The sequence below is a fragment of the Scyliorhinus torazame genome, chromosome 21 (genome assembly GCF_047496885.1).
Source record: "Scyliorhinus torazame isolate Kashiwa2021f chromosome 21, sScyTor2.1, whole genome shotgun sequence".
In the NCBI taxonomy this organism is placed as follows: Eukaryota; Metazoa; Chordata; class Chondrichthyes; order Carcharhiniformes; family Scyliorhinidae; genus Scyliorhinus; species Scyliorhinus torazame.
This window is the reverse complement of record NC_092727.1, coordinates 83,503,597-84,657,029: the sequence shown is the minus strand read 5'-3', so window position 1 is coordinate 84,657,029 and position 1,153,433 is coordinate 83,503,597. Positions and strand designations below refer to the sequence as shown.

Below are 1,153,433 nucleotides of genomic sequence, written 5' to 3'. Positions count from 1 at the left end.
ATGAGATGATTCCTAGACCAACTGCGGTTCCCGAGGGTGGAGGAGCAAGAGGCGGCTGGTTTGGGGGCACCAATCGGGTTGGAGGAGCTGAGTAAGGGTCTGGGGAGTATGCAGGCGGGGAAGACCCCGGGGCCGGACGGGTTCCCGGTGGAGTTCTGTAGAAAGTATGTGGACCTATTGGCCCAGCTACTAGTGAGGACCTTTAATGAGGCAAGAGAGGAGGGGACCCTGCCCCCGACAATGTCGGAGGCGACAATTTCCGTGATTCTGAAGCGAGACAAAGACCCACTGCAATGTGGATCGTACAGGCCGATTTCGCTCCTCAATGTGGACGCTAAGTTATTGGCAAAAGTGCTGGCCACGAGGATTGAGGACTGTGTACCGGAGGTGATACACGAGGACCAGACGGGATTCGTAAAGGGCAGGCAATTAAACATTAACGTGCGGCGGCTCTTAAACGTGATAATGATGACGACGGAGGAGGGAGAGGCGGAGATAGTGGCAGCTATGGACGCGGAAAAGGCCTTTGACCGAATAGAGTGGGAGTACCTCTGGGAGGTGTTGCGTAGGTTTGGGTTCGGCGGAGGGTTTATTAGCTGGGTTAAGCTCCTTTACAGTGCCCCGGAGGCGAGTGTGGTGACGAACCTGTGGAGGTCGGAGTACTTTCGGCTGTACCGAGGAACGAGGCAGGGGTGCCCCCTGTTGTTTGCATTGGCGATTGAACCCTTGGCCATAGCACGGAGGGAGTCTAATAAATGGAGGGGGGTGGTCCGCGGGGGAGAAGAGCATCGGGTGTCGCTAAACGCGGATGATCTGCTGTTGTACGTGGCGGATCCAATGGAGGGGATGGTGGAGGTCATGCAGACTCTGAGGGAGCTTGGGGAGTTCTCGGGCTATAAGCTCAATGTAGGGAAGAGTGAGCTTTTTGTATTACAGGCAGGGGACCAAGAAAGAGGGATAGGAGACCTACCGCTGAGGAGGGCGACGGGGAGTTTTCGGTATCTGGGGATCCAGATAGCTAGGAGTTGGGGGGCCCTACACAAATTGAATCTGACGAGGTTGGTGGACCAAATGGACTTCAAAAGATGGGACATGTTGCCGCTTTTGTTGGCGGGTAGAGTGCAGTCGGTCAAAATGGTGGTCCTTCCGAGGTTTTTGTTTGTGTTTCAGTGCCTTCCCATCGTGATCACCAAGGGCTTTTTTAACAGAGTAAGTAGGAGTATTATGGGGTTTGTGTGGGCGAATAAGACCCCGAGGGTAAGGAGAGGGTTCCTGGAACGCAGTAGGGACCGAGGAGGGTTGGCGCTGCCAAACCTAGGGGGCTACTACTGGGCAGCAAATGTGGCGATGATCCGCAAGTGGGTTATGGAGGGAGATGGCGTCCTGTAAAGGAACGAGCTTGGGGGCGTTGGTGACGGCACTGCTGCCGTTCTCGCCATCAAAGTATACCACGAGCCCGGTGGTGGCGGCAACGTTAAGGATCTGGGGCCAATGGAGATGGCACAGGGGTGCAGTGGGAGCCTCGGTGTGGTCCCCGATCAGGAGTAACCACCGGTTTGTCCCGGGGAAGATGGATGGGGCGTTCCAGGGCTGGCATCGGGCGGGGATTAGAAGAATGGGGGACCTGTTCATTGATGGGACATTTGTGAGCCTAGGGGCACTGGAGGAGAAGTTTGAGTTACCCCCGGGAAATGCATTTAGATATATGCAGGTGAGGGCTTTTGTGAGGCGACAGGTCAGGGAATTCCCATTGCTCCTGGCACAAGAAATTCAAGACAGGGTGATCTCGGGTGTATGGGTCGGGGAGGGCAAGGTTTCGGCAATACACCAAGAGATGAAAGAAGCACTGGCAGAAGAGTTGAAGGGTAAATGGGAGGAGGAACTGGGGGAGGAGATCGAGGAAGGTTTGTGGGCTGATGCCCTAGGTAGGGTTAATTCCTCCTCCTCGTGTGCCAAGCTCAGCCTGATACAATTTAAGGTGGTTCACAGGGCGCACTTGACGGGGGCGAGGTTGAGTAGGTTCTTTGGGGTAGAGGACAGATGTGGAAGGTGTCAGGGAGCCCGGCGAACCATGTCCATCTGTTTTGGTCTTGCCCGGCACTGGAGGTGTTCTGGAGTGGAGTGGCGGGAGCAATATCTCAGGTGGTGAAAGTCCGGGTCAAGACAAGCTGGGGGCTAGCAATATTCGGAGTAGTGGATGAGCCGGGAGTGCAGGAGGCGAAAGAGGCCGGAATTCTGGCCTTTGCGCCCCTAGTAGCCCGGCAAAGGATTTTGTTATTGTGGAAGGAGGCGAAGCCCCCTAGCCTGGAGGCCTGGATAAACAACATGGCCGGGTTCATTACGCTGGAGAGGGTTAAGTTTGCCTTGAGAGGGTCTGCGCAGGGGTTCTACAGGCAGTGGCAACCGTTCCTAGACTACCTCGCGGAGCGTTAGAGGAAGGCCAGTCAGCAGCAGCAGCAACCCTGGGGGGGGTGGTGAACGAGAGACTGTTTGAGGGGATGGATGAGCGGGAGATAACATGGAGGGTGGGGGAAACTGGCACGTGCGGGCGAGAGCCATTGTATAAAGCTATGTAAATATACCATTTTGCCGTGTATATATCTTGCTCAATGCGATTTTGTGTTATTTTGTTACGGGGGAGTGGGGGTATTGTTTGTAAGGGGAAAAAATTGTGTTGTCAAAAAATCTTAATAAATATATATTTTTTTAAAAACAGTCATATGAGAAATAAACCCAAAAAACAAACAAAAGTACAGCTTCAGAAATGCTTTATTATTTTACTTTGGGTAATTTTATTGTGCGAGTTGATATTTCAGAGAAGCATAACATTTCAAAGTAAACTTAGTTAAAAAAAATATCATTTGCTTAGGCAAATGAAATAAGCTTTTCACAAATTTCCATTCGATAAAAGTACAAATCGCTTAAGCTATTGTAGCAACAATCATCCAAATAAAGGTTACATTCACCTGTCAGTAGCATAATCATTGTAAAACACATTCAATAAAACATAAAGGGCACAGGACTTGAAATGTGGCACCAGCACTAGTGTGCATAACCAGATTATAGAGTCTAGAGCATCATCACCAGCATTTTATTAAAATATAAGAAATGGAATCAGAATCTCTCAAGCTATACTTCTAATCCAGAAATTAAAAAGGCCCAATAGTGCAAACTGTCCTTCCAAATACACTTTGCAAAGTAAGTCTTTTAAGCTGTATGCCAACAAGCAAAAGTATTGATGATTAAAGTTTGTCATCAGCAGTGGGAGCAATAGTAAGTGACAAACTTTGAACATTACGTATTAAAGTATTTTAGCTAAACACTGGCTGGAACTCTCCGGCCATCCGGCCGCGGCGAAACACGTGGTGGATTGCGTGGAAAATCCCGCCCACTATCTTTTTCCGTAGCATATTTTAGAGCCACCACACAGAAGGTCAATCGGCCCATAGTGCCAATGCTGGCATGTCAAAGAAGCTGTCTAATTAACCCCACTCCCCTGTCCTTCCTTCATAATCTTTATTCATTATGTTTTTACTCAACTCCCTTTCAAAAAAGTTATTGGCTGGGATTTTCCAGCCACTCTTGCCAGTAGGATCGGCCTGTCATGCTGAAGTCAATGGAGATTTTAAAATGGCTCGTCACATCCGTCATGAGGAAACTCACTGTGATGAGACCGGATAAACCTCGCCCATTGAATCTACTTCCAACACCCTTCCGGGCAATTTTTACCAGAGCATGAAATGAAATGAAATGAAAATCGCTTATTGTCACAAGTAGGCTTCAATGAAGTTACTGTGAAAAGCCCCTAGTCGCCACATTCCGGCACCTGTTCGGGGAGGCTGGTACGGGAAACCCATAAAACCCATTCTGTAAAGAAAGATATTAAAACGCTGAAAAATATTGGAAACAAAATATCTTTGACTACATTAAGTTGCGTATTAATTGCTGGTAAAGTCAGTAAAGGTTCATTATGAATTCAAAAAGTTTGAATTCTCCTTTATCGTAAGTTACACTTATCCCACCCTATCAGGTCACAATAGACAATTTCAATTTAAACCTAAAGGCAATCCATTGCCACATATCGAGCCAATCCCTATGAATCCAACTAATGCACACCACAGAAAGTGGGGCTGTCAGATATGGGGTGGGACTTCAACATCAGTATCCTGCCGGCCATTTTTAAAAGGGCTGTGGAGTCTGCGCGTTCCACAAAATATGCGACCATCAGTTTAAGTTTCCTTAAGCTTCTTCAGGACAGCAAAGCCCCCGTTTCAGATTAATAGCTACATTAATATTATAACATTAAAGTGATATTTTCCATTCAAGAAATACAATTTAAAAAAATAAATTTATATATATATATATATCTATATTTAAAAATATTATAGGAAAAAAATTCTCATATATCCGATTGACAGCTCAAACCCTGTTGAGGGAAAGAGTACTATTTTTTTCCACTGCTAATGGAATATATGGTAGTTTGTACTGATGAGACCACTGTCGACCTGCACTTTAATTGTGGGCCACCAGTTTTGTTTGAGGCATACACATGGGCCATCACCACTGTTCAAATCTGCTGAAGACGTTCCATTCAATGGCTCCACAAACAATACGTTCTCATTTTAAACAGAAAGTGCCAATGCCTCAATTTCGCTACAACCCGGAGACGTATCCCAGACCTGTGAGGTCACCCCAAAACTGATACATTGCCCTCTCTCACATATGGCAGACAAAGGCACCCAAGAATATTCAGCTGTCTCGCAGAATGAAGATGGCTGGCTGGCTAGTAAAACTGGAGACGTTCTTTCAAGTCCCGATGCCCAGCCCTGGTGCAATTTCACAATTCCACTTTGTAAAATGAAGCAAGTGATGCAAAAGTTACACACAAATCTCAGAATTGACACAAATATCAGGAAATAGAAAACATCCTGCAGTGTCTCCACACAGATCACGGTGAACTCATAACAATATTTTATCCTATATTAACATGCAGAAGTATATCACGGCATTTATTTCTTATTAAATATATCCAGATAGATCTGAGGATACCTAAAATGAATTTGGGCAAATCACTTCAGAACTTCCCAGCAACAAAAATCACTTTAAAACTGACCAGTAACAAAGAGCTGGTCATATTCACGATGCTGGACATGTATAGGAAGGATCTTTTGTGATTCTCCTTCAATTTACCAAAGCTCTACTTCAGTCCTCTGTGATCCACTGTCTTGAATCTCGAATACATTAGTTCTTTCACAGAACTCAAATAAACACAATAATGTTGCCTGTTAGTTAATTCTTCTCAAAGGACAGACCTTTTAGTTTCTACTTCCCTCTTCCCATTCCACGGCTGCTTCTCGTTTCCTAAAGCTCTGCCTCTTGGAAGGGCAGGTGGTCAGGATGCAGATTCCCATGACATCGTCACCACCTTGTACCACAGTTGACACAAAGTAATGTTTTTTTTAAATGGGGAAAGAGTGCATCACCATGACCCCACACGAGGTGGACTATCTCACCCCTTGCCACATTTGACGGGATGACAGACTCCGTGTGGTGGCCAACAGTTTTGCTCTTCAGCCTCCACGGCCTGCACTATCTGGTACATCCCTGCTGAACATTGCGTTGTGAACAGCTTAAGCAGTGTCAACCGGAGGGGGGAGAAAGAAATGTCAACAGGCAACCGAGCCATTACCTGTCATGGTTGATGGCAGTATCGGTGGCAAACAAAAAGGCCATAGAGCCAATATTCTCAGCTTTTCTCAAAAGTCCAGTGTAATATCGCCTTCTATCTGCTTATATTTTTGAATCAGCTGAAGTTAATTCTGTTTCTCTCGGATAACAAAGGAGACACTAATTGAAAGAAACATTGTCCTATGTTACATTCAAAACCTACAACACAATACTAAAACATAACTGGAAGTTATTAAAAAATATATTATTGAAGCAGCAACAGAAAAAAAGCATTGGCTCAGATCTCCTCTGAAACTCATTTGCACAAACTGATTATAGGGGTGATACCGGCTTCAAAAGGTCATGTGCCTGGGTGCATTGGTTGGTCTTGAAGTAACTGAATGATGAAATCTAAACCAAAGGTGACTGATGCCAAGCATCACATAAGCGCAACTGTGCAGTCTGGTTTCTGAAGGTTAGTTCTCCATTTGCTTTGTTAAAGGATTTCACCATTGTACCTGAGCCTTATATTATACATTGTTGTTTCATGTTTGTGTGTTTGTTTGTTGTGGCTAGCTATAGATGTGAAGAGGCTCTGAAATAACAACTTAATGCCACTTATTTTTACTTGCAAATCCTGGGCTTGGATTTCCATGGATTCTCTCAAAATAATAGTAGATTTACAGGAATCCTGGAGAAATTACATGAATGTTCTATGAAGCTTTTTCAGTATTTCTGTTGTCACCAACAGATGAAGGGAGAATCTTACAACAGAAGAGGTGCCGATTTGTGCCATTGTCTTGTTTACCAATTAGTCTCACAGCTGCGCAAACCTTCTTCCCTTCAAGATTTCATCCAATTCCTCTTTAAAAGTCACTACTGAATCTCCTTTCAGTGGTCTTTTAGGAAGAAAGGACATTCCAGGTTATGACTTGCTAAAATAATTCTCCCCATCTCCACTTTGGTTCGTATGCCAGTTACCTTAAAGGTCTGTTTCTTGGTTACCAGCTCTCCCTAAGCACTATATCAAAGCTTTGTGTAGAAGGAGAACTCTGCAGAAATTCAACCCCAAAGTGCTCAGCGGAATATGGTTATTTGTCTGACAATAGCAGGCTCTCAACAGTTTTAATTCCCTAATTATGTGGGAGAGATTCCAATTAAGTTATTTAGTTTGCAATATTTAACAGTGTTGGCATCATGCAGTTATAAACAGGGAGGTGCTGTACTTGCAAACAATTAAAATGGTCGGAGTTGCCTAGTAATTTTACTGTTTGTCGATAATTAGAAGTTATATTCTTGCAAATTTTAATTCACTAATAATCCAAATTTAGGCACCGCAATTGACACAATATGTTGGGAATTTTGCACTTAAAAATAACCAGATAAGTCAACTTAACAACAAGTTTGAACTAAGAAAGTGGACCGGACTTGTGGTTTGGACTATCAATGTGATTTTGGTTATCCAAATGAGTTGAGAAAATCTGAGCCTGAAATGAAAGGTTGAATCACAGCATACAGAGGAGAGGCACAGAAAATAGTTTAGTATTTGAAATTAAGGTTTCCATCCTTAACCCTCCAGGTCCAGGAATTGCTGTAGTTGGAAGCTCGCGTGCACCTCAGGTCAATTCCAGACTCTGGGATTTCAAAGTCAGGAGAAATAGGATGTCCATTTTGTTTCACCAGAGAGAAACTAGGCATCTGTATCTGCGAATAAAGAACGAGTCAGACATTAGTGCTTGCAATCTGCAATCCAGAGACTTTCAGATCTTAGATATTAAATAGCTCACTCCTTTTCCTATGTACATAAGACTTAAAATGACAGCTTGGTAAAATTATTTAAATGTCTAAACAGGAAATAAAATCCAGATTTTTAGAATGAAGTCTTATATACTTCGGATAAGGACTAAGCTATTTCGTCCCTTTAGTCTGTTACACCACCATTCAGTGAAATTAGAGCTGATATGCAAAATAACATCGACCTGCATTTTTCCTATACCATTAATAAATTTGGTTAACAAAAATGTATCTCTCAGTTTCAAAGCTGATGATTATTTTTGCATCAACTGCCATTTGAGTCTGAAACCTCTACCCGCCTTTGCATATATATATATCGGTTTCCTAATTTCATTTCTCAAAGATCTAGCTTGAATGTTTAGGCTAGACTGAAGACTCCCAACCAGCAGAAATAGTTCCTCGCAATCTCCCTTCATGAGCTCCCCCTCCGGATTTGAAAACTTTAATGCAGTCAGCCATTAACCATCTAAATTCCAGGGAGCACCAGTTATAGGCAGTGTAAGCAGTGTGCACTCTCCTTTCAGAAAATGAAGAACACTTACCAGATTGCTGATCCCTGTAGCCACCTGGCCAACCGTAGCCCTTCGCACATCATGTACAATCAAACACTCTCCACTGAATGTGTGAATTCGAGCCTCAACCCCTAAAATAGAAATACTTTGCATTTAGTCAGAAAAAACACTGGAACTCCGGGTACGATGTACCTGCCGCGTTTCGCCCGAATGCGGCACATATCAGCTGGCAGTGCCACCTGGGTGCCAGCCTGGGACTGCCCAGGTGGCACTGCCAGGGTGCCAGGCTGGCATTTTTCCCATGAGGGGATCAGACCCGGGGGTGCCCTGCCCATGTAAGATGGAATGCCCGATCTCTTCCTGCACTGAGGCATTCCGGCGAGTGGAACAAAGTTCCAATAGATAGCATGGTGTTTCTTGGCACTGCAAACGCCGGTAAACATCCAGCTAAACTTGCTAGTTATGGGACCCTATTGCAATTTGGTTAGATGGCACCCTCTATTTCTGGTGTCTTAGCAAACTATAATCAAGTCGAGTGTGAGCTTGCAAGAATCATTTCAAATAATGTAAGTAATGTTATCAGAGTTTATTTTGCTGATTGATAGAGAATATTCAATTGTTCTGTATATTAATATCCAATATAAGTGAGTGTATGGATTTTGGACAAAGTCAAGGTTATTACAAATATTTATCATTCGACATTTTACTGAGAATAGTTTTAAATTATTTTCACTCATTTAAATCTCTGCTTTTTTAATTCTATTTGCCTGAATTATTATGATATCCTAGGTTCACCTATGTATTTTATTTCATACTTTATGGAGGCGAAATTGGTTTGGGCAATAGTGTAAACTGTAATAGCAAGCCAGCTACCATTTTACATTTCAATAATTGTTTTTTCAATTGCAGCCAAGAGTGGAAAAAATCAGACCGGATGTAAAAGAGCTAGCTGGTTTGCGATTCACTATTTTGCACTTCTGCCCAAGACTAATTTCACCTCCTGTGTCTTGATGAGGTCGTCTCAACTTTGCTTCCCTCAAGGTTCAGATAATAGTGATCAGCTCACAATTTACATCATCCAAACATTAATTCAAGTTACAGCTTGACAATACTGTAGTAGCCCCTGCCCCCTGTTGTCGATACTGTTTTCAATTGGGAGTTCTTACTGAGCGTTTATTTTACCATTGAAGAGGCTTGGCATGTCCTGTTGGTGATCCAGTCGCTGATTGAGGCTACAGCTGGCACTAAGTCCATCAGTCTGACTGTTCCATGACATTGAGTGAATTCCAGAACTGTAGTTACCACTCAGGCTGGGCATTGCTTTCTGGGAACCCTGGAAAAAGACAGTACATTCCAGGTTAAATGTCAGATGCAGCACTGTGATTTGTTGGTGTGAAAAAACTCTGTAACATTAGAAGTTAACAAAAACCTCTTTGTTGTGGGCTACCCAGCCAACTATAGTTGTCTTGATAGATAGCTATTGGAGAAACAAAATCCTTTAGTATCAACCTTTCAAAAGCTCTCCTCCTTGCACCTAAATAAGCTACAGAGAGCTGGAATTGGAGACTGCAACACTTAATAATTGCTTAGCAAAGAAGTGTCAGGCACAAGTCATGTCGACTGGTGAGATTTTGTAGGTAGCACCTTCCACTGTTACATACATCACTGCCCTATAGGAAACTGGTGGGCTTGGATTGGTTGGCTGTTTTACTTTATATTAGGCGGCCAATCTGCTCCAATCAATTTCCCACTGGGCAGATTAGGTGAAACTTTCTCCCTGATCTTGACATCCTCCTGTGTAATATCATGCGAGATTAATCATTTTTTTAAAATTACACTGATTTACATATTGTTTCCAGTTCTCTGGCATTTGTTCTTGCCAAAAATTTTAGCAATATAGCAATGGACCAGTCATACCTTGTCATAGTCTTCCATTATACTGTATGCATCGCTGCTTAACACATCTAAAATGTGGTCCTCAAATTTTTCTGGGAACACGTGAGATAAGTTGTAGAGTAGAAATTCTGAAATGTCAAATTAAACAAGATTATGAGAAAAAATATAGTCAAGACACAAAATCACTTTCAACTGCAAGCGACATTCAGGCAAAACAGATCACAGCAACAGTGACAACACCAACACTGGATAATGATTGCTTCCAAATAAGAAAATGTTGATATAAAATAGTATACTTGCAATTAAGCAACAATTCTACGGTCTCCTATACTCTTAACACATTAAAGTAAAAGACTTGCATTTATATAGGGTGCGATTTAATGGCCTCATCGCGTCCGACTTGGTGATGTGATGAGGACATTGAATCTCACGAGAGGCCTCTTGTGTGATTCGCAACGTTTGAAATGCCACATGAAATTTAATGAAATCTCGTGAGACTTCGCAATCTGGATCTTGCTCTTGCTGGGCGAGATCGAGATTAACTTATTTAAATGAGCCATTAGACTCATTTAAATATATCTATGCCAGATACTCCCAGAACTAACAGCCTTGGATGGGTGACCTCACCATGGCGTTGTTTAGCACTAGTTTCCATAAATGTGGACCTGGGCTAACAGCACAAGACGGATCTCCAAGGCCATTAGAGACCACTGGATTCTGGGTAGGGAGCTACTCTCGCACTCCCACTGGCACCCAGGCACCCTGCCACTGCCAGGCTGGCAGTGCCAAGATGCCTGGGTGCCAGGTTGTTCGTGCCAGGGATTTGGCTCAGTGCTTTGTCCCTAAATGGTGGGGCTCGAGCACCACATAAGAGATGAATTGGGTGCAGTGGAGAGATTCGGATGCCATTGTGGGGATGCGAAGTGGGGGGGGGGGGGTTGTCGAAAGATGGGGTCGGCATTTTAAAATGGCGCCCCAATCAGCGTGTACTCTGCTTGTATTGCGAGTTAAGCTCGCCAGTGCAGGAAATGATGCAAGTGCGGCCTCTGCGGAGTTTTCCTCGCCGAGGCCAAAAAAAACGGCAAAGTAGTGGTGTGGTTCTCGATGCTGCAAGCTCCCAAAAGGGGATTCTGTTTCTGTCCCATTAAATCGCGCCCATTGCATCTTTCACCAAGACGTTTTACAACACCAGGTTAAAATCCAAAAGGTTTGTTTCAAACACGAGCGTTAGGAGCACTGCTCCTTCCTCAGGTGAATGAAGAGGTATTGTCCAGAAACATATATATAGACAAAGTCAAAGATGCAAGACAATGCTTTGAATGCGAGCATTTGCAGGTAATTAAGTCTTTACAGATCCAGAGATAGGGGTAACCCCAGGTTGAAGAAGTGTGAATTGTCTCAAGCCAGAATCCAAAGATAGGGGTAACCCTGGGTTAAAGAGGTGTGTAGTGTCCTAGTTAAGTCAGAAGTCCAAAAGTGCTCCGAAAGCTAGTGTTTGAAACAAACCTGTTGGACTTTAACCTGGTGTTGTAAGTCTTCTTACTGTGCTCACCTCAGTCCAACGCCGGCATCTCCACATCACATCTTTCACCAAAGCATTTGGTGGCCAATCAAATACTTTTGAAGAAATGTAGTTACTGTTGTTCTCAGACCATTTTCCTCCAGGCTGGCAGGTGACCAACCCACAGGTTTTTCTGCCAGTGATACTCTGTGACTTGGCACTAGGCAGTGCACTGCAAGTTTCCTGATGCTGCTGCTCAAAGTTTCTAGGCTTTGTTCTGCATCTTTTCTGGCAACTAAGGTGAGGAATTGAACTTGAGGGGAAACATGAATGGAGACCGGGGGCCCCCCTTCCTGGGCAGCACTAGTGAAACAGCAAACAGCTTGCTCGCCAAGCTGAGTATTCTTACTGTGGGTACTGTCCACCAGGATTTAACCTCCTTATGATGAATTCTGACAGAAATATTCCAAAAGGAGTTTTACTCATACTGTACACTTAAAATGACAGATCTTGTCACATACAATGGAAAACGTCAAAGAATTTATCATTTTAGTCAGTCCAAAAACATTTCAATACTTGGGGATCTCGAGAAAAGAAACATTATTCATTATTTCAGAAGGCAGAAAGCAGTACATGTTACCTTTCTGCAGTTTCCAATATTCCTCCAAGGGTTTCTTGTCTGTCTCACTGTTTTGGAGTGTAGGCAATGATAATAGTGGTGAAGGAGTGGATAGGTCTTCCACATTACTCAAGGGCTCGGCCACTTCATCAGGGAATTGAATCTCCTCATCTTGCAGAAGCAGTCGACTAAAGTTACAAGCCAGCCTAATGAGGTTTTTTGAGCGCGGCCTTCTGCGGCATACTTGTGAAGAACTTTTCTTGGTCAACGTTTCCACTGGGCCCATATTGTCCACATTGAGTTGACCTCCCTTCAGGTAATGGAACCTGTGTCTGGCTGACTCCATGGCAGCTGGCACTGGCTCCGATCCAGAAGAAGGCTGGCCTTTCGTGGTGCAGTGTCCAGCATTCTGATCCGTCGACAGAGGGGTCACTGGACCGTTACTGTTGCCATCATCTGACTTAGCAGCACAAGTCATTTTCTGAACACGATTAGGCTGAGAACCAATCATTGCTCCTGCAATACACATGAAGGAAATTGAATACCAAAGTTTGCAAAACAAGCATATATTACACACTTGCAGTCCCAGTGCCCCTGCCTTAACTAGGACATGATGTGGAGATGCCGGTGTTGGACTGGGGTGAGCACAGTAAGAAGTCTTACAACACCAGGTTAAAGTCAAACAGGTTTGTTTCAAACACTAGCTTTCAGAGCACTGCTCCTTCCTCAGGTGAATGAAGACCTCTTCACTCACCTGAGGAAGGAGCAGTGCTCCGAAAGCTAGTGTTTGAAACAAACCTGTTGGGCTTTAACCTGGTGTTGTAAGACTTCTGACTTAACTAGGACACTACACATTCCACACAGCTTTAGATTAACCCTGTTGATCCCACCTTTTTATTGATGCGACAATGAAAAGGGTATCTCTCCATATGACCAGGTGACATATGAAAGTTTCATGGACTGAATCACCATTAGATTTCCCTCTCTTTCGAGGGGACTGTGTTTAACCTTCACTGAGTAACTATCCTTAAATGGTGTGGGTCTGGATTAGGGGGGAAAAGCTCAAAGTCTGGGTGTGACGGTGGCTAGTCAATATCCATAAATCCAAGCCTTGATGCTGCATTGTTTCATTTAACAATGTGACAGGAAGTTTCAATGAAAGCATTTCACAGATAGGTTTACTGAAACTCCTTCATTTAAAATTCATATGTAATTGGGAGAATATTAGCTGTGGGCTGCCTATTTGTACTGCAAAAAAAATCCTCCTTTTGAGTTATCTGGCTGATGAATTTCATCTGTTCACTGGCCACCAGAAGACTCCAATGATGCTTTCGTCAACTGGTGAGGAGATGGAAGATGCTTACAAAAATAGTGCAAGCATTTGCATTATTGAAGGTTGGAGATGAATTATTGCACTACTGAGGCAAAGTGAGCCTTACAGTGCCCTCACTTTAAAGGAGGAAATATTTATCAATAACAGTGGAGGGGCACAGTTCTGATATAAAAGGTGCTAATTTAGGATAGAGTTGAGGAGAAATGTCTTCTCTCTGAGGGTTGCTAGTCGTTGGAAATCGCTTTCACAGAGAGCTCTTGAGGCCAGGTCATTGTATGCATTCAAGGCTGGGGAGAACTGATTTTCAAGCTATGAGGGAGTCACAGGTTACAGGTGGCAGGCAGGAAAGTGGAGTAATGACCACATTCAAATCAATCGTGATCTTGTTGAATGGTGGAACTGGCTCAATGGGCCAAATGGCCTATTCTTATGATTCTCATGAAATGTCTCGTATTTTTTCATTCTTATCACGACGACAGAGATTAGTGTTTGAGTACGAGGCAGAGGTGAAACTCCCTCTGCACTTCATTAACAATGTCCCTCATTCTCAGCCTAACTTAGTTGGACACAAGCATATTTAGTCATAATAAAGGAGGCATTCAATAAGCCTCACTCTACTTACGTTGTCGCAGTATAGCTAACGCTCTGTTCACCTCTGCACGAAGTTCAGATACAGTAACTCTGTTTTTTGGATCTTTGACCAAACCAGCCCTGATCACATTAGCTGTGTGTGTACTGCATGTGGGCGGGATCTCATCCACTGGTGGATCTTGTGTCACAATCTGTTGGGAGAGAGACCAGGACGTCAATGACAATGTATAATCACACTATTACCTGTGAAGCAATGGCCTCGAATGCAATTATATAATTACAATGAACAAAATTATTTAAAGTGACAAAAGTTAGGTTCCTCAGAGGATGACCAAATCTCGGAAGATCTATTACAAACAAACATGCGAACTAGGGCAGGAGTAGTCCATTCAGCCCTTCGAGCCTGCTCTGCCATTTAATAAGATCATGGTTGATCTTACTGTCAATCCATTTATTCCCCCGTAACCCTTCACCCCTATTGTCGCGCGACGTCTTTTTTTTAATGAACAATTTTATTGAGGTATTTTTTGGTATTATAACAACACCACAACAAACAATGTACATGAAACTATAAACATAGTGCAAAAGCCGTCTCCCTCCCTTACAGGTCCCACCTTTATTAACCCCCTACTCTAAGTTAAACTAACCCCTCCCCCTGCTACTGACGATTAATGTTCCGCGAAGAAGTCGACCAACGGTTGCCACCTTCGTGCGGACCCTAACAGTGACCCTCTCAAGGCGAACTTGATTTTCTCCAAACAGAGAAAGCTAGCCATGTCCGATAGCCAGGTCTCTGACTTCGGGGGCTTTGAGTCCCTCCAAGCTAATAGTATCCGACTCCGGGCTACCAGGGAAGCAAAGGCCAGAACGTCTGCCTCTTTCTCCTCTTGGATTCCCGGGTCTTCCGACACCCTGAAAATCGCTACCTCTGGACTCAGCGCCACCCTTGTTTTTAACACCATGGACATGACATCTGCAAACCCCTGCCAAAATCCCCTAAGCTTCGGACATGCCCAGAACATGTGGACATGGTCCGCTGGTCCTCCCGCACATTTTGCACACCTGTCTTCCACCCCAAAGAATCTGCTCATCTGGGCCACTGTCATGTGAGCCCGGTGAACGACCTTAAATTGTATCTGGCTGAGCCTGGCACATGTTGCGGACGCGTTGACTCTACTCAACGCATCCGCCCATAGACCATCCTCTATCTCTCCTCCCAGCTTTTCTTCCCACTTGCGCTTCTCGGTCTGCGTCTCCTCTGACCCCATAAGTTCCTTGTAAATATCCAAAACGCTCCCTTCTCCTACCCACCCTCTGGAAACTACCCTGTCCGGAATCCCCCTTAGCGGTAGGAGCGGGAAGGTTGACACCTGTTTACGTAGGAAGTCCCGCACCTGCAGATACCTGAATTTGTTTCCTCTCGCCAACCCAAACTTCTCTTCCAGCGCCATCATACTCGGAAAGCTCCCCTCCATAAACATTATCCCCCATCCTCTCAATCCTTGCTCCGCTCGACGTTTTGTTGTTCAGACTATTGTTTGATGGAAACACCCACATGGTGTGAATCCCTGTTTTCCATGGCCCCATGGCATTAATCAAGTTTCAACTTTGGGAGTTTGGTGGTCCTGCATGATCTTTCATCTGACTGCTGTCGTACAATGAATAATGGCTCAGTTTGTGTTGGATTTTAGTCAGTCTGGTGTTGAAAGAAAAATGGGTCTTCTCTTAGCATTTCTCCGCAAAGGTCTGGGGTCTCAACCCTTTTCGCAGATCAAACTTTCATGAAGGCCATGCACAGATGCCCGATCAAAGTGAAGTCACTGAAAAGGTATAACATTACTACTGCACACTTTTGAACTCACCTTAAGGAGCAGCTGATTCATTGGTATATTTTTCCAGGGATGCCGGCCAGTTAACATGTGCAGCATCATACAAGCAACACTCCAGCTATCTGCATTAACACCAAATTCTGTGCCTGCAATAACCTCTGGTGCCATGTGCGTCACTGTACCCAGGCATTGACTGCCTAGAAGGGGGAGGTGGAAATAAAACACATTTTATTTGATAACAATTGCTTTGGAAACATGCTGGATAAACATAAAAGTCGGCAGTGCCCCAGTCAGTACAGAGGGAAATATTGGTTGCCTACCTCACCTAGAATAATATAGATATAATTCCAACTGACTTAATCAAGTTCTTTGCTGATAGGGGTACATTGCTGCTTTCAGCTAAGCCTTGGTCAGAGCCTTCGCTAAACAGGATCTACCTAAAGGTGCGGTATGAATTTCGGAAGGAGTGCACCTCTAACAATAACCCCTCCACATAATGCAGCCATGTTATTCATAAACCAACAATGGCTCCCTTTGCAGAACCATTTCCCCTGAAGCCTGCCTCTCCGAAGACATTCCGCTCCAGGCTGTCCCACCTTCAGCCCACCAGCTGCAATCAGTTAACAAATGAGCACATGGTTACCAAGTCTGTAGCTCACGAGAAAATGCTAAGACTGAGTTTAACCCCAATCCGACCCCATCTTCCTCCAGTTTCTCTCCTATATCCCCTCATGTCTTTTCCGAGCTAGGTTTTTTGTAAAGGTTTGATCCCAATGTTCTCAGCATAGATGTATAGTTAACTCTTACCTTGTGAGCTGCTCGTTTCTGCTGATGTTAATTGTGTGGAATGTCCGAAGTCACAGAGATAAACCTCCAAGCCTCGCTGTGATATCAGCACATTGTCCGCTAAGAAACATATAACATAGAGATGGTCAATATTGGGTAGAAACTTTTACAGTCAGCATGTAACCTGCATTGCCACGGCTAAAAGTAAATCTTACTTCTGCTTTTAAAATATACAAATACATCAAAGGGATTACAGTAATAAAGTTAATTTTATGATGATATTGGCCAGTTTACAAATTCACTGACTCATCAAAAATATACCTCCTGATGGACCAATAGTAATGAAGAGAATCGAATATGGAGCACTGGTGAGTCTGGACCTTACCTTTAACATCTCCATGCACAATTCCATGGGAATGTAGATGTTCCAGTGCCTCCAGCACATGTCCCGTGTAATGCAGAGTCAGAGCTTCAGGTAAAGGCCCTTTATTCACTATTAGCTGTGCGACTGATCCACCTAAAGGGGGCAAGACAGATGCTATGGATATGGAAACAAATTTTATTTGCGATACGTTGGTGACATTATGGGTCTTATATAATGGCAGAATCAATGCCATCATCTGCTGCTTTATCCAGGTACTGAGATGTACCAGCTGACTGAGATTGTCCCCATTGACCTTGGATTCAGCTGTGCTAAAATGTGAACAGAGCCCAAGGGCTCATCAGGTTATAGATGCCCACATATACCGGACTGTCGATGTTATTATTTACAGAATAGATCCAGGCAGAATAACAAAAATCTTGTTTTATAAAATTTAAGCTTGACCATCTCTAACCAATGCTAATTTACAATAAAAAGGGAGGCAATGGCATACTGGTATTGTAACTGGACTAGTAATCCAGGCTAATTCTCTGGGGACCTGGGTTCAAATCCCTGGCAGATGGTTAAATTTGAATTCAATAAAGAAAATCTGGAGTTCAAAGTCTAATGATGACCATGAAACCATTGTTGATTGTTGTAAAAACCCATCTGGTTCACTAATGTCCTTTAGGGAAGGAAATCTGCCATCCTTACCTGGTCTGGCCTACATGTGGCTTCAGACCCACACTAATGTGGTTGACTCTTAAATGACCTCTGAAATGGCTTAGCAAGCCACTCAGTTCACAGGCAATTAGGGATGGGCAATCAATGCAGGCCAAGCTAGCGATTCTCACATCTCATAAATTAACTTTTTGTTTTTCAGTGCCAATTTATCTTGGTTACCCACCAACTTACTTTTTTTATTCATTTATGGGGTGTGGGCGTCACTGAGCAGGCCAACATGTATTGCCCATCCCTAGTTGCCCTTCAGAAGGTGGTGGTGGGCTGCCTTCTTGAACCGCTGCTATCCATGTGGTGTAGGCACACCCACAGTGCTGCTAGGGAGGGAATTCCAGGATTTTCAGCAACAGTGAAGGAACAACGATATATTTCCAAGTCAGGATGGAGGGGAACCTCTAGGTGGTGGCGTTCCCAAGTATCTGTTGCTCTTGTCCTTCTAGATGGTAGTGGTCATGGGTTTGAAAGATGCTGCCTAAGGGACCTTGATGAGTTCCTGCAGTGCATCTTGTCGATAGTACACATGGCTGTCACTGTTCACTGGGGGATGGAGGGATTGACTGTTTTTGGAAGGAGTAGAAATCAAATGGGCTGCTTTGTCCTGGATGGTATTGAGCTTCTTGAGTGTTGATGTCTACAAATACGTTTTTGTGATGTCTAACATAATAAACTGTCCTAAGGAGTTCACAGAAATATATACAGCCAAATGAAAATTGACTGAGAGTCAAAGAAGACAGCAGGACACAGCGTCAAAAGTTTGCTCAAAGTGGTAGGTTTTGATGAGCTTCTTTACAAAGGAAAGAGACCCGGGTAACTTCACCAATAAAAGATAGAATTTAAAAATAATGGTTGGTGCAATATGTAAATCATGTAAGTTCAGAACAATTTAATTGATATATCAAATTTCAAAATATTCCCCAAGTCATTCAGCATAGAAAATTAATCCATTTTATGACTCCTTGAATCCAATAATGCGCTTGTCAAAAAGGAGCACTGGATGAAGCTGTACTTTCACAATGAGAGAAGAGGTGCACTCATGCCATGGTTTACATCTCACCTTGAATCAGCTGCATAAACAGAGTGATCATCTCCCCTTCCCGTATTCCCCCGTACAGTGGGACAATTCGCGGTGAGTTCAACTTACTCCAGGTCAACAACTCTTGTGGTTGGAAATTACTCACATGAATCTGGAAAAGGAGGGCAGTTTTAATGGACGATGCATTGTCAGCTAGATTCTTTGTGCGTACAAGTTTGGATACCACTAGCTTGAAATCGAAGTCAGGATTCAGAGCCAAAGGGCAAATTCTGGGGCAGTGCTGGGCAACCTGCAGTCCGGGGGCCGCATGCGTAAGGGCTCGGAGCGCAGCCCACGAGACATCTTGTTGGTTGTTGGCCATGGACAGGTTCGACAGGCTCCACTGGTTCCATCTGCATAATATTTTTTTCCTATCGGTAAGTCTAAAATGATATGCATATAAAGCAAGGACATTTGGAGTGAGGTGTGTGCTGATTGCACACATTGGCTGTGAGAGCCATGCGCTCCCTCTGCACCCAACCTAAACGTAAATATTTATTTTGTTTTTACCATTTGAAGTTGATAGTTCTAATAATATTTTAATGTTTAAACATTTTCTATAAATAGTTATGAAATATTTTGTATGTATTAAATATATTAAATCACATTCAAGGTTATTGTTCATGCCCAATTTCAATCATGTGGCCCACTGAGATGACAGAGGACCACTCATGGGGCACACTCACCAGCCTAGGTTGCCATTCACTGTGTTGAGGGATTAACACTGTCTGATTGCTAGTTTTATTATGATTTAAACAAGCAACACTAAGTACATAAATGTTACAGACGGGTGAAATACTGGGCAGGATTCTCAGGCCTCCCAACCGTGTGTTTTTCTGCTCCAGCCGCTATCAATGGGAATTCCCACTGAATCCACCCCATGCTGCTGGGAAACGTGCGGGTATGGGCGCACACCTGGCGGGGCCAGAAAATCCCGCTGCTAGCTAATGGCTGGAGAATTATAGCCACTGTAAACAGGAAAATTTGGAAGAGAATCACACTGCCACTACACTGGGCAAGAATGGTCTTGGTTTGCTAAATGCCAGTTATTTTTCTTACGCTGTGTATGTTTCAGTTTCTCAAAAGCATCTCCATTTTGCCCCAAGCCTTTTAGGTACTCAGCCATACAACCTGGTCTAAGGCTCCTATAGATACTGTGCTGCTAACAGGACAGCTGATGTTTCCTCCCCTCTCATTATAAATTTGGTGCCACCTTTTGGGCTGTTAGTTCCTCATTCAATTCGCCATTTTTCATGTGCAAGCCTTAAAGTGAGGGTTGACAAACTATTTAATTGCAAAGAGCAAAGCAGCGGAACTGAGCGCGATCCTCGCCCAACTTGCACAATCTACAAAATATTGCTGCAACATGGAGGAGGAACAGGAACCAGTCCCTTATTATCCCTTCCCAAATTATCCCTTCCCTAGCCTAGGGACATTTCACAGGGGCACCCTGGCTAAGATTTACTTAGCACAGACAGAGGATCGGATAAAGATGTTTTGGTCTACATGTCAATACTGATTTGAGCTGCTCCCCATGTGAACTATAATGAGAATTGGACGAAAGATTTCTTTCTGTATTGAATTCTACTAAAATAGCATAGAAACCCAGGTAATCCAGTTTGTGCTATTGACTCAACTACTGCCTAGATATTATCCCAAATACAATACGTCCTGTAATACAAACCCTTTTAGCAGCACAGGTAAAATTAGTGGCGTGATCCTTTGCCATATAGACTTCTCCAAACGTTCCAACACCCAGACGAGTGGAGATAAGTGACCACTGCAGGTTTTCTTTGTACTCGTCATCCACAGGAGTTAGTTTCTGCATGGTGAAAGAAAATGAAATGAAAATGAAAATGGCTTATTGTCACAAGTAGGCTTCAAATGAAGTTACTGTGAAAAGCCCCGAGTCGCCACATTCCGGCGCCTGTTCGGGGAAATAGAGAAACCTATTTCAGTGCAGCTATAATTTCTGAAAACACAACGTCAGCTGAAAAAGCTTCTATGTTTCGAGACTATAAGCCCAGAAAGTTGACCACGTTGGCTGCTCGAAATCATGACGGTTAACAGCTCACCCCCTCTCAAATGGTGCCAGTTACTTTCTTCTGAGGCAAGAGCTGAGTAGCTGAGTCAAGTGTTAGCTTGCTGAGTTGAACAGTTTCTGCCTGTGCCAGAAGTTTGGATGTTGAATCCCCACCCTAGCTAGGACTTAAGCATAAAACCCAGCCTGACATTTCAACAAAGCTTTGAGAAATTGTCAGAGGATACATCTTAAGGGCGAACCATTACACCAAAACCCTATTTGTTCAGACGGGCATGACAATATCCCATGGATATTTACTGAACTCAAGTAGGGAGCTTGCATGGTGTCCCGGCCTATACATATCCTCAACCAATGCCACCAAATGAATTAACTGGCCATTCATTTGATAATTGGTTGCCGAATCTAGTGTGCAAACTGGCTATCCCCAACTACAATTCAAAAACAAAGTTGGCTACAAACCAGAGGGTTTTGAAAGATGTGATATAGAATATAAGTGTATTTTTACTCTTTTAGGTCTTCTGAACGTCACAATCCAGTCAGAACCCAAGAAAAACAGAAAAATAGCTTGCTCCTGCATCACAGCTAAAGCCAATTAATATTCAATGAGCAGAAGGCAAGGAGACACTCAAGCCGATTCAAGCCGACCATATCGGCTGGCTGCTCCTTCAAATGGCTTGGTTGAGACCGCACCCTCCTAAAGCAGAATGAAGTAGGGTTTTTCAAAGGGAGGCCTTGACTTATCAAACTACTCTCATTTATCCTTCCTGACCCTAATTAAGACCTCAAGAGATGTTTAACTGGAGCAAAAGCTACATAAAATGAGAGAAGATTTGGTTTCCCCTATTCTCTGATGTCTTAAATGATGGTAATGAGTCAGACTGGAGTGCCAGCATTGCAGTAAACTACAGTGTAATTTAGCACCTTGTATGTACTTTACATACCTCATGTTGAAGGATGCCCTCGTTGGTTTCTGGAAGCTTTTCCTTTTGTTTCCACCCTTCTGAATATGTTGCCCACTGTAGTGCATGGTTTCTCAAGAATTTCAAACTGTCAGAGGTAACGTGGTCCTTCCCACCATCAGTTTGGAAGGCAGAAAACTGTGGGGGAGAAGTCTCTTCTGCACTTATCGAATCGGGAATGCGTATTCCAGTGTCCCCTCCCTCATCATTGATGTAGAGCATGGCCACATTATTTTTCAAACATAGTTCCTGTTTTTTGTGGCAGGCGCGTGTATCAATTGGATGCTGGTTCAACTCAGGCTGTGGCACTTTGTCCATGCTTGGCTTCCATGCAAAGTTCTTTCCCATTTTTGGATAGGCCACACTATGCACAAGTCCACCATTTTTCATGAATGATGAGGGTATGGGCCTGACGTTGGATTTCTTCACTCTGCCCTCGAAGTGTTTGATATCGAAGTACATATTCTCAATCCTTTCATCTTCCCAGAAGCGGTTCTGCAGGCCCAATCCACAGAACCCACGTGAATGCCTCTCGGCCACAGTGAGGTGAGCTTGTTCAAGCTCACAACGGCTACTGCCACTGCTGGTGGTGCTGCTGCAAAAATCGGAGGTGCTATTTTCTGCATCATCTTCCTGAAAATAAAAATATTAAACTTCACGAATCGAAGGATCAAGATCCATCATAAATCTGCAGGACCATTACAGAGCAGTGAGTGGAATTAGCAGAGGACTCTCATTTACAAAGCTCGCTTTACAAAGTGGGAGGCCATACATGTAGCCTTTTTATTCCACGACAAAAGAAGGGTGAAATCGAATTGAAGAAATGCCAAGAATTTGGGGCTGAATTCTCTGCCCCGCCGCGCCACATTTCTGCCCTGACCCGCCGGCGGGCTCCATTATGTCAGCCGATCAAAGGGTTTCCCACTGTGGGGCAGCCCCACGCCGTCGGGAAACCCCCGGGCCCCGGCAAAATGGAGAATCCCACCGGCGGAGAATTCCGCCCTAGATGAAGGCAGAGAGTTGGTGTTACCAACCTTCCAATGTTCTCCTGGAGCCTACACGAATTAAGGATTAATTTCCCAGCTACTGCAGCAAGCAATCCTGGAGGAAATTCACATGGGTATTTTAAAAACATTTTTTAAAAAATTTCTTTGAACACTCTTATTGGATAACTAATTAACAAGAGTCAGCCCACATTTCTGGAGAGAACGAGGGTGACAAGTAAAGCAACACTTCGATTTGAAACGTTAATTCTGCTTCTAATTCCACAGATGCTGGCTGACCTGCTGAGTATTCCCAACATTTTCGGTTTGGATAAAAGGGCAAATTGGGATCCAAGTCCATTTTAGAAATGTGTAACCATGGCTCAAGACCATCGCAGAAGGATAACTGCGGATCTATCTAAAACCCGAGCATAAAGTGAGGATTGGAGAAAGGACGTCACATACTTGTACTGGTATTGGAGGGCAGCTCTCCTGCTCAGGGGTCTTTGATCGCTTTTGCAAAGTTTTGGTCCTGCCTTTGACCTTATGTTTGGATTTCCTCTTCCCATGCTTTCTTCTGGGATGCTTATTGAGCCCTCGATCCTGTTGGAACTGAGGCAGTTGCCCTTCGACCACCTTAGCCACATTGTTTGGAAAACTTTCAGGACTCAACCTTTCTGCATGGTTACTGGGAAAACAAAAAGATCTGGTCAAATAAATAACAACTGAGTTGATTGTTATTGTGCTTTTCTCACAGAATTCATTTTTAATATGCTCTACAGTATAGCCCTACAAATTTAAAGCTACAATGTTCTCAATCCAATACCACTATTATTTTCAGATAGGTTTTCAAACTTTTCTTTTAAATAAAAGACACGCTTCATAAATTGGCTTGTTTAAAAGATGAGAAATGATGTAAGTGAGGTAGTTAAAATGATTAAATAACTTGATAATTTAATTATAGAGAAACTATTTCATCTGATGGGGAAATCCAGAACAAGAGGCACAATATTAAGATTAGAACGAAGCGGTTCAGAAATGAAATTCAGAAGCACCATTTTATACAAAGGGTAGTGGAAATCTGGAACACTCTATCCCAACTCTGTCCCCACGCTCTCTGTGATGCGGAGGTCAATTGGAGCTTCCAAGACTGGGACTGATAGATTTTCACTAGGCAATGGTACAAAGGGATACAAAGGTGGGTGAATGGATTTGGAGCAATGGTTTGTTTGAATGGTGAAACAGGCCAATTTTTGTATCCATGTACTTTCTAATCCACTGTCACAAGGCTCCTTTCTCAACTTGCACACCTGGGATAGACTTCCACTGTCCAATAAGCAAGCTGCTTTTCACAGGAACCTGTGTTACTTTCTGAATTTCTCTTTTACCATTACCAGTGCTATCCCTCAGTAATCGTGCATCACTGAGCCATTGTGATATCCCATGACATTAGCTTTTATCCTGTTTCAGGAAAGCCCTTCTCCTCCTTTAAACCAGGAACAACTGTATTGATGATGCACTTATCTGCAAGAATGTCTGAAAGCTTCTTACCTGTAACTGTTCGGCGTTGCTATAAATTGCGGCTTCTCACAACTGGGAATGAGCTTCTGGTTCCCGACACCTATAAAGACAAATTACCTGTTACACTTTGCGTAAAAGGCAGCCTGCAGCCAGCACAACTCCGGAGTGCCATATTAGTCCAAACAGAGGAAGTTGCCCCAACTAATTTACAAAGATTATTGCGTGCAGCCAACTTCATTTCGATTTTGGGGGGGGGGGGGGGGGGGGGGGGGGAGAAATGGGCAGCAATTGCGGAACTAATGACATTTAACTCACCAGCAACCGAGGGGGTGATAAATTCTCAATGGCCAAAATAACTATTGGTCCAAGGAGCTGGCAGTCTGTAATTTCTGGGTGTCTGTTAAACGGATGGGTTTATGGTTCCAATTCCCTTGCCAATTTTTTTTTCCTGGTTATTCAGGAGGATTTTATTCCAATATGCTTTTAAAATGACTTTGGATTTGCAGTTAGATCTTCAAAAACACAAAACCGGAATGAATTTGAACACTTCCTTTTTAATGCAGTGCTTCAGTCATAAAAGGGAAGCAGTGGGTGATGCCCTTTAACATCAACAGCCAACTCATCAATTGGTGCTGTTGACATAACCACAATGATGGGCTTGGATTAGTTTCCATTTCTGTTTCAGATTGGATTTGTACTGTTAATCTTTAACCTTTTGGAAGGAAGCAAAATGTTTCGAGAACAAATCCGCGTCTGTTGACATTTGTAGTGTCTGGCATCCAAGAGCATCATTGCAGCAGAATAAAAAAGGGTGATCCGCCAGATCAGTAACTTCAGTAGACTTCCACCAATCCTCTACTCAATGACTGAGGTAATTTAAGCCCAATGCAATAAAACACCAGGATTCTCTACCTACCTGTTGCTTGTGCGATGTATGAATATTTGCTTCCATGTTCGTCCGTTTCTTGTTTTGCCGTTCCCTCGGTTAAAACTTTCTCCGGGAGGCACATTTTTGTACAGCGCTTGTATTCGCTTATCTCAGATCTTTTACTCTCCATCTGGCTAATCGGGAGTTCCTGTTGGTCCCTGATGTCTGATTCAGCGGTGCGTCGAGATGAGCGTTTGACTGCCATTTCCTCTATTTAATCTGGAATGCAGGCAACAAAAAAAGACTTTATAAACCAAGTAGGAGTTCACAGTGCCCTTTTGGCCAAGTGACTAATCACAATGGTCGGCCAGGTAACACCTTGTTGTTTTAAGATAGAGGATGTAATTTTCTGCTCCCGCAGGAGGCGAGGAAGGAGGCCAGAGGGCCTGAAAATTAGGTGGGTTGATATTGGATACCCGACACCTTCCCATTTCCACCACAAGTAAGTTCAGGGCGGGAAGGCCCATGGTCAACCTTCCTCCCCCATCTGCACTTAAGACCTTTGAAAGGTCAGTTGACTTAAGGGCATATCTCCACCTCACAATGCAGCTGTACAATCTCGCAATGCAATTTTGGAACCTTTTGAAATTATGGATCTTCTTGTCCACACAGTGGAGGATCTATGTATGCACCAATCCTGTGCACTGGGTAATAGTTTTTCCATTGACACAGTAAACGTAACTCAGTCACACAGACCAGGAAATGCTCATTCTGGAATCTTAGCCTATATAGAGGTTGCTGTTCTCAGCCAGGATCGGCCTCAGTGACGTTTGGTTATGAATAAGAGAAAGAATTGGCCATGGTTCCTGTTCTGGATTGCTATTCAATGGCCCCGGTTAGATTATTTGTTTGGGGGGGGGGGGGGGGGTGAAATGGATGGATTTGGATGTGATGCCCTTGTGGTGCCCTAGTGGCACTTACTGTCTTAGCTCACACCAATAATGACCATGTGGGTGCACAGCCAAAAATCATGGAAATATTTTTATTGTACTCTAGCTTGGCAGCAATTCTTCAGGAGATGAGGGGATGGGAGAAAATCAACAAATGAATGGGGTAGCATTTACAGAGACCATTCGGTCCAACTGTTTAATACTGATGTTTACATTCCACCCAAGTCACTATTGTTCAATAGGGCGAGCATGACTCAAACTGCTACTTTCATAACAATGTCCCAATTTATCACATTCACTCCTCACAAGATGGATTTGCCTCAGAAAAAATAAACCGTGCACATTTCTAGTTCTAATTTGATGAACCTGAACATTATACATGCGAAGAACAAAATATTTTGACATCCAGTGTTGGCACAGCATAAACCAGATGGAGAGCCAAACAATCTTCCAACTGACGGACTAAAAAGAGAAGTGTATACAGCCAGTGCAAATTATTTCATTTCTCTCACATTAAGCCGGCCCTGTGGTTTGTTCGAATGAAACTGGCATCGCAATACTAACCTGCTGTTGGCTGCATGCTGTGGAATTATGCCAACTAGGAAACGGGTTGAGACTACCTGCACACATTCCACTTAGGAGCCTTTGAGTGGCAAGAGTAAGAGCGGAGTTTTTTAGACCATGTCTGGAGTGGGTACAAGGCCAAGTCCCAGAAATAAAATAAGGTTTACAGCAACCGTCTGCTTAATCCTGAACTTAAGGCTGTTTTCACTGGATTCAACCCAAGTTCTTCAAGGGCACACAGGAGCACTTTAAAGCAGCTAACCACTAACGCAGGAAGCTAGCCACCTCTGACAACAGTTGCATTGGGAATATTGACCATCAGAGTAAAGTGACACTGCAGCAAGTCCACCATGGTACACTTTTGCCTCAGGGAAACTCATTCCAGGTCAAAACCTGACAGCAGCCAAAACGATGGTACTACAGTATCGCTACCTTGACCAGAATCAGTATATTCTAAGACAACACCTAGCCCTCCCCCCCCCCCCCCCCCCCGAATTCAGCAGAATGGAGAAGGTTACGAGATCGGAGTGTTTACCCGAAATTGCTAACCAACGTGACACCACGAAAATAAACCAGCAATGATGGAAAGTGTGCAGTGTCTCAACCTCACAGGTGCAACAGCACCAAACTGTGTCGATACTGGGAGGCATAGAAAACCTTGAAACAATCAAATCGCCTCACAACAATTTCCAGTCCATTTTTTGGGGAGGGATAGATAGGAAGTACATGTGTTTCCTGGTCTGAAAACAAGGACACAGCTAACCTTCATGCTTTCAATGACCGGCTAACTGATTTACCCCTTCATCTTCAGAGCAGTTTCCTTTGGGTTTTTTTTAAACACAAAGCTCTTGTATACATATATATCTTGTATTGCCTGGGCCCAGTCGAAATACATGCCCAGCCCGAGTCTTTTTTTAAACAAAACCTATGCAAAGCTGTAGCATACATACCCACAGGCTGGAACACAGGCGATGGGGTTACATGAGTGCTCTGATGTTGAGAAACGGCTTCTACAGAAAGGCAAACAGCTCCGGGGCTGTTCAGTTCTCAGTCTCCTCCCTCCCTGTCTCTCGCTGGAAAGCAGCCACAATCTGAGCCAGTGACACAGAAGCGGCATGATCTCATCTCCAACGCCTCCTGTCAGCCATTGGCTGCTCTTGTTCCTGATTTACAGGAATAGTGATGCCTCATTCCAGGAAGTTTTCTCAACTGAAGAGGGTCCGGCTGGTATGAGCATGTCCCAGTTTGTGTGGCAGATCGGGTGTAACAGCGCGGGTACGTTTCTCAGGCTCACTGTCTGTATGTGTGTGTGTGTGTGTGTTTCAGCAAATTCTCGAGGAGCCCAAGACTTTGCACTTTGATGGGAGCAGATCGCCGCAGTAGCAATGAGATGTTGTTACACTTTGAAGCCCCGTCTGCTCTCCCTCTCTCGGATGATTCGGACCCAATTTGGAAAAAAAAAGAGCAAGAGTTCTTCTGCCCACTGCCCTGGCCAATATCTCCAGAACAGATTATCCGGCCATTATCAACTTGATGCTTGTATGGGAAGTGTGCGATTGTGCAAATTGGCTTCCGCATTTCTTCATCATAAGTGACTGACTACACTGCAAAAGTACTTTTAAGCTGTGAAGTGCCTTTGCGTTTCCCAAGGCTCTGAACAATTATATAAACGCCCCGTTCTTTCATTCAGTGAACAGTTTGAATCTCTTCCCCATGCTCTGAAATAATTTATGTGGCACTTCATTAGAAAATCTCTCAGCACTATATTTACATATTATTTTTCTTTTGACGATGACTAGCTATTGAAGGCGTAAAGCAACACAAATCTCGCAGCCTCGCCAAATTGGTGAATTTACACCAGAGTTTTACAGCACAAAAAAAGCCCTTCGGCCCATAGTGTCTTCGCCAACCTTCAAGCACAACCAAATTGCATTTGGTCATTAGCCTTGTATGCCATAGGATTTCAAGTGCACATCTAAGTGCTTCTTAAAAGTTATGAGGGTTCCCACCCTTTCAGTCAGTGAGCTCCAGATTCCCACCACCCTCTGGGTAAAAAAGCTTTTCCTCAAATCCTCTCTAAATCTCCTGTAGTTAACCTTAAATCTATGCCCCCTGGTTCCTGTGACCCCTCTACCAAGGGGAAAAGGTCTGACCGATCTACTCTGTCTATATCCCTTATAATTGTGTACACCTCAATCAGATCCCCCTCAGCCTTCTCTGCTCTAAAGAAAACAACCCGAGCCTATCCAGGCCCTCATTTTAGCTGAAATGCTCCAGCCCAGGCAAAATCCTAGTGAATCTCTTCAGCACCTTTTCCAGGGCAATCACATCCTTCCTGTTGTGTAGCAACCAGAAGTGGGCACAGTATTCTAGTTGTGGTCCAACGAGCATTTTATACAGCTCCATCTGACTCGGTGCCATCAATCTCCTTTATAATCAGATGCTCAAAACTTCACCCGAAACTCCAATTATGGTCTAACCAATGTGTCTTACAAACTTACTATTGCTTCATTACTTTAATCCTCTAATCCCAAGACTGCGTACTTCCAGCTCTGAAATATAGTACACCTCCTTCCCTGCCTCAGGCCATCAGCTTAGAAAGCCACAGCCAAAATTTGGTCATCTATAGACTTAACTACCCTGGCGAGCCTTCTATCTTTCATAAACTTCAGCTCACCCGATTGGTCACAGTAACTTATTTGTCTGATTATCAAATCTTCCCTTTCACTGAGCAAGGTTCCATGTCAACTGATAAGATCCACCTCATATCTGCATGTGAATAATCTGAACCAGTCTTCCTCAGGCAGGGTTTACATAGGGTTTAACTACATAACCCCGATCAATGCCAAGTTTGCATAATGCCTTTAATTTAACTTATTAATGGCAATATGGAAATCTCGATGGTTAGCCTGTCATTTGCTAACAACACAAAATTTGGTTCACCAACAAAACATTGTTTAAACCAACCAAAAAAAAATTCATACTTTGTTAACCGTCATGTTTGACTAACTGTAAGTAAACGAGTTGCGCTTTTCCCCACAGCCCAACAACAATTTACTCCAGCTAAAGCTGTATTTTAATTACTGAGTAACGTGGGTTGTACTGGATGCCTTGCAAATATAACTGATTCATTCATTTTTAGGGCACAAACAATAGGTTTTAATTATTGGGACCAGGCTACGTGCACAAGTGCAATGTCAAGCCCAGGTTCTCAGCTAACTTGTCTGTGGCGGCACAGAGCAAACCAGAAACCAGAGCTCAGTACAGAATGCAGGTCCAACAACACTGTCTTGCATTCATATCAGGAAACAAAGAACCACAGTCAACAAGATACTTCAGAAGCGCTGTCGCTGTTGTGATGTAAGGAAACATGGTGAGCAATATTGCATACAGCCAGATTCCACAACCAGCAATGAGATAAATTAACACAATCTGTTTTTTGCAATATGGTTGAGAAATGAATATTGGGAAGCACACCAGGAGAGAACTACCTTCCTCCTCTTCAAATAGAGTCATGGCATATTTTAGACAGAACAGATGGGGTAGGCAATTCCTCAGTTTAATCTCGTTTAGAAGGTAACACCTCCAACAGTGCTGCACTCCTGCATCCGAAGGGACAGAACGGCCCCAATGCCGTGTGGAGAAACGTCGCACGTGACGATGAGAGGCTAGGCGGAATCATAGTGTGTCAACAACCCAGAAGACGACGTTGTTTTTTCACTGGTCGGAAAGCCGTTTCCTGCAACCCGCTCCATGCCCCCACTCCACGCCCAGGCCTAGTTTTTCTTTAGATGTAGATGCAGGGGGGCCAGCAGTGTTGCGAGATTTGGAATGAACTTGCTGTAGTAGTTAACTAACCCTAATAAAGAGCAAAGTTCTGTTGCTTTCATAAGGGCCGGGCCTGCTGAATGGCATGCACTTTTTCCGCAACTGGGTGTAAGCCCTCACGGCCCACACGATAACCCAAGTACACCACAGCCTTTGCGTGAAAAACACACTTGGCTCTCTGCAGACAGACGCCTGATTCCGAGAAAAGCTGAAGTACATAGGCACAGGCATCGGGTGAGCACACGGGAGTGTAGTACTATTCAGTCGAGAAGGTGTGAGAAGAGATCAGTTCAGTCCATAAGAGGGTCATTCAGGAGTCTAGTAACAGCGGGGAAGAAGCTGTTTTTGAACCTGTTCGTAAGTGATCTCAGACTTTTGCATCTCCTGCCCAATGGAAGAGAGAATAACCCAGGTGGGAGGGGTCTTTGATTATGCTGCCTGCATTCCCAAAGCAACAGGAGGGGCAGACAGAGTCAATGAATGAGAGATGGGTTCACATGATGGACTGGGCTGTGTCACAACTCAGTTTCTTACGGTCTTGGGCCAAGCAGTTGCGACTGTGATGCAGCCAGATAGGATGCTTTCTATGGTGCATCTGTAAAAAAATTGCTAAGAGTCAATGTGGACATGTCGAATTTCCTTAGTTTCCAGAGGAAGTATAGGTGCTGATGTGCTTTCTTAGTCGTTGCTTCGTCGTGGGTGGACCAGGACAGATTGTTGGTGATGTGCACATCGAGGAATTTGAAGCTGTCAACCAACTCCACCTCGGCACCATTGATGCAGACAGGAGTGTGTACTTCACTTCCTGAAATCAATGGCCAGCTCCTTAGTTTTGCTGATGTTGAGGGAGAGATTGATGTCATTACATCGCGCCACTCAGTTCTCTATCTATAGCAACATTATATTGTATGTGACCAGCAGTATGGACATGGGGGCATGAAACAAATGGATGGCAATCATGCAGGGTGAGGGATGGATGAGGTTTCAAGTCAAAAGAAATAATGTTAATTTATGTTTGGCAATAATATACAGTGATTATATTGCACATGTTGCTTTTAACTTTACACAAGCTTGAATAAGGGTCATGGTTAAGTAAATCCAACCGTAGTGCTGAATTAAATGCAGATATTTTCAGACAGAAGATTGCATCATGTGAAGTGCTAAAAAGCCACCAAACCTCCTTTGTGTGGTATTTCGAGTGTGCAATCCATGTCACGCTGCCTGTGAGTGAATACAGATGATTCTTAAGAGGCCAGAGTTGTGGGGAGCTGCACCAGGGGCCACTCAGAGACAGGAAATCAAACCATTTGAAATCTGGACGCTTCATAATATGTTTGTATGTAACTGTCTGAAACTGGGTTTACCTAAACAGAACGGGACTCGCCAGGAATGTTTGCTCGTCTAGTCTAATTACTGAAAATGTAGTCTCCTCTTTGGCAGAGAAAATACAAACTGGAAGTTTGAGAAACACTTTGATGGCCCAACTGTGACAGGCAACCATTATGAGTACATTTTAAAAAAAAGATTTAATGGCAGTACAATTTGATGCATCATCGACGGTACTTTTTTCCCTCCCAAATAAGAGTCTAAACTATAAGGGACTTCAGCAGGCTTGTATCTTCACCCATGCCGGATTTAATTAAAACTGAATTTCTGCCCTGAAACAAAAGAAAGTTAAATATTTTTCACAATTTCAGGGCATCCCAAAGCACTTCACAGTCAAATAAGTACTTTTGAAGTACAATTTTCAAAATAAAAACACGGTCGCTAATTTATGCACAGCAAACTCCCACAGGTAGTAATGTGAAAATGATCAGATAATCTGTCATACTAAGGTTGGTTAAGGGCTTAATGTTGCCCAGGACACTCGGCCGAACTTCCCTTGCTCTTCTTCAAAATAGTGGCAGGGAATCTGTGATATACAAACAAAGAACAAAGAAATGTACAGCACAGGAACAGGCCCTTCGGCCCTCCAAGCCCGTGCCGACCATACTGCCCGACTAAACTACAATCTTCTACACTTCCTGGGTCTGTATCCTTCTATTCCCATCCTATTCATATATTTGTCAAGATGCCCCTTAAATGTCCCTATCGTCCCTGCTTCCACTACCTCCTCCGGTAGAGAGTTCCAGGTACCCACTACCCTCTGCGTAAAAAACTTGCCTCGTACATCTACTCTAAACCTTGCCCCTCTCACCTTAAACCTATGCCCCCTAGTAATTGACCCCTCTACCCTGGGGAAAAGCCTCTGACTATCCACTCTGTCTATGCCCCTCATAATTTTGTATACCTCTATCAGGTCGCCCCTCAACCTCCTTCGTTCCAGTGAGAACAAACCGAGTTTATTCAACCGCTCCTCATAGACTATGCCCTCCATACCAGGCAACATTCTGGTAAATCTCTTCTGCACCCTCTCTAAAGCCTCCACATCCTTCTGGTAGTGTGGCGACCAGAATTGAACACTATACTCCAAGTGTGGCCTAACTAAGGTTCTATACAGCTGCAACATGACTTGCCAATTCTTATACTCAATGCCCCGGCCAATGAAGGCCAGCATGCCGTATGCCTTCTTGACTACCTTCTCCACCTGTGTTGCCCCTTTCAATGACCTGTGGACCTGTACTCCTAGATCTCTTTGACTTTCAATACTCTTGAGGGTTCTACCATTCACTGTATATTCCCTACCTGCATTAGACCTTCCAAAATGCATTACCTCACACTTAAACAGAGGAACAACATTGGCTATTCTCCAGTCCTCCGGGACATCCCCTGAAGACAGCGAGGATCCAAAGATTTCTGTCAAGGCCTCAGCAATTTCCTCTCCAGCCTCCTTCAGTATTCTGGGGTAGATCCCATCAGGCCCTGGGGACTTATCTACCTTAATATTTTTTAAGACACCCAACACCTCGTCTTTTTGGATCACAATGTGACCCAGGCTATCTACACCCCCTTCTCCAGACTCAACATCTACCAATTCCTTCTCTTTGGTGAATACTGATGCAAAGTATTCATTTAGTACCTCGCCCATTTCCTCTGGCTCCACACATAGATTCCCTTGCCTATCCTTCAGTGGGCCAACCCTTTCCCTGGCTACCCTCTTGCTTTTTATGTACGTGTAAAAAGCCTTGGGATTTTCCTTAACCCTATTTGCTAATGACTTTTCGTGACCCCTTCTAGCCCTCCTGACTCGTTGCTTAAGTTCCTTCCTACTTTCCTTATATGCCACACAGGCTTTGTCTGTTCCCAGCCTTTTAGCCCTGACAAATGCCTCCTTTTTCTTTTTGACGAGGCCTACAATATCACTCGTCATCCAAGGTTCCCGAAAATTGCCGTATTTATCTTTCTTCCTCACAGGAACATGCCGGTCCTGTATTCCTTTCAACTGACACTTGAAAGCCTCCCACATGTCAGATGTTGATTTGCCCTCAAACATCCGCCCCCAATCTATGTTCTTCAGTTCCCGCCTAATATTGTTATAATTAGCCTTCCCCCAATTTAGCACATTCATCCTCGGACCACTCTTATCCTTGTCCACCAGTACTTTAAAACTTACTGAATTGTGGTCACTGTTACCAAAATGCTCCCCTACTGAAACATCTACCACCTGGCCGGGCTCATTCCCCAATACCAGGTCCAGTACCGCCCCTTCCCTAGTTGGACTGTTTACATATTGTTTTAAGAAGCCCTCCTGGATGCTCCTTACAAACTCCGCCCCGTCTAAGCCCCTGGCACTAAGTGAGTCCCAGTCAATATTGGGGAAGTTGAAGTCTCCCATCACCACAACCCTGTTGTTTTTACTATTTTCCAAAATCTGTCTACCTATCTGCTCCTCTATCTCCCGCTGGCTGTTGGGAGGCCTGTAGTATACCCCCAACATTGTGACTGCACCCTTCTTATTCCTGATCTCTACCCATATAGCCTCACTGCCCTCTGAGGTGTCCTCTCGCAGTATAGCTGTGATATTCTCCCGAACAAGTAGCGCAACTCCGCCTCCCCTTTTACATCCCCCTCTATCCCGCCTGAAACATCTAAATCCTGGAACGTTTAGCTGCCAATCCTGCCCTTCCCTCAACCAGGTCTCTGTAATGGCAACAACATCATAGTTCCAAGTAGTAATCCAAGCTCTAAGTTCATCTGCCTTACCCGTAATGCTCCTTGCATTAAAACGTATGCACTTCAGGCCACCAGACCCGCTGTGTTCAGCAACTTCTCCCAGTCTGCTCTGCCTCAGAGCCACACTGTCCCTATTCCCTAGTTCTCCCTCAATGCTCTCACCTTCTGACCTATTGCTCCCGTGCCCACCCCCCTGCCATACTAGTTTAAACCCTCCCGTGTGACACTAGCAAACCTCGCGGCCAGGATATTTATGCCTCTCCGGTTTAGATGCAACCCGTCCTTCTTATACAGGTCACACCTGCCCCGGAAGAGCTCCCAGTGGTCCAGATAATGGAAACCCTCCCTCCTACACCAGCTGTTTAGCCACGTGTTTATCTGCTCTATCTTCCTATTTCTAGCCTCACTGGTACCTGGCACAGGGAGTAATCCCGAGATTACAACCCTCGAGGTCCTGTCTTTTAACTTTCTGCCTAGCTCCCTGAACTCCTGCTGCAGGACCTCATGCCCCTTCCTGCCTATGTCGTTAGTACCAATATGTACAACGACCTCTGCCTGTTTGCCCTCCCCCTTGAGGATTCCCTCTACCCGTTCGGAGACATCCTGGACCCTGGCACCAGGGAGGCAACATACCATCCTGGAGTCTCTTTCACGTCCACAGAAGCGCCTATCTGTGCCCCTGACTATAGAGTCCCCTATTACTATTACTCTTCTGCGCTTTGACCCTCTGAGGTTACTGAGCTGGTAAACTATAAACCTAGAGCAATGCTCTGGGGTTCCAGCTTTGAATCTCCCCATGGTTGATGGTTAAATTTGATTTTGAGTTCTCAACTGAACCTCCTGTGGCAGGCGAGGCTAACTAGGACAACTCTCTTGCTCTTCTTCAAAATAATGCCGGGGATCCTGTTACATCCACCCAAGAAACAGATGGGGCCTCATGTCTGATCGGCAAGATGGCACGTCTGACAGTGTAGCACTCCTTCAGCACTGCACTGGAGTGTCTTCCTTTAACCCATTATCCTCAGATTTCCACCCAGGTGAAGTGATATTGTTGATAGCTAGCTAATTCCAGAACCAAAATGCTTTGCTTTAATTAAAGAGGATAGTAACTTTGATATAGTGTTTATCACTGCAAGCTACCAAAGCACATTGCTCCCCTGGGTCTACACTGGCATTTTACAGCACTCGGTACCAAATTGAAGGCCAGGAATAGACCATTCAGCCCATCAAGCCTGTTCTGTCATTCAATTAGATAATGGCTGATAATCGTAACTCTGTTTATCCACCTTGATTGAAGAGTTTAGTTTAGACGGGCAGCATGGTTGGAGCAGGCTTGGAGGGCTGAAGGGCCTGTTCCTGTGCTGTACTTGTCTTTGCTTTTTGATTTTATTCTTTATCTAACTTAATATCTATCAATCTCAGTTTAAAATGTTTTAATTATACCCATCCGTAACAGATTATTTTGAGGAAGAGTTTCAGATTTCCATCAGCCTTTGTGTAAAAAATTCCTGACATTCCTCCTGAATGGCCTAACCAACTGGTTCCTCGCCTCTCTAATTGCAACTATCTGGTTCCTTGTTCTCGGCTCTCCCACAAGAGGAAATCATTTCTTTCCATCCATCCCTCGATCCTCTGCCCGAGGGCAGGTCCAACCTACAGACTTCCACCACGGATCGGGAAAGGAGGCAGGTACTAAAACCAACCCACCCGGAAAGCAAATGGAACCTTTTTGTTGGGCACCAATCTGTGATCCAGACCAGCTGCCCAGTTAATCAACCCCACGCACCAAGGAGGCCAAGCTGTTGTGACAACATATACTTTTACAGGCACCTTGTTGTTGGGTGGTATGGATAGCTCTACTTTTGTTTGCATGGCATGAATTATCAGGAATCTCACCCGTTCTTACCACATGACACGCAACCTGTTTGGCCACGTTATGTACGCACCTCCCTTGGCCATCAAATCCTGGAGTGGGCCTTGACCCCTAGAGTTTCTGGCTCAGAGGCAGGGTCGCCAGGGTACCACATGACCCTCCCCCATCTATCCTATTAACCACAATAATCATTTTAATCACCTCGGTAAGATCATCCCTTCACATTCTATACTCAGGCAATAAGAGCCAAGTTTGTGTAAGGCATCCTCATAACATAACTCCTGTATTATTCTGGTAAATCTGCACTGCACCCCTTTCAAGACCAATATATCCTTCCTGAGACGTGGGGCGAAATTCTCCGTTATCGGCGGAAAGTCCGCCGATCGGCGCAAAAAACGGCGCAAATCCCACTTGCGTCACGTCATAAAAATGGGACGATAGTCTCCGGCCCGAAATGGGCTAGCAGCGACGTAACGGGATCCGCGCTTGCGCAGTGGTTCACGCCGTGCAGCGTCATACGCGCTGCACGGCGTGACGGCTCATAAGGCCGCGCAGCTCCCCCCCAACCGACTGGAGCACCCGACCGCAACACCCGACTGGATGGCTGGCCGTCGCTCAGCCCCGAGGTTCAAGTCACGCGATGTGGAGGCGCTCCTGGACGCGGTGGAGCAGAGGAGGGACGCCCTGTATCCCGGGCACGGCCGCAGAGTTGCCCCACGCCACAGCCGGCGTCTGTGGAGGGAGGTTGCAGAGGCCGTCACCGCTGTGGCCCTAACACCACGGACAGGCACCCAGTGCCACAAGAAGATGAACGACCTCATCAGAGCAGGCAGGGTGAGCCTCCCCCATATCCCCCCTCCCCATATCCCCCCTCCCCCATATCCCCCCTCCCCCATATCCCCCCCTCCCCCATATCCCCCCCTCCCCCATATCCCCCCCTCCCCCATATCCCCCCCTCCCCCATATCCCCAAGTGAATCCAGCCCTAACCTTAACCTCTGCAATGCACGCGCAACCGATGGCGTGCATTCATATACCTGCCTAACACTGTTGCCTTTTACCCCTGCCACCGCGCGCACACAACAATAGGGAGCATGTGAGGACTGGAGGAGGGCCCGCTGATGAGAGGCCACTGACCGTACACGAGGAAAGGGCCCTGGAACTGGCTGGCGGACCTGAGGACCGGGAGGTTGCTGATGCAGAGGCCGGGGGCCCACCAGCAAGTGAGCCACCGACAGCCCGTCCCCCATATCCCCCCTCCCTTATATTCCCCTCCCCCGTATCACCTGATCACTGCCTGATGTCTAACCATGCATGCTTCATTGTGTATCGCAGGACCAAACGTCCAGGCACCCATCCCCGCAGATGCAGACCGCCCGCAGGATGCCCCTCGGAGACCACGGGAGACGGAGAGACCCGGACCCTCCAGCATGCGACGCCCGCAGGATGCCCTTCGCACACCACGGGAGACGGAGAGACCCGGACCCTCCAGCATGCGACGCCCGCAGGATGCCCTTCGCACACCACGGGAGACGGAGAGACCCGGACCCTCCAGCATGCGACGCCCGCAGGATGCCCCTCGCACACCACGGGAGACGGAGAGACCTGGAGCAACAGGGAGACGACACCCCCGTCACGTGCGGGAATGACCACCCAGCGATGAGGGGGGCAGCCACAGGCCCCCGTCACATCCGAGCCAGGACACCACTACCCGGGACACCACTACCCGGGACACCCCTACCCGGGACACCCCTACCCGGGACAGCACTACCCGGGACAGCACTACCCGGGACAGCACTACCCGGGACAGCACTACCCGGGACAGCACTACCCGGGACAGCACTACCCGGGACAGCACTACCCGGGACAGCACTACCCGGGACAGCACTACCCGGGACAGCACTACCCGGGACAGCACTACCCGGGACAGCACTACCCGGGAAGACGAAATACCGGACAGTGACTCAGAGTGGATGGGTGGAGACGAACCCCCACCCCAAAGTGCCATGGAGTCAGAGTGGGACGAAGAGCACGACACAACGCCACTGCTGTCACCAACACCCTCCACCATCGCAGAAACACTCACCACGGTTGGGCACTTTAGTGATGAGGCGTCTGGTACACTCACTGGTGCGCACAACACAGCCGTCCCGGTACAGCAGGTGGAGGTAGGAGCAGCAGAGGGACCAGGCGGTCGGAGGGCAGCCCAGGCCAAGCGAACATCTGCCGCCCAGATGGATCCCGGGTTCCTGCAGTTACCACACCCACACATAGATCCGATGCAACCACCGACCCGGAGACGAGCGAAGAGGGTGACGGGTGGCTTGCGGCGGCTGCGGTCGCAGGTGGAGGAGTCCACCCGCGTCCAGGAGCTGGGAGTGGTCCCGGTCATGCGTGCCACCCAGGCTGACACCGCACGGGTGGCGTCCGCGGTGGAGGCAATGGGTGCGACGGTGTCAGACATGGGGAACGGTTTGCGAGGCCTGGGGCCTTCCGTGCAGGTGGCGTCTGTGGCCCAGGAAATGGCTGCCCTCTCACAGGAGGCCATGAGCCAGTGCCAGCGCCAGATGGCAGAGGCGCTCAACGCCATAGCCCAGACTCAGCAGGCCATGGCCCAGTCTCAGCAGGCCATGGCCCAGTCTCTGCAGGCCATGGCCCAGTCTCTGCAGGCCATGGCCCAGTCTCTGCAGGCCATGGCCCAGTCTCTGCAGGCCATGGCCCAGTCTCTGCAGGCCATGGCCCAGTCTCTGCAGGCCATGGCCCAGTCTCTGCAGGCCATGGCCCAGTCTCTGCAGGCCATGGCCCAGTCTCTGCAGGCCATGGCCCAGTCTCTGCAGGCCATGGCCCAGTCTCTGCAGGCCATCGCTGAGGGCATCGGCGCCAGTGGCCATGTGCGAGCCGGCGTCGCACTGTCACAGACAGGGTTTGACAACCCCCTGGGCTCCATGGCTGCAAACCTGCAGACCCCTGTCGATACCAGCACGGGCCTCCAGGACTGGCAGCGCCAGATGTCGTGGGGGCGTCGGATGGCCAGTCCGTTCGCATCCCCCACCCATGTAGAGGCCTGGGGGCCATCGGGCACCCCGAGGGAGGAGGAGGTGGTGTGGTCCGTCCCGGCTCCCTCTGTAGGGGAGGTCCCGGTACACCGCGACACCTCGGACTCCACCCCCCTTCCGTCCCAGGTGCATCGGGTGGGCAACGGGCAGGACAGGCTGGCAGCTCGCCATCCCAGTCGCCCGGGCCGCAGCCTGGCCCATCTAGGCCAGGACGCCCCAGGAAACGGCCGCCAAAGGGATCCAGTGTCAGAGGGCAGGAATCACAGGAGACCACCTCCAGTTCTGCTGTACTGTCTGGGGAACCACGTAGACGTAGTCAAAGGGCCCGTAAGGCCAAACAATTAGACACTGAGTAAGTTGGCACGGGTGCAGGGCACAGATGAGGTTTAGGGGCTAGGGCACGTGCATGAACTCCTTTGGTTATTAAAGTCAATGTTACACCTACCGAAGCTGCCTTTGTGCTCTGTCCAAAGTGTGCGGGCGTGTCATGTACGTTGAGCGCAAGTGTGTGTGTGAGGGGTGGTCTTACCTCAGCCCCAGGTGAGTCTGCCCCCTTCCCCCTGGGCCGCCATCAACATCCCCCGGGCAGAGGACGGGACCGTGCGCTGCAGTGTCACAGCCGCATGCAGGGATGGTCCGGGTGGATGGTGGTACTGTGGCCATGGGTCAGACATAGTCCAACGATGTAGAGCCAGGAGCTCATCGCAGGGCGGGTTGTCATCATCCTCCATGGCCTGCGATAGACACGCGTCCACCCGCAACTGTGTGAGCCCGGCCCGGTGGATCGGCAATGGGGGGGGGGGGGGGTGCATGCGGGTGGGGTGTGTGGGGTTGGGGAGGGGGGTGAGGGTGCTGGGTGGGTGGATGGGTGGGGGGTGTGGGTGGTCGGCTGTTGCCATGGTGTGCGGTCTGTGGCCATACTACCCGATTCTCACGCCCATCTAGTCAGTGAAGCGGGCGGCTATCAGTCTCTCCCGTGCCCGCTGGGCCAGCCGGTAACGGTGGACAGCCACCCGCCTGTGTCTACCCCGTCTGCCCTGACCATTGCCCCCATCCCCCTCATCTGGGGAGGACTGTGCCTCTTCCTGCTGCTCCTCCACTCCGCCCTCCTCTGCCTGCGGCACATTGCCCCTCTGCTGGGCTATGTTGTGCAGGACGCAGCACACCACAATGAAGCGGCCGACCCTATCTGACCGATACTGGAGGGCCAGAGAGGTCCAGGCACCTGAAACGCATCTTCAGCACGCCAAAGCACCTCTCGATCACTCCCCTTGTCGCTACATGGGCATCATTGTAGCGGTTCTCCGCCTCATTGCGTGGCCTCCGTATAGGCGTCATCAGCCACGATCGCAATGGGTAGCCCTTGTCGCCCAGCAACCAGCCCCTCAGCCGGGGATGGCGTCCCTCGTACATGCCGGAGATGGATGACCGCGACAACACGAATGAGTCGTGTACACTGCCTGGGTGACGGGCGCAGACGTGCAGGATCATCATGCGGTGGTCGCAGACCACCTGTACGTTTATCGAATAGGTCCACTTCCTATTAGTGAACACGGCCCTGTTATCTGCAGGTGGCCGCACGGCGACGTGCATCCCATCAATCGCGCCCTGGACCATGGGGAACCCGGCCACGGCAGAGAAGCCCACGGCCCGGGCATCTTGGCTGGCTCGGTCCACGGGGAAGCGGATGTAGCGGTGCGCCATGGCATAAAGGGCATCTGTCACTGCCCGGATGCACCGGTGCACCGATGTCTGCGATATGCCGGACAGGTCCCCACTCGGTGCCTGGAATGACCCCGTTGCATAAAAGTTCTGGGCCACCGTAACCTTGACGGACACAGGGAGAGGGTGACCCCCGCCAGTGCCACGCGGTGACAGGTGTGCCAGCAGGTGGCAGATGTGTGCCACGGTTTCCCGGCTCATCCGGAGTCTCCTCCTGCATTCCCGGTCCGTGAGGTCCTGGTATGACTGGCGGGGCCGGTACACACGGGGCGCCCTCGGGTGCCTCCGTTGCCGTGGGGCCACGACGTCCTCCTCCTCCTCGTCGTCCTGTCGGTCAGGTGTCCCTCCAGCCTGGGCGGCTGCCGCCTGCCCCTCTGCGGCAGCCTGCGCCGCCTCTCTGGCACGCTCCTCCTCCTCCTCCTCATCCAGGGCAACATAGACATGAGCGGCTGCCACCACGGCGGCCAACATCGCTGGATGATCTGAAAACATGACGGCCTGGTGGGGGGAGGGGAACGACGACATGTCATCATTACCCATATCCCCTCCTCCCCCCAACCAGGTGGCATGGACCGCATGGGTCCAACTGTTGGAGGCTGGCCCCTGCCAGGTGGACCAACTCATTTGCCCTCCCATCACCCTCCTCGGCACGGACCACCTCCCCAACCGCCACCCCGGCACGGACCCGCTCCCCAACCTCCACCCCAGCACGGACCCCCCCCCCCCCCCCCAACCTCCACCCCGGCACGGACACCCCCCCCCAACCTCCACCCCGGCACGGACCCCCTCCAACCCCCAACCTCCACCCCGGCACGGACCCCCTCCAACCCCCAACTTCCACCCCAGCACGGACCCCCTCCCCAACCTCCACCCCAGCACGGACCGTCCCCCCCAACCTCCACCCGAGCACGGACCCCCTCCAACCCCCAACCTCCACCCCAGCACGGACCCCCTCCCCAAACGCCAACCCAGCACAGACCCCCTCCAACCCCCAACCTCCACCCCAGCACGGACCCCCTCCCCAACCTCCACCCCGGCACGGACCCCCCCCCCCCCAACCTCCACCCCGGCACGGACCCCCACCCCCCCCAACCTCCACCCCGGCACGGACCCCCCCCCCCCCATCCTCCACCCCGGCACGGACCCCCTCCAACCCCCATCCTCCACCCCGGCACGGACCCCTCCAACCCCCAACCTCCACCCCAGCACGGACCCCCTCCCCAACCTCCACCCCGGCACGGACCCCCTCCAACCCCCAACCTCCACCCCAGCACGGACCCCCTCCCCAACATCCACCCCGGCACGGACCACCCCCCCCAACCTCCACCCCGGCACGGACCCCCTCCAACCCCCAACCTCCACCCCAGCACGGACCCCCTCCAACCCCCAACCTCCACCCCAGCACGGACCCCCTCCCCAAACGCCACCCCAGCACGGACCCCCCCCCCCCCCAACCTCCACCCCAGCACGGACCCCCCCCCCCAACCTCCACCCCGGCACGGACCCCCTCCAACCCCCAACCTCCACCCCAGCACGGACCCCCTCCCCAACCTCCACCCCGGCACGGACCCCCCCCCAACCTCCACCCCGGCACGGACCCCCCACCCCCCAACCTCCACCCCGGCACGGACCCCCCCCCCCAACCTCCACCCCGGCACGGACCCCCCCCCCCATCCTCCAACCCCCAACCTCCACCCCGGCACGGACCCCCCCCCCCATCCTCCAACCCCCAACCTCCACCCCAGCACGGACCCCCCCCCCAACCTCCACCCCGGCACGGACCCCCTCCAACCCCCAACCTCCACCCCAGCACGGACCCCCTCCCCAACCTCCACCCCGGCACGGACCCCCTCCAACCCCCAACCTCCACCCCAGCACGGACCCCCTCCCCAACCTCCACCCCGGCACGGACCCCCTCCAACCCCCAACCTCCACCCCAGCACGGACCCCCTCCCCAACCTCCACCCCGGCACGGACCCCCCCCCAACCTCCACCCCGGCACGAACCCCCCCCCCCCCAACCTCCACCCCGGCACGGACCCCCCCCCAACCTCCACCCCGGCACGGACCCCTTCCAACCCCCAACCTCCACCCCAGCACGGACCCCCTCCCCAACCTCCACCCCGGCACGGACCCCCTCCAACCCCCAACCTCCACCCCAGCACGGACCCCCTCCCCAACCTCCACCCCGGCACGGACCCCCTCCAACCCCCAACCTCCACCCCAGCACGGACCCCCTCCCCAACCTCCACCCCAGCACGGACCCCCTCCACAACCGCCACCCCGGCACGGACCTGCCCCCCAACCTCCACCCCAGCACGGACCGCCCCCCCAACCTCCACCCCAGCACGGACCCCCTCCAACCCCCAACCTCCACCCCAGCACGGACCCCCTCCCCAACCTCCACCCCAGCACGGACCCCCTCCAACCCCCAACCTCCACCCCAGCACGGACCCCCTCCCCAACCTCCACCCCGGCACGGAGCCCCCCCCAACCTCCACCCCGGCACGGAGCCCCCCCCCCAACCTCCACCCCGGCACGGACCCCCCCCCCCCCCCCCCCCCCAACCTCCACCCCGGCACGGACCCTTCCAACCCCCAACCTCCACCCCAGCACGGACCCCCCCCCCAACCTCCACCCCGGCACGGAGCCCCCCCCCAACCTCCACCCCGGCACGGACCCCCCCCCCCCCAACCTCCACCCCGGCACGGACCCTTCCAACCCCCAACCTCCACCCCAGCACGGACCCCCCCCCCCAACCTCCACCCCGGCACGGACCCTTCCAACCCCCAACCTCCACCCCAGCACGGACCCCCTCCCCAACCTCCACCCCGGCACGGACCCCCTCCAACCCCCAACCTCCACCCCAGCACGGACCCCCTCCCCAACCTCCACCCCGGCACGGACCCCCTCCAACCCCCAACCTCCACCCCAGCACGGACCCCCTCCCCAACCTCCACCCCAGCACGGACCCCCTCCCCAACCTCCACCCCAGCACGGACCCCCCCCCCCCCAACCTCCACCCCAGCTCGGACTTCCTCCCGGCACTCCCCCGGAGCCCAGCCTACTCTAACCACCCCCCCCCCGCCGCACACACACACACACACAAGCCGAGACACACCTCTCCTCACGCAATCAGTCTGCGGCCACGCCATTTCCTGCCCAGAGCCAACCCCCCAGGCCGTCACTCACCTCCTCGCTGGTCGGCGTGAGCCTGGAGCACCGGGTCACGCCGATGAAAAGCAGGTTTGATTCACGTCGACGTGAACGGTCATCACGTCGACTGGACTTCGGCCCATCCGGAAGGGAGAATATCGGCAGGCCGAAAATCGGCTGCCTTGCGCAGACCCGTGACATTCTCCGCGGCAGCGGCGCCATTAACGCCCCGCCGACTTTTCTCCCTTCGGAGACTTCGGCGGGATTCACGGCGGCCAACGGCCATTCTCCGACCCGGCGGGGGGTCGGAGAATGACGCCCCAGATGTCCAGACCAAACTCAGTACTCCAGTAATGTCTAACCAGTACCTGAGATTCCTGTTGCACAACTTCCATCCTTTTGTATTTCAGCACGCTTGACAGACATCTCTTCCAGAAAGTGCAAAAGGAGAAATTCAGCACTGCATTTGAGCAGACAGAGCTATTACTTTTTTTGGGACGACATTATTTCTAACCCAAGTTGACAGAATCAGCATCTGTCCCTTTCGGCACTAACCAAACATTACAAACAGGGGCCAGGGTTTTTCCGGTAAGCAGACTGGGAGATGGGGAGCCGGGTTGGCTCAGGCACGTGATTACCACAACTAAAGGCCCAATCAGGGGACTTTCTGTGGTGCCATTGGAATTTGGCCGACAGCAGGTGTGGGCATGGGACTCGCTTTTCATCCTAATGTGTGGGTCCTGATGTCCTTCTTAGAACTGAGGTCATGAGTTCAAATCGCATCATAACAGCGGTGGAACTTAAATTCAGTTAATTAAATAAATCTGAAAATAAAAGCTAGCTTTAGTAATGGTGATCATGTATCAGATTGACATTAGACAACCCCTGCCAAATGGGGGAGGTTGTCAGCTGAATGGCAGCAATCGTAACTGCCCTCTGAAATTGCCCAGTAAGACGTTGGCCAGGATTCTCCTGCCCTATTGTGGCAGGACCCCGCATGGGAGATTCAATGGCGCAGCCAAATTTCCAATTACGTTTGGCGGGACAGGACGACCCTGGCAGTGGACGGTGCCGGAAAATCTCACCCGCTAAGTCAAGAAGATGGCATATTAACTAGCATGTCAAGGACCATTAGGGATAGGCAATAAATGCTGGCACTTTTATATAGAAACAATGCACAGTGGGGTAGATTTAGGATTTGCACAATATTAATCGCCTGATTGCTATGCTACCAAAGTCAAAAAACCTTACCATTCTTGGTGACTTCAACATGAGAGGCCATTCCCATACCTGCACCGACTATTAGGAAAAAAATGGGGTTGGCTGTTACAACAGCAATGGCCTCCTCTTGTTATAAATGTATGCTAAGAGGGAGCTCTTAATTTCCCAGTTTTCTGCTCCCTAAATCATAACAAGACATCTTACTTTATGCACAACAAGACATCCGTTCCATGCAACCATGTGATTAGCAGGCAGAGGGTCGGACAGGATGTACGTGTAATAAATAAATAATCTTTATTGTCACAAGTAGGCTTACATTAAAACTGCAATGAAGTTACTGTGAAAAGCCCCTAGTCGCCACATTCCGCCGCCTGTTCAGGTACACAGAGGGAGAATTCAGAATTCTCAGCTGGTATGGGAATTGAACCCGCGCTGCTGGCCTTGTTCTGCATCACAAACCAGCCGTGTAGCTCCCCCCCCCCCCCCCCCCCCCCAGGGCATGGAAAGTTTGGAAGCATCTCAAGTGTGTGAAGACTCAAGTAAGCAGGAATCTCTCTGAGGAACACAAGAGTCACCTTTGGACAGGTAAAATGGACACTCATTGCATTGAGGAGGTCTTTGCAACCTGCAGGGATAATGCACTATGCTTCTCTAGAGGCCCTAGGCCTGGCTTCTTTTTAGAATCAAACATTGCAGAAAAAGCCCAAATTCCTGAAAGATAGTCAGAGAATTTTGACCACATCCCCAATTGGTCTTCATCCATCAATGAAGAAGCAATTAACATATTGCCACAGATACCCATCAGCTGCTTTCTTGATGGCCCTCCTCGCAGCTCAAAATGACAAAAGTGATCGAGCTCCTGTCTAGTGGCAAAGCTCCATGAGCTAATGCTATTCCAGGTGTGATATACAAGGCTGACGGTCATGGGGCTAAATGAACTCTTTCAACGTATGAGGGAACATACAAAGATGCCTCTCTTGCCCATCTGTACTAGTGAAAAGGAAATTGACAATCTTGCGACAATCTTCCAACAATCACAGAGATTCAGTCCTTCCCACTGCTGATACAATCTTCACCAGAATCGCTTAGTGCAACATCTCAACCAGAATCTTCTGTCAGAGAAATCAATGTGGTTTCAGAAAAGGTCGAGGAACCACTGATATGCTGTATGCAGTTGGATGGTGACATGCCAAGCACAGAACATGGACCTCAATACCACTTTAGTTGACCTGACCAAGACCTATGACAGGCAGCCATTAGGGCCTTTGGGAGGTGATGGAGAAATTCAAATGTCCTGAGAAATTCATCACAGTGGTTTGTTTTGTAAGGGCCCCGAAGAATCCAGCACGGGTTTTAAGGATGCAAAATAATAACGTTTATTTACTATAACAATATATACATAACAGTAGCAGTAACTTCCCTTGCTACCTTCTCCTTCCTCTTGGTTCCTGGACTGGTCAGCTTATTTATAGTAGGGGTTTCTCCGCCCCCCTCATTGGGGAAGTTCATACTCCCATAGGATTGTGGGATAGTCATTAGTCCCCAGCCAATCGTCAGTAGGCAGGTTATAACATCCCTCTCCCCCAAAGTCCAAGGAATCCACCGTAGGCCCTGGCGAAGGAAGGCGTCGAACTCGTTTGGCCGCAGGCCGGACGCCATTTGCATGCGGCGCTGGATCAGGCGGCGTATAACGAGACGGAGACCGGCGCTTCCGTGATGAACGGCGCGGTTGTACATCCACGGCCTGTGGACCCGAGGATTCCCCCTCCGATTCATCCTGTGTCTCCATCTCGGAGTCAGAGTCTGCTGCCTCCGTCATGTCCGCGTCTCTATCCCCATTCGGTCCCGTCACGACCTGCGCAGGCTTCGAGTGAGGCACCAGTGGAAGATTTGGAGGACTACCTTCCCTTGTCTCTGGTCTCTGCGGCTGTTGAACTGAGCTCCGGGGGTGGGGAATCTTTTGCAGGGATGATCTTCTGGACCGGACGTGGTCTACATGTTTTCGCTGGAGACGACCCTGGTACGATATAGGGCCCGTTTGGCGAAAGATTACACCAGGAACCCATTGGGCACCACCAGCAAAATTCCGCACGAATACTGGGTCACCGGGCGCAAACTGCCGAATCGGACGATGCCGAGACAATCCTGGTCCCTGCCGTTCTTGTGTGCGGCGTACTTTTGCGCCAATGTCCGGGAAGACCATACTAAGGCGGGTGCGAAGTCTCCGGCCCATTAGGAGTTCTGCGGGAGCTACCCCAGTCACTGTATGGGGGGTGGTCCTGTACGTAAACAAAAACCGAGCCAGTCTCGTGTCCATTGATCCGGAAGACTGCTTCTTTAGGCCTCTTTTGAATGTTTGCACTGCACGCTCTGCCAACCCATTTGAAGCCGGGTGGTAAGGGGCAGTGCGGATATGGCGGATGCCGTTCGTCTTTGTAAACCTAGCAAACCCCTCACTCGTGAATGGAGTGCCATTATCCGTGACCAGCACCTCAGGGAGGCCATACGTGCTAAATGATAAACGCATTTTTTCCATTGTTGCGCAGGACGTTGTCCCCTGCATCTTATGCACCTCCAGCCATTTGGACTGGGCGTCAATTAGTAGAAGGAACATGGATCCCTGAAAAGGGCCTGTGAAATCTGCATGTAAGCGTGCCCAAGGCCGCCCTGGCCATTCCCAGTGGTGTAGGGGCGCGGCCGACGGAATCTTCTGATGCTCCTGGCAAATGGAGCAGTTTTGGGCCACCTTCTCAATGTCGGTGTCGAGGCCTGGCCACCAGACATAACTCCGGGCCAACATTTTCATCTTGGTCACGCCCGGATGCCCATTGTGCAAGTCTGATAATATCAGCTCCTGGCCTTTTTCCGGGACAATCACACGCGTCCCCCACAAGAGGATGCCATCTTCCACGCTGAACTCTGACAGCTTGGAGGAAAATGCCCGCAACTCGCCTGGGAGCTGTCTATGCTGCCCACCATACAGGACTATGTGCCGAACCTTTGACAGGACTGGCTCCGTCTGGGTCCACTCACGGATCTGTGATGCCGTGACAGGCAAGGTGTCCATAAAATTTAGGGTTGTGACCACCTCACCGGTCGTGGGGGTCGACATGGGGCCGGTTGATAAAGGCAATCGGCTCAGTGCGTCGGCATTTGCTATCTGCGTACCTGGTTTGTGCTCCAGAGAATACTCATATGCAGCAAGCAACAAAGCCCAGCGCTGGATCCGTGCAGAAGCAATGGGCGGTATTGGCTTATCCTCTCTGAAGAGTCCCAGCAGGGGCTTATGATCAGTCACGATAGTGAAATGGCGGCCGTACACATACTGGTGGAAGCGCTTCACCGCGAAAACCACTGCCAGGCCCTCCTTCTCGATCTGCGCGTACTTTTTCTCCGCTGCAGTCAATGTGCGGGAGGCGAAAGCTATCGGTCGCTCGGCCCCGTTCTCCATCTTGTGGGACAGGACAGCCCCAATACCATACGGGGATGCATCACATGTGACGAGCAAAGGCTTTCCCGGATCATAGTGGGTTAGTAACCCAGACGACGACAATTGTTGCTTTACCCGCCGGAAAGTGGTTTCTTGCGGCTGACCCCAAACCCAGGTGTGATTTTTCTTTAGCAGCAGGTGGAAGGGGGCCAGCGTAGTTGCCAGATTGGGGAGGAACTTCCCGTAATAGTTTACGAGACCGAGAAAAGAACGAAGATACGAAGTGTCAGTCGGGGTGGGGGCATGTTGAATTGCACGCACCTTCTCTGCGACGGGGTGCAGACCCTCGTGGTCCACCCGATAGCCTAGGTAGACTACTTCTTTTGCCTGAAATACGCACTTTGTGTGACGTAAACGGACTCCAGCCTCCGAAAGGCGTTTAAGGACAGCCTCCACATTTTCCAAATGCTCTTGCTCCGACGTCCCTGTAATCAACACGTCATCTAGGTAGACAGCCACACGTGGTAAACCTCTCAAAATGCCCTCCATAACACGTTGAAAAATTGCGCAGGCAGAGGATACTCCAAAGGGCAACCGTGTATATTCATACAGGCCCCGGTGTGTGTTAATTGTTACATATGGTCGGGAGGCAGGGTCCAGCTCCAACTGCAGGTAGGCGTGACTCATATCTAATTTTGTGAATGAGAGTCCGCCTGCAAGTTTCGCGTAGAGATCCTCTATGCGAGGCATTGGGTATCGGTCGAGTCGGGAAACTGTATTCACTGTAAGTTTATAGTCGCCACACAAACGAACTGTGGCACCTGGCTTCATTACTGGTACAATTGGTGCTGCCCAGTCAGCAAAATGGACGGGCCTGATAATACCCAAACTCTCCAAACGAGTGAGCTCCCCTTCTACCTTCTCGAGCAAAGCGTAAGGCACTGGGCGCGCCCGGAAATAACGCGGCGTGGCTCCTGGTTCAACTTGGATACGGGCTACGGCCCCTTTTATTTTCCCCAAACCAGGCTGGAATACCTCTGGGTATCGTCCTAGCACCTCAGTCAACCCTCCAGAAACTGTTTGGAGGATGTGCTGCCATTGCAACCGCAAATGGCGCAACCAGTCCTGACCCAACAGGCTGGGCCCATGGCCACGCACTACGATAAGTGGGAAACGCCCCTCCTGGCGTCCATAGACAACAGGGGTCATTGTAGTTCCTGCAATGTCCAGTGGTTCCCCCGTGTAGGTGGCCAACCTGGCCTGTGAGTCAGTTAATGTAAGGGTCTGTATACCCTGCTTGATGCGGTCGAATGTCCTCTGGGCGATCACGGAGACCGCTGCGCCAGTATCCAACTCCATCTCCAGCGGGTGGCCATTGACCCATACTGTCACCTTAATGGGGGCCACACGGGGATCTGCCACACAATGCAGCTGCAGGCAGTCGTCCTCCATCTCCACGTCCTCAGGAGTGGTCGCCGCAGGTTCATCCACATGGAAGGTACGGCCTCTGGGCTGGTCCCAGTTACGGCCCCTGGGCTGGTCCCAGTTTCGGTCGGAACGACGGCGCCTCTGGCGTCCCCAGGACCGCCGTCCGCGACGGGGTCGGCGCCTACAAGTCTGACACGGACATGGCTCCTCATCCATTGGCTCTGGAGAAGGCTCCCTTCGGGGAGGAATGTCCAATGGCCACTGGCGTCGGTCTGGTCGTTGCCTCGCCCAAGGTACCGCAGGAGTGCGGGGGGACTTTTTCGGACGGAAGGGGTTGCGCCCCAAGGCATGCACTTCCATTCCCTGTAGCTCCTGTACTCCTCGCTCTGCGCTCTCTCGGGACAAGACTATTTGTATTGCCTGTTGAAAAGTCAATGTTGGCTCCGCTAACAACTTTCTCTGGGTGGCCGCATTGTTAATACCGCAAACCAAACGGTCGCGTAACATTTCTGACAAGGTCTCACCATAGTCACAGTATTCCGCAATCCCGCGTAGCCTGGATAAAAAAATCGGCAAGGGATTCTCCAGGGGTCCTCTCAGCGGTATTAAATCGGTAACGCTGGACTATCGTGGACGGGGTTGGGTTAAAGTGTTGCCCCACTATATTCACAAGTTCGTCAAACGTTTTGGTGTCCGGCGCAGCTGGGTACGTAAGGCTCCTAATCACCCCAAACGTATGCGGCCCACAGGCGGTGAACAATATGACCACCTGGCGCTCGTTTTCAGTGATATTGTTTGCCCGGAAATAGTAACGCATCCGTTGTGTGTACTGGTTCCAGCTTTCCAGCGCAGCATCAAAAACATCCAAACGTCCGTACAGAGGCATGGTATAATAGAAAACAACTTCCAACCTGTATCCAACAAAAATCCAGGGAGGTGGCTTCAGTAGTGTAGACAGCTATTCACTTTTACCTTCGTCACCAGTTTTGTAAGGGCCCCGAAGAATCCAGCACGAGTTTTAAGGATGCAAAATAATAACGTTTATTTACTATAACAATATATACATAACAGTAGCAGTAACTTCCCTTGCTACCTTCTCCTTCCTCTTGGTTCCTGGACTGGTCAGCTTATTTATAGTAGGATACCGGATACAGAGTTCCGCACCTGAGCTGGCATGCCAAACATCCACATAGATAACATAGAATTTACAGTGCAGAAGGAGGCCATTCAGCCCATCGAGCTTGCACTGGCCCTTGGAAAGAGTACCCCCATTTTAAGCCCAGAACCCCGCCCCATACCCGTAACCCAGCAACCCCACCCAACCCCTTTGGACACTAAGGGCAATTTAGCATGGCCAATCCACCTAACCTACACGTCTTTGGACTGTGGGAGGAAACCGGAGCACCCGGAGAAAACCCATGCAGACACGGGGAGAACGTGCAGACTCCGCACAGACAGTGACCCAAGCCGGGAATCGAACCTGGGACCCTGGAACTGTGAAGCGACAATGCTAACCACTGTGCTACCGTGCCGCCCTTGGACATCATATTGGACCAGTCACAACTGAGTTCCATAGAATCAACAGGATCCCTACAATGCAGAAGGAGGTCATTCGACCCATCAAGTCTGCACCAACCCTCCGAAAGAGCACCCCCACATGGCCCATTCCTCCCGCCCTATCCCCGTAGACCCGCCTAACTTGCACATCTTCAGACACTAAAGGACAATTTAGCATGGCCAATTCACCTAATGTACACATTTTTGGACAGTGGGAGGTAACCAGAGCACCCAGGGGAAGCCCACGCAGACACGGGAGAATGTGCAAACTCCACATAGAGTCACCCAAGACTGGAACTGAACCTGGGTCCCTGGTGCTGGCAGCAATGCTAACCACTATGCCACCATGCCACCCCAATATGGTGTGGATGCTTGGCATGCCAGCTGGCAAAGTAGCCAGAATACCCAACTTACCAAAGCAAATCTTTTATGGAGAACTTCCGTCTGGGGTGTGCTCTCATGACCGTCAAAGGAAGTGTTAGAAGGTAGTCGGGAAAGAGTTCAACTAGGAATTTTGATAACGACTTGAGTCCTGGGAGAGGTTTGCCCATGATCGCTGCACATGGCACTGCCAAATAAAAAGGGCACTGCCTCCTTCAAAAGCAAGTGCATTTCAGAGGCTGAGAGGAAACGCAGGAAGAGGAAATCCCGAGCCAGCATCTCATGCAAAACTCAGTCTGCGGAATCCATGTGCAGGTTGGTCTTAGGGTGATAGCAAGTCAGCAGCCCCTTTATATCTCTCCTGATTTTAATTTCCATTGAAGTTAATGGATGCTCAAAGGCCCAGAGAGAGGAGCTTGGTACAGCAGCAAGTTCAGAAGGTAGGTGGGCAATGTTACTGTTTCGCACAAGCAAGTGAATTTTGGAGCCTATAGGAGCTTTCCCCAATACCAGTCTAAAGGCCCAGATCCAGTGACCAGCTCTGTATCGGTCCTCCAGATCTGTTTAAACCGCACATGGCCTACCCTGGGGCAGGCCTGGGGGAGCCATGTTATTGGAGGCCTCCCACCACACTGGGTGCAACTCAGTTTGGGAAGGTGGCACACATTGTAGATACACTGTACCGAGCCTACCAACTGCCCTGTGAGGAGGGAGGTTATTTTATTTAATCATGTCTTTTGCAATAACTTAATTACCAGATCTATTTTTAGCTCCTATTCCTGAAATCCATCCTGCTAGTTCAATTATGCAATGTCTTTATATCAGATAATTTTGGCATCTAAATTTCCCCGCCTTTACTGACCAGCTACCTTGGAACACTGAGACACAGGCTGCTTTGTACGAGTTTCCTTTACTTGCAACATATAGTGGCTACGCTTCAAAAGTAATTCATTGGCTGTGAACTGTTTGGGGTTTCCGGAGGTTGAGAAGGGCGCTCTTCACGTGCAAATGTTTCCCTTATTAATGTATTTCTGAACTCCATTGCAACAATGTCACAAATACAGAGGAAAGAGGTCAAACGAAAAATGCAGCGCAGCATGCTGAGGGCCACCGATAAAGGGGAGGTAGGCTACAAGTGGCCCCTCTGCCCAAGGATTTACTAATAGAATTGCAAATGAGGTTGGATGAATGGCCTGGGCAAGCTACAAGCTACCATGATACCTACCCGTCTACTGGCAATGGGGTTCCATTTCCCCATGCAGCACACTGATAGAATGGGAAGCTTGACCTGAAGGCAGATGGAGGAAGACCCGGGCAAGAGGTTTAACACAGTGAAAACCATGCGGTACCCGCGAGGGAATTGACGCGTATTGTCTGTTTACCAGCATTTTGCATCAGTTCAAACATCCTGCCTCTCTCTTTCACTCTCTTCCCCTCCCTCACTCTGTCCACCTACACAGCAAAGGAAGTCGCCAACTGGTTGCTCTGACAGCTGCTCTTAGTCAGCACATTCATCACTTTCAGGGCCTACTTTTGGACAATGCAGGAGATTGGCATGTGCCAACTACAAGAGCAGCAATTACAGTAAGCTGTGACCATTTCACTGTGTCTGGACCCATCCTTTGTTTCTCTACCAGTCCCATGACCACCACCTTCCCTTTTGTCATTTAGTCACTCCTACCCTCAACAAATCATGGACCTGTCTTTCTTTCTTCCTCGCTGACCACACTCCCCACCCCCACCTTTTTCCTATTCTATACTTGTTTATAATCTATAATATTTCGACCATCTTCTAGTTCCCAGGAGTGATAACTTGGTAGCAATGCACCCCAGAGGCGTAGGATCGCTATGAAACCCAGGCCAAAGGTGACTGAAGGTGGCATGGGATCACAAGGAGGGGGTCACTCGTTAGGGGAGGACAGTGAGGTCAGAAGAAAAAGTAGAGGAATGACTCTCACCCAACTCGCCCTTTCCGATGCTGCATCTCTCGATCAGGCGTTGAATGCCTTATAAGGTGGAATCTCCCTCCCCCTGGGAGCCCGTAAGCAAAACCAACAAGGGTTTTCTTTTCAAGATTCATGCATGGCAAACTCCCTGTGTGAATACCACCAGCGGTGGGACAATTGGCCTCTTAAGGTTCTCAATTGGCGGTGGAATGGGAGGGCTGTCCATGAATGGGCAGCACGATAGCACAAGTGGATAGCACTGTGGCTTCACAGCGCCAGGTCCCAGGTTCGATTCCCCGCTGGGTCACGTCTGCAAGGAGTCTGCACGTTCTCCCCGTGTGTGCTTGGGTTTCCTCCGGGTACTCCGGTTTCCTCTCACAGTCCAAAGAAGTGCAGGTTAGGTGGATTGGCCATGCTATATTGCCCTTAGTGTCCAAAAAAGGTTAGGAGGGGTTATTGGGTTACTGGGATAGGGTGGAAGTGAGGGCTTAATGTAGGTCGGTGCAGACTCGATGGGCCGAATGGCCTCCTTCTGCACTGTATGTTCTATGTGTATCTCTATGAATCATCTGCCTGGAGCGTTTAAGGTGTTAAGATGACAGCGGTAGGAAGGCAGCAAGGTCCCGACCCCACACCAGCTAGCCTGATTAAATACCCCCTACCCTCAAAATTGCTTTGGAGAACGGGCCTGGGGGTGCATTACATTCCACCCATTAACATAATTTCTCATTCCACAGCTGCTGTCTGATCTGCTGAGTATTTTCAGTATTATCACTCCCACAAGGACCACAGGGATCCCTCCCGTAGGACTCGTAAAGTACGAACTTCCAGATAGAGGGCGAAGGCCACCCAGCTGGAGCTTGTTACAAATGAACATAAAAGCCAGCCCAAAGCAGGGATCTGGTGTGGTTAGTTGTCCTGTATATAGTTAAATAAACACTTCTCTTACCTCTGGCTTCCTCAAGTTACTAAATCCAGCATTTTTTGTTTTTATTTTGGAAAGGTGAATCACATCACCAATAAATGCTTTCAAAAAAGGTTATATTTCAATTCATAACCACTACTGTGAAAGATGAGCTTCTAGTTCAATTTGCAAACCAGCATTGCATTTGCTTGCCCCACCCAAATAGTTAGAATCTCAATGTACACTCCTGAAATTAATGCTATCACCCTGAGCAAGTACACTCAAATTTCCTCCTATTTTCCTGGCATACATTACATCTGTTCTTACAGTCTTAAGCATTCTTGTAAATTGAGTGTCTTTAACAGTCCTGTTGGGAATGTTGGGCATATCCTAACGTGATGTGTTTCCGCCTCTCTGTAGTAAGTGCGTCTTTTTACTATATCACAATACAGTTTGATTGGTAGGAGAACCAGCATTTTAATGCACTTTTTAAAAACAATGCAAAGTCAAACACACAGAAATCAAAAGGTCAGGCTGAGAGGTGGGAAGATCTGCTGTAATACATTTGATAAAGAATACATTATACGGAAAATTAATGTAGATTTCCCTTCTTTATTGGATGCTGGACTTCCTGAAATCCTCTCAGAAAATCCTGGACCAATGGTTAATTAGTTTGTAGTTTCTAATTCCAATTCTCTTCCCGTACCTAGTGATGCACTAAGGCAGATTTTCGGCTGTTTCCATAGCTGATTATTCCTGGAACCGGTCGCTAGTCTATCGCTGGGGGCTTACAGCTGACAGAAGCCATCCCACTCAAGCGTGACTGATTAGGGGCTGGATTCTCTGGTCCCCCAGCCACATGTTTCTTGGCGGCAGGCTGCCCGCTGGTGGTGGGATTCTATCTTCCCGCCATTTGTAAATGGGATTTCTCATAGAAGCCATCACACGCCGTCGGGAACACACGGTGGGGATGCGCTGGCAGCGGGAATAGATAATCCCAACGGCAGGGGAATTTCAGCCCAGGAGTAGCCCCTGCTCTTATCACTAGCCATTGGCGTGTTTGGAAGGATTTGCAGTTGACTCACTCAACCTGTTTGACCCTGTTATAAACGCACCTTCCTTGGCCATCAAGCTGTGGGATGGGTCTCAAACCCGGCGCTTCTGGCTCAGACCAGGGCTGCTACCCACTGCGCCACAAGGCCTCCCGGTTTGCAACTCGTAAGATGCTTTTTGGGACAGTCCTGGGTCACGAGAGGCATTTAACTGAATGCCAGTTCTTCCTTGTAACTATCGGTGCCAACGTCATCACTGCAAGGAGAGGCAGCATTCTTATTTGCCCTGTTGTTGAACAGGTTAATGAGCAGACCTGAAAATGAAATACACTGGTGACTATCACTCCCAGCAACGTTAACTTGGAATGTAATTATGTATATAACACAACATGGGAGTTGGGTTTGCTCCAACTAATCTGGGAGGGTTCCAAATACATCCTGGAAATGAAAAAGAAAGATATAAATATTTCTCACAGCAGAAAGAATTGCATTTCTATAGTTCCCATCATGATCTCGGGACATTCCAAATGCTCTCTGGCCAATTAATTTGATGTCTAACTTCTGTATTAATGTTTGAAAAATAAAGTCAAAATTAGACACAACAAGCTTCCCCCAAACAGCAATGTGATAATGGCCAGATAATGTGTTTTTTTTATGCATAGTTGAAATCATAGAATTTACAGTGCAGAAGGAGGCCATTTGGCCCATCGAGTCTGCACCGGCTCTTGGAAAGAGAACCCTATCCAAGGTCAACACGTCCACCCAGTAACCCCACCCAACACTAAGGGCAATTTTGGACACTAAGGGCAATTTATCATGGCCAATCCACCTAACCTGCACATCTTTGGACTGTGGGAGGAAACCGGAGCACCCGGAGGAAACCCACGCACACACGGGGAGAATGTGCAGACTCCGCACAGACAGCGACCCAAGCCGGAATCGAACCTGGGACCCTGGAGCTGTGAAGCAATTGTGCTATCCACAATGCTACCGTGCTGCCCTAAATTGCAATTGGGTAGGACACGAAGGTGATCTTTTTTAGTGCCTACAAAGGGACTTGAACCCACAAATTAATGACACACAAACAAGTAGACTACTCCCCATGGCTTGAATTTTCATCACCGAGGTGGGTTTGGGGAGTTGGAAAAATTCCCAACATGGTCAGCCCGCTTAAGGAGAAAATTCCCTCAAAGGCGGGATGATCATTGCCGGAGGTATGGATGCGGGCTGGAGTTGGGACAGCCAACCCATGGAAGAGGTAGGATGCAGCCACCGGGACTGCTGGGTGCAGAGGCGAGCTGCTTTAATGGCCCACTGGCGGATATCATCCCAGTTAAAATATAAGAAAGGCCTTCCAGCCCTCACCCCATATCACCACAGCCCCCAAACACTCCCCGTACAACCTCATGCCCTCCACTGACCCCCTATGGCTCGCCATCTGCTAAGCTATGCCCCCACAAACGCCGATGGCCCCACATGCACTCTATTCCAAGCTATGTCCCCCACCCATTGCCATTGCTCTTCATGCCCACTATGCCAAGCTATGGCACACCACCCAATCCCCATGACCCCTCATGTGCCTATGCAAAATTATGGCACTTCCATGCCCATCAGCAAGCCCTTGTATGAGCTCTCAGCCAAGTCTCATTAAGAATGCTTGGCTGCGAACCCAGATGTCCATTGCTCTTGTTAACACAGTTGCACCCAAAGGAAAATGTTGCTTCATTGAAAACTCTGGCTCTCTGAACTTTGCTGTAAAATTCACAATGTTTATTTATACAAGGTTAAGTGGTTTCAGGGGGCTTGTGGTTTCTGTTATTGATACTTTAAAAGGGTGTACTAATTGATGTTTTTAATGCCTTTTAGTGAAATTACTTGTTTAATATGGTGGAAAGTATTGAATGAATGACTTTTTAAAGCTATTTTTAAACACAAAGTACTATCACCATTGGGTTCATTGGTTCTATACAGTATATAGTGGGTCAATAGATATGGAAGTGCCGCAGCTTGACATAGGAGCAGAGGGGCATAGGGATTATTTGGGCCACACACCTTTGCATGGGGGGGGGGGGGCATGAAGGTGTTGGAAGGGCGTAGCTTAGCATAGGGGTATGAGGTGCCATGGAGGTCGATGGAGTGCCATCACTTGGCATAGGAGGTATGAGGGGCCACGGGGATGGATGAAGAGCCATAGCTGGGCATATGGAGTATGAGGAAGACCTTTTAAACTCACTTTGTAAAGACCCCCTCATGCAGACCAGGGTTCAGAATTCCTCTGTGGTACCGTGAATCGCAACACTTTAACAACATGGCACGGCTCCATGAAAATTGAAGAGGAGTACGACATGCCTATCACCGCGACGGAGCCAGCCAGGTACCCGGTGCGGAGAGGGGCAGGGAGGGAGGAGGGCCTCTTCATGACCCTGCTCCTGAGCCTGGCCCCAGTTGCCATAAACAGGTCGAGGCAGCGGAATAATTGGGGAGGGTTCGTGGCAGAAAGAGCATCTGGCTGTAAAACCACCTGCCAAATCCAAAAATGATGGCTGATATGAACCAGCATTGTGGCGACCCCATCGGCTCCATGGGAAGAGCCAAAAACAGAACCAACATCTCTAAGTATTCACATGGCACTCAATTTTAAAGAAGCAAAAAAAATACTGCTACGGTATAAAACAAGCAAACCATTGTTTTATCACTGTCCCCTTGAGCTATTTACCTTCCTGGTGGTTATGTTACCTAACAGCAATTGAAATGAACCCGATTTTTAAAAAATAAGCTAAGAAATAAAAAGGACTGTAATGGGGTTAGAAAGCACTGAGCTGTGTCCCGAGGTGACTGAGCGTTTTGTGGTCCCCAGTGTGTTTAGAGCAGCTTGTGTTGCAGAAATGGTCCTAATTTCCCTAAGGGCCAGTGCAGACTCGATGGGCTGAATGGCCTCCTTCTGCACAGTAAATTCTATGATACTCTATGATCTCCAGCACAGTTTTGGTCAGTGCTTGACCTGCAAAAATATTGCCGCTTCCACCACTTTCACAGGGGCCCTAAATTAGAACAGAAGCCTGGTTACCCAAATAATCAGCAGTGATGCCGTGTTGTGGGTGTAGAGTGCAATGGCTGCCAGTCATTCTGGTATTTTTTCAGGGTTACTGGGGAATCGACCCTCCTGAATTACATTCAATATCCTTTTCAGTGGCAGTTGCTGGCAAGCAAAATAAATGGGGTTATCTGCAAGGTGTGTCACCGAAGACATCGATACTGGATTAACTTTGCTATTTATGTCATATGCTTCTTATCTGGGCCTCAACATTCTGTGCACGTCACTGCCTGCAGCTGTACACCTTCACTATTAGATTGCACTATCTACACTGACAGCGTCTTTGATGTCTTTTGGGGGGGAAATTCACTTTGGGGCAGAAGTTAATGAGGGGTGACTTTACAACAAACGGCTCGGGTGAGTCAATAGATCGGCTGCTGGAGGCAGCAGGAGGCCACACTAATTTTAAATGTCAGGCCTTAATTTAAGTGCTTTCAGTCCATATCTTTTTAATCCATTCATGGGATTTGGCTGTTCCTAGCTAGGCCAGCATTTATTGCGAATCCCCAGTTGCCCACGAGATGGTGGTGATCTGCTGCAGTCTATGTGGTGCAGGTAATAATAATAATATTTTATTGTCACAAGTATGAAGTTACTGTGAAAACACCCACTCGCCACATTCCGGCGCCTGGTCGGGTAAGTTGGTACGGGAACTGAACCCGCGCTGCTGGCCTTGTTCTGCATCACAAACCAGCTGTCTAGCCCACTGAGCTAAACCAGCCTTGGTACACCCATTGTACTGTTAGGGAGGGAGTATCACAATTCTGACGTAACAACAGTGAAGAGTTTGGCTGGAAGTCTACAATAGGTAAGGCTTTGACTTTCCTTTTGGGTCTTGTCCTGCTTCTCCTGGCCCCACCAAGATAACACATCAAACTCAACAGGACAGCCATACATTACTTTTTAGTTAGTTGCAAAGCTAAATCCCTCGCTCAAGAGTGCATTCTTCTACTGAGCTAGTCAGGAAGGCTCATTTTCTGATTTCCTTTGAAACAGCGTTTCTATTTTCATGATTTTTTTTCCCCGATGAGGCTGGGCTTTTATTTTGTTTTGATAATGTCATCTTTCAGGTGAGAAGACACACTTCCATCTTCCTTCTTGAATGGATGTCAGAGAGATCCAAAGTGGCAATATCACTAAAACAGATTTTGTGTGTTTTTTATATCATATTGTTGTTTGTAGGATTTTGTTTTGCCCAATTTGATTCCATGTTCTCAGCACTATAGTGACGATACTGCAAAAGTACTTCAGTAAGATACAGCGGGGTATGCTAAGGTCATGAAAAGAGTCTTTCTTTCATTTTGTTTCCCATTATTAGTCATATTAGTCAAATACAGTCAAAAGGAAAAAATATAGGGCCAAAGCTTTTTGTATCTACAACCCTGTACATGTACAAAAATAAGGGGCGACATTCTCCGACCCCCCGCCGGGATGGGCCGAAGTCCCGTCGATAAATTGCCTGTCCCGCCGGCGTAAATTAAATCACCTACCTTACCGGCGGGACAAGGCGGCGTGGGCGGGCTCCGGGGTCCTGGGGGGGGGGGGCGCGGGGCGATCTGACCCCGGGGGGGTGCCCCCACGGTGGCCTGGCCCGCGATCGGGGCCCACCGATCCGCGGGTGGGCCTGTGCCGTCGGGGGCACTCTTTCCCTTCCGCCTCCGCCACGGTCTCCACCATGGCGGAGGTGGAAGAGACTCCCTCCACTGCGCATGCGTGGGAAACTGTCAGCGGCCGCTGACGCTCCCGCGTATGCGCCGCCCGGAGATGTCATTTCCGCGCCAGCTGGCGGGGCAACAAAGGCCGTTTCCGCCAGCTGGCGGGGCAACAAAGGCCGTTTCCGCCAGCTGTCGGGGCGGAAATTCCTCTGGCGTCAGCCTAGCCCCTCAATGTTGGGGCTCGGCCCCCAAAGATGCGGAGCATTCCGCACCTTTGGGGCGGCGCGATGCCCCTCTGATTGGCGCCGTTTTGGGCGCCAGTCGGCGGACATCGCGCCGTTTCCGGAGAATTCCGCCCAAGGAGTTACTTCCAAAAAGTATGATGCAACTCATTAGGGGAGGATTAGGGTTGCAGAAATATGGAGGGATATGTTTAACCACAGAAAATGGTTCAATTCCAACAGTCTCTGAATGGGATACGGCATGGAAAAGAAAATAAATTTTTCAGAACATTATTGCAAACCTGGGACCTTTTCAAGAGGTTAAATCAAATGTGTGTGAAAAAAAATGACCAGCCATGGTAAAACCATTTGTATTGTAAAAACAATATTGATGGAGCCACAAGTGCAATGTACACAAAGCCCTGGATTACCTCTTCTGCCTCACCACCCCTTCCACCCACACACATCTAAGGGTGAGATGCTGGACTGTGTAAAATATACAAATTTTCCCTCTTTTATTAAAAACAAAGAGGCCTGTGTCTCAGTTCAGCTGCTGATGAAACCTTTTAGAACATAGAAAAATACAGCACAGAACAGGCCCTTCGGCCCACGATGTTGTGCCGAACATTTGTCCTAGATTAAGAACAAATTAATCTCCACCCCATCATTCTACCGTAATCCATGTACCTATCCAATAGCCGCTTGAAGGTCCCTAATGTTTCCGACTCAACTACTTCCACAGGCAGTGCATTCCATGCCCCCACTACTCTCTGGGTAAAGAACCTACCTCTGACATCACCCCTATATCTTCCACCATTCACCTTAAATTTATGTCCCCTTGTAATGGTTTGTTCCACCCGGGAAAAAGTCTCTGACTGTCTACTCTATCTATTCCCCTGATCATCTTATAAACCTCTATCAAGTCACCCCTCATCCTTCTCCGTTCTAATGAGAAAAGGCCTAGCACCCTCAACCTTTCCTCGTAAGACCTATTCTCCATTCCAGGCAACATCCTGGTAAATCTCCTTTGCACCTTTTCCAAAGCTTCCACATCCTTCCTAAAATGAGGCGACCAGAACTGCACACAGTACTCCAAATGTGGCCTTACCAAGGTTTTGTACAGCTGCATCATCACCCCACGGCTCTTAAATTCAATCCCTCTGCTAATGAACGCTAGCACACCGTAGGCCTTCTTCACATCTCTATCCTTTTGAGTGGCCACTTTTGTTACCTATAGACTTGACAATTCTAATGCACTCCTGACTGGTCTCCGACTTTCCACCCTCTGTCAATTTATGGTCATCCAAAACTCTGCTTCCTGTGCCTGAACTCGCAGCAAGTCCCATTTCCCTATCACCCACAGTGTTCGTTCACCTACATCGGCTTCCAGACAAGGAACTTCATGACTTTAAAATTTTCATACTTCAGGTTTTCAAATACTTCCATGATTTCATCCCTCCATATTCTCTGTAATCTCCTCCAGCTTCACAGTAGATACATAGAAATTAGGAGCAGGAGTAGGCCATTTGGCCCTTCGAGCCTGCTCCACCATTTTATATCATTATGGCTGATCCTGTATCTCAATGCCATACTCCTAAGCCCTCCCCATACTCCTTGACACTTTTAGAGTCTAGAAATCTGTCTTTTTCCTTCTTACATATATTCAGTGACTTGGCCTCCACAGCTTTCTGTGGTAGAGAATTCCACAGGTTCACCCCCCTCTGACTGAAGATATTTCTCCTCGTCTCAGCCTAAATGGTTCACCCAGTATCCTGAGACTGTGACCCCTTGTTCGAGAACCCCAGTCCTGTCAGAAATTTGTAATTTCAATTAGATCCCCTCTCATTCTTCTAAATTCCAGTGAATACAGGCCCAGTCGACCCAATCTCTCCCCGTACGACATTCTTGCCAAATCAGGAATCAGTTTGGTGAACCTTCGCTGCACTCTTTCTCTGGCAAGTACATTCTTTCTTAGATAGGAGACCAAAACTGCACATAATACTCCAGGTATGTTCTCATCAAGGCCAACACAACTGCAGTAAGACATCCTTGCTTCTATACTCATGTCCTCTTGCAATGAAGGCCAACATACCATTAGCCTTCCTAACTGCTTGCTGAACCACTTTGCTTGCTTTCAGCGACTTGTATACTAGGGCACCCAGGTCCCTTTGTGTGTCAACATTTCCCAATCTATCACCACTTAAATAATGTTCTGCCATTCTGTTTCTCCGTCAGAGGTGGATAACTTCAGATTTATCCACATTACACTGAATCCGCCATGTATTTGTCCACTCACTCAACTTGTCTACATCACCTTGAAACCTAATCCTCATCCATCACATTCCCATACGTTTTCTGCCGTCAGCAAACTTGGAAATATTACTTTTGGTTCTCTCATCCAAATTATTGATGTAAATTGTGAATAGCTGGGGCCCAGGCACTGATCCTGCGGGACCCCACCAGTCACCACCTGACACTTTGAAAAAGACCCTTTTATTCTGACTAACTTCCTCGTGTCTACTAACTAATTTTCAATCCGTGCCAGTATATTACCCCCAATCCCATGTGCTTTACTTTTACACACTAACCTCTTGTGCTGGGCTTTATCAAAAGCTTTCTGAAAATCCAAATACACCTCATCCACTGGTTCATCCTTATCTATTCTACGAGTTACGTCAGCAAAAAACTCCAGTAGGTTTGTCAAATATGATTTCTCTTTCATAAATCCATGAGTTTGTCGAATCCCGTTGATATTTTCTAACTGTCCGGTTATCGCATCCTTTATAATAGACTCCAGAATTTTTCCTACCACTGATGTTACACAAACCTGTCAGTAATTCCCCGTTTTGGCCCTCCCACCTTTTTCTTTTATAAATTTAGAATATCCAATTCATTTTTTCCAATTAAGGGGCAATTTAGCGTGGCCAGTCCACCTACCCTGCACATCTTTGGGTTGTGGGGGCGAAACCCATGCAGACACGGGGAGAATGGGCAAACTCCACACAGACAGTAACCCAGAGCCAGGATCGAACCTGGGACCTCGGCGTTGTGAGGCAACAGTGCTAATCCACACAGTGCTGCCCCTCTCCCTCCTTTTTCAAATAGCAGGGTAATATTTGCCACCCTCCAAGCTGCTGGGACAGTTCCAGAATCTACAGAAATTTGAAAGATGACAAACATCCATTATTTCCATGGCCACCTCCTTTAGTACTCGAGATGTAGGGCACGATTCAACTAAAAGGGAACAAAGTCCCACAGTGTAGCACCATCGATCACACACGAGGCGAGACGTAAAGAACTTCAATCGAGGCTTTATTGAGCAGACTTGTTCAGACACGTTCCCCAGCAGCTCAGTCACAGAATGCAGCTGCGGGGATTAAACCCAGGTTCTTATACCCCTCCTATCTGGGTGGAGCCTAGTAGGTGGAGGATCCAATCGGGATCCAGCATCTGTCCTCCAATAGCTCCTCGGCATTCCTGGTGTACCGTATTACCCCTAATACATACCACCACACACAGCGAGCACATTTAACTGAGTGTTTCCCGACGCTTGCAACGGCGAGAAAGACAACGCTATAAAGCGCCACTCATGTTAAATATGGGGCGGTCAAGACAACATATAGCCCCATTTTCTACACTGAGGAGCTCCGCTTGCCGGATAGTATAGCAAGGACCCTGACGTGATCCCCAACACCGCACACGGCCCAAAGCACTATGGGAGGATTCATAGAATCATAGAATTTACAGTGCAGAAGGAGGCCATTCGGCCCATCGAGTCTACACCGGCTCTTGGAAAGAGCACCCTACCCAAGCCCACACTCCCACCCTATCCCCATAACCCAGTAACCCCACCCAACACCAAGGGCAATTTTGAACACTAAGGGCAATTTATCATGGCCAATCCACCTAACCTGCACATCTTTGGACTGTGGGAGGAAACCGGAGCACCCGGAGGAAACCCACGCACACACGGGGAGGATGTGCAGACTCCGCACAGACAGTGACCCAAGCTGGAATCGAACCTGGGACCCTGGAGCTGTGAAGCAATTGTGCTATCCACAATGCTACCGTGCTGCCCCACCCCTCAACACCCGCGCAGAGCAACGCCAGTCTGATTGCCAGCACACAAAACAATGCCAGCTTGGCACCTCGGCAGTGCCACCTGGGCACCTTGGCAGTGTTGTTGTGTTGAAGCAATTGTTTTGCCCTTTTGTGTAAGATGGCCATGATTACATTAGTGTGAGTTGACTGCACAGCTGAGGAAGCAACTCATAACACACAGTCAGTGGGCGTCCAACACCACAGGGTTAGAAAACAGCACAGGATGAGTATCAGTGCAGGTATAAATTTACAGGAACATAATTGAGATATTCTGACACGGAGACATGCAGATTACCGGAAGAGTTAAAAAAAAAACACAATGTTATCCTGGCACTTAATGATTACGTTTAAATGGACAGTTTTATTTTTTTTAAACAAAGGTCGGTGTTTTGTGTTTGTCCATGAGCGGTGGGGACACAAGAGAGGGAAATGCAGAGAGAAATTAAAGAAATGAAAGCCAAAAAAGTAGAAAGCAAAAGTGGAAGGCAGTGGAAAGAAGGGCTAGCAGCAAATAGGACCAGAGTACCAAACAAAATGCATACAAATGTACAAAAAAGGTCAAACAGCATTGTATCTGAATGCACGGATCATTTGCAATAAGGGGTGGGGTTTACTAAGCAACCCGCTGAGTGTTTTTCAGCGGCGGAGGCAGGCCGCCAGTAGGATCTTCTAGTCCCACCATGGTCAATGGGATTTCCCGTTGAATGCACCGATCGTCATCAGGAATCCCGAGGTGAGGGTGCGCTGTCGTTGGCACCAGAGGATTCCACCGGCCCGAATAGCTCACCAAGATAGATGAACTAACAGCGTAAATTGGTATACACGGGTGTGATAAGATTGCATTTACATAGAAATCGCTGTAGGGTGACCAAGGGTACTCGATGTTCAGGAAAGACAGGCAAAACGGAAAAGAAGGGGGTGGCATTGTTAGTTAAGGATGAAGTCAGTGCAACATAGAGAAAGAGGATATTGGCTCAGTAAATCTAGATGTAGAATTCTGGGTGGAGCTAAGAAGCAACAAGGGTGGAAAATATTAGTGGGAGTTTTCTATAGTTCTCCTAACAGTGGTGGTAAGGTGTAGGGAGATGGAAATTAGAGATGCATGTAACCCCAGTATGTTGAAGAACCAACTAGGGAACATGCAACCCTAGATTTGGTATTATGCAATGAGACGGTGTTAATTAATAATCTTTTTGTGTGGGATCCTTTAGGGAACAGTGATCACAACATGATACAATTCTTATTAGGATGGAAAATGAAGAAGTCCGAGCTGAAACTAGGGTTCTAAATCTAAACAAAGGAAGGTATGAGGTGTGAGTTGACTAAGATAGATTGGGGAACTTCATTAATACGCTTGCTGGTGGAAAGGCAATGGTGAATATTTAAGAGACGAATGTATGTATTGCAACATTCATTCCTGGTGCAAAAACATAATATGAAAAGTGGTCCAACCATGGCTAACAAAATAAATTAAAAGATAGTATTAGATCCAAAGTGGAGTCGTATTAGATCCAAAGTGGAGTCATATAAAGTTGCTAGAAAAAGTAGCAAGGCTGAGTATTGGTAACAATTCAAATTCAAAAGAAATCATCACGTATATTGTCCAGGTCGTGAGGAAGCCATGCTGCCTCATCCAATTATCAAGAATTGTTAACTCCCTGGTAAGGAAAATCCAACAGGTTTCTTCATCCAGGATCTAAAAAGATTCTAACCCACTGATTCTGGTGGGTCTTATTAGTGCTAATCCCATCCTTTTATTCTTTCCCTGTTTCTCTGATCTCCTCCGCCTTCTGCCACCAATGCAAACCGTTGTAAAGGTAAAATAATTTTTTTTCAAAACCCTGCACATACCATAAACCTAAAACAAATATGGAAAATAGAACTGATCTTGAAATTTGAAACTGATTAGAAAAGTTAAGTCTTATCTTTCTCTTTGAGATGCTAACAGATTTGCTGTGTATTTTCTCTTTTGAGTTCCCACGCATGTTGGCCTTTCGCTATCATTTCTCCATATTATCAGACTTATCACTTTCTCCTCCACTATTACTTTGCTCAGTCCCACCCGAAACACTACACTAATTCCCCCCATCCCTACAAACTTTCCCTTATCTCAGAGGCATTGTTAAATGCATAAAATTAATTATGATTATAGAATAACATGACAGAAGGATTGAAAAGTGTATTTCAGGACTGCTCTAGTCACTATGTTGATCGTCAGCATGCTATTTCCTGTACATATCAAGATGAGGGATGTTAGTGAAGTGGAACATATTGAGGCATTCAGTGTGCATCAAACATAGAATTTACAGTGCAGAAGAAGGCCATTCGGCCCATTGAGTCTGCACTGGCCCTTGGAAAGTCCACACTTCCACCCTATCCCCGCAACTCACTAAACCCCCCTAACTATTATGGACACCAAGGGCAATTTAGCGTGGCCAATCCACCTAATCTGCACATATTTGGACAGTGGGAGGAAACCGGAGCATCTGGAGGAAACCCACGCAAACAAGGGCTGAACGTGCAGACTCCGAAGTGTCCCAAGCCGGGAATCGAACCTGGAACCGTGGAGCTGTGAAGCAACTGTGCTAACCACTGTGCTACTGTGCCGCATGGTCAGTACAGAAAGGGAACAAGTAGGTGGAGATTGAAACTCTCTACACCAATTTGTTTCAGCCACACCTTCGAACATACCCTCCTGTTCCATCAACCTGATATTTTTCCACACAAACCAAGTGTGATATTGTCAATTATTGCTGAATTAGGGCTTATCTTGTGTTGTAGTGTCATGCCTATAGGAGGGTTAAACCTTCCCCAATTGGATATCCTATCAGTCTGGCCTTGATGGAACACATGGTAATGGGTTGAAAGACCAGTGCCTGACCTAACTTAGCATGCAGTTCACCTTGTGTTCTGTTTGAGCACATTCATGATGTAATGACAATGTAATAGTTTTTCCATTGCTCTTTGTAAGAATAAACGGAGGAAATCCAATCTAGTCCAGTAGAATTGATCGAGTCAGTCCTTGAAACAGTTAAACTGGGGCAGCTAATGTGTGATTCTATGAAATAACCAAATTGGCATTACAGTTAAACATGCTCTGAGATACCAGCAATTGCCACAAGCTCCAGATAGAGTAGACAGTAATATAATGATATCAGTCATTTATAGATTGGCTGTTTCTTTTTTGTTGTCCTACATATAATTCGCAAGCATATACAAAATGAGAAATCAGCCCAATATAACTGCCACTTTAACGCCTTAATCTTGTCAGAATGTTGGAGGTGCAGGATGTTTGCCTACTGTAAACTTACAGTAAGCAGTTTCAGGGACGGCACAGTGATTAGCACTGCTGCCTCACAGATCCAGGGACCCGGGTTCAATTCCAACCTTGGGTGACTGTCTGTGTGGAGTTTGCACTTTCTTCCCATGTCTGTGTGGGTTTCCTCCGGGTGCTCCAGTTACATCCCACAGTCCAAAGTGCAGGTTAGGTGGATTGGCCATGATAAATTTCCCCTTAGTGTCCAACTGGTGTGCAGGTTAGGCGGCGTTATGGGGTTACAGGGATAGGGTGGGGGGTGGGCCTAGGTAGGGTGCTCTTTTAGAGGATCGGTACAGACACGAAGAGCCGAATGGCCTTTTTCTGCACTGTCGGGCTTCTATGATTCTATTACAGTTGTGAAATGGGGAAGGAGCCAAGTATCTGCTTATCCTTTGGTTTATCTACACTCTTGGGGTGGAATTTTACACTGGTAATTTTACAGTCCCACCAAAGCCAATGGACTTTTGAATGGCTCCCCACATTTTAGGACATTGGCCCCTGCCACGGTAATATTCCGCCCACAGGTTTTAATGGAGCCAGCATTTTCTGTCTCTTTGACTGCCAGTAGCCTTTGACGTTGGTTGTGCTCCAACCAGGACAACATATTGAGAGACAGTAATTCCACTGCTGAGAGAGAGAGAGAGAGAGAGAGAGAGAGAGAGAAAGAGAGAAAAACTTTCAATGATAAGTTTATGCTTCAAAATGTACCAGAAGAAATGTAGCTGGTGAGGTTTCAAAACTCAAACTTCTTAAGAGTGAGAATGTGGCATACGGGATGGACGGATTTACATTTTTTGACCGAAAAGGTTTTCTTGTGTCGTCTCTTCAGCCTAGTTGCCGATGATAACATTCTAACACGCTTAGGAGTTCAGCAGAAACTTGGGATTAAGATAATAAACATGCTCAAGCTTCGTTCTTGTGGTCTCATGTGAACCCCACAATGTGATTATTGGAATTACACTCTTCCTATTCACTATTCTCTTTTCGATCGTATTTCAAAAATTACTCATCTTAGCAGGGTTACGTCGTGTAATATTACTCCTTCCGTCCTTCAGGAATGTACAGGACACCCACGCACATGGCCAGCTGCACACAGGGCCCAAAAATATTGCACAACAAAACACTGGTCATTAATTTTTCCCGTTACTTTCAGAGCAACTGACATCGAGCAGATGTTGGAGAAACATCAGACAAGGCACTCTTAAGCCATTACTATTCCAAGGGCAGGGGAACTGCTCTTCTATTGTCAGGCATGAATTATTGCTGCTCGTCATATCTCTCAGCTCTATACATCTGGCCAAGGCTATTGTCTTCTGCTTTGCCAAAGCTGCAACATATCATGGGCAAAATATGTATTATTGAAAATAAACATCCTTCAATGGAATTATCGGATATTTTTCTCCTGCTTTTTCAATCATGGAAATTAATCACACTGCTTACAATCGATCACTTTGCTGTTTTTTTAATCTGAGTTTGGTAAAGGAAGGCTGAATTCATCAAATCTCTCTTCTGGAAACCTGAACTTGCCATTGCAGTTGTACTGCTTTTTTTTTTAAAAAACTCGCTTGCGTGATTCAAATTTCAACTTTTACAGCAACATTTAGGCAACAGCTGCTTTTGAAATGAGTGTAGATGTCTATTAACTACAGACAAGGGTTGGACATTCTGTAAAACTATGTGCACACTGCATGAAATGTGCATACTCTCAAGTTACACTGTAAATCTGGATTCAGGGAGACTATCCCAACTATTCGTAATCCATGTTCACACTGCAAGTGCTTAGCTTTGCTTTGGGCATTGCTGCTGTAGTGTCAATGCAGCTTAAGAATTCTTACAACTGTACTGTATGTAAACACACAGCTGTGATATTTTAATGCAAATAAAGGGTGCTTGACCTACACTGGTGGTACAGTCATCAATCAACGATTACCTCATTAACAGTCAGTCAATCAGAATTAAATCATTTTTTAAAGTTAACTGCAACAAATAGTCTTGAGACCCCTATCATAGCTATTTTGAAAGCTGAGGACTTGTGAAGACCGGGGTTTAGGCGATGCCAAACTTCCAGGATTATCCTGGAGTCTCCAGGAATGAAAGATTAATCTCCCCAGGATATTGTTGTGAGCAACACAGAGGAGAAACTTCATGGGGATTTAAAAAAGGTCATTATTTTTCTCATTCTCTTTGAATGCTTTTTTGTTTACTAATTATTCGAAGTATTGCAGATGGGGAGAATAGGATATTTGACTGGGTAGTGCAGCTGCAAACAAGCAGTCCTGAGATGAAAATCTCCAGATATATGTCCAGAGTTGGCAACCCTTCTAGGTCAGCAATCTCTCTGTGCTCCTCCCTCACCCCAGAGACTGATCAATTTCTACCGTGGGCAGCACGGTAGCACAGTGGTTAGCACAGTTGCTCCACAACTCCAGTGTCCCAGATTCGATTCCCGACTTGGATCACTGACTGTGGGGAGTCGGCATGTTCTCCCCGTGACTGCGTGGGTTTCCTCCGGGTGCTCCGGTTTGCTCCTGGTCCAAAGATGTGCAGGTTAGGTGGATTGGCCATGCTAAATTGCCCTTAGTGTCCAAAAAAGGTTAGGTGGGGTTACGGGGATAAGGTGCAGGCCTGGACTCAAGGAAGGTGCTCTTTCCAAGGGCCGGTGCAGACTCGATGGGCTGAACGGCCTCTTTCTGCACAGTAAATTCTATGAATCCCTCCCTGGCTGTGTCGGTTATGGTGTAAAGTGATATTTGCATGCCACTCCAGCTGACCTACAGTCTAGTCAGAAAGGAGCAATATCAGCTGATTCCTTAATAATTATCTAGCCATAAAATAAAGCAAAACTTAAACATACTCAGATAAAATTATCTTAAAAGTGCAGGTCAAATTAAAATTTTAATAATAATATTGCCTTGACCAATCAGAGTCAAACTGCCTGGTTTGAATTTAAACAAAAGCTTGGCAGTTAACTACATCCCCTATAGCAATTTCTCTGCCAATCAGAGTCCACTTGCCAACCAATCAGCACGCTCTCCTCGTGTAATATAAATTGTTGTTCTTTTTACTATTCATATGGCTTTTCACAGTAACTTCATTGAAGCCTACTTGTGACAATAAGCAATTATTATTATTATTATATTCTTGCAAATTGTCCTGATAAGTTCAAGATGAAAAACTTCAACACCATGTCCCTTTTTTTCAGCAATATTCAATGTTGGACTTGTTCACTATGTAAAAGTATTTACAACTGTATAATTATATTGTGAAGTATTACCAGACAAAATAATGGCAAGTGATATACAGAATATGCATAGTCACCGTCTAAATAATTCTGAATTCCACACCACATGGTAAATACATATGTAAACTGAGCTGTTTGCTTTAAGCTGATTCAAACACTGGAACGAGAATGGCTCAGTCACTTAAATGTAACTTAGACCTGAATTTAGACCCGAAAAAAGTGATCTCTGACTAGCCAAAATGGCTGATCCCCAATTCCCGAAGTCCCTGGACCCAGTTCACAGAGTCAGCTACACATTGAAAAGTGCGGCTGCCTGAAAACGGATACAATTTTCGCTAGTGGAATCTCCAAAACATCACTCATACATAGGCTTTAGACCTTTTGAGGAAAATCTGAATATTTTCTAAACTAGAAATTATGGAGAAGCAAATATAACATCATTATATAGTAATAATCATTATTGTCACAAGTAGGCTTACATTTACACTGCAATGAAGTTACTGTGAAAAGCCCTGTGTCGCCACATTCTGGCGCCTGGTCGAATTCAGAATGTCCAAATTACCTATCAGCACGTCTTTCAGGACTTGTGGGAGGAAACCGGAGCGCCTGGAGTAATCCCACACAGTCACAGGGAGAACGTGCAGACTCCGCACAGTTACCCAAGCCGAGAATCGAACCTGGGACCCTGGCACTGTGAAGCCATAGTGCTAACCACTAAGCTGCCGTGCTACCCACAGTATAGGCTGGTGTGCTAATGCAAACAGTATTCAAAAAAACTAATAATAGTGAGTTGGCCTTTACTTCAAAAAGACTAGAATTGAAAAGGAGAGGAGGCTATGCTTCAATTATACAGAGCCTTGGTCAGGCCTCATCTGGAGCACTAGATTCAGTTCTGCACACCATACTTCAGCAAGTACACACAGTATTGATTTTGGAAGGGGTACAGAGCTGAGCTCCTCATGAAATTGGTTTGGAACCCCTTGCATTTGAAAGGTTGACGGGTGATCTAAGTGAGTCGCTTAAATCTATAAAATAATTTGATAGTGTAGATACACCAGAAGTTATTGCTTCTGGTGGAGAAATGCAGACCAGCAGGGTACAATCTTGAAACTAGAGCTTTGCCATTCGGATTGAAATTAAGAAACCCTTTCTCACACCCAGGGCAGTGGTATTGTGAAATTCTCACTCTCATGTGATTGGATGCTGGGTGAATTGTAATTTTGAAGTAAGAAATCGACAGATTTTTATTCGGTAAGGCTATCAAAGTAAATGGATTTGAGATACAGATTACCAATGCTCTAATTAAATGGTAGAACGGGCTGGAGAGGCTATAGTTTAATCAGACTGGCCTGGGGTCTGCATTCTTAGAGAAGTTTCTGGGTCCTGTGAATTGGAATCATGAACAGTGCCATTATATTATGCTCCAATTGGGAATAACTTGGTTTGTGACTTGAAAAATGATGAACATAATGAAATGTAGTTTTTGACCATCCAAATAAGGCAACATTCAAATATCAGTCAAAGAGCCTTAAGTAACTTCATGTCATTGACCCACAAGGTAAAACATAGGTAAATACAGTGTAATATATCTGCAAAGCTTTACACATTCTTTCAGAAAACATAAACAGTTGTTTGGGGGCTCGGTTAATAGTTGAGACCGTCAATTTGACAGTCTCAAATTCTCATGGATTCAGGGTGTAAGGTGTGAACTGGCATAAATGATCCAATGTGAAGGTGGGAGAGACTTGAATGTCCATCTAGCATCTTTGCGGGCAGGGATTTTTTTTCTTCTCTTCAACTTAATAATTGAACCCTACCCAAACTGTAACGAGAAAGACTATTTTCCAATTCCAAAAGCAAAATACTGCAGACGCTGAAAATCTGAAATAAAACCAGAAGCTGGGGGAAATAATCAGCAGATCAGGTAGCACCCTTGAAGGAAAAAAAAGCTAATGTTTCAAGTCAATGTTGACCCTTCATCCGATGAATGGTTATCATCGACCTGAAACGTGAACTTCTGTTTCTCCCTGCAGATGCTGCCTAACATGCTGCATTTTCTGTTTCTAAATCTTTTATTTTAATTCCACTACCTCCAATGGCTGGATGTCCACTGCCAGCAAATTTAAACTGGTGAATATGGTCACTGTCGGGGGTCTCATGCTAAAATGTCCCAGAATTTTCAAAGTTACCATTTGCACCACTTTTGCAACAATGTGAATTCAAAATTACTTTGCATCAAAGCAAAAGTGGTGGCATAAATTCACCCTACATGAACAATTATGGTAGTCCTGTACATATAATACAAGTAATACTGCACAGCACAGTCAGTTCAGACAGTTGATATTTTATATTGCTATGTATAACGCTATATATCGTTCATACACTTCATATTATTTTACCCAAATGGAATTTTATTGAACTAAATTAACTTTGTTGCATACATTTTGATTATGATTTTATTCTGAATACTATAAAATGACAGGTGAAAATGCAACTACATATGCAGAACAGTTCCCCCCCCCCCCCCAAAAAAAATCCACTATTAATTGCCGCCCCCAATCCCACAACCTCTACCACCCAACCCCACTCCAAGGCCTTGCACTAGATTCTGGGGTGTGGGTGCCAACAGCTGTTGAGCATATTCCAAGTGACATCCAAATTGAGGCATCTACACACACCTCCAGAAAACAATTGCACCTATTCAAAACATGCAAATTCTGTTTGCCAAATGAAGTGTCCACTACAACTAAATGGAGTAATCGAATTAAACAGATGTAACGGTTCGCAGGAAGCTATTTGCACGTTGAATTGAGGAACTGAGGCGGCCTTCAAGTATCTGGCAAAACATGAAGTGTATTAATGTTGCTGAGTTGACTGGTGAAAATAGCAAATGTTGGTGCCAAAACTCACTATGGAACCAAACTAAAGACTGCATTAAAACAAGTGAAGAATCCTGTACAGTTGAAACGATACAAAATGTCCTCGGCGCCGTTTAACAAACTTCCTCTTTTTTTTCAACCGAAGCAGCCATTTTATACATATCTTTTTTTCAAACTCACTAAGGATAGCGCCAAACCCTTTCCCCCAAAACCAATAATAAAATGAGCGGTCCCGCCACAGCCTCCATCCTGAGCACGCACCTGGGATCTCGGGCAGGTGAGAGACCCGGACAAGTCGGTGATGTCTTTATTTTCCTCTCTTTTGCCCCAAATCAAAGGGTGAGAACCGGTGACACGTCTAATCCGCGGCGCCAGCTTCGAGCCGATTAAATACAAAACTGAAACCGAGCCTTTTATTGGGGCTAAAAATATACCTCACCGCATCAGCCCTCAAAAACCCGAGCGTGACCAGTAGCAACTGGCCGACACTTCAAGATGTCCCTGACTTCTGAGACGATTTACCTGACCCGCCCCCTCCCCGACAATATAATTTGTTACAATATCATTGCGTTATTATATCATCCGCGGCGCTCTCAGTTAAATATAAATCATTAATAGAGAATGTCCTAACTGATCGCTCCCTCTGCTGGGAGGCGACAGCATAGTTATTGATCCTGCAAAGACCCGTTGATCTGTGGTCAGAACCTTAAAAAGCTATTTTGTGAAGAAATAACTTGCATTTACAGGGCATCTTTCATCTCTCAGGGTGTCCCAGAAGTAAAGCGCTTTGCCGCCAATGGTTTACCTTTGAGATGTAGTCATTCCCTGTAAGGTAATAATTCTATAATAATAACTGTAATAGTTCCAGGCAGCGCAGAGTGAAAGGCCAAACTGGTTTATGGGGCGGCACAGTAGCACAATGGTTCGCACTCTGCCTCACAACGCCAGGGACCAGGGTTCAGTTCCAGCCTTGGGGTGACTGTCAGTGTGGGGGTTGCTCCTACTCCCCATGTCTGCGTGGGTTTCCTCCGGGTGCTCCGGTTTCCTCCCACAGTCCAAAGATGTGCAGGTTAAGTGGATTGGCTGTGCTAAATTGTGAGGCAGCAACTGCTAACCACTATGCCACCGTACCAACGCCATAGCAACAAAATCATTCATGAAATGAAATGAAAATCGCTTATTGTCACAGGTAGGCTTCAAATGAAGTGACTGTGAAAAGCCCCTAGTCGCCACATTCCAGCATGTTACATGATGTAGCTCCTATCTTTTAACATTTTTAACACTGAATTATGATATTCTGGGATATAATAGGATGGTCAGAATAATTCATGAACTCAACCTTCATCTTGAAATACAGAAGTGGAGATGCCGGTGTTGGACTGGGGTGCACACGGTAAGAAGTCTTACAACACCAGTTTTATCGACATGGGTACCACCATTACACGTGAGAACACCACCCACCAGGTACGCGGTACATACTCGTGCGACTTGGCCAACATTGTCTACCTCATACGCTGCAGGAAAGGATGTCCCGAAGCGTGGTACATTGGCGAGACCATGCAGACTCTGCGACAACAGATGAACGGACATCGCGCGACAATCGCCAGGCAGGAATGTTCCCTTCCAGTCGGGGAACAATTCAGCAGTCAAGGACATTCAGCCTCTGATCTTGTATTCTCCAAGGCAGCCTTCAGGACGCGTGACAACGCAGAATCGCCGAGCAGAAACTTATAGCCAAGTTCCGCACACATGAGTACAGCCTCAACTGGACCTTGGATTCATATTGCATTACATTCACCCCCCACCATCTGGCCTGGGCTTGCGAAATCCTACCAACTATCCTGGCTTGAGACAATTCACCCCTCTTTAACCTGGGAATACCCCTCTCTCTGGATCTGTAAAGACTTAATTACCTGTAAATGCTTGCGCTCAAAGTATTGTCTTGCATCTTTGACTTTGTCTGTATATATATTTCTGAAACCTACCTGTTCATTCACCTGAGGAAGGAACAGTGCTCCGAAAGCTAGTGATTTGAAACAACCCTGTTGGACTTTAATCTGGTGTTGTAAGGCTTCTTACTGTATTGAAATACAGAAGCCAGTTAACACCTCATAAAACCTAGCGATTAAAGTTAGCAATTAAATTAGTTGGCCTCAAATAAATATTCTCGCATCTTTTTTTTTTTTAACGTCTTTTTATTGCCATTTCTCATATTTATAAACAGTTGTATGTATACACATCACATTTTTCTCGCCCGCACTAATTTCCTTTATTATACAGAGGTTTAGTTTGTCCTTCGTTTAACTGAAGGACTTTCATTGCCCTCTAGATCGGTCTATGGTTCCTCCCCCTTCCAACATTTTCAATATCAGGAAGGTCGAAGCCAATGTCTTCAGGCCCTGCATTCCCCTGTTTCTTCCTCCTCGGCCACTGTATCAGTCTACTGGAAATCTTCATTCAAGCTTGAGATAAGATTGAGGTTCTGTAAATAACCCCACAACAAAGATTGTTTACTTGCACTGCTGCAGCATTTCCCACCTCCACCTCAACTCCAATCCCATCACTGCAGAAACATTCACGCACAGTATCACTATCTCAAATTTCAATTACCCCAATAATCTCCTTTCCAACATCCATTCCTCCATCCTCCATGAACTTCAACATCTTCAAACCTTGGATGCATCTGCTCCTATGCTTGTTCCCTCTGCCCATTATTGATGAAGGAGCTACGCTCCGAAAGCTGGTGATTCCAAACAAAACTGTTGGAATTTAACCTGGTGTTGTAAGACTTCTTACAGTGCCCAACCAAGTCCAATGCCGGCATCTCCACATCATCCTCTACCCATGGCATTTACATGTACTCTTCTGTACCATGCAGCACAATGGCGGGACCCGTTTCTGACACTGCTTCTTATCCAGCAGATTATGTTCTGGTCTGTTTCTGTAATGAAGCCCCTGTTTACGTGATCAGGGGCTCAGAATTCCCCATCAAGAGAGATGGCTAGCTGTCATGTGGGATGGTATTGACCCACTCCCATCAGATGTGAGCACCCCAGAATCCCAAGGTGCTTGCGAGGGTGACCCTATCCCTTCCCCATCACTTAGCGCATTAAATTGAATATTCTCATACTCGTTGATATGTTCCTCCAGACTGTATTGCTCAGCCAAAGTCGTTGATTCAGCAATCAGTATTTCCATATGCAGATAGCCCTTGCTGCCCACAACAAGGAAGACACCATGGCAAACAAATTTGGAGTTCCTCCAAGAACCAAGCAGAGGCTATGAAGTTTCAGACAAAGCCAATGATGACACCAGTCTGTAGGCTGTAGAAAAATTCTCAGACTTGCGCTCTCTGGGGATGCCACCATTGACGAAGATATCCATGCATGTATCCAGAAAACAAGCTATGCCTACAGTCGATGCCATGATCGTATTTGGAAATAGCATGGCATTAAATTGAAAAAAACAGAATCCACACTCTATCAGGTATTGTCCTTACCACCCTGTTGTATAGTGTAGAATCCTGGGCCTGCGATAAGCTTCCACCAAAGACACGTGATAAGAATTTAATGGCAGGACAAATCACAAACCACACAGTCCTCTATCAAGCTGGGCTCAATAGCATGGAAGCCACTTGTTATTTGAGTATTTCCAACGCTTTGATCTTCTGTGTGTCCTCTCATGACTGAAAAGTCCAATGTGGAATCGCCATGGACCTAGCAGCCTATATTGTCACTGCTGATGTTTTTCTTGAAACTCAATTCAAAATTTAACTTAGGTGGGCTGGCCATGGATGATCACAGAAACCTCAAAAAGACCTTCTCAGGACAACAGATATCAAGGTGGCCAGTAATGCAAGGACATCCTACAAAAGAGCCTTGCAAACTTCTGCATTACCGTCTGTGCCAAAATCAGAGTATCCTCCATGCCCAGAGGAAGACTAGACATTCTCCCAAACTGCAACAGTTCTAATATGAGCTGCCAGTTCTGTGTCATCCATGCCGACCCCACATCAGGCACTTCAGCCATGAGAGACACAATGTAGATGATTAGATCATTTATATACACAGAATCGCTACAGTGCAGAGGGAGGCCATCGACTCATTGAGTCTGCACCAACCCTCTCTGAAAGAGCACCCTATCTAGGCCTACTCCCCCGCACTACCCTGTAACCCCACCTAACCTATTTGGATACAAAGGGGCAATTCATCATGGCTAATCCACGTAACCTGTACATCTTGTGGACTGTGGGAGGAAACCGAAGGACCCTGAGGAAACCCACACAGACACGGGAAAAGGTGCAAGCTCCACACAGTCACCCGAGGTCGGAATCGAACACGTGTAACTGGCGCGGTGAGACAGCAGTGCTAATTACTGTGCCACGTTGCCACCCCGGGGCACTTGGAAACAAAGAGTTCAGCACAATATATCCCTCCAATGGCTCCATTCCTGTCTCTCATTCCAATGATTGCTGTACTTTCCTTGAATGCTATATGTTTTTATTTGTTCCTGAGATGTGAGCATCATTGTCAATACCAACATTTATTGCACATCTCTAATTTCTAAAATGGTGATGAGCCACCTTCTTGAACTAATGGAGTCCATAGTGTGGGTACACCCACAGTGCTGTTACAGAGAGAGATCCAGGTATTCAGGTAATTGTCCCAGCGACATTGAAGGAACGACAATATAGTTCCAAGTCAGGATGATGTGGAGTACTGTGTGCAGTTCTGATCTGAATATTTAAGGTAAAATATACTTGAATTGGTACAGGGAAGGTTCACTACTTTTGTCACTGGGATGAGAGGATTGTCCTATGATGAGAACATGAATAGATTGGAACTATGTTCTTTGGAGTTTAGAAGAATGAGAGGCAATCTCGTTGCAATATCAAAGATTCTGAAGGGACTTGACAGGGTAGGCACAGGTTGTTTCCCCAGTCAGGAAAACTTATGTTTTTAAAAACCTGGAAACAGACGCTGTAGCTGCTGAGGGAGGGAGGAGGTAGGACATGTTCCCAGAGGCACTACCGTGGGCTGCTGGTCCTGCGGCTGGCTTGGCTGGCTGGAGGGGATGGGCATTGCCAGGGCTGTGGGGGGGAGGGTGGGACCAAGGGATCGGGCGTGGGGTCAGGGTGACCACCCCCAGAACCAGGGTGTTCATACATGGACCGACACTGCTGTAGACTGCAAGGCAACCATCTTGCTACATTTCCCACTGACCGCTCACTGTGGCCCATGGTTGCGCAGAGTGACACCGGCCATATCGGTGCCCTCAGCCCACCACACCCCACCACACCCGCACTCCACCCGCCTCCACCCTGCCAACCCCCCTCCACCATGAACCCCACAATTGGGCGGCACCCGCTGGCAGGATGTCATGCGGCTCCCCCAAATGGGGACGTCCACAGTAGCCCTTACAGGAGGATGCCGGACAGGGCCAGCGGAGCATACCGCCGGCATGTGTAGGTTCAGCTGCCTATCAGCAGGGATGGGTGCCGGGGCCAGGGTGCGGTGCAGAGTGCTGGGGGATCGGCTAGGGGTAAATGTGGGGATGGGAGAGGAGGGGAGGGAGAAGGAGACATACGGGGCAAGGGCTGCAATGCAGGCAAGGGCCACCGTGTAGCCTGATGCCAACCTCCGCCTAGGCGACAGCCCTCTCTCCGAGCCCACCAACCAGGTCCAGTGTCCGCCACTCGGCGACGGTGAAGAGCCACAGGTCCAGAGATTTCCCCTCCCCCCCCCCCAACCCGGTCTGCTTTTTCTCCCTGCAGTTGTGTGTCGCCTTGCCCTGAGAAGGGTGGGGGGGGATGAGAGATAGCCCACAGTGTTACGCAGTAAGACGCAGGCAGCACAAGGGGTGGGCAGCTGGTGGTCGCCATGCCCAGGGTCCCTTTAAAACAATATAATCCATAAAATGAACCTATGCCAAATTGCCCCAGTACCTCAATAAGGTACCCCCACTCCACCAGGTCGAATGCTTTCTCCACATCCATGGAGATGATTACCTCCAACTTGGCCCCCAACAAGGGTGACGGTACCACATTCAGGAGTCTCCTCATGTTGGCTAACAATTGCCGGCCCTTGACAAACCCTGTCTGATCCTTGAAAATTTCCTGGCAAGCACCGCTTCCAAATTATTTGCCAATGCCTTCACCAACAGCTTTGCATCTGTATTCAACAGAGCGATGAACTGGCATGACTCACTCCATGGGATCTTTATCCTTCTTCAAGATTAAAGAAATGGAGGCCAGTGCCAAGTTTTTTTTTTATTCGTTCATGGGATGTGGGCATCGCAGGCTGTGCCAACAATTATTGCCCATCCCTAATTGTCCCTGAGAGGACAGTTTTTAAAAAAATAATTTAGAGTACCCAATTATTTTTTCCAATTAAGGGGCAATTTAGCGTGGCCAATACACCTATCCTGCACATCTTTTAGGTTGTGGGGGTGAAACCCACGCAGACATGGGGAGAATGTGCAAACTTCACACGGACAGTGACCCAGGGCCGGGATTTGAACCCGGGTCCTCAGCGCCGTAGGCAGCAATGCTAACCTGTGCCACCGTGCTGCCCCTTGAGAGGGCAGTTAAGAGTCAACCACATTGCTGTGGGTCTCGAGTCACGTGTAGGCCAGGGCAGTTTTCCTTCCCTAAAGGACATTAGTGAACCAGATGGGTTTTTCTAATGACAATCGACAACGGTTTCATGGTCATCATTAGACTTCTAATTCCAGATTTGTATTGAATTGAAATTTCACCATCTGCAGTGGCGGGATTTGAATCCGGGTCCCCAGAGCATTACTCTGGGTCTCTGAGTTACGAGTCCAGTGATACCCCCAAGGACAGTGATTGTTAAACATGTCCAACAGATGTGGCCACAGTTCCATCGTCAATTTTTAATAAAATTCCACCGGGAACTCGTCTAGGCCGTGTCTTCCGGTGCCTTCCCAGATACACCTTATAATTTTCTCCAGCCCAAAGTAGCACATCCGGCTCCTGCACTCTCTCCCTCTCCACCACCAGAAAGTCCAACCCATCCAAGAACTGTGCCATAGCCGAGTCTTCCTCCGGAGGGTCAGACTTGTACAGCCCCTGGAAAAACGTCTCAAAAGCCCCTTTAATCTTTTCTGGATCAGAGACCAACCCTCCCCCCAGGCCCTTAACCTGAACTAAGTCCCAAATGGCCGCCTGTTGCCTCAGCTAGTGAGCCAATAAACGGCTGACCTTCTCACCATACTCAGAAAAAGTCCCCCTCTCACGGCAAAGCTGGCTAACTGCTTTCCCCACCAGCACTAACTCGAACTCCATCTGGAGCTTCTTCCTCTCTGCCAACTCCAACATTGGGGCATCAATGTATTGACAGTCCACCGCCTGAATAGACTCCACCAATCTCTGTCATCCGCCCTCTCCGACAGACCTGTCCCTGTGGGATTTAATCAAAATGAACTCTCCCCTGATCACCACCTTTAATGCCTCCCAGAATGTGGAAGGCAAGCCCTCCTCATTCATGTTAAACTCCACATAGGTCACAATAGCAGAAGCTATCCTCACACTCACATTTATCAGGGAGCAATGCTGTATCCAACCTCCACGGGGGTCACTGAGCGCAGCCCTCCTCCAGACATAAGTCCATATAGTACATAAGAACATAAGGACTTTGAGCAGGAGTAGGCCACCTGGTTCCTCGGGCCTGCTCCACCATTCAATAAGATCATGGCTGATCCTTGTGTGGACTCACCTCCACATACCTGCCCGTTCACCTTGACCTTTTATTCCGTTACTGTTCAAAATCTATCTACCTTTACCTTAAAAACATTTAACGAGGTAGCCTCAACTGCTTCACTGGGCAGGGAATTCCACTGATTAACCACCCTTTGAGTGAAGACGTTCCTCCTCAACTCAGTCCTAAATCTGCTGCCCCTTATTTTGAGGCTATGCCCCCTAGTTCTAGTTTCACCCACCAATGGAAACAACCTCCCCGATTCTATCCTATCTATTCTCTTCATAATCTTATGTTTCTATAAGATCCCCCTCATTCTTCTAAATTCCAATGAGTATAGTCCCAGTCCACTTAGTCTCTCCTCATAAGTAAATCCTCCCAACTCTTGAGTCAACCTCATGAATCTCCTCTGCACTCCCTCCAGTGCCAGTATATCCTTTCTCAAGTAAAGAGACCAAAACTGCACACAGTATTCCAGGTGACCTCACCAGACCCGACACAGTTGCAACATAGCATCCCTGCTTTTAAATTCCATCCCTCTAGCAATGAAGGGCAAAATTCTATTTGCCTTCTTAATTACGTGCTGCACCTGCAAACCAAATTTTTGCAATTCAGGCACAAGGACATTCAAATCCCTCTGCAAAGCAGCATGTTGCAATTTTTTACCATTTAAATAATTTTGCTGTTATTCCTACCAAAATGGATGATCTCACATTCATCAGCATTGAACTCCATCTGCCAGACCCTTGCCCAATCACTTAAACTATCTATATCCCTCTACAGACTTTCACTGTCCTCTGCACACTTGGTTCTACCACTCATCTGAGTGTCATCTGCGAACTTTGACACATTACACTTGGTCTCCAACTCCAGATCATCGATGTAAATTGTGAACAATTGCGGAACCAACACTGATCCCTGAGGTACACCACTAGCCACTGATCACCAACCAGAAAAACACCCATTTATCCCTACTCTTTGCTTCCTGTCAGTTAACCAATCCTCTATCCATGCTAATACATTACCCGGAACGCCTTGCACCTTTATCTTATGCAGCAACCTTGTCGAATGCCTTCTGGAAATCCAGATACACCACATCCACTGGTTCCCCGTTGTCCACCGCACTCGTAATGTCCTCAAAGAATTCCACTAAATTAGTCAAACATGACCGGCCTTTCATGAACCCATGCTGCGTCTGCCCAATGGGAAAATGTCTATTCAGATGTTTCGCTATTTCTTCCTTAACGATAGATTCAAGCATTTCCTCCACTACAGAAGATAAGCTAACTGGCCTATAGTTACCTGCCTTTTGTCTACCTCCTATTTTAAACAGTGGTGTCACATTTGCTGTTTTCCAATCTGCCGGAACCACCCAAGAGACCAGCGAATTATGAGAAATTACCACAACCACATTTGCTATTTCCACCATCATCTCTTTTAGTACCCTGGGCTGCATTCCATCAGGACCAGGAGACATGTCTACCTTTAGCCCCATTAGCTTGCCCAACACTACCTCTTTAGTGACAATGATCATTTCTAGGTCCTCAACTGTCATATCCTCCTTGCCAACAATTATTGGCATATTATTTGTGTCTTCCACTGTGAAGACTGACACAACATACCTGTTCAATGCCTCAGTCATTTTCCATTATTAAATCCGCCTTCTCATCCTCTAAAGGACCAATGTTTACCTTAGCTACTCTTTTTAATTTTATATATGTGTAGAAACTTTTGTTTTTATATTCTGAGCTAGTTTACTCTCATAATCTATCTTACTTTTCTTTATAGCTTTTTTCATGACTTTCTGTTGACCTTTAAAGATTTCCCAATCCTTTAGTTTCCCACTAATCTTTGCCACTTTGTATGCCTTTTCTTTCAATTTGATACCTTCCTTTATTTCCTCAGATATCCATGGCTGATTATCCCTTTTCGTACTACCTTTTCTGAGCACTGTAAAAAAATCTCTTTGAAAGTCCTTCACTATTCCTCAATTGTCCCACCACAAAGTCTTTGCTCCCAATCTACCCTAGCCCAACTCCTCCCTCATCCATTTGTAGCCTCCTTTGTTTGAGCACAAGACACTGGTATTGGATTTTACCTTCTCACACTCCATCTGTATTTTAAATTCAACTTGGGCTTTTCCAAATTCACTTTTGGCTATGATCGCTCCTTCCGGGAGGATCCCTAACTATGAGATCATTAATTATTCCTGTCTCATTACACGGGACCAGATCTAAGATAGCTTGCTCCCTCAAAGGTTCCATTACATAATGTTCGAGAAAATTATCCCAGATACATTCTATGAACTCCTCCTCAAGGCTGCCCTGACTGACCTGGTTTGACCAATCGACATGTAGATTAAAATCCTCCATGATAATTGCTATACCATTTTTACATGCATCAGTTATTTCTTTGTTTATTGCCCATTATTATTTGGTGGCCTATATACTACACCTATCAGTGACTTTTTCTCCTTACTATTTCTAATTTCCACCAAAATGGATTCAAGCATTTTCTCTATGCAACCTATATAACTTCTCACTACCGCCCTTATGTCATCCTTAAATATCAGAGCTACATCACTTCCCTTACCTTCCTGCCTGTTCTTCCGAATAGTCTGATACCCCTGGATATTTAACGGCCAGCCGTGACAATCCTGCAATAATGTCTCTGTAACGGTCACTAAATCATAGTCATTTGCAATGATTTGTGCCGTCAACTCATTTATCTTGTTTTGAATGCTACAAGCATTCAGGTAAAGTGCCTTTATTACATTCTCCCCATGTCTGCGTGGGTTTCGCCCCCACAACCGAGAGAAATGCAGATTAGGTGGATTGGCCATGCTAAATTATCCCTTAATTGGAAAACAATAATTGGGTATTCTAAATTTATGCTAGTTTTAATACCGTCTTTTTTACACCTCCATTAATGTGGGCAGCACGGTAGCACAGTGGTTAGCACTGCTGCTTCACAGCTCCAGGGTCCCAGGTTCGATTCCCGGCTAATAATAAATATAATCTTTATTGTCACAAATAGGCTCTAAAGTAGGCTTAAATTAACACTGCAATAAAGCCACTGAAAAGCCCCGAGTCGCCACACTCTGACGCCTACTTGGGCACACAGAGGGAGAACTCAAATGTCCAATTCACCTAACAGCACGTCTTTTGGTGCCTCTTCGGGTACACAGAGGGAGAATTCAGAATGTCTAAATTACCTAACAGCACGTCTTTCAGCACTTGTAGGAGTAAACCGCAGCACCCGGAGGAAACCCACGGGGGCAGAGGGAGAACGTGCAGACTCCGCACAGACAGTGACCCAAGCCAGGAATCGAACCTGAGACCCTGGTGCTGTGAAGTACTAACCACTGTGCTACCATGCCAGATTGGGTCACTGTCTGTGTGGAGTCTGCATGATCTCCCTGTGTCTGCATGGTTTTCCTCCGGGTGCTCCGGTTTCCTCCCACAAGTCGCGAAAGACGTGCTGTTAGGTCATTTGGACATTCTGAATTCTCGCTCTGTGTACCCGAAGAGGCACCGGAATGTGGCAACTACGGGCCTTTCACAGTAACTTCATTGCAGTGTTAATGTAAGCCTACTTGTGACAATAAAGATTATTGAAAAATTAATAACACCTGCTAAGTTTTCTTCTGAGTTTTCTTCCCTTTATTGTTTTTCATAACTTTTGATATAGTTGAACACACCTTGCCATGTGCTAACCTGCCACTTTGCTGCTAATTATAGAATCCCCAACAACTACTATTTGTGGTTTTGCTCCCCCCTCCCCCCGCCACCGCTTGAATGGTTTCCTGTACCACGGTGCAATGGTCAGCTAGCTCATCCTCCCTACAGCCCTTTTCCTCATCCACACAGGGAGCAAGTACCTCATACTTGTTGGACAAGGTCAAGAGCTGAGGCTCCTCCGTTCCTGAATTTAGGATCCCTCTACCTACCTCACTTGCAGTCACACCCAGTTGTCCCTGACCACTGACCGAATTTAAGGTACTTAACCTATGGGGTGGAACCACTGTCATGGGAATGTCCCTTTAAGAACTGTTTGTCTTCTTAGTGATGTCAATCTGTGGGTGGAGCTGGGCAGTGACTCTGGTTTTTACTTTCGTTTTGAGCTGGAAGCTGTTTGTGGATCTGAGTTTTACTTTTGGTTTCGACATTTGGAAGTTGTATTCAGACTACAAGGATCTTGGAGTCTCTCTCTCTCTGCATGTTAAAAAGGTGTCTCCAGACCACTTGATAACTTCAAAGTAATAACTGTGTTCGGGAAGGAATTCAAATCTACTGTTTTGTGGTGAAAGGGATTGTGTGGTTTATGGACGTTGTTGCTTGAGTGAAACAGTAAAGGGAAGTTAGTAAGGGTTAAATATAGAGTACTGTAAGCTGTGTGGGGTATTTATGTTTGTAGTTGATAAAAATGTACTAGTATTAAATTAATTAATTACTTAATCATAATTGAGAGGGGTATCTAAGCCAGAGACTGGAGAGTACTGTATTTAACATTTACGTTTATAATAGAAAACTAGTGATCGGAAACATATAGTGAACAGTAACTTTTTAAAAAAATTATTTTTTAATTTAATTTATTAATTAGTGAACGCAATGTCAATTAGAGGGGTGCAGTGCTCTGACTGTGAGAAGCTTCCAGCGTCCCGGATGGCTACAGCTTCAGAAAGTGCATCCAACTGGGGCTCCTCACAGACCGCATGGTTCGGCTGGAGCAGCAGTTAAATGCACTTAGGAGCATGCAGGTGTCGGAAAGCGTCATAGATAGCAGTTATATAGATGTGGTCACACCCAAGGTGCAGGCAGAGAGATGGGTGATCACTAGAAGGAGCAGGCAATCAGTGCAGGAATCCTCTGTGGTTGACCCCCTCTCGAACAGGTATACCGCTTTGGATACTGTTTGGGGGGAATAGCCTATCAGGGGAAAACGGCAGCAGCCAGAGCAGTGGCGCCATGGTTGGCTCTGATGTTCAGCGGGGAGGGTCAAAGCGCAGAAGAGCAATAGTCATAGGGGACTCTATAGTCAGGCGCACAAATAGGCGTTTCTGTGGACGTGAAAGAGACTCCAGGATTGTATGTTGCCTCCCTGGTGCCAGGGTCCAGGATGTCTCAGAACTGGAAGCGGGCATCCTGAAGCGGGAGCACAAACAGGCAGAGGTTGTGGTACATATTGGTACTAACGACATAGGCAGGAAGGGGGGTGAGATCCTGCAGCAGGAGTTTAGGGAGCTAGGCAGAAAGTTAAAAGACAGGACCTCAAGAGTTGTAATCTCGGGATTACACCCTCTGCCACATGCCAGTGAGGCTAGAAATAGGAAGATAGAGCAGCTAAACACATGGCTAAACAGCCTGTGTAGGAGGGAGGGTTTCAGTTATCTGGACCACGGGGAGCTCTTCCGGGGTAGGTGTGACCTATATAAGAAGGATGCGTTGCATCTAAACTGGAAAGGCATAAATATCCTGGTCACGAGGTTTGCTAATGTCACACGGGAGGGTTTAAACTAGTATGGTAGGGGGTGGGTACTGGAGCAATAGGTCAGAAGGTGAAAAAAATGAGGAAGAACTAGGAAATAGGGCCAGTATGGCTCTGAGGAAGAGCAGACAGGGAGATGTTGCTGAAAACAGCGCGACTGGTGGCCTGAAGTGCATATGTTTTAATGCAAGGAGTATAACCGGTAAGGCAGATGAACTTAGAGCTTGGATTAGTACTTGTAACTATGATGTTGTTGCCATTACAGAGAGTTGGTTGAGGGAAGGACAGGCAGCTAAACGTTCCAGGATTTAGATGTTTCAGGTGGGATAGAGCAGGATGTATAAGGGGTGAAGGAGATGCGCTACTGGTTAGGGAGAATATCACAGCTGTACTGCGGGAGGACACTTCAGAGGGCAGCGAGTCTATATGGGTAGAGGAATAAGAAGGGTGCAGTCACAATGTTGGGGGTTTACTACAGGCCTTCCAACAACCAGCGGGAGATAGAGGAACAGATTGGTAGACAGATTTTGGAAAGGAGTAAAAGCAACAGGGTTGTTGTGATGGGAGACTTTAACTTCCCCAATATTGACTGGGACTCACTTAGTGCTGGGGCTTGGACGGGACAGAATTTGTAAGGAGCATCCAGGAGCATCTTAAAACAGATAGTCCAACTAGGGAAGGGGCTGTACTGGACCTGGTACTGGGGAATGAGCCCGGCCATATGGTAGAAGTTTCAGTAGGGGAGCATTTCGGGAACAGTGACCACAATTCAGTAAGTTTTAAAGTGCTGGTGGACAAGGATAAGAGTGGTCCTCGGGTGATCCTAGGGTGAATGTGCTAAATTGGGGGAAGGCTAATTATAACAATATTAGGCGGCAACTGAAGAACCTAGATTGGAGGCGGATGTTTGAGGGTAAATCAACATCTGACATGTGGGAGGCTTTCAAATGTCAGTTGAAAGGAATTCAGGACCGGCATGTTCCTGTGAGGAAGAAGGATAAATATAGCAAATTTCAGGAACCTTGGATAATGAGAGATATTGTAGGCCTCGTCAAAAAGAAAAAGGAGGCATTTGTCAGGGCAAGAAGGCTGGGAACAGACGAAGCCTGTGTGGAATATAAGGAAAGTAGGAAGGAACTTAAGCAAGAAGTCAGGAGAGCTAAAAGGGGTCACGAAAAGTCATTGGCAAATAGGGTTAAGGAAAATCCCAAGGCTTTTTACACATACATAAAAATCAAGAGGGTAGCCAGGGAAAGGGTTGGCCCACTGAAGGACAGGGGAGGGAATTTATGTGTGGAGCCAAGAAAATGGGTGAGGTACTAAATGAATACTTTGCATCAGTATTCACCAAAGAGAAGGAATTAGTGGATGTTGAGTCTGGAGAAGGGTGTGTAGATAGCCAGGGTCACATTGAGATCCAAAAAGATGAAGTGTTGGGCGTCGTGAAAAATATTAAGGTGGATAACTCCCCAGGGTCTGATGGGAAGTAGCCTAGAATACTGAAGGAGGCAAGAAAGGAAATTGCTGAGACCTTGACAGAAATCTTTGGATCCTCTCTGTCTTCAGGTGATATCCTGGAGGACTGGAGAATAGCCAATGTTGTTTCTTTGTTTAAGAAGGGTAGCAAGGATAATCCAGGGAACTACAGGCCGGTGACCTTACGTCAGTGGTAGGGAAATTACTGGAGAGAATTCTTCGAGACAGGATCTCGTCCCATTTCGAAGCAAGTGGACATATTAGTAAGAGGCAGCGTGGTTTTGTGAAGGGGAGGTCGTGTCTCACTAACTTGATAGAGTTTTTTGAGGAGGTCACGAAGATGATTTATGCAGGTAGGGCAGTGGATGCTGTCTATATGGACTTCAGTAAGGTCTTTGACAAGGTCCCTCATGGCAGACTGGTACAAAAGGTGAAGTCACACGGGATCAGAGATGAGCTGGCAAGATGGATACAGAACTGGCTAGGTCATAGAAGGCAGAGAGTAGCAATGGAAGGGTGCTTTTCTGATTGGAGGGCTGTGACTACTGGCGTTCCGCAGGGTTTAGTGCTAGGATGTTTGCTGTTCGTAGTATATATAAATGATTTGGAGGAAAATGTAACTGGTCTGATTAGTAAGTTTGCAGATGACACAAAGGTTGGTGGAATTGTGGATAGCGATGAGGACTGTCAGAATATACAGCAGGATTTAGATCGTTTGGAGACTTGGACGGAGAGATGGCAGCTGGAGTTTAATCTGGACAAATGTGAGGTAATGCATTTTGGAAGGTCTAATACAGGTAGGGAATATACAGTGAATGGTAGAACCCTCAAGAGGATTGGCACTCAGAGAGATCTAGGTGTACAAGTCCACAGGTCAATGAAAGGGGCAACTCAGGTGGAGAAGGTAGTCAAGACAGCATACGGCATGCTTGCCTTCATTGGCCGGGGCATTGAGTATAAAAATTGGCAAGTCATGTTGCAGCTGTATAGAACCTTAGTTAGGCCACACTTAGAGTATAGTGTTCAATTCTGGTCGCCACACTACCAGAAGGATGTGGAGGCTTTAGAGAGGGTGCAGAAGAGATTTACCAGGATGTTGCCTGGTATGGAGGGCATTAGCTATGAGGAGAGGTTAAATAAACTTGGTTTGTTCTCGCTGGAACGAAGGAGGTTGAGGGGCGACCTGATTGAGGTCTACAAAATTATGAGGGCATAGACAGAGTGGATAGTCAAGAGATTTGTTCCCAGGGTAGAGGGGTCAATTACTAGGGGGCATAGGTTTAAGGTGCGAGGGGCAAGGTTTAGAGGAGATGTACAAGGATAGTGGTGCCTGGAACCCGCTGCCGGAGGAGGTGGTGGAAGCAGGGACGATAGTGACATTTAACGGGCATCTTGACAAATACATGAATAGGATGGGAATAGAGGGCTACGGACCCCGGAAGTGTAGAAGATTGTAGTTTAGTCGGGCAGCATGGTCGGTGCAGGCTTGGAGGGCTGAAGGGCCTGTTCCTGTGCTGTACTTTTCTTTGTTCTTTTTTGTTTTGTGTGTTTATAGAAATGTTAACTGAATTCGTAGAATAAACTTTGTTTTTGATTTAAAGTGCTTAATGCTCTGTTGCATCACACCTAAAAGGTAGGATCTTGTGCTCCTCATAACCAAAAATCTATTAAAAGTTGTGGGTCAGGTGAACTCCATGATATACTTTGGGGTTCTCTAAACCCTGGCCCATAATACCACCTCCTGAAACAAAGCATCCAGGTAACTCTCCCCCTCCTGGATGTGCCAGTGTTTGAAGCTCAGACCTCAGCTCATCAACTCTGATCCAAAGTTCCCCGGGCAACCAACACTTGCTGCAGAGCACGGTCCGATGTGACAATAATACTCCGACCCACCACCCCAGGGAGCAATGACACACCCACCATAAAGAAGTCAATATGGGAGTAGACCCGATGTACACATGAAAAGAAGGAGAACTCCTTCTCCCTCGGGTATCTGAATCGCCATGGATCCGCTCCCCTCCCCCATCTGCTCCATAAACACTAGCAGTTCCTTCACCACTCTCAATGTCTTTAGGGACTTGGGTACAACCCCCTATCTAGTCAGGGAGCCAGCACACAATTGAAGTCTCCCCCATGATGAACTGATGTGAGTTTAGGTCTGGGATGGCTCCCAAAACCCTCTGAATAAAATCCATATCCTCGCAATTTGGCATGTGTACATTCACCAAGACCACTGGGGCTCCCACCAACACCTCACTCACTATCAGATAGCTCCCCCGAGTCCTCCACTATAGTACCCATCAAAGAAGACACCCTCCTATTAATCAACACCGCAGTACCCCTCATCCTCCTGTCAAAGCTCAAATTAAACACCTGTTCACCCACCCCTACCTTAACTTCGTCTGGTCCTGAACTCTCAGATGCGTCTCCTGCAAGAAAACAACATCCATCTCCAAACTTTAGATGGGCAAACACCAGAGATCTTTTAACTGGCCCATAAAACTCCCTTATGTTCCATGTGATCAGCCTGATTGGGGCCCTCTTCCCCCCTCCCACCCCACTACTATGATCAGCCAAACCCCAACCATAAGGAAGTCCAACAGGGCTCCACCTCCTTTGACTCCAAGCCCACCCAAGATGGCCACCCATCTCAAGCCAGCATCTCAACAAAGAACCCTTTCTCATCAGCCGACTGTCTCTCTCCCCCCAACCCCACCCCCCCCCTTTCCCCAAACACCGAACAAACAACCTCCCTTCTCACATCAGCCTCTCCTCCCACATGCTGAACAAAGAAATCCCAACCACCCTAGCCTCATTACCTCTACAAACAAAGAAAACAAAAAGCCCCCTCCCCACCAGGTAACCAGCCACGGCTCTCTCCTCCACTTCGCTCTCATTAAATAGCCTCTCTGCTAGCAGGGTGACCCCCACCCCCAGGGGAAAAAAATGTAAGTTATACATTCAGTAATTCCACAAACAACCTCCCTACCCGAACCCAACTTTACTATTGAACATTATTGTTGAATCCATGGTATGCAGACGCATAGACAAAAGTAGAAATGACAGAACAGGGTTTATTACAATACAGTTACAATACTCCCCTAAAGGTCTCCTTCCCCAACTTGCACCTAGGCCGGGATTTTTGTACAACTAGGGCTCTCCTTGTAAACATGAAACCCCACCTCCTAAATGGGGAAGGTCTGCCTGCCTTAAAGCAGAAGTTCATATTCTGAGGAGGTCATGGGAAATCGTCTCGTCCTGATCCCGTGACCTCCATTTGGATTCTAACAATTGTATAAACCCATCCCAGACCACTTCCTTGCCCCTCAACATTTCCAACCATTTTCGTTTTTTAAAATAAATTTAGTGTACCCAATTCATTTTTTCCAATTAAGGGGCAATTTAGCGTGGCCAATCCACCTAGCCCCCTCCCCCTCCAGCTTCCCAAAAATCTTTGCCATATACTCCGTGGCATTCGCACCTACAGCCTGACGATCCTCAACTTTTGGCGTCTGGAGCGATTCTCCAGATAGTCTACCTTGGCCTTCAATGCTTTCTGTCCCTCTGCCAACACTACCACCTCTGCTTCCAAAGCGGCGATCCAGTCATCATCTTCCGAGACCAATTCTTCCACCTTCAGGATCGTCGCGCCCTGTGTCTCCAACCATTGTTCCACTATGCCCAGAGCTGCCCGAATTGGCTCAGTCACCTTTGCCAGATCATCCTTGACCATCTGCCTCTGCTTTCGAAACTCCTCCGCCAAGAAGTCCACCAGCCTCTCAGTGGTCCACTGAGAGGGCAACAATGATGCAGAGACCTCAGTCATTTTCTCCCCTCCTGCGACACATGGGCCTTTTAAGTCCTAAGTGGAGCTCTGACTCAGCTTATTCCTCGTGTTGTGGCCTGCAGAAATCCCAGACCAGAGGAGGACCCTAAACTCCATCAATGACTTCGCTCCATATAAAGTGATGAGAGACCAAGGGCTCAATCTACTGGCTGCGTCCCGCTGGAACGGGGCGAGATGCAGTCGGTAAATGGCAGGAGAGCTGGTAATTTTTAAACTCTCTTCCCTGGACCGTGAGGTTTGCTACACAAAACCCCTTTCTCTCTACTGAGTGGGAACCGGAGGCCAGGTAGATTTTTTGATTAACGGGGTGGACGAGGAGAGAACAGTGCCTTACCGTGTCGGGGTGTATGAAGCTCTCTGTGCTCCCAGAGTCGATTAAGCAGGACTTCTCGTGCCCATTGATTAGTACAGTTGTTGTAGCAGTTGAGAGTGTTCGATGCCGGGACTGGTCCAGGGTCACCGAGGCTAATCACAGCAGTTGAGTGTTCTCTTCAGGCGGTGTGCAGTCAGCCGAGCTGGGGTCCTGGGAGTCCATCCAAGATGGCGGCTCCCATTGGTGCACATGGCTGGGGGTGCACAAAATGGCGGCGCCCCTCCATCGAACTGCGGGACCTGATGGCGGCGCCCGGGGGCCACATGTGGCCCTGGAGGAGAAAGATGGTGGCGCCCGCTGGCCACACGGGGACCGGGAGAGGTTTGTGGTGATGGTCCGCATTCGCCACCGGAGACCGCGGCGACCGCACGGGCCTGGCATACCACCACGAAGTGGCCCTTTTTGCCGCATCCCTTGCAGGTGGATGCGCGGGCCGGGCAGCGCTGCCGGGGGTGCTTGGCCTGCCCGCAAAAGTAGCAGCGGGGCCCCCCAGGGTTGCCAGGCTGCCTTTCAGCACCAGCTTGTGGGGGATGGGAGATGTCTCGGGGTCGGCTGCGGAGGGGTGCCACACTGCCCAGGGGGCTGCCGCGCGGTCGGGAACGTAAGCGCGGGCGTTTCGCGAGGCCACATCCAGGGAGCCTGCAAGGGCCCGTGCCTCCTTGAGGCCTAGGGTGTCTTTTTCCAGCAATCACTGGCGGATTTGGGAGGACAGCCTACCTGCCACGAAAGTGTCCCGGATCAAAAGTTCTGTGTGGTCGCTCGCTGAAACTTGCGGGCAGCTGCAGTTTCTCCCCAACACCAGGAGCGCATGGTAGAATTCTTCCAGCGATTCCCCAGGGAATTGTCGCATCGTTGCTAGCAGATGTTGGGCGTCGACCTGGTTTACCGGGCGAATATAATGTCCTTTTAGCAGCTCCATTGCTGCATCAAAATCGCCCGCGTCCTCGATGAGGGTGTAAATTTCCGGGCTCACCCTCGAGTGCAGGACTTGCAATTTCTGTTCTCCCGTGGGTGTGTTTTTAGCCGTTCCGAGATATCCTTTAAAACACGCCAGCCAGTGCTTGAAGGTTGCTGCTGAGTTCGCCACATGGGGGCTGAGTTGCAGACACTCCGGCTTGATCCGGAGCTCCATCCTTTTAAATCTAGCTTATTAAATTGATGCACAATCAATGACCACTAAAGCGAGGTTGTAGTCCAACTGAAGGCTTTAATAAGCTAGATGTTTTCCGCAGCAGCTCAGGTACAGAAAAGAGGCTGCTGGGGTGGCACGGGCTCTTATACCCCGTCTACCGGAGCTACCATACAACTTGACCAATAGGAAACATACAATATCTACCAATGGTGTTCCAGCATTACCAGGTACCGTAATACCTCTACACAGACTACCACACCCCTTAAGGCAAATTTCACCCTCTCCAATTTAATGAATCCCGCCATATCGTTGATCCAGGATTCCACGCTTGGGGGCCTCGCATCCTTCCACTGAAGAAGAATCCTTCCCCGGGCTGCCAGGGATGCAAAGGACAGAATACCGGCCTCTTTCGTCTCCTGCACTCCCGGCTCCTCTGCCACCCCAAATATTGCGAGCCCCCTGCCCGGCTTGACCCTGGAACCTACCACCCTCGACACCGTCCTCGCTACACCCTTCCAAAAGTCCTCCATCGCTGGGCAGGCCCAGAACATGTGGGTGTGATTTGCTGGACTCCCTGAGCACCTAACACACCTGTCCTCGCACCCAAAAAAATGGCTTATCCTTGCCCCGGTCATGTGAGCCCTCTGCAGCACCTTAAATTGTATGAGGCTGAGCCTCGCGCAAGAGGAGGAAGAGTTCACCCTCCCCAGGGCATCTGCCCACATCCCCTTGTCAATCTCCTCACCCAACTCCTCCTCCCACTTACCCTTTAGCTCCTCCAGCGAGGCCTCCTCCTCCTGCATCACCTGATACATTGCTGAGATCCTCCCCTCTCCAACCCACACCCCCGACAGCACCCTGTCCTGGACCCCGCGTGGCGGCAACAGTGGGAACTCCACCACCTGCCGCCGAACAAACGCCCTTACCTGTATATATCAGAAGGTGTTCCCCGGGGGAAGCCTGAACTTCTCCTCCAGGTCACCCAGGCTCGCGACCGTCCACAAACAGGTCCCCCATCCTTCTAATACCTGCCCTGTGCCAGCCCAGGAACCTTCCGTCCATCCTCCCCGGGACAAACCGGTGGTTCCCCCGAATCGGGGACAACATCAAGGCCCCCACCTCCCCCCTGTGACGTCTCCATTGCCCCCAAACTTTGAGGGTAGCCGCCGCCACCGGGCTCGTGGTATACCTCGTTGGAGGAAGCGGCAGTGGCGCCGTCACCAGCGCCTCCAGGCTCGTGCCCACACAGGACGCCATCTCCAGCCTCTTCCATGCCGCCCCATCCCCCTCCATCACCCACTTACGCACCATTGCCACATTGGCAGCCCAATAATACCCACAGAGGTTAGGCAGCACCAACCCCCCCTATCCCTGCACCGTTCCAGGAACACCCTTCTCACCCTCAGGGTCTTCTGCACCCACAGAGCACTGTCATTTTAACTGACTGCACCCAGCCCGCCAGGGAGAGTGGCAGCATGTCCCACCTCTTAAACTCCTCCTCCATTTGCTCCACCAGTCTTGGGAAGTTAAACTTATGCAGGGCCCCCCAACTCCTAGCCACCTGGACCCCCAGGTACCTGAAACTCCTCTCCGCCCTTTTTAGTGGGAGCTCACCAATTCCCCTCTCCTGGTCCCCTGGGTGAACAACGAACAACTCGCTCTTCCCCATATTCAGCTTATACCCAGAGAAATTCCCAAACTCCCTGAGAATCCTCATTACCTCCGGCATTCCCCCCACCGGGTCCGCCACATATAGCAGCAAATTGTTTGCATGGAGCGACACCCGATGTTCCTCCCCACCCCGCACCATCCCCTTCCAATTCCTCGACTCCCTCAATGCCATGGCCAGGGGCTCAATCGCCAGCGCAAAGAGCAGGGGGGACAGGGGACACCCCTGCCTCATCCCCCGGTGTAACCAAAATTACTCTGACGTCCTTCTGTTCGTGGCCACACTCGCCACCGGGGCCTCATGCAGCCGCCTCACCCACCTGACAAACCCTTCCCCGAACCTAAACCTTTTCAGCACCTCCCACAGGTACCCCCACTCTACCCTATCAAAGGCCTTCTCCGTATCCATCGCCGCCACTACCTCCGCCTCCCCTTCCACCGCCAGCATCATTATAACTTTCAAGAGCCTCCATACATTCGTTGGAATGCCTCCCTTTCACAAACCCCGTCTGATCCTCGTGAATGACCTGTGGTACACAGTCCTCTATCCTCGTGACTAAAATCTTCGCCAACAACTTTGCATCTACATTTAGGAGTGAGATCAGCCTGTATGACCCACATTGCAGGGGATCCTTGTCCTCTTCAAGATCAAGGAGATCAGCACCTGAGACATCGTCGGGGGCAAGACCCCCCCTTCCCTTGCCTCGTTAAAGGTCCTTACCAACAGAGGGCCCAGCAGGTCCGCATATCACCCTTACAAACAATAACCCCCCCCCCCCCTCGTAACAAAATATCAAGAAATCGCACAAAGCAAGATATATACATGGTAAAACGATATGTTACACAGCTTTGTACACTGGCTCTCTCACGCACGTGCCAGTTTCCCCAATCCTTCATGTTATCTCTTGCTCATCCACCATCCCAGGCAAGCCCCCATCCCCCCTCCCCCCCCCTCCCCCCCTCACAGGACGTCCCCCCCAGGTTGCTGCTGCTGCTGACCGACCTTCCTCTAACGCTCCGCGAGATAGTCTAGGAACGGTTGCCACCGCCTGTAGAACCCCTGCGCAGACCCTCTCAAGGCAAACTTAATCCTCTCCAGCTTTATGAACCCAGCCATGTCGTTTATCCAGGCCTCCACGCTGGGGGGCTTCGCCTCCTTCCACTTTAGCAAGATCCTTCGCCGGGCTACTCAGGACGCAAAGGCCAGAATGCCGGCCTCTTTCACCTCCTGCACTCCTGGCTCGTCCACTACTCCAAATATTGCTAGCCCCCAGCTTGGCTTGACCCGGACTTTCACCACCTGAGATATTGCTCCCGCCATTCCTCTCCACAACCCCTCCAGTGCCGGGCATGACCAAAATATATGGACATGGTTTGCCAGGCTCCCTGAGCACCTTCCACATCTGTCCTCCACCCCAAAGAACCTACTCAACCTCGCCCCCGTCAAGTGCGCTCTGTGAACCACCTTAAATTGTATCAGGCTGAGCCTGGCACACGAGGAGGAGGAGTTAACCCTACCCAGGGCATCAGCCCATAGACCTTCCTCAATCTCCTCCCCCAGCTCCTCCTCCCATTTAGCCTTCAGCTCCTCTACCAGCGCTTCCCCCTCTTCCTTCATCTCCTGGTATATTGCCGACACCTTGCCCTCCCCGACCCATACACCCGAGATCACCCTGTCTTGAATTTCTTGAGCCGGGAGCAACGGGAATTCCCTCACCTGTCGCCTCCCAAAAGCCCTCACCTGCATATATCTAAAAGCATTTCCCGGGGGTATCTCAAACTTCTCCTCCAGTGCCCCTAGGCTCGCAAACGTCCCGTCAATGAACAGGTCCCCCATTCTTCTAATCCCCGCCCGATGCCAGCTCTGAAACCCCCCCGTCCATCCTCCCCGGGACAAACCGGTGGTTACCCCTGATCGGGGACCACACCGAGGCTCCCACTGCACCCCTGTGCCGCCTCCACTGGCCCCAGATCCTTAGCGTTGCCACCACCACCGGGCTCGTGGTATACTTTGACGGCGAGAGCGGCACGTCACCAACGCCCCCAGGCTCGTTCCTTTACAGGACGCCATCTCCACCCTCTTCCATGCTGCCCCCTCTCCCTCCATCACCCACTTGCGGATCATCGCCACATTTGCTGCCCAGTAGTAGCTCCCCAGGTTTGGCAGCGCCAACCCTCCTCGGTCCCTACTGCATTCCAGAAACCCTCTCTCCTTACCCTCGGGGTCCTATTCGCCCAAACAAACCCCATAATACTCCTACCTACTCTCTTAAAAAAGGCCTTGGTGATCACGATGGGAAGGCACTGAAACACAAAAAGAAACCTCGGAAGGACCACCATTTTGACCGACTGCACTCTACCTGCCAGCGATAGCGGTAGCATGTCCCATCTTTTGAAGTCCTCCTCCATTTGCTCCACCAACCTCGTCAGATTCAGTTTATGTAGGGCCCCCCAACTCCTGGCTATCTGGATCCCCAGGTACCGAAAGCTCCCCTCCGCCCTCCTCAGCGGTAGATCCCCCATCCTCCTTTCTTGGTCCCCTGCCTGTACTACAAAATGCTCACTCTTCCCTACATTGAGCATATAGCCCGAAAAATCCCCAAACTCCCTTAGAGTCTGCATGACCTCCACCATCCCCTCCATTGGATCCGCCACATACAGCAACAGGTCATCCACATAAAGCAACACCCGATGCTCTTCTCCCCATCGGACCACCCCCCTCCATTTCCTAGACTCCCTCAATGACATGGCCAAGGGTTTGATCGCCAATGCAAACAACAGGGGGGACAAGGGGCACCCCTGCCTCGTCCCTCGGTGCAGCCAAAAGTACTCCGACCTCCGCCGGTTCGTCACTACACTCGCCACCGGGGCTCTGTGAAGGAGCTTAACCCAACTGATAAACCCTCCCTCGAACCCAAACCTACGCAGCACCTCCCAGAGGTACTCCCACTCTACTTGGTCAAAGGCCTTCTCCGCGTCCATAGCTGCCACTATCTCCGCCTCTCCCTCCTCCGATGGCATCATTATCACGTTTAAGAGCCGCCGCACATTGGTGTTTAATTGCCTGCCCTTTACAAATCCCGTCTGGTCCTCGTGGATCACCCCCGGGACACAGTCCTCGATCCTCGTGGCCAACACTTTTGCCAGCAACTTAGCATCCACATTGAGGAGCGAGATCGGCCTGTACGATCCACATTGCAGCGGGTCCTTGTCTCGCTTTAGGATCAAAGAAATCGTCGCCTCCGACATTGTCGGGGGCAGGGTCCCCTCCTCTCTTGCCTCATTAAAGACCCTCACTAGTAGCGGAGCCAACAGGTCTACGTTAGTCCTGTAGAACTCCACCGGGAACCCGTCCGGTCCCGGGGCCTTCCCCGCCTGCATGCTCCCCAAACCCTTGCTCAGCTCCTCCAACCCAATTGGTGCCCCCAAACCAGCCACCTCTTGCTCTTCCACCCTCGGGAATCTCAGTTGGTCTAGGAATCGTCTCATCCCCTCTTCCCCCGCTGGGGGCTGGGATCTGTACAGCTCCTCATAGAAGGCCTTGAATACCTCGTTTATTTTCATCGCACTCCGCACTGTGGCACCCCTTCCATCCTTGACTCCCCCTATTTCCCTCGCTGCCATCCTCTTACGGAGCTGGTGTGCCAGCATCTGACTAGCCTTTTCCCCATACTCATAGGTCGCCCCCTGCGCTTTCCTCCACTGTGCCTCTGCCTTCCCTGTGGTCAACAGATCAAACTCCGTCTGGAGCCGTCGACTTTCCCCAAGTAATCTCTCCTCAGGGGCCTCTGCGTATCTCCTGTCCACTCTTAAAATCTCCCCCACTAACCTCTCCCTTTCCATGCCCTCTGTCTTCTCCCTATGTGCTCTGATGGAGATTAGCTCTCCCCTGATCACCGCCTTCAACGCCTCCCATACCACCCCCACCCGCACCTCCCCGTTGTCGTTGGCCTCCAAGTACCTTTCGATACACCCCCTCACCTTCCCACACACCACCTCATCTGCCAGCAGTCCCACATCCAGCCGCCACAGCGGGCGTTAGTCCCTCTCCTCTCCCAGCTCCAGTTCCACCCAGTGCAGGGCGTGATCCGAAACGACTATGGCCGAATACTCTGTTCCCTACACGCTTGGGATGAGCGCCCTGCCCGGAACAAAGAAATCTATATGGGAGTAGGCTTTGTGCACGTGGGAGAAAAAAGAAAATTCCCTGGCCTGCGGCCTGGCAAACCTCCATGGGTCCACTCCCCCCATCTGAGCCATTAACCCCCTAAGCACCCTGGCCGCCGCCGGCCTCTTTCCAGTCCTTGATCTGGAGCGGTCCAGTGCTGGGTCCAACACTGTATTGAAGTCCCCACCCATTATCAGGCCTCCTACCTCCAGGTCCGGAATGCGCCCCAACATGCGCTTCATGAATCCAGCATCATCCCAGTTCGGGTGTATACGTTTACCAACACCACCCACGTCCCCTGCAATCTACCGCTCACCATCACATATCGCCCTCCGTTATCCACTACGATAGTCTTATTGCCACCCCTCTATTCTTCGCGTCCAGCCCCGAATGGAATACCTGTCCTACCCATCCCTTTCTTAACCTGACCTGGTCCGCCACCTTCAGATGTGGCTCTTGGAGCATGACCACGTCTGCCTTCAGTCCCTTTAAGTGCGCGAACACTCCGGCCCTCTTCACCGGCCCTTTCAGGCCCCTCACGTTCCACGTTATCAGCCAGATTGGAGGGGCTCCCCCCCCCCCCCCGCCACCCCCCGCCCCCCACCGACTAGCCATCTCCTTTTCTAGGCCAGTCCCGTGTCCGTGCCATCCTCACCCTCCAGTCCCCCAGCCGGGAGACCCCCGCCCCGACCACCTCTTCTGTGTCCCATTCCCTTTCGGCCAGTGCAGCAGCAACCCTCCCCCCCCACCCCGCTAGACCGCTGTCTAGCTTTTTTGCTCCCCCCATATCACTCCCGTAAGTCAGCTGACACCTGCTGACCCCGGCTTCCCCCGCCGTCCCATTGACCTCCCCGTGTGGGAGTGTCCCAATCAGTATGCGTTCCTCCATTCCCCTTCCCGCCTTTCTTCCCTAGCGCGGGAAAAACCCCGCGCTTTCCAAAGCCTACCCCGCCCCCTCTGGCGCAGCTCCTGTCGCGGCCTTGTCTCTCTCCCCCAGCCCATGTAACATTTCCTGCACGTGATTGACCCCCTATATACAACAACCATCACAGATCAAACATCCCCCCCACCCTCACAAACCCTCAGTTTGAGTCCAACTTTTCGGTTTGTATGAAGGTCCACACCTCTTTAGGCGTTTCAAAATAATAGTGTTGATCCTTGTGTCTGACCCACAGCCGCGCTGGCTGCAGCATTCCAAATCTCATTCCTTTCCGGTGCAACACCGCCTTGGCCTGGTTGAAACCCGCTCTCCTCTTTGCTACCTCCGTGCTCCAGTCCGGGTATATTCGGATCTCTGCATTGTCCTACTTGCTGCTCCGCTCCTTCTTGGCCCATTTCAGGACCCTCTCTCTGTCCGCGAACTGGTGAAATCTCACCACCATCGCCCTTGGCGGCTCGTTTGCCTTGGGCCTCCTCGCCAGCACCCGGTGTGCCCCATCCAGCTCCAGCGGCCTCGAAGGGGCCTCCGCGCCCATCATCGCCCCGAGCATCGTGCTCGCGTATGTCCCGGCATCGGGCCCCTCCACTCCTTCAGGGAGACCCAGGATCCGCAGGTTCTTTCTCCTCGACCTGTTCTCCATGTCTTCGAGTCTTCCCGCCCACCTCTTGTGCAGCGCCTCGTGCTCCTCCACTCTCACCGCCAGGCCCAAGAACTCGTCCTCATTCTCACTGACTCGTTTCTGTACCTCCTGGATCTTTACTTCGTGGGCCTTCTGGGTCATCCCTATTGCCGACAACATAGGCGCCAGCATTTCCTTCCGCAGCTCCTCGAAGCAGTGCTTGATGAACTCCTGCAGCTCCGGCCCGCACTCCACTTTGTCCCCAGCAGCCGCCATTTTGCTTTTCTTCCCTCGCTTCTCCCGCTGCTCCAATGCCGATTTTTTGGCCGTTTCACTTCTGGTCCGGTCCATAAAAGTTGAAGGGGGACCTCTCTCTTCCCTTCCCCACGGGTTGTCTTCAAAAAAATTTCCGTTGGGGCTCCTCTAAAGAGCCCGAAAGTCCGTGATAGCGGGAGCTGCCGAATCGTGCGGCTTAGCTCCGCATAGCCGCAACCGGAAGTCACTTCTTATAAAATTCGACCGGGACCCTATCTGGCCCCGGTTCCTTCCCCGCCTGCATGCTTCCTATCCCTTTGATCAACTCCTCCAACCCCACCAATGCCCCCAGCCCCGTCACCTGCCCCTCCTCCACCCTCGGGAATCTCAACCTGTCCAGAAAGCGACCCATCCCTCCTCCAGTTGGGGCTCGGAACGATACAGTTCCTCGTAGAAGTCCCTGAAGACCACATTGATACCCACCCCACTTCGCACCATGCTCCCTCCCCCATCCTTAACTCCCCCGATCTCCCTAGCTTCCTCTCGCTTCCAAAGCTGGTGCGCCAGCATCCGGCTCGCCTTTTCTCCATATTCATATACAGCCCCCTGCGCCTTCCTCCACTGTGCCTCCGCCTTCCTGGTGGTCAACAGATCGAATTCGGCCTGGAGGCTATGCCGCTCCCTAAGCAAACCATCCTCCAGGACCTCCGCGTACCTCCTGTCCACCCTCACCATCTCCCCCACCAGCCTCTCCCTCTCTCTCTTCTCCACCCTCTCCTTGTGTGCCCTAATGGAGATCAGCTCCCCCCTGACCACCGCCTTCAGCGCCGCCCAGACCACCCCCACTTGGACCTCCCCATTGTCATTAGCCTCCAGGTACTTCTCTATGCACCCTCGGACCCGCCTGCTCACCTCCTCGTCCGCCAGCAACCCCACCTCTAAGCGCCACAGCGGGCGCTGGTCCCTCGCCTCCCCCAGCTCGAGGTCTGCCCAATGTGGAGCTTGATCGGAAATAGCTATCGCCGAGTACTCAGTATCTTTCACTCTCAGAATCAGCGCCCTACTCATAACAAAGAAGTCAATCCGGGAATAGGCCTTGTGAACATGGGAGAAGAATGAAAATTCCCTGGCCCCTGGCCTCGCAAACCTCCATGGGTCCACCCCTCCCATCTGGTCCATGAACCCCCTCAGCACCTTGGCTGCTGCCGGCCTCCTACCCGACCTAGACCTGGAGCGATCTAGTGCCGGGTCCAGCACCGTATTGAAATCCCCCCCCATTCTCCCTGTCTCCCGGTCCGGAATCCGGCCCAGCATACGCCGCATGAACCCCGCATGGTCCCAATTCGGGGCATATACATTGACCGACACCACCCGCTCCCCCTGCAGCTTGCCACTTACCATCACATACCTACAGCCATTGTCTGCCACAATGCTCGACGCCTCGAACGACACTCTCTTCCCCACCAAGATCGCCACCCCCCGACTTTTTGCATCCAACCCCGAATGAAACACCTGGCCTACCCACCCCTTTCTCAACCTTACCTGATCTGCCACCCTCAGGTGCGTCTCCTGGAGCATGGCGACATCTGCCTTCAGCCCCTTCAGGTGCGCGAACACCCGGGCCCGTTTGACCGGCCCGTTCAGTCCCCTTACGTTCCAGGTTATCAGCCGGATCAGGAGACTACCCGCCCCCCTCCCCCGCCGACTAGCCATATCCCCTCCTAGGCCAGCCATGTGCCGCACCCCCCGCACGGCTCGTTCCCCACAGTGGCAGACCCCCGCCCCGACCTCCTCTACCGACTCCAGCTCCCCCTTGGCCATTCCAGCAGCAACCCGGTCCCCCCCCCAACCCCACCCCAGCTATGTCCCACCCCTAGCTGCATTGCTCCCCCCATTACACCGTAAGTCATCTGACTCCTGCTGACCCCGGCCACTCCCGCCACTCCCTCGACCCCTCCCACTGTGGACCTTCCCCTCCCCTCCCATTTCCATTTCCCACCAGCAGGCTCTCCCCCTCCTCCTTCCACTCCCAGCGCAGGAAAAAGCCCGCGCTTCCCAGGTCTGGTGCCGCCCCCTTCAGCCCTTAGCGCGGGAAAAACCCTGCGCTTTCCACTCGCCTGGCCCCGCCTCCTCTGGCGCAGCTCTCTTTTCAGGCTCGGTCCCCTTGCCCCCAACCCAGGCCTCACTCCCCACCCCCGTGGGGCCCCATCCCCCCAGCCGACCATCAACCCCCCCAAGCCGTTTACCTGCCCCCCTCCACGAGCCCACCCACGGACATAACCGAAACAGTGCCCAATCAACCCTCGAAAAACAAAGAACCAACAATGAACAAAGAACCCCCCCTCAAAATACAACACAACAATCCCCAACCATTCCTTCACCGCGGCCCTCCGCCCCTGACCCTCAGTCCAAGTCCAATTTTTCGGCCTGGACAAAGGCCCACCCCTCCTCCTGGGACTCAAAATAATGATGTCGGTCCTTATAGGTGACCCACAGACGCGCCGGCTGCAGCATGCCCAACTTCACCCCCCTCCTGTGCAGCACCGCCTTTGCCCGATTGTACCCGGCCCTCTTCTTCGCCACCTCGGCGCTCCAATCTTGGTAGATCCGGACCTCCGAGTTCTCCCACCTGCTGCTCCGCTCCTTCTTGGCCCACCTTAGCACGCACTCCCGCTCAGCAAACCAGTGGATCCGCACCAGCACCGCCCCCAGTGGCTCGTTGGGCTTGGGCCTCCTCGCCAGCACTCAGTGGGCCCCCTCCAGCTCCAGGGGCCCCTGGAAGGACCCCGCTCCCATCAGCGAATTCAGCATGGTGACCACGTAGGCCCCCACGTCCGACCCCTCCAATCCCTCCGGGAGACCCAAGATCCGCAGATTCTTCCGGCTCGACCGGTTCTCCATCTCCTCAAACCTCTCCTGCCATTTTTTATGGAGCGCCTCGTGCGCCTCCACCTTCACTGCCAGGCCTAGGATCTCATCTTCGTTTACAAAGACCTTTTGCCGGACCTCCCGGATCGCCGCCCCTTGGGCCGTCTGGGTCTCCAGCAGCTTATCGATTGACGCCTTCATCGGCTCCAGCAGATCCGCTTTCAGCTCCCTAAAGCAGCGCTGAAGAAACTCCTGCTGCTCCTGCGCCCACTGCATCCACGCTGCCTGGTCTCCACCCGCCACCATCTTGGTCTTCCTCCCTCGCACCTTCTTTTGCTTCACTGCCACTTTTTTGGTCGCCCCACTCCTGGTCCAAGCCATACACTATTGGAGGAATGTTGCTATCTTCTTCCCACACTGGGAAACGTCAAGCAAGCGCCGTTACGGGCTCTAAAAAGAGCCCAAAAGTCTGTTTCTAGCGGGAGCTGCCGAACGTGCGACTTAACTCTGCAGAGCCGCAACTGGAAGTCATCAGGAAGGTAATGTTTGAGCGGAGCCGGGGAGGGGGCGGGCTGGCACTGCCAAATTTTAGTAACTATTACTGGGCGGATCAGGAAGTGGGTGGTGGGGGAGGGGTCGGCATGGGAGCATATGGAGGCGGCTTCATGCAAGGGCACTAGTTTGGGGGTGTTGGTAACTGCTCCTCTGCCGTTCCCGCCGGCACAGTACTCCACCAGCGCCATGGTGGTGACAGCCCTGAGAGTCTGGGGCAATGGAGGAGACATGGGGGAGCAGAGGGAGCATCGGTCTGGTCCTCAATCTGTAATAATCACCGGTTTTCCCCGGGAAGTATGGATGGGGGATTACGGATATGGCGGAGAGCAGGGATTGAGAGGATGGGGGATATGTTTATCGAGGGGAGCTTACCGAGTATGAGGGCGTTGGAGGAGAAGTTTGGGTTGGCAAGGGGAAACAAATTCAGGTATCTGCAGGTGCGGGACTTCCTACGTAAACAGGTGTCAACTTTCCCTCTCCTAGCGCTAAGGCGGATTCAGGACAGGGTAGTTTCCAGAGGGTGGGGAGGAGAAGGGAGCATCTCGGAGATTTACAAGGAACTTATGGGGTCAGAGGAGATGCAGGCCAAGGAGCTTCAGCTCCTGTAAGGGAGGGAGCCGGCTTTTGCACTATGTTTATAGTTTCATGTACATTTTTTTTTTTTTCATAGAATTTACAGTTTATTGTGTTGTTGTTATAATACCAAAAAATACCTCAATAAAATGTTTATTAAAAAAAAAAGAGATTGGTCAAAGAGATAGGTCTTAAGAAACTGTTTAACAGAGTAGAGAAAGATGAAGAGGTGACCAAGTTTACAGAGGGAAATCCCTAGTTTAGGACCCAGATGGAACAGATGCAGTCATCACTGTTGGAGGGAGGAAATAGGAGAGGCACATCTCATCTCATCACATCACCAACTTTCTCCAGAGGAAAGTATGTTAAAGCTCAATAACTGATTGGAATTTTTGAAAAATGAAAGTCATAGTTGAGAGAACCTTACCTTCTCTTATTTTTTGTTCTTCCATACTCTGATAACCAGGCTGAACCATTGTATCTGGCCATAATGCAGAGACAGTTGCAGGTTTAGATTAGCTAGCAGGCTGAAACACTAGTATGAAAATTTCCATCCACTTTATTTCCAAGTTGTTTGGTCAAATTGCCTGGTGAAAAATAATAAACAGTTCCTAGTAATTTGGAGTAACAACAGTTTAGATTTGTGACTAAATGTGATGTAAACTTTAGTCTAATTAAATGGGAACGGAGGAAGGCAGTAAGATGTCATTGTCGTCATGTCCTGGAGAATATGGAGTGCCTATTAAAGCTTCCTGCTGAATGCCCTTATAAAACATGAAATTTAAAATCTTCAACTTACGCTTCAGACTAAGGGAGGTTTTGCTGCTAAGAAGTATGGCTAACTAAAACAGATTTCAACTAAAACAAATAACCTTATTTCGGAGCTTCCTGAATAACTGGTTAGGAATAGAACTTAGTTACAGAGTGTCATGAGAATGTTGCTTTAAGAAATGTTTGGCTGCTCATGTTACTGCAGTGAGGTCAGAGTGTGGGTGGAGCTGAGCTCCGGTTCTGCTTTTTAGTTTCACTTTGAGAAAAGCTTGGAGGTAGGGGAGCACTTTGGGGACGGTGACCACAATTCGGTAACGTTTACATTAGTGATGGAAAGGGATAAGTATACACCGCAGGGCAAGAGTTATAGCTGGGGGAAGGGCAATTATGATGCCATTAGACATGACTTGGGGGGGGGGGGGTAGGTTGGAGAAGTAGGCTGCAAGTGTTGGGCACACTGGATAAGTGGAGCTTGTTCAAGGAACAGCTACTGCGTGTTCTTGATAAGTACGTACCGGTCAGGCAGGGAGGAAGGCGTCGAGCGAGGGAACCGTGGTTTACCAAAGAAGTGGAATCTCTTGTTAAGAGGAAGAAGGAGGCCTATGTGAAGATGAGGTGTGAAGTTTCAGTTGGGGCGATTGATAGTTACAAGGTAGCGAGGAAGGATCTAAAGAGAGAGCTAAGATGAGCAAGGAGGGGACATGAGAAGTATTTGGCAGGTAGGATCAAGGAAAACCCAAAAGCTTTCTATAGGTATGTCAGGAATAAAAGAATGACTAGGGTAAGAGTAGGACCAGTCAAGGACAGGGATGGGAAGTTGTGTGTGGAGTCTGAAGAGATAGGCGAGATACTAAATGAATATTTTTCGTCAGTATTCACTCAGGAAAAAGATAATGTTGTGGAGGAGAATGCTGAGACCCAGGCTATTAGAATAGATGGCATTGAGGTACGTAGGGAAGAGGTGTTGGTAATTCTAGACAGGCTGAAAATAGATAAGTCCCCGGGGCCTGATGGGATTTATCCTAGGATTCTCTGGGAAGCCAGGGAAGAGATTGCTGGGCCTTTGGCTTTGATTTTTATGTCATCATTGGCTATAGGAATAGTGCCAGAGGACTGGAGGATAGCAAATGTGGTCCCTTTGTTCAAAAAGGGGAGTAGAGACAACCCCGGCAACTATAGACCGGTGAGCCTCACGTCTGTTGTGGGTCTTGGAGGGGATTATTAGAGACAAGATTTATAATCATCTAGATAGGAATAATATGATCAGGGATAGTCAGCATGGCTTTGTGAAGGGTAGGTCATGCCTCACAAACCTTATCGAGTTCTTTGAGAAGATGACTGAACAGGTAGACGAGGGTAGAGCAGTTGATGTGGTGTATATGGATTTCAGTAAAGCATTTGATAAGGTTCCCCACGGTAGGCTATTGCAGAAAATACGGAGGATGGGGATTGAGGGTGATTTAGAGATGTGGATCAGAAATTGGCTGGCTGAAAGAAGCCAGAGGGTGGTGGTTGATGGGAAATGTTCAGAATGGAGTTCAGTTACAAGTGGCATACCACAAGGATCTGTTCTGGGGCCATTGCTGTTTGTCATTTTTACCAATGGCCTAGAGGAGGGTGCAGAAGGGTGGGTGAGTAAATTTGCAGACGACACTAAAGTCGGTGGTGTTGTCGACAGTGCGGAAGGATGTAGTAGGTTACTACAGAGGGACATAGATAAGCTGCAGAGCTGGGCTGAGAGGTGGCAAATGGAGTTTAATGTAGAGAAGTGTGAGGTGATTCACTTTGTAAGGAATAACAGGAATGCGGAATATTTGGCTAATGGTAAAGTTCTTGGAAGTGTGGGTGAGCAGAGGAATCTAGGTGTCCATGTACATAGATCCCTGAAAGTTGCCACCCAGGTTGATAGGGTTGTGAAGAAGGCCTATGGAGTGTTGGCCTTTATTGGTAAATGTTGCAGCTGTACAAAACTCTGGTACGGCCGCATTTGGAGTATTGCGTACAGTTCTGGTCACCGCATTATAGGAAGGACGTGGAAGCTTTGGAGCGGGTGCAGAGGAGATTTACCAGGATGTTGCCTGGTATGGAGGGAAAATCTTATGAGGAAAGGCTGATGGACTTGAGGTTGTTTTCATAAGAGAGAAGAAGGTTAAGAGGAGACTTAATAGAGGCATACAAAATGATCAGGGGGTTAGATAGGGTGGACAGTGAGAGCCTTCTCCCGCGGATGGAAATAGCTAGCACGAGGGGACATAGCTTTAAACTGAGGGGTAATAGATATAGGACAGAGGACAGAGGTAGGTTGTTTACGCAAAGAGTGGTGAGGCTGTGGAATGCCCTACCTGCAACAGTAGTGAACTCGCCAACATTGAGGGCATTTAAAAGTTTATTGGATAAGCATATGGATGATAATGGCATAGCGTAGGTTCGATGGCTTTTGTTTCGGTGCAACATCGTGGGCCAAAGGGCCTGTCCTGCGCTGTATCGTTCTATGTTCTATGTTCTATGTGTCTGTCTTTTTGGTTTCGTTTTTCAGTGTGTTGCAGCTGAAGTCAGACAACACAGCTGCACTGCTGTGCTCTCTGCCATGAAGGACTATCGCTTAGTCATTTGGTGAATTCAGAATTATAAATGTTTTCAGTATTGAATGTAAACCCTGATGTGCTCCTATTTGAAGGTTTGTTAAGTCTTTTGTGTGTAAAAGGACAGCATACAGATTACTTAGTTGTGTATTCTTTGGGGGTTATCCTTGAATTAATGGTTGCTAAGATAGTCACTGTTTGTTTTAAAAAGGTAAATTTGAGTTCATAGAATAAACATTGTTTTGTTTTAAAAGATACTGGTCCATTTCTGTTGTACCACACCTGTAGAGTGGGCCGTGTGCTCCCCATACCACAATCTATTAAATGTTGTGGGTCAGGTGAATTCCATGATACACTTTGGGATTCTCTAAACCCTGACCCATAACAAGAGATTAATGTAGAATTGAATGTTTGTAGTACAATGATCTCTGAACTGATAATGAAATGTTCTGGTCTACTTGTTATTGTTGGTTTGTCTTGGGATTCCTTGGTTTCTTGCGCTAGAAGATATCTTGTTGGAGGCAATGGTCTAGTGTTCAAAATACCTTTATTTACTTGTATTCCTTAGGCACACGCTCAGTAGCTATCATTAGAGTTAACACTTTCTTCGACATTATCTGGAATACATTGACTGGGATTTACAGGCCTCCTTGCGGTGTGTTTTCTGGTGGCGGAACTGTCTCACCATTGGCCACCAGCTGGACTTTCCAGTCCCACGGACGTCTATGGCGTTTTATAAGGCTCGCCCACTCCACCGCCAGGGAACCTGGGGGGTCGCCTTCGCCAGGACCAGAAGATCCTGCCAGCAGGAAGAGCCAGAAAATCCCACTCATTGTCTGAAAGGATGGTGGAAGCAGGTTCAATAGTGGCTTTCAGGACTTCCGGTTGCGGCGATGCGGAGCTAAGCCGCACGTTTCGGCAGCTCCCGCGACAACGGACTTTCGGGCTCTCCAGAGAAGCCCCAACGGAACTTTTTTTGAATTGAACCCATGTGGGAAGGTGCAGTAAGGTCCCCCCTTATGATATATGGACGAGATCAGCGGTGGAGCGGCAGAATAAGAGGCTCTGGGGCAGCGGCAAAATCGAAGGGGAAAAAGCAAGATGGCGGAGGGCGGAGAGCGAGCAGCATGGGGGCCGGACCAGCAGGAGTTCCTTAAGCGTTGTGTGGAGGAGCTGAAAAAGGAGGTGCTGGCGCCAATGCTGTTGGCGATCGAGGGGCTGAAGGAGACCCAGAAGACCCAGGTGGTGGAGCTTCGTGAGGTAAAAGACAAAATGAATGACAACGAGGATGAGATCCTGGGCCTGGCGGTAAAAGTGGAGGCACACGAGAGAATTGAGGTCCTGGAGAACAGGTCGAAGAGGAAGAACCTCCGGATTCTGGAACTTTCCGAAGGAGTGGAGGGAGCTGATGCCGGGGCCTATGTGAACACGATGCTCCATGCGCTGATGGGAGCGGAGGCCCCTCCGACCTCCCTGGAGCTGGAGGGGGCTCACCTGGTCCTGGCGAGGAGACCCAAGGCTGATGAGCCGCCAAGGGCGATAGTGGCAAGGTTCCATCGCTTCGTGGACAAAGAAAGTGTGCTGAGATGGGCCAAGAAGGTGCGGAGCAGTAGATGGGAGAACACGGTGATCCGAGTATACCAGGATTGGAGCGCGGCGGTGGTAAAGAGGAGAGCTGGCTTCAACCAGGCCAAGGCGGTGCTGCATAAAAAAAGAGTCAGGTTCGGCATGCTGCAGCCTGCGCGACTGTGGGTCACTTATCAGGACCGACACCATTACTTTGAAACGCCAGAAGAGGCTTGGACCTTTATTCAGACGGAAAAACTGGACTCGAACTGAGGGGATGTGGTTGTGGGGGGAGATGTTGGTTGTATATGGGGTTGTAAATACGGGTAAAGAATACTCCAGGGTGGGATGATGGATGGGGATGTGGGTAGAGTTCTGGTTAAAATTCCTAAAATTTCCTTTTTTTCTTTTCTGTAGACGAGATGATGATGATGGGGAATGTGGGCATCGGTGCTGGAGGGAAATGAGACTCGGGGATAAGGGAACTGGGATAATGGCCTCAACAGGAGCTGCGCCACAGGGGGCGGGTCTGGTTCAGGAAAGCATGGGCTATTCCCCACGCAAAAAAAGGGGGGGGATGGAGGAAGGTAAGGAGGAGGAGAGACTCCCACATGGGGGAGATCAACGGGAAGGCGGGGGAAGCCGGGGTCAGCAGAAGTCAGCTGACTCACGGAAGTAATATGGGGGGAGCAAAAGAGCTAGATGTGGATCTAGCGGAGGGGGGGGGGGGGGATTCTAGGGTTGCTGCTGCACTGTCCGAGGGGGAACTGAAAATGGAAGAGGTGATCGGGGCAGGGGTTCCCCGCCTGGGGGACTGGAGTATGCGGGAGGCGCGGGCACGGGACTGGCCTAAGATAGGAGATGGCTGGTCGGCGGGGGGGGGGGGTAGGTAGGTAATCCCCCCAATCCGGCTGATCACGTGGAATGTGAGAGGCCTAAATGGGCTGGTTAAGAGGGCCCGAGTGTTCGCGCGCCTAAAGGGACTGAAGGCAGACGTGGTCATGCTTCAAGAGACACATCTGAAGGTGGCAGATCAGGTCAGGTTAAGGAAGGGATGGGTGGGACAGGTGTTCCATTCGGGGCTGGATGTGAAGAATAGAGGGGTGGCAATACTGGTGGGAAAGCGGGTGTCGTTTGAGGCCAAGAACATAGTAGCAGACCAGGGAGGCCGATACGTGATGGTGAGTGGTAGGTTGCAGGGGACGGAGGTGGTACTGGTGAATGTATATGCCCCGAACTGGGACGATGCTGGATTCATGAAACGGATGTTGTGGTGTATTCCAGACCTGGAGGTAGGGAGCTTGATAATGGGTGGGGATTTTAACACGGTGCTGGACACAGCATTAGATCGCTCCAGATCTAGGATGGGGAAGAGGCCGGCGGTGGCCAAGGTGCTTAAGGGGTTTATGGACCAGATGGGGGGAGTGGATCCGTGGAGATTTGCCAGGCCCTTGGCCAGAGAATTTTCCTTTTTCTCCCGCGTACATAAGGTCTACTCCCGGATAGATTTTTTTTGTTCTGGGCAGGGCATTGATCCCGAAAGTGGAGGGAACGGAGTATTCGGCCATTGCCATTTCAGACCATGCCCTGCATTGGGTGGAGTTAGAGCTGGGGGAGGAGAGGGACCAACGCCCGTTGTGGAGGTTGGATGTGGGACTGCTGGCAGACGAGGAAGTGTGCGGGAGGGTGCGGGGGTGCATTGAAAGGTATCTGGAGGCCAACAACAACGGGGAGGTGCAGGTGGGAGTAGTATTGGAGGCGCTGAAGGCGTTGGTCAGGGGAGAGTTAATCTCCATCAGGGCTCATAGGGTGAAGAGAGAGGGCAGGGAAAGGGAGAGGTTAGTGTGGGCGATTTGAAGGGTGGACAGGAACTATGAGAGGCTCCTGATGGGGGACTACTCAGGGAGAGATGAAGTCTCCAGACGGAGTTCGACCTGTTGACCACAGGGAAGGCAGAGGCACAGTGGAGGAAGGCACAGGGGGCGATATATGAATATGGGGAGAAGGCGAGCCGGATGCTGGCACATCAGCTCTGTTAGAGGATGGCAGCGAGGGAAATAGACGGAGTCAAAGATGGCAGGGGAACTACGGTGCGGAGTGCGGGGAAAGTGAATGAGGCTTTTAAGGCCTTTTACGAGGAACTGTATAGGTCCCAGCCCCCAGGGGGAAAAGAGAGGATGCGGCGATTCTTGGACCAATTGAGGTTCCCAAGGGTGGAGGAGCAGGAGGTGGCTGGTTTGGGGGCGCCAATTGGGGTGGAGGAGCTGGTTAAAGGACTGGGAGCATGCAGGCAGAGAAGGCCCCGGGGCCGGATATGTTCCCGGTGGAGTTTTATAGGAAGTATGTAGACCTGTTAGCCCCGTTGCTGGTAAGGACCTTCAATGAAGCAAGGGAGGGGGGGACCCTGCCCCCGACAATGTTGGAGGCGACGATCTCTTTGATCTTAAAGCGGGATAAGGACCCACTGCAATGTGGGTCGTATAGACCGATCTCGCTCCTTAATGTAGATGCTAAGTTGCTGGCAAAAATGTTGGCCACGAGGATTGAGGACTATGTCCCGGGGGTGATTCACGAGGACCAGACGGGATTCGTATAGGGTAGGCAGTTAAATACTAATGTGCGAAGGCTCCTAAATGTGATAATGATGCCATCGGTGGAGGGAGAAGTGGAGATAGTGACAGCCATGGATGTGGAGAAGCCTTTGATCGGGTAGAGTGGGAGTATCTCTGGGAAGTGTTGAGGAGGTTTGGGTTCGGGGAAGGGTTTATTAGTTGGGTTAAGCTCCTGTATAAAGCCCTGGTGGCCAGTGTGGTCATGAACCGGCGGAGGTCGTAGTATTTCCGGCTGTATCGAGGGACGAGGCAGGGATGCCCCCTGTCCCCTCTGCTGTTTGCATTAGCAATTGAACCTTTGGCCATGGCGTTAAGGGAGTCAGGGAAATGGAAGGGGGTGGTTCGAGGAGGAGAGGAACATCGAGTGTCGCTGTACGCAGACGACCTGTTGCTGTATGTGACGGATCCAGTGGAGGGGATGGTTGAGGTGATGCAGATCCTACGGGGGTTTGGAGACTTTTCGGGCTATAAGCTCAATGTGGGAAAGAGTGAGCTCTTTGTGATCCATCCGGGGGACCAGGGAAGAGGGATAGACGACCTACCATTGAGGGCGGAAAGGAGCTTTCGATACTTGGGGATCCAGGTAGCTAGGAGCTGGGGGGCACTGCACAAACTTAATTTGACGCGGTTGGTGGAACAGATGGAGGAGGATTTTAAAAGCTGGGACATGTTGCCACTCTCGCTGGCGGGTAGGGTACAGTCGGTTAAAATGGTGGTCCTCCCGAGATTTCTTTTTGTATTCCAATGCCTCCCAATTGTGATTACTAAGGCCTTCTTTAAGAGGGTAAGCAGGAGCATTATGGGATTTGTGTGGGCGCACAAGACCCCGCGGGTAAGGAGGGGGTTCTTGGAGCGTAGCAGAGATAGAGGAGGGTTGGCGTTGCCGAATTTGGGTGGTTACTATTGGGCAGCCAACGTGGCAATGATCCGTAAGTGGGTGATGGAGGGAGAGGGGGCGGCGTGGAAGAGGCTGGAGATGGCGTCCTGCAAGGGAACGAGCCTGGGGGCGCTGGTGACGGCACCGCGGCCGCTCTCGCCGACAAAGTACACCACGAGCCTGGTGGTGGCGGGCAACGCTAAAGATCTGGGGGCAGTGGAGATGGCACAGGGGTGCAACGGGAGCCTCGGTGTGGTCCCCAATCAGAGACAACCATCGGTTTGTCCTAGGGAGGATGGACGGGGGGGGGGGGGGGTTCAGAGCTGGCATCGGGCAGGGATTAGAAGAATGGGGGACCTGTTCATTGACGGGACATTTGCAAGCTAAGGGGCGCTGGAGGAGAAGTTTGGGCTACCCCCGGGAAACGCTTTCAGGTACATGCAAGTGAGGGCGTTTGTGAGGCGGCAGGTGAGGGAATTTCCGCTACTCCCTGCACAGGGGATTCAAGATAGGGTGATTTCGGGCATATGGGTCGGAGAGGGCAAGGTGTCGGCGATATAGCAGGAGATGAAAGAAGAGGGGGAGGCTTTGGTAGAGGAGCTGAAGGGTAAATGGGAGGAGGAGTTGGGGGAGGAGATTGAGGAGGGGCTATGGGCTGATGCCCTAAGTAGGGTTAATTCCTCTTCCTCGTGTGCCAAGCTTAGCCTGATACAATTTAAGGTGGTTCATAGAGCACATATGACGGGGGCAAGGTTGAGTAGGTTCTTTGGGGTGAAGGACAGATGTGGGAGGTGCTCAGGAAGTCCGGCGAACCATGTCCATATGTTTTGGTCATGCCCGGCACTGGAGGGGTTCTGGAGGGGAGTTGCGGGAACAGTATCTAAGGTGGTGAAAGTCCGGGTCAAGCCAAGCTGGGGGCTAGCACTATTTGGAGTACTGGATGAGCCGGGAGTGCAGGAGGCAAAAGAGGCCGTCATTCTGGCCTTTGCGTCCCTAGTAGCCCAGCGAAGGATCTTGCTAATGTGGAAGGAGGCGAAGCCCCCCCAGCGTGGAGGCCTGGATAAATTATATGGCTGGGTTGATCAAGTTGGAAAGGATAAAGTTTGCCTTGCGAGGGTCTGCGCAGGGGTTCTACAGGCGGTGGCAACCGTTCCTAGACCATCTCGCGGAGCGGTAGGTGTAGGTCGGACAGCAGCAACAGCAATCCAGGGGGGGAGGGCGGGGTGGGGAGGGGGGGGACATCGTTCGTGGGGGGGGGGTGGAACTGGGGGGGAAAGGGGGGTTCCTCTGGGGGGCATTTGAGCAAGAAAACACATGAATGATCCGGAAACTGACATGTACGGGAAGTTTCCAATGTACAAAGTTCTGTATCTTATTGACTTGCCATGTTCATGTCTTGCCACGCGAGGTCTTTTTCTTTTCTTTGTTACGGGGGGTGGGGGGGGGGGGGGGGGGGGGTTTGTTTGTAAGGTGGAAAATATTGTTGAAAAAGTCTTAATAAAAACATTTTTTTAAAAAATAGTGGCTTTCAAAATTGAACTGGATAAAATCTTGCAAAGGAAACATTTCCTGATGCTACGAAAGAGTGAAAGAATTGGAAGACTCTTTCAAGGAACATTCAAAGACAAAATGTGCTGAATGGCCTCCTTCTATGCTATTAGATTCTATGATTGTCCGGTTGATGTCGGACCAGTAAAGTGAGGGATTTAAATTTTGTTAAAATCTTTCTCAGGAAACTTTGCAGATTGGATTGAATGTGTGATAGGACAGGTTGTATGGAAATAAATGAAAGGAACAGGCTAGACAAGCTGAGCAGTCTTTTCCTATTTCTTCCTTTTCTAGAATCATAGAATTTACAGTGCAGAAGGAGGCCATTTGGCCCATTGATTCTGCACTGGTCCTTGGAAAGAGCAGCTAAGCCTCCACCCCATCCCTGTAACCATGTAACCCCACCTAACCTCTTGGACACTAAGGGGCATGAGGCACGATCAATTTGACTGGAGACGAAGTTGAATCCAAACTGAGGCTTTATTAGTATCAGATGTGTGGCCTCCCACAGCAGCTGGTGAAATGGCTGCGAGCTGGAGGCCACGCATATTTATACCCCACCTCCTGGGCGTAGCGAGCAGGCAGGCGCCACAGGAGAACCTGTAGTGCAGGTTCTACCGTACAACCTCTAATATCTGAACACAGTGGTTTACCACAGGGCAATTTAGCAGAGCCAATCCACTTAACCTGCACATCTTTGGACTGTGGGAGGAAACAGAAGCACCCGGAGGAAACCCACACAGACACGGGGAGAAAGCAGAGCCTCCACGCAAACCCAAGGCCAGAATTGAACCCGGGACCCTGGAGCTGTGAGGCAGCAATGCTAACGACTGTGCCACCGTTCTGCCCTGACTAAGCCACAAGAAACCTCACATTCACCATATCAAAACAGAAAATGCATGTTGTTCACTCTAAGTTATTGTACTTGTTACATGTTAAAATTGGGTTTTCATACCTGGCTCAAAGAAATGTTGCTAGTTCTAATAACATGATAAATTAGCAAGTCATAGCTCTGAGTCATGTCCTCAGCTTGTATGTTCACAAATGATAATTGGAAGCAGGCGTTGGGCCTTCAGATACCTAAACATGTATGTCATGAAGTTTGCTAACAGTAGTCCTTGTTGCTAGGCACTTACTTTCCAAGAGAGATCATCATACTATCTTTGGTACAACGCTGTGTGTTTAGATGGTTACCCTATCATGTGTCACAGGTTAAATTTCTTCCTCCCACATTCAGGGTCATAGTATTTAACAGCTGATGCAGTTCCTCTCGCCTTAAGAGAACAGCTGTGTTTGTGAAATGGCAACCTAACTTATTTAGGATCCAGCATGTAAAATAATATTACTTTAAAAACATGAGAGATGCTCACTAAGTAGGAGAGACTGAATGCACAGGTGACGGCGTTTTGGTGGGGGTGGGGGGGGGTGTAGGGGGGTTGGACATGGGGCAGAGGACTGAAGGATTTTTTTTTTAAATGAAGAGGGAGGTTTTTTATAAGGCTTAACAAAACAAGGAGTGATACTGATGCCAGAGTGGAAGAACGACTCTGGGAAGCTGCACCGTTTAGTTTCCTTGTCTGAATGCAGTCTTGTATCCTTTGCAGGCTGATAATTAAATCACTTGTTGACTGGTTAATCTAGATTCCCAGTCACACCACTGATTAAGAAATCAAGACATTATTTGTGACTACTGTCATGATATTCAAACACACACATCATGATGGACACACCAACAGGCAAATCAGAGCACACAACACCACAACCAATCACACACAAGAACACCAACCACATAAAAAGCACGAGCACGACACCTGGTGGTCAGTAGGTCTGGGGACAAAGACACGGAGAAGAGCTGTTACAAAATCACAAACAGGGAATCCCCACGTGCAGAGTGTCAAGACAAAACTGTACATAGTAAGTTTAAATAAAATAGCGTTGTACCATATACAACCGTGTTGGCTCATCTGTGTGTCAGAACACCCAACACCACATGGTACAGGAGTGGATCGATACCTGCCAACTAACCTACCATTCTGGACATGGACCGCACCGACAAACCACAGCCGTTGCAAGTCGCGGGGAACCTAGGTACCAATTGGAAGCTCTTCAGGCAGCGATTTGACCTGTACATCCGTGCCACCGAAAAACAGAGTGCCTCGGATGAAACGAAGATTGCAATGCTCCTCTTCTACGCAGGTCAGCACGCCCTCGACGTCTTCAACTCACTGGTGTTCGAAGAAGGCGAAAACCAATCCAAATATGACACGGTCATCCTCAAACTGGACCAGCACTTTAAAGTTGAAGTAAATGAAAGTTTTGAAAGATACCTCTTTCAGCAACGCCTGCAAGGTAAGGAGGAGCTTTTTCAACCCTTTTTGACGCACCTCCGGATCCTAGCGCAGTCCTGCGGTTACGGCACCACCACAGAGTCCATGATCAGGGACCAGATTGTTTTTGGCGTTGCCTCTAGTGGCCTACGCCAGCAGCTTCTTAAAATAAAAAGCCTCACCTTAGCATCTGCTGTGGAAGCCTGTGTCCTCCACGAAAATGCTACCTGCCGTTTTGCCCGATTTCAGGCGTCCGAGTTGGCACGGAGGGGGTCCCCAGCCATCGAATCGGCAAGCCAGGCCGCCCACGACGTCGAACGCATCCAGGCCGTCGATTACTTCCCGACCCACGGCCCGGACGACAGCGGCCGCTTCCCGCGCTTTTCGCGGTCTCCCGCGCTGGTGCGCGCCAAAAATAACGGCCACATCGAGGGACGCACTGCGCAGGCGCGCCCACCGCAAGATCGCACTGCGCATGCGCAGTGGCGCAACGAACGCCGTGACGTCATGACGTGCGGCAATTGTGGAGCTCTACATTTAAAAGGGCAATGTCCTGCAAAAAACCGACAGTGCCTCAGATGTGGCAAGATGGGCCACTACGCTGCCCACTGTCGTTCGGCTCAACCCATGGATCCGGCACATCCCCGACAATCTCGCAGACAAGTCAGGACCGTCCAGCCCACGCATCAAGACTTCCAGTTAAGTGATGCAGATGACCAGGATGCCTTCCGCGTTTCCGTCATCGATGTCAACAAGGTCAATGCCATCAATCCAGCCGATGAGTGGTGTGCCACCCTGACGGTCAACCGATCGCGCGTCACCTTCCGTCTGGACACCGGCGCATCCGCCAACCTGATTGCATATTCTGCAGTCCAGGCCATGAAGGTCAAACCACCCATCACGCCATCCCGGCTCAAGATGGTTGACTATAACGGGAACGTCATCCCGTCCATAGGATCTTGCCAGCTACAGATAACTCACAAGATGCACATGGCCACACTCCCCTTCGAAGTTGTCGGCTCATCAAAAGACTCGTTACTGGGCGCACAGGCGTGTAAGGTCCTTCACCTGGTACAGCGCATTATGTCTCTCTCTCCAGATGAGATATCCGACTTCCCGGATGCTGAGTTCCACGCAAATCTCCATTCCCTCCTTGCTCACAACCAGGAGGTTTTTGAAGGCATGGGGACATTGCCATACACGTACAAGATTCGACTCAAACCGGACGCCATCCCTGTCGTTCACGCACCTCGCAGGGTTCCTGCGCCACTCAAAGACCGCCTCAAGTTACAACTGCAGGATCTTCAGGACCAAGGGGTCCTATCCAGGGTCACGGAGCCCACGCCATGGGTCAGCTCCATGGTCTGTGTAAAGAAGCCCTCTGGCGAGCTCCGCATATGTATAGATCCTAAAGATCTGAATAACAACATCATGCGGGAACACTATCCCATCCCGAAACGAGAGGACCTCACCAGCGAGATGGCGCAAGCCAAAATATTCACCAAATTGGATGCGTCCAAAGGATTTTGGAAGATCCAATTGGACCCGGCCAGCCGAAGACTATGCACATTCAACACCCCTTTTGGCAGATTCTGCTACAACCGGATGCCATTCGGCATCATTTCAGCATCTGAAGTTTTCCACCGCATTATGGAGCAGATGATGGAAGGCATCGAAGGGGTACGTGTATATGTGGACGATATCATCATTTGGTCCACCACTCCGCAGGAACACATGCATCGTCTACGACGTGTCTTCACCCGCATACGACAAAATGGCCTGCGTCTCAACCGTGCGAAGTGTGCCTTCGGCCAGACGGAGCTGAAATTCCTCGGGGACCACATCTCACGGTCAGGGGTCCGTCCCGATGCAGACAAAGTTAGCGCCATCACAGCCATGCCACGGCCGGCTGACAAGAAGGCTGTCCTAAGATTCCTGGGCATGGTCAACTTCCTTGGGAAGTTCATTCCCAACCTGGCTTCTCATACAACGAATATGCGCCATCTCGTAAAAAAATCGACAGAATTCAACTGGCACCAATCGCATCAGCGGGAATGGGAGGAGCTCAAGCACAAACTGGTCACGGCACCAGTGCTGGCGTTCTTTGACACGACTCGCCCTACAAAGATCTCAACAGACGCCAGCCAATCTGGTATTGGAGCGGTACTCCTGCAAAAAGACAGCACGTCGTCATGGGCCCCGGTTGCATATGCTTCACGAGCCATGACCCCTACCGAACAGCGCTACGCGCAAATAGAAAAAGAATGCCTGGGCTTGTTAACTGGACTGGACAAGTTCCACGACTATGTGTATGGCCTGCCACGATTTACGGTTGAAACTGACCACCGCCCCCTGGTCAACATCATTAACAAAGACCTGAACGACATGACCCCTCGCCTCCAGCGCATCTTACTTAAACTCAGGAGGTATGATTTCGAACTGATCTACACTCCGGGGAAGGATCTCATCGTGGCGGACACTCTCTCCCGAGCAGTGAGCACACCACCAGATGCGGAGGGGTTCGTGCGTCAAATTGAGGCACACGTAACTCTGACAGCAGCAAATCTGCCAGCTGATGATCCTAGTCTGGCCCACATACGCGCAGAGACGGCGATTGACCCCCTTCTGCAGCGAGTGATGCGCCACATGACGGAAGGGTGGCTCATAGGGCAGTGCCCCCAGTTTTATAATGTGCGAGATGACCTTACCAACATAGACGGGGTCCTTATGAAATTAGACAGGATCGTTATTCCGCACAGCATGCGCCAGATGATTCTTCATCAACTACACGAAGGCCACTTGGGCGTCGAAAAATGCAGACGAAGGGCCCGAGAGGCGGTATATTGGCCGGGTATTAATGAAGACATAGCCAACATGGTGCTCAACTGCACAACCTGTCAGAGGTTTCAGCCGGCGCATCCTCCGGAGACGCTTCTACCACACGAGATGGTGACGTCCCCCTGGGCGAAGGTGGGTGTTGACCTATTTCACGCGCTCGGCAGAGATTACATCGTTATTATAGACTACTTCTCAAACTACCCGGAAGTCATGCCTCTCCATGATCTGATGTCGTCCGCAGTCATTGGGGCCTGCAAGGAAACATTTGCTCGCCATGGCATTCCAAGGACTGTCATGTCAGACAATGGACCCTGTTTCGCCAGCCGTGAATGGTCGTCCTTTGCCGCAGCATATGGTTTCACTCATGTGACATCCAGCCCTCTACATCCACAATCGAACGGGAAGGCTGAAAAGGGTGTCCACATCGCCAAGCGGCTCCTGTGCAAGGCGGCTGCTGCCGGATCGGACTTTAACCTCGCCTTGCTGGCCTATCGATCGGCCCCGCTATCCACGGGTCTCTCGCCAGCGCAGCTACTAATGGGTCGCTCCCTCAGGACGACGGTACCTTCCATCCTGGCACCAACAACAGACCATGAGACGGTTCTTCGGAACATGCAAATGCAGCGTGATCGCCAGAAAAGTCGGTACGACACACGAGCGACGGACCTGCCCCCCCTGTCCTCCGGAGACAAAGTACGCGTCCATCAACCGTATGGTGGCTGGTCAGCATCGGCCGAAGTCCTCCGACAAGTGGCTCCCCGCTCGTTCCTGGTTCGCATGCCGGATGGTTCAGTGCGTCGCCGCAATCGGCGCGCCCTTCGCTGACTTCTACGCTCACAGCCACACAGTACGCACACGCCAGATCCTCAACAGGCTTCCGAGGATGACTTTGTGGAGCTGCCGCACATCACGCCCTTTCCATCGCCACCCATGGCCATGCCTGCACAGCAGCCGGTGGTTCTTGATCCACCCTTGAGGCGGTCAACCCGAACTCGTCACAAGCCCATTAGACTGGACTTATAATACCGTTCATATGTCTAACAAGTTGCACAATTTTACATGATAACCTGTTGTTGTTTATCGTTCCAGATATCGTCTGACTGGACAACTGTTCAAGTTTTTTTTTTTCTCTCGTTCGCATTCATGTTATGTTATGGTACAACTTGGTTCATGTGACGCACCCGACATCGCCCCATGTAAATAGTTCCGTCATATGCACATGCTGTACACGACACACACACACTCTTAGATGCACTCACGACGCGATCATATTTATTACCACGTAGGCACATATCTTTGTAAAAAGGGGGGATGTCATGATATTCAAACACACACATCATGATGGACACACCAACAGGCAAATCAGAGCACACAACACCACAACCAATCACACACAAGAACACCAACCACATAAAAAGCACGAGCACGACACCTGGTGGTCAGTAGGTCTGGGGACAAAGACACGGAGAAGAGCTGTTACAAAATCACAAACAGGGAATCCCCACGTGCAGAGTGTCAAGACAAAGCTGTACATAGTAAGTTTAAATAAAATAGCGTTGTACCATATACAACCGTGTTGGCTCATCTGTGTGTCAGAACACCCAACACCACAACTACGTCCATGAAAAACTGCCCCTCCTCATTCTTCTGGATCTATCTGCAACTTTAACATAGTTGACCAAGCTATCCTGTTCCAGGCCTCTCCTCTGTCAGCCAGCTAGGTGGAATTGTCCTTTTTTAAATGTTTTAAGTGGATGTGAGCATCGCTGGCAAGGCCAGCATTTATTGCTCATCCCTAATTGTCCTTGAACTGAGAGTTCTGCAAGGCCACTTCAGAGGTCATTTAAGAGCCAACCACATTGCTATGGATCTGGAGTCACATGTAACCTAGACCAAGTAAGGATGGCAGATTTCCTTCCTCTGAAGAAATTTTTTAATGACAATAAACAAGTTTCATGGTCATGATTAGACTTTTTAAAACGTATTTTTATTCCAAATGTTCAACTTTTTACATTTTACAACAACAGTAAACCACCCAACACATTAAAGCCCCCACCCACCCCTCCCCTCCCTCAGCAGCCAACGGAACCAGCTTTCCAAAATGCAGAATGAACAAACCCCAACATGTTGTGGATCCCATCACTCTCTCCCTCCCCATCCCCTTAGGGAACATTTCACCTTCTCCAGGGCTAAGAACTCCAGGTCCCCCCTGATTTATGTTGTAGGTGTAACATACGCAGCTTCCTTGTGGTGCACTTGACAAAGGAAGGTTCAGACGTGGAGATAACTTCAACACATTTATTAAACTATTTACACTTCTATTACTCGGGTTCGACACTACTGCTAATCCTACTATAGCTACCCAGACTGACGAACCAGTTGCTGTAATCCACGTGGTGGGAGTGATATTGAATCAACCCTGTGTCTGTTCTCACTGACTGTCTCCACTGGAAAGAGGCAGATCATGTGTGTGGTGTCCTTTATATATGAGTTGGTGTAATGCCGTCCTGTGGTGGTGTCACCTCTGTGTGTATCGTGAATGTCCATTGGTCGTGTCCTATCTAACTGATCTATTGGTTGAGCGTGTATGTGTGATGTTTCTGGTGCTCCCTCTATTGTCTAGCTAACCTACATGCATTTACATTGATGCACATCACCACATTCCCCCTTTTTTATATGTTACATATTTTCTGTACACTTTGAGAAAATTGAACAAAGAAGAGGGAGATAAGGTAAATATACAAGTCATGGGAACAGTGATTAAAGAATAAGTCCAAATCATTCGTGTGAGTCCAAAAACCATCAATCATCATGGTCAAATGTCTCTCTTGGTTATGAATGCCATCAACGTCCCTGTGCCACAGGAACCTGTGCCACAAATCACTTCCCTGTCTGATTTGTAGTCCCTTTCTTTTTTTGATGTTTGTGATGATGCTGTCGGATGGCATCTTATAGCTGATAAAGTGTTGTCGCTGAAGAGGTACCATCAACAGTATCATTCGAGGTCATGGATATGCCATATGTTGAAGTTGGATATGCTGTGCAGGAAGGGTGATCCTGCTGAGAACTGTTGAAGCTTGTCGAATTGGAAACAGAATTGCTGCTCGCATAAATACCTGGTGATGGTGTCAAACTAGAACCTTGCATCTGATAGGAATATGCCGTCTGGCCAGGCTGGGGTGCAGCAAATCCTGGGCTGTAACTAAGGCATCCAGTCTGTAGTGCAGATTGCGCTTGCGGTAGCCCTCCTTCGGTCTTGATTCCATTAGTGGGCAATCCGTAGTGCTGCCCTGTTTGAGAATATGCTGCATAGACTGCTGGCTGCTGCATGCCTGAATACTGGGTTTGTCCAGCATGAGCTGTTAATTGCTGCACTGCTGGTGTGGAAATAATGTGTGCATATAACTGTGGTGAATATTGGTGTATTCCTCTTGGACTGTAGCCGCTGCTTGTGATTACTGACCCAGTGTAATTATTAAGTGATCCATCTCCTGTCATTGTGGCATCTGCTGTCACCCTGAGCGTGCCATCACTGAGGTTGCGACACTCCCTGTCTGGAGTAAAGTCCGGCTTACGTGAATCAGAGTCGGCGTTTGGTTGCTCCCCATCTGGAGTCTGGTCTGTTTTAACTGAGTCAGTGTTGGTTTGTTGATGCTCCCTGACGGGAGTCTTAGCAGGTTCACTGGAGTCAGCTGAGATTTCTTGAAGCTGCACGTCTGGAGTCGGAACATGCAGGAATGCATTGACTTGTGGAGAGGTTCGAGCGAATAAGGGTGGAAGTATCATGGTGTCACCGGAGTCACCAGTGGTCTCACAGTGATCGTCGAGTGCCTCTGTACACACTAGCTGAGGTCTGTCACTTTGCACATCTTGCATGGGAAGTGGGGTGCTGTCGTCACTCGTCTCACATACCGTGGGTAGAGCCTCAGTAGCTGCTTGTGTTCACTTGGGTTGGGTAAATTGTCAGAGTCTTCATCTGATGGTGCAAACAATGTGGGTGGACTGTCATTGTCTTGCTGTTGTCCTTCATTTGGGCTTGGACTGTCATCGCCGCTTTGTTCTTCACTGTAGTATGATAGACCGTCATGGTCGTCCTGCTGTGCACTGGAGCGTGGTAGACTGTCATAGTCTTCTTGCTGTTTACTTGAGCATGGCAGACTTGCATCGTCTGCCGCTAGTTGGTCAGAGGAGGTTGCTAGACCCTCATGGTCTTGTTCCTGCAAGGACTGCGCGTCGGAATCTTGCGTTGCCTCGATCGTGGAGGCTGTCCACGAGCTCGCTACGGAGGCTTGTGACACTGGAGTCATGTCTTGTGTGTGCAAGGACTACGCTCTGGAGTCTTGCGTTTCTTCTATCGTGGTGTCTATCCACGAGCTCGCTGTGGAGGCTTGCAACACTGGAGTCACTTCTTGTTTGTGCAAGGACTGCGCTCTGGAGTCTTGCATTTCTGCAATTGTGGAGTCTGTCCACGAGCTCGCTGTGGAGGCTTGTGACACTGGAGTCACTTCTTGTTCATGCAAGGACTGCGGTGTGGAGTCTTGCGTGTCTTCTTTCGTAGAGTCGGGAACCCTGACGGTGCGTGGACCATGCTCTGTGTGGCAGCAGGCTGCTCTCTGTGGGCTTGTACCTCTCTCTGTCTCTTAATTTCAGGCCGCAGCATAATCCTGCACTCACGAGTCGGGATGTCATATCTGCTGGGCTGAAGATCCTCAAATCCGAAGAACCCGTCGTCAGGGTCGTCAATGTGCAACACGTCTAGTCGCGGTTCGGATTTGGTACTGGGGTAGCCTCCCAAGGTGAAAGGTTTGTCTGAGTCGTTGTCTTTTAGGACCATATCATCACTGTTTGCGTCGGAGCTGGCATTGGGCTCGCAAGGTCCAGAGAAAATGCAAAGGTCAGTTTCGAAGTATTCAAGGTCGAAATCATCGGTTTGGGGGTAGATAGTCGCTTGTTGCAGGGTTCTTCGGAGGTTAATTTCATTTCCTGGTTCAATTTGAGGCATTATGCGGTCATTCCAGGTGAAGGAAGGTTGTTTTACGGCTTTAAAAGATTTTTTCTTTGATTTGGGACGTTTCCCCCTTAAATGGCCGTGGTCCGGGGCCTCTGACGTCATGACGTATGTGACATCATACGTAGGAAGCGGTTGCACATGCGCAAATCGCTGTTCCTGTACCGGGGGCCGTTTTCGTGATTGCGCCTGCGCGGCGTCTCGTGCATGCGCAAACGGACCTTCCCGTTCTGTGCGCTTCTCGTGCAACTGCGCAAGTGCAGTCCCTTTAGAAAGATGGCCGCCGATCAAAATTGTTCTCTGCTCCGGGATCTCGGCCTCGTGGTGTGTACTGGCGCTTCTCTTACCTTTTCTTGCTGGTTGGAGTGCGTTTTCCTCACTGTATTTGCCGAATTTGTCCAAGACTGCCTGGAAGTCGCTCCTGTTTTGCCCTTTGGAGAACTTGAATTTTTTTAAGATTTCTTCTGCTCTGGCACCAGCGATGGTGAGGAGAAGCTCTGTCTTTTCAGCATCGGCCAGGTCTTCCAGGGCGGCTGCTACCAGGAAGAATTCAAACTGTAGCTGTCTGGGAGCAGAGTCGGAGGGCGGAGATCTAGTTAGTCCACAGGGCAGCTATATTCTGTCAGGTAAGAGGGGATGGAGGCTAGGCCAGTTGCATGCTCCTCCTGTAGGATGTGGGTGGTGAGGGATACCACCGGTGTCCCCGCTGACTATACCTGCGGGAAGTGCACCCAACTTCAGCTCGTCAAAGACCGTGTTAGGGTACTGGAGCTGAAGCTGGATGAACTTTGGATCATCCGGGAGGCAGAGGGGGTGATTGAGAAGAGTTACAGGGAGGTAACCACACCCAAGGTACAGGATAAGATTAGCTGGGTTACAGTCAGGGGGAAAAAAACAAACAGGCAGACAGTGCAGGGATCCCTCGTGGCCGTTCCCCTTCAAAACAAGTATACCGTTTTGGATGCTGTTGGGGGGGATGACCTACCGGGGAAGGCCCTAGCGGCCAGGTCTCTGGCACTAAGTCTGGCTCTGGGGCTCAGAAGGGAAGGGGGGAGAATAGAAAAGCAATAGTTGTAGGATATTCAATGGTTAGGGGAAAAGATAGGAGATTCTGTGGTCGCGAGCGAGACTCCCGGAAGGTATGTTGCCTCCCGGGTGCCAGGGCCAGGGATGTCTCGGATCGTGTCTTCAGGATCCTTAAGGGGAGGGGGAGCAGCCAGAAGTCGTGGTGCACATAGGTACCAACAACATAGGTAGGAAAAGGGGTGTGGAGGTAATAAACAAGTTTATGGAGTTAGGCTGGAAGTTAAAAGCCAGGACAGACAGAGTTGTCATCTCTGGTTTGTTGCCGGTGCCACGTGGAGCTAGGAATAGGGAGAGAGTGCAGCTGAACACGTGGCTGCAGGAATGGTGTAGGAGGGAGGGCTTCAGGTATTTGGATAATTGGAGCGCATTCTGGGGAAGATGGGACCTGTACAAGCAGGACGGGTTGCATCTGAACCAGAGGGGCACCAATATCCTGGGAGGGAGGTTTTCTAGTACTCTTCGGGAGAGTTTAAACTAATTTGGCAGGGGAATGGGAACCGGATTTGTAGTCCAGCAACTAAGGTAGCTGATATTCAGGACGGCAAAGCGTGTAGTGAGGCAGTGGGGAAGGGAACACTGACAAAGGAGAGTACTTGCAGGCACGGAGATGGGTTGAAGTGTGTATACTTCAACGCAAGAAGCATCAGGAATAAGGTGGGTGAACTTAAGGCATGGATCGGTACTTGGGACTACGATGTGGTGGCCATCACGGAAAGTTGGATAGAAGAGGGGCAGAAATGGTTGTTGGAGGTCCCTGGTTATAGATGTTTCAATAAGATTAGGGAGGATGGTAAAAGAGGTGGGGGGGGGGGTGGCATTGCTAATTAGAGATAGTATAACAGCTGCAGAAAGGCAGTTCGAGGAGTATCACCCTACTGAGGTAGTATGGGTTGAAGTCAGAAATAGGAAAGGAGCAGTCAACTTGTTAGGAGTTTTCTATAGGCCCCCCAATAGTAGCAGAGATGTGGAGGAACAGATTGGGAAACAGATTTTGGAAAGGTGCAGAAGTCACAGGGTAGTAGTCATGGGTGACTTTAACTTCCCAAATATTGAGTGGAAACTCTTTAGATCAAATAGTTTGGATGGGGTGGTGTTTGTGCAGTGCGTCCAGGAAGCTTTTCTAACACAGTATGTAGATTGTCCGACCAGAGGAGAGGCAATATTGGATTTAGTACTTGGTAATGAACCAGGGCAAGTGATAGATTTGTTTGTGGGGGAGCATTTTGGAGATAGTGACCACAATTCTGTGACTTTCACTTTAGTAATGGAGAGTGATAGGTGCGTGCAACAGGGCAAGGTTTACAATTGGGGGAAGGGTAAATACGACGTTGTCAGACAAGAATTGAAGTGCATAAGTTGGGAACATAGGCTGTCAGGGAAGGACACAAGTGAAATGTGGAACTTGTTCAAGGAACAGGTACTACGTGTCCTTGATATGTATGTCCCTGTCAGGCAAGGAAGAGATGGTCAAGTGAGGGAACCATGGTTGACAAGAGAGGTTGAATGTCTTGTTAAGAGGAAAAAGGAGACTTATGTAAGGCTGAGGAAACAAGGTTCAGACAGGGCATTGGAGGGATAAAAGATAGCCAGGAGGGAACTGAAGAAAGGGATTAGGAGAGCTAAGAGAGGGCATGAACAATCTTTGGCGGGTAGGATCAAGGAAAACCCCAAGGCCTTTTACACATATGTGAGAAATATGAGAATGACTAGAGCGAGGGTAGGTCCGATCAAGGAAAACCCCAAGGCCTTTTACACATATGTGAGAAATATGAGAATGACTAGAGCGAGGGTAGGTCGACGATACGAAGATTGGTGGAGTTGTGGATAGTGAGGAGAGCTGTTGTCGGCTGCAAAGAGACATAGATAGAATGCAGAGCTGGGCTGAGAAGTGGCAGATGGAGTTTAACCCTGAAAAGTGTGAGGTTGTCCATTTTGGAAGGACAAATATGAATGCGGAATACAGGGTTAACGATAGAGTTCTTGGCAATGTGGAGGAGCAGAGAGATCTTAGGGTCTATGTTCATACATCTTTGAAAGTTGCCACTCAAGTGGATAGAGCTGTGAAGAAGGCCTATGGTGTGCTCGCGTTCATTAACAGAGGGATTGAATTTAAGAGCCGTGAGGTGATGATGCAGCTGTACAAAACTTTGGTAAGGCCACATTTGGAGTACTGTGTACAGTTCTGGTCGCCTCATTTTAGGAAGGATGTGGAAGCTTTGGAAAAGGTGCAAAGGAGATTTACCAGGATGTTGCCTGGAATGGAGAGTAGGTCTTACGAGGAAAGGTTGAGGGTGCTAGGCCTTTTCTCATTAGAACGGAGAAGGATGAGGGGCGACTTGATAGAGGTTTATAAGATGATCAGGGGAATAGATAGAGTAGACAGTCAGAGACTTTTTCCCCGGGTGAAACAAACCATTACAAGGGGACATAAATTTACGGTGAAAGGTGGAAGATATAGGAGGGATATCAGAGGTAGGTTCTTTACCCAGAGAGTAGTGGGGGCATGGAATGCACTGCCTGTGGAAGTAGTTGAATCGGAAACATTAGGGACCTTCAAGCAGCTATTGGATAGGTTCATGGATTACGGTTAAATGATACAGTGTAGATTTATTTGTTCTTAAGGGCAGCACGGTCGCATTGTGGATAGCACAATTGCTTCACAGCTCCAGGATCCCAGGTTCGATTCCGGCTTGGATCACTGTCTGGGCGGAGTCTGCAAATCCTCCCTGTGTCTGCGTGTGTTTCCTCCGGGTGCTCCGGTTTCCTCCCACAGTCCAAAGATGTGCAGGTTAGGTGGATTGGCCATGATAAATTGCCCTTAGTGTCCAAAATTGCCCTTGGTGTTGGGTGGAGGTGTTGAGTTTGGGTAGGGTGCTCTTTCCAAGAGCCGGTGCAGACTCAAAGGTCCGAATGGCCTCCTGCTGCACTGTAAATTCAATGATAATCTACGATTAATCTAGGACAAAGGTTCGGCACAACATCGTGGGCTGAAGGGCCTGTTCTGTGCTGTGCTGTATTTTCTTTCTTTTCTAAAACATTTGCCGGAATACCCGCCAGTTTTCGCGGAGAACGTAGCGGAGCTGCTGCGGAACCCGGATCTCGAACATCTTTCCTGGGTATCGTTGCTGGTTGTCACTGTACACTGAGGTATGGCTATATGGATTGAAACAGTTCACTCCTGGTACCATGATTTGTTATGTTCTCGGTGTAACATCAGCGGCTTCCTTGTGGTGCACTTGACAAAGGAAGATTCAGACGTGGAGATAACTTCAACACGTTGATTAAACTATTTACACTTCTATTGCTCTGGTTCGACACTACTGCTAATCCTACTACAGCTACCCAGACTGACGAACCAGTTGCTGTAATCCACGTGGTGGGAGTGATATTGAATCAACCCTGTGTCTCTACTCACTGACTGTCTCCACTGGAAAGCGGCAGATCATGTGTGTGGTGTCCTTTATATATGGGTTGGTGTAATGCCCTCCTGTGGTGGTGTCACCTCTGTGTGTATCGTGAATGTCCATTGGTCGTGTCCTATCTAACTGATCTATTGGTTGAGCGTGTGTGTGTGATGTTTCTGGTGCTCCCTTTAGTGTCTAGCTAGCCTACATGCATTTACATTGATGCACATCACCACACCCCCACCACAGCAAGGCACAAGGTGGAGAAGCTGACCTCCATTCCGACAAGAACCGCCTACAAACAATCAGCGAGACGAAGAATAAGACTATCATTCGACTTTTAATTCCAGATTTTTTTATTGAATTCAAATTTCACCATCTGCCGTGGTGGGATTTGAACTTGGGTCCCCAGAGCATTGCTTATTTCTATTCTTTTAAAAATAAATTTAGAGTACCCAATTCATTTTTTCCAATAAAGGGGCAATTTAGCGTGTTCAATCCACCTACCTTGCACATCTTTGGGTTGTGCGGGCGAAACCCACGCAAACACGGGGAGAACGTGCAACCTCCACACGGACAGTGACCCAGAGCCGGGATCGAACCGGCACCATGAGACTGCAGTGCTACCACTGCGCCACCGTGCTGCCCGCTTATTTCTATTCTTACCTATTGAATTAGGGAATCAAAATCCAGGACTTTGTTCTGGATTCAAAGATCTATCTTTGGTCCCATACTCTTTCTCCTATACATGGGCCCTCATAGACATCATCTGAAATTGAAGCATTACTTTCCTCAAGTATACTGACCACACCCAACTCCACCACAACACCACCTCTCTCAGCACTCCACAATTTCTAAATTTTCAGTCTTCTTGTCTGATATCCAGTGCAGGATGAGTATTAAGTTTCTGCAGTGAAAACAAATATTGGAAAGTCTGCCCCTGCCAAAACCTCTGTTCCCGAGCCACCGACTCTCCACTCCTCCTCTCCCTGGCAACTGTCAAAGGCTGAACTAGGCCGTTCAGAACCTTGGTGTCATATTTAACTCTGAGAGAGGCTTCTGACTAATACAACTGACTTCCAACTTCACAACATTTTCCAACCCCACCCTTGCCTCAGCTGCTGCTGAAACCTCCACCTGTACCTTTGTTACCTCTACACTTGACTATTCTGATATGTACATCTGACCAGCTGTGAGGCCAGGTTCTACCCTTGTACCTGAAGTGATCCAAATCTCTGGTGCCCACTTCTTAACTCAAACCAAGAGTAGAATATTACGCTCTCCCCAGGTGGGTTCTGAAGCAGGGTGGGGGAGGCGCATAAAATTGAATGAACAAGATTTTCCCCGTGATCCCGCCTGTCCCGAATCAGATGCAATTTCACAGTTGCGTGGGCAGGATCTCGGTGGGAAGCCAATCCTTTCCCATATTAAGGCGCTTAAGTAGTCACTTTATGGCCACTTAAGGGCCTATTCCTGCCCAGCCTCAATTTTTAGGCTGGCGGGCATGGGTCAGAGCAAGGTGGTAAACAGAAAAATGAACAAATTGCCATCTTTGGTGGGATGTTGGGGGGAGTGGGGGGGCACAATTTGAAGGCCCCTTCAGACCCAGATCCAGATAACGATGATGAATTCAAGTCTGGACAAAACCATCTTCGAGGGGCTGGGTGGAACTTGGAGAGATAAAAGAATCCTGTTTGAACAGGTGAGGGCAGAAGGATATGGAATGCGACCGGGAGAGGCCATGAAAAGCTGCCACAGAGACAGACTTCCAGAAAGGGGCCTAAAGGTGCTGCATTAACAGCAGGAATATGTTCTGTGAATGCAAGTACCAATTTTTCCAGACTGTGTAAGCGGAGCATACAGCTGTATGTTCATTGTACATGCTGTTTAATGGAAAATCGTATGTTCGGTTTAAGAGACAAATATGCAAGCTGCTCTTGTTAAGTTTGAAGTTTAAAAGTTTAAATCTTGTTTTATCCTTTGTTTCAAAAAGGTTTTGTTTATAAAAATAACCAAGCGCTGTTTATTATGCAATCTCTCCTGGAGCGAATTGATCTTTCCGCACAGTCAAAAAACCTTTTTAATAGGTCACAGCTCTGCTCCAATATCTTAGCCACTGTTGGGATCTGATTAGACGTGCGTAACAATGATGAACAAGCAGAGGCAGCAAGAACTAACCAGAGGGGGTTGGCTACAATCTGTACGTCCTAACAGAGCTGAATGTTATAAGATGGCCTTCGTTGATGCCACGGCTAGTGACGGGACTAAAATCATAATAGCTGGCGACTTCCGGTGGTGGTCATGGAGTGAACGGTCGCACATTTAGCAGCTCTCACCTCTAGTGGTCTTTTAACGGCTTTTAAGCTGGATTTACGTGGGAATTTCTCAACATAAATTGATAAAAGTGAGAGGAGAAGGAGGCGGCCCCCAATTTATGGAACCACCCCCAAAAAAATAGTCGGAAAAGAAGATAAAAAAGGATGGATGGAAGCAAAGCTCAGAAAACACCGGGTTTAATGACAACGAGGCAAAGTTCAGTTGCGTCTGCCCAAAGGACGATGGACCAGTTGGTCGAATACTTGGATGGGAAGTTTGCCCAACATCGCAAGGAGTGTGCTGAGGACCTGATCCAGGCGGTGGCCTCGATTAAGGGGATGGTCGACCGGTTGGAGGAGAAAGTGAAGACTCAGGGACAGGAGATTCAAAAGCTGCTGGAACAGGTGACAGAACGAGAGGAGGAGTCCACAGCGATGGCAATGGAAATTGGCATTCTACAGGAGTGGCAGAAACAGCTGTTGGAGAAGGTGGAAGACCTGGAGAATCGCTCTCGCAGGCAGAATATCCAGATCGTCAGTCTGCCAGAAGGAAAGGAGGGATCAGATGTCGGTGCGTATGTGGGGAAGATGCTGGAGAAGCTGATGGGGGAAGTCTCGTTCCCCAAACCGTTGGAGGTGGATCAGGCCCATAGGGCTCTTATGCATATGCCCCAGGTTCGTGAGTCCCCGAGTGCGATTGTGGTACGGCTGCATTATTTCCTGGATAAGGAAGGTATTATGAAGTGGGTTAGGCAGACGAAACGGTGCACCTGGGAAGAGTCAGAGATCCGGGTGTATCAAGATTGTGGAGCAGAGCTTGGAAAGAGGAGGGAGAGTTTCAATAAAGTCAAGGCGGCCCTGTATGCGAAGGACATAACATTTGGACCGCTCTACCCTGTCCGTCTCTGGGTGACCTGCGAGAAGCGAGAGCTATACTTTGGCTCGCTGGAAGAGGTGGAGGTTTTTATGAAAGACAAGAACTTGGTGGATGCATAAGGACTTTAAAACCTTTGCTGTGTGTTTTTTGCAAGAAAGGTGGGAGGGGTGGGGGGTGGACGTTTTGTGCGGTTCTTTCTTTCTTTGTCTGGAAAAATCTCAACCATCCAATTCTGAATTTAAGTTGCGACTTTCAGAAGGAGAAGGGCTTTTTTCTGCTTGATTTGATTTTGATTTGTTGTTGTATGTGCCGAATTGCAGTGAAAGGGGTTTTGAGTTGCGATGCTTTTTCTCTTCTGTTGGAAAAAAGATGGTTGAGTTTCTGTATACATAATTTTTCTTTTCCTACTCCTTTTGATGTCTCTTCTATTATTTTGTTTCTGTTTGAAGGTGATGGGATAGATAAGATTTTGCTAAGGGAGGGGGGTGTGGGCCTCTGCGCCTGGGTCTTGGGAGATTCTTTGTTTGTTTTCAGTGTTTGATGTTATTGTGTTGAGAACTTATGTTAAGAGGCGGGGGGAGGGGATCCGGCAGGTGGTAGAATGTTAGGTGCCGGGAGCGAGAGCTGCTAGGCTATCTGAAAGCTAATTAACGGGAGCTAAGTGGGGGGAGAGCTGAGGAGAGATGAGTAGGGAGAGGGGGAGGGGACTGCTGATGAGTAAGGGACTTTCGGGGGATTGGAGATGGAGAGCAGAGCGCGGAAGCTGCCGAGGGGCGGACCAAGGGAGGTGTGGGGCATGGGCTAAGGGCTGGCCTAGGAAAGGTCATGGCTGATCGACAGTTGGGGGGGGGTAAGGCTGCGAGAACCCCCCCCCCCCCGATCAGACTGGTTACGTGGAATGTTTGTGGACTGAATGGGCCGGTCAAAAGGGCCCGTGTGTTCGCACACCTGAGACTGTTAAAAGCGGATGTGGCAATGATACAGGAGACACACTTGGAGCTGGGAGACCAATTCAGACTGAAGAAGGGATGGGTCGGACAGGTGTTTCATTCGGGACTGGACTTTAAAACAAGGGGGGTGGCCATCCTGATTAACAAGAGGGTGGCATTTCAGATGGGGAGGATAGAGGCAGACCCGGTGGGGGTAGATTTATTATGGTCAGTGGGAAGCTGGAGGGAATGGCAGTGGTGCTGGTCAATATACACGCCCCAAACTGGGATGATGTCGCGTTTGTTAGGAAGGTGCTGGGAAAGATCCCTGACCTGGACTCGCACCGGCTGGTTATGGGGGGTGATTTCAACACGGTCCTGGATCCGAGACTGGACTGGTTGACTTCTAGGTCAGGTAAAGTATCAGCAATGTGGGGGTTCATGGAGCACATGGGAGGGGTGGATCCGTGGCGATTTGGGAGGCCAAGGAGCAAGAAATATTCATTTTACTCCCATGTGCACAAGGTATACTCCAGGATAGATTTCTTTGTGCTGGATAAAATACTGTTAGCGGGGGTGGAGGACACTGAGTACTCAGCAATTGTGGTGTCAGACCACGCGCCACATTGGGTAGACCTACGGGTAAGCACGGGAAAGTCTCAGCGCCCACAGTGGAGATTAGATGCCAGGCTGCTAGCGGACGATAAGATCTGTGAGCGAGTGAGGGAGGCCATCCGGGGGTACATAAAAGATAATGATATGGGAGAGACCGCGGTGGGAGTGGTTTGGGAGGCCTTGAAGGCAGTTATCAGAGGGGAATTTATTTCGATTCGAGCCCATAGGAAGAAAACTGAGCGGGTGGAGCTGGACAGATTGGTAGGAGAAATCTTATAGGTGGACAGGAGGTATGCGGAGTCTCCGAATGAGGAACTCCTGAGGGAGCGCCTGAGACTCCAAATGGAAATTGGGCTCCTTTCCACAGGTAAGGCTGACAGCTGAGGAGGGCGAAAGGGGCAATATATGAATATGGGGAGAAAGCTAGCATGATATGGCACATCAGCTGAGGAAGCAGGAGGCGGCGAGAGAAATAGGGAAAATAAAGGATATGAGAGGGAAGGTCGTGATAGACCTGGGGGCGGTTAATGATGTGTTCTGTGAATTTTATAGTCGGTTATATGAGTCGGAACCTCCAGCCGGGGAGGAGGGTATGAATCAATGGGTTGGGGGCGATGCAATCGGGTAAGGCCCTGGGACCTGATGGATTCCCAGTGGAATTTAATAAAATGTTTTCTGGGTTACTGGGGCCACTCCTGGTTAAGGCTTTTAACGAGTCTCGGGAGCTGGTAGTACTCCCCCCAACGCTAACAGAGGCATCAATTTCTCTCATCCTGAAGCGAGATAAGGATCCGGAGAACTGTGGATCGTACAGGCCAATTTTCCTGCTGAACGTTGATGCTAAATTGCTGGCAAAGATCTTGGCCACTTGTATAAAGGATTGCATCCTGGAGGTAATCGGGGAAGATCAGACAGGATTTGTGAAGGGCAGGCACCTGACGTCCAATATTAGACGGCTTCTTAATGTCATAATGATGCCAGCGGAGGGGTGTGATGTTGAGGTGGTAGTAGCCATGGACGCGGAGAAGTTTTTCAAACAGGTGGAGTGGAAGTACCTATGGGACATTTTAGTCAGGTTTGGGTTCAGACAGGGATTTGTGGATTGGGTCTGGCTGTTATATCAGGCTCCGGTGGCAAATGTAAGAACCAACCGAGTCCGGTCAGAGTATTTTAGTCTCTGCAGGGATGTCCGCTCTCCCGATTACTGTTTGCCCTGGCCATAGAGCCCTTAGCAATGGCCCTTAGATCATCAAATGCCTGGCAGGGGATAGTGAGGGGGGGGGTGGAGCACAGAGTCTCTCTATATGCAGGTGATTTGTTGCTCTATGTCACAGACCCGGTGGGGGGGATGGCCGAAATCATGGAGATACTAGGAGAATTTGGGCGATTTTCAGGCTACAAGTTAAATATGGGAAAGAGCGAGATTTTCATGACCCAGACACGGGGGCAGGAAAGGAGACTGAGGGAGTTGCCGTTCAGAGTGTTTGAGGGGAGTTTTAGATATCTGGGAATTCAAGTGGCTAAGGATTGGGGGCAACTTTGTAGCCATCTGGGATGGCCACTTCCAACTAAGTACAGAGCAACTCGCAAAGACTGATGGGTAAAGTGGACAAGCCAAGAGTCAGGCAGGCTCAGAGTTGAAATGCATATTTGTCAGCAAAGTCCAGACGGCATCGAAACTCCGTCCTATTAGCATGTTGATCAGGCCGATTAGCAGGTGATGGCCCATCTCCCCCAACACAAAGGACTGGTACTCCAGCAACCGGGACAGTCCCAGACATTTCGGCGCCACTCCCTCCCCAAGGGAAACGCAAACAACGGGGTCAGTGACCGCTTGGGACACGCCCAGCCATCCAGATCCCCGCCCACCTATTGGCTAAGGAATCGAACAGAGTGATCAGGGATCACCCAATTAGTAAGGCCCAAACCGAAGGACCGCCCAAAAGAGCGTGAAAACCCCCCCGAGTATAAAAGAAGAGTCCACCCTATGTTCGCTCTCTTTTGGCCTTGGTACCCCGGTCACGGTCATCGCCAACTGCAGCAACACCAGAAGCAAGTTCAAGTTCAACGCCCATTCCCAGACGGATGAGCCCAGCTGAGCAGCAGTTACCCCTCCGAACCCAAGAGATCCAGAATTGAACAGCGGCCACTGTTTCCTGACCTAAACCGGGTGCCCGAAGTTAAGTGCAGGTTGTCTTAGTAATAGGTGTAGTTAACTAATAGTGTTTATGTTGCATGATTGATTGTCTGTACCCTTGGCCTTGAACTAACTAACTGGTGTTTGGCTCTTTGATCGATAGCCGGTTGAAACTTGTGGTGGTATCATTCGATACCTGGTGACTCTAAGCATTCAGACATAGACAATATAGAAAGAAGGCAAATCTACTGTTTGCCCTAATTGGAACAGAGCCACAGAAAAGACCAAGTAGTAGAGATAAATCGGCAACAGCTTCATAAGTTAAAACTGGGCAAAGCGGTGGATCAAATGAAAAGGGATTTTCGCCGATGGGACATGCTCCCGCTGATGCTGGCGGGGAGGGTCCAGACAATAAAGATGACAATCCTTCTGAGACTGATCTTTTTTTCTCAAAGTCTTGCGATTTTTATCCCAAAGGCTTTTTTCAGGAAACTGAACGCGGCGATATCGGATTTTGTGTGGGCGGGTAAAACTCCGAGAGTAAAGAAGGCACTCCTGGAACGGGATCGCGGAGAGGTGGGCATGGCTCTCCCGAGCTTTATTAACTATTACTGGGCGGCCAACATATCGATGGTCAGGAAGTGGGTAGTGGGGGAGGGGTCTGTGTGGGAGCGAGTGGAAGCAGCATCCTGTAAGGGTACGAGTTTGGAGGCCTTGCTGACGGCGCCTCTGCTGTTCACGTCGGCTCGGTACTCTACAAGCCCTGTGGTGGTGGCAGCCCTTAGGGTGTTGGGGCAATGGAGACAACACATGAGATCGGAGGGGGCGTCGGTGTGGTCACCGATTTGTAACAATCACCGGTTTGCCCCGGGGGGCTGGATGGGGGCTATAAGGGATGGCGGCGGGCAGGGATTGAGAGATTTGGGGACCTATTCATTTATGAGGATTTCCCTACCTTGGAGGCATTGGAGGAGGAGTTTGAGTTGCCGGGTGGGAACGGGTTTTGGTACCTTCAGGTACGGGATTTTGTCTGGAGACAGGTTCCTGGCTTGCCTCGCCTCCCCCTGAGGGTGTTACAAGATAAGATGATGTCAAGAACAGAGGTTGAAAATGGGAGAGTCTCGGAGATATACAAGGAGCTGATGGAGTGGGAAGGGTCCCCTATCAGGGAAGTGAAGAGGAAGTGGGAAGAGGAGCTGGGTGGGAGATAGAATTCGAGCTGTGGGAAAAAGCCCTGAAAAGAGTCAGTTCATCCCGTCGTGTGCCAGACTTAGCTTGATCCAGTTCAAGGTGGTCCACAGGGCCCACATGCCGGCAGCCCAGATGAGCAGGTTCTTTGAGGAGGTGGAGGACAGATGTGTGCGGCGTGGGGGTAGCCCGGCAAACCATGTAGATATGTTTTGGGCATGTCCGAAATTGAGGGGATTCTGGCAGGGATTTGCGGACATTATGTCAGAGGTTCTGGAAAGAAGGGTAACTCCAGTTCCAGAATTGGCAATATTTGTGGTGTTGGAAGATCCGGCGGCTGAGGGGCGGAGGGAGGCCGACGTTCTGGCCATCTCCTCCCTGGTGGCCCGGAGGTGGATTTTCCTGGGATGTAGGGACTCGGAGCCCCTGAAGTCAGGAGTGTGGGTCAGCGATATGTCAGGGTTTCTCAGTCTGGAGAAAATTAAATTCGCTTTGAGAGGATCAATTCAAGGGTTCGCCCTGGATGGCAGCCGTTCATAGACTACTTCAAGAAAAATTGAACGTCAGCAGTAAGCGGGGGGTGGGGGGGGTGGAATGGGGGGGAGGAAAACAGGAGGCATGGCAATGTTACAACGGGACAGAGAGTACAGCTTACGGGCAGCTAGGGAATAGAGCGGGGGGGTGGGGGGGGGGGGGGTGTATGGGGTGTTGTTCTGTAGGTTGTTTTTATATTTTGTTTTTCCTTTTTCTTTACGTGTGTCAGCCATGGTACAGCATCTGAAGGCCAATTTTGCAGCTCCCAGTGCTGCTCAAGCAACAGCCACCCAGTGTCTTCAGTGGAATCTCAGGCTGCCGGCATGATGGCTGTAGATACCAATGTTCAAAGGGCTTTACATGTTCTCACAGCCATTCAGTAATCCATCCTCCATAACAAATTACTTGGATTACTGAAGCGACAGCCCAGTGGAATGGCATTGGCTCCATGGAGCATAAGCCCGCTGCCCTCTCTCTGAAAGGCAGCATTCATCGTCCCACCTCTGCCAGTGCTCTTGTGCTGCCCATGAATTAGGGGTTGCAGTCCACAGCTAGGCCTCTAAGCCCACGGTTGTTCAAGATTGTCCACTAAGGCAAGCCAAAAACATTCCACCATCAACGCTGCAGCCACTGAGGTAGCACTGTGTAGGAGCTCTAAGGCAGGCAAAGGCACGTGGAAGACCAAGAGAATGTACAAAGGTGATTCCAGACCTTTGTATGTAATATGTCAAGATTTTATTTGTAAATTTAATTCGGAATGTTTATTTTGTGGTGGTTTTTACTTTGCAATGCAGCCAAGTGAATGCCATGATGATAGATAGTTAGCCATGATGGTTAGTCATGATGTGGAGATGCCGGCGTTGGACTGGGGTGGGCACAGTAAGAAGTTTTACAACACCAGGTTAAAGTCCAAAAGGTTTGTTTTGAACCACTAACTTTCGGAGCACAGCTCTTTCATCAGGTGAGTGAAGAGGTGGGTTCTACAACCACATATATAGGCAAAGTCAATGATGCAAGACAATACAAGTTTTTGCAGGTGATTGAGTCTTTAATCCCTCTGATGGTTAGTGACAGGGAAGGTAAGGTGTGGGACTGTTGAGTGAATGGGAAATTGGGGTCGTGTCCATTCGTATTGCACTCAAGAGAGTTTTTCCTCGACAGCTCAGCCAGAAAAGGACTGTCTTCTTTGCCTCCTCTCTTTCTCTCCTCCACCTTCACTCTCTGTGCCTGCTACTGAGCTGCTCGCTCTATAGGTGATGGCAAGGGCTGTCTCCACATGATGGCGAGGTTGTGCAGCATGCAGTAGACTATGGTGAATATAAGTTGCAGTACCTAATTCATTTTTTCCAATTAAGGGGCAATTTAATGTGGCCAACCCACCTAGCCTGCACATCTTTGGGTTGTGGGGGTGAAACCCTCGCAAACACGGGGAGAATGTGCAAACTCCACACGGATTGTGACCCAGAGCCGGGATCAAACTTGGGACCTCGGCGCCATGAGGCAGCAGTGCTACCCACTGCGCCACCGTGCTGCCCAGACTATGGTGAATCTTGACACCCTCTCTGCCTAGTGCGGCACAGCTCCTCCAGAGTAGTGAAGATGGTGTTTCAGCACATCGTTGGTGTGTTCTGTCATCCTTCATGTGGCAGCATGCTACGCACATGGGCATGGGTTGCACACTGGAGACATGTGCTCAGTGGAAGCTCTTGTCAGTAGCTACCCGCTACTTGTCAGTAGCTACCCAGTAACTACCCGCTAGTTGTGGTGATGTTGGCTCAAATGCAACCGGCACACTGGATTGCCAAAAACCGACAGCAATATTGGTGCTACCTACTGGGCATTAACCTGCCTGATTTGCTGTCTATAGTCACACACCAGGTGGACTTCGAGAATGTGAAATCATGTCTGGTTCCGGTATCGGGCAGGGTAGACACGTGGTAACCACAAAGTGATGCCCACAAATTCTCAGACTTGCTGCACCATGACGAAGGCTGCAATCCTAACAAGACCATGTGCTCACTCCCATACTTCTTTCTGGCAAACAAGGATGAAATGTAATTAGTTCTCCTCACACCCAGTATATTACTTACATGGCATGAAAGATCCCAGCTGGGTCTCTCCTTTATGTTGGTACCCAAACTTGTCAACTTTGAAGAGAAATTTAGCTATACATGATTTGGGGTCCCTGCCCCCTTTAACGGGGAAGCTCATATTCAGTGAGGCTCATGGGGAGTCTAATCATTGCCATTTCGTAAGTCCAAGCATGTTATGACACCCCTCTCCCCAAAGTCTGAAGAATCCTCCAATGACTGAGTCGATGGAGGGCGCTAGACTCGCTTCGTCTCTGGCTATGCGTAATGCGCAGGATCGGGCAGTGTATACCGGGAAGGCAAACGTAGTTTCAGCTGGAATGCTGAATTGGAATCTCTCCCAGATGCTGCTGCATTGTGGTCTCCCCCTCGGAGACCACCGACGGTTGGAACTCCATCTCTAAATCTGTGTTGACAACCTCTCTCATGTCGGTGTCTTGACCCCTGGGGTTCTGTTCTGGCCCACTCAGGCATCAGGTTCGGCTGGACAAGAACTTTTAGTTCACGAGGAATGTTACGAAGAATTGGTCACTTGGACCTAATGTGATCTACGTGCTTAGGCATTACTCAACCCTGGACTTGTATTTGATAGGAAACTGGCCCTGTCTGGCGGTCCCAGAGATCCATTGGGCTCGTCTGCAAAAATTCAGACATACACTGCGTGACCTGGTACAAAGAGCTTGGGCGGTCGACTTCGAATGGGACAATGCCCTTGCAGGTCTTGGTTATTTTTAAAATATTTTTATTCGCCATATTTTCATCATTTTAACCATACAAAACAAAACAACCCCAACAATATAAAAAGGAAAAGAAAACAGTCCCCCCCTCCCCAAAATAAAACTCCAGTAGGTCCTCCCGCCACACCAAGACCCCCCAGCAGGACCCGCCTAAGAACGATCAGTGAGGCGAAGGGTAAAACATCTGACCCCGCCCCCGCCTGCAACACGAGCCGGTCCGACACCCCGAAAATGGCTTTGAGGGGACTGGGCTCCACATCCATGTGCAAGACCCCGATATTGTGCTGAGTACAACCCTGCAAAACTTTTGCAGCTTCGTGCAGAACCAAAACAAATGAATGTGGTGTGCAGGGCCCCTCCCACATCCTCCACCCCCTCAAACAGCCGGCTCATCTTTGATTTTGTGAGGTGTGCCCTGTGCACGACTTTCAACTGAATCAGCCCCAGCCTCGCACACGAGGTTGAGGCATTTACCCTCTGCAGCACCTCATACAACAATCCCTCTTCCAGCACCCCCCAGCTCCTCCTCCCACTTGGCCTTAATCCCCTCCATAGACACCCTGTCCTCCTCCAGAATCCTCCCATAGATTGCCGAAACAACTCCCCTCTCCAGCCCTCCTCTGACAGCACTGCCTCCAGCAACAAGGAGGCTGGCGCTATCGGGAACGTCAGGAGCACCTTCCTTGTGAAATTCCGAGCCTGAAAGTATCTAAACGCTTCCCGCTGCGCCAATCCATACTTCCCTCCCAACTCCTCCAGACTAGCGAATCGTCTCCCAAGAAACAAGTCCTTCATTCCCTTGATCCGCTTCTCGTCCCATCTCCGAAACCTCGCACCATCCTCCCCGGCCCAAATCCATGATTCCTCCAAATCGGCAGCCTCCCTGATCCAGACTAAGCTTGAAATGTTGCCTAAACTGCCTCCAGACATTCAAAGTGGCCACCACCGCCGGACTCACTGAGTACCTTCCTGGAGCCAACGGGAGCGGCGCTGTTAGCACCCACTGCTCCAACCCCCGACACGAGCCCTCCTCCATCTTAACTCATTGGGCCTCTCCCTCCTTGGTCCAGCCCTGTACTTGCTCAGCATGCACCACCTGATAGTAGTACAATAAGCTTGGGAGGTCTAGCCCCCACTCCCCTGGCCTGTCACCCTCTCTGCAAGACCAACTTCCTAATCCTGGCCACCTTCCCACCCCCGCAGATAAAAGAGGAGATCAATTTGTCCACCCCCCTTGAAGAGGAGTTCGGTAAAAAGACCGGCAAGCACTGGACTAGGAACAAAAATCGTGGTAACACATTCATTTTAACTATCTGCGTCCGGCCTGCCAACAGAGGGAAGCTGTCCCACCTTGACAAGTTGGCCTTCACCCGGCCTCCCCCCCCCCCCCCAGACTAGTAAAATTATATCTTTGAAACCCACCCCAATCCTGAGCCACTTGCACCCTCAAGCACCTAAATGAGTTGCCGCCAGCCGGAATGGCAGCCCCCACACCAGCCCCGACTCCCGTTTGGGAGACCATGAAATATTCGCTCTTGCCGAAGTTCAATTTATACCTCGAGAACGTCCAGAATCTTTGAAGCAGCTCCATTATACTCTGCAACGATGTACTTGGTTCCGGGATGTACAATAACAGATCATTGGCGTATAAGGATAGCCTATGCTCCAGCCACACACCATCCCCTCCCCTGTCCTACACGTCCTCACTCACTATCCCCTTCCACAGCCCCAAGCTCATTAGTGCGATGGCCAAAGGCTCTATAACCAATGCAAACAACATGGGATATAGGGCACCCCTACCACGTACTTCAGTGCAGAGCAAATTCATATTGTTAGTGCGAATGCACGTCATCGGCTCCTGCAGTATCACATTCTGCAACCTGCTTATGTTCGAGATCAGCTGCCTTCCCTTCACAAACCCCGTCTGGTCCTCCCCAATCACCTTCGGGAGACATCTCTCCAGCCGTACTGCCAAAACCTTTGCCAATATATCGGCATCTACATTCAGTCGGGACAATGGCCTATATGACCCACACTCCACTGGGTCCTTATCCTTCTTTAGCAGGAGCGATATCGAAGCCTGCCCCATTATCTGTGGCAAGACACCCCTACCTATCGCATTCTCTAACATTCCCACCATCAGCAGTGCCAGCTTATCCTTAAATTTCTTATACTATTCCACTGGGAACCCATTAGGTCCCGCCACCTTCCCTTCTGCATCCTCCCAATTGTCTTCTTCACCTCCTGCTCCCCGACCGGCCCCTCCAACCCTGCTCTATCCTCTTCACCCAATCTTGGATACTCCAACCCACCCAATAACTCCCTCATCCCTCGCTCCACTCTGGTGACTCCGACCTATATAACGTCTTATAAAACTTTTCAAATACTTTATTGATCTGCTCCGGGGCCACCACCAACTTCCCTATCTTATCTCGCACCTGAACTATTTTCCCCAATCCTGGCTGAAAGACGTCAGGGTACTTTCCCAGTACTTCGCTCAGGCCCCCTGATTCACTTTGGAAGTTGTGTTGCAAAGTTGTGCAGGAGGCTCAACCAGTCAGGGCCCAGCAAGCTCGGCCATGCCCCTTCACCCCAATTAGTGGGAGGCGCACTGACCGTCCATAAACTACCAACACCATGGTAGCCCCTGCAATGTCCGGCAGCTCGCCGTTGTAAGTGGGCAATTGGGCCTCCGTGTCCCTCCTATCCTGCACTTCTTTGGACTGTGGAGGAAACAGTCCAAAGACTGGAGGAATAGCACAAATAACACTTTACAGTCAGGAATAAACTGAAAGTATATATATTTCTGTGTGTTTTCTCTAAAGACATTTACAATTTGTTTTGGTAATTTCTGTGTGAGATTTAATAATGTTCCATGTCGCTTTGACATGACAGAGCAAACCAGCTCCCTCTATTGGTCAGTAATGTGACATAATCTGAAACTTTAAGAACAGAAACTGCTGGAAATATTCAGTAAGTACTGACCACTTCTGATGAAAGGACATTCAACCTGAACATTGGGCTGAATTTTACCGCGGGCTTCGGGGCACCAATGTCAGGTCAAGAAGTCTCTCTGGAATCTGCACTTGTCTGCAGTGGGATCACCTTGACCATTATAGCAGCCTCTTCATGTGGTGCAGCCGTTCTAATATTGACAAAGCATCAGCAAAATGGCATCTTTAATTATGCATAGCAGCTGCCTGATATTTTATCGGCCCTGTCCCGCCTCCATAACCACCATCCAGGGGCTGGTCATATTCAGCCCGTTAACTCTGTTACTCTTTCTGTAGATGCTGCCTGACCTGCTGTGAATTGCCAGCATTTTCTGTTTTTATTTCAGATTTCCAGCATCTGTGTTTGCTTCAGAACCCTGAACATTTGATGATCAATAAATTGGGCAAGAATTTGGGATCATTTGCACCCATTTCTGAGGGGGTACTAGTGTGCTTAGAGCTCCAAAATGGCATTGGCAGCATGCAGGCATCTTGGAGGGTCTTGTCATGCCAGAGGTGCGAGTGTTAGTACGCATGCACTGAGCAGCTGATAGAAAAGTGTAGAACAGACAGGGGCGGCATGGTGGCACAGTAGTTAGCACTGCTGCCTCACAGCTCCAGGGTCCCGGGTTCAATTCGGGTCTCGGGTAACTGTCTGTGTGGAGTTTGCATTTTCTCCCCGTGTGTGCGTGGGTTTCCTCCAGGTGCTCCGGTTTCCTCCCACAGTCCAAAGATGTGCAGGTTAGGTGGATTGACCATGCTAAATTGCCCCTTTGTATCCAAAGGTTAGGTGGGGTTACTGGGTTATGGGAATAGGGTGGAGCTGTGGGTTTAAGTAGGGTGCGCTTTCCAAGGGCCGGTGCAGACTCTGCGGGGTGAATGACCTACTTCTGCACTGTAAATTCTATGATTCTATGATCTGCGTGAAAGACCAGCGATACCTGTAAACCTTGGACTATTGCGGGCCTACCCCTCTAGGTTCTGTTGTGTTCTGTGTTCTTTGCCTGGCAAGGAATCTACAGAACTGCTGGTGACTTAGCCAAAACCAGGATTTATTAATGTACACGTGGTAAGGTAACAATCAGATACAGAGCAAGTTATCACAGTTTCTTTAGACTCCCCTGGAACTACCTCTATACTAACTGTCTTCATGGACGTTTTACAACCTTTTGAGGATAGCCAGATGTGCCCTGGCTAATATCTGATGCCACCTGGTGGTAGGAGGTCATACTGCTGAATACATGGCCACCTGCTGGTTGGAGGTCACACTGCGGAGCACATGTAATATTATCTACAGGCATATCACCACATCCCACTTCCTTCGGAGATATTGATGTTTGTTTACAAACATGATTACTATCTTTACTTTATATATTAGTAACATATGTAAACAATATAACAGATTTAACTAAGGTGTCCATAAACATGATAGCCTGGTCAATGTCCGTCCCTTTCGCACAGCTCATTGTGCCTCCCTCACAGGATCGCTCCTGTGATCACTTGGGCTGTAGCCAGCCTTTTCGAAGACTGGTTTGCGTGCGGTCTCTTGCTTCATAACTTCTTTACACTGTGCCTTTGGGAAGCATGCAGCCGAGATTGTCACACGTGCGTCACAAGCTTCTTCTTTGTTCGTGTCTTCCAACGATGGTGTTACTGCTTCATTGTGTGTTTTTTGTCTTTTCTGTCTCCAGCTTGGCAGTCCACATATTACCTTCTTCCCTTTTGTTTTCACCAGTGGGATGAGCTAGCTCTCCCATTCTTCTCTTCTTCCTCCTTTTTGTTATAGCCATTATTTTGCAAATTCTTTTCTTTTTATGTTTGGGTTTGGCAACCCCTGTTTCGGTGCTGGTCTGCACCCTGTGCATGGAAGTATGCGGATGCTCAGGTGGGACCAGTTACGCTGGCGTGTCATCATGGGCTTGCGTGGCCACATCCAATTCTGCTCCCTCATCTGGAGGTTGGGGCGCCTCACTTTCTGCTGCCTGGGTGGAAGTTACATCTACGACAGCAGGTGCTGTCCCTCCTTGGCTTGCTCGAGCAACGATCAATATCTCCTAATCACTGGAAATGACAATGCAAACACTCTCTGGCCCTGATGATCCAGGCTGTTGGTCATCCTGGTCTTGCTCATGTATATATATGTGATCCATCGAGCTGCATAACGGCATAGTCATCAGCCCCTCCAACTCATCTTCCGGTGGAGTAACCTCGAGCAATAGCGAGTCAATTTTTGGAACAATTTCATGGGCCTGAGATGATGCACCATGTGCCTCTGGAGCAAGCGTCTTCACCATTGGTTTAATGTCCAGTGCTATCATCTCATCACGTCCTCAAACCCATCTTACCAGCATTTTCTCATCGCCCTCCACTGACTCACACACGGAGTTGTCATATTCGTCTTCATCAGAGTTAACATCGTACTCATCATCAATATCTTCCCACTCATCATCATCAATAGCTTTGTACTTATCAATATCTTCATACTCATCACCAATATCTTTGTACTCATCATTATTAGATTCAGCATCATCTGCAATGATTTCTCCTGTTAAATACAACATTGCACATGGAATTATGTATTCGCGCAGGAGGCAACCGATTTCAAAATCAGCATCGGGATTTTCCGCCGAACTCTTCTTTAACGTTCCACGTTGTGGAACTTCAGTAGGACTGAAGAATGAGCCATTTGGTACAGTTTTCATAACTTTTCTGCGAGTCATTTGATCTTTGTGCTTTGGTGTGGTTTAAATTGTTTTCAACATGAAATTTTTCCCTTTCTTTCAGTCGATCTTACAGCCTGTGCATCCCACGATTTCTAGTTCATCAAGGAACAAAGATTCAAGCTTGTCAGGCCGCGATTATATGATATACTTTCATAATCACCTCATTTGTAAATGACCTCATTAGGCTCAAACTTAAACTCCAGAGTGAAGCTCCTCGGTTTTTCATGCTCTGAACATTTAACAGTCACATCTTGTAGATGCTTTAATACGGGCTCATCATGCTCCTGAGCACATACACCTTCTTGAAGACTGTTAACCAGAATTGCGGAATGCTCTTTGGCCCTTCCGTGTCTTTGTCTGATTTGTCATCCACCGCCTGGATTTCTGATGAATCCTCATGAAATGACTGCTCTATGATATCTTGGAGTATTCGACTGGCCACCCATCTTCTGGCTCAACTAAGTTCAGGGGTTCACATGATTCTGCTTCTGTGATGGACTCAATTTTCATGCCCACAATATAAAACAGTAGCATATACGTCATGTCGAGCACAGAGAGCTCAAGTTCACATTCACCGAAAGTCTCCATCTTTTTTGTACAGTAGTACAACGGCAGTCCCAGCTGATCAGCAACTTTCAGCTGCGTTTTCAGCTTGTGCAAAGCAGACCGACTAAGGGGGTTGGCCCTCGTTTTGATGTCAAGGTCGCATTGTAATAATGAGTTATTCAGGAACACCATCGTTTTCCATCTGGTTTTGATGTTTCCAGCAAGTTCTTACTAGCTTCATTCTTTTTCGAAATTGTGTCTTCATCATTTTGGGTCAGACGCTTCTGGTCCTTGCTTGTAATAAGATCGATGAAGAACTGTTCGTCCGGCGGCATCTCATCAACCGCATTGACTGATATTATTTGGACCATTGTAAGATGCAAAAAATACTGTTTTGTAAAATGACCAACACGGCCGCACCTGGAACAGACATGCTCAGAGCCTCAGACATTGCCATGGGCCGCTTAAAATGGCCACCAACACTGAGACCACATTTCTTCATGACGTGCATCACAGCGTTAATGGCGCTGGCGTCTTCCTCTATGTTAGTGCCAAAATGTTTTAAGCACAGTGTTCTGATTTGCTGTGCAGCTACCTCGCTCACCTGGCAAATCTTTATTGCTTGTTCCAATGCCAAATCTTCTTCCCGCAGCAACCTCGCACATAGCTTATCACTTGATGCACCAAAGATAATTTGGTCACGGATCAGAGAAGATTTCAGGTTACAGAAGTTGCATGACTGGGCCTTCAGCCTCAAGTCAGTGACAAAACTATCGAACAATTCGCCAGGTCTCTGGGTATGCGTACAGAACATATATCTCTCGAATGTCTCATTCTTTTTGGGGAGCAATGTCGATCAAATCTCTTGCTGTCCTCCTCATTGTCAAAAGAAAAAGCATTATATATTTCAATTGCTTGTGGACCTGCCGCCGTAAGCAGCAATGCTATTTTTGGTGAAATGCATCACTGTAAATACGCAAGGGGTTAATGTAAATACACTGGGACTAAATAAACACTAGAGGGATCACCAGAGACATCATGACACACAGACATCCGACCAATAGGTCAGTAGGATAGGACACGACCAATGGGCAGTCAAGACACACCCAGAGGTGACACTACCACAAGGGGGCTACCCATATAAAAGGACAAGGCACACATGCTCTCTTTCTTTCCACAGGTGACACAGGGGCAGATCGGAAGCATCACACCCACACGTGGATTAAAGCAGACTGGTTAGTTAGATTGAATTACTATAGTAAGATTAGCAGGAGAGTCGAACTCAAGTAGGAGAATTGTTAACTGTTCAATAAATGTGTTCAACCTATCTCCAAGTCTGAACCTTCCTTTGTCAGAGTATACATCAAGGAAGCAGCTTATGCTACATGAGGATCTTCAGCCCTGCATATATGACATCCCGACTCGTGAGTGCAGGATTATGCTGCGGCCTGATGCCAAGAGACAGAGAGTGGCACAAGCCCACAGAGAGTGGTCCACGCACCTCGAAGAGTCCCCAACTCCACACAGAGAGTGGTCCACGCACCACGAAGGGTCCCAGCCGCCACACAGAAAGCGATGACAGTCTCCACAGCGAGACCAATGCACGATTCCACACTGGTAACGCTGCAAGACTCCAGAGAGAGAGTGACACAAGCCTCCACAGCGAGCTCGTGGACAGACTCCACGATGGAAGCAACGCAAGACTTCAGAGCGCAGTCCTTGCATGAACAAGACCATGAAGGTCTAGCAACCTCAAGTGAACAGCAAGCAGACTGTGACAGTCTACCACACTCAAGTGCACAAGAAGAAGACTCTGACAGTCTACCCAGCTCAAGTGAACGACAAGAAGACACTAAGGCTCTACCCACTGTATGTGAGACAAGTGACGACGGCATTCCACTTCCCATACCAGATGTGCAACGTGACAGACCTCAGCTAGTGTGTATAGAGGCACTCGACAATCACAGTGAGATTACTGGTGACACCACGTTAATTCAAACCTCATCCACTCGAGCCTCTCTACAAGCAAATGCATTCCTGAACGTTTTGACTCCGGACGGGGAGCATCAAGAAACCTCAGCTGACACAGGTGAACCAGAAAGGGCTCCAGACGGGGAGCATCGACAAGCCAAAGATGATTCTAGTGAACCGGACATGACTCCAGACGGGGAGCGCCGAGGAATCAGAGACGGTGCGCTCAATGAAACAGCAGATGCCACAAAGGACACTGACACAAGTAACTTTGTGAAGGACTCAAATTCTCCACTCAGTGTGGTCATTGAGCGCAACAAACACAACAACAAAACCCATGAAAACAACAACAAAGACAACAGCACAAAGCGTACCAAAGGCACCAACGTCAACAATAAGCATGACAAAAACAACAACACTGGAACAACGACTGGTACGACATGGTACAACTCTGCAAATGCAGGACAATGTAACGGCACAGCTCCTAACACTGGCAAGAATGCAGCCATACCATGGCATGACAGCAAATGTCACCGATCCAAGTTTGCTCCACTGCAAACCAGCAAACCAGCTTTCAAGGCAGATAAGTTTGCTCCACTACGAACAAGCAAACAAGCTTTCAAGGCAGCTGACGTACTGCATCAATATCGCAAACACAGGAAACAGTCCAGGTCGGACAACACAGATTATATACTGCATCGCTACCACAAGCATCGAAAAAAAAAGAGTCCAAATCAGACAACAAAGTGATTTGACCACTTCTTGGTTCCTTAAGCACAGGGACACTGACGGCGTTCACAAGGACATGCCAACATCGACATCACCACTTCCATACCGAAACAAGACAGCCACTCAACCATATTAATTCATGAACTTTGGATTCATACATATTATTTGCTATTGTATAATCATCACTGTCATCATGATTTGTACATGTCATCACTTATCTACTTATTTTGTTCAATTTTCTTTAACACCACACAAAAAAGGGGGGATGTGGTGATATGCATCACTGTAAATACACAAGGGTTAATGTAGATACACGAGGACACTGTAAATACACAAGGGGTTAATGTAAATATACTGGGACTAAATAAACACTAGAGGGAGCACCAGAGACATCATGACACACAGACATTCAACCAATAGGTCAGTAAGATAGGACACGACCAATGGGCAGTCAAGACACGCCCAGAGGTGACACTACCACAAGGGGGCTACCCATATAAAAGGACAGGACACACATGCTCTCTCTCTTTCCACAGGCGACACAGGGGCAGATCAGAAGCATCACACTCACACGTGGATTAGAGCAGACTGGTTAGTTAGATTGAGTTACTGTAGTAAGATTAGCAGGAGAGTCGAACTCAAGTAGAATTGTTAACTCTTCAATAAATGTGTTAAACCTATATCCAAGTCTGAACCTTCCTTTGTCAGAGTATACATCATGGAAGCAGCTTATGCTACATGAAGAAGCATAACACAACACTATTCACCTTTGATCAGTCTGTGCATACAGTCCTAAGGCCGAAAAATAGAGTTTAAACTGCTGCTTGAAGGGCTGCATTACCCGATAGTTGAAGCTGGTGGGGCGCTTTCAATCCTTCCATCTCGAGCTTCAGTCTCTTTTACTGCATTGAGTTGCAAATAGATGCAGTTCACCAGCTGAATTCTTCAGTTGAATTTTAACTTTGTCACTGCTGCCGTCACCTTCAAATCTGGTACCATGTTGTGTTCCATGTTCTTTGTCTAGCAAGGAATCTACAGAACTGCTAGGTTTTGGGAATAGGATGGTGGCATGGGTTTAAGTAGGGTGCTCTTTCCAGGGGCCGGTGCGGGCTCGATGGGCTGAATGGTCTCCGTCTGCACTGTAAATTCTATAATTCTATGATCTGCTCGAAAGATCAGTGACACCTGTAAACCTTGGGCCATCATGGGCCCTCCCTCTGGGTTCTGTTGTGTTCTGTGTTCTTTGTCTAGCAAGGAATTTACAGAACTGCTGGTGACTTAGTCAAAACAAGGATTTATTAATGTTCACATGGTAAGGTAACGGTCAGATACAGAGCAAGTTATCACAGACTTTCTTTCGGCTCCCTGGAACTACCTCTATACAGGGCTGTCCTCATGCCCGTCTTACAACCTTCTGGATAGCCAGATGTGCCCTGGCTTATATCTGCCGCCATCTGCTGGTGGGAGGTCACACTGCTGAGTACATGTAATATTATCTACAGGCCTCCCTGGCCGGATGGGTGGCTGGTTCCACAGAGTATGGGGCAGGACCCTGCATATGGACCATTGCCTCGAGCCTCTGTCGATGCTGCTGCCGCTGCCTGCGCCTGGCCTGCCAGCAGCATCACTCGGGCAAGTTCCGCAGGGTCCAAGATATCGTCCATCCCGTGCAATATCTGTAAGGAATTGGTGAGGGTGTGAGACTGACTACCAGTGGTGAGTTCCACCCCGGGACCCTCCAGTACCCCCATTGCTCCTCCCCTCATCCAATACGTCCTGCCCACGCACCCCTAGCCGCAGCAGGGCCCCTGCTCACCGGACTCTAAACCCTGTACCCAGGCACCTGCACAGATATCCTGGACCAGGCACTTGTTCTCTACCTGGTGCACACACCCACCCTCTAATCGTCAATATGTCTCCAGTGCTTGGGCCCAGCCCCTGGGTACTCGGATGTTGGCTGCTGCGGCCGTGGTATTGCCTCCCGTTGTACTCAGGCACAGTGTCCTGATCTCACGATCTGATTGGAATACTAAGCAATAACATCCGCAGGTTACAAGACACGTCCACCCACGAGGATCCACTTTTGATGTGTGAAGTGCTGACTTAACTATGGTTGCCAATTCAGCATTAGCTATAGCCTTCAGCCACGCAGCCTGAGGCCTCCGCGGTCAGTGGGAGTTCTGGGTATTTGGTGGGGGCAGGCGGGCAGGGGCTGGAGTTGCCCCCAGAATGGGACCATATGGTCCAAGGCTTGGCATGGTGGACCCACGGGCATTGAGACACCATCCCCCCACCCAAGCCTAGCCCAGGCCATGGGCAGCCACCCCCTACTCCACAGCCACCCCCCACCGATGGCAGCCCAGCCCAACCAAGGCTGTCTGCCCCAGTGGCTCTTCCAACCCCCTCTGAGCACCGGGGCTCTTTGCCTGTGAGCGAAGATGGCTACTCACCTCCTCGTGTCCTCGCAGCAGCCTTTCCACCAGCTTCACGTTTTTAAAAAGAAATGCTAATTGTTGCCCACGTGACCACTTGCTGGGGTAACTGTTAGATCACTGTTAGATAAGGGGTCACTCCTGTTAATTATATGTAGATTGGGCTTAAGCAGTGATTATTGGTTTCTCGCCACACATCGGCGCGATCCAGATTTCGCCAAAGGGAGTGAGCCGGTTAGCTTGTAAACAGATCGGCGCCAGGCGTGGTTCTTGATTTTGGCCTCTCACGTGACAAACGGCCTCGTCATGCTCTCACTGAAGTGCAACGCTGTTAAATCACACCTAAGGAAATAGTTATTAGCATATTGCAGTGGCTCATAGAGGCTGCGAACAGATCATGCACACAAGAACAATGAGAAAGAAAATGGTCACAGTGGTAAAATGTAGCTGGTATCATGATTAAAAATATGCCACGCATATAACGGTGTTGATTTGCTTGACCTCAGTAAATCCCAAGTCAAATATAGGAGCTCCAGCCCCAAATTGAGCCTCAGGCTTTTAGTGGGCCTCCTCCCCAACGCAACATTGTTACTTATTGTAGTCAATGAGGAGGCCCAAAAAGGTGAGTTAAAAGTAGTTGATTTCCTACTCACAGCGAGGGAATACAGCAGCTAAGCAACAGTCCAAGTCCCAGCCGGGACCATCCTGAGATGCCGGCTCCTTCCCGGGCTGGCTTTGAAATCAGAGAATTAACAATCTCGTTGTTGGGCCTCCACCCCTCAGCAGGGGAGCTTGTAACCCACGAGCCCCACGGGGAGATCAATCGGGCCTTCCCCATGGGTCTCGTGGGGGTGACATAATTACTCTAACAGTTAGATGACTTATTGGGTAAGAATAAGCGCTTTATTCTGAATTGTTTATTCTTTTGCTTGATTATATAAATGTTACTTTAACAGATAGCTAAAAATCTACGATGGTAGCTCAAAGTAACATTGCAAAATTACGGGCAGCACGGTAGCATAAGTGGATAGCACTGTGCCTTCACAATGCCAGGGTCCCAGGTTTGATTCCCCGCTGGGTCACTGTGCGGAGTCTGCACGTTCTCCCCGTGTCTGCGTGGGTTTCCTCCGGGTGTTCCGGTTTCCTCCCACAGTCCAAAGATGTGCAGGTTAGGTGGATTGGCCTTGATAAATTGCCCTTAGTGATCACAGGAGAGGTAATTGGGTGACGGGGATAGGGTGGAAGTGAGGGCTTAAGTGGGTCGGTGTAGACTCGATGGGCCGAATGGCCTCCTTCTGCACTGTATGTTCTATGTTCTACTTTATTGACAATTTCACTGGTCAGCTTGCCGTTTTGAGATTGGTTTCTTTCAAAAACAATTGAACAGAAGTCATTGTTCAGTTTTCTGCTTATTTGTTGTTAATTCTTACCCATTGATTCAGTTGAACTGCTTTTGATCTGTTCATGGTTAGTCAGTAGATATTTGATATCCTCACTTCAGACAGTCACTAATTGCCCCTTGTCATGTGAAGCTTTGATGTTTTTTTAACTTCAGTTTTGCGGAGAGAAACTGTAATTATTTTCCTGAGGGCAGAGAAGTTAGGGAAGGTTCAATGGAGGCCTTCAAGATGACAAAAAGCTTTTAATGGAGTCAATAACGAGGAAACGGCTTCCACCGGCAGGAGGGCCAATAACTAGAGGCGACAGATTTAATGTAATTTGCAAAAATCAGAAACATAGGGGAGAATTATTTGGGGGAATTATTAACAGTTGGAAGTGGTTATCATCTGTAACCCACTGCTCGAGAAGCAGATTCAACAGCAACTTTCAAAGGGGAATGAAATACAATTTTGAAAGTAAATAATTTGCTGAGCTAAATGGAAAGGGGCAACAGTGGGATTAATTTCAAAAGAACCAGCACAGCTGGCAATGGGCTAAACGGCCTATTTCTGTCATGTATTTTCTATGATCACATGATGCGTGATAACTTTGAACCATGTGGGTACAAATAGATATGCAGAAGATTTTAGACTATTTATTAGCTAGACATAAATGATCAACTATGAACAATTTCTCCAAAATCGGCGATTTTTCCATGACTGTGGTCAACGAAAAATTCCCGCGGTAAAAGAATGAACATAGATTAACATAGAATTTACAGTGCAGAAGGAGTCCATTCGGCCCATGGAGACTGCACCGGCCCTTGGAAAGAGCACCCTACCCAAGGTCAACACCTCCACCCGATCCCCATAACCCAGTAATCCCACCCAACACTAAGGGCAATTTTGGACACTAAGGGCAATTTATCATGGCCAATCCACCTAACCTGCACATCTTTGGGCTGTGGGAGGAAACCGGAGCACCCGGAGGAAACCCACGCACACACGGGGAGGATGTGCAGACTCCGCACAGACAGTGACACAAGCCGGAATCGAACCTGGGACCCTGGAGCTGTGAAGCAATTGTGCTATCCACAATGCTACCATGCTGCCCATAATAGAATGTCACTAAAGTATATTTTATGAGCTGTACCCCAAAGTGTCTGCCATGGGCAATCTTTTCTCATTACATTGCTGTGTGGCTCTAAGAATCATAGAATCCCTACAGTGCAGTAGGAGGCCATTCAGCGCATCGAGTTTGCACCGATCCTCTGAAAGAGCACCCTACCCAGGCCCACTCACCCACGATATCCCTGTAATCCAGTAACCCCACCTAACATTTTGGACACTAAGGGGCAATTTAGCATGGCCAACCCACCTAACCTACACATCTTTGGACTGTGGGAGGAAATCTGAGCACCTGGAGGAAACTCACGCAGACACGGGAGAATGTGCTAACTCCACACAGTCACCCAAGGTCAGAACCGAACCCGGGTCTCTGGCATTGTGAGGTAGCGGTGATACCCACTATGCCACCGGACTAAATATAGAAAAATGCATCTCTACTTCCGAGGTTCAAATGGGATTGAGGTATCTCGCAAATGTTGCATTTGTCCTTCATAATGATTTCTGAACCTTTTGATCTGACGATGCCCCGTAACATGTTCGTAGGTACATTATCTATGTTTGGACAATGGTAGGTGGAACAGTGTGATCAGATAAGTGACACCACTTATTCCCACATCTTAAGGATACATAGATACATAGAAGATAGGAGTGGGAGGAGGCCTTTTGGCCCTTCGAGCCTGCTCCACCATTCATCACGATCATGGCTGATCATCCAACTCAATAGCCCAATCCTGCTTTCTCCCCATAGCCTTTGACCCCATTCTCCCCAAGTGCTATATCCAGCCGCCTCTTGAATATATTCGAATGACCTGAAATAAGGAGCAGGTTCCTATGGTGATTATGAACATAAGAACTAGGAGCAGGAGTAGGCCATCTGGTCCCTTGAGCCTGCTCTGCCATTCAATAAGATCATGGCTGACCATTGAGTGGACTCAGCTCCACTTACCCGCACGCTCACCATAACCGTTAATTCTTTACTGTTCATAGATCTATCTATCTTTGCCTTAAAACATTTAACGAGGTAGCCTCAACTGCTTCACTGGGCAGGGAATTCCACAGATTCACAATCCTTTGGGTAAAGAAGTTCCTTCTCAACTCAGTCTTAAATCTGCTCTCCCTTATTTTGAGGCTATGCTCCCTAGTTCTAGTTTCACCCGCCAATGGAAACAACCACCCTGCTTCTATCTTATTGATTCCCTTCGTAATTTTATTTGTTTCTATAAGATCCCCTTCCCTCATTCTTCTAAATTCCAATGACTTTGTCCCGGTCTATGATAACAATATAAAACTAAGGACGCTGAACACTTCAGACAAGAGAAGCACTTCAGTCAAGAAAATAAGGCTTGTTCTCCCTCGTTTTCCTCTCTTTCTTTTCTGCTTCTTCTCTCTCCAGGCCTGCTTCTTTCTCATTCGGCTGCTACCCTGCTCGGCCATCTCCGTCTGTCACTGAGGCCCGTCTGCAATAACCCCATCACAGCCCTATTCAGCTCCTGCTAGCACACTGAAAATAGCAGTCCGGAAAAGCTGAAACACATACCTGCATTTGTGGACAGAATAGACAGTGAACCTTTTAGCCAGGTATACTTCTTCAGAACTACAAAATAAAAGATGAACTGATGTGTTCGTGGGGTTAAAAATTGGGGGAGAGGAAAACAAGCAGAAACAAAGGATGAAATGATTGTTGGACAATGTCACAGATCATCCTAGTAAAGCATTAAAATATTAAAGGACATTCAGACAAGTAAAGCAGGAGGAGCTGCAAAGAAAGAACGGTAAAATAGGGTCAGGGTTGAAATTAACCAAAAGACACTTACAAGCATGGAAAATAGCAAAATGAGGAAGAACAGGTTAACAGGTAGAAGCATTTGAGAAGCTTGTATGAGTTTGATCTGAACCATGTACGAGGCTGGGAATGGGATTTGGGAGGTAGAGTGAGAGTATATGCCACAGGAAGCTCAGGATCCAACTTGTGGCCTTGATGGAGACTATCAGCACAGCAACCTCTGACCTCTTTCTAGAACATCAGTTCTCCTAACAGGTGAACAAATTATTTTTCATAATTCAGAAACAGCATGCATTGAATTACATCAAATCTACACCACAGGGACAGACCATCAGCAACCCCCCCTCCCACCTCCACCTTGTCATGATATCCACATCAGCATATCATGGTGCAATCACACACACACTGATGGACAGGTAGTTGAACCAACCATCACACACACAACATCGCAGCCAATCGCCAGTGAGAGCACATGCACTATAAAACAGGGAACACCACAGTTCCCGCTCATTCTACCAGGAGATAGCTCAGAGCACAGAGCTCACAGCGTGCCACTCAGACATAGACCATGTGCTCAGTGCCTCACCAAGATAGTGATAGGGCTGGGTCCACAGGTTAGCTGGTGAAGCACGAACCTTAGCCAGCAGTTAGTAGTTGTCATTGTTTAAGACAATAAAACAGAGTTGTACCATCTACAGCCGTGTTGGATCATTTGTGCATCGGAACACCCAACATGACATGGTACCAGTAGTGGAAGCTAACCAGCGACTGTGAGACCTACCTGCACCCTTTCAGAAATCCGCCATCCTGCTCCATGGAAAACATCAGCCCGCCGCAGCTGCTCCAAATCACTAGAAATCTTGGCGTCAACTGGAAGCTGTTTAAACAGCGCTTCCAGCTCTTCCTAGAAGCCACAGACAGGGAGAATGCATTGGACACCAGGTAGATCGCCCTCCTCCTCTCCACGGCGGGGCAACACGCCTTCCACATCTACAACTCCCTGGCATTTGCAGAAGGCGAGGACAAGACTAAATATAAGACGGTGCTTCTAAAGTTCGAGGAACACTTCAGCGTGGAAGTCAATGAAAGCTTCAAGAGGTACCTTTTCCAGCAGCGCCTGCAGGGTAAGGATGAGCCTTTTCAGTCTTACTTGACGCACCTCCGTATCCTTGCGCAGTCCTGCGGCTATGAGGCCACCTCTGACTCCATGATACGGGATCAGATAGTTTTGGGGGTCATCTTGGACACCCTATGCCAGCAGCTCCTCAAAATTAAGCACCTCACCATAGCGACTGCCATCGAGACCTGCGTCCTCCATGAGAACGCGACCAGCCGGTACTCCCAAATCCAGGATGCCGAAACGGCTTGGCACGGGTCCTACGAGGCGGAGCGGGTCCAGTCGATCGAGTTCCTCCCGGCCCGCGGCCCGGACGAGGGCGGCCATTTCCCGCGCTTTCCGAGGCCTCCCGCGCTTGTACTCGCCAAAAGAGGGGACGTTGATGCAGAGGGACGTGATGCGCAGGCGGGCTCTATGCAGGACTGCACCGCACATGCGCGGTGGCGCAACGAACGCCATGACATCACGACGCCCATTTAAAGCGGCAATGTCCGGCCAAAGCGCGACAATGCCTCCGCTGTGGCAGGATGGGCCACTACGCTGCCTGCTGTCGAGCAGCTCAACCTGCCAACTCTCAACAATTCTGCCAGCCTCGCAGGGACGTGCGGGCAATTCAGCCCCCATATACTGAGTCATACCCTGACATTACGCAGACCAGCGATACCGAAGACAGGGAGCCCTTCCGCAATGCGGTAATCCACAAGAACCGGATGTCCCCAAGTCAGAACCACCAGCCGCTGCCAGTGCACAGCATTGATCCGGGCAATGAGTGGTGTGCCACCCTAATCGTCAACCGATCACAGATCAAATTTCGCTTGAACACTGGTGCCTCTGCCAATCTCCTCGCATGGTCAGCCTTCCAGACCTTGAAGGTTAAACCATCGATTCTGCCATCCCACTGTCAGCTGGTTGACTACAATGGAAACGTCATCCCGGCCACGGGGTCCTGCCAGCTCGAGGTTACACACAACTCACACAAAGCCACATTGTCATTTGAATTAGTTGGATCCTCGAAGGACTCTGTTAGGCGCACAGGCGCGCAAGATCCTCCACCTCGTTCAGCGGGTACATACTCTGTCTCCAGAAGGCACGTCCGATTTCCCGGATGCAGACTTTAGAGCGCAGCTCCACTCACTCCTCGCGCACAACCAGGAGGTTTTCGAGGGCATGGGCACACTGCCGTACACGTACAGAATACGGCTCAAACCGGACGCCACCCCGGTCATTCACACACCTCATAGAGTCCCAGCACCAGTCAAGGACCGCCTTAAGCAGCAGCTGTAGGACCTGCAGGACCAAGGAGTGCTTTCCCGGGTCACGGAGCCAACGCCATAGGTCAGTGTCAAGAAGCCCTCCGGCGAGCTCCGGATCTGTATCGACCCAAAAGATTTGAATAACAACATTATGAGGGAACAATACCCCATACCCAAACGAGAAGAAATCATGAGGAAATGGCTGGGGCAAAAATATTCACCAAGCTTGATGCCTCAAAGGGTTTTTGGCAGATTCAATTGGATCAGTCCAGCAGGAAGCTGTGCACTTTCAACACTCCATTTGGCAGATACTGCTACAATAGGATGCCATTCGGCATCATCTCAGCCTCCGAGGTGTTCCATCGCATCATGGAACAAATGATGGAGGGCATCGAAGGGGTACGCATCTACGTAGACGACGTTATCATCTGGTCCACCACACCACAGGAGCACATCAGTCATCTCCAGCGTGTCTTTGCACGAATACGAGATCAGGGCCTGCGCCTTAACCGAGCCAAGTGCTCTTTTGGCCAGACTGAGCTAAAGTTTTTGGGGGACCACATCTCCCGGTCAGGTGTGCAGCCGGATGCCGACAAAGTGGCAGCCATCGCAGCCATGCAGCAGCCGTCAGACAAGAAGGCAATGCTGCGCCTTCTCGGGATGGTCAACTTCCTGGGGAAGTTCATTCCTAACCTTGCCTCACACACGACTGCTCTTCGCCACCTGGTCAAAAAGACAACGGAATTCCAGTGGCTGCCCGCACACCAGAGTGAATGGGAGGAGCTCAAGGTCAAGCTCACCACCGCCCCGGTACTGGCGTTTTTTGATACCACACGGGAAACAAAGATCTCAACTGACGCCAGCCAGTCTGGCATTGGGGCGGTACTCCTGCAACGAGACGACACCGAATTATGGGCCCAGGTCGCCTATGCGTGGCGGGCCATGACCCCCACAGAACAGCGCTATGCGCAGATTGAGAAGGAGTGCCTAGACTTGTTGACCGGCATCGACAAATTTCACGATTATGTATATGGTCTTCCGCAGTTCACTGTGGAGACCGACCATCGCCCCCTGGTCGGCATCATTCAGAAGGACCTCAACGATATGACCCCTCGCCTCCAGCGCATTCTGCTCAAGCTCCGGAGGTATGACTTCCAACTTGTCTACACCCCAGGGAAGGATCTCATCATCGCAGATGCTCTGTCCAGAGCAGTGAACAAACCGCCCGAATCGGAGGGGTTCGTTTGTCAGGTCGACGCACAAGTAGCATTCACATCGGCCAATCTGCCGGCCACTGACGCACGTCTGGCCTACATTCGCCATGAGACCCAGGCTGACCCCCTTCTACAGCGTGTAATGCGCCACATGAAGGAAGGGTGGCTCAAGGGGCAGTGCCCACAATTTTACAATGTCCGGGACGACTTGGCCGTCATTGATGGTGTCCTCTTGATGTTGGACCGGATCGTGATCCCACACAGCTTGTACCGGCTTGTCCTCGAACAACTGCACGAAGGCCATCTCGGAGTTGAAAAGTGCAGGCGGAGGGCCCGAGAGGCGGTGTACTGGCCAGGCATCATATCTGACAAAAGGTCTTGCTTTGCGAGCCAAGAATGGTCTTCCTTTGCCACTTCATACAACTTCACACACGTGACGTCCAGTCCTTTGCATCCCCAGTCGAATGGCAAGGCGGAAAAGGGCGTCCACATTGTGAAGCGGCTCCTCTGCAAGGCTGCTGATGCCAGATCTGACTTCTGGTTAGCCCTGCTGGCCTATCACTCGGCCCCACTGTCCACGGGCCTCTCACCAGCCCAGCTGTTGATGGGTTGCACCCTCAGGACCACTGTGCCGTCCATTCATGTTCCTGAACCTGACCATGCTCCAGTACTGTGAAGGATGCAACAACAGCGTGCTGAGCAGAAGGTGGCACATGACGCTCGGGCGACTGATCTTCCTGCCCTGGCGCCTGGAGACAACGTACGCATACACCTACCGGAGGGTGGCTGGTCGGCAACCGCCAAAGTTCTCCACCACGTTGCTCCCTGCTCATTCCTGGTTTGCATGCCCGATGGCTCCATTCGCCGCCGTAATCAGCGGGCCCTTCGTCTGGTTCCGTGCTCGCTACGAGATCACACACCGGTGCCACACCCTCCTGTTGTCCCTGATGTCAACTTCGTTCAGCTTCCTGCCACTTTGCCTCTTCCTCTCTCGCCCGTGGCCAGGCCCATTCCTCAGCCGATGGATCCTGACCCACCCTTGAGGCGGTCAACCCGAATTCGTCGCCCACCTGAGAGACTTGACTTATGAGCCTGTTAGCACATTGGACTCACTGAATTGTTTTATAGCACTGTTAACGTGTTTCTCTCTTGTTGTTTATTGTTCCAGAAGTTTTCTCCCGTCGTTTGCTGATTGCATTTGTTCTGTTATTGGTACAACCTTGTTGCTCTGTTGCACCTGACACCTTCCTATGTATATAGTTTAGCCTCATGTACATGTTGTAAATATTGCACACACATACTCAGATGCACTCAGTACACATTTCTATTTATTAGCATGTAGGCACATATCCTTGTGAAAGGGGGGGGATGTCATGATATCCACATCAGCATATCATGGTGCAATCACACACACACTGATGGACAGGTAGTTGGACCAACCAACACACACACAACATCGCAGCCAATCACCAGTGAGAGCACACGCACTATAAAACAGGGAACACCACAGTTCCCGCTCATTCTACCAGGAGATAGCTCAGAGCACAGAGCTCACAGCGTGCCACTCAGACATAGACCATGTGCTCAGTGCCTCACCAAGATAGTGATAGGGCTGGGTCCACAGGTTAGCTGGTGAAGCACGAACCTTAGCCAGCAGTTAGTAGTTGTCATTGTTTAAGACAATAAAACAGAGTTGTACCATCTGCAGCCATGTTGGATCATTTGTGCATCGGAACACCCAACACTGCACACCTCCCATGTTAGTGAATACCCCAAAGAAGCCTCTTTTTATTCTAATGGCCTCTTCCAATCCAGTACTTGTAAATTGTACTGGTACTAATGAAAAACTCTACTTATGCAAAAGCAGAGGGCCTTAATTGAACAGTACTTTGTTTTAACATAAAAGCCTCCTGGAGCTGCTGTAAATGTTAGACCTCATGCCACGAGGACTGACTTTCTCCAACAAACCTGTGAAGGTGTCCTTAAGGCATAGACAAAGTACCATGAAGAGTTGCCATTCGACCTGACAAGCAACAGTAAGGTGGAGGTGGGGGCTGGGGAAAGCGATGGGGTACACTGCGGCAGATAGAACGCCTTGATAAGTCACTGTGTATTGAATATGGGCAAGCACTGTCCAGCCTGGGGGAAGGCAACAGGTGTGGGAGGTCTATATGCAAGATGATTTACTAAAAGTATCTCACAGAGAGAGTGGAGGGGGAACATCAGTACTCCTTGAAAACAATGCAGTGAACCATCATCTGTCTTGAAGCAGGGGAATAGAATTCTGTTTGAGGCATGTATATCTCAGGTGTTCCAAAGTACAGGCAGCTTCGGTCTGCCAGAGAATGCATAGCATTCAGAAAAGAAACAAGCTAGATTTTGCTGCCATGACAAATGCATAGGGCAGACTACAAGATTGTAGACTATTGTAAGGTCCAGGAGAAATGTATTTAATTGACTTTCAGGAGATTTTAGGCTGAATGCCTCAAGCAACCTGAATGAAGGAACTTGAAGCTATGGAGCTAGACCATGAGATTGTGGATTTTTCTTTTTGGAATGTGCATTCCAGTTCCACGAATTGAGTCACTGTAGATAAGATATTCACTAAACCTAACATGCTCAAAAGACAAGTGAACCAAGGTGGGTTCAGCAATGTCATAAGTGATTCCGTAGCACAGGATGTTGGCAGCTAGGACCTCAAAATGGCTGTAAGGCCACAAGCGGCCATTTATGGAGTGGGGAATGTCTTACATGATTGCTTTCTTTCATCCAGCTCATAATTACCAGCCACCCAGTGTACAAACATTCCAGACTTTCGGAATTGGAACAACTTTGTAATTGCTCCTTTGAGAAATGTAAAGCTGGTGAAAACCTGCTTAAATTTAATTCCCAGGCGCCCTTACAACATATTTCCATTTACGTCACTCCCTGGTTTTCATTTTTTATTCTTTTAAAAATAATTTTTATTAAAGGTTTTCATAAAATATCAATAACAAAATGAAAAAGAAACCCAACAGGGTTAAGTACAAAACACAGTCCAGAAAAACAGCCCTCCATACACCCTTCCCCCCTGTACATAAATAATAAATTAACATTAACCCCCCGACTTAATACAAAAAGTATATACACCCCCTCAGACCCTCCAGTGTAAATAACAAAAACAAACAAAAAATAAAGTGACCCCCCCCCCCCCCCCCCGCCTCAAGTTGCTGCTGCCATTGACCAATGTCTACCGCTCTGCCAGGAAGTCTAAGAACGGTTGCCACCGCCTAAAGAACCTTTGTACCGACCCTCTCAAGGCGAATTTCACCCTCTCCAACTTAATAAACCCCGCCATATCGTTGATCCGGATTCCACGCTTGGGGGCCTCGCATCCTTCCACTGAAGAAGAATCCTTCACCGGGCTACCAGGGACGCAAAGGCCAGAATTCCAGCCTCTTTCGCCTCCTGCACTCCCGGCTCCTCTGCCACCCCAAATATTGCGAACCCCCAGCCCGGTTTGATCCTGGATCCTACCACCCTCGACACCGTCCTCGCTACGCCCTTCCAAAATTCCTCCAGCGCTGGGCATGCCCAGAACATATGGGTGTGGTTTGCTGGGCCCCCTGAGCACCTAACACACCTGTCCTCACCCCCAAAAAACTGGCTCATCCTTGTCCCGGTCATGTGTGCCCTGTGCAGCACCTTAAACTGTATGAGGCTGAGCCTCGCGCACGATGAGGAAGATTTCACCCTCCCCAGGGCTTCTGCCAACGTCCCTTCCTCAATTTCCTCTCCCAACTCCTCCTCCCACTTACCTTTTACCTCCACCACGAGGCCTCCTCCTCCTCCTGCATCACCTGGTAAGTTTCCGAGATCTTCCCCAGTCCCACCCACCCCCTCGAGAACACCCTGTCCTGTACTGTGTGTCGCCGTAGCCGCAGGAATTCCACCACCTGCCGTCTGGCGAACGCCCTTACCTGTAAGTACCTGAAGGTGTTCCCCGGGGGGAGCCCGTACTTCTCCTCCAGCGCACCCAGGCTCGCGAACCTCCCGTCCACAAACAGGTCCCCCAGCTTTCGTATCCCTGCCTTGTGCCACCCCGCAAACCCTCCACCTGTTCTTCCTGGGGCGAACTGGTGGTTCCCCCGTAATGGGGTCCCCGCCGAGGCCCCCACTTCCCCCCTGTGCCAACTCCACTGCCCCCAAATTTTGAGGGAAGCCACCAGCACCGGGCCCATGGTATACCTCCTTGGAGGGAGTGACAGCGGCCCCAGACTCGTACCCACACAAGACGCCGTCTCCAGCCTCTTCCATGCAGCCGTCCATCATCCACTTGCACACCATTGTCGCATTGGCGGCCCAGTAGTACCCACAGAGGTTGTGCAGCGCCAGTCCCCCCCCTATCTCTACTCCGCTCCAGGAACACCCTTCTCACCCTCAGAGTCCCTCGCGCCCACACAAACCCCATTATACTCCTGTTAACCCGCCTGAAAAAAGCCTTCGGGATAAACACGGGGAGGCACTGGAACAGGAACAAAAACCTTGGGAGCACCATCATTTTGATTGACTGCACCCTATCTGCCAAGGACAGCGGCAACCCGTCCCACCTCTTGAACTCCTGCTCCATTTGCACCAGCCTTGTAAAATTAAGCCAATGCAGGGCCCCCCAGCTCGTGGCCACCTGGACTCCCAGATACCTGAAGTTCTTCTCCGCCTTTTTTAGTGGGAGCTCGCCAATCCCCCTCTCCTGGTCCCCTGGATGAACTACGAACAGCTCGCTCTTCCCCATGTTGAGCTTGAACCCCGAAAAGTCCCCGAATTCCCTAAGAATCCTCATTACCTCCGGCATTCCTCCCACCGGGTCCGCCACATACAGCAGCAGGTCGTCCGCATAAAGTGACACCCTATGCTCCTCCCCACCACGCACCAACCCCCTCCAGTTCCTCGACTCCCTCAGTGCCATAGCCAGGGGTTCAATCGCCATTGCGAAGAGCAGGGGGGACAGGGGACACCCCTGCCTCGTCCCTCGGTGCAACCGAAAGTACTTGGACCTCCTCCTGTTTGTGGCCACACTCGCCATCGGGACCTCATACAGCAGCCTAACCCACCTGACAAACACCTCCACAAACCCGAAACTCTTCAGCACCTCCCACAGGTACCCCCACTTTACCCTATCGAAGGCTTTCTCAGTGTCCATCGCCACCACTATCTCCGCCTCCCCCTCCCTCGCCAGCATCATGATAACGTTCATGTGATGAACGGTTACTGCCTTATCATCATGTAAGATGATGTCCCCTTTAAGACCAGGCTTGGAACCCTGGGGACTCCGCCTCTGGCTCCGCCCATCTGGGAGCCATACATAAAGGCCTGCCTCATGGTCTGTATAGCAGTCAGCTCTCGTCCAAACCTGTAGCATAGTTATTAGCCTAATAAAGCCTTCTTTACAGTTTAATCTCTAAGCATCATTATTGAGGGTACCTCAATTTATTAGGCTAAACTAGATTCAGGATGGACGCAGGCCTAAAACCAGAGAAGCTCAATCTGGAAGCACGAACGCCGGAGGCAAAGGAAAATTTTAAATACTGGCTGCGGTGCTTCGAGGCCTCCCTGGACTCCGCAGAGACTCCCATCCTGGGGCCACGCAAGCTGCGTCTACTCCACGCCCGAGTGAGTCACAGAATCTCCGCCACGCTCGAAAAGGCGACGATTTATGAGGAAGCGATTGAGTTGCTCCGCAAGCGGTTTGTCAAACCCGTCAATGAGGTGCACGCCCGGCATCTGCTCTCTACCTGCCGGCAGCGCTCGGGGGAATCGCTCGACGAGTTTGTTGAGAAACTCACCGTGCTGGCCAGGGACTGTGACCATCAGGATGTGACAGGGGAAGTCCATATGAACCTGCACATCAGAGATTCTTTCGTGTCCGGCATCCGCTCGACCTACATCCGGCAGCGACTGCTTGAAAACGGGGCAAAAGACCTCCAGGAGACGCTAACGCTCGCCTCCTCGCTGGAGGTGGCCCGACATAACTTGGGTACGTACCCCGCGGACTCTGCCAGCCCCCCCCGGACTTCCTCAGACTCGCCCGTATTACAGGCCTGCGCCACGCGGCGACCCGCTCACCATGGGGGCACACCTCGCTACTTCTGCGGGCAGGGCCAGCACCCACGCCCACTCTGCCCAGCCCACTCCGCGATCTGCAGCGACTGCGGGAAGAAAGGGCACTTTGCGAGGGTCTGCCTGGCCAGACCCAGGGGCCAGAAAAACAAAGAACAGCCGGCCCGAAAATCAGGCTCTCAGGCCCGCAGGCCTCGCAATGCTGCTGCGCACCGACCCGACACGTCCTCTTCTGACGCGTCATCAGCCTCGTGCGAATCATGGGAGCGGCCATCTGGTCGGCGGCCATCTTCTCGACCCGACACGTGCGACTAACGGCAGCAGCCATTTTACGACTCCGACTACCCGCGACTGGGTGCGATCACCCTCGATCAAACTCGGCCAAAACACCTGCAGAACTCCATGATGCAGGTCCAGGTCAACGGGCACGACACTGCATGCCTCTTCGACTCCGGGAGCACGGAGAGCTTTATCCACCCTGAAACGGTAAGGCGCTGCTCCCTACGCACCCATCCCACATCCCAAACCATAGCCCTCGCATCTGGGTCCCACTCGGTACAAATCACGGGGTACTGTATTGCGGATCTCTCGATCCAGGGTGCCAAATACACCCGTTTCAAATTTTATATCCTCCCTCACCTCTGTGCCCACCTGCTGCTCGGACTGGATTTCCAGTGCAGCCACCGAAGCCTGACACTGAAGTTCGGCGGACCCTTGCCCCCCCTCACGGTGTGCTGCCTTGCGACACTGAAAGTCGCACCCCCCTCGCTATTCGCTAACCTCACTCCCGACTGTAAGCCCGTCGCCACCAGGAGCCGGCGCTACAGTGCCCAAGATATGGCTTTTATCAAGTCAGAGGTCCAGAGTTTACTGGGAGAGGGGGTCATCGAGGCTAGCAACAGCCCTTGGAGAGCGCAAGTGGTGGTAGTCCGGTCCGGTGGGAAGAAACGGATGGTCATGGATTATAGCCAGTCCATAAACCGATTCACGCAGCTTGATGCGTACCCCCTTCCTCGCATCGCGGAAATGGTAAATCGGATCGCCCAATACCGAGTCTTTTCCACGGTCGACCTCAAATCTGCCTACCACCAGCTCCCCATCCGACCAAAAGACCACCCCTATACTGCCTTTGAAGCAGCCGGCCGGCTCTTCCACTTCCTCAGGGTCCTTTGGTGTCACAAATGGGGTCTCCGTCTTTCAAAGGGCGATGGACCAAATGGTGGACCAGTACGGTTTGCGGGCTACATACCCGTACTTGGACAATGTCACCATCTGCGGCCATGATCAGCAGGACCATGACGCTAACCTCAAAAAGTTCCTCCAGACCGCCCGAGCCCTTAACCTGACCTATAACGAGGGCAAATGCGTTTTCCACACCACCCGGCTGGCCATCCTCGGCTATGTCGTGGAAGACGGGATCCTAGGTCCCGACCCCGACCGCATGCGCCCCCTTAAGGAACTCCCTCTCCCCCGCAGCCTCAAGGCCCTCAAACGGTGCTTGGGGCTTTTCTCCTATTACACGCAGTGGGTCCCCAAGTATGCGGACAAAGCCCGCCCACTCCCAAAGACCACCACTTTTCCCCTCTCGGCTGAGGCTCAATTGGCCTTCAACCGCATCAAGGCCGACATCATCAAGGCCGCCATGCACGCGGTGGACGAAACCATCCCTTTCCAGGTAGAGAGCGATGCATCAGACATCGCCCTGGCTGCTACCCTCAATCAAGGAGGCAGACCAGTAGCGTTCTTCTCCCGAACCCTCACCGCCTCCGAGATTCGACACTCTGCAGTCGAAAAGGAGGCACAAGCCATTGTGGAGGCTGTGCGGTGCTGGCGACACTACCTCGCCGGTAGGAGGTTTACCCTCGTCACCGACCAACGGTCGGTCACCTATATGTTCGATAACACGCAACGGGGCAAAATAAAAAACGATAAAATTTTGAGGTGGAGGATCAAACTCTCCACCTACTCGTACGATATCAAGTATCGTCCAGGGGAGCTCAACGAGCCCCCAGATGCCCTGTCCCGCGGCACATGCGCCAACGCGCAGGAGGACCGCCTGCAAGCCATCCACAATGACCTCTGCCACCCGGGGGTTACCCGGCTCGTCCATTTCATCAGGTCCCGCAACCTACCTTACTCAACCAAGGAGGTCAAGGCCATGGTCAGGGCATGCCAGGTCTGTGCGGAGTGCAAACCGCACTTCTATCGGCCAGACAAGGTTCGGCTCGTGAAGGCCTCGGGCCCCTTTGAGCGACTGAGCGTGGACTTCAAGGGGCCCCTCCCGTCCACCAACCGTTATGCCTATTTCCTCACCGTGATCGATGAGTTCTCCCGTTTCCCATTCGCCATTCCCTGCACCGACATGACCTCAGCCACGGTGATTAAGGCACTGCACAGCATCTTCACCCTGTTCGGTTTCCCTGCTTATATCCACAGCGACCGGGGTAAATCGTTCATGAGCGATGAACTGCGTCAGTATCTGCTCAGCAAAGGCATCGCCTCGAGCAGAACGACCAGCTATAACCCACGGGGAAACGGGCAGGTGGAGAGGGAGAGTGCGACCGTGTGGAAGGCTGTCCTTCTGGCCCTGCGGTCGAGAAATCTCCCAACCACCCGCTGGCAGGAGGTCCTACCCGATGCCCTACACTCCATTAGGTCACTCCTCTGCACGGCCACAAATGAGACCCCTCATGAGCGATTGTTTCTCTTCCCCAGGAAGTCTACCTCCGGGGTCTCGCTTCCACCTTGGCTGACGGCTCCGGGACCTGTTCTTCTCCGGAGGCACGCGAGGAGCCATAAAACGGACCCCCTAGTTGAAAAGGTCCGACTGCTCCACGCCAACCCCAGTTACGCCTACGTGGAGTACTCCGACGGCAGGCAAGGTACGGTTTCCCTCCGGGATCTGACGCCCGCTGGATCCTCCACCACAGACGCCCCTTCCTGCGCCGCTCCCCTGCAGGACCCGTCGCCCCCTACAACACACCCCCTTCCGGCCCTACCACCCGTTGGTGAGCTCCAACCGTGCGCCCCCCCTTGCGCCCCGCCTTTACACACCCCGCCGGCGCCGGCTCCGCTACCCCCGGCCCTGCCTAGTTCCTCTGCCCCGACCCGGACCGAAGCTACAACCGCTGTGCTCCCGGATGTGCCCTCAACCAGGACGTCCGTGCCCGCCGCACCACCGCCCAAACTGAGGAGATCGAGGAGGACGATCCGGCCGCCAAGACGGATGGACCTATGATGTCACTTCACCCCCGCCGGACTCCTTTTTAAACAGGGGGTGAATGTGATGAAAGAACCTCAGTTCAAAAGCCTCCGCACATTCGCGTTCAACTGCCTCCCCTTCACAAACCCCGTCTGGTCTTCATGGATGATCTGCAGCACACAATCCTCAATCCTCGTGGCTAAGACCTTCGCCAGCACCTTGGCATCTACATTTAGCAAGGAAATCGGTCTGTAAGACCCACACTGCAGGGAATCATTGTCCCGCTTCAGGATCAAGGAGATCAGTGCCCGGGACATCGTCGGGGGCAAAGCCCCCCCCTCCCTTGCCTCATTGAAGGTCCTAACTAACAGCGGGCCCAACAGGTCCATGTATTTTTTATAGAATTCAACCGGGAAACCGTCCGACCCCAGTGCCTTCCCCGACTGCATGCATCCTATCCCTTTGATCAGCTCCTCCAGCCCAATCGGGGCCCCCAATCCCGCCACCAGTCCCTCTTCCACCTTTGGAAACCTCAATTGGTCCAGGAAGCGGCCCATCCCTCCCTCCTCCCGTGGGGGCACGGATCGGTACGATTCCTCGTAGAAGTCCCTGAAGACCCCATTGATGCCAGCTCCACTCCGCACCACACTCCCTCCCCTGTCCTTAACTCCCCCGATCTCCCTAGTTGCGTCCCACGTCCGAAGCTGGTGCGCCAGCATTCGGCTTGCCTTTTCCCCATACTCGTAAATCGGCCCCTGGGCCTTCCTCCACTGCACCTCCGCCTTCCTGGTGGTCACCAGGTCAAATTCGGCCTGGAGGTTACACCTCTTCCTCAACAATCCTTCCTCGGGCTCCTCCGCATACCTCCTGTCTACCCTCACCATCTCCCCCACCAGCCTCTCCCTCTCCCCCCGCTCCCTCCACTCCTTGTGGGCCCTAATGGAGATCAGCTCTCCCCTCACCACCGCCTTCAGTGCCTCCCATACCATCCCCACTCGGACCTCCCCGTTGTCGTTGGTCTCCAAGTACCTCTCTATACTTCCTCGGACCCGCTCGCTCACCTCCTCGTCCGCCAACAGCCCCACCTCCCAGCACCACAGCGGGCGTTGGTCCCTCTCCTCCCCCATCTCCAAGTCCACCCAATGCGGGGCATGGTCCGAAATGGCTATTGCCGAATACTCAGTATCCTCTACTCTCGCTATCAAGATGAAAAAGTCGATTCGGGAATAAGCCTTATGGACATGTGAGAAGAATGAAAATTCCCTAGCCCCCGGCCTTGCAAATCTCCAAGGTCCACCCCTCCCATCTGGTCCATAAACCCCCTCAGCACTCTAGCCGCCACCGGCTTCCTACCCGTCCTAGACCTGGAGCGATCCAGTGACGGATCCAGCACCGTGTTAAAGTCTCCCCCCATTATCAGGCCCCCCACTTCCAAGTCTGGGATCTGACCCAACATACGCCGCATAAAACCCGCATCGTCCCAGTTCGGGGCATACACATTGACCAGTACCACCCTCTCTCCCTGCAACTTACCACTTACCATTATGTACTTGCCGCCATTATCTGCCACAATGCTCAACGCCTCAAACGACACCTTCTTTACCACCAAGATCGCCACCCCTCGATTTTTGGCATCCAGCCCCGAGTGAAACACCTGACCAACTCACCCTTTCCTCAGTCTTACATGGTCTGCCACCTTCAGGTGTGTCTCCTGAAGCATAACCACATCCGCCTTCAGCCCCTTCAGGTGCACGAACACGCGGGCCCACTTGACCGGCCCATTCAGTCCCCTTACATTCCAGGTTATCAGCCGGATCAGGGGGCTACCCGCCCCCCTCCCCCGCCGACTAGCCATGACCCCCTCCTCGGCCAGCCACGCGCCCGCACCCCACACCCGGCCCGTTCCCCACAGCGGCATACCCCCATCTCGACGCCCCCCCCCACTCGCTCCAGCTCCTCCTTGACCAGAGCAGCAGCAACTCGATTCCCCCCCACCCAACCCCCCACCCCCACACACCCCCGGCTAGGACCCACCCTGGCTGATTTACTCCCCCCATTGCACTTCCGCAAGTCAGCTGACTCCTGCTGACCTCTCCTTCGACTCCTCCCATTGTGTGGCACACCCTCCTCTCCCGTCCCCATCCATAGGCTCTCCCCCTCCCCCTTCCGTTCTAAGCGCAGGAAACAACCCTCGCTTCCCTGCCCTGGCCCCGCCCCCTCCAGTCTTCAGCGCGGGAAAAAGCCCGCGCTTTCCACCTACCAGGCCCCGCCACCTCTGACGCAGCTCCTTTTACAGGCCTGGTCCCCTCACCCCTGACTCGGTCCTCCCCCTCCCCCGCGGGGCCCCATCTCACCGCCGTCCACCCCCCTGTTCCGTTTACCTACCCCCCTCCAAGAGCCCCCCCAACCAACCCAACCAAAACAGTGCCCAACCCGCCCCAGCCACCCTCACCGACCTGAAAGAGAAAAAACACAAAGAAAAAGAAAGCTGGAGCAATAGAAAGGCCCCCCCTCGAAACAAAAATAAACATAGCATATCAACCGCAGTCCCCAATCACCCGTCCCGACCCTCAATCTGTGTCCAACTTCTCGACCTGAACAAAGGCCCACACCTCCTCCGGAGACTCAAAATAATGGTGCCGGTCCTTGTAGGTAACCCACAGTCGCGCCGGCTGCAACATGCCAAACTTCACCCCCTTCCTGTGCAGCACCGCTTTCGCTCGATTGTACCCCGCCCTCCTCTTCGCCACCTCCACACTCCAGTCCTGGTATATCCGAACCTCCGCATTCTCCCACCTGCTGCTCCTCTCCTTCTTGGCCCACCTGAGCACACATTCCCGATCAACGAACCGATGGAACCGCACCAGCATCGCCCGCGGAGGCTCCTTAGCCTTGGGCCTCCTCGCCAGCACTCTATGGGCCCCTTCCAGCTTCAGGGGCCCCTGGAAGGACCCCGCTCCCATCAGCGAGTTCGACATGGTGACCACATAAGCCCCCACGTCCGGCCCCTCCAGCCCTTCCGGGAGGCCCAGAATCTGCAGATTCTTCCGCCTCAACCGATTCTCAATCTCCTCGAACCACTCCTGCCATTTCTTGTGGAGCGCCTCGTGCGCCTCCACCTTTACCGCCAGGCCTAAGATCTCGTCCTAATTGTCAGAGATCTTTTGTCGGGCCTCGCGGATCGCCACCCCCTGGGCCGTCTGTGTCTCCAGCAGTTTATCAATAGAAGCCTTCATCGGCTCAAGCAGGTCCGTTTTAATCTCTCTGAAGCAGGGTTGGATACCCTCCTGCTGCTCTTCCGCCCACTGCAATCACGCTGCCTGGTCTCCGCCCGCTGCCATTTTGTCCTTCTTCCCTCACACCTTCTTCGGGTCCACCACCACCTTTTTTTTTGTCGCACCGCTCCTAGTTGAAGCCATATACTGACGGGGAACTGTTGTAGACTCCTTCCCACACCGGGAAACGTCAAAAAAGTCCCGTTGGGGGCCCTGAAAAGAGCCCAGAAGTCAGTTTTTGCGGGAGCCGCCGAATGTGCGACTTAGCTCCGCATAGCCGCAACCGGAAGTCTCTCCCTGGTTTTCATTATGGAACTTTATTTCTTTCTCCTAATCCAACCAAAGGAGCCAAAAAGGGTCATGATTTCAATACATGTGAAAATTGGAAAAGGTGTTTCACATGAGCCAATATCTCGATTTATGCATTCATCAAAGAAAATCAGGGGGATAGATAGAGTGGACAGTGAGAGCCTTCTCCCGCGGATGGAAATGGCTGGCACGAGGGGACATAGCTTTAAACTGGGGGGTAATAGATATAGGACAGAGGTCAGAGGTAGGTTCTTTATGCAAAGAGTGGTGAGGCCGTGGAATGCCCTACCTGCAATAGTAGTGAACTCGCCAACATTGAGGGCATTTAAAAGTTTATTGGATAAGCATATGGATGATAATGGCATAGTGTAGGTTAGATGGCTTTTGTTTCGGTGCAACATCGTGGGCCGAAGTGCCTGTACTGCGCTGTATCGTTCTATGTTCTATGTTCTAAAATACTGTCAAAGAAAAGGCTATTTCACTGAGATCCAACAATCATCCGCTTAGGTAATGAGAGCATGGCTTTCTTGAAGCTGCAGTGCGCAAGTTACTGAACAGGCCTCAAGTAATAGCCCACACGGGGCCTACGGAGTGGGAATGATTATCTTCCCTGTGGTCCTTGCAGAGTATAAACTCCCCCGCTAGGGGCGGGGAATCTCTATTAACCTTTGTATAAAAGGTCAGCCAGTAAGGACCCGACCAGAACAGGAACCCGATAGGGGTCTACCAGGCAGTGTATATATTGTGTTGTAAATAAAATTACATTTCTTTATTTTACTCGGTGTGGACTACCTCTGTCCTTATTAAATGAGTCGGCTAAGCACAGGAACAAAATTAGAGGGACGTTCGCTTTTCATTTGGTAGCCATGTTTGATGACTGATGGTAGGAGTGTGGGGATGGGCCTCTGGGAAGCAGCTTATCTAATGACACTTCCAGAAATTTGTCCAATCAGAGCTGGTGGCTTGATCCAGCATTGCAGTGCTGCTGATAAGTTTGTGAGTAAGGTGCTCTTACTTTCTGAGGGGACAGTTTAGCTCAGTTGGCTGGAGAGCTGGTTTGTGATGCAGAACAAGGCCAACAGCGCAGGTTAAATTCCCCTGTAATGGCTAAGGTTATTCATGAAGGCCCCACCTTCTCAACCTTGCCCCTTGCCTGAGATGTAGTGATCCTCAGGTTAAATCACCACCCGTTGGCCCTCCTCCCTCAAAGAGGAGACCAGCCGGTGGTCATCTGGGACTTTGCTGACTTTACTTCACTTTTGCTTTCTCATACTACCCCTCTGCCTTTGTGAACTATTAACCATTTTCTAGTTCTACAGGACAACCTGGTTAGACAGAGTGAAACATGCAAAAAGATCCAGACTGGCAATGGGCAACCTAGGCTAGTGAGTGGGCCGCAAGAATAGCCCTCCTTCATTTCAGTGGGCCGCAAGATTCAAATCAGGCTTGTTCACTAACCATGAACCCATCAATAAGATGAAATACATTTAGTTCACGCCAAATATTTCATAACGGGTTATAGAAAATGCTTAATCATTTATATATGAATGGAACTATCAAAAACTTCAAATGGTAAGGGAGTCCAGGAAATGGAGGGGACTGGTCCGAAGGGGAGAGGAATATCGGGTGTCGCTGTATGCGGACGACCTGTTGCTGTATGTGGCAGATCCAGTGGGGGGAATGGCAGAGCTCATGTGGATCCTAAGGGAGTTTGGGGACTTCTCGGGGTATAAGCTCACTGTAGGGAAAAGTGAGCTCTTTGTGGTGCATCCAGGGGACCAGGGAAAGGGGATAGATGACCTGCCGTTGAAGAGGGCAGAAAGGAGCTTTCAGTACTTAGGGATCCAGGTGGCTGGGAGTTGGGGGGCCCTGCACAAACTCAATTTGACGCGGTTGGTGGAGCAGATGGAGGAGGATTTCAAAAGATGGGATGTGCTGCCACTCTCGCTAGCGGGCAGGGTGCAGTCGGTTAAAATGATGGTCCTCCCGAGGTTTCTCTTTGTGTTCCAGTGCCTTCCCATTATGATTCCCAAGGCCTTTTTCAAACGGGTAGGTAGGAGTATCATGGGTTTCGTGTGGGCAAATAAGACCCCGAGGATAAAGAGCGTGTTTCTGGAGCGTAGTAGGGACAGGGGAGGGCTGGCTCTGCTGCATTTGTGCGACTATTATTGGGCTGCCAATGTGGCGATGATCTGTAAGTGGGTGATGGAGAGAGAGGGGGCAGCGTCGAAGAGGTTGGAGATGGCGTCCTGTGTGGGCAAGAGCCTGAGGGCGCTGGCGACGGCACTGCTGCTGCTCTCGCCGACAAGGTACACCACGAGTCCGGTGGTGGCGGCAACGTTGAAGATCTGGGGGCAGTGGAGACGACACAGGGGCGAGGTGGGAGCCTCTGTTTGGTCCCCGATTCGGGTGAACCATCTGTTCGTCCCGGGAAGGATGGATGGAGGATTTTGGAGCTGGCATCGGGCAGGGATTAGAAGAATGGGGGACCTGTTTATAGATGGGACGTTTGCGAGACTAGGGGCGCTGGAGGAGAAGTTTGGGTTACCCCCGGGAAATGATTTCAGGTACATGCAAGTGAGGGCATTTGTGAGGCGGCAGGTGAGGGAATTCTCGCTGCTCCCGGCACAGGGGACTCAGGACAGGGTGATTTTGGGTGTATGGGTTGGAGAAGGCAGGGTTTCGGCGATCTACCAGGAGCTGAAAGAAGAGGAGGAGGCCTCGATAGAGGAGTTAAAGGGCAAGTGGGAGGAGGAGCTTGGGGAGGAGATAGATGAGGGTCTGTGGGCTGATGCCCTGAGTAGGGTTAATGCTTCCTCCTCTTGCGCCAGGCTCAGACTAATACAATTCAAGGTTACTCACAGAGCACATATGACAGGGGCGAGGTTGAGTAGGTTCTTTGGGGTGGAGGATAGATGTGGGAGGTGCGCTCGGGAAGCCCGGCGAATCACGTCCACATGTTCTGGTCGTGCCCGGCACTGGATGGGTTTTGTAGGGGTTTCACGAGCACTATGTTCAAGGTGGTGAAAGTCCAGGTCAAGCCGAGTTGGGGGTTGGCACTATTTGGGGTAACGGACGAGCCGGGAGTGCAGGAGGCGAAAGAGGCCGGTATCCTGGCCTTTGCGTCCCTGGTAGCCCAGCGGAGGATCTTGCTATTATGGAAGGACGCAAAGCCCCCCAGTGTGGAAGCCTGTGTTGCTCTTTCGAGCTTTAGTCTATTTGCTCTGTTTAGGTCACCTTTGCTCATGAGTCGCCAGGTATCTTTATGATACCGCCACATGGTTCAAGTTCAGGTTATGATTAATAACACAGCACACCGCTTAGTAAGGATTAAAACAACGGTCATTTATTATATACAACAAGCAATATTAATACCCTAATACTACTTTCTATATAACAAACCTATCACTACTGGCCAATACTTAACTTAGGAAGAGCCCACCAGGTCAGGGAAACGAATGGCTTGTCCAATCAAATCTGGCCCGCGGGATTCAAAAGGCTGCTACAGGTCGGTGGCTAGGTGTCTCTACCGGATAGCGATCGTTGGATTCAAACTTACGATACACGGTGGCTGGTCTTGCGAAGGTCTCGAGCAGGCGAAGATGAGAGAGAGAGAGATCTGAACTTGGACCTTCACTTTTATAGGGCCCAGGGGCTTCCCGCCTCCCGGGGCGGCCCTTGACCCTGAGTCCCAAGTGACTGGATTCTGTCCCCAGTCTCTGGGGTCGATGTGTCCAATGGTGAGGCGATTCCTCGATCGGGGGGTGGTCGCTCACCTGTCTTTGTTTCGGCCACTGCAGGCGCCAACAGGTCTGGCCCGGTATTCAATTGCTAATATGTTGCAATTGTTCCCGGGGATAGCCGATTTAGCTGTGGATATCTGAGTAGATTAGGTGTAAACAGTCCTGAATGCAACTGCGGATACCTGGGTTGATGGGCTGTTGATAGCCCTGAGTATCGATCTGGGCTACGTTCCCTGAGCTGAAGCTGCAAACCTGCCCGCTTGTGTCTTCTTGGCTGCTTTTCCCAGCAGTCTTTTGGGTTAGCCATTTTAAACTGGGTTTTGGCCAGATTAATCGGAACGCAGCCATTTTACATGGCTACACCTGGATAAATGACATGGCAGGGTTCATTAAGCTGGAGAGGATAAAGTTTGCCTTACGAGGGTCTGTGCAGGAGTTCTTCAGGCCTTCAGGCGGTGGCAACCGTTCCTAGACTATCTCGCGGAGCGTTAGGAGGAGGTCAGCAGCAGCAGCAACCCGGGGGGGGGGGGGGGGTCTCCTTCGGGGGGGGAATTCGGGTGGGTGGGGTTGGGCTTCCCTACGGGTACCTTTGAATGTCATATGGTGGGGTTACTGTATATGGGGAAACCCAATGTAAAAGTTTTGTATAATTTTTGACTGTTGTGTTTGTGTTTCTTTCTTTTTGTTATGGGGGGGGGGGTTGTTAAAAATTTTGTTGGAAAATTTGAATAAACATTTTTTTTTTTAAACTTCAAATGGTAAAAACAAAATAAGTATTTACACTTTGGATGCAGAGGGAGTGCATGGTTCTCACGGTCAATGTTGTGAGCAATCAGCACGCACCTCACTTCACTCACCCTTGCTTTAAGTGCTTATCACTTCAGTCATACCGGGAGCGAAAAAGCTGTTGTGTTATGCTTCTTCATGTAGCAGAAGCTGCTTCCTTGATGTATACTCTGACAAAGGAAGGTTCAGACTTGGAGATAGGTTGAACACATTTATTGAACAGTTAACAATTCTCCTACATGAGTTCGACTCTCCTGCTAATCTTGCTATAGTAACTCAATCTAACTAACCAGTCTGCTCTAATCCATGCGGTGGATGTGAAGCTTCCCTGATCTCCCCTGTCTCTCTGAGTGTCGCCTATGGAAAGAGAAAGAGCATGTGTGCCCTGTCCTTTTATATGGATAGCCCCCTTGTGGTAGTGTCACCTCTGAATGTGTCTTGACTGCCCATTGGTCGTGTCCTATCTTACTGACCCATTGGTTGAATATCTGTGTCATGTTGTCTCTGGTGCTCCCTCCAGTGTTTATTTAGTCTTAGTGTATTTGCATTAACCCCTTGTGTAGTTACAGAGCAGCACGGTAGCATGGTGGTTAGCACAATTGCTTCACAGCTCCAGGGTCCCAGGTTCGATTCCCGGCTTGGTCACTGTCTGTGCGGAGTCTGCATGTTCTCCCCGTGTGTGCGTGGGTTTCCTCCGGGTGCTCCGGTTTCCTCCCACAGTCCAAAGATGTGCAGGTTAGGTGGATTGGCTGTGCTAAATTGCCCTTAGTGTTGGGTGGGGTTACTGGGTTATGGGGATAGGGTGGAGGTGTGGGCTTAGGTAGGGTGCTCTTTCCAGGAGCCGGTGCAGACTCGATGGGCCGAATGGCCTCCTTCCGCACTGTTGATTCTATGATACAGTGATGCATATCACCACAAAAACTACATGGACAGAATGAGACAAACTTGCCCATGGGCAACCATCAATAAAATGTCACGTGGGCCACCTCGGAACCCAGATGGACCACATGTGGCCCCTGGGCCATAGGTTGTCCACCGCTGTAACAGACACTCAACCAGTCTGGTTTTCAAAATGTTGCCTTTCCAGCTGCAATGCTGAGTACCAACCAGAAGGGGGAGCCAGTGTGTACTGACAACAGGTAATGGTTCCGCTTATTTTTAAAGAAAGTCTTTGCAGATCATTAAAAAAAAGTTGAGCTAATGTGAGTGCCCACATATGAGAGATATGTTCATGTCTGCAGTAGTTTTCTTTAGCACCAATGAAGTTTTGACCGTTTGTTTAAATGTTAAGAATGGAATTTAGGTCTTAGCAGCTGGGATATCTGTGCAATTTAAATGTAACCTTTCTCATCTGTCATAAGCAATTCTTTCTTGGCTGAAACAGTTCAATGTGACTATGGAGCCTGTAATAAGTCCACGGAGGCAGAAGTCCCTTCACTAGAATCCCTTTTATTAACAAAACCAACAGCAGGTACGACCATGTGCATTCAGGTTGCTGTCTACACTGGGAGTGCAGAGGATCTGACACTCCCTGTAAAGAAGAGGTTCCCTGACTGGCCCACTAATCAAGGAACTAGTATTCCAATTGGCCAATCTCAAAGGCTTGGTCAAAGTCATTACAGAGCCATTCAATCCATTATTTCTGTTTCTGCTTAGAATGGAGAAGGGATTGAGTGCAGTCGAGAAGGGGCTGGTCAGTTAGATTGAGTTACTATAGTAAGATTAGCAGGAGAGTCGAACTCAAGTAGGAGAATTGTTAACTGTTCAATAAATGTGTTAAACCTATCTCCAAGTCTGAACCTTCCTTTGTCAGAGTATACATCAAGGGAGCAGTGAAGGGGCTGGTTTAGCACACTGGGCTAAATCACTGGCTTTTAAAGCAGACCAAGGCAGACCAGCAGCATGGTTCGATTCCAGGGCCTGGCCTCCCCGAACAGGTGCCGGAATGTGGCGACTAGGGGCTTTTCACAGTAACTTGATTTGAAGCCTACTTGTGACAATAAGCCATTTTCAGACTGTCGACTTTAGGAATGTGAACATTGAAGGGATTGAGTGGAAAGCTGAGAGAACTGGACAGGAACATGAGGCTGAATTTTATGGCCCTGTTACGAAGGGGGTGGGCGTGGAAAATGCTTGAAGCCATTCAAAACTCCATCGACTTCGGCGGGAGTGGAAAATCCCTCTGGCGGGAAATTCCAACCATGATGTAAAAGATCAACATAGTGAAAAATTTAATATTTCAGGAATACAATAATAATCATCTCCCACTGAGAAAGAGATGTAGTGGAGGAAAGTTGAAACCCTTAATAGCAACGAGGGCAAATAAAATGGACGATAAACAACTAGAACCAAAATAAAGGGTGCGAAGTGTGGAAGCGAGCAGGAACTGCCGCGAGCTTCCCAGCGCTCGGCTCAGAGAAACCGCAACGCTATTCAACATTAATTGATCTACTTAGAAAAATATATTTTCATTGGTATTTTCCAGTTTTTACAAAGTAACAGCACAAGTGCACCTGGTATTTACAAATAAAGTACTTCATAAAGAGATTTTTACATGTGATCTCCGCCTGTCTGCCTGTCTGCCCCTCCCCTCTCTTTCCCCTGTTGGTAGCTTAATTTCCCTCTTAGGGTTGACTCCTGCCCTGTGCCATGTGAGAGTACCTTTAAGAAATGGGTGTTTATAAATGGGTGTGTATATAAATATCTGTAGTGAGAGTACCTTTAAGAAATGGGTGTTTACTACTGCAGTGACGTCAGGGAGTGGGTGGAGCTGGGCTGTCTGTCAGCTTTTTACTTTCGTTTTAGGCTGTTTGCTGCAGGGTGTGTTTTAGTTTCGTTTTCAGAGCTGGATAGCTGCAGTCACAGCCAGAAGGAGTATTAGTCTCACCCTCTGTAATCTAAATAGTAAATTGATCCTTTGGTGATTTAAAACTAATAGCTGCTCTCAGTAGTGAATTTAACCTGATGTGCTTCTGTTAAAAGTTTTTTTAAAGTCTTCTGGATGTTAAAAGGACAGCTTAAGGATTACTTAGTGTTGTATTCTTTGGGGGTTGCATTTGAATTGATGGTTGCTAAGATGTTCACTGTATGTTTTAAAAAGGTTAACTTGAGTTCATAGAATAAACATTGTTTTGCTTTAAAAAATACTTTTCCATTTCTGCTGTACCACACCTGTAGAGTGGGCCGGTGCTCCCCATACCACAATCTATGAAAAGTTGTGGGTCAGGTGAACTCCATGATACACTTTGGGGTTCTCTAAACCCTGGCCCATAACACCTGGGCAGCATATACTGCATTCCGCTTCTTTCTGTTGCGGTTTTTAGTTGTTGTCATCCGGGGTGAGGGGGGGTGGGGGGGCAGGGGGCAGGGGGCCCCGCTCCTCCTTTTTTTCCCATAATTTGTTCTGTCATTCCCTTGGGTTCCCTTCTCTCTCCTTTCCCCTCTGCTTCTTTCCACTGTCTGTGTCCTCCATTGTTTTTCCTCCCTCCCTCTTCCTTCCCCCCTCTCTTTCTAGTCACTATTGGCCTTGAACAGGTCTTGGAACAGGCTGATGAATGGCCCCCATGCTTTGTGGAAGCCCTTGTCTGACCCTTGGATGGTGTATTTAATCTGCTCCAGGTAGAGAAATTCCAACAGGTCTGCCAGCCAGTCTGCAGCCCTCTTCCCCATGAATAGTTCTGGCTGGACCAATACCCCAAAGACTGCCACTCTTGGACATGACTCCACCCTCACCCCCACAACCTTGGACATTGCCTCAAAGAAGGCTGTCCAGAACCCGACAAGTCTGGGGCAGGCCCAAAACATGTGAGCATGGTTGGCAGGGCCTCCCTGGCACCATTCACATTTGTCCTCCACTGCCAGAAAGAAACTGCTTATTTGGGTTCTGCTTTGGTGAGCTCTCTGTACCACTTTGAACTACATGAGGCTTAGCACAGGAGGAGGTGGAGTTGGACTTACTTAGTGCTTCGCTCCAGAGTCCCCAGCCCACTTCCGTCCTCAATTTGTCCTCCCATTTTCATCTGGCTTCGACCAGTGGTAGTCTTGCCCTCACCAGCAACCACCTGTATATGTTCCCACATTTCGCCCCCTCCTTACCGTCCGTGTTTATTAGTTCCTCTAGTAGTGTGTCTCTCGGGGCCCTGGGGTATCTTGCCGTTTTTGTGTGGAGAAAGTGTTTCATTTGGAGGTGCCTGAGTTCCTGTCCTGTCAGTCGGTCCAGGTCCTCCGTCAGTTCACCCAGGGTCGTGAGTCTGTCCACTATGGAAAAGTCCCTGACTGCTCGTGCCCTCTGCCTTGTCTCCATTTTTTAAAGGTGGCATCAAGCATGGCTGGTGGGAATTTCTGGTTGCCGTACATGGGGGCCATGGGGGACATCTCAGTTAAACCGAAATGCTGCCTCATTTGGATCCAAGTCTTCAATGTGGCTACCACCACTGGGGAGGATGTGTACATTGTCAGGGGGGGATGGGAGCGCTGCCGTGGCGAGGGCCCGGAGGGTCATTCCCTTGCAGGAGGATTCCTCCAGCTTCACCCATTCCATGTTGGGTTCTCGTATCCATCCCCTCACCCTCTCTGCTGTGGCTGCCCAGTGGCAGTGTTGTAGATTCGGCAGGGCCAGACCTCCCATATTTTTCCTCCTTTGCAGAGTCGACTTAGGGATCCTTGGGTTCTCAGGCACCCCCCCCCCCCACCCCCACTCACCGCACCCCCCCCCCCCCCCCCCACACACACACACAAACGCCATGATCATTTTGTCTACTTTGTGGAAAAAAGGCCTTGGGGATGAAGATCGGTATGGACCTAAACAGAAAGAGGAACCTCGGCAGTACGTTCATTTGATCATCTGCACTCTCCCCGCCAGTGAAAGTGAGAGTGCATCCCATCTCTGTAGGTCCTTTTCAACTTCCTCCGCCAGACTAGTCAGATTCCACTTGTGGATCCGTGTCCAGTCATGGACTATATGGATCCCCAGGTAACGGAATTTGTTTTGGTCTAGTTTTGGTCCAGCTCCGTCCCTCCCCCATTCAGGCTCATCGTGAATGCCTCGCTCTACTCTAGGTTGAGTTTGTAGCCCGAGAAGGCTCCGAACTCTTCCCGAAGTCGCATGATTGCTTTCAGACCGTTCTGTCTGTCCGAGATGTAAAGGAGCAGGCCATCCACATAGTGCGACACTCAGTGCTCTCTGCCCCCTGTTTGGATGCCCTTCCAGCTTTTCGCAGCTCGCAAGGCGATCACCAGGGTTTCAATTACCAGGGCGAACAGAAGCGGGGTCAGTGCCTCTGTGCAGCTGGAAGTACTCAGAGCTGATGGTGTTGGTCCGAATGCTCGCCTCGGGGCATTGAACAGGAGTTTCACCCAGGAGATGAACCCTGCTCCTAGCCCAAACTGCTCCAGTACCTGAAGGAGGAAATTCTACTTGACTATATCGAGGGCCTTTTCTGCGTCCAGGGAGACAATCACCTCTGGTGTTCTCTCCCCAGATGGGGTCATTATTACATTCAGCAGCCGCCTGATGTTCGCAATTAGCTGTCTACCCATGACAAAGCCCATCCGGTCCTCTGCGACCACCTCCGGTACACAGTCCTCCAGTCTCTCGGCCAGGGCTTTCGTGAGTATCTTCGCGACTATGTTGACTAGCGAAATGGGTCAGTATGATCCCCAATCTGTCGGGTCTTTGTCTTTCTTGGATATTAGTGATATCAGGACTGTATTAGCGTTGGAGGCAGGGTGTCACTAGCTAGCGAGTCTGCGAACATGTCTGTAGGTATGTGCCAGGGCTCGGGCAAATTTTTTATAGAAGTCCACCGGGAACCCGTTGGGTCCCAGCGCCTTCCCCGCCCGCATGTAGCTGATGCTCTCCAAGATCGCTCCCAGTCCTATTGGTGCTTCCAGTTCTCCCCACCTGTCATCTCTCACGACTGGAATGTCCAGTCCATCGAGGAACTGTTTCATCTCCGCATCCCCGTCGGGGGTTTCGGAGGTGTACAGCCCTCGGTAGAAGGTCTCAAATGCTCGGTTGACCTCTTTTGGTTCGGCTACCAGTCTGCCTCTGCCAGTCTTCACCTGAGCTATCTCTCTCGTGGCTGCCTACTTACTCAGCTGGTGAGCAAGTAGGCAGCTAGCCTTTTCTCCGTGTTCACAGAAGGTCCCTTGTGTCTGGCAGAGTTGGTGCACTGCTTTCTGGTGGATGCCAAGTTTAAGTCTATTTGTAGCTTTTTCCTCTCCACCACCAGCTCTAGGGTTGAGGCCATGGAGTGCTTTCTGTCAACCTCTAGGATTGAGTCGATCAGTTGTTGCCTGTCCTTCCTCTCTTCCCGGTCTCTGCGAGCCTGGTGGGCTATAATTTCTTCCCTAATCACAGCCTTCAGTGCCTCCCAGAAAGTGGAAGGTGAGACTTCCCTATTCTGGTTATTAGTAATGTATTCGCCAATGACCTGTGATGTGTTCTGGCAGAAGACCATATCGGGCAAAGGGTCCGTGTCCAACCTCCACATGGGGCACTGGGCACGGCCCGTCTCCAACCTCACATCCACGTAATGTGGAGTGTGGTTGGAGATAACTATCGCGGAGTATTCCGCCCTTATTATTCCTGGAAGCACTGCCTTTCTCGCTACAAAGAAGTCCATCCTTGAGTATGCTATGTGTACTGGCGAAAAGAATGATAATTCTTTCTCACCAAGGTGCAGGAACCGCCATGTGTCCACCGCCCCCATCTGCTGCATGAATGTTCCCAGTTCCCTAGCCATGCCTGTCCTCTTCCCCGATATGGGATTCGATCGGTCATCAGTGGGTCCTGTATACAGTTGAAGTCACCCCCTCATGATCAGTTGGTGTGTGTCAATAATTGGTCCACTTACCGAGGCCCACGGGCTTCATGCCATGAATGAAGATTCATCAGCTGATTCGCCTGGACCACGCTTGCCAGCGCCCCCCCCCCCGCTAACAGGGTCGAGCAGCACTTGCACAGCCAACCCCACTCATCTCGCAGCCATGGCGACCGGCCCCACAATTCGGGGATGCAGACCTGGGAAGGCTCTTGAGGCGGTAGAGGCCAGGAGGGATGTCCTGCTCCCCCAAGGGTCCTGGAGGATAGCCAGTGCTGCTTGGGATGTGTTATTGAAAATATGGAAAGATGTGTCATTTGAAACATGGAAGTCTGGCAATATCTGGTCTGAGAGAAACATGAGAGGATACAGGGAAAGATCCCACAAAGGGTTAACAGCAGCTGCCAGGAGCAGGATTGTAAAATACAGATATCCTTGGTCAAGCAGACTTAGCAAACAAGACATACAGGATTTTGAATGAAGCCAAAAACAATGGCTCACACCTTCATTGAAAGTAACTATCTTAGTAAGGATCTGGAAAAGAATGGATGAGGTTCAGTTGAATTTGGTGATAATTCTAGGTGTGAAAATTTGCTAATACCAGGTAAATTAAAGAAAACTGGAGACTATCAGTCTACGAGAAACATAATTCAAAGCCAAAATCAAAGTCAAAATTATGAGCTGAGGACACAATTGAAAAATAAGGCTATAGAAATGATAGGAATTAAAATTCACGGGCGAGATTCTCCGACACCCCGCCGGGTCGGAGAATCGCCGTGGGCTGGCATGAATCCCGCCCCCGCCGGTTGCCGAATTCTCTGGCACCGGATATTCGGCGGGGGCGGGAATCGCGCCGTGCCGGTTGGCGGGTCCCGGGTGGGCCGAAGTCCCGCCGCTATCAACCCACGCCAGCCGGCGTGGATTGAACCACCTTTGGGACGGCGGGACACAGCGTCGTGGGCGGGCTCCGGGGTCCTGGGGGGGGCCCAGAGCAATCTGGCCCCGGGGGGGCCCCACGGTGGCCTGGCCCGCGATCGGGGCCCACCGATCCGCGGGCGGACCTGTGCCGTGGGGGCACTCTTTTGCTTCCGCCTTCACCACGGTCTCCACCATGGCGGAGGCGGAAGAGACTCCCTCCACTGCGCATGGGCGGGGATGCCGTGAGCGTCCGCTGACTCTCCCACGCATGCGCCGCCCGGCAATGTCATTTCCGCGCCAGCTGGCGGGGCACCAAAGGCCTTTCCCGCCAGCTGGCGGGGCGGAAATCAGTCCGGCGCGGGCCTAGCCCCTCAAGGTTAGGGCTCGGCCGGTCAAGATGCGGAGGATTCCGCACCTTTGGGGCGGCGCGATGCCAGACTGATTTGCGCCGTTTCTGGCGCCGGTTGGCGGACATCGCGCCGATATCAGAGAATACCGCCCCACACATCTATTGAAGTCAAAGCATTTTGAACATCACAAAGGACACAATGTAATCAGTTCTATGAGATTCATGTCAAAATGAATACTTAGTTGGATTAAAAGGTTTAGATCAAAGATACTTTTTACAATCAAAGAAAATAAGAGTTACTTTACAATAACGTCATAAAAACTTAACTGTTAGAAAGAGAATATAAACCAAGAGACCAGGGCAGGAACTATCAGAACTCTGAGAGAGGCGGAGAAGCAGTTCAGAGTCAGATTACAGTCAGCTCGGCCATGGGAAAGAGACAGTGCAAAGCAGCCGAGCTAAAACATCTAAGGAAGACTAGAATTTAAAGAGTAGGCAGATTCAGCTCAGAGATAGCTCTCACAGCTCCGTACATGGGAAAGATAGGACACAGCAACTGAGCTAACCAGCAAATACATCTAAAGAAGACCAGACTTTAAAGAAGATTGATTGTCAAGTTGGGCCTGAAGGTCCCTTCAACCAACCAGAAGGATCCAGAAGCAAGATCGTTTTACTTTTCTGTAAAGACAGTGATTGCATCTTTTAAAAAGAGAAAAAAATATTTAATAATAAAATAACTTAAAAGTTTTAACCTGAAACAGTGGTTATTAGTCTACTTTACTTACTTAGCAATGCGGGACCGATGCTACTAAGTGGTAAGTAAATAAAATCTTCGGTGAAGGTATGGGTTATACCAGGGGATAACTTGAAGACATAGTTTGACCTGAATAGCACCCACTGAAGCATGTATAGGAGTTGGGGAGTGAGAAACCCTGATCACCATTTAGAATGTTGGCCCTTTTTGGTATAGGGGGATTTCTAAGAATAGTGGTGAGTTTTCAAAAACAGATGAAGTGGAAGCGGCCGTAAGCTCAGGAAGCATGACCAGGAGGACAGGCCTTCACTGCCGCAAGAAGGTCAACGACCTACGCCAGGCAGCATTGGTGAGTTGAACCCCCCGGAATGTTCGCAAGCCCCAATGCGACCAGCCCACCATCCCTTCACCTCAACCCTCCCATCACCCCAACCCTCCCTTCACAACCCCCACCCCAGCACTATGACCCACGTGTGTGGCTAATGATGCCCTCTCTGTGTCTCCGCAGGAGAAGCTCTCCCACAATCGCCAGATATGCTGGACATAAGAACCCTCATGATATTTGAGGAACGGGCCCTGGAGGTGAAGGGGGTGAAGGGGGTGGCGGAGGGCAGAATGGTCACCAATGTGGAGGTCAACGCATGCCCCAGAGGTGAGGATCCACCGAGCCCCACCTGGATGGACTATCACACATGAGCTGTTAATGCCATATAGACTGACCCATCCCTCCCTCTGACCACATGAGCATTCCCCCGCAGGTCCTCCAACCAACGGTGCTGGCCCATCCAGGGTCCTCTTTGTTCCGCGATGCAGGCTGACCACCAATCCGATGTCCCATGCCCCCCGAAATGCCCCTCTCCCACCTCCAATCCACCATACCCTGCCTACACACACCTGACAGCGGTCATGTGCCTGGGGCTGGAGCTCATCCCCTGGGTGTTCGGAGATTGGCTGCTACGTATGTGGTGCTGCCTCCCCCAGTGTTCAGGTGCAGTGTCCATGCATCAAGGTGTGATTGGGATGCTGGGCAATGAGCCGCACATGCTACATGGCCCGCCCACCCACGGGGATACACTTGGGATGTGTGAAGTGCTCACTTAACCACGATTGCCAATTTCCTATGAGCAATAACCTTTAACCGCAAGGCCAGAGGCCTCTGCGGTCAATGGGAGCTGTGGGTGGTCAGTGAGACAGACAGGCAGGGGCTAGGGTTGCACCCGGTGTGGGAACACACTATACAGGAGTTGGCATGGCGGGCATGCAGATCCGTGCCCCCCCCCCCCCCCCCACTGCGATGCAACTGCCCTGCAGGACACCCCCCCCCCCCCACACCCCCACCCCCCAAGCCCTGATACCCCCAGGCCCCATGGCAGCCCAACCGGGCTGCACCCCCCCAGGTTCCCCTGCCCCTACCCCACACCCGAGCATAGGGTAGCATGCCCAGTGCCCTGGGGCTCACTACCTGTGAGCGAAGTTGGCTGCTCAACTCCTCGGGTCCACGCAGCAGCCCATCCGCCAATACATCAAAAGGAGTATTAATTGGCACCAGCGTGACTACATGCTGGGGAGGCCGCTGAAGCACGGGAGGCTGTTGGATATGGGGTGGCTCCCGTTAATTGTACAAAAATCATGCTTAAGTGGTGATAATTGATTTCTCACCACACTATGGCGAGATCCCGATTTCACCTACGGAAGTGGGTCGGTTGCATCACGAACGGTTTGGCGCCCAGCGCAGTTCTCGTTTTCCGTCTCTCCTGCTATTCACCAGGCTCGTCTCACTCGAGCAAGAGCACAACGAGGCCAGTGAATCACGCCCACAGAATATAAGAATAGTACAAAAGAAAGAAAAAAATGCATTTATGCTGTGCGTTAATGACCACTGGGCATCTCAACTGAGGAGTTTATAGGATGGATATATTTTAAACTGTCTCCTTTAATTCAAGGCAATACAGGGCAGTGGAGAGTGGCATTTGGCATCCTATTAGTTTTCCCTACTGATATGACTATGTGATCTAGTTGCCATAGGTTAGTTGGAACCTTTATTGAGAGTATGTTCATGGGGAAGACATTAGAAGTGTACTTTTCTTTTCCAGATGTGCAAGGGAAGGAGGTGGCATAGTGGTATTGTCACTGGACTAGTAAACCAGAGAGGGTAATGCTCTGGGGACCCAGGTTCAAATCCACCACTGCAGATGGTGAAATTTGAATTCAATAATAATCTGGAATTCAAGGCCTAATGATGATCATGACAATTGTTGCAAAAATCCATCTGGTTCACTAATGGCCTTTAGGGAAGTAAATCTGTCGCCCTTACCTGGTCTGGCATACATGACCCTTAACTGCCCCCTCAAGAGCAATTAGGGATGGGCAATAAATGCTGGCACAGCCGCGTCCCATGAATGAATTTTTAAAAAATCTAGAGATTATGAGGCAGTGAAAGCTGTTGTTCTCAAACCGGACCGGAGGTGTAAAGGCAAACATTTTGAAATTTAAGGAAGAAACATAATTAGTAATTTGTGGAATTTGCTTGAGAAAAGGAAATGATATTTAATCGGTAGTATAGGTCTATGAAGTTTGATCAAGATGTTGAAAAAGTTAGAGAGGTACTGCGCATGGACAAATTCCCTTTGGGAATAAGATCCTACCTAGAATACGATAAAGGTTTTAAGACAAGGGCAGCTACTGTTATGGCTGATGTTTATGAATTGTTTCACACGCATGTGAGTAGAAATAAACCTTTGTTTGCAAATCCACACAGAAACTGGAAAGATAAGTCAGAGAGGGAACAAAACATTGGCTGCTGTGCGTAAGACAGCAGGAATAAAATAAGAAGCTTCTCAAAGAAGAAAAAGAGACAGTATGGAGGATAAGTATGATTCAAGGGGGTCAAGGTGTTATTTTCACCATAAGAGAGGGCATGTAAAAACTGAGGGTGCGATTATCTGACCCTTCCCCCCGGCGGAACCTTCCAGTTCTGGTGTCCAGTTTCTGCAGGAGACACCTCCCCACCCCCGTGGTGGGTTTCCCGGCAATGAGCCTTGCAAAACACTGTAGACATTGACGGGACAGAAGATTCCGCCAGCGGTCAATGGCAAGCTGCCTGAACACACGCTGCACGAGGGATGGGGGGGGGGGGGGGGGGGGGTCCAGAAAATCCCACCCAGAGTGTTGAAAATTAAAAACCAAGATTGTAGCATTTAGCAGATTGCCTGGCATCTCTCCAGAAAATGCTGTACCAGTGGGTGGATCTTGTGATGAACCAGTAGTTTTGAATGTATTTACTGCTGGAAAAGACCAGGGCCGGAATTCCCCGATTGTTGCGATTCAATTTTCCCATCGGCAGCGCAGCCCCTCCCGTGGGTTTCCTGGCAATGTGGGATGGTTTCTATGGGAAATCCCATTGACAAGCAGTGGGAAGATTGAATTCTGCCGCCAACAAATGGCGTGCAACTGAGAAACGGCCGAGGGGGGAACCGGAGAATCAGCCCAGAGATTAGAAACTTTTAGAAATTTTTCATTCAAGTGTTAAGTTTCTTCATTTTCGTCTGGTAAAGCAGGAAAACAGATTAATATTTTTATACATACAAGACTATTTGGTATATGTCCTTGAATCTAAATTAAAACTTGACAAAGTTGTTGCTCATATTATCATAGAATTTACAGTGCAGAAGGAGGCCATTCGGCCCATCGAGTCGGCACCGGCTCTTGGAAAGAGCACCCTACCCAAGGTCAACACCTCCACCCTATCCCCGTAACCCCACCCAACACTAAGAGCAATTTATCATGGCCAATCCACCTAACCTGCACATCTTTGGACTGTGGGAGGAAACCAGAGCACCCAGAGGAAACCCACGCACACACGGGGAGGATGTGCAGACTCCGCACAGACAGTGACCCAAGCCGGAATCGAACCTGGGACCCTGGAGCTGTGAAGCAATTGTGCTATCCACAATGCTACCTTGCTGCCCCCTAATTAGAAAATAATTGGTCAAAGCTCATGCTGAGTTGAAAGATAAAAGGCAAAATGTATTTTAAATAAGTCAGAAACTGACTAGAAAAGAGTATCAAGATTTTGTGTCTGGTCACTGACATAAATTTAACCCAATACTTAAGCACCTAAAGAGGATTTTACTCAACAGACGCGTCTCCTGGAAAGTAACACTAAAAGTTTAAATCATGGATATGAATTTAAAAATAAAAGCGATCCTGAATTTAAACAGGATGAGGACAATTTAGATCTATGGCTGATTAAGACTTCCTTTACATACCTGGGCATTAAAAAACCTGCAGATATGGATCAGAATAGAGGTCAGGAGCTAAAACATGAACAGGCTGTGTCGTGTTGGGTGTTCTGATGCGCAAATGATCCAACACGGCTGTAGATGGTACAACTCTGTTTTACTGTCTAATCAACGGTAACAACTAACTACTGGCTTGGGTACGTGCTTCACCAGCTAACCTGTGGACCCAGCCCTATCACTATCTTAGTGAGGCAATCAGCACATGGTCTATGTCTGAGTGGCGCGCTGTGAGCTCTGTGCTCTGAGCAATATCCTGGTAGAATGAGCGGGAACTGTGGTGTTCCCTGTTTTATAGTGTGTGTGCTCTCACTGGTGATTGGCTGCGATGTTATGTGTGTGCTGGTTGGTCCAACTGCCTGTCCATCAGTGTGTGTGATTGCACCATGATATGCTGATGTGGCTATCATGACAGGCTGGTTCAAAAATTGCATTTATAGTTCAAAAACCCGAAGACAAGGCTGTTTTTTAAGAAGAACGAAGGGAATTACTAAAACCAAAGGCTATTAAGAATTATGACAAAGGATTTCTTCTTAGTTTACATGCCTCCCAGTACCAGATAGCCTGACAGATTGTCAGACAACAACAATATTCTTATTGACAAAGTTAATAAGTCCAAACCAAGTATACAAAGCTCTAACCCAAGACATAGAAAACTTATAAAAACTCTTAAAATGAGAAAGGAGATTTGCAAGAATGAATGACAGAATGTGAAACCACCAGTAGTAAACTCTTGTTTGCAAGAGAGTTGGAATTCTATGTTCTCATGCAAACTGAAATGAAATGAAATGAAATGAAAATCGCTTATTGTCACAAGTAGGCTTCAAATGAAGTTACTGTGAAAAGCCCCTAGTCGCCTAGTTCCGGGAGGCTGGTACCCGCTGAAGGTTTAATCCTAATTGTCACATGCAGGTAGTTGATAAGGGTAATCTTATAATGTTGCCAAGAAAGACTGTTTAAAGATAAAATATGACAATACGGGATAGAATATTGCACACACTATATTGCCAAGGTATCATAGAATCATTGAATCCCTACAGTGCAGAAGGAGGTCATTCGGCCCATTAAGTCTGCACCAACCCTCTGAAATAGCACTCCACCCAAGCCCACTCCCCTCACAATAACCCATTAACCCATGCATTTTTAGACACTAAGGGGCAATTTAGCATGGCCAATCCACCTAACCCGTCCATCTTTCGACTGTGGGAGGAAACCAGAGCACCCGGAGGAAACCCATGCAGACACGGGGAGAACACCGCACAGACAGTCACCCAAGGCCGGAATTGAACCTGGGCCCCGGTAATGTGAGGCAGCAGTGTTAAACATTGTGCCACCATGTCACCCTGCTCCTGTGTCCAATGTTTTACTGTCATGCCCATATTCATAACTTTCAAGAGTCCAATTCTATCGCATGGGGACTTTTTGAAATTGACCTTAAAAAGCGGACACTGTGTGGAGGGATTCGGGCCCACCGAAGCCAGGGTGTGTAGGTGAGCGACCAGGCGGAGTTCCTAAGGTTGGTGGGGTGGGGGGTGATCAAGGTGTTCGGGTAGTTATTTATTCTTTATGAGATCTGTTTGTTCTTACTCTTGTTACGGTTTGTGTTTAATGTTTATATCAATGCTTAATAAAAATATTTTTTTTAAAGTGGAAACTGCCCTCTCAAAATGGTTGCCAGAAAGTCAGATAATTCCTTTTTGTGGTTTCTGAACAAACAGAATCTGGGAGGTTACTTAAAAATGCAACTATTTGTATTTTCAAGGTGCAAATGTACCACCTTCACCAGCTCAATAAGTGTGCATCCCAAAAGACTGAAATTTGAACAAATGAATTACTTCTTGTATTTCTGCTAAAAACCTAAATCCAAGCTTTGCTTCCAGAACCCACCTTTACTTGTGTATATGCCTGTGTACATTAGGGAGTGAGTGTTTTATTGTGTTTACATTTCGGGTATTATGTGAATAAATGTTAGCCTGAATTTTAAACTCCCCCCCCCCCCCCACCCCCCCACCCCCACCCCAAGCAGGGCCTGAGATGGGGGAGCATGAAATTGCAAAGATGGGATTTCCTCTTGGTTTCCACAAACCCCAACCTGGTAGTGAATTTACGCTTGGGCTGGCAGGGCCTCGGCAGGATGCCTGCCCTTGCCCCATGTGGTCACTTTTTTAAAAATTTAGTGTACCCAATTCATTTTTTCCAATTAAGGGGCAATTTAGCGTGGCCAATCCACCTACCCGGCACATCTTTGGGTTGTGGGGGTGAAACCCACGCAAACAAGGGGAGAATGTGCAAACTCCACACGGACAGTGACCCAGAGTCGGGATTGAACCTGGGACCTCGGTGCCATGAGGCAGCAATGCTAACCACTGTGGCACCGTGCTACCCTTAAGTGGTCACTTAATGGCCTTTTCCCGCCCATCCTCAATTTTTAGACAGGCAGGCTCAGGGGGTGAATCATGTAAATAAAGATAGCTGAATCTCAGGAGGGAAGGGGGAGGGGCTTCTAGAAGCCGCTTCTGACTGAGGGGACCCTCCCCATAAAGCCTGGGGACCTCCAGATATTCATCCCCTCCTCTCCCCTAGCCAACCCCCCCCCCCTCCCTGTCTTCATGATTGTCCGTCCCTTTTTGCAGCCCTTAGCCGTTCCCTATCCTCCTGGCCCTGAGAGACCCCTCACCATTAACTTTGTCCTCCAGTTCCCAGGACTTAGTGTCAGGCAGCTCTCTACAGTGACTCGTTCAGCCACTGCAGGGCTTTGCCTGGAGAGACTGGAGAGCTATGGGCTAATCTGCTCTCCAAGGCGGGACTTCTTCCAAATGAGAGGTGGAAATCTTGCCTTATGCCAATTAATGCTCAATAGTCGTAATATGGAAACAGGGATGGTGGGGATTTATTTCCCACCAACTCTTTGGATGGTGTAGCACCATCGATCACACACGAGGCGAGAGGTAGAGAACTTCAATCGAGGCTTTATTGAGCAGACTTGTTCCCCAGCAGCTCAGTCACAGAATGCAGCTGCGGGGAGTAAACCGGGTTCTGAAACCCCGCCTCTCTGGGTGGAGCCCAGTAGGCGGCAGATCCAATCGGGATCCAGCATCTGTCCTCCAAAAGCTCCTCAGCATTCATGGTGTACCGTATTACCCCTAATACATACCACCAAAGATGGTAGGGGCCATTCTGAAAGTTTCAGCAATTATCTCCTGACTTAAACTCGCCTGACAGCCGGCATCATGTTTATTACTGAAAATCACAACACTCAAAAGGTTTTAACACTCCCTCTGAAACACTTAATTTTGTGGACAACTGAGAGGTGAGGAGAAAGGGGAAATGTTGGCCCAGCATCTCTCTCCTCGTCTGCAGCAATATCTTGATGGTGTTGGAGAAAAATTATCATTTTGGGGGGGGGAGATATTAAAATGCAAGGTTTTATAAGATGGTTATGTTTCCCTTAATTCAAGGAAATGTAGAGAGTGGCATGTGACCACCTACTGTCTGCTTGGCATTAAGCCTATGGTTGCCATGTGGACAGGGACACATCTTGAAATCTATTGAAAGCAAGCTGCAAATTTTTACTACCTGGAGACAAAGAAAGAGGCAGCTGGCCTCAGACACCAGAGCGGGCGAGAGAGCGAGTCCTGGAGAGAAAGAGAGAGAGACAGAGAAAGAACAGCCGCTGAGTACAGCAGAGGAAAAGGCTGCTTTCAGACAGTAAATTCGTGGGAGTTTATTCTGTGGGACCTCTGGAAATTTAAGAACCTTGCAAGATTCACCTTGGCATGGGCAGGAGAAGCTGTCACTAGAGTGAGTTTTGCTGCTGGAAGTTGATTTGGGGATTCTCAGAAGATTGAGCAAAACAACTATCAACTTATGACTCAGTTAAACAGGAAGAAACAAGCCGCTTGGGAGATGTGCGGAATGGTGGACTACTCCCTAAAGTCTATCATTTTGCAGAGAGGATGGTAGAAACATAGAAAATAATAATAATAATCTTTATTGTCACAAGTAGGCTTACATTAACACTGCAATTAAATTACTGTGAAAAGCCCCTAGTCACCACATTCGGGTACACAGACGGACAATTCAGAATGTCCAAATTACCTAACAGCACGTCTTTCGGGACTTGTGGAAGGAAACCGGTGCACCCGGAGGAAGCCCACGCAGACACGGGGAGAACGTGCAGACTTCGCACATACAGTGACCCAAGCTGGGAATCGAATCTGGGACCCTGGCGCTGTGAAGCCACAGTGCTAATCACTGTGCTATCGAAGAGGCCATTCAGCCCTTCTAGCCTGCTACGCCATTCATTATGAATGGCGGTATTAAGCTATTGAGTTGGAGGAAAGTCAGACATTGCCAAATGATGTGGAGCACCAGGGCTCATGGGAGAGGTCAGCGAAAGCAATTGGACCACCTGAAGAAGTGAGATCGTGCTTCACGGTGCCCAACCGGCAGTATTGCGATCTCCTCCCTGCCAGGAACCACCCCTCAGCTGGGGACTCAGCCACCTGGATCACAGCGCCCAGTCCCGCAGGAGGTGGATGACTCCGGATCAGAGATGGACATGGAATTTTTTAAAATATAAATTTAGTGTAGCCACTTATCCTGTTCCAATTGAGGGCAATTTAGCGTGGCCAATCCACCTACCTTGCGTATCTTTTGGGTTGTGGTGGTGAGACCCACGCAGACATGGGGAGAATGTGCAAACTCCGCATGGACAGTGGCCCAGGCCCAGGATCAAACCCGGGTCCTCAGCGGCATGAAGTAGCAGTGCTAATCGGTGTGCCACCATGCTGCCCAGAGATCGACATGGAAGTGTTCGTACCTGTGGACAACGTTGTGTCCAGGACCAAGGTCCCGGCAATCGTTCTTCGGAAGTTACATAGATACATAGATACATAGAACATACAGTGCAGAAGGAGGCCATTCGGCCCATCGAGTCTGCACTGACCCACTTAAGCCCTCACTTCCACCCTATCCCCATAACACAATAACCCCTCCTAACCTTTTTTTAATTTAGCATGGCCAATCCACCTAACCTGTACGTCTTTGGACTGTGGGAGGAAACTGGTGCACCCGGAGGAAACCCACGCAGAAGTTGGTCAGGAAACTGCGATCGACAAACCGATACACTCTGTCCGACCCAGAGCCACCACAGGCAGAAGCAGAAGCGGCACAGAAAGCAGCTGAAGGAGGCTTTCGGACTTTGGGGGGGCAAGGGTGTTACAATCCCCTTGAGGACCATGGGGAAAGCATTGTTGATCTCCCAGTAGGACTAGTAGTGGAGAACGGATTTCCCAGATAGGGGGCGAAGTCCACCCAGCTGGAGCTCATTTCAATCAAACATAAAAGCCGGTCTACAGCAGAGCCTGGTGTGTTTAGTTCTCCCAGCAAGGACTGGAGTGGGACCTTGAGCAGAATATTGTAAATAGTTAAATAAATCTCTCCACGTAATACTGGCTTACTCAAGTTACGAAAGTTGCCTACTGAGTAATGTCTAGTCAGGGTTGATATTTGTTTGTTACAATAACAGTCTTAAAACATTAAATATTTGTCCTGTAATCAACCAGAGTTGGTCACTGGGAATTCAAAACTGTTTAAAACAAAGTTATTTGGCTCTATGGGGAGGTTAACAAAATGCAGTAACAGTTATAATGTTGGAAATTCAGCAGTTAATTTGAACACAGCAAGCTTCCACAGGCAGAAATGTAATACGACCAAATAATCTGTTTCTGGAGCTGATTGAGGGGTAAATACTGGCCAGGATGTCTTCAGAACAAGGTCTTGGGATCTTTTACATCCACTTGAGTAAGCAGATTGGACCTTGGTTTAATACCTCATCCAAACAGTACTACAATACTACTCTGTGTCAACCTTGATTTTTCTTCTGTTTAAGCCCTTGAGAGGGACATGAAACTGGAACCTTGTAACTCAGAAGCAAGAGTGCTACGCACTGGTCCACAGCTGACACATAAACTAGTGTAAGAAATGGGACAGCAGAACTAAAAGAGTTCAGATTGCATGGAATAGGGAACACCATATTCTGAGTTGTTACTAATGTATGTTTTCAACAACATGTGGTCATACAAACAATGGGACTATTGAACAATCCCAAGGATGTCACAGTGTTGAGCAATTAAGGGTCGTAGAGATTCACAATGGCATTTTATCTGTTATGGAACTACAGCCTACCTTCCCAATGCAGAGATGGAATTGCTGGGATAAAATGAAGAACATAATAGCAGAAATTCCAAATGTAGAGACATGTCGGACAAATTGGAGACATTGAAGAAGTTCTTGCACTTACACAGTGTCTTTTACAAACTTGAGATGTGCCAAATCACTGAAAGTCCGATTAAGTACTTTTGAAATGTAGTTACTGTTGTAATGTAGGGAAATGTTGCAGCTAGATTGCTCACAGCCAGGTCCCATAAACAGCAATTAAATAAATGTCCAGATATTCTGAGAACGATTTGACAGGGGAAAAAAAAGTTCCATTTTGGACACGTTTAACAGCATGTTTCTCAGTGCCAGCAGCGCCAGGAATGACCCCGCTATCAAACGGGACTCTTTTTTTTCTGGCCTCAGCGAGGAAAGCCCCACGAAGTTGCTCTTACCTTCATATCCTGCATTGACGAGCTCAGCTCATCAGTCCAGGAAGAGATCGGGGTGTCATTTAAAAATGGCGTCCCAATCTCTCGAACACCCATCACAGCCCCGGATACCCCCCAACACCCCAATTTACTTGTTAGGCGACCATCACCCCACCTCATAAGGGCAGGGCACCCTCGGTCTCGATTCTTGGCACGGGCAACCTGAGCACTGCAAGTCGAGGTGCCACTGCCAAGGTGCCAGGCTGACAGTGCCAAGGTGCCCGGGTGGCAGTGGGAGAGCCAGGATATCACCCTGCCCAGAGCCTTACTACCGCGGGCATCCAGTGGCCTGGGAGAACTATTGCGGGCATCCAATGACCTGGGAGACCCGCTCACTTAACTGCCCAATGGCCTGGGAGACTAACTGCTCACTTAAATATGCAAATCTGGATCTCGCCCTCTCGCAAAATCTCATTACATCTCGCGAGGCGCCCCGTAAGTCGCAAATCTTGCGCGGGGTCTCTCGTGAGATTTAACAGCCTCGATGCATTCTGAGTTGGGCGAAACAAGGCCGTACGATAGTGCCCTCTGTTTTGAATGTGATCTTGGTTGAGTGCTAAACGTTGACTTGGATAACAGATGCATTTTCCTGCTTTTATTTGAAAATCACCATGGAATTCTTTACAGTGCCTAAGTTTAACATCTCATAGAAAAGGTAGAGCTTTACCTATCAGCTGAGATTATCTTTTCAAGTCTCTGGGGTGGGATAATGATCTTCTGACTCAGAGGTGAGCATGCTGACTTGTAACGTATTACAGAGAAAAATGATCTGGCTAGGGCAGTAGCACATTTCAGGAAGTAGGTAATGAAATTGATCATGTCCCAAAGGATGTCTTTCTGAACCATTATAAATAAATAGGATGATTAAGACTACATAGGAACAAACTTCACACCATTTTAAGTGCGATAGACTTAAAGATAAGCAAAAAGATAAACTACAATAAATGTGCCGCATATCTGCGATAGGCCAGCATTTGAAAGCACACTGAAGGAAGAAGTAACGCAGTAAGTATAGACTGATAAGGAATCAATATGACTTCCAACTTTATCCGATAACTGGAAGATATAAGAGACCAGCTGGGAAAGGGGAACTCATTGGACATTATACATTTAGATTTTAGTGAAAGCCTATGACACAAAGCAACACAAGAAATTGGTCCGCAAGATTGAATATGTAAAACTATAGTTAGGGTTTCTGGAATGGAGCAAAAATTAGGAGATTTGAGGTAATGGAGCGCATTTTCATGTGGAGCTGTATTTGTAAGGAAGGAGGTGGCCAGCAAACTGAACAGGAATCATTGATGGGTCCAGAGAGTGGTGTCAGAGGCAATGATGCTTATTGTGCTGATACCACTGAACTGGAGCCTTGGAAATAATGAAAAAATAAATAAATGGATCAAATAGAAGAATTTGGAAGGATTTACATATATGACATACATGTGATAGGCATGGTTTAATATGGCTCAATGAAAGGTGTTGCAACTAGGTAAGAGATAGGAACAGGAACTGAACAGGTGGGATATCTGCAAGTATTCAAAAATATCTTACTAAAACCATTAGCAGTACAGAAAGCAAACAAAATGTATGGGTTTATATTCAAAGGATTAGAGGATATACCCCAGGAGTTAAGGTTAAATTGTACAAAGCATTGAGCTAGCTTCTCTTGGACCACTATACAAATCTCTGGGCTCAATGTTCTGAGGGAATCCAGGAGAGAGAGTTAATGTGGGAACAGCGGGGGCTGGGGGGCGGGGGAGGGGGGGGGGGTCAACCCCATGATCAGTATGTTTGTGTGAGAAAGATGTGTATTTTCTTGCCTTCAGACTGAGAACCCCAATTTTTAAAATGGCAATCTTGTTGTGAGTTTAAACTAAGGGAGGTTACTTTTCACTCACTTGCAGCGACGTCTCACTCACACACCTCACGATTAGATACAGATGAAGATTAAAATAATATGGTTGCACCTGTCATGATATGCAGGCACACACACACACACACACATAATGATGTACAGACAAGCAGCTAATTTAAAAAATATATATTTTATTCAAACTTTTGTGGCCAAACATAACAGTACATAGTTTTTCTTTTGAACAACAACAAAGCAATATAAATAACCGTGGCCAATTTTAAACAAATAAATAAGTAATATATAAACAAAAACAAAAACAAAACTAAGTGGCAACTGCCTTGTCAAAAATAGTTACTCTCCAAGGATACAATCCAACAATCCAATATACATTACCTATAACAAGTGTCTATACATATACAATGACATCCCTGAGAGTCCGTCCGGTTCCTCCCCCCCCCCCCCCCCCGGGTTGCTGCTGTTGTCTTCTTCTTTTCCATTCCCTCTATCTTTCTGTGAGGTAGTCGACAAACGGCTGCCACCGCCTGGTGAACCCTTGAGCCGAACCTCTTAATACAAACTTGATCCGTTCTAACTTTATAAACCCTGCCATGTCATTTATCCAGGTCTCCACACCCGGGGGTTTGGCTTCCTTCCACATTAACAATATCCTGCGCCGGGCTACTAGGGACGCAAAAGCCAAAACATCAGCCTCTCTCGCCTCCTGCACTCCCTGCTCTTCTGCAACCCCAAATATAGCCAACCCCCAGCTTGGTTCGACCCGGACCCCCACCACCTTCGAAAGCACCTTTGCCACCCCCACCCAGAACCCCTGTAGTGCCTGGCATGACCAGAACATGTGGGTGTGATTCGCTGGGCTTCTCGAGCATCTCCCACACCTATCCTCTACCCAAAAAAATCTACTGAGCCGTGCTCCAGTCACATACGCCCTGTGTAGAACCTTGAATTGTATCAGGCTTAGCCTGGCACACGAGGACGATGAGTTTACCCTACGTAGGGCGTCAGCCCACAGCCCCTCCTCAATCTCCTCCCCCAGCTCTTCTTCCCATTTCCCTTTCAGCTCATCTACCATGATCTCCCCCTCGTCCCTCATTTCCTTATATATGTCCGACACCTTACCATCCCCCACCCATGTCTCTGAGATCACTCTATCCTGTACCTCCTGCGTCGGGAGCTGCGGGAATTCCCTCACCTGTTGCCTCGCGAAAGCCCTCAATTGCATATACCGAAATGCATTCCCTTGGGACAACCCATATTTTTCCGTCAGCGCACCCAGACTCGCAAACGTCCCATCTACGAACAGATCTCTCAATTGTACTACCCCGGCTCTTTGCCATGCTCCAAATCCCCCATCCATTCTCCCCGGAACAAACCTATGGTTATTTCTTATCGGGGACCGCACCGAGGCTCCCGTCTTTCCCCTATGCCGTCTCCACTGCCCCCAAATTTTCAATGTAGCCACCACCACCGGGCTTGTGGTGTATTTCTTCGGTGAGAACGGCAACGGTGCCGTCACCATTGCTTGTAGGCTAGTCCCCCTGCAGGACGCCCTCTCCAATCTCTTCCACGCCGCTCCCTCCCCTTCTCCCATCCACTTACACACCATTGAAACATTGGCGGCCCAGTAATAGTCGTTTAGGCTCGGTAGTGCCAACCCCTCCCTGTCCCTACTACGCTGCAAAAATCCCCTCCTCACTCTCGGGGTCTTCCCGGCCCACACAAAACTCATAATACTCTTCTCGATTCTCTTGAAAAAAGCCTTCGTGACCACCACCGGGAGGCACTGAAACACAAAAAGGAATCTCGGGAGGACCACCATTTTAACCGCCTGCACCCTACCTGCCAGTGACAGGGACACCATGTCCCATCTCTTAACGTCCTCCTCCATCTGTTCCAACAACCGCGTTAAATTAAGCCTGTGTAATGCACCCCAATTCTTGGCTATCTGGATCCCCAAGTACCGGAAGTTACCTTCCTCAATGGTAAATTTGCCTGCTCTGCTCCCCTGGATGCACCATGAACAATTCACTTTTCCCCATGTTCAATTTATACCCTGAAAAATCCCCAAACTCCCCAAGTATCCGCATTATCTCTGGCATCCCCTCCGCCGGGTCCGCCACATACAACGACAAATCATCCGCATACAGAGATACCTGGTGTTCTTCTCCTCCCCTGAGTACACCCCTTCCTGGAACCCCTCAATGCTATGGCCAGGGGCTCAATCGCCAGTGCAAACAATAACGGGGACAGAGGACATCCCTGCCTCGTCCCTCTATGGAGCAGAAAATAATCAAACCCCCGTCCATTCGTGACCACGCTCGCCATCGGGGCCCTATATAGCAATTGTACCCATCTGATATACCCATCTCCAAAGCCAAATCTCCTCAGCACCTCCCACAAATAATCCCACTCCACTCTATCAAATGCTTTGTCGGCATCCATCGCCACCACTATCTCCGCTTCCCCCTCTGGTGGGGGCATCATCATTACCCCTAGCATCCTCCGTATATTTGTGTTCAGCTGTCTCCCCTTCACAAACCCAGTTTGGTCCTCATGAACCACCCCCGGGACACAATCCTCTATCCTCGTTGCCATTACCTTGGCCAGAATCTTAGCATCCACATTCAGGAGGGAAATGGGCCTATAGGACCCGCATTGCAGCGGGTCTTTTTCCTTCTTTAGGAGGAGCGATATCGTTGCCTCTGAAATAGTCGGGGGCAGCTGCCCCCTTTCCCTAACCTCATTAAAGGTTCTCATCAGTAGCGGGGCCAGCAAGTCCATATATTTCCTATAGAATTCCACTGGGAATCCGTCTGGTCCCGGGGCCTTCCCCGCCTGCATGCTTCCAATCCCTTTCACTACTTCCTCCGTCTCAATCTGTGCTCCCAGTCCCGCCCTCTCCTGCTCCTCCACCTTAGGAAATTCCATCCTGATCCAGAAAGCACATCATTCTCTCCTTCCCTTCCAGGGGCTGAGCTTCATATAATCTTTCATAAAATGCTTTGAACACTCCATTCACTCTCTCCGCTCCCCGCTCCATCTCTCCCTCCTCATCTCTCACCCCCCCTATCTCCCTCGCTGCTCCCCTTTTCCTCAGTTGGTGGGCCAGCAACCTGCTCGCCTTCTCCCCATATTCGTACTGTACACCCTGTGCCTTCCTCCATTGTGTCTCTGCATTACCCGTAGTCAACAAGTCAAATTCTACATGTAGCCTTTGCCTTTCCCTGTACAGTCCCTCCTCCGGTGCCTCCGCATATTGTCTGTCGACCCTCAAAAGTTCTTTCTTTTTTTTTAAAATAATATTTTATTGAAAATTTTTGGTCAACCAACACAGTACATTGTGCATCTTTTACACAACATTGTAACAATACAGATAATAATGACCTTTTTAAATTTAAACAAAACCAACAACAAATAAATAAATATTAAATAACAAAAAATAAAAAATAATAGCTAGCCCTAATTGGCAACTGCCTTGTCTCAGGCCACACACACACCCCCCCCCCCCCATCCCTCCCCCCTCCCCCAAGTCCTGGGCCGCTGCTGCTGCCTTCTTTGTTCTCCCCTATCTATCTTTCCGCAAGATATTCGACGAACGGTTGCCACCGCCTAGTAAACCCTTGAGCCGACCCCCTTAGGACGAACTTAATCCGCTCCAACTTTATGAACCCCGCCATATCATTTATCCAGGTCTCCACCCCCGGGGGCTTGGCTTCTTTCCACATTAGCAATATTCTGCGCCGGGCTACTAGGGACGCAAAGGCCAAAACATCGGCCTCTTTCGCCTCCTGCACTCCCGGCTCTTGTGCAACCCCAAATATAGCCAACCCCCAGCTTGGTTCGACCCGGACTCCTACTACTTTCGAAAGCACCTTTGTCACCCCCATCCAAAACCCCTGTAGTGCCGGGCATGACCAAAACATATGGGTATGATTCGCTGGGCTTCTCGAGCACCTCGCACACCTATCCTCCACCCCAAAAAATTTACTGAGCCGTGTTCCAGTCATATGTGCCCTGTGTAATACCTTGAACTGAATCAGGCTTAGCCTGGCGCACGAGGACGACGAGTTTACCCTGTTTAGGGCATCTGCCCACATCCCCTCCTCAATCTCCTCCCCTAGCTCTTCTTCCCATTTCCCTTTTAGTTCGTCCATCATAGTCTCCCCTTCGTCTCTCATTTCCCTATATATATCCGACACCTTACCGTCCCCCACCCATTTCTTTGAGATGACTCTGTCCTGCACCTCTTGTGTCGGGAGCTGCGGGAATTCCCTCACCTGTTGCCTCGCAAAAGCCCTCAATTGCATGTACCTGAATGCATTCCCTTGGGGCAACCCATATTTCTCGGTAAGCGCTCCCAGACTCGCAAACTTCCCATCCACAAATAGATCTTTCAATTGCGTTATACCTGCTCTTTGCCACATTCCATATCCCCCATCCATTCCCCCCGGGGCAAACCTATGGTTGTTTCTTATCGGGGACCCCCCAGTGCTCCGGTCTTTCCCCTATGTCGTCTCCACTGTCCCCAAATCTTCAGTGTAGCTACCACCACCGGACTCGTGGTATAGTTCCTTGGTGAGAACGGCAATGGGGCTGTCACCATAGCCTGCAGGCTGGTCCCCCTACAGGATGCCCTCTCTAATCTCTTCCACGCCGCTCCTTCCTCCTCTCCCATCCACTTACTCACCATTGAAATATTAGCGGCCCAATAATACTCACTTAGGCTCGGTAGTGCCAGCCCCCCCCCTATCCCTACTACGCTGTAAGAATCCCTTCCTCACTCTCGGAGTCTTCCCGGCCCAAACAAAACCCATGATACTCTTTTCTATCCTTTTGAAAAAAGCCTTCGTGATCACCACCGGGAGACACTGAAACACAAAGAGGAATCTCGGGAGGACCACCATCTTAACCGCCTGCACCCTCCCTGCCATTGACAATGCTACCATATCCCATCTCTTGAAATCTTCCTCCATCTGTTCCACCAACCGCGTCAAATTTAGCCTGTGCAATGTGCCCCAATTCTTAGCTATCTGGATCCCCAGGTAACGAAAGTCTCTTGTTACCTTCCTCAACGGTAGGTCTTCTATTTCCCTACTCTGCTCCCCTGGATGCACCACAAACAGCTCACTCTTCCCCATGTTCAATTTATACCCTGAAAAATCCCCAAACTCCCCAAGTATCCGCATTATTTCTGGCATCCCCTCCGCTGGATCCGCCACATATAGTAGCAGATCATCCGCATATAAAGATACCCGGTGTTCTTCTCCTCCCCTAAGTATTCCCCTCCATCCCTTGGAACCTCTCAGCGCTATCGCCAGGGGCTCAATCGCCAGTGCAAACAGTAATGGGGACAGAGGACATCCCTGCCTTGTCCCTCTATGGAGCCGAAAATATGCCGATCCCCGTCCATTCGTGACCACACTCGCCACTGGGGCCCTATACAACAGCTGCACCCATCTAACATACCCCTCTCCGAACCCAAATCTCCTCAACACCTCCCACAGATAATCCCACTCCACTCTATCAAATGCTTTCTCGGCATCCATCGCCACTACTATCTCCGTTTCACCCTCTGGTGGCTAACAACCTCCGTATGTTCGTGTTCAGCTGTCTCCCCTTCACAAACCCAGTTTGGTCCTCATGAACCACCCCCGGGACCCATTCCTCTATTCTCATTGCCATTAGCTTGGCCAAGACCTTGGCATCTACATTGAGGAGGGAGATTGGTCTGTAGGACCCGCATTGTAGCGGATCCTTTTCCTTCTTTAAAAGAAGCGATATCGTTGCTTCTGACATAGTCGGGGGCAGTTGTCCCCTTTCCTTTGCCTCGTTAAAGGTCCTCGTCAGTAGCGGGGCGAGCAAGTCCAAATATTTTCTGTAAAATTCAACTGGGAATCCGTCCGGTCCCGGAGCCTTTCCCGTCTGCATGTTCCTAATTCCTTTCACCACTTCTTCTACCGTGATCTGTGCTCCCAATCCCATCCTTTCCTGCTCTTCCACCTTGGGAATTTCCAGCCGATCCAAAAACTCCATCATTCTCTCCCTCCCATCCGGGGGTTGAGCTTCATACAATTTTTTATAAAATGTCTCAAACACTTCATTCACTCTCTCCGCTCCCCGCTCCGTCTCTCCATCTTCGTCTCTCACCCCCCCTATTTCCCTCGCTGCTCCCCTTTTCCTCAACTGGTGTGCCAGCAATCTGCTCGCCTTCTCTCCATATTCATACTGTACACCCTGCGCCTTCCTCCATTGTGCCTCTGCAGTGCCTGTGGTCAGCAAGTCAAATTCCACATGCAGCCTTTGCCTTTCCCTATACAGTCCCTCCTCTGGTGCTTCCGCATACTGTCTGTCCACCCTCAAAAGTTCTTGCAACAACCGCTCCCGTTCCTTACTCTCCTGCTTCCCTTTATGTGTCCTTATTGATATCAGCTCCCCCCTAACCACCGCCTTCAACGCCTCCCAGACCACTCCCACCTGAACCTCCCCATTGTCATTGAGTTCCAAGTACTTTTCAATGCATCCCCTCACCCTTAAGCACACCCCCTCATCCGCCATTAGTCCCATGTCCATTCTCCAGGGTGGACGCCCTCTTGTTTCCTCCCCTATCTCCAAGTCTACCCAGTGTGGGGCATGATCCGAAATGGATATAGCCGTATATTCCGTTCCCCTCACCCTCGGGATCAATGCCCTACCCAACACAAAAAAGTCTATGCGTGAATAGACTTTATGGACATAGGAGAAAAACGAGAACTCCTTACTCCTAGGTCTACTGAATCTCCACGGGTCCACCCCTCCCATCTGCTCCATAAAATCCTTAAGCACCTTGGCTGCTGCCGGCCTCCTGCCAGTCCTGGACTTCGACCTATCCAGCCTTGGTTCCAACACCGTGTTAAAGTCTCCCCCCATTATCAGCTTTCCGGTCTCTAGGTCTGGGATGCGTCCTAGCATTCGCCTCATAAAATTGGCATCGTCCCAATTCGGGGCATACACGTTTACCAAAACCACCATCTCTCCCTGTAATTTGCCACTCACCATCACGTATCTGCCCCCGTTATCCGCCACTATAGTCTTTGCCTCGAACATTACCCGCTTCCCCACTAATATAGCCACCCCCCTGTTTTTCGCATCCAGCCCCGAATGGAACACCTGCCCTACCCATCCTTTGCGCAACCTAACCTGATCTATCAGTTTCAGGTGCGTTTCCTGTAACATGACCACATCTGCTTTAAGTTTCTTAAGGTGTGCGAGTATTCGTGCCCTCTTTATCGGCCCATTAAGCCCCCTCACGTTCCACGTGATCAGCCGAGTTGGGGGGCTTCCCACCCCCCCCCCCCCCTTGCCGGTTAGCCATCATCTTTTTCCAGCTTCTCGCCCAGTTCCCACGCAGCTGTATTTCTCCCAGACGGTGCCCCCCCCGCCCATCCTTTCCCGTACCCACTCCCCCCTTTCCCCAGCAGCAGCAACCCAGTAATTCCCCCCTCCCCGCCCCCCCCGCTAGACCCCCCGCTAGCGTAATTACTCCCCCCATGTTGCTCCCAGAAGTCAGCAAACTCTGGCTGACCTCGGCTTCCCCCCGTGATCACGGCTCGCCCCGTGCGGCGCCCCCTCCTTCCTGCTTCTCTATTCCCGCCATAATTATCATAGCGCGGGAACCAAGCCCGCGCCTCTCCCTCGGCCCCGCCTCCCATGGCCAACGCCCCATCTCCTCTCCCTCCCCACCTCCCCCCATCACCACCTGTGGGAGAAAGAAAAGTTACCATACCGCAGGATTAATCATACAATCCCTCTTCGCCCCCCCCCCCCCCACTCGTCCCACCACTTTGTCCAAACGTTCATTTTCGTAGTCCAATCATTCCAATTTTTCTTCTACAATAAAAGTCCACGCTTCATCCGCCATCTCAAAGTAGTGGTGCCTCCCTTGATATGTGACCCACAGTCTTGCCGGTTGCAGCATTCCAAACTTTATCTTTTTTTTGTGAAGTACCGCTTTGGCCCGATTAAAGCTTGCCCTCCTTCTCGCCACCTCCGCACTCCAATCTTGATAGACGCGGATCACCGCGTTCTCCCATTTACTACACCGAGTTTTCTTCGCCCATCTAAGGACCATTTCTCTATCCTTAAAACGGAGAAATCTGACCACTATGGCTCTGGGAGCTTCTCCTGCTCTCGATCCTCGCACCATAACTCGGTATGCTCCCTCCACCTCCAACGGACCCGTCGGGGCCTCCACTCCCATTAACGAGTGCAGCATCGTGCTCACATATGCCCCGACGTCCGCCCCCTCCACACCTTCAGGAAGGCCAAGAATCCTCAAGTTGTTCCTCCTTGCGTTATTTTCCAGTGCCTCCAACCTCTCCACAGATCGTTTCTGGTGTGCCTCCTGTATCTCCGACTTCACCACCAGGCCCTGTATATCGTTTTCATTCTCTGCTGCTTTCGCCTTCACGACCCGAAGCTCCTGCTCCTGGGTCTTTTGTTCCTCTTTCAGCCCTTCAATCGCCTGTAATATCGGGGCCAACAACTCTTTCTTCATTTCCTTTTTTATCTCCTCCACGCAGCGTTTCAAAAACTCTTGTTGTTCAGGGCCCCATATGAAACTGCCACCTTCCGACGCCATCTTGGTTTCTGCTTGCCTTCCTTGCTGTTGTTCCAAAGGATCCGCTGCAATCCGGCCACTTTCCTCTCCTTTTTCCATCCGTGTACAGGGGGAACACCCTTCTGGTTTACCGCACGGTGTTTTCAGCCGTTAAAATTGCCGTTGGGGCTCCTATCAAGAGCCCAAAAGTCCGTTTCACAGGGAGCTGCCGAAACGTGCGACTCAGCTGGTCATCGCCGCACCCGGAAGTCAGCCTCAAAAGTTCTTTCAACAACCGCTCCCTTTCCCTACCCTCCTGCTTTCCTTTATGTGCCCTGATAGATATCAGCTCCCCTCTAACCACAGCCTTCAATGCCTCCCAGACCACTCCCACCTGAACCTCCCCATTGTCATTGAGTTCCAAGTACCTTTCAATACACCCCCTCACCCTTAAACACACACCCTCATCTGCCAATAATCCCATGTCCATTCTCCAGGGTGGGTGCTGTTCTTTTTCCTCCCCTATCTCCAGGTCCACCCAATGTGGAGCGTGGTCCGAAACAGCTATAGCCGTGTACTCCGTCCCAGTCACCTTCGGGATCAGTGCCCTTCCCAAAACAAAAAAGTCTATCCGTGAATAGACTTTGTGGACATAGGAGAAAAACGAAAACTCCTTACTCCTAGGTCTACTAAATCTCCAGGGGTCTACTCCTCCCATCTGCTCCATAAAGTCCTTGAGCACCCTAGCTGCAGCCGGCCTCCTTCCAGTCCTGGACCTCGATCTGTCCAGCCCTGGGTCCAGCACCCTATTAAAATCTCCACCCATTACCAACTTTCCCGCCCTTAGGTCCGGGATGCGTCCCAACATACGCCTCATAAAATTGGCATCATCCCAGGTCGGGGCATATACGTTCACTAAAACCACCGGCTCCCCTTGCAATCTGCCACTCACCATCACGTATCTGCCCCCACTATCCGCCATTATGGTCTTTGCCTCAAACATTACCCGCTTTCCCACTAATATAGACACCCCCCTGTTTTTTGCGTCTAGCCCCGAATGAAACATCTGCCCCACCCATCCTTTGCAAAGTCTGACCTGGTCTATCAGTTTCAGATGCGTCTCCTGCAGCATAACCACATCTGCCTTAAGTTTTTTTAGGTGTGCGAGTACCCGTGCCCTCTTAATCGGCCCGTTCAGCCCTCTCACATTCCACGTGATCAGCCGGGTTGGGGGGCTCTTTACCCCCCCCCCCCCCTTGTCGACTAGCCATCTCCTTTTTCAATCCAGCTCCTCACCCGGTTCCCATGTAGCCGTATCTCCCCCCAACGGCGCCCTCCCGCTCCGACCACCCTACCCTATACCAGCTCCCCCTTCTCCCCAGCAGCAGCAACCCAGTTAACCCCCCCCCCCGCTAGATCCCTTTCTAGCGTAATTGCACCCCCCATGTTGCTCCCAGAAGTCAGCAAACTCTGGCCGACCTCGGCTTCCCCCCGTGACCTCGGCCCCCACTGTGCGAGGCCCCCTCCTTCCTGCTTCCCTGTTCCCGCCATGATTACCATAACGCGGGAACAAAGCCCGCGCTTCCCATTTGGCCCCGCCCCCAATGGCCGGTGCCCCCAGCTCCTCATCCTCCCTCCCCCCCTCCCCCACGACATGGGGAAGAGAGAAAAGTTACAGGGTCGCAGGATTAACAACTTGGGAAATCATCTCTTCCAGACAAGCAGCTAATGAACACAGAGAACAGGACATGACCAATAAGCAGGCAGGATACTCAGGGGTGGGATCTGACTATAAAAGACACGAGGCACTCACACTCCACCTCTTTCCTCTGAAGAACATCTAGAGAGTCAGTCAAGGGTGTTGTTACAATCTCACACCTCCACCACGTGGCTAAGAGCTAGTCTGGTTCAGTCAGACAGAGTAACCACACTTAAGTTAGCAGAGAGTCAAACTCACAGAGAACTGTGCTAACTGTTCTATTAGTTCAGTAAACGTGATTGAACTAACTTCAAGGTCTGGAGTATCTTTCTGATCTAAGTTGCATCCAGTTGCAGCCAGTGTTAGACCAGTGTACCTACCACAACAGCACCTTATAATTATTTGTTCCCCTCCCAACCCCCCAACTTACTTCTTAGGGGGTACACAAGCCACTTTAGAATTCGAATTGTTGTTTTCAAATCCCTCCTTGGCCTTATCACCTTCTCGTCTCTGAAATCTCCTCCAATCCCAGACCCCTCAGAGGTATCACCACTCTTTTAATTCTGGCCTATCATGTATCCATGATTGTTTTCTTTAGTAAATTTAGAGTACCCAATTATTTTTTAAATAATCTATACACCTAATCTATACATCTTTAGGTTGTGAAGATGAAAAACACGCAGACACAGGGAGAATGTGCAAACTCCACACGGACAGTGGCCCAGGGCCGGGATCGAACCTGGGTCTTCAGCGCCGTAGGCAGCAGTGCTAACCACTGCACCACCATGTATCCAGCGATTTTCATTTCATTTCATTTTAATCAGTCCAGCATTGTTGGCTTCATCTTCAGTTACCTTAGCCACAAGCTCTGAAATTACCTCCCTACACCTCTCTGCCTTCCTCCCTAAGACTACTACATTAAACTTAACTAAGGGCAATTATGGGGGCATGAAAGCAGACCTTGCTAATGTGGACTGGTAAATTAGGCTAAGGGATAGATCAACAGAGATGCAGTGACAGATATTGTTGCTCTTATTAGCCTTAGTTTTATTAGCTCTAATTCTGTCACCTTTGCTCATGAGTCGCCAGGTATCTTTCTGATACCGCCACGTGGTTCAAGCTCAAGTAATGATTTTTAAAGAAAATATTTTATTGAAAATGTTTGGTCAAACATCACAGTACATTGTGTATCCTTTACACAATAATATAACAGTATAAATAACAATGACCTGTTTTATAAACAAAGAATAAATAATATATAACAAAAACAAAAACTAAAACTAAATGGCAACTGCCTTGTCTCAGATACACACTCTCCGAAAATATGATTTAACAGTCCAATATACAATTATTTATAGCAACGACCTATACATATTATACATATATATATTAACAACCCTGAGAGTCCTTCTGGTTCCTCCCCCCCCTCCCCCCCCCCCCCCCCCCCCTGGGCTGCTGCTGCTACTTTCTTCTTTTCCATTCCCTCTATCTTTCTGTGAGGTATTCGACGAACGGTTGCCACCGCCTGGTGAACCCTTGAGCCGATCCCCTTAGGACAAACTTAATCCGTTCCAGCTTTATAAACCCTGCCATGTCATTTATCCAGGTCTCCACCCCCGGGGGCTTGGCTTCCTTCCACATCAACAGTATCCTGCGTCGGGCTACTAGGGACGCAAAGGCCAAAACATCGGCCTCTCTCGCCTCCTGCACTCCCGGCTCTTGTGCAAACCCAAATATAGCCAACCCCCAGCTTGGTTCGACCTGGACCCCCACTACTTTCGAAAGCACCTTTGTCACCCCCACCCAGAACCCCTGTAGTGACGGACATGACCAGAACATGTGGGGGTGATTCGCTGGGCTTCTCGAGCATCTCGCACACCTATCCTCTACCCCAAAAAATTTACTGAGCCGTGCTCCAGTCATATGCGCCCTGTGTAACACCTTAAATTGAATCAGGCTTAGCCTGGCACACGAGGACGATGAGTTTACCCTACTTAGGGCATCCGCCCACAGCCCCTCCTCAATCTCCTCCCCCAGCTCTTCTTCCCATTTCCCTTTCAGTTCATCTACCATAATCTCCCCCTCGTCCCTCATTTCCCTATATATGTCTGACACCTTACCGTCCCCACCCATGTCTTTGAGATCACTCTGTCCTGCACCTCATGCGTCAGGAGCTGCGGGAATTCCCTCACCTGTTGCCTCGCAAAAGCCCTCAGTTGCATATACCGGAATGCATTCCCTTGGGAGAACCCATATTTCTCGGTCAGCGCTCCCAGACTTGCGAACTTCCCATCCACAAACAGATCTTTCAGTTGTGTTATTCCTGCTCTTTGCCATATTCCAAATCCCCCATCCATTCTCCCCGGGGCAAACCTATGGTTATTTCTTATCGGGGACCCCACCAAGGCTCCCGTCTTTCCCCTATGCCGTCTCCACTGTCCCCAAATTTTCAAAGTCGCCACCACCACCGGGCTTGTGGTGTATTTCTTCGGTGAGAACGGCAATGGGGCCGTCACCATAGCTTGTAGGCTAGTCCCCCTACAGGACGCCCTCTCCAATCTCTTCCACGCCGCTCCCTCCTCTTCTCCCATCCACTTGCTCACCATTGAAATATTGGCGGCCCAGTAGTACTCACTTAGGCTCGGTAGTGCCAGCCCCCCCCTATCCCTACTACGCTGTAAGAATCCCTTCCTCACTCTCGGGGTCTTCCCGGCCCACACAAAACTCATGATACTCTTTTCGATCCTTTTGAAAAAAGCCTTCGTGATCACCACCGGGAGGCACTGAAACACAAAGAGGAATCTCGGGAGGACTACCATTTTAACCGCCTGCACCCTCCCTGCCAGTGACAGGGATACCATGTCCCATCTCTTGAAGTCCTCCTCCATTTGTTCCACCAATCGCGTTAAATTTAACCTATGCAATGTACCCCAATTCTTGGCTATCTGGATCCCCAAGTAACGAAAGTCCCTTGTTACCTTCCTCAGCGGAAAGTCCTCTATTTCTCTGCTCTGCTCCCCTGGATGCACCACAAACAACTCACTTTTCCCCATGTTCAGTTTATATCCTGAGAATTCTCCAAACTCCCGAAGTGACCGCATTATCTCTGGCATCCCCTCCGCCGGGTCCGCTACATATAACAATAAATCATCCGCATACAGAGATACCCGGTGTTCGTCTCCTCCTCTAAGTACTCCCCTCCACTTCTTGGAACCCCTCAATGCTATTGCCAGGGGCTCAATCGCCAGTGCAAACAATAATGGGGACAGAGGGCATCCCTGCCTTGTCCCTCTATGGAGCCGAAAGTATGCAGATCCCCGTCCATTCGTGACCACACTCGCCACTGGGGCCCTATACAACAGCTGCACCCATCCAACATACTCATCTCCAAAACCAAATCTCCTCAGTACCTCCCACAGATAATCCCACTCCACTCTATCAAATGCTTTCTCGGCATCCATCCCACCACTATCTCCGCTTCCCCCTCTGGTGGGGGCATCATCATTACCCCTAGCAGCCTCCGTATATTCGTATTCAGCTGTCTCCCCTTCACAAACCCAGTTTGGTCCTCATGGACCACCCTCGGGACACAATCCTCTATCCTCATTGCCATTACCTTGGCCAGAATCTTAGCGTCTACATTTAGGAGGGAAATAGGTCTAGAGGACCCGCATTGTAGCGGGTCCTTTTCCTTCTTTAGGAGAAGCGATATCGTTGCCTCAGACATAGTCGGGGGCAGCTGTCCCCTTTCCTTTGCCTCATTAAAGGTCCTCATCAGTAGCGGGGCGAGCAAGTCCACATATTTCCTGTAAAATTCAACTGGGAATCCATCCGGTCCCGGAGCCTTCCCCGCCTGCATGCTCCTAATTCCTTTCACTACTTCCTCTATTTCAATCTGTGCTCCCAGTCCCACCCTTTCCTGCTCCTCCACCTTGGGAAATTCCAGCCGGTCCAGAAAGCCCATCATTCTCTCCCTCCCATCCGGGGGTTGAGCTTCGTATAATTTTTTATAAAATGCCTTGAACATTCCATTCACGCTCCCCGCTCCATCTCTCCTTCCTCATCCCTCACTCCCCCTATTTCCCTCGCTGCTCCCCTTTTCCTCAATTGGTGGGCCAGCAGCCTGCTCGCCTTCTCCCCATATTCGTACTGTACACCCTGTGCCTTCCTCCACTGTGCCTCTGCAGTGCCCGTTGTCAGCAAGTCAAATTCTACGTGTAGCCTTTGCCTTTCCCTGTACAGTCCCTCCTCCGGTGCCTCCGCATATTGCCTGACCACCCTCAGAAGTTCTTGCAGCAACCGCTCCCGTTCCCTACTCTCCTGCTTTCCTTTATGTGCCCTTATTGATATCAGCTCCCCTCTAACCACTGCCTTCAGCGCCTCCCAGACCACTCCCACCTGGACCTCCCCATTATCATTGAGTTCCAAGTACTTTTCAATGCACCCCCTCACCCTTAGACACACACCCTCATCTGCCATTAGTCCCATGTCCATTCTCCAGGGTGGGCGCCCTTCTGTTTCCTCCCCTATCTCCAAGTCCACCCAATGTGGAGCGTGATACGAAATGGCTATAGCCGTATACTCCGTTCCCCTCACCTTCGGGATCAACGCCCTTCCCAAAACAAAAAAGTCTATTCGCGAATCGACTTTGTGGACATAGGAGAAAAACGAAAACTCCTTACTCCTAGGTCTGCTAAATCTCCACGGGTCTACTCCTCCCATCTGCTCCATAAAATCTTTAAGCACCTTGGCTGCTGCCGGCCTCCTTCCAGTCATGGACCTCGACCTGTCCAGCCCTGGTTCCAACACCGTATTGAAATCTCCCCCCATCACCAACTTTCCCACCTCTAGGTCCGGGATGCGTCCTAGCATACGTCTCATAAAATTTGCATCATCCCAGTTCGGGGCATATACGTTTACCAAAACCACCGTCTCCCCCTGTAATTTGCCACTCACCATCACGTATCTGCCCCCGCTATCCGCCACTATAGTCTTTGCCTCAAACATTACCCGCTTCCCCACTAATATAGCCACCCCCCTGTTTTTCGCATCTAGCCCCGAATGGAACACCTGCCCCACCCAACCTTTGCATAGTCTCACCTGGTCTATCAGTTTCAAGTGCGTTTCCTGTAACATAACCACATCTGCCTTAAGTTTCTTAAGGTGTGCGAGTACCCGTGCCCTCTTTATCGGCCCGTTCAGCCCTCTCACGTTCCACGTGATCAGCCCGGTTGGGGGGCTTTTTACCCCCCACCTTGTCGATTAGCCATCACTTGTTCCAGCTCCTCACCCGGTTCCCACGCAGCTGTGTCCCCCCCAGGCGGTGCCCCCCCGCCCATCCCACCCCATGCCAGCTCCCATCTCTCCCCAGCAGCCCAATAATTCCCCCCTCCCACCCCCCCCCCCCCACCCCCCCGCTAGATCCCCCACTAGCGTATTCACACCCCCCATGTTGCTCCCAGAAGTCAGCAAACTCTGGCCGACCTCGGCTTCCCCCCGTGACCTCGGCTCGCACCGTGCGACGCCCCCTCCTTCCTGCTTCCCTATTCCCGCCATGATTATCATAGCGCGGGAACCGAGCCCGCGCTTCCCCCTTGGCCCCGCCCCTAATGGCCAATGCCCCATCTCCTCCACCTCCTTTCCTCCCCCCACCACCTCCTGTGGAAGAGAGAAATGTTACCACATCGCAGGATTAATAACATAAAACTCCTCTTTCTCCCCTTTTTACCCCCCTCTTCGCCCCCCATACTCGCCCCACCACTTTGTTTCAAACGTTCTCTTTTTAATAACCCGCTCATTCCAATTTTTCTTCCACGATAAAAGTCCACGCCTCATCCGCCGTCTCAAAGTAGTGGTGCCTCCCGTGATATATGACCCACAGTCTTGCCGGTTGCAGCATTCCGAATTTTATCTTCTTTTTGTGAAGCACCGCCTTGGCCCGATTAAAGCTCGCCCTCCTTCTCGCCACCTCCGCACTCCAGTCTTGGTATACACGGATCACCGCGTTCTCCCACTTACTGTTCCGAGTTTTCTTTGCCCATCTAAGGACCATCTCTCTATCCTTAAAACGGAGGAATCTCACCACTATGGCTCTAGGAATTTCTCCTGCTCTCAGTCCTCGCGCCATCACTCGGTATGCTCCCTCCACCTCCAGCGGACCCGCCGGGGCCTCCGCCCCCATTAACGAGTGCAGCATCGTGCTCACATATGCCCCGACGTCCGCTCCCTCCGCACCTTCAGGAAGACCAAGAATCCTTAGGTTGTTCCTCCTCGCGTTGTTCTCCAGCGCCTCCAGCCTTTCCACACATCGTTTATGGTGTGCCTTGTGCATCTCCGTCTTCACCACCAGGCCCTGTATGTCGTCCTCATTCTCGGCAGCCTTTGCCTTCACGACCCGAAGCTCCCGCTCCTGGGTCTTTTGCTCCTCCTTTAGCCCTTCGATCGCCTGTAATATCGGGGCCAACAGCTCCTTCTTCATTTCCTTTTTGAGTTCTTCCACGCGTTTCAAAAACTCGTGTTGTTCAGGGCCCCATATTAAACTGCCACCTTCCGACGCCATCTTGGTTTTTGCTTGCCTTCCTTGCCGCTGCTCTAAAGGATCCACCGCAATCCGGCCACCTTCCTCTCCTTTTTTCATCCGTATCCAGGGGGGATTCCCTTCTGGTTCACCGCACAGTACTTTTAGCCGTTAAAATTGTCGTTGGGGCTCTTATTAAGAGCCCAAAAGTCCGTTCCACTGGGAGCTGCCGAAACGTGCGACTCAGCTGGTCATCGCCGCACCCGGAAGTCCCAAGCTCAAGTAATGATTAATAATACAGCACACCGCTTAGTAAATGTTAAATCAACGATCATTTATTATATACAGCAATAAATACTTCCACAATAATACTACTTCTAGACTATTACCTACCACTAAAGGCCAATACTTAACTTTGCTGATGGCCCACCAGGTCAGGGAAATGAATGGCTTATCGAATTGGGTCTGGCCTGCGGGATTCAAAAAGGCTGGTACGGGTCGATAGTCTGGAACACCTATCTGGTAGCGATCGCTGGAGTAAGACTTACTTGTTCTTTCGTCGTAGGGTCTTGAAGGTTGCGAGTAGGAGAAGAAGGGTTGATCTGAACTTGGCCCCTATCTTTATAGTTCCCAGGGGCTTCCCGCCTCTCGGGGCGGACCTTGACCCTGGTCCCAAGTGATTGGACTTGGTCCCAATCACTGGGTTCGATATGCTCCAATAATGGGGCGATTCCTTGATCGGGGGGTGGTCGTTCACCTTTCTTTGTCTCGGCCACTGCTGGCGCCGAGAGGTCTGCATCGGCTTTCAATTGCTAATTTGTTGCAATTGTTCCTGGGGATAGCCGATTAAACCGCAGATGGCTGGGTTGATGTGCTGCTAATGGTTGCAGGTATCGGTCTGGGCCGACTTCCCCAGAGCCGAATACACTGTTCTGTCTGCAGCTGTCCGTTTGTGCCCTGTTGGCTGATTTTCCCATCAGCCTTTACAGTTCGCCATTTTACATCGGGGTTTGGCCAAATTAATCGGGAATCAGCCATTTTAGGTGGCTACAATATTTAAGGGGATATTCCAGAATACAAAGAGTAGACACATTCCAACAAGAAAGAAAAATCCCAAGGGGAGGACCCACCGTCTGTGGTTAACTAAAAAAATTAAAGATAGTACCAAACTTAAAGAAAAGCATATATTTTTGTAATGGGTGGCAGGTCAGAAGATTGGGCAGAATATAAAACAAAACAAAGAATGGCCAAAGGATTAATAAGAGTACAAGAGAAAGCTAGCTGGAAACAGAAAGACAAGTAGTTAGAGTTTCTATAGATATTTTAAAAAGAAAAGTTAACAAAGTGAGCATTGGTCTTACAGAACATGAATCTGGTGAATTAATCATGGAAAATAAAGAGACGGTCAATTAATTGAACAGCTATTTTGCATACGTCTTTACAATCACCAGGGAAGTGGAACTTCGCAGATTTTTGGAGCTGTGGGTTGAAACTTTCTCCGATCCTGATGGACGTCATCGAGGGATTTAAAAGAAGTGGTTAGTGATATATTTGATGCGTAGTTTTAATTTTCCAAAATTCCCTCGATTCGGGAAAGGTTCCAATAGATTGGAAAGTAGCGAATGTAACTCCTTTATTCATAAAGGTGGGGGGAGACAGAAAGCAGGAAATTATAGGCTTAACATCTGTCACAGGAAAAATGTTATAAGCTATTTTTAAAGATGTTATGGCAGGGCAGTTAGATAAATTCAAGGTAATGAGGCAGAGTGAATATGTTTATGTGAAATGGAAATCTTGTTTAACCAACTTATCGGAGTTCTTTGAAGAAGTAAGATGTACTTGGATAAAGGGGAACTAGTAGATGTACTGGACTTCAATTTTCAGAAGGCACCTGGTAAGGTGTCATATCAAAGGTTATTGTGGAAAAGAAAAGGTCATGGTGTAGGGGCAACATATTGGCAAATATGGAATATTGGTCATTAACAGGAAACAGAGATGGTTAATTTTCTGATTGGCAAGATGTAACGAGTGGTGGGCTACAGCAATCAGTGCTGGGGCCTCAACATTTTTACAGTTTATATAAATGACTTGGATGAAAGGACTGAAAGAATGGTTGCTGAATTTGTTGATTACACAAAGATAGATGGAAAGTAAGTTGTGAAGAGGACATAAGGAATCTACGAAGGCACTTAGATAGGTTAGGTGAGTGGGCAAAGATCTGGCAAATGGGGAAATGTGAAATTGTCTATTTCACCCTTCTTAAAAAGTGGAGTGACATATGCAATTTTCCAATCCAGAGGGACTACTCCTGAATCTAGGGAACCCTTAAAGATTATAGTTAGGGCATCTACAATCTACTTCCTTTAACACCCTCGGATGGAAACCGTCAGGTCCTGGGGATTTGTTACTCTTTAGTTCCATTAATATTCTAGTTACTGGTGCTGTACTTACGTTAATTGTATTAAGTCCCTGTCCTTTATCGATTATTACATTTTTTGGGACTTCCGGCAAGTTATCTTCTTTTTCAACTGTAAATACTAAGGCAAAGTCCATTGTTCAACATGTCTGCCATTTCCCCATTATCAATGAAAATATCTCCACTTTCAGCTTTTAGTGGGCCTACATTGCTCTTGACCACCTGCTGTCCCTTTATATAACTATAACATTTATTCTTATTGATTTTGATGTCCCTTGCAAATTTCCTTTCATAATCCCTTTTAGTAGCTCTTATAAGCTGCTTTGTGACCCTTTACTGGTCTTTGTATCGATTCCGTTCGTCCAGATCTGTGCTCCAATTTGCATTTTTGTAAGCCCTTACTTTTAGTTTTATGCTGTCCGTAACCTCTTTAGTTGTCCATGGTTATTTTTTTTTGTGAAGTGGAGCCTTTGCCTCTCGGGGGTATATACTTGCTCTGTATCGCGTTAAATGTTTCTTTAAATATTCTCCACTGTTCGTCACCACCCTCTGATTATAGTGGGCAGTCTCTGTCTCATCCTGTTAAAGTCAGCCTTACTCATGTCTAAAATTCTGGTATCTGAATTGTGCTTTTCATTTTCACTTTCAAATGCTACACTGAATTTAAACATTTAAACATGTTGTGATCACTATTTAGGCTACTAATTAAATTTGGCTCATTATTCATAACCAAATCTAATATTACCTGCCCCCTCGTTACATAGAGAAATTATCCTGGACACATTCGAGAAATTCTCCACCTTTCTGACAGGTGCTTGTCTGCCGCTCCCAATCTATGTGTAAGTTTAAATCCTCCATTGATTGTCCTCTGCATTTTCTACACACTTGTCTAATTTCTGCATTTTTACAATCTAACACCTCAGAACTGCAACCAGGGGGTTAAAACACAACATCCATTACAGTTTTAGATCCTTTTCTTATTCCTCAGTTCCACCCATATAGTCTCCACTGGATGCTTTCCCCTCATTATATCCTCCCTCACCATTGAGGTGATAGTATTTCTAATCAGTAAGGCTCCTCTACCCCCTGTGCCATCTTTCCTGTCCCTCTTTATACTTTATAGCCAGGTATATTTAGTTCCCAGTCCCACCACCCTAGCTACTACATCACTACATCATAATCTTCAATTTGCATTTGTGCCTACAGCTTATTTAGTTTATTCCTTACACTCCGTGCATTAGTATATAGAAATCTTAATTGGGCTATACACCCTAAACTGTCCCTCAGCACTGATGCTTTGATCACTTGTTTATTATTTTTCTTTTTTGGTTCAAACAGTATACTTCTTGTAGTTTTATCATTAGCTGCAGTTCCTGAAGTTGGATTCCTGTCTATTCCTTTACTCTCTGCCCTGCTACTTGTTTTTGGAGCTGTATTGACTTCCACTGAGGCCCCCGCCCTCCCATTTGCTTTGGCCAGGTGGAAGATGCCAGATGGGCAGGGTGGCAGGATGGATAAGGTGATATGATCAGGTTGGGTTGGGGGGATTAGATAGAGAAATTGGAAGTTGGAGGGTCGGGGAGGAAGTCGGAGAATGAGGAGGGAATTTAAGTGTCAGGGGTCGGAGGACCGGGAGAATTGGTAAGTCAGGGAGTTTGAAAGTTCAAGGCGGGAGGCCAGTGGTCAGTCGAAGGGTCAGTGGTACAGTTACCATTGTTTTTTTTCCTTCCATAGAACCCCTACAGTGCAGAAGGAGGTCACTCGGCCCATTGAGCCTACCTCTGGAAAAGCACCCTACCTAGGCCCATACCCCCACCCGATCCCCATAACCACAAATAACCTGCACATCTTTCGACAATAAGGAGCAATTTTAGCAAGCGGAGTTGGGAGGAGAGATCAATTGGGGAGTATGGAGTGAGCACTGCTTAGGGTAAACGGGACCTCCTCTTGTGCAAGAATGAGCCTGATATGGTTTAAGGTGGTGCACAGGGTGCTATGACTCGGGCGAGAATGAGTGGGTTCTTTCAGGGGGTAGCAGATGAGTGTGAGAGATGTGGGCGGGGACCAGAAAATCACGCGCTCATGCTTTGGGGTTGAAAGAATTGGGACGTTTCTGGGTGGGACTGTTCGCTGTCTTAGCCAGGATAGTGGAGGAGGAGGTGGGCCCGGACCCTTCGGTGGCGATATTTGGGGTTTCAGAGAAGCTGGAGCTCATGGACAGGAGGAAGGCCGATGTCTTGGCCTTCGCCTCTCTGATTGCACGACGGATAATTTTGCTGGAGTGGCGCTTGGCATCGCCACCGGAGGTAGCGGCTTGGTTGGGTGGCCTGTACGACTTCCTGCGATTAGAGAAGATAAAAGTATGAGTTAAAGGGCTCTTCAGGGGGGTTTGAGGAAAGGTGGGGATGTTTGTGACCGTGTTTGAGGGGCTGTTCGTCGCAAGGGAGGATGGGGTGAAAAACGGGAAAATCTGTACAGACTGTATAGTTGATTGTTGGGAAGTATGTTACCCTGGGGGTTTATTCACTGTAACCTGTTTTGATACATGTTCGTAATAAAATGCATTTTTAAAAAAAAGGTGCAATTTTAGCATGGACAATCCACCTAACCTGCACAACTTTGAACTGTGGGAGTAAACAGGAGAACCGGGAGAAAACCCATGCAGATATAGAGAGAACATCCAAACTCCACACAGTCACCAAGGCTGAAATTGAACTCGGGTTACTGGCGCAGTGAGACAGCAGTGCTAACCACTGTACCACCATGACGCCCTTCCTGTCTAATCGTTCCTGGGTAACTAACCAGGTAAATAAGCTAACCCTCTGAAGACTCTGATTGTAACTCAGAGTTGGAGACTTTTTAGAGCATTCTGGATACTGGGGAATTGCCCTCTGGAAATTGAAACTGACTGGGCAATGCGCAAGGCTTCCTTGCATTAGGACTTCCCAGGGGTTCTGTAGCACACATCTTGCCGGGTACATTTGGTCCCAGACAATCCAAAGACCAGGGTCGAAATTCTCCTACCCGCCCCGCCACATTTATGCCCCGACCGGCCGGCGGGAGTCTCCGTAACACCGGCCGGTCAATGGGGTTTCCCATTGTGGGGCAGCCCCACGCCGTCGGGAAACCCCTGGGCGCCGGCAAAACGGAGACTCCCGCCGGTGGAGAATGACGCCCCAGAAGACTGATGTCAACTACTCCTAATGTGGTTGAAATCATAGTATCGCTACTGTACAGAGACTATTCAGCCCATCAAGTCTGCACCGACCCTCCGAATGAGCACCCTACCTAGACTCACCCCCCCGCCCTATCCCTGTAACCCCACCTAACCGTTGGACGCTAAGGGGCCATTTAGAATGGCTAATCCACCTAACTTGCACATATTTGGACTGTGGGATGAAACCAGAGCATCCGGAGGAAACCCACGCAGACATGGGGAGAAGATGCAAACTCCACAAAGTCACCAAAGACCGGTATTGAACCCAGATCACTGGCTCTGTGAGGCACCAGTGGCAACCGCTGTTGCATTATGTTTTATAAAGCTTCTGTAAAAGTGCCTGGGGAGGGAGGGAGTGGGTTTGATCATGTTGAAGGTGCTACATAAATACAAGTTGGTGTTGTTATTGAACAGGGCCATGATCACAATTGTCACTCATTAAAACCCAGTTTTTACATCACTAGTAGCTAAGAGGAGAGATTAGATAGGTTGGGGTTATTTTCTTTGGAACAAAGAAGGCTGAGGGGTGATTTAATTGAGGTGCACAAAATTATGAGGGAAAGAGATAGAGTGGGAAGGATAAAATTGTTTCCCTTGGTTGAGAATTCTAGAACCAGGGGACATGGATTCAAGGTAAGAGGCAGAATGTGTAGAGGGTAATGAGGAAAAACCTTTTTGTGCAGAGGGTATTGAGTGTCTGGAATTCACTGCCCGAGTTGGTGGTGGAGGCAGAGACCCTAAACTCTTTTAAAAAGTACCTGGACTTGCACCTTAAATGCTCTGAGCTACAGGGCTGTGGACCGGGTGTAGGAATGTGGCATTAGGAAGGGCACCTGGGTGTCCTCAGGCCAGCATGGACAAGATGGGCCAAATGGCCTCCTTCTGTGCTGTAGCGTTTTCTGCTGTTCTATGATCACTGGCTCTCAGGGCTGCCTTACCTGAGGAAAAGGTGCAGGGGGCGGGGCCACGAGGGAGACAAGCTCCGCCCACCCGCCGCACGATGGCGCGCGCCCAGCCCTGACTGTTCCCGCATGCGCGCTCCTCCCCTCCAGGTGGCGCGCTTTGGGGTCGGGAGTGCGCCCGGGCTGACAGTCTCGCCCAGGTGAGGTGCGGCTGCGGAGAGTTAGCAGAAGGAGCTGGAGAGAGAGAGAGAGAGTATATGTGGAGGTGCTGGTGGAGAGAAGTGAAGAGAAAGGAAAATACTCGAGTAACCCGGACAGAAACTCTGCCGCCACAACGATAATCATTGCACTAAGCGAGAGAGAGGGTGGAAGAAAACAGATCACTGCAGGATTTGAAGGAAACCTGTGGGAAAAGTCTGAGGAGGAGAAGAAGCAGGAGTCCCAGTCCCGGATAAAGAAAGTCTTTTTCTCTCTCTTTCTTTCTCTCTCTGCCGGTCCAGAGAGACACGGGGAACCATGGCGGAGCAGGAAAGCCTGGAGTTCGGGAAGGCAGACTTTGTCCTCCTGGATACAGTCAACATGTCTGAATTCATGGCAAACCTGAAACTGAGGTAAGAGAGGCTGAGGGGTTAGGAGACACACACACATACAACTCACACAGCAGGGGAGGGGGGGGGGGGGGGGTGGATTTGGAGAAGAAGGGAACTGAATGGGAAAATTTAAAGAAGGGGAAAAGGATTTTGGGGATGTTTAAGTTGGACCCTGTACAGTTTGTCCTCACAAACACGCTCGTGTTTCAGTTCGAAAAACAAGAGAAAATCCACAATAAGTGGATCGGTTCTGGGTGGGGATGGACAGGAAGGTTGCCTGGGAGTACCTGCTCATTTACCCCTGGGTGGACTGAAACTTCTGTCCTGACTGGGTGGACTCGTGTAGCACTGGCGATGCTAACTTTGTCTGGGGTGATGTGGAGATGCTGGCGTTGGACTGAGGTGGGGTGAGCACTGTAAGAAGTCTTACTACACCAGGTTAAAGTCCAACAGGTTTGTTTTGAATCACTAGCTTTCGGAGCACTGCTCCTTCCTCAGGTGAATGAAGAGGTAGGTTCCAGAAACATGTATATAAAGTCAAATATGCAAGACGATACTTTGAATGCAAGTCTTTGCAGGTAATTAAGTCTTTACAGGTCCAAACGGAGCAACTAGAGAGAGGGATAATCAGGTTAAAGAGGTGTGAATTGTCTCAAGCCATGACAGTTCGTAGTATTTTGCAAGCCCAGGTCAGGTGGTGGGGGGTGAATGTAATGCGACATGAATCCAAGGTCCCGGTTCAGGCTGTACTCGTGTGTGGTTTTGGGTGGGGATGGACAGGAAGGTTGCCTGGGAGTACTTGCTCATTTACCCCTGGGTGGACTGAAACTTCTGTCCTGACTGGATGGACTTGTGTAGCACTGGCGATGCTAACTTTATCTGGGGTGTTCAGGTGTTATAAAAACTTATACTTGTCAAGTGTTGCTTTCTGTTTCATTCCTTGAGAATGACCTGTACAGAGGTGTGTTGCAGCATAATGTAGAACATTGTATGGCAACAGGTAACTTACTGTGATTATATTTAATTTTATGGCAACTGGCTGCTTTCTCAATTGCCTCTTTAATGTAGTGATAATGGGTAGTGACAGAGCTTAGAAGGTGGGAGTGGTAAGGGGGAAATGTTTCCGTTTTATTCTCCCTCAACTTCCAATTTTTTTGTTATGGGCTATCCTTTCCACTTTAGTAAAGCACGCGGACATAGGGCGTGATTCTCCGAAATGGAGACTAAGTGTTTGTGCCGTCGTGAATGCCGTCGTATTTCATGATGGCGTGAAACAGGCACTGGGACTACCGATTCTGGCCCCCACAGGCCGCGTCAACCCACGCATGCGCGGGGGACTTCTTCAGCGGACCGGCCCCGACGCAACATGGTGTGGGGGTTCAGGGACCGGCCGTGGAACAAAGTAGGCCTGGAGGGGGGGGGGGGGGGAGAGGCCGACTCGCCGATTGGTGGGCCCCGATCGTGGGCCAGACCCCATTGGAGGCCCCCCCCCCAGGGACGGAGCATCCCCCCCACCCCCCACACAGGCCGTCCCCCGACCCTTCGCGCAAAGTTCCTGCCGGCAGCGACCAGGTGTGAACGCACCAGCGGGACTCTGCTTTTTCCGCTCGGCCCATACGGGCCGAAGAATCGGCGGCCCCGCCGCGGACAGCGGCCCGGGGCCATGCCAAATGCACCGGCGCAAATGGCGCAGAATTCTCCGCACTTCGGAGAATCACGCGGCAGTGCCAGGGCGGCGTGGCACGGTATCGGTGATTCTCTGGCCCGGTGTGGGGCTGGGAGAATCGCGCCCTTACTCTTTTTCTCTCTCTCTCTCATATATGAATGAGTGTCTTGGTGAATTACAATTCCAAACTTTTTTTTTTAAACCAGAGTTTTCATGATCTCTTGATGCATTACCTGAAAAAGTAGTGGAAGCAGAGAACTTTCAAAATGGAATTGGATACATACTTAAGAAAATACTTACAGGACTAGAGAGAAAGACAGGAAAGTAGGACTAACTGGTATCCCTTTCACAGAATCAGCATAGGCACATTGTCCAAATGGCAGCATTGTGTGTTGTATGATTCTTTGGAAATGGTTTTTAGGTGGTAGTCGTGGAACTGAACCCCAAGATCAGGTGATTACTTGAAAATCGTGTCTGCTTACATTCTGAACAATGGAAGAGTGAGGATTCAACATTTTGTGATTATCACTGTGTCAAGGCACAATCCCAGTTAACTCTTATTTTCTTATGTATAACTATTAATTATATCGCACCACAAATGGTTGATTGTATTCATTCTGGCAGTCACATTTTGCTGTGTGCCTTTGTGTTATGCGGCTTGGAGAAAGATTTCTTCAACAAAATAGTACATTGTCCTTCAGTATAGTATTTTGGTAGGCCTTTGTCTGTATAGCCAATCTATATTATAAAGTCACAAAATGGCATTGCCAACATAATAGTAACTGCATTTCAAGATAGCTTGTTGTATGCTAAGCGCTTTGAGATGTTTCTGAGAAATATAGAATCATTTGTTTCTTTACTGTTCTAACGTAACTTTGGTTTAGGCAGCCTGTTATCAAGGTGCTAACTCCTGGTGTAAAACTTGTTTTCTGTAGCCCAGCAGCAGGCTATTAGACCCAAGAGTACCTAAGAGTGTACTGCCAGGCTATGGAAAGCAGATTTAACAGTGTAAATGTCAGGAGCTGGTTTATGGATGATGAACTCCTGGAATCCAAGTTAAAACAACAGTAGGAAAACACTGCCAGTGATTGAGGGTTCGTCTCACTTCCTTTATCCCAGCAAAGGCAACTGACGATTGCCCACTGCCAATGTAAAAGTGGGAGAGAGCAACTAAAATGTTGCCCTCTTGTGACGTGGACAAAAGTACCAGATACATAAACTGCTTCGTTATATAGAGTTGCAAAGATTTTGCCCCTGAAAATCTGAGAACTCTAGTTGAGATGCGATTCAGCTTTGCATGTCAATTTGGCTCCCAATGACATCATTTGGGAGCTATTTTGGAGGAGATGTCTGACTGACTACTTGCAGTCAAAATAACTTTTGATCACTGAACCATTCTTAATTACTGTATCTTGGTGGATGAGAATTTCACTCCCCATGTTACTTCCCAGACTGAATCACATCATTAAAACTTGCTTCAACACAGGTCTATTACAAAGTAGAGCAGGGAGTTATTATATTTAGTCACTTCATTTATTACATTAAAAATGTGGTATGATTAATCATTTAAGAAATATTTAGTCCTCGTGCCTGTGTATGTCGATGTTAGAAAACTATTTTACCAAGGGGAGCTGTGTTTCATCCTTATTGGACTTCCATGCCGACTAACCACTGATAACATGGGAACTGAATTTAATTTTAGCACCATTGCTCTTTGGTCAGTGAACTCAGTACATATCTGGAATCAAACCTGGAACCTATGGTCTATATGGGACAGTGACACATCGTCTTTATAAACCTAACCATTGGAAGACTATCTTCACTTCAGTTTGGAAGTATTGCCCAGTGTTATGAACTCTCCCACCCCCACCTACCTGCCCCATTCTAATAGCAAAAGGGGAAATATACTACTTTTATATTTCTAGAAATAGGCTGCAGAAAACTTGCAGGGAAAGCTTGTGTGGCATGAATTCTTGAACTATTTTTGTTTTTCAGTTGAATCTTTTAGTTTGGGCTGTGAGTGGATTGCAGTTTTGACTCCGTTTAAATTGTGCAAAGCATATTTTACAAGATGATTCAACATTTGAATGTCATTCAACATTTTAGTTGTGTTTTGAATGGATTCCATGGTTGACTGCTTTTGGTGCTAATCCCCTGTGTGAATTTAATAGGCAGTGCTACTTAATGCTGGGTAAATTGACATGTGGAACAATGTTTTGATACTGCGAATGAACTAAGTTATTGCTTGTGCAGGAGAGTAACCTGTACTTGACGGTGATGACTTGTGCTATCTGTTATTCTAAATAATCTTTTGTTCTGCATTTGTATTACGCTCATCCCATCCCCTTATCTTCTCTCTGTAGATTTCCAAAGAAGCTTTAGAGCATTTAAGTTCTTTACTTACCAGAATACAGTAGCTCGTGTCATATAAGGGATGTGTGGCTTGTCTTCCTCAATGGTCCATTGCTCCAAAGAAATGGTTCTATTGCAGGTACACTCCGCGTTTCTGGAGGAGTTGGATTCAGAAAGCCCGGCCAGGAATGCAGAGCGCCGGCATGCCATATTGCCCCTCTTGGAGGATTTGGGCCAATGGTTCTGCTGAAAGGCTGTGTGATGGTACATCACCCTCCAGTTTCTCAGTGACCAGGGTTATGTAGGTTTAGGCATATATGACTGTAGGGCAGTCGAGCACACTCACTACTTTATAGATTACTCTGCAATCATGTTTAAAAACACACATTTCACAGAGTACAAACTTTGTTTTAATATAAAATAAAACTCTGTATTTGTGGCGAGAGAAACAATTTTTATTTTTTCAGTTATAAGTATTTCTTCGCAATTGAAAATATTTTGTCAAGTTTAGTAAATTTGCTATCGAAATTCTCAGATTTGACACGAGGAATGAAACAGCCAGGACAGGGAGATTGAATGGGGCTGTTGAGCACTTGTGAGCGAAGCTGCATTTTGACAGTTTTTGCAGGAGTCTCAGAAGGGAGTTCATTGAAGCAGGGCTGAAGATGGCTGAGAACTTTGTTACCAATGGTAAGATGGGAACAGTGGGATGCGCAGGGACCAGAATTGGATGACCGAATGATGCAGGATAGAGGTTGTAGGAGGAGGGTAATATAGCAATAATCTTTATTAGTGTCATAAGTAGGCTTACATTAACACTGCAATGAAGTTACTGTAAAAATCCCCGAGTCGCCACATTCCAGCACCTGTTCGGGTACACTGACGAGGAATTCAGATTGTCCAAATCACCTAACAAGCACGTCTTTCGGGACTTGTGGGAGGAAACCGGAGCACCCGGAGGAAACCCACACAGACACGGGGAGAATGTGCAGACTCCATATAGACAATGATCCAAGCCGGGAATTGAACCCGGGTCCCTGGTGCTGTGAAGCAACGGTGCTAACCACTGTGCTACCATAATGTGAAGCCATGCAGGGATTTGACAACGAAAAGGATAATTGCAGGTTTGAGGTGAAATGAGCGATGGATAGTCCGGTTTATTGTAAGCAAAACCTACCTAGCACTGTTCAAATCTTGAGGCATCCCAAACTGCTTTACTGCCACTGAAGTGCTTTTCAATTGCAGTTATGTTGAAATGTAGGAAATGAGGCAGCTATTGAAAATGAAATGAAAATGAAAATCGCTTATTGTCACGAGTAGGCTTCAATGAAGTTACTGTGAAATTTTGTGCACAGCAAAGTTCCAGAAGCAGTAATGTGATCATGGCCAGATCTTTCACTTCTGTTGATGTGGAGATGCCGGCGTTGGACTGGGGTGAGCACAGTACGAAGTCTTACGACACCAGGTTAAAGTCCAACAGGTTTGTTTCGATGTCACTAGCTTTCGGAGCGCTGCTCCTTCCTCAGGTGAGGAACTCTGAGGAAGGATTCACCTGAGGAAGGAGCAGCGCTCCGAAAGCTAGTGACATCGAAACAAACCTGTTGGACTTTAACCTGGTGTTGTAAGACTTCGTACTGTGTTCACTTCTGTTGATTGAGGAAAGGTGCTCTTTGAAATAATGCCTCAGGATTTGTTACATCCACTTGAGAGGGCAAGTGGGGTCTTGGTTTAATGTCTCTTCCAAAAGACCTCTGACAGTGCAGCACTTCCTCAATACTGAGTGTGATCAGCATGGATTTTTGTTTTATGTCTCTGGAGTGGAGCATGAACCCAAGACTCACTGACTTATTCGAGAGTGATTCACCAAACCATGCTGACACTTTACTATTTTATTATTATTTATCTGAACCATGCCGTGTATATGGAAGTCAGCTGTAAAGAGCAGAGGTGTGTTAACTGATCGCAGCCACGATGGTGATTGAGGTGCTACGATATTCTGAATGCTGCTGGGCAGGCAGAGCAGGATGTCTGAGACTAGGATGGAATTTAATGCCTTCCCCTGAGGTGAATTTGAGGTAACTAATCAGGATGAAGTGTGGAGATGGAGACTCTATCGGATTACCATTTCGACTCTGATCAGGCACTAGTTTGTTTGAAGAGGAAGGTGGGTAGAGTGCTGGCTGAAGAGCATTAAATCGGGCAGAGGATGGGAGAACAATCAGAACTTCCTCAAGTGTTTCTCATACCCTTCCCCACCTTAGAAAGCTTCTGCAAACCAATCTCTGTTCATCAAACTCTTCTCCTTGTTCCTTCTTTGGGCTGAGTCGGTCTCTTTTGTGAAGTGCCTCCAGATGTTTCAGTAAGTTTCAGCCCATATGAGTGCATGTTGTCCATATGCGCGCACACTTCTGGCAGGCAAATAGAGTAGCAACCTGCAGTTAGAACCCCGACTAATTCCATTCCCTCCACACCATCCCGGGGTGCTTGAAAGTGACAGACTGAATTAAGACCAGAAATTGAACCCACACCTCTCTTATGCTTGCCATTTTAAGTAGCAACTTTACAATTTCACTGATTAGGAGAACCAGACACACTATTTTTAATTCATGAATACATGTTAACGTAGAAATATAAACCTGCAAGTCAGCATTGCAAATGTTTTTAAGCAAGATGTTGTAAACACTAATAAGGTCTGCAGAAGTTGTTTCACCTGATTGTTCAGCGTTTTTCAGTTTATGGGAGACAGCATGAAGATACAATCTGAAATTCCTCGAGTAAATTATAAGCAAAATGTGAACTTCTGCTTCTGTTGATACAAGCTCAGGCAAAAAAGCATGGTCTCTCCTTGCATTGAATTACACAACTTTGGGGAATGAAGTATGTGGGAAGTAATGCCAAACAGAAAATTTATGTAAACAAATCAAGGTTCTTTTTATGGAGCAAAGTTTCAAATGATGATAAGACTGATCAAGATCTTTCCCAAATGCCCCACATTTGACCAGTAAAATACTACAGCAATATTTTTGGATCTAGATAAGATCAATTAAACCATTGTTGAGTTCAAAGTTTGAGGGAGTGCCTTGTGAATAATTTGCCAACTATGACAAACAGTCAGGACTGTGCTAGGCTTTATTTACTCGGGATTACTCATGTATGCTCTTTGTGGGTCAGTCTGTGCTTCTTGTATTGAGATACACCATCTTCAATACCTGTCCACCTTTTATTGCTGCAGTAATTTGTATACCAAACAAAGTAATTGTTATGAAAAGATAAATTGGGCTCCTAGTCTATATTAGGTAATAAGTTGTACAAGAAAATACTCTGGTTGAGTGCCTTTTGAACCGCAAGTATAGCTTAAGCATGTTATGTATTTTAGTAAAACCTTATAGTAAAATTTATAGAGAACATTGTTATAAAACTGGAATTGACCATGGGCAGGGCCTTGCAATTATACATGACCATCCTAGGAAGCAGAATTGACTCAGCTTCTACTGTTGTCACTTTTACAAACAAATACACTGAATCCTAATGTTAAGAGCATTCAGCATGAATCCATCAAAAATAAGTGCCTACTGCACTTCCGCTTTGCCTGGAATGCTGGAGGTTGTATTGAATGTTGTCCGAGTTGAAAATGAAAATGAAAAATGAAAATAAAAATCGCTTATTGTCACAAGTAGGCTTCAATGAAGTTACTGTGAAAAGCCCCTAGTCGCCACATTCCGGCGCCTGTTCGGGGAGTTCACATTTGCACAAATTTTAACTCTCTGTAGGTGTGGTGATCTCTGTAGGTGCATGCACACAAGGGGTTAATGGGTAGATAGCAGCACCACATGATCACAAGAGGGCTTGACCAACAGGGGTATAAAGGGCAGCCACACGGGGCCTCTGGCTCTCTCGTGTGCTGTGAACAGGGAAACATCAGAATCACATAGATAGTGGAGTTACGTTTAGTTACAATTGTTAAATCTTGTTATCCAATTACTAGTTCCCATGTTAAGGTGAAGAACTCCCGCATTAATAATTATAGTTACTCAATAAACCTTTGTTGTTACTGGACGAGTTCGAGTCGTCTTCAACAAGATTCAGAGGACCTCACCATCAGCGAAGGATTGAGTAACACGTGTTATCGACCACGCAGGTAACACTACAGCAGGTTCAAGTCAGCCAGCCAATGGCATTGGATGATTGCAAGAGTTGTAAATTTATTGTGCCAAGAAATAGATGTCGCTTATTTGCAATTTTGCAAATCACAGCCATGTTTCAAAGCAAATACCTAAAGCAGGAGATAATTTTTTCTTTCCAGAGATAAAGACATATGCATGTTAGACTTTTTAGTTGCTGTGAAATGAAGAGTCTAAAGTTCTTGTTTCCTTTTCACCGAACACCATTTATTTCACTTCCACAGCCTCTGCACAAAACTCTTAACAACACGCCACCTGACAGAGGCCAGCTGAAGCCCCTTTACATATCAGTGTCAATTAATGGATACTTAACATAAATGAGACAACTAATTGCAATGTCTCTTAACCCATTACTTAACATGCATGCAAGAAATCTGAAATCAAAATAGGAATTCAGCGCCTGAAATGAGGCGGAACAATTTAGTATTTCACACTGAACCCCCTAGTGCCATTCTTTCGGGCTGTATGGTGTAATTAGAAGGAAATTCTGCAGATGCTGGAAATCTGAAATAAAAACAGAAAATGCTGGATAAACTCAGCAGGCCTGGCAACATCTGTGGGGAGAAGCCAAGTTAATATTTTGGACCTAAATGTAGAAAGATGAATTAGCTTGTCAGCTTTTAGATGCTGATAGGTGTGTGCTCTCTATTTTTAATAACTGTTTTTGGTGATTATCTTGTGATTAGTTCAAACCAAAAGTTGTTACAGATTTGGATTTGTGTCAATTACTCTTGGTATTTGGGACCTCTAGAGAATAGAAAAATTAACTTGAAACATGAGGGAAGAAGAAGCTTGGCAAAATATTAACTGTGCAAAAGTACAAGGTTATGTGGCATAAACAGGAAATATTTGAACAACAATTGAAGGCAATATCTAATCTTACGATTTAAAATATTGTAAAATGGTTGACCATTGCCCTTGTGTTTTATGTAATCTTATCCACTCAACACAATAACAGCGTCTTGCTTCCCATCCTTTCATCTCTTGTACCCTTTTATGATATTGGCTGGGGTAAACAATCAGGGACCTTATGACAAAATGTTTCACTGAAACTGCACGTGATATCTGGTGGTAATCTTCATCATTCTACTTATGGTAGATCATCTGAGGATCAACTGCTCAAAAGGTTTTTGATGCATTATTGGCTGGGGTGGAGAAAACCAGGTGCAGGTAAATAGTTAAGGAGATGGAAAGAAACATTGAATAATATAGAGAATAAAGAGACAGAAAGAAAAAGCAAAGTTTTTTTTTAATTCAACCTTTTAATTTTTTTAAGCGGATTAGGAATGAGACATCATAGTTTACGTTGTCCTCCATTGTCGTTTACGTTGTCCTGCGCGGACCAGCTGGCAGAGGTATTCGCGGACATATTTAACCTGTCCCTACTCCACTCCGAGGTCCCCACCTGCTTCAAGAAGACCACCATCATACCGGTAACCAAAGAAGAACCAGGCAACGTGCCTCAATGACTACCATCCAGTGGCCCTGACTTCATTCGTAATAAAGTGCTTCGAGAGGTTGATCATGAAGCGCATCACCTCCATACTCCCAGAACGCCTTGATCCACTGCAATTCGCATACCGCTGCAACCGGTCCACATCAGACGCCATTTCCCTGGCCCTACACTCATCCCTAGAGCATCTCGAAAACAAGGACTCCTACATCAGACTCCTATTTATTGACTACAGCTCCGCCTTCAACACCATAATCCCAGCCAAGCTCATATCAAAGCTCCAAAACCTAGGACTTGGCTCCCCACTCTGCAACTGGATCCTCGATTTTCTGACCAACAGACCACAATCAGTAAGAATGAACAACAACAACACCTCCACAATAGTCCTCAACACCGGGGGCCCGCAAGGCTGCGTACTTAGCCCCCTACTCTACTCCTGTACACACATGACTGCGTGGCAAAATTTGGTTCCAACTCCATCTACAAGTTTGCTGACGACACGACCATAGTGGGCCGGACCTCAAATAACGACGAGTCAGAATACAGGAGGGAGATAGAGAACCTAGTGGAGTGGTGTAGCGACAACAATCTCTCCCTCAATGCCAGCAAAACTAAAGAGCTGGTCATTGACTTCAGGAAGCAAAGTACTGTACACACCCCTGTCAGCATCAACGGGGCCGAGGTGTAGATGGTTAGCAGTTTCAAATTCCTAAGGGTGCACATCTCCAAAAATCTGTCCTGGTCCACCCATGTCGACGCTACCACCAAGAAAGCACAACAGCGCCTCTACTTCCTCAGGAAACTAAGGAAATTCGGCATGTCCACATTAACCCTTACCAACTTTTACAGATGCACCATAGAAAGCATACTATCTGGCTGCATCACAGCCTGGTATGGCAACTGCTCGGCCCAGGACCGCAAGAAACTTCAAAGAGTCGTGAACACCGCCCAGTCCATCACACGAACCTGCCTCCCATCCATTGACTCCATCTACACATCCCGCTGCCTGGGGAAAGTGGGCAGCATAATCAAAGATCCCTCCCACCCGGCTTACTCACTCTTCCAACTTCCTCCATCGGGCAGGAGATACAGAAGTCTGAGAACACGCACGAACAGACTCAAACAGCTTCTTCCCCACTGTCACCAGACTCCTAAATGACCCTCTTATGGACTGACCTCATTAACACTACACCCTGTATGCTTCATCTGATGCCAGTGCTTATGTAGTTACATTGTATATGTTGTGTTGCCCGATTATGTATTTTCTTTTATTCCCTTTTCTTCCCATGTATTTAATGATCTGTTGAGCTGCTCGCCGAAAAATACTTTTCACTGTACCTCGGTACACGTGACAATAAACAAATCCAATCCAATCCTTCTGAGCTGGAGAGACTGAGTAAAAATACAGGGACATAAATTTCCTCAACAAACAGGTAGTTGTGCTGTTCAGTAGAACTATGCTAAATCCTTTTACTTGACAACTGACAGCAAAACTGGTCTTTGTAATCAGTTCCATTGTTGCCCTCGACTAGCCTGGGAGCCGTTCTAGCAAATTGCCTGCAATACCTAGGTGCTAGCTATGAAGAAAGCTTGAGTAGATTAGGATTGTTTTCGTTGGAAAGATGGAGGTTGAGGGGGGACCTGATTGAGGTCTACAAAATTATGAGAGGTATGGACAGGGTGGATAGCAACAAGCTTTTTCCAAGAGTGGGGGTGTCAATTACAAGGGGTCACAATTTCAACGTGAGAGGGGTAATGTTTAAGGGAGATGTGCGTGGAAAGTTTTTTACGCAGAGGGTGATGGGTGCCTGGAATGCTTTGCCAGCTGAGGTGGTAGAGGCGGGCACGATAACATCATTTAAGGTGCAGCTAGACAGATATATGAACGGGCGGGGAACAGAGGGAAGTAGATCCTTGGAAAATAGGCGACAGGTAAAGGATCTGGATCTGGATCGGCGCAGGCTGGGAGGGCCGAAGGGCCTGTTCCTGTGCTATAATTTTCTTTGTACTTTGTTCTTTATACCCCATGGAGAGCGTCACAGGCTGGTCTTCAGGGGATTTGGTTGTAGTGGTTAATATGGTGATGTTCTTTCATCTCTGGAACGTAGGCTGAACTGAAACCCAGACTGTGGTGAGTTTAATTGCATGATAGTGAGTTTGAATTGTTTAATGGTATGCTATACAATTCCCCTTTATAGGATGTTTGGGCTTGATAATGGACACTATCTTTGAAGACCCAGAAAATTGTGTAGAAGTTGTCCTATAATCTTTAATTTCAGAACTTTAAATGTTAACTAAGCTCTTACAATGGGGCTGGAAAATTGTCTTGCATACAAGCATACTGTTGGAAAACACATGACAGTGTATATCATCCATAAGTCCTGCTGTTTGTCAAATTATGCAATAAATGTGATTGGAAAAGGATATTTAAACCCCTGTTGACTGATTCAATCTCCATTATTTCCTTATTTCTAGCCTGTGTACTCTGCGTTTATAAAATTATTGTGCTTTTGGGCAAACATGGTGATTAGTTTTAACCTGGATATAACTATCTGACGGTTTAAAATGTTGCCTTTAAAAATAAACAAGAGAGAATTGGAGTAGTTGATCTCCAGGGATTGTTAATATTGTGACATGCTTGCCCATTGAAGTTGTGTGGAAAAGTAAAAGTCCTGGTTCACTGAATGTTCAGCCTGTTGAAGTTCATTTTTCTTCCAACACAACCTATCTTGCATAACCAAACCTGTTCTAAACACAGGCTTTACTATTCAGTATTGACCAAATGCATGGAAAAACCCAATGTCCCTTAATAATAATATAGGTGATTGGAGCCTGGTCGAACAGGTTTCAAGGGGCCTGGGAGATGTGAAAGGTGGGAGGGAAGGGGATCGATACTGGGAGAGGTGTTTTCAAGAGGAAGTGGATGGGGGAATTCTTGGAGGCACGGAGGGGTTTGATTGCAACAAAGGGACAGTTGGGGGGGGGGGGGAGGCCCGATGGGCAGGACGCGGAGCTATGAGGATGGTGGGTAGGAGGGGCGGGGGCGGTTGGTGAGAGACCCCCGGTCAGAATGGTAATGTGGAACGTGAGGGGATTGGGAGGTTCGGTGAAGAGGTCGAGGGTGTTTACGCACTTGAAGAGCCTAAAGGTTGATGTGGCGATGCAGCAGGAGTCCCACCTGAGGGTGCAGGATCAGGTGAGGCTCAGGAAGGGCTGGGTGAGTCAGGTATTCCAGTCTGTGTTCGATATAGGGTTGGAGTGGGGTTGTTGGGGGGCTGAAGTTTTTGTGATCGGATTGGGAAGTTGATTGAGGAACATGTTGGATTCAATTGTACCGGGGACGTTTCGCAGATGGTGGTGTGGGAGGCCCTGAAGGCAGTAGTTAGGGGAGAGGCTAAGTTGGAAAGGGAGGAGTGCCAAAAGTTGATAGAGGAGATGTTGGAGGAGGACAGGAGGTATGTGGGGGATGTGGACCTGACCCTTCTGGACAAGAGGAAGGAGCTACAGGCAAAGTTTGACTGGTTGTCTGCAGAGAAGACGGTGCACCAACTGAGACAGGTGAGGGGAGCAGTTTCCGAATATGGGGAGAAGTATGTTGGTTGGCCAACTCCGGAGGGAGGTGGTGGCGGCGAGGAACGTAGTCCAGGTGTGGGATATGAATGAGAAATTGGTGGTGGCTCCGGAGCAGATTAATAAAGTTTTTGATGACTTTTATGAGAAGTTGTATAGGTCGGAGCCGCCGGGAGAGGAGCGAGAGATTAGGGAGTTTCTAGACAGGTTGGAGTATCCGAGGTTGGGGAGGAAGACCGGGCTGGGCTGGAGGGGCCGGTGGGGGAACAGGTGGTAAATGAGGCAATTGGAAGGATGCAGTAAGGGAAGGGCGGCATGGCTGGGTGGGTTCCCAATGGAGTATTATGAGAGTTTAAGGACAATTTGGCGCCACTGATGGTGGGAATGTTTGAGGAGATGATAGGTAGGGGGATATTACCACAAACATTGGGACAGGCTTCGATTTCTCTGCTGTTACAAAAGGACAAGGACCCAACGGAGTGTGGAATAAGGCCGATAACCTTATTAAATGTGGATGCCAAGTTATGGGCCAAGGTGCTGGTGGCAAGATTGGAGGGGTGCCTCCTGAAGGTGATGGGCAAGGATCAAACCGGGTTTGTGAAGGGAAGGCAGGCAGTTCCGAATGGTAGAAGATTTTAAATGTGATCATGAGCTGACCGATGAGGAGACCGAGGTGGTGGTGGCGCTAGATGCGGAGAAGGCATTCAACTGGGTAGAGTTGGGGCACTTGATGGCGGTCCTGGGGAGATTTGGGATTGGGATGAGGTTCACGGCAGGGTACGGCTTCTCTTGGGAAGCGATGGTGAGTGTTTGCACGAACAAAATGAGTTCAGGCTACTTTGCTTTGTCCTATGTACTCCCTGCTGTTTGCATTAGTGATAGAGCCATTGGCCATCGTTCTAAGGAGTTTGGGGTTGTGGAAAGGGGTAGTGAGAGGGGGGAGGGAACATAGGGTATCCTTGTATGCAGACCATTTACTGCTATATATCTCAGAGCCACGCACGTCGGTGAGGAATATAATGGGGTTTCTCCAAAGATTCGGGTTATTCTCGGGGTATAAGATTAAACCTAGAGAAGAGTGAATATTTTATGCTGTCCCATCCAGGAGTTGGGGCTAGGAGTGGGGGCTGCCATTTCGTAGAACGCCAACCCACTTCAGGTATTGGGGGTGCAGGTGGCGTGTGATTGAGGGGGCTCCGTAGGTATAATTTTACTAGTTTGGTGGGGAGGGTGATGGCCGACTTGGCAAGTTGGGACAACCTCCCTCTGTCGTTGGCGGGCTGGGTGCAGACAGTTAAAATGAATGTGCTACCGCGATTTCTGTTCTTATTTCAGTGCCTGCTGGTCTTCCTACACAAGTCTGTTTTCAAGGATGTGGGCAAGGTGGTCACCCCGTTTATTTGTGTGGGGTGGAAGGTAGCCAGGGTTAGGAAGGCGGTCCTGCAGAGAGGGTGACAAGGCGGGGGGGTCTCCCTAAATTTATTATATTATTACTGGGTGCGAACACAGAGAAGGTGCAAGCTTGGGTCGTGGGAAGGGGGGGGGAAGGGAATTCCAGTGAGTCGAGGTGGAAGAGGGCTCATGCAGGAGGTCAGGATTCAGGGCGCTGGCAATGGCACCGCACCCGATGGCCCCGGGCAGGTATTCGGGGAATCCAGTGGCGGTGGCAATGGTGAAGATCTGGAGGCAGTTTAGGCAGCCCTTTAAGCTGCGGGCTGGGTCAGGGGGGATGCCGATTAGGGGGAATCATATGTTCGAGCCGGGGAGGCTGGATGCGAGGTTTCGGAGATGGGAGGAGAAGTATGGGTTGGGGTAGGAGGAAGGGTTCAGGTACCTGCAAGTCCAAGACTTTGCGAGGAAGGAGCTTCCGACCTTCCCGATAGCGCCAGTCCCCTTGCTGTTGGAGAAGGTATTGTCGGCAGGGGAGTTGGAGAAGGGGGTGGTGTGGGTGAACTATGGGAAGATTTTAGAGGAGGATGGGGTATCCATGGGCATTAAGGCCAAATTGGAGGGAGAGCTGGGGGAAGTAATGGAAGAAGGTTTGTAGTGCGAGGTGCTGTGCGAGGTTGGTGCTGAAACAACTGAAGGTCACATATAAGTCACACCTCACAAAAGTGAGGATAGCCCGCTCTTTGAGGGGGTGGAGGTGTGGGAGGGGCCCTGCGAACCATGTGCACATATTTTGGTCCTGCCCGAAGCTGGAAACGTATTGGAGGGAAGTTTTTAATATCATCTCGGGGACTTGGAACTGGGTCCCCTAGAGGCTGTTTTCGGGGTGTCGGACCGGCCTGAGTTGGAGGCGGTTGCGGGGCACATGTTTTAGCCTTCCCCTCGCTTTTTGGTTGTAAGCGGGTCCTGCTGGGATATAGGTCAGTTTCTCCGCCCTTGCCTCCAGGTTCAACAATTGAAGGGGTTTGTTTATCATGTACTTTCGGGAACTTGTTGCCATTGAACACAAAAGGGGCATGGGGGTTTGGTTTACATTTTCTGTTTTTTAATTAATTTTTTGAACTTGCAAGTCGATGTTTCAGGCTATATATTAGTGGGGTCGTTTTTGTTGTTTCTTTGCTTGTTTTTCTTTTGCCTTTTGTTGTTTGTTTGATGAAAACGTCACAAATAAAAAAATATATTTTTTTACATCCCTTCAGGTAATACTCGCTCTTTGAGAGAGCATTTGACACCTGTTTTTCTTTCGATAGGGAGGAGAACCATGTCCTGATGCGCTGATCCATGTCAACTTTCTTTACGTCGTCACAGGCGTTGGTTTTCAATCACACATAGTTTGACAACTTGTTTTCGTAACTAATTCTTTAGTCCCCACTGTGGAGAAATACCTCGTATAATATTTTGTTGAGGTTTCCTTTGATGCACCATTCACTTCTATTGTTATGCTGAATGAGCCACAATTTTGTGAGCCTTTTACATCATAAATTTGTTATGTGTAGGACTCTGTGTGAGGTTTCCCCAAATCAAAGAACATTCATCACAATGGCCTGGGCTTGAATTCTGCCCATGTTCCAGAGTTGAAATATGGCACCATATTGATCAGTAACAGTAAATCCCCATAGGACCCGGATTGACACTATCCATTGCTAAAATGGCTGCAGGCTAATTTGGGGAGTTGATCGGAAAGACTAGTTTCACTATCAGTTGTCATTAATACACAATTAGTGTAGTTCTGCTAGTGGTTCAAGAAGGTCCATCATAGAAATGTTATCAATATGAATACATCATTGGTGAGCGGACCAAACATTTCTCAATTATAAGAAGACAAATGGAATTGCAGGAACATGAGAGAACAAGAAAGTGATAGGACATATATCACATAGAGAACAGGTCCCATTTAGAAAGGTAAAACATATGCAAAATAGAGAAAAATAAAGAGAATATTCTAGAACTAGATAAATAGATGGATGTTTTAAGTAAACAAAGTAAAGAATTTGCATTTATATAGTGTCTTCCACAACTTCACAACATACCACAGTGCTACAACCAATGAAGTGCTTCCTATAATGCAGAGAAACATGGCAGCAAATTTGTACACTGGTCCATAAGAGGGAATGACAAAATAATTTTTTCCAGTGCTGTTGGTTGCAGAATAGACATATTGACCAGAAGTAGAGTGTGTGAAACTGGGAGAATTTCAATAATAGAATAAGATTACTTGTTAGAGAGAGCAAAAATTTAGAATAAAATAAGACATTCTGGAGACACTGTCGGTCAGACAGCATCCATTGAGAAAAGACAAGACAGTTGTTATTCAGGTGTAAATGTTTCCTCAGGATATCTGTCAGCTGTTGCTTCTGTGGTCATAAGAATGATGAATTTAAGAGCATAAAGAAATGAAAGCAGCTACTTAACACAAATGCAGCTTTACCAAATTTCCACCGTGCTAGCGTTCTGAATATGTAGTTGAGTTGTGTGTTGAGTCAGTCGGGGATTCTAATCTATAAATAGATCTAGTGCAATAAGGTATTTACTTCTTTGTTATTTAACCCAGTTAACCATGCCAGTACAACCACTTGGGATATAATTTGTCTGGATTGTCAAGCCCTCGGGAGATTTGGAATTGGTTTTGTAGCCAAGCTCGGCTCTCTAATTTGCAGTGGTAATTTATGCACTACTCTGTTAAAAGTGGTACAATAACTGACATTGTCTAATCACGTCAGAGGTGTTGTATTTTCTCTGTTTAGTTAACAGGCCAGATAAATGTTTGTCTCTTACCATCTCCTCCTCTCTACTCTTCTGTTCATTGAAGCATCATAAACTGTGGTTACAAAGATATTCTTCAGTGGGAAGAATATTCTTATCCTGTTAAAATTCTCGATCATCTAACTACAACCTCACAACACGTTGAAAAGAAAGAGGCAAATGTGACGCCACTTCTATCTTTGCTTATTCTTTCTTCAGATTCTTTGGAATTGTGAAAATCTTGTTGGAATAAATCTCTCATATTCCACGATTTGGGAAGTAGTTGAATTGTGGGGAAATCGACAAAGATACGAACTGGTGAGGCAAGGTGGCTTCTCCATTGCAATTGTAAATCTTTGTTGGAGCTGGTTGTACTGGTGTAACTCAGTAGGAAAAGTAGAGCAAAAAAAAGATTAATCAGTGCTCATCTTATCATTTAAGTGGCGGAACATCATGCACCACCCATTGTAATTGTTAATAATAAGTTCTGGGAAGAGAAAAAATAAAACTCAGCAGGGTTATAAATTTTTGAATGCTCATTGAGATTACCATTTGAGCTTTGCCCAGAAATAAATATGGAATCTGAAAATGATACAATTTTTCAGGGATAGATTAGTTGAAACAGTCGGTCAGAATTCCTGTAAATGAGTGCCCTGGAATGCATCTCTTTCTCTCCAATTCTCTTTTTAAAAAAAAACACATTTTATTAAGGTATCTGTAATTTTATAGTAAATAAAATCCTACCCTAAATAGAAAATACTCTAACTCTTCTCACCGCCCCCCCCCCTTTAAATCTTTTGCCTCTGCTGACAGTTAATTTTCCCCGAAGAAGTCGACAAATGGCTGCCACCTCTGGATGAACCCTAGCTTTGACCCTCTTAGGGCGAACTTGATTTTCTCAAGACTGAGAAACCCAGCCATGTCACTAACTCAGATCTCAGATTTCGGGGACTTTGTGTCCCTCCACGCTAGCAATATCCGTCTCCAGGTTACCAAGGAGGCAAAGGCCAAGATGTCAGCCTCTCTCGCCCCCTGGACTCCCAGATCTTCCGACACTCCAAAGATCGCTACCTCCAAACACGGCACCACCTGTGTTTTTAGTACTGTGGACATGACATCTGCAAACTCATGCCAGAATCCCTAAGCTTAGGGGTTGCCCAAAACATATGGACATGATTTGCTGACCCCACCCCCGCATACCTCGCACACCTGTCCTCTACCCCAAAAGACTTGCTCATCCGGGCCACCGTCATGTGTGCCCAGTGAACTACCTTAAATTGTATCAGGCTGAGCCTGCCACATGATGACGACATATTGACTCTACTCAAGGCATCCGCCCACAGAAAATGGCTAGCTGGAAGAAGACAAAGGGTGGTGGTTGATGGGAAATGTTCAGACTGGAGTCCAGTTACTAGTGGTGTACCACAAGGATCTGTTTTGGGGCCACTGCTGTTTGTCATTTTTATAAATGACCTGGAGGAGGGCGTAGAAGGATGGGTGAGTAAATTTGCAGATGACACTAAAGTCGGTGGAGTTGTGGACAGTGCGGAAGGATGTTATAAGTTACAGAGGGACATAGATAAGCTGCAGCGCTGGGCTGAGAGGTGGCAAATGGAGTGTAATGCAGAAAAGTGTGAGGTGATTCATTTTGGAAGGAATAACAGGAAGACAGAGTACTGGGCTAATGGTAAGATTCTTGGCAGTGTGGATGAGCAGAGAGATCTCGGTGTCCATGTACATAGATCCCTGAAAGTTGCCACCCAGGTTGAGAGGGTTGTTAAAAAGGCATACGGTGTGTTAGCTTTTATTGGTAGAGGGATTGAGTTTCGGAGCCATGAGGTCATGTTGCAGCTGTACAAAACTCTGGTGCGGCCGCATTTGGAGTATTGCGTGCAGTTCTGGTCGGCGCATTATAGGAAGGATGTGGAGGCATTGGAAAGGGTGCAGAGGAGATTTACTAGAATGTTGCCTGGTATGGAGGGAAGATCTTATGAGGAAAGGCTGAGGGACTTGAGGCTGTTTTCGTTAGAGAGAAGAAGGTTAAGAGGTGACTTAATTGAGGCATACAAGATGATCAGAGGATTGGATAGGGTGGACAGTGAGAGCCTTTTTCATCGGATGGTGATGTCTAGCACGAGGGGACATAGCTTTAAATTGATGGGAGATAGATATAGGACAGATGTCAGAGGTAGGTTCTTTATTCAGAGAGTAGTAAGGGTGTGGAATGCCCTGCCTACAACAGTAGTGGACTCGCCAACACTAAGGGTATTCAAATGGTCATTGGATAGAAATATGGACGATAAGGGAATAGTGTAGATGGGCTTTAGAGTGGTTTCACAGGTCGGCGCAACATCGAGGGCCGAAGGGCCTGTACTGCATTGTAGTGTTCTATGCCTCTATATCTCCCCCTAGCTCATCTTCCCATTTGCCCTTTAGCTCCTCTATCTGAGTTACCTCCGACTCCATGAGTTCTTTGTAGATATCCGATACCTTCCCCTCTCCCACTTCTGTCCTAGAAACTACCCTGTCCTGTATCCCCGTGGTGGTAGGAGCGGAAAGGTCGAAACCTGCCTTTGCAAAAAACCCGTGAATGCAGATATCTGAACCAATTTCCTGCTGGCAATTCAAATTTCTCCTCTAAATCCTTCAAACAGGGGAAGCTCCCATTTATAAATAAGTCCCCCATCCTCTCGATCCCTGCTTTCTGCCACCTCCGAAACCCCCCATCCCTTCTTCCCGGTGCAAACCAATGATTGTTACAACTTGGAGCCCAGACCAATGCTCCCTCCATTCTCATGTGCTTCCTCCACTGCCCCGAGACTCTCGGGGCTGCCACTATCACCGGGCTTGTGGAGTACCGGGTCGGCGAGAACGGCAGAGGTGCCGTTATCAATGCCCCCAGACTTGTGTCCTTACTCGATGCTGCCTCCGCTCACTCCCACACCACCCCCCCCACCCCCCACTACCCACTTCCTAATCATAGCTATATTTGCTGCTAATGTTGCTCATGTTTGGCAGTGACAGCCCACCCTCTCCTCGACTACGCTCCAGCAACATTTTCTTCACTCGCGGGGTTTTATCCGCCCACACAAAACCCTAAATCACCTTGTTTACCTGTTTAAAAAAGGCCCTTGGGATAAAGATGGGGAGGCTCTGGAAAACAAACAGAAATCTGGGGAGTTCCGTCATTTTCACGGTCTCTACCTTCCCCGCCAGTGACAGCGAGAGCATGTCCCACCTTCTAAAGTCCTCCTTCATTTGCTCTACTAGCCGGGTCAGATTTAGCTTATGTAATGTCTCCCATTCCCATGCCACCTGGATTCCCAAATAGCGGGAGCTCCCTCCCACCACTCTAAATGGCAGCTCTCCCAGTCTCCTCTCCTGCCCCCTCGTCTGGATCGCGAACATCTCACTTTTCCCCATATTCAATTTGTACCCCGAAAACCAGTCAAATTCCCCTAAGATCCGCGAAATCTCCTCCATCCCCCTAATGGGTCAGAAATATACAGGAGCAGGGGCAGCACGGTGGTACAGTGGGTTAGCACTGCTGCCTCACGGTGCTGAGGCCCCAGGTTCGATCCCGGCTCTGGGTCATTGTCTGTATGGAGTTTGCACATTCTCCCCGTGTTTGCGTCTGTTTCGCCCCCACAACCCAAAAATGTGCAGGGTAGGTGAATTGGCCACACAACATTGCCCTTAATTGCAAAAAAAAAAATGAATTGGGTACTCTAAATTAAAAAAAAAGAAATATACAGGAGCAGGTCGTCAGCGTACAGCGAGACCCTGTGTTCCACCCCACCCTGGACCACCCCCTTCCAGTGCCTAGATGCTCTTAGCACATTGCCAGTGGCTCTATGGCCAGGGCAAACAACAGCAGGGAGAGGGGGCACCCTTGCCTTGTCCCTCGGTGCAGCTTAAAATAGCCCTATATCAGCCGATTTGTCCGTACACTTGCTACTGGTGTCTGGTACAGCAGCCGAACCCAATCAATGAAGCCATGCCCAAACCCGAACCGTCCTAACACCTCCCACAAATAATTCCACTCCACCCGGTCAAAGGCCTTTTCCGCGCCCATTGCAACCGCTGCCTACATCTCACTCCCCTCTGAGGGCATCATGATAACATTTAAGAGCCTTCTAACGTTGGCCGTTAGCTGCCTGCCTTTAAACAAAACCCTGTCTGGTCTTCCCCTCTCACCTCTGGGTCACAGTCCTTGAGGTCAAGATTTTAGCCAACAATTTAGCATCAACATTTAATAGGGAGATTGGCCTGCATGACCCGCATAACTCTGGGTCCTTCTCCCCTTTCAGGATCAGTGAGGCTGAGGCCTGTGACATTGTTGGGGGAAGGACACCCTGCTCCCTTGCCTCATTAAATGCCCTCCCCAGCAGCGGGCCCAGCATCTCCGAGAACCTATTGTAGAATTCCACTGGGTAGCCATCCAGTCCTGGTGCCTTACCCGACTGCATGGCCTCCAGCCCCTCTGCTATTTCTTCAATTCCAATCGGGGCTCACAACCCCTCCACCAACCCTTCCTCCACTTTTGGAAACTTCAACTCACCCAGGAACTGCCTCATTCCCTCAATCCCAGCTGGGGGTTTCAACTCATATAGCCGGCTATAAAACTCCTTAAACACCCCGTTCACCCCTGCTGGGTCCAAGACCGTGTTCCCTCCTCTGACCATCACTCTTCCAACTCCCTGGCCGCCTCCCTTTTCCTCAGCTGGTGTGCAAGCATCCTGCTGGCTTTTTCTCCATACTCGTACATCGCCCCCCTCGCCTTCCTCAATTGCTCCACTGCTTTCCCTGTAGATAACAGACCAAACTCCATCTGTAGCCTCTGACGCTGCATCAATAACCCTGCCTCTGGGGCCTCCGAATATCTCCTGTCTACTTGGAGTAATTCCCCAATCAGCCTATCTATCTCTGCTCGCTCCAGCTTTTCCCTATGTGCCCGTATCGAGATTAGCTCCCCCCTAACCACTGCCTTCAGTGCTTCCCAAACCGTTGCTGCCGAAACTTCCCCCGTGTCATTTATTTCCAGATAGTTCTGGATGGACTCTCTCACCCGCCCACATACCCCCTCATCCGCTAACAGCCCCACGTCCAATCTCCATTGCGGGCGCTGACCGTCCCCCTTGCTCACCCGTAAATCCACCCAATGTGGGGCATGCTCCGACACAGCAATCGGCGAATACTCGGTATCAGCCACTCCCGCCAGTAAAGCCCTGCTCAAAATAAAAAAATTGTTCCAGGAGTATATTTTGTGCACATGGGAGAAAAAAGAAAACTTCTTCACTCTTGGCTGTCCGAACCTCCATGGGTCTACCCCCCCCCCATCTGCTCCATGAACCCCTTGAGTTCTATTGCCACGGTTGGCACCCTCCCTGTCCTTGACCTCAACTGGTCCAACCTTGGGTCAATGACCGTATTTAAGCTTATGCAAATCTACGTCCGCGATCTTCCCTAACACCCGTCTCATAAATTCCATATTGTCCCAGTTTGGTGCGTATATATTCACAAGCATCACCGGCATCCCCTGCAGCTTCCCGCTCACCATGATGTCCCTACCCCCTGCATCCGCCACTATTTTCCCTGTCTCAAATGCCAGCCGTTTGTTGATCAGAATCGCGACCCCCCTAGTCTTAGAGTCAAACCCTGAATGAAACACTTGGCCAATCCACCCCTTCCTCGGTCTGGTCTGATGTATTACCCTCGGGTGTGTCTCCTGTAGCATTGCCACATCTGCCTTCAATCCCCTCAAATGCACGATCACGCGAGCCCTCTTAACCAGCCCATTCAGCCCTCTAATATTCCATGTGATCAGCCTGGTCGGGAGACCCCCGATCAGCCATCAACCTTCTTAGGCCAGCCTCCAGTTCGCATTGCTCGCCTCCGCAGGCCCGCCCTCGAGCATCCACCATCCTCGACCTCCCATTTGTCTCCCAACAACAGTCCTTTTCCTGTCAGCAGAGCAGCTCACGCCCCCCCCTCACCCCCCACTATTAGCAGCACCACAATCCCAACCCCCTGAACACACCTATCACCTGCTCGCCCCCCACTGCGCTTCCGTGATCTAGCCCGCCCAACTAGCCTGGTAGACCCTGCTCATGGTGCCAGACATCCAACTCATATTTTCTTCCCCTCCCCCCGCCTTGGCGGTTCATTCACCCACGGCTTCCTCGCAAGCACTCTATGCGCTCTGTCCACTTCCAAGGGTTGAGTAAATTCCCCGTCCGCCATCAACTTTTCCAGCATACATGCCACATATGCCCTTGCATCCGATCCCTCGCTGCCCTCCGGGAGACCGACGATCCTCAGGTTCTGTCTCCGGGACCTGTTCTCCAGGTCCTCCACCTACTCCTGCAGCCTTTTCTGGTGGTCCTTCATCAGCCCTACCTTCGCCTCCAACACGGTTAAATGGTCCTCGTGCTCGTCCATCTTCTCCTCCACCTTCTGGATCGCCAGTCCGTGGGCTTCCAGCCCCTGTTCCACCCGATCGATCGCTGCCTTAATCGGGTCTAACCCTTCCTTCTTTTGTTTGGTGAAGCTCTCCTGAATGAACTCCATCAGCTGTACTGTTGACCACTGTGCCACCAAACCGGGATCATGCCCCTCCGCCATGCTTTCCCGTGCTGCAGGTTCTGCACTCGCCTTCTTTGCTCGTCTATTTCTTTTTATACAACCACTTCTGGTCCACGTCTTGATATATTGGTTGGGGATTTCTCCTCACTGTCTCACTCTTCACCGATTTTTCCAATAAAACCCTGAAAAATTCAGGAGAAAAGGTCCAAAAGGTCCGTCACAAGCAGGAGCTACAAAATATGTGACCTCTGACTCCATGGTCGCTACTGGAAGTTCTCTCGATTCTCTTTTCAGTTTTCTCCACAATAATCGGGGTCACCACAATGCTGGTTGATCACCCTTCTTCAGTGCCTCGAAACGCACCTCATCTTAACACTGAGTGAGCAGTAAAGTTCCCACTAACATATCCAGATGAACGCCCAGAAATAATTGAGGTGCCACTAAGTCAGGAAAAAACTGTATCACTGGAAGACGGACATTCTCTGCTAATGCTCCACTGCTTCCTATGTGTCTATTTATAAGGGAGAACTCGAGGATGGTTTAAGTAGGTGATTTTGCCGTATTTTTCTATTTGATTGTTTTAGGTTTGTTTATTGCCCTTAAAAAGAGAATACAACACTGTATCTTGTGAAATCACTATATGGTTTGTCATAGAGAATACACCATCATGTCAAGAGCTGTGAACAATGTACAGCAGAGCAGTTATATATGTATATATTATACATATATTTTGATCAATTAATGGACTAGAAAAGATCTGCATTGAAGATCTAGCAAGAAATGCAGGTGGCTGGAGAAGCTGGTTGAAGAGTGAGGTAATCAGTATTAGGGGTATTATGGTACCTAGGTTGGAGGTACTTGATGCTGTAAGATCATTGGTGTTGGAGGTACCTGATATTGTAAGATCATTGGTGTGGGAGGTACCTGAGACAGGAAGATCATTGGTGAAGCCTGCCTGCTGGTTCCGCCCAGTAAGGTGAAGTATAAGAGTTTGTGTTTCTCGAGCTGCTGCATTCTGTACCTGCGTTGCTGGGGAAAACATCTAGTTCAATAAAGCCTTCAATCGTCCAACAATCTCGCTTCGGGAGTTATTGATCAAGCATCAAAGAGTGAAAGTCCTCAATCTGCCCTTTATGGGGAACCCTGTTTTTTTTCCCTAAATATGTCAGCTCCCAGTCAAGATAATTTGATACAAAATTGGCCTTGTTAGAGTTGTCTGCAACTACATCCTGTTATGCCACATCATATCCAGCCATTTGAACATAAGTACATCCCACAAGACAGCCAAACATCAATGTGTTTATGCATCACCTTGTAGCAGATAGTGACTGTACAAATACATGGCGCGCAAAGGCAGTGGCAAAAAGACTACCTATATTCTGTTGTGGTGTTACTCTCAAATCGTACAAGTTTGTTTCACCTTTCAGCACCTCCTAAATGTAGAGCAGTCCATAGCAAAATCTTAAAATTACATAACATCTTGATCAGTTTAACTAATTTGGATATTTATCCAATTAAAATATAATCTTCATCCCTCTATTGCAAGTTGTTCAGAAAATACCTGCTCTAATACCTACTTTATGATTCAGATATTTATTTATCATATGCCACCTGAATGTCTCTCTCCCTATCACTTCTTCATTGTGTCAATTGTTTCTCTGCTGTGAGACCTGGATGTATCTTCACTTAGTTCAGCTCACCATTGGGAAGATGAAAACCCTTGAATTTGGGCTGTAGCATGGAATCAGCTTTAGAGAATCAGCAGCACGCTTTACACTCTGCTTGACCTCCTTTTCCATTGGATATTCCACAATCTCTCCATCCATCCCTATATCCTCTTCTTCATCCCCAACCACCCATTCATAAAATCTCTGTCATCCGCCTCCTGCCTCTTGTGCTAAACGTGCAATTTAATATGGTCGTATCCCTCCTTTACGTTCATCATTTATTTTATTACTTTGTCCATACCGTTTGTGTACAATGAGAATTCATCTTGATTACTTGTAGTCTGACTTTTGTTCTCATGCCTTGTTCTTATGTTTAGGGTGTTATTTCTCCCCAGTCCTTCCTCTTCCTCCTCCTCTTATTGATACAAAGTTGTTTTTCCAGCCCAGTTTTATATTCTGCTGGGACCTTAACCCACACCTGGTTCTGCACAGCAGCACAGCTCTTTCCTATCCCAGTACGAGACCCATTGCCCCTTGTTTAGATTCATTTTGGGCCTCTTCAGCAATACTCCACTATCCCACCTTTCCCCTCTTACTTAAATTTGCTCTAGGCTTCACTCACAATGCTCCTCAATTGCTCAAGTTCCCTCTTTTTCTTTTCTGATGCATAGGTCGTGTTCCTGTGTTTTGCCGTTGTCTTTGTAGTTGAACATGAATGTCATAAAAATATAAATATAATTTAATTTTATATTTAGGTATATAATCATGTGCATTCAGGCACTGGGCTGTAAAGAGTTGTTTCACTCAACAGCTGAACTGCAACAAACTGCATTGGGCTTAAGTGATGACATCAAAACCTTAAATTATAAACCGTGAGCTTCTGATCCAAATCTCCCAGATCTCTCAATGCACTCGTCATTCTTTTCTCCATTCTGACAGGAAAACCGGGCTTTAGAAAATGATTCGGTGATTTTGAAGAGGTCTGCATTTGTGTCTGCAGAGTGTAGATAAATCCACCACACCCAGCCAGCCTGAGAAACGTTACAAATTCTTCTTGTGGAGTTGCCCTTAGTTCCCAAGTCCAGACCTTCAGTGTATAAATTTAGTCTTGCAGTTGTCTTTCGTTCAGTTTTGAAGTCCTGTTACTGAAGTCCTACAATTTGATGAGGCTTTTTTATTTGGACACACTAGAAAATGGGGTGCCGTCATGTTATGTGGTGCAGGTATAGGTTTAGAAATCAGCTGTACAATAGTCCAGTAATCAGCTCATTTTAATCCTAGGCCAAAGGTTTAAGAAGGTGTGATAACGAGGACAAACTACTGGAAGTGTGCAGGTCAGTCAGTGTCTTCAAAAGAGAAATAAGTGAATGCTTTGGATGGAATTGAGGGCTGGCACAATAAATGTGCCATTATGAAAATCTGTAATTGTGTGCATATGCCAGGAGGAAAATTCTGGCTTGTTTTCAACATAGCTTTTACACTGCCATATTTCCCTACAGAACACTGTCAAAACTCTTGCAGATATGGTAAAGCAGCGTAACCAGGACTTGGAGCTAAGAACTGATGGCATTTTAATTTGTGTGCATTTTTCAGTTTCAGTGCCTGAAGGTCAAGTGATCAAATTCTTGTTGGATCTGATGAATAGTTGCATGAACCACAAACATGTTGAAATCCTTAAACACACATGCTTATGTATTTTCATGTTTTTCAGATAATGGCAAGTAATGGGTCTTTCAGCATCATCTGAGAAATTTATGTTCTGCTCTTCCAAAGGGCATTCTGCTTAATAATTTCAGTTCCTCCCTTTCCTCTATTAGAGGCCACGCTTTTCCATTTCTCACTGAAAGATGCATTGTATCTTTGTTTACTCTCTGTGTAGTAAGACACCTGGGCTTTTTAAAAACTTATTTTCCCTGAAATATTGTCTGCTTCCTTGCGTAAAGGTGTTGATTCTTTGTTGGGGTATGGTTTTGTGGGCTCTATTTATTAGGTGTTACCTGGTAGCTTGCCAGTGTGGCACTAAATGTGAACTTGATGGGCCATTTAACCACGATGGACATTCTGTCGGGCTCAATTCTGTCCACATACGTGCACATTTCCAGCGGGGGCATGATAATTAGTAGGAGCTATGGTCTCTAACTGTTTTACCTTCCCAACACCGAAGCCAATTCTAGCAACTCGATGCTTGGAATCAATCATCTTGTTATTAAGAGTGGTTTTATTTCAAAGATTCAGTGACCATTATAATTTTACCATTATCTCATGAAGACTAAGGTACAGACCAGTTTGTCCACTCAGGGAACCTGGACAATGACTGCCAGCTGGTTGTTAAAATGGGTGGTGGCAGGAGATGAATGGATGGACCTGGACAGTCTCATGACGAAGACTGAAACTACCTTTCACCAATGTTCACAAGTGTGTGCTTTTGAGTTGATACCAGATAGGAATTTCCTCCCCCCACCTCCTTGCCCCTCAGCTGCAAGTCACTGATGTGAATTCTGCTGATGCATTTTTGCCCTAACTGAGATCGACTAGCTGCCCATGGTCAAGCGTCACTGTGGACCCCTCTTGGCTTTATTGTGCACTGCATCTGTCCGCTGAACTATTGGACAAGCCGAATGCATTTTTTTAACTTTAACCAAATTTGAATTCATATAGTGCCTTTAACAAAGTAGAACAGTGTTTTTCAAACTTTTTTTCCTGGGACCCACGTTTACCAATTGGCTAACCTTCGGGACCCATGACGGCCAACCTTCATGACCCACACAGGCTGACCTTCGTGGCCCACCATTATTTCTTACATTTAATGCAACAGGTGAACCTGCTTGATTCTCACAATCTTACTTGCTTTGTCATTCAATGTTACATTTCTCCGAAGGGCTTCACCAGACGATTTAATTCTTGCTGCAACCTTTGAAAAAAAATCAAGAGGTTCGTCTGCGAATTTGTCAAGCCTTTGAAGTTTTGAGGGTTTTATACTTTAATTTACCAGTACCTCCCTGCATACAACTCACATGGACTTTGCATCCTGATTTTCATTGCCACAATTAACAAAGCCACGCCTCAATAAATTATTTTTAGACTGCTTTGTACCCAACTTCAGTTTTTTTTCTTTGTTGAGTGTTCACCAGAGGTCTTCGAGCTCTGCATACACCTCACACCAGCGATGCATTGTCCTTTCCTGGACTCTCTGAAAAGCTCTCTCTAGCAGATTCAGTTGTGAGATCCTGGCCTGTTTGTGTCTCTGGCCCTCTCTTCCTTATTTCAAAATGACCCATCTTCAGTTCTTCACACAGTCCTGGTGCTTGTTTGTTGGCAGCTACAAATGGAGGAATCTCTCCTTCATGATGTCGTGTTATGTACTCTGGGATAACACGGGCTGCAACTGGATGCAGCTTTAACCAAAAGATACTCCACACCTTGAAGTTACTTCAATCTGATTTATTGAACCAGTAGCACAGTTAGCACAGTTCTCTATGAGTTCGACTCTCTGCTAACCTAAGTGTGGTTACTCTGACTGAATGAGACTAGCTCTTAGCCACGTGCTGGAGGTGTGATACTGTACATACACCCTGACTCACTCTGGAGATGTTCATCAGTGGAATGAGGTGGAGTGTGAATGCCTCGTGCCTTTTATAGTGAGATACCACCCTTGAGTGTCCTGCCTGCTCATTGGTCATGTCCTGTTTTCTCTGTTCGTTAGCTGCCTGTCTGTATATCATTATCTGCATGTCTGCATATCATGACACATGATTTTACGCCCAAATCATGGACGTACAGAACGCGTGGCGTCAGTGTACGTGCCGTGCCCGTGACATGCACTCTGCCACTGCTTCTGCCAGGAAGACTCCATTGTTTGTATTTAAAGTCCAGTCGTAGCCAGCATTCTTAAGCCGATTGCGGCCGTTGGACACTTCTCCCGCGATCGGGAATGCCGCGACTGACAGCTTCGGGATCTTCCCGGCACTTGCGACCCTGAGCTTGAAAAACCCTGCAGTAGAATGCCCCACAACAATTCAAAGGAGTATTAACCAAGCACAATTTGATACTGAGCTATGCAAAAAGATACTTGGACAGGTGGTCAAAGAGGTCTATTTAAGAAGCATTTAAAGCAAGAAAGCTTAAAAAAAAGCGAGAGAATTCTAGGATGTCATAAGCAGTTGAAGATTCGTCTCCATTTGTGGAACCAAGGAAGATGGTGATGCATAATAGGCCAGAATTGGTGGACAACAGAAATCCCGAGAGGGTTGCAGAGCTGACAAACAAAATTAAACATAATTGTTAGACAGTATTGCAAGTACTTAAGTCCTTGTCTTGAGCCTTTGTGAACAGAATGTATCATGTCCGCCGTTGACTATGTGGTTGAGTCAAGAAAGGATGTACGTGAAAATCTTGCACATCACTGTTTGAGTTTGGGATTTGCTCCATCATCAGCTAAGCAAGCTATTGTTTACAAACTTGTCTGTGTTTTCTGCAGCCAATGCGTTCACTGTTTTAAGCTCAGCAATGAGCAGAAGCCAAATGGTTCACCAGAGGGAAGAAAGCAAAACTCTGAACGGTTCAGTGTGAGCTCAGGTCTGTGTATGGTGTGTGAAGTTGGGAAACTATACAGAGCAAAAGGTAGTGAAATTAAATTGTCCAATTGGATCACTACAGTACTTTTAACATCCAACATATTATCCCCAAATTACTGTGCTGGGAAAGGAGGATATAAAGTCTTGAGGTTTAAAAAAAAAAAATATATATATATATATATATATGTATTGGAAGCACAGAAAATGTCTAGTAATTGAAAATCTGTTGCTGACTGTACAACATTTTATGGAATTTTCAAATTAGAATCCTACTGCACAGCAAACATATCATTTGTGACTGGATTATTTTGGGAATGCTATTTTAATCCACTCCAGTGCTGATGGTGGCCTCCATCATGCCTACTATACCGATTCAAGCACTGGAAGAGAAACCTCAGTGAAGGTACATATGCTTCATTTTGTACCTTGGCATTTCATACAGCCATTTTTTAAAAATGCCTAAACCATTGCTGCATGTGGGGCTATCATTGTAATATTGGATGAATTCCTGTTTTGAGCACTGCAGCTGTTGGGTTTGGTTGTATTTCACATATTTTATCTGATGAAAGCTGCATTGGTTTGAGAATTGTCTGGACTTGAACAGTCAAACTCTAATCTGGTCACTTCTGACTTTTGCTTGAACAAACCAAAGTTGCAATAAGTAAGAGTTTGGTCTCTGGCAGCATGCTAACTGCCAGTGTTCGTACTGGTCGTTTGGAAGAGGATTTGGGATAATGCTTGCATAGATATAATTTGGAAAACCATAGTTATCCTTGGGAGAGACGTTGCTGAGCAATTACATGGCCCATCTCCAAAGTCAACTGAAAGGTTCAACCCTCAAAAAATAATTGCACACTTAGCTGGGCTATCTTAAATTGCTATCTTAATTTAAGAAGCCTTGTCATTGCTCAACACCCTCCCATGTTACCCCACCTTCCCCCACCCAATTTTCTTCCACGTCTAGAGGGCAATGACTTGTACTTGAATACAATTCCAGCGCCACCAGGAACTGCCTTGTACCTCACCAAGGAGAATCTAACTCATTTTTGGCCAGCTTTTAGACTGTGGATGTCAACACAACCAAATCCTGTGCTATCTTTACATGATATCTACATAGAAGTCCACTTTCCAACGTCAGTGGGTAATGATAAGGAACAGAAGAACCCCTTATTTCACTACAGTAGTAATTCTGTCTTAAAAGGAATAAGGCTTTCTCATAGACGTAATACTAACCCATCCATCTTACACGAGTTGCCAATGGCTTCATGAGTGATCAGCCTAGGCCGTACACTGTGTTCTGAGGTAATGTACCACATTTGTAATTGTACTAATTTTTGTTTGCAACTTGCAGAACTTGTAGCACAAATGTTCAGTATGAGACCTTGAATCTTTCAGTGTTCAGTAATCTAAACTGTTCAATCCTCAAAATCGTATAAAGGAAGCACTACATTATACTCCAGGATGAGATTCTCCAGAATTTTAGAACAAAAGGGCCCTAATTTGTAAATCAAAATGGTTTATCTTTCATCTCATTGGGATTGTTACGACACCCTGAGCTTTAATAATCTTTTATTGTCACAAGTATGAAGTTAATGTGAAAAACCCCTAGTCGCCACATTCCGGCGCCCGTTCAGGTAAGCTGGTGCGGGCATTGAAGCCACGCTGCTGGCCTTGTTCTGCATTACAAACCAGCTGTCTAGCCTGTGGTGATATGCATCACTGTAAATACACAAGGTGTTAATGTAGATACACTAGGACTGAATAAACACTAGAGGGAGCACCAGAGACATCATGACACACAGACATTCAACCAATAGGTTAGTAAGAAATGACACAACCAATGGGCAGTCAAGACACACCCAGAGGTGACACTACCATAAGGGGGCTACCCATATAAAAGGACAGGGCACACATGCTCTTTCACTTTCTACAGGCGACACTCCGAGACAGGGGCAGATCAGGAAGCATCACACCCGCCGCATGGATTAGAGCAGACTGATTAGTTAGATTGAGTTACTATAGCAAGATCAGCAGGAGAGTCGAACTCAAGTAGGAGAATTGTTAACTGTTCAATAAATGTGTTAAACCTATCTCCAAGTCTGAACCTTCCTTTGTCAGAGTATACATCAAGGAAGCAGCTTATGCTACATGAAGAAGCATAACACAACATAGCCCACAGAGCTAAACCACCCCAAACCAGCTAGGGCATGGTCAATCCTAGCCCCCCTTGACCTGGAGTCACAGCACAATTAAATTAACCAATATTTCTTAGAAAAATACCAGAAGTCTTTGGCTGCTCAATAATTGCAGTCACCAGGTTGTAAATTTAAACAAAATTACTCAATTACTTTGTATTTATAATTCTTAATCCCCCACTTTAACTCTAAACTCCACACAGACAGTGACCCAGAGCCAGGATCGAACCTGTGTCCTTAGCGCTGTGAGGCAGCTGTGCTGACTACTGCGCAACCATGCTGCCCATGACTTGATAAGGATGGCGGATTTCCACCTCCATATGGGCTTTAGTGAACCAGGTTGGACTTTATGACAATTGATAGTTTCATGGTCACCATTATGGAGGCCAGTTTAATGGTCGCCATTACGGAGGCCGGTTTAATGGTCGCCATTACGGAGGCCAATTTCATGGTCGCCATTACGAAGGCTAGTTTCATGGTCGCCATTACGGAGGCCAGTTTCATCGTCGCCATTACGGAAGCCAGTTTCATGGTCGCCATTACAGGGGCCAGTTTCATGGTCGCCATTACGGAGGCCAGTTTCATGGTCGCCATTACAGGGGCCAGTTTCATGGTCGCCATTACGGAGGCCAGTTTCATGGTCGCCATTACAGAAGTCAGTTTCATGGTCGCCATAACGGAGGCCAGTTTCATGGTCGCCATTACGGAGGCCAGTTTCATGGTCGCCATTACGGAGGCCAGTTTCCGAGCATCACCCCAGCCGACTTCACCTGCCAGGTCCCGCCGGTACGCGAGTTGAGTGATTCACGCCGGCGGGACTGGCCAAAAACGGCTGGCTGCTCGGCCCATTGGGGCCTGGAGAACCGCCCGGGGGGGGGGTTGCTGCCAACGGCTCCCGACCGGCGTGGCGTGAATCCCGCCGCCGGCGTTGGAGTGGCGAGGTGGAATTTGGGCCGCCCCCCGGGGATTCTTCGACCCGGCGGGGGGTCGGAGAAACCTGCCCCTTCCCTGCTGTTACCAGACTCCTAAACGACCCTCTTATGGGCTGATGGACTTATGGACTTTTCTGATCTCTTCACACATCTTCACCTGTGTCTATGTATTTATTATGTTTGCCCTATTATGTATTTTCTTTTCATGTATCGAATGATCTGTTTGAGCTACACGCAGAACAATACTTTTCACTGAACCTCGGTACACGTGACAATAAAACAATCCACATCCAGAAAAAAGGAGAGAAAAATAACTCCAATGTATCTCCAAGACTATTGTTAGTGCAAAGAAGCGTTTTAAGAAATCACAAAGTTGTCCGTGCAACAGTAAAGTTGTGTTTGGATTTTTTTTTTCAGTCCTTATGCTAGTTTTGTGGTTCAGTCTTCTGCCAAATGGGGTCCTCAGATGTGCATATCTGGTAAATTCCAGGTTTAATGCCTTGTCTGCGATGGGTTACTAGATTTTAGCCAGGATATGAGTTGTGCGCTACAATTAGCCTCCAGTAAACTGGTTAGAAGTAATTTAGCTGGGGCCCTTTAAAATTGCAGCAGCAAAATATTTTGTACACGAATGAAGGTAGGGTCAGGTTTCACTGCAATTCTTCTCATAATCCACTAACACCATTAATGCTCATCTATCAGCAATAGCTATTTGGTGATGTTTCAGAGAGCTGCCCCTGTATGTGCAATCTAGTCCTCTTGGATGGATGTCTTCAGAAGAACAGTGGCAAACGTTGAAAGGAGTAAAGAAACGTTTAGATGACATCCAGTTTGCTTTGTGCTGGTGTTCATTGTTTTAGGCAAACAGAAATCATGGCCACATTCCCCTGTTCATAGAATAGTTTCTAGAGCCTATTGCGGGGTGAGTTGCTGCTGGTTCCTTAAACCTACAAAGGCAAGTTACAGAATCACAGAATTGTTACAGCGCAAAAGGAGACCATTCAGTCCATTAAATGAGCAATTCACCAAGTGAAAGGAGAAATGGGTATCTGGTGTGTGTGTGTGTGTGTATGCAGTAGTCGATCATCTCGCACTTGGCCTATGCCAAGTGGCCCTGAGGACATTGAGAGGACCGCATTTAGTTCTGGGCACCTGACCACATCCAAGGTATTATGATGTTGGAGGTTAGTAGACTCACCAGAATTAAACTGGGGCTAAAAGAGGTAAATTATGAGGACAAGTTGCATAGACTAGACCTGCATTTCCCCCGAGATAGGAGTTTAAGGGGTCATCTAATTGAAGTGTTTAAGATTAAAGGATTTTAAAAGTTTTTTCACAGGGTGTGGGTGTCACCGGCTAGGCTGTAATTTATTGTCCATTCCGAATTGCCTCTGTGAAGGTGGTGGTGAGCTGCCTGCTTGAATCACTACAGTCTTTGTGGTATAGTTTAGCATGGTGCTGTTAGGAAGGGCATTCCAGGAATTTGACTCCGAAATAGTGAAGTAACAGCGATATAGTTCCAAGTCAGGATGGTGTGTGGCTTGGAGGGGAATTTGCAGGCAGTGGTTTCTCATTTGAAATGTACAATTGTTTCTTGAGGGAAGTTCTGAATAAGTATCCATTTGGTAGGTATAATAGCAAAAGGGATTATTATTTAAATGATAAAATATTAAAACATGCCACTGTGCAGAGAGACCTGGGTGTGCTAGTTCATGAGTCGCAAAAAGTTGGTTTACAGGTGCAATAGGTGATTAAGAAGGTGAATGGAATTTTGTCCTTCATTGCTAAAGGGATGGAGTTTAAGACTAGGGAGGTTATGCTGCAATTGTATAAGGTGTTAGTGAGGCCACACCTGGAGTATTGTGTTCAGTTTTCGTCTCCTTACCTGAGAAAGGATGTACTGGTGCTGAAGGATGTGCAGAGGAGATTCACTAGGTTAATCCCAGAGCTGAAGGGGTTGGATTACGAGGAGAGGTTGAGTAGACTGGGACTGTACTCATTGGAATTTGGAAGGATGCGGGGGATCTGATAGAAACGTATAAAATTATGAAGGGAATAGATAGGATAGATGCGGGCAGGTTGTTTCCACTGGCAGGGGAAAGCAGAACTAGGGGGCATAGCCTCAAAATAAGGGGAAGTAGATTTAGGACTGAGCTTAGGAGGAACTTCTTCACCCAAAGGGTTGTGAATCTATGGAGTTCCTTGCTCAGTGAAACAGTTGAGGCTCCTTCATTAAATGTTTTTAAGATAAAGATAGATAGTTTTTTGAAGAATAAAGGGATTAAGGGTTGTGGTGGTCGGGCCGGAAAGTGGAGCTGAGTCCACAAAAGATCAGCCATGATCTCATTGAATGGCGGAGCAGGCTCGAGGGGCCAGATGGCCTACTCCTGCTCCGAGTTCTTATGTTCTTATGATATTTCCACTTTTATCCCGTATCCCTGCACAATCTTCCTTTTCACATAACTGTCTAATTCCCTTTTGAATTCTTTGATTGAAACTGACTCTACCACACTCTCAGGCAGAGCATTCCAGACCTAAACCACTTGCTGCATGAAAAAACTTTTTCGCATTTTGCTTTTGCTTCATTTGCCAATTGTTTTTATTCTGTGCCCTGAAATAACCTGTGTCACAACAGTTATTGGCTGGTAGGATGAAAGGGGGAAAATGGATGGAATGTAAAAATATGTTCTCTAAAACTAACTTTGAGATTATTTACATCCATTTTAGTTGATACAAGATAACCCTATGCAGCAGAACTGCATGTACAATTAAACTCATGGATTGGGATCCATCCATTTTACATAATACTTCAAATGCTGATAAGTTTTGCCTTTGGCTCACTATTTAGTTCACAGTAAGATTTTTTTTCATGGACTAAACAGCTGTAAATATGCAGCAATATTCTTCATGGAAATTACCTTTTCCGCAGTATGAGAGCGATTTTCCAGCCTTACCCGCTAGCGGGATCTTCTGGTTCCGCTGAAATCGTCCCCGTCCCCCTTGCTAGGTTCCTCAGAGACAGGCAGGCAAGCTACACAAAAACCCATAGGCGTTGGTGGTATCAGGACATCCCACTGGTGGCCACTGGCTCGCTGCATCCACTGCAGGAAAACACACTGCGGTCTTGTGGTGAATGGATTTTCTATGTCTGCAGATACCTTCAAATTATGACACTGACTAATGAACTGAGCGAGCGTCTGTGTGATATTTATGCAGAACAGAAAAGAGGCAGTGCACCATACTGAACGGTAGTACCAACTGCAATGAGTTTCTTCCGGTTTGACTATATATACATAGTTACACAAATGCCCACAAGAGGGTAATATTATAGTATAATATTCAGAGTCAATATTACAATTTTTACTTTAGTTGTAGAACTTGACAAAATAAAGCACAGATCCTTATATTGGCCTCTGCTACTTGCCTATTCACAATATAATTACTAAAATCTAGTGAGAACTGCAATCTGCGAACTTGTTGATGTGAAGCGCTTCCACAATCAAAATTAAATGTCTTCCAGGTTTCAGGATGCTGTTCCCTAATTGCCTTGTCTAACAAAAATGTTTCCACCTTGATATTGAATTTTTCAGTTGACTCGTAGCCTCAACAGTGGATAGAGATCTAGATTTGCACGACTGTGAAGAAGTGCTCCCTGACGTCTTTCTTGAATGACCTAGCTTTAATTTTAAGATTATGCCCACTTATTCAGAACCTCCCTCAAGAAACAATTGTACATTTCAAATGAGAAAACCACTGCCTGCAGATTCCCCTCCAAGCCACACACCATCCTGACTTGGAACTATATCGCTGTTACTTCACTGTTTCTGAGTCAAACTCCTGGAATGCCTTTCCTAACAGCACCATGCTAAACTACACCACAAAGACTGCAGTGATTTAAGAAGGCAGCTCACCACCACCTTCACAGAGGCAATTCGGAATGGACAATAAATTACAGCCTAGCCAGTGACACCCACATCCTGTGAAAAAAACTTTTAAAAACTTTAATCTTAAACACTTCAATTAGATGACCCCTTAACCTCCTATCGCAGGAGAATGCAGGTCTAGTCTATGCAACTTGTCCTCATAATTTACCTCTTTTAGCCCCAGTTTAATTCTGGTGAGTCTACTAACCTCCAACACCATAATACCTTGGATGTGGTCAGGTGCCCAGAACTGAATGCAGTCCTCCAGATGTCCTCAGGGCCACTTGGCAAAGGCAAAGTGTGAGATGATCGACTACTGCACACACATACTCACACACACACACACCAGATACCCATTTCTCCTTTCACTTTTCCTTGCTTACTTTCCCGAAGGTTGCGACTCATTTTGGGGTACAGTTTGGTGATCACTGGAAACACTCTGGTCCTCACAATTGGCTGGTTTTCATGCAGGCTATTCCATTATGGGAGGGGGACAATCCATACCCTGTCCTAGACAGATGTGAATTTAGCATCAGAGCTTATTGACTGGGATCAAAAGCAGTATTCCTACATGATTGCCTCCTCAGGGCACTGAAACTAATTGTAATATTTCTGCTGCTGCCTGTGGAGCTTGGAAAACTGAGGATTGAACTTGAGATCCTCCATTGAATAGCTGGCTACCACACAATGCAGTAAATTTATTCACAAGACCATTGGGAGAGTCCAGTATTGACTTTTAAAAAGTGCTTTTTTAGGTCATCGAAGATTTGTCTAAATAACTAGGGTTGACCTGACAGCAGACAACTTTATAATGTCTCGCACTCAGAATTTTCTAAATTTTTTCTGGATTTTCCCCGGAAAATTGTTTGTTACCTCTATTATTTTAATGTACATTCCAGTATTTTTCATATAACTAATCCTTCATAAACAAAAGAGAACAAAGAACAATACAACACAAGAACAGCCTTCGGCCCTCCAAGCCTGTACCGGTCATGATGCCAACCTTTGCCAAAACCCTCAGCACTTCCTTGTGCCGGATCCCTTTATACCCATCCTATCCACGTGTTTGTCAAGATGCTTTTTGAATGCTGTGAATGTATCTGCTTCCATAACCTGCCCTGGCAATGCATTCCAGGCACTCTGCAATGCATTGCCAGGGGAGATTATGGAAGCAGATACATTCACAGCATTCAAAAGGCATCTTGACAAACACATGGATAGGATGGGTATAAAAAAACCTGTCTAGCACATCTCCTCTAAACTTAACGGACCGTAAACCTATGCCCCCTGGTGACTGACCTCCACCCTGGGAAAGAATGCCTGCCCATCCACTCTATCCATGCCCCTCATAATCTTGGAGACCTCTATCAGGTCACCCCTCAACCTCCGTCTTTCTAATGAAAACAGTCCAAGTCTATTCAGCCTCTCCACATAGCTAACACCCTTCAGCGCAGGCAACATCCTGATAAACCTCCTCTGCACCCTCTCCAAAGCCTCCACATCATTCTGGTAGTGTGGCGACCAGAATTGTGCGCAATATTCCAAGTGTGGCTCTACCAAGGTTCTATACAACTGTAGCATGACTTGCCAGTTTTTATACTTAGTGCCCTGTCCAGTGAAGGCAAGCATTCCGTATGCTTTCTTGACTACCTTGTCCACTTGTGTTGCCACCTTCAAAGATCTGTGGACCTCCTTGCCCAGATCTCTCTGACTTTCTATATTCCTAAGAGTTTTGGCATTTATGATATATTTATGGTGTAAAAGGACTACATCGTTGATGTTTCGTTGACACTGTGATGGATGGCATAAAAGATTTTTTGGGCTGTGTCGAGGGATGTGAGGATTTTGGCGGGCAAATTGAATTTTGGTCAAGGATCTGCCAGGGCCTTATTAAATGGTGGAACAGACTTGAGGGGCATATAACCCACTTCTCTATATCTGCTCATGTTCAATATGGAAGAACAAAAACAGTCCTCAGAGTGGCCTGTTAGCCCTCATGAGGGTGGCATGGTGACACAGTGGTTAGCACTGCTGCCTCATAGTGCCAGGGAACCGGGTTTGATTCCGACCTTGAGTGATTGTCTGTGTGGGGTTTGCACGTTCTCCCCATGTCTGCGTGGGTTCCCTCCAGGTGTTCCGGTTTCCTCTTACAGTCCAAAGATGTGCGGGTCAGTGGATTGACCGTGCGAAATTGCCCCTTAGGTGGGGTTGCAGGGAGGGGGATTGGGCCCAGATGGGGGTGGAGTTTCGAAGGGTTGGTGTGCTGACTCGATGGGCTGAATGGCCTCTTTCTGCATTGTAGAGATTCTGTGATGCAGAACTGAGCTCCTAATTACAGAACCGTGTCTCCTTCAAACTCCAAACTCCCAGGCCCTCTGTCCTTCTTGCTGGATTTCTAGCTGTGCTGTTTGAGGGAGCAACTACAGCATGCTGGTCCCCGAGAGCAGGCCAAGCCAATAAAGATTCTGAAAGCAAGAATATAACCATAGCAAGGGACAGAATTTAGATTTTTGTCAAATATGTTTATACTTGGAGCTATTTTTTCATTGTACACTTCGTATAATCTTTTAAGCGTTCCGAGCATATTGGAATTTTTTATTTGCCTTTAAGTTATAAATTGAAACCTGTATTTCTGTTTTATTACTTCAGTTGTGATACCAAAACATTTTTTAACTTTCACAAGGTTTAATTTCTCTGCAGTTGTAAAAACTTCTATTGCTTATTTCGGTTGCAAATTACCTAATTTAGAGAATCAGTTATCAAAGCATGGGCAGTTTCAACATAAAAACATGGAAAATAGGAGCATGTGTGGGCCATTCAGCCCTTCAAGGCTGCTCCACCATTCAATTTGATCATAGGTGATCCCCGATCTCAACACCGTAGTCCCACGCCCTTCCCATACACCTTGATGCCTTTAAAAGTCTAGAACTCTATTATTTCCTTTAAGTATATTCCACCTCCACAGCCCACTGTGGTAGAAGATTAAATGGTTGCTTGCTGGAAAAACCACTTCCGTTCTCTGATCCATGCCATTTTGGGAATTTCACGACAGGAAACTTTTCTGAACATTTAAATTTAAATCTCAACACCGTAGTCCCACCCCTTCCCCATACCCCTTGATGCCTTTAAAAGTCTAGAACTCTATTATTTCCTTTAAGTATATTCCACCTCCACAGCCCACTGTGGTAGAAGGTTAAATGGTTGCTTGCTGGAAAAACCACTTCCGTTCTCTGATCCATGCCATTTTGGGAAATTCACGACAGGAAACTATTCTGAACATTTAAATTTTGTTTTGGAGCGTGCTGTTATTAGGCATCCATATAGTCAGGATAATGTGCCAAAACTGTTACAAATTCTCGTGTCTTGAATTTATAGAGCATAACTTTGGATTTGCAAGAAAGGAAGAACATGCATTTAAATTGGGAATTATAGTTTCCTCCGTATACTCTGAAACACTTAATAATCAATGAATTACTTTTGATTTCGCAGTCACTATTATAAGGGCAAACATGGCAGCTGGTGTGTAGTACAGCAAGATGGCATTTACATTAAATGGATAAATAACCTGGTGACCTATTTCCAGATGTTCTTCATTGGCTTTGAAGCACTTTAAGACCTGAAGTAATCAAAATGTATATGCTTCCTTTAAACTATAAATCTTGCTTATCCAAAATAGAACAAACATATGAGTTAGGAGTAGGCCACTCGGCCCCTCGAGCCGGCTTCGCCATTCTCTATGATCATGGCTAATCTGATTGTAACCTCAACCTCAAATTCCTACCTACCCCTGATAACCTTTCATACCTTTGTTAATCAAGGATCTAGCTAGCTCTGCCTTAGAAATATTCAAAGGTTCTGCTTCCACTGCATTTTGAGGAAGAGAGTTCCAAAGACTCGTGACCCTCTGAGAGAGAGAATTTCTCCTCATCTCAGACTTAAATGAGAGACTCCTTATTTTCAAACACTGACTCCTCGATATAGATTCTACAACAAGAGGAAACATCGTCCTTGCATCCACCCTGTCAATACCCTTCAGGATCTTAAAGGTTTTGATCAAGTTGCCTCTTACTCTACTAAATTCTAGTGGACACAAACCTAACCTCTTCAACCTTTCTTCATAAGACAATCCTCCCATTCCTGGCATTAGTCTAGTAAACCTTCTCTGAACTGCTAATGCATTTACATCTTTCCTTAAAAAAGGAGATCAACATGGTATGCAATATTCCAGATGTGGCCTCACTAATGCCCTGTTCAACGAGGCATTACCTCTCTATTTTTGTAACCAATTCCTGTCACAATAAGCAATAATAGAGTCATAGAATCACGCAGCACAGAAAAGACCCTTCGGTCCATTGCATCTGCGCCAGACAAAAGCAGCCACCGAACCATTCTAATCCCATTTTCCAGTACTTGGCCCATAGCCCTGTGTGCCCTGGGATCGCAAGTGCATTCTGTTACCTTTCCTAATTACTTGCTGTACTTGTATACTAGCCTCTTGTGATTTATGCACTAGGACACCCAGATCCCTCTGCACCTCAGCTCTGTAATCTCTCACCATTTACATAATTTTTTTTTCTTCCTCGCAAAATGGACAATTTCACATACTTACTGTACTTGCCAGATTTTACCCTCTTCACTTAACCTATCCCCGTTCTTTAGCCCTCTTCACATCCTTACATCCTCTTCATAATTTACGTTCTTACCTGCCTTTGGTCATCAGTAGGTTTAGCAACCATATCCTTGGTCCCTTCATCCAAATCATTTATACAAGTGTAAAAAGTTGTAACCTCAGCACAGACCCCTGTTGCATACCACTCATCGCATCCTGCCAACCAGAAAAAAGACCCATTATGCCAGCTCTATTTCCTGTTAGCTAGCCAATCTTCAATCCATGCCAATATGTTACCGCCACACTATGTAAATGTGTTCAGTTAACACGTGTAATATATTGAAACAAAATGCCGTTTAAGATAATAACAGTAGACAAACATCTTTTGTTAGCAGACTGTCCAAAAAGAATCACAGAAACCCTTTGTTACGCTACTGGGATATCTATATAATTATGTTTATTTGCCTGAGAGCCCCACATTTTATGGAAACCTGCCTAACCTCCCAAGTTGAGAGATCAAAGCATAAGTCTTGGGGACAGCTAACTAAAACCACATAGTGTACCTGCACAGAATACTTTTAAACCTCCCACATGCATGTCTGACTAAGGCCACCCTACCCATTACAGCACTGGTTTATAGGGCTAACTGGTGCCATGTGGGAAGACTCTACTCTTTCAAAGATGGGTATACCCATCTTGACCATGTTAGCGAGCTATATTGTTAACCTCTGTAGTTTGGTGTTGGATTGCGAAGTCTGTAATGGAGAATTAATTTGGTCCTATCACACTTCCTCAGTGTTTTTGATGGTGAAATAACTATAAACTGATCCTTCCCAGAACTGAGCTGCATTAAATTTCAAATGTCATTTTATCTTGAGCAATTTGACTCATATTTCTTAGCACGAATGTACTTGTTATATTTTGAAAAATCTTCAACTATTTTCAGTTTATCATGCACAGAATGCCTGACGTTAAAATGTTTGTCTCGTAGGTTGAATGCAGTGTTTGGAATCTCCGGCTGTTTAAACAGGATAGTTTTGCCTTTACAAAAATGCTGATAAAGGAAACGTAATTGTTGCATACACTGCGTTGTAACTACATTTGTAAAAGGTACAGTTTGTGCATCTATCAGACAGCAAGAGTGAACTAGAACAGTATTTGTTCAAGTAAGAAATCAGTATCTGCAGTTGTGACCAGTTTTAAAGTAGCTTTTCATTTCAAGGAACATACATTTCTATAAATTGGAGAGGACGCAGTGGCCTGATTAGGGATTTAATAGAGAAAGTGTATTTCATAGAGAAAGTGTAAGCTGAACACACTGGGTGTTAAGTCAGATTCATGTGAATGCATCACTTGACACTCAACAAAGTCTCAAAAACTACTCAACCTGTTGAAGCTCAAAAAGAAATCTGACCCTTTCTTCCCAATGCTAAACTAATTACATTTTGGGAATAACTTTACTTGCCTTTATTGTCTCGATCTTTGTAGATCGAGATTGAGTTGCCATGTTCCACAAATTCTCTTTTATTTGTACTTACTCGTGGGAGTCTCTGAGCCTGTCCCCTGCAAGAAATTTGTGTAAGTTTCTATAAAATTAAGTGATTTGGAATTTCATGAATGCAGTTTAGTGGGAAGAAGGTAATTTGCTCCTAATCTGAATACTTTTCTTAAAGGGTTGTTAATTTTGTATTTGCATCAGTTAATTATACAGTCAGTGCAGATCAACTAGTTTAATTACACCTTTATTATTTATGTTTAATAAGAGTTCTGTTCTGTTAATCTCTCTGCGCAAGTATTCCAAGTACTAGACTCATCTTACAATCTTTTCTGATTCCTCAGTGGCCCTTTGAAGGTGGGAAGCCTGAAATATTGCAAACGTAGCCTCACCAATATTTTGCACAAAGCTTTCATTTGATTTAATGCTGTTATTTTTTTTTTAAATTGGCAAGTTATGAAAGACATTTTTAAAAATTATCTTTTAAAAAATAAATTTAGAGAATCAAATTCATTTTTTCCAATTAAGGGGCAATTTAGCATAGCCAATCCACCTATCTTGCACATCTTTGGGTTGTGGGGGCGAAACCCACGCGATCACGGGGAGAATAGGCAAACTCCACACGGACAGTGACCCAGAGCCGAGATCGAACCTGGGACCTCAGTGCCGTGAGGCAGCAATGCTAACCACTGTGCCACCGTACTGCTCTTAATGCTGTTATTAATAGATTTGCAGCGACTAATACTTTCAAAGGGCAATATTGACACCAGGGTTAGAATTGTAAACCACCTTAGACATTCTTTCTTCACCTTTATATGTATCAGAGTCATGTTGCAAGGTGGGTAATATTTAGATTGATTTGCTTTGCATTAACATATACTTCCCATTCCTTAATTTGATAACTTCTCTCTGTCCTTCCATCCTCACCTCTTTTAATTAATGATAGACACAGCGCTTGATGTGGGCCTAATCCACAGAGACCTGGACAGCAGCTTGGACACTTCAATTGGCTTCAATGTCCACGGGCTTGGGCATGATCTAAAACAATCTTTGTTTGCTTGTCTTGATTACTATCTGTTAACCCTTGTTGAACAGCACAAAACATGTCAGTATTGGAATGGCTTTGGTGTGATCACAATTGAATGGCTCTGGCACTGTGAAAATTGCCCATGAAAGATGGTCGCTGAGATGGTTCCACTTATGAAATTATATCCTCAATTTTGCACCTTCAGCAACATGTTGTATTTATATAGTGCCTTTAACCCAGTAAACATTGCTAGGGTCCTGTCCAGGAGAGTTATCAGACAAAGCTTGAAACTGAACCACGCCGATATTAGTATGTAGGCTTTAAGCAGTTTCTTAAAGAGAAGAGAGATTAGGGAGAAGATTCCAAAAACTAGGGCCTAGGCAGCTGAAAAGACTGCCACTAATGGTGGAGCAATGAAAATCAAGGCCAGACTTGGGAGAGTGCAGATATCTAAGGTTGTAGAGCTGGAGTAGGTTGCAGGGGTAGGGAAGTTGTGGAGCCATGGCAAAATTTGAAAACCAAGATGAGAATTTGAAGATTGAAATATTGCTGTAGTGAGAGTCGAGACAGGGGCGATGGGAGAATATGACTTGTTGAATGTCTGAGTATGTGAGAATGGATCAGGAAAATTAGATCAGCATCTGGTCATGGTTTGGTATCAGCAAAGTTTCTAATATTGCACCTTCAAAATGATGTGAACACAAGGTGTTGCTCTAATAGCCTGTTAACCTAGAATGGTCTGCCTATTGTGTCCCATTTGATATCCAAAGAGTTGTCAAAATACAGATGAAAAAAGAGAAGTGTGAACCTGGGTAAAGCGGAAGCAGAGACATGGGATGGGGACAGTGAAGCAAAGAATTGTTTTCATTTATATAGAATTTTGTGTCTTTAAAATGTCTCGGAGATTATCTGGACAAATGAAACTTGCTTTTTTATTCATTAATTTTTTATGGGGTGTGGGCATCACTCATTGGGCCAGTATTTAATGCCCATCCCTAATTACCCTTGAGAGGATAGTGGAAAGCTACCTTCTTAAATCGCTGTAGTCCATGTGGCATAGGTACATCCCCAGTGCTGTTGGGGAGGGAGTTTCAGGATTTTGATCCAGTGACAATGAATCCTAGAATAGAATCAACACAGTGCAGAAGGAGGCCATTCAGCCCATCGAGACTGCATAGACCCTCTGAAGGAGCACACTCCCTAGGCCCAATCCAATCCCCCATGCTTTCCCCGTAATCTCACCTGGGGGCAATTTAGCATAGCCAATCCACCTAGCCTGCACATCTTTGGACTCTGGGAGGAAACCGGAGTAGCCAGACATGAGAAGAATGTGAAAACTCCACACAGACAGTCACCTGAGGTTGGAATCAAACCCAGGTCCCTGGAGCTGTGAGGTAGCAGGGCTAACCACTGTGCCACCGTACCGCCAGTAAGCGATATATTTCCAAGTCATGATGGGGAGTGACTTGGAGGTGAACTTCCAGGTGGTGGTGTCCCCATGAATGAGGTGCTCTTGTCCTTATGGTTGGTAGTAATCATGGGTTTGGAAGGTGCTGCCTAAGGAACCTTGGTAACACATCTTGTAGATGTTCTGCACTTCTACCACTTCACCAATGGTGGAGGGAATGAATGTTTGTGGAAGGGGGAAATCAAGAAGGCAGCTTTGTCCTGGATTGTGTTGAGCTTCTTCAGTATTATTGAAGCTGTACTCATCCAGGCAAGTGGAAGGTATTCCATCATACTGTTGACAGGCTTTGGGGAGTCAGGAGGCGAGTTAGTCACCCCAGGATTCATACCTCTAATCTATTCTCATAGCCACAGTATTTATTTATTTTTAAAAATATTTTTTATTCTCCTTTCTCACATTTTCTTCCAAATTTACACCCAACAATAAACAATAATCTGTAACGAATGTAATGTCAATCCCCATATCAATAACAACGATCCCATCCTCCCACCAAACCCCAAACATTGGCCCGCATGTTAACATAAACAAATGACAAAAAGGAATCAAGAATCACCCATAATCAGCATTAACATATAGAGTCCCCCTCCCCCCAACCCTCCCAGCCTCCAACCCCCTAATATTTGATATGATCCAATTCTCGAAAGTGCATAATGAATAACGCCCATGAATTGTAGAACCCCCTCCATCCTTCCCCTCAGTTCAAATTTGACCTTTTCAAGCATTAAGAATTCCAACAAGTCCCCCCGCCATGCCAGGGCACAGGGTGGAGAGGTTGATCTTTAAGTCAACTTTGTCTACAGGAATAGTGCCAGAAGACTGGAGGATAGCAAATGTTGTCCCCGTGTTCAAGAAGGGGAGTAGAGACAACCCAGGTAACTACAGACCAGTGAGCCTTACTTCTGTTGTGGGCAAAATCTTGGAAATGTTTATAAGAGATAGGATGTATAATCATCTGGAAAGGAATAATTTGATTAGAGATAGTCAACACTGTTTTGTGAAGGGTAGGTCGTGCCTCACAAACCTTATTGAGTTCTTTGAGAAGGTGACCAAACAGGTGGATGAGGGTAAAGCAGTTGATGTGTGTATGGATTTCAGTAAAGCGTTTGATAACGTTCCCCACGGTAGGCTACTACAGAAAATATGGAGGCATGGGATTCAGGGTGATTTAGCAGCTTGGATCGGAAATTGGCTAGCTGGAAGAAGACAAAGGGTGGTGGTTGATGGGAAATGTTCAGACTGGAGTCCAGTTACTAGTGGTGTACTACAAGGATCTGTTTTGGGGCCACTGCTGTTTGTCATTTTTATAAATGACCTGGAGGAGGGCGTAGCAGGATGGGTGGATAAATTTGCAGATGACACTAAAGTCGGTGGAGTTGTGGACAGTGCGGAAGGATGTTATAAGTTACAGAGGGACATAAAAAAGCTGCAGCACTGGGCTGAGAGGTGGCAAATGGAGTTTAATGCAGAAAAGTGTGAGGTGATTCATTTTGGAAGGAATAACAGGAAGACAGAGTACTGGGCTAATGGTAAGATTCTTGGCAGTGTGGATGAGCAGAGAGATCTCGGTGTCCATGTACATAGATCCCTGAAAGTTGCCACCCAGGTTGAGAGGGTTGTTAAGAAGACGTACCGTGTGTTAGCTTTTATTGGTAGAGGGATTTAGTTTCGGAGCCACGAGGTCATGTTGCAGCTGTACAAAACTCTGGTGCGGCCGCATTTGGAGTATTGCGTGCAATTCTGGTCGCCGCATTATAGGAAGGATGTGGAAGCATTGGAAAGGGTGCAGAGGAGATTTACCAGAATGTTGCCTGGTATGGAGGGAAGATCTTATGAGGAAAGGCTGAGGGACTTGAGGCTGTTTTCATTAGAGAGAAGAAGGTTAAGAGGTGACTTAATTGAGGCATACAAGATGATCAGAGGATTGGATAGGGTGGACAGTGAGAGCCTTTTTCCTTGGATGGTGATGTCTAGCACGAGGGGACATAGCTTTAAATTGAGGGGAGATAGATATAAGACAGATATCAGAGGTAGGTTCTTTACTCAGAGAGTAGTAAGGGCGTGGAATGCCCTGCCTGCAACAGTAGTGGACTCGCCAACACTAAGGGCATTCAAATGGTCATTGGATAGACATATGGGCGATAAGGGAATAGTGTAGATGGGCTTTAGAGTGGTTTCAAGGTTGGCGCAACATCGAGGGCTGAAGGGCCTGTACTGTGCTGTAATGTTCTATGTTCCACCCTACTGGATCCGTCTTCGGGCGATCAACTAGGCGAAGGCTACAACACCTGCCTCCGCGCACGTTTCCAACCCCGGCTGGTCCGACATCCCGAATGTGGCCTCCCGAGGGCCCGGGACCAGTTTCACGTGCACCACTTGAGATTACCCTAAAAACCTCCTTCTAGTAATCCTCCAGCTTTGGACAGGACCAAAACATATGAATGTGGTTTGCGCCCCCCCCCCCCCCCCCCCCCCCAACGTTCACACACACCTTCAAACCCCTCAAAGAGCCAGCTCATCCTCACCCTTGTAAGGTGAGCTCTATACACCACCTTCAGCTGTATCAGCCCCAACCTCGCACACGAGGTGGCGGCGTTAGCCACAGTATTTATAAGTCGAGTCCAGTTCAGTTTCTGGTCAATCCCCTAGTGGAGGATTCAGCGATGGTACGCCATTGAATGTCAAGGAGCAATGGTCAGCTTTTAATAGGATTCAGATTCAGGAATGCAGTGTCAGTTAAGGATTCCTACATGTTGAGCAGTTTAATTCAGACTGTGGAAAGTTGAAGCTCTAATATGTGGGTTAGAGTCTACATGGTGCACAGCGATGCACTTGCCAGTTACCACAAACCAAGCTTCAGTGAACTAAAGCTGAAAACTTTGGCAAACTCTTTTTTCGCACTTTATTCATTCACGGGATATGGGCGTTACTGTCAAGGCCAGTATTTATCGTCCATCCCTGATTGCCGTTGAGAAGGTGGTGGTGAGCTGCCACCTTGGACTGCTGCAGTCCATGTGTTGTAGGTACATCCATAGTGCTGTTAGGGAGGGCATTCCAAGATTTTGACCCAGGGACGGTGAAGGGATGGTGATAGATTTCCATGTCAGGATGGTGAGTTGTTTGGAGGGGAACTTCCAGGAGGTGGTATTCCCATATATCTGTTCACGTTGCCTTTCTAAATGGGGGAGGTCGTCGGTTTGGAATGTATTTTAGGAGCTTTGATGAGTTTCTGCAGTGCATCTTGTAAATGGTGCACACTGCTGCCACTGTGCATCTGTGGTGGAGGAACTGAATGTTTGTGGATGGAATGCTAATCGAGCGGGCTGCTTTGTCCTGGATGATTGCTGCCATGTCCTGCTCATAATCTATCATGTTTCATGAACTCCAATGTCTTTAGAATTCATTTGCTAATACCTTGCTTGTTGATTCCCTCATTCACACTGACCTACTTTGAACCTTGTCACCAACTTCAAATCCTTCTGTGGCTCAGTTTCAGAGACATGAGATGCTATATCAATTAAAACAATTCTTTACTTTGTTACCCCCTCAGCCTATGTTCCTGCTTTCTCTGAGTCTGTAGCTGATTAAAATCTTGAGATATGTTATCTGTATTAAAGGCACTACATAAATGTAAGTCTTATGGTTGGTTTGGATGCTCAAACATAGGGAGTAGAAGATTCAGTCACTCAAAAGTATTCCACCATTCAGTTATATAGTGGTCAATCTGTACCTTGACTCTGTGTAGCCATCTTGGTTCGTACTCCTTAGTACCCTTGTCTGACAAAAATATATCAATCTCAGCTTTGAAATTTTCAATCCTCCAAGCATCGATAGATTGTTTGTTTATGGAGGGGGGTGTTGGAAAGGAAGAGGTGTGGTTCTTGTTTGGGGGAATGGTTGTTGGAGGTGGGAAATGGTTCTTTTGTGTGAAGAACTGGTTTCTGATGCCACCACTGTACAGCCTGGCTCTAATTTTGAGGTTATACAATTTTGTTCTGGACTCTCACACCAGAGGGAAAGTTTCTCTCTCTCTCTTCCCTGTTAATCCTTTAATCATCTTAAACTTCTGAATTATATCATCCTTTTAATCTTCTGTGCCATGGGATAGAGTCCAAGCTTCATAAGCCTCATAACTTAATCCTTATAGCCCCACTATTATTTGGAAATCAGGACAATTTACAGGCACCTTTTATGAGCTGAGTATGGATCTGATTGGGGGTGAAAGAATTCCACAGTGAGAATTTATAAAATAATTTAATAACTCTGTGTGCAAAGGAAATTTTTGTGTTTCTAGCCTTTGGAGTCAGTTTGTGGTTTGGCAACCTTTTTAATTATATGATCAATGCAAGTAGCGTGAGGCAAGGGTGGGCATGCATTCTTCCAAAAATCTGATCTAAAATTATCTGAAAAAACGTGCCCTCCCCAAATTACATCTAAAGAGGTGAAAAACAAAGTGTGTAGTTTGTACCAAGTGGGCTCTTTAGTCCCAGCTGAATCGCTGAGTCCTCCAGGAATGAAAGCTAATTCCACAGAGCTGACTCATGCTTGGAGCAGAGAGAGAAAAATAGGAGGTGGAAGAAAAGGGAAAAATAATAAGCCACTACTGTCGTTGAAAAATTGAGAGTTAATTCCTCTAATTCTTTCCCCCTCTGCAAGTTTCCTTTTAATGTAATGCATGCATGTCTGTACATGCACAAGTCTATCGATGTATAATTACATTGATAAAATGTATTTAAAATATTGTCAATAATCCTGTCGTCATCTTCTGTTGTAAATTTCCAGGTTCACATTTAGAATCCATGCCCTCCTTCATGAAGACACTCGCAGGAGGATGTAATTACACAGGCACTTTCCAACATAAGTATGAGCCTAGGAGTTATCAACAGAAATAGAAAATTGCGGACAGGATATATGATTATAAACTACTGAGCAAATGGGGTCTGCACGCTCGGTTGAATTACTCTTGCTCTTTAATCTACTTCACCTATATTTGGCTTTGCCCCCCCTGCTGTGCAAGAACGTGGGGGATATGACCAATAATTGTGAATTGTGTCGAATAGAAATGGTGGGTATGACTCCAGTGTGTGTCCATCATGCTTTAATATTACACTTCATGTTGTCATGTGTATTGAAAAACAAAATGAAAAAGCAACCACTTTGTGGTGATTTCTTACTGGATCTGAGAGATACAAGCATTTGCAAACTTCTCTAATTGCTGCAAAACCTAGTGGTCAATCAGATGGCATGTCTTCAAAGAAGTGAGCCACCTGAGAATAAAGTATTGTACATGACGACATGTCGCATTCCTTCCCCCATGAAACAGCGTGGCCACTACCTTAGTATAAATATTGCCATGCATGATCTAAATGCAGCTAAATTCCTTATTTTATTTATCACCAGAAGGTGCGTTCATTGGTTCTGGAATTGATCCAACTAGTTGGGTTGCTCACATTGTCTTTATCTTGCGTTGTCCTGATCGTGCATTATGTCCTGTACCAATCTATGCATGTTCAGTAACTCTTCCATGCTGCCTGCACTGAACAAGTTCCCAGTTACGGAGTGTACTCAGCCTCTGACCAAACAAAGACATGCTTACTATTTAAAAGTTTTACAGCAGTAGAATGACGAGCATGGCTAAAATGTCTAATCATCCAGCCTTCTATAATTGTGTTTAATTTAGTTAAACCCCAGGGACAGGGTAGATTCAGGCATCTGGATGGGAGAGGGAGGAAGAGTTTTGGGCTGGTGTAAGCAGAATGCAATCAGATTACACTGTTTCTTCTAAAATATTTCCAGTACGAACATTAGCCCAGAACCATGTACATAGGAGCTGGTAGCACATGAAACTGTGACCAGTGCCACTAGTAGACTGCTCACTAGAAATAACTGAAATTTCTTAATCTTGTGGTGTAAAGGTTTTGTTGAATAAATCTTCTATGCTTCAGCACACCTGATTCACACGATAATCCAGTTCCCCTGGTATCTCATTTAGCAAGGTAATTACCTGCTTTGTAACTGAACCATTCAGATGAGGAAGGCCTTTTGATTCATTTTTTGCCTGTGCTCAATTGGCAGATCTCAGCTGGACGTCAATCGGAAAGATTCAGTCAGCCAGTGTCCTAGGACTAAGGAAATTAAAAATCAGCTAGGCTTCCTACTCTTGATCGCTATCAACTGCAAAGTATGTTTGTACCATTTGTGGGTAGGGTATAGCAAGGCTGCAGTGTGTTCTGTGATCATACTGAAGTCCCTGGTTAGGAACATACAAAATGCATCAACTTGGGGAAAGCTATTGGTGGTCTGCCAGTGTATATATCCTATAGCAGTGGAGGGGAAATAATTGGGGGGGGGGGGAAACAGTACCTAGGAAATATAATTCTTGTTACTAGAAGAGAATCGGGACATGTGCCCATCCATTCCTAATTAACTCTACCTCTCTCTTTCTTTGTTTCCCTTGGTGAATTCCAAAATAGATTAAACCTAATTTTTTTTTAAACCGTCAACCTGAACTTTTCGTCATTTGGTAGTAACCTGAATGTTGCTGAAAAAAGAGATGGTGTTGAAGCTTTTTGCCTTGCCCACATCAGGACAGTTCACAAGAATACCAAAAGTAAAGGGAGCAGCAATTTTTACTGCATGAGAAGAGATTGCTGATTGGTTAGCAAGTGGGATTTGGCAGAAGCGTTGTCCTGGAGAATACGCCAGGGAAAAGTTAACTGTTCAGCTTTTTATTCAAATTCAAACCGGGCAGGTCAACAGTCCTGATGAGTGCAAGACAAAAAGCTTCAACAGCATGTCTTTTTTTTTTTTTTAAAGTGTTGCTCAAATTCTATGGAACCATACAACTATTTGTATACCAGAGACAGGTACAGCAAAGACCAAATTTGGGATATCAACAACCTAGTTTGACTCACTGGAAGTTAAGAACAGCTGAGCTATCTTTCAGATTTGTCCGAGAGTGTATCATACCCCCAAGGTTGTGCCAATGCTCATTTCCAAGCGTATTGATAGTGCTAATGTGAGAGACAGTCTCACGATCAAGTGCATTTATGCAAAATGAGATTGAACAGACCGGTAGTAGGAGTAATAAGTTATTCCATGGTCTGAGGGGTGGAATTTTTTTTCATTTTTTTGATTTGATATTGCCTCATAGATTGTCGCACCATTAACAATACCCACTTGAAACATGCCCGCACTGTAAAGTGGAAGCAGTTTGACAGTGTAATTAATGATGTCGCCAAACATGTAGTAAACCTCCCTGACCGTGTGCTTTCTGAAAGGGAAGTGTTTGTTCTTGTGCATGGCTTCAATTTTAATCTGCCTTTGCCTCAGATCTAATGGGAAGAGGTATTTGTGGAGTTCTAACTCGTCTATTCACAGCTATCCCGCCACAAACCGAATTCAGTGAAGGTGCTGAATCCAAGTGCACCTGCCTGATCTAGTGCACACATGTGGGATTCCAGATGATTTGACTGAGTTCGTATGGATTGTGAATGTCTGGTAGTATTGTTAGGCCTTAAGGCCCATAACGACCTGCATATCTGTAAACCCAACAAAATGACTGGAATTGTCATGCTTAAGAAGTGTGACTGTATCAGCGAAATGCATGCTTTCTTAATGATGGGTTCAAATTCGTATCCATTGGATCTGCCACTAAGCATAACCAGACAGCCCTGTTCAAAAGCAGATTACAAAAATGCTCATTGGACTTGTGTTAGAGCAATGAGCTGCCAGGTGCTATGTTTAATAAGATTAGTCCTCATGGTTCATTGTGTCTGCATATGTATGACCTGGCCAAGATTAATACAAGTGATGTCCCTTTATGCCCTATTTTATCTATGACTGCTTCTGCAAGGCATGAATTGGCCAAATAGGAGTTGGACGAGTTGCCACAACCAGTTCTGAGCAAGTTTCCTGTTTCCTTGACCATGCAAAACCCATATAGGACTCCCATGCAATAGCAATACCATGATCATGTGCTCATTTGACATTAATAACCTATTCACTGATGATCCACGCGGGGATACCACAGACATTTGCAACTCGGTGATCTAGATGTACCACCATTGTCTGAATCTGTTTTCGTTGAACTTATGAACTCAGCAACCCATGCAGCTGATGTCAGTTTTATGCCCAAATAGATGGTGTTGCCATGGGATCCCTGTTACGTTCTGTGTTATGGCTATAGTACAGATGCACACAGAACATTCAGTTATTTGACTAGTAAGATAATTTATGAACATGATTAACAAATGGAAAGATAACTAATGAATTGTAATACAGATTAATGAATAAATGAATTCAGTGAATTCTCCTGGAGCTACTTCTAGTTCGACCTGCCTCTTGTACAACTTACTACCAGCTGCTGGATATCTCGAGTCACATGGTAGATCTCTATCGCCACCAGCTGGTTGGAGGTCACATCAATAACTATATACATTGGTGAACAACTATATATAAAACTACACATGCATATCACCACATCCCCCTTCCTTTGGAAGTGTTATCGTTTATATACAAATGTAACTGTGCTTTATACAACATAATATGCCTGATAATTGTAAACGTACCCTTGTGCATAGCCTATTACACGCTCTGAATGACATTGTTCCATTGGTCTTCTGAACCTTGACCGGATACTCTATTTTGCTTCAACTTCCGGAAGACCCGTTTCCTGGCTGGGCTTTTGTGCATCACCAAGTTTTTGAACATTTTGAAGAGATGCTTCCTACTCCATCTCAGTGTGTTTTCTTGCATATCGGCCATATCGCCAATGTCGCCGTCTTCATCATTTGTGGGTGCTACCCGGTCGACCATCTGTGTCCTCAACTCTTCTGATTGCGTCTCCTTTTCTTTTTGACTCTGGTGGCATCTGCTTGCCGCTGGACTCTGCCATGGGATAGCCGGTTCCCTTGTTGCAATGGCTGCTCTGTCACAATAGCTGAGTCTGGGCCCTTTGCTGGATTGAGGAGTCTTGATTGAGTGCTTGCGCTCAAATGCTGTGCCGCATGTGCCTCAACATTAGGCGTGGCTTCATTTTGCTTGTTTGCCTCTATTAACTGCTCATCCTCATCTGATATAATGACATATGCTTCGACATTCGTTTGAGAACTGATTGGTGTCTCATCCTCATCTGCTATCACGATGCACGCTTCGTCTTTTGTTGGGGAACCGGACGAAGATGTATCCATGTGTTCTTCCTGCAAGTCTTTTGGTGGACTGGCCTCAAATATTGTGGAATCCACTGCAGGAACCATTCCGGTGCTCCGGGTGCTCCGGTTTCCTCCCACAGTCCAAAGATGTGCAGGTTAGGTGGATTGGCCATGCTAAATTGCCCAAGGTGTCCAAAATTGCCCTTCGTGTAGGGTGGGGTTACTGGGTTATGGAGATTAGGTGGGGTTACTGGGTTATGGGGATAGGGTGGCGGTTTGGACCTTGGGTAGGGTGCTCTTTCCAAGAGCCGGTGCAGACTCGATGGGCCGAATGGCCTCCTTCTGCACTGTAAATTCTATGTCTATGTTACCAGTTGGCAGTTGATTTGCTCTCTCATGATATATTTGCTGTTGCAATCTCACTTTAGCCTCCGCACATGCCATCTTGGAGCTTTCACACTTATTGTTGTCCTGCGCAGGTTGGGTGCCCCTTGTGATCACCTCATCATTAACGCCAAAGCAAATGAGTAGCGTTTCATAGTCGCCCTCTTCTGGCTCATCATCTGAGTCAACTTCCTCATCGTAATCATTATTTTTTTATAAATTTAGAATACCCAATTCATTTTTTTCCAATTATGGGGCAATTTAGCATGGCAAATCCACCTACCCTCCACATCTTTGGGTTGTGGGGGCGAAACCCACACAAACATGGGGAGAATGTGTAAACTCCACATGCACAGTGACCCAGAGCCAGGATCGAACCTGGGACCCGGCTAACCACTGTGCCACCGTGCTGCCCCTCCTCATCGTAATCATGGTCGTCGTAATTATCATCGTCGTAATCATCATCATCTGCAATGGCTTCTCCTGTAAAGTATGACATTGCACATGGAATTATGTGTTCATGCAAGAAATGTCCAATTTCAAAGTCAGCAACGAGACTTGCTGCAGAACCTCATCCAACTTTCCATGCTGTGGAACTTCAGGGGGACTGAAGAAATTGAAGAAAGAGTCATTTTGTACAGTTTCCATAATTGTTCTCACAGTGCCCCATCCATTATTCTTCTGCTTTATTTTAATGGTTTTCAATATGATGTTTTTTTCTTTCTTCCAGTCGATCTGACACACTGTGCATCCCATGATTTCTGTTTCCTCAAAGAAAAGAAAGTGTAACTCGTCGGGCTGTGACTCCATCTGGTATGTTTTTGCGAGTACCTCATTCGTGAAATACTCATTTGGTTCAAACTTAAAACTCCAGAGTAAAGCTCATTGGCTGCCCAGACTCTGAATGTTTCACGTTTACACCTTGCAGATGCTTTAAGTTCAGCTCATCATGCTCCTATATCATGCCACTGAGCGAATGCACATTTTTGAAGACTGGTAACCAGAATTCTGGAATTCCCTTTTGATCCTCCATCTCTTCATCTGGTTTATCTTCCTCCACTTTAACTTTCACTTGTATCTCATTGGATAACTGCATCATTATATCTCATTGTGAGTCGCAATGATCTTCTGTCGCCTCGCTGTCTGGAATGTACACTGTTCAACTAGATTCGGGGCCTCGCATGCGGCCGCTCCTATGATGGAATCGCACACTGCTTCCACAATGGAAAATGGTATGATGTGACGTCTGTTGTGTACCCATGCTTTGAGTTCACATGCTCCCAGCGTCACAATCTCATTCCCACTGTAGTCTTTTAGGTGTCTCATTTGATTGACAACTTTCAGTTTAACTCGTAGCCCATTCAAATCAGACAGACCAAGATAGTTGGCCCTCGCTCCCGTGTCGAGCTTGCATCTGATCAATGTGGCATTCAGCATCAGTGGAATTGTCCATCTGTCTTCGATGGTATCAGCATTACCATGACTATTGCTGCAACTGTTCAGTAAGACTTCTTCACTCTGCCTATTTGGACTCATCGTGTCACTCGTTGAAATCAGATCAACGAAAAACAGGTCTTCAATGGACATCTCATCAATTGCATTGACTGATCCTGTTTGACCCACTGCTGGGCGCGAAAAACATTGCTTCACAAAGTGATTTGTTCGGCCACACTTGCAACACCTTCCCAAATGCTGGACACTGCCGTGGCCCATGTTGATTGCCACATCCTGGTATAAAATGGCAGATCCGGTCAGCCACTTAAAATGGCCACCCGTACTGAAACCAGGCTTCTTATTTGAGTGCGTCACAGTGCTGATGGCGCTGGCGTCTTCTTCCAGATTGGCGGCAGAATGTTTTGGGTTGAGTGTACTGACCTGCTGTGCAACTAGCTCACTTGCATGGCAAATCTTCTTTTTTTTCTTTTTTAAAATAAATTTAGAGTACCCAATTATTTATTTTCCAATTAAGGGGCAATTTAGCGTGGCCAATCCACCTAACCTGCACATCTTTGGGTTGTGGGGGTGAAACCCACGCAGACATGGGGAGAAGGTGCAAACTGCACACGGACAGTGACCCAAGACTGTGATTCGAACCTGGGTCCTCAGCGCCATAGGCCCAGTGGTAAACACTGCGCCACATACTGCCCTCTGCATGGCAAATCTTGATCGCTTTTTCTATTTGCAGCTCTTCTTCCCTTAATAGCCTCTCGCGTACCTTGTCATTTGATATCTCAAACACTATCTGATCGCAGATCATTGCCAATTTTAAAGTACTAAAGTTACACGACTGCGCATTCAACCATAAATTGGTTAAAAAACTATCAAAAGATTTGCCTGTTTTTTGGGTACGGGTATGAAATATATAACGTTCAAATGTTTCATTTTTCTTTGGAAAGCAATGCAGATGGGAGCACTTTATTACTTCATCAAAGCTCTTGCTGTCCTCTTCGCTGTTGAACGCGAAGGTATTATAAATTTTGATGACTTGAGGACCTGCTACTGTGAGCAGCAATGCAATATGCCTCACGTCAGCTGTGCCTGCAGGCCAAGAGTGGCAACATAAGTCCGAATTGCTGCTCAAAAACACACCAATTTTCATCTACATTACCGATGACTTGAAGCTGGTGAGGTGCCTTTAATCCTCCCATCTCTAACTTCACAGTCTGTCTTTGCGTTGAGTTCCAGTTGCCCATAGTTTACCAGGTAGGCAGAAGAATTTTCTTTTTTCTTTCTTCAGCCTGCTATACCCCATCTTCTCCATTGTTATCTTTAATTGTTCAACACTCTTAGTATTTGTGGCTGGTTTAGCACAGTGGGCTAAACAGTTGGCTTGTAATGCAGAACAAGACCAGCAGCGCAGGTTCAATTCCCGTACCGGCCTCCCCGAACCCAGGCGCCAGAACGTGGCGACTCGGGGCTTTTCACAGTAACTTTATAGGGGCTGTTTAGCACAGGGCTAAATCACTGGCTTTGAAAGCAGACCAAGGCAGGCCAGCAGCATGGGTCAATTCCCATAACAGCCTCTCCGAACAGGCGCCTTAATGTGGCGACTAGGGGCTTTTCACAATAACTTCATTTGAAGCCTGCTTGTGACAATAAGCGATTTTCTTTTCATTTCATTTCATGTTATGTTCTGTGTTATGGCCGTAGTACAGATGCATACAGAACATTTAATTGTTTGCTGGTAAGATAATTTATTAACACGTGGAAAGATAACTAACGAATTGTGATACAGACAGAAATGAATAAATTAATTCAGTGAATTCTCCTGGAGCTACTTCTAGTGCGACTATCCTCTTATACGACTTCCTACCAACTGGCAGATATCTTGTGTCAAATGGTAGATCTCTATCACCTCCAGCTGGTTGGAGGTTGCATCGATAATTATATACATTGATGGACAACTATCACAGGCATATCACCACACCCCTCTCAGTCCAGCACGCTCAAACACCTTTGTTGATTTCCGTCTTCAATGGAATGACATCTAACCTCTTACCCCCTTGAATATTTCTGACAGGTGAATGCTATGTTGCTATATTTGAATCTGAAACTGCATGTATGAACTTTCTTGCACCTTAATGGACTCCATCCTGTATTTCAATTCATTTTTTAAATGGAGTTCCATCTTCTCGACGTGCTAGTTGAGATATTTGCCAATGGGTTCACTATACTCCTGTTTACCACAAGCCTACCGTCACTGGTCAGTATACACATTCAGATTCCTATAGTTCCACGTGCTTTAAGATTGGCCTTATTGGCAACCTTGTAAATAGAGCTCAAGCCATTTACTCTTGCTGATATAGGGTGTTATCAAACCATTCTGTGGGACATTGGCTACACTGGTCCGACCATTTCTTGCTGTATACTGTGCAAGCATGAATGGGTCTATGTCTGCCACATTTGCTTCTGAAAATTGCTCATTCTACCTCTGATTACCCTGGAAGTGGCAGGTGTCTCAAAGATTTGAGCAACAGGTGAAGCCAACCATTTCATGCTGTTACGATGCAGTAGCAACATGAATCGTATTCTCCACTAACAGGATGTTGCCGTCAAGCCAAAAAGACGTTCTATCAGTCATGCAAATGAGCAATGTGGTGTATGGATTTCAGTGGTATGTAGGTTTCAATGCCAGTGCGATGCCAAGTATGTAGGCCGCATGTCCCAACGATTTGCATATCATATCAATAATAATAATAACCTTTTATTGTCACAAATATGAAATTACTGTGAAAAGCCCCTCTTTGACACATTCCGGCGCCTGTTCGGGTAAGCTGGTACGGGAATTGAACCTGTGTTGCTGGCCTTGTTCTGCAAAGTACGTCCCTTCAGCTTTTTCTAACAGGCAAAGTACTGACTGTACCCAACCAGCTGTATGTTGGCCGTACTTCCAAAACTCAAAACATGGGCGGGATTCTCTGTTTCTGAGACTTTGTTGATGCCAATGCAGCATTCGTGGACTTCCACGACCGCAAAAGTGGCGTCGCACCTGGACTGATTCCGCTACTCCTAAGGGGCTAGCACCGGCACCATGTGGAACACAATCTATTCATTTTTAAAATTTTATTTAGAGTACCCAATTCATTGTTTTTTCCAATTAAGGGGCAATTTAGCATTGCCAATCCACCTATCCTGCACATCTTTGGGTTGTGGCAAAACTCATGCAAACACGGGGAGAATGTGCAAACTCCACACGGACAGTGATCCAGACCCGGGAACGAACCTGGGACCTCAGCGCCGTGAGGCAGCAGTGCTAACCACTGCGCCACCGTGCTGCCCGAACACAATCTATTCTAATGAGAAACTGTGCCGGATTCGCCGGTTTTGCGATTGTCACACAGGAGGCTGATGAGCTTCAGTCACATATATACACTTCACTCCCCACACACACCATCCCAGCCAACAAAATGGCATTGTGGAGAGCAGCCCCAAGGCTCGTGGATGCAGAGATCAAGACCCTCTTGGACACCGTGGAGGAGAGGAAAGTGACCCTGGCCTGAGAAGGAGGTTGCCAGCCGCCGCCATTTGCGGTGCCTGGCCGCAGGTGGTCGAGATGGTCAGCGCCTTAGGCAACGTTGTCCGGACCGGCAAGAAGTGCCGTAAAAAACTGCACGACTTCCTCATGGCAGCCGTGGTGAGTAGGCAGAACTGTGCCCCTCGTAACAACACCCGTCCCATATACCCGTAGCCCTAACCCCCCACCCGGAAGGCAGCAGAACCCCTACCCTGCACCACGTGCCTGCACCCATACCGGCATTCATGGCCATGTAGGTTACCCTGGCCACTGAGGCCTCAGCGACCCAACCACCCCGCCCCCCCCCCCCCCCCCCCCCACCCCAGCCTGTGATCTAATCATGTGTCTTGTCTTGAGTCTTACAGGACGTGCTGGTGATGGGGCGGGTCCATCTGCTGTCCCCCGCTCCAGTTGGTGCCACAGCCGGTGCCCCACCGTGAGCCGAGCAGCAATGAGAGCAACTCGGACACTAGCCCTCTGCCCTAGACTCAGGAGAGCCCGGAGCTCGATTGGGAGGATGACACTGACTTCCCGTCCAAGGTGTCTCCAACGCTCTTCACCATCCCAGGTGAATGACCTGAGGAAGGAGCTGTGCTCCAAAAGCTAGTGATTCGAAACAAACCTGTTGGATTTTAACCTGGTGTTGTAAGACTTATTACTGTGCACACCCCAGTCCAACGCCGACATCTCCACATCATGATTAAGTTGAAAACATTGTAAATTTAGCAACAGGTAGTTTCTAATAAGTGTTTGCAAAGGCCACTCAGCAAGTAACCAGCTTAGAGGAACAGAAATCATATGCCATCTACAACAAATAAATGGTGTGCAGTTCTTATTTGAGTACCACCACTGTGTCATGGCTCTAGTTGACATAGCAATAAGGTTTTCCCAATAGTAAGCTGCTTGTTTCATAGTCGCGGCTGCAGTTGCACACTTCATACAATTTAGCAGCTACTGATTCCTATACCAGAGAGTAGCATCACTGACAGGATCTAAGCCAAATTTGTTTTGAATGCATTTTTCATAAGTCAAAGAGTTCAAGAGAGCCACTGATTAAGTACAACTAACATGGAATACCTGTGAAATGGCTGTGTATGTTTATGTATAATGTATAAACAAATGTTGGGTGGGGATATTTTCAACTAGATCCTGGTTTACTGTTTATACCAGTTAAGTAATTGAATCATTGTATTAGAATCAGATGTATTATATGTAAACACTTTTTTGTGCAGGTGTCTTAATATTTTTCCTTGCCATGTTGAACCACAATTCGGATTAATGTACAGTGAGCAACTTACTAATCATTTGGGTTGTGCATTTACCTATGAATATTTTCTACATATAGATATGAATTTTTACAAAGAGCATTGGACATGATCATGCTGTGTAGACAAATGCCTTCCCTTTGGAATGACTTTGTTTGCAAGGTGGGGAGTGGATTTCCTAGCCTCAAAAAGAACTTTGAACACCCTGTTCCAAACATGGACCAAGGGCATCAGGTTTTCTGATTTTGATTCTTGGCAGTGGAAGAAACTGGAGGAAATAGACCAGTTATACTACCTGAATTTCAGATTTAATTGCAGCTGTGCTCCATTGTCCAGAAGTTGAAAACATTGTAAATTTAGCAACAGATAGTTTCCAATAAGTGTTTGCAAAGGGCACTCAGCAAGAAGTGAGCATTTTGGTCAGAATAAAACCCACCTTCAGTTTTCCTTCCATATGTTCCACCCCTCCTGTCCATAACAACATAGCTAAGTGCTCATATGATAACATTTTATATCCATACAGAACATTTTTGGTTCTTTCTGTGATAAGGAAATATAATTGTTTTCTTAATTTTATTTACGGCGATGCATTGTTGCATTGTATGTCATTTGTTTCATTGGCACAAAGCAATCTAATGAGTGCATATTGGCGCTTTGTCTTAAAATTGTGGACGAATGTTGTTAGCTGTCTTTCAAGTAGTTGGAGGACAATCGGAGCCTCACCTGTTAGCTGTGTTTCTGTGGGTTATACACTCACCTGAGTCAGAAGGTTGTGTGTTCAAGTCCGATTCCAGAATTGAACACGTGCTGAAACGGCAAAGGGAGTTTTGAGATGTTTAACAAAGACTCCATCTGCTCTCTTAGATGGATGGAAAACATCCCATGGAAACAAGAGAGTTCTTCAGGTGCCTTGATTAATATTTATTCCTCAACCACCAGCGTTCGAGTAGATGATCAGGTTGTGTTTGTGACCCCTTTCTGTGTGCAGATTGACTACCACATTTCTGCCACTATAATGACTGCACAAAAAGTGACTAATTGGCTGTAAAGCTCATCAGGACCACTTGAAGTCATGAATTACTCAAGTTCCCTACATAGGTATTTTTTCTTTGAGAGTGGAAATATTTTGTGGGAAATAGGCTGGGTTAGGTGAGATGTCTGCGGCATACCTAGAGTCATTGCTCAGTCCTTGATGTGCAATATTGTTGTGTTTGAATATTTTGTGAGAATGTCACTTTCAATGGGATTAATGCAAGCCATAGTCTAAAGAAAGGAAAAAATATATTTGTGGTCATAGAGCATGTCGATCTTGCTTGAGGGAAACATAATGTTATTTTTCTCACTAACAGAAGTATCTAATTGGGAGGGAACAAATGCGTTTTTCCTGAAAGGCGATAGGAAGTATTTCCAACAGAAGTTAATGGGACAGAAAGCACTAATGCTGTGGAATGTAAATTAGGGGCTGTGAGTTTTAGCAGAGGGTGGAGACTTTGTCGGAAGAATTTTTCCCTTTGTTGTGTGGGTGTCGGTGTCATTACTCGTAGGTTATTTCCATAGGTTTTGTGGTGTGTACAGATATCCCTTTGTACTCCCACTGTTCTGCATTCACAGAATTGTTAGGATAACTGTGGGTATTCCATCAGCTGGAGACACAGGCAGGCACTAGTGGCAAAGCCAAATCAAATTGTTCTCGTAAATTTGAGTGGTTAAAAAAGCTGTATTCTTTGACGGTGTCCAGTGAGTGGTCTGACTGGAACTATCAGCTAACTGGAGATTGCCTACCTGTTGATGCCTGTTTTCAACCATTCTCTCATTCTCCTGTTGCTACCTTCACTGTGCTTCAATTGCCAAAATAATCGCAGCCTAAATATTTTGTTTTCCTGAAACCGTTTTGAGAGTAGGGAGGAAATAACAACCATATGTCCTTCCTTCCACTGGAACCTTTAACCGTCTGTCTGTTGCCTGACCTTGGCCAACTGTGTACTTACATTAACATAATTTCTTCAGCTGGGTGGGGCATTGGGGCCTACCAATCCAGCCCAGATTTTGGAGTGAAAATGCCTTGTGCTTTCTCATTGTCGAGTTCTCCCTGAGTCTGCGTGGGTTTCCTCCGGGTGCTCCGGTTTCCTCTCTCAAGTCCCGAAAGACGTGCTGTTAGGCAATTTGGACATTCTGAATTCTCCCTCTGTGTACCCTAGCAGACGACAGAATGTGGCGACTAGGGGCTTTTCACAGTAACTTCATTGCAGTGTTAATGTAAGCCTACCTGTGACAATAAAGGTTATTATTAGTAGGATTGAGGTTACATGGAGTTACATGGAGAGACTGGAGAAGCTGTGATTGTTCAGCTTAGAACAGAGGAGGTTTAGGGGGAATTAAGTTGAAGTGTTCAAAACCATGAAGGGCTTTGATGGTGGTTTGTTTTATTCTTCCATTGGATGTGGGCATCTCTGATGAGACCAGCATTCGTTGCCCCATCCCCAATTGCCCTTCAACTGAGTGGCTTGCTGGGCCATTTCAGAGGGCAGTAAAGCATAACCCACGTTGGTGTGAGTCTGGAGTCACAGTCGGACAGACCAAGTAAACATTGGCAAATTTCCATCCCTACAAGACAGTAGTGAACCAAATGGACTTTTACAACAATTGATACTTTCATAGTCATCATTACTGAGACAAGCTTTAAATTCCAGATTTACTAATTGACTTTAAATTCCACCAGCTACCATTGTGGGATTTTAACCCATATCCCCAGGAGCCTGGGCCTCTGGATTGCTAGTTTAATTACATTACCATTGCACCACCATCTCCCTGTAAAGCAGAAGAAACTGTTTTCACTGGCAAGAAGGTCAAAAACCAGAGGATATAGGATTAAGGTAAATTGCAAAAGATCCAGAGGTGAGATGAGAAATTATAATCTGTTATGTTATGTACTGTCTGACAGGGTGGTGGAAGCAGATTAAATAACAACTTTCAAAAAGGAATTGGATAAGTACTTACATGGAACAATTGCAGGGCTCTGAGGAAAGAGGAGGGGAATGGGTCTAATTGCATATTTCCTTTTATGTACCTGGAAGTACATTCTTGCTGGTTCTGCATTACGTGACATCAGCAGAGTGATTGTATGGGCTTTGGGCATATCACCATCTTTATTTTATTGAGCAACACTCTTAAACCTCTCATCATGTTCTACAAGAATCCCGATTGTGGGCACCTCTGTACCTTTGTTCATTGCGGCAACAAAAATTGTAACACCTTCAGAAGGCTGGCACAGAAACTATGATCTGTATGGCTCTTCCTTTTCTCGATGATTCGACCCCTCAACTTGTTTGTACTCTCACTCACTTCGTCTTGAGTGAAAGAAGTTTGAGCAGTTCTGGCTGCCTTTCTGCAGTGGATGCGATCCACATTACTAAGAAATTGGATAGTGATACTACTTAATTATCTTTTTTTTAATTTAAAAAAATATATATTTATTAAAGTTTTTCAACACAATTTTTCTCCCTTACAAACAATAAGCCCCCCCCCCCCCCCCCCCCCCCCCCCCCCGGTAACAAAAAAAACGAGAAATCGCGCAGAGCAAGATATATACATGGCAAAATGATATATTTACACAGCTTTGTACACTGGCTCTCTCCCGTACGTGCCAGTTTCCCCGACTCTTCATGTTATCTCTTGCTCATCCACCCCCCCAGGCAGTCGCCCCCCCCTCCCCCCCCCAGGTTGCTGCTGCTGCTGACCGACCTTCCTCTAACGCTCCGCGAGATAGTCAGGAACGGTTGCCACCGCCTGTAGAACCCCTGCGCAGACCCTCTCAAGGCAAACTTAATCCTCTCCAACTTTATGAACCCAGCCATATCATTTATCCAAGCCTCCAGGCTGGGGGGCTTCGCCTCCTTCCACATTAGCAAGATCCTTTGCCGGGTTACTAGGGACGCAAAGGCCAGAATGCCGGCCTCTTTCGCCTCCTGCACTCCCGGTTCGTCCACTACTCCTAATATTGCTAGCCCCCAGCTTGGCTTGACCCGGACTTTCACCACCTGAGATATTGCTCCCGCCACCCCTCTCCAGAATCCCTCCAGTGCCGGGCATGACCAAAACATATGGACATGGTTCGCCGGGCTCCCTGAGCACCTTCCACATCTGTCCTCTACCCCAAAGAACCTACTCAACCTCGCCCCTGTCAAGTGCGCTCTGTGGACCACCTTAAATTGTATCAGGCTCAGCCTGGCACACGAGGAGGAGGAATTAACCCTACCTAGGGCATCAGCCCACAGACCTTCCTCGATCTCCTCCCCCAGCTCCTCCTCCCATTTACCCTTCAACTCTTCTACCAGCGCTTCCCCCTCTTTCAACTCCTGGTGTATTTCCGACACCTTGCCCTCCCCGACCCATACACCCGAGATCACCCTATCTTGAACTTCGTGTGCCGGGAGCAATGGGAATTCCCTCACCTGTCGCCTCACAAAAGCCCTCACCTGCATATATCTAAAGGCATTTCCCGGGGGGGATACTACTTAATTATCAACATTAAAAGATGTTGTCCTTAGACTGGGGTCAAGGGATACTTGCTCAGGCATTGCTGAATAAACTTTGCTGTATTTAGCCCACAGGATGTGGAGGTAGTTGTGAAAATTAAGTGCTAAATAGAGAGAAAACAATCCACTCCAGCATTAACATTCCTCAATTTGACGAAGCCGTCATTTGTGCCCAATTATAAGGAATAAATTGCACTGTAAATGTCAGAGCTAATTCTGGGGCGCAATTTCCCCATCGGGAGACTGAGTCCCGACGCCGGAGTGAAAACTGGAGTGTTTCACTCCAGCGTCGGAGGCCGCTCCCAGCCCCCTATTCTCCTGCCCCCTAGGAGCGGCGACGCGTCATTTACGCGCGTGGGCCTTGGCGCTGCGTAAATGAGACGTCACCCGTGCATGTGCGGTTGCCGTCCTCCCCGAGGCCTCCCTGCAAGAAGATGTCGGATGGATCTTGCGGGGCGGCAGAGGAAAGGAGGTCCTCCTTCAGAGAGGCCCGCCTGCCAATCGGTGGGTACCGATCGCGGGCCAGACCTCTTTTGAGGCCGCCCCCGGTGCAGGAACCCCCCCCCCTCCCCCAGCGTTTCCGTGCTGTTCCCACCGGCATCGACCAGGTGTGGACGGCGGGAAGCCGCTGTGTTGGGCAGGCCACTCGGCCCATCCGGGCCAGAAAATCGGGCGAGCGGCGATTCTCCCAGCGGCCAGCCGTGATTCTCGCTGCGCCGGTTTGTGTGTGTGGGGGGGAGAATCGCGTGCGGGTGCCGGGGCGGCGTGGCGGGATTCGCGCGGCGCCCCGGCGATTCTCCCACCCGGCGTGGGGGGGTGGGGGGGGGGGAGAGAGAATTCCGCCCCTTGTGTCTATTTAGCTTGTATTGAATGATCACTTATGCAAATGTGGAGGCATTAGTTCAATGCATGTATTCAGTATTGCGTTGCACTGATGGAGGGACATCCATAATAGAATGCAGGGAGTTTATTGTTTATATCTAATACCAGGACAGTGCTGTGCTGGATTCCTGTGATGATACACTCTGGGAAAAGACAATCTCAAGCCATCATTTCCATTTTTAGAATAATCTTTTTAACAGAAATGGGCATTACTGGGATTATCTTTGCATGTAAATTCAATCCACTGATTTGAATGACTTTATTTTCAGACTTTCTAGATAATAGCTTTAGCTGAGAAAAGTTGTTTTAGTTTATTTTCACCACTACTTTGGTAGCTTAATGGATGCATATTTATCTCTCTGTTCTGGAAGGTTAAAAGTTTTGTTTCTCATTCTATCAATGTGATCTATCAATTGCAATACTTTTTTCCCCTTAATTTTTTCCAATCCACCTATCCGGCACATCTTTGGGTTTTGGGGGTGAGACCCACGCAGACACTGGAAGAATGTGCAGACTCCACATGGACAGTGACCTGGGGCTGGAATCGAACCCGGATCCTCAGCGCCGTGAGGCAGCAGTGTTAACCATTTCACCACCATGCCACCCTCAATACATTTTTTAATGTAAAATAATTAACATTAAGATAGTATTCAGATCAAACAGCCATAAAATAAATAAGTAAATAATCTGTTTTAAGATATTGGGTGACAAATGTTGGTCAGGGCACTGGGAAGAACTACCTACACTTCTTCGAAATAAGGGCTGAAGTCACAGACAACAGATTGCAAAAGGATATGTTGCAACATATGGTCTGAATTTAACTCCATGTGGAATCCCCTTTAATATATTTTTACTCAGGCTCTTGATGATAATAAATTAATTGTGCTTAATTGTGTGCAGATGGTGGACATTAACTGGGGTTCCTTTTGAGCACATATAAAGAGACAGTTATTACGTTTGGTGGTGTATTCGTGCAATGTTTAACTCCGTAAATAAGCATAAGCCTGAGGAAAGATTGACTGTAGTTTCATCCTTCACCAACTGGCTTTCTTGATTAGTGAGCCTGATGCTGGATCCTGTTTTGGAGTACAAAGCCTTAACTGGCATGTGGGAGATTTGCTCCAAAACTCCTAGATAGCAGTATGGCTGCCAATGATGGGCCGAAGGGAGGGTGGATATTCAAGAGGCCAAATTTAGAGGAATGGGTAGGAGGGCTGACACTGGGGAGAGTTAGAGATTTAGGAAGGGGCAAGGTCATGAAGGTACAGGAAATGCAAGGATGAACATTTCTATTGTAGGCATTCAGTACCGAGAGCCAGTAGGTCAGCAGAGACTGGGGTTGTCTCTAAGCGGGTGCAGGACAAGATAAGGACAACAGATTTGGAGCTTACAGAATGTGGGGCCTGAGAAGCTGGGTGGGTGAGCATTGAAATAGTTTAGTCTAGAGGTGATCATAAAGATAGTTGTTGGAAATTTGTGTTCTAATGTTAGAGCGAGAACTGATGTAGGTTTCACATGATGGTTGTGCTTATTGAGAACTTGCATCTGCAGCTTGCCATATAAGCTTATGCCCCAAGCATTTGTTCTTTCCGGCTCCATCAATCATATTCCTCATATGCAGGAAGATGCTCATTAAAATTAATGGATGGAAAATCTTTCAGGTTGTGCATGAGCTCCATGCCAAATTCTGTTAAGCTACACAAAGCCCTTTGCTGAGGGCATTATGTTTCTTTCGGAATATACCCTACAATGTTCCCCAACAATAAACAGTATGGTAACTGTTGGAATATCTTTTACTTCTCTTCCAAAGTTGGCAGAATGCAGACCTATTAATGAAAATTCTAATTTTTAAAACATGCTTAAAGTCCCCAGATGGACTCTGACTCAGTGTATAGCCCCTTTTCCTTAGAGTGAGTGCTGTGGGTTCAATTCCCACCACAGGCTTGTGAGCATACTCAGCTGACATTGTGTGCAGTATGCTGCACTGTTGGAGATGCCATCTTTTGAATGAGATGATGTACCTGGACTATCTTGGTCAGGTTAACTAAAAGACCTTATGGCACAAGAAAAGAACAGGAGTTTCTACTAGTGTCCTGGTTAAAATTTATCAAGCAGTCAATGCAAAAACAGATTAACAGGTCATGTACTTAACTGTGTTCATTATGTACAAATAGACTGCCATGAATGCATACATAATGGTGACCGTACCGCAACAGTCATAATTGCCTGTGGAACAATTTTGGGATTGATCTGAAATGCACTCCTGTAAATGCAAGTTCTGTTATCGGTTAACCAGCCATATCAAGAATAAATTTGAAGAAGTCTTCAAAATCATTGTAACTTTTGAAGTTTTTCTGCTCGACAGAAGGCAAGTTCAGTTTCTGGCACACGGGTCAACAATACAGTGGGTGCTGCTAATGGTTATGAGCAGGGACATAATTGAGCCAGGGCCTGATTTCGACTTTGTGGTTTGATTTTTAGTTTTTCTATGAAAATCTATCTTTTGAGCCAAATATGAGAAACATTGCATATAATTACAGAGCCATGACTGATGCCCTATCCACTGAAATATTAAACAGCACAATGATAAACTTTACCTACACAACAAATTTGTTCAAAAACAAATTTACAAGTACTGCAAGTAAAACACTTCATGTGCCACATAAAGGCAATGCAAGGTAACATTTCAGAAAAAGATGGATATTTTCCCTTAAGGATGACCATGAGAAATGATTTGTACATTTAATAAATTTATCAGCGTCATCAATGAAGCAAACCACATCACAAAGAAGATGGTTTTGCTTTTTTAATTTGGTTTACAGAGTGCTATTTCCCGTGAGCACATTTCCCACTACTCTTGACCATTAGTGCAAGTGATGGCAGGGGTCATCAACAGTGCTTGCTATCAAGCAAAAGTTACTCAGCTCTAACCTCTGCACTGAGGCTCAGTTTGGGTTCTGCCAGGATCAGCCAGCTTTTGACCTCGTGGTTCAAACATGAACAAAAGAGCTGAACTCCAGAAGTGTGGTGAGAATGACTGCCCTCGACATCAAGGCAGCAATTGACCAAATCTGGCATGGATGGCACAGTGGTTAACATTGCTGCCTCACAGCGCCAGGGACCCGGGTTCAATTACGGTCTTGGATGACTGTCTGTGTGGAGTTTGAACATTCTCTCTGTGTCTGCATGGGTTTCTTGATGCTCCGGTTTCCTCCCACAGTCCAACGATGTGCAGGTTAGATGGATTGGCCATGCTAAATTGTCCCTCCATGTCCAACGGTTAGGTGAGATTATGGGGTTCCAAGAATGGGGCAGGGGAGTGGGCCTTGGTAGGCTGCACTTTCAGAGGGTTGGTGCAGATCTGATGGGCTGAATGGCCTCCTTCTGCACTTTAGGGATTCTCTAATCAAGAAACCCTAACAGTGTCAATGGGAAACTCTCCACTGGATGGAGTCAGACCTGGCACAAAGGAAGATGGTTGTGGTTGTTGGAGGGCAGTCATCTCTGTCCCGGACCATCACTGCAGGAGTTCCTCAGGGTAGCATCCTAGGCCCCAACCATCTTCAGCTCCTTCATCAATGTTCATCATAAGGTCAGAAGTGGGGATGTTGCCTGATGATTGCACCATTCGTAACTTCTCAAATACAGAAGCAGTCCATGTCCAAATGCAGCAAGGCCTGGACAATATCCTTTTTTTTCTTCTTCTTCCTTCCTTGCCCTCATCGTCCTTCCTTCCTCCCCCTCATCGTCCTTCCTTCCTCCCCCTCATCGTCCTTCCTTCCTCCCCCTCATCGTCCTTCCTTCCTCCCCCTTATTGTCCTTCCTCCCCCTTATTGTCCTTCCTCCCCCTTGTCGGCCTTCCTTCCTCCCCCTCGTCGGCCTTCCTTCCCCTCATCGTCCTTCCTTCCTCCCCCTCATCGTCCTTCCTTCCTTCCCCTCATTGTCCTTCCTCACCTTGTCGTCCTTCCTCCCCCTCGTCGTCGTCCTTCTTCGTCGTCATCCTTCCTCGTCGCCCTCGTCATTGTCCTTCCTCGTCCCCCTCGTCGCTGTCCTTTCTCTTCCCCTCTCATCGTCGTCCTTCCTCGTCACCCCTCGTCGTCGTCCTTCCTCGTCACCCTCGTCGTCGTCCTTCCTCGTCCCCCTTGTCATCGTCCTTCCTCGTTTCCCCCCCCCCCTCGTCGTCGTCCTTCCACGTCCCCCTCGTCGTCGTCCTTCCTCGTCCCCCTCGTCGTCGTCCTTCCTCGTCCCCCTCGTCGTCGTCGTTCCTCGTCCCCCTCGTGGTCATCGTTCCTCGTCCCCCTCGTGGTCGTCGTTCCTCGTCCCCCTCGTCGTCGTCCTTCCTCTTCCCATCTCGTCGTCGTCCATCCTCTTCCCCCCTCATCGTCGTCCTTCCTCGTCCCCCTCGTCGTCGTCCTTCCTCGTCCCCCTCGTCGTCGTCCTTCCTCGTCCCCCTCGTCGTCGTCCTTCCTCGTCCCCCTCGTCGTCGTCCTTCTTTGTCCCCCTCGTCGTCGTCCTTCCTCGTTCCGCTCGTCGTCGTCCTTCCTCGTCCCCCTCGTCGTCGTCCTTCCTCGTCCCCCTCGTCGTCGTCCTTCCTCGTCCCCCTCGTCGTCGTCCTTCTTTGTCCCCCTCGTCGTCGTCCTTCCTCGTTCCGCTCGTCGTCGTCCTTCCTCGTCGTCGTCCTTCCTCGTCCCCCTCGTCGTCACCCTTCCTCGCCCCCTCGTCGCCGTCCCTCTTCCCCCCCCCTTGTCGTCGTCCTTCCTCGTCCCCCTCGTTATCGTCCTTCCTCGTCCCCCCTCCTCGTTGTCCTCCTCCTCCTCCACCTCCCTGTAAGTAACATTCATACTCCACACATACCAGACAATGTCCATCTCCAACAATAGAGGACCTAACCATCGCCCTTGACATTCAGAAGCTGATTCCCCCACTATCAACATCCTAGGGGTTACCATTGACTAGAAACTGAACTGGACTAGCCATGTAAATATAATGGCTAAAAGAGCAAGTCAGAGACTTATGGGAGTAATTCATCTCCTGAATTCCCAAAGACTGCAGCACATCCACAAGGTACAAGTCAGGAATGTGACAGAATACTCCCCACTTGCATGGATGAGTGCAGTTCCAACAACAAGAAGCTTGACACCATAGAGGACAAACATTGATTCCACCACCAATGCACAGTGGCAGCAGTGTGTATCTACAAGATGCACTGCAGGAACTCAACAAGACTCCTTAGACAGCACCCTCCTAACCCACGACCGATACCATCTAGAATGACGAGCAGCAATCAAATAGATACACCATCACCCGGAAGTTCCACTCTGATGCATGATCAATGACCACTAAAGCGAGGTTGTAGTCCAACTGAAGGCTTTAATAAGCTAGATGGTTCCCCCAGCAGCTCAGGTACAGAATGAAGGCTGCTGGGGCGGCACGGGTTCTTAGCTCCGCCCTGCTAGGCGGGGTATATCATACATTCTAACCAATAGAAAGCATACAGTTTCCACCAATGGCGCTTTAGCCTATCAGGTACCGTAATACCTATAATACCACATTGACCCCCTGTTAAAAAGGAGTCCGGCGGGGGTGGTGGCCTGAAACTACAAAACATGGCAACATGGTATAATTAGTTATGGAGGTACCGTAATACCTCCATACAGTGTTTAGTAACTATTTACAATTCTGATAGCTATGTACATTTGATGGTTTATATTTACAGTTTACAATTAAAATAGAGCAATTAGATTACAGTTTACAGTCTACCATTTAAAATTAAGCAATCAGTCGATCGGGGGCCCTGGTCGTCCTCTGTTATCGTCGGAGCTTCGGTGGTGACTCTGGTGGAGGCTCGGGCGTCTGTGACTCCGGGAGCGTGGCTTCGATCTCCATGGCAGCTTCGGCACCCCTAGACGCCGCTGGTGGGGAAAACGGTTGACCTGGGAAGGGAGTGCCTGCGGGGGGTTTCGGTGGGTGGGGGGGCCTAGACTGGGCCGGCGGAAGGACCGATCCTCATGTAAGGTGCTGCGGTGGAGGGGAGGGTGGGATTGGTGGCTGGGATGTGCGTGGGGTTCCGGCAGGCGGCAGATCCCGTAGGGAGACCGTATCTTGTCAGCCGTCGGGGTACACCACATAGGCGTACTGGGGGTTAGCATGGAGTAGATGGACCCCCTCGACCAACAGGTCCGACTTGTGCGCCCACACGTGTTTTCGGAGCAGGTTGGGTCCGGGTGCTGCCAGCCAGGTCGGGAGCAAGGTCCCAGAGGAGGACTTCCTAGGGAAGACAAGGAGATGTTAGTGAGGTGTCTGATTGGTGGTCGTACAAAGCAGTGACCGGATGGGGTGTCGGGCATCCGGGAGGACGTCTTGCCAGCGGGAGACTGGGAGGTTCCTGGACCGTAGGGCCAGTAGGACAGTCTTCCAGACCGTTCCGTTCTCCCTCTCTACCTGTCCGTTACCCCGGGGATTGTAACTGGTCGTCCTGCTCGAGGCGATGCCCTTGCTGAGCAGTAATTGACACAGTTCATCGCTCATAAAGGAGGACCCCCTATCACTGTGTATGTAAGCGGGGAACCCAAACAGTTGAAAGATGCTTTGGAGGGCCTTGATGACGGTGGTTGCGGTCATGTCAGGGCAGGGGATGGCGAATGGGAACCGGGAGTACTCGTTAATCACGTTCGGCGTGATTCTCCACTCCCACGCCAGTTGGGAGAATCGCCTGGGCCGCCAAAATTTCCCGGGACGCCGGTCCGACGCCCTTCCGCGATTCTCCCAAGCGGCAGGAATGGCTCGGTCGAGTTTCGTGGACCGCAGGCCGGAGAATCGCCGGAGACACCGAAAATGGTGATTCTCCGGCACCCCCGCTATTCTGAGGCCCGGATGGGCCGTGCGGCCAGGCCAAAACGGCGTGTTCCTCCCGGCGCCGTCCATACCTGTTTGCTGCAGTCTTGAGTGGTGCGTGAACGCTGGGGGGGGGTGGCCTGCGGAGGGGTGAGGGGGGATCCTGCACCGGGGGGTACCTCAGATGTGGGGTGGCCCGCGATCGGTGCCCACCGATCGTCGGGCCGTCCTCTTTGAAGGAGGACCTCCTTCCTTCCGCGGCCCCGCAAGATCCGTCAGACATCTTCTTGCGGGGCGGACTTAGAGAGGACGGCAACCGCGCATGCGCGGTTGACGGCCGTTATGCGGCGCTGGCCGCGTCATCTATGCGGCGCTGCTTTTACGCGGGCGACAAGGCCTGCCGCGTGTAGATGACATGGCCCCGATCCTGGCTTATTGTCAGGGCCTGAATCGGTCGGGACCGGGGCCGTTTCACGCTGTCGTGAACCTCGACGGCGTTCACAACGGCGCGGCCACTTTGGCGCGGCAGTGGAGAATCCCGCCCCTTGTCGTTTTTTATCTTGCCCCGCTGTGCATTATCAAACATGAAAGCAACCGACCGTTTGTCCGTGAGGAGAGTGAATGTCCTGTCGGCCAGGTAATGCCTCCAATGTCGCACAGCTTCTACTATGGCTTGGGCCTCCTTTTCGACTGAGGAGTGGCGGATTTCGGAAGCATGGAGGGTACGGGAGAAGAAGGCCACGGGTCTGCCCGCTTGGTTGAGGGTGGTCGCCAGAGCTATTTCGGACGCATCGCTCTCGACCTGGGAGGGGAGGGACTCGTCGATGGCGTGCATCGTGGCCTTTGCAATGTCTGCTTTGTGCGGCTGAAGGCCTGGCGGGCCTCTATCGACGGGGGAAAAGCGGTGTATTGGATCAGGGGACGGGCCTTGTCCGCGTAGTTGGGGACCCACTGGGCGTAGTAGCTAAAAAACCCGAGACAACGTTTCAGGGCCTTGGAGCAGTGAGGGAGGGGGAACTCCATAAGGGGGTGCATACGTTCAGGGTCGAGGCCTATAACTCCATTTTGCACTACGTAGCCGAGGATGGCTCGGCGGTCGGTGCTAAACACGCATTTATCCTTGTATGTAAGGTTAAGGATTTTTTCTGAGGTTGGTGTCGTGGTCCTGCTGGTCGTGGCCGCAGATGGTGACATTATCGAGGTACGGGAATGTTGCCTGTAAACCGTACCGGTCAACCATTCGGTCCATCTCGCACTGGAAGACCAAGACCCTGTTGGTGACACTGAAGGGAACCCTTAAGAAGTGATAGAGCCACCCATCTGCCTCGAAGGCAGTGTACTTTAGGTCACTAGTACGGATAGGGAGCTGGTGGTAGGTGGACTTGAGATCCACCATGGAGAAGATCTTATAATGCGCGATTTCCTGTGTACCAGGTCGGATATGTGGGGGAGAGGGTACGCGTCCAGCTGCGTAAACCTGTTGATGGTCTGACTATAGTCGATGACCATCCTATGCTTCTCCCCGGTCTTTACCACCACTACTTGAGCTCTCCAGGGGTTGTTACTGGCTTCAATAACCCCTTCCCTCAGTAGCCTTTGGACCTCTGACCTAATAAAGATCCAGTCCTGGGCACTGTAGCGTCTGCTCCTGGTGGCGACAGGTTTGCAATCCGGGGTGAGGCTCGCAAACAGGTAAGGCGGGTCGACCTTAAGGGTCGCGAGGCCGCAGACAGTAAGGGGGGGTGGGGTATAGGGCCGCCGAATTTAAAGGTCAGACTTTGAAGGTTACACTGGAAGTCTAAACCCAGGAGTGTAGCTGCGCAGAGGTGGGGAAGGACGTAGAGACGGAAATTTTTGAACTTCCTTCCCTGGACTGTGAGGCTTGCTACACAAACCCCTTTATCTCCACTGAGTGTGAACCGGAAGCCAGGGAGATTTTCTGATTAATGGGGTGGATGAGGAGAGAACAACGCCTTACCGTGTCGAGGTGTATGAAGCTCTCCGTGCTCACAGAGTCGATTAGGCAGGACGTCTCGTGCCCGTTGATGAATATGGTCGTCGTATCAGTTGAGAGTTCTCTTCGGGCAGTGCGTGGTCAGCCGAGCTGGGGTCCTGGGGGTTCATCCAAGATGGCGGCTCCCATTGGTCGCACATGGCTGGGGGTGCACAAAATGGCAGCGCGCATCCCTCCAACGTGGCGTCCGTGGAACAAGATGGCGGCACCCTGGGTCCACACGTGGCCCTGAAATATGAAGATGGCGGCAACCGCTGGAGGCACTGGGCCCGTGGAGAAGTTTGTGGTTGCGGTCCACATTCGCCGCTGGAGACCACGGCAACTGCACGGGCCTGACATACCCCCACAAAATGGCCCTTTTTGCCGCATCCCTTGCAGGTGGATGCGCGGGCCGGGCAGCGCTGGCGGGGGTGCTTGGCCAGACCGCAAAAGCATCAGCGGAGCCCCCCGGGGTTGCCAGGCCGCCTTGCAGCGCAGGCCTGTGGGGGAATGGGGGAAGTTTTTTGGTCGGCCGGGGAGGGGTTCCATGCTGTCCAGTCGGCTGCCGCGCGGTCGGGAACGTAAGCATGGGCGTTCCTGGAGGCCACGTACAGGGAGCCTGCAAGGGCCCGTGCCTCCCTGAGACCCAGGGTGTCCTTTTCTAACAGACGCTGGCGGATTTGTGAACATAGCATACCTGCCACGAAAGTGTCCCGGACTAAGAGTTCCGTGTGTTCGCTCGCCGAAACTTGCGGGCAGTTGCAGCTTCTTCCCAACACCAGGAGTGCACGGTAGAATTCCTCCAGCGATTTCCCCAGGGGTTTGTCGCCTTGTTGCAAGCAGGTGCCGGGCGTAGACCTGGTTTACCGGGCAAATATAGTGTCCTTTTAGCAGCTCTATTGCTGCATTGAAGTCTTCCCCTTCCTCAATGAGGGTGTAAATCTCCAGGCTCACTCTTGAGTGCAGGACTTGCAGTTTCTGCTCTCCCGTGGGTGCGTTTTCGGCCGTCCCGAGATACCCTTTAAAGCACGCCAGCCAGTGCTTTAAAAGATTGCCGCTGAGTTCGCCGCATGGGGGCTAAGTTGCAGACACTGCGGCTTGATTCGGAGCTCCGTCCTTTCTTCTTAAAAAAACTAGCTTATTAAATTGATGCACGATCAATGACCACTAAAGCGAGGCTGTAGTCCAACTGAAGGCTTTAATAAGCTAGATATTTCCCCCAGCAGCTCAGGTACAGAATGAAGGCTGCTGGGGTGGCACGGGGTATTATACCCCGTCGAGCAGGGCGGAGCTATCATATATTCTAACCAATAGAAAGCATACAGTTTCCACCAATCTCCGTGGCATGGCCTTTTATGTAACTTTGACATGGCTATGTAATCCTCGCCAGCACTCTGACATTGCACAGACTGCTGTTAAATCAAGCTAGAGAAGGCAGCTGTGAAGCTTGGAGAGTTTCACACCGCTTTTCCTGCCTGATCCACACTGGGAAAACTCTACCTACCATGTCCTGAACTGTTCCATTCACTGAACGTAGACTGTCTTTGGAGGAAAACAACATAATTGGTGATAAAATGAAGGAAGTTCACTTGGGTTAGAAACTAATTGTCGACCGTCAAATGAAATAGCAGGGCTGGTCCATAAATCTTGGTTCTGTATATATTTTCTACAGGTATTCACAAAAAGAAACCTGTGCAGCAGTGGGGTTTTGGGGAGAAGAATACATTTAATCAAAGCGGGCAGGTGGAACGTCTGTTAGCAGTGCACTCTACCCCTGTTGATTCAGGATTGGTTTTTGCACTATGAAATTCTGAATTTACCATTAATCAAATTAAACAACAGAAATACCATTGCTTTGAAAACTCTTATTGGCTTGGAAAAAATACATCGCACAGTCATTTTAACTAAATGAATCACCATCGGTGGTCCCTCAATTTGCAGGTTTCGACCATGGATTTTGACTCTCAGATCTTTGGGTAGAAACATGGGGCTGTTTAACACAGGGCTAAACCGCTGGCTTTGACAGCAGACCAAGGCAGACCAGCAGCACGATTCGATTCCTGTAACAGCCTTCCCGAACAGGCGCCGGAATGTGGCGACTAGGGGCTTTTCACAGTAACGTCATTTGAAGTCTACTTGTGACAATAAGCGATTTTCATTTTTCATTTCACATGGCTCACGAGTTAGTGGGATTTGGAGTGGAGGATTTGCTTCAAAGAACAAAGAAAATTTACAGCATAGGAACAGGCCCTTCGGCCCTCCAAGCCTGCGCCGATCCAGATCCTCTATCTAAAACTGTCGTCTATTTTCTAAGGATCTGTATCCCTCTGTTCCCCGCCCATTCATGTATCTGTCTAGATACATCTTAAATTACGCTAGCGTGCCCGCCTCTACCACCTCCGCCGGCAATGCATTCCAGGCACCCACCACCCTCTGCGTAAAGAACCTTCCACGCATATCTCCCTTAAATATTTCCCCTCTCACCTTGAACCCGTGACCCCTAGTAATTGAGTCCCCCACTCTGGGGGAAAAAGCTTCTTGCTCTCCACCCTGTCTATACCTCTCATGATTTTGTAGACCTCAATGAGGCCCCCCCTCAACCTCCATCTTTCTAATGAAAATAATCTTAATCTACTCAACCTCTCTTCACAGCTAGCGCCCTCCATACCAGGCAACATCCTGGTGAACCTCCTCTGCACCTTCTCCAAAGCATCCACATCCTTCTGGTAATGTGGCGACCAGAACTGTATGCAGTATTCCAAATGTGGCCGACCAAAGTCTTATACAACTGTAACATGACCTGCCAACTCTTGTACTCAATACCCCTTCCGATGAAGGAAAGCATGCCGTATGCCTTCTTGACCACTCTATCGACCTGCGCAGCCACCTTCAGGGTACAATGGACCTGAACACCCAGATCTCTCTGTGCACAATTTTCCCCAGGACTTTTCCATTTACCGTATAGTTCGCTCTTGAATTGGATCTTCCAAAATGCATCACCTCGCATTTGCCCGGATTGAACTCCATCTGCCATTTCTCCGCCCAACTCTCCAATCTATCTATATTCTGCTGTATTCTGTCAGTCCCCTTCACTATCTGCTACTCCACCAATCTTAGGTCATCTGCAAACTTGCTAATCAGACCAGCTATACCTTCCTCCAGATCATTTATGTATGTCACAAACAACAGTGGTCCCAGCACGGATCCCTGTGGAACACCATTGGTCACAGTTCTCCATTTTGAGAAACTCCCTTCCACTACTACTCTCTGTCTCCTGTTGCCCAGCTGGTTCTTTATCCATCTAGCTAGTACATCGGTGAAATGATCAGGTTCACGTCCAGTGAGGACGTGAACCTGATTTCCATGAATATAAATTGGAATATAATTAAAGGACTTTACGTCGTCATGCCCGTCCATGTCATATTCGCCGCCGCACCCCCAAACAGCATGACATCACGTGCAAATCACTACTGGTTTCCAAAAACGGAAATCAGCCATAATGAAGGTGCTGGGGTGCAAAGGTGCCTTGGGGGGTGTAATTCGTCCTCCATTTAGGGAGTTTCCTCTTGTGTGTGGTGGATGCGGGAGGAGGGGGAGGTGAGAACGTTGATGCCTGAGAAGGGGGGACACTATGGGAACACAGCGGTTAGCACTGTTGTTTCGCGGCTCCAGCGTCCCAGGTTCGATTCCCAGGTTGGGTCACTGTCTGTGCAGAATCTGCATGTTCTCCCCGTGTCTGCTTGGGTTTCCTCCGGGTGCTCCGATTTCCTCCCATAAGTCCCGAAAGATGTGGTGATAGGTAATTTGAACATTCTGAATTCTCCCTCTGTGTACCCAAACAGGTGCCGGAATGTGGCAACTCGGGGCTTTTCACAGTAGCTTCATTGCAGTGTTAATATAAGCCTACTTGTGACAATAAAGGTTATTATTATTAGGGGGACCCTTGAAGCATGTGAATTGGAGGGAGAAGAGGGGGAGCGTACAATCTCCGTGGCATGGCCTTTTATGTAACTTTGACATGGCTATGTAATCTTCGCCAGCACTCTGACATTGCACAGACTGCTGTTAAATCAAGCTAGAGAAGGCAGCATGGTAGCCTTGTGGTTAGCACAATTGCTTCACAGCTCCAGGGTCCCAGGTTCGATTCCGGCTTGGGTCACTGTCTGTGCGGAGTCTGCACATCCTCCCCGTGTGTGCGTGGGTTTCCTCCGGGTGCTCCGGTTTCCTCCCACAGTCCAAAGATGTGCAGGTTAGTTGGATTGGCCATTCTAAATTGCCCTTAGTGTCCAAAATTGCCCTTGGTGTTGGGTGGGGTTACTGGGTTATGGGGATAGGGTGGAGGTGTTGACCTTGGGTCGGATGCTCTTTCCAAGAGCCGGTGCAGACTCGATGGGCCGAATGGCCTCCTTCTGCATTGTAAATTCTATGAATGTAAACCCTGCACCCCATGAGACTTCACTTTCTTAATCAGCCTACCATTGGAAACCTTATCAAATGCCTTACTGAAGTCCATGTATATGACATCTACAGCCCTTCCCTCATCAATCAACTTTGTCACTTCCTCAAAGAATTCTACTAAGTCGGTAAGATATGACCTTCCCTGAACAAAACCATGTTGCCTATCACTGATAAGCCGATTTTCTTCCAAATGGGAATAGATCCTATCCCTCAGTATCTTCTCCAGCAGCTTCCCTACCACTGATGTCAGGCTCACCGGCCTATAATTATCTGAATTATCCCTGCTACCCTTCTTAAACAAGGGGACAACATTAGCAATTCTCCAGTCCCATGGTACCTCACCCGTGTTCAAGGATGCTGCAAAGATATCTGTTAAGGCCCCAGCTATTTCCTCTCTCGCTTCCCTCAGTAACTTGGGATAGATCCCATCCGGACCTGGGGACTTGTCCACCTTAATGCCTTTCAGAATACCCAACACATCCTCCCTCCTTATGCCGACTTGACCTAGAGTAATCAAACATCTATCCCTAACCTCAACATCCGTCATGTCCCTCTCCTCAGTGAATACGGATGCAAAGTACTCATTAAGAATCTCACCCATTTCCTCTGACTCCACGCATAAATTCCCTCTTTTTGTCTTTGAGTGGGCCAATCCTTTCTCTAGTTAACCTCTTGCTCCTTGTATACGAATAAAAGGCTTTGGGATTTTCCTTAACCCTGTTAGCCAAAGATATTTCATGACCCCTTTTAGCCCTCTTTATTGCGCGTTTATGATTTGTCCTACTTTCCCGATATTCCTCCAAAGCTTCATCAAATTTAAGTCGCCTAGATCTTATGTATGCTTCCTTTTTCATCTTAGCTATTCTCACAATTCCACCTGTCATCCATGGTTCCCTAATCTTGCCATTTCTATCCCTCATTTTCACAGGGACATGTCTGTCCTGCACTCTAATCAACCTTTCCTTAAAAGACTCCCACATTTCAAATGTGGATTTACCCTTAAACAGCTGCTCCGAATCCATATTCCCTACCTCCAGCCGAATTTTGTTATACTTGGCCTTTCCCCAATTTAGCACTCTTTCTTTAGGACCACTCGTGCCTTTGTCCATGAGTATTCTAAAACTTACGGAACTGTGATCGCTATTCCCGAAGTAATCACCGACTGAAACTTCAACCACCTGGCCGAGATCATTCCCCAATACCAGGTCCAGTATGGCCCCTTCCCGAGTTGGACTATTTACATATTGCTCTAAAAAACTCTCCTGGATGCTCCGTACAATTATTGCTCCATCTACGCCTCCAACACTACATGAGTCCCATTCAATGCTGGGGAAGTTAAAATCTCTCATCACGACCACCCTATTGCTCCTACATTTTTCTATAATCTGTATACATATTTGTACCTCTACTTCACGCTCGCTTTTGGGAGGCCTGTAGTAAAGTCCCAACAATGTTACTGCACCCTTCCTATTTCTTAGCTCTACGCATATTGCCTCAGTGCTCGAACCCTCCATCGTGCCCTCCTTAATCATAGCTGTGACATCATCTCTGACCAGTAATGCAACTCCTCCACCCATTTTACCTCCCTCTCTATCCCTCCTGAAGCATCTATACCCTGGGATATTTAGTTGCCAGTCTTGCCCTTCCCTCAACCAAGTCTCCGTAATACCAATTACATCATATTCCCAGGTACTAATCCAAGCCCTAAGTTCATCTGCCTTACCTGCTACACTTCTCGCATTGAAACAAATGCATCTCAGACCACCTGTCCCTTTGCGTTCATCATCTCTTCCCTGTCTACTCTTCCCCTTAGTCACATTGAGTTTATTATCTAGTACCTTACTGGCTTTAGTTGCTGCCTCTTTACTGACCTCTAACTTCCTAATCTGGTTCCCATCCCCCTGCCACATTAGTTTAAAACCTTCCCAACAGTGTTAGCAAAAGCACCCCCTAGGGCATTGGTTCCAGTCCTGCCCAGGTGTAGACCATCCGATTTGTAATGGTCCCACCGCCCCCAGAACCAGTTCCAATGTCCCAAAAATCTGAATCCCTCCCTCCTGCACCATCTCTCAAGCCACGTATTCATTCTGACTATGCTTGAATTTCTACTCTGACTGTCTCGTGGCACTGGTAGCAATCCTGAGATTACTACCCTTGAGGTCCTACTTTTTAACTTATCTCCTAACTCCCTAAATTCTGATTGTAGGACCTCATCCCGTTTTTTACCTATATCGTTGGTGCCTATATGCACCATGACAACTGGCTGTTCACCCCACGCGCCCCCCCCCCCCTCCCCTCTTCAGTATGTCCTGCAGCCGATCTGAAACATCCCTGACCCTTGCACTCGGGAAGCAACATACCATTCAGCAGTCTCATTTTTGACCACACAAATGTCTGTCTACTCTCCTATGACTATAGCCCTGCCAGTCTTTTTCCCGCCCTTCTGTGCAGCAGAGCCAGCTACGGTGCCATGAGCCTGGCTACTACTGCCTTCCCCTGGTGAGTCATCTCCCCCAACAGTATCCAAAACGGTATACCTGTTTTGGAGGGAGGTGACCGCAGGGGCACCTGCAATGCCTTCCTGCTCTTTCTCTGCCTTTTGGTCACCCATTCCCTGTCTGCCTCACCAATCCTAATCTGCGGTGTGACCAACTCACTGAATGTGCTATCCACGACCTCCTCAGCATCGTGGATGCTCCAAATTAAGTTCATCCGCAGCTCCAGAGCCGTCATGCGTTCTAACAGGAGCTGCAGCTGGACACACCACCCGCACATGAAGGAGTCCGGGCAAACGCCGCGTCCCTGAACTCCCACTTTGAGCACGAGGAGCATAACACGGGTCTGGGATCTCATGCCATTTTTACACTTTACCTTTACTGATTACAAATATAATATCAAATTATGAAGAAATGAAAGGAATAAGGATTTTACTTACCAATCACAAAAAACTTACCAACCCAGGAAGAGTTAAATTTCTCCCAGCTGCTTACCTTCCCGACAGACCCCTGGCCACTGCTCCCGCCGAAAATCTGAAGGCCGCTTCTCCTGCAAGGTAAGTTTTTAAAGGGTAAACTTACCTTCTCGACAGACCCCTGGCCACTGCTCTTGCCGGAAATCTGAAGTTATAACTTGTGGAGAAAAGAAAAAGAAAAGAGAGAGCTTATCTGATATTCACTCACCCCTTAGGTTAGAGGAGGTGGAAGGGTGGCAGACACTACAAGTGTAGTGTCTCGGGTTTAGCAACCGCCCAACTTAAATAGAGGTAAACATCAAACACTTAAGCACCTACCTGATTACCAAGCTGCGCGCCGGCTCCCTCTCTCTCTCCCGCTCCCAGAAATGAAGGCCGCTGGAACCTGGGGGCAAGTTTAAACACGTACCTGAACCCCAAGCTGCGCTCCGGCTCCCTCTCTCTCTCCCGCTCCGAAAAATGAAGCACTGGAACCTAGGGAAAAGTTTGAACACCTACCTGAATCCCAAGCTGCACTCCGGCTCCCTCTCTCCCTCCCGCTCCCGGAAATGAAGGCTGCTGGAATCTGGGGGCAAGTTTAAACACCTACCTGAATCCCAAGCTGCACTCGCTGTGCTCCAGCTCCCTCTCTCTCTCCCGCTCCCGGACATGAAGGCCGCTGGAACCTGGGGGCAAGTTTAAACACGTACCTGAATGCCAAGCTGCACTCGCTGCGCTCCGCCTCCCTCTCTCTTTCCCGCTCCGAGAAATAAAGGCCGCTGGAACTTGGCGGCAAGTTTAAATATGTACCTGAATCCCAAGCTGCACTCCGGCTCCCTCTCTCTCTCCCGCTCCCGGAAATTAAGACCGCTGGAACCTGGGGGTAAGTTTAAACACGTACCTGAATCCCAAGCTGCACTCCGGCTCCCTCTCTCTCTCTCCCGCTCCGAAAAATGAAGGCCGCTGGAATCTGGGGGCAAGTTTAAACATGTACCTGAACCCCAAGCTGCGCTCGCGGCGCTCCGGCTCTCCCTCTCTCCCGCTCCAAAAAATGAATTCCGCTTGCACCTGGGGGCAGGTTTAAACACCTACCTGAATCCCAAGCCGCACTCGCTGCACTCCGGCTCCCTCTCTCTCTCCCGCTCTGAAAAATGAAGGCCGCTGGAACCTGGGGGCAAGTTTAAACACCTACTTGAATCCGAAGCTGCACTCGGTGCGCTCCGGCTCCCTCTCTCTCTCCCGCTCCCTTTGGGGACATTGTTAAACAATTCAATGATGGGGTGGCCTCAGTCCAAGGAGCATGGGGCAGCGAGGTTGGCCAAGGGAGGCAGGATGTCCGGGGCAGGGATGTGGGAGCCAGGAGGAAAGTTGAGGTTTGAGGGATGGAAGTGCCTTGCATGTTGTTTCTGGGGTCCAGTGATTGGGTGGGGATAGGTTTACAGGCAGGGTTGGTGGAAGGAAGATTGTCCTAAAGGGTAAGGTCAATGCTACCTTTGGTGGGGTCCTGGAGGTTGAACTGATGGATGGAACAGTTGCAGCAAGAGGGTGCAATAGCATGTGGTAGACTGGCAGGTCCAGTGTCATGGTTGGCTTGTGGATGGTATCATGAAGGGGAGGGGGGAGTCACTGAAACAGACAAAGTGGGTGGCAGAGATAATGGAAAGAGGGTCAGGGTGGGGGTGGGAATGGTAGCAGGTTCAGTGGTGAAAGAAGGCACGTGGAGGCTGATTGCTATCTGATCAATTGAAGGAGGTTCTAGAGTGACTGAGAGGAGACAAATGATTATAACGGGTGTGTCAAGGGTGATAGGTGAAGTTGGTGGGTAATAGGAGAGGGTAGAAGGTGGTGGAGTGAGTCGAGAAGCTGACATGTACGATGGTTTTAATTTCTACTGGAAAACACAGTCTATTAGAAAGTGGGAGGAGGCTATTTTTCGTGTCGGTGGAGTTACTGGTGAGAACAATTGGCTGTCTAAAGGGACACCCTAATAATCATGAGGCAACTGGATGCGAACCATTCTCAAATGCGTTCTGCTCTTTTTGCTCATCCTCTGAAAACATTGGCATTGATGCCTGACCAATGGTCTCCTTCTAGCGAGATCTGAGCAAGGGAGCTAGAGGAGAGTATGTGATGATGAGCAGCTTCTGCTGACTGAAGGGGAAGGGAGGGCGTTGGCAACACCATGTGCATGGTGTGGGCGAGCAGAGACAGAGAGAGGATACCAGACTAGGCAGGGAACTCCAATGTTGGAAGTTTGCAGATACAGAGTGACTGTGAGAAGAGCAAGAGAGTTACCAAAAATGGTATTTCTAAGGTCCTGAGACTCAAGGGCAACTGAGGGAAGCTCCAGGATGATGGAGGGAGTGCATAGGATGATGGATGGTATGTTGATTGTAAAGATGGGAGGCAGGGTGCCACTTGGAAACTTCGAGGGTTCCTGATGGCTGGTCATGACTGAAAGGGGATTGGATGGAACTTAACTGAGGTCAAGGCAGAAGTGTTGGGCTGTGAGGAGGATGGTGGAGGGAATTTCAGCACGAAGAGGAAGTCTCTGCACTGTTATGGCTTCCAATTCCAGTGTCAATTCTTCAGTCTCCCTGCACACAGCTGCATCAACAAAACGAGATCTCTATATTGACATTGATCCTTCAGGATGGGAGTGATCACGGAGGCTGCGATTTGTCTGATGCCAAGTGTAGGACTTCCCATTGGGCAGAAATGCTCAGGATAAGAGGATAAGAACAATTATGCTGACCAAATTGCTCCCTGCAATTTGTTCACAGGTAATCTCAGGCAAGTCAAACCAGCACTTGTGCTAGCTGTGTTGCCGCTATAGCAAATCTGGCAGAGGGTTGTCCGTGACCATGCAGAGCAGCTACCAGACCACTAACAAGGAGAGGCAGCACAGGATGCAGATGTGCGATGCTGAGCATCGACGTGCAGCTGCTGCAGCTTCCTGAAGATGCCTGAGCAGCAGGTGGCTCAGGGTGTCTCGAGATGCGGTGATTTACTTATGTCAGCTGCTCCATGAAGACCTACATCTGGGAGGCAATGCACTGCTGCAGCATTAAATGCGACGGCAACACTAAACATCTTCGCCAGGCCTTTTTCCAGGCATCACTGGGATGTGTATAGAATATTCCAGTCTGGCACATACATCTGGGAGGTGACAGATTCCCTCTTCAGACGAGCAAATTAATTTGTCAAATTCGCTACAGACGCCACAAGCCATGCAGCCAGAGCAGTGTGTTTTCCTGCAATCATTGGATTCTCACAAGCGCAAGGGACAGTTGAATGCAGACATGTGACATCGAGAGTTCCCTGGGATCAGCTCGCTCCATTCAGTAACAGAAAAGGGTCGCTCTATTAATGTGCAGCTGGAATGTGATCACAGAAAATAGATTCTTCAGGTGTTTGTGTACTACTGAGGGAGCTCTCTCGATGCCTACACCCTGAACAACACTCAGATTTCACAAGCCTCTGCTTTCCCTCGTCGACTGCAGGGCGCACTCATTGGTGACACGAGTTACTGACGTTCTGGCTGATAATGTCAGCGCAGAGACCGCAAAGTGCCGCTGAGGAGAGTCACAAAGTTGCTTGTGCCTCACCGAGGGAAACAATTGAGCAGATGATAAGAATGCTTAAAATGAGGACCTGCTGGTTGCACCTCTTGAGCTGAGCACTCCAGCACTTGTCGGAAGGAATGTCCAGGATCATTGTGGTTTGCTGTGCCCTGCACAACCCCACTCAGTATTGGGGAATGATTTTGCAGAGGGGGAGATGGAGCAGCCAGATAGCTCCTCTGGGGAGGCAGAAGGGGAAGGGGAAGGTGATACTGCTGACGTGGGAGTGAATGTTGCGGATACAGGGGCAGATGCCAGGGCACTGGTGCGATGTGGCAGACAGACCTGTGACAATCTTGTCACCAGTAAATTGCAGGCTGTGAGGCTACTACACTGGTTTCTAATCCTCTGTCGGCTGGGAGGCAGGGGATCTCAAGAGGGAACAGCCAGTTTAGTTTCATTGCATTATTCTAATGTTCTGCTGACTGCATTACGTTTTTCGTTTTTGCTTTCAAACTTCTGCCATTTTTCTCCTGCAGACAGAAGGAATGATTGAGTGTCATTCCAATGGGTACATGACCACTGAGTATACATGCGCTTGACAGCTCCTGAGCCATTCCCAGTGAGCATTTGACACCCACACTGTCCTGCAAGTGGGAAAACATTTGCAGCATCAAGTGGTTCCCACACATGTGAACATACCCCATCTGCGGCTTCGGCCTGCAATGCAAACTCCTGGCTGACACGACTCTGCACTCTCACATTTACACTACTGAATACCATTAAGGATATCACTTACCAGTAAGTCAATGGCACCACTTACCTTGATGGAGTGCAGTAGATCATTCATCCTTTTCCTACACTGCATGCAGGATTTGGAATGGGCCCCATGGGTGCTAACTTGCACTGTGACCTCCGTCCAGATCACTTTGGTCAGAAAAGAGAGCCTCCGACTACCATCCCAGAGAAATAGCACGTCCCACCTTTCCCGCGCGGCCTGGAGGAGAACCTGCAGGGAGGCATCACTGTACCGTGGCACTGAATCGTTGTGTGCTCTGTGATGGTAGCAGCAGTAGGTTTTCCACAGGGGTAAACAAGTGTCAATGCCTCCAGAACGGCGGCGAGACTGATGCGACTGGCTTGCAGGGAATGAATGCCTGTCCATGTACTCTTTAAAAATGGTACCTGCCTTTGGCCCCCTGAACTCCGAGCTTCTTGTCGGCCCCTGCTGCATGACTCTCACGCCCTATTCAAATGCATCATTAATTGGTTGGCTGCCTTGTAATCCTGCCGTCCAGCCGTCCCACCCCAATTCGAAGTGTCACCTACTTTCTGTCCCGCCACCAACAACTCTTGCTACCGGAAGATTCTGTCCCTACATTTTCCACTTGCCTTGTGATCCTGTTCACTTGTAATGTTGATGTTCAGTTCAGTAAATGTTTCCTGGTATTATAGCGCAGTTTGAACAAAAAATAGTCTGTCTGCCCCAACATCTGGGAGAAAATCAAAGCCAGATTATGCTATGATAGTGTGGTAGCACTCGGCAGAAATTGATGCAGCCATGGAGAGAATGAAAAAACTATGTAATATGAGAGGCAATGTTAAACAGAATGTTTCCTGAGCATTTTAAAAATAGCTGCCTTTCAAAACAAGATTTTTTGTTCTGACCAATAATTGCGTGCTTTGATTGTGAATTTGGCCACAGATTTTCCAAAGCTGCTCTGCAGACAAGGGTCTTGCACAATTTAAATGAACGCTACTTAATTATCTTTGTTTCCTGCCCTGCTGTGTGTCCCCATGTGCCAGTGCTGCTCTTGTGCAGGGTGCCTTGTGAATACACAATAATAGTTGAAAAAAGTTAATCTATTTCACTTCAGTATAGCTCTAAACTTAGCCAAGACAGCTATAATTAGACTTTACTCTCTTGGGCATGGAATAAGGAAAGGCAAGATTTTCACTGCTGATTAGTGATCTGAGAAGCTGTACTGAGAAGTGAGCATATTTGATGAACATGGTACTGTGGTTTGGTTGTGGTTTTCAGCTCCTCCACTGATAACACACCATTTGACCATTGTCAAATACCTTGCTGATATTCAAAGCCCAGGCTTGTGCTTGGAAAATGACTACTTGATTAAGAAGCTAGATGGCTGTCAGCACAAATGGAATTATTCCCCAACAAGAGTCAGCATCATTAGTAGGGAGCCTAAAGTGGAACAAATTCAGAAAGTTGGAAGGGGAGGGGAAGAAACCTGAATCATATTCACAGAATCATTGTCAGGATGGACCCCCACAGGTGGTGAAGGCACAGTTTACGATTGGGTGGGCATTTCCCCGCGAGGCCTCAACATTAACACTGAATGCCATGAGGCCTCATGGCCAAGGAGACCCCCTGCTATTGCCACCAGCATCATCCTCTCGCAGATCTCCTATGTTGAACATATGATTCAGGAGGCAGGAATAGTGCTAACCTCACCAGTGAAGCCAATCTCCTGAGAATGAATAAATAACAAAACCATTTTTTTTTTTAAGATCCTTGCCCTTCAAACGTTTTGTAATATTTATTGTAACACAATCTTTATTATTGTCACAAGTAGGCTTACATTAACACTACAATGCAGTTACTGTGAAAATCTCCTAGTCGCCACACTACGGCGCCTGTTCGGGTACGTAGAGGGAGAATTCAGAATGCCCAATTCACCGAACAAGCACGTCTTTCGGGACTTGTGGGAGGAATACGGAGCACCCTGAGGAAACCCACGCAGACACGAGGAGAACGTGCAGACTCCGCACAGTGACCCAAGCGGGAATCGAACCTGGGACCCTGGTGCTGTGAAGCAACAGTGCTAGCAACTGTGCTAAATAAATAAATAATCTATTATTGTCACAAGCAGGCTTACATTAACACTGCAATGAAGCTACCGTGCCGCCCCATAAGCCATTTAACTCAATAGGTTCTGACAGTCCTTCTGTTGTAGCATCCAATAGCTTCTTGGATTTGGGAGTTTTTCCTCCAGTATCGGTAGAATTATATTCCATAAGATCACTTCTTTGCAGAAGAATTTTGTGAACCTGTCTCTTTGGTCTGCTCCCAAGGTTTTATTTAAAATAATATTTTGGACTTATTTTCTCCATTCTGATTTTTCATTAATTTACTTAAAAATTAATTTCTGAAATGTGGGCACCACTTTCAAGGCCAGCATTTATTGCCCATCCCTGATTACCTTTTGAGAAGGTGTTGGTGAGCTGCCTTCTTGAAACGCTGCAGTTCATGCAGTGACGTTACTCCTGCAATGCTGTTGGATAGCAAGTTCCACAATTAGTAGATGTTCAAATCTTGTGTGGAAATATACTCGGCAGCTTGTCCAGTATTGTGATTTTTAAATTCTCATTCTGCTAAAATCCATCCATGCTCTCACCCATTCCTTCTCTCTCTAACCTGCTCCAGCCGTGCAATCCTCCGGTATCTGCTCCAATTCTGATTTCTTGTAGAAGTTTAGTTGCATCACCTTTGGTGGCCTTCAGCCGCCAAGGCCACAAGTTTTGAACTTCTCTCTCTGACCCTCTCTGCATCTCTAAAGTTCTTTCCTCCTTTATGATGCTCTTTAAAAACTCACCGCCTTGATCAAACTTTTCACCACCCATTCGAAAACTCCATATACAGCTTGGTGTTAAAATTTTGTCTGATTCTGCTCCAGTGAAGTTCTTTGAGTTGTATCACTATATTGCAGGTGCTATATCGATAAAAGTTGTTGTTATACCTGAAAACGATGGACTTGATCAAACTTAATTGTTTCTCCAACGCACTGCACTACAGACAAAAGAAAAATCTTCAGCCTCTGTAGAGGAATGGTTCTTTGATTATTCTCTTTGGGGAAACACCTATTTGAATGAATCAGTAATGTGCAAAGAAACTACAGAATGACAGCAGAATTGCAGCACTCACCTTGTAATTTTATTCAGCAAGAATGGATGACCTCTTGACTTACATTTACATATTTAAAGAAAAAAACACATTTATATATTTCAAGAAAAAAAACAATATTGTTGAGAATGAACTGCAGCTAATATTAGGTCAATAAATGGTTACAGGTTTTAAATTTTGAGCTGAGGATGAAGGAGCGAATGTTTTGTCAGCAATTATGTACTGAAATTGACTGAATCTTGCAAATATCACTCTGGTTCCCCCTTCTAATTTTTGAAATACTGGGACGGATACCTCACCGCTGGTAGCAGGGTTCCTGATCTGGTAGAGAATTAAGTGTCGGGCTAAAAGCAGGATGGGTGCCGGATGGCATTCTGATTCTCTAGTCTCCCGGTAGCAAGCTACTTGCCCCATGCCAGTATGAGGATACAATTGGGTCATTTGCACCCATTTGCGTCTGATTCACGGGCTGGAATTGCTTCCTGCTGTGAAAAAGAGGAAAAGCACTTAGCTGCTTTCGATGTGGTGACGATCTGTCAATCATAGTAAATGTTTATAAACATTTGTGGTTAGCATCAAAGCAAGGTAATGGAAATGCATTCAAGCTTGAAGGGAAAGATCAATAAATAAATCCATAAAGCAGCTGGCTGTGGAGTAATAATACTGTTAATCACTGGCTAAAGCAATGTATTGCTGTGTGAAATTTAATGGAGACCTGTATTTCAAAGGCTGTCAAGAGATTTCAAGTCCTTTGAGGTGTACGGAGGCAGCATGGTAGCACAGTGGTTAGCATGGTTGCTTCACAGCTCCAGGGTCCCAGGTTCGATTCCCGGCTTCGGTCACTGTCTGTGTGGAGTCTGCACTTTCTCCCCGTGTCTGCGTGTGTTCCCTCCAGGTGCTCCGGTTTCCTCCCACAGTCCAAAGACGTGTTGTTAGATGAATTGGACATTCTAAATTCTCCCTCTATGTACCTGAACAGGCACTGGAGTGTGGCGACTAGGGGCTTTTCACAGTAACTTCATTGCAGTGTTAATGTAAGCCTACTTGTGACACTAATAAAGATTATTATCACCAGTCTTCCATCCAGCCCATTGTGTCAGATAACCAAAGTAAACTTTTTACTTGTGTGCAGCAACAGGAACAAATAAGTAACAAATAGTCAATGAGTAAAACTGTAGAGTATATTCTCAAAATACTGTACTTAACGTTGTGGAGCATCTGATGGAGAGAAATCTGATACCCTTCTGAACTCCATAGTCTATTTGTAGATCTATATCGAGCAGCACGGTAGCACAAGTGGATGGCACTGTGGCGTCACAGCGCGAGGGTCCCAGGTTCGATTCCCCGCTGGCTCACTGTCTGTGCAGAGTCTGCACATTCTCCCCGTGTCTGCGTGGATTTCCTCCGGGTGCTCCGGTTTCCTCCCACAGTCCAAAGACGTGCAGGTTAGGTGGATTGGCCATGATAAATTGCCCTTACTGACCAAAAAGGTGAGGAGGGGTTATTGGATTACGGGGATAGGGTGGAAGTGAGGGCTTAAGTGGGTCGGTGCAGACTCGATGGGCCGAATGGCCTCCTTCTGCACTGTATGTTCTGTATCAGAAAAGCCATGATGTTGGGGATATTCTTCAATGTGCTCAATATTCTTGAAGTTGTATTTGTTCTAAAGTGTGAGGTTGTATTTGTTCTAAAGTGAGTGAAGGACTTGCAATTAAAAGAGGCTTCCACAACTTCAAGGTGATGTTCAGACATCCCAAAGTGCTTTACAATCAATTAGCTACTTTAAGTGCCATCACTGTTGTAATTCAGGAAATGAGGCAGTCAGTTTGTAGCCAGCAAGCTCTCATTAATGGCACTGTGATAGTATCAATTTAGTCATGTTGGTCAAAGATGTCTGATAGTTTTTGTTCCAGGAACTTCCTGTTGTGTCTTCATTTCAGTCTTGGGCATCTTGGGGCACACTGTTGCAGCCGAGAGCTCACTCTCCAGGAAAGCAGCCGCCAGTTGTGGTATCAACACTCGTTGAGAAAAGATTGACGGGTGATGCAAACCTGACTTTATATTGTGTAAAAAAGAATTTGAAGAAAAATACTTGCGATCTTAAAATATTTCTGTTTTTTGCATTGTAATAAGGAGCTATAAACACCCAAACAAGACAACAAACCTTTCAATCTGTGTATGAAAAGCACTGGTGCAATGAGCATACTCTATTCTACTCGCACTGTGCTACACTAACTGACTTCTCATAATGTATAATATCTGATCCAAAAGTAGCTCTTAAAACCAGTACAACACAAAAATATCGATATACATAGAACATACAGTGCAGAAGGAGGCCATTTGGCCCATCGAGTCTGCAGCGACCCACTTAGGCCCTCACTACTACCCTATCCCCGTAACCCCTCCTAACCTTTTTGGTCACTAAGGGCAATTTATCATGGCCAATCCACCTAACCTGCACGTCTTTGGATTGTGGGAGGAAACCGGAGCACCCGAAGGAAACCCACGCAGACACGTGAAGAACGTGCAGACTCCGCACAGAGAGTGACCCGGCAGGGAATCGAACCTGGGACCCTGGTGTTGTAAAGTCACAGTCTTGTGCTACCCTGCTGCCCAAGTGGATACGTTTTAGATGTACATTGCTACCTTGAAAGCTATGCTAGAACCCAACATTAAAAGCCTTAACCATGTACATGTACATTATGCTTAAAATTCTACACCTTGACTAAAATGTTGAGCCCAATTTCAAACTTTGAGACATGCTATATCTATAACGCATCTTGCCACAGAATTAAACCCTAAATGCTGAAGAAGCATTAGCTCTTTCACCCTGAGCCCAACATTCAATCCTGTAATCATGAGTCGGTCTAATTATTACCTGGAGTTCATTCTGATCACCACTGCTGTTTTTAAAAAAATATATATTTTATTAAAGTTTTTTGATCAAAAAGAATTTTCCATTTTTTCTACTTTGTAACAAAATGTACATTGACCGTTATTTAAACAATATATTAACTAACAACAAGTGCAGAAAAAGAAATAGTAACATTGAAAAAATAAATATAATTATAAACAACTAGCATGGAAAAGAACAAAAAAAAAACCAAGGACCCACATGTACCCCCCCCCCCTCCCCCCTGGGTTGCTGCTGCCTTTCCTGTTTTCCCTTATCGCTCTGCGAGATAGTCAAGGAACGGTTGCCACCGCCTGGTGAACCCCTGAGCCGAACCTCTTAGTGCGTACTTTATTCGCTCCAATTTTATAAACCCTGCCATGTCGTTTATCCAGGCCTCCACGCCCGGGGGTTTAGCTTCTTTCCACATTAGTAGAATCCTTCGCCAGGCTACTAGGGACGCAAAGGCCAAAACATCGGCCTCTCTCGCCTCCTGCACTCCCAGCTCTTCTGCAACCCCAAATATAGCCAACCCCCAGCTTGGTTCGACCCGGACCCCCACCACCTTTGAGATCACTCTTGCCACACCCACCCAGAACCCATGCAATACCGGACATGACCAAACCATGTGGGTGTGGTTTGCCGGGCTTCCCGCGCACCTCCCGCACCTATCCTCCACTCCAAAAAATCTACTCAGCCTTGCTCCCGTCATATGCGCCCTGTGTAGAACCTTGAATTGGATCAGGCTGAGCCTGGCACACGAGGACGAGGAATTTACCCTACTTAGGGCATCTGCCCACAGCCCCTCCTCAATCTCTTCCCCCAGCTCCTCCTCCCATTTACCCTTTAGCTCCTCTACCATCGTCTCCCCCTCGTCTCTTATTTCCCTGTATATATCGGACACTTTACCATCACCGACCCATGCCCCCGAGATCACTCTGTCCTGGATCCCCTGCGCCGAGAGCAGCGGAAATTCCCTCACCTGTTGCCTTGCAAATGCCCTCACTTGCATATATCGGAAGGCATTCCCAGGTGGCAACTCGTATTTTTCTACCAGTGCTCCCAGACTCGCGAACGTCCCGTCCAAGAACAAGTCCTTCAATTTCACAATTCCTGCTCGTTGCCAAGATTGGAATCCCCCATCTATCCTTCCCGGGACGAACCTATGGTTGTTCCTTATCGGGGACCACACCGAGGCACCCGTCACCCCCCTATGTCGTCTCCACTGCCCCCAAATCTTCAAGGTCGCCACCACCACTGGGTTTGTGGTGTATTTCTTCGGGGAAAACGGTAACGGCGCCGTCGCCAGTGCTTTTAAACTTGTTCCCCTACAGGACGCCATCTCCAGCCGTTTCCACGCCGCTCCTTCCCTCATCCACTTACATATCATAGACACGTTGGCGGCCCAATAGTAATCACTCGGGCTCGGCAGTGCCAGTCCCCCTCTGTCCCTCCTACGCTGCAGGAACCCCCTCTTTACCCTTGGGGTCTTTCCAGCCCACACAAAGCTCATAATACTCCTATCCACTTTCTTGAAGAAGGCCTTTGTAATCAGTATGGGGAGGCACTGAAACACGAAAAGAAACCTCGGGAGGACCACCATTTTGACCGCCTGTACCCTACCCGCCAATGACAGGGGCACCATGTCCCACCTTTTAAAATCCTCCTCCATCTGCTCTACCTGTCGTGTCAAGTTAAGTTTATGCAAGGTTCCCCAGTTCCTAGCCACCTGGATCCCTAGATATCGAAAGTCCCTTGCTACTCTCCTCAGCGGCAGATCGTCTATTCCCCTGCCCTGTTCCCCGGGGTGCATCACAAATAGTTCACTCTTTCCCATGTTCAATTTTTATCCCGAGAACTCACCAAACTCCCTGAGTGTCTGCATTATCTCAGGCATCCCCTCCACTGGGTCCGCCACATACAGCAGCAGATCATCCGCATATAATGACACCCGATGTTCCTCTCCTCCTCTAAGCACCCCTCTCCACTTCTTAGAGCCCCTCAGCGCTATGGCCAATGGCTCGATTGCCAACGCGAACAGTAACGGGGACAAGGGACACCCCTGTCTTGTGTCCCTATGTAATCGGAAATAGTTGGATCGTTGCCTGTTTGTAACCATGCTTGCCACCGGGGCCCCATACAGGAGCTGAACCCATCTGATGAACCCCTCTCCAAATCCAAATCTCTTCAGTACCTCCCACAGGTATTCCCATTCCACTCTATCGAATGCCTTCTCTGCATCCATCGCCACCACTATCTCCGCCTCCCCCTCCGTTGGGGGCATCGTCATTACCCCCAGCAACCTTCGTATGTTGGCATTCAATTGCCTCCCTTTAACAAACCCTGTCTGGTCGTCATGTACCACCCCTGGGACACAGTCCTCTATCCTAGTCGCCATCACCTTGGCCAGTAACTTGGCGTCTACATTTAGGAGGGAGATGGGCCTGTATGACACGCACTGCAGCGGGTCTTTGTCTCGTTTCAGGATCAATGATATCGTCGCCTCTGACATCGTCGGGGGTAGTGTCCCCCTTTCCTTAGCCTCGTTGAAGGTTCTCGCCAGGAGTGGGGCCAGTAGGTCCACATATTTCCTGTAAAATTCCACCGGAAACCCATCTCGTCCCGGGGCCTTTCCTGCCTGCATGTTCCCGATTCCTTTTACCACCTCCTCCACCTCAATCTGCGCTCCCAGACCTGTCACCTCCTGCTCCTCAACCCTCGGGAACTCCAACTGGTCCAAGAAGTGCATCATTCCCTCTTACCCCTCCGGGGGTTGGGACTTATACAGCCTCTCATAGAATGACTTAAACACCCTGTTCACCCTCTCCACCCTCTGTTCCATCCTTCCCTCCCCGTCCCTGATTCCTCCGATCTCTCTCGCCGCCCCCCTCTTCCTAAGTTGTTGGGCCAGCAGTCGGCTCGCCTTTTCCCCATACTCGTATTGTATTCCCTGTGCCTTCCTCCACTGCGTCTCCGCCTTACCCGTGGTCAGCAGGTCAAACTCCGTCTGTAGTCTCCGTCTTTCCCTGTATAACCCTTCATCCGGGGCCTCCGCATATTGCCTATCCACCCTCAAAATCTCCCCGATCAGTCTCTCCCTTTCTTTACCCTCTTCTTTCCCCTTGTGGGCTCTTATGGAAATCAGCTCCCCCCTAACCACCGCTTTAAGCGCCTCCCATACGACTCCCACCTGGACCTCTCCATCATCGTTGACCTCTAGGTACCTTTCAATACATCCCCTCACCCTTCCACATACCCGCTCATCTGCCAACAGTCGCATGTCTAATCTCCAAAGTGGGCGCTGCTCCTTCTCCTCTCCGAGATCCAGATCCACCCAGTGTGGGGCGTGATCTGAAACGGCTATAGCCGAATATTCCGTTTCTGCCACTTTCGGGATCAGCGCCCTTCCCAGGACAAAAAAGTCTATCCGGGAGTATACTTTATGGACGTGGGAGAAGAAGGAAAACTCCTTACTCCTCGGTCTAGCAAATCTCCAGGGATCTACTCCTCCCATCTGCTCCATAAACCCCTTAAGCACCTTGGCCGCTGCCGGCGTCCTCCCGGTCCTAGATCTGGACCGGTCCAGTCCTGGGTCCAGCACCGTGTTGAAGTCCCCCCCCCAATACCAAATTTCCCATCTCTAGGTCCGGGATGCGCCCCAACATACGCTTCATAAAACCCGCGTCATCCCAGTTCGGGGCATATACATTCACCAGCACCACCGCCTCACCTTGCAATCTGCCACTCATCATCACGTACCTGTCCCCACTGTCCGCCACTATGTTCTTAGCCTCAAACAGTACCCGTTTCCCCACCAGTATTGCCACCTCTCTATTTTTTGCATCTAATCCTGAGTGGAAAACCTGTCCCACCCATCCTTTCCTTAATCTGACCTGATCTGCCACTTTCAGGTGCGTCTATTGAAGCATAACTACATCCGCCTTCAGCCTCTTTAGGTGTGCAAGTACCCTTGCCCTCTTAATCGGCCCGTTCAACCCTCTCACGTTCCACATGATCAACCGGGTTGGGGGGCCCTTTTACCCCCCCCCCCCCCCCCCCCCATCGTCAACTAGCCATCCCCTTTTTTAAACCAGCTCCTCACCCGGGTCCTATGCAGCCGTTTGTCCCCCAGCCGGCGCCCTCCCGTCCTGACCATATCAGCTCCCCCTTACCCTCAGCAGCAGCAACCCAGTTAATCCCCCCCCCCCCCCCCGCTAGATTCCCTTCTAGCTTGATTGCTCCCCCCATATTGCTTCCTGGAGTCAGCAAACTCTGGCTGACCTCGGCTTCCCCCGTTTACCTTTGGCCTCCCTGCGTGTGGGGCCCCCTTCCTTCCTGTGCCCACTTTTCCCGCCACAATTTCCATAGCGCGGGAGAAAAGCCCGCGCTTCCCTCTCGGCCCCGCCCCTAATGGCGCAGTTCCCTCTCCCCTTCCCTGTCCCCTTCCCCACCGGCGCCCGCATTTCTTCGTGTCCCCCCCCTCTGGGGGTGGGGGAGAAAAAATTCTCCCGTCCAACATTTTTACAGATAAGCCCTCCCCCTCTCCCCCCTTTACAATTCCTTGCCACCACCTCGCTACTTCTTTCCAAACATCCATTCCTCAAATCTAGTCCAACTTCTCTTCTTGAATAAATGCCCACGCCACCTCCGCCGTCTCGAAGTAGTGGTGTTTGCCCTGGTGTGTAACCCACAGTCTTGCCGGCTGCAACATTCCAAATTTCACTTTTTTCCTGTGGAGCACCGCCTTGGCCCGATTGAAACTCGCCCTCCTTCTCGCCACCTCCGCACTCCAATCTTGATACACGCGGATCACCGCGTTCTCCCACCTGCTACTCCGTGTCTTCTTAGCCAATCTCAGGACCATCTCTCTGTCTTTGTAGCGGTGGAACCTCACCACTATTGCTCGCGGTATTTCCCCTGCCTTCGGTCTTCTCACGAGGACCCGGTATGCTCCCTCCACTTCCAGGGGGCCCGTCGGGGCCTCAGCTCCCATTAAAGTATGGAGCATCGTACTCGCATACACCCCAACATCCGCTCCCTCTGACCCTTCGGGAAGACCCAAAATCCTTAAATTCTTCCTCCTCGAGCTATTTTCCAGGGCTTCCAGCCTTTCTATGCACCTCTTATGTAGTGCCTCGTGCGTCTCCGTCTTCACCACCAAGCCCTGTATCTCGTCTTCATTCTCGGCTGCCTTTGCCTTCACTCCACGGAGCTCCATCTCCTGGGTCTTTTGCGTCTCCTTCAATCCCTCAATCGCCAGCAACATCGGCGCCAGCACCTCCTTCTTGAGCTTCTCCACACATCGCCGGAGGAACTCTTGCTGTTCCGGGCCCCATACCATCTGGGCTCCCTCAGCCGCCATTTTGCTACTCCCTTCTCTTCTCTGCCGCTGCTCCAGAGGATCCTCCGCAATCTGGCCACTGCTCTCGCTTCTTTCCATCCACACCCGGGGGGCTCCTCCCTTTATCGCCTCACACTGAGTTTGGCCGTGACAAATTTCCATTGGGGCTCCCGATAAGAGCCCAAAAGTCCGTTCAAACGGGAGGTGCCGAAACGTGCGACTCAGCTGGTCAGCGCCGCAACCGGAAGTACCACTGCTGTTTTTCTTTAACTATATATATTTTCGGCCAAAAGCGGTAATACATTATTGGTAAATTAGATGGTACGTCCCAGTTCTACTATCCATCGGTTGTTTCATTGTATTACTGAATCATGTGGAGTGATCGGTCTTATTTTGGTAACAGCAGAATCTGAGTCCATGCCCTGACACTACTGTGGGTGTGTCATCTGATATTGGAAATGGAGTTTTCTTTCTTCAGAGACAGTTCTAGGTAAAAAGCCCTTTCATATAACCAGATGTTTGCAGCGAAAGTACGCAGTAATTGCCTTTCGGAATCGGTCGGATTTTCCACATCTACAGGTTTGTACACTGAGCAACATAAATCTTTTACACATTTCATAAACTTGGCCTCATAAAAACAAAAGCTTAATGTTGGAACAACAGGAAAAACTTTTATTTATACAGTGCTTTTATCTTATGATAAAGGTCTCGAGGCTACTTACGGGAGCATTGTCAAAAAAGATTTGGCACTGGATCAAATAAAGAAATATTGACAAAGAGTCATCCAGATTCGAAACGTTAGCTCCCTTCTCTCTCCACCAAGGCTGTCAGGTCTGCTGAAATTGTCCAGTATTTTCTGTTTTTGCTTCAGATTCCAGCATCCGCAGTAATTTGCTTTTATAAAGAAATATTCTGACGGGTGTCCAAAAGGCTTGGTCAAAAGCCGATTTTGAGGAACAACTTAACAGGGGAAAAGAGTAGTGAGGGAATTCCAACATTTGGGGACCTGGCAACCAACAGCAGAGGTTTCATTGTCTTTTTTTTTGATGTGGAGATGCTGGTGTTGGACTGGGATGGGCACAATAAAAAGTCTTACAACCAGGTTAAAGTCCAACAGGTTTATTTGGAATCATTAGCTCCTTCATCAGGTGAATGGTAGGTTACACAAACACGGCATATATAGCCAAAGCCAATGATGCAAGATGATACTTTGAATGTGAGTCTTTGCAGGTAATTAAGTCTTTACAGATCCAGACGGTGCGACTGGAGAGAGGGATAATCACAGGTTAAAGAGATGTGAATTGTCTCAAACCAGGACAGTTGGTAGGATTTCGCAAGCCCAGGCCAGATGATGGGGGGGTTAAATGTAGTGAGACATGGAATCTGTCGGTTGTGTCCCGTGTTTGTCTTCTGAGACATCCCGGTTGAGGCCGTACTTATGTGTGCGGAACTTGGTTATCAGTTTCTGCTCGGTGATTCTGCGTTGTTATGCGTCCTGAAGGCCGCCTTGGAGAACGCTTACCCGAAGATCAGAGACTGAAATCCCTTGACTGCTGAAGAGTTCCCCGACTGGAAGGGAACATTCCTGCCTGGCGATTGTCGTGCGATGTCCATTCATCCGTTGTCTCAGCGTCTGCATGGTCTCGCCAATGTACCATGCTTCGGGGCATCCTTTCCTGCAGCGTATGAGGTACACAACGTTGGCCGAGTCATACGAGTATGAATCGCGTACCTGGTGAGTGGTGTTCTCGCTTGTAATGGTGGTATCCATGTTGATGATCTGTCACGTCTTGAGAGTTGCCATGGCAGGGTTGTGTGGTGTCATGGTCGCTGTTCTCCTGAAGGCTGGGTAGATTGCTGCAAACAAGGTTGATTTGATGTTGCGCGGTTGTTTGAAGGCAAGTAGTGGGAGTGTGGGGATGGACTTGGCAAGATGTTCGCCGCCTTCGATGACGTGTTGAAGGCTCCGAAGAAGATGTCACAGTTTCTCCACTTCGGGGAAGTACTGGACGATGAAGGGTACTCTGTCGGTTGTATCCCGTGTTTGTCTTCTGAGGAGGTCGGTGTGGTTATTTGCTGTGGTGTGTTGAAACTGTCGATCGATGAGTTGAGGGCCATATCCCGTTCTTACAAGGGCATCATTCAGCGTCTGTAGATGTCCGTTATGCTCCTCCTCGTCTGAGTAGGTCCTGTGTATACGGAGGACTTGCCCATTGGGGATGGCTTCTTTAACGTGTTTGCGGTGGAAGCTGGAGAACTGGAGCATTACATAGATTACATAGAACATACAGTGCAGAAGGAGGCCATTCGGCCCATCGAGTCTGCACCGACCCACATTAATCCCTCACTTCCACCTTATCCCCGCAACCCAATAACCCCTCCCAACCCTTATGGACACTACGGGTAATTTAGCATGGCCAATCCACCTAACCTGCACGTCTTTGGACTGTGGGAGGAAACCGGAGCACCCGGAGGAAACCCACGCACACACGGGGAGAACGTGCAAACTCCGCACAGACAGTGACCCAGCGGGGAATCGAACCTGGGACCCTGGCGCTGTGAAGCCACAGTGCTAATCACTTGTGCTACCGTGCTGCCCTCTAACAGTGAATTCAGTCCAGGATTTTACACCATTCTCTTAAGGTTTAGAGAATGGTGTAAAATCCTGGAGGTTTGTGAGGTTATCTGTGGGCTTGCGGTAAAGCAAAATGCTGAGATGACCGTCCTTGATGAAAGTGCGTTTGTCCAAGAATGCAACCGATTCTGGAGAGTAGTCCATGGTGAGTCTGATGGTGGGATGGAACTTATTGATGTCATTGTGTAGTCGTTTCAGTGGTTCTCCGCTGTGGATCCAATGGAAAAAAAATGGCAACGATGTATCATGTCGGTTGTAGGTACTGTGCGGTGAGGCGGTCTTGTTCCAACTTGGGCAGGAAGATGTTGGTGTATTGAGGTGCAAATTTGGTCCCCATGGCTGTTCTGTGTGTCTGGATGAAGAACTTGTTGTCGAAGATGAAGACGTTGTGATCCAGGATGAAGCGAATGAGTTGTAGAATTGCGCCTGGAGATTGGAGTTGTCGGGTTGTGTCCTGAGGCTGTTGCAGCAATGCCGTCATCATGGGGGATGCTGGTGTAGAGTGCCGAGACGTCCATTGTGACGAGGAATGTTCCTGGTTCAACTGGTCCACGAGAGCTGAGTTTCTGTTAGAAGTCCATAGTGCCACGCCTTTTTTTCTTTAGAACATGCTCTTCAAAGCAGTGAAGTCAACCTGAAAAGGTCAAAAGATTTCCCCTCCTAAAAAAAAAAAGCAGTTAAACCTGCAGCTGGAGGATGTGTTTAGTGGAGGGATTTGTTGGAAACTATTTTTGCCTTCATTCCATTTGAGCACACCACCAATTTTAAGCAGAGAGAGGTGGGAGTGGGAGGAAATGGGAATTAAAACAAATGCATGGCCTTAAAAACTAAAATGAGAGCAATTAAAATTGTTTGTGTTTCTGCATGCACGGAAATGCTTTGCTGCTGTGACTGGTTAACCCCAGCCTGTAAATGGTTCAGTGTAACTAATCTGTATTATTTCATGGCTTAAAACATAAATTACTTTGGAGCACAAAACCCTTATACAACATAACCTTTGTTTAAAGCTTCAAAAATGCTCACATATTATTTATGCCATATTTCATGGTGTATCATATCAGAAATGAAGCCAAAACATATATTGATTTATTTGTTCTTGTGGTGTGAGCATTGCTAGTGAGGCCAAAAGCATACATTGACCACATTGCTCTTTTAAAAAAAAAATATATATATTTTTATGCAAGGCTTTTTGTATCAAGGGATGGCACAGTGGTTAGCACTGCTGATTCATAGATCCAGGGAATCGGGTCCAATTCCGGTCTCGGGTAACTGTCTGCGTGGAGTTTGCACTTCCTCCCTGTGTCTGCATGTGTTTCCTCCAGGTGCTTTGGTTTCCTCCCACAGTCCAGAGATGTGCAGGTTAGGTGGATTGGCCATGCTAAATTGCCCCTTAGTGTCCAAAAGTTTAGGTGGGGTTACTGAGTTACGGGACTAGGGTGGAGGCGTGGGCTTAAGTAAGGTGCTCTTTCCAAGGGCCGGTGCAGACTTGATGGGCCACATAGCCTCCTTCTACACTGTTAGTTCTATGATGCACAGAACATTTCAGAAGGCAAATAGCCACAAATCCCCAACTGATCCCGATACCAACACCCTGTCACATCCGCCTTCCCAATTTTTACCCCCTTAAACCCCCCATCCCACTGACCCCTCAATTCTCGTTGAAGAAATCAACGAATGAGGGTCCACCTCCAGGTGAACCCATCTACTGACCCCCGCAAAGCGAACACAACCGCAGGAATTCTGCCAGGTCACTAACCCATATCCCCGTCTTCGGCGGATCCATGTCGCACCTGCACAACAAGATTCGTTGGGCTGTCGGAGGCAACGGCCAATATGTTGGCCTCTCTCCCCACCTGGACTCTGGGATCTTCTGACACACCGAATATCGCCACCACTGGACTCCGGGCCACCCCTAAGCCCAGAACCTCAGACATAATATACGAGACCCCCCTCAGTTTGGACACGTCCAAAACATGTGGATGTGATTCGCCAATTCCTCCCCCTTGCCTCCCCCGCACACATGACATCTTCCACTTCCATAAAGAACCTGCTCATCCTCACCACTGACAATTGGGCCCTATGAACTTAAACTGGATGAGGCTCATCCCTCCACAGGGCCTGAACCCATGTCCCAGCCCGCATCTCCCCTCCCAGCTCCTCCTCCCATTTGCATCTCATCTCCTCCACCGGACCCCCCCCAAATATCATCCTCCGACAGTAACTTGTCCCGAAACACCGGAAGCGACAGCCCTGGGAAGGGCGTTACGTCTCGCCTCACAAAATCTCTCACCTGCAGGTACCCCTTGGGCAACTCGTACAGTTCCTCCAGACCTGCAAACTTGCCCCCTATAAACAAGTCCATAAAATATTCTATCCCCACCTGCCGCCAACCCCGGAACCTTGCATCCAGCCCTGCCGGCACAAACCTAGGGTGTCGCATATCGGTGCACACAACGACATGCCCTCCCAGCCCAAAATGTTGCCTGTATTGGTCCCACACCATAATGCTGACAACACCACTGGGCTCATGGAGTACTTGACTGGCTAGAATGGAAGAGGTGCCAATAACAGTGCCCTCAAACTATCCCCCTACACGACTTAACGCCTCCATCTGCCCCCAAACTGGTCTCTCCTCCACTGCCCATTTCTCATCATTGCAATGTTCGCCGCCCAATAATTTAGCAAATTCGGCAATGCCAGACCCCTCCCCACCCCCATTCCCTCGCTAGGAAAACCCGCCTCATCTGTGGCATCTTCCCCGCCCACACAAACCTCAGAATTATCTTGTTAAACTTCCTGAAAAAGGACTTGGGAACAAAGATGGGGAGATTCTGGAACACGAATAAGAACCTGAGCAACAGCATCATTTTCACTGTCTGCACGCACCTAGCCAGTGACAGCAGCAACATATCCCACCTCTTAAATCCACCTTCATTCTCTCTACCAATTGTGCAGAGTTCATATTTGTAGCTGGGCCCAGCTCCGCATCACCTGGATTCCTAAATACCAAAAACTCACCTCCACGATCCTGAACGGCAACTCCCCTAGCCTCCTCTCTTGCCCGCTAACATTGATCGGGAACACCTTGCTCTTCCCCATGTTCAACTTGTACCCCGAAAATCGGCCAAATTCCCTCAAAATCTCCATAATCCCTCCAATGTTGCCCACTGGGTCCGAGATATATTATAACAAATCGCCCGCATATAGCAAAACTTTATGCTCGACAACCACCCCAACCACCCCCCACTCAATCCCTTGATGCCTTAAGCACCATTGCCATTGACTCTATTGCCAAGGCGAAAAGCAATGGGGAGAGCAGGCACCCCTGCCTCATCCCATGGTGCAACTCAAAATACCCTAAACTCATCCAGTTCGTCCGAACACTCGCCACCGCCGCCCTGCACAACAATGAACCCAATCCATAAACCCCTGCCCAAACCCAAGCTGCCCCAGCACCTTCAACGCCCACTCCACCCAATCAAAGGCCTTCTCCCGGTCCATTGCCACCACTACTTCTACCTCTTGGCCTTCTGAGGGCATCATGGTTACATTAAGAAGCCTGCACCCATTCGCAGAAAACTGTCTTCCCTTCACAAATCCCTTCAGGTCCTCCCCTATCACCCTCGGCACACAATCCTCAATGCGCTATGCAATTCACCTTCATCAACAACATTGCATTAATGTTTAGCAGAGATATAGGGTGATACGACCCATACTGCTCTCAGTCCTTATCTTTCCTGCAGATCAGGAAGATGGAAGCCTGCAACAATATAGGGGGGGGAAGCTCCAACCTATCCCTCACCTCATTGTACATCTTCACAATCACCGGCCCCAGCTCCGCACCAAACTTCCTACAAAACACTACTGGGAGTCCATCCGGCCCTGGGCCTCCCCTGTCTGCATCGCCTGTATGCTGTCCATCAGCTCCCTCATTCCAAACGAGGTCCCCAGCCCCTGCACCGTATTTACATAGCTGCTCCAGTTCCATTTCTGGTCACTGGATGTTGATAGTGGGAGACTCAGCGATGGTAATGTCAAGGAGGGATTATAAGACTTGTTGGAGATAGTCATTGCCTGGCACTTGTGTGGTGGAGAATGACGCAGATTTAAAGTGATTTACAAAAGAAGCAAACAGGACATAGCGAGTGTTTTGGGTACAGAATGCATTACTTGGAAGTGTGGTGGAGAGAGGTTCGATTGAGGTATTCAAGAGGGCATTGATCGATTATTTTAACAATGCGTAGGATGCGGGGAAAAGGCTAGAGAATGGCACCAAGGACCGGTGCCGACACAATGGGCTGACAGCCTCCTTTTGAACCATAACAAATCTGTGATTTCTGTGTGAATGTTACTTCTATATTCTGATATAGTTGTGTATGTCTGCTTTTAGAACATAATTTTTACTTATGGAGTTACCTCATCAGCCTCAGTTCTGGTTTAACCTCGGGGCTGGTTTAGCAGACTGGGCTAAATCGCTGGCTTTTAAAGCAGACCAAGACAGGCCAGCAGCACGGTTCGATTCCCGTACCAGCCTCCCTGAACAGGCGCCGGAATGTGGCGACTAGGGGCTTTTCACAGTAACTTCATTGAAGCCTACTCGTGACAGTAAGCGATTTTCATTCATTTCATTTTCATTTCATTTCAGTTCCTGGTAATGGGACTTTGGTTCCTCTGTAGTTTATTAACCTTTGGCCCTCTTTATTGAGATGGCAAAAGATCAGTGCCCAAATGCCAGCTGCCTGCATTTACTTTGCTGCCAAGCTGTTGCCTTATCTCAAGGACAGGGTTGTACAGTATGCTACTATTGGATGATGTTCGACAACTCAAAATTGAAAATGGGAGGCTCCTGCGAGAAATTGAAGAGGAAAGCACAGGACTACGAGACGTAGAGATTTGAGCAGAGTAGCTGCCCTTAAGACAGATAATTGCTATGCTGGTATTCCAAGTGCACAGTTCATACATTACACTGGCCTCAAATTCCAGTGAGAGTCTTGAAGAGGAGTACACCTCAGCGATATAATACTATCATTCGCCAGCCGTCTTAATTTCTCCTTTTTTCTCATTTTTTAAGCAATTGGTACAAACCCAAACAACTTCAGACTACCTCTGTGAATCCCCTAGCTCTGGATCAGCCAGTGTCTTTATACTGCACTGTTAGCATTGGCACCAATGATGCAGTCAAAAGATGGTATGCTTATAAAAACATGAGCATACCCAATATTTCCATGGATGGTGAAGATGCAACCGCTGCGATGTTTAGAGTTTTAAAAAAATGGATTGCAATGTTTTGTATTTCATTCTCTATATACTTCTTGCTGTTCACAGTTTGATAGCATGACTAATATGCAAGAAAAACCTTCCAACAGCTGAATCGTTCATGGCTAACCACCTATAATGTGTGATGTGTCTTTTAAATCTTTGGTGAAAGCTGTAGGTCTGCAATTGAATTGAGGTATTAATAACCATGATGGCAGGATATATCAAAGTGCGGCAATTTTTGCAGCTTGGCTGAGACCATTAGTCTTACCTACATTTCTCCAACTTCTCACAATTTCTCTTAATCTCTTCTCTTCAACAATATATTTGATCATCTCATGAAACCAAAAGTGCTGTCTGTTTCGATGCGCTTTCCTTGGTATCTTAATCCACAAGTCTTTTGTGTGAAAGAGCTATGCTTCCCAATTTCTAACTCCAAGTGGTTAATGATTTGCCTCCGAAAAAAAGAATTTGACGAAACTAGAATCTTTGGTAATGAATCTTCCATGGACTTCCTTGAGAGTCATGAGAGTACAGTGCCTCACAGGATACTTTACCTTCATTATAGCTCATGGTCTGAGGATGTTCTTCCGTCATAGGACTGAGCGATCAATTGTGTTCAAGGAATGTCTGGAAAGATGTTAGTGCTACGTTGTATTGTAGGAAACAGGTTAATTTTGCTCAGAAACCTGCATGTAAACAGCACTTGTGGGAACTGTCCTTCAGGAGTAGGTAGCAGAGAGTTGGAAAAAAATTATAATTGATTAACATGGACCTCCATATTTCTTTGCACAGTGAATGTCTTCCGTTTTTCTTCTTGCTAATGAAGACGCTACCTCACAGCGTGCACAGTACCTTTTGTGTCTGCAGCCCACTGATATTTTAGTCTAGGCTGCTATTTCCATGCCTTCCTGATGGAGCATTTTACTGTCCTTTTGATGAGACATGTCTGCCATCTCAAGTGAATAGGAAAGACCCCATACTATCATTTGAGAAAAACAAAAGATTCCTTGGTTTCTTTCCCACATTTATACTTCAACCAACAACACTAAAACAGATTATCTGTTCATTTATTTCATTACTGTTCGTGGGATCTTGCTGTTCGTAAATGAGTCCCGATATTACAACAGTGACTACATTTCTGAAATACTCGTTGGCTTTAATGTGCTTTGAGGTATCCTGAGAGTGAGTATTGTTGGGAATTTGTGTATCTGGTAGTAGGATTGAAAGGTTTGTGGCTTGTGGGATTGAAAACGGAACACTGCCCATATAGATAATGTAGGAAATACATGATCAAGTATTGAGAGAGAGAATGTTTATAGCGTGTGCATCTAGTCCTGTATATCTGTATATAGTTCTGTTATATTCAATAAACTAGTTATTGATCTCACATATCAATATCTCAGCAATCTTTCCTCAGCCAGTTCAACCAACATACAACATGGTGGCAGCTGTGAAGGACCCCGAAACCTTGGAAAGTAAACTTTAAAGAAGTTTGCAAGTTTGACCTAGCAAAGTGACGCCAAACTGCAAAATTCGTTAAGGTACAGTTGAAGAGCTCCAAATCCTGCTTCATAAACGAACTGGAGACTGGAAGAGTTAGAAAATCAACTGGGTAACTCATTTGAGGCTGCAGGACAGCACATGGTGCTCCGTGAAGAAAATCCTGATTTAGCACTAGAGTTGGAAAGCCAACCAGCAATTCTGGAACTGATGTGCAACTTTTAAAGAGGGTTAAAAAATTTTTAACAGCACACTCGGCAGGCAGCACTGGGCAAATCACATCCTCAGCAGGCGCATGCTACGATGCACCCCGGAGTCCAGGTCCGGTGTCGGTGCCATTATACATGGTGATTGTGTGGCAGCAAATGGGGATACAAAAACTGCTACATATACACAATGCTCCTGGGAACAGAGCAAAGAGAATATTGCAAAGAGTTTTAAGACTTTGAGAGTTTAAGTAGAAAATACCCAAAAGAGACAGTGACCACAGCAAGTCTCAGTGTGAGGCTGATCAGTGCAGGAACAGTGCAATTACTGCAAGAAAAGTTTAAACTTTAAGGTAAACCACCTAAAAAAATCAGAGCAGCAATGGATCCTAAATTTACGGTGCCCGAGGGGTTTAGACATATGGAAGGCCCAAATCAAACTCAAAGTTGGGCACTTTGGAGAAACAAAGGTTCTGGAGGTTCCAAATTGCTTCAGGATTTGAGAATAAAGCTGAAGCTGACTAAGTAAGCACATTATTCCATTGGAAAAATAGCAGGTGATGTTACATGACAAGGCATTAATGAAACTTCAGATATATTTGAAAGAGTATTAAAAGCTTTTGATAACTATGTCAACAAGACAAGAGGAAAAAGATTCTGGAAAGGATCAATTTCAGCAAAAGGGTCCATAAACCAGGTGAACCAGCAGATGTTTTTATTAATGACCTGTATAGACTGGCTAATGGATCCGTGTATGGAGACCAAAATCAGAATTAATACGAGACTGCATTGTCGGGCAATACTGAGAGGTGAAGAAAAACCTTGGCTCAGGAAACTTTCAATGATTTTTTAGGAATGCAAAAGAGTATCAGAAAAGAAGGTTCAATTTGAAGGGAAAGTATAAATGCTATAAAACTATGTCAGCATTGTGGCACGAAAAAGAACCATAGGGAAGAATAGCACACACTGCAGAATGTTTACTTTCTGCAGAGAACTGTGTGTTTCGACATCTCAAGTTCCCTGAGATACAACCAATCCAATAGCGAGGCCAAAAGGGCTTCCACACTATCAAAGTCCTGCTATAGAAGAACAAGGATTCTCTGATGCCACTCTTAAGGTACAGAGCTTCTTCACTGCAATGTGGGTTGGCACCATCCAAACTGCTGGTGGGCAGAAAGCTTCCATCCTTCCCAAAAAATTACTTCCAGAGTTGGAAGTCCGGAATTATCAAAGAGTTCAAGAGCGAGAGCAGTCCTGTCAAAAACAATAGGTTTCCAACTATAACTGGAGATACTGTGCCAGAACTCTACCCAGGTTGACTAAAGGAGACAAAGTAAGAGATCAAGGCAGAGAAGGAGTAACAATTAACACTTCAGAAGGTGCTATCTGATGAGCCAGGAGAAATGTTACCTTGATTCCTCAAAGATAACCAGAACTGAAGTTGAGTCACAAATTGACAAAAAAACCCCCAGGTGCGGCAACTCTCAATGAAGATCAGTCAAGTCAAGGAAAAGAAGTTCAAAGAGCGATCACTGATCTTCCAAGTCTGATGAGAATACAATCAGCGAGAGTCATGAAGCCTCCTGACAGATTAAATCTGAAGTAAAAAGCTCAGGGGCTGGGGGCTGCATGTAAATATAAATAAGATGTAGTATTACGGTTGAAAGGCTTAATCTGTGGGACTGTATAATCAGTACTGCCCATACTGACTATGTAAAACACACACAGCCAAGTATCAAAAAGGGAGCATGCTTCCAGCTTGAGAAGAGTAACATCTGGTTGATGCATATCTGTACATGGTCCTATTGTATCCAAAGAGCCAGTTACTCAGATATATCAATGTTTCAGCAATCATTCCTCACTCAGCCTGTCCAACCATCATACAACAGTGAGGACCAGCACTGCCAAGTCTGATTCTTCCCCTTATCCATTGTTCACCTGTAAGTACTCTCCAAGTGTAGAAACCCTAGTGAAGACCACCTGTATAACATATTTTGCCCTTCGAAAAAAAGAGCCTTGCATTTATCTAGCACCTTTAACAGCCTCATTGTGTCTTAATTTGTTTTACAGCTGTTTAAGTATTTCTTGGCTGTTGTCACTGCTGTATAATTGGAGCATCCACTGCTAAACCTGCCATTGGATCAGTTAACTTGCACACTCTCTCATTCAGGTTGGGCCTTTCTTTGTGTGCCTTTGTTACATTCTGAATTACTGATTCTAAAATTAATTATATTGAGGTTGAGTGGCTTGTAGGCAAATGTGAAAATTATTCTTCAAAGAGATAATTAAGCAGCTAACAGCTGAAAATTAATTATGTAAGTCCAAAGCAAATGGTAGAAAGAGCAGCTGTGATCGGAAGGGATGAGTCAACATTTTCGTTAAAGATCCTTCACCGGAACTCCCAGTTCTACACCTGAAATATTAACACAACTATTTGCTCCCCAAAATGCTGACTGACCTGATCAATGTTTATGGCATTCTCACCTTTTATTTCAAATGACCAGCCAACCTAGAGGATCCTGAATTGTCCAATACTTGTTACAAACAAATATGTATGGGGGGGGGGGGGGGGGGGGGGTGCGATTCCTGATGTGCAGACCTCTGTGGGAATTCCTTGGAAAGTTAAATGTCTAATAAGCATTTTCCTGCTCCCCAGCACCCTCCATGAATTTATCTGACTTTGAACTTTGGACAGTTTCCATGTACGTACCTGGATAGTTACTCAGAACATGTTAGATACATTTTAAAACTAGACTAAACTCCTGGGTGGCGACACAACTAAACCCTGAACCCCACAAGCCCCTCGACCATGCCTCCTATCTGCCTACACGTGGATCGGCGATCGGCCCCACCAACTCCCTGACTATTCCCCCACATCACACGACTAACCCCATAACCTCTGACTACCCAACCCGACTACCTTTCCTTGCCAAGCTCCCCCGACACCTGACTACAACCACGACCAGACATGCCAACCTCCCTGCACCACGATTACCCCCCGACCCAACATGCGTACACCCGCTGACCCACCTCATCCAACTGTCACCCTACCTGCCTGCCACGCCACCCATCCTACCCATTCATTCACCCACCTCACCCATTCACTAACATTCATACTGACCTTAAAACATAGCATATGGTAACTAGTGCTGTAAAAAGTGGGTGTGCCCTGTCTTCCCCTGACACTCCGAGGGACACTGCGCTCCGAGTTTCCTGCAAAGTCCAACTCTTAAAAACCCAGCAAGAAATGTTGAACATCGTCGAGGCGGGGGATACGTTTGAGGAGAGCAACAGTCGACGATGTTTTCTGTTCCTCGGATGATCCAGGCCTATGCGCTTTGATTCTGATTCTTGGTAATCAATCTTGAGATTGCTCCTTTTCCCGCATATCATTTCAAATCATATGTTCCTGTGGTACAATTTATTGCCCAAAATTCAAGTCACTTCTCATTGGTCATGCACTTTCTCAATATTGGCAGTCATTATTCACTTGGGTCTTGCTTTCTCAACAAATGTGTTTTACCACTTCCTGCCCTGCCTTCAAAAAGCCAGCGAAAGATGCTTCTGTTAACCAGGCTTTCATCACTCAACTCCTTGGCATGCAGTTTATTTCTTGCTTGGTGTTTAACTGTTATCCACTGTCCTTTTAAAGGGTTCTGAGAGATCTGTCCATATGTGCGGAGTGTGATCATTGTGCAGTAGAACTGTAATTATCTGTAACCCCATTATTTAACCCTGTGCTTGATAATTTGCAAAAAAGAAACCTCTGACTTAAACACAGACATTGATTCTTTCTGTAGTTCTTGATATTTCATCATTTTATCCTAAATATAATCATTATTTAACTAGGTAGTAAGATAAGCGTGGTTTGTTCTGGTTGTTGAATGTAGCAGAGGTGAAGTTGATCAGTTTCAAAAATAACGAATAAGCAGTAACCACGAGTTTAAAGTGTAAACTTTTTGTTTTACCATTTTCGAAAAAAAGCACACAAATGTACAGAGTATGCTGATCACATGCAGAATGATGGTATTACTTGTTCAATTTTATTTACTAATCAATAGTGGCTACTGGCTGCTGTGGTGTTAGAAAATCTAAATTTGATAATGATGCCAATTTATGTAATCAATGGCTTGGGAAGGGCCAATCATGGCCTCATATGGATCAGTGTGAAGCATTAGAGGCAAAAGCTTTGCAGATGGAGAGAGCTTTGAATATTTATAAATTAATGGATATTGTAATTAAAAAGTCCAAACACAATGTATTAATGTCCATTTGTAAAGGGGAAGAGAGTTTTGTGTGACTGCTGACCATTCACTGATGGTAACCAATTAATGCTGAATGGGGCTAGTTAACTACCAGAATACATGTCAAGGACATTTGACCAAAAATCAAAAGTACTTGTTTTGATAGAATGCTATGCGCAAGTTTGGATCCATATCTTCCAACTGTTGCTGACGAGTTGGAAAAAGATTGAAGATGTTGGAATAGGACTGTTTCAGGACATAAATCCTTTAAATTTTGAAGAGATGGTGAATTAGTTTAGAGGAAAAGATTGGGGAGGAGGGCTGATTGACAGTTGCAGAGCGATGGGAAGTATGAATTAGGTAGACATAAGGTGATTTTTTTCCTCCTGGGCTGTGATTGCAGTTCTGTTCAAGCAGCATGCGTGAAGAAAAGCCTAAGGGCAATTCTTGGGTGATAACCCTGCCCAGCTGGCCTTCCTCCATTAATAGTTTGCCCTTGTGTCGCCATCCATTCCTTTGCCAAATCTGTGTCCTTTGGTCACTCGATTCGTCTGCCAATGGGAGACAGTTTCTCTCTATATACTCTTTCTAAGCCCCTCATTATTTTGAACAATTCTATTGAATCTTCTCTTGACCTCCTCCCCTCCAAGAACAGTCCCAACTCCCCCAATTTATCCTTATAAATGAAACCATTCTTGTTCATCTTCCCTGCTCCCTCTCTAAAACCTTCCCACCCTCCCCAATGTGCAGTGCCCTGAAATGGAGACAATTCTCCAGTTGAGGCTGTGCCCTTGTTTTTTATGTTCATTGAAAGTTGTTTGATTTTGTTCTCTTTTGATTTATCTAATTCTGCCCTGCCACCTTTCAGGATTTGTGCGTTTATACCCTCAGGTACCCTATGTTCCTCCTTCCCCTTTAGAATTGCACCCTTTAATTTATATTGCATCTCCCTGAACAGAGAAAGAGTCTAACATCTGCTTGGCATGAACGATGGGGGTCCATTAATTTTAAGGCCACCATTCAGTGAGGAATGCAATATCTATCTAAAGTGTTGGAGCACAGAATGACTTATGATGAGGAGTAGTTGTGGCAGAGACCACTGTTTCATTTATTGGGAGTGTGGATAAACACACGATGGGAGGGTGTCTCCCTCCCAGCACCCCTCGCGCAGGGCACCTTGCCCAATTGCCAACCCACAATACCAATGTGGCATTTTGGCAGTGAAAACCTGACACCTTGGCATACAAGGACACCCTATGCTCTATTCCCTCCCGCACTATTCCTTTCCATACCCCCAAGCTACTTAATGCGATGGGCAACGCTTAATCGCGAGTGCAAACAGCAGTGGGGACATAGGACATCCTTGCCTAGTCCCACGGTGGAGAGAAAGGTATCTCGAGCTGATGTTGTTTGTGTGGACACTCGCCCTCGGCTATAGAAGCTTTACCCAGTTCACAAATCTTGGTCCAATCCCAAACCGCTCCAGAACTGCCATCAAGTACCTCCATTCTGGTTCCGGGTGCGGCTATGCAGAGCTAGGTCGCATATTCGGCAGCTCCTGCTTGGAACGGACTTTTGGGCTCTTTTACAGGGCCCCCACGGCATTTGTTTGACATTTCCCGGTGTGGGAAGAAGGCGGCAATATTCCCCCGACAGTGTCCCCCAGGAAGGGTATGTCTCTTGGTTGCCAGACACACGCAGAAACAGTGAAAGATTTGGCTGCAACTACAGGATAAACAGGGCCTCTTCCAGCATGCAGGCGGGGGAAGGGCAAGCTTAAAGCTGCAAGCTGACCTGAGGGCCTGTATCAAAGGTGAATTCTAGCAGCAGAGGGAACAACTGTGAAAAGACCTCATCAAGGCCACTGAAGGGACTTCCGGTTGCGGTGATGCCTAGCTAGCCGCACGCTTCGGCGGCTCCAGCTCCGACGGACCTTCGGGCTCTTTTAAGAGCCTCAACGGGGAATTTTTCGACGACGCAACCCGGTGCGGGGCGTGTGAGAAGGGAGTCCCCCCCAAACGAAGGAGGAAAAAACCGGCGGCGGCGGCTGCAGCGCGAGGAATCGTCGACCAAAGGGTCAGAAAGAGAGAAGTACAAGATGGCGGCGGAGAAAGCGCAGGCGACATGGGGGCCTGAGCATGAAATTGTGAGACGGTGCGTGGAGCTGCTGAAGAGGGAGGTGCTGACCCCGTTGCTACAGGCAATTGAGGGGCTCAAGGAGACATTAAAGACCCAGGAGACAGAGCTCCGTGTGGTGGAGCAGAAGGTGACAGATATTGAGGACGAGATCCTGGGCCTGGCGGTTAAGACACAGACGCACGAGGCACTTCATAAAAAGTGTACTGAAAGGATCGAAGCCCTAGAAAATGGAGCGCGAAGGAAGAACCTTCGGATACTGGGTCTCCCTGAGGGTGTGGAAGGAGTGGACTGTGGAGCGTACGCAAGTACGATGCTGAGCTCACTGATGGGTGCTGAGGCCCCTACGGGCCCCTTGGAGGTGGAGTGGGCAAATCGGATTCCGGCGAGAAGACCAAAAGCGGGAGAACCACCCAGGGCGATAATCGTGCGATTTTACCGCCTTAAGGATAGAGAAGAGGTCCTGAGATGGGCTAAAAAGGTGCGGAGTAGCAGATGGGAGAATGCAGTGGTACGGGTATACCAGGATTGGAGTGCGGAGGTGGCGAGAAGGAGGGCGAGCTTCAACCGAGCCAAAGAGGTGTTGCATAAAAGGAAGGTGAAGTTCGGGATGCTGCAGCCGGCAAGACTATGGGTCACGTATCAGGAGAGACACCATTATTTCGAGACGGCGGAGGAAGCATGGACCTTCATCAAAGAAGAGAAATTGGATCGGAACTGAGGGACTGATGCTGCAGGAAATGTTATTGTTAATGTTACGGTGGAAGTTAATTGAGAAGTAAACAGGGAAGGGGGGAGACATTGGGGAAATGTGGGCGCCGGTGAGGGGGGAAAGACGGGACATAGTTGGAGAATGGGGAAGGGGAGGGGGAGGGGAAAGGGAGCTGCGCCATAAGAGGCGGGTCAGGTAAAGGGATGTTCCCGCACCAGAAAGAATAAGGCGGGAAGACAGGCGCAAGGCGGATGGGAGTTCCCCACATGGGGGGGGTCGAGGAGTGAGCAGGAGTAGCCGGGGTCAGTTGAAGTCAGCTGACTTACGGAAGTAATATGGGGGGAGCAATCACACTAGAAAGAGATCTAGCGGGGAGGGGAGGAGGGAGGGAGAAGGGGGGGGGACAACTGGGTTGCTGCTGCGGAAATCCAAAAGGAAATGGCTAAAGAGTGGGTGGGCGGGGATGGTGTGCGACGCTGGGGGAGCGAGCGGGAGCGTGGAGGCGGGATATGGGACTGGCCTAGAGAAGGTAATGGCTAGTCGACACGGGAGGGGGGCAGGTAGCCCCCTAGTGAGGCTGATCACGTGGAACGTGAGAGGCCTGAACGGACCGATAAAAAGGGCCCGAGTGCTCGCGCATTTGAAAGGACTAAGGGCAGACGTGGTTATGCTCCAAGAGACGCACCTAAAGGTGGCGGACCAAGTTAGGCTAAGGAAAGGATGGGTGGGACAGGTGTTCCACTCAGGACTGGACGCAAAGAATAGAGGGGTGGCCATTTTGGTGGGGAAACAGGTCGCATTTGAAGCAAAGAACATCGTAGCAGATAGCGGAGGTAGATATGTAATGGTGAGTGGCAGGCTGGAGGGAATGGAGGTCGTGTTGGTTAACGTGTATGCCCCAAACTGGGACGATGCGGGATTTATGAGACGGATGCTGGGGCGTATACCGGACCTGGAGGTAGGAAACTTGATTTTAGGAGGGGACTTTAATACGGTGCTGGACCCGGGGCTAGATAGATCCAGCTCAAGGACCGGAAGAAGGCCGGCAGCGGCCAAGGTACTTAAGGGGTTTATGGACCAAATGGGGGGAGTGGATCCATGGCGATTTCTTAGACCTAGGGCTAGGGAGTATTCCTTCTTCTCCCATGTCCATAAAGTGTACTCCCGGATAGATTTTTTTGTTTTGGGAAGGTCGTTGATCTCTAGGGTGGAAGAAGCGGAGTACTCAGCCATAGCGGTTTCAGATCATGCCCCACATTGGGTGGACCTGGAATTAGGAGAGGAAAGGGAGCAGAGAACACTCTGGCGATTAGATGTGGGACTGATGGCGAATGAGGGAGTGTGTGCAAGAGTGCGGGGGTGTATTGAGAGATACCTGGAGGTCAATGACGACGGCGAGGTCCCTGTGGGAGTGGTATGGGAAGCACTAAAAGCGGTGGTCAGAGGAGAGCTGATCTCCATTGGGGCCCACAAAAGGAAAACAGAGGCCAAGGAAAGGGAAAGATTACTGGGGGAGATTTTAAGGGTGGATAGGGAATTTGCAGAGACCCCGGAGGAGGAATTGTACAGGGAGAGGAGACGACTCCAGACGGAATTTGACCTTCTGACCACCAGAAAGGCGGAGGTACTGTGGAGGAAGGCACAGGGGAGGAGGTATGAATATGGGGAAAAGGCGAGTCGCCTGTTGGCTCATCAATTGCGAAAGAGGGCAGCAGCGAGGGAAATAGGAGGAATTAGAGACGAAAGGGGAGACACGGTGCGAAGGGCAGGAAAGATAAATGAGGTGTTCAAGACCTTCTATGAGGAACTGTATAGGTCTCAACCCCCAGAGGGAGAGGAGGGGATGCGGCAGTTCCTGGACCAATTGAGGTTCCCGAAAGTGGAGGAGCGGGGGGTGGTAGGCCTGGGGGCACCGATTGGGGTGGACGAGGTTATTAAGGGACTGGGAAGCATGCAAGCAGGGAAGGCCCCAGGACCAGACGGGTTCCCGGTGGAGTATTACAGAAAATATGTGGACTTGTTGGCCCCGTTGATGGTGAGGACGTTCAATGAGGCCAGGAAAGGGGGGACTCTACCCCCGACGATGTCGGAGGCGACGATATCGTTAATTTTGAAGAGGGATAAAGATCCGTTGCAGTGCGGGTCCTATAGACCCATTTCATTGTTGAACGTGGACGCCAAATTGTTGGCAAAGGTACTGGCATCGAGGATAGAGGACTGTGTCCCGGGGGTGGTGCACGAAGACCAGACAGGGTTCGTAAAAGGGAGACAACTGAATGTTAACATGCGACGACTATTAGGGGTGATAATGATGCCCCCAGTGGAGGGGGAGGCAGAGATAGTGGCGGCAATGGACGCAGAGAAGGCATTTGATAGGGTGGAGTGGGAGTATTTATGGGAAGTGTTAAGGAGGTTTGGGTTTGGGAACGGGTTTATTAGCTGGGTTAGACTTCTTTATGGGGCTCCAACGGCAAGCGTAGTTACAGGTCGACATAGATCGGAGTATTTCCGACTATATAGGGGAACAAGACAGGGATGCCCGCTGTCTCCATTGTTGTTCGCGTTGGCAATTGAACCTCTGGCCATGGCGTTGAGAGACTCCAGGAAATGGAGAGGGGTGATTAGAGGGGGAGAAGAACACCGAGTCTCGTTATATGCGGATGACCTATTGTTATACGTGTCGGACCCAGCGGGGGGAATGATAGAGGTTATGCGAATTTTGAGGGGGTTCGGGGATTTCTCGGGGTATAGGCTAAACATGGGGAAGAGTGAATTATTTGTGATACATCCAGGGGACCAGAGTAGAGAGATAGAAGGCTTGCCTCTAAGGAAAGTGGAAAGAAACTTCCGATACCTGGGGATTCAGATCGCTAGGAGCTGGGGAACCTTGCACAGACTTAATCTGACACGGTTGGTAGAACAAATGGAGGAGGACTTCAAGAGGTGGGACATGCAGCCTCTATCGCTGGCGGGCAGGGTGCAAGCAATTAAGATGATGGTCCTCCCGAGGTTCTTATTTGTATTTCAATGTCTCCCTATACTAATCACTAAGACCTTTTTTAATAAAATAGACAGGAGCATCACGAGCTTCGTGTGGGCAGGGAAAGTTCCGAGAGTAAGGAGGGGGTTCCTTCAGCGTAGTAGGGACAGAGGAGGATTGGCACTACCGAACTTGGGCGATTACTATTGGGCCGCCAATGTGGCAATGATACGTAAATGGATGATGGAGGGTGAGGGAGCGGCGTGGGAAAGACTGGAGAGAAAGTCCTGTAAAGGGACGAGTTTAGAGGCGCTGGTGACGGCGCCGCTACCGATCTCACCTAAAAAGTTTACCACGAACCCGGTGGTGGCGGCAACATTGAATATCTGGGGACAGTGGAGGCGACAGAGAGGGGTGCGGGGAGCCCTGGTGGGGTCCCCAATCAGGAACAACCATAGGTTCGCCCCAGGAAGAATGGATGGAGGATTTCAGAGCTGGTTCCAGTTGGGAATTAGGAGGGTGGGAGATTTATTTATAGATGGGACTTTTGCGAGCTTGGGAGCATTGGAGGAAAAGTATAAGTTGCCCCGGGGAAATTTCTTGAGATATATGCAGGTGAGGGCATTTACTAGACAACAGGTGAGGGAATTTCCATTGCTCCCGACACAGGGGATACAGGACAGGGTGCTTTCAGGGGTGTGGGTCGGAGAGGGCAAGGTGTCAGAGATTTACCGAGAGATGAGGGAAGAGGGGGAGGAGTCGGTGGGCGAACTAAAAGGAAAGTGGGAAGAAGAACTAGGGGAGGAGATAGAGGAGGGTATGTGGGCTGATGCCCTAAGCAGGGTAAATTCCTCTTCCTCATGCGCCAGGCTTAGCCTGATTCAATTTAAGGTGCTACATAGAGCACACATAACGGGAGCAAGATTGAGCAGGTTCTTTGGAGTGGAGGACAAATGTGGGAGGTGTGGCGGGAGCCCGGCAAACCACACACATATGTTTTGGGCATGCCCGGCACTGGAAGGGTATTGGAAGGGAGTGACGGGAGTGATTTCGCGGGTGGTGAGGGCCCGGGTCAAACCAGGCTGGGGGTTAGCTCTATTTGGAGTTGCGGAAGAGTCGGGAGTGCAGGAGGCGAAAGAGGCCGACGTTGTGGCCTTTGCGTCCCTAGTAGCCCGGCGCAGGATCCTGCTCATGTGGAAGGAGGCGAAACCCCCCGGACTGGAGGCCTGGGTAAATGATATGGCGGGGTTCATTAAACTGGAGCAGATAAAGTTTGCCCTGAGAGGATCGGCTCAAGGGTTCACCAGGCGGTGGCAGCCATTTCTCGACTACCTAGGGGAACGTTAGAGGGAAGACAGATGACCAGCAGCAGCAACCCAGGGGGAGGGGGGGGGGGGGGGGAGGGGGGGTTTAGTTTAGGTCAAAGATAAAGGGGTTTTGTTACTTGTGTATTGTTTAAAATTTCTGTATTGTTATTGTTGCGTTTGCTTTGTAAGAGGGGAAAAATTGTTGTTTGGGAAAAAATTTTCAATAAAACATTTATAAAAAAAAAAAAAAAAAAAAAAAAAAAAAGTACCTCCATTCTACCCGGTCAAATGCTTTCTCGGCGTCCAATGCCTTTGTTTCCTTCCCCTCCGCCGGTGCCATAATGACGTTCAGTACCCTTCTAACGTTTGAAAAGAGCTGCCTCCCTCTCACGAACCCCGTCTGATCTTCACCTATCACCTTCGCGAGGCACTTCTCCAGCCTACCCACCAGTACCTTCGGCAATACTTTTGCGTCCACATTCAAAAGTGATATGGGCCTATACGACCCACACTCCGTCGGGTCCTTATCTTTTTTTAGCAACAAGGAAATCGATGCCTGCCCCAAAGTTTGTGGCAAACACCCGCTTCCCTATCGCCTCTTCAAACATCCACACCATCAGGGGTGCCAGCTTATTCTTGAATTTTTTATAACATTCCACCGGAAACCCTTCCGGCCCTGCCACCTTCCCCGACTGCATCCTCCCAATCGCATCTTTTATCTCCTGCTCCACTATCGCTCCTTCTAATGTAGCCCTGTCCCCTTCCCCTAACCTTGGGTACTCCAACCCATCTAGAAATTCCTGCATCTCCCCAGGTGGCTCTGACCTGTACAACCTCTCATAAAATTCCTCAAAGACCTTGTTAATCATATCCGGAGCCACCACCAACTTCCCTGCCCTATCCCTCACCTGAACAATCTCTCTTACCGCTGCCTCCCTCCGGAGCTGACCTGCTAACATACCCGCCTTATCTCCATGCTCGTAAACTGCACCCCTTGCTCGTCTCAGTTTGCGCACCACCTTCCTGATAGATAGTCAGTCAAAGCTCGCCTGTAGTTCCTTCCTCTTTTCCAACTTCGCTGGGTCCCCATCTTCTGCATAACTCCTGTCTACCTCCAACATCTCATCTATTACCCTCTGCCGGTCCACCCTCTCCTCCTTGTCCACCCTGGCCTTTAACGAGATCACCTCACCACGGCCTTTAGAGCCTCCCAGACAACTGCCTTCGCCACCTCACCCGTGCAGTTGAAACCTACATATTCCTCAATTACCTTTTCAATTTTGTCACAGAACCCTTGGTCCCCCAAAAGTCCCACATCTAATTTCCACCCCGGCCTCTGCGCTACCCCCTTCTCCACTACCATATCCACCCAATGTGGAGCATGATCTGACACTGCAATTGCTGAGTATTCCAACCCCTTAACCCCAGCCAGCAAAGCCTACCCCACCACAAAAAAGTCGATCCACGTGTATACCTTATGGACTGCTGAGAAAAACGAGTACTCTCGTTCCCTCGGGTGCAGAAACCTCCAAGGGTCCACCCCTCACATTTCCACCATTAGCCCAGCCAGCGCCTTCGCCCCCCCCCCCCCCCCCCCCCCCCCCCCCCCCCCTTGATGGGACCAACGAGCGTGGCCGTGCCTGTCCAACCTTGGCTCCTGCACCAAGTTCCAGTCCTCCCCACTATCAGTTTGTGTGTGCCCAAGTCGGGGATGGCCCCAAACACCTTCTTTGCAAATCCCACATCGTCCTAATTGGGACCGTATACACCTAACAGCGCCACTAACCTCCCCTCCAGCACCCCTGTCACAATCACATATCAACCCCCATGATCTGCCAGCACATTCTCCATCTGGAAACGTACTCTTTTGCTGACCATTACCCCTTGGGCCCTTCCGTCAAATCCAGAGTGAAACGCCTGACTATCCCAGCCCTTTTTAAGTCTCACTTGGTCCTTCTCCCTCAAGTGAGTCTTCTGCAGCATTGCTACATCGGCTTTCAAACTTTTAAGATGCGCAAGCACCCTTGACCTCTTGACCGGACCTGCTAACCCCCTCACATTCCATGTGACTATCCTAACTGGGGGTCTCTCACCCCCCCCCCCCCACTCTTCTTATCCACCGTCATCATACCACCAGACCCTGCCCCATGAGCCTTCAAAGCATAATCTTAAGGTTATTGCTGCAGCCAACCTAGAAAAATCATAGGACAATTAAAAAAAAAAAAAAAAAATTCTATGCACTTTCTTTGTTTATTGGTCACAAAGATATTGGAGATGGGGAAAAGGTTCTTTGGCAGTCAAGAATCAGCCAGTTGGGTAACAAAGAGTCTGTTTGTTTTACCATTGGCTGGAGAAGGTAATGCGCCACATAATTCATGTCAGGCGACCAGTGACAAGAGAGGGTGCCAGTGGAGCGGATAGAGACTGGCGATCATCGGACAAAACCTCCAGAATCACAAACAACCAGCGCTGCTCATTGCAAATGCAGTGCGTTAATAATCTCTTTAAAAATCAGTTGTAACACCTTGGCAACCTTACTGCTGAGTAACACCCGGGATGCTGGCGACAAGAATACATGCATCCAAACAGGAATGTAATCTTGTGTGCGGGATATTAGTCTACCTTGAACATGTTTTGTTGCTCTCGTGGTACGAAATCGGCTATTTTTGTGCTGGTGTAAATTGCGATTCGAGACTGCTTAATTTGTCATTGCAAATGGCAAACACAACTTTTCAAAAAGTGCAGTGGAGTAATATGTTTTCATGATAAGATTAAAGTGCATGAGGACAAATTGTTCACTAGTCATTGCTTGTTGTTACTAATAATTTTTTGCAAATTAAATAAAATGTGATTCATTCATTGCTTATGGAATATTACAGTAAGCAAACATAAGAGGTATGCACAATAAAAGGAAGAATGCAGTTCGAGCAGAATCATACCACATTGGGCAGATTGATGCCGTACAATGGGGATTTGCTAAATAAGCATATTTTACCAGTGAAACCAGGAAGTACTGACTATGGCAGCCGAGTGGATTGCATGGAATAAGGGCTTTTAAAAGTGTGTACCTTCTATTTGAATTAAAATGACCAGCTACTCATTATAAATACAGTTTGAATTAATAATTTATTCAAAAATCAGTTGTGATGCATTTAAAAAAGAAACCAAATAACCTGTGTTTATGATGTTGGTTGAAAGATAAATATTTGTCCCCCTTGAGAGACTTGATCAGGTGATCGAGACTACCACGTCAGTGCAGCACTGAGGGAGTGCTGCTGTACTGTTGGAGAGTGCTACCTTTCAGATAAAACGTTAAACCGAGCTTCTGATTATCCTCTTGTGTAGATGTGAAACTAGATTAGAGCTGTCTCTCAAGTGACCCGATCAATATATATCCCTCAAACATCATTAAAACAGGTTTTTTTAAAAAATGTTGTTCGTGGGACCGTGCTCTGCGGAGTTTGCTACTGCATTTCCGATATCTGGAGTTCTCAATCTTTTTGTTTCCGAGCTCCTTTCCTCTCGTGCAAAGATTCTCCGAACCCTCTGCAATGCTTTTTCTGCACAATAATGAGTACTGCAGTTTTTGTTTTACTTAATGTAAAAAATGTTGCTGGTATTGAGCAACAAGTCTGTCAAACATGGAGGTATCTTCGACAGGCCACACATGCCATGTTCCAATGTCCGTCCTGGTCGGTACTTTATTTTCATTGTTGTCATTGCTGAAAATCCAGTTCCACAGTAGTAGGTTGTACAGAGTGGGATCAACACTTTCAGTGCTGCAGATGAAGCAGTGCTGAATTCATCGCAGCATTCACTCTCTCAAAAATATCTTCCAGTGATATTTCACCAAACTTGCTTCTACTGAGTACCCGTGGATATTCAGTTTGTCAGCCTGCAGCCATGTCTTCGTGTTTATTGTGATTAAAATATTTTGTTTAGCCTGCCTGCACCACTGTATGGATGCATGGTGGGCTGACATGGAATGGGTTGGCTCCACGCTGACTAGGCTTCTGGGATGGGGGTGCGCTTCAGGAGGGTTGTGAAAGGCTCACCCCAAAGAAGGCGTTTAGCAACTTTACCCACCCTACCACATTACGATAAATCTTTGTGTCAAAGTCAGATCCTTCTTTCCTATTCCCCAGCCCTTAACAATTAGCCAACAGGATCAACTCAAAGGACATGAGGACCCAGATTAGGCCGATTTATTTGACAGAGATGCACATGGCATGAATATAAAGCTCTGAGACTAAGGGATAGGAAAAATAGCGATATGGCTGTCAGCTGTTTTACTGACAACAGTTGAAGACACTGAAGGAAGGAATTGTGCCAGATCCTGATTGTTAACAGTGAACTGCAAGGGCAGACACTGGAAACACACTTTCCATCTCCTCAACCTGCTTTTCCTACACCAAAGGCCATGTGATGACTGCTTACCATCTGAAATGCCAGTTTAGTCAGGCGGGGAAAAAAAGCAGTCTCCTATCAAATGTGCAAGTTAATAACTGTGCGTTTATGACCTTAGAAGTGAATAGCACTGGAGTAAAAAAAACTTGCCAAGATCAATCCTGGCATAACCATCAGTGACATGCAAATTCTGATGGGCAAATAGTACCCAACAGGAAGAGCCTGAATTGATTGTGTCTTTATATTACTGTTATAACCTGCCTACTTACCATTGGCTGGGGACTAATGACAATCCTACAATCCTGTGGGAGTATGAGCTTCCCCAATGAGCGGGGGGCGGATAAACCATTAGTAAACTCCTAGTATAAATAAAGCTGGCCAGTTTAGGAACCAGCAGGAAAGTGTGCAGCAAGGGAAGTTGCTGCTGCTGTTATATATATATATATATATATATATAATGTATAAAGAACTCGTGCTGGATTCTTCATGGCCCTCACAAAACTGGCGACGAAGGTTAAAGTGAATAGCTGTCTACACTGCTGAAGCCACCTCCCTGGATTTTTGTTGGATACAGGTTGGAAGTTGTTTTCTATTATACCATGCCTCTGTACGGACGTTTGGATGTTTTTGATGTGCGCTGGAAAGCTGGAACCAGTACACACAATAGATGCGTTACTATTTCCGGGCAAACAATATCACCGAAAACGAGCGCCAGGTGGTCATATTGCTCACCGCCTGCAGCCCGCATACGTTTGAGGTGATTAGGAGCCTTGCGTACCCAGCTGCGCCGGACACCAAAACGTTTGATGAACTTATGAATATAGTGGGGCAACATTTTAACCCAACCCCGTCCACGATAGTCCAGCGTTACCGGTTTAATACCGCTGAGGGGACCCCTGGAGAATCCCTTGCCGATTTTCTATCCAGGCTACGCAGGATTGCGGAGTACTGTGACTATGGTGAGACCTTGTCAGAAATGTTACGCGACCGTTTGGTTTGCGGTATTAACAATGCGGCCACCCAGAGAAAGTTGTTAGCTGAGCCAACGCTGACTTTTCAACAGGCCATTCAAATAGCATTGTCCCGAGAGAGCGCAGAACGAGGAGCTACAGGGACTGGAAGTGCATGCCTTGGGGCGCAACCCCTTCCGTCCGAAAACGTCCCCCCGCACTCCTGCGGTACCTTGAGCGAGGCAACGTCCGGACCGACGCCAGTGGCCGTCGGACATTTCTCCCTGAAGGGAGCCTTCTCCAGAACCAATGGATGAGGAGCCATGTCCGTGTCAGACTTGTAGGCGCCGACCCCGTCGTGGACGGCGGTCCTGGGGGCGGGCCGTCGTTCCGACCGTAACTGGGACCAGCCCAGGGGCCGTACCTTCCATGTGGATGAACCTGCGGCGACTACTCCTGAGGACGTGGAGACGGAGGACGACTGCCCACAGTTGCATTGTGTGGCAGCTCCCCGTGTAGCCCCCATTATGGTGACAGTACGGGTCAATGGCCACCTGCTTGAGATGGAGTTGGACACTGGCACAGCGGTCTCCGTGATCGCCCAGAGGACAGTGGATCGCATCAAGCAGGGTATACAGACCCTTACATTAACCGACTCACAAGCCAGGTTGGCCACCTACACGGGGGGAACCACTGGACATTGCAGGAACTACAATGACCCCTGTAGTTTATGGACGTCAGGAGGGGCGTTTCCCACTTATCGTGGTGCGCGGCCATGGGCCCAGCCTGTTGGGTCGGGACTGGTTGCGCCATTTGCGGTTGCAATGGCAGCACATCTTCCAAACAGTTTCTGAAGGGTTGACTGAGGTGCTAGGACGATACCCAGATGTATTCCCGCCTGGTTTGGGGAAAATAAAAGGGGCCGTAGCCCATATCCAGTCGAACCAGGAGCCACGCTGCGCTACTTCCGGGCGCGCCCGGTGCCTTACGCCTTGCTCGAGAAGGTAGAAGGGGAGCTCACTCGTTTGGAGAGTTTGGGTATTATCAGGCCCGTCCGTTTTGCTGACTGGGCAGCACCAATTGTACCTGTAATGAAGCCAGATGCCACAGTTCGCTTGTGTGGCGACTATAAACTTACAGTGAATACAGCTTCCCGACTCAACCGATATCCAGTGCCTCGCATAGAGGATCTCTACGTGAAGCTTGCAGGTGGACTCTCGTTCACAAAATTAGATATGAATCACGCCTACCTACAGTTGGAGCTGGAGCCTGCCTCCCGACCATATGTAACGATTAATACATACCGGGGCCTGTATGAATATACACGGTTGCCCTTTGGAGTATCCTCTGCCTGCGCAATTTTTCAACGTGTTATGGAGGGCATTTTGAGAGGTTTACCACGTATTGCTGTCTACTTAGATGACGTTTTGATTACAGGGACGTCGGAGCAGGAACATTTGGAAAATCTGGAGGCTGTCCTTAGACGCCTTTCGGAGGCTGGAGTCCGTTTACGTCGCACAAAGTGCGTATTTCAGGCAAAGGAAGTAGTCTACCTAGGTTATCGGGTGGACCGCGAAGGTTTGCACCCCGTCGCAGAGAAGGTGTGTGCAATTCAACAGGCCCCCGCCCCAATTGACACTTCGCATCTTCGTTCTTTTCTCGGTCTCGTTAACTATTACGGGAAGTTCCTCCCCAATCTGGCAACTACGCTGGCCCCTTTGCACCTTCTGCTAAAGAAAAATCACACCTGGGTTTGGGGTCAGCCGCAAGAAACCGCTTTCCGGCGGGTGAAACAACAATTGTCGTTGTCTGGGTTACGCACCCACTATGATCCTGGAAAGCCTTTGCTCATCACATGTGATGCATCCCCGTATGGTATTGGGGCCGTCCTGTCCCACAAGATGGAGAACGGGGCCGAGCGACCGATAGCTTTCGCCTCCCGCACATTGACTGCAGTGGAGAAAAAGTACGCGCAGATTGAGAAGGAGGGCCTGGCAGTGGTTTTTGCGGTGAAACGCTTCCACCAGTACGTGTATGGCCGCCATTTCATTATCGTGACTGATCATAAGCCTCTGCTGGGATTTATCAGAGAGGATAAGCCAATACCGCCCATTGCTTCCGCACGGATCCAGCGCTGGGCTTTGTTGCTTGCTGCATACGAGTATTCTCTGGAGCACAAACCAGGTACGCAGATAGCAAATGCCGACGCACTGACCGATTGCCTTTATCGACCGGCCCCATGTCGACCCCCACGACCGGTGAGGTGGTTGCAACCCTAAATTTTATGGACACCTTGCCTGTCACGGCATCACAGATCCGTGAGTGGACCCAGACGGAGCCAGTCCTGCCAAAGGTTTGGCACATAGTCCTGTATGGTGGGCAGCATAGACAGCTCTCATGCGAGTTGCGGGGATTTTCCTCCAAGCTGTCAGAATTCAGCGTGGAAGACGGCATCCTCTTGTGGGGGATGCGTGTGATTGTCCCGGAAAAAGGCCAAGAGCTGAAACTATCAGACTTGCACAATGGGCATCCAGGCGTGACCAAAATGAAATGTTGGCCCAAAGTTATGTCTGGTGGCTAGGCCTCGACACCGACATTGAGAAGGTGGCCCAAAACTGCTCCATTTGCCAGGAGCAACAGAAGCTTCCGCCGGCCATGCCCCTACATCACTGGGAATGGCCAGGGCACGCTTGCATGCAGATTTCGCAGGCCCTTTTCAAGGATCCATGTTCCTTCTATTAATTGGCGCCCAGTCTAAATGGCTAGAGGTGCATAAGTTGCAGGGGACAACGTCCTGCACAACAATTGAAAAGATGCGTTTGTCGTTTAGTACACATGGCCTCACCGAGGTGCTGGTCACTGATAAAGGCACTCCATTCACGAGTGAGGAGTTTGCGAGGTTCACGAAGATGAACAGCATACGCCATATCCGCACTGCCCCTTACCACCCGGCTTCAAATGGGTTGGCAGAGTGCGCAGTCCAGACATTCAAAAGAGGCCTAAAGAAGCAGTCTTCCGAATCAATGGACACGAGACTGGCTTGCTTTTTGTTTACGTATAGGACCGCCCCCCATGCAGCGACTGGGGTAGTTCCCGCAGAACTCCTAGTGGGCCGGAGACTTTGCACCCGCCTTAGTATGGTTTTCCCAGACATTGGCGCAAAAGTACGCCGCAAACAAGAACGGCAGGGTCAGGGATTTTCTCGGCATCGGCCGATTCGGCAGTTTGCGCCCGGTGACCCAGTGTTCATTCGGAATTTTGCTGGTGGTGCATAGTGGGTTCCTGGTGTAATCTTTCGCCAAACGGGCCCTATATCTTACCAGGTGCAAGCCCAGGGTCGTCTGCAGCGTAAACATGTAGACCACGTTCGGTCCAGAAGACTATCCCCTCAAAAGATTCCCCGCCCCCGGAGCTCATTTCTACAGCCGCAGAGACCAGAGACAAGGGAAGGTAGTCCTCACAATCTTCCACTGGTGCCTCACTCGAAGCCTGCGCAGGTCGTTACAGAACCGAATGGAGATAGAGACGCTGACATGACGGAGGCAGCAGACTCTGACTCCGAGATGGAGACACAGGATGCATCAGAGGGGGAATCCTCGGGTCCACAGGCCGTGGATGTACAACCGTTGCGCCGTTCATCACGGAAGCACCGGTCTCCGTCTCGTTATACGCCACCTGATCCAGCGCCACGTGCAAATGGTTTCCGGCCTGCGTCAAAACGAGTCCGACGCCCTCCTTCGCCAGGGTCTTCGGTGGATTCCTTGGACTTTGGGGGGGAGGGATGTTATGATCTGCCTACTTACCATTGGCTGGGGACTAATGACAATCCCACAATCCTGTGGGAGTATGAGCTTCCCCAATGAGGAGGGGGCGGAGAAACCATTAGTAAACTCCTAGTATAAATAAAGCTGGCCAGTTTAGGAACCAGCAAGAAGGAGTGTGCAGCAAGGGAAGTTGCTGCTGCTGTTATATATATCATAGATTATCATAGAATTTACAGTGCAGAAGGAGGCCATTCGGCCCATTGAGTCTGCACCGGCTCTTGGAGAGAGCACCCTACCCAAGGTCAACACCTCCATCCTATCCACATAACCGAGTAACCCCACCCAACACTAAGGGCAATTTTGGACACTAAGGGCAATTTATCATGGCCAATCCACCTAACCTGCACATCTTTGGACTGTGGGAGGAAACCGGAGCACCCGGAGGAAACCCACGCACACATGGGGAGGATGTGCAGACTCCGCACAGACAGTGACCCAAGCCAGGAATCGAACCTGGGACCCTGGAGCTGTGATGCAATTGTGCTATCCACAATGCTACCGTGCTGCCCGTGCTACCGTGCAATATATATATATATATATATATATATGTTATTGTAAATAAATGTTATTACTTTGTATCCTTAAAAACTCGTGCTGGATTCTTCGTGGCCCTCAAAAATTACTGAGACTATTTCACCTGTCACAATATATAGTGGATAGTCAGACTTTTTCCCAGGGTCGAGGGGCCAATTACTAGGGGGCATAGGTTTAAATACGAGGGGCAAGGGAAGTTTTTTTACACATTGGGTAGTGGGTGCCTGGAACTCGCTGCCGGAGGAGTTGGTGGAAGCAGGGACGATCGTGACGTTTAAGGGGCATCTTGACAAATACGTGAATAGGATGGGAATAGAGGGACACGGAACCTGGAAGTGTAACATTTTTTAGTTTAGACGGACAGCATGGTCGGCGCAGGCTTGGAGGACCGAAGGGCCTGTTCCTGTGCTGTACTTTTCTTTGTTCTTTGTATATAGGGGAGACCCCTAAACTTGCTTCATTGCGTAAAATTTGGAATTTTTTTGGTAATTAATCATACTTTATAAATTAAAGTTTGTTCATTCTTTTGAACAAGATGGAGCCAGATTTTTACATGGTGATCAGTGTCAATGGGACATGTATTTAAATTAGCAAAAAAAGTTTAACGCAAATTTTTGGAAAATGCCCTTACATAAAGGGTGATTATTAGGTCAGACCAGGTAAAGATGAAGGACATTGGTGAACCAGATGGGTTTTACGACAAATGACAATGGTTCATGCTCACTATGACCGTGGCTAGCTTTTTCATTCCAGATTCTATGAACTGAATTTAAATCCCTCCAGCTGCTGTCGTGGAATTCAGTTTCCCCAGAGCATGAGCTTGGGCTGCTGGTTCGCCCAGTGGCTACTCCACCACCTCCTCCCATAGAATTACATAGCATTTATAGCATTGTCCATTTTTCCCAACTGCTCCGTACAGATAATGTTCTGCACGCGCCTCCTCCTGTCTAACCCTCTCTGTATATTCTTCCACAAGTGAAATATTGTGGATGCTGGCAATCTGAAATAGATGCAGAAATGTTGGAAATACATTGGAGGTCTAGCAGCAGCGATAGAGAGAGAGAGAAGCAGCAATGACATTTCAAGTCTGTGACCTTCCATCGGACCTCCTTCTATTCATCTCTTGCCCACGTTCTTATCTAGCTTCCCCTTAAAGGCATCTGTGCTATTCAACATTCATCTACTCCCTGTGGCATTGAGTTCCACATGCTTCCCAGAAATCATCAGATAAGCGGCTGAAATAAGTTTTAATTTCAAAATGCTGGGTTAAGCCAGTGTTAATTTAAAAGTAGGCCAAAGCAGACTTCCAGCTTCTTATAATTCCTGGTCTGTGTTCATTGGAGAGGGTCCAGTCACTCTCAATTAGTGCAATGTCAGAATATACAACATCAACTGTGGAAGTGTTGAGTTTATTTCCATATATGGTGACTCAATGCTGATTTTCAATCTGACCGTGGTGTGAATCACACCTGAGTAAGGTCTGGTGACTACCTTCCATAATTTGACATTGAACCAAAAGAAAACAATGGCAGAAGATTGATGTGCTTGGAAGGCACTGTCAGTGCAACAATATAGTTTACATATCTGCTTTGTTAGTAATTCTGTATTAGTGCTGACACTGATAGACCGATCCAATATAAATGAGCTGGGGCATCAAAGACCACCTACTCCTCCGCCCCCAGCCATATATGAGAATGGAGTTGTCCAGGAATTAAATAGTAACTTCCTGCTGCAAACCAACCTCAGCATTAAACACTGAGAGAAATCATAGCTGTTATTTTGGAAAAATTCTATGGTAATTGCTGTTTATTTTCTCCGTTTTGTTCCTTCAGTATCTAAGAGTACAGGATTTTCAACCTATCCTGTACCCCAGTATTATTGTAATGGGGAAACTTGCAGCTTTGGGTGAAAGTGTGTAGATTTTTTACTTTTAGCCTTCCTTCTCTGTCTTTGCACCATGAGTAAAAATGGCAGTTAACTTTAAGGGAGCAATTACATTATTTACGCTTAGAAATGTGAGTTAACAGATGACGCAACCATAGGTTCCACTAACTTCAAATACAATTTGCATTGTCTGCTTATGTCAATAATATGTGGGCACCACTGAAAAAGATGTTCTTACATCTATATATAGTGTTTTACACATCTTCCAAGATGTCTAAAAGCACTTCACAGCTACTGAATTGTTCTTGGGTATGGTCACCAATTGTTTGTTAGGGAGTTGCTGCAACCAATTTTCACACAGTATGGGATGAAAAATAAGCTAAATGACCAGTTAATCATCAACCTCACAGCCCAATTTCATATCCATCCTTGACCTCACTACTCTCATTTTGCCAGTCACATCTCTGATCATTTTTTGTATCCCGCTTCGCACATATCCCACTTCCTTCCACGCCTGAACCTGGAAAAAGTTTCCCTTGATTTGCCTGCAACTGCACTTTTAAATTCCCGATTGTCAGCCTGCAATAACCATGACATTTCTGTAGCTCCGATCTGTTCAATCACTCGTTCACCTCCACTATTGATGCCATTGTCTCTATTAAACTCACTAATCTCTCTCATCCTATTCATTGCCTTTGGTGCAGCCCCCATTTTCTCTCCCTTAGGTCCCGGGGACACAGACTTATGAACATATGATCATACAACATCAACAAATATGGTGGACGACTGATTTAGCCATTCGGCGTCAGGTCTGACTGGATCATATGAAGCACAATTAGGTCCTACTCTTCTTTGTCAAAACAGCGTACTAATCCAGGATTACCCTGAATGCAAAGATAAACTCTAACTTCTCTTGTTCACTGTAAATGCTCTTCTTAAACCCTTCTTCCCTCCCTCTTATACCCTCATCTCCAACATCAAGAATGCTTATGTCAATAATATGTGGGCACCACTGAAAAAGATGTTCTTACGTCTTTGCCAAAATGGTTAAGACTATACATTCAGTTTCTTCCCTTCTCTTGCCCTTGAACATGTTGTCGGTTCCCAAATCCATGTCTATTTTCCCAACAACTGCATGATTGAATACTTCCAATCCAGATTTTGTCCCTGCCACAGTACTGAAATGGCCAATGTCAAAGTCACACAGGGTATCTTAAGTGACTATAACATGATAAACCATCCGTGCTTGAGGAGGACTCTTCTGCAGCCTTTGACACGTTGACCATAGCATCTTCCAAGATCATTTAGCTGAGTGCGACTGCACTCACCTGGTTCCATTGTTATCTATCTGATTGTAGCCAGTGAATCACCTACAATGGCTTCTCTTCCTGCTCCTGCACCATGACCTTTGGTTTCCCCCAAAGTTCTATCATTGGCCCCTTCCTACTTCTCATTTATATACTACCTCTCGTCGAAAATGCATTGATTCCACATTTAAACTGATGACACCGAGCTCTACGTCACCACCAACTCTCTCTCACCCACACATCCCACCAAATCGAATGTTGGATGAGCGGAAATTTCCTCAAGCTAAATATTGGGAAGACCAAAGTCTTTGTCTCAAACTGGATTCCTTAGCCACAGACTCTGTCCCTTTTACCTGGCAAATGTCTGACACTGAACCAAACAGTTTGTAACCTTGGTGTCATATCAGGCACCAAAAAATCTTCCAAATGCATATCCATGTCATCATCAAGAGTGCCTACTTCCATCTCCTTATCATCGCCTGACACGCCCTCAGCTTACCTGCTGCTGGACCCCTCATTCATGCTTTTGTTACCTTTTTAGGTTTGACTGTTTCAATGTGGTTCTGCCTAGAAATCCATATTCCACCAATGTAACTTTGAGCTCAGTCAAAACTCTGCTCAGTCAAAACTCTGCTGCCAATATCCTATCTGGCACCGCCCATCACACCAGTACTTACTGACCTATATTGGTTCCTGCCACTGGCAATGTCTCAATTTTAAAATTCTCATCATTGTTTTTAAGCCCTTTAATGGCCTGGCCCCTCCCAAACTCTGCAGCCGACAAGCCTTTGAGATTACTGCATTTATCCAATTCTGGCGTCTTGCATATCCGCGATTTTAATTGCTTTATCACCAGCAGCGTGCTTTCAGCTGCTCAGGCCATGAACTCTGGGGATTTGTCAATCAACCTCGCTGTCTCTCTTACCCCTCCCTCTTTAAGACATTCTTTAAAACTTACTGCTTTGTTCAAGCTTTTGATGTCTGAAAATCTTTGTATATGGCACTTTGTAAAATGTTTGTCTGATTGCATTTCTGTAGTTTCTTGGGATGTTTTGGTATGTTAAAGGCACTATATAAATGCAAGAGATTGTTGGTTTTAGAGGTGTTGATTGAGGGATATATGTTAGCTAGAGAATTCACCTGTTCTTGACATGGAATGTTTTGCATCCACCTAAGGGGCAAACAATACCTCAATTCAACATCCCAGCCCTCAGCAATATGATTTAAGTGCCAGCCGAGATTATTTGTTCAAATTCCTGGAGTGGGCCTCAAATTTATAATCACCTGATACGGAAATGAGATTGCTCCTACTGGGTTAGGCTGATGCATATCTACTTCAGTTACTTTGACTTTTATGACCTTATCTCTGCAACATTCCCCATCAGAGTTTTGAGGCTTATTGCCTGCTATGTGGCGAGTTGTCAGGAGTAATGCAAAAATTTTCCAAACTGATTTTTCTCTCTCCTGGTGAGAACGAAACAGGTTTCTGAGGGTTGCATCCTCTTTGTAAACAAACTGAGAGAACCTGGAGCCTGGTGCTTACCGATGTATCACCAAGCTACAGCTTTCTCTGCCCTTTCTACTTGCTGATACAGTATTTGTGTGTGTGTGCTTATGTGTATTTAATCATTAACGCAATAAAATGGATCAAATATTCTAATTCATGTATTAAAAATGGATTTCTTATGGATTTTCATTTTCTTGAACCATTGGTTTGCCAACTCTGATTAAATGTATTTCTGGAGGTCGTTACAGGGCGTTGGCTGCAATTTGTTAGGTCTGAAGAAGTCTTCTTAGGCATGCGTAGATTAACTGGAAGTCTTTGTTGACTTTTAGAACCATTTCGAAATAGATAGTAAAGGTTACAAACTCGGAGCTGTGTCTCCATGCTTGTTCAACACCAGATTGACCCGGGTTTCAGGGTACTCTCTCGCATCACTGGTTTTTAAAAAAATTTTATTAAGGTTTTCATAAAATATCAATAACAAAATGAAAAAGGGTTAAGTACAAAACACAATCCCCCTAAACACCCCTCCATACCCCCCTCCCCCTTGTACAAAAATAATAAATTAACGTTAACACCCCGACTTAACACACCAAATATATACACCCCCCTCAGACCCCCCAGTGTAAATAACAAACACAAAAATGACCTTTGTCCCAGTCATGTGTGCCCTGTGCAGCACCTTAAACTGTATGAGTCTGAGCCTCTCGCACGATGAGGAAGAGTTCACCCTCCCTTGGGCATCTGCCCACGTCCCTTCCTCGATCTCCTCTCCCACCTCCTCCTCCCACCTACCTTACACCTCCACCACTGAGGCCTCCTCCTCCTCCTGCATCACCTGGTAAGTTTCCGAGACCTTCCCCACTCCCACCCACCCCCCCGAGAGCACCCTGTCCTGTACTGTGCATGGCAGCAGCCGCGGGAATTCCACCACCTGTCGCCTGGCAAACGCCCTTACCCGTAAGTACCTGAAGGTGTTCCCCGGGGGGAGCCCATACTTCTCCAGCTCACCCAGGCTCGCGAACTTCCCGTCTACAAACAGGTCCCCCAACCTTCGTATCCCTGCCCTGTGCCACCCCGAAAACCCTCCATCTGTTCTCCCTGGGACGAACCGGTGTTCCCCCGTATTGGGGTCCACACCGAGGCCCCAACTTCCCCCCCCATGCCGCCTCCACTGCCCCCAGATTTTGAGGGCAGCTGCCACCACCGGGCTCGTGGTATACCTCCTTGGAGGGAGCGGCAACGGCGCCGTTGCCAGCGCCCCTATACTCGTACCCACACAAGACGCCGTTCCCAGCCTCTTCCATGCAGCCCCCTCCCCCCCATCACCCACTTGTGCACCATCGTCGCATTGGCGGCCCAGTAGTACCCACAGAGGTTGGGCAGCGCCAGCCCCCCCCTATCTCTACTCTGCTCCAGGAACACCCTTCTCACCCTCGGAGTCCCTCGCGCCCACACAAACCGCATTATACTCCTGTTGACCCACCTAAAAAAGGCCTTCAGGATAAACACGGGGAGGCAACAGAACAAAAGCCTTGGGGGCACCGTCATTTTGACTGACTGCACCCTACCCGCCAAGGACAGCGGCAACACGTCCCACCTCTTGAACTCCTCCTCCATTTGCTCCACCAGCCTTGTAAAATGAAGCCTATGCAGGGCCCCCCAGCTCCTGGGCACCTGGACCCCCAAATACCTAAAGCTCCTCTCCGCCCTTTTTAGTGGGAGCTCGCCAACCCCCTCTCCTGGTCCCCTGGGTGAACCACAAACAGCTCGCTCTTCCCCATGTTGAGCTTATACCCTGAGAAATCCCCGAATTCCCTGAGGGTCCTCATTACTTCCGGCATTCCCCCCACCGGGTCCGCCACATATAGCAGCAAGTCGTCCGCAGAGAGCGACACCCTATGCTCCTCCCCACCCCGCACCAACCCCCTCCAGCTCCTCAACTCCCTCAGTGCCATAGCCAGGGGTTCAATCGCCAGTGCGAAGAGCAGGGGGGACAGGGGACATCCCTGCCTCGTCCCTCGGTGCAACCAAAAGTATTCAGATCTCTTCCTGTTCGTGGCCACACTTGCCATTGTGACCTCATACAACAGCCTAACCCACCTGACAAACCCCTCCCCAAATGCAAACCTCTTCACAACCTCCCACAGGTACCCCCCACTCTACCCTATCGAAGGCCTTCTCAGGGTCCATTGCCACAACTATCTCCGTCTCCCCCTCCCTCACCGGCATCATGATAGCGTTCATAAGCCTCCGCACATTCGCTTTCAACTGCCTCCCCTTCACGAACCCCGTCTGGTCTTCGTGGATGACCTGCGGCACACAATCCTCAATTCTCGGGCTAATACCTTCGCCAGCACCTTGGCATTTACGTTTAGCAGCGAAACCGGCTTGTAAGACCTACAATGCAGGGGATCCTTGTCCCGCTTCAGGATCAAGGAGATCAGTGCCCGGGACATCGTCGGGGGGGCAAATCCCCCCCCCCCTTGCCTCATTGAACTAGCAACGGCCCAGCAGGTCCATATATTTTTTATAGAATTCGACCGGGAAACCGTCCGGCCCCGGTGCCATCCCCGCCTGCATGCTCCCTATCCCTTTGGTCAGCTCAATCGGGGCCCCAATCCCACCACCAGCCCCTCCTCCACCTTCGGAAACCTCAGTTGGTCCAGAAAGCGGCCCATCCCTCCCTCCTCCAGTGGGGGTTCGGACCGATACAATTTCTCATAAAGGTCCCTGAAAACCCCATTGATGCCAACCCCACTTGGCACCACACTCCCTCCCCTGTCCTTAACTCCCCCGATCTCCCTAGCTGCGTCCCGCTTCCGAAGCTGATGCGCCGGCATCCGGCTTGCCTTTTCCCCATACTCATAAATCGCCCCCTGGGCTTTCCTCCACTGCACCTCCGCCTTCCTGGTGGTCACCAGGTCGAATTCGGCCTGGAGGCTGCGCCTCTTCCTCAACAGTCCTTCCTCGGGCACCTTCGCATACCTCCTGTCTACCCTCACCATCTCCCCCACCAGCCTCTCCCTCCTCTCCCTGTGGGCCCTAATGGCGATCAGCTCTCCCCTAACCACTGCATTCAGCGCCTCCCATACCATCCCCACTCGGACTTCCCCGTTATCGTTGACCTCCAGGTACCTCTCTATGCTTCCTCGGACCCGCTCACTCACCTCATCCACCAACAGCCCCACCTCCAAGCGCCACAACAGGCGCTGGTCCCTCTCCTCCCCCAGCTCTAAGTCCACCCAATGCAGGGCGTGACCTGAAATGACTATCGCCGAGTACTCGGTATCCTTTACTCTCGCTGTCAACGCCCTGCTCAAAATAAAAAAGTTGATTCGGGAATAAGCCTTATGGACATGTGAGAAGAATGAAAATTCCCTAGCCCCCGGCCTTGCAAATCTCCAAGGGTCCACCCCTCCCATTTGGTCCATATACCCCCTCAGCACTCTAGCCACCACCGGCTCCCTACCCGTCCCAGACCTGGAGCAATCCAGTGCCGGATCCAACACCGTGTTAAAGTCTCCCCCCATTATCAGGCCTCACACTTCCAAGTCTGGGATCCGACCCAACATGTGCCGCATAAACCCCGCATTGTCCCAGTTCGGGGCATACACATTGACCAGTACCACCACCCTCTCTCCCTGCAGCTTACCATTACGTACCTACCACCATTGTCTGCCACTATGCTCAACGCCTCAAATGACACCTTCTTTCCCATCAAGATCGCCACCCCTCGATTTTTGGCATCCTGCCCCGAATGAAACACCTGACCTACCCACCCTTTCCTTAATCTTACCTGGTCTGCCACCTTTAGGTGTGTCTCCTGGAGCATAACCACATCCACCTTCAGCCCCTTCAGGTGCGCGAATACGCGGGCCCGCATGGCCAGCCGGTTCAGGCCCCTTACATTCCAGGTTGTCAGCCGGATCAGGGGGCTACCCGCCCCCCTCCCCTCCGACTAGCCATAACTCCTCCTTGGCCAGCCACGCGCCCGCACCCCACGCCCGGCCTGTTCCCCACAGCGGCAGACCCCCGTCTCGACCCCCCCTACTCGCTCCAGCTCCCCCTTGACCATAGCAGCAGCAACCCGACCCCCCCCCCCCCCCCCCCCCCCCCCCCCGGGCTAGGACCCATCCTAGCTGCTTTATTCCCCCCATTGCACTTCCGCAAGTCAGCTGACTCCTGCTGACCCCGGCCGCTCCCACCTCTCCTTCGGCTCTTCCCATTGTGTGACACACCCTCCTCTTTCATTCCCCAACCGCAGGCTCTCCCCCTCCCCCTCCATCCCAAGCGCGGGAAACAACCCTTGCTTCCCCTCCCCGGCCCCGTTCCCTTCAGTTTTCAACGCGGGAAAAAACCCGCGATTTCCACCTACCCGGCCCCGCCACCTCTGACGCAGCTCCTTTTACAGGCCCAGTCCCCTCACCGCCGACTCGGGCCTCCCCCTCCCGCGCGGGGCTCCATCTGACTGCCGGCCATCCACCCCTGTTCCATTTGCTTACCCCTCTCCAAGAGCCCCCCCCCGACCAACCCAACCCAAACCGTGCCCAACCCGCCCTAACCACGCTCACCGAACCGGAACGGAAAAAGAAAAACAAAAGCAAAGGACCCCCCCTCAAAAAGTAACATATCAACCGCAATCCCCAAACGCCCATCCCGATCCTCAATCTGTGTCCAACCTCTCGGCCTGAACAAAGGTCCACGCCTCCTCCGGAGTCTCAAAATAATGGTGTCCTTGTAGGTGACCCACAGTCGTGCCGGCTGCAACATGCCAAACTTCACCCCCTTCCTGTGCAGCACCGCCTTCGCTCGATTGTACCCGGCCCCCCTCTTCGCCACGTCCGCACTCCAGTATATTCGAACCTCCCTCGCATCACTGTTAAGGCAGTACTGCACTCAGGCACACATTAACCCAAATGTGCCACACCCTTAAACTGCCGATGTTTCATCACATGACTTGCCCCCACATTCCAGCCATTGGGTAGCCAACACATCTTTATGACTGCCCTCCTACACCAATTGGAAAGCAATTTCCCAATTGAATTACCAATGGCGATCAACCAAATAGCTTTTTATTCCATGTTTTCAACCTTTTAATATCTGGTAAAGAGGAATGTTCAAAGAAAATGGCAAAAGATAATGATTCTCTCGGACTGCACACAGCATTGTCCTGGAGATTGATCTTCAATTCATGGAGACTCCATGTCAATCCTGGAGATTTGGTACCTCTACCATTTTATTTGCATTTCTAAACTGATTTTTTCAGTCCATTTTTCAGTCCATTTATAAAATACAACTGAACATTACTGCAAGAAGCAAATACTCACCCAAAGTTTAAACAAGACCAATCATTGCTGAATCACAAATATGCACTTCAAAAGAGATATTAAACTGAGACCTGGTCTTCTCGCATAGTGCCATCAGGATCTTGTAAGCGTATCTGAGAGAGATGATAGATTTAATACTTCATCTGAAAGGTGGTATCTCAGTGAAGTAGCCCCTTATACCTTCATTGAAGTGAGTCTGTGTTCAATTCTGTGAAGTAATTTCCAGTTTTCTTCAGAGATTTTTTGGAAAGGAACTTTCTTGTAACTAGTTTGTTGAAAACAGGGTGTTAACTAGTGCCTCTTTGAGCTCTTTTTGTTGTGCCTTGTTCCAGGCGCATAAGGGCGCATAAACATGCCTGAGCTGGGCAGCCTACTGCCCCTGCTGTCTTCATGTCTCAGTTTGTCTGTTAAGCAAATAAGTGAACAAATCATTACTGCTACAGAGGTTCAGAGCTATACGTTATTTGGCACCATAAATCTTGTCTTTGTAGGAGCAAAGGAGCATTGGGGCACCATTTGTAGCAAATAGTTACAAATCATGCTGCTCTGCTGTCCCAGCTCCTCGAGTGGAAAATAGAGCAGGATGGAATAAGCCTCCTTACTCCATGGTTTAGAGAGTAGACCATAATAAAGGATGATGAACACATGCTCTTAGAGACAGTATTTATTTTACTGACATACACACAAGCTGATAATTTACCCTTCAGCTGGATGATTCGCCCTTGCTGGAACTACATTTGTTGCTTTGACGTGAGATTCTCTGAGTGAGCTGTGTCCATGCAAGTAGCAAAGGAGCCACTCTTCACAGTCATTGAGAAAGCTTTTTAACAACTGCTTTGTTGCTGTCCACCTGGTACCTTTCCCCACAATATTTTTGGAGTGAGGGGAAAATGATGACCACTGCACTACAAAACACAATTAAATCTCATTTTTCACAGTCTGTGCAATCGTGTGAATCCTCACTGGCTCCATGCTATCAATCAGACCAACGCTTTAATGTATTACTTGCTAAGCGTAAGCGTTCTTGTTTTTGTTGTTTTTATGTTGCAGGATGACTGGCACCATTGCTGTAAATTAACTTTATTCCTAACCCATTTTTAGACCATGAACAGATGCAAGGCATCTGCAGTCTTGTTACAACCTACTCTGGCATATGCTAACTGACCTTTGACCCCCAGGTCAGGTGAACCCCATGAAGCACAGTGTACTGTAATGTATCAGACACAGGAGTCCACTACAACAATTGCCCTAGTATCATTAAAAAAAATTTTTTTAGAGTACCCAATTAATTTTTTCCAAGTAAGGGGCAATTTAGTGTGGCCAATCCACCTAGCTTGCACATTTTTGGGTTGTGGGGGCGAAACCCACTCAAACACGGGGAGAATATGCAAATGCCACACGGACAGTGACCCACAGCCGGGATCGAACCTGGGACCTCGGCACCGTGAGGCCGCAGTGCTAACCCACTGCGCCACGTGCTGCCCTCACTAGTATCATGATGTTTCTTTTTTTTGTAAACAGAAACATTTCTGACTAGTTTCTGTTCGAACAAAATAAGCTATGGTTACTCAAGTCGGCAAAGTCCCCTATCTATTCTTTCATATTCTGTTTTGTCTTTTACTTATTTCTGTATCTTTTTTTTTGCGCAATTCTTCCACTGGTGTTCTGAATGGTGACAGATGATTTTGAAGGACAAGGGCCATTGCTCCCATCTGTTTCATTTACACCCCGTGATGAACGGTTACTGCCTTGTCATCATGTAAGGTGATGTCCCCTTTAAGACCGGGCTTGGAACCCTGGGGACTCCGCCTCTGGCTCCGCCCATCTGTGAGCCATATATAAGGGGCTGCCTTGTGGGCTGTGCAGCAATCAGCACATGTCTCAGCTCTAGCATAATTCTTAGTCTATTAAAGCCTTCTTTACCGTTTACACTCTAAGCGTCATTATTGAGGGTACTTCACACCCCTTAGAAAGCTTTCAGGACTCTTAGGCTTTGTCTAGTTATCTCTTGCTTCACTGGTAGATTCTAGTTCTTGGTCTTCAGCTTCAGAGCAGAATCATGTTTCATTTGTTTTCTGTAGGCATTTCCAATTTCTGCTGTACTGTTCTCGTTGGACATCTGCACAATATAAGACCTTGGTTCTCCCCTGTGATTCCTGTGAAAAGAGCAGGATTACGGATCCTTTCCTGCTGAGTCCCCATTGTCTCTCCCAGGTTCAGTTCAGACAGAAGTCTGGCGTCTCGATCACAGTACTGCTTCTGCTGTCTCAGTTTGAACATGTCCTGCAGGTTGCAGCTCACTGACTGTAGAAATAGCTGTTAGAGGTTTAGTTCTTAGTCTTTTCCCCATCTGGAGTTGTGCTGGAGATGATTCAATGCCATCTATTGGAGTATTCCTGAAATCCAGCAGGGCCATGTATGGGTCTCTTCTTCAACAGGTTTTAAAAGCCTGCACGGTACATTTCACCATTCCATTGGATTGTGGATATTTGGGACTTGATGTAGTCTGGCAAAACTCCCAGTCCTATGCAAACTTTCAAAAAACTCTGTGCCTGAGAATGGTGGACCGTTGTCTGAGATGAGCACTTCAGGAATACCATGGCAAGCAAAAATTGATTTCAAATGATTTATTACAGTGATGCTCTTACTGTCCTTTCTCAGCAGCACAAACTCAAAAAAACTTGAATTAATAACCTATTGGTAGTAGATACTCACTGTTGCCAAATGTGATCAGGTCCACTCCAAGTTTCTACCAGGGCCCCTCTGGAACACTGTTGCTGAAGTCATTCTTTTTGCTCTGATTTGCTGTACTTTTGGAACATTCCCAGATATTCATCACTCCCACAACTTGCGCTCCCATTCCAGGCCAATACATTACACCTCGAGCTCTTCTCTTGCATGTTTCTTGAAAAGTATTGCTGCTGCTACCTAAGGTTCCTCACGCAGTTTCCACTACTCTTGTGCAGCAGAAGGGGCTCCACTCCAACATGTGGGCTAGCTATTTTTCACGATATGCTGCAGTTTACATAGGATGGCTCTTGGTTGCTTTGCTGAACTCATTCAGTTTGGTTACAGCCGTAGGTGAGATCTTTGTCAGTGTGTGAACCTGCGCTTCCATTCCTTTGTCCTCTTCTTCAATAGTGGGTAGGTATGCACATGACCGAGTGTCTGTCAAGACAGTTCTTTGTTCGTTTTGCATTTAACTCCAACTTGGTACATTTGCAAACGCAGAAGTAATCTTTGGATTCTTAGTAGTGCACAGTTCCGGCACTTCTTAAGTACAGCTTCCAAAGGCTCATGATCAGACCCTACCTCCACATTTTTGCCATGGACAACTGGTGGCAGCGTTCTATGCCAAACATAATTGCTAGCATTTCTTTCTCTATTTGGGCACAGCACTGCTGTGTTCAGTAATCACCTTTGAAATGTATGCCACTGGTATCTCATTTTGTAAGAGGACAGCTCCCAGGTCAATTTCTGAAGTGCCCACTGATATCTTGACTGGCTGACTGACATGATAGTACTTTAATACTTGGGGTCTAGGTCAGTGTTCTCTTTAGACTGGTCAAAGCTTCTTGGTGACTTTGTTCCCAGTGCCATTCCACATCATACGGAAGATCTCCGAGAGGCGTTGTCAAGTCAGATTGTGCGGAATGAATTTCCCAAGATAGGTCACCATGTGCAAAAATCTTTGCCAAGTCTTTCTTATATTCTGGGGTTGGAAGATTCATGACAATTTCAATTTTCTGCTGGTTCGGCTTAAATCACTCACTGGTCAGCATGTGTCCCAAGTACTTGATTACAGGACAGTAAGAAGTCTTACCACACTAGGCTGTTTCCGCTGCCTTTTGAGGAAGAGAGCTCCAGAGACTCATGACCCTCTGAGAGAAAACATTTCTCCTCATCCCTGTCTGAAATGGGCGACCCCTTATTTTTAACTGTGACCCCTAGTTCCAGATTCTCCCACAAGAGGAACCATTCTCTCCACATCCCCCCCTTGTCAATACCCCTCAGGACCTTACCATCTCTGAATCCCCCCCCCCCACAAAAAACATCCTGGGAGTTACCATTGACCTCACCGCCTGACCCTCCAAAGCCTGTCCACCTTTAGGCAGGAAGAAGATCTCCTTTGCACTTTCCCCTTCTTCAATTTGAGGTTAGTTTCTCAAGCTCTTGTCAGCACCTGCCTGAGTCTGTGGTCATGTTCTTCTTGTGTGGTCCCCCAGAAATTCACCAGTGCTTGTTTCCCCACCCTCTAACCATTCAAACAGCTGCTATTGTTCTGTGGAACACCTCAGGATCTGAATTAATAACAAAAGGTAAGCATAAAAACCTGTAGCACCCAAATGGTGTGTTGAAGGTGCATTCATCTAGCTTGACCTGCCAGAGGCCTGAGCCTGCATCCAAGATTGAATAGTATTTGGTATCAGCTAGCTTAAACATGATCCCTTCTATTCTGGGCAACTGACAATGCTCCCTTTGTACTGCCTGGTTTAGTTCTGTGGGACCCAGTCAAACTCCCAGATTCCCATCTGATTTTTCTACAATTACAGTTGGATTAACCCACTTTGATGGTTCTTCAGTTGATGATTTGAAGTTTCTCTGTTCTGTCCAACTCTGCTTTCAGCCGGTCTCTCAGCATTATTGGTACTTTCCTGGGAGGGTGTAGTTTGGGTGTTACAGTTTTATCATCAATCTTGATGGTGTGCTCTCCCTTTAGGCAACCAATCCCCTTGAACACATCTTTGTACTCACTCAATGTCAGCAGAGGTGACGGTTATTACTCTCTTGATTAGCTTTAGATTTTCACAAGCTTTCATTCCAGGAATGGATGTTGCATAGTTTTTCCACGCTATAAATGCAAGTGCTTGAGACTGTTTATTTTATTGTTCACTTTAAGCGTGCATTGGCCTTCTGCACTAATTCCTTCACCTGTAAGTAGACAGCTTCACTTTTGTTGTAGTCAGCGTTTTCCTTTATTATCTTACCATGCAGTCTTACAGGAATGGCATTTGCTTGTGCACCTGTGTCAAGCTTGAAATTCTCCAGCATGTTGACAATTTTTAAACAAACCTCCCATTCGTCATCTTTATCATTTTCTGTTGCTGCACAAATGAAAAGTTCCGTTTCAGCGTCTGCGTCATCATCTGCCATCTTGTGCACTTCTTTCGATGTACATATCTTAGTTAAGTGATTTAGTTGATCACAGTTCTAGCGCAGCTTTCCGTAGGCTGGACAACTATGTGGTAAGTGCTCTGTTCCACATCAAATAACATTTAAATATTTTAATAGCAGTTTTGTTCTTTTTACCGTCCAGCTTTTTATTTGTTTTTCCCCAGCGCTGTTTCTGTTTAACTGCATGTAACCGTTTGACCGTGTGCGGCGTAACAACATCTGTCATCTGTTCAATCTGGCATTTTGTGTTCTGTCACTGCAGATATTTAATTCTTACTCCTGAGTGTGATCCACTTCTCTCAAAAGCCTTTCTCTCGGAGATGTGTTTGTGATCCCACAAATTATTCTTTCTCCGATGAGTTATTCTTCAAGCCTTCCAAATTCACATGATTTAGCATGTTTTCTCAGCTCAGTTATGTACTGACTAATGTTGTCACTGCCTTGTGTGCATGTTAAAAAACAAAAGTACCTTTCATATGTGATGTTTTTCTTGAGGCTACAGTAAGCTTCAAATCTTTCCCTTATTTCTTTCAAGTCATTTTGTTTCTTCTCACTTTCAGATGTGAATGTGCTATAAACGTCCAGGGCTTCTTCCACTGCTCTGTGAAGAAATATGGAAGACTCCTAGGTGGCACAGTGATTAGCACTGCTGTCTCACTGCCAGGAACCAGGGTTCGAATCTGATCTCCGGTGACTGTGTGGAGTTTGAACTTTCTTCCCGTGTCTGCGTGGGTTTCCTCCGGACAGTCCGGTTTCCTCCCACTGTTCAGATTAGGTGGATTGGCCATGATAAATTGCCCCTAGGTGTACAAAGGTTAGATGGGATTACAGGGATAGGGTAGGTGATTGGGCCGAGGTAGGGTTCTGTTTCGGAGGGTCAGTGCAGACTCGATGGACCGAATGGCCTCCTTCTGCACTGTAGGATTCTATGATAGCAACGAATCACTAAGGTAGCACTCGGATTTGAACTGGGGACCTTGTCATCCGTACTTAAGATGACACTGAAAAGACTGAATGCGCTGCTTGGTCCGGGCAGGAGCGGAGCACAGCCGAGTTTAATAAATGTCAAGGTCGGATTCCTGTCCTCATTGACTTCACAGTCAGTGTCTCAGTGAAACAGTTGTGAGTATATGAAGTGTATTATTTGGATTTTTTGTTTGGAGGAGGGGAATAACTGAGAAACAACACAAATAAGTGTAAGCCAGAGGTCTTTGTGATAAAGTAATACAAGTAAACAAAGTAGGTTAAGGGCAGTAAAGTTAGCCCAAGCGAGTTAAGTAAATAGGGACTGTTTTGGGGGAGGGTGAGACCTGAACAAAACGAATGGGTTGCACTTGGACCAAAGTGGGACCAGTGTCCTTGCAAGGAGGTTTGCTGGTGCTGTTGGGGAGGATTTAAACTAACTTAGCAGGGACATGGGATCCTGAGAGAAGGTTCAGCAGGGATAAACGCACAGCCAAAATTAGAGAGAAATCAAGTGAGTAGGAAGGCATAGAATGTCCATACCAGTTAAGTCACAAGGCAGTTTGGCAAGATTGAATGGTATTTATTTTAATGCAAGGAGTCTGACGAACAAGGCCGATGAATTGAAGGCACAAATTAAAACATGGGGATATGATGTTATTACTGTCACTGAGTTATGGCTGAGAGAGGGGCAGTATTGGCAGCTCAATATTCCAGGATACAGAACTTTAGGCGCGATAGGGAAGGGGGTAAAAGAGGAGAGGGTTCAATTCTGATCAGGGAATCAATTACAGCCGTAAGGAGGGAATGATATCTTAGGCTCTTCAACTGAGACAATATGGGTAGGACTTAAAAAGCCAAAAGGAGTAATACATTGCTGGGAGTGTTCTATAGGCTACCAAACAGCCTGATAGAAATAGAAGAGCAGATATGTAGGCAAATTTCAGAGAAGTATTTAAGTTATAGGGTAGTGATAGTGAGGGATTTCAACTTCCCAATATTAACCAAAGTGTGAAAGGTGTAGCCATCTGGGATGGCCACGTCCCGATTACAAAATGGACACTTGGAAACACTGCAGGGAAAATTGGGCAGTGCTAAGAAAGGTGCAACCTCTGACTGTTGATTAGAACCTTAAACGCTCAGACAGGACAGAAACTACCAAACGATTTACATACTAATGAGCCATCTCCGGGGACAAAAGGGAAACATTCAGATACACAATGTGAGGACAGACTTCCCGGCGCCAGAAGAAGCTAAGACAAAGCTGACTGACAGTCACCAGGACACGCCCAGCGATCAGGGAACCACCCCTCTATTGGAGGAAAATCGATACCGATGATTGGGAAAGACCCAATTAGCTGAGGCCAAGTTCAAGGCCCGGCCAAAAGAGCGTGAAGCCCTTTTGAGTATAAAAGGTATCCCCCAAGGGAGAACGCCCTCTGTAAGCTTTGGCTCTCAGCGAAGAGAGAGACCAGCCTAGCACCTACAGCAGACCAAGTAAGTTCTAAGTCAACGCACGCTACGAGATAGATGCTCCTAGTTGCTACCCTGTAAACAGTTCAACCTAGCAGCCTCAGAACCGAGCAACAGCCATTGTTCCTCTGACTGAGTAGCCGCCCAAAGCTAAGTATAGGCTTTAGTAATAGTGGTAGTTTAGTTTGTAGAGTTTATGCATGCGTAGATTTGACTGTGTGTAAATAAATGAGCATTGCTTTTGAACTTACTAACTGGTGTATCGAGTCATTGATCAGTATTCGGTTCTGAACCTTGTGGCGGTGTCGAAAGATACCTGGCGACTCTTGAGCAAACGTGATTAAATAGAGCCAAATTAAGAACCAACCAAAAGTTAGCAACAAAGGTTTAAATGGAGCGGAGCTTGTAAAATGCATCTCGGAGAACTTTTTAAGCCAGTAAAGAGAAGGATCCACAAGCGAGGTTGCGGTCCTGGACAGTTTTGGTAACAAAGCAGATGGCTGAAGTATCAGTGGGGGAAGCATTTTGCAGACCGTGATCATAGCTTCAAGATTGTTATGGAAGAGGACAACAATGGGCCTGTTCTAAACTGGGGGAAGGCCTATTTTAATAAGATCAGGTATGATTAGGCCAGAGTGGTCTGGGAGCAGACACGTTTAGGTAAATCTGTGACAGAACAATGGGGTGCATAAAAGAAGAAAATAGGGAGAGTGCAGGGTCAACATGTTCCAATCGAGAAAAAAGGGTGGGACCAACAAATCCAGTGAACCCTGGATATCAATAAATATACAGCCTTGGATAAGGAGAAAAAAGGGAAGGCTTATGGCAGATATCAAGGACTCAAAACAGCAGAAGTCCGATAGGAATACAGAATGTGCAAGAAACTTTAAAAGGAGATTAGCAGGACAAAACAGGGACATAAAAGGATACTGGCAAGTAAAACAAAGGAAAATCCTAAGTTGTTTTCCAAGTTCATTAAGGGTAAAAGAATATCTAGGGAAAGAGTACGGCCCATTAAGGACCACAGTAGCAATTTGTGTATGGAGCCAGAGAATTTAGGTCGGGTTCTAAATGAATTTGTCAGTGTTCACTTGTTAGAGGGACAGTGTGGGTATAGAAATCAGGGAGAAGGATTGTCATAAAATTAAAGAGATTAGCAGAGACCAGGAGGAGGTTCTGAGTGGTCTGGCAGGCTTGATGGTAGAAATATTTCCAGGATCAGATGAAGTGAGGCAAGGGAGGAAATAGTAGAGGCGCTGGCAATAATGTTCAATTCCTCTTTGGTCACAGGAGAGGTGCCAGAGGATTGGCGGATAGCCAATGTTGTACCATTATTCAAGAAGGGAGGAAGGGATAAACCAGGAAACGCCAGGCCAGTCAGCCTAACCTCAGTGGTGGGGCAACTATTGGAAGCAATTTTGAGAGTCCGAATTAATCTGCATTTGGAGAGGCAGGGATTAATCAAGAACAGTCAGCATGGTTTTGTTAAGGGGAGGTCATGTGTGACCAACTTGATTGAATTTTTCAAAATGGGGACCAGGTGAGCAGATGAGGGCAATGCATTTGACGTAGTCTACTTGGACTTCAGCAAGGCTTTTGATAAGGTCCTACATGGGAGTCCGATCGCAAAGGTAAGAGCCCATGGGATCCAAGGAAATTTGGAAAATTGGATCCAGAATTGATTGAGTGGCAGGAAGCAGAAGGTAATGGTCGAGGGGTGTGTTTCTGACTGGACGCCTGTGTCCAGTGGAGTCCCGCAGGGAATCAGTGTTGGTGCCCTTGCTGTTTGTGCTTTATACAAATGATTTAGATAAGAGTGTAGGAGGGTTGATCAGTAAGTTTGCAGTTGATAAGAAAATTGGTGGAGCGGTAAATAGTGAGGAGGATAGCCTTCGATTACAGGTGGCTGGTCAGATGGGTTGATCAATGGCAAATGAAATTCAATCCAGAAAAGTGTGAAGTGATGCACTTGGGCAGGACAAACAAGGCATGGGAATACATGATAAACAAAAGAACCCTGAGAAGCACTGAGGGTGAGAGGGATCTTGGTCTGCACGTACACCGCTCCTTTAAGGTAGCAGAGCAGGTGGATACAGTGGTTAAGAAGGCAACTGGGGCGGAATTCTCTGATAATGGGGCCATGTCCCCATGCCCGCGAGAAAACGGGCGCGAATCACTCTGGATTTTCTTGGAGAAAGTCGGAATGATTCTCCGTTTTGAAGGGGACTAGCAGGTCCCGGAGTAGTCCTTGCACCTCTGGCTGCCGATATGGAGCCCTGCACCTCCGGCGGCAGCCGCCACAGCGCAACATGGTGGATCCACACCGCGGGCCGGCCGCGACAAGATAAGCTCCCCCAGATCGCTCACCCCAGCCGATTGGTGGCCCCCGATCGTGAGCCTGGCTGTCCCGGAGGCCCCCACCCACTGACGGATACCCCCACCAGGGCAGCCGCCAGCTGGGTCTGCAGCCGGCACTCCGAGCTCCTGCTGGGTGGAACCATGAGTGAACCACGCCGGCAGGAATTCGGCCAGTTGTCGGCGCAGAAACACCGTGGAGGCCTCTTTCAAAGGCCGCTGACTGGCACCGTGTTAACTGCGCGCGTGCAACTGGCGGCGATTCTCCGGTCCCCGGAGAATCGTGGGAAGGCGTCGGACCCAATCGCGGGTCTGACGCCCCATTCTCCGCCCCGCACCGAGCGCGATATCGCCGCGGAGGCTCAGAGAATCCCACCCATAGTATACTTGCCTTTATTAGCTGAGGCATGCAGGTTAAGAGCAGGGAGGTTATGCTGGAACTGTATAAAACTATTGACAGCTAAAGTATTGTGTGCAGTTTTGGAATCCATATTACAGGAGGGATGTGATAGCACAGAAAGGGTGCAGAGGAGGTTTACCAGGATGTTCCCTGGGCTGGAGATTGTTAGCTATGAAGAGAGATTGGATAGACTGGTTTTCCTTGGAGCAGAAGAGACTGAGGGGGGATATGAAGGTGATGTATAAAATTATGAGAGGCATGGATAACGTAGACAGGAACAAACGTTTCCCCTTGGTGGAAGGGTCACTGACCAGGGGGCACAGATTTAAGAGGTTTAGAGGAGGTGTGAGGAAAAACATTTTTACTCGAAGGGTGGTGGGAGTTTGGAATTCGCAGCCAGAAATGATGGTGGAGGCAGAGACCCTCGTAACATTTAATTAGTATTTAGATGTGCACTTTTGATCCCAGCGCATACAAGGCTATGGAAAATGGGATTAGAATGGTTTGGTGGTTGTCTTTTACCAGCAGAGACGCGATCGACTGAAGGGCCTCTTCTGTGCTATATGGTTCCGTAACTCTATGACTGTACCTGCATGTGTTTCTTTTTTTTTTAAATGTATTTTTATTACAAACATGAAATGAAATGAAAAACGCTTATTGTCACAAGTAGGCTTCAAATGAAGTTACTGTGAAAAGCCCCTAGTCGCCACATTCCGGCACCTGTTCGGGGAGGCTGGTATGGGAATTGAACCCATGCTGCTGTCTTGCCTTGGTCTGCTTTAAAAGCCAGGTATTTAGCCCAGTGTGACATGTATCAAAACAGGTTACAGCGAATAAACACCCCGGGAAACATACTTCCCAACAAGCAACTATACAGTCTGAACAGATTTTTTCCCCCCTTTTTCAGCCCCCCCCTCCACTGCGACAAACAGCCCCGCAAACACGGTCACAAACATCCCCCAACCTGCATGTGTTTCTTATCGCTGCCTGGTGCTGAGGGGTACAGGCCAAAGCACTGCCGAAATTTCCTCGAGTTTTCCGCGAGATTAGCCTCCAAACTGAACGTTGACAGTGTTATCAGAACCTCCATTGTTATGTTTAGTTTACTCTGGGCATCATGTCTTGTTTTTACATCGCAGGAGGACCAACACTATTGCTTGAACCTAACTTCATTACCAACACATTTGCAGAACATGAACACACAATTGCAAGGCATCTACAGCCTTGTTACAAACTTCCCATATATGTGCTATCTGACCTTCAAACCTCCCCCAACGCCCCCAGGATAGGTGATCCCATGACGTACAGAGCATACCATATTGTAACAAAGACTGGAGTTAATGGCCATCGTCACCCTATTATCATGACATCTCCACAATTACATTTATTTCTCTTGCACACAATATGACCGGGATTCTCCGAGCCTGCGCCAGCTCCGAGAATCGGAGTTGACGCCGGGACGGCCCGTGATGCCAGGGCGCGATTCTCCGGCAACTGGAGAAACGCTGCCAGCCACGCGTGCGCGGTCGACGCCGTGCCGGCCGGGGACCGTTAAAGGGCCCCCCGCGGCAATTCTCCGTGGTCGACCGGCCGGGTTCCCGCCGGCGTGGTTCTCACATGGTTCCACCTGGCGGGAGCTCGGACCCGCGGCCACGGTGGCCATCCTGGTGGGGGGGGGGGGGGGGGCGCGGGGGGTGTGTCAGACTCCTGGGGTGGGGGGGGGGGGGCCTCCACGACGGCCAGGTCTGCGATCGGGGGCCACCGATTGGCAGGCGTGCGCGATCCGCGGTGGGCCTAGCTTCTTCCGCTCTGGCCCGCTATGTGGCTCCGCCATGTTGCGCGGGCTCGGCGTGGAAGCGGCTGTCGCGCGTATGCGCAGACCCGTGGCTGGCAGCTGGACGGACCCGCCACTGGAGGGACTCGCGGCCGGCGTATCGCCGCCGGCGCTGTGTGCAGCTCTCCGGTGCCGTGCTGGCTCCCTGTGCGGCCAAGGAATCGCTGGGCCAGGAGGCCCGTTGACGCCGGCGTGAAACACTCTGGTGTTTATGCCGGCATCAACACTTAGCCACGATTTCAGAGAATCCTGACCTACATGTCTAACTTGCACCAAGTACCATTTAGTGTAGCTCACTGACCAAGCAGTCCAGCAATGCCACCTTTTAAAAATTCTCTTCCTGCCTTTGTGGTTTCCCCCTTCCTGATGCCGCTGGTGCATCCCTACTCCCATGGGCCCCAGAACTGGCAGTTGCACCTTCAAACTCCTGGGAATTCACTTCCTTAACCTCTCTGCCTTGCTACCTTTCCTTTAAAATGCTCCTTAAAAATACCCCTGTCACCTGTCCTTGCGTCTCCTTTAGCTCAGTGTGAATTGTTTGATTATGCTCCTGTGAAGCATCTTTTTGGCTTTGTATAAATTTAATTTGTTGGTGCTATGCAGCAATTGTGAAAACACTCAACAGTTCAACTGGCTGGAAGTGACATAAACCACCTCTTGATATTATTTTATGTTGTGCCTCAATCATGGAGGTTAAAAAAGTGACCGGGTTGCTTTTAACATATGAATTTCAACCCCTCTCAATTTGTCCAGTTGTAGCAAGACATCTGTAGGGAAATGCTGTAAGATGTTTGGATTTATTAAATGTTTTCGGTACTTCAGTCTCCAACTTCTTTCTGCCATATGGAATTTACGAACTCCTCACACTTGGAAGAATTCTCCAAGTATTTGGTTCCAAATTAATTTATCCAAAACAATCTGGCAAAGTCTTCTCAAATGCTACCGTTATTATTTCCTGCTGAATATTAAACACTGCACAGGCCATGGTAATCATATTTTGGCAGGTTAAGCACGAGAAAGTGTCAATTCATTTATCTGTACCCTTAAGATACTTCCCTGAATTGTATTCAATAAATTGTTCAGTTCCAATTTCTAGTTTTAGACCTTTCACCCTTTACATCTATTGTTTCCGTCTGATGTCCATTTGAAATTTAATTTACAATCCAGCCTCCCTAGCTTGGCTTTACAGCGATTTTAACATTTTGAGGGACTGTCTTTCTGTACTATTTCTAGATTGTAAATTGTCCAGGCCCCAAGATTCCATCCCTAAACGTCACCACCACTTTGTCCTTTAAGATGCTGCTTAAAACCTACTTTGACCTATCTTAATATTTACTTGTGGATTGGATTGGATTGGATTGGTTTTGTTAATTGTATTTTTCTACGAGCAGCTTGTGGTGGTATGTATTAGGGGTAATACGGTACACCACGTGTCGACAGGCTATTGGTGGAGGGATGCCAGGTCCTGATAGGATCTGCCACCTACTGGACTCCACCCAGAAATGCCGGTATAAGAACCCAGTTTTTCCCTCCATTTCCCTCAGCAGCTGCATTCTGTAACCACGCTGCTGGGGATAAAGTTCTGCTTAATAAAGCCTTCAATTGACATTACCTCAACCTGCCTCGCGTCATATTGACGGTGCTACAATTTATTAAGCAGAATTTAATTTGAAGAAAACGAGGTGGGAACATGGAGCTCCAAATCACCCTGGAGTGCCTGCGCATCGCACCCCAAGCAGCTAACTCGGCCTCTATCTTCAAACCCTGGATGGCATGCTTTGAGGGCTGCCTCTGAACAGCCCCCGGCACACCGACTGACGAACAAAAGATGCAGGTCCTCTATTCCAGGGTGAGTCCTGACGTCTACTCCCTTATCGAGGACGAGGACGGTTTCACTGGTGCCATCGCCACGCTGAAGGATATCTACATCCGGCCCGCCAACCAGGTTTTTGCTCGCTACCAGCTCGCCACACAACGGCAATTTCCGGGGGAATCGCTGGACGAGTTTTATAACGCCCTGCAGATCCTGAGTCGAAACTGCAACTGCCCGGCGGTAACAGCGAGTGAACACACAGAGCTCCTGGTCCACGATGCGTATGTGGCAGGTTTCGCCTCTTCCTAGATCCGGCAGAAGCTTCTGGAGAAAGAATCTCTCGGACTTACAGAAGCTCGGGCCCTGGCGGAATCCCTCGATGTGGCCTCGCGTAACGCCCGCGCCTACACCCCCGACCGCACTACAGCCCCTTGGGCTCCGTGGACCCCCGCTGCGGTCGACTCTCCCGACACCCCCCCCCCCCCCCCCGCAAACCTACGCGGCCAAAACACCAAACCAACCGGGGGGGCCCCGCTGCTATTTTTGCGGCCAGCCGAAACACCCTCGGCAGCGATGCCCGGCCCGCGCGGCTACCTGCAAAAGCTGCGGGAAGAAAGGCCACTACGCGACGGTGTCGCCGCTATCTTCGGGGAAGAAACGGGACCACAGACCCAGCCCCCCCAGCGATCCACGTGTGACCAACGGATGCCGCCATTTTGGACCCCGGACTCCACGAGGGAGAGATGGGCGCCGCCATTTTGTCAACGCCCCGACCGCGCTCGATCCGTGGACGCCGCCACAGACGGCCACATACTGCCTGGTTACGATGCTCAACTTCAACAACCGCGTCTGGCTTCGACGACCCTCGACCAGTCACGACCCCGGATGCTCCAGACTGCAACCACTACAGTCCTAGTGAATGGCTACGAGACACCGTGTCTTATCGACTATGGGAGCACAGAGAGCTTCATTCATCCGGACACGGTAAGGCGCTGTTCCCTCGTAATTCGGCCAAGCACCCAGAAAATTTTCCTGGCGGCGGGATTCCACTCCGTTCAGATCACGGGGTTCTGCATCGCTATCCTAACGGTGCAGGGGAGGGAGTTCCGAAATTACCGACTGTATGTCCTCCCCCATCTCTGTGCGCTCACACTCCTAGGGTTGGACTTCCAATGCAACCTCCAGAGTTTAACATTTAAATTTGGCAGCCCTATACCCCCACTGACTGCGGCCTCGCGACCCTCCAGGTTGAACCGCCTTCCTTGTTTGCGAAACTCACCCCGGATTGCAAACCCGTCACCACAAGGAGCAGACGGTACAGCGCCCAGGACCGAGCATTTATCCGGTCCGAAGTCCAGGGACTGCTGAAGGAAGACATCATCCAGGCTAGCAACAGTCCCTGGAGAGCCCAGGTGGTAGTTGTTAAGACCGGGGAGAAACCGAGGATGGTCATCGACTATAGTCAGACCATCAACAGGTACACTCAGCTAGATGCGTACCCGCTCCCCCGCATATCCGACATGGTCAATCGGATTGCACAGTACAAGGTCTTTTCCACCGTGGACCTCAAGTCCGCCTACCACCAGCTCTCCATCCGTCCCGGTGACCGCAACTATACTGCCTTCGAAGCAGGTTATACCACTTTTTAAGGGTTCCATTCGGTATCACGAACGGAGTCTCGGTCTTCCAACGAGAGATGGACCGAATGGTTGACCAGCACGGTTTACGGGCCACGTTCCCGTATCTCGACAACGTCACCATCTGCGGCCACGACGCCAATCTCCAAAAATTCCTCCAGACCGCTCACTCCCTGAACCTCACTTACAACAAAGAAAAATGCGTGTTCCGCACCAATCGTCTACCCATTCTGGGCTACGTAGTGCGTAATGGAGTGATAGGCCCCGACCCTGAACGCATGCGCCCCCTCATGGAGTTCCCTCTCCCCTACTGTACCAAAGCCCTGAAACGCTGCCTGGGCTTCTTTTCTTATTACGCCCAGTGGGTCCCCCAGTACGCAGACAAGGCCCGCCCACTAATCCAGTCCACTACTTTTCCCCTGACGACAGAGGCATGCCAGGCCTTTAGCCGCATCAAAACGGCTATCGCAAAGGCCACGATGCGTGCCATCGAAGAGTCCCTCCCCTTCCAGGTCGAGAGCGACGCATCGTATGTAGCTCTGGCGGCCACCCTCAACCAAGCAGGCAGACCCGTGGCCTTCTTCTCCCGAACCCTCCACGCTTCAGAAATCCGCCACTCCTCAGTGGAAAAGGAGGCACAAGCAATAGTGGAAGCTGTGCGACACTGGAGGCATTACCTGGCCGGTAGGAGATTCACTCTCCTCACTGACCAACGGTCGGTTGCCTTCATGTTCGATAATGCACAGCGGGGCAAGATCAAGAACGACAAAATCTTGCGGTGGAGGATCGAACTCTCCACCTTCAATTATGAGATCTTGTATCGTCCCGGAAAGCTGAACGAGCCATCTGATGCCCTATCTCGCGGCACATGTGCCAATGTACAAGTGGACCGTCTACAAGCCCTCCACGAGGACCTCTGCCACCCGGGGGTCACTCGTTTCTACCACTTCCTTAAGGCCCGCAACCTCCCTTACTCCGTCGAGGACGTCCAAACAGTCACCAGAAACTGCCAGATCTGCGCTGAGTGCAAACCGCACTTTTTCAGGCCAGATAGAGCGCACCTGGTTAAGGCCTCTCGACCCTTTGAACGCCTCAGTTTGGATATCAAAGGCCCCCTCCTCTCCACCGATCGCAACGCGTACTTCCTGAACGTCGTTGACGAATACTCCCGTTTCCCTTTCGCTATCCCCTGCCCCGACATGACAGCGTCCACGGTCATTAAAGCCCTCGGTACCATTTTTACACTGTTCGGTTTCCCCGACTATATCCATAGCGACAGGGGGTCCTCCTTTATGAGTGACGAACTGCGTCAATTCCTGCTCAGCAGGGGCATAGCCTCGAGCAGGATGACCAGTTACAACCCCCGGGGGAATGGGCAGGTAGAAAGGGAGAATGGAATGGTCTGGAAGGCCGTCCTGCTGGCCCTCCGGTCTAGGAGCCTCCCGATTTCCCGCTGGCAGGAAGTCCTCCCGGATGTCCTTCACTCTAACCGGTCCCTGCTGTGCACCACCACGAATCAAACGCCTCACGAGCGCCTCCTCCTCTTTCCTAGGAAGTCCTCCTCTGGAACGCCACTTCCGACCTGGCTAGCAGCTCCAGGACTCATTCTGCTCCGGAAACATGTGCGGGCGCACAAGTCAGATCCGTTGGTGGAACGGGTGCATCTCCTTCACGCCAACCCGCAATACGCCTATGTGGAGTACCCCGATGGCCGACAAGACACGTTCTCTCTGCGAGATCTGGCACCCGCCGGAGCTACCCATACCCCCCGATGCCAATCACCATCTCCTCACTCCCGCCGGTTCATCTCGCAGCCACCCCCTTCCCGGGGGGTTCGGTTCTCCTCCCAGACCCGCCTAGGAGTAAGGACACAGGGGACAGCGCTACGCTCCCAGAGTCGACGGGACTCGAGCCAGCGCCATCACCACCACGCCCGAGACGATCGGAAAGGACGACCAGGGCGCCCATCCGGCTCATCGAATCACTTTAACTCTCAACGTTTTCAGTTATTGAATCTTGTTATAGTTATGGCATCATGCCGACCCTGTTTGGCCCGTTAGCCCAGTTTTCAGTTATTGTGTCTTGTTATAGTTATGGCATCATGCCGACCCTGTTTGGCCCGTTGGCACAGTTTTCAGTTATTGTCTTGTTATAGTTATGGCATCATGCCGACCCTGTTTGGTCCTTTGGCCCAGTTGAAGCGATAATTTTGTGTTTTGTTCAAAGTTACGGCACAGTACCGACTCTGTAAACCCCTACCACCATGTGAACCACCATCCCGCCGGGTTTTTTTTCAACAAGGGGTGAATGTGGTGGTATGTATTAGGGGTAATACGGTACACCACGTGTCGACAGGCTATCGGTGGAGGGATTCCAGGTCCTGATAGGATCTGCCACCTACTGGACTCCACCCAGAAATGCTGGTATAAGAACCTAGTTTTTCCCTCCATTTCCCTCAGCAGCTGCATTCTGTAACCACGCTGCTGGGGATAAAGTTCTGCTTAATAAAGCCTTCAATTGACATTACCTCAACCTGCCTCGCGTCATATTGATGGTGCTAAAGAGCTCAAACAGATCATTTAGTACATGAAAAGAAAAAGGAAAATACATAAGCGGGCAACACAAGATACACAATGTAAATACATAGACACCGGCATCGGGTGAAACATACAGCGGTGTAGTATTAATCAGGTCAGCCCATAAGAGGGTCATTTAGGAGTCTGGTAACCGCAGGGAAGAAGCTGTTTTTGACTCTGTTCATGCGTGTTCTCAGACTTTTGTATCTCCTGCCCGATGGAAGAAGTTAGAAAAGTGAGTAAGCCGGGTGGGAGGGGTCTTTGATTATGCTGCCCGCTATCCCCAGGCAGCGGGAGGTATAGACAGTCCATGGATGGGAGGCAGGTTTGTGTGATGGACTGGGCTGTGTTCACGACTATCTGAAGTTTCTTGTGGTCTTGGGCTGAGCAGTTGCCATACCAGGCTGTGATGCAGCCAGTAGGATGCTTTCTGTGGTGCATTTGTAAAAGATGGTAATAGTCAGTGTGGACATGCCACATTTCCTGAAGAAGTATAGGCGTTGTTGTGCTTTGTTGGTGGTAGCGTCGACGTGGGTGGACCAGGACAGATTTTTGGAGATGTGCACCCTTAGGAATTTGAAACTGCTAACCATCTCCACCTCAGCCCCGTTGATGCTGACAGGGGTGTGTACAGTACTTTGCTTCCTGAAGTCAATTACCAGCTCTTTAGTTTTGCTGGCATTGAGGGAGAGATTGTTGTCGCTGCACCACTCCGCTAGGTTCTCTATCTCCCTCCTGTATTCTGACTCGTCGTTATTCGAGATCCGACCCATTGTGGTCGTGTCGTCAGCAAACTTGTAGATGGACTTGCAAGTTTTGCCATGCTGCCGTGTGTGTACAGGGAGTATAGTAGGGGGCTAAGTACGCAGCCTTGCGGGGCCCCGGTAATGAGAACTATTGAGGAGGTGTTGTTGTTTATTCTTACTGATTGTGGTCTATGTTATTTGGGTATCATCCTGTGAAGGACCCTGAGATGTTTTATTGTGTTAAAGGCGCAATGTGGATGCAAGTTATTGCATGAAATAATGCGATCGTCAGCAAGAGACTTTTGCATTGTTTGTACGGATTCCATTCTTCTTGGGGCTCGATGCTGATCCCTGAGCTTTGAAATGAGTGTAAAAATCCATAGTAACTGGGACAGCCAAATAGAAAGTCAACAAATGAAGAAGAAATTACTTCACATAGAAAGCACTTTTCCTCCTCCTCCCAATTAAATTTGTTTAAAATATACTTTTGAGAACCTTATAGTCTACTAGTTCAACCCCTTTCAATAGTTGCTCGCTGTGTAGTGGATACTGAGCCAGAGAGCATGTTTGAACATCCTGTTGGGGAATCACGCTATACTGGAGTCTGGACTATTTTCAGCTTGTGAAAAGAAAAACACTTGGTGGACTTAAATTTCTATAGAGGCTGATCGTGTTTTTCCAACAACAATAACTTGCATTTATATAGCACGTTGGAAGTCACAAAATGCCGCAAGGTGGTTGACAAGAATGCTAGCCACAACATTTCACATTAAGCCACTTAAAGAGGTATTCAGTAAGTGACCCAAATGTTTGGTCACATTGAGATTTTAAGGAGACTCATAAGGAGGAGTGGAATGTGGGCTGAGTAATACGCTGGTGCGGCATACTGGCCATGCATCCTGAATCAGCTGGCATTCTGACTTCCAAGCCCGCCACCCAAAGACATGAAATACGTTGTGATTTGGGACCATTAAAAGTGCTGAGCGGGTTCTGGGCTGCGGACTTAGAGCATCGTGACCAATCCGAGAAGGAAGGTGGGATATCCGGCTTCAGAGCTCATCGGCTGTGACTCGGATCGAAGTCATGGCCTGTAATTCAAAGAGCCAATCTGACCTCTTTAGCTGCAGTGCAGGAATGAACCTCCCTGCATGAGGTTTCGGGTTCTTAAATCATAATTTAAGTTTGTATGCATCTACTTCTTCCACAAAGCACTTGCAGGGGCCAAAGAACACTGAACAGCTAAGATTGAACTTAACTCTCAACCCATCATTACAGTCTGTCTGATGAAAAATAAGGGAAATAATGTGGCGTTATTCGTAACCTGCAAGTGCTTTAGTCTATCCTGCATGTATTAGGGCAGATGATTGTGTTAATGAGCACAGCTGAAGAGGTTTAGCTTAAAAATTCCACAGGCAACTGAAGCACAATAGGCCAATATTTGAGGAAGCCTGGTATTTTGGAAGGGTGTTGTGCAGGAAGAGGTTACAGAGATTGGGAGGAGCAAGGACATGGATAAACAAGGATGAGAATTTTAACATTGAGGCATTGTCGCACCCTGCACAGGGGTGATGGGTGAACAGAACTTGGATGCAAGATACAATGCAGTCGCAAGAGTTTTGGAGGAGCTCTTTATGTGCATGCCTGTAACAAATCATTAATTGTTTTGAGTAAATTGGTCAAACTTGATTGCATGTGCCATGAAAATGAATTGGTGGGGTACAACTAAGATGGGCCAATGAATGGCAGATGGAGTTTAATTTCGATAAATATGAGGTTATGCATTTTGGTAAATCGAATCGGGGCAGGACCTACTCAGTTAATGGTAGGGAGTTGGGGAGAGTTATAGAACAAAGAGATCTAGAGGTACAGGTCCATAGCTCCTTGAAAGTGGAGTCACAGGAGGACAGGGTGGTGAAGAAGGCATGCTTGGTTTCATTGGTCAGGACATTGAATAAGGAATTGGGACGTCTTGCTGAAGTTGTACAAGACATTACTAAGGCTACACTTGGAATACTGTGTACAGTTCTGGTCACCCTATTACAGAAAGGATATTATTAAACTAGAAAGAGTGCAGAAAAGATTTTCTAGGATACTACTGGGTGCAGCATGATAGTTTGAATTATAAGGAGAGGCTGGATAGACTGGGACTTTTTTCCCTAGAGAGTAGGAGGCTTATGGGTGATCTTATAGAGGTTTATAAAATAATCAGACACATAGATAAGGTAGATAGTCAATATCTTTTCCCAAAGGTGGGGGAGTCTAAAACTAGAGGGCATAAGTTTAAGGGGAGAGGGGAGAGATATAAAAGGGTCCAGGGGGCAATTGTTTCACACACAGGACGGTGAGGATCTGGAATGAGCTGCCAGATGCAGTAGTAGAGGAGGGTACAATTTTGTCTTTTAAAAAAGCATTTAGACAGTTATATGGGAAAGCTGGGTATAGAGGGATGTGGGCCAAATACAGACAATTGGGACTAACTTGGTGGTAAAAAAGTGGGCCTGTTTTCATGCAGTAAACTTCTATGACTCTATGGGCTGAAAGGCCTTGTATTGTTCTTCTAACCTGGCACAAAAAGGAGCAAGAGAAAAAGTGTTATGCTCCTAAATAAAGGCTAGACTGGCTGACATCCTGTGGAGAACTAATAATTAGACAGCTGTGTTTTGACTACTCTTGTGTGTGAGGATTTGCTGGTTAAACAGCAATTTTCACCAATAATTCTGAGGCTCCACAAATAAATGTTGGGGTCAGGGAAGGCCACAGTCTTCAGTGACATATAATGTCCTCCTTACTACTTTTCTAATTTAACTGCATTAGAATCACCAACTATTTCAGGCAAAGCAGTGAACAGCTTCAGTCAAAGATTGTGGCTTCAACCAGAACCATACGCAAGCCAGAAGTTGTAGGGTGATTTTTTTCATGCTTTTTGGTTATCCAGTCATCATACGTTGGCACTGATTTACTCCTGGCAGTCATCATGCTATGCATGGATGTTTACAATGATGTGCCTTCTCACTATAAATAAGCTGTAATTACTAAAGTGGAAGGTAAATAGTGGAAACTGCGTAGTGTCTCATTCTCTCTGCTCCTTGTTTTGTCCTTATTCGAAAAATTACCGTTTAAAATTTTTAAAAAAAATTCCTCGGTGGTGTTGGCACTGTGTGTGTCATCTGGTGTGAGTCAAGCAAGCTGAAAGGAAGCTTTATCTGGATGTGGGAGGTGTTTTAATCGCGTTGCAGCAGGCAAGCCAGGGTCTCCTGTGAAGGAAGGAAGTGTCTAAGGGTGTCGGGCTGAATTCTAACTCTTGCTGTCACAAGCAGACAGGAACCACCCTGAGGCCTGGTTCAGGCTCTCTACTTCGGGAGTTTAATTCCCCAAATTGTTAAGTGCTCCGCTGTCAATCTTCCCACTGTAACAACACAATAATGAAACAAGTACTTATTTTTCCAGTTTAATTTCACATGCGGACTACTTTAAAACCAGAAATGTTCAGTCGCATAGGAATGTCTTTCATTATTTGTAATGTTACCTTTCACTCTTTTCCCAACTCCCCCACCAACCTGTACCATTTAGCTGACTCTTGTGTGCTTGAACAGGATGCAATGAAATGCTTGAGAACAATTAAAGCTGGTTTTTCCTCTTAAATGCATTTTATTCTGCCCTCCCTCCCTGGTCTGCACTAATTTTTGAAAACCTAGGTCCATAACCTCTCTGTTCCCCAGCATCACAATGAGGTGCGCCAGGGAGTAGCTCTCTGAAGTTCCCATATAAGGCCTTACCCGTCAATTGTCCAGAAGTGCCAACTTTTTCTGGACAACTGCACTAGACTGGGAACCATCTGACAAAGTGATTTAAATTGCTAACTTTGGTTCTGCCAGTTTTACCCTGATAGTTACTCCGAAAGAGTTAGAAGAAATAATCAGTTCTAACTCCAGAGCAACTGTTGAAACACCCAGATCTCTCACAGGACAATTCCACACACACAATCCCTCGGCAGATGTGTCACACTCCCACAAGCTTCCTGACCAAACCCAACCCTCCCTCCCCCGTCTGACCCCCCCCCACCCGCTTCCTGACCAGACCCAACCCTCCCTCCCAGGTCTGAACACCCTCCCACCCAACTCTCCCTCGCAGGTCTGAACACCCCTCCCCATCCCGCCCTAACACACACACACACACACCTTTGGACTAACACCCCCTCCAGTCCAACCCGACCACCCCCCCCCCCCCCATCCCCATCCCAGTCCTGTCTGAACCCCCACCTCCTCTGAGAAAGTTACAGGCCTCAGTCCTGTGAAATTCATTTGGAAAATAAATCTGCACAGAATGATGAAATCTTCATTCCAGTAAGGTATCCAGTGAACATTGATTAAGTCGAAACATTGCCCAGTACAGAGACAGAAATTATATTATTGACTGGAAACGAAAAGGTAATAAGACAGGCTAGTGCCCTCTGGTGAATAAATAGGATACCTATTGCATAGAATAGCAACTATTTTAAATTGGGCTATCAAAGCTTGCCATTTGCATATATCTCAAGTTGCTGATTAAGCTCTGATATTACCATGAATGAGACAGTCGTGCTAGTTGTAGCCCTTTGTAATTCTTCAGGTCCAAAAAGACTAAACCTGCTGAATCAGCAAGTAGGAGAAAAGCACGTTTGAAACATTCTCTGGGATTTATGGCTGCATTGCCATGATTTGTGATTGGCAAGTGGGGGTAGAGGTCACAGGCTGGAGACCTCAACCCATGGAGGCCATGACCTCTCCCATGTATGATGGGGTTTGTGAGCAGTGTGTCTGTGCTGACTCCTATACTTGCAGTTGATGCACTCTGGGTAAGTTGTAGGGAAATATTAAGATCAAAATTGTATTTTATGCAAATTTACAGGTAGGTGGTAAATATCATCTATCTCCTGCACAAACTCTTGTGATTGTGTGACATCCTTTGAGTCAGACACAATAGGGCAAGGAAGGTTTGTAATTTCTGTAAAATATATCTGGAATCTATAATTGATTTTAAGAATGTTTGAAAATGACAGTTAAGTGTTTCCATCAGTTGTAATTTTTGTGGATAAAGGTTATGGTGGCGGCCATGGAGTCAGTGATCGCTCGTTTGTGTGCTCCCTTGGTGGATTTTTTCGGACCTTCCCCACCCAAATTGTGTTGCGGCAAAAGGTGCACGAGTGCCGAGGAAACATAATACCCCTCTGGTGGGGACTGATTTATGGCTCATCGGACGAGAAGTGCAACGTGGAAGAGACAGCAACTTGAGCAAGAAAGTTTGTGATGTGACTGTTATGGGCCAGGGTTTAGAGAACCCTAAAGTGTATCATGGTGTTCACCTGACCCACAACTTTTACTAGATTGTGGTATGGGGAGCACACGGCCCACTCTACAGGTGTGGTACAGCAGAAATGGAAAAGTATTTTTTTAAGCAAAACAATGTTTAATCTATGAATTCAAGTTAACCTTTTTAAAACAAACCGTGAACATCTTAGCAACCATTAATTCAAATACAATCCCCAAAGAATACAACACTAAGTAATCCGTAAGCTGTCCTTTTAACATCCAGAAGACTTTAAAACAAAAACTTTAAACAGAAGTCACTACTGCGAGCAGTTATTAGTTTTAAATCTCCAAAGGATCGATTTACATTCTTTAGATTACAGAGGGAGACTCTAATACACCTTCTGGCTGTGACTGCAGCTATCCAGCTCTAAAAATGAAACTAAAACACACCCTGCAGCAAACAGCCTAAAACGAAAGTTGAAAGCTGACAGACAGCTCAACTCCACCCACTCTCTGACACCACTGCAGTAATAAACACCCATTTCTTAAAGGTAATCTCACTACAGATAATTATATACACACCCATTTATAAACACCCATTTCTTAAAGGTACTCTCACATGACAGCGACACAGGAGAAGATGGCAGAGGGGCAGCACTGCCCACCCAGTGCTCTACGGAGCAGCTGGTGAAATTCCTCAATGGCAACTTCCAGCAGCAGACCTGGAAGGGGAGCTGGCCAAGTGGAGGGCCGGGTATAGCTGGATCAAAGCCGCCCTCGACAAGAAGGGGGTGACATTTGGTGTTCTGTACACCGGCCACTTGTGGGTTACACACCAGAAACGAGAGTTTTATGTTGACTCGCTGGAGGAAGTGATGAACTTTGAGGGATCGTGGACTGGGAGGAGTGTGAGGACATTGAACTTTGGAATGGAGTTTTGTGTAAAATGTGGGCACATTGGGTGGGTGGATTGGTGCAGGTTACGACGGAGGGAGAGGCGATGGTGAGTGTGCCTTTTATTTTTACTTGTGTTGTTTGGAGGGATGGGGGGGGAGGAGCAGAGGCAGATTGGGGAATGAGATGTTGTCAGAGGCCCCAAGTGGAGGACACCTTGCTAGCTGGTTCGTCTAGTTAACGGCAGTGAAGTGGGGCATTGACCAGGAGGATGGAGTGAGGATGAGGGGTGGGGTGGTGTTTAGTTTGGTTATGGGTAACGAGATGGAGGGTTACTGACGTGTGGTTTGTGTGGCACATTTAGGTAAGGGGGGATGGTAGCAGACATCTTGGGGCCGACCTGGAAAAGTGTGTGACGCGGGCCGGGGAAGCTGATTAAAGTAGGGTTAAAGCTGATTGGCAGGGGAAGCTGACAGGGAGCCCCCCAACCAGGCTGGTTACATGGAATATGCATGGGTTTAATGGGCCAGTTAAACGGCCGCGTGTTTCACACACTTGAGTTTGAAGTCGGACGTTCTGTTCCTACAGGAGATGCAGCTGAAGTTGGGGGATCAGACGAGGTTGAGGAAAGAATGGGTGAGGCAGGTGCTCCACTCGGGTATGGATACAAAGACGAGTGGGCAGCACTGTAGCATATTGGTTAGCACAGTTTCTTCACAGCTCCAGGGTCCCAAGTTCGATCCCCAGCTGTCTGTGCGGAGTCTGCACATTCTTCCCGTGTCTGCGTGGGTTTCCTCTTGGGGCTCCGGTTTCCTCCCACAGTCCAAAGATGTGCAGGTTAGGTGGATTAGCCATGCTAAATTGCCCTTAGTGTCCAAAAAATGTTAAGTGGAGGTTACTGGGTCATGGGGATATGTGGGCTTCAGTAGGGTGCTCTTTGTAAGGGCCTGTGCAGACTCCATGGGCCGAATGGCCTCCTTCTGATCTGTAAATTCTATGATTCTATCGGGGGGTGGTGGTGCTGGCCAATACGAAAGTGGATTTCAATTTGGGTGGTATTGTAGCTGACCCGGGGTTGATGTGTGATGGTCAGTGGGAAGCTGGAGGGGATGTCCGTGGTTCTGATGAATGTTCATACCCCAAATTGGGATGGGGTGGACTTTTATGAGTCGGGTTTTAGGGAAGCTCCTGGATCTGGACATGCACCAGCTGATAATGGGGGTATGTTCCCAGATTGATATTTTCGTGATGGATAAGATGATGCTGGTTGGCCAGATCAGAGTATTTTGCGATTGTGGCCTCTGACCACCCGCCGCATTGGGTGGAGTTGCGGGTGGCACCGGGAGGCCCAGAGGCGCAGTGGAGGTTGGATGTCGATTTGCTGGCAAATGAGGGTGTGTGTGAGAGGGTGAGGGCCACCATCTGATGGATATGGAGTGGAATGACATGGGAGAGGTTTTGGCCTCCATGCTGTGGGAACCACGTAAGGCGGTAGTCGAGGGTGAATTTATCTTGATCCGGGCGCAACGGAAGAAGGTAGAGTGAGAGGGGAGTGCAAGGCTAGTGGGCGAGATTTTAAGGGTGGATCGGAGGCACTTAGCTTCTCCAGAAGAGGGGCAACTACAGGAGAGACAGAGGCTCCAGATGGTGTTTACGTTGGTGTCCATGGGGAAGGCGGTAGGGTAATTGCGAAGGGCCCAGAGGGACAGTGTATGAGTATGGGAAAAAGGCGAGTAGGATGCTGGTGCACCAACCGAGGAAGCAGGTAGTGATGAGGGAGATTGGTAGCGTGAGGGTGAGCAGGGCAAGGTAGTGTCAGACCCAGAAGGGGTGTTTGAGGCCTTCTACAGATGGTTGTATCAGTTGGAGCCCCCACTTGGGGAGGAGGGTGTGAGGGGGTTCTTTGATGGGTTGGAGTAGCCTAGGGTGGAAGAGGAGGGGATGTAGGGATTGGGGGCCCCAATTGAGCTGGGGGAGGTGTTGGCAATGGTGTAGGGTCAATGCAGGCAGGGATGGCCCCGGGGGCTGGACGGGTTCCCAGCAAAGTTTTAGAAGGAGTTTGGTGCGGAGTTGGGGCCTTTGTTAGTGCGGGGTGTATAATGAGACCTCCCCTCACCCCCCCCCCCCCCCCCCCCCCCTTCCGCCCCCCCACACCCCGGCAGAGAAGGCTTTTGATCGCATGCAGTGGGTGTATTTGTTGGAGATGCTGGGTCGGTTCGGGTTTGGCCAGGTGTTCGTGGATTGGGTTTGGCTGTTGTACAGGGCACCGATGGCTAGTGTCCGCATGAATCGGGGGATGAGGCAGGGGTGCCTTCTCTCCCCATTGCTTTTTGCTTTGGCGATAGAGCCATTGGCAATGGCACTTAGGGCATCGATGTGTTGGAGAGAGATTGAGCGGGGTGGGGCCGAACACAGAGTCCTGTTGTATGCGTTTTGCATTTCAGACCCGATGGGCAGCTGCGAAAGGATCATGGAGATCCTGAGGGAATTTGGCCGGTTCTCAGGGAATAAATTGAACATGGGGGAAAAGCAAGGTGTTCCCGATTAATGCCAGGAGGCAGGCGATGAGGCTAGGGGAGTTGCCGTTTGGGTGGTGGGGGTGTGTTTTCGGTATGTAAGAATTCAGGTGATGTGGAGCTGGATGCAGCTGCGTAAATTGAATTTGGCACGACTGGTGGAGGGAATGAAGGCAGACGTTAAGAAGTGGGAGTGTTGCATCTGTCACTGGCTGGGTGCATGCAGTCGGTTTAAATGATGGTGCTGCCCAGGTTCTTGTTCGTGTTCAAGAACCACCCCATCTTTGTATCCAAGTCTTTTTTCGGGAAGATGAATGGGATAAACTTGGGGTTTGTGTGGGTGTGGAAGACCCGTGGGTCGGGAAGGTGTTTTTGGAGAAGAGGGAAGGGGGATGGCATTGCTGAGTTTGATGAACTATTATTGGGCGGCGAAGGGGCAGCACGGTGGCACAGTGGTTAGCATTGCTGCCTCATAGCCCAAGGGCCCAGGTTCGATCCCAGCTCTGGGTCACTGTCCGTGTGGAGTTTGCACATTCTCCCAGTGTTTGCACGAATTTTGCCCCCATAACTCAAAGATGTGCAGGGTAGGTGGGTTGGCCATGCTAAATTGTCCCTTAATTGGAAAAAAATGAATTTATGAAAAAAAAAATTATTGAGCGGCGAATATCACCATGATGAGAAAATGGGCAGTGGAGGAGTGACCAGTGTGGGGAGGATAGAGGCAGTGTTGAGTCAGGGGACGAGTTTGGGGGCACTGTTGTTGGCGCCCCTTCTGTTCTCGTCGGTCTGGTATTCCGTAAGCTCAGTGGTGGCTTCAGTGTTGCTGGTTTGGAGGCCGATGAATTGACCTTTCCCTCCCTGATAGCTTAGAGACGGATCTTGTTGTGCTGGCAGGACTCAGAGCCGCAAAAGGCAGGGGTGTGGGTGAGTGACCTGGCAGAATTCCTGCACTGGGAGGTGGTCAAGTTCGCCTTGCGGGTCGTGAAGGAGGGGTTCACCCGGAGGTGGAAGCTGCTTATCGATTTCTTCAAGGGAAATGAAGGTGTCACCGGGGTAGGTGGGGGGAGGGGAGGGGAATAAGGTGGTAAAAATTAAAAAGGGCAGAGAGTGTTGTGGGATGGGTATCGGGGGATGTTGTAGGCTGTGTTCTTTGTTCCTGTGGATTTGTGGTCTTCTGATATTGTTATGTATATATGCAAAATGCCTTAAATAAAAATAGATTTTAAAAAAAATTGTGGATAAAAACTAGCGGTCCATGTGATCTGGTGACCTTCAACCTGGAAGCAGCACCAACAGGGAGCAAGTTAGCATATGAAAGACATGTGGCAGGCAGAAAGAGAGAAGGCAGGCAAAGAAACTATTGCTGTAAAGAAGACAGGAGAGCTGGAGGCATAAGTGATCAACACACAGATGCAGACACAAAGAGAAAGAAGGCAGTGACAGAAAAAGGGACACCAAATTATTGTGAGAAGAAGCAAATTATTCTCAGGAAGAGGTCAGTTTTTTCTTTTCTTTAAAAAAAAATTTTTTTTAAAATTCTCCTTTTTCACATTTTCTCCCACATTTACATCCATCAACAATAAACAATAATCAGCAAGATATGTCAGTCCCCATAATAACAACGGTCCCATCTACCCACCAACCCCCCAAACCTCAACCCGCATGTTTACATAAACAAATGACAAAAAGGAATCCGGGATTACCCGTAGTCACCCTTAATCTTACACCGCTCCCCCCCCAGGTCTCTAGCTCCTCCCGTCCACTGCCTCTTATAAAACTCCTCCTCCCAACCTCGGTTCCTTCCTCCCAACTTTCCACCCCGGCTACACCACTCGGACCCTGTTCTACCAGGCTCCGATGGCCGCAGCCCCTCCCCCCACCTCACTCCCGTTCACTGGCCGGCTTAAACCGGCCAGCATGGAGGCCCCCGCCCGGGTCCCTTTCCCACTTGCCCGGCCCTAGGAAAGCCCCAAAATCCCCTTTTAGCACACAAACCCCGCATATCCACTTACACCCCAAAGAACCCTCATTTCGAGTGAAAGTCCCGTCCCTTCCCTTGTCCAAATATATACCACATTGGCTCCTTTAGTCTCTACACCCGCGCGCAGTGATACAAAAAAGAAGAAAATACAGTCATGAGGTTACATCGGCACATGGCCATTCCTCAATTTGTCAGTTCTGCCACAGTCCTTCTGCTTTCGCAAACTCCTCCCTTGCTTCCGCCGTTCCAAAATAAAAGTCCCTGAGCTTGTAAGTCACCCTCAGCTTCGCTGGATATACAATGCCGCACCGCACCTTGCTAATGTAGAGTGCCCTCTTCACCCAGTTGAAGGCAGCCCGCCTCCTTGCCAGCTCCACCGTAAAGTCCTGGTATACACGTATACCAGCTCCAGACCACTGCACCACCCGCTTCTGCTTGGCTCAGCTCAGGACCTTCTCCTTCACCCTGTACCTACGGAAGCACAGAGTCACTGCCCTTGGCGGCTCACTCGCCTTTGGTACAGGCCTCCACGACCGATGAGCCCGATCCAGTTCATATTGGGAGGGATCCTCCCCCTCCCCCAATAGTTTTGCCAGCATCGCGGCAAAATACTCAGTCGGCTTCGGTCCTTCAACTCGTTCGGGCAGCCCCACGATCCTCAAATTCTGTCACCTGGATCTGTTTTCCAGGTCTTCCATTTTTCCTCGCAGATCCTTGTTAGTATCCATCACCTTCCGCATCTCTTACCCTATCGAGGCAAGTTGATCACCGTGCTGCAATAACGTCTCCTCCACTTCCTTCAGCGCCTCCCCTTGCTCTCGCACCTCCGCCACTGCGCTCACCTCCTCCGTCTTCACCGGGGAAACCGCCTCCTCCACCAGCACACTCAAAACCTCCCTCATCTCCTTCCTCACCGTCTCCATGCATTTCGCAATCTGCGCCAACTGCTTTTCAAATTCCGCAGCCATCACCTTAGTTATTTCTTCAGCCGTAAGCAGTGCGGCCTTCCCTGGTGCTCCAGCCTCCATTTTCCTCTGACCCCACGGTGACCTTTCCACTCCCCGACGGACCTTCAGCGGTTTATTTTCGGCCGTTTTCTTTGCTCACCCTCGACATTTTTCTTTGTTTTTTTTTCCTCCTGTGTCTTCACTGTGCCTCCTCCGTGCCTTCTCCCTGCTTCTGCCGCCTCCGTGGACCCTGGGACCGGGCTTAAAGCCCCGAAAATGCCGTTCCAGAACGGGAGCCCTCCATTGTGCGGCCGCCTCCCGCCCGCCGTCCAGTTTTTTCTTTTCAACAGAAAAAAAGGCATGAGCTTTGGAAGCACTGTGAACTGGCTAAATAGGTCTAAAACCTAGAGGTCTGTGTCTAGCCGAGAGAACCAAAAGTGGCATGTATTACCAAATGTGACCAAGCCATGAAACAGTGTGGTATTGGTTGGTTGAAAAGATGCTCTGGAAAGCCACACCATCAGGACTGCCCTGAGCCAAGGAGAGAGGGTTTATAGAAGTGTGCCTTGTAGATGATAATCGTACCTCTGAAACCCAGAGATGAAAGGTATTGTTGTTGTTCTTTTGGAGGGTCTACACAGACTTGATGGGCTGAATGGCCTTCTTCTGTATTGTAGGGATTCTATAGGACTCCTGACCTATCCTGCCTGAATGAAGAACATTATATTGTGGAACTATGTAACTACAAAGTGCTGCATGTCTTTGGGGAGTGATGCAGATGCTTGTAGTCATGTGAGACATAATGGGCAGGAATCTCCGTCCAGCGACATCAGAGTTGTGAAATGCGATCGGGCGGAGAATCACACTTCAGCCGAGCATAGAAGCCGGTCCTGGGCGCCCAACGGAATGCCATGCTCTGGTGCCTCGACAGCGGCGTGAATGCGTTTCATGCCGCATACAGGTGTGGGCATGCAAATTGTTCAGTAAAGTCTGCTGGGCCTCTCACAATGCTCCGCCTCCACCAGGTGCAATTACCGACAGCGAGATTCACTTGTGGTTTTGAAAATCTGGAACCGGGTGCCGTGGTTGCTGAGGGAGAGAGAGGGGGTATGAAAAGTGCCCAACATCTCTATAGTGTGCTGACACTTGTGCTGCTGGCCCGGGGTGTCTGCTAGGGATGAGGGGGAAGTAGCGAGGGGTGGCCAGGAGGTGGGCCATGGGGTCGGTGCTTCAGTGCACCCAGTGCCATCTTCTTGGCTGGAATGAGGGTGTGTGGAGAGTGGAGTGCCTCTATGCAGCTCCGGCTCATCAGCCTCTCCAATGCTGATCCCGACCCAGTCGTATCACATGCAGGCATGCATTGGAATTGCACTTGTTCTATGTGGAACCGGTGCAAGCCCATTAACATGTCCTGAATTGCTCCGGGACCAGTGCCGCTTTTGGGGCCATAGGACACTTGGATTCAGCCCTGGTGTCAGCACTTAGGCTCTCAAATGGAGAATACCGGCCAAAGTGATTTCTTCATTGGGGGAGGGGGTCTATTCAGTAGATCCCCCCATGGCGATCATGGCAATTATTACCTTTTAACATGGCCTTTATTGTATGATACAATTATTTCTATGCAGTTGCCTGGAAAAATGGCCATTTTTAATTTGTTCTTTCATCCCAACAGGTTTGAGAAGGGCAAAATTTACTCCTACATCGGTGAAGTGGTGGTTTCTGTTAACCCTTACCGTTCTTTGAATATTTATGGAAAGGATACCATTGAGCAATACAAGGGCCGTGAGCTGTATGAGAGACCACCTCACCTATTCGCTATTGCAGATGCAACATATAAAGCCATGAAGCGGAGGTCAAAGGACACCTGCATTGTCATATCAGGTAGGGAGTGATTAATTAAAGGAAAATGGTGGGTTTGTGGGAAGAAAATGTTATTGATTGCCATCTAAGTAATCGACCATCTACATTGTACATTTGGGCATCACCATTCTGTGGCACGGTTGCACTTTAACTTATATTTGGAACTTATTCGGTGGGAAGTTTCAAGGTCCCTCCTCATATGAGATAAACTTCAGCCTATTGATTTATTTTTGTTATTGACCATTCTGTGTGTCCACCTGAATTTAGCAATGATCTAGTAACATGGGGTTAGTCTGGAGAGCTTCCATTTGAGCATGCATTTAGATGGTGCCTTGATCAACTTCAAGAAGACGCAAAGTGCTTTGCAGCCAATTAATCACTTTTTAAAAAGTTTATTCACTGCCTTAATGTAGGAAACACAATTAACAGCCAAATTGATTGTCCCATAGACAGCAATTTTCACTTTGATTGATCAGGTCAGCACGTTGGAAAACCGATAAGAGTTGTCCATGTTGGAAAACTGGAGGAATTGCAAGTGCAGATCAATTAATCAATTGAATCAATTAATGGTGCTGTTAGAGCCTTCCTGATGGTCTTTGGGCAAGGCCCCAACTATTGGATTCTGGACTATATGAAGATAACAAATCATATTGTATTAGATCTTTGCTATTTAAAAGTGAAGAGTACAGCAAGTACCCTATTATTTACTAAGACAACCTCTATGCTGAAGAGCACAGCTGCTCTAACATGTGCAGAGTAAAATGACTAATACATTAAGATGTCTGAAGGATGAGAGAAGAGGATAAGCTGTAACAAGAACTGGAAATGGCACTCTTGTTGAAGGAAGCACTTTATTCAGTTCCACCCTCTGTAAATCTTTTTAGAATCATAGAATTTACAGTGCAGAAGGAGGCCATTTTTGGTTGATATATTATTTTAGAATATTTAAAGGAGGGCAGACTGGTTTAAGCTGTGAAGCAAGATGTGTTTTGAACTGAGAGAGCACAGCTGAAATTGGTTCTATTTGGCTGCACTTTGGTCTGTTGGCCTGTTGGTCTCTCCCAGTTATGGTTTTATGTTGTAAAATTATTATTATTTGCAGCAGCGTCAGCTGTAGCTTTGTTGGGTTAATTTTTCCTCTTTCTGGGTTCCAGGTGAGAGTGGTGCTGGTAAAACAGAGGCAAGTAAATACATCATGCAGTTCATTGCGGGTATTACAAATCCCAGCCAACGTCAGGAAGTGGAAAGGTAATCAATAGAGACCTTTATTTGTGTCGAATTTGAGTAATTGTTTCCTTTCATAACATGTGCTTGAATATTTTCTTTCAAGCCTGCACATAGGGGAGAAACGTTCTCCCCTGCACAGACTGCCGAAGAGCTTGAAGCACTAGATGTGTTGGACTGACTTTTGGCGGCTTTCGCTATGATGAAGCAATTTAATTCTAATTGCATAACGCATTTTGTGACAGCCTTAGAAAGAAAGAATGCCAAGTTTCATCCTTTTGTGCACTACAACATGAGCTTGAAAACATAACCCCATCTCCAGGTCGCGAAACAAAATCTGGCTCTCGTAATCGCGACCTCGTAGAGAAATTCCAAAAGAGACGCAATGACGAAGCAGCCCACTCCGCTGACTGACGAGGCCGGACAAGGGTTTCATTTTTTTACAACGCTCGCACCACCGTCTCCAGTCCAGGACCAATCATGACCAACCTCGGGACTCAAGTGTGCATCTATCATAGTGCCTGAGCCTGTTTCAGAAATATTTTAAAAGACTGCAATTGCAAGAAAATACTTTTGAGATGCCGTTGGTGTGTGTAGGCAAGCTTTGGGATAAACAGCAATACCCTTCAAAGAGCAGTGGATGGAAAAACAGTCTGTTTTTTATTGGATCGAAGAAAATGTTGTCTGGAACACCGGAAGGAATTCTTCCTCCTTCACATTGTGACGCTGGAAACCAGTGTCAGCAGCATCATTCTTGACAGGCAAGGGAATCATAGTCTTTCACAACACTTGACCAGTGCCAATACAGATAGCTACAGATTAACATTGACAGAAGATTGAATAGCCTCCCTTCTGTCCAGAAACACCACTAATACAATGCACACAATTTAAAAAGGACATTATTGACGAAGAGGAGCCTCAACTCTAGAATTTTTCCTCAGGATTTTGTCAATATCTTCTAACCTATTATATCTCTTTATTCATAATAGTTTTTTTTTACAAATTTCTGAAATCACATTTAATTTACCGCTCAGCAGTGACACCAGGTGGCAGCATTGGTAGATTCCAGCTGTACCAAGTCATCCAAAATCAGTATACGTTCATTCCCAGTCTTTATAAGCTTATAGAGGTGGAGTGAAGAAGGTGTGAAGTCTGTTGTTCAGTCCGCTACAAAGAGGAATGCTTAAGTAGTAGTTACTGTTACGACCCCCAAAGTGTTTTGAAACTGCGTTGTATTAGATTCCCCTCCTTCACCTTGGAATACGAACCTTTGAAGTGATTGAGAGAGGAGCTTCCTCCCAGCTGGAGGATACCCCGCAGGGTATAGACCCCAGCCTGGGATGCTGCGGGGGAGTGGAGAGTGAGAGAGTATTGTATTGAGGAGGAGTAGTCGAATATACCTAGTTGTATCCTGTCTGTCTGGCTGCGTGTGGAGTTCTTCCCGTCGGTTACAACAATTACAAACTGTACTAATCCTCACGGCCTCACAATTCAAAATACTTTTTCTTGAAAACCTTCACCCCAGTGAACATATTCTATTTTATAAGATCATGTTATATTCCCAACTATGTGAATACTGGACAAGAATGATACTTTTAGGATCTAGCTTGATAGACCATAATCACTAAAAGAATGTAATGCATAGAAGCACCAAAGGTGATGAAATAAGCAGTGGGACTCCAAGGTTAAATTAAGATGCTAAACAGCATCTTCATTATACAAACTTGAATACAAAAAGCACAAGCGATAATGTCTAAATAGGTACATTGAGCAAGTAAGATAATGAACGTAAGATGTAGCCGAACTTGACTTTTTATCGTGATATTCACTCTGATTGGTGTGTGGACATCCTTGCATTCAAGAAAGCAGTTATTTTTCTCTGGATTTGGCTGTACAAGTCACAGCTGAGATCGATGGCATATTGCTACCAATGGGAACCGGTTTAGCCCAGTAGGCTGGGCAGCTGGTTTGTGATGCAGAGCTAGGCCAATAGCGTGGGTTCAATTCCCATACCGGTTCAGGTTATTCATGAAGACCGTGCCTTCTCAACCTTGCTCCTTGCCTGGGGTGTGGTGATCCTCAGGTTAAACCATCACCAGTCAGCTCTCCCCCTCAAAGGGGAAAACAGTCTATGGTCATTTGGGACTATGGCAACTTTACCTTTTTACTGTTGCTACCAATATGACCCACTGATCCCAGTATAGGTGTCAATGATGTTCACATCCCATGATCCACCAGACACACACACACACACTCTTTTGGCATCTATTCCATAGCTGGACTTCTCTCCTCTCTTTACAGAGCTACCTGGTCCTACCCAATTCTCTAGAACGCTTTATTTTCCTCTCTAAACATGGAGAACTGAGTTCTTCTGTTAAACAGAACAGACCGGTTGGCTGCAGTTTCAGGGTCACTTTACTTTTTCCCTTTTTAAAAAAAAACTCCACCAATTTTCCTTTTCGCGCCGCCCTCAGCAATTTTCTCCATAGTTACATTAGGCTTTTAGAAGCAGGAATGCCCACAGCTGGGTCAAATGTTCAGGCTTAGATTGTAAACACATAAAGGCATACTAAACCAAATCAAAAGTTTAAAAGAAATTCTCCTTAAACTGAAAACAAAACTCTACATTCTTAACCCTTAATATAATCCACAACAGAGACAGGTGTAACAACCTCCAGGAGAAACTAAGCCATTTGCTCGAGCCTGATGGAACATTCACAATCCCTATGATTTGTGAATCGCTGCTTGTGGAAAGGTTGTGTAATTTTCCCATGTACTTTGCAGGCATCGTTTTGCAAATTATCCTAATACCTCATTGTGCAGGAGGTAGGTTCAGCAGAGGTCCCTCCACAAGTGAGATTTTGTGCATCTGACACTCAAGTATTGACAGTGATAGCTGAGGGTATTGAGGTTAACTAGCATGGAGTCTATTGCCCTAATACATGATGCCTATTAAATTAAAACACTCCACTACTTTTTAAAAAATATATATTTTATTCAAGTTTTCAAACAGAATTTTTCCACTTTACAAATCAACATAAAAATAACACAATAGCTGATAAATAAAAAACACTCCACTACTGTAATTACAATCTCTATCCTGCCTTCTGACTTGGTGACTACTTGTAACATAATATGACATACAGATTTCAAAGCAGCAGGAACCCAACCAAATTGCTTGGTGCAAAAGAAGCTCCAGACCTTTTGGTTAGCCCTATTTTCTTTTGAAGAACATACTTGCATCAAAGAGAGAAGTTCCCTGGAAGACAGCTGCTGTCATGAAGTATAACAAACCAGGAGTTAATTTGGATCATTTTGAATCTGAGGACAAATTTTCACAACATTTTGTTGCGGGATTACGAGACAGTTGAACTGTGGTCTTTGGTGACCTCCTGATCCCTCAGACCAAATTGCAGATGGTTGCTCTCAACGTTATCTAAAAAGTGAATATTTATTGATAGTTGCTTTCTCTGCAGCCTACTCCAGTTAAAGGTGAAAGGTTTATTTCAGAACGAGGCCTTATCTGACAATAAGAGAGGACTATCTGATCAAATTAGCCATATAATGGCACAATGTTCTATAAAAGACAACTTTGTAAGCTTAGATTGCATGGACAATATTTTATTTTTGTTAAGTTGAGCTGAAGTCAAAAATTATGAGTTATCCAGGATAAGGAATTAACGATAATTAATATTTTTATTTACTTAACTAACATGTGGGGCACTGAGGTAAGTGCAAATTTCTACAAGTCAATGCCCAAAGGATGATGATGTTAGTATGATATGATACTATAATGATCCTTCTTTCTGTTGCAGGGTAAAGAACATGTTGTTAAAGTCCAACTGTGTATTGGAAGCCTTTGGAAATGCCAAAACTAAACGTAATGACAATTCCAGTCGATTTGGAAAATACATGGATATTAACTTTGACTTTAAAGGTGACCCTATAGGGGGCCACATCAATAACTACCTACTGGAAAAAGTAAGCTTTGATATTCCCAAATTAATTGTTTCGAACTCGCCAGGTTATTGGGGCAAGAGGGAAAAGAGAGAGATGGTGACTGATTCCTGACATTTCCTGACATTCGCAAAATGGGCGCAGCTTCCAGGCTGTGCCAGCAGCGAATACTTCAGGCCAGGTAGTTTAACTGGGTGTTATAAAGATCTTTGTGTACTGAGATTTTAATTTCATTATGTATTTTCTTGATACTTTACGCAGTCCTGCAGCAATGGCATTTGGAATTCTTAAACAGAGTCCAGCTTCTGTAGTGGCAAATAATTCTATTGCCTATTTGTCATTTTGAGGGAATCGAGCATTTGGCCATGTAGCACCAACAGGCTTGTTATAAACCTTGCTCAGTTGTTGCTTGATCTAAAACTTTAATGACTCTTGTTTTCCAGTCTCGGGTTATTGTACAACAGCAAGGAGAACGAAACTTCCACTCCTTTCATCAGGTTAGTGTCATTAAATAAAAGATTCAGAAACTGATCAGACCATTCAAGATTCTGTTATGTTTGATTCTGGTTAAATGCACTTTATTCATTCCAACTTGTATCTTCAGCTTGCAGCTGGAAATCTTTCAGCTATAGCCAAGTCCGTTGACTTGTACACCCTGCCCACATAACAACAGGGTTTATTACCCTAAAATGTTTTTTGTCCTTTATTTCCACACCGTAATGCTAACACCACATCTCACTTCAAGGTGTTGGCTCTGATAAGGGGTCAGTGTCAGGATGTAGGATATCCTTTAATGCCTCGCCCAAATGTACATTCTTCTAATGTTAGCCTGGGGTGGTCAGTGTATGTTTTAGCGTGAAGGACATCTCATCTTGCATAAAGTCCAAACATTCTTTTCATTGGGCAAAAAAGAAAGACTTGAATTCATATAGCACTTTTTATGACCGCTGGACTTTCCATAATGCTTCACAGTCAATGAAGTAGTTACAGTGGAAAAAATGTGGCAGCCAGTTTGTACACAGCCCAATCTTGCATGCAGCAAAAATGATTTATATTACTAATGATGGTCAAGTGATTTATCGTGGCCTGGACACTAGGGAGGAATGCCCCTGCTCTTCTCCAAAGTAGTTTGATGGGATCTTTTGTGTAAACCTGAGAGAGCAGGCTCGCCCTGGATTTAAAGTGTAATTCAAAGGATTGCACTCCCAACTGTGCAGCACTCCCTCACTACTGCACCTGCAGTGTCAGCCTGAATTAGGTACTTTTCATGAGCAGGAGCATTGACTGATTATCTACCCATCTCACTACCCAGGAGTGCTGAAATCTTGTCTTGGCTCCCAGTTGTAGTTGCTAGTGAGGTCAGTTAACTCAGCACAGACCAGAAATCAAGGACTGGGTATGGAGGGCTGGGTGCTGCTTGGAGTGTTTCTTCTTGACAATTCATGGCAAAATGCCACTTCTCCAGAAACGGGATCAAAGCTGCTGTTTTTTCAATGAGATCGATGATAACGCTGCAACCCCAATAACGAGGAATTCTCACTGGCAACTGCTGGCAACCCAAGAGTGGTCTTACCAATTGTCCAACCATTGCACTGAATTTTAAAAGAACGTTGGCCTTAATAAAACTAGCAAGTGTACCTCAGTTTCACCACCAGTTGTGCGAGGCTTGTGTTTCAGAGGCATCTCACATTGGCATGAAACTTAACACAATATGAAAGCAGCTAGCTAAACTGGGAAACTGCAAAAGGAAGGTTTAATTGGGAAATGGACACTGCAGGTTATAGTCCTCATTGATGTCTCTTCCACAGGATAGAAAAAATGTTTGAATGTCGTCTAAATGCTCCTTATTTACATTGACTTGAAAATAGTCTGTTTGTGTTTTAGTTACTCTTCGGTGCTCCTGAGAAGTTGCTTCGGACCTTGCACATTCAGAAAGACCCAGCTGCCTACAACTTCATCAAAGTTGGCGGAGTTGTAAAGGTAAGTTACAGAGCAAGGAAGGAGAGAAATTAAGTAACTTGTTTCACCTCCTCCCCTGCCTAACCACGCAACAGCTGAAATGTAACACCAGAGAGGGATTTTTAAAAAAGTACTTTTCAAGAATGTATAACCGGAAATTTGCTGTTTATTTCATGCTTTCTCCCCATCTCCCTGGAAACTAATAATAATCTTTATTTGTGTATTGAGGGGTGGGGGGGAACCAACAAAGCCCTGTTTTAATGCCCACTGCAGCCTAGAAACCCAGTGCCTTGCCCAGTGCTAAACTGAGCCATCTAGAACAGAATTGTTGGGGCAGCACGGTAGCATTGTGGATAGCACAAATGCTTCACAGCTCCAGGGTCCCAGGTTCGATTCCGGCTTGGGTCACTGTCTGTGCGGAGTCTGCACATCCTCCCCATGTGTGCGTGGGTTTCCTCCGGGTGCTCCGGTTTCCTCCCACAGTCCAAAGATGTGCGGGTTAGGTGGATTGGCCATGCTAAAGTGCCCATAGTGTCCAAAATTGCCCTTAGTGTTGGGTAGGGTTACTGGGTTGTGGGGATAGGGTGGAGGTGTGGACCTTGGGTGGGGTGCTCTTTCCAAGAGCCGGTGCAGACTTGATGGGCCGAATGGCCTCCTTCTGCACTGTAAATTCTATGATTCTATGATTCTATGAATTGGGAGTGTTGGCTGCTTGGTCACTTGGAGGTGGGCGGGAATGAGGCATGGCCGGAGAGGGGCATGTGGCAGGGTTGCCATCACAGCTGAGCGCAGTCTTGCGTCGATGATCATGTATGTATACTTCAACCAGGAGTCAGTAGGTCGAGACCAGGAATAGGAAAACCTGCCAACTCTTGTCCTCCCCAACCCTGGGACCATTCTGTTTTATCCGGCAGCTCCTGCTGCAAATTGACTGAGATGAACTCGCTGAGAAGTGGTTGGGGACCTTCTTGGTCTGTGTGACATTACTCATTGAACAGTCTCACTGATCCCTTTGTAGAATCCAATGGTTTGTTAATGTGTATGCTCAATAACTTTCTGGGGAAAAATCTGGATGGAATAATTCATTTGCATAACTTTAACAAAGTATATGCTAAGCTACATCTCGAAGATTTATTTTATATTGCATCTAAAATGTGTTTCTAACTTTGAAAATTGTCTCTGTATACAGTCTGCTATAAACGATGCTGCTGAATTTAAAGCTGTCGCAGATGCCATGAAAGTGATTGGCTTCACTGCTGAAGAGATTCAGACGGTCTATAAAATTCTTGCCACTATTCTCCACCTGGTAGGTCCTCCATTTGTTCCTGCGGTATGTGATGAAACATTTTCTTTTTGTACAGTGACAGCCCATTTTAACTGGATTTCTATGATCGGTACCTTGACAGCCACCTCAAGTATGTTCAAACTGACCTGCTGGGAGCTTTGCACCATAAGACATACGAAAGTAAAATGTGTTTTGTACAATAGTGCGATGGTTCAAAGTGTGAATGTGCAGAGGACTAGAGTTTGTGAAAGTGGAAACATCCCCCCCCACTCCCCGAACCATTTAATTTCAATAGGAAAAGATAGCTGGGTGTAAGGATAGCAATTTACAAATGCCTTCTTCAGACCTCTTCACCTAGACCTTTCCATTTTCGACTACATACCCTTCCACCTTGCTAACTCTTTCTCCAAAATCTACTCCTTCAGCCACTCTTTTTGTAACCTTGACTATTGTCATAATATCCACTCATGTATATAATGAGATGCAGACAGGCAGTGAGTGACACACAGGGTAACCAATGAACACACGCGACACATAACAACCAATCACCAGACAGGACTCCACCACTATAAAGCACACAGGGCATTAAGACTCTCTCTCTCTCTCACTCTACAGGACACAGCTGCTGAGATAGTAAGAGTGAACAAGCCAGTGAGCATTATCACCATGAGGTGGAAAGTTAGTCTGGTCAAGCCAGTAGGAGGTTATCAGTGAGATTGATAGAGTGTCAACTCACAGCAGACTATGTGCAGCAATCAGGAAGTTCAATAAAACAGTGTTGGACCATCTCCTGTGTCAGAAGCCTGTTTCTAGTTTCACTGCATCCAGTTGCAGTCAACGTTGAACCAACTTACTTAACACATCAACTATCTTTATATGAACATAAGAAATAGGAGCAAGAGTAGGCTGTTTGACTATTTGAGCCTGCTCTGCTATCAATGCTTTCATGGCTGATCTACGTCAACTCCACCTGCCCTTAATCTCCATAGTATCCAAAAAATCTATTGATCTCCATCTCAAATATAATCAACAACTGAGCAGCCACAACTTTGTGACGTAGAGAATGTCAAAGTTCCACAACCCCTTTGAGTGAAGATATTTCTCGTCATTTTCAGCCTAAATGGCCGATCCCTTTGCTATCACTGTGACTCACTGATTCTCGAATTCCCAGCCTCGGGAAACAACGTACATCGATATAATATCAATGTTACATGCAAGGACATCATGCCACCTAAATTAGTCAAGGCAGATCCACACAACGTGATGCACAAAGATATTGAAGGTGCAAACAGCGGAGGACATACAAATTAGGGGCAGTGGTTTTGACCTGGTTATTGAGCACTGCCCGAGTGGAGACGGATTCAATTGCGATTTTAAAAGGGAACTGGCTAATTATCTGAAGAGAGCAGATTTTACTGGGCTACAGGGAAAAAGGTTGAGGAGTAGGACTAGCTGAGGTGGTGTTGTAGAGAAATGACACCAAAACAATGGGTTGAATGGCCTCCTTTTGTGCTGTAACAATTCTATGATTCTAGCATAGATACATTCAAGGAAGTTGATAAATAGGAGAGGAAGCAAGAAGCTAAATGATCAAGAAGGGCCAGAGAAGGCTTGGCTGGAACATAAACACCAATATAGATGAGTTGGGCCAAATGGCCTGTTTTTGTGCTGCAAATTCCATTTGAAGCAGCCAGCAGGGGATACAAACATTATTCACTAGACCACATTTCACATCCTGAGGCCATCGGAGCCAAGGAATTGATATCAATTCTCTCTCTTCCCATGCCCCCCCAGCACTCTTTCTCCCCCCCCCCCTCCCCCCCCGTACTCTCTCTCTCTCTCCCTCCCTCCCTAACCCTACCACAATAAAGATAAGATAAAAGATTGGAGAATAAATACAAGTGGTTAAAAATAAAAGGAAAGGAACTGCTATTAAACAGTGTTAGTGCAAAATTGCACAAAGTGTCTAATAATACAAAATCTGAAGGCAATAATTATAGGGATTAATGAGAATATGGCTGCAGAAAAATCTGGACTGGGAATTAGAGATTGCAGGGTGAACGTCTGCAGGAAAAGCAAATCTGGATTTACAGCCACACAGCTGTAGTTAGTTGAGAAAACTTAATGACAGTTTTTTAAAAAGTAACTGAGTCATCAGAAAGACAGAAATAGAATGCATTTGGATGGAGGTAACAAGTCAATGATACAGCACGCTACTCGGTCGTCTGCAGAACACCTAACAGTGGATGGAAGACAGAGGAAGAAACAGAAATACAGTAGGAAAATGAGTAAAAAACTTAGAATAATAATTGCAGGGATTTCAACTACTCTGAAGTTAATTGGCTAGAAGAGGTAAGTAAGGTAAATAGGTAACGAAGTCCCTCACAGGGGTGCAGTGCTCCATTCTAACCCATTCTGGAAGAAGCCCAACAGGGAAGAATTTGCTATTAGATCCAGGAATGTGAGCTGAGGAGGTTTTGTGGTGTAGTGGGTAGTGTCCTGACCTTTGAGCCTGGAGCTCTGGATTCGAGACCCATCCCAGGACTTGATGGCCAAGGAAGGTGCGTACATTACACAATCAAACAGATCGAGGGTGTCAAGGTAAAACCTTCCAAACTTGCCAATGGCTGGCGGTAAGAGGGGGAGAGACTCCTCCTGGTCAGCCATGCTTGATGTGGAGTGACACCCCCTTGAGCTGTAAGCCTCTGGTGACCCATTGCAGAAATTGCTAGCTATTGAAACAAACAAAAGTCTGCCTTAGTGCATCACTCAGGGCGGGAAGTGAATTGGAATGAGAACTGGAGGAGAGCAGATTAGAGTGGTAAAGGGAGGAGAGCATCTGGGCAATAGTTGTAACCACTTACGATAATTGAGAAGGACGTGAGCATGACAAAGACCAGGGTGATACAGTAGATTGTTAGAAAGTTCATTTTGAGGGACTGTGAATACAACTGCCAGTGCTGTAAATATTTTGTAACTTGAGACAATAATATCGGCAAACACTGATGTGGAACAGCAATGGAAAACATTTAAAATAATAAGATTTCATAGATGAATAAAGGCACAAGGGAAAAATAGGAGGCATGGGAAGAGGCAGTCATTAAGTGTGTTTTATTTATTTATTTTTTAATATAAATTTAGAGTACCCAATTACTTTTTTTTCCAATTAAGGGGCAATTTAGCGTGGCCAATCCACCTACACTGCACATCTTTTGGGTTGTGGGGGTGAAACCCACGCAGACGCGGAGAGAATGTGCAAAATCCACACGGACAGTGACCCAGGGCCGGGATTCGAACCCGTGTCCTCAGCTCCATAGGCAGCAATGCTAACCACTGCGCCACCGTGCTGCCCTTCCATTAAGTGTGTTGATAGCAGCAGAGAATAGAAGGTTAAATATGAAGAGATTAGTTAACACAATTAGGAAAGCAGAGTATCTATGAAACTAAATTATCAATGAACAGACTAGGGACAACACATGAATTGGCAAAAGGAATGGGACGGAAGTAGCGTCACTAAGGGATGGATAGGGGTTAAAGCCACAGGGAGAAACTGTAAAAGGACAGAAATATTAAATAATTATTCTGCTTCAGTCTTGCCCGGGAGACAGATCTGGTGGATGTGACTTAAGAAGATTACATTCGGAATTATATTGTCACATTTAAAATAAAAAGAGGTATATTCAGTAAGTTAATCCAACTCAAAGAGAACATGGACTTCAAAAAGACATTTGATTAAATGCTGCACTGCAGACTTATGAGCGTAATTAAAACTCTCAGAATAGATGAGACTGTAGCGACATGGTCCCGAAATTGACTGAGTGACAGGAGACAGCGGTATTTTTTTAAGACTGCAGGAAGATTTGTCGTGGAGTTACCCAGGGATTAGGACCATTGCTCTTCATGATCCCTAGACCTTGGTGTACAGTAAACCATTTCAAAATTTCCAGATTACATGAAATTTGGAAGGATTCCGAACAGTGAGGGGGATAGTATAGAACTTCAAAAAGGATGTTGACAGGTTAGTGGAATGGGTGGATAAGTAGCAAATGAAATTTAATGCAGTGAAATTATTTATTTTGGTCGGAGGAATGCAGTGAGACACTAAAATAAAGCGTAAAATTCTAGACAAGGTACAGGAGCAGAGGGACCAGGGTGTGTTGTGTCAGTCATTGACAATGGCAGAACAGGTTGACCATCAAACCATAATATCCCTACAGTGCAGAAGGAGGCCATTCGGCCCATTGAGTATGCACCGACCCTCTGAAAGAGCACCCCACCGAGGCCCACTACCCCGCTCCCTGTAACTCCACCTAACCTGCACAACAGGACACTAAGAGGCAATAAAGGCATACAGCATCCAAAGCTTTATTAATAGGGCCTTGAGTACAAGAGCAAGGAGGTTATGTCAAACTTGTAAAGAACATTGGTTTGCTCTCAACTGGAATATTGTGCCCAGTTCTGGGTGCCACCAGATGGCAAAGATGTGAAGGCATTAGAGAGACTGCTGAAACGATTTATGAGAATGTTTCCAAAGATGAGGAACTTCAGGAGAGTCAGATCTCCTTGCAGAAGAGAAGATCGAGAGGAGATTCGATAGGGGGATACAAAATCATGAGTATTCTGGATAGAGTAGATTGGGAGAAACTGTTCCCATTGGTAGAAGGATTGAGAACCAGAGGACACAGGTTTAAGATTGTTCATAAAAGAAGCAATACCAGGTGAGGAAAAACCTTTTCATGCAGTGAGTGGTTGGGACTTGCAATGCACTATTCGAAAGAGTGGTGGAGGCGGGTTCTTTAAGTCACTTAAAAGGGGATTGGGTTATTATCTGAAAAGGAAGAATGTGCGGGGCTATGACAAGAAGGCCAGGGAGGAGCGTTTGGTAAATTGTTCCTTCGGAGAGCCATCACAGATGATGAGGCGAATGGTCTCCTCCTATGCTGCACCAATTCTGTGCAGAAAACTCTGATCCAGGCATTTAAAAACAATATTGGGATAGCAGAGGCATTATTACATTTGACATATTTAACAATTTGTTGGAAAAAAGGTGTCGTTGGGAGGGGATGTTGGATGATGATCAATTTAGTGGGAAAAGGAAATGGGTCTTGTGGGCAACGTGACCTCAAAGAGGGCACGAGGGAAGATAGGAGAGAGACGCGAGAAAGGTGTGAGCTTAGGACTAGGAAGGGAATGGAAGGATGTTTTTCCAGGTGGGCTAGTGGAAGGGAGGGAAGTGGCAAAAGCAGCTGATCAGATGGTTTCGAAATGACTTCATGAACACCTTGCCCTTGTGGGAGGTGAGGGTGGAGGGGTCTATAGTGTTTTGTGCCTCAGAGATATGTAGAGATGATCACACCAGTTTTTTTGTGCGTGCTCTCACACGCGCAGCTTAGTTTCAGTTTCCCTGTCACCATACGCACCGGTTTGACTCACAGCACACAGCTCAGTGAACAGTGAACAGACCCGCACAATCTAACACTGACCAATTGAACACCGCGGAGGACCGGGAGCATACTGAGTCACCACAAGTGGCAACAAAGATTTATACGATCATAAATAACAAGGCAAACACTTGGGTTTATTTCGAGAGGGATGCAATTCAAGCACTGAACAGTTAATATCCAGGCATAGTGGTTGAAAGAAATGAATGGATCCCTAGACTCTAAAGGCATCCAAGGCTATGGGGAGAGCGTGGGAGTGTGGCATTGGGATAGAAAATTATGTTGAATGGTGGAGCAGGCTCAGTTAGCCGAATGGCCTACTTGTCCTATTTTCTATGTTTCTATGTTATTATGCATCAAATCTTTGTTAAACTCCACTTGGGGAGGAGTGAATTGTGTACAATTTTCAGTGCCATATTATCAAAAGGATCGAGAGGCACGGGAGAGTGTAAAAAGGATTAACAGGGAAGTGTGAACATATTGATCTGTTAACTCTTGAAAAGAGAAGACTGGTATGTGAGCGAATATAGGTCTTCAAAATTATGGAAAGTTTTGGTGGAGAAATCAAACAGAAAATCCTGAAGCAATTTCTTTACCCAGAGAGTGGTGAGATTGTGCAACTTCCTACCACACGGGATAGGTTAGGCAAAGGGAAGGTGAAGCAAGCATATGAGGGAGAAAAGAATAAAAGGTTATGTTGACATAGTAGGAGGAAAAAGGACGTGTGGAGGCTTGAGTGAAGCATAAACATGGACTGGGTTGGGTTGAATGACATTTTTCTGTGCTGTATATCTAATATAATTCTGTCGACATTTTTAAAAAACAGGATGACTGAGATATTAATGCATGGAATGAAGGAAATAATATAGAAATCATTTTAGAAGCAGTTGGATGATGTAATTAAATTAATGTTGAAAATGCTTAAAGAGGCTGAATCTCTGGCCACCAAATCCCTACCTATCTTGTGATTGTCACTCTTGGCCATAGAGACTTAACAGCCTCTTATCTGTGCAGTTGTCAAGCTGTCATATAGCACCATCTAGTGGCCACATTTGTGCACAGCTATTTGGATTCCATATTTAAAATTAGATTTATACCACAAGTTACTTTATTCAAACAATTAATGTCCATCATGAACTATTACAAACAGAATATCTTTATTACTGATGTATCTAGAACTGAAACTGCTGAATATTTATACTCCAAGTCCAAAGATGTGCAGGTTAGGTGGATTGGCTATGCTAGATTGCCCCTTAGTGTCCAAAAGGTTAGGTGGGGTTACTGGGTTACAGGAATAGGGTGGAGGCATAGGCTTAAGTAGAGTGCTCTTTCCAAGGGCTGGTGCGGACTCGATGAGCCGAATAGCCTCCTTCTGTACTGTAAATTCTATGATTCTAAGTTTTCTTTCACTCCTCGCACGGTGGTCAGCACTGTTGCTTCACAGCGCCGGAGACCCAGGTTCAATTCCTGGAGGAATCTGCACGTTCTTCCTGTGTCTGCATGAGTTTCCTCCAGACGCTCCGGTTTCCCCCCACAAGTCCAAAAGACGTGCTTGTTAGGTGAATTGGACAGTCTGAATTCTCCCTCAATGTACCCGAATAGGTGCCGGAATGTGGCGACTAGGGAATTTTCACAGTAACTTCATTGCAGTGTTAATGTAAGCTTAGTTGTGACACTCATAAAGATTATTATTATAATCTCACATGCTTGCTGCATTAGCAGAAGATGGCAATTATGAGGGGGGAGAACCAAACCAATTGGAATAGTACATCATCTGTGATACACATGACATTTTACCCTGCTGTGTCCCGAAATGTGGCAACAGTAGTCAAATGCTCCTGACTGTCTGTTTGGCAGAACTCACCAGGTGGGGTAGATTAATGCTGATGAGCTTGGACTAGCCACCCAGAGGTGAGAATTCAAATCTGTGGGAGGGAAGGAGGCGATTTAGCCCCTCAAGCTAGATATGCCATTTAATTGGATAATGGCTGATCCAAACTGTCGCTCCATTTTTCCACTGTAGTTCCATGTTCCTGAACGAACTTCTCTTCCCGGGAGCCAGGTTAGTTCACTTGGCTAAACAGCTGGTTCGTGATGCAGAGCGAAGCCAGCAGCGCAGGTCCACTCCCCTGTACCGGCTGAGGTTATTCCTCCCACAGTCCAAAGATGTGCAGGTTAGGTGTATTGGCCATGATAAATTGCCCTTAGTGTTGGGTGGGGTTACTGGGTTATGGGGATAGGGTGGAGGTGTTGACCTTGGGTAGGGTGCCCTTTCCAAGAGCCGGTGCAGACTCGATTGGCCGAATGGCCTCCTTCTGCACTGTAAATTCTATGATAATCTATGATTAATCTAGGACAAAGGTTCGGCACAACATCATGGGCCGAAAGGCCTGTTCTGTGCTGTATTTTTCTATGTTCTATGTTCTAACAGTGGCTATACTTCAAAAGTGCTTCTTTGGCAAGTTATGAAAGACTTTTTAAAATTATCTTTTTAAAAATAAATTTAGAGTACCCGATTCATTTTTTCCAATTAAGCGTCAATTTAGCGTGGCCAATCCACCTACCCTGCTCATCTTTGGGTTGTGGGGGCGAAACCCACGCAAACACGGGGAGAGTGTGCAAACTCCACACGGACAGTGACCCAGAGCCGGGATTGAACCTGGGACCTCGGCGCCGTGAGGCAACAATGCTAACCACTGTGCCACCATGCTGCCCTACGTTGTGAAAGACTTGATAAGAATGCAAATATTTCTGTTTATGGCTTCACAATGGTCTATAGGATTATGAGGGGGTTTGATAGCATAGGCATCGATATGTTTCCACTTGTGATGTTTCTACCTGTGTGGGAATCTGCACCAAGGGTCTTAAATACAAGACAGTTACTAATAAATCCAATACAAAATTCAGAAAACACCTTGTTACCTGGAGAGTGGTTACAATGTGCAACTCACTGGGTTTGATTCGACAAATTGGGAACAAAATCCCATAGCCAGCATGTTTAATCGCTCACCGTGCCGGGAAACACATGCGTACATATGACGCGAATCCCAAAGTCTCAGGTACCTCGGAAATCTGCTCATTAGAGTGAGACTAACTGTCATGCCCTAATATGCAGATTTGCCAAAAAATGATCCAGCCCACAATGGGCGGGATTTACACCACATCGTCTCGCGCGATTGCTGGGCGTTGTCAGTCGAGTAGATCCCGGGAGCGGGGTCTCCCAGCATTTATCAGCAACGCTGCGCCGTGGCGAACTGCTTTCCAGGTGCAGTGTGGCCATTGGATCGCCCCCACGGTCACAGGTAGTTGATTAAACTAAAAGCCTAGATTTAAGGGAAACTAGATAAATGCATGAGGAAGAAAAAAGTAACCCAGTGGGGTTAGATGTAGTAAGGAGAGATGAGGCTGATTTGGAGCGAAAATGCTGACATAAACCTATTCAGCCAAAGCCGTGTTTCTGGACTGTTAGTTCCACGTAATTCTGTGTAATGGCCACTTGGGTAAGGCACCAGAGTTTAAAAAAATAAGGTCAAATGTTTGGTCTGGTTTCCAGTGAGGAGGGAAAAGAGGGGAAAAAAGCTTGCAGTGGAGTGAAAATCTGAATTTTTGTTGCAAAAATTGTAGGGGTTTCCTTCTCTTTACTCCACTTACAGGCCGGTGTTTAGGGGTCTGCTGATAGCTGAGAGTGTCTCTCTCCTACAAGCCTCAGAATTTCGAAGGCCGGGGATTGCCGCACTGGGGCAACTCCGCAGGAGAGAGCGCTGAACCAGGCTCACCGTTTATATCTAACCGGTACCCTGATACTTATATCACACAGCTATCCCAGAACCACCACCAATGCCTGGGTGATTCTCTCTCATGTCGGTGGGCCACCCTGTACCTACTCCACTCGAGTAGTTCCCCAAGAGTGAGAAAAAGAGAGATCACACTGTTTATGCCTAACCAGTCGTCTCCCTTGAGTGAGCGTTTCGAGGCGCCCAGATCATCCTCGGTTCTCGACTCCGGAATTATGGTCGAGGATAAAAGTTGTGACTTTGCCAGAGCATGTCAGTGAGAGGGAAAAAAAAAAGAACAAGGCAGACTCCAAACGAGTTTCAAACTTACAATTTACTTAACAACACCAAAATCAACCTCCAATATCACATCGAGCAGCTCAACCTGTCAATGTTCCCCAACTCCGACAACCTCGCAGGGACGTGTGGACCATTCAGCCTCCTTATTACGAGTCGTGCCCAGACGATATCCAGACCAGTGACACAATCGACCGGGACGCCTTCTGTGTTGCGGTCATTGATGGGAACCAAATGTCTCCAGCCAGGACCCACCAGCTGGTGCAAGTTAACACGATCAACCTGGGCGATGAATGGTGTGCCACCCTAATGGTCAGCCGATCACTGATAACATTCCGTCTGGACAATGGCGCGCCCGCCATCCTCATAGCACGGTCAACCTTCTACGCCATGAAGGTCAGACCACCAATTCGGCCGTCCCGTTGCAGGATGGTCGACTACAACGGGAAGGTTATCCCGGCTATGGGATCCTCCCAGCTCCAGGTGACACACAACACACACACGGCCACACTCTCATTCGAGATAGTCGGATCGTCGAAGGACTCCCTGCTAGGCACACAGGCATGCAAGACTCTCCACCTCGTGCAACGAGTCCACTCTCTCTCTCTCCAGATGGCACACCTGACTTCCCGGATGCAGAGTTCAGCGCACAGCTCCAATCGCTCCTCACCCACAACCAGGGGGCATTCGAGGGCATGGGAACACTGCCCTACACCTACAGAATTCAGCTCGAACCGGACGCCACCCCGGTCATTCACGCACCTCGCAGGGTCCCAGCGCCACTCAAAGACCGCCTCAAGCAGCAGCTGCAGGATCTCCAGGACCAAGAGGTCCTATCCCGGGTCACGGAGCCCACGCCATGGGTCAGCTCCATGGTGTGTGTTAAGAAGCCCTCCGGCGAGCTCCATATCTGCATTGATCCAAAAGACCTCAACAACAACATAATGAGGGAACACTACCCCATACCCAAACGGGAAGAGATCACGAGCGAAATGGCCCGGGCTAAAATCGTCACGAAACTGGATGCCTCGAAGGGTTTTTGGCAGATCCAACTGGATGCGTCCAGCCGAAAGCTGTGCACCTTCAACACCCCTTTCGGCAGGTTCTGCTACAACGGAATACCATTTGGCATCATCTCGGCATCCGAGGTCTTTCATAGGATCATGGAGCAGATGATGGAAGGCATCGAAGGGGTGCGCGTCTACGTGGACGACGTCATCATCTGGTCCACCACACCACAGGAGCACATCTATCGTCTCCAGTGCGTCTTTGCGCGCATACGCGAAAACGGCCTGCGCCTCAACCGAGCCAAGTGTTCTTTCGGCCAAACAGAGCTGAAGTTCCTGGGGGACCACATTTCCCTGTCAGGGGTCCGTCCGGATGCAGACAAGGTGAGCGCCATTACAGCCATGCCGCAGCCGGCAGACAAGAAAGCAGTGCTATGCTTCTTAGGCATGGTCAACTTCCTGGGGAAGTTCATTCCCAACCTTGCCTCCCACACGACAGCTCTGCGCCACCTTGTCAAGAAGTCCATGGAGTTCCAGTGGCTACACACACATCAGCAGGAATGGGAGGAGCTCAAACTTAAGCTCACCACAGCACCGGTATTGGCATTTAACGACACATCTCGTGACACTAAAATCTCGACTGATGCCAGCCAGTCCGGCATTGGGGCGGTGCTCCTACAGCGGGATGACACTGCGTCATGGGCCCCGGTCGCCTATGCCTCGTGGGTCATGACCCCAACAGAACAGTGCTACGCGCAGATCGAAAAGGAATGCCTGGGCTTGCTAACCGGGATAGACAAGTTCCATGACTATGTGTATGGTCTCCCCCGGTTTACCGTTGAGACTGACCACCGCCCCCTGGTCAGTATCATAAATAAGGACCTGAACAAGATGACCCCTCGCCTCCAGCGCATCCTATTTAAACTTAGGAGGTATGACTTCCAACTGGTCTACACTCCGGGTAAGGACCTTATCATTGCGGATGCCCTATCTTGAGCAGTGAGCACACCGCCAGATTCGGAGGGGTTCGTCTGTCAGGTCGAGGCGCAGGTGACTTTCACATCGGCAAATCTGCCAGCTGACGACTCCAGTCTGGCCCGTATTCGCCGAGAGACTGCGGCTGACCCCCTTCTACAACGTGTGATGCGCCACATGACGGGAGAGTGGCTCAAAGGGCAGTGCCCGCAGTTCTACAATGTCCGAGACGACTTGGCCGTCATTGATGGTGTCCTTCTAAAGCTGGACCGGATTGTGATTCCGCACAGCATGCACAAGCTGGTCTTCGACCAACTACTCGAAGGCCACCTGGGGGTCGAGAAGTGCAGACGGAGGGCCCGAGAGGCGGTATACTGGCCGGGCATCAGTGATGACATTGCCAATATGTTGCTCAACTGCCCCACCTGCCAAAGGTTTCAACCGGCGCAACCTCCTGAGACGCTTCTGCCCCATGAGCTGGTGACGTCCCCCTGGGCGAAGGTGGGTGTGGACCTCTTTCACGCGCTCGGCAGGGACTATGTCATCGTCATTGACTACTTTTCCAACTATCCAGAGGTCATACGCCTGCACAATTTGACATCGTCCGCTGTCATAAGGGCCTGCAAAGACACCTTCGCTCGCCACGGCATTCCGATGACTGTCATGTCGGACAATGGGCCCTGTTTCGCCAGCCAGGAATGGTCATCGTTTGCTGCCTCGTATGGTTTCACACACGTGGCGTCCAGCCCTCTGCATCCCCAGTCCAATGGAAAGGCGGAGAAGGGCGGTCACATCGTCAAGTGGCTCCTCTGCAAGGCTGCTGCTGCCGGATAGGATTTCTGCCTAGCCCTGCTGGCCTATCGCTCGGTCCCACTAGCCACTGGCCTCTCACCAGCCCAGCGGTTGATGGGTCGCGCCCTCAGGACCACTGTGCCTTCCATTCTGGCACCCACAACCAACCATGCTCCGGTACTACACAGAATGCAACAGCAGCACGGTCGCCAGAAGAGGGCATATGACACACGGGCAACTGATCTTCCCGCCCTGGTCCCCTGGAGACGAAGTCCGCATGCACCTATCAGAAGGTGACTGGTCAGCACCTGCCGAAGTTCTCCGACGCATGGCTCCCCGCTCGTTCCTGGTTTGCATGCCTGATGGATCCATTCGTAGGCGCAATCGGCGGGCTCTTCGCCTACTTCCATGCTCGCTACGGGAACTTACACCGACACCTCGCCCTCCTGTTGTTCCTGATATTGACTTTGTGGAGCTGCCTGCCACCATGCCCCATCCGTTGTCGCCCGTGGCCAGGCCCATTCCTCAGCCGGTCCAGACCCGGTTCTAGACCCACCCTTGAGGCGGTCAACCCGTATTCATCGCCCACCTACTAGACTGGACTTATGAGACTGCTTGTACATTGAACTCGTACTACCACTGTGTTAATATGTTTTTGTTCTTATCGTTACAGGAATTCATTTTGTCGTTCAACATTTCCCCGTTCTTTTTTCTAAATATATTTTTATTAAGAATTTTTCAATAACAATATTTTCCACCTTACAAACAAACCCCCCCCCCACCACCCCAACCCCCTGGGTTGCTGCTGCTGCTGTCCGACCTTCATCTAACGCTCCGCGAGATGGTCTAGGAACCTGTAGAACCCCTGCGCAGACCCTCTCAAGGCAACCTTTATCCTTTCCAACTTGATAAACCCAGCCATATCATTTATCCAGGCCTCCACGCTGGGGGGCTTCGTCTCCTTCCACATTAACAAGATCCTTCGCCGGGCTACTAGGGACGCAAAGGCCAGAATGCCGGCCTCTCTCGCCTCCTGCACTCCCGGCTCGTCCACGACTCCAAATACTGCTAGACCCCAACTTGGCTTGACCCGGACTTTCACCACCTTAGATACTGTTCCCGCAACTCCCCTCCAGTGCCGGACATGACCAAAACATATGGACATGGTTTGCCGGGCTTCCTGAGCACCTCCCACATCTGTCCTCCACCCCAAAGAACCTACTCGGCCTCGCCCCCGTCATATGCGCCCTATGAACCACCTTAAATTGTATCAGGCTAAGCCTGGCACACGAGGAAGAGGAATTAACCCTACTTAGGGCATCAGCCCATAGCCCCTCCTCAATCTCCTCCCCCAGCTCCTCTTCCCATTTACCCTTCAGCTCCTCTACCAAAGCCTCCCCCTCTTTCATCTCCTGGTATATCGCCGACACCTTGCCCTCTCCGACCCATACGCCCTATCTTGAATCCCCTGTGCCGGGAGTAGCAGAAATTCCCTGACCTGCCGCCTCACAAACGCCCTCACTTGCATGTACCTGAAAGCGTTTCCCGGGGGTAGCCCAAACGTCTCCTGTGCCCCTAAGCTCGCGAACGTCCCGTCAATGAACAGGTCCCCCGTTCTTCTAATCCCTACCCGATGCCAGCTCTGAAATCCCCCGTCCATCCTACCTGGGGCAAACTGATGGTTGTCTCTGATCGGGGACCACACCGAGGCTACCCTCACCCCCTGTGCCGTCTCCACCGCCCCCAGATCTTTAGCGTTGCCACCACCACCGGGCTCGTGGTGTACCTTGTCGGCGAGAGCGGCAGCGGTGCCGTCACCAGTGCCCCCAGGCTCGTTCCTTTACAGGACGCCATCTCCAACCTCTTCCACGCCGCCCCCTCTCCCTCCATCACCCACTTACGGATCACGTTGGCTGCCCAATAATAACCACCCAGATTCGGCAATGCCAACCCTCCTCTATCTCTGCCGTTCTTTGTTTATGGTACAACCCCGTTGTTATGTCGCACCCGACATCGCCCCTTGTATATAGTTTAGCCCCATGTACATGCTGTAAATATTGCGCACACACACATTTAGCTACACTCAGTACACATTTCTATTTATGACCACGTAGGCACATGTTCTTGTAAAAAAGGGGGGATGTCATGATATTCAGGTAAACCTCATAGCACATACATACATAGATACTGATGGACAGATCAACGGACCATTCACAACACGACAGCTAATCACGGGCAAGAGCATACACAGTACAAAACAGGGAACACGACTCTTCCTGGGGACTCGAGCAGGAGACGGCTCAGGGCACAGAGCTCATTACAAGCCACTCAGACATCCACCATGTGCTGAGTGCCACTACAAGATGGAATTAGGAATAGGTCCACAGAATCAAAGGTCATGATCGTACCTCAGTAAACAGTTTACCAGTGTAAATAGATGTTTGAAATAAAACTGCGTTGTACCATTCGCAACCGTGTTGGTTCGTCTGTATAGCAGAGTACCCAACACTTCAACGGACACAACGAAAATCCCCAAACACAAGATGAAACAGGCATATGACGCTGAGAAACAAAGTTAATCTACATGATGGCTGCTTATTTAAGTTGTAAGATGAAAGTGACATTTATTTAGATATAATTTTCATTTGCAGTGAATTGTCTTAGAGAAGAGGGCTTTCTTTGGAATCCTAGACTGAAAAATAGTTAATATTTCCTTAGCTTAGTTAAATATGCTGTGTGGGATTTGCAGAGATGCTATTTTAGTAATAGCATGGTGCTGATATGGTTTGTGTCTGTTATTTTTATCTACTCCTGAAGCTTGCCAATGGGTTCCCTTTTTATATTATTGTTTTATTTAATGTTATATGGGATGACGTGCCTTATATTATTTAGCTTCATTCTGATGTTCATTTGAATAAACATGGTTTTATATTAGCTCAGTGAGGTGCTGATACATATAGACGTGAAAAGACACCCTTCCCCCCCACTTCCTGGATGCCAAATTTAGTGGGGGCAGCACAGTAGCACAAGTGACTAGCACTGTGGCTTCACAGCGCCAGGGTCCAAGGTTCCATTCCCCCCGGGTCACTGTCTGTGTGGAGTCTGCATGTTCTCCCCGTGTCTGCGTGGGTTTTCTCCGGGTGCTGCGGTTTCCTCCCACAGCCAAAGACGTGCAGGTTAGGTGGATTGGCCATGCTAAATGTTAGTGCCCAAAAAGGTTAGGAGGGGTTAGAGGTTACGGGGATAGGATGGAAGTGAGAGCTTAAGTGGGTCGGTGCAGACTCGATGGGCCGAATGGCCACCTTCTGCACTGTATGTTCTAGTGAACCTAACGGGTTCCACTGTGGTTGCTGATGGCTGTGAAAGACTGAACTGACAGCCCTGACGGTAAAGAAGAAAATAAAGAAGGAAATTCCATTGATATAGCACCTTTCACAACGTCCAGATTTTCCTAAGTGCTATTCAGCCAATGAAATGTCTTCCTGTTGTGATATAGGAAACAGGACAGCCAGTTTGTACAAAACAAGATTCCTAAACAGCAAAAGGATCATGATCTGATTATCGGTTTTAGTTATGTTGGTTCAGGGATAACAATCGCCTATGTCCCAACAACCTGGGCTAGTGCAAAGTCTATTGGCCCAGAGTCACAACACAGGAGAAATTAGATTTTATTTAAAATACCCGACGTCCTTGGTTGAGCCCAAAGGAATACAGTCACCAGGTTTGTAACTTTAACACAAGTAACCTTTTCTTAGATGGAGTATTATAATTAAACGGACAGAAAATGTAACTGATTATCTAATACCCCTTTCCCAACGCCCCCTTCCTAATTACCCTCACTCCCTACAAACACACACACACAAACAACACAGCTGGGAAAGGGAAATAAAATATGAATAAAAATAAAAGGATAAGGAGCTTTGATGCACTGGGATGACTCCTAGTTGATGTCTTTACTGCAGTTCTGCTTTTGTTTTGGTATTCATCCTTTCTAGGCTTGAGATGGTTTCTCTGGCAAGATTGTCTATCTTCTCCACCGACTCAGCATCATTCCAAGTTCACAGCAAAGGATGTGCCAGGCATTCCGCTTTCAGAGGAATAAAGCAGTTCTTTCACTTGAAGTGAGAGAGAGCTTTCCTTTCACTTCCAAAGTCTAAACACTTCTGCCCCGTTCTCTCAGAAAACATCACGCAGGAACCAGTCACTGACTATTGTCAGACAGAATACTGCCCCTGGCCAATCCACTGGTTGCCAGCCAACCAGTCCACCTAACACCCTCCAAACCCGATTCCTAAGATCTACTTGGTTTTGAGGAATCTGGATTATCCTCTCCAAAAATAAAACCTGGGAACACAGTGTCCTGACAAGCAAAGCAGGCTGCTTCAGCCTTGAGTTTTCTGCTTAAAGACACATTCCGATTATGGGTCCACAAACCAAGACAATAAAATAATAAGAATGAAATGAGAGCAAAGGAAATAAACAGGAAGGACTCTTACAGCTAGGTCACTAGAGAGCTCCCCTGTGCTTCCAGTAAAATTAATACTTAAAGCAGCAGTATTGACAAAAAAAACAGGTGCCTTAGTAATATCGGTCTACATTGGGGCATTTGGAAGGGTTTATTTCCATTGCTTAATAGCAACTTGCACGATCCTTGATGTAATTTGAGACACAAGGGGGTTTCACTTTCCATAAACAGACAATGTGTGCTGTGAGTGCACCAGTCTGCTACATAAACCTGTGCGGCTTTCAAAGAACAATACAGCATAGGAACAGGCCCTTCAGCCCTCCAAGCCTGCGCTGATCACGTGTCCTATCTCGACCAGCTGCCTGTATCCTATGCCCCGTCTGTTCATGTGCCTATCCAGATATGTCTTAACGGTCTCTAATGTATCTGCCTCAACCACCTCACTTGGCAGTACATTCCCGGCCACCACCACCCTGTGTGAAAAAAGCTTCCCCTGCACATCTCCACTGAACCTATCCCCCCTCATATTGAACTTGTGCCCCCTTGTACATTTCAATTCCGCCCCAGGAAAAAGCCTCCAACTGTTCACCCTATCTCTATCCCTAATATTTTTATAAACTTCGTTCAGGTCGTTCCTTCGCCTCCATCTCTCTAGGGAGAACAATCCCAGTTTATTCAATCACTCCTTATAGCTAATACCCTCCATCATCCTTCTGGTAGTGTGGTGACCAGAATTGGACAGAGTATTCCAGTGGCTTAACCAACATTCTATATAACTGCAACATAATTTTCCAGCTTTTATACACTATACCCTATCTATGAAGGCAAGCATGCCATATGCTTTCTTTACCACCATTTCCACCTGTGCTGCCACTTTTGAGGATCTGTGGACCTGCACGCACAGATCTCTCTGTGTCTCTATGCTCCTGATGGTTCTGCCATTTATTTTATAGCTTTCATCGTAGTAAAATGTTCCAAGGTGTCATCAAACAAAATTTGACGCCAAGTCACATCAAAGCTAAAAAGAGAGATAATCAAAAAAACTTTGTCAAAGATGTAGGCTTAAAAGTTACTACAGATGCTACAGGGTGGCATGGTAGCACAGTGGTTAGCACTGTTGCTTCACAGTACCAGGGTCCCAGGTTCGATTCCCGGCTTGGGTCACTGTCTGTGCATAGTCTGCACGTTCTCGTGTCTTCGTGGGTTTCCTCTGGGTGCTCCGGATTCCTCCCAGAAGTCTCGAAAGACGTGCTGTTAAGTGAATTGAACGTTCTGAATTCTCGAACAGGAGCCACACTGCGGCGACTAGGGGATTTTCAAAGTAACTTAATTGCAATGTTAATGTAAGCCTACTTGTGACAATAGTACAGATTATTATAATACCAATATAAAATTGCTACCACTTAACCAATGACAAAGGTTTCTATTTATTTAATAGAATTGCCCTTAGTGTTGGGTGGGGTTGCTGGGTTGTGGGGATAGGGTGGAGGTGTTGATCTTGGGTAGGGTGCTCTTGCCAAGAGCCGGTGCAGACTCGATGGGCCGAATGGCCTCCTTCTGCACTGTAAATTCTATGATAATCTATGATAACTTATCAGAAATACTCTGAAATGCAAGATGAAATGAATTGATTTGTCTGTTGTTAAGCAAAAGAATTTTGAACTAATTTCTGTACAACAAGTTTCTGACAATCAGCATCGAGATAGATGATGTGTTAAATCTGCTTCAGTTCTGTTATTTGAGTGAGGAATGTTGGCCGGACACGAGGGCAACTCCCAAATTTTCTTCGTGTAATTCCACACAATTTTTATTGTCCTCTTGAACCTAGACCTATTTTGCATTTCATCTGCAAGAGGGTGGGGTGGGGACAGCCTCTAAATGTAGAACTAATTGGCAACTATTGTATGAAAGTTACACTCAACATGATGTGGGGGGGGGGCTCGATTTTGTTTCCCCCTGAAGCTCGCTTGACCTGATTCCAAGTTCAAGTCCTCAGAATCTGAACTCTTTCTGTCAAAGCAGACGTGACACTAAAAGCCACATCTAAACATCAGCATAGTTACAACATCATTTGCCCTTCTCAAAAGAACGACTTTCATTAATATACAGTCGTGCTAGTCACAATCTCAGCGTCTAAAATTGCTTTACAGCCAGTAAAATACTTCTGAAGTTCAGTCGCTGTTGTAAAGCTGGCAATGCTATAATCAATTTACGCATGACTAAATCCCACAAACAGCAATGTGACAACAACATCTTATAATTAAAGAACATAACGTAAGAACTGGAAGCAGGAGAAGACATTTAGCCCCTCAAGCCCGCTTAGTCATTCAATACGATCATGGCTGATCTCCTTTCGGCCTCAACTCGACTTTCCTGCCCGTTCTCCATAACCCCTCGACCCATTACTAATTAAAAATCTATCTTTCTGCTCCTTAAATTTACTCAATGTCCCAGCATCTACCGCACTCTGGGGTATCCAATTCCGCAGATTCATGTCCCTTTGAGAGGAGGAATTTCTCCTCATCTCTATTTTAAATCTGCTACCCACTATCTTAAAACTACTTTTTTTAAAATTTTGAGTACCCAATTATGTTTTTCCAAATAAGGGCCAATTTAGTGTGACCAACCCACCTAACCTGCACATCTTTGGGTTGTGGAAGTGAAGTTCATGCAGACACGGGGAGAATGTGCAAATTCCACACAAACAGTGACTCGGGGTCGGGATCGAACCTGGGTCCTCAGCGCCGTAGGCAGCATTGCTAACCACTGTGCCACCATGCCGCCCTATCCTAAAACTATGACCGCTTGTTCTAGATTGACCCACAAGAGGAAGCATCCACTCTACGTCTCCTTTGTCAATACCTTTTATCATCTTATGTACCTCAATTAGGGTTCTCCTCTAATTCTTCTAAATCCGAGAAATCATAGGCCTAAACTACTCGATCTCTCTTCAATCTAGCAAATCTCCTCTGAACTGCCTCTAATACAACTACGTTCCTCTTCAAATAAGGGGACCAAAACTGTGTACCGTACTCCAGGTGTGTTCTCACCAATGCCTTTTACAATGGCAGTAACACTTACCTACTTTTATACTCTATTCCTTTAGCTAAAAGGGCCACAGTACCATTTGCTTTCTGTCACATACCCAACAGGCCACAGAGAGACCATTATCGATTCTCCCTGTGGGACTCGTGGAGTACGAGCTTCCTATGTAAGGGGCGGAGGCCCACCAGCTGGGGCTCGTTAAACCGAGCATCAAAGTCGGCCCGCACAAGGACCGACATATTGGTTGTCTCAACGAGGACTGTGATTGTAGATAGTCACTATGTTAAAGTAAAGTAAATATTTATCCTTCCTACTGCTGGCCTCCCTGGCCATTAAATTGGTGACGAGGAAAAAGGAAACTTTGGAATCGGATTTCATGATGGCCAGCCATCCCGGATCCTACCGTTCAGCAATGTGAAGATTTAAAGTTTAAAAATGCCATTATTTGGTATACTAGAGGCCTTTGATGCGGTTCTGGAAGATTGGGGCCAATATGCGGAAGGTATGAGGCCAACGGTATTTTGGGGGAGAAGACTGGCAAAAGTTTATCTCTTAACAACCTGCAGGACCCTGATCTTCAGGATCATAAAGAGCCTTATCTACCCTGATGCTCTGGATTCCAAGTCATTCGATGAGTTGTTTGCACTAGTGGCTGAGCACTATAATCCAAAGCCAACCGTTATATAGCCACGTTATAGGTTCAGCACGGCTGTGCAGTCTCCCAGTGAGTCAGTAAATGGCTTTTTGACCCGCCTGGCGGAGCACTGAGTTCAGTCCGTCCCTTTTGGAAATATTAAGGGATAGGCTTGTTTGTGGAATAAATTACATTGCCGCACAAAGGAAGCTGTTGGTGGAACCCACGTTGGATTTAAAGTGGGCCATTGAGTTAACGCTATCCAACAAAAATGTGGAGAAAAGGGTACAGGAGATTCAGGGGTCATAGATACATAGATACATAGAAGAGCAGGAGCAGGAGGAGGCCTTTTGGCCCTTCGAGCCTGCTCCATCATTCATCACGCTCATGTAGCTCAGTAGCCTAATCCTGCTTTCTCCTCATAGCCTTTGATCCCATTCTTCCCAAGTGCTATATCCAGCCGCCTCTTGAATATAATCAAAGTTTTAGCATCAACTACTTCCTGTGTAATGAATTCCACAGGCTCACCACTCTTTGCGTGAAGAAATATCTCCTTATCTCTGTCTGAAATGGTTTACCCTGAATCCTCAGGCTGTGACCCCTGGTTCTGGACACACCTATCATTGGTAACATCTTCCCTGCATCTACCCTGTCTAGTCATGTTCGAATTTTATAAGTCTCTATGAGATCCTCCCTCATTCTGCTGAACTCCAGCGAGAACAATCCCAACCTAGTCAATCTCTCCTCATATGACAGTCCCGCCATTCCTGGAATCAGTCTGGTAAACCTTCACTGCACTCCCTCAAGAGCAAGAACATCCTTCCTCGGAGAAGGAAACCAAAACTGCACACAATACTCCAGGTGTGGCCTCACCAAGGCCCTGTCCAATTGTAGCAACACATCCCTACTTCTATACTCGAAATCTCTTGCAATGAAGGCCAACATACCATTAGCCTTCTTTAACGCCTGTTGCACCTGCATGCTCACAGCGAATGGTGCACAAGGGCGCCTAGGTCCGCTGCACACTCCCCTCTCCCAATTTACAACCATTCAGGTAGTAATCTGTCTTCCTGTTTTTGCTTCCAAAATGAATAACCTCACACTTATCCAAATTATACTACATCTGCCATTGGTTCGCCCAACCTGTCCAGATCTTGCTGTAGGATCCCTGCATCCTCGTCACAATTCACCCTCCATAGTTTGACCCGACCTCCATAACGGACTCCTGCAACATCACATGGCAGTGCCAGAGGGCCTGACCACCTCCCAAGAGGCAACCAAAGGCGCAATCTGCAGTTGGGCCCAGTACTCAAGGGCCACTACAAATCTTTGGGATACCTCCCTCGAGGACGAGAGAGAATTCCGACCATATTGCCAGATATGTGGACGGAGGACACGTTGGTCAGGGCCGTCAGAACCGGCGGAGAGAATGCCGCCGAGGTCAGACGATGAGGATGATGTCACCACAGGACAGAACCTTATGCATGGCCCCATCCGAGGAAGACAAAAGGATGCAGCTAAACTGCATCCTGACCCTGAAGGTGGTGCCGATCCGGAACACATTACAGGTGAACGTACACTCTCTCGTGATGGAGATAGACATGGAAGCCGCTGTCTCCATCATGGGCCAACAAACCTTTCGCTGGCTTCAGACAGCGATCCTTCCACTAACTCTGCGAGACACCAAGGCCAGATTGGTGACCTACACAGGCAAACTGCTAAACATTGTGGGGGACACTCTGACTCCACTGACACACGGGCAGAAAACGGTCAGGTGGGTCGTTAACCGGAGGACATGGATTTTCAATGTTTGGTAAAATATTCAGGGGAGATGAGAATGTTTTAGTGCATTGAATTATGATGACCTGGAACGCACTGTTTGAAAGGGCCCAGAAAGACACATTCCCCACAGTAAAATTCAGATGGGATTTGCATATATAATGAAAGGAAAAGGTTTGTTGGGCTAAGGGGAAAGGGCCGAAGAGTGCGTCTAATGATATAGCTATCTCAAAGGGCTGGCACAGGCAGGATGGGACTCGTGCCCACTTCTCATGCAGCATCATTCTACGATTCTGGGAAATTGCTGGTAATAAACAATATTATCTTCAGAGAGAAGACAGCCTGATATGTTGGAAGTGGACACTTGATTAGAAGAATTCTGATGAGGGCTCTGCATCTGAAAGGTCACCCTGTCTCTTTTTTCAGATACCGACAGACCTGCTGAGTATTTCAGTAAATTTTAGTATTCACTGCAAACTTCCAGCTTTTGCAGATTTTTGCTTCTGTTCATTGTCTGCTTCCCTATTTTTTCTTATTGCTCCTTTTCCATAACTTTTAATTTATCTTTTTCATGACTAATGGAATATATTCCAATTCCTTCCCTATCTGTTTATGGCTGTTTCCTGGCTTTCGCCATTTATTTTGTGACCATTTGGATTTTCTCAATGTTAGTCACTGAACTCAGCACAATACTCTCTCCTTTTTGCTACCAAGATTACTTGCCTCCACCACCATAGCCTAATTGCTTGCCTCTGCCAATGATCCCTGTCAGCAATCCCAATACCACATGGAGGCCATTCCATTCACAACAAACCAAGCCTTATGCAAGTGGCTGTTCTGAAGGGATGAGATTACACAGTGTTATTTCTGAGTGCAGACCTGATTGACAATGCTGGTGATTAATGCACACCCAAAACATCATAGCTCATCTTTACACTTTACAGATGCTGATGAATTTGCTGCACATTTCTAGCACTTTCCAATATCGCATGTCCAACATTTGCTGTTTTTCTTTTCTCTTTTGTTAAAGTTAGTAAGCTTTTTCTTAAAGTTAAATGATTTGGACAAAAGTACCTGATTTAATAATTTAATTTAATAATCTTTATTATCACAAGTAGGCATGCATTAACACTGTAATGAAGTTACTGTGAAAAGCCCCTAGTCGCCACATTCCAACACCTGTTCGGGTACACAGAGGGAGAATTCAGAATGTCCAAATGTTGGTGTCCAAAGTACCTACACCTTTCGATACTTGTGGGAGGAAACCGGAGCACCCGGAGGAAACCCACGCAGACGCGGAGAGAACGTGCAGACTCCACACAGTGACCCAAGCCGGGAATCGAACCTGGGACCCTGGTGCTGTGAAGCCGTAGTGCTAACCACAATGCTAGCGTGCAGCCCACAGTGAAAGTTTATTGCTGCTTCTGTTGTTTGTGCAAACAGTCTTCTTCATTCATGATCTCCATTTTCTTTTTGGAAGGAAGTATGATCCTAGAAATATGCTTTATGGATGTCCTTTTACTTAAACAGAGCAGTTTATGGCTTACCCTGTTCTATTTGTTTTTAATTTAAACAGGGGAATTTGAAGTTTGCAATGGATGGTGACTCAGTTCTCATTGAAAACAGTAAGTTGGTGTCTGTAATTGCGGAGCTGCTCTCGACAAAAAGTGACATCGTGGAGAAGGCCTTGTTGTATCGGACTGTGGCTACCGGCCGTGATGTGATTGACAAACAGCACACAGATCAGGAGGCCAGCTATGGACGAGATGCCTTTGCCAAGGTAATGGAGGTGAAAGCCTTGCAGCAGAGATTTGAAGTTTTTGTTCAGTGTTTATTGACCACCCCATTGTGGCGCACTGTGGTCAGAATGTGCAGCCCTTTGATTTGTAACTGGAATTTGGATAAAGTATAATGGATATGTGGAATGTCTGCAGTAACCGCTTGAACATCTTGGGTGGGATTTTCCAGTCCCGCCTGCAAATCTCCCGCGGCGGGTCCACCTCAAAGGGGCTGGATAATCCCGGCCCTACTCTTGGTGATTATAAGACTGCAACCGGTTTCATTTATGTATCAACTATAACTTAGAATAAATCGTTTCTTTTTTTTAAATAATATTTTATTGAGGTATTTGAAAATTTTTATAACAGTAACGTAAACAATGACATCAACATGGTAAAATAACCCCCCCCCCCCCCCCCCCCCCCAGCCCAGTCTTCACACACCTCAACCATACAACAACAATCCACCCCCCCCCCTTGGAATACTGCATCTGCTGACATTTTAATTTTCCCCGAGAAAGTCGACAAACGGCTGCCACTAACATTGACCCTCTTAAGGTGAACTTTATTTTCTCGCGACTGAGAAACCCAGCCATGTCACTAACCCAGGTCTGTACACATGTTCGAGTACCTCCACATCAACAAGATCCGTCTCCGGGCTACCAGGGAGACAAAGGCCAAGACGTCGGCCTCTTTCACCCCCTGAACTCCCGGATCTTCCGACACTCCAAAGATCCCTACCTCCGGACTCGGCACCACCCGTGTTTTTAGTACCGTGGTCATTGCCTTCGCAAAATCCTGCCAACACCCTCTAAGCTTCGGGCATGCCCAAAACATGTGGACATGATTTGCTGCGCTTCCTGCGCACCTCGCACACCTATCCTCAACCCCGAAGAACTTACTCATCCTAGCCGCTGTCACGTGTGCCTGGTGGACTACCTTAAATTGTATCAGGCTAAGCCTGGCGCCTGATGAGGAGGTATTAACCCTGCTTAGGGCATCCGCCCATAGACCCGCCTCAATCTCACCACCTAGCTCCTCCACCGCGGTTTCCTCTGCCACCTAAAGCTACTGGTAAACATCCAATATCTTCCCCCTCTCCCACTCAGGTACTGGAAACTACTCTATCCTTATCCTCGTGGCGGCAGCAGCAGAAAGGCCGGCACCTGTTTTCTCAGGAAGTCTTGCACCTGCAAATACCTAAAACCATTCCCTGCTGGCAATTTAAATTTATCCTCCAAAGCTTTCAAGCTGGAGAATAAATTGTTTCAAGGTGCATCACAGGGACTGCATCGCCGTTCCTTACCTGTTAATAGAATCATAGAATTTACAGTGCAGAAGGAGGCCATTGTTGTTGGTCAAAATCCCGAGACTCCATTCCTAATAGCACAGTGGGTGTACCTACACCACATGGGCTACAACAGTTCAAGAAGGCAGCTAACCACAACCGCCTCAAGGGCAATTAGGAATGGGCAATAAATGCTGGCTGAGCCACACCCCGTGAACAGATTTTTAAAATGAGAAGTGAACATTGTGTCAAAATGAAGATATGATCCCTTGGAGCACAATTTAGATTGTACCTGGGGAAGACCATTTTAATTCCTGGGTGGAGGGTGTTGATGCTGATGGGTCTGTCACAGGTGGTAGTCCAACTGGAGTTGATGACTTCGCCTTCCTTTATCAAGAAAGCATTTTGAATTTAAGTGTTTTTTTCCCATAGCATATTGATAAATAAGTTAAATGAGGCATGTTCTTGCATTAGCTTCATAACTGTTATGACCTTACAGCTAGAGAACTTTATAACACAGAAAGATACTGATCATTGCATTATACCAATTCTCAGGAGGGGTACTTATTCAAGTGAACTAGTATAAATTTTAATACAAAAGATGCATTTTCAATTTTAAATCATTTTGTGGTTAATGAGGTTAGATTAAAAAAATATGATTTCTGTGAGACTTATGTGACTGTGTTTCTTTAATGATATGTCATGATTCAAATGCTTGATGTTTTCTCCTAAGGTGGTGTTGCTAGGCGCCTGAGAGAAATGGCAACCAAAATTCCTATTGCAAATTCAAAACCAAAATCTGGCTTGGTGTCACCAATTTAGAGTCAATAGCTGACGTTCTTCACCAGCATGAATTAGAGTGCTGCGTGTGTGCCTTTGATACGAAGCAGGGAAAAGGTTGATTACACTGTTCATTCCAATTCATTCAAAGTAAAACGAGCTTCAAAATACCTTCAAGGAACATGCTTCATTCTGAAGTATCTTTGAATTAGTAAAGGCCTTAGTTACATTTTGAAGATCAGCTTTTAAGGATGCTCTGTAAAGGAATGGGAAAATGCCTTTTAGCTCGGTGTGGATATATAGAACAGTCCGGACTCTGGCAAATTGTTCCTCTTAATGATGTACGGGCACCTCAGTTGACAACAATAATGTGCAGTCATTCCCAGTGACTCTTAATTCAAAAAGATCCTAAATCAGATTCAGGAGAGCTTAAAGCTGAGCGTTATTTTTCCAGGTATCTTTTCTTCTCAAATTGAAGTGATTGGGGATTTTTCCATTGAAGAAGGAAAATTGTGGAATGCCTGGAAGGGGCAGGCTTGTAAGGTTGAATAGATTTCCCAAGTTTTCCTGCACTAGTGATTGATAACAAAATTTAATTTTCGGACAATTGCTTCACTAAAATGATATATTGGTGTCTGTATCGACAATAATGCACGGTCAATCCCAGCCATTCTTAATTAAAAGATCCTAAATCACATTCAGGAGCCCCTGGTGTCCATATTTCCTGCAATGGGGCAAATTCCCATCCGCCACCAAGCACATTCCCTTAATACGATGGGGGGGGAGGGGAGGTGGGGTGTAGGAGGCCAGGGGCCGAAATCAAAAATCTGCAAGCCATATTTAAATGAATAATTAAGGATCAATTAGGCTTGTCATTAAACCAATTGACCCTGATATGCTGCCCAAATCATAAAATGTTGGATGTGGGCAGCGCGATTGGGAAACCCAATTTATTAACTTAATTGTTTAAAGAACGGGAAAGAAGTGGAGGGGATCACTCATCGGGGAATCCTATTTGCCAATCACAGGTTGGCCCCCATCCTCCACTCTTTCCCCACCCCCTCACTCCCTCTCTTAAATCCACCTATTCCACTGCACCCCGTCCCTCTCCCTAACTTACCCAGACCACCTCATCCCAAGACTTTGAGGGATGGCTCCAGGGATCCATGGGCCTTAGTCTTCTCTTCCATCTGTAATTCTGGCAGTGGCCGCTGATGCATGAAGCTGGTGCTGCTGGGACTGGTGGAGCTGCTGGCCAATCAGATTTGCTGACTCGGCCCTCATTGGTTCGTCCCGCAGTGCTTTATGGACGCTCGGCATGGAGCATGGCGAATCAACAGTGACATTGTTTCTGAGCGGGACATGCCGTCCATCCCATGTTACTCAGCCCAGGGCATCTAAATTCAAGTGTCATTTTCCCAGTTTGGGCCCAGTTTTTTTAATGGAAACATTTGCAACAAAGGAAAAGAAACAAAGGTAGTCCTCTTTTTCTCGGGAGTGAAGGAATAAGACATTTTCATCAATTTTTGCAGAGGAAGTTGAAAGCAGGCTGCAGGCATAACAAAGGTGTGACACAGTTTTAAAGAAATGAATGAGCTTAAATGTGGTAAACTCAGTAGGCCCTGATGGTGAGAAGAGATGCTGGAGAGTTACTGGACTGTATTTTTGCAGAATCTTTTAAGAATCGAAACTGTTGCAACTGGAGACTGGGACTCCTCTTTGCGAAAAGGTTGAAAGTGATATGGCCTGGGGTTAAGATATATAATGAGATTTGTGATTGCTTACAAAAGTCACAGGTTAATCAGAGGGGGTTGCAGTCAACGCTTCTAATAATCTTTTTTCAGAAGGCATTTGATAGATCCGGCGTGTTTCAAAATATTTAGCATATTTTCTGGAAGAGAATCTAGCTATATGGCTAGAGAGGTGGCTGATTGTCGAAAGCAAAGAGCAGGGCTAAATGGTCATTTTATTTGGACTGGTAAGATATGAATTGTGTACCCTAAAAATCTCTGCTGGTATTGTGTTTAAATAAATGATTTGGATATAGACACAAAAGGAATTCAATTGAAATTTGCTGATCGTTAAGAGTTCTGGAAAATTGTGCGGAAGAATGCACTAAAGCATGAGCAGCTTAGTGGAGCAGGATAATCAATGGAAAATGCAATTTTGTGAAATTTAAGTCAGTTAATTTTTGGCAGAAAATAAGTGAAAGGAAATGCACTTAAATAGTAAGACTTTGAATACTAGGGGAACAGAGAGATGCAAGTATGTAGTTATTTGAAGAGGCAATGCAGTTAGACAAGGACATTGGAATATGAGAATTGTGCTTTATTCAATATAAAAACAAGGAGGTAATTTTGAATTTGTGCAGAATATTGACTGGCTGTGTTTGGAGCACAGTTTCTCTGGATGTTCATTACAGGAAGGGAATAAGAGTCATGAAATGAACTGATCGAAGGAATAAGAAGTTATAGTTTTGGTGAAGTGTTATAAATATTCAGGCTTTGTTCAGATGGCCGGATTTTTTTTTCTGGGGGGGTGGGGGGGGGGTTCCCCATAGATGTGTAAAGTTTGGGGAAAGTAAGTTGTGAAATATTGTATTCAATATTGTGTGAACCTGTAACAACTTGCATTTGGGCAGCTTCTTTCCCAGAGACTCGAGGCACGTCACAACGAAATTTGACAGATACAACCATATGAACATAGAATTAGAAGCAGGAGTTGGCCATTTGGTCCGTCGAGCTTGTTCTGCCATTTGATAAGATCCTGGCTGATCTAATTGTGGCCACAACTCTACATTCCTTTTTGGCACTTGTACCTTTTGTCAATCAAGAATCTATCTAACTCAGCCTTAAAAATATTCGATGACTCGGCCTCTACGGCTCTCTGGGGAAGAGAATGCCACAGATGAACGACCCTCAGAGAGAAATGGTATTGAGCCACAGAAGGAGATGTTAGGGCAGATGACCAACATTTTGGTCAAATGGCTCATTTTTAGAAGAGAAGAGATTGGTAGAGAGGTTTGGGGAACAAATTCTAGTGATTACAGCCTCGGCAACTGAAGGCACGACCGCTAATGAAATGAAATGAAAATCGCTTATTGTCACGAGTAGGCTTCAATGAAGTTACTGTGAACAGTCCCTAGTCGCCACATTCCGGCGCCTGTTCGGGGAGGCTGGTATGGGAATTGAACCGTGCTGCTGGCCTGCCTTGGTCTGCTTTTAAAAGCCAGCGATTTAGCCCAGTGTGCTAAACGAGCCCCTAATGGCAGTGCAGTTCAAAATCTGAGATGCTCAAGAGGCCAGAATTAAACACTGGTGTAATACAGGGTTGGAGGGCGCTCCCTAGATAGGTGATAAAGATTTTGGATTGCCACTGGAAGAATGAAGAGGGAAAGTTAGAAGGATTTCTTAAACACACTTATTAGAAGTGGGATTGCTTTAACGTGGATATCTATTAAACCAGAGACTTAAGTTATTGGTTAAGGCAGTTATGTCTGGTGGTATGCCAGTTATTGATTGTACTGGGCTGTCAATTAATTTCGAGTTAAAGTGAAGCAAAAAGAATTTTGCAATCCTGAACTCCTAGCAGTGATCAATACTCACATGCAGCATAGATTTTATCATTGGAACTGCTCAACCTGAGATTGAGAGTTCCAATTATGCAATGGATTCAATAAATTTAGGGGCAGGATGGTGGCACAGTGGTTAGCACTCCTGCCTCACAGCACCAAGGACTTGGGTTCAATTCTGGCCTTGGGTCACTGCGTGGAATTTGTACCCCCCCCCCCCCATGTCAGCGTGGGTTTCCTCCAGGTGCTCTGGTTTCCTCCCGCAATCCAAAGATGTACGGGTCAGGTTGATTGGCCATGCTAAATTGCCCCTTAAAGTTCAGGGATATGACTAGAGTGTTAGGTTATGAGGTTACGGGGGTAGGGAAGGGAAGGTGGTTGGGTGAGTGGATATGACTAGAGTGCTCTTTCACGGGATCAATGCAGACTCGATGGGTCGAATGGCCTCCTTCTGCAAGTGGGGATTCTATGATTCTGTTAACATTTCTGTTGACACTTGGAAAGAAACAATTATGACAGTGTGACAGTCTGGCTTATACATAACCCCAGTTATCAATTCCCTTTTTAGTGGCCTATCAGGTCAGACAGTTGCACGAACATTCTCAGCGTGGTTAATCACCTCACTTCAAGGCAGCTACAGATAGGAAATGCATGTGTCTTTTCCAGGCCACCACATCCCAATAATGAAACAATTGAAGGAAAGGAAGGAAATTAATTGTTCCAGACACCATACAATGTGGGTGGCACGGTAGCACAGTGGTTAGCACTGTTGCTTCACAGCACCAGGGTCCCAGGTTCGATTCCCGGCTTGGGTCACTGTCAGTGCAGAGTCTGCATGTTCTCCCCATGTCTGTGAGTTTCCTTCGGGTGCTTCGGTTTACTCCCCCAAATCCAGAAGACGTGCTTGTTAGGTGAATTGGACATTCTGAATTCTCCCTCCGTGTACCCGAACAGGCGCCGTAGTGTGGCAACTAGGGGATGTTCACAGTAACTTTATTAGAGTGTTAATGTAAGCCTACTTGTGACAATAAAGATTATTATTATTATTATTAGAATGGCAATCCACCATGTTGATCGTTGCATGATTCATTTGGACTGATGCACTGAAATTATTGACTTTATGATTCATATTTGACACCGGTAACATTATCCAGGTTCAGCAAAGTAGCATGCTGACACTTAACAAATAGTTACCAATATTGACCACTCTTTCAGTTAATATTTGTTTGTTTTCACAATACAGGCAATATACGATCGTCTTTTCTGTTGGATTGTCAACCGGATCAATGACATTATTGAAGTTAAGAATTATGATGCCAAAATCCATGGGAAAAACACGGTTATTGGTGTCTTGGACATCTATGGCTTTGAAATATTTGACAACAACAGGTGTGCACTTAAAGGAGCGGTTTACGAGAAAGTCCTATGGCCTCAGCAAATCTGGGCAAGGGATGAGCAAAGTAGATATGTTTATTAAACCACCTGGCAATCCAGCTGCTCAGAATGCACATGTGTGGGTATCACAAGGGAGCAACATTGTGTTTGCTTTGTAATGCTCATTAATGCTCACTGTCTAACACAAGAAAAATTGGCTACCTGAGAGAAGCACCCATGAAACTGTATGTTATTGAAAACTAGCAACTTCAGGAAATCAGGTGAGGAAATAGAGAAGGTGGTAAAGAGAGAGGAATATGTACATTGAAATGAAGGTTCCTGGCAGTGCCACAACTACAACGCTTATAGGAAACTATAACTGAACAAATCCAAGTTATTTTGTTTTTAGAGAACTTGCATTTGAAGCCAGCTCAGGTAACATTCTCCCATCTCTGGTTAAAGTGAAACAATACATGGGACAATTCCACAATCCTGCGGCTCCAGTGGTGATCTGTGCTCTCAGGCAGCATGAATTGTGCAATCTGGGCCAAATTGTTGTAGCCTTAACTCCAACTAGCCGTCTGTGTCAGCACATGATTGTGTGAAAGTAAATATAAGGCAATAAACAAGCATTAACAGGAACAAATTGAAATTTCACTATAAGCATAGAGAGGTGTCCCATCTTCCCATGATCCTTGCAATAGATTCACTGCATCAAAATGATGTTGGATCAGGGTGTCTGTGCCAATATGTTAATTAATTAATGTGCAAATCACAATAGTTCGTTCACTATTGCATAGTGTTCACAATCACTATTTAAAATATTTGTGACCTAAGAAGTTGTTGTAACTTGCCAAATATTTATTAGTTTGTGCACTACACCCACGAGGCCCCGCTGTGGTATTCATCAGAACAAGATAGAGAAACGCAATAAACAAAAGAAATCAAGCCATGCCGAGTCAAGCAATAATCAAAGCACATCCACACAAAATCAGTGTGAAGTAAGTGCTGACATTACATGTTCCGTACCAATGACTTGATGAATTCAGGCAACACTTTGAGGACAATCCAGTACTGGAATTGCCTGAGCTGAACAATTGTTGGCAGCAGCTGAAGCCCTTTATCGACCTGTAAGGTCTGATAACCTCTCTTGGGCTTGGCAGTGTTAGTGGGCACTTTTCTGACCGAATGAGACAACCATCTGCAAGATAACTAGGGAAGTCGGATCTAGAGCAGTCAACGTGACACATTAATCAGTTGACAGGCCATTATACAAATTAAGTTTGTGGATATGTGGTCAGGCAACACAGTTGGTCCAACATTAACAAGTGGGACAGCATGAAACTCCCTGCCACACCCTCTCATCAAGATGTGATCCTGCTACTATCTGAGTTCTGGATTCTCTTTGTTCAATGTTTAAGCAAGGCAAGCAGCATAAAAGAGGGAACCCTCAGTTATCTTGCAATTCATGTTTCCCAGGGAAGGATACATAATAATAATAATTGCTTATTGTCACAAGTAGGCTTCAATGAAGTTACTGTGAAAAGCCCCATCTGGAGATGGTTCAGGATATTTTCAAAAGTTGCTTAGTTCAGAAGTAGACCAGTCTGCTCTTCCAGCTACAGCATTTCTCTTCAAAAGCAGAGATTGTTGTCATGGATGCTGGACAATCTTTGTCCATAGGTACAAAAGTTTCTACATCCATTTCCTCCAGTTCACTGTTACGATCCCCGAAGGAACCAATGCCTTGAAAACAAAGGGAGCCCCAAGCCATCCTAAAGAAAGGAACAGCGAACAAAATTTCAATTTTTTTTTTTTTGCTGTAGGCCTAACCCAAATTCATCTTAAAATTAAACATGCATTAACAGACAAATGCTATATTTTAACATACAAAACATGAGCAGAATTAGGCCACTCAGCCCCTCGAGCCTGCTCCGTCATTTGATAAGAACTTGGCTGATCTAATTATTGATGCGACCATCAATTCACACGAGACAAGAGTTAAAATAAACTGTGGCTTTAATCGACTAGAACAGTGCCTGCCTGCGATTGATCTAACACTGAGAGTCGCCTGCAGGTCGACTGCTCTTTATACCTCCCTTCAAGGGGAGGAGCCATGAGCGGAGCCCATACAGGCCCCAACATGTTACCTTATGGATAATACCATACAATGGCCCATAGGCGGAGCCCATAAGGGCAACAGCATAGCACAGATACAAATGGTGGATTATTAATGTAATACATTCACCACACTTATGTTTCAAGTTCTATATTCCTTTCTGCCCCCGGTAACCTTTGACTCCCTTGCCTAATAAGAGTCCATCCACTTCTGCCTTTAAAAACTTTAAGGACCCCGCCTCCAGTGGCCACTGAGGAAGAGTGTTCCAAACTCACACAACCCTCTGAGAGAAAATAATTCTTCTCACCTCTGTCCTAAAAGGGGGACCCCTAATTTTAACACAGTGCCCCCTAATTCTGGACTCACCCACACGAGGATACATTCTTTCAAAGTCCACCTTGTCAAGACCATTGAGGATTATCATAGAATTTACAGTGCAGAAGGAGGCCATTCGGCCCATTGAGTCTGCACCGGCTCTTGGAAAGAGCATCTACCCAAGGTCAACACCTCCACCCTATCCCCATAACCCAGTAACCCCACCCAACACTAAGGGCAATTTTGGACACTATGGGCAATTTAGCATGGCCAATCCACCTAACCTGCACGTCTTTGGAATGTGGGTGGAAACCAGAGCACCCGGAGGAAACCCACGCACACACTGGGAGGATGTGCAGACTCCGCACAGACAGTGACCCAAGCCGGAATCGAACCTGGGACCCTGGTGCTGTGAAGCAATTGTGTTATCCACAATGCTACCGTGCTGCCCATAATCTTGTATGCTTCAATCAAATTACCCCTCACTCTTCTGAACATCAGTTGAAACAAACCCAATCTGTCTAATCTTTCCTCATAAAACAACCTAGTCATTCCAGGTATCAATCTCGCAAACATCCTCTGAACTGCCTCCAATGCTTTTACATCTTCATTTACATTTCAGTAGAAAAGAGTAGTTGATAAAAAACGATAGGTGTCTCAGCTGCCTCTGCATCACTGCACAAATGTGGTACCACGTGGAGCCTCATAGTCTTCAAGCTATGCCTCTGGTACGTAGTATCATGGACTTGCCCCACTCAATGGATTTGGCCCTTGAGTCGCTTTATTCCATCCCTGCTCAGCAGATGTGGTTGACGTTGACAAAACACTCTTCTGCCAACCTCTCTCCCTCGGGTCATAACTGTCCTGGTGGTGTAGCTTTCCAGAATTTCAACTGACCAACCAGCAACATACTGGGTCACAGTCTGATCACCTGTGATGCAAGAACTCAGCTCTTTAGATTCCCTGAGCGATTACACTGCTTTTAGATTTCAGTACCACTTAGTTAGCTGGCATATTGCTTCACCAAAAGAGCTGCAGGGGTTCTGTTTACTTCTTGCTGCGAAACAGAAACCTGACCTTTTTGACTGCTTCTCCTGAGCGCACCAGGAGTTCTGTGGGTTTGTGTTCTTTGCAGCACAAGCTGAAATTAACTTCTGTTTGCTCTTTTTTGGTTAGCCAGCTCATATCCATACTTATGTCAAGTCATCAGATCACTTCCCAGAAATGCCCTCACTGTTGAGAAATCCAATTACACTTCCCTTTCCCAGAACTGTCCTAATTTATTTTCACTGTTACTGAAGTAAACACCTCACAAATAGAAGCCCTCTGGGAAGTGCAGTGTGTACCTCATCCTCAATTGCTTTGAAACCCGACGCAAAAATGTGCAGGGTAGGTGTTTTGGCCACACTAAATTGCCCCTTAATTGGAAAAAATGAATTGGGTACTCTAAATTAAAAAAAAAAAGAACAACTTCAAGTCAGCCGTTCAATATGATACTGCTTTGACATGAGAAATTTTGACTCCCAAGTTAGAGAATTGTAAGCCCTTGTACATAAGCTGCATTTGTTTTGAAATTCTAGCCGGGTTGTTTAGAGGACAACCAAATTCTTTACATCATGGCACTTCCAGTTTTATTGGATAAATATTTTGTGCCATTGTTTCATTCCTATCCAATAGGTTCCACATTATAGATACTCACAGCCTAAGCTATTAGGTAGGTGAATTTCAATGAGGGGTTTCCTAATTAGCGGAGGATCTATGACAACCCTGGCCAGTAGCACTTGCAATATTTCTTTTTGATTTCTTCTATTTTTCTGCCCAAGTTACAGCAGCTGACCATGAGAACCTACAAATTAATTCCTATTTCTCTTTGGCAAGGGGGTGTAGGAAAGGTTGGAGGATGTTTGATTCCTATAATGCAACGTCAAAGCAGGCAGATCGCCATATATATGTGGACATCCTATAATTATAATCCCAGTCCATGCTGATTGAATGGATTGCAAACTGGTGAGGTGATGGATTGAATGCAATTGCACTCAAAGAAATGTGGTTAATTTTTGTCTCATGCTTTCTGCTGCCACCTCTACTGGTTTCTGTTGGAATATGTTATAGTTATGAGGTTTATAATATTTTTATGTTTTGGGGCTGTGTCTTTAATTAAAGGGGTTAATGTAGCCTTCTGAAGTCAGCCTGACAGCAAGTCTGGGTGGTATGATTGTTAGAGATTAAAGTGGGCTTAGATTGTTTCACTGGGGAGAAGGTGTGAGATGTCTGCACTTGGAGACAATGGCAGTAGCCTGTGTGCTAACAGTGGGTCGACTATGACTCTCCAAATTCCCAGATAAGTGTTGAGAATGTCGAGTTTTTACCTGCATACAAGAACCAGGTGATTCATATTGGCATTTTTACCTGCATACAAGAACCAGGTGATTCATGTTGGCATGGAAATGGATTTTGAGAGGAGAAAAGTTTCTAAGACATCCCGCACCTTACAGAGAAGTTAGTCTGCCAGAGTCTGGGAGAGAGAGGGCTAGAGGCCAGAAATATCATTGTTCTGGGTTGGGGGGGGGGGGGGGGGGGGGGGTGCAGCTCAAACAACATTCATTTTCCCACTCCCCACCCATTCATAGACAGAAAGGTGTTTTGATTTGTTTCTTTTCTGATAAATGGTGTTGTATTTCCTGATCATGAGTTTTGTATGATCCATCTCCTGCTAATAACCCCACAGCAAGCTCGAGGTAGAATTAGCCCAAAAAGATTAGTTCATTGCACACATTCAAAAATTGCAAAAAGGAGGGTCTGCAACGTCTCCTCCGCACATGCACAGTAAAGAGTGGGATAGAGAAAAGCTGGTTTTACAGTACAGCGACCACAGGGAAAATAAATATTGGTTCATGTGAGGTCCAGAATCAAATTCCCATGGGGAATTTCTTCACTGAGGTTGGCGGGCCAAAAAATGGTGGTGTAAGATTTGCTTTTCCGATGGGAAGATGAAATAGGGCCGCAGAGATTAATCTGTTTTTGTCGGTGATGGTGCAGAACTTTCAGCAGAAGCAGGATAGATGGGACCAGTTGTGTAACCTGGCTATCTCCAGTAATGCTCATACTGTGAGGGAAGGTTCAGGGGCTAGATGTTACCAGGCTGAAAAAAGGAAAAAAAACAGAAGTAAATCCTCGGCAGCTAAGAATCATTTTGGACTTTTTCTTTATTCTTTCATGGGATGAGGTAATGCCTGCATTTGGCGTCCAACTCTAGTTTCCCTTGAACTGAAAGTTCAGAGGACAGTTAAGAGTTAATCCCATTGCTGTGGGTCTGCATTCACATGTTGGTCCGATCAGATTTCCTTCCCTAAAGGGCATTAGTGAACCAGATGGGTCTTTACGACAATTGATGGTAATTTCATGGTCACTATTACTGAGGCTAGCTTTTGGATTTGAACCTATGAATGAATGAAAAAAATTCAATTGTGGCAGTTTGGCCTTTCATTTCAACATCTAACGTCCAGGCTTTCACGTGAAAAATGGATGCATGGGCAATGATGAGCACTGTGTAGCTATATTGTAGCTTTAGTCTCTGTCTTCAGAACTAGACAAATTTAATTTGAGTGGGTACGGGTCAGTCACAACATAAGAATCTACATTATTTCCTCTCTTTTTTCTTAGTTTTTCCAATTAAGGAGCAATTGTAGCATGGCCAATCCACCTGCCCTGCACATCTTTGGGTTGTGGAGGTGAGACCCATGCAGACACTGGGAAAATGTGCAAGCTCCACACGGACAGTAACCCGGGACCGGGTTCAAACCCAGGCACTTGGTGCCATGAGACAGCAGTGCTAACCACTGTGCCCCCATGCCCCCCCCCCCCCTCCCATTATTTCCCCTCTTAATGTGTTCTAAATTACCATGACAAAACTTAATTGATGAAAGCAACAAAATAGCCAAGTCTGAACATTACTGATGGTAACTGTATTTTTGTACATTGCAGTTTGGAACAGTTTTGTATTAACTACTGCAATGAGAAACTGCAGCAGCTTTTCATACAACTTGTCCTGAAGCAGGAACAGGAAGAGTATCAACGTGAGGGCATCCCTTGGAGACATGTAAGGAACAGAACAGTTTTATTTCTGTGCGTGCATGTCTGATTGTAATGAGGTACTGGGGAAATGGGATGTTCTTGTTCATAACTTAATACTTATTCTGCCTTTATGAATCACTTATATATGCCAAGGTCCTACCAAGGGTATTGCACTGATGCGCTTCAGAAGGACACTGCCTGCTTCATCAGTGTAACTTTCATTTATGTACTTTTCCTATACCTGCATGAATCATGCTTGGGCAGCCCACAAATCCCTGGGGAGTAAATTAAGGCTGAGTTAATCAGGTTTGGGGTTTAGCAGTTCACAGCAAAGTGAATGCCATCACTTTTCAGTGCAAAGTGTGACCCTGCAGCTAAATTTGAACTTGCATCTCCGAGTTGACAGTTCAACATAGTCAGATTTCAGCAGCCAGTCTGTTCAAAGCAAGGTCCCAAAACAGTGGTGTGATTAATGATAAGATCACCGGCTTTAGTGATATTAATAATTATTATCCAGGACTCTCCTGCTTTTTCTGCAGCATACTTGAAGCATTCGCTTTCTGCAAGTACATTGAATTCTCGAACTCCTGTCCCTCCCTTGCCCTTAAACTCTGCATTGCAGCTGAGAAGATAATAATTCAGTAGTTGCTAAAACTTTTCTTTGAATAGAGTCCAGGCAGATAATTGCTTTGCCAAATAAATATGATCTCTTACTCCACCTTATTCCCACTTCAAATTTTTAAAATTTATATATATATGATGTGGTCATTCTGATCATTTTGATTGCTGCTTAAAGGTTGCATATGTAATTGACTAAATTCTGAATATTTAAATGGAGAATGACTTTCTCTTTATTTGGCCTCTCTGCAGATCGACTACTTTAACAATCAGATCATTGTGGATTTGGTGGAACAACAACACAAGGGTATCATTTCAATTCTTGATGACGCCTGTGTAAATGTGGGGAAGGTCACCGATAAGATGTTCCTAGATGCTCTGAACACCAAACTGCAAAAGCATGCACATTACTCCAGCCGGAAGGTAATTATTCGTCAATTATGTAACTGAGAAGGTTGATGGAGGTAGTGCATTTTGTCCGGGCTTTCAAAAGGCATTTATTAGCAAAATTGAAGTCTGTGGAGTTAATGGGCAGTGCTTTCAAAATTAGCTAAAGGGCAGAAGAATGTCAATGGTGGTGGTGAACAATTGTTTATTGGACAGTAGGGTGCATAAAGTAATGCCCACCCAGGGTCAGTATTAAGTAGGACCACTGCTCCGGTTGGTATATATTAGTGACGTGGACGTGGGTATGCAGGATATAATTTCAAAATTGAAAATGAGACCAAAGTTGGAAATGTATTTAACAGTGTGGAGGATAGCAGCGGATCTCAGAAGGACATAGACAGATGATAAAATGGACATATGCCAGATGAAATTTAATGCAGAGAAGTGTGAAAGTGGTGCATTTTGGAATGCAGAATGAGGACTAGCGACATAAACTCATACAATTTCAAAGAGGGTGCAGGAAGACCAAAACCTCATGCACATAATCTTTAAAAATGGCAGGAAAAATTGAAAAGGATGTTTTTAAAAAATGCATGATCCTTGGTTTTAAAAATACAGTACTTTTGGAAAGTAGGTTCAACTTTGATAAACCTCTGGGAGATTTACTAGAATGATACGAGAGATGAGGGACTTCAGCTACATAGAGAGGCTGGTGAAGCTGGCATGATTTTCCTTGAGCAGAGAAGTTTAAAGGATGATTTTACATTTTTTAAATATTTGAAGTGCTGTACTAATGGAAGTCATTGTTAGTGATTCAAACATTGGTGCTTGTCATAATTAGGTATGACTAGTTACATCTGCCCACTTTGTCTTGATTTAAGTATTGTGACATTCAACCTGTCCTGAATTATGCATTGGTACGGTTTGTTAATTGTATCAATTGAGGTTAAGAGAACACAGGTGGAGAGATGGTTACTTGAGTACATAGAAAGAGACACTTAACTGACACAGGAGTTGAGTTCAGTGGACTGAGGAGATAGTCACTTTGAATAAATCTTTTCCAAGTAAAGAATGGCTCTAGTTTCTTCCTTCAGGAACTGGCCATCAGGAATTTCTAACTATTTGTAACTGCCATGCTGTAAAGGTGGTCATAATGTTGATGCATCAAACATAATTAAGCTTGACTCAAAACCTCTTCAGAGCAAATGTGACTTAAAAGTGATCTTTCCAAAGTTGATGGTGGATGCAATAGCTCCAAAAAAGACTGAAATTTAATCAGCTTTGATAATATAAATAAGCCATTTTCTGATATATCTTCACCCAAGTCCTGAAGCCAAAATCATTTTGGCTATTATTTGCTATGGTTAACATCAAGAAGTTGTTTTAAATGCTATCCCTAGAGTTCTCTTCCACTTTACATTTGAAATGAAAAATGAAATGAAATGAAATGAAAATCGCTTATTGTCACGAGTAGGCTTCAATGAAGTTACTGTGAAAAGCCCCTAGTCGCCACATTCCGGCGCCTGTTCGGGCAGGCTGGTACGGGAATCGAACCGTGCTGCTGGCCTGCCTTGGTCTGCTTTAAAAGCCAGCGATTTAGCCCAGTGTGCTGAACCAGCCCCTAAGGCAAAAGTTAGAAAGTGAAGATTGAGAGCCATATTAAGGCCTAACTACAAGAGTGACCTGACAGTGGAACACCTTCTGATAATGAAGGATTCGCTAGTGCAATAATTCCAGCTGCATTCTTTAGTATAGTCAGTCTACACTGCACACTGGATGTGGTAATTTCTATTCCACATTTCTCCAGTATTCATGACAAAGAAAGGGCTTAATCCAAAAGGGAAATTGTATTTGACAAATTTATTATTTTGTTTTGGAGGTTGTAACCAGGAGGGTAGAAAATGGGGAGCCAGTATGCAATAACTTTAAATTTCAAAAAACATTTGGTGAGGTGCTATATCATAAAAAGGTACAAGACAAGGTAAGAGCTAATGGAGTTATGGGTTTATGGGTACTCTAAAAGTAGTTATTGGACAGGAAGCAGAGGGTAAAGATAAGCAGAGAATTCTCAAGTCTGCAACAAGTGGAGTGCCTTGTAATTCAGTGATAGGACCTCATATTGATAACATAGAACATACAGTGCAGAAGGAGGCCATTCGGCCCATCGAGTCTGCACCCACCCACTGAAGCCCTCACTTCCACCCTATCCCCGTAACCCAATAACCCCTCCTACCCTTTTTTGGACACTAAGGGTAATTTTAGCATGGCCAATCCACCTAACCTGCATGTCTTTGGACTGTGGGAGGAAACCGGAACACCCGGAGGAAACCCACGCAGACATGGGGAGAACGTGCAGACTCCGCACAGACAGTGACCCAGCGGGGAATCAAACCTGGGACCCTGGCGCTGTGAAGCCACAGTGCTATCCACTTGTGCTACCGTGCTGAAAGAGAGATAAAGAATAATGTATCCAATTTTGCAGGCATTACAAAGTTAAATGGAAATGTAAACTGTGAGGAAGACACGAAGAGGTTGAAAAGAGATACAGACCAGTAAAGTGAGTGAGCAGCAAGGTGGCAGATGAGAAAAATGTAGGAAATCTAAGGTTATTCCCTTTGTCATAAGAATGGAAAAGCAGAATAATTTTTAAATCGTGTGAAACTTGTAAACGTTGATGTTCAGTGAGACTTGGGTATATTTGTATAAGGAACATAAAAAGTTACCATGCGGGTACAGAAAGCTATTAGGTTGATGGGTAGCATGTTGGAGGGGGTTTGAGTACAAATATGAGGAATACTTGCCACAGCATTGGTTTTGGTGAGACCACACTTGGAGTTGTGTGTGCAGCTTTGGTCTCCATAGTTAAGAAAGGATATATTACATGTGAGGTGGTACAGCAAAGCTTCACTAGATGGGTTCCTAGGATGAGAGCGTTGACCTAGATTGAAAGGCTGAGTAACTTGGACCTATAGAATCACACAATTGTTACTGTGCAGAAGGAGGCCATTTGGCCCATCGTATCTGCACCAGCTCTCCAAGCAAGGCTTAGTGTGTTCCCCTGGCTTTACCCCGTACCCTTGCATATTTTCGATTTGAGTAATCATCTAATGGCCTCTTGAATGCCTTGATTGAACCTGCCTCCACCACACTTCCAAGCAATACATTCCAAACACAAACCACTTGCTGTGTAAAAAATGTTTTTCTCGCATCGTGTTTGCTTCTTTTGCAAATCACTTTAAATCTGTGCACTCCCATTATTGATCTTTTTACAAGTGGGAATAGTTTATTCCTATCTACCCTGTCCTGCTGTTTCATGATTTTGAATTTCTCTATCAAATCTCTTCTTAGTCTTCTTCTCTCCAAAGAGACCAGTCCCAACATCTCCAATCTATCCTCATAACTGAAGATTGTCATCCCTGGAACCATTCTTCTAAACATCTTCTGCACTTTCTTCAGTGTGTTCACATCCTTCCTTTAGTGTGGCGCCCAGACCTGTGCACAGTACTCCAGCTGAACTGTTGACACAGGACCTATGTCTTAGTGTATGCTGAGGCCCCACTTAACAGCTTTTTTTTTGGTAAATTTAGAGTATCCAATTTTTTCTTTTCCAATTAAGTGAAATGCACTTTCCCTGATACTGAAAATAATCACTTTCCAAAACAAGGATGATCTTGGAGTTGGATGACCAGACTTTCCAATTGGGTCAGTAGGAACACCTTTCCCTCGGCCGGCTAAATCTCCACGGATCTGCTCCCCCCATTTGCTCCATGAACCCTCTCAGTTCCTTTGCCATCGCTGGCAACCTGCCCGTTCTTGAGCCTGACCGGTCCAGGCTCGGGTCCAGGACTGTATTAAAGTCCCCGCCCATGATCAACTTGCGCGAGTCCAAGTTGGGAATCCTCCCTAGCATCCTCCTAATAAAATCCACATTGTCCCAATTAGGGGCATACACACTGACCAGGACTACTCTCACCCCTTCGAGATTACCCCTCACCATAACGAACCTACGACCCCCATCCACGACTGTGCCGGCCGCCTCAAATTGTACCCTTTTATTAATCAGGATCGCAACCCCCCTCGTCTTAGAATCAAGCCCCGAATGGAAGACCTGACTGACCCAGCCCTTCCTTAACCTAACCTGATCTGCCACCTTCAGGTATGTCTGTCTTCAGAACCCGCAGATGCACAATCACACACACCCTCTTCACTGGCCCGTTTAACCCTCTAACATTCCAGGTGATCCCCCCCCCCCCCCCTTTGCCGATCAGCCATCCCCTTTCCTTGGCCAGCCCCCCAGCCATGTGTCGCGCATCATCCGGCCCGCCTCCTGACCAGCTCCACCCATGACCTCCTCTCTGTTATCATGCCCAGTTTCCTTCCCCGCAGAACCCCCCACCCCCCTTAGCAACACCATCCTATCACCTGCACTAATCAAACTATATGGACACCTCCCAACTCGGCTCCCGTTGCCGAGCTGCACTCAGCTAGCCTGGGGCTCCCAGCTTCGGCACCATCACATCTCCCACCCATTGTTCCCAGTCACCCCTCCCCGAGCCCTCCACACCACTTCCCCAGATCAGTCCTACCTAAGCAAACACTCTATACAAGTCATAAACAACCCGCACAATAGCACCATTCAAGTTAAACAAGAAAAAAAAGAGATAAGAAATAACAGGCACTCTTCAGTCCTGCCCAGACAGACACAGAAAAATATTGCACAAAATTCCCCTGAAGCATCCATTTTAACCCAACCCTTTTAACTGTTTTCTTTATTAATGTCCCCCAGCCAATCTCCAACTAATCAAAGAGCCCAAACAAGAAACATTCAGGTAAACCATGCAAAAAGCACGCAAAAAAAGAAGATACATCCCTACTACCCTCCAACTCCCCAACAAGGTCGAAGAAAGAAACGAACAAAAACTGACCCAAACATGCAGGCACTTTTCAAAACGGGAGAGACACCACATATACTTAAAAGCCCTAACATGAGTCCAAACGTCCTCAGCTCAGGGCCAGCCCTTGCTTCTTAACAAAGTCCATCGCCCCTTCGGGTTCCTGAAAATAATGGTGCTGACACACAGTCGCGCCGGAAAAAGCAGCCCGAATTTCACCTTTTATACAATGTATCCTTCCCTCCTCCTGGCCACATCAGCGCTCAAATCCTGGTACACACGGAGGGTGGTATTGTCCCAAATACAGCTTCGTGTGCTCTTTGCCCATTGCAGCACTCGTTCCTTGTCCAGGTACCTGTGAAAGTATACCACCATCGCTCGTGGGGGACCCCCATGTCGTGGCTGCCTCAGCTGCACTCTGTGTGCCCTGTCCACCACCGGCGGGTGCAGGAACATCTCATTCCCCAGCAACTTCTGGGACATACCCTCCACATATGGAGCAGCGTCCGGGTGGCCCACGATTCTCACATTCTGCCGGCGAGAAATGTTGTCCAGGTCCTCCAGCCTTTCGTGAAGCACTTTTTGCTGGTCCCTCAGCCTCCGAATCTCCACATCCGCCACCGTTTGAAAGTCAGCCTGCTCCTCCACTGACTTCTCCAGCTGCTGGAGCTTCTCAGCCTGATCATCCAGCCTTTTTCCCATCCGGTCAATTGACTTCTGTAACGGCTCGAAGTTGCCACGCTTCAGAGCCAAAAAGCCCTCCTGCATAGTCTGCAGCAGATGCTCCATTGTGGGCTGGGCTGTCGGCTCCTTGCTCTGAACACCAGCCATGCTGGTCTCTCTCACAGCCTTACTGTGCCCTTACCCGACCACTTCTTCTGCTGTTTACGGTCCCTCCGGCTTCTTAGGTCCATACAATTCTGTATGGGTCCTGTGCCTGAGTGCTATTGCTTTCCAGTTCCACGCTCAAAAGCGCAAAAAAGTCAGGGGAAAAGGTCCAAAAGTCCGACCGAAGCGGGAGCCACAAAATGTGCGACCTACTCCCTCATAGCCGCCACTGGAAGTCTCACATCATACAAATATGAAAAATTATGAGTTCAAGGATGCCATGATTGTTCATTTGTACAAAGGAAAAGGACAAAATCTATATGTGGCATCCACAGAGGAATTTTGCTACTTGTTAGAGCTGGGAAGACTCGAGCAAAACCATTACCCAATAGACTGGTAAACCACATAGCAGAATATGCACTGCCAGAAAGTCAGAGAGGGTTCCGGAAAAGGAGCGGCACTTGGGGCATGATTTTCACCTTTCAGCAAATACAACAGAACTGCCGTGAAGAACAAATAGGACTCTACTGTTGATTCATTGACCTGACAAAGGCCCCTGACATAATAAACCAAAAGGCTTTGTGGAAAATCTTAGCCAAATATGGATGTCCTGATGGAGCTGTACAGCAAATACAGAAGGCTCATGATAGAGTGATAGACATGATAGAGTGATGGACAGAGACACTGACTGTGTTGCATGCGTTGCCCCCCTTTGACGTAACCAATGGTGTGAAGGAGGGGTTTGCAATGACTCCTGTGCTCTTCAATATATTCTTTGCTGCCTGCTTTATGGGGCACTTGTTGGAAATGTTGATGGAATGTGCATATACTTCAGAATGAATGACAATCTTTTCAACTTGAGATGATTGAAATCTTCAACTAAGATATCATAGAAGCGATACGTAAATTGCTGTCTGTGCTCTCGCGTCGCACTGTGAACACGACCTTCACAGGATTGTCATCTGTTTTTAAAAGACACTAATGACTATGGGCTAACTATCAGCTGAAGGAAGACTGAGATACTCCACCAACCACCACTGATTTCTGACTATACTCCACCCACTTTAACTATCAATAACACAAGCCTGAGATCTGCAGAGAACTTCACCTCTCTCAGAAGTACAATCTCCTGAAATGCCTGTGTTGACAGTGAGGTGGCAAATAGAATTGCCAGAGCAAGTTCAACCTTTCCCTATTTACACAAGAGACTGTGGAGGAAACAAGGTATCAAAAGTTGCTGTGTAGAAAGCTGTGATAATTTCTAACACCCTATAATGCCTATGACGCATGGACTGTCTACTCCAAACATGTTAAGCATTTGGACAGGTTCCACATGAGGTGTATTCGGAACATCATGGGCATCAAATGTGAAGAACATTGACAGCAGAAATGTCTGGAATTAAAGCACTCATCATCAGATCCCAGTTCAGATGAAGTGGATAGGTAGTACATATGACTTGTGATTAAAATTCCTAAGGCGATCATCTAATCGCTACTTCAACTTGGACACTCCCTGCGAGGTAGCTGAGACTGAGGTTTAAGGACTTGAGGGAAAACCTCAGGAAATGTGGCATGTCCACCATTGACTGGGAGAAAAATGCACAAAAGAACTGAGCAATCTCAAGTAATGGCATTGTTTCCTTCGAGCAGCAAAAGGCAAAGTAAAAAGACTGAGCTATCCCAATAAAATTCAGACAATTCATCCTTGAACTGTGGAAAACCATGCAGATCTGTAATTGGTCTCCACGGCCATGTTGGGGTACACAATAGAAGACTCCATGCAAGTAAGGAATGGCCATCCTTGATAACAAAGAGAAACCGATGATGACAAAATACCAGATAAAGTGTGAACTCAGTGAGATGAGCATATTGCTACTAAATCAAAACATTTCAAAAATCGCAATCTATTTTGAGCATTCATATAAGCAGAAGTAAAGTGACAGAAAAGTGTGAACTCAGTGAGATAAGCACATTTTGCTATAATATCAAAGCTTTTTAAACGCTTGATAGCATTCAATAGTAAATTAATTTAGATCAGATCAAGATAAACTAACTCCTGAATGGAAACTGTGCTATCTCTGGTTTGTGATAGCTCATCTATGTTCTGACAATGTATTTTCATTGTAACATCTGAATGCCAAAAACCGTAGAAGAGCTAGGAATTTTAACTAGTTGCCTCATGGATTTTAAAAATCTGCCATTGTATATATGGCTTTTACTGTTACCCAACATCAATGTTTGATAAGAGATTCAATCCAGGAAGCAGCCTCCTGTGGTCAGTGTTAAAAACTACTTTTGTTAAACTCTGAGGGAGCAATGTTAAAGACATGGCTACCAATGATGGAACAACTAAAATCGGGGATGCTCGGAACGCCAGAATTAGGTGAGGGTTAATGGCTGGAGAAGATCACAGATGGGAAGGGATGAAGCCATTGATGGATTGGGAAGCAAGATGAGAATTTTTAAACCGAGGCACTGCTTTATTGGGAGCCAACCTAGGTTAGTGAGCATAAGGGTGATGGGCGAAATGAAATGAAAAAAAAGAAAATCGCTTATTGTCACAAGTAGGCTTCAAATGAAGTTACTGTGAAAAGCCCCTAGTCGCCACATTCCGGCACCTGTTCAGGGAGGCTGTTAGGGGAATGCTGATACGAGAATGGGTGCATGTTAGGATATGGACAGCAGAGTTTTGGCTGACATCAATTTATGGAGACTGAAGCATGGGAGGCTCCCAAGGAGTACATTGGAAGGGTCAAGTCTTCAGCAGCAGATGAGCTGGGGCAGGAATGATGCCCCTATTACAGAAGTGGAGGTTGGTGGCTTTGATGGTACAATTATATAGTCAGAAGCTCAGGGTTTAAATCAAATCTGCTTCTGCCTCAGATAGTTGCCAGGGAAAGATTAGGTACAGGACTTGTAGCAGTGTGCCGAAGAAAACGTCTCCCCTGTATTTAACAGAACTGGAATCTCTCTCGATTGCATTGGTGAAAAGTGAAATGCACTTTCCCTGATACTGAAAATAATCACTTCCCAAAACAAGGATGATCTTGGAGTTGGATGACCAGACTTTCCAATTGGGTCAGTAGGAACACCTTTCAGATAGCTCAATTGATGAATAAGGCATTCAGTTGACTAAACGTTTCCGCACTGTTCAAAGCTGGCTTCCCCAGAACAATAAAAAAATAAATATTTGCATTGAGTATCTGTTCATTTATATTTCCTTCACAGAGGCTTTCTTTGTTTTTGAAGAAATAATAATAATCCTTATTGGTGTCACAAGTAGGCTTACATTAACAACGTAATGAAGTTACTGTGAAAATCCCCTAGTCGGCACACTCCGGCGCCTGTTCGGTACACTGAGGGGATATTTAGAATGTCCAATTCACCTAACAGGCATGTCTTTCGGGACTTGTGGGAGGAAACCGGAGCAAACCCACGCAGATACGGGGAGAACGTGCAGACTCTGCACAGACAGTGACCCAAGCCAAGAATCGAACCCAGGTCCCTGGAACTGTGAAGCAACAGCGCTAACCACTGTGTTAATATTGCCTCTCCTCCTCGGCCTCAGAAATTAGACATTCTGAGACACTGGTGTCAACCAAATATCATTGATCCATTTGAAATTTCAACAAAATAGGTGGAGATAATTGGCTGGTTTTCTTTTATAAATAAATTTAGAGTTGTATTGTTTCCAATTATGGGGCAATTAAGCATGGCCAATCCACCTACCCTGCACATCTTTGGGTTGTGGAGGTGAGACCCACGCAGACACGAGGAGAATCTGCAAAATCCACACGGACAGTGACCCAGGGCTGGGATCGAACCTGGGTCCTCGGCATCATGAGGCAGCAGTGTTAACCACTGTGCTACCGTGCCTGCCCAATTGACTGGTTTTCAAATTCAGCTGGTGTTTTTTAAAAATTCAAGTAAAATTATAATAAGACATAATCTTTGGTAACCCATTTCTCTCTCAGACCTCAGTGCTCCTCTTTCTCTTGCCCCCCCCCCCCCAACGTAATGTTCCTTGGTTGGGCTGATGTGAAAAAAGAACATTAGACTTTGTTTTATAAACAAAGCTATTTATTACAAACACTACATTAACGAATAACTAACGGGTATAAGGTGAATACAGTTGGAAATAAATGTCTAACACTAACTTACACCAAGACACAACAGAAATGTTCTAAACTGCGACTGCTATCACCTCCTTACAAACACTAACTAATGTCGGCTAGTGAACGGAGGTGAGGTGCGAGGAAGGCTGTGGACATTGGAGACTGGTTAGCAGGTTTCAATGGGCCTACGAGGTGAGCAAGTGGTGGGGGGTGGGAGTGGATCGATACTGGGTGAGATTTTTTCGAGGGAAAGTGCAGGGGGAATTCTGGGAGTGAGGAGGGGGTTCGATGTTAAGATGGAAAGGGATGGGTCAGGCTTAGGGGGCAGTGCCCAGTGGTATGATGATGGTGGATAAGAAAGCGTGGGGTGAGAGACCCCCAATTAGGATGGTCACGTGGAATGTGAGTGGGTTGGGAGGCCCAGTCAGGAGGTCAAGGGTGCTTGCGCATCTTAAAAGTTTGTAGGCCGATGTAGCAATGCTGCAGGTGACTCACCTGAGGGTGAAGGATCAAGTGAGACTTAAAATGGGCTGGGTTAGTCAGGTGTTTCACTCTGGATTTGATGGAAGGGCTCAAGGGGTAGCAGTAATGGTCAGCAAAAGGGTACGGTTCCAGATGGAGATGGTTGTTGCAGATCAGGGGTTAGGTATGTGATTGTGACAGGGGCGCTGGAGGGAAGGCTAGTGGCGCTGGTAAGTGTATATGGTCCCAGTTGGGATGATGTGGGATTCGCGAGGAAGGTGTGTGGGGCCAGCCCCGGCTTGGACACACACAAACTGATAGTGGGGGGGAGACTGGAACTTGGTGCAGGAGCCAAGATTGGACAGATCATGGTCGCGCTCGCCATCGGGGGGGGGGGGGGTCGAAGGCGCTGGCTGGGCTAATGGTGGAAATGGGAGGGGTGGACCCTTGGAGGTTTCTGCACTCGAGGGAACGGGAGTACTTGTTTTTCTCAGCGGTCCATAAGGTGTACTCGCGGATCGACTTTTTCATGGTGGGGAAGGCGCTGTGGCTAGGGTTAAAGGGTCGGAGTACTCGCCAATTGCAGTATCAGATCATGCTCCGCATTGGGTGGATATGGTACTGGAGAAGGGGATGGTACAGAGACCAGGGTGGAAGTTAGATGTGGGACTATTGGGGGACCGAGGGTTCTGTGACAAAATTGAAAAAGTAATCGAGGAATATGTAGCTTTTAACTGTACGGGTGAGGTGTTGAAGGCAATTGTCTGGGAGGCTTTAAAGGCGGTGGTGAGGGGTGAGGTGATCTCGTTAAAGGCTAGGCAAGACAGAGAGGAGAGGTTGGAACGTTAGAGGATAATACATGAGATGCTGGAGGTGGACAAGAGGTATGCAGAAAATAGGGACCCAGCGAAGTTGGAAAAGAGGAAGGAACTCCAGGCGAGCTTTGACCGACTATCTACCAGGAAGGCGGTACTCCAATTGAGGCAAGCAAGCATGGAGAGAAGGCTCAAGATATGTTAGCATGTCAGCTCCGGAGGGAGGCTGCGGCAAAGGAAATTGTCCAGGTGCAGGACAGGGCAGGGAAATTGGTGGTAGCTCCAGGTCAGATTGACAAGGTCTTTAAGGAATTCTATGAGAGGTTGTACAGGTCAGAGTCACCTGAGGGAGGCCGGGAGATGCAGGAATTTCTAGATGGGCTGGAGTACCTGAGGTTAGGGGAGGGGGACAGGGCTACGTTAGAGGGGGCGATAGCGGAGCAGGAGATAAAAGATGAGATTGGGAGGATGCAGTCGTGGAAGGTGGGTTTCCGGTGGAATATTGTAAAAAAATTTAAAAATAAGCTAATACCACTGATGGTGGCGATGTTTAAGGAGGCGATAGGGAAGGGGGGATGTTACCACAAACTTTGGGGCAGGCGTCGGTTTACCTGTGACTGAAGAAAGCTAAGGATCCAACAAGTGTAGGTCTTATAGGCCAATATCACTTTTAAACGTGGACGCAAAGATATTGGTGAAGGTACTGGCAGGTAGGTGAGAGGAGTGCCACCTGAAGGTGATTGGTGAAGATCGGACGGCGTTTGTGAGAGGGAGGCAGCTCGCTTCGAATATTAGGAGGGTATTGAACGTGGTTATGGCACCGGTGGAGGGGAAGGAAACAGAGGTGGTTGTGGCATTGGTCGCCAAGAAAGCGTTTGACCGGGTAGAATGGGGATACTTGATAGCAGTTCTGGAGCAGTTTGGAATTGGACCAGATTTGTGGACTGGGTAAAGCTATTATATAAGGAGCCGATGGCCAGTGTCTGCACAAAAAACATCAGCTCAGAATACTTTCCTCTCCACCGTGGGATGCCCTATGCCCACACTGCTGTTTGCACTCACGATTGACCATTGGCTATCGCGTTAAGAGGTTTGGGGATATGTAAAGGGATAGTGCGGGGGGGGGGGGGGATAGAGCATAGAGTGTCCTTATACGTCGATGACTTGTTATTATACGTGTCTGAACTGAGTGTGTCAATAGGTGGAATACAGGTTTTTGGGACTTTCTCGGGGGACAAATTGAATCTAGACGAATTAATATTTTGTGATGTCTCGACCAGGGGTGGCGGGGGGGGGGGGGGGGGGGGGGGCTGCCATTCTGTAGGGCAGGGACTCACTTTAGATACCTGGGGGTGCAGGTTGCTCGGGATTGGGGGGGCTCTGTAGGTACAACATTTCTAGTTTGGTGGGGAGGGTGAAAGCTGGTCTGGCAAGGTGGGATGGTTTCCCTCTGTCACTGGCGGGCGGTTAAAATGAATGTGCTGCCGCGATTCCTGTTTATTTTCCAATGTCTGCAATTTTCCTGCCAACGGCATTTTTTAGAGAGATTGAAGGGATGATTACCTCGTTCATATGGGGAGGGAAAGTGGCCAGAATTAGAAAGGTGCTACTACAGAGAGGAAGGCAAGCAGGGGGTTTGGGTCTTCCAAACCTGATGTATTATTACTGGGCGGCGAATGTGGAGAAGTTGCGGAGCTGGGTCAGAGGGGTTGACTCCCAATGGGGCAGAATGGAGGAGAGTTTGTGTCGGGGGATTGAAGGCGCTAGCAACAGCGCCGCACCAAACAGCTCCGGGGAGACACTTGGAATCCGGTAGTAATACCTTTGTTGAGAATTTGGAGGCAGTTTCGCCAGCACTTCGGGTTGGGGGCAGGGTCAAGGGAAATGCCAATTCGGGGGAACCATAGATTTCAGCCAGGGAAGTGGGATGGAAATTTTCGGAGATGGGAGCAGTCTTGTTTCTTGGGGGGTCGGTTGCGGGATTGAAGGAGCTGGGAGCAAAGTATGGGCTGGAGCAGGGGGAAATATTTAGATACATGCAGGTTCGAGACTTTGCCAGAAAGGAGATACAGAGCTACTCAGTAGCGCCAAATTCCACATTGCTGGAGGAGGTGCTAACGACAGGGGGACTGGAAAAGGGAGTAGTATCGGCGGTTTACGGGACTATTTTGGAGGAGGAGAAGGCACCGCTAGAAGGGATCAAGGCAAAGTGGGAGGAAGAGTTGGGAGAGGGTATGGAGGAGGGATTCTGGTGTGAGGTGCTCCTGGAGGGTGAACGCCTCCATCTCGTGTGCGAGATTGGGGCTGATACAGCTGAAGATGGTTACAAGGGTGAGGATGTGCCAGCTCTTTGAGGGGGTAGAAGATGTGTGTGAATGTTGCGGGGTGGGCCCCGCAAACCACATTCATATGTTTTGGTCCTGTCCAAAGCTGGAGCATTACTGGAAGGAGGTTATAGGGTAATCTCTCAAGTGGTGCACGTGAAACTGGACCCGAGCCCTCAGGAGGCCATATTCAGGGTGTCGAACCTGCTGGGGTTGGAAACGGGTGCGGAGGCAGATGTTGTAGCCTTCGCCTCGTTGATCGCCCGAAGGCTCCATCCTATTAGGGTGGAGATCAACCTCTCCACTCTGGCATGGCAGGGGGACCTGCTGAAATTCTTGACGTTGAGAATTGGATTACATCGAACATTGAGGGGGGGGGCTATGAGAGCTGGGGGGAGGGGGACTGTATGTGTTAATGGGGACTATGGGTGCTTCCTGATTCCTTTTTGTCATTTGTTTACGTTAACATGCGGGCTAATGTTTGGGCGTTCGGTGGGAGGATGGGATCGTTGTTATTGATATGGGGATTGACATTACATTTGTCACTGATTATTATTTATTGTTGGGTGTAAATTTGGGAAAAAATGTGAAAAAGGAAGAGAATAAATTTTTTTTAAAAAACTCCTTACAAACACCTTCTGAAGGAACACATTGTGCACCCGGGTCCAGGGACTCCATACACACCCTACCTGTTGGTCGGATGCTAGAATTACAACAGTAAAGCATATAACTTATAATAAATATGCAGATCATGGATCATAGAATTTACAGTGATGATGAACTACTCATATTATGTACAGATGATAGTCTACCTATCATCACCCCCACCCCCGACCTAAGTCTCTCACATTCGAACATATCAAATACTAAATAAGGCCGCAACTAGACTTGTCATTGTAATTTTCTTTCTGTCTCAGAGTCAGTTTTTAAAAAGCGCTGAATTTTGCCTCGGTGTGTTTTCAGAATATTTATTTATTTTTATTCACAAGTTAACCAGTAGGGTAAAAGAAATAAAATTGTGTGTTTTAGTTGCCTGGTCCTACGGCAGCCTAGGAAATTATATGCAATACACACATTTATTCTGAAAACCTCACTGCTTTGGGCAAAAGTATCAACTATCAGTCAACTTTAGTATGAAGCTTTGGCCTTCATGCATAAATTTTAACAAAGCATTAAAAGACAACACAGTGGATACATTTGCTCATTATTGTAAAATATATAAGTTTTTTGTATTTTGGATGTTAAAAATTTGAGTTAATTGAGAGAAAAACAAAAAGCCCTTGGGAGAGGTGTGAGAACCTGGAAGCTTGATGATGCAATCTGTGTGATGAGTTTACATGGGCTTCTGTTATTATAGTTGTGTCATCGCAATTTATCACAGAAAAGGCTGACACTCGGGTGAGATGAAAATATGACAACAGGACGTGAAATGGCTTAGAGAGGAAATGCAAGCTGTGATATTTTTAATGTGGGATACATAAGTTATTTCCCCGTGATCAGTTCAAGAATTGGTACCTAATATGAAATTAGCATGTACGATGAATAAAAGCTGAGGAAGGTTGGAAGTCTTAAACCTCTAAAAATTAGTTGATTAAAAGCTCCATATGAATGTGTCACGATGACTAAAGGGAGACTGCACCCTTTCTTACTGTGCAGCGCTCTTAATGAGCTATATTCATTGAGCTGACTTGAAGGATCACCTGATGAACCCTTGTGCAACATTCACTGGCTGCTTTAAAACATTCAGACAATTTCTCAGAAGATGGAAGTGGCTGATGTCATTTCCAGTTGCCCTTTGTGGTATAGTGATATTGTAATATGACAAATGGAATCACTCAAGAGATTACACATTGTGAGTCAGTGCCTACCTAAACTGTGGTTAGCAAGTTGTGCCAAATAAGTTGGAGACCTGAAATGATTGTTCCTGTTTATTAAAAACTGAAGTAATTTTCATTTCCTCTAGAGGGCTACCAAAGCCCGTTTCACACACCTGCTGAATGCACTGAAAGATAACAAAGCAGTTCTGAACAGAATTGTGCTCATTTGAAATATCAGATATTTCAAATACCTAATTATGTCTCAACTAATTTTGTATGATGCACAGTATTTATGTTGCAAAAATGTATGTTAATGAAATGAAAATTTGATTTTGTTATGGCTGGTGTCGGCTTACACTATGATACTGATAGATTGCCTAGCTTCATGCTCAGTGGAACAGTTTTAAGCTTTGTGCCAAAGAGCACCAGCTTTTTAAAACAGCACCATGCTTTGACATTACGACCAATCACATTCAATATTGTAATTTAACAAGACACATTTGGGGATGGGAATTAATTGGGTAACAGGCAAGTCAAAACGCTTCTGTGCATTTTAACATTCCTTGATTCTCTTAATTTGAAGCAGGTTAAGTAACTCCATTGGAATAGAACCAGGAATTCTACACAAGTATATTAATCAGCAAGGTAGAAGTAGATTAATCACAGAATCCCTGCAGTGCAGAAGGTGGCCATTCGGTCAGTTGGGTCTGCACTGGCCCTCTGAAAGCACCTCACTTAGGTCCAATCCCCCACCCTATCACTGTAACCCCATTTGGGGCAATTTATCATGGCCAATCCACCTAACCTGACATCTTTGGACTGTGGGAGGAAACCGGAGCACCCGGGGGAAAGCCACACAGACACAGGATAACGTGCAAACTCCACAGAGACAGTCACCCGAGGTCAGAATTGAACCCGTGTCTCTGGCGCCGTGAAGCAGCAGTGCTAACTAACCACTGTGCCATCTCTGTGGGATCTCAGTTGATATTTCAGTTCATGTAATTGCTGCCTTTAAAAAGAATCGTAATAAGAAGTCTTACAACACCAAGTTAAAGTCCCAACAGGTTTGTTTTAAATTGCTAGTTTTCGGAGCACTGCTCCTTCATAGAATTATCATAGAATTTACAGTGCAGAAGGAGACCATTCGGCCCATCGAGTCTGCACCGGCTCTTGGAAAGAGCATCTACCCAAGGTCAACACCTCCACCCTATCCCCATAACCCAGTAACCCCACCCAACACTAAGGGCAATTTTGGACACTAAGGGCAATTGATCATGGCCAATCCACCTAATCTGCACATCTTTGGACTGTGGGAGGAAACCGGAGCACCCGGAGGAAACCCACGCACACGGGGAGGATGTGCAGACTCCACACAGACAGTGACCCAAGCCGGAATCGAACCTGGGACCTTGGAGCTGTGAAGCGATTGTGCTATCCACAACGCTACCGTGCTGCCCCTTCCTCAGGTGAATGAAGAGGTATGTTCCAGAAACATATATATAGACAAAGTCAAAGATGCAAGACAATACTTTGAATGTAAGCATTTGCAGGTAATTAAGTCTTTACAGGCCCAGAGAGAGGGGTCATTCACCTGATGAAGGAGCAGTGCTCCGAAAGCTAGTGATTTGAAACAAACCTGTTGGACTTCAACCTGGTGTTGTAAGACTTCTTACTGTGCTCACCTCAGTTCAACGCTGGCATCTCCACATCATTTAAAATGAATAATTAGATCTGTTCTAAATGGTTTTGTCACATCATTCAAATCGACTAATACATGTTCCAAATTTTGTTCAGATATTCCTATTCCTGTAATGGCAGGAAAATGATTTCCGCTTCAGCCTCCTTTTGACATATAGTACAGGTGCCGCTTCATGCCATGTCCGTCTTCTGTTGGCTTACACTGTGCAACTGAATGTAACAAGTGAATGCAAGTGAATGGCTGGGTTTCAATGTAGCGGTTGGATCTTGCTTCTCCAATCAAGTAGACCGTTGCATAGAATTTACAGAGCAGAAGGAGGCCATTCAGCCCATCGAGTCTGCACCGGTTCTTGGAAAGAGCACCCTACCCAAGGTCAACACCGCCACCCTATCCCCATAACCCAGTAACCCCACGGGCAATTTTGGACACTAAGGGCAATTTATCATGGCCAATCCACCTAACCAGCACATCTTTGGACTGTGGGAGGAAACCGGAGCACCCGGAGGAAACCCACGCACACACGGGGAGGATGTGAAAACTCCGCACAGACAGTGACCCAAGCCAGAATCGAACCTGGAACCCTGGAGCTGTGAAGCAATTGTGCTATCCACAAGGCTACCGTGCTGCCCCCCTATTATTGCAGAATAATAGTTCCACACCAATGAGTTAAATTAAGATAAAATGATAATATTTTTAATTGACTTTTTTGTAGACATTTGCATCCCTCTGTTTTAAAGAGAAATTTGTACCTCTGCCTGACCAGGTGTGACCAAATGACATGCTTTTTAAGCCTCCTCACTCTTTGTTTGGTAGAATCCTTAGGTAGGAACAGCAGTAGAGATATTGTTACCCATTATCTTTACTATTTTTTTTAAAAAGTGCCCATTGGCACTTGAATGGAATGGCAGCATGTGGATACAAACTCAAACCTCTTCACTTGACAATCAAGGCTCCAATGGAGTGTGCCACACAATACCAGTGCTCTTAATAACGCCTTTGCTGCTTCATTATAATTTATATCGCATATAAAATATGTGTAAGCCTTGAGAAAGTGAAATATTGCACGTATTAAAGCTGGGTTTGGTGGGTAAATATGGCTTGTGGAGGCCAACATGTGTTCAATCATTCACTGATAACCCGAGTAAATATTATCCTGAGTGAATTGCAACATAGTCCTATTCTTCTCTATATAACTGTAAAGATCAAAATCAACTGATGCATTCATAAACTAAGTTTGCTTTTAATTTCAAAACCTCTTGAAAGCTGTACGTCTGTTCAAACCATGTGAGTAATTTGATTTGATATTTTTGTAAATCAGTCTGCATCATGTATTAGTGAGGTGACAGGAGTGCCACAGGTGACCCCAACTTCGATGGTTGCACTTCTAAGTAGATACCATTTTTAAAAAAATGAACACCACATAAAGCCAATCGTAGCTCTATCCCGATTGAGATCAACTGACTTAAATCAAAGTATTGCAAAACCTAGGATCTCCCATGGACTGTGAAGCTGCTTACAATTGTGGAATATAAACTAATGAACAATGCTTTTTTAATTATTTTCTGGATGTGGGCATCGCTGGCTAGGCCAGCATTTGTTGCCGATTCCTAATTGTCCTTGAAGGTGGTGATAAGTCGCTTTCTTGAACCATAGAATTACGGAATCCCTACAGTGCAGAAGGAGGCCATTCAGCCCATCAAGTCTGCACAGCCCTTGGAAAGAGCACTCTACTTGAGCCCACAACCCCACCCTATCCCTGTAATCCAGTCTAAACTTTTGGACACTAAGGAACAATTTAGCATGGCCAATCCACCTAACCTGCACACCTTTGGACTGTGGAAGGAAACCGGAGCACTGGGAGGAAACCCATCCAGACATGGGGACAAAGTGCAAACTCCACACAGTCACCTGAGGCCGGAATTGAACCCGGGTCCCTGGAGCTGTGGGGCAGCAGTGCTAGCCACCGTGCCTCCTAACCGCTGCAATCCATGTAGTGTAGGTACATCCACCGTGCTATGAGGGACGGAGTTGCAGGTTTTTGACCCAGCGACAGTGAAGGAATGGCGCTGCAGTTCCAAGTCAGGATCGTGAGTGGCTTGAGCGGATTGTGCAGGTAGTGGCTTTCCCAAGCATCTGTTGCCCTTGTCCTACTAGATGGTAGAGGTCGCAGGTATAGAAGGTGCTGTTGAAGGAGGCTTGGCGAACTACTGCAGTGTATTTTCTGTATGGTACACACTGCCACTGTGCATCATTGGTGGATCGGATGCCAACCAAGCAGGCTGTTTTGTCCTGGATGGTGTCAAGGTTCTTAAGTGTTGTTAGAGCTGCACTCATCCAGGCAAGTGGAGAGCATTCCATCACACTCCTGACTTGTGCCTTGTGTAAATGGTGGGTTTGGGAGTCAGGAGGTGAGTTACTCATCTCAGAATTCCCAATAGTGTGGGGTTCAGCGATGATGATCCCATTGAATTTTAAGGGGAAGTGGTTAGATTCTTGTTGGAAATCAATGGCAGTTTTTTTTTTTTGTTCATTCATGGGATGTGGGTGTTGCTGGCTGGACCAGCATTTATTACCCTTGAACTAAGTGGCTTGCTAGGCCATTTCGGAGGGCATTTAAGAGTCAGCAACAGGATCTGGAGTCACTGTAGGCCAGACCAACCAAGGATGGCAGATTTCCTTCCCTAAGCGGCATCAGTGAAGCAGATGGATATTTTACGCTAATCGACAATGGGCTCATGATCATCATTAGACTTTTAATTAGCACTGTTGCTTTACAGCACCAGGGTCCTGGGTTTGATTCCCGCTTGTGTCACTGTCTGATTGGAATGTGCACGTTCTCCCCGTGTCTGCGTTGGTTTCCTTCGGGTGCTTTGGTTTCTCCCACAAGTCCCAAAAGACGTGCTTGTTAGGTGAATTGAACATTCTGAATTCTCCCTCTGTACCTGAACAAGCGCTTGAGTGTGGCGATTAGGGATTTTCACAGTAACTTCATTGCAGTGTTAATGTAAGCTAATTTGTGACAATAATAAAGATTACTATTATTACCATCATTGGATTACTACTTCAGTGGCTACGCCACCGCCTCACCCATTTTAGTACATGATGAATTACTAATGGCACTGAACATTGAGCAATCATCAGCAAAACATCCTCACTTCCAATCTTATAATGGAAGCATGTCATTGATGAAGTAGCTGGAGATGGCTCAGCCTAGAAAACTACCCTGAGGTATTCTTGCAGCAATGACCTGGGACAGAGGTGATTGAGCTCCAACAGCCACAACCATTTTCTGCTGTGCTAGCTAATACTCCATCCAGTGGAGAATTTCCACATTTTCCATTGACTCAGCTTTGCGAATGCTTCCCTAATGCCACACTCATTCAAATGCCGCTATGATGTCAAGAGCAGTCACTCTCACTTCACCTGTTGGATTCAGCTCTTTTGCCCACGTTTGGTCCAAGACTGTAATAAAATCATGAGCCAAGTGGCCCTGAAGGAACCCAAATGGAGACTCAGTGAGCAGGTTATAGCTGTGTAAGGTCGCACTGTCGAGGATTATGACTTTGCTAATAGTTGATTTGATTGCTGGATTGGATTTGTCGTGCTTATTTTGTGAATAGGGCAGACCTGGACAATTTTCCATATTGTCAGTAAAATTCCAGTGCTGTAGCTGTACTTAATCATCTACTTCTGAAGGACAAGTCTTTAGTACTATTGCTGAAATGTTGTCAGGTCTCATAGCCTTTGCAGTATCCAGTGGCTTCAAGCATTATTTGATATAACGTAGGGTGAATCAAATCGGCTGAAGACTGGCAGCTATGATGTTGGGGACCTCGGGATGAGGCCGAGACGGATCATCCACTTGGCACTTTTGGCTTAAGATTGTTGCAAATGCTTCAACCTTGTATTTTTGCACAGATGTTCTGGGCTCCCCATCATTGAGGATGGGGATATTGTGAAGCTTTCTCATTTGGTTTGTTTAATTTACACCATCATTCACGACTGGATGTGACAGGACTACGGAGGTTTGATCTGATTCATTAGTTGTGGGATTGCTTAGCTCTGTTAGCTGCTGTTTCTGCTGTTTGGCATGCAAGTAGTCCTGTGTTGTAACTCCACCAGGGTAACACTTCATTTTTAGTTATGCCTGGTGCTGCTCCTGCCATGCTGCCCTGCACTCTTCATTGAACCAGGGTTGATTTCCCAGCTTGATGGTAACAGTAGCATCTGGGATATGCCAGGCCACAAGCTTGAAGATTGTGGTTGAATGTAATTCTGTTGTTGCTGATGACCCACATAGCCTCATGGAAATCTAGTTTTGAGTTGCTAGATCTGTTTGGAGTCTAGCCCATATGCCACACAACAGAATAGAGGGTATCCTCAATGTGAGGGCTGGATTAGTTCCACAGGAACTGTATAGTGGTCACTTCTACGTTATGGATAGATGTATCTGCGACAAGTAGATTGGTGAGGCCAAGGCCAAGTAGGTTTTTCCCTATTGTTGGTTCCCTCAACACCCGTCACAAACCAAGTCCTTTTTGACGCGGCCAGCTCGGATTTGCTATCAAGCCTCTATAGGTGATGGAAATTGAAGCCCCCCCCCCCCCACACCCAAAGTACATTCTGTGCCCTTGCCACCCTCAGTGCTTCTTCCAGTTGCTGTTCAACATGGAGGTGTGCTGATTCGTCTCTTGAAGCCGGGGCGGTGGTAGTGCTCGGTAGGGGTAATTGCAGGTGGTTGCCCATGTTTGACCTGCTGACTTGAGAATTCACTGTGTTGAGGACTCGCAGGGCAACTCCCCCATTACTGTATATTGCTGTACCACCACCTTTGGTGGGAGAGGACACACCCAGTGATGATGGTGTCTGGGACATTGTGTCATGTATGATTCAGTGAATGTGACTATTTCAGGCTATTGCTTGACTAATCTGTAGAACAGCTCCCCCAATTTTGGCACAAGCCCCAGAAGTGGAGTGTTTAGGGCTGCAATTCCCATTATTATTTCTGGTGTCAGGATTGATGCTGGGTGGTTTAACCAGAATCATTATGTGCTTGTGTGGTTATTGAATTATGATATCATATATAACTTGCGTTTCCTGTTATAACACCTCCGCTCTGAGGAAGTGACTAGTCATCACTCCACCCCTTCCTGTGAGCACTAAGTGAATAAGGAGTTCAAAATATCATAAATCACAAAAAGCAAATCCATATCTTAACCACTTGGCACAGGACAGTAAAGTAGCATTTGAAAAAAAACACTGTTAATTTGACACCCAACAATCTGATAATGATAGATTGACCTTGCCTCCTTTTTTCTACTATGATTGGCTGAAATCTAACTGGGCAAAGGCTGTCTGTGATCTGCAGTTTGTTCCCTTGATATGCACACACAGATTATTTGACCTACTTACTGCTGGCCTAGATTTTTTTAAGGTGAAAGAGGCAGATTGCTGTTGCACAGTGTGTGGGGGCTGGGGAGAAGTGAGGAAAGGCTTGTTTTTCTCCATTGAGTCAAAGAGATTTGAAAACCCGTGGAAAGGTTCAGAGTTTCATTTGTATAAACTCTGCGGTGGGGTGGGTGTTTATAATTTTGTTTTAAATTTCTTAATAAAGGTTTTGTTCATCCTTCTCTGTATAAGAAAAAGGACAGCTGCCTTTCCTGGGCTCGTGCTATTGCTGCTTTAACCTGTCCAGCGTTATTCAGTGCTTGCTCCTTGACAAGTGTGGCTTCAATCAGTGGTGCAGGAGAATTTCTGTACTAATGCTGACAAGTGATAAATGGGCTCAATGCATATCAGTTAAACTTTGCAGTACTCGGAAAGAGGTGACACCACACCCACCTCGAGAAGGATAACCGAGCAGATCATATGCTTGTTATTCTGTGGCTAATGTGTAGCAGGTAACATCCTTTTGATTTTAATTTCAAACAGCATTGAAATATCATGTTCTATCTTTGAAGCAAAAATAATTGGTAGCATGGCACCTTAAGAGTCTGTGCTGGTTGTAGAGCAATAATGCCTGCCATCAAGCTTCCGCATCTTGTTTAAAAAAAATATTTTTATTAAGGCATTTGCAATTTTTTAGAATAATAACAACAACAGCGACATAGACATGGCACAATAAACATTTCCACCTCCATCACAAACTTAACCCCCCCCCCCCCCCCCCAAAAACAATAAAACACCAGTCTGGCCCTCCTCCCGCCCCCACCCCCTTTTTTTGAATTCTGCTTCTGCCATTTTAATTTTCCCCGAGAAAGTCGACGAACGGCTGCCACCTTTGGGTGAACCCCAGCATTGACCCTCCTAAGGCAAACTTTACTTTCTCAAGACTAAGAAACCCAGCCATGCCACTAACCCAGGTCTCCACACTCGGGGGGTTCGAGTCCCTCCACATTAAGAAGATTTGTCTCCGGGCTACCAGGGAGGCAAAGGCCAAACGTCAGCGTCTTTCACCCCCTGAACTCCCGGCTCTTTCGACACTCCATAGATCGCCACCGCCGGACTCGGCACCACCTGTGTTTTGAGTACCATGGACATTGCTTTAGTGAAACCCTGCCAAAACCCTCTAAGCTCCGGGCATGCCCAAAACATTAGGACATGATTTGCTAGACTTCCCGCGCACCTTGCACACCTGTCCTCTACCCCGCAAAACTTGCTCATCCGGGCCACCGTCATGTGTGCCCGGTGGACTACCTTAAATTGTATCAGGCTAAGCCTGGCACGTGATGAGGATGTGTTAATCCTGCATAGGGCATCTGCTCACAGACCCGCCTCTATCTCTCCCCCCATCTAGTCTTCCCACTTGCCCGTTAGCTCCTCCACTGGAGTTTTCTCCATTTCCATAAGTTCTTGGTAGATATCCGATACCTTACCCTTTCCCACCCAGGTACTGGAGACTACTCTGTCATGTATCCACCCTGGCGGCAGCAGCGAGAAGGCCGGAACCTGCCTTCTCAAAAAGTCTCGTACCTGCAGATACCTAAACCCATTCCCTGCTGGCAATTCAAATTTATCCTCCAAGGCTTTCAAGCTGGGGAAGCTCCCATCTATAGATAGGTGCCCCATCCTCCTAATTCCTGCTCTCTGCCATTTCCGGAGCCCACCATCCAGCCTATCCGGTACAAACCGATGGTTACTACAAATCGGGGTCCAAACCAATGCTTCCTCCACTCTCTTATATCTCCTCCACTACCCCCAGATTCTCAGAGCCACCACCACCAACGAACTTGTGGAGTATCGGGCCGGTGAGAACGGGAGAGTTGCTGTTATCAGTGCTCCCAAACTCGTGTCTTTACATGACGCCGCCTCCATCCGCTCCCACACCGACCCCTCCCCCACTACCCACTTCCTAATCATGGCTATATTTACCGCCCAGTAGAAATTACAAAAGTTCAGCAGCGCCAACCCACTCTTTCCCCCCCCCCCCCCCCCCCCCCCGACTGCACTCCAGCAACACTTTCTTCACCCGCGGGGTTTTACCCGACCACACACAGCCCAAAATAACCTCATCCACCTGTTTAAAAAAAGGCCCTTGGGATAAAGATGGGGAGGCAATGAAAGACAAACAGAAATCTGGGGAGGACCGTCATTTTCACGGTCTGTACCTCCCCTCCAGTGATAGCGGGAGCATGTTCCATCTCTTAAAGTCCTCCTTCATTTATTCCACAAGCGGGGATAGGTTTAACTTGTGCAGTGCCTCCCATTCCCGGGCCACCTGGATTCCCAGATATCGAAAGCTCCTTCCTACCATTCTAAACGACAGCTGTCCCAGTCTCTTCTCCTGTCCTCTTGCCTGAATCATCCAACATCTCGCCTTCCCCCATGTTCAATTTATACCCTGGAAAATTACCAAATTCCCCTAAGATCCGCATAACTGCCCCCATCCCCTCCAACGGGTCTGAGATATACAAGAGCAAGCCATCTGCGTAAAGCAAAACCTGGTGCTCCATCCACCCCCCCACCCCGAACCCCAGCCCTTTCCAGTACTTAGAGGCTCTTAACGCCATGGCCAATGGCTCTATGGCCAGAGCAAACAGTAGCGGGGCGAGGGGACACCCTTGCCTCATCCCTCGGTGTAGTTTAAAATATCCCGACCTCAACCAGTTCGTACGTACACTCGCTACTGGTGCCGGATAGAGCAACCTCACCCAGTCAATGAAGCCCTCACCAAACCCAAACCTTCCCAGCGCCTCCCACAAGTAATTCCACTCAACCCGATCAAAAGCCTTCTCCGCATCCATTGTGACCACCACCTCCAATTCCCCTCCTTCTGAGGTCATCATAATAACATTTAGGAGCCTTCAAACATTGGCCGTGAGTTTCCTGCCTTTTACAAATCCAGTCTGGTCTTCCCCTATCACCCCCGGGACACAATCCTCTATCCTTGTGGTCAGTATCTTAGGCAGCAGTTTGTCGTCCACATTCAGTAGAGAAATTGGCCTGTATGACCCGCATTGCTCCGGAACCTTCTCCCGTTTCAGGATCAATGAAATCGAGGCCTGTGACATTGTTGGGGGGAGGACTCCCTTCTCTCTTGCTTCACTAAATGCCCTCACCAGCAGTGGGCTCAATATTTCCGAAAACTTCTTATAGAATTCCCCAAGGCATTGCCAGATTGCATGCCCCCCCAACCCCTGCATTATTTATTCAATTTCAATTGGGGCTCCCAGCCCTTCCACCAGATCCTCATACACCTTCGAGAACCTCAACTGACCCAAGAACTGCCTCATCCCCTCCACCCCAGCCGGAGTTCCTACTCATATAATTTGCTGTAAAAGTCCTTGAACACCTCATTCACCCCCGCTGGGTCCAGGACCGTGATCCCACCTGTACTCTTTACTCTCACTAGCTCCCTGGCCGCTTCCCTTTTTCTGAGCTGGTGCGCTAACATTCTGTTTTCCCCATTGCCTTTTCCCCATACTCATAGATTGCCCCCTTGCCTTCCTCAGCTGTTCCACTGCTTTCCCTGTAATCAACAGCCCAAATTCCACCTGCAACCTCCGCCGCTCCTTCAGTAACCCCGCGTCCGGAACTTCCGAGTATCTCCTGTCCACCTAGAGTATCTCCCCAACTAGCCGATCCCTCTCAGCTCGTTCCACTTTTTTTCTGGGCCCGTATTGCGATTAATTCCCCTCTGACCACTGCCTTCAAAGCTTCCCAGACCGTTGCTGCAGAGACCTCCCCAGTATCATTTGTTTCCAGGTAGTTCTTGATGGACTTGTTCACCTGCCCACAGACCGCTTCATCTGCTAATAACCCCACATCCAGCCTCCATAGCGGGCGTTATCCTCTCTCCAAACTAACCCGTAGATCCACCCAATGTGGGGCATGATCCGATACTGAGATTGCCGAGTACTCAGTATCCGCCACCCCCGGTAATAGTGCCCTGCTCAGAACAGAAAAGTTGATCCGAGAGTATACCTGGTGGACATGCGAGAAAAAGGAAAACTCGCTCACTCTTGGCCGTCCAAACCTCCATGGGTCTGCTCCCCCCCATCTGTTCCATGAACCCCTTCAATTCCTTAGCCGCGGCTGGCACCCTCCCTGTCCTGGATTTTGGCTGGTCCAATTCCGGATCAATGACTGTGTTAAAATCTCCCCCCATGATCCAAGTTATGTGACTTGTCTGGGATCTTACCCAACACCCGCCTTATAAATTCCACATCGTCCCAGTTCGGAGCATATACGTTCACGAGTACCACCTGCACCCCCTCCAGCTTCCCACTCGCCATTATTTACCTACCCCTCATGTCTGACACGATTCTCCCTGTCTCAAATGCCACCCGTTTATGAATCACAGTCGCTACCCCTCTGGTCTTGAGTCCAGCCCTGAGTGGAATACTTGGCCAACCCACCCCTTCCTCAATCTAGTCTGGCTGGAACCTTTAGGTGTGTCTCCTGTGACATTGCCACGTCCGCCTTCAGCCCCCTCAGATGCGCGAACACGTGAGCCCTCTTGACCGGCCCATTCAGCCCACTAACATTCCATGTAATCACCCTGGCCGGGGGACTCGATGTTCCCCACCCCCTCCCCCCTGGTTACAGCACCAGAAGCCCAACCCTCCATAGCTCCAGCTCATCATTTGCTCGCTGTGCTTCCGTGAGCCAGCTGACCTGATAGCTCCCGCCCATGACACCAAACTGACTGTCTCCCCATTGTTCTCTTGATGAAAGTCAATGCATCGTCCGGTGTTTCAAAGTAGAATTCCCGGTCTCATATGTGACCCACAGACGGGCTGGGTACAGCATCCCGAACTTTACCCCCTCTTAAAGAGGGCCAATTTTACCCGATGAAACCTGGCTCGCCTCTTGGCCAAATCCACGCCCAGGTCTTGATAAATGCGTGGCTCACAATTCTCCCACCTACTACTACACTCTTTCTTGGCCCACCGCAGAATGTATTCCGTGTCCAGGAGCCGGTGCATACGTACCACCGTCGCCCTCGGCGGCTCGTTCGCTCGGGGCTTCTTCGCGAGGGGTCTTTGCACTCTATCATCAGGGGCCTAGGGAAGGTATCAGCCCCCATCAACTTCTCCAACATGCGAGGTGGTAGGATCCAGGGTCAAACCGGGCTGGGGGCTCGCAATATTTGGGGTCGCAGAGGAGCTGGGAGTGCAGGAGGCAAAAGAGGCCGGAATTCTGACCTTTGCGTCCCTGGTAGCCCGGCGAAGGATTCTCCTTCAGTGGAAAGATGCGAGGCCCCCAAGCGTGGAATCCTGGATCAACGATATGGCAGGGTTCATTAAATTGGAGAGGGTGAAATTTGCCTTGAGAGGGTCAGTACAAGGGTTCTTTAGGCGGTGGCAACTGTTCTTAGACTTTCTGGCAGAACGATAGACATTGGCCAACGGCAGCAGCAGCTCGGGGGGTGGGGGGGGGTTTACTTTATTTTTGTTTATGTTATTTACACTGGAGGGTCTGAGGGGGTGTATACACCTGCTGTGTTAAGTCGGGGTGTTAATGTTAATTGATTATTTATGTACGGGGGGGAGGGGTTTGGGGGGGTTGCTTTTTTAGATTGTGTTTTGTACTTAACCCTGTTGGGTTCTTTTTTCTCATTTTGTTATTGATATTTTATGAAAACCTTTAATAAAAATTATTTCTAAAAAAACTTCTCCAACATGTTCGTCACATATGGCCTCGCATCCGATCCCTCACTGCCCTCGGGGAGGCCAACGATTCTCAGGTTCTGCCTCCCGGACCTGTTCTCCAAGTCCTCCAGCTTTCCTGCATTCTTTTATGGCGGTCATTCATCATCTCCACCTTGGTCTTCAACACGGTTCTATATTCCTCGTGCTCGGACACCTTTTTCTTCATCTCCTGGATCGCACGTCTGTGGATTTCTTGATTCTGCACCGCCTGATCAATCGAAGCCTTGATTGGGTCCAGCCTGTCCTCCTTGAGCTTGACGAAGCATTCTTCAAAAAACTTAACCAGCTGCTCTGTCGACCACTGTGCTACCTCCCTGCGGCCCTGCTTCTATGCTATGTCTTACTCTGGAGGCTCTGTTTGCATCTTTCTTGGAAAACTTTGTCTTCTCACACAGCTACTTCTGGTCCAATTCTTCATGCACTGGAGGGGTACTTCTCCTCACTGTCTCACTCTCCACCGATTCATCCAATAAAATCTGGGGAAAAGTGGGAGAAAAAGGTCCAAAAGTCCGTCACAGGCGGGAGCTGTCAAATGTGCAACCTATTCCTCCATGGCCTCCACCGGAAGTCTCCAAGCTTCCGCATCTTGAGTCAGTAATCATACTGATTCTATCATGAGCATTAAACAAGAACAGTAGCAGAATTGAGAGTTCATCCTGAGTCACTGCAGTGAATCAATTTGAAGATGATTAAGGTTTGGTATTGTTAGAGTCTTTGGGGTGGGCGTGTATTGATCATGGCTTTGGTCAGGAATAATGGGAGATCCAAAAGTGGGTGGCAGTATATGAACAGATGTCACATCAAAGCAAGAGAAAAATGGCTCGTGAACAAATTCTTTATGGAAACCAGGACCTGTAAAACCAATACTATTTTGAATAACTTTGGATAAGATTATACTTCTGTTTTATTGCCTCCAGTGTCCATTTTATTCGTTACCAGTAGAATATTAAAATAGTTTAGCCTCTGCAACTTTTGGAAGAAAGGCACTTGTTTGGTGGCAGTGTTGAGTTATACAGATCTGATTGCTGCTGGCTGTTGTTAGCTGATGACAGCAGGGGCACGGGTGTGGCACTAAGTACCAGTTCTGGGTTGTAACAGTGCTCCTGGACTGTGGCATGGGTGAGAGAGGAAATCCAGTCACAGTTCCTGATGACAATTCCATGATCTCTACTGAGGTTGGCGCTCATGGGGATGAATGTGAAAATGAAAATCACTTATTGTCACAAGTCGGCTTCAAATGAAGTTACTGTGACGAGCCCCATTCCGGTGCCTGTTCGGGGAGGCTGTTACGGGAATTGAACTGTGCTGCTGGCCTGCCTTGGTCTGCTTTCAAAGCCAGCGATTTCGCCCTGTGCTAAACAGCCCCTGTTGGATGTGCAGTGAAAATAAAACTTGGCTTGGTTGTGATGCCCTCCTGCGGGCAAATACCTTTGTAGCAATTACTCTATCAATAAACAACTGCTTAGGCAAAGTGAGAACCCATGGAACTGCATCCCGACAACCAGTCTTGCCTACAGACAAAAGTAGAAGAGTTTGTTTGTAAAAGAAGAGTATTAAATTATTCCAAACAAAAATCCATGAATTCAAAGGGAGTTTTTGTACAAGCTGGATCACTGGTTAAACTGTCCGTGTCACATGTTAGATCACGTTGCAAAGTAAGGTTGATAAGAAATTGATTATTTAACTGCGATGAATCTTGTAATTCTGATGTGATGTGGACATCAATATTTAATTTCTGGTAAAAGGGACAAATGTAATAGCTTTTCTTGAAAGAATCATTCTTCCATTTTTGCCTCTGCTTTCAAAGTCTCTTTAAAACCCTGCTTTAATTGTGTCTTCCCTGCTCTGTGTTTTTCTGATTTTTCTCTCCTGCTCAGCGTCTGGCTTTCACAAAGCACTGAGACATGATCCTCACACAAGGAGCCCCATAAATATGTGTATTTTCATCTGTAATTAACTTTTGCTAAATGTATCTCAGCTTGGTAAACTATAAATTTATTTAGTTAATTTACTGGTGCCACAGGGTTGACCTTGCACAAGCTATTCTATGCAAGTGAGTTTTATTCTTCTAATGCTGTCTAATATTTAGCTTTGCACTAATAAGCCATCTAATATCTCTGTAGCACAATGACCTTGAACTTAAACATAATCCAGGCGTACGTGTGAAATGAAAAATGAAAATTGCTTATTGTCACAAGTAGGCTTCAAATGAAGTTACTGTGAAAAGCCCCTAGTCGCCACATTCCGGCGCCTGTTCAGGGAGGCTGGTACGGGAATCGAACCGTGCTGCTGGCCTGCCTTGGTCTGCTTTAAAAGCCAGCGATTTAGCCCTGTGCTAGTGTTTGGGACAAAGGGAATCTAAGGATGATCAACAGGCAGAGCTTGACTGCAGCAATTGCTGCATTTGGGGGGGGGGCAGAAAGGTGTCCTCCAATACCTAAGGTGCCTGCGTTTTTTTTCAATGTTGTAGGAATTATCTTTGCATCCCTGTCTGCCTTCTATATTAATGCCTGCTAATACCATCGGAATAGAATCCTGGGCTGAATGACCCAGTTCTGTTCCTATGGTATTAGCAGGCATTAATATGATGAGCTTGATCATGGTTAATCTGTACCTCAACTCAATTTACCTGTCTTAAGCACCACATCCTGAGAAAACCTTAGCTTTTGTTTTATAAATTTAAAGTAAACAAATCATTTTTTTTCCAAATAAGGGGCAATTTAGCGTGGCCCAACCACCCACCCTGCACATTTTTGGGTTGTGGGGGTGATACCCACGCAAACAAGGGGAGAATGTGCAAACTCCACACGGACAGTGACCCGGAGCCAGGATCGAACCCGGGACCTCAGTGCTATGATGCAGCAGTGATAACCACTGTGCCACCGTGCCGCCCCTGAGAAAACCTTACCTAACTAAAAGCCATCGGTATCGGCCTTGAGAGCTCCAATTGTCCCAGCTGCCACAGCTTTTTTGTGTGAGAGAGCACCAGATTTCTACCACACTTTACTGTAAAGTGTTTTCTAATTTTGCCTCCATCTAGCCAAGCTCTAATTTTAAAATGCAGACATCTTGTCCTTGATTTAATGACAACAACAACTTACTGTGTTAGGAAAGTCACTATAATAATGTAAAACATCCCAAGGCACTTCACAGAAGCACGACAAAGCAAGACTCGATACTTGAGGCACGTAAGCCGACATAAGGTGTTATTATGGTAGGTGGTCAAAGCTTCGAACAAGCATTGGTTTCATAGAACATAGAACAGTACAGGCCCTTCAGCCCACGATGTTGTGCTGACCATTTATCCTAATCAAAGATCAACCTAACCTACACCCTTTCAGTTTACTGCTGTCTAAGAGTCGCTTAAATGTCTCTAATGACTCTGACTCCACCACCTCTGCTGGCAGTGCATTCCACACACCTACCACTCTCTGTGTAAAGAACCTACCTCTGACATCTCCCTTATTCCTTCCTCCAATCACCTTGAAATTATGTCCCCTCGTGACATCCATTTCCACCCTGGGGAAACGCCTCTGGCTATCCACTCTATCCATGCCTCTCATCACCTTGCATACCTCTATCAAGTCACCTCTCTGCCTTCTTCACTCCAATGAGAAAAGTCTTAGCTTCCTCAACCTTTCTTCATAAGACATGCCCACCAGTCCAGGCAGCATCCTGGTAAATCTCCTCTGTACCCTCTCCAAAGCATCCAAATCCTTCCTATAATGAGGCGACCAGAACTGGACACCATGGGGGCGATTCTCCGATATGGCGGCCAAGTGTTCGCGCCGTCGTGAACGCCGTCGCGTTTCACGGCGGCGCGAACAGGGCCCGCTCACAGGGGACCAGCACTGCGCTGGAGCGGTTCACACCAAAGGAATTGACCCTGCTTAGGGCGTCCGCCCATATACCCGCCTCTAACTCTCCACCTAGCTCGTCCTCCCACTTGCCCTTAAGCTCCTCCACCGGGGTTTCCTCAGCCTCCAACAGCTGCTGGTAGATATCCAACACCTTCCCCTCCCCCACCCAGGTACTGGAAACTATCCTGTATCCCCCGTGGCGGCAGCAGCGGAAAGGCCGGCACCTGCTTTCTCAGGAAGTCTCGCATTTGCAAATATTTAAAACCATTCCTTGGCGGCAGTTTAAATTTATCCTCCAGCGCCTTCAAGCTGAGAAAGCTCCCATCTAGAAACAGATCCCCCATCCTTCTAATTCCTGCCCTCTGCCAGCTCTGGAACCCGCCATCCATCCTACCCGGTGCAAACCTGTGGTTGTTGCAAATCAGGGTCCAGGCCGACGCACCCTCCACCTTCTTATACCTCATCCATTGCCCCCAGATCCTCTGTGCCGCCACTACCACCGGACTTGTGGAGCATCGGGCCGGCGAGAACCGTAGAGGTGCCGTTACCAATGCTCCCAGACTGGTGGCTTTACATGACGCTGCCTCCAACCGCTCCCATGCTGACCCCTCCCCGTTACCCACTTCCTAATCATGGCTATGTTAGCTGACCAGTAGTAGTTGCAGAGGTTCAGCAGCGCCAACCCACATCCCCCTGACTGCGCTCCAACCACATTTTATTCGCCCATACAAAGCCCGAGATGATCTTGTTCAACCACTTGAAAAAGGCCTTAAGGATGAAGATGGGGAGGCACTGAAAGACAAAGAAATCTGGGGAGGACCATCATCATCACGGTCTGTACCCTCCCTGCCAGTGACAACGGGAGCATGTCCCATCTCTTAAAGTCCCCTTCCATTTGCTCTACCAACTTGGTTAGATTAAGCTTATGCAGTGCCTCCCATTTCCGAGCCACCTGGATTCCCAGATAGCAAAAGCTCTTCCCTACCATTCTAAGCGGCAGCTCTCCCAGTCTCTCCTCCTGCCATCTAGCCTGAATCACGAACATCTCGCTCTTCCCCATGTTCAATCTATACCCTGAAAAACTGCCAAATTCCCCCAAGATACGCATGACCTCCCCAATCCACTCCAGCGGGTCCGAAATGTACATAAGCAAATCGTCCGCATAGAGCGAGACCCAGTGCTCCACCCCTAGAATCAGCCCCTGCCAGTTTCTCGAAGCTCTTAGCGCCATGGCCAGTGGCTCTATAGCTACAGGTGCCTGGTAGAGCAACCGCACCCAGCCAACAAAGCCCTCACCAAACCCAAATCTCCCCAGCACCTCCCACAGGTACTCCCACTCCACCCGATCAAAAGCCTTCTCCGCATCCATTGCGACCACCACCTACGCCTCTCTTTTTGAGGGCATCATAATAACATTTAAAAGCCGCCAAACGTTGGCCTTGAGTTGCCTGCCCTTAACGAATCCCGTCTGGTCTTCCCCTATAACTACCGGAATGCAGTCTTCTATCCTTGTGGCCAATATCTTAGCCAACAACTTGGCATCCACATTCAAAGGCGAGATCGGCCTATATGACCCACACTGCTCAGGATCCTTCTCCCGTTTAAGAATAAGTGAAATCGAGGCCTGCGACATTGTCGGGGGGAGGATTTCCTTCTCTCTAGCCTCTTTAAATGTCTTCACCAGCAGTGGGCTCAATATCTCTGAGAACTTCTGATAAAATTCCACCGGGTAGCCGTCCTGCCCTGGAGCTTTGCCCGACTGCATGCCCTCTAGCCCCTTGATAATTTCCTCAATCTCAATTGGGGCTCCCAGCCCCTCCACCAGGTCCTCCTCCACCTTGGAAACCTCAACTGACCCAGAAATTGCCTCATCCCCTCCACTCCAGCCGGGAGTTTCGACTCATATAATTTACTGTAAACTTCTTTAAAAGCTTCGTTCACCTCCCCCGGGGTCCAAGATCATGTTACCATCCCTATTTTTCACTCTACCAATCACCTTGGCCACCTCAATCTTCCTAAGCTGTTGCGCCAACATCCTAATCGCCTTTTCCCCGTACTCATAAACAGCCCCCTTTACCTTCCTCAACTGCTCCACTGCTTTCCCTATGGTCAACAACTCAAACGCCGCCTGCAACTTCTGCTGCTTCATCAGGAGCCCCGCATCCGGGGCCTCTGCGTATCTCCTGTCCACCCGCAGTATCTCCTCCACTAAACTCTCCCTCTCTTCCCGTTCCCCCTTTTCCCTGTGGGACCGAATCAAAATTAGTTCCCCTCTAACAACCACCTTCAGAGCTTCCCAAACCTTCGCTGCTGATACCTCTCCCGTGTCATTTGTTTCCAGGTAGTTCTGGATGGACTTATTCACCCGCCCACCGATCGCTTCATCTGCTAGCAACCCTACATCCAGTCTCCATAACGGGCGTTGCCCTCTCTCCTCACTAACCCGCAAATCCACCCAATGCGGGGCACTGCAATTACCGAGTATTCCGTCCCCACTACCTTCGGTATTAGCGCCCTGCTCAAAAAAGTCAATACGAGAGTACACCATATGGACGTGAGGAAAAAAAAGAAAACTCCTTCGCCCTCGGCCGTGTAAACCTCCATAGGTCTATACCCCCCACCTGTACCATAAAGCCCTTCAATTCCTTTGCCACCGCCGGCTTCCTCCCTGACCTGGATAATGACCGGTCCAATTCCGGATCAATGACCGTGTTAAAGTCCCCCCATGATTAGGTTATGTGACTCTAAGTCCGAGATCTTACCGAGCACATGCCTCATAAATTCCACGTCGTCCCAGTTTGAAGCATATATGTTCCCGAGCACCACTCGTACACCCCCCAACCTTCCACTCACCATTATGTACCTATCCCCCTTATCTGACACAATTCTCCCAGCCTCATATGCCACTCGCCTACTAATCAAAATTGCTATCCCCCTGATCTTTGAGTCCAGCCCTGAGTGGAACACCTGGCTAACCCATCCCTTCCTCAATCTTGTCTGGTCTATGACCCTAAGATTGCACCTTGTAGCATTGCCACGTCTGCCTTCAGTTCCCTTAGATGCGCGAACACGCGAGCCCTCTTGACCGGCCCATTCAGTCCTCTCACGTTCCACGTAATCAGCCTGGACAGGGGGCTTCCACCCCCCCTGCCGACTAGCCATCACCCTTTTTAGGTGAGCCACCATACGCCTTCTTAACAACCCTATCAACCTGGGTGGCAACTTTGAGGGATCTATGTACGTGGACCCCAAGATCCCTCTGTTCCTCCACACTTCCAAGAATCCTGCCTTTAACCCTGTATTCAGCATTCAAATTCTACCTTCCAAAATGAATCACTTCACATTTACCAAGGTTGAACTCCATCTGCCACTTCTCAGCCCAGCTCCGCATCCTGTCAATGTCCTGTTGTAACCTGCAACAACCCCCAGCCCTGTCTACAACTCCACCAACCTTTGTGTCATCGGCAAACTTACTAACCCACCCTTCCACTTCCTCATCCAAGTCATTTATAAAAACAAAACCACAAAGAGCAGGTGTCCCAGAACAGATCCTTGCGGGACACCACTGGTCACTGACCTCCAGGCGGAATACTTTCCATCCACTACCACTCGCTGTTTTCTTTCAGCCAGTCGATTCTGTATCCAGACAGCCCAATTTCCCTGTATCCCATGCCCCCTAACTTTCTAAATGAGCCTACCATGGGGAACCTTATCAAATGCCTTACTGAAATCCATATACACCACATCCACTGCCCGACCTTCAGCTATGTGTCTCGTCACATCCTCAAAGAATTCAATGAGGCTTGTGAGGCATGACCTGCCCCTCACAAAGCCATGCTGACTATCTTTAATCAAACTATGTTTTTCAAAAAATCATAAATCCTATCTCTCAGAATCCTTTCCAATATTTTGCTCACCACAGAGGTAAGACTGATGGGTCTGTAATTCCCAGGGATTTCCCTATTCCCTTTCTTGAATAGGGGAACAACATTCGCCTCCCTCCAATCATCTGGTACTACTCCAGTGGAGAGTGAGGACGCAAAGATCATCGCCAACGGCGCAATCCCCTCCCTCGCTTCCCGTAGTAACCTTGGGTATATCCCGTCAGGCCCAGGGGACTTACTTATCTATCCTGATGCTTTTCAAAATTTCCAGCACATCCTCCTTCTTAATATCAACCTGTTCGAGTCTATTAACCTGGTTCACACAGTTCTCATGGGCAACAAGGTCCCTCTCTATAGTGAATACTGAAGCAAAATATATATCTTTTTTTTAATTAAATATTTTATTGAAAATTTTTGGTCAACCAACACAGTACATTGTGCATTCTTTACACAATATTATAACAACACAAATAACAATGACCTATTTTATAAACAAAAAATGAATAAATAATAAATAACAAAAATGAAAACTAGCCCTAATTGGCAACTGCCTTGTCACAAGTAACACTCTCCAAAAATATAATTTAACAGTCCAATATATAATTATCTGTAGCAACGACCTATACATACTATACAGTATATATTAACAACCCTGAGAGTCCTTCTGGTTCCTCCTCCCCCCCCCCCCCCCCCCCCCCCCCCCCCCCCCCGATCCTGGGCTGCTGCTGCTGCCTTCTTTTTCCCATTCCGTCTATCTTTCTGCGAGGTATTCGACGAACGGTTGCCACCGCCTGGTGAACCCTTGAGCCGACCCCCTTAGGACAAACTTAATCCGCTCTAGCTTTATAAACCCCGCCATGTCATTTATCCAGGTCTCCACCCCCGGGGGCTTGGCTTCTTTCCACATTAGCAATATCCTGCGCCGGGCTACTAGGGACGCAAAGGCCAAAACATCGGCCTCTCTCGCCTCCTGCACTCCCGGCTCTTGTGCAACCCCAAATATAGCCAACCCCCAGCTTGGTTCGACCCGGACTCCTACTACTTTTGAAAGCACCTTTGTCACCCCCATCCAAAACCTCTGTAGTGCCGGGCATGACCAAAACATATGGGTATGATTCGCTGGGCTTCTCGAGCACCTCGCACACCTATCCTCCACCCCAAAAAATTTACAGAGCCGTGCTCCAGTCATATGTGCCCTGTGTAATACCTTAAACTGAATCAGGCTTAGCCTGGCACACGAGGACGACGAGTTTACCCTGCTTAGGGCATCTGCCCATAGCCCCTCCTCGATCTCCTCCCCCAGCTCTTCTTCCCATTTCCCTTTTAGTTCATCTACCATAGTCTCCCCTTCGTCCCTCATTTCCCTATATATATCTGACACCTTACCATCCCCCACCCATGTTTTTGAGATCACTCTGTCCTGCACCTCTTGTGTCGGGAGCTGCGGGAATTCCCTCACCTGTTGCCTCGCAAAAGCCCTCAGTTGCATATACCTGAATGCATTCCCTTGGGGCAACCCATATTTCTCGGTCAGCGCTCCCAGACTCGCGAACTTCCCATCCACAAACAGATCTTTCAGTTGCGTTATTCCTGCTCTTTGCCACATTCCATATCCCCCATCCATTCCCCCCGGGGCAAACCTATGGTTGTTTCTTATCGGGGACCCCCCCAAAGCTCCAGTCTTTCCCCTATGCCGTCTCCACTGTCCCCAAATCTTCAGTGTAGCCACCACCACCGGGCTTGTGGTGTAGTTCCTCGGTGAGAACGGCAATGGGGCTGTCACCATAGCCTGTAGGCTAGTCCCCCTACAGGACGCCCTCTCTAATCTCTTCCACGCCACTCCCTCCTCCTCTCCCATCCACTTACTCACCATTGAAATATTAGCGGCCCAATAATACTCACTTAGGCTCGGTAGTGCCAGCCCCCCCCTATCCCTGCTACGCTGTAAGAATCCCTTCCTCACTCTCGGGGTCTTCCCGGCCCACACAAAACCCATGATGCTCTTTTCAATCCTTTTTTAAAAAAAAGCCTTCGTGATCACCACCGGGAGGCACTGAAACACAAAGAGGAATCTCGGGAGGACCACCATCTTAACCGCCTGCACCCTCCCTGCCATTGACAGGGATACCATATCCCATCTCTTGAAATCCTCCTCCATCTGTTCCACCAACCGCGTTAAATTTAACCTATGCAATGTGCCCCAATTCTTAGCTATCTGGATCCCCAGGTAACGAAAGTCCCTTGTTACCTTCCTCAGCGGTAGGTCCTCTATTTCTCTACTCTGCTCCCCTGGATGCACCACAAACAACTCACTTTTCCCCATGTTCAATTTATACCCTGAAAAATCCCCAAACTCCCCAAGTATCCGCATTATTTCTGGCATCCCCTCCGCCGGGTCCGCCACGTATAGTAGCAAATCGTCCGCATACAAAGATACCCGGTGCTCTTCTCCTCCCCTAAGTACTCCCCTCCACTTCTTGGAACCCCTCAACGCTATCGCCAGGGGCTCAATCGCCAGTGCAAACAATAATGGGGACAGAGGGCATCCCTGCCTTGTCCCTCTATGGAGCCGAAAATATGCAGATCCCCGTCCATTCGTGACCACGCTCGCCACTGGGGCCCTATACAACAGCTGCACCCATCTAACATACCCCTCTCGAAAACCAAATCTCCTCAACACCTCCCACAAATAATCCCACTCCACTCTATCAAATGCTTTCTCGGCATCCATCGCCACTACTATCTCCGTTTCTCCCTCTGGTGGGGCCATCATCATTACCCCTAACAACCTCCGTATATTCGTGTTCAGCTGTCTCCCCTTCACAAACCCAGTTTGGTCCTCGTGGACCACCCCCGGGACACATTCCTCTATTCTCATTCCCATTACCTTGGCCAGGACCTTGGCATCTACATTTAGGAGGGAAATAGGTCTATAGGACCCGCATTGTAGCGGGTCCTTTTCCTTCTTTAAGAGAAGCGATATCGTTGCTTCAGACATAGTCGGGGGCAGTTGTCCCCTTTCCTTTGCCTCATTAAAGGTCCTCGTCAGTACCGGGGCGAGCAAGTCCACATATTTTCTATAGAATTCGACTGGGAATCCATCCGGTCCCGGGGCCTTTCCCGCCCGCATGCTCCTAATTCCTTTCAACACTTCTTTTACCTCGATCTGTGCTCCCAGTCCCACCCTTTCCTGCTCTTCCACCTTGGGAAATTCCAGCCGATCCAAGAAGCCCATCATTCTCTCCCTCCCATCCGGGGGTTGAGCTTCATATAATTTTTTATAAAATGTCTTGAACACTCCATTCACTCTCTCCGCTCCCCGCTCCATCTCTCCTTCCTCATCCCTCACTCCCCCTATTTCCCTCGCTGCTCCCCTTTTCCTCAATTGGTGTGCCAGCAACCTGCTCGCCTTCTCCCCATATTCGTACTGTACACCCTGTGCCTTCCTCCATTGTGCCTCTGCAGTGCCTGTAGTCAGCAAGTCAAATTCTACATGTAGCCTTTGCCTTTCCCTGTACAGTCCCTCCTCCGGTGCTTCCGCATATTGTCTGTCCACCCTCAAAAGTTCTTGCAGCAACCGCTCCCGTTCCTTACTCTCCTGCTTCCCTTTATGTGCCCTTATTGATATCAGCTCCCCTCTAACCACCGCCTTCAACGCCTCCCAGACCACTCCCACCTGGACCTCCCCATTATCATTGAGTTCCAAGTACTTTTCAATGCACCCCCTCACCCTTGGACACACCCCCTCATCTGCCATTAGTCCCATGTCCATTCTCCAGGGTGGGCGCCCTCCTGTTTCCTCCCCTATCTCCAAGTCCACCCAGTGTGGAGCGTGATCCGAAATGGCTATAGCCGTATCCTCCGTTCCCCTCACCTTCGGGATCAATGCCCTACCCAGCACAAAAAAGTCTATTCGCGAGTAGACTTTATGGACATAGGAGAAAAACGAGAACTCCTTACTCCTAGGTCTGCTAAATCTCCACGGGTCTACACCTCCCATCTGCTCCATAAAATCTTTAAGCACCTTGGCTGCTGCCGGCCTCCTTCCAGTCCTGGACTTCGACCTATCCAACCCTGGTTCCAACACCGTATTAAAATCTCCCCCCATTATCAGCTTTCCCATCTCTAGGTCCGGAATGCGTCCTAGCATCCGCCTCATAAAATTGGCATCATCCCAGTTCGGGGCACATACGTTTACCAAAACCCCGTCTCCCCCTGTAGTTTGCCACTCACCATCACGTATCTGCCCCCGTTATCCGCCACTATAGTCTTTGCCTCGAACATTACCCGCTTCCCCACTAATATAGCCACCCCCCTGTTTTTCGCATCTAGCCCCGAATGGAACACCTGCCCCACCCATCCTTTGCGTAGCCTAACCTGGTCTATCAGTTTCAGGTGCGTTTCCTGTAACATAACCACATCTGCCTTAAGTTTCTTAAGGTGTGCGAGTACCCGTGCCTTCTTTATCGGCCCGTTCAGCCCTCTCACGTTCCACGTGATCAGCCGAGTTGGGGGGCTTCCTACCCCCCCCTTGTCGATTAGCCATCACCTTTTTCCAGCTCCTCACCCAGTTCCCACGCAGCTGTATCTCCCCCAGGCGGTGCCCCCCCGCCCATCCTCTCCCATACCAGCTCCCCCCTCTCCCCAGCAGCAGCAACCCAGTAATTCCCCCTCCCACCCCCCCCCCGCTAGATCCCCCGCTAGCGTAATTACTCCCCCCATGTTGCTCCCAGAAGTCAGCAAACTCTGGCTGACCTCGGCTTCCCCCCGTGGCATCGGCTCGCACCGTGCGACGCCCCCTCCTTCCTGCTTCTCTATTCCCGCCTTGATTATCATAGCGCGGGAACCAAGCCCGCGCTTCTCCCTTGGCCCCGCCCCCAATGGCCAACGCCCCATCTCCTCCACCTCCCCTCCTCCCCCCATCACCACCTGTGGGAGAGAGAAAAGTTACCACATCGCAGGATTAGTACATAAAACCCCTCTTTGCCCCCCACATTCGCCCCACCACTTTGTTCGAACGTTCTTTTTAATAACCCGCTCATTCCAGTTTCTCTTCCACAATAAAAGTCCACGCTTCATCCGCCGTCTCAAAGTAGTGGTGCCTCCCTCGATATGTGACCCACAGTCTTGCCGGTTGCAGCATTCCAAATTTTATCTTCTTTTTATGAAGCACCGCCTTGGCCCGATTAAAGCTCGCCCTCCTTCTCGCCACCTCCGCACTCCAGTCTTGATAAACGCGGATCACCGCGTTCTCCCATTTACTGCTCCGAGTTTTCTTCGCCCATCTAAGGACCATTTCTCTATCCTTAAAACGGAGGAATCTCACCACTATGGCTCTGGGAATTTCTCCTGCTCTCGGTCCTCGCGCCATCACTCGGTATGCTCCCTCCACCTCCAACGGACCCGCCGGGGCCTCCGCTCCCATTAACGAGTGCAGCATCGTGCTCACATATGCCCCGACGTCCGCTCCCTCCACACCTTCAGGAAGACCAAGAATCCTCAGGTTGTTCCTCCTTGCGTTGTTTTCCAGTGCCTCCAACCTTTCCACACATCGTTTCTGATGTGCCTCCTGCGTCTCCGTCTTCACCACCAGGCCCTGTATATCGTCCTCATTCTCGGCTGCCTTTGCCTTCACGACCCGAAGCTCCCGCTCCTGGGTCTTTTGTTCCTCCTTTAGCCCTTCGATCGCCTGTAGTATCGGGGCCAACAGCTCTTTCTTCATTTCCTTTTTTATCTCTTCCACACAGCATTTCAAGAACTCTTGTTGTTCAGGGCCCCATGTTAAACTGCCACCTTCCGACGCCATCTTGGTTTTTGCTTGCCTTCCTTGCCGCTGTTCTAAAGGATCCACTGCAATCTGGCCACTCTCTCCTCCTTTTTCCATCTGTATCCAGGGGGGATTCCCTTCTGGTTTACCGCACAGTGTTTTTAGCCGTCAAAATTGCCGTTGGGGCTCCTATCAAGAGCCCAAAAGTCCGTTTCACAGGGAGCTGCCGAAACGTGCGACTCAGCTGGTCATCGCCGCACCCGGAAGTCCGCAAAATATATATCTGTAGATATGTCAGGAACTCTATAGATATGTCAGGAATAAACGAATGACTAGGGTAAGAGTACAGCCAGCCAAGGACAGTAGTGGGACGTTGTTCTTGGAGTCCGAGGAGATAGGAGAGGTGCGAAATGAATATTTTTTGTCAGTATTCTCACAGGAAAAAGACAATGTTGTCGAGAATACTGAGATTCAGGCTACTAGACTAGAAGGGCTTGAGGTTCATAAGGAGGAGGTGTTATCTATTTTCACACTTTCCAGAATTGCTAAGTCCCCTGGGCTGGATGGAATTTATCCTAGGATTCTCTGGGAAGCTAGGGAGGAGATTGCTGAGCCCTTGGCTTTGATCTTTAAGTCATCTTTGTCTACAGGAATAGTGCCAGAAGACTGGAGGATAGCAAATGTTGTCCCCTTGTTCAAGAAGGGGAGTAGAGACAACCGCGGTAACTATAGACCAGTGAGCCTTACTTCTGTCAAAATCTTGGAAAGGTTTATAAGAGATGGGATGTATAATCATCTGGAAAGGAATAATTTGATTAGAGATAGTCAACACTGTGTTGTGAAGGGTAGGTCGTGCCTCACAAACCTTATTGAGTTCTTTGAGAAGGTGACCAAACAGGTGGATGAGGGTAAAGCTGTTGATGTGTGTATGGATTTCAGTAAAGCGTTTGATAACGTTCCCCACGGTAGGCTACTGCAGAAAATATGGAGGCATGGGATTCAGGATGATTTAGCAGTTTGGATCAGAAATTGGCTAGCTGGAAGAAGACAAAGGGTGGTGGTTGATGGGAAATGTTCAGACTGGAGTCCAGTTACTATTGGTGTACCACAAGGATCTGTTTTGGTGCCACTGCTGTTTGTCATTTTTATAAATGACCTGGAGGAGGGCGTAGAAGGATGGGTGAGTAAATTTGCAGATGACACTAAAGTCGGCGGAGTTGTGGACAGTGTGGAAGGATGTTACAAGTTACAGAGGGACATAGATAAGCTGCAGCGCTGGGCTGAGAGGTGGCAAATGGAGTTTAATGCAGAAAAGTGTGAGGTGATTCATTTTGGAAGGAATAACAGGAGGACAGAGTACTGGGCTAATGGTAAGTTTCTTGGCAGTGTGGATGAGCAGAGAGATCTCGGTGTCCATGTACATAGATCCCTGAAAGTTGCCACCCAGGTTGAGAGGGTTGTTAAGAAGGCGTACGGTGTGTTAGCTTTTATTGGTAGAGGGATTGAGTAGAGGAGCCATGAGGTCATGTTACAGCTGTACAAAACTCTGCTGCGGCCACATTTGGAGTATTGCGTGCAATTCTGGTCACCGCATTATAGGAAGGTTGTGGAAGCATTGGAAAGGGTGCAGAGGAGATTTACCAGAATGTTGCCTGGTATGGAGGGAAGATCTTATGAGAAAAGGCTGAGGGACTTGAGGCTGTTTTCGTTAGAGAGAAGAAGGTTAAGAGGTGACTTAATTGAGGCATACAAGATGATCAGAGGATTGGATAGGGTGGACAGTGAGAGCCTTCTTCCTCTGATGGTGATGTCTAGCACGAGGGGACATAGCTTTAAATTGAGGGGAGATAGATATAAGACAGATGTCAGAGGTAAGTTCTTTACTCAGAGAGTAGTAAGGGTGTGGAATGCCCTGCCTGCAACAGTAGTGGGCATTCAAATGGTCATTGGATAGACATATGGACGATAAGGGAATAGTGTAGATGGGCTTTAGAGTGGTTTCACAGGTCGGCGCAAAATCGAGGGCCGAAGGGCCTGTACTGCGCTGTTATGTTCTATGTTCAAAGTATTCATTTAGGGCCTCCCCCCATCTCTTCAGACTCTAGGCACACGTTCCCTCCACTATTCCTAATCGGCCCGACTCTCACTCTGATCATCCTCTTATTTCTCACTTAAGTGTAGAACACCTTGGGGTTTTCCCTAATCCTTCCCGCCAGGGCTTTTTCATGCCCCCTTCTAGCTCTCCTCAGTCCATTTTTTGAGTTCCTTCCTGGCTATCTTGTAACCCCCTAGAGCCGAGTCAGATCCTTGCTTCCTCAACCTTACGTAAGCTTCCTTCTCCCTCTTGACTAGAAGCTCCACTTCTCTTGTCATCCAAGGCTCCTTCACCTTACCATTCCTTCCTCGTCTCAGTGGGACAAAACTATTCAGCACTCGCAGCAAATGCTCCTTAAACAATCCCCACATTACTGTTGTGCATTTCCTCAAGCGATTTACCAAGATGTTGCCTGGTATGGAGGGCATTAGCTATGAGGAGCGGTTGAATATACTCTGTTTGTTCTCACTGGAACTACGGAGGTTAAGGGGTGACCTGATCGAGGTCTACAAAATTTTGAGGGGGATAGACAGAGTGGATAGTCAGAGGCTTTTCCCCAGGGTAGAGGTGTCAATTACTAGGAGGCATCGGTTTAAGTTGCGAGGGGCAAGGTATAGAGGAGATGTACGAGGCAAGTTTTTTTGCACGAGGGTAATGGGTGCCTGGAACTCGCTGCCGGAGGAGGCGGTGGGTGCAGGGATGATAGTGACATTTAAGGGGCATCTTGACAAATACATGAATAGGATGGATACGGACCCAGGAAGTGTAGAAGATTTTAGCTTAGATGGGCAGCATTGTCGACTCGGGCTTGGAGGGCCGAATGTTGCCGTTGTATGTTTGCTCGTAATAAAGTATACTACAGTTGAAAAAAGCCCATCGTGCTTTTTTCCCTTTAGAATATCTTCTTCCAAGTTATTGCAAGAGTACTTTTGGGTTTTCAAAACTCTGATTTTAACACCCTTAATTAGCAGGCTCCTCTTTTTTTCCCCCCCAAAAAAGAAAAACCAGTAGAACTTGTACTGCATCCAGGCAAGGAGGAGTGAACTGCCTCCCTTCTATTCAGCCTCCTCAGTTGGTCACAACAAATGTTTTTACATTTCGGTTCCACATGCATGCTTTTTCTAGCTATGCCATGAACAATAAGCAGTAAGGAAAATTGGAGTCCACACAGTTAGATGTCCTTTGCTTTTGTCTCAAGAATCGTTAAATGTTGCAGCCTAGTTAAATGAACTGGTTCCTGGAGTGCAGTGTTGCAATTCGTACACAAACTCGGTGTTTTGATAGGGAGACTTCTTGAACCGGTTCCCTTTACACGCCTTCACTTGGAAGGTGGCCTCACGTTTTAAAGTAGTTTGTTCTGTCCCATTTGCAAATGACAGACTTTCCAGTCAGTTGAGGGCTTCAAAAATCAGATTTTAAACATAGAGGTATAACTTCACGACACTTGGAAACAAAGGGTGCCAGTGAAATTTGTCTGAACTGGTCTTGCACACCTTAAAATGGAACTCCAATATTAATTATTTTTTTTACTGGGATTTGAAAATTTTGAATTGTTTTTTCCTTCTTGTTCTCCCTTTTTCAAGGAATTTCCACATATAAAAACCACATGGGGGACTCTCTAGTATATTATTATTGATTTGTTTTAAATACTGATGTTTTGAAGTTGGCCAGTCAGATGGAATTTTGACAAAGTTCCATATAGAAATATAATTCACGATAACCATACAATGTTGATCCCTTTGAAGTTGTGATCAGACAAAATTTGATGGGATCCCATCCAGCAATGCAATTAGTAAGCTCGTACAACAATATCAAAGTAAGTATTTGTGCAAGTGGAGCTTGACCATGTTTACATGATCCCATATGCACATCAAGTCTTATCTAAGGAAATACCTAAACCTTAGCAATATCCTATCCATTTCACAATCGAACATGGAAATATATCACTTTCGGCTTGGCAGCAAAGCATCCTTTTGTTCTGGTGATCAGAGGCTACTGTCTGAATAATTAATGACAAGTAAATCTAAGAAAAATCTACTCATCTGCAATATGATCTTTAGCTGAAATCAATTAATTGTGAAAAAGGTTATTTTGTAAAAATCAGGTGGCCACATGCTCTGATACAATCTCGGAACTAGCCGCCAGAACTTGAAATAAATGCTGCAGTTTGCTAGTGCAAGTAACCATTGTGTAATTGCTGAGTATTCTGGCACCACCTTTCCTGTGGTGGTCGCAAGCTATTGTGAAGAAAGCCGAATGATCTACACATTTTTTCTTGTTCTTTTTTTCAGCTTTGTGCAACTGATAAGACCATGGATTTTGATCGAGACTTTCGGATCAAGCACTATGCTGGGCATGTTGTGTAAGTTTGACAGCGCTGGTGTTGAAAGTATTCTTCCTATGGTCACCCAAACATTGTTCTCCTTTCCATTTTCCCTCGCAGCTCAGATAAAATGTCAGGCCCATGTGTCCTTGGTGCCAACATTCCAAGGATGCCAATAAAGTGGGCCATAGCAAACATAATATCGATAATTTTCAGTTAAGTATGCTTTTGATCACCAATTATCTGTTTGCAGATCCAAAAATACATATTGTCCTTTCTCTTTAAGATGTTGACTCTTTCTGGGTAAAATGTCATGGGTGGCAAAAGCAATGCAGTGCAGTATTTGAGCCAATAAGCTAGAGAGATGTTCCTCCACTCTGAAACAGCTCAGCCTTTTAACAAGCCCCTCAGCTGAAGGTTGCACCATTTTATTTCTGCTAGTGCATTTATCTAGGTCATCATTTGCTACATGATATTGTGAGAACCTCGCCTATATAATTGTGGAAGTATTTTTTTGCCTTTCTTCAGGATGTGGAATCACTGGTGAGGCCAGAATTTATTGCCCATGTCTAGTTGCTCTTGAGAAGCTGGTGACGAGCTGCCGCCTTGTTTCCTGCAGACCCTGCAGTGAACGTATTCCCAAAGTGGCATTAGGTTATGGAATTCCAGAATTTTGATCCAATAGTGGTGAAGGAATGGGGATATCTGTCCAAATCAAAATAGCATGTGACTTACAGAGGAATTAGAGTCGGTAGTTTTCCCAGCCACCTGTTGTCCATGTGCCCCTGGATGGTGGTGCTCCCAAAGAAGGCTTGGCAAGTGGCTGTAGGGCACACGATGGAGAGTGCAAACTACAGCTGTAGTATATCATTGGTGCAGAGAGTGGATGTTTAAGCTGATGGATGAGGATGAAGTGGACTGCTTTCGTCTGGCTTCTTGAATGTTGTTGTATTGCACAGGTCCATGCAAGTAGAAACTTTGCTGTCACACCCATGTGTGCTGTATGTCTTTCAACCCACTACCATCAGCCACAGTGTGGGAATGTGTCAATTTTAGCTCTGGGAATGGTGAGGAATTTGCATATTTTCACCCACCTAGTTTGGCCTTGAGGTTGTGATTTTATTTTCTGCCTCTTGCAAGTGATTGCATGGCTGGTGCCCATATAATGCACCCATCACCCCTCTGCCCATATCACCCATCGCCCCTCTGCCCATATCACCCATCGCCCCTCTGCCCACTGATCTGTGTGGTCCCCTGTTTTAATACTCTCATCTGCATGGTAAAATTCCTTCTATGTCCTCACCCTTAATTAGCTCTAATTTCCTCCAACACTTTGAGAACTCCATGTTCCTCTGACTCTGCCATCTTGTCCATCCCACTCCACCCACTCCCTACCTCTTACAACATCATTGTTGGCAGGAAGATAAAATGCATTTCTATTGCACCTTTTGCAGCCTCCAGATGTTCCAAAGCATTTTACAGCCAATTAAGTACTTTTGGAGCACAATCACTGTTGTACTGCAGCCAATTTGCACACAGCAAGCTGTCGCAAACAGCAATGTGACGATGATTTGTTGTTCCAATGTTAATCGAAGAATAAATATTGGTCATGTCACCAGGGATAAGACCCGCTCTCCTTCAGAATACTGCCATGGGGTTTCTTACCATAAGACCAGAAGACATCGGAGCAGAATTAGGTCACTCGGCCCGTCGAGTCTGCTCCACCATTCAATCATGGCTGATATTTTCTCCTGCCTTCTCCCCATAACCCCTGTTCCCCTTATTAATCAAGAACCTATCTAGCTCTGTCTTAAGGACACTCAGTGATTTGGCCTCCACAGCCTTCTGCGGCAAAGAGTTCCACAGATTCACCACCCTCTGGATGAAGAAAGTCCTCCTCATCTCTGTTTTAAAGGATTGTCCCTTTAGTCTGAGATGGTGTCCTCTGGTTCTAGTTTCTCCCAGAAGTGGAAGCATCCTCTCCATGTCCACTCTATCCACGCCTCGCAGTATCCTGTAAGTTTCAATAAGATCCCCATCATCCTTCTAAACTCCAACAAGTACAGACCCAGAGTCCTCAACCGTTCCTCAGACAACAAGTTCTTTATTCCAGGGATCATTCTTGTGAACCTCCTCAGGACCCCTTCCAATGCCAGCACCAGCTACGGCTGCAGTAGGGGCTTTGGTTTAACAAAAGGCGGTACCCTCTGATAGTGCAGCGCTCTCTTGGCATTTGAGATTTTTCTGATCTTGAGTGGGACTTGAAACCACAGCCTTCTCACTCAGGAGGGGAGTGTTCTTTTGATCTTGTCACCTGAGTCAGTGCTGATGCCTTTCAGCGTGCAGCTACAGCCGAGGCTCTGGAACCTCCTCCCTCAACCTCTATGCATCCCAACCCCTCTCTTTCTCCCTTTAAGATCCTTCTTAAAATTATGACCTTTCAACTGCCAGTCCAAATGACTGGGTTGTATGATAATTTGTGTCTGACGATGCTCTTGGGATTTTTTTGTTAAAGGGCAAGTAAGTTCAAGTAATTGTTGCTGATAGTTGGAGGTGCAAATCATAATTCTTCGGGCATCATGACGTGGGGCAGGGTTAATGAACTAAATGGTCTTTTCCTGTCTGACACATGTTTGTCAAAAAAAAATCCTCTTTTCTTTTTTGTTTCTATACAGTTATTCCGTTATTGCCTTCATTGACAAAAACAAGGACACTCTGTTCCAGGATTTCAAACGGCTAATGTATAACAGGTTAGGAGAGAGTAAATAATTTTATTGATCTTTGAAAGGAGAAAATATACAAGATTCTCTTCATACAGTTGTCTAATCATAGGAATTTTTCTGAAGTTGATTTATTTGTCACTTGCTTGACCGTTTTTAACACACATTTCACACTTAATTTGCTGCAGCTGAAGGAAGTATTGCAGCATGTATTGAGCCCAAAGCTTTGCATAAATCAGTGTGCTTTAATACATGGCTACAGAAATACTATTCATTACCTGTGATTGAAGACTTCAAACTGTCTCGCTGCCAACATTCAGTGGAGGGTATTCTGAGCAATTGTGAAATGTTCTAAACCCAAATAAATGCAATTTTATCCACAGAAATAAAAATGTTCACAGATGAACAGATAGTTCCACCTGGAGTAAAATATAGTGAGGTTCACTCAAAGGGCATCTGCTTATTAATATGTTGTGCTTTTTTTCATTAAACTATGTTCCTTTGCACTTTTGGTAATGTTATCTTGTGACTCTGGAGCTTTACATCACTCACAGGAATTGACTAATCTGCTGCCTATAGAGTTAGGTCAATTGAGAATAATTTATTTTTGTACCATTAACAAAGATTTTTTTTTCCTCTACTGAAACAGTAAATGATTCTATCTGGGGAAAACGTTGAGGTTTATTTCTCTTAGTTTCACAATCGTTACTCTTAACCTGGCATTTTACTGGTAGCAAGGGAAATGAAGCAGTTCAGTCCTGACTGTCCCAGTTTTGCTTTAAATATTGTATACATACTACGCTGAAATTAAGTTTGGCTCCAGCTATTCCACGGCATTGTCGCAATCAGGGATCTACTCCCCAGCAGCCACTTCAAAATGTGGATATTTAAATTTCGCAGAAAATCTAACTTTATAATTCTGCAGTATTCTGGAGCTGAAGTGCCCTGTTGTGACACAACGTGTGCCTGGCTCTCAGGTGGCGAGTTCAAAGTGGCAGCTGCGCTATGAGCAAGGTGCCAGATTGAAGCAAGAGCATTGCCTCATCGCAAACAATGAAAAAATAAGTTTCGTTTTAACAGGATTCCAATTCAGAAATGGAGCTAGAAACAGGTCATTTATTTTGCACCTGTCGCTGGAATTTGTACAAGGATTCCAACTGAAGGTAAAGTGAGACAGTAATAATTACCAGGAATTCAGTCATCTAGTAGTACAGGACTTGAGTACTGCTTAAAAAGAGACATGCCATCGAAACGTCTCATCTTTCGTCAGGTCAGTTCGACAAGATAAAGCAACGCAAGGCAGCACGGTAACGCAGTGGGTTAGCCCTGCTGCCTCACGGCGCCGAGGTCTCCGGTTCGATCCCGGCTCTGGGTCACTATCCGTGTGGAGTTTTAAAAAATATATATATTTATTCAAGTTTTTCAACAAATTTTCAACAAACCCCCCCCAACAAAAAGAGAGCAACAAGAACACAAGTAGAAATTATACATTGGATTTCCTCCATATACAGTAACCCCCATGTAAGAGTAAAAAGCACAAATATGGGGGGGAAAAAACACCTTAACCCAAACACCACCCCAAGAGAACACCCCCCGCGCCCCCACCCCCGCCCCTGGGCTGCTGCTGACTTCCTCCTAACACTCAGCGAGATAGTCTAGGAACGTTTGCCACCGCCTGAGGAACCCCTGCACAGACCCTCGCAAGGCAAACTTTATCCTCTCCAGCTTGATGAACCTTGCCATGTCATTGATCCAAGCTTCCACACTAGGGGGCTTTGCATCCTTCCATAGTAGCAAAATCCTCCGCCGGGCTACCAAGGACGCAAAAGCCAGAATACCGGCCTCTTTCGCCTCCTGCACTCCCGGCTCGTCCGATACCCCAAATAATGCTAATCCCCAGCTCGGCTTGACCCGGGCATTCACCACCTTGCTCATAGTCGTCGCAAAACCTCTCCAAAACCTATCCAGTGCCGGGCAAGACCAGAACATATGGACGTGATTTGCCGGGCTCCCCGAGCACCTCCCACATCTATCCTCCACTCCAACGAACCTACTCAACCTCGCCCCTGTCATATGCACTCTGTGAGTAACCTTGAACTGTATTAGGCTGAGCCTGGTGCAAGAGGAGGAAGAATTAACCCTACTCAGGGCATCAGCCCGCAGACCCTCATCTATCTCCTCCCCAAGCTCCTCCTCCCACTTACCCTTTAACTCCTCCACCGAGGCCGCCTCCTCTTCCTGCAGCTCCTGATAAATCGCCAAAATCTTGCCTTCTCCAACCCATACACCCGAAATCACCCTGTCCTGAATCCCTCGTGCCGGAAGCAGCGGGAATTCCCTCACCTGCCGCCTCACAAACACCCTCACTTGCATTTACCTGAAAGCGTTTCCCGGGGGTAGCCCAAACTTCTCCTCGAACGCCCCTAGGCTCGCAAACGTCCCATCTGGAGGTCCCCATTCTTCTAATCCCTGCCTGATGCCAGCTCCGAAACCCCCCGTCCAACCTTCCCGGGACGAACCGATGGTTCTCCCGAAACGGGGACCAAACCGAGGCCCCCACCTCGCCCCTGTGTCGCCTCCACTGCCCCCAGATCTTCAGCGTCGCCGCCACCACCGGACTCGTGGTGTACCTTGTTGGCGCCCTCAGGCTCGTACCCACACAGGTCGCCATCTCTAACCTCTTCCACGCCACCCCCTCTCCCTCCATTACCCACTTACGGATCATCGCCACATTCGCTGCCCAATAATAGCCACTCAGATTCGGCAACACCAGCCCCCCCCCTGTCCCTGCTACGCTCCAGAAACACCCTCTTCACCCTCGGGGTCTTATTCGCCCACACAAATCCCATGATGCTCCTGCTTACCCGTTTGAAAAAGGCCTTGGGGGATCAAAATGGGAAGGCACTGGAGAACAAAGAGAAACCTTGGAAGGACCGTCATTTTTACCGACTGCACCCTACCCGCCAGTGAGAGTGGCAGCATATCCCATCTTTTAACATCCTCCATCTGCTCCACCAACCGCGTCAAATTGAGCTTGTGCAGTGCCCCCAACTCCTAGCTTACTTGGATCCCCAGGTACCGAAAGCTCCTTTCCGCCCTCTTCAGCGGTAACTCGTCTATCCCCCTTCCCTGGTCCCCTGAGTGCACCACAAAGAGCTCACTCTTCCCTACGTTGAGTTTATACCCCGAAAAGTCCCCAAACTCCCTCAGGATCCGCATGACCTCCGCCATCCCCTCCACTGGATCCGCAACATACAACGACACCTGGTGTTCCTCTCCGCCCCGAACCAATCACCTCCATTTCCTGGACTCCCTCAGTGCCATGGCCAGCGGCTCAATTGCCAGTGAAAACAACAAGGTCTCGTCCCCCGGTCCAGCCAAAAGTACTCCGACCTCCGCCGGTTCGTAGCCACACTCTCCACCGGAGCTCTATATAGCAGTCTGACCCAACTGATGAACCCCTCCCCGAACCCAAACCTCCGCAACACTTCCCAAAGATGCTCCCACTCCACCCGATCAAAGGCCTTCTCCGCGTCCATAGCTGCCACTACCTCCGCTTCCCCCTCCACCGAGGGCATCATAATCACATTGAGGAGCCTCCGCACATTTGTATTTAGCTGTCTACCCTTCACGAATCCCGTCTGGTCCTCATGAATCACCCCCGGCACACAGTCCTCAATTCTCGTAGCCAGCACCTTCGCCAGTAACTTAGCGTCAACATTGAGGAGCGAGATCGGTCTATACGACCCACATTGCAATGGATCCTTGTCCCGCTTCAAGATCAAAGAAATCAGCACCCTGGACATTGTCGGGGGCAAAGTCCCCTCCTCCCTCGCCTTATTAAAAGTCCTCACTAGCAACGGGCCCAGCAGGTCCACGTATTTCCTATAAAATTTAACCGGGAACCCATCCGGCCTTCCCCGCCTGCATGTTCCCCAATCCTTTAACCAGCTCCTCCAGCCCAATCGGCGCCCCCAAACCAGCCACCTGCTCCTCCTCCACCCTCTGGAACCTCAGCTGATCTAGGAATCGTCGCATCCCCTCCTCCCTCGCTGGGGGCTCAGACCTGTACAGATCCCCATAGAAGTCCCTAAATACCTTGTTTATTCTCACCGTATTCCCCCCTCTATCCCTAACTCCACCAATCTCCCTTGCTGTCTCCCTCTTACGAAGCTGATGTGCCAGCATCCAACTCACCTTCTCCCTGTGGTGATGTGCATCACTGTAAATACATGTAAGCTAGACAGACACTAGAGGGAGCACCAGAAACATCTCACACACACACACTCGACCACTGGACATTCACGATACACAAGGAGGTGACACGACCACAGGGGGCATTACACCAACCCATACATAAAGGACACCACACACATGATCAGCCCCCTTCGGCCAGTGGAGACAGTCAGTGAGGAGCGGCACAGGGTTGATTCATTATCACACCCACCACGTGGAAGACAGCAGATGGTTAGTCAGTTTAGGTAGCTACAATAGGATTAGCAGTAGTGTCAAACTCAAGTTATAAAAGTGTACATAGTGTAAATAAATGAGTTGAAGTTATTTACACGTCTCGACCTTCCTTGACAAATGCAACACAAGGAAGCCGCTTATGTTACAAAGGAAACATAACAAAACACTCCCCATACTCATAAACCGCCCCTTACGCTTTCCTCCACTGTGCCTCTGCTTTCCCCATAGTCATCAGGTCGAATTCCGTCTGGAGGTTCCGTCGCTCCCTAAGTAGCCCCTCCTCGGTGGCCTCTGTATAACTCCTGATCACCCTTAAAATCTCCCCCACAACCTCGCCCTCTCCCTCCTCTCTCTCTTCTCCCTGTGGGCCCTAATGGAGCGTGGTCCGAGATGGCTATGGCTATGGCCGAGTATTCCGTTCCCTCCACTTTCGGGATTAGTGCCCTACTCAAAAGGAAAAAATCTATCCAGGAGTAGGCGCTATAGACGTGGGAAAAGAAGAAAAATTCCCTGGCCTGCGGCCTGGCAAACCTCCATGGATCCACTCCCCCCATCTGGTCCATAAACCCCCTGAGCGCCTTGGCCGCATCTTACCCGTCCTGGACCTAGAATGGTCCAGTGCTGGGTCCAGCACCGTGTTAAAGTCCCCCCCCCCCCCCCATTATCAAGCTTCCTACCTCCAGATCCGGAATCCGACCCAACATGCGTTTCATAAATCCGGCATCATCCCAATTTGGGGCATATACGTTCACCAGTACCACCCGCAACCCCTGCAACCTACCACTCGCCATCACATATCGACCTCCATTATCCGCTACAATATTCAGTGCCTCGAACGACACCCGCTTCCCCACCAGTATTGCAACGCCTCTGTTCATCGCATCCAGCCCTGAATGAAAGACCTGCCCTACCCATCCCTTTCTCAGCCTAATCTGATCTGCCACCTTCAAATGTGTCTCCTGGAGCATAACCTCGTCTGCCTTCAGTCCCTTTAAGTGGGCCAACACCCGTCCCTCTTGACCAACCCGTTCAGGCCCCTCACATTCCAAGTTATCAACCGGATCAGGGGGCTACTTGCCCCACGCCGACTAGCCATCTCCTTTTCTCGGCCAGCCACGTGCCCGCGCCTCCCGCACCCTCCAGTCCCCAGGCGGCGGACCCACGCCCCGACCACCTCTCCTACTTCCAGCTCCCCTTTGGCCAATGCAGCAGCAACCCAGTTCCCCCCTCCCCCCGCTAGATCCTCATCTAGCCATTTTGCTCCCCCATGACACTCCCGTAAGTCAGCTGACTCCTGCTGACCCCGGCCCCTCCCGCCATTCCATCGACCCCCCAGTGTGAGAATCCCCCATCCCTTGGCAGTCAGTGTGCGCTCCTGTCCAGCACTGCCCTTCACCCCCGGCCCCGCCCCCATCCTTCCCTAGCGCGGGAAAAAGCCTGCGCTTTCCATCTGAGCCGGCCCCGCCCCCTCTGGCGCAGCTCCTTTTTGCGGCCTTACCCCAACTCCCCATCCCCGGGCCTCCACCCCCCCCTCTTCCTCCACGGGGCCCTGCCCCTCCAACACCGACGCCCACACTCTCCTACAGCCCCCACATCAAATCCATTCACCCATCCCCACCCAGCACCGAAACAAAAAGAACATTCCCCAAACACAGTAAACATCCCCCCACGACAAACCCTCAGTTTGAGTCCAACTTTTCAGCCTGGATAAAGTTCCATGCCTCATCAGGCGTTTCAAAACAGTGGTGCCGATCTTGGAACGTGACCCACAATCGCGCTGGCTGCAGCATCCCGAACTTCGCCCCCTTCTGATGGAGAACCGCCTTAGCCCGGTTAAAACCAACTCTCTTCTTAGCCACCTCCGCACTCCAGTCCTGGTAAATCCGGATCTCCATGTTCTCCCACCTGCTGCTCCGTTCTTTTTTGGCCCATCTCAGGACACACTCTCTGTCCATAAAGCGGTGGAACCTCACCACTACAGCCCTTGGCGGCTCGTTTGCTTTGGGTCTCCTTGCCAGGACCCGATGAGCCCCATCCAGCTCCAGGGGCCTCGGGAAAGCTCCTGCGCCCATCAGCGAATTGAGCATCGTGCTCATATATGCCCCGGCATCGGGCCCCTCCACTCCTTCCGGGAGACCCAGAATCCGAAGATTCTTCCTTCTCGACCTATTCTCCAGGTCCTCATATTTTTCCTGCCACCTCTTCTGCAGCGCCTTGTGCGCCTCCACCTTCACCGCCAGGCCCAAGATCTCGTCCTCGTTCTCCGAGGCTTTTTGCCGCACCTCCTGGATCGCCGCCCCTTGGGCCTTCTGGGTCTCCACAAGCTTCTCAATCGCCGCCTTCATTGGCGCCAGCATTTCTGTCTTCAGCTCCTCAAAGCAGTGTTTAAGAAACTCCTGCTGCTCCTGCGACCACTGCCCTCACGCTGCTTGATCTCCACCTGCCGCCATCTTGCTTTTCCTCCCTCGCACTTTCCGCTGCACCAGGATCACTTTTTTAACCGCTCCACTCCTGGTCCAATCCATATAATGTCAGGGGAACCTTGCTGTCACCTTCCCACACTGGGAGCTGTCGAACAATTGCCGTTGGGGCCCCTCTGAAGAGCCCAAAAGTCTGTTCCCAGCGGGAGCTGCCGAACGTGCGACCTACCTAGGCATAGCCGCAACCGAAAGTCGTCCGTATGGAGCTTGCACATTCTCCCTGTGTTGTGTAAGTTTTGCCTCCACAACCCAAAGATGCGCAGGGTAGGTGCATTGGCCACGCTAAATTGTCCCTTAATTGGAAAAAATGAATTGGGTATTCTAAATTTATTTTTAAAAAAGATAAAGCAACGCGAAAGAGGACAACAATTTATGTTCATGCGAAGAGAGTGTTGATTGATTGGGAAGTAGACTGATTGGTGGTGACATTGTCACAGAGAATCTTGTGCAGTTTTCCTGATGAGTGCAAGATGAAAAACTTTGATAGCATGTCTCTTTTCAGCATAACTCAGATTATCATGAAAGTAATCTACTCCGAGTATGTTGGGATTGATCTGTTGGTTCCTTTTTTTGCTATTCCTTTTGCAACTATGTTTCTAAAATTCCAAGCAAGATGGAGCAGGTTGACTGAGTGGTCCAAGGTTCCAGTCTCAATGGGTGTTATGCTTGCCTTGCCTAAAGCTGGTGAATACTTTGCTGATGATACCAAACTTGGAAGTGTGACATGACACCAAGCGACTGCAACCAGGACATAGATCGTCTGGCAGGCTACATAGAAACTGGCAAATGGAATTTAAAACAGAAAGTTGGAAGTGTTCATTTTGACAAAAGTGATAGGGACAGACAATATATACCTGACAGCATGGTTCTAAAAAGTGTGCAGACACAGCGGGAACTGGGGTTAAAGTGCCCACGTCTTTGAAGGAGACAGGACATATTGAGAGTGTAGTTAACAACGCCTATGGAATCTTGTGCTTCAGAAACAGATGCATTGGTGGAATTTTCCAAAAGTTTGGCTGTCAGTTTCAGCGGCAGAACTGATGCAAATCCTGCCGGACCCGTTGGCGCAATCCGGAAAAAAGATGAAATGTTTCGATGGCATGTCGCTTTTTAATGGGAGGGGGGGCTACGTGAAAAACACTCTGTGGCACAAAGCATCTGATTCGCTTGCCCCTAGGGTCAGCTAAGTAGTTCTATCCAGGTGGGTGCTGCATTTAAATAGCTCCACAGCACTTGCTCACAGTCAAGCCAGGAGGATATCAACAAAAAAGCCAGCTCCTTGCTTCATGTAGGGGTATTCCCCCATCTGCCTGATACCATAGAGGAGAGAAGGGGAATAATTTACCCTTAGGCTGGTAGGAGACCCTGCAGCAAGATACCAAACTCCGCCTGGGAGACGGTGGCAGCACTGGTCAGTGTCAGCAACCTCCGCAAGAGGACAGAGTGCAATAACACATGAAGATGAATAACCTACTCCATTCCGCCAGGGTAAGCACTCCCTGTATTCTTCCTACACTCCACCTTGCCGTCACCCTTCCCCACATGCTTGCACCTAGCAGCGTCCCAGCACCCGAGTTCCCACAAGCTTCTTCACAACCCCCTGGCAGTCCTCACAACCTCTCCCTACTCTCGTGCCATGCCCATACATGCCAGGTTTCATCGACATTTGACCCACCAGACAGCCAGCTAACATCATCCCCATTTGTGCTCCTGAGGATAAGCTTGTTCACTCCTGCCACAAGCGAGTGAAGACAGGCAGGCAGTGGGATGCCAGAGCTGAAGATTCTGACTCCTTAACCCACCTCCAAGTGGCATGGTGATTCTCCCCATTGGGGCGCTAGTGTTCTCAGTGGACATCCATGCCTGCCAGATGGTTAGTCCCTCTCAGAGCGAATGTTTTAATTGCAATGATAGGACTCGAGCATGATTCAGTGAACCCTGGACCCTCGCCCTTCATCTCCTTCTAGGACAAAGGGGCAAAGGAATGTACGGCAGAACCTCACTCAGACATCAGTTCGCTGGCAGCAGACAGGAGTCAGACATAAGCATCAGCTGAGGAGCATCAGAGACCATTCCTCGCTGCGAATCATCATCACCCTTCTGCAGTGACCAGGCAGCAGGCGATCAAGGACTCCCAGTCCCAGCACCCAGATGATAGATACCTCAGCCATCTTCAGCCCCTGGTCGCAGAGAGGTCACAGCATCCTGGGGATGGCCGTGCTGTAGGGCAGCGAGCTAGTCTTCCTCCATGAAGCGGGAGGTAATGAGGGCATCTCTAGCCCTCCTGCCCTAGAGCACCCTTGCCTCAATCTGACCTCCATTCTCAGGATCCTCACCGGGCTTTTTTTGACACCCTTGTCTTCCTTGTCCGAGGACACATGCCGCTCCTCGAGGTTATCCTCAGGAAGCACCTTGTCCTGCTGCATGTGCAGACCACAACAATGCGGGAGATCCTCTGAGGGCTGTATGGTCGGGCCCCATCGGACCTGTCAAGGCAGTGGGACCCCATCTTCCAATAGGCTGATGCACCACTCGATGACAGTTCAGGTCGCACTGTGTACTTCATTGCACCTGGTCAAGCAATGGTCTGTGGCCTCTGTCCTAGTGTCATCAGCCACTGCTTGAGGGGAAATCCCTTGTCCCCAAGAAGCCACCTTGTAGCCTGGAGTGTCCTTCAAAGATTCCTCGGATCTGCAACTGGCCAAGGGTGTAAGTGTCATGCATCTTCTGGTTGATGAAAGGAACTCCCTGGTGCCATGAGGCACAGAGAGCAAAATGGGTGCAGTCTATCACACCCTGCACCTGTGGTAGACGAGTTATGTGCCCAAACCCCATAGCTCCTCATCCTGGTCCAGGTCAAAGTGGATGTAGTCCAGAGCCGATGCAGACAGTGCATCCAGCACCTCACAAATGATCTTATGGCTGGATGCCTGAGAAATACCAGAGAGGTCCCCCATGGAGCCCTGGAAAGACCCTGTAGCAAAGAAGTTGAAGGCTACAGTGACTTTGATGGCCACAGGGAGCGGTGTCCTCCACTGCTCCGCTGCACAACTGCTCCGCACTGACTGGCAGGTTTTGGGGCCCAGCAGAGAAGCGATCCCATTGCCTCTTCATCCCATGAGCACTGAACCTGAGGATTCATCCCATTCCTTGACTTTAAACTGTTTTGGGGAGCTGACATTGCTTTGATGATCAATTAGTGTCACAAGCATGTGACTCCGGAATGTAACAAGGCACGATTACTTTCTCCTTTGGGGAGTGGCAGATCAAATAGACACCCTTATTAATGCTACATAATCCAGAGAGTTCATTGCTGTCACGTCCCAACACTTAAGCCTCCTGGATAACAAATCCATTGGTCGAGACTCTTTCTCCCCAGGTGGCTGCTGCGTTACTTCCTATTTCGGGGTCTTATCCATGCAACACTTTAGGCATGGCCCCATTGCTGACATCACAGCACACTCGCCATCCCTGCCCCACACTCCCATCAAACAGACTGCATACCCTCAACACAGACTGGGTACTCACACAGTGCAGACTGCACACACCAAGACCAATATTAACTGCGACCCCCGCCCCATGAGTAGAGCCTTATGCCCCTGACAGTTGCCTGCGCCCCTCCCCACAAACAGCCTCGGCCAACCCCACCAGAAAATCCCGGTGTGGGAAGGTTCAATGGTGGCTGAAGATGCAACGTTAAACTCACTAAGTAGATGCTAATGGATTCATGTTAATCAGGTTTGTGCCCTTACTGGGCATGAACCTGATTGCGTTCTGAAATCTCGCCAACGCAAATCCCATTTTTGGCGTCCCGCAATATTTAGTGGCCATGGCGGGATTTGCACCCATTTTTGGCCTCACGCGATATTTAGTGGCCATGGCGGGATTTGCACCCGTGGCTAATGGGCCCGTTAAATCCCACTCATTGTTTCCAAAAGCAGGGAGAACCTTCATAAAGCTCTGGTTCGGTAACAACTAGAGTTATAGTCACCACCTTTCAGGAACGATGGGAAGGTCCTTGAGAGGGTGCAGAGGAGATTTACCCAAAGGATTTTAGCTGCAAGGTTAGGTTGTGAAAATTGGAGTAGGTCTTTGTAAAAAGGGGATATTTGCTAGCGGTGAACAAGACTATGACAGTTTAAGCTGAGGTAGTCAACGAATAGCTGGTCCCGTTAACTGATGATAACAGGATTAAGGGGCACAGATTTTAGCTTCTGGGCAAGAAGCACAGGAGGGATACAAGAAGAACATTTTACACAGTAAAGATCTTGAATCTTACTGCCTATGAGAGTAGTAGAAGTGTTATAACCTGCCTACTTACCATTGGCTGGGGACTAATGACTATCCCACAATCCTGTGGGAGTATGAGCTTCCCCAATGAGGGGGGCGGAGAAACCACTAGTAAACCACTAGTAAACAGAACTGAATGGAGATAGAGACGCTGACATGACGGAGGCAGCAGACTCTGACTCCGAGATGGAGACACAGGATGCATCAGAGGGGGAATCCTCGGGTCTATGGGCCGTGGATGTACAACCGTTGCGCCGTTCATCACGGAAGCGCCGGTCTCCGTCTCGTCACATGCTGCCTGATCCAGCGCCGCGTGCAAATGGTGTCCGGCCTGCGGCCAAACGAGTCCGACGCCCTCCTTCGCCAGGGTCTTCAGTGGATTCCTTGGACTTTGGGGGGGAGGGATGTTATAACCTGCCTGCTTACCATTGCCGGGGACTAATGACTATCCCACAATCCTGTGGGAGTATGAGCTTCCCCAATGAGGGGGGCGGAGAAACCACTAGTAAACTCCTAGTATAAATAAAGCTGGCCAGTTCAGGAACCAGCAGGAAGGAGTATGTAGCAAGGGAAGTTACTGCTACTGTTATGTATATATGTTATAGTAAATAAATGTTATTACTTTGTATCCTTAAAACTCGTGCTGGATTCTTCGTGGCCCTTACAAAACTGGCGACGAAGGTTAAAGTGAATAGCTGTCTACACTGCTGAAGCCACCTCTCTGGATTTTTGTTGGATACAGGTTGGAAGTTGTTTTCTATTATACCATGCCTCTGTACGGACATTTGGATGTTTTTGATGCTGCGCTGGAAATCTGGAACCAGTACACATAATAGATGCGTTACTATTTCCGGGCAAACAATATCACCGAAAACGAGTGCCAGGTGGTCATATTGCTCACCGCCTGCGGCCCGCATACGTTTGGGGTGATTAGGAGCCTTGCGTACCCAGCTGCGCCGGACACCAAAACGTTTGATGAACTTGTGAATATAGTGGGGCAACATTTTAACCCAACCACGTCCACGATAGTCCAGCGTTACCGGTTTAATACCGCTGAGAGGACCCTTGGAGAATCCCTTGCCGATTTTCTATCCAGGCTACGCAGGATTGCGGAGTACTGTGACTATGGTGAGACCTTGTCAGAAATGTTACGCGACCGTTTGGTTTGCGGTATTAACAATGCGGCCACCCAGAGAATGTTGTTAGCGGAGCCAACATTGACTTTTCAACAGGCCATTCAAATAGTATTGCCCCGAGAGAGCGCAGAGCGAGGAGTACTGGAGCTACAGGGAATGGAAGTGCATGCCTTGGGGCGCAACCCCTTCCGTCTGAAAACGTCCCCCCGCACTCCTGCGGTACCTTGGGCAAGGCAACGTCCGGACCGACGCCAGTGGCCGTCGGACATTCCTCCCCGAAGGGAGCCTTCTCCAGAGCCAATGGATGAGGAGCCATGTCCGTGTCAGACTTGTAGGCGCCAACCCCTTTGCGGACGGCGGTCCTGGGGGCACCAGAGGTGCCGTCGTTCCGACCAAAATTGGGACCAGCCCAGGGGCTGTTTATATGTCAAGAATGATCACTTGGGGAAGATAGGAAGACAAAATCGTAATGCTATCCTCACCTAGTCACTCTTCACAATTCTCTCTGGTTCAGTGAAAATTTGTCTTTGTTTAATTCCATTCATGTCTCTCTAACCGATCTGAGTAACTCCAGCTTTTGGCTTTTCTTACTAAGAAGAAGAAAGCAAAGGGACTTGGTCTCATTTGTCTATATCCAGCCCTTTGGCAACATCTTCTGCAGTCATATGCGCATCTTCTAAAAGAAGACATCCTGTTCTACATCTCCAACAGCTCTCTTTCTCTTTCACTGTCTGTGTTGTGAGACTGCTTGTCCAACATCCATTTCTCAGTGAGCTGCAATGTCTTCCAGTTAAACACACAAAACCAGAAGCCATTACCTAACCACAGACTCTGTGCCCTTGGCACTAATTCTATCCCCCTTGTTGGCCACTGTTGCAATTTATGTGTCCTATTTGATCCAAGCTGACTCTTAATTCCATTTACTCTCACTCTGTAGGATTGCTCATCACTGCTCTTATCTTATCTGCTGCTATTCTGACCCTCTGTCCGACATCAATTTCAGGGGCGAAATTCTCCGGTATCGGCACGATGTCCGCCGACCGGCGCCAAAAACGGCGCAAATCAGTCGGGCATCGGGCCGCCCCAAAGGTGCGGAATCCTCCGCATCTTGGGGGGCCGAGCCCCAACCTTGAGGGGCTAGGCCCGCGCCGGACTAATTCCCGCCCCGCCAGCTGGCGGAAAAGGCCTTTGGTGCCCCGCCAGCTGGCGCGGAAATGACATTGCCGGGCGGTGCATGCGCGGGAGCGTTAGCGGCCGCTCACGGTATCCCCGCGCATGCGCTGTGGAGGGAGTCTCTTCCGCCTCCGCCATGGTGGAGACCGTGGCGAAGGCGGAAGGAAAAGAGTGCCCCCACGGCACAGGCCCTCCCGCGGATCGGTGGCCAGGTCACCGTGGGGGCACCCCCCGGGGCCAGATCGCCCCGCGCCCCGCCCCCCCCCCCCCCCCAGGACCCCGGAGATCGCCCGCGCCGCCTTGTCCCGTCCGTAAGAGAGGTGGTTTAATCCACGCCGGCGGGACAGGCATCCTAGCAGCGGGACCTCGGCCCATACGGCCTGGAGAATTGCGGGGGAGGGCCCGCCAACCGGCGCGGCGCGATTCCCACCCCCGCCGAATCCCCGGTGCCGGAGAATTCGGCAACCAGCGGGGGCGGGATTCACGCCAGCCCCCGGCGATTCCGGGTCGGAGAATCTCACCCCAGATTCTTTAATATGCCAATACCTTAATCCTTTTTCACACCATGCATTGGTTAATCATCGTCCCTGTCTGTGCTGGCTCACATCAACCCAATATATCCAATTTAAAATTCTAATTTTCTTGTTTGAATACTGTTATGCTTTGTTCCTCGATACTGCTGCAGTCCCCTTCAATGTTACAACTTTATCAAACCTCGGGCCCTACTGGCTCTGATTTTTTGTGTGTCCTGCCTTCACTTTGTCTCTATATTCTGTCCCTACCTGGGCACCATGTTCTGGCACCCTTGCTTAACCCTCTCTCCCTCTCCCTTTAATGATCTCCCTTAAAATTCATCTCTTTGATCAGGTTTTTGATCACCCTTTCTAATAACTCTTCCTAAGGCTTGGCACCTATTGATTTCCAATTATTTCTGTGAAATGCCTCAAGATTTTTTTTTAATGCAGTAAAGGTGCTTTAATGCAGAGTTGTTTTCTCTGGCAAGTGTAAGGGAAAACATTTCTAGATGAAGGATATTTTTATCTTATAAATCATCTGCATGTTAACATCCAGTTTTTGCATGGAGCAGTTTTTACTTTTAAAATCAGTTTTTGCTGCTTACTGATCTAATCGAGTGTGCAATTTCTGACCAATTGAACTGAAAGCCAACGATTCTTTAATCGTGGAATCCACTGTGCGAACAATTCAGATTTTCTTCCTGGCTTGCCCTTCATAGCTGCCCCTATCTCCTGTCTGTTGCCATCGCTATTCCAGGAGGCTTGAAATCTACTGCTTACAAATGATAAGCATTTCTGCTTGTTGAATCATTTCAGGAGATGGGGAATTCTGCCCGTAACTTGCTATACTCGCCAATTCCATGCCCCATCAGAGACATCAACTTGGAGCCAGGGTGGACATGATGAATCAATAGTGACTTTGTGGGAATAGGGTTGTGGGGGAAGAGAACTATACTGGTGTGGGAATTGGGTTCGAGGAGGGAGTAGAATTCTGGTATGAACTGTGGGGGTGAGAAGAGCTGTGACCTGAACTGGGAGATGGGGAAAGATATCCGGTGTAAACTGTGAAAAGAGCAAAGGGTAAAGAAAACTGTATGAAAACAAAGGGCAGTACTAACTTGAATTGATGTGACATGGAGGCAAAAGATGCCAACGTACCCTGGAAAGAGGGAAACATTTATTTTAAAACAAGTGAATGCTCTAAAAAGCTAGAAAACGAGAAGATTTAACCACAGAGACTTGCAGTACATACCCATTGTAATCTGCAATTTCTCTGGACGGAAATTAGGTAAAAGTTCCAATTGTTTCAGCACACATCGTTCTATAATATTTTGCCATGATTGGGCCTTGTCAAGGTAATGAAAGTGGATCTGTGGATGGGCCCTAACCAGTGCTTTCCTTTGATTCATTTTAATGTTTTACAATGTTTTCTGTAATCTCACCATTGAGCGAGTGAATTCATTCTAGAACACTTGTTACAAATTTAAACTGAGCTTTTTCGGATAAAAAAATCATGAACCTGCTTTGGGTGTCATGTAGAGTTGCAGTTAATGCTACGTTCAGCCAAGAAAATGTGCATTTACACAATAGTCACTGAAATATTTATTCACTTGGTGCGCACACTGAATTTGAAGGGAAGTTGGCTGAATGGTGATTGCTGGTAGTATTTCTTGAGCAATCTTTTAGTACGATGTATCCAATTCAATTTTACTTTATTGTCCTTACAGATAATCATTTTGGATATTCATTGCTCATTCCATTAAAAATTACCGACAGTAACCAGGAAAAGAAAGAAAATTACTCTATCACAGAGACTTAACTTTAATGTTTGGCCTGGCTTCATGTGTTTAGATTGTGTAGCGTATGGTTAAACTTTCATTTATGGGGCTATCAATGTATTGTACATATAGCTGATTGATTATGAATGTGATGAACCATTTTTCCTGTGTTATTGTAATGAGCTATAAATTGGATTTTTTTTCATTAATCTGACCATATCAGCCCCCTTTTGTTTTCTTTCCCTTGACTACTGCCACTATCAAAATTTGTGAAACATGTACGTCCATTCTAGATTGACATTGACTCAACTACCACATTCAAAAGTTCTGGTTGACACATAACTTTGCTTATTCTTCACCAGCTCAAATCCTGTGCTGAAGAATATGTGGCCAGAGGGAAAACTGAGCATCACCGAAGTGACTAAACGCCCATTAACTGCTGCTACTTTGTTCAAATTTTCAATGATTGCATTGGTAGAAAACTTGGCATCAAAGGTAAGTCAGCCATAAGTGTTTAGCATTCCCAATCCACCTTATTTCTCTACTTTAAACTGAACAAGCAAATATTTTGGTGCAATCATCTCGTAATTTGCCTGTAATTTTAGGATATCTGCTTTTTAATGAACAATATTTACTTTTTTTTAATGGAACCACAATCTAAGAGAGACAGAATTTACATTTACTAAAACCCTGTACAACTTGTATAATACGGTAATATAAAATATATAAAAATTACATGATATATTTTCAATTTGAAATCTGCAAACTGCCTTTTCACTGATGTCAACACATGGAGTGGAAAAAGTGCAGTTTCAACACTTGGGAATCGGCAATCGATTCCAAAAGGTCATTGGGTCCTGAATTAGTCCCCAGTAGGAAATATTCTGCGGCAGAGAAAGACTTCTTAGCCTGGGCTCTGAAGCCTAGATTTTGCCATTATCATGTTTGTATGACATTGCTCTTCCAATGTTAAAGGAGCCAATAATCCTTTTTTAAATAAATGCGTTGCTGCCTGCAGTAAAATAGTACACCAAGAAAATTAAGAGTTTGTCTGCTAATATTGATGCCGCTAATGGTTTCCTTGCAGTGGAGGAACTATATAAACAAATAGTGTGCGCATAATGAGGTATTGCAGTGTACTTGTACAGTATTGACTCTTTTTTTTAAAAATTAAGAAAAATTTTAGATTACCCAATTCATTTTTTCCAATTAAGGGGCAATTTAGTGTGGCCAATCCACCTACCCTGCACATCTTTTGGATTGTGGCGGCGAAACCCTCTCAAACACGAGGAGAATGTGCAAACTCCGCAGGGACAGTGACCCAGATCTGGGATCGAACCTGGGACCGCGGCGCCCTGAGGCAGCAATGCTAACCACTGCGCCACCGTGCCAGTATTAACTTTTTAATGTTTTTCTTCCACCTACTTACACTCGTGCTATCTCTTTCCTGCAGCTAAGAGAACAGAAACAGGTTGATATCTCAGAGTCAATCTTTCTCATCCGATATTGAGCTAATAGAAACTTGGGTCCTGATGCCCTTGGAGAATGTATTGCCGAAAACAAGTATTCATTCTAAGATTCAGTGAACTAGTCAGCTGCCAGTAAACTGTTAGCAGTATAGACCAATTGTATTTTTGGACTGGAATTTGACTAAAAACTATTCCTGGCCCTTTGAAAGGTTTCCACTGTCTGATGTTGTACTCTTGGGTCAAGGAAAGACATTTTTACTTTGTCTGAACTGGAAAACAAAAGACTTAACTGGGTAATGGTAGAAAAGGAGCCAGAGAAATTTGTACGATAATTGTAGCAATGATTGAGACATCAGGAAATTAAAGTTGTGGTGCGTTAAAATCGAAAACTAAATTGCTTTCTGCTGTTTGTTAAAGAAGAAGCTCTACATGAAGGTTTTTTCCCCCTACTTTCTCATTGGACATGAAAGGCTCTCTTGATATTGATTGTAGAGACGGTGAAGCACAAATGGCTATTGTACAGATCGCTTGAAGAAAGAAACTAATTGGACTATGAATGCGGGAGGCAGGGAGCTGTCAGCATGTTCAACCAGAATGTGTCTTTTTATCAGTCTGTGATTTATCAGCAATTGACATGTTTTGTGCTGACCTGAGTCGGTGGCTTTAGCACTTTTTTTTTTCTATTCGTAAATTATCTTTGTTTCACATGGAGGTAAAGTCAATATGCTTCACTTGCTACTTCGCATTCACTAAAGCCTTGCAGTAGCTTTACAAGGGTACTATTTATGTAACCTAACCATAGTTTGCTCATGTATGTCATCTTGTGAAAAGGAACACCTTTGCTTGTCTGCTCAATAAAATAGCAACAATTTCCCCTTGCCCAATCACTTTGCATTTGGCTAATTTTGTAACTTGTTTTATCTTGTTCTTATGGTACAGCTGTCATTGGCAGGGGTAACAATGTTTTTTTTTTTGGTATGGCAAGGGCAACATGGGTTGAGCTGCCTTCTTGAACCACTGCAGTCCATGTGGTGTAGTTAATCCCAACAGTGCTGTTAGGGAAAGGGTTCCACTATTTTGACAAAGCAACAGTGATTTCCATATTTGGATTTCATAGAATTTACAGTGCAGAAGGAAGCCATTTTGGCCCATCAAGTCTGCACCGGCCCCAGGAAAGAAATGGTGTGGGACTTTAAGGGGGCCTTACAGGTGGTGGCTGCTTTTGTTCTTCCAGACTGTGGGTTTGGAAGGTGCAATAATGGCGGAGAAAGTTAATGCTTAAAGTGATGGATGGGTTGCCAATCAAACAGGCTGCCTTGTCCTGGATGGGTTTCAGCTTATTGAGTGTTGGAGCTGCAATTTCCAGGAATATGGACAGTATATTATCCTATTGCTGACTTGTGCCTTATAGATGGTGGACAGGCTTTGTGAAGTCAGGAGGTGAGTTACTCACTACAGAATACCCAACCTCTTATCAGCTCTTGCATTAGTCATGAACCCCCGCCACTGCCCCCACTCCCTCCAACTCTTCTCCCCTGCCCCTGCCCCTGCCCCCCCCCCCCCCCCCCCCAAACGTGGATGTTTATGGGTTAGGATTCAATGACAATAATGCGTTTGAGTGTCAATGGGAGGTGATTAGATTCTCTATTATTGGATATTTTCATTACCTAGCACTTGTGTCCACAAGCATGGGAAAGGAAACCTCTTGCTGATTACCACCAGTCCCGCCATATTGGGTTGTGAATGGATGGTGGACAATTAAGCAACTAACAGGAGGAGGATCCACAAATATCCTCATCCTCAATGATGGGGGAGCCCAGCACATCGTGCAAAATACAAGACTGAAGCATTTGCAACAATCTTCTGCCGGAAATGCTGAGTGAATGATCTATCACTGCCTAGTCCCGAGGTCCCCAGCATAACAGGCTTCAGCCAATTCGATTCACTCCACCTGATATTAAGAAATGGCTGAAGGCACCGGATATGCAAAGGCTATGTGCCTCACAACATTCCAGCAATAGGACTGAAGACCTTTGCTCCAGAATATGCCGTGGCCCTGGCCAAGCTGTTTCCAAACAGCTACAACATTGGCATTTTCCTGGCAATGTAGAAAATTGCCCAGGTATTCTCTGTGCACCAGAAGTAAGAAAGATGTAACCTGACAATTAACACCACTTCTCTCGACTCATGGTCATCAGCAAAGTGATGGAAGATGTCCTTAATGGTGCTATCAAGCATAACCAGCAATAACCTGCTTACAGATGCTCAGTTTATGTTGTGCCAGGACATTCAGCTCCTGATCTCATTACTGTCCGAGTACAAACGTAGACAAAAGGGTTAAACTCGAGAGGTGAGGTGAGAGTGATTGCCATTGACATCAAAGCAGGATTTGAGGGAGAGTGTCATCAAAGAGCACAAGCAAAACTGGAACTGATGGGAATCGGGGGTAAAACTCACCACTGACTGGAGTCACACAGAACACAAAGGAAATGGCTGTGGTTCCAAAAGAGAAAATGCTGGAAAATTTCAGCAGGTCTGGCAGCATCTTTAAGGAGAGAAAAGAGCTAACATTTCAAATGCAGTTGACCCTTTGTCAAAGTTGGCTGTGGCCGTCTACAAGGCACAAGTCAGCAGTGTGATGAAATACTCTCCACTTGTCTGGATGAATGCAACTCCAACCACACTTGTGAGGCTTGACACCATCCAGGACAGAGTAACCTGATTGATTGGCACCCCATTCAGCACCTTCATCATCAACGCTCAGTGGCAGCAGTATGTATCATCTACAAGATGCACTGTAACAACTCACCAAGGTTCCTTTGATACACTTTCCAAACCTGTGACCTCTACAACCTAGAAAGCCCAGGGCAGCAGATGCATAGGACTACCACCACCTGCAAGTTCCCCTCCAAGCCACACACCATCCTGACTGGAGTCTATATCACCATTCCTTCACTGTCACTGGATCAAAATCCTGGAACTCTCTCCTTAACACACTGGGTGTACCTGTACCATATGGACTGCACCTGTTTAAGAAAGCAGCTCATCACCAACTTCTCAAGGGCAATTAGGGATGGGCAATAAGTGGCGGCCTATCCAGTTACCCCCACATCCCATGAATTACTTTTAAAAATTGATAAGGAGCTACATAAAGAATACCACATGAGAAGGTATCTTGTTGGGTTAATAGAGGATTTGCTAACTAACCGTAAACAGAGTGGGGATAAATGTGTCATTTTCAGGTTGACAAACTGTAACGAGTAGAGCACCACAAAGATCACTACTGGGTGCTCAACTATTTACAATCTGTATTAATGAATTGAATGAAGGAAACACCTGTGTTGTAGCCAGATTTGCTGCTGTTACAGAGATAGATAAGGAAGAAGATTCTGATGAGGACACAGTCTACAAAGTGATCTAGATAGGTTCTGTGAGTAATGCAAAATTTGCAAGATGCAATACACACGGTGGAAAATGTGAGGTTGTCCACTGAGGCAGGAAGATGAGAAAAGCAGAATGTTATTTCAATGGAGACTGCAGAATGTTGCGATACAGTGATTTGGGTTTACTTGTACATGAATCACAAAAATGCTAGCTTGCAGATATAGCAAGTAATTAGGAAGGCGAATGGAAAGTTGGCCTTTATTGCAAGGGGGTTGGTGCATACATGCAGGGAAGCCTTGCTACAATGGTGAAGAGCATTGGTGAGAGCACACTTTGAGAGCTGCTTGCTGTTTTTGATCTGCTTGCTGTTGTGGCATGGCTGATGGTTAATGCAGAGCTGCACAAATCCCAAAGGGAAAATTGAAACAGCTGCCAAAATGGTTTTTACAATTTATATACTATGAGGAGAGGTTCTCAAATCCAGAAATGATGTCCCCGACTACTTGTGATTATTTTATAGAAAAGTACATTTCCCTTTGAGGCTGACAGCAGCTGATGAATGAAAATGAATGTAAATCGCTTATTGTCACGCGTAGGCTTCAATTAAGTTACTGTGAAAAGCCCCTAGTCGCCACATTCCGGCGCCTGTTCGGGGAGGCTAGTTCGGGAATTGAACCGTGCTGCTGGCCTGCCTGGGTCTGCTTTAAAAGCCAGCGATTTAGCCCAGTGAGCTAAACCAGATCCTTAAGGTTTCGCTTTGTTTATAGGAAATATTTTTAAAAATATTTTTATTTGGTTTTAACATTTTATACATGAAACAAAAAACCAAAACAATGCAGAACAGCAAACACCCCCCACTCTACCAACCAACACCCCAATACCTCAAAGAAACTCTCCCCCTCTCCCCCCCCCCCCTCCCCCAAAGCAGCTGATGGTAACCAACTCTTTAAAATGAATAATAAACAGACCCCCATCTCTTGTGGAACCTCTTAATCACCCCCTCAAGGTAAACCTAACCTTATACAAGAACAGGAACTCCCAGCAGGTCCCCAAGCCGTACTGAGGCACTGGGCGGAGAAGCTGACCTCCTCCCCAACAGAGCCCGCCTGTGAGGAATTAGCGAGACGAAGGCTAAAACTTCTGCCCCGCTCCCGTCTGCAGATCGGGAAAAGTCCAACACCCCAAATATGGCCCTCAGGGGACTGGGCTCCAAATCCAAGTGCCAAATCACCAGCATGGTGCTGAAAAACCACACCTAAAAGTTCTCCAACTTTGGGCAGGACCAGAACATGTGCCAGACCTCTCCCACACCGTTCAGAAGTGTCCTCCACCCCCTGAATCAACTGGCTCATTCTTGATCTCGTCAGGTGCGCCCTGTGCACCACTTTTAACTGCATTAGCTCCAGCCTTGCACAGGAGGTTGAGGCACTCGCCAATCGTAAAGCCTCACACCACAACTCCTCCGCACATGCCACCCCCAGCTCCTCTTCCCACTTGGCCTTAACCCCTTCCAGCGACACCATATCCTCCTCCAAAATCATCACATAAGTCACCGAGAAGAACCCCTCTTCCAACCCCATCGACAACAGCCCCTCCAACAACGAAGAGGGAGGTGTCACCGAAAAAGTCAGGAAAACCTTCCCTGCAAAGCCCTTCACTAGCATCAGCTTCAAACCCGCTGCAACCTTAAAATGCTGCCAAAATTGCCTCCAAATCCTCAGCGTGGCAAACACGACAGGCCTACCCAAGTATTTCTCAGGGACAAATGGGAACGGCGCCGTTGCCAGCACACACAACACAGCCCCACCCCCCTACAAGTGCCTGCCTCCGTCTTCACCCATGTTGCCTCCGGCCCCCTACCCCAGCCCGCATCTTCTCAGCGTTCGCCGTCCAATAGTAATACATCAGATTCGGAAGAGCCACACCTCAACTGTCGTCCTTGCTGAAGCACCGTCTTCCGAATCCTCGCCATCTTCCCTATCCATACCAATGAAGAAATCAACCGTTCCATTTCCATAAAAAACACCTTCGGTAAAAAGGCTGGCAAGCACTGGATTAAAAATAAAAACTGCAGCAAGATATTTATCTTTACTACCTGCCCCCAGCCTGCCAATAATAGGGGAAGGCTGTCCCACCTCAACAGATTTGCCTTAGCCCCACCAACCAGACTCGTAGAATTCAATTTACGGAGCTGGGCCCAGACCCGAGCCACCTGCACCCCCAGGTACCTGAAATGAGTAGTCGCCACACGAAATGCCAATCCCCTCAGGCCAGCTCCTGGCCCCGGAGAAAAACAAAAAAACATTCCCTCTTCTCCAAGTCCAATTTATATCCCGAAAAAGCTCCAAATCGCCTGAGCAGTCCCATTATATCCCCCACGGTGGGACCCTTGTTAGAAATATACATCAAAGGTCGTCAGCGTACAGGGACACCTTATGCTCCACCAGCCCTCCCCCACTATCTCCCTCCACTTATCCAAGCTCCTCAGCGCACTGGCCAAGGGTTCTATCGACAGCGCAAACAAAAGGGGGGACACCCCTGTCTCATTCCCCTCTGCAGCTGAAATTACCCGAGTTCATCTCATTTGTACAAACACTCGCCTTCGTTTCCTACAATAATTTGATCACGCCACAAACTTGGGCCCAATCCCAAACCGCTCCAACACCAGAAGTAAATAGCTCCACTCTACTCAATCGAGCGCTTTCCCCACATCCAGCGCCAAAGCCCTTTACTGGCATCAGCTTCAAACCCGCTGCAACCTTAAAATTCTGAGGGGGAGAGCACCACATTTAACAAGCCCCGCACATTCGAGGACAACTGCCTATCCTTTACAAACCCCGTCTGATCCTCCACAATCACCTGCGGAAGGGAATCCTCCAACCTAAGAGGCAACATTTTGGCAAGAATCTTGGCATCCACATTCAACAGAGATATTGGCTGATATGACGCACACTCCATCTGGTCCTTATACTTTTTTAAGAACAGCCAAATAGATGCTTGTCCCATTGTCTCCTGGAGCACCCCTTTAGCCACCGCATCCTCAAACATTTCCTCCAACAGCGGCGCCAGGCTCTCCAAAAACATCTTGCAGAATTCCACCAGGTACCCATCTTGCCCCAGTACTTTACCCATTTGCATCTTCCCTATTGCCGTCCAAACTTCCTCCATTCCCATTAACTCCTCCAACCCCGTCTTCCCTTCCTCTCCAACTTTAGGACACTGTCTGGCTTTCTTCTGTGTCTTGTCGATCTTCGAGGCACTGGTTGAACTTGTGTTGCTCTCTTTGGTGTTGTCCCTTAATTTGGCTCTGTTTAATTACGTTTGCTCAAGAGTCACCAGGTATCTTTCGACACCGCCACAAAGTTTAAAAACCGAATACTGATCAAAGACTCGATACACCAGTTAGTAAGTTCAAAAGCAATGCTCGTTTATTTACACACGGTCAAATCTACTCATGCATAAAACTCTACAACCTAAACTATCACTATTACTAAAGCCTATACTTGGCTTCGGGTGCCCGCTCATTCAGAGGAACAATGGCCGTTGCTCAGTTCTGAGGCTGCTGGGTTGAGCTGTTTATAGGATAGCAACTAGGAGTGTCTATCTCGTAGCGTGCGTTGACTTGGAAATTGCTTGGTCTGGCGTAGCTGCTAGGCTGGTCTCTCTACGCTGAGAGCCAAGGCCAAAGAAGAAAGATTCTCTCTTGGGGAATACTTTTTATACCCAAAAGGGCTTTGCGCCCTTTTGGACGGGCCTTGAACTTGGCCTCAATTATTTGGGCCTTTCCCAATCATTCTTATCAATCTTCCTCCAATAGAGGTGTGGGTTCCCTGGTTGCTGGGCGTGTCCTAGGTGGCCGTTGGTTTGCTTTGTTTGAGTCTCCTCTGGCGCCGGGGTGTCTGTCTTAACATTGTTCATCTAAATGTTTCCCTTTTGTCCCCGGAGATGGCTCATTAGTATGTCGATGACTTAGCAGTTTCTGTCCTGTCTGAGAGCCACTGCTCTAATCAACAGACAGACCTTGCACCTGCTTGCTTTTCAGTATTGTCCAATTTTCCCTGCATTATTTGCAAGTGTCCATCCCAGATGGCTACACTCCCTCCTTGTGATCCTCAATGTGACGCGTGAAGGGTCACATTACTACGTCGTCTTCATCCTCTGACCAAACAGGACACCCATACTTAGGCTCTACACTGTCCTATCCTATGCAACATAATTTTACCTAAACCATTTTAAATACATTCATTATCATAAAACGCTACGGGGCGCTATGACATTAATACATGCATTACAGAAAAGTAAAAAAACTGGAACCTCTAACTATTCTCAATAAACTATCCTTATTCAAACAATCCAAAAATAATCTATACAGCTTAACCTGTACAAAATAGCAGCACACAACTTTTTCTGGCCTGGCAGTCAGACACCGAGGTTTACATCTCTTTATTCCACAGAATACATAAACAAAAATGGATGCGCTTTAATCCGTCCCAAGGGGTTCGGGGGGTCTGGTGAAATCTGAAAATGGGGGGCCTAAACCTGTATACCGGGGTGCGAGAGCGATATGCTCTCTTTCGCCATTTCCTAACTCTAAATGTTTGCACGACACTGCAAAGTATCGCCAGCACTAAGAGTGCTTCGACTACATATGACAATGAGTACCAGGTGATAAACTTAACTCACCAGGTCAGGGAATTGCTAGATGACGCGGGGCTAGTTATCTCAGGGTTCTGTGTATTGCAGGGGTGAGAATCATTTACGGTTTGTGTGGTATGGGTCAGGGGGGGGAAGCGTCCGCGTGCAACTGAAGGGATCCCGCTAAGATCCATGTGAACACGAAGGCTGTCTTCATCTTTGTCGGTCTTCTTCTTTGTCTTCCTCTGGGGTTCCTGAGGTTCCGGAGTTCTGTGGACACAAGCATCATTTCTGTTATTATCTTGCTTAAGAACTCGGATGTCTGTCTGTCTGTCCTTTACGACCTCCGCAAAGCCATCCGGAATGCCAAGAGAGAATATCAAATCAAGCTAGAGTCACAGACAGACTCTCGGCGGTTGTGGCAAGGACTAAACAACATAACGGGCTACAAAGCGAAGCCGAACAGTATCTCTGGCAGCAGCGCACCACTCCCCGTTAAACTCAATGCATTCTATGCTCGGTTCGAGCAGGTAACCAACAATCCGCTGGCGAGTGCCCCAGCAGCCCATAATTCACCCATACCCACCATCACAGCTTCCGAAGTCAGATTGGCCTTCCTGAAAGTGAACCCTCGGAAGGCGGCGGGCCCAGACAGGATCCCTGGTCGTGCACTCAGAGCCTGCGCGGACCAGCTGGCAGAGGTATTCACGGACATCTTTAACCTGTCCCTACTCCACACCTGCTTCAAGAAGACCACCATCATACCGGTACTGAAGAAGAACCAGGCAACGTGCCTCAATGACTACCGACCAGTGGCCCTGACTTCAGTCGTAATGAAGTGCTTCGAGAGGTTGATCATGAAGCGCATCACCTCCATACTCCCAGAACGCCTTGATCCACTGCAATTCGCATACCGCTGCAACCGGTCCACATCAGACACCATTTCCCTGGCCCTACACTCATCCCTAGAGCATCTCGAAAACAAGGACTCCTACATTAGACTCCTATTTATTGACTACAGCTCCGCCTTCAACACCATAATCCCAGCCAAGCTCATATCAAAGCTCCAAAGCCTAGGAGTTGGCTCCCCACTCTGCAACTGGATCCTCGATTTTCTGACCAACAGACCACAATCAGTAAGAATGAACAACAACACCTCCTCCACAATAGTCCTCAACAACGGCGCCCCGCAAGGCTGCGTACTTAGCCCCCTACTCTACTCCCTGTACACACACGACTTCGTAGCAAAACTTGGTTCCAACTCCATCTACAAGTTTGCTGACGATACGACCATAGTGGGCCGGATCTCGAATAACGATGAGTCCGAATACAGGAGGGTATTCAGGAAGCTAAGGAAATTCGGCATGTCCATATTGACTCTTGCCAACTTTTACAGATGCACCATAGAAAGCATCCTATCACGCTGCATCACAGCCTGGTATGGCAACTGCTCGGCCCAGGACCGCAAGAAACTTCAGAGAGTCGTGAACACCGCCCAGTCCATCACACAAACCTGCCTCCCATCCATTGACTCCATCTACACCTCCCGCTGCCTGGGGAAAGCGGGCAGTATAATCAAAGATCCCTTCCACCCGGCTTACTCACTCTTCCACCTTCTTCCATCGGGCAGGAGATGCAGAAGTCTGAGAACACGCACGAACAGACTCAAAAACAGCTTCTTCCCCACTGTCACCAGACTCCTAAATGACCCTCTTATGGACTGATTTCATTAACATTACACCCTGTATGCTTCATCCGATGCCAGTGCTTATGTAGTTACATTGTATATGTTGTGTTGCCCTATTATGTATTTTCTTTTATTCCCTTTTCTTCTCATGTACTTAATGATCTGTTGAGCTGCTCGCAGAAAAATACTTTTCACTGTACCTCGGTACACGTGACAATAAACCAATCCAATCCAATCCTTTATTGCCAATTTCCCTTTATAATTGGTCACCATCTGTGACTCCCTCTTTTTTTTAAACCAAATATTTGGGACAAGACATCTGAGAAAAATACTGACATAGTGCGGGCTGTCTTGCAGCCTGTGCAATCTACCATCCTAGTGTTTTAGGATGTAAATAGCATACGGAAGCAACCTAAGGGTTGCCAAAACCAAACAAAAGAATTTCGAACTGAAAGTGCCAAAATGGAGAGCGTATGGGCCGCGGCGGGTAAGAAATGGGTGGAATCCCCGGGTAGGATGGTGATCAATGCCGTTTGTGCTCTACCCGAGCGTAGCTGACTAGAGGGGGGGTCCTCGGGCAGGGCGGGGACCAATGCCGTTTCTCCACTGCCTGAGCAACCGGCAAGAACGGGTAAGAATGTGGTCGTCATGGGGGCTGCCTCTCGAATTAGGAGAGTAGCTATGAGTGGTGTCTGTCGACAAACTAGTTCCTCTGAACGGTTGTCTGGGGACAAACTTGTTCCTCTAAAAGGCATTGGGCGTCAATGAAGTGGTGACATGGGGCCGTGAAATCTGTCGAGTTTACGAACAACACTTAACATTAGTACTAACGAACAAACATACAACAAACATGGTGCAAGTTCCATCAGAAAGGACACCGTATCTCTCCAGCGGTTCCTTTTTTCTCCATCATCTGGACACCTCACTGCTCAATAGCGAACAGGGTCGCAAAGGGATTTGTTTGGTGGGAGTCAGACTCTAAGTCATCATCTTCTCCCAGCTGCCAAACTCTTGACTGTAGTAACCGTGCTAAAGCTGCTTGGGGCGAATTGGGGTCCATCTCATCATTCCGGATGAGCCTGAACAAATTGTCTCGGTGCCAGAATCGTGTGTCGAGGTTGGAGCTACTAGTTTTCAATCCATAATCGTCGGGCGGTGGATCTGGGTTAGGGCCTTTGATATATGTAATCACGAAGGGGTCAGTGGAATCATGCTCGGATTCGCTGGGAGTGGGGCCTGGTACAGGGGTATAGTCATAACGTGGTGTGCTGTGGCTATCGTCATCGTGATCGCTATCACTGTCGCTGTCGCTGCTGGTTGAGGGAAGGGAGAGGCGGAGTCGTGCCTCTGGGGGTGGGGTTGAAGTTGTGTCTGAGGGCGGGCTAGACTGGTTGGGGGTGGGTAGAAATACATCATCTGTGGGCGGGGCGTGCTCGTCTGCTGCGAGCAGGATGTGGTGTGTGTGGTTATTGTGCGAGCCGTAAGCCTTGAGCTGGTTTATATGAAACCACGCAGACTCACCATTGGGATATGTAATTTTGTATACTGAGGGGCTGACTTTGTCCGAAACGGAGTACTGTCCGGAAAATTTTGGGGAAAGGAATGAACTGGTGTGTCGGGAAAGCATGACTTGTTGCCCTACTGTAAACTCAGTGGCGTGTACTGTTTTGTAGAAATAAGCCTTGCTCTGTTTCTTCCTGGTTCCAAGTCTCACAGCTGCTGCGATTTGGGCCGCCTTTATGTTCTCTAACAATTTTCGAACCACATTTTCATGCGTGAGGGCTGTAACTGCAGGGTTGGCCAAATCTAGTCCGAATAAATACTCTGTCCCTTTCATGGGGCATCCGGTCATGAGAGTGTGGGTGGTGTATCCTGTGGACGTGGATACCGTGTTTCTTAAAAACATCAAAACAAATGGGAGAACTGAATCCTAGGTGCTGTTATTCTGCTGAACCATTTTTCTGAGGGTGGCTTTTAATGTCCTATTCATCCTCTCTACAATACGACTTGACTGGGGGTGGTATGCCATATGAAACCTTTGTCGAATGCCAAAAATCGTGAGGACGTTTTTCATTACACGTCCTGTGAAATGGGATCCTTGATCGGATTCTATACTGCGAGGGAGTCCCCATCTTGCAAAGATGTGGGGCGAAATTCTCCGGTATCAGCGCGATGTCCGCCGACCGGCGCCCAAAACGGCGCAAATCAGTCTGGCATCGCGCCGCCCCGAAGGTGAGGAATCCCCCTCATCTTGAGGGGCCGAGCCCCAACCTTAAGGGGCTAGGCCCGCGCCGGACTAATTTCCACCCTGCCAGCTGGCCGAAAAGGCCTTTGGTGCCCCGCCAGCTGGCGCGGAAATGACATCTCCGGGCGGCACATGCGCGGGAGCGTTAGCGGCCGCTCACGGCATCCCTGCGCATGCGCTGTGGAAGGAGTCTCTTCCGCATCCGCCATGGTGGAGACCGTGGCGAAGGCGGAAGGAAATGGGTGCCCCCACGGCACAGGCCCGCCCGCCCGCGGATCGGTGGGCCCCGATCGCGGGCCAGGCCAGCGTGGGGGCACCCCCTGTGGCCAGATCGCCCCAGGACCCCGGAGCCCGCCCGCGCCGCCTTGTCCCGCCGGTAAGGTAGGTGGTTTAATCTACGCCGGCGGGACAGGCATTCTAGCAGCGGGACTTCGGCCCATACGGGCCGGAGAATCGCGGGGGGGGAGCCCGCAAACCGGCGCGGCGCGATTCCCGCCCCCGCCGAATATCCGGTGCCGGAGAATTCGGCAACCAGCGAGGGCGGGATTCACGCCAGCCCCCGGCGATTCTCCAACCCGGCGGGGGGTCGGAGAATCTCGCCCGTGTTGTGTTAATATTTTAGCCGTTGTCTTGGCCGTATTAGTTCTCGATGGAAACGCTTCCACCCATTTTGCGAAGGTGTCTATGACCACCAACACATACTCGTAACCATTTCTGCAAGGGGGTAAGGGTCCTCTATAATCTATCTGGAGATTTGTCCAGGGTCCATTAACAGGGCAGGTATGACCAAGTTGAGCCTTTTTTGCATATCTGTCCGGATTGTTCTGGGCACAGATTAAGCAATTCTCTATGTAGTATGTTACATTGGTTTTTAAATCAGGCCACCAGCAGAGCGGTCTGAGATGGGCTAGGGTGGGTTCAATTCCTTGGTGTCCATGATTGTCATGGAACTGTCAAATGATCTGGTTCCTGTCCTGGCTGGGGACTATATAAATGTCATCCTTTAAAATCACACCGTCGTGTGTGGTGATTGCGTTTTTGTATTTATCATACGGGGCTGGGAAGGTACCCTTTAAAACTTCCCTGAGTTTCTCGTCCTCTTTCTGTGCCTTCGCTAGATCCTGAATGTTGGTCTGTGAGACCTGAACTGCGTGTACTGGGGTGCTTTCAGGGGGGTTCCAAAAATAACCATGCCTGGAGCCTGCCTTCGCTAGGGCATCTGCTTTAACGTTACCGGGGGGGGGAGAGCGGTGATGTCTGCGAACCTTAATTATTCTGTATTTTCTATCCTTCGCTGTCTCTAAGATATGGCGGAGTAATAGGGCTGAGGGTAGGGGTTTACCGTCCGCGGAAACAAATTCTCTCGTTTCCCACAGGGGTAGGAATTATGTCAAACTATTACATACAGACAAGCTGTCCGAATAGATGTCTGCTGGGGTCAGGAACGAGTCGGGGTGGTCTACAATATAAGCGATTGCTGCCAGCTCTGCTGCCAGCGAGCCTAAGTGTCCTGGCAACTTTAATGCAATCTCATCTGGACATACCTCCCGCACATGAAGGAGTCAGGGGCATCGGCCGCGTCCCTGAACTCCCACATTGAGCACGAGGAGCATAACACGGGTCTGGGATCTCCTGCCATTTTTAAACTTTACCTTAACTGATTACAAATATAATATCAAATAATGAATAAGTGAAACAAATAATGATTTTACTTACCGATCACAATACTTACCAACCCACGAAGAGTTACATTTCTCCCAGTTACTTACCTTCCCCTGGCCACTGCTCCCGCCGAAAATCTGAAGGCCGCTTCTCCTGCAAGGTAAGTTTTTAAAGGGTAAACTTACCTTCCCGACAGACCCCTGACCACTGCTCCCACCGAAAATCTGAAGCTATAACTTGCGGATAAATGAAAAAGAAAAGAGAGAGCTTACCTGATATTCACTCACCCCCTTAGGTTAGAGGAGGTGGAAGGGTGGGAGACACGACAAGTGTAGTGTCTCGGGTTTAGCAACTACCCAACTTAAATAGAGGTAAAAATCAAACACTTAAGCACCTGCCTGATTCCCAAGCTGCACTCCGGCTCCCTCTCTCTCTCCCGCTCCCGGCAATGAAGGCCGCTGGAACCTGCGGGCAAGCTTAAATACCTACCTGAATCCCAAGCTGCACTCCGGCTCCCTCTCTCTCTCCCGCTCCCGGAAATGAAGGCCGCTGGAACCTGGGGCAAGTTTAAACACCTACCTGAATCCCAAGCTGCACTCGCTGCACTCCGGCTCCCTCTCTCTCTTCTGCTCCCGAAATGAAGGCCGCTGGAACTTGGGGGCAAGTTTAATCACCTACCTGAATCCCAAGGTGCACTCGCTGCACTCCGGCTCCCTCTCTCTCTCCCGCTCCCGGAAATGAAGGCCGCTGGAACCTGGGGGCAAGTTTGAACTTGGATACAAGGATACAAGTTTCAGCCAAGTCTGGTTTCTTTGCGCAATGCACAGGGGCTGTGTACCTGTCTGTGTCCCAAATTGACCACAATTCCCATGGTCCTTTGCAGGTGGCCATTTGACATGGCTACATTCACCGCTCAACAATCTTTCATGAACTTTGTCATTGCTTATACTGAGCACAATCTGATCTCTGATCATGGACGCTTGCAAAGTTACATGTCAGCCTTCAACCTCAAGTCTTTTAGGAAGCTGTCGAACGATTCACCAGCCTGTTGTGAGCGAGTTCGAAAAACGTACCGTTCAAACGTTTCGTTCTTTTTAGGTGCACGGTGTCGATCAAATTTTTTAATGATTTCGTCAAAATTATTCTTATCAGCTTTGCTATTAAACGTGAAGGTATTAAAGATTTCTGTCGCCTGTGGACATGCTGCGGTGAGCAGCACCGCTATTCTCCATTCAACAGGCTGAGCCTGAAGACCTAGAGCTGCCCTGTAGAATGTGAATTGCTGTTTAAAAATGTGCCAATGCGCATCTACTTTACTCGAAGCTGCTGTGGTGTCTTCAAACCTTCCATCCTTGACTTTGATGACTAGTAGTGCGTTGAGCTATATTCTGTTAGTGCTCTTCGTGGTTAATAGAATTTTTCTTCTCTTCTTTGTTACCTTGGTCTTTGATCTTTTAGATCTTCAGATCACCAATCCTGCGACCATGTTATGTTCTCTTGTTTGGCCGGATGGAATTACTGCACTAGAGACCATCTAGTTCATGACTAGTTCAATGTTTATTGATTAACAATAACGTGGGTCAGATACCAATATGAAAAACTACTAAAACCACTAATTATTAAACCACTATTATAAAATTATCTCCAAACTATTACAAATGCGATTATCCACTACAATGACTATCTCCAGACTTCCCGAGTTTGCAGTGCCACATGGTTGTTCACTACTGCCACCTGCTGATTGGAGGTCGTATCTGTTAATATTTACATAACTGCTTATGCATATCATCACAATATCTAGTACAAAAACAAACAGAAAACCCCCCACATTCAGCCATTCTAAACCAGCCAAACATGATAAACCCTGAACAAAAAGGGAAAGAAACCGCTCCCACCAACATATCTCACCATCCCCTCTCAACCACAATAAAAGGAAACAAAGTCCAAACTCAGTTCAGCCCCAATCCTTCAGCCCCAATCAGCCCTCACGAACACCTCCTCCGCCGTCTCAAAGTAATAGTCCCTGGAGTTGTGCGTGGCTCTCAACTTCACTGGGTAGACTACCCTGAAGTGTACATTGCTCTCATAAAGCGCTGCTTTGCCCTATTAAAGGCCACGCGTTGTCTTGCCAGCTTCACTGTGACGTCCTGGTATATTTGAATAGCACTGGGAACCTCCCGATTCTGCTTGGCCCATTTCAAGATCTTCTCCTTCGTTGGTTGTGTGAAAAGAGACTATCGCAGCTCTTGTTGGATAATTTGCCTATGGCTTCGGCTGGAGCGACCACTGAGCCATATCTAGCTCAAAAAGGGAGGTGTTCCTCTCCTTCCCCAACAACTTGGCAAACATCTCCGAAAGGTACTCCGTCGGCTTCCGGCCCTCCAACCCCTCAGGCAGTCCCAAGATCCGAAGGTTCCGGTGCCGTGATTTGTTCTCCAGGTCATCCGCTTTGACTCTCAGCCCTTTATTACTCTCCTCCACCTTCTGCTACTCCTCTCCCATCGAGACGAGCTGGTCTCTGTGCCACAACAATGCCTTCTCCACTGTTCCCGCACCGCCATCAATGTTTTTCCAAGAGCCTCCTATATCGGGGCCAAAGTATCGTCCACCAACGTTTTGAGCGTCATCATCATTTCCTTCCCATGTCACTCAATACGTGGAAAGATGGCAGTCAAATTCCACCGCCATCACCTCGGCCAGCGTGTCCCCCCACTTGTGCGACCTCCACCTACAAATCGGCACTGGATGTCCATTTCTTGGAATTCTGACCAACTATTCTTGCTGTCTGCTGGGCGGTTTAAGGAGCTACCCCCTCACACAGGCTTCAGTATTTTCTTAAATATGTTACTTCCCTTTGACCTCTCCATTGTTTCACCCAGTCTCTTTAGAAATGTTTTCTTCCCAGAATTGATTTTTATTTATTTATTTTAGCTCTTGGGAGTAAAAAAGACTTGCCCTAACTTTACTTTATCCAATTGCACCTTTTTTTTTCTACAACCTGCCTATACTCCCCTTTGAACCAGAACAACCCATTTAAATCTAACCTGGAGGTTGGGTCATTGAGTATATTCAAAATTGATTGAGACAGATTTTTGCTCTGCGCAGGAGTTACTGGCATTGAGGAGGAAGGCAGAAAAGTGGAGTTAAAACCATGAGCAATGATCTTATTGGACGGCGAAATAGGCTCAAGGGGTAAATTGGCTTCCTGCTGTTCCTATAATGTTTCTTATGTTCTTTTGTTTCTGACCATTTCAAATGAGCATACCATATGTGCGACAACCCTATACAGGTTGATCAGCCCTTATCCAAAATTCTGAAAATGAAAAAATTCCGAAATCCGCACTGTTTTTGAGAGCCGACATGATGTTACAAATGGGAAACCTCACAAGGCTCCTAGATGATGCGCAGTTCCTAATGCATATTGCACATGCACAGTTCCCAACGTGTGCTGCACATGCACAGTTCCCAACGTGTGCTGCACATGCACAGTTCCCAACGTGTGCTGCACATGCGCAGTTCCCAACGTGTGCTGCACATGCACGGTTCCCAACACGTGCCGCACCTGCACAGTGTATTCCGATAAATTCCAAAGTCCGATATATGCTCAGCCCCAAGCATTTCGGATAAGGGATTTTCAACTCGTATTAGACCTCAACAAAAAATGGTTGGATTTGAAGCAAGAACAAGTATGAGGAAAGGTGTGAGGCAGGAAGAATAATTGAAGTTCATAAACTTTTCCAGAATTCAATTTTCTTTTTATAGTTGGAGCAAGGTATAAAGTGGTTTAATTGCGTATGATTTTGTTGGCTTCTTCTGTTGCCCAGTCTGTACCAGTAATCTTTAGTTGGTGGGAATGACTATTGAATGGGCTGTCGAAAACAAAGCAGTGGGTTTCCTGTAAGTGCCAATGTCTGTGAGCTGTGCTGCAGTCATACCATGTAGAGTTTGTCATGATATGCAGATAATGGTATACAGACAGGCAGCTAATGAACACAGAGAACAGGACATGACCAATGAGCAGGCAGGACACTCGGGTGGTATCTCACTACAAAAGGCACGAGGCACTCACACTCTGCCTCTTTCCACTGATGAACATCTACACAGTGAGTCAGAGTGTATGTACAGAATCACACCACCAGCACGTGGCTAAGAGCTCGTCTGGTTCAGTCAGACAGAGTAACCACACTGAGGTTAGCAGAGTTGAACTCATAGAGAACTGTGCTACGGGTTCAATAAATCAGGTTGAACTAACTTCAAGGTCTGGAGTATCTTTTGGTTAAAGCTGCATCCAGGTGCAGCCTGTGTTATCCCAGAGTACATAACACAACATGCTACCAGGAGACTGCTTAATCTAGGTGGTTTACCTCAGACCATTCCGTGACGACCAGCGAATGTATCCCGGCACCATGGAGAAGATTCAAGCTCCCCACCAGCTCAGGACCTCCGGCAATCTCAGTGCCAACTGGCGGACATTCAAGCAAAAGTTTCTGCTGTACCTCGAAGCTTCAGACCTCGTGGGTGCGTCTGATGCAAGGAAGAACGCGCTTCTCCTCTCAACAGCGGGTGATCAAGCCATCGAACTCATCAACTCTTTTCACTTCACCGAAGGCCAGGACAAGACAAAGTTTCAGACCACCCTGGACAAGTTTGACAGTCACTGTGAAGTGGACACCAATGAAATCTTCGAGCGCTACATATTCAAACAGCGTCTACAAGGTAAAGATGAATCTTTCAACTCCTTCTTAACTAATCTCCGCCTGCTAGCGCTGTCCTGCAACTTTGGTGATATTGCTGAATTCATGATCAGAGACCAAATCGTGTTTGGAGTTCACTCTGATCCTCTGAAAGAGCGGCTACTGAAAATCAAGCATATGACCCTGCCAGTCGCGATTGAAACACGCACAGTGCATGAGCACGCCAAAAATCACTATGCTCAGTACAAATCAGCTGAAAATGAGAAACTTGCCTCCCACAAGGCAGAGAATGTGCAGACCATCACCCGGATGCAGAGCCTCAGCATTGATGAAAGTGGCCATTTCGCGCGCTTTTCCCGGGGCCCCACGCATGCTCGATGCAAACGGGATAACGAAGTGGCCGACACCCGCACTGCGCATGTGCGACGACGTGCGGAGCATCAGGATGCCGACGTCATATGACATGCTCGAACTGCGGCAACGCCCACTTGAAGAAACACTGCCCTGCAAGAGGCAGGCGCATTTAAACTGCGGGAAGCCTGGCCACTATGCAGTCTTGTGCAGGTCTGCACCACCAGTCAGGGGTCAGCGCTCCCAATTCCGACGACAGCGCGTTCAGAGTGTGCAACAACGATTACAGGATGCTGATCCTGGTAGCACAACAGATCCAGAGGACGAATGCCTGGACTCCGCTTACTGTGTGGGCATCATTACCAATTGTGAATATGCAACATCCAACTCATCATAAATTCAATCCATCCTCGCTGTGGATTCTGCGGACGAATGGCGTGCGGTGATGCAGTTCAACCACTGCTCCATCCAGTTTAAGCTGGACACAGGTGCTGCTGCCAACCTCCTCACACAGGCAGATTTCAAATGCATCAAAAAGCCCCCCAAGGTCCTTCCAGCAGCCTGCAGGCTCCTGGACGACAACGGAAATGCCATCATGGCACTGGGATCCTGCCATCTACTCATCTCCAACCGGAGCACCCATGCACGGTTACGTTTTGAAATTGTCAAGCCGGACAGGGCATCCCTCATTGGCGTGCATGCCTGCAAGCAGCTGAACCTTGTGCAGCAGGTTTACACAACGACATCCTTCAATGTGGATCTTCAGGCCGGCATTGACGACATCCTCGCTCAGTGTCCAGATGTGTTCGACGGGATGGGCACGCTGCCATATCGATACAAGATTCTGCTACAACCTGATGCCAAGCCAGTGGTCCACGTACCACACCTGGTCCCGGCTCCGCTGAGGGAGCGCCTGAAGGCACAGCTCAGGGATTTTCAGGAACAGGGCATCATTTCCAAGGCAACCGAACCGACTGACTGGGTCAGCTCGATGGTATGTGCTAGAAAGCCTTCGGGAGACCTGCGCATCTGCATTGATCCCAAGGATCTCAATAAGAATATAATGCGTGAACACTACCCCATCCCGGAGCGGGAGGAACTCACCAGTGAGATGGCACAAGCACGTTTTTTCACCAAGTTAGATGTGTCACATGAATTTTGGCAAATCCAGCTGGATGAGTCCTGCAGAAAGCTCTGCACCTTCAGCATACCGTTTGGCAGATACTGCTATAATCGCATGCCGTTTGGCATTGTCTCGGCATCGGAGATCTTCCATCGCATCATGGAGCGGATGATGGAGGGCATTGAAGGGGTTTGTGTGTACGTGGACGACATGATCATATGGTCCCCCACCCCTGAAGAGCATGTTTCCCTTCTCCAACAGGTATTCCGCCGTGTCCACATCAATGGCCTGAAGCTGAACACGTCCAAATGTTGCTTTGGCATGTCGACATTCAAGTTCCTAGGTGACCAGATCTCTCAGCAGAGCGTGCGCCTGGACACAGACAAGGTCAAGGCCATCGAAACCATGAAGGTCCCTGAACACAAGAAGGCGGTGTTGCGCTTCCTGGGCATGGTCAGTTTTCTAAACAAGTTCATCCCAAATCTGGCCCCACACATCATGGCCCTACGAGACCTGGTGAAAAGGACAACTGCCTTTGAGTGGAAGGCAGCACATCAGGCAGAGTGGTTGGAGCTGACAGCCAAGCTCACCACTGAAACCGTCTTGGCATTTTTCGACCCAGACAAGGAGACGAAGATCTCGACAGATGCGAGCCAGGATGGCATCGGTGCGGTGCTGCTTCAACGCAATGACACTTTGGCCTGGGCACCGGTAGCCTACGCATCGAGGGCCATGACGCCCACCGAAACAAGGTATGTGCAAATAGAAAAGGAATGCCTGGGTCTTCTCACTAGCATTCTCAAGTTTCACGACTATGTCTACGGCCTGCCGACATTCACTGTCGAGACGGATGATAGGCCTCTGGTCCACATTATCCACAAGGACCTGAACAACATGACGCCTCGGTTGCAGCGCATCCTCCTCAATCTCAGAAAGTACGATTTTGACTTAGTGTACACGCCTGGCAAGGATCTCCTCATCGCTGATGCATTGTCCCGCACAATCACATTGCCTAGTGAACCACTAGAAATCATCCAGCAGATTGAATCACAGGTGCAGCTGTGTGCTAGCACCCTCCCGGTGCCTGATGAGTAGGTGGTTCGTATCCACGAGGAGGCAGCCAAAGACCCTCGCTTGCAGCGTGTCATGCACTACCTTGCCAATGGCTGGCAGAAAGGGCAGTGCCCTCAATTTTACAATGTAAAGGACGACCTGACAGTGATTGATGGTATCCTCCTCAAGCTGGACCAGATTGTCATTCCACTCAGTCTCCAGAGCTTGGTGCTCCGCCAAATCCATGAGGGACACCTGGGCATCAAGTGCAGACGCAGAGCCAGGCAGGCTGTCTACTGACCCGGTATTAGCCAGGACATCTCGAACATGGTCCTCAACTGTGCGACCTTTCAATGCTTCCAGCCAGCGCAGAGCAAAGAGACGCTCCAGCAGCATGAAATCGAGACTTCCCCGTGGTCCAAGGTTGGCATCGACCTCTTTCGTGCGAATGGTCGTGACTACGTGTTGATTATTGACTATTTCACCAATTACCCTGAAGTCGTGAAGCTCTCAGACCTCACATTTCGGACCGTCATCAAGGCCTGTAAGGAGACATTCTCCAGGCATGGTATCCCACTCACTGTCATGAGTGACAATGGCCCGTGCTTCCACAGCCACGAGTGGTCTATGTTTGCCAAGTCATACCATTTCAAACATGTCACTTCCAGCCCACACAATCCGCAGTCATAGAATTTTTTACAGTACAGAAGGAGGCCATTCGACTCATCGAGTCTGCACCGGCTCTTGGAAAGAGCACCCTACCCAAGTCCACACCTCCATCCTATCCCCATAGCCCAGTAACCCCACCTAGCACTAAGGGCAATTTTGGACACTAAGGGCAATTTATCATGGCCAATCCACCTAACCTGCACATCTTTGGACTGTGGGAGGAAACCGGAGCACCCAGAGGAAACCCACACACACGGGGAGAACGTGCAGACTCCGCACAGACAGCGACCCAGCGGGGAATCGAACCTGGGACCCTGGAGCTGTGAAGCAATTGTGCTAACCACCATGCTACCGTGCTGCCCAATGGGAAGGTTGAAAAAGGGGTGCACATAGTGGAACAGCTCATCTGCAAGGCCGCGGATTCTGCTTCTGACATCTACCTCATGCTGCTTGCGTACAGGGCGACCCCACTGTGCACTGGCATGTCGCCGGCTCAACTCCTGATGAACAGGGACCTGCGGACGACACTTCCAGCCATACACTTGCCCAACCTAGATCACCTCGGGGTGCTGCAGAAGGTGCAGAAGCTCCGAAACCAGCAAAAGCAGGGCAATGATGCTCATGCCACCGATTTGCCCGTGTTATCCCCGGCAGACACTGTCAGGATCAAGATACCGGATGGTGGCTGGTCTGCTCCAGTTGTCGTTGTTCGACAGGCTGCGCCTCGCTTGTATGTTGTACGTATGGCTGATGATTCTGTTGTGCGACGAAACAGACGGGCACTGCGCAAAGTTGCCTATCCGCAACCGCTTTCTTCTCCGTTTCCGTCCGTTGTTTTGCCACCTCCTGATACCTCGATCTACGAGGCCACCAGTCAGGATTCCATCCCGCCTGTCAACGCGCCGTCATCCCCACCACCACCTCTCCGGCGGTCGACAAGGATCAGACGCAAGCCCCAGAGACTGGACTTACGAACATTTGTTTTGTTTGCTGTGTTCTGTTTTCTCACATTAGACAGCTGTCTTCACATGTAAATACGTTCACATATGCCCCGCTTGTAAATATGTTAATATATGCCACCACATGTAAGTACGTTCCCATGTGCCAACAAAACATTTTTTAAAAGGGGAGGTGCCATGATATGCAGACATGCAGATAACGATCTACAGACAGGCAGCTAATGAACACAGAGAACAGGACATGACCAATGAGCAGGCAGGACACTCGGGTGGTATCTCACTATAAAAGGCACGAGGCACTCACACTCCGCCTCTTTCCACTGATGAACATCTACACAGTGAGTCAGGGTGTATGTACATTATCACACCTCCAGCACATGGCTAAGAGCTAGTCTGGTTCTGTCAGATAGAGTAACCACACTTAGGTTAGCAGAGAGTTGAACTCATAGAGAACTGTGCTAACTGTGCTATTGGTTCAATAAATCAGATTGAAGTAACTTCAAGGTCTGGAATATATTTTGGTTAAAGCTGCATCCAGTTGCAGCCTGTGTTATCCCAGAGTACATAACACAACAGAGTTTGGTAGCCGTTTCTACAGTCATTAACATGAGAGGCGGGCGGCACAGTGGTTAACACTGCTGCCTCACGGCGCCGAGGCTCTGGGTTCGATCACGGCCCAGGTCACTGTCCGTGTGGAGTTTGCACATTCTCCCGTGTCTGCGTGGGTCTCACCCCCACAGCCCAAAAGGATGTGCAGGGTAGGTGAATTGGCCATGCCAAATTGCCCCTTAATTGGAAAAAATTAATTGGATACTCTAAATCTATTTTTATAAATTAATGTGAAAGGCACAAAAACACTTTTGCCGAAACACAGTACAAAGTAAATAATTTGGATGTCTTTGCATAGTCATCAGTAACTTTATTGTGCTGGCCTACCATGCATAGACCTGTGTCAGTTTTGAGTTGTGTTTCTGCTGATGGGTCTCTGTTGGGAGTATTGAAGCTGACACTGCTGATCATCTGGTGAGCAGAAGCTGAATGAGAGGTTCTGTGTCTTTGCACAGTATTCTTATGACCTGATTTATAACATTGTCAAGGGGAAGCTGTCTGATATACATTCTTTGCCTTTCATTATACTTCGGAGATTGCTTTTTTGCCTGATGGAAAGTCGCAGAATGCTGGCTGTTTTTAAAAAAAAATTACCTTTTAGGACATTAACCATCTAAACTGAGTGGTGATTGATTACATTCTTGTCCCAAATGCGATATTGGCAGTCTCCAAATCCCTCCATGATTACACCTTTAGTTTGTCATCCAATTCACAATACCCGCCCTCAATTCTTGAATCCTCCTTGAAATATACCACAGTTAATTTGTTGCAAATATTATGTAGAGCAATAATATAGCCTAAAGCAATATATTTGTTAACTCACACAATGGAGATATCAAAATGGATTTGTTGTGTGACTGGACTGAATATGATCATAGATTACACATGTCATATTTTTAATAATAAACTGGAATTGCATGTACAAAACTCATACTTGGTGGCAACTTAAGTCCTCCTAGCAACAATTGTAGATTTAATTAGGAATTTTAATACTCATGTTTAAGATTATAATTTTTAACTGATTTCTATCATTTTTGTAGTGTAACGGAGTGTGAAATAGACTTGAAATATCTTTTTCAAGGATTCTGCTTGCAGTATAGAACCTTAGTCGATGGTTTTACAGATTTGGAATACTGACCTCCCTGCTCAATCAGCTCTGCAGGTCGAGCTGAGAGCAGAGTCTCTGAAAATGTACACCTACGTCTGCCGGGCATGCTCTTGCAACTTTCACTCAGAAACTCCGCTGACGTTTATACCAGGGTCCTTGTCATCTTTACAGTGAAGCCTTTCAAAGGGATCTGAGCATCTCCATCTGCTCTGAGAATACTGGAGGGCTGTCACGCCTCCCATGCACATAAATCATGTTCCAAAGAACGTCCTAGGTTGATTCCATTTAATTTTTGGTCTGTCTTAAAATTTAGTAATATAGTGAAAGTTTAATGCAGTTGTCCAAGAAAGATAATAATGCAAAACCCTACCTCGTTCTGAAAGATGGCTTCCCTTTCAATAACTATCTGAAATAGTCCATATCAATATACAAAGGGAGCATGACTGCCTTGTCCTCAGGTCAAAGTTGTTTTAATGAGTGAAATTCATAAGATCATCAGAAGTAGAAATAAAAGGAGGACTCCTCTCTCAGATGCCTAAACTTGCACGGATCCCCCCCATCCACATCTGTTCCATGAACCCAATCAGCTCCTTAGCCACCACCTACATCTTCAGGGATTTGGGGCACAACCTAAGCAGCCTAGGGTCAGACACAGTTAAAATCCCCCGGATAATCAGATGATGTGTATCCAAATTTGGGATTGTCGGCAACACTTTATCAATGAACTCTGTATCATTGCAGTTCGGAGTGTACACAATCACTAACACCACAGCAAGTCCCTCCAACCATCCACTCACATCATGATTCTTCCCTCCCCCCGGGTCTCCACAATGTTACCCAGCGAAAAGGCCACCCTCTTATTAATAAGCACCACAGCTCCCCTCGTCTTCGTATCAAGTCCAGAATGGAACACTTATCCCAGCCACCCGTTCCTCCACCTCATTTGGTCCCTAGTTCTCAGTTGAATCTCCTGCAAAAACACCACATCTGCCTTCAAGTTCTTTAAATGGGCGAACACCCGAGATTTTTAAATCGGACCACTTAATCCCCTCGCGTTCCATGAGTCCAGTCTGGTCGGGGTGGGGCTTCAGGTTCCCCCCACCCTGCCAAAACCCTGATCAGCCATAACTTGATCATAATGGTTCACCCAAGGTGGCTGCTGCCACCTCCCCCCACCCAAACACTCCACAAAAGAACCGTCACAGTCCGCGCCCCCCCCCACCCCCCATCCCAGACAAAGAAAACCCCATTGCCCAAGGCTTGTAACCCCAACCCACATAGAAAACAAACAAAACAACCCCCTCAAAATAACCAGCCGTGGCTTTCTCCCCCACCTCACTTCCATTAACCAGCATCTCTGCTAACTGAGGAAAAACGCAAGTTATATTAGCAAAAGATTCGACACACAGCCCCCCTACCCACACCCACCTTTAGTCGTGTACCCAAAACCAATCCATCCACACACCCACGCTCCCCACCATTCCCAACAATTGCTTTTAAAACATCCAAGACCCGTACCCCACAAGCAGGGTGGTAAATCTTACAGAATTATACAGACATGTAACTGAAAAACAAATAATAACAACACACAGCACACGTTCAAAACTCATGCAGCTAAACCCACCCAAATCCTTCAGATGTCCCCCAGTCCATGTTCCTTAATAAAGTCATTTGCCTCCTTTGGCGTATCGAAGTAATGTTCTCTCCTCCCATCGTAATCCACAGGTGAGCTGGGTACATAATTTTAGACCTCACCTGGCTCCTAAAAGAGCAGCTTTGGCCTTATTAAATCTGGCCCTCCTCTTTGCTAGTTCCCCTCCCAAATCCTGGTCGATTCAGACAGTGTGGCCTTCTCAGCTGCACTCCTTCGTTTCCTTTGCCCAACTCTGAATCATTTCTTTGTCCAGTTATCTATGGAGCCATACTCTGATCACCCGTGGTGGCTCCCCAGCTCTAGGCTTCGTCCTCATCGTTCAAATACCCCCTGCCCCACCAAATACTCCAGCATATTCACCACATATTCCGTGGCCCTCCCTCCTTTTATGTGCTCAGGCAATCCTATGATCCTCAAGTTCTGTTGTCTGGAGCATTCTCCAAGTCATCAACCTTGACCCTTATCACTTTTACTGCTCCGACATCATCGACATATCTGCCTCCATGGAGGCAATCCGATCCTCATGGTCGGTAACTGTTTTCTCCATCTTCTAGAACGACACGTTCTGCACCTCCAACTGCTGTGCCACCCTAGGGCTGCCCGAATTGATTCAGTCACTTTCGCCAAATCCTCAATGACTGCCTGCCTGCCTTTGCTTTATATATTCATTCAATAGGAACTCCACCGACTTGTCTGTTGACCACTGAGCTGGCAGCAACACCACAGGTCCCTCCCCCATTCTTTTCCCTCCTGTGCCAAGCGTGTCCGTTGAGTCCGAAGAGCACCCCTTGTTCAACACACTCTTTGTTTGGTAACTCTTCGATATCTCTCACCGGAGGAGGAACCCTACTTCTTCTGCTCCATCACTTTTCCACCTGAGCAATCCCTGCAAAATGGGCTAAAAGGGCCGCAAAACCAGTCCTCAGGCAGGAGCTGCCTTGTGTGCGGCCACTCACTCCATGGCCGCCAACGGAAGTCCCCCATGAATATTTTCTTTCAGTAATTTGTGCTCTGAATGCTTATTTCTTCCTCCAGTCTTATTTACAATTTGTTCACTCCAGTTCTTTCCTCATTGAGTTAGGCGACTTTTTAAAGTCTGGCACATTCATTTATCATTTGCCCTTACGGAATGGGCTAAAACAATCTCATGATATTATCAGGAGTTTGAAATATGTCACATCTTTAATTGTAGCAAAATATTTCCTGTAATCTGTTGTTGAAAGATCTCTCTGTGGTGTAAACTCAGATTCAACTTCCAGAATCTTAATCTTAGCCCCTGAGCTACTAATAGGTTTTTGAAAATGAATTGCATGTTAAATTGTACAATTATTTAGATACACTTTATTTTATTTTGTGTCTGCATTGCTGTCATGATTCTTCACACGTCTGTCTGTCTGTGTATTGTGCATGGAATGGAAAATGAACATTTAAATGGGGTAAAGGAGCAAAGAATCTGCAAGTACAGATATTGCTGAAAATAGTAAGACCATTAAAAAACAGAAAAAAGTTTTATTTCTCGACAGATAGCATTGCAAAATAGAGAAGCTACGCTAAACTTGTATCGGAACTTGGTTAGGCCACATATTAACTCCATATTATTAAATCGTTGCCATATTATAAAAATCGTAAGGATACACTGGAGAGAGTACAAAATTGGGTTGCAAATTTGATACCAGAAATGCAAGTTTATGCCTAACAATACAGAATGAACAGGCTGGGCAACTTTTATTTATCTCGGAAAGAGGTGGCTGAAGGGTGACCTAATAGAGGTCTTTAAAATTATGAATATTTCAATAGCGCAATCATAGTGTTTCCACTTGTGAGGAAGAGTAAATCAATATAAAATTGTCACCAAGAAGTCAAATAAGATTCAGAAGAAACATTTTTACCTAGAGAATGTAGAACTCACTGTTGTAAGCAAAACGGTGATTTGAGAGAAAGCTAAGTAAGCATATGATGGAGAAGGGAATACAAGGTAATGCTGATAAGCGTTTAATGACAAAGGATGAAAGGAGGCTCAAACAGAATATAAATGTTGGCATGAATTACATAGAACATAATATATATGAAGAACAACTGCCAGTGATTTCTTCACAAAAGAGGACACAAATCAGATACCAGAAATGCTGGAGAATGTAAGGTTTAGTGAGAGGGAATAACTGAGAGGGGAGATCAACATTAGTAGAGAAATGGTGCTGGGAAAATTGATGGGGTTGAAGGCGGATAAATCCCCAGGGCCTGAGAATCTGCATCCCAGAGTGTTTAAGGAGGTGGCTCTGGAAATAGTGGACGCATTGGTGGTCATCTTCTGGGATTCTATAGACTCTGGAACTGTCCCTGCAGATTGGAGGGTAGCTCACATCATTCTGATATTCAAAAAGGGAGATAGAGAGAAAGCAAGCAGTTTTCGACCAATAAACCTAACATCGGTAGTGAGGAAAATGCTTGAATCCATTATCAAGGACTTTATAGCGGAACATTTAGAAAGCAGTGGCAGGATCAGTCAGAGTCAGCATGGACTTATGAAGGGAAAATAATGCTTTACAAATCTGTTGGAATTCTTTGAAGATGTAACCAGTACAGTTGACAAGGGGGAGCCAGTCAATGTGGTATATTTGGACTTTCAGAAGACGTTTGACAAAGTCCCGCATAAGAGATTATCGTGCAAAATTAAAGCGCATGGGGTTGGGGGAAATGTATTGAGGTGGATAAAAAACTGGTTGGCAGTGAGGAAACAAAGAGTAGGGATTAATGGGTCCTTTTCAAATTGGCAGGCAGTAACTAGTGGGGTGCCACAGGGATCGGAGCTGGGACCCCAGCAATTCACAATATATATTAATGATTTGGATGAGGGAACAAAATGCAACATCTCAAAGTTTGCAGATGATACGAAGTTAGGTGGGAGGGTGAATTGTGACAAGGATGCAGGGATCCTACAGCATGATCTGGACAGGTTGGGCGAGTGGGCAAATAAATGGCAGATGCAGTATAATTTGGATAAGTGTGAGGTTATTCACTATGGAAGCAAAAACAGGAAGGCCGATTACTACCTGAATGGTTGTAAATTGGGAGAGGGGAGTGTGCAGGGGGACCTGCATGGCCTTGTGCACCAGTCGCTGAAGGTAAGCATGCAAGCGCAGCAGGCGGTAAAGAAGGCTAATGATATGTTGGCCTTCATTGCGAGAGGTTTCAAGTATAGAAGCAGAGATGTGTTGCTGCAATTATACGGGGCCTTGGTGAGGCCACACCTGGAGTATTGTGTGCAGTTTTGGTCGTCTTCTCTGAGGAAGGATGTTCTTGCTTTCGAGGGGGTGCAGCGAAGGTTTACCGGACTGATTCCTAAGGATGGCAGGACTGTCATATGAGGAGAGATTGACTAGGTTAGGATTGTTCTTGCTGGAGTTCAGAAGAATGAGAGAGGATCTCATAGAGATTTAGAAAATTTAACGGGACTCGACAGGGTAGATGCTGGAAAGATGTTACCAACGATGGGTGTGTCCAGAACCAGGGGTCACAGTCTGAGGATTCAGGGTAACCATTTCAGACAGATATAAGGAGAGTGGTGAGCCTGTGGAATTCATTACCACAGGAAGTAGTTGATGCTAAAACTTTGAATATATTCAAGAGGCAGCTAGATATAGCACTTGGGGAGAATGGGTTCGAAGGCTATGGGGAGAAAGCAGGATTGGGCTATTGAGTTGGATGATCAGCCATGATCGTGATGAATGGCGGAGCAGGCTCGAAGGGCCAAAAGGCCTCGACCTGCTCCTATCTTCTATGTATCTATGTGTAACATAGATGTATGCAAAGTTTATGAAAACTTCGTACTGTTGCTCCTTGAATTGTGCATAGCATCTGGGAGTACAGCTATTATCGTCCAAACATTTGGGGTGTTACTGGAGGCAGAGCTATATGCCATAGAAGCAGTGGAGAGTACAGATTGTGGGAATAATTTGATGTGATAGTTTAAATGTATCATACAACAGTATTGCATTTTGTGCAATTGTTCCTGTATTGTATTGACACCAATGTGGTACCTAAGGATCAAACTGGTGTAACTGATGCATGGTTTTCAGATATTATCATGATGCATCTATGTACATTCTTATTAACACAAGATCACATACAAAATTCATTGTCAGCAGCAGCATTAAAAGTATTTTGTACATTATATGTGGCAATTTATAGATGACCATTTTTGTTTGGCAGGAACCTTACTATGTCCGTTGTATCAAGCCCAACGAGCAGAAATCTCCACTACTGTTTGATGACCAGCGTTGCCAGCACCAGGTTGAATATTTGGGTTTAATGGAAAATGTACGTGTTCGAAGGGCAGGATTCGCTTACCGACAGTATTATGATCGATTCCTTCAGAGGTAAATTTTTATAATAAAATCCAATACACTGGTCATTATGCCCTTTTCACATTTGCTTGCTGCAGACAGAACACTGAGGTAAAGAGGTGCCTATAGACTTGTGTTTCCTGTTTGGATATCTCTCACCTATCAACTGAGCCACTAGGTGGAGCTCTTTGCAGCAATAGGTCGAGGGGATTAAGAATTGGATTGAACTCACGGAAGAGCTCGTTCAGGGAATATGAGTATAGACGAGACACAGAAGAGACTGTGCTGGAAAAGGAACATTCAGTACTCTGGAGAAGAAACATAAACATGGGGTGCTGGAAAAAGAACATTCAGTGCGGTAGCGAAGAACACCAACATGGATAGTTGAAGCCACGACACATGCAGTAATGGTCACTTGTACCATGATATTGAAACCAGCGTGAGGAAATTCATGGAAAGCAAGGATATTGAGGTGGTAAAAGTCTGAAGGCACCTCAGCAGCTGACATCCAAAGCCCCACTACTAATGAAGGTTTCTAAAAGCACTTGCAATGTAACCTGCAACTGATCTGAATTCATACAAAGATGGCATTGAAGTAGTACTCGGCCTCAGTCTTACCCAGTGATAACGTGCTGCACTAAGAGGTGTTGTTTGATCGATATGTTGAGTGCACAATCGCCTATTTTAATTGCTCCACCATTAGCATCCGTGCTTGTAACTGCCTAGGCTCCAGCCTCTGGAAGTTCGGCCCTAACCCCTCTCTCCTCCTTTGAAATGCTTCTTAAAATCTACTTCTTTGATTCTGCTCATCTGTCCTATTATTTCTCTGAGTGGCTGAGTGTCAATTTACATTTGATAATGTTCAGTGAAGCAGCTTGAGGCATTATACAATGTTAAAGGTGCAATAAAAATGGAAGTTCTTGTTCTATAAAAGAGGAGCAGGATTCTCAGCCTCTTTAGGATGATCCCATCTTTCATTGGTCTGTTCTTCAACTCCATTTACCCACCGTGGCTCCATGCCCTTTCATACTCCTACCTAACAAAACTTAATCGATCCGCAATTTTTCCCTGCATTCACATGCCCTTGGGAATTATTCACCTTGAGTTGCATAGCTCCCATTTTAAGATGACACACACCCCTTTGTTCTTTATTCCATGGAATCCATAAAATCTCTACAGTACAGAAGAAAGCCATTCAGCCCATTGCGTATGTAGCAACTCTTGGCCCACACCCCCACCCTCTCCCTTGAGCCCGCGTATTGATCATGGGAAATCCACCTATACTGCGCATCTTTGGACTGAGTGGAAATAATGGCACGCAGAGGAAACCCAAGCAGACACTGGGAGAACGTGCAAACCCCACACAAAGTCACCCGAGGCTGGAATCGAATTGGGATCCCTAGCGCTGCGAGGCAGCAGTGCTAACCACTGTGCCACCGTGTCCCTCTATTATCCCATTAGGTCTGCTCACCAGAGATCAACATAAGCACACTCCCAGACGAGCACTGGATATTGACGTTAATTAGCACAGGGATTAGGGTCAGTTGGAATTCCTTTGTGTTACTTCAGATGAGTTCAGTTACCTTACAACAGTCCGAGATGTTATCTGGGATCTTTGTGGTTTTTGTGACTGGCTATGCGGTGGTAAAGCTCACTCAGTTAATGGGGAAAAGAATTATACGAGGATATGAACAAAGAGCAAAAGTAGGCCATTCAGTCCCTTGAGCCTGCTCCACTATTTGGTAAGATCATGGTTGAACTGATAGTAACCTCAAATCTGCATCCCATCCTACGTCCGCTAACATATCACCCCTTTCCTTACCAACAATCTATCTAGTTCTGCCTTAAATGTTCAAAGACTCTCTTCTTGAAAAGATGGTGGAAGCAGAGTTCCAAAGACTCACGACCCCTTGAGAGAAAATAAATTTGCCTCATCTCCATTTTAAATGGGCGACTCCTTATTTTTAAAACAATGACCCTTGGTTCTAAGTTTTCCCACAAGACGAAACATCTTTTCTGCATCTACCCTGTCATCGAATCATAGAATTTTCAGAAGAATGCCATTCAGCCCATTGAACGAGCACCTTACTTCATCCCACATCTCCACCCTATCCCCATAACCCAGTAACGCCACCTAATCTTTTTGGACACTAAGGGCAATTTAGCAAGACCAATCCACAGAATCTGCACATCTTTGGACTGTGGGAGGATACCAGAGCACCCGGAGGAAACCCACGCAGACATGGGGAGAAAGTGCAAACTCCGCACAGTGACCCAAGCCGGGAATCGAACCTGGGACCCGGGAGCTGTGAAGCAACTGTGCTAACCACTGTGCTACCATGCCCCCTCATGATCTTGTATGTCCCAATCAAGGCTCCTCTTGCTCTTTTACACTCAAGTGAATACAAACCCAGCCTGTCCAACCTTCCCTCATAAGGAATAGGTAAACCTCCTCTGAACTGCTTCCATTGCATCCACTGGACTAGTGTCCAGAGATCCAGGGTAATGCTTTAGGCACCTGGGTTTGATTCCCACCATGACAGATGGTAAAATTTGAATTCCACATAAATCTGGAATTAAAAACTCTAATGATGACCAAGAAACCATCATCAAGTGTTTTAAAAACCTATTTGTTCACTAATATCCATTAGGGAAGTAAATCTGCCATTCTTACCTGATCTGGCCTGCCTGTGATTTCAGATCCAGTCAATGTGGTTGACTCTTAACTGCCCCTTGGAAATGGTGTGGCAAACCGGTCCTTAAATAAGGTGACCAATTTTGGCATTGCACAATAAATTAATGCAATTCTTTGTAAATTTTGTGCAATTGCAGCTAATGCAACTTTTTCACCCACTTGCATTTATGAAGTGTCATTTGTGACCTCAACATCCCAAAGCACATTAAAGGCAGTGGACTATTTTTGAAATACAGTCATTGTTGAAATGTAAAGAAGGGCAGTAGAGCGGAGCTTCTGATTGGCTGCTGTGGGGAAAATTTGCATCAGTGCATTGCGGTCCCCGTATCTTGAAGGTGGTTTGTGGAGGAGCTGTTGTCAAGTGACAGTTAAACCCGAAACACTTCTTCAGTGTTTCCCTCCATACCGCCTCCTCTAACCAAAAAAAAAAGACAATCACTGTAAGGATCCCAGCCGAGTAAAGATCAAAAGGGAGAGTCGAGGGCAGGTAGATGTGGAAAGAAGTTGAACTGTGACGTGGAAGCATTGGAAAAGGTGCAAAGAGATTTACCAGGATGCTGCCTGGATTGTGGGGTAGGTCTTCTGAGGAAAGGTTGAGGGAGCTAGGGCTTTTCTCATTGGAGCGAAGGAGGATGAGAGGTGACTTAATAGAGGTTTATAAGATTGAGGGGGATAGATAGAGTGGACATTCAGAGACTATTTCCTCGGGTGGATGTAGTTGTTGCAAGGGCGCATAACTATAAGTTTCGGAATGGGAGATATAGGAGGGATGTCCGAGGTAGGTTCTTTACTCAGAGAGTAGTTAGAGTGTGGAATGGACTGCCTGCTGTGATAGTGGAATCGGACACTTTAGGAACTTTCAAGCGGTTATTGGATAGGCACATGGAGTACACCAGAATGACAGGGAGTGGGATAGCTTGATCTTGGTTTCGGACAAAGCTTGGCACAACATCGAGGGCCGAAGGGCCTGTTCTGTGCTGTACTGTTCTATGTAAGTCACAGCCTGCAGTGAAAGAGCGCGAGTAGAGCGACGGGGACTCTGAAAGAGCGCGAGGAGAACTGCGGAGACTCAGTGAAAGAGTGCGAGGAGAGCGGCAGAGACTCAGTGAAAGAGCGCGAGGAGAGCGGTGGGGACACAGGATAAAAGAGCGTGAGGAGAGCGGCGGGGACACAGAATTAAAGAGCGCAAGGAGAGCGATGGGGACACAGCTGCCGGAGAAGAGGCCTCCAGATTTTCGGCGGGAGCAGTGGCCAGCGGTCTCTCGGGAAGGTAAGTTTTCCTCTTTAAAAACTTACCTTGAAGAGTGACATCACAGCAAAGCAGTGACCTGATTGGCTGGTAAGGAAAGTGCTCCAATTAGCAGTAGCTGGGAGAAATTTAACTCTTCGTGTATTGGTAAGTATTGTGATTGGTAAGTAAAATCTTTATTCCTTTCACTTATTCATTATTTGATATTATATTTGTAATCAGTTAAAGTAAAGTGTAACAATGGCAGGAGATCCCAAACCCGTGTTATGCTCCTCATGCTCAATGTGGGAGTTCAGGGACGTGGCCGATGCCCCTGACTCCTTCATGTGCGGGAGGTGTGTCCAGCTGCAGCTCCTGTTAGACCGCATGACGGCTCTGGAGCTGCGGATGGACTCACTTTGGAGCATCCGAGATGCTGAGGAGGTCGTGGATAGCACGTTCAGTGAATTGGTCACACCGCAGATTAGGATTGGTGAAGGAGACAGGGAATGGGTGACCAAAAGGCAGAGAAAGAGCAGGAAGGCAGTGCAGGTGTCCCCTGCGGTCATCTCCCTCCAAAACAGGTATACCGTTTTGGATACTGTTGGGGGAGATGACTCACCAGGGGAAGGCAGTAGTAGCCAGGCTCATGGCACCGTGGCTGGCTCTGCTGCACAGAAGGGCGGAAAAAAGACTGGCAGGGCTATAGTCATAGGGGATTCAATCGTAAGGGGAGTCGATAGGCGGTACTGCGGCCGAAAACGAGACTCCCAAATGGTATGTTGCCTCCCGGGTGCACGGGTCAGGGATGTCTCAGATCAGCTGCAGGACATACTGATGGGGGAGGGTGAACAGCCAGTTGTCGTGGTGCATATAGGCACCAACGATATAGGTAAAAACGGGATGAAGTCCTACAATCAGAATTTAGGGAGTTAGGAGATAAGTTAAAAAGTAGGACCTCAAAGGTAGTAATCTCAGGATTGCTACCAGTGCCACGAGACAGTCTGAGTAGAAATTCAAGAATAGTCAGAATGAATACGTGGCTTGACAGATGGTGCAGGAGGGAGGGGTTCAGATTGTTGGGACATTGGAACCGGTTCTGGGGGCGGTGGGACCATTACAAATCGGATGGTCTACATCTGGGCAGGACTGGAACCAATGTCCTAGAGGGTGATTTTGCTAACACTGTTGGGGAGGTTTTAAACTAATGTGGCAAGGGGATGGGAACCACATTAGGAAGTTAGAGGTCAGTAAAGAGGCAGCAACTAAAGCCAGTAAGGTATCAGATAATAAACTCAATGTGACTAAGGGGAAGAGTAGACAGGGAAGCGATGATGAACGCAAAGGGACAGGTGGTCTGAGGTGCATTTGTTTCAATGCGAGAAGTGTAGCAGGTAAGGCAGATGAACTTAGGGCTTGAATTAGTACCTGGTAATACGATGTTATTGGTATTACTGAGACTTGGTTGAGTGAAGGGCAAGACTGGAAACTAAATATCCCAGGGGAGAGATGCTTCAGGAGGGATAGCGAGAGAGGTAAAATGGATGGAGGAGTTGCATTACTGGTCAGAGATGATATCATAGCTGTGATTAAGGAGGGCATGACGGAGGATTCGAGCACTGAGGCAATATGGGTAGAGCTAGGAATTAGGAAGGGTGCAGTAACACTGTTGGGACTTTACTACAGGCCTCCCAAAAGCGAGCGTGAAGTAGAGGTACAAATACGTAGATAGATTATAGAAAAATGTAGGAGCAATAGGGTGGTCGTGATGGGAGATTTTACCTTCCCCAACATTGAATGGGACTCATGTAGTGTTGGAGGCGTAGATGGAGCAGAATTTGTAAGGAGCATCCTGAAGAACTTTTTAGAGCAGTATGTAAATTGTCCAACTCGGGAAGGGGCCATACTGAACCTGGTATCGGGGAATGATCCCAGCCAGGTGGGATATAGATAGATTGGAGAGTTGGGCAGAGAAATGGGAGATGGAGTTCAATCCAGGCAAATGCGAGGTGATGCATTTTGGAAGATCTAATGGTCAATGGAAGAGTCCTGGGGAAAATTGATGTACAGAGAAATCTGGGAGTTCAGGTCCATTGTATCCTGAAGGTGGCAGCGCAGGTCGATAGAGTGGTCAAGAAGGCATACAGCATGCTTGCCTTCATCGGACGGGGTATTGAGTACAAGAGTCGGCAGGTCATGTTACAGTTGTATAGGACTTTGGTTAGGCAACATTTGGAATACTGCATGCAGTTCTGGTCGCCACATTACCAGAAGGATGTGGATGCTTTAGAGAGGGTGCAGAGGAGGTTCACCAGGATGTTGCCTGGTATGGAGGGTGCTAGCTATGAAGAAAGGTTGAGTAGATTAGGATTGTTTTCGTTGGAAAGACGGAGGTTGAGGGGGGACCTGATTGTGGTCTACAAAATTGAGAGCTATGGACAGGGTGGATAGCAACAAGCTTTTTCCAAGAGTGGGGGTGTCAATTACAAGGGGTCACGATTTCAAGGTGAGAGGGGGAAGGTTTAAGGGAGATGTGCGTGGAAAGTTTTTTACGCAGAGGGTGGTGGGTGCTTGGAACGCTTTGCCAGCAGAGGTGGTAGAGGCGGGCACAATAGCATCATTTAAGATGCATCTAGAGAGATATATGAACGGGCGGGGAACAGAAGGAAGTAGATCCTTGGAAAATAGGTGACAGGTTTAGATAAAGGATCTGGATCGGCGCAGGCTGGGAGGGCCGAAGGGCCTGTTCCTGTGCTGTAATTTTCTTTGTTCTTTGTAGTACCAATTTGAGCACAGCAATTTCCCACCAGTAATATGATAATGACAAGATAATCTTTTTAAACTCTTGTTGATTGAGGGACACCCGGGGAAACATCACTTCTCTTCAAAATAATGCCATCTTTTACATCTTTCTAAAAATTCATTAATGGGATGTGGGCATCACTGGCTGGGCCAATTTCTGTTGACCATCTATAATTGCCCTTGAACTGACTCGTTTGCCTCATCATTTCCAAAGGTCAGTTAACAGTCAATCAAGCTCATTTCCCCTCCAAGCCCCTTTCCCCTCCAAGCCCCTTTCCCCTCCAAGCCCCTTTCCCCTCCAAGCCCCTTTCCCCTCCAAGCCCCTTTCCCCTCCAAGCGACTTTCACAGTGCACTGAGCAAAATATACACTTCAATAAGCTGCTCTTAATCATAAAATTCACACTTTCAGGATAATCTAAATGCATGCTGAGCATATCCCTGTTTTTTTCACCTCTTCACTGTTGTTCCCCACAGTTTCACACCATGATAACTAAAATATATTTAAATTTATTTAAACTATACATTTGCTGAAATTTAATTTTGTTCATGGGGATAATTTTTTAAGTGTTCAACCAGCTGTTTTATAGAACACACACACCTTTCCCCGCACACAAATTTTCATTTCCTTCAGGGATGTTTGAGATAGCCAGATGTTTGTAGCCCTAATGGATTTCACAGAATGATAGACAGTAATTATATTCGGTGATTTCAACTTTCCCAAAATTAATTGGGATCGCCATCATGTTAAGGGCTTAGATGGACATGAGTTCTTAAAATATACACAGGAGAACATTTTAGCTCAATATGTAGAGGATCCACCAAGAAATGGTGCAGTGCTGGATCTAATTCTGGGGAATGAAGCCAGGCAGCTGGTTGATGTGTTGATGGGGGAGCATTTTAGTGATAGCAACCACAACATGATTCAATTTAAATTTGTTATGGACAAAGAAATAGACAAGTTGCCAAAAAAAGGTTTTGGATTGGGAGAGAGTAGATTTTAACAAAATAGGACAGGATCTGGCCAAGGTAGACTGGAAAGAGTTACTTGTGGGGAAACCTACAGAAGAGCAGTGGGGGGTGCTCAAAGATGAAATGGGGAGGGTACAGGCCCAATATGTTCCCTCGAGGGTAATAGGAAGGTGTAACATACCCAGTGAACAATGATGACCAGGAACATTCAGGATACGATGAGAAGGAAAAGAAAGGCTTTTAAAAAGAATAAGGGGAGCAAGTCTGCAGAAGCATTAGTGAGGTACAGAAAGTGCAGGATGGCGCTTAAGAAATCAAAAGCTCTGGCTGGTAAAAGTAGGGAAAATCTCAAGATATTCTATAAGTACATCAATGGGAAGAGGATAACCAGGGAAAGAGTAGGGCCCATTAAGCACCAAGGGGGAAATCTGTGGATGGAGCCAGAGGACGTTGGTACAGTGTTGAATGAATATTTCACATCTGTATTCATGCACGAGAATGAGGAGGTGGTTATGGAACTCGGGGAGAGAGATTGTGAGGTTCTTGAGCAAATTGTCATCAGGAGAGAAAAGTTATTGGAGGTATTGGCAAGCTGAAAAGTAGACACATCTCCAGCTCCAGAAGAGTAGTGAGGCAGTGGAATGCCCTACCTGCAACAGTAGTGAACTCGCCAACATTGAGGGCATTTAAGAGTTTATTGGATAAACATATGGATGATAATGGCATAGTGTAGGTTAGATGGCTTTTGTTTTGGTGCAACATCGTGGGCCGAAGGGCCTGTACTGCGCTGTATCGTTCTATGTTCTATGTTCTAATTGTGTCCCAGGCTGCTGTGGGAGGCGAGGGAGGAGATTGCCAGGGCTCTGAACCACATTTTTAATTTCCCTCTGGCCACGGGGGAAGTGGCAGAGGACTGGAGAACAGCTAATGTGGTACCACAATTTAAGAAAGGTTGTAGAGACAAGCCAGGGTACCACAGATCAGTAGGTCTCATGTCAGTAGTTGAGAAACTACTGGGCTGGATTCTGAAGGAGAGAATCTGGGCTGGATTCTCCATTCCTGTGTGTAAAGTGCTGACGGCAACGGAGGATCCACGGTGTTGCACAGCTGAATGATTGGTGCCACACCCGCACCGATTCTGCTACCAGTGAGGGACTAGCACCGGCGATGCGTGAAACACCCGTGGAACGCGCAAAAAACAGTGGGAGAATCACCAGGTCTCTGCGGAACGCGCAAAAAACAGAGAGAGAATCACCAGGCCTCTGCTGGACACGCGCAGGGCTGACAAACTGCAGCCACGCATACGCTTATACCCCCCACACATGCACCGATCATGCCCGAAAAGATGGCGCCTGTTGTGCTGGATCACATACCCGTTCACCCCGACTCCACTGCCCACCTCCTGGCCGCCGCCCAATACTCCCCCCAGCCCTGGCAGAAGCCCCCCGGCCAGCGGTACGGCTGTCGGCGAAGTATGATGGTATTGGACACTGTCCTCTCTCTCTCTCTATCTCACATTTTCCCCACATTGAATTCCAGTTGCCAATCTTCTGCCTACTCACTTAACCTCTCAATACCCCTCTGTAAACTATTTATATCCTCCTACCAAAATGCCTTCCCTCCCACCTTTAATAATAATCTTTATTGTCACAAGTAGGCTTACATTAACACTGCAATGAAGTTACTGTGAAGAGCCGCTATCGCCACATTCCGGCCCCTGTTTGGGTACATGGAGGGAGAATTCGTAATGTCCAAATTACCTAACAGCACGTCTTTCAGGACTTGTGGGAGGAAGCCGGAGCACCTGGAGGAAACCCACGCAGACACAGGGAGAACGTGCAGGCTCCGCACAGACAGTGACCCAAGCCAGGAATCAAACCTGGGTCCCTGGAGCTGTGACACAACAGTGCTAACCACTGTGCTACCGTGCCACCCTTTACTAGGATGATCCTGGGTATGGAGGGATTACCATATCAGGAATGAATAAATAGGTTGGGTCTATACTTTTCGGAGTTCAGCAGAATGAGGTGTATTCACCTGCAATTTGGCCACAGTATGCTCTGTTCCTTCCTCCAAATCATTACGATATATTGTAAATCTGTCCAAACTCCTTATGATTTTGAAAGCTTCTATATGAATTCTCTTCTTGGCTTTCTCTTCTTCAAGGTAAATCAGTCCTAACTTATCCGAACTTACTTAATAATTAAAGTTCCTCATCCCTGAAACCATTCTTCTAATCTTTTCTACACTCACCAATGCTGTGACATCCTTCCTGAGATGCAGCACCCAGTATTAGATGCAATACTCCAGCTGAAGCCAAACCAGTGTCTTATACAATTTCAACATAACCTCCTTGCTGCGGTATTCTATGTCCCTACTAATAAAGTAAAATACATTTAGGGGATGTGGGCGTTGCTGGTTAAGCCAGCATTTATTGCCCAACCCTAGTTGCCCTTCAGAAGGTGGTGGTGAGTTGCCTCTTGAACCGCTGTAGTCCCTGAGATGTAGGTACACCCACAGTGCTGGGAGTTCCAGGATTTTGACACAGCAACAGTGAAGGAGCAGCGATATAAATCCAAGTCGGGGTGGTGAGTGACTTGGAGGCGAACCTCCAGATGGTGGGGTTCCCATGTATCTGCTGCTGTTGTCCTTCTAGATGGTAGTGGCCATGGAAGGTGCTGTCTAAGGAACCTTGGCGAGTTCCTGCAGTGTATTTTGTAGATGGTACACACGGCTGCAACTGTTCATTGGTGGTGGATGGTTTGAATGTTTGTGAAGAGGTAGCAATCAAGTGGGCTGCTTTGTCCTGGGTGGTGTCGAGCTGCAAGAGTGTTGTTGCAACTGTACACATCGAGGCAAGTGGAGAGTGTTCCACTACACTCCTGACTTGTGCCTTGTAGGTGGTGGGCAGGCTCTGGGTGGGGGGGGGTGGGGGGGGGGGGGGGGGGGGGGGGGCGGGCAGGACGTGAGTTAGATGCCATAGGATTCCTAGTCTTTGACCTGCTCTGGTAGCCACAGTATTAACATGACTAGTCCAGTTCAGTTTCTGATCAATGCTAATTCCCAGGACATTTATTGTGGGGAATTCAGCGATGCTAATGCCATTGAATGCCAAGTTACATTTGTGCCAAACTGGTGCCAGGCAAATGACCATCTCCTACAAGAGGATCTAACCACTGCCCTTTGACCATAGGCTGCTCTTCTTTTTTTTTTTGAGAGAGAGCTGACTGGTATTGATCTAGTCTGGGTCACCACACGTCAGGCGACGGGCAAGGTTTGAGAAGGCAGGGCCTTCACGGATAATCTCATCCCTGTCATCAACATCAAGTGGTAAAAACAAAATAAATACTTAGGCTCTGATTGGACAGAGAGAGAGGGCATGGCTCTCACAGTCCATGTTGTGTGCAATCAGCACCTCACTTCACTTCCCCTTGCTTTATGTGCTTTTCTCTTCTGCCATACTGATAGGGAAAAAGTATGTGAGTGGAAACCTGTGGAAAGTGGTAACCCTGTGCATAGTCAACAGTCAACAAAAATAATTATATGCAGAGAGGAAATAAAAGGCTACTATGTTCCAAGACTCCAAACTACTAACTGACTGGGAAACCCATGCTCAGGCCCTAGGGTTCGCATGCTCCGGCCCGATTGGCCAATTGTGTCAAATGACCCTCCCGGAAGTCTCCCCCTTAAATGGGCATGCTACCACATCCCTCCCACTTTACGTTCCTGATTAACACATTGCAATAACAATGGAACTATTTACAATAATATACAACACATTCTCTTACAGGGTACTGTGGTCAGGGAACTTATTGATCATGTGAGAGCTTCAGCAGTAGAGCTAACTTCGGTTTGAACCTCAATGAGTTGACTCTCAATTTGTGAAGGTGCATCCATACAGATAGTTTCCTTGGTTCTCCCTGGAACATTTCTAAGTTCTTCCTCAGGGTGGCTTCTTGCAGCATTACTTTCATCTGTAGCAATCTCACTGACAAGCCTACTAGGGCTGGGATGTTCCACTGGTCCTGTGTGCGGTTCTCGTCTTCTCAAATGGTCGAGGTGTTTTTTGGCCCTTTCTTTGAACATCAGTCTCTCAAGATACTGGACCTGTTCTTGCCACGATCATTCCGGGGATCCAATTTTGAGTCAGCCCCAAAATTCTTCACGTATACCACCTCAAATGTTCTCTGTTTTCTTTGAGTTGTGATGTTTCTTCTGTGAGTTCTGTTTCCCCTCCACCCTCCCTGTCAAATTTGGAAATAAAAGATCCAACCGTGCCCTTATGCACCTGCCCATTAGCAACTAGGTGGGTGCAGCACCTCTGGCTAACATGGGATGTAGTTCAATAGATGGGTAGCATGGTGACACAGTGGTTAGCATGACTGCCTCACAGCTCGAGGGACCTGGGTTCAATTCCAACCTTGAGTGACCGCCTGTGTCATGTTTTCACATTCTCCCTGTGTCTGCATGGATTTCCTTCGGGTGCTCTGGTTTCCTCCCACAGTCCAAAGTTTTGCAGGTTAGGTGGATTGGCCATTCTAAATTGTCCCTTAGTGCCCAAAGGTTAGGTGGGGTTGCAGAAATAGGGCAGGTTAGTGGGTTTAGTTAGGGTGCTCTTTCAGAGGGGTGGTGCAGACTTGATTGGCCGAATGCCTCCTTCTGCACTGTAGGGATTCTATGAATTCTATGAACAGCAACAGGGTAAAGGGGCTGATATCTGTTTCTTTATGGTGGCTTTGAATATTTGAATGGTTCTCTCAGCCAGTCCATTTGATCAAGGGTGGGAGGGAGCAATTTGAATATGTTGAATGCCATTGATTCTCATAAAATGTTGGAATTCTTCACGAGTAAAGCAGTCCCATTAATGAGACCAGAACCTCTGGCAACCTATGGGTGATGAATGCCTCTCAATTTTTCTACTGTCACTGATGAGGTCAAGGACTTCCGTTCATGTATGTCCAACCACTTGGAATGAGCATCTATGATGGGCAAAAACAAAGACCCCATAAGTGGGCCCACAATATCGACATGTCGTTGTGCCAACAGTCGACCTGGCCACTCCTAAGGGTTCGTTAGGGCCGCAGATGACACGTTTTGCTGCATTTAACATTGATCACATTGTTTGACCAGTTTCTCTATGTCGATATCCACATTTAATTACATGCAAGCATCTTCATCCTTGTCATCCCAGGTTGGGCACAGTGTAGCTCCTGTAATAATAGCTTCCTCGCGGGAGTTTGAATCATAGAATCTACAGTGCAGAAGGAGGCCATTCAAGTCTGCACCGGCTCTTTGAAAGAGCACCCTACTCAAGCCCACACCTCCACCCTATCCCCATAACCCAGTAGCCCCACCCAGCACTAAGGGCAATTTTGGACACAAAGGTGTGCGTGCAGACTAGTGGGTTTAGTCAAGGTGCTCTTTAAGAGGGGTGGTGCAGACTTGATTGGCTGAAAGGCCTCCTTCTGCACTAGGGATTCTATGAATTCTAAGATTCTAGGAACAGGGTAGAGGGGCTGGTGCCTGTTTCTTTATGGTGGCTTTGAATATTTGAACGGTTCTCTCAGCCAGTCCATTTGATGAAGGGTGCTCCTTGAGTAGTGTAAGGGTACCAACATTGTAGAAAGATTGGGAATAAATCTGCTGTAATAGTTCACCATTCCTCAAAAGGATTTCAATTCTGACGCATTTTGGGGGGCCAGTGCTTCCTTAATTGCTTTTATCTTCTCCTCCATGGGGTGCAGCCCTTTGACGTCAACCCTAAATCCAAAGTACATCACTTTATGAGCTTGGAACCTATGTTTTTCTCTTTTCAGCCTTCTTAAATCTTCTCAGATTTTCTAGGTGCTCCTCCTTGGACGCTCCCGTAATCAGTGCATCATCTAGACAGACAAACATCTTGGGTAAATCCTGCAATAAACTTTCCATCATGCATTGTAAAATTGTGTGCCGATGCGATTTCAAATGGTAGCCGGCTATACTGGTATGGGCTTTTGTTGGTATTTATAGTAACAGATTTCCTGGATGTTTCATCTAACTCTAATTGTTGGTACACATGGCTCATTTTAAGTTTAGTGTAAGTTGAGCCTCCTGCTATGTGGCGTATAAATCTTCAATTCTTGGTATTGGGTATCGGTCCAATTTGGCTGCCTGATTCATCGGTAGTCTGTAGGCCCTGCATATCCTGATGGTTCCATCTGGCTTCACCACCGGCATGGTTAGAAACGCGCACAGTGAAAACTGTACAGGTTTGATAATACCTCATTCTTCTAGTCGCTCGTGTTCAAACTCAACCTCCTTGTGCAAGGCATAGAGAACGGGTTAGGCTTTGAAAAACTTGGATGTGACCTTAGGATCCACATAAATCTTAATTTTTAGGCTTTGTATCTTGCTTAACTCTCCTTGGAAAACTTCTTGATTTTTTTTTTTGAAATGTCAGGAATACCTCCATCTTTAACTTGGAAGATTTTTAACCAATTTAATCTAATTTGGAGACACCAATCCCGGTCCATCATACTTGGTCCTTGCCCCCCCCCCCCCCCCCCCAACTACTATTAGAGAAAGCCAACAGTTTCCTCAGGATATGTGGCCCACCAAGCCATTGTGAAGTCAGAACTTCAGGGGCTGGACCCCACCTTGCAAATAACAATATGTTTGTTCACCTAAAACTGTAGCGGAGGCCCCCCCTGTCCACCTCCATTCTAAATGGCTGACCATTTCACATCAGCGCAATCGTAATTGGATGTGTCTCATTGCACTGTTAGGTTTGAATGGTTCTTGTTTTCTAAAAAGGGCTTTTTGACACTCAGACTGCTGGACAAGTTTGCTTCCAAAGGATAGGCTTTCACATTAAGTCTTCTCTCCCTATTTTGATAGCAGTAGGAAGGCACTTTGATTGATCCTCGTCACCAATGTAGTGTCCTGATGAACAGGCAATCACCAAGTTTATTGGTGAATAAGGATTTACTAAACTAGTAACTATATGCAGAGAGTGAGATAAAAGGCTATCATGGTCCAAAACTGCAAATCCTAACTAACTGGGAAACCGGTGCTTAGCCCCAGGGTTTGCACGCTCCGGCCTGTTTGGCCAATGAGATCGCATGTCACTCCAAGAACTGGCCCCCTTAGAGGGGCACGCTACCACAATTGGGTAATGATGGTATTTGAAATAAAGAGCACATTCTTCCTTATTTTCTTGCCTCTCAACCAAATGTATTTCCAATTAAAACCAAAATATTCATAAAGAAAATCTTTAGCCTACTTGTTTTTACATACATCTATTCAATCGATCAGTTCTCTCCCTTTAGATTTCAGTTTGTTTTTTATTCTGATTTGAAAGTCAGATAATCCTTCGGTCCTGATTCAGGCTTATTGAGAATCCTCGCCCATCTAACCTTTCTGATGGCGATTAACACCCACCCTGTGCACCTAGGAAAATTGAGCGAGCTTGCATATAGCTCTTATACATTAACTCCAATCCAACTTGTTTAACATGTAATCATCCATATTACTTCCTTGAATCCCAAGAACTAATTGTAACATTCTTACTGTGTAATCTGAAATACTGAATCAATACTTTCAGATGTGTACAGCTAAATCACTTGTTACAAACACTAAATCTCTGGGGAGCCCTGAAAGGTAATCTTGAACCTAGCTTGACAAGTGCTTCTTGAGTGTGATGGAGCTGCACTCATCCAGGCAAGTGGAGAGTATTCCATCACACACCTGATGTGTGCCTTGTAAATAGTGGACAGACTTTGGGGAGACAGGAGGCGAGTTGCTCAATGCACAATTCCCAGCCTTTGACCTGCTGTTGAAAGTCGTACTGTTGACAAAGAACATCAAGTTATGTATTTGAAACAAAGCTAGTTTATTTTACACTACTTCAAATGGTTTGCACACTTTACTAAGTAATAGCTAATAACACAATAGTATAAAACCTATGTTACAGAAATCTCTAATCTTTTTAGTACAGCCAACAATCTATCTCAACTTCTCTCTATCCTTCTTTGCAACCTTCTCCCAGAATGCCTAGCGCACAGCCTTTTATAAGGCTACACTATGGTGCCATGTAGTGTTGAGATGCATGAACATTATCTTGTTAACCCTTTACACTCTTTACATTATACATATCATTGCAGATAGTACACACAGCTGCTACTGTGCGTCGGTGGTGGAGGGAGTGAATGCTTGTGGAAAGAGTGCCAATCAAATGGGCTGCTTTCTCCTGGATGGTGTCGAGCTTCTTGAGTGTTGTTGGAGCTGCACTCATCCAGGCAAGTGGAGAGTATTCCATCACACTCCTGACTTGTGCCTTGTAAGTGGTAGGCAGGCTTTGGGGAATCAGGATTCCTAGTGTGGCCTGCTCTGGTAGCCACTGTATTTATATGGCTAATCCAGTTCAGTTTGTGGTCAATGGTAACACCCAGGATGTTGATTGTGGGGGATTCAGTGATGGTGATGCCATTGAATGTTAAGGGGCTATTCTTTGATTCTCTCTTATTGGAGATGGCACTTGTGTGGCGCGAATGTTACTTGCCACTTCTCAGCCCAAGCCTGGATATTGTCCACGTCTTGCTGCATTTGCATGTGGACTGCTTCAGTGTCTGAGGAGTCACAAATGTTGCTAAACATTGTGCAATCATCAGCTAACCTCCTCACATCTAACCTTACGTTGGAAGGAAGGTCATTAATGAAGCAGCTGGGGGCAGCACGGTGGCACAGTGGGATAGCACTGCTGTCTCATGGCGCCAAGGTCCCAGGTTCGATCCCGGCTCTGGGTTACTGTCCGTGTGGAGTTTGCACATTCTCCCCGTGTTTGCATGGGTTTCACCCCCACAACCCAAAGATGTGCAGGGTAGGTGGATTGGCCACGCTAAATTGCCCCTTAATTGGAAAAAATGAATTGGGTACTCTAAATTTATTTTTAAAAAATTAATGAAGCAGCTGAAGATTGCCGGGCCGAGGACACCACCCTGCAGTGATGTCCCAGGACTGAGATGACTGACCTCCAACCATCACAACCATCTTCCTTTGTGTTAAGTATGACTCTAACCAGTGGAGAGCTTTCCCCTGGTTCCTACTGACGCAAGTTTTGCTAGGGCTCTTTGATGCACACTGAAGTCTCCCACCCAGAGTACATTGTGTGTCCTTACCACCCTCAGTGCTTCCTCTAAGAGGAGTACTGATTCAACAGCTGAAGGTAGATGGTATGTGGTAATCAGCAGGAGGTTTCTTTTCCCATGTTTGCTCTGAAGCCATGAGACTTCATGAGATCTGGAGTTGATGTTGAGGCCTCCCAGCACAATTTCTTCCCAACTGTATACCTCTGAACCACTACTTCTGCTGGGATGGTGACAGTGGTGCCTGGACCATATCTGTAAGGTATGATTCTATAAGTATGACTATGTCAGGCTGTTGCATGACGAGTCTGTGAGACTTTGCAGGGTCGATGAGCCTGGGTTTGCTATTGTCATTCCCGGTGTCTAGGTCAATTCAGGCTTCTTTCCATTTTATTGATTTTGTAGCAGTTTATACAACTGGGTGGCTTACTAGGCCATTTCTAAGGCCATTTAAGAGTCAACCAGATTGCCGTGGATCGAGAGTCACATGTAGCCCAGACCAGGTGAGGACTGCAGATTTCCTTCCCTAAAGGTTAGTGAACCAGCTGGGCTTTTTACAACAATGGTTTTATGGCCATTGTTAGACTTTTAATTCCAGATATTATTGGATTCGGCGGGATTCGAACCCAGGATCCCAGAGTATTATCCTGGGTCTCAGGATCACCAGTCCAGTGGCAATACCACTACCCCACCACCTCCCCTGTTATTGCTGGGTTATTCATGAAGGCCCCACCTCTCAACCCTTCCCTCGCCTGAGGTGTGGTGATTCCTCAGGTTAAATCACCATCATTCCGCTCTCTCCTCAAAGGGTAAAGCAGCCTATGGTCATCTGGGACTATAGCTATTACCTTACCTTTATTTTGCAGTGTTTGTGCCGCAGATAGCACTGTTGATAACCCCTTCCATCATTTTGCTGATGATTGGGTGGTAATTGGTCAAATTGGATTTGATTTGGTTTGATTTTATTGTCACATACACCGAAGTACAGTGAAAAGTATTTTTCTACGACCAAGAGATCGTACACCGTAGACAAAAAGAATAATCAACAGAGTACATTGACAAAAATGGTACGTCGACAAACAATGATTGGTTACAGTGCGGAACAAGGGGCCAAACAAATCAAATACACGAGCAAGAGCAGCATAGGGCGTCGTGAATAGTGTTCTTACAGTAACAGATCAGTGTGAGGGGAGTCGTTGAGGAGTCTTGCAGCTGTGGGGAAGAAGCTGTTCCTATGTCTGGATTTGCGGGTCTTCAGACTTCTGTACCTTCTGCCTGATGGAAGGGTCTGGAAGAAGGCAATGCCTGGGTGGGAGGGGTCTCTGATAATGCTGTTTCTTCCTGATACAGCGGGAGGTATATACAGAATCAATGTCAGGGTGGCAAGCTTGTGTGATGCGTTGGGCTGTGTTCACCACACTCTGCAGTTTCTTGCGATCTTAGACCGAGCAGTTGCCATACCAAGCTGTGATGCAGTCGGATAGGATGCACTCGATGGCACATCTGTAGATGTTTGTGTGAGTCGATGCAGAGACGTTGTTGGGCTTTCTTGATTGGTGCATCAACGTGAGTGGACCAGGGCAGACTGTTGGTGATGGTGACCCCCAGGAACTTAAAGCTATCGACCATCTCCACTTCGGAGCCATTGATGCAGACGGGAGTGTGAATCGTGCTTTGTTCCTGAAGTCAATGATCAGTTACTTGGTCTTTCCAACATTTAAAGAGAGGTTGTTTTCGGTGCACCATGCAACCAAGTGATTTATCTCCCTTCTGTAGACTGATTTGTCATTGGAGATACGGCCCACGACAGTCGTGTCATCCGCAAACTTATAGATTGAGTTGGAGTTAAATCTTGCCACACAGTCATGTGTGTATAGAGAGTACAATAGAGGACTGAGCACACATCCTTGCGGGGCCCTGATGTTGAGGACTATTGTGGAGGAGGTGCTGTTGCCTACCCTGACAGATTGCGGCCTGTTGGTGAGGAAATCAAGTATCCAGCTGCACAGGGAGGGGTCAAGTCCAAGATTGCAGAGAGTGGTTATTAGTCTTGTCGGGATAATGGTGTTGAAGGCGGAGCTGTAGATTTGTCCTGTGTTTTGTGGACAGGACATACCCGGGCAATTTTCCACATTGCCGGGTAGATGCTGGTGTTCCAGCCATACTGGAACAGTTTGGCTAAGGCTGTAGCTACCTCTGGAGCACAAGTCTTCCGTACTACTGTCGGGATGTTGTCAGAGCCCATGTCCTTTGCACTATCCAGTGCCTTCAGCCCTTTTTTGTGGAGTGAATCAAATTGGCTGAAGACTGCCATTTGTGAAGCTGGGAACCTCAGAAGGAAGCCGAGAGGGATTAACCACTCAGCACGTCTCGCTGAAGATTGTTGCAAATGCTTCAGCCCTGTATTTTGCAATAACTAACCACACGGTAAACAGTAAAACCTTACTAGATTGCAGGAATTAAACAACTCCCGTCGTTGTTAACAGCATCAACAGCTGATTGAAGACACCAGAAGTCTCCATCAGCTTTCCCGCTGTTCACAATTATGGGAGGCAGCTGAAAAGTGGAGACTAGACAGGTTCAATCAGCTGTTAGTGCGCTGTTAGCAACTGCAGGGGTTATTTCATTCCTACAATCGGGTTTACTTCATTAGCACAATGGCTTCCTTTATGTGCAACAGAATCTGTATTCATTTTTATTTCTATTTGTGAATAACCATCAAAGTGAAACATAGCGTTGCTGTTTCATCTTCATTTGCTCAAATGCAAAGGTTTATTTAGCACCCAGAATACCATGCTGCATTTTGGAACATTTGTTATTCAGCATAGTAGGTCTGTGCATGTGTGTGAGTGTAGTGTGTGTCTGTGTGTTATAATTTTTAAAAATCTATATATATATATATATATATATATATATATACACACACACTGATGTACATTCGAAACTCCTGGTAATCACTCACCCTTGCTAAAATATGTGCTCCTAAAATGCAGGTTCATTTAAGGTGACAAATTCACTGATCCAGCCTGCTAATTATAATGGGAATGCTTCACTATCAAAAAATAATGAAGCAGATGGTGCTCTGCGTCACCACTACACAGACTGCTGGGATGCATTAATAATGCACTCTAATACAGCATGGATTAATTGTCCGTTGTTGTAGTTAGAATGGCCTGCATAAGTCAGCAAGCAGCACAGGTTAATTCCTCAAGGTACAAATTTGGCTTCATTTTCGAGTGTTTTGACTGTCTTTGAGAACGTTGAGGTGATTTGTGGGTTTGTTCTGCCTTTATTTTCTCTCCTTATGTCCTGAAGACTTTTTCAGTGGCTGCAGTTGCACACCTTCCAATACCTTGCCAAAGTTTGCCATGTGTAAGCTGAGTATGTTGGCAGCTTATTTGACAGCTTGAGTCTGCTTTTGCTCTTGTCCAACACACTCTTATTGCCTAATTCATGCCTCCCAGCATGACAGTGAGTGTAGGAGAGTGTTAGGCTGTCGATTTTTTTATTTCTTATTTAGCAGTGGTTTCCAAACACACACCTGCACCATCTTAAGACTACTACCTCTGTCACATTGTCCAATTCTGCCTCATTTCTATCCATGCCTTTGTCACTTCTAGACAATTCCAATGCAATCCGAGCCAATTTCCCATATTCTGGCCTCCACAAATCTGAGGTCACCCAAAGCTCCGCTGTCGATGTTTTTAACTGCACTAAGTTCCATCACCCCTGTATTCACTCTCACTCATTGCAACACTCAATTTTTTTAAATTCCCATCCTTTTTTTCACATCTCTCCATGGCCTGATCTTTCCCTCTCCCTTCAGTCTCCTTCAGTCCACAACCTACTGAATTTTCAACACTGCTATACTATCAAAATAGCTTTTTATCCAAGTCATAAATGGCATCCTATGTTGCTGTGCCAAGGGTAAACTTTCCCTTCTTTAACATGGATGACCACACTATATCCTCTTTCATAAGACATAGGAGCAGAATTAGGCCACTCGGACTATCGTGAACAAAGACTCCCAAGTCTCTTTGTGCTTCTGATTTCCTCAGCATTTCCCCATTTAGAAAATAACCGATGCCTAAATTCCTCCTTCCACAGTGCATAACCTCACACTTTTCCACGTTGTATTTGATTTGCCACTTCATTGCCCACTCTCCTCGCTTGTCCAAATCCTTCTGCAGACTCCTTGCTTCCTCAATACTACCTGTCCCTCTACAGATCTTTGTATCAGCTGCAAACTTAGCAACAGTGCCTTCAGTTCCTTCTTCCAGATCATTAATGCTGCTCAACTAGATGGCCAACAGACAGCTTGGAGAGATCTGCATTAGGTTGATGAGTATTTGTGATTTGCCTGGAGGCACTGATATAATTACTTTCTGTTCTATGAACAGCCATGAGGGTTAAGGTTGTAAGACATTTCAATGTATTTTCCTCTGTCATTCAATTGCGAGGAATGACATCTCTCACCTGCTTCCATTCTTATCTATTTAACCACGCCAGAGAAACACTTATGGAGGCTTCTCTTCCTACTCTCACACCATTACCTTTGGTATTCGCCAAGGATCTAGCCTTGGTCCTCTCCTAGTTCTCATGTAAATGCTGCCTCTCCAGGGCATCAGAAAGTACGGTGTTAGCTTTCACATGTGCACTGATAACACCCAGCTCTACTTCATGGTGCGACATGCTCATTGTGACAGACAATATGGATATTGTATGGTAAATGAAGGGTTAACAATTTTATGTAAACCCACCAGATGGTGATCAAGAGCAGTGACGTAGAGCAGCACGCTGGTGCAGTGGTTAGCACTGCTGCCTCACAGTGGCGAGGTCCCAGGTTCGATCCCGGCTCTGGGTCACTGCCTGTGTGGAGTTTGCACATTCTCCCTGTGTTTGCATGGGTTTCAACTCCACAACCCAAAGATGTGCAGGGTTGGTGGATTGGCCATGCTAAATTGCCTCTTAATTGGAAAAAATTAGGTACTTTAAATTTTGAAAAAAGAGCAGTCGCGTAGATCATGATGTGGAGATGCTGGCATTGGACTGGGGTGAGCACAGTAAGAAGTCTTACAACACCAGGTTAAAGTCCAACAGGTTTGTTTCAAATGCTAGCTTTCAGAGCACTGCTCCTTCCTCAGGTGAATGAAGAGGTATGTTCCAGAAACACATATATAGACAAATTCAAAGATGCCAAACAATGCTAGGAATGCGAGCATTTGCAGGTAATTAAGTCTTCACAGATCCAGAGATAGGGGTAACCCCAGGTTAAAGAGGTGTGAATTGTCTCAAGGCAGGACAGTTGGTAGGATTTCGCAAGCCCAGGCCAGATGGTGGGGGGATGAATGTAATGCGACATGAATCCAAGATCCCGGTTGAGGTCCTTAAGGTCCCTTCCAGTCGGGGAACACTTCAGCAGTCAAGGGCATTCAGCCTCTGATCTCCGGGTAAGCGTTCTCCAAGGCAGCCTTCAGGACGCGCGACAACGCAAAATCGCTGAGCAGAAGTTTATAGCCAAGTTCCGCACACATGAGTACGGCCTCAAGCGGGACCTTGGAGTAGTTAACAAGGGTTTACTGATGAAACACAAAGACAGATAACAGTAAGAAGTCTTACAACACCAGGTTAAAGTCCAACAGGTTTGTTTCAAACGCTAGCTTTCGGAGCGCTGCTCCTTCCTTGGGTGAATGAAGAGGTATTGTCCAGAAACATATATATAGACAAATTCAAAGATGCAAGACAATGCGAGCATTTGCAGGTCATTAAGTCTTTACAGATCCAGAGTTAGGGGTACCCCCAGGTTAAAGAGGTGTGAATTGTCTCAATTGGTAGGATAGTTGGTAGTATTTCGCAAGCCCAGGCCAGATGGTGGGGGATGAATGTAATGCAACATGAATCCCAGGTCCCGGTTGAGGCCTCACTCGTGTGTGCGGAACTTGGCTATAAGTTTCTGCTCGGCGATTCTGCGTTGTCGAGTGTCCTGAAGGCCGCCTTGGAGAACGCTTACCCGGAGATCAGAGGCTGAATGCCCTTGGCTGCTGAAGTGTTCCCCGACTGGAAGGGAACATTCCTGCCTGGTGATTGTCACGCGATGTCCGTTCATTCGTTGTCGCAGTGTCTGCATGGTCTCGCCAATGTACCATGCATTGGGACATCCTATTCCTGCAGCGTTAAGGTAGACAACGTTGGCCGAATCGCACGAGTATGTACCGCGTACCTGGTGGGTGGTGTTCTCACGCGTAATGGTGGTATCCATGTCGATGACCTGGCACGTCTTGCAGAGATTGCCATGATGTGGAGATGCCGGCGTTGGACTGGGGTGAGCACAGTAAGAAGTCTTACAACACCAGGTTAAAGTCCAACAGGTTTGTTTTGATGTCACTAGCTTTCAGAGTGCTGCTCCTTCCTCAGGTGAATGAAGAGGTATGTTCCAGAAACATATATGTAGACAGATTCAAAGATGCCAGACAATGCTTGGAATGCGAGCATTAGCAGGTGATTAAATCTTTACAGATCCAGAGATGGGGTAACCCCAGGTTAAAGAGGTCTGAATTGTGTCAAGCCAGGACAGTTGGTAGGATTTTGCAGGCCAGATGGTGGGGGATGAATGTAATGCGACATGAATCCCTGGACCCGGTTGAGGCCGCACTCATGTGTGCGGAACTTGGCTATAAGTTTCTGCTCGGCGATTCTGCGTTGTCACGCATCCTGAAGGCCGCCTTGGAGAACGCTTACCCGGAGATCAGAGGCTGAATGTCCTTGACTGCTGAAGTGTTCCCCGCCTGGAAGGGAACATTGCTGACTGGTGATTGTCACGCGATGTCCATTCATTCGTTGTCGCAGCGTCTGCATGGTCTTGCCAATGTACCACGCTTCGGGACATCCTTTCCTGCAGCGTATGAGGTAGCCAATGTTGGCCTGGTCGCACGAGTATGTACCGCGTACCTGATGGGTGGTGTTCTCACCTGTAATGGTGGTATCCATGTCGATGATCTGGCACGTCTTGCAGAGATTGCCATGGCAGGGTTGTGTGGTGTCGTGGTCACTGTTCTGAAGACTGGGTAGTTTGCTGCAAACAATGGTTTGTTTGAGGTTGCTCGGTTGTTTGAAGGCAAGTAGTGGGGGTGTGGGGATGACCTTGGCAAGATGTTCATCTTCATCGATGACGTGTTGAAGGCTGTGAAGAAGATGTCGTAGTTTCTCCGCTCCGGGAAAGTACTGGACGACGAAGGATATTCTGTCGGTTGTGTCTCATGTTTGTCTTCTGAGGAGGTCGGTGCGGTTTTTTGCTGTGGCGCGTTGGAACTGTCGATCGATGAGACGAGCACCATATCCCGTTCGTACGAGGGAATCTTTCAATGTCTGTAGATGTCTGTTACGCTCCTCTTCGTCTGAGCAGATCCTGTGTATACGGAGAGCTTGTCCATAGGGGATGGCTTCTTTAATGTGTTTAGGGTGGAAACTGGAGAAGTGGAGCATCGTGAGGTTATCCGTGGGTTTGCGGTAAAGCGAAGTGCTGAGGTGACCGTCCTTGATGGAGACGAGTGTGTCCAAGAATGCAACTGATTTTGGAGAGTAGTCCATGGTGAGTCTGATGGTTGGATGGAACTTATTGATGCCATCGTGTCGTCGTTTCAGTGATTCTTCACCGTGGGATTGCCATGGCAGCGTTGTGTGGTGTCGTGGTTGCTGTTCTGAAGGTTGGGTAGTTTGCTGCAAATAGCTTGCCAATGTTGTCTACCTCATACGCAGCAGGAAAGGATGTCCCGAAGTGTGGTACATTGGTGAGACCATGCAGACGCTGCGACAACGAATGAACGGACATTGCGCGACAATCACCAGGCAGGAATATTCCCTTCCAGTCGGGGAACTCTTCAGCAGTCAAGGACATTCAACCTCTGATCTCCGGGTAAGCGTTCTCCAAGGCGGCCTTCAGGACGCGCGACAACGCAGAATCGCCGAGCAGAAACTTATAGCCGAGTTCCACACACGTGAGTGCGGCCTCAACCGGGACCTGGGATTCATGTCGCATTACATTCATCCCCCACCATCTGGCCTGGGCTTACAAAATCTTACCAACTGTCCTGGCTTGAGACAATTCACATCTCTTTAACCTGGGGTTACCCCTATCTCTGGATCTGTAAAGACTTAATTACCTGCAAATGCTTGCATTCTAAGCATTGTCTTGCATCTTTGAATTTGTCTATATATGTTTCTGGAACATGCCTCTTCATTCACCTGAGGAAGGAGCAGTGCTCCGAAAGCTAGTGTTTGAAACAAACCTGTTGGACTTTCATCTGGTGTTGTCAGACTTCTTACTGTGCTCACCCCAGTCCAACGCCGACATCTCCACATCAAAGACAGATAGGTAACAGATACAAAACTCAATGTAACAGGTCTAATCACTTCGGCTCCGGGTTCCACACTGTCCAGGATCCTGCTCCCGGGGTCCTGCTCCCAGGGCCCCCTGCAAACTCCCTGTTGGCCAGGCTTCAAGTGCTCCTGCACAATTGGCCCTGAGCTGGTCACGTGATCCATCGAGCCCCCCCCCCCCTCCCCCTTAAATGAGCCTCGCTGCCACAGAATTGAAGTTAATTCGTTTCTGAGCTGTTTTCACATCCTTGTAAGAGACAGTCCTAAGTGTTCCCTTTCTTACCTCATTTTCAGATATAAGATGATCTCCGAGTTCACGTGGCCAAACCATGACATGCGATCTGACCAAGAAGCCGTGAAGAAGTTGGTGGAGTGCTGCGGGTTTCAGCACGATGTGGCTTACGGGAAGACCAAACTCTTCATTAGGACTCCAAGAACGTTGTTCAATTTGGAGGATCGGCGAACGCAGATGATTGAAAGGATCGTGCTCTTCCTACAGAAGGTAAGGAGTAAGAGATGTTAAGACTGTGGAACAGCTCTGCCACTATCAAAATTAGGAATGGTAAAAATTACATTTGATGTCTTGAAACTCAAATCTAAATATTGTTATTGAAAATTACTTTACAGAGTAACTATCCCTTCAAGATCCATGACAAAGCAGCTGTAGCCTTAAATCTTTTTAAAATAAACGACGTAACAAGATACAGCATTTCAGAAAATCTTCACATTTTGTTGAGAAGTGAAATAGAATACACTTGTAAAGTACAGAGTGAGTTCTACAATCACTGTCTCATTTAAAAACGAAAGGATAAAGTGCTAAGAATTAAATCTGACATGATACAGCCAATTTGTACATTTGATACAGCCAGTTTGTACATTTAAGCTGGCAGTACAGAGGGAATAGGAAGGCAAGTGAACACTGTGATTGTCAAGCATATGAAATGAACATATGAGATAGTTGAGCCTGTTGTAAACACTATTATCATGGATCTCCTTATCAAATGTTTTTCTCTGATTCAAGTGTAGGAGATTCAAATTTGATGGTATGAATCTCTCAGATGATGTTTCTGGTTATTGCAGGCTTATCTTCTCCAAATAGCATCCTCTATTATTCAAGGATTGCCAAACCATGACTTCTGTCATGATTTTATTACGGGCAGAGCGAGGAGTCAGGTCCCAAGTCGAGCTCAGCCGGAACCAAAATTGATTGTTACCATTATTCCAAATCAGACATGCTTAGCCGCAACCCTTTTATCCCCTACAGGCTTATAATCACAGGAGTTTGGCGCTTTAATTGACCACCCTGCTCTTTGTAATTTGCACTGTTTTACATGGCAGAATGCAGATTATCTTTCTTGTAATTGTTCACCTGTAATATCAGCCTCCGTTGTGTTTCTGGACTTCCATCGTTACACACGCTGATGTTACACGTGCAATGCTCATCGTAACCTCCAACTCACTCTGAGGCACTACTGACCATTGTCCTCGAACAGTGAGAAGAATATATAAGTAAGTTTGTTGTAACTGTTGCACAAAATAAGAAAGAGATAGGGGCTGATGTTCTGGGAGGTCTATTCTTTAAACTTTTACATGCAGTCTATCAAATTGCAGCTCACTTTAAAGCTGTGAAACCGAGCGATTACAGCATGAGGATGATCTTCACAGCAAAGCTCGGGTCGAAACGAACGATGGGCCCGGTCTAATTCTGGGGGGAATGGAAGTACGTACTCACCCTCCATTTTGTGGAACAAGCCCGAGAAATACTGAGTAGAGGTGTGATCTATGACCCCTCACCGTAGCCCCACAACATGAACATTCCTTCTGGATCTGTTCTCTAGAAGTTAATGTCCTGTTATCCTTGATCACAGTGGCAAGGTCGGACTCCAAGGATGTGATCCTATTACTATGATCAGACAAATACAGTCTCCATGTCCTTGATTGTGGCTCCTTGAGCTTTGACGGTCTGGCTGGTGATCTCCGGAACCGAACAACTAGGGGCCAAAGCCTCTTAGATCTTTTAAGATCCGTAGTCAAGCTTTGTTGGTATTTTTCGAGTTCAACCACCAAAGTTTTGCTATGTGTTTCGGTCATTAACGGAGTGGTTGGCAAAGACTTGCCAACTTGCCTCCAATTGATCCGTGGGAGACTTTGGAGTCTGTCGTCAAAATTCAGACCGATTTCTTTTCCCGTGTTGCCTCTCTTGAACATCCCAAAGATGAGGGAACTTTCTACTGATAAGTTACGAGTTTTTTTGGTAAGTTTAAAGACCCGTGGCACCAGCAAAAAGGTCAGGTTTCCAAAGGGAGCCACCTCGTGTGCATCGTCCCCTCACATTGAGCCACCGGAGGTCAGAGGCCTCCAGGTTACTGACATCGCCAAATACTTTTTAAAAGCTTCAAAATTAATGCTGAATTTCATGTAGTCCATTGTTCCCTCAAATTGCCAATTACAGTTTATGTGGCTTCAAAGACTTAGCTAACCCAGTAATACGCTAACAATGTTTATATCTACAGAATTAAATTATTCTGTTTCACACTGTGCACTATTACAAAGGGATACAGAGCAGATCTAATTACAGTAAAAAGATTGAAAATTCAACATGGGCTTCTATTTGCAATAATGTTCATCTTAATGTACCCTGGACCAGCTCAGTTTAATTTAGCAATTCTATTACACCATTGTGTGTTGACCGTGAGGTTGCATTTAGATTAAGGAAGACATAATTCTACAACCACTGTCCAGGCTGGTTAGGAAAGTCATGACTAATATTTAGTATCAGCTGGCTTGTCAGTTTTTATTCAACAGTCCCACGTGCCAGCTGTTGTTACTGTCCCTCTTGCTAACTAAGAAGCATGTCTGGCGCTCTTATCTTTTGCCTGCAATCTCTTCAGATGGCTGCTCCACTGCTGTGTGAGACAGAGCGAGACAGAAAGCCATTGGAAGAAAAATAGTTAAGAAGGGGAGAAGTAAGGGAGGGCAGACTGGGTCTTCAGTGAGGAAGGTGAGACAGGTAGAGAAACTGAAATGAAAGAGAAAACTTACAACTGACCATCTGCTTAGTTACCAGGGCATGAAAGATTAAGTGATTTTGTCAGGCTGATTAACTAAATCAGGCAGACTTGATCAAATTTGTTGTTGGAGGTAATAATTGGCATGCAAGTAGACTCTAATATCCTAATCATTATTTTGTCTGTTGTGACCAGGCTTCTTCCTGTAATAAAGCATAATGCACTCTCGTGCTCTTCACCCATTCTTCCCAGTATCTCTTAACTATGGAACATCAATCTTCACATCTGTCGAAGATTATAAGGTTTTAAAGCTTTGTGTATTAAATTACTGCTGCTTGGTTTGCCTGCCTTCCCCGTACTAGAGGCAACTTTGGTATGTCCTTCAGAAATGAAAAATGAAAATGAAAATCGCTTATTGTCACAAGTAGGCTTCAAATGAAGTTACTGTGAAAAGCCCCTCGTCGCCACATTCTGGTGCCTGTTCGGGGAGGCTGTTTCGGGAATCGAACCGTGCTGCTGGCCTGCCTTGGTCTGCTTTCAAAGCCAGCGATTTAGCCCTGTGCTAAACAGCCCCTCAGTATGGATCATGGACCTTCTTCGCTGCAGAAATGGTTGGATGATGCAAGTTCTGAGGGACAAATATATTTTTCACACATCTCCCCTGAAGTTAGAGTTTCAACTAGTTATAGGGGGGGGATTATGAGCCCACCCTAGCCGTCCGCGGGATCAACTGAGTGGGACAAAAATCTCTCGGTGGAAAAATCAGATTTCCCAATTTTCGCCTCCCCTCACTGGTGATGTCACAAGGTTCATACCCACAAAGGGCATGAGCTTCATTTTAATAGATTTACATCAAATTAAAATTAACGGGCCCCCTGCCACATGATCCCCTCTCACTAAATATTCATACCTCGTCAATATGACGTCACATCAGCAAGACTTAGAAGAGGTTTGGTCAGACGTAAGGCAGTCGACAGATCCTTCGAGGGGAACAGAGGTAAGTATAGGCATGGGGTTGGGGGGTGGGGGGGAGGGGAGACCATGCCCAGGCACTGCCCTAGGCACAACCTGTGCCAGGGAGCAGTGTCAGAGGCAGGTCTTAGTGGCAGCCCCTTTTGGGGGGGGGGGGATGCCAGCTATACTTTGGCGATTGTCGGTGGGAGAATTGTTGGGGTTGGAGGGGAGCTCCTGCAAGTTCAATGATGGGGTCTGGAGGCTATTTAGCTGCAGTTCTGATCGGCGTGCTCTTTAAAGATGGGGCCCCGATCTCTGCGGAGCTGTTTGCTGGCCCTGCCCTGTCTGAGTAATGGCGTAAACCACACCCTTTTTTCTCTCTAAGAGGCACAATATTTGGCGAGAAAATTGGTCTGAGCAGCTGGACAGTTGCATGCCAGTTTTCAGTCAGAGCCTGACATTTTGCCAAATTCTGATGAGGTTCCATCCATTGTCTTTTTAGAGCTTCTCCAATTCTTTGGCCTGGACTATCTTGCTGTACCATGCCAGCATATCTACCATGTTCAATATTGTGTTAAACTGAACTCTCTGTGCAGTTACACTTACCTACATGTTTGCGTGCTGAATGCAAAAAGAGATGGGAGCCCCAGGCTTTATAAGAATTGAGAGGGCGTTAGACAAATAAGGAGCTTATTTATTCTGTGGACAGTATCAACAATAAATCTGCGCTGTTAAAGTATTTAAACTATCAAGACATATTTGGAGCATACGAGTTAAACCTTTTTGGTAAATTATGATATTAACGCTCACCAAGAGTTTGAGATGCTAGTTTTTATTTTATTCCTTTATGGGATATGAGTGTCACTGGCAACCCCAACAATTTCTGCGTATCCCTCATTGCCCTTTAGAAGCTGCTGTAGCCCATGTGGTGTAGGTACACTCGCAGTGATATTAGGAAGGGTGTACCAAGATTTAGACCCAGCGATATTGAAAGAATGATGGCATTGTTTCAAGTCAAGATGACGTGTGGCTTGGAGGAGAACTTTTAGATTGGGGTGTTCCAATGCTTCTGCTGAACTTGCTCCTCTTAAGTGGTAGAGGTGGTAAGTTTTGAGGTGTTGTCGAAGGTATTACGATCCCAGACCAGACCTCAACTGTGGCTAGGATACTTGGCCGAAACCCCAATTTTTTAGTTTATTTAGTAAAGCTGTGTGGAAAGAATACTTTGCTCCAGAAGTGATTGCACGAAGAAATCGAGATTTGGTATTTTAAAACAAAACTTTATTATTAAGACTATTAAATTATTTAATGTCACAGCTGCAAATAGCTTACAATTACCCCTTAATTACTATTTCTAAGGGTGGCACAGTACACGGTGGTTAGCACTGCTGCCTAATGGCGCTGAGGACCTGGGTCACTGTCCGTGTGGAGTTTGCACATTCTCCCCGTGTTTGTGTGGGTCTCACCCCCACAACCCAAAAGATGTGCCAGAGAGGTAGATTGGGCAGCTAAATTGCCCCCTTAATTGGAAAAATAAATTGGGTACTCTAAATTTATTTTAAAAAAAAGAAAATGAACAGAATAATGCGCACGCATAAAAAAAACTATATTCTCAATTGAACAACAAGAAAGGAAAAACATACAGCTCTCAATCCATTCTACGTCCTAATGGCACAGAGTAATACTTGCTTTCCAGAACAAATTTAGCCCCTGTTTGAAACCCTGCAGACTCTGGCTGGATGTCTTCAAAAAGCTGTTTCAACTGGCTTTTTCAGCTTCTTCCTTGTCCTCAGACAAGTCTATTCGGCATTAAATGCTATTAATCTTTTTTAACTATCCTACTATGAGAGCAAAAAACTTTACTTGTTATCTGAAGGGTAGCCAGGTCAAAAACTCAAGTCAACTCGGGTATTCTCAAAATATCTGAATGCCTTGGCTCCACGCAATAATGACATCACCTCCGCAAGCTGAAAACAAATTAATTCCCCAGGGACTACCCCCTAGTCAAGAAACAGTGCAGTAACACAGGCTTATGTTCAGTTTTACCTCTGCAACCTAAATGCGTTCTGATCTTGCAAAACAAGATTATTTTTAAAAGCATGACTACTGCAGTCAGACATGTTCTAACTCAGGCTTTTAGCCCTTAAATTACCAAATGTTTATAATCCAATAAATCTAAAATCCTACATTCATTGCAAAGAATGGTGAGTTGCTGCAGTGCATCTTGTCCATGGTACATCAGTTTTTAGGTTGGTGGATGGGGTGGAAATCAAGTAGGCTGCTTTATCCTGGATGATGTCCTGTTGTTGACGCTGCAGTGTAACTATGGTTTGGTGATGCAGAGTGCTAAACGTGATAGTCCCGAAGCCAGTCGTGGAGATCACAATGATTTGCTAACCTGTGCCTACTGATTGCAATGCAGGCAGCACAGTATCATATAAGCTAGGATTCAGTTGCTTGCTCTTAAAAAGGAGGTGCATTGCTGCTGGAGCAGGTGCAAGGAGCCCTTTTTAAATTTAACCTGATCTGGGAAACAATGGAGAATTGCAGGATGTGGAAGACAGTGAACACCAGAGATTTCAGGTGCTGCAGTGGAGGCTTTGAAGAGGTAGAAAGGAGGAGAGATGCCTATATCTACAAGGGGCCAAGATGCTCCCTAGGCACCTGCTCAGATGGCAATGGAAGCAGGTAGCTGAGGAGATCAATGTCTGAAGTCAAGACTCGAGGACTGAGTTGTAGTCCCATAAGAAATTCAATGACTCCACATGAGTGGTCAAGGTCAAAAAATGCATTTTCGAGTGCCTTTTCCTGCTGCATACACCACTTGCCTGAGACACTGCTCAATTCACCACAACCCATCATTCAGTTACCAACAAGCTCTCAGAATTAGGACCCATAATCTTTCATTCATTGGCTCAGTTGCAAGCCCAGACACACAGCATAGTTCTAAATCTCAGCTTGCAAACACTGCCATGAGAGCTGCACAGTTTGCACAACACTCACTGACACATTTCCCACTCACTGATACATTTATCACTCACTCCCAGGACGAGTGGCGTAACCGGAGCTAATCAGAAGAGGATCAGGCACAGTGCGTATCCTCACATTGATGGAGGAGATGGTGCTTGTCATAGATAAGCTATGGCAAATGGAGGGGCTGAAACTATTGAAAGATGATGGTATATTCAAGTCCAATCCTCGCCCTCAAATTCTACCTCCCCCTCATCTCACACATTCATTTGTGATTTGCAAGCTGCTCAGTGGCATGGAGAGAGTAAATTGGGTACTGAAGTACATCTTCACGACAGCCCAGGCAAGAAGAAACTTTCTCGGTTGCCTCCTCACTTCCTCCTCCTATGTCTTGAGTTAATCACCTCATACCTCCCTTCGTAGTAAGAGATGTCCCTCCAGAGAGTGAGATTGTGCAAGAGCCACCTTGAATCTTGACACAAACTCTGCTGAGTACTACAGGGCTCCTCCAGAGTGGTCCAAGGAGCAAAAACTGAGTTTCAGCACGCCAGTGGTCTGCTCCATTGCATCTTGTGTGGTTGCATGAAATGAAATTAAATGAAATGAAAATCGCTTATTGATACAAGTAGGCTTCAAATGAAGTTACTGTGAAAAGCCCCTAGTTGCCACATTCCGCCACGTTCAGGGAGGCTGGTACGGGCTGAACGTTTAATCCTAATTGTCACATGCAGGTAGTCGGTAAGGATAATCTTATAATGTTGTCAAGACTTTAAAGATAAAATATGACAAAACAGGATAGAATATTGCACGCACTATGGGCGAAATTCTTCAGAAACGGCGCGATGTCCGCCGACTGGCGCCCAAAACGGCGCAAATCAGTCGGGCATCGCGCCGCCCCAAAGGTGCGGAATGCTCCGCATCTTTGGGGGCCGAGCCCCAACCTTAAGGGGCTAGGGTCGGCGCCGGACAAATTTCCGCCCCGCCAGCTGGCGGAAAAGGCCTTTGGTGCCCACCAGCTGGCGCGGAAATGACATCTCCGGGCGGCGCATGCGCGGGAGCGTTAGCTGCCGCTGACGGCATTCCCGCGCATGCGCATTGGAGGGGGTCCCTTCCGCCTCCGCCATGGTGGAGACCGTGGCGGAAGGGAAAGAGTGCCCCCACGGCACAGGCCCGCTGGCGGATCGGTGGGCCCCGATCGCGGGCCAGGCCACTGTGCGGGCACCCCCCGGGACCAGATCGCCCCACGCCCCCACACCCCCAGGACCCCGGAGCCTGCCCGCGCCGCCTTGTCCTGCCGTTAAGGTAGGTGGTTTAATCCACGCCGGCGAGACAGGCATTTTAGCGGCGGGACTTCGGCCCATCTGGGCCGGCGAATCGCGGGGGGGGGGGCACCAACCGGCGCGATTCCCGCCCCCGCCGGATATCCGGTGCCGGAGAATTCGGCAACGGGCGGGGGCGGGATTCACGCCAGCCCCCGGCAGTTCTCTGACCCGGCGGGGGGGTCGGAGAATCTCGCCCTTTATGCAGTACTTTTATTGCCAAGCTATCATAAAATCATTGAATCCCTACATTGCAGAAGGAGGTCATTCGGCCCATTAAGTCTGCACCAACTTTCTGAAATAGCACTCCACCCAAGCCCTCTCCCCCTCACAATAACCCATTAACCCATGCATTTTTGGACACTAAGGGGCAATTTAGCATGGCCAATCCACCTAACCTGTCCATCTTTCGACTGTGGAGGAAACCAGAGCACCCGGAGGAAACCCATGCAGACACGGGGAGAACACCGCACAGAGTCACCCAAGGCCGGAATTGAACCTGGGCCCCTGGTAATGTGAGGCAGCAGTGTTAAACATTGTGCCACCATGTCACCCTGCTCCTGTGTCCAATGTTTTACTGTCATGCCCATATTCATAACTTTCAAGAGTCCAATTCTATCCCCAAAAGAAAAATTATAAGACTTCCTACGCTTGAAACCCCATCACATAAATTTGCATAGGACGCACCACTATAGACTATGAGTTTCAAGTGCCTACGGTCACCTAAAACTGGGAACCTCAAAACCCACTCCTTCATTTTTAGTTTGACCAATGCTTTATTTGCTCTTATTATGTCTTCCACTTTGGGATCATTCATTTTTGTACTCAACTCTAAGACATCAAAACTCACATCCGGTCTAGTCTGTCTACCTAGCCAGTTCAGTTGCCCAATTAAACTTTGCTGTTGCTCTATTTCCATCTTTGAAACCATTGCGTCTTTTAGAGAAACCCGCCCACAGCTAATTGCTATTGGGCCGATGCTTTCCAAGGAAGATTGCAGACGTAAAGTTGCCCCTAACTTAGTCTGTCCGATTTCCAGTCCAATATGTTTAAATGCACCGGAAGCCTGACTTCCAACCCTGAATTCTTTCCTCAAACCAGAGATTACAATAGCTTTGAAATCACTAGTTCCACCCCACAAAAAAATCATCGACATGCATCATAAAGATGCCAGAAAGATTTCCTTTATAGCGCCAGTAAAACATTGTCGGATCTGCTTTCAACTGGCAACAGCCTAACTTTAACAAAACTGACCTTACCGAAAAATGCCAGATTCTAGACGCATAATTTAATCCATATACACATTTGTTCAACTTCCAGAGTACCCCTTCTGTGTTAGTTGCCTGTTTAGGAGGACGGAGAAAAATGTCTCTCTGGAACTGATGCCCCTGCAAGAAGGCAGCTTTTATATCTATAGATTTGCATTCCCATGCCTTTGTGGCTAATAGAGCCAAGAAGATCTTTAAAATAACCTTTCCTGCCGTAGGTGAATCTACCCTTAAATCCTGACCTTCTAAGTTTTCTTCAAATCCCCTCGCCACAAGCCCGGCCTTTGCCTTATAAGTTCCATCTGGAAGAAACGTTTCTGTGCAAATCCATCTGTGGGATAGATTTCTTTGTCCCCTATCCGGTACTTCCGTGTATACCCCAAATTCACTCCAACTATGCAGTTCTTGCTGTTGGGCATCTTTGATAACTTTTTCATCTAATTTATTGGAAGCCACCAAAATCTCACGTGAAGGTGGGCTTCCTATTAGTATTCGTAGTCTTACTCATGTTCCGAGATCTTGATAAACTACATCCCCTCTCCGGCCTGGTATCTCGTTCTGTACTGCTACTGCTTGAACTTTCCCTTCTGCTGTGGGATGTCCTTTCAATAGTTCTCAACCTTTTCCTGCAGATCTGTTCACTGTCCGATGTACTATCTGAACTGGCACTGCATTTCTGTGCCCTCCATTGTTGAACTTCGTGTTCCCAATTCATAGTCTTGACTCCTTCCCCTGAATGTTGTACATTCAACCAATGTTTATACTTTCCAGTGGCCTTCCCTGCTCTACTAATAACAGTTGTATCCTTCCATTGACTAGACCCTTCAGGCAAGTATGTCACTTTTGTACCAACTTTTGGCAGTGGTGTTTTTGGAAAAATGGCCTGTTCCAATTCATCAGAAGTGTTGTGTTCTTCTACAGAAACCCTGTCTATATCAGTTAACTGATACTCATAGTTCCGTAACACTTGCGTACCAGATGACCCTGGTTCCTCGTCATGTCTGTCTGCTCTGTCTAAATTTGAAAATTTGTAGTCTGTACCCATTATCCTTGATGAATGTACCCTAACAGTTTGATTGCCATGTTGCAAAATAATTGTTTTGCCATCTATGCCTAAGATCTTCCCTGGGCCTTTCCATTCATTAAAATTGTCTCTCTTATAGTATACTATGTCTCCTTGTTGAAAAACAGTATTTGATGGCCTTACATTATGCCTTCAAGCTCTGCGAATTCTTTCAGAGACCTCTGCTTCCAAAAAGGCTCTTCTACTGCAATGTAATGCATTTTTAAATGCTCAGCAAAGGCAGGGCCAATTGTAGTCCCTTCCCAAGCTGGAGGCTGGTCATCCAAAATGGATGGAATTTTAGGATTTCTACCAAACACTAATTGATAGGGACTATAGCCCCCAAGCACCTGCAATGAATTCTTTGCATGTACCGTCCATGCTAAAGCTGAATTTAGTCTGCAATTTGGTCTATCTGCCAAAGTTTTCCGCAGCATGTCATCGATTACAGCATGGTTTCTTTCACAGACACCATTACTAAGTGGGCTTTCCGCAGCCGTATTCATAATTGTGATATTCACATTTTCACACATATCCCTAAACTCATTATTAGCAAATTCTCCCCCATTGTCCGTAAGGAATTTTGCCAGTGGGCCCATTCCTGTCTCTATCCATTTTTCCACGATTTGATCCAGAATTACTCTTTTCTTTACTTCGTACAATCGTTGATTGACTAAATCTGGTTGCTAAATCTACAAAATGCAAAATAAATATATTATTGGCTTCATCCCAGATCTTAAGGTCCATGGCCACAATGTCGTTAAAATCCCTGGCCAAAGGTACGGTTACTATCAGTCGCGCTGGTGTCCTTCTGCACTTCCTAAAACTTCACAGCGATCACTAACCTGTTCCTATCAGTTTAGTATAGTCTTCATCCCTTACCCCTGCATCCTTTAATACATTTTTCAGTCTCCGAGGAGACGGATGCGCAAATTGCCGATGCAGTTTTAATACCACAAGCTTTTTATAAGCTTAAAGTTCAATTTTCAACTGCCATTAACACATCCTTAACCACTCTACTTGAAATATTATTTGTCAGTAATGGAATACAATAGTGTCCCGACTGTGTAAATTGTAAGTCCACCGTCTTTCCACAAACTGTTGCCTTATCCTGTTCCATATCCAGTTTCATGTGTGCTTTCTTCATCGACGGTCTGCTCAGAAGCAAAGGTATCTCACTTGACACAACATCCGTGCTAATGAAATGATTCACTCCGGCAATATTGCAAGGGATCACCACTCTTTTCAGCAACTTCAGAGTATTATCATCCGCAAACCTGAAACTTGTGGAATTTTCAAATTCCTTAACCTTGTTACGATTTTCAGCATTCAAGGAGTCCAGGTAACATTTTAACCAGTCAATTCCACACACAGTAGATGTGCAGCCACTGTCCAATACAGCACAATTGAAGGATTCTGCAACCAACACCCTCATTACCGGCGTAAAACTGCTTGTTAATAGGACAATGCCTTCTTTCTGGTCACTATCTTTTTCCTCTTCTGACTCTTCCGTGTCATGTGTTGCTTCAAACACCATTGTAATGTGTTGGACAGTTGAAAGCATAATGGTATTGAGAGTCACATCAAAAACATCGACTTATCATGCCCCGTGCATTTCTGGGGTTCATCTTCATATTGTAGGTTCTAACTGGGTTTCTGTCTTAATTTCTGGGTCTCAACCTCCTTCTATAGTCTTGGAACCTGTTCGTAGCCGTTTGATTTCGCCATCCTGTTAGTAGAGTATCTTCCATGTTCTGCTTTATTGTAGGCTGACCTATTTGGGTCATCAGAGCCATCGGAATCAAATGTTTCCCCAGAAATGTTTTAAAGCTTCTGCCATCTGATCGAATAAGGTATCCTTATCCGCAAACTGAACTCCTGTCAAAACCAGGAGCCTATCCATGTTGCTCACTCTAGCACAGTCAAGTAATTTAAAGGCCAACACAGACTATAGAAATTCCAGGTTGTGTTTCTGTAGCCTTTTATATAGTCTGCCAAATTCCATTATATAGTCTTCAATGGAGAAATCCTCTATTTTCCAGAACCTATCAAAATCCGACCATGCTTCATACGCACTTAGCAAGTCGTCCTTCTTATAAATCTTATCCATATAACATAATACAGTCTGCAGACCTTCTTCTGAGTCTAACTCTTCCAATTCCAGCTCAGAAAACACTTTGCTCCGGATTTTACTGTCATAAGGTAGAGAAAGAGCCAATGCCATACCTTGTTATCTCTTTCCCAAGGCAGTTACCTTAGTCTACATGACTACTGCATTTCTCCATTGGTCATACTATCCTCTTTCAGAAAAAAAGGGGGGATAGTCATATCCGGCCATCTTTATCCTGGGTTCAGCCGTATATCTTTGGTTTTTTTTCTTCTCACTTACTCTTTGGTTTGGTCTGGAAAAGTTGTATCTTTCAACCTTTCACATTTGCACAGCAACCATCCTCTGCTACCATTTGTTCGACGTTTAGCTGCAGTTGTATAAAGAGTCAAAGTTCTACTCCTTTTCCAACACACACCTTTATGTCACTTTAACAGACTTTGCACAAAACTCTAACATCACATCACCTGACACAAAGGCCACCTGAACATATCAGTGTCAATTATTGGATACTTAACATAAATGAGACAACTAATTGGAGTGTCTCTTGGCCCATTATTTAACAAGTCCCACCTTCTTGCTACCTTGCTTGCTCCCTCCTCACTCCCTCCGGCTCACCATCCTTTTCCGGACCCCTTCCGATCCCACAGCTTAGCCACTTTGCTCACCTCCTCCCACTCATTTTCTCCAGCATGCTAACCTTCTGACCCTTTCACTTTTTTTCCTCTTGCAATTCCTCTCCTGAGCCCTTTTCACTGTCAGGGCTCAGGATAGGGGTGACAAACGAGGCATCATGCGGCAAGCAACGAGGGTGATGGGAGAAGAAAGCAGTGGGAGTGAACGGGTGGGGGTAGTGAGAGGCAAGTGGTAACCAGGAGGAGTGAAAGGGTCGTGAGTGGGAAGTGGAGAGCAGGAAAGAGAGGGAAGCAGTGAGGAGGAGCGTGTGAGGGGCTGAGGAAAAGGAAGTGTCCACTGACCACTCAGTGAGCACGCAAAGTACATCAGATCTTCCATCAGATCTCACGATACATTGATCAAGATTATTGGCAGATTCATTATGTTTTTTGGTCTCCATTTCCCCTCCCAAGCCCAGGTAAACTGAGCATAAGCATACTGCAACAGCCACTGTCCTGGCTGAAATAAGATAACTCAGTACAGACCAGGGCTGAAACCTGGTCAATGTAAAATGGGCATTGTTTGCAGCAGTTGTTTGAGATCTGGGCATCAGAGTGTGAAGAATTGTTAGAATCGGGGCTCTGAGCCTCAAGGAATTAGGAATGGGCAAAAAGTGCTGGCCTTGCCAGAGATACGCACATCCCGTGAAAAAAGAAAAGAAAACAGAAATACTGGATATAAAAAACATCCACCATCAGCAGTAATGAACCAATGTTTAAATGAGTTTAGCCTCCAGAATCTGCTGTGTTTCCAGTATTTTCCACGTTAACTTCAGATTGCCGGCAATTATGTTTTTATTCCCTTTACATACTTCCCCACTTCATGTTGTCCGGATATGCAGGAGTCCACAATCTGGTACAGTGCAGTAACTTTGCTGTTACATTTTTAAAAATGCCCTTAGAGAAATCAAGTACACCTTTTGCCTGAATGTCTGTGTTGCCCCGCGAACAGTTTAAACAAATCATTGCATTTTTTTAAAGAATTTATGAGTTCGGGGTGAGTTGGCAGGATGCACAATTACTGTTTATTTTCCAGTTTTTGAGTTTGCATGTCATTTTAATTCTGCTGCTGCTATGTTCTAACCTTTCCATTTTACATTCTTTTTCGCATAGTTGCGCACTTCGCAGTTTGTGTTCGGCATCACTCCATGCTACTGTTGGCCTATTTCCTTCCATGTTTATGATTTTAGTTCAGTTTTGTTTCTCTTTTAAAAAGAACTTTTAATCAGCTGGATTTGACACTACACATATTTAGATTTTTCTTGCACATGTCTCAGGACTATTGAATTAGGGGCATTGATTCCTTTGTGGTCATTTGAAACATTCACATTTTCATTGCAAACCTCTGCGAACATAAATATCGAAACAAGAAAAGCCCATCAAGGTCAACTCTACTGTCCACGCACAACAACCTCCCTCAATCGTGGTTTTCTCTTCCGCACTAAGGATAGAACATAGAACATTACAGCGCAGTACAGGCCCTTCGGCCCTCGATGTTGCGCCGACCTGTGAAACCACTCTAAAGCCCATCTACACTGTTCCCTTATCGTCCATATGTCTATCCACTGACCATTTGAATGTCCTTAGTGTTGGCGAGTCCACTACTGTTGCAGGCAGGGCATTCCACGCCCTCACTACTCTCTGAGTAAAGAACCTACCTCTGACATCTATCTTATATCTATCTCCCCTCTCTATATTTCCTTTCTAATCCCCAGGTGAATCAAGCAGATTTATTAATATCTCTATAACGCTAATCTCTTTCTTGGCAGGCATTGACCCAATTCCTTGTCAAAGGTACTGATTGACCTAGAATTTTCTGGCAGTCTTTTTCACAGACCAACTATATTGCGGGAGAAGAATATTTCCTCTAATTTCTAATGTTGCCTGAGGCAATTATGAATTTTGCATTTGAATCCTTTAGCGAAGTGCTCACTGTCAATGCAAAAAGGAAAAAAAAAATGGACATAACAGTTTTCCAAACCTCATGAATACAGCCAATGACAACATTTTTAAATGTGGTCACTGTTGTAATGTAGGAAATGCTGCAGCCAATTGGCGCATATCAAGTTCCCACACAGCAGTGTGATAATGACCCAATAAATGTATTTTTTCAGTCACTTTGGTGTATGATTAAATTTTTATCCCTGCTCCTCTTGGAAACAGCCCCATGGTATTACTTATTGATGTATCAAAAATTTACTTAAAACCTAAATGAACAAGTGGGTTAATGCTTGGGAGCAGTTGTCTAGCCTGACTGTGTTTCAAAAGTTTATTCAGACTGTTCTTTAAAGCTCAGTGAATTATGACAACATTTTTAGTGAATGTGCTCAGATCCCTTGCAGTGCATTTTACAATCTTGTCTGTGCCTGTAGTTCTCTATCAGCTCTCAACCATGTCATCAGAGCTATCCACAAAAATTTATCTCCAAACAGAGGTGAAGATGAAGCACACCGCCAGTGGGCTCTGGGCACAATGCAAAGTGCCACTGCAATAAACATGAACCATTATTTTATATCTTCAGTAAACACCTCCTGAACTGCTCCCTTTCCAACTTACCTAAACCACCCTCGAGGCATTTTTTAGGGCCAGAACTGAGAGAATACACTACCCAACTGCAGGACATAAATGTTGCGCAGCACTGGCAGAGTATCCTGCAGGAAGTATTTGATGTTACCATCCAGCTGCTCAAGTGTCCACTGAGTATACAGTCGGCCTGTTACATGTGCGCATCAACAGCTTTTTCAGATAGTTACTCTGTCATTGCTCTGTGCCTCAGGCTTTTTCCAACTAGCTATTGATTTTAAGCCAGTTGTAGTGGAGTGATGGTGGCTTCTCAGGATGTGCCACTTTTTCACAATTGCTGTAAGTCAAGTCACGCAGAACTGATGAGCAGAAAAAACATTTAAACCCTTTCAGTGATGGGAGAGCAGTCTATTGATTCGGAATTTTTAACCTTGTCCTGAGCACACCCCAGGGAGAATGACAATGATAATGACATTTCCATAGATTGGGATAGTGTCCATGAGTATTTTAACTGTCTGGAAATATTTGTTCATTGTGTAAATAGAATTGAGTCTTTTTTAAATAAAATTAAATGTGCTTTATGTTCATTTCAGGTATCTGTAGTATTACTTAGTTTGACAACAGCTTGCATTTATTTCGTGTTTTTGCATACAAAATGTCCCAATTGGAAATAATATAAAAGGCATATCAAGCTATGGCTGAGAGATTAGACTACGTGTTCGAAGGCTACATCAACACGGTAGTTTATCAGGCGGAGAAAGTAGAAACATTTTCCAGGGAGCGGGGCCAAAGTAGCCGAAAGCTCTGCTGCTAGTATTGGAGCCAAGGGAGGGGACAGTCTGGTATCAGAGGTTCAAAGGATATGCAGGGTGGGGAGATAACATGGCTGGCGCATATGTCAAAGGTAGGCAGGGCCTAGATTATGGAGGGATTTGAAAATGAGGATCAAAATTTTACAATGAAGATGTTGACAAGGAGCGAACTAACATAGGTGATGGGTGATTTTCCAGGGAGTGGGGTACATAGGTGATGGGTGACCCAGATATGGTGCAGACAGCTGAGATCAATCCATTGGAGCTTATGGAGGGAGTGTGTTGGAGAAACTGACTGTGGAGCTAACAAAGGCATAGATAAATGTTACAATAGTGGGGTTGGACATTTTGCAGACATTGAAGCATGTGATCTTGATGTGCGATTTGAAGCTTAGCTCAGGTTCAAGCACAATGTTGATGTTGTGCATGGTTTTGTTCTGCCTGAGAGATGGCAGGGAGCTGGATGGAAAATAATGGCAAGAGACTGGGCCCTGAAAATGAGGAGTTTAATTTTCCAAATGTACATGAGAAGGAATAAGGAACATGAGTAGGCCATTCGGCCCCTTGAGCCTGCTCCACCATTCAACTCGATCTTTGGCCTCAGTGTAATTCTCCCGCACTATCCCCATATCCCTTGATATCTTTAACATTTAGAAATCTATTAGTCTTTGTCTTGAACACTGTTTTTGAAATGAACCTTATTCCAAACATGTGTAAAACAGCAACACATAAAAAAACACACTCCACAAAATCACAGTCCATAGCTTGTACAATTTTTCCCCTTTACACGCCTTCAAGACCCTGCCCCCACCCGCAACGAACAGTTCCTCAAACATCGTCATGAACAACTTACACTGTATCACAAAGCCCTCCACTGACCCACTCAACTCAAACATAATCTTCTCCAACCGGAGAAAGGTGTTCAAGCCCCCCACAACATCGGCCCTCTTCCCCTTCAGAAGCTCAGTCACTTCCGATACCCCCAAAATTGTCACCATTGGGTGCGGCCTCACCTCCACCCCCAGAATCTTAGATGACACCACCTTCCAGTATCTCTCCAGCTTCTCGTAACCCCAAAGCATGTTTGCAAGATTCGCTGGTCCAAGCCCACACTCCTCGCACTCATCGGCCACTCCCTGGAAGAACCTCCCCACAGCTACAAGACTCCTCAACGACTCCCCCTCGGACTGATCTGTTCCCTGTAAGAATAAAGTGTATTCCGGCAACCTGGGAAACGCCCTCCAATCTTTTCGAGCAAAGTCTCTCACCTGCATACACCTAAATTCACTCCCCCTCGGTAGCTTAAACCTCTCCTGCAACTCATCCAGACCTGCAAACTTTCCTTCCGAATAAAAGTCCCTAACCCTCTCCAGCTCTGCCTTCCTCCACTTCCCATACATCCTATCAATCTTCCCTGGCTTAAACGTGTTTCCGCACAGCGGTGTCAACACCAACATCTCCTCCAACTTAAAATGTCTCAGCTGATTCCACACCCTTACCGATGACAGCACCACCAGGCTCCCTGTATACTTCCCCAGAACTAATAGCAATGGAGCTGTAACCATTGCCCTCAGACTGGATCCCCCACAGGACTCCCCTTCCATCTCGTGGAGTAGAGGTAAGGGGGGACTGGCGCTGCCCAACCTTTGTGGATACTACTGGGCCGCCAATGCGACGATGGTGCGCAAGTGGGTGATGGAGGGGGAGGGGGCTGCATGGAAGAGGCTGGAGACGGCGTCTTGTGTGGGTACAAGTCTGGGGGCGCTGGCAACGGCGCCGCTGCCGCTCCCTCCAAGGAGGTATACCACGAGCCCGGTGGTAGTGGCTGCCCTCAAGATTTGGGGGCAGTGGAGGCAGCACGGGGGGGAAGTGGGGGCCTCGGCGGGGACCCCATTATGGGGGAACCACCGGTTCGCCCCAGGAAGAACAGGTGGAGGGTGTGCGGGGTGGCACAGGGCAGGGAGATGAAAGGTGGGGGCCTGTTTGTGGACGGGAAGTTCGCGAGCTTGGATGAGCTGGAGGAGAAGTACGGGCTACCCCTGGGGTACACCTTCAGGTACTTACAGGTAAGGACGTTTGCCAGACGGCAGGTGGTGGAATTCCCGCGGCTACGGCCACACACAGTACAGGACAGGGTGCTCTCAGGGGGTGGCTGGGAGTGGGGAAGATCTCGGAAACTTACCAGGTGATGCAGGAGGAGGAGGAGGTAAAATGTAAGTGGGATGAGGAATTGAAGAAGGGACGTGGGCAGATGCCCTGGGGAGGATGAACTCTTCCTCATGGTGTGCAAGGCTCAGCCTCATACAGTTTAAGGTGCTGCACAGGGCACACATGACTGGGTCAAGGATGAGTCATTTTTTTGGGGGTGAGGACAGGTGTGTTAGGTGCTCAGGGAGCCCAGCAAATCACACCCATATGTTCTGGGCATGCCCAGCGCTGGAGGAATTTTGGAAGGGTGTAGCGAGGACGGTGTCGAGGGTGGTAGGATCCAGGGTCAAGCCGGGCTGGGGGCTCGCAATATTTGGGGTGGCAGAGGAGCCGGGAGTGCAGGACGTGAAAGAGGCCGGAATTCTGGCCTTTGCGTCCCTGGTAGCCCGGTGAAGGATTCTTCTTCAGTGGAAGGATGCGAGGCCCCCAAGCGTGGAATCCTGGATCAACGATATGGTGGGATTTATTAAGTTGGAGAGGGTGAAATTTGCCTTGAGAGGGTCGGTACAAGGGTTCTTTAGGCGGTGGCAACCGTTCTTAGACTTCCTGGCAAGTGGTAGACATTGCTCAGTGGCAGCAGCAACTCGGGGGGGCGGGGGGGGGCACTTTATTTATTTTTATTTTTTTGTTATTTACACTGGAGGGTCTGAGGGGGTGTATATACTTGTTGTATTAAGTCGGGGTGTTAATGTTAATTTATTATTTATGTACGGGGGGAGGAGGGTATGGAGGGTTGTTTTTTTGGACTGTGTTTTGTACTTAACCCTGTTGGGTTTCGTTTTCATTTTGTTCTTGATATTTTATGAAAACCTTTAATAGAAATTATTTTTTTTAAAAAGGACGACTCCTCCATCTTGACCCACTCCGCCCCTCACCATCGCCCCATCTTCTAGGTATTTTCCGCCCAATAATTGTGCAGCAGGTTTGGTAATGGCACCCCCCCCCCCCCCCCCCCCCCCATTTCTGTCTCTGCCTCTGTAACAGAGCATTCTTTACCCTTGGCACCTTCCCTGCCCATATGAACTCCGAGATCACTATCTCCAACTTCCAGAAGAAGGCTTCGGAGAATGATCGAGAGGATCTGGAAAACAAATAGGAACATTGGCAGCGCATTCATCTTTACCATCTGCATCCTCCCTGCCAGTGTCAGGTGTAATGTATTCCATCTCTTATAATTTCCCCTAATCTCCTCCACCAACATTGTCAAATTCCACCTTTGCATCGTACCCATGTTAGACGTTTTAGTTGCTGTGATATGAATAGTCTAAAGTTCTGTTCCTTTTTCACCAACACACATTTATTTCATTCCCACAGACTTTGCGCAAAACTCTAACTACACATCACCTGACAGAGGCCACCTGAAGCCCCTTTACATATCAGTGTCAATTAATGGATACTTAACATAATTGAGACAACTAATTGCAATGTCTCTTAACCCATTACTTAACATCCCATTCCCGCGTCAGCTGAATCCCCAAATACATGAACCTTTCCCTAGCTACCATGAACGGCAATACTTCCAAGTTGGCCCCCAGCCCCGCCGCATCCACAGGAAACACCTTCCCGACATTTAACTTATACCCAGAAAAGGCCCCAAACCTTTCCAATATTCTCATGATCCTACCCATACTCTCCAGGGGGTCCAACACAAACAAGAACGACACCCGGTGCTCCCTGCTCCCCCTCACAATCCCTTGTCACTCCACAGACCCCCAGAGGGCCATCACCAAGGGCTCAATCACCAGTGCGAACAGCAGTGGCATCAACAGACACCCCTGTCTCGTTCCCCTATGCAGTCCAAAACACTCTGAGCTCATCTCATACGTACGTACGCTTGCGATCAGGGATACAGACAACAGATACACCCACGCAATGAACTTTGGGCCAAATCTAAACCTACCCAAAATTTCAAATAAATACCTCCACTCCATCCAATCAAAGGCTTTCTCCGCATCCATAGAAACAATAACCTCCAGCACCTGTTCCTCTGACGGAGTCAGAACCACAGTTAGCAGCCTCCTGATTTTGCTAGAAAGCTGCTGGCCCTTTACAAAACCCGTTTGATCCTCAGAGTTCACGCCTGGCACACATCCTTCCATCCTCCACACCCCTCCCCAACAGTTTAGCCAAGTACTTTCGCATCCGTATTCAACAACAAAATGAGCCAAAATGGCCCACGCTCCAACAGATCCTTCCCCTTCTTTGGGATTAGTGTGATTGACGCCAATGTCAACGTCTCTGGCAACTCACCCGTCGCCAACACCTCACTAAACGTGCCACAAACGTCTTTTAAAACTCCACGGGGAAGCTGATCGATCCTGAGGCGCCCCCCTTGCCCTCCGTAACTGCCCCGCCACCTTTCCTGTTGTCAACCTATCCAACTGCCCCTGTAACGTCTTTCTCTCTGCCAACAGCTCTTTAGTGGGAGCCCCCCCGAGTATCTCCTAGCCACCTCGACTATCCCATCCAGTTGCCATCTATGCTCCTCCCTCCTCCTATCCATGTGCACCTTGCACAAGATAGTCTTCCCTCGGGCAATCGACTTCAACACCTCCCAGAATGTGGCCGTCAACACCTCACCTTTTCGCGAAACCCCTTTTCTCCCAAAAGACCCGAATCAAGTGCTCTCCCACTCTTCCCTTGGGCCCCGTCCACCCCTGGGGCCTTGGCCACCCCGTCCACCCCTTGACCTGTGGGCCCATCCACCCCTGGTGCCTTGGCCAGCACGCTCTCCTTCAATAACCCAGCCAGAATCTTCAACACATACTTTGTGGTGTTCATTCCTTCCACATCTTTTGGCATATCCACAACTCACAAGTTCTGCCGCCTGAACCTGTCCTCTTGCTCCGCCACCTTCACTTGCAGTGACTTGCATAGATCCCCCACCTCTGCCGCCTAGGATACAATCTGACCGCTCTGGTTGGACACCACCACCTCCACCTCGCGTATCATCGCCCCTTGCACCTAGAGGCACTTCTCCACCCATTCCATCGATCCTCACAGATGTGCTACTGCTCCCTCAATGGCCTTTGACCAGTCGCCATGCATCTCCTTCCTTTGCTGGTGAAATTACTCCTTGATGAAGGCATCAACTGCTCCATCTGGGCCTTTCCCACTGGCAACCATCTTTCCCCCTCTGCCATTCAAGCAATTGTTGCTGCACCACAGGTCCCCTCCAATTCCTTAGCCAGGTTTTTAACTATTTTTTGCTGGGTCTTGGGGAGAACCTCTCCCACTACACCTTCTGCACCACTTTCATGCTGGAGCTACCCCACTAACGAGTATAAAATGCCCAAACCAACGCCTTCAAGCCGGAGCTGCCCTGTGTGCGACCATTCACTCCATGGGCATCACCCGAAGTCCATCTTGAACACACCACTCCTTCAGTGGTGGAGAATTCCAAAGAGTCATCATTCTCTAGGTGAAATTCCTTCCCTCCCCAATCATAAGTGGCCTCTCCCTTATTTTGAGACGGTGTCCCCTGGTTTAAAAATTGTACGCAATTATTTGGGGGAAATAAAGCAGCAGGGAATTAGAAACCGGCCCTTTCCAGTAGACCATGAACCCAATCCTACTCTTGCAGTCTCACGAGGAGAGCATCTCAAAAGTTTAAGTCTGTGGCCTGCCTCTGGAAGTAAATTGCGTAACACTCCAGACCATCAAAGTAATTTTACATAAACCTACTTTATTCACCCTTCCTTGTGGCATTCCATCATACCAGTACTCAGCAATTGTCAGGTTTACAGACCATTGGATCATGCCTATCTATCTTGAAGAGAGAGGGCACGAAAGGGAGAAGCATAATTATAAAAGAAAAATTCCACTTCGCTAAAGAATCAGAATGATTTAGCACTGCCAGATGCAGGTCTCATCTTGCAGCTCAGGTAATCTTCTAAATAAATTGAATGCTAATTCAGTTCTCCAGCAGGCATTTGGTGCAAATGGCTTATTTTTGGTGGTGAATGGATTTTAAATGCAAGGTCGTTATTCAAAAGGTCAAGAGGTTGCCCTCAACGCTCCAGTGACTTTAAACAATATCTCTCATTTCCATTTTCGGTGACTGGCGAGCATGATCGATGCTGTGTATATTTCCTGTGACAGCCTCATGCTGTTTGGGGCTGAAGGGATATGAAGTGTGGGTGAGGGACATGACAGTGAACTACCATGTGATTAAAATCGAGGGGATGGGGGTGGTTTCAATTCATCTTGTGCAGTTCCTGGAATGATGCCTTCCCTCACTCTCCACAAGGAATCATATTACTGAAATTTCAAACACACATGCATATAAATGATTTCAGAGGGGTACGTACTCGAACACTGATGCTTTATTTAAAACATGACCCGATATGCAAGGTTACGAATATTAAGCAAGAGCAGATTCAATGAAACAAAGAGGAGCAATCAGTTTTTACTTGGAGTATCGTACTGCATTTCCTGCCTTGCAACAAAATATAGATCTGTCCAGTATACGTATCACTGCTTTGCATATGAGGATATCGGCGCAGCATTTGTTCATTGCACCTTCTCAGAATAACAAGTGAAAATTATGCTCATCTATACAAAAGACCCCCAGCCGGATTCACCTCATTCTCCCCTTCGGACTTGCTGGTGGACTGATGCAAACCAGAAAATCATCATGCACCACAGGAATGGTGACACAATCCAGGCTCTTGTGGCTGCTTTCTGGCTTTGCTCCCCTCCCAATCATCTCGACTAGCCATTGATATCTAAAGACTGAAATGTATAACATGACTATATTTATATACAAAGTTTTCCAACATCCTTTAATCTATCAATATGCACTCATGTAACTATCCTATTCTGGGACAGGCATCTCACCATTGTCTTGGTGAAGTGTAATTTTAGAATACTTACATCAGCCATCTCCTCTCTTGCTTCTGCTGCGCTTCATTTAAGCAGACCTTGCATCTCTTATCCAGAAGCTGTAGCCCTGCAAAGACCTTGTACTGTTTCAGGCTCTAACATTGCTCAAATACAAGTGCATTTGCATTTTGTTTCTCATCCAGCTACTGCCAAAGACAGTGTTTTCAACACACAAGAATTAACCTTTAACAACAATAAGGGTGCTTGGAAGTGTAGGTAACCTGTTAATATGGGGAGGGAATTAATAATCTTTATTGTCACAAGTAGGCTTACATTAACACTGCAATGAAGTTACTGTGAAAAGGCCCAAGTCGCCACACTCCGGCACCTGTTCGGGTACACTGAGGGAGAATTCAGAATGTCCAATTCACCTAACAAGCACGCCTTTTGGGACTTGTGGGTGGAAAACTCCACACAGACAGTGACCCAAGCCGGGAATCGAACCTGGGACCCTGGAACTGTGAAGCAACAGTGCTATCACTGTGCTACCGTGCTGCCCTTATTGGGTAGAAGATAGGAGAAGATGAGAGTAGGGATAATGTGTTCTCCAGTTGTCAGCATGTGACTCAGTGTCCTCCAGAAGAGCCTTTACTAGAGCCAAGACATTTAATAGAATCATAGAATTTACAGTGCAGAAGAAGGCCATTTGGCCCATTGGGTCTGCACTGGCCCTTGGGAAGAGCACCCCACCCAAGCCCACACCTCCACCCTTTTATCGTAACCCAGTAACCCACCTAACATTTTTTTGGACACTAAGGGCAACTTAGCATGGCCAATCCACCTAACCTGCACATCTTTGGACTGTGGGAAGACATCGGAGAAACCCATGCAGACACGGGGAGAATGTGCAGACTCCGCACAGACAGCGACCCAAGCCGGGAATCGAACGGTGCTAACCACTGTGCTGCCATGCCACCCAAATTCACTAAATATTTTGGATGAAGGAATAATGAACCATGTGTCCGTGTTTGTTGACAAAACAAAAGTAGCTGGCACAGAAAGTAATGCAGATGGGGGTATAAAATCCAAAGATTGATTGATTAAGTGAGTGGGAAGATCCTTCGACAGTTGGATATGCAGAAATGTGAGGTGATTCACTTTAGACCTAAGAGAGATGGATCTGAATATGTTTTTCAAATGGTGGGAAACTAGAAACCATGGGAAATTTTGAGGTCCAAAGTATAGGAATCATTTGAAGCTGGTGAATAGGTACAAAACATTGAAAAAAGGATTATTTCCAGAGGGTTGGGCTACAAAAAGTTGGAAGATGCGAATAGTTATGTAAAACTTTGTTCAGAACACATCTAGAGTGCTGCGTTCAATTCTATGCACTGCACATCATAAGGGATATGTTTTCCTTGAAGGGGCGCAGCACAGATTTACCAGAACGATAATGGATCGGAAAGGGTTAAATTATGAAGACCGATTACATAGATTAGGCTTGTATTCCCTTATGTTTTGAACATTAAAAGGTGATCTGATTGAATTTTAAATGATTACTAATAGGATGGGTAGAGAGAGAGAGAATTTCCAAGAGTGAAGGAGTCCAGAACAAAGGGCATTACCTTAAAATTAGAGCCAAATGGCTCGGGGTGATACCAGGAAGCAATTCGCACAAAGGAAGCTGGAAACCTCTCTCCAAAAACCTGCTGAGGCTATGTTAATTGAATATGTCAAAGTAGAGATTGATAGATTTTTGTTCGGCAATGGTATTAACGGCTGAAGAACCAAGGTAAATTGATGAGATGAAGTTGCAAATCAGCTAAGATCTAATTAAATTGCAGAACAGGCTTGAGGGGCTGAATTCCTATTTCATGTGTTCATTTCTGTTAACCTAACCTGAGATTCCTGATTTGTCAGGGCTAAACCTTCTGGCTAGGCCACAACAAATTTATTGTGTCCAGTTCTGGTCATCACATTTTATAGAGGATGTGAAGGACCTTGAGAGAGTACAGAGGAGATTTATCAAAATAGTTCCAGGATTGAGGGGAACAAGCTACAGGGTTTTTTTTGATAAAGTAATAGAGTTGCTGAGGGTAATATTATTGATTCATATGAACTTCCAAAGACATTTGGTAAAATGCCACACAACAGACTCGTGGGCATAGGTAGAGCTCATGCAATAAAAGGGGCATGTAGCGACATGGACATGGAACTGGTTGAATGACAGGAAACAGAGTAGTGGTTAATGAATGAGTTTCGGTCTAGAACAAGGTTTATAGTGGAGTTGCTCGGGTTGGTATTAGGATTCCTACACTTCCCAATATATATTAATGACTTACATCTTATCGTACAGGGCAAAATTTGCAGACGATACAAAACTTGGGAAGTATTGTGAACTGTGAAGAGTATAGTATAGAACTTCAAAAGGACATTGGTGGGTTGGTGGTGTGGCAGAAAGGTGGCAGATGAAACTGAATACAAAGACGTGTGAAGTGCTTCATCTTGGTAGGAGGAACATGGGGAGACAATGCAAACTAAAGGATACAATTCTAAAGAGATTCAGGAACAGATTGACCTAGGTATATAGGTGATAGTGGCAGAGCAGTTATGGCGCATGATTAATAAAGCATGAAGTGAAAAAGCAAGGAAGTTATGCTAAACTTGTACAGAACACTAGTTCAAGCTCAACTGGTGTATTAGATCCAGGTTTGGATGCCACACGTTAAAAAAGATGTGAAGACATTAGAGAGAGTGCATGGAAAGATTCTCGAAAATCATTCGCAACTTGAGGGATTTCAGTCATAGACAGATTCGAAAAGTTGGGACTGTTTTTCTTGGAGAAAAGCAGGCTGAGAAGAGGTTTGATTCAAGTATTGAAAATCATGAGGGATCTGGGCAGAGTAGATGGGGAGAACCTGTTTCCACGAGTTAGAAGCTGGAGAACAAGTGGGCACTGATTTAAAGTAATTGGTGAAAGAATAAATAGTGACATGAGATACTTGTTCATGCAGCGGTGGTTAGGATCTGGAATGACCTGCTTGAGAGTACAGTGGAGGCAGGTTCAATAGAGGTATTCAAGAAGGAATTGAATTATCTGAAGAGGAAGAATTTGCAGGGTTAGAGAGAGAAGAAAGAACAAAGAAAAATTACAGCACAGGAACAGGCCCTTCGGCACTCCAAGCCTGCGCCGATCCAGATCTAAAACTGTCGCCTATTTTCTAAGGATCTGTCTCCCTTTGCTCCCTGGCCATTCATGTATCTGTCTAGATACATCTTAAATGACGCTGTCGTGCCCGCCTCTACCACCTCCGCCGGCAATGCGTTACAGGCACCCACCACCCTCTGCGTAAAGAACTTTCCACGCATATCTCCCTTAAACTTTTCCCCTCTCACCTTGAACTCACGACCCCTAGTAATTGAGTCCCCCACTCTGGGGAAAAAGCTTCTTGCTCTCCACCCTGTCTATACCTCTCATGATTTTGTCGACCTCATTGAGGTCCCCCCTCAACCTCCGTCTTTCTAATGAAAATAATCCGAATCTACTCAACCTCTCTTCATAGCTAGCGCCCTCCATACCAGCCAACATCCTGCTGAACCTCCTCTGCACCTTCTCCAAAGCATCCACATCCTTTTGGTAATGTGGCGACCAGAACTGTACGCAGTATTCCAAATGTGGCCGAACCAAAGTCTTATACAACTGTAACATGACCTACCAACTCTTGTACTCAATACCCCTTCCGATGAAGGAAAGCATGCCGTATGCCTTCTTGACCACTCTATCGACCTGCGCAGCCACCTTCAGGGTACAATGGACCTGAACACCCAGATCTCTCTGTACATCAATTTTCCCCAGGGCTTTTTCATTTACCATATAGTTCGCTCTTGAATTGGATCTTCCAAAATGCATCACCTCGCATTTGCCCGGATTGAATTCCATCTGCCATTTCTCCGCCCAACTCTCCAATCTATCTATATTCTGCTGTATTCTCTGACAGTCCCCTTCACTATCTGCTACTCCACCAATCTTAGTGTCATCTGCAAACATGCTAATCAGACCACCTATACCTTCCTCCAGATCATTTATGTATATCACAAACAACAGTGGTCCGAGCACGGATCCCTGTGGAACACCACTGGTCACAGTTCTCCATTTTGGGAAACTCCCTTCCACTACTACTCTCTGTCACCTGTTGCCCAGCCAGGTATTTATCCATCTAGTTAGTACACCCTGGACCCCATGAGACTTCACTTTCTCCATCAGCCTACCATGGGGAACCTTATCAAATGCCTTACGTAAGTCCATGTATATGACATCTACAGCCCTTCCCTCATCAATCAACTTTGTCACTTCCTCAACAAATTCTATTAAGTTGGTAAGACATGACCTTCCCTGTGCAAAACCATGTTGCCTATCACTGATAAGCCCATTTACTTCCCAATGGGAATAGATCCAATCCCTCAGTATCTTCTCCAGCAGCTCCCCTGCCACTGACGTCAGGCTCACCGGTCCATAACCATGATTACCTGGATTATCCCTGCTACCCTTCTTAAACAAGGGGAAGACATTAGCAATTCGCCAGTCCTCCGGTACCTCACCCGTGTTCAAGGATGCTGCAAAGATATCTGTTAAGGCCCCAGCTATTTCCTCTCTCACTTCCCTCAGTATCCTGGGATAGATCCCATCCGGACCTGGGGACTTGTCCATCTTAATGCCTTTTAGAATACCCAACACATCCTCTTATGCCGACTTGACCTAGAGTAATCAAACATCTACCCCTAACCGCAACATCCGTCATGTCCCTCTCCTCTGTGACTACCAATGCAAAGTACTCTTTAAGAATCTCACCCATTTTCTCTGACTCCACGCATAACTTTCCTCCTTTGTCCTTGAGTGGGCCAACCCTTTCTCTAGTTATCCTCTTGCTCCTTATATATGAATAAAAGGCTTTGGAATTTTCCTTAACCCTGTTTGCTAAAGATATTTCATGACCCCTTTTAGCCTTCTTGATTCCTCGTTTCAGATTGGTCCTACATTCCCGATATTCTTCCAAAGCTTCATCTGTCTTCAGTCTCCTAGACCTTATGTATGTTTCCTTTTTCCTCTTAGCTAGTCTCACAATTTCACCTGTCATCCATGGTTCCCTAAGCTTGCCATTTCTATCCCTCATTTTCACAGGGACATGTCTGTCCTGCACTCTAATCAACCTCTCTTTAAAAGCCTCCCACACATCAAATGTGGATTTACCTTCAAACAGCTGCTCCCAATCCACATTTCCCAGCTCCTGCCGAATTTTGGTATAGTTGGCCTTCCTCCAATTTAACACTCTTCCTTTAGGACCACTCTCGTCTTTGTCCATGAGTATTCTAAAACTTACGGAATTGTGATCACTATTCCCAAAGTAATCCCCGACTGAAACTTCAACCCCCTGGCCGGGCTCATTCCCCAACACCAGGTCCAGTATGGCCCCTTCCCGAGTTGGACTCTTTACATACTGCACTAGAAAACCCTCCTGGATGCTCCTTACAAATTCTGTTCCATCTAGACCTCTGACACTAAGTGTATCCCAGTCAATGTTGGGAAAATTAAAATAATCTATCACCACCACCCTGTTGCTCCTACATCTTTCCATAATCTGTTTACATATTTGTACCTCTATCTCACGCCCGCTGTTGGGAGGTCTGTAATACAGCCCCAACATTGTTACCGCACCCTTCCTATTTCTGAGCTCTGCCCATATCGCCTCATTGCTCGAGTCATCCATGGTGCCTTCCTTCAGCACAGCTGTGATATCCTCTCTGATCAGTAATGCCACCCTTTTACCTCCCCCTCTATCCTGCCTGAAGCATCGATATCCTGGGATATTTAGTTGCCAATCATGTCCTTCCCTCAACCAAGTCACAGTAATAGCTGTAACATCATACTCCCAGGTACTAATCCAAGCCCTAAGTTCATCTGCCTTACCTACTACACTTCTTGCATTAAAACAAATGCACCTCAGACCACCAGTCCGTTTGCGTTCATCATCTGCTCCCTGCCTACTCTTCCCCTTAGTCACGCTGACTTCATGATCTAGTTCCTTACAGGCTTTAGTTACTACCTCCTTACTGTCCACTAACCTCCTCATTTGGTTCCCATCCCCCTGTCACATTAGTTTAAACCCTCCCCAACAGCGTTAGCAAAAGCACCCCCAAGGACATTGGTTCCAGTCCGGCCCAGGTATAGACCGTCCAATTTGTAGTAGTCCCATCTCTCCCAGAACCGGTCCCAATGTCCCAGAAATCTGAACCCCTCCCTCCTGCACCATCTCTCAAGCCATGTATTCATCCTGCCTATTCTTTCATTTTTACTCTGACTACCACGTGGCCCTGGTAGCAATCCTGAGATTACTACCTCTGAGGTCCGACTTTTTAACTTGGCTCCTAGCTCCCTAAATTCTGCTTATAGGACCTCATCCCGTTTCTTACCTATATCATTGGTGCCTATATGCACCACGACAACTGGGTTTTCACCCTCCCCCTTCAGAATGTTCTGCAGCTGATCTGAGACATCCCTGACCCGTGCACCCGGGAGACAACATACCATTTGGGAGTCTCGTTTTCGACCACAGAACCGCCTATCTACTCTCCTTATAATTGAATACCCTATGACTTTAGCCCTTCCACTCTTTTTCCTGCCCTTCTGTACAGCAGAGCCAGCCACGGTGCCATGAACCTGGCTACTGCTGCCTTCCCCTTGTGAACCATCTCCCCCAACAGTATCCATAATGGTGTACCTGTTTTGGAGGGAGATGACCGCAGGGGACATCTGCACTGCCTTCCTGCTTTTTCTCTGCCTTTTGATCACCCATTCCCTTTCTCCCTCAGAAATCCTAATCTGTGGTGTGACCAATTCGCTAAACGTGCTATCCACGACTTCCTCAGCATAGCGGATGCAAGAAAGTGAGTCCATCCACAGCTCCAGAGCCTTCATGTAGTCCAACAAGAGCTGCAGCTGGACACACTTCCCGCGCGTGAAGGAGCCAGGGACAACAGCCACGTCCCTGAGCTCCCACATTGAGCAAGAGGAGCATAACACGGGCCTGAGATCTCCTGCCATGTTTAATCTTAAGATTGACTTAGTCCAACTATAATATCAAATAATAGATAAATGAAAAAGGAGGCAAAAAAAAGAAAAATTGTTACCAATCACACGATTAAAAATAGAAATAAAAAACCCCTACCTTATCAACACACCTCAGGGAAAAGAAAAACTACTTGCCAGTCACCAGCCAATCACTTACATGCTGGCTGTGACGTCATGGTTCAACTTCTTTCTACTTCTACCTGCCCTCGAGTCTCCCTCTTGATCTTTACTCGGCTGGGATCCTTACAGTGATTGTTTTTTTTTTGGTTAGAGGAGGAGGTAGGGAGGGAAACACTGAAGAAGTGTTTGGGGTTTACCTGTCACTTGACAACAGCTCCTCCACAAACCACCTTCTGGATACAGTGACCGCAATGCACTGATGCAAATTTTCCCCGCAACAGCCAATCAGCGGCTCTGCTCTGTTGCCCTTTGCTGGAGACTAGAGAGTGGCACTAGGTGAATTGCTCCTTCAGAGAGCCAGCACAGACACAATGGGCTGAATCACTTCCTTCTTTGCTCTAACCATTCTGCAATTTTGTGAAGTCACAGTTGTTTGCCTTGAAGCAAAGGAGGTGGCAGGAAGATCTGGTACAAGATTCAAACAGTTTTAGACATAGTTGACAATGAAAAGTTGATAGTACAAATGCTATGGGACACAGGTTTAATGTTACAGCAAAGAGATTCAGGGGAATATGGTGAATAAATCTATTATGCAATGAATGAGTGGTAATGACTTGGAACTCGCTGACTATGAGGGTGGTGGAACGGAGGCAGTCAACAATTTTGAAAGGAAATTGGATGGGCGCTCGCCAAATAAACTTAAAGGGCTATGTGGATGGGTCAGGGCATCATACTGATTGGATTACGCAAAAAAGAGCTGCGTGGACATGATGGGCTGAGTGGTCTCCTTCTGATTGGTAAGGAGCACCCGGAGGAAACCCACACAGACACACGGAGAATGTGCAGACTCCGCACAGACTGACCCAAGCCGGGAATCGAACTTGGGACCCTGGCGCTGTGAAGCAACAGTGCGGCCCAGTGTTGCTGCATCCAAAGAAAGCATTCTCCTCCTCTTACCTCTGATACTTGTGCCAGTTACCTTAAATATGTATTTACCCGCCCTGCAGCGAGTAAAAAAATGTCCATCTCTACTTGCTCTGTCAAAGCCCTTCATAATTTTCAGCATCTCTGTTTAATCTCTCTTATTTCTCTGTTCTAACAAGAAGAGTCTCAGTTTCCCTGTTCTTTCCATGTAACTGAAATCCCTCATCGCTGGTAAAATTCCAGTATATCTCCTCCTTTTTGCTTTCGTTGAGCCTCTGTGAATCGCCTTAGGATATTTTTTCACGTTAAATGTACTATATAAATGCAAGTTGTATGGTGGAACAGATACTCCTTGTCATCTTGTGTATCGTCAATTAGTCATCCTTCATGCATGAGATCTTGACAGAGCTTTGGTTTGTTTTTCAACTTTGGGTGCACCCTCGGCTGAGGCCCCTGATGTCCTCACCTGACACTGACTGATGCACACTGCCAACTGGGAGGTGACAACTGTGAATAATTTTCGCCTTCCTAACATAAAGCTACTTACGTCCTCCCACCACCTTGACTGAGGTCAACTCAGTCAACACCAATCACTGATCAGGTCTGGTATCTTTTAATTTTGCAAGGTTGGGATACTCGATGAATAAATCTGTTGAGCAAGATGGTTAGAAGAAATCAAACTACCGAAAATGACTTTGTCACACGAGATGTGAATTCTTTGTTAAATGTGTGCCTTTTTTGATGATCTACGAAGAAGAAACCTAATCTGCATTATCTACCTGAAATCGCATTAAAATCAAAGGAACCTCATCAATCTAATTCCCATATCCCGGGCTTGATGCAAAGATCAAGGTTACTAATTTGAGTGCTGCCTTAAGCCCTACTATTTTGTTGTTGTTTATTGCACATGGTCCTTAAACTGCTGAAAAGACTGCGCCACTGTAAGTATATATGCTGTTCAGCTTCCTGCCTAATACAGTGGATTAGAGATGTCTAGTCTTGTCAGAATTACCCAAAGAAACACAAAAGTTACACTATCACATTATTCAGAGAACATTGCTGCCTGCAGCTTCACCACATCAATTCAAATGTGCAAAGACATATGCATATTGAAAAGGGATGTTGCTCAGAGTAGTTCAATATCAGCAATTTAAATAATGAGGCCTATTTGGTGGCTTCAAACTACCCAGGCAATAGATTGTGATTAATCATTTATGTAAATCACTGTAGGTTTATGGACACATTTCTTTTTCTTGACCAATAATTTTTTTTTCAATCAAGCTGAGTTTAGTATTTGGGTTTCTTGTGAGTCCTGCTGGATCTTTTCATGTCTTTATTAAATTTACCTCCGCTTATTTATTGATGAAGAAATTATGTATTCAGTGCAGCGTGCAGACCTGTTCGGCTGGCCCTGCTCTTAGAGAAAGCATCTTGAAATGAGAAATGCAATACTTTTGAGAATAATTGCAGCATATATTGCACATAACAATGATGTTTGACACAGAGCTCCATGTTAGGTAAACCCACAGGAAAAGTAAGACAACATTGGAAGCCCCCCGCCCCCCCCATTCCATTTTTGTGCTCATTGTGCTTTCATGAAATTCCTTTGTGTAAGCAGCCAGCACTGTTTTTCTGTTATCAAGCACTACACCTTTAAATAAAATCTAAACAGCGAGGATTTAGTTTTAAATTGCATCGGTGATTATGGATAAACGAGCCGTGGAAATTATTGTTGGGTGCTCATTAAGTCGTCGAGTTTGTTTCCTGTTCTCAAATGCACAGAGGGACACCAGAAGTAACCTTGGCAAGCAGGTCTGGTAGAGAATTGGAGAAAACATCAGATGACAAATGAAAATGCAGCAAGATAATTAATTATAATCATACGCTCACATGAATGGGAGATGCCGCCAGTGAAATTAGGTTAAGCCAGAAGGGATATAATCGACTGAGCTACGAGCAAAGCAGTTTTTGCACAACATAAAACCAGAAAGGGAATAGTGTTTTTAATGGTACCAATAATTCTAAATATCCCTTTGAGTATGGTGTCGTTGTACAGCTCATTATGAATGATTTCTGGGGGGGTTTTGTGTAAATTCTCTATTATAAATTAGATTGCAGATTTGCCATGACATATTAGCAAAAGATTTTAATTAGTTTAAAATTAGAATCTGGACTTTCTTTTACAACAATGAATTTTCTAGAAAATATTGCTGTGGTTCAAAAGGCATGTAAAACTGGAAAAGGTAGTAAATATTGTGAATCTGTTCTGAAAATAAAAAATAGAGCTCAATCAACATCTGAAACAATGTTGATGTTTGAATGTATCACCTCTTGCGTGCATGGCATAGATCAATCAGAAGATGAACCAGTGAGATAAATGATGAGATGATGGCCGGAGTTCTCCAGCTATTGGGATTCTCTGCTCCCACCGGCATCGCACTCATGTCTGCGAGTTTCCCAGTGCCATGGGGTGGCTTCAATGGGTCCCATTGACAAGCGGCGGGAGTAGAGAATTCAACCATCAGCGAAAGGCGCACTGCTGAGAAACATGCGGCTGGGGGACTAGAGAATCCAGTCCAATATATTTTTATTGAAGTCGATTGCAAGACCTACATTGCTCAGGACACCAGGACCCTTGCCTGTCTCTGATAACGCCATTGTATAGTTTATGTCCACATGGAAGAGCAGATGGTGCCTCAGTTTAATGATACGTCTGAAAGGCAATATCTCCGATAGTGCTGCAGTCAGTTTCTTGGTACAGCACTGAAGTGGCAGCCTAGATTTCGACGTCTCAGGCTTGAATTCTACCAACTGAGGCGCAGATGACACTTAAGGCAGACAAATAAACAGGAATAATGTGTGCCAATCATTTTCTAGAATTGCACTGAAGACCCACAAACTAAGTATTAACATGCTGTGGTAGAAAGTATACTTCACATTACTTTGATGTTAAGAAAGGTGGATTATTATTGTCATGAACAGATTATATGTCCTCTTTTGTCGACCGTGGTTAGTATATTTTTACATGGAAAGAGGTATGTCTTTTCCTATCTTTGGAGTGTCTATCCCAGTTAAATAATTCAGCAGCAAGCTTTTGTGCATTTATAACTAAATAATTTATTCTTGCACGTTTACCCCAAATTCAATCTCATACACACACACACACACACACACTCTCGCACTCACTCTGTCTATACACACAATTATTTATAACAGATAAAGTTCATGCACTTTTACAGATTATAGGTATCTCAGTCTTTGGTCTATGACCTTTGGTCTCGCACATGGCTGACTTGTTTCACAGATGGTTTCAAAGATTTAAAATTGAACTGAAGGTCTTGTGAAGCGAAGAGTTCACAGTAGGTTCTGAGGTGTCTTATTGTTGAATTTCTATAAGGTTGGTTCTCAGGTGAACTTTAACTGGATCATTTTACATACTTCGGCTGCCTGATTTCTTGCAGCTTGTCTGCTTCACAGGCTGGCTGAACTGATGGTTCAATAGCTTTGATGGGATTAATTGCATACAGCTCCCAGCTAAATCTTTGAACAAAGAGAAACATGGCTGTCTTGCCATGCGACTTTTTGTGAGTTCAAGTCCTTTTCCAAACGTTGCTGTGTTCATGTTGATTCCACATTCTTTGTTGTTGGTTCACACCTCTGAGGGTTTGAGACCGTCATCGTAGCACAATAGGATAGTGATTGTGGGCATTTTCTTCCATCTGCCACCAACTGAATTTCAAGCTTCCTTTTTGTTCAGTATGAAACAGGCAGGCAATCAGGCAGTCTGAAAAGTCCAGTCTTTTTTGTTCGTCCATCCTTAATCGAAGAGATGTGCGAATTTCCTGGGTGGTTGTGAATTTATTAAGGTATTCGCTGGTGACATAGTCAGTCTACAGCTCAAATACCAATGGTCATGTGATTTGCAGCAGCCATTTTAAACGTTTTGCTCATGTCTCCATTTCTGTTTTCATTTTGATTTTTTCCATGACCCATATATTTCAAGTGAAACCAAATTGGGATGAAAGTCACTGGCACTATCAAGGGCATGCAAGAAATGCAGATGAATGAGGCTATTCACCACATCTGTTCTGAAAGACCTGAAAGTCCCTTTTGCTCCTTATCCAGTTGCCTCTTAATGATTTCATAATTTATGCCTCTAGCGCTTCGTATGGAAACCTGTTCTGTGTCTTGACCACACTATGTGAAGTAGAATTTGATGATGTGCTTGTTTATTTTGCAATTGTGACCACTGGCCTTGCTAATTGTTCAGTTTGAAATAATTTTCTAGGTCGATATTTTGCTTTTCATCTCTGCCTCTTTCAAGGCATAAAGATTCAAGTTTCTCCTGTCTTTCCTCATACCTCAGTTCTCTGATATTAGGGACCAACCTTGCAACTCTCAACTAAATTGTCTTCAGTGATTGAATGTCTTCCTTCTGTCTCAATGACCAGTAGAGCCCACCGGCCTCAGTGTGACCCTAATACAGCAGTGTTTACCATCAGCATTTTTCTCGACTTTGCATTCCACTGTTTTGACTGTATAATTCAGCATTTAATTTGTTTTGTCAGTTGCTGCTCCATCATAGTTGAACATGCTAGCTGATAAAAAAGGTGCTGAGACCCCGTAGACCCCTCTCAGCTTTGTTGTTCAATGCCATTCATGGAGCACTTAAGTTGCCATTTTGGCAATGCCTTTACATAGATTAATTTTCCCTTCTGAATTTAATCTGCCACTATTCCACCCACTTCCGTGTATACCCTACTGATTTTATGGTTACTACACTTGTCCTCCGATTGATTGTCCCTTCTAATTTGGACAATTCAGAGAGCGTTTCTGATTCAGTCATTCATGTAAATCGAAATCAGATTCTTCTAACATCAACTATCCATTTTACTTCATGGAAACAGACATTGGCCTCCATTACATTTTCAACTGATCAGATGTCTCTGACGCAGACTTATAGCTGTGGTGCTGATTCGCCGCCTTTTGTGCATTGTTTTAGAGACTGAATTGTAACATGAAACAGGGTCATGGTATGGTGGGTTTTTGGGAGTGTTTATAACTTTCACTTACTTTCACAGTTCATACTTTCAGCTTCTTGCTGCACAAATACAGGGATTTCATAAATGCCAATAACGTTTGGGTAGATCCAGACTGTCAGAGTTGTGTGTGTGCCATGTCACTGCCTCACTTAACAAATTTGCATTAATTGGAAATGATTATTTGCACCAAATTACCTTTCTATCAGGTTGTTATTTTGAATATACATTTGGTTTTCTACCACAGCATATTTCTAGGAATAGTTGATACCTGGTTTGCAGGCCTTTATGTGGCACTAACGGACGGTTTCTGCTGCAGTTTCCTGTTGCTAATCTATGTATCTGAAAGATATGCAATTTCTGTTGGGCGGGACCTTCTTTTCATGCATGTATCGTTAAAAGTTCTCCTCTCACTGTTCTTTTTCTCTCCCTGTTTTCTTCCGTGCTGTCCATCTTATACTGCTCCTGGTGTGATTGATAGAACCTCTCATGAATTACTGGCTCCAACTTTGAGTGACCAACTCCAAAGCATTAATGGTATCAACACCCATCAATTCTGTGTCTGTGAAGTTTTAATGGACTAGAGCTTTCAAAAACTAAATTTGTCGTAAACAGGGATCAGGAGATTTGATTTTTAAAATTATGATATGATATTATTACAAAGAGCCTGAGTAAAATTGAGCTCAGTTGGAATTTTGGCTGGCAGGGCTGGGGAGGAATGTGGGGAAGACTTCACAATACAAGTCTTATCAATCATAATGAAAATTGATTGTTTGACCCCAACCATCTCAGCCTCAGGACATCACTGCACAAGTTCCTCAAGGTAATGTAGGCACAACCATCTTCAGCTGGTTCATCAATGAGCTTCCCACTGTGGTAAGGTCACCAGGTAGGGATCTTTGCTGATGATGGGGGAAACAGTGTGTAATAGTGTTGCACAGTGGATCAAGTGACCAAGAGACCCCTGGGGATTTGAGTTTGAATCCCAACACAGCAGGTGTTGAAGAAAACTATGGAAGTGGAACAAACCCAACTAATGTCCTTGATGGCACGGTGGCATAGTGGTTAGCACTGTTGCCCCACAGCAACAGGGACCCGTGTTCAATTCCAGCTTTGTGTGACTGTCTGTATGGAGTTTGCACATTCTCCCCGTGTCTGCATGGGTTTCCTCCGGGTGCTCCGGTTTCCCCTCTCAATCCAAAAATGTACAGGTTAGCTGGATTGTCCATGGTAAATCGCCCCTTAGTATTCAAAAGGTTAGATGGGATTATGAGGATAGGGTGGGGGCGTGGATCTAGGTAGGGTGCTCTCGGAGCGTCCGTGCAGACTCAATGGGCTGAATGGCCTTCTGCACTGTAGGGATTCTATGAAATCTATGATTACACAATGTTCAGTACCATTCACACCACCTCAGATAATGAATCAGCTGGTGCCTGTATGCAGCAAGACCTGGACAACATTCAGTCTTGGGCTGATAAGTGTCAAGTTGCATCCACGCCACACAAGTGCCAGACAATGGCCATCTCAAAAAAGCTAGGATCAATATCCTAGAGGTCACCAGTTGACCAGGACTTAACTGTACCAGCCATACAATTATTGTGGCTACGATAGCAGATTAGAGGCTGGGCATTCGGCAATTAGTAACTCACCTCAAGACTCCAAAATCTGTCCACCATCTACACGGCACAAGTTAGCTGTGTGATGGAATACTTATTACTCACCTGGATAAATGCTGCTGCAAGAACATTCAAAAATCTCAGCGCCATCCAGAATGAATGCTATAGAACCTAGAAGCATTGTAAACAATGAGCTTGATAATGTAATACTTCAAAAGGATACAGAAAATTTGGTGGAATGGGTGGTCAGTTCAATGCGGAGAAATCTGAAGTGATTCATTTTGGTGGGAAGAACGTTGTAGAGACAAAAGAAAATAAAGGATACAACTCTAAATGAGGTGCTGGAGCATTGGGATATTGGTGTATATGTGCATAAGCCATTGAAGGTGGCAGGTCAGGTGGGACAAGAATACAGGGCAACATTCTCCGACCCCCCGCCGGGTCGGAGAATTGCCGGGGGCTGGCATGAATCCCGCCCCCGCCGGTTGCTGAAGTCTCCGGCACCGGATATTCGGCGGGGGCGGGAATCGCGCCGCGCCGGTTGGCGGGCCCCACCGCTCGATTCTCCGGCCCGTATGGGCCGAAGTCACGCCGATAAATTGCCTGTCCCACCGGCGTAAATTAAATCACCTACCTTACCGGCGGGACAAGGTGGCGGGGGCGGGGGGGGGGCGGCGGGGCGATCTGGCCCCGGGGGGTGCCCCACGGTGGCCTGGCCCGCGATCGGGGCCCACCGATCCGCGGGCGGGCCTGTGCCGTGGGGGCACTCTTTCCCTTCCGCCTCCGCCACGGTCTCCACCATGGCGGAGGCGGAAGAGACTCCCTCCACTGCGCATGCGTGGGAAACTGTCAGCGGCCGCTGACGCTCCCGCACATGCGCCGCACAGAGATGTCATTTCCGCGCCAGCTGACGGGGCAACAAAGGCCGTTTCCGCCAGCTGGCGGGGCGGAAATTCCTCCAGCGTCGGCCTAGCCCCTCAATGTTGGGGCTCGGCCCCCAAAGATGCGGAGCATTCCGCACCTTTGGGGCAGCGCGATGCCCGTCTGATTAGCGCCGTTTTGGGCGCCAGTCGGCGGACATCGCGCCGTTTCGGGAGAATTTCGCCCACAGTATCCTGAGCTTTATTAATAGGGTGAAAGAGTCAAGGAGGTTATGTTGAACTTGTATAAGACACTAGTTGGGCCTCAGTTGGTGTGTTGCGTCCACTTCTTGACTCCACACTATAGGAAAGAAGGCATTAGAGAGAATGCAGAAATTATTCACGAGAATGGTTCCAGGGATGAGGAACTTCTGTTATGAAGATCGATTGGAGCAACAGGGACTGTTTTCCTTGGGGAAAGGAAAGCGGAGAGGGGATTTCTTTTGAACTGTTCAAAATCATGACGCGATAGAGAGAAACTGTCCCCACTCGAGAAAGCATTGAGAATTGGAGGGCACAGATTTAATGTAATTTGCAAAAAGAAGCAAAAGCGATATGAGAGGAAACCTTTTCATGCAGTGAGTGGTTAAGTTGTGGACTGCATTGCCTGCTAGCATGGTGCAGGCAGGTTCAATCGAAGTATTCAAAAAGCAATTAGACTATTATCCAGGAAGAATGTGCAAGGTTATGGGAAGAAGACTGGAGAATGGTACTAAGTGAATTGCTCAGTGCGCGAGATGGTGCAGGCACGGACTGAATGGTTGCACTGTAATAATCCCATGATTCTGTGAACAAAGCAGCCCACATCATTGGCACCCCATTAATCATTTTACATATTAATTCCTTCCTAGGTTAGCACACCAGTGAGCTCCATTTACAAGATGCACTGCGATCAATTCGTCAAAGTTTCTTCAACTGCACCCCCCAAACCTTAACATCCAGAAGGTGCATTGCAACAGCACCAACACCTTGAGAGGACTTTTCAATCCCCAGCTGACGGTTTTACAGGCATACGATGGCCTGTAGAATCCCCAGATGGCCTTCATACTGCTTTCCTCTCCTCTCCCCGACCTGTCTTTAATTGTATGGGGGACTGGCAAATCCTAGGCCAGCTTGCCTGCCCAGTTGAGGCCCTGAAGTGCAGTTAATGACCATTTAAGGGCCGTTTCTCAGGTGGCCTCCATTTTGAGGCTGGTGGGAGGAACTCGGCGGTTGGGGAAACCCGACAAGTTGGGACTGCATTGGGAGGGAGAGTGGAGCTTCTCCCTCAACAGTCTCCTGCCCATCAGGTCTGTCCCTTACAGCAAAGAACGATACAGCGCAGTACAGGCCCTTCGGCCCACGATGTTGCACCGACATGGGAAGTCAAAAAAACAAAAGCCATCTAACCTACACTATGCCATTATCATCCATATGCTTATCCAATAAACTTTTAAATGCCCGCAATGTTCAGCTAGCCAATTTCTGATCCACATCTCTAAATCACCCTCAATCCCCAGCCTCCGTATTTTCTGCAATAGCCTACCGTGGGGTACCTTATCAAACGCTTTACTGAAATCCATATACACCACATCAACTGCTCTACCCTCGTCTACCTGTTCAGTCACCTTCTCAAAGAACTCAATAAGGTTTGTGAGGCATGACCTACCCTTCACAAAGCCATGCTGACTATCCCTAATCATATTATTCCTAACTAGATGATTATAAATCTTGTCTCTTATAATCCCCTCCAAGACTTTACCCACAACAGACGAGAGGCTCACCGGTCTATAGTTGCCAGGGTTGTCTCTACTCCCCTTCTTGAAGAAAGGAACCACATTTGCTATCCTCCAGTCCTCTGGCACTATTCCTGTAGCCAATGATGACATAAAAATCAAAGCCAAAGGCTCAGCAATCTCTTCCCTGGCTTCCCAGAGAATCCTAGGATAAATCCCATCAGGCCCCGGGGACTTATCTATTTTCAGCCTGTCCAGAATTGCCAACACCTCTTCCCTACGTACCTCAATGCCATCTATTATAATAGCCTGGGTCTCAGCATTCTCCTCCACAACATTCTCTTTTTCCTGAGTGAATACTGACAAAAAATATTCATTTAGCATCTTGCCTATCTCTTTAGACTCCACACACAACTTCCCATCCCTGTCCTTGACTGGCCCTACTCTTATCCTAGTCATTCTTTTATTCCTGACATACCTGTAGAAAGCTTTTGGGTTTTCCTTGATCCTACCTGCCAAATACTTCTCATGTCCCCTCCTTGCTCGTCTTAGCTCTCTCTTTAGATCCTTCCTCGCTACCTTGTAACTATCAAGCGCCCCAATTGAAACTTCACACCTCATCTTCAGATAGGCCTCCTTCTTCCTCTTAACAAGAGATTCCACTTCTTTGGTAAACCACGGTTCCCTCGCTCGACGCCTTCCTCCCTGCCTGACCGGTACGTACTTATCAAGAACACGCAGTAGCTGTTCCTTGAACAAGCTCCACATGTCCAGTGTGCCCAACACTTGCAGCCTACTTCTCCAACCTACCCCCCCCCCCCAAGTCATGTCTAATGGCATCATAATTGCCCTTCCCCCAGCTATAACTCTTGCCCTGCGGGGTATACTTATCCCTTTCCATCACTAACGAAAAACGTCACCGAATTGTGGTCACTGTCCCCAAAGTGCTCACCTACCTCCAAATCTAACACCTGGCCTGGTTCATTACCCAAAACCAAATCCAATGTGGCCTCGCCTGTCAACATATTGTGTCAGGAAGCCCTCCTGCACACATTGTACAAAAAACGACCCATCTAATGTACTCGAACTATATCTTTTCCAGTCAATATTTGGAAAGTTAAAGTCTCCCATAATAACTACCCTGTTACTTTCGCTCTTATCCAGAATCATCTTCGCCATCCTTTCCTCTACATTCCTAGAACTATTTGGAGGCCTATAGAAAACTCCCAACGGGGTGACCTCTCCTTTCCTGTTTCTAACCTCAGCCCATACTACCTCGGAAGAAGAGTCCCCACCTAGCATCCTCTCCGCCACCGTAATACTGTTCTTGACTAGCAGCGCCACACCTCCCCCTCTTTTGCCTCCTTCTCTGAGCTTACTAAAACACCTAAACCATGGAACCTGCAACAACCATTCCTGTCCCTGCTCTATCCATGTCTCCGAAATGGCCACAACATCGAAGTCCCAGGTACCAACCCATGCTGACAGTTCCCCTACCTTATTTCGTATACTCCTGGCATTGAAGTAGACACACTTCAAACCACCTACCTGAACACTGGCCCCTCCTGCGAAGTCAAATCTGTGCTCCTGACCTCTATACCTCTATACTCTCAATCTCCCGTACCCTAAAACTACAATCCAGGTTCCCATGCCCCTGCTGCATTAGTTTAACGCCCCCCCCCCCCAAAGAGCACTAACAAATCTCCCCCCCAGGATATTTGTGCCCCTCAGGTTCAGATGTAGACCATCCTGTCTGTAGAGGTCCCACCTTCCCCAGAAAGAGCCCCAGTTATCCAGAAATCTGAATCCCTCCCGCCTGCACCATCCCTGTAGCCACGTGTTTAATTGCTCTCTCTCCCTATTCCTCATCTCATTATCACGTGGCACAGGCAACAACCCAGAGATGACAACTCTGTTTGTTCTCGTTCTGAGCTTCCATCCGAGCTCGCTGAAAGCCTGCCTGACATCCTTGTCCCCTTTCCTACCTATGTCGTTAGTGCCAATGTGGACCACGACTTGGGGCTGCTCCCCCTCCCCCTTAAGGACCCGGAAAAAATCCTTGTGGATACTCACTCCTCTCTCCTCCCACCCTTCTCTCATTTCATCTCCCAAGCAATCATGAGATCACCATTGCCAACCTGGTCCTGGACTCCACAACTTTGAATCTGGGGACTGCTTATAGTCCCAGTCCTGGTCACTGCAGCTGCTAGTGCTGTCTCATTAGCCAGCAACTCCCTGAGGTGTGGCTTCCTCCCAAGTGAGGGGTGGAGGTTCAACTACTTTAAATGACTGTGGGGCAGCCGGACTCGTCTGGGATGCTTTTCCTGCTGAAACTTCAGGTGACAGGGCAGGAAATCATGCCATCCAAAAATACTGCCCCCTGTTCATTTCCAAGTCACACACCATCCTGACTTGGAAATATATCAATGTTACTTCATCATCACGGGAGTATAGATTCTGGAACTCCCGACCTCAAAGCATTGTGCAAGTATCTTCACCACAATTAACGCAGCTGTTCACAAAAGTGGCTCACTGCAATGAATGAGTCATAAATACTCACATCCCAAGAACAAATAAAGTCGTGCCCTATTCCTCCATTCACCTGGATCATGAGGCCCAGCTTTATTTTACAGAAGGTGCCAGACAAAGATCAATCATTTCCCAAATGAAGGATGGATCTTCTAAAGGAACATTGTTCTCTCGCTCATATTCCTTTGTAGCGGAATCAGAATAGCCTTGCAAGGAAATCATTCAGATAAGGGGAGAAATTGGGGGGAAACTGCTCGGTAAAGATCAATTTTTAAAAAAAGTTTGGTTAGACTCCACGATGCAGCCAGTGTAGCCGATGTTAATGCAATTGTTAATAGATTTGTTGGAACGTAATTTTCTAAATTTGCTTCTCCTTTTGCCCACACTACTTAGTCACCCCCCCCCCCCCTCACCCCCCATTGCCTCAAGTATCAATTATGTCCATCAGACTTTCAGACTTCTCCTCAAGAAGATGAACATGTTACCGATCATCTCCTCAATGTACAGTAAACTTTAGAGCAAAGTCAAGAGATCGATGTGGGGGTGGGGGGAAATGTGCTGGGAAGGAAGCCTTACGGGTCCAATGAATAGCAAAGTGTCACACAATATGTGGTGCAAGCTAAGTTTTCCAAGACTCGGGAGTGTTAAGTTGGAGACTAAATCTGGAAATACAAGGGGATCGGTTCAGAAATGTGTTAGTGCCTGGTAAACCAAATGCCTTAATACTGTTACTGTTCTAGTTTTGCATGATGATAACTATGTCATCATAATCCTACTCTGGCCTATCAACGTGTGTTTAAGCCAACAAGAAATACTTCCTATTTTATTCCCTGAAACCTGTGACATTCATAGAATTTACAGTGCAGAAGGAGGCCATTCGGCCCATCGAGTCTGCACCGGCTCTTGGAAAGAGCACCCTACCCAAGGTCCACACCTCCACCCTATCCCCACAACCCAGTAACCCCACCCTACACCAAGGGCAATTTTGGACACTATGGGCAATTTAGCATGGCCAATCCACCTAACCCGCACATCTTTGGACTGTGGGAGGAAACCGGAGCACCCGGAGGAAACCCACGCACACACGGGGAGGATGTGCAGACTCCGCACAGACAGTGACCCAAGCCGGAATCGAACCTGGGACCCTGGAGCTGTGAAGCATTTGTGCTATCCACAATGCTACCGTGCTGCCCATTCCTGCAGGATTTAGCCATTCCAGTCCTGCGCAACCGCCCCCCCCGCCCCACAACACACACATACACAACATTAATGCAGCAGAAATTCTCTTGGGTTATATTGTGGCATTATTGTCTGATATTTCCATAGTAACAATTAATTATTCACCCTTTATGAAACACAGCTGATACATCCTAATATCTCATTATATTCGCTCCTTTGTGTTTTAATTTTTTTTAAGGTTTATGTCGAATTTTACTATATTTCTCATTGTTTATCACATAAATTTTATTAATGTGCCTATTGTCAAAAGGACACTTTTAACCTAAGCAGCATTATACACAATGAATTCACGGTTGCCTCACGGCGCCGATGTCCCAGGTTCGATCCCGGCTCTGAGTCACTGTCCGTGTGGAGTTTGCACATTCTCTCGTGTTTGCGTGGGTTTCGCCCCCCACAACCCAAAGATGTGCATGGTAGGTGGATTGGCCATGCTAAATTGCCCCTTAATTGGAAAAAATTAATTGGATACTCTAAATTTATAAGAAAAATAAATTAATTAATTATACACAATCAATATACATGAATTTCTTATGGAAGGCAGTTTGTTTCACATTGAATAGCAACTCGTCCATCACAATACTTTTGTGTTCCTGTTTTATTTATTCATCCTTCCTCCTTTCCTGATGGCATTAGCTCTTGCTGGAAGAAGACTCGTGGCTTCAGTCAGTCCTCCAGTATCCAGTGAGTGTTGACCTTAGAAATGAATTTTCTTAGGCTCTCTTACCTGGCATCCATACATGCACACTCTACTGCCCTGGTCAGTGTTTTGCCATCAGAAGCAGCAAGTTAAATTGCTTTGTTCCTTTGTCCTCACCCAGAGAATCTGAAGTCAGTAAATGAACTCAGCTGCCACTCAGTTGGGAAGTTACACATGGAACCTCCTATCTGAGTCCAGTGCTACAGAAAACAATGCCTTTACCCAAAGTGTCCTTATTAAACTAATATTGTGCAGCCTTAAACTGCAAATTATACACGAGTAGAATGTGCCCAAAATAGGGACTGTGGCTTTCTCCATGTCTCCCTCCCAACCCAACTTCCTTCTGTGTCTATCCCGAGGGAAAAAGTACTGCCTCAAGTCAAGGGAAGGTGGTGGTCAACAGCCTATGTTTTCAAATTTCCAACTATCTGCTAATATTTGATCCCTAAATATGAATGTCTGCATTTATTGATCTGTTCAGTCACATCCCCATGCTCAACTTTGCTCTTATCTCCATTAAAACCAGTACTCTCTTTCTTCTCATCATTCTGCCCACTATAGTCTGCATCTCCACCCCCCTTAAGAACTAGGAGCAGGAGTAGGCCACCTGGCCCCTCGAGCCTGCTCCACCACTCAATGAGATCATGGCTGATCTTTTGAGGACTCGGCTCCACTTTCCGGCCCGAACACCATAACCCTTAATCCCTTTATTCTTCAAAAAACTATCTATCTTTATCTTAAAAACATTTAATGAAGGAGCCTCTACTGCTTCACTGGGCAAGGAATTCCATAGATTCACAACCCTTTGGGTGAAGAAGTTCCTCCTAAACTCAGTCCTAAATCTACTTCCCCTTATTTTGAGGGAGCTCAGTATTGGCAGACCTTTGCTGCCATAGATGGATCCTGATGCTCTATTGCACGATAATGTCACCAAAGGACAGCATGCAGGTGACAAATAGATGAGGGTCAAAGACTAATCCTTGGGGTATTTCAGGGTTAACGGTGCAGGAGTGACTGTGATTCAATAGGTGATAATGAAACCATGCAAATATAATCTATTAGCTGGGTGTCGAAGGAGGTGTGGGTGGAAATGGTACGGTCAATGGTGTTGAAGGCTGTAGATCGGTCGAGAAGGATAAGGAGTAATAATTTATCTTTGTCACAATCGCATAGAATGCCATTTGTGACTTTGATAAGAATTGTTTCAGTGGTTTGCTCCCACAGTCCAAAGATGTGCAAGTTAGGTGGATTGGCCATGCTCACTTGCCCTTAGTGTCGAAAAAAGGTTAAGTGGGTTTACTGGGTTACGGGAATCGGCTGGAGGTATAGGCTTAAGTAGGGTGCTCTATCCAAGGGCCGGTGCAGACTTATGGGCCGAATGGCCTCCTTCTGCACTGTAAATTCTATGACTCTATGATGGGACGGAATTGTGGAAAAGATAGGTGGATATGGGAGGCCACAGCAGTTCAAGGATTTGAGGAGAAAGGGTTGTTAAATTTGATGCATGGGACATTTCGGTATTTTAAAAGGGCTATATAAATGCAAGTTGCTTTGAAAGGGAGGTTGAAGATTGGAGATGGGATGGTAGCTGTAAGATCAAAAGGATTAATAGTGAGTTTTTGTGATGACAGCAGATTTAAAGAGACAGGGCACGCATCTCAAAAGGGGGAACTATTAACATGTTAATAACAGCATTACTGGGGTAGGAAGGGAAGGTGGTGGTCAACAGCCTAGTGGAAATAAAGTCAAGGCAGCAGAAGAGTGGTCTCATAGACAATATGCCTTGGAGAAAGCATGATGGGAGAGGGCAAGAAACCAGAGATAGATTCCAATACAGGGCTAGGGCTGTGGGGAACATTGGAGGATATTTGGTCATGCATGAAAGGGAAGCGGCAGAGGCAACTTGAACAAATGGTCTCCTACTTTGTGACAAAGAAGTGCATGGGCTCCTCATGTTTCACATTGGAGGCAAAGGTGTGCACTACAAAACAGGTCATTTAAGAAGGTGAGGTGTTTCTTTGTATTTCAAAATTTGAATAGTGGGAAGTTTTGTCAAAGAAAAACAGAGCTTATTAGAACTTTCTGTAGCGGAATCAGATCTGGTGATGGATGTATTAACTTGTCCACCATAAAGGATCAAATCTGCATCCCTTGGACTTGTTTCCACTGGCGGGTGAAAGCAGAACTAGGGGGCATGATATTCACAGCAAGTGAAATCATCTTGTTGCCTTAAGAGAGAGTAGGAAAATGAAGAATGTCAGAAGACACATTCTTGACATGTCACTTTGAAGAGGAATGATAAAAAGTCAGATTTTCAAGGTATTAAATTGAATAGACTGGATAGCGAGAAACTATTTCTGCTGGTTGGGCGTAAAAGATTAGGGGGCCAGATTAAAAGTTAGAGCCAGAACTTTCAGGAGTGAAATTAGGAAATATTTCTTCATGCAAAGGGTGGAAGAAGTTTGGAACACACTTTCACAATGGCAGTTGATGTTGCATCAATTATTAATCTTAAATCCGAGAATTAAGGAAAGCAGAGTGGGGATAAAGGGCAGCTATTCAGACTGGCAGAACATGTTCCACAAGGAACAGTGCTGAGATCATTGCTGGTTACAATTAACATTAACTATTTGGAATTTAGAATCAAAAACAATTTCTAAATTTGCAGATGACATCAAATTGGGGGAATAATCAATACTGAGGAAGGCTGCAATAAATTACAGAAGGACATTGATAAACTTGCAAAATTGGCTAATGGTTGGCAAATGAAGTTCAACATAGATAAATGTGAAGTAATACATTTTGGTAGGAAGAATAGAGAGGTTTCATTTCTTGGAAGCTGCAAGTCTAGGTGGGGTAGAGCAACAAAGGGAATCACAAAAGATGTGTCACAGATTAGCAAGGCCATTAAAAAAAATCACTTTGCTTTATTTCCAGAGAGATGGTAAGAAAGTTCAGCTGAAGCTGTATAAAACCTTGATTAGACTGCACTTTTTGAGTGAATGTTGCAGAATGCTTAACAAACTGAAGCAACATCAAAATTAATTTCTCCTATTTGGTTCCCATTCATGCAGTGTTTGCATGATAAATAAATTGATTAGAGATTTTTTTCAATGTAACAACTGCACGTCACAGTTGCATATACAGGCATGGTACTAGAAATCAAAGAAACATTTTCTATTATTTTAAATAGAAGTTAGCTCAGAGCTATCTGCTGTCCAGCACTTAACTACAAATCGGGTTAGGGCGATACATAAATGCCATTTAACCCATCCAAATACCATAACAGCACATAAGGAAATCATTCAGCCCAGCGTAAACGGTGCTGGCTCATTGAAAGAATTATCCAACTTGTCTAACACTGCTGTTCTCTTCCCAGAGTGTGGCAATTTCTTCCTTGAAAGTATATATGCAATTTCATATTGAGAGCCAATTTTAAATGTGCTTCTGTCATCTTATGCTATGTAAAATAATTCTTGTCACCCTCTGTTCTGTCGCTTTTGCCAAATGGCTTAAATTTCTGTCCTCCGGTTACTGGCCCTTCAGCCAATGTAAACACTTTCTCCTTGTTTACTCTCTCAAAATCCTTCTTGATTTTGAAGATTTCTATTAAATCTCCTCTTGATCTCTGTTCTCAGGAAAATAATTCCAGCTTCTTGAGGATCCCTGTGTAACTGAAGTCCCTCCTATTCTAGTAAATCACCTCTGCATCCCCTCTAAGGTCTTGCCTCTTTCCTAAGGTGTTCCCACTAATCCCATCAGAAGCTGCGCCATACGATATACAATATAAATGTTTACCACAGCATCCTGGCTTTTGTACACTGTGCCTCTATTTTTAAAGGCAAGGGTTCTGCCTCACAGCGCCAGGGGCCCAGGTTTGATTCTGACCTTGAGGGACCGTCTGTGTGGAGTTGGCACATTCTCCGTGTCTGCATGGATTTTGTCTGGATGCTCCGATGTGCAGGTTAGGTGGAAGCCATGCTAAAATTGCCCCTTGGTGTCCAAAAGGTTAGGTGGGGTTACGAGGTTATGGGGATAGGGCAGAGACGAGGGCCTATCTGGGGTGCCTTTTTGAGGGTATGTGCAGACTCGATGGGCCAAATGGACTCCTTCTGCAGTGCAGGGATTCTATGATTTCTATGAAGGCTAAGGGGAAACCTGATTGAGATGTATAAAATTGAGGGGCATAGATAGGGTGGTTAGGAAGGAAGCTTTCCTCTTAGTGGAGGGGTCAAAGGGGGCATAGATTTAAGGTAATGGGCAGGAAGGTTATTTGATATGGGTGTGGTGTTGGGTGCTCTGGTGCACAGATGAGCCAACACAGTTGTATGTGGTACAACTCTATTTTATTTTAACTCTTATAATACAGTTCGTTCTGGATACTCTGCACGTGCTGTCTCCCTGAGTGTGTCGTGTAGTAGGTCTGTCCTGGTCCTCCTCTGCAGCTAATACTGACCACCGGGGGTCGTGTCTGTGCTTTTATATCTTTCTGTCATTGGTTGTGGTGTTGTGTGTTCTGATTTGTCTGTTGGTGTGTCTATCATGATGTGTGTGTTTGAATATCATGACATCCCCCCTTTTTACAAAGATATGTGCCTACGTGGTTATAAATATAATTGTGTCGTGAGTGCATCTAAGAGTGTGTGTGTGTGTTGTGTACAGCGTGTGTATATGACGTAACTATTTACATGGGGCGATGTCGGGTGCGTCACACTAACAAGGTTGTACCATAACAAAACATGGATGCGAGAGAAAAAAAAACTTGAACATTGGTCCGGTCAGACGATATCTGGAACAATAAACAACAACAGGTTATAATACAGAAGTGTTTGACTTTTTGAACGTATGAACAGCGTTATAAGTCCAGTCTAATGGGTGACCGCCTCAAGAATGGGCTGGTCCTCAAGCCGGTTCAGCTGTGGAGATTTGGGTTCACACTGGTTCACCTTGGACTGTTGGAGGTGATGCTGTTGCCGAAGTCTCTACTTTACCATTTGTTGTACTTCGTGCAGTGCTTGGTTTTTTTATTCGTGCAAATATAACATTCAACATCTTTGTTAGTGGTGCCTTGGCTGTGGTTTGGTTCTGGCGGCGATGGAAGGGGCATGATCCGTGGCATCTCCACGAAGCCATCCTTGGGAACCAGTGGAGGATCCGGCGTGTGCGTACGGTTCAGTTGCGAGCGTGGAAGGCGGCGCAAAGCTCGCTGATTGCGCCTACGCACCAATTCATCCGCCCTGCATGCCAGGAACAAGGTGGAGTCTTTTTTCTTTTTATGTTTGTGGTGGATGGCATCTTGTAGCCGATGGGTCGTTGCCATCGAAGTAGCACCATCACTAATATCATGCAAGGCGATGACTGTGCCAGATGTGGAAGTTGGCCGAGACCGTGCACGCTGGTTCCGGCCACCTGCTGTGCCGGAAGGGCGACTCCGCAGAGAAACGTCGAAGCATGTCGCCTTGGAGAGAGAATTGTTGCTCGCATCAACGTCTGGCGATGGCGCGAATTGGTGTGTCCATCTTGGACCGCCGGTGCTGGTTGCCACTGCCGACCCAGTGGGACTGCCACGCGATCCATTCCCTGTCGCCGTGGCATCCGCCGTCACCCTGAGCGTGCCATCACCGAGGCCGCGACACCGCCCGTCCAGAGCAAGGTCTGGCGTGCGCAAATCAGAGTCGGCGCTTGGCTGCTCCCCATCTGGAGTCCGGTCTGCCTTCCGTCGATGCCCCCCGTCCGGAGTCCCAACAGGTTCACTGGAGGCAGCCGAGATTCCCTGAAGCTGCACTTCTGGAGTCGGAACATGCAGGAATGCACCAACCAGTGGAGAGGCTCGAGCCATCGAGGGTGGAAGCGGTGCGCCGCCACCGCAGTCGTCAGTGGTCCCACCGTGATCGTCGAGTGCCTCGGTACGCACTAGGCGAGGTCTGTCACCTTGCACCTTTTGCATGGGAAGTGGGATGCTGTCGTCACTCGTCTCACATCCCGTGGATAGATCCTCATTAGCAGCTTGCTGTTCACTAGGGTTGGGTAAATTGTCAGAGTTTTCATCTGGTGGTGCACACCATGTCGGTGGACTGTCATTGTCTTGCCGTTGTCCTTCATTTGGGCTTTTCTTCTTTGGAATTTTAAATCTTCCCCCAGACATTGCAGAACCTTGTTTATTACCCCCAAATTCTCCCATATGTATGGTCTCGAATATAGGATCCAATGTTTCTATCGACATTGTACTATTTTCCAAAGAACATTCCGTTTCACTTTTCTTCTCAGGTACCTCATATGTATCTTTGTCTAATGTACATGCCTTCATGGTCTCTGGGTCTGATTTTGCTGGGACTGGCATGGTCACAGTCTCTCTTTTACTGTTCTCAATTGCCCACATTATACTCCCCATACATAACTGCTTAATCACTGGGGTTAGTGTGGTACAATGTATAATCGGGTCGACCTTATCTGCATCTTCACCATTAGTGGAAAGCACACTTGGTTCACTTGAAACTGCTGTGGGTTTTAAATTCGTTATCTGGCTACTCGATGTCGGTGTCCTCAGGATTCTTGCTCCAATGTTCTGCTCATTTATCATTGGAGTGTGTATAGGTTCAATGCAATTAATGTTCCCCTCAAGGTTTGAAGAGTCATTACTGACTAACTGCTGGTCTCCGAAGTTGGGACTTTGCGGCGTTGTGTTGAAGGGAGACATTTGTCCTTGCTGTAGATATGATTCAGGTTGTGTTATTTCCATTACCTGAGGATCAATGTCTTGTCCATTTTTTCGATCCGTACTAAAACACTGGCAATTCTAAGTCTGCTCCTTGCAAGTTAAACATTCAATTAATTTCTTTAGCAAATCCTCAGCATCCTTCTGTGGCCGTGCAGCATTATTAATCTCTGTTCGGCTATAATGATCCTGAAGGTCAGCGCATAAACCTTTTTTCTTCGGGCTTGGACGAGGCGATTCCTTTGGCTTGTCTTCAGTTGGGCTTGAACAGTCTTCAGCGCTGTGCCCTTCATTGTAGCATGAGAGACCGTCATGGTCATGCTGCTGTGTAGTGGAGCATGGTAGGCTGTTATAGCCTTCTTGCTGTTCACGTGAGCATGGCAGACTTGCATCGTCTGCCGCTGGTTGGTCAGGAGAGGTTGCTAGACCCTCATGGTCTTGTTCCTGCAAGGACTGCACATTGGAGTCTTGCGTTGCTTCTATCGTGTAGGCTGTCCACGAGCTCTCTGCGGAGGCTTGTGACACTGGAGTCACTTCTTGTTCGTGCAAGGACTGCGCTCTGGAGTCTTGCGTTGCTTCTATCGTGGAGGCTGTCCACGAGCTCTCTGTGGAGGCTTGTGACACTGGAGTCACTTCTTGTTCGTGCAAGGACTGCGCTCTGGAGTCTTGCGTTGCTTCTATCGTGGAGGCTGTCCACGAGCTCTCTGTGGAGGCTTGTGACACTGGAGTCACTTCTTGTCCGTGCAAGGACTGCGCTCTGGAGTCTTGCATTTCTGCAATTGTGGAGTCTGTCCACGAGCTTGCTGTGGAGGCTTGTGACACTGGAGTCACTTCTGGTTCATGCGAGGACTGCGCTCTGGAGTCTTGCATGTCTTCTTTCATAGAGTCGGGAACGTTGAGCGGGACGTGGACCACGCTATGTGTGGCAGCAGGGCGCTCTCCGCGTGCTTGCACCGCTCCCTGTCTGTTAATGTCAGGCTGCAGCATCATCCGGTACTGATAAGTTGGGACGTCATATCTGCTGGATTGAAGATCCTCAAATCCGAAAAATGAATCCGCATCTGCGTCGGATTCAATGTGGGGGCCGCCAATGTGCAACACGAAAGGTTCGTCCGAGCCATAGTCGTATAGGACCACGGAGCTATCATTGGGCTCTCGAGGTCCGGAAACACTGTAAAGATTGTCATCGAAGTATTCAAGGTCGGAATCATCGGCTTGTGCGTAGGTAACTGCTTGTCGGAGGGTTCTTCGGAGGTCAAATTCATCTCCTGGGTCAATTTGCGGCAATGTGCTGTCATTCCAGGTGAGGGAAGGTTGTTTTACAGCTTTAACAGATTTTTGTTTTTTTGATTTGGGGCGTTTCCCTTTTAAATTGGATTTGGGACGTTTCCCCTTTAAATTGGTGCAGTCTGGGGCCTCTGACATCCTGACGCTCGGTATGTAGCACGTAGGAAGCGACTGCGCATTCTCAGATCGCTGTTCCTTTACCGATGGCCGTTTTCTTGACTGCGCATGCGCAGCATCTCGCGCATGCGCAAACAAAACTTCGGGTTCTGCGCACTGCTCGCGCAACTGTGCTAGCGTAATACCTTTAGCAAGATGGCCGCCAACCTCGACCCAGCCCTCGCTCAGGCCCGGGATTTCGGCCTCTGGGAATTCGGGCTCCGGGATCCCAGCCACGAGGTGAGTACTGCAGCTTTTCTTACCTTTACTTGCCGATTGGATTGCGTTTTCTTCACAGTACTTGGAGAATTTGTCCAGAACTGCCTGGTAATCGTACCTTTGCTGCCTCCTGAAGAACCTGAACCTTGTGAATATTTCTCTTGCCCTTGCACCGGCGATGGTGAGGAGAAATTCAATTTTTTCGCTATCATCCAGGTCTTGGAGTTCAGCTGCCACCAGGAACAATTCGAACACTTGCCGGAATCGCCGCCAGTTTTCGCGGAGATCGCCGTAGCACTGGAGCGGCTGCGGAACCGGGAGCTCTATCATTTTGCCTGGGCACTGCTGGTTGTCTGTGTACACTGAGGTATGCCGGCAGGTATCGATCCACTCCTGTACCATGTGGTGTTGGGTGCTCTGGTGCACAGATGAGCCAACACAGTTGTATGTGGTACAACTCTATTTTATTTTAACTCTTATAATACAGTTCGTTCTGGATACTCTGCACGTGATGTCTACCTGAGTGTGTCGTGTAGTAGGTCTGTCCTGGTCCTCCTCTGCAGCTAATACTGACCACCGGGGGTCGTGCCTGTGCTTTTATATCTTTCTGTCATTAGTTGTGGTGTTGTGTGTTCTGATTTGTCTGTTGGCGTGTCTATCATGATGTGTGTGTTTGAATATCATGACAATGGGAGGAAAATCTTTATCACCTAGAGGGTGGTGGGAGTCTGGAACTCACTGCCTGAAAGAGTGGTAGAGGCAGGAAAGCTCACAATATTTAAGAAGTATTTAGATGAGCTCTTGAAATGCCGGAGCATATAAGACTACGGGCCAAGTGCTGGGAAATAGGATTAGAATAGATAGGTGCTTGATTGCCGGCATGGATACAATGGGCTGAAGGGCCTCTTTCCAAGCTGTAAAAACTCTATGACTCCATCACTGCTCTGGAGTATCAGCCTGGTTATTCGCTGAAGTCTCTGGAATGGGATCCAAATCCACAGTAAATATTCCGTAATGGAAATCAAAACATTATTTGCTTCTCCTTTCTGACCATATACATTCTTTAAAGGAAGATGAATTCTGCAGTTATCTTCTATCCCTCCACCAAGCATTCGCCTTTGTGTTTTGTCCACTCTCCTTTGCTTACTGTGCACCATCTGGGAATAACTGTTTCATTTTTCTTTTTGCTCTGAGTATCCTAACTGAACTGAACAGGGGACATTTGAGCTCAAATGCTAATGGATCTACAGTGCAAATCATAATTGACATTAGTCGGTTGGTTAGTTGCTCACTGATTATAATGTTTAGCATGAAAGTTGAAAACCCTAAGTTGGTATACTAAGGGATGCAATTATATTGAAAGCTTAGTCAAGTGAGAGTGCAAGGGTAACATTAATCTTAATCAAGCCCAATATATGCTTGCCCATGGGATTTGTTACCAATGCTGTCAATTTGGCTCAACCCATAACACTGTCACAGCTGAGTTAGAAGGTGGTTAGTTCCAGTTACACTCCAGAACTTGAGCCACATTGTGTTGGTTAACAATTCTGTGCAATAGTACATTGTTGAGGTCTTGTCCTTTAGATGTGTTTTTTCTAGAGATGCAAGGAGATGGCAAAGATCCCACTAGATGCCAATTTTCCAGACAAATCCCCCTCCCATCAATCAGAATGACTAAAAAGACACGCCACTCATTCATCTCATTGCTGTGTAGAAAAGTGGCTTTTGTGCTTATCTCCATAATGACATTTACTTCATAGTAATTTTTTATGATGCGCTTCCATCAGTTTGGAGAGATATAGCAATGTGCTATTTAAATAAAGATCTTTGCTTTCTCTGATATTGGATTCAGAATGCTCGATACATATATGCATACAAATGATGACCATGAGTAGTCCATTCAGCTAACCAAAACTGTTCCGCCATTCAATAAGATCATGGTTGATCTTAGTGCCACTACGAGCTCATTAGACACCTGGGAACCCCACCACCTAAAGGTTCCCCTCCAAGTCAATCACCACCCTGACTTGGAAATATATCTCTGTTCCTTCACTGTCGCTGGGGCATCATGGGAGTGCAGTGGTTAGCACTGTGGTTTCACAGCGGCAGGGTCCCAGGTTCGATTCCCGGCTTGGGTCACTGTCTGTGCGGAGTCTGCACGTTCTTCCCGTGACTGTGTGGGTTTCCTCCGGGTGCTCCGGTTTCCTCCCACAAGTCCCGAAAGATGTGCGGTTAGGTGAATTGGACATCCTGAATTCTCCCTCAGTGTACCCGAACAGGTGCCGGAATGTGGCGACTAGGGGGCTTTTCACAGTAACTTCATTGCGGTGTTGATGTAAGCCTACTTGTGACAATCAAGATTATTATAAAGTCCTGGAACTCCCTACCTAACAGCACTGTGGGTGTACCTACACCTCAGGGACTGCAATGGTTCAAGAACGCAGCTCACCACCATCTTCTGAAGGACAACTAGGGTTGGGCAATAAATGCTGGCCTAACCAGCGATGCCCACATCCTGTAAATGAATAAAATAAATCCTGCCTACCCCTGATAACCTTCAATTTCCTTATTTGTCAAGGATCTATCTACCTCTGTCTTCAAAATATTAAATGACCCAGCCTTTACCACTCTCTGAGGAAGAGAGTTCCACAGACACAACCTCGGGGAGAAGATATTTCTCCTCATCTCTATCTCAAATGGGAGACCCTTGTTTTTAAACTGTGTCTCCTTGTTCTGGTCTCTCCCGCAAGGGGAAACATCCTTTCAGCATTCACTCTTTGAAGCCCGTTTAGAATAATATGGCTGGGATTTTCGGGCCTCCAGGCTCTGTTATTCTCCCCGTCCTCGGGGGCTAGAAAGGTGCCGGAGTGCTGTGCGCTGCTCCGGCGCCGAAAAATGGCCTGCCATGGCCGGCGCGGGCCATGCATGGGTGCCACGGCCTGCGCGGGTCCGCGCATGCGCGCCATGGCACCTCCGTGCTGGCCCGTGGGCAACATGGCATAGCCTACAGGGGCCCGGCGCAGAGGAATATAGGCCATGGAATTAGCCCGCTGATCGGTTGCCCCCGATCGCGGGCCTGGCCACCGTGGAGGTCCCCCCCGGAGTCGGCTCCACCCGCCCCCCCCCCCACCAGGACACCGAGGTCCCGCCGGGTAGGACCATATGCAAACGGCGCCGGCGGGACATGGCTGGCACTCGGCCCGTCGAGTGCGCAGAATCACCGTGGGGGCCGCTTTCAACAGCCACCGACTGCCGCCGCGGCGATCGCACCAGCGCGATTGGCTCCGATTCTCCGGTCGCCGGAGAATCAGCAGCCCAGTGTCGGAGCGGCGTGGCGGGATTTGCGAGCCCCCGCGGCAATTCTCCGACTCGGCGCGGGCTCGGGGAATCCCGGCCTATATGTTTCAGTAAGATCATTTAAATTCTCATGTACTTGGTCTCTTCAATCCAAGCACATGTCCCCACCCACATTCTGTGCTGGTGAACAATAGGCTGACTACACTTCTCTCCCTCCATCTCCCTCTATTCAGCTCCATTTATCCCCCTCGCGCTCGCTCTCGCGCGCTCTCTCTCTCTCTCTCTCTCCCTCTCTTTCTCTCTCAATTGTTGCAAACTGACCGTCTCTATGGGTTCAGTGCCATCTTAGGAAAATATGAAACCCAGTTCTACAATAGTCCACTGGATTATTCCCTCTTAAAGCCCATCCCTGTGGCAACATGAATTGCATGGACCTGTGTCCATGTGGGAAAGTTACTTAGCTATCCTTTGGAGCCCCATCTCCATTCCATTCTGAAATTAAATAGATAGTTTAAAAGTCCTTCACCCCTCAGCACAAAATCTGGCCCAAATCTGCTATTACATATTCCCAAGTGCCATGATATGTGTTTTGAGAGAACATTGCCAGTAGATTTATGACGTTACACTGTGCTGAGTTTATTTATTAGCTTCATTTTTTGTGTATTGATCCATTACTAAAATTTCTGAGATGCAAATTACATAAAATAAGTTTTTCATCCTGTAAAAGGATTGAAGCTCAATGTGGCATTTTGAACCCTTTCTCTGCATAACCTGACAGTCCTGTGAGGCTGTTAATGCAGAATGCTGATAAATTATTTACTATGATCAGGCATTGAAGCATACAGTGTGAATATGCATTATTAAAAACACTTCTCACTGTCAACCATAGTATGCTGACAGCCTAGAACCAGGATGAAGGAATGATATTTGATTATGTTATAAATGCACATGATGACATCTTATGGTGTTCATTGCATGTGCAGCAACCTTGCTGGTAATTCAACTAAAGCTGCATCTAAAATATCTAAAAGGCTAAGTTGAACCCTTTTTTAATTTATGTTTGAAATCTGAAACAAAAACAGAAAACAGGCCACTCATCAACTCTGGCCACATAGTACAGAGAGGAAGAACTGATAAACATATCAGGTCAATGACCTTTAATCATCTGACAGAAGGTCATTGACTTGGGTTAACCCTATCTTTCTTTCTGAGCCTTTCCACCAATAGCCTTTTTCAGTTAACTTTCAAAGAGATGTCTGAACTAAAGACCGGAAAGAATGTGATAGCCTTCACATCTCTTATGATTTAAATCATAGTTGCTCATTTATCAACATTACATGTCCATTAGTCGTGTCACTGTTATATGTGCACCAGAGCATCAGTTTAGATGTGTTGCCGTCTGAGGGACAAGAAAGTCCTCAGTACTGCAAATTGGTCAAGAACCAGTGAATTTCCAGATCTGATATGTTCTCTTTCTAATGGAGGCGTCAAGCATCACAATTTGTATGAAAATCTGGGAGGTAAGTAAACAGAAAGATAGTCCACAAGGTATGATTCTGCTATCGGCAGTATGGGAATTGTGTTAAGTAAAAACTTGTATTAGCACCATTCCGGACTACCTCCAACATGGCTTGCACTGAACACAATGTTGTTGAAGGCATTTGTGTGTGTGTGTGTGTGCGCTAGAAGTATGCAGATTGCCAGATCATGACGTCAGTCAACGCCTTGTGCGGATTTGACAACCGACCTGCCATTTTCAACCTTGCTGCTCCAGTTGATGCCCTCTCTTAAATACCACTGTGTTCAGCAGCAAGTGACTGCCCTCACCTTGCCCCCCCCCCCAGCTCCACCCATCAACACTGTTTAAGGCATCACCATCCCACTTTATTAGTTGGATTTGCTATGTACGTGCTCTTGCAGAATTTATGGAAGTACTGAGCTGTTGGAGGAGTTGTGAAAAGATGGTTAAATCTGCAAAAAGAGGTGTTAGACATTGGGGATGTGTTGCTTATGACCGAAAGGCCTCTTTGTGAGCCATTTACTCTCAGTCATGGGGACTATAGTTGTAGTGCACCATTGGGCTACAGCATCTGAGCAAGATGGGAAAGAGAGGCAGCAGAAAAGACGAGCTATTCACAAGAGAGAAGGAACAGGACTCTCAGTAGTTGATCTTATCCACTAGGGAGCACTTCTCATATCTGTACTTAAACCAGGAATAATATGTGAGGTGAATAGTGCAGTTGGTTGGATACGGCATGTGCAAGACAATAATCATCTCCAAAAATATTCCCTTGAAGTTTTATGGCATACCATCTCTCAATTCCCCACCGTCAACATATTGGGGAGGGTTACCATTGACCAGAAACTTAACTGGAGCAATGGGGTCCTATCGATAATGGGGCTATGAGCAGTAATTCTGTGGTAAATATCTTGCCTTCTAACTCTCCAAAGCCTGTTCGCTATTTACAGGGCACAAGTCAGAGGTGTATAATAGAATGTTCTCCAGTTGCCTGGAAGAGAACAGCACCAACAGCACTATCCAGGGCAAAGCAGCCCACATGATCGACACCCCATCAAATACCCTAAGAGTTCCCTCTGTCCACCACCGACACAGAGTGGTCATAGTCGTATTAACCAGGTCATTGCCGTGGTGAGTTAACCCTACCTTTCTTTCTGGATTTTTCTACCAATAACCTCCTTAAGTTCACTCTCAAAGAGATGTCTGAACTAAAGACCGAAAAGAATGTAATGGCCCGATTTCTTCTATGATTTATATCATAGTTGCACACTTATAAACATTGCATGTCCATTATTAGTGCAACTGTTGCATGTGTTGACATCTGAGGTATAAGAGATGCCCCAACACTACAAATTGGTTAAGAACCGGTGAATTGCAGGATCTGGTATGATCTCTTGTAAACCGGCGTGTCATGTGTATGCAATATCTCTCCAAGCCTTTTTCAATAGCATCTTCCAAACCCAGGCCCTCTATGGACAAGAGGGAAAGATGCATTGTTACTTGGTCAAAAGCCCAGATCTCCATTCCTGACAGCACTATACATTTACCTAATCCAATGAGTTTACTACAGTTCAAGAAGGCAGCTCACCACCAGCTTTTAAAAAAAATTTAGAGTACCTAATTCATCTTTTCCAATTAAGGGGCAATTTAGCGTGTTCAATCCACCTATCCTGCACATCTTTGGGTTGTGGGGGCAAAACCCACACAAACACGGGGAGAATGTACAAACTCCACACGGACAGTGACCCAGAGCCGGGATTGAACCTGGGACCTCGGTGTCATGAGACTGCAGTGCTACCACTGCGCCACCGTGCTGCCCTACCACCAGCTTCTTAAGGACCACGAGGGACGGGGGATAAATGTTGGCCTTACCAAAGATGCTTTTATCACATAAACAAATTAAAAGAAGAAGATGCATTCCCAGACATTGGCCACCCGTGTGAAGTCATTAAATGTTTTGCAGGGCTGCATCCAGGCTCTTTGTACTAGACTGAGGGTGTTGACTATCATAGGAACAAAGAACAGTAGAGCACAAGAACAGGCCCTTCGGAGCACCAAGCCTACTCTGATCACATGTCCTATCTAGACCAACCGCCCGTATCCTTCTACCCCGTCTGTTCATGTGTCTAGCTAGATAAGTCTTAACGGTCGCTAACATATCTGCCTCAGCCACCCCACTTGGCAGTGCATTCCAGGCCTCTGCGTAAAAAACGTCCCCCGCACATCTCCACTGAATCTATCCTCTCCTCACCTTGAACATGTGCCCCCTTATAATTGTAATTTCTGCCCCGGGAAAAAGCCTCTAACTGTTCACCCTATCTATACCCTTCATAATTTTATAAACATCTATCAGGTCGCCCTTCAACCTCCATCTCTCTAGGGAGAACAATCCCAATTTATTCAATATCTCCTCAGAGCAAATACCCTCCGTACCAGGCAACATCCTGGTAAACCTTTTCTGTACCTTCTCCAAAGCCTCCACATCCTTCTGGTGACCAGAATTGGACACAGTATTCCAAATGTGGCCTTACCAACATTCTATATAACTGTAACATAATTTCCGAGCTTTTATACTCCACGACCCGCCGATGAAGGCAAGCATGCCATATGCTTTCTTTACTACAATTTCCACCTGTGCTGCCACTTTTAAGGATATGTGGACCTGCACGCCTAGATATCTCTGTGCGTCTATGCTCCTGATGGTTCTGCCATTTATTTTATAGCTCCCACCTGAATTGGATCTACCAAAATGCATCACCTCGCATTTGTCCACGTTAAGTTCCATCTGCCATTTCTCCGCCCAATTTTGCAGCCTATCTATATCCTGCTGTATTCTCTAACAATCTTCATCATTATCCGCAACTCCAGCAATCTTAGCATCATCCGCAAACTTGCTAATCAGACCTGTTCTGTTTTCTTCCAAGTCATTTATATATATTACAAACAGCAGAGGTCCCTGTACTGATCCCTGCAGAACACCACTAGTTACAGACCTCCATTCAGAAAAACACCCTTCCACTGCTACCCTCTGTCATCTATGGCGAGGCCAGTTCTGAATCCAAACCTATCTTCTCCAACCGCCTTCAAAGCATGTTTCTGGAGGCCTCCCAGTCCTCTGATGGAATACAATCTCCCCTTTGATACACTTCCTGCACTAGTGACTGTGCAACAGCATCGCAAAATCTAGAGATATGTTGACTTGCCTGTTGTCCCATTCTTTGAGCTTCCTCCTGTTTCTCCACTCAGCCTCAAGCAGCTTCAGTCCCTGGCGCAGTCTGAATGCACCTTGCCTTTAAGAGGTGCAATCCGACTTTAAGTAATGCAACTTGGTTTGAGTGGCACAAATCTCACACAATCCTGGGGCCCCTGTTGTGGCTGATAACCTGGAATGTAAGGGGACTGAATGGGCCGGTTAAGCGGGCCCGCGTGTTCGCGCACCTGAAGGGGCTCAAGGCGGATGTGGTTATGCTCCAGGAGACACACCTGAAGGTGGCAGACCAGGTAAGACTGAGGAAAGGGTGGGTAGGTCAGGTGTTTCACTCGGGGCTAGATGCCAAAAATCGAGGGGTGGCGATCTTGGTGGGAAAGAAGGTGTTATTCGAGGCGTCGAGCATTGTGGCAGATAATGGCGGTAGGTACATAATGGTAAGTGGTAAGTTGTAGGGAGAGAGGGTGGTACTGGTCAATGTGTATGCTCCGAACTGGGACGATGCGGGTTTTATGCGGCGTATGTTGGGTCGGATCCCAGACTTGGAAGTGGGGGGCCTGATAATGGGGGGCGACTTTAACATGGTGTTGGATCCTGCACTGGATCGCTCCAGGTCTAGGATGGGTAGGAAGCCGGCGGCGGCTAGAGTGTTGAGGGGATTTATGGACCAAATGGGAGGGATGGACCCTTGGAGATTTGCAAGGCCGGGGGCTAGGGAATTTTCATTCTTCTCACATGTCCATAAGGCTTATTCTTGAATCGACTTTTTCATTTTGAGTAGGGCGCTGATAGCGAGAGTAGAGGATACCGAGTATTCGGCAATAGCCATTTCGGACCACGCCCCGCATTGGGTGGACTTGGAGATGGGGGAGGAGAGGGACCAGCGCCCGCTGTGGCGCTTGGAGGTGGGGCTGTTGACGGACGAGGAGGTGAGCGAGCGGGTCCGAGGAAGTATAGAGAGGTACTTGGAGAAGAACGACAGCGGGGAGGTCCGAGTGGGGATGGTATGGGAGGCACTGAAGGCGGTGGTGAGGGGAGAGCTGATCTCCATCAGGGCCCACAAGGAGCGGGGGGGAGAGGGAGAGGCTGGTGGGGGAGATGGTGAGGGTTGACAGGAGGTATGCGGAAGAACCTGAGGAAGGATTGTTGAGGAAGAGGCGCAGCCTCCAGGCCGAATTCGACCTGGTGACCACCAGGAAGGCGGAGGTGCAGTGGAGGAAGGCCCAGGGGGCGGTCTACGAGTATGGGGAAAAGGCAAGCCGGATGCTGGCGCATCAGCTTCGGAAGCGGGATGCAGCTAGGGAGATCGGGGGAGTTAAGGACAGGGGAGGGAGCGTGGTGCGGAGTGGGGTTGGCATCAATGGGGTCTTCAGGGACTTCTACGAGGAATTGTACCGATCCGAGCCCCCACGGGAGGGAGGGAGGGATGGATGGGCCGTTTCCTGGACCAATTGAGGTTTCCAAAGGTGGAAGAGGGACTGGTGGCAGGACTGGGGGCCCCGATTGGGCTGGAGGAGCTGATCAAAGGGATAGGAAGCATGCAGGCGGGGAAGGCACCGGGGCCGGACAGTTTCCCGGTCGAGTTCTACAAAAAATATATGGACCTGTTGGGCCCGCTGTTAGTTATGACCTTTAATGAGGCAAGGGAGGAGGGGGCTTTACCCCTGACGATGTCCCGGGCACTGATCTCCTTGATCCTGAAGCGGGACAAGGATCCCCTGCAATGTTGGTCTTACAGACCGATTTCCTTGCTAAATGTAGATGCCAAGGTGCTGGTGAAGGTCTTAGCCACGAGGATTGAGGCTTGTGTGCCGCAGATTATCCATGAAGACCAGACGGGGTTTGTGAAGGGGAGACAGTTGAACGCGAATGTGCGGAGGCTTTTGAACGTTATCATGATGCCGGCGAGAGAGGGGGAGGCGGAGATAGTGGTGGCGATGGACGCTGAGAAAGCCTTCGATAGGGTAGAGTGGGGGTACCTGTGGGAGGTGCTGAAGAGGTTCGGGTTTGGGGAGGGGTTTGTCAGGTGGGTTAGGCTGTTGTACGAGGTCCCGATGGCGAGTGTGGCCACAAATAGGAGGAGGTCTGAGTACTTTCGGTTGCACCGAGGGCCGAGACAGGGGTGTCCCCTGTCCCCCCTGCTCTTCGCACTGGCGATTGAACCCCTGGCTATGGCACTGAGAGAGTCGAGGAACTGGAGGGGGTTGGTGCGGGGTGGGGAGGAGCATAGGGTGTCGCTTTATGCGGACGACCTGCTGCTGTATGTGGCGGGCCCGGTGGGAGGAATGCCAGAGGTAATGAGGATGCTTAGGGAACTCGGGGACTTTTCGGGGTACAAGCTCAATATGGGGAAGAGCGAGCTGTTCCTACTTCAGCTATGGTGCACAAGTGGGTGATGGAGGGGGAGGGGACTGCATGGAAGAGGCTGGAGACGGCGTCCTGTGTGGGTACGAGTCTGGGGGCGCTGGCAACGGCACCGCTGCCGCTCCTTCCAAGGAGGTATACCACGAGCCCGGTAGTGGTGGCGGCCCTCAAAGTTTGGGGGCAGTGGAGGCGGCCTAGGGGGGAAGTTAGGGCCTCGGTGTGGACCCCATTACGGGGGAACCACCGGTTCGCCCCAGGAAGAACAGATGGAGGGTTTTCGGGGTGGCACAGGGCAGGCATACGAAAGTTGGGGGACCTGTTTGTGGACGGGAAGTTTGCGAGCTTGGGTGAGCTGGAGGAGGACGGGCTCCCCCCGGGGAACACCTCCAGGTACTTACAGGTAAGGGCGTTTGCCAGACGGCAGGTGGTGGAATTCCCACGGCTACTGCCACACACAGTTTAGGACAGGGTGCTCTCGGGGTGGGGTGGGTGGGAGTGGGGAAGATCTCAGAAACTTACCAGGTGATGCAGGAGGAGGAGGAGGCCTCGGTGGTGGAGTTGAAAGGTAAGTGGGAGGAGGAGTTGGGGGCGGAGATCGAAGAGGGGACGTGGGCAGATGCCCTAGGGAGGGTGAACTCTTCCTCTTCATGCGCAAGGCTCAGCCTCATACAGTTTAAGGTTCTGCACAGGGCACACATGACCGGGACAAGGATAAGCAGGTTCTTTGGGGGTGAGGACAGGTGTGTTAGGTGCTCAGGGAGCCCAGCAAATCACACCCATATGTTCTGGGCATGCCCAGCGCTGGAGGAATTTTGGAAGGGCGTAGCGAGGACGGTGTCGAGGGTGGTAGGATCCAGGGTCAAACCGGGCTGGGGGCTCGCAATATTTGGGGTGGCAGAGGAGCCGGGAGTGCAGGAGGCGAAAGAGGCCGGAATTCTGGCCTTTGCGTCCCTGGTAGCCCGGCGATGTATTCTCCTTCAGTGGAAAGATACGAGGCCCCCAAGTGTGGAATCCTGCATCAGCGATATGGCAGGGTTCATTAAATTGGAGAGGGTGAAATTCGCCTTGAGATGGTCGGTACAAGGGTTCTTTAGGCGGTGGCAACCGTTCTTAGACTTTCTGGCAGAACGCTAGACATTGGTCAATGGCAGCAGCAGCTCGGTGGCGGGGGGGGGGGGGGTTTACTTTATTTTTGTTTATGTTTGTGTTATTTACACTGGAAGGGTCTGAGGGGGTGTATACACCTGTTGTCTTAAGTCGGGGTGTTAATGTTAATTTATTATTTAGGTACGGGGGGAGGGGTTTGGGGGGTTGCTTTTTTAGATTGTGTTTTGTACTTACCCCTGTTGGGTTCTTTTTTCTTTCTCATTTTGTTATTGATATTTTATGAAAACCCTGAATAAAAATTATTTTTTTTTAAAAAAGAGGAAGAAAGTGATTTTGGAGTAAGGGCTGATTAGTGCAGTTAGAACTATTGCTACTGATTACTTCCACTTTTCCTTAACACCCCTCCCCATACCCTGCAAAAATGGAGGATTTAATGAGCTCAATGCTTGAGATTCTCATGCCCTTGTCTTGCTGATGTGAAGCACTTTCCACTGAATTTTGTTCATTCCTGGTATGGCAATTAAAGTTGATGGCAAAAAATGAAATAGCTGACACTAAATGTAGATTGAGTATGATGCTGATTCATGTATTACAGTAGAATAATCGGTCTCTGATAGCCTGACACCTGGTTGGTATCTGTTCAGAATGGCAGGTCTGAGCTTCAAACCTTAGAATGAATAGACAGACAAACCTGTCTTGTATTGCTCCTGAGCCGCCACTCTGTCCAAATCATTAGGTGGGCCTATGACCACTGACGTCCTGGTACAGGTAGCTGTTTCAGCAAAGGCATGCTTCGCTAGTACTCCTGCTTTAAAATTCTTAGTGATTTTACAGCACTGCAACTCCTAATACGCTGAACAGAAAAGAAGATTTGTGCCAGACCTGAATTTAACTACATTGAAACAGATGGCTCCCACAGCAAACTGGCAGATTAAAAGCATCAAGAGAAATCCAATGCAATGTTGCAATTGCTTTTGGCTCTCAGTTAACAACATTGGCATGCAGTGAAAATTTAACAAGCGCACTACAACTCTTCTCCTTTCACAACTGATTCAGTCAGTCGGTGATGAGAGTCTAAATCAGCCCAAGTGCTCTAGTTTTAGCAGAGTTAACTATTCATTCTGGGTTTTTTTTTGTTTACCATGCATGCTTAATTAAGCCTTTGAAAGCCATAGAAGCATTTTCACTATCAGATAAAAATGAGACATTTATAAGGTAACTTAGTAATTTGAATGCGAATACCTCTAATTGTTATTATGTTCAGATGCTCGGTAGAAATTATGGTGCTCAGCTTGCTAACTGAATACTTCTATTTTACTAGCTGAAATCCATTTTGTAATTTTTCTGTTCGTCATGTCACTGCCTGTAACATTGCTGGTAACGTCACGATCAAGTCAGATCCTGTCCCAATCCAGTCTCGCCTCATATCATGGGGAAGTGGTCTGTGGCTCCCCACATGACTATGGCGATTCAGCTTCCCAGAAATGTTACTGTTCTCATTTAGTGGCAATATACGTTACAGTTAGGAACAAAATTCTCCATGTCAGAGGGCCATGTCAGCACAAAAATGGTCTGTGCGCTGTACGTAAATGCAGTTTCCAAGGAAATGTTACTACATTAGTTTACTGGAAATATACAGTATACTTGGAGACAATTTCCTTCATTGCTGGTAGATGGGGATTATTGGATAACAATGAAGAGTAAGCAATCCAACTCGTATTCTTTTTCCACATCTCCCAAAACCTCTGCGTGTTGAAGTTATGGCGACCCAATCATGGCATCTCATGTCTCCACACCAGCTGAGATCAGTTAATGGTAAAGATCAGTGATCAAAACTTTGAGTCAGCACATAACATAATCCCAGTTGAGACACCGAGAGAGTCTCATTTTTCCTTATTTGTCAACTTTGTCAGCCATGGCTGAGGAACTGGAAGCACAGTGGTTGGCACTGTTGCTTCGCAGCTTAAGGGTTGCAGGTTTGATTCCCGGCTTGGGCCATTGTCTGTGCGGAGTCTGCGTGTTCTCCCTGTGTCTGCGTGGGTTTCCTCCAGGTGCTCCGGTTTCCTCCCAGTCTAAAGATGTACAGGTTAGGTGGATTTTCCATGATAAAATTGCCCTTAGTGTCCAAAAAGGTATGGTGGAGTTACTGGGTTATGGGTTACAGGGAAAGGGTGGAGGCACGGGCTTAGGTAGGGTGCTCTTTCCAAGAGCCGGTGCAGACTCGATGGGCTGAATGGCCTCCTTCTGCACTGCAAATTCTATGAATCTATGAAGTCCCGAAAGATGTGCTGTTGGGTGAATTGGACATTCTGAATTCTCCCTCAGCGTACCTGAACAGGCGCCGGAATGTGGCGATGAGAGGATTTTCACAGTAACTTCATTGCAGTGTTAATGTAAACCTACTTGTGACAATAATAAAGATTAATCTGAACTCTTGCACTGAGCCAGGAATTTGAGGGTGATAGGGAAACAAATGGAATGTTGGCCTTAATTTCAAAGGGAATGAAGTATAAAATTAGGGAAGTCCTACTAAAACTATACAAGGCACTAGTTAGACACTCGCAGAATACTGTGAGCAGTTTTGGTCCCCTTATTGTTTTCAAGATAAAGATAGATACTTTTTGGGGGAATAAAGGGTTATGGTGTTCGGGCTGGAAAGTGGAGCTGAGTCCACAAAAGATCAGCCATAATCTCATTGAATGGCGGAGCAGGCTCGAAGGTCAAGGTGGCCTACTCCTGCTCCTAGTTCTTATGTTCTTATCTAAGGAAAGATATATCGACATTAGAGGCAGTCCAGAGAATGTTCACCTGGTTGATCCAAGGTATGGAGGGTTTTTTTATGAAGAGAGGTTGAGTAGGTTGGGCCTGTAGTCATTGGAGTTCAGAAGAATGAGAGGTCACCTCATTGAGATGTCTCGGATTCTCAGGGGGTTGACAGGGTAGATGCGATGATGTTGTTTCCCCTTGTGGGAGAGTCTAGGACCAGAGGCATAATCTCAGTGTAAGGGGTCGCCCATTAAGGCCAAGATGAGGAGAAATTTCTTCTCTCTGAGGGTACTGAGTCTGTGGAATTCTTTACCACAGAGAGCTGTAGAGGATAGGCCATTAAGTATGTTTGAGGCTGAGTTGGACAGATTCTTAATCAGTAAGGGAATCTAGGGTATGGGGATAAGGCAGGAAAGTGGAGTTGAGAATTATAATCAGATCAGTCTTGATCGCATTGAATGGCGGAGCAGACTAGATGGGCCGAATGGCCTACTTCTGCTCCTATGTCCTATGGCCTCAAGCCCTAACCCACAGATTTGAAAAAACAACGTGGCTAACAGTCCAGTACAGTGGTGCACCATTGGCGGTGCTTGTTGAACCAAGACATCTGCCGTCTCAAGTGAATGTAAAACATTCATGGGACTATTTGGGAGAGGAACAAGAAAGACATGGCTATTATCGCATTGCTGTTTGTGGAAGCTTCCTGTATCAAACTATAGAATCACAGATTGGTTACAACATAGATGGAGGCCATTCGATCTGCCATGTCTGCGTTGGCCCTCTCAAGGAACAGTTCACCCAGTGCCATTACTCTGCTTTCTCCCTGTAATCCTGCAATTCTTTTCCTTTTCGGAAGATGTTCCAGTTTCCTTTTGAAAGCCTCAATTGTCCCGGCCTCCATGACACTCTCGGGCAGTGCAATCTAGATTATAATCACTTGCTGTGTAAAAAGCTTTTACCTCATCTCGCAAATGCTTCTTTTGCTAACTATGTTCAATCTGAACATTCTGTTTTTTGATTCTCCCATGATTCCTCACCCTATCTATTCTATCCCAGCACCTCATGAGCTTCAATATCTCTATTAAATCTCCTGCCAACCTGGGCAGCACGGTGGCACAGTGAGTTAGCACTGCGGCCTCACAGCGCTGAGGTCCCAGGTTCAATCCCGGCTCTGGGTCACTGTCCGTGTTTGCACATTCTCCCCGTGTTTGCGTGGGTTTCGCCCCCACAACCCCAAAAGAAAATGTGCAAGCTAGGTGGATTGGCCACGCTAAATTGCCCCTTAATTGGAAAAAATAAATTGGGTACTCTAAATTTTTTTTTTAAAGTCTCCTGTCAACCTAAACCGCATCAACTTCTGCAATCCTTTTACATAACGTAAGTTCTTTATCCCTGGAACCATTCTGGTAAATCTTTTCTGCATCCTCTCTAATGCCTCAACATCCAGATGAAATGCTCCAGATGATGCCAAACCAGTGTGTTTAAACAATTGACATAACTTCTTTGCTTTTGTACTCTATGCCCCTATTGATGGTGTATACTTTTTTAACTGTCTCAATCTGCACTGCTACCTTCAATGAGTTATACACCCAGGTTTGTCTGCTCCTGCACTTCCTTTAGAATTCCTTTATATTATCTCTGTGTTCCTCCTATAAAAATGAATCACTTCACACTGTGTTGAATTTTGTCTCCCACTTTTCTGCATTTCCACCAACCTGTCTGTGCACTTTTGAAGTTCTACACTTATCCGTCTAGTAGTTCACAATATTTCCAAGTTTTGTATCATCCACAAATTTTGAAATGGTTCCCTGTACTCCAAGGCCTAGGTCATTAATATATAACAAGAAAAGCTGGGGCTCTAACACCAGACCCTAGGGAACTCCACCATGGTCCTCCCACCAGTCTGAATCATTCATTGCTACTATTAATTTCCTGTCACTCAATCAATTTAATATCCATGTTACATTTGTCCACTTTATTTCACGAATTGTAACCTGGCAACGGGTCTGTTGTGTGGCACCATATCAAATGCTTTTTGAAAGTCCATGTACACCACATCAACAGCATTATCCTCATCAATCCCCTCTGTTACTTCATCAAAAAACTCAAGTGAATTAGTTAAACACAATTTTTCCTTAACAAATCCATACCGACTCTCCTTAATGAAATTGCATATGCCCTATTGACAAGTAATTTTTTTCCAAATTATCTTTTGCGAAAGCTTCCCTGCAACTGGAGTACAACTGATTGGCCTGTAGTTGCTGAGCTTGCATTATGTGAGCAACGTAGACCTCACACTGATAATTTTACAAAATACATGGAGATATGCTGCTCATTGTTTCTAAAAATGTTAAAACTCAACAAAGATCTTTAAAATGGCTGAAACGTCCATCCGTCTGTGACCCCTGAATAAAAGAAGCTATTGACAGTTTTAGGAAAACTCACACCTGGTTATCTCTGAGGAGCCTCAAAAGACCCTCTGTGAATTGTATCGGTCAGCTTCAAAGAGAGCTATACAAAGGCTATCTGCATTTAATAACCCAGGCTGGTCAGAAGGAGATGGATCACCTGCTGAGAGGCTGGGAATCCTGAGGTGAGTAAGTCACCTCCTGACTCCCCCAAAGTCTTCTCACCATCTACAAGGCACAAGTTGGGGTATGATGGGAGATCCTCCACTTGCCTGTCTGAGTGTAGCTCCAACAACATAGGAACTTGGGACATAGGAATTAGGAGCACAAGTAGGCAATTCAGCCCTTCGAGCCTGCTCCACCATTCAATTAGATCATAGCTGAACTCTTCCTGGTCTCAAATCCACCTCCCCACCTGTTGCCAGTATCTCTTTAACCCATTCTTTTATCAGAAATATAGCTATCTCCTTCTTGAAACCACCGCACAATGGGGCAGTGAGTTCCACAAATTCACTACCCTATGCGAGAAGTAGTTCTTCCTCATCTTAGTTCTAAATCTACTGCCTCTTGACATATCCGTGACCGTACAACACTTAACACTCAAAAGCTTGATAACATCCAGGACAAAGCAGCCCGCTTGAGTAGCATCCCTTCCACAAACATTCACTCCCTCCATCACCAAAACAGTAGTGTGTACCATCAGCATGATGCACTGTAGAGAATCACCAAGACTCCTTAGACAGCACCTTCCAAATCCATAATACTACCATCTAGAAGTACAAGGGCAGCACACAGTTTCATAAGATATGTTTTATTCCCAGAATTTATTACATTTATTTGTTTACTTTAGCCCTTGGGCTTTAAAAGAAAAATAAACTTATCCTTTCTTTGTTTCGTCTACTTGCACCTGTTTTTACAACCTGTATATATATATATTCTCCTTTGAATCAAAACAGCCCAAATTCTACCCCAAATGTTCGCATCCAGTGAGATCTATTGCTATAATCTACATTCAACCTGATTATAGTGGGCACAGCCAGGCTATCTCAGGTCATCTTCCTACAAAAGGTGAATAATTTCTTCCAAGAATTTGGAACAAACTCATATTTGCATCGTGGATCAGCCACTTCAAAAACAACCATGCAATTAAGCCCTGGTCAAAACATGGAGAAGCGAGTGGAGTTCTCACGGACAGTCAACAATTGATTAACATCTTTGAAATGTTATCTTGTTACAAGCCTGAAGACATCCCTAATGTAGATGAAAGTGTCCTTTATTTTAAAGCTACACAAAGTGGAACACTGGCTTTCATCAGTGAAAAATGCTCAGCAGCAAATTGCTTTTGTGGTTTGGGCTAGTGCGTTGGGGGTGGGCGGGCGGGGAATAAAGCTGCCGGAGTTTGACTTGCAAAGAAAAAACCATTCAAATCTGCTCCTGATATTGCCTTGTGTAAACATCAGTTTGAAGTGCCGTTTGGTTCATTATTGTATCAAATCACTTTCTTATTGTTAGTTTAGATTCTCAAAGTCACCCTGCCTCTTGCTTCAATTACCATATTTACAAACCCCCAACAAGGGGTGTCGTTGGGGGGGGGGGGGGGGGGGGGGGTGCTACATTATGGTACATGGAAGTCAGCAGGAGGCTTCTGTCATGATGTTCAAACACACACATCATGATAGACACACCAACAGACAAATCAGAACACACAACACCACAACCAATCACAGAAAGATATAAAAGCACAAACACGACACCTGGTGGTCAGTATTAGCTGGAGACCAGGACCAGGACAGACCTGCTACACGACACACTCAGGGAGACAGCACGTGCAGAGTGTCCAGAACGAACTGTATATAAGAGTTAAAATAAAATAGAGTTGTACCACATACAACTGTGTTGGCTCATCTGTGCACCAGAGAACCCAACACCACATGGTACAGGAGTGGATCGATACCTGCCGGCATACCTCAGTGTACGGAGACAACCAGCAGTGCCCAGGCAAAATGATAGAGCTCCCGGTTCCGCAGCCGCTCCAGTGCCACGGCGATCTCCGCGAAAACTGGCGGCGATTCCGGCAAGTGTTCGAATTGTTCCTGGTGGCAGCTGAACTCCAAGACCTGGATGATAGCGAAGAAATTGAATTTCTCCTCACCATCGCTGGTGCAAGGGCAAGAGAAATATTCACAAGGTTCAGGTTCTTCAGGAGGCAGCAAAGGTACGATTACCAGGCAGTCCTGGACAAATTCTCCAAGTACTGTGAAGAAAACGCAATCCAATCGACAAGTAAAGGTAAGAAAAGCGGCAGTACTCACCTCGTGGCCGGGATCCCGGAGCCCGAATTCCCAGAGGCCGAAATCCCAGGCCTGAGAGAGGGCTGGGTCGAGGTCGGCGGCCATCTTGCTAAAGGTATCACGCTAGCACAGTTGCGCGAGCAGTGCGCAGAACCGGAAGTTTCGTTTGCACGTGCGCGAGATGCTGCGCATGCGCAGTCAAGAAAACGGCCATCGGTAAAGGAACAGCGATCTGAGCATGCACAGTCGCTTCCTACGTGCTACATACCGAGCGTCAGAATGTCAGAGGCCCCAGACCGCACCAATTTAAAGGGGAAACGTCCCAAATCCAATTTAAAAGGGAAACGTCCCAAATCAAAAAAACAAAAATCTGTTAAAGCTGTAAAACAACCTTCCCTCACCTGGAATGACAGCACATTGCCGTAAATTGACCCAGGAGATGAATTTGACCTCCGAAGAACCCTCCGACAAGCAGTTACCTACGCACAAGCCGATGATTCCGACCTCGAATACTTCGATGATGATCTTTACAGTGTTTCCGGACCTCGCGAGCCCAATGATAGCTCCGTGGTCCTATACAACTATGACTCGGACGAACCTTTCGTGTTGCACATTGGCGGCCCCCACATTGAATCCGACGCAGATGCGGATTCATTTTTCGGATTTGAGGATCTTCAATCCAGCAGATATGACGTCCCAACTTATCAGTACCGGATGATGCTGCAGCCTAACATTAACAGACAGGGAGCGGTGCAAGCACACGGAGAGCGCCCTGCTGCCACACAGAGCGTGGTCCACGTCCCGCTCAACGTTCCCGACTCTATGAAAGAAGACATGCAAGACTCCAGAGCGCAGTCCTTGCACGAACAAGAAGTGACTCCAGTGTCACACGCCTCCACAGAGAGCTCGTGGACAGCCTCCACGATAGAAGCAACGCAAGACTCCAATGTGCGGTCCTTGCAGGAACAAGACCATGAGGGTCTAGCAACCTCTCCTGACCAACCAGCGGCAGACGATGCAAATCTGCCATGCTCACGTGAACAGCAAGAAGGCGATAACAGCCTACCATGCTCCACTACACAGCAGCATGACCATGACGGTCTCTCATGCTACAATGAAGGGCACAGCGCTGAAGACTGTTCAAGCCCAACTGAAGATAAGCCAAAGGAATCGCCTCTTCCAAGCCCGAAGAAAAAAGGTTTATGCGCTGACCTTCAGGATCAGTATAGCCGAACAGAGATTAATAATGCTGCACGGTCACAGAAGGATGCTGAGGATTTGCTAAAGAAATTAATTGAATGTTTAACTTGCAAGGAGCAGACTGAGAATTGCCAGTGTTTTAGTACGGATCGAAAAAATGGACAAGACATTGATCCTCAGGTAATGGAAATAACACAACCTGAATCATATCTACAGCAGGGACAAATGTCTCCCTTCAACACAACACCGCAAAATCCCAACTTCGGAGACCAGCAGTTAGTCAGTAATGACTCTGCAAACCTTGAGGGGAACATTAATTGCATTGAACCTATACACACTCCACTGATAAATGAGCAGAACATTGGAGCAAGAATCCTGAGGACACCGACATCGAGTAGCCAGATAACAAATTTAAAACCCGCAGCAGTTTCAAGTGAACCAAGTGTGCTTTCCACTAATGGTGAAGATGCAGATAAGGTCGACCCGATTATCAATTGTACCACACTAACCCCAGTGATTAAGCAGTTATGTATGGGGAGTATAATGTGGGCAATTGAGAACAGTAAAAGAGAGACTGTGACCATGCCAGTCCCAGCAAAATCAGACCCAGAGACCATGAAGGCATGTACATTAGACAAAGATACATATGAGGTACCTGAGAAGAAAAGTGAAACGGAATGTTCTTTGGAAAATAGTACAATGTCGATAGAAACATTGGATCCTATATTCGAGACCATACATATGGGAGAATTTGGGGGTAATAAACAAGGTTCTGCAATGTCTGGGGGAAGATTTAAAATTCCAAAGAAGAAAAGCCCAAATGAAGGACAACGGCAAGACAATGACAGTCCGCCGACATGGTGTGCACCACCAGATGAAAACTCTTGACAATTTACCCAACCCTAGTGAACAGCAAGCTGCTAATGAGGATCTATCCACGGGATGTGAGACGAGTGACGACAGCATCCCACTTCCCATGCAAAAGGTGCAAGGTGACAGACCTCGCCTAGTGCGTACCGAGGCACTCGACGATCACGGTGGGATCACTGACGACTGCGGTGGCGGCGCACCGCTTCCACCCTCGATGGCTCGAGCCTCTCCACTGGTTGGTGCATTCCTGCATGTTCCGACTCCAGAAGTGCAGCTTCAGGGAATCTCGGCTGCCTCCAGTGAACCTGTTGGGACTCCGGACGGGGAGCATCGACGGAAGGCAGACCGGACTCCAGATGGGGAGCAGCCAAGCGCCGACTCTGATTCGCGCACGCCAGACCTTGTTCCGGACGGGCGGTGTCGCGGCCTCGGTGATGGCACGCTCAGGGTGACGGCGGATGCCACGGCGACAGGGAATGGATCGTGTGGCAGTCCCACGGGGTCGGCAGTGGCGACCAGCACCGGCGGTCCAAGGTGGACACACCAATTCGCGCCATCGCCAGACGTTGATGCGAGCAACAATTCTCTCTCCAAGGCGACATGCTTCGACGTTTCTCTGCGGAGTCGCCCTTCCGGCACAGCAGGTGGCCGGAACCAGCGTGCACGGTCTCGGCCAACTTCCACATCTGGCACAGTCATCGCCTTGCATGATATTAGTGATGGTGCTACTTCGATGGCAATGACCCATCGGCTACAAGATGCCGTCCACCACAAACATAAAAAGAAAAAAGACTCCACCTTGTTCCTGGCATGCAGGGCGGATGGATTGGTGCGTAGGCGCTATCAGCGAGCTTTGCGCCGCCTTCCACGCTCGCAACTGAACCGTACGCACATGCCGGATCCTCCACTGGTTCCCAAGGATGACTTCGTGGAGATGCCACGGATCATGCCCCTTCCATCGCCACCAGAACCAAACCACAGCCAAGGCAACACTAACAAAGATGTTGAATGTTATATTTGCACGAATGAAAAACCAAGCACTGCACGATGTACAACAAATGGAAAAGTAGAGACTTCGGCAACAGCATCACCTCCAACAGTCCAAGGTGAAGCAGTGTGAACCCAAATCTCCACAGCTGAACCGGCTTGAGGACCAGCCTATTCTTGAGGCGGTCACCCATTAGACTGGACTTATAACGCTGTTCATACGTTCAAAAAGTCAAACACTTCTGTATTATAACCTGTTGTTGTTTATTGTTCCAGATATTGTCTGACCGGACCACTGTTCAAGTTGTTTTTTTTCTCGCATTCATGTTTTGTTATGGTACAACCTTGTTAGTGTGACGCACCCGACATCGCCCCATGTAAATAGTTATGTCATATACACACGCTGTACACAACACACGCACACACTCTTAGATGCACTCACGACACGATTATATTTATAACCACGTAGGCACATATCTTTGTAAAAAGGGCGGATGTCATGATATTCAAGCACACACATCATGATAGACACACCAACAGACAAATCAGAACACACAACACCACAACCAATCACAGAAAGATATAAAAGCACAAACACGACACCTGGTGGTCAGTATTAGCTGGAGACAAGGACCAGGACAGACCTGCTACACGACACACTCAGGGAGACAGCACGTGCAGAGTATCCAGAACGAACTGTATATAAGAGTTAAAATAAAATAGAGTTGTACCACATACAACTGTGTTGGCTCATCTGTGCACCAGAGAACCCAACACCACAGCTTCCTTGCCCATCTTTAACCTTGTGACATGAAACATCATGCGGTCCAGATTCGATGTTGAGGACTCCCAGGGAAACCCCCTCCAACTGCATACCACTGTGCTGAGCCTGCCCTGTTGGTTGCACAGGACATACCCAGGGGTGGTGAGGGCACTGTTTGTGACATTATCTGTAAGATATGATTACATGGGTATGATTATATCAGGTTGTTTCTTGAATAGTCTTTGAGACTGCTCCCCTAATTTTGGCACAAGCCACAAATGCTGCTAACCAGGATTTTGCAGGGTCGACAATGCTTGATTTGTCGTTTTTGGTTCATGGGTCAATGTCAGGTGGTACATCCTTTTCATTGCTTTTAGACTTTCTATCTGCTTCAAATTTCACCATCCAACATGGTGGGTTACAAATCTGGGTCCTCAGAGCATTACCCTTGGTTTCTGGGTTACTCATCCGCTACTCCACTGCCTTAGCATCTAACTAGCAGCCAAACTGCTAGTTGCTCTGGTTATTTGGTTATAGTTATGGCAGTCAATATGGTCGCCCTTCTTAATCCTAGTTATGAGTGTACTTTCAGAGCGCCAGGTATCTCTCGATACCGCCTCAAGGTTCAACCCGAATACCGATCAAAGAGCCAATACACCAGTTAGTTAGTTCAAAGTCAATACTATTTATTTACACACAAGATCTACTCCTGCACGATAATACTACAAACTAAACTATCTCTAACGCTAACACCTATACTTAACTTTGGGTGCCCACTTAGTCAGAGGAACAATGGCCGTTGTTCGGATCTGAGGTTGTTGGGTTCGAAGAGGTAACAGGAGTACAGCTAAGGTCGTCCGTCTGGTAGCGAGCGTTGACCTTGAACTTACTTGCTTCTGGTGATGCTGGTGGATGCGTCTCTCCGCCTGAGAGCCGAATCCAAGAAAGCGAATCTCTCGTGGGGGTTCCTTCGTATACTTGGTGTGGCTTTGCGCGCTTTTAGGCGGGCCTTAAACTTGGTCCCAATTAATTGGGCAACTTCTCGATCATTGTTATCTATCTTAACCAATAAAGAGGTGGGTGCCCTGATGGTTGGGCATGTCTTAGGTGGCCGTTGGCCTTGCTTTGTTTGTGTCTTTCGGTTGGGGTACTGGCGCCGGGATGTCTGCGACAGTATCAACTACCTGAGTGTTAGTCCTTTGTTCCTCGGAGATGGGCCCATCAATATGTTAATCGTCACAGAGTTTCGATTCTGGTAACTGCTTCCCAAATATACATTCAGGCTCTGTGCCTGCTTGTTGCTTAGTATTGTCCATATTTCCCTATAGTCTCTGTGAGTGTCCATTTTGTTTTCTGAAAGTGGCCATCCCAGATGGCTACACTCCCTCCTTGTGATCCTCAACGCGAAGCGTGAAGGATCATATTACTGAGTCTTCTTTGTTCTCTGCCTAAGTCGAGCACCCGCAATCAAGGACAGGTTCTACTCTGTCCTATGGATTGGAACTTTACCTAAATTGTTTTATATACACACATTATTATAAAATTCTACGGGACGTATGACATTCAGGCATGCATTACAATTAAAACATAGGAACCTCTAACTATTCTTATATAAACTATCCTTAGTCACTTAAAAGAATTTACAACAGTATAAAATATACAACAGCAGCAATACATGTCTCTGTATCTTGACGGTCAAGTACGGAATTTTACATCTTTCTTTTATTATAACAAACAAACAAAAGAAAATTAGGTGATGCATTTTATTCACTTAAAGCGAGTGGGGGGTTTGCTGAAGTCCGAAAATAGGGGGTCTGAGGGTATATACCGGATTGTGGGAGGCTTTCCTTCGCCATTTCCTAAGTCTCAGTGTCTGGATGACACTGTAGAGTATTGATATGACTAACAGAGATTCCACGATGTAGGACAGGGAATACCATGTGATAAATCTGTCACACCAGGTTGGCTGTCTCTGGGTGTGGCGTATGGCAGGGATGGGAAACATTCACGGCCTATGGGGTAGGGGTCGCGGGGGGGGTCGCGTCCACGCGCAACTGGAGGGATCCCGCGAAGATCCAAATGTAGACCATGATGTCTGTCTTCATGTTCTCTTTTCCTTCTTGGTCTTCGTGTGCCTTCTGTTGTTCTGAATTTCCTGTGAACACGAGCATAATATCTTATTATCTTGTTTAAGATCTCGTATGTCTGTCTGTCCTTTTATTACCAATTGCCCATTAGAATTGTCACCATATGTGACTCCCTCATTTTTTTTTTTAAACCAAACGTTTTGGGACAAGACATCCGAGAAGAAAATGCTGTCACAGAGCGAGCAGTCTCGCAGCCTATGTTAGCGATGCGGTGAGTGTGCCATCCAAGTGTTTGAGGATGTAAATAGCATATGGGACTATAGGTCCCATAGCAGCCTAAGGGTCACCGGAAAACAAACAAAAGAATTTTGAACCAGAAGTTCTGAATGGGGTGCGTATGGGCCGCGGCGGGGCAAGAATTGGTGGAATCCCCGGGTAGGAGGGTGACCAGTGCCGTAAGTGCGCTACCCGAGCGTAGCTGACCAGATGGGGGTCCACAGGCAGGGCGTGGACCAGTGTCGTTACTCCACTGCCTGAGCGACCGGACAAGAACGGAAAGAATTTGTGTCCGCCGTGAATGTTGCCTTTTCGAATCAGAAGAGTAGCTATTATTGGTTGTTTGCCGACAAACTAATCAAACTAGTGGTGGCATGGGGCCATGAATAAACTTTCGGTGAACAAACAACATTTAACATTTACAGTAACAAACATTTAAAGTGACAAACTAACACAACAAAATCGTGCAGGCTCCATCAGAAGGACACCGTAAATCTCCATCGGTTCCTTTTTACCATCATCTGGACACCTCACGCTCTATAGCGAACAGAGTCGCAAAGGGGCTCGTCTGGTGGGAGTCAGACTCTAAGTCATCATCTTCTCCCGGTTGCCATACTCGTGACTGGAGTAGTCGTGCCAAAGCTGCCTGGGGCGAATTGGGGTACATCTCATCATTCCGGATGAGTCTATAACAATTGTCGCGGTGCCAATGTTTCGTGTCGAGGTTGGAAGTGGTGGGGGGAAATCCATAGTCGTCGGGCGGTGGGTCCGGATCTGGGGCTTTGATATACGTGGTCTCAAAGGGGTCGCTGGAATCTTGTTCGGAGTCGCTGAGGGTGGGGCCTGGTGCAGGAGTGTAATCGTGTCGCGGTGCTATGGGGCTGTCGTTATCGCTGTCGGTGCTGGTTGAATGAAGGGAGAGGCGGAGTCGTGCCTCTGGGGGTGGAGTCGCAGTAGTGTCTGATGATGGGCTGGACTGGTTGGGGGAGGGTAGGAATAAGTCATCCGTGGGCGGGGCGTGGTCATCTGCTGCTGCAAGTGAGGTGTGGTGTGAGTGATTGTTCTGTGTGCCATAAGCCTTAAGCTGGTTTATGTGAAACCATTCAGACTTGCCATTGGGATAGGTGATCTGGGCCGGGATTCTCCCCTACCCGGCGGGGCGGGGGAATCCGGCGTAATGGAGTGGCGGGAACCACTCCGCGTCGCGCCGTCACAAAGGTGCGGAATTCTCCGCACCTTTAGGGGCCAAGCCCTTAGCTTGAGGGGCTAGGCCCGCGCCGGAGTAATTTCCGCCCCGCTGGCTGGCGGGAAAGGCCTTTGGCGCCATGCCAGCCGGCGCCGAAAGGACTTCGCCGGGAGACGCATGCGCGGGAGTGTCAACGGCCGCTCACGGCATCCCCGCGCATGCGCAGTGGAGGGGGTCTCTTCCGCCTCCGCCATAGTGAAGACCATGGCGAAGGCGGAAGAAAAAGAGTGCCCCCACAGCACAGGCCCGCCCGCCGATCGGTGGGCCCCGATCGCAGGCCAGGCCACCGTGGGGCACCCCCCGTGGCCAGATCGCCCCATGCCCCCCCAGGACCCCGGAGCCCGCCCGCGCCATCTGTTCCCGCCGGTAAGGTAGGTGGTTCACTCCACGCCGGCTGGCGAGGGTTGACAGCAGCGGGACTTTGGCCCATCGCGGGCCGGAGAAACGCCGGGGGGAGCCCGCCGAATGGCGTGGCATGATTCCCGCCCCCGCCGATTCTCTGGTACCGGAGAATTCGGGACACGGCGGGGGCGAGATTCACGCCAGCCCCCGGCGATGCCGGGTCGGAGAATCGCGCCCCTGATACACGGAGGGGCTGCCTTTATCGGAAATGGAGTAGGGTCCTGCAAATTTGGGGGAGAGGAATGAACTGGGGTTGTATAAGGATAGCATGACCTGCTGCCCTACTACAAATTCTGTGGCATGTACTGTCTTGTCAAAGCAAACTTTACTTTGCTTCTTTCCTGTTCCAAGCCTAACAGCTGCGGCGAGCTGGGCTGCTTTTACATTATCGAGAATCTGCTGAACTTGTTTCTCATGGGTGAGGGCGGTTACTGTGGGGCTGGCCAAATCAAGTCCTAACAAATATTCTGTCCCCTTCCTGGGTCATGAGGGTGTGGGGGGTGTATCCTGTCGAAGTGGATACCGTGTTCCTTATAAACGTTAGTGCAAAGGGGAGAACTGTGTCCCAGGTGCTATTGTGCTGTTGCACCATTTTCCTGAGGGTTGCCTTTAGAGTCTTATTCATTCTCTCGACTATTCTGCTTGATTGGGGGTGATGTACAATGTGGAATTTTTGTCTGATTCTGAAAATTGTGAGGATGTTTTTCATCACTCGTCCTGTAAAATGTGAGCTTTGGTCTGACTCTATGCTGCGTGGAAGTCCCCATCTTGTAAAAATGTGCTGCATGAGGATCTTGGCTGTCGTTTTTGCCGTGTTCTGGATGGAAAAGCTTCCACCCATTTTGTCGATGACCGAAGGTGTCGATGACCACCAACACATACTTAAAACCATTCTTGCAGGGGTTAGGGGTCCTATGTAATCAATCTGTAAATTCGTCTAGGAGCCATTAACAGGGCAGGTGTGCCTGAGCTAACCTTTCCTTGCATATCTGTCCAGATTGTTCTGGGCGCATATTAAACAATTTTCAATGTAATGCGTTATATTGGGTTTCAAATCGGGCCACCAGCAGAGAGGTCTGAGGTGGGCGAGGGTTGCCTCTATGCCTTGATGTCAATGGTTGTCATGGAATTGGCAAATAATTTGGTTTCTGTCCTGGGTGGGGACTACATAAATACCTTCTTTTAAAATTATACCGTCATGTGTCGTCAAAGTGGTCTTGTATTTATCGTAGTTTAAAAGTTTATTGGATAAGCATATGGATGATAATGGCATAGTGGAGGTTAGATGGCTTTTGTTTCGGTGCAACATCGTGGGCTGAAGGGCCTGTACTGCGCTGTATCATTCTATGTTCTATGTAGGGGGCTGGGAAGTGAGCTTTTAACACTTCCCTGGGCTGTGCGTCTTCCTTTTGGGCCTGAGCTAAATCTTGAATGTTGGTCTGTGAGACCTGGACCGTGTGTACTGGGGCACTCTTGGAGGGATTCCAAAAGTAACCGTGTCTGGAACCTGCCTTAACGTTACCGGGGGGGGGGGGGGGGGAAGAATGATGGTGGCTAAGAACTTTAATAATACCATATTTCTGATCCTTAGCTGTCCTTAGAATATGCTGGTGTAATGGGGCTGAGGGTAGGGGTTTTCCATCTGCGGAAACGATACCTCTAGATTCCCACAGGGGTAGGAATTCTGTTAAACTATTACAGACATATAGACTGTCGGAATATATGTCGGCTGGGGTTGGGAACGAGTCAGGGTACTGTATAATATATGCTACGGCTGTTAGTTCTGCTGCCTGTGAGCCGAGATGTCCAGGCAATTTCAAAGATATCTCCTCTAACACACGTCCCCGCGCGTCCTCTACATAAATACCACAATCGGTAATCCTTTTACCGTTCAAAACTGTGGAGGAGCCATCCACATAAATCTTTAGGGGTGCGCCTATGTCTGTGGGCTGGGATCTCTGGGGTGTAGTCCCTGGTTTCGGGAGAGCTGAGTTTGGTACAAAGAGTCCTGGATTGTGCCTGGCAGTGATTATTTCACACTCGTGGGGTGCCTGTGTGATGTAAATTGTCTGCGAGGAAAGTATGTTTTTGTCCTCTTTACTGTAATGTCCTGTCCTTGTATGAGAAGGGTACATCGGGCAGCGCGAATTTGGCTGATAGTGCCGTCCTTTAGTCTACCATCTATTAGAAGTTGTAGTACGAAGTCTTACAACACCAGGTTAAAGTCCAACAGGTTTGTTTCGATGTCACTAGGTTTCGGAGAGCTGCTCTTCCTCAGGTGAATGAAGAGGTATGTTCCAGAAACAAATATATAGACAAATTCAAAGCTGCCAGACAATGCTTGGAATGAGAGAATTAGCAGGTGATTAAATCTTTACAGATCCAGAGATGTGGTAACCTCAGGTTAAAGAGGTGTGAATTGTGTCAAGCCAGGACAGTTGGTAGGATTCCGCAGGCCAGATGGTGGGGATGAATGTAATGTGACATGAATCCCAGGTCGCGGTTGAGGCCGCACTCATGTGTGCGGAACTTGGCTATAAGTTTCTGCTCGGCGATTCTGCATTGTCGTGCGTCCTGAAGGCCGTCTTCGAGAACGCTTACCCGGAGATCGGAGGCTGAATGCCCTTGATTGCTGAAGTGTTCCCTGACTGGAAGGGAACATTCCTGCCTGGTGATTGTCGCGCGATGTCTGTTCATTCGTTGTCGCAGCGTCTGCGTGGTCTCGCCAATGTACCACGCTTCGGGACATCCTTTCCTGCAGCGTATGAGGCAGACAACGTTGGCTGGTTACACATTAGAACACATTAGAAGTTGGGTTAGGGTGAGCTCTGTTAAAATAGTGACGGGGTTGAGTCCTGTTATGTAGGTGAAGTATTGAACAGCCCAAAAAACTGCGAGCAGGTGCCTTTCGCAGGCAGAAGATCCTTGCTCAACTGGGTCGAAAACTCGTGAGGCGGATGCTACGGGGCCTAAACGATCGTGTCTTTCTTGGAGGAGCACGGCTGAAAGATTTTGGTCGGTGGTTGCAACCTCAATTGCGTATGGGGAGAGTGGACCTGGGACCTGTAATACGGGGGCTGTGCTGAGGGCTCGTTTTAATGCATCCACTGCATCTGTGTGCTGTGGAAGCCATTCCCATGGTGCTTGCCTCTTTAGGAGTTCGGAAAGAGGGACTGCCTTTGTCGCAAAACCGTCGATGTGATTCCTACAGTAACCAACCAGTCCTAGAAATGACCGGAGGGCTGTGACATTATGGGGCAGGGGTAATTCGACAAAGGAGTCGATGCGTTTCTGCTCGATCTTGCATTTGCCGTGGGTGATCACAGTGCCAAAGTAAATTACTTTTTCTTGTAGAATCTGGGCCTTTTTGGGGTTTACTTTACATCCAATTTCTTGAAGGAGTCCTAATAATTCGGTAAGAAGCGAAATGTGCTCTCCCTTAGTGTCGGTCTGTAGAAGCAAGTCATCTACATACTGGACAAGGCAATCGGGTCGGGAAAATTTGGCTAATCCATTCGCCAGCTGTCGGTGGAAAATGGAGGGGGAGTTGTGGAAGCCTTGTGGAAGGCACGTCCACGTGTACTGCTGTCCCTGGAAGGTGAAAGCAAATTTATATTGGCACGCTTTATCCAATGGAATGGACCAAAAGCTGTTGCTAATGTCCAAAACCGAAATGTTTTTTGACTGGAGTCCCTGTTTTAACATTGTCTCAGGACTCGTGGCTACGGTGGGGGCTGCAAATGGGGTCACTTTGTTTAGTTCCCTATAATCGATGGTCCGTCGCCATGATCCATAGGATTTCCTGACAGGCCAACTTGTTCATCGAGGCTACTAAGCGGAGTACGCCTTGGTCAAGCAAACTCTGGATAACCTTTGTGATTTCTCCCTCTGCTTGTTGGGGAAAACCGTACTGTTTTGGGGTTTGGGGTCGGTTCCGGTGATGTTTACTAAACCTGCTATCTTGCCGCGGTCGTGCTGGGCAAACGAAGCTTTGTGCCGCTGCAAAACTTCTCTAATGTCCTTGTCATGACTAATGGCTCGTGGATCGAACCAGAAGTCTCCTACTGCGCTAATTCTGTGTGCGTAGTCTCCAACTGTGAGCGTGGCGGGGGCTCGTGCTGCATTAGAACATAGAACATTACATCACAGTACAGGCCCTTCGGCCCTCGATGTTGCGCCGACCTGTAAAACCACTCTAAAGCCCATCTACACTTCCCTTATCGTCCATATGTCTATTCAATGACCATTTGAATGCCCTTAGTGTTGGCGAGTCCACTACTGTTGCAGGCAGGGCATTCCTTGCCCTTACTACTCTCTGAGTAAAGTACGAAGTCTTACAACACCAGGTTAAAGTCCAACAGGTTTGTTTCGATGTCACTAGCTTTCGGAGCGCTGCTCCTTCCTCAGGTGAATGAAGAGGTCTGTTCCAGAAACACCTATATAGACAAATTCAAAGATGCCAAACAATGCTAGGAATGTGACCATTAGCAGGTGATTAAATCCTTACAGATCCAGGTCCTTACAGATCTGTAAGGATTTAATCACCTGCTAATGGTCACATTCCTAGCATTGTTTGGCATCTTTGAATTTGTCTATATATGTGTTTCTGGAACAGACCTCTTCATTCACCTGAGGAAGGAGCAGCGCTCCGAAAGCTAGTGACATCGAAACAAACCTGTTGGACTTTAACCTGGTGTTGTAAGACTTCGTACTGTGCTCACCCCAGTCCAACGCCGGCATTTCCACATCATCTCTGAGTAAAGAACCTACCTCTGACACCTGTCTTATATCTATCTCCCCTCAAATCAAAGCTATGTCCCCTCATGCTAGACATCACCATCCGAGGAAGAAGGCTCATACTGTCCACCGTATCCAATCCTCTGATCATCTTGTATGCCTCAATTAAGTCACCTCTTAACCTTCGTCTCTCTAACGAAAACAGCCTCAAGTCCCTCAGCCTTTCCTCATGAGATCTTCCCTCCATACCAGGCAACATTCTGGTAAATCTCCTCTGCACCCTTTCCAATGGTTCCACATCCTTCCTATAATGCGGCGACCAGAATTGCACGCAATACTCCAAATGCGGCCGCACCAGAGTTTTGTACAGCTGCAACATGACCTCATGGCTCCGAAACTTAATCCCTCTACCAATAAAAGCTAACACACCGTACGCCTTCTTAACAATCCTCTCAACCTGGGTGGCAACTTTCAGGGATCTATGTACATGGACACCGAGATCTCTCTGCTCATCCACACTGCCAAGGATCTTACCATTAGCCCAATACTCTGTCTTCCTGCTATTCCTCACCTCATGAGTGAATGAATCACCTCACACTTTTCAGCATTAAACTCCATTTGCCACCTCTCAGCCCAGCGCTGCAGCTTATCTATGACCCTCTATAACATGTAACATCCTTCCGCACTGTCCATAACTCCACCGACTTTAGTGTCATCTGCAAATTTACTCACCCATCCTTCTACGCCCTCCTCCAGGTCATTTATAAAAATGACAAACAGCAGTGGCCCCAAAACAGATCCTTGTGGTACACCACTAGTAACTGGACTCCAGTCTGAACATTTCCCATCAACCCTTTGTCTTCTTCCAGCTAGCCAATTTCTGATCCAAACTGCTAAATCACCCAGAATCCCATGCCTCCGTATTTTCTGCAGGAGCCTACCGTGGGGAACCTTATCAAACGCTTTACTGAAATCCATATACATCACATCAACTGCTTTACCCTCATCCACCTGTTTGGTCACCTTCTCAAAGAACTCAATAAGGTTTGTGAGGCACGACCTACCCTTCACAAAACCATGTTGACTATCTTGAATCAAGTTATTCCTTTCCAGATGATTATACATCCCATCTCTTCTAAACCTTTTCAAGATTTTGCCCTCAACAGAAGTAAGGCTCACTGGTCTATAGTTACCGGGGTTGTCTCTACTCCCCTTCTTGAGCAAGGGGACAACATTTGCTATCCTCCAGTCTTCTGGTACTATACCCGTAGACAAAGATGACTTAAAGATCAAAGCCAAAGGCTCAGCAATCTCCTCCCTAGCTTCCCAGAGAATCCTAGGATAAATCCCATCCGGCCCAGGGGACTTATCTATTTTCACACTTTCCAGAATTGCTAATACCTCCTCCTTATGAACCTCAAACCCTTCTAGTCTAGTAGCCTTTTCATTCAGTAGCCTGAATCTCAGTATTCTCCTCGACAACATTGTCTTTTTCCTGTGTGAATACTGACGAAAAATATTCATTTAGCACCTGTCCTATCTCCTCGGACTCCAAGCACAACTTCCCACTACTGTCCTTGACTGGCCCTACTCTTACCCTAGTCATTCGTTTATTCCTGACATATCTATAGAAAGCTTTAGGGTTATCCTTGATTCTACCTGCCAAAGACTTCTCATGTCCCCTCCTGGCTCTTCTTAGCTCTCTCTTTAGGCCCTTCCTAGCTAACTTGTAACTCTCGAGCGCCCTAACTGAACCTTCATGTCTCATCTTTACATAAGCCTCCTTCCCTTTCCTGCAGGCTGTGACTTCACGGTTCAACTTCTCCCTGCCCTCGAGCCTTCCTCTTGATCTTTACAATGGTTGTTTTTTTTTTGGTTAGAGGAGGGGGTAGGGTAGGGAGGGAAACACTGAAGAAGTGTTTCGGGTTAAAGTGTCACTTGACAACAGCTCCTCCACAAACCACCTTCAAGTTAGAGTGAGCACAACGGCGTATGCAAATTTCCCCCGCGACAGCCAATCAGCATCTCTGCTCTACTGCCCTCTGCTGGATACTTGTCTTCACTTTAACAGCTAGGGTCTCTTGCTCAGGTACACCTTCAAGTTAGGGTGAGCACAATGGCGTATGCAAATTACCCCCGCAATGGCCAATCAGCAGCTCCGCTCTACTGCCCTCTGCTGGATGCTTGTCTTCACTTGAACAGCTAGGGTCTCTTGCTCAGGTACACCTTCAAGTTAGGGTGATTTCTTTTGCCATTCTCCACACACATTTGTTTACGGGGTCGAACGATAGATTGTGGGTGCTCATAAAGTCTATCCCCAAAATGTGTTCGGCTGTCTGGGGTAGATCGACTAGAACTACGGGGTGTTTGGTTTGGTTTTAATGTTCCCTATCTGAATCGCTACAGAGGCTGTAATGTGTCCCTGCTGCTAGTGTCCTGTAAACCCCCGGAGAGTAATGATGTCTGTGGTGGGCCATGTGTCTCGTTGAAACATTGTGGAGGAGTTGAGCGTGGTGCGGGACCCTCCTGTGTCCCAAAGAAATTCTACGTGGTGTCCCGGATTGTGCTGTGCCTACCACCACCAGTCTTCCAGACTTGTCCCACAGGGTGCAGCAGACCCAAGTTGGGGAGTCTGAACACCGTTAATCGGTGCCGCTCACGTCTGCGTTCTCGGAATGGGCGCTAACACCATGAATTGGCTTGGCTCTATTCTTATTCAGGGTATTTACCTGCTGGTTTCGCTGCTGTTTCTGGGGCGCATTGCACTCTCGTGCGTAATGCCCTAATTGTCCGCAATTGTAACACCGTGGGATTTAGGCTGCTGTGGGCTATTTCTTCCCTTGTTTACCCATGCGGGGTTCTGGTGCGTCCTGACTGGATGCATGTTAGCATCTGCCTGCTCTTCCTCTGCTTTACTATAATCTGATTTTCCCTGAATGGACTGTTCCCAATCCCGGGACAATCTCTTTACTACCCATTTCTCATTGTGGGTCTTGTCTGAGGGGTCATAATTGGCGCAAGCTCTCTGTCCTGCTTCGGTCACGTGAGAGACTAGGATTCAAGTCCATTTGGCCATATTGTTTGGTGTCAAATGGGCGTGGGCTAACTCTCCGAATACTGATGTGAAATAAATCCACAGGCGACCAGCAAACGCTGTTGGGTGCTCTGTCTTTTTCTGCCTACATTTATTGAGGCTGCACCCTGTGGGGCAAGTCCGGAAGACTGGTGGTGGCAGGCACAGCACAATCCGGGGACACCCCGTAGAATTTCTTTGGGAAATTCTCCCCCCCCGGGTTGCTGCTGCTGCCTTTTCTGTTTTTCCATTATCGTTCTGCGAGATAGCCAAGGACCGGTTGCCACCGCCTGGTGGACCCCTGAGCCGATCCTCTTGATGCATATTTTATTCGTTCCAGTCTTATGAACCCTGCCATGTCGTTTATCCAGGCCTCCATGCCCGGGGGCTTCGCTTCCTTCCACATAAGTAGAACCCTTCTCTGGGCTACAAGGGACGCAAAGGCCAAGACGTCGGCCTCTTTCGCCTCCTGCACTCCCGGTTCTTCTGCAACCCCAAATATAGCTAACCCTCAGCCTGGTTTGACCCGGACCCCCACCACCTTTGAAATCACTCTTGCCACACCCTCCCAGAACTCATGCAGTGTCGGACACGACCAGAACATGTGAGTGTGGTTCGCCGGGCTTCCTGAGCACCTTCCACATCTATCCTCCACCCCGAACAACCTGCTCAGTCTTGCTCCCGTCATATGCGCTCTGTGTAGAACCTTAAATTGAATCAGGCTAAGCCTGGCACACGAGGACAAAGAATTTACCCTAATTAGGGCCTCTGCCCACAGCCCCTCCTCGATCCCTTCCCCCAGCTCCTCTTCCCATTTTCCCTTCAGCTCCTCTACCATCGCCTCCCCCTCGTCTCTCATCTCCCTGTATATTTCGGACACTTTACCTTCTCCAACCCATGCCCCCGAAATCACTCCATCCTGGATCTCTTGCGTCGGGAGCTGCGGAAATTCCCTCACCTGTTGCCTCGTAAATGCCCTCACTTGCATGTATCGGAAAGCATTCCCTGGTGGCAGCTTATATTTTTCTTCCAATGCTCCCAGACTCGCAAACATCCCGTCTACAAACAGGTCCTTCATCTTCCTAATTCCTGCTCGCTGCCAATATTGAAATCCCCCATCTATCCTCCCTGGGACGAACCTGTGGTTATTCCTTATCGGGGACCACACCGAGGCACCCTACACTCCCCTGTGTCGTCTCCACTGCCCCCAGATCCTCAAGGTTGCCACCACCACTGGGTTTGTGGTGTACCTTTTCGGGGAGAACGGCAGCGGCGCCGTCACCAGCGCTTTTAGACTCGTTCCCTTACAGGAAGCCATCTCCAACTTTTTCCATGCCAGACCTCCTCCTTCCCTCATCCACTTACAGACCATCGACACATTAGCGGCCCAATAGTAGTCACTCAGACTCGGCAGTGCCAATCCCCCTCTGTTCCTACTGCGCTGCAGGAGCCCCCTCTTTACCCTCGGGGTCTTTCCCGCCCACACAAAGCCCATAATACTCCTGTCTATTTTTTTGAAAAAGGCCTTTGTAGTCAGGATGGGGAGGCACTGAAACACGAAAAGAAACCTCGGGAGGATCACCATTTTAACCGCCTGTACTCTGCCCGCCAATGACAGGGGCACCATATCCCACCTCTTAAAGTCCTCCTCCATCTGCTCTACCAATCGCGACAGGTTAAGTTTATGTAGAGTTCCCCAGTTCCTGGCCACCTGAATCCCCAGGTATCGAAAGTTCCTTGCCACTCTCCTCAGCGGCAGAGCATCTATCCCCCTGCCCTGTTCCCCAGGTGCATCACAAAAAGCTCACTCTTTCCCATATTTAATTTTTATCCCGAGAACTCTCCAAACTCCCTGAGTATCTGCATTACCTCTGGCATCCCCTCTACTGGGTCCGCCACATATAGCAGTAAGTCATCTGCATATAGTGACACTCTATGTTCCTCTCCCCCTCTAAGCACCCCCCTCCACCTCTTAGAGTCCCTCAGCGCTATGGCCAATGGTTCAATTGCCAACGCGAACAGTAACGGGGACAGGGGGCACCCTTGTCTTGTACCCCTATGTAATTGAAAGTATCCCGATCTTTGCCTGTTTGTAACGACGCTTGCCACCGGGGCCCCGTACAGGAGTCTAACCCATCTAATGAACCCCTCCCCGAACCCAAATCTCTTCAGCACCTCCCACAGATAGTCCCACTCCACCCTATCGAATGCCTTCTCTGCATCCATCGCCACCACTATCTCTGCCTCCCCCTCCGGTGGGGGCATCATCATCACCCCCAGCAGCCTTCGTACATTGGCATTCAATTGTTTCCCCTTTACAAACCCTGTCTGGTCGTCATGTACCACTCCTGGGACACAATCCTCTATCCTTGTCGCCATCACTTTGGCCAGCAGTTTGGCGTCTACGTTTAGGAGGGAGATGGGCCTGTATGACCCGCACTGCAGCGGGTCTTTGTCTCGTTTCAGAATTAGCGATATCGTCCTTTCCTTAGCCTCATTAAAGGTTCTCGCCAAGAGCGGGGCCAGCAGGTCCATATACTTCCTATAAAATTCCACCGGGAACCCGTCTGATCCCGGGGCCTTCCCTGCTTGCATGTTCCCTATTCCTTTGATCACCTCATCCACCTCAATCTGCGGCCCCAGACCTGCCACCTCCTGCCCCTCCACCCTCGGGAACTCTAGCTGATCCAAAAAGTGTATCATTCCTTCTTTCCCCTCCGGGGGTTGGGCCTCTCATAAAATGTCTTGAACACCTCGTTCACTTTCCCTATTCTCTGCTACATCTTTCCCATTTCGTCCCTAACTCCTCCGATCTCTCTCGCCGCTCCCCTCTTCCGAAGTTGTTGGGCCAGCAGCCGGCTCGCCTTTTCCCCATATTCATACTGTATCCCCTGTGCCTTCCTCCACTGTGTCTCTGCCTCTCCAGTGGTCAGCAGGTCAAACTCCGTCTGTAATCTTCATCTTTCCCTGTATAGCCCTTCGTCTGGGGCCTCCGCATACTTCTTATCCACCCTCAAAATTTCCCCCACTAATCTTTCTCTTTACCCTCTTGTTTCCCCTTGTGGGCTCTGATGGAAATCAGCTCTCCTCTAACCACCGCCTTCAGCGCTTCCCATACTACCCCCACCTGGACCTCCCCATCGTCATTGAGCTCCAGGTATCTTTCGATTCATCCCCTCACCCTTCCGCATAACCCCTCGTCTGCCAGTAGTCCCATGTCCAATCGCCAGAGTGGGCGCTGCTCCCTTTCCTCTCCCAGTTCCAGATCCACCCAATGCGGGGCGTGGTCTGACACGGCGAGAGCCGAGTACTCCGTTCCTGCCACCTTCAGGATCAGTGCCCTTCCCAAAACAAAAAAGTCTATCCGGGAGTATACCTGATGGACATGGGAGAAAAAGGAAAACTCTTTACCCACCGGTCTGGCGAATCTCCACGGATCTACTCCCCCCATTTGTTCCATAAATCCCTTAAGCACCTTGGCCGCTGCCGGCCTTCTCCCGGTCCTGGATCTGGACCGGTCCAGCCCTGGGTCCAGCACTGTGTTGAATTCCCCCCCCCACCCCCATTAACAAGTTTCCCACTTCCAGGTCCGGGATACGTCCCAGCATTCGCTTCATGAATCCCGCATCATCCCAGTTCGGGGCACACGTTCACCAGCACAACCGCCTCACCCTGCAATCTGCCACTCACCATCACATATCTGCCCCCACTATCCACCACTATGGTCTTAGCTTTGAACGATACACGTTTCCCCACCAGTATTGCCACCCCTCTGTTCTTCGCGTCCAACCCTGAGTGGAATACCCGTCCCACCCATCCTTTCCTTAGTCTAACCTGATCCGCCAACTTCAGGTGCATCTCCTGGAGCATAACTACGTCCGCCTTCAGTCTCTTTAGGTGCGCAAACACCCTTGCCCTCTTAATCGGCCCATTTAAACCTCTCACATTCAACGTGATCAGCCGAATTGGGGGGCCATTTACCCCCCCCCCTCGTCGACTAGCCATCCCCTTTTTTAAGCCATCTCCTCACCCAGGTGTCACGCACCCGTCTGTCCCCCAGACGGCGCCCTCCCGTCCCGACCACCTCGTCTCGTATCAGCTCCCCCTTACCCTTAGCAGCAGCAACCCAGTTAATCCCCCCCCCCCCCGCTAGATCCCCCTCTAGCTTGATTACTCTCCCCATATTGCTTCCGGAAGTCAGCTAACTCTGGCTGACCTCGGCTTCCCCCGTTCATTCTTTGACCTCCCTGCGTGTGAGGCTCCCTTCCTTCCTGCGTCCCTTTTCCCGCTATAATTTCCATAGCGCGGGAAAATACCCGCGCTTTCCTCTCGGCCCCGCCCCTAATGGCGCAGTTCCCTCATTCCCCTTCCCTGTCCCCTTTTACACCGGCGCCCACATCTCCCCGTGTCCCCCCCATCGGGGGGAGAAACACTCCCCGTCCAACATTACCATACAGTAGCCCTCCCCTCTCCCCACTTTACATTTCTGTGCCACCACCTCGCTACCTCCCTCCGGACATCAATTTCTCAAGTCTAGTCCAATTTCTCATCCTGAATAAATGTCCATGCCTCCTCCGCCGTCTCGAAGTAGTGGTGTTTGCCCTGATGCGTGACCCACAGTCTCGCCGGCTGCAGCATCCCAAATTTGACTTTCTTCCTTGGAGCACCACCTTGGCCTGGTTGAAACCCGCCCTCCTTCTCGCCCTCACCTCCGCACTCCAGTCTTGATGCACGCGCATCACCGCATTCTCCCATTTGCTACTCCGTGTCTTCTTAGCCCAGCTCAGGACCTTCTCTCTGTCCCTGTAGCGATGGAACTTCACCACCATTGCTCTTGGTGTTTCCCCTGCCTTTGGTCTTCTCACGAGGACCCGGTATGCTCCCTCCACTTCCAGGGGGCCCGTTGGGGCCTCAGCTCCCATTAGAGTATGGAGCATCGTACTCACATACGCCCCAGCATCAGCTCCCTCTGTCCCTTCGGGGAGACCTAAAATCCGTAAGTTCTTCCTCCTCGAGCTGTTCTCCAGGGCTTCCAGCCTTTCTATGCACCTCATATGTAGTGCCTCGTGCGTCTCCGTTTTTACCACCAGGCCCTGTATCTCATCTTCGTTCTCGGCTGCCTTTGCCTTCACTCCACAGAGCTCCATCGCTTGGACCTTTTGTGTTTCCTTTAGTCCCTCGATTGCCAGTAACATCAGCGCCAGCACCTCTTTCTTGAGCTCCTCCACACATCGTCGGAGGAACTCCTGCTGTTCCGGGCCCCATACCATCTGGGCTCCCTCGGCCACCATCTTGCTTTTCCCTTCTCTTCTCTGCCGCTGCTCCAAAGGATCCTCCGTAATCTGGCCGCTACTGCCGCTCCTTTCCATCCACCCCCGGGGGGACTGCTTCCTTTGTCACCTCAAGTGGGTTTGGCCAAAAAAAGTTCCCGATAAGAGCCCAAAAGTCCGTTGAAACGGGAGGTGCCGAAACGTGCGGCTTAGCGATGCATCGCCGCAACCGGAAGTCAACAACTGTATTAGTTAACCGTTGAAATATGGCTGGGGCATTTTTCATGCTACATGGCATAACTTTAAATTGGTATATACCATCTGGAGTCACAAAAGCTGAAATCTCCTTCGCCCTTTCGGATAAAGGTACCTGCCAGTAACCTTTAAGTAAATCCAATTTAGAAATAAAAGCGGATTGTCCCACTTTCTCAATGCAATCCTCCAAACGTGGGATAGGATACGAGTCCGTTCTTGTAACTGCATTCACCTTTCTATAGTCCACGCACAACTGTTGGGTACCATCTGGTTTAGGTACCATCACAATGGGTGAGCTCCATTGGCTGCAACCCACTTCAATCATGCCATTTTTAAGCATACTCTCAATCTGTTTGTTAACCTGTGCCAATTTTAAATGATTAAGTCTATATGGCTGTTGTTTGAGAGGAACACCATTTCCCACATCTACTTCATGTATAGCCATTTTAGTGCTTCCCAATTTATCTCTACAAACTTGCCGTTGTAATATCAATAATTCTTGCAGGTCAGATTGTTTTTCTTCTGGAAGGTAACTTAACAATTCATCCCAATTTTTAAGAACATCCTCATTTTCCAATTTAATTTGAGGTATGTCAAATTCACAGTCATCTGGATTTGGTTCGTCACTTTGAGTTAGAATCATTAAAACCTCCTTTTTCTCTCTTTCCCTTTCAAAGTACCTTTTAAGCATATTCACATGACACCCTCGGTGAGTCTTCCTTCTATCTGGTGTTTTTACCACATAATTCACCTCACTTAATTTCCTTTCAATCTGATAAAACCTAGCTTTTAAAGGCTCACCTACCACTGGTAACAACACTAAAACTTTATCTCCACTGGCAAAACTACGAACTTTGGATTTCTTGTCCTCTACCCGTTTAATCAAATTCTGTGCAACTTTCAAATGTTGTCTAGCCAATTCACCTGCTCTATTTAATCGTTCCCTAAAATTTGACATGTAATCCAATAGTGTAACTTCCGATTTCTCTTTTTTTTATAAAAAAAATATATCTATTAAAGTTTTTAACACAATTTTTCTCCCTTACAAACAATAACTCCCCCCCCCCCCGTAACAATAAAAAGAAATGAGAAATCGCGCGGAGCAAGATATATACTTGGCAAAATAGTATATTTACATAGCTTTGTACACTGGCTCTCTCTCGTACGTGCCAGTTTCCCCGACTCTTCATGTTATCTCTTGCTCATCCACCCCCCCCAGGCAGCTCCCCCCCCCAAGGCAGCTCCCCCCCCCCCCAGGTTGCTGCTGCTGCTGACCGACCTTCCTCTAACGCTCCGCGAGATAGTCTAGGAACGGTTGCCACAGCCTGTAGAACCCCTGCGCAGACCCTCTCAAGGCGAACTTAATCCTCTCCAACTTTATGAACCCAGCCATATCGTTTATCCAGGCCTCCACGCTGGGGGACTTCGCCTCCTTCCACATTAGCAAGATCCTTCGCCGAGCTACTAGGGACGCGATGGCCAGAATGCCGGCCTCTTTCGCCTCCTGCACTCTTGGTTCTTCCACTACTCCGAATATTGCTAGCCCCCAGCTTGCCTTGACCCGGACTTTCACCACCTAAAATATTGCTCCCGCCACTCCTCTCCAGAACCCCTCCAGTGCCGGGCATGACCAAAACATATGGACATGGTTCGCCGGGCTCCCTAAGCACCTTCCACATCTGCCCTCTACCCCAAAGAACCTGCTCAACCTCGCCCCCGTCAGGTGAGCTCTGTGAACCACCTTAAATTGTATCAGGCTGAGCTTGGCACACGAGGATGTGGAATTAACCCTACCTAGGGCATCCGCCCACAGACCTTCCTCGAGCTCCTCTCCAGCTCCTCCTCCCATTTACCCTTCAACTCTTCTACCAGCGCTTCCCCTTCTTTCATCTCCTGGTGTATTTCTGACACCTTACCCTCCCCAACTCATGCACCTGTCTTGAATTTCTTGTGCCGGGAGCAACGGGAATTCCCTCACCTGTCGCCTTACAAAAGCCCTCACCTGCATATATCTAAAGGCATTTCCCGGGGGTAACTCTAACTTCTCCTCCAGTGCCCCTAGGCTTGCAAACATTCCGTCAATGAACATGTCCCCCATTCTTCTGATCCCCGCCCGATGCCAGCTCTGGAACCCCCCGCCCATCTTCCCCGGGATAAACCGATGGTTACCCCTGATCGGGAAACACACCGATGCTCCCATTGCACCCCTGTGCCATCTCCACTGGCCCCAGATCCTTAGCGTTGCCGCCACCACCAGGCTCGTGGTATACTTTGTCGGCGAGAGTGGCAGCGGTGCCGTCACCAATGCCCCCAGACTCGTTCCTTTGCAGGACGCCATCTCCATCCGCTTCCATGCCGCCCCCTCTCCCTCCATAACCCACTTGCGGATCATCGACACATTTACTGCCCAGTAGTAGCTCCCCAGGTTTGGCAGCGCCAACCCTCCTCGGTCCCTACTGCGTTCTAGGAACCCTCTCCTTACCCTCGGGGTCTTATTCGCCCACACAAACCCCATAATACTCCTGCCTACTCTCTTAAAAAAGGCCTTAGTGATCACGATGGGAAGGCACTGAAACACAAACAAAAACCTCGGAAGGACCACCATTTTGACCGATTGCACTCTACCCGCCAGCGACAGCGGTAGCATGTCCCATCTTTTAAAATCCTCCTCCATTTGCTCCACCAACCTCGTCAGATTCAGTTTATGTAGGGCCCCCCAGCTCCTGGCTATCTGGATCCCCAGAAAACAAAAGCTCCCCTCTGCCCTCCTCAGCGGTAGACCCCCCTAGCCCTCTTTCTTGGTCCCCCGCCTGTAATACAAAGAGCTCACTCTTCCCTACATTGAGCTTATAGCCCGAAAACTCCCCAAACTCCCTTAGAGTCTGCATGACCTCCACCATCCCCTCCATTGGATCCGCCACGTACAGCAACAGGTCATCCGCATATAGCGACACCCGATGCTCTTCTCCCCCTCGGACCACCCCCCTCCATTTGTAAGTTTCCCTCAATGACATGGCCAATGGTTTGATCGCCAATGCGAACAACAGGGGGGACAGGGGGCACCCCTGCCTCGTCCCTCGGTACAGCCGAAAGTACTCCGACCTCTGCCGGTTCGTCACTACACTCGCCACCGGGGCTCTGTGAAGGAGCTTAACCCAACTGATAAACCCTCCCCCGAACCCAAACCGACGCAGCACCTCCCAGAGGTATTCCCACTCTACTCGGTCAAAGGCCTTCTCCGCGTCCATAGCTGCCACTATCTCCGCTTCTCCCTCCACCGATGGCATCATTATCACGTTTAAGAGCCGCCGCACATTGGTGTTTAGCTGCCTACCCTTTACAAATCCTGTCTGGTCCTCATGAATCACCCCCGGGACACAGTCCTCGATCCTCGCGGCAGCACGTTTGCCAGCAACTTTGCATCCACATTAAGGAGCGAGATCGGCCTGTACGATCCACAGTGCAGTGGGTCCGTGTCCCGCTTTAGGATCAACAAAATTGTCGCTTCCGACATTGTCGGAGGTAGGGCCCCTCCTTTCTTGCCTCGTTAAAGGTCCTCACTAATAGTGGGGCCAACAGGTGTACGTACCTCCTGTAGAACTCCACCGGGAACCCATCCGGCCCCGGGGCCTTCCCCGCCTGCATGCTCCCCAAACCCTTGCTCAGCTCCTCCAACCCAATTGGTGCCCCCAGACCAGCCACTTCTTGCTCCTCCACCCTCGGGAAGGTGGGCACGGGAGCAATAGGTCAGAAGGTGAGAGCATTGAGGGAGAACTAGGGAATAGGGACAGTGGGGCTCTGAGGCAGAGCAGACAGGGAGAAGTTGCTGAACACAGCGGGTCTGATGGCCTGAAGTGCATATGTTTTAATGCAAGAAGTATTACGGGAAGGCAGATGAACTTGGAGCTTGGATTAGTACTTTGATCTATGATGTTGTTGCCATTACAGAGACCTGGTTGAGGGAAGGGCAGGATTGGCAGCTAAACGTTCCAGGATTTAGATGTTTCAGGCGGGATAGAGGGGGATGTAAAAGGGGAGGCGGAGTTGCACTACTGGTTAGGGAGAATATCACAGCTGTACTGCGGAAGGACACCTCAGAGGGCAGTGAGGCTATATGGGTAGAGATCAGGAATAAGAAGGGTGCAGTCACAATGTTGGGGGTTTACTACAGGCCTCCCAACAGCCAGCGGGAGATAGAGGAGCAGATAGGTAGAAAGATTTTGGAAAAGAGTAAAAACAACAGGGTTGTGGTGATGGGAGACTTCAACTTCCCCAATATTGACTGGGACTCACTTAGTGCCAGGGGCTTAGACGGGGGGGAGTTTGTAAGGAGCATCCAGGAGGGCTTCTTAAAACAATATGTGGACAGTCCAACTAGGGAAGGAGCAGTACTGGACCTGGAATTGGGGAATGAGCCCGGCCAGGTGGTAGATGTTTCAGTAGGGGAGCATTTCGGTAACAGTGACCACAATTCAATAAGTTTTAAAGTACTGGTGGACAAGGATAAGAGTGGTCAATAAGTAGGATGAATGTGCTAAATTGGGGGAAGGCTAATTATAACAATATTAGGCGGGAACTGAAGAACATAGATTGGGGGCGGATGTTTGAGGGCAAATCAACATCTGACATGTGGGAGGCTTTCAAGTGTCAGTTGAAAGGAATTCAGGACCGGCATGTTCCTGTGAGGAAGAAGGATAAATACTGCAATTTTCGGGAACCTTGGATAATGAGAGATATTGTAGGCCTCGTCAAAAAGAAAAAGGAGTCATTTGTCAGGGCTAAAAGGCTGGGAACAGACGAAGCCTGCGTGGAATATAAGGAAAGTAGGAAGGAACTTAAGCAAGGAGTCAGGAGGGCTATAAGGGGTCACGAAAAGTCATTGGCAATTCGGGTTAAGGAAAATCCCAAGTCTTTTTACACGTACATAAAAAGCAAGAGGGTAGCCAGGGAAAGGGTTGGCCCACTGAAGGATAGGCAAGGGAATCTATGTGTGGAGCCAGAGGAAATGGGCAAGGTACTAAATGAATACTTTGCATCAGTATTCACCAAAGAGAAGAAATTGGTAGATGTTGAGTCTGGAGAAGGGTGTGTAGATAGCCTGGGTCACATTGAGATCCAAAAAGACGAGGTGTTGGGTGTCTTAAAAAATATTAAGGTAGATAAGTCCCCAGGGCCTGATTGGTTCTACCCCCAGAATACTGAAGGAGGCTGGAGCGGAAATTGCTGGGACCTTGACAGAAATCTTTGGATCCTCACTGTCTTCAGGGGATGTCCCGGAGGACTGAAGAATAGCCAATGTTGTTCCTCTGTTTAAGAAGGGTTCCAAGGATAATCCAGGGAACTACAGGCTGGTGAGCCTTACTTCAGTGGTAGGGAAATTACTGCAGAGAATTCTTCGAGACAGTATCTACTCCCATTTGGAAGCAAATGGACGTATTAGTGAGAGGCAGCATGGTTTTGTGAAGGGGAGGTCGTGTCTCACTAACTTGATAAGAGTTTTTCGAGGAGGTCACAAAGATGATTGATGCAGGTAGGGCAGTGGATGTTGTCTATATGGACTTCAGTAAGGCCTTTGACAAGGTCCCTCATTGTAGACTAGTACAAAAGGTGAAGTCACACGGGATCAGGGGTGAGCTGGCAAGGTGGATACAGAACTGGCTAGGTCATAGAAGGCAGAGAGTAGCAATGGAAGGATGCTTTTCTAATTGGAGAGCTGTGACCAGTGGTGTTCCACAGGGATCAGTGCTGGGACCTTTGCTGTTTGTAGTATATATAAATGATTTGGAGGAAAATGTAACTGGTCTGATTAGTAAGTTTGCAGACGACACAAAGGTTGGTGGAATTGCGGATAGCGATGAGGACACAGCAGGATTTAGATTGTTTGGAGACTTCGGCGGAGAGATGGCAGATGGAGTTTAATCCGGACAAATGTGAGGTAATGCATTTTGGAAGGTCTAATGCAGGTAGGGAATATACTGTGAATGGTAGAACCCTCAAGAGTATTGAAAGTCAAAGAGATCTAGGAGTACAGGTCCACAGGTCACTGAAAGGGTCAACAAAGGTGGAGAAGGTAGTCAAGAAGGCATACGGCATGCTTGCCTTCATTGGCCGGGGCATTGAGTATAAGAATTGGCAAGTCATGTTGCAGCTGTATAGAACCTTAGTTAGGCCACACTTGGAGTATAGTGTTCAATTCTGGTCGCCACACTACCAGAAGGATGTGGAGACTTTAGAGAGGGTGCAGAAGAGATTTACCAGAATGTTGCCTGGTATGGAGGGCATTAGCTATGAGGAGCGGTTGAATAAACTCGGTTTGTTCTCACTGGAACGAAGGAGGTTGAGGGGCGACCTGATAGAGGTCTACAAAATTATGAGGGGCATAGACAGAGTGGATAGTCAGAGGCTGTTCCCTGGGGTAGAGGGGTCAATAGAGGCATAGGTTTAAGGTGAGAGGGGCAAGGTTTAGAGTAGATGTACGAGGCAAGTTTTTTACGCAGAGGGTAGTGGGTGCCTGGAACTCGCTACCGGAGGAGGTAGTGGAAGCAGGGACCATAGGGACATTTAAGGGGCATCTTGACAAATATATGAATAGGATGGGAATAGAAGGATACGGATCCAGGAAGTGTAGAAGATTGTAGTTTAGTCGGGCAGCATGGTCGGCACGTGCTTGGAGGGCCGAAGGGCCTGTTCCTGTGCTGTACATTTCTTTGTTCTTTGTTCTTTGGGAGTAGGTTTTGTGTACATGGGAAAAGAAAGAAAATTCCATGGCCTGCGGCCTTGCAAACCGCCATGGGTCCACTCCCCCCATCTGATCCATAAACCCCCTAAGTACCTTGGCCGCCGCCAGCATCTTTCCAGTCCTTGATTTGGAGCGGTCCACTGCTGGGTCCAACACTGTATAGAAGTCCCCTCCCATTATTAGGCTTCCTTTCTCCAGGTCCGGAATGCGCCCCAACATGCGCTTCATGAATCCTGTATCATCACAGTTCGGGGCGTACACGTTTACCAACACCACCCACGTCCCCTGCAGCCTACCGCTCACCATTACATATCACCCTCCATTGTCCACCTCAATAGTCTTGGCCTCAAATGACACCCGCTTTCCCACTAATATTGTCACCCCTCTATTCTTCGCGTCCAGTCCCGAGTGGAATACCTGTCCTACCCATCCCTTTCTTAACCTGACCTGGTCCGCCACCTTCAGGTGAGTCTCTTGGAGCATGACCACATCGCCTTCAGTCCCTTTAAGTGCGCAAACACTCGAGCCCTCTTCACCGGCCCATTCAGCCCCCGCACGTTATTTCACGTGCCCCCCCCCCCAGCCGACTAGCCACCTCCTTTTCTGGGCCAGTCCCGTGTCCATGCCTCCGTCACCCTCCAGTCCCCCAGACGGGGGACCCCCTTCCCAACCACCTCTTCTATATCCCATTCCCTTTCGGCCAGTGCAGCAGCAACCCTTTTTCCACCCCCCCTTCCCTAGCCCCCGCTAGACCCCTGTCTAGCTTTTTTGCTCCCCCCATGTCACTCCCGTAAGTCAGCTGACACCTGTTGACCCCGGCTACCCCCGCTATCCCTTTGACCTCCCCGTGTGGGAGTTCCCCCTCCCACCTTTCTTCCCGCGCGCGGGATAAACCAAACCCCGCGCTTTTCAAAGCCCGTTCCGCCCCCTCTGGTGCAGCTCCTGTCTCTCTCCCCCAGCCCATGTAACATTTCCTGCTCGTGATTGTGATTGAACCCATATATACAACAACCATCACACATCAAACCTCAAATATCCCCCCACCCTCACAAACCCTCAGTTCGAGTCCAACTTTTCAGTTTGTATAAATGTCCACACCTCTTCAGGCGTTTCAAAGTAGTCGTGTTGGCCCTTGTATGTGACCCACAGTCGCGCCGGCTGCAGCATTCCGAATTTCACTTCTTTCCGGTGCAACACCGCTTTGGCCCGGTTGAAACCCGCTCTCCGCTTTGCAACCTCCGTGCTCCAGTCCGGGTATATTCGGATCTCTGCATTGTCCCACTTGCTGCTCCGCTCCTTCTTGGCCCATTTCAGGACCCACTCTCTGTCCGTGAACCGGTGGAACCTCACCACCATCGCTCTTGGCGGTTCATTTGCCCGGGGCCTCCTCGCCAGCACCCGGTGTGCCCCGTCCAACTTCAGCGGCCTCGAAGGGGCCTCCGCGCCCATCATCGCCCCGAGCATCGTGCTCGCGTATGCCCCGGCATCGGCCCCCTCCGCTCCTTCAGGGATACCCAGGATCCGCAGATTCTTTCTCCCCGACCTGTTCTCCAGGTCTTCGAGTCTTCCCGCCCACCTCCTGTGCAGCGCCTCACTCTGCTCCACTCTCGCCACCAGGCCGAGATCTCGTCCTCGTTCTGACCAACTCTTTTTTGTACCTCCTGGGTCTGAACCTCGTGGGCCTTCTGGGTGATCCCTAATCCTTCGATTGCCGAAAGCATAAGCGCTAGCATTTCCTTACGTATCTCCTCGTGATGCTCCTTGAAGCAGTGCCTAATAATCTCCTGCATCTCCACTTTGTCTCTGGCCGCCGCCATTCCATCTTTCCTCCCCGGTCCTTCCCGCTGCTCCAGCTCCTGCAGCTCACCTTTGTCTCTGGCTGCCGCCATTTTTTCTTTTTTCCCTGGTTTTTCCCGTTGCTTCAATGCCACTTTTGTGGCCGTTGCGCTTCGAGTCCGTTTCATGCAAGTTGGAGGGGGACCTCCCTCTTACCTTCCACGGGTTAGTTACCCCCCCAAAGAAAATCCCGTTGGGGCTCTTCTAGCGAGCCCGAAAGTCCGTGGCAGCGGGAGCTGCCGAATCGTGCGGCTCAGCTCCGCATTGCCGCACCCGGAAGTCAACTTCCGATTTCTCACCCACCAATTTTTCTTTAATCAATTTAAGTGGTCCTCTTACCTCATGACCAAAAATTAGTTCAAAAGGACTAAATTTGGTAGACTCATTAGGTGCATCCCTAATTGCAAACAATACGAATGGGATTCCTTTATTCCAATCCTCTGGATAATCTTGACAATAAGCCCTCAACATTGTCTTTGATGTCTGATGTCACCTTTCTAACGCTCCCTGCGATTCTGGATGGTACGCAGTTGATTTAAATTGTTTTATTCCTAAACTATCCATAACTTCTTTGAATAACTTTGAGGTAAAATTTGATCCTTGATCCGATTGAATTTCTGTGGGCAATCCATATCTAGTAAAAAATTTAAGTAACTCCTCTACAATCCTTTTAGCTGTAATATTATGTACTGGAATGGCCTCTGTAAACCTAGTAGACACATCCATTATAGTCAACAGATATTGATTCCTACTTTTTGTTTTAGGAAGCGGTCCTACACAATCAATTAGGACCCTTGTAAAAGGTTCCTCAAACGCTGGAATGAGTATTAAGGGCGCTGGTTTTATCACTGCTTGAGGTTTCCCAATCACTCGACATGTGTGACCTGATTGACAAAATTTAACTACATCTTTATGTAGTCCAGGGCAATAAAAATGTTTCTGGATTTTAGCTTGAGATTTCCTTATTCCCAAATGACCTCCCACTGGTACCTCATGAGCAACTCGCAACACCTCCTTTCTATACCCTACCGGAAATACTACTTGATGAACTTCTGCCGACTTTTCATCTGCCTGCATATGTTCAGGTCTCCATTTTCTCATCAAGACATCACATTTACGGTAATAACACTCTGGTATACTCTCAGATTCCTCTTCCGTATATGCTTTCTGATATATCTGTTTAATTTCTACATCTTTCTGTTGTAACTCCGCCAATTTTCCTGAACTAAAAATATCCGCCTCATCCTCCACCTGTTCTTGTTCTTTTTCAACCATCTGATAAAATCGTTTCTGATAATTGCACTTCAACTTCGTCTTCACTCTTCGATTTCTCCTCTTGTCTTAACCTGTGACTTTGCGACATTGTTACTACACAATCCGGAAAAATCCCAGGATATTCGTCCTTCAGCACTTCAGTTGACTGATTTTCCACTGGCTTATCAACCACAGTAGGCATCACTCCCACCTGTGATCCAGCTATATCATTACCCAAGATAGACTGCATTCCTGGACAATATAGTTTATCTATTACTCCTACTACCACTTCACCACTCTTCACTGGACTTTCGAACCTTCCCTTGGGCTTTCCTTTACCACTCTAACAAACCCCACTGTCTTATCCTGTTTTATCACATCAGCCTTCCCGGTGCCTTTCTTCAACCACCAACACTGTGACTTTACATGGCCTAGTTTATTACAGTGAAAGCATTCAAAACTTTTCATTTCTCTTCCACCCTCCTGGATTTCTTTTTTAATCTGAGGTACACTCTCTTTATTATCTCCCACCCGATCACCTTTACCTTTACCACTTAGTATTTCTCATGTCCCCAGTTTCTATCCCTCACCGGCTAAAACTGATGTTGGAATCCAAGCCTTGATTTATGAACTAATTCATAATCATCTGCCATTTCTGCTGCTACTCTCGCTGTTTTAACGCTCTGCTCTTCCACATGAGTTCTCACTACATCAGGAATTTAATTTTTAAACTCCTCCAAAAGTATAATTTCTCTGAGACCTTCATATGTTTGGTCTATTTTCAAAGCCCTTATCCACCTATCAAAATTACTCTGTTTGAGCCTTTCAAACTCCATGTATGTTTGACCAAATTCTTTCCTTAAATTTCTAAACCTTTGTCTGTAAGCTTCAGACACTAGCTCATATACACCTAAGATGGATTTTTTCACCTACTCATGCGTTCCAGATACGTCCTCCGGTAGTGATGCAAACACTTCACTAGCTCCACCTACCAGCTTTGTTTGAATCAGTAATACCCACATGCCCTGTGGCCATTTCATTTGTTTAGCTACCTTCTCAAATGAAATGAAACGGCTTCTACCTCCTTGTCAAACCTTGGCAATGCTTGGACATATTTAAATAGATCCCCATCACGTCTTCGACTATGACGCTCTGTCTCACTATCCTCATCAGTCTCATCCAACTGTATGTTTCCCTTTGCGTCTGCCAATTTTAACTGATTTCCATGTTTCATAGCCATTTTATGAAGTTCAAACTCTCTTTTTCCCTTTCCACACTATCTCTATCTCTTTCTTTGTTTCTTTCTTCTCTCTCCTTTTCTTTTTCCTCTCTATCTCTTTCTTTGTTTCTTTCTTCTCTCTCCTTTTCTTTTTCCTCTCTATCTCTTTCTTTGTTTCTTTCTTCCCTCTTCTTTTATTTTTCTCATTGCATATTCAAGCTGCTTTAATTCTTTTTCGAGTTCAAATTGCTTAATCTGCAACTGGAGCTTTGCCATTTCTAATGAGTCAGAATGTATCTGAGGCAAATTTAAATGCTCAGCTACCGTGGTAAGTACCTCATCTTTTCGCATTTTGCCAGGCAATGTTAACTGCAATGCTTTTGTCAAATCTAACCGTCTGCTTTTGGCCTCTGTCCGTAAGATATTGCGTGTCACCGTGTCCACTCCCAAAAACTCCTGAGCCTCTGAAAGAGCCATTGTCCACAACACACTCCCCACTTAAACTAAAGTACCACACCTGAAAAGCAACCACAATATGCTCACCCCTCACTGTCTTTAAGTTTGTTAAGCCAGTCCAATCGATAGACGTTTATCCCCCTCGAGCCCCCAATTGTTATGGGTCCGGGTTTACAGAACCCCACAACTTTTAATAGATTGTGGTGTGGGAAGCACATGGCGTACTCTCCAGGTGTGATACAGCAGAAACGGACAAATGTTTTGTAAAATAAAACAATGTTTATTCTATGAACTCAAGTTAACCTTTTAAAAACAAACATTGAATATCTTAACACCCATTCCTTCAAAGATAACCCCAAAAGACTACAACACTAAATGATCCTTCAAACTGTTCCTTTAAAGATGCAAAAGACTTCAAACCTTCAAAACAGACATTAGGTTACATTCAATATATTTATAATCTTTGGATTGCGAACGTCAACAGACCAGCTGTGTGTTTCTTCCTGCAGCTCTCAGCAAAACACACAGACACTCCCAGCTGCCTTCTCAAACTGAAACTCAAAAAAGCAGAAGTGAGCTCAGCTCCCCTCACCCTCTGACATCACTTCAGTAATATGAAATGAAAATCGCTTATTGTCACAAGTAGGCTTAAATGAAGTTACTGTGAAAAGCCCCTAATCTGATCAGCTCCATTTCTTAAAGGTACATTGCTTAAACATCCATTTCTTAAAGGTACTCTCACATGACAAATGGGCGAGTCAAGATTGGTGTGCCCTTTTGACATCAACCATCTCCTTGTCCTTCGCTAACTGCTCTCTGAGTTGTCTGTTAACTTCTTCGTACTCATTAGCGCCTCCCTCACTGTTCTTATCTTTCTCTTCAATCTCTCTGCGGAGCGTCCTCCCCTGTGCCTCGGAATTGTGCCACGCAGGACACGATTGCCATCGGCTTACGAGCTTTCCCTAAGCTTTTCTTATGAATCTCGGTCAGGTTCTCCCACCAAGTATGCCCTATACTTCCGGTACCTGTTTCATTGTTTGCACAAAATTCACTCCAAAGGGGCCATCCTTTCCCTTTGAGATATTTTCTAATTTCCTCTTCCCATACGGGACACTGCCCTACTCTACTGGTCGCTGCGACCTAGAATTCCTGGGGTTCATAAGATGTTCCATTGGCTTCATTGTCATTTCTACTGCTATCTATGGGTTTCTACCGAATTTGGAACAGGGGGGAATAAAGCGGTGTTGTAAACACAGGTACGGCTTACGCTATTTTCCGATCTACAAAACTCCCGACAGTTTTACGCAACAAAATCTATCAAGTTCACCTTCTATCCCTTGTTAGTACGCATGCAAACAACACACTTCCGAATCTTGGAGGTTTGATCGATATTGGTCTTACGCTTGTGGTTTTTACTTTTTCCAATTGGATTCCTAATTCAAATTTGGGTTCTCTTGGAGTAACAAAGCCACTTCTAGGGCGAGTCCCGTCAGATGTCGCCAGTAATGTTGCTCTGTTTATTTGGTTATAAATACGGCGGTCAATATGGTCGCCTTTCTTAATTCTTATTATGAGTGTACTTTCAGGTATCCCTCGATACCGCCACCAGGTTCAACCCGAATATCGATCAAAGAGCCAATACACCAGTTAGTTAGTTCAAAGTCAATACTATATATTTACACACGATAAGATCTACTCCTGCACGATAATACTACAAACTAAACTATCTTTAACGCTAACACCTATACTTAACTTTGGGTGCCCACTTAGTCAGAGGAACAATGGCCGTTGTTCGGATCTGAGGCTGTTGGGTTCGAAGAGGTAACAGGAGTACAGGTAAGGTCGTCCGTCTGGTAGCGAGCGTTGACCTTGAACTTACTTGCTTCTGGTGATGCTGGTGGATGGGTCTCTCCGTTTGAGAGCTGAATCCAAGAGAGCGAATCTCTCGTGGGGGTTCCTTCTTACAGTTGGAGGGGCTTCGCATGCTTTTAGGCGGGCCTTAAACTTGGTCCCAATCAATTGGGCAGCTTCTCGATCATTGTTATCGATCTTAACCAATAAAGGGGTGAGTGCCCTGGTGTGTCTTAGATGGCCGTTGGCCTTGCTTTGTTTGTGTCTTTCGGTTGGGGTACTGGCGCTGGGATGTCTGCGACAGTATCAACTACTTGAGTGTTAGTCACTTGTTCCTCGGAGATGGGCCATCAGTATGTTAATCGACACAGAGTTTCGATTCCGTCTGGTAACTGCTTCCCAAATATACATTCAGGCTCTGTGCCTGCTTGTTGCTTAGTATTGTCCACATTTCCCTATAGTCTCTGTGAGTGTCCATTTTCTTTTCTGAAAGTGGCCATCCCAGATGGCTACACTATCCACAATCACTTTTCTGCTTACCAACCTCCATGAAGGGATATCTCGTTGGACTTTGATTCTGAACTCTGGAACTCGTATGGAGCAATATTTAAATCCCCTCTTGTCTCTGTACTGATCCTTCTTTTCTCTTTCCCTATTTTTATTGCCTGAGTAGGGAGGTGATGTTGTCCTTTCGCATTTTGAGCATGTATAAATAAACCCTTTGAGTTCATCGTATCTCGCCTTTCCTGGAGAAATTCATAGAAAATTGTATCTCACAAAAAACTAACTGGTTGGGAAATACACTTCTAAAGAGGAAACAAATCCAAGCACCTTTCTGTTTAGGGATGAATGGTGAGAGTAGAAATTAGTGCAGTTCAAATTAACCCCCTTTCTGTCCGCAACAATAGACCTTTGTTTGACCAATTCTGCAGTCTTCTGACATCGCCATTTAGTCCAAGGAAGATTGGAAAATTATGGCCCGTGTCTCCAGTCTCACTTCCTTGGATGCATCTCATGGTACCGGTGCCTTATCAAGTACAGGCAGCCTATCCAATATTTCCTCTTTGTCAATTTTAAGTACCTTCATGCGTCTGAACTACTTCCTCTTTCAGCGTGATCTGCGTAGAATCTTCTTTGGTAAATATAGCTGCAAGGTGTTAATTTAGTACTTCAGCCATGCCTTCTGCCCCATGTGTAAATCCCCTCTTTGGTTTTTAATAGGTCCCACTACTCTTCTTCTTACCCTTCTGCTATTTATATGTCTATGAAAGACATTTGGATTCCCTTTTCTGGTAACTGCCAGACTTTTCTGATATGTCTCTCTTCTCTTATCTGCTTTTTCAGTTCCCCTATAAACTTTCTACATTTGGCCTGGCTTTCAGTTAGATCATCCACCTGACATCTGTCATAAGCACACTTTTCCTCCTACTTCATCTTAAACTCGATCTCTTTTGTCATCCAGGGAATCTCTGAATTTATCTGCCCTACCTTTCCCCTTTATGGGAATATATACTGTGACTATATTGCTTTAAAGGTAGTAAGCCCATTGTTCAGTTACAGTCTTGCCTGCTAATCTTTGACTCCAATTGTTCTGGAACAGATTCATTCTTACCCCATTAAAGTTGCCTCTTTCCCAGTTACTTTTTTTTTAACTTTGGATTACTTCTGTTACTTTTCCATACCAAACAAAGCATATTGATATCTTCCAAACCCACAACCTTCACTACTTAGAAGGACAAAGCCTGCAGATGCATGGGAACATCACCACCTGCAAGTGCCCCTCCAAGTCACGTACCATTCTGACTTGCACCTATATCGCCATTCCTGCACTGTCACTAGGTCAATATGCTGGAACTCCCTTCCTAACAGCCCTGTGGGTGTTCCTACAACATACGGGCTGCAGAGGTTCAAGAAGGCAGCACACCACCTCTTTCTCAAGGACAATTAGGATGCGCAATAAATGCTGCCTAGCCAACGAAGCCCACATCCCATGATTGGCCAAAAACTCCAGAAATGCAGGTCAGCAGGTGTAAGAGCAAAATAGATGAACATTTTGGCTACTGAATTTCATCATCTTTCTGTGTAAATTCTAGCTATTTCATATGCGTAGTACTTCTAAATTTGCAAAGTGCTCATTTGTGCAGCAGCAGTGGTCTATGCCGAAAATGGAAGTATCAGACCTAACTACTATATAGGAGGAAAAGCAAAAACCCATGTATTGCTAAATTCTAGTAAAGGTTAATTGCAATACGAACATGTTGCTTGTATTACCATCTTTGCAATAAATGCAAACCAAACCAGCACCATTCTCACGCCTGTTCAGTATTAATCGTTGTCTTCAGGTAAAAACAGGCTTGTTCAATGTACGTTAAGGAGCCAAACCACCAAAAGGAGTAGTTGAGGCACTTAATGTAGATGCCTTTAAGATGAAGCTGGAAAAACACTTGAGGGAGAAAAGAATAGACGGAAAGGTTTCTTTTATTGAATCTGAGTCCAGGTAATGGTTCCAAATTATTGCTGCTAAGCAGTGTTTAGGACAATGTGCTCAGCAAGGAATGCTCACATCAAGTCCATTGTCTTTGTACAATGTCCTGTTTTGGTTCACGTTTAAATGTGTGAAGTCCAATTACAGAGCGACTCAAACCAAACCAATAGAAGGGTGAAAGATGGAACCTGGTAAAAGTAGCATTGGCCATGGAGGCTAACCACACCTTGGGCAATGCCAGGGTGATTTTTTGCATTAGTTACAGAATGGATATTGAATTACTGCTACTTACAGGTAGCAGATTGGAGTTTTATAGCTTTTGTTATCATTTACCTGCAGGTGATCAATTAGTTATGTTACTTAAATAGGTTATGAGGCGTAACCGGTATTTCGGTTAGCTATTGGTGCAATTTTAGTCTGTTACTATTAGACACTAGTGGAGTAAAAGTTCCTCCCACCTCTACTTTTCCCCCTTGATAATACTTCCCCAAGTCTTCCCTGCTTTCACATTCCTTTCTTCCCCAAGCTCAAAGGTTGCCTCCAGGTTCTTGTAGCTTCCTGCAGAACAGCTGCTGGTGCAAACCCACAAGTAAAGAGAGTCAACTACAGGTGACCCAGCCTATGTGGTAAATGCATTAACATCTGTGATTGTTTTGTGATCAAATTTCCAGGATTACCTTGTGGTGATATGCATCACTGTAAATACACAAGGGGTTAATGTAGGTACACTGCAACTAGGTAAACACTAGCGGAAGCACCAGAGACATCATGATACACAGACATTCAACCAATAGGTCAGTAAAATAGGAGACGACCAATGGGCAGTCAAAACACACCCAGAGGTGACACTACCACAAGGGAGCTATCCATATAAAAGGACAGGGCACGTATGCTCTTTCACTTTTCCATAGGCGACACTCAGAGACACGGGCAGATCAGGAAGCATCACACCCACCGCATGGATTAGAGCAGACTGGTTAGTTAAATTGAGTTACTATAGCAAGATCAGCAGGCGAGTCAAACTCCAGTAGGAGAATTGTTAACTGTTCAATAAATGTGTTCAACCTATCTCCAAGTCTGAACCTTCCTTTGTCAGAGTATACATCAAGGAAGCAGCTTATGCTCATGAAGAAGCATAACACAACATGGTTCCAGGAGTGCCTGTTGGATCTATATAGTTAACCTCAACATATCCGTGCCAACTAGCAACAGCACCCAGGCAAGATGTTCGCGATTCCGGTTCCACAGCAGCTCGGGTACCACGGCAATCTCAGTGCAAACTGGCGTGCGTTCAGGCAGAGATTTGAGATCTTCCTGGGAGCGTCCAACCTAGATGGTGTGGCGGATGCAGAGAAAATAAAGCTTCTGCTCACCATTGGGGGTTCATGCAAGAGCAGCAGAAATCTTCGAGACCTTCAAGTACTCCAAAGGGCAAGACAAGGGAGACTTCCAGGCAGACCTGGACAAGTTTCAAGAATACTGCGAGGAACACACAAGAGAGAACAGTAAAAGAGGCGTCAATACTCACCACAAGGCGAAGGTAGGCCTGCAAATGCAGAAAACGGTAGTTTTGATTGGCAGCCATCTTGGGAAAAATGTTTTGCGCATGCGCAGTTGTGAAACGGCGCAAAGTAAAGGAACAGCGATCTGCGCATGCGCAATCCATTCCTACGCTCTACGTCACAAGCGTCATGACGTCAGAGGCCCCGGACTACGCCCACTTAAAGGGGAAATGTCCCAAAACAGTGAAAAAAAAGTTTAAAGCCGGAAAACACAATTCTTTCACCTGGAACTACAGCACAATGCCTGAACTTCGACCAATAGCTGAAAGTAACCTCCACAGAACCCTGCCACAAGCAGTTAGCACCGCCCTAAGAGATGATTTCATCATTGGACGTGGCAACCTCAGTACCAAATCCGAACCGCAACAAGATGTGTTGTACAATGACAGCTCCGACACAAAAAGTGATGATATGGTCCTTGAAGACTATGACTCAGACGTTGATGACTTCTTTGGACATCGCGAGCATCAAGACACCTCAGATGATTCAAGTGAACCTGAAATGACTCCGGACGGGGAGTGTCAAGAAACCAAAGGTGATTCAGGTGAACCAGAAAGGACTCCAGGCGGGGAACATCGACAAGCCAAAGATGATTCAAGTGAACCGGACATGACTCCAGACGGGGAGCGCCGAGGAATCAGAGACGGCACGCTCAATGAAACAGCAGATGCCACAAAGGACACTGACACAAGTAACTTTGTGAAGGACTCAAATTCTCCACTCGGTGTGGTCATTGAGCACAACAAACACAACAACAACACTGACAACAACAAGAAGCGTACCAAAGGCACCAACGTCAATAACAAGCATGACAAAAAGAACAACAATGGAACAACAACTGGTACAACATGGTACAACTCTGCAAATGCAGGACAATGTAACAGCACAGCTTCTAACACTGGCAAGAGTACAGCCATACCATGGCTTAACAGCAAATCTCACCGATTCAAGTTTGCTTCACTAACGAACAAGCAAACCAGCTTTCAAGGCAGCTGACATACTGCATCAATATCGCAATCACAAGAAACAGTCCATGTTGGACGACACAGATTACATACTGCACCGCTATCACAAGCATAGAAAAAAAAAAGAGTCCAAATCAGACAATAAAGTGATTTGACTACTTCTTGGTTTGTTAAGCACAGGGACACTGACGTCGTTTACCAGGGAATGACAACATCAACGTCAACACTTCCATCACAAAACAAGAAAGCCACTCATATTAATTTTGCACTCATACCTATTATTTGGTATTGTATAATCATCACTGTCATACTGATTTGTACATGTCATCACTTATCTACCTATTTGTTCAATTTTCTTTAACACAGTACAGAATATATGTAACACGAAAAAAGGGGGGAATGTGCTGATATGCATCACTGTAAATACACAAGGGGTTAATATAGGTACACTGCAACTAGGTAAACACTAGAGGGAGCACCAGAGACATCATGACATACAGACATTCAACCAATTGGTCAGTAAGATAGGACACGACCAATGGGCAGTCAAGGCACACCCAGAGGTGACACTACCACAAGGGGGCTACCCATATAAAAGGACAGGGCACACATGCTCTTTCTCTTTTCCATAGGCGACACTCAGAGACACAGGCAGATTAGGAAGCATCACGCCCAGCGCATGGATTAGAGCAGACTTGTTAGTTAGATTGAGTTACTATAGCAAGATCAGCAGGAGAGTCGAACTCAAGTAGGAGAATTGTTAACTGTTCAATAAATGTGTTAAACCTATCTCTAAGTCTGAACCTTCCTTCGTCAGAGTATACATCAAGGAAGCAGCTTCTACTGCATGAAGAAGCATAACACAACATACCTCTTTTCTCCCCCCCCCCCCCCCCCCACCCACTAAGGTTGCTAAAACTAGCACCACCTGATGACTGTTTATAGAAAGACAAAATTAATTTTAATGTGAAAGTAAGATCTAAATTGCAGCAAAAACTAAGCCACAAACAGTGCTCTTGGTAAGGAATGCAGCAGAGCAGAGGAGCCCAGATCTTTCTCTGCTCTGCAGAGGGGCTGGTTTAGCACACTGGGCTAAATCGCTGGCTTTTAAAGCAGACCAAGGCAGGCCAGCAGCACGGTTCGATTCCCGTACCAGCCTCCCCAAACAGGCGCCGGAATGTGGCGACTAGGTGCTTTTCACAGTAACTTCATTTGAAGCCTATTTGTGACAATCGATTTTCATTTTCATTTCATTCCAGGTAAAAGTGAAATGGTGCAACACAATTTCTACAGATGTGGGAGTGAGTGCAAGTAGACCACACCAGATACATATATATATATATACACACACACACACATGCACAAACAACAATATCAGACTGCTCAGATAGTTAAACAGTAGCATGCTGCTCAGATCTTTAAAGCTTCCCTCACTTATAGCCAGACCAGTCCAGTAAAACAACTGTTCATTGCGCAGGCCTTCCACACATCAAATAGTCTGGGGCATGCCGGTACAAAAAGCTTTTGTTTTGTAAATTGTAACTTTGTTTATTTGTTTCACACAGACATTTCCTGCACCTGTGTGAAGTGTTACCTACTGGTGGTTCTCTGGTTAACCAATTTTGCATGCCTCCGTGATATCTTGCATAATACCGTACTTTAGATGAAAGGTACACAGGTCAGTTTATCGAAGAGGTCAGAGCTCTTGCATTTTGAAAGCTCAGATAAAACAGTTGAAAACAAAAAAATTGGAAAATTAAGCAAGACTATTGGATAAAAATATAAATTGGCTAAAACCAACCTTGTGTTGAGCAATTTCTAAGTTATCTGATAGAGTATCTGTGGCTACTCCCTTATTCATCACTGATTTGCCCATATCAATGCAGTGGGAATAATGGGGAGGGGTGTGGGTGAGTCCTCAATCTACATGTCCTTCCTGTAAAATGAAATTACAATTTAATACCAGGCTGGAAACATGTTGATTTTGAAATTCTCATCCTTGTTCTCAAGTCTCTCCATGGTGTCCTCCAACACCACAGCTCTTTGAGATCTGTGATCCTCTAATTCTGGTCACTTGGGCAGGCCTGATTTTCATTGCTCCATCATTGCTGGCCATATCTTCAGCTGCTGAAGTCCCTAAACACAGAAATTCCCATCTTAAATCTCTAAGGTCTTCTGGCGCAGTGGGACATGTCCCTGTCTCTGAGCCAGAAGTTCCAGGTTTGAGTCTCACCCCATGACTTACTTGATGGCCAAGGAAGGTGCATTCATAATACTGTCAACCAGGTTGAGTGTGTTTACCTGTAAATCCTGGCTGTCGATAAGAGTGGGAGAGTCTCCTGACCAGCCATGCTTGATGTGAAGTAGCAGCCCACAAGCTATAAGATTCTGGGAAAAGACTAGCGACCTAGAACCATATAATCCCTACAGTGCAGAAGACGTTCATTCGGCCCATCATATCTGCACCACCTCTCTGAAAGATCTAGGCCTACTCCCCAGCCCACCGCCTAACCCTACCTAACGTGCACATCTATGGCCTGTTGGAGGAAACCAGAGCACCTGGAAGAAACCCACCCAGACATGGGGAGAACGTGAAAACTCCACACAGATAGTCGCCCAGGGCTGGAATCAAACCCAGGTCCCTGGTGCTGTGAGGCAGCAGTGCTAGCCACTATTCCACTGTGCCACCATGCTCTTGTTCCAGGAAATACTAGCTATGGAAACAGACAAAAGTCTCTCTTCTTGCACTGGTAGGTTTGGGAAGAGAATTGGAAACCTCTAAGTCTCCCCACCTCCCTCTCATGCTATAAATTTTATTGGTGTGTCCTGATAGCTCCTTATGTTTCGTGAAGAGCCTTGTGATTCTTACGATGTGAATTGTTGCTTGCTGTACGCCATGACTTTTAAGTGGTTTTAATATGGCTGTCTGTGTTTGTGTTGTCAGCGAAATTGGCATAGCTTCTTTGCCTGCTCTTGGTGAAGTTGGCAAGCTTATTGGTCGTTCCAGAAGTATGTTATAGGGCAGTTAACCAGCTAGTGTTAGAATACCCAGGCTCTACAAGGTATCCATTGATAAAAAAGGACATAATTTCTCTCTCTCGAGACCCAATAATATTGTTAGAAAATATTATTGGGTCTCGAGAGAGAGAAATTATGTCCTTTTTTATCAAGCATTGTTGACATCAATTTAACAAAAAAAAAAGCCAAGTTATCTGATCAACATAAGAAAAATGAATGTGAAGTTAAATAGAGATACTGGGAGGGGTGACGAAGACCTTGATCAATGAATAGGACTTAAAGGAGCAGAGAGAAGCCTACGTTACTGGAGTGTGTGGCGTAGACTACTGAAGGTACGTGTGCCAGTGGTGGAACTAAGCAAACAGATGTCAGAGTCTGAGAAACAGAGAATTTTGGTATGTTTGCTTTCCTGGATGATTCTGTAGTAATGGATAGCAGACTGATGTCCAGTAGTATTTGATGTGGTCTTCTCAGTCTGCTAGTGGGCAAATCAGTTGTGTTTCAGTATGACAAGTTTTCACCACTTTGAATGAAGAATCAAAGATGCAAGTCATGAAAGTGGGGGACCATTGGATGAGTAGGCGTAAAGGTTTTATTGAGGGTAAGGGCATCAAAGGTGGTGGTAAGGAAGTGACTGAGCAAAGCGGGCAGCTGCAAATGTATTGTGGTGAATGGACAGCCAAACACTCGGAAGTTGGTCTTTTGGAAGGACAGTGAAATGACGGTGGCACAGCGGTTAGTACTGCAGACTCAGTGCCAGGGACCTGGGTTCGATTCCAGCCTTGGGTTACTATCTGTGTGGTTTATACATTCTCCATGTGTCTGCATGGGTTTTTTCCGGGTGCTCCGTTTTCCTCCCACAGTCCAAAGATATGCAGGTTAGGTGGATTGGCCATGCTAAAATGCCCCTTAGTGTCCAAAGATGTGCAGGTCAGTTGGGGTTATGGGGTTAGGGCTGGGGAGTGGGCCTGGGTAAGATGCTCTTTCAGAGGATAGGTGCAGGCATGATGAGCCAAATGGTCTTCTGCACTAGGAATTCTATGGAAATAGCTTTTTTGCAGGGATAGTCCCTGAAAGAAATGGAGCTGAAAGGAGCTAAGTGCCTGTTTTTGTAAAATGTATAAAGGAAGCAGCTGGAGATGGCCTTGTGGGTGATTAAGACCATGAGAGTGGAGAGGCTACATGAGGTGTGGGGTTTGAGGAGTTGGCAGTAAATATGGGAGGGGCGGTTTATTGAAGGGAAGGCAAAGGGGCAATAAAATTCAGAGTGGGGAGAGGAAAAGGAGCTGTGGTGGAACAGGAAATCAGCAAGAGTGACATTTTGTTAAAAAAACAGAAAATGCTGGCTAAACTCAGCAGGTCTGCCAGCATCTGTGGAGCAAGAAAGCGAGTTAACATTTTGAGACCACGTGACGCTTTTGCAGAACTGAAGAGGGGGAAATGTCATGATATAGTTGGACTGGAGGTGGAGGATGTGGGGCAGAAGAGAAGGTAAGGAGAAATTGACAAAGCTGTCATGGACATAAGACAAAGGGGTTGTTAATACTGATAGTAAGGACTGAAGAAGGCACTAATTGTGGCATAAAGGTAAGATAGCAGAACGTGTTAATAGGACAAAGGTCAGTGCTCAGTGGAAGCAAAACTGCAAAACAAGATGGCCCTGTGGGGGAGGGGATGGATTGTATTGGGACAAAGCAAGGAAACCAAGAAATAAAAAGGTGGTCAAGGTGGAGCTGAAAATTTACAGTTTAAAGTAGTTGAACTCAAAGTTGAGTCCAGAAGACTGTAACGTGCCTAATCAGAAGATAAAGTGTTGTTTTTCCAGTTTGCGTTGGAGCATTGCAGCAGGCCAAGGGCAGGCGTTTAAGGGTGAGAAGTTGCTCTGTATAGAGGCGACGAGGAAAGCGGAGTGGATAGCTTGCTGAAAAACGCCAGTGGGAGTTTGAGAAGGAGTAGAGATTGACGATTTTATCGCAAAAGAGACATGGGGAGAACAAGATGAGGTGTTCAATGGAGGAGAGGTAACGGATGGGGTGTGTGAGTGGGGGGGCGGGGGGGAGAGAGATAGGGGAGACCAAGCTGTGGCTTAAAACTCAGCCTTCGACCCTTGTCCTCAATTACAGCAGGATTGAGAGAGAAAAACAATTGTGAAAGATCTTGAACTTGTTACAAGGCTTAGAGGTCAACCACATCCTCTCTCTGTATATTTTGATTGATAGCAGAAAGTCTGTATTCTGTACTCCTAAAATTGTCTTTTGCGTTTAAAGACCATATTGTGCTCACAGGCGTTGCACAGGAAAGTATATATTTGCAGAGTTTGTGTATCCATTCACAGTTCATGAAGTCAGGTTATATTTTATGGTGTTGGTTAAGGACAAGATACTGAGGGATGAGGTTGGAATTATTTCCCAGCAGCACTGGATACAATCACCATAATGTTGAGGAGACGGAGCCAGCAACATGAATTTGACTCATGCTGCAGGGAAGAAAATCAACTTTAACTGTAAGGACTTTGAAAACTAATACCAGCCACTGCTGCCCATGATACTTTAGCCCATTCAACCACACCCCATTATTTGAACCACAGCTGTGGCTCCCTGCCATCAACCATGATCAAATTAAATGGAAGTGCATGCTCAGGCTGCTGAATTTTTATTTAAAATTCTTTCATAGGATATGGGCGTCACTAGCATGGCCAACATTTATTGCCAATCCCTAATTGCCCTTAAACTGAAGGTAGTTGGGAGGCAACTGTGGGTCTGGAGTCATATATAGGCCAGACCAGGTAAGGACGGCAGATTTCCTTGGATAATTAAAGTTCCCCATTAAATCTACTCTAAAATGTTTGCATATCTCTGTAATTTACCTGCAGATTTGTCCTTCCATATCCTTCTCACCAGTTAGTGGTCTATAGACCTCACCAAGCAACGTAATTACATCCTTTTGTTCCTTAGCTCAAGCCAAATTGATTATTTCCTTGCACTCTTTGGGACATCCTCTTTCTCCAGCAATGCAGCCACCCATCTCCTATCCTTCCACTCATATATTTTCTGAACACCTTGTACCCAGGAATTTTTGACACCTAGTCCTGCCCTTTCTTGAGCCAGGTTTCTGTTATCGCCACAACATCATATTCCCATAATGCAATCTGTGCCTGCAACTCCCCAATCTTATTCACTATACTCCATGCATTCATGTGCATGCACAGCAACCCTGATTTAGACATCATTGCTTTCTCCCTCACTCCGACTTCACCGATTAACTTGCTATTCTCAGGGCAGCACGGTGGTGCAATGGTTAGCACTCACGGTACCTCACGTGTACTGAGGTCCCAGGTTCGATCCTGGCTCTGGGTCACTGTCCGTGTGGAGTTTGCGCATTCTCCCCGTGTTTGCGTGGGTTTCGCCCCCACAACCCAAAAGATGTGCAGGGTAGGTGGATTGGCCATGATAAATTGCCCCTTAATTGAAAAAAATGAATTGGGTACTCTAAATTTTTTTTTAAACTTACTATTCTCTATACTGGTGCTTTCTGTCACTCCCAAAATTTTGTGCATCCTGCAAATCCTCTCTAATATTTCCTCTTGGTTCCCACACCCTTGCCGATTTAGTTTAAATCCCTTCCGATAGCAGTAGCTAAACGTCCCGGAAGGAATTTTGTCCCAGCTCTGATCAAGTGCAACCTGTCCAGCTTGTATAGATGCCATCTTTCCCAGAGCCTCAGTGTCAGTCCCAGTGTCTCAGGAATCTAAAGCTGTCCCTCCTGCATAATCTTTCCAGCAATGTATTCAGCTGCTTTATCCTCCTATTTCTGTACTCAATTGCATGTAGCACAGGGAGTAATCCGGAGATTGCTACAATTGACATATTGCCTGATGGTCACCCATTCCCTCTCTGCCTCCAGGCACTTAAGCTCCAGTGTGGCCACCTATCTGAATGTGCTATCCACTTAGTTCTCAGCCTCTCAGCTGCGCCATTGTGATTCTAGCCACTGCTCGAGTTCTGAAACCCAGAGGTCAGGTTTCTGCATCTGGCAGCACTTCCTGCACAGGTGGTCGTCTAGGGCACCGATAGCATCCATGACTTTGCACATATTACAGGACTCACATTCCACTTGACTGAGCTGCCCTGCCACATCTTAACTTATCTTGTGTTAACTCTATTCTATTTTGGATTGCTTGTATTACCATAACATATTGGTCCTAACTTTGCCTAATTCCAGACGCTGGTGTTTCACACGTAGAACATAGAAAAGTTCTGCTAAATCTGTATTGAACCTTGGTTGGTCCCCAATTGGAGTACTGTGTACAGGTTTAGTCACCATATTATAAAAAGGATGGCGAAGCACTGGCAAGAGTGCAAGAAACGACAATATCAGCATATAAGGTTATACCTATCTATAAAGGATATGAGCAGTGTTAGATTTATTGTCATGTGTACCGAGGTACAGTGAAAGGTATTGTTCTGCGTACAGTCCAGGCAGATGAAATGAAATGAAATGAAAATGAAATGAAATGAAAATGAAATGAAAATGAAAATCGCTTATTGTCACAAGTAGGCTTCAAACGAAGTTACTGTGAAAAGCCCCTAGTCGCCACATTCCGGCTCCTGTTCGGGGAGGCTGTTACGGGATCGTTCCATGCATGAAAAACATAGGACATACGATAAATACACAATGTAAATACATAGGCATAGACATTGGGTGAAGCATACGGAGTGTAGTGCTACAAAGTAGAGAAGATTCGAGGAGAGATCAGTTCAGTCCACAAGAGGATCATTCAGGAGTCTGGTAACAGTGGGGGAGAAGCTATTTTTGAATCAGTTAGTGCGTGTTCTAAGACTTTTGTATCTTCTGTCCGATGGAAGAGGTTGGAAGAGAGAATAACCCGGGTGGGAAAGGTATTTGATTATGCTTCCCGCTTTCCCAAGGCAGCGAGAGGTGCAGACAGAGTCAATAGATGGGAGGCGGGTTTGCTTGATAGACTGTGCTGTGTTCACAACTCTTGATAGTTTCTTAAGGTCTTGGTCTGAACAGTTGCCATACCAAGCTGTGATGCAGCCAGATAGGATGCTTGCTATGGTGCACCTGTAAAGATTGTGGACATGCCGAATTTCCTTAGTTTCCTGAGGAAGTATTGGCGCTGGTGTGCTTTCTTGGTCATGGTGTCAACGTGCGTGGACCAGGACAGATTGTTGCTGATGAGCACACCTCGGAGTTTGAAGCCGTCAACCATCTTCACCTCGGCACAATTGATGCAGGCAGGGGATGTACGACACTTAGCTTCCTGAAGTCAATGACCAGTTCCTTAATTTTGCTGACATTGAGGGAGAGACTACACCATGCCACTAGGTTCTCCATCTCCCTCATGTTCTTTGACTCATCGTTGTTTGAGATCCAACCCACTACGGTCGGCAAACTTGTAGATGGAGTTGGAGCCGAATTTTGTCTTGCAGTCTTGTGTATAGGGAGTATAGTCAGGGGCTAAGTACGCAGCCTTGCGGGGCCCCGGTATTGAGGACTATCATGGAGGAGATGTTGTTCAAACTTACTGATTGTGTTCATCTTTTTCTTTTGGAAAAGAGAAGGTTGATAAAATTATGAAATCTCTTGATTGAGGAAACACTGAATGTTTCCAATTTGTGGCAAAGAGTAATGGTAAAAGTTATCAGTATAAGACAGGCACAAAGAAATCATATTGGGAATTCAGAAGTAATTTCTTTACCAAAGAGTGGTGAGAATGAGGTATTCAGTACCACAAAGGAGTAGTTGAGGAAAATAGTATAGGCTCATTTCAGGAAAAGCTAGATAAACAAATGCAAGAGAAGGGAATAGAGTTGCACTGATTGTTAGATTAGGGAAAGCTGTCTCCTAATTGGATTCATACCGAGCACAAAGCGTTGTGGTGTTGGAGGCTTATCATCTCAGCCTCAGAACATTGCTGCAGGAGGTCCTCAAGATAATATCCTAGACACAAGCATTTTTAGCTGCTTATCAATCATCTTCCCTGTATCGTAAGATCAGAACTGTGATGTTTTGTTCAGCACCATTCGCAGCTCCTCAAACACTGAATACCATCCAGACAAAACAATCCCAGTTGATCAACATCCCATCCACCATGTTAAGCATTCATTCCAACCTACACCACATGGACTGCTGTGGCTCAAGAAAGCAGCTCACCAATTGTCGACAATGCCACACACCCTGCAAAATAAAATGCAGAGGTGCAAATACCGAAACACTTCACAGTTCCAGGGTCCCAGGTTCGATTCCCAGCTTGGGTCACTGTCTGTGCGGAGTCTGCACATCCTCCCCGTGTCTGGGTGGGTTTCCTCCGGGTGCTCCGATTTCCACCCACAGTCCAAAGGTGTGCAGGTTAGGTGGATTGGCCATGCTAAATTGCCTTAGTGTTCAAAAAACGTTAGGTGGGGTTATTGGGTTATGGGGATAGGGTGGAGATGTGGGGCTTAAATGGGATGCTCTTTCCAAGGGCCAGTGCAGGCTCGATGGACTGAAAGGTCTACTTCTGCACTGTAAATTCTATGATTCTATGATAAGGACAGATTGAATGGTTTGTTTCTGTACTGTACGTTCAATGTAACAGCTGTTCTGAAAACTTTATTTAAGCAGTTTGTGTTCATGACAGTCCATCCCAGGAGCAACCTCTTCGGACCATTTCAAACAGCAACCATACCAATAACCTGTAAGTAAGATTGCTCAGTCTGCGTCAGTTGCTCCCTTATAGCCCATGCCCACAGGAGTTGAGTTGAAACTCGCAAATATGTTTCACGTGGGAACCCTTTCTGATGAGTAGGGAAGAAGTGTTCATCCCACCACTCAGGGCTGGATTTACCATTTGAGAAGTTTAAATGTGCAGGTGTCAATCCATCATGCTATGCAGCTAGCAGTTACTGCCCACATTCTAGCATTCTATCCCAATTATTTTATCAGTTAGTTGTTGCAGAAACATGTAAGAGAACGAATGCCCCAAAATGCTTGGCACAGAAGGTTAAAATTAGCCATCACAGGATTAATCCTTTGGTCATAGTCAGTATCTGAAGGTTGGGAATGGGCCATATGGGATAGCAATAGAAAATACAACTGGCTGGCGAGCAGCATTAGAAGAAAATATTAGCCATCACTAAATGTGGGCACTTGGTTTGCTTCCACAGCCCCATATCCTCCAGCCTGCAGTCACTGTGCTGTGCCATCAAGGGAGCATGCCACACTTGGACGCCTGCTCAGTCATTAAGCAGAAATATTGCTGTGACCTTTTGTCCCTTGTAAGTTGCTGATTAACTCATATATAGTACTGAAATCAGATTTACAGCACTGTAAACTACATATATAGGCAAGAACGCTGCACATGGCCACTGTTCAGTTTGCATTATCTTTTGATGTGAAAAAATCCTACATTCAGAAATCTTATGGCTGCCCCGAATGTGTCATGTAGCATTAAAATCCAAAGTGAGTGTGAAGTATCTGCTGTTTCTAATTTGGCTTCAGTTTCTAAAACAGAAAGGATTCTTGACAGAGCCAGCAGGTGGTTGTTGTTTTCTATTCCCCTTGCCCCTTCGAAGTGGATTGGTATGCACTCGAGACCAACCAGGGGAACAAGTGCTTTCAGGCACTTTGCAACTCATTTGGGCTGAGGAGTGAAATTATTATCAGTTAAACTGCAAACTAGATTACACGACAGTACCTTCCTAACAGGATCGGAAAGCAATGCTTGCCACCCAGTAATTACAGCAAAGATACAGGTAATTGACCCAAAGGTATGTTCCATTCAAGCCTCCTTCAAATAACCTCTTTGACATATCCTTCTGCTCCCTTCTCCCCCTTCTGATGCCCATTGGCAGATGGTGGAATTTAAATTCAATAAAACATCTGGAATTACAAGTCTGATGATGACCATGCAATCATCGTCGACTTTCGTAAAAAATGCCCTTTAGGGAAGGAAACATGCCGTCCTTACCTGGTCTGGCCTACGTGTGACTCCAGACTTGAGACCCACAGCAATGTGTTTGACTCTTAAATGCCTTCTGAAAGCAATAAACGCTGGCCTAACCAGTGATGCCCCCATCCCATAAATTAATTTTTAAACATTGTTTTTACATATGCTGATACACATATGCTGATACCACTTCACACCTTTTGCCAGTCGGTTGCCTTTCAACTTTCTGTTTTCTATTTTTGTAGCCAGCTTGTAAAAACTGGCTGCTACTATGCATTTTAAAAACCAAGCCACCAGGGATTTACCTCTCTCTCCCTCTCGAGAATGAATTTGATCATCAATCCCAGACGATGCTATGAAGAGTAAAACTTGATTAACGATTGTGCACACTGCAGTGATGCATTGTTATTGCACCCTTTTGGTTTCTGACAGATGCTCCATCCTGGCAAAACAAACCAACACCTTATGGTTTTATTAAACAATTTCCAAATCAGATCACCCCTTTTTGCACTCATACAGTTGAGCCATATTGGGATTTGCATTGTCTCATTTTTGTGATTTTATTATGCCCCAGGTACTCTTTTAACCATTAATATCAAATTTATCATTCTGGCAGTACCGTTGCAGCGTGGCTCCACACTGCTCTCTGGCCGTGGAAAGTAAGATCTGTACATGATTTACTTTGAAAAGCTTTACTGATTGGTGTCCAAATGCAGGCTAAATTCTACTGGTCAACAGCATTGGTTTTTCTATTTGTTCTCAGGATGCAGATGACGCTTGTAAGATCATATTTGTTTGCTATCACATTTAGTTTCTCTGATCCGGAGAGCTTCTTCCTCAAGTAGTAATTGTTTTTGCAACTGTGTAGCTGGCTCGGCTATTTCAAAATGCAGTATCAGTCAAATTACAGCTTGAGACTCTCATCATTGGAGGATGGACCAGGCACGAAAGATTATGATTTAACGTCTGGGATTCAGAATAAAACATGGGTGTAGACGATAGCTGGTGCTTACCTTCAAAATATTTTGAATATTAACAAAGATTGTCCACTGCACTAAATACCATGATTCAGATCCCACCATGGTAAAAATGCATCATTGGATTCAATAAGACTGGTAATTTGGGAACTATTACCATAAGTAAAAACCGGATAGTAAAAACCCACCAGGTTTTTTAATGTCCTTCAGTTAATGCCACTCTTAATTGATCGGTCCTGCAAGTGATGTGGAGATAGAGATAGAGAGGAAATTTTTCACACAGAGGATGGTGAGTCCTTGGAACCATTTACCCCAGAGAGTTGTGGATGCTTCATTGTTGTGTATAGTCAAGGCTAGGGTTGGTGGACTTTTCAGAGAATCGAGGGTTATGGGAGGTGGAGAGAAAGTGTAGTTGAGGCAGAAGAACAGCCATGATTGTATTGAATGGTGTAGCAGATTTGAGGAGTATGTTCTACTCTTATCTCTTAAAGTCTTATATCCTTCCTTATGTCAAAGGACTAAATTTTACTTTGATGGTTGCAATTTCAAGAAAAGATGTTGCTCTTAAGCTCCTTCGTGAATACCTGGAGGAAGTACTCATTTAATATGTTAACTATTATGCTCACCTTCAGTTTTGGCTCCATAATATTTTACGATTGTCACTTAATCTGTGGCTGCCTTTGTATTATAATACTGAACGACCATCTTGCTATTAAGTTTGGAATCTGCACCGAGACCTATGCCCTTGTCTCCAAACCCCGGGCCATGCTTTGTTATATCTGCATATTTTTATATTTATCCCAATAAACCTTCATCTCTGCTGAATTTGTAAAGGTTGCTTTCTCATTATTTCTCTTATGATTAATGTGCCAATCTAGTTTGGCATTAACTTTGCTAATTTTCTGGGTGCGTATCCATCCTTTGTGCTTAACTTTACATATTTAAACATATTCTTGGCCCTTCTGTGAATCTTCTTTATCCTGAAAATAGTGTTGATTAGGGATGAAAGTATATCATTTTTGTTTTTGAATTATGCAGTTTGCCAGACGCTTACTTTTATTCGCACATTTTTGCTGAGCCCACCAGCCTTACAAAATATTTTCTGCTCAAGTTCCTTTCTATTCATTATCTTGGAGTTTAGAAGTGATTGTCAGGTGCAGATGGATTTAACAAGGCTTTTGATAACATCTTACACGGCAGACTGGTCAGAAGTATTGAAGCTTATGTGATCCAAGGGAAAGTGACAATTCAGATCCAAAATTGTGTCAGTAGCAGAAAACAAAGGGAAATGGTCAGCGGGTGTTTGGTGACTGGAAGGCTGTTTCCGGTCGAAATCCCTTGCTTTTCAATGATTTAGATTTAAATGAACGGTTATGATTAAGAATGTCATGTGAGAGTACCTTTAAGAAATGGGTGTTTATAAATGGGTATGTACATAAATATCTGTAGTGAGAGTGCCTTTAAGAAATGGGTGTTTACTGCTGCAGTGATGTCAGAGAGTGGGTGGAGCTGGGCTGCCTGTCAGCTCTTTACTTTCGTTTTAGGCTGTTTGCTGCAGGGTGTGTGTTAGTTTCGTTTTCAGAGCTGGATAGTTGCAGTCAGAGCCAGAAGGTGTATGAGTCTCTCTCTCTCTGTAATCTAAAGACTGTAAATTGATTCTTTGGTGATTTAAAACTAATAACTGCTTTCAGTAGTGACTTTAACCTGATGTGCTTCTGTTTAAAGGTTTTCTAAAAGTCTTATGGATGTTAAAAGGACAGCTTAAGGATTACTTAGTGTTGTATTATAGGGCAGCACGGTAGCACAAGTGATTAGCACTGTGGCTTCACAGCGCCAGGGTCCCAGGTTCGATTCCCCGCTGGGTCACTGTCTGTGCGGAGTTTGCACGTTCTCCCCGTGTGTGCGTGGGTTTCCTCCGGGTGCTCCGGTTTCCTCCCACAGTCCAAAGACGTGCAGGTTAGGTGGATTGGCCATGCTAAATTACCCGTAGTGTCCATAAGGGTTGGGAGGGGTTTTTGGGTTGCGGGGATAAGGTGGAAGTGAGGGATTAATGTGGGTCGGTGCAGACTCGATGGGCCGAATGGCCTCCTTCTGCACTGTATGTTCTATGTAATCTATGTAATCTATGTATTCTTTTGGGGTTGTATTTGAATTAATGAAAAGGTTAACTTAAGTTCACAGAATAAACATTGTTTTGCTTTAAAAAATACTTTTCCATTTCTGCTGTACCACACCTGTAGAGTGGGCCGTGTGTTCCCCATACCACAATCTATTAAAAGTTGTGGTTCAGGTGAACTCCATGGTACACTTTGGGGTTCTCTATACCCTGGCCCATACAAGAACTTTGCAAATGAGACAAAACTTGTACATATGGTTTGTCATGCAATAGACTGCAGGAAGATATCAACGAGGGCATTAAAATGGCAAGTGGAATTAAATCCTGAGAGTGGAATGGTGGCACAGTAGTTCACACTGTTGCTCACAGTGCCAGGGACCCGGGTTAGATCCCGATCTCGGGTGACTGTCTGAAGTTTGAACGTTCTCCCCGTGTCTGCGTGGATTTCGTCCAGGTGTTGCAGTTTCCTCCCCTAGTCCAAAGATGTGCAGGAACACCAGGGGATACACAATAAAGAGTATGAGCATGATTTGCCTCCCCCTCTGCAGCACCACTGGCCGTCAGCAGGATCTTCTGATCCTGCCATTGCCACGCACGCCTCACCACCACAAAACCCTTGGCGGGGGTGCACCGTTTCTGGGACCGTAAGGGCGTGCCAGCACGAACAGCCAGAAAAGCCTGTGAGAGGTGTAACAGAACAGAGAAACCTTGGATAAAAACAGAAAATGCTGGATTAACTCAGCAGGTATGGCAGCATTAGTGGAGAGAGAAACAGAGTTAATATACAGAGTCCTTATGACCCTTTTACAGAACAAATGGACTGGAAACATCAACTCTGTTTCTCTCCCTAGAGAAACCTTGGCAATGCATGTCCACAGATCCCTGAAGATAGCAGGACAGGTAGATAAAGTGGTTAAGAAGACATAAGAGATGCATTCCTTTATTAGCCTGGGTACAGAATATAAGAGCAGGGAAGTTATGCTAGAACAGGATAATAGCACTGCATATCGTTCTTGTTACTGCATTATAGGAAGCATCTCAATTGAGAGGGTATAAAGGAGACTTGCGAGGATGTTGCCAGGACTGGAAAATCTTAGCAATCAAAAAGATTGGATAGGGTGGGGTTGTTTTCTCTGCTTAAACATCCATGTCTTAAAAGTACTCTCACATGACAAATTGCACATTAAAAAAGGAAAGTCATACAGCTGAAGGTGATGTATAGAGCGCACCTTACAAGGGCGAGGATGAGCTGGCTTTTTGAGGGGGTAGAAGATACATGTGAACGTTGTGGAGGGAGGCCCCGTAATCCACGTTCATATGTTTTGGTCCTGTCCAAAGCTGGAGGATTCCTGGAAGGAGGTGTTTAGGATGATTTCGAAAGTGGTGCACGTGAAACTGAACCCCGGCCCTCGGGAGGCCATATTCAGGTGTCGGACCAGCCGGGTTTGGAAACGGGCGCGGAGGCAGATGTTGTAGCCTTCGCCTCGTTGATCGCCCAAAGGCGGATCCTGTTAGGGTGGAGATCAACCTCTCCACCCTGTGCCCTGACGTGGCGGGGGGGCCTGCTGGAATTCGTGAAGCTTGAAAAGGTCAAATTTGAACTGAGGGGAAGGATGCAGGAGTTCTACAATTCATGGGCGTTATTCATTATGCATTTTCGAGAATTGGATAACATCGAACATTATTATGGGGGGGTGCGTTAGGAGGGTTGGGGCGGGGCTACTGCGTATGTTAATGTTGACTATGGATATTCCGGACTCCTTTTTGTCATTTGTTTATGTTAACATGTGGGCTAATGCCTGGGGTTTGGTGGGAGGATGGGATCGTTGTTATTGATATGGGAATTGACATTATATTCTTTACTGATTATTGTGTATTGTTGGGTGTAAATTTGGGAGAAAATGTGAAAAAGGAGGAGAATAAAAAATATTTTTTTAAAAGGAAAGTCAATGAAGCTTCACTGAATCTATCCAAAGACACTGATTCTCAGCTGAGGTGGTTACCTTTCATGGCCATGGCTGGCATGTCCCTTTTTACTCCTGGAAACACTGTTGTAGAAATCCAATGGCTTTTAGTGGAGGGTCTCCGTATGCTGTAGACATAGAGACACAAGAAAACAGGGATCAAAGTTTAGATGGAATCTCATTCTCCCTTTGTCTGTGTGGGTCTCATCCCCACAACCCAAAAAGATTTGAAGGGTAGGTGAATTGGCCACGCTAAATTGCCCCTTAATTGGGAAAAAGAATTGGGTGCTCTAAATTTTTTTTTTAAAGTTTAGATGGAATCTTATACAGAGCGAGGGTGAGAAAACAGCCTCCCATTGCAGCAGCTAGAATATCTGTCTTTTAGTTCAAAAGTCCACTTGGAAGAGTTGGGAGTCACATGACATGTGTCTGGTATGGCCAAATCACAGCAGTTGAATTGTCAATTCCAAAAGGAAACTGGTCCCCATGTCTGAGGTGATCTTTAGTCAGTTTCCATTTGAGCTGATTACATAGATTACATAGAACATACAGTGCAGAAGGAGGCCATTCGGCCCATCGAGTCTGCACCGACCCACATTAATCCCTCACTTCCACCTTATCCCCGCAACCCAATAACCCCTCCCAACCCTTATGGACACTACGGGTAATTTAGCATGGCCAATCCACCTAACCTGCACGTCTTTGGACTGTGGGAGGAAACCGGAGCACCCGGAGGAAACCCACGCGGACACGGGGAGAACGTGCAAACTCCGCACAGACAGTGACCCAGCGGGGAATCGAACCTGGGACCCTGGCGCTGTGAAGCCACAGTGCTAATCACTTGTGCTACCGTGCTGCCCACGTTACCGTTAGCTGAGGTAACTAATATTTTATATCGCAGCCATTAATTCCTGAAAGAGCCATCCTCCATCTTGATGAGATAGGAAAGAGTCGGTCATGCCTGCAGATGTTCCATATTTGTCTCTGTTGGAACGTCTGTCAACTTTACATCGCCGTGGAATGGGTTGTGGCTACACTAATGCAAATTGGCGGCCATTTTAAGTCCGTGGGCATAAATTTCCCAGAAATCGGAAATGGGCAGTGACTGGGAGTGGGGTGGGAGGGATTGGCGTTGAAGCCGCCAACAGAACTGGCAGTTTTCTCTGCCATATACTCCCACATTTTGAGGAAAAATAATATCAGGGGCGGGTCCCACAATGTATTGCTGGTGGGGTGGCCTCCTAATTGCCTGCCCCGCCAGCAAATTAGGCATTCGAGGATCAAGCCACCATTTTTAAAGGCCACCCCAACACAAAGGAGTTTGTTCTAGAAGCCCCCTCCCGCACCCTCGAGAACTGGCCTGGCACTGCTCCCTGACACAACCTGGGTTGACCAGGCTTGAACTTGCCACCTCTGGCCTTCTCTGCTGAAGTCACCTGAGCTCCCCTGGAAGGTCTGTGTCATGTTGGGTGTTCTGATGCACAAATGATCCAACACGGCTGTAGATGGTAAACTCTGTTTTATTGTCTAAACAATGGTAACAACTAACTGCTTGCTTGGGTACGTGCTTCACCAGCTAACCTGTGGACCCAGCCCTATCACTATCTTAGTGAGGCACTCAGCACATGGTCTATGTCTGAGTGGCACGCTGTGAGCTCTGTGCTCTGAGCTATCTCATAGAACATAGAACAATACAGCGCAGTACAGGCCCTTCGGCCCACGATGTTGCACCGAAACAAAAGCCATCTAACCTACACTATGCCATTATCATCCATATGTTTATCCAATAAACTTTTAAATGCCCTCAATGTTGGCGAGTTCACTACTGTAGCAGGTAGGGCATTCCACGGCCTCACTACTCTTTGCGTAAAGAACCTACCTCTGACCTCTGTCCTATATCTATTACCCCTCAGTTTAAAGCTATGTCCCCTCGTGCTAGCCATTTCCATCCGCGGGAGAAGGCTCTCACTGTCCACCCTATCCAACCCCCTGATCATTTTGTATGCCTCTATTAAGTCTCCTCTTAACCTTCTTCTCTCCAACGAAAACAACCTCAAGTCCATCAGCCTTTCCTCATAAGATTTTCCCTCCATACCAGGCAACATCCTGGTAAATCTCCTCTGCACCCGCTCCAAAGCCTCCACGTCCTTCCTATAATGCGGTGACCAGAACTGTACGCAATACTCCAAATGCGGCCGTACCAGAGTTCTGTACAGCTGCAACATGACCTCCCGACTCCGGAACTCAATCCCTCTACCAATAAAGGCCAACACTCCATAGGCCTTCTTCACAACCCTATCAACCTGGGTGGCAACTTTCAGGGATCTATGTACATGGACACCTAGATCCCTCTGCTCATCCACACTTTCAAGAACTTTACCATTAGCCAAATATTCCGCATTCCTGTTATTCCTTCCAAAGTGAATCACCTCACACTTCTCTACATTAAACTCCATTTGCCACCTCTCAGCCCAGCTCTGCAGCTTATCTATATCCCTCTGTAACCTGCTACATCCTTCCACACTATCGACAACACCACCGACTTTAGTATCGTCTGCAAATTTACTCACCCACCCTTCTGCGCCTTCCTCTAGGTCATTGATAAAAATGACAAACAGCAACGGCCCCAGAACAGATCCTTGTGGTACTCCACTTGCGACTGTACTCCATTCTGAACATTTCCCATCAACCACCACCCTCTGTCTTCTTTCAGCTAGCCAATTTCTGATCCACATCTCTAAATCACCCTCAATCCCCAGCCTCCGTATTTTCTGCAATAGCCTACCGTGGGGAACCTTATCAAACGCTTTGCTGAAATCCATATACACCACATCAACTGCTCTACCCTCATCTACCTGTTCAGTCACCTTCTCAAAGAGCTCAATAAGGTTTGTGAGGCATGACCTACCCTTCACAAAGCCATGCTGACTATCCCTGATCATATTATTCCTATCTAGATGATTATAAATCTTGTCTCTTATAATCCCCTCCAAGACTTTACCCACTACAGACGTGAGGCTCACTGGTCTATAGTTGCCGGGGTTGTCTCTGCTCCCCTTTTTGAACAAAGGGACCACATTTGCTGTCCTCCAGTCCTCTGGCACTATTCCTGTAGCCAATGATGACATAAAAATCAAAGCCAAAGGTCCAGCAATCTCTTCCCTGGCCTCCCAGAGAATCCTAGGATAAATCCCATCAGGTCCCGGGGACTTATCTATTTTCAGCCTGTCCAGAATTGCCAACACCTCTTCCCTACGTACCTCAATGCCATCTATTCTATTAGCCTGGGGCTCAGCATTCTCCTCCACAACATTATCTTTTTCCTGAGTGAATACTGACGAAAAATATTCATTTAGTATCTCGCCTATTTCTTCAGACTCCACACACAATTTCCCATCCCTGTCCTTGACTGGTCCTACTCTTTCCCTAGTCATTCGCTTATTCCTGACATACCTATAGAAAGCTTTTGGGTTTTCCTTGATCCTTCCTGCCAAATACTTCTCATGTCCCCTCCTTGCTCTTCTTAGCTCTCTCTTTAGCTCCTTCCTCGCTACCTTGTAACTATCCATCGCCCCAACTGAAACTTCACACCTCATCTTCACATAGGCCTCCTCCTTCCTCTTAACAAGAGATTCCACTTCCTTGGTAAACCACGGTTCCCTCGCTCGACGCCTTCCTCCCTGCCTGACCGGTACATACTTATCAAGACCACGCAGTAGCTGATCCTTGAACAAGCCCCACTTATCCAGTGTGCCCAACACTTGCAGCCTACTTCTCCACCTTATCCCCCCCAAGTCACGTCTAATGGCATCATAATTGCCCTTCCCCCAGCTTTTACTCTTGCCCTGCGGTGTATACTTATCCCTTTCCATTATTAACGTAAACGTCACCGAATTGTGGTCACTGTCCCCAAAGTGCTCTCCTCCCTCCAAATCCAACACCTGGCCTGGTTCATTACCCAAAACCAAATCCAACGTGGCCTCGCCTCTTGTTGGCCTGTCAACATATTGTTTCAGGAAACCCTCCTGCGCACACTGTACAAAAAACGACCCATCTATTGTACTCGAACTATATCTTTTCCAGTCAATATTTGGAAAGTTAAAGTCTCCCACAATAACTACCCTGTTACTTTCGCTCTTATCCAGAATCATCTTCGCCATCCTTTCCTCTACATCCCTAGAACTATTAGGAGGCCTATAAAAAAACTCCCAACAGGGTGACCTCTCCTTTCCTGTTTCTAACTTCAGCCCATACTACCTCGGAAGAAGAGTCCCCATCTAGCATCCTCTCCGCCACCGTAATACTGCTCTTGACTAGCAGCGCCACACCTCCCCCTCTTTTGCCTCCTTCTCTGAGCTTACTAAAACACCTAAACCCCGGAACCTGCAACATCCATTCCTGTCCCTGCTCTATCCATGTCTCCGAAATGGCCACAACATCGAAGTCCCAGCTACCAACCCATGCTGCCAGTTCCCCTACCTTGTTTCGTATACTCCTGGCATTGAAGTAGACACACTTCAAACCACCTACCTGAACACTGGCCCCCTCCTGCGACGTCAAATCTGTGCTCCTGACCTCTCTACTCTCATTCTCCCTTACCCTAAAACTACAATCCAGGTTCCCATGCCCCTGCTGCATATTCTCCTGGTAGAATGAGCGGGAACTGTGGTGTTCCCTGTTTTATAGTGCGTGTGCTCTCACTGGTGTTTGGCTGCGATGTTATGTGTGTGCTGGTTGGCCCAACTGTCTGTCTATCAGTGTGTGTGTGATTGCACCATGATATGCTGATGTGGCTATCATGACATCCCCCTCTTTTCACAAAGGATATGTGCCTACATGATAATAAATAGAAATGTGTACTGAGTGCATCTGAGTATGTGTGTGCAATATTTACAACATGTACATGAGGCTAAACTATATAGAGGAAGGTGTCAGGTGCAACAGAACAACGAGGTTGTACCAATAACAGAACAAATGCAATCAGCAAGCGACGAGAGAAAACTTCAGGAACAATGAACGACAAGAAAAGAAACTCGTTAACAGGACTGTAAAACAATTCAGTGAGTCCAATGTGCTAAAAGGCTCATAAGTCAAGTCTCTCAGGTGGGCGACAAATTTGGGTTGACCGCCTCAAGGGTGGGTCAGGATCCACCGGCTGAGGAATGGGCCTGGCCATGGGCGAGAGAGGAAGAGGCAGAGTGGCAGCAAGCTCAACAAAGTCGATATCAGGGACAACAGGAGGGCGTTGCACCGGTGCATGATCTCGTAGCGAGCGTGGATTTGACGAAGGGCCCGCCAATTACGGCGGCGAATGGAGCCATCAGGCATATGAACCAGGAATGAGCGGGGAGCCTCGTGGCGGAGAACCTCGGCGGTTGCCGACCAGCCACCCTCCGGTAGGTGTATGCGGACATTGTCTCCAGGCGCCAGGGCAGGAAGATCAGTCGCCCGAGCATCATGTGCCACCTTCTGCTGAGCATGCTGTTGTTGCATCCTTCGCAATACTGGAGCATGGTCGAGGTCAGGAACATGAATGGACGGCACAGTGGTCCTGAGGGTACGACCCATCAACAGCTGGGCTGGCGAGAGGCCCGTGGACAGTGGGGCCGAGCGATAGGCCAGCAGGGCTAAACAGAAGTCTGATCCGGCATCAGCAGCCTTGCAGAGGAGCCGCTTCACAATGTGGACGCCCTTTTCCGCCTTGCCATTCGACTGAGGATGCAAGGGACTGGACGTCACATGTGTGAAGTTGTATGAAGTGGCAAAGGAAGACCATTCTTGGCTCGCAAAGCAAGGCCCGTTGTCAGACATGACGGTGAGCTGAATTCCATGGCGAGCAAAGGTTTCTTTGCATGTCCGGATGACAGCTGATGACGTTGTGTCATGCAGGCGTATGACCTCCGGATAACTTGAGAAGTAGTCAATCAGAATAATGTAGTCCCTGCCGAGCGCATGAAAGAGGTCCAAGCCCACCTTCGCCCAGGGGGACGTGACCAACTCATGGGGCTGAAGGGTCTCAGGGGTTGCGCCAGCTGAAACCTTTGGCAGGTGGGGCAGTTGAGCACCATGTTGGCGATGTTGTCGCTGATGCCCGGCCAGTACACAGCCTCTCGGGCCCTCCGCCTGCAATTTTCAACTCCAAGATGGCCTTCGTGCAGTTGTTCGAGAACAAGCCGGTGCATGCTGTGTGGGATCACGATCCGGTCCAACTTCAAGAGGACACCATCAATGACGGCCAAGTCATCCCGGATGCTGTAAAATTGTGGGCACTGCCCCTTGAGCCACCCTTCTGTCATGTGGCGCATCACATGCTGTAGAAGGGGGTCAGCCGCAGTCTCACGGCGAATGTGGGCCAGGCGTGCATCAGTGGCCGGCAGATTGGCCGATGTGAAGGCTACTTGTGCGTCGACCTGACAAACGAACCCCTCCGAGTCGGGCAGTGTGTTGACCGCCCTGGACAGAGCATCTGCGATGATGAGACCCTTCCCCGGGGTGTAGACAAGTTGGCAGTCGTACCTCCGGGGCTTGAGCAGAATGCGCTGGAGGCGAGGGGTCATATCGTTGAGGTCGTTCTGAATGATGCCGACCAGGGGGCGATGCTCGGTCTCCACAGTGAACTGCGGAAGACCATATACATAATCGTGAAACTTGTCGATGCCAGTCAATAGGCCTAGGCACGCCTTCTCAATCTGCGCATAGCGCTTTTCTGTGGGGGTCATGGCCCGCGATGCATAGGCGACCGGGACCCATGATGCGGTGTCGTCCCATTGCAGGAGTACAGTCACAATGCCGGACTGGCTGGTGTCAGTTGAGATCTTTGTTTCCCGTGTGGTATCGAAAATACCCAGTACCGGGGCGGTGGTGAGCTTGACCTTGAGCTGCTCCCATTCACTCTGGTGTGCGGGCAGCCACTGGAATTCCGTTGTCTTTTTGACCAGGTGGCGAAGAGCAGTCGTGTGTGAAGCATGGTTAGGAATGAACTTCCCCAGGAAGTTGACCATCCCGAGAAAGCGCAGCACTGCCTTCTTGTCCGACGGCTGCTGCATGGCTGCGATGGCTGCCACTTTTTCGGCATCCGGCCGCACACCCGACCGGGAGATGTGGTCCCCCAAAAACTTTAGCTCAGTCTGGCCAAAAGAGCACTTGGCTCGGTTAAGGCGCAGGCCCTGATCCCGTATCCGTACAAAGACACGCTGGAGACAACTGATGTGCTCCTGTGGTGTGGTGGACCAGATGATAACGTCGTCTGCGTAGAGGCGTACCCCTTCGATGCCCTCCATCATCTGTTCCATGATGCGATGGAACACCTTGGAGGCCGAGATAATGCCGAATGGCATCCTATTGTAGCAGTATCTGCTAAATGGTGTGTTGAAAGTGCACAGCTTCCTGTGGACTGATCCAATTGAATCTGCCAAAAGCCCTTTGAGGCATCAAGCTTGGTGAATATTTTTGCCCGCGCCATTTCGCTGGTGATTTCTTCTCGTTTGGGTATGGGGTAGTGTTCACTCATAATGTTGTGATTCAAATCTTTTGGGTCGATACAGATCCAGAGCTCGCCGGAGGGCTTCTTGACGCACACCATGGAGCTGACCCATGGCGTTAGCTCCGTGACTCGGGAAAGCACTCCTTGGTCCTGCAGGTCCTGCAGCTGCTGCTTGAGGCGGTCCTTGAGTGGTGCTGGGACCGTACGAGGTGCGTGAATGACCGGGGTGGCGTCCGGTTTGAGCCGTATTTTGTACGTGTAGGGCAGTGTGCCCATGCCCTCGAAAACCTCCTGGTTGTGCGCGAGGAGTGAGTGGAGCTGCGCCCTAAAGTCTGCATCCGGGAAATCGGACGTGCCTTCTGGAGACAGTGTGTACCCGCTGAACGAGGTGGAGGATCTTGCACGCCTGTGCGCCCAACAGAGAGTCCTTCGAGGATCCTACGATTTCAAATGATAATGTGGCTTTGTGTGTGACATCGAGCTGGCAGGACCCCGTGGCCGGGATGACGTTTCCATTGTAGTCAACCAGCTGACAGTGGGATGGCAGAATCAGTGGTTTAATCTTCAAGGTCTGGAAGGCTGACCATGCGAGGAGATTGGCGGAGGCACCAGTATCCAGGCGAAATGTGATCTGTGATCGTTTGTCCGTTAGGGTGGCACACGACTCATCGACCGGATCAGTGCTGTGCACTGGCAACGGCTGGTGGTTCTGACTTGGGGACGTCCGGTTCTTGTGGATTACCGCAACGCGGAAGGGCTCCCTGTCTTCGGTATCGCTGGTCTGCATACTATCTGGATATGACTCCGTGTATGGGGGCTGAATCGCCCGCACGTTCCTGCGAGGCTGGCGGAATTGTTGGGAGTTGGCAGGTGGAGCTGCTTGACAGCAGGCAGCATAGTGGCCCATCCTGTCACAGCGGAGGCATTGTCGCGCTTTGGCCGGACATTGACGCTTTAAGTGGGCGGAGCCACAGTTGCCGCACGTCGTGATGTCATGGCGTTCATTGCGCCACTACACATGCGCGTTGCTGTCCTGCGTAGAGCGCGCCTGCGCCTCACGCCCCTCTGCGTCAACGTCCCCTCTTTTGGCGCGTACAAGCACGGGAGGCCTCGGAAAGCGCGCGAAATGGCCGCCCTCGTCCGGGCCGTGGGCCGGGAGGAACTCGATCGACTGGACCCACTCCGCCTCGTAGGACCCGTGCCGTGCCGTTTTGGCCACCTGGATTTGGGAGTACCAGCTGGTCGCGTTCTCATGGAGGACGCAGGTCTCGATGGCAGTCGCTAGGATAAGGCACTTTATTTTAAGGAGCTGCTGGCGTAGGGTGTCCGAGATGACCCCAAAAATTATCTGAGCCTGTATCATGGAGTCGGAGATGGCCTCATAGCCGCAGGACTGCGCGAGGATAGGGAGGTGTGTCAAGTAGGATTGGAAAGGCTCATCCTTACCCTGCAGGCGCTGGTGGAATAGGTACCTCTCGAAGCTATCATTGACTTCCACGCTGAAGTGTTCCTCGAATTTCAGAAGCACCGTCTTATATTTTGTTTTGTCCTCGCCTTTCGCGAATGCCAGGGAGTTACAGATGTGGATGGCGTGTTGCCCCGCCGTGGAGAGGAGGAGGGCGATTTTCCTGGTGTCCGATGCATTCTCCCTGTCTGTGGCTTCTAGGAAGAGCTGGAAGCGCTGTTTAAACAGCTTCCAGTTGACGCCAAGATTACCAGCGATTCGGAGCGTCTGCGGCGGGCTGATGTTTTCCATGGAGCAGGATGGCGGATTTCTGAAAGGGTGCAGGTAGGTCTCACAGTCGCTGGTTAGCTTCCACTACTGGTATCATGTCGTGTTGGGTGTTCCGATGCACAAATGATCCAACACGGCTGTAGATGGTAAACTCTGTTTTATTGTCTAAACAACGATAACAACTAACTGCTTGCTTGGGTACGTGCTTCACCAGCTACCCTGTGGACCCAGCCCTATCACTATCTTAGTGAGGCACTCAGCACATGGTCTATGTCTGAGTGGCACGCTGTGAGCTCTGTGCTCTGAGCTATCTCCTGGTAGAATGAGCGGGAACTGTTTAGGTGTATGTGTTACCTGTTTTATAGTGCGTGTGCTCTCACTGGTGATTGGCTGCGATGTTATGTGTGTGCTGGTTGGTCCAACTGCCTGTCCATCAGTGTGTGTGTGATTGCACCATGATATGCTGATGTGGCTATCATAACAGTCTGCTCACCAGGTGCACGCATTGGGAGGCCGGTCTGATTTCACGCCATTCTGCCCTCGCGCTAATGTGGATTGGATTTTCTGACTGGGCTGGGGGAGCCGATTTAGGTGCAAGGCCTGGTAACTATATGTTAACAAATTTAAATAATGTTCTCGACACTGAAAGACGCAAAATATGCCTGCCGGTGCGGGGTGGTGGGGGGGCAGTTACATCATGTGTTCACGACGAAGTGAAACACGACTGTACATCTCTCGCGATATCCCCCTCTCCAAACGCTGAACCTGCCCAACACAAACGGAATGGAAAATCCCAGCCAGTGTCTGCGTTCCAGTGGAACGTCCCTCTTTTTATAAGAAATAAATATGTGAAACCAGTTGATGAGATCTCAGATTAATTCTTCATGACAGGAGGCTGAAGGGAGAGTGAATTAAGGTTTATAAAATTGAATGGCCTAGATAGAGTAGATAGGAAGGACCTATATCTCTCAGCAGAGTGGTCAGTAACCAGTGGTCCAAGGTTTAAAGTAATTGGTGGAAGATTGAATGGGGAGTTGAAAACAATTTTTTCACCGAGTTTATAGTGAAGGTCTGAAACTCGCTGCTTGGTAGGGTGGTAGAGACAGAAACACTCATCGCATTTAAAAAGTATTTGAGCAACTGTAACCTGAGGTGCTGTGGCCAAGAGCTGCAAAGTGGAGTTAGACTTGATAGCTCCTGTTTTTCAGGCAGCATTGGCACAATAAACTGAATAGCCTCCTCCTTAGCTGCAAGTTTATGTGATTCACAGCCTTGATTTTGTGATTTTTCTGGAGGTACTTGCACCTGTATGAACTTAATTTCTCTTTCAGAACCCTTTTCACAATGGGAATTTCTGTAGCTTGAGGTAAACCATCCTACAGATGGGCACTATGAATATCTAGCTTTAGGGCCGACAAAACCCTGGAACTACAATCTCATTGTACCTTTCAGTCTGTATTTCTTGCTTTTCTGCCCTATTCTTGGCACGCATTATGCAGTGGAAATATCACAACATTTGAGATTCATTCTCAGTTAATAGTAGGTTCTGAAGTTTATTAATGGCAGTTTTCAGTTATGGTAATGTATATGTATCCAAATGCAACATTGCTGTTCCAGAGCTCAGTATTTACACAGCAGGAGGCAGCAGCTGGTCTTCCCAATTAAAATTCTACCAAGCAGAATCCTCTGCTTTGTAGCGTGGCGTATTTGCACTACACTTCACTGACGGACATTGTCATCCCATTTTACAGCCTACTTACTAGCCGAGTAGAATTTTTCCTCTGTTAGCAATGCAGTGAAGTCCGTTAAGCCAAAACAAAGACACTATTTCTATTCAATTTCCTATTACCTAAGGCACCAAAAGTAAATAATGAACTGTCAAGGAGGATGCATTATTTTCTTCCACAATATAATTGTGTTCAGGGCCCTTCAAGGTGTAACGGCAGAGTTTGCTACTTATCCATTGTGATTGAAAATCCTTCATCAAAATTATATGCAGAATACTTTAATATACCTCACTGAGTATAGTACCGATGTTTTACATGTAAATGATTATTGAATAAATGCTGAAATTAGCTTATTAACATGTACGGTCCATCGGTTTTATGTGACTGCAGAGTTCTTTCAAGGAATTTGAATAGCAATACCAATGATAAACCTTTCAGAGAGAAGAGAAAGTATGTGTGACACAAATAATGTATCTGCCCTGCAGTTAAGAAAACAAACTAAGGATCTGGCTGCCTGTTTAGGTGTATGTTAAAAGAGCTAAAGATCTCCTGTTATGATTCTAATGAGACCAGTGAGATTTCTTAGTCTTCAGGCCAAATTCTCTCTTTGACTTACACAAGCAAATAAAAACACCCTGCTTTTTGTCACGTGCCATTGGCACAGAATGACTGAATTGCCCATGTAACACTTAATGCTCGTCTTCAAAAATATAGTGACTTACTGTATGCAGTGCTTTTATGATGTGATCATTAGGATAACTATAGTCAGAAGGAAGCCAATCGGCCCATCGAGCCCGCACCGACCCTCTGAAAGAGCTCCCTACCTATCCCCCCAGTAACCCCACCTAACCTTTTGGACGCTTAACGGGCAACTTAGGATGGCCAATCCATCTAACCTGCACATCTTTGAACTGTGGGAGGAAACCGGAGCACCCGGAGGAAACCCAGACAGACAAGAGGGGAAAGTGCAAACTCGGCACAGATGGTCACCCAAGGCCGGAATTGAACATAGGTCCCTGCTGCTGTGAGGCAGCAATGCTAATCACTGTGCCACTGTGCGGCCCTGATCGTGAGATATAAAGGCAAATGCTTCTTTCTATAAGGGGAGGGAGTTTCAATGGGAGCTTTTATCCAACATGGCATCAAAACAGCTTTTTGCATGGTGATTTTGGACTAGCCACTAGGCATTTCTGGACACCGTTAGTCCTGAAGCACTGTTGCCAAGCAACAAAATGATTTTCCCAGCCAGCAAAGACTTGCAATGATAATACCTAGAAACTCAGGATATTATTCAGAAATATGAACATGAGATGCTGGGAATAATCACCAAAATACTAATCCTCTTTTTCCAATGCTGGTTGACCTACTGTGCATTTCTAGTCATTTACTTTTTGTTTCAGATCTCAGCTCTCATTAACATTATTTGCTTTATATGGAGCAAGCATCATGTCATTGATGGCTGCTTCACCAAAGTGAGAGTTACGATTGAAATTACATACTTATTAAATGCATCATCAGAAGCATCAAAGTAGGGAAATTGTGTGTGTATATATTTGAAACATTCTAGTAGAGATGTATGATAATTTTATGCGAATGGTAAGAAAGTTGTATACTCCAGGAATGAAACGCAACATACAAGAGGCTATAATCCTAGTTGCAAATTGATCGATAGAAGAAATACTTCCAAGATCCAGATTTACATTTGTGATCAACATTCAATTGAGTTGGAACCATGATCATTTCCAAGACCTTTATGCATTTCACTTACGCAGTTATGGAATTGTTATGGACAGGGGGAGGTTTCATTTAAACAGCCCTGATTTCTCCCCCTCACCCCCATCTATAAACAGCAAGGTGTTTTTGATTTTATTTCCCCCTTTATAAACGGCGGTACATTTCCCAACCCCTCCATTTTAGTGCAATCTAATATTTATTAATAGCCTCACAGCAAACTTGTGATCAGATGAACTCAAGGTTAGTTTTGTTGCACACACAAAACATGGGAGGAGGTTAGCAGATGGCCTCCTTTTCACTCATGCCATAAAACGGGAGGATAGGGAAAGAAAGATTTGCAAAGTAAAGACCACAGAGAATAGGATTATATTTCCAGATTTCAAAATCAAATATATTCTACTGTGTCCAGATTCCAGAATCAAAGTCACGTGGTGCAATTTCTTGACGGAGATCGTCAGGCTGAACTAATGCTGGAGAATTCACATTTCCAGTGTAGAGTTGACTTCCACGATGAGATAGGCACACACAGATGAATCAGTCTTGCAGGTGATGGTACAATAGACCCAACAGAAGCAGTGTAGATGGAGCCAGGCATTCAAACCTGGACAGAGCCCCTTTTCTGTGCTGCTGTTTGATAGGTGGAATGATGGTACATTGCTTTGCAGCTCTACAAGGCAATATTACAGGTTCCACCAGCTACGAAGGATAATGTCACAAGACTCCCACTTCTCCAGTTTGGCAAAGGATATATATCCCTTTGTCTTGGTTCATAGAATTACTACAGTGCAGAAACGAGTCTGCACTGACCTTTTGAAAGGCCACCCACCTCGGCCCAATCCCCCTCCATGTAATCCCATCCTAAGGGGCAATAATTTAGCATGCCCAATCTACCGAACCTGCACATCTTTGGACTGTGGGAAGAAACCAGAACACCCAGAGGAAAGCCAAGCAGACGTGGAGAACGTGCAAACTCCACTTCAGATTATTAATGTTACAGCCAATTAAGAAGGTTGCAGGGCTCTTTGCCCTAGCATACTAGTAGATATGTTGGTTGGTCAGCTGGGTTGTGACATTTAACTTGCTGGTTTTATTTATTTTAACTTCAGTAAGTGCTTTAATAGCAGAGTGCAATATTTTATCTTGTATGGTTTGGATGTATGTGAGATATGCGCAAATGTATGAATGTAAGTATAGATGAAATATCTACTGTTTTTAACGAATGACTGTATGATTATTATGTTATACTGGAGGTGAAACCAAAGACACATTCCCCCTTTTGCATGGACAATAAAGCTCTATTCGATTCTAAATGCAGATGGCCTTGATATAGTTCCCTTTGAATTTGGTCTCTGCAGCCCACAGGAGTAGTCGGCATAGCAGAGAAAAAGAACTGTGAGTTTCTGCATTCCTGCCAAATAGATCACTTTGTTCAGGGTCCATTTTGAAAAGGCCATTGTCCAGTTTGAAAATTTTAGAAATTGGCCATGAGGATATAATGCAGAGTGTGAGGTCTAAGCCCTGTCACCGGATCTTTCAGCAGAAACCTTCCTTAAAAAACTTTGTTATTCTGTCTTTCTTCCCCCATTTCCCTTGCCCCATTGATTCAACCCACTCAGTGCACCCTCACACTCCAACCCCAGTCCTTGTTATTGAAGACACTGACCCCTTTTTTTGGGGTGGAGTCCCATGGGTGTGAGATGTCTTTCACTACCTTGCAAACATGACCATATTTCCTGTATATGGCTAGGCAATGGCTGACTGCCAGTGATTCAACCGTGAAAAGAATCACAGGTTACCCTGTTCCTATCTTTACCCAATATTTGCACTGCAGGAACTGCATCTATTTTTGGTAACACCTTCAACATGGAAAAATATCCTGCGGTTACTTCACAGCCGTGCAAGGGAAAAATTGGGTGGTGAATCAAAATAGATATTGAGAAGAGGAACCAAACATTTGTTCAAAGAGACAGAAGTCCCCGTTCTCAAGCTGGATTGTTCCATAAGAATCTGTGGGGACTATAAGTTAACCATACATTGGGTAGCCCAGGTGGAATCCCAGATCCAAGGCCTTTACGCCAAACTGGTTGGAGGCCTCAGCTACTCTAAATTATATTTCAGCCATGCGTACATTCAATTAAAATTGTTCGAGGAATCACAGATGTTTGGCACAATAAACATCAACAAGGATCTTTCTCAGTACACGAGTTTGTCATTTGGTATCGTGAGCACAGTAAGAAGTCTTACAACACCATGTTAAAGTCCAACAGGTTTGTTTCGAATCACCAGCTTTCGGAGCACTGCTCCTTCCTCAGGTGAATGAAGAGGTAGGTTCCAGAAACATAATGTTCATTCACCTGAGGAAGGAGCAGTGCTCCGAAAGCTAGTGATTCAAAACAAACCTGTTGGACTTGAACCTGGTGTTGTAAGACTTCTTACAGTGCTCACCCCAGTCCAACAGCGGCATCTCCACATAATTTGGTATTGTGTCAGCCTACGCTATTTTTCAACATAGAATGGGAATTTCCTCAAGGCATTCCCAAGGCGATGTTCTACCTCAAAGAGGTGTTAGTCACCGGCATCACCCCTGAAGAGCACGTGTCTGTGTTGATATACCTGTGCTCAGTTTTATATATAGTTGTCAATCAATGTTTATAGTTATTGATGCGATCCCCAACCAGCTGGCGGCGATAGAGATCTACCATGTTACTCGGGATAGTTGGGAGTTGGTAGTAAGTCGTACTAGAGGACAATTGCACAGAGGTAGCTCCAGGAGAATTCACTGAACTCAACCATTAACAATCATCTGTACTATAGTTTGTTAGTTATCTTCCCACGTGTTTGTTAATAAATCATCATATTAGGTAAAGAATTAGATGTTCTGTGTACAACACTACTACAGCCATAACACAGAATACAACAGTGTCTAGCCTGGAGGAGATGTTAAGAAGGTTTACGGACACGAGGGTCCATCTCAAATGTGAAAATGTGCATTCCAGGCATCAGAAGTGACGCATCTGGGTTTTCGTGTAGACGCAACAGAATCGATGAGGTGGTCAAGGCTATCCGTGATGTCCCAGCACCCAAGACTATAAGTGTGCTCAAATTCTTCCTCGACATGGTAAATTATTGTGGAAGATTCATTCCAAATGTAGCCATAATATTGCCACCATTACACCAACTACTAAAGAAACGTCAGCGTTGGCAATGGAGGTGGGCACAAGAAGAGGTTTTTTGCTTGGTGAAGCAAGCCTCAAACACTTTTAGCTCACTCCGACCCTGGGAAACTAATCATGCTCACATGGACTCCTACATCAGACTCCTATTTATTGACTACAGCTCTGCCTTCAACACCATAATCCCAGCCAAGCTCATATCAAAGCTCCAAAACCTAGGACTTGGCTCCCCACTCTGCAACTGGATCCTCGACTTTCTGACCCACAGATCACAATCAGTAAGAATGAACAACAACACCTCCTCCACAATAGTCCTCAATACCGGGGTCCCGCAAGGCTGCGTACTTATCCCCCTACTCTACTCCCTGTACACACACGTCTGCATGACAAAATTTGGTTCCAACTCCATCTACAAGTTTGCTGACGATACGACCATAGTGGGCCGGATCTCGAATAACGACGAGTCAGAATACAGGAGGGAGATAGAGAACCTAGTGGAGTGGTGCAGCGACAACAATCTCTCCCTTAATGCCAGCAAAACTAAAGAGCTGGTCATTGACTTCAGGAAGCAAAGTGCTGTACACACCCCTGTCAGCATCAACGGGGCCGAGGTGGAGATGGTTAGCAGTTTCAAATTCCTAGGAGTGCACATCTCCAAAAATCTGTCCTGGTCCACCCACGTCAACGCTACCCACCAAGAAAGCACAACAGCGCCTATACTTCCTCAGGAAACTAAGGAAATTCGGCATGTCCACATTAACTCTGACCAATCTTTACAGATGCACCATAGAAAGCATCCTATCTGGCTGCATCACAGCCTGGTATGGCAACTGCTCGGCCCAGGACCGCAAGAAACTTCAGAGAATCGTGAACACAGCCCAGTCCATCACACAAACCTGCCTCCCATTCATTCCATCTACACCTCCCGCTGCCTGGGGAAAGCATAATCAAAGACTCCTCTCAACCGGCTTACTCACTATTCCAACTTCTTCCATCGGGCAGGAGATACAGAAGTCTGCGAACACGCACGAACAGACTCAAAAACAGCTTCTTCCCCGCTGTTACCAGACTCCTAAATGACCCTCTTATGGACTGACCTCATTAACACTACATCCCTGTATGCTTCATCCGATGCCGGTGCTTATGTAGTTTCATTTTGTACCTTGTGTTGCTCTATTATGTATTTTATTTTCTTCCCTTTTCTTCCCATGTACTTGATGATCTGTTGAGCTGCTCGCAGAAAAATACTTTTCACTGTATCTCGGTACACGTGACAATAAGCAAATCCAATGTGACACGTCCTCTCATGGTATCGGGGTAGTATTATCCCACAAGATGGGAGATGGTTCTGAGCGTCTTATCTCCTTTACCTTGAGGACCCTTTCAGAAGTGGAGCGGAACTATGCTCATCTCAAGAAAGAGGGTTTAGCAGCCCTATATGGTGTGAAGAAATTCCACCAATATGTATATAGATGGCTTTGATTTGGTCACCGCCCAAAAACCTCTACTGGGCCATTTGAAGGAGAACAAACCAATACCACCAATAGTCTTGGCTAGAATGCACCATTGGGCCTTACTGCTGGCAGCCTACAATTATGTCTTCCAGCATTGGCCAGGTAAGCAGATTGCCAATGCCGATGTGTTGAGCCAACTACCCCTGCCGAAAAGTATGCCACCTCCGCCAGTACCCCAGGAGATCGTATTGGCCTTGAATTTCTTAAAAGCTTTGCCAGTGTCAGTTGTCCACATTCTCAACTCTACCCAGAAGGACCCCATAAAGAAAATGATATAGACTGGGAGGCACTATGAGAAATCCGAGCTATTGAGACCCTATTTAACTCATCAAGATGAACTGACCTGCGAGGATGGTGTGATCTTGAGGGGCTCACGTGTCGTCGTTCTGCCACCAGCCAGGGGACCTCTCTTACAGGAGCTGCGTAGTGCCCACCCAGGGCAAACAAAGATGAATATGCTGGAATGCAGCTATATATGGTGGTCAGACATTGAAGAAACGGTACAGCAATGTCTCCCCTGACAATCACAACTGTTCCTATCTCCATTGGCCATTCTACACCCTTGGGAATGGCCAGGTTGCCCGTGGACCCGGGCCCACATTACCAGTGCCCTTTCTTGGGCAGGATGTTTTTCCTTTTGGTGGCCGTACACTTCCAAGTATCGATACAGGAGTTGGGGACCACGACCTTGGCAACCACAGTGGACACCTTGCGCCAAGCATTCGCTATTTACAGACTGTCAGAATCCGTTGTATCTGACAAGGACATCCCTTTCACAGGCAACGGGTTCCAGACTTTTGTTCAAGCAAACGGCATACACCACACTAAGATGCCTTGTACCACCCTGCATCCAATAGATTAGCCAAAAGGGTCGGTCAAACCTTTGAATGCCATATGGAAACAACCTGACAAACCACTACACCAACAGCTTGCCAATTGTTTGCGGTCAGACAACTTTACCCATCCACACCGCAATGGGGGGTCACACCTGCCGAGTTGCTGATGGGCTGTCACCTCAAAACATGTTTGGATTTGTGTTTCCTAACTTGACAGGGAAGGCGGAGGCACGCGAGGCCTCCCAGATAAGACAGCGGGCTATGCAGAGGGACAAAAGATCTTTCCGGGTGGAGGACCCGGTTTTGGTTCATAACTTCGCCTCAGGGTCGCTATGGTTAGCTGGACGGATTGTGACCCAGATGGAGCCTGTGTCATACGTGGTGAATGTAAATGGAAGGACTGTCAAAAAGCACATCGACGATTTGACGAACCTGGGGGTGATGACCCCCAATCCAGAGCAAACGAGTCCCACTGGTGTGGGTGACACTCCCATGAAGCGTTCCTGAGCACGGGGAGCTGAGAACTCCCTAATCAACCGAGGAAGCTGTACCTTTGGAGACGGTGAGGCCAGTTCTCCTATCATGGAGGCGGTGCCTCCTGTACTGTCACCGGCCACAGAAAACCTGACTACTTGGAAAGATGTCAAGCATGTGGGCAGACTATGGAGGTCCGATGGCATCAAAGGACTCCGGACATATTGACTCTTTGATGAACTCTCTTCCCCCGATATCTTTTGCCATGCCTATAGAACCTGCACAAAGTTATTGTGTAAAATGTAATAAGGGACTTAAGGAGGGGAGGGATGTGGTAGCGGAGGCGGACCTGGCTGATCACGTGACTAGCTCAGGGCCAATTGAGCGGGAATATGTGAACCCCGACAAATAGCAAATTTCTGCATTGCCCTAGGAGCAGGAACCCTGGGCAGTGTGGACCCCTAGAGCCAAAGAGACAAGGCCCATCCTATTGTGTTCTGTGTCTGTATAATTACCAGCCTTTGCCTTTCATTAATATTTTAAAAATATATTTTTATTCTATTTTTCACATTTTCTCCCAAATTTACACCCACCAACAATAAACAAATATGTCAATCCCCATATCAATAACAACGATCCCATCCTCCCACCAAACCCCACACATTAGCCCACATGTTCACATAAACAAATGACAAAAAGGAATCCGGAATCACCCATAGTCATCATTTACAAACACAGTCCCCCTCCCCCAACCCTCCCAAACCCCCCCCCCCCCCCCACCCCAACTAATGTTCGATGTTATTCAGTTCTTGAAAGTGCATAATGAATAATGCCCATGAATTGTAGAACCCCTCCATCCTTCCCCTCAGCTCAAACTTAACCTTCTCAAGAGTCAAGAATTCCAGCAGGACCCCCCGCCGCGCCAGGGCACAGGTTGGCGAGGTTGCTCTCCATCCCATTAGGATCGGCCTTCGGGCGATCAACGAGGCGAAGACTACAACATCTGCCTCCACAACCGTTTCCAACTTAGGATGGTCCGACACCCCGGATATGTCCGCCCGAGGGCCCGGGTCCAGTTTCACGTGCACCACTTTAGAGAATACCCTAAAAACCTCCTTCCAGTAATCCTCCAGCTTTGGACAGGACCAAAACATATGAATGTGATTTGCGGGGCCCCCTGCGCAACGTTCACACACATCTTCTACCCCTTCAAAGAATCGGCTCATCCTCGCCCTCGTGAGGTGTGCTCTATACACCACCTTCAGCTGTATCAGCCCCAACCTCGCGCACCCACTCTCCAGTGCACCTCACACCAGAACACCTCCTCCATATCTTCTCCCAACTCTTCCTCCCACTTTGCTTTGATCCCTTCCAGTGGTGCCTTCTCCTCTTCCAAAATAGCTCCGTAAACCACCTACACTACCCCCTTCTCCAGAACCCCAGTCGTCAGCACCTCCACCAGCAATGTGGAGGCCGGTTCCACCGGGGAGCTCTGTATCTCCTTTCTGGCAAAATCTTGAACCTGCATGCATCTAAACATTTCCCCCTGCTTCAGCCCATACTTCGCTTCCAGCTCCTTCAATCCTGCAAACCGACCCCCAAGAAACAAATCTTTCAGTGTCTTAATCCCTTTCTCCTCCCATTTCTGAAAATTTCCATCCCACTTTCCTGGCTCAAATCTGTGGTTCCCCCCGAATCGGCATTTCTCTTGACCCTGCCCCCAACCTGAAGTGCTGGCAAAACTGCCTCTAAATTCTCAATGAAGCTATTATTACCGGACTTCCTGAGTATTTCCCCGGGGCCATCGGGAGCGGTGCTGTTGCTAGTGCCTTCAATCCCGACCCCCTGCACAAACTCTCCTCCATTCTGACCCACTGGGAATCAACCCCTCTGACCCAGCTCCACACATTCGCCGCTCAATAATAATACATCAGGTTTGGAAGACCCAAACCCCTTGCCTGCCTTCCCCTCTGTAGCAGCACCTTTCTAACTCTGGCCACCTTCCCTCCCCATATGAACGAGGTAATCATTTCTTCAATCTTTCTGAAAAATGCCTTTGGCAGGAAAATCGGCAGGCATTGGAAAATAAACCGAAATCGTGGCAACACGTTCATTTTAACTGCCTTTCCCCAACCCTCCAGTGACAGAGGGAGACCATCCCACCTTGCCAGATCAGCTTGCACTCTCCCCACCAAACTAGAAATAGTGTACCTGCGGAGCCCCCCCTACTCCCGGGCAACCTGCACCCCCAGGTATCTAAAGTGAGTCCATGCCCTACGGAATGGCAGCCCCCTGCCTTTCATTAATAAAGGCCTTTTGTACCACTGGAAGCCTCCAGAGTGTTTCGGGGCCACCACAGGTGACCACTTAAATGTGAAGCTTTAGGGTCTGGTTGTCTAGCAAGGGCAGGTTTATGGTATGAATGAGTCTTGACGCAGAGTTGGATGTGGACAGCAGATTTTTGAATGAGCTGAATGTTAAGGGCATTGAGTGGCTGGTTGGCAAACCATCACCAAAGTTGAGACATAAGATGGCAGTGACAAGGATGAGAGCCTCAGTGGTAGACAGGAGAAGTATTGATGGAGATAGGTGATGTTACAAAGTTGGAAGTAGATCGAGGGGTTGTAAGTTTGGAAGTTCACTGGGAGTCAAACAGAAGGACAATTTTTCAAAGTTCAGCCTTAGACAGTGACCGGGGAAGAGGACAAGAGTCACTGTTGGCTTTATTGAAACAATGGTGCGACAAAGAGAGATGCTGGAGAGGTAGAAGCTGAAGTTCTATCTGTGGTTGATGTCACTAAGGGGCAACATATGGATTTAAAAAATAAATAAAGATAAATCCTTGGCTCAAATCTTTAGGTTGGTGTTCCGAGAGCCTGATATTTTACGCTTTAATGAGCATTGATTGGCAGTAGGTCGGTGTTCCGCTCTTCACTTGGGAGGAAGTCCCGCTTTTAAGAGCTACTGGCCAATCAGATTGGCCAACAGCTCTCTAGTTCCTCCAGAACTCCAGGAGCAGGGCTGCAGTGGCCTGATTAGACAATGAATGAAGCTTCCTGAACCCAAGTTCAGGAAACTGGATAGAAAGGTCAATGTCAAGGGTGTCGGTGGGGCGGGTAAGGAAGACTTGGGGATGATTAAGGTCTTGGATGATAGGCTGGTGAGGGTGGGAGGTCCAGAGGTCACCAGCTTTATGGGGATGGTGCCTCCAATCAGGAGGGGACTTGTTATGGAGTACATCCCTCCCCCTCACACTCTTTCCCACCCAAGGTCGAACTCACTTCATTTATGGGATAGAAAGAAATGTATATTTTCCAGCAGAAATTGCTAAGTAACAGTTAGGAGCAGGACCCTTATCCATTTTCCTCTCCTCGAATCTGGGATTAATTTTACCTCTCCCTCTAGCAGTCCCTGACTGAGATCAACTAACTCAGTACATACTGGGGATCTTATTGACCCGCCTATTTCATGGATAAATTCACTGAGCTATTGTGGGAATTCTTGCTTTTCCCCCCAATAACAGGCTTAATACCAAGGTGATGTTTTCCCTATTTCATGCCAAATAAGCCAGAAATTATTTAATCAGGAGATACAGAATAAACGAATGTACCTGCAGCTCGCTCACTTAAAAATTAATGATGATAAACTATCCAGGACTGCCGTTTGCTATTAAACCATTCATCATTTGTGTCAACATCCATCATTCACTTACTTCTGTCATATTTCTGGTTGCCTTAATCGATTTATTTTTCACACAAAGACTTCCTGGAGTGTCTCAGCACATGCTTTATGGAATACTAAAACTGGCATAAATGAAGTAAGATAGAGCACATTGTCAACACAGAATGCAAGCCAACAATTTCTAATTATTAAGGAAGACCTATCCACAGTCTGACCCATGTGCGAATTGCCAGGTTTATAACCAAATATATTTCATTGAGTGGTTGGAAAGGAATTTTCAACCGCTTTTTGTAGATTGACTGTGTTGCATTCCATCAGGAAATGTCTCCATGTGCTTTAGAAATCTTTCAGGTTTTCTCAATACTAAGGCAGTTTCATTAAAGCTCAGGATCCTGACCCTTTACTTTTCCACAAAGCCCCTTTTCCTGTGATTATTAAATTCTCTGAATGTTCGCAGGAGCCTAAGACTTGGGAACAGGAGTAGGTCATTCAACCTTTTGAGTCATGCTCTGCTGTGCAATAAGATATGACTGGCCTGGTTGTGGTCTCAACACAGTCTGCCCTCCCATAACCCACACGACTCCGTTGTCTGACAAAAAACTATCTAACTCCGCCTCGAATAAATTTAATGACCCAGATTCCGCTGCTTTCTGGGTAACAGAATTCCGTAGACTAGCAACCTTACGAGAAAAAAAAAGTCCTTGTTTCTATTTTAAGGCAGCGATCTCTTTTCCTAAATGGTATCCCCTAGTTCTACTCAACAATTGTTAAGGATAATGGAGAGTGGCTGACTAGATTGGAGGGCGGGGGGGAGGTTAGACCAAATATGCATTGGGGAAGACCCCTTTGGAGGTTCACAGGTAAGGTTTGCACAACAATTGCCCAGAAGTGCCTGCCTTCCCAGGGCAATTGAAATTTACTAGGAACCAACTGAAAATGCAATTTAAATCTCAGAATTCGAAGAGGGGTTCTGACTAGGTTACACCAATAGTTACCCAGAAAAAGTTACAAGGATGAAAACTACTTCCAACTTTGGGATAACAATTCTACAGACTCGGGCCGACACCCTGCAGGTATCCCTCCCCACCAATACCCCAACTACCCAGGGGCATCCCACCCCCCAACTACAGCCCCCACAGAACTCCTCCATCTCCTGAGAATGCTCCGCTCTCCCTTCACAGGACGCGCATAACATTCCCTCCCCACTCCCCACCAGGGGCTGTGCTCCCACACCCCGAATACTCACCTTTGCGGGACTCCCCCATCCCAGACCCGCCCACTACCCACCCCACCATGGGATTCTACTCTCACTCTTAGCCATCATATCCCGAGACCCAACGCGACCCTCACACAGCCCCACCTGCCCCACGATTGGGATTCTTCCACCCTCCCAAACCCATATGCATCTCCTCCCACTCTGTAACTATTTCACCCCCCCACCCCACAGCCCAGAGGATTTCACTCTCCTTGGGCCCGACTCATTCCTAAGCACCATAGCCTGAGGCATGACCCACACTTTTCCACCTGCCCCACCGGGACCCTCCCTCCCTCTTTAGTCCCCATGCTTCTCTCCCCAGCTACTGCTCCACTTTCCTCCTGATCCCCACACATACCCCACTTTCCAGGAGTATACTCCCACATAGACTACTCCCACCCAACTGGACCCAAGCCAAGGCTTGACCCTCTCCCTGTCCCATGTACCATCCTAAGGCCTGACCCAAGGCTTGGGCTTGACGAACCCTTATATCACCCCCTCCATCCCCGACCTACCCAACAGTCCAACCTGACATGAGGCCTGATACTCCCGATCTGTGCCATCCCCTTACCTCTGAATCTCTGTGCCCTCCCCCTACACATCCCATCCACTTATCTTCTCTCCGGCTGACGAGAACCTTTAAATTTCACTGGACCTTTAAATGTACTTGGATTATGGCTGCTGTAAAAAAAGAGGGCATGGTCTTCTTCACTTCGACTGTCCTGGATTTTGACACGTGGGCCCCAGGGTCGCGGTACACAGACCTGGTCTCGCCTGGCCTGAGTTGGACGGTCGGGCGAGATGGGATTAAAAAAATGACCTAAGTATTTGGATATAGAGCAGAAATCCGACGCTCATTGCTACTCTGAGGAAGTTAGAGCCTAATGTAGTGGTGTCAAATGAAATGAAATGAAAATCGCTTATTGTCACAAGTAGGCTTCAAATGAAGTTACTGTGAAAAGCCCCTAGTCCCCACATTCCGGCGCCTGTTCGGGGAGGCTGTTACGGGAATCGAACCGTGCTGCTGGCCTGCCTTGGTCTGCTTTCAAAGCCAGCGATTTAGCCCTGTGCTAAACAGCCCCCCAACATATACAGCCAATGCAATTAACAAAATCATCACATATTAAATTACCACACACTGTCAAAAACAGCTCCTAGTCAGCTATCCTGATTACATTATTAGCTGTTGAAGTTTCAACATTTATACAGAAACAGACACAGAAGACACAATTCATGCAATAGTTTAATCTTTCAAAATAATGTATGTTGATGCTCCCTCTTTTCCCAATTTATGTATTTAATTTGCAATATGTGCACATCAATACTTGCTTCATTGGCGGTTGATCGTAAGTACATAGAACATAGAACAGTACAGCACAGTACAGGCCCTTCAGCCCACGGTATTGTGCCGACCATTTATCCTAATCTAAGATAAACCTAACCTATGCCCCTTCAATTTACTGCTGTCCATGTGTCTGTCTAAGTGTCTCTTAAATGTCCCTAATGACTCTGACTCCACCATTTCTGCTGGCAGTGCATTCCACACATCCACCACTCTCAGTGTAAAGAACCTACCTCTGACATTTCCCCTATACCTTCCTCCAATCACCTTGAAATTATGTCCCCTCATGACATCCATTTCCACCCTGGGGAAAAACCTCTGGCTATCCACTCTATCCATGCCTCTCATCACCTTGTACACCTCTATCAACTCACCTCTCTGCCTTCTGTTGCTCTTATTAGCCTTACTTTTATTAGCTCTAATTATGTCACCTTTGCTCACGAGTCGCCAGGTATCTTTCTGATACCGCCACGTGGTTCAAGCTCTAGTTATGATTAATAAGGCAGCACACCGCTTAGTAAGATTAAAATCAACGGTCATTTATTATGTACAGCAATAAATACTTACACAATAATCCTACTTTCTATATCACTTCCTACCACTACTGGCCAATACTTAACTTTTGGGAATGGCCCACCAGGTCATGGAAACAAATGGTTTATCGAATTGGGTCTGGCCTGCGGGATTCAAAAGGCTGATACAGGTCGATGGCTAGGAGTCTTATCGAGTAGCGATCGCTGGAGTCAAACTTACGGTTGCTGGTCGATGGTTCTTGCGAAGGTTGCGAGCAGGAGAAGAAGGGAGAGAAGGGTCGATCTGAACTTGACCCCTATTTTAATAGGGCCCGGGGCTTTCCGCCTCTCGGGGCGGACCTTGACCCTGAGTCCCAAGTGATTGGACTTGTTCCCAATCACTGGGTTTGATATGCTCCAATAATGGGGCGATTCCTTGATTTGGGGGGTGGTCGTTCACCTGTCTTTGTCTCGGCCACTGCTGGCGCTGAGAGGTCTAGCCCGGCATTCAATTGCTAATATGTTGCAATTGTTCCCGGGGATAGCCGATTAAACTGCAGATGTCTGGGTTGATGTGCTGCTAATGGTCGCAGGTATCGATCTGGGCTGTCTTCCCCAGAGCCGAATACGCTATTCTGTCTGCAGCTGTCCGTTTGTGCCCTGTTGGCTGCTTTTCCCATCAGCCTTTTCGGTTAGCCATTTTACATCGGGTTTTGGCCAAATAAATCGAGAATCAGCCATTTTAGGTGGCTACACTTCTTCACTCCAGTGAGAAAAGCCCTAGCTCTCTCAACCTTTCTTCATAAGACATGCCCTTCAGTCCAGGCAGCATCCTGGCAAATCTCCTCTGTACCCTCTCCAAACCATCCACATCCTTCCTATAATGAGGCGACCAGAACTGGACACACTATTCCAAGTGTGGTCTAACTAGAGTTTTATAAAGCTGCAGCAAAACCTCGCGGATCTTAAAGTCAATCCCCCTGTTAATGAAAGCCAACACACCATACCCCTTCTTAACAAACCTATCAATCTGGGTGACAACTTTGAGGGATCTATGTACGTGGACCCCAAGATCCCTCTGTTCCTCCACACTTCCAAGAATCCTGCCTTTAACCTTGTATTCAGCATTCCAATTTGACCTTCCAAAATGAATCACTTCACATTTATCAAGGTTGAACTCCATCTGCCACTTCTCAGTCCAGCTCTGCATCCTGTCAATGTCCTGCTGTAGCCTGCAACAATCCTCAACACTATCTACAAATCCCCCAACCTTCATGTCATCAGCAAACTTACTAACCCACCTTTCCACATCCTCATCCAAGTCATTGAAAAAAAACACAAAGAACAGAGTCCCAGAACAGATCCTTGCGGGACACCACTGGTCACCGACCTCCAGGCGGAATACTTTTGATCCACTACCACTCGCTGTCTTCTTTCAGCCAGCCAATTCTGTATCCAGACAGCCAAATTTCTGTATCCCATGCCCCCTAACTTTCTGAATGAGTCTCCCATGGGGAACCTTCTCAAATGCCTTACTGAAATCCATATACACCACATCCACTGCCCGACCTTCATCAATGTGTCTCGTCACATCCTCAAAGAATTCAGTGAGGCTTGTGAAGCATGACCTGCCCCTCACAAAGCCATGCTGAATATCTTTAATCAAACTATGTTTTTCAAAAAATCATAAATCCAATCTCTCAGAATCCTTTCCAATATTTTGCTCACCACAGACGTAAGACTGATGGGTCTGTAATTCCCAGGGATTTCCCTATTCCCTTTCTTGAACAGGGGAACAACATTTGCATCCCTCCAATCATCTGGTACTACTCCAGTGGAGAGTGAGGACACAAAGATCATCGCCAATGACGCAGCAATCTCCTCCCTTGCTTCCCGTAGTAACCTTGGTATATCCCGTCAGGCCCAGGGGACTTATCTATCCTGATGCTTTTCAAAATTTCCAGCACATCCTCCTTAATATCAACCTGTTCGGGTCTATTAACCTGGTTCACACTGTTCTCATGAGCAACAAGGTCCCTCTCTCTAGTGAATACTGAAGTAATGGCAGATTTGTCTGCAAGCATATGAGAAACTGATGGCATTAGTCTGCAACGCTGGTTCAGCGGAGCTCTTGTTAAACCAGATGCGTGGGTTTCCTCCGGGTGCTCTGGTTTCCTCCCACAGTCCAAAGATGTGCAGGTTAGGTGGATTGGCCATGCTAAATTGCCCTTTGTGTCCAAAAAAAGATTGGGTGGGGTTACTGTGTTACAGGGATAGGTGTGGGCTTGGGTAGGGTGCTCTTTCCAGGGGCAGGTGCAGACTCGATGGGCCAAATGGCCTCCTTCTGCACTGTAAATTCTATGTGCAACCTAAGAGTATAAAGCATGGAATAAGAGTGCCCCAAGTGCAGTCCTTCTGCAAACCACAAACAATTACCCGCATTTCGTCATTCTACCCATTTAATCTCCAGAGGCAAAGTTTTATGTAAATTTCTACTTCTGCACAACAAAAGTGAAGCAAAACTGCAGAATATTGATCTATCTTTCAACAATCAAAATTAAAATCATAAAGGTGCACATTCATGTTGCGTGCATACTCCCACAAGCATATGGGTCATCTCACACCCACAATTCTCATGCACGCATACACAGTCCCACACTCATCTCCTCAGACACACCACCACCAGCCCCCAACCACATCTCCTACCCTTTCACACAAACCAATCTTAACCCCATTTAATATCCCAGACAATCATTTCCGAGGTCCAGAGGTTTATTTGTTCATCTAGGTCAATATGTACCTGCATGTGAACTCTCGCCCTCATTGGGAAATGGGATTAGAGAGAAATGGGCAGCATGGTAGCACAGTGGTTAGCACAGTTGCTTCACAGCTCCAGGGTCCCAGGTTAGAATCCCGGCTTGGCTCATTGTGCGGAGTCTGCACATTCTCCCCGTGTGTGCGTGGGTTACCTCCGGGTGCTCCGGTTTCCTCCCACAGTCCAAAGATGTGCAGGGTAGTGGATTGGCCATGATAAATTGCCCTTAGTGTGCAAAAAAGGTTGGGTGGGGTTACTGGGTCACCGGGATGGGGTGGAGGTGTGGGCTTGGGTGGGGTGCTCTTTCCGAGGGCCGGTGCAGACTCGAGGGGCCGAATGGCCTCCTTCTGCACAGTAAATTCTATGAATTCTATGATTCTGTGATAACCTAAATAAGTATATTAGGCTCAAATCGATTTAGTCAAAACTGTATTTCCCCCCACACACCCAGCTGCCACTGAGTTTCCTTATACCATTTACATGTCATGTCCACAAATCTATTTTTGGGCATCGAAAGAGGAGGGCGAAACTTGTTCTTCTGCAGTTAACAGCTGCGACAAGTATAAAATGAAATGAGCAACTCATCAGTGTGATTTTATCTAATGCTGATGTGACAATTTCTTTGAGTATTTGCAAACTATTGAAAATGATTCAATGTTTATTTGCATTAAAAATATCTGAATTATGCAATAATTTGAATTGAGCAACATGAATTTCAGAGCAAAAGGGTAACTCAGCTTAAAAAAAAAAGATTTAAATCACCAAATACTTTACGTCGGACTTGTTAGTCAAGTCTGGTCACTGTCGTGTTGCGTGTTCCGATACACAAACGAACCAACACGGTTCGTTTTTTTTATTCTGTTTTTTTATTCTGTACAATAATAACTATTAACTTCTGGCTGTGATTCGTGCTTCACCAGCTAACCTGTGGACCCAGCCCTAGCACTATCTTAGTGAGGCACTCAGCACATGGTGTATGTCTGAGTGGCACGCTGTGAGCTCTGCTCTGAGCTATCTCCTGGTAGAATGAGCGGGAACTGTGGTGTTCCCTGTTTTATAGTGCGTGTGCTCTCACTGGTGATTGGCTGTGATGTTGTGTGTGTGTTGGTTGGTCCATCTACCTGTCCATCAGTGTGTGTGTGTGATTGCACCATGATATGTTAATATGGATAACATGACATCCTCCCTTTTCACAAGGACATGTGCCTACATGGTAATAAATATTGGTGTGTACTGAGTGCATCTGACTGTGTGTGCGCAATATTTACAACATGTTCATGAGGCTAAACTATATACATAGGAAGGTGTCAGGTGCAATAGAGCAATGAGGTTGTACCACAAACAAAACAAGTGCAATCATCAAATATCGAAAGAGAACTGCTGGAACGACAAAAAAAATAAATATGTTAAGGCAAAAGTAGACATTGGGCCGCTCCAAAATGACGCTGGTAATCTAGTGATGGGAGACAAGGAAATAGCTGAGGAACTAAATAAGTACTTTGCGTCAGTCTTCACAGTAGAAGACATGAGTAATATCCCAACAATTCAGGAGAGTCAGGGGGCAGAGTTGAATATGGTAGCCATCACAAAGGAGAAAGTGCTAGAGAAACTAAGAGGTCTAAAAATTGATAAATCTCCGGGCCCAGATGGGCTACATCCTAGAGTTCTAAAGGAGATAGCTGAAGAAATAGTGGAGGCGTTAGTTATGATCTTTCAAAAGTCACTGGAGTCAGGGAAAGTCCCAGAGGATTGGAAAATCGCTGTTGTAACCCCCCTGTTCAAGAAGGGAACAAGGAAAAAGATGGAAAATTATAGGCCAATTAGCCTAACCTCGGTTGTTGGCAAGATTCTAGAATCCATTGTTAAGGATGAGATTTCTAAATTCTTGGAAGTGCAGGGTCGGATTCGGACAAGTCAGCATGGATTTAGTAAGGGGAGGTCGTTCCTGACAAACCTGTTAGAGTTCTTTGAAGAGATAACAAATAGGTTAGACCAAGGAGAGCCAAGATGTTATCTATCTTGACTTCCAAAAGGCCTTTGATAAGGTGCCTCACGGGAGACTGCTGAGTAAGATAAGGGCGCATGGTATTCGAGGCAAGGTACTAACATGGATTGACGATTGGCTGTCAGGCAGAAGGCAGAGAGTTGGGATAAAAGGTTCATTTTCGGAATGGCAACTGGTGACGAGTGGTGTCCCGCAGGGTTCAGTGTTGGGGCCACAGCTGTTCTCTTTATATATTAACGATCTAGATGACGGGACTGGGGGCATTCTGGCTAAGTTTGCCGATGATACAAAGATAGGTGGAGGGGCAGGTAGTATGGAGGAGGTGGGGAGGCAGAGAAAGATTTCGACAGTTTAGGAGAGTGGTCCAAGAAATGGCTGATGAAATTCAACGTGGGCAAGTGCGAGGTCTTGCACTTTGGAAAAAAGAATAGAGGCATGGACTATTTTCTAAACGGTGACAAAATTCATAATGCTGAAGTGCAAAGGGACTTGGGGGTCCTAGTCCAGGATTCTCTAAAGGAAAACTTGCAGGTTGAGTCCGTAATTAAGAAAGCAAATGCAATGTTGTCATTTATCTCAAGAGGCTTGGAATATAAAAGCAGGGATGTACTTCTGAAGCTTTATAAAGCATTAGTTAGGCCCCATTTAGAATACTGTGAGCAATTTTGGGCCCCACACCTCAGGAAGGACATACTGGCACTGGAGCGGGTCCAGCGGAGATTCACACGGATGATCCCAGGAATGGTAGGCCGAACATACGATGAACGTCTGAGGATCCTGGGATTATATTCATTGGAGTTTAGGAGGTTGAGGGGAGATCTAATAGAAATTTACAAGATAATGAATGGCTTAGATAGGGTGGACGTAGGGAAGTTGTTTCCATTAGCAGGGGAGAATAGGACCCGGGGGCACAGCCTTAGAATAAAAGGGAGTCACTTTAGAACAGAGATGAGGAGAAATTTCTTCAGCCAGAGAGTGGTGTGTCTGTGGAATTCACTGCCACAGAGGGCGGTGGAGGCCGGGACGTTGAGTGTCTTTAAGACGGAAGTTGATAAATTCTTGATTTCTCGAGGAACTAAGGGCTATGGAGAGAGAGCGGGTAAATGGAGTTGAAATCAGCCATGATTGAATGGTGGAGTGGACTCAATGGGTCGAATGGCCTTACTTCCGCTCCTATGTCTTGTGGTCTTATTATTGCACAACAATTCAGTGAGTCCAATGTGCAAACAGGCTCATAGGTCCAGTCTATTAGGTGGGCGACGAATTCGGGTTGACCGTTAGGGTGGCACACCATTCATTGCCCGGATGAATGCTGTGCACTGGCATCGGCTGGTGGGTCCTACTTGGGGACATCCGGTTCCTGTCTATTATCACAACGCGGAAGGGTTCCCGGTCGTCGGTATCACCGGTCTGCACGTCGTCAGGGTATGACTCGGTGTATGGGGGCTGAATGGCCCGCACGTCCCTGCGAGGCTGGGGGAATTGCGGAGAGTTGGCAGGTTGAACTGCTCGACAGCAGGCAGCGTAGTGGCCCATCCTGCCACAGCGGACGCATTGTCGCGTTTTGGCTGGACATTGCCGCTTTAAGTGTGCGGATCCGCAGTTGCCGCACGTCGTGACGTCATGGCCTTTGTTGCGCCACCACGCAATTGTGGTGCGGTCCGGCATAGAGCGCGCCTGCGCATCACGTCCCTCTGTGTCAACGTCCCCTCTTTTGGAGCGTACAATCGCGGGAGGCCTCGGAAAGCACGCGAAATGGCCACCCCCGTCCGGGCCACGGGCTGGGAGGAACTCGATCGACTGGACCCGCTCGGCCTTATAGGACCTCTGCCGTGCCGATTTGGCCACCTGGAATTGGGAGTACCGGCTGGTCGCATTTTCGTGGAGGACGCAGGTTTCGATGGCGGTGGCTAGGGTGAGGCGCTTTATTTTGAGGCGCTGCTGGCGTGGGGTGTCACTATCTGATCCCGAATCATGGAGTCGGAGGTGGCCTCATAGCCGCAGGATTGCGCGAGGATACGGAGGTGTGTCAAATAAGGTTGAAAAGGTTCATCCTTACACTGCAGGCGCTGCTGGAAGAAGTACCTCTCGAAGCTCTCATTAACTTCCACGCTGAAGTGTTCCTCAAATTTTAGAAGGACCGTCTTGTACTTCTTCTTGTCCTCGCCTTCCGCGAATGCCAGGGAGTTGTAGATGTGGATGGCGTGTTGCCCCACCGTGGAGAGGAAGAGGACGATCTTCCTGGAGTCCGATGCATTCTCCCTGTCTGTCGCTTCTAGGAGGAGCTGGAAGCGCTGTTTAAACAGCTTCCAGTTGACGCCGTGATTTTCAGCGATTTGGAGCGGCTGCGGCGGGCTGATGGTGTCCATGGCGCAGGATGGCGAATCTCTGAAGAGATTCACAGTCTCACAGACCTACCTGTGAGACTGCAGGTAGGTCTCACAGTCGCTGGCGAGTTTCCAGTCCTGGTATCATGTCGTGTTGGGTGTTCCGATATACAAACGAACCAACACGGTTGTAGATGGTACAACTCTGTTTTATTATTCTGTACAATAATAACTATTAACTTCTGACTGTGGTTCGTACTTCACCAGCTAACCTGTCGACCCAGCCCTAGCACTATCTTAGAGAGGCACTCAGCACATGGTTAATGTCTGAGTGGCACGCTTTGAGCTCTGTGCTCTGAGCTATCTCCTGGTAGAATGAGCGGGAACTGTGGCGTTCCCTGTTTTATAGTGCGTGTGCTCTCACTGGTGATTGGCTGTGATGTTGTGTGTGTGTTGGTTGGTCCATCTACCTGTCCATCAGTGTGTGTGTGCGATTGCACAATGATAAGCTAATATGGATATCATGACAGTCACAAGGTTCAGTTACATATCCAATACTGAAATATTCACACTGAAGCCTGAAACAGCTCTTGGATTGGGATACAAGTGTATTCAGCTCTACTATTTGCAACATAGGGCATTGTAACTACTCTTTTACAGTCCATTAGAAGGCAAATTAAGTGCTTGGAAATGCCTTACAATTAGCATAATTAAAACCACCGACTTCAGTGACACCTAAGGGAGGAATATAGAGAAAAGAAACTGGAGAGTATTTAGTATCTGCGTATTTACAGACACCATTGATACTGCACAGATTATTGGTTCTTTGTTTATTTTAAAAGCTATTTGTTTAATGAACTGTGTACCTGCACCGTGACAGAAATTGATTGCGTAATCTCTTGCAATGTATTCATATTGTTACGAATCAGAGCTACATTGCTTGTTTTAAATTAGACAATGAAACCATGACTAAACGAGATTGTATGTCTCATTCTAATGCCACGGAAATATATAAGTTTCAATTTTGAACTACCTATCACTTGCCTTTTCACTCCTGCATTTTGCACCTTTCCAGTCGGGAGGTTAGGATGGTCGTTTGTAAAGTTCTGTGTCTTCGTCAACACCACTCGGTATTGATTGATGAGAGACCTGTCAAAAAGAGTGGGTTACATTGTCTCCATTCGTGGGTGTTTAACATCTTTTTCTGGTTGGTTTGTGATTGAGTGGTCTATGGTTGCAGCCTACTCCATCAACAGCCCAACCCTGTAAACTTATTCATAAAGGCTCGCAGAAAATTAAAGATGATTGAGGCAAAGATTAAAACCCATGCTGTCTCAATAGAAATCAAATGTGACAGTGGTTAGGGTATCACGGCGGCGAAAGTGGTTAGCACAGTTGCCTCACGGTGCCGAGGCCCCAGGTTCGATCCCAGCTCTGGGTCACTGTCCATGTGGAGTTTGCACATTCTCCCCGTGTCTGTGTGTGTTTCGCCCCCACAACCCATATGTGCAGGGTAGGTGGATTGGCCATGCCAAATTGTCTCTTAATTGAAAAAAATGAATTGGATACTCTAAATTTATGTTTTTTTTTAATGTGACAGTGGTCCGCACTGCTGCCTCACAGTGCCAGGGACCCATGTTCAATTCCGGCCTTGAGTGACCTGTATGGAGTTAGCACATTGTCCCCTTGTCTGCATGGATTTCTCCGGGTGCTCCGGTTTTCTCCCATAGTCCATAGATGTGCGGGTTAGGGGGATTGAACATGCTAAATTGCCCCTTAGTGTCCAGGGATGTGTAAGTTTAAGGGTTATTGGGATAGGGCGGGGAAATGGACTTGGGTGGAGTGCTCTTTCAGAAGATCGGTGCAGACTCGATGGGCCAAATGGCCTCCTTCTGCACTGTAGGGATTCTATTCTATAATTCTATGACCAGGTCACCATACAGTGTTTAAGTGAAGTTGAATAATGTATGTTAATTTATTATCATAAAATCGTCCATTTACTACTTCGTGTAAAATAATACTAACTTTCTGTAACAAATATAGCAAGTACTCTATTGCTGTCACACTATTACATGGGCTGGTTTAGCTCAGTGGACTAGACAGCTGGTTTGTGATGCAGAACAAGGCCAGCAGCGAAGGTCAATTCCCAGCTTACCCGAACAGGCGTCGGAATGGGGCGACTAGGGGCTTTTCACAGTAACTTCATACTTGTGACAATAAAAGGTTATCATTATTATTATTATTATTGCCATTGTGCTCGAATTATCCTATTCTTTTTGACTGTGGTGCTCTTTGAAAATCATCCTAGCTGATCTGCCCAGCTCGATAGCACTGTGCTGCCATTCTTTTATTACCCTGTGACTGCAAATGATCACAATTTTGAGACTTCCTTCCTATATTTATGAGCTCCTTTAGGCCTAGCATTTGTCCCCAAGGCCCTGCAAGGGTAACACAGTAGCATAGTGGTTAGCACAGTTGCATCACGCCTCCAGGGTCCCAGGTTTGATTCCCGGCTTGGGTCACTGCCTGTGTGAAGTCTGCACATTCTGACTGCGTGAGTTTCCTCCAGGTGCTCTGGTTTCCTCCCACAGTCTAAAGATGTGCAAGTTAGGTGGATTGGCCATGATAAATTGCATTTAGTGTCCTAAAAGGTTAGTTGGGGTTATAGGGTTGTGGGGATAGGGTGGAGGTGTGGGCTTAAGTAGGGAGCTCTTTCCAAGAGCCGGTGCAGACTTGACGGGCCGAACGGCTTCCTTCTGCACTGTAGATTCTATGTTTCCTCCATTAACCCTCTCATTTATTCCTTCCAATTCAATTCCCTCTGTTTCCTTAACTAAAGCACATTCCCATCAACCGGCAACTAGCCAATCCAATTTCCTCTTTCCCCCTGTCATATCCTGCACAGGACATAGGGGATGGGAATGATTGTCTTGCCCATGGTTCTCGTGGAGTACAAACTCCAAATTGATCTCTGGCCAGTGACATTAGCTGATATAACCCAAACACCAAACTTCAATTACCATGTTGTGGGCCTGACTGGCAGTTTATTTATTTGAATTAACTGTCAGTGTGATTTTCTGCATGATGTTCTCATGGTTTTTGAGACAACCATATTAAATAAACTCCAAGTGCTTTACCTAACATGAAGAATTGACAAATACACTTCAGGGAATGAAACCTTCCAACCCCTAACCAACATAATGGGATGGCCTATGACTCTCGTCCTACATTATGTGGTTTACTCTTGGTGCTCTTTAAATGTGGCTTACCAAGTTGCTTGGTTATAACCAATCACTGGGGGGGGGGGGATCCGAACTTGGTCAACCTCAGTCCAGCCAGCTCTTAATTCCTTCACATTAACACCTGGGAACAGATGGCGAAGTTGGGAGACCAGCCGGACATAGTTGTGTGCATTGAATCACAAACAATATGCCAAACCCTTCCATTGCCATTGTTGGGTATAACCAGGAGAACAGGCCCACTAGCGGTGGAAGCACAGTCCAGTAGGAATGGCCTAGGGTGTTCTGCTCACTGACTCCAGAAATCATGCAGTCTCATCTTTTAGTATTAAATATGTTCAAATTAACTTCCTGCTGAGCAGCACCTACCACTTTTATCGATCACTACTCTTATGTTTGGAGAAAGCCCTTAACAAGCAACAGAATAAAGCATACATTTCAAGGAAGCTTCATCGTCCACCACCAATATTGACTTGGTCATGCCTCCGCTAACTGTGCATTAAAGAAGGACATATCTATACGACTGGGCCGGCATCAACTGATGAGAGAACTGGGACAATTAAAAAATATTGCCCTCACATACAGCGTTGCAAATATTTCTGGATACAAGCGTATTGGCAGGAGTGACCACTCGATTGTCCTTGTGAAGTGGTGCTTCATCTCCATAGTGACGTATTGCTGTAATCCAGCAAATTAAGTGGAAAAAGACCAAGGACAGAGATAGCGGGCACAATCTAACAGCTGTGAAATTTACCCGGCTCGGCACACCTTGCAAGATCTCACGGGATCTCGCAAAACGTCATGATCTGGATCCTGCCCAAAATGGTTGGGGCCTAAATTTGCATATTCAGGTGTGCAGTCAGGCTCATTTGAATATGTTCTCGCCAGAGTTACAAGGCACGGAATCTAACCCCCACACCTCGGAGACTCTAAGCGAACGCCCAGTTAGCACTGGTCTCCATCAATGTTGACCAGGTGGAACAGCATTTTGGGATGGGGGGGTGGGAAGAGGGGTGGGGGGACCTCCCAGGCAATCCAAGGTTTCTGGATAGATGGCCTCTGGGAAAGGTGGTGCCCTGCCAGTCCTGATGCCACCTTGGCACTGCCAACCTGGGACCTGACAGTGCCAGCTCGATGCCAGCCTGGCACTGCCAGGGTGCCCAGGTGGCACTGCCACCCTGGCAGAGGCAATTCTAAATGACGCCCTGATCTTGTCCTGCACTAACGAGCAAAGCTCATTAGTGCAGGAAATGGAATTCAGTGCAGCCTCGGCGGGGCGTTCCTCTCTGAGGCCCCAAAATGAAACAGAGTCCAATTTAATAATAAGGTTATTCTCAGCGCTGCTAGCACCGGGAAACACCCAGATAAACGCGCTCGATGGGAGGGGGCTCTGGTTCATTTCTGTGAAATTGCACCCAGCAGCTCAATTGTAGGATCTGGAAGGCACTGTGAACCTCCAGCTGTAAAATTATAAACAACCAAATCTGTAACCGCATGGCCTAGGGAATTGAAAGCTTTTAGCTTTATTTTCCTCTATCCTTATTTCAAACAACAACACCACGGGACAACTGCTCCTACATTGTTGAGATGGAGAGAAAATGTTTTCTTATTAAACATTTAAACCATATCTTGATCAGTTTATCCAATGCAAGGGTTAATGATGATGACCGTGAGTCCACCATTGATGATAATGATCGCTTATGATTTATACCCAGTTAATACATGTTGGTTCTCAAATGACTGTGAAATGTGATATTTGAAATGTTTCCCTGCGCACAGGTCAATCTAATCTCCTGCGAGATTATTTTTCCTTGATTTCCTTTGGGTTCTTTTTTCAGGTAGCAGGATAATAACTTGCTTCAAGCTTTGTCGTGCCATTGTGATTCATCTTTTGCCATTTTGTCCTGACTCAGTAGTCATGCCTCTTATGTGTTGTACTAAATTGGTCTTCAGGTAATCATACTTTTTGAATTAACCACCCCGAGATAATTTGCCAAGCTTTTGCTCACCGTCTAATACCTTCTTGGATAGGCTAGTATTAGACATTCGGCTGATAAGCCCATTTTAGTAGTGACTTTACTGTAATACCTTATATGCCTCATGTACTGGGAACTTCAGTCTTTAGAATCTTGTTGTTTCTCTTCCTAGTGGTGCACACGGCAGTCGTAGTGAGACTGCAGTGCTATCCACTGAGCCACCCTGCTGCCCTGGTGTGTGGAAGGATGTTGCAGGTTGATACTCAGCCTGTTGGCTGCATTATAAATGACCGTCTTTGAACCCGGAGCTTCTGGCTGAGGCAGGGGCGCTACCCACTAGGCCACAAGATGAACTCTAGAACCTCGTACCACCATTGTACTTGCATGATCCCTTCTGAGGGAACGCAGGTTGATGCAATTTAATTTTGTAATGTAATGACTGCAAGTGGCCCAGCTAGCACATAAATACAGCAAGGACGTTATCACGATTGCTTCGTCGATCTTGTTTATTCCCAGATAAAAGGCCCTTTTATTCCTTGGTCAATTCAAAAGTTAAGATTGCCTGAAGCCTAATTTCCTAAAACATATGGAAGCAAGATAATTGTGTCAGGACCAAGTGACAAAAGATGAATTATGATGGAATAATAAAGCTTGAAGCAAGTTGTTATCCTGCTACTTTGAAAAAAGCAAGAGCCCAAAGTTAACCAAGGAAAAATAATCCCTTCGGCTATCAGGTGTCAGATTGATCTGTTTACAGAAAGCATCTGAGAGGCAATACTAGCTTTAAACAATCTGTGGTTCACTTAATCCAGGAGTGGGTTGTGTGACTTAATGCTACTCAGGTGGGTGAACCTGCCCACTGGATGTCCTCCTTTTGATGGTAATAATAGGTGGGATGATTGGGTTTTATGCCACAGTTAAATAGGAAAAGCTTCATTGGCCCCATGCTGTCTATATCAGAGAATCATGATGTGGAGATGCAGGCATTGGACTAGGGTGGGCACTGTAAGAGTCTGACAACACCAGGTTAAAGTCCAACAGGTTTATTTGGAATCACTACCTTTCTCCACTCACCTGATGAAGGAGCTGCGCTCCAAAAGCTAGTGATTCCAAATAAACCTGTTGGACTTCTTCCTATTTCAGAGAAGAGCAGGGGAATTCTCCTGAGTGTCCTGGTCAATGTCTAATTCTCAACATCCATCATTAAAACACATCAATTGGCTATTAGCACCATGCATTTACTTAGAAACTTCCATGCCCATAGAATGTGCCAACGCACTTCACAGTGAATGAAGTACTTTTGAGGTATAGCCACTTACAGGAACCCAAAAAACAATAGCAGAGGTGAACTGTATGACCTGTCATGCCTGCTCCACGTTCAGTATGACTATGGCTGATCTAGGGCGTCCACTCCGTTTTTCTGCCCAAACTCCATATCCCTTAATTCCCCGAGACCCAAAACCTGCCTTTCTCAGATTCGCAACCTTTTGAGTGAAGTAATTTCTCATCTCCATCCCAAATGATCGGATCCTTATCCTGATACTGTGCCCCAGTGTTTTAGAGTCCCGACCAGCAGAAACAATTGCTCAGCATCCACCCCATCAAGCCCCTTCAGAATTTTGTGGTTTCAATGAGATCACCTCTCGTTCTACTAAACTCCAGAGGGTATAGACTTAATTTACTCAGCCTCTCACCGCAGGACAACCCCCTCATCCAGAGACCATTTTAGTGAATCTTAGCTGTACTGCCACCAATGCAATTGTATTGTTTCTTAAATGCGGAGACCCAAACCGTACACAGATGCGGCCTCACCAGAACTTTACATAATTGCAGCAAGACACCTTTATTCATGCACTTCAATCCCCTTGCAATAAAGGTTTGCCTTCCTAATTACCTGCTGCACCTGCTTGTTAACCTCCTGCATTCCTTGTATGAGCACACCTAAGTTTCTTTGAGTGTCGACGTTTATAAGTTTCAGATCTTTTTTTAAAAACTGCATTTCTATTCTGAAGACAAAGGTGAATGACATCACACACCTCCCTACATTATATTCCATCTGCCCTCTTCTTGAGCACTTACTTAACCTGTTTGTATCTCTTGCAGCCTCTGTGTTCTCACCATAGCTTACCTTACCGCCATCACCCACAAGCTTGGATACATTACTCTCTGTTGCTTCATCTAAGTCATTACTGTAGATTGTAAATAACTGAGACCCCGGCACTAACCCATGCAGCATTCCATTATTCACTGCCTGTCAACTTGAAAAAGCCCCGTTTGTGCCCACTTTGCTATCCATTTGTTAAGCAATCCCCTGTTCACACTAATCTATTACCCCCAAATCCATGAGCCCTTATCTTGCCTCTCAATCTTTTATGTGACACCTTATATAATGCCTTTTGAATATCCAGGGGCGAAACATTGCCAGAATTTGGCGAATTAACAGACTCAGACAGAAAATTTGCGTGGAGTTGTACTCCTCCCGCAATTGGGCTCCCAGTAGATCCTGCCCTGGCAGTGCCCCCTGGCAGAGATTGGCACTGTCAGGTTGGCATTGCCTGGGCATGCCCTACCCCCAGGGGCTATACCTAACTCTGCGCCCCAGAGGGATCCCCTCAACTGCCTCACATCTGGCCAAACCTGTTGCAGATGAATATTTATTGAGGGAGGATCATTTGGTGGTGAGTTGGGGGGGGAGCGTGAGCTAATATTATTTAAATCAATGCAAATACATTAACATGAGGTTCATGCCCTTTCTGGACTTGAATGTTGTGAACGCAGTGGGAAACACAATTTTCGCTGGATTTTCCACACGCGGCACTGTGGCATAGTGGGTAGCACGGCTACATCACAGCGCCAGAGACCTGGGTTCGATTCCAACCTTGAGTGACTGTGTGGAGTTTGCACATTCTCCCCATGTCTGCATGGGGTTCCTCCGGGTGCTCTGGTTTCCTTCCACAGTGCAAAGATGTGCAAGTGATATGGATTGGCCATGCTAAATTGCTCCTTCATGTCCAAAAGGATAGGTGGGGTTACGGGGATAGGGTGGGTGTGTGGCCTAGGTAGGGTGCTCTTTCAGAGGGTTGGCGCAGACTCGATGGGCCAAATGGCCCCATTCTGCACTGTACTGATTCTGTGATTCTAAATTGCCATCAATCTCGCAGATGACAAGTGCAGATTCAAGGTCGTGCCCCAGGTATACTACATCTACTGGTTCCCCTTTATCCAATTCACTAGTCACATCCTCAAAACTGTAATAAATTTGTTAAACACTATTTCCCTTTAGTAAAATCTTGTTGCTTTGCTCTAGTCATGCTGTGTATTTTTGAGTGCATTGTTACAACTTCCTTAATCCCAGCCTTTTTGCAATTGCTGGTGTGAGACTAACTCTCCTCTAGTTCCTTGATATCTTTCTCCCTCCTTTCTTGAAAAGCGAATCGAAGGAACTTTGGAAAATCATAGCTAATGCAGCAATCTCTTTTAGAATCCTAGGGTATCAGCCGTCATGTGCCAGAAATGTATCCCTTATGTTTCTCCAATACCTTTCCTTTGCTGATATTAATTTCCTTACTCTTTTTAGCCCCTGGATTACCATCTATTTCCTGTATGCAACTTGTGTCTTCCATTGCAAAGACAGGCACACAATATTTGTTTAATGCCACTGCCATTTCCTCATTCCCCATGATAACCTCTCCTGATTCTGCGTCTAAGTGACCAACATTTACTTTAGCTACTCTCTTCCTTTTTACATCCTTATGAAAGCTCTGCAATCTTTGTCTATTTTTGGATAGTTTACTCTCACATTCTATGGGCTAGATTCTTCTACCCGCCCGCCACAAGAACGCCACGGGTGGGACGCGGACAATGGAGAAGTCCATTGACCTCGGGCGGGATTCTCTGGTCACAGGTGAACGTGGCAAGAGAGTCCCGCCCTATTTTCCCCTCTTTTTATAAACCTTTTGATGTCCCTTGGATGGTTTCTAAATAACCTGAATCCTCAGACTTCTTACTGGTTTTTTTTTTTGCAGCATTTTAAGTCTCTTTTAGTTTTATCCTGAGTGAGCCACTAATGGCTTTCTTGCTGAGCTTCTGTTTTTCAGTAGAATGTATTTTTGTTGAATATTTTTAATTGTTTCTTTAAATGTTTCCCACTGTTTACTTCCCTCCATACATTTTCGTCTATTTATCCAATTAACCTTAGCCAGTTCTCCCCTCACACCTATGTAATTGGCTTTGTGTAAGCTTAAGATTTTTATCTGTGATTGGGGAATGTCATTTTCAAACTTAATGTATAATTCAATGATAATTATGATCATTATTTCCCAGTGGAAATTACTAATTAACTCTGCTTTATTACCTGATACTAGATCTAAGATCGCTTTATCCATAGTTCAATCCACAACATCTTTCTCCAAGAATCTATGACAAAAACATTCTGCAGTCTCATCTTCTAGACAACTCTTGTGAATGTGATTGCCCCAGCCTGCATGAAGATTAAAGTCCCCCATGATGATTGCATTACCTTAGTTATTAGCTCCAAAACGCTCTGTCCAACAGCATAAACTACTGCCGGGGCTATAAGCTATAAGTGTTTTCTTAATTCAGCCAAACCTTTTTTAAAAATAATTTTATTAAATTATGCATTTTTACACTGTACACACAGAAAACAATTGATGAGACGGTAACAATTTGCACATCTTTTTGTTGCCCCCCCCCCCCCCCCCACTTCCCCACTTGTGAAGTCTGCCGGGAACCCGTTGGGGTCCCGGGGCCTTCTCTGCCTGCATGGAGGCGATGCTCTCTATGACCTCTCCCCCCCCGTCTGTCGTCCCCCACGGCTGACATGTCCAGTCCATCGAGGAACTGTTTTATCCCCAAGTCCTCGTCGGGAGGCTCTGAGGTGTACAGTCCCTGGTAAAAGGCCTTGGGCACTTGGTTGACCTTTTTGGTTCGTCTATCGGTCCTCCTCTGCTGTCCTTCATGCGTGCGATTTCCTTTGTGGCTGCCTGCTTTCTCAGCTGGTGAGTCAGTAGGTCGCCAGCCTTCTCTCCGCATTCATAAATGATCCCCAGTGTCTGCCAAAATTGGTGCACTGCCTTCCTGGTGGACAGCAGGGTAAAGTCTATTTGTAGCTTTTTCTTCTCTGCCGGAAGCTCTACGGTCGGGGCCTTGGTGTATTATCTGTCAAACTTCAGTATGGAGTCGATCAGTTGTTGCCTTGCTGCCCTTTCTTCCCTATCCCTACATGCCTTGTAGGATATAATATATCCCCTAATCACAGCCTTCAGTGTCTCTTGGAACAGGGAAGGTGAGACTGTGGCCTGTGATGCTTTCTGGCAGAAAACCTTGTCGGCCAAGAGGGTCGTGCCCAATCACCATTAGGGGCGTTGGACACGGCCCGTCTCCAACCTCGCATCCACGTAATGTGGAGCATGGTCAGAGGTTACGATTGCGGAGTATTCCGCTCTATTTCTGGAAGCACCGATTTCCCCACTACAAAGAAGTCAATGGGTATATAACTTAATCACTCAAAATAGGATATAAATTTTAAACATAAAATGTTCTTAGACTTGCAATTTATTTGTTGAATCAATGCATTCTTAAATTTTAAACTCACAACGTTCTTTGATTTTCCATTTATTTGTTGAATCAACGCATTCTTATATTTTGACTCTACTTTATTACTCTGATACTAGATCTAAGATAGCTTTATCCATAGTTCATTCCACAACAACTTTCTCCAAGAATCTATGACAAAAACATTCTACAGTCTCATCTTCTAGACCACTCTTGTCAATTTGATTGCCCCAGCCTGCATGAAAATTAAAGTTACCCACGATGATTACATTACCTTTGTACATTACCATTACATTACATTACCATTACATTACATTTACCTAGCTCCAAAACGCTCTGTCCAACAGCATAAACTACTGCCGGGGCTATAAGCTACAGAGTTAAGGGAAATTCCTTCTCACCAGGGTGCAGGAACTGCCATGGGTCTACTGCCCCCATCTGCTCCATAAACATTCCCAGTTCCTTAGTCATGCCTGTCATTTTCCCTGTTCTGTGGTTTGATTTGTCCAGCGGTGGGTCCTGAATACAGCACATCAACCAATTCTAATTCCCACCCATAGTGATGCTATTTAACTGCACTGGAGTGTCAACCTAGATTTTTGTACTCAAGTGTGGAGTGGGACTTGAATCCTAACCCTCTGAGTTAGACATGGAAGTGTAGCAATCTGAACCACAACGGACACACATTGCAATTTTCTTTTTGTGAGGGTTTGCTGAGAGAAAATTGGCTGCCACACCTCCTACATTCAGTGCACTTAAAAAAAATGTACTCGAGTGTACATTGGGATGTCTTGAAATTGTGAAAGGCACTGTATAAATGCAATAATTTATTGTGTTCCTTCATATCAATCGATGAGGCCAATTCTTTTTGTTTGTTTCTGGCATCTTGGGTTAATTTGTCAAGTGCCAGTAACATTCGTTGATGTGCTGCATATTTTCATTTGAATAAAAAAATAAAACCAATTGTTTAGAAGAATATTTTCTTGAAACTGAAGACATAAATTCAAGAATGCATTAATTTAACAAATAAATTGCAAATCAAAACGTTGTGAGTTTAAAATTTAAGAATGCATTGATTCAACAAATAAATGGAAAATCAAAGAACGTTGTGAGTTTAAAATTTAAGAAATGCATTGATTCAACAAATAAATTGCAAGTTACATTCTATGTTTAAAATTTATATCCTATTTTAGATGATAAAGTTACATTTTGAGTTTTGATTCCATCCTCCTATCCCTTATTTATGGCTCCATTTCTCCTGTGAGTTACTGGTGCATGTAAAGGAAACAGCTGGCTTTTGTAACCTGTAATTTGCAGTCCAAAATACTGACTGGGATGAAATGGCTGATAACCTGACGACAATATGATGGAATCAGAACACCCAAGACATTAGACTGCAGCTTTTAGAATGCAACTTCACCCATCCGTTTAAGAAACAAAATTGGTGAATGGTGGGCTAGTAAAGCTGATGGTGAATGAGCTATTGGAAATGGGATAAATATGAATGGAAAACAATGAGATCTTAACCTTCATGTGCCTTCAGTAATGCTTTGAGACTGAAACTTTGGTATAAAGCAAAGCTGCCATTTTTTAAAAAAATGTTCCAATGAAGGGCCAATTTAATGTGGCCAATCTACCTACCCTGCACATCTTTGGGTTGTGGGGGTGAGACCCACGCAGACACTGAGAAAATGTGCAAACTCCACACGGACTGTGACCCGGGGCTGGGATCAAACCCGGATCCTCGGTGTCATAATATACACATCAGTATATGATGGTGCAGAGACACACACTGACTGACACACTGCAAGACCAATCAACACACACAACACAGCAGCCAATCACCAGTTAGGGCACGGTCACTATAAAGACAGAGGGCACTAGTTTTCCCGCTCATTCGGAATGCAGCCTCTGAGACAGACAGAGCCCGCAGTCAGTAGCACAAACATCCACCATGTGCTAGCAGTATAGGCTGGTCAGGTTAGGCATAGGTCTTCAGTCAATCTAACAGTGTCGACCCACAGTGCAAGTATGTTTAACAGCTCTTAGTTAAATAAAATAGAGTTGTACTATTACAAGTGTTGGTAGCCTGTCTATGTTACTGCTAAGGTAAACGCAGTCTCCACAGAACCAGAGTACCCAACACATCACTCGGCACCGTGAGCCTGCAGTGCTAACCACCGTGCCCCCCCCTTTCTTATATTATTAACAACTTAACCTCTTCAGTACTTTGTTTTCAAACTGACTTGTAAAATTTGTCTGACGTTTATCGCAAAGATGTGCCCCTGTGCAGATAATGAACATGAATTTTAAAATGTCTCAGGACCTTTGTCAAGTTTCAATGAACTACATTTTGATGTGTTTGAAATACATCTTGGAGTCTGGTGGGCAGTACAACTTCATAATCAATGTTTGTGCGGGTAGTAATATCTCACATTACCCTGGGCCAAGCCCAAAACCAGCAAGTTTATGCCACCATCAAGTGCCCCTAGCCACCCATTGCAAGCTTCATTGCAAAAGGCTGCATCTGTTTATTTTTGAAAAAACAATTTGCAAGCTGCTTGCTCACAGCATGTCACCCTAAAGAATTAATTTTATTCCCTGTTTTCAATGTAGAACAAAGCCAATAAAAGACTGTTCTGTTGAATCTTCACAGAGTCTGAAAAAGCCGAACATAATTGCCTCCTTAATATTTTCTCCCTTTACAAATTTGCTTTGTGAAACTACTGAAGCACAAGTTAAAGGAACAGACAGAACATTTTTATTTTGCCTTTTCTTAAACTATCTTCCATTAGCCGAAATTGTCAAGTTCAAATTCTGGCAAAGCAGTGCATGTCTCTGGACACTTTGGGGAATACTAAATTATTGATTTTGTTTTATCCATTTTCATGTTCTCTCCTGATTTCCCATCTAGTCGCACTCTGAACTAGGCATTGCAGAGCATACCGTTTAAAAATAATGTGTGAGTATTATATTTTAGCCATTTTTCAACTACTTGATGTGGGTGACTCCCGTCTCCTATGCATTGAAACTTACATCCTTATTTTCCACTGTATTTGGGTTAGTGCAATTCAAGTCTTATAAATACATCCTTAGTTCGAATGCCATAAACCTATTGCATTTTCCTGTTGCACCAGCATAGCATTTGACACAGGCTAAACTACTGCTCAGATTTATTTACAAATAAGATGATACCTGTGAACTTTACTTTACATCAATGAGACAATACTTAGGTGAGACAGCCAGATTTGATACGCAAGGGGTTAAGGCATCATTTTTCAGCAAATCTTTTGCCATGTAATCGTTCCGTTGCAATGCACTGCCTGGGACTACGTGGAAGCAGACTCAACAGTAACTGCTGTCATGAAACACGTTGCTGTTATCTGCGAGAGTTCCAAACTTGGAACAAACGATTTGTGAGGGTGGAAAATTTGGCTTTGGTATGAGGAGACATATGAAACCCCAGTGAGAGTCAGCAGCCCAGAATACTGCTGTCTCTATGCAGATTCCTACCTGTTGCTGGACATCTCGCAGCCAATTATGTTTTATTAAATTTGTTTTACTGTTCTTGCTGGGCACATTCATGACACTTCAAAAGAAATTTAATGAATACTTAGAATAAAATCATAGAATGGTTACAGCACAGAAGGAGGGCATATTTGGCCTATTGAGTCCCTGCCGGTTCTCTGTAAAAACAATTAAGCTTGTCGCACTCCCTGGCCTTCTTCCCCAGAAACCTGTAAACTTCTTTCTCCTTCGGGTGATTATCCAATTCCCTTTGCTGTGATTGAATTTACCCCAGCCAATGTGTTCAAGACCGTAAACTGTTCATGGCGTAAAAAAACCTTTTTCCTCCGGTCATCTTGTCAATCACTAAATCTGCGGACCCTGCTTCTCAATCCTTCATGAATACCTGAAAATGAACAGTTAGAAGGGTTATCGGCAAAGAGCAGGGTGGTGGGACTAATTGGTGGATTTTTCAAAGATCCGGCTCAGCCTGATGGCCCGAATGGCATTCTCCTGTACTACAATATTGCGTCAAACAGCTGGGATTCTGTTTCATTCATACAAAACCCTTTTCAGTTTGGGACAGAAAGGAAAGTTCATTCTGAAGACAACTGAAAATGTTCCTGTTTTATACAGCGTGATTCCTTTGAAGACAGCACTGTCAATCATCTGTGATCAAATTAGAACATTTGTGAAACTGATTCCATGGAATACTAATGGGAAGTTAAATAGACACTCTGGATTTCAAGCATTTAAATACATCAGTTTGCATGTTGATTGAAGCACTTTTATCTTGATAATTTCCTGTTGAACAAAATTTCTAATTCAGGCAGATAAAAGCCTGATGGTTTCCATTGTGAAAGAATTCTCCATGTTAAACCCCTGCAGATATCAACGCATTCTTATTTTGAAGCTCCACTAACTGGCGGAAGAGTTATTTTTCTACTTTTCACCCAGTGCTGTTACCAAGGAATTCCAGGCTTAATGCATAAGGAGTGAGGCAGTGCTGGACTCACCATGCATTCTGCTGAAAGCATTTTTCGACATTCAACCAAGGCTTGAATACATTTTAGTGGGAATAGTGTCAAGGGAACAGGAGGTGAGTCTCATGGATGTGATGGGAGACAAATTGGAGAAAGCTCAGGGTTTGGTGGAAAGATGTTAAATAGCAACTGCAGAGAATGCATGGCCTCAGCCTTCGTCGCAACAAAGGCATTGAGCTCCATGAACGTTTTGAAGGGTCAGGGGAGAAAAGTTTATGGAGCTGGTTGATGGAAAAAATAATCTGGAGCATATCTTTACTCTCCAGAGTGCGAGCTACAATAACATGATGTCAAACAGCCAGGCCTCAGTCACTTGGCTGAACCAGCAGTTTGCCAGATGCCCTCGAGTCTCTGTCCTTCGGACTTGAGGGAGCAAAGTTGTGGGTTACACCCAAGAATGACAAGGCGTGGAAGATTTTCTTGGGGACAACGCTATCTAGGTTGAAATAAAGGAGAAGCTCATCAGATAATTGGTTGCAGAAGTATCATGTCAAATGGAGCCAGTAAGGAGTTTGAAAGTGCTTTAATGTAATTTGGGTTTGGAGGAGTCTTTCCTGAAGGGGTGCAGTAGGAATTGGGATTTGGAAATGAGAGATACAAGGCATTGGTCAGAGGTGGCATTGTTAGTGATCAAGACTGAGGAAAGAGATTGAGAAGCTAAGGGAGATAGCAAATTCAAGGGAATGGATGGGAGAGGAGGTATGTTGTTCAAATTAGCAATGGTACTGAAGTAGCAGGGAGAGATCTAGATGTGACTTGGTGATAGAGACCACTATGGACTGCAGCAGTTCAAGAAAGTCGCTCAGCACTTTTTCTAGGGCAATTAGGGATGAGAAACAAATGCTGGCCTAGCCAGCAATGCCCATAGCCCATGAAAGAACAAAAATATAAGCAGGCAAGGAGGCCTCAGTAAGAGTAAAGGTGTCTCAACCCATGAACCATGTTTCTATCAAACCTGTGGTGTCAGCGGACTCATCCACTAGAATGTCATGAGTAACAGGAGACTTATTTGTGAGTGAACAGTTATTCAGGAGGGAAACACAGGCTGGTAATTGTTGATCTACTGTCAGGGTCCAAGGGGGCAGTCATGAATTGGGTTCATGGGATTGGACAGGATTTGGTTATGTTATGGGCGAGGCGTTTTCAGAACCCCAAAATGTATCATGTAGTTCAACCAACCTCTCCTTTTAATGTATTTGTTGCTTTTCCTAGCCCACAGCTTTTTCCCTAGGTGTGGGATTACAATTATGGACACATGGGTTTTTAAACACTATTTATTCCATGAACTCAACTTAACATCTTAAATAAACATTGGATCTCTTAACACCCCTTACTTCAAAGATCACTCAGAAAATATTGCAACAGTAAATAATTCCTTAAAATGTTCCTTCAAACGTCCAAGAGACTTAATACCTTTAAACAAAATCACATCAGGTTAAAGGCTTCACTATTATAAGTTTAAATCACCCAAATGATCCAGAGATAGTCTTTTATGGCAGAGATCCAGCTCACTGCAAAACACAGACACACACCCAGCTCTTCACCTCCAAACTGCAAAACTAAACTGCAAAATGGCTGACCTGACCTCAGCTCCACCCATTGTCTGACATCACTGTTTTAAAAAGGTACATTGCTTAAACATCCATGTCTTAAAGGTACTCTTACATGACACCTCTCCCCCCCCCAAAGAAAAAAACAACCCATCAACTTCAAGATGGTTTCATTTTTCACTTTTGCACCATCCACTAAGAAATGTACACAGTAAATATACTTTTTTGTTTTTAAAAAAAAACAACACATGCAAACAGGTATAATAATATAGTCCAATTTTCTTTGTTCTTCTTCCTCCAACCGAAATCTTTCTCGATTGACAGTCTCTTTGAACAAAGCCTCTGCACGATCCATCCATTCCTCTACTCCTCTGCAATTCTCTTTAGAATCAGATACTTTAGTTCAATCTGACCACAGAGCCCCTTGCAATTCTCCAATACAGGAGCATTGGTGATCACAGCTTCCAGGCAGTCAAATGCCTGTTGAAAGTCCGCTGTCCATTGAAATCTTTTAGGTTTCTTTAGCAAGTCCATCAGTGGAGTAATCACGCCACAAACTTTTGCACAAAGGTTCGATCAAATTCATTCATGTTAAGAGATCGCATTAATTCCATTTGTCTTGAAGGTATCGGAAACTCCGCAAGGAAAGTGATTCGGGCTTCTCCAAATTCACTTCCGGCTAGGTTCATCACCAAACCCGCCACCTGAAGTCGATCGAAGAACTCTAAACAATGTTTTAAATGTTCTTTCCATGTCTGGAAGTTGAAAATAAAAGCAGATTGTCCCACTTTCTCAATGCAATCCTTCAATGGTGGGACAGGATAAGAGTCCATTCTTGTAACTGCATTCGCATTTTGATAGTCCACACACAACCGTTGGGTACCGTCTGGTTTAGGTACCATCACTATGGGTGAGCTCCATTGGCTGCAACCCACTTCAATTATGCCATTTTTAAGCACACTCTCAATCTCCCTGTTAACCAGTGCCAATTTTAAAGGGTTAAGTCTATATGGATGTTGTTTGATAGGAACAGCATTTCCCACATCTACATCATGGAAAGCCATTTTAGTACTTCCCAATTTACCTCTACAAACTTGCCCATCTGATATCAACAACTCTTTCAGGTCAGTTTGTTTTTCCTCTGGAAGGTAACTTAACAATTCATCCCAATTTTTAAGAACATCCTCATTTTCCAATTTAATTTGAGGTATGTCAAATTCACAGTCATCTGGATTTGGTTCGTCACTTTGAGTTAGAATCATTAAAACCTCCTTTTTATCTCCTTCCCTTTCAAAGTATCTTTTAAGCATATTCACATGACACAGTCGGTGAGTATTCCTTCTATCTGGTGTTTTTACCACATAATTCTCCTCACCTAATTTCCTTTCAATCTGATACGGTCCACAAAACCTAGCTTTTAAAGGCTCCCCTACCACTGGTAACAACACTAAAACTTTATCCCAACTGGCAAAACTACGAACTTTGGATTTCCTGTCCGCTACCCATTTCATAACATTTTGTGCAACTTTCAAATGTTGTCTAGCCAATTCACCTCTATTTAATCGTTCCCTAAAATTTGACACATAATCCAATAGTGTAATTTCCGATTTCTCACCCACCAATTTTTCCTTAATCAATTTAAGTGGTCCTCTTACCTCATGACCAAAAATTAGTTCAAAAGGACTAAATTTGGTAGACTCATTAGGTGCATCCCTAATTGCAAACAATACGAATGGGATTCCTTTATCCCAATCCTCTGGATAATCTTGACAATACACCCTCAACATTGTCTTTAATGTCTGATGCCACCTTTCTAATGCTCCCTGCGATTCTGGATGCTACACAGTTGATTTAAATTGTTTTATTCCTAAGCTATCCATAACTTCTTTGAATAACTTTGAAGTAAAATTTGTTCCTTGATCCGATTGAATTTCTGTGGGTAGTCCATATCTAGTAAAGAATTTAAGTAACTCCTCCACAATCCTGTTAGCTGTAATACTACGTACTGGAATGGCCTCTGGAAACCTAGTGGACACATCCATTACAGTCAAAAAATATTGATTCCCACTTTTTGTTTTAGGAAGCAGTCCTACACAATCGATTAGGTCCCTTGTAAAAGGTTCCTCAAATGCTGGAATGGGTATTAAGGGCGCTGGTTTTAGCACTGCTTGTGGTTTCCCTATCACTTGATATGTGTGACCTGATTGACAAAATTTAACCACATCTTTATGTAGTCCAGACCAATAAAAATGTTTCTGGATTTTAGCTTGAGTTTTCCTTATTCCCAAATGACCTCCCACTGGTACCTCATGTGCAACTCGCAACACCTCCTTTCTATACCCTAACGGCAATACTACTTGATGAACTTCTGCCCACTTTCATCCGCCTGCATATGTGCAGGTCTCCATTTTCTCATCAAGACATAATTTTTACGGTAATAACACTCTGGTATACTCTCAGGTTCCTCTTCCATATATGCTTTCTGATATACCTGTTTTATTTCTACATCTTTCTGTTGTAACTCCACCAATTTTCCTGAACTAAAAATATCCGCCTCATCGTCCACCTATTCTTGTTCTTTTTCAACCATCTGATCAAAAATCGTTTCTGATAATTGCACTTCAACTTCATCTTCACTCTTTGATTTCTCCTCTTGTCTTAACCTGTGACTTTGCGACCTTGTTACTACACAGTCCGGAAAAATCCCAGGATATTCGTCCTTCAGCACTTCAGTTGACTGATTTTCCAATGGCTTATCAACCACAGTAGGCATCACTCCCACCTGTGATCCAGCTATATCATTGCCCAAGATAAACTGTATTCCTGGACAAGATAGTTTATCTATTACTCCTACTACCACTTCACCACTCTTCACTGGACTTTCAAACCTTACCTTGAATAATGGAACGCTACTCCTCTCACCCTGAATTCCACATATCACCACCTTTTCTGGCAACATTCTTCCCAAACTACATAATTCCTCATCTCTTACCATTAAAGATTGACTAGCCCCTGTATCTCTTAAAATTGTGACTTCTGTACCTGCTCCTCCTGATACACGAGTAAACTTTACCCACACAAGTAAATTCTTTGAAGACATCTGGCACCTTCTTAACAATTACTTCTTGAACAGGCTGTACAATCATTTGCACCTCCTTCGCTTCCCTTGGGCCTTCCTTTCCCACTCTAACAAACCCCGCTGCCTTATCCTGTTTTACCACATCAGCCTTCCCAGTGCTTTTCTTCAACCACCAACACTGTGACTTTACATGGCCTAGTTTATTACAGTGAAAACATTCAAAACTTTTCATTTCTTTTCCACCCTCCTGGATTTCTTTTTTAATCTGAGGTACACTCTCCTTATTATCTCCCATCAGATCACTTTTACCTTTACCACTTGAGTATTTCTCATGTCCCCAGTTTCTATTCCTCACAGCCTGAAAATGATGTCGGAAACCAAGCTTTGATTTATGAACTAATTCATAATCATCTGCCATTTCTGCTGCTAACCTCGCAGTTTTACCCCTCTGTTCTTCCACATAAGTTTTCACTACATCAGGAATTGAATTTGTAAACTCCTCCAAAAGTATAATTTCTCTGAGAGCTTCATACGTTTGGTCAATTTTCAAAGCTCTTATCCACCTATCAAAATTACTCTGTTTGAGCCTTTCAAACTCCATGTATGTTTGACCAAATTCTTTCCTTAAATTTCTAAACCTTTGTCTGTAAGCTTCAGGCACTAGCTCATATGCACTTAAGATGGATTTCTTCACCTCCTCATACGTTCCAGATACCTCCTCCGGTAGTGATGCAAACACTTCACTAGCTCTACCTACCAGCTTTGTTTGAATCAGTAACACCCACATGTCCTGTGGCCATTTCATTTGTTTAGCTACCTTCTCAAATGAAATGAAAAAAGCTTCCACTTCCTTCTCATCAAACCTTGGCAATGCTTGGACATATTTAAATAGATCCCCACCAAGCCTTCGACTATGATGCTCTTTCTCACTATCATCCAACTGTACGTTTCCCTTTACGTCTGCCAATTTTAACTGATTGTCATGTTTCATGGCCATTTTCTGAAGTTCAAACTCCCTCTCTTTATCTTTTTCCCTGATCTGTATCTCCCTTTTTCTTTTTGTTCTACTAGGGCTATTCTTTATTTTCTCCTTTCTTCTCTCTCCTTTTCTTTTTCCTTTCTCTCTCTTTCTCTTTCTTTTTCCTCTCTCTTTCTCTTTTTCCTCTCTCTCATTCTCTTATTCAAGCCGCTTTAATTCTTTCTCATATTCCATTTATTTAATTTGCAACTGAATTTTTGTCATTTCCAATGAGTCAAACTCGATCTCAGGCAACTTGAAATGCTTAACCACCACCATAATTACCTCATCTTTTCACATTTTGTCAGGTAATGTTAATTGCAATGTTCTTGCCAAATCTAACAGTCTGCTTTTCGTTTCTGTCCGTAAAGTACTACGTGTGACCTTCTCCACCCCCAAAAACTTCTCTGCCTCTGAAAGAGCCATTGTTCACAACACTCTCCCCACTTAAATTAAAATACCACACCGGAAAAGCAGCAATCCTTCACTGTCTTTAAGTTCACAAAAGCCAATCCAATAGATAGACTTTTATCCCGGACGAGCCCCCAATTTTTATTGGCGAGGCGTTTTCAGAACCCCAAGATGTATCATGGAGTTCAACCAACCTCTCCCTTTAATGTATTTGTTGCTTTTCCTAGCCCACGGCTTTTTCCCTAGGTGTGGGATTACAATTATGGACACGTGGGTTTTTAAACACTGTTTATTCCATAAACTCAACTTAACATCTTAAATAAACATTGGATCTCTTAACACCCCTTACTTCAAAGATCACTCAGAAAATATTGCAACAGTAAATAATTCCTTAAAATGTTCCTTCAAACTTCCAAGAGACTTAACACCTTTAAACAAAATCACATCAGGTTAAAGGCTTCACTATTATAAGTTTAAATCACCCAAATGATCCAGAGATAGTCTTTCATGGCAGAGATCCAGCTCACTGCAAAACACAGACACACACCCAGCTCTTTACCTCCAAACTGCAAAACTAAACTGCAAAATGGCTGACCTGACCTCGGCTCCACCCATTGTCTGACATCACTGTTTTCATAAAGGTACATTGCTTAAACATCCATGTCTTAAAGGTACTCTTACATGACAGTTAGGTTTGCACATAGAGCAGGTAGCTTAAGAAAAGAAGAGGATGAGACATTTGCATTTAAGCTATGGCTTCAAATCCTGTATTCTCTAGATCTCGACTTCCTGATCTTAGCAACTGCAAGAAGGTGGATTACTTTAAAAACTATCAAGAGTCTGGAGGTTCAGTCAGCCCTCCGGCTTCACAATGTAGATATTCTCCTAGAAGATGTCAACAGAGCTGCATTTATAAAGGCCATAAATCAGATTATCTCAGTGTTGTCAGTGATAGAAAGGTGCAGAATAATCTTGTGATAGGAAGAATGCAGGTATATGGAGTCAGGCCAGATATCAACCATGATCTCATTGTATAGCGGGACAGGCTTGAGGGGCTGAATGGCATGTTTCTGTCCCTATTTTTCTATGTTTCCGATGCTCCTATAAGGTAGAGAAAAGCGATTTCTATCTATCTGAATCAAGGAGGTTTTATCTTTGGTAAATGTCATCCAATGTCTAAGTAAGGATGGCAGGTAATCCACACAACATGCGAACTGCAGGTGATCAAGAATCTACTGTTGAGCAACGCTTACCTTCACTTCGAACTTGGAATATAAGGTTTTTGTATATCCTACTTTAGGAATATGATTAGTTGCTTCTCTTTTATCTCTTCTCTTTTAGGTATCGTGTGGTCTTTCTGGTCCACTCTCTGTAATGAAACATTTGATTCTTTTATAGATCTGGAGAGGTACCATAGCTCGGCTTCGCTACAAACGTGTCAGAGCTGTACACATTATCATAAACCACTACAGAAGGTACAAAGTGAAGTCTTATATCCGGGAGGTACGCAGGCGCTTCCAGAATGTTGGCAGCATGAAGGATTATGGGAAACACGTGAAATGGCCGACTCCACCCAAGGTCCTGCGTAAACTTGAGGACACATTGCAGTCTGTTTTTCAAAGGTAAATGAGCATCAATGTCAGCACAATTTGATAATCATGTACTGTCACTTCAAATTCTTGCCATATGTATCTTCTGCTTATGTTCTAGTTTTGGATTTTCCCCCTGCCCTTTCCCTCATGTTGGTAGCTCGATTCAGTTTTGATATGTAGATCAACCACTTATAGTGGCCAACAACTACTGCTTTCATTTTCAACATGTACATAGTATTGTGCTCTGGCTTAACAAGTTATCCCTGAATCAATCACTTATTGCACAGAATACATAAGATGCCAACCATGTTCTGACATCAGCTCAAGATGACATCTGTTTCCAAGTTTAATGCCATCCTTACCAGTTCTATGTTTACATGCTGGACTATTTGGTCAAATTTCTTTCAGGTTAAATTACAATTTACAATACTTCCGGTGGCAGCTAAGAGGGAGTAGGTCACACATTTGGTAGCTCCCGTTTCGGTCGGACTTTTGGACCTTTTCCCCCGACTTTTTTGCGCTTTTGAGCGCGGAACTGGAAAGCAATAGCACTCAGGCGCTGAACCCATACAGAGTTGTATTGACTTAAGAAGCCGGAGGGACCGTGTGGCACAATCAATTACTCACGAGTAGAGAAGTGATGAAGTCAATCGAGGCTTTATTAAGCAAGACTTGTTCCCCAGCAGCTCAGTTACAGAATGCAGCTGCTGGGAGAACCCGGGCTCTTATACTCCGCCTTACAGGGTGGAGCCAGCAGACGGCAGATCCAATCAGGACCCAGTGTCTGTCTACCAATAGCCTCTCGGCATCACAGGTACCGTACTACCCCTACTACATACCACCACAGACCGTAAACAGCAGAAGAAGTGGTCAAGCAAGGGCACGGTGGAGGATGTGAGAGAGACCAATATGGCCGATGTCCAGAGCAAGGCGCCGACAGCCCAGCCTACAATGGAGCAGCTGCTACAGGCCACGCAGGAGGACTTTTTAGCTCTGAAGCGTGATAATTTGGAGCCGCTCCAGAAGTTGATGGACCGATTGGAAAAAATGCTGGATGATCAGGCTGAGAAGCTCCAGCAGCTGGAGAAGATGGTGGAGGAGCAGGCCGACTTTCAAACAGTGGCGGACATGGAGATTCGGAGGTTGAGGGATCAGCAAAAAATGCTCCTGGAAAGGCTGGAGAACCTGGACAACAGATCTCTTCGGCAGAACGTGAGAATCGTTGGCCTCCCGGAGGGGGCTGAGGGGCTGGATGCTGCCGCGTATGTGGAGGGTACGTTTCAGAAGCTGCTGGGGAACGAGGTGTTCCTGCGCCCGCCGGTGGTGGACAGGGCACACAGAGTGCAGGTGAGGCAGCCGCGACGAGGAGGTCCCGCACGAGTGATGGTGGTCTGGTTCCACAGGTACCTGGGTAAGGAACGGGTTCTGCAATGGGCCAAGAGCACACAAAGCTATACTTGGGACAGTAGCACCCTGCGTGTTTCCCAACACCTGAGTACTGAGGTGGCCAGGAGGAGGGGAGGGTACAGGCAGGTGAAGGAGATTTTGTATCAGAACAAGGTGAAATTCGGGCTGCTTTTTCCGCTTGACTGTGGGTTACGTATGAGAGTCAGCACCACTATTTCGAGGAACCCGAGGAGGCGATGGACTTTGCTAAGAAGCAAGGGCTGGCCCTGAGCTGAGGACTCTTGGATTCATGGTAGAACTTTTAAGTCTCGTTGTGAGAGATGCCTGCATGCTTGGGTCCATTCTTTTCGTTTTTGCGACCTTTTTAGGTTGATGTATTTTGGTTGTGATGTGTTTTTCTTGTTCTTTTTCGTGGTTTCCTGGAATGTTTCCTTTTTGGATTTCTGGGGCGAAATTCTCCCCAAACGGCGCGATGTCCGCCGACTGGTGCCCAAAACAGCGCCAATCAGACGGGCATCGCGCCGCCCCAAAGGTGCGGAATGCTCCGCATCTTTGGGGGCTGAGCCCCAACATTGAGGGGCTAGGCCGACGCCGGAGGGATTTCCACCCCGCCAGCTGGCGGAAACGGCCTTTGTTGCCCCGCCAGCTGGCGCGGAAATGACATATCAGGGCGGCGCATGCACGGGAGCGTCAGCGGCCGCTGACAGTTTCCCGCGCATGCGCAGTGGAGGGAGTCTCTTCCACCTCCGCCATGGTGGAGACCGTGGCGGAGGCGGAAGGGAAAGAGTGCCCCCACGGCACAGGCCCGCCCGCGGATCGGTGGGCCCTGATCGCGGGCCAGGCCACCGTGGGGGCACCCCCCGGGGCCAGATCGCCCCGCGCCCCCCCCAAGGACCCCGGAGCCCGCCCACGCCGCCTTGTCCCGCCGGTAAGAAAGGTACTTTAATTTACGCCGGCGGGACAGGCAATTTATCGGCGGGACTTCGGCCCATCCGGGCCGGAGAATCGAGCGGGTGGCCCGCCAACCGGCGCGGCCCGATTCCCGCCCCCGCCGAATATCCGGTACCGGAGACTTCGGCAACCGGTGGGGGCGGGATTCACGGTAGCTCCCGGCGATTCTCCAACCCGGCGGGGGGTCTGAGAATGACTCCCCTTGTTTGGTTGGAGTTTTGGTATGGGGAAAATATAAAAAAGAAAATAGTTAAAAAGGTGCAGTTACAATGGGGGGTTTGGGGGGAATTTTTTGCAATCTTTTTCTGTGTTTGGAGGGGAAGGGCTGAGAGTCCCTGGTACCTCTTATCTCTAGTTGTTTGATTTAAATTGCGCTATTGTTGGGGATGTTTCTAACTTGTATAGAGTTTTTGTTTAAGCAGGACTGGTTTAGCGAAGTGGTATGGATGAGCCAGGGGAGGGGAGCCAGGGAACTATGGGTGAGAGACGCGTTGCGCCGAAGCTGCTGGGAGCTACCACGCTAGCTGGGTGGGCTAGTCAACGGAAGCCAGGTGTGGCGTGTTCATATAGTTAGATTAGAGCAGGGGTTAGGTGGTAGGATGGTGTTGCTAGTGGGGGGGAGGGGGGGCAGTTGATCTGCTGGCGAGGATGGAAATTGGACATGGCAACAGTGAGGAGGTCATGGGTGGAGCCGGCCAGGAGGCGGGCCAGAGGATGTGCGACACATGGCTGGGGTGCTGGCCAAAGAAAGCGGATGGCTGATCGGCAAATGGGGGGTGTGAAGTGCCCCCCAACCAGGCTGATCACCTGGAATGTTAGAGGGCTAAACGGGCCAGTGAAGAGGGCGCGTGTGTTCACGCATTTGCGGGTTCTGAAGGCGGAAGTAGTCATGTTGCAGGAGACCACCTGAAAGTGGCATACCAGGTTAGGCTAAGGAAGGGCTGGGTTAGTCAGGTCTTTCATTCGGGGCTTGGCACTAAGACTAGGGGGGTTGCGATTCTGATTAATAAAAGGGTTCAGTTTGAGGCGGAGTGTACAGTTGCGGATGGGGGCGGCAGCTTTGTTATGGTTGGGGTAAGCTAGAAGGGGTGAGAGTAGTCTTGGTTAGTGTGTATGCCCCTAATTGGGACGATATGGATTTTATCAGGAGGTTGCTAGGGAAGATCCCTGACTTGGACTCGCGCAAACTGATCATGGGTGGGGACTTTAACACATTCCTGGACCGGTGCCTGGATTGGTCGTGTTCAAAAACGGGCAGGTTGCCAGCGATGGTAAAGGAACTGAGAGGGTTCATGGAGCAAATGGAAGTCCGTGGAGATTGAGCCGGCCGTCGGCGAGGGAGTTTTCGTACTACTCCCACGTACACAAGGTGTATTCCCAAATTGATTTCTTTGTCATGAGTAAGGACTTGATGGCAGGGATGGTGGGGGCCGAATATTCGGCAATTACCATATCGGACCATGCTCTGCACTGGGTAGATCTACAGATTTGTAAGGATAGCTTTCAGCGCCCACATGGAGGCTGGAAGTTGGATTGCTAGCGGACGAGGCGGTGTGCGAGAAGCTGAGGAAGTGGATGCAGAATTACCTGCAGGTAAATGATCAAAGAATCATAGAATCATAGAATTTACAGTGCAGAAGGAGGCCATTCGGCCCATTGAGTCTGCACGGGCTCTTGGAAAGAGCCCCCTACCAAGGTCCACACCTCCACCCTATCCCCATAACCCAGTAACCCCACCCAACACTAAGGGTAATTTTGGACACTAAGGGCAATTTAGCATGGCCAATCCACCTAACCCGCATATCTTTGGAATATGGGAAGAAACCGGAGCACCCGGAGGAAACCCACGCACACACTGGGAAGATGTGCAGACTCCCCACAGACAGTGACCCAAGCCGGGAATCGAACCTGGGACCCTGGAGCTGTGAAGCACTTGTGCTATCCACAATGCTATCGTGCTGCCCAATACCGGAGAAGTCTCAGCAGCGGTGCTCTGGAAGGCACTGAAGGCAGTGGTGAGAGGGGAGCTGATCTCAATCCGGACTCATAGGGACAGGACAGATAGGGCAGAGACGGACCGACAGAATAAGGACATTTTACGGACGAACAGGAGCTACGCGGGGTCCCCGAGACCAGAGTTACTCAGGAAACGACAGAGGCTGCAGACGAGTTTGGGGTGCTGACTACAGGCCAGGCCGTAGAGCAGCTTAGAAAGGCAAAAGGCGCGATACATGAGCATGGAGAGAAGGCCAGCAGAATGCTCGCGCAACAACTAAGGAAGAGAGAAGCAGCTGGGGAGATAGGAAGGATAGCGGATGGGGAGGGAAATCTGGTGGGGGACCCGGCAGGGCTGAACAAGGTGTTTAGGGACTTTTATAGTCAGCTGTACACTTCAGAACCCCCCAGGGGACTGGAGGAGATGAGGCGATTCATGGACGGACAGACCTTCGCAAGAGTGGGTAGGGGGGTGGTAGACGGACTGGGGGCCCTGGTCAGGATCGAAGAGGTATGCAGTCGGTAAAGCCCCGGGGCCGGATGGGTTTCCGGTGGAGTTTTATAAAAGGTTTGCCGAGATAGTGGGGCCAGTGTTGGTCAGGGTTTTTAACGAGGCAAGAGACAGAGGGGTTCTACCCCCGACGATGTCGTAGGCCACTATTTTGCTTATTCTGAAACAGGATAAAGACCCAGAGGCTTGTGGGTCTTACAGGCCGATACCTTTGATCAACGTAGATGCTAAGATACTGGCCAAGGTCTTGGCGACTAGAATTGAGGCCTGTGTACCGGACGTAATTGTGGAGGACCAAACCAGGTTCGTAAAGGGAAGGCAACTGGTGGCCAATCTAAGAAGGCTGCTTAATGTGATTATGATGCCCCGGAGAGCAGGGAGGCAGAGATAGTGGTAGCTATGGATGCGGAAAAGGCTTTTGACTGGGTCGAGTGGGAGGTGCTGGGATGGTTTGGGTTCGGGGAGGGGTTTCATTGACTGAGTTAGGCTGTTATATCAGGCCCCAGAGGCTAGTGTAAGGACGAACAGGACAACATCAGATTACTTCAGACTGCACCGCGGGATTAGACAGGGTTGCCCTCTCTCCCCACTGCTGTTCGTGCTGGCCATAGAGCCCTTGGCAATTGCTCTGAGAGCTTCAAGGGACTGGAAAGGACTGGTCCGGGGGGGGGATGGAATATAAAGTCTCGTTATATGCAGATGACCTGCTGTTATACGTATCGGACCCAATGGCGGGGATGGACGGTATCATGGAAACCCGAAGGGAATTTGGCCGGTTCTCAGGATATAAATTGATCATGGCTAAGAGCGTGTTGTTCATAATTCAGGCAAGGGGGCAGGAGAGTAGGCTGAAGGGGTTGCCGTTCAGGCTGGTTGGAGAAAGCTTCAGATACTTGGGTATACAGGTGGCACGGGACTGGGGCAAGTTGCATAAGCTCAACCTGTCCCGACTGGTGGAATGAGTGAGGGAGGAGGTTCGGAGTTGGGATGCGCTCCCGCTGTCACTAGCGGGTGGGTGCAGACTGTTAAGATTGACAATTATCCCGAGATTCTTGTTCATATTTCAGTGTCTCCCCATTTTCATCCCGAGGTCCTTCTTTAAGATGCTGAATAAAATTATCCTGGGATTTGTCTGGGCGGGGAAGTCCCCGCGAGTGAGGAAGGTGATGCTGGAAAGGAACAGAGGGGAAGGGGGGCTCGCGTTGCCGAACTTCAGCAACTACTACTGGGCGGCCAACATAGTGATGATAAGGAAATGGATGGTGGGTATGGGTTTGGTTTGGGAGCGGATGGAGGCTGCTTCGTGCAGGGGCACCAGTTTGGCAGCCCTGGTTACGGCGCCTCTGCCGCTCCCGCCGGCACGGTACTCCACCAGACCTATAGTGGTAGCGGCTCTTCGGATCTGGGGCCAGTGGAGGAGGCATATCGGGGAAGTGAGAGCATCGGTGTGGACCCCAATCTGCGGCAATCACCGATTTGCCCCGGGGAACATTGATGGTGGGTATCGACTGTGGCAGAGGGTGGGGATTGCGAGGGTGGGTGATCTGTTCTTGGAATGGAGAGTAATGCCATCAGGAATCTTAAACTCCTGGCAGGTCACCCATGACAGTAAGGTCTGAGAGAAGGAACCACACAAAGCACAATCCAAAACAAGTCCTCAGTGGCGGCTCAGGCAGACGATATTGATATGGTATCAATGGCGGTGATGGTGGATGAAGGCCAATGGAGGAGCGAGATCTACAGTCATCGAGCTACCCTCAGTCAAGAACCGTGCAACTGCTGATGTGCAATGGCATACCCACGTTAAATCTGTCACTAATGCTAATGCTTAAAGAAAGATGCATAGTATGGGATCAGAGGTTTTTTTTAAATAAACATGAGCACAAATGCAAATAAGTAATGTGAAAGCTATTTAAACCAGTGGTTAAACTATAGTTAGAATATTATATTTGCTGTTAGGCAGATTACTGCTTTTGCTTACGCTTTTTGTAATACAGGTATTAAGATGACAATGTGCAATATCTAGCGCGTGACAAAAAGCTCGATTATAGAGCAGATAATCTGAGTCCTGTTGCTTGCTCCCAGGAGATGCACTTTTTTATGACAGGATTTGACCATGTAAAGTAACTTGGACTATTGTAAAGTATGGATATGTGTCATTTAAGCAACAAAGCTAATTCTTCATTAGCAACAAGACTCTAATGAAGAAAGAACTACAGATATTGATCTTTCCCTTCCACCAACCCAAATTCCTTTCTAAAAGATTTTCAGTTTGGCAACTAGGCCCTACTAAACATTCTTAGGAATGGTGATAGGCCATTTTGTCCCTCAAGCCTGTTCTGCCATTCAGTTAGATCATGGCTGGTCTGCAATTAAATCCACATACCTGTCTTGGCACCAAATCCCTTAATACATTTTGTGCAGAGCTCAATCAAACACTTGATCTTGTATCAGCTGCCATTTGCAGAAGACAGTTCCAAAATTCAACTACACTTTGTGTTTTCTAATTTCACTGGAAAGTTGTCAGGCAGAAAGGCCTGACTATAATCTTTTGGCCTTGTCTCCTCAGACTCCCTGACTAGTGAAAATATTTCTCTCTATCTACTTTATCTACTTTATAGGTTTAAGGTGAGAGGGGAGAGATTCAGAAGGGCCCAGAGGGGCAATTTCTTCACTCAGAGGGTATTGAGTGTCTGGAATGGGCTGCCAGAGATAGTAGCAGAAGCGGGTACAATTGTGTCTTTCAAAAAGCATTTAGATGGTTACATGGGTAAGATGGGTATAGAGGGTTATGGGCCAAGTGCGGGCAACTGGGACTAGCTTAATGGTAAAAAACTGGGCGGCATGGACTGGTTGGGCCGAAGGGCCTGTTTCCATGCTGTAAACTTCTATGAATCTATGATTCTATGATCTGTTCCCCTTAATATCTTGTAAACTTTAATCAAATCACCCTTAACTGTCTAAATTTCAGGAAATGTATCCTTGTTTGTTTAATCCCTCCTCATAACCTAACCCTTGGAGTCCAGGTTGTTCTAATTCCCATTGGGCTTGATTAATCAAAGCCGATTTGGATTGCGCAGCAAGCAGCTGGAAGAATTGCAGGACAAGATTTCATGTTTTAAGACTTTTACGGTAACCAACATGATTTGACAGACTACTAATACAAATGAGAAAAGATTACTTCACCATTAGCTAACTAACACAACCAAACACTACACTCCCAGCAGAAAAGTAGTTTTGAAGATTTAGTTCTCAGCTCCTCCAGGCTTTTTTGGGGGGCTTTTCCACAGTTTCCATTATCCCTGCCAGGCCTTGGCGAATCTTCCAGTGTCTTTTAAGCATGGTTCCACTCAGCCTTCTGAGTATCCCCAAACCAACTTCCAGCAGCAAAGTGACTCCGGCAACTCTTTATTTTCTTAAATCTCCCCAAGCTTTTTAAAAAATTCATTCATGAGTTGTGGGTTGCGCTGGCGCGACCGGTATTTATTGGACATCCCTAATTGCCCTCGGGAAGGTGGTGGTATGCTGCCTTGTTGAACCGCTGCAGTCACTGTGGTTTAGGTACGCCCACAGTGCTGCTCAGGAGAGAGTTCCAGGATTTTGACCCAGCGACAGTGAAGAAATGACAATATATCTCCATGGATGGTGTGTGTCTGTGACTACGCTTCTCACTTCATTGGCTGTAAAATGGTTTGCGACCTTGATGTAAGCTCTAGAATTGCTGGACTTTCTTTACATTCAAGCTAAATTTGCTTTTGTTCCAACCCTGTTGATAGGTGGAGAGCATATCAGCTGATTAAGAGTATCCCACCTGCCGACTTGCCACAGATCAAAGCAAAGGTTGCAGCTGTGGAGAATCTCAAGGGTCAGAGGGTCGATCTGGGCCTACAGAGAACCTGGGAGGGCAATTATCTGGCAACAGTAAGTAATAAAGAATCTGTATTAGAAAAATCACAATATTCATTGATTTGTTGTGTTGTAGGTGTAACATAAGCGGCTTCCTTGTGGTGCAATTGACAAAGGAAGGTTTTAGACGTGGAGATAACTTCAACACGTTTATTAAACTATTTACACTTCTATTACTCGGGCTCAACACTACTGCTAATCCTACTATAGCTACCCAGACTGACTAACCAGTTGCTGCAATCCATGTGGTGGGTGTAATATTGAATCAACCCTGTGTTTGTACTCACTGACTGTCTCCACTGGAAAGAGGCAGATCATGTGTGTGGTGTCCTTTATATATGTGGGTTGGTGTGATGTCCCCCTGTGGTCGTGTCACCTCCGTGTGTATCGTGAATGTCCATTGGTCGTGTCCTATCTACCTGATCTATTGGTTGAGTGTGTGTGTGATGTCACTGGTGCTCCCTCTAGTGTCTAGCTAGCCTACATGCATTTACATTGATGCACATCACCACAATCATTACCATGTTGATGACTTCCTTGTTTATTCTGTACTGACTGTCCTCTAATGTTTTCAAATCTTTACATTTCCAGTTAATGTTTACAATCATTTTTGTTAATCCAAACATAAGATTGAGTGCCGTAAACTGGTATTGTCTCTTACAATAATCTCTGATGATGGTTAAAGGGATCCATTGCAATATGAGTTGAACCTTGCTATTGTAAACAACTGTGCAGTCATTACAACTTTTAAGCAACCATAAAAAGATGCAGAGTGAGGAGCAATAGAAAACTCTGTATCACTCTTGAATAAATTCTCATACTCCAGAATAATTAATTGAATAACATAGCCAATCTAGTAATTTGAGGCTAGTAATTTGAGGTGGATTAAGAAATCACAAAGCACTTTAACTTGAACATTGAAAAGAACAAGCATCAAATTTGAGCAGTGAATTTAGGGAACTAGTCACTTCACTTCTCAAATCAAACAAACACTTTTGTCACCATTTATCTACAGGTGACAAGAGAATAATATCCCATATCAGGGAGGGAGAAGTATTTCCAACTCCTACATTAACTCACGGTGCAATAGATTTCACACTAGATAAGATGATTTATTGGCTCCAATTCTATATAAGTATGAATTGTAGGACTTTTTATTAAACCATTTGCTGTGTTTGCTCTTGAAAGGTCTCTTCTGCTCTCCGATTGTTCCAGGATACGGTTGACCTTGAATCTCCATGCATGGGCTGAGCAAGAGTTCATTTCAGAGTGTAGATTTCAGGCTTCTGCTATTTGTTAGAGAGCATCACGTACGCCACTAAGTGCAAATCCTATTACTGAAAATATACTCATTTATAAAACATGCCAATATACCCCAATAGCAGCTTAAACAGAATAATGCTGAAAAGATACTAAAATGCAGCCTGCTGTAACCATGTTCATCGTTCCACTCAAATTACATGGTTATATTCAAATTATGCAAAGGAGTCAAAATCACTGTTTGTAGAAATCCAGTGTAAATAACTCGTCCTGCTCCAATTCCAAACCTCTCAAAATGGAGAATTGAGTTCATGTTGAGAGCAATTTAGTCCAAAATAACATCCCGGTTGTCACTGCCTTTCAGGATCAATTTGACTTAACCTTGGCTAGTACTGCAGATGCAAGAGACAAATCCTGCCAGTCCACTTAGATTCCTTAAACGTCCTCCTGCATCCTCATGAGGTATATGCCAGATTTTTACGTACTGACTCTTGAGGGTTGTGGTAGCAATTTCACACCCAAATCAATATCATGTTGGAGTTTGTTTACTCTAGTTCAAGAATTTTTTGAACTAAGCAATGTGATTGAGTTATGATTATTTTTTCCAAATTCTGTTTCATAAATAATGGGCTGGATTCTCCGTAGCCCAACGCCAAAATTGTGTTCGGCGATTGGGCGGAGTATGGACTTTTGCACCAAAATCGGTGCCGGCGCTGGTTTGACGCCACTCCGCCATGCCCTGCCCCCTCCAAACTGCTGTCATCGTGATATGCATCGCGCGCCGTTGGCGCGTCATCGGTCGGCCCATCCCCGATGCTCCGCCGGCATGGAACACGCGTGGTATCAACCGTGCGGAACCTGGCGTGACGGATGCGGACTATGTCCAGCGCCGCCACTCTCAGCCGGGATCTGAGCCCATGGCCGGGGGGCTGGGGCTTCTGCAAGGTCTGGTGGGGGGTGGTGGCCACCGGGGGGGCTTTGGGGTTGCAGTTGGCGGGTTGGGGTCGCGCACTGCCGACACCATGTTGTATGGTGCGACCGGTGCAGGTCACCAGCTGTGTGCATGTGCGGCCCGCTCCGGGCCATTCTCTGGCTGTTTTGGCGCGATCCATGGGCATTTCACCAGACACCGATGCTAGCCCCTCACCGGTAGCAGAATTGGTGAGGGGTTCCCGCTGATTTGCCGGTCGTGAAACACCATGGGTCCTACTCTGGTGTCGGCACGTAGCCGCTGAAACGGAGAATCCAGCCCAATGTCTTTGACTTATCTGAAAAAAAAGTATTTTTATGTATTGTAGTGGGGCCTCCAACAGCAGGTGGGCACCGAGCAGAGGGGAAGACTGGTCGGCCCCTGTGGACCTTTCCTTGCACGGCGCAATAGCTTTGTCAAGAAGAGGGGCAGGACCAGATGCCATGAGGTGAGGGAGAAAATGGCTAGGACTAGTCAAGAACGTAGTGGCAGTTTGACAGAAGCCAAGATCGTGCATAGGGTAGCTTTTAACCTCTGAGAGTGGCTAAAGAACCAGGATGGAGAATTGGAGACCTCGTCAGTCTGACTGGCAAAATCCCTGTGTTTGAGAAACCTCATGGAGAGAGAGGAGAGCATGACTGCATCAAGGAGTTGGAGCAGCAATTTCAGACTTGTGACTCATTGTGTGAAGGAGGCAAGGCCAAGAATAGGGCAGAGATCTGGAACATCAAACATGAATATTCACTGTAAATATTTGTGCCTTGCTATAACTTCTTTCATAATAGCTTCTAACATTTTCCCTACGATAGATGTGGGTCCCTCCCTGCAAGGAGCAATGTCTTTAATTAGCTGAGGGGTGGAACCAGATGCCATGAGGCAAGGGAGAAAACAGCAAGGTTTAGTCCAGGACTGGTAAGTGGCAGTGTGGGAGGAGCCAAGGCCATGAATAGGGCAGCTCGAAGCCTTTGAGGGTGGCTAAAGAGCCAGGATGGTGAATTGAAGACCTAGTTAGTCCAATTGGTAGCACCCCCGAGTCTGAGAAACCTCATGGGGAGAGAGAGAGAGGTGAGCAAGACTGCAAAAATGAGCTGGAACACCAATTCGGGACTACAGAGTCACTGCGCCAAGATGTTGCAGCCACTAAAAGGGCAGAGATCTGGAGGATTGGCCATGAATATTCACTGTAAATAGTTTGTTCCTTGAAGTTAAGCTTGTCTTTGAGAGTTTAAACAAATTTTGTTTAAGATCCTTTGTGTAGTCCGTGCACATGTGCCTCCCATTAAAATAGGATCACAGAATTGTTACAACACAGGAGAAGGTCATTTCACCCAATGTTTGCATGCCACTTCTCTGCAATTGCAACGCACCTAGTTTCACTTTTCTACCTTTTTTCCCCAGCCTAGCAAATCCTTTCTCTTCAGGTAATCATCCAATTAATTTTTGGTGGCCAGAAAGAAGCTGCCATTACCATAAAGATGAAGATGTTTTGCTTTGTTCAGGGCCCAACGATTTAACCCCGAGACTAGGAGCAGACCCAAAATATAGAGGTTTCCCAGCTCTGGTCCTTTTCAGCTCATACAGCACAATGTGCAATAGGCAACATTGCAATTATAAATCTACGCAAATATCAGTCGAAGATCTGCTTTTCTGAATAGCTTCAAGGAATGACTGCTTATCAGCAAAAGAGGAATCATTCATCTTGGGAGGGTACCGGGTTGCTGACGCCTGGAATTAGGCTCTTGGAGGAGGGTTAGGGTTCGGGTAAGCCTGGGAGAATTTGCAACAAACCTTGGATTCCAGTGGCATACGGGGCAAAGTCATTCCTCTGGTCATTGCTTGGCATGTGCTGAACACTAAAACGATCAAAATGAGCTTATATTAGTGCTTAAGGGTCATGGAGCTGAAATGTTAACTCTGTTTCTCTCCATAGATGCTACTTTAGCTTCTGGGTATTTCCAGCAATTTCTGTTTTTATTTCAGACTTCCAGTATGTACCAATTACATCCAAATTTGACTTGAAGGACCAACACCATCTTAACTTGTACAGATTGGTTGTTGCTGATATTTACACATCATAACGTATTTTTAAAAAAGCCTAAGTGCTACTTGTATAAGCTGTGAAATCATGGAGGGTGCAGTGGTAAAGTGTGGCCTGGAATTGCTAATGCCAGTGCCTCAACGGGGATTTGACTCTGTTTAAGAAAGTAAGAAATGGAATTCCAATAGCACCTTTCATGATCTGAGGAAGTCCCAATGTGCTTCACTGCCGATTGTTCCGATCCCAGTTGATGTTCTAACTGTTCAGGAAGATCCCAGAACTGAATCCTGGCTCAAAATATCATAACTTTTACTTTTTACAGACAGAGTCCCTTTTAAGCATATAAGATGACTGTGGTAAGACACAGTCCTCTCTGAACCCAAGTGAATGTCTGGATTTCTCCTCAAAATATCGCAAGATGATTATTATACCATGAGCCACTTTGTTTCCCTGAACTCCGGATTCCATAAAAATGATTTCAAATTCTGCTTTCAAAAATCATGCTTTCAAATCTTCTTTTAAATTATACTTTCCCTTAGCGGTTTATCTCAAAACCAGATCAAGTTTTCCAAATGACATTATCAAACAAAACTTCCACTCCACTTTTTTAAAATAAATTTAGAATACCCAATTCATTTTTTTTCCAATTAAGGGGCAATTTAGCGTGGCCAATCCATCTAGCTTGCACATTTTTGGGTTGTGGGGGCAAAACCCACACAAACATGGGGAGAATGTGCAAACTCCACATGGACAGTAACCCAGAGCAGGATCGAACCTGGGATCTCGGCGCCATGAGGCCGCAGTGCTAACCCACTGCGCCACCGTGCTTTTAACAGGGAATCCAGTCCAGGATTTCTTTGCCTTGACTACTGTACACATTGCTCAGTCACTTGTTTCACAGTTGAATGCTGTTGTCCCACTTTAAATCTGGTTACTGCAATTATCTCTAACTCAGAACACTTTGTTTACTCTTCCTTGAATTCTTCTGAACAGTACCTTGGTCTCTGTTCACTTAGTTTCAAACTTCATGGACACTTCTCTTTATTTCTTTAGTTTCCTTAACTAGCTGCTCTTCAGATCTTTGCACTTTATTTATTAACCATTAATCCATGGTATAGCTTTTCTTCCAGCAACGCTGACAGCGATGTTCCCTCTCGCATTCTAAACCAACTGCTTCTACTAGAGCTGAGAGAAATTCCTCCTCTTTCACTACCCATCTCCAACTGCAATCAAATTAGCTAAACTAGAATGTAAAAGCTTCTTCACCTTACAAGGTCCCAGTTGCTAAGCAACTTGCACATGCTTGTGCCTTTTAGTTATTCTTCACACTGTAGCCCCTCTAAGCACAATTGAAACACAGATAGAACTTAACCAACTCCCACACATACAAACACCTTCGTCCAGCATGCATCTAACTATAGGTTTTACTCTTCCAGGCACAGTAACATTAAATTAAATCCACTTAAAACTATATGTTATTTTCCAATTTTTAACAGTGCAAATATAAATCCCTTAAAATTATCTCTATTTCCTGAACATAATGAATTGCTTTGGAAAATGTCATCACGGATATAAAAAAGAAAAATACAGCAGCCAATTTTTGCAGGCCAAACCACACAAACAGGACTGAAACAAATGGTCAGTCAGAGTGTTGATTGGTCAGTCAGAGTGTTGATTGAGAGTAAATTTTGGTCAGGACACCTCCCCCTGATTCCCCATCTCTTCTTCACATTGTACCACAACATCCTTAGCACAACATCTTAATCCAATCTTTCTTTCCATCACTACATTTCCTCTGTTTCCCTGTCCCATAAATACACTGGTAAAGAGATAGACTGTTGGTCCCACCATACACCACCCGTCCTGATACCCTGTTGACTTGATTGCTCATTATCAGCTCATTCTTCCGGTAATTTGCAACAGAGACGTTTTTCAAGCTGATGTGTGAGGACAAAACATAATGGGCACGTTGCGAGATGTCCCTCTCTCAAAAACGCTGGTGCAATAGAAAATAGCAATAATGAATTGAAGTTAATATTTAATGAATTACTCAAGATATTTTCTCAGTGTTGAAGTATCACAAAATATAGCAGCAGAATCCTCCGCAAACTTCTGACTCAATGTTGTGACACCTTCCTCATATGCAATCAGTTACAGTTATGCAACTACAGTCATTTGGTTCAAGTGCCTTTGCAATCAATTCTTATTTGTCAAGAGTGTGCTGAATGGGATCATTGGACCCTCCCACTTATGTTTATAATTATTTGGTACTACTGCTCCAAGTTACAATCATTATAATATATGGATAATGAATTTCAGTTTTCTTCAATTTAACTGCTGCTGTAGTACTGTCGCTTCTGAAAAAAAATGAAATGAAAAAATGAAATGAAAATCGCTTATTGGCACAAGTAGGCTTCAAATGAAGTTACTGTGAAAAGCCCCTAGTCGCCACGTTCCGGCGCCTGTTCGGGGAGGCTGGTACGGGAATTGAACCCACGCTGCTGGCCTCTGATTTCAATTGTTGTAACATAGCAAGGAAGTGAAGGAAAAATAATCTGCTGAACACAAGCTGACACTGATCTAACAGTTTAGATTAATATTCTGATTTAAATGTTATTGTTTGCACGGTTCACTATGATTTTTCTAACCAGACTCCTAAGCGACTCTCTTATGGACTGACCTCATTAACACTACACCCCTGTATGCATCACCCGATGCCGGTGTTTATGTAGTTACATTGTATACCTGGTGTTGCCCTATAATGTGTTGCCCTATAATGTATTTTCTTTTATTTCCTTTTCTTTTCATGTCCATAATTATTTGTTGAGCTGCTCGCAAAAAAAATACTTTTCACTGTACCTCGGCACACGTGACAAAATCCAATTCAATTCAGAGTTTCAAAACACATAAACAGTTATATTTCTTCTAGTCTGTTCCAATAGTAGTTCCAAAGAATGATTAACAATTATATTCACTGTCCATTGCAGTATGACAATAACATTTTGAGGCCATATTGCTGCCTATAAATTATCTGTGTGGTTATGAAAAACATCATACAACTGAATTCAACTGAAACAAATTCATTAATATGATGTGTCATGAAAAAGAAGCCAATTTAATTGACACTGTCTGCTATTAATCCTTTATCATGGAGGGGAAGGAGCCTCCAATTTCCTGGATCTCATTCGTACAGCGACAGATGGTGAGCATTGGTTGGAGAGATGACAAAAGAAAAAGACTTTGAGAACAATTTAAAAAGAAGTGGATAATAGGTAAAGAAAAAGGCTGAGACATTGAAGTTTCTGGTACTAAAGCTCAAGTGAGGGTTGGGTATGGTCAAAAAAAGATCAACAAAAAAAGATATCGATGTGTTCAGGAACAAGAGCAACTAAGGCTCCTGAGAAATGGTGATGAGGAACCAATGCAGGAGAAGATACAGGCAAGGGAACTTTGGCCAAGTTGCAACTTTTGTTGTGTGGAACTCAGGGGACTGGCAAGAAAGGCAATGTAGTCTCGATGTAGCTAATTCATGGAATGAATTAAAGGCAGAGCGAGGTGATATGCAACGATGAAAGTGAGCAGTCTTGAGTGGGTGAGTTGGTGAGCAGGATGCTCGGGGAAGGAAGCATTAATGGGAACATCGGGGAGGGAACTAGCAAGCAGGAGTGAGTTGGTGAACAAGAGGGTTAGAGTGGGGTCTGGTGAAAAGATTACAGGCGGTGAGTGGGAGGGTCAGCGAGTGGGAAACAATCAGTGAGCATAATGGTTGGGGAGGGAAGCAGCGAGCCAGAAACAGTTCGCGACTGAGAAGGTCAGGGAAGAAAGTAAGAAACAGAAAGGAAAGAATGAGTCGGAGACCATAAGACATAGGAACAAAAGTAGACTATTCAGCCTTTCCAGTGTACTTTCCCACCTTATCCCCATAAATGGATTCCATTATTGATTAAAACTCTGTCTTTCTCAGCCATGAACTTACTTATTGACCCAGCTTCTACAACCCTGTCCAGTAAAGAATTCACCAGATTCACTACCCTCTGAGAGAAAAAATTCCTCCTCAGCTCTGTCTTAAATGCACGACCCCTTACTCTGAGATTACACTCTCTGGTCCTAGATTCATCCACAATGGGAAACAACCTTTCAGCATCTACTCTGTCGAGCCCGCTGAGAATCTTACATGTCCCAATAATGTTACCTCTCATTCTTTTGAACTCCAATGAGTACAGGTCCAACCTACTTAACCTCTCCTCATAAGAAAATCCCTCCATACTCAGGACCAGCCTAGCGAACCTCTTTCGGACTGCTTCCCAATGCTGGTATATCTTTCCTTGGATAAGGGGACCAAAACTGTTCAGTATTCCAGGTGTGGTCTAATTAGTGCCATGTATAGTTTTAAAAAGTCTTCCCTATTTTTGTACTTAATTCCCTTTGAAATAAGAGCCAACATTCCACTTGCCTTCCCTATTACCTGTTGAACTTGCATGCTAACATTTTGTGATTTATGCACGAGGACGCCCAAATCCCTCTGTGCTGCAGTCTTTCTCTATTTAATTAATATTTACCTCCTTTATTCTTCCTACCAAAGTGCATAACTTCACATTTTCCTAGATTATATTCCATCTGCCACATTTTTGCCCACTCTTTTAAAACGTCTACAGAGGGATATCGGCAGGTTGTGTCATGCTCACCACTTGCCTTCCCGTCTATTTTTGTGTCATCTCCAAACTTGGTAATAGTATATTCACTTTGTTGTCCAGGTCATTAATATATATTGTAAATAATTGTAGCACTGATCCCTGTGGCACTCCACTAATTACAGGTTGCCATATGAAAATGCCCCCCTTTCCAAACTCTCTATCTTCTATCAGTTAACCAATGCTCTATCCATACTAATGTACTAACCCAAACACCAGGGGCTCTTATCTTATTAAGCTGCCTTTTGTGTGATACCTTATAGGATGCTTCTTTGGAAATCCAAGTATGTTACATCTACTGGTTCCCCTTTATCTACCCTGCTCATTATGACCTCAAAGATTTCTAATAAATTCATCAGGCATGATTTCCCCTTCATGAAGCCTTGCTGACTCTGCTTGATTATATTATGTATTTCTAAATGCTCTGCTAATACATAGTTTATAATGGGCTCTAACATTTTCCCAATGACAGATGTTAAGCTAATTGGCCTATAGTTATCTTTTTTGTTTCCCTCTTTGAATCAGGAGGATGCATTGGCAGTTTTCGTATTCTCTGAGACTTTTCCAAAATTGAAGGGTTCTTGGAAGATTACTACCAGTGCAGCCACAATCTCTGCAGTTGCTTCCTTTAATATCCTGGGGTGCAACTCATCAGGTCCAGCCGGCATATCGGCTCCATTAGCTATCCCGGTACTTTTTCCTCGAGTGATATTTCTTTCTTTTGTTTCCTCTCTCCACCTTTTGCCACTTGATTATTTAGTATTTTGAGTATGTTATTAGTGTCCTCCATCGTGATGACTGATGCAAGGTATTTGTTTAACTCCTCTCCCATTATTATTTTCCCAGTCTCGTTCTCTGAGGGACCACATTCACTTTGGCCACTCTCTTCCTTTCTACATATTTAAAGAAGCTCTTGTTACCCATTTTTATATTACTTGCTAGTTTACCCTCATAGTTTATCTTCTCCTGCTTTATTATTTTTGGTTACCTTTGGTTTTTAAAGCTTTCTCAATTCTCTGGCTTACCCCTAATCTTTGCCACATTGTATGTTTTCTCATTCAATTTCTTACTATCCTTAACTTCTTTGGTTAACCGTGGTTGACTCTTTCTAGAATCCTTCTTCCTCACTGGGATATATCTTTATTGTGACTCATGAACTATTTTCATAAGCGTCTACCATTGCTGTTCAAATGTGTTTTCTGCTACACCCTTACTTGAATTTAGCACAGTTGTCTCTGACCCAAATTTCGCGCACTCAAACTGAATGCTAAATTCTACCATGTTATAGTTACTGTTTCCTAAGAATCTTTTACTCTGAGGTTGTTTATCAACATGCCTCATTACACATTACCAGATCCAAAATAGCCTAATCCTTGGTTGGTTCCACAACATATTATTCTGGGAAACTGTCTCAAAGACACTATGAATTCTTCCTCAGCGTTACCTCTGCCAATTTGACTTTTCCAATCCACATGAAGATTAAAGTACCACCTTTTTTTACATGCCCGCATTATCTCCTGCTTTATTATCCATCCCACCAGTGTCGTCTACCTTGCTATTTCCTGCCTCCGCCCATATGGGTTCCACATCTCCAAGATCATTTTGTGCCATCATCCTAATTATACCTCGTACTAACAAAGCTACCCCATCACCCTTTCCTTCCTGCCTGTCCTTACGAAAAGTCACATACCCCTGAATATTTTGTTTCTAATTTTGATCTCATTGCAACCAAGTCTCTGTAATGGCTATAAGATCATACCCATTAATTTCAATTTGTGTTGTTAATTCATTAATTTTGTGCCAAATGCTACGTGCATTTAAGAACCATTAATTTTGCCTTGTTACCATTATTTCCCTTTTTGACCCTGTTTGCTGCTGTTTTGTTATATTCTTGCAACCTGTCGTTTTGTGTCACACTTTGGGTATCATTACTTAAATAAGCCCTGTAATTCTTCCATATTCTTTTACTTTCTCAGCCTGCATATTCCCCCTCCAGAACCACTCTTCTCTCTCTCTCTCCACCCCCTTTCTCTCTCTCTCTCTCTCTCTCTCTCTCTCTCTCTCTCTCTCTCTCTCTCTCTCTCTCTCTTCCCCCCCCCCCCTCCAAGTTTAAAGCCCTCTCTACTTCTCTAGTTATGCAGTTTGCAGGAACACTGATCCCGGCACAGTTCACGTGTAGGCCATCCCAACGGATACAACCCCCACTTTCCCCAGTACTGATGCCAATGCCCCATGAAACAAAACCCACTTCTCCAACCCCAGTCGCTGAGCCATGTATTCCTCTTTCTAATTTTATTTACACTGCCAATTTGCACATGACTCAAGTAATAACCGAGAGCTTATAACCTCGGAGGTTCTGTTGTTTAATTCAGTGCCTAGCTCCTCAAACTCTTTATGCAGAACCTTTTTCCACATTCTGCCTATGTCTTCAGACATGAGCGACAACAACAGGATCCTCCCCTCCCACTGCAAGTGCCTCCAGCCTAAAGCAGATGTCCTAAAACCTGGCACCAGTAGCCAACACAATCGTCTGGATTCTCACTCCATGCTGCAGAGAAAAGTGTCAATACACTGCACTATATTGTCCCCTCCGACCGCTACCTTCTTATGTGCTCCCCCCATTTGAATGGCTTCCTGTACCGCGGGGCCATGGTCAGTCAGACTGCAGCCGCAATCTCACCCAAACAAGCTGAATGAATCTCAAACCAGAGAGATTACAGAGGCTGGCACTCCTACCCTCTGGTTCATCTGTAGTCACACTCTCCAGTCCCTGACCACTTTCCAAACCAGAAGATTCTACCCTAAGGGGTGTGACTGCCCCCTGGTACAAAGCATCCAGACAACTGTCTCCTACCCTGATGTGTTTCTGTGTTTGCAGCTCAGCCTCCAGCTCCGTGACTCTGAGTCGAAGCTCCTTGAGCTGCAGGCACTTACTGCAGATTGTTAACACCAGTATCCATGAGCTCCCACAGGCTGAAGCCTTGACACATCACCTGTCCTGCCATACTTTTGGGGCTGGATTCTCCGCCCCGCCACGCCACATTTCTGTTTTATCCCGCCGGCGGGATGCTCCATTACACCGGCTAGTCAATGGGGTTTCCCTTTGTGGAACTGCCCCACGCCGTCGGGAAACCCCCGGCTGCCGGCAAAATGGAGCATCCCGCCGGCGGAGAATCCAGCCCATGATCTTTAACCATTTTATTATTTTATACAACTATTGATTTTCTTTTAGATATTTAATCTTACCATTACCACAAACTGCAGGAAAAACTTAAACCTTCGGAAAATATTCCTTGACCACTTATCGGATAATCACCAGATATTCGCCAACAGCTCGTACCCTCCCCGTAAAGCAGCAGAAACCAATCCCTATAGGGTCAAAAAGTTAGAAAAGTGAAAAATTACCTCCCTTCCCTCTTCACCGAACTCCCTCTTCTCACCAAACGTCTACACTTTTCCGAAGTCGCACTCCGTGCTGGTCACAAGTTGCCATATGTTCAGCAGAAACAATGGTAAGAGATCCTGAACCTTTCTCTTCTACCTATGGTTCTCTCTCTTCACAAGAGAGTTTCTGAATTTATGTGTTCTGAACAGGGGGACAAGGTACAGCAGAGACCAGTTCAAGCTAGTTTTCTTAATTAACTCTTTCAGCTGCTGCCAGCAGATAGCTTCTCTCCCCCTACTTAGGCCCCTGGATGAGACTTACAGGTTAAAAAAATACTTGCAGTTAAATGTTAAAAACAAATACAAACAGTACTAGATTTTTAGAAACATATTCAAAATTTCTCTTATCTCGCCAAACTTCCACAGGGTGGATTCAGAGTTGGCGAGGATGCGTTCATGAGCAAAAGGGTCAGGAAGGAAAGTAGTGTGGGCAAGAGGGACATGGTGGGAAGTGACAAGTGAGAGGGTCCATGAGGGTGGAGGGAGGACTGCATAGTAATGTTTCCTGCTGCCAGTAGATAGCTTCTACCCTCCTACTTGGGGCCCTTGATTGCATCAGCTTTTGTCAAGAAATCCAAACTGCCTGTAACATGGAAACTATGAGGTGTGTATGATGGGTCCAAGTGGATGCTTGGTCTTACCATCACCAAAGTTGCCAACCATTAAGTCGGCAGATGGTGAAATCTTCACCAACAAAAGTAAACAGATGTTCTGCTTGGTTGAACATTTTGTCGTACTCTGCGCGATGGACAGCTCCCAGTCCACATTTGGCAATCTCCTACAGCTTCTTCTCATGGTTGAGCTAGATGAAGAAAATTCATCATTTGAGCTTGAGAAGGTCTCCGATTGTTTTGCAAAAAGAAACACCCAGGTAAAAAGGTATCCCCGCCAAACTCGCAAACACTGAAAGTCCCATCTATTGCCACACGTTTATGATCTTCTCCTTTGATGGAAAGTAGGCTCTGTTCCACAAAAGATACATAATGCAAAAAATCATCACACTGTACAAAAGCAAAAGTGATAGAGAAGACTGAAGCAACTGAAGGAGAATCTCACTCCTTTGTGTCACAGGGAAGGCTATTACTCGGGTCAAACTATCGGAAGCACACTGCGGTGACAGATCTACTGTGGGTATGATCTTCTTCCATATGCCAGCTACAAGAGAAGTGTAAGGAAACAGGATATACCTCTTTACCATACTTCTGTAGATCTCACTAAGATATTTCAAACCATCAGCAGAGCAGGACTGTACCAGATTTTAGGGAAGATTGGCTGTCCACTAAAGCTGCTCAGACCACCCACTCTTCCCATGGCAACTTGTGCTGCTCTGTACAGTTCGATAACTGCACTTCTGGCATGCCAGAGCAAAGAATAGAGTGAAACAGGGCTGTGTCGCAGCACCCACTCTGTTTGACATCTTCCTCTCCGTGCTCCTGGCCTTTTTCTTCCCTGCAGATAATGGGGCTACTCACATTCTATATGTCAGGTGGCAGGCTCTACAGTCTATAAAACCTGAAGGCAAAGACAAAAACACATTGCCTCCTAATCAGGGAATGCCTCTCCGCTGATGATACTGTGCTGGTCGCCCAGAAACAACTACAACGACTTATGGACTGTCTCTCCAATACCTATAACTTGTTCTCCTTGACTAAAAGCATCATGTAAACTGTGGGCATGGAACAAAGTGTTGCATCTCTCCAGATCACACTAAGTAACATCCTACTGGAAGTGTTTCACAAATGGTGCTTGTGCTCCATGGTAACAGACAATCTGTCCCTTAATGTAAAATTTGGTTACCAGCTGAAGTGGATAATATACACCATACCCCAGACTACCTGTGAGCACTGCCACTGTAGATCAGCTAGTTAAAAGTTGAGTGCTTTTACTCAGGCTGTTTTTACAGGGACCTTCTGTAGTGACACTCTATCCATTCAATGTAGTCTGTGATCTCTTCATTTATTTTGTACATTTACCTAGATACGCCATACTATCTTAATAATCGTGGTGGACCCTACATACTGCCAATTTATTCTCGTATAATCTACTGTGATTGATCACAAGGAGTGTCACAGTTGTTGGACCTCCCTGGGGGAATGTTATCCTGCATTAACTGCAGAGTTTATCCTGGTTACTATCTGCAAAACCACTACTGCGAGCAAATAAAAGTACTTAATTTGAGTAAATGTTGGGCAATAATCTCACTGGGGAAATCGGATCATAGTTCGAAATCTCTCAGTTTTCTCTTCTGTGATTTAGGAAGGTTTAATCTACCCAACTGAGCATGTTGTGACTCTCAACAGTTATTCACCTTGAATGTACCATGTGTGTAATATTACTTCTCGTCATTTTAAGATAAGACATCTCAATTTCTGATCTTTACTACTGCTTTTATTTCCATATTTTTGTGACATATCAATCTAAGATCCATGTTTGTGTGTCATGGTAGCTTAGGCTGCATTTACCCAAAGATATTCTATTTTCTGGTCCTTTCCAATAGAAAAATATGGAAAAAGACCAAGGAATTGATTTCAAAATATAAAACTTTGTTTCTGCTGTAAGCCGGCTGTGCTGACTAGAATAATGTATTTTTAATGAAAACCTGAGAATTAAAAGGATGGCATGTAGCAATAAACTAGGCTTTGGACAAATAAGGTGACATAACAGCAGAAAGAGCAATGCATTCCAAATTTGCCCATAGGACTCCTTCCTCACTCAGTATGTTCATACGGAACCAAGGCAGGTAGATGGAGTTTTGGTGTAGATCAGCCTTGATCTCATCAAATGGTGAAAAACAGACTCCCTTTAGATCTCTCAAGGCGTAGCGAGCAGGGTTACTCTCGCATGAGCACAGCAGAACGATTGAGAGGATGGGTAAAGGAGCCAGAAATGGAATGGGTAAGGATGGAGGAGAACTCCTCCATAGGAACGTCCTTCTGGGCCCTCGCCACAGCAACGCTCCCATTCCCGCCAGCCAAGCACTCTACAAAATTACAGTGGAAATAGCCACGCTCCAGACGTGGAACCAGCTAAGGCAACGCTACAGCCTGACCAAAATGTCTGCCATGGCCCCCATCTGCAACAGTCACAATGGACGCTACCTTTAAAAGGTGGAGACATTGACAGTTAGGGACTTCTACAGGGATGACAAACTAGCGACGTTAGAGGAACTGAGGGAGAAGTTGCAACTGCCCAAAAGGAATGAACTACGACATGGACCAGCCCCTGGAAGCTCTTAACGCCATATCCAGTGGCTCAATGGCCAGAGCGAACAGCAATGGAGAGAGGGGGCATCCCTGCCTAGTCCCCCAGTGCAGTCTAAAAAAGCCCGACGTCAGCCGGTTTGTTCGAACATTCGCCGCTGGTGCATGGTACAGCAGCCTGACCCAGTCAATGAAACCCCGACCAAACCCAAACCGCCCCAACACCTCCCACAGATAGTTCCGTTCCACCCGGTCAAAGGCCTTCTCCGCGTCCATTGCAACCACTACCTCCACCTCCTTTCCATCTGGGGGCATCATGAGCCTTTAAGAGCCTTCTAACCTTGGCCGTTAGCTGCCTACCCTTAACGAACCCCGTCTGATCTTCCCCTATCACCCCCGGGACACCGTCTTCTATCTTTGAGGACAAGATTTTGCTAACAGTTTGGCATCAAAATTCAATAGGGAGATCGGCCTGTAAGACCCGCGTAGCTCAGGGTCCTTCTCCCGCTTAAGGATCAGTGAGATCGAGGCCTGTGACATTATCGGGGGCAGAACACCGCGCTCCCTTGCCTCGTTAAACGTCCTCACCAACAGTGGGCCCAGCATCTCGGAGAACTTTTTATAAAACTCCACTGGGTAAACATCTGGTCCCGTGGCATTGCCTGACTGCATGGCTTCCAGTCCATCTGCTATTTCTTCAATCTCTATCGGGGCTCCCAGTCCTTCTAGCAACCCTTCGTCCACCTTCGGGCACTCCAGCCCTCCCAGAAATTGCCTCATTCCTTCCACTCCCGCTGGGTGTTCCTACTCGTATAGCCTGCTGTAGAACTCCTTAAACAACCTGTTAACCCCTGCTGGGTCCAATATTGTGTTCCCTCCTCTGTCCTTCACTCTCCCTATCTCCCTAGCTGCCTCCCTTTTCCTGAGCTGGTGTGCCAACATTCTACTAGCCTTCTCTCCATACTCGTATATCGCCCCCACCTCCCTCGCCTTCCTCAACTGCTCCACCGCCTTCCTCAACTGCTCCACTGCCTTCCCCGTCGATAACAGGGCAAATTCCACCTGTAGCCTCCGTCGTTCCATCAGTAATCCTATCTCCAGGGCCTCCGCATACCTCCTGTCTACCTGAAGTATTTCCCCAACGAACCTATCCGCCTCTGCCCTCTCTTTCTTCTCCCTATGGGCCTGAATCGAAATCAGCTCCCCTCTGACCACTGCCTTCAGTGTGTCCCAAACCATTGCTGCTGAGACCTCTCCCGCATCGTTAATCTCCAGGTAGTTCTGGATGGATTCCCTCACCCGCCCCCACACCCCTTCACCCGCTAACAGTCCCACATCAAATCTCCATTGCGGGTGCTGACCACCCTCCTTGCTCACCTGTAGGTCCACCTTTGTGGGGCATGGTCCAGCACAGCAATCGTCGAATACTCAGTATCAACCACCCCCGTCAGTAAAGCCCTGTCAAAAATAAAAAAGTCGATCCGTGAGTATACTTAATGTACATGTGAGAAGAAGAACTCCTTCGCTCTTGGCCATCCAAACCCCCATGGGTCTGCTCCACCCATCTGCTCCATGAACCCCTTTAGTTTCTTCGCCATTGCCGGCACCCTGCCTGTCCTCAAACTCGACCGGTCCAACCTTGGCTCAATGACTGTATTGAAGTCCCCCTGCCATGATCAGCTTGTGTGAATCCAGATTCGGGACCTTCCCTGACATCCGTCTTACAAACTCCACATCATCCCAGTTTGGTGCGTAGACATTCACAAGCACCACCGGCAACCCTTCCAGCTTCCAGCTAACCATGATGTATCTATCCCCCCCGGATCCGCAACTATTCTCCCCGCCTCAAATGACACTCGTTTATTAATCAGGATCGCGACCCCTCTAGTCTTAGAGTCCAACTCCGAGTGAAATACCTGCCCGACCGATCCCTTCCTCAGTCTGGTCTGATCAATTGCCCTCAGGTGTATTTCCTGTAGCATTACCACGTCCGCCTTCAATCCCCTCAAATGTGCGAACACGTGAGCCCTCTTAACCGGCTCATTCAGCCCTCTGACGTTCCACGTGATCTGCCTGGTCAGGAGGCTTCTCACCCTCTCACCCCCCCCCCCTCCCCCCCCGTGCCGAACAACCATCCCCCTTCCTACGCGCCCCGCGCTCCCTCCGGCCTGCCCACAGTAGCCTCCTACCCGACCTCCCATCTATCTCCAAGTAATCGACCCTCCCCTGTCAGCAGAGCAATCCCCCCCCCCCCCATTAACAGCACAATAAATGCAACCCCCTTCAACAAACAAAACATCTGCTCACCCCCCACTGTGCTTCCGTGAGCCAAGCTGGCTTGGTGACTCTTCCCCCCCCCCCCCCCCCATGGTGCCAGACATCTTACCTCCTATTGTTCCCTCCCCCGCTCTGACATACCTATTTGAAAGGCACGTTTGCACCCAAACACATCCAAAGAGAAAACATCAAAGATTCACCCACTCTTCCCCCACCAGTATAAAGTTAACTCACAAGACTTAGCAACAGACCAAAAAAAGTTACAAAAGGTACTTCTCATGTAGTGCAAAACTAAGAACAATTTTAGCACAATCCCTACAGCAAAGGTCAGTCACCTCAGTCTCTAGCGAGACATTTTCTTTTCACAAAGTCCATTGCTTCATCCAGCGACTCAAAGTGAAATTGCCGCTCTTCATTGGTGACTCATAAACGAGCTGGATAAAGTAGACCAAACTTCACCTTCCTCTTGAAAAGAGTCGATTTCACTCTTCTCTTGGCCAGGTGCGCACCCAGATCTTGGTAGATGCGCAGAATGTAGTTCTCCCACTTACAGCTCCGTGTCTGCTTGGCCCAACGCAAAATCTGCTCCGAATCCAAGAATCTGTGCATTCGTACCACCATCGCCCTCGGTGGCTTATTCGCCCGCGGCAACCTCGCAAGCGTTCTGTGCGCTCTGTCCACTTCCCGGGACTGTGCGCTCTGTCCACTTCTAGAAAACGACCCCTCACCCTTAACCTCTCGAGCATATTCGCCACATAAGCCCTTGCGGCCGTTCCCTCACATCCCTCAGGGAGGCCAACGATCCTCAAGTTCTGCCGGCGGGACCTATTCTCTAGGTCCTCCACCTTGTCTTGCAGCCTTTTCTGTTGCTCTTTCATCAGCCCCACCTGCGTCTCCAGCGCAGTTAGGTGTTCCTCATGCTCAGCCACCGTTTCCTCCACCTTCTGGACCGCCCGATCTTGGGCGTCCAGTCTCTGCTCCACCCGTGTGATCGACTCCTTGATCGGGTCCAGGCATTCCTTTTTTTGCTTGGCAAAGCCTTCCCGAATAAACTCCACCAGCTGGTCCGATGTCCACTGGGCCGCCGAGCCAGTACTCTGCAGATCCGCCATGCTTTCCTTTGCTGCAGAATCTGCACGTGTCTGCTCAATTCGGTTCTTCCTTCCCTTACATCCACTTCTGTATGGTGCTTCCATATACTGGGTGGGATTCCTCCTCACAGTCTCATCCACCACCGGCCCCTCAACAAAATTCTGAAAAAAGTCGGGGGAAAAAGGTCCAAAAAGTCCGTCACGAGTGGGAGCCACCAAATGTGCAACCTAGTCCCTCATGGCCGCCACCGGAAGTCATCTGGACTAGCCATATTAATACTGTGGCTACCAGGGCAGGTCAAAGATTAGGATTCCTACAGAGAGTAACTCACCTCCTGACTCCCCAAAGCCTGCCCACCATCTACAAGACACTGGTCAGGAATGTAATGGAATACTCTCCACTTGGCCTGGATGAGAGCAGCTCCAACAACACTCAAGAAGCTTGATACCATCCAGGACAAAGCCAGCTTGATTTCTCCCCCTTCCACAAACATTCAAACCCTCCACCACCGATGAACAGTGGGAGCCGTGTGCATCATCTACAAGCTGCACTTCAGTAACTCACCAAGGTTCCTCAGACATCACCATCCAAACCCACAACCACTACCATCTAGAAGGACAAGAGCAGCAGATATCTGTGAACACCACCACCTGGAGGTTCCCCTCCAACTCACTCACCACCCTGAGTTGGAAATATATCGCAGTTCCTTCACTGTCTCTGGGGCAACATCCTGAAACCCTTCCTACCAGCACAGTAGATGTTCCTACACCTCAAGGCTTCAGCAGTTCAAGAAGGCAACTCACTACCACCTTCTGAAGGGCAACTAGGGATAGACAATAAATGCTGGCCTAACCAGCAATTCCCACATGCAGTAAATGAATTTTAAAAAATATATATTAATATAAATGTAATTATGTTATAAATTGAATTGTAGAATCTTATAGCACAGATAGTCATTTAGTCCATCACCCAATGCTGACTCTTCGAAATAGTTTACCGATTTAGTGCCCAACTCCAATTTTAATTCTGTGAAGTTGTTATTTTCAAGTACATATGCTTTCAAAGATTCCTATTGAAACTGATCCCACCATCCTTTCAGGTAGTATGTTACAGCTCTGAACAACTCTGAGTGATGGATTTGCTACTCATTTCCTCTCTGTTTCTTCTGCCAATTGTTTTAAATCTAATTCCTGACCCACCTGCCAAAGGAAATTGTTTCTCTGCACTTGATCTATTAAACCCCTCAATTTTGAATGCCTTTATTAGGTTTCTTCTTTGCCTTCACTGTTCTAAGAATAATTTCGATTACAGCAATTTCTGCAAATTAATTAAATCCCTTTTCCCTGGTATCATACAGATAAACCTCCACTGTACCCCCTCTAAGGTCTCTGACATCCTTATTAAAGTGTGGTTTATGCACAAGCGCACACTGAGGCCTAAGCAGAAATTTGTAAAGGTTTTGCATGACTTCCTTGCTTTTGTATTCAATTGACCAGCTTATAAAGCCAAGTACTGCAAATGCTTTTTAACTGCCTTCTCAATTTTCCCTGACAACTTCAAAGATTCGTGAATGTGCACCCCATGTCTCTCTATTCGTTCACTCCCTTCAAAATAGTACCATTTAGATTATAGTACCTCTCTATGTTGTTTTTCCCAAAGTGTATCACTTCACATTTATCCACATTAAATTGCATCTACCATGTGTCTGGCCATTTCAGCAGCCTGTCTATTTTCTCCTGAAGCCTGCAACATTTTCACAATTCACTGCGCTGCCAAGTTCCGTACCGTCCATAAACTTCTAAATTGTATTCCCTGTACCAAAGTCAATGTCACTTATTTAGAACAAGGAAAGCAATGAACCACATACTGACCTCGGCAGGACCACAATGCTTATTCCTCTCCAGTCAGAAAAATATCCACTCAGCACTACTGTCTGCTATCCCTTTGTCAATCTCAAGCCCAAGTTACCACCATCCCCAAGATACCATGCGCCTCTTTTTCCGAATACATCTGTTAATTGGTACTTTATGAAATGCCTTTCGAAAGTCCAATCATACATCTACTGCACTACCTTCATCAACTCACTCTGTTTCTTCATTAAATAAGCTAATCAGGTTAATCAGACATGATTTACCTTTGATAAATCGGTGCTTGGGTCGGTCTCCTTTTATTAATCCTCACTTCTCCAAGTGAGAATCATTTTAAGCCTTGACAAGATCTCTTTTTTTTTAACAAATAATTTTTATTAAGGTTTTCATAAAATATCAATACCAAAATGAAAAAGGTACCCAACAGGGTTAAGTACAAAACACAGTCTAGAAAAGCAACCCTCCATACCCCCCTCCCCCCTGTACATAAATAATAAATTAACATTTACACCCCGACTTAACACAACAGGTGTATACACCCCCTCAGACCCTCCAGTGTAAATAACAAAAATAAAAATAAAGTAAAGTACATCCGCCCCCCCCCCCCCCCCCCCCCCGAGTTGCTGCTGCCATTGACCAATGTCTATCGTTCTGCCAAGAACTCCAAGAACGGTTGCCACCGCCTAAAGAACCCTTGTACCGACCCTCTCAAGGCAAATTTCACCCCCTTCAAGTTCCGCCATATCGTTGATCCAGGATTCCATGCTTGGGGGGCCTCGCATCCTTCCACTGAAGAAGAATCCTTCGCCGGGCTACCAGGGACGCAAAGGCCAGAATACCGACCTCTTTCGCCTCCTGCACTCCCGGCTCCTCTGCGACCCCAAATATTGCTAGCCCTCAGCCCGGTATGACCCTGGATCCTACCACCCTCGACACCATACTCGCTACGCCCTTCCAAAATTCCTCCAACGCTGGGCACGCCCAGAACATGCACGCTCCTCCTCCTGCATCACCTGGTAAGTTTCCGAGATCTTCCCCACTCCAACCCCCTCCCGAGAGCACCCTGTCCGGTACTGTGTGTGGCAGCAGCCGTGAGAATCCCACCACCCGCCGTCTGGCAAACACCCTTACCTGTAAGTACCTGAAGGTGTTCCCCGGGGGAAGCCCGTACTTCTCCTCCAGCTCACCCAAGCTCGCGAACTTCCCGTCCACAAACAGGTCCCCCAACCTTTGTATCCCTCCCCGTGCCACCCCGAAAACCCTCCACCTGTTCTCCCTGGGAGGACCGGTGGTTCCCCGTATTGGGGTCCACACCGAGGCCCCAGCTTCCCAACTGTGCCGCCTGCACTGCCCCCAGATTTTGAGGGCAACCGCCACCACCGGGCTCGTGATATACCTCCTTGGAGGGAACGGCAGTGACGCCATTGCCAGCGCCACCAAACTCGTACCCTCACAAGACGCCGTCTCCAACCTCTTCCATGCAGCCCCCTCCCCCTCCATCACCCACTTGCGCACCATCGTCGCATTGGCAGCCCAGTAGTACCCACAGAGGTTGAGCGGCGTCAGCCCCCCCCCCCCCCCTATCAATACTCCGCTCCAGGAACACCCTTCTCACCCTTGGAGTCCCTCGCGCCCACACAAACCCCATTATACTCCTATTGACCCGCCTAAAAAACGCCTTCGGGATAAACATGGGGAGGCACTGGAACAGGAACAAAAACCTTGGGAGCACCGTCATTTTGACTGACTGCACCCTACCCGCCAAGGAGAGCGGCAACGCGTCCCACCTCTTGAACTCCTCCTCCATTTGCTCCTCCAGCCTCGTGAAATTAAGCCTATGCAGGGCCCCCCAGCTCCTGGCCACCTGAATCCCCAAATACCTGAAGCTCCTCTCTGTTCTTTTTAGTGGGAGCTCGCCAATCCCCCTCTCCTGGTCCCCTGGGTGAACCACGAACAGCTCGCTTTTCCCCATGTTGAGCTTGTACCCCGAGAAATCCCCGAATTCCCTACGGATCCTCATTACCTCCGGCATTCCCCCCACCGGGTCCGCCACATATAGCAGCAAGTCGTCCGCATAGAGCGACACCCTATGCTCCTCCCCACCCCGCACCAACCCCTTCCAGTTCCTCGACTCCCTCAAGCCAGTGTTCAATCGCCAGTGCGAAGAGCAGGGGGGACAGGGGACACCCCTGCCTCGTCCCTCGGTGCAACCGAAAGTACTCGGACCTCCTCCTGTTTGTGGCCACACTTGCCAACGGGACCTCATACAACAGCCTAACCCACCTGACAAACCCCTCCCCAAACCCAAATCTCTTCAGCACCTCCAACACAACCCCCACTCTACCCTATCGAAGGCTTTCTCAGCGTCCATCGCCGCCACTATCTCCGCCTCCCTCTCCCTCGCCGGCATCATGATAATGTTCAAAAGCCTCCGCACATTCGCATTCAACTGCCTCCCCTTCACGAACCCCGTCTGGTCTTCGTGGATGATCTGCGGCACACAATCCTCAATCCTCGTGGCTAAGACCTTCGCCAGCACCTTGGCATCTACGTTTAGCAACGAAATCGACCTGTAAGACCCATACTGCAGGGGATCCTTGTCCCGCTTCAGGATCAAGGATATCAGTGCCCGGGACATCGTCGTGGGTAAAGCCCCTTCCTTCCCTTGCCTCATTGAAGGTCCTAACTAGCAACGGGCCCAACAGGTCCATATATTTTTCATAGAATTCGACCGGGAAACCGTCCGGCCCCGGTGCCTCCCCGCCTGCATGCTTCCTATCCCTTTGATCAGCTCCTCCAGCCCAATCGGGGTCCCCAATCCCGCCTCCAGTCCCTCTTCCACCTTTGGAAACCTCAATTGGTCCAGGAAGCGGCCCATCCCTCCCTCCTCCAGTGGGGGCTCGGACCGGTACAATTCCTCATAGAAGTCCCTGAAGCCCCCATTGATGCCAACCACTCTCCCTCCCCTGTCCTTAACTCCCCCGATCTCCCTAGCTGCGACCCGCTTCCGAAGCTGATGTGCGAGCATCCGGCTTGCCTTTTCCCCATACTCGTAAATCGCCCCCTGGGCCTTCCTCCACTGCACCTCCGCCTTCCTGGTGGTCACCAGGTCGAATTCGGCTTGGACGCTGCGCCTCTTCCTCAATAATCCTTCCTCGGGCACCTCCGCATACCTCCTGTCTACCCTCATCATCTCCCCCACCAGCCTCTCCCTCTCCCCCCGCTCACTCCTCTCCTTGTGGGCCCTAATGGAGATCAGCTCTCCCCTAACCACCGCCTTCAGCGCCTCCCATACCATCCCCACTCAGACCTCCCCCTTATCGTGGGACTCCAGGTACCTCTCTATACTTCCTCGGACCCGCTCGCTCACCTCCTCGTCCACCAACAGCCCCACCTCCAAGCGTCACAACGGGCGCTGGTCCCTCTCCTCCCCAGCTCTAAGTCCACCCAATGCGGGGCGTGGTCCGAAATGGCTATCGCCGAGTACTCGGTATCCTCTACTCTCGCTATCAGCGCCCTGCTCAAAATAAAAAAGTCGATCAGGGAATAAGCCTTATGGACATGTGAGAAGAATGAAAATTCCCTCGCCCCCGGCCTTGCAGATCTCCAAGGGTCCACCCCTCCCATCTGGTCCATATACCCCCTCAGCATTCTAGCTGCCGCCGGCTTCCTACCCGTCCTAGACCTGGAGCGATCCCGTGCCGGATCCAGCACCGTGTTAAAGTCTCCCCCCATTATCAGGCCCCCCACTTCCAAGTCTGGGATCCGACCCAACATACGACCCATCCTAGCTGTTTTACTCGCTCCATTGCACTTCCGCAAGTCAGCTGACTCCTGCTGACCCCAGCCCCTCCCGCCTCTCCTTCGACTCCTCCCGTTGTGTGACACACCCTCCTCTTCCGTTTCCCATCCACCGGCTCTCCCCCTCCCCCTTCCATTCTAAGCACGGGAAACAACCCTCGCTTCCCCGACCCGGCCCTGCCCCCTCCTGTCTTCAGCGCGGGAAAAAGCCCGCGCTTTCCACATACCCGGCCCCGCCACCTCACTCGATTGTATCCGGCCCTCCTCTTCGCCTCCTCCGCACTCCAGTCCTGGTATATTCGAACCTCCGCGTTCTCCCACCTGCTGCTCCTCTCTTTCTTGGCCCACACGCACTCCTGAGCACGCACTCCCGATCAGCGAACCGATGAAACCGCACCAGCACCACCCGCGGAGGCTTGTTAGCCTTGGGCCTCCTCGCCAGCACTCTATGGGCCCCTTCCAGCTCCAGGGGCGCCTGGAAGGACCCCGCTCCCATCAGCGAATTCAACATGGTGACCACATAGGCCCCCATGTCCGGCCCCTACAGCCCCTCCGGGAGGCCCAGAATCCGCAGATTCTTCCGCCTCGACCGATTCTCCATCTCCTCAAACCGCTCCTGCCATCTCTTGTGGAGCACCTCGCGTGCCCCCACCTTTACCGCCAGGCCTAAGATCTCATCCTCGTTGTCGGAGATCGTTTGTCGGGCCTTGCAGATCGCACCCCCTGGGCCGTCTGTGTCTCCAGCAGCTTATCAATAGAAGCCTTCATCGGCTCAAGCAGGTCCGTTTTAATCTCTCTGAATCATAGAATTTACAGTGCAGAAGGAGGCCATTTGGCCCATCGAGTCAGCACCGGCTCTTTGAAAGAGCACCCTACCCAAGCCCATACCCCCACCCTATCCCCACAACCCAGTAACCCCATCCAACACTAAGGGCAATTTTTGGACACTAAGGGCAATTTAGCATGGTCAATCCACCTAACCCGTACATCTTTGGACTGTGGGAGGAAACCGGAGCACCCGGAGGAAACCCACGCAGACACGGGGAGAACGTGCAGACTCCGCGCAAAGAGCGACCCAAGCCGGGAATCGAACCTGGGACCCTGGAGCTGTGAAGCAATTGTGCTAACCACTATGCTACCGTGCTGCCCATGCGCTGAAGCAGCGCTGGATACCCTCCTGTTGCTCCTGCACCCACTGCATCCACGCTGCCTGGTGTCCGCCTGCCGCCATTTTGTTCTTCTTCCCTCGCACCTTCTTCGGGTCCACCACCACCATTTTAGTCGCCCCGCTCCTGGTAAAAGCCATATACTATCAGGGAATTGTTGTAATCTCCTTCCCACACCGGGAAACCTCGAAAAAGTGTCGTTGGGGGCCCTGAAAAGATCCCAAAAGTCCGTTTTTGCGGGAGCCGCCGAATGTGCAACTTAGCTCCTTATAGCCGCTACCGGAAGTGCCCCCTTGACAACATCTCTGGTAGTCTTCTCAGCACCGATGTTAAATTTATTGGCCTGTAATTCACAGATTTACCCCTCTCTTTTCTTTTTGAAACGGATAAAATATTTGCAATCCCTAAAACCTTTGGTACCACTTCAATGTCCAAGGAGTTTTGAAAGAGTGGTCACAGTTTCCCCTGTCGCCACCCTCTGCCCACCTATTTATTCCTATGCTATTCACTCGCATAACCCCAGGCAATAATGTTATCATCATTCTTTATTTGCTTTTATCTTTTCAGCTGGGGGTAGGCCTGTGATATTTTCCAGGACTTTTGCTTAAATTGCCAGCACTTGTAGTTTATTTTTCTACTTTGAATAATCTCACTTAGGATCAGCAATTTGCTCTCTAGGCTGAAACAAAGATTCTATCACTAGAGAATGAGAAGGAAACCACTCAACCCTTGTTTCTGTGTTGACTCTTCATTAGATCAATCAAAAAAACTGATACAACTGCTCTGTGCTCTCCTCATGGTTCTTTACCTCTCTGTACTTAAAATATTTATTCAATTTTCCCTCAAAAGATGCAATTATCACTGCCTTGTGTCGAAGTATTCCATGCTCCAGCAACACTGAGTGAAAATAAAACCTGCCTATCTTCCTGATCATTTTAAATTGATGATCCTTGCCATGGACACGCTAAATGGAAGAAATGGGCTTTCCCTAGTCACTCTATCAAAACCATTTGTACATTTTAGAACATGTATTAAATCACCTCATCGTCTTCTATAGTGCAGGGTGTTCTACTTGAACGCATCATGGGCTGATATTTACATCCCACTGCTGAGTGTGTTTTCAACAGGGGGTGGGGCTCATAAGAGGGTGGAATCTTCCATCCTGAAGTCTAAATTTGGTGGCGGGTGCAGAAGTGCAAGTGATTCCTACTTGGAGGATCAGCATTCACAATCTTGCAATGTTCAGCTTATTACTTATGCATCCGTGTGGAGCACAACAAACATGGGCTCAAAGGTCCGGGCGCCATACTCGGACAGCCTCCTTCTCTTGCCTCGCCTCCCAGGTCCAAGCTTCACTCCAACCTGTTACCTTACCCGAACTTTCCAGACTTTGCACAGCTTGTGCTGCCAGCACCTGATACAAACAAAATCCCCAGGAAATTGAAAAGCAGCATCCGCTGACCTCAACGTCATGGAAGAAAGAAGCATGACGCATGCTTGCCACTTGTATTCAGTCGTAACAGTGAATGTCTAATTTCCCAGTGGCAGCACCTTAATTTGGTCGGGGGGGACGACTTAATTCCAGTGAGCTGACCATTTAATGACGATAGATGGCTCGTTAATACGCGCAAAGGGGCTTCCTGGCACTGTTCACCGGAAAGCTGGACCCACCTTTAACCTTCTGCCTTTAAATTATATCCCAAGAATAGAATTCCGATAGTTCATCCCAACGTTAGGTCGCTGATTTTTAGCCTCACCACAAATTAAGTTTCCCCCACCCGCCACTCTTCCCACTGCTGGCTGAAACGGAGGATTCTGTCCATGAAGTGACTAGCCCACCACCGTCTTACCCGCCCCGAGCTTTCCCTCATAACACATTTGGCATGGGCAGACGGGCAGGAGTGAGCAGCTCGTACTTTCAAACAAAAAGATTTTGGGGAGTGGGTACTTTTTTTTGTGCATCAGGAGCAACCCCTGGAAGATATTGTTCCCCACTTCCGAATTCCACCCTGCCAGCAATACAAACCCTGCCCCACCCCCTGACTTACCTGAGTCTGGGATCCGCTGGGGCCTTCAGCCTCATCCTGGTCCTGCTGGCAGTCCAAGGAGCACTCATTCCTGAGTGCTAGCCAATCAGATTGGCCAGCAACTTCTGAGAGTGGGACTTTCTCCCATTGAGGAATGGAAATCCCACACTTTCCTTTTTGTTCAGAAGCCTGTTATCGCTGCCTGGCAGACCCTTTTTGTTTTGTCAGTCGGTTTCCAACCCACATTTTAGTCGAAGTGTGTGGGAATACTAAAATCCAGCCCCATATTTCTGCATGTCAGTGATTCGTTATGAGCATTAAATTTGTGAAAACCCAGGACAGTTTTAGATTTCAAATTCATACTTAATTTGAAACTACATTGATCATACCAATTTCGTGCTATACTGGCTTTACCTTTTGTGCATTGTCTTGGAAAGTCTTACCATCTTCGTCATTTCTCTATAATCAAGACAACCTCGGTTCTTCACTCTGCTGTGTTTATGTTCCTATTTTCCTCCGCTTTTCATAGCCTCAGTGGAGGCCACTGTGAGAAAACCTGCCCATTTATGGGCACTAAACCAATGCATTCTTGATTATACGGCATAATGCCGGTCTGATGTAACGGGTATTGCCATGGACCTCGAAACCGTGAGTAAACTTTTCTAATCTATCTAATCTAATTGCCTATGTATTTGAGCAGGTCATGAATTGTGGGTCATGTGAGGAACATTGCAGAGCTCAGGACCCCAAATATCTTGGGTCTGTGTTTCCTTTGGCTCAGCATAAATGGAGTCATTTATGTCTTGGGGTGCCCTGTACAGTGAAAAACAACATGTTGTCAGTTTAGACAGCAGCATGATATCTTGGCAGTTGTCTCAAGGTAAAAATACCTTCTAACTCCAACCCGAAGAACAAAAGGATAATTCAAAATAATGTCTTAACCAGTGACCACATCATTTATTTTTCCATTTGTGACGGTTATTGTTTTGTGGTTTCTACCCCGCTTTGTGATCTTAGTTAGATACAGTCAAAACAGTTTAAATCATGGATGATTTCATTGTGATAATGTGGGTGTGAATGTCTGGTAAGGCTAACTCACCAGTTACGGGTTCTTTCCTGCTATGAATAGAAGCCGTGCGAACATTAATAATCAGCATTGTACTTCCTGTTTAGGAAGCGATGCTGAGGAGTTGGGTGAAAGAGGACTGGGCAAAAAATAGCTCTTGCTGTTCCTACGCGTTGCACACTTTCCATTCTGTGGTACAATATGCTTATCAGCTAAAACACTTTTGAGAAAACTGAATTGGTGTTTTGCTTTGATTTCCTTTACGACTTCTCCATTAAGTTACTGTTTCCTACAAATGAAGTAATTTAAAGCGGTCATTAAAAGGATTCCCTCTTTCAGTTCATAAACTGTCGCTCTCTCCAATTGAAAAGGAAAGTCAACAACACAATGGAGCTGAGCATGAACATGGTCATGTTCACTGCAATGAAGCAAGAACAAACATGGGTGTCACCCACCTGGTTTTGAGATTGAAGATTCAAGGTGTAAGTTTCCAAGGACACCACCATGGCCTCATGCAGAAAGCACCATTTTTGTTGGATCGGGGAATTGAAGTACAAAATTATGGCGGGTAGTTAATATCAGGTGAAGATTGTGACAAAGTTCATGAAAACTTTAATAAAGTTACAGAATGGATATCTCAATGACTTTCAATATAGATGAGTTTGTTGCTCTCTTTATTTGATTCTAAATATGGCAGTCAATATGGACGCCTTCCTTAATTCTAATTACGTTTGATTTAGAGTCGCCAGGTAAATTCGATACCGCCACAAGGTTCAGACTCGAATACTGATCAAAGAGCCGGTACACCAGTTAGTTAGTTCAAAGTCAATACTATTTATTTACATACACAGCAATACACATGCACGAAATACTACAGACTATCACTACTGCTAAAGCCTATACTTAGCTTCGGGCGCCCACTCAGTCAGAGGAACAATGGCCGTTGTTCAGATCTGAGGCTGCTGGGGTCGAAGTGATGAAGGGGAACAGCTAAGGTCGTCTGTCTGGTAGCGAGCGTTAACCTTGGACTTACTTGCTTCGGGTGTAGCTGGTGGAAGGGTCTCTCCGCTTTGAGAGCCGATTCCAAGAGAGCGATTCTCTCTTGGGGCCTTCTTCTTATACCCGAAGGGGCTTCGCGCGCTTTTGGGCGGGCCTTGAACGTGGCCCCAATCAATTGGGCCGTATCTTGATCACTTGTATTGATCTTGACCAATAAAGGGGTGGGTGCCCTGATGGCTGGGCGTGTCCTAGGTGGCTGTTGGCCTGGCTTTGTTTGTGCTTTCGGTTTGGGGAACTGGCACCGTGAGGTCTGGAGCCAGATCGGTTACTTGAGTATCTCCCTTTGTTCCCGGAGATGGGCCATCAATATGCTAATGGACCTACAGTTTCAGTCTCATCTGGGAGCTGCGGCTCCAATACGCGTACAGGCTCTGTGCCTGCCTGCTTTCTTAGACATCCATTTTGTTTTCTGGAAGTGGCCATCCCTGATGGCTACACTCCCTCCTTATGATCCTCAACACGAAATGTGAAGGATCACATTACCGCGTCGTCTTCGTTCTCCTCCCAAGTCGGGCACCCATAAGCACTGATGGGCTCTACACTGCTCTGTCCTATGAATTGCAACTTTTACTTAAATTATTTTATGTACATATATCATTATAAAATTCTACGGGGTGTGTTGTTGAAAACTCACCACTATTCTTAGAAGTCCCCCTATACCAAAAAGGGTCGGCATTCAAAATGGTGAACAGGGATGCTCACTCCTCGACTCCTATGCAGGCTTCGGTGGGTGCTATTCAGGTCAAACTATGTTTCAAGTTATTCCCCGGTATAACCCATACCTTCTCAGAAGATTTCATCTACTTACCACTTAGTAGCATCGATCCTGGGTCCCGCATTGCTAAGTAAATAAAGTAGACTTAGGAATAACCAATGTTTCAGGTTAAAACTTTTAAGTTATTTTGTTATTATATTTTTTCTTTGAAAAGCTGCAATCACTGTCTTTACAGAAAGGTAAAAAGATCTTGCTTCTGGATCCTTCTGGTTGGTTGAAGGGACTTTCAGGCCCACCTTGACAATCAATCTTCTTTTTAAAATCTGGTCTTCTTTAGATGTATTCGCTGGTGAGTTCGGTTGCTATGTCCTATCTTTCCCATGTACCGAGCTGACTCTGCTGACTGACTCTGAGCTGACTCTGCCTCCTCTTTAAATTCTGTTCTTCCTTAGATGTATTATCTGTTTTAGCTCGGCTACTTGGCTCTGTCCCTTTCCCATGACCGAGCTGACTGTAAGCTGACTCTGCTTGCTTCTCTTGTTCCTTCTCTGCTTCTCCGCCTCTCTGCGTTCTGGTGGTTCCTGCTCTGGTCTCTGGGTTTATATTCTCTTTCTAACAGTTATTAAGTTTTTATGTCTTTATTGTAAAGTAACTTTTATTTCACTTTGATTGTAAAAGGTACCTTTAATCTAAATTTTTCTAACACGACTAAGTATTCATTTTGACATGACCTCACCTCTCAGGTCTCGGATTACCTTGTTTCCTTTGTGATGTTCAAAGTGCTTTGATTTCAAGAGGTGTTACTTTTAATTCCTGTCATTCCTATAGTTTTATTTCCAATTGTGTTCCAGCTCATAATTTTGACTTTGATTTGGGTTTTAAATTATGTTTCTCGTAGACTGATAGTCTCCAATTTTCTTTAATTTACCTGGTGTGAGCAGAATTTCACTCCTATATATTTGTCTCCCAAGTCATTCTTTTCTATCTGCTGATTTTACTTCAATGAAGGTGTGAATCATTGCTTTTAACTGTGTGCTAAAATCCACTTGGTAATGACTTGAAAGATTTACGTTTATCACCTAACTCAAGTGAAACCCTTATCCATGCTTTTCCAGATGCTTACTGAGATGGTCAATTTCAATGAAGGTGTGAACCATTGTTTTTAGCTTCATACAAAAATCCTGTGTGTTTGCTAAGCCTGCTTGACTAACGCTATCTGCATTTTACAATCCTGCTCTTTGCAGCGGCTGTTAACCCTTTGTGGGATCTTTCCCTGTATCCTCTCATGATTCTCTCAGACCAGATATTGCCAGACTTCCATGTTTCAAATGACACATCTTTCCATATTATCAATTACAGGCTCTATGAAATTCAGGCATGCATTACAAAATAAAACCCGTGTGGTAGGGGTCAGGGGGATGGCGTCCGTGCGCAACTGGAGGGATCCCGCTAAGATCCTACTGTAGAGCATGATGATTGTCTTCATCTTCCCTTCTTTGTTTCTTGTTCTTGAGGCTTCTGTGGTCCCGGAGTTCAATGGACACAAGCATAATTTCTGTTATCTTATTTAAGATCTCATGTGTCTGTCTGTCTGTCCTTCATTGCCAATTACCCATTATAATTGGTCACCATCTGTGACTCCCTCAATTTTTTTTTTTTTAAACCAAATATTTGAGACAAGACATCCGAGAAAAATGCTGACACAGTGCGAGCCATCTCGCAGCCTGTGCGATCTACCATCCCAGTGTTTGAGGATGTAAATAGCATCTGGAAACAACCTAATGGTTGCCATAAACAAACAAAAGAGTTTCGAACTGAACGTGCCAAAATGGGGTGCGTATGGGCCGCGGTGGATAAGAATGGGTGGAATCCCCGGGTAGGACGGTGACCAGTGCCATATGTGCTCTAGCCGAGCGTGGCTGACCAGATGGGGGTCCTCAGGCAGGGCGGGGACCAATGCCGTTTCGCCACTGCCTGACGCCCAGCAAGAACGGTAAGAATTTGTGATCGTCGTGAGGGTTGCATTTGTTGCTAACTTCTACCTTCAAAGCAGAAGAGCAATTATGAAGGGTTATCCGTGGACAAACTTGTTCCATTAACTGTCAGTGGGCGTTAAAAGAGTGGTGGCGTGGGGCCATGAAAATTTTAAATTGACGAACAACATTTAACCTTCACAGTAACAAACAAACATACATTACAAACATGGTGCAGGTTCTGTCAGAAAGGACACCATAAATCCCCCTCGGTTCCTTTTTACCATCACCTGGATACCTCATTGCTCTTAAGCGAACAGAGTCACAAAGGGATTTGTTTGGTGGGAGTCAGACTCTATGTCATCATCTTCTCCCGGCTGCCATACTCTTGACTGGAGTAGGTGCGCTAAAGCTGCTTGGGGCGAATTGGGGTCCATCTCATCATTCTGGATGAGCCTGAACGAATTGTCTCGGTGCCAGAATTTTGTATCGAGGTTGGAGATGTGAGGGTTTAATCCATAATCGTGGGCGGTGGGTCTGGATCAGGGGCTTTAATGTAAGTTATCTCAAAGTGGTCGCTGGAATCATGTCGGAATCGCTGGGAGTGGGGCCTGAGTGGGTATAATCGTAACGTGGTGTGCTGGGGCTGTCGTCATCACTATCGCTGTCGCTGCTGGTTGAAGGAAGGGCGAGGCGGAGTCGTGCCTCTGTGGGTGGAGTCGAAGTTGTGTCTGAGGACGGGCTGGACAGGTTGGGGGAGGGTAGGAACACGTCGTTCAAGGGTGGGGCGTGCTCATCTGCTGCTGCAAGCGAGATGTGGTGTGAATGATTGTTCTGCGAGCCATCAGCCTTAAGCTGGTTTATGTGGAACCACGCAGTCTTGCCATTCGGATACGTGATTTTATACACAGAGGGGCTGACTTTATCAGAGATGGAGTACGGTCCGGAAAATTTGGGGGAAAGGAATGAACTGGGGTTGTACAGGGATAGCATAGCTGCCCCACTGCAAACTCGGTGGCATGTACCGTTTTATCAAAGCAAACTGCTTTGTTTCTTGTGGGTTCCAAGCCTGACGGCTGCTGCAAGCTGGGCGGCCTTCACATTTTCAATAACCTGTTGTACTGCTTTCTCATGTGTGAGGGTGGTGACTGTGGGGCTGGCCAAATCCAGTCCTAATAAATATTCTGTCCCTTTCATGGGCGTTCGGTCATGAGGGTGTGGGGGGTGTATCCTGTGGACGTGGATACTGTGTTTCGAATGAACATTAATGCAAATGGGAGAACTGTGTCCAGGTGCTGTTGTGTTGCATCATTTTTCTGAGGGTCGCTTTTAAAGTTCTGTTCATTCTTTCTACTATGCCGCTTGATTGGGGGTGGTATGCAATATGAACTTTTGTTTTATGCCATAAATTGTAAGGACATTTTTCATAACTCGTCCTGTAAAATGGGAGCCTTGATCGAACTCTGTACTGCGTGGGAGTGCCCATCTTGTAAAGCTGTGCTGAGTGAGGATTTTAGCTGTCTTTTTGGCTGTGTTTGTTCTGGATGCAAATGCTTCCACCCATTTTGTGAAGGTGTCGATGACCACCAACACATAATTAAAACCATTCCTGCAGGGGGGTAGGGGTCCTACATAGTCGGTTTGCAAATTCGTCCAGGGGACATTAACGGGGTGGGTGTGACGTAGCTGAGCTGTTCTTGCATATCTGTCCGGATTGTTCTGGGCACAGATTAAGCAATTCTCGATGTAATGTGTAACATTGGCTTTTAAATCAGGCCACCAGCAGAGAGGTCTGAGGTGGGCTAGGGTGGGTTCAATGCCCTGGTGTCCATGATTGTCATGGAACTGACAAATAATTTGATTCCGGTCCTGGCTGGGGACTACATAAATGCCGTCTTTTAAAATCACACCGTTATGTCTGGTTATAGCAATTTTAAACTTATAAGGGGCTGGGAAGTTGCCTTTTAAAACTTCCCTGAGCTTCTCATCTTCCTTTTGAGACTTTGCCAAATCTTGAATGTTGGTCTGTGAGACCTGAACCGCGTGCACTGGGGCGCTTTCGGGGGGATTCCAAAAGTGACCATGGCTGGAACCTGCTTTCGCTAGGGCGTCTGCTTTAACGTTACCGGGGGGGGGGGGGAAGAACGATGATGACTTCGAACTTTGATGATTCCATATTCCCTATCTTTGGCCGTTTTTAGGATATGCTGGAGTAATGGGGCTGAGGGTAGGGGCTTTCCGTCTGTGGAAACGAATCCTCTAGTTTCCCACAGAGGTAGGAATTTGTTTGAAATGTTGCAGACATACAAACTATTCGGTTAAACTGTTGCAGACATATAAACTGTAGAATATATGTTGGCTGGGGTAGGAAACGAGTCGGGGTGATCTACAATATAAGCTATGGCGATGGCTGCCACTTCTGCTGCCTGTGAGCCTAAATGTCCTGTCAATTTTAACAAAATCTTTTCTAGGGCGCGTCCCTGCGCATCCTCTACATAAATACCACAACCGGTAATCCTTTTTCCGTTTAAAACCGTGGAGGAGCCATCCACTTAGATTCTAAGGGGTGCGCATGTGCCTGTGGGCTGGGGTCTCTGGGGAGTAGCACCTGCTTTCTGGGGAGCTGACTTCGGTATAAAGGGACCTGTATTATGCTTAGTGGATATTATTTCACACTCATGTGGGTGCCTGCATATTGTAAATTATCAGCTGAGAAAGTGTGGGTCTTGGTTCTCTTAACTGTGATGTCCCGTCCCTGTAAAAGAAGGGTCCAACGGGCTGCGTGGATCTGGCTGACTGTTCCATCCTTAAGATTACCATCAAGTAGTAGCTGTGTAGGGGTGTGTTCAGTGAGAATGGTGATGGGATTGAGTCCAGTATCGTACTGCCCAAAAACTGCGAACAGGCAGAAAATCCTTGCTCGGCTGGATCTATTACGCGAGAGGCGTATGCCACGGGGCCTAATGTCATTCCTGGAGAAGCACGGCCGAAAGGGTTCGGTCGGTAGTTGCAACATCAATTGCGTACGGGGAAAGTGGATCTGGGACCTGTAATGCGGGGGCTGTGCTAAGGGCTCTTTTTAAAGCATCCACAGCATCCGTGTGCTGTGGAAGCCATTCCCAAGGTGCTTGCTTCTTGAGAAGTTCGGATAGGGGAGCTGCTTTTGTGGCAAAACGGTTGATGTGGTTTCGGCAGTAGCCAACCAGTCCTAGAAACGGAGGGCTGAGACATTACGGGGCAGGGACAATTTGACGATCGAGTCGATTCTTTTCTGCTCGATCTCGCGTTTGCCATGTGTGATTACTGTACCTAAGTAAATCACTTTTTCCTGTAAAATCTGGGCCGGCTTGGAATTCACTTTACAGCCAATCTGTTGTAGGAGTCCTAATAGTTCGGCGAGAAGCGAAATGTGCTCTCCCTTTGTGTCTGTCTGTAGTAGCAGATCATCTACATATTGGACCAGACAATTGGGTTGGGAAAATTTTACTAATCCATTCACCAGTGTCACTGGAAAATGGAGGGGGGGTTGTGGAAGGCACGTCCACGTAGACTGCTGTCCCTGGAATGTGAATGCAAATTTATATTGGCACGCTTTATCCAATGGAATGGATCAAAAGCAGTTGCTAATTTCCAAAACCGAAAAAAATTCTGACTGTAGTCCCTGTTTGAGCATGGTCTCGGGACTCATGGCTACGGCGGGGGCTGCTACTGGGGTTACTTTGTTCAGTTCCCGGTAATCAATGGTCAGTCGCCATGATCCATCGGGTTTCCTGACGTGCCAACTTGGTGCATTATTAGTGGAAGCTACTGATCGGAGTACGCTTTGATCAAGCAGACTCCGTATAACTTTTGAGATTTCTCCCTCTGCTTCTTGGGGAAAACCGTACTGCTTTTGGGGTCTGGGGTCGGGACCTGTAATATTCACCATGCCAGCGATCTTACCACAGTCGTGCTTGTGCTGTGCAAATGCTACTTTGTGTTGCTGCAGGACTTCCCTAACGTATTTGTCCTGACTAATGGCTCGAGGGTCGAACCAGAAGTCTCCTACTGTGCTGATCCGATTTTCATACTCTCCAACTGTGAGCGTGGCGGGGGCTCGTGCTGCCTTTGCCATTCTCCACACACATTTTATTTCCTGGGTCACATGAGAGGTTGTGGGAGCTCATGAAGTCAATTCCTAAGATGTGGTCAGCTGTCTGGGGTTGATCGACCAGAACTACTGGGTGTTTAATTTTAATGTTCCCTATCTGGATTGCTGCAAGGGCTGTGATGTGTCTCTGCTGTAAATGCCCTGTAAAACCACTGAGTGTAATGGTGTCTGCCGTGGGCCACATGTCTCGCTGAAACATCGTGGACGAATTGAGCGTGGCGCGGGAATTCCCAAAGGAATTCTACGGGGTGTCCCTGGACTGTGCCTGCCACTAGTGGTCTACCGGACCTGTCCCAAAGGGTGTCACAGACCCAAGTTGGGGAGCCCGAACACCGTCAGTCAGTGCCGTTCATATCTGTGTTCTCAGAATGGGCGCTAACACTGTGGATTGGCTTTGCCCTATTCTTATTTAGGGTGCCTGTCTGTTGGTTTCTCTGCTGCTTCTGGGGCGCATTGCACTCTCGTGCATAGTGTCCTAATAGTCACAATTATAACACCCCTGGGATTTGGGTTGTTGTGTCCTGTTCCTGCCCTCATTTACCCATGTGGGGTTCTGGTGCGTCCTAACTGGATGCATGTCTGCCTGTTCTTTGTTTGTTTTAACAAATGCGGTTTTGCCTTGGATGGACTGCTCCCAAGGGCAGGACAATTTTTTCAAAACCCATTTCTCATTGTGGGCCTCGTCTGAGGGGTCGTAATTTGCGCAAGCTCTCTGTCCTGCCTCTGTCACGTGAGAGACTAGGATGCGAGTCCATTTGGCCATATTATCTGGGGAAAAATGGGCGCGGGCTAACTCTCCAAATACTGCTGTGAAATGTATCCACAAGTATCCAGCAAAAGCTGTGGGGTGCTCTGTTTTCTTTTGCCTATACTTGTTTAGGCCTTCTACGGGGTCTCCTTTGTTATAGCCGATCGCATCCAGGATGGCTGTGTGCATTTCTTGTAGGGTGCCTCCTCCTACACTCTGTGCGTCGGGAAGGGCTGCCACGACTGAAAGGTCGAGGCTTAAAACTGTGAGCTTCACTTGCTCCTTTTCACCCAGGCCGTACAGGGTTGCCTGCTGTTTTACTCTCGCAAAGAACTGGTGGGGGTCCGATGTGGATAGGAACGGTGTTATTTTATCACACGCGTCTCTTAATTGGGTGACGGTTAACAGGGTAGTGTACAGGAAATCTGAGTTTCCTTCTGCTGTGGCCCTGCAATGTGTGGTTACAGGGTTCATAGGGGTGTGTTCTGCTTGTGCAGTCGGGGGTTGGGTTGCTTGTCGTTTCTGGGGTTTTTCCTGTGTACATGTCCCATGTGCATATCTGTGGGCAGTCTCATTTAACTCCTGCCAATCGGGGCCATTTTTTTGGTCTAACTGGGTTCCAAACGTGCTTGAAACCATTCTGAACAGAAAGCAGAGATTGCAATCCTGCAATTTGCTTCCGGCACTTTGCGTGATCTACCGAGCTGTGCCTTTGTTCCGTCGTGGAAGTGTGGAGTGCTTGTAGGGCTGCTTTTAAATCGCTGCACTGTTTCTGCAACTGCTCGACTTGTTGTTTGTTTTCCTGTCTTACCAAGACCGCGCGTTGCGTGTCCTGGTAGGCTTTGTCATATTGGGACTGAAAGCTGCTTAAATGGGCGAGACAAGACTGGTGTGCCCGCTTGGTATCCTCCACCTCCTTGTCCCTCGCCGCTAACTGCTCTCTCAGTTCCTTGTTCTCTCACTCGTATCCACTCACATCTCCTTCACTACTCTTGTCTCTCCTCAATTTCTCTACAGAGCATCCTCACTACCTCCTCTGTGCCTCGCAATTGTGCCAAGCAGGACACAATTGCCATCGGCTTGCGAGCTTTCTCCAAGCTCTTCTTATGGATCTCTGTCAGGTTCTCCCACCAAGTATGCCCGATACCGCCGGGACCTGTTCATCATTGGCGCAGAATTCACTCCAAAGGGGCCATCCTTTCCCTTTGAGCTATTTCCTGATCTCCTCTTCCCAAACGGGACACTGTCCTACTCTACTGGTCGCTGCGACCTCGAATTCTTGGGGGTTCATAAGGCGTTCCATTGCCTTCATTGCCATTTTTCTCTATCTCTGTGGTCTCTACCGAATTTGGAACAGGGGGTGATAAAATGGTGATGCAAACACGGGTATGGCTTACGCTAATTTCCGGCCTACAAAACTCCCGACAGTTTGACGCCACAAAATCTCTCAGGTTTACCTTATATCACTGTTAGTATGCATGCATTAACACACTTCCGAATCGTGGAGGTTTGATCAGTATTGCTCTTACACTTGTGTTTTTTTTTGTTTCCAATTGGATTCCAATTCAAATTTGGGTTCTCTCGTAGTAACTAGGCCACTTCTAGGTCGAGTCCCGGTGGAGTCGCCAGTAAATGTTGCTCTCTTTATTTGGTTCGAAATATGGCGGTCAATATGGTCGCCCTCCTTAATTCTAATTACGTTTTCTTTAGAGTCACCAGGTATCTTTCGATACCCGCCACAAGGTTCAGACTCTAATATTGATCAAAGAGCCGGTACACCAGTTAGTTAGTTCAAAGTCAATACTATTTATTTACATACACATCAATATCTACTCATGCACGAAATACTACAGACTAAACTATCACTACTGCTAAAGCCTATGCTTAGTTTCGGGCGCCCACTCAGTCAGAGGAACAATGGCCGTTGTTCGGATATGAGGCTGCTGGGGTCGAAGTGGTGATGGGGAACAGCTAAGGTCGTCCGTCTGGTAGCGAGCGTTGACCTTGGACTTACTTGCTTCGGGTGTAGCTGGTGGAAGGGTCTCCCCGCTTTGAGAGCCGATTCCAAGAGAGCGATTCTCTCTTGGGGCCTTCTTCTTATACCCGAAGGGGCTTCGCGCGCTTTTGGGCGGGCCTTGAACTTGGCCCCAATCAATTGGGCCGTATCTTGATCACTTGTATTGATCTTGACCAATAAAGGGGTGGGTGCCCTGATGGCTGGGCGTGTCCTAGGTGGCTGTTGGCCTGGCTTTGTTTGTGCTTTCGGTTTGGGGAACTGACGCCGTGTGGTCTGGAGCCAGATCGGTTACTTGAGTATCTCCCTTTGTTCCCGGAGATGGGCCATCAATATGCTATTGGGCCTACAGTTTCAGTCTCATCTGGGAGCTGCGGTTCCAATACACGTACAGGCTCTGTGCCTGCCTGCTTTCTTAGCATTGTCCATAGTTCCCTGCAATCTTTGCAAACATCCATTTTGTATTCTGGAAGTGGCCATCCCAGATGGCTACAAGTTTGAGGCAGTTCATTTTGGTAGGAAGATTAAGGAGGCCACATACTGCTCCAGCCAAGTGCTCGGGATATTAATGGAATGGAGGAACAAAAAGATCTGGGGTACAGAAACATGGACCACTAAAGGTAGATACGGATTAATAAGGCCATAAAAGATTAAGGGGCATGAGGGCGTAACAAAGAGAAAGATATGCTGATGGGGTTAAATGAAGAACGGCGAGAAGAGGCTCATGTTGACCAAATGACTTGTTTCTCAGCTGTCGTCTGTGTAGTTCATCAGAAATCTTGGGCGCTGCATAATTTTCCTTCCATTGATGTGAATGAACACTGGGAATGCATCCAGGGTTTTATAATAAACTCCCAGGTCCCAGTTGTAATGTGTGACTAAGGAAAATTCTGCCATATGTCTCCGAATGGAAAAAGGATGTCCAAGGAGAAAGCTCACATCTGGGTAAATTGTAGTACCTTCCAGCAGAGGACTGCAAGGAATGGCTCAGATAAGATACACACCCACTATCTCAACTGAAAGTTGTCAAACAAAGAATTCGATGAGTAGGAGAAAATATCCTCATTGGAAAAATACTCTTTTTGAAAAAAAAATTGCTTTAATATTCTGAATTGTCAGGAAGGATGCATGTTGATTAAAGATTCATCCCTTGGAAAACACCTGAAGTACATCACAGTATCCCTATAACACAATGTTTGCATAGTGAGTTTCCCAACTGGATTTTATTAAAGAAACGTTTTGTGTGACAAGAATTATCCACATAAAATAAAGGAGCAAACCAAACAATGGTGATGGACATCATTGCATTGTGAAGTATTGAAAATGCCAACAAAATACACTCTGGCAATCACAAACTACAATTCTTATCAATATTGCAGTTCCTGAGACAAAGGCCACCCTCTGATTATAAGAGAGATCCCTGGGAGACCTTGACATTTTAAAAACATCAATAGGTTTTGTTGATGATGTGGCAGAGGAAGGTTTAATCACCATTTTGTCAACAATTATTGAAAAGCCTGTGGCAAAAAATATCTAAGAGAAACCCTACAGTTCCTAAAATTCAAAAGTAAATAAGAAAATGCTGGAAATACACCACAGGTCTATCAGCACCTAAAGAAAAGATAGATGAAAGCTTTGGGTAAAGACCATTTTTGTCAATTCAGACAAAGAGTCCTCACCCTAACTGATACTCCTTTCTCCCTTCAGATTGATGGGTTGCAGGGTATTTCTAGCATTTTCTATTCATTATTCATAAATATTATTTATTTCTCTGCCTGGTTTGAGAATTTTTTGCTCTCCCCAGGCTATTCTTTTATATGCACAGAGCAGTCTGTGCTTCTTCCGGGAGATATACTGGCGAGCCAGATTAGGAACAATTACATCTGCATTGTGAGTTGAGTAACATTGCCAGCACCTGGCCCCACCCAATTCCAATCCACCCCAACACCTTTCTTCCTTCTGTTTTTTTGTGGCCCACTGACAGACTGACTGACTTACACTGACTGCAGTTATTTGCAGTCTTGCTCTTCACAGCAGCATCTGTGGCTGCATAAATTGGATCTGTTTGTAGCTGAATGCGTGTGAGGGAGCGAGAGTTCCTCTCAGCTGCCAATGAGCATTAATGAGCTTCAGTGGCCCTCTGGGTTAAAACTTGCGTCTGGCAGCTTTGTTGGGATTTTCATCTTCATAGGGGCCAACAATGACATAATCGACGAGGCAAGTTTTGACGCTGTATCCTTGGGAATCTTCTTCATTATAAAAGGCTGGTCCGGCAGCTGTTTGGGAAATTTGTCATCACCAGATTTCATTGATGTATTTATAGTGTGCAAGTAATAGCAAGTTTCCTTTTTATACTGCTTTGCTGCCGAGAGCATGAAATTAAGATCAGTAAGGAAATCAGCCTTGCATTTAAAAAAACATCGCAAAGCTGTTCCCACTGATAATTATTTTTGCTATTATTACTGGGTAGCTAAATGCAGCAGCCATACAACAATGGTAACATATCGTAAGAAGATGAGAGAAGAGTATGGGCTCGGATAACAGAATAACTCCTGGTTGTTCTTTACGTAGTGCTCTGGGAACAATGCCTCCCATAGTGTATCAGTTCCTCCATAGCAAAGTAGAGAGATAACTTGGTCTCTTTTCCCGCTGGCAGTGCATCTGTACCTGTGGGTTTCCCAACGGCATGGGGTGGCTTCAATGAGAAATTCCATTGACAAGCGGCGGGAAGATAGCATCCCACCATCAGCGTATGGCACGCCGCCGTGAAACTTGTATCACTGAAAGTAATATACTAGTACCACGGGCTGCCAGCCTCAGTATTCCAAAGCTATGCTACCACAAGCATAAGGGGTGGAAGGGAGGGGTAGCACCTCTCACAATTAGACTCATCGCATTCCGAGCAATGGCTCGTCCTGTATTGATCTTCACCTTCACCCAGCTCCCACTTGTGGTTCCAAGCTATACTTAGCATGCAATAGCGGTCACACCCCGGTAGACCACTTTAATAGGACGACCAAACCGAGTGATCTTGGGTCTCCCACCATTTGCGATTTAGGGATTTGTCTACTGTGCAAAGATGGATTCTAGCAGAATGGGCAGATGAGAGCAATCTAAGGTCCAATTCTCTTGAAGGTGGCTCACATATTGTGGAATACATAGAGCTCAACTAGAAGTTTTGGTCTCCTTAGCTGAGAAAGGACGTACAGGCGCTGGAGGGTGTGCAGAGGAGATTCACTAGGTTAATCCCAGAGTTGAGGGGGTTGGATTACGAGGAGAGGTTGAATAGACTGGGACTGTACTCATTGGAATTTAGAAGGATGCGGGGGACCTTACAGGAACATATAAAATTATGAAGGGAATAGATAGCATTGATGCGGGCAGATTGTTTCCACTGGCGGGTGAAAGCAGAACTAGGGGGCATAGCCTCAAAATAAGGCAAAGTAGATTTAGGACTGAGTTTAGGAGGAACTTCTTCACCCAAATAGTTGTGAATGTGTGGAATTCCTTGCCCAGTGAAGCAGTTGAGGCTCCTTCATTAAATGTTTTCAAGATAAAGATAGATAGTTTTTTGAAGAATAAAGGAATAAAGGGTTATGGTGTTCGGGCGGGAAAGTGGAGCTGAGTCCACAAAAGATCCGCCATGATCTCATTGAATGGCGGAGCAGGCTCGAAGGGCAAGATAGCCTACTCCTGCTCCGAGTTCTGATGTTTATGTACTGAATTCTTTATGTCGGGTTTCAACACATTGCCTCTGACACAAAATGCTATCAATTGAGAAAAGCTAACACAAATGTCAATGGTTACAATGTGTAAGCAATAGTTTCTTGCCAAAGAGTTGAGCATCTCAGTCTTGGTCCATACTCCTCCTTACTTCATCCTGAGGGTGAGGTGAAACTTCAATCTTATCAGCCCAAGAGCAGAAAATAATTGACTTGTAGGAGGGAATGGACTAGTACATCACCAGTAAATTGGTTTATAAGGATCAATGATAAGTTTGTAAGTGTCCATGGCTGGCAATTATCCCCATTCTAGATGACTCATGAGTAAGTCAAAGAAGATCTTTGAAATTCGTCCCCCACTTGCCCATTGAAGAGTGTTGTGTTGTGGGGAAACTTTAATAGACTGGAAGTGGAATTTCGAACATTCACAAATTTTGAAATTGTACCCTGTGCACCAATGTTTCGTTCATGAATATATGTCAGAAAGAGCAAGGGTCTCAACACTTGACCTCTGGAGAACTCCAGTAAAAACCTTCTTCCAGTCTGAAAATCATCCATTAACCTCCACTCTCTGTTTTCTGTCACTCAGCCAATTCCGTATCCTTGTTGCTACTGAAACTACTATTTCGTGAGCTCTAACTTTGTCCATGAGTCTGTTGTATAGCAATTTATCAAAAGCCTTCTGGAAGTCCATATGCATCACCCCAACAGCATTACTCTCATCAACCCTCTCTCTCAACCTTAGCAAAATTGTTACAATACAGGAGGTTTACAGAATGTTGGAGTGTGTGCATTGAGTCACTTCGAGATCTGTAATGCTCTATCCAGTCAGGTTTGACGTAATTAGTGATTTTAAGGAAGATACCATGTTCCATGTAAGGGAGGAAGTAATTCCTACACTCTATGCACAAGAAAGTGTAACATATACACTCATGGGTAGCTTAAAGTGGAGTTTGATGAGATGGCATGCAGCCTGCCAACACTATTCTAAGCATTTGATTAGACCCACGATGGTTGAACTTAGCCCTAAAATTATGCCTCCATAAGACACCAATCCTGGAGCAGCCGAACCCCAGGTTTACTGGCACACAGTATTTTTTTAAGCTCGATGCAAGGTTAAGCCTTGGTCTGCCCATCCAGCCAGCCAAAGAGCCCAGCCCACCCAGACCTATTGGGCTGCCCACCCATCCAAAGAGTCTCCGCTGCTCTCATGACATTTAGAATGGCATTCAGAAGATATTAATTCAGAGGGTTAGGGTTTGGATTGTGTATTGTATAGTTGTAGACATTGCGGTGATGGAGCAGACCAAAGAAGGAGCCAACTGAAACTTGCATATGTTACGGCTGGTTGTGAGCCATGAGAGCCATGAATTTGGTAACCAGAAGTGCCAGGTGAACGTTGAGCACATCAACATCTTTGCGTCTATAAAGTCCGTCAAAGCAATATGCCCAAACCTGGACAAAATAGAGGATTTCAGAGTCATGCCAATGCTCTGGACCAGGGGGATCCACAATGGTGCATAGTGCTGTTCATCCTTTTGGCTTCATATAAATAATTTTGCTGAGTGAGCAGCTCTGCTGAGAGAACTATGCAAAAAGACACCCTACTTGAGGCAAAAGAGACCACCAGCAAATGTTTGAGTCTTTAAAATCAGCAATATTGAACCAGGATAGTGGACTGCAATACCATGATTCTACCAAAGAGTCCATTTTGGAAGGCAGTGCATCCCAGAAGGGATTGGGGGCACGCATTCTGCAGGAAGGGAAAGAAGTCAATTGCCTTCACATTGAAGAGTTGGTCACAGACCCAGGCTAATTATTCCAATGTTGAACACAAGACTCCAGTCCTGGACTTTGGCAGAACCAAGTTTCACATCTACCTCTTTGGAAAGCACGTAACAATGGAGACTGACCCCAAACCATTGGCAAATATATGATGCAAATCTCTTAGTGCACCTTCCAGACATTTTTGGTGAAGGTTTGGGGTTATGGTTGTGATGTCTGATATAAACTGGGCAGCAGAATGGTCATATCGGACAACCTTGCTGGATTTGTGTATCCACATTATGGGTACTAAGATTGAAGATATTTTGAGGATTGTTTTAATTCGTTTTGGACCTCACAACTTCGAGATGCATTTTATCTCTCAGCATCTGAGAAAAAAAAGACAAGTTACAAATTTGGATGTAGGCTCTTTATCATAGCTGGCTTGTATCTGAAATGTTCACCAATTTCTTCTTTTTTCAGATGCTGACTGATCTGCAGCTTATTTCCAGTATACGTTGTTCTCATTTGCTTTATTCACACAGACCATCTGCGTTTCATTCTCATTCTTTGACAATATCTGAATAATGTGAATAGTTGATTACTGACCATTTGTATATTAGAATTGTTTTTGCTGATATTTTTTGCATAGTAGCACAGTCGCTATGACAAATTCCGTTGCATCGTCATTCTCTTCATCTCTCTCTCTCCCTTGTAAATGTTTGATGCTAAACCAAACCATTCACAACCTTTGTATCCTGTGTGATACATAGATGAGCTTCCACTCTATCACCAAGATCACCTACATGCACTTCACTAACATGACCTGAATGCATTCCTTCCTAAGCTCAACCTGTACTGAAACTCCTTTCCGTGCCCTTATTATCTGTAGACTTGACTATTCTGATCCCATCTGCCATCCTCCATAAAATTGAGCATATCCAAAACTCTGCCACCCCCATATCCAAATTAACACTAGGTCCCATTCCCTCACATCACCTCATGCTAATTAACCTACATTGACTTCTCAGTTTTCAAATGCTTATCCTTGTTTTCAAATCCTTCCATGCCTTGTCTCTTCCTATTTCTGTAATAATCTCCAGTCCTACAACCCTCTAGGCGTATTCAGTTCTATGGAACCCTCTCGGCTTATCCAATTATAGCCCCTTGCATACCCCTAATTGTAACTTAGCTACCATTGGCAGCCATGCCTTCAATTGCCTAGTTGGCTATGGAATTTCTTTCATAAACCTCCCTGCATTTGCCTCCCCACCCCCCACCGCGCTTTAAGACGGTTCTTATAACCTACTTCCTTGTCCAAGCTTATGGTCATCTGTCCAAATATCACCTTACATTTGATAACATTCCTGTGAAACACCCTGAGGCATTTTATTATGTTAAAGGTGCTATATAATTGCAGGTTTTTCTAACCATGTGGTAGGAGGGATAGAAAGGAAAGATCTCAGGTGAACTACTTACTTCCTATGTAATTGAATTTTATGATTTCCTAATGATGAATGCCAAGTTTTAATATTAAGCTGCTTTCCATTTCACAATGTATTACTTGACAACATTTGGCTCTAGCTCTGTAGTGTCCTTTCTTTCCCTTCGGCATCTCGGGCTAGATTTTGGGTATTGCTTCTCCTGGCAGATGAAATATTAAATGGTAAAATCTTGATTTTAAATGCCAGCAAGTGGCTTGATCCTTTCACAGTCAGAGCAAAATGCAGATTTATGGAACACTTGATCTCCTTCAATCTTTCCTTCTTCCTAAAGCGGGCGGAATTGTAAAACCCAAGCTTGGCGTCTTCTGATCACTACGTCATCTTCTGTGTTATTACTTCCATCTTGATGGTGTCTTCCAGGATGGACCTTGTAATTGATCTCACCTCATAATGAATGTGAAAAAATGACTTGCTAGCTGTAGAATTCTGAAGTGGGTTTCTCTGTTTTGTGCCCATTATCATTGCTATTACACAGACCTGCTGGCAAAATGATTGGATCAGCCACCGATATTTTGCTGACACAAGGTAGAAGTGAAATTCTAAGCTACAGTTAACGTGAGAAGAAATCTATGTATCACTTTTAAGAAGGTACCTTGAATTTCCTGCAGCAACAAGTGCAGCTATTTTGAGTCTCCTTCCCTTGACGACACCATTAGCAGTGTGTTTTTAAACAACTTAATTTATTGGAATGTGCAAGGTTGGTCCAATTTGATAGCTAGTAAAGAGGTGCAGGACACCAATTAAATACTGTACTGACAAAGTACCCAGCCAGTAAAATACCAGTTAGGTTTAAGATGTTGACATTTGCAATTATTTCGCTGAACTAGTTACAATTATGAAATGTATAAGATTGTTATGTTTTTGGGACTGTGCCTTTAAATCCAAGGTAAAATGAAGGGGCTCATGTGAACTGTTCTATCATCTGCCAGACAGTAAGTCTGGGTGGTTTGATTGTTAGCGATCAAAGGAAGGCTTAGATTGTTTTACTGGGAGGAAGGTGAGAGATATTTACCCGTTAAGACAATGGCATGTGTGTTAACAATAGAGATTGAGAAAAGTCCCAGAAAAGTGTTGAGAATGCATGTTGTAAATATTTGTCCTTTATACTATCTACTTAGTTCCCAGATGAAAAGGAGTTGGGCTCTCAAGAATGGCTAATTATTATTTCTACCTGGATGCATAGCTTTGATTCCTCCATCCATTACATCAGTCTGTTAACCCATCCTCCATGCCTTTCCAAATGAGTGATTAGCCCGTATTGTAACAGTACCAAACGGTGTGAGCATGTGCAAGAATGGCCCATCTGATAAAACCTAAGCAATGGATGCTTAAATAGTGCCATTGTTTATTCAATTAAGTTGCTTTCATGCCAGTCACGAGTGAGGCCTGAATGCTTTTAGATCAGCCAACTGCTTGGGCACAGTATAAATACGTAAGCTGTTTACAAACACATACAAAGAATTTCAAGCACTGTTTCACCATTCTGCAAGTCAGTTCCTTTTCCATTAATGTCACTACACTAGTAAACACTGCTAACCAATTCAATTAGAGGTGCAAAGAGGAGATGGAGACGAATGGGCCATGCACATTAACATAAATGAAGACTTTGAAGCAACTTCTTCAGTGATTCAGTGGGCTGATAAACTGCCCAGTATGATCCTACGCAGATCAGAGGGTGTTGAATTTTGTAGTTGTCTCTGCATTCCAGGAGAAGTCATCCAGGATGTTTGCTCCTGATTATCATCTGCTCCTTAATAATAATCATCTTTATTGTCACAAGTAGGCTTACATTAACACTGCAATGAAGGTACTGTGAAAAGCCCGTAGTTGCCGCACTCCAGCGCCTGTTCGGGTACACAGAGGGAGAAGTCAGAATGTCCAAATTACCTAACAAGCACGTCTTTCGGGACTTATGGGAGGAAACCAGAGCACCTGGAGGAAATCCACACAGACATGGGGAGAACATGCAGACTCCACAGAGACTGTGACCCAAGCCGAACCTGGGTCTCTAGCGCTATGAAGCAACAGTGCTAACCATTGTGCTAACATACCGCCCTGTGACCTTTACTGAAGCACGGTGGAGATCGGGTGATCTGAGGACCAGGTTTAATGGTGCCGATGCCATTTTCCCTTTACTACTCCTTCTTAGGCAGTCCTTTGGGATCAAGGAATACTTGTTTCCATTCTGTTCCGATAGATTCTGAGGTGGCCAATAAGTCCAATACAGTCTCCAGACTCTGCTACGTGTGGGACAGGTGGTGCTTGAAGAGGCCATCAGACAAGGTGTTTGGAGATTTGTCGACTGTCTGCAGGTTTCTTCCCACAAGTCCCGATGAAGTCTCTTGGTGTGCTCTTTTTGCCTTTCTGACTAAACCACTCTGTTTTGTTTGGGCACATGCCAGCGAACCCCATGGGTTGGCACAGATGCTTTGAGGACATCCCTGAAGTACTTCCATTCTATTCTTGGTAGTTTCCTGCCACATTCAAGTTCTGAGTAGAATAGTTGCTTTTGGAGTCTGGTGTCGGGCATGTGAACAAGATTTCCCACCCAGCGGAGCTGGTTTTGACTCATTAGTGCCTCGTGTTGGGCATATTGACTTGGTGCTGTTGGATCGCCTTTCTTGCCACCGGAGCAAGGATCCTTGTGAAGGCTTCCTCTCTACACCCAAACGAAGAGTGGCCATTTGGGTCAAATACACTAGGGATGGTGTGTCCATAGAAGCAAACCCCAAAAGAGTCAGTGCTTTCAGAGGACATGAGGAAGAAGCTTGCTAGCAACATGGGCCAGCACAAATATAGCTTTAATGCCACTGAAAAGATCAAGGAATTCCTTCCAATAGAAGAGGACTCCATGAAACCCAGTGCCATTGATTGAAATATAAGTGAAAATGAAGCAAGGATTCGAGTTTGTATCTTATCTCCCCATTACTGTTGGAATCCTGCAGTGAGAATTGGAAATCCTTCCACAACTGAAAGAGAAAAGATAACTTAATGTTATGAGTATGAACCATCATCAGAACTTGGATCATAAAAATGTTGATTTATATCTTTAATGTATTAGGATTTTATTAATGCCAAAATCATTAGACTCTTAATTCCAGATTTTTATTGAATTCAACATTTCACCATCTGCCGTGGTGGGATTCAAACTCGGGTCTACAGAGCATTACCCTGAGTCTCTGTGTTACTAGTCCAGCAACAATACCACTATTCCACAGCCTCCCCACATGATTCCCGGTGCACAGCAGTGTGGTCGGCTCTTAACTGCCCCTTGAAATGGCTGTACAAGGCACTCAATTCAAGGGCAATTAGGAATGGGCAACAAAGCTTCCCTTTCCGTTAACGTCCACATCCTATCAAAAAATAAGAACCAGAGAAAATGTAAAAATGATGCTCCATTTTAATTTCATTTTTCATAATTGTAATATTTTCTTTTGGATGAGGCAAATATTTGAATCAGAGGAAAATAACAGCTATGGGGAGAGAGCAGGCCTGTGGGTTCAGTTTTGGATTGCAATTTGGCATTGACATGAATGGCAATTAGCTGCCTCCTATGCTGTCAAGTTCTGTCATTCTTCATGGGAGTTTGATCTTAAAAATAGAACACAAAAATAGATCCTAGGCACTGGCTAAAGACAACTGTTATACGTGACTTTCCTGAGGTCATATACCCAGGTCATATGTTATAACAAAGAATCAAATTTCCAGGGATTTGAATTTTCCACTGTATCAGATTGCTACCAGAGGCCTGAAAAAGTCTCGTCTGACCAAGCAAAATCTATTTCCAGTCGTCAGGCTGTGTATGATATGTGTGAAACCAAACTGTAAATTAAAACATTTAATCGCTAAATGCATTGTGACTATAAATTTACAATTCCTACATGTAATTTTCCTTTTTCACAACTTTCACAAGCCTTGATGATTCAATTTGAATTGTTAATGTATTATTCAGGAAGTGTTATTGCAAATGAAGTGAGTTGCCTCAGTTTTGGGAATATTCTTTCTGGGAGTTCTATCTTCAAGTCACAACTTCAGGGTTGGTTTCACCTTCAGAGTCGCTCCATAGTTTCCAATTAAGTTTTTATTACCGATCTTCCTTGTCTTAAAAATTACAGTAGATTTGAAACAAAATTGTTATGAACAGCAAATATACGGGATCACCTCGTGTGTTAGTGGGATTACAATCACAGTCATTTTGATGAAGGACCACAAGTCAGCAACTGTCCTTGCGATGGGACTGAAAAAGTCACTTACCAACTCATGGTTACTTTTTCAGAAACGGGATAATCCACTGATGACTCCTGCCTTCTCTGCAAGAGCCAGTGAGCTAAAGCGAAAAGACAAATACATGAACACACTCTTTTCCAGTCACGTACGGAAGGTAAGCACATGATTTGTTCGCTCAGCAGGTTGACAGAAGCATTTCTATTCAAAAGCATTTAGATTTTCCTCAGCCTGTATAATTTTATTTTCTTCCCCAATAAATCAGTGAATAAATCATCACCTGTTGTGATGCAGGGAACGTAGAACCCTGAATTAGCTGCTCAAAGAAAGCCACAATCATTGTCAATAACTCTAAGCTCAGAAAATAAATAAATGTAATCAGCATAAGTTCCATATGGTTAAGTAAAGAAAAGATCCTGTCAGCCATCTAGCTGTTCTCACAGATTCCACTTCACCAACTCACTTAATCTACCCAATTCTATTTTTAATTTTGAGTAAATAAAACTCTAGTTAAGTCTCAGATGGAGTATTGCACCCAGTTCAGTGCATCATGCTTTAGAAAGGACGTCAAGGTCTTCGAAAGGGTGCAGAGAAGATTTACGGGAATGGTACTTACCAATTTGAGGGATTCCAGTTTTTTGGAGAGACGAGAGATTGTTCTGGAAGTATTCTGGTAGTTTTCAAAGAGGGGTCTTGACAGAGGAGACAGTGAATTTGTTCCCGTTGGTGAAAGAATCAAGAACCAGAGGATACTGATTGAATATGAATGAATAAAGACCCAAAGGCAACATGGGGGAATGTTACGCAGCAAGTGGTTAGGATCTGGAATACAATGCCTGAACAACCAGAGGGGAGATGAGGATTGTTTTTTCCACAAAGCAAGCTGTGCTGCAATGCATTTCCTGAAAGTGTGATGGAGGCAGATTTAAGAGTAACTTTCAAAATGGAATTGAAGGGATAGATTTGTAGGGCTATGTGGAGCCGGATTAAATGGATAGTTCTTGCAAAGAACTGACACAAGAGTGATAGGCCATATGACCTTCTTCTGCATTATGTGCTTCTGTGACACTTCCTCAGCTTTACCTCCATTGTCTCCTTGGTGGTCCACTACCCAGCTTCCCCATCCAATACATCAACTGATCAAAATTGTCTACTTCAAATGCTATATCCAGTGACTCAAAACTAAAAGATTTTGCACATATAGATGTTGGGGTCAGTCCCTTGCTCACAGTTGCTGTCAAGGTTCAAAACAAAGAAGTCCATTTGGATCAAAAGAGAAAATGCTGGAAAACCTCAGCAGGTCTGGCAAAAGGATTGGAGGGCCGAAGGCCCTGTTCCTGTGCTGTACTTTTCTTTGTTCTTTGTTTGGAACAGTCGCTGCATAATGCTGACAGAGGGAGTGAAGGGAAGATGTGTTTGGTGGTGGCATCACGCTGGCGAAAATGGTGGAGGATTATGCTTTCCATACGGTGGCTGGTGGGATGAAATGTGAGAATGAGGCGGACTCTATCCTTGTTCTGGGAGGGAGGGGAGGGGGCGAGGGTAGTGGCGCGGGAGATGGACCGCACACTGTTGAGGGCCCTGTCAACAACTATAGGTGGGAAATCACGGTTGAGGAAGAAGGAACACATTTTCGCAGCACCATTTTGGAAAGTGGCATCATCGGAACAAATGCGATAGAGGCGAAGGGGTTGAGAGAAAGGGATGGCGTTCTTACAGGGTGTAGGGTGCGAAGAGCTGGATAGCTGTGGGAGTCAGTGGGCTTGTAGTGGATATTACTGGATAGTCTGTTGCCGGAAATGGAGACAGAAAGATCAAGGAAGGGAAGGAAAGTGGCTGAGATGAACCAGGTGAAAGTGATGGAGGGGTGAAAACTGGAAGGAGTGTAATCAAATTGGAAAAAAAAGTCTTTCATTCCCCAACTATTTTGATGAGCACAATATTCACATGTCCTCAGATATTGTGACTATGTGGAATACCATGAGGTAAGAAGGTTGGGTGGGGAGAAAAAAGGAAGAAGAGAGTTCAGGCTGGCAGACAACTTCTAATTTTTTTTTAACAAAGTGCTGGAAATGCTCAGCAGGTCTGGCAGCATCTGTGGAGGAAGGAAGTGAGCTGATGTCTCGAGTCAAATGTGAATCTTCTTTACAACTGTTTCTGTTTCCGATCTCCAGCACCCAGAGTTGGGCGGGATGGTAGCACAGTGGTTAGCACTGTTGCTTCACAGTGCCAGGGACTCGGGTTCGATTCCCAGCTTGTGTCACTATCTGTGCGGAGTCTGCACGTTCGCCCCGTGTCTGCGTGGGTTTCCTCCGGGCGCTCCGGTTTCCTTCCACAAGTCCCAAAAGACAGGCTTGTTAGGTGAATTAGACGTTCTGAATTCTCCCTCTGTGTACCCGAACAGGCGCCGTATTTTTATGCCTGTGCTGCTAATTTTTATCTGACCCGCCTCTCTGACTAGAGTAAAGTGCCAACTTGAAGAGATCGCTTCTCACTGCACAACTTCAGAATATCCCAAATAATGTTTTTGCTAATGAAATGCTTTTGCAGTGCAGCAATGACAGCCAATTTTCATACTACGACATCCTACAAACAGCAGTGAGGTAAATGACCAGATAATCTGTGCAAGGGCATATTAAGAGCATAAAAAATAAAAGCAGAAGCCCTTTGAACATGCTCAACAGTGATAAGATCATGACTAATCTACTTTAGCAATACTTGCCAGCACTATCCCCATACCCCTTCATTCCCTTAATACCTAATACTTTATCAATATGACTTGAATATACTCAACAATTGCCCATCCACAGCACTCTGGGGTGGAGACTTCCAAAAGAATGAAGAAATTCATTCTCAACTCATTCCTAAATAGCTGACCTCTTATTCTGAGACTGTAACCATTAGCTCTCGACTCTCCAGCATCCATCCTGTCAAATTCCTTAAGAATTTTACATGTTTCCGATGAGACAAACTCTTATTCTCCTAAATTCTAGGGAATATAAGGCTAGGGAATATAAGCCTAGTTATTAGTTTAAATCGGTACAGTAGTGAGACAGGATATTGGCCCAGAAAATCTGGATGTAGAATCAGTCTGGGTGGGAGCTAAGAAGCAACAAGGGATGAAAAGTATTAGTGGGGGGTTGTCTATAGGCCTCCAAACAGTTATGGTAATGTAGAGGAAGGCATTGAACAGGAAATTAGAGATACCTGTAACAAGGATGTTACTGTAACCATGGGTGAATTTAATCTGCATATGGATTGGGCAAACCAAATAAGCATCAATCCTGTGGCGGATTAATTCCTGGAGTGTGTACAAGATTTATTTTCTTTTTTGGATCACTACACCAAGGACCCATCTAGAGAACATGCTATCCTAGTTTTGGTATTATGCAATGAGAAGGAGTAAATTAATAACTTTGTGCAAGGTCCTTTAGGGAACAGTGACCATCGCATGATAGAATTCTTTATTAGGATCACAAGTGAAGAAGTCCGATCTGAAACTAGAGTGCTAAAGCTAAACAAAGGAAAATATGAAGGTATGAGGCGTGAGTTGGCTAAGAGAGTTAGGAAATGTTGTTCAACGGCATGATGGTGGATAGACAAAGGCTAATATTTAAGGAACAAATTTATTCATTGCAACAGTAATGCATTTCTTTCTGGTACAAAAATAGGACGGCATGGTGGTGCAGTGGTTAGCACTGCTGCCTCACAGCGCCAGGGACCTAGGTTCAATTCCGGCCTCGGGTGACTGTCTGTGGAAAGCTTGCACTTCCTCCCCGTGTCTGCGTGGGTTTCCTCCGGGTGGTCTGGTTTCCTCCCACAGTCCAAAGATATGCAGGTTAGGTTGATTGGCTATGCTAAATTGCCCCCTTATAAACAGAATTAAGGATGGTATTCAATCCAAAGAGGAGTCATGTAAAGTTGCTTGAAAAAGTAGCAAGCCTGAGGATTGGGAGCAGTTCAGAATTCAGCAAAGGAAGACCAAGAGAATGTTTAAGAGGGAAAAATAGAGCATGAGCATAAACTTGCAAGTAACATGAAAGGGGACTGGTAAGTAGTGTTTCTGTTTTCTTTTTCTTTTCATTGGTATATTGATATATTTTTTTCTTCGTTGTTTATTTGTTTATTTAATTTATTTTGGGTAAATTGTAATTGTTGAAGTTAACCGAAGGTTTAAAACATGGCAGGAGATCTCAGACCCGTGTCATGCTCCTCGTGTGCGATGTGGGAGCTCAGGGACACGTCCACTGTCCCTGGCTCCTTCACGTGCAAGAAGTGTGTCCAGTTGCAGCTCCTGTTAGACCGCTTGACGGCTCTGGAGCTGCGGATGGACTCACTTTGGAGCATCCACGATGCTGAGGACGTTGTGGATAGCATGTTTAGCGAGTTGGTCATACCGCAGGTGAAAGGTACTGAAGGAGATAGAAAATGGGTGACCAAAAGACAGAGCAAGAGTAGGAAGGCAGTGCAGGTGTCCTCTGCGGTCATCTCCCTGCAAAACAGATATAGTGCTTTGGATACTGTTGAGGGAGATGGCTCACCAGGGGAAGGCAGCAGCAGCCAGGTTCATGGCACCATGGCTGGCTCTGCTGCGCAGCTGGGCAGGAAGAAGAATGGCAGGGCTATAGTGATAGGGTACTCAATTGTAAGGGGAATAGACAGGCGGTTCTGTGGACGCAATCGAGACTCCAGGATGGTATGTTGCCTCCCTGGTGCAAGGGTCAAGGATGTCTCGGAGCGGTTGCAGGACATTCTGGGGGGGGGGAGGGTGAACAGCCAGCTGTCGTGGTGCATGTGGGCACCAACAATATAGGTAAAAAACGAGACGAGGTCCTACAAGCTGAATTTAGGGAGTTAGGAGTTAAACTAAAAAGTAGGACCTCAAAGGTAGTAATCTCAGGATTGCTACCATTGCCACTAGCTAGTCAGAGTAGGAATGTCAGGATAGATAGGATGAATGCGTGGCTCGAGAGATGGTGCAAGAGGGAGGGATTCAAATTCCTGGGACATTGGAACCGGTTCTGGGGAGGTGGGACCAGTACAAACCGGACGGTCTGCACCTGGGCAGGACTGGAACCGATGTCCTAGGGGGGGTGTTTGCTAGAGCTGTTGGGGAGAGTTCAAACTAATGTGGCAGGGGATGGGAACCGATGCAGGAAGTTGGAAGGTAGTAAAACAAGGGGGAAAGAGTAAGGCAGAGAAGCCATCGTCAAAAATCAAAAAGGGCAACAGTACAAGGTACAGTGACTGAGGGGAGCTCAGTGAATAGGACCAGGAATACGAAAAGGAATAAAATGGGAAGTGAAAACATTAATGGTAAGTGACACGGCAGGTTGTTACATGAAGATATGGGTTCAACGACAAGGAAAATTAGGAGAAAGGTTAAGAGGAGATATAACTTAGGAGAGGTTACTGATCGATGTGTTAAGATTCAGAACAGAGGTAAAAAAGCCAACATAAGTGTACTTTACCTGAATGCTCGTAGTATTCGGAATAAGGTAAATGAGTTGATGGCGCAAATCACCGTGAATGACTATGATTTAGTGGCCATTACTGAAACATGGTTAAAGGATGGTCACGACTGGGAGTTAAATATCCGAGGATATCAAACTATTCGGAAGGACAGAGTGGATGGTAAGGGAGGTGGTGTAGCTCTGTTATTTAAGGATGACATCCGGGCAACAGTAAGGGATGACATCGGTGCTATGGAGGATAAGGTTGAATCCATTTGGATGGAAATCAGGAATACTAAGGCGAAAATGTCACTGATAGGAGTAGTCTATAGGCCACCAAATAGTAACATTATAGTGGGGCAGGCAATAAACAAAGAAATAACTGATGCATGTAGAAATGGTACAGCAGTTATCATGGGGGATTTTAATCTACATGTTGATTGGTTTAACCAGGTTGGTCAAGGCAGCCTTGAGGAGGAGTTTATAGAATGTATCCGCGATAGTTTCCTAGAACAGTATGTAATGGAACCTACGAGGGAAGAAGCGGTCCTAGATCTGGTCCTGTGTAATGAGTCAGGATTGATTCAGGATCTCATAGTTAGGGATCCTCTCGGAAGGAGCAATCAGAATATGGTGGAATTTAAAATACAGATGGAGGGTGAGAAGGTAAAATCAAGCACTAGTGTTTTGTGCTTAAACAAAGGAGATTACAATGGGATGAGAGAAGAACTAGCTAAGGTAGACTGGGAGCAAAGACTTTTTGATGAAACAGTTGAGGACCAGTGGAGAACCTTCCAAGTGATTTTTCACAGTGCTCAGCAAAGGTTTATACCAACAAAAAGGAAGGACGGTAAAAAGAGGGAAAATCGACCGTGGATATCTAAGGAAATAAGGGAGAGTATCAAATTAAAGGAAAAAACATACAAAGTAGCAAAGATCAGTGGGAGACTAGAGGACTGGGAAATCTTTAAGGGGCAACAGAAAGCTACGAAAAAAGCTATAAAGAAGAGTAAGATAGATTATGAGAGTAAACTTGCTCAGAATATAAAAACAGATAGTAAAAGTTTCCACAAATATATAAAACAAAAAAGAATGGTTGAGGTAAATATTGGTCCTTTAGAGGATCAGAAGGGAGATTTAATAATGGGAGATGAGGAAATGGCTGAGGAACTGAACAGGTTTTTTGGGTTGGTCTTCACAGTGGAAGACACAAATAACATGCCAGTGACTGATGGAAATGAGGCTATGACAGGTGAGGACCTTGAGAGGATTGTTATCACCAAGGAGGTAGTGATGGGCAAGCTAATGGGGCTAAAGGTAGACACGTCTCCTGGACCTGATGGAATTCATCCCAGAGTGCTAAAAGAGATGGCTAGGGAAATTGCAAATGCACTAATGATAATTCACTCGACTCTGGGGTGGTCCCGGCGGATTGGAAATTAGCAAACGTGACACCACTGTTTAAAAAAAGGAGGTAGGCAGAAAGCGGGTAATTATAGGCCAGTGAGCTGGAATCTATCATCAAGGAAGAAATAGCGAGGCATCTGGGCAGACGCAGCATGGGTTCATAAAGGGCAGCACAGGAACAGGCCCTTCGGCCCTCCAAGCCCGTGCCGACCATGCTGCCCGACTAAACTACAATCTTCTACACTTCCTGGGTCCGTATCCCTCTATTCCCATCCTATTCATGTATTTGTCAAGATGCCCCTTAAATGTCACTATCGTCCCTGCTTCCACCACCTCCTCCGGTAGCAAGTTCCAGGCACCCACTACCCTCTGCATAAAAAACTTGCCTCGTACATCTACTCTAAACCTTGCCCCTCTCACCTTAAACCTATGCCCCCTAGTAATTGACCCCTCTACCCTGGGGAAAAGCCTCTGACTATCCACTCTGTCTATGCCCCTCATAATTTTGTAGACCTCTATCAGGTTTCCCCTCAACCTCCTTCGTTCCAGTGAGAACAAACTGAGTTTATTCAACACTATACTCCAAGTGTGGCCTAACTAAGGTTCTATACAGCTGCAACATGACTTGCCAATTCTTATACTCAGTGCCCCGGCCAATGAAGGCAAGTATGCCGTATGCCTTCTTGACTACCTTCTCCACCTGTGTTGCCCCTTTCAATGTGGACCTGTACTCTTAGATCTCTTTGACTTTCAATACTCTTGAGGGTTCTACCATTCACTGTATATTCCCTACCTGCATTAGACCTTCCAAAGTGCATTACCTCACATTTGTCCGGATTAAACTCCATCTGCCATCTCTCCGCCCAAGTCTCCAAACAATCTAAATCCTGCTGTATCCTCTGACAGTCCTCATCGCTATCCACAATTCCACCAACCTTTGTGTCGTCTGCAAACTTACTAATCAGACCAGTTACATTTTCCTCCAAATCATTTATATATCCTACAAAGAGCAAAGGTCCCAGCACTGATCCCTGTGGAACACCACTGGTCACAGCCCTCCAATTAGAAAAGCATCCTTCCATTGCTACTCTCTGCCTTCTATGACCTAGCCAGTTCTGTATCCACCTTGCCAGCTCACCCCTGATCCCGTGTGACTTCACCTTTTGTACTCGTCTACCATGAGGGACCTTGTCAAAGGCCTTACTGGAGTCCATATAGACAACATCCACTGCCCTACTTGCATCAATCATCTTAGTGACCTCCTCGAAAAGCTCTATGGAGAAAAACTCAATGGTATGGAGGAGGGGTTCTGGTGTGAGGTGCTCCGGAGGGTGCAAAATAGACATTGCCGCTGACTGGAAGATCATTATTTTGAAAAGACAGACAAAGTGAAAAAGGAAGAGGGTAGTTGTGATAATAGAGAATGACAGAAAGATAATAGCGGGAAAGAATCTTGGCTCAGAAAATCAGGAAGCAGAATCAGTATTGCTGGAGAATAGGGATATCAAGGGTCAGAAGAAACTGCATCGATCATCTTCGTGACCTCCTCGAAAAACTCTATCAAGTTAGTGAGACACGACCTCCCCTTCACAATACGTCCATTTGCCTCTCACTAATACATCCATTTGCTTCCAAATGGGAGTAGATCCTGTCTCGAAGAATTCTCTCCAGTAATTTCCCTACCACTGAAGTAAGGCTCACCGGCCTGTAGTTCCCTGGATTATCCTTGCTACCCTTCTTAAACAGAGGAACAACATTGGCTATTCTCCAGTCCTCCGGGACATCCCCTGAAGACAGTGAGGATCCAAAGATTTCTGTCAAGGCCTCAGCAATTTCCTCTCCAGCCTCCTTCAGTATTCTGGGATAGATCCCATCAGGCCCTGGGGACTTATCTACCTTAATATTTTTTAAGACACCCAACACCTCGTCTTTTTGGATCTCAATGTGACCCAGGCTATCTACACACGCTTCTCCAGACTCAACATCTACCAATTTCTTCTCTTTGGTGAATACTGATGCAAAGTATTCATTTAGTACCTCGCCCATTTCCTCTGGCTCCACACATAGATTCCCTTGCCTATCCTTCAGTGGGCCAACCCTTTCCCTGGCTACCCTCTTGCTTTTTATGTACGTGTAAAAAGCCTTGGGATTTTCCTTAACCCTATTTGCCAATGACTTTTCGTGACCCCTTTTAGCTCTCCTGACTTCTTGCTTAAGTTCCTTCCTACTTCCCTTATATTCCACGCAGGCTTTGTCTGTTCCCAGCCTTTTAGCCCTGACAAATGTCTCCTTTTTCTTTTTGACGAGGCTTACAATATCTCTTGTTATCCAAGGCTCCTGAAAATTGCCGTATTTATCCTTCTTCCTCACAGGAACATGCCGGTCCTGAATTCCTTTCAACTGACACTTGAAAGCCTCCCACATGTCAGATGTTGATTTGCCCTCAAACATCCGCCCCCAATCTATGTTCTTCAGTTCCCGCCTAATAATGTTATAATTAGCCTTCCCCCAATTTAGCATATTCATCCTAGGACCACTCTTATCCTTGTCCACCAGTACTTTAAAACTTACTGAATTGTGGTCACTGTTACCGAAATGCTCCCCTACTGAAACATCTACCACCTGGCCGGGCTCATTCCCCAATACCAGGTCCAGTACCGCCCCTTCCCTAGTTGGACTGTCTACATATTGTTTTAAGAAGCCCTCCTGGATGCTCCTTAGAAACTCCGCCCCGTCTAAGCCCCTGGCACTAAGTGAGCCCCAGTCAATATTGTGGAAGTTGAAGTCTCCCATCACCACAACCCTGTTGTTTTTACTCTTTTCCAAAATCTGTCTCCCTATCTTCTCCTCTATCTCCCGCTGGCTGTTGGGAGGCCTGTAGTAAACCCCCAACATTGTGACTGCACCCTTCTTATTCCTGATCTCTACCCATATAGCCTCACTGCCCTCTGAGGTGTCCTCCCGCAGTACAGCTGTGATATTCCCCGAACCAGTAGCGCAACTCCACCTCCCTTTTTACATCCCCCTCTATCCTGCCTGAAACATCTAAATCCTGGAACGTTTAGCTGCCAATCCCTCAACCAGGTCTCTGTAATGGCAACAACATCATAGTTTCAAGTACTAATCCAAGCTCTAAGTTCATCTGCCTTACCCGTAATACTTCTTGCATTAAAACATATGCACTTCAGGCCACCAGACCCGCTGTGTTCAGCAACTTCTCCCTGTCTGTTCTGCCTCAGAGTCCCACTGCCCCTATTTCCTAGTTCTCCCTCAATGCTCTCACCTTCTGACCAATTGCTCCCGAGCCCACCCCCCTGCCATTCTAGTTTAAACCCTCCCGTGTGACATTAGCAAACCACGCGGCCAGGATATTTATGCCTCTCCGGTTTAGATGCAACCCGTCCTTCTTATATAGGTAACACAAAGGTGCCGCACAAAAGGTTACTGCATAAGATAAACATGCATGGCATTAAGGGAAAAGTAGTAGCATGGATAGAGGATTGGTTAATTAATAGAAAGCAAAGAGTGGGGATTAATGGGTGTTTCTCTGGTTGGCAATCAGTAGCTAGTGGTGTCCCTCAGTGATCAGTGTTGGGCCCACAACTGTTCACAATTTACATAGATGATTTGGAGTTGGGGACCAAGGGCAATGTGTCCAAGTTCGCAGACAACACTAAGATAAGTGGTAAAGCAAAAAGTGCAGAGGATACTGGAAGTCTGCAGAGGGATTTGGATAGGCTAAGTGAATGGGCTAGGGTCTGGCAGATGGAATACAATGTTGACAAATGTGAGATTATCCATTTTGGTAGGAATAACAGCAAAAGGGATTATTATTAAAATGATAAAATATTAAAACATGCTGCTGTGCAGAGAGACCTGGGTGTGCTAGTGCATGAGTCGCAAAAAGTTGGCTTACAGGTGCAACAGGTGATTAAGAAGGCAAATGGAATTTTGTCCTTCATTGCTAGAGGGATGGAGTTTAAGACTAAGGAGGTTATGCTGCAATTGTATAAGGTGTTAGTGAGGCCACACCTGGGGTATTGTGTTCAGTTTTGGTCTCCTTACTTGAGAAAGGACGTACTGGCACTGGTGGGTGTGCAGAGGAGATTCACTAGGTTAATCCCAGAGCTGAAGGGATTGGATTACGAGGAGAGGTTGAGTAGACTGGGAGTGTACTCGTTGGAATTTAGAAGGATGAGGGGGGATCTTATAGAAACATATACGATTATGAAGGGAATAGATGGGATAGATGTGGGCAGGTTGTTTCCACTGGCGGGTGAAAGCAGAACTAGGGGGCATAGCCTCAAAATAAGGGGAAGTAGATTTAGGACTGAGTTTAGGAGGAACTTCTTCACCCAAAGGGTTGTGAATCTATGGAATTCCTTGCCCAGTGAAGCAGTAGAGGCTCCTTCATTAAATGTTTTTAAGATAAAGATAGATACTTTTTTGAAGAATAAAGGGATTAAGGGTTATGGTGTTCAGGCCGGTAAGTGGAGCTGAGTCCACAAAAGATCAGCAATGATCTCATTGAATGGTGGAGCAGGCTCGAGGGGGCAGATGGCCTACTCCTGCTCCTAGTTCTTATGTTCTTATGTAAAGGTTTCTATAAGTATGTAAAAAAGAAAAAGATTTGTGAAGACAAATGTAGGTTCCTTACCATCCGACTCAGAAGAATTTATAATAGGGATCAAGGAAATGGCAGAACAATTAAGCAGCTACTTTAGTTCTGTCTCCACAGAGGAAACCGCAAATAACTCCCCAGAAATGCTAAGAACCAATTGTTATGGGCCAGGGTTCAGGGAACCCCAAAGTGTATCATGGAGTTCACCTGACCCACAACTTTTAATAGATTGTGGTATGGCGATCTCACGGCCCACTCTACTTGTGTGGTACAGCAGAAATGGAAAAGTATTTTTTAAAGCAAAACCATGTTTATTCTATGAACTCCAGTTAACCTTTTTAAAACATACAGTGAACATCTTAGCAACCATCAATTCAAATATAACTCCCAAAGAGTACAACACTAAGTAATTCTTAAGCTGTCCTTTTAACATCCATAAGACATGAAAAAAAAACTTTAAACAGAAGCAAATCTGGTTAAAGTCACGACTGAGAGCAGTTATTAGTTTTAAATCACCAACGGATCGATTTACAGTCTTTAGAATACAGAGAAAGAGACACATACACCTTCTGGCTGTGACTGCAGCTTTCCAGCTCTGAAAACGAAACTAAAACACACCCTGCAGCAAACAGCCTAAAAGAAAAGTAAAAAGCTGACAGGCAGCCCAGCTCCACCCACACTCTGACATCACTGATAAACACCCATTTCTTAAAGGTACTCTCACATGAAACCTCCCCCCAAGAAAAAAAAAATAAACCATCAACTTCAAGATGGTTTCATTTTTCACCTTTTTACTATCCTTTAAGAAATGCACACAGTAAATATACTTTTTTGTTTAAAAAAAACAACACACGCAAGTAGGTATAATAATACAGTCCACTTTTTTTCGTTGTTCTTCCTCCAACTGAAACTGCTTCCGTTCATCACATTCGTGACAAAGCATTAGGCTATCACGTTTTCTCGTCCTGCCACATGTACTGTTTTTAGATGAAATGGCTGTAACAATAAACTCCAGCGAAACAGCCTTGCATTGTTATTCCGAAATAGCTCCAAAAACATACATGGATGGTGATCAGTATATATAGTGGTGTCAGACGGATTGCTGGTCACATAAATGCGAAAATGTTGCAAAGCTCGCACCAAATTCAACGTCCCCTTCTCAATTGTTGAATACTTTTTCTGGTGAGAATTAAATTTCTTTGAAAAATAACCAATAGGCCGCTCTAGCCCTTTGTCGTCGTCTTGTAGAAGCACCGCACCTACACCCACATCACTCGCATCAACCGCCACTTTGAATGGTTTCGTATAATTTGGGATGGCTAACACGGGAGCAATGGTTAACACAGCCTTCAGGCCGTCAAATGCCTGTTGACGCTCCGCTGTCCACTGAAATTTGTTACGCTTCTTGAGCAAGTCCGTCAGTGGAGCGACCACACGGCTGAAATTCGGTACAAATTTCTGGTAAAATCCACTCATACCAAGAAATTGCATTATTTACCGTCAAGTGGAGGGTATCGGAAACTCCCCAATAACTTTTGTTTTCACATCCTGTGGGACCATTCGACCCCGTCCGATTGTATGACCAAGGAAAGTGACTTGGGCTTTTCCAAATTCACTTTTGGCTAGGTTTATCACCAAACCCACCTCCTGAAGTCGATCAAATAACTCCATCGGATATTTTAAATGTTCTCACCATGTCTGGCTGAAAATTATAAGATCGTCGATGTATACCGCACAATTTTGTAATCCGGAAACAACTTTGTTAGTTAACCGTTGCATTTTTCAAGCCAAATGACATAACTTTGAATTGGTATATACCATCTGGAGTCACAAAAGCTGAAATCTCCTTCGCCCTTTCGGATAAAGGTATCTGCCAGTAACCCTTAAGTAAATCCAATTTGGAAATAAAAGCTGATTGTCCCACTTTCTCAATGCAATCCTCCAAACGTGGGATAGGAAAAGAGTCCGTTCTTGTAACTGCATTAACCTTTCTATAGTCCACACACAACCGTTGGGTACCGTCTGGTTTTGGTACCATCACTATGGGTGAGCTCCATTGGCTGCAACCCACTTCAATTATGCCATTTTTAAGCATACTCTCAATCTCTTTGTTAACCTGTGCCAATTTTAAACGGTTAAGTCTGTATGGTAGTTGTTTGATTGGATTAGCATTTCCCACACCTGCATCTTGTCTAGCCATTTTAGTACTTTCCAATTTATCTCCACAAATTGCCCACGTGATGTCAACTCTTTCAGGTCAGTCCGTTTTTCCTCTGGAAGGTAATTGAACAATTTATCCCAATTTTTAAGAACATCCTCGTTTTCCAATTTAATTTGAGGTATTTCAAATTCACAGTCATCTGGATTTGGTTCGTCACTTTGAGTTAGAATCATTAAAACCTCCTTTTTCTCTCTTTACCTTTCAAAGTACCTTTTAAGCATATTCACATGACACACTCTGAGAGTCTTCCTTCTAAATGGTGCTTTTACACATAATTCACCTCACTTAATTTTCTTTCAACCTGATAAGGTCCACAAAACCTTGCTTTTAAAGGATCATCTACCACTGGTAACAATACTAAAACATTATCTCCACTGCCAAAGCGACAAACTTTGGATTTCTTGTCCGTGACCCGTTTCATCACATTTTGTGCAACTATCAAATGTTGTCTCGCCAATTCACAGTCTTATTTAATCATTCCCTAAAATTTGACACGTAATCCAATATTGTAAGTTCCGATTTCTCACTCAACAATTTTTCCTTAATCAATTTAAATGGTCCTCTTACCTCATGACCAAAAATTAGTTCAAAAGGACTAAATTTGGTTGATTCATTAGGTGCATCCCTGATTGCAAACAGTACAAATGGAATTCCTTTATCCCAATCCTCTGGATAATCATGACAATAAGCCCTCAACATTGTCTTTAATGTCTGATGCCACCTTTCTAATGCTCCCTGCGATTCTGGATGGTACGCAGTTGATTTGAATTGTTTTATTTCTAAGCCATCCATAACTTCTTTGAAAAACCAGGAGGTAAAATTTGATCCTTGATCCGATTGTATTTCTTCTGTGGGTAGTCCATATCGAGTAAAGAATTCAAGTGACTCCTCCACAATCTTTTTAGCTGTAATATTACGTACTGGAATGGCCTCTGGAAACCTAGTAGACACATCCATTATAGTCAAAAGATATTGATTCCCACTTTTCATTTTAGGAAGCGGTCTTACGCAATCAATTAGGACACTTGTAAAAGGTTCCACAAATGCTGGAATGGGTATTAAGGGAGCTGGTTTTATCACTGCTTGAGGTTTCCCTATCATGTGACATGTGTGACATGATTGACAAAATGTAGCTACATCTTTATGTAGTCCAGGCCAATAAAAATGTTTCTGGATTTTAGCTTGAGTTTTCCTTATTCCCAAATGACCTCCCACTGGTACCTCATGTGTAACTCGCAACACCTCCTTTCTATACCCTCCCGGCAATACTACTTGATGAACTTCTGCCCATTTTTCATCTGGCTGCATATGTAAAGGTCTCCATTTTCTCATCAAGACATTACTTTTACAGTAATAACACTCTGGTATACACTCCAATTCCTCTTCCGTGTATGTTTTCTGCTACAGCCGTTTTATTTCTACATCCTTCTGTTGTAACTCCGCCAATTTTCCTGAACTAAAAATATTTGCCTCATCCTCCACCTGTTCTTGTTCTTTTTCAACCATCTGATCAAAAATTGTTTCTGATAATTGCACTTCAACTTCATCTTCACTCTTTGATTTCTCCTCTTGTCTTAACCTGTGACTTTGCGACCTTGTTACTACACAATCCAGAAAAATCCCAGGATATTCGTCCTTCAACACTTCAGTTGTCTGATTTTCCACTGGCTTATCAACCACAGTAAGCATCACTCCCACCTGCGATCCAGCGATATCATTACCCAAGATAAGCTGTATTCCTGGACAAGATAGTTTCTCTATTACTCCTACTACCACTTCACCACTCTTCACTGGACTTTCCAACCTTACCTTATATAATGGAATGCTACTCCTCTCACCCTGAATTCCACATATTACCACCTTTTCTGCAATATTCTTCCCAAACTACATAACTCCTCATCTCTTACCATTAAAGATTGACCAGCTCCCGTATCTCTTAAAATTGTGACTTCTTTACCTGCTCCTCCAGATGCACATGAGTAAATTTTACCCACTCAAGTAAATTCTTTAAAGAGATCTGGCACCTTCTTATCAATCACCTCTTGATCAGGCTGTACAACCTTTTGATCCTCCTTCGCTTCACTTGGGCTTTCCTTCACCACTTTAACAAACCCCACTGTCTTATCCTGTTTTCCCACATCAGCCTTCCCAGTGCTTTTCTTCAACCACCAACACTGTGACTTTACATGGCCTAGTTTATTACAGTGAAAACATTTGAAACTTTTCATTTCTTTTCCACCCTCCTGGATTTCTTTTTTAATCTGAGGTACACTCTCCTTATTATCTCCCATCAGATCACGTTTACCTTTACCACTTGAGTGTTTCTCATGTCCCCAGTTTCTATTCCTCACAGGCTGAAACTGATGTCGGAAACCAAGCTTTGATTTATGAACTAATTCATAATCATCTGCCATTTCTGCTGCTAACCTCGCAGTTTTAACCCTCTGCTCTTCCACATGAGTTCTCACTACATCAGGAATTGAATTTTTAAACTCCTCCAAAAGTATAATTTCTCTGAGAACTTCATACGTTTGATCTATTTTCAAAGCCCTTATCCACCTGTCAAAATTACTCTGTTTGAGCCTTTCAAACTCCATGCATGTTTGACCATATTCTGTCCTTAAATTTCTGAACCTTTGTCTGTAAGCTTCAGGCACTAGTTAATGTGCACCTAAGATGGATTTTTTCACCTCCTCATACGTCCCAGATACCTCCTCCGGTCGTGATGCAAACACTTCACTATCAGCTTTGTTTGAATCAGTAATACCCACATGTCCTGTGGCCATTTCATTTGTTTAGCTACCTTCTCAAATAAAATGAAAAAGTCTTCCATCTCCTACTCATCAAACCTTGGCAATGGTTGGACATATTTAAATAGATTCCCACCAAGCCTTCGACGCTCTTTCTCACTATCCTCATCACTATCATCGAACGGTACGTTTCTCTTTACGTCTGCCAATTTTAACTATCAAGTTTCATGGCCATTTTCTGAAGTTCAAACTCTCTCTCTTTATCTTTTTCCCTGTTCTGTGTCTCCCTTTCTCTTTCCTTTTGTTCTTCTAGAGCTATTCTTTCTTTTCTCCTTTCTTCTCTCTCTTCTTTTCCCTCTCTCTTTCTTTTTCCTCTCTTTCGTATTGAAGCTACTTTAATTCTTTCCCATGTTCCATTTGTTTAATTTGTAACTGAATTTTGCCATTTCCAATGAGTCAAACTGTATCTCGGGCAACTTTGAATGCTTAGCCACCGCCATAATTACCTCACCTTTTCGCATTTTGTCAGGTAATGTTAACTGCAATGTTTGTGCCTAATCTAACAGTCTGTTTTTAGTCTCTGTCCATAAGGTACTCCGTGTGACCATCTCCACCCCAAAAAACTTCAGAGCCTCTGAAAGAGCCATTGTCCACAACACGCTCCCCACTTAAATTAGAATACCATTCCTGAAAAGCAACCACAATATGCTCACCCCTCACTGTCTTTAAGTTCACTAAGCCTATCCAATAGATAGACTTTCATCCCGGACGAGCCCCCAATTTGTTAGGGCCAGGGTTTAGCGAACCCCAAAGTGTATCATGGAGTTCACCTGACTCACAACTTTTAATATATTGTGGTATGGGGAGCACACGGCCCACTCTGCAGCTGTGGTACAGCAGAAATGGAAAAGTACTTTTTAAAGCAAAACCATGTTTATTCCATGAATTCTAGTTAACCTTTTTAAAACATAGTGAACATCTTAGCAACCATCAATTCAAACATAACTCCCAAAGAATACAACAAAGTAATCCTTAAGCTGTCCTTTTAACATCCATAAGACTTTTTTTTTTAACTTTAAACAGAAGCACATCAGGTTAAAGTCACTACTGAGAGCAGTTATTAGTTTTAAATCACCAAAGGATCGATTTACAGTCTTTAGAATAGAGAGAGAGAGACTCAGACACCTTCTGGCTGTGACTGCAGCTATCCAGCTCTGAAAACAAAACTAAAACACACCCTGCAGCAAACAGCCTAAGATGAAAGTTAAAAGCTGGCAGACAGCCCAGCTCCACCCACACTCTGACATCACTGATAAACACCCATTTCATAAAGGTACATTTCTTAACACCCATTTCTTAAGGGTACCCTCACATGACACAATGGTCTGGTGACGAGGATGAATTGAAGGAAATTGGTATTTCTAGAAACATAGTGTGGAAAAATTAATCGGGCTGAAAGCTGATAAATCCCCAAGGCCTGAGTTCTAAAGGAGGCAATAGTAGATGTGTTGGTTGTCATCTTCAGAATTTTGGAACAATGCTATCAGATTGGAGCATGGCAAATGTAACCCCACTATTTAAAACTGGAGTGAGAGAGGAAACGGAGTTACAGACCAGTTAGCTTAACTTCAGTAACAGGGAAAATGCTGGCATCTATTATAAAGATGCAATAACAGGAATTTTAGAAGATATCAATGGGGAGGGTGGCACGGTGGTGCAGTGATTAGCACTACTGCCTCATGGCGCCGAGGGCCCAGGTTCCATCCCGGCCCCGGGTCACTGTCTTGCACATTCTCCCCATGTGTGCGTGGGTCTCACATCCACAACCCAAAATGATGTGCAGGTTAGGTGAATAGGCCACATTAAATTGCTCCTTAATTGGAACAAAAAAGAATTGGGCATTCTAAATTTAAAAAAGAAAATATCAATGGGATTAGACAAAGTCAACATGGATTTATGAAAGGGAATCATGTTTGACAAACCTCCTGGAGTTTTTGAGGACGTAACCAGTAGAATAGATAAGAGTGAAGTTGATGCAGTGTATTTGGGTTTTTTCTAAAGCTCTTGATAAAAGTCTCACATAAGAGGTTAGTGTGAAAAATTAAAGCTCATGGGATTGAGGACAATATATTGGTCTGGATTGAGAATTGGTTAACAGACAGGAATTAGAGAGTAGGAATAAATGGATCATTTTCAAAGTGGCAGGCAGTGACTACTGGGGTCCGAAAGGGATCAGTGCTTGTGCCTCAGCAATCCACCATATACATCACTGATTTGGATGATGGAACCACAATTAACATTCCCAAGTTTGCAGACAACACAAAACTTGTGAGAATGTGAGTGTTGAGGAGAATGTTTAGATGTTTCAATATGATTTAGACAAGTTAGGTGAGTGGGCAAATACAGCAAGTGCAGTATAATGTGGATAGATGTAAAATTATCCACTTCAGACAGAAAAACAGAATGGTGATGGATTGAGAAGCGTTAATGTACTGTATGTGATGAATTGTTATTTAGTATATTTTATATTCTGTTGCAATAATGTTATTAAACACTTGTTTAAAATACATAGAGGCAGCATGTTTCCTAAAACTGTAATTAAGATGTCATAAAAGAGTAAGATCCAACCACTTACTTGGTTACTGATAAAGGGCTAATGGAACATTGTTTTATTTTGGATGATTTCCTGGAGTGTAGATAATTTATGAGGGATCTATTTATTCCTAGCTAAGCAGATGATGGAACCTGATGGGATACAGATGATGTAATTAATGGGAGGAGCCAAGTCTGTAGTTTTGCAGTCTGTTATAGGATTTTTAATTAGAACTCCAGTTTTGCCAAAAGCTGTTCGGTTGAGCAGAAGTGTACTGGATCTGCTCTTCAAGCATTTCTCTCCAAAGCTCTCTACACAATTAAGCAAGTAGCCTGTTTTGTTAACTTTATTTATAAGTGTCATTTGAATTGTATTGGATTACTTAATTGGACTTAGTGGCAGGTGTACATAGTAACTTCAAGTTTTTCCTTTATTTAAGAATTGTTTAACTGATGATTGTAAAGCTATTTCTTTGACAATGTGGTTAATTCAGTGTTTACATTAAAGTTTGTTTTGACATAAAATATACCTATTGGTGAGTATCCTTTCCTCACAGTTTTACAAAAAGAAAAATTGTTTGGATTTCTCGTTTGGTATCCTAACAAAAATTGGGGTCTGATACAAAAGGGCCTAGGTGTCCGAGTACACCAATCACAGAACGTAAGCATGCAAGTACAGCAAGTAGTTTAGGAGGCAAATAGCATGTTAGCCTACATTGCAAATCAACTTGAGTACAAGAGCAAGGGTCACTCACTGCACCTGTTAAGGGCCTTGATGAAGCCACAAATGGAGTACCTTGTGCAGTTTATGTCTCCTTATCTAAGAGGGAGTGCAGTGAAGGTTCACCAGACTGATTCCTGGGATGGCAGGTTCAATGTATGAGGAAAGATTGGATCAAATGGGCCTGTATTCACTGGAATTTCGAAGAACAAGTGGGGATTTAATTGAAACGTATAAAATTCTGACATGGCTGGACAGACTGGGTGCAGGGATGTTGTTTCCTCTGATTGGGAGGACCTAGAACAAGGTGACACACTGTCACGATACAGGGTAGACTGTTTAGGACTGAGATGAGGAAAAGTTTCTTCACTCAGGTGGGGGTGAACCTGGGGAATTTTCTACCACTGAAGGCTATGTAAGTCAATTCATTGACTATATTTAAGAAGGCAATGGATAGATTTCTAGATACTAAAGGTGTCAAGGGGTATGGGAAGAGTACAGGAGTGTGGTTGATGAGCTCGAGGATCAGCCATTATATTAAATGACAGAGCAGGCTCGAAGGGCCAAATGACTTACTTCTGCTCCTATTTTCTACCTTTCTATGCTTAGTCTACTCAGTCTTTCCTTATAGAACAAGCTTATCATTCCAGAAAACAATCTAGTAAACCGTTGTGACATTTCCTCTGAGGTAAGCATTTCCTTCCCGTTGGAAGAAAGTGTATTCTGGGTGTGATCTCTTTACACTTGGACCTGGAATTTTGCAGTCAGGATGACTCCAGAGCCAATTAAAATTGGTGGTGGGGTCAGATTCCAGGATTCTCACCCCCATTCCCAGCACTGGTAATTTTCATCAACACGGGTAAGCATGTGTGGAGCGAACCCTCACTTTGCACTCCCACCTTGGCCGGCTCCATTGCAAGGTTAGACATCATCTAGTTCCCCCACAATTTTGTGGTATGGGGCCAGCTTCTTAACTATGTAGTTCATGGCCCCTCAGAGGAGTAATTCCTGACTTTGCCGTGAACATCTGGCCCTTATACTTCAATGCCAATGTAAGAAAATTGAGCATGTTTGCTTTCCTAATTGCTTGCTATACCTGCATGCCAACAATCTGTGACTGCTCCCTATGAATAACAACAATTCTCAGACATTTAAAACCATGTGCAGGATTCTCCGACCCCCGCCGGGCCGGAGAATCGCCGGGGGGTGGGGGCGGCATCCCGCTCCGATACCGGCTGCCGAATTCCCCGGCGGCGGTTTTATGGCAGGGGCGGGGATCATGCCGCGTCGGTCGGGGGCCGTTGGCAGTGGCTCCCCCCCGGCGATTCTCCGGTTCCCGATGGGCCGAGTGGCCGCCCGTTTTCAGCCAGTCCCGTCGGCGTGGATTAGACCAGGTCCATACCGGTGGGACCTGGCTCTGAGGGCGGCCTGCGGAGACCTCGGGTGGGAGGGGGGGGGGGGGCGGGGGGATCCGGCCCCGGGGGGTGGCCTGGCCCGCAATCGGGGCCCACCGATCTGCGGGCGGGCCTGTGCCGGGGGGGGCACTCTTTCCCTCGGTGCCGGTCTGTGTAAAGCTCCGCCCTGGCCGGCATGGAGAAGAAACCCCCTGCACATGCGCAGGAATCACAACAGCGGTTCTGGGAACATGCTGGCGCTCCTGCGCATGTGCCAACTCGCGCCGGATGGCGGAGGCCCTTCGGGGCCAGTTGGCACGGCGCCAACCACTCCAGCGCTGGCCTAGCCCCCGAAGGTGCGGAGGATTCCGCGCCTTCCTGGCGGCCCGACGCCGGAGTGGTTCATGCCACTCTTTGGCGCCGGTACGGCCTGCCCCGCCAGATACCGGAGACTCCCGACCAATATTCTGCTTTCCTCTCAAGTGAATAATTTTACACTTCTCCACATTATATTTCCATCTGCCAAGTTTTTTGTCACTCACTAAATCCTGACAATATCTTTTGCAACCCCCGTGTCTCCCTCACACCTTAATGCCACATTGGCTTTGTAAGATCAGTAAACTTTGACAACACCTTCCGGCTTTGACAACACCTCTCCCACTAGAAGATCAAGGGCATCAGATGCATGGGAACACCACTATCTGAACGTTCACCTCCAAGCAGCACACTGTCTTACCTTGGAAATATATCGCCATTCCTCCATTGTTGCTGAGTCAAAATCTTGGAACTCTCTTCCTAAAAGCACTGTGGGTGTCTGTCTACCACATGGACTGCAGCAGTTCAAGAAAGAAGCTCACCACCACCTTTTTAAGGACAGTAATCGATGCGCACTAATGCTAACGGAGCCAGTGGCGCCGACATCTTTTAAAAGAATAAATGAAAATTATACTCTGTGCCCTTATCTAAGTTATTGATATATACTGTGAGTAGCTGAGACACGAGCACTGATCCTTGTGGTACTCTGCTAGGTGCACTCAACCACCTGAAAATTATCTGATTTTTCCTACGCTCTTTTATGTCTGTTAACCAATCCTAAATCCATGTTAATTATTATTTCCATCGGCATGAACCCTAATTGTGTGTACTGACCTCTTATGCAACACATTATCGAATACTCTTAAAATTCCAAATATATCTATTCGTTCCCCCCTCCTTAGTAACAAATTTTAAAAAAACAAGAGGTTTTATGATTTTCTAAGTGCCTTATTATAACATCCATAATATTAGATTCTAGCATTTTCCCCATGACTGATGCCAGGCTATAACTGGCCTTTGTTCCCTATTTTCTCTTTCCCTTCCCTCTTGATTAGGGAGGTTATGTTTGCTACTTCCCAATTTACTGGGACCATTTGGAATCTAGAGATTTTTCTTTCTTTTGAATAAACAAGTTTGAAACACAGGAGGGAAAAAAAATCAGACCATGGAAGGTTCCACATAAACCTTGCAAGCCCAGAGGGAAATAAAGAAAAAAATCTGGCGCCTTCTGTTTCTTTTGCTGTCGGAAGGTTGTTGCTCGGTTTTTAATGAAGCAGTTATTGAGGCCATGAGACGCGCTGCAGCAATATCAATACTCATTAACAGCTGAGCTGGTGTTCAATGCCCCTATTGTATTATGCAATCACGTCCTAATTAAGGGTGTGGTGCTTGCACAAAGTCACATTAGGCATTCTGTCCCGAACCTCCCCTGATGTTCACAATGTCATACAAGTTGCTGGCAGGAAAAGTGCATTTGTGGCTTCCTGCCAACATCCAGACAGTGGGCAGATGCAGGAGCTTAGATCATGAACCACCTAGCTTGTCCATTACTGGTGCATTGTCATTGAGACACCCCCAGCAACTTTGTGGGGACACTGGCATATGGCGTCTAATGCTATGGAGTTCTTGCCATCTCAGACATGGGCCTAAAAAGGGCTATTGAATGGCACACAGTATCTTGCCTGCACAAAGTACTGCACCCAAATATTCTTGGAAACATAATGAGCTAAACTGAAACATGTTGTATGGATTTCCATGGGTCTGTGAAATGTATTAGCTGGCAAGGCAAAGCTGTGTTTCCATTGTGCAATTTTAGAAAAAAAGAAATCTTTCAGTTTACATGGTGTGTCTTTTTAGGTTGTAAAGACTCCCAGAGTAAATGCAGACCTATATTATTATAATGTGCAAGATTATGCATAGGTGATCAATCAAGTTTTACTTGTGCAATATCAGTAATTTCCATTGGGAAAGACAAATACTGAGTGTATACACAGGAACAAACAACACCAAATCCCACCAAAATATTGATCTTCCCAGGTTTCGGCATGAAGTTTGACATCTGCACTTATTTCAAAATTGATAGGTAAAATCGTAAAGTGCATTTCTATTTTTCCTCCAGGAATTTCCATTTGTCATCCCAGGCTTATGATGCCATTCTACATTGCAAAATTTCTGTATTTAAAAAAAGACTTGTAAAAATCTAATTTTTCAGGCAACAACGTGAATGTGTGTACAGATATTCATCAACTTCAGTGGCATCAGTCTTGTCTGAATCTCTGCCCCAATATTTCTCTGCGTCTGGTACATTTTATATTGATTCGTCATGCTTGTTGGAGGACTGGGGTGGAGGAGTTCTGCTGCCTGTCATGATCTGGCTGGAATGCACTGCCTGAAAGGATGGTAAAAGCAGATTCAATAATAACTTTCAAAAGGGAATTGGATAAATCCTTGAAGGGTAAGCAATTGCCAGGGTTATGAGGAGTAGAGTTGCGTCACCCTTTGGATAGCAGTTTCAAAACGCTGACACAGTTATGATGGGCTGAATGGTCTCCTTCCATGCTACGTCATTCTGTGATTTACTGAATTAATCCAGCGATGAAATAAAGTAATTGTTGAAACTTGCTCTCTTTTATTCAGAGAGAGTCTGGATCTTAGTGCTGCTGATGGGGAAGTTCATGACACCTGAAGGTCATGATAGCATTGCAAGTCAACCCGAGTGAAGAGCTGTACCTGAGCTGACAGCCTTGATCATAGAATTTACAGTGCAGAAGGAGGCCATTCGGCCCATCGAGTCTGCACCAGCTCTTGGAAAGAGCACCCTACCCAAGGTCGACACCTCCACCCTATCCCCATAACCCAGTAACCCCACCCAACACTAAGGGCAATTTTGGAAACAAAGTGCAATTTATCATTGCCAATCCACCTAACGTGCACATCTTTGGACTGTGGTAGGAAACCGGAGCACCCGGAGGAAACCCACGCACACACGGGGAGGATGTGCAAACTCCGCACAGACAGTGACCCAAGCCGGAATCGAACCTGGGACCCTGGAGCTGTGAAGCAATTGTGCTATCCACAATGCTACCGTGCTGATGCTATTACTAAACCTATTCTGTGTTCTTACTAAATATTGAATAATAATAATAATCGCTTATTGTCACAAGTAGGCTTCAATGAAGTTACTATGAAAAGCCCCTAGTCGCCACATTCAAGCGCCTGTTTGGGGAGGCTGGTACGGGAATTGGTACGGCTGGTATTGATGATTTGGTTTTAGTGTAACCTTGTCAGCCTCAATAGGTTTTAAAAAAAAAACTTTTTTCACTATACAACAAAGATTTCTTTCCCCTTAAAACAAATATATATCCTGGAATTTTTCAGCCAACAAGTGTAGTCATAGTTGCACTGTAGAAATGTAACAACCAATTTGCACATTGCAAGATCCCATGAACACAAGTGTGATAATGACCAGGTAAGCTGCTTTATTAATATCGTTTGAGGGATAAATATTAGTCAGGACACCAGGGAGAACACCCCTGCTCCTCTGCGAATAGTGCCATCAGAATCTCTTGTGTCTACCTGAGATAGCAGGCGCAGGACCTTAGTTTCAACATATCGTCCGAGATAGAGCGCATCTGCGCACGCACACACACCCCGCCAAGGCTTCCCTGGAGTGTCAACCTAAATGTGTTGAGGTTTCTGGAGTGGAGTTTGAACCTACAGCCTTAATTCTGCATCAGAGGTGAAAGTGCTACCCACTGAGCCATAGCTGACATTTATTTTTAAAAAAGAATTATGCTTCCCTAGAGTAAACCTATAAATACATATAAATCTCAAGTAACCCGTATGATATCAGGTAGCCAATTTTGGATCCAATTTCAAAGTAATTCAAGTGAAACAATTATTATTTTAATTTGGATCCATGTTTATTTGGCCGAAGCAAATGATTTTATTTGCCAGTTGCTACAAAGAGTGGTGGACTTAATTTTGTTTCAGCTAATACTTTGATTTTAAACAAGTCTGCATTTGCTGCCATCACAGCTCCAGGAGATATATTCACCAGACATGCAGTCGCAATGCCTCTAACTCCACTGCCAGAACTCCACAGGTACCTCCCTGCCTGCAGCAAAGAATAGAACCATCCATAATATTGAGCACCATAAAGATATTTTAACAAGTGCAGCATCACTAAAATGTGTTTTCTACATCATGATTAAGATGTGCCCTTCTCGCGGAATATTGAACCCAAAAACGTTAGTTGTCCTGGGAGCACGACTGTGGTTTTTCTCGCTGCTCTGCTTGCTGTCTCAGTTGGCTCTGTTTTATAACCTTTGCTCTAGAGTAGCCAGGTATCTTTATGATCCCGCCACGAGGTTCAAGTTCAAGCAATGATCAATAACTCAACACACCAATTAGTAAGATTCAAATCAAAACACATTTATTATACACAGTAAATTGCTACTCATGCATAAACGCTACTTTCGAGGCTATTTCTATAACTAACAGGCCATTACTTAGCTTCGGACTGGCCCACCAGGTCAGGGGAACAAATGGCCTTTTGTTCAGGTCCTGAGTCTGCGGGATTCAAAAGCTGGGACGGACTGGTAGCTCGGAGCGCCTATCATGTAGCGAGCATTGACTTGAGACTTACTTGCTTGGAGGCCGCTTGGGCAGTTCACTCTCAAGGGTTGATTCGCTGCTGAGTGACCCTGCCAAGAAGGACGATTTGAACTTGGGGGCTTTACTTTATAGTCCCCAGGGGCTTCCCGCCCTTCGGGGCGGACCCTGTACCTGGTTCCAAGTGATTGGACTACTTTCCGATCATTTAGATCGATTTCTCCAATGCTGGAGCGGTTCCCTGATCGCTAGGCGGTCCCTAATGTTTGTTGGCCTTCCTTTGTCTTGGCTCCTGCTGGCGCCGAGGAGTCTGGTTTGGCTTTATTTACCTTAACATGTTTCGATTGTTCCCGGGGATCGCTCATTAATATGTAGATGGCTGCTACATTACTATGCAGATGGGTGCTGGTTTCAGTGCTGTCTGGTTCCTTACAGGTTATAATACACATGATTTCTGTATTTGCTAGTCTTTGCCTGTGTTGGCTGAATTTCCCTTCAGCCTTTGCGGTTTTCCATTTTAAGTCGGGAAGTGGCCAACTCAGGTGGCTACACACCCTCCTTGTGATCCTAACGCGAAGCGTGAAGGATCACATAACTGCGTTGTCTTCATTCCCTGACCCGGCGAGCACTCTTCTATGGCCTCTACACTGACCATAACTATGCAAGAAAATTTTTAACTAACAATTTCTAAGTGGCGCTATGTCAAAACAGGGACATGCATTACAAAATAAAAAAACGGTACCTATAACTGTCCTCAATAAACTACCCTTACTCAAACATTCAATCATACTAACTTCCTAAACAAACAAAATGAAAGCAGCATTTACATTTTTCCTGGCTTGGCAGTCAAGCACAGGTTGTACAATCTTTCCATTTCTTTATTTACAGAAGAACGTAAACGAATGTCCTTTATTATAGATCGACGGGTTCGGGGGCCTGGTGAAAACCGAAAATAGGGGATCTCATTCTGTATACCGGGGTGCTAGGTTCTCCTTCTCCATTTCCTCATGCGGATAGTCTGCACGATGCTGCAGAGTATCGGCAACACTAATAGGGATTCTATTAAGTAGGACAGGGAGTACCAGGGTATAAACCTGTCACACCAAGATGGTGTGGTGTCGCTTGTGACTGGGCTCTGGGTGCTATGGGGAAGTGAATCATTAACGGCTGGGGGGGCGGTGGCAGGGGGTTCGCGTTCGCGCGCAACCAAATGTTCATTAGGGTGATGAGCAACACGGAGGATGTCCTCATGGTTCTTTTTCTTTCCCTTCTCTTCTCTTCGTTTCGTCTCTTTTCCTGAAGCTTCTGGGGTTCTGTAGGATCAAGCATAGTGTCTGTTACTATCTTGGTTTAATATCTCGCCTGTTAGTATGTCTGTCCTTTTGTGCCAATTCTCCCTTTACAATTTGTCACCATGTGTGACTCCCTCATTTTTTTTTAAACCGAATATTCCGGACAAGACACATTTAAAAATACTGAAACAGTGCGAGCTGTCTCGCAAGCTGTGCGATTTACTATCCAAATGTTTGAGGATGTAAATAGCACAGGGATGGCAACCTAAGGGTCGCCTGAAAACAAAACAAAAACTTTTTGAACCAAAAGTGCAAAAATGAGGTGCCTATGGGCCACGACGGGTAAGAATTGGATGGAATCCCCGGCTAGGACGGCGACCAATGCCGTGTGTGCTCTACCCGAGCGTAGCTGACCAGAGGGGGGGTCCCCAGGCAGGGCGGGTCCCAATGTCGTTTCTCCACTGCCTGAGCAACCGACAAGAACGGGCAAAAATGTAGTCATCGTGGGGGGTTGCCGTAAAGGTTCTGCCTTGAAACATGAAGGGCAGTTATGAACGGTTTGTTTTTCTGTCGACAGATGTGTTCCTCTGAACTGGCGTCTGGGACATTAACAAGTCTTTGTGGACAAACTAGTTCCTCTGAACTAGCGTCCGGGACAAACTAGTTTCTCTGACTGCCACGTGGGGCCGTGAATTTTTTTTTCCGTTCTTACAAACAACATTTAACAATACCACTAACAAACAACATTAAACAACATGCTGCAGGTTCCATCAGAAAGGACACCGTTTTCTCCAAAGCGGTTCCTTTTAAAAACATCATCTGGACACCTCAATTATCGGTTGCGAACAAGGTCGCAAAGGGGTTCTCGCTTTGGGAGTCAGACTCAAAGTCGTCATCTTCTCCCGGATGCCATACTCTGGAATGTATCAGGGCTGATAGGGCTGCATGGCGCGATTTGGGGTCCATCTCGTCGTTCTGGACGAGCCTGTATGAATTGTCGCGGTGCCAAAAGGTGGTGTCTAGTTCTGTGGGGACGGAATTGTGGTCGTAATCTTGGGCAGTGGTCTTTGGTGGGGTTTATTGAGGAATGTGATGAGGAAGGGATCACTCGAATCGTGGTCCGATTCGCTGGCTGTGGGTCCTGTTGCCTGGGGATAGTAGGGAGGCGTGCTTTGGCTATTGTCTGAGTCACAGTCGCTGTCGCTACTGCTGCAGTCTGTGGGCATTCCGGGGCGGAGTCTAGAGTTCGGGGGTGGAGTCGGGGTTGAGTCCGTGGATGTGGTGGGCGTGTTGGGGGCGGGTAGGAATACGTTGGGTGTGGGCGGGGCGTGGTATGCTCCATCGAGCATGACGTGGTGTGTGTGGTTGGACTGTGGCCCAAATGCCTTAAGCTGGTTAATATGGAACCACGCAGTCTTTCCGTTGGGATACTTAATTTTATACACGGAGGAGCTTATTTTGTCCGCAATGGAGTACGGACACGAATACTTTGGTGACAGGAATGTGCTGGGATTGTATATGGAGAGCATGACTTGCTGTCCTACATTGAACTCAGTCGCATGTACTGCCTTATCGAAACAAGCCTTGCTCTGTTTCTTTTGTATCCCTAATCGTACCGCGGCTGCTAGCTGAGCCGTTTTAACATTCTTTACCAGTTGTTCTTCTGCTTTCTCGTGTGTGAGGTCCGTCACTTCGGGGCTGGTCAAATCTAATCCCAATAAAGATTCTGTGCCTTTCATGGGGCGTCCGGTCATGAGGGTGTGTGGGGTGTAACCTGTAGATGTTGAAACCGTATTTTGCAAAAACATCAGCGCAAAAGGGAGGACTGAATCCCAAGTGGTGTTGTTTTGCTGGACCATTTTTCGGAGGATGACTTTTAGGGTCCGATTCATGCGCTCCACAATACCACTTGACTGGGGGTGGTATGCGATGTGGAATTTTTTGGTAATGCCAAATATCATGAGGACGTTCTTCATGACACGTCCCGTAAAATGGGAACATTGGTCGGATTCGATGCTGTGGGGGAGTCCCCATCTCGTAAAGATGTGGTGGGTTAAAATCTTGGCTGTGGTCTTTGCCGTGTTCGTTCTGGATGGGAATGCCTCTACCCATTTTGTAAACGTGTCTATCACAACGAGTACATACTTATAACCATTCCTGAAAGGGGGCAATGGTCCTATAAAATCAATCTGGAGGTTAGTCCAGGGGCCATTAACGGGGCGGGTGTGACTAAGTTGAGCTTGTTTGGCGTATCTGTCCGGATTGTCCTGGGCACAGATAAGGCAATTCTCAACGTAGTGCGTTACATCTTCTTTTAAACTTGGCCACCAACAGAGCTGCCTGAGGTGGGCTGTAGTGGGATCAATTTCCTGATGCCCATGACTGTCATGGAACAAACAAATGAGCTGATTCCGGTCCTGTTCAGGAACCACATAATGGGTGTCTTTTAACACCACACCGTCATGTGTGGTCAGAGCATTTTAAAATCTATCATAGGGTGCTGGGAATCTTCCCTTTAAAATCTCCCTGAGATTGCTGTCTTGGTTCTGGGCCTGTACTAAATCCTCGATATTAGTCTGCGAGACCTGAACTGCATTTACTGGTGCGCTTTCGGGGGGTGTCCAAAAATATCCATGTCTGGAACCTGCTTTTGCCAGTGCGTCGGCCTTTACATTTCATGGGGGGGAGGAACGGTGGTGACTTCGAGCTTTAACGGTTCCGAATGTCCTGTTTTGAGCTTTTTCTAAAATGTGGCGGAGCAATGGGGCTGAAGGGAGGGGTTTTCCGTCTGCGGAAACAAATCCTCTTGCTTTCCACAGGGGTAGGAATTCTGTAAGGCGATTGCAGACATAGAGGCTGTCCGAGTATATGTCTGCTGGGCTGGGGAAGGAATCTGGGTGTTCTACAATGTACACCACGGCTGCTAGTTCTGCCGTCTGTGCACCTAAGTGGCCTGGTAGCTTCAGTGATATTTCTCCTAGGGCGCGTCCCTGCGCGTACTCAACATAAATGCCGCATCCTGTAATGTGCTTGCCTTCTAATATTGTGGAAGATCCATCCGCATATATTCTTATGGGTTTGCACCTGTCTGTGTGCTTGGGGCACTGGGTTGGACTACCTATCTTTCTGGGGGGTGTTTTCGCAATAAAGGGGCCTGTGTTATGGTGCGGTTAGATGATTTCACATTCATGGGGGGTGCCTGGGTACTGTAGGTTATCTGCTAAGAAAGTGTGGGTCTTGGTCCTTTTAACAGTGATGTCCCGTCCCTGCAAAAGAAGGGTCCACCTGGCTGCTCTTATTTGACTGACTGTACCGTCCTTAAGTCGTCCGTCCAGTAAAAGTTGGGTGGGGGTGTATTCCATCAGGATTGTGATGGGGTTCAGTCCGGTTTGCTGAAAATCCCTGCTCCACAGCATCTAAGACTCTGGAGGCCTTAACTGTTTGTGCCGTTCCTGGAGGAGCACGGCCAAAAGGGTGCGGTCTGTGCTTGCTACCTCTATCGCATAGGGGGAAAGCGGGTCTGGAACTTGTAGTGCGGGGGCTGCTATGAGTGCTATTTTCAAAGAGTCCACAGCATCCGTATGCTGCGGAAGCCATTCCCAAGGGGCTCCTTTCTTTAGGAGTTCCGAGAGAGGTGCTGCCTTGCTGGCGAAACCGTCAATGTGGTTTCGGCAGTAGCCAACCAGTCCTAAAAACGACCGGAGGGCTGAAACATTCTGGGGAGGGGGCAATTTGGCAATCGAGTCAATTCTTTTGTGCTCGATCTCGTGTTTACGATAATTGTACCCAAATATATCACCTTGTTTTCCAAAATCTGGGCCTTTTTGGGGTTTACTTTACAACCAATTTTCTGTAGGAGTTCCAGGAGCTCGGCCAGAAGCTCGATGTGCTCTGCCTTGGTGTCTGTCTGCAGTAATAGGTTGTCCACATACTGGACCAGACATTCAGGGTGAGGAAATTTCGATTATCCATTTGCCAGCTGTCGGTGGAAAATGGAGGGGGAGTCGTGGAATCCTTGTGGAAGGCATGTCCACGTGTACAGCTGATTTTTAAACGTGAAGGCAAATTTGTATTGGCATGCTTTTGCCAATGGAATGGACCAGAATCCATTACTGATGTCCAAAACTCTAAAGTATTGTGAGTTGAGTCTCTGTTTGAGCATGGTCTCGGGACTTGTGGCTACCGTGGGGGCTGCTGCGGGGGTGACTTTGTTGAGTTCCCGGTAATCGATGGTCAGTCGCCATGATCCATCGGGCTTTCTCACTGGCCACATCGGGGCATTAATAGTGGAGGCTATTGATCTGAGTACGCCCTGTTCTAATAAGCTGTCGATAACTTTTGCGATTTCTCCCTCTGCTTCGTGGGGAAATCCGTATTGCTTTTGGGGTCTAGGGTCAGGTCCTATGATTTGAACGGAACCAGTCATTTGGCCACAGTCGTGTTTGTGGGTCGCGAATGCTGTCCTGTGCTTCTGTAGAACTGCCCTAACCTGCTTGTCTGTGCTAATTGTGGTGGGGTCAAACCAAAATTCGCCTACTGCGCTAATTTTGTTCGCATATTCTCCTATGGTGAGCGTTGCGGGGGCTCTTGCGGATTTCGCCATTCTCCAAACACATTGGTTGACTGGATCAAAGGACACGTTGTGGGAATTCATAAGATCTATGCCTAAAATGTGTTCTGCTGTGTGGGGTAGATTGACTAAAACTATGGGGTGCTTGGTGGTGATGTTGCCGATTTGAATGGGTACAGGGGCTGTGATGTGTCCCTGCTGTGAGTGGCCTGTAAAGCCGCTGAGGGTGATGGTGGCTGTAGTGGGCCATGTGCCCTTTTGAAACATGGTGGAGGAATTGATTGTGGTGCGGGACCATCCTGTGTCCCAGAGAAATTCGATGGGCTCTCCCCGTATCTTTTCTGTAACTACTGGTCGGCCGGACCTATCCCAAAGGGTGTCGCAGACCCAACTGGGGGAGCCCGAACACCGTCAGTCCATTCCATTCAGGTCCGTCTGATCTGAACGGGTGCTCACACTATGTATGGGCTCTGTCCTATTCTTATTCAGAGTGCCTGTCTGCTGGGCTCTCTGTTGCTTTTGTGGGGCATTGCATTCTCGTGCAAAGTGTCCTAAATGTCCACAATTGTAACAGTCCTGTGGCTTTTGTGGGGGGCTGTTCCTGCCTTCATTTACCCATGCGGGTTCTGGTGTGCATAACTGTGTGTATGTATGCTTCTGCCTGCTGTTCTTCGGGATTTTTATTCGTGGGTTTGTTTTGAACAGATTGCTCCCATGTGCGGGACAATATTTTTACAACCCAGTTCTCATTATGAGCCTCCTCTGAGGGATCATAATTGGCACAAGCTTTTTGCTCTGTTTCTGTGGCATGGGAGATAAGGGTGCTGGTCCATTTGGCCATATTGTCTGGGGACAAATGGGCGCGGTCTAAGTCTCCAAAAACTGCTGCTAAATGGATCCACAAGTGTCCAGCAAACGCTGTGGGGTGCTCGGTTTTCTTTTGCCTGCACTTATTGAGGCCTTCTACGGGGTCACCCCTGTTCTACCCGATCGCGTCTAGGATCGCGGTACGCATTTCTGCAAGGGTGCCTCCTCCTACATTCTGTGGGTCGGGAAGGGCTGCTACGACCGAGGGGTCTAAACTCAAAACTGTGAGCTTTACTTGCTCTCGCTCATCCAGGCCGTACATGGTAGCCTGCTGTTTTACTCTGGCAAAGAAGTGGTGGGGGTCTGAGGTGGGGAGGAACGGTTTGATTTTATCGCACGCGTCCCGTAATTGGGTCACTGTTAAGGGGGTGGTGTACAGAAATTCCGTGTCGTCCGATGTGGCTGTGCGGTGGGTGGTGACTGGGTTCATTGGAGCCTGAACTATCTGCTCTGTGGGGGGTAGGGGCGCTTTTCTCTTCTGGGGCTTTCCCTGCGCACATGTTCCCTGAACATATCTCTGCGCTGTCTCACTCAATTCTTCCCAATCAGGGCCGTCTTCCTCATCTAACTGTGATCCAAAGGTTTCCTGGAATCCTTTTTGAACTGAAAGCAGAGATTGCAGTTCTGCAATCTGCTTCCGGCACTTTGCGTGGTCTAATGAGCTTTGTCTGTGCTCCGTGGTGGTAGTATGGAGTGCTCTTAACGATGCCTTCAGGTCACTACACTGCCTTTGCAATGCCTCTAACGGCTTCTCTGTTTCCTCTTGTACCAGGACTGCACGTTGCGTGTCCTGATAGGCCTTTTCATACTGGGATTGGAAGCTGCTTAAGTGCGCCAGACAAGACTGGTGTGCCCACTTGGTATCATCCACCTCTCCGCCCTTTGCTGCTAACTTCCTTCTTAATTCTAGGTTCTCTTTCTCTATCTCGCTCACATCGATCTTACTCATTCGATGTGTCTCCTCTATCTCTCTACGGAGCATCCGAACGACCTCCTCTGTGCCTCGCAATTGTGCCAAACAGGACACGATTGCAATTGGCTTGCGAGCTTTTCCAAGCTCTTCTTATGAATTTCGCTCAGGTTCTCCCACCAAGTATGTCCTATACTACCGGGACCTGTTTCCTCATTGCCACAGAATTCGCTCCAAAGGGGCCATCCTTTCCCTTTGAGGTACTTCCTGATTTCCTCTTCCCAAACGGAACTCATCTACTGCTGGTCGTTGCGACCATGAATTCTTCGGGGTTCATGAGGAGTTGCATTGCCTGCATTGCCATCTTTCCTCTCTGAATACTTCTCTTAAAATTTGGAACAAGGGGTATTAAGGCGGTGCTATAATTACGGGTACGGCTTTCGCTATTTTCCGGAATACAAACTCCCGACAGTTTTGTCGCAACAAAAAATCTATCAGTTTACCTTATAGCCCTGTTAGTTAAGCATGTAGTAACACACTTCAGAATTATGAGGATTGATCAGAACTGCTTGAACACTTGTGGTTTTTCTGTTCCCAATTGGATCTCCAATTCAAATTTTGGGTTCTCCCTGAGTGGTTAAGCCACTTCTAGATCGGGTCCCGTCAGGATGTCGCCAGTAATATGTTGCTAACTTTTGGTTGGTTCAATTGGCTCTGTTTTATAACCTTTGCTCTAGAGTCACCAGGTATCTTTATGATACTGCCATGAGGTTCAAGTTCAAGCAATGATCAGTAACTCACCAACTAGAAAGATTCAAATCAAAACACATTTATTGTACACAGTAAATCGCTACTCATGCATAAACTCTACTTTCTAGGCTATTTCTATAACTAACAAGCCAGTACTTAGCTTCGGACTGGCCCACCAGGTCAGGGGAACAAATGGCCTTTCGTTCAGGTCCTGAGTCTGCGGGATTCAAAAGCTGGTATGGACTGGTAGCTAGGAGCGCCTATCTCGTAGCGAGCGTTGACTTGAGACTTACTTGCTTGGAGGCCGCTTGGGCAGTTCACTCTCAAGGGTTGATTCGCTGCTGAGTAACCCTGCCAAGAAGGACGATTTGAACTTGGGGGCTTTACTTTATAGTCCCCAAGGGCTTCCCGCCCTTCGGGGCGGACCCCGTACCTGGTTCCAAGTGATTGGACTACTTTCCGATCACTTGGATCGATTTCTCCAATGCTGGAGCGGTTCCCTGATCGCTAGGTGGTCCCTAAATGTTCGTTGGCCTTCCTTTGTCTTGGCGCCGAGGAGTCTGGCTTGGCTTTATTTACCTTGACTTGTTTTGATTGTTCCCGGGGATCGCTCTTTAATATGTAGATGGCTGCTACATTAGTATGCAGATGGCTGCCGGTTTCAGTGCTGTCTGGTTCCTTACAGGTCTTAATACACATTTCTGTCTTTGCCTGTGTTGGCTGAATTTCCCTTCAGCCTTTGCGGTTCTCCATTTTAAGTCGGGAAGTGGCCAACTCAGGTGGCTACAAGTGGGGCAGCAAATGTATTGGCAAGCGGGGTGGCTAGCCGGCGGGTGGGTGGGGACGATTCAACGTGCACACAATGACGTCAGCGGCACCATGCATGTGCCGACTTCCTGTTCCAGGCACACACTGATGGCATCAGTGGTACAGACGTCCTGTTCCAATGTGGTGCCAGGCGATTGTGTCTAAGTATATAGATGGAAGTTCAACCTTATGCTATCCTTACTTTCACCATCATGGGGATACCTGGGAATTCATGGTTCTTTTTAATAATTACTCTCTTTACAGCATCCTAAAAGAAAAAGCTTGACTAACTCATCAGACTCTTGCCTCTGAATCACATGGTTCAAGCCCTTTTCTGGAAACTTGAACACAAAAGGGATCATGCTGGAGCACAGGTTGGAAGTGTTCTCTTTTAGATGAGATGTTGAACCAATGCCTCCCCTACTTGCTGAGGTAGATACTAAATATGCCATGTTGGCACAATCTGAAGAAGAGCAAGGGAATGCTCCCATTTTCTCGCCAATATTTAGCCCTCAACCAACATGACTAAATCAGATTAGCTGATAATTTATATCATAACCTTTTGTTGGATTTTGCTGTGCGTAAATTTCCCAATTATAACAGAGTCTACAATTATTGGCTGTGAAGCATTAGGACATTCTGCAGACATGAAAGGCACTAATGTGTACACTTGTTTAACCATTCTGCTATATATCACAACTTTCCACTGAATTTATCCATTGAATCCCTGCAGTGCAGGAGGCAGCCACTCAACCCATAGAGTCTGCACCCACCGTCCGAAAGCTCACTCTACCTAGGCACACTCCCCCACCCTTTGCCAGTAACTTGGACATATTTGGACACTTGAAGGGGCAACTCTAGCATGACCAATCCACCTAACATGTGCATCTTTGGACTGTGGGAGGAAACCAGAGCACCCAAACATGGGGAGAACGTGCAAACACCACAGTCACCCAAGGCCAGAATCAAACCTGGGTACCTGGCGCTGTGAGGCACCATTGTGTCAGCCTGCACATAGGCATACCAAGGTTTTCAGCTTTGGTTGGTAGATAAACCTAATGCATTTGTGTCACACACAAATTACTTGTTGCAACTTCTCCAAAACTCAGTATGCCTGTACAGTGAATTACATGGAGAATTACTGAACCACAGGTGGTATATGACATGTAATGTGCCCAGTATATATGATGCAGAGTTATTTGATATGTCTCACTAGTGTCCACTGAATTAGTATAACAAGGCTATGAACCAAAGGCAGCTAAGTATAGTGTCATCAGGTGATAAGCTACAAGAGACTTCCATGAAGCATAAAAATGGTTGCTCTCAGAAAGTGGAAAACATTTGATTTGAAACCTCTTTTTTCTGTGTAAATGTTGGACCTTGAAGGAACACTCTGGTATAGTAAAGATAATTTGTTTGGATTTGGGAGATTGTTTTCTATTCTGGTACAGGGGACTTTCCTGAAACAAACCTAGATGTCGTGGATGTTATGTTTTGTGTGCTTTTGATTGTCGATCATTTCCCAAAGGCAAAATTGCTGTACGCACCAGTAGTTTTTCATCAATTGCACAACAGCCTGTTACAGCTGGAATTGTACCAAGCTGTATAATCTCGAACTCACGGAACATGCCAATGACCTGTATGGTAATCTTAGTTACAGGATTCAATAAAACTTTGATGTTAATTAAATGAAATGGTAAACTGAGATCCCCATCTGTATGTTCAGTGGGATCCCACACAAAATCCCATGGACTATTTGAACAAGTGCATCACAGTAACTGAGGGGATGATGTTCCAGGAATTGTATGGCTTATTTGTCAATTGTATAGCAGGATGCACCTTTTCCTTTTTCAGAATTCTCACTGAAATGTGCTAGGTTGACAACCTACTGAACAGTGATGGGGAATTGTAGCTGAGTCTGATCCTGTCCTCAGCTGACATCTACAAATAGCACTTAGCAACAGGAGTCTTTAGGAGGAGACATCAAGCTGGTGAGCCGAAAAAAATGTGGCATCATTTGAACATAGAACATAGAAAAATACAGCACAGAACAGGCCCTTCGGCCCACGATGTTGTGCCGAACCTTTGTCCTAGATTAATCATAGATTATCATTGAACAGTGCAGAAAGAGGCCATTCGGCCCATTGAGTCTGCACCGGCTCTTGGAAAGAGCACCCTACTCAAAGTCAACACCTCCACCCAACACTAAGGGCAATTTTGGACACTAAGGGCAATTTATCATGGCCATTCCACCTAACCTGAAGAAAAGGAGAGTTCTTCCTAAGTCCTGGCCAATATTTATCCCTGTATCAAATGCTAAAAGCAGATTGTCTGGTCATTGATCTTACTTCGATTGTGAGAGTTTGCTGTGCATAATTTTGCTGAAACATTTCATAGCTTATAATAGTAAATCCAAACACTTCAGAAGTGAGAACCATATCCGATGGATGATAAAAAGGTAGTTAATTTGCAGCAAACGTACTTGAGGATATCCTGAGGCAGTGAAAGTCTGGCTGTCTTTCATTTCACTGGATACGGATAAGGAGTAAGAAACTTGGATGGTATCTCTTGTACTTTTCCTTCTATTTGTTGTGTCTAAAATCAGTTAATTGTTCAGAAACCAGTAGACTAAACCTGAGATCTTGCTGATCTGTATGGTTTGTTAGACGTTTTAGTTGTTGTGATATGAAGAGTCTAAAGTTCTGTTCCTTTTTCACAATCACATTTATTTCATTCCAACAGCCTTTGCACAAAACTCTAACTATACATCACCTGCCAGAGGCCACATGAAGCCCCTTTACATATCAGTGCCAGTTAATGGATACTTAACATAAATGAGACAACTAATTGCAATGTCTCTTAACCCATTACTTAACAGTCTCACCTTCCTTGGAGAAAAAAAATAATAATTATGTGAAAACAAAATTTCAAGAAACTCAAAAACACACACACGATTTCCCCCCCCCCCCTTTTTTTTGGGACGAGAAAGAAAAAAAACCAGTCACAGAAACAAGCGCCCTTCATTAACAATATCCAAACGTTTCTGTGAACTCGCCCCACTTTTCATAAAATAGCCTGACATATGATAGCTCCTGTCGACCCATTTAATTTTTGTTATTTCCCCTCTGTCCAACATCTGCTTCAAACTTGCGATGTCTATCCGTAACCTCTTTTCATTGACACTTTTTGTAGAGTGCACATTTTCCCACTGAGAATTTATTGTCAATGTGACAGTCAATAGGCATATTACCCAAATCCCCTTATCCCAAAATTTCTGTCAAAATCATACTTATATAAAAGGTCATATCCACCGCCTCTACAAGGCGTAAACGTCTCAGCAGCCAAAGTGCTTTTTACCACTCTCCTTATTTTCTTTGTTTCCCACACAAGCGGGCAACATTTACCATTGTTCCCCAAAAGGAAAATTATAAAACCTCCTGCGCTTGAAACCCCATCACATAAATTTGGGTAGGACGCATCACTATAAACTATGAGTTTCAAGTGCCTACGGTCACCTAAAACCGGGAACTTCAAAACACACTCCTGCATTTTTAGTTTGGCCAACGCTTTATATGCTCTTATTATATCTTCCACTTTGGGATCATTCATTTTTGTACTCAACTCTAAGACATCAAAACGCACATCCGGTCCAGTCTGTCTACCTAACCAGTTCAGTTGCCCAATTAAACTTTGCAGTTGCTCTTTTTCTATCTTTGAAACCATTGCGTCTTTTTGTGAAACTCAGCCACGACTAATTGCTATTGGGCTGATGCTTTCCAAATAAGATTGCCGACGTAAAGTTGCCCCTAACTTAGTCTGTCCAATTTCCAGTCCAATATATTTAAATGCACCGGAGGCCTGACTTCCAACCCTGAATTTTTTCCTCAAACCAGAGATTACAATAGCTTCAAAATCCCTAGTCCCACCCCACAAAAAATCATCGAAATGCATCATAAAAACACCAGAAAGATTTCCTTTATAGTGCCAGGAAAACATTGCAGGATCTGCTTTCAACTGGCAACAGCCTAACTTTAACAAAACTGACCTTACCGAAAAATACCAGACTCTGGATGCATCATTTAATCCATATACATATTTGTTCAACTTCCAGAGTACCCCTTCTGTGTTAGCTGCTTCTTTAGGAGGACGGAGAAAAATGTCTCTCTGGAGCTGATGCCCCTGCAAAAAGGCAGCTTTTATATCTATAGATTTGCATTCCCATGCCTTTGTGGCTAATAGAGCCAAGAAGATCTTTAAAATAACCTTTCCTGCTGTAGGTGAATCTACCCTTAAATCCTGATCTTCTAAGTTTTCTTCAAATCCCCTTGCCACGAGCCTGGCCTTTGCCTTATAAGTTCCATTCGGAAGAACCTTTTCCGTGCAAATCCATCTGTGGGATTGAGCTCTTTGTCCCCTATCCGGTACTTCCGTGTCTACCCCAAATTCACTCCAACTATGCAATTCTTGCTGTTTAGCTTCTTTGATAACTTTTTCATCTAATTTATTTGAAGCCACCAAAATCTCACATGCATGTGGGCTTCTACTCCTATTAGTATTCGTAGTCTTACTCATGTTCCGAGATCTTGATAAACTATGTCCCCCTCCCGCCTGGTATATCGTTCTGTACTGCTACAGCTTGATCTTTCCCTTCTGCTGTGGGATGTCCTTTCAATAGTTCTCGACCTTTTCCTGCGGACCTGTTCACTATCCGATGCACTATCTGAACTGGCACTGTGTTTCTGTGCCCTCCATTTTTGAACTTGGTTTTCCCAATCCATTGTCTTGACTCCTTCCCCTGAATGTTGTACATTCAACCAATGTTTATACTTTCCAGTGGCCTTCCCTGCTCTACTAATAACAGTTGCATCCTTCCATTGACTAGACCCTTCAGGCAAGTATGTCACTTTTGTACCAACTTTTGGCAGTTGCCCTTTCGGAAAAATGGCCTATTCTAATTCATCAGAAGTGTTGTGTTCCTCCACAGAAACCCTGTCTATATCAGTTAATTGGTCCTCATAGTTCTGTAACACATGCGTACCAGATGACTCTGGTTCCTAGTCATGTCTGTCTGCTGTCTAAATTTGAAAATTTGTAATCTGGACCCATTATCCTTGATGAATGTATCCTAACCGTTTGATTACCATGTTGCAAAATAATTGTTTTGCCATCTATGCCTATGATCTTCCCTGGGCCTTTCCATTCATTAGAATTGTCTCTCTTATAGTATACCATGCTTCCTTGCTGAAAAATGGCATCTGATGGCCGTACGTTATGTCTTGAAGCTCTGCGAATCCTTTCAGAGACTTCTGCTTCCAAAAAAGCTTTTCTACTGCTATGTAATGCATTTAAATGTTCAGCAAAACCAGAGCTAATTGTAGTCTCCTCCAAAGCTGGAGGCTGATCATCCAAAATGGACGGAATTTTAGGATTTCTACCAAACACTAATTGATAAGGACTATAGCCCCCAACCAACTGCAATGAATTCTTTGCATGTACTGCCCATGCTAAAGCTGAATTTAGCCTGCAATTTGGTCGATCTGCCAAAATCTTCCGAAGCATGTCATCGATGACAGCATGATTTATTTCACAGACACCATTGACAAATCCCAAATTTCTTTACCCGTCAGTCTGGCCTCAATAAAAGTCGAGATGGATTTGCAGGTACAGCATTAGTTATTTTATTTGACTTGCAAGCCTGACTCAGTTCACAGCGGTACAAAACACATCTTGCTTCGTACACCTCTGGAATCAAGTGAGTCTGTAGAACAAAGAAATCTCTACTGATACATTCAAATGGCATCAAGTTTCACATACACGATTCCCATAGGTCATCCTATACCCCTCCTGACCTATCCATACACTCTAATTGGCTCACTTCCAATGGCCCCTACTACCCAGCATCCTTTTCTCCTCCTTTGGTGGACACACCTCTTCCTTTGCTTTGCCATGCGGTCTGAAATCCTTTGTCTGTGAACTCACCAGGATTAGACTGGCCTATCTCTACATTACATTAACTAATATCTCTAAAGTAACTATTTTATATCACATTCGTCATTCCCTCCTATTATCATTCCATGATAACCGAACTATCCAATCCATAGCTACGGTCCCTCATCTAAAAAGATCCGTCGCTGCATTTCCAATTCCTGGCGTAGCTCCCCTTCATCTGCTGCACCCTCATGGATTTTGACAGCTAAGATTTTAGGGACGTTTATCTGTTCCAGTGTACCCCGCATTCTACCCATCACACATTTAAGGATGGCTGGGCCCACAAAGATGCAGCCAATAGCCACTGCTAAATACATGGCCATATTTATCAACCAGTCCTTCCAACCTCCAAATCCCCAGTTATCCCAAGAGCCAGGATCCTGCATTCCGTCCAGGTGATCCCGTATGTGATCCATAAATTTAGTGATGTTAGCGGTTAAGTCTTGAACTCCCATGAGACACTTGCCCTGTACTATGGCGCATACCCCACCCTCACGGGCCAGAAGATAGTCAAGAGCATACAGGTTCTGCATTGCAAACAACCGCAGCTGAGACAATTCCTTGGTTATTGCCCCGAGGGTTCCCAAGGTTTCATTTCCCAAGATGGTAAGGCCACAAATAAAATAATTCCTATCGCTGACAGCCAAGGAACCCCCACACCTCCCAGTGTCAAGACGCTCCGAATTCCCCACCGGGCTGAGGGGCCCCGGTTGGGTGCGAGAACCTGAGGTTTTTTCCAGTTCTCGCAGAATTCAGCTGAGACTGCCCGGCATGCTAACTGATTATGCAGCATCCACGCCGAAGGGCAGGGGACTGTGGTAGGGACTAGAGTCCCAATAGCAATTTGGCGGGGAAATGGGGGTGACAAAACATTGGTCGCTGTGCCATTAAATAAAAAGTAGTATCCTTGCTCCGTGTGCAGGCTAGCATCACAATCAGTATATCGGTTGCGTAAGGATCCCCCAGTAGCCCAGTTTATCCAGCTTCGAAACGCCCATTCGGGCTGCCTAGCAATGCGGAAAGCCCTAGTCCCAACAGTGATATGAGAGACATTCGCACAGCCACAAAGGAGCTGGAGGCCGGCGTTCAATGGAACGCAAGTGGTGTTGTAACAAACGCATTGGCCAGACGCCTGGGTGATATGACACCTCCTGTCCGTACAGGTGGGGAACAGACATGTTATATTCGTTTCCACCTCTACCAGCAAACAGCCGTATCCTTCACTGCTGAAACAATTCTCGTACGACCGGGAATCCCTATTGGGAGCGAAGTGGCTAGGTATGTACGCCCTCCACCGTTGCAGCCTATCATACTGTGAGTGGGGATTATCCCGAGGAAGGGGAAGGCAAAACCGGTGGTGCTGAACCCGGATCGTAAGGAAGAGTGACTTGCTCGGGCAGTGGCTCGGAATGCTGACAATGAACCACCGTTTGGGGAGTGCCCCAAAGCGGTGAAACAGAAAATAACCTAGACACCGCTGCGGGGTTCGGGTAGCAGACAACCCGTCTGTGGCCATACAAGCGGTGGTAAATCTGGTAGAAGTGATTCATACTACCCAGGTTTTCACCAGTTTGGCCTTTAACTAAATTAAGTGTATCTCCCGATAACCTACATTCTAGCTGTACTTCCCTTCATCACACGCCTCGTCCTCTCTCTAGTCCCTCTCTCTCTCTCTCACAGCCTCTTCCTACGCTCTCCTGACGGTCTGATGTTACCTTTATCGCACCAATCTTAACACATCCAAAATCAAATTTACATGTACTCCAAAAACAAGGCAATGTCCATATAATGTTCCCTTCCCATCGCCGGGACCGGTGCAATTGCTTCATGACTCCTGCATTCTCCTTAACTTTGACGACCTTCCATGAGTCGATACCATGTCCTCGTATATGGGGGCAGCGAAGAACATCACCTTTGCATAACTGAAATGTCCTTGTAGCTTGGTTGGGGTTACAAATGTAGATAATATTTCCCTTTTCCATGTCCGTCGCCAATAACACTCCAAGCGAGGTGAGGCCGAATATCTCACAGACGGTGCGTAGCCACCCCATCATGCTCCACACCTGTAAAATAGCACTGGGGAAGGGAGGCAGGTTAATCTGTCCAAGAAAATGAGGCCCGTTATCAGAACTCAGCTGGGCTGGTATACTGTACCAGGGATTGATTTCCCGCATCAGAACTTTAACCACAGTAGCAGCTTTATTATCGGTAGTCGGATACGCCTCAACCCATCTGCTGAACCCATCCACAATGACCAAAACATATTTATAACATTGACACCTTTCCAACTCAATGTAATCCATTTGTAGCGTCTCAAAGGGACCACTAGGCAACGGGGTTTGCCCCATCCCACAAGGGATACCTTTTCCGGTGTTATATTGCTGACAAATCAAACACCGATTACTGATACTCTGGGCCGACCCCTGCATTTTAGGGTGCCACCAAGTGTCCAGCAACAAATCACTAGTCCCCCGAGCCCCACAATGAGTTGCAAAGTGTACACATTCGATGACCCATAAAGCCAGTACATCAGACATACAAGTCTGATGTGCTGGCGTGGTCCATAAAGAGGAAACCGAATCGTATGTACAACCTAACCGTTTCCACATTTGTTTATCACTCTCAGGAGCGTCCTCCTGTAACCTTATGACGTCTTGGATGGTTGGCATTGACTTGTCAGAAGCAGACGTATTTATAGTAGATCGTTTAGTCTGACTTAACATTTTAGGCACCATCTCTTGCTGAATTTGCGCGGCTGTCCGCGCTGCACAATCTGCTTGTTCATTACCAACGTCAACTGGGGTCTTACCACTTGTGTGGGCAGCGCATTTAATAACGGAAATCTGCGCGAGCATAAGAAGGGCCTGCAGTAGGTCATTAACTAAACCCCGGTGGGATATTACCGTCCCTGCCGAGGTAAGGAATCCCCTATTCTTCCAGAGTTGTCCGAAGTCATGAACTACCCCGAAAGCATATCGGGAGTCAGTGTAAATATTTACCCGACAATCTACCCCAAGTATACATGCACGGGTGAGGGCAAAAGTTCGGCTTGTTGAGCTGAATAAGGGGTCTGGAAAGCTGCCGCTTCTAGAATCAGACCATCTTGTTCTACGATTGCATAACCGGACAATCTCCGGCCAGTGGGGCTTACTAATGCACTGCCATCAACATACATAATCATGTCAGGTTGTTCTAACGGAATATCACTCAGATCGTCCCTTATTGTGGTAGTTTCCTGAATCAAGGCTAAACAGTCGTGAGCAGGTGCGTCCTCATGGACAGGGGGACCGCTAAGAAAACAGGCTGGATTGATAGTGATACAGTATTTAAATGTGAGACGTGGATTGTTCAAAAGGTATATCTCATACCTATTCTGATGAGCTGCGGTAAGATGCTGAGTCTGCAGTTGCCTCAGTAGTGCGATGACCGAGTGGAAGCTATACACCGTAATATCCTGTTGGAGAGTGAGAGCATGTAACGGCTATGCGATGGCATTGATTGAACGTAAATCCTGTACTAATCAGTACTGGTCTGGCTTGGCTGGTTTAGGCACCGCAAGTATGGGGGTGTTACATTCTGATTGGCAAGGGACCAAAATACCCTGTTGCAACAGCTCTCGGATTAATTTGTCCATAGACGGGGCTGCAGTCGAGTGTTAATCGTTTCAGGGACCTCAAAATATTTTATGGCAGTGCCGTCTGGCGTGACTTGAAGTGCGTACTCTGTTGGATCTGAATGATCCACTGCCCTCCTTACCATAGGCCCCAAATCCCTGGCATGGTACTGGTCGTGGACCTGACGTGTAATATGAGGGCTTACCGAAGCTGACTGTGGCCATAAATGTGGTGGTATTGTAACAAAATCGGCTGTACCTTCTTTTCCCGTGACTGTGGCTGTAACTTTGACTGGCCATTCGGTCCCAATTAATGGCCGGTATTTGCCCTCCAACTCCCTGTTTTGTCCAGTTCTGTCATAGGCCAGGGTAACGTGATGCAGTGAATGTTCATAACGTCCATCACTGGGGGTGATAGAAATATAGCACTGTTGTCTCATCCTCCATGATTGGACCGTTACCCCTTCGTCTCCGTACTCTAGCTGTAGCTGGAAGATACACAGTAAATCTCGGGCCAACAAATTACAGTCTAATCCAGTAGTCACTACAAACTGATGATCTGCAGACTTATTCTCGTAAGTGACTGTCACAGGTTCAGAAATAGGATACTCACACACCTGTCCTTGGAACCACGACAATTGCTGCGTGTGGTCGGATAATGGTAGTCGAAGTTCTGATTGCACAGAAGACATGGCTGCTCCAGTGTCGATTACAAATGAGTGATGTTGATCTCCTATCTGCAGAGAGATAATAGGTTCCCTGTCCGATTGGAGAGTCCTTGTGACTAAATTAGCTAGTCAATCCTGTGTTGGGAAAGGGTTTGCCTGGGAGAAGTCAGTGTATCTCGTCTGTCCTCCCCTTGGTGTGTACCCCCTCCTTTGGGTCGGATAATCTCCTTCTGCTGCCTGTCTTTTAAAGGGGCATTCCTGTTGCCAGTGATCTGCACGGCCGCAATTATAACATGCATTGCTCCCTCTATATCCGCCCCGTCCTCGTCTCCCAGTAGACCAATGGCCCCTCAGAGGGGGCGGCGGTTGTAAAGCTGTTGATGCATACGGTGGGCCATAAAAAGGAGCTGAGGGTCCCTTTGGGTGGGTTTGATATCCTCCCCCTCGCTGATCCACCCACCCAAAGTCACAATATTGGGGCTCCAGCTGGTAAGCTACCATTTCTGCCGCTTGTTGGGGTCGCAGATCATCCTTTTTCATTACATACTCAGTCTTAACCTTTGTAACTGAGCCTCCTTCCTGGCCTACACCCTCCTTCCAATAAAATCTGACTGCCCTTGCCACCTGGGAAGGGTCGTTCTCTGTCCAATTCATGTTATTACATTTCACAGCAGTAGCCACAGAAGGTGGTAGGCATACATTAACATAGCACAATATTGAGGGGAATTCTGACCATTTTGATATGGCAAGTCGCCTGACTGCCCATGGTAGATTTCATTAAAACGTTCCAGAAATTCCTCTGGCTCTTCAATCTTCTTAGGTTTTAGGTCTAAGATAGCAGAAATATTTATGGGCTTTTGAAATGTGCTATTCAACGCATTCAGGATTTGTGTCCCTCTATCGTAGTCTAACGCATGGGCTTGCTGAAGTGCGGCGTGGCTAGCATAATTCAGATGATTGGTATCTTCCTAATCGGCAACTGTCTCCGGGTCTCACCAGGGGGCACTCTAGCTATTTCCTCTGGTTCTTCCAAGACTTCGACGTCCCTCCCTGTCACTAGAGGGAGTTCTATCTCTTTCAAACCTGGCATCTCCCTTTGTTCTCGAAATTTGCGGTTTCCCCTTGGTCTGAAGGGATTTAGGTGGTATGCTTAATTGTTTCTGGTTAGGATCAAGCCCTTCGCTCGCTGTCCGAGATCGGGTCCTAGAGCTAACTGGGCTTGAGGAACAGAGCTCCTCTTCCCCTACTGATCGTGAAGATGGTAAATCGGGACACACGCTATCAACCAAAAGGGCTGGAGTTACTGGCATGATTGGAATCTGGGGAGTAGTGACTGGATATAAATTATTATACTCTGGTGGTCCTGGAATTAGTGCAGACAATTCTACAGGTGCAGTCGGAACTTTTACTGACATTTTAAAATCATCGAATTGATCATTTCCTGTCAATTCAAGGCCAGCCATTGAACTACGTAGCCCATCTTTTGTTTGACCCGAGCCTTTCCTGTCTTTACTTGCGCGTTTTTTTTTTTTTTTTGAATGCACATTCCTTTTTCAAGACCTGTAATGTATTTTTTTTTCCCTGTTCACTAATTGGAATTCCCATTTTAAGGGCATTGTCCTGCCAACTTGATAACATGATCCTATCTCTTTCCTTTTGACAATATTGTCTCCATAATCTAATTAACTCTTTAGCTTTCATACTTTGGCTCTTTCTTTTTTTAAATTATATATATATTTTTTAATTTGCTTATTTATAACCAATGGCAATTTTTTTTTCCCTTGGCAAAACGATTGAAAAGGTTCTAACAGTGTTCTTTTAAAACTTAAAATGTTTGAAAATTCAAATTGAATTACTGCAACTTGCAAGCTTAGCTCTGATCTCAACTCAGAACTAAATTTACGATTTGCTTAACACAAACTTGTATAACATTTACAACTTAATTAATTCTTTATCTTAACAATTTTTCTTTTAACAAGTTTTTCTTACATTCTCAAAAATGTTGGCTGCTATCAATGAGGGAGGTGATGTATACCGGAGCAAAGTCAACTGTCATCTCCAGATTTACACTTTTTTAAATGGTGTCAGTGATCTTCTTTAAGTTTCTATTAATTCACAAATAAAATGAGATAAACATTATTTCAAGTAAGTAAAACTTAAGATTCTGGCAATTTCAATCAATTGCTTTCGAAAATAATAACTTTTTATCAAAGAGGTGGAGAAACCCACTGGTTTCCTTTAATTAATTCAAAACGTAACTTTGCTGGAGTTCACTGACTCAAAGGAAAGGTATCCGATTACATTACAGGCTGCTGCTGTTATCTCAAGGCCTGAGTGAGAAGCACTGTCTGTCGTCTTTAACTTTGGCTGCTGCTGTTAACCCTTTGAGAGACTTCTGCTTCAACCAATATGCAGCATCCAGCTCTATGGATGTTCTTTGTCTTGAAATTTATCCAAGCAATTCCCCACAATCTCAACTAGTCCTCAGAACTGCGCCCTTCGCCACCACAGTCCAAGGGTACAATTTTAGCTTAATCAACTATAGATTTAAAACACTCACACATGGAATTGAATCATCTGTTTTAGATGTCAGATCAACCCATAACCTAACCCAAGCCGAATCAGAACTCACACATGGAGTTGAACCATCTTCAAATTTAGATGTCACATCAACCCATAACCTAACCCAAGCCGAATCAGAACTCACACATGGAATTGAACAATCTTCAGATTTAAAAACACTTATTTAACTGAACCCTCATTTGCTGAAGTCACATCAGTCGTCAACAACACAATTAACCCAAAACTGAACTATCAATTATGATATCCCATCAGTTTAATTTGCTAATCCCCAGACTGACCTTTGATTTCGTCGAGACGATCTTTCCGTACCAACCGCGAGTGACCAGACTAATCAGACGATAAGAGGGGAAAAAGCAATGCGCGGTCATTTTCCAGCTATACATTCTTCCCATCCTCCTTTTCATAATCAGTCTAATTCTGATTTCGCAGTTGGTCAGAACCGTCTTGAGAAATCCCGGGTTTTCGGCACCAAATGACAAATCCCAAATTTCTTTACCCGTCAGTCTGGCCTCAATAAAAGTCGAGATGGATTTGCAGGTACAGCATTAGTTATTTAATTTGACTTGCAAGCCTGACTCAGTTCACAGCGGTACAAAACACATCTGGCTTCGTACACCTCTGAAATCAAGTGAGTCTGTAGAACAAAGAAGTCTCTACTGATACATTCAAATGGCATCACGTTTCACATACACGATTCCCATAGGTCATCCTATACCCCTCCTGACCTATCCATACACTCTAATTGGCTCACTTCCAATCCCTTCCTCTGGCCCCTATTACCCAGCATCCTTTTCTCCTCCTTTGGTGGACACACCTCTTCCTTTGCTTTGCCATGCGGTCTGAAATCCTTTGTGTGTGAACTCACCAGGATTAGACTGGCCTATCTCTACATTACATTAACTAATATCTCTAAAGTAACTATTTTATATCACATTCATCACCATTACTAAATGGGCTTTCTGCAGCCGTATTCATAACTCTGATATTCATGTTTGCACACATATCCCTCAACTCATCATTAGCAAATTCTCCCCCATGTCCGTAAGGAATTTTGCCGGTGGACCCATTCCTGTCCCTATCCATTTTTCCACGATTTGATCCAGAATTACTCTTTTCTTTACTTCGTACAATCATTGATTGACTAAATCTGTTTGCTAAATCTACAAAATGCTAAATAAATATATTATTTGCTTTATCCCAGATCTTAAGGTCCATGGCCACAATGTCGTTAAAATCCCTGGCCAAAGGTAGGGTTACTATTGGTCGTGCTGGTGTCCTTCTGTACTTCCTACAAACTTCACAGCGGTCACTAACCTGTTCTATCAGTTTAGTATAGTTGTCATCCCTTACCCCTGCATCCTTTAATAAAGTTTTCAGCCTCCGAGGAGACGGATGTGCAAATTGCCTATGTAGTTTTAATACCACAAGCTTTTTACCAAAAACTGTTGCCTTATCCTGTTCCATATCCAGTTTCATGTGTGCTTTCTTCATTGACGGTCTGCTCAGAAGCAAAGGTATCTCACTTGATACAACATCCATGCTAATGAAATGATTCACTCCGGCAATATTGCAAGGGATCACCACTCTGTTCAGCGACTTCAGAGTATTATCGTCCGCAAACCTGAAACTTGTGGAATTTTCAAATTCCTTAACCTTGTTACGATTTTCAGCATTCAAGGAGTCCAGGTAACATTTTAACCAGTCAATTCCACACACAGTAGATGTGCAGCCACTGTCCAATACAGCACAGTTGAAGGATTCTGCAACCAACACCCTCATCACCGGCATAGAACTGCTTGTCAATAGGACAATGCCTTCTTTCTGTTCGCTATCTTTTTCCTCTTCTGACTCTTCCGTGTCATGTGTCGCTTCAAACACTCTATCATAACGTTTTGGACAGTTGAAAGCATAATGGTATTGAGAGTCACATCGAAAACATCGATTTATCATGCCCCGTGCATTTCTGGGGTTCATCTTCCTATTGTAGGTTCTAACTGGGTTTCTGTCTTCATAATTTCCTTGTCTCGGTCTCCTTCTGTAGTCTTGAGCCCTCTTTGTAACCATACAATTCCGCCATCCTGTTAGTCGTGTATCTTCCATATTCTGCCTTATTGCAGGCTGACCTATTTGGGTCATCAGAGCCATCGGAATCGAATGTTTCCCCAGAAACATTTGTAAAGCTTTTGTCATCTGTTCGAATAAGGTATCCTTATCAGTAAACTGAACTCCTGTCAAAACCAGGAGCCTATCCATGTTGCTCACTCTAGCACAGTCAAGTAATTTAAAGGCCAACACAGACTGTGGAAATTCCAGGTTGTGTTTCTGCAGCCTTTTATATAGTCTGCCCAATTCCATTATATAATCTTCCATGGAGATATCCTCCATTTTCCGGAACTTATCAAAATCCGACCATGCTTCATACGCACTTAACAAGTCATCTTTCTCATAAATCTTATCCATATAATGTAATAAAGTCTCCAGACCTTCTTCTGAGTCTAACTCTTCCAATTCCAGCTCAGAAAGCACTTTGCTTTGGATTTTACTGCCATATGGTAGAGAAATAGCCAATGCCATACCTTGTTTTCTCGTTCCCAAAGCAGTTACCTTAGTCCACATAACTACTGCACTTCTCCATTGGTCGTACGATTCCCTTTCAGAAAATAAGGGAGGATAGTCATATCCAGCCATCTTTATCCTCGGTTCAACCATATATCCTTTTTTTTTTTTTCTTTTCTCACTCACTCCTTGGTTTGATCTGGAAAAGTTGTATCCTTCTACCCTTCACATTTACACAGCAACCATCCCCTGCTACCAATTGTTAGACGTTTTAGTTGCTGTGATATGAAGAGTCTAAAGTTCCGTTCCTTTTTCACAAACACACATTTATTTCATTCCAACAGCTTTTGCACAAAACTCTAACTATACATCACCTGCCAGAGGCCACCTGAAGCCCCTTTACATATCAGTGCCAGTTAATGGATACTTAACATAAATGAGACAACTAATTGCAATGTTTCTTAACCTATTAGTTAACATGGTTCAGTGTCATATCCGGAACACTGGGGGTGGGGGAGCTTAGATGTCTAGTTTTTGGGCTAATGCTAGTTCCCAGGTTAGTATCTGTCCTGTACTCGCAATGGTCAGTTCAATAGCAGCAACGTTTCAATAGCAGAAGAACAGTCGTGTTGTTCGGTTAACGCCACAGTGAAATCATAGAATCATAGAATCATAGAAGTTTACAGCATGGAAACAGGCCCTTCGGCCCAACCAGTCCATGCCGCCCAGTTTTTTACCATAAATGATCGTGCGTAGTGCAATTTGCCAGCCACATTTACAATGGCTGAAAAATAACTTACAGGACAGGAAGTGTCAGCAATGGGAACAAAGCTTGTGAGTTCCTTTTCCCCAAGAAGGCAACAAAGGCAACTTTCATAGGACCACCTCTTGAAGATCACGTTACGGTTGTAAAATCAGAAGCTGATTTTATGAAACTGTTGAAAGCATCCTAACATTGGCTCCAAATCTGTCGCATTAATTCCATGGGGTTTGCTGGGATCATTCTGACATGCTACTAAGCACTTTACCTTGGATTGGTTTTGGTATTTATTCAATATTTGCCTCTATCTCGTCACAGATAAACCGATTTAATAAATCTGAAGACCGTGCAATTTTCATCACCGACCGGCATTTGTACAAGTTGGATCCACTGAAGGGGTATCAAGTGATGAAGACCATTCCTTTGTATAATGTAAGTCACACTTCAGTAAAGTCTGAATGAAATGGCTGAATGTAAATGCAAGCTCTTTAACTGCTTGCCTCTTCTTTTTCTACCCCACCAGTTGTCTGCTTGTTAAGGCGATTAAGCCAGGAACCTGCTGTGATTGTCGCTGTATAACTGGTCACCATTAGGCTCAGGTGCAGCATCAAGTGACTTGCCCCCTTATGTTTTCCTTCTGGCCTGTGCAAAGAAGCAGCTATAACCGGCGGCTTAGACCCCTACCCTCAGTTCCTCCCCCACCTGATGGTCCAACAACTTATCACTGCCATTTGGGAAATTGCTGGCAGACCTGCATCCAGCCTTTCCAAGGTGCAATGAACTGTAGCACGGACGCCTGTAACTAGGCTTTCGCTAAGCCAATTCGAACCAACCTCCTCGCAACATGACCATACAACAAAGATGAACCGAATATTTTTTCTCCGGTAGTTAAAGATAGGCTTTTTAAGGATCGGCAACTGTCTAAAAACAGTGAAATTGTGTGATGATGAGTCTCTTTTTGAACTGGCAAATTAATGTAAGGCACGCGTGTGAATATATATTTGAAATCCAGCAGCCGCATTACCATAATGGACCAATTATTTCTGCAAATGCTCTCTTGGTATCAGCTTCTCCCTTTAAATACAAGCCAATAAAAGCAGACTGAAACCAGTAAAAATAAACAGATTATTTTTTTCAAAAGAGAATTGTGCAGAACATATTCGAATGAATTAATTTATTAATGGCACTTAATTTTTATTCAGAAAAAGTTACAGTATTAATAGTTCCTCACAGAATTTAAATCCAATATATTGAATAACTAGTTCATCAGTTTCCTTTCACCATCATCTATGAAAAGGGGTTGAATTTGTCAGCTTTGTATGCATTTCGTCCTGCTTGGAAAGAGCATATTTTACACTTGCAGATAGATTTTTGTAGCAATATGCATCCGGATGATCCTTGGTAAATTCATCTTACTGTCAGAATTGCTCAATATTAGCATTTCCGTGGTAACCCAGTTTCCATAGAGATCTCCTTGGAGATTGCATCAGCTGATGTCTCGCTGTGTGATGGTACAGAGTCACTGTGAACATAAAATAATCGCGTTGCTTGACTTGCAAACCTCAATGTGTCTCTCTAAATTAAAGGATTTTGCAATAATCACTGTCAGGGAAGGTCAAAACACTTTGCTGGTACCAAAGTCAGCAGGAATTATGGGGGGATGAATTCAAAATTAACTGTTTGTGGGACTCAGTAGCTTTCACCATTTTTTTTTTCGGTGTTAGAGTGAATAACCTGAGGAATTCAGCTTTGATGATTAATTGTAAATCCAGTTTATGACACTTCAGAGAAACCTAGCGTTCAGAAGCTTGTGAGGGTCTTGGAAGCTGCATAGAAGGAGTAGGAAGGGTTAAAGCATTTGCTTTCCAGCTGTCTGTAGCTTCACAGTATAAGTGGTTGGTGTTCAAGATGAGCAGTGGAATACTAATAGATCCCTGAATGTTGGTGGAGTATGCTAACATGCATTAAAGAGTGACAGCTTAAAATGGGGTGACTGGACTGTGCCTGAGCTGCATTGTCCCATTTCAATTTATCTTTCTCTTGAACTCGAGATGCTTGCAGTGAAACCAGTTTAATAGACAAATTAAAATGACATCACTTTTCCTTGTATAGAAATCTGGCAAGCGTCCATATTACTTTTATTCTGTACAAAGCTGCTGTTGAATCTGCAGGAGAGAGGAAAAAAGAATGAATGAGGCTGGGTGTTGGGGGTGTTGGTGGTGGAGGGGGAGTGAATATGATTGAGATTGCTTATTTATTGATTTAAAACTCAAACCTTTGAAGTGGGGATGCTTGGAAGGTCAGATGCTAAGGTTAAAGCCAACATATTTCAGCCAGCAGAATCTTCATTTTTTTAACTTTATAATTTGTTTTAATGGCTTTGAAGAGAAGCTAAATAATGGATGATTTGTTCTTCTTATTTCCTTTCATAAGGCCATTAGGTCCCTCATGCCTGTGCCAGCTCTTTGACAGAGTAATATCGGACCGATCCCTTAATGTTTGCCCATAGCCTTGCAAATGTCAATTATTCCGCATGCAAATCTGCCCCAGATATCTATTATTCCCAATCTGTCTCAATTCCACGTGTCCATTATTTTGTGTGTAACTCAGTGCTCATAAGAGCATAAGGAATAGGAGCAGGAGTTGTCTATCAAACCCCTTAAGTCTGCTTGCCAATGAGTATCATGGCTGCTATAATTGTGGCCTCTTTCATGCTGTCTGCACCCGCCCGCTCCCTAATCCTTGTAGATTAAAAATCTGTCTAACTCAGCCATGAATATATTCAATGACCCAGCCTCCACTGCTCATAGAATCATAAAATCCTCATAGAATCCCTATAGTGCAGAAGGAGGCATTTGGCCCATCAATTCTGCACCGACCCTCCAATAGAGCACCCTAGCTAGATCCATTCCCCGCCCTATCCCCATAACCCCACCTGACCTTTGGACATTTAGGAGCAATGTAGCATGGCCAATTCACCTAACCTGCACATCTTTGGACTGTGAGAGGAATCCTGAGCTCCCGGAAGAAACCCGCGCAGACACGGGGAGAATGTGTAAACTGCACACGGTCACCCGAAGCCCGAATCGAACCTGGGTCCCTGGAGCTGTGAGGCAGCAGTGCTAACCACTGTGCCACCATGCTGCCGCCTTCTCTCTGGGGAAGAGAATTCCAAAGATTAACAACCCTCTGAGAGGAGAAATTACTCCTCATCTCCATGTTAAATGGGAGATGCCCTATGTTTAAACTGTGCACCTCCACGCCCCCGTTCTGGACTCGTTGGGTACCATCCTCTCAGCACCAGCCCTGTCAAACCCCCTCAGAATCTTATATGCTTCAATAAAATCATGGCAGACGATGGAATTAAAAGTCTACCATGACCATGAAACCAGTGCCGAATGTCGTAAAAATCCACCTGGTTCACTAATGTCCTTTAGGAAAAGAGATCTGTCCTTAGTTGGTCTGGTCTACATGTGGCTCAGGACCCACAGCAATGTGGTTGACTCTTAAATGCCCTCTGGAGTGGCTTTGCAAGCCACTCCGTTGTGTCAAACTACTAAAAAGTCAAAAAGGAATTGAACCATACAAACCACCTAGGCACCAGAAACTAAAGCGGCAAATTCAGCCCTCTCTCATCAGCAGCACAGACCCTCCATAGGTGGCGGCACAGCATACATTCGGGAGTTGCCGTGGGAGTCCTCAACATTAACTCCGGACCCCATGGGGTCTCATGGCATCAGGTCTAACATAAGGAAAAAAGCCTTCTGCTGATTACCACATATCCCCCTTCCAACTTCTCAGCTGATAAATCAGTACTCCACCATGTTGTACACCACTTGAAGCACGCACTGTGGCAGGGTGCAGAATCGACACTGACGGGAGACTTCAATGTCCATCACCAAGAGTGGCTCAGAAAATCCAGTACAGAATGAACTGGCAAGTCCTAAAGGACATAGAGCACAATTCCCCTGGGAATCGGGACCGATTTCCGCTGGCGCTAGGAGCGAAGCTGACGTGCCATTCAATGGCATATAATAAATTGTTAAATTGAAGATCAGGAGGGTGGCATGTGACGCAGTGGTTAGCACTGGAATTAAGGCTCTGAGGACCCGGGTTCAGAGCCTAATCTCTCTGACTGGTCCTGCTCCGCAGAGCTTAGAGTGCCATTTTTAAAGGGTCCCCTGATCTCAGAATATTATTGCAGCCTCCCACAGATCTCGAGTAATGTCCCCTACAATCCTTGGCAGGTAGATCCCCCCGAACTCCCTCTGCCCTTCCAGCCTCCAATGAGAGCACTCCTCAGACCTCCCCGTCTCAGACCTCCCCGTCTCAGACCTCCCCGTCTCAGACCTCCCCGTCTCAGACCTCCCCGTCTCAGACCTCCCCGTCTCAGACCTCCCCGTCTCAGACCTCCCCGTCTCAGACCTCCCCGTCTCAGACCTCCCCGTCTCAGACCTCCCCGTCTCAGACCTCCCCGTCTCAGACCTCCCCGTCTCAGACCTCCCCGTCTCAGACCTCCCCGTCTCAGACCTCCCCGTCTCAGACCTCCCCGTCTCAGACCTCCCCCTCTCAGACCTCCTCGCCTCAGACCTCCTCGCCTCAGACCTCCCCCTCTCAGACCTCCCCCTCTCAGACCTCCCCCTCTCAGACCTCCCCCTCTCAGACCTCCCCGCCTCATTCCTCCCCGCCTCATTCCTCCCCGCCTCATTCCTCCCCGCCTCATTCCTCCCCGCCTCATTCCTCCCCGCCTCATTCCTCCCCGCCTCATTCCTCCCCGCCTCATTCCTCCCCGCCTCATTCCTCCCCGCCTCAGACCTCGCCGCCTCAGACCTCGCCGCCTCAGACCTCCCCGCCTCAGACCTCCCCGCCTCAGTCCTCCCCCTCTCAGACCTCCCCGCCTCTGTCCTCCCCGCCTCTGTCCTCCCCGCCTCTGTCCTCCCCGCCTCTGTCCTCCCCGCCTCTGTCCTCCGCGCCTCTGTCCTCCCCGCCTCTGTCCTCCCCGCCTCTGTCCTCCCCGCCTCTGTCCTCCCCGCCTCTGTCCTCCCCGCCTCTGTCCTCCCCGCCTCTGTCCACCCCGCCTCTGCCCTCCCCGCCTCTGCCCTCCCCGCCTCTGCCCTCCCCGCCTCTGCCCTCCCCGCCTCTGCCCTCCCCGCCACTGCCCTCCCCGCCACTGCCCTCCCCGCCACTGCCCTCCCCGCCTCTGCCCTCCCCGCCTCTGACCTCCCCGCCTCTGCCCTCCCCGCCTCTGCCCTCCCCGCCTCTGCCCTCCCCGCCTCTGCCCTCCCCGCCTCTGCCCTCCCCGCCTCTGCCCTCCCCGCCTCTGCCCTCCCCGCCTCTGCCCTCCCCGCCTCTGCCCTCCCCGCCTCTGCCCTCCCCGCCCCTGCCCTCCCCGCCCCTGCCCTCCCCGCCCCTGCCCTCCCCGCCCCTGCCCTCCCCGCCCCTGCCCTCCCCGCCCCTGTCCTCCCCGCCCCTGTCCTCCCCGCCCCTGTCCTCCCCGCCCCTGTCCTCCCCGCCCCTGTCCTCCCCGCCCCTGTCCTCCCCGCCCCTGTCCTCCCCGCCCCTGTCCTCCCCGCCCCTGTCCTCCCCGCCCCTGTCCTCCCCGCCCCTGTCCCCCCCGCCCCTGTCCTCCCCGCCCCTGTCCCCCCGCCCCTGTCCCCCCCGCCCCTGTCCCCCCCGCCCCTGTCCCCCCCGCCCCTGTCCCCCCCGCCCCTGTCCCCCCCGCCCCTGTCCCCCCCGCCCCTGTCCCCCCCGCCCCTGTCCCCCCCGCCCCTGTCCCCCCCGCCCCTGTCCCCCCCGCCCCTGTCCCCCCCGCCCCTGTCCTCCCCGCCCCTGTCCTCCCCGCCCCTGTCCTCCCCGCCCCTGTCCTCCCCGCCCCTGTCCTCCCCGCCCCTGTCCTCCCCGCCCCTGTCCTCCCCGCCCCTGTCCTCCCCGCCCCTGTCCTCCCCGCCCCTGTCCTCCCCGCCCCTGTCCTCCCCGCCCCTGTCCTCCCCGCCCCTGTCCTCCCCGCCCCTGTCCTCCCCGCCCCTGACCTCCCCGCCCCTGACCTCCCCGCCCCTGACCTCCCCGCCCCTGACCTCCCCGCCCCTGACCTCCCCGCCCCTGACCTCCCCGCCCCTGACCTCCCCGCCCCTGTCCTCCCCGCCCCTGTCCTCCCCGCCCCTGTCCTCCCCGCCCCTGTCCTCCCCGCCCCTGTCCTCCCCGCCCCTGTCCTCCCCGCCCCTGCCCTCCCCGCCCCTGCCCTCCCCGCCCCTGCCCTCCCCGCCCCTGCCCTCCCCGCCCCTGCCCTCCCCGCCCCTGCCCTCCCCGCCCCTGCCCTCCCCGCCCCTGCCCTCCCCGCCCCTGCCCTCCCCGCCCCTGCCCTCCCCGCCCCTGCCCTCCCCGCCCCTGCCCTCCCCGCCCCTGCCCTCCCCGCCCCTGCCCTCCCCGCCTCTGCCCTCCCCGCCTCTGCCCTCCCCGCCTCTGCCCTCCCCGCCTCTGCCCTCCCCGCCTCTGCCCTCCCCGCCTCTGCCCTCCCCGCCTCTGCCCTCCCCGCCTCTGCCCTCCCCGCCTCTGCCCTCCCCGCCTCTGACCTCCCCGCCTCTGACCTCCCCGCCTCTGACCTCCCCGCCCCTGACCTCCCCGCCCCTGACCTCCCCGCCCCTGCCCTCCCCGCCCCTGCCCTCCCCGCCCCTGCCCTCCCCGCCCCTGCCCTCCCCGCCCCTGCCCTCCCCGCCCCTGCCCTCCCCGCCCCTGCCCTCCCCGCCCCTGCCCTCCCCGCCCCTGCCCTCCCCGCCCCTGCCCTCCCCGCCCCTGCCCTCCCCGCCCCTGCCCTCCCCGCCCCTGCCCTCCCCGCCCCTGCCCTCCCCGCCCCTGCCCTCCCCGCCCCTGCCCTCCCCGCCCCTGCCCTCCCCGCCCCTGCCCTCCCCGCCCCTGCCCTCCCCGCCCCTGCCCTCCCCGCCCCTGCCCTCCCCGCCCCTGTCCTCCCCGCCCCTGTCCTCCCCGCCCCTGTCCTCCCCGCCCCTGTCCTCCCCGCCCCTGTCCTCCCCGCCCCTGTCCTCCCCGCCCCTGTCCTCCCCGCCCCTGTCCTCCCCGCCCCTGTCCTCCCCGCCCCTGTCCTCCCCGCCCCTGTCCTCCCCGCCCCTGTCCTCCCCGCCCCTGTCCTCCCCGCCCCTGTCCTCCCCGCCCCTGTCCTCCCCGCCCCTGTCCTCCCCGCCCCTGTCCTCCCCGCCCCTGTCCTCCCCGCCCCTGTCCTCCCCGCCCCTGTCCTCCCCGCCCCTGTCCTCCCCGCCCCTGTCCTCCCCGCCCCTGTCCTCCCCGCCCCTGTCCTCCCCGCCCCTGTCCTCCCCGCCCCTGTCCTCCCCGCCCCTGTCCTCCCCGCCCCTGTCCTCCCCGCCCCTGTCCTCCCCGCCCCTGTCCTCCCCGCCCCTGTCCTCCCCGCCCCTGTCCTCCCCGCCCCTGTCCTCCCCGCCCCTGTCCTCCCCGCCCCTGTCCTCCCCGCCCCTGTCCTCCCCGCCCCTGTCCTCCCCGCCCCTGTCCTCCCCGCCTCTGTCCTCCCCGCCTCTGTCCTCCCCGCCTCTGTCCTCCCCGCCTCTGTCCTCCCCGTCTCAGACCTTTAGACCTCACCCTTTAGTCCTCCCCCCTCAGTCCTCCCCCTAAGTCCTCCCCCCTCAGTCCATCCTTCACTCTCTCCACTCAGTCCCTCTTTCAGTTCCCTCCCCTTCAGTCCCCCCTTCAAACCCCCAACTTTTCAGACCACGCTCTTCAGCGCCGCCCTCTTCAGCGTCCCCCGTCTTCAGCACCCCCCCCCCCCCCCCCCCGTCTTCAGCGCCCCTCTCTTCAGTTACCCCCTTTCAGTTACCCCTCCTTCACTTACCGCCCCTTTTTAGCCTCCCTGAGGGGGGAGGACTGTCGCTCCCATTCTGGCTCCACCCCTCGGCAGTTCCAACCTGGAAACTTGCATTCCGGGAAGGGGGTGATTACTCTCTCTACACTTCCGTCCAGGGTGTCAAGGTGGGGGTGTGGGTGGCGGACTCAGGCAGAGCACCTGGTTTTTCAAGGAAGCCTCTTTTTTCAAAAAATTGTGATTAGAAAGAACAGCTGGTCAAAAGAGTAAGTATTTCAGAGTTACTGGACCCCTGTAGCGGCCACATAAATTAATAACAGTTATCCTTCCTGTGAAACTGCCCTGACCTGTCAATCAAGGGGCTATTAAAAGCAATGGTCCCTGAAATTGAATGTAAGCAATGAAGTTCAAAGTTCTTAGACTGCTAAGCATACACAAAGGCTTGAAAAATTTTAATGGAGCAGTGAAATTGACTGAAAAAATACTTCAAAGTTTTCCAACTCATTGATGGGAAGATGTTTACCTTCATCTCTCCGATCTTCATTTTGACATGCTGGGAGACAGTTTAAAGGCTACAGATGGGAAGACCAGCCAAACGACCTCCGTCCCATGTCAACCTGAGCACCTCCAGCCAGCCCAAGCCCCACCGACCCACACCTCCCTGAAGGAGCCTCCTCAACACCCCGGAGTCAAGTGTCGGGAGGGTACTCTTTCCCCCCCCCCCCCCCCCCCCCCCCCCCCCCCCCCCCCCCCCCATCACCATAGTGCAAGCTGCCAGGGTCCTGTTTCTCAGGACTCACACCAATTAGAACATAGAACATAGAACAATACAGCGCAGTACAGGCCCTTCGGCCCACGATGTTGCACCGAAACAAAAGCCATCTAACCTACACTATGCCATTATCATCCATATGTTTATCTAATAAACTTTTAAATGCCCTCAATGTTGGCGAGTTCACTACTGTAGCAGGTAGGGCATTCCACGGCCTCACTACTCTTTGCGTAAAGAACCTACCTCTGACCTCTGTCCTATATCTATTACCCCTCAGTTTAAAGTTATGTCCCCTCGTGCCAGCCATATCCATCCGCGGGAGAAGGCTCTCACTGTCCACCCTATCCAACCCCCTGATCATTTTGTATGCCTCTATTAAGTCTCCTCTTAACCTTCTTCTCTCCAACGAAAACAACCTCAAGTCCATCAGCCTTTCCTCATAAGATTTTCCCTCCATACCAGGCAACATCCTGGTAAATCTCCTCTGCACCCGCTCCAAAGCCTCCACGTCCTTCCTATAATGCGGTGACCAGAACTGTACGCAATACTCCAAATGCGGCCGTACCAGAGTTCTGTACAGCTGCAACATGACCTCCCGACTCCGGAACTCAATCCCTCTACCAATAAAGGCCAACACTCCATAGGCCTTCTTCACAACCCTATCAACCTGGGTGGCAACTTTCAGGGATCTATGTACCTGGACACCTAGATCCCTCTGCTCATCCACACTTTCAAGAACTTTACCATTAGCCAAATATTCCGCATTCCTGTTATTCCTTCCAAAGTGAATCACCTCACACTTCTCTGCATTAAACTCCATTTGCCACCTCTCAGCCCAGCTCTGCAGCTTATCTATATCCCTCTGTAACCTGCTACATCCTTCCACACTATCGACAACACCACCGACTTTAGTATCGTCTGCAAATTTACTCACCCACCCTTCTGCGCCTTCCTCTAGGTCATTGATAAAAATGACAAACAGCAACGGCCCCAGAACAGATCCTTGTGGTACTCCACTTGTGACTGTACTCCATTCTGAACATTTCCCATCAACCACCACCCTCTGTCTTCTTTCAGCTAGCCAATTTCTGATCCACATCTCTAAATCACCCTCAATCCCCAGCCTCCGTATTTTTTGCAATAGCCTACCGTGGGGAACCTTATCAAATGCTTTGCTGAAATCCATATACACCACATCAACTGCTCTACCCTTGTCTACCTGTTCAGTCACCTTCTCAAAGTACTCAATAAGGTTTGTGAGGCATGACCTACCCTTCACAAAGCCATGCTGACTATCCCTGATCATATTATTCCTATCTAGATGATTATAAATCTTGTCTCTTATAATCCCCTCCAAGACTTTACCCACTACAGACGTGAGGCTCACCGGTCTATAGCTGCCGGGGTTGTCTCTGCTCCCCTTTTTGAACAAAGGGACCACATTTGCTGTCCTCCAGTCCTCTGGCACTATTCCTGTAGCCAATGATGACATAAAAATCAAAGCCAAAGGTCCAGCAATCTCTTCCCTGGCCTCCCAGAGAATCCTAGGATAAATCCCATCAGGTCCCGGGGACTTATCTATTTTCAGCCTGTCCAGAATTGCCAACACCTCTTCCCTACGTACCTCAATGCCATCTATTCTATTACCCTGGGGCTCAGCATTCTCCTCCACAACATTATCTTTTTCCTGAGTGATACTGACGGAAAATATTCATTTAGTATCTCGCCTATCTCTTCAGACTCCACACACAATTTCCCATCCCTGTCCTTGACTGGTCCTACTCTTTCCCTAGTCATTCGCTTATTCCTGACATACCTATAGAAAGCTTTTGGGTTTTCCTTGATCCTTCCTGCCAAATACTTCTCATGTCCCCTCCTTGCTCGTCTTAGCTCTCTCTTTAGATCCTTCCTCGCTACCTTGTAACTATCCATCGCCCCAACCGAAACTTCACACTTCATCTTCACATAGGCCTCCTTCTTCCTCTTAACAAGAGATTCCACTTCCTTGGTAAACCACGGTTCCCTCACTCGACGCCTTCCTCCCTGTCTGACCGGTACATACTTATCAAGAACACGCAGTAGCTGATCCTTGAACAAGCCCCACTTATCCAGTGTGCCCAACACTTGCAGCCTACTTCTCCACCTTATCCCCCCCAAGTCACGTCTAATGGCATCATAATTGCCCTTCCCCCAGCTATAACTCTTGCCCTGCGGTGTATACTTATCCGTTCCATCATTAACGTAAACGTCACCGAATTGTGGTCACTGTCCCCAAAGTGCTCTCCTACCTCCAAATCCAACACCTGGCCTGGTTCATTACCCAAAACCAAATCCAACGTGGCCTCGCCTCTTGTTGGCCTGTCAACATATTGTTTCAGGAAACCCTCCTGCACACACTGTACAAAAAACGACCCATCTATTGTACTCGAACTATATCTTTTCCAGTCAATATTTGGAAAGTTAAAGTCTCCCATAATAACTACCCTGTTACTTTCGCTCATATCCAGAATCATCTTCGCCATCCTTTCCTCTACATCCCTAGAACTATTAGGAGGCCTATAAAAAAACTCCCAACAGGTTGACCTCTCCTTTCCTGTTTCTAACTTCAGCCCATACTACCTCGGAAGAAGAGTCCCCATCTAGCATCCTCTCCGCCACCGTAATACTGCTCTTGACTAGCAGCGCCACACCTCCCCCTCTTTTGCCTCCTTCTCTGAGCTTACTAAAACACCTAAACCCCGGAACCTGCAACATCCATTCCTGTCCCTGCTCTATCCATGCCTCCGAAATGGCCACAACATCGAAGTCCCAGGTACCAACCCATGCTGCCAGTTCCCCTACCTTGTTTCGTATACTCCTGGCATTGAAGTAGACACACTTCAAACCACCTGCCTGAACACTGGCCCCCTCCTGCGACATCAAATCTGTGCTCCTGACCTCTATACTCTCATTCTCACTTACCCTAAAACTACAATCCACGTTCCCATGCCCCTGCTGCATTAGTTTAAACCCCCCCAAAGAGCACTAACAAATCTCCCCCCCAGGATATTTGTGCCCCTCAGGTTCAGATGTAGACCATCCTGTCTGTAGAGGTCCCACCTTCCCCAGAAAGAGCCCCAGTTATCCAAAAATCTGAATCCCTCCCGCCTGCACCATCCCTGTAGCCACATGTTTAAATGCTCTCTCTCCCTATTCCTCATCTCACTATCACGTGGCACGGGCAACAACCCAGAGATAACAACTCTGTTTGTTCTAGTTCTGAGCTTCCATCCTAGCTCCCTGAAAGCCTGCCTGACATCCTTGTCCCCTTTCCTACCTATGTCGTTAGTGCCAATGTGGACCACGACTTGGGGCTGCTCCCCCTCCCCCTAAGGACCCGGAAAACACGATCCGAGACATCACGTACCCTTGCACCTGGGAGGCAACATACCAAACGTGAGTCTCTCACACTCCCACAAAATCTCCTATCTGTGCCCCTGACTATAGAGTCCCCAATTACTAATGCTCTGCTCCTCTCCCCCCTTCCCTTCTGAGCAACAGGGACAGACTCCGTGCCAGAGGCCCGTACCCCATGCAATTCACATGATTGGGCTCCCGGCTGGAGGTTTGGAGCATCCCAGGAGGCCAATGAATTTGGCTCCCTGCCCAATAATGAGATTTAAATCTCGGTGTTGGACACTCGTCGGTGCCACCGACCGAGAGATTCGCAAGGGGTTTGACGTCCAGTGTGAAACCTATTTTTCGCGTCCCTCCCAATTCACCAGGCCATCATGATTCCCACCGCTGGCTAGCAGCCCCGGAGACCCCCACCCCCTCCCCACCATAGCTGCCAGACTGGATCTATAGCAAGTGGTGAGGGAATCAACATGGGTAAAAACATATTTGACCTCATCCTCACCAACTTGCCTGCCACAGATGGATCTGTCCATGACAGTAATGGTAGGCTCAGCAGGTCTGGTAGCATCTGTAGGGAGAGAAAAGAGCTAACGTTTCGAGTCCAGATGACCCTTTGTCAAAGCCCATGTAATGGTAGGGATCTCAAAGCTCACAGTAATAGTAGGGATCTCAAAGCTCACAGTAATGGTAGGGATCTGCACTGTCCTTATGGAGACAAAGTCCCATCTTCACATTGAGAATACCCTCCCCATGGTGTATTCTCAATACCCTCCATTGCGCTGTGTTGCATTACCACTGTGCTAAATGGGACAGATTCAGAACAGATCTAGCAACTGCAGACTTGGCACCATGTGCTCCAGAACTTGCCACACCCCTAACCAAACTGTTCCAGTACAGTTACAATACTGGCATCTACCTGCCAATGTAGAAAATTGTCCAGGTATGCCCTGCACACAGAAAGCAGGGCAAATCCAACCCAACAAATTTCTATTCCATCGCTCTACTCTTGATCATCACTTAAGTGAGGAAGCAGTCATCAACAAGAACATCAAGCGGCGCTTGCTTAGCAATAACCTGCTCACTGACGCTCAGTTTGGATTCCGCAGGGCCACTCAGCACTTGACCTCATTACAGGTTTGGCTCAAGCATGGAGAAAAGAGCTGAACTTCAGAGATGAGGTGAGAGTGACTGCACTTGACATCAAGGCAGCATTTGCCCAAGTATAGCACCAAGGAGCTCAGCAAATTGGAGTCAGGGAGAAAACTCTCCGCTGGTTGGAGTCATGCCTAGCACAAATGAAAATGGTTGTGGTGGCTGGAGGTAAATTGTCCAGTTCCAGGTTTCTCAGATTAGTGTCGTTGGCCCAACCATCTTGAGTTGCTTCAACAATGACCTTCCTTGCATCATAAGGTCGGAAATAGGGATGTCGCTGATGATTGCATAATGATCAGAACCATTCGCAACTCCTCAAATAGTGAAGCAGCCCATGTCCAAATGCAGCAAGATTTAGACAATATCCAGACTTGGACAGTCAACTGGCAAGTAACATTCAAGCCACACCAGTGGCAGGCATAGACCATCCACAACAAGTGGGAATCTAATCATTGGTCCTTGACATTCAGTGGCATTGCCATCAATGGATGCCCCATTATCAACACCATGAAGGTTACCATTGACCAGAAACTGAACTGGACTAGCTATAATAAATACTTTGCCTGTAACAGCAGGTCAGAGGCTAGGAATCCTGCAGCGAGCAGCTAATCTCCTGACTCCCCAAAGCCTGTCCACCATTTAGAAGGCACAAGTCAGGAGTCTCTACTTGCCTGGATGAGTGCAGCTCCAACAACACTCATGAAGCTTGACACCATTGAGGACAAAGCAGTCCACTTGATTGGCACCCCATGCACAAACATTCACTATTTCCACCACCAACGCACAGTGGCAACAGTATCATCCAGTACTAATAATAATCGTTATTGTCACAAGTAGGCTTACATTAACCGGGGCAGCACGGTGGCGCAGTGGTAGCACTGCAGTCTCACGGCGCTGAGGTCCCAGGCTCGATCCCGGCTCTGGGTCACTGTCCGTGTGGAGTTTGCACATACTCCCCGTGTTTGCGTGGGTTTCGCCCCCATAACCCAAAGATGTGCAGGGTAGGTGGATTGAACACGCTAAAATTGCCCCTTAATTGGAAAAAATGAATTGGGTACTCTAAATTTATAAAAATAAAAAATAAAAAATTTTTAAACACTGCAATGAAGTTACTGTAAAAATCCCCTAGTCGCCACACTCTGGTGCCTGTTCGGGTACATGGAGGGAGAATTCAGAATGTCCAATTCACCTAACAAGCACGTCTTTCAGGACTTGAAGGAGGAAACCGGAGGAAACTCATGCAGACACGAAGAACGTGCAGACTCCGCACCGACAGTGACCCAAGCCGGGAATCGAACCTGGGACCCTGGCGCTGTGAAGCAACAGTGCTAACCACTGCGCTACATGGCAGAAACTTACCAAGGTTCCTTAGATTACACCTTCCAAACCCATGACCGCTACCATCTGGAAGGACAAGGGCAGCAGACACATGCGAACACCACCATCTATCTGTAAGTTCCCCTGCCAACCATTCACCATCCATTAGAAATATATTTGACGCTGGGTCAAAATCCTGGACCTCCCTCCCTAACAGCACTGTGGGTGTACCTACTCTACGTGGAGTGCAATGGTTCAAGAAGACAGCTCACCATAAATTTCTCAAGGGCTCAGGGTTGGGCAATAAACGCTGGCCTAGCCAGTGACACCCAGTCGCATGGATGAATATATAAAGTAAAACTTGTCTTCTGTTTTTCCCAATGTGTCTGAAGTTTATTTTGGATATCTCAGATCATTTTAAATGTCCTGCCCAGACTCGAGGCTTATCTATTTTTTGAATCTGCACTAAGTGAAAAATGTTTGGTCCTGAAGCACACTGACCTTTTGGTTTGTTAGCTTAGCAGACCAGTAAATTAATTTATCCTGTGACTGATTCAGTAAGAATGGACAATGCTTTGAATGGCAGGTGTTTGTGTTCAGATAAAGAGAGCTGATTCACCCTGCACTTCAATTTGGAGATGCCTATTTCAAAATAAAACCTGCATGACTTTATCTATACTCTGCCTGTCTATAGATGGATGGACACCTAGGGCTGAATTCTCTGCTTCGCGATGCTGAAGCAAGAATCTCAATCGGGCAGAGAATCACGCTAAAGGGAAAAAAAGTCCTTTTGGGTCCGACACCAATTTCGACATCATGCTCCGGTCCCTCGCTGGCAACGTAACTGAGGTTTGCGCCCTTTGCTGGTGGGTCCATACAAAACTATCATTTGCATGGATTTAAATATCACTGGAGGCTTGGACATTTCATGCTCCCCCCCCCCCCCCCCTCTTCTACACGATGCTCCGCCCTACCTAGACAGCGGTCTCACGGGTGCAAATTGATGCTAGTATTTACAAGCGGAGACAAGGTGTTATGGATGCTGAGGGGGCAGCACGGTGGTACAGTGGGTTAGCCCTGCTGCCTCACGGCGCCGAGGTCCCAGGTTCGATCCCGGCTCTGGGTCACTTTCCGTGTGGAGGTTGCACATTCTCCCCGTGTTTGCGTGGGTTTCGTCCAAACAACCCAAGGATGTGCAGGCTAGGTGGATTGACCACATTAAATTGCCCCTTAATTGGAAAATAAATGAATTGGGCACTCTAAATTTATTTTTAAAAATGGACGCTGAGTGGGTGCATGAGACTAAAAAAAACTCTGAAAACACCTCGAATATCGGCAAGCTTGCTGGGAAGTGGTAGTCCAGACTTGGGGCAGTAGCGGGAAATAACTTGATGTCAAGTCGGGGTGTGTCTATGGGTTCGGAGTGGCTTTGCTTAGACTGCCATTGCTGCAGTATGTGAATTCAAATGCACCACTTTGGTGCAACTTGCAGGCCCCTGTCTATCCACACTACAGACTGCTCACTGTGTCCTGTGAATGCTCAGAGATCCTCTTGTCATCTGGGAGCCCACCCAGGCCATCCCTCTGGACATCCTCCTACCCCAGCGGTATCAAGGGGATGGGCGTGGCCAAGTGTAATCAATGGCCCACCAGGTGGAGGCACTGCCCCACAGCAGAGGATTAACAGACTCACCCCAACCAAATGACATCTGCACTATGACCTTTGGAACTCTCCCCAGTTCTCTGTCCCCCTCAGGGCAGAGGCCTCAGCAGTGACCTCCACCACTCCAGATTACCAGTTGTCATCTCTTGGTGAGGCTGGCAGCATTGACTGCCTCTGCCACCACCTCACAGGTGTTGTTCTAGAGGGCAGGCTTGAGTCTGTGTCAAAGCCTGGGGACGGGGCTGGGTCTCCTCACTGGCATGGAGCAGTGGGTCCACTTCGAACACCTGAACTCAGCGGACAGGTCTTCTCTGAGCCATCTTCGTGGCTGCAGTGAGTGAGTGGTATGTGTAACGCAAATTCTGGCCCCAGTGGTTACAATGCCTGCTGTTAGTAAAGTTTCCAAGGGTTACCTATAGAGTACTGGATCTTTTGGGGGGTTATCAGTGTTGGTAGTTGGTAAGATGATTACTGTGGGTTTATAAAATGTTCACTGGATTCATAGAATAAAATTGTTTTTGTTTAAAAATGCTTTTAGATCTCTGTTGCATCACACCTGTAAAGTGAGCCCTTGTGCTCCCCAAAACCAAAATCTATTAAAAGTTGTGGGTCAGGTGAAATCCATGATATACTTTGGTGTTCTCTAAACCCTGGCCCATAATAAATGTAAAATCGTACGGAAAAATGCAACGGTCAAACGGGTCGATACATTTTGTTACCTCGGGAAGTGTGTTAATGGCAGATGGAAAGTGGGACCAAGGAATAAGATGAAGGATTTGAATACTCAACGATCACTTATAAAAATTGTGAAAGGTTATGATCAGTGCAAAATTAGTCAAGACGACAAGGTTGACAATCCTGGAATTCTGTATCACATATCAATTGTGACATAATGGAGGCAAGTGTTGGACAATCAGCGAAATAATGTAGAGAAGAATTAAGGCTGCAGAGTTGTGGTTTTTGAGATGAGTAATGAGGATGTCTTGCGCAAGTCACAATGACTATGAACAGGTGTGACTAAAATCTGAGACCAAAAGAACTCTGCTGACCAAGATCAGGAAGAGAGATTTGGAATTTCTTGAGCATATAATTCATGATTTAGAAAGGCAGATGATGTGAAAGATCGATGGTGGAAGAGGTCACGGTGGACGAAGAACAGCCTTTACAAAAGCCTCACAAACTGGATGAGTGCACCACCAGCGAAGGTGCATGGTGGCCAGTGCCCAATCAGGACATGGGGCGAAATTCTCCGGAAACGGCGCGATGTCCGCCGACTGGCGCCCAAAACGGCGCAAATAGACGGGCATCGGACCGCCCCAAAGGTGTGGAATGCTCCGCATCTTTGGAGGCCGAGCCCCAACATTGAGGGGCTAGGTCGGCGCCGGACGAATTTCCGTCCCGCCAGCTGGTGGAAAAGGCCTTTGGTGCCCCGCCAGCTGGCGTGGAAATGACATCTCCGGGCGGCGCATGCGCAGGAGCGTCAGCGGCCGCTGATGGCATTCCCGCACATGCACAGGAATCTCCAGTGCCGGAGACTTCGGCAACCGGCGGGGGCGGGATTCACGCCAGCCCCCGGCGATTCTCCGACCCGGCGGGGGGTCGGAGAATCTCGCCCCAGGTACCTGAAGAGAGAGAGAGAGACTGATTAAAGTCTATTCAGCTGGTATCAAACCTTCTGGTTTTTGTTATCTTAATATTCACTGTAAAAACATTAGCAATACTTTCTACACAAGCAATAGTGTGATGACACACTACGCTGCTTTCAACAATTACAAGGTATGCTGTGATAACTAACATCATAGTTCTGATATCATTAACTAGCCCTGAAAAAAATCATAAATAACAAAATCCTAAAACAGCAGCAAGTTCAAATACATAAGTCAAAGAGAATTTTTTTAAATCCATGTCAAAATTCCCTGTTAATTTCCAACCACAAAATAATGTTGGCACAGTATGCAACTTCTAACTTCCTCCTCCTTGGTATGCAACTCCTCCATTCCATTATTAATTAAATTCATTGTCATGAAGATCTGATGTGCTAATGCGGCAACCTCTGGATCATGGGTGTGTACCTGTGATTTCCCCTGGTCATGCGCTGAGTCACCAAGCTATTGCCAGGTTTCCTTTGCACCTCCTGGTGATTAGTTTTGGAGCAGCTAATGTTGGTAGACATTTTCATACCTGTGGCTTAATTTGACACAGCATGGGAAACCTCACCCAGCCCGGACACAGAAAGGATTGACAGATTGATAGCTTTCTCGATTCATTTTCATAATTCAGCTCTCATTACGCTTCCAGTCAATAGGGCAATAAAAGACGTGTATAAAGGTCACACTTTCTTTGAAAACAAAATACAAGTTTACGTCGAATGTGCAGATTTTGTGCAGGTTTTTTTATTTCCCCAGGAGGAGCGCACACAGTAACCTATATATATAATATATGTATATATACATCAAACACAATCAAGAACAAACATGAAATCACATAACAAATAAATAGCCAACACCCCCGCGCCCCATCCTCCCTGCCGCTACCCTCCACCCACCCTGCCTCCTTTTTTAACCCAAAGTGTGTCCCCCTACCCCGACTGACTTCTTAACTATCCTTGAAGAAGTCAATCACCGGTTTCCATCTCCGGGCAAACCCCTCCACAGTCCCTCTCAAGCCAAACTTGATTTTTCCCAACCTAAGGAATTTTGCGAGGTCGCTCACCCACACCCCCGGTTTTGGCGGCCCCGTGTTCCTCCATTCCAACAGGATCCGTCTTCGGGCTACCAGAGAGGCACAGGCCAAAGTATTGGCCTCTCTCACACCCTGGACTCCCGGATCTTCTGACCCTCCAAAATCGCCACTTCTAACCTCGGGACCACCTGCACCCTCAGCACCTCAGACATCATGTCAGCGAACCCATTGCCAAAATTCCTCCAACTTCGGACAGGCCCAAAACATGTGGAAATGATCCCCCACCCCCCACCCCGCCCTGTGCACCACCTACACCTATCCTCCACCCCCTCAAAAAACCTGCTCATTCTGGCCACCGTCATATGTACTACTTTAATGTACTACAGTGTACTACTTTAAATTGAATGAGGCTCAGCCTAGCGCACGAAGAGGATGCGTTCACCCTCCTCCGATCCTCCTCCCATAACCCAACACCCTCCCAGCTCTTCTCCCATTTCCACTCAACCTCTCCTATCGGGGCACCCTCCCAGTCCATTAATTCTTTGTAAATCTCCGACACGCTGCCCTCACCAACCCCTGTTTCTGACACCACCTTGCCCTGCAACCCCGGGTGCGGCAGGTCAGGAAAGGACGCCACCTGTTTTATCACATAGGTTTGCACCTGTAAGTACCTGAACCGATTCCCACTGGGCAGCTCATGCTCCTCTACCAGTCCCTCCAAGCTCGGGAAGCTGCATCTCATGAATATATCTCTAAACCATTCAATCCCCGTGCATGGCCATGCCTGGAACCAACGCCCAGCACCCCCCCACGGAACAAACTTGTGATTACCGCAAATCGGAGCCCAGGCTGAGGAACCTTCTAGCCCCAGGTGCTGCCGCCACTGTCCCCGTACCCTCCGGGCTGCCATCACTACCAGACTTGTGGAGTACCTGGCCAGCGCAAACAGCAGATGAACCGTCAATAATGTCCCTAAACTAGTGACCTTATGAGTGGCTGCCCCCATCCGCTCCCACACTGACCCATCCACCACTACCCACTTCCTGACCATGACTATATTTGCTGCTCAGTAGTAGTTCATCAATTTGGCAAGGCCAGCCCCCCCCCCCCCACCATGTTCCAACTCCAGCAGTACCTTCTTCACCCTTGGGGTTTTACCCGCCCACACAAACCCCAAGATCAATGTATTAATCTTCCTAGAGAAGGCCGTTGGAATAAAAATCGGAAGGTTCTGGAACACTAATAAAAACCTCGGATGTACCATCATCTTCAAGGACTGCACCAGTCTCGCCAACGACAACGGGAGCATGGTCCACCTCTTAAATTCCTCCTTCATCTGCTCCACCAACCAGATTCAATTTATGTAGCTGCTCCCATCCCCGCGCAACCTGAATGCCCAGATACCTGAAACTCGGCCTCACTACCTTAACCGGCAGCTCGCCCAACCTCCTCTCCTACCCCCTGATGTGTTGGGTGCTCTGGATCTGTGGAATGCATACAGGCCACCAACACTTAAAATAGTACAACACTATTTTATTAAGTTAGAAACTGTTGAACATACTTTCACTGTGGGTTAACACGATGTTAGATTAAACTAAAGACCTAAGCCTGTCCTAACCAGTCTATGCACTCAGCACATGGTGAAGATCTGTGCTGTAAGCTGTAAGCTCTGTTCTTCTGAGAGGCTGCATCCCGAATGAGCGGGAACTCTGATGCCCTCTGTCTATATAGTGAGTGTGCTCTAACTGGTGATTGGCTGCGGTGTTGTGTGTGTTGATTGGTCTTGCTGTGTGTCCATCAGTGTGTGTGTCTGCACCATGATATGCTGGTGTATATTATGACATCCCCCCTTTTATAAAAAATGTATGTGTGTGGCAATAAATAATGTGTGGTGAGAATGTTCCTAACTACGTGTGGGGTGCGAAGACATATTTACAGGACTACGTACATGAGAACTAAGCTATTTACATGGGAAGGTGCCTGGTGCAGAGAAGCAGTATGCAACAAGAGTAACGAGATCAACACTGTATATAAACCAGGGAAACGATCAAACAAAGCAACGAAACAATTCAGAGAGTGCATAAATTCGAAAAGTTCACAAATCTAGTCTCTGAGGTGGGTGATGAATTCTGGTTGACTGCCTCAAGGGTGAGTCGAGAGCCGCCGGTTCAGGAGCAGGCTGGACTGCGTCAAAGTCAGGGGGAGGCAGAGTGACGGGACTCTGCAAAGTCCGTGGCAGGGTCAGCAGGCGGGCGAGGCGACACTGGAGGATCACGTGGCGAGCGTGGAACGTGATGAAGTGCGTGTCGATTGCGGCGCAGAATAGAGCCATCCGGTAGACGAACCAGGAACGAGCGGGGGACCACCTGCCGAAGGACAACAGCGGTTGCAGACCAGCCACCATCCGGAAGATGGACGCGGACATTGTCATCTGGAGCCAGAGTAGGGATATCAGCTGCACGGGAGTCATGAGCCACCTTGTGCTGTGCACGAGACAGCTGCATCCTGCGAAGGACCGGAACGTGGTCGAGGTCTGGGACATGGATGGACGGCACCGTCGTCCTCAGGGTGCGCCTCATGAGTAACTGGGCTGGCGACAGGCCAGTGGACAGTGGGGCGGAGCGATAGGCCAGCAAGGCAAGGTAGAAATCAGACCCAGCATCGGCAGCCTTGCATAGGAGCCGTTTGACATATGTACTCTCTTCTCCGCTTTGCCGTTGGATTGGGGGTACAGGGGACTGGACGTCACATGGGCAAAATTGTACCGCCTGGCAAAGCTGGACCATTCATGGCTGGCGAAGCAGGGGCCATTGTCCGACATAACCTTGAGCAGGATGCCGTGTCGAGCAAAGGTTTCTTTACATGCACGAATGACTGCAGACGAGGTGAGGTCGTGCAACCGTATCACCTCAGGGTAATTCGAAAAGTAGTCCACGATCAGGACATAGTCTCTACCCAGCGCATGGAACAGGTCGATGCCCACCTTGGTCCATGGTGACGTGACCAACTCATGGCGCTGCATGGTCTCACGTGGTTGGGCCGGCTGGAAGCGCTGACAAGTGGGGCAGTTGAGCACTGTGTTGGCTATGTCCTCATTAATGCCGGACCAGTGCACTGCCTCTCGGGCCCGTCGGCGGCACTTTTCCACGCCAAGGTGGCCCTCGTGTAGTTGTTCCAGGACAAGCTGGCGCATGCTATGCGGGATGACAATGCGGTCCAGTTTTAGAAGAACCCCGTCTACTACCGCCAGATCATCTCTGACATTATAGAATTGAGGGCTTTGGCCCTTGAGCCACCCGTCCGTTAGGTTGCGCATGACACGCTGTAGCAAGGGGTCAGGCGCCGTCTCGTGGCGAATTTGGATGAGGCGTTCATCCGAGGCAGGTAGATTTGAGGCCACGAATGCCACATGGACGTCAACCTGGCAGACAAATCCCGCTGGGTCACATGGAGTGTTGACTGTCCAGGAGAGAGCGTCAGCAATGATGAGGTCCTTGCCTGGGGTGTATAACAGCTGGAAGTCGTATCGTCGGAGCTTGAGAAGAATACACTGGAGGCGAGGCGTCATGTCGTTAAAGCCTTTCTGTATTATATTGAGCAGCGGGCGATGGTCGGACTCGACGGTGAATTGAGGAAGTCCGTAGACATAATCGTGAAACTTAACAACACCGGTCAGAAGGCCCAGGCACTCCTTTTCTATCTGCGCGTAGCGCTGCTCCGTGGGGGGTCATTGCACGTGACGCATATGCAACGGGGACCCATGATGAGGCCTCATCACGTTGAAGGAGCACTGCCCCATTGCCAGATTGACTGGCATTGGTCGAAATTCTGGTCTCCTTTGCTGGATCAAAGAAAGCTAAGACCGGGGCCGTGGTGAGTTTGGTTTTGAGTTCTCTCCATTCGCGCTCGTGGGCAGGGAGCCATTGGAAGTCTGTCGTCTTGCTGACCAGGTTCCTGAGAGCCGTGGTATGAAAGGCGAGGTTAGGGATGAATTTCCCTAAAAGGTTGACCATGCCCAGATATCGGAGGATATGTGTCCTCTGGTGTTTTCATAGCTGTGATGGCAGCTACCTTGTCCGCATCCGGCTGCACACCCAATTGGGAGATGTGGTCCCCGAGGAACTTGAGTTCTGTCTGACCAAAAGAGCATTTGGCCCTGTTGAGGCGGAGGCAATGCTCATGTACACATCTGAATACGCGCTGGAGGCGACTAACATGCTCCAAATGATTATGTCATTGACATAGACGCAAACACCTTCAATACCTTCCATCATTTGTTCCATAATCCTATGGAACACTTCTGATGCAGAGATGATCCCAAACGGCATCCTGTTATAACAATATCTTCCAAAGGGGGTGTTAAATGTGCAGAGTTTCCTGCTGGATTTATCGAGCTGGATTTGCCAGAATCCTTTTGAGGCGTTGAGTTTGGTAAAGAGCTTGGCGCGAGCCATCTCACATGTGAGCTCTGTGCGCTTGGGAATTGGATAGTGCTCTCTCATAATATTGCGATTTAGATCCTTGGGATCAATGCAAATTCTCAATTCGCCGGAAGGCTTTTTTACACTGTTGTCGCTAACTTTAGTGCTCTGTTCTATCACCTTTGCTCTTGAGTCGCCAGGTATCTTTCTGATACCACCACGTGGTTCAAGTCCGAGTAATGATCAATAATCCAATACACCGCTTAGTAAGAGTTAAATCAAAGCACATTTATTATATACAGTAATCAATACTCATGCATAAATTCTACGTCTAAGCTACTTCCTACAACTAACAGACCAATACTTAACTTGGAAATGGCCCACCAGGTCAGGGAAATGAATGGCCTTTCGTTCGGGTTCTGAGCCTGCGGGATTCGAAGCTGGTACAGATTGATAGCTAGGAGCGCCTATCTCGTTGTGAGCGTTGAAGTAAGACTTACTGGATGTTTCGCGATGGCTCGGTCACTGTCAACGGTTGGTCTGCGTTGCTGAGTGACCCGGTCAGAAGAAGAAGCAGAAGGGTGCAGGAGGATGCAGAAGGGGTAGCAGAAGGGTCGATTTGAACTTGGATTCTATTCTTATAGTCCCCAGGGGCTTCCCGCCTTTCGGGGCGGACCCTGTACCTGGTTCCAAGTGATTGGATTTTGTCCCAATCACTTGGTTCGATATTTTCCAATGCTGGAGCGATTCCTTGATCGATGGGCGGTCTTGAGGTGATCGTTCACCTCCCTTTGTGTCGGCTTCTGTTGGCGCTGATGAGTCTGGGTTGGCTTTGTGTCTAAAATGTTGCACATTGTTCCCGGGGATTGCTCATTAGTATGCAGATGGCTGGTGTTTTGTTGTGCCGATGGTTACTGGTATCGTTCTTGTCTGGCCTTCCCAGAGGTGAATACACAGTTTACCTGTAGCTGCTTGTTTTAGTCCTGTTGGCTGATTTTCCCATCAGCCTTTGCTGTTCGCCATTTTAAATCGGGGTTAGCCATTCTAAATCGGGAGTTAGCCATTTTACATGGCTACAACACATACCATGGAACTGACCCAGTCGGTCGGTTCCGTGACTTTGGAAATCACTCCTTGGTTCTGGAGGTCCTGCAGCTGCTGCTTGAGGCGGTCCTTACGGGGTGCTGGGACCCTGCGAGGTGCGTGCACCACAGGCGTGGCATTCGGTTGAAATAAAATCTTGTAGGTTTTCGGGAGCCCATGCCCTCGAAGACGTTGTGGTACTGGTTGATAAAGGCATCGAGCTGCGCCCTGAAGTCAGTGTCCTGAAAGGCAGACGCGTCAACAGGAGAGAGAGAGTGAACTCTCTGAACTAGGTGCAACAGCTTGCATGCCTGCGCGCCAAGCAGGGAGGCTTTCGAGGAGCCCACGATTTCAAAGGGAACGATGGCTTTGCGTGACCTGTGCATCACTTCAAGTTGGCATGAGCCGCTGGTAGCAATGGCATTGCCATTATAACCTAATAGCTGGCAGGTTGATGGCAGGATGGCTGGTTTGACACAAAGGCTTTGGAGGTCAGACTCCAGTGCAATGAGATTGGCGGAGGCACCGGTGTCCAGGCGGAATCGTATTTGGGACCGGTTGACCGTAAGGGTGGTACACCACTCATCATCCGGATCGATGCTGTATACCGATAGAGGCTGGATTCTTTGCTTCGGGGACACCCTGTTTTTTGTAATGATACCGACTCGAAAAGGCGCCTTCGGGTCCTAGGTGTCAATATCGGGTAGCAGGTCTGAATCGGGCTCGGTGACCGTGGGTTGAATGGCCCGGACATTCCTGCGGGGCTGGCTGGAGCGACGAGAGTTGGCAGGCTGAGCTGATCTGCATTAGGCAGTATAGTGGCCAAGTTTGCCACATCGCAGGCATCGTCGGGATTTGGCAGGACATTGCTGCTTTAAGTTGCCGCACGTTGTAGCGTCAGTACGTTCGCTGCGCCACCGCGCATGCGCGGTGCCGTCGTACGTGGTGCGCGCCTGCGCAGTACGTTCGTCGACATCGCCTCGTTCGGTGCGCACTAGCGCGGGAGTCCGCGAAAAGCACGTGAAATAGCCGCCCTCATCCAGGCTGAGGCCCTGGAGTTGCTCGATTGCTTGGACCCATTCTGCCTTGTGGGGACCTTGCCGTGCCGTTTCAGCCGCTTGGATGTGGGAATACTGACAAGTGGCGTGTTCATGTAGCACGCAGGTCTCGATGGCAGCCGCTAGGGTGAGCTGCTTTACCTTGAGGAGCTGCTGGCGTAGGGGGTCCGACTGAACACCAAAAATGATCTGGTCGCGTAGCATGGAGTCGGAGGTGGGCCCGTAATTACAGGACTGCGCAAGGATGCAGAGGTGGGTGAGAAAGGAGTGGAAAGATGCATTCCTACCCTGAAAACATTGTTGGAATACATAGCGCTCGAAACTTTCATTCACCTCTATGTCGCAGTGACTGTCAAACATAAGGAGGACCGTCTTAAATTTTGATTTATCTTCACCATCAGCAAAGGTGAGAGAATTGAAAATGTGGATGGCATGTTCCCCGGCCGTGGATAGGAAGAGAGCGATCTTCCTGGTGTCTGAGGCAGCTTCCCAGTTGTAGCACAATCAATCACTCACGAGACGGGATGAGAAGGAGTCGAACGATGGCTTTATTACGCAGACTTGTTCCCCAGCAGCACAGTTACAGAATGCGGCTGCTGGGAGAACCCAGGCTCTTATACTCCGCCTTACTGGGTGGAGCTAGCAGGCGGCTGATCCAATCGGGACCCAGCTTCTATCCACCAATAGCCTCTCGGCATCACAGGGTACCTTAATACCCCTAATACATACCACCACATTCACCCCTTGTTAAAAAAAGAACCCGGCGGGGTAGTGGACCGTATGGTTGTAAGGGTTTACAGAGTCGGTACCTAGGATGCCACTAACACGGCGGCTATGCTCCGATATCAACTACTAGTACTACTTAAAATGCCGCTTTTACTGGGCAACCCCAAAAAAAACTCTTTACAGAGGCATTTCTTGCTTTACTATGCTGATTCGATGAGTCGAATGGGTGCCTTGGTCATCCTCGCCGATCGTCTCAGCCCCGGTGGTGATGCAGGCGCTGGTTCGGGCCCCGTCGTCTCTGGGAGCGTTGCAATGCCTCTTCTCGCTCCAATACCCCTATTCGGGGCCGGCGGAGGGACCGATCCACCCAGGAAGGGGTCGGCTGTGGGGTGCGCCGGTGGGAGGGAGGGGGTGATTGGTGTTGGGGGGGGTGTGGAGCTCCGGCGGGTGCCAGGTCCCGCAGGGAGACCGTGTCCTGTCGGCCGTCGGGGTACGCCACATAGGCGTATTGAGGGTTCGTGTGGAGGAGATAAACCCTCTCAACCAACGGGTCCGATTTGTGCGTCCGCACATGCTTTCGGAGCAGGACGGGTCCCGGGGCTGCCGGCGAGGTCGGAAGTGACGTTCCGGAGGAGGACTTCCTAGGGAAGAGGCGTTCGTGAGGTGTTTGATTCGTTGTTGTACACAGCAGTGACCAGATGGAGTGGAGGGTGTCCAGGAGGACTTCCTGCCAGCGGGAAACTGGGAGACTTCTGGACCGTAGGGCCTGCAGGGCGGTCTTCCAGACCGTACCGTTCTCCCTGTCTACCTGACCGTTCCCCCGGGGATTGTAAGTGGTCGTCTTGCTCGAGGCGATGCCCTCGCTGAGCAGGAATTGACGCAGTTCGTCGCTCATGAAGGAGGACCCCCTGTCGCTATGTATGTAGGCGGGGAAACCGAACAGTGTAAAGATGATGCAGAGGGCTTTAATGACCGTGGCCGCGGTCATGTCGGGGCAGGGGATGGCGAAAGGGAACCGGGAGTATTCGTCAATCACGTTCAGGAAGTACGTGTTGCGATTGGTGGAGGGGAGGGGCCTTTGAAGTCCAGACTGAGGCGCTCAAAGGGGCGGGAAGCCTTTATCAGGTGCGCTTTATCTGGCCGGTAGAAATGCGGCTTGCACTCTGCGCAGATCTGGCAGTTCCTGGTGGCGGTCCTGACCTCCTCGATGGAGTAGGGCAGGTTGCGGGTCTTTACGAAGTGATAGAACCGAGTGACCCCCGGGTGGTAGAGGTCCTCGTGGAGGGTTCGGAGACGGTCCACTTGTGCGTTGGCACATGTGCCGCGGGATAGGGCATCGGAAGGCTTGTTCACCTTTCCGGGACGATACCAGATCTCATAGTTATAGGTGGAGAGTTTGATCCTCCACCGCAAGATCTTGTCGTTCTTGATCTTGCCCCGCTGTGCATTATCGAACACGAAGGCAACCGACCGTTGGTCGGTGAGGGGAGTGAATCTCCTGCCGGCCAGGTAATGCCTCCAATGCCGCACAGCTTCCACTATGGCCTGAGCCTCCTTTTCCACTGAGGAGTGGCGGATTTCTGAAGCGTGGAGGGTGCGTGAAAAAAAGGCCACGGGTCTGCCCGCTTGGTTGAGGGTGGCCGCCAGAGCTACATCGGACGCGTTGCTCTCGACTTGGAAGGGGAGGTCCTCGTCGATCACTTGCATCGTGGCCTTTGCGATATCCGCTTTGATGCGGCTCAAGGCCTGACGGGCCTCTGTCGACAGGGGAAAAAACGTGGACTGGATTAGGGGACGGGCCTTGTCCGCGTAGTTGGGGACCCACTTTGCGTAATAAGAGAAAAAGCCCAGGCAGCGTTTCAGGGCCTTGGAGCAGTGGGGGAGGGGGAATTCCATGAGGGGGCGCATGCGCTCGGGGTCTGGGCCTATAAACTCCATTTCGCACTACGTCGCCGAGGATGGCTAGACGGTCGGTGCTAAACACGCATTTCTCCCTGTTGTATGTGAGATTCAGGGCGTTCGCGGTCTGGAGGAATTGGCGGAGGTTGGCGTCATGGTCTGCTGGTCGTGGCCGCAGATGGTGACGTTGTCGAGGTACGGGAACGTGGCCCGTAAACCGTACCGGTCAACCATTCTGTCCACCTCCCGTTGGAAGACCAAGACCCCGTTAGTGACGCCGAATGGAACCCTTAAAAAGTGATAGAGCCGCCCATCTGCTTCAAAAACCGTGTTTGCGGTCACTCGGGCGGATGGGGAGCTGGTGATAGGCGGACTTAAGATCCACCGTGGAAAAGACCTTGTACTGTGCAATCCAATTGACCATGTAGGATATGCGGGGGAGAGGGTACGCATCCAGCTGCGTGTACCTATTGATGGTTTGACTATAGTCTACGACCATCCTCTGCTTCTCCCCGGTCTTTACAACTACCACCTGGGCTCTCCAGGGACTATTGCTGGCCTAGATTATGCCTTCCCTCAACAGCCGCTGGACTTCTGACCGGATAAAAGATCGTTCCTGGGCGCTGTACCGTCTGCTCCTAGTGGCGACTGGTTTGCAATCCGGGGTGAGGTTCGCGAACAGGGAAGGAGGATCGACCTTGAGGGTCGCGAGGCTGCAGATAGTGAGTGGGGGTATAGGGCCGCCGAATTTTAACATTAAACTCTGGAGGTTACACTGAAAATCTAATCCCAGGAGTGTGGCAGCGCAGAGGTGGGGAAGGACGTAAAGCTGGTAGTTCTTGAACTCCCTCCCCTGCACCGTGAGGTTTGCGATGCAAAACCCTTGTATCTCTACAGAATGGGACCCTGCCGCCAGAATTTTTTTTTGATTACTCGGGTGGATCGGAAGGGAACAGCGTCTTACCGTATCGGGATGTATAAAACTCTCCGTGCTCCCAGAGTCGATCAGGCAGGGCGTCTCGTGCCCGTTTATAAATACTGTTGTTGTCGCTGTTTGGAGCCTTCGGGGCCGCGACTGGTCCAGGGTCACAGAAGCCAGTTGTAGTTGCTGCATCGAGGCGTTTTCTTCAGGCCCCTTGGGGCCGTCCATCCCGGGGTCCTTAGCCGCCAGCCAAGATGGTGGCGTCCACAGGTCGCACACGGTCGGGGGTGGACAAGATGGCGCCGCCCATGGGTCGCACGTTGCCAGAGGAGCACATCCCTCCCGCATGGAGTCCGGGACCCAAGATGGCGGCGCCCGTTGGCCGCACATGGATCGCTGGGGGGGGGGGGGGGGGGGGGGGGGGGGGTTGAGTTTGGGGTTCTCCCCCGGAGATTGCGGCTACCCCCCGGGGCCTGGCACACTGCTTAAACGTGCCCCTTTTTGCCGCACCCTTTACAGAGGGCCGAGAGGGCCGGGCAGCACATTCGGGGGTGTTTCCCTTGCCCACAAAAGTAGCAGCAGGGCCCCCCCCCGGGTGATCTGCCGCTCTGGCAATGCAAGCCTGCGGAGGGGCGAGGGGTCCCAGGGGTTCAGTCGCGACGGGGGGCCACGGTGCCCAAGGGGCTGCCGCGCGGTCGGGGGCATCGGCACGGGCGTTCTGCGATGCCACCTCGAACGAGGCCGCAAGGGCCCTCGCCTCTTTGAGGCCTAGTGCGTCTTTTTCCAGCATTCGCTGGTTAATTTGGGATGAAAGCATACCTGCCACGAACGCATATCGGTCCAGTAGCTCTGTGTGTTCGTTAGCCGAAACCGATGGGCAGTTGCAGTTCCTCCCCAGTATTAACAGCGCACTGTAGAATTCGTCCAGCGATTCCCCGGGGATTTGCTGACTCGTCGCGGGCTGGTGGCGTGCGTAGACCTGGTTTACTGGCCGAACGTAGATTCCTCTCAGCATGGCAAGCGCCGCCTAGAAATTGTCCACATCCTCTATGAGAGTGTAGATTTCCGGGCTCACCCTGGCATGCAGTATCTGCATTTTCTGGTCTTCTGTAGGTATGCCGGGGGCCGTTCTGAGGTATCCCTGAAAACACGCAAACCAATGTTTAAAAGTGGCCGCTGAGTTTTCCGCGTGGGGGCTGATTCGCAGACACTCCGGAATGATTCGGAGCTCCATGTCCTTTAAAGTTTGTGCTACAATTTATTACGCAATCAATCACTCACGAGACGGGATGAGAAGGAGTCGAACGATGGCTTTATTACGCAGGCTTCTTCCCCAGCAGCACAGTTACAGAATGCGGCTGCTGGGAGAACCCGGGTTCTTATACTCCGCCTTACTGGGTGGAGCCAGCAGGCGGCTGATCCAATCGGGACCCATCTTCTATCCACCAGTAGCCTCTCAACATCACAGGGTACCTTAATACCCCTAATACATACCACCACACCGGTTTGTGGCTTCAAGGTAGAGCTGGAAGCGTTGTTTGAATATCTTCCAGTTGGCCCTTTGGTTACCGGTGATGCGGAGCGGCGGCGGCGGGCGAACGCTGCCCATTTTGCAGGATGGCTGTGTGCTGGTGGAAGGCAGATCACTTGCAGGTAGGTCTAAGAAGTTCTAACATCCCTCAACTACTGGTACCATGATGTGTTGGGTGCTCTGGATCCGTGGAACACATACAGGCCACCAACACTTAAAATAGTACAACACTATTTTATTAAGTTAGAAACTGTTGAAACATACTTTCACAGTGGGTTAACATGATGTTAGATTAAACTAAAGACCTATGACTGTCCTAACCAGTCTATGCACTCAGCACATAGTGAAGATCTGTGCTGTAAGCTCTGTCTTCTGAGAGGCTGCATCCCGAATGAGCGGGAACTCTGATGCCCTCTGTCTATATAGTGAGTGTGCTCCAACTGGTGATTGGCTGCGGTGTTGTGTGTGTTGATTGGTCTTGCTGTGTGTTCATCAGTGTGTGTGTATCTGCACCATGATATACTGGTGTATATTATGACACCCCCTGGCCTGGATCGGAAAGACCTCACTCTTTCCCATGTTCAACATACCCAGAGAAATGGCTGAATTCCACAAAAATGTCCATGATTCCTCCAATACTTTCCAATGGGTCCGATATGTAAAGCAACAGATTGTTCACATATAGCGAGACCATGTGCTCCACAACCCCCCCCCCCCCCCCCCCGCACTATCCCTTTCCAACCCCTTGACGCTTAAGTGCCATTGCCAGTGCCTCTATCGCCAAGGCAAAGAGCAATGAGGAGAGTGGGCATCCCTGCCTCATCCCACGATGCAGCCTAAAATACCCCAAACTCATCCGGTTCGTCCTTACACTCGCTTTTGGCGCCCAATACAACAAACCCAATCCACAAGCCCCTGCCCGAATCCGAGCCACCCCAGTACCTCACAAATATTCCCATTCTACCCGATCAAGGGCTTTCTCCGCATCCATAGCGATCACCACCTCCACATCCCGTCCCTCCCATCATTATATCGTTCAACAGACACCTAGCATTAGCCGACAGATGCCTTCCCTTTACTAACCCCGTCTGTTCTTCTCCTATAACACCCGGCACACAGTCCTCAATCCGCGAGGTCAGGATCTTTGCCAACAGCTTGGCATCTGTGACAATATGTATATTGTATGGTAAATGAAGGGTTAATAATTTTATGTGAATCCTTCCAACTACTAGATGGTGATCAAGAGGACAACCGTGAATCACTTGGTACCTTGATTCTGGGAGTAGGTGATTAGGCGGGATAGAGAGTAGTCGTGTTTCCAGAACCTCTGTAGATAGAATGATAGTCTTGGTATAAATAAGCTTTGTTTGAAACATAGCTTGATGTTCTTTGTAAGTCACTTCACTTCAAAGCCTTCATCATCTACAAAGCAAAGAACATCACAGTATCTACATTCAGCAGTGATATTGGACAGTGGGACCCACACTGTACCGGGTACTTATCCTTTCTTCAAAAGTAAAGATATTGAGGGCAGTACGGTGGCGCAGTGGTTAGCACTGCTGCCTCACGACGCCGAGGTCCCAGGTTCGATCCCAGCTCTGGGTCACTGTCCATGCGGGATTTGCACATTGTCCCTGTGCTTGCGTGGGTTTTGCCCCCACAACCCAAAGATGTGTAGGGTAGGTGGATTGGCCACGTTAAAATTGCCCCTCAATTGGAAAGAATGAATTGGGTACTCTAAATTTAAATTAAAAATTAAAGGTATTGAGGCCTACGATAACGTGGGGGGGGGGAGCTCCACCTTCTCCCTCGCCTCATTAAATATCCTTACTAACCGGTGCCCTAGGTCTCCCAAAAACGTTTAATAAAATTCTACCGGGAAGCCATCTGGCTCTGATTCATAAAGCCTTCTGTAAAACTCAAATACCCATTCACCCCCACCGGGTCCAGTACCACTCTACCCATCCTGTCCTTCGCCCTTCCAATCTTCCTCGCCGCCTCCTGCTTCCTAAGTTTGTGGCCAGCATCCTACAAGCCTTCTCCCCGTACTCATACACTGTCCCTCCGGCCCTCCACAACAGCCCTACTGCTTTCCCCGTAGATACCAGACCAAACCTCAACTGAAGCTTCTTCCTCTCCTTCAACAATCCTGCCTCTCGTGGCGCAGTGGTTAGCACTGGGACTGCGGCGCTGAGGACCCGGATTCGAATCCCGGCCCTGGGTCACTGTCCGTGTGGAGTTTGCACATTCTCCCCATGTCTGCATGGGTTTCACCCCCACAACCCAAAGATGTGCAAGTTAGGTGGATTGGTCACACTAAATTGCCCCTTAATTGGAAAAAAAATAATAATTGGGTACTCTAAATGTCATCCACCAACCTTGCCAACTCTGCGCGCTCCTCCTTCCCCCTCTGTGCCCGGACCAATATGAACTCCCCCCTAACCACTGCCTTGAGCGCCTCCCACAGCATGTCGACAGAGACCTCACCTGTATCTTTTAGTTCCACATACTCTCAGATGGTGGCCCCCACCCACTCGCACACATCCTCATCCGCTAACAGCCCTATGTCCAGCCTCCACTGTGGGCGCTGTGCCCCCCCCGATCCACTTCCAAGTCCACCCAATGCGGTGTGTGGTCTGAAACCACGATTGGTGAGTACCCCAAGTCGACCCCCTCCACCAACAACGTCTTGCCCACCACAAAAAAAACAATCCGGGAGTTCACCATGTGCACATGGGAGAAGTACGAAAACTCCTTCGCCCTCGGCCTGCCAAACCTCCGCGGGTTCAATTCCCCCCTCCCCCATTTGCTCTATGAACCCTTCTGCCCCTTTGCCACCGCCGGCATCCTCTCTGACGTCGGGCTCGCCCAGTCCAACCCTGGGTCAATGACCGTGTTAAAGTTCCTCCCATAATCAATCGGGGTGAGTCCGAAATCCTCCCCAGCACTCGCCTCATAAACTCCACATCGTCTCAATTTGGGGCATAAACAATTTACCAGGACCACCGACATCCTCTCCAGCTTCCCACTCACCATCACAAACCTTCTCCCCAAATCTGCTACTATATTCCTCACCTCAAATGCCCCCATTTATTTAAAGCACCACCACCGCCCGCGTCTTCATGTCTCCTCCCGAATGGAAGACTTGCCCTACCCACTCTTTCCTTAGCCTTGTCTGATCCCCGATCTTCAAGTGTGTTTCACGTAAAAAAGCCACGACCGCCTTCGAGCTCCTCAGGTGCGAGAAAACACACGACTGTTTAACTGGCCCATTCAGTCCCTTCACATTTCATGTGACCAGCCTGGTCGGAGGGCACCTCATCCCCTGCCGATCAACTATACCCCCTCTTAGACCAGACCCCGGCTCATACCACGCGATTCTCTAGGGCCACCCTCGGATGTCCACCGTCACCACTGTCTCCCATGCTTCACCACAGCGACAACACCTTTGTCAGCAGCCCCCCCTCCCCTACCCCTTCCCCTGAACCAAACAACAACCTCATCACCCTCTGCTTCACTAACCACCTGATAAACCCCCCACTGCGCTCCTGTTAACGAGCCCATCCAGCTAGCCTGGCAGCCCCCCGCCCAAGGCACCTGAGCCTCCTACTTGCCTGCTGATTTCATCCACCCCCATCCCCCCCCAGCTCACACACCTCACAAACAAGAATGAAACAAGAAAAAAGGTGCACTCACCCTTAACGCAACAAAACACCTTGTTGGAGAAATGTTCTCCAACAACCACGGGGGGCAGCACGGTAGCATGGTGGTTAGCACAATTGCTTCACAGCTCCAGGGTCCCAGGTTCGATTCCGGCTTGGGTCACTGTCTGTGCGGAGTCTGCACATCCTCCCCATGTGTGCGTGGGTTTCCTCCAGGTGCTCCGGTTTCCTCCCACAGTCCAAAGATGTGCAGGTTAGGTGGATTGGCCATGATAAATTGCCTTAGTGTCCAAAATTGCCCTTAGTGTTGGGTGGGGATACTGTGTTATGGGGATAGAGTAGGGTGCTCTTTCCAAGAGCCGGTGCAGACTCGATGGGCCGAATGGCCTCCTTCTGCACTGTAAATTCTATGATCTATGTTCTATGATCTAAATGAGACAATAGACACAAGAAAAAATGGGCAGTAAAAGCACCCATCTCCTCACACTTCCTCCACATTCAATGTCCTCCTCCCGCCAGTCCATTATCCCTTATAAAATCCATTGCCTCCTCTGGTGTTCTAAAATAATGTTCTCGGTTATTAAACGTCACCCAGAGGCGGGCTGGGTACAACATCCCAAACGTAACCCCCTTTTTAACGAGGGCAACCTTCACTGATTAAACCCAGCTCTCCGTTTCACCAGGTCCACGCCCAGGTCTTGGTAAACCCAAAGCTCACTCCCCTCCCAGGTGCATCTCCTCTTCTGCCTCACCAATCTCAATATCTTCACCTTGTCCAGGAACTGGTGAAGACACACCACCATCGCCATCGGCAGTTCATTCGCCAGCGGCTTCCTCATCAGCGCCCTGAGCGCTCGGTCAACCTCCAGAGGCCGTTCAAAGACCCCCTCCCTGATTGATTTCTCCAGCATCTTGGCTACATATGTACCAGAGTCCGCTCCCACAGTGCCTTCGGGCATCCTTCCAATTTTTAGATTCTGTCTCTGGGAGCAATTTTCCAGGTCCTCCAACTTCTCCTTTAACCGCTTCTGGGTCTCTCGCATCACACCTGTTTCAGCCACCAATGAGCTGAGCTGTTCCTCGTGCTCCCCCACCGCCTCCTCCACTTTCCAAATAGCCTGGCCCTAGGACTCCAGTCTCTGCTTCACGTAGTCAATTTCTGCTTTTAACCGTTCCGCCACCGTGGCTAGGTCCTGCTGGGCCTCACTCCTCTGCTGGCTAAACTTCTCATTTAAGAAGTCCACCAGTTGCTCCATCGACCACTGGGTAGACAAGGCAGACCCTTTGCCCTCCGCCATCATGACCTCTGGTGCATGAAGATTCTCCCTTCTTTTCAACACATTTCTGGTCCATACATTGCCATATACAAGTTTCCCCCATCAGCCCCACCAGTGGAGTCAAACTTTTCTCCAGGCAGCCCTGCACATTTTTTCCACAAAACATCCACCCTACCAACGGGGAAAAGGTCCGAAGAAACAGCCTCGAGCGGGAGCTGCCAAATGTTCGACCACTCGCACCATGGCCGCCACCGGAAGTCTGGATTGGTGTTTTAAATAGCTGGCACAGACACTATAGGTTAGATCCCTTTGTGCAGTAAAATCATATAATTAATTGTCAATTTCTGAAATAGCGCTAAGCATTTGGCTCCACACACAACAATTATTGCTGACAGTATTGTATCTTTTCTCCCCTCCTGCAGGTTACTGGAGTGAGCGTATCAACAGGAAAAGATCAACTTGTGGTGTTCCACACCAAGGACAATAAAGACCTCATTGTGTGCCTTGATAAAATGCAGCCGGCTAATGAGAACCGCATCGGCGAGCTCGTGGGTGTCGTGGCCAATCACTTCAGAAGGTTAGAGGAGTTGTGGTATCTCTGTGCGTTAAAGTGGGAAATTGTACACTGGCACTGAGTGACGATTAATTGACCCATTCTCTCCTTCCAAACTTTGCATGGTCCAACATAATTATCGAAGCTTAGGATTTTTCTGCACCTATGGCACGCAGCAATCTACTAAAAATTAATGCACTAGTGGGTTGCGCTGTTTTAACCCCATTTTTAAAAATGCATGCTGTTTCAACAAGGTAAATTTCCTGTCAGTTTTAAATTATTAATTCTAAACTGACCCATAAAAAGTTTTTTTTTAAAGTTTGGGGGATTGAATAGGTTTCTCACAATACACGGTTTTCTTACTCTTTTGGGACTTGAAGCTGGTCTGGATAGCAAATTGAAACATATGTATGCCAGGAAAGCATACACATGAGGTTGTGTGCATGCATGCAAAGCAAACTTAATGTACAAGCTTTCTTTCTTCCTTCAGAGTTATGATTTGGTTAATGAGTACATCGCTATATACAAGTTCCCCTAGGTATTGCATCTGCCGCAGTTTCTGCTTGTAATACATCAACATGGCCTCAAATCTTCAGTTCTCACACAGGAGTCTACGACTCTATGAGTCCAGTCCAAAAACAAAATCCTCTTCATATTATAGGGAGTCAGCTCTTCCACATACCATTGACATCGAATTCTAACTACTACATTTACTCAGCAAATCACTATGAAGTTAGCTATTCAATGAGTGAAGATTGTCTTTACTTTTATCAGGTTGTGTTCAAATTAAATAACAGTGATTGTTAACAAATATTTGCAGATCAAGATTTAGATATTGGTAGCACTCCCAAGTACATTAAAGAGGGTGAAACCCGAGGGCGGCACGGTGGCACAATGGCACAATGGTTAGCACTGCTGCCTACGGCGCCGAGGACCCATGTTCAACCCTGGCTCCGGGTCATTGTCTGTGTGGAGATGGCACATTCGCCCCGTGTCTGCGTGGGTCTCGCTCCCACAACCCAAAAGATGTGCAGGGTAGGTGGATTGGCCACGCTGGATTGCCCCTTAATTGGAAAATAATAATTGGGTACTCTAAATTTATTTTAAAAAAGAGGATGCAACCCGATTAATTTCATTGCATGCAAAGGTGAGTCAGTTAAACCAAAAAAGGTGGATTGCTTAAATCCCTGATGTCACCTATTTCCTGTTACATTATGCAGCAGCAACAACATGCATTTATATAGTACCTTTAGTGTAGTGAAACATTTTGACACACTTCCCAGGAGCATTATCAAAGAAGATTTGACACCAAGTCACAAAAGAGATATTAGGGCAGAATCATAACCTCCCCCACCCCCCCCCCCCCCAACACACACACCCCAACACCCACTGCAAACTCCAAGTAGCCCAAGCCAGCATTGGTTTAAACAAGGTTTTTCAGGGCAGCTAGGTGCACTTTACACTGTTGTAATTCCAGCGGACCATGACTTTTATGCCACTAGGTGGAAGTTTGGCCCAATGTAAAAATAGCAGTTGCAGGTTTTTTTAGATTGACATCTCTTGTTATAAGTTATTGTTTGTTTTTTCAATGCCAGTGTGTTTATTTACACACAATTAAAAGGTCTGGGGCGAAATTCTCCGTTATCGGCGGAAAGTCCGCCGATCGGCGCAAAAAACGGCGCAAATCCGACTTGCGTCACGTCGGAAAAATGGGTCGATAGTCTCCGGCCCGAAATGGACTAGCAGCAACGTAACGGGATCCGCGCTTGCGCAGTGGTTCACGCCGTGCAGCGTCATACGCGCCGCACGGCGTGACAGCTCATAAGGCCGCGCTGCTCCCCCCCACCCGACCGGAACACCCGACCGCAACACCCGACTGGATGGCTGGCCGCCGCTCAGCCCCGAGGTTCGAGTCACGAGATGTGGAGGCGCTCCTGGACGCGGTGGAGCAGAGGAGGGACGCCCTGTATCCCGGGCACGGCCGCAGAGTTGCCCCACGCCACAGCCGGCATCTGTGGAGGGAAGTGGCAGAGGCTGTCACCACTGTGGCCCTGACACCACGTACAGGCACCCAGTGCCAAAAGAAGGTGAACGACCTCGTCAGAGCAGGCAGGGTGAGCCTCCCCATATCCCCCCCTCCCCCATATCCCGCCTCCCCCATATCCCCCCTCCCCCATATCCCCCCTCCCCATATCCCCCCTCCCCCATATCCCCCCTCCCCCATATCCCCCCTCCCCCATCTCCCCCATATCCCCCCTCCCCCATATCCCCCCTCCCCCATATCCCCCCTCCCCCATATCCCCCCCTCCCCCATATCCCCCCTCCCCATATCCCCCCCTCCCCCATATCCCCCTCCCCCATATACCCCCCTCCCCCATATCCCCCATATCCCCCTCCCCCATATCCCCCCTCCCCCATATCCTCCCTCCCCCATATCCCCCCATCCCCCATATCCCCCCTCCCCCATATCCCCCCTCCCCCATATCCCCCCTTCCCCCATATCCCCCCTCCCCCATATCCCCCCCCTCCCCCATATCCCCCCCTCCCCCATATCCCCAAGTGAATCCAGCCCTAAGCTTAACCTCGGCAATGCACGCGCAACCGATGGCGTGCATTCATATACCTGCTTAACAGTGTTGCCTTTTACCCCTGCCACCCCCCCCCCCCCACAGGAGAAGTGCGCACACAACAATAGGGAGCATGTGAGGACTGGAGGAGGCCCCGCTGATGAGAGGCCACTGACCGAACACCAGGAAAGGGCCCTGGAACTGGCTGGTGGACCTGAGGACCGGGAGGTTGCTGATGCAGAGGTCGGGGGCGTAGTAGCAAGTGAGCCACCGACAGCCCGTCCCCATATCCCCCCTCCCCTATATCCCCCTCCCCCTATATCCCCCTCCCCCGTATCACCTGATCACTGCCTGATGTCTAACCATGCATGCTTCATTGTGTATCGCAGGACCAAACGTCCAGGTACCCATCCCGGCAGATGCAGACCGCCCGCAGGATGCCCCTCGGAGGCCACGGGAGACGGAGAGACCCGGACCCTCCGGCATGCGACGCCCGCAGGATGCCCCTCGGAGACCACGGGAGACGGAGAGACCCGGACCCTCCAGCATGCGACGCCCGCAGGATGCCCCTCGCACACCACGGGAGACGGAGAGACCTGGAGCAACAGGGAGACGACACCCCCGTCACGTGCGGGAATGACCACCCAGCGATGAGGGGGGCAGCCACAGGCCCCCGTCACATCCGAGCCAGGACACCACTATCCTGGACGCCACTACCCGGGACGCCACTACCCGGGACGCCACTACCCGGGACGCCACTACCCGGGACGCCACTACCCGGGACGCCACTACCCGGGACGCCACTACCCGGGACGCCACTACCCGGGACGCCACTACCCGGGACGCCACTACCCGGGACGCCACTACCCGGGACGCCACTACCCGGGACGCCACTACCCGGGACGCCACTACCCGGGACGCCACTACCCGGGACGCCACTACCCGGGACGCCACTACCCGGGACGCCACTACCCGGGACGCCACTACCCGGGACGCCACTACCCGGGACGCCACTACCCGGGACGCCACTACCCGGGACGCCACTACCCGGGACGCCACTACCCGGGACGCCACTACCCGGGACGCCACTACCCGGGACGCCACTACCCGGGACGCCACTACCCGGGACGCCGCTACCCGGGACGCCGCTACCCGGGACGCCGCTACCCGGGACGCCGCTACCCGGGACGCCGCTACCCGGGACGCCGCTACCCGGGACGCCGCTACCCGGGACGCCGCTACCCGGGACGCCGCTACCCGGGACGCCGCTACCCGGGACGCCGCTACCCGGGACGCCGCTACCCGGGACGCCGCTACCCGGGACGCCGCTACCCGGGACGCCGCTACCCGGGACGCCACTACCCGGGACGCCACTACCCGGGACGCCACTACCCGGGACGCCACTACCCGGGACGCCACTACCCGGGACGCCACTACCCGGGACGCCACTACCCGGGACGCCACTACCCGGGACAGCACTACCCGGGACAGCACTACCCAGGAAGACGAAATACCGGACAGTGAGTCAGAGTGGATGGGTGGAGACGAACCCCCACCCCAAAGTGCCATGGACTCAGAGTGGGACGAAGAGCACGACGCAACGCCACTGCTGTCACCAACACCCTCCACCATCGCAGAAACACTCACCTCGGTTGGGCACTTTAGTGATGAGGCGTCTGGTACACTCACTGGTGCGCACAACACAGCCGTCCCGGTACAGCAGGTGGAGGTAGGAGCAGCAGAGGGGCTGGGCGGTCGGAGGGCAGCCCAGCCCAAGCGAACATCTGCCGCCTAGATGGATCCCGGGTTCCTGGAGTTACCACACCCACACATAGATCCGATGCAACCACCGACCCGGAGACAAGCGAAGAGGGTGACGGGCGGCTTGCGGCGGCAGCGGTCGCAGGTGGAGGAGTCCACCCGCGTCCAGGAGCTGGAAGTGGTGCCGGTTATGCGTGCCACCCAGGCCGACACCGCACGGGTGGCATCCGCGGTGGAGGCAATGGGTGCGACGGTGTCAGACATGGGGAACGGTTTGCGAGGCCTGGGGCTTTCCGTGCAGGCGGCGTCTGTGGCCCAGAAAATGGCTGCCCTCTCACAGGAGGCCATGAGCCAGTGCCAGCGCCAGATGGCAGAGGCGCTCAACGCCATAGCCCAGTCTCTGCAGGCCATGGCCCAGTCTCAGCAGGCCATGGCCCAGTCTCTGCAGGCCATCGCTGAGGGCATCGGCGCCAGTGGCCATGTGCGAGCCGGCGTCGCACTGTCACAGACAGGGTTTGCCAACCCCCTGAGCTCCATGGCTGCAAACCTGCAGACCCCAGTTGATACCAGCACGGGCCTCCAGGACTGGCAGCGCCAGATGTCGGGGGGCGTCGGATGGCCAGTCCGTTCGCATCCCCCACCCATGTAGAGGCCTGGGGGCCATCGGGCACCCCGAGGGAGGATGAGGTGGTGTGGTCCGTCCCGGCTCCCTCTGTAGGGGAGGTCCCGGTACACCGCGACACCTCGGACTCCCCCCCCCCCCCCGCCCCCCCCCTTCCGTCCCAGGTGCATCGGGTGGGCAACGGGCAGGACAGGCTGGCAGCTCGCCATCCCAGTCGCCCGGGCCGCAGCCTGGCCCATCTAGGCCAAGACACCCCAGGAAACGGCCGCCAAAGGGATCCAGTGTCAGAGGGCAGGAATCACAGGAGTCCACCTCCAGTTCTGCTGTACCGTCTGGGGAACCACGTAGACGTAGTCAAAGGGCCCGTAAGGCCAAACAATTAGACACTGAGTAAGTTGGCACGGTTGCAGGGCACAGATGAGTTTTAGGGGCTAGGGCACATGCATGAACTCCTTTGGTTATTAAAGTCAATGTTACACCTACAGAAGCTGCCTTTGTGCTCTGTCCAAAGTGTGCGAGGGTGTCATGTACGTTGAGCGCAAGTGTGTGTGTGAGGGGTGGTCTTACTTCAGCCCCAGGTGAGTCTGCCCCCTTCCCCCTGGGCCGCCATCAACATCCCCCGGGCAGAGGACGGGACCGTGCGCTGCAGTGTCACAGCCGCATGCAGGGATGGTCCAGGTGGATGGTGGTACTGTGGCCATGGGTCAGACATAGTCCAACGATGTAGAGCCAGGAGCTCACCGCAGGGCGGGTTGTCATCATCCTCCATGGCCTGCGATAGACACGCGTCCACCCGTAACTGTGTGAGCCCGGCCCGTTGTGCCGCAGGTGGATCGGCAATGGGGGGGGGGGGGGGGGGGGGGGTGTGCATGCGGGTGGGGTGGGTGGGGTTGGGGAGGGGGGTGAGGGTGCTGGGTGGGGGGTGTGGGTGGTCGGCTGTTGCCATGGTGTGCGGTCTGTGGCCATACTACCCGATTCCCACGCCCATCTAGTCAGTGAAGCGGGCGTCTATCAGTCTGTCCCGTGCCCGCTGGGCCAGCCGGTAACGGTGGACAGCCACCCGCCTGTGTCTACCCCGTCTGCCCTGACCATTAGCCCCATCCCCCTCATCTGGGGAGGACTGCGCCTCTTCCTGCTGCTCCTCCACTCCGCCCTCCTCTGCCTGCGGCACATCGCCCCTCTGTTGGGCTATGTTGTGCAGGACGCAGCACACCACAATGATGCGGCCGACCCTATCTGACCGGTACTGGAGGGCGCCCCCAGAGAGGTCCAGGCACCTGAAACGCATCTTCAGCACGCCAAAGCACCTCTCTATCACTCCCCTTGTCGCTACATGGGCATCATTGTAGCGGTTCTCCGCCTCATTGCGTGGCCTACGTACAGGCGTCATCAGCCACGATCGCAATGGGTAGCCCCTGTCGCCCAGCAACCAGCCCCTCAGCCGGGGATGGCGTCCCTCGTACATGCCGGGGATGGATGACCGCGACAACACGAATGAGTCGTGTACATTGCCTGGGTGACGGGCGCAGACGTGCAGGATCATCATGCGGTGGTCGCAGACCACCTGTACGTTCATCGAATAGGTCCCCTTCCTATTAGTGAACACGGCCCTGTTATCTGCAGGTGGCCGCACGGCGACGTGCATCCCATCGATCGCTCCCTGGACCATGGGGAACCCGGCCACGGCAGAGAAGCCCACGGCCTGGGCATCTTGGCTGGCCCGGTCCACGGGGAAGCGGATGTAGCGGTGCGCCATGGCATATAGGGCATCTGTCACTGCCCGGATGCACCGGTGCACCGATGTCTGCGATATGCCGGACAGGTCCCCACTCGGTGCCTGGAATGACCCCGTTGCATAAAAGTTCAGGGCCAACGTAACCTTGACGGACACGGGGAGAGGGTGTCCCCCGCCAGTGCCACGCGGTGACAGGTGTGCCAGCAGGTGGCAGATGTGTGCCACGGTTTCCCGGCTCATCCGGAGTCTCCTCCTGCATTCCCGGTCCGTGAGGTCCTGGTATGACTGCCTGGGCCGGTACACACAGGGCGCCCTCGGGTGCCTCCGTTGCCGTGGGGCCGCGACGTCCTCCTCCCCCTCCTCGTCCTGTCGGTCGGGTGTCCCTCCAGCCTAGGCGGCTGCCGCCTGCACCTCTGCAGCAGCCTGCGCCGCCTCTCTGGCACGCTCCTCCTCCTCCTCATCCAGGGCAACATAGACATGAGCGGCTGCCGCCACGGCGGCCAGCATCGCTGGATGATCTGAAAACATGACGACCTGGTGGGGGGAGGGGAACGACGACATGTCATCATTGCCCATATCCCCTCCTCCCGCCAGCCAGGTGGCATGGACCACATGGGTCCAACTGTTGGAGGCTGGCACCTGGCCAGGTGGACCAACTCACTTGCCCTCCCATCCCCCTCCCCAGCAGGGACCCCCCCCCCCCCAACCTCCACCCCGGCACGGACCCCCCCCCCCCGACCTCCACCCCGGCACGGACCCCCTCCCCCTTCCCCCTCCCCGGCACGGACCCCTCCCCAACCTCCACCCCGGCACGGACACCCCCCCCCCAACCTCCACCCCGCCCCGGCACGGACCCCCCCCCCACAACCTCCACCCCGGCACAGACCCTCCCCCCCCATCCCCCTCCCCGGCACGGACCCCCCCCCAACCTCCACCCCGGCACGGACCCCCCCCCAACCTCCACCCCGGCACGGACCCCCCCCCAACCTCCACCCCGGCACGGACCCCCCCCCCCCCAACCTCCAACCCGGCACGGACACCCCCATCCCCCTCCCCGGCACAGACCCCCCCAACCTCCACCCCGGCACGGACCCTCCCCCCCATCCCCCTCCCCGGCACGGACCCCCCCCCAACCTCCACCCCGGCACGGACCCCCCCCCCCCAACCTCCACCCCGGCACGGACCCCCCCACCAACCTCCACCCCGGCACGGACCCCCCCACCCCAACCTACACCCCGGCATGGACACCCCCATCCCCCTCCCCGGCACGGACCCCCCCCCAACCTCCACCCCGGCACGGACACCCCCATCCCTCTCCCCGGCAAGGACACACCCCAACCTCCACCCCGGCGCGGACCCCCCCCCCAACCTCCACCCCGGCACGGACCCCCCCACCTCCACCCCGGCACGGACACCACCCCCCCAACCTCCACCCCGGCACGGACCCCCCCCCCCCCAACCTCCACCCCGGCACGGACACCCCCATCCCCCTCCCCGGCACGGATCCCCCCCCCCATCCCCCTCCCCGGCACGGATCCCCCCCCCCAACCTCCACCCCGGCACGGACCCCCCCCAACCTCCACCCCGGCACGGAACCCCCCCCCCCCAACCTCCACCCCGGCACGGACCCCCCCCCCCCCAACCACCAACCTGGCACGGACATCCCCATCCCCCTCCCCGGCACGGACCCCCCCCCCCCAACCTCCACCCCGGCACAGACACCCCCATCCCCCTCCCCGGCACGGACCCCCTCCCGGCACTCCCCCGGAGCCCAGCCTACTCTAACCACCCCCCCCCCGCCGCACACACACACACACACACACACACACACACAAGCCGAGACACACCTCTCCTCACGCATTCAGACTGCGGCCACGCCATCGCCTGCCCAGAGCCAACCCCCCAGGCCGTCACTCACCTCCACGCTGGTCGGCGTGAACCTGGATCACAGGGTCACGCCGATGAAAAGGAGGTTTAATTTACGTTGACGTGAACGGTCATCACGTCGACGGGACTTCGGCCCATCTGGAAGGGAGAATATCGGCAGGCCGAAAATCGGCTGCCTTGCGCAGACCCGTGACATTCTCCGCGGCAGCGGCGCCATTAACGCCCCGCCGACTTTTCTCCCTTCGGAGACTTCGGCAACCGGCGGGGGCGGGATTCACGGCGGCCAACGGCCATTCTCCGACCCTCTGGGGGGGCGGAGAATGACGCCCCTGAAGTGGATAAAAGGTTCTTGAAATTCAAACTATCAATGGTTTTGAGTGATTGACAGCTTTCTGAGAAGGTAAGAGGGGCAAAGTATTTCAAAGGAAATGTTGAAAGGCTTCTCTTTCTCGTTGCCGACTCAAGACAAGGATTCCCGTGGTTCACAAATCCTCTGAGTGCCGTGAACTATGTCAGAATGGGCCTGACTCTTTCAAAACGTCTGGGATACAGGGGTGGCTTGAAATGCCCACCCCTAAAATGGAGACAGTAATGTGCAGGCTGATTACCCGGCACCCTTATCCCGGTCAACTCAGCTGGATTCCACGTAAATCCTGCCCACAATCTCCGATCCTGACATGGCTGAACCTTTTAAGATAAAATTACAAGACCTGTTGTGCTACCATGGGCTGATCCTGTTGACTCAGTCCAAACTCTGTAAGCATGATGATTTGGAAGAATGATGTAATTATATTTTTTTAAAAGCCTCTTATTGGGCGGACCCCCATGGCAGCACAACACTTCCTTCATCTGTTCATTGCTGACTAGAAGAAAGCAGACAACTCCATGTACCAATTGGTTGTAATATGTGGTTAGTTATAGTGCATTTTGATATGTTTGTATTACATAATAATGATTACAAATCCATCCTTAGACCCAATTGTACTATGCATCAATCAGAGAAAGCTGTGGACACCTAGGCAGTCATGTCAGCTATACGTCATTTACTTCGAGAAAGGCCTATTATGTCATCACAAAGAATTAAAGTGCTGGCTTACCTATTGCAAAAGCAAAATAAATCCTTTAACTAATGCCTTTGTTTGAACCACCTGCATCTGCTAATCCGATAATGGATTTGCTTCATTGCTAGCCTAATGCTGTATTTACTTTCACACAATATCGCAACGTCAGCCCTGACAGCAACGGCTCTGTCATCCAATTGAAAGGCATTGGTGCTGTCCCATGGAGAGCCTGAGACTTAAGGAATAAAACTGATTTCCGCAGGTGCTTGTGGCGGAGTGGGAGGGGGTGGGGGGGGGGGTGCTGCTGATAGGCATAGCAAAGACACCACTGGGGGCAAGGGGCAGCTAGTTTTGTGGTTATTGACTGACAGAATGGGCTCAGCCCTCCTCTTCAGGCCGGAGAAGCCATTGTTTCCAATTGCTGGACTTTAAGCTCCGGAGTAAAATCAAAATTTCAAATTGCTTGAAACTTAATATATATGTATACAATTGGTTAGTGTTTTGGCCAATTAGAAAACTGCCCCATGACATAATATAACAACATCAGTAGCATGGGACCCTGAGGTATTGCACACCTTCCTAGGGCTGTTCAGTTGTGCAAATGCAGCATGATGCAGGTCAAGTTTTGCACTAGAATCAAGATGTGAATATTGTCTGCAGTTTTGGTGTCCTTATCTGAGGAAGGATATTCTTCCTATAGAGGGGGCGCAGCGAAGGTTTACCAGGCTGATCCTGGGATGGTGGGACTGTCATATGAGGAGAGACTAAGTTGGTTCAGATTATATTCATTGGAGTTTAGAAGAGTGAGAGGGGATCTCATAGAAACGTATAAAATTCTAACAGAATTAGACAGGGTAGTTTCAGAAAGAACGTTCCCGATGGTGGGGGAGTCCAGAACTAGGTTTCATAGTTTACGATAAGGGGTAACCTTTTAGGACTGAGGTGAGGAGAAATTTCTTCACCCAGAGAGTGGTAAATCTGTGGAACTCACTCCCACAGAAAGTAGTTGAGGCCAAAACGTGTGATTTCAAGAAGCAGTTAGATCTCACTCTTGGGGCTAAAGGGATATGAGGGAGGGGGGGCGGGGGGGTGGGGGGGTGGGGGGGTGGAGGCGGAATCAAGGTATTTAATTTGATAATCAGCCATGATCAGAATGAATGGTGAAGCAGGCTTGAAGGGTCGAATGACCTCCTCCTGCCTCTATTTTTTATGTATGTTTCTTTTTTGAAAATATTTTTGATGAGGTTTATAATATTTTACAACACAACACAACAAAGAAACCAAACACTTTTCCCCCTCTACCCCCCGCACTAACCCGAAACAAAAGCCCCACTTTGCCTCCTCTTAACAGCTGACGGTAACCAACTCTTTAAAACCCCATCTCTTGTGGAACCCCTCACTTTCCCTGCTCAAAACAAATTTGACCTTCTCTAAATACAAAAACATCATGAGATCCCCCAGCCACACCGAGGCACAGGGTGGCAAAGTTGACCTCCACCCCAATTGCCTGCAAGCAATCAGCGAGGCGAAGGCTAAAACATCTGCCTCCACTCCTGTCTGCAAGTCCAACACCCCAAGTATGACCCTCAAGGGACTGGCCTCCAAATCAACGTGCAAAATCACCAAAACGGTGCTGAAGAACAAACCTCAAACTTATCCAACTTCGGCCAGGACCGGAGCATATGCACATATTTGGTCGGACCCCTCCCGCACCGCTTGCAAGTGTCCTCCACCCCCTCAAACAATCAGTTCATCCTCGAGTTCGTCAGGTACGCTCTATGTACCACCTTTAGCAGTATTAAACCCAGCCTCACACACCAGGGTGACGCATTTACCCTCCTCAGCACCTCACACCACAACCCCTCCTCCAGCGCCATCCCCAGCTACACCTCCCACTTGGCATTAACATCTCCAATGATGCCTCACTGGCTCAAACCCATGATTGCCTTGGATCAGCATCTACGTCGATCCCACCCCTAACTGTGCAGCCGAAATTGCCTCCATATCTTCAACGTGGCCACCACCACTGGATTCCACGAATATTTCCCTTGGGCAAACTGCAGCGGTGCTGTTGCCAGCGGCCGGAACTTTGACCCCTTACAAGAGCCTGCCTCCATCTTCACCCACAAAGCCTCTGGCTGCCTGCCCCAATCCTGCACCTTCATCATTCACCACCCAATAATAGTACAACAGGTTTGGAAGGGCCAGACCCCCCTCCCTCTCTGAAACACCATCTTCTTAATCCTTGCTACCTCACCTGCCCACACAAATGACCAAATCAACCATTCCACCGCCGTAAAAAATGTTTTGGGCAAAAAGACCCTTAGGCATTGAAATAAAAATAAAAACCACAGCAAAATATTCATCGTATATAATCGTCTGCACTTGATCTGCCAACGATAGGAGAAGGCTGCCTCATCTCAGTAAATCCATCTTGACCGTGCCCACCAAGCTCATGAAATTCAACTTGCAGCGCCGGGCCCAATCCCGAGCCACCTGTAGTCCCAAATAACTAAAATTGGAAGTTGCCACCCGAATCGGCAACCCTCCAAAACCCCTGTCCCTGGAGAAGCCACCAAAAAACACACTTTTTTCAGATTCAACTTATAACCTGAAAAGGTCCCAAATCTAAGTAGTCCCATTATATCCCCCACCAAAGAACCCGTGTTGGAGATGTATAACAACAGATCATCAGCATACAGAGATACCCTATGTTCCACTCCACCTCCCCCTCGCTATCCCCTTCCATTTATCCGAGCACCTCAGAGTTATGGCCAAGGGCTCTCTCACCAGTGGAAACAGGGGGGGACATGGGGCACCCGTCCCTTGTTCCCCTAAGTAACTGAAAGTACCCCGACTTCTGGCCTTCGGTTCTCTATATAACAATTTAACCCAGACCACAAACTTAGGCCCAATCCGAAATCTCTCCAATACTACATACAAATAACTTCACTCCACATGATCAAACGCCTTCTCCGCATCGAGCACCGCCATCACCTCCGACTCCCTCCCTTCTGTCGGAGAGAACACCATATTCAACAGATGCCGCACTTTCGAAGACAACTGCTTGCCCTTTCCGAACCGCGTCTGATCCTCCCCAATCACCTTGGGGAGGCACTCTTCCAACCTAAGTGCCAACACCTTGTCCAGAATCTTGGCATCCACATTTAACAGGTATATTGGACTACCCACACTCCACCGGGTCCTTATCCTTCTTTAACAGCAACAAAATGGGTGCCTGTCCCATCATCTCTGGCAGTGTCCCCCTTAGCCACCGCATCCTCAAACATCTCCACCAACAGCAGCGCCAACGTATCCATATATCTTTTAGAAAACTCCACCGGGAACCCATCTGGCCCCAGTGCCTTACCCTTCTGCATCTTCTCTATCACCGCCCGAACCTCTTCCATCCCCACTGGCTCTTCCAGCCCTACCCTCTTCTCCTCTCCTACTAGGACACTCCAGCCCACCCCAAAATATCCCTCATATCTGACTCATCCTCTGGGGGCTTCAACCTATAGAACATTTTATAAAACTCCTCAAATACCTTGTTCACCTGCTCATGTGCCACCACCAACTCCCCTGCCCTATCCTGCACCCAAACAATCTCTTTTGCAACCACCTGCCAGCAGAGCTGGCCTTCTCCCATACTCATATATAACCCCCTTCACCTGCCTTAACTGCCGAACCGCCTTTCCTGTGAACAGAAGGTGACACCTTACCTGTAGTTCCTTTCTCCTTACCAGAAGATCCAGGGTAGGATCCTCTGCATACCTCTCATCTACTTCCAAGATTTCCTCTACCTACCACTACCACCCCTCTCTTGCCTCCCTGTCCACCTGAGCCTTAAACAAGACAATTTTGCCCCTTACCACTTCCTTCTGTTCCTCCCAAATTACTGATGGCGAAACCTCCCCATTCCTTTTGAACCCCACATAATCTTCAAACACCTTTCCCACCTTTGCACAAACATTTGGGTCCGCCAGCAGCCCCACATCCAACCTCCATGCGAGCCTCTGTGCTGATCCCTTCTCCAGGACCACATCCACCAAATGCGGAGCATGGTCCGAGATAGCAATCGCCAAATATTCCGCTTTCTTCACCACTGACAGCAACGCCTTCCCTATGGTTAAAAAAAGTTGATCTTGGAATACACATTATGCTCCAGTGAAAAGACTGAATATTCCCTATTCCCTGCGGATGCAGAAACCTCCAAGGATCCGCCCCCACCCCATTTTCTTCATATTCTATGTATGTTTATATGTATGTATGTGTTCCTCTAAATTTGCAGCCTTTCTTTTAGTTTTCATAGCAGGTGGTCATTTGTCCATCACACTGTGACTGAGCAATCTAATTATTCTCATTCCTTTGCCCTTTTCCCATAATCATGCAAATTGTTCAAGTATATATAAAATCCCCTTTTAAAAGTTGCTATAGATCTTGCATCTTCTACCCCATCAGGCAATGCGTTCTAGATTATAACCATTAAAGGAAAAATCTCCTCCTCTCCCCTTGATTTTTTTTTTTGTCAATTATCTGAAATCTCTGTCCTCTGGTTACCAGCACCTCTGCCACTTTATTTGCCCTACCAGTAGCTGTCAGCATCTCTGTTAAATCTTTATTTAACCTCCCCTGTCCTAAGGAAACCAACCCGGCTTCTCTAGTCTCTGTATATAACTTAGATTTCTCATCCCTGAACCATTCTAGCCAATCTGTACCGCCAGCTCTCTGAAGGTCTTGACATCTTTTCCATAGTATGGTGCCCAGAGCGCGACGAAATACTCCAATTGGTGCCTAAACAATGATTTATAAAAGTTTAACTTAACTTAATACTCTATTCCTAAAGCCAAGACCTCGCATGATTTTTTTAACAGTATTTTTAGCTTGTCCTTTCAAATATTTGTGTACGTACATCCCCAAGAGTCTTTGTTCTTACATAGCTTTAAAGTTGTATTATTTAGTTGTACAGTTCACATCGTCTCTACTCATTCTTAACAAAATACACCACTTCATATTTCCCTGCATCAAATGTTACCTGTCATGTGTCTGCCCGTCTTACCAGTCATAGAGTCAGTCGATGTGCTCCTGAAATCTATTGGTACCCCTCGCTATTTGCTATATTTCTGTCATTTGCAAACTTTGAAATTATGCTCTGTAGACGCAAATTCAGATTATTAATCTACATTTTAAAAATCCAGGCACCTGAAAGCCACTGCTGTATTTTTGAAAGTCCCCACATTCCCCAGGACCATAATTTGCTCTCCCCTTTTGAAAGAGAGCTTACTTGTGGTGATTTAATCTGAGGGTCACCACACCTCAAGACGAGAGGCAAGGTTGAGAAGGTGGGGACTTCATGGATAACGACTGTATATTCTTCCCCACTCCACTCGCCACCATGTCAAAAGCAGCCTTTCACCACTTTTCTCTGCTTTGTGACTCTTGGCCAATTTCAAGTCGATATTGCAAATGTCCACTTGATCCTAGAAGTTTGAAATTTCCTTAAACGTACATAATGTGGCACTTAATTCAAACACCATTTCAGCCACACCAGCTTCAACATCCCTCTCCAATGCTTCATCAAAGAACTCAATCGCACGAATGTTAACCTTCAACACAAGGAGGTTGGACTTCAAGAAATAATGCTTCTGTTGCTGATCCCATTTTGAGTACAATGTTCAGTTGGGACACTCATACTCAAGAGAACATGTGTTAGACTGGGCACAGCACAGATTCGATAGCATTTAACGGGTTAAATAATGGTGGCAGATAGCATCAACTTGACTTCAGTTTAAACAATTGTGGAATGTTCTAAGCCAAGTACTTCCAAGTATTTAAGGGTTGTAGGATAGCTAAAGAGAAACCATTCCCTCTGATGTGGGAATCCAAGAGGGCTTAATCTTCAAATTTGAGTACAATCATTGAGTGAAATCAGGATGCATTTTCACAAAGCTTAATGGAAACCTGGAATGCTCTGTCCCGCGTGCCTGTTGATGTTGGACACATTGAAATGTTCAATATTTGTTGGTCAGGGGAATTCAGCAAATCAGTGTAAATTATCAATCATACTGATTAATCAAGCTTAATGGGATGAATGCCCACTCCTATATTTCTACGAACCAAAAACTGGAACATGTAAATGTGACCTAAAATGACTTTGCCTACATTTGTATTCTTGATTTATTCCTTGGATGAAGGACTTTTCTGATGAAGAAATGTTGAACAGGTTGGGCCTATACCCATTGGAGTTTAGAAGGATGAGAGGTGAACTTATTGAAACATACAGGCCGGGATTCTCCGAAATCCCAGCCAAGTGTTGACGTCGGCGTAAACACCGGAGTGGTGTACGCCGGCGTCAATGGGCTTCCGAGCCCAGCAATTCACCGTTTTTAGGAAGCTAGCAGAGCGCCGGAGACCTGAGCGCTGCACGAAAGGCAGCCCTGCACGGCCGGCGCGGGTCGGCGCATGTGGGCCACGGCCGACACGGGACTGCGCATGCGCACAACGGTTGTTTCCACGCCGGCGCATGCGCGTAGTTGCCACCTCCATGGCAGGCCCGCACAGAAGGAGGTAGACCCCCTCCAGATTGCGGCTGCCCGCTGATTGGAAGCCCCTGATCGCGGGCCTAGATCCCGTGGAGGCCCCCCTCGGAGTCAGATCCCCCCCCCCCCCCCAAAACCAGGACGTCCACAGCAGCCGCAGGTCTGAGCTCCCGCCGGGTGGTACCAGGTTTGAACCACGCCGGCGGGAGTTTGGCCCGTCGCCCATGGAGAATCGCCGCGGGGGCCTATTTCAACGGCCCCCGACCGGTTGGCGCCGAAGCAGCGTGAGTCTTCCTGAGTCAGTGAAAACTGACTAGATTATCACAGTTCTGTTTGTCTAAAATTTAAAATGTAATTTCAGGACTAAAAGGATGCACTTTCCCCTGCACCACCGGATTTTATGAGTCACCCAGAGTTACCAGTGTCAAATTACCACAGGACAGAAAGATTTTAGAGAGGGCTACGTAGGTCTGTTGAAGAACTGTATTCTGCTTTATAAATAATTGGCAATTGACATGAGCTTCATCAGGGGGAAATGGTGGTTACAGCTCTAGTGACTATTGCCAACCATTGTCCGTTCGCAGACAAAGGCAAAAAGTGACATCCATGTTTTTCCTGTGGTGTGTATTATCATTACAATGACACTAGTGACTCACCGGTGTTTTCTGCCGCACTTATGGTTTTAGGTCTTTCAGGAATACCACTGAAATGTACTCAATTGTCTGGGTTCAGTGTGACTCAGTGGTTTATTTTTTCCGAGTATTTGCTTATCATTTACACTTTCCACCTTCACAATTGGCAAAGTCTGTGCGTATTTTTAATCTTACAACTGCTCCTTCCTCAGGTGAATCAAGGAGGACCTGAGGAAGGAGCAGCGCTACGAAAGCTAGTGATATCGAAACAAACCTGTTGGACTTTAACCTGGTGTTGTAAGACTTCTTACTGTGCTCACCCCAGTCCAACGCCATTGATTGACTCTAAAGTTAAGATTATTCACCTCGCAATCCTTAGAGGGGGGGGGGTCTTTTAAGTGCTGAATGGATTGAACTCAATCCAGCTAGATAAGTTATTTGAATTGAATGTGGCTGGCCACGGGTGCCGATAAAACTCATAAGCCAAGAGTAAGGTTAGATTCCAGGAAATATTTCTTCATAGCAAGCACACTTGTCCCTCTGAAACAGCCGCAGAGATGTGTTGAATATCCCATCGCACATTCCTTTGAAAGAGAACATGACAAATTCCTTAGAGAAGAGAACATTTCTATTTCTGAGATAATTATTAGTTGAGATTACATCGTTTCGAAGAAGAATCATATGGACTCGAATCTTTAACTCTTTCTCACTCTACAGATGCTGTCAGACCTGATGTGTTTTTCCAGCATGTTCTGTTTTGAAAATGAAAAATGAAAATGAAAATCGCTTATTGTCACAAGTAGACTTCAAATGAAGTTACTGTGAAAAGCCCCTAGTCACCACATTCCGGCACCTGTTCGGGGAGGCTGTTACGGGAATTGAACTGTGCTGCTGTCCTGCCTTGGTCTGCTTTAAAAGCCAGCGATTTAGCCCTGTGCTAAACAGCCCCTGTTTTTATTTCAGATCCCCAGCAATTTTCTTTTATTTCTTTTAATAAAGTAATTGGATAGGATTTGAGAGAGGAGGAGATTAGAAAAATGAAAGTGAGAAGATTGAAAGACAAAAATATCTGAAATGTTTCCAGTAACTCAGGAATCCCTTTAGAGGTTTCATGAGAGGCAAAGGGTCATGATCATGATGGGAAAATCACAGAGAAAGAGGATGTACCGATTTCTCAATGTATTCACAGGTGTATCTTCAGAGCCGTGATAGCCACCCGCCCAGCCCCGGCAGGAAGTCAGTAAGGTTCTTCAGCAGCCAATTGGCATCATAGAATTCCTACAGTGCAGAAGGAGGCCATTCGGTCCATTAAGTCTGCACTGACCCTCTGAAAGAATACTTCACCGAAGCTCACTCCCCCGACCTATGCCATTAACCTTTTAGTCTACTTTACATCTATTTTTCAACACTAAGGGGCAATTTAGCATGGCAATCCACCTAACCTGCACATTTTTGGACTGTGGGAAGAAGCTGGAACATTTGGAGGAACCCCACACAGACACTGGGAGAATGTGCAAACTCCACACTGACAGTAACCCAAGGCCGAAATTGAACCCGGGTCCCTGGCATGTGAGGGAGCAATGCTAACCACTATGCCACCCCATCAATTGTCCATTGCAAACAAGATTTTACTGGCATTGCACAAGTAACAGAAGGCGCATGCAGATTTCAAATTACCATGACAAATATATTAAATGTTCCCCTTGAGGTGCAAATAGGAATAGGTGTCAAGCCTGAATTCCTCCTTTTGACAGAGGCTTGCAGTTTCCTTCCAATCTCCTGGAGACTGCCAAAATAGAGGAATTGGCAGCCAAAATAACCGGTTTTGAGGAACTGGCAGCCATTGACTCCCAACAGTTTCAGTCCTCCATTTTGTCTAGACCTCTCACATTCCACAACAGCAGCACCCTTCAGTGCATGCACAATACCAGGTCTTGCAGTCTCATGCACAGATTCTGCATTCAGTCTCCACAATCTGCTCATGCCTCCTAATTGGACGGTAATTATGAAGACGGCCTCATATTTGGGCACTTCCCATGAAGTTACCCCCAGTGGCTCCTGTGGAAAATGGTCCCAACTGTTGAAAAATTTCAAAGCTCTACTTTCAGTCCTGTCCAAACATATGCACAAGTATCTGACAGTAGTTTATTTTTCAATTTGGAGAAGCAGCTCACCCTTGATCAATTCTGCGCACAGAATTCCAGCCCATCATTTCCTGGCATGTTGTTTCAGCCCTGCTTTGATTTTTCAATATTAAAGCCGCCCAAATGAAAGGGCATGACCCATTGCACAGCAGAGCAGCCAGACTCGATAAAGTACGAAAGACGGTGGCATAAATTTTAAATTAATTGGGGGAAATCATGTAGGTTGCGGGAAGAATAGTCTAAAGTTACAGAGGGGATTTTTTTTAAATTTTTTAAAATTACACAGCTTTGACAACCTGAGGAAGAAGGAATGGACGTGATGATGGTTTGAATCTTAATTTTCTTGCCTTGGGAGAGCAGGTTGTCAATTTTCTCTCAATTCAATTTTGACAGTATTCCATTCTATCTTTTATTCTTTACAATCCATTTTGTTTAATAAGAACACTGGGGACATCAATAAGCATTCAGTCCCTCGAGCATGCTCTGCCACTCATTGATGGTTCATCTACTTCTCAACTTCTTTTGTCTGCCTTTGCTCTATTTCCCCTGATATCCTTCCCTGACAAAAATATGTTGATCAGCCATGTTTTGGGAATCTGTCTTCCGAGTTTAAACCTCTAAACTCTGGCATCATTGTCGTGAATCTCTGCTGCACCCCCTTTCATTTTTGTGTTTCTGTCCTCTGTGCTGATGATGGCTATTGGTGTACTCAAATGTTCTTTATACAGTATGACAATCACACTGGAAGATTCATATTCATTTTGCAATTAATTTGTCCAAATCTGTCGCTGATTAACCTAAAGTTCTATGCCCAGAGAGTCGTGCAGTTGAGTACCAACCAATTCTGCGGCTTAAAAGGTGACAGAAATTTGGGGTTAAAATGAGTTGCACAGATAAATACAATGCACTAATGTCGTCTCAATTTATTCCATCCAACCATCGGCTAAGGAAATCTCAGTCCACAAAAATGACCACGCTCACTGCCCTCAAACATGAGTATCCTCCAATTGTGCTTGACCAGGGATCTCTTAACACTGCAACCTCTTTTCAGGCATAGCAGCAAAAGAAATGCATTCTCCTCGTGTTCATTTATAATTCATGGACCATTTAAAAAATATATATATTCTCACTGACACGTTAGTGTAAAAAATTGAAATGCTTCCTTAATTGCAGGTACCAAAAGTGCTTCGCTGATGTGCATGAATGATGGTGAAATGAGTTGAAACATAAATTTTCAAACCTAAAGTAGGTCTAACGCTTTCCTGAGGATTGTTTATGCTGATTTGTGGCCATTCTAAGATTGGATGTGGTCTTCAGGGATTGAGAGGCTATTTGAGCATAAATTAGCGTTGGCAAATTGGGCACAATATTTTCAAACCCCTGCGTCAAGCACAAGGAGGATCGGTTTTAGGTTCAACTGCTTTTAATCGTATCCAGTATTCAAAGAGTTAACTCCATTACAAAATCCACTTTACCTGCAACATGGAAGTGCAGTGGCTGACTTGGTCCCTATGGCTGCTCACCACAAAGACCTTCTGATTTATTAGAATGTAGTTTTGATCTCAATTTCCCATCATAAAACAATTTTATTTTACCTCAAACAACATGCAGAGAGCAGTTCTGCAGATAGATCAAGCGTATCTTTTTGAATAGGGGTCTCGCCCAACTACAAGATATAAAGCCAACACCTCTTTTAAAATCTGTAAAGGCCACTCAGTATCTTGAATTACATTATGGACCTGGAAGTGTGTATCTAGCCACTCACTCTTATCAAGTAACTCATTTATTTGTAGGTTGATAAAGTCTGATCTGTTTGACCTTTTCTGCTGGGTAAGGCAGATGGCTCGTCTTAACCCAGACAGTAAGGAATAAGATAACCACTGAAGGGCTGATCATAATGAAGATTAGTCACACAGCGAATGAAATAGTTCAGGCACACTGGTTAAAATCTCATCCTATGTCAGCTGAACAAAGAAACTGTATTAACCTCCCTCTTAGCCGAGGCACTCCAGAAGCTTCCTTTTGAAGCTGTGTTTTTTTAAACAAGGAAATCAATAGTTTGCCATATTCTGCCTGAAATGCCACGGCAGCAAATGTTGTAGCTGTGCTTTCGCAGTGTATATTTATTAAATGACTCCAGCCCAAGTGAAATGGGACCGGGCGAATTGTGTTGGCATCATTGCCTTTGCAGCTTTTGAATAGTGGATTACGACAGACTTTGGTCAGTTTACCTTTTAATTCGAAACATAAAAAAACATTATAGTTGTCATGATATGAACTCATGCACATAATGAGATACAGACAGGCAGTGACAGACACCTAGTACAGCCAATCAACACACAGGACAGAACACAACCAATCACCAGGCAGAACACTAGAGGGTGTTTTCCCACTGTAAAACACACGAGGAATCAGCACTCTGCCTCTTTCCACTGGTGACAACTGTAGTGACAGTCAGGGTGTATATATCAGTTAGCACCTTCTACACGTGGCTCAGAGCTAGTCTGGTCTAATTAGTTATAGTAAGCACACTTAGATTAGTAGAGTGTCAAACCCACAGCGAAATGTGTGCACTGCTTAAGAAGTTCAATAATACGTATTGAACTAACATCACAGTGTGGCGTCTACTTTCAAGTACAACTGCATCCAATTGCAGTCCATGTTACCCCAAGGTGAATAAGATGACAATAGTAACCCAAGATGTATTTTTCCCAGCTTCCTGTTAAGACCTATCCACTTTGCCCCATTTCCCTGTCTGCAAACCTTTTTAAGTGTTTCTTTTTCAATTATTCAGCCCACTTCACTTATATGTTATGCATTCTGCCCCAACCCACCTCACCCCAACCACTTTACCAAACCTATTGGCAGCTTTAACCCATCTGCACTTTCCAGCATTTCCTTTGGACCAGTGTTTGTGCTCCTCAAATGTGCAAGTTAAATATGGAGGTGAGACAGGCATGGGTATCTTGAATTTTAAATGTAAATGAAGGCCAATCTCAGGGCATTCGGTTCAGGCATGTGCTGCCATATCAAATATGGGCCTGAAGACCAACCCAAAGCCTTGTGCTAGCAAATATCTGCTTCAAACCTTTTTCTCTCAAACAGTACAATTTTTTGTGATTATATCAAACACCATCACTGGAAGGGCTGCAGTGGATTAAGGAGAAGATCGTTCACCAGCTTTTCACAGAAACTAACAGTGGCCAGCATTGCCCACGTCCAAAGAATAACTTTTTAAAGTTATCAACTCACTGACCAGTAGAAATATGATTTCCTGATTTCCTTTCTCAAAGCTTTCCATAATTTTGCATACCACTATGAGGTCTCTTCTTAACCTAATTTTCTGTAATTAAAATAGTCTATTTGTGTGACAAGTTTGTATACTTTACATTCATGAAACATGCTAGCAGTAACTCACCCATTACAAACAGGTTAGTCACTTGCTATGTGTTTCTATGATTGAAACTACTAAAAGGAAAATTCTGACTCCCATCCATTTAGATTGTTTGGCACTGCAACACCAAATATGGTGAAAACAGCAATTTAAACTGAATAATAGCAACAGAGCGACTGTTTGGGAGGTACTTTACTAGGTTAGTTTTATTGCAGATATTAACAATTCAAAGTGGTTTAGACATTGCCACCAACACAATCTCAGCATTATTTTACTGCCTGTAATTCTATTTATTCATATTGTTGCAAGACCACCTTGCGAGGATATTGTTATGTCTGATGAAGCTTTTTTTTAAGTTTCAGAAGTCATAAACCTGTAGACGTTCCTGTAACATTTAAAAAGGCACTGATGTTAGGATGCATTCTCTGTCTGTCGGGTCTGCACTCCGGTTCCTGAAGTATTCCCCTACCTCATCTGTGGAGGTCTTCTCTTGTTCATTATCAAGATAACCTTTGATTGACATGTTCCCATTTGCTGAAAGTCAGCTCAAGCCCTTGGTTTCACACTGATAATGGAGTTTCCTTTGTCTCCTCCATCTGGTTGCCTCCTTATCAGGCAGATCATTTGCAATTTATCTGCCATGACTTTTCTCCAACATTAGTTGCTTCTTCTCCTCCCCTCCCTTCTCCTGTCTCCAGGGATGTTCGATGGCATCCCAGTTCGATTTTCCGCCACTGCTATTCCACAAACACTTCTTGTGTAATCTGAGAAGATACAATATGCTGCTGCTTACCGCAGTGTTTCCCAATGCATCTGACATTCTCTCAGTAACAACAGCTTGCACTTGTATAGTGCTTTTAACAGAGTAAAGTATCCCAAGGTGCTACACAGTGTATTATCAAGCAAAATTTGACATTGAGTCACAAAAACATATTACCAAAATCATGATCAAAGAAGTAGATTTTAAGGAACATCTTAAAGGAGGAGAGAGAGGGACAGAGGTTTAGGGAGGGAATTCCAGACCCAAGGCCAACAAAACTGAAAACATGACCTCCAATTATCAGATGAAGACATTTGGGGTGCCCAAGAGGTGAGAATTTGAAGAACACAGAATTCTGGAGGGTTGAGAGGTTGCAGCTTTATTCGATAGTGAGGCGTGAGGCCAGGAGCAGATTTGGATGCAAGCATGAGAATTTTAAATCCAACAAATGAGAGCGGGGTTTACTTCTATGCGCTCCAAAACTATCTATTCTGCTCATTGCTCAGAGTGCCATAGTCAAAATCTTCGGTTTGGCTATAAACCATATCCAGCCTTCCCTATCTATGGCTTACCACTCCCTAACCTCTCCCCTCTCATCGTCACTCCATCCTCCATCATATTTGGCCTCTTGTATTGCATTTATATATTATAATGCAAGTTTGTTCTTTTGCAAAGTTCCAACCAAGTAATGTAGACTGTAGTCACAACACTACGATCAATAACTTCACAGCCAACATTACTGAATCAGATTATCTGTTCATCATTGCATTGTTATTTCTGGGAGCTTACCAGGTGCAAAGCAAATTGGCTACATGACAAAAGTTGGAAATAAATTGCATTTATGGAGCACCTATTAACGTAAAATCATCTCAGCATGATGGCAGCAGTGATTGAAATCAGGCTTGTTCACTAACCAAGATCCCATGAATAAGATTAAGTACATTTAATACATGCCATAAATTTCATAACGACTTACAGAAAATGCTTAATCATTTATATCTATAATCATTAAAAGCAAAAGAAATATTTACGCATTGGATACAGAGGGAGCGCACGGCTCTCAGTCAATGTTGTGTGCAATCCGCACGCACCTCACTCTTTTTTAATAAATTTAGAGTACCCAATTCATTTTTTCCAATTAAGGGGCAATTTAGCATGGCCTACCCTGCACATCTTTGGGTTGTGGGGGCAAAACCCACGCAAACACGGGGAGAATGTGCAAACTCCACACAGACTGTGACACAGAGCCAGGATCGAACCTGGGACCTCGGTGTCATGAGGCAGCAGTGCTAACCACTGCGCCACCATGCTGCCCTTACACTTCACTTCACTTGCCCTTATGTGCCCATCACTTCAGTCACACCGATAGAAATTAGCGTAATGTGGCAGCCGTCAACTAAATGTCTCATGGGCTACACTCAGAACCCAGATGAGCTGCATACCCCCGGCTGAGGTTTCCTACCACTGATTTAATTAGATGTCAATTACTTTGGGGCATCTTGAGGCTGTGAAAGAACTACACAAATGCAAGTTGTTTCTGTTTGTTTTAAAGTATTTCCGTGATTTTCCTGCTGAATTTTATCATCCAGCCTCCGTTTCCTTTTGGGAGGCCTGCATAATAGAAAAAGATTCGACACCTTTTTCTAGCATATTAAAATTAATTGTATTCACAATATTGACCCAATAGCTGTGGCAATATGAATAGTTAGCACAGTGATTTCAAACTTTGCTCTGCTGTGGGAGAGGAGAGAAAATGCTTTCTCAAATGTTGGCATGCAACTGAGGATCCTGCTCTGGTATTGACATACTGTCAGGCGTGCGAACAAATATTGATATACTCCTGTCAATTCCCTGTTCTAACTTCCATAAGATAATGCCAGATACCCAAAGGAAAAACTATGTAATCATTACAAAAGACAAATTTACAAAAGGAAAACAAATTTTAACAGGAAATGTATGTGCTGTAGGTAAATAAATATAGATATTTACAATAAAGTCTGAAATATATGTAACTGATAGGCAAAATTACAATGATTTTGAAGATCTACTGGGATCACGCCTTAACCTGTGGAGACCACAGTTTGAAACCCATTCATTTAACAAATCTGTACTCAGTCTTGGTATACCTACACAGTGTGAACTACAATGGGAAGGATTTACCGGCTGTTCACGCTAGCGGGAAACTCCAGTCCCACGCCGGGGCATGGGTTTCCTGGCAACAAGGGGTGCTATAAATGGGAAATCCCGATGATAATGGCGGGACCACTAAATCCCACTGGTGGGCCCCCTCCGCCGCTGAAAATCACCCGGCAGGGTGGTGGATAAATCCCGCCCAATGGTTCAAGAAGGCTGTTCACCACCACCTTTTCAGGGACAATTAGGGGCAGGTAATAAATACTGGCCTTGTGAGATAAACATTACATCCCACAAATGATAAAAAGAAATATCCCTCCCAATCTTCTTATATAAATTCCCATTCATATATTCCAGACATCTCTCATAGCGTGCTCAATTCTCCGGCTCCACACGCTCCTGCACAGATCGCGCTAGGGCCAGAGAATTGCGGGGGAAGGCCAGAGCTGTTTACTGGCAGAGAGAAACCTCTTTGGGATTCTCCCTGACCCACATTCCAACGTAATCTGGTTCAGGTCTATTCCATTTAAGAAGGGTGCCCCGATCTTTGAGGAGCCATTCCTGCCAGTGTCTTTAGGTCTCCATAAGTGTGGGTAAATTCAGTGAGAACCTTGACAGGCTCCAAAAAAATTTCGAAGTGTGGTCGAATTGCGAACTAATTCGCCCCAAACCACCAAGTGTCAATCTCACCGGTTTTCCTCTGGAGAATAACACTTACAGTGTGATCCAATGGCAATGCTGTGCCTGAAACGATCCAATGTGATCTCGTGAGATGTTGAGATGTAAATCCCTCCCATTGTGGGTAGGATCACGTTTTGGCAAATGTGCATATTAGAGGAAGACAGCTAGTCTCACTCTAATGTGCAGATTCCGAGGCTTTTGGATTGATCGCCTTTGCCTCGGAGACCTCGGGCGAGTGTTGTCCAGCACTGGTCTGCACAAACACGGACCAGACAGAACGGCACTCGTAGGGGTCTCCCAGGTGTCAGAGGTCCCCAGCTGCATATCCTTTGAGCAGGGTGGTGCCCTGGTGCCACCTGGGCACCCTGACAGTGCCAACTGTGCACCAGCCTGGCACTGCTCCATGGTGCCCATGTGGTGCCAAGCTGGCATATTTTGCACTTGTGTGACCGGGCCGGGGGTGCCCTGTGTGGGTGTTGGGGAGGGTGCGCGAGGGGATGCGGGGACCCTCTCATAGTGCGTTTGGACTGGGGAGGCATTGGTCGCTTCAGGGGCCGCTTCGGGAGCTCTGAGTTTGAGATGTCATTCAAAATTGGTATCGCGATCTCTCGCTACACTGGGGAGTTCCGATGAGCAGTGCTCCCAGTGTATAAATTGGGGCTATGTGAGGCCTCGGCTGCGTGTTCCCTGCTGAGGCCCCTTGTGTAGTCAAGTGCATCTCGGCACCGCGAGCTCCAAGAAACATGCGGCTAAACACACTCGTTATGGGTCTTTGTTTCCAATTAGTTGAATCACATCCTAAGAAATCTTTTGCGAGAATCCTGCCCAGTATCTCTGCACTTTAAATCTTGATTCCAACAAGGCTATCTCTTGAAACCTTTTCCATTCACCTCACCAATCACACTATTCTCTTCATCCACCCATGAAGAAAACTTTCCCTCAGATGTCTCACGAAGTCACTCTCAAACTCACTCTTCAAATTTCAACTCCTTCTCTCCTCATTGCTACTAATAATTGGTCAATCCTTTTCACATCTAACTCCCCAGTGCACACTTCTGCTTTCTGATGCACATGCTATCTGGCATCGTCTCTCATCAGGTACTCTTTTCATCCCTTTCAAAACTGTTTTCATCACATCACTCACTATTTTGAAAACTATTTTGGCCCCATCTCCAAACTTACTTTCCTATCTAAGGGCCTTCAAAAGTGTAATTGCCAATGAGCTCCATGTTCATCTCCCCCGTAACTCCTTCCTCAATTCCTTCTTTGTCTTCTCCTCATATGCCTCCTTTTGCACAAATACATTCTTACCTCTCTGATCACGGCTGGCACATCTCTAGCAGTGGTCTCACTACCATCTTTTACACAGCACCTCCATAGTGCTGCAAGAATCTATCTTTGAGCCATCCTCTTCCTTAATTTCAGTGATGTCACTCACAGCCATGTGGTAGGCCTCTATTGGGAAAATAAAAGCAAAAATGTACCTTTCAGAGATACCTGGTGAAAGGTTATCAACCCGAAACATTGACTTTGTCTCTCTCCACAGATGTTGCCTGACTTGAGTATTTCCAGCACAATTTTTATTTTGGATTTCCAGCATCTCCAATATTTTGCTTTTGTGTGTTGAATATGCCTCACTCCATCTCTCCGGGCCTCAATTGACTTTGACTTTTTAAAAATTCATTCGGGGATGTGAGCGTCGCTGGCTGGACCAGCATTTATTGCCTATCGCTAATTGCCCTTGAATTGAGTGTGTCATTTCAGAGGGCATTTAAGAGTCAACCACATTGCTGGGTGCCTGGAGTCATATGTAGTCCAGACAGGGAAAGGATAGCAGATTTCCTTCCCTGGAGAACATTAATGAAACGTTTTTACAGCAATCGACAATGGTTTCATGGTCAACAATTCCCCTCGTAACCACCCCCATCGTATCTGTACTCCTCAGTACCTTTTACTAAAAGCTTCAATCTCCTGATTCTGATTTTCTGTTTATTTCTCTCTTCCCTTTACTGCTTCACTGCTCCCTACTTTCTGGAATTCACTCAGTAAATCCCTCTACTTCTCAATGACTTAATGCACCTTTAAAAAGTTTCTCAAACTCCATTTCTTTGACCACACTTTCGGTCATCTCTCCCAATATCTCTCTTCCTGACTCAACATCTGTATTCTTTACTTCATTTACCCCCTTTGGGTTTTGTTAATGTTGAAATCCTTGATAAATGCAAATTGTTTATTTCTTGCTCAGATAGTCTTTAATTCTTCCCCACTTAGTGTTGGTTAATTTACCGGCTGGGTTTTTTTCGCTTGATTTTCTCTTCTTTCACTTCAACTTATCATTTGTAACTTGATTTATTAGCTACCGAAATTCATGGTTTAAATCTTGCCACAGAGCAAGATTCATTTTAAATTCATTTTAAGAAAAACTGTGTGTACTATTTTACTGGTTTAAAATAATGTTTTCAATTTTCCAATCCCAGCTCTGTTGGTGTACTTGGAACAGTATGAACAGAGAGACTGGGTGGGACTTGGGGGTGCAATCAACCTTGAAAGGGGAAAGAACAGGATCAGAGCATAGAGACTGAATGGGCCAAGCTCTATGAGTTTACTGCACATTTTACATTCAGGCAGGAGAATTTTTTTTTTTAAAGAAAAATAAAAATAAAAGTGAAGTCAAATTTATTTTAAAAAGGGAAATAAGAATAATAATGGAAATATAGCACTAAAATTGAACTGCCTTGAATTGAATATTTAACGTTTTTTACCAACACAATTTTTTCCCCTTGCAAACAATAACCCCCCCCGCCCCCCCGGTAACAAAATAACACAAAATCGCACTGAGCAAGATATATACATGGCAAAATGGTATATTTACATAGCTTTATACACTGGCTCTCTCCCGTACGTGCCAGTTTCCCCCACCCTTCATGTTATCTCCTGCTCCTCCATCCCCTCAAGCAATCCCCCATCCCCCCCCCCCCCCCCCCCCCCCTCCCCAGGGTTGCTGCTGCTGCTGCTGCTGACCGACCTTCCTCTAACGCTCCGCGAGATAGTCTAGGAACGGTTGCCACCGCCTGTAGCACCCCTGCGCAGACCCTCTCAAGGCAAACTTAATCCTCTCCAGCTTTATGAACCCAGCCATGTCGTTTATCCAGGCCTCCACGCTGGGGGGCTTCGCCTCAAACAAAGAACAAAACAAAGAACAAAGAAATGTACAGCACAGGAACAGGCCCTTCGGCCCTCCAAGCCCGTGCCGACCATGCTGCCCGACTAAACTACAATCTTCTACACTTCCTGGGTCCGTATCCTTCTATTCCCATCCTATTCGTATATTTGTCAGGATGCCCCTTAAATGTCCCTATCGTCCCTGCTTCCACTACCTCCTCCGGTAGCGAGTTCCAGGCACCCACTACCCTCTGCGTAAAAAACTTGCCTCGTACATCTACTCTAAACCTTGCCCCTCTCACCTTAAACCTATGCCCCCTAGTAATTGACCCCTCTACCCTGGGGAAAAGCCTCTGACTATCCACTCTGTCTATGCCCCTCATAATTTTGTATACCTCTATCAGGTCTCCCCTCAACCTCCTTCGTTCCAGTGAGAACAAACCGAGTTTATTCAATCGCTCCTCATAGCTAATGCCCTCCATACCAGGCAACATTCTGGTAAATCTCTTCTGCACCCTCTCTAAAGCCTCCACATCCTTCTGGTAGTGTGGCGACCAGAATTGAACACTATACTCCAAGTGTGGCCTAACTAAGGTTCTATACAGCTGCAACATGACTTGCCAATTCTTATACTCAATGCCCTGGCCAATGAAGGTAGCCTTCTTGACTACCTTCTCCACCTGTGTTGCCCCTTTCAATGACCTCCTTCCACATTAGCAAGATCCTTCACCGGGCTACGAGGGATGCAAAGGCCAGAATGCCGGCCTCTTTCGCCTCCTGCACTCCCGGCTCGTCCACTACTCCAAATATTGCTAGCCCCCAACTTGTCTTGACCCGGACTTTCACCATCTGAGATATTGCTCCCGCCACTCCTCTCCAGAACCCCTCCAGTGCCGGGCATGACCAAAACATATGGACATGGTTCGCCGGACTCCCTGAACACCTTCCACATCTGTCCTCGACCCCAAAGAACCTACCCAACCTTGCCCCCATCAAGTGCGCTCTGTGAACCACCTTAAATTGTATCAGGCTGAGCCTGGCACATGAGGAGGAGGAATTAACCCTACCCAGGGCATCAGCCCACAAACCTTCCTCGATCTCCTCCCCCAGCTCCTCCTCCCATTTACCCTTCAACTCTTCTGCTAGCGCTTCCCCCTCTTCTTTCATCTCTTGGTGTATTGCCGACACCTTGCCCTCCCCGACCCATACACCCGAGATCACCCTGTCTTGAATTTCTTGTGCCGGGAGCAACGGGAATTCCCTGACCTGTCGCCTCACAAAAGCCCTCACCTGCATATATCTAATTGCATTTCCCGGGGGTAGCTCAAACTTCTCCTCCAGTGCCCCTAGGCTCGCAAATGTCCCGTCAATGAACAGGTCCCCCATTCTTCTAATCCCCGCCCAATGCCAGCCCTGGAACAATTCATGTTCCAGTCGATCTTCCCCGGGACAAACAATGCCAGTCCATCTTCCCCGGGACAAACCGGTGGTTACCCCTGATCGGGGACCACACCGAGGCTCCCACTGCACCTTGAATTGAATATTGATTGTGCCTGTGCTAATTGATTAGCATCAGTATGTGACTGCACTAGAAAGCATACAGAGGAGATTCACTGGGATGTTGCCTGGGCAGGAAGAGAGACTGGTTAGGCTGGGGCTGTTCTCCCTACAGCAGAAAAGGCTGATCTGAGGTGTATAAAACTATGAAGGACATAGGTAAGGTAGATAGGAATTAACTTTTTCCCTTAGTAGAGGGGTCAATAACCAGGGGGCATGCATTTAAAATAAAGGGTAGGAGATTTCTAGGAGATTTGAGGAGAAACTTTTTCACCTAAAGGGTGATGGGAATCTGGAACTAACTGCCTGAAAAGGTGGTAGAGGTAGGAATCCTCACAACATTTGAGGAGCATTTAGATGGGCACTTGAAATGCCATAGCATACAAGGCTATGGATCAAGTGCTGGAAAATGGGATTAGAATAGCTAGGTGCTTGATGGCCAGGGCAGACACAACAGGCCTCTATCTGTGATGTATGACTCTTATTGATGAATCAATAACTCTACAGACCTTGTTCGCTGTAATAGTACAATTGGTAGTTCTTTCAGAGAGCTAATTGAGCCACAAAATGGGCCAAATGGCTTCCTTTTGTGCTGTATGATTCTAACTCTACATTATTCAAGACCTAGAGCAGGGTTTTACATAAGAACTAGGAGCAGGAGTAGGCCACCTGGCCCTTTGAGCCTGTTTTCGAGTTTTCTGGCACTTCCCTCTGCCGGGATCTTCTGATCCCACCAAATATGAATCCTACCCCCTCCCCCTCGCTCACGGTTGGTTCCCCGGCGGTGTGACTGGTGAACTGTGCAAATGGACAGTGACTTTGGCGGGACCGGAAGACCCCTTCAGCAGCGAATGGCGAGCTGCCTCTGCCACTGGAAAACTCGGCACGGGGCAGACCAGAAAATCCCGGACACAGATATGTAGCAATGGAAAGCGCAGTTGCAATTAGGATGCTAAATTTAGAACAATGCAGATCAGTCCATTTGTTCACAAGTCTAAAGCCCTGGATTCAGATTCTATCTCAGCTGGCGTTTTCACTGAGGCTTTTCCGAGATGGTCTGATGCTGATCTCAGCTGTTTCACAGAGTGCCTTATTGAGTAAAAGGATGGAACCTGGTGTTGTGTCACTTTTTGTGTCGGAGCTGTCATTGTACACGCGATGTCCAAAGAAGTAATCAATGTCTGAGTCGTAGTCGTCAAGGACTAAATCATTGCTTTGGGTGATGCTAACTGCTTGTTGCAGTGTTCTGCGTAGGTTACTTTCAGCTTCTGGTCGAAGTTCAGGCATTGTGCTATCGTTCCGGGTGAAAGAGTTGTGTTTTCCGGCTTTAAAATTCTTTTTCACTGTTTTGGGACATTTCCCCTTTAAGTGGATGTGGTCCGGGGCCTCTGACATCATGACGCTGGTGATGTAGAGCGTAGGAATGGATTGCGCATGCGCATATCGCTTTTCTTTTACTTTGCGCCATTTGCGCAACTGCGCATGCGCGGCTTCTCACGCATGTGCAAAACACTGTTTTGCCGGTAAGCTTCTTTTGGGGAACTGCGCGTGTGCAGCTCCTTTCTCAAGATGGCTGCCGTTCAAAACTGTCGTTTTCTGCATTTGCAGGCCTACCTTCGCCTCGTGGTGCGTATTGGCATCTCTTTTACCGTTCTCTCTTGTGTTTTCCGCGCAGTCTGTTTGAAACTTTTCCAGGACTGTCTGGAAGTCTCTCTTGTCTTGCCCTTTGGAGTACTTGAAGGTCTTGAAGATTTCTGCTGCATTTGCACCGGCGATGGTGAGCAGAAGCTTTATTTTCTCTGCATCCGCCACGCCATCTAGGTCCGATGCTACCAGGTAGATCTCGAATCTCTGCCTGAACGCACGTCAGTTTCCACTGAGATTGCCGTAATACCTGAGCTGCTGTGGAACCGGAATCTCAAACATCATGCCTGGGTGCTGTCGCTGGTAGTCACGGATTTTGAGTTGAACTATGTAGATTTAACAGGCACTAATGGTACCATGTTCTGTTATGCTTCTTCGTGTAGCATAAGCTGCTTCCTTGATGTATACTCTGACAAAGGAAGGTTCAGACTTGGAGATAGGTTTAACACATTTATTGAACAGTTAACAATTCTCCTACTTGAGTTCGACTCTCCTGCTAATCTTACTATAGTAACTCAATCTAACTAACCAGTCTGCTCTAATCCATGTGGTGGGTGTGATGCTTCCTGATCTGCCCCTGTCTTTCTGAGAGCTGCCTATAGAAAGAGAAAGAGCATGTGTGCCCTGTCCTTTAATATGGGTAGCCCCCTTGTGGTAGTGGCACCTCTGGGTGTGTCTTGACTGTCCATTGGCCGTGTCCTATCTTACTGACCTATTGGTTGAATGTCTGTGTGTCATGATGTCTCTGGTGCTCCTTCTAGTGTTTATTCAGTCCTAGTGTATCTACGTTAACCCCTTGTGTATTTACAGTGATGCATAACACCACATCTGGCAGGGGTCACACTATGCATTGCTTGAAGCCTACCTTTTCTGGCTGGTCTCCGATATACTCACACGAGATTGCAGACAGAATGGAATCAGATTAAAATGTTATTAAAATATATCCTGTAATGAGGGCCTGTGATATTTTAGCCAAGTCTTGGCAATTGTGGCAGATATAATTGTATTTAGATTACTGTCATAGTTTCAGCCCAGTACATGGCTCCAGGTGCAAAGGTAGCACTGGAACAGGTGCAAGGGGCTTGAATGGCCTTCTGCATTCTTACTTCTATAGTTCTGAGCGGGAGTGGAGAAAAGGGCCATAAATATAAGATCATCGTTAATAATTCCACTCTGGATTTACTCAGAGAATTGTTATAATGTGGAATTTGCTACAATGAGGAGTAGTTGAGGTGACTGTCGCAGAAGTGCATTGAAATGTAAACTTGATAAACATGAGGGAGAAAAGAATAGAAGGATATGTTGATAGGGTTAGGTGAAGGAGGATGGGAGACTTGTGTGGGTTAGTTAGGTGGAGTGTTCTCTGCCGTTCTACATATTTCTGTGTAAATACAGCATGGTTATTTGCGCAAAGTTTTACACGTAATTCTCGATTTAACTATTTAGTTGTCTTACACTTGACTAAAACAATGTCAATACAAAATGTTTCTCTTGAATTTCACTTTGTTAAAAAGAAAAACACCCAATTGCATTCAGTATTTTGTTTTAAGTGTTCAATCTGTGTACCTGTCGTACTTTAGTGTTAGTGTTACATGCTCTGTGGAATATGAGCCTCCTTTTTGTTGGAATGGCATTCTGTCACACAGCACCAAGGCCACATTTGTTTGACCCCTTCGAGCAAAGTGACCAGGCAAAGCAGTTTGTGACAGACATACCGCACTAGCAGTTGGAAGACCCATCTGTTCCAAACAGCTGCTCCAGTGTTCGCCTGTCTAAGTATTCTACACCTTATGCCTAAGATATGGTAGCGTGTTCAATTAAAAAAGTGATGTCCTCAGTTTTTGAAAGGAGTTAAGATTTAAGAGTCTGGAGGTATTATTTACTGACCTTGACAGATGTGTAAAAGCTTAATTATTTGAGTGGCAATGACTTATGTGTCCAAGTGCAGTATGCATTTAATTATCTGTGCTAAAATAAATATTCCATCTCTTGCTGCACCTACACTTCAGTGAAGCCTTCCAACTTGCTTTGCCACTTCACTGCAGTAAAACAAAGATTCATTGCACTATCATCTCCTACCCTGCCTGATTCATTCTCCCTGCAACCTCAAAGCTATGGAACTCCTCAATTAATGACTTCTCACAATCCAAAGGCTTTTAAAACTCATAGCATCATCCCACTCAATCTGGATTTTTCTCATCTTCTCACCGACTCATTTCAATCTTCATGCCAATCAGCTTTCTGTTTCCCATCAAAAAAGCAGTGACTCAAAATAGCAAGTATCGTTGGGTACTAAGTCTTGCTAAAGTTCCCTTTGCAAATGTTAATTTAAACTGAGGAATGCTTTTATAAAAATAAAGTATACAGCTTCGATCAATGAAATACTTTTTCCAGGTAAATGTCCTATGATTGTATGTGTTCTTGTTTGCCCTGTTAAATAGATGGAGCCACGATGTCTATATTCTCAAAACCACATACAAATAACCTGGCAATTTCAAGCCACCTTCTGGCAGCTGACGAGTAGCTGTTGCCATAGCAACAAAAATACTGTGCATCTAATGTCTGTTGGGAGAATGATGCTGGATGGTCTCACATCCACTCAGGATTGAGCAAAATATTTTCTTAGCCGAGATTTTCAGCCCGCAGTTTAATACTGACTGTAGGTTTGGGCCATTAATTTTGCTCATTGTAGGGTGGCACGTGGCACAGTGGTTAGCATTGCTGCCTACGGTGCTGAGGACCCGGGTTCGAATCCCGGCTCTGGGTCACTGTCCGTGTGGAGTTTGCACATTCCCCTCGTGTCTGCGTGGGTTTCACCCCCCACAACCCAAAGATGTGCAGTGTAGGTGGATTGGCCACGCTAAATTGCCCCTTAATTGGAAAAAATATATATAATTAGGTACTCTAAATTTATTGAAAAAATAAAAAGATTTTGCTCATTGTTCCAAATGTATGCTGGTTGAAAAGGCTGTAAGCAGAGGTGACAGAACAGAATGCTTGCCTGCAATGTTTGCGAAATAGTGTTTCACCCACGTAAGTCAAGTGCCAGGAGTAAAAAAAAATGTTTCCCGAATAAAGCAATTAAAAAGAAACAAACTGCAAATGGTGATCGTCTGAACTACAAAACAATTTTGGAATTGTATTATTATACCTTGTCTGATAGCATCTGTAAATAAAAATAACCAATTTATCATTCAGGTATTGCGTCACAGCGCCAGGGACCCGCCTTTAATTCTGGCCTTGGGTAACTGTCTGTGTGGAGTTTGCACTTTCTCCCTGTGTCTGCATGGGTTTCCTCTGGGTGCTCCGGTTTCCTCCCACAGTCCAAAGATGTGCAGGTTAGGGCAGGGGAATGGGCCTAAATTGGTTACATTTTCAAAGAGTCGATGCAGACTTGATGGGCCGAATGGCCTCCTGCACTGTAGAAATGATATGGTTCCATGTACTCCTCTGCCAAAGGGGATATACCTTAAGCATTATCCGTACAGATGCAGTCTGACCCCACTCTGATATTTTTCTGCTGATGATAAGGGATGTCTCCTCTCTTTTTACCATGTTTACAGAGACATAGAATGATATAGATTTTGTTGATTTCTAATTATTTATAGGACAATGCATATTAGTCATTATTAGATGGACGTATTTAACAACATAGATGCAATAGTATACAATATTCGAATAACTTAAAACTTAATATGTGCTAAATGTAACATACTTGAGAGGAATATGTGACTTTGGGCCTCTGGTTCCCAAGCTCTCTACCAATGGAGCTGAATCGATTGTAATTTAATTGACAGAGATTGATTGCTATGACTCCATTGTTGTATCATATGGCCATCTGGGTGATGGAAGACAAACTGGAAGAACTTGGTCTTTTTGGCACACAATTCCTATGTAGTAATTATTAGATGAATATTTGATCAGGAAGGCATAGTGATTATTAGCTGCAGCTTTGGATTGCACAGTTGTTGGTGAGGATTTCTGCAGTAACATTGATGATTCTGGCACATTCCTTTTTTATCCCATCAGAAAGAGGCTCGAGAAACCCAACTGTTAGGGCATTCTTGCAGGAAAAAGGATCCAGACCCAGACCGTTTCCTGTAATGAAAGCAAAAAGCCCTGGAAATGTTCAGTTGACCAGTCAGCATGCGTAAAGCAAAGAGGCCATCAGTACAGATGCTGTGGACATCCTTTCTGGCAGTGCTGTTTCCATTCTCTGATATTGGCCGAAGAAAACAGAGCACAGGAAAGACAGCAGGTGACATGCACTATCCTCCCTGCCAATAATATAGCCTGCTGTCCCAGCACAGGAGAAGGTAATTTCCGTACTATCCGAACACAGAAGGAGTCTGATAATTCCTGCTCTTCCGGAGGCAGCATGTGATGCAGTGGTTAGCACTGGGACTGCGGCGCTGAGGACCCAGGTTCGAATCCCAGCCTTTGTCACTGGCCATGTGGTGTTTGCACGTTCTCCCCATGTCTGCGTGGGTTTGACCCCCACAACCCAAAGATGTGCACGTTAGGAGGATTGGCCACTCTAAATTGCTCCTTAATTGGGAAAAAAAATAATTGGGTTCTCTAAAAAAATTTTTTACAATTCCTGCTCTTCCAGCACAGGGGAAGGAGTTCGTAGTTTTTTTTAAATAAACTTTGAGTGCCCAATTATTTTTTTTCCAATTTAGGGGCAATTTAGCATGGCCAAACCACCTACCCTGCACATCTTTGGGTTGTATGGGTGAGACCCACGCAGACACGGGGAGAATGTGCAAACTCCACCTGGAGAGTGACCCAGCGTCAGGGTCGAAGCTGGAACCTCGGCACCGTGAGGCAGCAGTGCTAACCACTGCACCACCGTGCCACCTTAAGGAATCTGTAGTTAATGTACTCTACTCTCCTAGAACAGGAAAATTAGTCTGCCGGTGACATGCTCTGCACTCCTAGTCCAGGTGTATCAGTTTGTTGATGAAGTATTCTGTTCTCCCAGCGTAAAGAGAAGCTTTCTTGCGGCATGGCTTGCTGTCCCATAGAAAGGAGCGGAGAAGTGATTTATGCCAAATCCTGTTTCCTCGACCCTGTGGACAGAGTTTTTGGAGTACATGTGCTATGCTCAAACAGGGAATAAAATATTGTGGCCAACGAAACTGTTTAATTGTTTAAATGGTTTTGCACATATACCATTATTATACATTTGGCTCCTGTGATGTTCTCTATTTTGGTTGTTTGGATGTTTTGCAAACATAGTGTTGAACATAGAACAGCAAGCTAAGTAAATTAACAAAGCTGATTTATTAACACTACTTAAATAAGATTTGAACAAATTCCTAGGTAAAAGGTTACTCAACTAACCATGGAATATCTCTAACTACAGAACTCTCAACAATATAACTAATCTTTCTCACACCTAAACCTTCTCCCAGCCAAGGGACGCCACATGATATTTATATGTGACTGCTCTTGATCACCCTCTCGTGGTAAGAAGTATGTACATGAAATTGTCAACTTTTTATCTCCCATAAAATATACATATTGTTACATCCCCCTTTGAAGTTTCTTCTGTGTGAAGAAGCCATTCAACATTTCTGTAAGAGTTACTTGGCAATGTGAATACCTTTTTCAGCTTTTCCGTTCGATTGCCGATGTAAGGGGCTTGATGCAATATCTGAAAATTGTACCTTTGTGCAAATTCTGTTGCTTTGCAGTAACTCTTTGTGTGCTCAAGATAAGTTCCCTTTGGATTATCTGATTCATCGTTGAGCTTTTTAATATCAGTTCCCTTGGGCTTATCTGATGTATCTTTGGTAGTCTTGTGCTTCTCATCTGGAGTCAACTTCTCCAAGATGCCTTCAATTTCCTGTTAGCTGTTCACAATTGATGTGCTCTGAATGGATTTGTTCACTGTTGTACTCTCATTGTCAGCCTCTGCATAGTCCAGCTGAGAACTGTCACTCTCGCCATTGTCCTGCACAGCTTGTATGCTACTTGTGATCACCACTACTGCCAAATAAAGTAAATAGACCTTCATAGTCGTCGTCTTCTGACTCATTGTCTGATTCACCTTCCTCATTGGATAACTGCACCATTATATCTCGTTGCCAGTTACAATGATCCTCTGTCACTACACTCTGGAATGTACAGCCGCTCAACTCCCAATATGGACTCTTGCTTTGTGTCCACAATGGCGAATTGCATGATGTGACTTTGATTGTGCACCCATGCTTCTAGGTCACATGCCCCTAATGTTTCAATGGCATTCTGTGCATAGTTGACCAGCCGGTTCAAATCGGACAAACTGAGAAGATTGGTCCTTGCTCCCTTGTCGAGCTTACATTTGATTTATGTGGCATTCAGCATCACTGGGACTGTCCATCTGACTTTGATGGTATTGTCGTGTTGGGTGTTCTGATGCACAAAGGATCCAACACAGCTGGAGATGGTACAACTCTGTTTTATTGTCTAAACAACAGTAACAGCTAACTACTGGCTTGGGTACGTGCTTCACCAGCTAACATGTGGACCCAGCCCTATCACTATCTTAGTGAGGCAATCAGCACATGGTCTATGTCTGAATGGCGCGCTGTGAGCTCTGTGCTCTGAGCTATCTCCTGGTAGAATGAGCGGGAACTGTGGTGTTCCCTGTTTTATAGTGCGTGTGCTCTCACTGGTGATTGGCTGCGATGTTATGTGTGTGCTGGTTGGTCCAACTGCCTGTCCATCAGTGTGTGTGTGATTGCACCATGATATGCTGATGTGGATAACATGACAGGTATCAGCATCACCATCTGTCAGATTACTGCTATCCGATGGCGCACGGGTATGCAATTCCGTCAGTTTATTGTAAATGAAATTGTTAACTCTTTATCTCCCATACAATATACATATTGTTCCAGCTCCTTCTCGTATTACTGAAAGAGCATTAATCCATGAACTTCATTAAATTAATGGAAAACATATCACTGCATCTGTTGACTTGCGGTTTATCAGGCAGGCTAACTCTTACACACAGTGGGAGTATGACGTGAAATTCTGAGTTACTTAGCCTCCCAACAACATGAGGCGGTTAAAGCGCTTGTTGTAAAAAGGGGCAGGTTTCGTTCATCTGTTCTTCTGTGCGTTTGAAGCACTGCTAGCAGGGAGGAAGGACAGAATTGGGTCACTCTTGAAAATCAATGAAGTTTCTCTGGTAATAATATAATGACAATTTTATCAGTTACAATTAAAAATTAAAAGGCCACATGTGGAGGCCACAATTAGCAAGAGAATAAAATCTCTTTGAAGGTGGGGATAGTCAGGATATGTAAAAGACAAGAGTTCATTTTAATCACTGATGCCATCCATATTTTTGACCTATGCATTCTGCCTGCCCAATAATTTTAACTCTCTCCCTGTTCGGTTTCTGCTAGGCTGGGGGTGGTGAAGCAACTACAATGGGACACAGGACTTGGCCATTTCTGTTCTCAACTGGCCAGCAGCTGTTTTAAATTACAGGTGGTAAGAACACCAGCCAGAAGTTGGTGGGCCTATTTCAGCACATATCTGCTGACATCAAAGAGAACATAGGAATATGAGAACAGCATTATGCCATTTGGCCAATCAAGCTTGCTCCAGCATTCAATAAGATCTTGATGATCTGGTTGTGTTCTCAGTTTCACTTTCCTGTCTGTCCCCCACAACCCTTGACTTCCTTGCCTAACAAAAATCTGTCCAGCTCTACCGTAAATAACTTCAAACTCAGCCTCCACGAAGGGAGAGCTCAGTAGAGGAAATCCTATTGGCTTCCCAATCAGGCCAAACCTGCATTGAGGGCCAGGTGAGGCCCTTATATGATATGCTTTTTAAAATATTTTCAAGTTTGCTTTTTTGGCCTCTGAACCTTCTGATTTTAACAGCAAAGCAAACGCTTCCTGCCAACTGGCATGTGGAATTACATGGAGCACACAGTGCAGAAATGGGCTAGTCAGCCCAAACTGCCCAGACCTGCTAAGTTTTTCCAGCATCCTCAGTTCTTGTTTCAGATTCCAGCATATGTAGTATTTTGCTTATTTTATTGTGTGGACCTTCCTTGGCAATGGAAATGGATGTGATACACTACCACACACAACGCAGCCTGTCTCTGCTCACTTTCAGCGACAACAATCTAACCACTGCAGTTCTGTGCAGTTCCTGGTCTTCATGAAAATGCCTCACCTGCAAACATTTTCTTGACAGAATAAGATTCCAGGGCTGCTGTTTCATTCATAATTCCATTTAGTACTTATTAGCATTCTCCATGGACACCAGATGTGGCCACTGCCTGCAAATCACAAGACTTTGATCTGACCCAGATTTCTAGTGTTCCTGTTCTGTCTTTTCCATATTTAGAAACTAGCCTGTGACTCTATCTCAGCACCTCTATGCACTGAATCGAGAATTGCCCAGATAAATTTCTCAGCATTTGGTGGGATAATATTAATCAAACCCTACAAGCTTGTGCACTCCAGACTGATACAATTATATACATCAATCTTTTTATAGCATTGACTGTTGGGTCATTTAATAGAGGTTAATTTCATTTCTGATTCAGATTTGATAGATCCACAATTTGTATTGTTTATACTGACTTATAAACGACCCAATTGACTATATTATTTGGAAACTTAATCCATGACCACCAGGGCAAGCTGCTGGACGGTCGGTGACTCCTTAGAACTGGGATTTCACACAAATCAGTACAGGGGAAAAGAAAAAATAAATTAAAAGACCAATTATGTTTTCTGAATGGGGACAAAGTAAACAACCAAAAATTGAGTGTGCATTATTGCAGCTTTACCTCCAATCCTCTTTTAATCTGAATTTAATATAAACCCAACCATATCCTAAATTCAAAACCAATCACTTCTGTCTACAAGCAACCTCTTGTATTTTATTGGCTATCCCTTTTTTAATGTTGATTAGCAGGCAAAGTAATTAATTATGACAACATTGATTGAGGTGAAAAATTTTAATCTCCTTCCTGATTTTTCACAGAAGAGTGATATTTCCACAATCTCCCTTTTATTGCTCTGCCTTTCTAACGCTGACACTAGTAGATGGTGCTAACCAGCTGCTGAACAGGAAAATTGATAAAGGCTTGAACTTTGCCTCATAAACAAATGGTCTTTCTTACATAAAGGGGAATAATTTTGTTATTCTGATCTCTGTGCCGTGCTGTGGAAGGAGGGTATAGTTTTCAGTGTATCTCAGTTGGGCTGAGGAGACTAAGTTGAAGGAAAAAACAGCTGCATTTATTGTGGAATTCTCCAAAAGTGAGGCAATTTTTAAGAGGTGAAGGAAAAGAAGTGAATGTATTTTATTCTGTGCTACATAACCCTTTTAATGGAAAGCTGAGTACTGAATGATTTGTTGGGAGGATATTTTTAGACACTCTAAATTTAGTTGTCTCTCTTTCCACAACAACTCATTTATGAGATGTTAATTTTTGGACCTTTGATTGTGTAAACACTGAGTAGAATAGAACATACAGTGCAGCAGGAGGCCATTCGGCCCATCAAGTCTGCACCGACCCACTTAAGCCCTCACTTCCACCCTATCCCCATAACCCAATAACCCCTTCTAACCGTTTTGGTCACTAAGGGCAATTTATCATGACCAATCCACCTAACCTGCATGTCTTTGGACTGTGGGAGGAAACCGGAGCACCCGGAGGAAACCCACGCAGACACGGGGAGAACGTGCAGACTCCACGCAGACAGTGACCCAGTGGGGAATCAAACCTGGGACCCTGGCGCTGTGAAGCCACAGTGCTATCCACTTGTGCTTCCGTGCTGCCCAACGTGCTGAGTAATCAAAAGAAGGCAATGCATTTGTGGTCACTCAGACAATTTAAGTTTTTTTTTATGTGATCCAGCATATTTCCATGGAATATTGCACTAAAAAAAGGCAAGATGTTTAATTAACAATTCATTTAAAGGAGATCTGAGGAACTTGCTGAAATGATGCTCAACAACTAAAGGGGTTACAAACAGGAGAGAATGGGTCCTGTAAGAAAATGCATAGGGAGAGTTGGAAAATAAATTTTATTGGAAAATGACAGGCATAAAAAAAAACAAGGGTGCATGCTATTGTGGATGGAGGGGGTCGGCAGAGGGGTACCCATGGCCCTCCCTAGTAGCAAAGCGAGCATGGAGCTGACTTACTGGATACCAATCTGCGCTGGGGTCATAACATGTTGTGGGTGGGCTCAAGAAGCAGCCAATGCTTTCCTCCCCGGCCTCATTGGGGAGAAAGTCCTGCCCTCGGGAACTGCTGGCCAATCCGATTGGTCCGCAGCTCCAGCAGAGCCAAGAGCGCGTTAATGGGTGCTGTTTGGATTGCATGCAGGTCCAAGAAGAAGGCCCATGGATTCCAGAGCCAGATAAGTCTACAATCTTGGGCAAGGTGAGTTTGGGCAGTTGAGGAAGTTGTGTGCTTTATGGAGAAGGTGAATCGGAACATCATACGTCGACAGTAACACCCCTCAGCCCTCTCTTTCCCCAGCCACATTGGCATGTAAAGCTCCAGGGAGCGGGAAAAAGCAGAAAAATAAAGGGTCACTAGGACTTTGGAACATTGCTCTCGACTTCCCCCAGACAGTCAAACCAGTTCAGAAGATCACATGGACTATTTTACTGTTGTTTTATTTTTTGTTCCATTAATAACATGTTTTGAGGATTGTTGGCTTGCAGCTATAAATTTAAATTTTGAGATATTCTGCCAACCTGCAGGAGACCAGTTCTGAATGACTTTGAAAAGTGTATTAAAGGCTTCAGGAAACCATTCTCTCAACCGAGAGCGCGACGAGGCCGTTAGATTGCGGGAGAGGCCAAAATCCAGAACAACGGCAGGCACCGATGAGATTGCAATCTAACAAGCCCGCGCCATTTGCGAAATAAGGATCCTGCCGTAGCATAGCGAGAAACCAATAATCGCCATTTAAGGCCAATCTCCATACAATTAACAGGAGCGACCCAGCGGCACGGTAGCACAGTGGTTAGCACTGTCGCTTCATAGCTCCAGAGTCCCAGGTTCGATTCCTGATTTGGGTCACTGTCTGTGTGGAGTCTGCACATTCTCCTTGTGTCTGCATGGGTTTCCTCCCACAGCCCAATGATGTGCAGGTTAGGTTGGACTGGCCTTGCTAAATTACGCTTCGTGTCCAAAGGGGTAGGGTGGGATTGCTGGGTTACGGGTATGGGACGGAGGTGGAGGCTTAAGTGGGGTGTGCTTTCCAAGGGCCGGTGCAGACTCGATGGGCCAAATTGACTCCTACTGCACTGTAAATTCCATGTCTATGTCTAACGGCCTCCCCAGCAAGTGGTCATATGGGTGCCAATTAGTACTTATTTTCAAAAACGTGAAACTGGTGGAAGGACTGCAGAAAGGAGATGAGTAGCCATCTTCGCTCCCGGGCAATGTGCCCGGGGACACTGAAGTTGCTTTCCCGGTGCTCGGAGAGGAGTGGACGAGCTCCCAGGGGGCCAGCCTCAGTCGGAGTGGGCCAGCATTGGTTGGTTGGGGGGGATGGAGATGGGTGTCTCATCACCTGCGGGTCTGCCATGCCACCCCATGTGTATCCATTCCTGGGGCAACCCCAGCTCAGCCCGCAAGCCTTTCCGACCACCCATAACTCCCACTGATTGTGGAGGCCTCTGGCCACGCGGCTGAATGCTATTGCTAATTGGGAATTGGCAATCGTAGTTAAGTGGGCACTTCACCTCCCAAGTGGAACCCCGTGGGTAGGCATGCCATGCAGCATGTTTGAATTATTGCCTAGCATCCCAATCATACCATGATGCCGGGGCACTGTGCCTGAACACTGTGTGAGGTAACACCATGGACGCAGCAGCTACCATCCGAACACCTAGGGGCTGGTTCCCATCACCGGATGTTTGGGCGAACAGAGGCTGGGTGTGTGCACCGGGGAGGAGTCCAGCGCTCTCCAGGGAACATTGCGTGCGGATGTCTGGTGTACAAGGAGTGGGGTCCCGCTGGGGATGCGTGGGCAGGTCATGTCAGATGGACCACCCCAGGATGGCCGGTTGGCTCTTGGGATACGGAGTACATGCTGAAAACCTGAATAATGAAGCCAGTACAGAGGCCGGTGATCGATGCGGAGACCCAATACAACGTGGCCCAGACAGCCACCAGGGCAGTCATTGAGCAGTGTATCAGACTCCTCAAGATGTGGTTCCAATACCTCGACTGCTCTGGTGGTGCAATGCAGTACACCCCCTAGGGGGGTGCCCACTTTGAGGTGGTTTGCTGTGTCTTTTTAGCCTAACTATCTCTGTCTGTAAAATCGTTATCTCCTCTTCACTGCCTGCTTTCCCATCTATTTTAGTATCATCCGCAAATTTTGCTACATTACACTCTGTCCCTGCTTGCAGATCATTTTAATAAATTGTAAACAGTTGAGGTCTGAGGACTGAACCCTGCAGCACCCTGCTAGTTACAATTCATCAGCCAGAGAAGGATCAATTTAACCTAGCCCTCTGCTTTCTGTCAGCCAGACAATCCTCAATCTAATCTCGTACTCTACTCCCAATCCCCTGCAATCTCACCTTTTGGATCAGTCTTATCAAATGCCTTCAGGAAGTCTGGATATGCCACATCCACAGGTTCCCCATTATCCACCTTGCTGGTTACATCCTCAAAGAACTCAAGCAAGTTTGTCAAGCATGACTTGTCCTTCATAAAACTATGCTAACAATGGTAGATTGAGCTTTGTCTTTCCAAATGTTCAGTCATCTCCTCCTTAATGATTGATTCCAGAAACGTCCCCATCACAGAGTTCAAGCTAACCTGTCTATAGTTCCCTACTTTTTGCCTCTCTCCCTTTTTGAATAGGAATGTCACACTGGGACCCTTCCAGAATCCAAGGAATTCTGAAATATCAGAACCAATGCATCCACTATCTCCGCTGCCACCTGCCTTAATTACCCTAGGGTGCAGATCATCAGGTTCCAGAGACTTATCTGCCCTGAATCCCATCAGTTTATTCAATACCATCACCCTAATGATGGTTATTGCACCAGGTTCCTCTGCATTAGCTATATTTTTTGGAAATGTTTATTATCTTCTACCGTGACTCCACCATCTCTGTGTTCCCCATTATCACCTCACCAGTATCGGCCTTTAAAGGGCCAACATTTACTTTAGCTCTTCGCTTCCTCTTTTTATATGCTTATAGAAGGTTTGGTGTTTATGTTTCATGCTAGTTTCCTTTCATAGTTCATCTTGGCTCTTTTGATTTTATTTTTAGTAGTCTTTTGCTGAACCTTAAAGTTCACCCAACCCTCCAGCTTACCACTAGCTTTTGCAGTATCGTATGCCTTCTTTGACTTCTTTGTTTAGCCATGGAACGTTTTTCGCCCTTTTACAAACCTGCTTCCTCTCCAGAATGTACTTTAATTGAGTGGCATTTAATATCACCCTGAACATCCGCCATTGCTCCTCAACTGTCCTACCCTCAATTATCTTCCCCCAGTCTACTTGGGCCAACTCTTTCCTCGGGCCTGTATAATTATCTCTGCCCAACGCTAAAACTCTAGTATGGTACTCTGTCTTTGCTCAATCTGAATTTGAAATTCGAGCATGCTATGATCACCCCTTCCAAGAGGATCCTTAATGATGAGACTATTTATCAAACCTTTGTTACAAAATACTAAATCTCAAATAGCCAGTTCTCTGGTTGGCTCCATAACATATTGGTCTAAGGAACAATCCCTCATACACTCTATAAATCTCCCTCGAGGCTACCCTTGCCAATTTGATTAATCCAGTCAATATGCATATTAAAATTACCCATGATTACCGTTGTGTCCTTCTCACAAGCCCTCATTATTTCTTGGTTGATACTATGCCCCACTTCGGAAGAATTGGTCGGGGGCCTGTAAATTACTCCTACAAAGGAGTTTCTTCCCTTGTTTATTTCTACCCAGATCGATTCAACATTTTGGACTTTAGTACCAATATAATTTCCAGTGCAAACCCCTTTGCGATTTGACTGAAATTTACAATCACACATTTGGCTGGTCATTATTGGTGCTGATTGTAGGCCTGAATCTGGAATTCAACAGTCCCCATCGTCGTCCTCCAGACTGAAGGAGCCACATTTCAATGTTGCCTCATTTTTCTCGTGTTCAAGTCACACTATTGCAATCCTGGCCCTCAGGCGTGGATTTTGTTAACATTTCATTGGATTGTCCGCTCCTTGCATCCCTTTACCCTGGTCCTATCTGGGCCCTAAGCTCCGCAGAACTGCAAGGGCAAAGACAATTCTTCTGCTGGTTTCACAGCAGAAGGATAATATGATTTCCCTCTCACGATGAGGGGAGCTTAGCTCATAGCTTATTCAGGTGTAAATGCGCCTTTCATTCTCAAAACAGGAGCTGCTCACAGTTTGTGATTACAGTGAATCTGTGTCAATGTCAAGTTTCTAAATCAATCATGAGTCAGTTAGCACATTCCTTCTGTATGTCTAAGTTAACTGTTTCATGGCCTTCAAAACCCTTCATCATCTCTTTGGACCTTTGTCATCCTTTTCTTATCAAGAAAAAAGAGACCCACCCTGTCAATCCTTTCCTAATATGTATAACCCTGCATTTTTGGGAACATCCTTGTTAGTCTTTTTTGCCAACTCAGTGTCATTTCTCAATATCATGATTCTCACAAAAGAGGTACCACCTCTTATTTCTTGTTACATCCTTATTCTGACTCCTTTACCATTTTTATGGTAAAATGGGAAAAATCTAAAATGCTGGTCAATTCCTAAGATTGCAGTTCTCATTTAGCTCAGTTACGTCAGTACTTTCATAGTGGAGTGAGAGATTGTGGGTTCAAGCTCCAGTCCGAACTTGAGCATAAAATCTTAGTTCACCCTCAAGCCCAGTACTGGGTGAATGAATGTCTCATTGCGGAAGTTGGCATCCTTTATTGAACCAAGACCTGGTAGATTGACAAAGATTTTATGAAGCTATTCAAAGGGTGAAAGATTTTCTTAATGACCTGATCAACAGTCTTCCCTCAACCAACATTAGCAAAGATATATTAGCAGCATGGTTATCTTATTGCTGGTTGTAGAAATTTGCTAAATGACTGCTGGACCACAATAACACTTGAGAGTAATTCTTTGTACATGGTATGCATTTGGTTATCCTTAGAGATATGACAAGACATAATATTAACATTATTCCCTTAAATAAATGGTAATAACTCCTCCTTAAGTAGATTTCTCTTTCCCTCCCTCACCCCTAATGTCGTGGTCTTCCCCAGGGGTCTCTGCTATCTCTCACTCGCCTTCATATAAGTGGCCCTCCTACTCATTGTCCAATCTATCTCCTTGTACAAATGATTTCATTCTGTATTATCAATCTCTTGGAGATTAAACAGCCTCATCTCTCAATACAATGACTAAATTATATCTGTCGGTGGGGCACGAAAGTCATGTTTATTTTCATTCTTCAGAGTTAAAACTTTTCATGTCTATCAGATATGACATAGGAAATAGGAGCAGAAGTAGATCATTCAATCTTTCAAGACTGCTCCACCATTCAATATGATCATGGTTGATCCTCCATTTCAACACCATACCCCTGCACTCTCCCCATACCTCTTGACCCCTTTAGAGTCTAGAAATGTATCGACTTCCTTCTTAAATATGTTTAGTGACTTGGCCTCCACAGCCTTTGTGGCAGAGAATTATATAGGTTCACCACCCTGAAGGAATTTATCGTCATCTCAGTCCTAAATGGCTGGCACCATATCCTGAGATCTAGATCCCCAGCCACAGGAAACAACACCCCTGTGTCCAGTCTGTCCAGCCCTGTCAGAACTTTTTGCGTTTCAATGAGATCCCCTCTCATTCTTCTCAATTCCAGTGAATACAGGCCCTGTCGATCCAATTTAGAACATAGAACATTACAGCGCAGTACAGGCCCTTCGGCCCTCAATGTTGCACCGACCAGTGAAACCACTCTAAAGCCCATCTACACTATTCCCTTATCGTCCATATGTCTATCCAATGACCATTTGAATGCCCTTAGTGTTGCCGAGTCCACTACTGTTTCCGGCAGGGCATTCCACGCCCTTACTACTCTCTGAGTAAAGAACCGACCTCTGACATCTGTCTTATATCTATCTCCCCTCAACTTAAAGCTATGTCCCCTCGTACTAGACATCACCATCCGAGGAAAAAGGCTCTCACTGTCCACCCTATCCAATCCTCTGATCATCTTGTATCTCTCCCCATACAACAGTCTTGCCAGCCCAAGAATCAGTCTGGTGAACCTTCGCTGCACTCCCTCTATGGCAAGTATATCCTTTCTTAGGTGAGGAGATGAAAACTGCATGCAATACCCCAGGTGTGCCCTCACCAAGGTCCTGCACTGCTGCAGTAATATAAGCTTGCTCCTGTGCTCAAGTCCTCTTGCAATGAAGGTCAACATTACCATTTCCCGTCTTAACTGCTTATTGTACCTGCATGCTTGCTTTCAGTGACTGACAGACAAGGACGCCCAGGTCCCTTTGTACATTTCCAAATCTATCACCATTTAAATAATACTTTGCCCTTCTGTTTCTCCATCCAAATTGGATAATTGCACATGTATCCACATTATACTGCATCTGCCATGTATCTGCCCGTTCACTCAACTTGTCTAAATCATGATGAAGCCTCTTGACATCCTCCTCACCCAAGTTTCGTGTCGTCAGCAAACATGGAAATATTACATTTGGTTCCCTCATAAAATTATTGTGAATAGCTGGGACCCAAACGATACCACAGTGGGCTAAACAGCTGGCTTGTAATGCAGAACAATGCCAGCGGCACGGGTTTAATTCCCGTACCGGCCTCCCCGAGCAGGTGCCAGAATGTGTCGACGAGGGGCTTTTCACAGTAACTTCATTGAAACCTACTTGTGACAATAAGCAATTATTATTATTATTATTATTATTATTATTATTATTATTATTATTATTATTTTGTTTCATCCATTTACTTCCTACCTCTTTTGCCATCCGTGGTCACTATCTTCACTCACCTCAAGTCAATTTTCCACAGCTCTGTTGCAAAAACTGACCTCGAGGAGCTTTATGCCAAGTACTTACTTTGCCTCAAGGCTTTTATTTATCTGTAAACCCCCATTCTTCCCAAGACTCCACTGTAGCTCTCTTATTGGAGGACCCTTTTCTTTGAGCTTGTTTGATCAATTTGAACTTCAAGTAAATCATTCAACTAACTCTTCATTTTTCTTCGTCCCCCTACTGTGCTGAAATTCCACACAGCTTCTTCCCAATCCATTTTAATGTTGCTCTGGACCTTGTAACTATGGAATGCCCTACACCCTTCATTTTTCCTCCTCCCTACAAACTTCCAACTTCTGAAACCAAAGCTCATCATTGACTAGAGTCTATTCGTGACCCATAAGGTTTTTACTCTTTTCAATTAAGGCGTGACCTCATTGGTTGATAGGGACGAATGCTTATTTCTAAGTTTTGGAAAACCCCTCCATTTGAAACCAAACTCATTATGATATAGTCGTGAAACTTTTCCCTATCATTGAATGCTGAGATATGATCACCCATTGGGACATCTATTTGTAACAGACTGCTCGACGACAGTAACATTTGAAAGTAACTCCTTGTACCTGACAATGCTTTACTTATCCTGAGAAACATAACAAGACACAATATCAACATTATTCCCCTAAATAAATGGCAACAACTTCCTCTTAAAATACAGGTACACAATCAGTGTTCTTTATAAGAAGACTTGAAGAGTTAGAGTTTCTGGTAAAGCAAGCATCAACAATCCTGTAAAGCTAGATAGAAAATTTGAATCTTTTTAACCATAAAGTCGCTGCAGCTTTGGAAGGAACAAAAAGTATGTTTTTTCAATCTCAATCTGAAGATGCTAAACTGAAGCTGGGTCATGAAGGAGTAGTTATATTGCCATTGTTATACTGTCTAGTTTCAATTATTATTATTCCTATTCAAGGGCATTGGGAGGTTGTACAATCTAGCACTCACTCAGAACTTGTGGTTCAATATCTGATGACCTGATCAACTTCTCATTAATTTTTTTTAAATGCAATCTTTTAAAAGCTTTTGAGATCAGGCTCCATTGGCCTGTGTCCAGTTGCTCGTGTTGCTTGCTCTCAATCCTGGTTTATGTTGAGGTGACCAATACCATTTGAGTATAATAGTACAGGCTGAGCAGATTAAAGAGAATCCCCAAACAAACTCTTGTCATTCAATGAGGCCCTTGTTAAAATTATGATGTGATAGGTTAACTTTCATAAAATTTAATTGTAAAACGTATATGATTCCATTGTTTTGGAACAGCTGCAGTGTCATCACGGGCAAGGTCACAGTGAAGAGCCTGACTGACTTTAATGGTTTTTTAAATCATTCTTCTCTTTGTGACTTTGAGACTGATCAAAGAGCTGGGGGTAAGCTGAATAGAAAGCAGTTTATAAGCGGTATGTGGGAGCTTGGATAGCAAAGTTTACAGGAGTAGTTTTATCTGGATAAAGCACTGTTGATGAAATCATTACAATTTTATAGTTCAGTTTACAATATTAAAGTTTTGAGGCGGCATGTAAAAATGTCAAAAGCATAAAACAACAACAGTCATTTCATCCAAAAGTAATTTTACAGCGCAGAAGGAGGCCCTACAACCCATCGTGTCCGCACCGACTCCCGAAAGAGCTACCTAGCTGGTCCCATTCCCACTATAGTAAGAATAGAAATTGCTGGAAATACTTACAAATCAGATTGGATCTATGCAGCTGAGAGAAACAGATTTAGCATTTCAGTTTGATGACCTTTCATTAGAAATTGATCGGGAAATGATTATGAAAGTAGGGAGGTTATGCTTTTAATACAAGACACTTGTGAGAGCAGCTCTGGAGTACTGAGACATATTGGCCTCCTTATTTAAGGAAATATTTAAATGTGTTCGGAGCAGTTCAGAGAAGGTTTACTCGGCAAATAACAGGAATTGGCAGGTTGTTCCAATCAGGGAAGGTTGCACAGGCTAGGTTTGTTTCAACTGGAGTTTGGAAGAGTAAGAAGCAACTTGATTGAAACCTTTAATATCCTCAGGGGTCTTGAGAGGGTGGATGTGGAAAGGATGTTTCCTCTTATGGAACAATTTAGAACTATGGGTCACTGTTTAAAAATAAAGGGTCGCTCATTTAAGACAGAGATGCGGAGAAATCTTTTCTCTTAAGTGTCGTGCCTCATTGAAACTGTATTCCTCAAAAGGCAGTGGAAGAGTCTGAGAATTTTTAAGGCAGAGCTAGATAAATTCTTGATTAACAAGGGGGTGAAAGGTTATCGGGGGTGGGAAGGAATGTGAGATTGAGATTAAAATCAGATCAGCCACAATCTTATCGAATGGCGGACCAAGCTCGAAGGGCCACATTCCCTACTCTTGCTCCTAATGCGTATGTTTGTAAGTGGAAAAGGTTAGAGATAGTACAGATTTTAACCAAGTACCATCGGTAAGGGTGGGATGAGAGACAAAAATCAGAGCGTAGATCTGTGATAGGATAAAAGGCAGGAGATATCATTTGACAGAAGGGATGCTGGTTCAAGACAAAAGAAAAATGGTAGTGGAACATGTAAAGAAACAACAGATGGGGCGAGAGGAAGTGTAAATGGGAATAGAAATCATTACCAAAAGCTGCTGTCCGGAAAGATGGCATAAATCATTATGATCTGTCAAGCATTTCTCTCTGCTTTTTCCCTGCCTTGTAACTGAGAATTCATAAGGACCTTCTGAATTGAGTTGCGTGGCTTTATAGATTGCACTTAGCTCCTATATTGTAACAATTTCGCCCTTGAAGTTCAGGAAACTCACTCCTGTTTGCAGATATGATTTAATGCTCTTTTATCCTGTTTGAATACTCTGGCCCTGGAGATTTATATAGGGCTATTTTTAGTGCTGTTTCCTCGCTAATGAAAAGCATCCATACCAGAATCTCAACATAGAACATTGAACATACAGTGCAGAAGGAGGCCATTCGGCCCATCGAGTCTGCACCGACCCACTTAAGCTCTCACTTCCACCCTAACCCAATAACCCCTCCAATCTTTTTGGACACGAAGGGCAATTTAGCATGGCCAATCCACCTAACCTGCATGTCTTTGGACTGTGGGAGGAAACCAGAGCACCCGGAGGAAACCCATGCAGACAAGGGGAGAACGTGCAGACTCCGCACAGTGACCCAGCGGGGAATCAAACCTGGGACCCTGGCGCTGTGAAGCCACAGTGTTAACCACCATGCTACTGTGCTGCCCCTAAGGTGTATTAAAATAAATGCAGCTCGTTAAGAACATCAATTTGAATGTTTTATGTGACCCGTAAGAGCAATGGTACTGCGGGATCTTTGTTTTCAATCTACGTGGGTAAATGGGACTTCAGTTTAACGTCACCTCTGAAAAATGGCACCTCCGACAGTTCAGCACTCCCAAGTGCTGTGCTGGATTGTCAACATGGATTTCGTGTTCAATTTTCCTGAGTGAGGTTTGAATCTATGAATCCGGGTAAAGTGCTGCCTCTGAGCTACCTCTAACAAACTGTTCATTATTGTATCTGTTGATCTGGAATCAGTGCCTTTGCCTTTTTCAGATCGGCTCTGCTTTAAGCCCACAATCTTAAAAGTGGAGAAGAAAATGATCTTTTCTGATATATGTCTATATATAATTTGTTAAAGGGTAAAGATGGTAGGGTATGAAATAAAGAACTCTCCAGTGGTGCTGGAACATTGAATTTGGGGAAAATAAGCCATGCCTGCCAAGCAGTATTCACAGTAATGACACACCACATGAAAAGCCCAGCGTGTGTTTTCAGCTGATAATCTAATCTTTCTAATTATCCTAGAGAATGCTGCTCTTGTTTTAGGCGTGTGCAATGCACCAAGCTTCTAAGGCTCTGTGATGATGGGTAATGAAAGTCACCAATGTTCCCCTTTGTAAATAACTGCAAGGAGTAATGGTGCAAGGGAGAAACATAATCTTTGTGCACAAATGTCCCATTCTACTCTAGATTCATTTGAAGTAGGTGTAATTGTCCTATTTGCTTACATCCGTTTAACCACAAACAGACTTGCTTTCATTTAAAGATACCCCACTTCCTCAAATTTCTGGTCCAAACATAAGGTGATCATAGAATCATATAATTCACAGTGCAGAAGGAGGGCATTCGGCATATCAGTGTCCCTGCATTTGTAAGACTTGTTCTTCATGTTGTTCTGCAGTATCCTTGGGCCTTAGCTCCTCCCTATTTTCACATTGTACTTTACACAGGTTTTTGTACCCATTTTCTTCCCTCTTGCAAAGACAGTGGCTCATGCTGTGGTACAGTGTTTTGGGCAACGGCAGTTCTCGGTGCTCGATTGGTATTGGTTAGTTTTAAAGTGCAAGCCAAAATGTGAATGAAATCTGCCTATTTGACCATTAAGAGCATCATAATTCAACCAGCTCTGGCTGAGAATCCACACAATCATATCTTCAGGAGCCACTGGAAAACATTGTGATCACACCAAGGGCTTGCATTCATGCACCACCCTTAATGTAGAAAAATGTTTTTTCATAGTAGTGTAACCAGGACAAAAAATGCTTCAAAGCAAGGATAGTAGGATATGGGATTCAGCCCCAACTTCCCCACATGGTAACTTACTAATTTCCAATTAAAAGGAAAGACTTTGGATAAATTTACATCTTCTACATTCACGTCATTATTTTTGTGATTCAGTTGCTTTTGAGGCTGCATCTTGATTTTGAACTCATGTTGAAGTGCTATACTTGACAGCACCCACTGAATGAGCCAGAGAGTCACAGAGCTTTTCACAAGGATGAACATGTGAATTATGTGCACTTAAGGTTATTACAAATGAGGGACTAAACCACCCTCATGTTAAATCTCACCAACATTCTCATTTTCAGTGAGATTGAATTATCAATCAATTTGGGGCGGCATGATAGCACAGTAGTTAGTGCAGTTGCTCCACAGCTCCAGGGTCCCAGGTTCAATTCCTGGCTTGGGTCACTGTCTGTGCGGAGTTTGCATGTTATCCCCGTGTCTGCGTGGGTTTCCTCTGGGTGCTCCGGTTTCCTCCCACCATCCAAAGATGCACAGGTTAGGTGGATTAGCCATGCTAAATTGCCCTTAGTGTCCAAAAAGGTTAGGTGGGGTTACTGGATTACGGGGATAGGGTGGATATGTGGGCTGAAGAAAGGTGCTCTTTCCAAGGGCCAGTGTATACTCGATGGGCTGAATGCCCTCCTTCTACACTGTAAATTCTATAATTCTATCATTGTGCACTGCAACTTTTTTAGGTTTAATTTTTGTCTTCTGTATTCAGAGTTTGTGTTAACTGAGTACTTTAAAGAATTCCATATCCACATGCAGTAAAATAATGAATGATAGATTACATATCTAGTTAAACATGAGCTCTTTGCTTTTCCGAATAGCGTTAAAATGGATTGTGTTCCAAAACAAAAATAAGGGATTTGTTACTTCCAGGTGAATGGTAGGAATAGGGTATAATCACCTGATTATTGAGCCTGAGTACTACTTTCTGCCCCTCATCCTCTGACTGCTTAGCAATCGATTGTTATAGATTATCCCATGAAATGCATATGTTCTAGTGGTTAACAAAGCCGTTATCTAACATAGATCAGGTCAATATAATTTAAAGTATCTGAAAGTTAGATAGGATGCCAAACTGCAAAGTCTTCTGTTGATAAATGCCCTCTGAAATGATGTGCAATTGGTAAATGGATTATTTGTTAAACAGGAGGCCCCTGCAGGCCGTGGGGCCTTGGTAAGAGGACTTCAGTAATAGACCTGGCAGCAGGTATATGTTGTGTACCTATGGGAAAGGAAATGGCTGTTCAGTTCACAAATAAACAGGAAATTGAAAAGAAAAGCTTCCTATTTGAGGGAAATACATACAGTAAGAGAGTTTTATTTTTGGAAAGCTTATCTTTGTATTTCTCTTCCCCACAAGCTACTCCATTGATGACTGAACTTCCTCTGCAACCAGCAGCTGACAAATATTCTTGTATTCTGTGCTTTGCAGCCCATTCCATGTAAATAAACAGCTAGGTTGGCAAATATTTCAGTTCAGTAACAGATAGTAAATCTACTCTTGAATTCATAGAGGGGTCTCATTGCCAATTGCAGAATATGATTTCAATATTCGCAATTGAATCTGTCAAGGTGCCCACATTGTGAATTAGTTTGTCCAGATTCAAGTTCATGAGCGATAGAAAAATCATGGTTGCGTTTTGCATTCTCGTTAAATCACAACACCTCTCCCATGGAGATATGTGCCCACGATGCACTGTTTTTACACCTCCGTTTCACATATCAGAAATTGTCGCGTCATTTGTCGTTGCCTAAATTAGCTTTGTGCTTTCTTAAGGGAAACCCGCATGTCGGTTTTTGCCTGCTTCGGCTGTGCCTACAAACTATAACGCACAAAACCATTATTTCTTCATCGCTGGCGCACCATGGCTGTGGTATCCACAAGATGGAACCACAGAATGATACAGCAGAGGAGACCAATCAGCCCATCGTGGCTGTGCCAGCTCTTTGAGGGAACTGTCCCATTAGTCACGCTACCTTAATTTTATTCCCAAAGACTTATAAAATTTTCCCTTCAAGTATTTGTCCAATTCTTGTTTGAAAATCATGATTCTGCTTCCACCACAGTTTCAGGCCACAAACAACTTGCTGTGTTTAAAAAAAATGTTTCCTCCTCTCACCTCTGATTCTTCTATCAATCACCTTAAATCTCCAGTTAACCACTACTGGAGACGGTTTCTTCTTATTCACTTTTATCAAAACGTGTCATGATTTTGAACACCTCAATCGAACCTTCGCATCACATTCTCTGCTGTCACTCCAGTCTCTCCAACTAATGGAAGTCCCTCATCCCAGTACCATTCCAGTAATTTTGTTCTGCCCTCTCTCTAATTCCTTGACATCCTTTCTAAATTAAATTAATTTCCTCCCAAGCTCCTGAAAGTCTGACTGCAGGAGCTCAAATCCTTTCTTTCATAACTCATTGGTTCCAACATGGACTTCCGGCTGTAACCCCTCTCAAAATGTTCTGCACCTGCTCAGTGATATTCTTTACCCTGGCACCATGGATGCACCAAGGCTTCTCCAACAGCATCTCCCAAAGTTGAGGCCATCAATACCTAGGAGAGCAAATGCAGGAGGTACAGGAACGTCATTTGTCTCCAAATCACAGACGATCCTGACTTAGTCATATCTTGTCATTCCTTCATCATTGCTGGCTCAAAATCCTGGAAATCCTTATCCAACAGTACAAAGAACAAAGAAAAGTGCAGCACAGGAACAGGCCCTTCGACCCTCCAAGCCTGCGCCGACCATGCTGCCCATCTAAACTAAAATCTTCTCCACTTCCGGGGTCTGTATCCGTCTATTCCCATCCTATTCATGTATTTGTCAAGATGCCTCTTAGACGTCACTATCGTTCCTGCTTCCACCACCTCCTCCGGCAGCGAGTTCCAGGCACCCACTACCCTCTGTGTAAAAAAAAAAAAAAAAACTTGCCTCGTACATCTCCTCTAAACCTTGCCCCTCGCACCTTAAATCTATGCCCCCGAGTAATTGACCCCTCTACCCTGGGAAAAAGCCTCAGACTATCCACTCTGTCTATGCCCCTCATAATTTTGTAGACCTCTATTAGGTCGCCGCTCAACCTCCGGCGTTCCACTGAGAACAAACTGAGTTTATTCAAATTCTCCTCATAACTAATGCTCTCCATACCAGACAACATCCTGGTAAATCTCTTCTGCACCCTCTCTAAAGCCTCCACATCCTTCTGGTAGTGTGGTGACCAGAATTGAACACTATGCTCCAAGTGTGACCTAACTAAGGTTCCATACAGCTGCAACATGACTTGCCAATTCTTATACTCAATGCCCCGGCCAATGAAGGCAAGCATGCCGTATGCCTTCTTGACTACCTTCTCCACCTGTGTTGCCCCTTTCAGTGACCTGTGGACCTGTACACCTGGATCTCTCTGATTGTCAATACTTTTGAGGGTTCTGCCATTCACTGTATATTCCCTACCTGTATTAGACCTTCCAAAATGCATTGCCTCACATTTTTCAGGATTAAACTCCATCTGCCATCTCTCCGCCCAAGTCTCCAAACAATCTAAATCCTGCTGTATCCGCTGACAGACCTCGTCGCTATCCGCAATTCCACCAACCTTTGTGTCGTCTGCAAACTTACTATTCAGACCAGTTACATTTTCCTCCAAATCATTTATATTTACTACAAACAGCAAAGGTCCAGCACTGATCCCTGCGGAATACCACTAGTCACAGCCCTCGAATCAGAAAAGCACCCTTCCATTGCTACTTTCTGCTTCCTATAACCTAGCCAGTTCTGTATCCATCTTGCCAGCTCACCTCTAATCCTGTGTGATTTCATCTTTTGTACCAGTCTGCCATGACTGTCCTTGTCAAAGGTCTTACTGAAGTCCATATAGACAACATTCACTGCCCTACCTGCATCAACTATCTTTGTGACCTCCTCGAAAAACTCTATCAAGTTAGTGAGACACGACCTCCCCTTCACAAAACCATGCTGCTATGTCCACTTGCTTCCAAATGGGAGCAGATCCTGTCTCAAAGAATTCTTTCCAGTAATTTCCCTACCACTGATGTAAGGCTCACCAGCCTATAGTTCCCTGGATTATCCTTACTGCCCTTCTTAAACAAAGGAACAACATTGGCTATTCTCCAGTCCTCCGGGACATCACCTGAAGACAGTGAGGATCCAAAGATTTCTGTCAAGGCCTCAGCAATTTCTTCTCTTGCCTCCTTCCGTATTCTTCAATACTGTGGAAGTACCTTGACCTCATCACATTGACTGGAACAGTTCAATAAAAAGGCTCACTGCAACCTTACTCCCACATAATATAGGCAGTGGGTAAGGCAATCATTAGACCACCTGCCTTTGGGCCAAATGATGGCTCCTTCCAGTGCCATAATACATTGGGCAGTGGAACGCAGGGGAGAAAGGGAAGGCTATTTTTTCATCTCTGTGGGGGCATCCTCCTAAGATTCTACCCAGGTCCCCCCATCATCCCCACCTGGCCTCCCCACCTGGCCTCTAAAACCCACCACTCACCCCTGCGTGCCCTATCTTTCCCTGCACAAAAAAGCCTGCCCGACCTGTCTCCTGTGTCCATGACACTTCCTTGTGGACCACTTTGCTGTTCCAGCAGTGGCCACTACTCTCATCTGATGCAACTGGTCAATCAAATTAGCCATCAATGTGGGACTTTGTTCCACTGAAGGACAGATGTCAGAGCCTCAGCATGTTTGCACTGCCACTGCAAGGCAGCCTTCTTTAAAGTTGGGTGGATTGCATGCAACAGACCTTTCTTCTAGGTGGCAGGCATTATGCCCCTCAGCTCAAATTCAACCCCAAGTAATCTTGCGAGGAGATTTAGGCTGTAAATAAATTGTTGTTTGCTGAATTGCACAATTTCCATTTGTTATATATAAAATTCATAAGGTTTCATTTAAAAAGTTCATTACACACCATGGTGAAAGACCTGGTCATAACATTATGGTTAAATTAGTTGCTTTCTCATTGGTGCTGCAAGGAGATTCTTTTGTTTCCCAATTTGCTTCCACATATTCAAGTGGGTAAGATGAGAACTCCTAAGTTGGAGCACCACATCATTTTCCTGGCATACTTTGTATCTGCTCCTTAAAATGTGAAGGATATTACAGATTCATCTAATTTAAGAACATAAGAACTAGGAGCAGGAGTAGGCCATCTGGCCCCTCGAGCCTGCTCCGCCATTCAATGAGATCATGGCTGATCTTTTGTGGACTCAGCTCCACTTTCCGGCCCGAACACCATAACCCTTAATCCCTTTATTTTTCAAAAAACTATCTATCTTTATCTTAAAAACATTTAATGAAGGAGCCTCAACTGCTTCACTGGGCAAAGAATTCCATAGATTCACAATCCTTTGGGTGAAGAAGTTCCTCCTAAACTCAGTCCTAAATCTACTTCCCCCTATTTTGAGGCTATGCCCCCTAGTTCTGTTTTCACCCGCCAGTGGAAACAATCTGCCCGCATCTATCCTGTGCAAGAAGAACTTTAAAGTCTATATGCCAAGGTCATATATCCACTTGGTAGTATCATTAAGCACAGAAGCAGGCTCAAATTTTAACCTGGCATGGACAGGGTCTACGTATTTGCAGTGGACAAAATCACACCGATTGTCTCAAGGCAGACACTTTAGTACAGGGCTGAGGAAATAAATCATGGATGTGGATCTCAATGATGGACAGGGTATACAGGCTCCAGCAGATTACAAAGATTGCTGAAATGCTCAGCATAGTACTACATTATGGGCAGCATGGTGGCGCAGTGGGTTAGCCCTGCTGCCTCACGGCTTCGAGGTCCCAGGTTCGATCCCGGCTCTGGGTCACTGTGTGGAGTTTGCACATTCTCCCCGTGTCTGCGTGCGTTTAGCCCCCACAACCCAAAGATGTGCAAGGTAGGTGGATTGGACACGCTAAATTGCCCCTTAATTGGAAAAAAATTAATTGGGTACACTAAAAATAAAATGTTTTAAATAGTACTACATTATAAGAGGTGCTACTTTTGGGATGAGATGTTCAATCAAGGCCTCATCTGCCCTTTCAGCTGGATGAGAAAGGTCCCATATTTCAATGAAGAGAAGAGCAGTTCTAGATTTCTCTTCCCATCCCCTCTATCTCTCTCTGCTACTTTAAGGTGGCCCTTTAACCCTATCTTCTTGACTAAGGGTTTAGTCGCCTGTGCTACTAGATCCTTATGTAGCTTTGTGTTAAATTTTGTCTGATAACACATTTGTGAAGCTCATTGGAGCATTTTATCATGTTGACGGACCCAGTGCAAGTTAGTGTTGTTATACTTTGGGTTATCCTTAGATCATAAAAAACGGTACATAATTGCAAGTTCTTTGTTTTACTCCTGCTACTTTCTAATCAACAAGAAAAAAAGAGCTGGCAGTGTCACTCGATCACCGACCAATAGGTCACCTACATGAAATAACAACACAGCATGAATCGGAGTTTGTGGTTGTTCCCAGTTTAGGAATTGTCTATTGCTTCATTCCAGACCTTCCACAAGAACTGACCAAATCTGTCCTATGATTAGTGTGTTCAAGTGAGGAATGGTTTTCGGGACCAAATGCAGGCTAAAACCTGCAACAAAAAGTACTTTTACAGGGTCCTATTTTGGCAGTTACTTATGATTGTAACATTTTAAAAGTTTGATGCCAAATTCTCATGGCTGCCTCGTAAAGCAAATTATATCCCCTGGATAGGAAGAATATATTTTAATTGGAGGCTTTTTACAGGTTGAGATTTTGCAGGAAAGAGCATTGTTTTAATTGTCACACGTGGCACCATGTCTATTTAATTTTGTGACAAATTTGCAAATGTGAAATACATGAAATTGAAGCCCAGAGGAAGACAATCCAGGTTGCACTGCTTGATGTACTGTCTCACTATTTTTTCTTGTATGACTGAGACAGTGTTCCAGCAATGTTGACAGTTTGTGCTACCCTGCTGGAGCCAACATTGTATGATTACTCTAGTCTGGCATTGCTATTTGCTTCCTCTGGGTGAAGATTGATTGGTAATCGAGTGTGAAGCTAGATTTAAGGTGAGTCAAAGATTGCTCCAAGACCTGTGATGTGTACATCACAGACTCCAGGCACATGCTGAGAATAGATAATGGTTTTGTTCATAGACAGAATAAATCAGTGTGGAGGCAGATGTCCGGTCCACAATGAATATAGACCCAGTGTTATTCAGTGGAATTATTGTAAGAGGTATCTGTTTTGCATCATAATAGGTATTTTAAAGTTAAGGCGAAGCACACTTGATAGACATCAATTCAGACGAGATGCTGAGAAGCAGTGAACCGATGCTTTAATAAACTAAATATGTGCCGACCTGTAGCTCCTCCCGCACTGCAGGGCTGACCCAGGTCAACAGGCTTTATACCTCCACAGCTGGGCGGAGCCACAGGCGGAGCCAACAGCAGCACCAATAATAACATTCCAACAGTACAACAGCAACAACCAATAACAGAACAGCAATAACAATAAGTATATTCAACAGTGGAGATAACAATACTAATAGAACAGTAGAACATATATACAACAGCCTTACGTAGCCATACGTGGCGCACCACATTCACCCCCCGGTTAAAAAAAAGTCCGGCGGGGGTGAAAGGGACTCATAAGTTCAGTCTCACAGGAGGATGAATTGTTCGCTGCGAATGCCTCAGCTCCGGCTGCGGCGTGGACACTGGCGTCAAAACCTTCGGCTCCGGGAGCACATCGTCCGCACAACAAGGTCCTGGATAGGGTGACGACGCAGAGGCAGGGCTAAAGGACCCTGGTGGGAGATGTTAGTGAAGGTGTAGGCGGGGAAGTGGGTGGGGAGATGGCTGGGAGGGGCGCGGTGATAATGGGCGCTGGGGTACCCGCGGGAGCCAGGTCCTGGAAGGAGACTGTGTCCTGCCATCCATCGCGGTGTGCCACATACGCGTACTGAGGGTTCGCGTGGAGAAGCTGAACCCGCTCAACCAGGGGATCGGCCTTATGGCTCCTCCCGTGTTTCCGTAGGAGGACCGGCCCAGGTTTCGTTAATCAGGCCGGGAGCGAGACCCTGAAGATCGACGTCCTGGGAAAGACAAATAGATGGTTGTGAGGGGTCTCGTTTGTGGCAGTACACAGAAGCGACCGGATGGAGTGGAGCATGTCAGGGAGGACCTCCTGCCAGCGGGAGACTTCTAGACCATAGGGCCAGAAGGACTGCCTTCCAGACCGTAGCATTCTCCCTCTCCACCTGCCCGTTCCCCCGGGGATTGTAGCTGGTAGACCTGCTCAAGGCGATGCCCTTACTGAGCAGGTACTAACGCAACTCCTCACTCATAAAAGAGGAGCCCCGATCGCTATGTATATAGGCGGGAAAACCAAACAGGGAGAAAATGCTGCGCAGAGCCTTGATGACAGTGGCAGAGGACATATCAGGACAAGGGATTGCAAACGGGAAGCGGGAGTACTCATCAACAACATTGAGAAAGTACACATTATGGTCAGTGGAGGGGAGTGGCCCTTAGAAGTCCATGCTGAGGCGTTCAAAAGGGCGGGAGGCCTTCACCAGGTGAGCCTTGTCCAGCCGATAGAGGTGCGGCTTGCATTCTGCACAGATTTGGCAATCCCTGGTCACAGCCCTGACATCATCAGTGGAGTAGGGCAGGTTGCGGGCCTTGACGAAGTGAAGAAGCCGGGTGACCCCCGTGTGACAGAGGTCGTTGTGGATGGCCCGTAACCGGTCTGCTGGCGCATATACCGCGGTACAGGGCATCTGGGGGCTCGTTGAGCTTCCCAGGGCGATACAAGATGTCGTAGTTATTAAACATGTTGACAACTGACCGTTGGTCTGTGAGGAGAGTGAATCTCCTGCCGGCCAGGTAATGCCTCCAGTGTCGCCACAGCTTCCACAATGGCTTGTGCCTCCTTCTCGACGGAGGAGTGTCGAATCTCAGAGGCATGGAGGGTACGGGAAAAAAAGGCGACAGGCCTTCCTGCTTGGTTGAGGATAGTGGCCAGTGAAAAGTCAGACGCATCGCTCTCCACTTAGAATGGAAGGGATTCATCCGCAGTATGCATCGTGGCCTTGGCAATGTCGGCTCTAATGCGGTTGAAAGCTAAGCGGGCCTCAGCCGTCAGGGGAAAAATGGTGGACTTAATGAGTGGGCGGGCCTTGTCCGCGTAGTTGGGGCATAATACGGTGCAGCAGTAAAAGGGGCAGCACGGTAGCCTTGTGGATAGCACAATTGCTTCACAGCTCCAGGGTCCCAGGTTCGATTCCGGCTTGGGTCACTGTCTGTGCGGAGTCTGCACATCCTCCCCGTGTGTGCATGGGTTTCCTCCGGGTGCTCCGGTTTCCTCCCACAGTCCAAAGATGTGCAGGTTAGGTGGATTGGCCATGATAAATTGCCCTTAGTGTCCAAAATTACCCTTAGTGTTGGGCAGGGTTACTGGGTTATGGGGATAGGGTGGCAGTGTTGACCTTGGGTAGGGTGCTCTTTCCAAGAGCCGGTGCAGACACGATGGGCCGAATGGCCTCCTTCTGCACTGTAAATTCTATGATCTATGATGAATACGAGAAAACCCCCAGGCATCGTTTCAGGGTCTTGGGGCAGTGGGGAAGGGGGAGCTGGAGAAGGGGGCGCATGCGGTCGGGGTCGGGCCCTAGAACACCGTTTTCCACAACATAGCCAGCATGGCTAGCCGGGTTGTGCGGAAAACGCATTTCTCCTTATTGTAGGTCAAATTAAGGAGCCGTGCGGTGCAGAGGAATTTGTCTAGGTTCGCGTCATGGTCCTGCAGGTCATGGTCGCAGATGGTGACATTATCCAAGTACGGGAACGTGGCCCGCCGCCTGCACTGGTCCACCATTCGCTCCATTGTTCGTTGTAAGACCGAAACCCTGTTTGTGACGCCGAAGGGGACCCTGAGGAAATGGAAGAGGCGGCCATCTGCCTCAAAGGCGGCCTTCCAGCCGGATAGGGAGCTGGTGGTACGCGGACTTCAAGTCTACCGCAGAGAAGACTCGATACTATGCAATCTGATTGACCATATCAGATATGCGTGGGAGGGGGTACGAATCGAGCTGCGTGTACCGGTTGATCGACTGACTGTAGTCGACTACCATCCGGTTCTTTTCCCCGGTCCGGACGACCACCACTTGCGCTCTCCAGGGGATGTTGCTGGCCTCGATGATCCCTTCCTCCAGGAGACACTGAACCTCTGAACTGATGAAGACCCTGTCCTGAGCACTGTGCCGTCTGCTCTAGGTGGCGACGGGCTTACAGTCTTGGGTGAGGTTCGCGAAGAGCGAGGGAGGGGCGACCTTCAGGGTCGCAAGGCTGCAGATCGTGAGAGGGGGCAGGGTACCCCGAATTTTAGTGTTAGGCTTCTGAGGTTGCACTGGAAATCTAACCCGAGCAGGAGGGGAGCGCAGAGATGAGGGAGGACGTAGAGCTTAAAGTTAGTGTACTCTATGCCTTGTATTGACAGGATGGCAACGCAATACCCCTGGATCTGTAAGGAGTGCGAACCGGACGCGAGGGATATAGTCTGCGAGACGGGGAGGACCTGGAGGCCGCAACGCCTTACCATATCCGGCTGGACAAAACTATCTGTGCTCCCGGAGTCGAAGAGGCAGGACGCCTCCTGCCCATTGAGTTTGAAAGCCATCATCGAATTTCGCAGATGGTAAGGCCGGGACTGGTCGAGCTGGACCGAGCTGAGGTAATGCGAAGGACTATCTGTGGCAGCAGCATGATCACAAAATGGTGGCGTCGACGATGGCGGCCACGATGGCGGCGCCCACAGGTCGCACGTGGCGGGCCACGTCGCGACGACGACCAAGATGGCGTCCTCCACGGGTTGCACGCGGCGGATGACGCGTCGGAAGAGCGCGGTCCCGGCAGGCGCGATGCCACGTTGTGGGGTCTGTGAGCCTCGGGCCGACCGCCTTTTGATTTTTGGGGCCTTAGAGCGGCTCAGACATACCTTCGCAAAATGACCTTTCTTGCCGCACTCTTACACACAGCGCTGCGTGCTGGGAAGCGCTGCCGGGGATGCTGGCCCTGCCCGCAGAAATAACAGCAAGGTCCTCCAGAGCTGGCCGGCAGCCCTGCGGCGCAGGAGTGAGATACGCCTGGGTCGGGTGATGGCTTCGCCTCTGACGTCCCCGAGGATTCCACGTGGTCGGACGGGAAGGCCCCGAGGCTCTGGAAAGCCACTTCTAATGAGGTAGCCAGCTTCACTGTCGCCTCGAGGTCGAGAGCCCCTTTCTCGAGGAGCATCTGCTGGACATAGCTGGACCGGACTCCAGCCACATTTATGTCCCGAATCATTAGCTCCGAATGCTCCGATGCAGAGACCGCAAGTCAGTTGCAACTGCGGGCGAGTACCCTCAACTCACAAAGATACTCCGCGAGCGACTCATCCTGGCGCTGACGCCGCGTGGTGAGGAGGTGTGGGGCGAGGACCTCGTTGACCGTCCTCACAAACTGTTCCTTGAGTACATCTACAGCCTCCGTATACGAGTCCGCATCTCGGACTAACTGGAAGATCTGGTGGCTCACCCAGGCGTTGTTGAGATGTTGCTTGAGTGCCAGGGAAACCGCAATCGTCGAGGATTCGAGGTAGGCCTCAAGTGCTCAAAGATAACCGGCGCTTCTATTATCAAAATTTTAGCTCATTAAATTGATAGACAGCAATTCAGACGAGATGCTGAGAAGCAGTGAACTAATACTTTAATAAGCTAAATATGTGCCGACCTGTAGCTCCTCCCACACTGCAGGGCTGACCCAGGTCAACAGGCTTCATACCTCCACAGCTGGGCGGAGCCACAGGCGGAGCCAACAGCAGCACCAATAATAACATTCCAACAGTACAACAGCAACAACCAATAACAGAACAGCAATAACAATAAGTATATACAACAGTGGAGATAACGATACTAATAGAACAGTAGAACAGCCTTGCGTAGCCATATGCGGCTCACCACAATACTGGATGTGAATCATGGCTGGAGCAACAGTCCAGCCTCAGCAGTAAAGTGGTGACCAACTGTTATGGCCAGGTGAGAAGGAGTTAACTGGCTTCCCTCTATTCAACCTCCTCAGTTGGTCATAAAGGCTTAAGTTTCTTTTTCACAAAGGTGTGCTTTTTCCAAATCGGACTGTATTTTCCTATTTAAGTTGTGAGTAACAATGAGCCAACCAAACAAAGTTTTCTTGAGTTCTAGAAAGAGCAAATTTATCAACCACTAAATCTGAGAAAAATAATAATGCAACATCAAGCATTGTCATCATGCAGTCATTAGGACACTCTCTCGCTCTTACTTGCAATTTCTCTCAAATGGTTTGCAACTTGCCTTGGAATACTTGACCATTGTGTATTTTCTAGTAGTTTTTGGTGTGCCTGTCTGTGGTTCAATATCCATAATTAGCATTTTAATGGCTCTTCTTCATACAGTTACAAGTTTTGATGGGTGTCTGGATTATAGACAATTTCTCTCGCTTCACATGCCTCTGAGAGTTTCTCTCCTTCCCCTTGGGAATGTGGCCTTACATTTTTAAGCAATTTGCTCTGTCTGAGTTCAAATTGCAAAATTTCCAGTCAGTTGATAGTTGAAAAATCGCATTTTTAAAAATAGAGGGGCATAACCTTGTAACACTAACCTTGAGATATATTCAGCATTAAAGTGCTGTTTGTACCTTGACTCCTCAGCCCCTAACAATAAGAGGCATGCAATAGCACCTTTGCAGCATATCTGCTTATAATATACTGATGCAGATGGTGCAGAGGAGTTATCCCACCTCTCTAGGCAAATATTTATCCCTCGGCCACCATTACTAGAATAGATTAACTGCTCATTATCTGCTTGTGAGATCTTGCTGTGTGCAAATTGGCTGAGACATTTATTACATTGCAACAATGATTAAACTGCAAAAGTACTTCATTGGCTATAAGGTGTTTGAGAACATACTCATCTGTAAATCGTTCACAGTTTGGTGGCTTGGAGAATGTAGTATTAGAGTGATTAGGGTTGAACGGATTAATGTGTGAGAATGGAGGAACGGTACCAACCACATGGTGATATAAGAGACACAAGACCAAGAGGCAAAATGCACATCAATGCAGCTGGTTATGTATATAGTTTATTTAAATTTGTTCATAGGACGTGGGCGTCACAGGCTGGGCCAGCATTTATTGTCCATCCCTAATTGCCCTTGAGGAGCAGTTAAGAATCAACCACATTGCTGTGGGTCTGGAGTCACATATAGGCCAGACCAGGTAAGGATAGCAGATTTCCTTGGGTAAAGGACATCAGTGGACCAGATGGGCCTTTATGACCATCAACAATGTTTTAATAGTCATCACTAAACCTTTAATTCCAGATTCTTATTACATTCCAGTTTTACTATCTGCAGTGGCGGGATTTGAACCTGGGATTCCAGAATACCCTGGGTCTCTGGATTACTAGTCCAGTGACAATACCACAACGCCACCACCTCTCCAAAATATATCAGTTATAGTTCAGACATACCAGTGTCTCAGCAAATGTTCTTTAGCCAGTCACAACCAACGTACAACATGGTGGCAGCTGTGACGGACCCTTAAAACTTGAAAAATCAACTTCAAAGCAGTTTGCAAGTCTGACCTGAAAGGTGGCACCAAAATTAAAGAATTTGGCGGGTCAGTTAAAGAACTCCAAAGGAGCTCCATAGAGGACGTGAAAACAAGGAGAGGCAGAAAGTCAACTGTTCAACATAGTAAGCGCTGCGCCACAGCGCATGGTGGTGCATGAAAAATCCCACTCCAGCAACAGAGTCAGAGAACTGAAGGATGACTGAGGAATAGTGAGCAATCCTTAAAAGGAGTAAAAATCTTCAATTTTACGGCACAATAAGCGGGCAACACTAGAGCCCACCCACCTGCCCAGGTTTGAGAACAGCAGCATTACACATAGCGACCATAAGGCAGCAATCGGGGAGGGTGGTGGGGAGATCAGCTATATAGATATGATTTGGCACCAGAGGAAAGCAGTGAATAGAGACTAATTGTTACATCAAGCAAATACTTTTTTTAAAGTCTGAAAAGTTTAAGAAACAAATACCAAAAAGGTTAGCGACCACAGCGGGTTTCACTGAGAGGCTGATCAGCACAGTGTTGTCTGCAATGTTAGACATTTCGACCAGTTTATACTAAAACTCATTTACCCAAGTGCCCTCACTCATGAGACGAACAAAGGACAAGAGCGGATTTGTGGTTCAACCCGATTTTGTTCCACAATCTTCTTATCCAAACCTATTAGCAAAAACAAGTCTTAGAACATAGAACATACAATGCAGAAGGACGTCATTCAGCCCATCGAGTCTGCACCGAACCACTTAAGCCCTCACTTCCACCCTAACGCAATAACCCCTCCTAACCTTTTTGGACCACTAAGGGCAATTTATCATGGCCAATCCACCTAAACTGCACGTCTTTGGACTGTGAGAAGAAACCGGAGCACCCGGAGGAAACCCACGCAGACACGGAGAACGTGCAGACTCCGCACAGACAGTGACCCAGCGGGGAATCGAACCTGGGACCCTGGCACTGTGAAGCAACAGTGTTAATCACTGTGCTACCGTGCTGCCCATGGTCTTGATCCTTTAATCAACATTTATAAATACTGTACTATCTATCTGAGACTCTGATACTACTCGTGCAGTCCAACTTGGCCTGGCTGCTCCACTGGGTACTGTTGCTCTCGTTATTTGGTTCTAAATATGGCGGTCAATATGGTCGCCTTCCTTAATTCTAATTACGTTTGCTTTAGTGTCGCCAGGTATCTTTCGATACGGCCACAAGGTTCAAACCCGAATACTGATCAAAGAGCCGATACACCAGTTAGTAGTTCAAAGTCAATACTATTTATTTACACACACAGTAATATCTACTCATGCATAAAATACTACAGACTAAACTATCACTACTGCTAAAGCCTATACCAAGCTTTGGGCGCCCACTCAGTCAGAGGAACAATGGCCGTTGTTCGGGTCTGAGGCTGCTGGGGTCGAAGTGGGGTACAGGAGAACAGCTAAGGTCGTCCGTCTGGTAGCGAGGGTTGACCTTGGACTTACTTGCTTCTGGTGCAGCTGGTGGAAGGGTCTTTCCGCTTTGAGAGCCAACTCCAAGAGAGCGATTCTCTCTCGGGGCCGCCTTCTTATACCCGAAGGGGGCTTCGTGTGCTTTTGGGCGGGCCTTGAACTTGGCCCCAATCAATTGGGCCGTATCTTGATCACTTGTATTGATCGTGACCAATAAAGGGGTGGGTGCCCTGATGGCTGGGCGAGACCTAGGTGGCCGTTGGCCTGGCTTTGTTTGTGCTTTCGGTTTGGGGAACTGGTGCCGTGAGGTCTGGAGCCAGGTTACTTGAGTATTTCCCTTTTTTCCCGGAGATGGGCCATCAATATGCCAATAGACCTACAGTTTCAGTCTCGTCTGGGATCTGCGGTTCCAACGCGAAGCGTGAAGGATCAAATTACCACGTCTTCTTCGTTCTCCTCCCAAGCCGGGCACCCATAAGCACCGACAGGTTCTACACTGCTCTGTCCTATGAATTGCAACTTTTACCTAAATTACTTTATGTACATACATCATTATAAAATTCTACGGGGCGCTATGACATTCAGGCATGCATTACAAAATTTAAAAAAACTGGCCCCTCTAACTGTCCTTAACTAAACTATCCTCAATCAATCAAAATAATTTACAACATTTTAAACTATACAATAGCAGCTACACAGGTCTCTCTGGCTTGGCAGTCAAGCACAGAGTTTTACATTTCTTTATTAGAATGAACAAACACACAAAAAAACAGATGGACTTTAATTCACTTAAAGGGGTTGGGGGGTCTGTTGAAGTCCGAAAATAGGGACCTGAAGGTGTATACCGGTGTGCGGGAGGCTTTCCTTCGCCATTTCCTGAGCCGAAGGGTCTGAACGACACTGCAGAGTATCGCCAGTACTAACATAGGACAGGGAATACCAGGTGATGAACTCGTCACACCAGGTCGGTGTATCGGTAAATACCTCGGGGTACAGTGTATGGCAGGGGTGGGAAACATTCACGGCCTGTGTGGTATGGGTCAGGAGGGTAGCGTCCACGTGCAACTGGAGGGATCCCGCTAAGATCCAACTGTAGAGCATGATGGTTGTCTTCATCTTTCCTTCTTTCTTTCTTCTTTTCTTCTTCTTGAGGCTTCTGTGGTTCCGGAGTTCTATGGACACGAGCATTATTTCTGTTATTATCTTGTTTAAGATCTCGTGTGCCTGCCTGTCTGTTTTTTATTGCCAATTACCCATTATAATTGGTCACCATCTGTGACTCCCTCATTTTTTTTTAAACCAAATATTTGGGACAAGACATCCGAGAAAACTACTGACACGGTGCGAGCCGCCTAGCAGCCTGTGTGATCAACCATCCCAGTGTTTGAGGATGTAAATAGCATTTGGAAGCAACCTAAGGGTCACCATAAATAAACAAAAGAATTTTGAACTAAAAGCGCCAAAATGGGGTGCGTATGGGCTGCGGTGGGTAAGAATGGGTGGAATCCCCGGGTAGGACGGTGACCAGTGCCCTATGTGCCCTACCCGAGCGTAGCTGACCAGAGCGGGGTCCTCAGGCAGGGCGAGGGATGGTGCCGTTTCTGCACTGCCTGAGTGACCGGCAAGAATGGTAAGAATTTGTGGTCATCGTGGGGGTTGCATTTGTTGCTAACTTCTACCTTCAAAGCAAAAGAGCAGTTATGATCGCTTGTCGGTGGACAAATTAGTTCCTCTAACAGCCATTTGGCGTCAGAAGGGTAGTTCTGACTGCATCAAGATGTGGTGTGGGGCCATGAAAAACTTTAAATGAACAAACAACATTCAACATTCACAATAACGAACAAACATACAGAACAAACATGGTGCAGGTTCTATCAGAAAGGACACTGTAACTCTCCATCGGTTCCTTTTTACCATCATCTGGACACCTCATTGCCCTAAAGTGAACAGAGTCACAAAGGGATTTGTTTGGTGGGAGTCAGACTCTATGTCATCATCTTCTCCCGCTGCCATACTCTTGACTGGAGTAGGTGCGCTAAAGCTGCTTGGGGCAAATTGGGGTCCATCTCATCATTCCGGTTGAGCCTGAACGAATTGTCTCAGTGCCAGAATCTTGTGTCGAGGTTGGTGCTGCTAGGGTTTAGTCCGTAATCGTCGGGCGGTGGGTCTGGATCAGGGGCTTTTGTACGTTATCTCAAAGAGGTCGCTGGAATCATGTTCGGAATCGCTGGGAGTCGGGCCTGGTGCAGGGGTATAATCATAACGTGATGTGCTGGGGCTGTCGTCATCACTATCGCTGTCGCTGCTGGTTGAAGGAAGGGAAAGGCGGGTCGTGCCTCTGGGGGTGGAGTCGTAGTAGTGTCTGAGGACGGGCTGGACAGGTTGGGGGAGTGTAGGAATATGCCGTTCGTGGGCGGGGCATGCTCATCTGCTGCTGCAAGCAAGATGTGGTGTGCATGGTTGTTCTGCGAGCCATAATCCTTAAGCTGGTTTATGTGAAACCATGCAGACTTGCCATTTGGATAGGTGATTTTATACACAGCGGGGCTGACTTTATCAGAGATGGAGTACGGTCCGGAAAATTTGGGGGAAAGGAATGAACTGGGGCTGTATAGGGATAGCATCACTTGCTGCCCTACTGCAAACTCAGTGGCGTGTACCGTTTTATCAAAGCAACCTTTGCTTTGTTTCTTGTGGGTTCCAAGCCTGACGGCTGCTGCAAGCTGGGCGGCCTTCACATTTTCAACAACCTGTTGTACAGCTTTCTCATGCGTGAGGGCGGTGACTGTGGGGCTGGCCAAATCCAGTCCTAATAAATATTCTGTCCCTTTCATGGGGCGTCCGGTCATGAGGGTGTGGGGGGTGTATCCTGTGGACGTGGGTACTGTGTTTTGAATGAATATTAATGCAAATGGGAGAACGGTGTCCCAGGTGCTGTTGTGTTGTTGCACCATTTTTCAGAGGGTCGCTTTTAAAGTTCTGTTCATTCTTTCTACTATGCCGCTTGATTGGGGGTGGTACGCAATATGGAACTTTTGCTTTATTCCGAAAATTGTGAGGACGTTTTTCATCACTTGTCCTGTAAAATGGGAGCCTTGATCGGACTCTATACTGCGTGGGAGTACCCATCTTGTAAAGATGTGCTGAGTGAGGATTTGAGCTGTCATTTTGGCAGTGTTTGCTCTGGATGGAAATGCTTCCACCCATTTCGTGAAGGCGCCGATGACCACCAACACATACTTAAAACCGTTTCTGCAGGGGGGTAGGGGTCCTATATAGTCGATCTGCAAATTCGTCATGGGCCATTAACGGGGCGGGTGTGACTTAGCTGAGCTTTTCTTGCATATCTGTCTGGATTGTTCTGGGCACTGATTAAGCAATTCTCGATTTTAAATCAGGCCACCAGCAGAGAGGTCTGAGGTGGGTTAGGGTGGGTTCAATGCCCTGGTGTCCATGATTGTCATGGAACTGACAAATAATTTGATTCCTGTCCTGGCTGGGGACTACATAAATTTTAAAATCACATCGTCCTGTGTGGTTATCGCGTTTTTAAACTTATCATAAGGGGCTGGGAAGTTGCCTTTTAAAACGTCCCTGAGCTTCTCATCTTCCTTTTGAGCCTTTGCCAAATCTTGAATGTTGGTCTGTGAGACCTGAACCGCACGTACTGGGGTCCTTTCGGGGGGGTTCCAAAAGTGACCATGTCTGGAACCTGCTTTCGCTAGGGCGTCTGCTTTAACGTTACCAGGGGGGGAAGAACGATGGTGACTTCGAACTTTGATGATTCCATATTTACGGTCTTTGGCCATTGTTATGATATGCTGGAGTAATGGGGCTGAGGGTAGGGGCTTCTGTCTGCGGAAACAAATCCTCTAGTTTCCCACAGGGGTAGGAATTCGGTTAAACTGTTGCAGATATATAAACTGTCCGAATATATGTCGGCTGGGGTCGGAAACAAGTCGGGTGTGATATACAATATACACTATGGCTGCCAGTTCTGTTGCCTGCGAGCCTAAATGTCCTGGCAATTTTAACAAAATCTTTTCTAGGGCGCGCCCCTGCGCGTCCTCCACATAAATACCGCAACCGGTAATTCTTTTCCCGTTTAAAACTGTGTAGGAGCCATCCACATAGATTCTCAGGGGTGCGCATGTGTCTGTGGGCTGGGGTCTGGTAGTACCTGGTTTCGGGGGAGCTGACTTCGGTACAAAGGGTCCTGTATTATGCTTAATGGGTATTATTTCACACTCGTGGGGTGCCTGCATATTGTAAATTGTCGGCTAGGAAAGTGTGGGTCTTGGTTCTCTTAACTGTAATGTCCCATCCCTGTAAGAGAAGGGTCGCACGGGCTGCGCAGATCTGGCTGACTGTGCCATCCTTAAGTCGACCATCTAGTAGTAGCTGTGTTGGGGTGTGTTCAGTGAGAATGGTGATGGGGTTGAGTCCTGTAATGTAGGCGAAGTATTGTACTGCCCAAAAAACTGCGAGCAGGTGTCTTTCGCAGGCAGAAAATCCTTGCTCGACTGGATCTAATACGCGTGAGGCGTATGACACGGGGCCTAAGTGATCATGTCGTTCTTGGTGGGAGCACGGCCGAAAGGGTTCGGTCGGTAGTTGCAACCTCAATTGCGTACGAGGAAAGTGGATCTGGGACCTGTAATGTTGTTCGGGTCTGAGGCTGCTGGGTTCGAAGTGGGGTACAGGAGAACAGCTAAGGTCGTTCGTCTGGTAGCGAGGGTTGACCTTGGACCTACTTGCTTCTGGTGCAGCTGGTGGAAGGGTCTTTCCGCTTTGAGAGCCAATTCCAAGAGAGCGATTCTCTCTTGAGGCCTTCTTCTTATACCTGAAAGGGCTTTGCGCGCTTTTGGGCGGGCCTTGAACTTGGCCCCAATTAATTGGGCCGTATCTTGATCACTTGTATTGATCTAGACCAATAAAGGGGTGGGTGCCCTGATGGCTGGGCGTGTCCTAGGTGGCCGTTGGCCTGGCTTTGTTTGTGCTTTCGGTTTGGGGAACTGGCGCCATGAGATCTGGAGCCAGATAGGTTACTTGAGTATTTCCCTTTGTTCCCAGAGATGGGCCATCAATATGCTAATTGACCTACAGTTTCAGTCTCATCTGGGAGCTGCGGTCCCAATACACGTACAGGCTCTGTGCCTGCCTGCTTTCTTAGCATTGTCTATAGTTCCCTGCAATCTTTGCAAACATCCATTTTGTATTCTGGAAGTGGCCATCCCAGATGGCTACAGTACGACGCTTCGCTGAGCTGTGCAGATTCCGATAATCTTGCCCCTGAACTCAAAACAATTATTTCCAGAGAGCAGTCCAGGACTATCAATGAGTTCACGAATGAGATTCTACAAGAAGTCAACACTTCAGAAGTAAAAAAACGACAGACAACAACATCAAAGGGAACCAGGGCAAACTCAACAGACAAGAAAAGGGAACATATGAAATGCAAAAAGAGGGACATACCCACAAAATCAAATTGAGAGAGAGAGAGACAAATGATCGAGAAAAGTAGAACAGCACAGAGAGAAAGAAAACAAAATCTAGTCTAGGTCCACAAAAGAGACAAGGAAGAGAAGGAGTAATTGTCCAAAGGGATGACAATCAAATGAGGTCCTCTTTCGTACATACTCCAGAGGTACTTTAAGAAAGAACAGGGGTAATCATATCTTCATTCCTCAAAGACAACCATCAATCATACATTTGGAAGAATGTTGAGCCACAACTGACAAAACACCAGATACTGCGACTCACACTGAAGACCAGTGGACTCGAAGAAAAGACGTTCAAAAAGAGACTACTGATTTTCCAAATCTGACAAGAACCCAATCAAGTAGAGTCAGGAAACCTCCTAACAGATTGAATCTATGAAGTCAGACACTTGGGGAAAGATAGTATGTAAATATAAATGCAAAATATACCTGGACAAAGATTTTGGGAGATGATGTAGTATTGGGGTGATCAGGGTTGAAAGGCTTGTGGAATAGGAACATCGGCACCACCCACATGATGATGTAAGAGACACATGACCAAGAGACAAGAGGGAGAATGCACATGTTTCGATTGATAACACCTCATTATGTGCATCTGTATTCATTACGTTTATCCAACAAACCAGTTATAAAGGTTTAGAGTAGATGTACGAGGCAAATTTTTTTACACAGGGTAGTGGGTGCCTGGAACTCGCTGCCGGAGGAGGTGGTGGAAGCAGGGACGATAGTGACATTTAAGGGGCATCTTAACAAATACATGAATAGGATGGGAATAGAGGGATACGGACCCAGGAAGTGTCGAAGATTGTAGTTTCGTCGGGCAGCATGGTCGGCACGGCTTGAAGGGCCGAAGGGCCTGTTCCTGTGCTGTACTTTTCTTTGTTCTTATAGTTCAGACATATCAATGACTCAGCAATCTTTCCTTAGCAAGTCACAACTAACAATCAGCAGAGTTTAGTGGATAGCGACAGACAGTCACAATCAACCACAGCACACAACGCATGTCACGTGCTGAGGCAGTGTGGTTTGCTGGGGAACATTTTAAGGGCAAAGCTAATGATTTGTGCTAGAGAAGCTCAGTTGGATCCACAGTTTGTCATAAAGCTCTCGTGGCAAATGATGGCGGGAATAAAGTGTGCCCTTGCACACAGTGGTGAGGGCTGGTAAACCTGGATCAAAGCAAAGTGTTACAGAGCTCTGTCAGCACAAATTAATGATATGTGCAGAGAGAGCACTGTCATAATATAGTGCAGTTTTATTTGGGTACAATTTGTGTTCTTAGCGTTTGAGCACAGAAACTGTAATAACAACAGCTCATTGATGGGAGTGCCCGTAAGACTAAATGAACAAGCCATTGTTTGATTGTTCCCTTTCAGCAAGTTCTGTTGAATTTATGTGATGAAAATGTATGAAACTAGCAGCAAGTTATTATCAAGGTTATGAACAGATTGTGGTGTGATTTTATGTGTCTTTGTCATTGATTTGAAAATTGAAAAATGACAATAGAATTATTTAGATCATGGATAACTCTGCTGCAAATAAAAACATATCAGAGAAATTGGAGGCACCATACTTTTACAACTAGTTATATTGGTCTTAAAACAATGTCTATATAAAATGACTACTTGTTCTGTGTAATATTTAAATTGCAATGTTCTACTCATAGATGTATCGATTTGATGGAATTGCATTTTCACTCCCCTCCCTCTGGAAGTGAATGTTTGGTTTGAGATGCTTGCATTGCCAAACCTGCAGCAGTCAAGCACAGGATTTGATACCATGGCAACAGGATCAGCATCTAACTGATGGCAGGTCATGGTACCCAGGCCAGCGACCAAATGAGCACATGGCTGCTTAGAAGCTAAAATCTCTCACTATTTGAATTACTTTCTTTCCGCCTACTTTCGGCCAACTTTCCCTCTTTTCCTTCTCAAGAAGTGAAGGCCTTCACCTCTTGCTGGGATACAGTTCCATGGAAACTGGGCAGCCTCCATACCTCATTCGTGTGGCTTTTTTAAAACTTCTGAGATCAAATGATATTACATCATCGACATACAAAAGTCAGCAGGGATTCCTGGATGACAATCAGGAAGGGCGAACCATAGGTGAATTAAAAAAAATTCTTTCTGTTTTGAGACCAAGGGCATTAATGCCGCTTGCAGCCCTCCCAAAACCATCTTCGCTGAAACCTAACTTAGCACAGATCATGGAGCCGACTCTTTTCAATTTCTTTCTTACACAAATAGTTTTCCAAATATATAAGTATATTAATAAGTATATGAAGCATAAGTGTTTATATATAGAGCTCCGGTTTCCCCTCACAGTCCAAAGATGTGCAGGTTAGATGGACTGGCCATGCTAAATTGCCCCTTAGGGTCCAAAGATGTGTAGGTTAAGTGGGGTTACGGGGATAGGGCGAGGGAGCGGGTCTGGGTAAGGTGCTCTTCAGAGGGCCGGTGCAGACTCGATATGCCAAATGGCCTTGTTCTGCACTGCACTAATTCTATGGTTCTATATCTGAGGTTTTTTTTTAAATGTTGTGTCAAATGAATTCTGTTTACCCAGTAACTATTCTCATCTATTTGCTGAAGATACTTTAATACATATTGACCTCTATAGGAATGTGAAAGACAATCTGCAGGGATATCAGGAGAAAATAAAGGAACTGCTAAATATATAATATACATGAAACAAAATGAAAGTCACCATAGTTCCCGAGCACTATCGGCTGCTCTCCCCTTTAAAGGGGGAACTGATTGGTGGTGATTTAACCTGAGGATCACCACACCTCAGGTGAGGGGCAAGGTTGAGAAGGATAACCTCAACCGGTACAGTAATTGAACCCTCACTTTGGCATTGTTCTGTATCACAAGCCAACTGTCCAGCCAACTGAGCTAACCGACCCCCATATATACTAAATATAATGTATATGATAAAAGAGCTAATACAATGTAAAAAAAATAATGTTTGATTGTCTCCGATGTCATCAGCAAGTGTATGCCTTATTATCAACAGTTGATGATGATTGGCTCAACATCCAAAAGAGTATAAATGGATACAGTGGGGGCACCACGGGAAGTGGGCGGGGGGGGGGGGGGGGGGGGCTGTAATTCATCCAAGCTGTATAGGGAATCTGCTTGCTGAAGGTAAAAGACAAGCTACTGTATTATTCCTCCACCATATACTGTTGTTGATCTTAACAACCAATACTGAATACTGAGAAAGGTCAATAAAGGTCAATTGATTGTGTGATCAAAACTACACGAGGACCTGTTGCAAAGATTGAGGCGAATGATTTTAATAGTAAATTGGTAGCATGGTTGAGAGTTGGCTGAGGGTAAATGGGAGAGAGAGAAAATGGATCGTTCTAATATAGGGAAGATACAGCTCTTGGTATGTCTCAGGAATCTACTTTGGCCTACTATCACTTATCACAATTAATCAAAATGAATTAAAGTCTGAACTGTACAGCTGTAAATGGAATACAAGTGTAGGGATCTAGGATTACGGATGCATAGGTTTACAGGTGTAGAATAACTTAAAAATAAATAAAATTTTCAGTTTTGTATATGTGTGGTGTTGAATATAAAAGCAAGGAGGTGATGCATGTGCAAGGCACTGGTTAGACCAGAGTTGGAGTTATCCATACTGCAGTCATGAAAGAAATTCATGGACACCATTGATATTGTTACAATGGGTGCCTTAAAAACAAATCAAGCGAGAGCACAGTGAGACTGGTGGGGATATAAAACAGCAACAGCGGTAGCACTGAGAGCAAGAACAGGGTGAGAATAAAAGAGTGGTGGCAGTAGCCCCCAGAACGAGAGCACGGTGAGATCGGTGGGAAGGTAAAAGTGCTCAGTGATGGGTATGTTCAGTGCCAACTGGCCGTGTTTAAAAAAAAAAGTGTGACATAACGGGAATGAAGGCAAGTTAACTGGTTGATAAGTATTTTTTTCTTGTGCTCTCTCTCTCTGATCTAGGACATTCATTCAAATTAAGAGTTGGGAAATTAAAGTTTTTAATTGGAGTAAGTATAACAGAAAGGGAATTAATAAGAGTATAAGCACAGAACAGGTATAGAGGTTAATTAAAAGTTTAAACAAGGTACTAGCTAGATTGTTAAAGATGGAATAGAGGGTTTTGGGAGATTGCTGGGAGTGATGACACCTTGAAGGACTGCAGTTCAGACCATAGCACCAATGGGCAAGGGACTGCAGAGAAGGGAAGAAAGAGTAGTTGTACAGTCATTGAGAGATTCCATAGCCTGGGGGACAGACAGGTATTTCTGTAACCATCATAGTGAGCCCTGCATAAGGTAAAGGACATCATGGGGAGGGTGCAGAATATTCTTCAGGGAAAATTCTGATGCACGTCAGTACCAATGATATAGGGCGGGCAGGTACTGAGATGCTGAAATCAGGTTTTCGGGATCCAGGAAAAAAAATTTTTAAATAGGACCTCAAAATAGTGATCTCTGGATTACTCCCATTGGAGATAGTGAGAGTAGAAATATTCGGATATGGTGTATCAGTGTGTGGCTTGAGGAATGATTCAGGAGGAAGATTTTTGTGACACTTGGGCAGATTCTGGAACAAAGAGGAATCTATTAAAAAGGGACATGTGGCATCTGAAAACGACTCGACCTTGCAGGAAGGTTCACTGATGTGATTGGGAAGGAATTAAACATGTGGACAGGGAATGGATGGGCACCAGCAGATAGAAGTAGAAAAAAGAAGTGAGGTGCATATAGTGTTGGATAGTACTCGGGAAAGCAGTAATTCTACACTAGATAATAATAGACTGCAGAGGACAATGAGGAATACAAAGACAGATTTACAACGCATATGTGTAAAAATATAAGCATATTCAATCAGTCTGGGGAGCTAGAAGTACAGACAGCCATATCTGAATATGATGTACTGGCAGTAATGGAAATTTGGTTTCAAACTGGTGAGGACTAGGTGCTTAATATTGTGTTCAGAAAAGATGGGGGCGGAATTCTCCGTTCACTGACGCCAAAATCGGGAAACACGATTGTGTGGAGAATAAGTTCTGACGCCAAAATCACGGCTGGCGCGATTTGACGCCAAATCACAATTCCCCGACACCTCGACAGCGGCGTCAATGCGGCTGGGAACGCAAGTATAGTTAATACGTTTGCATATCATTAGTGGGCCCGACCCGGTAATTCTACGGGGCCTCTGCGCTTCTCCGCCTTCGATGGGCCAAGTTCCCGACGGTGAGGTTCACTTGTGCTTTTAAAAATCGTGAAACAGGTGTTGTGGCTGCTGAGGGAGAGAGAGCAGGTACGGAAAGTGTCGAGTTCCATCATAGTTTGCTGACAGTTATGCCGCTGGCCGGGGTAGTAGCAGGGGGGTGGCCAGGAGGTGGGCTGAGGGGTCGGGGTGGATGGGCATGGAACACCATTGCCGCAGCCGGCAAGGCAGCAATGCAGCTGCGCATGCCGCTAACAGCCCACTGTGAACTTAGGGTCACGGGTTGTATAGGTATTCCCCAGGCCATACCCCTAGGTGCCCTTTGGCCCCAGCCAACCCATCAGCTATATGGGAGCGCTCCAGCACAACCAGTGCCATCTTGTCGGCTGGGGTGAGTGTGTGTGGGGAGTGAAGTGTGTATATGTGGCTGCAGCTTGTCAGCCTCCCGAGTGTCAATCACGGACATGGCAAATCCCGCAGCGTTTTTCATTGGAATCGATTGTGTTCCATGTGGCACTGGTGCTAGCCCCTCCACAGTTACTGAATTGATCCAAGTTCGGCGCCAATTTTGCTGTAGTAAAAGTCCATGAATTCCGCGTCGCTGTCAACACTTAGTCTTAGAAACGGAGAATCCTGCCTAGGGAAGGAGAAAGGGAGGTTGATGTCAGTGCTGATTAGGGAAGACAACATAAGTGTTGGAAAGAGGGGATGTAGGTGACACAGTAGCACAGCGGTTAGCACTGTTGCTTCACAGCGCCAGGGTCCCAGGTTCGATTCCCGGCTTGGGTCACTGTCTGTGCAGAGTATGTACGTTCTCCTTGTGTCTACGTGGTTTTCCTCAGGGTGCTCCGGTTTCCTTCCACAAGTCCCAAAAGACGTGCTGTTAGGTGAATTGGACATTCAGAATTCTTCCTTAGTGTACCCGAACAGGCGCCGGAATGTGGTGACTAGGGGCTTTTCACAGTAACTTCATCACAGTGTTAACGTAAGCCTACTTGTGACAATGAAGATTAATAAAATAAAAAATAAATAAATAAATGTCCTTGAAGGACAAGAAATCCATTTGATTAGAGTTGAGGAGCTAAACAAGTATGACCAGGGTTTTCTGTTGAAAAGAGAGAGCAAGGAGCAAATCTGCAGGGAAATCACGAGATGTGCCAAAACTATAGAATTGTGATTTTTTTTGGGGGGGGACTTTAGCATCAGGTATGATTTGGCCAGAGGGGACTGGGAGCAGACACCTTTCGGCAAACCTGTGACTGAACAGTGGGACGCATTCAAGAAGGAAATAGGGAGAGTACAGGACCAACATGTTCCAATAAAGAAAAAGGGTGGGACTAACAAATCCAGTGAACCCTGGGTATGAAGGGATATACAGCATTGGATCATAAGGAAAAGGGAGGGTTTTGGCAGGTATCGAGGGCTCAAAACAGTAGAAGCCTTACAGTCCTATAGAATGTGCAAGACGGAACTTACAAAGGAAATTGGGAGAGCAAAAAGGGGACATGAAAGTATACTGGAGGTACGATAAAGGAAAATCCTGGGCTGAATTCTCCGCCCCGCCATGCCACATTTCTGCCCCGACCGGCCGGCCGGATTCTCCATTATGGCAGCCGGTCAATGGGGTTTCCCATTGTGGGGCAGCCCCATGCCGTCGGGAAATCCACGGGCGCTGGCATAACGGAGAATCACGGCGGCGGAGAATCCCGCCCCCAAGTTGTTTTACAAGTACATTAAGGCTAAAAGGATAACTAGGGAAAGAGTAGGGCACATTAAGGACCACAGTGGTAATTAGTGCGTAGAGCCAGATGATGTAGTTAGGGTTCTAAATGAATATTTTGTGTCAGTGTTCACTCATGCGAGGGACAGTGTGAGTATAGAAATCAGGGCGAGGGACTGTAATAAAATTGAAGAAATTAACATAATCAGAGAGGAAGTTGTGAGTGGTCTGGCAGGCTTAAAAGTAGACAAATCTCTACAGCCAAATGTAATGTCCCAGGCTGTTAAGAGAGACAAGGGAGGAAAAAGCAGGGATGCTGGGAATAATTTTCAATTCCTCTCTGGCCACAGGAGAGGTACCGGAGGACTGGCAGATAAACAATGTGGTACCTTTATTCAAGAAGGGAGGAAGAGATGAACCAGGAAACTACAGGCCAGTCAGTCTAACCTCCGTGGTGGGGAAAACTATTGGAAGCAATTCTGAGAGATAGATTTAATGTACATTTGGAGATGCAGAAGTTAATCAGGAGCAGTCAGCATGGTTCTGTTAAATGGAGGTTATGTCTGACCAACTTGATTGAATTTTTTGAAGAGGTGACCAGGTATGTAGATAAGGAAAATGTATTTGACGTAGTCTTGGACTTCAGCAAGGCTTTTGATAAGGTTCCACATGGGAGACTGATAACGAAGGTAAGTGTCCAAGGAAATTTGGCAAATTGGATCCAAAATTGAGTAGCAGGAAGCAGAGGGTGATGGTCGAGGGGTGTTTTTCTTACTAGAAGCCTGTGTCCGGTGGGGTCCCGCAGGGATTAGTGTTGGGGCCTTACTGTTCATGGTTCACATAAATGATTTGGATATGAATATAGGAGGGTTGTCAGTAAGTTTGCAGATGACAAAAATTGGTGGAGTGGTAAATAGTGAGGATGGCCTTTGATTATAGGAGGATATAGGCGGGTTGGTCAGATGGGCTGATCAGTGGCAAATAGATAAGAGTGAGGTGATGTCCTTGGGCAGGACAAACCAGGCAAGTGAATACATGACAAATGGCAAGCACCGAGGATCAGGGGTACCTTGGTGTGCATGTACACTGGTTCCTTGAGGTAGCAGAGCAGGTGGATACTGTGGTTAAGAAGGCATCATATGGTACACTTGCCTTTATTAGCCGAGGCATAGAGTTTAAGATCAGGGAGGTTATGCTGGAACTGTATAAAACATTGGTCGGGTGACAGCTAGAGTATTGTGTGCAGTTCTGGAATCCACATTATAGGTGGGATATGTTAGCACTGGAAAGGGTGCAGAAGAGGTTTACCAGGATGTTGCCTGGGCTGGAGAGTTTTACTTAATGAGAGAGATTGGATAGACTTGGATTATTTTCCTTACATCAATTACATCAATAAGTTCCATCCAACCATCAGACTCACCATGGACTACTCTCCAAAATCAGTTGCATTCTTGGACACTCGTCTCCACCAAGGACGGTCACCTCAGCACTTCGCTTTACCGCAAACCCACGGATAACCTCACGATGCTCCACTTCTCCAGTTTCCACCCTAAACACATTAAAGAAGCCATCCCCAATGGACAAGCTCTCCGTATACACAGAATTTGCTCAGACGAGGAGGAGGGTAACAGACATCTACAGACGTTGAAAGATTCCCTCGTACAAACGGGATATGGCGCTCGTCTCATCGATCGACAGTTCCAACGCGCCACAGCAAAGAACCGCACCGACCTCCTCAGAAGACAAACATGGGACACAACCGACAGAATACCCTTCGTCATCCAGTACTTTCCCAGAGCGGAGAAACTACGACATCCTCTTCACAGCCTTCAACACGTCATCGATGAAGATGAACATCTTGCCAAGGTCATCCCCACACCCCCACTACTTGCCTTCAAACAACCGCGCAACCTCAAACAAACCATTGTTTGCAGCAAACTACCCAGCCTTCAGAACAGTGACCACGACACCACACAACCCTGCCATGGCAATCTCTGCAAGACGTGCCAGATCATCGACATGGATACCACCATTATACGTGAGAACACCACCCATCAGGTACGTGGTACATACTCGTGCGACTCGGCCAACGTTGTCTACCTCATACGCTGCAGGAAAGGATGTCCCGAAGCGTGGTACGTTGGCGATACCATGCAGATGCTGCGACAACAAATGAATGGACATCGCGCGACAATCACCAGGCAGGAATGTTCCCTTCCAGTCGGGGAACACTTCAGCAGTCAAGGGCATTCAGCCTCTGATCTCCGGGTAAGCGTTCTCCAAGGCGGCCTTCAGGACGCGCAACAACGCAGAATCGCTGAGCAGAAGTTTATAGCCAAGTTCCGCACACATGAGTGCTGCCTCAACCGAGACCTGGGATTCATGTCGCATTACATTCATCCCCCACCATCTGGCCTGTGAAATCCTACCAACTGTCCTGGCTTGACACAATTCACACCTATTTAACCTGGGGTTACCCCATCTCTGGATCTGTAAAGATTTAATCACCTGCTAATGCTCGCATTCCAAGCATTGTCTGGCATCTTTGAATCTGTCTATGTATATGTTTCTGGAACATACCTCTTCATTCACCTGAGGAAGGAGCAGCGCTCCGAAAGCTAGTGACATCGAAACAAACCTGTTGGACTTTAACCTGGTGTTGTAAGACTTCTTATTGTGCTCACCCCAGTCCAACGCTGGCATCTCCAAATCATGTTTTCCTTGGAGCAGAGGAGACTGAGGGCGGCGGGGGGGAGGCATGATTAAGATGTGTAAAATTATGAGGGGCATAGATAGAGTAGACAGGAAGAAACCTTTCCCCATTGGTGGAGGTACCAATGAGCAGGAGGCTTAGATTGAAGGTAAGGAGCAGGTTTAGAGGGTATGTGAGGAAAAATATTTTTACCCAGAGGGTGGCTGGAGCGTGGAATTCACTGCCTGAAAGGCGGGTGGGTGGGGTGCAAACTGCAGATGCCGGTTGCGGTCTGCAGATAAAGTGGGGGAGGGGAAGATGTCAGAGAATGCCAAATGACAACAGGCACCCTTGTTCATGCAAGGGTGCAGATCACTCCTCATAACTGCAGGCCAGTTAGTTTAACATCAGTGCAGGTAAGGTTTTAGAAACAATAATCAACAGACAAGTTTAGAGATTAGTTTATAAATCAGCGATGGTTCTCCTTCATTAAGCAGATCATGATTGACTAATTCAATTGAATTCTTTTTTTTTAACAAACAATTTTATTGAGGTATTTTTTGGCATTGTAAACAGTTACAGATAACAGAAATGAAGTCGATGAATGGTTGCCACCTTCGGGCGAACCCCAGTACAGATACCCTCAAGGCGAACTTAATTTTTTCCATACCCAGAAAACTTGACATGTCCGAAAGCCATAGTTCGGTCTTCAGGGATTTTGAGTCCCTCCATGCCAGCAGTATTCGCCGCCGGGCTATTAGGGAAGCAAAGGCCAGAACATCTGCCTCTTTCTCCCCCTGGACTCCCGGGTCTTCCGAAATCCTGAAAATTGCCACCTCTGGACTCATCACCACCCTTGTTTTCAGCACCCGGGACATGACCCCTGCAAATCCCTCCCAGTACCCCCAAAGCTTGGGACATGCCCAAAACATGTGAACGTGGTTCGCTGGTTCTCCCACGGATCTAGCGCACTTGTCCTCCACCCCAAAGAATTTGCTCATCCGAGCTACCGTCATGTGGGCCTGGTGAACGACCTTAAATTGAATCAAGCCGAGCCTGGCACATGTTGCGGTTGAGTTTACCCTACTCGGAGCTTCCGCCCACAGCCCGTCCTCCATCTCCCCGCCGAGCTCCGACTCCCATTTGAGTTTCAGTTCCTCCGTCTGGGACTCTTCCCCCTTCATGAGCACCTTGTAGATATTCGAGACTCTACCCTCTCCTCCTTCTCCTCTGGAGACTATTCTGTCCTGGATCCCTATTGGCGGGAGCCGTGGGAAGGATGGGACCTGGCTGCATACAAAGTCCCGCATCTGTAAGTACCTAAAGTCATTTCCCCTTACCAGCCCAAATTTCTCCTCCAAGCCCCTCAAACTCGCAAAGCTCCCCTCCAGGAACATATCGCCCACCCTCCCCATCACCCTCCCCACCCCCGCCCGCCGCCATGTTCGAAATCCTCCATCCATGTCCCCGGGGGCGAATCGATGGTTATCACATATTGGAACCCAGACAGACGCACCCCCCCCCCCCACATGCCTCCTCCAATGTCCCCATATCCGCAGGGCCGCCCCCACTAGCGGGCTGGTGGAGTACCTGGCCGGCAACAGCAGTAGGGGTGCCGTGACCAGGGCTGCCAAACTGGTGCCCCTGCACGAAGCCGCCTCCACTCGCTGCCAGATAGACTCCGTACCCACCATCCACTTCCTTATCATGGCTATGTTAGCCGCCCTGTAGTAGTTGATCAGACTCGGCAATGCCAGTCCCTCCTCGCTGCGGCTCCTTTCAAGCATTGCCTTCTTCACCCGCGGGGATTTTCACGCCCAGACAAAGCTCATGATGATTTTGCCAGTCCTTTTGAAGAAGGACCGTGGGATAAAGATCGGGAGGCACTGGAAGATGAACAGAAATCTAGGGAGGATTGTCATCTTTACAGTATGCACCCTCCCCACCAGTGACAGCGGGAGTGCATCCCATCTCCGAAACTCCCTCTTCATTTGTTCCACCACCCGAGTCAAATTTAACTTATGCAACCTGCCCCAGTCTCGTGCCACCTGTATCCTCAAGTACCGGAAACTTTCCTCCACCAGCCTAAATGGCAGCTCCTTCAGTCTATTCTCCTGGCCCCTTGCTTGCACCACAAACATCTCACTCTTGGCCATATTTAATTTGTACCCTTAAAAATGGCCGAACTTCCTCAATGTTTCCAGTATATTTTCCATCCCAGCCAGTGGGTCCGACACGTACAGGAGCAGGTTGTCCGCATAGAGAGAGATCCTATGTTCCACCCCACCCCTAGTCATTCCCTTCCATCCCTTTGCAGTTCTCAACGCCATTGCCAATGGCCCAATGGCCAGCGCAAACAGCAACGGGGAGAGTGGGCACCCCTGTCTGGTCCCGCGGTGTAGTCTGAAATAATCTGACATTAATTATCCTGTTCGTCCTAACGCTAGCTTTTGGGGCCTGGTACAATAGTCTGACCCAATTAACCAGTCCCTCCCCGAACCCAAACCGTCCAAGCACCTCCCACAAATAGCCCCACTCCACCCGGTCGAAGGCCTTCTCAGCGTCCATTGCCACCACTACCTCCACCTCCTTGCCCGTCGGGGGCATCATGATCACATTAAGCAATCTTCTCAAGTTAGCTGTCAGCTGCCTGCCTTTCACAAACCCTGTCTGATCGTCCCCAATCACCTCCGGTACGCAGTCCTCAATTCTAATCGCCAGGACCTTGGCCAGGAGCTTGGTATCCACATTGATCAGGGAGATTGGCCTGTATAACCCGCAGGATTCCGGGTCCTTGTCCCGCATCAGTATCAGCAAGATGGTGGCTTGCGACATCGTCGGTGGCAGGGTCCCTCGGTCCCTTGCCTCATTAAAAACCCTTGTCAGGACCGGTCCCACTATCTCCGAGAACGTCTTGTAAAACTCTACTGGGTATCCATCCGGTCCCGGAGCTTTCCCCTACTGTATGGCCCTTAGGCCGCCCAATACCTCCTCCGCTCTAATCGGGGGCCCCCAGAATGTCCACTAGTCCCCTGCCTACTTTTGGGAAGGTTAGTCCACCCAGGAACCTTTTCATCTCCTCCGGCTCTTCCAGGGGTTCTGAAGTGTACAGCTTACTATAGAAGTCCCTAAATACCTTATTCAGTGCTCCCCATCAACCACTCTACTTATTTCCCTGGCCGCCTCCCTCTTCCTGAGTTGCTGCGCTAGCAATCTACTGGCCTTCTCCCCATGCTCATACACCACTCCCCTCGCCTTCCTAAGTTGTTCCACGACCCTACTCATGGATATCACCCACAGTTCCGCCTGCAATCTCTGTCTCTCCCTGAGTAGGTCCTCCCCTGGGGACCCCGCATGCTCCTCGTCTATCTGGTGAATTTCCCTAACCAATCTGTCCATTTTTGCTCTGTCCGCCCTGACCCTGTGAGCCCGAATTGAGATCAGCTCCCCCCTCACTACTGCCTTCAGCGCCTCCCACAGGGTCGCTGCTGAAACCTCCCCCGAATCGTTCACCTGCAAGTAATTTTGCATACACTTCCGAAGTCTCTCACATATCCTCTCCATCCGACAACAGTCCTACGTCTAACCTCCATTGTGGGCGTTGTTAATTCCACCCCCCCTCGACCTGCAGGTCCAACCAGTGTGGGGCATAGTCCGAGATAGTGATTATCGAGTATTCCGTATTCTTTACCTCCCCTACACAGTCCCTGCTCACGATAAAAAACTCAATCCTAGAATATACTTTATGAACATGAGAATAAACGAATAGCCCCTTCCCGTCGGCTGTCTGGCTCTCCATGAACCCTTTCAGCTCCCTTGCCATTGCTGGGAGTCTGCCCGTTCTGGGACATGACCGATCCAGCCCCGGGTCAAGGATCGTATTAAAGTTCCCCGCCCCCCCCATTATCAACTTACGTGAGTCTAGGTCCGGGATCTTCCCCAGCACTCTTTTGATAAAGTCAACGTCGTCCCAGTTCGGCGCAGAAATGTTCACCAACACCATTCTTCTCCCCTCCAGCTTGCCCCTTACCATAAGGAATCTGCCCCCGTCATCTGCGACTACGCCCTCCGTCTCAAATTGAACCCGCTTATTGATCATAATTGCTACCCTCCTGGACTTAGAATCCAAGTCCGAGTGGAAGATCTGGCTGATCCAGCCCTTCCTTAGCCTAGTCTGGTCAGACACTTCCAGATGTGTCTCCTGCAACATACTTACGTCCGCCTTTAGAGCCCGCAAATGCGCGAACACACATGCCCTTTTAACTGACCCATTTAGTCCCCTGACATTCCAGGTGATCAGCCTGGTTGGAGGGCACAACACCACCCCCTGCCGGTCAACCATAACCATAACCTTTCTTGGGCCCGCCCCCGGCCCATGCACCATGCCATTCCTGGCTCGCCTCTTGGCTGCCTCCACCCCCGACTTCCTTTCCATTACCTATTTCAAATCAGCCCCACGTCAGCAAAATAACTCCCCCCCCTCTTCCCCCCCTAGCAACATCCCCCGATAACCCCATGTAGCACAATCAATCACTCACGAGACGAGATGAGAAGGAGTCAATCGATGGCTTTATTACGCAGACTTGTTCCCCAGCAGCACAGTTACAGAATGCAGCTGCTGAGAGAACCCGGGCTCTTATACTCCGTCTTACTGGGTGGAGCCAGTAGGCGGCTGATCCAATCGGGACCCGGCGTCTATCCGCCAATAGCCTCACGGCATCACAGGGTACCGTAATACCCCTAATGCATGCCACCACATTGACCCCTTGTTAAAAAAGAACCCGGCGGGGGTAGTGGGGTAGTAGGGGTTTACAGAATTGGTACCTGGGATGCCACTTACACAGCGGCTATGCTGCGATATCAAACTCCTATTTACAATGCCGCTTTTACTGGGCAACTGAATTATTTACAGAGGCATTTCTTGCTTTGTTATAATGATTCGATGAGTTGAATGGGTGCCCTGGTCATCCTCCCCGATCGTCTCAGCCCCGGCGGTGATGCAGGCGCTGGCTCGGGCACCGTCGTCTCTGGGAGCGTAGCGATGTCTCTTCCTGCTTCACTACCCCTAGGCGGGGCCGGGGGAAGGACCAATCCACCCAGGAAGGGGGCGGCTGTGCGGCACGCCGGTGGGAGGGAGGGGGTGATTGGTGTTGGGGGTGTGTGTGTAGATCCGGCTGGCGCCAGGTCCCGCAGAGAGACCCATGTCCTGTCGACCGTCGGGGTACGCCACGTCGGGGTACGCCACATAGGCGTACTGAGGGTTTGCGTGGAGGAGGTGAACCCTCTCGTCAAACGGGTCCGATTTGTGTACCCGCGCATGTTTTCGGAGCAGGATGTGTCCCGGGACTGCCAGCCACGTCGGGAGTGACGTTCCTGAGGAGGACTTCCTAGGGAAGACAAGGAGGCGTTCGTGAGGTGTTTGATTTGTTGTGGTACACAGCAGCGACTGGATGGAGTGACGGGCGTCCGGGAGGACTTCCTGCCAGTGGGGGACTGGGAGATTTCTGGACCGTAGGGCCAGTAGGACGGCCTTCCAGACTGTTCCGTTTTCCCTCTCTACCTGTCCGTTACCCCGGGGGTTGTAACTGGTCGTCCTGCTTGAGGCAATGCCCTTGCTGAGCAGGAATTGACGCAGTTCGTCGCTCATGAAGGAGGACCCCCTATCGCTATGTATGTAGGCGGGGAAACCGAACAATGTAAAGATGGTGCAGAGGGCTTTAATGACCGTGGCCGCGATCATGTCGGGGCAGGGGATGGCGAATGGGAAACGGGAGTACGCGTCAACCACGTTCAGGAAGTACGTGTTGCGGTCGGTGGAGGGGAGGGGGCCTTTGAAGTGCAGACTGAGGCGTTCAAAGGGACGGGAAGCCTTTTTCAGATGCGCTTTATCTGGCCTGTAGGAGTGCGGCTTGCACTCTGCGCAGATTTGGCAGTTCCTGGTGGCTGTTCTGACCTCCTCGATGGAGTAGGGCAGGTTGCGGGTCTTCACAAAGTGATAGAACCGAATGACCCCCGGATGGCAGAGGTCCTCGTGGAGGGCTCGGAGACGGTCCACTTGTGCATTGGCGCATGTGCCGCGGGATGGGGCATCAGGAGGCTCGTTTAGCTTCCCGGGACGATACAAGATCTCATAGTTATAGGTGGAGAGTTTGATCCTCCACCGCAAGATCTTGTCGTTCTTGATCTTGCCCCGCTGTGCATTATCGAACATGAAGGCAACCGACCGTTGGTCAGTGAGGAGAGTGAATCTCCTTCCGGCTAGGTAATGCCTCCAATGTCGCGCAGCTTCCACTATGGCTTGGGCCTCCTTTTCCACTGAGGAGTGGCGGATTTCAGAAGTGTGGAGGGCTCGGGAGAAGAAGGCCACGGGTCTGCCTGCTTGGTTGAGGGTGGCCACCAGAGCTACATCTGATGCATCGCTCTCGACTCGGAAGGGGAGGGACTCGTCGATGGCGCGCATCGTGGCCTTTGCAATATCCGCTTTGATGCGGCTGAAGGCCTGGTGGGCCTCTGTCGACAGGGGAAAGACAGTGGACTGAATTAGCGGATGGGCCTTGTCTGCGTAGTTGGGGACCCACTTGGCGTAATAAGAGACAAAGCCCAGGCAGCGTTTCAGGGCCTTGGAGCAGTGAGGGAGGGGGAACTCCATAAGGGGGCGCATGCGTTCCGGGTCTGTGCCTATAACTCCGTTTCGCACTACGTAGCCGAGGATGGCTAGACGGTCAGTGCTAAACACGCATTTCTCCCTGCTGTATGTGAGATTCAGGGCGTTTGCAGTCTGAAGGAATTTTTGGAGGTTGGCGTCGTGGTCCTGCTGGTCGTGGCCGCAGATGGTGACGTTGTCGAGGTACGGGAAGGTGGCCCGTAAACCGTACTGGTCAACCATTCGGTCCATCTCCCGTCGGAAGACCTAGACTCCCATTAGTGACGCCGAATGGAACCCTTAAAAAGTGATAGAGCCACCCATCTGCCTCAAAAGCAGTGTATTTGCGGTCGCTCGGGCGGATGGGGTGCTGGTGATAGGCGGACTTGAGGTCCACCGTGGAAAAGACCTTGTACTGTGCAATCCGATTGACCATGTCGGATATGCGGGGGAGAGGGTACGCATCCAGCTGCGTGTACCTACTGATGGTTTGACTATCGTCTATGTCCATCCTCTGCTTCTCCCAGGTCTTTACAACTGCCAACTGAGCTCTCCAGGGACTATTGCTGGCCTGGATTATGCCTTCCCTCAGCAGCCGTTGGACTTCTGACCGGATAAAGGTCCGGTCCTGGGCGCTGTACCGTCTGCTCCTAGTGGTGACGGGTTTGCAATCCGGGGTGAGGTTCGCAAACAGGGAAGGCGGGTCGACCTTGAGGGTCGCGAGGCTGCAGATAGTGAGTGGGGGTATAGGGCCGCCGAATTGAAACGTTAAACTCTGGAGGTTGCACTGGAAATCCAACCTCAGGAGTGTGGCAGCGCAGAGGTGGGGAAGGACGTAAAGCCGATAGTTCTTGAACTCCCTCCCCTGCACCGTGAGGTTCGCGATGCAGAACCCTTTGATCTTTACAGAGTGGGATCCTGCTGCCAGGAATATATTTTGATTACTCGGGTGGATCGAAAGGGAACGGCGTCTTACCATATCAGGATGTTTAAAACTCTCCGTGCTCCCAGAGTTGATCAGGCAGGGCGTCTCGTACCCGTTCATGAGTACCGTCGTTGTTGCCGTTTGGAGCGTTCGGGGCCGCGACTTTTCCAGGGTCACCGAAGCCAGTCGCTGTTGCTGCATTGGGGCGTTTTCCTCAGGCCCCGTGCGGCCATCCATCCCGGGGTCCGTAGCCATCAGCCAAGATGGCGGCATCCACGGGTCACACACGGTCGGGGTTGGACAAGGACAAGATGGCGCAGCCCATTGATCGCACGTGGCCGAAGGAGCACAAAATGGCGGCGCCCATCCCTCCCGCATGGAGTCCGGGACCCATGATGGCGGTGCCCGGTGGCCGCACATGGATCATTGGAGGGGGGGGGGGTTGAGGTTGGGGTCCTGGTTCTCCCCTGGAGATTGCGGCGACCCCCCTGGCCTGGCACACTGCTACAAAGTGCCCCTTTTTGCCGCACCCTTTACAGAGGGCTGAGCGGGCCGGGCAGCGCAGTCGGGGGTGTTTCACTTGCCCACAAATGTAGCAGCGGGGCCCACCCGGGTGATCTGGCACTCTGGCAGCACAGGCCTGCGGGGGGTGCCGGGGGTTCGGTCACGGCAGGGGTCCACTGTGCCCAAGGGGCTGCCGCGCGGTCGGGGGCGTAGGCACGGGCGATCTACGATGCCACATCGAACGAGGCCACGAGGGCCCGTGCCTCCTTGAGGCCTAGTGAGTCTCTTTCCAGCAATCGCTGGCGAATTTGGGACGAAAGCTCCGTTTGTTCATTAGCCGGAACCGGTGGGCAGTTGCAATTTCTCCCCAGTATTAGCAGCGCACTGTAGAATTCGTCCAGCGATTCCCCGGAGATTTTCCGTCTCGTCGCGAGCTGGTGGTGTGCGTAAACCTGGTTGATGGGCCGAACATAGAGTCCTCTCAGCATGGCGAGCGCCGCGTGGTAATCGTCTTGTCCTCTATGAGCGTGTAAATCTCCGGGCTCACCGTGGAATGCAGGACCAGCATTTTCTGTTCTTCTGTAGGTACGTCGGTGCCGTTCGGAGGTATCCTTCAAAACACGCTAACCAGTGTTTAAAAGTGGCCGCTGAGTTTGCCGCGTGGGAGCTGATTCGCAGACACTCCGGAGTGATTCGGAGCTCCATGTTCTTTAAAGTCTGCGTAATAAATTGTAGCACAATCAATCACTCACGAGATGAGATGAGAAGGAGTCAATCGATGGCTTTATTACGCAGACTTGTTCCCCAGCAGCACAGTTACAGAATGCGGCTGCTGGGAGAACCCGGGCTCTTATACTCCGCCTTACTGGATGGAGCCAGTAGGCGGCTGATCCAATCGGGACCCGCCGTCTATTCACCAATAGCCTCTCGGCATCACAGGGTACCGTAATACCCCTAATGCATTCCACCACACCCCACCCCTGCCATTTACTGGCTGCATTCTCCCCCCCCACCTGACTCCTTTGACTAGCCAATCTGCTCGCCCGGTGACTCATCGCTCAGACACCCCCTTGTCTCACTTCCATTGTTTCCCCGACCTCATCTCCCATTCCCCAGCACACCATCCCCCACTCCGACCCACTGGAGCAGTCTCACTAAGATGGGAAAGATCAAACAAGATGTAAACATCAAACAGCAACGCGAGGCTGCTCCAGGTACAATACAGTTCCAGCTGCGTTAACCCCCTGATCCCTCACAAAGTCCATCGCTTCTTCGGGCTCGGAGAAGTAGTGGTGTTGGCCCTGCTGCGTAACCCAAAGACAGGCCGGGAAAAGCAGACCAAACTTCACGTGCTTTTTGAACAACACCTCTTTAACTTGTTTAAAGGCTGCTCGCCACCTGGCCACCTCCTGGCTTAGGTCCTGGTAAATGCAAAGGACACTGTTATTCCACGTGCTGCTCTAAGTGCTCTTTGCCCACTGCAGCACCCGCTCCTTCTCTACAAACCTGTGGAACCTAATCACCATCAGACGGGGGAGCCCCTCCGGACGCACCTGTCTCGCCTGTACTCTGTGTGCCCCCTCCAGCTCCGGCGGTCGCGGACAGGCGTCAGCCCCCATCAGCTGCATCAACAGGTCCGCCACGAACGCTGTGGCATCAGCTCCCTCCACTCCCTCCGGGAGGCCGATGATCCTCGGATTTTGTCTACGGGGTCTATTTTCCAGCTCCTCTACTCTGTCCAGCAGCCTTCTCTGTTTCTCCTTCAACCCGTCGACTTCTAGCGCAGCAATCGTCTGCGCGTCCGCCTGCTCCTCCACCGCCTCCCCCAGCTCCTTAACTTTTTCGTCCTGGGCACCCAGTCTCTGGTTCAGCTGATCCACTGCCTTGTGAAGTGGGTGCAAGTTATCCTGCTTCAACGACTCAAAACTGCTCTTTATCACCTGCAGCATGTTTTCCAGCGCCTGCTGGATCGCCGTGTCCGAGGTCCGCAGGTTCGCCATCTTTGCTCTCGGGTCAGCTTCCCCTGCACCTTGACTTTTCCCTTCCTCTCCCGTTTGCGCTGCTGTCTGCTCTCCCGCAGTTCCATGCAGCTCTGCTCGCTCCTTAGCCCCCCGTGGCCGTCCTTTCACAGCCCCGCAAAACCAGGGAACCAGGTCCTCAAATCCCGCCGGAGTGAGAGCCCCCGAATGTGCGGCTCACTCACTCATTGCCGCCACCGGGAGTATTCAATTGAATTCTTGATGAAGTAACGGAGAAGGTTTTTTATAATAAATTTAGAGTACTCAATTATCCTTTTCCCAATTAAGGGGCAATTTAGTGTGGCCAATCCACCTAGCCTGCACATCTTTGGGTTGTGGGTTAAGACCTTCGCAAACACAGGGAGAATGTGCAAACTCCACATGGACAGTGACCCGTGGCTGGGATTGAACCCGGTTCTCCACGCCGTGCAGCAGCAGTGCTAACCACGCGCCACCATGTTGCCTGGTAACAGTGAAGGTTAGTGAAAGGAATGCAGTGGATGTTGTTTACATGGATTTCAAGGAAATGTTTGACAAAATACCACATAAAATGCTTCTTAACAAAATTGTTAATCATGGAATAGGACAGTCAATGTGAACGTTGATAACAAATTGACATAAGGGGCGGGATTCTCCGACACCCCGCCGGCTCAGAGAATCGGCGGGATGCGGCGTGAATCCCACCCCCGCCGGCTGCCGAATTCTCCGGCGCCGGGGATTTGGCGGAGGCGGGAATCGCGCCGCGCTGGTCGGGGGCCGTTGGCAGCGGCTGCCCCGGCGATTCTCTCGGCGATGGGCCAAGTGGCCGCCCGTTTACGGCCGGTCCCGCCAGCGTAAATTACAACAGGTACTTCTCAGCAGGACCTGGCTGCGCGGGCGGCCTCCGGGGACCTCGGGGGAGCGCGGGGGGAACTGGCCCCGGGAGGTGCCCCCATGGTGGCCTGACCCGTGATCGGGGCACACCAATCAGCAGGCGGGCCTGTGCCGTGGGAGCACTCTATTCCTCCGCGCCATCCACTGTAACAGTCCACGATGGCTGGCACGGAGATGAAACCCCCCTGCGCATGCGCTGGGATGACGCCAGCACACGCTGGCGCTCCCGCGCATGAGCCAACTCGCGCCAGCTGGCGCAAACCACCCGGCGCCGGCCTAGCCCCTGAAGTGCAGAGGATTCCGCACCATCGGGGCGGCCCTACGCCGGAGTGGTTCACGCCACTCCTTCGCGCCGGAGTTGCCAGCCCCAACGGTTCGTGGAGAATCCTGCCCAAGGACAGAAAATAGCGAATCGTGATACTTATTTTTCAGACTGAAGGATGCTTGGCAGTGGTGTTCCGCAAAGGTGTAAGGAACCCAGGCATGATGAATAAGTAGACATCAAGTCTATCAAATTTTAGCAAAGTGGACAGATTTATTCGGCATAAAATATAACTTTAAATACTGAGCAGAATTAATATAGTTTAACAGTTTATAATTCCAATCTCAGTTTAGGCAATGGAATACGCGAATACCCTGATTGGACTCATCTTGTAGACTTCTCTTGCTTGTCTTTCTGAGATTTTTCTTCTTTGCTCAGACTTCTGTCATTCCCTAAACCCAGGTAGGGACATTCCTTTTCCTTTGGAATTTTCTTTTCCCTGCTGCAATGATTTTGACTTCCATTCATATATCCTAAATAGCAATTAGTCCCCTCCTTTATGACCAGTTGACCAGTTAACAGGGCATGTAATTGTTTTTTAATTGGGCCCTGGCATCTGCCATTAATTCCTAATCGACAACATTCCTTGAAAGAGAGTTCTCGCACTTCCAGATTTCATGCCGTGACAAGTAAGCATGTAGCTGGGGTTACAAAGGTTAACTTCTTAGGGCATTTGAAGTTATGCAAACATGTGTAAGACTGTCAAATTTGAATTCATGGGTTTAATTTCTTTACAAAGTGTAATTCCACAGCATTCTTTTCTCAGACTCAATGCTGGAACCATTACTTTTTTTTGCTACATGTAAATGATTTGGATATTGGAATATACTGCTGATGCCAAACGGAGAAGAGTGGCAAAAAAGTGAGGATGATGCTATTCAACTTCAACAGGATGTGGATAGACCAGCAGACATTGGCAGATAGAAGTTAACATGCAAAGCTGAGAGGAGGTGCATTTACCAGAAGGAATACAGAGCTGCAATATACAATTAATGGCACAGTTCAGGTGTTCAGGGACAGAGGGACAAGAGTGAACGTGCATAGATTTTCGAAGGTGGCAGAACGTTTTGAGAGAGTTGTTAGCAAAACACATAGAAGCATTGCGTACAAATGCAGGGAAGTCACGTTGAACTCTGGTTAGGCCATAACTGGAGTATTGTTACACTTTCGGAGAGATGTGAGCATCCTTGAGGGGGTGCAGAGGGAGATTCACCAAATGGTACCATTGGGGAGGATTTTAGCTTCTGAAGAAACTGAGGTTGTTCTCCTTGGAGCAAAGGAGATTTGATAGGTGTAAGATTCCGGTTTGTTTGGACATATCAACGAGGAAAATGGGTTCCAATTATTTGATGGTACGAGTATTAGGGGGCACAGGTTTAAGGTTTTGGAAAAGAGGTGCAGAGGCAATGTGAGACGGAACATTTTTACGTAGCGAGTGTAATGACCTGGAAATCACTGCCCACGAGGGTGGTGAAGGAGAGGCTATTAATTATTTCAAAAGAAAATTGGACGGACGCAGAGAAAATCAACTTGGGAGATGTGATGAATGTAAGGAATTGTTATATTTTTTGTTTTGGGGTTTTGCAATAATGTTATTAAAACCTCGGTTAGAATGCGTAAAAACAGTATGTCTATTAAAGCTGTGATTAAAAGTGAGGTAATCAGTAATTAGAAGGGGAAGTATTTTGCTAATAGACATTAAAAGCCATTTTTAGCTGTTTGTAGATAGATCGCTAATGTAATGTAACAGTTTGAGCCTGGCTAAACAAATCAAGGCACATCTTGTAACAAGAGACAAACGAATGTTGTGTGCTTTGAGTGCAGCTGATGGGAGTAGCCAGGTCTGACTGGAAAAGGCAGTTGCCTACATGACTCTAAGCTGAGTAGAAGGTTTCCAGCTTGGTCTAAAAAACGGTTCTTGCACCAAGATAAGCAAGTAAAACCCGGCTGTTAACTTTATACACAAGTGATATTTAAAATATATATGGGTCTGTTTAATTGGAATGTAGAGGCAGGTTTCAAGAAGCCAGATAAGATGTTGTAACTGTTCACTGTAAAGCGATTTCTTTGTTGCTAATGTGCTGAAATCTTTGTTCAAATTAACGTTTGTTTTCAACATAAAAGCTGTTTACAGGTCAGTGTTATTACTCCTGTGGTGTATTAACATTTTCTCACAGTTTTACCAAATGCAAATAGTTGAATTCTAGTCTGAGATCTGAACCAAAATAGGGGTTCTGCCTCGCACATCTGTTCTAAACTTCTCCCTGTGCACTTTAAACCTATGTCCCCTAGTACTTGACCCTCCCATTCTGGGAAAGAGCATCTGACTATCCACTCTGTCCATGCCACTCATTATCTTGTAGACCTCTATCAGGTCGCCTCTCAACCTCCGTTGTTCCAGTGAGACCAGACCGAGTTCATCTAACCTCTCCTCATAGCTAATGCCCTCCATACCAGGCAACATCCTAGTAAACCACTTCTGTATCCTCTCCAAAGCATCCACATCCTTCTGGTAATGTGGTGACCAGTATTGTACACACTATTCCAAACGAGGCCTAACTAAGGTCTTGTACAGCTGCAACATGACTTGCCAATTTTTATATTCAATGCCCCGACCGATGAAAGCAAGCATTCTGTATTTCTTCTTGACCACCTTACTCACATACGTTGCCACTTTCAGTGACCAGTGGACATGCACGCACAGATCTCTCTGCCTGTTAGTACTCGCAAGAGTTCTACCATTTATTGTGTAATTCTTACATGCATTGGACCTTCCAAAGTGCATTACCTCACACTTGTCCAGATTAAACTCCATCTGCCATTACTCCGCCCAAGACTCCAACCAGTTTATATCCTGCTGTATCCTCTGACAATCCTCTTCACTATCCGCAACTCCACCAATTTGTCTGCGAACTTACTAATCAGACCAGCTACATTTTCTTCTTCTTGAAGATATAATAGAAGTTTTCAAGTTTTGGAATGTTTTGAGAGCATGGTGAATTCCAGTGGTAGTTGCATGAGTATCAAAAGGGGCATGAAACCAAAGTTAGAAAGCATTAAGGAGACCCTGGGAAGAACATTTGATGAAATTGCTGGAAAACTGATTTTCTTTGTAATGCTTTGGAAACAGAAATGTAACCAAAGGTCTGAAGGGTCACAAGTGTTGCACACTTGTTCATAAAAGGTTTATTAGGATATGAATATGTTACTGCAAGAGTCTATTGAGCCTGCATTAATAACTGTATTCAAGAGAGAATTAAACCTCAATGAGATAAGGGCTTGAGAAAAGATCTGATACAGGCAAAAAGCAGAGAAATTGAGCAGGGATTGAAATAATGAACCGAGTGCCAGTTTTTCTGAATTTGAAATTTCTATGATTCTACAGATTGTTCACGAGTGGCGGGATTTTATTGCCAGGTATTATTCAGAATTTTATTCCGAATGGTCTGGAGTTAATCATATGATCATTCGGTTATTGATGTTTGAGCAGTCACATCAAACTTTCAAGGGTTAATGCCTGCAAGGAAAAAAGGGTTTAGGATTATAGAGATAGTAATTGGCATTTGATTGAGTTATTTCTGCAAGTAATCTGAAAGGAACAGGTTTGATGCACCGGATGGATCCAAGCCTTCTTAAACTCTTAAGGCCTGAATAATACTGATAATGACTTGGTTTTCCATTCTGTGACATCCTGTTATTTCAGAGGCTTGAGTAGATAGCAACAATGGTGAGCTGTGGATTTGTGCCTCATAATATAATAACTATTTGTGCCTTCATTGCAATTTGAGAAAGGAAGTTTGCATATTGGACCACATTAAAGGCGATATCCCACAGAGCTAAACTTTCCCCAAAACAATGAAGGTATACTTGAATATCCCATTAGCATTTAGACAGTGTACTCTTAACTCAGTCACTTAGTACTCAAAGAGAATTGAATTATTAGATAATTTGAATTAAGTGCATGCTATGCTTTTATTTTTACATTGTTGAATTCAAATTTTTTGATACTTAGAAACTTATAAGCAAAAAAGAATTTTGAATTATCAGAGCAGACTACCTTTAATGAAGTATATTTAATATTATGTATTTTTTTAAAATAAAATTGTTCTGTAATATACCATTTTGCCAAAGGTCTTGCATTTGATGCTGAAGATTTTTGATTTTGTAGTTAAATACAGTTAGCTGTTTAGAAATAGAGTGACCTTAATAATGCAATGCTATCCAAACCCCCTCCTTTGATTTGTTAAAGAATGGTTTGTAAGAATCTGTGGTAAAGTGTTGTGAAATGAAAGGACACCGGTAATGCAGGGTTTGAAGATTGTGTAGCATAGTGTGACCATATATATATATATATATATATATTACATTCCCACATTTAGTCAGCTGATAGAATACAGGAAATCTGCAATACACTTTCTGTTTTCTACTGTTCATCCTTTTCTTTGTTTCAATTTTGACCAATCCATTCTGAAATTCCATTAAGTAAACAAATCAAGGGTATCTCTATTATTCGTGCAAAACAGATGCTATGCCAATGGTTAGGAGATTTCCTGGGAATATTAGAGAATTGTATTCCCTTCAGAGCACTGCAGTCACATTTAAATTTGATAATTAAAGTGAATTTTAATTGCCGCAATCCAGATTAGCGACATAAAATTAACATACTGCCACAAATAATTTCCTCTGACATGTTTGGCCGTGGGATGCCTTGCACGTTGTGTCTCAACAGTAAACTGAATCAGCAGTGCAGGGATGTAATGTTACAAGTCTGCAAGTTATAATACAGAGAATTCTGAGCCACAGCGCTTCCATATAAAGAGCCATAAATAGAATTAAAGGTTAGTTTTGTATGGCTGCGCTGTGTAATTAGCAGCTATAAATGTGCTGCCCACTCTATTGCTCCTCCCTACATCTTCATTATCACCATATTCTAATTTAATTAATTCTTAAAGCCTCTAAACTCCTCACCTCACTACCGAGTCTTCTGTATTTCCTACATTACGGTGACTACACATCAGAAATGCATCATGGGCTGTAATGCACTCAGAGTTCTAATAAGTGCTATTTAAATGCAGGTATTTCTTTCCTACCATCTACAAACCAGAAAACCTGCACTTAATCTCATCTAACTACCACATTTTCATTTATCTACCCTTCTACTATTCTTTCTAACCTCAGTTCAATATTCCACTATAGACTTCAGCCCTTCAGGTTCAGGTTCCCAGGTTCTATTCTCGGCTTGGGTCACTGTCTGTGTGGACCCTGTGTCTGCGTGGGTTTCCTCTGGGTGCTCCGGTTTCCACCCACAAGCCCCAAAAGACATGCTGTTAGATGAATTGGACATTCTGAATTCTCCCTGTGTGTACTCGAACAGGCGCCAGAATGTGGCAACTAGGGACTTTTCACAGTAACTTCATTGCAGTGTTAATGTAAGCCTACTTGTGACAATAAAGATTATTATTATAAAAATGGCGGATGAAACTAAGGGTGCAATCTACCGGCCACATTGCACCTGAAAGTCAGCACACTGTGGCGCAAACTGGCTGGTAAATGCCGAGAGACCCCGCCCGGGATCTACCCGGCTTACTACACCTCGCGTAACCTCGCAAGATGTCACGATGTGAATCACCTTTTGACAAATCTGCATATTAGAGCGAGCCAGTTAGTCTCACACTAATATATAGTTCCCTAAGGTAACCAAGGTTTTGGTATCTATCCCCTTCAGCTCAGGGAGCACCATTCAGTACTGGCCCCCTCAAACGGGGTCCAGACGGAGCGGCATTACTGGAGGTTTCCCACGGGATCTGAGGCCCTCAGCTGCTTGCCCACTGGCCAGGATGGCACCGTGGTACTGTTGGTGGCTGCCTGGTACCGTGGCAGTGCCACCTGGGTGCTTGCCTGGCACTGTCAAGGTGCCCAGATGGAACTGTCAACTGGCAGGGGAACTCCCAGGCTGCTAGGCTGGCACTGCCAAGATGCCAAGCTGGCATTTTGTGCGAGGCGGTGATCGGGTGTTCTGCGCAGGTGTGAAAGGTGCAGGGCCCCCTGAGTAAGTTGGGGCTCGGGGTGTTTGGGGGTCACATCGAGGGCTATTAAGGGATCGGAACGCTATTTAAAAATGGCATAGCACTGCTGCCTCACGCCGCCGAGGACCGGGGTTCGATCCCAGGTGACTGTCCGTGTGGAGTTTGCGCATTCTTCCCCCTGTCTGTGTGGGTCTCACCCTTACAACCCAAAGAATTGGGTGAATTGGCCACGCTAAATTACCCCTTGATTAGAAAAAAAAATTAATTGACTACTCTAAATTTTATAAATAAATAAAAATGGCGTCCCGGTCTCTCGCTGCTCTGAGGCGTTCTGGCAATTGGGAGCTCCTCCGTGTAGAAAACAGAGCTAAGTGCAGTCTCGGTCGTGCGTTTCCCCGCTGAGGCCCCCTATCTACCCAGATCCCCGTTAGATAGCAGGATGTTTCTTGATGCTCCAAGCACAGGGAAACACCCAGCTAATCTTGCATGCTACGGGACTCTGATAGATCGGGCCCTAAATGTCTATTCGTACTTCTGGTGTCTGGGCCCCTTTAAGGGGAGATCGACCGAAAGGGTCACATAGGCTGGAAAAACAATCAGGGGACCACCTGGGTGGGGGTTCACCCAAGAAAATGTGAGCTATTGCCTCAGACAGATTCTGGACACTTACATACAGCTGGTATGGGATGGCTTCAATGGAAAATCCCATTGACAAACAGCGGGATTAAAGAATCCCGCCGCCAGTGAAAGGCGCGCTGCCAAGAAACATGTGGCTGGGGGACCGGAGAATCTCACTCATATGTTGCAAATAAACGTTAGTTGCTTAATACCTAGCTGGTGAGCCAAACAAATTGCAGTATTATCTTACACCTTGGAATTCATTATAGTAGTTGATTACTACTATATACAGTGGGGTCACTGTAGCTTAATTTTACTGCAACATCCACACTCGGAAACTGTATAGCCTCACAAGCCTCAATTTCACCATGTTTCTATCAGGTCTGTTGGTTATACCCAGTTAAACTGTGGTCAGCCTTGAAATTCAACCATCTGGATACCTTGAACCGAAAGTAGATTCCTTCCTGCCATTTTGTTACCAGAGCGTGCATCACCCTCCCGAACTAATTGGAACTCCCACCCAAACTGTGCTGTGGATGAACGTCCACCACATGGATGGCAGTGGTTTGAGAATGTGGCTCACCTCCACTTTCTTGAGTGCAATTAAAGATGGGCAATAAATGCTCACCGAGCCAGCAATGAAAGATTATATTTTGAAAATTAATGTAAGGACTCGTTTTTTGTTGAATTTACAGACAAATATGGAGACAATATTATAGCTCCGGGTTAAGTACCACAGAGCAGGATCACTCCGGTTTCATGCCTTGATCCACCAAAGCCACCTCTTATGTTGCGCCCATCATGAGTCGCTTCCCGAATCTCACGTGAATGTTTATAAAGTGTACACAAATAAACTTAGAGGGCTGACAGTGCTTCCTCACTGATATTCCACAATAGCCATTGCATTACAGCTTCTCCCTCTTTTTTTTTGTTAAATTGAGAAACTATACAAGCAAAAAACTTGGTCGAGGTTAACCAGGAAAGATGCACGCCCTAGTGGGGGAAGTGTGACAAATTGGCAAAAAGTGGGAAAACGATGCCTGGATTCAGTTGGCTAGCTTGGATGTTGAAATGTCAACAAAGCTTAGGCTTTATCTCTGAGGAAATGATGATGACTTTATCAGAGTCTGGGTCTAAAACACTGTACTAAAGGATACAGTGACACTGTAATCCCTTTACTGAGTAACACCGATTATGACTGCAGTAATCACTGTGGAGGTGGGGAGTGTTGGAATTTTCTTGTGTTGATAACACTGTCGTGTCAGACCAAGATAAGTGTGGTTAGCAGTCCACGGATCATAAATATGATAGGATTACACTAATCTCTGCTCTGTGGAAAGGGGTGAAGTGGGTGGAAAAAGCAAAGTTTCTAATATTGGTATCAACGTTTCTTTAGGAACCTGTGTGTGAGTTGCTGAATAGGAATATTTATAGCTAGAAATTTTTTTGTGTTACATTGAAAACCAAAAATATACATAGTCTGACTTTGTACATGAGTTAAATGTGATAGAAGAATTTCTAGTCATAGAGGCACTATTTACCGATTCAAAAAGTATCACTGACTCCAGTAGAAACATTTCAAGAACCAAGGTGAAGTTTGTTAAATTGAGAAACTATACAAGCAAAAAACTTGGTCGAGGTTAACCAGGAAAGATGCACGCCCTAGTGGGGGCAGTGTGACAAATTGGCAAAAAGTGGGAAAACGATGCAGGTGTCCAAACTATAGAGTATGATTTATGGGCATGGCACAGTGGTTAGCACTTCTGCCTCACTGTACCAGGGACCCGGGTTCAATTCGGACCTTGGGTGACTGTGTGGAGTTTGCACCTTCTGCCCGTGTCTGTGTGGGTTTCCTTCGGGTGCTCCGGTTTCCTCCCACAGTCTGAAGATGCGCAGGTTAGGTGGATTGGCCATGCTAAAATACCCCTTAGCGTCCAAAGGTTAGGTGGGGTTCCGGGGATAGGGTGGGGGTGTGGGCCTAGGTAGGGTGCTCTTTCAGAGGGTTGGAGTAGACTCAGTGGGCCAAATGGTCGCCTTATGCACTGTAAGCATTCTATGATTCTCTACACTGCCTGCAGCACATGTGCATGAATGATTTGTAACATGGCTTGTGCTCTGCCGACCTGTTTTGTCATTATACTCTCAGCCCTCTGTTCCCAACCCCTCCCCACCCACTGCATGCCCTAATCCAGTGTTAGGTATGATCTTTGGGCAGGTGCTGATAGTCATGGGTCTCAAAATGTTTAGATTTTTGAGGGGGGCTGTCAGCATTCGCCAACAATACTCCTCTGAATCTTGATTGCAGCTTCAGAATTTAGCACCAGCGTAGATTAGCCCATGACAGTTTCTCATTGACAATTCCACTGCAATCTGTCCTGTGGAAATCACAAACTACTCCCTGTCCCCCACCACCAAGCCCGCACCACCACCAAAGCAGAATCAATTGATGTGCCAAAAGCTCCATTTTTCAGTTATTGTGTCGTTGCTGGAGACCATGTAAAAAGTTGAACCTTGTTGACTGAGTTCACGAGGGTTTTTAAGAGCAATCAGAGTTATCGATCATAGAATGGCTACAGTGCAGAAGGAAGCCATGTGGCCCATCGCATCTGCGCCAACCTTCCGAAAGTGCACCCTAATCTGGGCCCATGCCCTGCCCTATCCCCGTAACCTCACCTAACCTTTGGGGCAATTTAGCGTGGCCAATCCACCTAACCTGCACATCTTTGGACTGTGGGAGGAAACCGGAGTACGTGGAGGACAGGGGACGAACGTGCAAATTCCACATAGACTTTCACCCAAGGCCGGAATTGAACCTGGGTCCCTGGTGCTGTGAGGCAGCAGTGCTAACCACTGTGCTGAACTGCCGATCAAGCAATTTGGCTCTGAAAAAAATAACTTTACGTTGTGGAATATTGTTAAATGTCTCCATTATGATTAATTAGTAGATTCTTTAAACTAGATTTTTAAAATTTGTTTATTGTATTTGAGTTTCTACTCTAATCCCAATCATTGTTTTGTTTGCTTGCTGTGGAAAAGCTTTCAAAAAAGTGTGCTTTTCACTTCCTGGTTTGCTGTCTGTGAGAATTATTTAATGTAATTGGCCACTTGGACAGCTTGATGACATTGCTGCAGCTGGATGCTTGGCAATCCCATTAAATATGCTCCAGTCAATTGAATGTTGAGAATTGAAGTTCGTGCTGCACCTCTCAGCATAGCTTTATTTGAGGTCAGTGGCAAATGTGTTTGCTTCATTACTGACTACAAAATTTGAGGCATAATAGTGACTTGGGAGTAACTGTAAATACCGAAGAAGAACAGTTGTCCCTGCACTGCGGTCAGTGCTCTGCAGTGGAAATGGTGAAAATTGCACCAGACTGGAAACATAATCAGACCTGATTAAAAACCTTTTAATTAAGAAACCTGATGTAGATTCTTGCAATGCAATCAACTTGCAGCAACAATATCCAAGTAATTCTAGAAGCAGAGAAGTGTCATGTTACAGAAATGATCATTTTTAGAATGTGTTTTTTTTAGCAGGGGTGATCTGTGCTGTGGTTTCATTCTGACAAAGTGGCTCCACTATTCCAGCTGAGATCTCTTGCTTTGAGACAATTATTGGGATAGGCATGCACACGATTGTATGGGCTGCTCATTAGCAGAACTCATGCTGTTCAGCCAAATCCCCTTGATCCATTAATGTTCCATGTTTTTACCAATGATTTGCTTGCTTTTGATACATTTTTGTAATGGAATTACATCAGTGGTAGAAATTCACCTGATCTTTTCTTGGGTTATATGTCTGCAGTAAATGTTGAATATTTTTTGTTTTACCCAATTTGTTGATATGATTTTGTTTTGAACAGGTGATAACCGCTTGACATGTTCTAGTGGAAGCTCAATGATGATTATTTTTAGGGTAAATGGTGCAGTATGAGCCACACAAACCCAAAAGATCCCCAGTTCAGTCCCTGTTTTGTGCCAAGTTAGCGAGCCAGTGTGCCAGTAGGTTTGGTGGAAATGGGAGGAGACAGTTGCCAAGGTTCTTTCTGCGATCACTATCCATTGTTCCTGCTTCAAAGTGGCAGTTAAATAAAGCTAAAATCAAACGTCGTCTCATGACTGAATATTCTGGCAACACTCCCTTTCCATGTTGGCATACAAGTAATTGTCTCTTGGTTGAGCTACAGAGGAGAAGAAAATAAGAGATGGGGTTTAGGGTGGTGTTATGGGCGAGGCGTTTTCAGAACCCCAAAATGTATCATGGAGTTCAACCAACCTCTCCCTTCAATGGATTTGCTGCTTTTCCTAGCACACGGCTTTTTCCCTAGGTGTGGGATTACCATTATGGACACGTGGGTTTTTAAACACAATACACTGTTTATTCCATGAACTCAACTTAACATCTTAAATAAACATTGGATCTCTTAACACCCCTTACTTCAAAGTTAACTCAGAAAATATTGCAACAGTAAATAACTCCTTAAACTGTTCCTTCAAACTTCCAAGAGACTTAACACCTTTAAACCAAATCACATCAGGTTAAAGGTTTTACGGACTTCCGGTGACGGCGGGCAGGAGGCAGCCGCACATTGGAGGGCTCCCGTTCGGGAACGGCATTTTCGGGGAGTAACGCCCGGTCCTAGGGCCAGCGACGGCAGTAAAAGTCGGGAGATAGCGCAAGGAGAAGAAGGATGTCGAAAAACACCAAAAAAACGGCCGGGAAAAAAGCGGCTGAAAGTCCATTGGAGAGGGGAAAGGTCACCGCGGGGTCAACATAGAAAATGGAGGCTGGAGCACCAGGGGAGGCCGCAGTGCTTATGGCTGAAGAACTAACTAAGGTGATGGCTGCGGAATTCCAAAAGCAGTTGGCACAGATTGAGAAATGTATGGAGATGGTGAGGAAGGAGATGAGGGAGGTTTTGAATGTGCTGGTGGAGGAGGCGGTTTCCCCGGTGAAGACGGCGGTGGCAAGCGCAGTGGCGGAGGTGCGAGAGCAAGAGGAGGCGCTGAAGGAAGTGGAGGAGACGGTATTGCAGCACGGTGATCAACCTGCCTCGATGGGGAAGGAGATGCGGAAGATGATGGACACGAACAAGAATCTGAGAGGAAAAATGGAAGATCTGGAAAACAGATCCGGGCGACAGAATTTGAGGGTCGTGGGGCTGCCCGAAGGAGTTGAAGGACCGAAGCCGACTGAGTATTTTGCCGCAATGCTGGCAAAACTACTGGGGGAGGGGGAGGAAACATCCCGATATGAACTGGATCGGGCTCATCGGTCGTGGAGGCCTGTACCAAAGGCGAATGAGCCGCCAAGGGCAGTGACTCTGTGCTTCCGTAGGTACAGTGTGAAGGAGAAGGTCCTGAGCTGGGCCAAACAGAAGCGGGTGGTGCAGTGGGCTGGAGCTGGTATACTTGTATACCAGAACTTTACGGTGGAGCTGGCGAAGAGGCTGGCTGCCTTCAACCAGGTGAAGAGGGCACTGTACATTGGCAAGGTGCAGTGCGGCATTGTATATCCAGCGAAGCTGACGGTGACTTACAAGCTCAGGGACTTTTATTTTGGAACGGCGGAAGCAGCGGAGGAGTTTGCGAAGGCAGAAGGACTGTGGCAGAACTGACAAATTGAGGAATGGTCATGTGCCGATGTAACCTCATGACTGTACTTTTTTTTTGTATCACTGCGCGCGGGTGTAGAGGCTAAAGGAGCCAATGTTGCATATATTTGGACAAGGGAAGGGACGAGACTTTCACTCGAAAGGAGGGCTCTTTGGGGTGTAGGTGGACATGCGGGGTTTGTGTGCTAAAAGGGGATCTTTGGGCTTTCCTAGGGCCAGGCAAGGGGGAAAGGGACCGTGGCGGGGCCTCCACGCTGGCCGGTTTAAGCCGGCCAGTGAACGGGAGTGAGGTGGGGGTAGGGGCTGCGGCCATCGGAGCCTGACAGAACAGGGTCTGAGTGGTCTAGCCGGGGTGGAATGTTGGGGGGAGGGAACCGAGGTTGGGGGAGGGAACCGAGGTTGGGAGGAGCAGTTTTACAAGAGGCAGTGGACGGGAGGAGCTGGAGACTTGGTGGGGGGGGGGGGGGTACAACTTTGGGGTATCATGTACGGTTCTCTCTTAGAGGCTGGATGGCGTTGGTTGGTGGGGTGGAGAGCCGTGTAGATTAAGGGTGACTACGGGTAATCCCTGATTCCTTTTTGTCATTTGTTTATGTAAACATGCGGGTTGAGGTTTGAGGGTTGGTGGGCGGATGGGATCGTTGTTATTATGGGGATTGACATATCTTGTTGATTATTGTTTATTGTTGATGGGTGTAAATGTGGGAGAAAACGTGAAAACGGAGGAGAATTAAAAAAAATAAAAAATAAAAAAAGGCTAAAGGTTTTACTTTAAATCACCCAAATGATCCAGAGATAGTTTTTCATAGCAAATATCCAGCTCACTGCAAAAATACAGACACACACAGCTCTTTCCCTCCAAACTGCAAAACTAAATTGCAAAACTGCAAAATGGCTGAATTGAGCTGAGCTCCACCCACTCTATGACATCACTGTTTTCTGAAAGGTACATTGTTTAAACATCCAGTTCTTAAAGGCACTCTCGCATGACACCTCCCCCCAAGAAAAAAAACCCCATCAACTTCAAGATGGTTTCATTTTTCACTTTTGCACCATCCACTAAGAAATGCACACAGTAAATATACATTTTCATTAAAAGAAAACAACACACGCAAACAGGTGTAATAATATGGTCCATTTTTCTTTGTTTTTCTTCCTCCAACGAAATCCTTCTCGATTGACAGTCTCTTTGAACAAAGTCTCTGCACGATCCATCCATTCCTCTACTCCTCGGCATGTCTCTTTAGAATCAGATACTTTAGTTAAGTTTGACCACAGAGCCCCTCGCAATTCTCCAATACAGGAGCATTGGTGATCACAGCTTTTAGGCAGTCAAATGCCTGTTGAAAGTCAGCTGTCCCTTGAAATTTCTGACATTTCTTTAGCAAGTACATCAGCGGAGTAATCACGGCAGAAAACATTTGCACAAATGTTCAATCAAATCCACTCATCCTACGAAATCACATTATTTCCCTTCAACTTGAGGGTATCGGAAACTCCTCAAGGAAAGTGATTCGGGCTTCTACAAATTCACTTTCGGCTAGCTTCATCACCAAACCCGCCACCTGAAGTTGATCGAAGAACTCCATACGATGTTTTAAATGTTCTTTCCATGTCTGGAAGTTGGAAATAAAAGCAGTTTGTCCCACTTTCTCCATGCAATCCTTCAATGGTGGGACAGGATAAGTGTCCGTTCTTGTAACTGCATTCACCTTTCTATAGTCCACACACAACCGTTGGGCACCATCTGGTTTAGGTACCATCACTATGGGTGAGCTCCATTGGCTGCAACCCACTTCAATTATGCCATTCTTCAGCATACTCTCAATCTCTCTGTTAACCTGTGCCAATTTTAAAGGGTTAAGTCTATATGGATGTTGTTTGATAAGAACAGCATTTCCCACATCTACATCATGTGTAGCCATTTTAGTACTTCCCAATTTATCTCTACAAACTTGCCCATGTGATATCAATAACTCTTTCAGGTCAGTTCGTTTTTCCTCTGGAAGGTAACTTAACAATTCATCTCAATTTTTAAGAACATCCTCATTTTCCAATTTAATTTGAGGTATGCCAAATTCACAGTCATCTGGATTTGGTTCGTCACTTTGAGTTAGAAACATTAAAATCTCCTTTTTCTCTCCCCTTTCAAAGTATCTTTTAAGCATATTCACATGACACACTCGGTGAGTCTTCCGTCTATCTGGTGTTTTTACCACAATTCACCTCACTTAATTTCCTTTCAATCTGATACGGTCCACAAAAACTAGCTTTTAAAGGCTCCCCTACCACTGGTAACAACACTAAAACGTTATCCCCACTGGCAAAACTACGAACTTTGGATTTCTTGTCCGCAACCCGTTTCATCACATTTTGTGCAACTTTCAAATTTTGTCTGGCCAATTCACCTGTTCTATTTAATCGTTCCCTAAAATTTGACATGTAATCCGATAGTGTAATTTCCGATTTCTCACCCACCAATTTTTCCTTAATCAATTTAAGTGGTCCACTTCCCTCATGACCAAAAATTAGTTCAAAAGGACTAAATTTGGTAGACTCATTAGGTGCATCCCTAATTGCAAACAATACAAATGGGATTCCTTTATCCCAATCCTCTGGATAATCTTGACAATACGCCCTCAACATTTTCTTTAATGTCTGATGCCACCTTTCTAACGCTCCCTGCGATTCTGGATGCTACGCAGTTGATTTTAATTGTTTTATTCCTAAGCTATCCATAACTTCTTTGAATAACTTTGAAGTAAAATTCGTTCCTTGACCCGATTGAATTTCTGTGGGTAGTCCATATCCAGTAAGGAATTTAAGTAATTCCTCCACAATCCTTTTAGCTGTAATATTACGTCCCGAAATGGCCTCTGGAAACCTAGTGGACACATCCATTACAGTCAAAAGATATTGATTCCCACTTTTGGTTTTAGGAAGCGGTCCTACACAATCGATTAGGACCCTTGTAAAAGGTTCCTCAAATGCTGGAATGGGTATTAAGGGCGCTGGTTTTATCACTGCTTGAGGTTTCCCTATCACTTGGCATGTGTGACATGATTGACAAAATTTAACTACATCTTTATGTAGTCCAGGCCAATAAAAATGTTTCTGGATTTTAGCTTGAGTTTTCCTTATTCCCAAATGACCTCCCACTGGTACCTCATGTGCAACTCGCAACACCTCCTTTCTATACCCTACCAGCAATACTACTTGATGAACTTCTGCCCACTTTTCATCCGCCTGCATATGTACAGGTCTCCATTTTCTCATCAAGACATCATTTTTACGATAATAACACTCTGGTATACTTTCAGATTCCTCTTCTGTATATGCTTTCTGATATATCTGTTTTATTTCTACATCTTTCTGTTGTAACTCCGCCAATTTTCCTGAACTAAAAATATCCGCCTCATCCTCCACCTGTTCTTGTTCTTTTTCAACCATCTGATCAAAAATCGTTTCTGATAATTGCACTTCAACTTCATCTTCACTCTTTGATTTCTCCTCTTGTTTTCCTTGTTGGAAAACCTGACACACCTGTGATGTGGAGATGCCGGCGTTGGACTGGGGTGAGCACAGTAAGAAGTCTTACAACACCTGGTTAAAGTCCCAACAGGTTTGTTTCAATGTCACTAGCTTTCGGAGTGCTGCTCCTTCCTCAGGTGAATGAAGAGGTATGTTCCAGAAACATACATAGACAGATTCAAAGATGCCAGACAATGCTTGGAATACGAACATTAGCAGGTGATTAAATCTTTACAGATCCAGAGATGGAGTAACCCCAGGTTAAAGAGGTGTGAATTGTGTCAAGCCAGGACAGTTGGTAGGATTTCGCAGGCCTGCTTTAACCTGGGGTTACTCCACCTCTGGATCTGTAAAGATTTAATCACCTGCTAATCCTCCTATTCCAAGCATTGTCTGGCATCTTTGAATCTGTCTATATATATATATATGTTTCTGGAACAAACCTCTTCATTCACCTGAGGAAGGAGCAGCGCTCTGAAAGCTAGTGACATTGAAACAAACCTGTTGGACTTTAAACTGGTGTTGTAAGACTTCTTACTGTGCTTAACCTGTGACTTTGCGACCTTGTTACTACACAATCCGGAAAAATCCCAGGGTATTCGTCCTTCAACACTTCAGTTGTCTGATTTTCCACTGGCTTATCAATCACAGTCGACATCATTCCCACCTGCGATCCAGCTATATCATTACCCAAGATAAACTGTATTCCTGGACAAGATAGTTTATCTATTACTCCTACTACCACTTCACCACTCTTCACTGGACTTTCCAACCTCACCTTATATAATTAAACGCTACTCCTCTCACCCTGAATTCCACATATCACCACCTTTTCTGGCAACATTCTTCCCAAACTACATAATTCCTCATCTCTTACCATTAAAGATTGACTAGCCCCTGTATTTCTTAAAATTGTGACTTCTTTACCTGCTCCTCCTGATACACATGAGTAAACTTTACCCACACAAGTAAATTCTTTAAAGACATCTGGCACCTTCTTAACAATTACTTCTTGAGCAGGCTGTACAATCGTTTGCACCTCCTTCACTTCCCTTACATGGCCTAGTTTATTACAGTGAAAACATTCAAAACTTTTCATTTCTTTTTCACCCTCCTGGATTTCTTTTTTAATCTGAGGTACACTCTCTTTATTGTCTCCCTCAGATCACCTTTACCTTTACCACTTGAGTATTTCTCATGTCCCCAGTTTCTATCCCTCACCGGCTGAAACTGATGTCGGAACCCAATCTTTGATTTATGAACTAATTCATAATCATCTGCCATTTCCGCTGCTAATCTCGCAGTTTTAACCATCTGTTCTTCCACATGAGTTCTCACTACATCAGGAATTGAATTTTTAAACTCCTCCAAAAGTATAATTTCTCTGAGAGCTTCATACGTTTCGTCTATTTTCAAAGCCCTTATCCACCTATCAAAATTACTCTGTTTAGCCTTTCAAACTCCATGTATGTTTAACCAAATTATTTCCTTAAATTTCTAAACCTTTGTCTGAAAGCTTCAGGCACTAGCTCATATGCACTTGAGATGGATTTCTTCACCTCCTCATACGTTCCAGATACCTCCTCCAGTAGTGATGCAAACAATTCACAAGCTCTACCTACCAGCTTTGTTTGAATCAGTAATACCCACATGTCCTGTGGCCATTTCATTTGTTTAGCTACCTTCTCAAATGAAATGAAAAAGGCTTCCACTTCCTTCTCGTCAAACCTTGGCAATGCTTTGACATATTTAAATAGATCCCCACCAAGCCTTCGACTTTGACGCTTTTTCTCCCTATCCTCACCACTATCATCCAACTGTACGTCTCCCTTTACATCTGCCAATTTTAACTGATTGTCATGTTTCATGGCCATTTTCTGAAGTTCAAACTCCCTCTCTTTATCTTTTTCCCTGATCTGTATCTCCCTTTCTTTTTCTTTTTGTTCTGCTAGGGCTATTCTTTCTTTTCTCCTTTCTTCTCTCTCCTTTTCTTTTTCCTCTCTCTTTCTCTTTCTTTTTCCTCTCTCTCTCTTTCTCTTTCTTTTTCCTCTCTCTCACTCTCGTATGCCAGCCACTTTAATTCTTTCTCATGTTCCATTTGTTTAATTTGCAACTGAATTTTTGCCATTTCCAATGACTCAAACTCTATCTCAGGCAACTTTAAATGCTGAACCACCACCATAATTACCTCATCTTTTTGCATTTTGTCAGGGAATGTTAACTGCAATGTTCTTGCCACATCTAACAGTCTTCTTTTCGTTTCTGTCCGTCAAGTACTGCGTGTGACATTCTCCACCCCAGAAAACTTCTGAGCCTCTGAAAGAGCCATTGTTCACAACACTCTCCCCACTTAAACTAAAATACCACACCGGAAAAGCAACAATCCTTCACTCTCTTTAAGTTCACAAAAGCCAATCCAATAGATAGACTTTTATCCCCCTCGAGCCCCGAATTGTGATGGGCGAGGCCTTTTCAGAACCGCAAAATGTATCATGGAGTTCAACCATCCTCTCCCTTTAATGGATTTGCTGCTTTTCCCAGCCATGGCTTTTTTCCTAGGTGTGGGATTACAATTATGGAAACGTGGGTTTTTATACACAAAACACTGTTTATTCCATGAACTCAACTTAACATCTTAAATAAACATTGGATCTCTTAACACCCCTTACTTCAAAGATAACTCAGAAAATATTGCAACAGTAAATAACTCCTGAAACTGTTCCTTCAAACTTCCATGAGACTTAACACCTTTAAACAAAATGACATCAGCTTAAAGGCTTTACTTTAAATCGCCCAAATGATCCAGAGATAGTCTTTCAGCTCACTGCAAAAACACAGACACACACACAGCTCTTTCCCTCCAAACTGCAAAACTAAACTGCAAAATGGCTGAACAGAGCTGAGCTCCACCCACTCTATGACATCACTGTTTTCTTAAAGGTACATTGCTTAAACATCCAGTTCTTAAAGGCACTCTCGCATGACAGTGGGATTTGTTTTGGAACTTGATGCACTATGGTGTGAACAGAGAAAGATTTTAAGAAAATAATTGAGGAAGCAAATGTGTCTCCAGAAGTAAACCCTAGCTTTGATGAGCCAAACTTGTGTTGGACAGTGCTGATAGTATGTTGACTCGAGGTGCGGAGAGGCTCAAACAGCCAACATAGCGAGGCTCTCACTCTGCTAACACAATGGGGCAATCTGTTGAACCACAAGCTTTCACAAATCTTAAACTCAATTCTTTCGCATCCAGTATCCAGACTAACAAGAAATTCACAATTAGTACAATATGTGAACGCCTCGCGCCGCAGCAGAAACTTACCACAAAAAGCACCCTGATTACAGGAATCTCTCCAGAACACACTGGAACATCAGGGATGCCTTCCTTCCCCTAAAGGGGTGGCGTGAATGCAACCTATGAACAGGACTGGTGGAAGTTAAGAAGTCCATGGTACTATTTGAAAAAGATCATGTCCTGGCCAGCATTTCTTCTGCAATGAAAACTGTCCAAAGTGTGGAAGCATTGGAAAGGGTGCAAAGGAGATTTACCAGGATGCTGCCTGGTTTGCAGGATAGGTCTTATGAGGAAAGGTTGAGGGAGCTCGGGCTTTTCTCTTTGGAGCGGAGGAGGATGAGAGGCGACTTATTAGAGGTTTATAAGATGATGAGGAGGATAGAGTGGACGTTTAGAGACTATTTCCTCGGGTGGATGTAGCTGTTACAAGGGGGCATAACTATAAGGTTCAGGGTGGGAGATATAGGAGGGATGTCCGAGGTAGGTTCTTTACTCAGAGAGTGGTTAGGGTGTGGAATGGACTGCCTGCTGTGATAGTGGAGTCGGACACTTTAGGAACTTTCAAGCGGTTATTGGATAGGCACATGGAGCACACCAGAATGACAGGGAGTGCGATAGCTTGATCTTGGTTTCGGACAATGCTCGGCACAACATCGAGGGCCGAAGGGCCTGTTCTGTGCTGTACTGTTCTATGTTCCTTGTTCAAAAGAAATGAATTCATTTTTAAAAAAATGTTTCCAATTGAGCAATTTAGCGTAGCCAATCCACCTACCCTGCACATCTTTGGGTTGTGGGAGTGAGACCCATGCATACATGGGGAGAAAATGTGCAATGTTAACCACTGCGCCACTGTGCCGCCTAATGAATTCATCTTCAATTTATTTTGTTTGTCAACTTTTGTGTGTAAAATATGTTCCCCGGTTGCCTTCACAACAATCCGTCGCATAACGTTCAGGACTTGTGACTTTTCTCAAAGGACATGACAGGGCATCTTTTAAATGCAAGTCTTTTATCCCCCTTCGTGGATGCATATCTAATGGGAGAATGAAAATACATCAATGCGAAAGAAGTGGTGCCAGTCACACCCACTGTTGGAAACAGTTGTGACCTGATATCCAAACTAACATCAATGCTAGCAGATTAGACGCTGGGCGTTCTTGTCCAGCATAGACGCAGTAAGATGGCACAACATCAAACAGCACAGCCAACTTCATTGAGCTCTTCAAACTGTGAAATGAGGCGGTGTCCACAAGTAGCCTGGATGCCAGCTGATTTTGGATGAACATAGTTCGGCTGCAGTTGATGGCGATGGCTTGGTGGGAGAAGATGAGCAGTGCCACCGCAACGGAGCTGCCACGTTTCAAATGGTATTGAAATTCTGTACCAGCAAAACAAAGCTCCACTCATTCATCTTGTACTCCTAATACTGTGGCGAAACACAATGGCATAATTATTGGAAGTTTTCCTGCAATCACTACAGATTTCAAAATGTTTTGTGAAATAATTGTTTCATCCTAATTTGTTTTGTAAAATTTGTGTTAAATGTCTTACAATCTCTGTACTGACCAATAACTATATTTCAGAAGAAATCAAAATCCCAGTCATTGACTAAAATAATGAAGCCACAAGGATCTAACATTAAAAACAGAAGAATTTTTACCATACAAGAGATAAAGGAAACACCAAATAGTATCTTCAATAACCACCTATACGTTAACATCCCCAATCAGTTTAAATTGGCATGAATTAACAGGTAAATTATGGTTGATTAGAAACTATAAATTGAACGTTAAATAACAGATGCAACTAAGACGGATCTTACAAATTGCCTTGACAGTCCACAGTGTGGACAGTCATTAAATGCAGCCACAAAGTCCATCAAAACATTGCCTTCCTCACAAAGAATTTCAGCTCTTCGCCTTCAAGGATGTATAAGTGTATTCCCCAAATGTCTTCGTCACAAATGGCACACATTCGCAGAACCTGCTTAACTCAGTCTAAATGGTGTAGATTCCAAAAAAGTTACCTTTTTTGAATAAGAGAAACAGCTGCAGCGACTTATTCTCAGCTCCTGGGTCTGGACTCTTATCCTTGCAGCTTGGCTATACTGCACCACTGGATTCATGAAATGCTACTACCGAGCTTGGATGACTCTGCACCCCTTTACACAGCTTCAACCAGTTTCAGTATATCCAAAGGTTTTGGTTCCCAAATTGCCTGAGAAACAGGGAGTGTCAATTTCCTTCCTCGGTTTTCTTTTTTGGTCTCCCGTTTCAGTTTCCATTTTAAGTTAGGGTCTGCCTCGATAAAGCAAGCTTAGAGAGCATTGATTCCTTCATAAGATAAATTGTTCCTTTTAAAAACTTTTTAAAAATTCAACAAATGGATCCTACTCCAATCCCTAGATAGGACAAGGTCCTTTTCTTAGAATTCTTCAAAGATGTAACAAGCAAGGCGGATAAAGAGCAACCAGTAGATGTTGTGTATTTGGATTTACAGAAGACACTTGGTAAGATTCCCCATAAAAACTTAACTTAACGAGTTAAGAGCTTGTGACATTGGGGTAATACTAGCATGGATGAAGGATTAGCTAACTAACAGGAAACAGAGTTGGGATAAATTTATCATTTTCAAGTTGGCAAGCCAAACTAGGGATCAGTGCTGTAGCCACAGAGATCAGTGCTGGGGCCTTGACTATTCACAGTCTGTATTAATGGCTTAGATGAAGGGACACAAGTGCATTGCTGACGATACAAAAGTATGGAGGAAGTTACGAAGAGGACATAAAGGTTTGCAAAGTGTTAGATTAATTTAAGTTGGCAAAAATTTTGCAGATTGTGTATAATGTGGGAAAATGGGATGTTGCCCATTTTTGGTGGATTGATATAAAACAATTGGGCGGCACTGTTGATTCACAGCTCCAGGGTCCCAGGTTCGATACCCGGTTTGGGTCACTGTCTGTGCGGAGTCTGCATGTTCTCCCCGTGTCTGCGCGGGTTTCCTCCGGTTTCCCCGCACATGTCCCGAAAGATGTGCTTGTTAGGTAATTTGGACAATCTGAATTCTCCCTCTGTGTACTCGAACAGGTGCCAAATGTGGCTACTAGGGGCTTTTCTCAGTAACTTCTTGGCAGTGTTCATGTAGGCCTACTTGTGACAAAAGTACAGATTATTATTATTATATTACTGAAATGGTGAGATATTACATAATGCTATGATACAAACGAATTTGGATGTCCTTGTACATGAATCACAAGTTAGCATGCCGGTCCAGCAATTAGGAAAGCAAATGACTTCCGGCAGCTGCCATGACCTGCCAGGTCACGCGAACGGCAGCTCCCGCCGGCATCGGTGTTCTCCGGACCACTAAAAGGAGCGGCGGCGGCAGTTAACAGGAGAGACCGGCGTGGGAACAGACGTGGGAGAGCCCCCTCGCTGGTGGATGCAGAGGATCAGGAGCAGAGCCAGCAGACGCGTGACCCCGGGGAAGAAGGTCGAGAAGATCCGGGAGGACAAAATGGCGGCCGGAGAGGATCGGGAGATGTGGGCTCAGTGGGCCAGAGAACAGCAGGAGCTCCTGAAAAACTGCTTTATGGAGCTGAAAAAGGAGATGCTGGCCTCCATGGAGAGAATTGTGGAGACCCAGAAGGCGCAGGAGAAGGAGATCAAGGAGGTGAGGAGGAAGGTGGCGGAGAACGAGGACGAGGTCCTGGGCCTGGTGGTGAAAGTGGAGGCGCATGAGGCGCTCCATAAGTGATGGCAGGAGAGGCTGGATGACCTTGAGTGCAGGTGTCGGAGCCACAATCTGCAGATCCTGGGCCTTCCTGAAGGAGGGCAGGGGGCGGACGCGAGCACGTACGTGGCCACAATGTTGGGGACGCTGATAGGCGCGGGGGCCTTCCCGCGGCCCTTGGAGCTGGATGGGGCGCACAGGGTTCTCGCCAGAAAGCCGAGGGTAAACGAGCCACCGAGGGTGATGGTGATATGGTTTCAGCGCTTGGCAGACCGGGAGCAAGTCCTGCGGTGGGCGAAGAAAGAGCGGAGCAGTAAGTGGGAGAATGGCGATAATGCTTGATAAAGCCGGGGTGGGGGGGGTGTGGACCCCGATACGGAATAGCCACAGATTTGATCCGGGTAGGTTGGATGGGGAATACCAAGGCTGGTATAGGGCAGGTATTAGGAGGATGGGGGACCTGTTTATAGACTGGACATTCCCTAGCATGCAGGCACTGGAGGAGAGGTTCGGCCTACCCCCGGGGAATGCGTTCAGGTAACTCCAGGTTCTGGACTTTCTTAGAAAACTGGTGGGGACATTTCCACTGCTGCTCCCGTGTAGGATTCAGGACAGGGTGGTGGCTGGCATCTGGGTAGGGGAGGGGAAGGTGTCGGACATATATCAAGAGCTGCAGGAGGTGGAGGAAGCCTCAGTGGAGGAGTTGAAGGGCAAGTGGGAGGAGGAGCTGGATGAGGGCCTGTGGGCCGACGCCCTGGGCAGGGTGAACTCCTCCTTATCATGTGCCAGGCTCAGTTTAATTCAGTTTAACGTGGTGCATCGGGCGCATATAACGGCGGCAAGAATGAGTAAGTTTTTTGGGGTGGAGGACAGGTGCCCGAGATGTGCAGGGAGTCCGGCGAACCATACCCATATGTTTTGGTCATGCCCGGCGCTTAAAGAATTCTGGCAGGGATTTGCGAGGGTGATGTCTAGGATTTTGGACACTGGGGTGAAGACGAGTCCAACAGTAGCGATATTTGGGGGGTCGGAGGATCCGGGAGTGCAGCAAGCGAAAGAGGCCGAGGTACTGGCTTTTGCCTCCCTGGTAGCCCGGAGACGGATCTTGCTAATGTGGAGGGGCTCAAAACCCCCGGATGTGGAGACCTGGGTTAGCGATATGGCGAGGTTCCTCAGCCTGGAGCGAATAAAGTTCGCCTTGAGAGGGTCCTTGATGGGGTTCTCCCGGCGGTGGCAACCTTTCCTTGACTTTCTAGGGGAGCAGTAAGTGTCAGCAGCAGCATCCTGGGGGGGGGGGGGGGCGGGGGGGGGTTCAGGCGGAGGTACTGTTGATATAATGTGAATTGGGCATGGAGACAAAACCCGTCTTGTTCTGTTTTAAAAAAGAAGGAGAAACTTTTCTGTTGTGTAAGTAGTTTCACTGTAAGCTTTGGGATATGTTGATTGTTATTTTTTATTATCTGTATTTCTATTTTTGTTATGTAAAAACGCTTATTGGAAAAACTTCAATAAAACATTTATTTTTTTTAAAAAGGAAAGCAACTGGCATGTTGACCTTTAATACAGGGGTGGGGATTTGGAGTTCAAAAGTTTTGTACAACTGAAAATGGTGAAATTTCACCGAGACACTGTGTAATTTTGGTCATCTCATTTAAGGAGAGACCTACTTGGATCAGACAGGCCAAAGAAGGTTCACTGGGTTGATTTCTGTGATGAAGGACTTCCCATGTGAGGAATGGTTGAGCTCGTTTTGTCTATACTCACTGGAGTTTAGAAGAATGAGAAGTGATCTTATAGAAACATAAGGTTCTTGGGAGGCTTAACCGAATGCGTGCTGAGAGGATGTTTCCTCTTGTGGGGCAATCTAGAACTAGAGAGCACGGTTTTAAAAAAAGGCGTCTCCTATTTCATAGAATCTCTACCATGCAGAAGGAGGCCAGTCAGCCCATCGAGTCTGCACCGGCCCTTGGAAAGAGCACCCTACTTAAGCCCACAATTCCACCCTATCTCCGTAACTCAGTAACCCCTCCTAACCTTTTTGACACTAAGGAGCAATTTATCATGGCCAATCCACCTAACTTGCACATCTTTGGACTGTGGGAGGAAACCGGAGCACCCGGAGGAAACACATGTAAACATAGGGAGGAACTGTAAACTCTACACAGATAGTCACCCAAAGATGGAATTGAACCCTGGACCCAGGACCTGTAAGGCAGCAGTGCTAACCACTGTGCCACCGCGCCGCCCTGAGGCTGAGCTGAGGATGAATTTCTTCTCTCAGTGGTCATGAAACCTTGGAATTCACTTTCCCAGCGAGCAATTGAGGGTGGTTGATTGAATATGTTCAAGGAATGGGGGACCTGTTCATCGACGGGACGTTTGCGAGCCTAGGGGCACTGGAGGAGAAGTTCGAGTTACTCCCAGGAAATGCCTTTAGATATATGCAGGTGAGGGCTTTTGTGAGGCGACAGGTGAGGGAATTCCCGTTGCTCCTGGCACAAGAAGTTCAAGATAGGGTGATCTCGGGTGTATGGGTCGGGGAGGGCAAGGTGTTGGAAATACACCAGGAGTTGAAAGAAGAGGGGGAAGCGCTGGTAGAAGAGTTGAAGGGTAAATGAGAGGAGGAGCTGGGGGAGGAGATCGAGGAAGGTCTATGGGCTGATGCCCTAGGTAGGGTTAATTCCTCCTCCTCATGTGCCTGGCTCAGCCTGTTACAATTTAAGGTGGTCCACAGAGCGCACTTGACGGGGGCGAGGTTGAGTAGGTTCTTTGGGGTAGAGGACAGATGTGGAAGGTGCTCAGGGAGCCCGGCGAACCATGTCCATCTGTTTTGGTCATGCCCGGCACTGGAGGGGTTCTGGAGAGGAGTGGCGGGAGCAATATCTCAGGTGGTGAAAGTCCGGGTCAAGCCAAGCTGGGGGCTAGCAATATTTGGAGTAGTGGACGAGCCGGGAGTGCAGGAGGCGAAAGAGGCCGGCATTCTGGCCTTTGCATCCCTAGTAGCCCGGCGAAGGATCTTGCTAATGTGGAAGGAGGCGAAGCCCCCCAGCCTGGAGGCCTGGATAAATGATATGGCTGGGTTCATAAGGTTGGAGAGGATTAAGTTCGCCTTGAGAGGGTCTGCACAGGGGTTTTACAGGCGGTGGCAACCGTTCCTAGACTATCTCACGGAGCGTTAGAGGAAGGTCGGTCAGCAGCAGCAACCTTGTGGGGGGGGGGGGGGGGGGGGGGACGTCCTGAGAGGGGGGGGGGGGGGACTGCCTGGGAGGGTGGATGAGCAAGAGATAACATGAAGGGTTGGGAAAACTGGCACGTACTGGTGAGGGCCAGTGTACAAAGCTGTGTAAATATATCAAATTTGCCATGTATATATCTTGCTCTGCACAATTTCTCTTTTTTTTTGTTACGGGGGCGGGAGGTTATTGTTTGTAAGGGAGAAAAATTGTGTTAAAAAACTTTAATAAATATATTTTTTTTTTAAAAGAGTATGTTCAAGGCTAATTTTAACAACCTTTGACTTCCTTGTAGATCAAAAGTCTAAGGGCAGGCAAGAAAGTGAAGTTAAGGCCACAATCAGATCCACCATGATCTTATTGAATGGCAGAACAGACCTGAAGGGACAAATGGCCTACTTCTGCCCCTGTTTCATATGTTCTTGTGATAGTTCGGTGCTGCAGAGTTCCAAAACATAGCAACTAATGGAAATGCGACCTGCCTGATTTGTGTTTTTCCCCCAACTGCTGATAATGTAACACAGTGAGTGGATTTTTGCTTTGCAAATTTATAACTGGCAAGAGTCACTTCCATCCCTGAAGTGTAACATACAACAAGAGACTGTGAGCAACCAATTTGTCAGTTAAACTGCCTTCTTATTTAATGTACCCCCTTATAAATATGTATTGCAGCTTGATCAGTGCATGTGATATAATCAACCAATGTTCATGATCGGTAGGATATGTCAGGGCTGAGGCATAAGTGCTTCATGTCCTTGACATTTGTAATAAGTCTTACAAATAGAAACAAGTGGTACAGCAATGTGAATGGTAGTTTATAAAAGAGAAAACATTATCATCAGCCACACTTGGCTTCTCCAATACAGTGAAATGTTTAAAACGTCTCTGTCTGCAGTCCTGATTAATAACATCATAGGCTCAAATCTTCCAACTGACCATTTTATCATTTTAATTTTACCAGTATATCATGAGTTAGTTTTGCAGGGGTGTTATGTAGGTACCTGCATCTGAGCTGTAAGTACATATTGACAAATCCCCAGGGCTCCAGTCATCGAGGTAAGGAAATTAGGCTTAGAACACTTTGTAAATCAAGTATTGTAGTGGTTAAGGTAATGGACCAGTTTTCCGGAAATGAAGTTGAAGTTCAACGGTGGCAAATTATGAAATTTAATTTGATTAACCTGGTAATAGCTGGGGCAAAAAAGCCATGCAAGCTGACATAAGGGATTGCCATAAGGGTGAATGAAATCTGCCACCCTGCTCAGTCTGGCCTGAATGTGGCTCCAGTCCCACGGTCTGCAGTTACCTCTGAAGTAAGCCAGTTCTTTTGTATAAATATTCTTTATTGGTTCATGAAGGAGGCTGCCCACCACCTTGGGAAAGCTAGAGGAGAGGCAAAAAATGTGGTCTTGTGGCATCACCCATATTCTGAAGCTAGTTGGTCAGATCATTAATGGCATTGGATTTAGATTTACATAGTTTGTAGCATTGTGAATGCTGTTAACATATATTTTCTTCTTGAAGGCAACAGTTTCTCTACGGTAATTTTCTCCCTTTTGTTGCCTTCTCCTGACTCTCTCTGCCTTTGGCTTGGTGGCAGCCACTCTGCACTGAAGCTGTTCTGAAAGTAGTTGCTTAGTGATGCATGAGAACAGAGGAGGTAAAAGAGACATTGGATCAGCCATCGCCAAGTTGGGATGACATTGGAGACCTTAATAACTGGCAGGTGGGTCCCAAATCTGGGATTCTCTACCCCATTCTTTGGTTTCTAATTTTCAAGAGTGCTTTTTGAGGGTGCAAGCTGATGTGGGTCATAAGCCCGCACCCTGCACTCCCAGCCTGGCTGTCTCCTTTGTGGGTATAGGTATGTCCTAGTCCTCCCCCATTTTCAAGGAGTCGGGTCAGCTTTTCAAAGCATCATGGTTCACAGTACATCAGAGGTGTCATGAACCATAGTTTGTATGAGGGAATCCTTTGAAAGGGATTTTCAAATGGTTCTCCTCATGCCACTTTGTGCCCTCCATGTTAAGCTATGCCCCCTGCCCCCAAACAATCCTTATGGCCATTCATGCCCTCCAAACAAAAGCATGCTCCCAAGCAATCCCTATTGCCCATCAGGACCCCACACCTAGCTATAGTTGTTGCATGCCCATTCAGCCACTAGACACAGTTTAGTCCCAATAAAACCTATAATTACAGCATTTGCTTTAATTAAATATTATTCATTTGTAAACTTTACAATATCTTAAAATTTCCTTTTTACAGTAGCCATTGTTCGGGCGCCGTGCCAGACCCCAACTTCTGCTAAGTTACCGAGCAAGAACCCCAAACAGTTTTTTTAATTTATGAATCTGTGAGGAAAGGATACTTCACCTTGGAGTGATGACTCTGGCAATTGATATCTGTTATGTTAAAACAATTAACCACATCAAAGAAAATGGCTTTATAATTACCAATTAAACAGTTCTTAAACGCAACAAAAAACTTAAACTTACCACCTGCTACTAACTTCAATTAAGTTCAAATGCCACTCATAAATAAAGTTAACAAATTGATTACTTACTTCGTTGTGCAGAGCGCTTTGGAGAGAGAGACCCTTTCCTGAGCAGAACCAGTACACTTCTGCTCAACCTAGCAGCACTTGGTAAAACTGCTAGTCAACTTAAGGGGCTTTTCACAGTAACTTCATACCTGTGACAATAAAAGGTTGTTATTATTATTATCCTTCTGTCTTGTAAGACTTGTCCTGTGGTAAACTGCAAAACCAAAGACGGGCCTAGATCCTCCCATTAATGACATCATTTGTATCCCACGAAGATGCCACATGACCTGTTTAGCTAGAACTAAATACAATCCCTCATAAATTATTTCATAGAATTTACAGTGCAGAAGGAGGCCATTCAGCCCATCGAGTCTGCACCGGCTCTTGGAAAGAGCACCCTACCCAAGGTCCACACCGCCACCCTATCCCCATAATCCAGCAACCCCACCCAACACTAAGGGCAATTTTGGACACTAAGGGCAATTTATCATGGCCAATCCACCTAACCTGCACATCTTTGGACTGTGGGAGGAAACTGGAGCACCCGGAGGAAACCCACGCACACACGGGGAGGATGTGCAGACTCGGCACAGACAGTGACTCAAGCCGGAATCGAATCTGGGACCCTGGAGCTGTGAAGCAATTGTGCTATCCACAATGCTACCGTGCTGCCCTGTTCTTTAATAAATTATATTTAACTCACAATCATAAATTATATTTAACTCACAATCCCTCATAAATTATCTGCTCAGGGAATCTCCAGAATTCATAATGTTCCATTAGCCCTCTATATCTAAACAAGTAAATGGTTAGAATCAATCATGACCTCACCTTTTACAACTTCTTAATGACAGCTTTAGCAAATTCAGTCTAGATACCTTAACTTAGATTCTTTAATAATATTATTGCAACAAATATATACTTTAACCTGGGCTTTTAATAACATTACTGCCATAAATATGAAATATATATAACAATTTCTACATTCATCAGACCATTAGTTGTCAACCATATGTTTAGCACTGCTGCCTCACAGCCCCAGGGATCCAATTTCGATTTCTGCCTTGGGTGACTGTCTGTGTGGAGTTTGCACATTTTCCCCTGTCTGCGTGGATTTCCTCTGGGTGCTCCAGTTTCCTCCCACAGTCCAAAGATGTGCAGGTTAGGTGGATTAGCCATGCTAATTTGCTCCTTAGTGTCTAACAGGTTAAGTGGAGTTAGGGGGATTGGGTAATGGTCTGGGCCTAGGTAGGGTGCTCTTTCGGAAGGTCGGTGCAGACTCGATGGGCCGAATGGCCTCCTTCTGCACTGTAAGGATTCTATCCCATTCTGTCCTGCCTCTGCAGAATGGGGAAGGTGGAAGGGGCATTGGGGGCTGTATGTACGAGTGTGTCTCTCTCTCACTCCATCTACCTTTAGAACTACAAGACCTCACAGACCATCTATATTTATACATTCGTGAAGAAGATGCTGAAGTTGAATTATCGTGCATTATTTTTACAGGGATTGAATCTTCTCAGTCGCAGCTCCACTTGAAAGCTCCCTTGAAATTATAGTGCAGAGTCCATAAACCATAACTGCTGAATTATACTGTATTCTATTAAAAAGGAGAAATATTACAACCTAATTTGTAATACCTGTCAGGAACCCGATGTGTCAACAGGACCTGGCACTCTTTTCTCCATTGGGAATTCATGACTCTAAAATCCCTGAAATCTTTAAACATGATGAATTTGGACTCCAGCAGATGGTGAGTGAAAATGAGCGCCATGTTTGCCGCACTTTGCACTCTCAATGTTTTGAAACAATTTCAGACTTGAGTCTCTCAACCTTCATTTCCCAAACTGATATGTGTAATTGATATCAAGTTGGTCTCGGGGTTCCAGGGTAACTCCGAACCATGCGCATCCTAACTCAATATTAAGTGGTACAAATCAAACCAGTGTCCACAAGGATTAAACCAGCTGCCGTCCCTCCATTACTGCCATAGTCAAGTAGAATAGTTCTGCTAATGATATAGAAATAGTCAGTTTTCGGGCTCTCACAATGACACAAGTAGCCCTCCTATCCCATGTTCCATGACTTCTTGCTCCATAATGACACTGAAATTCTTGTTTGCAGATTTTTTAAATCTTTCTGCATATTTCTTGCAAAGTGCTTGTGTAAAAGTTGAGTTTTTGAAACCAAATCTTTAGGCAGAAAGTAGGAGGTCAATTTATAGAACAAGTAATATTTTCAGGGCTTTGAGAACGTTTTGCGCCAGAGTTGACAGAGCGTGCATGACTCGATCGGTGACATTTTGGAGTAGCCTCCTCCTCTCCCTGAGACGTTCTCCTGGTCCTCCCTTCTCTGGCCACTTCCCTGGCTGGGCTCTGCCCGCTGCTCGATCACTCTCAGCTCCTCTTGCTTGCTTCCTCCCTTTCGCCACCCTCAGCTTACAGCAAGGCTTCAGGAGAGAAAGTCGTGAATTGGAGAGTCAGGCAGAGAAACGGCAAGTGAGAGAGTCGGGCATGGAAGCGGGTAATCCAATATGTCTGTTAATCAGTAAAATTATCAGAGGAAATGTTCAGTTATTCTGGGCCAATAGTTTAACAAAAGTAGAAATGTACTGGGTACAAGTAGATGTCCGTGCACGATTGTATTATTCTGCATCAGATTATCCTATTTCTAAAATAAATTAGTTTCATGAATTTGGCAGCATTGCCTTTACGCTAGAATAAAAATTATCAGCAGCAGACAATTGATTCAGTGTCAGTGAAAAGGAATAACGATGAGGCAGATTTTGTTGTATTAGAATATGTAATGGCACATGCTGTTAGTTCAACATGCCCCTGCACCTTTCAGCTCAAAGTATTGTACCCACGATGTTGCTACAAATTTAAACTGAAAACACCACAATGACTGCAATGGCATCTGGGATCTGAGTGAACAAGGAAACCAACAGAGTATTTCATTAACAAATGAAATTTTGGGGTTAGGAAATAAGCAGCAGAAGAACTGAGAAGGAAGATGAATTAGAGTGGGTGAATTCAATGTCACACCGGTTGCAGAGATGGAAAGACTTTTCCTATTGTTTCCTTTCTCCCAGGAAATTAGATGGCTGGTGCAGGGGAAAGGGTAGGGAGGGGTTGGGCTTTGAGGATTCTGGGAGGGAGTTGAGGGAGGCAATAAGCAGAGGCTCTATGACGGGGGCATAAGTGTCTAGTCATGCTGTCCAATTCTTTTAGATGAGCGTGAGGCAGGTTTGATGGACCGACTAGTCTTTTCCTGCCAGAGCATTTCATAAACTATTTCCCAACAATTATTGGCAACTGCATATGGACTAAAGGATCCCTTTTCTGAATGACCTTGACTTGTACGGAAAGAGTGATGGGGCATAGCATTGCTGAGGGGAGATGATTCGGTTGATATAGTGGCCAGCACTTTGAAGCCAAAAATACAATGAAGCTTTCAGCTTTTGCCATCATTATACTGTGAAACTGACAGCAAGTTTTGGCATCTGTTCATGAGTTAAAAGAGGGAAATCCGGACTTTGCTGTCAGTTATTCCCTGTTTCTCAGTAGGAAGCAATGATGAAAGCTCACAGATGGAAATTAATTAGAAATCACTGATTTGGTATAGTTCCATTTTTTATGCTATTAGTCTCACTATAACTGCTTAATAAAAAAAGGTTACACCTTTATTGAATGAGGTGCAGCTGGGTTTTCATTGGTGTCCCACATTATAATGGCTGATAACCCCTTTGGCTCTGAAAAATTGATTATATTTCTGGAATGTCAAATTTCCACATTGATGCTAAAGCCTCGATAGATGTTTTAATTTTATTTAAAGTTTGTTTGTAATATTTCCATTCATGTGTGTGTCCCAAACTTTATTTTGCTTTCTGTAAAAGTATTTTAAAAATGAATGATGAAACATGCTTCTTATTCATGATTTTCTGTCTGTGAGAATTTTTCAACGTGGTTGACTGATTACATTAATGACATCACTCCTGCTGAATACCTGGCGAATTCTATAGCTGACACCATAATGAAATTAATGTTGGTCAGGGAGAGCCAATGCCACATAAAACACTAGGGTCAGAATTCTCCGATCGTTGCGATTCAATTTTCCTCCCAGCGCAGACCTGACGGCGTGTTTTGCGGCAGCACGGAGTGGTTATATAATGGGACTTCCCATTGACAAGCGGCGGGAAGATAGAATCCCGCCACCAGCGATAGGCATACCGCCGACAAACACTCAGCTGGGGAACCGGAGAATCCTGCCCTACATCTTTTTGGCCAGTTTTCTTCAAAGTTAGCAGTGTGCGTTGGCCTGGAATTATGGAATGATTGTAGAACAGAAAAAGACTTCTTCTTTGCTGCTGACCCCAAAATCCAGGCCAATGTATAAGATGCTAAGTCGGACCTGATAGGATCAGTTACTTTTCTAGATACAACTGGGAAGAGTTTCAGGTTACAATGAAGAATGGAGTATTTACACCTCGCCATCTAGAAACCTGTTATGTGTAACAGAGAAATTAATAACACAATTAAATTAATGACTGTACCTTAAAGAAGATCACCACAATCTTTCAAGAAATGTTTTGATATACAAGGGTTTTAAATAATCTAGTATTTTAGTAGCAAGCAATCTGATTGGGAAATTGATGTTGGTGACAGAAGCTTACATTTCTCAAACAGTTTCCTGAGCATTGGTTGAACCCTGAATGCTTCTAATCTTGCCAATACCTTCTAAAAGCAGAAACAACTGATAATTCCAACAATCCTGTATGGATAAAAATTCTTTACCAAGAGGGTGAAAGGTTATCGCAGGAGGCAAGGATGAGGGGTTGAAGTTACAAACAGATCTTTTTTTTTAATTTAGAGTACCCAATTTGTTTTTTCCAATTAAGGAGCAATTTAGCGTGGCCAATCCACCTGCCCTGCACATCTTTCTGTTGTGGGGGCTAAACCCACGCAAACACGGGGAGAATGTGCAAACTGCACACGGACAGTGACCCAGAGCCGGGTTCGAACCTGGGACCTCGACGCCGTGTTAACCACTGCGCCACCGTGCTGCCCATACAAGCAGATCTTACTGAATGATGGAGCAGGCTCGAGGGGCCGAGTGGCCTACTCCTAATTTGTATGTTCATGTGCACTCCATTTAAGAGTGTAATGTGAATAGAAATGGTTAGCATGAATAAGGATTTTTATCTTTAAATAGGAAATCCCACCTTCGTGATGTATGAATATTCTCAGCACTAAATTGGTCTGATGAAGACCTTTTGTTGAATTGAATTTCATCTTTTCCAAAGATCCTGTGGTCTCAACCTTAACATCCATTTCAATAGGCAGAAAGGGCTGCCGTTCAAATCTGATCCACAGGATAATTGCCCTGATAATGCACTAGAGTCTCAACTTTGATTTTGTAGTACACATGCCCTCGGAGCTCAACTTGTACTACAACCTTCTGACCTGGAAGCAAAAGTGCTACCAACTAACCCACGATGACACTCCAGTGTGTTCACTGTCTCTGATTTTAAATGCTGGGGTTTAGTTTCTAAATTCCATGTAGTCTAAGTCTGTGCCCCGTAAATGATCTCGTAGAATCCTCTCCTGCAATTGCTTGCCTGTTGTGCCTCAATCTTACAAAACTGATGCGCAGATTACAAAATTAACCAGTCTTGGATACCCTGACATCGATACAAAATATGTTATGCTGGTGCAGAAAAGAGTGGACCATTTTTACATTTCAATGTAAACCTTACAAACCAGCACAACTGAGCAGAATTTAATGCCCCCTGGCAAAAGGCCTGGTGTAGTTGAATGTTCTAAATTTCAGAATTAGTCACCATTCACATCTGAATCACATCAGGATCTTCCCAAAATAAAAATAAAAAGGATTTGCATTTCCATAGCACTTTTCACAGCCACCGGATAACTGGAAGCATTTGACAGCCAATTAAGTATTTTCTGGAAGTGCAGTCACTATTAATCGTACAGGGAACATGGCCGCTAATCATAATCTTTATTATTGTCACAAACAGCCTTACATTAACACTGCAATGAATTAATGTGAAAATCCCCTAGTCACCACACTCCGACGCCTGTTCGGGTACACTGAGGGAGAATTCCGAATGTCCAATTCACCTAACAAGCACGTCTTTTGGGACTTGTGGGAGAAAACCAGAGCACCCGGAGGAAACCCAAGCAGACACTGGGATAACGTGCAGACTCCACACAGACAGTGACAAGTCGGGAATCGAACCTGGGACACTGGCTCTGTGAAGCAACAGTGCTAACCACTGTGCTACCATGCTGTCCTTTACGGTTCACCATCTCCCCCATGCAGCGACCTAATAACTTGACCAGATAATATGTTTTTATGATACTGAGGGATAATTATTGTGAGGGGCCCAGAGATACCTCCCCTGCTCTTATTTGAAAGAATGTCACATGATCTTCTATACCCACCCAAGCAGGTAGATGAGATCTCGTTTTAATGCCTCACATGAAAGTTGGCACCTCCGGCAGCAGTGCTCCCTCAACACTGCACAGGACTGTCAGCCCTGATTTTTTTTTTTTTTGTCCTCAAGCGCGGAAATGGAACTTGAACCGGAACCTTGTGATCCAGAGACAAATGTGCTACCAACTGAGCCATGGCCAATGTGAATTGCTTGTGGCATGTAGTTACTTTTGTAATGTAGAAAATGCGGCAATTACTTTGCACACAGCAGTTGATGTGTTGGGTGTTCTGTATCACAAACAGGCCACCAACACTGGAAGTGGTGCAACTCTATTTTATTATAAGGTTAACTATATTAACATACTTGAACTGTGGGTAAATGCAATACCAGCTTTAACTGTTGACCCTTGCCTAGTCCTAACCAGGTGATGCACTCAGCACATGGTGAATGTCTGTGTTGTAGGCTGTGAGCTCTGTGCTCCGAGCTGGCTGCTACTAGAATGAGTGGGAACTCTCCTGTCTCCTGTCTTTCTTGTGTGTGTGCTCTCACTGGTGATTGGCTGCAGTGTTATGTATGCTAATTGGTCCCACTGCATGTCCATCAGTGTGTGTGTCTGCACCATGATATACTGGTGTATATTATGACATCCCCCCCTTTTATATAAAGAATATGTGCCTGCGTGACAAAAAATATCGTGTAGTGAATGTACCTGACTGTGTGCGTGTTATTTACATGACTATGTACACGAGGCTAATCTATTTACACGGGAAGGTGCTTGGTGCTGAGAAATAGGGTGTCACACCAACAGCAAAATGAACATTATATACAAACTACTGGAACGATGAAACAGGATAACAGATCAAAGAGTCCAACATCGTAAAACTCATTAGTCAAGTCTCTGAGGTGGGCGACGAATTCTGGTTGACCGCCTCAAGGGTGGGTCAGGAGCCACCGGCTGAGGAACGGGCTGGGCCACGGCAGAGTGAGGTGGATGCAGAGTATTCGGAATCTCCACATAGTCCAGGTTGGGGACAACAGGAGGGCGTGGCACCGGTGATCAAGTAGCGAGTGTGGAATGAGATGAAGGGCACGCCGATTGCGGCGGCGAATGGAACCATCTGGCAGACGAACCAGGAACAAGCAGGGAGACACCTGCCGAAGAACCACAGCAGTTTCAGACCAGCCACGTTCCGGAAGATGGATGCGGACGTTGTCATCTGGCGCCAGAGCAGGGAGATTAGTCGCCCGAGCGTCATGCGCCACCTTGTGTTGTGCACGAGACTGTTGCATCGCTGAAGGACCAGAACGTGGTTGAGGTCTGGGACGTGAATGGACGGCACCGGGGTCCTGAGGGTGCAACCCATGAGCAGCTGGGCGGCGACAGGCCCGTGGAGAGTGGGGCCGAACGATAGGCCAGCAAGGCGAGGTAGAAGTCGGATCCTGCATCGGCAGCCTTGCAGAGGAGCTGTTTGACGATGTGGACGCCCTTTTCCGCTTTGCCATTGGATTGGGGGTGCAGGGGACTGGATGTCACATGCACAAAGTTGTACCTCCTGGCAAAGTTGGACCATTCCTGGCTTGCGAAGCAGGGGCCATTGTCCGACATCACAGTGAGTGGGCTGCCGTGACGAGCAAAGGTCTCTTTGCAGGCACGGATGACCGCCGATGATGTGATGTCGTGCAGGCGTACGACCTCCAGGTAGCTCGAAAAATAGTCTACAATCAGAACATAGTCCCTGCCGAGCGCATGGAACAGGTCAACGCCTACCTTAGACCAAGGGGACGTGACCAACTCATGAGGCTGTAGGGTCTCACGTGGTTGGGCCGGCTGGAACCGCTGACAGGTGGGGCAGTTGAGCACTGTGTTGACAATGTCTTCATTGATGCCGGGCCAGTACACAGCCTCTCGGGCCCCCATCGGCACTTCTCCACGCCAAGATGGCACTCATGTAGCTGTTCCAAAACGAGCTGGCGCATGCTGTGCGGGATCACAATCCGGTCCAGCTTCAGGAGGACACCATCGACTACTGCCAGATCGCCTCTGATATTGTAGAACTGCGGGCATTGGCCCTTGAGCCACCCGTCCGTCATGTGGCGCATGACACGCTGTAGTAGGGTGTCAGCCGCAGTCTCGCGGCGAATGTGGATAAGGCGTTTATCCGTGGCCGGCAGATTGGAGGCCGTGAAGGCCACATGGGCGTCAACCTGGCAGACGAACCCCTCTGGGTCACATGAAGTGCTGACTGCCCTGGACAGAGCGTCGGCTATGATCAGGTCCTTGCCCGGGTTGTATAGGAGCTGGAAATCGTACCGCCGGAGTTTAAGCAGAATGCGCTGGAGGCGAGGGGCATATCATTCAGGTCTTTTTGTATAATGTTGACCAGCGGGCGATGGTCGGTCTCGACAGTGAATTGGGGGAGGCCGTACACGTAATCATGAAATTTGTCGACCCCAGTCAACCGGCCCAGGCACTCCTTTTCGATCTGCGCGTAGCGCTGTTCCGTGGGGGTCATGGCACGTGACGCATTTGCAACGGGGGCCCATGATGAGGCCCCATCGCGTTGCAGGAGCACAGCCCCAATGCCGGATTGGCTGGCATCCGTTGAAATTTTTGTTTCCTTCGTGGCATCAAAAAATGCCAATACCGGGGCCGTGGTAAGCTTGGTCTTAAGCTCCTGCCATTCGCCCTCGTGGGCGAGAAGCCATTGGAAGTCTGTCGTCTTCCTGACCAGGTACCGGAGAGCTGTGGTATGGGAGGCGAGGTTGGGGATGAACTTCCCCAGAAAGTTGACCATGCCCAAAAATCGGTGGACCGCCTTCTTATTCGCTGGCTTCTGCATGGCCGTGATGGCTGCCACCTTGTCCGCATTCGGCCGCACACCCAACCGGGAGATGTGGTCCCCATGGAACTTGAGTTCCGTCTGGCCAAAGGAACATTTGGCTCTATTGAGGCAAAGGCCTTGGTCCCGTATTCGTTTGAAAACGCGCTGGAGGCGACTGATATGCTCCTGCGGGGTGGTGGACCAAATGATGATGTCGTCAACATAGACGTGCACACCCTCAATGCCCTCCATCATTTGCTCCATGATCCGGTGGAATACTTCTGATGCCGATATAATCCCAAACGGCATTCTGTTGTAGCAGTATCTGCCAAACGGGGTATTAAAGGTACACAGCTTTCTGCTGGACCTGTCTAGTTGAATTTGCCAGAATCCTTTTGAGGCGTCAAGTTTGGTGAAGATGTTGGCCCGAGTCATCTCGCACGTGATCTCCTCGCGCTTGGGGACAGGGTAATGCTCCCTCATTATGTTGCGATTCAGATCCTTTGGGTCAACGCAGATCCGGAGCTCGCCGGAGGGCTTCTTTATGCACACCATGGAACTGACCCAGTCGGTTGGTTCCGTCACTCTGGAGAGCACTCCTTGGTCCTGGAGGTCCTGCAGCTGCTGCTTGAGGCGGTCCTTGAGGGGTGCTGGGACTCTGTAAGGTGCATGAACCACAGGCGTGGCGTCTTGAAGTGTATGGAAGCGTGCCCATGCCTACGAAAACATTGCGGTGCTGGTCGATGATGGCATTGAGTTGCGCCCTGAAGTCTGCATCCTGGAAGGCAGACGTGTCCTCTGGCGAGAGAGAGTGTACTCGTTGAATGAGGTTTAGGAGTTTGCACGTCTGTGCGCTTAGCAGAGAGTCCTTCGAGGAGCCCACGATCTCGAAGGGAAGGATGGCTTTTCGCGGGTTGTGCGTCACTTCGAGTTGGCATGAACCGGTAGCAGCAATGACGTTGCCATTGTAGTCCACTAGTTGGCAGGTCGACGGAAGAATGGTTGGTTTAACCCCAAGGGTCTGAAAGACTGACCACGCTAGGAGATTAGCGGAAGCACCAGTGTCCAGGCGGAATCATATCTGGGATTGGCTGACCGTCAAGGTGGCACACCACTCGTCGTCTGGATCAATGCTGTGCACCGACAGCGGCTGGTGGTTTTGATTCGGGGACAGCCTGTTCTTTGTTATAACAGCGACTCGAAAAGGCTCCCTCGGTGTCACTGGTCTGCGGGAAGTCGGAATCGGACTCAGTTTGGGGGTAGGTAACTGCTTGTTGCAGGGTTCTTCGGAGGTTTATTTCATTTCCTGGTTCAATTTGAGGCATTGTGCTGTCATTCCAGGTGAAGAAAGGCTGTTTTACAGCTTTAAAAGATTTTTTCTTTGATTTGGGACATTTCCCCTTTAAATGGGCGTGGTCTGGGGCCTCTGACTCCATGACGCTCATGACGTAGCACGTAGGAGGTGTTTGCACATGCGCAGATCGCGGTTCCTTTCCTGATGGCCGCAGTCCCTTTTGAAAGATGGCCACCGACCAAAATAGTTCTCTGGTCCGGGATTTCGGCCTCGAGGTGAGTACTGGCGCTTCTCTTACCTTTTCTTGCTGGTTGGAGTGTGTTTTCCTCACAGTATTTGCCAAATTTGTCCAGGACTGCCTGGAAGTCGCTCCTGTTTCGCCCCTTGGAGAACTTGAATTTTTAAAAGATTTCTTCTGCTCTGGCACCGGCGATGGTGAGGAGAAGCTCTGTTTTTTCAGGATCAGCCAGGTCTTCTAGTTCGGCTGCCTGCAGGAAGATTTCAAACTTTTGCCGGAATGCCCGCCAGTTTTCGCGGAGATTGTCGTGGCACTGGAGCTGCTGCGGAACCTGGATCTTGAACATCTTGCCTGGGTATCGTTGCTGGTTGTCACTGTACGCTGAGTTGCCGGTGATGCGGAGCGGCGGCGGCGGGTTGATGTTCTCCATACTTCAGGATGCCGGAATGCTGATTAGTTGCAGGTGGGTCTCAGAAGTGCTAGTATGCAACCATTCCTTGTACCATGATGTGTTGGGTGTTCTGGATCACAAACAGGTCACCAACACTGGAAGTGGTGCAACTCTATTTTATTATATGGTTAACTATATTAACATACTTGAACTGTGGGTAAATGCAATACCAGCTTTAACTGTTGACCCTTGCCTAGTGCTAACCAGGTGATGCACTCAGCACATGGTGGATGTCTGTGTTGCAGGCTGTGAGCTCTGTGCTCCGAGCTGACTGCTACTTGAATGAGCGGGAACTCTCCTGTCCCCTGTCTTTATAGTGTGTGTGCTCTCACTGGTGATTGGCTGGGGTGTTGTGTATGCTGATTGGTCCCACTGCATGTCCATCAGTGCGTGTGTGTGTGTCTGCACCATGATATACTGGTGTAAATTATGACAGCAACATCTTGCAAAGAGCCTATAGCCAAATAATCTTTATTTAGTGATGTTAGTTCTTGCTTTTTCTTTAACTAGTGTCTGGTGACATTTTATGTTCATTTGAGAGGGCAGATGAGACCTCGGCCTAACATTTCATCTGATAGGTGGCCCCTCAATCATACAGCACTCCTTCAGTGCTGCATAGGAGTGTCAGCCTGGATAATCTCAAATCTTTGGAGCACAACTCAAACCCAGTTGCGTCAGAGGCTAGAGTGCTTCCCCTGAGCCACAGCACAGACACTCTATGAAGAAACGCTTGCTAAATTAATTCATGAACTTTCCCAGGAGCATTTCACATCTATGTTCCTTTGTTTTGTTCTTTATTCTCAAAAAGAAGAACTGGGATGTAGACTTTGTATTTCCACTCACTGTGCTCTGGGAAAATCTCAGCACTTCTGAGATGTCTTTGAACGGAGGAAAGACCAGAGATGCCTAGCAGAGCTTTGTTTGTACTGTGCTGATCATCAGTATGAAAACCCTACATTGGTACATGAACATATAAAGCCATAATGTTAGTCTTTTGCAGCTGTTGCAAAAGACTAACAATACAGCATTTACTATTGTAGTTCAGCTTATCCTATTAATTCTGTCGTAGACTTAATTGCCTGACCATAGTTGATGGAAAATCTCAAATATTACAGCATGAAGCAAATATTTGGATGACTTCAGGACCTTTCTGGGTGCAATAAAGGAGGGTTGATTTGTGTGAAACAGTATAAAGCAGGATACTTGAATTGATCAGATTAGAAATGGATGCTGGTTACCCTTTAAGCCGTGAAGTCTTGGTTTTAGAAAATCTTTCTTTTCTCTGTTGCCTTCAACAATTAAAAATTAAACCCACCAGGAGAGAGAACCTGCTGGAAAGCAATTTTTTGTTCATCTTTTAGTACTGAAATAAATGTAAAATAGTGACATCATGAATTAAATAGAACATAGAACATACAGTGCAGAAGGAGGCCATTCGGCCCATCGAGTCTGCACCGACCCACTTAAGCCCTCACTTCCACCCTATCCCCGTAACCCAATAACCCCTCCTAACCTTTTTGGTCACTAAGAGCAATTTAGCATGGCCAATCTACCTAACCTGCACGTCTTTGGACTGTGGGAGGAAACCGGAGCACCCGGAGGAAACCCACGCAGACACGGGGAGGACGTGCAGACTCCGCACAGACAGTGACCCAAGCCGGGAATCGAACCTGGGACCCTGGCGCTGTGAAGCCACAGTGCTATCCACTTGTGCTACCGTGCTGCCCTGATAGATAAAACTCCGAGTAAGAATGCCGCTACGTTTTCAACAAAATAATGCATCACCCAGGAAAACAAATTTAACAGGCTCAACGTTTTCTGTCAAGCAAAATATGCCATCACAATATGTGCATATTATTAATTACAAGGTCATGGTAGTGAGGCACTGCAAACTTTAAAGAGTTAACAGCTTGGCAGCTTCTCAGCAGCTTAACCCGATCCTATTTAAAGGTTCTTTTTCAAAGATTCCGCATCAGTACTGTGGCCCGTGGTTCTCCTCTACACACTCCCAAGTGCAATTCATTGAACTGTTGGAGAGCAACAGCTACTAATAAATAAGTGTTACAGCTACAGAAATGGAGACCTGACAAGAGCTTTGAAGACTGAACAAGGACCTTGCAAGAAATCGATAAGTCCCCCACAGTCTCACTTCAGTAAGTGTCAGGCTGCCTGCAGCACTGCAAGAATGGGTTTATGGTGGAGTGTAACGTATCATGTCAGTGCATTTCTAATCTCCTTCTTATGATATACTTTTCGAGGATGAACTTGCAGTAAGGCTACCTTCTTCCTTAGACACTGCAAGTGGTGTTGTAAATCTTGGGACTTTAGACATTCTTTCCTGTGATTTTTCTTTTCAACCCACATTTCTGCCCAGCAGCCTTTTAATTATACCCTGCAAATATTAGTATATGAATGCTTGATGCGCTTGCTTTTTAAAGTGAGTATGAACCGAGCTATTTTGAGAGGGTTAATGGCACGTAGAACTAGGAGCAGCCAAACGGTGGCACGGTGTCGCAGTGGTTAGCACTGCTGTCTCACAGCGCAAGGACCCAGGTTCGATCCCAGCCCGGGGTACCTGTCTGTGTGGAGTTTGCACATTTTCCACGTGTCTTTGTGGGCCTCATGCCCACAACCCAAAGATGTGCAGCGTAGGTGAATTGGCCATGCTAACTTTCCCCTTAATTGGAACAAAAAGAATTGGGTACTCTAATTTTTTTTAAAAAGAAATAGGAGCAGCCATTCAACCTCTTGGAGAAGTCCAAAGACGTGCAGGTTAGGTGGATTGGCCATGATAAATTACCCTTAGTGACCAAAAAGGTAAGGAGGGGTTATTAGGTTATGGGGATAGGGTGGAAGTGGGGGCTTGGGTGGGTCGGTGCAGACTCGATGGGCCGAATGGCCTCCTTCTGCACTGTATGTTTTATGTCTATGTCTCTTGAGCCTGCTGCGCTGTTCAATTCGATTTTAGCTGATCTACATTGTAACTCCATTTACTGACCTTGGTTCCATATTCCATGCTTCAGAAAAAACAATTTCAATCTCAGTTCTGAGGTTTTCCACTTGATCCCAGCCCCAATAGCTCTTTTTGTGGAGGGAGCTTTGGATTTCCCTTTTTTTAAAGAACTGCTTCCTGATATCACCCCTCATACACCTAGCTATAATTTAGCTTGTGTCCCCACCACAGGAAACCGCTTTCGCTACCCTATTAAATCCTTTAATCATCTTAAAAACCTCACCCCTTAATCTTCTGAACTCAAAGGAATATACACACCAAGTCTAACATTATTATATTTTATTAAATTATTCAATTTTACTTAATTTAGCTGCGATTGCTTTCTGGTGTAGCTGAGCTGTATCCTGTCCAAGGTCAATCATCCCTTCCTATGGTGCAGGGCTCAGAGGTAAAGCAGTACTTCAGATATTATCTAAGCAGGGCTTTATTGTAATAGAAGAATTTCATCCCAGTACTTTAACTATTTGTAGGCTAATATCTGCACAGTGTAGTTTAATGGCCAGAGAAACAGAACAAGATCAGATTTTGCAGAAACATTTTATTTGTAGTACATAACGTTTGCAAAATAAATCTCTGATCACAAGATACCTTGATGACACAACCAATGGACTGAGATATGGAATGGGTCCACAGTTAGCCACACAGTTTGTGATATGTGGGGAAGGCACTATTCGCATATAAAACAATTTTTCATATGGAACTGGGGCAATGTGAAGTACAAATCAACCAAAGCCACATCATATCAAGTAATAATTTTTTTTTAAATTCCTCATAGAGTTGAGAGAAAATTGTTCCCAGAATATGCAAGTGCTGACATTACAGAGCTGATTCCCCAGTTAGGCTTAAACCTTATCGCACAAGGAACAGTTTATATTTCCTGTGAGCCAACAGGTGACCTGTTCTTTGAAATATCTGTGAAGACCAGAAAAAAAGGGCCCTTATTTGGTACAAGTTCTGCTCTTCACCTCTGATCATGGTGGAACAAAATACTTGTGTTTGTCCAGCACCATTTACAATCCCAACATGTCCCTCAGTGTTTTTCAGCCAATAAATTTCTTTGTGAAGGGCAATTACTGTTGCCATAGAGCAAACTTGGAAGCCAATTCACACAAAGCAACGTCACACAAACAGTAATGGAATAAGTTAACAGACAGTGACCTTGTGTAAGAGATAGCTATTGTCTGGGACAGGGTGCCATTAAATCTTTACCTCCCCCTGAGAGGACAGGCAGTGCCTCCGTCTAGTCCAAGAGACAGCACCTTCGATAGCCTAGTGTTGCCCTAAATTTTGTCTTTGAGAATCTAGAACAGGATTTGAACCCACAGCTTTCTGAATCTTGAGGTGAAACTGCTGCCGTTGAACTATGGTAGACATTTTGCTTGGCATATCCAGTGCCCTGGACTGTACCGGATTGCTGGTGAATGGCGGTCATGCTGTCAGGCAGAACAGCAGAATTCTTCCAACATCCTTATACAAATAATAAAGTAATTGCACCAGTCACTTACACAGCAAAATAATATCATTGAGGAAATGTTTTAAAGCATCTGCCAGTGCACTGTTGCTTTGGCAAAGATGGTAAGTCTTTCTTGTTCCAAGTTTTGTTTTGTACAAATGAATGGCTGTGGAACTACTTCACTGCAAGTACATTGGGAGTAGGAGGGTTTTAGCAGCTGAAGCTTTCTGGATACACTTAAATTGTTACTAAGATGTCATCACCACTTTCATTCATAGTTCAGCGAACTCCCACTTTGAGGCTCTGACATCTGGTGACCAGTCCCTTGAGTGGGTCTGCTGGAATTGAGAATCATCAAAATTTGAAGTGCAAAGTTAGTAAAGCCTTTCGCAGCAATGTCAGCAACTGACCTGTAACTTCAATAAGATTTCAGAGAGGGAAATAAAGAGGAATCGTTCTTTTTCGCTACAACCAAACGTCTCAGTGCTCTCCAGCCAATGAAGTGCTGTTTTGATTGCAGCAGCTGTTGTAATTAAGTAAACGCAGAGGCAGTGAATTGGTGCTGCCGGTTTTGAATGGGAATATGCAGCTGCCAGTGAATGTGATTAGAATTTTCAATAGTGTACATTAGATTTTCTTCGATCAGAGAAAGTCAAGATAGAGCAATCCAATTTCAGGTCTACTGCTCTCACAAAATAAGGAAATGACTGTCACGTAGCAACCAGGCCCTTGTTTTAATGGAATAGTTCTTAGTAAAGCACTTCAGATGGAATGCAAATCAATCTTAAACACATCTGTGAGATGGCTCAGGAAATAAAATTGACAACTTGACTGAAATGGAATGCAAGAGCTTTGTGTCGAGTGACCTTGATTGCAGTTGTTTTTGAAGCTGTGTTTGAGATTTGAAATTTCTTCCTGACTGTTTCCCATTCCCATGTGAGAAGAATGAATGCTGGTCCTGTCCATCATCCTCTGCGGAATCCTGGAAATGAAATAACACTACACTTGTTCATAGATTCTTGCACTTTTTTGCAGGAAAACCATATGGAGCATAAGCTTTTGGGTTTGGGTTCATTAAAAGAGGTTCGCAGCTGTTTCTTACATATTATAGTGGCTGTACACTGATGCCTGTGATTCCCTGTACATTGTGCAGAACTGCTATATTGTGGTAATTGACTTTGGCAAAGACCTTGGCACCAGTCAGCTATTTAGTTTCTCAGCTGGGCAGTGTGGCACAAGAGTATGTCAAAATTGAGATAAACTAGTAAAAGTAGGTAATCGAAAATAAGAACCAGGACCATCAGTTGAGGTTGCAGTAGGATGTGATATTCAATATCTCTTTTTTAATGAGGATGAAAGTTAATCTATCTCTAATTCACAAAGGGAATGGCAACGGTTTCACTTTTTATGTGACCACACATTAAAGAGTGTCATCAAAAGGGTGACATCACAGTTTATAATGCATTTACATGTATCTTTAAGCACAGTAGCACAGTGGTTAGGACTGTTATTTCACAGCGCCAGGGTCCCAGGTTCGATTCCCAGCTTGGGGCACTGTCTGTGTGGAGTCTGCACGTTCTCACCATGTCTGCATGGGTTTTCTCCGGGTGCTCCGGTTTCCTCCCACAAGTCCTGAAAGATGTGCTTGTTAGGTAATTTGGACATTCTGAATTCACCCTCCGTGTACCCGAACAAGCGCTGGAATGTGGGGACTAGGGGATTTTCATGGTAACTTCATTGCAGTGTTAATGTAAGCCCACTTGTGACAATAAAGATTATTATTATCATTATTATTATTAAGAGCCAAATGCAGATAATCAATACATATAGTAACCTGCTAGCACAGTGATGTTGGCTTGACAACACTTGGTTTCATACATGAAACATGGGAGTTGTCAGCCTATTTTATAATTGCTTTGATTCTCATCACTGAGTTGTTGCATCTGGGTCCTTGTGAATGATTTTTGTAGCATTGTATGTGCTACTTGAGAATCTGAGTTGTGTTCTCTCAGACCATCCAAAGAATACTGGGCGGGGTGCTCCATTTTGCCGGCCCCCGGGGGTTTCCCATGGGGCTGCCCCACAAAGGGAAACCCTATTAACGAGCCGGCGTAATGGAGCATCCCGCCAGGGTGTTGAGGCAGAAATGTGGTGGGGCGGAGCATCCCGCCCACTATCTTTATTATTAAAGGAAAGAAAACACGGTTTCATGCCAAGGGGAAGTGTTTTCATATAGGTTCGATTGTCAATGAATGCAGATGGAAGTAAATCCTATTCTGTGACTGTATTTGCATGTAAAGTTATAGCCAAACTAACAGCAATCTGAAAGTGTATGGACTCATATGGATCTACATGCCAGGTACAGTCGTGTAATGGGTTTGTTCCTGGGCTATCAATCTAGAAAACAATAGTTCAAATCTCACAATTGCAATTTGAATATTTGAATTCAGTTTTCAAACGTCTGAAATGAAAACCTGGACTGGATTTTCCTGTAGGAGATAGGAAGCAGGATGCAGGTTTGATTCTGGGTTGCGAACCTGCTGCCGGAGTGAAACCTGAGCCGGGAGCTTCCCAGGTCAGGGCCTCAATTAGGTCATCGGCGGGCTTGCATCCACTTAAACAGCCTGGACATGTGAACTGAAATGGGCTACTCCCAGAGCAGGCAGGATGAAAGGACCCCTGTAAAATGTTTCCATAAGTGTTCCTATTTGTAAAACCATAGAATTACTGCTTTGAAGCCATGTTGTCAGTCAATCATTAGCATATGCGTGTTTCTTGACCCCCCCCCCCCTTTGCACCTGGCTGGAGAGTCTAGAACCAGGGACACAATTTCAAAATAAGGATAAGCCACTTAGAAACAAAATAATTTGTAGTCAGGGGGTTGTAAATCTTTGGAATTCTCTATCCCTGAGGTTCTTAAGTGGTTTAATGGACCTGGTAGTCAGCACGCGTCAGTTCCCAGGCTCACCGTCTTCTCCGCCCTCACGAAAGCCGTGATGACGGAAAGGGAAGGGGACCTTTCCGCTGCGTGACATAGCAGCCACTTTTCCCCTTCCCCACCTCTGATCGAGCCCGATCCAGGACAGGAAAATTCAGCCTCTGGTATCAGTGAAGTTGTCTGGTTGCTGTAACACCCAATTACCTTTGTGTCCTTTTTGAGGAAGAAAACCTGCCATTCCTGCGGGGTGTGGCCTACAATCCAGTCCATCATCACGATTTACTCCTGCCTGCCCCCTGAAATGGCATAGGGATCAAACCTTGTGTACAAAGCTGCTAACAGTTCAAGGAAAAGGGACCACCACCTATCTTCTATAGGCAAATGAGATTGAACAGTATGCTATCCTTGCCAGTGATGCTCATAGACCAATAATTAATTTTAACAAATTACTCTGCATTTTGAAAGATTGCAAAGCAGGACTCTGAGCTTGTTTCCAATTTCTCCCGCTTAAACATCCTCTCTTTATTTCCTGGTACTGCCTTCATTTCTTTCTTCCTCCAACAATTTTGAGGCTTTATAATATTCAAACTTCACGGTGACACAATGGTTAGCGCTGCTGCCTCACAGCACCAGGGATCCAGGTTCAATTCTGGCCTTGGGTGATTGTGTGGAGTTTGCACTTTCTCTCCGTGTCTGCGTGGGTCGCCAGTTTCCTCCCACAGTCCAAAGATGTGCAGGTTAGGTGGATTGGCCATGATAAGTTGCCCCTTAGTGTAAGTTAGGTTAGGGGGTTATTGGGATAGGGTAAGGCTTGGGTTGAGAGTTGGTGCAGACATGATGGGCTGAATGGCCTCTTTCTGCGCTGTAGGGATTCTATGATTCTATGATTAATGTCAGCTAATATCTCCATTCATATCTCCCTCACCTGTTCTCTTTTTAAACCTGGTGCTGTCTTGCAGTTCAAGCCTTGAGCCTTCGTCTAGATTTCGCAGAATCATAAAAATGGACTGTCACTCCACTTCTGGAAAATATCCTGCTTCATTTCAGTTTGCACAATGAATGAAAACCGACTCTAAGTTGTATTGTCTAATCTATGTGGGGATTCCTGTGGCCATGAGTCAGATCTGTGGCAGAGTAAATCCCTATCCCTCACCACCTTTCTTCTGCAAAATTAAGCAGTTTGCAGTACTCAATCCAGTTACAATCTGAGTCTTGAAGGGGTACTATCATTTTTAATATCTCAAATCACCTGTAATTTTCACTTTGTCTAAACAGCTCTGGCAGGAATATTTTTTAAACATTCAACAGTGCTCTTTCCACACTCCCTCGACTTTTATGCCTCATTCGAGGCCAACAGACAAGCAGGAAACCTGCCCTCACTGAACTAGCCATTCTTCTCAAGGTGTACATCAATGACCAACCGGACTCTCCTCTGATTTAAATCCTTCTTTCTTCTCCTTGGAAAAGTTCCAAGATGGCCAATTATCCAGTTTTGAACCGAAGTTTTTTTCAGTCAGCCATCTGAGAATAGGACATTTCTTTCTTCACTCGTTTCCGTATGCCATAGAATTTACAGTGCAGAAGGAGGCCATTCAGCCCATCGAGTCTGCACCGGCTCTTGGAAAGAGCACCCTACCCAAGGTCCACACCATCCCCATAATCCAGTAACCCCACCCAACACTAAGGGCAATTTTGGACACGAAGGGCAATTTATCATGATATGGATTGAAGTCTCAGCTAATGAGGTTTGCAGCAACAAAAAAGATTCAGAACCCAAATCAATGACTTGTTTACTTTTGGACAAAATGGCAACATTGGAAGTACTGTAGCATCTCTTTGGTGCACCCTCACAACGCACCAATCAACAAGATGAATTGAACCTTCCAAATAATTCCGAAACATCCATTAGTATTGTATGTCGAGCATCTCGGAAGTAATTAAGAATCTGGAAAATATTTGGGTTCTTGTGTTTGTTTGGTACGGACAGGGGGGGGTTAATTTAAAGAGCATTAATTCCTCCTGTCACCACCGGTCTGCCACCCAAAACTCACAACTTGATTCTTAATCTGCATTGGTCTCAGCACCTCTGGGCCGGTTAGAGGAAAATCAATCCGTGTTTCCACAATCTACTGCATGCCTTTCTGCAAAATAACATGGATGCAGGGTGAGAGCACGGCTGGGCAGTGATAAACGATGAATAAACATGCATTTCATGTCTGGTGGATTTCACATCTTCACAACATCCCAAAGCTCTTCAGAGCTAATGAAATACCTCCCTCCTTCAAATTACTTGCTGAAGCTTCAAGCCATAGGCTCCGGCATGGGGAGTGACTACTCGATGAGGGGCTGAAGGGTACCCAGAGCTCTGTGGAGTTGCACATCAAGCAGGAGTCAGGCTGGTTTTGAACAGCTTGGTATGCATTTGCCAACTCTGTGACCATTTCTTTTATTGTAGGTCATTATTAACCAAGTGAACATACGATCATCTTAGCCCAACAAATATAAATCCTGTAAACAAATAATTATGTTTACAGGAAGTTCTGTATGAAGGCCAAGAATCACTGACAGAAATTCCTCATTAACTTGAATAAAATATGACTCCAATCTTGTGCAGAAAACTGTCCCAACTCTTGAATAATTTATGGAGAATATTGATGAAGCAAGTCACTGACAAATTTGATTTACTGATTGCAGGTCTTAGGGAAAATGCTCATCTTTGTGAGAAATGTGTTACTTATTCAGAGGTTAATCTTGCAAACAGCCTTTTAAAAAGGTTGGTTTGAATAAAAGGCCTTTTTGCATATCCTCACCTCAATGTAGAGTCTGCATATATTTTCTCTTTTGATGCAATGGCCAGTCCACATTTGATTCCAGAAGAAGGTGTGATGCTGATAGTTCAGAAATGCACTTTATCAAGAAATATGGTTCTTAAATGGTCACTGAATGATGACTTTAATCATGAGGTTCACAGAATTTCTACAGTGCAGAAGGAGGCCATTCAGCCCATCTAGTCTACATCAGCGCCCCGAAAGAGCACCTTACCTATGCCCGCTTCCTTTAGTAATAATTAATCTTTATTGTCACAAGTAGGCATACATTAATACTGCAATGAAGTTACTGTGAAAATCCCCATCGCCACATTCTGGCGCCTGTTCGGGTACACGGAGGGAGAATTCAGAATGTCCAAATTACCTAACAGCACGTCTTTTGGGACTTGTGGGAGGAAACTGGAGCACCCGGAGGAAACCCATGCAGACACGGGAAGAACATGCAGACTCCGCACAGACAGTGACCCATGCTGGAATTGAACCTGAGACCCTGGTGCTGTGAAGCAATGGTGCTGCCTTACTTGCCCTACCCCCGTAGCCCCACCTAATCTACACATCTTTGGACACTAAGGAACAATTTAGTATGACCAATCCACCTAACCACATCTTTGGACTGTCTGTGTGGAAACTTTCACAGCAGTACTGAGCTGCTAACGGGCTGCAATTAGACTTAACCCGACTGGATGACTGAACATCCTGCCATTTGAGCTTTGTGGGCAACTTGGCTGGACTCTGTAAAATGAGGCTCAACAGTTTTCAATTACAAAATCCTTTCCGCTGGTCGGGAAATTTAAACACAGGGTTGGGGGGGTGTCTCAGGATAAAGGGGCCAATCATTTAAGTCTGAGATGAGGAGAAGGTATTTCACACAAAGGGTTGTGAATCTTTTGAATTCTTTACCCCGGAGAATTGTGGATGCTCCATCTGTGAATACGTTTAAGACCGGAATAGACTCACGAGCCATGTGGCCCACTCATAGCCTAGGTTACTTATCACTGAGTTATGAGGAAAGGTTCGAGAAAGTAGGGTTATTTCTTCTTCAAAAGCTGAAAACTCTAGGGAATCCCAAGTAATGGATTGAAAATATTCAACATTGTAGATTTAAGATAATCCAAAACAATACTGCACGGTGTGTCGGAATAGTTAAAGGGATAAAGATAAAATAAAATAGTAAAAGGAAAGTTTGACATAACTGTCAGGAAAATCCTCTTCAGTCAAGGTGCAATCAGCACTTGGCATAGACTCTGGGCAGTGTAATGAATTCAATTATCTTAGATATTTGAAAGAATAGCAAAGGCAAATGTTTGTGGCTTGCAAAACCTGAAATGCCGGGAACACTAAGGTGCTGCCAACCTTAATGGCAGGACCACTTTAACATTTTTTAATTCGACTTTCCATTTGACATTTGGTCAAACTGAGAGTTTAGCCAGCTACCAGGTAGGAAATTCAGAGGTAGATGGCTGTGGCTGGGCCCACTGCAGACAAAGAAGATGGGGACATTCATGGGAGGGAGGGGGGGTGGGGTGTTTGCTTGGAATGGAGAAGGATGGGGGGGATCGTCAAAAAGGTGGGTGGCCGGGGAGGAGGGTCTGAAGATTGCAGTGGGGATGTTGGAACACCGCACGTTTGCTTCTATAGATATGAGGTTGATCGTGGAAGTATTCCTGCTCCTACTAGCCCAGAAGCAGTGCTGGAAAAATTCTGGATCTGGCAGCTCCCTCCCCCCGCTTTCACTGTCAGGTTTCTGAACTCCAAGAGACCAAGCCCACAGCCATTAAATTCAAATGGCCCCAATTATCTGAGGAACAGAGCCCCATTTAAATACCGTCTGAGTAACTTTCAGAGGTGGTTACTGGAACACCCCCAAACCCTCTCCACTCAACCAAATATAGGGGCATTCGGATGGCTGGAGTGGAGCCAATTCTAAGACCACATACTTCCACCTCTGTAGCAACATTTGGCAATATCCCAACTCTGAAACACTCATCCATGCTTTCTTTACCTCGAGACTCGATTTTTTCAATGCACTCCGGGCTGATCTCCCCATTACAAAACACTGGTACCTGTTTCTTAACTCGCAACAAGTCCTGTTCACCTTTCACCCATGTAGCCTGGACCATTGACGACTGGGTAAGCAATATCTTGATTATGAAATTCTCATCGTTGTTTTTAAATCCCTTCATGGCTTTACCCTCCCTAATTCTGTAATCTCCTCCAACCTCACAACCCCTTCCAAATATCTATACTTCTTTAGTTCTGGCCTCTTGCACATTCCCAATTAGAATTGTTGCACCAACGGTGACTGTGACTTCAGTTGCCTTGGCTGTAAACTTGGGAAATCCCTCCCTACACCTCTCTGTCTCTCTACCTCACTTTCCTCCCTTAAGACATTTCTTAAAGTTAAGGCAAAGAGGTAGGTTTTTTGGTAATTTTACCCAATATCTCTTTATGTGGCTGGTGTGGTACATTGTTTCACAGGCAGAGTGTCTCAAAACCGGCAACCTCAGGACAGAGACCATGCCGGAGTTCGGATATTGCCAGCTTTTGAAATAAAAGTCCCAAGGCATCCACAGTGCCTGTAGCATAATTAGATAAAGATTAACCATGATCAAGTCGCAGCCTTAAAGCAGCTACACTGAATCTGGATAACACTTTGGTAAGGCTGCAACTTTGTTGGTCATAGGAGCACTAGATGGAAATTGTGCAGAGAAGCGCAGCTCCCAAAAATTTTCTGCACTGAGTCGAATGTGGTCAAGGGTCACTCTGACCACTCTGAGCACAGGAAACGATAGGCGTGCAAAGTGGGTAGCGACTTGGTATGCCACCGTGCCAGTGCAGCAACTCCCAGAGCAATCCAATATGCTTTTTTTACTCATTTAATAGTACTTAAAATAATGTCCAGTTTTCAGACACTCAGTTTTCAGATAGCTAGATCTGAATTACATTAAGGATTCTACATGTAAGTTGTTGTTCAGCTTCAAATTTACCACATTGTTTTTAGGGAGGGAGGCTCTGGCTTTGGCCCGTCAACAGTGAAGGAACAAATCAGTACGGTATCTGACTTGGGAAGGAAGCCGTAGGGGTTGGTGTTCTCATGCATCTGCCTTTGTTCTACTCGGAGTAGATGTTGCAAGTTTGAAAGGTGCTACGGAGACAATCTGGGCTTAGTTGCTGCAATGCATCTTGTAGATAGTATTGAAGCAAAGTACTGAAGCAAAATACTGTAGATGCTGGAAATCTGAAATAAAAACAGAAATTACTGGAAATGGTCAAACATTTGTGGATAGAGAAACAAAGTTAATGGGCGCGATCTGCCGGTTGAGTCCCACCAGAATTGGGGGGACGTGGCTGGTAGATCCTGGAAGAGGCCTTCCCTAGGGTTCCCGATGTCCATGACGCCTAGCAGGTAACCACAATGGGCGGGACCCAGTCTCGCATGGCTAGGTGAGGTTAGGAACGCACCTAGCCATGCCAATACTGGATCGATCGGCTACCCAGAATCTATTGGCCTTGTCAAGGAGACCCCGGCCGTTTGCAATTCAATACTGATCCTCACAAATGGGGACCGGGCTGTCCAGTACCTCATGCGGTCTCCCAGGATATCTGAGGCCCCTGGGTTTTTGGCCTTCAGGCAGGTTAGCACTGATGGTGCCACCTGGGCACCTTGGCAATGCCACCTGGGCTGCCTGGCAGTGCCACCCGGGCAACCTGGCAATGCCACCTGCATGCCCAGGCGGTACCAGCACGGGCACCAGCAGGGTACCAGGCGAGGCTTGCGTAGCGAGGTTGGGGGGGGGGGGGGGGGTTGAGAGATCGGGCATGATTTCCAATCTCTTCCTGCACTGACAAGCTTTGCGCATCAGAACTCCTCCTGCTAATCCTGCCCAGAACGGACTGTTTTATTTTGGTTAGATTGAGCCCAATGTTTCAGATAGATGACCTTACATCAGAATGAGAAAAAACCTTTTCTAGACTTTTCCCCATTTCTAATAAAGGGTCACCAACCTGAAACCCTAGATTTGTTCTCCTCTGTACTGATGCTCCTTGATGTCCTGCCTATTTACCGCATTTTCTGTCTTTCTTCTTGTTGGTGATGCACACTGCTGCTACTGTGCCTCGATGGGAGAGGGGATGATTGTTTAAGGTGGAAGTTGGGTTGCCGATCAGGTGGGTTGCTTTGTTCTGCTTGGTGTCGAGCTTCTTGGGTGTAGTTGGAGCTGCACTTGTCCAAGCAAATGGAGCATATTCCATCACATTCATGATAGGCTTTGGAAAATTGGGAAGATTCTGGGCGGGAGTGTTCGTGGCCTTAGCCAGGGTAGTGAGGAGGAGGTGGACCCGGACCCTTTGGTGACAATATTTTGGGTTTCAGAGAAGCCGGAGCTCATGGAGAGGAGGAAGGCCGATGTCGTGGCCTTCGCCTCTCTGCAGTGCGGCGAATTTTGCTGGGGTGGCGGTCAGCATCGCCGCAGTGGTAGAGGCTTGGTTGGGTGACCTGTACAACTTCCTGCGGTTGGAGGAATGTATGAATTAAGGGGCTCTGCACAGGGGTTTGAGAAAAGGTGGGGGATGTTTGAAATGAAAAAATGAATGAAAATCGCTTATTGTCACGAGTAGGCTTCAATGAAGTTACTGTGAAAAGCCCCTAGTCGCCACATTCCGGCGCCTGTTCGGGGAGGCTGGTACGGGATTCGAACCGTGCTGCTGGCCTGCCTTGGTCTGCTTTAAAAGCCAGCTATTTAGCCCAGTGTGCTAAACTAGCCCCTGTAACCGTGTTTGTGACCGTGTTTGAGGAGCGATTCGTCATCGAGGTGGGGGTGGGAGAGATGAAAAAGGGGAAAACAGTCCTACAGACTGTATAGTTGATTGCTGGGTGTTTCCCAGCAATGTTTCCCGGTGTTTAATTGTCCTAACCTGTTTTGATACATGTTTGTATTAAAATACATTTTTTTTTAAATGATTGGCTTTGGGGGTTCGGGAAGTGAGTTACTCTCCATGTTCAGCCTCTTGACCTGACCTTGTAGCCTCAGTATTTGTATGGTTTGTTCAGTTAAGTTTCTGGTCATTGATCAGGAAGCTGATGGGAGTTTCAGCAATGGTAATGTCACTGAATGTTGCAAGGAGGTGGTTAGATTTTCTTCTAGCGGGGCTGTTCATTGTCCAACATTTGTATGTCACAAAAGTTACTTGTGACCTGAAAGTTGGCCAATCGTAGCTGCATGTGGGCACAGACTGCTTGACTATTTATGGTAATATTCATGGTAATAAGCAACAAACTATCTGCATTCTGTCACCATGATAGAGGGAAGGTCACTGGTGAAGCTGTTGAAGATGATCGAGCCTAGAATACTACACCAAGGAACTCCTGCAGTGTATTTCTGCCTGTGGTTATAATCTGCATTGGATGTTTTATGCTGTGGATACTGTTGTGTATTGAAGACTCTTACAGGCTTTGAGAATAGGACTGTACACCAAAATGTTATCAAAGGAAATGTATTCATAGCTATGATAATCACACTCGGATAATTTGCCCGAAGAACCTCATTACTGATGTTGAAATTTATTGAAAAACTTTTTTTGTTGGCTAATGCATTCCCAAGTGCAGCTCTTGATATGCTTGCTATTCTAATTGCAATAGATGAGAAATGGACTCTTTAGACTACTTTAATTACCCATTTGAATGAAAAACAACTCAATCATGAGAGGAGTTAATACATAATGGATCAGATGAATTGTCACTGAGCTGGAATAGCCTAGTTAAGCCAGAGACTTGAACAGTTCATTTAACTCAATGCCGTACATCAGCCATAGCCAACATTTCCCTGCTTTCTGAGACATTGCCCTTGTACTTCCTATTGGCTAACTCTATAATTGAGGCAATTAGAAAGGTTAATAATTCTGTTACCATGGTTTCAGAGTATACTTTGGTCAATCACCAGCACAGATTGTGGCAGAAAATGTTCCGTAACAGAGCATGATACTGTTTATCCCTTTTCACTGTTTTTATTTACTGTGTAAGTATTGAATTAATCGGTTGAACATACCAGTTGTTTGTGTGTGCACAGCCTCCAATCACCAGGGAACTGTAGTGAAATTAAGGCCAAAGGACTATAAACAGGCCTTCCTGTCCTTTGTATGCTATCGGGAGAGTCATCGGTCTGCTTCAGCCATGGGAACCCAAGATATTGTTCAAAATAAATCAAACAAAATGGAGGAACAACCATTTTTTCGACTTCTTGATTCAGCGAGAATGAGTGATCGTCACCCTGCTGTTCCTTTCGCCGCTTTTGTTGTGCAAGTCAGAGGGAAGGATGTCAACATGGGTAGTGGAAGATTTTCTATATTAGACACAGTGATAGCACTGATCATTACCAAGTCAGGTATATACCCTCCTCCTCCTCCTCCTCCCCCCCCTCCCCCCCCCCCCCCCCCCCCCCCCCCCAATCAGTGTGCCATTTTCCATGACCCACAGCAGCCATACTGCGTCTTGCATGGAATTAGTGATTGTCCAAATTGGTACTGAATTAAAGTGTTAACGTTTAGTTCCTGTGTTCACTTAGAATGGGATTAAGATTGGCCAAAATGAGTTCATCCATGAGCCCAGCAATGAGCAATCTATCATTTTAGGCTAGACTGGAGTGCACGTTTGACGTTTATTTAAACGTTGTTTAAGGAGCTGGTTTAGCACACTGGGCTAAATCGCTGGCTTTGAAAGCAGACCAAGGCAAGCCAGCAGCACGGTTCAATTCCCGTACCAGCCTCCCGAACAGGCGCCAGAATGTGACGACTAGGGGATTTTCATAGTAACTTCATTTGAAGCCTAGTTGTGACAATAAGCGATTTTCATTTTCATTTCAAATCCACTCTCAGTTGGCACCAAAGCTCATTAAAGTGCCTACTTTTTGTGTGAAGCTGAATATCACAGGCTATTCATCAAAAGTGGAGTAACACAATCAGACACACTCCTGTCTTTGCCTTGTATTCAAGCAAGCACTTTGCAACAGGTTGACTGAACAGTAATCAGGCCTGGAAACACTGTCCGATTATTTCTGGTGTCTTCTGGTTTTATTTCAGATTGCCAACATTGGGCGTATTTAGCCTTTAAAACACTATCAGGTCCTGCTCTTGCCTGATAAAACTGCTCACAGTTCCAGGATAAATGCTGGCTGCTTAAACCTCTCTTCCCCCTTCTCCTTGACCTTCACTGCCGACAACAGGTGCAAGGAGCTCATGGACGTCTTTGTCACTAAGATTAAGACAATCGGCTGCCTCTGCTCTTCCTTCCACTAGCCCATTGGACCAAATCTCTTTTAATCCGCCCTTTGCCCAAGAGTTAACTCACATCTTCTCCTAATTTTTCTCTTCCCTCATGAGCTTATCTTGCCCATGAGACCCACCTCCTGAACCCTCAATCCTATTCTCACCAAATTGTTGGTCTCGTAGCCTCCCTTCCTGGTTCTCTCTTTTCAAGTACTGTTCCTCTCTCCTTAAACCTGCCATTATCACCCCATTCCTTAAAAAAAAACCTTTGGACCTACCATTCTATGTGACAGCGTTAAGTGAATCCTATGAGAAATCATCTTTCTCAAACTATTTTCAGCATTTGACATGGATGGTCGCAGCACCCTCCAACACTTCTTCACTGTTATCCAACTGTGTAGGACAGCACTCACCTGGTACCCTTTTCTTATCTATCTGGTCCATAGCCAGATCAGTGCGTGCGTGGCAATTCTCCGCTCCGCGATGGGATGAGTTGCCGCCCGATTCGGCCAGTCCTGCCGGCGTAAATCAAACAAGATCCTTACCAGCGGGACCTGGCTCTGCGGGTGGCCTGCGGAGTCCTCGGGGGGGGGGGGGGGGGGATCGGTGGCCTGGCCCGCAGTCGGGGCACACCGATCTGCGGGCGGGCATGTGCCGTGGGGGCACTCTTTCCCTCCGCGCCAGCGGCTGTAACGGCCCACCATGGCCGGTGCGGAGAAGAACCCCCTTGCGCATGCGCTGGGATCACTCTAGAACATGCTGGCGCTCCCGCGCAAGCGCCAATGCGTGCCGGCCGGCGGAGCCCTTTCTCCGCCGGTTGGCGCGGCGCCAACCCCGCCGGCGCCAGCCTAGCCCCTGAAGGTGCGGAGGATTCCGCACCTTACAGGTGGCCCGACGCCAGAGTGGTTCATGCCATTCCTCGGCGCCGGTACGGCCCGCCCCGCCGCATAGCAGAGAATCCCGGCCCTGGTTCCTTTTTCTTATCTATCTGGTCCATAGCAAATTAGTGCTTGCATTGGTTGTTCTTCCCACTCCCTCACCATTACCTCTGGTGTCCCCCAAGGATCTATTCTTTGTCCTTCCTGTTTTGTTTTCCCAAACTTCTCCATTGTTGCAAAATGATCACCCTGCTTATCTGGTTCTGGATGAGTGGAAATTAAATGTTGGGATTGCCATTCCCTGGCTATTGACTCCATCTCTTTCCTGTCAGCTCTGCTCTGATGATGAACAAAACTGATCACAACCTTGATGTCATATTTGACTCTGAAGATGAGATTCCAACCTTCTCTCATTAAAAATATTTGTTTCCGCCCTGCTCCTGCCCAGTTCATCTGCTACAGAAGCTCTCATCCACGCCTTTGTTTCCTCTTGATAATTGATTTGCATACGGGCATATGAATTAGGAGGAGATTACTCGGCCCCTTGAGCCTTCTCCGCCATTCAATAAGATCATGGCTGAACTAATTGTAAACTCAACCCCAAATTCCTGTCCACCCCCAAGAAGCTTTCACCCCATCATCCCCCCTCGCGTATCAAGAAGCTACCTACGACTGCTGTAAAAAATAATATTCGCCATTTCCGCAACAGAATTTCCAAGTATCTCAATCCTCTGAGAGAAAAGTATTTCCCTTATCTCTTTCTTAAATGGGCAACTCATTTTTAAACAGTGATCCCTAATTCTAGATTTTCCCACAATAGGAGTCCTTTCCACATCCACCCTGTCAAGTCCCCTCAAGACCTTGGGCCGGATTCTCTGATCCTGAGGCTAAGTGTTGACGCCGTTGTAAATGGTGTCGCGTTTTACAAGTGTCAACAGGCCCCAGGAACAGCGATCCTGCGCCACACAGGGGGCCAGCGTGGCACTGGAGCGACTCACACAGCTCCAGCTGCTGATACTGGCATCAGAACGGGCGCCAGTGGTCTACGCATGCACGCTACGTCCAGCGCAAATTCGCGCATGCGCGCTACGGCCGGCTCGAATTCGCTCATGCGCATGGGTTTCCTTCTCCGCGCCGGCCCCAACACAACATGTAGAGAGCTACAGGGGACGGCGCAGAGGAACATAGGCCCCCACCAGGACATGCCGGCCCGCCGATCGATAGGCCCCGATTGCAGGCCAGGCCACCGTGGAGGCCCCTCCCAGGGTTGGATCCCCCCTTCCCCCTCCCACCAGGCCGCACCCCGTAGGATGAACGACGAGATCCTGTCGGCTAGGACCACACGTGAATGGTGCCGGCGGGGCTTGGCCTATCTCGGTGGCCACTCGGCCCATCCTGCACGGTGAATCGCCGGGGGGGCCGCTTCGACCAATGCCGCGCCGACCACGCCAGTGCCAATGGCACCGATTCTCCGGCCACCGAAGAATCGGCGGACCGGCGTCGGAGCGGCGTCACGTGAATCGTGCCCCCCCCCCCCCGCCAATTCTCCGACCCATCCTGGAGTCGGAGAATCCCGACCCTTGTATGTTTCAATCAAGTCTTACTCTTCTAAACTCCAGTGGCTACCAGCTGAGCCTGTGCAGCCTTTCTTCAGAAGACAACCTGCCAATTCAAGTATTAATCTATTCAACTTTCTCTGAACTGCTTTCAACGTATTTACGCCTTCCCTTAAATCAGACCAGTTCTGAACACAGTACTCCAGACATAGCCTAATCAATGTCCTGTGTAACTAAAGCATAACCTTCCTATTCTTGTATTAAGTTACCCTTGCAATAAAATGTTCTATTTGCCAATTAGCTGCACCTGCATACTAACCTTTTGCAAACCATGCACTAAGGCACCCAGATTCCTCTGCATCTTGGGAGTTCTGCAATCTCTCATCATTTAGATATTTTATTCTCCCTGCGAAAATGGACAACCTCCCATTTTCCCACATTATGCTCCATTTGCCAGATCTTTGCCCATTTACCTAACCTATCTGTATCTTTTTGTAGTCTCCTTTTATCCTATTCCCAGGTTACTTTCCTACCAATCTTTATCAACAGCACATTTAGCAGCCATACCATCGGTTCCTTCATCCAAATCATATGTAGAATGGAATAGACTTGTCTATTCCCATGCACTCTTGGCCTGTTTCTCGCATGCTATCTTCTGTAAACTTCAAGCATCTAAAACCTGCTTCTTGTCTCCTTACTTGCAGCAAGTCCATTCAACCCTCACTCCAGTGCTTGCTGACAAAGACTGGCTTCCAGTCATGCAACTCATTGATTTTAAAAGTCATGCTTGTTTTGAAATACTTTCAACGCCCTGCCCTTCCCTATTGCTGCAACCTCCTCCAGCCCCACAATCCTCTGAGATTTCTGCACTCCTCTAATTCTGGTCTCCTGACCATCCTGATTTTAATTGCACCACAGTTACTGGCCGTGCCTTCAGCTGCCTGGACCCAAAGCTCAGATGTTCCCCTTCTTAAGTGTATCCACCTATCTTTCTTTTTGTTGTCCTTTAAGCTGCTTTTTCAAACCTAGCTCTTCAACCAAACTTTTGGGCATCTACTCTAATATCGGCTTATGTGTCTCGTATCAAGCTTTGCTTTATGATGTTTCTGTGCCTTGCGTGGGGATGTTTCATTATGCTAAAGGCACTGTATGAATACAAGTTGTTGTAATGGTCTTCCCATTCTGGTCTTCCCGTACCAGCCTCCCCGAACAGGCGCTGGAATGTGGTGACTAGGGGCTTTTCACAGTAACTTCATTTTCATTTTTCATTCATTGATATGGATTTGGAATGCAATAGTTGTAGCTTTCTTCCTAGTTATATCTGATGAACACCTGGTGTAAAGTAATGAAGGTTTCCAGAACTTACCAGCATTTCCTGTTCTGTATCACCAATAGAAACTATTTCAAAAACAATGGTTTCTTCTCCTTGCAGGGTTTTTATTCATTCACAATTCCTCTCATCTCTTCCCAACTCTTGATCCAGCTCATGATGTACTTCCGATGGCAGCAGTATTAATTTGGTATCTAATTTAATAATCGCTTATTGTCACAAGTAGGCTTCAATGAAGTTACTGTGAAAAGCCCCTAGTCACCACATTCCGGCGCCTGTTCGGGGAGGCTGGTACAGAAAATGAACCCACGCTGCTGGCATTGTTCTGCATTACAAGCCAGCTATTTAGCCCACTGTGCTAAACCAGCCAATTGCATTAAGTTGTTGACTTGAGGACATATTTGGCAATCTGCTATGGAAATGACTATCAACGTGGCTTCGAAGATGTGACAGTTGCATCTTGCAAAAGTGAAAACCCAGTGTTTTTTGAATGGTAGAGGATCTCTCATGAAAAAGGTTTTAACACTTCTAACGTTATGTTATTTTGGGACTTGCGCCAAATTCTAAGGGGTGAACTGTAGTACAGAAAAAGGCAATTTTGCTTCACCCTAGACTTAGGAGAGGCAATATAAACTAAAGGGTGAAATGGTAAACCAGGTGCAGGAACAGAGAAACAATGTGGTTTCATTTCTGTTACTTTCTATCTCTTCAAGATTCATTTGGGGCCTGGAATTCCATCAGTTCAATTAGTCTTGAAAATGTCATCCTGGAAAGTATTAGCAATAGTATTGGGGAAATGCAATTTAAACTTCTCAGGAAATCGGCAGATTATGAAAAAGGAAAATAAACTCTCACAATTGCATTGATCCCACTTTAGAATGTGAAGTCTGTCATGGCTTTTTGATTTGCCAGAAGACCACTTTCCTGCCACTGAAAACTTCCCTTTTTTCTCCCACTCACAAATAGAATTTCTCTAAGTAACATGCCTCTAACACCGGGCTGTAAATGTTGTAATCTGCATTTCAGGGATAGCAGCATGTCATCACTAGAAGGAAATGTGTCATGCGATCCAGTCTTAGTTTCACTTTTGCTTTAGAGCAGACCATACACGCGCACGCACACAGTTCTGCTGTTGATGTCTTTAAGCTTTCTACCCTTTTGTGTACATGCTCTTATCTGCCTTGTCTAAATAAATGAACCCACAACATGTTTACAATCTATTATGAGCACTTGGTGCCTTTGTGTCATTATGGCAACACAGCATTGTGGCAGTGGTGGGACAAACCACCTGACAGTGAAATTAAGTACAGGTACAACATGATGAACAGCCTTAGATCGTGCTACATGCCATGAGATGACCCTCGATGTTCTGGTCAGACCACAATAGAATCGTAGCATCGGAGAATGTTGAAATTGCGGAGTGGTGACCGCATAGAAACATTTTTGAAGGCCTCAACTGGGGTGCTGTGTGCATTAAGAGTCTTGACGCATATAGAGTTAATGTGGGACTGAGTATAGTACCACTCCCACAGTGATGGAAGAGAACATATGTCATGCACCGAATAGTCATTGTGGTAGGGACAGAGCCACATGCAGGCTTAAGCATAGACACTTCCTAGCTTTAGACTTTACTGTATATTTGTAAATATTTCTAGTCGTTAATAATGATTTAACAGTTAACCTGCTAAAGATGATAAGGGCTTCATCAAACTTATTGAAATGTAATCAACATCTCACAACACGTGTGTGCTCTGCTCAAAATGAAAGATTAAACTAAAACTGGATTGCATGACACGCTCCCTTCTGGCAATTCCATACTGCTCTTCCTTAAAGGCACATTGCAACAATAACAATTTCAACACTGGTATAGATTGACTTTCATCAGCACTGACCAATATTATTCGACCAAAACAATTGGGATCAATCAAGATATCCCAGACATTTGAAAAGGAGCAAAATTAACTGATGAACAGGAAGCTCAACCAGTTTATAATTTGAATGTTTACTGTGTTCTCGTCAAATAATTACAGGGTACGCCTTAGATACAGTGGGACTAGAGAAGACTTTATTATTAAGATGGTTACATATGACATTCAGCTTTTAAACCCAAGGTGTCCTAAAGGACACTGGATGCCTCAAGGAGTTATTGCACAATCTGGTACAGTACAAAGTCAGAGAGAACAAGGAAGCTTTCCGATTTCTTCCCAAGTTTGTGCTGAGTTAGTTGGGTGGATGATGGGTGCTTGTTCTTCGCGCCCCCAAAACAGGGAGGGTGGTGGATAAGTCAGGTTGGGTTTATAATCCTGATCGCTATTTGACGGCATCCAATGGAAATATTTGCAAATGCCCAGTGAGGCCCAAGATCAGCTCAACAGTGTTAACTTGCTATGTTTCATCTGTAGGATTCTGGGCTCCCATTTAACTCAGACTGATAAAACGGAAGCCTTTCCTCACCAGCCCCTGCTCAACTAGATAAGTTAGTCCTAGTATGAAATTGGGTAATTCCAATACAGTTTCTAATAGGCATGAGTCTATACCACAAGGGTGCCAATTGGCACTAAACTGGCAAGCTTCCTTGGAGAGACCAAAAATGCAACACTGGGAATGTTACAGGGATTTTGGAAGGGGAGGTGGGGGGTGTAGAAAGGGACTGATCTGTTGGTTTGCAGCAGACCAAGAAGAAACTTAACTCCGGAGTGGTTTGTACTGTCCTGATCTGGGGTTGTTTGATGGCAACACTGGGTGTTCCAAAGAAGGGAACATTGCTTTCCTTTCCTGAAATCCATCAAAAACATCAGTACAAAATAAAAATTGTATGAAACGCCTTTGGGTGTTATGATGTTTGCACTTGGCTAATAGCAGTGAGGTTAGTGTTTTGTTGAATAGCGTGTTGTAACATTGCATTATTGGATAAATATGGATAGATGCTTACTGTGAAAGAAGCACTGTGTGTTCCAATATTATGCTGTTTGCTGAGTGAAGTAAAACCCTGCAGGTGACATAGGATCTGTTATGACACAATTTATGTCCTCACATTGTATGAAAAGATAGTATGCCAAACAATTTGTCCTGACGTTAGTGACTTCTAAGGACATTCTGCAACCTTATTTTTGTAATTACGAAAAAGATCTACGCCATATTGAAAATATTTATATATTATCCTTGTTGACATAAATGCTATTAATATAGGGCAAAATCTCCACACTTTGTGACTAAACTCTATTTTGTTCCATCCAGGATGTAGATTAGATGAACCTTCCTTTCAGAAAATACAAGTCATTGATTCTGTATATCTTTAGCGTTGGTAAAATTGGAGGAGAATCTTGAGGTATTAGTGCATTTTGGTAACCAAGTCATGTAAAGGGAGAATGGGAAAGTAACTACTGCCATTGCACAGTAGCACAGTGGTTAGCACTGTTGCTTCACAGCACCAGGGACCCGGTTTCAATTCCAGCTTGGGTCACTAACTGTGTGGAGTCTGCACATTCTCCCCGTGTCTGCGTGGGTTTCCTCCGGGAGGAGCTCCGGTTTCCTCCCACCAAGTCCCGAAAGACGTGCTTGTTACGTGAATTGGACATTCTGAATTCTCCCTCAGTGTACCCGAACAGGCGCCGGAATGTGTTGACCAGGGGATTTTCACAGTAACTTCATTGCAATGTTAACGTAAGCCTACTTGTGACACTAATAAAGAATATTATTATTATGATAGATTTCTTCATTATACTATCGTGAAATGTTTTTCTTGAAATATTTGTTATTTTCTTCTACATAATGTCTAACATACTATGAAAAAACTTGCATTTACATAGCAACTTATCGTGTGCTCTGGGTGTCCCAGAGAATTTCCCAGCCATGATTTATTTTCTAAATGTAATCAATGTAGTTATGTATACAAATGCAGCATCCAATTTTTATATGTTAATGTCTCACCACCTGCAACTGAGATGAATGGCAGGGTTAATCTATTTCTGGTGATGTCGGTTAAATGAGGAATATTAGTCAGAACACCAGGGAACTCATTGCACTTTTCAGATAGTTGGGCGATTTTTTTATTCCACTTAAAAATATAGACAGGGTCTTGACTTAGAAACACCAGCTACACTTTCTGCTTAGCATTTCGCTGGCAGAGGCCCTTTGCCCTGACCCCAATAAGCTGTCTTTGATGTGGGGTCACAAAAGTCTTTTTTTGATAAGGGGTTAAGTACTTGAGAAGCTTTTAAATTTTTTGAATGAATTGGCATCAGCGGAGTGTGTTTTTCATTATAGTGAAAGCTGTAATAGATATTTAGATCTTTATGTTATATTATCTTGACATGTATCCTGAGGTCTACCCATAGTGGATACTGTATGAGTTGGCATGGAGGGTATAAGGGCAAAGGGTAGGGTGGGTCATAAGTTTGGATGGAAGATATTTGGAGCCATGTGGGATAAGTGGGGGGGGGGGGGGGCGTGGGTTGGCATGGATTGAGCATGAGGAGTGGGTGGCGAGTGTGACGATGAGGACTAGAGGTCCTAATATTTAGAAAATCAACTGGGACAGAGTCCCAAGGAATTGAGGCCAGCCTTTTAAACAGTCCACCATGACACTCAGCAGCCCCTGCAGCCAACTCTGGTCTGCAGCCGGGTGCGGCAAGCCCCCCTCTATTCCACAGCCACCCCCAACTCGAGCTATCTGACTTAGGAACAAAAATCAGGTCCCATTAACTCTGTTTCTTTCCAAAGATGATACCTGACCTGCTGGACATTTCCAGTATTTTATATTTTATTCCAATTCTCAGCATCTGCAGTATTTTCCTTATGTACTGTACTCTAGTATTTTGGTTATCTCCTCAGCAGTCTAAATTTGTCAGATGAGTGGGGCAATGGTTCTCTTTTCACAGAAGCAGCAGTCAGCTGATCATGATGATGATTCATTTAAGCAACCTGGACAAACGCCCACAATTTCCCCATGATGTTGCAATATATCGTATATCCCTGCAGTGCAGGAGGGAGGCCATTTGGCCCATCCAGTCTGTACCAACCCTCTGAAAGAGCACCCCACATATTATGCCGAGGTTCACTTTTTCCACAGAACCAAATGAATAAGGAACTCAGCGGTTGTTTTGTGTGTAAAATGAAAATATGTTTCATCAGGCATTATGACATGCCCAGTGGTTCAGGTAAACCTTGTGGACTCCCAAGGCACAAAATTCGATCTTTTGATCTGTGCAAAATTAGATGAAATCAGCCAGGATGGGGATGCGGATGGAAGTTGCAGCCCCCCCCCCCCCCCCACCAATGCATTTTTGTTCCTGTCTCTCCCACGCAAACACACAGCCAATGGCAGTGGTTTCCAGTTCACAAAGTGCCTATTGCACATTCATTCCAATGAACGGTACTTGGCACCTTTGCTGCGGTCACAAAAGTGATCTGTTAGTGCTTTGTCAGCCAGCTCCAGCCAATCCACTGGTCAAGAGCTGAGAGTAATGAGAGAGTAGGAAAGGGTTAGTTGAAGAAGAACAGCATCACAAACAGCACTGCCCAGCATGGGATCCAGGCCAAATCACCAGCTACATTAGTCTCAATAACCTATCCATGAATTCAGCAAAAGCTTCCCATTCCAATATCATGCTGCATCTTTGTATTGTAACTGAATAGCTCGGCGATGGCAGGTGACGCTTGCAATCCAAGTGATAAGACTAGGCCACAGTTGATGTGAAGAGTATATCGCTGACATGTTAGCAGAAATTTCAGGAGGGAGAAGGGAAGGTAGTTTACAACAACTGTCTTGCATATAAAATTGTGATGGTGTTGTTACTTGTGAGATATGCTGTTTGTTATATTGCAGGGAAAGAATGAAGCCTTTCAACCAGTTGCCAAATGACAATTTGTATGCATGGGTTAACATCAGTCCACATAGTGATACTTTACGCAGCATGCACATAGACGAGAAACAAGACTATTGTGGAGGGAAATACCAGTTTCTTATCATCCAAATTTGGAACACTAAGCAACTATTAGTAGTGCATAGATATGACACATACTAAATGGCCCGGTGGCACAGTGGTTAGTAATGCTGCCTCACTGCACTAGGGACCGGGTTCAATTCCAGCCTGGCTTGACTGTGTGGAGTTTGCACTTTCTCCCCATGTCTGTGTAGGTTTCCGCCAGGTGCGCCTGTTTCCTCCCACAGTCCAAAGGTGTGTGGGTTAGGTAGATTGGCCATACTAAATTGCCCCTTAGTGTCCAAAGATGTGCAGGCTAGGTGGAGTTATGTAGTTACCAGGCCACAGCGTGTGAGTGGGCCAAGGTAGGGCGTTCTTTCAGAGGGTTGGTGCAGACTCTATGTGCTGAATGGCCTCCTGCACTGTCGGAATTCTATAGTTCTATACTCCTGTATGTGTGTGTATATATCATTGCAATTTTAAAAGCAAAAAGAAAGTTACACTGCAGTTTATTTTCATACAAAGGCTGACAGACCTATCGGTTTCCAGAGAATGAAGGTCGTGGCACTAAATGGTTTTAATGGATACGTGAGACAACCAGATGCATATTTTTTGGGGGGAAGGTGAAGATTACCGCACAAAGGCCACATTGGGGAGTTTGAGAACGAGCAAAAGTGATTTTTCTTTTTTTGTTGCGCGATGTGCCTTTCATCTTAATAATCTTTGCATTCTTAATCAATTGGAGTGAGTTCCTATTATGTGACCACTTGTCTTGAGTCTCTTCCTGCTGTTAGATGCTTATTTGCAAATATATTAATGTCGATAGTCATTTCTTCTAGGTACAAAGCTGTCTGAAAAGTCAAACCTCGGTCATACTGACTTGTGCATGTTGGAATGCGGACTCAACCATTGATGCTATGGTTTGAAAGATAGAACAGGCAAAGGTTAAAATCGGTGAATTGGAGAATAGCATTCGGAATAATTGGAGAATAGCATGCTGATGAATTGGAGAATAGCATTCAGATGTGATGGAAAGGTGAGATCAAATGGGTTAAAAGTCTTCATCCAAACATTTGTTGATGGCTAGTGTTTGTGTGAATTATCACCCCATTCATTGGGTCAATATTCTTCAGTCAAATGCACTAGTCAAATGCACTAAAAATAAAGTTTCATAAAATTAATCTCCTAACTTAAATCATTTACATTCCTTAGTTACTGTTAAACATAAATACTCAATCAAGGGCAGAGACAGGCAAGACTTCCATGGAGGATATAATTGAGAAGAAATATCGACAGCAGTATGTTTCCAACCCAACGAGATGGGCACTGGACCTGGTTCTTGGAATGAGGTCGCCAAGTGGATCAAGTCAGTAAGTGAACACTTTAGGGACAGTGGGCAGTGATTATTGTATCATGAAGTTTAGGCTGGCTGTGAAAAAGGACCAGGAGCAACCCAGAATAAGAATAATTAAATGGGGGAACGCCAGCTTCAGTGAGGTATGAATGGATCTGATCCAGAGAAATTGAAATCAAATGTTGGAGGACAAAACTTTAACTTTGAGGAAGAGCTAGTTCAGACACAGTCAAGAGGCATTTGCAACAATCTTTAGCCAAAAGTGCCAAGTGGATGATCCATCTCGGTCTCCTCCAGAGGTCCCCAGCATCACAGATGTCAGTCTTCAGCCAATATGATTCACTCCACATGATATCAAGAAACAGCTGAAGGCACTGGACCCTGCAAAAGCTATGGGCCCTGACCATATTCTGCAATAGTACTGCAAATCTGTGCTCCACAACTTGCCGCAACCCTAGCCAAGCTGTTCCAGTACAGCTACAACGCTGGCATCTATCCGGCAGTGTGGATGATTACTCAAGTGTGTCCGGTATACAAGAAACGGGACAAATCCATCCCAACGAACGACTGCCCTATCAGTCTACTCCCATCATCAGCAAAGTGATGGAAGGAGTCATCAACGGTGTTGTCAAGTGGCACATACATAGCAATAACCTGCTCACGGATGTTTAGTTCAGGATCTGCCAGGGTCATTCTGCTCCTGACCTCAGTAAAGCCTTGGATCAAACATGGACAAAAGAGTTGAATGCCAGAGGTGAGGTGAGAGTTACTGCCCTTGACATCAAGGCATCAATACTTGACTGAGTATGGCACCAAGGAACCCTAGCTAAACTGGAGTCGATGAGAATCGGAGGAAAACTCTCCACAGGTTGGAGTAATACCTGGCACAAAGGAAGAGGGTTGTGGTGGTTGGAGGTCAATTATCTCAGCTCCAGGACATCACTGCAGGATTTCCTCAGTTTCCCAGGCCCAACCATCTTCAGCTGCTTCATCAATGACCTCCCTTCAATCATAAGGTCAGAAGTGGGGATGTTCACAGATGACTGCACAATATTCAGCACCATTCGTGACTCCTCAGATAATGAAACAGTCCATGTCCATATGCAGCAAGACCTGGACATTATCCAAGCTTGGGCTGACACACAGCAAGTTACATTCGTGCCACACAAGCGCCAGGAAATTACCATCTCCCACATGAGAGGATCTAACCATCACCTCTTGACATTCAATGGCATTACCATCGCTGAATCCCCCACAATCAACATCCTGAGGTTTACTATTTATCAGAAACTGAACTGGATTAGCCATAATAATACTGTGGCTACCAGGTCAAAGACTAGGAATCCTGCAGCGAGTCAGAGTCAAACATATTGCTGTGGATCTAGATCATATGAATGCCAAACCGGATAAGGACAACACATTGTCTTCCCTAAAGGACATTAGTGAACCAGATGGGTTTTTACGACAATCAACAATGGTTTCATGGTCATCATTAGACTTTTAATTCCAGATTATTTTTAAAAATTGAATTCAAATTTCACCATCTGCCATGGCGGGATTCAAACCCGGGACTCCAGAAAATGACTGGGTCTCTGGATTACTAGTCCAGTGAATATATCACAACGCCACTGCCTACCCTAATTGGGTTAGCCGGCAGCTTTCTAAGTGAGAACTCCTCTCCAGAGGGAGGTATGCCTTGCCTGATCCAAGTAACGCCCCCCTGAGCAGAAAGCGGCTGCAGGGCAGTAGGTTTTTTCATGGCGGGCTCCTGGCTCATTTGTACTTGGGGTTTTTTTGAGCACAGCACCCGGTAAATCCTAGTACTCTGATTCCATTAATAAGTAAGAATTCTTATTCAAAGTATACTCTTCTCTCATCCTTTTGGTCACCCTTGTGCATGAGAAAAAACTAGCCCTATTTAAACCCTCTAAACGGCTGGGTTTTGAATGAGTTAAAATCTCAATTATGTTTTCATGGACTTGATTGATCAATGCTTGGCATTTTAGCCGATTGACCATGGCTCAGATGGCATTTCTTTCGCCTGGAGATCAATAGGTTTTACTCTCAAGCCCACTCTAGGATTTGACTTCCTCGGTATTACCTATATACCTCCTTTTTAGGTTTTCTGCCCTAAGGCAGGCCCTTGCCGATTATTGTACAAACCGCTGCTAAGTAGTTGGAGGTAGGCCGAGGAGACAGACCCCGGGTCTAGCTCAACACAACCAGGATTGGACACTGTACTGTTGGCATTGATCTGATTCACAAGCTATCCCTCTAGCCAACTGGGCTAACCGGCCTCCCATTAACTAAGCCCTCCCTGTTCCAATTTTAGCTTTTTCAGCCTCGAGGTTGCCTTATATCAAGAAACCAAGATGACATTTCCTTTTGGCTTGATTCCTGTTAGTTTTACCATGACGAAAATATAGTCATTTTTGTTTGTACCACACATTCGCTGTTTATGGTTTTACATAGATTTACATTTTCAGAACTGGAAGGGAGAGAAAAAGAGGATCAACAGTCAACATATTATCCTAATTGTCATGTGAGAGTACCTTTAAGAAATGGGTGTTTATAAATGGGTGTGTATATAAATATCTGTAGTGAAAGTACCTTTAAGAAATGGGTGTTTACTACTGCAGTGATGTCAGAGAGTGGATGGAGTTGGGCTGTCTGTCAGCTTTTTAACTTTTGTTTTTGAGCAGGCTGCAGGGTGTGTTTAGTTGCCTTTTCAGTGTTGGAGCTGAAGCCAGACAGAGCAGGTGTACTGTTGATCTCTCTGCCATGAAAAGACTATCTCTTGATCATTTGGTGGATTCAGAATTATAAATGTTCTCTGTAGTGAATGTAAGCCTAATGTGCTTCTGTTAAAAAGTGTTTCTTTTGTCTTCTGGATGTTGTTTGGGAAGTTATTAAGGATTACTTAGTGTTGTATTCTTTGGGGGTTGTATTTGAATTGATGGATGCTAAGATGTTCACTGTATGTTTTAAAAAGGTTAACTTGAGTTCATAGAATAAACATTGTTTTGCTTTAAACAATACTTTTCGATTTCTGCTGTACCACACCTATAGAGTGGGCCGTGTGCTCCCCATACCACAATCTATTAAAAGTTGTGGGTCAGGTGAACTCCATGATACATTTTGGGGTTCTCTAAACCCTGGCCCATAACATAATTCTAACGAATTGGGTCCAACAACCAACGGTGACGATACGATGCAAATATCTTCTTCAAATTCTCATCTTTGCATAAAATTGTAGTCAGTAAAGTGATGCAAGGTGTCACTGACAGTGCTATCAAACTGCAAGTAACCGGCTATAACCTACTTATTGACACTCAGTTTGGGTTCTGCCAGAGGCACTCCACTCCGGACCTCATTACAGCCTTGATCCAAATATGGACAACAAGCTGAACTCTAAGAAGTCAGGTGAGAGTGACTGTCCTTGACATCAAGGCAGCATTTGACTGAGGGTGCGTCAAAGAGCCGCTGTAAAACCGATGTCAGTAGAAATCCCGTGAACAAATAGTTTTTTAAAAATCAAAATCAGAGGCTGATATCCTTCCAATTTTGTGACAACTTGGGGATGTAAGAGGGGACAGATGATGAGAAGGTGGATGGGGGAGTGGAGTGTGGGAATTGCCAAAACACAAGTGGATGATAGCTTTCTTAAATTTAATAAGATTGGGAAATGGTTGGGAGAAAGGGAAATAGTTGGGAGAAATTAAACATACAGAACCAAGAGAAAGGAACAAAGGTTTAGAATAAGCGTAGCTGGTGTGCAATGAGTAGCTGAGCTGTAGAGCCAAGAAAGCATCCAAGGTTCAATTTGTGGCCGGGGGTGGTAGGATTGGTGCAGTTGGCCTCGGTACCCTTGCATTAGAAAAAGCAGAGAACAGGATCACCGCTCCTGACTGCTGCTGAGTAACGTTCAGCATAAATATGTGCATACATGTCATGAGGGTCAGATCAGGCTCAACTCTGATGCTCCCTCATGTCAAAGAGCCTGACAATGGTGTTTTCTGGGCCTATTTTGGCGGGTGATTCAGCAGCCCAGCCAAAGGTCCACTGACTTTCTGTGTGACCAGATGATCATTGCAGTGGGCAGTATTTGTTGCCCATTTCAGAGGAACCATAAAATTCTACATTTAAGAGTCCACCACATTGCTGTTGGTTTGGAGTCACATTAGGGATATTTACATTTTCAGAACAGGAAGGGAGAGATAAGGAATATCAACAGTCAACATATTACCCTGATTCTAACAAATTGGGTCCAACAACCAATGGCGACAATATCATAGACTTATCATAGACTTATCATAGAATTTACAGTGCAGAAGGAGGCCATTCGGCCCATCGAGTCTGCACCGGCTCTTGGAAAGAGCACCCTACCCAAGGTAAACACCTCCACCCAACACTAAGGGCAATTTTTGGACACGAAGGGCAATTTATCATGGCCAATCCACCTAACCTGCACATCTTTGGACTGTGGGAGGAAACCGGAGCACCCGGAGGAAACCCACGCACACACGGGGAGGATGTGGAGACTCCGCACAGACAGCGACCCAAGTCGGAATCGAACCTGGGACCCTGGAGCTGTGAAGCAATTGTGCTATCCACAATGCTACTGTGCTGCCCCAAATATGTCCCCTTCTCTAAATGGGGGGATGCTGATTATTTTCTAGAGAAGATAATTGGATTACTGAGACTAGCTTAATTATCCAAATTTATTAATTGAATTAAAATTCAGCTGGGATTTGAACCCATGTCCCCAGAGCATTAGTCTGGGCCTCTTGATTACTAGTTCAGTGACATTACCACTGTGTTACTCCCCACAAACAACAGCCGCTTGGGCTTAGAATTGATCACAGTAAGAAGTCTTACAACACCAAGTTAAAGTCCAACAGGTTTGTTTCAAATGACTAGCTGTCGGAGCACAGCTCCTTCCTCAGATGGGACCTGCACCTGAGGAAGGAGCAGTGCTCCGAAAGCTAGTGATTTGAAACAAACCTGTTGGACTTTGACCTGGTGTTGTAAGACTTCTTACAGTCCTCACCCCAGTCCAACGTCGGCATCTCCACATCTTAGAATTGATCGACAGCAAGAAATGAAATACCTTGGAGAGAAGAGGAAGGAAATGACGGGGGGAAATCTTTTACTTGGCAATTGCGCTTCGGGCGATCGTCAGAGGGTGAAGTTCCCTGTTACTGTAAATAAAACTTCAAATGCTTACCTTAAGGCTACAGCTGCTAAGTGAAGTTTTCTCCTCATAAATAAATAATTTGCTGTCAAGTGATCTGTTTCAATCAGCTTACTTTTGAGTACAGTTAAGAGTGGGTAGAACAGAATTCTCTGCAGGATATTTGTCTAAAATTAATAACACATTTGCATGTTATATCGCCACAGTTTTTTACATAATTCATTTTCAAGCATATTCTTGGGCAGGGAAACAAAGTACCCATTCTGTGTCAACAATATTGCATAAACAGTTCTGACCAGTTAATCTGATTTTCATTTTTGGTGATATTGGTTCAGTGAGAACCCCCTGCTTTGCTTTAAGTTTTACTTTAGGATCAAGCTTTCTGCACGATGAAGAATTCAATGTCTATGAGCAGAATTTTTATTATATATGAAACTTCATCACCTTAAAGATTGGTAATGTGGAACTCGTTACCACAGGGGGTGGTTAAAATTAATAGGACACATACATTGAAGGGGGGACGCCAGGCAAGAATGAGGGAGAAGTAAAAAGTTGGTTACAATGGTAGACTTAAATAAGAACATGGGCAGGTTGGACTGAATGGCCTGTTGGTCTCTATAAACTAATGGGGGGTGGAGGAATTGGTGCCACAATATCCCTTGTTCTACCTGCTGTCAGTTCTTGGTCAAGTATGGGATAAAGCATAAAATGCGGCATAAATAAACATGGGAGTCCTTGGCCGCGATTCTCCACTCCAGCGACAGAGTGCGGGCGCCGGCGGGAAAACAGGCGCGTTTTACCTCGCTGCCGGCGCCCGTTCGAGACGGCATTCTCCGGCCGACATGGTGGCTAGTAGGGGCATGGCGGGAAGCACGGGGGCGCGGCCTCGGAGATCCGGCGCCACGTAAACGACGCGGCGCCGTGGTGTCCGCGCATACGCAGTTGGGCCGGCGCCAACTAGCGCATGCGCACTGGCCATCATCGGCGCGCCTGCCCCGACGCCAAATGGCGCAGGGATCCAGGAGCCCACGCGGAGGAAAAGAGGTCCGCAGCCAGAGAGGCAGACTCGCCGATCGGTGGGCCCCGATCGTGAGCCGGGACACTATGGAGGGACTCCCTGGGGTTAGACCGGACCCTTCAACCCCGAGGTCCCGCCGGCCCAGAGCATGTTAGAAAGGCGCTGGCCGGACTCGGATTTTTTCGGACGGCCCATCCGGGCCAGAGAATCGTGGCGCCGTCGGAGAATCGCCGCTACGGCCTTTTGCAGCAATTCTCCGTGCGGCCCGGCACCATTCGCGCGCGGCCGTTTTCACAGGGCTGGGAGAATCGTGTCCTGGCATGGTGTGATTCGCGCGGCGCCACGGTGATTCTCCCACCCGGCAGGGGTTGGAAAATCCCACCCCTTATTTTACATTCAGTATCTCCCCATTTAGAGTGCTTTCTGATAACATATTTTTATTTTAGAGAATTTTTGATGTGAGGGAATATTTTCTATTAGTGCAGCCAACCACAACCTGATTTTCAGTTTTGTGTGGTTGGTAGGCCTTGAGAGCTGCTATATATCAATATTCCAGTCTGTCTTAGAGGGGCGAGTAAATATTCAAACTTGTCCTGAAGAATGACATAGACACACATTCCCAGATTCTGCTGGTGGAACGGTGTCTGATTCCCAGCCCCTCCAGATTGAACAGGGAACAGATTCACATCTTTTCCCATTGGGATGAGATTTTTGTGTCCCTGACCCAGCTAAGACTATTTCCTTGCATCCGTTCTGAGCTCTCCCAGTGTTAATTCCAGCTAGAGTCAGGCTTTCAGCCACCTGTTAACAGCCAGAAAAGGTTCAGTAGTGGTAGGATAATTCCGTTAATTCCAGCAGGATTCCGGATCCAGTAGCTATCCCGGGAACGGGGCCTTGGGCTCATTCTGCACCTTTTGTGCATCTGCATTGTCGCCAGCCAGTAGCTTGCTGGCGGTGTTAAGTGGATCAGAGTCAGATGGTGACATTCAAAACTAGACACATATGTCTAATATGCTTCCCACCCCCTGGATAGGAATGTCAGCCTGGCCCCAGTGAGCTCTCTGACTGAGAATGTGCATCCATCACTGAATGCCACCTCCTTGATCTAGCTGCAGCACCAGCAGTGGCCACTGCTCCTTCTTGTCACTGCCAGTGTGCAGAGCTGCCAACCCAACTCCTTGAGAAGGGAGGTCCTCCTGGAAAAGGACAGAAGTCCAACCTGACACTAATTAAAGGACTATGGTTTAATGGGATGAGCGAAGCGGAGGTGGCATCCCCCCACCAAAATTTATACTGGGGTGCAGGGAGTCCACCCTCAACGTAAAATCCAATGCAACCCTTTGGAATGAAGTTATGAGCTGAGAACTCATTGGGTCCAGTATAAATATTGTCAAATCATATGTTGGCATAAAAGAAAGAAGAAAAGAAACAAAGACTTGCATTTATTCATCTTTCATGACTTTGGAAGGCCCCAAAGTATTTTACAGCTAATTAAATACTTTGAAGCACTATGTCTGTCTCTCTCTGTACCAGTCCTTTGAAGTGAGGAGGATGCTTACCAAGGAGACTATGGCAAGAGCTTGCACATGAAGCCTTTTAATGTGGGTACTGTTACAATGTCGGAAAATTGACAAACAATTTGTTTACCACAAGGGCTCAAAGAGCAGTGAAGACCAGAATGTTGGCATTCCCTGCCTTCAAGTGATGCTCTGCAATGTCTTATTTCCACCTGAATGTCTCACAGGTAAAATTACAGTCCAAAACTGCAGAGGTTCCGCAGTTCTGCATTGAAGAGTCAGTATGTGCTTAAGTCTCTGGAGTCGGACTTGAACCCACAGCCTTCTGACTCATTAATGATACCTTGAAAAGGTGACTGGACTGGGAACTGTTTACATATGTTACTTCTTTGGACTTCCAGAAGGAATTTGAGAAAATCTCTCGAGACTGTTGGCTAAATTTCAAACTCATGGAATTAAAGACAAGTTATCAACCTGGCCAGAGAACTGACTGCTGGCAGGAGGCAGAATGTAGGGTGTGAAGCAGATACTCCTAATTTGCAGGATGTGACTAGTGGTGTCCTGCAATGGTCTTTGCTGAGGCCTTAACCGCATTTATTAATGACTTTGCTAATGAAATAGAAAGCTACATATTCAAATTTGCTGATGACACAAGCATAGTCAGCATTGGAAGCTTAATATTACAAAGAGATATTGTTGGAGTAAGTGAATGGCAAAAACTGTGGCAAATGGATTTCGATGTAAGCAAATATGAGGTTGTCCACTGTGTACTTAATAAGAGTCCTTTCCAAATGGTAAAAAGTGAGAAACTGCAGAGGTACAAAAGGGATGTGGGGTCCTGGTACACAGATCTTTAAAATATCTTGAAAAGGTACCGAAAGTAATCAAAAAGGCTCATGGATCTTTATATCCAAATGTCTTGAAAGTGGGTGGAAGTCATGCTTCAGCTGTACAAAGCCCTGGTTAGACTATACCTGGCGTATTATGAACAGTTCTGTACATTACATCTTAGATGGAATATATTAGCCTTGACGAGAATGCAGTGAAGATTTATCGGTTATACCTGGACTCCACAGTTAGGTTACAAGAAGAGATTACACAAACTTGGGTTATTTTCCTGGATATTTAATTTTTAAATTCTTTCCTGGGATATGAGTATTGCTAGCAAGGCCAACATTTGTTGCTAGTCTTAATTGCACTTGCAAAGGTGGTGGTAAACCACCTACTTGAACCTCTGCAACCTGTCTGATGTAAGTACACCCACAATGTTGTTAGGGAGGGAATGCCAAGATTTTGGCTGTCTGACTGAAGGAACAACGATATAGCAAATTTGCAGCTTGGAGGAGAACTTGCAAGTGGTGGGGTTCCCAAGCTCCTGTCCTTCGAGTTGGTAGAGTTCATGGGTTTTGAAGATTCAGTCAGAGGAGGCTTGCTGAATATTTTAAAAAGAAATTTAGAGTATCCAATTATTTTTTTCCAATTAAGTGGCCATTTACCGTGGCCAATCCACCTACCCTGCACTCCTTTTTGGGTTGTGGGGGTGAGACCCACGCAGACACGGGGAGAATGTACAAACTCCACAAGGACAGTGATCCGGGCCCGGGATCGAACCCAGGTCCTCAGCACAGTGAAGCAGCAGTGTTAACCACTGCACCACCGTGCCACCGAGGTAGGTTATTGATTAATAAGGGGATCAGGCATTATGGAGAGAAGGCAGGAGAATGGGAATGAGAAACGTATCAGCCATGATTGAATGATGGAGCAGACTCGATAGACTGAGTGACTTAATTCTGCTCCTATGTCTTATGGCCTGGTCCACCTTTATGAATGCTGCAAGGATGGCATTTTGAGAGGTATTGAAACAAGTTGCTCGGGTACGTGTGAAACAGGCACAAAGTAAGAAACGTATCAGAAGGACATGGGATAAACAAATGGAAGTATATAGACATATCGTTAATCTATGAGCCACAACCGTCTTGTGCAGGCTCAAGTGGTTTAATTTGCATTTGCTTTTTTCTCATTAACATTCAGGAAATGGTACGGGGATATTATTTGCATAAACCTTTGTTTTACATAGAAAAACAACTCTAGTACTTTTGAGACACACAAGCTCATATACAGCGGAGGCAGAATAGGGTGACACATTGAAACTGGATAAGGCTAAACGCAAGAATGAGAAAGGTCACCAGACATCATCTGCTATATCCAGCTTCATTTATTTTTTTTAAAAATGTTGACACCATCCAGAACCTCAACTCGGTGACTCCTAACTCACTCAAGTTTCATAACTTTACAGGAGCACTCATAGTCAATACAATCCTTTCAATAAGTCACTGACTGGCTCTGCACCACATACAAGTGAACACATTTCCTTTAATAGACAATGAAATACTGTCGAAGTAGTCACTTGTTTCACACAAATGCAGCAGCCAATTTGCGTGACAACCGACGAGAACAACTAGTCAATCTGATTCAGTAACATTGGCTTTGTGGATAAATATTGGCTTGTACACTGGGAAAACACCCAACTCCTCATTGATAAACTGTCATGCGATCTTTTTCATCCATTTAAACAGGCAGATAGACCCTTGATTAAATGTTTCATTGAAAAGGTGGATACTTGAAGCTAGACGACAACAGTCAGCAAAGTATTCATCTAGAAAAAGGCAACAGAAGAAAGCAAGAAACAGAAGCAACGGTAGGCCATTCGACCAGTCGAGCTTGCTCCACCGTTCCATAAATCGGTGTTTTTCAAACATTTTTTCCCAGTACCCACTTTTACCAACCGGCCGAGCTTCATGACCCATGCTGACGTCCGCGACCAATGCCGACCGAACTTTGCGACCCACGCCGGCTGACCTTCGTGACCCACTCGCGATCATCTGCAAAGTAATTGAAGGTGTCAGCAAGCAGCACTTACACAGGAATAACCTGCTCAGCTCACCGGTGCTCGGTTTCTATTCTGCCAGAGCCACTCAGTTCCTGTTCTCTTTATGGTCTTTGTTCAAAGATGGTCCAAAGAGCTGAACTCGAGGTGAGGCAAGAGTGACTGCCCTTTGACATAAGGGCAGCATTTAACCGAGTGTAACATCAAGGAGCCCATGGCAAAGTTGAAGTTAATGGGGAACTGGGGAAAACTGGAGTTGCAGTCATACCTAGCAGAAGGGGAGATGGTTGTAGTGTTGGAGGTCAATCATCTCAGTCCCAGGACATTGCTCGAGGAGTTCCTCAGGATAGTTTCCTAAGCCAGTCCATCCTCGTGTGTTTCTTGAGTGGTCTTCCTTCCAACATAAGGTGAAAAATCTGGCGATGTTTGCTGATGATTGCACAACATTTAGTGACATTTACATCCGCGATACTGAAACAGTTTGTAACTGTATGCTGCAAGACCTGGACAACATTCTTTTGTGCCACATAAGTGCCAGGAAATGAACATCACCAACAGGAGGGAATCTAACCATCTCCCCTTGACATTCAACACTGGGGCTACAAGAGCAGGCCAGAGGCTGGGAATTCAATGGCGAATATATCTCTGACCATCATCCACAAGGCATCAGGAGTGTGATGGAACACTCTCCACCTACCTAGATGAGTGTAGCTCCAGAAAAAAAACCAGCCCACTTGAGCAGCCCCTTACCTACCACCATAAATATTCACTCCGTCCATAACTGAAGCAGTGTGCGCTATATACAAAGCATGCTCCAGAAACTAGCAAGCCTAAATTGCCCCTTAATTAGAACAAAGAGAATTGGTTACACTAAATTTATTTTTTTAAATCAAGAACCTATCTATCTCTGTTTTAAAGACAATCCTTGATTTTGCCTCACAGCCTCCTGCGGCAAGAGTTCCACAGATTCACCACACTCTGGCTGAAGAAATTTCTCCTCATCTCCGTTTTAAAGGATCGATTTGATTTGTTTGATTTGATTTGATTTATTATTGTCACATGTATTAGTATACAGTGAAAAGTATTGTTTCTTGCATGCTATACATACAACTCATACCGTACATAGGGAAAGAAGCAGAGACTGCAGAATGTAATGTTACAGTCATAGCTAGGGTGTAGAAAAAAGATCAACTTAATACGAGGTAGGTCCATTCAAAAGTCTGATGGCAGCAGGGAAGAAGCTGTTTTTGAGTCGGTTGGTATGTGACCTCAAACTTTTGTATCTTTTTCCTGACGGGAGAAGGTGAAAGAGAGTACGTCCGGTGTGCGTGGGGCCCTTAATTATACTTGCTGCCTTTCTGAGGCGGCAGGAATCGTAGACAGAGTCAATGGATGGGAGGCTGGTTTGCATGATAGATTGGGCTACATTCAAGACCTTTTGTAGTTTCCTGCGGTCTTGGGCAGAGCAGGATCCATACCAAGCTGTGATACAACTAGAAAGAATGCTTTCTATGGTTAATCTATAAAAGCTGGTGAGAGTCGTTGCTGACATGCCAAATTTCCTTTGTCTTCTGCGAAAGTAGAGTCGTTGATGGGCTTTCTTAACTATAGTGTCAGCATGAGGTTGTTGGTGATCAGCCGTGATCATGATGAATGGCAAAGCATGCTCGAAGGGCCAAAAGGCCTCCTCCCGCCCCTATCGTCCCTGTATCTATGTGTCAGGACACCTAAAAACTTGAAGCTCTCTACCCTTTCTACTTCGTTCCCATCTTGGAATAGTCTTCGCAAAACTCCTCCAAAACCCATCCAGCGCCGGGCACGACCAGAACATATGAATGTGATTTGCCGGGCTCCCCGAGCACCTCCCACATCTGTCCTCCACCCCAAAGAACCTACTCAACCTCGCCCCTGTCATATGCGCTCTGTGAGTAACTTTGAACTGTATTAGGCTGAGCCTGGCGCAAGAGGAGGAAGAATTAACCCTACTGAGGGCATCAGCCCACAGACCATCATCTATCTCCTCCCCAAGCTCCTCCTCCCACTTGCCCTTTAACTTCTTCACCGAGGCCTCCTCCTCTTCCTTCAGCTCACATCCGAAATCACCCTGTCCTGAATCCCACTTGCCGGAAGCAGTGGGAATTCCCTCACCTACCGCCTCACAAACACCCTCACTTGCATGTACCTGCAAGCGTTTCCTGGGGATAGCCCAAACTTCTCCTCCAGCGCCCCTAGGCTCGCAAACGTCCCATCGATGAACAGGTCCCCCATTCTTCTAATCCCTGCCCGATGCCAGCTCCGAAACCCCCCATACATCCTTCTAGGGACGAACCGATGATTCTCCCGAATCGGGGACCAAACCGAAGCTCCCACCTCACCCCTTGTGTCGCCTCCACTGCCCCCAGATCTTCAGCGTCACCGCCACCACCGGACTCGTGGTGTACCTTGTTGGCGAGAGCAGCAGCGGTGCCGTCACCAGCGCCCTCAGGCTCGTGCCCACACAGGACGCCATCTCTAGCCTCTTCCACGCTACCCCCTCTCCCTCCATTACCCACTTACGGATCATTGCCAGCCCAATAATAGCCACACATTCAGCAGCGCCAGCCCCCCCACCTGTCCCTGCTATGCTCCAGAAACACTCTCTTAACCCTCAGGGTCTTATTCGCCCACACAAATCCCATGATGCTCCTGCTTACCCGTTTGAAAAAGGCCTTGGGGATCATAATGGGAAGGCACTGGAATACAAAGAGAAACTTCGGGAGGACTGTCATTTTGACCGACTGCACCCTACCAGCTAGTGAGAGTGGCAGCATATCCCATCTTTTAAAATCCTCCTCCATCTGCTCACCAACCGCGTCAAATTGAGCTTGTGCAGGGCCCCCCAACTCCTAGCTACTTGGATCCCTAGGTACCGAAAGCTCCTTTCCGTCCTCTTCACTGGTAGCTCGTCTGTGCCCCTTCCCTGGTCCCCTGAATGCACCACAAAAAGCTCACTCTTCCCTACATTGAGCTTATACCCCGAAAAGTCCCCAAACTCAATAAGGATCCGCATGACCTCCGTCATCCCCTCCACTGGATCCGCAACATACAACAACAGATCATTGGCATACAACGACACCCGGTGTTCCTCTCCCCCCCGAACGAACCCCTCCATTTCCTGGACTCCCTCAGTGCCATGGCCAGCGGCTCAATTGCCAGTGCAAACAACAAGGGGGATAAGGGACACCCCTGCCTCATCCCCCGGTACAGCCGAAAGTACTCTGACCTCCACCGGTTCATAGCCACACTCGCCACAGGGGCTCTATATAGCAGCCTGACCCAACTGATGAACCCCTCCCCGAACCCAAACCTCCGCAACACTTCCCAAAGATACTCCCACTCCACCCGATCAAAGGCCTTCTCCGCGTCCATAGCTGCCACTACCTCCGCTTCTCCCTCCACCAAGGGCATCATAATCACATTGAGGAGCCTTCGCACATTTGTATTTAGCTGCCTACCCTTCACAAATCCCATCTGGTCCTCATGAATCACCCCCGGGACACAGTCCTCAATTCTCGTAGCCAGCACCTTCACCAGCAACTTAGCGGCAAAATTGAGGAGCAAGATCGGTCTATACGACCCACATTTCAATGGATCCTTGTCCCGCTTCAAAATCAAAGAAATCAGCGCCCTGGACATTGTCGGTGGCAAGGTCCTCCCCTCCCTCGCCTTATTAAAAGTCCTCACTAGCAACGGGTCCAGCAGGTCCACGTATTTCCTGTAGAATTCAACCAGGAACCCATCCGGCCCCGGAGCCTTCCCCGCCTGCATGCTCCCCAATCCTTTAACCAGCTCCTCCAGCCCAATCGGCGCCCCCAAACCAGCCACCTCCTCCTCCTCCACCCTCTGGAACCTCAGCTGATCTAGGAATCGTCGCATCATCTCCTCCCCCGCTGGGGGCTCAGACCTGTACAGATCCGCATAGAAGTTCCTAAATACCTCGTTTATTCTCACCGCACTCCGCACCGTATTCCCCCATCTATCCTTAACTCCACCAATCTCCCTTGCTGCCTCCCTCTTACGAAGCTGATGTGTCAGCATCCGACTTGCCTTCTCCCCATACTCATACGTCTCCCCCTGCGCTTTCCTCCACCGTGCCTCTGCTTTCCCCATGGTCAACAGGTTGAATTCCGTCCGGAGGTTCCGTCGCTCCCTAAGTAGCCCCTCCTCGGGGGCCTCTGCAATCTCCCCCACCAACCTCTCCCTCTCCCACCCCTCTCTCTTCTCCCTGTGGGCCCTAATGGGGATTAGCTCTCCCCTGACCACTGCCTTCAACGCCTCCCAGACCACCCCCACCTGCACCTCCCCGTTGTCGTTGGCCTCCAAATATCTTTCAATACACCCCCGCACCCGCCCGCACACCTCCTCATCCGCCAACAGTCCCACATCAAGGCACCACAGCGGGCGCTGGTCCCTCTCCTCCCGCAACTCCAGCTCCACCCAATGCGGGGCGTGGTCCGAGATGGCTATGGCCGAATATTCCGTTCCCTCCACTTTCGGGATTAGCGCCGTACTCAAAAAGTAGGCTCTATGGACGTGGGAAAAGAAGGAGAATTCCCTGGCCAGCGGCCTGGCAAACCTCCATGGATCCACTCCCCCCATCTGGTCCATAAACCCCTGAGCACATTGGCCACAGCCGGCCTCTTACCCGTCCTGGACCTAGAACGGTCCAGTACTGGGTCCAGCCCCGTGTTGAAGTTTCCCCCCCCAATTATCAAGCTTCCTACCTCCAGATCCGGAATCCGACCCAGCATGCGCTTCATAAATCCGGCATCATCCCAATTCGGGGCATATACGTTCACCAGTACCACCCGCACCCCCTGAAACCTACCACTCACCATCACATATCGACCTCCATTATCCACTACAATATTCAGTGTCTCAAACGACACCCGCTTCCCCACCAGTATTGCAACCCCTCTGTTCTTCGCATCCAGCTCTGAATGAAAGTCCTGCCCTACCCATCCCTTTCTCAGCCTAACCTGATCTGCCACCTTCAGATGTGTCTCCTGGAACATTACCACGTCTGCCTTCAGTCCCTTTAAGTGCGCGAATACCCGGGCCCTCTTGACCGGCCCGTTCAGGCCCCTCACATTCCAAGTTATCAGCCGGATCGGGGGGCTACTCGCCCACCCCCCTGCCGACTAGCCATCTCCTTTTCTAGGCCAGCCACGTGCCCGCGCCTCCCGCACCCTCCAGTCCCCCAGGCGGTGGAGCCCCGCCCTGACTACCTCTCCTACATCCAGCTCCCCTTTGGCAAATGCAGCAGCAACCCAGTCCCCCCCCCCCCCCACCCCCGCTAGATCCTCATCTAGCCATTTTGCTCCCTCATGACACTCCCGTCAGTCAGCTGACTCCTGCTGACCCCGGCCTCTCCCGCCATTCCATCGACCCCCCTGTGTGAGAATCCCCCCACCCCTTGGCAGTCAGTGTGCGCTCCTCCCCAGCACCAACCTTCCCTCCTCGGCCCGCGTTTTCCTGAGCCGGCCACGCCCCCTCTGGCGCAGCTCCTTTTTGCGGCCTTACCCCAACTCCCCATTCCCGGGCCTCCACCCCCCTCTTCCTCCGTGGGGCCCTGCCCCTCCAACACCGACGCCCACACTCTCCCACAGCCCCCACATCAAATCCATTCACCCATCCCCACCCAGCACTCAAACAAAAAAAACATTCCCCAAACGCGGTAAACACAGTAAACATCCCCCCACGACAAACCCTCAATTTGAGTCCAACCTTTCAGTCTGTATAAAGTTCCAATACTCATCAGGCGTTTCGAAATAGTGGTGCTGATCTTGGAACGTGACGCACAATCACGCTGGCTGCAGCATCCCGAACTTCACCCCCTTCCGATGGAGCACCGCCTTAGCCCGTTTGAAACCAGCCCTCTTCTTAGCCACCTCCGCACTCCAGTCCTGGTAAATTCGGATCGCCGTGTTCTCCCACCTGCTGCTCTGCTCTTTTTTGGCCCATCTCAGGACACACTCTCTGTCCATAAAGCGGTGGAACCTCACCACTACAGCCCTTGGCGGCTCGTTGGCTTTGGGTCTCCTTGCCAGGACCCGATTAGCCCCATCCAGCTCCAAGGGCCTCGGGAAAGCTCCCGTGCCCATCAGCAAATTGAGCATCGTGCTCATATATGCCCCGGCATCGGGCCCCTCCACTCCTTCAGGGAGACCCAGAATCCGAAGATTCTTCCTCCTCGACCTATTCTCCTCAAATTTTTCCGCCCACCTCTTGTGCAGCGCCTTGTGCGCCTCCACCTTCACCGCCAGGCCCAAGATCTCGTCCTCGTTCTCCGAGGCTTTTTGTCGCACCTCCCGAATCGCCGCCCCTTGGGCCTTCTGGGTCTCCACAAGCTTCTCAATCGCCGCCTTCATTGGCGCCAGCATTTCTGTCCTCAGCTCCTCAAAGCAGCGTTTAAGAAACTCCAGCTGCTCCCACGACCACTGCGCTCACGCTGCTTGGTCTCCACCCGCTGCCATCTTGCTTTTCCTCCCTCGCACTTTCCACTGCACCAGGATCACTTTTTTAACCGTCCACTCCTGGTCCAATCCATATAATGTCGTGGGGACCTTGCTGTCACCTTCCCATACTGGAAGCCGTCGAACAATTGCCTTGGGGCCCCTCTGAAGAGCCCAAAAGTCTGTTCCCGGCGGGAGCTGTCGAACGTGCGACCTACCTAGGCATAGCCGCAACCGGAAGTGAGCCTTCAACACTATTATTCCTACGAAACTCATCTCCAAACTCTGTGGCCTGGGCCTCGACTGCTCTCACTGTGACTGGATGCTGAACTTCCTAACCTACAGACCACTATACTCATCTAACTCACTAACCCATTAATTACTCTTGTTCTCTCACTATCTTCAGTACTCCTACCACTTACTCCAACCTTTTGTCCCAAAAGGCTCTGCATCCTCTCATATGCCTCTGAGACTAGCTCCCTCTAGTGGCTGTCTGTACACATTTCATTAACCCTTACATTACCTTCATGTATGATAATACCACAGTCCCTTCTGTCTGAGACTGTGCCCTCAGATTTTAGTTTTTCCTACTGGTGGAAACATCCTCTCCATGTCCACTCTATATATGTCTCTCAGTATCCTGTAAGTTTCAATAAGATCCCCCCTCATTCTCCTAAACTCCAATGAATACAGACCTAAAGTCCTCAACTGCTCCTCAAATGACAAGCTCTTCATTCCAGGGATCATTCTTGCCAACTTCCTCTGGACCCTTTCCAAGGCCAGCACATCCTTCCTTAGATACGGGGCCCAAACAGCTCACAATACTCCAAATGGGGCCTGACCAGAGCCTTATGAACATAGCAGATACAGTGCAGAAGGAGGCCATTCGGCCCATCGAGTCTGCACCGACCCACTTAAGCCCTCACTTCCACCCTATCCCCATAACCCAATAACTCCTGCTAACCTTTTTAGTCACTAAGGGCAATTTATCATGGCCAATCCACCTAACCTGCACATCTTTGGACTTGGGAGGAAACCGGAGCACCCGGAGAAAACCCACGCAGACACTGGGAGAACGTGCAGACTTCTCACAGACCGTGACCCAGCGGGGAATCGAACCTGGGAACCTGGCGCTGTGAAGCCAGAGTCCTATCCACTTGTGCTACCGTGCTGCCCTATGTAGCCTCAGAAATACATCCCTGCCCTTCTATTCTAGCCCTCTCGACATGAATGCTAACATTGTATTTGCCTTCCTAACTGCCGACTGAACCTGCACGTTAGCCTGAAGAGAATTTTAAACTCGGACTCCTAAATCCCTGCAGGCATATGATTTGCTAAGCCTTTTGTCACTTGGAAAATAGCCTATGCCTCCATTCTTCTTACCAAAGTACATAACGTCACACTTTTCCACATTGTATTCCATCTGAAACTTCTTTGCCCACTCTCCTAGCTTGTCCAAGTCCTTCTGCAGCCCCCTTCTTCTCAATACTACCTGTCCCTCTGCATATCTTTGCATCATCTCCAAACGTAGCAACTGTGCCCTCAGTTTCTTCTTCCAGATCATTAGTGTATGTTGTGAAAAGTTGTGGTCCCTACACTGACCACTGAGGCACACCACTAGTCACCAGCTGATGCCTTGAAAAAGACCCCTTTATCTTTGCCTTCAGCCAGTCAGCCAATCCTCTATCCATGCCAGTATCTTACCCTTAACCCCAGGGCACTTTAATTATTTAACAGCCTCCTCTATGGCACCCTGTCATAGGCCTTCTGGACATCTAAATAGATCATGTCCACTGATTCTCTTTTGTCTAACTTCCTTGTTATCTCCTCAAAGAATTCTAACAGATTTGTCAGACATGACCTTCCCTTGACGAAGCCATGCTGACTCAGTCTTATTTTATCATGCACTTCCAAGTACTCCGCAATCTCATCTTTAATATTGGACTCTAAAATCTTACAATGACTGTCCAACGCTGCCTCTGTCCCTAGTCATGCAACTGACGGGAACTAATCAAATACAAATCATAGTACAAACTCACATACATAATCTTGAGGTTGTGTGTTGAAAGAGTGCCTTTTAGCTTCTTACTTTTTACAGAACAAGTGGCCTTATTTTTCCTATCAAAATGAGACGCGCACACTTCTATCCTGAATTTAATTTGACATTTACCTAGCAACTTTCCAGGCCTCCCTCAATTTTGGGTTAGTCGTCCGCATATACACAATTTGGTATTATCTGCAAATTTCTAAACCATAACTCCATTTCCTGAGTTCAAACAATTTATGCATATGGTAAACAACAGTGTTCCAGCTAAGGAGCTCATAACTTCTGCCCCCTGTTTTCTAGCCATATTCATTAGTCACTGACTGCACAAAACTGAAATAGCGATGCATCTTCCATTACTTCCCATTCTCTCCTGCTTTTTTTTCTCTCTCCTCCTCCTTTTACCTCTTCTAAGGTTTTGGCTCTTTCTGCGGGATATGTCCACATGCTCCTGATGCCCTGCAGTACCAAGTCTCTATGTTCATTCTTCATTTATTCCTCTGCGTTAGGGTCCCATTAGCCATAAGGGTCATAGAATTCATAGAATTTACAGTGCAGAAGGAGGCCGTTCGGCCGAACGAGTCTGCACCACCCCTTACAGAGTGCACCCGACTGAAGCCCACGTATCTACCCTATCCCCGTAACCCCCAGTTAATATTTTTTGGACACTAAGGGCAATTTAGCATGGCCAATTCACCTAACCCGCACATCTTTGGACTGTGGGAGGAAACCGGAGCACCTGGGGGAAACCCACACACACAAGGAGAGAAAGTGCAGACTCCACACAGACAGTGACCCAGCCGGGAATCAAACCTGGGACCCTGGAGCTGTGAAGCAACTGTGCTAACCACTATGCTACCGTGCTGCCCACAAAGGGGCCTTTTTTTTAATAGTATTTTATTTCAGTATCATCCTTGGTGCTCTTCCTCTCTCAGTCCCTGTGTGGGTCTTCACTCTTTTCTCTCCATCCTGGATGGAGTATTCACTCTTTTCTCTCCATCCTAGATGGAGTATTCACTCTTTTCTCTCCATCCTGGATGGAGTCTTCACTCTTTTCTCTCCATCCTGGATGGAGTCTTCACTCTTTTCTCTCCATCCTGGATGGAGTCTTCACTCTTTTCTCTCCATCCCGGATGGAATCTTCACTATTCTCTCCCTGTGTGGGTCTTCACTCTTCTCTCAGTCTCAGTGTGGATCTTCACTCTTCTCTTGGTCCCTGTGTGGATCTTCACTCTTCTCTCAGTCTCAGTGTGGATCTTCACTCAGTCCCAGTGTGGATCTTCACTCTTATCCCAGTCCCTGTGTGGATCTTCACTCTTCTCTCAGACCCTTTGTGGATCTTCACTCTTCTCTCAGCCTCTGTGTGGATCTTCAATCTTCTCTCAGTCTCAGTGTGGACCTTCACTCCTCTCAGTCCCAGTGTGGATCTTCACTCAGTCTCAGTGTGGATCTTCACTCCTCTCAGTCCCAGTGTGGATCTTCACTCAGTCCCAGTGTGGATCTTCACCCTGCTCTCAGTCTGTGTGTGGATCTTCACTCTTCTCTCAGTCCCTGTGTCGATCTTCACTCTTATCCCAGTCCCTGTGTGGATCTTCACTCTTCTCTCAGCCTCTGTGTGGATCTTCAATCTTCTCTCAGTCCCTGTGTGGATCTTCACTCCTCTCTCCGTCCCTGTGTGGATCTTCACTCCTCTCTCAGTCCCACTGTGGGTCTCCACTCTTTTCTCTCGGCCTGTGGGTTTCTCAACAACAGTACCTCCCATCCCACTTACTGTAATGATTACATTCCATTCTCCCAGTTTCTCCATCTCCCTCGCATCTGTTCTGATAATGTAATCTGACGAGTCTTCCTTTTTCGGCATCCAATTATTTCCCCATAGTACTGAACCAAATAGCTACCTAAAATATTATCCAGTTATTTACTAGTTACTTCTTAGCCTGACAACTGAAGACAATCTTCAAGTAAGAGTTGTAAAATTAAACGAGACATTTTCTCTTCTGATTGTGCCTTTATTGTGTTTTTATTTATGGGGGTGGGGCATTGTGGGGCAGGTGGTGGGGAGGAGAAAGGTAAACTTTATTCCATTATCTCAATTCGGCGATATGCGGCATCCTTCTCCTCCATTACAAATAGTCAAGAATCTTTAACAATTAATCACTATAATGCACAACAACCCACTCAACAAGAATCTTGATATGAGAAGGCGAAATATCAATGACATTAAAAATATTAGCATTGCAGGGTAATCCGGTGATTCTCACACAGTGCTATTTGCAAAATACCTCCATGACGATTATGAGCATTACATTGCAGATTAGCCTGTACAAGGGCACTAGAGAGAGTGCAGAAATAATCAGCAGGTATGAGAATGGTTCCTGGGATGAAGGATTCCAGTTACATGGACAGATGGGAGAAACTGGGGGGGCTGTTCTTCTTGGGGAAGAGGAGGTTAAGATTGAGGTGTTCAAAACAATGAGGGGTCCGGACAGAGGAGATGGAGAGAAACTGTCTCATTAGTGGAATGGCTGAGAAACAGAGAACACCAATATAAAGTGACTCGCAGAAGAACCAATGGTAACATGAAAAAATACAGTGAGTTGTTAGGATCTATAATACACGCCTGCAGACTGAAGTTGTGGTTTTTAAAAGGAACTGGATCATTATCTGAAGAGAAGAAAAATTGCAGGACTACATGGAAAAGGCCAACGAGTGGGACAAGCTCCGTTGCTCTTGCAGAGAACCTCCTTCTGTACTGTAACCATCCTTTGCATTTATTTAGTACCTTTCTGGATATCTGGACTTCCCAAAGGTAATTAAGTGCTTTCTGTTATTCATGGCATTGCTGGTAAAGCCAGCATCAGTTACCATCCCCAATTGCCCTGGAGAAGTTGGTGGTAAGTTGCCTTTTTGACAAATGAGTGGCTTGCTCAGCCATTTGAGAAGACAGTAAAGCATCAACGACATTGCTGTGGGTCCACATGGATATTATAGGTTTATTTTTTCTACTGATGATGTGCATCTGTATATTGAATTGATATTGGCGCACATAACAAAATTAATTCTGCACATGGATGAATACAATTAGAGGGATCATTGCACTCCAGATACAGATATATATTTTTCTGTACTTGTCCTATTACCATTCCTTTAGCCAGCACACCACCACCTTTGGTATTTAATCCCTCTGCCTTCCACAGACCTTCTCCTTTGTACTTTTCCACCCCTACCCCTTTCACTTGCTGTAAATCTATTACATTTCTAATTTCACCCAGAACTGATGAAAGGTCTTCGAACTGAAACGTTAACTCTGTTTCTCTCTCCACCACTGCTGCCTGATCTGCTGAGTATTTCTAATTTTTTTCTGTTTTTACAACTGCCATGTACCTGCAGCTCTTTAAAGACTCCTATTGTTATGTTACCATGTTACCTGCCAATCTTTCATTCCAGTTTCCCCCTAACAGGTCTGTTCCCAACTCACTGAAATTAACACCCCCTCCTCCAACTAAATATTTATACTTCAGACTGTTCCTTGTCCTTTTTCATAGCTAATCTAAACCTTATGATACTAAGATCACTGTTTCCTAAATGATCCCCTACTAACACTTGATTCACTTGACCCACCTTATTTCTCCGAACTAGATCCAACAATATCTCCTTCCTCATTGGACTAGAAATATATGGTCAAGAAAATCCTCCTGAACACATTTCAGAAGTTCTTCCCCATCTGCCCCTTACATTATTATCCCAGTCTATATTAAGATAATTAAAACTCTCCCATTCTTGCTCTCTGTAATTTCCATGGAAATGTGCTCCTCGCTAACATTCGCACGAGCTGTTGGCCAATGGAATGCATCCAGTAGTGTAATGGCCAATTTATTGTTTCTGCATCCAGAGAGTGTTTAGAATGTGTGGAATTTGCTACCCACATGGCATTGTTGGGGCCAGTAGCATAGATGCATTTCGGGGAAAGCTGGATAAATGCATGAGATGGAAAGTAATAGAAGAATATGCTGATGTGTTAAGGCGGAGGGGAGTGGGAGAAGGCTCATGTGGAGCATAAATACCATCATGGAGCTACTGGGCCAATTGCCCCATTCTGTGCCATACTTTGTAGAAAAGCTTCCAAAAGTTCTCATTGATTAACCTGATACAGATTTTAAAAATGTCATTTTATTTGTACAACAGTTGGAGCATACATTTTGAATTCCAAAAAATCAAAAGGTATCCAAGGCATTTATTGATGATTGGCTTTTACAGGAATTAAGCACACAATGATGGTAATTAATAATTAAACATCCACAGCATCACACTTAAAATACAAGGTAACAGAAAGTACACTGTGTCACAGAGTTTGAGCTCTAAGGTATTGCTTTTATATGCACATTTCTTTCACTCTGGTTGTGAGTAAATCCACACAAGTTAAAAGTAATACCTTATCCAATTAGCTGGATTTCAGTTTTAACAAGAATAGCTCTCACAATTTGGTGAACTGCCTAATTTTCCAAATCTCTGGCACGTGGCTTTTCCAGGCGAGAGCAAACAACATTTGTTGCCATGCTCAATCTCTTTATCAGTAAAGACAATGCTTACTTGTTCTGTGTCTCTGCAGTAACTTGTTATCAACCAAAGTTCTCTGACTGGAATAATTAACAATTTAAACTATCTGAACAGAAACCTACATAATTGGCCAAAACTAAAAACAAGCACCAGTAAAGCTGATCAACAACAATAATTAGATTTCCCCAGAGGTTTAAGTCCCAAATATGGGATCTTATCATCCTTATTTCTCTGATCCTATTGATTGAACCTGCACAGATGAGATTGGAATGTATGTTTCTAGCTATTGAACAGATACAGATGTAGTTGTGAAATTAATTCCTGCCTAAAAATTCCCTCTGCTGACTCATTATCACAATGAGTTTTGGTTTTTAAAAGACTGAAGGAGATCAGTTAGGTTGATTGGACTTAAGGCCAGAGAAGATTTGCAAACATGGACAAGAATCTTGAAGTTGGTTCATTTGAGTACGGGAACCCCAAAGCTTGCAGTTGATGGAGTGCCAAGTGTGCAGGATTTTAGATCGGTGCATGGGCTGTAGAACTCTGAATGAATAATGATTTTGAATGAATAATGATTTAAATGAATTGTAATTTGTATAGTTGGTTGTACTCTAGAAAACACAACTAATTTGCACATTGCAAGCTCCAACAAGTGATCTGTTTTGGAGCTGTTGGCTGAGAAATAGATATTGGTCATGATACTGGGGATCACTCCCTCGCTCCAGATCAGTGTATTAGTTTACACCCATCTGACAGAGCAATTGGAGCTCCCGCCTCGTTGAAAGGATGGGGCCTCAGATGATGTGGTACTCTCTCAGCACTGCGCTGGAGTGTCGGCCTGGACTTTGTGCTCCAATCTCAGGAGTGGCATTTGAATCCACAACCATCTGACTCGAGCATGAAGACTGCCAACTGAGAGACAGAGTTCATTGTTAAAGGGAGTGATAAAGCATGACCTAGGATTTTGACAGTTATGGGGGAAATTGTGGATAGACGCCGATAAGAAAAAGGGGGAAAGAAGCAAGTGTGAAATTAAAAAGTAGAAAATGCTAGAACTGCACAACAGAAAAGAAAAGCCTTCAATCGAGTTGCTCATTCCATTTGAGCTACAGGTTTACTTCGAAGTTTCCTGACTTTGGAAAGATGTGCAGTCATCAGCACTGGCTCCTGTTCCCACACGTTGCAGTGGTGCATTCTGTAATGTTACAGGTGATCCAAGATCCTCCCAGTGGAGTTGTAAGGTGTGTTGTAATACCTGATGTCTGATCCTGTATCATATCACATATTGTTTTGGCCCTTAGGCCTTTCTAGCTTCCGCAAATCAAACAAATACAGATAAGCATGTCATTTACCTTGCTGAAGCATCAATTAGTTGTATAACTGTTTAAAAATTGTCCAAGGTTATGCTTTCAATGTTTCTCAGATTTCTGGAGCCTTGGATAAGCTTAATATGTGTTAAAGTGTGAACATCTGTATTTGCATCATTTAAATCAGGAATTTGTTTAAAATAAAGTCAGTGTTTTTACAGTTTTGCTGGCATTTATTGCCCATGTCCAGTTGCCCTCGTGAAGCTGATGGTGCACCTTATTCTGCAGTTCATATGGTGAAGGTATTCCCACGAGGATATTACATAGAAGGTTCCAGAACTTTGCTCCAACTCTAATGAACAAATGACAATATATGTCCAAGTTCAAAATATCTGCATTCATCTCATTCAGGCCACTCTAGCATCCCCAATTGAAATTGCTCCACAATTGGTAGCCATGCTTTAAGCTGGCTAGACCCTAAACTCTGGAATTCGCTTCTTAAACCTCACCCTCTATGGTATCTCTTTCCTCCTCCAAACTGAACCACAAAACATATCTCTGACCAATCTTTTGGTCACCTGCTCCAAAAATGCCTTATGTAACTTGGTGTCAAATTTAAATTTATAACGTTCTTACAAAGTGCCTTGTGACATTTTATTAAGCTAAAGTCACAAATTAAATAGAAGCTGTTGTTGAAGTCAGGATGGCATTTGGCTTAGAAGGGAACTTAAGTGCTTCCATGGGAAAAAACATTTTGGATTGCCTTCCCACTGATTCCCGCTCACCTTGACCTCTGGAATTTTACGCTAGGATGGGCAAACACCCCATCACCCCACCCTCCCTGCCGTTCCCCTCCATCCACCCTGCCTCCTATTCTAACCACAGAGTCCTTACCCGCCCCCCCCCCCCCCCCCATCCCACAATCCCCTACTGACATCATAACTATCCTTGGGGTGAGTGATAACCACAGGTAATCAAGGTGTGAATTGTCTCAAGTCAGGACAGTTAGTAGGACCCTGCAAACCTGGACAAGCCCACTCACAGTGTCTGTTCCTGTAAAGATTTGTTTACCTATAAAGACTCACGTTCCAACCATTCTTCGCATTCCAATCTGTAATTATTTTGCAGTTGTGTCGCTTCTACATATTATTATGGGCGAGGCGTTTTCAGAACCCCAAAATGTATCATGGAGTTCAACCAACCTCTCCCTTTAATGGATTTGTTGCTTTTCCGAGCATGCGGCTTTTTCCCTAGGTGTGGGATTACAATTATGGACACGTGTTTTTAAACACAAAACACTGTTTATTCCATGAACTCAACTTAACATCTTAAATAAACATTGGATCTCTTAACACCTCTTACTTCAAAGATAACTCAGAAAATATTGCAACAGTAAATACTTCCTTAAAATGTTCCTTCAAACTTCCAAGAGACTTAACACCTTTAAACAGTATCCACATCAGGTTAAAGGATATATATAGTTTCTGTAGAATGGCAGAGATATATTTGCTTGGTTGCCTTCAGCTCTAGCAAAACTGCCAGGCACTTTTCAAACTGAAAATATAAACCTGCAAAACACGGACTGCAAAATGGCTGAACTGAGCTGAGCCCCACCCACTCTCTGACATCACTGTTTTCTTAAAGGTACATTGCTTAAACACCCAGTTCTTAAAGGCACTCTTACTTTACACCTCCCCCCAAGAAAAAAAAATAAACCATGAACTTAAAGACTTTTGCACCATCCACTAAGCAATGTACACAATAAATATACCTTTTCGGGGTTTTTCAAAACAACACATGCAAACAGGTATAATAATATAGTCCATTTTTCTTTGTTTGTCTTCCTCCAACCAAAATCCTTCTCGATTGACAGCCTCTTTGAACAAAGTCTCTGCACGATCCATCCATTCCTCTACTCCTCGGCATTTCTCTTCAGAATCAGATAATTTAGTTCAATCTGACCACAGAGTCCCTTGCAATTCTACAATACAGGAGCATTGGTGATCACATCTTTCAGGCAGTCAAATGCCTGCTGAAAGTCCGCTGTCCATTGAAATTTTTGACGTTCATTAGCAAGTCCATCAGTGGAGTCATCACGCCACAAAACTTTTGCACAACTGTTCAATCAAAGCCATTCATGCTGGGAAATCGCATTATTTCCCTTCGTCTTGAGGATAACGGAAACTCCGCAAGGAAAGTGATTCGGGCTTCTCCAAATTCACTTTCGGCTAGGTTCATCACCAAACCCCACTCCTGAAGTCGATCGAAGAACTCCATACGATGTTTTAAATGTTCTTTCCATGTCTGGAAGTTGGAAATAAAAGCAGATTGTCCCACTTTCTCCATGCAATCCTTCAATGGTGAGACAGGATAAGAGTCCGTTCTTGTAACTGCATTCACCTTTCTATAGTCCACACACAACCATTCGGTACCATCTGCTTTAGGTACCATCACTATGGGTGAGCTCCATTGGCTGCAATCCACTTTAATTATGCCATTTTTAAGCATACTCTCAATCTCTTTGTTAACCTGTGCCAATTTTAAAGGATTAAGTCGATATGGATGTTGTTTGATAGGAACAGCATTTCCCACATCTACATCATGTATAGCCATTTTAGTACTTCCCAATTTATCTCTACAAACTTGCCCATGTGATGTCAAAAACTCTTTCAGGTCAGTTTGTTTTCCCTCTGGAAGGTAACTTAACAATTCATCCCAATTTTTAAGAACATCCTCATTTTCCAATTTAATTTGAGATTTGTCAAATTCACAGTCATCTGGATTTGGTTCGTCACTTTGAGTTAGAAACATTAAAACCTCCTTTTTCTCTCCTTCCCTTTAAAGTACCTTTTAAGCATATTCGCATGACACACTCAGTGAGTCTTCCTTCTATCTGGTGTTTTTACCACATAATTCACCTCACTTAATTTCCTTTCAATCTGATACGGTCCACAAAACCTAGCTTTTAAAGGCTCCCCTACCACTGGTAACAACACTAAAACTTTATCCCCACTGGCAAAACAACGGACTTTGGATTTCTTGTCCGCTACCTGTTTCATCACATTTTGTGCAACTTTCAAATGTTGTCTAGCCAACTCACCTGCTCTATTTAATCGTCCCTTAAAATTTGACACGTAATTTCCGATTTCTCACCCATCAATTTTTTCTTAATCAATTTAAGTGGTCCTCTTACCTCATGACCAAAAATTAGTTAAAAAGGACTAAATTTGGTAGACTCATTAGATGCATCCCTAATTGCAAACAATACGAATGAGATTCCTTTATCCCAATCCTCTGGATAATCTTGACAATACGCCCTCAACATTGTCTTTAATGTCTGATGTCACCTTTCTAACGCTCCCTGCGATTCTGGATGGTATGTAGTTGATTTAAATTGTTTTATTCCTGAGCTATCCATAACTTCTTTGAAGAACTTTGAAGTAAAATTTGCTCCTTGATCCGATTGAATTTCTGTAGGTAGTCCATATCCAGTAAGGAATTTAAGTAACTCCTCCACAATCCTTTTAGCTGTAATATTACGCACTGGAATGGCCTCTGGAAACCTAGTAGACACATCCATTATAGTCAAAAGATATTGATTCCCACTTTTTGTTTTAGGAAGCGGTCCTACACAATCGATTAGGACCCTTATAAAAGGTTCCTCAAATGCTGGAATGGGTATTAAGGGCGCTGGTTTTATCACTGCTTGAGGTTTCCCTATCACTTGACAGGTGTGACATGATTGACAAAATGTAACTACATCTTTATGTAGTCCAGGCCAATAGAAATGTTTCTGGATTTTAGCTTGAGTTTTCCTTATTCCCAAATGATCTCCCACTGGTACCTCATGTGCAACTCGCAACACCTCCTTTCTATACCCTACCGGCAATACTACTTGATGAACTTCTGTCCACTTTTCATCCGCCTGCATATGTACAGGTCTCCATTTTCTCATCAAGACATCATTTTTACGGTAATAACACTCTGTTATACTCTCAGATTCCTCTTCCGTATATGCTTTCTGATATATCCGTTTTAGTTCTACATCTTTCTGTTGTAACTCCGCCAATTTTCCTGAACTAAAAATATCAGCCTAATCCTCCACCTATTCTTGTTTTTTTTTAACCATCTGATCAAAAATCGTTTCTGATAATTGCACTTCAACTTCATCTTCACTCTTTGATTTCTCCTCTTGTGTTAACCTGTGACTTTGCGACCTTGTTACTACACAATCCGGAAAAATCCCAGGGTATTCATCCTTCAACACTTCAGTTGACTGATTTTCCACTGGCTTATCAACCACAGTAGGCATCACTCCCACCTGCGATCCAGCTATATCATTACCCAAGATAAACTGTATTCCTGGACAAGATAGTTTCTCTATTACTCCCTACAACCACTTCACCGCTCTTCACTGGACTTTCCAACCTTACCTTATATAATGGAACGCTACTCCTCTCACTCTGAATCCCACATATCACCTCCTTTTCTGGCAACATTCTTCCCAATCTACATAATTCCTCATCTCTTACCATTAAAGATTAACTAGCCCCTGTATCTCTTAAAATTATGACTTCTTTACCTGAGTAAACTTTACCCACACCAAGTAAATTCTTTAAAGACACCTGGCACCTTCTTAACAATTACTTCTTGAACAGGCTGTACAATTGTTTGCACCTCCTTCGCTTCCCTTGGGCTTTACTTTACCACTTTAACAAACCCCACTGTCTTATCCTGTTTTACCACATCAGCCTTCCCAGTGCTTTTCTTCAACCGCCAACACTGTGACTTTACATGGCCTAGTTTATTACAGTGAAAACATCTGAAACTTTTCATTTCTTTTCCACCCTCCTGGATTTCTTTTTTAATCTAAGGTACACTCTCTTTATTGTATCCCATCAGATCACCTTTACCTTTACCACTTGAGTATTTCTCATGTCCCCAGTTTCTATCCCTCACCGGCTGAAACTGATGTCGGAAAACAATCTTTGATTCATGAACTAATTCAGAATCATCTGCCATTTCCGCTGCTAATCTCGCAGTTTTAACCATCTGTTCTTCCACATGAGTTCTCACTACATCAGGAATTGAATTTTTAAACTCCTCCAAAAGTATAATTTTTCTGAGCGCTTCATACGTTTGGTCTATTTTCAAAGCCCTTATCCACCTATCAAAATTACTCTGTTTGAGCCTTTCAAACTCCATGTATGTTTGACCAAATTCTTTCCTTAAATTTCTAAACCTTTGTCTGTAAGCTTCAGGCACTAGCTCATATGCACTTAAGATGGATTTCTTCACCTCCTCATACGTTCCAGGTACCTCCTCCGGCAGTGATGCAAATACTTCACTAGCTCTCCCTACCAGCTTTGTTTGAATCAGTAACACCCACATGTCCTGTGGCCATTTCATTTGTTTAGCTACCTTCTCAAATGAAATGAAAAAGGCTTCCACTTCCTTCTCGTCAAACCTTGGCAATGCTTGGACATATTTAAATAGATTCCTACCAAGCCTTCGACTATGACGCTCTTTCTCACTATCCTCATCACTATCATCCAACTGTATGTTTCCCTTTACGTTTGCCAATTTTAACTGATTGTCATGTTTCATGGCCATTTTCTGAAGTTCAAACTCCCTCTCTTTATCTTTTTCCCTGATCTGTATCTCCCGTTCTTTTTCTTTTGGTTCTGCTAGGGCTATTCTTTCTTTTCTCCTTTCTTCTCTCTCTTTTTCTTTTTCCTCTCTCTCGCTTTCTCTTTCTTTTTCCTCTCTCTCTCGTATTCCAACTGCTTTAATTCTTTCTCATGTTCCATTTGTTTAATTTGCAACTTAATTTTTGCCATTTCCAATGAGTCAAACTCTATCTCAGGCAACTTGAAATGCTTAACCACCACCATAATTACCTCATCTTTTCGCATTTTGTCAGGGAATGTTAACTGCAATGTTCGTGCCAAATCTAACAGTTGCTTTTCGTCTCTGTCCGTAAGGTATCACATGTCATCGTGTCCACCCCAAAAAACGTCTGAGCCTCTGAAAGAGCCATTGTTCACAACAGTCGCCCCACTTAAACTAAAAGACCACACCGGAAAAGCAACAATTCTTCACTGTCTTTAAGTTCACAAAAGCCAATCCAATAAACAGACCTTTATCCCGGACGAGCCCCCAATTGTTATGGGCGAGGCGTTTTCAGAACCCCAAAATGTATCATGGAGTTCAACCAACCTCTCCCTTGAATGGATTTGTTGCTTTTCCGAGCACGCGGCTTTTTCCCTCGGTGTGGGATTACAATTATGGACACGTGGGCTTTTAAACACAAAACACTGTTTATTCCATGAACTCAACTTAACATCTTAAATATACATTGGATCTCTTAACACCCCTTACTTCAAAGATAACTCAGAAAATATTGCAACAGTAAATACTTCCTTAAAATGTTCGTTCAAACTTCCAAGAGACTTAACACCTTTAAACAGTATCACATCAGGTTAAAGGATATATATAGTTTCTGTAGAATGGTAGCGATATATTTGCTTGGTTGCCTTCAGCTCCAGCAAAACAGCCAGGCACTTTTCAAACTGAAACTAAAAACCTGCAAAACACAGACTGCAAAATGGCTAAACTGAGCTGAGCCCCACCCACTCTCTGACATCACTGTTTTCTTAAAGGTACATTGCTTAAACATCCAGTTCTTAAAGGCACTCTTGCATGACAATATGCTGTGATTGTGAATCTGCCTCCACTTCACCTGATGAAGGAGCTACGCTCCGAAAGCTTGTGATTTCAAATAATCCTGTTGGATTTTAACCTGGTGCTGTGAGAATTTTTACTGTGCCCAGTCCAGCACCGACACCTCCATGGCTTTTGCACTGATATGATGGACTCCCCCATTATTGAAGATGAGGATATTTGTCGAGCTGCCTCCTCCAGTAAGTTTAATTGTCCACCATCATTCACAACTGGATGTGGCAGAACTTGGATCTGATCCGTTGGTTGTGGAATTTCTTAGCTCTGTCTATTGCTTGCTACTTCCGCTGTTTGGAATGCAAGTAGTCCTGTGTTGTAACTTCACCAGGTTGACACCTCATTTTTATGGGTTTTTAAAATTTCATTTAATGGGATGTGGGCATTGCTGGTTAGGCCAGCATTTATTGCCCATCCCTAGTTGTCCTACAGGAGGTGGTGATAAGTTGCCTTCTTGAACCATTGCAGTCCTTCAGGTGTAGGAACACCCACTATGCTGTTAGGGAGGGAGTTCCAGGATTTTCTCCCAGCGACAGTGAAGGGACAGCGATATATATGCATGTCAGGGTGGTGAGTAACTTGGAGGGGAGCGTCCAAGTACTGGGGTTCCCAGGTATCCGTTGCTCTTGCCCGTCTAGATGGTCGTGGTCGTGGGTTTAGAAGGTGCTTTCTAAGGACCTTGGTGAGTTACTGCAGTGCATCTTGTAAATGGTGCACACGGCTGCCACTGTTCGTCGGTGGAGGAAGGTTTGAATGTGTGAGGAAGGAGGAGCAATCAAGCGGGCTGCTTTGTTCTGGATGGTGTCAAGCTTCCTGAGTGTTGTTGGAGCTGCACTCGTCCAGGCTAGTGGAGAGTATTCCATTGCATGCTTGTGCCTTGTAGACGGTGGGCAGGCTTTGGGGGGGTCAGGAGGTGAGTTACTCACTGTAGAATTCCTAGCTTTTGACCTGCCCTGGTAGCCACAGTATTAATGTGGCTAGTCCAGTTCAGTTTCTGATCAATGGTACCCCCCAGGATGTTGAGCGTGAAGAATTCAGCGATGGTAATGCCATTGAGAGTTAAGGGGCGATGGTCATTGCCTGGCACTTGTGTGGCACAAATGTAACTTGCGACTTGTCAGCCCAAGGCTAGATATATGTCCAGGTCTTGCTGAACATGGACTGCTTCATTATCTGAGGAGTCGCGAATGGTGCTGAACATTGTGCAGTCATCCGCAAACCTCCCCACTTCTGACCTCATGATGGAAGGCAGGTTTATGATGAAGCAGCTGAAGATGGTTGGGTCTAGCACACTACCCTAAGGAACTCCTGCAGTAATGTCCAGGAGCTGAGATGATTGACCTCCAACCACCACACCCATCTTCCTCTGTGCCAGGTATGACTCCAACCAGCAGAGAGTTTCCCCCCTGATTCCCATTGATTCCAGTTTAGCTCGGGCTCCTTAATGGCATACTCAGTCAAATGCTGCCTTAATGTCAAGGGCAGTCACTCTCACCTCACCTCTGGCATTCAGGTCTTTTGTCCATGTTTGGACCAAGACTGTAATGAGCTGAGCGACCCTGGCGGAGCACAAACTGAGCATCCGTGAGCAGGTTTTTGCTGAGTAAGTGCTGGTTGAAAGCACTGTTAATGACTCCTTCCATTACTTTGCTGTTGATGGAGAGTAGACTGATAGGGCGGTAATTGGCTAGGTTGGATTTGTCCTCTTTCTTGTGTACAGGACACACTTGGGCAATTTTCCACAATGCCGGGTAGATGCCAGTGTTGTAGCTGTACTGGAACAGCTTGGCTTGGGTTGTGGCAAGTTCTGGAGCACAATTCAGTACTATTGTCGGAATATTATCAGGGCCCATAGCCGCTGCAGTATCCAGTGCCTTCAGCTGTTTCGTGATGTCACATGGAGTGAATTGTATTGGCTGAAGACTGACACCTGTGGGATTTCTGGAGGAGACCAAGATGGATCATCCACTCGGCACTTCTGGCTGAAGATTGTTGCGAATGCCTCAGTCTAGTCTTTTTCACATATGTGCTGGGCTCCTCCATCATTCAGAATGGGGATATATGTGGAGACTCCTCCTCCAATGAGTTGTTTAATCGTCCACCACCATTCACGGCTAGATGTGGCAGGATTGCAGAGCTTAGATCTGATGCGTTTGTTGTGGAATCGCTTAGCTCTGTCTATTACTTGCTGCTTGTGCTGTTTGGTACACAAGTAGTCCTGTGTCGCAGCTTCACCAGGTTGACACCTCATTTTTCGGTATGCCTGATGTTGCTCCTGGCATGCTCTCCTGCACTCTTCGTTGAACCAGGGTTGTTCCCCTTGCTTGATGGTAATGGCAGAATGGGGATATGCTGAGCCATGAGGTTGTAGATTGTGGTTGAATACAATTATGCTGCTGCTGATGGCCCAGAGCACCTCATGGATGCCCAGTATTGAGTTGCGAGATCTGTTTGAAGTCTATCCTTTTTAGCACGGTGGTAATGGCACACAACACGATGGAGAGTATCCTCAATGTGAAGACGGGACTGTCTCCACAGGGACTGTGTGGTGATCGCTCCTACTGATACTGTCATGGACAGATGCGTCTACAGCAGACAGATTGCTGAGGATGAGGTCAAGTATGTTTTTCCATCTTGTTGATCCCCTCACCACCTGTCGCAGACCCAGTCTAGCAGTTATGTCCTGTAGGACCCGGTCAGCTCGGTCTGTGGCAGTATTACCAAGCTGCTCTTGGTGATGGACATTGAAATCCCCCACCCAGAGTATATTCTGCACCTTTGGAGAGTAGACTGATAGGGCGGTAATTGGCTGGGATGGTGTTTCTCTTAATTTGGTTCTGAAGATGGCGGCTAATATGGTCGCCCTCCTTAATTCTAATTACGTTTTGCTCTAGAGTCGCCAGTTATCTCTCGATACACCAGTTAGTAAGTTCAAACTCAATGCTCATTTATTTACACACACAGTTAAATATACTGATGCATAAAACTCTACAAACTAAACTATCACTACTGCTAAAGCCTATACTTAGCTTCGGGCGCCCACTCAGTCAGAGGAACAATGGCCGTTGTTCGGTTCTGAGGCTGCTGGGGTCGAACTGGTATGAAATAACAGTTAAGGGTGTCTGTCTCGTAGCGTGCGTTGACCTTGGACTTACTTGTTCTGATGTTGCTGTTGGGCACGTCTCTCCTTGGTGAGAGCCGGAGCCAAGAGAGCGATTCTCTCTTGGGGGATTCTTCATATCCTCAAAAGGGGCTTCGCATGCTTTTGGGCGGGCCTTGAACTTGGCCCTGATTAATTGGGCAGTTTCCCAATCGTTCCTATCGATTTCCTCCAATAAAGGGGTGATGGCTGAGCGTGTCCTCGGTGGCCATTGGCCTGCTTTGTTCTGGTCTCCTCTGGCTCCGGGCTGTCTGCCTTGGTATCGTTTACTTAAATGTTACTCTTTTTGTTCCGAGGATGGCTCATTAGTATGGTAATGGTTTTGCAGTTTCGGTCTTGTCTGGGAGCTGCGGCCCCAATCAACAGACAAACCCTGCACCTGCTTGCTTTCTCAGTATTGTCCATTTTCCCTGGAATCTTTGCAAAGTGTCCATTTCGTAATCGGGAAGTGGCCATCCCAGATGGCTACAAACCCTCCTTGTGATCCTCAACGCGAAGCGTGAAGGATCACATTACTGCGTCGTCTTCGTCCTCTGACCAAGCCGGGCACCCATAAGCGCTTCACGGGCTCTACACTGCTCTATCCTATGAAACACAATTTTTACCTAAAATCATTTTACTTACATACACCAGTATAAAACTCTACGGGGCACTATGACATTCAGGCATGCATTACAAAATGAAAAACTGGAACCTCTAACTATCCTCCATAAACAATCTTCACTCAAACAATCAAAATAATCTACAACATCTTAAATGCACAAATAGCAGCAACACCAGTTTCTCTGGCTTGGCAGTCAAGCACAGAGGTTTACAGTTCTTTATTGAACAAAACACACACAAAAAGAAAACGGATGCATTTCAGTCACTCAAGGGGTTGGGGGGTTTGGTGAAGTCCGAAAATAGGGGACCTAATACCGGGGTGCGAGAGCGATAGGCTCTCCTTCGCCATTTTCTGGGTCTAAGTGTCTGCACCATACTGCAGAGTATTGCCAGTACTAAGAGTGATTCTACTATGTACGATAGTGAATACCAGGTTATGAACTTGTCACACCAGGTCGGGGTGTCAGTAACTATCTCGGGGGTAACTATCTCGGGGTGTAGTGTATGGTAGGGGTGGGAATCATTCACGGCCTGTGTGGTAGGTGTCAGGGGGGTAGCGTTCATGCAACTGAAGGGATCCCACTAAGATCCAGGTGAACATGAAGGTTGTCTTCATCTTTTCCGTCTTTCTGTCTTCTTTTTTTACTCTGGGGTTCCTGAGGTTCCAGAGTTCTATGGATACAAGCATAATATCTGTTATTATCTTGCTTAAGATCTCGTATGTCTGTCTGTCTGTCCTTTGTTGCCAATTACCCATTATGATTGGTCACCATCTGTAAGACTCACTCTTTTTTTTAAACCAAATATTTGGGACAAGACATCCGAGAAAAATACTGACATAGTGCGAGCTGTCTCGCAGCCTGTGCGATCTACCATCCTAGTGTTTGAGGATGTAAATATCATACGGAAGCAACCTAAGGGTTGCCAAAAACAAACAAAAGAATTTTGAACGTAACAAACCAAAATTGGGTGCGTAAGGGGCACGGCTGGTAAGAAATGGGTGGAATCCCCGGGTAGGACGGTGACCATTTCCATTTGTGTTCTACACGAGCGTAGCTGACCAGAGGGGGGTCCTCAGGCAGGGCGGGGACCAGTGCCGTTTCTCCACTGCCTGAGTGACCGGCAAGAACAGGTAAGAATGTGGTCGTCGTGGGGGCTGCCTCTCATGATTGGATCAGGAGAGTAGCTATGAGTGGTGTCTGTCGACAAACTAGTTCCTCTGAATGGTTGTCTGTCGACAAACTAGCTCCTTTAACAGTCATTGGGCGTCAAAAGGGTGGTGGCGTGGGGCTATGAAAACTTTCAAATTTACAAACAACAAACATGTACATTGAATGAACAAACATACAACTAACATGGTGCAGGTTCCATCAGAAAGGACACCGCATCTCTCCATCGGTTCCTTTTTTCCATCATCTGGATACCTCATTGCTCAGTAGCGAACAGGGTCGCAAAAGGATTCGTTTGGTGGGAGTCAGACTCTGTGTCATCATCTTCTCCTGGCTGCCATACTCTTGACTGGAGTAGTTAGGCTAAAGCTGCTTGTGGTGAATTGGGGTCCATCTCATCATTCCGGATGAGCCTGAACGAATTGTTGCAGTGCCAGAATCTTGTGTTGAGGTTGGAGCTGCTAGGGTGTAATCCATAATCGTCGGGCGGTGGGTCTGGGTCAGGGGCTTTAATGTATGTGATTTTGAAGGGGTCGCAGGAATCATGCTCGGATTCGCTGGGAGTGGGGCCTGGTGCAGGGGTATAATTATAACGTGGTGTGCTGTGGCTGTCGTCATTGCTTCGCTGTCGCTGCTGTTTGAAGGAAGGGAGAGGCGGAGTCGTGCCTCTGGGGGTGGAATTGAAGTTGTGTCTGAGGACGGGCTGGACTGGCTGGGGGAGGGTAGGAATACGTCATCTGTGGGCGGGGCATACTCGTCTGCTGCTGCGAGCAAGGTGTGGTGTGAATGGTTGTTCTGCGAGCCATAAGCCTTAAGCTGGTTTATGTGAAACCATGCAGACTTGCCATTGGGATATGTGATCTTGTACACCGAGGGGCTTACTTTATCCGAAATGGAGTACGGTCCAGAAAATTTGGGGGAAAGGAATGAACTGGGGTTGTATAGGGTAAGCATCACTTGCTGCCCTACTACAAACACGGTGGCGTGTACCTTTTTGTCGAAACAAGCCTTGCTTTGTTTCTTCCTGGTCCCAAGTCTCACAGCTGCTGCGAGTTGGGCTGCTTTTAGATTCTCAAGAAACTGCTGTACAGCATTTTCATGCGTGAGGACGGTGACTGCGGGGCTGACCAAATCCAGTCCTAATAAATACTCTGTCCCTTTCATGGGGCGTCCGGTCATGACGGTGTGGGTGTGTATCCTGTGGACGTGGATACCGTGTTTCTTAGGAACATTAAAGCAAATGGGAGAACTGAATCCCAGGTGCTGTTGTTCTGTTGTACCATTTTCCTGAGAGTGGCTCTTAAAGTCCTATTCATCCTCTCTACAATGCCGCTTGACTGGGGGTGATAGGCTATGTGAAACTTTTGCTTGATTCCGAAAATTGTGAGGACATTTTTCATTTTCAGGGGCTGGTTTAGCTCACTGGGCTAAAGAGCTGGCTTTTAAAGCAGACCATGGCAGGCCAGCAGCACGGCTCAATTCCCGTACCAGCCTCCCCGAACAGGCGCCGGAATGTGGCGACTAGGGGCTTTTCACAGTAACTTCATTTGAAGCCTACCTGTGACAATAAGTGATTTTCATTTCATTTCATTTCTTTACTCGTCCTGCAAAATGGGAGCCTTGATCGGACTCCATACTTGTAAAGATGTGCTGTGTTAGTATTTTAGCTGTTGTCTTGGCCATATTCGTTCTCGATGGAAAAGCATCCACCCATTTTGTGAAGGTGTCGATGACCACCAACACAGACTTGCAACCATTTCTGCAGGGGGGTAGGGGTCCTATGTAGTCTATCTGCAAATTCGTCCAGGGGCCATTAACGGGGTGGATGTGACTAAGCTGAGCCTTTCTGTCCGGATTATTCTGGGCACAGATCAAGCAACTTTCAATGTAATGAGTTACATCGGCTTTTAAATCAGGCCACCAGCAGAGAGGTCTGAGGTGGGTTAGGGTGGGTTCAGTGCCTTGGTGTCCATGATTGTCATGGAACTGACAAATAATCTGGTTCCTGTCCTGGCTGGGAACTACATAAATGCCTTCTTTCAAAATCACACCGTCGTGTGTGGTGATTGTTTGCTTAAACTTGTCGTACGGGGCTGGAAAGGTTCCTTTTAAAACTTCCCTGAGTTTTTCATCTTCCTTCTGTGCCTTTGCAAAATCCTGAATGTTGGTCTGTGAGACCTGAACCGCGTGTACTGGGGTGCTCTAGGGGGGGTTCCAAAAGTAACCATGCCTGGAACCTGTCTTCACTAGGGCGTCTGCTTTAACGTTACCAGGGGGGAAGAACGGTGATGACTGCGAACTTTAAGTATACCGTATCTCCTATCTTTAGCTGTCTCGAGGATATGTCGGAGTAATGGAGCTGAGGGTAGGGGCTTTCCGTCTGCGGAATCAAATCCTCTAGTTTCCCACAGGGGTAGGAATTCCGTTAAGCTATTGCAGGCATACAAACTGTCCGAATAGATGTCTGCTGGGGTCGGAAATGAGTCAGGGTGATCTACAATCTAAGCTATGGCTGCCAGTTCTGCTGCCTGTGAGCCTAGATGTCCTGTCAACTTTAGTGAAATCTCTTCAAGGGCGCGTCCCTGCACATCTTCTACATAAATGCCGCAACCGGTAATTCTCTTTCCGTTCAAAACTGTGGAGGAGCCATCCACATAGATTTTCAGGGGTGCGCACGTGTCTGTGGGCTGGTGTTTCTGGGGTGTACTACCTGTTTTCCTGGGAGCTGTCTTAGGTATAAATGGGCCTGAGTTGTGTTTTGTGGTGATGATTTCACACTCATGTGGGGTACCTGCATATTGCAAATTGTCGGCTAGGAAAGTGTGGGTCTTGGTTCTTTTGACTGTAATGTCCCGTCCCTGTAAAAGAAGGGTCCAACGGGCTGCGCGGATTTGGCTGACTGTGCCATCTTTAAGGCAACCGTCTAATAATAGCTATGTTGGGGTGTGTTCAGTGAGAATGGTGATGGGGTTGAGTCCTGTAATGTAGACGAAGTACTGTACTGCCCAAAAGACTGCAAGCAGGTGCATTTCGCAGGCAGAAAATCCTTGTTTGACAGGGTCTTACACGCGTGAGACGTATGCCACGGGGCGTAATTGGTCATGGCGTTCCTGGAGGAGTACGGCCGAAAGGGTTCGGTCGGTGCTTGCAACTTCGATGGCATACGGGGAAAGTGGATCTGGGACTTGTAATGCTGTGCTGAGGGCTCTTTTTAAAGCATCCACAGCATCCGTGTGCTGTGGAAGCCATTCCCAAGGTGCCTGCTTCTTGAGAATTCTTCGGATAAGAGCGCTGCTTTTGTGGCGAAACCGTCGATATGGTTTCGGCAGTAGCCAACCAGTCCTAAAAATGACCGGAGGGCTGAGACATTATGGGGAAGGAGCAATTTGACGATCGAGTCAATTCGCTTTTGCTCGATCTCGCGTTTACCATGTGTGATTACTGTACCCAAGTAAATCACTTTTTCCTGCAATATCTGGGCCTTCTTGGGGTTGACTTTACATCCAATTGCTTTTAGGAGTGCTAGGAGTTTGGCGAGAAGCAAAATGTGCTCTCCTTTTGTGTCTGTCTGTAGTAGTAAGTCATCTACATACTGGACCAGACAATCGGGGCGGGAAAATGTTGCTAGTCCATTTGCCAGCTGTCGGTGGAAAATGGAGGGGAGTTGTGGAAGCCTTGTGGAAGGCATGTCCACGTATACTGTTGTCCCTGGAATGTAAAGGCGAATTTGTACTGGCACGCTTTATCCAATGGGATGGACCAAAACCGTTGCTAATGTCCAAAATCGAAAAACATTTTGACTGGAGTCTCTGTTTGAGCATGGTATCGGGACTCGTGGCTACGGTGGGGGCTGCTACTGTGGTTGCTTTGTTCAGTTCCCGGTAATCAGTGGTCAGTTGCCATGATCCATCGGGTTTCTTGACGGGCCAAATTGGTGCATTGTTTGTGGAGGCTACTGATCTGAGTACGCCTTGATCAAGCAAACTCTCTATTACTTTTGAGATTTCTCCTTCTGCCTCTTGGGGAAAACCATACTGCTTTTGGGGTCTGGGGTCGGGACCTGTAATGTTTACCAAGCCAGCTATCTTGCCACAGTCATGCTTGTGCTGTGAAAATGCTGCTTTGTATTGCTGCAGGACTTCCCTAACCTGTCTGCCCTGACTACTGGCTCGAGGGTCGAACCAGAAGTCTCCTACTGAGCTAATCCTGTTTTCATAGTCTCCAACTGTGAGCGTGGCAGGGGCTCGTGCTGTCTTTGCCATTCTCCATACACATTTATTAACTGGATCAAAAGAGAGGTTGTGGGAGCTCATAAAATCGATTCCTAGCATGTGTTCAGCTGTCTGGGGTAGATCGACCAAAGCTACGTGGTGTTTAGTTGTAATGTTCCCTATTTGTATCGCTACAGGGGCTGTAATTTGTCCTTGTTGTAACTGACCTGTAAAGCCGCTGAGTGTGATGGTGTCTGTTGTGGGCCACGTGTCTCGCTGAAACATCATGGAGGAATTGAGTGTGTCCCAAAGAAATTCTACGGGGTGTCCCCGGACTTTGCCTGCTATGACCGGTCTACCGGACTTGTCCCAAAGGGTGTCGCAGACCCAAGTTGGGGAGCCCGAACACCGTCAGTCAGTGCCGTTCATGTCTATGTTCTCTGAACGGGCGCTAACGCTATGGATTGGCTTTGCCCTATTCTTATTTAGGGTGCCTGTCTGTTGGTTTCTCTGCTGCTTTTGGAGCGCGTTGCATTCTCGTGCAAAGTGTCTTAATTGTCCACAGTTGTAGCATTCCTGGGGTTTTGGCTGTGGTGGGCTGTTCCTGCCCTCATTTACCCATGCGGGGTTCTGGTGTGCTTTAACTGGATTCATGTCTGCCTGCTCTTCCTCGGGTTTTGCAAATGCGGTTTTGCCTTGGACTGATTGCTCCCAAGCGCGGGAAAATCTCTTCAAAACCCATTTCTCGTTGTGGGCCTCGTCTGAGGGGTCGTAATTTGCGCAAGCTCTCTGTCCTGCGTCTGTCGCATGAGAGACAAGGATTCGAGTCCATTTTGCCATGTTATCCGCGGACAAATGCTGTAAAATGTATCCACAAGCGTCCAGCAAACGCTGTGGGGTGCTCTGTTTACTTTTGCCTACACTTGTTTAGGCCTTCTACCGGGTCTCTGTTATAGCCGATCGCAACTAGAATCGCTGTGTGCATCTCTTGTAGTGTGCCTCCTCCTACATTCTGTGGGTCGGGAAGGGCTGCCACGACTGAAGGGTCGAGGCTTAAAACTGTGAGCTTCACTTGCTCCTTTTCGTCCAGGCCGTACATGGTGGCCTGCTGTTTAACTCGAGCGAAAAACTGGTGGGGGTCTGATGTGGGGCGGAACGGTGTAATTCTTCCACATGCGTCCCGTAATTGGGTCACTGTTAACGGGGTTGTATACAGGAAATCTGCGTTTCCTTCTGCTGCGGCCCTGTGGTGTGTGGTTACAGGGTTCATGGGGGTGTGTTCTGCCTGTTCAGTCGGGGGTTGGGGTGCTTTTCTCTTTTGGGATTTTTCTTGCGTACGTGTCCCATGTACGTATCTGTGGGCAGTCTCATTTAACTCCTGCCAATCGGGGCCGTTTTCCTGGTCTAATTGGGGTCCAAACGTACTTTGAAACCCATTCTGGACAGAAAGCAGGGATTGCAATTCGCGTCCGGCACTTTGCGTGATCTACTGAGCTCTGCCTTTGTTCCGTCGTGGAAGTGTGGAGCGCTTGTAGGGCTGCTTTCAAATCATTGCACTGTTTCTGCAATTTCTCTACCTATTGCTCGGTTTCTTGTCTTACCAAGACCGCACGTTGCGTGTCCTGGTAGGCCTTATATTAGGTCTGAAAACTACTCAAATGGGCGAGACAAGAGTGGTGTGCCCACTTGGCATCATCCACCTCTCTGTCCCTTGCTGCTAACTGTTCTCTCAAATCTTTATTCTCTTTCTCAAACTCGCTCACATCTCCCTCACTATTTCTGTCTCTCTCTATCTCTCTATGGAGCATCCTAACGACCTCCTCTGTGCCTCGCAATTGTGCCAAGCAGGACACGATTGCCATCGGCTTGCGAACTTTCCCTAAGCTCTTCTTGTGGATCTCTGACAGGTTCTCCCACCAAGTATGTCCTATACTCCCGGGACCTGTTTCATCATTCGCACAGAATTCGCTCCAAAGGGGCCATCCTTTCCCTTTGAGGTACTTTCTGATTTCCTCTTCCCATACGGGACACTGTCCTACTCTACTGGTCGGTGCGACCTCGAACTCCTGGGGGTTCATAAGGCGTTCCCTTGCCTTCATTGCCATTTTCTCTATCTGGGTTCTCTACTGAATTTGGAACAGGGGGTGATAAAGTGGTGATGTAAACACGGGTAGGGCGTACGCTATTTTCCGGTCTACAAATCTCCCGACAGTTTTACGCAACAAAATCTCTCAGGTTTATTTTATATCCCTATTAGTACGCATGCATAAACACTTCCGAATCTTGGAGGTTTGATCAGTATTGTTCTTACACTTGTGGTTTTTCTGTTTCTAATTGGATTCCAATTCAATTTTGGGTTCTCTCAGAGTGGTTGGGCCACTTCTAGGTCGAGTCCCGGCGGAGTCGCCAGTAAATGTTGCTAACTGTGTTTCTCTTAATTTGGCTCTGAAGATGGTGGCCAATATGGTCGTCCTCCTTAATTCTAATTACGTTTTGCTCTAGAGTCGCCAAGTATCTCTCGATACCGCCACAAGTTTCAAAACTGAATACTGATCAAAGACTCGATACACCAGTTAGTAAGTTCAAACACAATGCTCATTTATTTACACACACAGTCAAATATACTGATGCATAAAACTCTACAAACTAAACTCTCTCTACTGCTAAAGCTTATACTTAGCTTCGGGCGCCCACTCAGTCAGAGGAACAATGACCGTTGTTCGGTTCTGAGGCTGCTGGGGTCGAACTGGTATGGACCAGTTAAAGGCATCTGTCTGGTAGCGTGCGTTGACTTTGGACTTACTTGTTCTGATGTTGCTGTTGGGCAGGTTTCTCCTTGGTGAGAGCCGGAGCCAAGAGAGCGATTCTCTCTTGGGGGATCCTTCTTATACCCAAAAGGGGCTTTGCGCGCTTTTGGACGGGCCTTCAACTTGGCCCCAATTAATTGGGCCGTTTCCCAATCGTTCCTATCGATTTCCTCCAATAAAGGGGTAGGTGCCCTGATGGCTGGGCATGTCCTAGGTGGCCGATGGCCTGCTTTGTTCTGGTCTCCTCTGGCGCTGAGGTGTCTGCCTTGGTATCGTTTACTTAAATGTTACTCTTTTGTCCCCGGGGTTGGCTCATTAATATGGTTATGGTTTTGCAGTTTCGGTCTTGTCTGGGAGCTGCGGCCCCAATCAACAGACAAACCCTGCACCGGCTTGCTTTCTCAGTGTTGTCCATTTTCCCTGGAATCTTTGCAAAGTGTCCATTTTGTAATCGGGAAGTGGCCATCCCAGATGGCTCCACCAGGTTGACACCTCATTTTTCGGTATGCCTGATGTTGCTCCTGGCATACTCTCCTGCACTCTTCGTTGAACCAGGGTTGTTCCCCTTGCTTGGTGGTAATGGCCGAATGGGGATATGCTGAGCCATGAGGTTGTAGATTGTGGTTGAATACAATTATGCTGCTGCTGATGGCCCAGAGCACCTCAAGGATGCCCAGTATTGAGTTGCTAGATCTGTTCGAAGTCTACCCCATTTAGCACGGTGGTAATGGCACACAACACGATGGAGAGTAACCTCAATGTGAAGACGGGACTGTGTCTCCACAGGGATTGTGTGGTGATCGCTCCTACTGATACTGTCATGGACAGATGCGTCTACAGCAGACAGATTGCTGAGGATAAGGTCAAGTATGTTTTTCCCTCACTACCTGTCGCAGACCCAGTCTAGCAGTTATGTCCTGTAGGACACGGCCAGCTCGGTCTGTGGCGGTATTACCAAGCTGCTCTTGGTGATGGACATTGAAATCCCCCACCCAGAGTATATTCTGCACCTTTGGAGAGTAGACTGAAAGGGCAGTAATTGGCTGGGTTGGATTTGTCCTCTTTCTTGTGTACGGGACATATCTGGGCAATTTTCTACAATGCCGGGCATCACTTGGATGAAGCACTGATTCATCATCTGAGGGTGGGTGCTACATGGTAATCAACAGGAGGTTTCATTGTCCATGTTTGATTTGATGCCACGAGGCTTCATGAGATCCAGAGTCGATGTTGAGCACTCCCAGGGCAACACCCTCCAAACTGTGTACCACTGTGTTGACATGTCTGCTGGGCCTGCCCTACCAGTGGGAAAGGACCTACCCAGGGATGCTGATGCCTGGGACATTACCTGTGACTATGTCAAGCTGTTACTTGCTGAGTATATGGGACAGCTCTCCCAATTTGTTGTGGGCCTGGAGTTGCAAGTAGGCCATATCAAATAAGGATGGCAGATTTCCTTCTCCAAAAAGACATTAGTGAACCAGATGGGCTTTTACGATGGTTATCATTAGATATTTAATTCCAGATATTTACTGAATTCTAATTCCACCATTAGTTGTGGTGGGATTCAAACCTGGATAGCTCATTACCCTGGGTCTCCGGGTGACTCATCCAGTGACAGTAACACAACGCCACCACCTCCCAATTTGCCACTTATTATCTCAAGCCTGTTGTTTTATAGGTCATTCTGCACATGAGCATGGACTATTCATTGGTAAGCATCTACGCTTCCTGCCTTGTATTGGAGGGAAGGTCATTGATAAACAGCTGAAGATAGTTGAACGAAGGACACTACCCTGTGGAAGTGCAAGGTCCTGAAGTGAAGATTAATAGGCTCCCACAACCACCTTACTGGAGACTTTTCCTGTTGATCCTCCTTGATTTGCATTTTATGACGGCTCCCTGGTGTTATTATCAGCTCCCATTTCCAGAAAGTTATGATACAAACAAGCTAAAGGCTGCAGAAAAAATTCCCTCACTTCCTGTAAATTTTATTCTGAAGTGTAGTCATCGTTAGTTATTCAATGTTAATAGCAATAAACTAAGCGCAATATATAATTATTTTCAAAAGTTTAAAAGGATGCTGTATTGATAATCATGCTTTAATGTGATCTGTGACATAGAAACATAGACGACAGGAGCAGGAAGAGGCCATTCGGCCCTTAGAGCCTGCTCCGCCATTCATTATGATCATGGCTAATCATCCAACTCCATAGCCTAATCCCACTTTCTCCCCATACCCTTTGACCCCTTTCGCCCTAAGTGCTATATCTAACTGCTTCTTGAAAACATGCAATGTTTTGCATCAACTACTTCTTGTGGTAATGAATTCCACAGACCAACCACTTTCTGGGTGAAGAGATTTCTATTCACCTCTGTCCTAAATGGTCTCAGACTGTGACCCCTGATTCTGGACACCCCCACCATCAGGAACATCCTTCCTGCATAAGAACATAAGAACTAGGAGCAGGAGTAGGCCATCTGGCCCCTCGAGCCTGCTCCGCCATTCAATGAGATCATGGCTGATCTTTTGTGGACTCAGCTCCACTTTCCGGCCCGAACACCATAACCCTTAATCCCTTTATTCTTCAAAAAAACTATCTATCTTTATCTTAAAAACATTTAATGAAGGAGCCTCTACTGTTTCACTGGGCAAGGAATTCCATAGATTCACAACCCTTTGGGTGAAGAAGTTCCTCCTAAACTCAGTCCTAAATCTACTTCCCCTTATTTTGAGGCTATGCCCCCTAGTTCTGCTTTCACCCGCCAGTGGAAACAACCTGCCCACATCTATCCTATCTATTCCCTTCATAATTTTATATGTTTCTATAAGATCCCCTCTCATCCTTCTAAATTCCAACGAGTACAGTCCCCGTCTACTCAACCTCTCCTCGTAATCCAACCCCTTCAGCTCTGGGATGAACCTAGTGAATCTCCTCTGCACACCCTCCAGCATGTCCTTTCTCAAGTAAGGAGACCAAAACTGAATACAATACTCCAGGTGTGACCTCACTAATACCTTATACAATTGCAGCATAATGTCCCTGGTCTTAAACTCCATCCCTATAGCAATGAAGGACAAAATTCCATTTGCCTTCTTAATCACCTGTTGCACCTGTAAACCAACTGTTTGCGACACATGCACTAGCACACCCAGGTCTCTCTGCACAGCAGCATGTTTTAATATTTTATCATTTAAACAATAATCCCTTTTGCTGTTATTCCTACCAAACTGGATAACCTCACATTTGTCAACATTGTATTCCATCTGCCAGACTCTAGCCCATTCACTTAGCCTATCCAAATCCCTCTGCAGATTTCCAGTATCCTCTACACTTTTTGTTTTACCGCTCGTCTGCAAACATGGACACGTTGCCCTTGGTCCCCAACTCCAAATCGTCTATGTAAATTGTGAACAATTGTGGGCCCAACACTGATCCCTGAGGGACACCACTAGCTGCTGATTGCCAACCAGAGAAACACCCATTAATCCCCACTCTTTGCTTTCTTTTAATTAACCAATCCTCGATCCATGCTACTACTTTCCTCTTAATGCAGTGCATCTTTATCTTATGCAGCAGCATTTTGTGTGGCACCTTGTCAAAGGCTTTCTGGAAATCCAGATATACCACATCCATTGGCTCCCCGTTATCTACCGCACTGGTAATATCCTCAAATAATTCCACTAAATTAGTTAGGCACGACTTGCCCTTTATGAACCCATGCTGCATCTGCCCAATGGGACAATTTCTATCCAGATTCCTCGCTATGTCTTCCTTGATGATAGATTCCAGCATCTTCCCTACTACCGAAGTTAAGCTCACTGGCCTATAATTACCCGCTTTCTGCCTACCTCCTTTTTTAAACAGTGGTGTTACATTTGCTAATTTCCAATCCACCGGGACCACCCCAGAGTCTAGTGCATTTTGGTAAATTATCACTAGTGCATTTGCAATTTCCCTAATCATCTCTTTTAGCACTCTGGGATGCATTCCATCAGGGCCAGGAGACTTGTCTACCTTTAGCCCCATTAGCTTGCCCATCTCTACCTCCTTAGTGATAACAATCCTCTCAAGGTCCTCACCTGTCATAGCCTCATTTCTATCAGTTACTGGCATGTTATTTGTGTCTTCCACTGTGAAGACCGACCCAAAAAACCTGTTCAGCTCCTCCGCCATTTCCTCATCTCCCATTATTAAATCTCCCTTCTCATCCTCTAAAGGACCAAAATTTACCTCAACCACTCTTTTTTGTTTTATATATTTGTAGAATCTTTTACTATCTGTTTTTATATTCTGAGCAAGTTTACTCTCAATCTATCTTACTCTTCTTTACAGCTTTTTTAGTAGCTTTCTGTTGCCCCCTAGAGGTTTCCCAGTCCTCTAGTCTCCCACTAATCTTTGCCACTTTGTATGCTTTTTCCTTCAATTTGATACTCTCCCTTATTTCCTTCGATATCCACGGTCGATTTTCCCTCTTTCTATCGTCCTTCCTTTTTGTTGGTATAAACCTTTGCTGAGCACTGTGAAAAATCGCTTGGAAGATTCTCCACTGTTCCTCAACTGTTTCATCATAAAGTCTTTGCTCCCAGTCTACCTTAGCTAGTTCTTCTCTCATCCCATTGTAATCTCCTTTGTTTAAGCACAAAACACTAGTGTTTGATTTTACCTTCTCACCCTCCATCTGTATTTTAAATTCCACCATATTGTGATCGCTCCTTCCGAGAGAATCCCTAACTATGAGATCATGAATCAATCCTGTCTCATTACACAGGACCAATTCTAGGACCGCTTGTTCCCTCGTAGGTTCCATTACATACTGTTCCAGGAAACTATCGCAGATACGTTCTATAAACTCCTCCTCAAGGCTGCCTTGACTGACCTGGTTAAACCAATCGACATGTAGATTATAATCCCCCATGATAACTGCTGTACCATTTCTACATGCATCCGTTATTTCTTTGTTTATTGCCTGCCCCACCATAATGTTACTATTTGGTGGCCTATAGACTACTCCTATCAGTGACTTTTTCGCCGTACTATTCCTGATTTACACCCAAATGGATTCAACCTTATCCTCCATAGCACCGATGTCATCCCTTACTATTGCCCGGATGTCATCCTTAAATAACAGAGCTACACCACCTCCCTTACCATCCACTCTGTCCTTCTGAATAGTTTGATACCCTTGGATATTTAACTCCCAGTCGTGACCATCCTTTAACCATGTTTCAGTCATGGCCACTAAATCATAGTCATTCACGATGATTTGCGCCATCAACTCATTTATCTTATTCCGAATACTATGAGCATTCAGGTAAAGTACACTTATGTTGGCTTTTTTACCTCTGTTTTGAATCTTAACACCTCGATCAGTAACCTCTCCTAAGTTATATTTCCTCTTAACTTTTCTCCTAATTTTCCTTGTCGTTGAACCCATATCTTCCGGTAACAACCTGCCACGTTGCTTACCATTAATGTTTTTACTTCCCGTTTTATTCCTTTTAGTATTACTGGTCCTATTCACTGAGTTCCCCTCAGTCACTGTACCTTGTACTGTCGCCCTTTTTGATTTTTGATTATGGCTTCTCTGCCTTACACTTTCCCCCTTATTGCCTTTTATTTCTGTCCCTGTTTTACTACCTTCCAACTTCCTGCATCGGTTCCCATCCACCTGCCACATTAGTTTAAACCCTCCCCAACAGCTCTAGCAAACACATTGGTTCATTGGTTCCAGTCCTGCCCAGGTGCACACCGTCCGGTTTGTACTGGTTCCACCTCCCCAGAACCGGTTCCAATGCCCCAGGAATTTGAATCCCTCCCTCTTGCACCATCTCTCGAGCCACACATTCATCCTATCTATCCTGATGTTCCTACTCTGACTAGCTCGTGGCACTGGTAGCAGTCCTGAGATTACTACCTTTGAGGTCCTACTTTTGAGTTGAACTCCTAACTCCCTGAATTCAGATTGTAGGACCTCGTCCCGTTTTTTACCTATACTGTTGGTGCCTATGTGCACCACGACAGCTGGCTGTTCAACCACCCCCCTCCCCCCAGAATGTCCTGCAGCCACTCCGAGACACCCTTGACCCTTGCACCAGGGAGGCAACATACCATCCTGGAGTCTCGATTGCGTCCGCAGAACCACCTGTCTATTCCCCTTACGATTGAGTCCCCTATCGCTATAGCTCTGCCATTCTTCTTCCTGCCCAGCTGCGCAGCGGAGCCAGCCACAGTGCCATGACCCTGGCTGCTGCTGCCTTCCCCTGGTGAGCCATCTCCCTCAACAGTATCCAAAGCGGTATATCTGTTTTGCAGGGAGATGACCGCAGGGGACACCTGCACTCCCTTCCTACTCTTGCCCTGTCTTTTGGTCACCCATTTTCTATCTCCCTCAGTACCTTTCACCTGCAGTGTGACCAACTCATTACATGTGCTATCCACGACGTCCTCAGCATCGCGGATACTCCAAAGTAAGTCCATCCGCAGCTCCAGAGCCGTCAAGTGGTCTAACAGGATCTGCAACTGGACACACTTCTTGCACGTGAAGGAGCCAGGGACAGTGGACGTGTCCCTGAGCTCCCACATCGCACACGAGGAGCATGACATGGCTCTGGGATCTCCTGCCATGTCTTAAACGTTAGGTAAACTTATACAACTACAATTCCAAAAAACGAAAGAAAAAATAAATAGTTAGGCAATGAAAAGAAAAACTACTGACCAGCATCTACCCTGCCTAGTCCTGTTAGAATTTTATAACATTTCTAACCTTTGGTTGCTTCAAGGAGTGAACACTTGTGTAACACAGAATTTGTTTCCTGCACATGAAAACAAACCTAAAATGGTCAAACTTGTCATCCGTGCACTGGCTGCAAATCGAAATAGTTACAGAATTGCTTCTCATATGAAAACTCAGCACTGTGCCCTTAAGCGGTTACGTGGTCACCGTGCACCAGCGAATGACTGCTTACAGCAGACAGTGTGACGAGCAGATAACATCCGCAGAAGCAGACATTTTGCAATGACCACAGTCACTGTTGTGACAGATGCATCAGTGGCTGAACCACAGATCCTGCTCGTGTTATGCTAGCAACAGCTGTTGTGTGCTAGGCAGGCGGCACACAGACAAACTGCACTGAACCTGCTTATATATATCATGCACAAAACACTACCAAGATAAGGTTGGGCTTGAACAATTGTTTTGTTCAGTGCTGCAAATTCTTTGGGAACAGCAAATGAGTGAAACAGAATTCTCTCATTCCGTAATGTCCTTTCCATCCTACTCATGGCTTGCTATGGTCATAATCATTGACTTCAACAGTAGACCGGATTCAACATTTATTCTGGATCATACAAAATTGCTTTTTGGATTTAACACATTATCTGGTAATTTGTGTGTTGAGTATCTAATTTCAGGAGAATATGGCACAATCAGTGCCAATGCACAACTACCTATTTTTAACTGTGAACCTTGCAGCTTCATGTAAGGAGCATAAACGTGAGCTATTTATGTCTCACTGCAACAGTGACATGTCCTTTTGTGTAAGTAACAGAATGAGGATGAAATTAAGTGTAACAAGTGTATTTATTATCAGTTTCATAGTATCTTATTTGTAAAGCACCCAAACTTTAAACGGTAACCACACAAATAATAAAGCTACTTTTGGAAGAAATTGTGATTGTCGCAAATTTCCTGATTTGGCCTTTATCATATCACGGTCTTTAATAAAAATTCCAGTCCAAGGCTGTGCATACTGCAATTACCGTGAACTGGTTTAGCATTTGGTGTTGAAAGACTACTTCAAGAGAAGTAACTTCGCAACTTTTCAATCTTTTTTGCAATTATTTTGGGAAAGTCAATTATTTGTGACTTTTCTTTTTTTAAGTTTTGGATTTTAAAGAATGTAGCATTCCAGTTGTTTTTACATTGTCCAGCTGTCCTTTCTCCTGGTTTAGAAATGTTGCTGGCTGTCAGAGGTTTGTGTGCAGAGTTCTACATTGGAGCAGCCCAAGCGGGACAGGAAATCTGGTGTTTCACAGTGTAGCTTCAGTCACTTATACTTAGTAAACCTCTTGAGTATATCATAAACCCACTTGTTCCGGTTAAAGGCCTCCCGTTGGCCCTGATCTCAGCCCAATGACACAATGGCTTCTTGATTGAAGATTTACATGTACCGCGTCTGTATAGAGCATAGAACATAGAAAAATACTGCACATAACAGGCCCTTCGGCCTACGATGTTGTGCCAAACTTTTGTCCTAGATTAAGAACAAATTAATCTACACCCCCTCATTCTACCGTAATCCATGTACCTATCCAATAGCCGCTTGAAGGTACCTAATGTTTCCGACTCAACTACTTCCACAGGCAGTGCATTCCATGCCACCACTACTCTCTGGGTAAAGAACCTACCTCTGACATCCCCCCTATATCTTCCACCATTCACCTTAAATTTATGTCCCCTTGTAATGGTTTATTCCACCCGGGAAAAATGTCTCTGACTGTCTACTCTATTCCCCTGATCAACTTATAAACCTCTATCAAGTTGCCCCTCATCCTTCTCTGTTCTAATGAGAAAAGGTCTAGCACCTTCAACCTTTCCTCATAAGACCTACACTCCATTCCAGGCAACATCCTGGTAAATCTCCTTTGTACCTTTTCCAAAGCTTCCACATCCTTCCTAAAATGAGGCGACCAGAACTGCACACAGTACTCCAAATTTGGCCTTACTAAAGTTTTGTACAGCTGCATCATCACCTCATGGCTCTTAAATTCAATCCCTCTGCTAATGAACATTAGCACACCATAGGCCTTCTTCACAGCTCTATCCACTTGAGTGGCAACTTTCAAAGATGTATGAACATAGACCCCAAGATCTCTCTGCTCCTCCACATTGCCAAGAACTCTATCGTTAACCCTGTATTCCGCATTCATATTTGTCCTTCCAAAATGGACAACCTCACATTTTTCAGGGTTAAACTCCATCTGCCACTTCTCAGCCCAGCATTGCATCCTATCTATGTCTCTTTGCAGCCGACAACAGCCCTCCTCACTATCCACAACTCCACCAATCTTCGTATCGTCTGCAAATTTACTGATCCACCCTTCAGTTCCTTCATCCAAGTCATTAATGAAAATCACAAACAGCAGAGGACCCAGAACGGATCCCTGCGGTACGCCACTGGTAATTGGGCTCCAGGCTGAATATTTGCCATCCACCACCACTCTCTGGATTCTATCGGTTAGCACTTTGCAACCAAGGAGATGGGACCTTTCCATATAAACCTGCATTTCAGTCTATGTCAGGTATAGTTGCGAAAGCTTTGAACAGGATGGACCAAGCAATTAGATGCTATAAGTTTAATGGTGGGAATATGTTCTCAGCTGCTGCATCTGTGCTGCGCATTCTTAACAGGCCTTGGCAAAATCCAGTAGGCCTGGAAGAATAGAACAGGATCATTTTATTCAACATCTTGAATTTTCCCAACACCTTTTAATGTGGTGACGTGTCCCAAGGTACTTTGCAGAGCAAAATTTGACACTGAGCCACAAAAAAAGATTTAACGGCAGATGAGCAAAAGGGTAGCCAAAGAAGTAGCTTTTAAAGAGTGTCTTAAAGGAGAAGGGAAATCCGAGGTGGGGAAGGACAGCAGGGAGCGGATTTCGGAGCTTCAGACTTGGGCAGCCAAAGACATGGCTGCCTATGGTGGAGCGGATAAAATGGAAGATGCACAAGAGGCCAGAATTTGAGGCTGGAAAACATAGCGGTAATAACATCAGATACACAGAATACAATGAATGGTTGTTGGAGGCCATTCACAGCCATAAAGACATTGCAGCAGGCCTTATGGAGAGTTTGGACTGCAAGAACTATAATGTGGTGATATTGAGGAACTCTAATTTGCCCCCAAAAAACCTTATTTGAAAGTGGACTGAAAAGTAGTCAGGCAATCTGTGCATATTAGTGTCCGACTAGGATGTTCTGAAGAGTTCACACTGCACTATCATTAGTGTAGTGCAGAAATTGGAACGTTGATCATTGGAATTCCACTGTGGTCCATTGCTAAGGATCCAGCAAGATTCCCCCATCAGTAAATAGTTTGCTTAGGAATGGAGTAGCTTTGGTCCACTCCTCTTTAACACCCATAGCCAAGGCAGTTACCAAAGTACATAATGATCCGCATCAGAACTGCTTTTGCTACTTTCTTGGCTGATCTGACACTTTTCATTCACCCAGTCTGAGACACCAATCTAAACCAGATCCAGCACATATGACTGCTTGGAATTTTCCATGTGCATAGTGGCATTTCCAACGTCTGAGAAAGCCCTGCCACTGTTTGCAACTACTGGGACCAAACCAGTACCAAAAAGTGTTTTAGATACTATGCTCCAGCTGCCCCATACCTACATCATGGGAAATAAGAGAGCAAACCTGTCAGTGAAAGTACATGGAAGGTTGCAACCCTTGTTTTCTCTTGCGTGTCTGATACTGTTTAGCATCTGGTACAAAATCCATGGGGTTGACTCAGTAATCTGTCCATGATCCTCATCAAGTTCAAGACCCTGGATCATAGAATTCTTAATAGAGTCCAGACATTCCCAGCAGCTGAGGAACCGATTCCATCCATCAGACTCCTTGCACCTAATTGCATAGGCAGACTTGCGCAAGGCTCTTGCTGCTGAAACTGGTTTAGCACAGTGGGCTAAACAGCTGGCTTGTAATTCAGAACAAGGCCAGCAGCACGGGGTCAATTCCCGTTCCGGCCTCCTCGAACAGGCGCCGGAATGTAATGACTAGGGGCTTTTCACAGTAACTTCATTGAAGCATACTTGTGACAAGCGATTATTATATTATTATTATATCTGAATAATCTGAAAGGAGAATTTTGGGGCATTGCACAGATCAGAAAAGATGCCCAGCTCGTGACTACCAATAAAATCCTATAACCACTCGGGTTGGGGCAGGGTCAAGGGAAATGCCGATTCGGGGGAACCACAGGTTTGAGCCAGGGAAGTGGGATAGAAATTTTCGGAAACGGGAGGAGAAGGGGGTTAAGACACTAAAAGATTTGTTTCTTAGGGGTCGGTTTGCAGGATTGAAGGAGCTGGAAGCGAAGTATGGGCTGGAGCAGGGGGAAATGTTTAGATTCATGCAGGTTCGAGATTTTTCCAGAAAGGAGATACAGAGCTTCCCGGTGGAGCCGGCCTCCACATTGCTGGAGGAGGTGCTGACGACAGGGGGACTGGAGAAAGGGGTAGTGTCGGTGATTTGCGGAGCTATTTTGGAAGAGGAGAAGGCACCACTGGAAGGGATCAAATCAAAATGGGAGGAAGAGTTGGGAGAGGATATGGAGGAGGGGTTCTGGTGTGAGGTGCTCCGGAGAGTAAATGCCTCCACCTCGTGCACGAGGTTGGGCTGATACAGCTGAAGATGGTACACAGAGCACACCTCACGAGGGCAAGGATCAGCCGATTATTTGGAGGAGTAGAAGATGTGTGTGAACGTTGCCGGGGGGGGGGGGGGGGGGGGGGGGGGGGCCGCTAATCACGTTCATATGTTTTGGTCCTGTCCAAAGCTAGAGAATTACTGGAAGGAGGTTTTTAGGGTAATTTCTAAAGTGGTGCACGTGAAACTGGACCCGGGCCCCTGGGAGGCCATATCCGGCATGTCGGACCAGCCAGGATTGGAAACGGGTGCGGAGGCAGATGTTGTAGCCTTCGCCTCGTTGATCGCCCGAAGACGGATCCTGATAGGTTGGAGAGCATCCTCTCCACCCTGTGCCCTGGCGTGGTGGGGGACCTGTTGGAATTCTTGACTCTTGAGAAGCTTAAGTTTGAACTGAGGGGAAGGATAGAGGGATTCTACAATTCATGGGCATTATTCACCATGCACTTTCAAGAACTAGATAACATCGAACATTATTTGGGGCGGTAGGGTGGGATGGTTGGGGCTGTGTGTGTTAATGGCGACTATGGGTGGTCCCTAATTCCTTTTTGTCATTTGTTTATGTGAACATACGGGCTAATGTTTGGGGTTTTGTGGGAGGATGGGATCGTTGTTATTGATATGGGGATTGAAATATTTATCCCTGATTATTGTTTATTGTTGGTGGGTGTAAATTTGGGAGAAAATGCAAAAAAGGGAATAAAAAATAGTTTAAAAAAAATAAAAATCCTATAACCACAATGGGAGAAGATTTAGTCACATGGATCATAGCTAGTGATGGCTTTTGATTAAAAGCCACCATTTTATTTTTAAAAACAACCACATTCTGAAATTCATATCACTCAGTTTGATAGCACTAAATATGAATTTAAGAAAAATGTTGTTACATTTTCAAATTGAGTTCTATGTTCAGCTTTTTTTAAATAAATATTTTTATCGTGTCTGTTGCCAAATCCCACCAGAGTCGCCAATAACGGTTGCGCGTTTCTTGTATTCTGTCTTTTTTGTGGCTCTGTTTCAATTATGGCAATCAGTGAATTTGCCCTTCTTTCTGTGTTATCTATGTCTTAATGCTTAGAGTCGCCAGGTATTAAATGATACCACCACAAGTTTCAGTCGGCTATCGATCAAAGAGCCAAACACCAGCTAGTTAGTTCAAGGTCAAGAGTACTATATTTACACACAATTAGTCAGGCAACATAAACACTGCTAGTGAACTACACCTATCAGCTAAGATAGCCTGTACTGAACTTCGGGCACCAGCTTAGGTCAGAAAACATAGAACATACTGTGCAGAAGGAGGCCATTCGGCCCATCGAGTCTGCATCGACCCACTTAAGCTCTCACTTCCACCCTTTCCCTGTAACCCAATAACCCCATCAAACCTTTTAGACACCAAGGGCAATTTATCATGGCCAATCCACCTAACCTGGACGTCTTCGGACTGTGGGAGGAAACCGGAGCACCCGGAGGAAACCCACACAGACATGGGGAGAACGTGCAGACTCCTCACAGACAGTGACCCAGCAGGGAATCGAACCTGGGACCCTGGCGCTGTGAAGCCACAGTGCTAGTCACTTGAGCTACCGTGCTGCCCTGTTCAATTCTGGATTGTGGCCGCTGTTCAATTCTGGATCTCTCGGGTTCGAAGGAGTAACTGCTGCTCAGCTGGTCTCATCCGTCTGGTGGCGGGCGTTGAACTTGGACTCGCTTCTGGTGTTGCTGCAATTGGCAATGGTCATGACCGGGGTACCAAGGCCAAGGGAGCACCAAGAGAGAGTGAACATATGGCAAACTCTTCTTCTTATACTCGGACGGGTTTTCGCGCTCTTTTGGGCGGTCCTTCGATTTGGGCCTCACTAATTGGGTGATCCCTGATCACTCCATTCAATTCCTTAGCCAATAAGTGGGCGGGGATCTGGATGGCTGGGCGTGTCCCAAGCGGTCACTGACCCCGTTGTTTGTGGTTCCCTTGAACAGGGAGTGGCGAAGAAATGTCTGGGACTGTCCCGGTTGCTTGAGTACCAGTCCTTTGTTTTATGGAAGTGGGCCATCAAATGCTAATCAGCTTCATTAAAATGCTAATTGGATGGAGTTTCGATACCATCTGGATTTCTTGCTTACGAATATGCATTTCAGGCTCTGAGGCTGCTTGAGTCTTGGCTTGTCTATTTTACCTGCTCGGCTTTGCGAGCTTCTCTGTACCTAGTTGGAAGTGGCCATCCCAGATGGCTACACTTCGTCCTCTTGATCCTCAACGCGAAGCGTGAAGGATCACAATACTGGATCTTCTTTGTTCTCTGAAATGCCTGGTACCCTTAACCAAGGACAGGTTCTACTCTACTCTGTCCTATGGGTCCAAAAACATTGACCTAATTTTCCCTAAACAACACATGCCTAAGAATTTCTAGGGGGCCATTTAACATTCAGTAAAAAGGGGAACCCCTAAATGTATCTAACTAGTAACACTCATGCTGCTATTTAACAATCAAAGAACTTATCTTACAATACAAAAAAAATCCGATAGCAGCATCACATTTCTTCCTATCACTAACATTCAGATACAGAGAAGTACCTTTATGAACAAAAACAACAACCGCGGAATTTATTAAGGAGAAAGAGTGTGGGGTTTGCTGGAGTCTGAGGAAGGGGGCTCTAAATGTGTATACTGGAAGGCGGGAGGCTCTCCTTCGCCATTTTCACAGTCTAATTGTCTGAATGACACTGTACAATATGGCTATCACTAGTAAGGCTTCCACTGTGTAGTACAGTGAATACCACTTGACGAGGTTCTCACACCATGTGGGGGTATCGGTGGCTGGGTGCGTGTGTGTGGTGTAGTGTCCGGCTGGGGGTGTTGTGTTGGGTGATCATGTTCGGGGCTTGTGTGGTGAGGGGGATAGGGATGGGTAACGCGCGCAACTGGACTGTTCCAGCGACGATTATGATGCCGATCATCAGGGTCGTCTTCATCTTATTCAGGCTTTCCTTCGCCGTCGAGTATCTTCGTATCTTCCTAGGGGAACAAGCATAGTATCTGTTATAATCGTGTTGTTTAACATCACGATTATGATGTTAATATAACATATATTATATTATGTTATATCATATGTCTGTTTGTTTCTCCTTAATGTCAATTTCCCATTATAATCGTCACCATATGTGACTCCCTCATTTTTTTTTAAACAACCATTTGCGGAGACAAGACATCTGAAAAAGAAATTCTGTGTCACAGTGCGAGCACTCTCGCAGCATGTGATCGATGGGCTGAGTGGGCGGACAATTTCTCCGTCCTCTGCAAACTTGTTTTTCCAACCAAGTGTTTCTGACATGTAAATAGTATGTGGGGGATAGCAACCGAAGGGTTACGTGGGGGATAGCAACCGAAGGGTTGCCGGAAAGGGCAAAAGTTGTGGCAAAATGCATTCTTTAAACCACAGGACTAGAAAAGAACAGCAAAAGAGTTTTGAAAACAAGTATCCGAATGGGGTGGTGCGTATGTTCCGTGGCAGGGCAAGAATGGGTGGGATCCCCGGGTAGGGCGGTGATCAGTCCCGTTGCTGCACTACCCGAGCTTGGCTGACCAAATGTATCGGGGGTCCTCAGGCAGGGCGGGAATAAGTGCCGTTACTCCACTGCCTGAGTGACCTTCCAAGAGCGGTAAGAATTTGTAACTATATGGGCTCCAGACAAACTTGTTTCACTAACTGCCATGTGGCGTCGGAAGAGTAATTCTGAGTGCATCAAGAAATTTGGTGTGAGACTGAAAGAATAAACTGTATCAAAAATTTTAGTGAGATCGACACAAATAGTCGCACAAATAACAAACATTCAACATTTAAAAATAACAAATTAAAGAAAGAAAAGCGGGCAGGCTCCATCAGGGTACAGGACACCGTAAATCTCAATCGGTTCCTGACCCTCATCATCTGGACACCTCAAGATTCCATTTCAAAAAGATTTGCAACGGGGTTACCATGGTGGGAATCAGACTCTGAGTTGTCACCATCTCCCAGGTGCCAAACTCGTTCATGGAGTTTGCGTGCTAACGCGGCATGTGCCGATGTGGGGTCTATTTCATCATTCCTCGTCAAGCAACAGGAATTGTCCAGGTGCCAGTGCTTCATGGTCCGTTGGGAGGTTGCAAGGGGGCCGCCGCTATCATCGGGTGGCGGTCAGGTTCCGGTGTGGGCAAATAAATTGTTTCAAAGAGGCTGAGCATATCGTGGTCGGGGTCTCTGGGCCTGTAGTGACTGGGGCCTGGTTCGGGTCTCTCGGGGGCTTCAGTAGTGCTGTCGCTGTCGCTAGCAGCCGAATCAAGCGTCAGGGTGAAATTTGATTCTGGGGGTGTGGTCAAGGTCATGTCTGTGGACGTGCTGCTGCTGCTGGGGGAGAGGGAAATTGGGTTGTCAATGGATGGGTCCTCATTGTTCGCCATCACCAATGAGAGGTGGTGCGAGTGGCTGCACTGTGTTCCATAAACCTTAAGCTGATTTACATGGAACCATCCTGATTTTCCGTTTGGATACATGATTTTATAAACTATGGGGCTTATTTTGTCCAAGATTGAATAGGGTTCTGCAAATTTAGGGGCGAGGAATGAGCTAGAGTTGTATAAGGTTATCATTACTTGCTGTCCGACTGTATACTCTGTCAGGTGTACTGTTTTATCAAAGCAGGTCTTACTCTGCTTTCGTTGAGCGCCTAGTCGAACAGCTGCAGTGAGCTGTGCTGCTTTAATATTCTCTACCATGTGCTGGACTGTTTTTTTTCATGGGTCAGGGCGGTGACTGCGGGGCTGGCCAAATCAAGTCCGAATAAGTATTCGGTACACTTCATGGATCATCCGATCATGAGGGTATGGGGGGTATATCCTGTAGAGCTCGACACTGTGTTCCTAATAAACATCAGTGCGAATGGGAGCACTGTGTCCCATGTTGTGTTGTGCTAAATTTTCCTAAGTGTGGCCTTTAGCGTCCGATTCATGCGCTCCACAATGCCGCTGGACTGCGGGTGATAGGCGATGTGGAACTTTTGTTTTATCCCAAATAGCGTTGTTACATTTTTCATGACCCTTCCTGTAAAGTGGGAACCTTGGTCCGACTCAATACGAGGGCGAGTCCCCATCTCGTAAAAATTTGCTCTGTTAAAATCTTCGCCGTGGACTTGGCTGTGTTTGTTCTCGAGGGAAACGCTTCGACCCATTTCGTAAATGTGTCTATCACCACAAACACATACTTGTATCCATTTCTGCAGGGGGGAAGGGGACCAATATAATCCAATTGAAGGTTTGCCCACGGGCCATTTACAGGGTGGGTGTGGCGTAGCTGGGCTTTTTTAGCATATCTATCGGGGTTATTTTGAGCACAAATTTAACAGTTTTCGGCGTAATGGGACACGTCTGTTTTCAAATCAGGCCACCAGCAGAGGGGTCTGAGGTGGGCAAGGGTGGATTCAATCCCTTGATGTCCATGTCCGTCATGGAACTTACAAATTATCTCATTCCTGTCCTGGGTGGGGGCTACATAAATTCCATTTTTTAAAACGATTCCCTCATGGACCGTTAAAGAATTCCTAAACTTTTCATAGGGAGCTGGCAAGTCCCCTTTTAAAATGTCTTTTAACGCTTCGTCTTTTTTCTGTGCCTGTGCTAGGTCTTGGATGTTGGTCTATGAGACCTGAACTGCACGTACTGGGGCACTCTCGGGGGGGTTTTGCCAAAAGTGGCCATGTCGTGAGCCTGCCTTCGCTAGGGCGTCAGCTTTCACATTACCGGGTGGGGAGGAACGATGGTGACTTCTTACCTTGACGATGCCATATTTCCTGTCTGTCTGACGGATATGTTTGAGCAGTGGGACTGATCGTAGAGGTTTTCTGTCGGCGGAAATAAATCCTCTAGATTCCCACAGGGGTAGGAATTCAGTTAGGCTGTTGCAGACGTACAAACTATCCGAATGTCTGGCTGCAGGGGTCAGGAATGAATTGGGGTGCTGGACAATGTAAGCAATGGCCGCTAACTCGGCTGCCTGCGAACCTAAGTGTCCAGGCAACTTTAAAGCTATCTCTTCTAAAGCGCGTCCCTGCGCGTCCTCTACATAAATACCACAGCCTGTTATCCTTTTTCCCCTCAAGGACTGTGGAGGAGCCATCTACGTAAATTCTCAGTGCTTTGTGGGCTGGGGTCCGATACCTGTCTTTCTTGATACCGACTTGGGAACAAAGGGGGCTGTGCTGTGCGTTGGGGCTATGATCTCGCACTCGTGGGGTTCCTGCATAATGCAAATTATCGGCCAGAAACGTGTGCGTTTTACAGTGATGTTGCATCCCTGTAGGAGTAGGGTCCGCGCGCTGCTCGAATTTCGTTTACTGTGCCGTCTTTTAGTCTGCCATCCAATAAAAGCTGTGCCAGGGTGTGCTCGGGCAAAATGGTTACTGGGTTAAGTCCGGTTATGTACGAGAAGTACTGTACCGCCCAGAAAATTGCTAGCAAGTGCCTCTCTCAGACTGAAAATCCTTGTTCCACCGGATCTAAGACTCGTGACGCATAGGCTACGGGTCCTAGATGATCGGCCTTTCCTGCAGGAGTACGGCTGAAAGGTTTCGGTCTGTGGCTGCTACCTCTATCGCGTATGGGGAGTGGGGATCTGGAGCTTGCAAAGCGGGGGCTGTGCTCCGGGCGCGTTTCAATGCATCCACGGCATCCGTGTGCTGTGGAAGCCATTTCCATGGGGCCTGTTTCTTTAGTAGCTCGGAAAGTGGGGCTGCTTTTGTGGCGTATCCGTCTACATGGTTCCGACAATATCCAACCAGCCCTAAAAATGACTGCTGTAACGTTTTGGGGCATGGGCAAATTTACAATGGAATCAATGCGTTTGAGTTCGATTTCATGCTTCCCATAAGTGATGACCGTACCTAATTATGTGACTTTTTCCTGAAGGATTTGGGCTTTCTTGGGGTTAATTTTGCATCCAATCGTAGTAATTCAGAAAGAAGAGAGATGTGCCCTTCCTTGGTGTCAGTCTATAGGAGCAAGTCATCCACATACTGAACAAGGCATTCAGGGCGGGAAAATTTAGATAATTCGTTTGCCAATTGTCTGTGAAAAATGAAGGGGGAGTTGTGGAAGCCTTGTGGAAGGCACGTCCACGTGTACTGCTGTCCCTGGAAGGTAAACACAAATTTATACTGCATGCTTTGTCCAGTGGTATGGACCAAAAGTCATTACTGATATCTAATACCAAAAAAACTTTAGATTGGAGTCCCTGTCTCAACATGGTCTCGGGACTTGTGGCAACGGTGGGGCCTGCTAGGGGAGTCACTTTGTTCAATTCTCTGTAGTCGATGGTCAGTCGCCATGATCCATCGGGTTTTCTTACTGGCCAAATCGGGGCATTATTTGTCGATGCAACGGGTCGAATCACGCCTTGATTCAATAAACTTTGAATTACCTTGACTATGTCTCCCTTGGCTTGCTGGGTGAAGCCGTACTGTTTCTGGGGCTTGAGATCGGGACCTGTAATGTTTACTACACCTGGGATTTTGCCGCAGTCGTGCTTGTGCTGGGCAAATGCTGTTTTGTGTCTTTTCAAGACCTCTCTAACCGCTTTGTCTGTGGTAACGGTTTGTGGATCAAACCAGTACTCTCCTACTGAGCTGATTCTATGGGCATAATATCGTACTGTGAGCGTGGCGGAGGCCCGCGCTGCACTAGCCATTTTCCATATGCATCGGTTGACTGGGTCGAAGGAAAGGTGTGCGCTCATGAAATCGATGCCTAGGATGTGTTCTGCTGCCTGGGGTAAGTCTACTAAAACAACCAAATGTTTTGTCCCAATATTACCGAGCTGTACATCCACAGGGGCTGTGATGTGTCCCTGCTGGAGGTGACCGTAAAGCCACTAAGGGTAATGGTATCCGTAGTGGGCCATATCTCCTTCTGGTACTTGGTGGAGGAATTTAACGTGGTTCGGGACGCTCCTGTGTCCCAAAGGAACTCTACGGGGTGTCCCCGGACTGTGCCTGCAACTACCGGTCTTCCGGACGTATCCCAAATGGTATCGCAGACCCAAGTTGGGGAGTCCGAACACCGTCAATCGGTGCCACTCATGCCGAATTACCTGGTCGGGCGCTAATGCGCCCAAATGGTATCGCAGACCCAAGTTGGGGAGTCCGAACACCGTCAATCGGTGCCACTCATGGCCGAATTACCTGGTCGGGCGCTAATGCTGTAAATTGGTTGGGTATTGTTTCTGGGGGGGGCGTTTGGGTACTGATTCCTTTGCTGCTTTGGGGGGGCTTGACATTCTCGGGCGTAATATCCTTTCTGTCCACAATTATAGCATTCTTGTGTCTTGGGGTGCGGCACTGTACCTCTGCCTTCATTTACCCATGCGGGGTCTTGGTGTGCCCTTACTGGATTCATTGTGGCGTCTACTCTCTCATGCTCTGTCTTTTTCTGTACAGACTGTTCCCAAGCTCTGGACAATCGTTTCAGAACCCACACTTCATTGTCTGCTGGGTCTGAGGGGTCGTAACTGGCGCCTGCCTTCTGTCCTGCCCCTGTGGCATGGGGTACCAACGTACGGGTCCATTTGGCCGTATTGTCTGCTGATAAATGGGTGCGGGCTAACTCACCAAATACAGCAGTAAAATGGATCCAAAGGCATCCAGCAAACGCTGTTGGATGCTCCCCCTTTTTCTGCCTGCACCGGTTGAGTCCATCTACCTGATCTCCTCTGTTATATCCTATGGCGTCTAAAATGGCCGTTTTCATTTCTTGGAGGCTACCTTCTCCTACATTTTGTGGGTCGGGAAGGGATGAACTAACTGAGGGGTCTAAGCACATAACTGTGAGCTAAACCTGTTCCGGCTCGTCTAAACCACACATGAGGGTTTGTTGTTTCACTAACTCGAAAGCGTGATGTGGGTCCGATGTGGGGTGGAAAGTATCTCTTCTCGCGAGTATCTCGTTACTGGATGATAGATAATGGGGTGGTGTACACAAAATCGGGTTGGTCTTCCGTGGTAACCCTGCGCTGCGTGGTAATGGGGTTCATTGGGTTGGGTGCTGCCTGTGCAATCGGTGGTGCAGGTGCTTTTCTTTTCAGGGCCTGGGGGGCTCTATTTTGATTCTTGGTCTATCTTACGTACCGTTGGGCCATTTCACTGAGTTCCTGCCAATTGGGGCCGTCTTCCTGGTCTAGCTGTGGGCCAAAGGTGTCTCTAAACCCATTTTGAACTGATAGCAGGGATTGCAACCTTGCAATTTGCTGCCTGCATTTGGCATTGTCCACGAACTCTGTCTCTGTTCCGTGGTGGAACTGTGGAGTGCTCGGAGGGCTGCTTTTAGATCATCGCACTGTTTCTTTAACTGCTGTACCTGATTCTCTGTCTCTTCTCTTATCAGTACAGCACGCTGTGTGTCCTGGTAGGCCTTATCATATTGGATTTGGAAGCTGCTAAGGTGGGCAAGACAGGATTGATGTGCCCTCTTGACATCATCCATTTCCTTGTCCTTTTTAATCTCTCGCTTTCACTTAAATCTCCCTCTCTACTTTTCTCCTTTTCCTCTAGCTGCTTGCGGAGCATCCTCACAACCTCCTCTGTGCCTCGCAATTGTGTCAGACAGGACCATCCTTTCCCCTTTAGGTATCTCCTAATCTCTTCTTCCCATACGGGACACTGTTCTGATCTATTGGTCGCTGCGGCCTCGGGCTCTTGGGGACGCATAAGGCTTTCCATTGCCTTCATGGCCATCCCTACAAATACTTCTGACTCACGGAAATTTGGAACAAGGGGGAATAAAGCGGTGGCGCAAACACAGGTACGGCTCAAGCTATTTTCCGGTTTACGCAACTCCCGAAAGTTTCACGCAACAAAATCTATCGAGTTTACCTTATATCCCTTTGTTAGTACACATGCAAATTGCACACTTCCGAATTCTGGAGGTTTGATCGATACTGGTTTCGCTTGCGGTTTCTTTTACTTTGCCAATTTGGATTCTAATTCAAATGCTTTTGTGGGTTCTCTCGGAGTGACATGGTCACTCCTGGCTCAAATCCCGTCAGGTGTCACCAATAACTGTTGCGAGTTTCTTTTACTCTGTCTTTTCTGTGGCTCTGTTCCAATTAGGGCAATCCGTGAATTTGCCTTCTTTCTATATTGTCTGTGTCTTAATGCTTACAGACGCCAGGTATCGAATGATACCACCACAAGTTTCAACCGGCTATCGATCAAAGAGCCAAACACCAGCTCGTTAGTTCAAGGTCAAGGTTACTTTATTTACACACAATTAGTCATGCAACATAAACACTACACGTTAACTACACCTATCAGTTAAGACAACCTGTACTTAACTTTGGGCATCCGGCTTAGGTCAGAAAACAGTGGCCGCTGTTCAATTCTGGATCTCTCGGGTTCGAAGGAGTAACTGCTGCTCAGCTGGGCTCATCCGTCTGGTAGCGAGCGTTGAACTTGGACTCGCTTCTGGTGTTGCTGCAATTGGCGATGGTCGTGACCGGGGTACCAAGACCAAGAGAGAGCGAACATATGGCGAACTCTTCTTCTTATACTCGGGGGGGGTTACGCTCTCTTTTGGGCGGTCCTTCGATTTGGGCCTTACTAATTGGGTGATCCCTGATCACTCCGTTCGATTCCTTAGCCAATACGTGGGCGGGGCTCTGGATGGCTGGGCGTGTCCCAAGCGGTCACTGACCCCGTTGTTTGCATTTCCCTTGAACAGGGAGAGGCGCCGAAATGTCTGGGACTGTCCCGGTTGCTTGAGTACCAGTCCTTTGTTTTGGGGAAGGTGGGCCATCAAATGCTAATCAACCCCATTAAAATGCTAATTGGACGGAGTTTCGATACCATCTGGATTTCTTGCTTACGAATATGCATTTCAGGCTCTGAGTCTGCCTGAGTCTTGGCTTGTCCATTTTACCCGCTAGGCTTTGCGAGTTTCTCTGTACCTAGTTGGAAGTGGCCATCCCAGATGGTTGCAAGTCTTAGAATTGTAGACAATACAGGAGGTGATTGATGCAGTTATCATTTACAATTTACATGTTTTTCCTTATTATGTACTCCCTCCCCCTCACACCTCCTTGCTCTCGCCTCCCCCATCCCACATTCCCCCCTCCCCTTCCTGTTATTCGGCCTCCGTCTTGGCCCCTTCCGCTGTAGATGTTATAGTCTATATGTGTTGAGCTTTTAAGTCGACCTGCATTGTGCACAGGGAGATCAACTCTCTTTATTTTAAGGTGGCCATTTTGTGGAGTGCTTTTCCTCATGGTGGAATCTGCTGCAAGTTTGTTGTTCCGAGAAAATCAAGCTGGCTGGTAATGGAACACGGCTACACTTATTATTCAAAGCCTCAAATGAGGGAACCTGGATTAGATATCGGTCCAGAACGAGCTTCAAGTCTAGCCCACACTGAGTGGCTAAATGCTTATCTTGTCTGCAGGATGTAAAATGAGATCTGGCTGTCTCAGTCTAGCCTTTAATGAGCATTAATCTACAAATCTACAACGCAAAGCTGCCCCAATTTGGTATTAATTGCTACTAGATTGCTTATCTCACTCTCTGCATCGTCCATACCCTTGTAGTATCTTAAAAGACTGGCGACCACCAAGTAGATTAATGAATAAACAGTTTATTTAGGCAAATAACTATTTATGGAGGTAAAGACTACCATACTCCATGACGCCAATCTCCAACAGGCATGAAAACCGCGCTCTGCCCCAGGATTCGTACACTTTGGCCCTGTGGGTCACATGACCCTCCGAGAACATGCCCCTTAAAGGGACATGCCAGCACACCCATGCTCTTTTGAAAACTTCAAAACTTTGAACCTCCTCATCTCACTCAGCCCTCTCATCCTAAATTTAAGTTACCAGTGTTTGCTATGGCTTACTTGTCCCACTCTTGCCCTGAATCTGTGGGAACTAAGTTCAAGCTCCATTCGTGGAATTTTAGCACATAATGTGAACTGCTATCCAGTCCAGTAGTAGAAGGGCAATCCTTCAGATGAGATGTTTACAAAGGACCCTCTTGGATTTGAAAATGAGCTGGGATGTTCCCACCATTGTCTTTGCCAATATTTATCCCTCAACTAGCATTACCAAAAGTACAGATTATCTGTGCACCATCACATTGCAGTTTGTGGGGTCTTGCTGTGTGCAGATTGCCTTCCTTGGCCCCTATATTGCAACGGTGACTACACATCAAAAATGCCTGTAAAATGCTTTGGGGGTGTCCTACGGTCATGTTCAAATTATTTTATTTCCTTTAAAATCCTAAATTCTGTCACCTAATCAGCATCTCCTTATTTGTGTAATCAACCATCCTACACCGATCGATCTTGGTGATACCACTTGTATCCTGAGGAATTAAATTCTATTGGGTGCAGCTTCATGAAAGACTTCAAAGGGCACTTAGAGCCTAACCATTGTTCAGCATATGCTTACTAAAAGAACTGGACTCATTTTCTACAATTTAGGGTACTTCATATAACCTGGTTGATAAATTAATTTGATCTTTTGAATGAAAAGACAAAATTCCCCAATTACAGTACCAACATCTGTTGCCTTAGATTGTGGCAGGAACAAAATGAAGGTTTTTATGAAAGGATTTTTTCTTTTAAAAAAACACGGGATAAGTCAGGTTAGGAAGTGAATGTGTGTCGCACAACGAAGCTGAAGCAGATGGAAGAAGATGAAAGTGCAATGTCCCGTTGGGTTGAGATAGTTTAATCCCTCACAGCAAAACTGTCTCCCTTTGGAATCACAGCTGTCATCCAGCCTCAAAATCTCAAATTCAAACTAAATAAATGATATGTAGAACTTAGACTCTATAATTCCCTTCATAGACACAGTCACATGGCGAGGTTGGTAATAGTCAATCTCGAATACTGTTGCCTTAAAATTTACTGATGCAACCTTTAATATGCGAGGGAATTCTAGCTTCTTACTGGACACATCAAGCTCTAACGTATTAAAACATTGCAAGTTGCTTCACGGGACTCTATCAGACAGAATTTAACAAGGCTCCATCAGTGCCTGTAAGAACACGTCAAACTGATACAGAATTTAGTTTATTTCAGTCATGGTTTGTCTGGGGAAGCCAGAGCAATGGAAACATGGAGTTGGAAAGTGGAATGGAGCAGAACTAATATCAGTGGAGAATATCAATAACCATGGGGCAAACAGCAGACATGTTATTTGATTGTTAATTCAGCTTGCTCATGCATATCGGCACATTAACTTTTCCCAGCCAGCTCTCTGATGATGAATGTTTTTTATAAAATCAAGTGCCGGGGGTTAACATAATTTTTCTAATGTTTACTGACAGAGTGTGCTCTCCCTCTTCAATTCACAACATTCTAGAAATAGGAATGAATTGGCATTCGCATTTTTGTATTTAACAAAGAGTCACTGAGCTAGTGCGCAGTCAGTTCTAGACCCACTTGTCCCAGAGTCTCAACACAGGTAAAATTAGATTTTATTTAAAATACCCCAGGTCCTTTGGCTTAGCCAAATAAACTACTATCACCAGGTTTTATAACTTTAACACGAGTAACCTTCTATTATGTACAGTATTATAATTAAACTGACAGAAAATGTAACTGACGATTTAATACCCCTTTTCCAACCAACACCCCCTTACTAACTATCTCTCTCTCTCTTTCTCTCTCTCTCTCTTTCTATATATATTATTTATATATATATATATATATATATATATATCTCACACACACGCAAATAAAGGATCTTTAAATAATTGGCATGATTTCCTGTTAATGTCTTTCTGAAGTTCAGGTTTTCATTTTTGTACTTCTCGGAATATAGGAATTAGGAGCAAAAATAGGCAATTCAGCCCTTCGCGCCTGCTCCACCATTCAATCAGATCGTTGCTGATCTCTTCCTGGTCTCAAATCCACCTCCCTACCTGTTCCCCACATCTCTTTAATCCCATTCTTTTCATCAGAAATATACCCATCAGCTTGAAAACATTTTTTTTAATGTATTTTATTACAAACATGTATCAAAACAGGGTACAACAAATAAACACCCCGGGAAACATACTTCCTGGCAATCAACTATACTGTCTGTGCAGATTATTCTCCTTTTCCACCTGGATTCGATTCCGGCCCCGGGTCACTGTCCGTGTGGTGTTTGCATATTTTCCCCATGAATGTGTGGGCCTCGTCCCCATAACCCAAAGATGTGCAGGGTAGGTGGATTGGCCACGCCAAATTGCCCCTTAATTGGAAAAATTGAAAAAGAAAAGTTAATTGACTTGAAACGAAATTGTTCAAACCTAAATTGCAATTTTCCCATCGCGGGTCGGAGAATCGCCGGGGAGGCGGTGTGAATCCCGCCCCCGCCAGCCGCCGAATTCTCCGGCACCGAAAATTTGGCAGGGCGGGAATCGGGTCGCACCGGTCGGCGGGGGCCCCCCCCCCCCGGCGATTCTCCGGCCCGCAATGGGCCGAAGTCCTGCTGCTGTCATGCCAGTCCCGCCAGCGTGAATCAAACCACCTACTTTACCGGCGGGTCTAGCAGCGCGGGCGGGCTCCGGGGTCCTGGGGGGGTGGGCGTGGGGCGACCTGGCCCCGGGGAGCGCCCCCACGGTGGCCTGGCCCGCGATCGGGACCCACCGATCCGCGGGCAGGCCTGTGCCGTGGGGGCACTCTTTTCCTTCCGCCTCAGCCATAGCCTCCGCGATGGCCGATGCGGAAGCGACCCCCCCCCCCCGTGCATGCGCGGGGATGACGTCAGCTGATGCTCCCGCGCATGCGCGGACTTCCGCCGACCGGCGGAGTCCCTTCGGCCCCGACTGGCGTGGCGCCAGAGGCCTTTCCCGCCGGCCGGCAGTGCGCCAACCACTCCGGCACGGACCTAGCCCCTCAAGGTGAGAAATCCGCACCTTTGGGGCGGCCCGATGCCGGAGTGGTTCACGCCACTCGCTCCCGCCGGGACCCCACGCCCCGCCGGGTAGGGGAGAATCCCGGCCCAGTTCTCTTTCCCATCGAAGATTTGTCAGTGTTAAATAAGCCTTGAACCAGCTCTTAAACTGGATTTGTGACAATGTAATTAGTCAATTCATGTTTGTTGTAATTAATTTTAACCTGGTCAATGGTTGAGATATTTACATTGAGATGGGTTTACGTTGAGTAAGTGATTGGTGCTATTTATTTCTGGATTATTATTATCTTGTTATGCAGTGCGTTTTGACAAAATATTGTTGGTTTATACTGCATTTTTTTTTTAAAAGGTTTCCATAGAATTTACAGTACAGAAGTAGGCCATTCGGCCCATCAGGTGTGCACCGGCCCTTGGAAAGAGCACCTTACCCAAGCCCACACCTCCACCTTATCCTCGTAACTCAGTAACCCCATCCAATCAATAGTTCTTACCTTGCCGATCTTTTAACTGTGCATATTGTGTTCATCATCCCTGTTTGCCTGTGAGAGAGTATATCAGGAAATTGAACTGGGAATTATTACTCGTGGCATAGGCATGATGCATATTTAAGAGATAATGCAGTTTGGCTTTGGAATTAGGAGAAAGAAGAATCTTACCTACCTTGTAATATTGTTCCTTTGGAACTACTGGGCTGTTTTCCCCTCCTGGGTGAAGTATTGGCATTTGACAGAAATGGAGAGTAATTAGGCGAAGTGAACTTTACATTTAGCATTTGACAGCCACAGAGTGGAAAAATGTATAAAATGCTCGAATACTTAGCATTGTGTGACAGTCGTCTTAGTACAGTTCTTCGTTGTAACTAATTATGCAACACTCTGGAATTACCAAAATTCAGACGAATACCCAGTATTATTAAGCAATCAGTGGGTAGTTATTCTGTGTTTGTAATGAGTCCTCTTCCTGTTTTATGCGCCAGGTTACATTTTGTAGAATCATGAGGACTAGAGAATTGATACATCATACTTATAACCTGAGCTGATGCGTTGTTTGTGTACGACCCTCCCCCTCCAGTATTAATATTAAATGATTCTAAAGCTAAACGATTGTGAAAATGGTCTACAAGTGTCAGATATGCTCAGGCAATGCTGCCTTGAACCTGTACTGTAAATCAATCTTTTTTTTTGGCCTTGGTGTGCCCAATGTGCCATTTTCAGACACCATTTTGGAACAGGATTTCAAGCTTTTCAGCTCAAAATTTGTCTAATTAATTAATCCCTGAGGGACTATCTGGCACTGCATTGCAAGGCTGCAAAGATTCAATCCAGGTTTCATTTATTTTGTTGATGACTATAAACTTGTGTTTATACTGTACTAATGTCTACGCAAAAAAAATCTCAAAAGACAAAGAATTGAAGCTTCACCATCTGGATAATGTGAATGTATGTTTTAGAAATGTTGTTGAGAATTTCTATTTGTTATCCATAATGAAACCAAGACTACTGACGTTAAGGCTATACAGGGAGTTTTATTGTTTAGAACAACAGCCATGAATCCTGAAAACTTGCCAACATGCTCAGCTGTGTTTGGGACTGGATACTTATCCCGGTGGGGTTGTCATTGAAAGAACCTCACTCGGTGCTAAAAGCTGTAAGTGTGGTTCTCAAAAGGACCGGACGTGCCAATTAGCTCTTGCAAAACAACCAAAGAATAATGAAGGTTGCCAGTTTTCACTTAGCTTGGTCAGCGTTAATGGTAATTCTTGTCAGAAAGCTTGAGTTGTCTTGAAACCATTTGAAAAATGCACTTGGATTAAACAGCTTTAATTTCTATTCTCTCCTGCTTCTAGTGAGAAGAGGCACTTCCAAGTGAAAGCATGTGACCCCATTCAATGCTCCATGCACGGAAAGAAGTGTACCATCATGGTGGAGACCAAGATCAACCAGTCACAGCCTGACTTCACCAAGACACGCTCAGGATTTGTCCTTTCCTGGCCTGGAAACTAGCAGTAACCTCGGCTTTTTTTAGTTTTATTTTGTCCAAAGCCAGCTTTGCCATTCAATGTCAATTCATTCATAGCCTGGCAACATTTAATGATGTGGGGGTGGGGGAAATGGGGAATAAGGCCTGGACTGGTTCGTGCTGAACATTATAAACACACATAGTTCAGAAGTAATGCTCTCCAATAGTCACACCTCTTCTCTCTGACCTGCGTAAGCGCTTTAAGGTATTTAATTTTTTTGTGACACGCTTTGACATCTATCTGTTGAAATTGGCTTTGACTCTTTTTCCCCCTTTTCCAAGGTTCCTGGATCTCCTTAAATATGACGACCATGCAGAGCAGGCTCTCATCTGTAGTTTTTCAGGGTTATGAACTTTTGCACTCAATATTTATTGCTTCATTTAAACAAAGTAACCCCTATTTTAATAATAGAATTATATGGAGCACGATTCTACAGTATGAAAATGAGAAATGAGCTTGCAGATTTAGAATCTATATTTCATCATTAGAGTGCCGGAATCTGTGTTAATAGTCTGGCTTCAAGTGTCTGTTCAGCAATTGAATCAGTGGGGTCTGAATTTCTGTAAAATTTACTGTGTGTTAGACTGAAACTGTTGTCTGAAGATAGAGTCAAAAAGTTCACTCTGTGGTTCTCGTGATGTGTGATCGATTAGATATGGGACTGGGCTTTCGCTAAGTCGGGATGGCTCGGGAACACTTTACAAATGGTGGCCGAGATACGATTTTGAGGTTCCCAACTACGTTACTGGGGTTTCCAATCCCCAGGAGTGACTCTTAAGGGCACAAGCTGGTTCAGCTCTGAAGCCCACATCATGCTGACTGCCTGACCTGGTCGGCTCCCAGACCAGGGATCGGCATGTCCTAGTCCTCTACAATTTTCATGGAGTCCGGACAGCTTTTCAAAGAGCCCTGGTTCACAACCTCAGAGAAGTTGTGAACCTTGGTCTGCAAGCTTGAACCTTTTGAAAGGTAAGTTTAAAAGGCCCTCCTTGTGTTCACCATGTCAAGGTATGTACCCCACCCCCACCCAAATAACTACTGGGGCCCATATGCCCCACATGTAAAGCTCCCCCTCCCCAAAATAACCAAAATGGTACCTCATTATCCTATGCCAGGTTAGGCCCCGCGAAACAGCCCCTATGCCTCTCTTCTAAACCAAGCAATGGCACTTTTGTGCTCATACACCCACTATAAACTGAGGCTTGGCTGAGAGCCCAGAAATCCTGTTTCTGGGCCTGTTTGAAACATCTCAGCACCACAGAAAACATTGCATTGACAGCTCTAGCTCACTAACCTCCATGTTTATTTACGCAAAATAATGAGGTTTGAAGTACTTTAAATGGTCCAAAATGATTGACACTTTTATTAAGATGTAGTACAAAGGAGTTTTTAATAGTAGAAAATTATTAATGAATACATTCAAAGCTTTTTTAACGCATCCTCAGGATTTATTGGTTCCTGTACGGTGGGTAAATGGACACAGAAGTGCCCTAGATTGGCATGAAGGGTGTAGCTTGACATGGGAAAAAAATGGGTTATAGAAAGCTAAGAGGCATTGTCTGGCTTGAGGGGGTCACGTGGGTTTGGGGTTATCACTTGGCATGGGAGGTCATATTGTTTGGGGGGCATAGCTTGGCATGGACGAATGAGAGACCATAGGAGGTTGGTGGGAGGGCATAGGTTGGCATGGATGAGGCATGGGGGTTGTGTGCAGAGCGAGTGCTGAAAGGACTTTCTGTTATTTTAAGCTAGATGAAGTCCCATGACACCAAGGTGGGCTTTTTAAAACAGCCTGTCTCTGTACCTGGGAATCCCTGTGGCTGCCACAAAACATTTTCCCAGCTGAGCTGGCCTAACTGCAGCCTGCACCCGTACTCCCCGCACTGAAAATCCCATCCTTGTGGGCATTCTCCCACGAGGCAGGCGGAACAAACCGGGAATTTTCCCAGCTCCCGCTCCCCACCTCGGATGAAAATCCAGCCCATGGTCACCATAAAACTTATAACCACAATATAGTTACGTAAAAAAAAGTCAGGACACCTGTCTTCTCTCGTCTAGTTTTCCTGAAGGAACAAAACTCACCATTGCAAAGCATTTTCTTCTTATGGATCTAGTTTTAAAGAGGATCTTTAATGTCATTCATGGACCAAATTTTGAACTAATCTTATTTTATCACACCCCCGGAATGCACATATTCTTTGAAACTTGACTCAATCAAATTAGTGATTATGTTGGGTCCTCACCACAGTTACTGGTCACAGTGTCACATCCTGCTTGCAAGGGAAGTGAAAATGTGCCAACTTTATGTGCATGAAAGTAGGTTCACAGCTAGATATTGTTTTATCATGCAGCACGTCTCAAGGTTTGACATTAGATTATTTCAATCTTTTCTGAGAGTTTTATTTTTCTGTTTTCTTCCTCTGGCCTGGGACCAATGTAACAGAGTGGGTGGAAACATGGCCTGACCTGCAGGCCTCAGTTGGGACCACCTGTAGCTGGTTGTTAGGTGGCACTAGGGACTGACCATACAAGGTTAAATAGCAGCCCAATATGCCACTTCTATTTTTTCCCTCTAACCCCATGCTCCCTCCCTGAATTGGGGTTATGGTTCATTCATTACCTTAATTCCCTGCTTGACGACAAAGCAACCAGGATCACAGAGAAAGCTGCATTCACACAGTGGCACCGAGTGACAGGCTTCTATTTCTGCAGTCCTATTTCAGCACAATCATTGCACTTGTCTTGCGCAATGGGTCTCCCAGGATAATCTACCTAGGATAAGGCAGGACCAATATAGATATAAATCAGGCTGGTGTTCATTTGCATTTACAATACAAGGGGATATTTTAAATTGGGGATGTAAGTGCTAAATTCTGCACAATGGTTTGTGGAGAACTTGCAAGATGACTGGTACTGATTGAAACTGGTCTCGTATACCTTAAAATGAAAGTCCTCTTCGGACCAGTACCAGTCATTTCCAAGTTTTATTGTTTTTGGTTTGGAATGAATAATTTTCGACAAGATTTGTAACTGTGCATCAGAAGTTCACAGTAAAGAAACGGTGATTATTTTCCTTTTCCACGGTTTCCTGAATGTGGAATGTTGTCCACATTATGACGTGTAACCATCAAAAGAATCAAGTTTCTGCAATCGGATCGGAAGGACAAAAATGTTAAACATGGTTAATATTTACATCTCCCTGTAATCTGGAAAATTGTTTAGGTAGAAATTCACACCGCTGAAAGAAATTAATAACAGCAAAAGCAAGTTGACCATCGTCTGAAAGTGACAAATAAGCTACCATTTCACAAAAAGAGTTCTGGTGGAGAGAAACCACTGAGTGAGTTCACCGATCTTGCTTCCTTCAGATGTGGAATGCATTTGCAGTCGGACAGTTGGCTGTAAAGGTTCAGCACAAATTTCTGTTGTGTTGGCCCTGTTTGTGGTAATAATTACACTCCTGAGTCAGAAGATCATAGATTCAAATCCCACTCCAGGACTAGAGTGAGGGAATGCCACAATGTCAGAGATGCCACATTTCAGGTGATAGCCTAAATCAAGGCCTTCTCAGGTGAACATAAAAGGTCCAAAGAAAAAAATTGTAGCCAATAGCTATTCCTCAGCTGATCATTTCTTTGCTGTTTGTGAGATCTTGCTGTGCAAATTGTGATTGCTTACAAACAGCAGTTCATAGAAGTTCAATCATTCTTCCTGTAATTTTGCAGTCCACATTGCACAGTGCTTTGACAATGATGTCCAAAGCATGAAAACTTGGGGATAAAGAGGACATTGTGCACAGTGGCAGGTCCGCCTCAATCATTTACTGCTTTTAAAAAAATTTATAAATATGGTTTCTATTTAAATTTTCATCTCTGCATTGTAAACCACTTCCCTCTTGCAGGCCAGTGTTATCTGAGGCCCGCAATGAGATCATTTTCCTGTCATTGCTATTTTTCTCCATTATTCAAATTATTGTGAAGCTGGGCAGACTGAAATTGCAACTACCAACTGATTACAGCTTGGCCCTGTGGTCAGTCTTCATGTGATACTGTGGCGGGTATATTCAGTTCACTGTCCAATCTACATACCTGTCTAACCCCGTCGGGGCTAGCTGGACAAAGGGTGTGTCCTAGATTAGTATTTTCAAACAAATAAAAGCTTTACTGTTCTTCAGTTGTTATGGTTAATATATACTCATTAAAACAATGCCGTTCCTTAGCAAATGGATTCAGCTGCACTAAAGAGATTTCGCAAAAATAGAAACTTTTGCAAGAAATAGGTTTGTGGTCCTTTGTTGGGGTACAGGTACAGGTGCCATTTAACCAACACTGGATATAAATCACCCACATTTGACCTATGCTGCTCTGTAGAGAGCTATTTTAATTGGCATATGAGGAAAACCACATGGAAGATTGACTCTCATCTTTTAAAATATACCTTTTGTTTTGGAAACAGTAGGTCAAGCCATACCGTGAACAGGTATTCATGGATTTTCCTTCCTGTCCAGATACAGATTAATCCTGGAAAAGCAATAAGCAGTGCTACTAATTAATGCTTGGCGATATCTCAATGAAAGAATTAACAAGCAAAGATGTACACTTATACTGCTTGCCATCGGTTAGACCTTGATTAGTATTTATTTAGCTTGAACTCAAAATGCTTGATGCATCTTCAGTAATCTGGAATGTTTTGTTGAATGGTCACTAATCTTTACAGCCCCAGAATGATTTTATGTAGCTTTCAGAGCTCATGACTGATGGAATATCGTGCACTCCTGCAGAGCTAAGACATCAAACTGATCTTTTTTTTCTGATGAGCTAGTTATATGGTTGCCTCATTTTAATCAAGTTACACCTTGTTGAATTCGACCATTAAATTGAAGGTTATTGGCGAGGGTAAAATTTCACACAACTTTCACCTCTGCCACCAAAAGTGGGAATTCTAAGCCTGCAGACAATTTGTCAGTTACCCTTCTTGCCTCTGAACATGGGCAGTGCTTCTAACATTAGAGTTACAGTACATGAGTTGAGGCATCACTACACTTGTTACGCTATGGTGGGAAGTTCACAATGTCGCAAGTCTGCAAGGAGAGAAGTGACCCAGTTTTTTTAATTTTCTGTCACCCCGTTCCCTGTCTTAATTGAATGCACACATATCAGCTTTGGTGACGTGTCAAGTAGTTGAGCATGATGGTCTTGTACTACAGCATCTGATTTTCCCTATATAGGAGGGTGTGCGGGAGAAGGGGGCTGAAAGATTCCAAAAAATGAAATATCAAGATTCAGCAACACAACACTGCTCACCTAGTGCCTAAATAACCTGGAGTTCAAATCATGTGCAGCTGGGATCTGTAGATATTCACTTTGCCTTAGATATTGCCAATTGTAATAAAATGGTGTATTTAATCACTCATGTATCATGTATAAATTAGCTTTATATTTAGAAATTTAATATACAGAATTCAAATTAACCATGAAATATGGACACTTGCTGCTCTATCAGAATTGCAACTTTTTTTGTAAACAAAAAGATTTTCTGTTCTTTTGCTTCAATCAAAGATTATGGTGCAATTTTATTTGATATACATTTTAAATTTGTAAGTTGGTTGTATTTCTGATCTGTTTTGTCCAGTTATAGCCTTGATAGGATATACAATGAATTTATTTTCTTAATTGCTTGATATGTTCCAGACTAGAAAGAAAAGTTAGTACTTTCATCAATTAAAAAATTAAATTTCTAAGCACTCTTTGGTGTCTTTTGATTTTTTTATTGTTTGTGCATTTCAAATGCATCTGTACCACGTGTCAAATGTTAATCATTCACACACAATGCAACAGGAAACAGATAAATTCCTCTCTGTAATTCTCTCAAAACAGTGAAGTCTCAATAGCAACCCTTCTGAAAATTGTTAGATAAATAAATACTAGGGTATGGGGTTTGTAGGTATTTTGAAATTGGGAAACCAAAATGAAGAGCCATGGACACGCACAACATTGGCGAAAGACAGAAGAGATATTATTAGGTGAGAAGTAGAGGGAAAATTATAAACTTTGGTATTAAAGATCCAATATTTGTGCGAGGAGAAAAAGGAAGAGATACAAGGCCTCATATTCATGATGGACCAAAGGTCACAAGTCAGGCCATTTCCCAATGTCGCGTTCCCAAGTTCTGAATGAATGCACAAGCTCATTAGTTACTCCCTGGGGAGTCGGGGACGGCTGCCATATCCATTCACCCAACATCCAATATGAACAGAACTCATGAGCCTGAATGTGAAATGTCCATTTAATAAATAATCATCCGCTTAAACCCCACTTGAAAAAATTGTTCCTCTCAGCAACTCATAATACTGTCCATACCACATATTCAAACTCCTCGTTAAAAAAGCTCACTCCTTTTAAATATTCATAGATCTGTCAAAATAAACAGCCATTGAAAAATCCCTTCAAAATACTTTAACCCTTTTAACTGATCATGAAACTGTGAACCAAATAAATCTGATATTCTCCCTCATTGTACTGTATGCAACCCCTGCTAAGGTATATCCATTAGTGGGGCTTGGAACCCAACCACGCAATGATAAGATTCCATTGCATCTGTATCAAGAAAGCCTCCAGGTTGCCTGAACAGAGGGCCACCTTTTCAATTTATTTCAAAGGCTTAACAATCAAAGACTTTCAATCATAAAGTCAGGCATCTACTATAACCAATAGATGTCTAGACTTTAAATCAATCTAAAAATCACATGATCCAAATGACGCATTAATACCCAATTCTCAATACTGTTGAATGCAAAGAGCATTATCAACTGGAGAAAGTACTCCAATGCATCTGAACACTTACACAATTCTGGCCAAATTAATGATCACTTACATTTTAAGGACAGAGCCCTATGATCAATCACTGAATTAAAACATACTTTTTTAAAAAATATATTTTTTATTCTCCTTTTTCGCATTTTATCCCAAATTTACACCCACCAACAATAAACAATAATCAGTAACAAATATGTCTATCCCCATATCAATAACAACTATCCCAACCTCCCACCAAACCCCAAACATTAGCCCGCATGTTCACACAAACAAATGACAAAAAGGAATTAGGGATCACCCATAGTCACCATTAACACACACAGCCCCGTCCCCCCATCCTCACACCCATCTGCCCGTAAACCACCGACACTACCCCCTTCTCCAGTCCCCCTGTCGTCAGTACCTCCTCCAGCAATGTGGCGGCCAGCTCCAACGGGAGGCTCTGTATCTCTTCTGGCAAAATCTCGAACCTGCATGTATCTAAACATTTCCCCCTGCTCCAGCCTGTACTTCGCTTCCAGCTCCTTCAATCCTGCAAACCGACCCCTAAGAAACAAATCTTTTACTGTCTTAATCCCCTTCTCCCATTCCTGAAAATTTCCATCCCACTTCCCTGGCTCAAATCTGTGGTTCCCCCGAATCGACATTTCCCTTGACTCTGCCCCCAACCCGAAGTGTTGGCGAAACTGCCTCCAAATTTTCAATGAAGCTATTATTACCGGACTCCCTGAGTATTTCCCCGGGGACATCGGGAGCGGCGCTGTTGCTAGTGCTTTCAATCCCGACCCCCTGCACAAACTCTCCTCCATTCTGACCCACTGGGAATCAACCCCTCTGACCCAGCTCAGCACCTTCTCCACATTCGCCGCCCAGTAGTAATACATCAGGTTTGGAAGACCCAAACCCCCTGCCTGCCTTCCCCTCTGCAGCAGCACCTTTCTAACTCTGGCCACCTTCCCTCCCCATATGAACAAAGTAATCCTTCCCTCAACCTCTGAAAAAAGCCTTTGGCAAGAAAATCGGCAGGCATTGAAAAAGAAACTGAAATCGCGGCAACACGTTCATTTTAACCGCCTGTACCCGACCCACCAGTGACCGAGGGAGACCATCCCACCTTGCCAGATCAGCTTTCACTCTCCCCACCATACTAGAAATGTTGTACCTGTGGAGCCCCCCCCCACTACCGGGCAACCTGCACTCCCAGGTGCCTAAAGCGAGTCCCTGCCCTACGGAATGGCAGCCCCCCCACCCCCGGCCGAGACACCACAAAATACTCACTCTTGTCTAGATTTAGTTTGTACCCCGAGAAAGACCCAAACACCCGAAGCAGGTCCAATATTTCCCCTATCGACACGTATAACAGCAAGTCATCGGCATACAAGGACACCCTATGCTCTAACCCCCCCGCACTATTCCTTTCCATACCCCTGAACTTCTTAATGCGATGGCCAATGGCTCAATCGCAAGTGCAAACAGCAGGGGGGACACAGGACATTCCTGCCTAGTCCCACGGTGGAGAGAAAAGTATCTCGAGCTGAGGTTGTTTGTGCGGACACTCGCCCTCCGCTCCTTGTACCCAGTTCACAAATCTTGGTCCAATCCCAAACCGCTCGAGAACTGCCATCAAGTACCCCCATTCTACCCGGTCAAATGCCTTCTCAGCGTCCAGTGCCACAACCACCTCGGTTTCCTTCCCCTCTGCCGGTGCCATAACGATGTTCAGTACCCTTCTAATGTTTGAAAAGAGCTGCCTCCCTCTCACGAACCCCATCTGATCTTCACCTATCACCTTCGGGAGGCACTCCTCCAGCCTACCCACCAGTACCTTCACCAATACTTTTGCGTCCACATTCAAAAGTGATATGGGCCTAAACGGCCCACACTCTGTCGGATCCTTATCTTTTTTTAGCAATAGGGGAATCGATGCCTGCCCTAATGTTTGTGGCAACACCCGCTTCCCTATCGCCTCTTCAAACATCCCCACCGTCAGGCGTGCCAGCTTATTCTTGAATTTTTTTAATAATATTCCACCGGAAACCCATCCGACTCTGCCACCTTCCCCAACTGCATCCTCCCAATCGCATCTTTTATCTCCTGCTTCACTATCGCTCCTTCTAATGTAGCCTTGTCCCCCTCCCCTAACCTCGGGTAACATTAAAACATACTTAACATATAATGCAGCATCTAATAATGACATTTGAGGTTGGCAAGGACTTTTAAAAAGTACCTGTCAAAATGTCCCTGTCTCCCAAGCTTCCCCAAGGTTCACGAGCTGACTGACCTGATGTATTTCACATAACCTTCAGGTAGGTACGTGCCTATCTTGCTGAAGCCATTAAATTCTGGGAATGAGGCAGGCATTTAAAAAGTTGAACCCAGCGTCAATATGAGTGGACATTGGATCGCAACCTGCCACGTTTCTCACGCCGGTAAAATGGCAGCTGCAGGAATTGGGTGGGAAATTTTGATTTACGGTTCCCTGCCTCCATTTTTGACATCCCAACATGGGTTTGACCAGTGCAACACACCATAAATATAAAACTCTTCCTAGAATTAAAATTCTAGGAAGAGTAAGGAGAAGGCATATTGGAGAGGAGGCGCGTTTGGGTGATTCTCTTCTATCACAGAAGAAGGAGAACTTCACATAGTATTTAGTATAGAAGTAACCATTAAATAATATAATCTGAAAAAGGTTATGACAGAGGGGACTTATCTGGCAGGTGATGAGCCCTTTCCAGAGTCTTATTCAGATGTAGACAAAAGGATCTTGGAGCGCACCTAGAAATGGGAGCAGTATTTTACCGCAGGGATCAGTTCTGGGTCCTCTGCTGTTTGTGATTTTCATTAATGACTTGGATGAGGGAGTTGAAGGGTGGGTCAGTAAATTTGCAGATGATACGAAGATTGGTGGAGTTGTGGATAGTGAGGAGGGCTGTTGTCGGCTGCAAAGAGACATAGATAGGATGCAGAGCTGGGCTGAGAAGTGGCAGATGGAGTTTAACCCTGAAAAGTGTGAGGTTGTCCATTTTGGAAGGACAAATATGAATGCGGAATACAGGGTTAACGGTAGAGTTCTTGGCAATGTGGAGGAACAGAGAGATCTTGGGGTCTATGTTCATACATCTTTGAAAGTTGCCACTCGTGGATAGAGCTGTGAAGAAGGCCTATGGTGTGCTCGCGTTCATTAACAGAGGGATTGAATTTAAGAGCCGTGAGGTGATGATGCAGCTGTACTTTGGTAAGGCCACATTTGGAGTACTGTGTACAGTTCTGGTCGCCTCATTTTAGGAAGGATGTGGAAGCTTTGGAAAAGGTGCAAAGAAGATTTACCAGGATGTTGCCTGGAATGGAGAGTAGGTCTTACGAGGAAAGGTTGAGGGTGCTAGGCCTTTTCTCATTAGAACGGAGAAGGATGAGGGGCGACTTGATAGAGGTTTATAAGATGATCAGGGGAATAGATAGAGTAGACAGTCAGAGACTTTTTCCCCGGGTGGAATAAACCATTACAAGGGGACATAAATTTAAGGTGAAAGGTGGAAGATATAGGAGGGATATCAGAGGTAGGTTCTTTACCCAGAGAGTAGTGGGGGCATGGAATGCACTGCCTGTGGAAGTAGTTGAGTCGGAAACATTAGGGACCTTCAAGCAGCTATTGGATAGGTACATGGATTACGGTAAAATGATATAGTGTAGATTTATTTGTTCTTAAGGGCAGCACGGTAGCATTGTGGATAGCACAATGCTTCACAGCTCCAGGGTCCCAGGTTCGATTCCGGCTTGGGTCACTGTCTGTGCGGAGTCTGCACGTCCTCCCCGTGTCTGCGTGGGTTTCCTCCGGGTGCTCCGGTTTCCTCCCACAGTCCAAAGATGTGCAGGTTAGGTGAATTGGCCAATGATAAATTGCCCTTAATGTCCAAAATTGCCCTTGGTGTTGGGTGGAGGTGTTGGGTTTGGGTAGGGTGCTCTTTCCGGGGGCCGGTGCGGACTCGAGGGGCCGGGTGGCCTCCTTCTGCACTGTAAATTCAATGATAATCTATGATTAATCTAGGACAAAGGTTCGGCACAACATCGTGGGCCGAAGGGCCTGTTCTGTGCTGTATTTTCTATGTTCTATGTTCTATTCAAGTCTCGAAGCGTTCTGTTTTCGGGGGGAAAAATACTCATAATTTCCTGTCTTATTGACTGTTCTCACTTGTGCGGAAGCGAGCCTTCTCTTCCTAGAAATTGAAGCATGATCATAAAGTGTGGAAATTGTGGGATCTGTCGTGTTATTCACCCTGGGGTAACGGACTGCAACTGGACGCAGTTGTACTTGAAAGTAGACACCAAACTTTGATGTAAGTTCAATACGCTTTGTTGAACCCAGTGCTGTTTCCCCAGTGCTGGTGCTCCTTTACAGACTGAAGCAGTGATAAGTGAAATACGACGCAGATCTGTGGAGATTTATAATCATTATTTATATTTCTCAGGAGAACTTCACATTTTCACACAACTGCTGAATTAAAGGGCATTAAAACATCAATCCTCCTCCTCTGGTTCGTGCTGAAATATTTCTTTGCATGTAATCAATGGCATGAAAGAAGAAAAGGAGCGCAGACACTTTACTTAGCAGAATTGTGCATTCCAATTAGCCAGTCCAGTCCCAGTAGTGCTAGAATTTAGAAAGCCCAGCAACAATGTCTCAAATAGAAGTATTAAGACAACAGACCCAAATTTTAAGGGGTCTAGGGAAGTTCCCAAGATAGGTGCTGATCCCACCCAGTCCTGGCACGGATATCTGACAATATAATATAGATTATTTCTCGCTCTCTTTAAACCTGTAAAAGAGTCATGCAGACTTGAAACATACGTGCCCCTACAACGTGGACCGCCATTGGCCAGTAGCGGGATCTTCTGGTCTCGCTGTTGTCTGTGGGCTTTCCCATTTTAAGCATCCACTGCCACTGGGGAACCCATGGCAGGGATTTGCCGTCAGCTGGACCTCAAGATCCCACCGGTGAGAATGGTTGAAAAATTCCAGCATTTAACTCTATTTCTCTCCACAGATGCTGCCAGGCCTGCTGAGCTTTTCCAGAATTTTCTGTTTTTATTTCCGATTTCCAGCATCCACAGTATTTTGCTTTTATCATATAATAGCTGGACTTCATTTCAATAAATTTTCCTGGAGTACTGGCCACATCCATTAACTTCCCATAGAATCAAAGTGAGAATCCAACAGCAGGGGTCCACAGTTGATGTTCCATGGGCAGGATACTCCGATCCTGCGGCTATGTCCGCAGGATCCGTCTGGTCTTACGCTCAGAAAGTGCCCCCCCCCCGCCTCCCGCCACACCAATCCTCCATCTGGTGGGGAGCTAGCAGCTGCGTAGTGTAAAGCCCCCGGCTTTACCCGCGGACATAGCCGGAGAATGGCCAGGTCCGTGGCCACGTATGCTCACGGCAGCGGCCTGTGGCGGCCGTGCTGTACGAGGCCTGCAAAATCTGCCCCCCTGTGACCAGCCATTGCTGGACGACCCCCCACCAGTCCCCAACAAAGGCCCGGGCACCCCCCCCCCCCTGACTGTGGCGGCACTGGGCACAGTCCACAGCTGCCGTACGAGGTCCCCAAACGGTGTGAGCACATGTCACATGCCGTCGGAGACTCGGCCCATTGGGGGAGGACGTCGGGTGACGTCCTGAGGCCGCCCATACGGCGTGCGCCGTACTCCCCGAATACACTGTTTTTGAAGGGGCGGTGCATCACAAAAGCGACGCCGGCCCCAATTCCAGCGTAAATGGGGATTCTCCGGCTGATCGCCGAATGTGATTTTGCCGATCGGGCAGTCCCACCCCATGAGTTTGATGCCCAGCTGTCAGGTTAGGTGGGGGTGGGGGTTGGGGGGGGGAGCATGATAGGTGATAGTGCAGGTGTTCCCAGGGCAAGGGAGGCACAAAAACTCCTTGTTGGTGCCTGCTGGAATATTCCTGTTCCTCCTGGTCCCCCAAGGGTTCCTAAATTAAATTTGAAAACTTAGTTTGCTGCTCTTCTTCCATTCGACAATCAACCTTCTAACAGGTCTGGCAAGATGAGGATGGTTAGAAATGGATGGCTGCATTTATACAGTGCGATTATTGTAGAAACCTATTCCAAGGTGCTTCACAGTGACATAGGGCGAGAGCTTCCAGTCCTGCTGATGGCAGCGCCTCCCCCCCCCCCCCCCGCCCCCCCCCCCCCAGCAACGGGTTTCCCAGCAGCGCAGGGTGTATTCAATGGACAATCCCATTGACAGCGGTAGGGCCAGAAGATCTTGCCCATAATCAACAAAACAGACCGAATGTTATTGCTCGAAAATATTAGCTAAGGAGGTTCTTAAAGAGAAGAGGCAGAAAGTTCTAGGCAGGGGATCGGATGCTGCAATCACCAAAGTGCTGCATGAGATATGCAAGCGACCAATCTCCAATACACTGCGGAGGAGAAATGACAAACGATACCCTCCTATTCAACCAGCTGTTGCAACGCATTTACTAAGGCCACAACAGCAATTACAAGACTGTTGGCTACCATGAGGTCAGCTTTTATAAAGATAACTATCATACTTTTTGCACAGGATCTCATTACAGGGTTTCCATGTTAACTAAATATCTTAACTGAGTGTTTGGACCCGCCTTATGATTATATCGCAAACAAGGACAAGTCCGGGGAATTAACGTTTACAGAAACTCATTAATCACCACTTCCCATTTCCATTGCCCTGGCAGAATTACGTTGTTGATCTCCGGGACATGTTATTTCATTTGGTTCTCTAACCAGTGCTTTAGAGTTTTTTTAAAAATCCAAGAATGTTTTAACCATTCCAGTTCCCCATCCTTCAATACTCTTGGTGAGTTCAATCATGGAGATGTGAACCAGGATTTACCCGGAGCTCTGTATGTAGGTTTGTGTGTTCCTCTAGTCTCTGGGCTACATTGGTTCAAATTTTTTTTAAATGTCCCTACATGGGATGTGGGTATCATTGGCTGGGCCAGAATTCATTGTCCATCCACAATTGTCCTTGAACTGAAGGGTTTGATAGGCCATTTCAGAGGGCATTTAAGAGTCAACTACAGTGCTGTGGATCTGGAGTCACATGTAGACCAGGCCAGGTAAGGATGGCAGATTTACTTTCCCAAAGGACATTAGTAAACCAGGGGAATTTTTCCAACATTCAGCTGTGGTCTCATGGTCATCATTATACTTTTAATTCCAGATTTTTATTGAATTTAATTTTCACCATCTGCTATGGTTGCATTCAAACCAGGATCCCCAAAAGCATTACCCTGGGCCTCTGGATTACTAGTCCATTATGCCATCGCCTCCATCTTCATTCTCTTTTTCAAAAAATATTTTTATTCAAGGCTTTTTACAGATATACACAAACTATCAGAAGACCAAGCAGACAACAAAAATCCCCAACCTCCCTCGATACCAACACCCCACCATATCCCGCCTTCCCAATTTTTACCCCTTATTCACCCCCAATTCCAACCCCCCCCCCCCCCACCTCCCTGCTGACCCCTCAATTCACCTTGAAGAAATGAATGAATGGTTTCCACCTCCAGGTGAATCTCTCTACCGACCCCCGCAAAGCGAACTTGACCTTCTCCAACCTCAGGAATTCTGCCAGGTAGCTGACCCACACTCCGGCCTTCGGTGTCTCTGAGTCCTGCCAACACAGCAAAATCCATCTCTGGGCTATCAGGAGGCAAAGGCCAATACATTGGCCTCTCTCTCTCTTCCCCCCTCCCCCCCCCCCCACCTCCCAGTTCTTCTGACACACCAAACATCTGGACTCAGGCCACCCCCACACCCAGAACCTCGGACGTAACATCCGAGAACCCCTGCCAGAACCCTCTTAATCATGGAGACGCCCAAAACATGTTGACGTGATTCGCAGCTCCGCCTCACACATCGTCCACACCTTTCTTCCACCCCCGCAAAGAACCGGCTCACCTTGCCACCGTTATGTAGGCCCTTTCCACCACTTTAAACTGGATGAGGCTTATCCTTGCACATAACGAAGACGCGTTCAACATCCACAGGCCTCTACCCATGTCCCTGCCTGCACCTCCCGTCCCAGCTCCTCCTCCCACTTTCGCTAAATCTCCTCCACTGAAGTGCCCTCCCTCTCCATCAATTCCTTGTAAATATCCGACACCCTCCCCTCCCCTATATCGTGCTCTGGCAACAACTTGTTCTGCTATTCCGGAGGTAGCAACCCCGGGAAGGACAGCACGTCTCTCCTCACAGAATCCCTCACCTGTAGGTACCTAAGCCGTTCCCCTTGGTCAACCCATACAATTCCTCCAGCCCCACAAATTTGCCCCCAATAAACAAGTCCCTAAAATACTCGATCCCCACCTGCCGCTTGTCGCATATCGGCGCCCACAACTGCAGGCCCTCCAGCCCAAACTGTTGCCTGCATTGGCTCCACACCCATAACACCGACAATACCACTGGGCTCACAGAGTACCAGACTGGCGAGAACGGAAGAGGTGCCAATAACAGTTCCCTCAAACTCGTCTGCCTACACGACGCCGCCTCCATCCGCTCCCAGACCAACCTCTTCTCCAAAGCGCACTTCCTCACCATCGCAATGTTCGCCATCCAATAATAATTTATCAGATTCGGCAATGCCAGCTCCCCCTTGTCATGATATTCAAGTGAACATCACAGCACATACACACATACATAATGATAGACAGAGCAATGGACAAATTAGCACACATAACACGACAGCCAATCACAGACAAGAGCATACACAGTACAAAACAAGAAACACGACACTTCCTGGGCAGTCCATCAGGAGATGGCACAGGGCAAGGACATCAAAGCCAGACACTCACACAGTCACCACGTGCTGAGTACCAAGTTTGTTATATAAATAGTTTAAAGGAATAAAACTGCGTTGTACCAATCGCAACCGTGTTGGTTTGTCTGTATCTCAGAGCACCCAACACTTCATGGTACCAGAAGTGAATCAAAACCTACCCACAAATCTGCCATCCTGCGCCATGGACACTGTCAACACACCGCAGCCATTGCAAGTCGCTGGGAACCTTGGCATAAATTGGACGCTGTTCAAGCAGCGCTTCGAACTCTTTATAGAAGCCAATGAAAAGGAGGGCGCCTCGGACAAAAGGAAGATCGCCATCCTCCTCACCACCGCAGGTCAGCACGCCATCTATGTCTACAACTCCCTGGTGTTCGTGGAAGGTGAGGACAAATCTAAATATGACACGGTCCTCCTCAAGCTCGACCAACACTTCAACGTTGAGGTGAACGAGAGCTTTGAGAGGTATGTCTTCCAGCAGCGCCTGCAAGGTAAGGAATAGCTCTTTCAGTCCTTCCTGATGCATCTCCGCATACTCGTGCAGTCCTGCGGTTACGACACCACCTCAGAGTCCATGATCCGGGACCAGATCGTTTTTGGGGTTGCCTCCGGCAGCCTACGCCAATGCGACTAGCCGCTATGCCCAATTTCAGGCGACCGAATCGGCGCGGAGGGGGTCCTACGCGACCGGATCAGCGAGCCAGGTGCCCCACGAGGCCTAACGTGTCCAGGCGATCGAGTTTCTCCCAGCCCGCGGCCCGGACGAGGGCGGCTGTTTCACGCGCTTTTCGAGGCCTCCCATGCTTGTGCGCGGCAAAACGTACGGCAATACTGAGGGACGTGATGCGCAGGCGCGCTCAACGCAAGACCGAACTGTGCATGCGCAGTGGCGTAACGAACGCCATGACGTCACAACGTGCGGCAACTGTGGAGCTGCACATTTAAAAGGGCAATGTCCCGCAAAAACCCAACAATGCCTACGCTGTAGCAAGTTGGGCCACTACGCTGCTTGCTGTCGAGCGGCTCAACCTGTTGATCCTCCGCATCTCTGACAACCTCGCAGGAACGTGCGGACCATTCAGCCTCCACATCACGACATCCAAACCGATGACACACATTACCAAGACGCCTTCCGGGTTGTGGTCATTGATTGGAACCGGGTCAACACAATCAATCCGGGTGATGAATGGTGTGCCACCCTGACGGTCAACCGATCGCCGATCACTTTCCGTTTGGACACTGCCGCCTCCGCTAACCTCAGAGCATGGTCCGCCTTCTACGCCATGAAGGTCAGACCACCAATCCGGCCGTCCCGGTGCAGGATGGTCGACTACAACAGGAACGTTATCCTGGCCATGGGATCCTGCCAGCTCCAGGTGACACACAACACACACACGGCCACACTCTCGTTCGAGATAGTCGGCTCATCGAAGGACTCCCTGCTGGGCGCACAGGCATGCAAGGCTCGCCACCTCATGAAACGAGTCCACTCTCTCTCTCCAGACGGCACATCTGACTTCCCGGATGCAGAGTTCAACGCACAGCTCCAATCGCTCCTCGCCCACAACCAGGAGGCATTCGAGGGCATGGGAACACTGCCATACACCTACAAAATTTGCCTCAAACCGGACGCCATCCCGGTCATTCACGCACCTCGCAGGGTTCCTGCGCCACTTAAAGACCGCCTCAAGCAGCAGCTGCAGGATCTCCAGGACCAAGGGGTCCTATCCAGGGACATGGAGCCCACGCCGTGGGTCAGCTCCATGGTGTGTGTCAAGAAGCCCTCCGGTGAGCTCCGCATCTGTATTGACCCCAAAAACCTCAATAATAAAATCGTGAGGGAACATTATCACATACCCAAACGGGAGGAGATCACCAGTGAAATGGCCCAGGCAAAAATATTTACGAAACTGGATGCTTCTAAGGAGTTTTGGCAAATCCAACTCGGTCCCTCCAGCTGAAAGCTGTGCACCTTCAACACCCCTTTCGGCAGGTTCTGCTACAACCGGATGCCATTGGCATCATCTCGGCATCCAAGGTCTTTCATAGGATCATGGAGCAGATGATGAAAGACATCGAAGGGGTGCGCGTTTATGTGGACGACGTCATCATCTGGTCGACCACACCACAGGAGCACATATATCGTCTCCAACGCGCTTTTGCCCGCATACGGGAAAACGGCCTGCGCCTCAACCGAGCCAAGTGTTCCTTTGGCCAGACCGAGTTGAAGTTCCTGGGGGACCATATCTCCCGGTCAGGGGTCCATCCGGATGCAGACAAGGTGAGCGCCATCACAGCCATGCCGCAGCCGGCAGACAAGAAAGCAGTGCTGCGCTTCCTTGGCATGGTCAACTTCCTGGGGAAATTCATTCCCAACCTTGCCTCCCACACGACAGCTCTGCGCCACCTCGTCAAAAAGTCCACAGAGTTCCAGTGGCAGCACACACACCAGTTGGAATGGGAGGAGCTCAAACTCAAACTCACCACTGCACCGGTATTGGCGTTCTTTGACATGTCTCGTGCCACCGAAATCTTGACTGATGCCAGCCAATCCGGCATTGGGGCAGTGCTCCTGCAGCGGGATGACACGGCATCATGGGCCCCAGTTGCCTATGCATCGCGAGCCATGACCCCCACAGAGCAGCGCTACGCACAGATCGAAAAGGAGTGCCTGGGCTTGCTAACCGGTTTAGACAAGTTCCATGATTATGTATATGATCTTCCCCGGTTCACTGTCGAAACTGACCACCGCCCCCTGGTCAGCATCATAAACAAGGACCTGAACGAGATGACCCCTCGCCTCCAACGCATCCTACTGAAACTCAGGAGGTACGACTTCCAACTGGTCTACACTCCAGGGAAGGACCTCATCATGGCGGATGCCCTATCCAGAGCAGTGAGCACGCCACCAGATTCGGAGGGGTTCGTATGTCAGGTCGAGGCACAGGTGGCCTTCACATCAGCAAATCTGCCAGCTGACGACTCCAGTCTGGCCCGTATTCGCAGAGAGACTCCAGCCGACCCCCTTCTACAGCATGTGATGCGCCACATGACGGGAGGGTGGCTCAAAGGGCAGTGCCCGCAGTTCTACAATGTCCGAGACGACCTGGCCGTCATTGATGGCGTCCTTCTGAAGCTGTACCGGATTGTGATTCCGCACAGCATGCACAAGCTGGTTCTCGACCAACTACACGAAGACCACTTGGGGGTCGTGAAGTGCAGACGGAGGGCCCGAGAGACGGTATACTGGCCGGGCATCAGTGACGATATTGCCAACATGGTGCTCAACTGTACAACCTGCCAAAGGTTTCAGCCGGCGCAACCTCCTGAAACGCTTCTGCCCCATGAGCTGGTGACGTCCCCCTGGGCGAAGGTGGGTGTCGACCTATTTCACGCGCTCGGCAGAGACTATGTCATCATAGTTGACTACTTCTCCAACTACCCAGAAGTCATACGCCTGCACGATTTGACGTCTTCTGCTGTCATCAGGGCCTGCAAAGACACGTTTGCTCACCACAGCATTCCGATTAGTGTCATGTCGGGCAATGGGCCCTGTTTTGCCAGCCAGGAATGGTTGTCCTTTGCTGCTTCGTATGGCTTCACACACGTTACGTCCAGCCCTCTGCATCCCCAGTCCAATGGAAAGGCGGAGAAGGGCGTTCACATTGCCAAGCGGCTCCTCTGTAAGGTTGCTGCTGCCGGGTCGGACTTCTGTCTCGCCCTGCTGACCTATCGCTCGGCCCCACTAGCCACTGGTCTCTCACCAGCACAGCTGCTGATGGGTCGCGCCCTCAGGACCACTGTGCCTTCCATCCTGGCACCCACAATAGTCCATGCTCCGGTACTGCATAGGATGCAACTGTAGCGCGGTCGCCAGAAGAGGTCATATGACACGCGGGCAACTGATCTTCCCGCCCTGGCCCCTGGAGACGACGTCCGCATCCACCTACCAGACGGTGGCTGGTCAGCACCTGCCGAATTTCTCCGTGCGTGGCTCCCCGCTTGTTCATGGTGCGCATGCCTGATGGATCCGTTCGTAGGCGCAATCACCGGGCTCTTCGCCTACTTCCATGCTCGCAATGAGACCTTACACTGACGCCATGTCCTCCTGTGGTTCCTGATAGCGACGTTGTGGAGCTGCCTGCTACCATGCCCCTTCCGTCGCCGCCCGTGGCCAGGCCCGCACCTCAGCCGGTGGTTCCTGACCCACCCTTCAGGCGGTCAACCCAAATTCGTCGCCCACCTACTAGACTGGACTTATGAGACTGTTTACACGTTGAACTCATGCAACCACTGTTTTAACATGTTCTTCTCGTTACAGGCATTCGTTTTATCGTTCCACATTTCCACGTTTTTTTTTGTTATGGTACAACCTCATTAGTATGTCACACCCGCCATCGCCCCTTGTATATAGTTAAGCCCCATGTACATGATGTAAATATTACACACACACACATTTAGCTGCACTCAGTACACATCTCTATTTATAACCACGTAGGCACATAATCTTGTAAAAAAGGAGGGATGTCATGATATTCAAGTGAACATCACAGCACATACACACATACATAATGATAGATAGAGCAACAGACCAATTAGCACACATAACACGACAGCCAATCACAGACAAGAGCATACACAGTACAAAACAAGAAACACGACACTTCCTGGGCAGTCCATCAGGAGGCGGCACAGGGCAAGGACCTCAAAGACAGACACTCACACAGTTACCACGTGCTGAGTACCAAGTTTGTTATATAAATAGTTTAAAGGAATAAAACTGCGTAGTACCAATCGCAACCGTGTTGGTTCGTCTGTAGCTCAGAGCACCCAACACTTCATCCCCCCCCACCCCCACCCCCACCGCCACCACCACCACACACACACCCCCGCCCCATCTCGAGGAACACCTGCCTCACCTACAGGGTCTTACTCCCCCTCCTACCCTCCCTTCCCGCATACACACACACAAACCCAGAAATTACCCGTTAACCTTTTTGAAAAAGGACTTTGGAACAAAATTGGGGAGGTTCTGGAACACAAACAAGAACCTGGTCATATTGACCGTCTGCACATGTGCCCAGCCAGTGACAGCAACAACACACCCCACCTCTTAAAATCCACCTTCATTCCCTCTACCAGTCATGTCAAGTTCAATTTGTGTAGCTGGGCCCAGCTCTGCATCACCTGGATTCTTAAATACCTGTCTCATCCCACGATGCAACCCAAAGTACCCCAAATCCATCTGGTTTATCTGAACTCACCACTGTCGCCCTGTACAACAAACCCCTGCCCAAACCCTAATCACCTCAGCACCTACAGCAAATACGCCCACTCCACCCGATCAAAGGCTTTCTTCCCGTCCACTGCCACCATTAC

The 1,153,433-nt window shown here is 47.0% G+C and overlaps 2 protein-coding genes and 1 long non-coding RNA gene across 5 annotated transcripts; 1 reads left to right on the top strand and 2 right to left on the bottom strand.

Annotated features, from left to right (window-relative positions):
* Positions 1–2,751: 2,751 nt before the first annotated feature.
* map3k14a (mitogen-activated protein kinase kinase kinase 14a) lies at positions 2,752–75,237 on the bottom strand. 2 transcript variants are annotated; one of them, XM_072487002.1, is made up of 16 exons: positions 75,028–75,237; positions 25,126–25,356; positions 24,240–24,309; positions 23,154–23,376; positions 21,688–22,338; positions 20,387–20,524; positions 18,685–18,814; positions 16,914–17,045; positions 16,550–16,648; positions 15,776–15,939; positions 13,945–14,104; positions 12,011–12,505; positions 9,891–9,997; positions 9,156–9,306; positions 8,004–8,104; positions 2,752–7,371 (listed from the first exon to the last, which is right to left on the bottom strand). In XM_072487002.1, exons 2-16 carry the CDS (start codon positions 25,340–25,342, stop codon positions 7,207–7,209), a joined length of 3,003 nt encoding a protein of 1,000 aa, XP_072343103.1. In that variant the 5' UTR covers positions 25,343–25,356; positions 75,028–75,237; the 3' UTR covers positions 2,752–7,206. The 2 variants fall into 2 exon arrangements, with proteins under 2 accessions (XP_072343103.1, XP_072343104.1); XM_072487003.1 differs by lacking the exon at positions 75,028–75,237 and adding an exon at positions 27,542–27,744.
* A 149,104-nt stretch (positions 75,238–224,341) lies between these two features.
* LOC140398380 (unconventional myosin-Id-like) lies at positions 224,342–1,138,135 on the top strand. Of its 2 annotated transcripts, none has more exons than XM_072487001.1 (22): positions 224,342–224,765; positions 396,805–397,013; positions 398,147–398,240; positions 402,032–402,197; positions 402,617–402,670; positions 404,058–404,153; positions 405,322–405,438; positions 429,202–429,405; positions 436,286–436,431; positions 442,835–442,949; positions 443,795–443,965; positions 489,932–490,002; positions 492,639–492,713; positions 508,888–509,020; positions 540,037–540,203; positions 565,658–565,865; positions 749,323–749,546; positions 758,157–758,301; positions 809,113–809,217; positions 860,831–860,944; positions 896,318–896,472; positions 932,757–932,819. In XM_072487001.1, the coding sequence occupies exons 1-22, from the start codon at positions 224,671–224,673 to the stop codon at positions 932,782–932,784; spliced, it is 2,892 nt and encodes a 963-aa protein (XP_072343102.1). In that variant the 5' UTR covers positions 224,342–224,670; the 3' UTR covers positions 932,785–932,819. The 2 variants fall into 2 exon arrangements, with proteins under 2 accessions (XP_072343102.1, XP_072343101.1); XM_072487000.1 differs by lacking the exon at positions 932,757–932,819 and adding an exon at positions 1,132,217–1,138,135 and having other exon boundaries at positions 224,343–224,765.
* On the bottom strand, positions 1,129,446–1,131,100 carry LOC140398381 (uncharacterized). The gene is made up of 3 exons (XR_011937469.1): positions 1,131,031–1,131,100; positions 1,130,862–1,130,909; positions 1,129,446–1,129,704 (listed from the first exon to the last, which is right to left on the bottom strand). It is a non-coding gene; the product is annotated as an uncharacterized lncRNA (long non-coding RNA).
* Positions 1,138,136–1,153,433: the final 15,298 nt, after the last annotated feature.

Coding starts and splice junctions, on each gene's coding strand:
- map3k14a (XM_072487002.1), bottom strand. CDS start 25,342: ATGGCAGTCAAACGCTCATCTCGACGCACCGCTGAATCAGACATCAGG. Junction 22,339..23,153: donor GCCCTCCAATACCAGTACAA/GTATGTGACGTC, acceptor TTTTATTTTCAG/GAAGATGATGCAGAAAATAG. Junction 12,506..13,944: donor GTTAGCTATACTGCGACAAC/GTAAGTAGAGTG, acceptor TGTGTATTGCAG/GAGCAATGATTGGTTCTCAG.
- LOC140398380 (XM_072487000.1), top strand. CDS start 224,671: ATGGCGGAGCAGGAAAGCCTGGAGTTCGGGAAGGCAGACTTTGTCCTC. Junction 540,204..565,657: donor TATGATCGATTCCTTCAGAG/GTAAATTTTTAT, acceptor CCTCATTTTCAG/ATATAAGATGATCTCCGAGT. Junction 809,218..860,830: donor TTTCCAGTCACGTACGGAAG/GTAAGCACATGA, acceptor ATCTCGTCACAG/ATAAACCGATTTAATAAATC.